General features: G+C 46.2%; 15 protein-coding genes, 7 long non-coding RNA genes, 1 other non-coding gene and 1 pseudogene across 39 annotated transcripts in view; 16 read left to right on the forward strand and 8 right to left on the reverse strand.

Moving 5' to 3' along the window:
* Positions 1 to 200, reverse strand: part of LOC135387432 (uncharacterized) — a 3,817-nt gene extending 3,617 nt beyond the window's left edge. Inside the window, exon 1 of the long non-coding RNA XR_010421109.1 lies at positions 139 to 200. This is a non-coding gene — a long non-coding RNA (uncharacterized LOC135387432). The remainder of the gene's footprint in view (positions 1 to 138) is intronic.
* Positions 201 to 8,921: 8,721 nt separating this feature from the next.
* Positions 8,922 to 9,226, forward strand: LOC135387433 (uncharacterized). Its single transcript, XR_010421110.1, has 3 exons — positions 8,922 to 8,959; positions 9,053 to 9,103; positions 9,192 to 9,226. It is a non-coding gene; the product is annotated as an uncharacterized LOC135387433 (long non-coding RNA).
* A 674-nt stretch (positions 9,227 to 9,900) lies between these two features.
* LOC135387434 (putative nuclease HARBI1) lies at positions 9,901 to 12,433 on the reverse strand. Its single transcript, XM_064616637.1, has 4 exons — positions 12,021 to 12,433; positions 11,377 to 11,649; positions 11,027 to 11,296; positions 9,901 to 10,072 (listed from the first exon to the last, which is right to left on the reverse strand). The coding sequence occupies exons 1-4, from the start codon at positions 12,421 to 12,423 to the stop codon at positions 9,939 to 9,941; spliced, it is 1,080 nt and encodes a 359-aa protein (XP_064472707.1). The 5' UTR covers positions 12,424 to 12,433; the 3' UTR covers positions 9,901 to 9,938.
* A 75,578-nt stretch (positions 12,434 to 88,011) lies between these two features.
* Positions 88,012 to 101,716, forward strand: LOC135388767 (THAP domain-containing protein 5-like). The gene is made up of 7 exons (XM_064618545.1): positions 88,012 to 88,697; positions 88,768 to 88,927; positions 89,032 to 89,232; positions 90,772 to 90,919; positions 96,081 to 96,219; positions 97,628 to 97,704; positions 98,531 to 101,716. The coding sequence occupies exons 1-4, from the start codon at positions 88,356 to 88,358 to the stop codon at positions 90,846 to 90,848; spliced, it is 780 nt and encodes a 259-aa protein (XP_064474615.1). The 5' UTR covers positions 88,012 to 88,355; the 3' UTR covers positions 90,849 to 90,919; positions 96,081 to 96,219; positions 97,628 to 97,704; positions 98,531 to 101,716.
* Positions 101,717 to 113,003: 11,287 nt separating this feature from the next.
* LOC135387435 (uncharacterized) lies at positions 113,004 to 117,031 on the reverse strand. 2 transcript variants are annotated; one of them, XR_010421112.1, is made up of 4 exons: positions 116,812 to 117,031; positions 116,639 to 116,690; positions 114,198 to 114,368; positions 113,004 to 113,347 (listed from the first exon to the last, which is right to left on the reverse strand). It is a non-coding gene; the product is annotated as an uncharacterized LOC135387435 (long non-coding RNA). The 2 variants fall into 2 exon arrangements; XR_010421111.1 differs by having other exon boundaries at positions 113,004 to 114,368.
* Positions 117,032 to 132,730: 15,699 nt separating this feature from the next.
* LOC135388768 (protein unc-13 homolog B-like) lies at positions 132,731 to 424,477 on the forward strand. 4 transcript variants are annotated; one of them, XM_064618549.1, is made up of 41 exons: positions 132,731 to 132,906; positions 137,235 to 137,264; positions 138,217 to 138,316; positions 140,490 to 140,607; positions 140,686 to 140,809; positions 144,063 to 144,130; positions 146,006 to 146,054; positions 149,075 to 149,330; positions 151,732 to 151,901; positions 154,176 to 155,010; positions 163,388 to 163,742; positions 359,335 to 359,399; positions 370,501 to 370,588; positions 373,116 to 373,190; positions 374,473 to 374,692; positions 376,906 to 377,026; positions 382,640 to 382,746; positions 388,006 to 388,147; positions 388,750 to 388,791; positions 388,944 to 389,071; positions 389,409 to 389,524; positions 389,609 to 389,671; positions 390,816 to 390,913; positions 390,999 to 391,149; positions 393,593 to 393,661; positions 393,733 to 393,822; positions 394,044 to 394,300; positions 396,215 to 396,300; positions 406,940 to 407,066; positions 407,140 to 407,236; positions 408,157 to 408,300; positions 408,459 to 408,536; positions 409,508 to 409,585; positions 409,662 to 409,750; positions 411,286 to 411,502; positions 412,058 to 412,126; positions 416,169 to 416,267; positions 416,669 to 416,882; positions 420,243 to 420,341; positions 420,509 to 420,668; positions 421,127 to 424,477. In XM_064618549.1, exons 1-41 carry the CDS (start codon positions 132,885 to 132,887, stop codon positions 421,416 to 421,418), a joined length of 5,808 nt encoding a protein of 1,935 aa, XP_064474619.1. In that variant the 5' UTR covers positions 132,731 to 132,884; the 3' UTR covers positions 421,419 to 424,477. The 4 variants fall into 4 exon arrangements, with proteins under 4 accessions (XP_064474619.1, XP_064474617.1, XP_064474616.1 ...); XM_064618547.1 differs by lacking the exons at positions 132,731 to 132,906; positions 137,235 to 137,264; positions 138,217 to 138,316; ... (7 more) ...; positions 163,388 to 163,742; positions 382,640 to 382,746 and adding exons at positions 222,548 to 225,187; positions 380,571 to 380,677; XM_064618546.1 differs by lacking the exons at positions 132,731 to 132,906; positions 137,235 to 137,264; positions 138,217 to 138,316; ... (6 more) ...; positions 154,176 to 155,010; positions 163,388 to 163,742 and adding an exon at positions 222,550 to 225,187.
* Positions 217,052 to 218,888, forward strand: LOC135387436 (uncharacterized). The gene is made up of 3 exons (XR_010421113.1): positions 217,052 to 217,105; positions 218,208 to 218,281; positions 218,362 to 218,888. It is a non-coding gene; the product is annotated as an uncharacterized LOC135387436 (long non-coding RNA).
* On the forward strand, positions 258,908 to 258,980 carry Trnaa-ggc (transfer RNA alanine (anticodon GGC)). Its single transcript has one exon. It is a non-coding gene; the product is annotated as a tRNA-Ala (tRNA).
* Positions 409,729 to 432,171, reverse strand: LOC135388769 (snurportin-1-like). Of its 2 annotated transcripts, none has more exons than XM_064618551.1 (7): positions 431,916 to 432,171; positions 430,802 to 430,928; positions 429,809 to 429,913; positions 429,051 to 429,147; positions 428,326 to 428,423; positions 427,909 to 428,073; positions 409,729 to 409,812 (listed from the first exon to the last, which is right to left on the reverse strand). In XM_064618551.1, the coding sequence occupies exons 1-7, from the start codon at positions 432,071 to 432,073 to the stop codon at positions 409,744 to 409,746; spliced, it is 819 nt and encodes a 272-aa protein (XP_064474621.1). In that variant the 5' UTR covers positions 432,074 to 432,171; the 3' UTR covers positions 409,729 to 409,743. The 2 variants fall into 2 exon arrangements, with proteins under 2 accessions (XP_064474621.1, XP_064474620.1); XM_064618550.1 differs by lacking the exon at positions 409,729 to 409,812 and adding an exon at positions 427,178 to 427,553.
* Positions 432,172 to 432,237: 66 nt separating this feature from the next.
* Positions 432,238 to 682,643, forward strand: LOC135388771 (uncharacterized). Of its 4 annotated transcripts, XM_064618552.1 has the most exons (14): positions 432,238 to 432,510; positions 456,139 to 456,242; positions 525,186 to 525,354; positions 607,456 to 607,470; positions 658,105 to 658,239; positions 663,795 to 664,087; positions 664,980 to 665,186; positions 665,685 to 666,035; positions 666,301 to 666,468; positions 673,406 to 673,613; positions 674,450 to 674,603; positions 675,588 to 675,707; positions 677,362 to 677,574; positions 678,681 to 682,643. In XM_064618552.1, exons 1-13 carry the CDS (start codon positions 432,420 to 432,422, stop codon positions 677,546 to 677,548), a joined length of 2,202 nt encoding a protein of 733 aa, XP_064474622.1. In that variant the 5' UTR covers positions 432,238 to 432,419; the 3' UTR covers positions 677,549 to 677,574; positions 678,681 to 682,643. The 4 variants fall into 4 exon arrangements, with proteins under 4 accessions (XP_064474622.1, XP_064474623.1, XP_064474625.1 ...); XM_064618553.1 differs by lacking the exon at positions 607,456 to 607,470; XM_064618555.1 differs by lacking the exons at positions 432,238 to 432,510; positions 456,139 to 456,242 and adding an exon at positions 524,346 to 524,826.
* On the reverse strand, positions 482,335 to 486,810 carry LOC135387437 (myb/SANT-like DNA-binding domain-containing protein 1). Of its 2 annotated transcripts, none has more exons than XM_064616638.1 (4): positions 486,342 to 486,810; positions 483,330 to 483,465; positions 482,798 to 482,875; positions 482,335 to 482,667 (listed from the first exon to the last, which is right to left on the reverse strand). In XM_064616638.1, exons 1-4 carry the CDS (start codon positions 486,542 to 486,544, stop codon positions 482,350 to 482,352), a joined length of 735 nt encoding a protein of 244 aa, XP_064472708.1. In that variant the 5' UTR covers positions 486,545 to 486,810; the 3' UTR covers positions 482,335 to 482,349. The 2 variants fall into 2 exon arrangements, with proteins under 2 accessions (XP_064472708.1, XP_064472709.1); XM_064616639.1 differs by having other exon boundaries at positions 482,335 to 482,664; positions 486,342 to 486,807.
* Positions 556,471 to 565,032, forward strand: LOC135388772 (uncharacterized). The gene is made up of 3 exons (XM_064618557.1): positions 556,471 to 556,632; positions 561,155 to 561,387; positions 564,386 to 565,032. Exons 1-3 carry the CDS (start codon positions 556,581 to 556,583, stop codon positions 564,764 to 564,766), a joined length of 666 nt encoding a protein of 221 aa, XP_064474627.1. The 5' UTR covers positions 556,471 to 556,580; the 3' UTR covers positions 564,767 to 565,032.
* On the forward strand, positions 569,530 to 574,839 carry LOC135387438 (uncharacterized). The gene is made up of 3 exons (XM_064616640.1): positions 569,530 to 569,669; positions 572,386 to 572,618; positions 574,336 to 574,839. Exons 1-3 carry the CDS (start codon positions 569,606 to 569,608, stop codon positions 574,678 to 574,680), a joined length of 642 nt encoding a protein of 213 aa, XP_064472710.1. The 5' UTR covers positions 569,530 to 569,605; the 3' UTR covers positions 574,681 to 574,839.
* Positions 658,898 to 661,443, reverse strand: LOC135387694 (uncharacterized). The gene is made up of 4 exons (XM_064616793.1): positions 661,075 to 661,443; positions 660,751 to 660,967; positions 659,171 to 659,435; positions 658,898 to 659,105 (listed from the first exon to the last, which is right to left on the reverse strand). The coding sequence occupies exons 1-4, from the start codon at positions 661,441 to 661,443 to the stop codon at positions 658,898 to 658,900; spliced, it is 1,059 nt and encodes a 352-aa protein (XP_064472863.1).
* Positions 682,644 to 686,620: 3,977 nt separating the features above from the next.
* On the forward strand, positions 686,621 to 687,534 carry LOC135389733 (uncharacterized; annotated as a pseudogene).
* An 8,970-nt stretch (positions 687,535 to 696,504) lies between these two features.
* Positions 696,505 to 699,313, forward strand: LOC135389734 (uncharacterized). The gene is made up of 2 exons (XM_064619765.1): positions 696,505 to 696,753; positions 696,827 to 699,313. The coding sequence occupies exons 1-2, from the start codon at positions 696,505 to 696,507 to the stop codon at positions 699,311 to 699,313; spliced, it is 2,736 nt and encodes a 911-aa protein (XP_064475835.1).
* Positions 699,314 to 699,392: 79 nt separating this feature from the next.
* Positions 699,393 to 701,864, forward strand: LOC135389735 (uncharacterized). Its single transcript, XM_064619766.1, has one exon. It carries the CDS (start codon positions 699,393 to 699,395, stop codon positions 701,862 to 701,864), a length of 2,472 nt encoding a protein of 823 aa, XP_064475836.1.
* A 5,556-nt stretch (positions 701,865 to 707,420) lies between these two features.
* Positions 707,421 to 883,118, forward strand: LOC135387441 (uncharacterized). The gene is made up of 3 exons (XR_010421114.1): positions 707,421 to 707,544; positions 707,740 to 707,855; positions 883,047 to 883,118. It is a non-coding gene; the product is annotated as an uncharacterized LOC135387441 (long non-coding RNA).
* Positions 883,119 to 917,432: 34,314 nt separating this feature from the next.
* On the forward strand, positions 917,433 to 1,042,905 carry LOC135388773 (alpha-2-macroglobulin-like). 8 transcript variants are annotated; one of them, XM_064618563.1, is made up of 34 exons: positions 917,433 to 917,539; positions 968,361 to 968,434; positions 995,597 to 995,670; positions 1,007,251 to 1,007,414; positions 1,008,479 to 1,008,661; positions 1,008,775 to 1,008,830; positions 1,009,447 to 1,009,516; positions 1,010,442 to 1,010,555; positions 1,010,653 to 1,010,737; positions 1,010,796 to 1,010,901; positions 1,012,299 to 1,012,529; positions 1,013,976 to 1,014,179; positions 1,015,650 to 1,015,865; positions 1,016,396 to 1,016,689; positions 1,017,355 to 1,017,504; positions 1,017,575 to 1,017,656; positions 1,017,718 to 1,017,812; positions 1,018,660 to 1,018,759; positions 1,018,896 to 1,018,928; positions 1,030,328 to 1,030,454; positions 1,030,635 to 1,030,863; positions 1,031,915 to 1,032,148; positions 1,032,795 to 1,032,846; positions 1,032,932 to 1,033,024; positions 1,033,798 to 1,033,974; positions 1,036,229 to 1,036,470; positions 1,036,957 to 1,037,185; positions 1,037,853 to 1,038,025; positions 1,038,569 to 1,038,781; positions 1,039,201 to 1,039,313; positions 1,039,376 to 1,039,463; positions 1,041,038 to 1,041,112; positions 1,041,185 to 1,041,287; positions 1,042,589 to 1,042,905. In XM_064618563.1, exons 3-34 carry the CDS (start codon positions 995,603 to 995,605, stop codon positions 1,042,636 to 1,042,638), a joined length of 4,449 nt encoding a protein of 1,482 aa, XP_064474633.1. In that variant the 5' UTR covers positions 917,433 to 917,539; positions 968,361 to 968,434; positions 995,597 to 995,602; the 3' UTR covers positions 1,042,639 to 1,042,905. The 8 variants fall into 8 exon arrangements, with proteins under 8 accessions (XP_064474633.1, XP_064474632.1, XP_064474634.1 ...); XM_064618562.1 differs by lacking the exon at positions 1,018,896 to 1,018,928 and adding an exon at positions 1,022,565 to 1,022,618; XM_064618564.1 differs by lacking the exon at positions 1,018,896 to 1,018,928 and adding an exon at positions 1,023,581 to 1,023,601.
* A 2,766-nt stretch (positions 1,042,906 to 1,045,671) lies between these two features.
* Positions 1,045,672 to 1,063,666, reverse strand: LOC135388775 (uncharacterized). Its single transcript, XM_064618566.1, has 6 exons — positions 1,063,432 to 1,063,666; positions 1,063,306 to 1,063,365; positions 1,058,258 to 1,058,342; positions 1,054,876 to 1,054,902; positions 1,053,586 to 1,053,788; positions 1,045,672 to 1,046,194 (listed from the first exon to the last, which is right to left on the reverse strand). Exons 3-6 carry the CDS (start codon positions 1,058,328 to 1,058,330, stop codon positions 1,045,796 to 1,045,798), a joined length of 702 nt encoding a protein of 233 aa, XP_064474636.1. The 5' UTR covers positions 1,058,331 to 1,058,342; positions 1,063,306 to 1,063,365; positions 1,063,432 to 1,063,666; the 3' UTR covers positions 1,045,672 to 1,045,795.
* A 16,807-nt stretch (positions 1,063,667 to 1,080,473) lies between these two features.
* LOC135388776 (uncharacterized) lies at positions 1,080,474 to 1,088,065 on the forward strand. Its single transcript, XM_064618567.1, has 4 exons — positions 1,080,474 to 1,080,696; positions 1,080,810 to 1,080,827; positions 1,083,440 to 1,083,648; positions 1,087,639 to 1,088,065. Exons 1-4 carry the CDS (start codon positions 1,080,630 to 1,080,632, stop codon positions 1,087,990 to 1,087,992), a joined length of 648 nt encoding a protein of 215 aa, XP_064474637.1. The 5' UTR covers positions 1,080,474 to 1,080,629; the 3' UTR covers positions 1,087,993 to 1,088,065.
* A 5,876-nt stretch (positions 1,088,066 to 1,093,941) lies between these two features.
* Positions 1,093,942 to 1,113,407, forward strand: LOC135387443 (uncharacterized). The gene is made up of 3 exons (XM_064616641.1): positions 1,093,942 to 1,094,063; positions 1,106,326 to 1,106,528; positions 1,112,881 to 1,113,407. Exons 1-3 carry the CDS (start codon positions 1,094,003 to 1,094,005, stop codon positions 1,113,226 to 1,113,228), a joined length of 612 nt encoding a protein of 203 aa, XP_064472711.1. The 5' UTR covers positions 1,093,942 to 1,094,002; the 3' UTR covers positions 1,113,229 to 1,113,407.
* On the forward strand, positions 1,101,525 to 1,103,418 carry LOC135387442 (uncharacterized). The gene is made up of 2 exons (XR_010421115.1): positions 1,101,525 to 1,102,017; positions 1,103,013 to 1,103,418. It is a non-coding gene; the product is annotated as an uncharacterized LOC135387442 (long non-coding RNA).
* Positions 1,113,408 to 1,142,503: 29,096 nt separating the features above from the next.
* On the reverse strand, positions 1,142,504 to 1,143,463 carry LOC135387444 (uncharacterized). Its single transcript, XR_010421116.1, has 2 exons — positions 1,143,152 to 1,143,463; positions 1,142,504 to 1,142,684 (listed from the first exon to the last, which is right to left on the reverse strand). It is a non-coding gene; the product is annotated as an uncharacterized LOC135387444 (long non-coding RNA).
* Between the last annotated feature and the right edge of the window lie 9,970 nt (positions 1,143,464 to 1,153,433).

Consider the following 1,153,433-nt stretch of genomic DNA (forward strand, 5'->3'; position numbering starts at 1 on the left):
CTCCGAAGGTGAAGTACAGAAAGTTCCAGAAGCATTGGACTATGAAGAAGTCGGATACTTCGGGAGCCTTCTCTCTTTCCAACACAATGATAGGTGCACCCAGAAGCCCTCTTCCAGCAATTTCTCCTAAGGGCTCACCTATGGGAGCAGCCTCAGGGACCACCGGTCGAATGGGTGCACCGGCCATGACAGCACCACAGGGTATACAATGACTTCTTCTTCCTTATAGCCTTAACCCACCGAAGGATAGTGCTGGTGCTGTCATTATCACAGCTCGTTGAGGAAATTCCTCAGGGTCGTCCTCAGTGAAGCCTTCCCAGTATACGCACGAGCAACGTTCCTGACTGTAGCGCGTGCCCTCAGCACTTAGAGAATCTGCGGGGGACAGCACTGAGGAATCTCTTCAACGTTCGTGCAAGCGGGCAAAGGGATGCCGCCTACGTGATATTGTGCGTCCCCAGTCGGCTTCATAGAAATATGTGACGGAAAGAATGAGAAAGTTATTGTAGGCAGTAAGGATGGAACAATATCCATATTTTTCCGACTTCATACTATCGATGCTTTTAAAATAGCGACGTTTTATCGATCGATATCTTATTGCGCTTTCGCATGCCTCCAAATGTCGTGTGCACGTATACATGGAGTACACAATCGCTAACAGCGCATTTGCTGATCGTCTTGCGGCGCTCACGGCATGTCTCTGTCTGGTTAATAAAAATGTGATCTTCGTTTGTCTCGACTTCCACAAACATGCCAGAGCGTCGGCTGGCCTCCGTTTGGAACCACTTTATACGTGACTATGACTTGTCTTAGACGTGACTTAGACGTGACATGTCCAAGAAGTTTTACCTGTACAAAACCACGGACATTTCGCCGCGCTGGAGATTTTGGTTATATGTCTTGGAGTTTGGGTTTTATCGCCTTATGAACTGCATACTTTCCAGTGCGTGAGTAAGCGCTAATAGAATGTCTGCTATTGGTATAGTAGGCAGGATACTATTTTGCTGCGTAATTATATCGCCCTATGGCGAATTTTCTGTGGAGGCAGGAATAATTTGAGAATAAGTAGTCCTTCTCTCCTGTTCTGCATTATGTTATATGCATATCCCACTGAGCGACTGATCGTTACTAAAATCTACGCATGGCGGTGGCCTTACTCCAATTGCACTTAACCTGCGGATTTCACCCACTACATTTTCCTTACTTATTCTTTTTTTTTTTTTTTGGCTGGCACTCTAAACACTGTTCTTGGCGGTTTCAACAGCACCCAAAATCCCGCGAACGATTTCAGTAGCTGCAGACCTTGGGATGGCATCGCTGACCGTGAAGGCATTGAGTAAATTTTTTCTTAAAGCTGCACAGAGGTCATTTTTAACACCCTGTTGTCTTTGTATAAAACTGCTAAACAGGCCAGTAAGATGCGCCTTAAGAATTAATTCACCCCATCGAGTCATAATCATCGCACAAATCGAATTTAAAGTACGCTGCAAAAAGTGACCGTATACGCAAAGGCGTGGAGAGCGGTACCAGCCTGTGACCTCGCACTGACGCTACGGTGCCACGCTCGCTAATTGGTTCAGAGACATCTTGTCTGCTACTCCGCTGTTATCTGGTACTCGGCTTTTGCGGGTTCTGAAAAAGCATTGCTCCTGGCTCGGTCATGATGCTCCTTCTATCCCCAGTTCTCCGGTGGAGCTGGCAAAACTGGTTTACGGCGGCGAAGGGACAGGGCGCTGGCCCCCACTGACCAGCGAACCAGAACGAGTTGCCTCCGTAACACCATCGGTGACGTGGCATCATACTTCCTCTCGTTACACCAGGAGCACGGAACCATGTTCATGTCTCGTCTCTAGGATATTTTAGAAAAGAAAACAAACAAAATAATTGTTTGGTTTTCCTTGTGTCTCACAGGGTTGCGGAGTTGCCACTCCGGAGTTGGAAGAAGATTTATCAGAGCCTGGAATGGAATGGCGGAAACTTTCCCATAAATGGAACACGGGAATGGAATTATATGCCTTTTTCAGCAGGAATGGGATTGGAATGGAATGGTCTGGGGGCTCCAGTGGTAGTTTTGATTTCAACCCGCTGGTTTCTGCCCACACGCCCATTTGCACACATGCACCACACCTGCACACTGTCAAGAGCGAAATAATAGTGTTGAATATTCGGCATGTATAAACAGAGCTTCCTTTCTCCTTCATTTCGCAATAATAATAATACGGTGAAGCTCTGAGCGGTCACCCAAAACTCCGAGCAGCTTGAGCAGACGTAAAACGAATATTTGCCACAGCTTCGCGTATGGCACAACTTCTGGCCTGGTGCGGTCCTTCGCAGTCCTCATTCCTTGCAGTCTTCATTTTCTTCAATAGGGCCTCAACCACGCTATTGAAGCAAATGAAGTGCCGCACCAGGACAACGTTGTGCCATACATACACAAGGCTTCCCACAACTTGAAGAGAGTTGCGAATAAATGTGGGGTTCCCACGGCCTTTTCAGCTTTTTCAAAACTCGCAAGCATATGTCATCGCATAAACAAGGAAGAAAGAGGACAACAGGGACGTGGAAAGAAGCACACCAGAAAGTATGTGAATTGTGTAGGGGGTTCGGTAACGTGCGGGCTTGCTGAGCTCAAGATCGCGTATTCTATGCCGGCCGAGGACGGTAGCAGTGTGTGGGAGGTAAACATTGCTTCTAGCACCATGGGTACGAAATTTCCGGCGCACTTCAAAAGAATTCCAGGTGGTCGAAATTATCCGCAGTCCTACACTGCGCTGCGGCACGGGCAGCATGTCGCTACACAAATAGGTTGATCCACCTTACGTGTAAACCCAAGCAGCACAATGTACTGAAAGTCGAGTGCAATAGGGGTGGACGGGTAGGTGGAAGGCCTTGAACAGACTCGTGAAACTAAAGAACATTGATAAGACAAATACCGTCCACCCCTATTACACTCGACTTTCAGTAAATTGTGCTGCCTAAGATCTACTCCATTTCTTTTTTCTTCTTTTTTTTTTTTTTGTAGTGGGTGCGGTTATGTCATTCCTATCACGTGTGGCCGTGTCTACATCTAGGTTGTGATGTCTAGGACAAGCGGGACGCTGCATTATGAAAGACCCAGAGAGCACGAACCATCTACGATAAACAACGTCTATGTACACTTGCCAGCACATTGTAAGGTGTGCACATGAAGACCACGGTTCAAGGACACCAGGATAGCTTGTAAGAGCATGGACGTAACAGCAAGAGAAATAGTAGTAGCCTACCATATCAAAAGACGAGATAAACGATGCATGAGTCAACAATCCTTTCTTCTACACGGCAACGAAGCGAATTTTCTTAACAGCATGTGTCACCATGATAACAACCTTTTTGTTGTCAACCGGATCCTGATCTTGATCTAGATCATGTTCTGGCTTAACTCCCTCTCTCCCACTTTTTTCTTTACAAAGGTCAAATAAAGACAGTTGACAGTTTGCGCTCGTCTCGTCCGCTTATCTCGTGTTCGTCTTTAGTGTTTTGCGCTCATTACATTACTTATGTGCATTATTATATTATTATGATATGCACCAACTAGCCCAACAAGGAACTCTAAACATGGGGGCGTAACGACAACGTTGTGTGAATTACGTGGCTTTCTCGGGTTCGTTTGCTCGGTGTTCTGTACGCAAAGAAACAAAGACGTCGACACGTGCACTGGCACGAGGAAGAAGAAGACAAGAAAGTGTGAGGAGGAGAAGAAGACGTGTTCGGCAGCAAGTGGTGAAAGATGGAAAATGTTCATAGTTGAACTGCGAACGTCGAATGTGAACAACAGGCAGTGCAACATGAAGACGCCTGAAGTGTATTCGGAACGGGCGGAGGACTGCAGGTTGGGTAAGTTTTCGTGCAGCAAGGGGACCCAGGTGAGTACGAACATCTTTCTCAGCTACATGACGCATTGGAATGTGTCAAGCGGTGCTATAGGACGCAGTAGGTTTGACTTGTTGAAGAAGCTGGAGACTCCGCGCGGTGATTCGCATCCTTGAAACGTGGCAAAATACACACGCAACATCGAATTAGTGCAGCATTACCAGCACGTGTGCATTAGCAGCACCGCTACATTGTGCGCGTGGACCAACCTGGGAAGCGATGTTTATGTATGAGTTTGGGGTGTGATACCAGATCACAGTTTTTTCCTCTTTCTCTTCACTCTTGAATAGCTCAGTCATAGGTTCATTGAGAAATATTATAGAGGCAGTTTAATGTACCGTGCCTGAATCGTTGGGATACGATAGTGATGCTAATTCGTTGCGTTGCGTCGCGACAGACAGCTGTGATCGTGAGCGACGCCACAGTAGTCAAATCAATTATGCCCACACGAGTCGACTTTAACGTGCACCGAGAAATCGCAATACACGACGCACCGTATTTAACGTCCTCAGCGGAAGACAGCGAGGAAGGATGTTGTGCTACCACGTGTCCTGTGGAAAGTTGCATTGTGCTGTCTGAGGTGCCTGAATGATAAAGCTCCGGCAACATAAAATAATCAAATGATCTCTACTTACCGTATTTTCCGGTGTATAACCGGCACTCGTGTATAGCGCGCAACCCTAAAAACGGACCGACTTTCAAAAACGTTCCACGCTTCGTGCAAAGCGTCCGCCGCGAATCCTGGCGGCAGCCATAGGAACTTGTTGTGTGAGTCCGCTCCGTTTTCGAGGGCTATTCGTACGCTTTCAATCGTCACCTTGCTTCGGTGACGCCGCGCCGGAATTGATAGCTGCTAAAGGTAATGCCGTACCGCACAAACTGTTGCGTCGTTGGGTTCACAAAAACGTATGATAATGCGGGGTATGAAAAAAAAAAGTGTCCCTGGTTGTTTAGGCAGAAAAATGGTCCCCCAGGCTCCTGTGCGCCCAAAAATACAGGGGTCTGGATGGGGTAACTGATGAAACACATCACAGCCGACCGAGTGTTACCATTCGCTCCCCCATTTGTTAAAAAATGAGGCATAGACCTTTTTCATCTGTTAACAGGTAATAAAATCTGCACGTCATCCAATGAGTAACATAAAAGAGACATCATTCGCTGCACTAGATCGCTAGCGATATCGTTCGCTGGATGCTAGTATTTTTCTACTGGTGGTCAGGCACGCGTGCTTAAATGTAAAAAAAAAAGGAGACACGAGCTTTACAGTTGTCCCCTGCATCTTTTCCGTTGTGATGTTGCTGTCGCCCTCACATTCGTTGTTTCATTGGCTTTACAGCTCCGCTTCTGCTAGAGATACGGTTCATCGACAGAGAAAGTATGACAGAACACCTGTAAAACCTGTGTGACCAACAATAGGAAAACACTAGCATCCAGGTTGAATTGGGAACTGCACCCCCCCCCCCCCCGTGCAGAGAGTGTGAGGTCGGAGCCAGGCTAGCGAGCTCAGTGTAAAGCGTTTATGTATGTTTTATTTTATTGGTACGAATACAGACGGTAGCGTGCCTCTTTGCTTACTCCTCTGTAATCCGTCCAGTACAACCGGTGCAGCGAATGTAATCGCTTTTATGTTTCTCATTGAATGGCGTGCAGCTTTTATTGTTCATTAACATCAATGTCAATTACAAAAAAACTACGTCTTCCAATTTTAACAAATCAGGAGGGTGAATGATAGCATTTGGGCGGCTAGGATCCGTTTCATCGACCTTCCAGAACAACTGCTATATTTTTGGGCGCACGGAACCCCGCTGGACCATTATTTCCGCCCACGCAACCGGGGACCATTTTTTTCGGGACCCGAGAACGCCCAACGGGGTACAAGGTTCTACAGTTTCCCGCCAAATCCACACGAAGTGGACATGAGAAGAAGATGAATGTCGGCCGTCAAACGTATGCATCACAAAATAAGCTACTCCGTGGATTCTATCTGTCTTCTTTTATGCCAATGAGCCTAATTGGTTGCCATAATCAGACCGTATATCGTTCGTGTTGTGTTGAGTGATGTCGTGATGTGTGTTCTCCATTCAGACAAAAACTTCCAACTAGCTCGGACCTTGTCGCTTTTTCCAACTCAGCTAATGAGAATTCTGCATCCGCTGTAGGTGCAACCTTTGCAAGCTTGCTGTAAAAAGTATAAAAGAAAGCATACGCAAGTGCGGTACTCACGAAGAAAAGCTAAAAGAATTGGAATAACGCTCACATGTCTGCTTCTCCGCATAGTCTTATGCCTTATAGTCTTATGACCACTGAGGACCAAAAGTAGTCGTTCGGAGTTTAAAGCGATTGAAGTCTACAAAGTTACACAACCGATCCACACAATTTCGATGTTCATGACGCCCGCTACATACACTTTTGACTGGTTTCGATATCGGACGACTCACACAAAAAGTTCGCTTTCCCACCGCTACGTGGCCGTGCAAAGCGCCACCTTTAGTCTGTGCACGAGGCGTTCGCGCACCGCATTGTTGCTACAAGGTTCTGTACTGTCACCAGTGTACACAATAAACCAAGGCGATGTATCAGATATGCATATGCTTTATTTGAAACACATTAAGTCAAAGCCGTTAAACTCCGAGTCTGTGTCATACAGTACACTTCAGTCTCCTCTCCGCTTTCGGGTTCACGTCCTTTCTCGATCACGCCATCCTTCCGAAATGAATTCAGGATTATGAAACCCAGTGCCCTTTCGCCGGTTTTGTCAACTGGCCCTAAGAGATTTGGGAGAAACTCACAGCACGCCCTGGAAGGCGCTAAAATTTGTACGTCACCGACCTGAGAAATAACTCTGCAGGAAAATATTTGCGTGTATAATGCGCACCGTTAGATAATGCGCGGAACCTCTTCGGAGCACTTTTTTACTGTATAACGCGGGCGTTATACGCCGGAAAATACGGTAATTCATAAGAACAACATTTATATCGCATAAACTGACAATGTCGGCCTCTCTGACCATGCCGCTAGCGTGTCTTCCGGGCAGGGATCGGAACCGTTATCAGTGAGTTCTAGTGTGAAGAGATCTGGTGTTGTTCATCTACATGAGTCCTGATCGTCGATGATGGCATGTCCCGGAGGGCCTGATGTGCTATTACCCGTGGCTTCACTCCAGGACGTTGCCGATAGAACCGAAACTCCTAGTGGCGCGTATCCGTAGCTGGGTGACTTCGTCGTGATCCACGGGCCGACACGAGGACCTTAATTGCGTACGCTACCGCCTTTGCGTACGTAAGGCATAGCATTGGTGGTTCGAAACACGTGCGATCCATAGAGAGAGCTCCGTGTTGGTGCGCAGCATCAATACGCTGTCCCTTACGTATACGCAAAGGCGACAGCGTATGGTACAATAAAACACATTTTGGGGGGTTCAGTTCGGATTTAGAGCATAAAAAATAAATGTTCGAACTGAAACTTGGTGCTGAAAATTGTATTATACTGATACTGAAATTGAAACGTGATTTAGGCCCGGTGAAATACACAAAATAGAAATTTCTTGGTTTCAAAATACTTTGCAAGGAGAAATTTGGCTGACGAGTGTAGTACAATGGCAGAGGCGATGAGTGCGTTGTACATCGCTTCGGACATGTAGATTGCACGCGACGACAAAAGTGGAAGGACATACTGTAATAGCTGCGGAAATGGTGCATTGTATTCTGCTTGGTAACTAGCTCAGAAGCGCATTTTGTTATTTCCGGAACCACTCGGCCAGGGTGTCGGAGCGAACCGAAAACCGGAACCGAAAACCGAAAAAAAACGCTATTTTGGTGCGAACCGGAACGGAATCGAAACCGTATACGTTTTTTTTTTTCGCTCAGGAGGGAAACCGGAAAATATATTTAACGGTTTTCGGTCCAAGAACTTCGCCGGTTTGGAGTACGGATAGGCGAATGAAACAGACGTCGTGTGCTCTGAAGTCATGTCATGGATACTTTACGAGGGTTATGTTTACGGTGGAATGTATGTCGGTATAGTATGACCCTTAGGCTCCCTTCGTAATGGTTTATAGTTCGCGCACCCACAAAGACTTCGAGGTACATGTGACTCTGTAGCAATGTGCCGTAGTGTTCGTTTTAATTTGATCCCCAAAAAATCTCCTCAACTAGGTCGGATTCACAAAGAAATTCGTATCTTACGACAAAGTGCCCTTAAGATGTCGCAGCCTGCGATGCGCTTACGATGTCGGCGTAAACTGGATTCACAGAGCAGTCGTAGTGGAGAGGGCACGCCGTAGCGCCACAAAAAGCGTATGGAGACGAGAGTATGCTATCACCATGGAGACGACAACGCGCGGTTGCAATCAGACCAATGAGAGCCGTGAGTTTCCATGTGGTTTTCTTGAACAGCAGACACACACTTTCTCGGTAGAAAATGCCCGCCACGGACGCCTTGGAAACTTCAGCGAAGCGAGTACGTCGGCCAAATTTTACCGAACGCGAAATTGAAGCGCTCGTGGAATGCTACCAAGCTAACAAGGCTGCCATAGATGCCACTGGCGATGGGCCGCAAGGCGCTCTTGCTAAAACCAAAGCCTGGGCCCGCATTACTGATACTCTGTTTGCGGTGTCCGGCATCAAACGCACGCCTGCGGAAGTTAAGAAGAAATGGACGGATTACAAGAGCTTAAACAAGAAGAAAGGTAAATAGCGCATGCAATTACTGGTCGGCTGTCACGCATGTGAAGCGGGAAGGTTGTTTTATCGATGAGACGCAAACCTTTCTCACACAGGGGCCAACGTCACGCGGTGCCTTGGCAGGACAGGTGGGGGTGCCGCAAAAGTGCCGCCACTTACGCCTCTTGAAGAAAGAGTAGTGGCCACACTCGAAAGGAGCACCGTCGTCGGGATTAACGGCAGTTACGACATCGGGGTAACAGGAGGTAAATGAATACACAAACTCTGCGCAACCCGCAGCCAACCTATTCTTATTTGTGAAGCAACAGACGTTTTAACCTAATTTATTGCAGGGGATGTCATACTCAGATACAATGTCCAGTGCTCAGGTCAGTGTGCGCCCACACAGCCTTGTCGTTCTCATGCAACTTTTGTCACATTATGATAGGATATAATACATAACATTATTCGTATATTGGCAGATCCCGGTCCTTCAAGTAGTGCTACACCCCTAGTACCTGATGCTTGTGAAGGTAAGGCAAACATAGCATGTCAGTAAACAGCAGTGTGAGAATGCAGATGTCAAGCACTCCTTAACGCATTGACATGGGCTGACATTAGGCGCAGAGCTGACATCCTCCACATGGATAAGTCAAACACCTAGCCCAGCTTCATCACAGGAGGCAGCAAATATGCAACAGGAGGCAGCAAATGTGCAACAGGAGGTTGCTGACAGCGCACCGGCTGTGCCAACACCACGCAGGGGTAAATATTCTTGTGCACGACTGGTGTATTGCTTGAAGCTTGCCTACTTTCTCAAATATTCTCAGGGCTACTGCACTGTAACAGTCGCATTAATGTGCTGCAGAATAGGAGTTGCAAAATGTGTTTCTCGTTTTCGCAGTGTTTTTATCTTGCTATGCACTAAAATTCTCACGTGATCCGTTTACCAGGTACAACACCAAGGAGTAGGGCGACCAGTGAAGCAAGTGAAATAGCAAACACACACAAAAAAATGGAACAGCACTTGGAAGCGCTCGTAGATATACAGAGGAGGCTACTGGCCATCAAAGAACACAAGTATAAAGTTAGGACACTTCCTGGAGGACGGCTTGAACTGCAATAAATTGACAACACAGCTTTAGGAATGTGCATTCTGCGTGTCGTTGCTTTGCTCCAAAAGACTGAGTGAGCAATCTCAGAACTGTAGCAATCTGTATTCCACTTTTCCATAGCACTTTCTGGTGACCTAGTCAAAATTCCAAAACATTTGAAGCATATTGTGTTCCCATATCAGCTCCCATCATTTAATTCAAACTCAAGAAGATGCTGCGGGTTGAAAATTTTATTATGCCTGAATATTCAGGTTCACTCCCTGCGAATTTCGGGCTGAGCTATAGGTCGGTGCTCTGTGAATATCTGTGTAACAACGTGATCTCTGACTGAAATTCCAGCTGGCATGTCTTGTGCTCCTGGGATTGGTCTTTCAGCTTCTTCTAACTCTAAAGGAGAGAGGGCAGAAGTTTTGTAGTTCATAGCAATTCTTGTTACATGGCATACACAGGGCAAATAGTATATGGATTGTAGTCCTATTGTGACATTTTATGCTGTTCAGCAGAGTACTACGCTAGTAACTCCTTACGTGGTAACATGTTACTTTTGACAACGAAAAAATGGCTAGGAAGAAAGCGAGCTGGTGAAGATGATGCATAATATAAAACCCCGAGAGTAGAGAACACGGGAGGACAGACACAACACGAAGTCTGAAAAAGACTGTTGTGTCTGTCCTTTCGTGTTCCCAATTCTCGGGTTTTTACATTGTGCAGCATGTTACTTTTGTTTCGCACCGAAGTAACGACTTAGTTACTGTTCAGAAATCAGAAACTAATCATGTTTTTCATTACAACAATTGGTAACTAATCTTAAGTTGGTCGTAATGTTTATCATGTCAATTTCATGATCCTGTAAGTGGCAGTAATGTGATCTGATGCAGATTTCATCCACAACAATTGACAATCTGAAGTAAACGTTATGTATGAAGGGTAACACATGACAATGAAGCGTCAATCACACAAATTGACTTCTCAGTGTGCAAGTAATCTAGTGACTCATGACTTATACACCACTGGAACGTGATCTGCACGTCGGTTGGCAACCGCAGCCCCCTTCCTAAACTATACACAAACCTGCTTAAACAGGTCCTTCCTCATTGTGTTTGTTACTGATTATGCCTTGCGCATGGAGGACGAAACGTCTGAGGAGACCTGTAATTCTGTTGCGTAAAGCCAGTGTGCTATATTTTGTTACCATGATGAATCCCGGCTTTTGGAAAATCCTTATGATCTGTTCTCCAAATCGGTAACAAATTCAGTTATCTTGCAAAGTAATGTGTAATTGTATTTCGTTCCTCCTGTCATGTTTCTTCTTTTTTTATGAACTTCTACAATGAAACATACCAACAGGGTCAGTCAGGAGGATGTTATGGCGTATGCAGTAGTTGTGGAGGACGCCACAAGCCACAATGATGGAGCAGCACGTTGTCATTGGGTATAGGAGGCATCCCCCAGACTTGTCCAAACACCGAAACCTGCTTTTGAGCAGTCCAAAGGCACGCTCAATCACTTGTCGGGTTTTCCTATGAGCCTTGTTGTACTTTTCTTCAGCTTCTCCTGATGGTGTCTGGAAGGGCGTCAAAAGCCAGGGCTGTGTGGGATAGCCGGAATCACCTAACACCAGAAAGTATACAGGATTATGTAACACTTCCTAAATGCTGCCTACTTTAAAAAAGTGCTTTCACTGCTCTCACCTAGAAGCCAGCCTTCAGGCATTCTGCCAGCCTGAAATTCATCGTGAAGGTTGCATAGTGACCAGATGAAACTATCGTGAGTGCATCCTGGCCATCTGGCTGTCAGCTGGGTTATTTCGCAGTCAGCGTTACAGACTGCCTGTACATTGATCGAGTACAGCCCCTTTCTGTTTCGGTATGCAGGTCGCATCTCACGCTTGGGGGGTTTCACAAGAACATGTGTGCAATCGATGCAGCCCAGTACCTTTGGGAAACCTGCAATGTCGAGGAATCCTGTAAAAAGAGATTATATATTTACTGTGCGTACAGTCCATTGCATACAAGCTAAAATCCCTGCAGTGACTCCGTCAGTGTGTGCCAGTAAGGCTGTAACACTGTGGGGTAACACGTTCACTGTTGAAAATACGTGACTACTGCCTGCGGGAAACATGTTAGTCATTCATTCTGAGAGCCACTTTAAGTAACAGCTGAAAGCAATAAATTGCAAATTGTGATGCCGCTCACTAAAACAGCAGTTTCGATAGCGAAGGTTGCAAACTAACTAAACTATGTAGTGCACTCTCATCGGACCCGCGAATACAAATTCCTGTATTAGATATTTCTTACATACAGAACACTAAAAGCACGAGAGGAAAATATATTACCTAAGACGGTTTTCTGGACGTCCGCAGGTGTACGTGGAAACTTTATTTGCGTCGTGGCCATTTCCACGATCGCTGTCGTCACGCTGTTTACAATCCGTGAGGTGCTGCTTTGGCTGATCGCAACCACATCTCCCACAACAGACTGAAAACTTCCACTTGCATAAAAACGTAGCGCGACGAGCACTTGCACGTCCACAGGGATGGCTCGACACCGCGCTGTTGGCCGTTGGAGGGCCGGGGCAAGCTTCTCGCACAAGCTCATTATTGAAGATCGTGGAAGACGATAATATCGAAGAAGATGGTTCTCCGGGATACTTTGGAGCGTCGTCCGTGGCCTGAGAACACGTTCACGGCGCAAAGTTCTCCGCGACTCAATCTCGACTGCTGCGACGTACGCCGCCATCTTTGCTCGTATGGCCACTTACGACCATAGGTGGGCATTTTGGTGAAACCTCACTCTCCCTCACCCTCACGGCCCTCACGGGCACATGCCCTCACTCGCCCTCACCCTCACCGCCCTCACGAGCACATGCGCTCACTCGCCCTCACCTTCACCGCCCTCATAAGCACATGCACTCAGTCGCCCTCACCCTCACCGCCCTCACGAGCACAGGCCCTCACTCGCCCTCACCCTCAACGCCCTCATGAGCACATGCGCTCACTCGCCCTCACCCTCACCGCCCTCACGAGCACAGGCCCTCACTCGCCCTCACCCTCACCGTCCTCATGGGCACATGCCCTCACTCGCCCTCACCCTCACGGCACTCACAAACGAAAGCCCTCACCCATGAGGTTCTTACCCTCATAAGGACTCCTGTAAGTGCACTCATGAGGGCTGAGGGGAGCCAGGTCGCTGTGATGGAAGTCACTGGTGAGGCCCGAGGTGTGTGAGGTCAGTATGAGGTCACTCAGAAATGAGGACAAATGACGCATACCAGACGTGCGCAAATTAAATTATGAAGGCATTGATGATATGGTTCCAGCGACACAACTACCGGCTGTGTGCACTTTAAAGGGCTGGTGTGCCCGTTTTTAGCAATTTCGTCTACGTCGCGCTGGGAACACAGCAAATCGTCCTGAGCTGACTGATTACTTGGCGATATGGTTCCATCGACCCATATACAGGAAGGGTGCACTTTAAAGGTCTGGTGTGCACGTTTTTACATTTAGTCTGTGCCGCCCTGGAAATACAGCAAAGCGTCCTGAGGTGACTGATTCATTGGGGATATGTTTCCAGTGACCCAACTACCGGCAGGGTGCACTTTAAAGGGCTGGTGTGCCGATTTTTAGCAATTTCGTCTACGTCTCGCTGGGAACACAGCAAAGCGTCCTGAGCTTACTGATTAATTGGCGATATGGTTCCAGTGACGCAACTACCCGCAGGGTGCACATTAAAGGGCAGGTGTGCCCTTTTTTAGAATTTTCGTCTATGTCGCGCTGGGAACACAGCAAAGCCTCCTGAGCTGACTGATTACTTCGTGATATGGTTCCAGCGACCCAACTACCGGCAGGGTGTACTTTAAAGGGCAGGTGTGACCTTTTTTAGAATTTTCGTCTATGTCGCGCTGGGAACACAGCAAAGCGCAGGACACTTAATTGGCTGTGTTCCCAGCGCGACATAGACGAAATTACTAAAAACGTGCACATCAGTCCTTTAAAGTGCACCCTGCCGGTAGTTGGGTCGCTGGAACCATATCACGAAGTAATCAGTCAGCCCAGGACACTTGGCTGTGTTCCCAGCGCAAAATAGACGACATTGCTAAAAACGTGCACACGAGCCCTTAAAGTGTACCCTGCCGGTAGTTGGGTCGCTGGAACCATATCATGAAGTAATCAGTCAGCTCAGGAGGCTGTGTTGTATTCCCAGCGCGACGTAGACGAAATTCCTAAAAATCGGCACACCAGCCATTTAAAGTGCACCATGCCTGTAGTTGGGTCGCTGGAATCATATCACCAAGTAATCAGTCAGCTCAGGACACGTGACTGTGTTCCCAGCGTGACGTAGACGAAACTGCTAAAAGCGGGCACACCAGCTCTTTAAAGTGCACCCTGCCGGTAGTTGGGTGGCTGGAACCATGTCACCAAGTAATCAGTTAGCCAAGACGCTTTGCTCTGTTCCCAGCGCGACAGAGACGAAATTGCTAAAAATGGGCACACCAGCCCTTTAAAGTGCACACTGCGTGTAGGTGGATCGATGGAACCATATCACCAAGTAATCAGTCAGCTCAGTACGCTTTGCTCTGTTCCCAGCGCGACATGACGAAATTGCTAAGAACGGGCACACCAGCCCTTTAAAGTGCACACTCCGTGTAGTTGTGTCGCTGGAATCATATCACCAAGTAATCCGTCAGCTCAGGACGCTTGGCTGTGTTCCCAGCGCGACGTAGACGACATTGCTAGATACGTGCACACCAGCCCTTTAAAGTGCACACAGCCGGCAGTTGGGTCGCTGGAACAATATCACCAAGTAATCAGTCAGCTCAGGACGCTTTGCTGTCTTCCCAGCGCGACGTAGACAAAATTGGTACAAACGGGCGCACCAGCCCTTTAAAGTGCACCCTACCGGTAGATGGATCACTAGAACCATATCACCAACTAATCCGTCAGCTCAGAACGCTTGGCTGTGTTCCCAGCGCGACGTAGACGAAATTGCTAAAAACAGGCACACCAGCCCTTTAAAGTGCACACTGCGTGTAGTTGGGTCGCTGGAACCTATCACCAACTAATCCGTCAGCTCAGGACGCTTGGCTGTGTTCCCAGCGCGACGTAGACGAAATTGCTAAAAACAGGCACACCAGCCCTTTAAAGTGCACACTGCGTGTAGTTGGGTCGCTGGAACCATATCACCAACTAATCCGTCAGCTCAGGACGCTTGGCTGTGTTCCCAGCGCGACGTAGACGAAATTGCTAAAAACGGGAACTTCAGCCCATTAAGGTGCATCCTGCCTGTAGCTGGAACCATATCACTAGTGCCTTCATAATTTGCCCACGTCTCGTAAGCGTCATTTGACCTCATTTCTGAATGCACTCATACTGACCTCACACCCCTCAGGCCTCACCAGTGACTTCACTCACACAGACCTGGCGCCCCTCAGACCTCATGAGTGCACTCACAGGAGGTCTCATGAGGGGCAAAACCTCATGAGTGCACTCACAGGAGACTTCGTGAGGGTAAGACCTCATGAGTGCACTCACAGAAGACCTCATGAGGGTTAAGAACCTCACGAGTGCACTCACGGATGGCCTGATCGCGGGCTTGCCCTCACTCACCCTCACCTCAAAGGCGTGAGGTGAGGGTGAGGGGCACTCATGAGGGCCCTCATGAGTGAGTTCGCCCAGCTATGCTTACGACTGCTCGGGGGCTCTCGTGGGATTGTCTCGCAGCTGACGAGAATCTTACGTCGCGCGCGCTTTGTGAATCTGCATTTTGTCCTAAGTTTATCGTACGAGGGCGCTTACGATAAGTTTTGTCGTACGAGCCTTTTGTGAATCCGACCCGGTCCAAGGGGGCTGCATAATGGCTTCTTTATCGGTAATGTCGCGCAACGCGTCCCTTGTTTGAGAGCAGCGAAGTTGAATACATTTACGCATACGCGAGGGCAAGCCCGTGCAAAGTGGCAACTCTTTTGTGGACAGGACAGGAAGAAAATAAAACGGAGCCGTCGAGCGCGTTTGTGAATGAAGGTGTTCCTCGATTTGCGTCGTACTCGTGCGGTGGTGATTGCTGGCTAGACAGTAGCAACAGACATTCGGATGGGACGCAATCGCTCCAACCCAGCAAGAAATTACTTTACGTATGACATCACGACAAACAAGTCCGTTTGTAGCATGCGCTTCAATAAAGGAGAAAGCCCATTTGAACAGACAGTAACCTACAGGAACCAGGAGCTACCAACAAGAACATATATATTCCGATGATGAAGTGGGGAGGTTTTCCACTCTAGGAGTGGAACGCTACCCCATAGCTAGGGGTCTAGCTCGGGGTCTAGCTAGGAGCTACCAATTTCACAGCTGTCTATTGATATTAAATACCGTGTATGCGGAATAAACGGGTTTACATTTTGTAACACCGATTTTTTTTTTTGTGTGTGGGGATGAATATTCCCAGCAAAAGCGGAACCGGTTAAAAACCGGTATGAACCGTTATTTTTTTGCTCAGGAGCAGAACCGGTACCGGATCGTTTATGATGTAACCGGAACGAAAACCGGAACGAAAAACGTTTCGGTTCGACACCCTGCTCGGCAACATTCGATGAACAACGAATACTACTTATTAGGGAAAATGCTTTCGCTCATGATGTCCCATAAAACCCAAACCGCGACGAACTCTGTATCTTACGTGCCGCCTCAAGCTGGTCCCTGGGCCCAGGGAACATGGTACGCTGTAAGGAAATCAGTGCCTCACATTGAACCCTCGTTCATGTGCGTTTCGGCTAGTGACTTCGTGATAGCGCGTTGTCTCGAAATAAGGTTTTTAAAACGTAGCGGAACCGTTGAAGCTCCGCTACATGGTTTGCTGTAGAAACACTGGAGGTTAGCTGAAGCAAACATGTGGTCTGTACCGTTAACTGTTTTAGCATAAGCTATTCCCTGGTTCTTGCTCGCATGAGTGACACGTAAAAAAACGAAAAAGAAAAGAGAAAAACGACATTTACGAAAAGCGTTTAGGGAAAGCATTGAGCACGTCAAGCCTCCAGGCTTTCATGAATGATTATATAATTATATTCTGTACCACGTGAGCGGGTGGCGTAGCTTGATCATTGTTATCCTTGCGTCAGATAAATCCAAATCACTCAGTGACTCGCGTAAGTGGGTTGGCCACCGGGACGGTCTTGTACGTTTCAAGAGCATGCCTGATGCCAGCCAGCCAATGTCTTTGCTCGGCTGCTTCGCTTACTTTATATTACCATTGCCTGTGGACTAGGTCGAACTAGCCTTATCCTATAAGTCCACGTTGCCTGTGAATTACGTGGAATTATAGCCTATAATCCAGGTCTATAATCCTCGAACAGATAGACGTGATTAATCAACCGCGGTTTCAGCTTTTCACACATGTCGGAAGTGATATGTAAAGCTGTTACAATGTAACTGTGGTAACGAGCCCCCTTTCCCCACTTTTTAACCCCCCCCCCCCTCCTTTGCTTGCAATTCTGGATAACTCACTGGTTAAGGGGCCCCTCATTTTTTGTATTTGCCATCGCTACGCACATTTCAGCGAACTTCGTATCAGTTTCGTATGCGTTCCTCGACGGTCCAAACATTTTTGAACTTGGGCTCGAGGTACCGAGCTCGTGCACCTGTGACGCGAAGACTGCCAAGATGACAGATCATATCATTACGACTCGTACACTCTTAAAAATGAACTTCACCGCATAGCACCCTTCTAGCCAACTGTAATCTCGAATGATATCGTTATCTGCTCTGATTGTTGAAAACGGGAGGCGTACGCCTTTTTTGTGACAATTATGAACAGCATAAGTGTCACAAAAAGGGCGTACGCCTCCCGTTTTCAACAAATCAGTGCAGATAACGGTATCATTACAGACTATGGTTGGCCAGGAGCGTGCTATGCGGTGAAGTTCATTTTTAAGAGTGTACGAGTCGTAATGATATGATCTGTGTATCGTCACGTCTGCGGAACACTGTCTGATCTAGGGGGTTAACTTTATCAAGGACAAGAACTGTGTAAGGTGGTTTTTTTAGTGCAACTTCTTTTTTTAATTCCGTGTTAGCGCCGCGAAGCAACTGTGGCTATGAGCGGTGTACAGACGAGGACAGATGGAGAGAGGACAGCAGGAATGAGTGGGGGACAGGGGGTTAGTATGCGTCCTGGGCTGACTTCAGGGGGAACTGTGCCGACAATCGTCTGGAAAGTCTCCGGAAAACCCAGGGCAAACCTCAGAGAGCACAGCCTGTGAACAGGAAGTGCAGCTTTGTACATGCATAGACATTTATAGCGAAAAAAGTTTTGCATTGGAACTATTTTGTAAAGCCTAAAAATCCCATCAACAGATTGACCGTAGGAGAGGTTACCTATAATGCGCATGAATCTTTTTTGTATGAAATAGAGGAATCCTAAGTTTGTTCCAGTTGTAGTACCCCATACCAAGTACGAATAACTAAAAAGTGACACGAATAATGTGTTGCAGAGCAATATTTTTACCTTAGTGGGGAGCATATAGCGTGGACTTCGTACACACTTCTTTGTGTTTTTCGGTCTCAAGGTACTGCTGTAGCTTTTAACTGATTGATTTTCCGCCCATTTATACATGTCTATCGTTCTAAGCCTTCAAGAATAACGTCGCCTTCTCTTATGAATTTATCGCCATCAGGATCAGATAGAAATATGCTATACGGTCATCTGCATGTATGATATACTGTACCTCTTCTGAAATTCTTACTATGTAATTAATGTAGATCATTAAATAATAGCGGTCCTAGAATGCTTCCTTGCGGAACACCTGAATAATATTAAAGGAGTCAGAGATTACATCATTGGATAAGTAAACCCGTTGTGTGACGGTGTCCCTCTGACACCATATTTAAAGGGGCCGTAAACAGGCCACCAAACATTTCTGAAATAATGATACCCCATGAAAGAACGCAGATCATAATACCCAAATATACATTTCGCTCGGCTCTTGCAAGCTTATTGACCCATATAACTGCTTTCAAAGATGAGTAACCAGCGAGCCTCTCTCCACCACGCATACGTCACATGGCTACGTAGCGTTCTGCCGTCCAATCGAGGGGCCGAGCTGCGCACATGACGTTTCAAATTACCAGCCAATAAACAATATTCGTTATCAGCTGTGAGTCGGAGCGCTCAGTTTGTTTGTGTGAAACGACGTTTTGCGCTCCGTGGTTCCGAAATTCAACGTCATGACATCTTCAACATCTCCGGCTGGCGCAAACGTCAACAGTTGGGCTGCTATCACATGACGCGATTCGAACCCGGGTTCCTCCCAGTCACGACGTGACATGGCCAGCACGCTATCCACTGTACCACGCGAGCTGGTGACGCGATGCCGCGTGGCTCAAACCAAAGTACGGCAACCCAGTTGTCGGAACCATTCGAAGATGACGAATATGTTCCATCGCGCACCTACCTCAGATTCCGGAACTGTAGTCCCGAATATTCATTCGCGCTCGTGGTGTGCTGCGTGCTACTGCCCAGAAAACGCAGTGCGCGTGTGATACCTAAATTAAACGCATTTCTTTTTCAGTTTGAGGCTGTAACTGTTTAGATTTTGAATAGAAGAGGATTCACGTTCATATAGTCCAATTTCGCATTTGAAATAAAATCATACGTAGAACACTCGATCGTAATTGGTGAGGAAAGCGCTACGTCAAAATGACGTAAAGTTAGAGCGCGGGGCGGAGCTAAAATGCGAAAGAGTGCAGTGAATATTTCATCCGTATGCGAGCGCCTTTTGTTTTTGAGCGTTAGTAATTGCAAGGAATTTTCACTGCATACGTTTCAATAATATAACACAAAGGAATGTGCACCTTCTGTACCTCTTTACGGCCCCTTTTAGTATTAGGATTTCTTCATGAATCGAGTCGAATGCCCTCGACAGGTCAAGGAAAATGCCAAGTGTCAAAAGTCGACGCTCAATATTTTAAATTATTTCCTTTGCATGCAAAAGCGCAAGTTCGGTGGATCCTACCACTCATGAAACCGCACTGTTGTGGCACGATCATGGTGTATTTGATAAAGTAGGACAGTAGTCGCGAGTGAATTATCTTCTCGAGGGCTTTCGAGAAGACAGTCAAGACAGAAACCGGTCTGTAGTTCGATATCGTATTTCTATCTCCACCTTTAAATAGAGAGTTTTAGTGCATCGTACGCTATCAGCTTTGCGTACGGAAGGGATAGCGTTGCTGGTTCTGCGCACGTCCACAACAGAAAGAAAGCTTCGCGCAGTGCGCTGAACCATCCACGCTATCCTTTCCGTACGCAAAGGCTATAGCGTACGATGTACTAAAACCCTCTATTATGACAGCTACTTTCTGGGAAAATACCGTTTGCAAGCGAACAGTTGTAAATGTGGGAGATATACGGAGATAAGCTATCTAACGTATTTGAGCGGCCTTACTTGCAGACCATAAATATCAGTACATGTCGTGTTTTTCAAATTTTGAAACATTGACTGGTCTTCAGTCTCATCTGTCGGAGATAAAAATACTGAGTCTGTTGTCATGTCAGAGAGATGAACACCTGTGGTTTGAGGTATCTGAGGAAACCGCGATGTGAAGTATGTATTCGATTCATTTCACCAAGTCATTTCCTGTCAACACAGTTCCATTTGCTATGATGCTTTCAAGATAATTTGTGCATGGCTTTTTGTTAGTGGCTTAGTTTTTTTTCATAATAAATCTACTCGTGAGCAATCTGAAAAGAGCGTCGTAATATTTTGCCTTTGTGCGCCTTATTCGCTTTGACACCATGTCTCAGTCATCATGAACACGTCTATTTTAAGAAGTAGCTGTTCTAAGAATTCCTCAAGATCACAGAACTTGTTTTATACAAACTACAGACATTAAAATGAACACATCTCAGCCGCCTGTCATGCTGTTGAACTTGAACTTTGTTTAGTTCTTCTGGCGATAAAAATTTATGGTCAGTCATGTTCAACTTTCCCTACTCAGTTAATTTTGCTAAGGTCACCTTCAGTCATAATTCGTATGGGACTTTGACCTTCACCTTTCCTCACGTAGATATTGCCTCGCGACGTCCAAACGAAAGAGTAGTATTTCTCCCTTGATTTTGTCCTGGCCATCTAAAAGCGCTTTTTGTTATATTCTGTCAAATTTTCTTGGATGTATATGTTTTCCAAGCCATTTATGGATCTAAGATTGCGCCTGCATTGAAACCATTCTTCTTGCTATTTTCTTTTTACGATAACCTAATGATAATGGGCGGGACTCTGTCTGGTTTAGCCGGTAAGCGGTGAATAGCTTCAACGTTGTCATGTGCTAGCTTGCAGACAACGGTAAGGCTAACGCTATTTCATTGACTTTCTGTAGCAAGCCTTCATTGACAGTTTAACTCCATGCAGTTCTATGTTACTTCTGCGGTTATATTGCTCCAGTTTATTCATTTCCGCTTTCATCTTGTCAAGTTCCTCTTTCCCGTTCTTTTGTGTTTCCAAGACGGTAAGTCGTTTCTTCACTTCGCCTATGTCTTTATCTTGTTTTGCGACACGTTCCAAGGGTTCGTCGTATTTAGAAGCGAGCACCTCGACGGATGCTTCGATATTGTCAACAGTGTCCTTCATTAAGAGGAGCTTATCTACATTACTTTTGATTTATGTCAGGCAAGATAGGCCCTGAGTATTCATTTTTTGGTCCTGTATGGACCGCAACTGGTTTTCTGTGCCTTGTTTGGCCATAGAACAGCAGTAGTAGGGTAAGGTGGAACAAGATGAGACAGAAATTTGCAATCGAACATGAAATTTTTATGTTTCGTGATTTTCAAAACATCTAGTAATAGGCACATTCTCAACTGTCTAGAGCTTCTGATCTGTAAATGCAGAACGGACGTAGCCGGTCTAAAATAAACACAGAACAAGAAATTAAAAAAATGCAGATTGTCTCAAGTTGCGTCCACTCTCGGGGCAAGACGAGACATCGCGTGGGGAAAGATGAGACACGCCATGGTAATGAACTGTACAAATTAGTTTTTGCAATCTAAGCAGACAAAGTAAAGCCCGTAGGCCCCTATACAACCCCCTTGAGCCCATCGCCCACATGATGTGCAATAAAACCACACTGAACCCGGCTATTTTGCTCCACCCTCCTTTCCAAGTAAGGCACCGCCAGTCGCTGGTCGCTCGCTTTTGCGTGGAAATATCCTAGGAAGCAGGACAATTTGCTCGAAAATCCTAGGCAATATGCGAAAAAGAAATATCTGAAGAAAAAGCATAAAGCCACCTAATAGTTGACTTATCTGTTTCTTTATTAAATTGCATTGAATTTAAATTACATTAAATTGTCACGTCTTGCCACATCATGGATGCATTAATTTTTCTGTTCAACACCGGATAACAAAGAGTGCCCATATTTTGCATATATCTAGATAAATGAATAAAGAAATAGAATGTGAACTTACATTGCCAGAATAAAGGGCGGGTCACATGCAGCAAATATGCGACGAACAGTCGGCGAACTTCGCCCGGCGTCGTTCACTCGGCGCCTAGCATCAAAAATATGCCACCGGCAGTCGATCTAGCCAGGCCAGAAAATTTCGCTCGGCGTCCGACGCTCCCGGAAGCGGTCAGCTGGCCTGGAAGCGCTGGGAAAACAGCCAATTAGGGCTCAATACTGGTCCCGACTTCCGTTTTCTGCTCGCCGTACGCAGTCATCGTCTTCACGCGTTGTACCAGGCCCAGCACCAGCAATGACATCAAAAGCGGCGCGCCTAGATTTTTTTTCTCTAGCCTGCCGTATGGGATGCACCCAGAACATCCTTTTCCTTTCCTCTTTTTTTGCAAGCCCTCTCAACTTCATGAACAATAGTTTCTTCTTCAAAAGAAGAAGGCGCCAGAGGACCCCCGCTATCAATCTGGACAGCGACTCTTTCTCCTGCAACTATCTCCACGCGCAGTGTAGCCAGACCACACTCTACCTCCGCGCGCGTTCCACGAAATAGGCACGTAAATGTTATGACCGTGCTAAAAAGACAAAAAATCGTTTTCAATGAAGGTTATAACACTTTCATAGCGTACCTTGCTAGCGTAGCGTAGCTTAGAAAGCAGGAATAATAGTCTCCAAAGATTGCTTGTTCGTGTCATCTTTGACCACAACCTGTTTCTCTTGTCTCGACACACTGACAGCCCCGCAACGAACGCACAGCGGCATCCGCTGCTTCTTCGCTCCATGTAACGCAGCCAGCGAACATTTTGGGTTGTGCACTTTGTCCTGCCGCGCGAAGTTCGTCGTAAAAGTTCTTCGCATGTAGTCCGCCCTTAAAGGGACTATGAAACGATTTTTTTCTTCGTTTCGTTCGAAAGAAGACATTCTTCTGAGTCTAGAACCGAAATTTTACTTTCGTCGCACGAGCGGTCTTCTCGGGAGCGAATTTAAACGGAGCGGCGAAGGGAGGACAGCTGGCGTCGCGCCGTGGGGAGCTGCCGAGCGGAGACACAACGGGTAACTTGACGCGACCACGGCCGGCTCAGCAACACGTCATCGTGACGTGTTGCCGAGCTGGCCGAGCCGAGGAATCCCGCCAGGAGCATGCGCCGTAGGATCCCGCGTATGCGTTCATCGGGAGTGGAAATCTCCATGACAGCAGCTTTCGCGCGATCGGCAGATTTCGGCAGTAGCGGCAGCCACAGCGCGAGCTCGCGGCATTACTTGCCATTGTGCAACACCGGTGACGTAACGGGGAACCGAAGTGCGGTCCGTACAGTTACACCATCGGCAGGGAAATATGCGCGAGAGAGGAGGAACGCGGAAGAGACATTTCCAACGCGCGCTCCTCGCAGAGTGGAGCGATTTCGTCCGGAAAAATTTGTGGCATATTAGTTTCTCTGCGGGAAGAACAGTTTCCATCGAAAAAAAGTATGGGGGTTCGGGAAATTTCATAGTCCCTTTAAAGGAGCTATAAACTGTACCAAGCAAGCCCGCCGACTGTGTCGGCTCCAAACGGCGATTTCAACGTGTTGTCTGTGACACCTTTTGTATAGGCGAATTTGATAGGTGCGTATCTTCAGCACATGGCACGCTCCTAGTCAACTATCTTCCCGAATGACAACGTTCTCGCCCATGATTTGTTGATAACGAGAGGCGAAGGCCATTATGTATCTCTTATGCGCGGCTACAAAATGGGCTACGTCTCCCACCAGCTCCGGTGGCGCAGCGGTAACGCGTGCGCTTGGAGACTGGGAGGTCCGCGGTTCGAATCCGCGGGTCTGGGGTTTTTCCTGGGTTTCCCGCGTATGCCGGCACAGTTCCCCTGAAGTCGACCCATGGACGCAGCTATCCTCCCCCCGAGCGGATTCCGCTCGGTCTTCCACTTCACCCTTTCCTCTCCTCCTCTCCACCACCTTTCCCTTCCCGAGAAACATGCCGCCTATTCAGGCAGGCAGACCTCTTGGGTTCCTCCCAACGACACTCCTCCTCCTCCTCCTCCTCCTCCTACGTCTCCCTGATTTCAACAAATCAGAGACAAAAACGTTGTCATTCGGCATGACTAGGAGCGTGCCATGTAGTGAAGTTCATCTTGAAGAAGGCAACCGCGTTGGCGTCTGATTGGGTGCTACAATTCTTCAGATGACGTAACGATGGATAGACGTATATAGACGGCGGTGGCGTGTACTCGCCCGAAGAGAGTGCGTTTTTGTATTAGCGCTGCACAAGTTATGAAGGAGAAGAATTGAACAATGGATAAATATGGATCCAAATAAAATGGATAAATGGTAAATCGAATTATGAAGCGTAGAAGAACAATATTATATCTATTAAACCCGTAACTAAATACATGCATATAGGGGTTCTTACCTCCTTTAATCCTGCGAAATGCTGCTGCACACATGACAAGAAAAAGGATTACAGAAAGCGCGCCTTTTTTGGCGGGTTTTCACATTCCAGGCAGAAGTAATCGACTTTTTTTCTCTGCAACGCATACACCAATCCGGACAATTCTCATGCGCAATAAAGCAGACATGTACAGCCACCTATGAATAAAGTTTCAAGCGCATAGAGCAACGTGTCCCTGAAACAGGCGGCGTCGAGCAAAAAATGTCGCGTCTTGCCCCGTGTCTCATCTTGCCCCACCTTAGTCTACACGTCGTACATGTACATGACTTTTTGTCAGGGGTTCTTTTGTTTACAGCTTGTTCTGTCAAACCGGAACATTTTTCAGTGTGGTATGGATACGTGCATTCAGTACGTACAATATACAGGCTCATGTCGTCACAGTCACGTTTACACGTTAAACAAATCATTTCAATAATGTACACTTGAAAACTTTTTGCAGTCGGCACCAATACAAGTGAATATTTTTATATTTTTTTAGTTTACAGTGCTTACCTACAACAAGAGAACATAAGGCGTTAGTACAAAGGACTAGCAGGCGCCGACTGCATGACGGTCCCCTTGCGTTGACGCTTTTAACGTGAATGGAACACGGTGGTGTCCAGGATTTGGCGGCGTCTGCTGCTGGCCTTCTGCTGCACCTCTAGCTCTAAAAGTCTAACTGCCAGGTTCTGTTCAATGGACTAGCGGCGCTGGTCATTTCTTCTAGAGTATTCTCGCGGTGTAAGCAGGCGGTGCGTGGTTCAGAAAAAAAAATGACTTGGCGTTTAATGGCGCAAAACGTAATTAGGAAACAAGTAGAACGAAAGGAACCTTGATTAGTGTGCTACTACTCGCGATCAGAAAGTCCGAGACCGCACGAGTTCTAGTGTGATCACGTCAGGTACCAGCCAAGCCAGTTCTATAGCCGTTGCTCTTGAAAGCTGACAACACCCTGTAGAGGAGGTGGTGTCCCTCTACACGGGTCCTGACCAGCGGTGATGGAATGTTCCAGCGGGCAGATGATCGTGGCATCAGCTAGGACGGTGGCGGTAGAACTGACGAGCCAGCGCAGTAGCGCGTGGTAGCAGGGGCACAGCGTCGTCATCATCGGTGGCCACCACAGTACTCCCGCCTCAGACGAGGAGCGGGTAGAGACGCGGCGAAAAGAGGCATGGGGCAGGAATGAGCGGTCACTTGGCGGTCGGTGGTGGGCCACGTGTACTGGAGCGTCGAGGACGGTGGCGAAGGCAGTTAGGGCGTGTGCGGTAGGGGCGACGTGAGCCGTAGTCACGAGCGTGTCCAGGCGTTGCCGAGCTGACGCGTCGTCAGGGCGCGTGACCAACGGCTTGGCACTGCCGTAAGGGAACGCGTGGCTTGACCAGGTGCCGTTGGTAGATCCCAGGAATAGCATCATGATGTACGTGGAGGCCTGGCGCGAAGTGTGAGGGATCACGGCGTACCTCGACCGGTACTGGGCGTCGAAGCCCAAAGGTGACGGGTCAGAGCGTGAAGAAGAAGAAAGTCCATCTTTTCAATGTAGAGCAATTGTCTCTTCTGTTTTCAAGTGCTCGTCTACACTTAATTAAAAGCATATCTATGCTGATTTTATTGATTAAAATTTTATTGTCTGGTTTAGAATGCTATAATATCCACCTGTCGTGAGAATTATCGTTTTGACTTTGTTTAAAGTATTCACTCGACTGATATTCTATGAGTTGTATAGTTACTACCTGAAATAATTATTGGCTTGCATTTGTTTCAATTGTTCACTCGATTGATATAAGTAAAAATAATCTCTGAGATTACTTGCTGTTCCCTTTTCAATCTGAGCCAGGCTACAACACATATATTTTCAATAAAAATTACTGATAGTGCCCGGACCACCTTGCCTGAGTTGAGATGGAATCACCCTGCTATGAAATTGTTTACAATGCAGCTTTCACATCGCACGGCGCCGCCCGGATGGCGTGGAAATTAACGCGGCTGCATTGGCCATTCTGGAAGGCTACTGTCTCTTGTTTATCACGTGGAACGCAAGAACAAAGCCCTTCCTGCGCTTCTGCCTTTCGCGAACGCCTACAAACGAAACTTCGAGTTTTCTGATGTTCTGGTACTGTCGTCTAAGGAGTGAGGCTGTGAAAAGTCCCGAAATCTAGGACAATCAAATTGTTGTGCCGTACCGCCATCGACTGCTGTCTGTACTGGGTTTGGTGGTGGTGAGGTGGGCCGAATTGATGCCTAATGGTGGTAGTCGTTGTCGAAATTTGGGATGACAAGAGGCCGAATTAAGCCGAACATGGTGTTCTTCGTCCGGGTCACCAAATGTAGAGGAGGTGGCGTGGTGTCCCTATACACGAGTACACGAGCCGCTCGAATGGCGTTGTCGGAGGCGTCCAAGAGGAGTGATGTGGGAGCGTTCGGGTGAGGGAAACTCAGCATGGTGGCCGAGGCCAAGACTTGCTTTGCGGCGTCGAAGGCTGTCTGGAGAGCAGGAGACGACGGCACAGATGTGGAGGGAGGGCCGCGAGAGCTCTTGAGGAGATCTTCAAAAGGCATGAGAAGAACCGCAGTAGCAGGGACGAAGCGTCGGTAAAAGTTGAAAAGCCCAAGGAACCGACGTAACGGCCGAATAGTAGTCGGTTGCGGAAAGTCTTAAATGGCCTGGATTTTCTCGGGCAACGGCGAGATGCCGGCCGATGAGATACAGTGACCCGTTGAAAGGTCTGCGCAGCGTTTCGTAAACCGAACGGCATCCGGAGGAACTCAAAAAGCCCAAACGGCGTCGTGATGGCAGTTTTAGACACGTCATCAGGAGCGACTGGTATTTGATGGTACGCCTTGACCAGGTCTAGCTTGGCGAAGGGGCGTGCGCCAGCCAAGTTGGTGGTAAAGTCTTGGATGTTCGGCAGGAGGTATCGGTCTGGTTTGGTCGCCACGTTGAGAGCTCTGTAATAGCCACAGCTAGGGGTTTTGGTTTCGGCACCTTTGCAGAGCGAAATTCAGTGATGGATATTTCACGGCACGCGCTCGTTTCTGTATTTTTAAAACATGGAATGGCTTTCAACGAGGATTGTCTCCCATTCTGATATCGGGCTTTTGTCTGAAATTTCTTAATTAAAGAGATAATGAGTTTCTGTGGGTATTTAGTCACCTTGTAGTTACATACTCTCTTCGAGTTGATGTCCGCATGACCGAATAACTCAACTGCAAAAAACGATATCATGCTGCTCTCATAGCTGTTTTAAATAAAATTTCTGTACAGGATAAGAGAAAAGCCCTGCAAATATGCACAACAAAGGAAATGAAAACCACGCAAATGCGACGGAAAAGACAAGTCAGACGCTTATATAAACAAAAGAACGCAAAGTATACTTTACGAAAATTAAACACATTACATACATTACTTTGCACGAGAAGGAAACTGGAAGAGCACACTGTGGAACCGAAAAGTCAGGCCCTACACGTACGCAAGATAAAGTGTGGGAATTCTCCGTCATCTAACCTCACGGGCGTCCTCAGGCAAAACTATACCAATCCCTAACCGTTGCCCAAGGAACCACGGCAACACAAATGTAATCGCAAAGCAACAGTTATTGGCCACTTGCACATCTTCAACTTCAACCAAGGAAAGTCCTATGCGTCTCCAAGTCCCAAATAAAGAAAAGCTTCGTGTCGTTCAGCAAGTCCAATTTTGTTTCAACCAAGCGCGGGTATCCTTATCGCCCCTGCCCGCCAAAAACAAACACTACACTTCTGTTAAGTGCACACGACAGTTAATGTCCCACAACACTGCTACGAAGCTTTAACCCATTACATACATTATGCTATCGTAGCGAGACAGCACAGCGTCATGATGGCAATGGTTTAATGACGATGATAAAACGCGTATCACGTGCGTCGGCGTCATGATAGCAGTGGTTTAATGGCGATGACAGAATGCGGGTGACAAGTGTCTCTGTTGTCGTCACACTATATGAACAGAACAGAGGAAAGTATAAGAAGAAAGAGAGCATATATGCTCCACAATATTTGATGCCTCATAAAGATATGAGCAAAAACGTACAATTGGGCAAGAAATGTGACTCACATATGACACATGTGAGGATTATCCACAGGAGCCTGGATATTTAACAACTTGGTCTTTTGTAATGCCGCAAGCTCCTCCGCCTTCTTCGAAGAACCTGTCGTCTGGTGCTAGGTGTACCGCCGTCATAGCGTTGTTTCAGGAGCGTCTGCTGTAAGGACGGCAATGGAAACGGTCACGAACAAAATCGTCAGCTATAGTCGCCTGTTCTGCGCACATGCTTCATGGAGCCACGAAAGAGGTGCCCTGAAAGATACCAGCAATCCTCTGGACTGAAGAAGGCGACATTTTTGTCCCTTGTAATGTCACGGTGTTGTCTGCTTCAGCCATCCTTTGCAGACGATTTGAAACAAAAAGCCTGGTGCTATACGAGCAGCTAGTGGCTCTACTGCCGTACAGTGCATACAGTTAACGTACGCCTGTACGGTGGGCACCAGCTGGGGGAGTACAGCTTGGGACAAAAGTTTACGGAACACGGCACCTGCGTATTTCTTCATCGGAGCGCTTCCCTGCTAGCTGTCACGAAGCGATCGAATAGGAAACGGGTGGCGGGCTATTCTATCCATCTCTCAGTATGTATGTCCACTCGTTTTTGCTGGTAGGTTGTCGCTCCATTGGAGAAATGCGACACCCCGGTGTTCCGTAAACTTTTGTCCCAAGCTGTACCACTGGAATGGGCGTTGCTGCGGTGCTGCCATATACTTCACGGTGCCGGAGTCTGGGCTCGTGCTAAGATCGCGAAGAGCGCCCGTTGGGTGATGACTCGGGTCTGGAAGAAACAGGACCCTTATGGCACATTATTAGCAGGGATCTAATTTCGCGTTTGAAGCATGTGAGCACTTGTTGCCTTTCCTTCTTGCGAGCCTGTTGTTGACTGCTATTAGACCCTCCACGGTCTACCCGACCCAACTGAGCCGCTCCACGACACTGCCTGTAAGGTGCCTGTGCTTGGCAACCCCAGTCAGCGGTCTTACTGTGATACATATTTTGTCTGGATGTCCAAAATATGAGGCACAATACAAGCACCATTTCGGGATGCTCTCAGATTACTGTATCCCATTTCATCCCATACTAATGCTTGGGGAGGATCCGCTGATTCCCACAGAATGCTTGTTAAGCTACCTAGAAGCAACTGGCCTTACTAAGTTAATATAGCTCAGCATCTCATCAGGGCGTCTGCTGGTTGTGGGTGTGACGGAACCAGGAGAATAAACAACCACCCGTCTGGACATACCTCGAAGTCCTGTGGACAGAGGAGTAATGGCGACTCCCTCGCCTGGGGATGCCCAGAATCCCAACATGGGTAGGGTGGTTCGGGTGAGCTCCTCGCCCCGGAAATGTCTCGAAGTCTTTTTAGACAGAGGAAAATAGGCGACTCCCTCGCCAGAGACTTTTTCCCAATGCTTCTGGACCCTCGCAGTGCGGTGGGCGCCATGGATGCGACAGTCACAGAAGGGAGGCCGGAGAGTATCAGTGGCAGTATATTGCCGTGGCTAAATCCCACATACTTCTCCGTGCCTTGCTTCAAACCTAACAACACACCTATTTTTTCTTAGCACTGTAGTCAAAACAAAAAGTCACAGCTCCTTTTAAATCAATGACACGTAATATCCTTCTTATTTCAAACCAGCATAGAACATGCAAAACACAGCACAGAGATAAATCATGTGTCTTGGCACTATTTGGCCTTAGTCGCTCTTGTGCCATATAGCACCAAAACACCAAACACCACCACCCAGTCAGCGGAGCAGCTGCCCCACCCGTTCATCCGTTTGCTCGCGCCTTGTCAACAGCCGTGCCCGCCTGGCAGTGCTTGATGTCGCTGCGAGGAATCGGCACATTGAACGACACAAAGTCTCACAGCATGATTTCGGTCAGAATGTGGACAGCGCTGGCGGTGCTAAATGTGAAACGTCGATGCCCGTAGGTACGTGTTTGTTGTTTCGTAATGGGTAACAAGAGAGGTTAGCCTGGACTACCCGGCTTGCTACTCTTGACGGAGTGCTATTTACGTGACGGAAGTTCTGCCGCGGGAGAGATCTAATCATCCTCGAACCCGCCGTCGTCACCTGCGTCTTTCTCTACCTCCCTTTCGAAAATATTTATTGATGATCTATGAAAACTCTGTTGACAACAGCAACAACAACTTCATTAGGGGATGATGGCTGGGGAGTTTCATCGCCAGGGGCGATACTCTACCCCATTGCTAGTGGTGATGCGGGGAATGAAATAATGAGCCCCTTTACAATATGGGTAGAAGTCCTGTATTGACTCACTACGAGTATTAAAATTATAGAAATAGTCTATAGAAATTCAACTGATCCTCTATTCAAAATTGGTGCCATGTATGCATTGAGAGGCGTCCAATGCACATTATGCAGTATACTCCCCACACAAATGTGGCAAAAAGCAAGCTTGGCAGCTGCTGTTCACTACCCCTTTGCATTGTTTAGTTTGTGTATGTGTGGTACAAAGCAAGACAGCTACAGATACATATCCATACTTAATAAACCAGCGTTAGTCGCAGTTTATTAGTGGTGTTCTGTTCCGGGGAGCAGGAGTAATTACTGGACTTCTTCTGCTGTAGGTTCAGTCGTTCGCATGGAAACCGAAGAAAGCCAAAATTCTGCCCCAGTTGCACTTCGCTTTGCAACTGCTGAACGAAGATGCTACTACCATCCTTTTCACGAAGTCTCGCTCCATAGGTTAACGAAATGTTGCCTCTTACCGCAAAAATGTGCAAACGATACTTTGTGCTTACGTGATGGCACACTCTTAGTAATGAGGGGAAGGGGGGGGGGGTGATGGCAGGATAGGCTCGCCGTTGTTGGCCACACAGAAGTGGGCGTCGTCACGACTATAGAAAAAAAAGAAAAGAAAACGCATGGCAAAACAAAACACAAAGGAAGGACGGACGGATGGAGTTTAGAGGAGGTTGAAGGATGGGGATGCGGTGAGGTGCACGAATTCATCGGGGAGAGTAGAGTGTTAGATGGGTCGATCAGCAAGGCCTGTCTTCAGCAGGAAGAGAATGAGATTTCTTGCTTTGGCGGAACGTTCGGCAGAAGAACCAGCGGGGTAGAGGATGTCTGCTAGCGAGCCCGAGGTGGAGCGAGGGAGATGTGTTTCGCGCGCAGAATGGTATGCTCGGCAGTCTCGCAGGTTCTCGCAGGCAGTCAGGCAGTCTCGCAATCTCGATTGTTTCAGGTTGTTGACAGTGGCCACAGCAGGCGTCACCCCTAGAGCCTATCTTGAACAGCTGAGAATTGGTGAACGCACACCCAGTGCGGAGCCTATGGAGCATGGTCTGGATGCTTCGAGGAATATTTTTCATGGGAAGACGAGGGCGATTATGATGCATGATGTCCCGTATTCCAGGGTGGCGCAGTTCACCAAGGAGCTGAACAGACATCTGCCTGTCGGCGTCGTCCGGAGTTGGCAAAACATTGCTGCAGCCCAGGTGTGCCGAGGACGCCAGCTGGTCCGCCCTTTCGTTGCCGCCGACACCGACGTGGGACGGTATCCATTGGAAGGCGATATCGCCTCCAGCTTGTTTATGTTGGGCGCACGATCTTCTGATGCTTCGCGCTAAGATGTTGTCACACATGGGGTTCATCACGTCCCATAGAGCGCTTCTCGAGTCTGTGAGTAGGACTGCTCTGGCAAACCCTCGTACCTGGACCGCAGCAGCTGCATGCAGGAGAGCCAGGAGCTCAGCAGTCGTGGAGGATATCGGGTAACGCGATGCCGTGTCGGAAGCCGTGCATAATGGCTCCGCCTCCCGTTTTCAACAAATCTCGGGCGAGAACGTTGTCATTCGGGATGATGGCTGGCTAGGAGCGTGCTGTGCGGTGAAGTTCATTTTTAAGAGTGCAAGCTAAGAATGCCAACCAAAATGTTTTGCCGAGGTCCCGATATGATAGGTCCCCGTCTTGCGCATGCGCCGTTAATATTTTATTAAATGGCGGATTGTGGCATTCGATTCGAGACACGGTAATACCCTACACTGTTGAAACAGAACTTCACCACATAGCGCGCTCCTCGCCAACCATCATTACGAATGATATCATTCTGTGTCCTGATTTGTTCAAACCGGGGGAGGCGCCTATCTGGGACAAGCCTAATGTGTCTCAGACAGGCCCCCTCCTCCCATTTTCAACAAATCAATACACAGAATGATATCATTCGGAATGATGGTTGGCTATAGGAGCGTGCTGTGGTGAAGTTCCGTTATAACAGTGTATTCACACAGTAAACTTAATGCATTAAACGGAATGGCATTTACTTCACCTCCTAACCAACCTTCATCTCGAAATGACGTCGTTCTCTTCCCGAAACTCTCTTGCTGAAAATAGGAGGCGCACAGCTTTCTTGTGACAGTTATGCAGTAACAGAAAAGGCGTACCCCACCAGTTTCCAACAAATTGGGGGGAAAAACCATGTCATACGAGACGCTGGTTGGTTACGAGGTGAAGTAAATGCCATTCTGTTTAATGCATTATTATTAAGGCTATTATTCCCCACGATATTCGAAATGGAATGTTCGCACAGCCCAAACATATTTCATAATACCAGATTTGAGCTTGAAGTCTTCAAGGTTCTATTGCTGTACGTTTCAGTCTACGCCAGAGCTGACAGAAGCATCACCTCCTATACATACACACTCTAAACACTGAACTTCACCGCATAGCACGCTCTGCGCCAACCATTGCCACTAATGATTACATTTTACATTGGCACAGAAGACAAAGTACCCAGTAACCAAGATGTGAACGCATCAAAAAGAATTAAGCATGGTTCACACTAGTGCGTTCTGCTGCGTGCGGATGCGTGCGGGCGCTGGTTACCGTAGCAACAGGTACGTGCGCGACATACCGCAGCCGAATGCAAGGAGGTCGCCCGAGCTCAACCTTTTCCGACACACGCAGCAGCCCGCAAGCGGAGAACGAATCGCGAGGCCGCCTTCCGAGCGTGCGCAGTAGGTTTCTCTCTGCGAGAATCCCGCTCGGCGCTCATTGGCTTTCGGTTTGGTGACGCAAGCATTCGGACGTAGGAATGCGAACAGCGGAACGAATTGCTTACAACGCACGCATACGCACGCAGCAGAACGCAGTAGTGTGAACCATGCTTTATACGCACTACTGCGTTTCAATGCGTCCGTCAGCGTTGCGTCCGCCTGTGAACCGACGCAAGCCCCTTCGAAGGCCACGAACGCATAGGTTCGCAGAGTTTCTGGACGGAGCAAAGCAAGAATGCCATCGTTACCCCGGTAACCGTACCGCCGCTCGCTCTTACCTTCTTGTACTTGACTGCATTAAGTCTGCTGTAAACGCGTGTTCCCACATTCAGCGCTTCACTCTACAGCGATGTATAAAATAGAGCTGGAAACCTAGCGCTGTTCTTCTGCTTGCCGTTCTCACATACAACCGAGCACATATCGTGCTATTCTGCTCGAGCCTCGCGAAATCTCGTTGCGACGTGATGCACCGATATACCGTGCTGTTCACTGTCCGCGTTGAGTCCCACAGCACCATGGCCGGTGTTGCGATTGCCATGCATTGGCAGATGAATGTTTTGGAAAACTCGTGGCCATTTTCAAGTCGTCGTCCCCTTCCCGCCTTGCTGCGTCGAGTGGTCGGAAGCAATGCAAGCCCTATAGCTTCCGTGACGTCACCGCTGGAAGAAGCTCTCGATTGGTTAGCGCAGACTTGGCGTTCAAACTAGCGCTGGAAAAGTTGACGGTGCTCTATTTCGACAGGTGCTGTTTTAAAGCGCTGTGTAGCTAACCCCTATATCTGGGAACTGTCATTATGCCGTTTCTCGTCAAGCAGCATCGCAAAAGTACGAACGCGAATTGGAAACTCATACTTCCGTCACACAGAGACGCTGACAGACGGACGTATTGAAACGCAATAGTGCGGACCAGGCTTAAGACGCAACAGAGTGGAATCATGTCCGAAAGTTTGGAGAGCTACAAGGACTCATCGCTGTACTCTGGAAACGGGCGGTCGACTGCTGGCCAAAGCGAAAAGGAGGTACCTGAGAGCGAAAGAGGAATAAGGATGGGAAACCCAGGCGAAAATACGCTCCACGTCAGCGTCTGTAGGTGATCTTGGTGCACGCACCAAGTTGTCTGCCAGCTGTTCTTTCCCATGTTCTTCTGTACAACTAGACCCACCTGCCACCAGTTCTCAATACCAGAAAAGCTTGCGTCGCATTCTGCCCAAGACTGACGCCGGTCATTCCTCGAATCTCCCCCTCTCCTTCGCATTGGGCAAGTGGTGTGCGTTCCTCCTTTCAAACCGATCCCAGCCCTCCGCAAGCACGGCCCTGTAAGATACGAACAACAACGCCGCAGACTTCGAAAACTCTTCCAGCACTGACTCCTCAATCGGATCACCCGTGGAAGAGAGGGCGGAAACAGCGATAGACTTTGCTACACTTTGTCGCGGAGTCCAATATTTTTGTTAGCCACTGCATCGAAGTTGTGAAGTTGCTGTGGGCTCACTGAAAAGTTACGGGCCAGGGGGAGAACAAACGTCTATGGTAGACGAAATCCAGCTTTTTCCCCCTCCTCCCCATTCCCTTCCACCTGTTCCCTTTATACACGAGCCGCTTCAACAGATACTCCCTTCCTCTTCCTTGGTATCGTTGCAGACGAATAACAGTACAAACAATACGCTGAGTAATATGACCCTGTTGTACACTGAATGTGGACTGTGCTATGAGGGCGCTGGCGTCACAACAGTTACGACCTACTTTTCCTCTGAGCTCACTTTTTCCTAATGAGCTTGGTTTGCCGATTCTATCGATGTGTTGTGTTGTTGGCCTCCGTGATGGTGACTCCTTCAATGGAGCGCTTCGCCGCACCGGTGGGATAGGAAAGCAAGTTGGAGCCCTAGCACGGGCTGCGTTGTCTGCAGAGGCTTCCCTGGGTTCTTTCCAGAGTAATAGCGTAACACTGCACGCTACTTCCACGTGTCCACGTCCTGTACGCCACTCATTGACCCAGTCTGTTGGCCACGAGGTGAACTAAGGTCGTGACAGCTGCTCTATTACTTTGGTTCTTACGGCTGCTCTGGTGTCATCCGTCTCCCTGTCATCCGGGGGAACATTCAGGGAAGCATTAGGGTACGTTGCTCGTTGTACCCCGACCGTAAAACCGGAGGGCGATGAAGACTTGCCGCGCGTTCATCTCTTGGGACGGAGTGTTCACCGCAGTTGGTCGCATAGTCGGCAAACCACTGGCTTCGTGAGCGACATTGTCGCATGAATTCCTCGTCGGTCGCCTGGAACGCGTCGCTATGGGGACGAAATGTTCTGCGTAGGTTTTTACGCACCGCATATCCTGCTTGTGCGATTTCCATGTCGTAATCGGAAACAAGGGAAAACTTTACACGGATAGACCCACAAAGAAAATTTCACTGCACAGCGTAAAAAAACGCATATGCGCAGCACAAAATAAAGTACCAGTATCCACAGGGGCGCTAGCTGTAGCACTATGGCGTTCGTGACCTTGAAGATCGCCCTACTGATGATGCCCTGCGTCACTGCCAGATATCGGTCGCTTGCTAACCGCACCTTGGAAACTGCTCGTGGCGTAAAACCGGAGGGCGATGAAGACTTGCCGCGCGTTCATCTCTTGAGACGGAGTGTTCACCGCAGTTGGTCGCATAGTCGGCAAACCACTGGCTTCGTGAGCGACATTGTCGCATGAATTCCTCGTCGGTTGCCTGGAACGCGTCGGTATGGGGACGAAATGTTCTGCGGACGTTTTTCGCACCGCATATGCTGCTAGTGCGATTTCCGTTTCGTAATCGAAAACAATGAAACACTTTGCACGAATAGACACCAAAAGAAAAGTCCACTGCACAGAGTAAAAAGAAATACGCAGTGCACAAAATAAAGCACCACAGACTCTGCACACACGCCCACTAAAAGAAAACCGCAAAATAAGAAAACCACGCGGCAAACGAGTTAGAAATGTAAGAATGCAGAAAAGGCAGTGGAAAGAACCGCAGCTTAGAACGCCGAGAATGACAGATCGTCCTCTTTCTTAGCGTGCACTTTCGATACCGATAGGACCGGACAGGAGCGCTGTCATGGTTCATACACTTACCATCTTTCATTACACGCGCGACTCTTAATTGGGCGGGATACGAAATTCACCCTTTTTGTACCTTTCACCGGCGTTGGTGTCATACCTGTCACTCACACCCATTCTTATGCTACGTTATTTTAAAATTCCTCACTATTCGTATTCTGTTACCAGCTTACGTACTTTTGTACGTTTAGAAGCTTATGCAAAGGGCATGGTACGACTCATAACATGTGGTGTTCGTTAATATGACAATTCGCTTTATGACCAAAATACGCGGGAACGGCCATTGTCGTATTAACGTGTTTCGACTGTACACCTACAAAGCAACTGCCAAAAGAGCTGGACAAGTCAGCAGTACGGTACTGGTGTCCTACAAGCTTGCGGATGTCCCACATACACTCGGGATGAAAAGCCTAGAGTCTCTCCAAAAGTTTCCAAATTCAGCCCACAACGAATAAGGGGCTGAAAACTGAACTACAGTTTCGTTGTCTATCGTTCCAATCTTACCTTCTTTGAAGCAGCTTATTTGGTACTCATATACTTGTCCGTGCACATGGAGTAGTTGTCGTCGTACGTTATGATAACATTGCCCAAGGAACTGACCACACGTTTTACCACACTGTGCTAGGAAAATAGCGGGAAGTTTTCCCGTGGGCTAACGTTGTGGTCATCCAAAGCATTGTTTGTGCATACGTTATGTTCGATACCTAGGAATTCCCACATAGAACAACTTGCGACAGAAGTACACCACCTTGATAGAAATGCAACAAATTATCACATTCAAGTTTTCACGTCAGCTAATCAGGTGGTTTACCTCTGCGGAGGCCAGCGAGTATATATGTTTTGGGAATATGTCCTAAAGGCTCGAGACAAGATTGGGCGCTCTATGGCCTTTGTTGCCTTTGTGCCATTAAACACATAATCAATCAATCAATCAATCAATCAATCAAGATTGGGGAGGGGGGGGCGGTCAAACATGGCATTCGTCCTAGACAGCGGCAGGAACCGAACCCGTATTTCTTGATTGCCGATCAAGTGCGCGAGTCAGTACGCTACATCAGCATGACCTGCTGACGACTTCCCAAGGGGCCTCGGGACGCTATATTTTCGTGACGTCCACAAGATCTTACGAAGGGCACACTTTATTAAGGGGACACTGGGCCATGCGGGCCCCTGAAGTGGTCCAGATTCCGGGGCGCCACCCCTATAGCTGACCTCTTCTTGCCGGTCCTGATCATATGCTCATTTTGCGTTATGCTAGGACTTTTCATGGTAGTAAGCGTATCATTGGTTTGCGTTCTGAGCACTGCAGTCGTGGCACAGCCATTTTGTTTGTGGGCATGTTTTATGTCATATGCAAATGCAATATGCCGTCTGCCTACAAACCTGGAGACGTCTGTGATTTCATAGGCGCTCACATGACGCCTCCGAGTCACAACGTAGTGCGCTCGCATGCAACCTATATGCCCGATGCAACCTATATGCCCGATGTTATATCGCAACAATGTTGGTACCTTTTTCTTGAAACGTGCTTTGTTAGCCTTTTTACTCCCCTATTAAGCGCCTAAAACACATCTTTTGGTTCCTGAAAATCCGTTCTCTGGTTATTCACTACAACAATACATTCATGTTGCCCTTCGGTTATAAGTTTGGAACCAAGATGAAAACACGTTGAGAACACACGTTACGACACTGCGATAGGTAGCAAGGTAACTTAGGTTTGTTTCTTGTTTTTGTAAGCTTTGTTTTATATATATATACCGGGTGTTTCAGTTAAATTCCCGGGCTAAATAATTCGCGAACGGGTGCACCAGTCCACGAACTTTCTTTTTTACAAGTATCTGTCCGATACCACCTACAAGCTGCACACCGTGTGAATGAGTGGGAGGCGCTCATTATTAAAATAAAAATGTAAATGAGTTTCGTCAAAAAGCGTATCTTCTAAAGCAGGGCGCTGTCGGCATTAAAATGTGTACTACCCCTTTTGGGACCTTCAGTGGACACCTTTTAGAGAAAAATCTGCCACCGAAGCGGGTCATTTGTTGCAGTAATTAATTGGTTTCGGTTTCCGTATTTTTGTCGCGGCTGGTCGCGGCGCAGCGCAAAAGGACGCTCTTTCACTCCCTTATCCATCGATAAATTACGTCCTTACATTAATGAACTACACCAATGAATTACACCAATGAAATATGCCCTTTTGCGCTTCGCCGCGACCAGCCGCGACAAAAGTACGTAAACCGAAACCAATTAATTACTGCAACAAATGACCCGCTTCGGTGGCAGATTTTTCTCTAAAAGGTGTCCACTGAAGGTCCCAAAAGGGGTAGTACACATTTTAATGCCGACAGCGCCCTGCTTTAGAAGATACGCTTTTTGACGAAACTCATTTGCATTTTTATTTTAATAATGAGCGCCTCCCACTCATCCACACGGTGTGCAGCTTGTAGGTGGTATCGGACAGATACTTGTAAAAAAGAAAGTTCGTGGATTGGTGCACCCGTTCGCGAATTATTTAGCCCGGGGATTTAACTGAAACACCCGGTATATATCTATATTTTTTTTTGGCAGTTAGTGCTCATTCTGTTTCACAATAATGTGACTGGCTTTTAAGTATTACACGATTGAGCAAAGTGAGATAATAAAGACACGCACCCTTTTGACTTATCTGGCATTTTGAAATGGTTACATGGGTATTACATTTCTGCAGATAACAGCCCCACTTAAAAAATGAAAGACTGCATTGCGCTTTTCATACTTTGCAATCAACCTATTGCAAATGCTCTTCAAAGTACCTTGCCGAGTACTTTGTACCTTCCTTAAAGCACATCTGCAGCGTGGTACTTTGTACTGTGCTTCAAGTACTATTTATGCAAGGGACTTGGTACTTTACTTTAGCTACAATTTTGAGGTATTTCGTCCATCACTGCTGCTCCTGCGTGCGCACAGTTCTGGAAGGGCTATCTGGCGGTAAGGTCGCTCGCCAGGTATATTGCTTTGGAGTTAGCGTGTGTTCGTGTGTGTGTGTGTGTGCGGGGGGGGGGTATCGCTTTGATGAAGGTGATATTGACGATGTCATGATTTAATTAAGTACTCTGTATATCGTCTCTGGATCATAGCTTTTTCCCTGCTGCGCCCTTGGAAGTTGCATTTGGTCAGTTTGTCGTCGAGAAGGCAATCACAAGTGCCAAACTGGCAATTCCATCCAGCAGCAGCCTTTGTAGCCCCGTGTAGCAGACGAACTAATGTGGGCTAGAAGGGCTGGTGTGCCTAGAGCGTAATGTAGTGCATAGGGAGCGCGTGGTCATGGCCGTGGACAAGATGGCGGTGAATTGCACGTTGGTTACCTGGGCACATGTCCAAGTACGTACGATCCCATTCGCTGTTAGTGTGTCAGTCTTAGGAAGGAATGCGCCAGAGCGTGTTCCGTATACTTTTGTCCAGCACTGTGCAGCCGATAAGGTGGTGGTCCTCTGTTATGCATGTGGGATAAATACAGCAAAACAGGTTGAAAACCACAAACTATCCCATACTTAGTGCTTTCATTAGGATATAGTCACAATTTGACTGCAGGGAAAGATGGGTATTTAGCCTAAGGTTCGCTCTCTAGTCGTGACGTACCCATTGAATGATTTTCTGTCCGTCGTATTAGCTGCCCAGTCTGCATCGCAAAAAGCTTGCACACGCTCCCCACTCTTCTGGTAGACCAGTCCGAGTGCATAATCCCTCGTTTGCTTCACAAAGGGAAGAATAATTTTATACCGCTGGAAGGGCTCGTATAGCATTGGGCACCACGGCCCATCTCTCTCATTCCTACTCCGATATCACGTGAATACGTAAACTACTACGTCTCTATCAGCAATCGCTGAGTCCTCTTCGACCTGCTACCACACCCAAATGGAATTTCTTAAATGGAATTTCTTGGACTTCATTGGATCTTTGGATGTATACTTGGATCTTTGGACTCTGAGGCTGGGTCGAGGTTGCATGGGGCCGTGAAGTTTTTCTTCCATAGTTTTATATAATTGATGGGCAGCCAGGAGACTGCGAAGATAAAGATTTTGTCTTGGAGTTTTTTTTGTTTTTTTTGTGATGTAATAAATCCGCTGTTTGCCGTGCCCGTTCCCCTGGCTGTGGTCCCGCTGGATTGTCGGTGGGGGTATGTCTGCTTTTCTCGCTATTTTCATTCTCCTCTCTATATTCTCATCTTACTATCTTCTTTTCTTTGCTGTTACTGTTACTATTGGTACTCTCCCCTGTCATACTTCGTCTGGTACGGTGGGGCACCTTCTTTCCTTTCTCTCTCACTGAGCGTTCATGCTACCACACCCGCAGTCGCAACAACCTCGAACGGAAATAGGCGCTGCTCCGGGCGAATGAGGTGGCGCCAGTCAGGAAGTCGAATAGTTTCAACGATGACGGCTTTTTTCTACACGAGAGGAGGGAGACGATCTTCGTTCGGTTGAGCGGCCGGAGACGCTTGGTGAGCCGATCGCAGCTGGACAATTTTGGAGAGCCCAGTGGCCACTTGGATGGTGGCACGGAAATGCTCCCAGAACCCTTGCCAATCTTCTAACTTCCCGGAAAAGGTTCGCGCTTGCAGTTTGGGCAGGGCGACCGTTCTTGTGGAAGGTCTATCAGTGGCCATGGGCGTGACTTTGGCAGCGGGGGAAGGGGCGACTCCGCGAATAACGCAGCGTGCTCTCGACACGGCGGAGCGGACGTCGTCTTGGTATAGAGAGGCCGTGGTGAACTCTTCCTCAAATCCCGCGTCATCGATGTCGTTTTGGATGACCACGTCAAGGTCCCTCAGCTCCTGGCCCTTCCATTCGAGTAAGTGAACGGTGTCTTCTATCTCGCCGAGTGCTGCGGCATCCGTTGGTTGTGAGGTGGCGAGCCTGGCGAAAATGGTTAAAAATTGGGCTGTTCAGTACAGCATACTTTAAAAGCGATAAAACCCCCGTGCCGGGGAACAAGTCAACAGACGACACAACACACAGGCACAGACTGACGAACAAGGATTTATTATCAGACTTGGTTTATATCCTCTAACCTAACCAACAACGCCCTCTTCAGCAAGTTCCCAGTACACCCCCAGCATGCCTAGTGACTTTATCTTTATCAAAAGTATAAGACTTATCTTGCGTCCCTCCTGTTTGAATCTTCCAAAAACTTCTCGACTGGAGCAGTTATCAGCACTGAAGGCACACTCACGCACCTGGACCCCGCATTTTTTATACTTAAAGCTTCACGATATAATAAAGCACCGCCCTTATTACTCTTATATAACATTTTTGTCTCATGGAATTTTGCAACACAACCCTGGCACCTTTTTAAATGCTCAACCAAGTTTCCATACCCCCTGCTAACCGAATAACGATGTTCCTTTAACCTAACATTAATGCACCGGGATGTTTGCCCAATATATTCACGCCCGCAACTAAACGGTATGCAATAAACAACCCCAACTATACAGTCCACAAACTGATTTTCATGACTTATAGAGCACCGAGGTAACTGCTCCTGATTTACCTTCCTAATCAGTGATCTTAAGCCGGGTTTTTTACGAAAGACTACTTCAACATTGTACTTGCTAGCTACTTTTTTTATCCTGTGAGAGGCTTTATGGGTATATGTAATTACCCCAAAGTTCCTTCTTTCAGGGCTTTCGGTTTTTTTGCCACTACTTATTTCTCTGATGATTTCTGTTTAGGATATCCCTAATGATGTTCTCAGGATATCCTGCTTCTTCTAACCTCTGAATTTGCTCTATACAACCAGCTTTCAGCAAGTGGATGCTGCTCAGAGCGTTATTAATGTATTTCAAAGACCGTAAAAAACGGTGTAGCTAGATGCGTCATTAATAACGCTCTGAGCAGGTGCTGCATCCACTTGCTGAAAGCTGGTTGTATAGAGCAAATTCAGAGGTTAGAAGAAGCAGGATATCCTGAGAACATCATTAGGGATATCCTAAACAGAATCATCAGAGAAATAAGTAGTGGCAAAAAAACCGAAAGCCCTGAAAGAAGGAACTTTGGGGTAATTACATATACCCATAAAGCCTCTCACAGGACAAAAAAAGTAGCTAGCAAGTACAATGTTGAAGTAGTCTTTCGTAAAAAACCCGGCTTAAGATCACTGATTAGGAAGGTAAATCAGGAGCAGTTACCTCGGTGCTCTATAAGTCATGAAAATCAGTTTGTGGACTGTATAGTTGGGGTTGTTTATTGCATACCGTTTAGTTGCGGGCGTGAATATATTGGGCAAACATCCCGGTGCATTAATGTTAGGTTAAAGGAACATCGTTATTCGGTTAGCAGGGGGTATGGAAACTTGGTTGAGCATTTAAAAAGGTGCCAGGGTTGTGTTGCAAAATTCCATGAGACAAAAATTTTATATAAGAGTAATAAGGGCGGTGCTTTATTATATCGTGAAGCTTTAAGTATAAAAAATGCGGGGTCCAGGTGCGTGAGTGTGCCTTCAGTGCTGATAACTGCCCCAGTCGAGAAGTTTTTGGAAGATTCAAACAGGAGGGACGCAAGATAAGTCTTATACTTTTGATAAAGATAAAGTCACTAGGCATGCTGGGGGTGTACTGGGAACTTGCTGAAGAGGGCGTTGTTGGTTAGGTTAGAGGATATAAACCAAGTCTGATAATAAATCCTTGTTCGTCAGTCTGTGCCTGTGTGTTGTGTCGTCTGTTGACTTGTTCCCCGGCACGGGGGTTTTATCGCTTTTAAAGTATTAAAGAGCCTGGCGATCAATCGGATGATGAATTCTCGAACGATTCCGAGAGCCTTCTGCAGTCGAGTCATCGGGCTGAGCGAAGGCTTGCTTTCGAAGTATGAAGGTTCTCAGGTAACGAGCGGGGAACTATTCCGGGGGATTCGGCACTAAAATATTATGAGATCGGAGGAAACAACCCGCGTCGATGTTGCTCAAACATTTACTGACCAACGAAACAGAATTGCAGTGCGTGCCAAGGGCTCGCGTTATCGTCCTCTTCCGTGTCATTCCTGAACACGGCGTTCTCAAGAGGTAGATGGGGGGCCGAGTAACACCGAGTCAGTCGTGTATGCCGGTGACGCGGTGTGGTCTTCGATGTCATTGGGTACTACATCACCGGTGGCCTGTGGAGCTTTCCACGTGGCGCTGTGGCGGATGACTGCGGGCCATACGATGCCACGGGCATGCCGAAGATTATTCATCGACAGTCGGGTTATGGGGCGCTGGGTTGTTCCTTCGAAAGGACTAGTGCGGGTGAAACCCCGGGTTTCGGCTCCGAAATGATACGAAATGAAGGAGACAACCACGTTGCACAATATCCGAAGCGTTTACTAACAACACAGAACTATGGGTCGCGCTAACGGCGCGTGCGAAGAGCGCGATCATCCCCTTTTCTAACACTACGTGAAGTTGCACCTGATTGACGTAGTACATACAAGGTTTTCTTTAAAGGGCCTATCCATCTAACCCGTTCTCCTCCCGTTCCCATTGTGTGCCGAGCTGTTCATGCTGCTTTCGATTTGGTAGAACTTTGAAGGAGACAGAACACCCTTTAACAAATTACGGTGCAACTGTATATTCCTGCGAGAGCGCGGGCAACATCGCATGATGGGATAGTGATACCATTGTCAGTTCCAACATGCTGTCCTAACCGAAGCGGTAATTTAACAAATATGTTCTTAGTAACCCGGATATCCATAGAGTTCCAGAGCAAATCCAGAGCAAAGTTCAACATTATAGTTGGGCTGCTGTTGAACATCCACGTTGTGGGAATTCCATCCCGCTCGGGGGTGCATACCCAAACCAACTTGCGAAGTCCCACTGGACAGTCTTCACAGAAACCTTAATGGCTGAACTGGAAGTGGCATCTTGAAGTATTCAAACTTATCATCGTCGTCTCACGACTGATGGCGCATTCCATTGGCAGAGCTTGTTCCAATGGAAGCTGGATCGTATGGAAACTGTAGGATTACTGTTGTAGCACCTACGGATAACATCAATCCACCAGGTCAATGAGACAACGAGGAGCCAACGGCTGCCCTCAAGTCGGTGGTTTTTACGATTTAGCGCAACGTACGACTTGGTTTTGTGTTGAATCCGTTTGTATGCTGGTTGTCCCAAAATCCAGAGCAAAGTTCAACATTATAGTTGGGCTGCTGTTGAACATCCACGTTGTGGGAATTCCATCCCGCTCGGGGGTACATACCCAAACCAACTTGCGAAGTCCCACTGGACAATCTTCACAGAAATCTTAATGGCTGAACTGGAAGTGGCATCTTGAAGTATTCAAACTTCTCATCGTCGTTTCACGACTGATGGCGCATTCCATTGGCAGAGCGTGTTCCAATGGAAGCTGGATAGTGTGGAAACTGTTCCATTCACAGAACCAGGGCATGCCTAGAATGTTTCATTGGCGGAGGAAGGGCGAAAAATTTGCTTCAAGTGTGAACATTTTCTGACGGCTGGCGTGTTCAACATCATGAACCTTCTAAGAAGTGCGACCATACCGGTGATGGTTCCCTTGGCATGCAACCGTATCCAGGATCCTTGAACGAATATGCCAAATCTTTCAAGAAACTGGCTATGCCGACGAACATTGTGAAACAGGCCAACGCTAATGATTGTGTCCCGGACGGCGGCACAGTGTCTGTGAATGCAGGCGGCTGGAAACAGGCCTGCGGTGTGTGCTGACAGGAAGTTGTACGCGCCTATCTGCCGTCTTTGAGTGGCTCACAGAAGGAACCGAAATGTGGGATCGTAGTAGGATCATTGGAGAAACTGGAGCGCGTCCTCCAGATGCGCCTTATTTATCCATTTCGATCATGTCGTTGTTGCTTCATTGACGTACAGGGATAGGATGTGTTCAATATGGGAGGTGTATTCCGAGCATTGCATGCGCTGAGATAACTTGCATCCGCCCGCCACTGGCCGACCGCAAAATTCGCGGATGCTGGTGGGGAAAGCGGCACAGCTTGCGAAATGTGATTTGTGGTTTAGAAACCATATTTTAGCTGAGTCAGCCAAATAAAATGCCACTTTAATAATTGGGAGTAGATTCACACTAGGGGAGTCACACAACACACACCAACTTTTTGAGCTCTGTGACGTTGTCCGACTTGCAATGACTGACTGGTGTTAAGACAGCTGTCGATGCCAAGTGTAGAGGACGATGGTGTTCCCCTACATGAGCCCCGACCGGCGATTATGGTATGCCACGGAGAGGCGATGACGGTGGCCTATCTCCATGGCCGCGCCGATGAAACTGAGAAGCGGGTGCTCCATGCGCGTGGCCATCGTTGTCGTCGTTGTCGTCGTCCAGCGTCCGCTACAGGGGTCCCCCAGCCGTCAGATGCGTTGTGGACGCATCGCAAGAGCTGGAGTCCAGGTGACGCGTCTGGGAAAAGCTGCAGTTGAGGGCGACCGTGGTAGACGTGGTGACGTGTGGTCGAACAGGGGCACGGCACACGTTGGCGGCATTTCACAGAGGATGAAGACGGGAACAGCGATCCGTCAGGTAGAGACGAGCGAGAGAAGTGAGGCGCTCGGTGGCGTGGTCCTGGGGTGCCGCGACCGGCACGGGAGCCGAAGCTCGAGAGTCCCAGGTGGAGTGAGTGAGGTGCCGAGACGGGCTGAAGCGTGCCGAGGTGTCGTTTGCCGCGACTGCCGCGACCGGCAGGTGAGCGCAAGGCTCGAGTGTCGCGGCCGGCAGTGAGGAGCGTGAGAAGAGGAGTGAAGAGTACCGAGATGCGGTAGGAGTGAAGGCGGGCCGTGTGTGCCGGAGGTAGTGCTGCTCGATGGTGTGGTCACAAATTTGGGATGGTGAAGGGCCGAACTGCTCCGGACGTGATGTTATTCGTCCGGGTCACCAAATGTAGAGGACGGTGGTCTTCCTCTACATGAGCCCCGACCGGCGATGATGGTATGCCACGGAGAGGCGATGACGGTGGCCTATCTCCATGGCCGCGCCGGTGGAACTGAGAAGCGGGTGCTCCATGCGCGTGACCATCGTTGTCGTCGTTGTCGTCCAGCGTCCGCTACACCAAGAAAATTGGCCTTGGAGCAAAGAAAAACTGCTTCGTTGACAGCGGTCGGTGATCGCAGGAAAAGTGGTTTGGCAATTGGACCATTCTTGGTCTGCCAGAGTGGCGTCTCCTGTGGCCTAGAAGACGGTGCGGTAAGAAACCGAACGCGGAGGTGCTTCCAGGGTTGAAGAGGAGTCGACAAACTATATTTCACTTCCAACCCCGCAGCGAAGACCAACCCTCCAGTACAGCGGCCCACTGACGTGATCCCAGCATGCAAGCTGGTTCGAATGAACCTAACGAAGACCCAACGTACACACTGGCGGCATTTACTCTCACCAAATCAGATAAGGACGATTCTTTGAGGGTGGCAGGATGCATCCCGGAGGAAGTCGCGGTGCCAGCTGGATAGACGATGTTCATAGTCGTCGACAGTAACTGGTCAACCCAACCAGAGAGCAGTTCTAGCTCGTGACAGTACTGCCCCGAAACACTAGCAAACGTTGAAGGGGCCGGTGTGCTCAAACGTCTCCCAGCAAAATGATTGTTTCTCCGAACCTCGGTACCTCATTGTTCCTCAAGCCCACTCCTTCATACAGAGGACATATTTTCTGTGCCATATCTTCATTGTTTCATCACAACCCGCCGATCTTATCTACTTCGGTTGTCTTTCGGGCACCTCGCTAAGTTTCAGTAAACTAACCCCTTGGACAGTCAAACACTCATACGCGCCGATGCCCGCGACCGCTACACGGGACAGGTCTTCACCTACGACAATGTCACACCACAGCGAAGCTCCAGTGTAACGTTCAACGATATGTAGGGGAACGGCAGAAGGATCCGCACATAACGCCGAGCTAGAACGTTCTTTAGGCCAGATGGTAAGGGCGGTGATTAGGCGGGGTGTGTGGGGGGGGGGGGAGTAATAAAACTTGGTACATATAGAGTCAACGTTTCGGCGGAAGCTATGCCTTCCTCAGGACTCCCCCCCCCCCCTGATAGGACTGAAGAAATTCCTCAGATCTCATTCAGTCTCAACCCAGGCATATATCAACTACGTATAATATAGATATATATTCATCAGTGGGTAGTTTTCTAGCGGGAACTGGTTGCAACGGGTAGTGTGGAAACCCTAGTTGGGACACCACTGAGTAGACCTGGCGATAGGTCTTCTCCCCACGTGGTGCGAGGATGTACCTCTGAATGGCATTCGTCGGATGATAGGATGCGTGCCCACGATTTGCTCCATGTGTCTCTCTGCTTCGTTGAACCGAGTTCGACTGCATTGAACCTGTGATTTTCCACGGAATGATGCCGAAGGGATATTTGTCCTTGATGTGTTACACACCTTATAATACAGGACGATGAGGCCTTCGCCTTCCTTCGTTCATAGGGGACCGCACCCCAGCACCGCAACCAAGACATTGCATACCGCGTTGGGGAATTGAGAAGGAAATGAAATTTTTGTGGAAGGTGAATATAACCAGAAGCCACCGTTATTAATGAGGTGCACTCGCGTGCAGCTCAAAAATGGGCGATGGTGATCGAGTTATTACATGCCCCAATACAGCCACTACGAATATAAAGGCCTGGTACAAATGTACGTTGCTGATAAATGTACAGATTTTGTAGGGAGTATATACTTGGGTCAGTGCGGCGGGTTTAACGCCACATCACCGTGTGGGTCCCTGCTTGGACCTTAATGTGGGACGTTTTACGTCCGCGCTGAAAGGCACCGTACGAATGATGGAGGAGAACTCAATGATCTATTTTTAACGCGCTCGCGTGCAGAATGAGGATGGGCGATAGCGACTGGGCCACTGCAGTTCAGTAACGTTATTCGGTTGTCGGGGTGATGTTATTCGGTTGTCAACACCGTTCCGGACGAACACCACACACATGCACAACGTTTGTCCTAAAGAGTACGGCACCACCTGTGCCATCCCTGTTGGGGGAAACGCTTTGAGAGCAAGCCACAGCTAAGAGGGCACTCCTTGCCATTTTGTGAGAAACTACTGAAAATATCACTGGGGTTCCGGCAACGGTCCCGAGGGCACATACAGACCGAATTACCAACACATATCGCACACCGAGTTGACATATCACACGCTGTACATTTTATTGCGTCCAGGACCAAGGGCAACAACCAGGAATTTTGCTAGAACCCTAAAAGCTTCTTTACGGTGTGAAAGGTAGCGAGACAGCTTTTAAAACCTGGGCACCGCAGAATGCAGACGGGTTATAAAACTTTGTGCATATGGAGTCAACGTTTCGGCGGAAGCTCCGGCTTCCTCAGGACTTTTCCTTCCCTAACAGGACTGAAGAAGTTCCTTAGATCTCATTCAGTCTCTACGCATACATATCGTATCAATTATGTATAATAGTGTTAGGCAGAAAGTAGAGACAGTCGCAGTCACAGGCGGAGCGATTTAATAAGGGGCGTTAGGATCACTGCCTAAACGAGAATTAATTGCGCGCCGTACGGCGCGATGGTGAGAGCGATGGGGATGAGCGTGATCGGTATCATCTTCACAGTTTCCCCCCAGCGAAGTAGGAGCCATCCTGGCGACAGAGACGGCGAGGCTGGGACGTAGCACTTGAGGCGGGAGACATGAACTGTTTCAAAGGAGCGGCGACGGCGGTCACGTGGTATCTCGAGGGGGTGGGCCACATAAGAAACATCAGATAGTCGTCGAGCGACCGTGTAGGGACCAAGGTAGCAGGAAATCAGCTTTTCTGCTAAGCCGGCAGTACGTACTGGCGTCCAAAGCCAAACCAGGTCACCAGGCTCGTATGTGACCGGACAGTGGGTCTGGTCGTGTCGGACCTTTGACGCAGCTTGTGTATCAAACGTCCTGTGGCGAGCAAATTTGACGGCACTCTTCCGTCCGTAATACAGCTTCGGCAAGGACGGGGTTATCTTCAGCGTCGGGAACGCACGAGAACATGATGTCGAGTGTTGAAGAGGGGTCCCGGCCGTAGGCAAGACGAAAGGGGCTGAAGAGGGTGGTGGATTGGACGACGGTGTTGTAGGCGTATGTCACGAATAGTAGGAGAGAATACCAATTGGTGTGGTCCGCAGTAACGTAACACGATAGCATGTCGGTCAATGTGTGATTGAAGCGTTCGATGAACCCGTTGGTCTGAGGATGGTAACTTGATGAGGGAGTGTGCGTGACCGAGCAACGGGCGAGTACATCCTGGACGAGCTTGGCGAGAAATGAACGGCCGCGGTCGCTGACCAGTGATCGAGAAGCCCCATGACGCAGTAGTATATTTCGGATAAAAAACTGCGCTATTTGATCCGACGAGCCGGTTGGTAGTACCGCCGTTTTTACGTGGCGGGTGAGGTGGTAGATGGCCACAAAAACCCATCGGTTGTTACGTTGAGTAAGTGGGAGGGGTCCGAAGAGGTCAATGCCGACGCGTTCAAACGGAGTCGTAGGTGGCGGCAAGGGGTGGAGATGTCCGAACTAGGGAGGGCTAGGCTTACGAAAGGCTTACGTCGCTAACATGGCTCGCAAGAGTTCACGTACTTGAGTACTGAGGTGTACAGACGTGGCCAGAAGTAGCGGCACCGAACTCGCTCGTAGGTTTTAAAAAAAACCAAGTGGCCGCCGCTGCTGGGTTCATCGTGTAGTGTGCGAAGAATATCGCGCTGGTATGCGAGAGGGACTGCGAGGAGAAGGTGGTATCCGGTCGGAGAGTAACTGAGCTTGTACAAAAGGCCGTTCGAAAGCGTGAACTGCTGGGCCTCGCGAGCCAAGTTCCGGTTGGTGGAAGGGACCTCACCGTTGAGGTGACCGATCAGGGAAGCGTAGACGGGATCTTGAAGCTGAGCAGTGCGAAGGGCAGCAACTTCAGAAAGAACCCCAATAGTATCAGAATAGTATCAGTCGCAACGGGGGCCTGGGGAGAGGTATGTGCGGATAGTGGACAGCGAGACAGGGCGTCGGCGTCAGAATGCTGGCGACCTGACTTGTACCTGACAACGAAATCATATTTTTGTAACCGTAGTGCCCAACGGCCAAGGCGTCCACAGGGGTCTTTCAGTGTAGAGAGCCAGCACAAGGCGTGATGATTCGTGACGATAGGGGAGGAATTTGGTAACGGCCCAGACAACTACCAAGCATTCCTTGTGGGTTGTTACGTAGTTCTGCTCGGCCGGCGTCAGGGAACGACTGGCGAAGGCAACAGCTGACTCCATGGGGGCGGTTTGGGCGGCGTTGAGCTAGGACCGCGCCGATACCATGACCGCTTGCATCAGTGTGGAGTCGACGGGGAGCTGGGGGTCGAAGTGACGGAGAACTGGAGCTGTGTTTAAGGCGGCTGCGTGCTAAAGCCGTGGTGCGTTGGGGGGTCCACACAAAAGTGGAAGTATACAGCGAAGAAGGGAGGTGAGCGGTGCGGCGATGTCACAGAACTTCCGTATAAAACGTCGGAAATACGAGCAGAGCCCAAGGAAGCTTCGCAGCTCTTTGATGTTGGTTGGTGTAGGAAATTCCGAAACCGCGCGAATCTTGCCAGGATCTGGGGAGATGCCATCCTGAGAAACGAGGTGCCCTAGAACTTTAATCTGGCGGTAGCCAAAGTGGCGCTTTTTCCAGTTCAGTCCAGCTGACGCGATGCAGTTAAATACCGCAGAAAGACGGGTGATGTGTGTTCATTCATACTGGATGAGAAGACGACGATGTCATCAAGATAGCACAAGCAGATGTTCCAGCGTAATCCGCGCAAGACCGAGTCCATCATACTTTCGAAAGTGGCCGGGGCATTGCACAACCTGAAAGGCATGACAAGGAACTCGTAAAGGCCATACAGCGTCGTAAACGCCTTTTTTTTTCAACGTCCTGTTCTGCCATGGGCATTTGCCAGTATCCGGACCTTAGGTCAAGGGATGAAAAGTAACAGGCACCTTGTAGGCAGTCGAGGGCGTCGTCAATACGAGGTATTGGGTACACGTCACGGCGGGTGATTTATTGAGTCGATGATAGTCCACACAGAACCGAATGCTGCCGTCCTTTTTTGTTACCAGAACAAGGGGGAGGCCCACGGTCTTGTGGACGGGCGAATGAGATTTTTGGACAGCATTTCCTGAACTTCTTTCTCGATGACACCTCGCTCCGTAGGTGAAACTCTGTACGGCCGTTGACGTAGAGGACTGGAATCCCCAGTGTCGATGCGGTGTTCAACTGCCTTGGCGACTCCTAGGGGCGACTTGTTCAAGTCAAAAAGTGAGGCGTTGTCACTAAGGAGATCGAGTAGCCGAGAGCGGTCAGCGTCGTCCAGTGAGGAAGAAATTGTTTGCCGAAGTGCAGATATATCGTTCTCTGAGAAAGGATAAGACACGGACGTCGTCTGATGAGTGGAACTGTCGTTGTTCCGCTTCCATAGGTCGCACAGTGAGGACAAATGACGTCCTTGACACGATCTGCATCTTAGTGATGCTGCAGTACGACATTTGCGCGCTAGGTGACCCTGCTTTCCACACTTGAAACAGCAGCGCTTGGATGATAGTCGTGTCCGTTTCTCTCTGGCTGACAGAGGGGCGTGGTGCTCCTGTACCATGTGTCCCAACTGGCAACACAGTGGACAGGCATACTGGTCCGTGTTCGATGTCCCGGTAGCGAGAGTCAGTGCTGACGGAAGTTTGGATGAAGTTTGCCCTGCGGTGCGATCGACTGCGGGATCTTTCGGTCTGCCTCTCACTCGTGCTGCCTGAGTCTCTCGGCTCTCGACTTGAATCCGGAGGAACTTCATGGCAGCCATCACCTGATCTGCACGTGACGCTGGTTCAACGCTGGTGAACGCACGTGACGCTGGTTCCGTGTCCGAAAACGTCTCTTTCATGCGCTGTCGGTACAAAACTGCAATGTCGGGAGGAAGACATCTCTTCAACCTTGTTGAAGTTGATTTGTACTTGACATACTGACTCTTTATGTACATTTGTACATAAAGAGCGATTGTATGCGCTGACGCGTTCATAAGAACTCAGCCAGTCCTCGATATCTTGGGTACCGGCATAAGAGAAAATCGGCGGGTCCCGCTGGCGTGGAGTTGGTACAGCAGGGTGTGTCACTGAATGAGACGCAGAGCCGTCGCCATGCGCCGTTGGTGAGTTGGAGCCAGTATTCGGCGTGGTCGAGCCGATGAGGGTAGTAGGAGGCGAAGGCATCGGTGGTAGCTCTTTACCAGATCGCAGCTTCGTCGTGGCGTCAGGTGCCGGAGAGAGGTAGGGTGGTCAGAGCGCACATCCACCAAGATGTTCGGCAGAAAGTAGAGACTCGCACTCACAGGCGGAGCGATTTAATGCGGGCCGTTAGGATGACTGCATAAACGAGAATGGATTGCGCGCGGTTTGGCGCGATGGTGAGAGCGATGGGGATGAACGTGATCGGGCTCTTCTTCACAGTATGGATATATATTCATCAATGGGTAGTTCTCTAGGTGGAACTGGTCGCAGCCGGTAGTATGGAAACCCTAGTTGGAACACCACTGAGTAGCCCAGGCGAAAGGGCTCCTCCCCACGTGGTACGAGGATGCACCTCGGGTCACCAAAAATGTCGGTATCGGCTAGCTACAAGAGGAAGACCCAAAGCGATCGACTTCCATCCACAACTGATTTAATATGCAAGAAGGAAGGTGTGCACGAAGCTTTGTGTGCGAGCACATGACCGTGCTCTCCTGGTGCATTGCCTTGGTCGTGCGGCGGCGCTACAATAGGATGCGTGCCCACGATTTGCTCCAGGCGTCTCTCTGCTTCGTTGAACCGAGGTGACTGCTTTGAACCCGTGATTTTCCACGGACTGATGCCGAAGGGATATTTGTCCTTGATTTATTACACACCCTATAATACAGGACGATGAGGCCTTCGCCTTCCTTCGTTCAGAGAGGACCGCTCCTCAGCGCCGCAACTAAGACATTGCATACCGCGTTGGGGGGTTGAGAACAAAATGAAATTTTTGTGGACTTTTTGCAGAAGCCACCGCTGAAGTGCACTAATGAAGTGCACTCACGTGCAGCACGAATATCGGCGATGGTGGTTGAGCTATTACATGCCCCAATACAGCCACTATGAATATAAAGCTTGGTACAAAGGTACGTTGCTGATAAAGGTCCAGTTCTTGTAAGGAGTATATGCTTGGGTCATGTTGGACGGAACTTGCAGTACATTGCTCATCACCCAATGTGGCGGGTTTAACACCACATCACGGTGTGGGTCCCTCCTTGGATCTTGATGTGGGACGTTTTATGTCCGCGCTGAAGGGCACAGTACGAATGGAGGAGGAGAATAGAACGATTTATTTTAACGCGTTCGCGTGCAGAATGAGGATGGGCGATAGCGATTGGGCCACTGCAGATCAGTGACGTTGGGGGATGTTACTCGGTTGTCAACACCGTTCCGGACGAACACCACACATATGCAACACATTTGTCCTAAAGAGTACGGCACCACCCTTGCCATCCCTGTTGGGGGAAAACGCTTTGAAAGCAAGCCACAGCGAAGGGGGCATTCCTTGCGATTTTGTGGTAAACCACCCAAAGTATCACTGGGGTTCCGGCAGCAGCCCCGAGGGCACATTACAGACCGAATTGCCAACACATATCGCACACCGAATTGACATATCACACGCTCAATATTTTATGGCGTCCAGTAGCAAGGACTACAACCACGTATTTTGCCACGACCCTAAAAGCTTCTGGACGGTGTGAAAGGTAAGCGAGACAGCTTTTAAAACCTGGGCACCGCAGAATGCAGACGTCATGTCGAGTCGCGCTACGTTCCAGACGACTATGCGTAACGGATGTATGTACCAGTTTTCATCTGAGCCTCTCGAGAGCTTAGCCACCTTAGCACATGATGGAAAGTAGCCCACAACAAAAGACGTGTAAATAAAACGCAAATCTTAGAAGCTTTCAACGGTTTTCATAATGGACACTCGGAAGCGCGGTAATCGGGAGACTAGGCATCAAAAGTATTATGTAAGTATGGGGGGGGGATAAGTTTATTATAAACAAGGAGAGAAAGGTTAGCCAGCGCTACGGCGGCTTGCTATTTCCAGGAAAGAAAGAAAAAACGAAAGTATAGGGCGTTGGGGGGGGGGGGTACACTTCCCTCAGACATTAACTTGGGGAGAGATTAGAGAAGAGATTAGCTTCACAGCAATGGGAAACCGTAGACGCACACATGTAGAAGCATCCCTGTCAAAGGATACGAAGGCCATTAGATAGTGCGAGCAGCGATACTACACAGCAGCAGCACATTACTAGCAAGAGCAGCTTCTACTACGGGGCTCGTTAAAGATTGTCACCCGTGCTTGTTAAAGATTATGTCACAGTTGCGAGTAACATCAATGATATGGCGACTTTACTGACGGCAACACCTCCCAGCTGAGACCGAAGCTCGCGTTTCTGGAGTTGAAAGTTGCAAGATTTATTGAATTGAATGAAGCTACCCAAGTTCTTGTGGATCAAGGCTTGTTTGGGAGCGAATCTAATCTTGCGATCGAAACCTGATACCACATCCCATATCGCTACTATGGATACTACATCATTATCATGGTATGAGCCCGAGCGGCGCTATGTCCTTCAGTGAGTCATGAAGACTGCGACATGGTGTATCGGCACTGTATGATTGAGCTTCTTATGTTTGGGTCAAAAACGTCTGGCAGAGGACCGCTCTTCCGAAATGGTTCTCGAGTTCATAGCTCGACTGTTTTCAAGAGCTTCGATAGTGGGAGCAAGCATGACCTTGGAGACAAGACAACTCCCTCCCTTCTTATGAGCGTTTTTGCAGTGACCTCCATTCTGAAGGAACAACGAAAGCCCAAGAAAAGAGCCCGGTACAGTGCAGAGATCGTAGGCTCCCATGTAGTTGTGATGCGAGCTGACTCTGAAGCCAGGAGTCCCGAAAAATCACGTTCGGCTGCGAAGCCTAGAGAGGCTCAAGAGGCAAAGAGCAACGCTGCAGTCGAGGATAAGGCGCCACGTTCAACGAAAAATGAAGATATGCCGTCGAAACTTGGAGCTCGCTATGACGAAGTTCAACAGGACTTCAACCTCGACAGGGCTGATGTCGTTGAAGAAAATGGAGAAAATGGGAAAGACACGTTCACTCAACTCGCTGGAAATCTGTCCGAAGACAAGTGATCGGTTCATCACGGTGAACCGATCCGAGTTGGTGGTATCACTCGCGCGAAAGCGAGATCCTGACAATGACGATTATTCCTGCTTCGCGATACATATAACATCACGAAGGCGGGAGGAGGGGGGTTAGGGTTATAAAACTTGGTGCATATAACGTTTCGGCGGAAGCACCGCCATCCTCAGGACTTTTTATCAGGACTGAATAAGTTGCTTAGATCTCATTCAGTCTCTGCGCAGGCATATATCAATTATGTATGTATAATATAGATATATATTAATCAATGGGTAGTTCTCTAGTTGGAACTGGTTGCAGCGGGTAGTATGGAAACCCTAGTTGGAACACCACTGAGTAGCCCAAGCGAAAGGGCTCCTCCCTACGTGGTACGAGGATGCACCTCTGAATGGCATTCGTCGGATGATAGGATGTGTGCCCACGATTTGCGCCGTGGGTCTCTCTGCTTCGTCGAACCGAGTTTGACTGTTTTGAACCCGTGAGTTTCCACGGAATGATGCCGAAGGGATATTTGTCCTTGATGTATTACACACCCTATAATACAGGACGATGAGGACTTCCGGGGCCTTCCTTCGTTCAGAGAGGACCGCACGTCAGCGCCGCAACGAAGACATTGCATACCACGTTGGGGAGTTGAGAACGATATGAAATTTTTGTGGAAGGTGAATCAGAAGTCACCGCTATTAATGAAGTGCAGTCGCGTGCAGCACGAAATGGGCGATGCATGGTGATTGAGCTATTACATGCCCCAATACAGCCACTATGAATATAAAGGCTTGGTACAAAGGTACGTTGCTGAGAAAGGTCCAGTTCTTCTAGGGGGTATATACTCGGCTCATGTTGGACGGAACTTGCAGTACATTGCTCATCACTCAATGTGGCGGGTTTAACACCACATCACGGTGTGGGGTCCCTCCTTGGATCTCGATGTGGGACGTTTTATGTCTGCGCTGAAGGGCACAGTACGAGTGAAGGAGAACAGAATGATTTATTTTTAACGCGCTTACTTGTAGAATAAGGTGGGCGATGGCGATGGGGGCACTGCAGTAACGTTATTCGGATGTCGGGGTGATGTTATTCGGTTGTCAACACCGTTCCGGACGAACACCACACATATGCATACCATTTGTCCCCAAGGGTACGGCACCACTTGTACCATCCCTGTTGGGGGAAGCGCTGTGAAAGCAAGCCACAGCCAAGAGGGCATTCCTTGCCATCTTGTGAGAAACTACCCAAAATATCACTGGGGTTCCGACAACAGCCTGAGGGCACATACAGACGGTATTACCAACACATATCACACCCCGAATTGACATATCACACGCTCTACGTTTTATTGCGTCCAGGAGCAAGGGCAACAACCAGAAATTCTGCTAACAGCTTCATCGCGGTAAACCTCTCCGAGTGGTCTACGCTGAACTCGACTACCCGTATTCACCAGTCGACTTAAACCATTGGTTTAGTGACGTCGGGTTTAAATCGATCACGTGATCTCTCCGGCTATGAAGCAAAGGGTTGACCACAACGCATGCGCATTATTCACATTGTCACGCGACGGTTGAGGGGAGGGAGAAAGTAGCAGACGACAGGAGCGCGAAGGAGGGAAGGCTCCTGCTTTTTTATTTTTTTATTATGAGGTTGTTACGGAAGAAAAGTTGAGATGGCGCTGCTGCAGGTGGTTGCGGATCAGGGTATCGGTAATCGGTGGTTAGATCTACCTCTGTATCTGTTAATGACAAGCTCCGCGAGGGCATTCCTTTGGTAGGCGTTGCCATTCTGCAAGTCGGCTTCACCTAACTCCCAGGTGCATTGCGGGCAAGCCAACTTTAGGAAACGCTCAGTGTTGCTAGACTGCTTGTTTCTCTTCCTCTAAATTTAGCGGAACATTTTGTAATCGTTCAAGTTTGCTGTGGGGAAGCCGACTTTACAGCAGTGTTGACTGCAAGTTTAGGACCACCTTTGCAATTTTGCGTGCGGCGTACAGTGTTGCACTTACGGCTTGTCATTCCCTTTCTGCTTTTTCGGGATGTGTGGAGTTGCTGGTGACGCTTTCAACACAGGCTGTTTTTCTTCTGTGCGGCACTTCTATGGGACGAGCAGAGGACCTGGCGACGTTTCGAGCACAGGCTGTTTCTCTTCGGTGCGGCTTTTCTACGGGACGAGCGGGGGGTTTGGCAAAGTTTCCGAACACTGACTGTTTTTCTTCTGTGCGGCTTTTCTATGGGACGGGCAGAGTAGCTGGCGACGTTTCATGCACAGCACAGGCTGTTCCTCTTCGGTGCGGCTCTCCTTGGAGATGGGCCGAGTGGCTGGCGACATTTCGAACATTGACTGATTTCCTTCTGTGCGGCAGTTCTATAGGACGAGCAGAGGAGCTGGCAACGTTTCTAGCACACGCTGTTTTTCTTGTCTGCGGCTTTGCTAAGGGAAGGGAGGAGTGGCTGGCGAAGATGTGGGTTCGAGTCCTACAGCCTGCTAACCTTTTCAGTGACTTCTTTCTTTCATCAATGATTTCATAGGCACTTGAGGCTTCCTATGTGTTTGTCCTTTCCATGTGTTCCAGCCTCAGAACATCAACTGCCATAATGTTCATGTTTCGAACATAGACTGTTTTTCTTCTGAACGGCGCTTCTCGTCTGGACGAGCGAAAGGGCTTGCGACGTTTCGACCACAGGCTGTTTTTCTTCTGAGAGCTTTTCCTAGGGACGAGGGAGGGGCGGGTACCGGTAACATTTGAAGGTAGACTGTTTTTCTTCTGAGCGGCGTTTATTCGGGACGAGCGGGCGGGCCGGTGACGTTTCGAGAGGAGGAGGTTTTTCTTCTGTGCAGCTTTTCTTGGGAATGAGGGAAGGATACTGGTATTTCGAACAGAGACTGCTTTTCTTCTGAGCGCAACTTCTGCGCGTGCACCAGTTTGCCCAATGTATGGGATATTGATATTGTGGACTCTTCCTGAGGGCACTGAACAACAACAACCTTATTGTGAGATGATGAATGGGGAGTTTCATCGCCAGGGGCGATACCCTACCCTCTGGTGGTGATGTGGGAAGCGAAATAATGAGCCCCTTCACAGTACGGATATAAGCCCTATACCCACGCTCACTGCGGGTAATGTTTTGCAATTAAGTCCACTAGACGAAGGAAGGGATCCTGGCATCGTCGTGGGCCATTCAGCGACTGCCACCACAGCCAGTCGAGATGTCCCTGAAGGAGTGTCCTCGACGTCCCTTTCCTCCTCCTCATTATTTGGTGTTTCACGCTGGCCCACAAGCTTTCGATTCTTTGCGTGTTTGTGCCAGTGACGGGGCACACGAAATTTACACTGTGGTTGACAGTCACGTGGCGAAGGTGCATGTGCGCGCCATTACTTTCGCGCAGGTACTGCACGCATCGGTACCCCCTCCACTCGTCAGACGCGACAGTCGAATGGGGCGCGACGTTCCTTCGGATAAGTGAACCGAGTGTTCGTGCGTCTCTGCGGTCGACGATTCTCATCCGGAGCTCCCGCGACGTTGAGGACACCATGCCAACGACCCAGGGGCCCCGGTCATCCTTGTCCCCGTAGTTGCGGGATCGCGGAAGGTTGTCTCCTCGGAGGGTACGACCTCTGTTAGATTTACGCCTCCCGCGAAGCAGTGTCTCATCCACCTGAATTTCATCACCAGCGCCGCCCATTCGTGCTTGCGTTGCCAGCTCCGCGCTCGCCAGTTGCCGCACATAGTTCATCCAATCCACGGCGGCCTCCCAGTGGATGACAATTGTGGGACGGGCATAGTCCATGATCTCCGTTGTTGTCATACCTTTGGCCATTCCGAATAGCAGCCAAAGGATGGCAGCCCTAGACAGTTTAACGTTGGGTCTGTCGGCGTCATCAACGCAGCAAAAAAATGATCTCTTTGTTGTGCTGCCATGCTGTGCTGACAGAGCCGCAGAAGTGTTCAGTTGTGAGAGCTGTGGATAAGATATTAAGTAAATTTAACGTGGAGTAATAAATAATATCTGGGCTTAACTTGACATGTTTGTTACAGACTGCGTCGATTCCATGACAGTTTAATCTTTAATAGAACAAACTGTTACTACGTGCCTGCTTTCGACATGTCCCACAACGGAACTGGGGCCGACCGTCTCGCATGGCCGTCACCACAGTACCTCGGCACTCGGGGCTTCGGGGGTTAAACCCGAGTTCGCAGCATATGCCCCAGACCGCTGAGCTTGCTGGACGACGTCCGTCCCTAAGTGCAGCGGCGGCTGTCTGGTCGGGAGGCTTCGGCGCCAGCCCATATTCCTGGCAAAATGCGTCCAGCTTCTCAGGGCTGGTGCATATTGCACACACATCAAAGATGCTCGGATCTACTCGGGTAGCCATATCTAAAGTAGGACAGTCATACCATGGTAGGAGTCAAATAATAATCTAGGTGAATCCAACTCCTAAGTCCAGTTTCGTGCTACCGATTTTCTTTCGTATATCAGCCCATTGAAGCAAATTGACTGTGAAGAAGGAATATCAAACACACAAACGAGGAAAACCGCGTTGTGAAGCTGGCCTAATGAAAACACACAGGAAAACGTACGAGGAATGGCACAATCATTGATGAGAAAGTATAAATGACTTCAATGGCTTGACACACCGGCAATGTTTTGTCAAGAAATTCGAGTGTGGAGCATGCTTTCCACCGAAATGTTTTAACATTCAAGCAGTTGACTCGAGGATAAAAGGATTGTTGCATCTTACCAAAAAGGCGCGCGAATCCGTGAAAGAAAGAATGGGTGAGAGGGAGGCTGCACGCGCACGTCAGGCGAGGGAGGACATTTCTTTGAGGAGGAGATGTGCGAACGCGTCGCGCAATTTCTTTTGCTCTAATTACGTTATTCAGATACTAGTATTGTGCATTTCTCGTTAGACTCTGCGCAGTGGCGTAGCCACGGGGGGGGGGGGGGGGAGGAACCAGTGTGACGATCACGAAAGTTCTTACACTTCATGACGTCTATCTAAGCAGCACCCTTGAATGGTTTTCAAAGTATGAGCTTTTCAAAATCCTTCCAATCTCCTGACCCCACTTCAATGGACACACAGTGTGATCTTATTGTGAACGTCGAAATCAGTTAATTTCGTTCTGTTTTCTTTTCAACCGCATTTTGCGGTGTGCACAAGTATTGTGTGTTGTCGCACCCAGGATCAGAGGGTAGGGGCGAGTTTTCGTATCGAGCCCCCCCACCCCCCTACCTTGGATGTCTGGCTACGCGGCTGGAGGGTCTTCTGACGATTTACAGTCACTTTATGCTGGAGGAAACCCCCCCCCCCCCAAGTCGAAATATTTAACATTAATTCCGCTGTTTCTTTGTTTTTTTTTTATTGGAAAAGAGCTGAACTTATGCAGATGACTGTTCCACGCTCCTCATGACGTCACTGTTCTGCGCATAGCATGACAAGTAGATCCAAGCATTTATGATGTCGGAAAATGTATCCCGGCTTAGCAAAGCCGTGTTATCGAAAACACGTCTTGTGTTGTGTGTTGTCGTCGGCACTCGGCAGAGCCGTATTGAGGCAAGTTTGCGCCCAGGACAGGCTAAATCACAAATGCCCTCTCCCACTGCCGTCAGAAGCCATGTAAACAAAGAAATGAAAAGCTAATTTGCACTGCCGAGATCGTAGATTCAACTTTTCTTCGTTCCTGCTTTATCCTGTCCAACCAACCTGCCGGGGCCTGCCGTTCGAGGGCGGCTGCCCCCCTCGCCCTGTCGGTGCAGTACTGGTCGTCGGTAAATGTCTTGCTGTAGGCTTAGCCAAAATGGACATTGGGCTGAAGGATATTATTGAGCACGTTACAACACTTCAGACATTTTGGTTGTTTGGGTGATTAATGGGAAACATTGTAGAACCAACATTACAGTCAAGTGCATGGCTTCCAAACATAATCTGATCAAAAACTACACTGCACAAAGCTTTCGTTTATATAATAACATCAAATGTAGAAGGTGGGAAATTTCCGCTGCACCAATTTTTTTGTGAGGTCTGCCCCTCCATCACCACCAAGTATTCCAGCGAATTCAGACAACCCAGGTAAAAGGGGTGCTGAGAGGAATCGAACCTGGGGCTTCTGGCATCATCGCCTCTTTCTCCTGAGTTGGTTGAATTCGTCAATTTCTGGGCGTTTGAGGCTGACATGTCGCTCATTGTTCAAGTATTCAGGTTATATTAAAACTTAATTATCCACAGCTTTCGCAGCCGAACAGTTCTGTGGCTTTGTCGCCACAGAATTACAAGAGGGCAATCAGGCGTTCTTTGGTGTACACAACGTCGCAATGGCAGGCGTAAAGTAGGACCAGCGTACGACGTTTTCTCGATGGAAAGACGCCGAGTTTCGCGGTCATATCTGCAAAATCTTGACCGGTGGTACTTGATACCGGTGGGTTCGTAGACCTATGAGACACCATCCACAGGGCTCTGGAAATTTTCGCAGGACCGAGGAAGGATGATACTAAAAAAACTGCTAAAATAAAGCTGATTCATACTAAAGAAAACAAAAAAAACTAAGTTTCGATCACTTTCTGGAATAAAACAATGCAGATCAAGAAATAAAATGTAAAATTGGTAGCGTCGTGAAGTGTATTGTACCGGTATTTGTTCCAGTTTTGCGGAGTTGAAGAACCTTGTGCTGTTTTCCGAGAGAAGAGAAACGTGGTTGAGTATAGCTACCACCCATTTTCTCTTCAGTCATTCTGACCCCCTCGGGTAAGAGGGTGGAGGGGGTTAGAGTCCAATTCTAGTGTTTGGTGGACGAGCGTGTGTCTAGCATGGGGTAATCAGAACAAGAAAAGGAACGTCCAGAGCTCTTCTTCAGGGAGACCTAGAGAGGCTACGACGATGCGAATACCTGGTACAGGCATCGTTCCTAAACATTACAATGAGTCCACAATTTGCAGATCCGTAGGCAAGCGATGCATATAGTACGCTTCTGTCCTCCACTCTTTCGCACTCTTCTCTCTGCACCTGTCCACAAGAGTAGGCCTCTCAAAGCGACAGTTGCTTCGCGGCGCTAACACGGAATTTTTTAACGAATAACATTTGGCATGCTGGTGGGCTACTAGAATGAGTGGGATCTCTGAATATAGGCTGTGTTCAAAACGTCACGGGCGTCGCCGCCTCCGCCAAGTCGTCAAATAAAGAAAAATAAAAAAGAGAGAGAAACAAAAAGTATTTTGGAGACGTCATCAGCATCGGCCATTCTGTTTGAAACGTTACCGGCATTGGTAGTAACCTCTTCAACAGTCATCGCAGTTTATGTGGTAATGAAGTTCAGTGAAGAGTACTGAGGTATGCGCCCATGTTTCTTACGGTGGTTCTCCTGGACTACTCAAATCCAGAGCAAAAGGAACTGCACACTCCTCGATCTCCTGTGCCACCAACACCTTTCCCCTCCCTCTTTATCCCTCTTCCCTCTCTTATAGGTGCTCCGAGCCGTAGCTCCAGAGAGGGTCTGTGGAGCAGGCTGACCGCACCTTAGCCCAACATTACCCCACCCCACCCTATCTACCACAGGCCACCTGCCCTCCGCTAGTCCGTAAGGAAACCTTATCTGAAAAGAACAAAGAAAAAGAGAAACAGTCTCTGTTCGATATGTCAGAAGTATCATCGGATCTTGTTGTCCTCAAGAAAATCCGTTCAGAGAACGAAACAAACAAGAGCCTTTGTTGGAGACATTCCAGCACAGGGTCCTCCGCTACAAAAAAGACAAAGAAAAAAAAAACACGAGAAAGGGGGAGATATTTATTAGAACAAAGAGAAAATAAGAAGGAAAGCCCAGCACAATAGCATTCGACTTGCTATTAAATGGAAAACAAAGGTGCAGTCAACACTGCTGTAAAGTCGGCTTCCCCACAGCAAACTTGAACGATTACAAAATGTTCCGCTAAATTTAGAGGAAGAGAAACAAGCAATCTAGCAACACTGAGCGTTTCCTAAAGTTGGCTTGCCCGCAATGCACCTGGGAGTTAGGTGAAGCCGACTTGCAGAATGGCAACGCCTACCAAAGGAATGCCTCCGCGAGATATGGTTGTTATGGTCGCTAAAAAGGTGTACATAGTCAGCGTTTGCAATGTTATTTGAAAAACAGAAGTAGAGGTATCCTCGCGGAGGTGATCGTTGTGCTATTGTCAGTGTTTGGTCGTCGATTGTGGTTGCGTGCAATAATTTCATCCGCATCGACCATCGCTTATTTATCGTCTGTTGTGCGATATGTGTGGTGAACTGCAACGATCAAGATTGCCTCTCGATTGCGGGGGCATTCCAGCAACGTCCTTTATACGCTTTCGAGCCTGGTGTCATGAGCGCAACGTGTGTGCAAGTGTTTGATCACTGCGGGCTATGTAAACAGAAAGAAAGTTGATGCAAGGATGGCCTTATGCTGCATGGGACTCCCACACGCACAACTTTTACGGTGTTATCGTTTTAAGAAATCGACGTGATACTTTCAACGTGTCACAAACCTGCAACGCGTTAGAGTATCTCTTTGCTGGCTGTGTTTCTTTGGAGCGCGACTGATACGGAAGACGTACTCAGGGTGCTGCCTTGTTTGCGTCGTCGTCCTGTGTGTGTGTGTGTGTCTGTGTATTTCGTTTGTTTGTTTAGCTCTGTTTTCGTTATGTTACCCAGGGCGTCCTTGCTTGTGAGCGTGGAAGTGTCGTGACCCCCTGTCAGTGTGGTGCGTTGCTGTGCTTAACTCTGACCTCTTTTATTTCTGCATTTCAGCATATCAGATTATTGCAGAAATCACTAAGCACTAAATTGATTGTTCTGTTCAGCCCACAAAGATTCATCGTTACGTTATGACTGTCTCATTTTCACGTTCATGTTCAAATTTCACGAAATAGGAACATACCTAATGTATATATTTGTCATTACAGTTACTGAGCATATTTGTCATTTGATATGATGCATTCGACATTGTTAAAATAAATGGCCACACTTTGGTGCCAGCACACTACGTCTGAACCATTCAGGATTTGTAGTTTAATGAGACAATGTACACAAAATACAGATGTTAAAATGAACCAAACATATCATAAAGAAGGAGGTGTTATACCAGTTTCACAAGTGGTGTTCAAAGGATAGGGCAAACAGGAATGGACCAAAGAAAGCACATACAACAGCTGCAACATCAGCTACAAATAAGCCTGTGCTGTTATTTTGTTCAATAATTGCATTGTGCTTATTTCTTCAACTTCATATATTATTGAGGTAACACTTTTATGCAACTGGTTTGGGACTTACACATTTTCCATGCTCATTCTTTACAAGCTTCTCTTTCAACTTCATACTGGCATTGTAAATTTCACTAACATTATCATTGCACCATTACATGCCAAACCATCACGACCACCAATGCTTAAAAACTCCCCACAGCTCATGCCACGCCATGCTAAAATACGGCTGCCAACAGCATATCATGTACTAAACAAGTGGAGCAAGGCAGAATAGGTCGTACGAATTATGGTGTGTAGACAGCCAAAAGACGCGGACAGAAGAACAATGACACGGACGACTGCATCATGCACTACGCTCTGTGAAATCACTCCTTATTTAAGCTTTTAATTTAGGATTCCTGTTCAGAAAGAATTTGTGTTAGTGATGCAGTTAGTTACCACTCCACCCTAACACAGATCACTCAACTTTGACTGTGAAATGACATAAGAGGCCTGTGTGATGCCATGAGAATGATAACTGCCACTGTATAATTGTGTAAACTTATTTTGTTAATTTTTATTTCACCGCTTGCTTGGCATTTTTTTAGTTTTCCAGTCATGGAGTAGTTCTCTGACTATTTTCCCAGTTTTCCATGCCTTACTGGATTGCAGACATCCTGAGATATACACGGTGGTTCGAGCAGCTGGGCATTCGAGGATTACATGTTTGTGACCTGGCTCGACTAATTCTCGTTCTTTACACCGATGATAAAGCTCTGAAAAATTATTGCGCAGGCTGAATTTCTGCACTGTGTGGTTATGCAGTTTGACTGTACAGCTTTGTATTGAGAGATTGTGCTATTTCTTGAGAAACAACACAGTGGAATATCAAAGCAAGGCACACCTAGAGGAGCTCATTCTAGCATGAAATCTCTGTAGTAGCACTGATCATTGTCTGCTTGCTTTCTGTATTGATCTATAGCAGACAGTGACATGAAGTTCACAATGGACAAATATGCACAATGCAAATAAGCTCACACAAAGAAAGAAATGCAACTTAAAATCATGTGCATCTTAGCTACAATGTGCTGTATTACTTTTATTAAAATTTACATGTTTGTATATCTTTCTTCCACAATTTCGCTTATTTTTTGAACCACTTTGGTAGTTGTCACTTTGTAGAGGCGGACATATTCATCCTGTTGTGTCAACACAAATCTATGCAACTGGACCGTTTAATGTAGTGAGCATGGTGTACTGCATCATGAAGGACAAAGTTTGGGAGCAGATGTATGGGACATAACACTGAATATGTAGTAAAATAATACAGATGCCTCTGCATGACTCACCACCTAACTTCAGTAATGAGTGATGAACATGCAGTCTTCAGGCAACTTCAGGAAATTATGATGTATGGTGAAATGGTTCAGAAGATTTACCAGCATCCAAAGCAAAAGTTTCACAAGTTCCGGCCAAATGCATTATGTTGGTGCACAAGATAAACATGTAATTATTTCGTTCCACTTTACTGAACTTTATGCACCCCTAAGAAAATGAAAATGTGGGAGGAAAGGGGGGGTTCTGAACACAAATAGAAGTAGTGTGAATTCCCCGTTAAAAAGAAATGAAAAATTCCACACACATAACCACAAGATTTAGGAACCTATGGTGAAGCAAGCTCTTACACAGACATGTTTTTCGTGTGTTACATGAAGGTCAGTTGTGTTGGGGATGGCATGGTATGTGATAAGCCTAAGCTAATGCCAGCCACATATTTGTATAGCAGTAAATTTTCTTCACATGTGGCTTCGAAGAACTGCTTACTTGAAAGAAAATAAATAACCAGGTGTGACACATATACAATCTAATGTCACAGGCATTCGGTGCCAGTCATTCGGTGAAAGTAGTTTACACGAGATGCCACATATTCTCCTGGTGACGATGAGGGGGAAGGAAGCTTTCCAGTGATAAATGTATGTCATGGTGTCGTGTATTGCAATAGCATTCAGGCAATGTTTCGAGTGACAGATCCATAGATGTTAAAACCATTTGTCATGACTCTGATGACACATTCTTAGCTACATCTGAACTTTGTTACCATAGTATTCCAATATTCTGTATACCCTCCACTTACTGCTTCAGGAGTGGAGCGCGAGTCAAGGCAGAGGAGAGCTGGTGTGAAATGGGAGTACCCATTGCGCGTAGTTATTGTACAGGACATGTCGTACGGGAAAAACTGTGGACCCTTAGCATGCACCTGAGCTTGTGTAAGGGGAACAAGTTGTAACATAGTTGAATGTACAGTAAGGCATTACACATATGCATATTAGAAGTGGATAGTGGTGTGGTTCACTATTTTTGAACTCAGTTATTCAGAACACGTTGAAGACAGGCACAACACCAAATTAGAGACATTGTGGCATTCGCGATAAATAGAAGCATGATAGCAATGTGCATGCGGGAGTATATTATAAATCATGTAGCATGATTCCATAGGAATGTGTTTTCCCATTCTTAAGATGTACCTCTACAGGATATGAGACTACACAACAAGAGTGCACTGATCACACTAGTGTAAAGCTGCAGTGTCGTCGAGCAATTTTTAACAGTCCTGCTCAAAGAAATGATGCAGAATAGCATGCATACATTTTAGCTTGAAAGAAAAGACTTGAGCTTCAGGAGACACAAAAGCGACTCTGTTTTTTTGTTTAGTACTATATTCACACTCAACACCTGAGTACATGGATAAACTCTGTAGCCATATGACAGCTATCAACAACATAAAAGGAGACGCATAATGTAAAAACCCCCGAGACTAGGGAACACGAAGGGACAGACACAACGGACTTCGTGTTGTGTCTGTCCCTTCGTGTTCCCTAGTCTCGGGGGTTTTACATTATGCATCATCTTCACCAGTTCGCGTGCTTCCTAGCCATTCTTTCATTATAAAAGGAGAGATAGTGTAACATGGGTGCATGTTTACCCTGCTTTACTACTGTCATCAATATCCACATTGAACACGTGCACACAGAAATTAACTATGCAGCCATATGGCAGCTGTCTATAACGTAAAAGAACGATAGCTACTGTTAACATGGGACCGTGCTCTTTCACGTTCTCGTGTGCTCAGTGTGTATACAAACAGCTGCACTGGCAGGACAAATCTGTACCCATGCTAGCAGAAGCTAACTTTCTTTTAAGTAGTTGACAACAGTCACGTGGCCATGTACAATATTTCCATGCACTCATGCTACAGTTATGATAAAACCACATTTCCATTTTGATGTTGCGTGTACCAGCTGGCTACTTTTATAATTGTCAATACCGTCTATTGATAAGTCTGTACCCTATGTTTTGTTAAATCTATCTGGAAGGTGTTATATGCAGTAATTGCAGTTGATCTAATTTTCAACTTCAAGTGCAATGCAATAATGAGCAAAAGAGCTTAAAGTTTCTGTACATATTGCCATTGATTCCTATGCAATTCAGCTCTTTTGCAGTAAACCTCAGACATATTAGTGGAGTCAGCATGTGGAATGTAGCAAGGAGCGTTTTCCTTGTTCACCGTTGCTTACTTATGCTTCCACGTGACCTCACCATCTAATTGAGCAGGGTATCGAGAGTGCATGCCTCTATGAAAAAAGTCAGCCTTGTGCAACTACGTAATAGCCTTTATTGTCTGAATATAAACAAAAATCTCACGAATACAAAGTTGTTGTGACGAATGAGTCCACAACAGAGATTTTTTATCTCCAGAATATCTGTGCTTATACAATGCACAAAAACTGTCATTAATTGGTTATGGTTATGTACCTGCAATAGTTAACCTAAAAAAGTAATGATGCATCCAAAAGGTCTCCAGCCTCCTTTAGCACACTGCTGTGTAGTGTCTTTTGCAGAAACAGCCCTACAAAAGCAGATCTATTGTTACCATACAATAAATCAAAATAGAAGTAAGCAGCTGTCTGTTTTAATGTTTTCCAATGTAGCAGTAGTAACACAATATGTGAAGAACTTTTTTTCATTGGTCTCCTCTGCTGTGGCATGCTGAAATAAGTAAAACACACATTTCAGTTTCATCTATGTGAATTACAAATCTATTACACGTGAATCCAGGGAAAATGGGGACCTCGTTCGATTTTGCTCCAGTATTTTCATAACCTGGGAAAGCAAAATCTGCTCAAATTCTGTGTTCAGTGTAGTGCAACAACATGCATGTTTCCATGCCTAGATAGTATCCACACAACAGCCGCAAGACGCTAATGCACTTTATGATCAGTCCTATTGCACGGTTAAAGGTTTCTGGAGATAAGACACGCTGCAAAGAGATGATAGATACTGTTACGGTTAATAAACATGCGAGTGGATAACGCCCCTCAATTTCTCCATCGGGGCTCGCAACAACCATTTAGCACGTTATTGCTCTTACTGTACAATGAGAGGGGTGCTTACAGTGTGTATCACAGGAGATGACACTCATAATAAGCGCCAGCACAGACAGCACTACGCTTTGTTTTTGAAGATGCACATTGAAGTTCGGCCATCCGCACATCCGCACGCTCTGTCGGTCCATTGGATTGGTATCTGGATTTTGTCCAGTGGCACATGTCGATGTCACTCTCTTTGACCACACTTCGACGGTGCTTTTACGTTTACCATGCAAGAGCTTGCAATAGCGCCTTCGAAAAACAACTGCTGCATTTCGTGATCCCGGTCAAGCGTTACGCCACTTTGCTTTACTAACCGCGCATTTAAACCGATTCTGCTTAATTTTTACCAGTTAGACTTCGAATTAGTGAAACATCACCTACCACAACCACTCTACGATAGTTTTTTCAGCACACGTTCACAGTTACAACGTACTTAGGCCGACGTTAAACTAGCCCCTCCCCTAGTTTAAAACACGTCCCATTCAAATACATGGGTCTTAAACCACCGGTTTAAGTAGCTTGGGTGGATGATCGAAACGGAATATTTGAAGGGAATATTCGTACCATTGCGATAAAATCCATCTCCTGGGCGCTTCTAGGAACTATATCAATCAAAACTTACCCAAGATTTGATGAAAAATTCTTCGTGAACCGGGGATTAGGCCTGCCGGCCACAACCGCTTCTGGGAGACTCTGGCGAAATGCGCATGCGCCGTGCAGGAAGCTCGCTATGTGCGGTGCCATTGGCTTCACAGCAGCAGGTTGTAGGGCATGGGGTGGTGATCCAGGATTGGCGAACGAAAGTGACACGTGATCGATTTAAACTCGACGTCACTAAACCAATGGTTTAAGTGAGTTGGTGACGTTGGTGAATACGGGTAGACAAGTCCTCGTGATGATAATGATGACGATGATGATGATCTCAGTGTCCGAAGATATTTTCGTCATTGGAAGAAGTTCCAGAAGTGTCCAGACGGACTTTCCCGAGAGTCCAGAGAGTGTTCGAGCAAACAAGGAATTCAAAGAGACTGGAGGCCGTGACGCCAGAGATCTCAAGGAATCGCGTTTAAGACGAGCACAAGGCTGTGATGAGCTCAGCGATGCGTTATTCGCACGCCTTATTTTCAGAAAAGCTGCCAAGAAGCGGTTCCGAGATGTACCTGGACAGCTTGATTGCACCCTGACATCGGGACGTCATCGGCATCATCGCTCGTGGTCGTGCCTCGTCCATTGTAGTTCTTTCCATTAAACATTGTTCATTGTCCAGTTCAGTCCAAACCTTCGCCGGTAATTCTTGCTCAAACTCCGGTTTCCCGGGTTTCCGCTCCAAAATGTGCAAGAATGTCGAAAGTGCCAGTAACGAAATATACGAGTACACGCGGATTCCTCGCAATGTCTCAGTATCGTTTAGTTTGTTAGCTGATACTTGTATTACTTCTCTTCAAGAAAACCGTGAATCGCGAATCTGGCTACCATACGCCCAAAACAAAAATCACATAATACTCACGACTGGAAGTGCCTCATCATTCACTCGACCATTACATATGTCGCGATGCGTCCTCTCACGTTTTCTTCACAAAAGAGGGTAGTATAACACATGAAGAGAGCTTTCAAATTAAACTCGTAAAGAAAGGGCATTCCCTTGCCGGTTGGCAAACAAAAAAGAAGCAATATTTGAGCTCATGGTTTGTCGCGATACGTTCATGCGTCATATAACTACAATAGTGCGCCAAAGTATACTGTAACATTAAATCTTGCCGTACGCAGGCAAGCACGAAAGAGAAACAGCACACAAATAATAAGAAAAAGCTGAAATACGTACACAGGAAAAGAAAAAGCACACAAATAATATTGAAAACTCAAGCAAAAAAAGAAAAAAAAACAGTACATGTACACAGAAACGGGGAGGGGCAAGGGGAGCTGCTGCTGCGTGGGTGGTGTTGGAGGTCGGCCCCTTGCCAGGAGCACGAGCTGTGCTCGCTATGTTGTTACTCGTGTCTGAAAGCAACGGGACCCCATATGCTCATTATTAGCAGACACCTCATAATGAGCAACGTGGGTCCCGTTCCTTTCCGACAACGAGTAACAATTTAGCCGTATTTTCTGCTGGCTGTTTATTACGCCAACGACACTGTCGAGGCTCTCTGAACAGCGCCCATCAGGTATCTGTGTTGTGAAGCTCCACCCTTTCGTTCGTCAGTTCTCACCGAGACATCATGCGTGGAACAGGGCCCCGCATTTTGGATGGTCTGCCGTGGAAGACAGCACCCGACACCGTTCGCAACATCCTCGTCCGTGCCGATTACTTCGTGGTTACTCTTCAACAGCTCAGTGCGCACCGTGGTACTCGGGCCGCTGCAGCAATGTCGCTACTGTTATTTGAAATCCGTAGAGCGTGTGAAAAGTACAACAAACCAAAAGAAGTACACTTACAACACCTCTCGACAGGAACCGATTTGACTAGGAATAGTACACGCGGCAGGGGCCAAGCAGCTGAAGGATCGGGACATGAATATCTGAAAATTCTCCCCTGGCGTCCTCAAAGCTGTTTGCGACGTCGTTACTGGTACGGAATTCATAATGGCTTCCACTGGGAATACTTTTGCTTCAGAACGTGCCGTTTGTTAAGCCAAGTGGTTCACCACCTTGCTGCTGTACTCTGTAGGTACTAGCCACGACAAAGGGCTTCGGCCAACATCGTTCATTCAGCACTGCCGGCGGATGGCACCACCCTATGGGTTCGCACACGGCTGTCCCGCAGGGTGCGCGGGGTATAGCGGTGTGTCCCTAAAGAGTTGACTGTGGCTTCTGTTCTATATTGGCCCCAGAAGACACGCCGACATCGTTAACTAACGTTCGAACAGCAAGCAATGTTCCAAGACAGTCTTACAGGCTGGGCACGTGTCCCGTGCTTCACAAACATCTTTATCTGTCGTCTTTATATGGCAGTACATAACAGCTTCCATGCACTCGATTGAAATATGGCAGTCGTCGATAAAGCCAGAGAGTGGCAGGAATCGTTTTGTTTTGTGTGCTTCAGCCTCAGTACAGTTCCACGCGCTCCTTACGAAATGTCTGTTGTCGGCATTGTTAAATATGAGACCACGGTTCATATCGCGTGCTGCTTACGAGCAGTTGTTTGTCATTCGTTTCCAGTGCAAGTCTGCTTCTCGGCATTTGTTGTTCCAGTTCGACAAAATCACAATTTCGGACCAATATTCAGAACTCAGTTAGCCGGTCGTCAAAGCACTGTCCTTCAGTGTCTTTGGGCGGACGTTTCGTGATATGTCAAGTTTATTGCTGACTGGAGTAGTAAGGGACCTATCCAGTTGCCAGTTCGCAGCTAGGGCGGCCCCACCGTCGCGAATTTGTTGGTTGTGAAAAAGGGAAAATGTAGGAGACAACCACACAGGTTGATGGCTAGCGAAAGAATGATTTATTGGCGTGAGCGCCAGATGGTGCGCACGCGATGGCCGATAAACTTTGTCATCGTGCACCACAACTATCATCTCTCCCCCCCCCCCCCCCCCGAGAAAGAGAAAGAAGGGAAGATGGGTGATCACCGAGGGTGCTTGAGGATGGGAGGCAGGTGGCGAATAGTGAGGGGCAGAAAGGGTCGACGAGGACCGAGGGGAGGAGTTTTCGAACGGTCAGTCCAGATGATGGTCTTGGAAGCCGCGGGTGCAGCTGAAGGCGGTGCGGCGACACCATGCAGGCTACAGGAAATGGGAGAGGTCGGCTCTACGAACGCCGGCTTAATGCGGTCGATCGAAACGACCTCCGGGCAGCCGTTCAAGTTGATAGTGAGTTTTGTCACCGCGTTTGAGGACCTGATACGGGCCAGAAAATGGAGGTTGGAGGGGCCGGCGGATCGAGTCGGTGCGGAGGAAGATGAGCGTGGCACTCGACAAGTCGGGGGAAACATAGGAAGGAGAAGTGGAAACGGCTCGTGTCGGGGTTGCTCGTAAATCGGCGAAACGCTTCTGAAGCTCCTGGGCGTATTGTGTAGGGGTCGTGCTGGAGGGTTCCGTTGGGGTGAAGAGGTCTGCGGGCAGGCGTAGGGGCGCTCCATAGACAATCTCGACAGACGAGCAGCCGAGGTCGGGTTTGAGGGCGGCCAGGATTCCCAGAAGGGCGAAAGGGAGGAACTCGCTCCAGCGATTGCGATCGCCGTGGGTCAGTAAGGCTTGCTTAGGTGCCTGTGAAACCCTTCGACCATATCGTTGCAGGCAGGATGGTACACAGAGGTTCGAAGTCGGGCGGTTCCTAGGAGCTTCGTGAAGCCCGGAAAAGGTGACTCTCGAACTCCGGGCCTCGGTTGGAGATGACTTCGTCAGGCACTCCGAAGCGCGCTACCCATGTGGCCATGAAAGTAGAAGCCACGGTTTGGGCGATGGAGTCCTTCATGCGCCTGGTCTGACGCGTCTACAAAGAAAGAGAGAGGAGCGTCGTGCCGTGGGTGAACGAGGAGCGTGGCATTGGCAATGGCGTGCTTGATGGCCAGAAAAGCCGCTTGGTGACTGTCGTTCCAGGGAATTGGTTGGGATGGAGAGCGTGGCGCTTTGAGGAGGTTTTCCAGGGGCCGGAGTAGAGACGCACAAGAGGGAACAAACCGGCGATAAAAGTTGACGAACACCAAAAAGCGACTGAGCTGGAGTGACGTAGGGGCGGGGAAGTCCGTGATGGCCTTGACTTTTTGTGGAAGTTGGGGTATGCCGTCCGCTGACACGTGGTGGCCTAAGAATTCCAAGGATGACTTGCCGAATTCACATTTTTGAACGTTGATCACGACGCCGTGACTTTCGAGGCGGCCAAACACCTCGCGAAGATGTTGGTAATGCTGCTGTTCCGTTTCGCTGGCGGTGAGAAGGTCGTCCATGTATGCGAAGACGAAAGGCAGGCCGCGCAGGATGCAGTCAGTGAAGCGTTGGAAGGTTTGTGCCGCGTTTCTCAAGCCAAACGGCATGCGCAGAAATTCGAATAAGCCGAAAGGTGTAATGATAGCGGTTTTGTGCTTATCCGCTTGGGCCACCGGAGTCTGGTGGTATGCCTTTGTCAGGTCCACCTTACTGAACCATTTCGTGCCAGCAAGGTTCATGGTGAAGTCATGAAGGTTCGGTGGGGGTATCGGTCAGGTTTGGTTGGAAGATTTAGGGCGCGATAATCTCCACATGGGCGCCAGTCCCCGGTCTTCTTGGGCACCATGTGGAGTGGTGAAGCCGGCCGACTGGAAGACGGCCGAGCGATCCCAATTTGCAACATGTGATCGACCTCGCTACGAGCTATTTTCCATTTTTCTGGGGCGAATCGACAAGGCTCGAAATGAGCCGGTGAGCCCGACGTCTGAATGTAATGAACGACGTCATGACGGTACGGGCTTGGTCTAGTCCGGAGGCAGCGGTAGAGGTGGGAACTCGCTGAGCACTGCCGCGAAGGGAGACTGAAGAGCTGAGAGAGACGACGCAGGGAAGGTGATGCGCGGAGATGTACCAACGCCCAGGACGTGCAGCTTTGTCGTAGAGTCGATTAAAGACTTGCGGACAACGTTGACCAACAGACCGAAGTGCTGTAGGTCTGCCCCAATGATGGCTTGGTCGATTGCTGCTACCTTGAATATCCAAGGGAAAGGTCGCCGTAATCCGAGATTCAAAGTAAGCGACCGCTCACCGTGGACTGGTATACCCGTGTTGTTAACGGCACTTAGGTGGTAAATGGGGCTCCGTAGCTTGTCTGACCGTGTAGCAGGTATGATGCCGATTTCGGCCCCAGTGTCCACAAGGAAACGGCGCTGGGACGTCCGGTCGAGCACAAAGAAAAGACGGCCTGGACGTCGCGGTGAGTGGGGGACGCTCGCCGCCTCTAGCGCTCCCCGGGGGCATTTCCCAGCCAGGAGCAAGGGGGCGTGCAGTTGCGGGCTTGGGCGCCGAAAGACCAGTGGTACCAGCAGGACGGGGATGGGTTCGGTTGACGCTGGAATGCCGGCGATGGAGATCTTCTGCGCCTGCTGTTGGCGCGAGCCGAGGGCGTTCGGCAATGAAATTGCGCGCGTGGCCCAGAGGAACGATCATGGGGGCTGACGGATGCCACGAGACTGCTCAGGCTCTGGATGTCGGCCCTTAGTAAGTCGAGGTCAGGTTGAGGTGGCTCAGGTTGCCCCGGGAACGTAGAGCACGCGTTCCTAGGCGGCGGAGAGAGCCCATGGCTTGCCGGTGTGGCAAGGGCGCAAAGGGAGGGTTGGGCGACCTCCATAATTTTGTTCGCGTGCAGGGCCAACTCACTGAGGGAGAGGTTCGAAGTGGTGGTCAAGATCATTTGTACCGCCGGAGGCAGACGCTGGAGGAAAAGTTCCTTCAGAAAAGATTCGTCAAAGGTGGCTGCCCGATCGCCGAGGAGGACCTGCAAGTGGCGGAATTGGGACGGTCGTCTGTCCCCGAGGTCCTCGCCTGACAACAGTTGTTGAAAACGCCGACGTTCGGAGGCCGTAGTGCGTTTGATGATGGCTGCTTTTAAGGTGTCGTAAGGTGTTGTGCCCATCGGTGCGCACAGAATGTCGGCAACGTCGGAGGCGACCTCAGGTGGTAGAGAGGAGACGACATGTTGGTGTCTAGTAGCCTGTGTTGCTATACCTGCGAGCTGGAACTGGCACTCGGCTTGGACAAACCAGGGGCGGATTACTGGCCACTTGTCGGTGCGTAGTGCAGCGTCGTCTCCATAGTAACGCGTGCTGCACGTGACCCGCTTCGTCGTCAGAAGGAAGAAGTGACCTTACTCGCAGCCTGCCACCGTCGCCGGGCGTGTGGCGTTCATTGCCATTGGGCGAGGAGGTCAGCCGACGCAAAACGCTGCGATGTTCGTCGTTGAAAATGGCGCTTGTGTACGCGTTTCTAGTGGAACAAGAAGCCGCTTCAGTGAAGTCAACGAGGAGATTTCGTGTTCACAAGGATGTCTTCACGTGGTTGTCAGATTAGCAGTTTGTTTCCTTCTTACTGTCCAAAGCCTCGTGTATACACATACAGGATGTATGTGGAAACATGGACATGACATCGAGTGTTTCCCATGTAGAGAATGTTATCACCCTCATAAGCTGAGTTACTGTGTTTGTAACCCACCATTGTGAAGTTGACATTTCAACATGACATGACATTTCTTTATTTATGAAATATTTGGACACTGCAATAAAAAAAATAAAAGAAAAACTAGCAATACTTGCCCTATTCATATGTATGCTTTTTCTGCAGAAGCTTGTGCGCAAAACATTGTGATATTGGAACCAGTTCCTACGGGAATGAGCCAGCACATATTTTATTGTCCGTATTGTTAGTAATTCTGATTGGCATACCTAGCATCGGCGGTCAATGCTTCCTGCGGCCCGCCGTTGTTTTTCCACCATTCTCCTTCGTCCTTCAAGGAGTTGGTGCGATATTGATGGTGACACCTGCCTCCTCCTCCGTCGACATCTGCCTCCACTCCGCACATTTTGAGCTTGGCTGCTTGCTGTGGCCGGCAACTCTCTGGAAGCCCCAGCAGGCTGTGTGTCGCCCTGAGCTCTTACCCGAATAACTGCTTAGTTTAGAACTAAAAAGGAGGAGGAGGTCACTCGAAAAGCTCAGCAAGCACACCGTGTCCACCAAATAACTTTATCCTCGTCAGTATAGCAATCTTCGACGCGGCGTATAGTTATGGTGAGCTAGAAGGACTGGTGTGTTGAACGCAGTGTTGTACCCGTTACCGAAATATGGTATCGCGATACCGATACTCGTTACTTGAGTAAAAAGTATCGAAATACCGATATCGATACTTCTTTTGTAAAGTAACGAAGTACCGCTACCGTTACTAAAAAAAGTAACGCGATACTTTAGGCGATACTTTTGTTTGAAATACAGGGATAGTGCAACATGGAAATATCGCTTACGTGAACAGTTCTGCAGTGAAAAGACAGCATATTTCATATGTAGCTCGGAAACGTTATGCTTGACTTTTAGCAATAGCTGGTTCTTGAAATCGTCTTCTGTTATCCTTGCAAGCTGTGGTGTCTCCGGCAGCTGACAGAAGCCAGTGTGACAATTACGTTATAGTGTCAGGCCCACACATACCATGAAGTTCAATGACCCAGGAATCCTATCTGAAGTTTACAATGCCACAGTATATGTGAGTGTGACTCAGTGCGACACGGCAGCTTAGCAGTGCAATTTAGAGCGCACTGTTAAAGAACTTGACCTCTGTTCGTTGACCTCAACTCTTTTGTTGAACACAGCGTGGTTATTTCCTTCAGTTTCAAAGAAAAACAGTGAACACGTGTTTGGTATAATTTCATAATTCCGGTTACGGAGCACGTAGGCGTGTCCACAAGCTTCTTGTCGAGGGCTAGGCGGACCATTGACAATGAATAAGAGTAAGAAATATGGTCGGTGAAGAAAGAGTGGGGCACTAAAAAGTATCGGTATCGGTAACGATGCGTTACCATAAATGCGTAACGGAAATACTTTTCCGATACTGATTTTAAAAAGTATCGCCGATACGCACTCAGATACCGAAAAAGTATCGATTACTGTAACGGCGTTACTTGTAACGGCGATACGTACAACACTGGTTGAACGGCGGTTGCAAACGGGTCGTGCCGACGGGCCCGCCGACAGGTGGCTACGAAGGGCTCGGCTCGCTCACGCTGCGCGCGCCCTCGTGGTCACGTGGCCCTATGTGCAAAGAGCAACGTGGCGAACCCCAGAGTACCTGCGATAAGCGAAATTGAAGCAATACGCCGCAAATTCTAGGGAAAGAAAGATGTGCGCGTGCTGGTGTGTCACGCTGATAAACTTGATAATCTGCTGAAAACGGGGCGTGCTTGAAGTCAGTGCAGGGTTCTGTCTAGGAATTGGCAGTGATGCTTTTGTTTTTAATGTATGCTAGAGGTAGCGCCTTAATGTTCAGGAAGAAAATGTCAGTCGATGATTCTCCCGTTTTGGCACATTACAAGAAGGTGGCGAAATTTTCGCTACAGTATTTTGAGTTACCTGGTTACGTTTGGATTTCGTTATACATCCCGTTTCACGCTGCTCGTAGTGTGTGAATGCAGCTTGTGTGCGACACGTTAAGGTATCCTTGGAATTCTTTGGTGTGAATAAGTTTCGCACATAGAGACACACTGAGATTTATTATAATAAATGTTCTGGAAATCAACTGATGTCGTTCCCGCGGAGATCAGCTATTTTCCATTTTCGGATATGTAGCGATACATGTTAATACATTCAGAGTGTTTGAAATTGTCGAGGAACTGATACCTAAACCAACTCGTGTCACCCAATTACAGAAAATGAAGAATCATCAGAAATTTACGTTTCTATGACCAGAAGGTGTCTGTTCAAAATCTATGAACAGAAGGTGTTTGACTGAGAAAAAAAAATACAGAAAATACTCATTCAATTATGCCTTTCTGAATAAGGAATGTGGCACAGAAAAGAGAGGTTGTAGGAACTGTAGGAACAGAGGAACTGTAGAAATGTAAATGGAACGCTGCTTGATCGTTGCATTGCCGTGGTTGTCCGGCTTCAAAGACAAATATGTGGATACAGTTTTACCGCGAAACCATTGGGGAAGGCGTAGCATTGAATCGATACAAGCTAGTAACAACAGCCGGTGATCTTGCCTTATTTAGTGATTCTAATCTTGCCAGATGCCATCAACATTGCCGAAATGATGCAGTACATCGCTCTCAAAAAAGTATAAGCAGCATCATTGAGACTCCTTGAAAAGGGATTGCGAGGATGAGTACGACAATCAGTAAATTCTACACGGGGCCAGTGCTATGGGTATGCGGGGCCTGGAGCAAAGGCACATCGCGGGGCCTGTTTCACACGATTAAGTGCATACTTGATATTTAAAAAAATAAGTAATCCCTGGTTGAAGGCTTTGTGCGCGGGGTCTATGCAAGCGCGGGCCTTAAGACGGTCGCCTTACTCCCCCGCCACTATCGCCGGCCCTGATTCTACACGAGGTAACCATTGTGAACATCGTAGGATGAGGTTGAATTCCAAGTGGCACACATATTCCAAAGATAACTGACGTGATTTTTAGTTACTTGTGGAGGTAATCGCACTCTAGTCGCAACCGCATGCACATCGTGCACACACATACATGGGATGATGATAGGACCCGCAATTAACCACCGCCGGTACATTGCTTTTCCAGAAGATCGTTCGCTCTACCGGTACCGTACACGAACTGGACAAAAGCGCTTGTTACAGAAAACTAGAGCTGCGTACAGTATATGGTTGTGCATCGAAAATGACATCCTACAGTAATTACTTATCACAGTTGCGCGATGGCATTCACACCAGCAACATGATGGGTGCCAACTGTCAAGGGCACTTGAGTAAACTAAGACGCCCATCGACCAAACTTTTTCTCAAGTGAGAGTATCCAAATGGCACTGAAAGCGTCACGCAACATTACATAAGGACTAGCATGAACAATGAGTTAGCTCGAACTGCAGACTGTGGTGACTAGATTAAGTATTGTTCATGTAAGACCACTTCTGTCATGGGAAGAGCCAGGATATTTTGAGCGACGATTGTGCAGTCTACTTGCTTGACACTTTAGCGCCAAAAATCTACAGCGAACTACGGAAAGGTCATAAAAAAGAAAGTACTCCAAGTATCACAAGAAATATCTGTAACATAAGTACTGTAAAGAGTCCCTAAATTTGGAGACAGATTCACGTGAGTTGCAGTACTCCAGACCTCGTTAGGACATTTCACATCTCTACCTGCAATTCAGCACTTCGGCAGCTTGTTCTTCCATACCTTAATTTCGGCACACTCAAATATTCCACATTTGTCTCTAGAAAAACGCTTTATCTGTCCGCGTTATCACGTATTGTGGCCTGTGACGAATGTCGCTGCTTTCTTTTCCTTTTTCTTTCTTATTGATAAAGAAATGCTTTCCGCGCGCGAATGAACTACCCACGATTGAAATGCCCCGTTGTTTCATGATGTATCACTATTTTTTTTTTTTTTTGTTAGAACCTTGAGAACTAATAATACTTTCTCACTGCCTGCACCTTCCCACGTTACAGCTTGAGAATAACCGCAGAAAAAAAGCACTCTGACGCAGGGCAGTACATAGATACTTTATTTTTTTCTCATTGGCATCTCCAACTTTAGCTACGTTCTTCCATTCTTGTTATTGGGCACTCGTGCCCAACAGATGACACATGAAGCAGCACACATTCAACAGCACACATACACTTTACACCAAATGATTGGTCTCCGAAACCGCACTTCCTTTATTTTGTGTACTCTCATTCGAAAAAGAATAGCTAGCGACAGGAAGTGATTTTATGCGGTTGTAATGTGGACAGCAGGTGCACTATCGCCGAAATTCTTGACATTCTATCCTGTGTGCTTGTCTAACAAAACGTTTATTTTGCACCAGTACACCACCTTAACGTTCCAGTACAGGGAGAATAGTATGGCAAATAGACGTCAGGAGGCTTATTACACAAACACAACAAGTACTGATGCTACATCTATTGTAGCCGCACTCAGTAATTTATTTACATGAAATGCATTGTGGAGTGTAGGACATATAGGAGTGGTAACATTATTTGATGAAGCACTGGTCGGCGAAGCATAGTACCTGTTCCAAAGCACTGCACGCCTCTGCGTTTCTGATCCGGACCATACCCGAAGCGACTAAGATTTACCCAACCACCGAGAACTGAGCTGGACCACTACACCTTGATCGCCCTCTCCGTTTCGAGCGATCGAGGGACCGCTGGGCAAAAGACTCATACCACTTCTCTGCTCCTCCGCGGCCGGACACGATGTGAAAGGGGACTGCTCACAAAAACAAACAAAAAGGCTGGGCAACGACTCAGGGCCCGGGACTGTTCGGAGTGGACACGAATCCGAAGCGCGCTTGACATAAATAGGGCTGGGAGGCCCTAACCCTGCACGTTGTGTTGCTCGAGCCACACCAGCTCATTTTAAGTGCTCTAAGGTTTCCAAAAACTGTGCTAAAAAGATGTGTGAAAATTTAATATCCACGATGCGTCTATGCCGACATGCGGTGCTTATACCGGTAGCACCCCGATTCGTCCAAATGTTTATTTCGTCCAAGTATTCACAACGTACAAGTACTCAGCACGTCCGAAAAAAATTGGACATAGTGGGCATTGGACGAACTGAACCAAAGGGGGGAAAACTTGACCAACCCGTCCAAATAACCGTACCGTCCAAACGCTTGTTTCGTCCGAAAAGAGGAGGATCTCCGAATGCGAGTGAACAATTGCTCCATTTACGATTGAATGTAGGATTTAAACATTCACACCGAAAGATGCCATGCCATACACCAAGTAAAACGAAAAACAAATGCTCAGCCTGCTCTGTTTATTTATTTTTCTTTCTTTCTTTCTTTTTCATTCCAACAATTGACTTATTAGTTGAAGGTAAGATTTAAACATTCCCACTGAAAGATGTTATACACCGAGTAAAACGAGAAACAAATGCTCAGCCTGCTCCGTTTAGTTTTTTTTTTTTCCTTTGAACAACTAACTTATTAGTTAGCATGGCCCAGCAAGTGAGACATGCGCTGCAGGTATGCCTTGATGACATGAGCAAACTGCTCTGTTACGTCTGTGAAGGGTGCTTCGTTTCCCAGCATCATTTCCCCTGAGCTGTATTTTCCGTACGCCCATGAGAAGGAAGAGCGAGCCTCTTGTGTCGTCTTGTCTTGTGTCGTCGTCTTGTGTCGAGCCTGCTTGGCGAAGCCCCGTTCAACAGCAGCCGAATGCGTACCTGCAAATGGCGGTAAGAAGCATGAATACAAAGAGAGCAAGCGAGGAAGTATATATGCTATATTCTATTAATTATCATGACGATGTTCCCTGATTATGCGAATTTGTTGCTTACCTGGTTGTGCTTACATTGTGTATGGTTGACTCAAATTCGACGAGGAACTTCGAAAACGTCATGTGGGGTTGGCTCTTGAATTTCATGCGCAGCGAATTATGCCACCCTTCGGCGTGATCGTTTGTGCGGAGATCGTCCTCATCCGCAAACTAATTCCAGAGATGAACGTTGGTAAGCCACTGCCGCTCGAAGTAGTCTACGTAAAGGCAAAGGGCCGCAAGTTCCCTTTCAGATCCCTAGATGTTTCCAAGAAAGATCACTGACATTGGGAAACGCGGTACGTAGCGAGAACACAGTTATAGAAAACAACACATCGTTAACTGGACGGTCACTGTAGGTCAGCGGTCCTGTGAACGGGTTTGTGTTTTCTGTGATTCCCCGTTTGATCGATAATCCATTTGCTTTCATGTGTAGAGCGAGAAATGAGGCGACCAGGCTCTACTGAGGTTGATGGGTTTAATGACGGTTAATGGCGATGAACCGAAAACGAAAGCTCGGGTCACGCGCAGTGCTGCGCGTAACCGATGGCGGTGCTGGTGATGATTATGACGCTGCTGCTACAGGGCTCCCCCCCCGTGGCGGATGACAAGGCTGGCGAGGAGGGCCGAGGTTGGCGGAAAGGTCGGGCGCCGAGGCCAAGGAGTGCAGGAGCAGGACCCGAGGCGGCGGGCGGCTCGTAGTGGGCGAGCTGCGGCGCCCAATGCACTCGACGTGGAGGGGGAGGAATGCTGGAGACAGGAGCTGAGCACGGACGTAGGGAGGGCGGGTCGGGCGATACCAGAGGTGCCGACTCCAGGAATGAAGGACGTCCACCGGTGGAGGGGAGGTGCGGGGGGCCAGGGCGGCAACTGCTCCTGGAGATGGAAGGCCAGCAAAATCCATAATACGGTCCGCCATCTTCGCCAAGTCATCCAGGCGGGAATTTTCGCCAGCGGCCAGGATCATGCGGACATTTATTTGTTAGGCGGTTATTTGCCGCGTTGTAGGAAGAGTTCGCGTAGTAGTGAGTCGTCCGTGGTAGGGTTGCCGGCGAGGTCGCGCATGCGGCGTAGGAGCTGTGTGGGCCGTCGATCGCCGAGCTCTTCCCTGTTCAGAAGCTGCTGCAATCGCCGCTCCTCCGAAGCAGATGTACGGCGAATTAACTCGTCCCGTAAGGTGTCGTAGGGCAACTCGGGGTGAGGGTGGATGATTAGGTCGCGGACTTCCGCCGCAGCTTCGGGAGGAAGGTTTGCGATGGCGTGGCCAAACCTTGAGGCTTGAGAAGTGACGCGGCGTCCGTCGAAGAGAACCTCCGCCTGCGCAAACCACAGCTGAGGGTCGGAGATGGAGAAAGGCGGCAGGCGGAGCGGTGCCACAGAAGCCTCAAGCGGTGGAAGTGGCGGTGGCCGGCTGGGAGGCGAAGGGCTGGTGGAGTGCTGGTCACCGTTCATGATGGTGGAACGCTAAGACATCACGTCCGGGTCACCAGTTGTAGAGCGAGAAATGAGGCGACCAGGCTCTACTGAGGTTGATGGGTTTAATGACGGTTAATGGCGATGAACCGAAAACGAAAGCTCGGGTCACGCGCAGTGCTGCGCGTAACCGATGGCGGTGCTGGTGATGATTATGACGCTGCTGCTACACATGAATACAGTCGCCTGCCATTGACCCAGTGTCAAAATGGCCTGTGCTTTCATGAATGCAGCCATGCAGTCGCCTGCCGAAAGGAGCAGAGCCTTTGGGAATTCCCCCATTTGGACGAAACGGGCTATTGGACGGTACGGGTATTGGACGCGCTGGGCAAGTTTCTCCTCGCCTGTTCATTTCGTCCAAGTGTTCAGTACGTCCGATTTTTTTCGGACGAATTAAATATTTGGACGTTGTGAGCACTTGGACGAAATAAACGTTTGGACGAAATGGGGCGTAACCGCTTATACCGTGGTGTCCCGGTAACGGTGATTAGTGGACCCCTTCCAGGAGACGGAATCCTGTCATGCTTGTGCCTGAATGATGGTCGTCGTATGAATAGAGATATTGAACGCAAGGAAAATAAGCAGCCAGGTTATAATTAAGCGATATAGTCACGGGACTGTGTGCTTTACATTTCCAAATGCGTCCTCCAAGTACCCATACCATACAATCAGAATCGCCCCCCCCCCTTTACAACCACCAAATTTTTTGTGACACTCGCACCCTTTGTTTCCTACCCACCTGTAGTAGGGGTATTATTACAAGTGTAGTTTAGACGTGTGGCAGCAACGCTGCCTGCACGACTGTACTCTAAGACACCAAACGAAACCCATCGAAACAAGAACTTTATTTTTAAGATGAGGAATGGAGAGTGTTACAAGGCATTGAAAGCTGCCATGATGCGTTTGTATATTAATAATGTTATGTTGCAAGCATCATGCAGAAAGCGTGAGACAGCATAAGCAAACGAAAACGAAGTTGAACAGCGCGAGAGCTCGCGGCTCGTGACGCCGCGATAGGCCATCCACCGACGCTGTTTGATTTCTTAGTCAGCACGGTGCAAGGTTCCGCGTTTCACGGGAAGGCACGTGACTTGAAGCAGAAGAGCATCTCGGAGCACCACAAAAATCGTTCCGCGAGGCGCGCAGCGAGCGTCAGCGCATCCACGTAAACAATCTTACGTCACCGGGTGCCATTTCCGCGACCACGCGCTCCCATGCATTGGATAGGCCGGTAAGCACACCAGTCCTTCTAGCTCACCATAGTATAGTGCACAGATCACCGTCCTCGTCTTCTACGAATGTAATGCTAAAATAAAATACGCACTGCATTCGCATTGCCTGATCCGTGCCTTACGTGCTCATCTAGCGAAGTATGTGCAAGAAGGTTTCTTTCCACGCGGTAACAAAATTTATATTTCTTAGAGGTAAATACAAAGTAAGTTAATGTCGTCAAATTTAGGCTTTTTGCTTGACAGACTTGCGTCTGCCATCGAGAGTAGCGTCATTGCTCCTCGCGCTGGCGAGGCTCGCCTACCCAGCGGACGACGGTGGCCTTACTGACCACTTCAGACCGTGCGTCGGCAGCACGCGCTTGCCCGACGGTGGGCGAAGGGGCTGGTGAATCCCCCATGAGTGAAGCGAAGGGGCGTTCAAATCACGTTCGGGTCACCAGTTTGGGTTGTCGCGACAAAGGGAAAACGTAGGAGACAACCACACAGGTTGATGGCTGACGAAAGAATGATTTATTGACGTGAGCGCCAGGTGGTGCGCACGCGATGGCCGATAAACTTTGTCGTCGCGCAAATTTTTCCGGCCGCACCAGCCGCGCGTTCTCTCACATGGGTGGCGCGTGGTCTGAGTGCTGCGTCTCACGAGGGTTGCCACCAGGCCGGTATTATACCGGCACGGCCGGTTATTTGGGCGCTCTGCCGGGTGCCGGTAGGAAGGTGATACCAGCAGCCTTCTGCCGCTATTTGTGGCTCAGGACCTTTCATAAGGGCTTTCACGGGATTTTCCCTTCAACATTCACTGCAGCTTGAATAAACCTGGAACACAGACCCAGCTCCGCAGTCACCAGTCGTTTTCTTAGTTATTCATTCTTCTTATTATTATCATTGTTATTTCTAGCATCATTAGAGAGTTTTAGTATACCGCCACCGGTGCCCGGTAGGCTACCGCGGCTACCGGTGGACTTGCTTACCGCAGTCCCCGGCTCCGGTATAACAGGCTCGTTTAGTATAGCGCGACTCTACCGCGACATTTCACCGGTAGCGACGCACGGAGACGGCGCTGCTGTCGATCTCGCCGGCGAAGCGAGCGGTACGCTGGCGGTAGGCTGCGCGGTATTCGCCCCTCCGACCGGCGGCCTGTAGGACCGGGAGGCCGGTATTCCGCTCGCGCTTGCGCAGAGAAGGCATGACGTCAATACCGGCCCCACAGCATAGCATACTCAGCATAGTTTTGGCGTTCTATGGCCTTTGTTGCCTTTGTGCCATTAAACACATAATCAATCAATCAATCAATCAATACCGGCCCCACCGGTAGCCTATGGCCGGTATACTAAAACTCTCTAATGATACAGCCTCACACAGGAACATACGTTTCCTCGTGTTATCTTGAGCGAGCACGCTCTCTCTCTCTCTCTATGTGTGTGTGCTCGTCCACCCCTCACCCACTTCCTCTTTTCCACGAGCCTTTCCTCCTTTCCCTCTATTCCACCTCCTCTCCCTCAGCCGGTATGTTTCACTACGAAAGGTGGCAACCCTATCGCCTACCCAGCGGACGACGGTGGCCCTACTGACCACTTCAGACCGCGCGTCGGCAGCACCCGCTTGCCCGACGATGGGCGTTGCCACGTTAGGCCGACGCACCGATGCAATGGCCAGTAATCCGACCCTGGTTCGGATTACTGGCCATTACATCGGTGCATCGAGTCAAAGTATGCCCAACATCCATGCTCAGACATCCCTTCCTGTCAAATACCGTGTTTTTAATTTAGGTTATCGTCTCTCTAATGTGATTACCTGCTGAGTGGATCTGTAAAACCAATATGTTTCCTCTGTTGCTCAAAGAGTGCTACGCTTACACGCTTTTACTTGTTAACTTGTCTAAGTGTGAGATATAGAGTAATTTTTGCTTGCTGCCAGCACTATGGAAAGGTTGCAATTTAATTGGCGTTCGGAACAAGATTTTATAAAGCTCCCACATTAATTCCCTTTGTGCCATTAAACCCATAATCTCTCCATGATAGGCAAGCCTGAGCGATGAGCAAGACACGTAAACAAACACAAACACGACATCCTGCAGTCGTATATAGGACATCTGTTGTTTGTTGTAAAATACCGACACGCGAATGTCGCTGTACGATATCCATAGATATCCTGTGGATGTCCTGCTTGGGATAGCCCACACAAAGTACGCCACTTGGTTCATTTCATCCGAGCTGTCGGGGCGCCTTTTGTTTGGTTACCACGTGGTGACCGACAACGCCGTGCGCCCGGCATATCACCTTACGGCCGTACAGGTCATGCAGAGTCCCAATAGACAAGCGACACCTGTGGCACGCAACGGCTCATGGGAAGGTACAGCGCGTTAAAGCCACTGTTTAAAGCATTACGACAACGACCAGAGGCGGAGGTAGAAGACGAACAACAACATTATCGGTGTGCGCAGCAGCAGCGTCAGCCGGGGTAAACCATAACTGAAGCAGACGACAGAGCAGTGTCCCTCAAAGTTCCCATGCTGCTTGGCGCCGCGCGGTTGGTGGCCCGCGCATTTTTTAAAAATCGTCTACTTCCCACAGCGGCAACACGTGTCGGTATTGCGCGGGCAGTTCGAAGTCCTCCATTATTAAGCAAAAAAAGAAAAAAAGAAAAGCGGTCAGCGGTGACCTCGATAGAAGCGCGGTCGCCCCTTTGAACCGTAATGTCATCACCAATGACGTTTTCTGCTCGTCCTCCTTGTTTGACACTGCGGAACGAGTCGAACCGGAACGCGCGCAGCGATGTTCGAATGTGAATTGAAAAATACCGCGTACAGAGAAAATTTGTGTTAATCATCAAGTTACCTGCTTTCATAAAGAGTTTGGAATTGACTTTTTTTTATGGCTTTCTGAGCTCCTTTAATGTTGATCCATCCTCGCTAGCTACGTTCTCTCATTAACGTGGAGTTTGAAATGAAGGGATAACCGAATCAATTTCAAGCTTGTGTAATCTCTAATTGTCATGATCGGAGCATAGTTCTGAAATATTTCAGTTGAAAACGAAACAGGAACTCACCGTTACGCGCTGGACCCGCTGCCTCTGAGAAGAGGCGCTGGACCAGCCTGCGTAGAAGTATTCTGTGAGCAACACTGGGCGGGTGCAGGCTGCACGTCATTGTGCATTCTTTCTTTGATTCTTTCACGTTTGGTATCCCGTGTCATAGCCTAGGCTCGTGTGCGTGTACGTTTAGCGTTAATTATCAAGGAATGACCACAAAGAGAGGCGGGTCAAGATGTTGCATCAAGGCGTGTGGCAACAAATCAGTTTACACGGTGGGTGTCACTTATTTCTCCTTCCCGAGAGATGAAAAACGGCGTCGCGAGTGGGAGGCAGCGCTGCAGAAAACAACGTGGAACAAATCGACATACAGCAGAATTTGTTCCGACCATTTCACACCTGAGATGCTCGACATCAGAACACGTCTGATGCATGAGCTAGGAGTGTCCGAAGGACGGAGAGTTTTAGCGCCTCACGCAGTTCCTACGCTGTTTCCCGATGCTCCGAAGCAGACACAACGTGGTGCGTTCGCCAAGAGACGACGCAAAGAGGTATGCATGCTCAGTCTTGATATTTGCTACCGTGTTGATCGACACGCCCGATAAATGTAAAAATATCTAGATTGTAGATCAGGCTATGAAGGAAGCGGCCGACGGCGGTTTCTTTGAGGCAAGGAGTCCCGTAGAACCGGCTCATGCTGAGTGTAAACCGCTCGAGAGTAACGCTATTGTACCGGAATCCGTCGGTCAACATTCCACGGGTGCGACTGGAATCCAGGCAGGTAAGTCAGCCTTCAAGCCAGTGCGTACTTATATATACCTTCCTGCGTGCCCACTGTTTGTCGTAACGTGATTTATTTTCCCAATATGTATTTCGTGTGTTCAGGCACGAGCAGTGAAAGCTCCCATCAGCCCGGCCATGTTGTCGAACCATTAGGGACGGTTCTGATGCCCACACTCGAACTGGCATCGTCAACACATTGTGAGGATTCCAACATCCCCCACCTTGCACGAAGCCCTGCACAAGCCACTGTTACATACACACGCACGAGGTCGACACAGACAAAATTCCGAAGGACAAACCGTGGTATGTTTAGCTTTCAAGTTCTACAAAAGCTGCATGTACATTTTATGACTGTGCTGGACCACAGTGAAGCAAGCAAACAAATATAACAGAGTCCCCATATGTTAGGTACAACAGATGATATTACTGCAATGACCATCACACGTTTGTCGTAACATTTTCATATGATGTCGTAACGTGACTACATGTTGATGTTGTCTGTCTGGATTTTTCGCAGAGCTTTTGATAAGATACCACACCAATAACTGATAGAAAAGTTGATTAGCACAGGATTAAACGCGATGTTAATACACTGGGTTGCATCATATTTATCACATAGAACGCAGCAGGTAGATCTACAGGGAAGCAAATCTGATTACGTCAATGTGTCCTCGGGGTTTCCTCAAGGGTCCGTTTTAGGCCCATTATTATTCTTAGTATATATAAATGACATTAGTTCTAGTATTGATAGCCCAGTAACTATAAGATTGTTTGCCGACGATTGCTTAATATACTGCCCAATAAAAAATACTGCTGATCAGATTTTGCTTGCTCACTGTTGCTTGCACCGAATGGTGCAGCCGATGGGGTATGTATATAAATTGTCAGAAAACAGTTTTTTGTCATATAACGAATAAGAAATGCTCAGCGGAGTATAATTATTCCATACAAGGCTGTACGTTAAGGGGGGTTTGCTCGTTTAAATACCTAGGTGTGACTATACCGGCTGATTTGAAATGAAATGGGATATTCATGTTAAACAAATTTGCTCCAAAGCACAAAGCAGACTATGGTTGCTAAAGCGCAAGCTGGGCCTTTGTACCAGTAATGTCAAACTAACTGCATATAAGACTATGGTTCGCCCGATACTTGAATATGCTGGTGTTGTGTGGCATCCGTACACCGCAGAATTAACAAATCTAATTGAGGGAGTTCATAGAATGGCTGCATGCTTTATCACTTCGAACTACACGAGATTAGATTCTGTGTCTGGCATGGTAAACGTATTGGGTTTAGAAATCTTAGATGAAAGACGAAGGATGGCCCGAGCTAAATTTTTCTTTTTGCTCTACCGCAACCAGCTGGGTTCTGGTAATACTAGGATCTACATACAACCCTTCTTATCTCGCCCTTTATGCTCAAATCACTGCAATGCTGTGAAACCCTTTGATGTAAGGACGGATATCTTTAAATACTCTTTTTTCCCGCACATGATATCAGTATGGAATGCGTTGCCTGAATATGCAGTACGTGTAGAAAATCTAAGCATGTTCTTTAACCAGATGGGATGTCCTCCGTAACACATCTATAGGTTCCTTTTGTTATATTTCTTTGCCGTATTGTACTAGTGCTCTGCTGCTGTTCTGATATCTCTTCTCTGACTTCATTTTGTTGTATTTTATTTACTGCTGTTTTATCTACTCATCTTCTTTTAATGGCAGTACTGTGATTGTTGTACACCTTGCATGGGACAGGATGCCCCCCCCCTCCTGTAACGGTCTGTAAAGACCAAGAGTATTTGAAAATAAATAAATAAATATGATGTAATGCATCAAATTGCAGGTACCCAGGCAGGTGCCACAATCATCCACGTTGGTACTGCCACCTACACCGAAGCAACATGCGGAGACTTCTGTTAAACTCCCTTACCTCAGTAACAGTGATGTTGACGTGCATGACCCAATCTCGCTTGTGAAGACAGCGTAATGGAGTAAGTATATGTTCATGTGTAACTTACATCTATCCTCATCTGAAACAAGGACACTTTATTATCCTAAATGAAGAGGCGACGATGGAGAGACAACAAGGATAGACATTGTGAATGTCGACTTTTATTAGCGAGAAATGGCAAAGGGAAGGAAAACCGCACTAGGGTGTCTGCCCCTCCTCCACCGTCGTCGTTGACATGGTTGGGACTTCCTAGTGCTGGCACCTCGAGGCACCCGCCGTTTTAGGTTATATTAGGTTCGGTTTTAGGTCTTTCGTTCGTTTGGCTGATGCGAACACAGTACAGAGTGCAACAAAAAATGAAAATGGTATGAAAACGCATATACATCCCAGGAATTTAATGCATGAGGCACAAAATAAGAGTGGTTTTCACTGTACCGATCCCACAAAACAAAAAGTATGTCTCTTCCATCGTGACCCCTGGAACCTCAAGGTTTCTCCAGGTTTTTCTGCAGAACAGTATCTCATGGCAGACCCGGCACACATCCTGAAATACATCAGGGGGCATCTTGTCCGTCAAGATGTGTTCTTCCTTCACGACCTTGACCTCCCCTCCAACAAGGTGCCCATAAAACGTGTTATGGCAGTGCTTGATTATGAGGAAGAAAATGAAAATGGACTAAGAGCAGCCCACCACATTTCAAAGCATCACATCAGTAATGCACTTTTTCGCATAATGAAGGTCTAAGCTGCAGTACAACTGTTTCGAGAGGCACCATAGCCAATCCGCCATTTTCACACGATCGCTGTGCGCATGCGCATCCCGCGTCGTGTGCTCTTCTGGTTGCAAACAATGGAACCATAGCTGAAACCATTGCTGAAAACAGCCGTAGCCATTACTACGTTAACGCTGCTATACACCATTTTCCCGTTCCTGGATTGCTTCCGTCAATGAGTGAGGCAATACTTCTCGGCACCAGAAATGTATGAAAGGACCCGGGAATGATAACGAATAGCTTTAGTGCTGGATGACTGCACTGCACTCCCAACAAGCGCCAAGAATCTTCCTCTTCTTCAAAATAGTTGTGCTCAGCTTATTGGTCTGGCATGGAATGACACGGACACGGTTTGCTCCAGGATCATGTTGCATACATCAAACTTTGTACACTCACTTTGTACTCACACTTTGTACAGGGAGAAGCAGCAGGAATGAGCCTCGAAGCCTAAGATGGATACTCAAAAAGTGAATGCACGAAGTATGCTGGAACGAAAGACACAGAAACCGCAGCGCTCCTCACGTGCATTTCTTTTCAGCCAGTAGCAGACGACATTCGAAAGGGCGCCACATCTCAGGAAAATGGTCCATTTGTTGTTATGTCAAGCACGGGGGTTTAGAAGGTTCTGCAACAACAACAGCCTTCTTTTTTTTGGTTTTTAGCTTGTATTCGCGTGGTACACTATTATGTCATCACGTTCTGCCTCTTCACAATCCGAGAAGCACGCTGAAGCTATTAGGGAGCTGCGCCAAGTAGTCGAAGTTATAGTAAAACTCAAAGTGGACCTCTTTTTATTATGGAAGCCATTCCAAGCAGGCGTCTCTATCTCAACTAATGTGATATTGAAACTGAAAGATTACCTCTTGAATAGTGGGGAATATAAATTCGTACTTGCAGAACGATTCCTGCGGGATTGTCTGGAAAATTTATTTTTTGTTGTTCGACTGAAAAAGTCTACGCAAAACGCTTTGTACTTGAACATGCGTCGAATATCATAAGTATCAGCCGGTTGCTATAGGCACCAAGGAACACCATCTACGAGCTTGATGACAGTGTCTACTTAATTGACCTTCTTCAGGACAACATTAAGGAAGTGCTTGACAACAGTGCAGATCATGAGCTACCTGAGCTCCCGGGTGTTGGATCTGGCATTGGCAGTGCCCAGTTTCGTTGCTTGGTTGTGAATAAAATGAATGTGAGGCGTGCCGTGGATCCCTTCTAGAGTCTGCTTCCACTGATGAACGTACTTCAACCATGTTAACAGAATCTGTCCCAGGGAATATGAACAGGCTTCAACAGCTCCCCATAGAGCCCATAGTTTGAAATAATTCACAAAACACTGGGCACATGACCAATGAGAGTGCAGTGTTGTAGAAATTATGCATAGCCTGTCGGCCAGTCCGGAGCCTTAACCTTTGGCTGACATTTCGGCAGGTTCTACCATCGACTTCTACTGGGTTTCAATATTCAAAATAACTGAAGCATCTTTTGGATAAAAGAAACATCTATTTGGCACAAAGCAATTAATTAACGACATGATACATGGTGCATTGCGAATACAAAGTCCACTGTGTTGTTGACACACTGTAAGTTCGAACTTGAAGCAAAACGAACACACCGTTCATTTCTTAATACCGAGGCAGTCTCATGAGTGCGTACCATTGTATGATGAGCATTTTCTTTCGCTGCTTGCAGAGCAGGAAGCGCTTGTGTGGCACGTAAGTGTAAGTAATAGAAGCATTCCAGTTCCGGAGTTTATAGACTGTTCATAGGATAATAGTCGTGTCGAGAAACAGCACAACACGCATAGAATCACAATGACGCATGAATAAACCCGCGAGCATATTTCTACAAACTGTTCTGTCAATTGACGCCACCAAAACACTGAACACAAGAGGACGCCGGCCGAGACGAGCTCTTTCGAAACTATGCTGGAACGGCCACCAGGACACTGCACGCACATGCGCGAGTACCAAATGTGATTTCAAAACATCGTCGACCAATCGGAGCGCGCACACAGTCACGACCAATGAGCTTGCAGCGTTGTAGGTGGGCGCAGTGGTACATATTCTACAGCCATGTCCTCGGGTACCTGAGGAGGACTGATATGAATGTGACCTACCCAAGTACGGTGGTGTTAGCCGTGGTGCAAGAATGGGAACGGATTTTCAGGGAATCATATGATTCGTATAGTATTACTAAACTTCGACATCTGCTTCAGTGCTTGCACCGACTTATTTGAAGCACGCTCACAAAGGCACTGCCGTGTTGGGGTTCCCACAAGGGTGTCATAGAACATTTCTGAGGAAGTTTGCTGGCGTTCATCTTCAAATGTACCTCAGGTACGGGAATCAAAACCGTGCACAAAGTTCGTACAGCAGCAGCACCTGTGGGGCTGTCAACCTACCATAAAACAATATACATACCCTATTCCCTTGCTGGTGTCCAGTAAAGCTGATAATCTCGAGCCAGAATTCAAATGTGCACATCATCTCTCCCATAATCATCTCACACCGCCACACACTCACCATAGTTTTGGCGCTCTATGGCCTTTGCTGCCTTTGTGCCATTAAACCCATAATCTCTCTTTCTCTCACTTTTGTAAGCTGCCCTATTGTATATTTGTTATCCATAAATTGTCCATTTGTTGTTGTCTATAAGCTGTACATTTGTCCTTGTTCTGAATGAAGAGGCATCAGAAACCGTATGTTTGGATGGATAACCGATGGATAAATGGATGGTACAATGGATAAATGGAAATGGATAATCGAACCGATGAATAAAAGCGAGACCATGCAGACCTCTTCATGCAGATACAACACACAGAAAAATAAAAATATAGAATAACAGAGTAGGCTGATTAGGCAGCTTAGATTATGTCGACGCTCAGACAGTGGCCTATTTCTTTTTGTGCTCTTGAAAACTAGTTTAGTGGTCCCCATGATGCCACTTGTCATCTAAACCACACAGAAGAGTTCATATAGTCAAATAGTTTCCACCTGTGCCATCAAGGTGCCCTGGTGCACACTACGTTGGGGAAGGTGACGCCTAGTGACGCCACTGTTTAGAATTATGGCGTGTTAGGCAGGGTTTCTCTGTTAGTCATCATGGTTACACACATGGTCAATGAAAATTGTATCAAGAATCTAGTGTGTTTGTTTGTATTTAGCAAAGTTTTGTGCTTTAAATTATGGTGTGTGACGTTCCTTCTGGGGGTAGCGTCCGTCTCATCAAAGGCAATTTGGTAGGAGTATCTAAATGTAAACATAGTCTTTTATAGGAAAATGTATGGGTTGTACTGGAAAGCAACCCTTGTATAGCAAAGTGATAATGAACCAGAACAATCGTATTCCTTACAAAACGGAAGATCAGCACCACGGAAAATCATAGATATGATAAGAGCGAGTTAGGAGAAAGGAACACTTTTCCTCAATACTAGGAGGCCACACTGCATAAAATTATTACTGATAAGTCAAAATTCAATTCCCGAATATCGATGTACCAATAAGATACTGATACTCGTGAAGGAAATATCTATGTTCAGCGATATTTAATTCAGGCAGTGTGGCCTTCTAGTACTGAGAAAAACTGTTCCTTGCCCTTTATCTAATATTAAATTATGCGTAGCTGATCAAGTTGGGACACTTTTTCTGCAGTCTGCCCTCAGTTTTGTGTGTGAGTGAAGTGTGAAAACATTTTCAAAGCGTCTTAACCCTGCCATGAAATGATAAGTGGTAAAAGAACGGCCAACGGTAAAACGGTTTAGCTCGAACATTGGTGGTAGCTGTGTCACTTGAAGGTTCTCATCAGAACAGCTCTGACAGTCTATTTGTAGAGCCTGAGCAGTTTTAGGGTGAAACCCGATTTTTACCTGCCAAAATTGCCCTCACCGAAACGTCTGTAGGAATGTATACTGTTTGACAGCACACGCAATTATGTCAGTCTTTGTACCAAACCAGTACAGTTCGTTTGAGTAATGGAGCCCGATTTTAGCATGAATTTGCACAAATTTAGAGCACAGTTTTGACCCCCCCTCCCTTTGGCTGGATGGTACCATATTTCTGTACTGTGTCCGGGCTTCTAGGAAACAATTCCGGGTCAAAAGTATAAGCTGATGGTTATTAGATGAAATGACGATTATTGGTATATATTACCACTTATTTTCACGTCTTTGGGCGAGTGAAGGCTTCCGTCATGTGTGAAGTGGCCCCAAATGAATGTGTTACATACACACCAAGACGATCAGAGTATTCGTGTGACAGGGACTGGTTGTATATAAAAAGTGTATCAGGACAAGTAGCACCCACCAATGCTTGCAAACTAGTGCCCAATAATGCAAAGCACTTTTGCACTAGGTCTCAAAAGGCCTAACCTAGACAATCGTCCTCATCAACCTAAAGCCTAACTCATCATCACTTTTCTCAATAGTGAGAAGAGATTGTAGACGAGATGGTGTTCCCCTGCACGAGACCTGATCAGCGATGACTGAATGTTGAGGTCGGCCAGACGTCCTGGGGAGCTCCTCAACCTGTGGCCATGTTAATGCCTGTAGCCGTGCCACTGATTTGTAAGCACTGCATGTTATTAAACTCAGTCAAACCACAGTCGAAACCACACACGGTCAGAAGAATCATCCAAATACTTCGAGAAAGTTATCTCTGCTGTAGCAGTGCGGTCTATGTTCATGTGAGATATTGGTTCACTAGAGGGAAGCAACATCTAATGTAACCACAAAGCTTGGAGCACATGGTTGAAATGGATATAAGGCAGACTCGTGTTATCTGGTTACGTTCGCTTCTTGCGAGGGGTGGTAGCACCGTCGGAAAATTGTTTGCTTTGTTTACTTCGTTTGCTTTCCTCCCGTGTTTCAAGGAAGTGATGTAATAGGTGCCAGCATGTAGAACAGCCCGAGCCCGCCTAAAGGGGAGCAAAAAAGACACCTTTCAGTAAGCAAGAATGTGGGGGAGGAGGGCACAAAAGTAGCAAAAAGTAGACGCCGGTACTGCCTAGTCTGTTATTGTACGGAATGCCCAGTTTTTGGCCGTGCGTGCAGAGAGAAATGATTTTCTTGCATCCCCCATAGACTTCCATGTATGGAAAGTTTGAGAAACTTTGCAAAAAATCAGTGAATCGCTTCAGGCCTTCGAAAAGATGTCATTCCCTAGATAAGCTCGAGAAGAACATTCTTGTACCCGTTTCGTGTAGAAACTTAGCTAGGTTTATGAGAACCCTGTATTCCCCATAGACTTTCTTAGCAAGTGAGTCTCCCTTAATATTTGAATAAAGTAATCAGTGTCCTTGATGCAGGATTGGTACCTGTGGGTGGTATGCCCTTGAGGAGATGATCTACAATGCTAGAAAATTTTTCAGTGGCTGTCCCATCAAAAGAAATAAGTGTCCAGGGATTCTTGGTCGAATCATTGGAAACATGTATAATATGCTTGGTTTCGAATTCCACGTGAGACCATATCCATGAGCGCCGCATCAACCTTCTTTGTGCTCTTAGACTTGCTCCATGGGGTCAGAGTCGAGAGTTTTGTAAAACATAGCACAAACCAATTGCAAGAGCCCCTAAAAGATTCCTCCTTCCTCACTGATTATAACAATTACACCACCTTTATCGACACTCGCTTTTACAATGCTTTTACTACGCTTTTACAATGCTTAATATGGGAAAGACTGCACTGCTCAGCTTATCAGATTTGGTTTTGTTGTGTGGTACGAGGAATCGTCGTATGTGGTAATGATATGCTTTTGGTATGCATTTATGCATATATTTTATGCATATATTTGGTATGCCTTTTTTGTGGTTAGGTTCGGGAGTGAAGTCGGATGGTAGCTTAAAAGTTGTGACCAGTTGTGAATAGAATGAAAGGCCATGCTTAGGGACTAACAGTTGGTAAGAGAGGGATGATGAATTTGCAGCGTTTTTTACTTGTAATATTCCTTTCTTGATGATAATGCATTCTTCCAAGGTTCTGAAAGCTTCTGTGAGCTTCGAGACGTCCTCAGCAACACGCCAATGGTGTTCTCATGGCGGAATGATTGCAAGGTAATTTTATCAAAAATTATTTTCTAAAGCACAATTTTGAGGTCAAAAGTACACCATTCGACAAAAATTTGGCAAGTACCAAGGTTTTGAACCATGTTAAATGTCACCTCATTGCTCCTTTATATGTTGTGTTCATCCTATTTGTTACATCCTTGCACCAGAAAACTCCAAATTTCATCCTGTTCATTGATTGAGCCTCTGCAGTTTAAGTGCCAACTTGGAGGTTGCTTGACTGTCACACCCTGCTGTTAGCATTACCATAGTTGTCAGTCATTTTTGTTAACATTGTGAAGAAAGGACAATGTGCACTTACTTACCTTTGTCAGTCACGGAGATCGAAAATGCTTTGAATTACTTTTCCTGCACCTTTTGTTTCATGACAATATTCGGACAGCTCTCCATTATAACTTTAATTCAAGCCACATAGTGCTGAAGAACGAAGATTGCAGTGAAAAGTGCACGTTGAAATCGAGCTAAAAAGCTGTGGAAGGTTCTTTCCAGTGACAGAAGCATCATCATTTGGTACGTTCGTTATCAGGGGGTAGTGATTAAAAGTAAACGATAGTATACAGTGCAATGCATCCAAATTAGTCTAAAGCTGTTGATGCATTCTTGTGGCATGAGGGGAAAAGATCAGGTGTTGTTTTCTTATCGTGTGGATAAGGTGTAACACTACATTGTTATCTGTATCTTTGCCCATTGGCCGCATACCCATGTACCCATTGACTGGCTCATAAGACAACAGCAGTTTTTCATACCTGCTTTTTATTTTTTTAAACCTTGATCTATATTCCAGTTTGCACAGTAAATGTTATGTTAATTCCAGGCAATGTGGACAGGCTGTTTGCAGCTTGTTCACCTGGAAAAATGGCCAACATACAGGCAAGCAGCAAAAGCCAATCTACGAACCATCAAGCCTACCTTTCCAAACAGTACGGTGAAAAGCCACACCTGGAAGCGGCAGCACATTGTTGACGCTGTAAGGTTGGCTCTCTTTCATGGTGAGGTGCTGCAGTAGTATTGTGCTACCTGAGGTGCTTTACCTAGTTGTGCCATTTATTTTCATTTCTTTCTTTTGAACCATCTTACCTTGCATAGTGGTGCCCACACTGAAAATTGCTGTCTTTATAGTCTGACTGCTCCTGGAAAGCAAAACCCTGCAGTAGCAAAATGTTAAAGCACTATCTCGTAAATACACAATATCTCTGTTGTGTTGCAAAACAATGCAAAACTCTGATTGCTTAAAATTAGAGCTGTGTGAATATTTGAAGCTTCAAATTTGAATTGAATAGCTAATGCTAAACCAACAGTATTTGCAGGTGATTTTGAGAATTCACAGTTTTCGAATATACTACAGAAACGATGTGTAGGACCTTCGTCGGCACGCTTTCACATCAGCATTCTGGGTAAGAGCAAGGGAGACGCAAAAATTTGCCTATAGTAAAATGTGCTATGCTGTAGAAGCAGTGCGTTGCATTCGATGCTGACCTGAAACATAATCTGCTCCATTGTCATCCTCGTCATTGCGTTCCGGATGGCGGTGTCTCGTCTCTTGTTCGTGAATTGCAAGCTGAAACCGAAAGCAGGAGCTTAGAATACTGAATGTATGACATTGAGTTGTCATTTCCTTCACTCGACCAGTCACACTAGTATTGGTAAGGGGTATACCGAATGGGCTACTTACAAAACCAAAGAAATCTGCTGGAAACCCTGTCGAAAATATGAGCCACGAATCTGCTGTAAATTTGCTGCGACCAAAAATAGCAGAATACAGCGGGAATGCTGTGCACAGCGGTTCCACTGTAAACAACAGTCCTGTAGCATTGTGCTGTAGTCCTGCTGTAAGCAGCTGTGCAGCAGTGTTGTGCTGGAATTTTGTTAACACCTCAAATGTTTTGGCGCATTATAGCATTCGTCGCTGCTACGCCATAAAAATCATCATCATCATCATTAAACACCACAAACACATCATTTTGCTGCACAGCTGCTGTAGACAGCAGCAGTTCGGTGTATATGTGCCATGGTAAACATTGTGTACAATTTGAGCCAAAAGCTGATGGAGCACCACGGTGTCACATTTCTCCATTGGAGCAAAACACCATCAGCAAAGAGGAGTGGACATACATACTTTCCTAAATTACCTTATGGAACCCTCTATGTAGATATTTCCAAAGTACCACGTACATCATCACGTATATATCATCACATACTTCCATCCACTGGAAATGGGTATATATGGGTGAGAGGAACTTTTCTGCTATAAGTGCTTCCATGGATCCTTCTCCTCTGATCAGGACAAAACCCCCGTTCGTAGACTAGGACAACAAATTCCCTGTACTCCCTGTGTGTGTGACTTCCTGTTGTGTCTGTATGTTTATTTAACTTTTTCAAGTTACATAATGAATACACACACATAAGTATTCGCCAACTGCACACGCATGGTGACAGCTTCGTTAAAAAACTACTCGCATATACACCTCGAGCAGTGCAAGCCTTGTTGCTCCCAAACTGTCCACTGCGTGTCGCCACGAACCAACCCAACACTCCTTCCCCCTACTGGTTATAAAGTTAATGCGAAGATTTCTTCACCTCCCTGTCAGAGATGGTTCGTACTGTATCTGGTTCTACAGTACAGTGGTTTACAGTACAGTTCCACCAGTAAGCCAAGGTGTCATCTGCTGTTGTTGTCATTTGTACATGGTGTACATTTGTCAGGCGGTGCATGGGCGCCACCTGAGTGCCAGTAGCTGCAACTTTTTTTTTTTTCGTTTCCTGAACTGATTTCTACTGTAACATTGTACAGTGTCTTCCAAGTTTGAATTTACTGGTTGATACACTTCTCTTTAAAGGGACAGTTGCTTCCGGAAACGCATCTATGAGACCGATACGACTGCATTTGGCTTCGGCCAACAGTTTTCCTGACTAATTTTTTTCACCCAAAAAGTGGTTAGATATTAGAGTGGTTACTAAGCGAAATTTAAAGCCCAGCGCCGCCTCCGCGACTGCAGAAGCCCCAGCGGCGTGACGGCACTTGATAAGTGGAGGAGTGAGAGGGTGGCACGCAGAGGAGGAAAAGCGCGCTCCTGTTGCTCTGGGCCAGGTGGCGCGAGTGAGCAGCAACGACAGCGCCCCAAATTATGCAACAAGCGGTTTAGCAGACGACGCGGCACTTTCAAACACACCGTCTCGAGTTGTTCGCACTTTTCAAGAAGCATCGCTTTTTCTGTGGATTTCCTACAGGTTTTGTAGCTTTCCTTGGCACCATACCGTTTGAAACACAATGCAAAACCCACTGATGAAACGACCTACTGTTGGGATCCGTGGCCGTTTGGGCCCGAAATGGTGCTGGCCGGCTACAGAATGATGTTTTCTCGTTTTTCCAAAGAGGGAATTCAACATCCGTCTTCTGCTCTCGTCATGTATTCCATCGAATAACAGTGAAACTACATCAGTATTTTGCGTGGTTAGTGATCCGTGAAGAATTAAATGGTGCTAGTTTTGAAATCGACTGGAAGGGATACGACCGCCCCTTTAAAGTGATATGAATTGGTTGTTATGGGAGAGTAAGCACACATACACATACAGTACTGTTCACGTATTGCCACTTTTTACAATTCTTCATGTGACTATTCGTGAAGTGTACAAGAGCCCATGTGTATGTAAGATGTCTATAGGCAATATGTACAGCTTGGGACAAAAGTTTACGGAACACGGCACTTGCGTATTTCTTCATAGGAGTGGTCTCGTGCTAGCTATCCGGATGAGTTCAAATAAGAAACGGGTGACCAGCTATTCTATCTATCTCTAAGCTAGCTGCTAGGCTAGGCTAGCAACTCAGCTGCTAGGGTGTCACCCCAGTGGAGAAATGCGACACCCCGGTGTTCCGTAAACTTTTGTCCCAAGCTGTACATACGAATGATTCGCACTATTGCATAGGGCCATTCGGTTGTCCTGGTGACTTCGTGTTTGTCAGCTGCTGTAGTGCAATAAAATATTATGGTGTGACTGCCAACAGTACCTTGTTTGTGTTTCTGTATGGCTCTTGGTGATGGCAAGTCTCACTAAAGCATGCACTATTTCTAGTTTTCCCGTACAAGTTTGATGCTTTGCAAGGTCGAGTATCGAAAGATGTGCTTTGTCTGTGATCGCTGTCGACGCTACCTTTCATGTGAATTGAGGCTTCTCTTCAAAGCAGACGCGTGCTCCTGAGGAACTTGCGGCGCACCTCAAGTAGTTTGCAGTACAGACACGTGGCGGGAAATAACTCTTCTGTATGTTCTTATCGCAGAGAACTGCTACCATGCCGGTCGAGTGTGTGGTTTGATTTTTGTCGCTGCCTTGCATCGTCGACGTCGATGACGACTGCTGATGTACTTCAATTGTTCACGTTCTTAGGCAACTGCTTGTGTTGAGTTCATCTGTTGTGTGTTTCAGTCTCAGAATAGTTATTTTCTATAATAATGCCGCATTTAAAAGTGATATTCCTAATTAGCCATCAGCTTCACGAGTTTTCGATGTCTGTCCAAGTCGTCTTTGCAAAAGAAAGACACGTTTTAGTGGCCGTTTTAGCTTAGTGCGGCGAACACGCCGACACAGCATTTCGCTTTATTATGTAGCCGAACGACGCTGTGTGCTCAACACATGGATCATGTGGAACTGGCACAAACTAATGTGAGAACTGCCATTCCGGATGGTTTTGTTTGAACTTGTTCCCTGGCAGTTGGGAAAATTACTTTCATTTTATTTGACTTTTATTTTATTACTCATTATACAGTTCTGTAAATTTATGCATTACGTTACTCATTACTTTTTCATGCTTGGTAATGCATTATGAATGTCATTACTTTCATCAAGTAATGACATCACTTAGTCATATAATTTCTGCAAAGTCACTACTTACGAATGATTTCATCGAGAGATGAGAGCAGCATGAGTAATCTGGATGAGCAGTCGTAACAGTAATTCAAAGAGACTCCACTTGGTCTCTGTCCTCCTCCTCCTTGCTGACCTGGTCAATGGAAAAGGTGGCTGGGAGAAGCCACCTTGGATATTTTCCTTGCCTGCACCTGGCACAGTTTGTAGCTGAGTTTTGTAACCTGAGTTTTGAACCCCAGTAATGAGTACTGTAATGTGATTACACATTACCCTGGCAAAAAGTAATAGCATCACATTACTCATCCACAAACAGTAATGGATTAGCATTACTCATTACCGAGATGGTATGCTTTACCGGTAATAGATTACTCACACCACCTCTGTTTCCCAGCATCCGGCTTGTTTGGCAGGCTTGCACAAGATACTCAAGGAAAGTATTGAAGTAGCAACAGTGGTGGTGCATTGTAGTAGTAATTGGTATTCAAGTATTGCAAGTTATTTGAATGGTAAGTATTATACTGGTAACTGAGTATTATTTGTAGCTACAAAAAAGTAATTGAGTGGAGTACTACCTTTAAATTAAAGTAGCATGCTAAATACTCGCCAGAACTAACTCGTTACCAAGATACCGTAAAGTTATTTGTATACAGACAAAGCAAAGATCACGGAAGGTTTTTGTTATTATTAGCGGCAGCTGTTTCGTACTACAGCGTTGCGTGTCACCACGGTCCTGGTGTCACGTTGAGCGTAAAATTTCGAGCGTCAAGAGGGGCGCATGCGCAGTAACAAGTCGAACCGAAGACCGCCCGCGTATCACGTGGTTTGAGCAGATGTAGTAGTGTTGCCAGGTGGCTCGCGGTTTCTTGCGTTCATGGAGTGCTTCATACGCGACCATGTGGTTCGCCTTGCGTATTCATGTTCCGTGTGTCTCGCGCTCTGTTTTCACGGAGCGTTCCGCGAAGCGAACTACACGCCATATGTGGATCGGCCTTAAAGGGGTCCTGAAAGCATTTCCAAACTGGTACATCACCTGGTACATATTGATCTACCCCCAACAACACAGTGTCATCCCAGGGATGTCCTAAGAGCATCATGCATGGACGGGGGTGAATCTGATCCTCAAATCATCCTCAACATGTGATTTGATTTTGGCAGTACATAGCGTCCCCACGGTATCCTCAGAGCGTCCACAGATATGCTACGTGAGGACAACTTTAGAACAGTGCTAGAGCACTTCTACGATGAACCATTCTTTTATATTAGCGAATCCAAATCCAAGGAAGGTTCTGCGAATCCACGAATCTTACGAATCTCGAATCTTTCGAATCCTTTCTTTAAAAAGAGTTCAAAAAGGAAGAAAAAAGACTTCTACTCGAGAGTGTTTTGAAGCAGAATATGATACATTTGTTTAATGAAAATAAGAAAAATTAATAGTTCAGTTTCGTTAGAAAGTTACTATTTAGAAGTTGAAGAAGAAGAAAGTTAGTTTAGTTACTAGTTAGAAAGTTAGTTTAACAATATACCCGTATATGTAGTTCTTAATTTATTTAACACATTGTTCGTCGACTACAAGAAATACATAAATTCTCGAGTCTGAATTATTTCCGTAAAGCTAAAGCAACAATCAAAAGCAAAACCGTATTACTTTTAAACTTGTAATGTAACAGTTCCAGCCTGATCTCTTTCAGTCCAGAGCAATGTAAACAAAGAAACAAGAAAACACCCTTCGGTCAATGAGGCTTTCGGCGGACTCCGGAGGCGCCAATTTGAAAAAAGAAACGGTGGTCGGTGGGTTCGGTGGAAACGGTGGAAACGGAGACGGTGGAAACATGGTCGGTGGGTTCGAAAGATTCGATTCGACGTTTTGTGCACTTGGATTCGGATTCCCGAATCTCGAATCCCTACCTAGGATTCGTGGATTCGGTTGACACATCCCTATAATTTATATCCAACTAGCCCAACTAGAGTTGGCACATTGAACCCATGTCGGTGTTTTTTTATTGCACAGAAAACAGTTTCATACTGATTCCATACATCTTGGTTAGCTGCCGCAATAAAGTCTGGCTGTTCGTTTCTTGTACATTCCATAACGGACAATAAGCGCAGCGGTTTAAAAACAAAGCAGAGAAATATAAAAGACACAGAAAAAAAATCCCAGAAACCCGGAAACAGATCTATTTATTGCTTATTATGCGACACTACGTAAATTCGACAGTCCTGGTCGCCTGCGACACAAAACCAAGGGTGAGCTGATGTTTCTTTCGATTACGCGAAAATAAATACTGAAAGCGAGGAATTGATTCAAGTATTAGCTCTGGATCATTCCAAAGTCTAGTTTCTTACGCCTTTTGGTTTGAGACATTCAGGTAGGACCTTTGGAAGTCAAAAGCAGTGCGACAGAATCGCGCGTTTCTGTCCTTTCCACGAGCATGATGGAAAAAGCGCTGCCAGACGAAACACAAAAAAAACTTTAGAGACACACCGATGCGCTTTCCACGAGAAATGTTCCATGTGTGCTGAACATGGCACATCAGAACGCTGTCTCTGTGATCCCGCGTTATGAAGCTATTCCAATCCAAAGGCCGCGCGCTGAGCGAACTCCCAAGGTATAACTGGTAGCGAAAACTAGCGAAAATAGCAAATCAGACCCATCGGCAAGGCCACCAGCAAGAGGCGCGAGCGATCCTGGGTGTTGACAGTAGAGGTACTGTTGTAAACAGAAAAACTTTGCATTGGGACTTTGCGTGTCGGCTGTTGTCTGCTCATGCAGTGCACAGACGGAGGACACGCTTTGGCTTAGTTTGAACCTATAGTAACGTTGGAAGAGATGACTACGGTTGTGAAGACTCCTCCTTCTAAAAGCGAACGCAATGGAAAAGATGGGAATATGTAACAGACGTCATAGAAGCGGTTTACTGTGAAGACGGCTGCGTAGCGTGAAGATGTCTACATTAAAGCACCGCATTTCCCTCGAATAACCGCCGATATCCGTGTGCAAGTTGTCTACTAATACAAAATCATGATAACGGTTATAAAAATATTAGTTTTCTTAAACCGGAGCACTGGGTAACATACAGGGTCCGTCTCTTGCTTCCGAGCCCACACTTCAAAGGTCGTCCCGCCCAGTCCCGCCGACGCTCAACAGGAAGTACGTCACGGAAAATCTCAAATAACCAGGCGCTTGTCGTCTGCTTCCATGTACCGAAATGAAACGGGAGCGCGAAAAGCGGCACGGAGTGTCACACTCTCGGGAGCGCGAGGTGCACTGGAGTGGAGTCTGAAACACTCGCGCTCAGGGGCGGCTACTGAACGCACCCACTGTTGCATCTTCATGCGTTACGGATGCGGCGCGGCTTCACTGCTTCTTTGGTGGGATGCAGGCAATACAAACGGCGTTCCGTAGAAACTGCGTCAAGGGTGTCGCCTTCCCGGAGGACAAGACGGAATAATTGAGCCTCTATATGCAATAAGAGGATAAGTCGAAAACTCCCAAACCGAGAAAACTGCAAGTGAATATTTGGTAAAGTAATAGCAGATGAGTTTCCTCGAATAACGCAAATTCAAAATGTGTAACATACATGCATGTGTCTACTCTACATGCATGTCCCGTTAGCATAGTTTCTGGATGTGCGACTTAGCATAAATTGAAAAAAACACAGGAGCATGACATATCCCCTTTTTCTATATAACACGCGCAGGGTTTTCGTGCAGGAAAAAACAGTTTTCACGAGTCGGACTTGACTCCAGGGCGGGCGAAGTTACCCTTGTGCAGTGGAGCAGCCTGTGATCGTGATTATCGTGCCGCTAAACGAGCACAACCTTGAAAATAATGTTCTGTATTGCCAGCAAAATATGAATTATTAGCATAGTGTACACGTTTTTCCGATTACAACGCTCAGTAGCACTGCTGACACGGTCACATAAGTTAGGAAGAACATGTTTTCGAGTGGAAGTCGAAGTTCATTTCCGCATCGTAGCAAAATTTAAGCTACACCATTTGTATGCGTGTGTAGAAAAGGGGCGTGATCTGGCTGCCCATCCCATTGACACGCATGCATTTCCCGTTTCTTACCCTCCTATAGCGAGTCAATAAATTGCAATACGTTCCTAAATTTTCTTTGAAAGGTACATACTGGTATGTAGATATCATTGCAACAAAAATACTATAAAGGGGATAATTCGACTTATCCCCTTATTGCATACAGAGCTTCAATTGTCTTCATAACACCCAAAGTCAGGAAAGATTTCCGACTTGATATTTGGGTTTAAGATTGGAACGCGATACCAGAACCCCTCGTCCGTCTACGACAAGCCACGCTGAACGTTGCGCTGTACCGTGTGGGACCTGTTTTTGGACCAATCTTTCCTCGGGCATTCATTTGTATTTGGTATTTGTATTTGTATTTGGTAACGGAAAACGCGGTATCCTATTCATAATTAACAACCTTAACAAAAATAAAGTTATTATTATTATTATTATTATTATTATTATATATTCTCATTACCTTTAAAACCTTTATCAAGGGTAAATATGGCCCTAAGAAATTCTACACACAACGTTTCAAACAGTATTGTTGGCTTCTGGTGGTAAAACCAGCCAAGGCAATATGTATTTCTACTACTACTCCTGACATTTTATTTTTATTTATTTTTTTCTCTGGAGCCTGTCTGTCTACACTTCCATCAAAAGTTCAAGAAGAAATTGAGCATTCCCGTGGCGTTAAAAGAATCCACGTTTGAAGTGCGAGGCTCATGTAACACTCGACCGTAAGCTCCGAAGGAGTACATATTAGAGCCTACCTATCTTCTAGCCTCCAGATTGGAGTTCCCGCCGATTTTAGCCCTATTACTCCGAAATTTACTCCGGACTGCACCTGGTCACTAAACTACTGTGCATTGTAATCACGAGAGGGGGACTAGCCGTGTTGCAATGCACCATCACTGTTGTGGCGCACCCTTAGTTGCCGATGCACCAGAAAAACTCCAATCATCGTCCTTATTTCTTGGAGCGCGGGAACGATTTACAGTGGGATTCAAATAGTGTTGTATCAGGCACGAGGAAGAGTTTGGTGTGGGGAGGGCACAGCTGTTTGGAGACAGAGAGAAAAACGTGTTGATTGTGGAACATCTGTTTCAAGAGAGATAAACGGATGGATTAATAGGGCAAGGATTATGTCATCGTAACGTGTTGTTTGAAGTGCAGAGCGTGTCCCGCGTCGTAGCGTTCGTCTTAGTGAGTTTACCCACCGATGGGAAGTAGTTATCCATCAGGGACAAATAAATGGGGAAAAAAAAAAGCGAGGCGCTCCAAGAAACACCCAATCAGCAGAGGCCATTTATAAAGGCTAGTTGCATACGGCACCTACACAGATTTTTTTTTAACATTTACATAATTTTTATGCAGAAAAAACTGCGAGAGCAGCATATATGTCGTTTGTGAATGGTCTCCATGTATGGTAGAGCCAATCTCTTCATTTCTTGTTTTTTTTTTTTTTTTTTTTCATCTTCAACAAACTTCGTTTGGTTAAAAGCAGCTTCGGGAGCCCAACACTATCTTTTGACAGTCGTCTGCACGAAGTCATTTCATCACGACTAAGGCTTGGACACACCCACCTCACACATAAGGGGAAAAAATTAGCCGGAGCTCTTTGGCTGCACGTACGTATATTTCTTATACGTGCAGCCAAAGAGCTCCGGCTAATTTTTTCCCACTTTTTTAACCGTGTGTGGAGAGAAGGAACTCTTCCGTTGTCCTGGAAGCTAGCCGAAGTGGTTCCGGTTCTCAAGCCAGGGAAAGACCCGTCTGCTGCTATTAGTTATCGCCCCATCGCATTAACCAGCTGCCTTGGGAAGACTTTCGAGCGCATGGTAAATGCAAGGCTCGTATATGTTTTGGAAGAGGCAGGCATCTTTGACAAACACCAAAGCGGTTTTCGTTCTGGCCGGAGCACCCAGGACAACCTACTCCACCTAGAATCACAAATCAGAGAGGCTTTTGTTCGAGGGCAGTTCTGCGTATCCGTGTTTTTTGATCTCGAAAAGGCGTACGATACCACATGGCGCTTCGGGATTCTGCAAGATCTACACGCATGTGGTATCACAGGATGCATGTACAGGTGCATCGATAACTTCCTCAGAGATAGAAAGTTTCGTGTCAGTCTGGGCTCAACTTTATCTAACGTCTTTGTACAAGAGAACGGGGTTCCACAGGGGTCTGTGCTGAGCGTTACGCTATTCGTTGTGAAAATGAACTCGATAGCCAGAGCCATCCCACCTGGCGTCCAGTACTCCCTGTACGTAGACGATGTCCAGGTTTCCTACTCGGCATCAAATCTTTCAACAGCTGAGAGGCAGGTGCAGCTCACGATCAACCGTCTATCTAAGTGGGCTGATGAAAACGGCTTCAGGTTTTCCGCGCAAAAGACAGCGTGTGTTGTCTTTACTAGGAAGCGAGGCACATTTGCTGAGCCCTCGCTGCTCCTCGGTGGCAACACACTACCAGTTTCTGATGAGCAAAAATTTCTGGGGGTGGTGTTTGACAAGAAGTTGTCTTTTGTGCCACACATAAACTATATAAAACAGAAGTGCCCGAAATCCTCCAACATACTCAAAGTTTTATCCCATCGATCGTGGGGAGCCGACAAAGTCACACTGTTGCGGGTCTATGACTCGGTTGTGCGATCAGTAATTGAGTACGGGAGTGTCGTGTATGGCTCGGCGCGGCCTTCGGCATTGAAGGTGTTGGACCCCATCCACCACGAAGGCATCCGACTCGCCACCGGTGCCTTCGGGACGTCCCCTGTGAAGAGTTTGTATGTTGAGGGCAATGAATGGTCGCTCGAGAGACGGAGACAATTTGAACATGTGAAGGCTGCGCTAAGGTACAGATGCCAGGGCGATGACCCAGTTGTACACTCTAGTGTGAACCCCGCTCTGGAGCGACTCTTCCTTGCAAAGCCCTCTGTTGTACCCTCGTTCCCGCTTCGTGTGGAGGCGGCGAGTTCCCGTGTGGGATTCAGCCCCTCTGGCGTTCCCTTGCAGCAGGCAGTCCTCGATGCTGCGCCTTGGCAGAGACATCTAATACAATCCAATTTAAAAATGACACAGTTTGACAAACAATCCACTGCACACACTGTCATTCTCCAGGAATTCCTGGAGATTCACCATAACTTCGGGAACCACCATGCAATCTACACTGATGGGACTAAAGTAAGCAATGGTGTGGCGGCCGTTGCCCTTGAAGGTGATTCTATTATGACGGCACGCCTGAACACGAACGCCACAGTTTTCACCGCAGAGCTTTACGCGATTCTCCTGGCTCTGCGGCACATTCAACAAAACGACCTTCAAAATTCAGTGATTTATTCAGATTCGCTAAGCTCTGTGCGTGCGCTGCTTTCATGCTATGACAGCAAGAATCACCTCGTCAAGCGAGTACGAGCGCTTGCGACCCAACTTTGTTCCCGAGGCTTTTCAATCTGTCTCTGCTGGGTCCCCAGCCACACTGGGATCCCGGGGAATGAACGAGCCGACCGTGAGGCTCGGCGAGCGTTGGCACAAGAGGAGTCAGCACTAGGACTACCCTACCAAGACATCCTGCCAGTGTTAAAGAGAGCTGTCAGCACACAGTGGCAGCAGGAGTGGGACATGGAAGAAAATAACAAGCTACACCTCACACAGCCACACGTTTCTCCCCCGCATCGGACTGAACACATCAACAGATCATCCGAAGTTCTTTACGCGAGATTGAGGATTGGACACACATGGCTCACGCATCACCACCTACTCAGAGGTCAGGATCCGCCAGCTTGTGCGCACTGCGGTGACAGCTTGACTGTCTTGCACGTACTGGCATCCTGCCCTCACTTCGAACACCAACGCCAACAGTATTTCACCGCATTCTACAGATACCATGTCCCACTCCACCCAGCCCTTCTACTGGGTGACACCCCTCTTGTGCCGTTTGATAACGTAATCAAATTTTTGACCACGTGTGGGTTTCTTAGTCAGATGTAGATGATAACCATTGCTCCGCTTTTATCCATTATCACCGAACTCCTCATGTAAATATCTCATTGTCACACTTGTAGATAGCTTTTAACTGCCATGCTCGCTTGCTATCGTCATCCCCCTCTCTCTTATCCTGGTCAATCAATCATCGCTCATACCTGTAGATAGGTTTTAACTACCACACTCTCTCTCACATCATCTTTCCCATAATCGTCTCCGACACACTCAGCATAGTTTTGGCGCTCTATGGCCTTTGTTGCCTTTGTGCCATTAAACACATAATCAATCAATCAATCAATCAATCAATCAATCAATTTTTTTCCCCTTATACACTTGACTGGCTTTGCACTGGGCTTTCAGTGGTGTGTTGGCATACCCTGACGCAGACTTGTACGTATTTGGAGTATTGTATTTAAAATACTGTATTTTAAATACAATTTGCGGTATTTTGGTACTCTACTCAATACTTTTTGCTTTGTGTATTTGTACTCTATTTAAAATACATTTTATGGTATTTTCTACTCAATACTCTAATTACATATTTTAGATCTCCCTCTCAAATTTTCTGTGTCTCGTATTTCCATTATCTTGTTTGTTCAGTGGAAATTTCCTGAGTCCCTCGGACTAGACCTGGACATTGGCCCTTCTTGGAAGATTCCCTTTAGAGATCCTGCCCCGTGTGTCCTAATCCTTGGCCAGTGACGGTTCTATTATGTGTGCCCTGACGCGGTGACGCCCAATTCTGACCTCCCCGAGCAGTGACCTGCTAGAAGTTTGCTTTGTTCTGGGTCAAATATACTCAGTGGAGTTATGCGGTATCTCTTTGTCATCTTTTTGGGACTTGTGTTTAGATTACTCCTATCACACAGCGGCGGCTTGTGTAGTGCGCGGGGTTTTGGTGATTCATGTCACCTAGCGGCGACTTGCCGCATTGACCAGTGACCGGTGACTTTTTGCGTTCAAGGATAAATAGTATCTTAATTGTATTTCAAATACTTTTTGAAGTATTTTGTACTCTACCTTAATTACTTTAATTTTCATGTATTTATACTCTATCTTAATTACATTCCATCGTTAGTATTTATTATCTTATCTTAAATACATTTTTGAGTATCTTGTACATGTCTGCCCTGACGGGAGGAATCACGTGCTACGTGACCTTCTGACGCCATCCGCTCAAACGTTGCCTGCCTGCGTACTGCTGACGATGACCCAATAAGGCCGAAACAGCTGTCCAGTACTGGCATGGCGACGTTTAACTTACAACCAGGGTTGTTAAGTAACTTAGTAAATGTATCTGAGTACGTGTACATTTTCAAACACGCACTTCTAACTGTAACTTAAAAAGAAATATACAAGTTACTGAAAAAAGTAATTAAGTTACAGTTAGAAGTGCGTGTTTGAAAATGTAGGGTTTTTGAGTAAAAACGACGAAACACCGTTGCCGAGCCGGAGGTGGCGCGAAGGGCGCGCCGACACGGGATCCTCCATGCGCGTGAAAAGCTGCAGCAACCTGTCGAGGCTCCCTAGCCGACACCAGGCACGAGCTCCACTCCTCCTCACCCTTGCTGCACGTGCTCACGCCCTCGCACTCGCACGTGACATTCCTTGTTCCCCGCCACTCTCTTGGCGGCTTTGGCGGTAGTGAAGAGAATGGCCGAGTTTGAAGGCGTCGCCGTCTGTGAGCCTCTAACTACGAGCAGCCCGAGCAAAGTTGCCTCCGTTCTGTCAGCGCTACCGTGGCCACAATAGCGAGAGCACTTTGAAGTCATCGGAACGAAGGAGAACGGGAATCTTGAGCTGAAATGTCTCCGCTGTGACCCGAAGACGAAGTTTCCAAGCGTCTCACATGTCCCTCACATGTCCCTGTCTCGGTTACACCCAGTTTAGGCGTTCCTTTCAATGTTTTGCCTGCAATTACGTGCGATTACCCAAGAAGGGATGTCTCTGTGGCTCTAGAGTGACACCTATTATGAGCCAAAGGCGTAAGATATGGTTTGCGTACAGAATTGTAAAAAGTAACTCCACCCATAATCGGATACTTTTCCAAGGTATTTGTGACTGTATCTGAGTATTTTTTCCTGTCAGTAACTCTAACTGTAACTTGATTACTTTCGAAGCTGAGTATCTGTAACTGTAACGCCCCTTTCAACCACCTCACACATGGTTTTCTTCTTCGCAGAGAGGAACCCCCACAGTGTCTACACTGTGGAGAGCAACTCTGTGTGCTACACATTCTTGTGACGTGCCCGCTGCATGAACCCCACCGTCAACGCCATTTTCATGAATTTTATCAGCCCAGTTTGCCGTTTCATCCAGCTCTACTACTGGGTGATGAGCCATGCACTGCTGCCATTTCTAAGAATCTATAACTTTCTGAGAGACGATGGCTATCTATCTGCGATGTAGTTGTAATATGCATATTTTATCATATTATGTCTTTGTTTTTATCTCATGTCGCAAGGGTCCTCCGTGGTAGCGTGATTTGGACCCAAAGGGATAACCAGCGAGCCGAAACAGGGTTAAAAGAAAACAGATAACTGTTTAATTGCGAGAATACATGGGTGAACGGCCAGAGTCCAGTCAGAGGGAAGGAAGACCCTGTTTTCTCCGATGTCTCCCCTTTTTGTTGACATCGGACCCGAGCCCAGCATTCTGACGACCTCCGTCTTGGACACGCGTTAGTCCCATTGGTCGTTTCAACACCACAGGAGGGCTCAGTTTCAGGAACTCGCCTTCGCAACTTGACACCGAGGTCCTGGCATGGTAGCGGGGACGAACAAAGGAGGCTGAAACAACTCCCACGCAGCTGCCCCCACGTAACACTCAGTTTACCAAGTATATTATTTTAGTATAATCGTCTGATTTTCAGCCACAATTTTATCATTGTTTTCACGCACTCTAGACTGCGTTCCTTTTGCGCCAATAAAATTCAATCGTCATCATCATCTTCATCGGTTTTGAAGTTGAGGTATACGGCTAAACGGACATCCTCTCCAAGGGAGTATGTATGTACAAGATGGCTCATTGCATAAAATTCAATAGTGAACTCTCTATCAACGGAATTTCGTGCAAAAGTGAGATAGCAGAATGGGAGACGATCCTAGTTGAAATCCATTCTATATTTTAAAAATCCTGAAAGGAGCATCGTGCCATGAAATATCCATCGCCTAATTTCGATATACAAATGAGCCGAAACCTAAACAACGCGCCTCGAGAGCGCATCGTCTTCGCGACGGAGGAGGTGGGATGATCTGGCCCGATAGCGGTTGACCTGGCCAGCGTATCAACACCTACTCCAATCTCATCTCCGTCGTTCCAAAACAGCGTGACCCTCTGACGTGAAATCAGCGCTGCGCTCAGGGTCGCCGCGGTTTCGGCTCATTTGCATATCAAAATTCGGGCATGGATATTTCAACGCACGTCTGCGTTTCAGGGTTTTTTTTTAAACGTGGAGTGGCTTTTATCGAGGATTATCTAGCTTTCGTACCCCATATAAAATATCTCAGACAGAGGTGCAATAAGGCCCTAAACATCATGAAGGTCCTATCTAGTGGGGTGTATAGGCGGTGCAACACAACAGAAAATATATAAATCCGTCATACGACCTGTTCGGGGCATTTGTCCGTGGGTCTGCTAGGGCCCCTGCTAGCCCATCCAGGACCGATCTGTTCGTCTGGCGACAGGTTCGTACCGCACCTCTCCCATAGATAGTCTTCGTGCAGAATCTGGCACCTGTAGCTTGAACAGGAGAAGACTGTTCCTATCGTTCACGTGTGCTGCGAATGTAAGAAGTTACCCAGAGAACCCTGCATTTGAATGTGTTATGGGAATACGCTACAAACGCTTCTTTACAAACAGACCCGCAGAGTCGTACCTCCCACTAAGTATGCGTTTTCAATTGGCATCACAACTATGGAACTTCCCTGAATACCGAAACGCAGTTTTTGAGTCGATACCTCACATTCTACCATTGGAGTGGAAGAAATTTTCATGTAATCTCGTGCTGACGACAAAAAGGAATTGACACCATAAGTCATTGTGCAGGAATATCTATCCATATAAAGAAGCCTCGGGGAAACCTATGAGCTCTACAGAGACGGCACAAATGTGCTCGCCCGTCGTCAAAGTGCATGTGCCTTCGTTAGTAGTAGCTTTGATCATGGGAGGGGATAAGCTAAACCGCATTTGTAGCATCTTTACGGCAGAACTATATGCGATCAAGATGTCTGTGGCCCACATCAAGAAAGAAGTCTACCGAAAGAGGTTATACAGCGATTCGTTGAGCGCTCTCTCAGCCATTGTATCTGACAGACGAACAGCCAATCACATTGTGAGGGTTATGGCCTTAGTAGCTAATGCGCCAGAAAAACCCAAATCAAATCAAATCAAAACATTGTGAGGGATGTCCAGTCAACAACCTCTTGGCGCGGGGTACGAAGTCATATCGAAATCCAGGGAAATGAGCTTGCAGGTCGCCGGGCCGCACAAGCAGTCGGTGGCGAAATTGGTCAGGAATGTGTTCTGCGGCATGACCTCAAAACAGCAGCAAAGAAAGCTATGTATGAAGATTGGCAAGCAAATGGAATGGTCAGGAATGGAATGGAATGTTATGGCCTGACATGACTAAGATGGCAGATCGTAAAAGGCAGGTAATTTCACTCATGCATACCTACTAAAGAAACAAGACCCAGCAATCAGCGAACACTGTCACGAAACTCTCAATGTAGTCTAAGTGCTACTTGTGTGCCCTAAATTCCAGAGGCTCCGATACAAGCATTTTTCAAAGCTGTACCGGACATGCCCATCCCACTTCACTTGACACTCTTGATCGGAGACAATCCGCTCATACCTGTGGACATGGTGGCTGATTTTCCCCGTGATATATAGTTCTCATTCGCCTCATTTAAATCCCCATTGCAACACTGCCGTCCAAACAAATGAAGTGAGTAAGCCCTCGCCTGGGGGACGCCCCGAAGTCCCGACGGATAGAGTCACTAAATCGGGAGTAGAGTAGCGACACTGAGACACGCCAGCGAGCGAGCCCGCCATCTTGCGTCTCAACGTGTACGTGACTCAACATGGACGGCGCGTTCTTGGAAGGAGAAACCACGTGACACAATCGGGGCCCAATCGCGGACACCGAACGGCGGCTCCGGCGCGGAAAAGGGAATGCGATACTCTGCACCCCTATTTAGTGACTCTATCGACGGACAGAGGAATACTGCGACTCCCTCACCTGGGGCTCCCCTTAGGGTAGAGAGCTAGGTGATCCCCTCGTGAAGTAAAGTAAATTGGTGACTCCCTCACCCTGTAGTACTCCGAAGTCTCACCCCTCTTTTTACCAAGTCACATCGACATTACCACTTTCATCAATCATCAGACCGAACCAAGTTCGCGCAAGATACCTTGTTTTACATATTGATGATTCACCTTGAAATTAGCTTGACCAGACGTTGTACACAGTGGCGTGTTTGCGCTCTGGTAATGATCCAGGCGGTACAACGATGTGGGCAACAACCCATCACAAATACTGCTCATTTACAACTACTTCGGCGCAGCTTGATCTCTGTTATACTTGCGCCAGATAAATCAAAATCACTCACTCCCGCAATCCCCTAATTAAAGAGTTAATTAATGAACTTTAGATGATTACAGAATGTCCACCTTGCCATGACTCAAATGCAAAAACGTCGTCTATGCTGTTCTCACATCCTGATGCCTTTAAAGAAATCTAAACAACAAAAAAAGAAAAGAACGCCCTGTATATGTAGTAAATATATATTTCACCTGTACGGTATACATTCAATACTTATACATTTCGGACCTGCTTTCATAGTCCACCGAGTTGAGGAAATTACCTTTATTGTAGTGCATTACCTTCGTTCATTACAGTTTTGTAAAGTAATGCCTACATTACTCATTAGTTTTTCAATGGTTAGTAGTGCGTTACTAACGCCATTAATTTCATCAAGTAATGATATCACTTCGACATTACATTTTCGCGGTGGTCCCTAATGCAGTCCTACGTGGTATTTGAAGCGCTTACTGTAGAGAAGCTGTTTAGATACTTCGGCGTTTTCGTCCCTCGTTGATTCCACCTGCAAACATTTTTCACGTATAGGAAAGTAATTCTAATGTATGCATAACGGTAAACCGCAGTGTATCTGCAATTTTCAGTGGTAACCATAAGCAAATCAAAAGTAATAAACGTCGACGTACTCGACAGGTAACATGTGTTACCGCTGTGGCGATGATATTTCCTGCTGCGGGTACAAGTGTCGTCTGCCTCAGTGACGTCACGCCATCGACAGTATGCGCGGCACAGCTGGCACAGCGTGCCGGCTGCTAGCGCAGCTATACTCTACTTCAGCAAGTCGTCTGTCTGTCAGGTGGACAAAATGTCCAATGGCCGACCACTGTGTCGCAACCCGTGACCATAGTTATCTGCGACGTAAGTCCCCGAGTTTGTCTTTCCTTCTCTTCTTTCTTTCTGCTTTTACTCAGTTGCAGCCGACGGAAACTGGCTTTTGCTGCGTCGTCAACTAAAGCATCGCTTTAGTTGACGCAGGCTAGATGGCGTTAGCTTGAAGGAGTTGAGACAAATCGAAACTGACCTCACGACATGTTTCGGTTTCGGTTTTTGTTTTCTTCGTATGTGCAGGTCTTCATTTTGACGTGTTGCTCTCTTCGAGTACTTGTGTGATAGAATGCCCTGCATCTGACGTGGTCCTACTGACGCCGTTGATAGCAATTTGAAGCAAATCTTAGTCAAATCCTAGAAATACAAATGCCCATGTGAAAGATCATACAGCATTTTATTAGCATTCTTCAAAATATCCAGCAGAGTCAACCTTTGATTTCCGAATTTCCTCGCATTTCGCATTCCTCACTCCAAACCCTCCCCGACTAGATGAATCCCTCAGTATAGGAATAATTTTTCCTGAAACGTTAACCGTTCATAAATCGAGAGTTGACTGGAATCCTAGTTGACAGACCTAGACTACTTCCGCAGAACTGTCTTTTTGTACTCAAGTAAGAAGTATATTGGATAAAATAAACGTTTATAGCGAATCTTTTTCGACTTCAGGATCGCAGTAGTAAAGTTACACACACGTTTACGAATGGCTCACATGTACCAAACACAACGGTTTTCTCTTGTGAAGTGAGCATCCACGGAACGTTCGACGTGTCTCTTCCAGATGGCATTTAAGGCGTGACAAGGAAAAGTGGCTTTCTTGACCCGCGGGAACCTCGAAGCGAGTGCGAAGCGATAGTTTTCCGCGTGCGGTGATTCGTTCCTTCGCACGGATTCTGTGTGACGTTTTGGCTGTTTTTATGAGAGGGACTTCAGCCATACCCTCAACATCCGTCGTCTGCTCTTGCCGCACGTTTGCTCAAATTGCGTGCAAAGTATGCCGTTTTTTTTTTTTGCGGTGAAATGTTCACCCTTGTGAATGTTATCGGCCGGGTGATGCACACACACACAACAAAGTTTCGGTTTGCAAACAGCTGCATGCGACAGTCCTTTTAATAATGCTAGAAGCATCCGTGGAATGCGAGTACTGTCTTATCTCGCTTAGGGGCACCTCGACATAGGAGTCACTACATAGCGTAGCCTAAAAGCGAGGGGGTACCGTATTTAGTGACCCTACACGACGTGAGCGCATTAGAGTGAGAGGCGATTTCGGCCATTTTTCAAGTTTACGTCGAAAATGTCCAGCGCCTAGGATTTTTATTTCCCTTTTTTTTTTTTCTGTCGATCCTGCTTCCCCTCAAAGCTCCCCAAAGCGCACAAGGAAGCTCATGTGACATGCAGCTAGTTGTTCCAACCCAGACACGGGGCGCAAGTGAAAGCTGTCTTGCGACAATGTCAAGTTGGAGTTGGTATCCATAACTAAAACCCGAGACTACGGGGAAAATAAATAAAAAAAAAAGGACGCACACAAATCACGCCGCCAGGTGGTTGTGATATACAGGGTGTCTTTTTTTTAGGCAATACAGATTTTTCATTAGAAAACTATAAGGGCTATAGACATGCTGTTTTCACTTCTATCATCTCTGGGCCGGCGAACGTTCTTGGCCATATGGTGCTCAACCGTCAAATTACATTAAATACATTAATTAACTTTTTAATTATAAATTCTACGAAGTTGTCCCAATGAGAACATCTGTTCATTTCGGTGACCTGATATCGTAGCTAAGCTCTGTGCGTGCGCTGCTTTCATGCTATGACAGCAAGAATCACCTCGTCAAGCGAGTACGAGCGCTTGCGACCCAACTTTGTTCCCGAGGCTTTTCAATCTGTCTCTGCTGGGTCCCCAGCCACACTGGGATCCCGGGGAATGAACGAGCCGACCGTGAGGCTCGGCGAGCGTTGTCACAAGAGGAGTCAGCTCTAGGACTACCCTACCAAGACATCCTGCCAGTGTTAAAGAGAGCTGTCTGCACACAGTGGCAGCAGGAGTGGGACATGGAAGAAAATAACAAGCTACACCTCACACAGCCACACGTTTCTCCCCCGCATCGGACTGAACACATCAACAGATCATCCGAAGTTCTTTACGCGAGATTGAGGATTGGACACACATGGCTCACGCATCACCACCTACTCAGAGGTCAGGATCCGCCAGCTTGTGCGCACTGCGGTGACAGCTTGACTGTCTTGCACGTACTGGCATCCTGCCCTCACTTCGAACACCAACGCCAACAGTATTTCACCGCATTCTACAGATACCATGTCCCACTCCACCCAGCCCTTCTACTGGGTGACACCCCTCTTGTGCCGTTTGATAACGTAATCAAATTTTTGACCACGTGTGGGTTTCTTAGTCAGATGTAGATGATAAGCATTGCTCCGCTTTTATCCATTATCACCGAACTCCTCATGTAAATATCATTGTCACACTTGTAGATAGCTTTTAACTGCCATGCTCGCTTGCTATCGTCATCCCCCTCTCTCTTATCCTGGTCAATCAATCATCGCTCATCGCTCATACCTGTAGATAGGTTTTAACTACCACACTCTCTCTCACATCATCTTTCCCATAATCATCTCCGACACACTCACCATAGTTTTGGCGCTCTATGGCCTTTGTTGCCTTTGTGCCATTAAACACATAATCAATCAATCAATCAATATCGTAGCCGTTTTCAGAACAAAAATCCGTTCGGTAGATCGTCCGCAAAAAAATTCGTGAAGGAACACCTTTTTTTTTCTTCTTTTACTTCATTGTGCATCTTCGGAGACGCGTCTTTCCTTCACCCCAATGTGGGATTGCGAAGGAGCCTCATGCGTCAAAGATGCCGCCACAGTGCCGCCTCATGCGTCGAAGACGAGCTTTAACTCGCGGAAACAAAACAAAAACACACAGGCGACGCTATCGGAACTGCCCTTATCTTAGGTTGTATTTTCTGTAAATCTTTTTCCAGAACGCAAGAGGTGACAGTGTGCTCTTTCCCCCTCCCACATTGGAAGTGAATGAAAGATGGGTCTCCTAAGATGCGCAATGAACAAAATAAAGAAAAAAATTGTGTTCCTTCACTAATCTTTTTGCGGACGATCTACCGAACGGATTTTTGTTGTGAAAACGGCTACGATATCAGGTCACCGAAAGGAACAGATGTTCTCATTGGGACAACTTCGTAGCATTTATAATTAAAAAGTTGATTAACGTATTTTATGTAATTAGTGATTTGACGGTCGAGCAACGTATGGCCAAGAACGTCCGCCGGCCCAGAGATGATAGAAGTGAAAGCAGCATGTCTATAGCCCATCTAGTTTTTTTTAATGAAAAATCTGTATCGCCTAAAAAAAGACACCCTGTCAGAAGGCGTTGTCGGCGAGTTCTGCCACATAACGGTAAGCGCTTCTGCAAGGCGGCGTCTAATTCTTTTTCTGAGTAGATCCGTCGTTTTTTTTTTTTTTTTTGTGCGAATTTCATAGATAAACACAAGTGTAAAAAATGAATAAACGACGAAAAACTCGGATTTCTCGAAAAATAATAAACTCGTCATTATGAAATTGAAACATCTTTCAAATTAAATCCCGGAACTCTACTTCTGATCTCTGTGCATGGAAGTTGGTTGGGGGAGCTGCGAGGCCCCCAAAGCCAGAGATTAAGAGGGGCGTCCGCCCCCTTCCCTCCACCTTCCGACGCCCCTGTATTGAACCATAATACCGACAAATATCATAGATTCGCTTCATAGGAAACATTTCATTTCATTCATTTTTTAAATGAAAATTGCCAATCTCTCTTTCCTCGAATATCATTGCATAGCCATGATATTTCTTGTAGAACAACAATTGAGCCAAAGCTGCTGAACCTGATCCAGAGATTGAGCAATGCGCTAGCAGGGAGAGAAACAGAAAGAGAGAGCAGTTGCTATTAGAGGCCCCCCTGCTATTAGAGTGCCCCCCCAAATGCAATTGAAATGGTATTGTTCCTTGCTGATTTGTTGATATGATCATCATCATTTCTATAATTCCAGATGACGTCTTCCCCACAGTGTTCATAGCAGCAGTCATGGTATTTAAATACCCATATTGAAAAGTCTTTATGCAGAGCAGTTAAATACCTATTTCAACAACGTATTTTGTATTTATATTTAAATACTCAAAAAAATGTCTTTATGCCCATCCCTGCAAGATACTTATACCCCTCTATCTGCTATAATCCTACACTCGAAAAGGAGCAAATTGTGGAGCAATTACAGCTTCTAGACCCCCAGACTCCAGTTACTCTGAAAGTTAGCCTTCCAAAGGGACCAAAAAATTTCCTTTTCCCTTAGAGCAGTGGTTCTCAACTTACGTTATTAGAGGGAACCTGTGATCGTGCCAGCGCGACATCAAGGAACCTGCTACACTGGGACAACCGTGTAGATGTGGATGAGGCAAACTTGATGTCAAACTTGATGTGTATGTACAAATAGCAAGTCATTTATTCTGATAACCGATTACAATCAAACCTCGATTTGTGAACAACGAATGCTTCACGGAAAAAAAAAAGTTCACAAAACGAGGGAATCGTTGAAACGGAAAAGTTCACAAAACGTTGGTTTCTCAGCAAACTGTTCATAAAGCGAGGGAATTCACAGATCGAGTGTTCATAAAACGAGGGTTGACTGTATTTAATTGCGTGATTACAATTGATTTAACTAATAACGTTTCCTCGCAGGACGTCGCTCGGCCTTGGTAAAGATTCGTTCAACTGTTTCACAGTACTTCCCCGGAGATAACGCATCGTGGGTGGCCACACGATGCTTGTGAACACCAAGTCCATGCGGAGTAGCTCCGGAGTTTCTCCAAAGTAGTTCAGACTTTCCAAGTGCTTGTAATGCTTTCGAAAGGGAAGAGAAAGTCAAGAGCGTGGTGCAGAGAAATTGGCGTGTTTAGTTGCGGGTTGAGCCATCTACCGAAGACGACTTGTGCTGGCTCTACTCTTTACAATGAGCATCAGCCGCGGTAACCTGGTCCTGCGATCTCGATGTGAATTCGAATGACAATCGCTTAATCGCTTGCACGCGTAACGAGCTAACGAATGGAGTGGCACACGTCGAGAAGGGCGCGTGATAAAACACGTGCACGGCGCTCTTCGCGCGATACGTGAAGGGTGTATCATACGCCACGCGTAATGTGTGACATGCATGTCTTTTTGAATTTCCCGTACGTGTTGTTGAATTTCCCGCCACTCGTTAGCTCGTTAGACGTGCAAGCGATTAAGCCCTTTTTATGCAATTATAAGACTGATTTTCGTCTTATCCCTATCTGCTGACTTTCCGGGCTCTTCTGGCTCTTTTGTCAGTTCCTTGTCATGTGGGGGAAGGGATTGTAAGGTCTTTGGTGGTGGTTAAGAGGCACGTTGGGTGCCTTGAGAATACCTGATTGGAGGTCAAAGATTGAGTGGCAAACACCAAATGCAACCATGCAGGGACTAATCGCTTAATTTCGTGACAATTTTTCGTAGTCCGGGGAGCTGCAACATGCACGTGGCATGTGCAAATGCACGTTCAAGCACCCCAATCATCATCAAGACCTAGCATATCCCAACATAACCTAACCAGCGTCACCATAAAAGTTCAAGCACCCCCAATCATCATCAAGACCTAGTCTAACCCAACCCAACATAACCTAACTCCTAGGACCTAGCTCTAGGACTACCCTACCAAGATATCCTGCCAGTGTTAAAGAGAGCTGTCTACACACAGTGGCAGCAGGAGTGGGACAAAGAAGATAATAACAAGCTACACCTCACACAGCCACACGTCCCCCCCCCCCCCCCCGCATCGGACTGAACACATCAACAGATCATCCGAAGTTGTTTACGCGAGATTGAGGATTGGGCACACATGGCTCACGCATCACCACCTACTCAGAGGTCAGGATCCGCCAGCTTGTGCGCACTGCGGTGACAGCTTGACTGTCTTGCACGTACCGGCATCCTGCCCTCACTTCGAACACCAACGCCAACAGTATTTCACCGCATTCTACAGATACCATATCCCACTCCACCCAGCCCTTCTACTGGGTGACACCCCTCTTGTGCCGTTTGATAACGTAATCAAATTTTTGACCACGTGTGGGTTTCTTAGTCAGATGTAGATGATAAGCATTGCTCCGCTTTATCCAATATCACCGAACTCCTCATGTAAATATCTCATTGTCACACTTGTAGATAGCTTTTAACTGCCATGCTCGCTTGTTCTCGTCATCCCTCTCTCTCGCTTATCCTGGTCAATCTCATCGCTCATCGCTCATACCTGTAGATAGGTTTTAACTACCACACACTCTCTCTCACATCATCTTTCCCATAATCATCTCCGACACACTCACCATGGTTTTGGCGCTATATGGCCTTTGTTGCCTTTGTGCCATTAAACACATAATCAATCAATCATGCAGATACAACACACAGAAAAATAAAAATATAGAATAACAGAGTAAGGCTGAGCTTAGATTATGTCTACGCTCAGACAGTGGCCTATTTCTTTTTGTGCTCTTGCAAACTAGTTTAGTGGTCCCCCATGATGCCACTTGTCATCCAAACTACACAGAGGAGTTCATATAGTCAAATACTTTCCACGTGTGCCATCAAGGTGCCCTGGTGCACTACGGTGCAAGGTGCACACTATGTCGGGGAAGGTGACGCCTAGTGACGCCACTGTTTAGAATTATGGTGTGCTAGACAGGGTTTCTCTGTTAGTCAGCATGGTTACACAAAAGAATCTAGTGTGTTTGTTTGTATTTAGCAAGGTTTTGTGCTTTAAATTATGGTGTGTGACGTTCCTTCTGGGGGTAGCGTCCGTCTCATCAAAGGCAATTTGATAGGAGTATCTAAATGTAAACATAGTCTTTTATAGGAAAATGTAAGGGTTGTACTGGAAAACAACCCTTGTATAGCAAAGTGATAATGAACCAGAACAATCGTATTCCTTACAAACCGGAAGATCAGCACCACGGAAAATCATAGATATGATAAGAGCGAGTTAGGAGAAAGGAACACTTTTCCTCAATACTAGGAGGCCGCGCTGCATAAACTTATTACTGATAAGTCGAAATTTCATTCCCGAATATCGATGTACCAATAAGATATTGATACTCGTGAAGGAAATGTCTATGTTCATCGATATTTAATTCAGGCAGTGTGGCCTTCTAGTACTGAGCAAAACTGTTCCTTGCCTTATATCTAATAGTAAATTATGCGTAGCTGATCAAGTTGGGACACTTTTTCTGCAGTCTTCCCTCAGTTTTGTGTGTGAGTGAAGCGTGAAAACATTTTCAAAGCCATGAAATTGAAAAAAAACATTTCTTAACCCTGCCATGAAATGATAAGTGGTAAAAAAACGGTCAACGGTCAACGCCAACAGTATTTCACTGCATTCTACAGATACCGTCCCACTCCACCCAGCCCTTCTACTGGGTGACACTCCTCTTGTGCCGTTTGATAATGTCATCAAATTTTTGACCATGTGTGGATTACATAGTCAGATGTAGATGTTAAGTATTGCTCCGCTTTTATCCAATATCACTGAACTCCTCATGTAAACATCTAATCCTGGATCACCTCATCGCTCACACTTGTAGATACTCACTTGTTATCGTCCGCCAAGCACGTTAGCCTGTTCACCCTCCTCTCTTTCTTATCCTGGTCCATCTCATCGCTCATACCTGTAGATAGCTTTTAACTACCACACACTCTCACATCCCACTCTCATCTCTCCCATAAACATCTCTCACACACTCACCGTAGTTTTGGCGCTCTATGGCCTTTGTTGCCTTTGTGCCATTAAAACCATAATCTCTCTCTCTCTCTCTCTCCCCCTAACCTAACCAGCGTCGTCATAAAAGTTCAAGCATCCCAATCATCATCAAGACCTAGCTTATCCCAACATAAACTAACCAGCGTCATCATAAAAGTTCAAGCACCCCAATCATCATCAAGACCTAGCCTATCCCAACATAACCTAACCAGCGTCATCATAAAAGTTCAAGCACCCCAATCATCATCAGACCTAGCCTATCCCAACATAACCTAACCAGCGTCATCATAAAAGTTCAAGCACCCCAATCATCATCAGACCTAGCCTATCCCAACATAACCTAACCAGCGTCATCATAAAAGTTCAAGCACCCCAATCATCATCACCAAAAATAAGGTGCTTTTCTTTTCGTCGAGCACGTGCAAGAACGGGATTTTTGCATGTCCCGGCGTTCACTCAGTGGAATGCTAACAGGCGAGGCAAACAGTTGAGCAGCGTGCCTACACTGAGTTTTGTCACGCGAAAAGCTTCAAACAGCTTTCGCAAAGGTCCGGCCCGAGTCAGTCCGAAGAGATGGCGGTGGTAACGTCGCTTTAAATGGACATTCGTGGAGCTGTCGGGTAGTTGTGTTCAACTGTAAGTTACTGTAGATGACATATGCAAAATTTCTTCCAGCAGAGTGCGGGCAGTGATTTTGAGAGAAACACGAAAAATTAGCTGCATGTTCACATCGAAGCTGTCTTTTGTGCCACACATAAACTATATAAAACAGAAGTGCCTGAAATCCTCCAACATACTCAAAGTTTTATCCCATCGATCGTGGGGAGCCGACAAAGTCACACTGTTGCGGGTCTATGACTCGGTTGTGCGATCAGTAATTGAGTACGGGAGTGTCGTGTATGGCTCGGCGCGGCCTTCGGCATTGAAGGTGTTGGACCCCATCCACCACGAAGGCATCCGACTCGCCACCGGTGCCTTCCGGACGTCCCCTGTGAAGAGTTTTTATGTTGAGGGCAATGAATGGTCGCTCGAGAGACGGAGACAATTTGAACATGTGAAGGCTGCGCTAAGGTACAGATGCCAGGGCGATGACCCAGTTGTACACTCTAGTGTGAACCCCGCTCTGGAGCGACTCTTCCTTGCAAAGCCCTCTGTTGTACCCTCGTTCCCGCTTCGTGTGGAGGCGGCGAGTTCCCGTGTGGGATTCAGCCCCTCTGGCGTTCCCTTGCAGCAGGCAGTCCTCGATGCTGCGCCTTGGCAGAGACATCTAATACAATCCAATTTAAAAATGACACAGTTTGACAAACAATCCACTGCACACACTGTCATTCTCCAGGAATTCCTGGAGATTCACCATAACTTCGGGAACCACCATGCAATCTACACTGATGGGACTAAAGTAAGCAATGGTGTGGCGGCCGTTGCCCTTGAAGGTGATTCTATTATGACGGCACGCCTGAACACGAACGCCACAGTTTTCACAGCAGAGCTTTACGCGATTCTCCTGGCTCTGCGGCACATTCAACAAAACGACCTTGAAAATTCAGTAATTTATTCCGATTCGCTAAGCTCTGTGCGTGCGCTGCTTTCATGCTATGACAGCAAGAATCACCTCGTCAAGCGAGTACGAGCGCTTGCGACCCAACTTTGTTCCCGAGGCTTTTCAATCTGTCTCTGCTGGGTCCCCAGCCACACTGGGATCCCGGGGAATGAACGAGCCGACCGTGAGGCTCGGCGAGCGTTGGCACAAGAGGAGTCAGCTCTAGGACTACCCTACCAAGACATCCTGCCAGTGTTAAAGAGAGCTGTCTGCACACAGTGGCAGCAGGAGTGGGACATGGAAGAAAATAACAAGCTACACCTCACACAGCCACACGTTCCCCCCCCCCCCCCCCGCATCGGACTGAACACATCAACAGATCATCCGAAGTTCTTTACGCGAGATTGAGGATTGGACACACATGGCTCACGCATAACCACCTACTCAGAGGTCAGGATCCGCCAGCTTGTGCGCACTGCGGTGACAGCTTGACTGTCTTGCACGTACTGGCATCCTGCCCTCACTTCGAGCATCAACGCCAACAGTATTTCACCGCATTCTACAGATACCATGTCCCACTCCACCCAGCCCTTCTACTGGGTGACACCCCTCTTGTGCCGTTTGATAACGTCATTAAATTTTTGACCACGTGTGGGTTTCTTAGTCAGATGTAGATAAGCATTGCTCCGCTTTTAACTGCCATGCTCGCTTGCTATCGTCATCCTCCTCTCTCTCTCTTATCCTGGTCAATCTCATCGCTCATCGCTCATACCTGTAGATAGGTTTTAACTACCACACACTCTCTCTCACATCTTTCCCATAATCATCTCCGACACACTCACCATAGTTTTGGCGCTCTATGGCCTTTGTTGCCTTTGTGCCATTAAACACATAATCAATCAATCAATCAATCAATGTTCACATCGGATGTCGTCTGTCCAGGTCACCTACTAAACCCCCTTTCCCCCTCTCCTTCCCGCTGTTCTCTCTCCATATATCCACGTCTGTACGCCGCTCATAGCCACAGTTGCGTCGCGGCGCTAACGCGGAACACACACAAAAAAATCGGATTTCGCTTTCAGTATGACGTGTAGAGGAACTCCCGACGACGAACGATGTTTGCGCACTGCGCGCTTTTGATTTAAGCTCGGTTTTCGTAGGTTTTCGGCCTCGGACGGATAACACCATTAGAGACTGTTTCCCCCATTAATATGTGGTTCACTACAGACGTACGCGTTATTTACGTCACCGAGATAACGGTGATTGGGGACTGTTTTGAGATACGGTATACTACTAACCTAACCTGATAGTTTTATCTCTAATCGGTGGCCTGATTGCGTTGCAGAACAGGAAGCGGAAGTTAGTGACAGTGACGTCACGCACGCGAAGGGGATGTCTGCCAAGTTCAGTTATAAATAAGGCCTCTTCGATTTGGCTAGCACCACTGACACTGTAGTTCAGGGGAGTGCCGATGTGGAGCAAAGAGAGTGCGCCACCGACTAAGACAGCGCAAGTGTATAGGTTCAACATAGTTCAACACTAGCGCTTCCAAAACGAACAACGAGTGCAGGTGCAGGCTAGCGGTCTGCTGCCAGCACCGCGGCCATTATCGTGTTCTTTACGCTTGTCTTTCCTTTCATGTACACTGTTTGTGTGAGTTGTGTTTCATTCGCTTTACTAGTCATTGGTATAGGTGCTTGTTATGGCTGTGTACCTGTAAGCAGAATTGGACCTGTTGGATTCCGGCAGTAACAACGAGTTGACGACGTATGCATTTCATTTACTTGCGCGGAAGGGAAGGAAGATCGCATCCGTGTTCCCGGCTATCACGGGAATATTGTGGGAAGATACTACGAATAGGAGTCTTGTTTTTCCTACTCGGTCCTTCATCTCTGTATATTTTTATGAAAAAAAAAAAGATTCTCCGGACGCTCCAAAGCTTACGCCTCTTTCCAAAAAGTTAGTTCGAATCATCCGTTCGGTAGGTCTCACATATGACCGCATTATCGCTATTCACGTGCTTATCGCGACAATGAAACTGGTATTGCATCACACATATTTCAAGGAACCGTCGGCATTACAGACGTGTCGTCTGCTCCGCGTGCATTCGTACTGCGCTTCCTATCCAGCAAGTGCAGCCCGGCCGTGAACTCGTGCAGAACTAGTGCTGCACCGTTGAAAAACGAATACGAGAATGTATAGGGCACGAGCGGCACTGGCAAAACGAATACAGAAGTGCTGCACCGCCTGAACTAGTTCAACGAGTGCAGCCAAATCGAAGATACCTGTACAGTCAAACTCCTTTATAGCGAACACCTTTTTAACGAAAATACCACTACAGCAGATTTTTTTGCGGTCCTGCTGGAGCCCTATAGGTCCAATAATGGACATCCTTTTTAACGAAAATACCTTTATTGCAATTTTTTTTTTGCTGTCCCCTGAGTTTCGTTGTAAAGGAGTTTGACTGTATAGGGTTCCGCGTTTTCGGTTTTTGTTTTTTGCCGGATTCGGCGTATGTTTTTCGGTGTTTATTGATTTCCACGAAATCGGCGTTTCTCGATGTTTCGGGTTTACCCGACAGTTATCGGCGAATAGAAATCACAATTCCGCACGACGCCCATTCAACATGGCGTCGTTCGCTGCGGTGGCGTTTTACGGCTGACAAAAAAGTAAACGGACATTTTTCACAACAACAACGACAACAACTTTATTTTTGGCTTTGGAGAGTGGGGAGGTTCATCGCCACAGGCGATACTCTACCCCATTGCTGGTGGGAATGTGGGGAATAAAATGACGAGCCCCTTCACAATAACGATCGAAGTCCGATGGTGTTCAGAAATGTCAGAAGAGCTTTGAGCGCAGAGCGTTGCTGGGCTGGATTAGGCCAGGGACCAAGCACTTTCGATAGGGAGAAAGGGCGAGAGTCCAGCTGACGAAGAGACTCGGAGAGTGTGGTTCGGGAAGGTTGGTAGTGGGAGCAATGAAGAAGAAAATGCTCCAGATCCTCAAGAACACCACAGTGGCAGCAGGTGGGAGAGTCAACTTGTCTCAAGCGGTAACACCACTGAGCTGTAAAGCCCATATCAAGGCGCATTCGGTGGATTAATGCAGCATCTTGACGAGAGGTGTTTCGTGGCATGCGGAAAGCGAGCAACAATTGTCCACAATCACCGCATTCCTGTATGGTTTTTTGATCTCCATCAACAACTTGCTGGACATGTGCTGCAATCTATCTCTGTCATCGTTCCTGGAATGTCCCTCTGTATCCGCTGTTTTTCGATTAAAACCGACAACGCAGAACCCTAGTTATAAATAATTGGCTTCGAATTTAGTTGAAATATTTTGCGCGGTGACCCTGAACATTAGGATAAAGACTAGTTACTGACCCCCATAAGACACGGCACGGTATTTGTAGCCAGGGAAATTAATTCTGCTTGTGTGTAGATTGAGTGCACCACTGATTGCTTGACGCATGATTAATCTGCTCGCACCTTTCCTGATCCCTTTCATCTCTCCCATAAGCATCTCACACACTCACCGTAGTTTTTGCGCCCTATGGCCTTTGTGCCATTAAAACCATAATCTCTCTCTCTCTCCCTTTCCTGATACTATACGTGGCTTTTCCTTGGCCAATGGGTGCCTCCTTGGAAGATTTTACCCGAATTCATACCTCGGCAAAACTCACTCATGAGCATGCTCACTCGTGCTCGTGAATGTGAGTGAGCTGAATCCGAACCGAAAATGGCTAAAACCGTTATTTCTCGCTGAACCGGAGCTGAACGGAAACGGTTACCGGTTCGCGAAACAGTTCAAGGGAAATGTTTGCTTCAGCGAGCCAGGCCCCGGTGTTTCCATTGCAACCAGCTGCATGGCCGAGCGGGTTGAGGCGTCCCGCTCGTTGGTGGTCCACCAAGGTCGCGCTGAAGACTGGCAGGTGGTGCGTTTGAACCCTGCCACCGGCTGTGCTGTCTGAGGTTTTCCCTGACGTGGGAAACCAGGGAAATCTCACCCTGGGGTTTCCGAAGACTTTCCAGGTGAATGTCGGCACAGCGTTCTCCCTGAAGTCCGCCCAATACGCATACTAACCCCACTGTCCCCCACTACTTCCCGCTGTCCTCTCTCCATCTATGGCCTTTGTTGCCTTTGTGCCATTAAACACATAATCAATCAATCAATCTCTCCATCTTTCCACATCTGTACGCCGCTCATAGCCACTGTTGCTTCGCGGCGCTAACACACACACACACACGTTTCCATTGCGAAAACTTTATTTCGAGACAAATCAAGCGCTTCCATCGAAGTCACGAGCCGAAACACACACGAACGAGGGTTAGAGGTGGCAGCCCATCGTGGTTCTGTTTTTTTTTTTTTTTTTTTTGACGTCTTTGCCCGAATCCAGTAGTTCTCAGTCGTGTATGTGACGAGGACCCCTTCTGGGTTGGAGTAGTTATGGGGAACGTACCTCTTCCACACGCAGTAGAGAGCAACAGGTACGGGCACAAACTAAACTGAGATAAGTATTTTTTTTTGTTGTTGTTGCACAAGTAGCAACGAAAGGAATGATTAGCCTATGACTGCATCTGTTACCAGCGCACTGAAGCGTGGACCAGTGTTACTCATGCAAAGTGTCATACCTGTATCTCGGACGCGCACGCAGGTGTAGTAAGCTCACCGACAAGTGAGGACATCGCGGACCCCCATTTGAGAACCACTGCCCTAATCGTTCATCAAGTGTTACCGCAGCACTTTGGGCAGTCGCAAAATTCGCTTCTGAGCTCGCTTGCGAGCAGAATATAGCGTACCATTTCTGCCAGGTCTATTACAGTCTGCCCTTTCACCTTTTGTCCTAGGCTATCTACAACGCACTGGTCGCTTTGCCGCTGCACTACACTTGTCAGCTAAATTTCTTCTTGCAGAGTATAATGAAATCACACTTCAGTACTTTTTGTTGGCATTGCAATATTAGTAGATTAAAACTTTCAGGCTTCAGTGAATCGGTTCGAACCTTTATTCTTTGTGCTTTAGACCCGAACCTGAACTGAACCGATGTGCATCAACCCGAACCGAATCCCCCCAAATAACGGTTCCGATCCCTGGCTGCACGTCCCGACCACCGCCCGAACTCTACAAAAGCGGATGCAGCGAAATTATTCTGTTCTCGCATATAAACCAGTGGCGAGTTTGCGGAACCCTAATGAAGTGTGCTCGCTCTACTACTGACACGTATCTCCGTCACTGGCAGACTTGAAGCAAAAGACAGGCACTCCGCGCGAGATCATCCTGAAGGGCTTGTGACACACTTGCACAGGACTTCGGTCCTCAATGTTCTTCGGTCCTCGTCATATAACCATGAGCAATGGCGTAGAGATCACCTGTCGTGGACGAAGCACCCCATTCACCAGCATTCGGTTAAGGTATATTCTTATTGTTTTGTGACCCTTAGACATATGCGGTTCATTACATCATACGAGCGTCTATTGCATGTCAGAATATGGAGTAAAAATATTTTTCTTACCTGGCGGCATACAAAACCTTTGAATACATTTCCACGTCCACATCTAAAGTCAGAGGAGCAGGAGCCTCGCTGCCTCGGCTATCCTTATTGGTTTTCATGAGCACGTGACCTCCCCCGCGGCCGCCACTTCTGTAATGACACAGAAGACCCGGCAGCGCATTTTCGTTGATGGCAATCCTTACCCAGTTCTTTAACTGTTTTTTGTGTTAGTTGACATAGATGGACAACAGAAAGGAGTAGTCCTAGATTAGTTTCTTGTTTTGATAGCGCGAACCTCTACCGGAAAACGTGCCGAAAACTTGCTCTAGATATTCCAGCTATGCCGGTAGAGCACGTAATTGCATATTCACCTGAACTGCAGGTAATAAAGTTCCCGTCGTTGTCGATTAAAGTGAGCTTACTGGGAGCTTGCAAACGCGTTGGCTATTTTTCGCACGTATCTCTGGAGTGACGCGCTTTCCCACAGCACTTGACGGACTGCCACCCCTGGCAGGGTGTTACTACTTTGAGGGGTTGCTTTAAGAGCTGGGCTGCGTAGCGGATTTGGGTCATTTTTCTTGATAGCTCTGGCTGATGTCGACAGCCCCTGGGCTTCCTTCGTTGAGTTTGAACCTCCAGCCCACTTTCTCCCACCGACATCAATACAACCCCCTCCCGCACATACATACACCGACCGCATCATAATCTCAGCACCCTGAGAAGAAAGCTTGCGTTCCGTCACACAAAAAAAGACGCAGCGAAATTAGATCAATCGCCACTGTTCTCCCCCCGCGAAATTGATGGGAGCAGCCTATTGTATGACGTCATCTGTGATGGCACGACGACGATGGGAGCGCGTGGTGGTGGAAGCAGTCGACCGCTTCGACAGCCGTTAGTGTATGATGTAGTTCGCCAAACGAGCTTTTACCTTTTTGCGAACACCCTGGAGCCCCTCGCCAGAAGCACACGACCAAAAATCTCCATGATCATCCCAAACCCAACATGTCCTTGCTCTGTGTCACAGGTAAGACGGCCGCGCGCGGTTTGCGTCGCAACAGAGCGGTTTGGATCCAATAGGCTTAGTATGCCTGCGCGCTTCTGCTCGTGAATATTGTGGTGTTTACAAACACGCTGTGTTGCCTGTGTGGGTTTCTACCAGTGCGTCGCTGCGTTTGTTCTGGTGCCACTCCAGCTTGTGCGCGTGTCAAAAGTCCGCACGTAACAGCGTACGGTGACGTAGAAGTGAAACCGAAACGGGAAGGGTTCCCGACCTGTGCCTCCTGCGAGAGCAGACGGGGATTTCGCTGCAACTTTCAAGCGCGGATTCTTTTTCACAGCTTGTACGGGAAGTGTTTCACGCCTTTATGTTGAATGTTACAATTAAGCCGTTCGATGGCTTGTTTTCGAAATGTGTCACTTGGCATATAAAAATTGTACGACTAAGGTAAGTCAGGCCAGCCACGTAGCGTATTTATTCACCTGCGTTCACTCGCATTTGTGTTTCTCATATATTGAAGCAGAGTGAGCGCACTGTCGTGCTGCACTGATTTGACGTGCATGTTTTAGATAGGTCACGAACCGCACTTCCTATAATATCATCCATTCACTGTCGGCAGCGGTATATAGCATCGTCGCATGGCTTAAAACTGTCAACGAAATTGCATTTGTTAACGTGCCGTACGTGGCCAGACGACAATATCTTCGTTTCGAGAGGATTGTGGTTATATTGCCTCTCGTAAAGCAAACCTGATCGCGCTTCGCAGATATGTTGGCGCTCGTGAAAATGATTGGCTTCCCCCTTTTTTTTCACGGGAAACGAGGCCCTTCTTTCCTTTATCTTCTTTTGTTGGTTCAACGGACTCAACTCGGCCTAAATGTGGGGTGAAAAACGTTCGCTATTGGGGAACGACCATAGAAGTGGTACACTAACATTGAATCACACCACGTGCGATTGTGCACTTTATGTTGTATCCGGAACCGTTTGGCGTTCACTTTCTGTCTCGTGATTTGCTTTTCTTTCTTTTTTCGCGTGAAGACGATGGTTCGATTGCGCGCTCCGGAACTATTTTGCAAACAGACTTGCAACGGGAGTGACCTGACTGCCACACACGCAAATGCTAAATGTACTATTTTTGCCCGTTCGATTAACATGCGGTCGCTCGATTCACCTTCTCGTGGTTTGCCAAATTTGGGCGTCTTCAGGCGGCAGGTTCCACAGATGCCCTGTTCCTGTGCTCAGTTGAACAATTTTGGGGTCACTTTGGGGTCTGAGAGTCTTTGTGAGTGAGTCACAGGAATTCACGCTTTCTGACAGAAGCAGTGATGAGGAGGAAATTTCAACTTTCAAGCACTTTTGGAGCTTGAATTTTCTGGCGAGTCACTCGTTGTCTACGATATACTTTTTCCATTCCATTCCCTTTAAAGGAATCAATCTGCATTTAGAAAACACATACACATTTTATTGACACACTGGCCACTGGTGACTGGCCTAAAATTAGGGTATGCAGCTTGATCAGGAACACTAATCTTGTGTTGTCAACAGAAAATTAATTCAAACACCAACGTGCCAAATCCATTACATCATTAAGATACAAATAAGTTGCGATTTCAATAGCTGACTACAATAAAGCACAGAAAACTTTGCAGCTAGTCTGCCTCATAGCTGACAGTGTTCATAAAAAGAAGGAATATGGATGAGAAACATGCAACCCACAATGTTCCTTCTCTAATTTACATTTTCATGCTTTGGTTGCACATTGACTTGCGTACAGTCTAGCAGTGGAATTTCGTATAAGCTCTTTATTTAGTTTTATTTATTTATTTCCACTCTTAGTTTTATGGTGGGAGGTGGGTGTCTAGGCTGCCTTGCAGTATCAGGAACACTGGAATTTCTGGTACACTTTGCTTTCAAACATAAATGTTTTGTGAACATTTGGGAGATTTGTTTTGCTGTTATGCTTTTGTAACGTGGAGATGAAATCTAGAGTACGTATTACTCTTAACTTCTCACCACACATGAGCATACCATTAGTGAAAGCCAGCTCAAAGATGGAGACATGTGCGCAGTAAAAATGTGGCTAGATCTTGCGAGAGTATGAAGGAAGTGGTTTATCTGCACTTCTGTTATCACATTCGAGTCTGAATCGAACATCCTGTCTTTAATGATGTGCTTACAGCAGTCGAACAGCCGTATGTCTGCTGCTGGGAGATATTTCGCACTTGCCAATTTTTCGCATGCTTCCTAAGCTCTAAAGCCAAAGAAAGAAAACCAGAGCATAAAGTGAGGGTGCAGTGGTACAGAGTGCACTGGAATACTGAGAGAGGCATGTCACACTGTCAAATAGCAGTAGCAAATGCTTCAAGTGTGAACAAATACATATTTTTATTTCTGCAAAGATAGGTGTCAGCTACCTAACTTTAGCTTGTCAAACTTTAGCTTGTCAGACAATTTGTACAAAGTGCAAAGTGTATGAAAACTGGTTGTAAGTAACTGCCAAGCTATAGTAACCACACAACAAAATGTTATGAAATATTGTTTTTCTTTCAATGAATTGAATGAAAAACGTGTTACTTTCACTTCGTTATGTACAACTTAAATACAATTATTTTTTAGCTAAATCGATACAGCACTGAAAGTTGATCAGTTAAAAAAGCCACGTGCAATAAATAAATAAGTACTCAGGGTGCCGTAAGGTGAGAAATTGGTTTATTCCTCTATTTATGTAATTCCTGCAGCAGCGTCTAGACCTGTTTGCCCAGCAGAAGCACAGTCTCCATTCGAAATGTCTGCCGCTCGCAACCTGAGGCCTTTGCTTCGATCTCGGTGTTGACGATACTTAATTCAGTTGACAGAATGGATAATAGGGACATAATAGAATGCTCATGGACAGACACAATGGAAACCGACTGTGAGGTAATCCCTGTAAAACTGTCCACTGAATGCACTCTGCACGTATAACTATAACTACCTTGTGAAAACGCAAAATAAAAAAAGCAGAAGCCAAGCAGAGTGAGAAGCTAGCCACACACACAAAAAAAAAAAAGAAGAAAAATAAATAAATAAAATAATAAATAATAAGAACTAAGTTATTCTAAAAAGTAAATAAAATGAAAATGAATGAATGAATTAAAGACGTAACGTGTTAAATGTGCAGGTCTTTGTAATGTACCAAGGTCTATTACATTTCAGTGACCTCTGTGAATGACCGAGTTCGGAATGGAGAACTGCATACTGAAAAACAATTGACTTGATGTCCAAAGCTTGTAGTGCTTACTCTTGTTGTTGGTTCTGGCATTGTGCACTATACACACATTGGGTTAATTTGGGAAGGTTGCTGTCATTCCAAATGATCCTGGATCATCTCATTGCTCGTACATGTAGATAGCTTTTAACTGCCACACTCACTTGTTTGTCCCTCACTTGTTGTCAACTGTGCACTCACTGCAGCGTGCCACGTACTAAACCCATAATCTCACTCACTCACTCATTCCAAATGTAATACAATTCGATGGCTGACAAAAACTGAAAACAAACTATAGTGTGCACTTCAGTACCTCCAAAATTACGAACACTATCGTTCTCAATACCCGACTTATAGCCACTCCCCAAAAAGTCACATTGACATTGCAATCCAGTCGTGCTGCATGAAAAGCTAATTAGCAGCTCTCGGTTAATTATCTGTAAACGGAACGAGTTTTATAGGTTCTCAAAGGCCAACAACTCCTATGCTCACAAGGATTCTACATGTTTTCGTCTCTCTTCTGCTGCTCCGTATATGCAACAGTTGTATGCAGTCCAAGAAGTACCATATTTTATCCTGTATGCATTGTGCAGGTGTTAACGAAAGGCTCTCCCGTAGCAGCTGTTTTCGGATGCGTGACCTGCGAACATGTAATTGAACAACATCAATGTTAGTTACGGCATATGCAGATATTGCATAAATGGACTACATAAAACGTGATATTGTGCATCTGATTATTAGAACCTGAACAATGTGCAGCGAAAATTGCTAAAGCACACGTGCTTGTGTGCCCCTTCAGGCCCCACACTATTCTCCGAGAGTCACACATTTTACAGTTTTAGTGTCTCTGTTCATCTCGACCACAAGGTGCTCAGCTAAAAATAGCAGATTGGAGTTGTGTTCCTAAGCAAGCAAGTTTTTCAGGAAGACCAAGCATGCTAAAAGTTTATGCGCTTGTTTTCATGTTTCATTGATGACTGACAATTTCACAGTGTGTTTCAGTTTGTATTGTTGGATATCAACACTTTATTTACCTTCATTTCTTTTTTGCTTCATATGTGACATTGATGCAACTGGAAATTGACTTTTTTTGCTTCCTTTTCATATGCAGTAAGAGGGGCCAGGTATGAAGGCACAGCAGGTAAGCTTACTTCATTCACAGAAAAACCTGAATCGTCATCATCTTCATCATCATCAACTTTATTCCAGGGATTGGAACCAGTAAAATTTTAGTCCGGTTCGGGTTCAGGCATAATTGGTTCAGTTCGGGTTTAGTTCTGCTCTTGCCTGAGTTGCTTATGCGCCATTAAAATTGAATCATCATCATTGTCATCTGCTGAACCGAAATTATCAGCTTGGACCGGTTCAGGTACATTGGCTCAGTTCGTGTTCTGGTTTGACTCAGGGAGCCCTTTTGGCAGAACCCGGTCAGAGCTTCTTATTGCTCTGGCAAAAAACTGGCGCTACAGTAACAACTGATACCGTATCAAATTTTGCGGGTTCAGTTCCGGTTCGGTTCAGGACAAGCAAAAAAATTATTTTCGGTTCAGGTTCAGTTCCGGTTCCGATCCCTGCTTTATTCAAGACATGCATCATGTAACATTTAATTTAACAAGTAATTTCTTGCATTCTATAAAGTTGGTTCTCCTTTCACCCATAATTGTCCTGCTAGTTGTCTTACTAGTTTTATTGTCTTACTAGTTCCCCCACTTTTCTTCATGCTGTGGTACACTGTTTAATTCAATTCAATTTTTATTTTCATTTGCATAGTGCCCCTGAACAACTGAAGCCTTAATAATGGTGCACCACACTATTAGAACAAAACCATGAAAAACATAAACAAGCATCACAGAAAGCATGACTATATGATAATGTTAACTATAGCATAATTTGCATTTGAATCGTAAAGCCTCAAGTCATCATCATCACCATTTCATCCATTCAGCTCCATATTCTCATCAAGAAGCTGTCTTGTCATAATAATGTCGAATAATATAGAGCTTGCACTTGAGAGAGCCTTAGACAGCTTTTTAGAGAGAATATCGCTCCATTGACTGTTTGCTCGAGCACCTTTTGGCTCTTTTTTTTTCCAGGGCAATACAATACTTATGTACACCTAAAGCTACAGAATGTGAAGTCAACAACAGTAGCTGTGAAGGGCAACAATCCAAGCTGGGAGCAGGACTTCATCTTGTAAGCCTTCAAGATATATACATGTCACGAAAGAACGGAGCGAGCAGTTAAACGGAGAATGAACATGTGTTTATTGCGTGCAGAGCACCTGTCACATACACACTTATATACAGGGTGTTTACTTTTATCCTTTACAGATTATTTATAGCAAAGCTATGAGAACAGCATAGATGTCATATTTGCAGTTGAGTTATACAGCCAAGTTGGCATCCTTGCAACTGGCAGTATGCAACTGTAAGATGACTAAGTAGTAATTATCTAAAATCATTAATTAACTTCTTTAATTAGGGGATGTCACGCAAAAGCGAGACAGCAGAATGCGAGACAATCCTTGTCGAAAGCCACTCCACGTTTAAAAAAATCCTGGAACACGTGCGTGCGTTAAAATATCCATCCCTGAATTTTGATCTGCAAATGAGCCTAAACCGCGGCCACCGGGAATGCAGGGAGTACAGCACTCATTTCATGTCATAGGGCCACGTGATTTGTAGCGATAGAGACGATAGGAGTAGGTGCCGACCTGCTGGCCAGATAAACCGCTTTCCGGCCCAGATAAGCCTCCGTCGGCAAAGGTGATGCGCTTCTGAGGAGCTCATTTTCGTCTTCGGCACATTTGCATATGGAAATTCAGCAATGTATATGACTATCCTCGCGTCTGCTGACCAAGAGCGAGGGAAACTCCGCCTCTTGGATGCCGGCCAGTAGGAGGACGCGGAGGGCAAGCCTCTGCTCTCGTCTAAGAGATGGCGCAGTGTTACTGTTGTTTCGCGTGTTTCGCGCATCCAGGAGGACGATCCTCCCTCGCTCTGGTCAGCAAACGCAAGCATAGTCGTGTATTTCATGGCACGCACTCTTTTCTGGAATTTTGGAGGATAGAACGGCTTTCAGCTAGGATTGTCTCCCGTTCTGCTATCTCAGTTTTGCTAGAAATACCCTAATTGAAGAGTTAATTAATGAAATTTATGTAATTAGTCATCCTGTAGTTACATGCTGTCCTCCATGGGATGTCCACCTGGCCATATCACTCAATTGCAAAAACATCTATGCTACTCTCATAGCTTTCTCATCAAGAATCTGTGAAGGATAAAAATAAACACCCTCTATACTCTTACACAGTATCACAAAAGATTCAAGCTACACATACAAGTGCAAGTGTCCAGGATGAATGATACAGGACGATATATACGAATGTAGGATATAGGAATAGATATAGGAATTAAGGGACGGAAAATGAAACATGTATCAGATGTTGAGTCATGTCATCTGCTGCAGAAAGGAAATGTTTGTAATGCGGAACCCTTCAAATGGAGGAACTCCAGTTCTTTCCGTTTGTTGGGCTGACCCTTCATGTAAGAGTTAATGCTCGGAACTCTGAGGGCCAAATTAGACTGTCGATCACTCTTGTTTCCCGTTCTAACTTTCTAAATGCAGTGTGATTTGGTATTGACACGTGTAACCAAATTTCATTTTAACTTTATGTATAGGTAAAGTTGCTTGACGACCAGGATAAAGGGTACAAGAAACACAACTGTTAAAAGGGAAGTGGCACAGGATGAGGAATGGTGAGGAATAGAAACTGTTCTTCTTCTGGACCCAGAAGAAGAACAGTATCTGTTCGAAATATTGGTGGCTCTTGTCCTGAGGCACTTTCCTTAACATTGCCTGTTTGCTGGATTTTCTACCCTTCTAAACACAACTATGTCCTTGTCGTCCTTGTCTGCATGCATATGTACCAACTACCTACCTACTACCTATTAATTACCTGGGCGCCTTCTAGACTGTAGTGTAAATTTTGGATTCATTTAGTTTGGACCTGGCTAAAATGTCACTAATAGGGGCTTTTCCATTGAGATTCATGTTCACTTGCTGTGCTATGGATGCCGAAATGTACACGAAGAAGCTTCGACCAGCGTGAATTACTGGACACACATATCTGGACACATATCTGGACACTGCAACACCTATTTCTTTCCAATAACCAAGTGCCATCCCCACCAGCCTGTCTTAACAGTGGAGTGGTTTATGGTAGCAACTCTTTGGCCTTTGCCGCCTTTGTGCCATTAAACCCATAAGCGCTAATTGCTAACATTTTAGTTGTACATACTACAGTAGTCTTCAAGGCACGTACAAATTAATTTCCTGCACAGTTATAACAAGATGATGCTCCTTACAGTGAAACCAACAGGATGGACATGGGATTGGTGATAGAAGTCTGGAACAAAGGGATGCTGTGGGATAAGCTCATGGGTTGCCAGTGGCTGCCTCTCGTTGGGATTCAGTATTCCACGGAGGTAGAAATTTTTTTAATGTTTACTGGACACTTTTCTTAATGGTGGCGGATAATCGCGAAACTGTAAAAATGTTTTCAGGTGGGGGAAGGGGAGTGGCTGTCACTGGACTCTGAGCTGATTATGGCAGACGGAGAAGTCAAGGGGACCAAGAACCCAACAGGGCATTCCATCCTGGTTGAGGCGCACTTTGAGCTGCCGTACGGTATGTTCTTCTCAATGTAAAACAAAACGGCGTCCTAGGTGAACCAAAGCATTGATAATACCTTGAAGTAAAGGGGAGATGGATTGTAGCCAGTGGCGTAACGTGGGGGTGGGGGCATAGGGGTGGTCGTCCCGGGTGCAAATTATCAACAGAGAGAAAAAAATTTGAAATAAAAACAATGAAACTTTTTATCACTTGAAAAAAAATCTCAATTATTCAACATTGGGCGCTGTTGGAACGATGTTCTGGGCGCCTCAAAGACGGAGGCGATCGAAGCAAGGTTCAATATACAACGCTGGTGTAAAATTGCATCCTGTGTGCATCGGCAGTAGACTGTCTGCGTTGAGACAGCAGCGCGTATTCTCAAAGTGAAGGAACCGAAACGCCCACCCGACATTCTCATCACAACCGAAGCGCTCAACAACACAGCCCATCACATCATTACCCATCATTTGACATCGCAGCCCATCATATCATAGCTCCGAATTCAACCTTAGAACTTGTTCTGAATCCAACTTCATTTTGAAGACGAATTTTGAAGCCAGGGACTGACTATGAGACCGAAGGCGTTGAATACCGAGCAGCACGCATCTGGCATCTGGGCAGATTTCATCTTTGATTAGGGTGGCAGCTGTTTACGGAAATTGAACATGCGTTGTGTTCTGTTGTGGTGGTGTTGTAATGGTAGGCGAGGCGCCCGCCCACTGCTCAGGGCGAGTGTTGGCGGGGCGGGGGTAAGGGTGGGTGGCTGTAGTTCTGTACTGAAAGCATGTATATAAACACGGGGTGTGTAGTACAGTAGGGAGGACTGGCTACAGTGATGCTGCTGCCCAGTCTTCGGATTGTTGCGCAACACGTCGATCGAGTGTGTTGCACCCGGTACTCGGCCTCTGGTGGCTGCGCTACTGCTTGTACGACTAGCACCTTTTCGTCTTCTGCTGCGTATGTGGAAGCATGGAGGTTGTGGCGGTGATGAAACTTCTCACTGGTAGTCGGCCACGCTCTCTGCTTGCACTGGCACTGGGTTGAGGCTAAGACCGGGATCCCGTGGTGGACGGAACGCATGTCGGCATGTGCGAGTAGAGGGTGAGGGGGAGAATCGTGAATTCGCCCGTTTTTCTGCGTCTGGTATTCACAGAGCCAATTTTTTCCTAGTCGGGTAGTTTCAGTACGCTGTGTTTTGAATCGCGGCTTTGAAGTTTGAGTACTGCAAACATGTAATAATTAGACTGCAAAGTTTCATGCAAATGCATAGTTTTTCTCTCTCAATATAGTGTCGTATCTGGATGACAAGAACACTTTTGCTCGTGATTTGAGACCGTTTAAGGGGGTTCTCAATGCATAGAAATGTATGTTTTGTACGTTATGGCATATTCCACATGAAATTGCGCACATAGCGCATATTTTGGGATATTTCCTTTTGCTTCAAATACCTTTTTTCTCTCTCTCTTTTTTGTATTGTTTTGCTATATTTCCAGGTGGCCAAGTGTGAGAGCTTTCCGTTCCATTTCCTCTTGAAGGTTTTACTGGCTTCGAGAATGCCTTAGGTCCTCTTTCGCGAGAATTTCGGTCACAGTATAATATGTTATCGATGTTTCGGTAGGATGTGGTGTTCAGTCCCACCCTCGCTGCTCTACTGCGTGAAGCATTAGAACCAAATATTCAAGATATATCTTGCTGCAGCTTGCTTGCTTGCTTGCACCTTTGCAGCATGGCGAGCGTGCTAGATGGCTTCTTTGTTTTATGTATACTGTTGGGAAGATGAGCGGCGTTCGCATTTCAACAACTGCCGGCCTCAGTAGCTCAGCCGTTGTGTTGGCTCGCTAAACTCAGAGCTAAAAACAGGTTCACTGAAACACAGAAACTGGGGCGCCATATTCACGTGTCGTCAAAGCATACTTCTATGCAACTCCCCTCCGGAATTGTCAAGGAGCGAGGCAGCTACACAGGACGAGACAAGACACCCCGACGTCGCACTTTCAACTCTTTTTGTCAAACTGTCAACATCAGAACCTACAAACAACCACAATATCAACTTGAAAAACTCATCACAGGGACTTCAAACCCAACATCACATCATCCTGAGTGATGTGATGGCGAATGATGTCGGTGATGGCCATCATGAGTGAATTCGCCGATCTATGATAGTACTTGATGCATTCTTGTTTGGCGGCGCGATTCTGATGCATTCCTCTTATGTGTCTCGTTTGGGGGCGTGACACTCATTTCTCCCTGGGCGCTGGAAACGCATGCTACACCGCTGATTGTAGCACACTAGTTTCAGTGGCTAATTGTGTTGTTTCCATTCTGAACTTTTCTTTGGTATGATAGGTATATTATTAGTCCAGATACCCTTGTACCCGATAGAACTTCAAATCTCTGTTATCTTGTCTTGCCTAAACAAGCACGGAAGAGCTCGAAAAAAAAAAAAGAACAAAGAAAAGTCAGGAGGAGCAGAATTTAGGATTACAAGCCCTGTCACACATATTCACACAAAAGGTACAGGTGCACAAGAGAAATTTGAACCTCGCAGTCCAGAAAAGCTTCTCCCCTCGCCCAATAGTGGGGCGCACGCCTACTTGTTTTCTTTCTTGTTTCGGTTGTATTTGGCACAGCCCGTCTCGTATTCTCAAGCAGGGCAGTCGACTGGTCACCTTGCTCGCCTGTAACAGACGATTCTCAGCAGCCAATGAGATATTCCGATGTCACCACAACACACCAGAGGGCGCTGGGAGTGATTGCCGAAGCGGCACGCATCCTTGTAGACTAATTCCCTCAGGAAATGCACGCTTCCCAAAGGAAGTATTTTGTGTGACAGTTCCTGACCGTCAGTTGTGCTCGATGGTCTCACAAACCACCCTAAGCCGGAGCCACCCTAAGAAACACAAGTGGGCACAATGTGACATCAAGAGAGCATGCATTGTGGAGTGTGCAGATACGACCTTTCATTAACTTCATGACAGCAAAATTCCAACAGTTGGTCCTTAGTGCAAAGCATAGTCTCTTACACCTAGAAAATAAATTTGTGACAGACTCCCACAATCCATTTAATGTTTATGAAAACTGCGAAATATGTATGCATTCCGCAAACATGCATATGAATGAATTTGATAATGATTAAATACCTGTAGGCTTTGTTTGGTTCTACTTAAAGTGCAAAACTGATATAAGTGCAATTTGTTATCACAAATTCAATACAACAAACTGATTTTTTGTTAAAATGTGGACACTTTTTTTTTCCCCTGTTGCACAGACTTGCAGGACGATGCTCCCGAGTTTGTGGAGAAGTTTGAAATGCTCAACAGTATCATGGACCAGGAGGTAATTATATATTTTAAATGTTGCTAAAGTGAGCACAAGGAATTCAGAATTATTATTTTTTTAATATCGGCTGGTACAGCTTGGGACAAAAGTTTACGGAACACGGCATTGGCGTATTTCTTCATGGGAGCGGCCCCCTGCTACATATCAAGAAGATATCAAATAAGAAACGGGTGTCCGGCTATTTTGTCCATCTCTCAATGAGTGCGTCCACCTCTGTTTTCTGCTAGGGTGTCGCTCAAATGGAGAAATGTGACAACCCCGTGTTCCGTAAACTTTTGTCCCAAGCTGTAGCTCTGTTGAACTTAGTATTGGTTGCAATGATTAATGAATTACAAAACTGTGTGCCATCTATCCCATTAACATGCTGTATGTCTAGAAGTAGTAGTCTGGACAAGCAACGAAAAAAACAAAAAAGCTGGACTTCATTCATATCTTCTTCCTTTTTTTTTTTTGTCACCTATGTCGAAATTCTCTGCTTAAAAGACTTTCACACTTGGAGGTGATTTGAGATTAAAGTTCTCGAGGAGCAAAATATTGGCATTTACCTTCCTAAGACACAATGTGCTGGGATTGGCAGGTTGCAGACTATGTGCATCAAGGTAATGGCAGTTTGTGAAGTGTTGAGAAAGATTCGATAACTGTCTTTCATCTGGGACTATGTGCAACAGATCATTGCAGGAGAGGATGTACTTTACATTCAGAAAAGGCTCCAAGCATCTAATGAATGGTGAGGGTCTAGGTTTAAATCCTGGTGCAGAACTCATTGACTTTTTCATGGATCACTTGAATATTTTATACGTTCATAATGCCTCATAAATGGACCAGATGCCTAGATAAAGACAATCAACAATCATCTCCTCCACTGTTTATACACCTTGTGATAGCCAAGATAACCAAGATAAGTCAAATCTGTGAGCCAATACAACTGCTTCTATGGTGAATACCATTATGTATAATGTCATGTCCACTTGCTTAATGCATATAGTCATCTCCTTGCAAAAGTGCTGTGTGAGGAACACGTGTTATGTGTAGATTCCGTACACACAATTTCTTCAAGCAGAGAAGCTTTATGGCAGCTGATAATATGTAATGAGCAAGATTCAAAGGAGTTTCCGAATTTACAGGCTGGCAACCCATCTGGAAATGACCACCACCTGGTCCTGCAGATGTGCTTTTGGGTATAGGAGGGCCATACTATGAAAGCTGAATAATTTAGTGCTGTATCACAACACAGGACAAACTTCAGCAAAAGAATACAAGAAAAAGAAGCTGATTCACAAAAAAAAACACGTTTAAATGTGGCATCTTATATTGTAAGATTTTTTTGCAATTCTTTATACATGTTATTAGTATGGCCTTGTTCTGCTCCATTCTACCAGTAGCCCTATCTTTTCGGTAGCCATTTCTAAAGATTGCTACTGGGTTCTTCCCACTACTGGAGCCTGAAGGGCGCGAGTTTCTCTCTGAGTGCACATGCTGTCTCTATATAAAGCAAGCGTGAACTAAGTCGTAATAACAAATCACATTCTGCACAGGATTACGACATTGAGTTTCAGACACTGCAACTCTTGGGATGAAGGCTTCTTTTCTTTACGCGGTGGACTGGGAACGCGAATGGAGAGATGAAAGCGACTAAAAATGTGACCTGATTTGTGTATACCACTAATACAAAGAAGCTACTCGTGACCTTTGTGAAGAAATATATGCTTAGTGAAACGGCGCTGTTCTCCGCCCGCGCTGTTTTGGTTTCACTATGTCTAGCAACGTTATGATTACGCCATGGTGTCGTTTCTTCGGTAGATGTCTATTGTGGACAGAGACAGATTCTATATGAATATTTCTAAACCAAATTTTACCATTCTCGACTTGCAGATAACAAGCTACAGAGAACAGCAGAAGAGACCTCTCCACACATTGAACTGTGAGTGGTGATATCTATATCCTCCTCCTCTTAGTTTTTCCTGTTATCTGCTGTATTGTGTAGACGGAAGCTAGTACATTTGGCTGTAATTTCTCATTTGGATTTCCAACTACATTCATGTTTACCATGGTTATAGACCCCAGATCAGGACCTACTCAATATCGTGCAGTTCTGCATTGTGTAACTGAATATGGCGAACCAAAATGGGGGTGTGTTTACGAGGCGTCCTGTAGATGTCAGACAGAACACATCAGGGTAGACGTGGGTGATGCTGAAGAAATCCCTTGTAGTGGTCAGCACCAATGCCGCAATCATCACTGCGCTTACGGATTTGGGCACCAATAAATGCGTGGTGCATGGGCCGCTCGGGCAGTGTCTGCCGTGGGTCATTGGAAAGGTTGGGTTGTTCCTCAAGCTGCATGACCTTCAAGTTGGTGACTCGGATGTGATCACAGGGAGGAAACTTATCTACCGACAGGAGATTCTTCTTACTTTTCTAGTCATACTGCATATAAGTAAACTTTTTCTACAGATGGATGAAACTTTTATGCTTGCATACAGGTTCAATTCATTTCCTGAGGTGCCAATGTTCTTGTTCGATTTGCCAAAAGATTTTGTTTCAGTGAAGAGTTACATCCAGATGTTTGCATAAAACAAGGATATGCACGAAAGCCTGGAAGAAACGTGCTCATTTTGTGTGTTTCGTTCAGAGCTCTTATCGAGATGACGCAAATATTTATACCTAGTGATAATGTCGAGGAGTGGAATACGCAGCGATGCGTTGAAGGCAGATCAATGCAGAAGTCTCGGGTGGAGAGCCATTGATATTTCGAACTGAGACTGTGCCTGTGCCAGTAATTTGTGAGGAAATACAATACCTCAAGGTATTGCTTGTAGCATTGTACCATTTGTTATGTCAGCAGAGATACAAATAAAATTGTTTATGTTCTTTGCTTTGTTAATGAATTTTCACAGTCTTAAGACCCACAGGGCACACAGTCTTAAGAGCCGCAGTCACAGTGAGCTGGAGGTCTCGTTTGAGTGTGTGCATGATAAGGAGTTGAAATGGAGACTTTGTTTAGCATTTAAATGATGGATATATGATGGATAGCATAAATGATGGATAGCATGAATGATGAATGATAGCTTCTCAAATGATGATGTCAAGTAAGACAACAATAGAAGCATTGCAACGTATCAAATGACAAAAACTTCCTAGTGAGCAGAATGGGTTTGTCGAACAACTACAGAGAGGTCGCATACACAGAGGGAGAATAGGTTAACTGGTATCTTACATTCATGTCACAATGATGTTAGATATGCTGTTAGTGCTATGCTATACCTTGTCAGGGTACCTTGATTACCTCGAGGTAGTCAAACCTCGTTGCAGCGAACTCGCTTACTACGAATTATCGGTTATTGCCAATTTCTATTTCAGTTTGGTTGGTCACGCTTTATTCCTATGGCAATTTTATTTTTATAGCAAACCAAGTTTCCCCTCCGTTGGTAGAATTATTGGTTAAACAAAGCGTCCCAGCTTGACCTCCAAATTCCGCTGCCCTTCCCATGTTTGTGACACATGTCAGACAATGTCCCTTCCCCGCAAGCTGTTGACGGGATTAGCTTTTGGAGCGAGAAGGCAATGAGGGTGACACCCATAAACCAGGGATGTCTTCTATTGGCTGCACGTTCCTACCCTTTCGGTCACTCCCTCACCCACAGTCCTTCACCCTTCACTTTACCTGTGCATGCTTCCCGTAACGTCCTGCCCGTGTGTTCATGAGCTTTTGGTTTGCCGTCCTATCTGTACAGCAACGTCCTGAAAGTGGAAGGCTTTATGCTTAGACACGAAAACGGGTGTTCTACGGGACATCGACAGTTGCATAACAAAAACAACATCGCCGCGAAGTATGGGATTGTACGACCAATGGGAGGTACTCAACCCAGATGTTTTGATACACAAGAACGTGAAGGACGTGAGGACATTACGTTCGATGATTTTGTATCGGTCGGCGGACGATGCCGTTGTTGTGGCACCCAGACTGGCTGATGTGGAAATCACTGCTGGTTTAGACGCACCATTGTCGGCGAGGGATTATATGATGACGCTGAGGAAGACGAAAAAGATGGAGACACCCATCGCAACTTCCGTTTCGTTAAAAGTGCTAAAAACAGGACAAACACATGCACACAGAGAGCTACTTTCAACACTTTAATGCATATAGACGTTGAAACTGCCATTTTTTTATGTTACCGGCAGGTACTACCTCTCCCTTCCTGTCAAGGCAATGCTTTCTGACCAAGTACCTGCTGCGTACATAAAAAAACGGCGATTTGCATGTGTATGCATTAAAGTGTTGAAAGTAGTGCTCTGTGTGTGTGTGTGTGTGTGTGCCGTTCTGTTTTTAGCGCTTTTAGTGAAATGTGAGTACCTTAACAACAAGCCCAAATGGACGTTTTAGTGGCCATCGCAACAAAACTCTGAAACAATTAACGTCGTTCATGTGCTTAAGGACCTGTTGACTCACATGGAGGTGTCTGAAGAAGAACTCTGAGGCCTTTTGTTGCGTCCATTAAGGTCGAAGGCATCGTTGTGCATAATACGGTCGCCATGAAGCAGCAAAAGAGCACAGATTTTTTTCTTTTTTTGGTTGAAATCAATGCATTCGGAATGACTTTACTCTCTCTCGGCTTTGTTGTATCAATTGCCGATTCGGCTGCCATCACATTCCGGAATTCGTAAGCAGGGTTTACGGTTTTTTGTATCATACTGTTACAACAAAAATCAGATATAACGAACAATTTTCGTAGTTCCCACGGCACTATATGACGAGGTTTGGCTGTAGATGCTCTTTAATGCAGCAAACACTAACAGAAACTACTGTAGTTTCTATAAGTCGTGCGATGTAGTCAGCATATACAAAGGTAGTGGCTACTGAGCTGACGTGACTTCTGTATGACTTACATTCTCGAGTGAGAACAAGGGCACTGCTTTAATGTGGTAGTTGCCGATGTTGCAGCGGGCATCTCGGAAGATAGTGACTACACAAGCGATGTTGGGTATCCTGCCTGCCAGCCATCCTTCCAGCATCCCAGTCCATCTGTGCACCACCCCAACAGCTCAGCTTCTCAGTGGAGTTCACACTTGCCTCGGTCGCGGCCACCTGAGGAAGAGGACCATTACGTTGATCCGGGGGAAGCAGTGGAACCTCTTTATTACAACAGTCGTCCACATCACAGCAGTGGACATTTGGAAAGGAGAGAGTACCTCTCTACGTGAGCTGCTTTCTTAGTAGTTTGACACATTGAATTATATTTAGAGCCTGAAGTTTTTGGGAAATATTTTTTTTCTAAATTCGGGAGGTAAAAATCGGGAGAATAAACATGTGTTCTAAATCTGTGTGAATTCGGGTCGAAAAACTTCCAGTATGTTAAATTTGGGGAGAAATCTGGCTCTATTACTCCAACGAACTGTACTTGTTTGGTACAAACAGTGATGTAATTTGTGTTACCTGCTATACAAGCAAGTGTGCATTGCTACAGACGTTTCAGTGAGGGTAATTTGCTGGGTAAAAATCAGGTTTCACCCCAAAGAGGCACCCTTCAATTCGGGGTGCAAATTCGGGGAAGAATCAGGTTAAACCCTAAAACTTCAGGCTCTAATTATATTTGACATGGTACTATACATATGTAGGACCCATTGTTTTTGCAAAAGGCAGACACTATGCAACTTACACATAATTTGATGGCTTGATTTATGTGTATTTACAGCATATAGATATATGTTGTAATATATTCAGCATCATCTCTCTCTCTCATGTGAGATGGACCCATTTCACATCAATGCCGATGTCAATTTGACTAACTACATGTGCCGTGTTTGTGACTATTAATTCGCACTCTCGACAGTCTTGTCTTTGAGACCATGTTTGGGTAGAACTGCGACGCTAGCATTCAGAATTCGCAATAATAGGTGAGGAAATCGCTTATGATGTGCGTGACTTGACCAAGGATGGCTCAGAAAACGTCAGTTAACTTGCCCAACACTGTGATGGTTCTTGCTGCCACGGACACACTCATCAGCTTGTGCTATGTCATCACTAAACACATAAATTCTACGCGACAGCCCATGCAGTGTATGTGTATCAAGAGAAACAAGGATACTATGTAGCGACGTGAGATATTCTGTACCGAATCTCAAGGTGAAAATCACTTACGGGGAAAAGCTGTGTACCAAATCTCAGCTTCGAACTAGAAATTTGTCCATAATTCTGCAGCCTCTAGAAGCCTGAAAAATCGGGCAGTGACTGTAGTCGCGTGGAACATGTTAAGGGGGCACACGAGCGCAAAAATTTATCCTTACGGAATCAAAGGTGCCGTTACCTTGACACTGACGCGAAAGGAATGGGATGCTTCATTCGTAATTTATAAGCGAAAGAAACCACAATTTCCGTTTTCCCTCTTCCTTCCTCCTTAAGAAGCCTGACAATGCGGAGCAGGCTCTCATTGATCTCCTCAAACAGTTTGCCCAATCATCGCGGAAGATCACTTGAGAAGACCACCAATCCAAGGCATCTGACATTGCAGCGCTTCTTGAGGAGGAGAGGGAAAGCATACAAATTGTTTGTTGCATTTTAGTGCCCCTTTACGATTACAGTTGAGCCCATTTATAAGGATATCAATGGGAACGCGAAATCCAATCGTTGTATCAGAGTATCGTCAAAAACGAGCTTTCCCGAAGTTGCTGCTCGGGACCGCGTCAACGAAGTAAATCGGCACAAGTAGAACGCCGCTGGACGTGCGCGTTTGTTGCTAGCGCAAAAGCATGTTATCTAGCTCTAAATTGACGAAGCTTTGTGTCAAAAGCTTTTCCAAGGACAACGTAACCGCCGATATCACGTGAGGCTCCGCACCTTTTGAGATCGACGGCTTCGTCCGCTGCTCGTCATCCTGTGCCGTAGTCATCATAATTCTCACTATCGTAACTGCATTGTCCATCAGAATGCGCCTCCCCTGCGGGTAATTTGACGACCCGTGTCTGGGGTGGCGGAACGCAACTGTTTGCCAACACACGTTTTAGAAGCCACGGTACTTCACAACGAGGTTTTGCGCCAGCACAAAATCCGTCGAGCACGTGCAACTGCGGGTCAAGCCATGAGTCAAAACGCGTCTCGGACCCGCAGACGCCATCGTAGCACGCAGCAAACTAGAAAAAAAAAAAAAAAGAAACACACATGAGGGTGAGAGAATGATGTGGAGAGGGAACAACCTCCTCTACTTCTCGCGAGTCCCTTCCGCCCTTTCGAAATCGCGCGCATCTCTAATCCCCGGCAGTCATGTACGGATAAACGTGCTGCGTTCTCACTTTAACCCTCACGGAGGCTAAGGCTCTTGAAAATGCCACCTTAATTTGTTTTCAGTGAAAAGGTGCAATGTTGCTTTTCGAACGTCACACGTTTTACCAGCCGCCGGGAGAACTCTGATCGCTATACGCGAGCAAACGCTTTCGCGGCTATCGTTATATTCGTGTCTTGTTTACATGTACCTCAATGGGTGATCTGACGGGAACCAGCAATTTGATTGTAATATCGCGCTTGCCGTTACGTGGAAGATCGTAATAAACGAGCTCGACTGTTTGGAACAAAGTCCTTAGTGGTGAAACTCTTTCATTTTTCAGAAAGGGCCACAGGTGTCAGGAAGCACAGCATGAAGAAGGAGCTCTGCATGACCTTGGTGATTCATCAAGAGGGTCACGGCGGCGACAAGCACGGCGTCCAAGCTTAGAGCGACAAGCCAGCTTTGAGAGACATGTGTGTGAAGACTCCTATGAAGCACAGCATTATTCAGGTATGGTACTTATATCTCCTGGCCACTGCAGTGCTCATGCACCACCTCATGATCTGTGTTTCTACTTTGTATGCTTGTTATCGTCATCCTCCTCTCTCTCTTATCCTGGACCATCTCATCGCTCATACCTGTAGATAGCTTTTAACTACCACACACTCTCTCTCACATCATCTCTCCCATAATCGTCTCCCACACACTCACCATAGTTTTGGAGCTCTATGGCCTTTGTTGCCTTTGTGCCATTAAACGCATAATCACTCTCTCTCTCACTTTGTATGCATCGTGCACATATGCTCAGCTCAGCGTACATCCACATGGTATCGTAATTGAGGCAGCATTTGCATTTCTTCATGCCAACAAATTGCCAGCAATAGCATGGTAGGAGTGTGGTTCCTAAAATGCTTATTTGCTTTACTTGACTGCAATTCTCCAGATTCTCCGGCAGTTCTCTCTCTCTAGATTGAACTTCACATGCTAAAACAATTGGGGGGGGGGGAACAGATTGTAGAATCTGCTGACACAATAATGTTATTTTATCTTTGAACTAGATTTCGTCATCCGCCACTGTTTAGCGCATCGTGGGCGCATAGTAGCTCATACACCGTAAAGCCTCAATGCAATTATTGCATATACAGGTCGTTTCACCTAACGCGATAAAAAATTCTAACTGGCGACGTACTCGCCGGCAATTACCTTCTAGAAACTTTTGCCACCATTGAGGAAGGCTTTGGACAATTTTTAATTGTGGGAAATTTATTTTTGTCAATTGAACTTTGAAGATTGCCAAGCGAACCTCACTTTTTTTTTTTTACAGAAATACTATGCACAAAAACTTTGCACAGGTGTTATGCACAAACAAACACTATGCACAATATCGCAACAGAAATATTCGGAAAAAATTATTAGAAATTATGCTTTAGCAGCGTCTGCTCGATTGTCGCAAAAAAGGGCGCATGGAAGGTGTGGGGAGAGGAGGAAGTGTTCCTGCCTCTTGTTTTACCTTTCTTTCCCCCACTTTTACCTTGATGCTGGGGACAACCGCCTTATCACAAAGAAGGCAAAACAAATGAAGGTGGGGACACTTCTTCCTCTAGACACACATTTCGAGCACGCTTCTTTGCGAAAATCAAGCAGGCGGGGCTAAAGCGTAATTTTTACTAATTTTTTTTTTCGACTCTTTCTGTTGCAACACTGTGCATAGTTTTGGTTGGGTCTATGGTTATTCGTGGAGGACATATTTCTGTAAAAAAAAGTGGGGTTCGCTTGGCAATTTTCAAAGTTCAATTGACAAAAATAAATTCCCCGCAATTAAAAATTCTCGAACGCCTTCCTTAATGGTAGTAAAAGTTTGCAGAAGGTAATAGACCTCTCCCTGTTTGTAAACAAATGACGTCATACTGTTCGACAGCGCCACCAATTTGGTAGACTTGAACCACACGCTCGAAGCTAGGGGTGAACAAGGTCGCGCCCGAAAGCCACGGTCCTGAGGGGATTACGATGGTTCCTGAAAAGGACGCGACCTTCGGTCCTACTTTTCTTTCAATGGGAGGCAGATAACAAATGACCCTTCGTGGAACCCAGCCCTCCCCTTCAGATTTGTTTCGGTTTCAGTCTGTCTACCAGCATCATGATGACGTTTCTCGGGTACAGGTCTATTGCCGAAAGTCCCACAATCCTCCGGCGAGTACGTCGCCAGTTAAAATTCTTGTATCACTTTAGGTGAAACGCCCTGTATTATTGTTGGCGGATAAACAACAGTGCAAAAATGCGAAATGAAATTCTTATTGTCAGCTGTGCATAATACGGATGGTGCGGGCTTATTGTAATTGAGGTACGTCTTATTGTGGTGGTATTTGACCATGGTCTCTTGCGAGGTCTAATACATATAAGAGTTTGTTACATGTGTTCATGCTATTCGCACATGACATTGAGGGCATGTAATACCCCCAAAACTAAATTGTATCCATGACGAAAACCCAAGACTGGGAAAAAGACGAAAACAGACGACATGAAACAGACAACACGAAAACAGACGACAACACAAAAACAGACGACACGAAAAACATGTGTCGTCTGTTTTTCGTCTTTTTCCCGGTCTCGGGTTTTCGTCATGGATCTTAGCCACCAGCTCGCTTGCTTTTTAACCACTTTATCTAAATTGTATCTCAATCTAAATAAATAAAATAAACAATAAATAATAATAATAATAATAATAATAATAATAATAATAATAATAATAATAATAATAAATATAAATTGTGTTGACAATTTCAGCGCACACGCCAAGAGGTTACCCCACCCGAGAAGAGAGCTGTGACAGTTACCAGAGTGCCTCACCTCCGCAGAGCAGTTGGACGTATCAAGATGCCTACCTGACTGGGGGTGCCAAAGGGGAAACACATTCCAGTCAGCAGTGGAACGCGGCAGACGAGCCGAGTCGGAAGATCAGTAGGAGCTACTCGGAAGAAGAAGGCGGGTATTACGATGGCCGTAGCTACGGAGAGTACAACAGTGCTAGTTATTTTAGTGCTGCAGACAGGACTGACTACTACGGAAACTCTACTGCAATGCCGTACGAGAGAACTCTGTATCAGGACGACGTGTTGTGTGAAGACAGCTTCCAGGAAGGCGTCCCCGGTAGGAAAGGCTTCTTACCCGCGTCTGCGCTGCCCGACGACTCCGCGACGTACATCGAGTACCCCGATGGGAAAATGGTCATCGAGTACCCTGATGGGAAGATGATGGTGGAATATCCGGATGGAAAAATTGAAGAATTCCACAAGGATGACGGTGTGCAGAACGGATTTCAGATGGCAGCCGTTTGCGAAGCACCCGTGCCCAGCATGACGACGGAAACAAATTCTTTGGCTCCCGAAGAAGTGTTTCCTCGAAAACTGAGCACGATTGAGACAGAACCCTCCTTGAAGACGTTGAGCAGAGCGGAAGAGGCGAACGTACGGCGGAGTAGTTATTACGAAAGTAGCCAAGCGGAGGAAGGAAACTCTGTTTCTCAAAAACCTCTTCAGGAGCTCAGTCCATGTAGAAAAACTGTGGAGGAGGATGAGTGGAGAAAAAGTGCCGAAACAATTGTACCTGAACCTAGTCACGGGTAAGTCCTCTACACCTACATAGACAGAGCCTTGCGTTCTACGGTTAGCCCTGGCAGAACCTGTTCTTACACCCCGATTTGCGTCATCGTTAGTAATGATCTGGTTTTTGGGATTTTACTCGAAAAAGGTCTCTACTGTAAAACCCAAAAAGCCTCAAAAACCCCCTAAACCCATAATCTCTCTCTCTCTCTCTACCCCCCCCTCAAAAACAGACTTGCCATAATGCAAATTCAGCCGCGAATACGGACACTGGAGAAAATTCAAATTCAAATATATTTTAATTCACACCATTCATTTACAATTTGTCTAAAAAGAAAGCTGTGCATTGAACACAGCCGCTCGGCAACTCCTGTTAATCTGACTCGCGAGGCGTGTTTTTTTCTTGGTTTTTCTGTTTTGTGCCCGAAAACCGGCTTTTTCACTCGGTTTACCCCATTGTGCTGCTCCTCAAATAAAGCCTTACTTTTATCGCCCCCCCCCCCTTCCAATTTTCAGAAAACATAAAACCCGACACAAGGGGGGGTATGTTTCATGGTAAAACTGGTAAAATTGTTCATGGATCATGAACAATGGGGTGTCATGGTACATAGAGCTGTGTTATGGCTCCATATCAGAAGGATCAGATTTTGATGTATTCATGTAAAATACAGCTCATAAAGTGTGTATGGTGTGTTTTAACTGCTTCGATTATATTTAGTTTGTAAGTGTCTAACACTAGTGCTGCATGTGACATGAGCAATCTGGAACGTGTGTGTCATATACACCGAAACATTCTTCTCGAGGGCCAAAAGCAGTGGGCGCATGTTTTACACGAGTGCGTGTTATCCACCGAAAATTACGGTACTGAAAAATTGACAACGTGCCCTGAGAAAGTACCCACTTTCACTCACGCGTAACGAATTCTGTAGCCAGTGTTATGTAGGCGTCAGGTGATATAGATGATGCTCCGCCAATTTCACCAATGCATCTTATCACCACAGATACGAAACTGTCCTTTGGGCTAGAACATATGCGACACACCAGGAGTTCCCAAACTGTCCCAAGAGGTTCCGCGGGACTGATGGGTCCTGTGATGTCTCTTGAGGGGTTTCCTCGGCCGGCCATCCATTGTTATGCAATGTACACGGTAATCATGCGATGCGTTTTCATACGAATGCTTCCCCGGGCATGGCTGCGATTCATGCTTTGTGAAAATAATGAGCAGCAAGACCTTTGTGTCGAACTTGTGACATTTTCAGAAAGACTGATGTTACCAAAGGTGTGGCTATAATGATGTTTGTTTATTTATCCTGCCCACCAACAGCCACTGGCCTAAGTGGAGGTGATACAACATCAATTTAAAATACAGTGTTAAAAAACACCAAAGGAAAGTACAAAAAGCAACAGAAAAATTACAGTTAGACAAGATATATACGAAATTTCAAACACTATAAAACAGTTAACTTAAGCACTGAGTCTCTGAGTCAGGTTGACAGTCACTAAGGCCCGGTTTCACAGACCCGATTGACTTTAAAGCAAGATCAAGCGTCCCTTGAGCTTGAAGTTAGCCATCAATACTTTTTCAATAACATTGGTTCATGACATAGGGTGAATTCCAGTAACATTAGCTATAACGTAGGAGGAGGGTGGAGTCGTAATTTCAAGTTAAGGGATGCCCTAAGTCAACTAAATCACCTGGTCGACTAAGTCAACTAAATCGTACATTTTTAGTCTCCACATGAAACATGATTACAGAATGGAATATATATGACTGGCCTTGTGGCCACTGCCAAATCAGAGAGTAAAATCATGAGAATTCACTTCTTATGTCGCAAGAGACCTATGATCACGAACGACATCACACGGCTGGATTGGTGAACTAATTTTACCCACTCAATGGTTCTTCTACACGAGTTGCATTGATTTGGATTTGATTCAGTCAACTTGCGTTCACACAAGTGCATTTAAGTACCAGAGCAATGCAATATCCCAGCACACAAAGAGAAACCAATCCAAAGGATATCATACTGACAGGGAGGACACCGATCAGATAGAGATAGAGAGAAAACTCGTCTTCGACACTGAATGTGTCACCACGATGCAAGATATCTTGATTTAGGCATGCAGGAATCCAAAATGTAGCATCAAAATGTATCCCCAGCGTAGCCAGAAAACAGCCATAAGTCACCATTGCCCGTATTTCTGCAGCACCACAGTCTCAACGTAGCCGATTTGGCGCAAAGTAGCGAATCCTGGCTCGTGCTCACTTTAATGCCCTTGTGCTGCTGTGGTGATTGTCCTACAAATTCTTATTTGTAAGTCACAATCATTGTTGGTTCTCAACCTCAATCACAAGGTTTGTCAACAGGAATTTCGATTTTGCTTTTGTTCTAGCACCAGCGAAGTATTTTTCCGTAAAAGCTGGTCCTAGTTGTGCTTTTTGGCAATCTGCAACGAGTAGCCATTTCCCAAAATTTTATATGTACATGTGCTATGACAATGCATGTGTCTGGAAAACCTTTGTGTACAGAAGTACGTGAAGCACTGTGTGCCGTTTTACTTCAAAAGAACACCTGCAGGTAATATTTGACAAATGAGGATGATGAACATGATCACCAGGGAAAGTATGTAAATTACTTTGGAGAGTTGAAGAAGTTGAAAAGTTTGCAATGGTACTCATTTGCTGCCTGCACATCTTGGAATATGCACCAACCAGACACTCTGTAGCTTCCTCATGTGGTGGTGCAATGCCTGCTACTTTCTTCAAATTGTTTGACAGATGGTGACACCTACCTTTTGTACCTGTGACAGTTTTTGCTATCACGTGAGTATCCACAACAGTACAACCATCACAATTCGACTACAGTCTCAGCTCAGTCGGTCAGTCACTGTTCTTGCATAAGATCATGGTAAGAGCAGAAATAAGGCGTTTAGTTGTATTTTGGCAGTTAGCCAAAGTCAAAAGTTGTCAAGTGCATTGTGGGGCATTTCCACAGCAGTTTATGACGTGGTTGCATCAAACAAGGTTAGCAACAGCGATATTGAACGAGATTGGCTGTGTGTATGACTATGGCAATCAGGGATCCGAGATTTCTGTTTGCCGCAGAAAAAATTTTCAGTTTTGTCACGGAAAGAACAGATAGTTAGCATACTGTCGTTTTCACGCAATATCCTCTTGGAACATGCTCTCTTCCAACGGATACCCAATGCCATGGAGGAGGAAGGGCCACACAAAACGAACTTGAGCGCATAAGCCACAACAAGCCGGACAAAAAGCTGCTGATATATTGAGTATTTTTTTTTGTTTTCCCAACTGGTATTGTTGTTCTGAGCGGTTGGTGTGGTTTGGTTAGAAAAAAAAGAAAAAAAGAAAAGAAACGCTAGCATAAGCCTCTCTCTTCTGCTTCTCTTCTTTTCTGTTTTGCTTCTTCTCTTTGGTTCCTTCTTTTGCTTACGTTGCTCTTCAGTCTCGGCAGCCCGTCGCCATCGATCGCAGTCCGTTTCCCTTTGATTCCCTCAGATTTCCCTCAGACTTGCCCGCGCATCTGGCACGCCAGAAACCTCCTCCTCCGCACGGCGCGCGCTACTGTCTGCACGTCTGTCCGCAGATCGACACCACCGTTATTCCTTTGACATGACCCTTCTAATGCTCACGCATTAAAAAGAAATGAGTTGGATGGTGAGCCAAGGCCTTTTGGATGTCAATTTCAGCTACTTATTATAGATAAGGAATAAAACACAGGCACACACACTCTTATTACAACCACGCACGTGAGCAAAAGGGCGGATTAGGCACAGCTAGAGGCATAGCCTCTTGATCATGCACTGACGTCATGTGTTCCCAATCGTAGTATGTTGCGCAACGGATGGCTGGCGCTGATCAGGGGCAGAGGTCTGTGGAAGTTTCGTTTTTGGTGGTCTGCACATTTCTTGACGGCAGTACAAGTCTGTCACAGCACTTATAGGGGGATATCCGTGTTTGGTGTTTTGGGAAGGAGAGGTCAGCTTGCTCTGAACTTTCCGCTCAGTGCACCAAGGGGGAAGGGCAAAGTGAAGGCCGAAAGAGGAAGGGGAAATATGATGGTGGTAACTGGAAGGTGAGGGATGTGCAGTCCTCGGGATTCGGATAACCCCGTAGAACTGTCCACCACGGAAAACATTTGAGCATGTCTCAGTAGCCGGCCCCTTCATTGGGATGCCCTTTAACCACAGTAATAGCTAACAGTAACTGCCTGGGGCGTCAGGGGAGAGGTTTTTGCAGCACACCCTAATGCCCCCCAAAATACCAGTCAGGAAGGCCAAAAACGACAAAAAAAGAGAGAGAGAGAGAGAGATGGGTGTCATCCCCCTCCTCCTACAAGATACCTCCCCCCTGCCCGAGATGAAAATCTTGGGACTATCCCTCGAAAGTCCCTCAACACAGGCCGAGGAGTGGTGGTTGTTGACGAAAATCTTAATAGAACGATCATGTGTTACAGACAGTGCAGAATGACATTAAATAATGCTGAACGGCTTCGACTTACAGCATTTGCTGAATCTCTCTGTACGTGATTGACAAAAATAGATCGTCTTTAGGTTTCAAATGTGTTTTGTGTTAGAGTGGTAGTGAAGGTGCAGTGCCTCACTGAAAAGAACGTTACCTGCAGTAAGTAAAATTGTGATAAGTGAACATAAAGATCTGTAAAAAGAAAACAGAATACTGGACGGTAGGGCCTCCACGCATGATAAGCGAGGACCGTTACGCGAGATTGAGGTTAGGGCACACATGGCTCACGCATCACCACCTACTCAGAGGTCAGGATCCACCAGCTTGCGCGCACTGCGGTGACAGCTTGACCGTCTTGCACGTGCTAGCATCCTGCCCTCACTTCGAACACCAACGCCAACAGTATTTCACCGCATTCTACAGATACCATGTCCCACTCCACCCAACCCTTCTACTGGGTGACACTCCTCTTGTGCCGTTTGATAATGTCATCCAATTTTTGACCATGTGTGGGTTACTTAGTAAGATGTAGGTGTTAAGCACTGCTCCGCTTTTATCCAATATCACCGAACTCCTTATGTAAATATCTCATCCTGGATCACCTCATCGCTCACACTTGTAGATAGCTTTTAACTGCCATACTCACTTGTTATCGTCATTCTCCTCTCTCTCTTATCCTGGTCCATCTCATCGCTCATACCTGGAGATAGCTTTTAAGAACCACACACACACTCTCTCTCACATCATCTCTCCCATAATCATCTCACACCACCACACACTCACCATAGTTTTGGCGCTCTATGGCCTTTGTTGCCTTTATGCCATTAAACCCAAAATCTCTCTCTCTCTCTCTCTCTCTCTCTCTCTCTCCCCCCGTTGGCGTAGCCAATGGTAGGTTCGGGTGTTCGATCTTCCCGAAACCGTACATTCGGTAGCGCATTTTGGATAGGGAAAACGAGCGTGAAATCGTCATTTCTCATGTAAAGCTTCCTCCCCCCCCCTCCTCCTCCTCCTCCACCTCGCGAAATATTTTGCTGGCTACGTCACTGGCGGAGAGCGAGGCCCCGGGTGTGTAACCGCTCCCCTTGCCCCACCTCCCGATCCGAAACCACACGGCTAACTCGTAGCACAGCTAACTACAAATCCTATCGTCCTTCGGTTATCGAATCCTTGCGCGAGGCTTTCGCCAAAGGTCTCGCGAGTACGCTGCAGTCACGCACGACCGTTGCAGGGTGTCTCAGTTAAATCCCCGGGATAAATAATTCGCGAACGGGTGCACCAATCCAAGAACTTTCTTTCTTACAAGTATCTGTCCTAAACCATCTACAAGCTCCGTACCGTGTGAATGAGTGGGAGGCGTTCAGTATTTAAATAAAAATTCAAATGAGTTTCGTGAAAAAACATGATTTCTCAAGCAGGGCGCCTTTGGCATTAAAAAGGGTACTACCCCTTTTGGGACCTTCAGTGGACACCTCTTAGAGAAAAATCTGCCACCGAAGCGGGTCATTTGTTGCTGTAATTAATTGGTTTCGGTTTACATACTTTTGTCGCGGCTGTCCGGGTGAAGTGAAGCGCAAAAGGACGTAATTGATTGGTGTAATTCATTGGTGTAAAAACTCAATATTTTGGTTGGTTAATAAGAGAATGGAAGAGCGGCGCTTTGCGCTTCACCGCGACCAGCCGCGACAAAAGCATGTAAACCGAAACCAATTAATTCTCAGAAGTTTCAGGGGGCGGGGTGGGTGGGGGGTTGTAAAGGGGGGCGAGCAAGTGAACGCAGCGGCATGCTTTCGGCAAGAATTGCACCTCCCGATACAGGGTGTTTTTTTTTTATTAATTAGTTACAGAATTTTTATTTAAAAAAATAGCAAAACAGAATAGGCGCCGTTTTATCGAGTGAGTATGCGGTACACACAGACTCGCGTGTCTCGCCCTGTCACTTATAGAAATTGTGTCGCTAAATTGAATTTAGAAATACTCCCGAAATTAAATTTCCGACGCGCTCAGGGGAAGCGTGCGCTTTCTGTGGTTGTCTTAGCGCCTATCTCCACCATAGTTCCGGTTTCCTCTCGACAATTTCCTTCTCGCCTTGCGATGCCTTTCACCGCGAACGGAACGGCTTCATTGTGGTACTACAGGCACAGCTGCTTTCGGCGATGTCGTCGTAGAACGCGGGCAAAGACGTCCACGACATGCGGCCGCGAATATGACGCACCTGTTTTGCCCTTCCAGTCTCGCTGAATATTCTCATGTAAAGGGCGCAGAAAGCTTCGCGACGAACTCCGCTTGGACGAGGTACGACGGTATATTCTACTATACTTTACTGCACTCTTAAAAGTGGGGCGAATGAAAACGGGGGCGTACGCAATTTTTGTGGTATTGTACAGTTCATAATTGCCACAAAAATGGCGTACGCCCCCTCCGTTTTCGTCAAATCAAGGGAGAGGACGTTGTCGTTCGGTATTAGCAAGGAACCGTGGTATTAGGGTTGGAGCATGCTATACGGTGAAGCTCTGTTTTTACAGTGTAGGGATGCTGCCATAAGGTTTACACCACTTGTCTAGTGGCCAAAACGATACAGCGGCAGCGCAACAAAGAGGACAAGAAGGATCAGACAAACACAGGCGCTGTACTATCCTTGTATGTATCCTTGTACTATCCTATGTATCCTTCTTATCGTCGTTGTTGCGCTGTATCGTTTTGAGTACGTACCAACTCGCCCAACTCTCCGCATTAATTGTCTAGTGGTGTTTCGTGTCAGAGGTGGGTTCAGTGGAAAGTTGCTGTCCTGCATCCTACAGCATCCAGTAACAAAGTGTGTTTCACCTATAGCTCTTCTTTGTTTTTCTTCGTCTTTTATTTAAAAGTTTTCTGTTCAGTTGTATAGTACATGCCTTCAATGCCAGTGATTGAGATACATTGAAGCCTGAGCTGTAGGGAAGTACATGATCTAGACGTGATGCTCTTTCTCCTCAGTACACATTCATTCTTTCCTTTATATACTGGAGCGTGCACATTTTCCAGTCGTATTTATGTGCTTTGGTGCGAGCGCTTCGACGCCTTTTAGTCTAGGTTAGGTATTCCACGGTGGAGTGGGACAGAGTGGGACGTAAAAAAACAGATACACACAGAATAGATGCTGTAAAATGTTATGTTTGTGCTCAAACATTGTATTTCTTTTAATTACGGGTGTTAATAATTACGTCACAGAACCGGAGAGGTGATTGTATTTAGCAGAATACATGTATTGTTTCTCCTGCCATTTTATGCGAAATATTTGTTGCCATTGCAATGTTTCCTGTTTGAATGAAAATTATAGGATTGACTTCTATAGAGACCTGTTCGACTTTTTTCATAATGGGGGTCTTCAACCCTGTATACAGTCTGCATATCTTGCATGTAGGCTGGTTACCTTTTTCCGTTTTATGGACAATGCATATTAAGTAATAATAATAATAATAGATAATAATGCATGCTTAATAGACCCACCTAAAGAGAGAGAGAGACAGAGAGAGAAAGAATAGCAAGCCTAAATCAAAGGGATTTTATCAAGCAGTGCAATATTAAGCTCTGACCTTAAAAATGTTATGTCTCTGTTGCTTATCTATTTTCACTGTGTTGCGGATAACCGAGAAGGGCTTTCTCTAAAGTACCTCCAGTTTCCTCCCGTAATCGTTCCCAGTGAGTCATCCAGCATCTTGTATAGTCTCAGCTATGATGTCATTCCTGAGCGAAATCAATACAATCAAATAATATACGAAATCGAAAAAAAAAAACAATATTGTTCCCGTACGGTTCTCCAGAAGTGTAACCAATGATTAGGAAGCATTATTGATAAATGATAAGTCATAAGTATATGCTGAGCAGTCTCTTAATTTTTGCGAACCTCTTTCTTCGGCTGATCATCGCAGGCTGGCCGAGACGCCTCGGACGGCAATGCCCTTGCAAGAGGATCCACTTGCTCACAGTAATGCAGCGAAAGCATCTCCACGAACCTCTGAGCACAGAAAGCAAGGTGTGTCCGTGAGCTTTTACGAGGAGGGCAATCGAGTGTATCCGGAGTCACCCCCTCGGGAGGATGCCCCCGGATTGGTTGCCCCCGTCGAAGTGCACGACAGCCCCCCCAAAGAGCCGCAACTGTTGAGTGGAGTGAGCATCTTGGACGACCGACCCCCCTTGGTGGCTGTAACTGCAGAGCCAGGCATGTCAAGGGGGAAACTTAGATGGCTATCCGCGTTCAACAAGATTGTGACTCAGCTGAACGAGGTAAGTGGCACCCATCTCTGTTACGAAACTGGGAATGTGCGGCGTGACAGTATACTTACTGTGGGAGGCCGTCGAAAAGTAACTCCTTCTAGTTGCTCGAAGGTTTTGGTCCCTGATGCTCTGTTGCGTCGATCCAACACGTTTTAAAGGAGCACAGAAAGCCTTTGAGTCACGACCATTTTTTAAAAACCAAGCCGTTAACCTGACTGCTAAAGCGCACCATACGAAGTGATTCCCTCGACAGATGCATACATATCGCGGAATTCGATTTTGAAAATCGCGACCGCGCGCAACGGTGGCAATGTCCGCAACTAGCCGCCAGAGTCGCTTTGACGTCATCGCGGCGCAACCCGCTAACTGGTTTGCTTGTTTGGAGAAGCGTCGTCTGCTACACAGAGAGAGAACTAGGAGTAGAAACGAAAAAGAAAAAAGAAGTGCTAAAAGCGCCAATTGGAACGCGGTCTCTCTTGTAACCACGATGACATCACAATCCTCCTCCTCCTCGTTTCGGCTTGCAGAGCGAGTCGAGTGGGAACGCGCGCGTCGATGTGCGGGGGCGTTTTATTCCAAGAAAAATACTGAGTACAGAGAATTTTTGTGTGTGTTAGTTGTCACGTCAAGTTACGTCCCTTCGTAATTCGCCAGAAACAAAATCTTTTGGATGGCTTTCTGAGCTGCTTGAAAGGCGCACTGAGGTGCCTCCATTTTTTTCTTTTGTGCGGAGTGTTCTCCAACGAATAAAATGAGTTCCTGGGAAAGAACGACGAGCGCAGGTGACATACAGAGCGAGCGCGAGGGCTCTGTTCCGCACACCACCTTTGAAAAATTCTTCTCTTCGTGAAAAGAGTGCATCGCAGAATGAGAGGACGTCGTGACGTATGCTACTCCCCTCACGTGACGAGTGACGTACAGCGGCACAGCTCAAGCATGCATAAGCGGCGCGTGAGCCGCGAAGAAAAAGAAACAAGGCACGGAGCCTCCAATACGTCACGCGAGAATCGTGTCGGCCGGCCGCGGCTGCTTTCTCCGACTGTTTTTTGTAAGTTAGATTGCGCAGCTATAACGCACCGCAGAGCGAAAATATTTTGCATGGTGACTCCTGGTGGACAGCTTGACAGACGAGGCAGGATTTGGAACGACGTTAAATGTCACCTCATTGCTCCTTTAAAGGGACTATCGCATCCGGGAACTTGTGTATGCGACCGATACGGTGATGTTTGCATCGTTTCACACAGTCAGCGCTTGGCCAAATTTCCCTTCCGAAAACAGCTTACACATCAAATGAACGAGTTTTAAAGATTCGCACTGCCTCTGCAGCTAAGGAAGCCAAGCGATAGTAACACCACGATGATGTCAGCCAGCCACACGAATGGGAGCGCAGCGCGGGCGATTGTGTCCGAGTTCAGTCTGCTCCGCGTTCGCACCGCAATATACTAAGTGAAAAGTACTCGGTAAATTCGTCGACTTTCGCTTATGAGTGTGAGCACTGACGCGATCATGTCGCGGGTGGAATACGGTGTTACGCTCAGGGATTTCCCTACACCCCCCATGGGGGGGGGGGGGGTGTACACCCTTCCTGCATTTTTGCAACACCCCCCCCCCTGAAATTTTTCAGGTGACCCCACCCAACTCGGCCACCAACACATTCTGGTAGTGAGTCCAGCGCTGCGAATTACATCCTGTACTGTCAAACTTATGTCATTCAGATGATCGTACCATGGATTCGTCCAAAATCATTTGAAAGTGACTGTTCAATGCATATATTGCGCGCACATACCAGCAAAAATGCGTGCGGGCACGCGAACTCAATGTGGATCATCAAGAACCATTTGCGCCCAACTCAATCAAGCAAGGTATTCTGATTTTTTCGTGTAAGGTTTTCACCTTTGGTTGCTCATTGAGCTTCGTGAGACAAGGTGCTAGTCTTTTTTCTTTGTCGGTCGTGCGATTATGCATCTTAATGTTGAAATACCATTCATAATGAATCTATAGTCTAATGTACTGGCTGTGTTCTAACGTAATAACATGTACTAATAAAACGGGAAAGCTGTGCAGATATGTCACAATTGTGCCACGATTCTTTCCGTGTCTAAGAAAAATTCCTTAAGTGGAACGTTCACCAAGCATACCCCCCCCCCCCCCAGCAGGGAATTTCTGGGGAAATCACTGGTTACGCTCCTGGCTGTACGGACAGCGCAGGCGCTAACCCAGAAGTGACATTCCATGATATTATCACTCCACGACCTGCAGACGCCCGCCATCCGGCCGGCCCCAAAGGGTGCTCCCTGATTGGACTTGTCCCTGTGACGTTTTCTACGATTTCCAGAGAGGGAATTCCGACATAGTCTCAACATCCGGCGTCTGGTCTTGCCGTGTATTACATCAAATTGCGTAGAAACTATACACCACTAATTCGCGTCGGGTTTTCGTCGTTATTGTCGGTGATGAGCAAGGAGTGAAACGGCGCTATAGTTTTGGAACCGACTTGGACGCATGCGATAGTCCCTTTAATCAATGGCGTCAATATCGAAGTTGATGCAGAAACGTGATGTTAGAACACCGATTCTGTGTGACTTGCGACGAGACTACGTTTATGTGCTTTGGAGGACAGAAATAGTTTCTGTTCCACATATGCCTAACCTGTGGCAATAACAGTTAGTCGAGTGCATTACTAGGTGGCTTTCCCCGCATTAAATTGCACAATGCCACTATGGCATGGTGACCTGCAAAACACCCTACTTGTCTACACAGAGCAATTATGTAGAGCAGTTTACCCATTTGAACACTCCGTACACCACTGCTGAGGTGTCACATGTACGTGCGTGTCCTCCAATGTACGTGACTTTGCGTGCTCCAGAGCACGTTACCGCAAGCGGTGACGTGGCCGTATGATGTTCTCTGCGGTGTCACGGAATTTACGTCGCTGCCGCAGTCATTGGATAGGACTTTCACGTGCTCCAAAGCACGCGACGGCAAGGATTCCTCTGTGATGCCACGACCTTCATGTCGCTTCCGGAATCATTGGGTATGACTTCCAGCGCGACTATCAATGGATCATGCGTGTGTCTTGGCACGCATGTGTGTATTGCGAGATTGAAGTTAATTCATTTTGGAAAAAGGTGCATACGAGGAGGCAAAGAAATGCCCTACGGTATTCGTCTTCGAATCTTGTTGGCAACAAGTTCGAATCTTGTAGACAAGTTTTTTTTTTTTTGTGTGTGTGTGTGTGTGTGTATGTGGTGACGCCCTCTTCTGACCACAGGGAGGCCGCAGCTCCGAAAAAATAAACAACAGCATCTTCGTTTTAATGATGATGAATGGAGAGTTTCATCGCCAGAGGCGATATTCCCATTGCTGGCGGTAATGCGGTAAAATATAGAAATGAGTCGCCTTACAGTGAGGACCGAAGTCCTGCGGTGTCCAAAAACTAGTTTAGGAGTGCTTTTAGGGCAGAGCGTTGGTGGGCTGGATCTGGCCAATTTTAGCCAAGCAATTTTGAGGGCGAGAGTCCAGCTGATTTGGAGACACTGAAAGTGTGGTTCCGATAGGTTGGTAGTGTAAGCAATGGCGAAGGGTATGCTCTAGATCTTCCAGGTTACCGAAGTGTCGGCATTTTGTATAGAGTCAACTTATCGCTAGCGGTAACGCCGCTAAGCTGTAAAAGCAACATTGAGTCGCACCTCGTGAATTAATGCAGCGTCTTGACGAGAGATGTTCCGTGGCACCAGGAAAGCGAGCGTCGGATCACCTCTGGCTAGCATTGGGGGGATATCAGTTGTCCATTGGCGGGAAGCCAGGGGTGCCACTATTCGTCCAAGAATGGGCCGTACGGTCTCCTCTCAGCAGTGCAACACTCGTCCGTCTCCTAGATAGAGAGCTTCTAGTGCGGTGCTGTCAACCTGTTCATTCCCCACGACATCACAAAGGACTGGAACGCGCTGGAGAACTAGCCTGTGTCCGGCTTCGCAAACATGCTGGTAGGCCATTAACACGTATTCACTAGGGGTGCAGACGAGCCTAGTATTGCCTGTGTTCTCAATAGCTTCCAGTGCAGATTTTGAGTCGGTGAACACTGTCCATTCTCGCGGACTAAAATCAACTACATGTTGAAGAAAGAATAGAATGGAATGGTTCCGCAGCTGTTAACGACGTTGAATGCGAAAGGCGTCGCGCTTGCACTATGCCTTATTTGGATGGTATTATACACACGCCGATGCAGACTTGCCATTTCTGGAAGCGCCATCCGCGTACACTGCTAAAGCTAAATGACGCAGTATTAACCACGCAATGTAGCCAAAGCGTGGTTGGAAGCGATGCCATTAGCCCGTATGATTTAGCACCGTGCATGTTTTTTACTACTTCTCTTCAGCATAATGACGCAATAGAAGGCCGTGTGTAAGGGAGGGTGGACTCTTTAGTTTGACCCCCCGTTCTCCGAGGAAATCTCTGGTTGAGTACATGAAGATCTATGAGAATACACTTTGCACGGGAGGGGTGAGGGAGTAGGAACATCTAAAGGTCGGATTCCGGAAATGCCGCTGCGCATGTACCACACACAGTTGCCACTTGTTGTGGCTCATGCTCACGACCTACTAGATTATAACGACCATGTCACAATCAGAAAACCCTATGAGGAGCCTGTCCGCACGATCCGCCAGGGGCGCTACTGATCGGCACAACACGATTGGACGCGAAATTGCAAAATTCCCATATCGGACCCCCCTCCTGGGAACAAGGCTAACCGGAAGTCGCGCGTCCCTAGTAATAAATTGCGCTGTAATGTGCAAATTCTGTAGTGAGGTTAGGTTAGGTTAGGTCAGTACATTTTACACGCGCGGGGGGGGGGGGGGGGTCCGGGGGGGGGTTCCCCCCCCCGCAGTTGTTCGAGACTGTGCTCACTTCCGTCTAAGCCTCGTTCCCAGGGTTAGATCGGAGGGGGTCCAATGTGGGATTTCTGGCTCACTCCGATTGGACGATGGAAATTTGAATTCTGAACGCGCAGAAGCGTGCGTAAGACTACCGTAGCAGACGACAGCGATAGCCCCTATGAAAACGCGTAGAATGATGATGATAATCAACCTCAGAATGAAACATCTGTGGAACGTCCACCGCTTGTACAGAAATACTAAGGTAAGCTGAAGTACAAAGTATTGTAGAAGTTGAGGAAGCAATAACTGGGACGATGAGAAGCGCCACCGCTACCTTCCAAAAATGCGGCGCACAGAAGGGGTGCGCCTGACATGGTCGTTATAATCTAGTAGGTCGTGCTCATGCTATGTTCCTTGAGGTTCGATGCGACCTTTAGTCGCTTTGGTCTCTTACCGATGTCCTTGCCACCGGAACCGAACGCTCAGCGGTGCCCGGCGTTAAGTTGCACGTGGGTCGTGGTTTTCCACACAGCGGGAAAGACGCAGGCGTCTGTGGTTGTTTTAGCCCTGCTAGTGTTTGTGCCCAGTCCTATCATGCCCCTGGCCAGCCTCCTAGGAATTTTTGTATGAACGTATTCATAATTTCCAACAGCCGCCATGCATAGACCGGAACCTGCGTTTTCTCGAGATATTACTTTCCTTTACTGAAACGTCCACGAAGACTGTACTGCCTTACGGGTCAATTTCGCAGTCTCAATAATTCGCGAATTCGGGCGGAGCCACGCTTCTGGAATATTTGGCCCCGGTTTCGCGGTCTATGTTTCGCGAAATTAATTTGTTGCAAAATTTCAATTCCCCTTCTTATCTGTCATCATTGTCAATATTTCACAAAAATCAAAAAATAAAAATAAAATGACAATTGCGAAATTTGCCAAAATTAAGTCCTCGCAATGAAATTCTACTCTTCTCTACAGTAATTTCAAATGACGCATTCGGTTACCTGAATGCAGAATAGCGCCGGACCCGCGTGGAACGCACGATGCACCAAAGCAATAACTTTTTTGGGTCATTTTGGAAAATAAATTTTTACTGAAAGTAAACCTTACAGTGTTATGACCCCACAGCAACGGGGCGATCATCATATTCCCGTTGAGATCAAAAGACGACAAAGACCTTTGCATATGAGCATGCGATCCAGATTGCTTTGAGCAGATTGAAGCAATTTTGCATGCATTTTGAATAAGCTGTCGTACGTTCAACCGGCAATGGATGTCATCCCCATGCAAATCTTATGCGCTGTGTCTTGTTGGGGAAGTGTTGCTGAAGTCGCTAACAATGTGGCTGTCATATGTGTTCTTCTGAACGCGGTAAAGTTTCTGAATTCCGAGCTGACTTTTCCCTGTGTCGTATAGATTGACATTCCAAGGTGGTACCCAGCTCATCTGAGTCGGATTCGGACATGTGTCTATAGTTCCGGAAAGCTTTGGTGGCAGGCGCAAGTCGTCCAGTACTGAGCAAATCCTCCACAACTTGCGGTTAATTGATTGCCCCCTGTGAAAGGGTTTCTGCGTGGGCATCTTGTATTACGGAAGCCGCAATTGCGATGTTATGGTCATCTAGCGTATTACGGAAGCCGTGCGAAGTGCGGTTTTTCTAAAGGCTTGCGCTGTGTCGACGTAAGTGCAAGTTTGCGCGCGCTGCATGTACAGGAGGATGTAAACAGAAAGCAAGGCTCCTTCTCCCATTTTCTTTCGCCTTACCCTCGAATTCATAGGTGTGACTTGACTTGTATCCGCATCTTGACTTGTGCAAGTCAGCGCCAAGCTCTGTCCTCGCTCAAGAGGGTTTGCGTCTTTCATGAACCCTCCCGTTGGGTTACTTCGTCAAGTCGCAGCCTGCGTTTAGCTTTAACTGCGTCTGGAAGCGAGATTTTCGCTCGAGTTTGCACTTAAAATTTACTTTGCACTATGAAAACGCGACATTTCTTAGCGTCAGGACTTATAATATGTGACACACCTGTCATTGGGCACCAACGGCTGTGCAAAGTCCCTGTAAACAAATTGATGACGCATCAGCTCATGTAAAGCCAAGCCAAGGCAATATTCTGAGTGTCATGTGGCTTCCCGAAGCTGCCGTACTGGACCGTTATCCAAGTCAGGTTCAAGGTAGCCCGAGCCCTGACTTGACGTTTTGACCACACGTGTCAAGCCGAGCCCGCTGCGTAAGAACGCTTCAAGCCGATCAGGGGGCTTCTGAATTGCATTAGCGCTCCTCCCAGGCGTCTGCAAGTCAAGTCGAGATCAAGTCGCATCTACGAATTGGGGGGTTAGAATACGTTTTGTAGGTGGAGTTCTGTCAGCTGGACAGCTGCCACTCGTCTCTTCTCTATTCAGAATTCAGATGTATTACCCTACATACTCACAGTTCCTCTGTTGTACACATGAACCGCGAGTGTACTCTCTCTCTCCCTTTCCCGTGAACACTTTCATTTTCATTTCATCTCATGTATTCGTTACATTGCATGTACAATGTAATCTGGAGCAAAAAGCTGCCGCATGCAGCTTGACGTGACACGTGATACGTTTTCCAAGGACGTAGTATGGGATAAAAGAGACCTCATGACGCTTGGCCTGGTGCGAACGTTTTTCGCTTGAGAAGATGTGAATCAGCGGAGCTGATAAGACGATAATTCCTAGCATTATGCCCCTAGACAACTATATAAAAATATTAGCGGAGCTTGATATCGATCCACGAACGTTAACGCGATCAGACCGGCACGCTTCCACTGCGCCAGGCTGCCGATTGACGGTGTCCAGGAAATGCACCACACACGCAGCAGCTCATTTTGTCCGTACAACCAGAATGCTACAGAAAACAGTATATAGGCGCATGGCCGGCAAAGACGTATTCTACGTCCGACGCAACGGCAGGCCAAATGTGGAGAACGAACGTTCTTCGTTGTCACACCGAATGAATACGTACACGTCGTTGTCGAGGACAACTTGGGTTGGGCTCGCGTCCTCGTCAATCGACCACTTCGAGTAGAACACGTTATACAGAGAGAGCCTTTCGCTGGATGCAGCCACACAGCGTCGCCAGGCTCCAATATTCTATAGTATATCCCCAGTCGTTTAGTTGGGGCAGGAAAGGTGAACTTCCTTCTGTCGAGCAGGACTTTAAGCCATATAGTAGAGATGGCACGAATCCAGGATTTTCCGAACCCGAATCCAAGGAAGATTCTGCGAATCCACGGACCTTACGAATCTCGAATCTTTAGAATCTTTTCTTAAAAAAGAGTTTGAAAAGCCTGGGGATGGGGGGGGACACTTCTACTGAAAAGTGTTTTGAAGTAGAATTTGATATATTTGTTTAATGAAAAACAAATTCAATAATAATAGTTTACTTTCAGAAGAAAACATACCCTTTTAGTACTTCTTAAATGTAATTTATTTAACGTATTGTTCATCGACTATAGGAAGTGCATGAACTCTCCAGTCTGAATTCTTTCCATAAAACTAAGAAACAATCAAAAGCAACGAACAAGAAAACACCCAATCAGCTAGGCTTTCGGCGGACTCCGGGGGCGCCAATTTTAAAAAGAAACAAACAAGCGTGGTTGGTGGATTCGAAAGATTCGATTCGCCGTTTTGGGCACTAGGATTCGGATTCCCGTATCACGAATCCCTGTCTATAGGGTTCGCAGATTCGGTTGGCCCATCCCTACCATATAGCGCTTAGTCTTGTGTTATAGTAACCAGGGTTTCCAAAATGTACCGGGGATACGCGCCAGAAAACTTCCATTTTCCGCTTCGTCAGATTCTTTCTTTCTTCTCTTTTATTTCAAAATAAAGTACAAAACACATAACTGCGACTGCAGGGCAAGCCCGCGTTCTTAAACTTTTGCGCAAAATACGACCCTGTCTGTTACAAAATTCGCACGAAGCGATAAGCTCCCCCTAGGAGCATTATTCCCTATCGATATTTCTCTGTTGATTATTTTAATTAGTCGTCGCACACAATGAAGCGCTGATACTCGGAACAATAATGAGAAAAACGGATCGAAATCCCGCTACTTTGACGTTAACTGTTGTAGTATTTTATGCTGTTCTCACTTCCGCGTTACTTCTCTGGTTCCCAGAGCTGGAGGTGGCGCTGGAGAAGCGTTACCCGTAAATGATGTATGAGCAGCGTTGTTGCAAATCTATCGTGCCTGCTTGTTCAAAGACAGGCATGAGGAGGCATCACAGCTCGATATCGTGACAATTCTTTGTGGTCGCTTCGATGCCAAAGGTTCTAAATTTATTATGTCTTTGGCCTCAGGCCAAATTCATTCATGGCTTTTCAAAGTGGAAATCACCAAGTGAACTTTTTTTTTTTTTTTTGAAGTGCGAATGCGAAAGGAAATCGCATAGTGCGAGTCTAAGAGAGCGCTATTTTTGCACAAGTTTGAGTTTGAATATGTATAAAAAAAGGGGAACATTGCACAAATTGATGGACTTTGAATAGGTCTTTTCAGTTTGTCATTACACATGTGGCGCTTCAAGAGCTCTGACGCTCCAAACACTATTCGTCAACGGCGGCGCGTTTTAACGCGGTAATTGATGTGCTTGGAGTTCGTTATTACAACAAAGTTATGGCAGCGCGCGCATTCCGTGTTCCAAGCAGTGATTTCGTCCAGACCCCGCTCCACCACCCAACACCCCCCTCCCAAATGTTCGGCGACGCCCCTAACTTTTTTGCCTGTGCACCCCCTACAGGGGGTGGGGGGCACGCTATTTCAGCTTTACACGCATGTCGGTAATGATACGTTAAGCTGTTATGATGTAACTGTAATGGTGACCTCTCCACGCACATACACACAATTTTGTTCAACACTCCCCCGTGCTTGGCTGCTGAATCTCGAACAGGACAGTGGGTTTGCGACGGCAGATTCGATCACATCTTCCGGGGCCACAAGAAGTCGCTCCTGCTAAAGATGATGGTGCTGTAGAAGCTGACCGTGAAGTCTCGGAAATGAGCCAAAGTGTAACTGTGAGGCAGGGTGACTAGTTTCCGACAACGGCAATACAGGCAAGCACGCCGCTCCCGCCCGTTTAGGCATAATGAATGCAAAGGGCCACTGAGAAGATGTGTCGCTATACGCCTGTGGAGAGCGAAGTATGGTCGAACCCTGAACGTCGACCATCGACTTTTGCGGTGCCAGCTGACTGCGAAATCTAGATGTCCTGTTGTGACAGGGTTGTGGACGACGACGAATTGTAGTAGAAATGGACTGGAATCCCAAGCAAAGCCCTCACCCCCCATAGTTTATCTTTCGAAGCCTGACACTCCGCAGCGAACGTGAGTTCACGGAAGAATGAGAGGTAAAACCAGTGATCTATCCAGACCCCCCCCCCCCTACATCCCCCTAACACCCTCACAAATGTCCAGTGACCCCCTAACTTTTTCACCTGTGTACCCCCTACAGGGGGCGCCCTTGCGATTTCAGCTTTAGACACATGTCGGTAATGATATGTTAAGCTGTAACGACGTAACTATAATAATGACCCCCCCCCCGCCAATTTTTTCCAACACCCCTCCGTGCTTGGGATTCTGGATAAACCACTGGGTAAAACGGTTAGGAAAAAGGAGAGTAGAAACAGAGGATTAAAGGTTCCTGTGGGTGGGTGGTAAGCCTAACAGATGGGTAGCCATGTAGCCGAGTGGATCAACCGGGCACGTTCGGTGGCTGCGGCGCGGCTTATGTGTGCAGTTGAGAGAAGTCGCCCCTCTAGTTCTCGTCCCTCAAAAAAGCTGTGAATGCCCCCTCCATTATTCTTTATTTTTGATGTCTTAGGGTTTAAGGAGTGATTGCGCAAGAAAGATGACTGGCGATCTTTGATCCGCACGCCGTCTAGAAACCCCTCCCCCTCCTTCAGACAGGCTGACGTCATTCCGTGACGCAGAGAGTCCGCCGCAAGTATAGCGCTGCGCCTTGTCCATAGCAAACGAATTTTCTGTGGGACGACGACGATTATGACGATAAAGAAGAAAAAAGAAGGACGTAAGTAGTGACAAAGTCGGGTTGGCTACCTCTGTACACTTACACAGAGTTGGTTAAATGAAAAAAATGAACGCACACAGGGGAGAAAACGGGAAATAGAAAACTTAAAACGGGGAACGTTGGAGGAGTGTTCTCACAGCAGCCGTTTGATGATGCGATGTCCGGGGGCCAAGAATATTCACGATGTCAAAGGGTCGGGCATCCAGACGAGCCGAACTTGCTTCTAGGACCCTGCGACTGTTAGCGTATTTGGAACAGCCACGGTAGAACAGCCAAGGAGTATGTATGCTGGAGATTGACACGGGCCGCTATTTTTCGGCCCGGCATGGCCATTCGGAAATGAGGCACGGCCATGTCCGAGCCCGTCAGAGAAATGACCAGGCCCGCCCGCCCGCCCGCTAGGACGTTTATTGGCACAACGACCTTTATTGGCTGTTTAAAGATCATTGTGCAAGAAAAGGATGTCCACTCTTCTCAATATTCACAGTGTTGAAAATGGTCCAAACGCAAGGGGTGGACATTCATTATTCCAAAATCGAGAGGCACACCAGCACCACAACAAATAAAAGAACGTTTAAAACAGTCAAACCGTTGTTACGCTCCAGACTGCTACGCCCTTCGCTTTAATAAATAACGAACGGCTGATTGTCATGCTTTTTCATTTCTAATGATGGGTCCCGAAACATCATGTGTTTTTTGACTGTTTGTAAACTGTTTTATTCGCTGTGCTGCCGGTGTGCCTCTTGTTTCCGGAAGTCACTATGCGTCCAGGCCCGGCCCTTCCCAGGCCCGAAGCCGAACATGGGTATGGGTGGCCGGCTACCCGGCCGGCGAGCCTCGGGGCTGGCCCTGCCCGTATCAATCTCTAGTATGTGCTTTGTGTTCTCTACGACTTCACACTCGCTGCACTTGGGTTGCTGGCCAGCTTGTAGACCAATCGACCGCTGTACAGTACGTTCCCTCGTAGCCTCTGTAGAAGAGATGCAGTTTGTCGAGGGAAGGACGGGTGCGTACTCGGAAGCGCAGCTCCGGGTCAACCCTGTACAGCAGCGAAGGCCTTGCAGGTCCTGACAGCCAAGAAGCATTGCACATTTGTCGGCTGAGTTTGCTAATCATTCTCTTTGCGTGAAATGAGTGGGGAATGAGACCTCGCCACTGCTCGCTAAATCACGCAGAAAACTGACCGTTCTTCGAGAGTTATTCGTGGTGTAAGATCCTTCCTCTCAACCTTTCATATATCTTTAACAACGGAAGAGTTGCTAAGGCTCCCTGATCTCCTGGTGTCCTGCTCTTGAAGAACCTTTTAAAAGTGAAAAATACGGACAAGCTGAAGAACCGAAAAGAAGTTCGTTCTCGACCAGTTAATTATTATTGTTATTTTAGGTGTAGAGTGATGTTACGTCACACGGAACTGACTCGTCACACCGAGAGATCGGGCCAGGCCTCCAAGGTCACACAGCACCACTTAAAGCACCACTAGTTTTTCGTTCTCGGGGTATTTTTGTAAATACACCGCACAGCGAAAATATATTGCAATTAGGCTCCGGATATGTGCTTGAAACGGGATTTCGAGGAATGCTAAAGGTCGTATTCTTAAACGATACTCGACTCCATTGAGTGGAGGAAGGAAGAGCTCCCTCACTTGAGAAGCCATTGATCTTCAAGGAAACACCGGCGTTACTGTGTAGTGCTCGAGGAAAGCGCGAGGGATTTCCTCCACTCGAGGGACGTTCCGACTCCAGGTTCAATCTTCAAGCACGAAACTGGTCTCAAGGAGCAGCTCGACTGGAGGGTCGCGTCAAGGATCGTTCCAGAATACGGCCTTGAGTGATTTCATTGCTCCTTTTAACGTAACTGCTAGAGGGCATAGAAAGAACGAAATAATTATTGGCATCAGGCATTCGTACAAACACCGACATAATTTGTGTCCCTTCATTGACAGGGGAAACGATCTTCCGCTCATCACATTAGCGCAGAAGAAAAGAGATGCTCGCCGTCACGTTTGCGGTTCGCCATTTCTTTTCTTTTCCACGCCTTTCGTCTCTAGTTTTATTCGTCGTGTAGATAATATTTATGAAAGGCCTTAATTTTCTTTTTCTTTTCCTTGAGCAGTGACAGATGAACGTGGAACTGTCTTGTCTTTGGCGAGGCGCGATGCCTGCTGTTGGCGCTGTCTGTGCGGAAATGTTCTCCTTTTGTTGTCTTTGGGATGGATTTTCGCTCAAAATTGGGAAGGCGCCTTTTGTGAGCGCTTCACCCTGGATGGAGCACACTTCTTTTCCTTCATTCATGGACGGGTCACAATGGGAGAAGTCGCTGCCACGACTGGCGCCTCCTGTTATTGATTCCCAGTTGGGATATTCTCAAATGAAAAGGAAGAGTCTGTGGTCACGTGGCCCTGCGGGCACATATTGTGCTCATGTTCCCATTATTAGAACTCCCTTTTCTCTCGTGCTTCACCCCGCTGTCACCTCGAACTGTTCTCATACAGTTCGGTCGAAAGAAGCAGCCGTTCATCCGACGTTGACACTCAATTACGGAACTGGCACCGTCTAATTACCTTCCTTGTACGCCCTGGGTGATGTATATATATATATATATATATATAGGTTAAAGAGGTCGATATATCAGAGGCTGCGAAGTTGAATAAAAGTAATTTAATAAGACGTGGACGGTAGGTTACAGGAAAGTTAACAAAAGCCAGTTTATTTAGTGGGTAATCTAACACAAAGATTATAATATACTATGAAACGTTTAAAAGAAAAGGATACCCACACAATATGCAACCCCTGTATCCCTTCTGTCCCGACGAAGACAGTGCCACTGTCGAAACGTCGACCGTTCTTTTAAACGTTTCATAGTATATTATAACCTTAGATTACCAACTAAATAAACTTGTTTTTGTTAACTTTCCCGTAAGCTGTCGTCCACGTCTTATTAAAGTACTTTATATATATATATATATATATATATATATATATATACTCACGGAACGATGCGAGAGCACCAGAGGACACGTGTTTCGCCGCGTTTGCGGCTCGTCAGCTCTGGGTAGCTGCGCATCGTTCGGAATTGGCAAACCAGGGGTCGCTCAGCGAGCGATATGCACCTGGGAGGGTGACTGAGCACTCCTCAATGCCACAGTCCAGGTCAGTGAATTATAATAAGGGAAAAAAAGCCATTAAAGAAACAAATAAATGACACTAGACGTGTTTGAAATTCAAATCTATATTCAATATATACAGGGTGAGGTAAAAGGATTATTAAACGGCCACGAAGTTTTACAGAAGTTCAAAAAAAGACGCGGAAACAGATTTTAGGGAAGTTACAAACACTAGTTTATTACATAGGGAGACGTTAAAAAGTAAAATGGGCAAGGGGTCGACGTTTCGACAGTGGCACTGTCTTCGTCAGGACAAAGACAGTGCCTGACGAAGACAGTGCCACTGTCGGAACGTCGACCCCTTGCCCATTTTACTTTTTAACGTCTCCCTATGTAATAAACTAGTGTTTGTAACTTCCCTAAAATCTGTTTCCACGTCTTTTTTTGAACTTCAATATATATATGAATGTATAACTGGGTCGATAGACGCGAAAACAAATAGACTACAAGTAATGAAGAGACTTGGGACTTTTAGCCCTTATACGGCCTAACAAGTCTCTTCATCACTTGTAGTCTATATATATATTCTGAAAGCAGCGACGACATATTTAGGCCGTTTACTGCCGTGATCACTGCGTATTTGCGCAGTATTGTGCGCTACGCTACGGATCGCAGAACTCTCCTATTCAAAGTTGATGTATGGAGCGCGCTGGTGGTGCCTGTTTGCAAGCATGTTTGCCTGTTTGTCGGCACATTAAATTTAAGGGGCTGCGTCGCCTTTCAGTCTCCAGGTTATTATGCCCATCCATTTTTAAAATCTTACAGCGCCGCGAGGAGTTGTTCAATTTGCGTGAAATATGTCTCGACTGGTAGGTATCGGTGATTGCTAGCGCTTAATGAGGCTAGATATTCAGCATGGGCATTAGAGACTCTCCCACGGCACCAGGAGCGATTAAGAATTGGCATTAGGTGTTTCGTTCCCTATAGCGTGATCACATACAGAAGAAAGATGCCTCAAACGAGAATTATCTGGTCCGGCGCAGTTTGATCTCAGATATCTTTCCGCCACAAAATCTCAAAGAAAATCAAACGAGAAATATATTTTCATTAACCACCAGAAAACTATATCAAACTATACTAACTATAAAAACAAAAACATTCAACAATATGTCGTCTACGTTGAGATATCTGCCTAAACCCATAATCTCTCTCTCTCTCTCTCTCTCTCTACACGATTATGGTTATGGTTGACTGATTATTAGCCGTCATGCGGCTTACTGACAGCATTCGCTAATATCTCAGATTCAAGCTAGGTGTGAGACATAGTGACGTAATATGTACGCAACATACGTATCTAACCCAACCCAGCCTAGCCTAACCTAACTTAGCCTAACATACGTGACACAGCAGGTACGTGCGTGGTGGGAGAAACAGATCAAGCATGCACGATCAGATACAAGCCTTGCTGCCGCGAAACGAAAGAAAGAAAGAAAAAAAAAGAGCAAAAATGTTAGTTTAGCGACTCTTAAGTTACCGTTATTAATTGATGTACTTACAACAAATTCATTATTTCGATAATGTAACGACTGGGATGTGGTGGGCTCGAATCCTACTACCGGCTGTGCTGTCTGAGGTTTTCCCCTGGGTTTTCCGGCAGACTTTCCAGGCGAATGGCGGCCAGGTTTCCTTGAAGTATGCCCAGGACGCGTACTAACCCCCCCCCCCCCTGCACTTCTTCCTACTGTCACTTCTCCATCTGTCCACGACTGTACGCCGCTCACAGCAGCGGTTGCCTCGCGGCGCTAACACGAGATCAAAAACAAAGATAATTATCGCTCGACTAATAATTCACTAGCTGATTAAAATTAATGAACTAACGAAAATAATTCGATTATAAGATAATAATACGATTATATTCGTTTCCTGAATTTAACCCGACAGAGAACAATCCAGATAAACGATATAGTAGGAGAGTCGTAAATTCTACGTCACAACTTGTGAGAGGGACAGAGAAAAAAAGCATGTGCGAACCTCCAATATCAAAGATGGCGGGCAGTAATGGAATAATCCGTGTCTACGCCGGTGATGAGAACAGCGACCTCTCAAGAGAGTGAACGGTCCGAAACAAAAATTTTGTTGAATTTAATCAGTGCTCTGGCAAACTCTGTACGCCTTGCGCTTGCTCGTCAACTGGCTCGACGCTGGTGGGTTGCTCGTTTCCCCCTCTCTCTTCAGTCTCCCGGGTGGGTGAAATAAACGACGATTGTGTAGAGAACGATTCGTGTGCAAAAAAGTCATCATCGTCCCTCCCATATCTATACTGCATAGTTGAAAGTTGCGAAACGCTCGTTTCCCATACGGCCAGACAACCATCGTAAATCCGCTCACGCCCCGCGGATAGACTTTCAATGTCGCAACGACGTTCTGAGCGCTTACGGACACCTCTTTCTCGCGCTTGTGTAAATACCTGGAGTCGCGTTTGAAACATTACGAGTGCACTACTGTAACGCAATTACAATGATATACGAAAACTCGCCCCACTTCCCCCGGTAATCCTTTGTGTGACAACATGTGAAAAAAAAAGAAAAAGAAAAACGAAACAAACGAAAATAGTCGATGTGGTATTTCACAATATGAATACATGTGAGTGCACAACAAACTGTGGTGTCTTTCGGTTTATTTACTTCTCATCGAAACTGTGGAATTCTCTACCCGAAAATATAAGAAAGCACAGCTACATTTCCTTCCTTCAAAGCAATGCTCGATCATTACATTCATAATACATAATGTTTTCATAAAAATTTCGATCTAGAAATGGGTTAGCTGTTTTCTAGTTCATTGTCACCCATGTTTTGGAAAATCTCTATCGTGTTCGTTGTTCTAATTGATAACTGAGTTGTCTCTTGCCAAGATTTGTTATCATCAGAAAGTCCCCACACTAGTGCAACTACGGGACCGCTATGTGTATATTGTCACCTCTTGTACCATATTGTTTTTGTCAAACTAATCTGAAATAAATCTGAATCTAGAGGATTACGTCACATTTCGCGCTGCGGGACTCCAAACGACAGTTTTTTTTGTAGATCTTTCAGCTATTGCCATTGTAGTAGGGAATGCACTTTGTAGGGGAATGGGGTAAATTCGACATGCGTTTTGCGTTTTAGGGCTAAAAACATTACATTGACTTGGCAAATTTCGGAGTTCGATACAACAAATTAAATTTCGTTCAGTTGGAATGTGATAAAATTACTTATTGTACGTGGCAAAAGTTCCCTACGGTTAAATGTCGTTGAATTCATGTTTTTCTGGTGTGTGTCGCGTATTGAAATGTTTGTGACGCAGTAACGGAAACACGCTGTCCGTTAAGTCAGCTTCACAAGAGCACTCTCGTGCCGTGCATCCAAAGCACGCTGTACAGGCGCTAAACTAAACATTCTGGCAACTGTGGCTACGAGCGGTGTACAAAGGGGCTAGCCTCCAGGATCATTATCACCAACAGATAGCGCAGTAGGAAGGACGGGGAGACAGGGGGTAGCATGCGTCCGGGGCTGACTTCAGAGGAAACTCTTCGAACATTTGTCCGAACTGCGAATTGCCGAGAACCCAGGGAAAACATCTCATAGCACGGTCTCCACGTTCCTAGCGTTACTTTGGCCCTCCCTTCCAGTAGCTACCACGATGGTTTCTGATTGGCTGATACAATAATGATCGAACGAAAAGGTAACAGAGGGAGGAATCGGTTGACAGTTGATTTTAACCAAAATAGCGGTGTGTGGTGTCGCCACTGGATATTCATGATGATGGTCGGATGACCATCGCTATCCATAAAGATTCCAGAACGGCCCGTGGTAGGAGCAGGACATAACATTTCGACAACGAGGATGGGACACAGGGGTTAGATTGTTGATGATAATATAGCTATTTGTGATAAAGTGATGACAAATCAGTGAACTAATACTTGATCTGTTTACTGACGGCAGGTGAGATAATTGATAACATAGTGGGGTAACAAAGTACATGCTACTAACATTAGAGTGAGTTATAATTTAATTGATAAGATATTACGCATGATAGCGGTTAACAAACCGGGCAGTTTTAGAATAGGGTAACCCATAGGGCCTCTGGACACGGCGGAGATAAGGATCCGTAACTGCACATGCGCAAAACGTTTTGCCAAAACAACGACACCTCATTTTTCTTTGAGCCCTCAAAGCGCTTGGGTACCCTAAAGCCCTAATAAGCACTAATAACGCGGTATATTATTCATGGCTAGCAGAACAGCGCTCTAGTCAATTAATATGATCGATTAATCGATTAATTAGATAATCAATGACGCACCAACTAATCACTCAGTCAATCGACACACGTTCTCCTATCAATAATCTGGTCACATTTCGCCATACGAGTACCAATCACAAGATACGCAACCAACACACAAATCAACCAGGCACGTCACCGATGAATCGCAGGTCATTTCTGACCAGTTATACACGCCGAGTCTCACAAATCAGTGGCTGTCTCATGGCTGCCCGTTGCCGGATCGATCGCTATACTAGTCAGGGAATATGTTATCAGTACCTTTCAATCATTATATTGGTCTTTTTTTTTTTTTTTTTTACAGAATCAAGTAATTAATCTTCATTGTCAGAGCTAGTTCACTTGTCAGGCACTCCATGATATGTACCGCATTGCATCTGCCCTAAAACCTCACATGCGGCTTCAGCAACCCTCATAAGTTATTGTCACGAGTTGGGCGGAAATAACTGCGAGACGCGTTGCCCCCAAACACTGGGAACAGGACAAACATACCTTGCTTCTCTGGGCCATATGTGTCCATCAAACTAGTCTACAAAAGATTGAATTATATAGCTTAAGGTTTACTGACACACACGACTATACCACGGTATACCATACGTAATCATTGAGCGCAGGTCGGTGCCCGATTTACGTAGGGGTAGCTGAGGAACTCGTCCCAATCAATGTTAAAGCGGACTACAAGCTCATAGCGTGAAAAATCACTTCCGCATAGCTGCCATCCATCCATGCGAGCCTTCTGGAACATTCCGCAATTCTCCCGATTCGTCTAGGCAGCGTGATCTATACAGATGCGTATGCCGCGTATTTTATTGTGCAGCAATAGACATCGCACCCCGGCCGAAGGTTTGCATCGGCCGACCTCAGTTTCTCACGCGCGTCTGACTCAGTCTGGGTCGTCTCACTATATCACCATAGACCACCGTATATTAGCAAATGACTATGGTGCAAGCGAGCTGGTGTACCGTAGAAAGAGGTAAGATTTCCTTTGAGTTTGACGAACACACTGTGTGTTCCTCAAACTCAATGAAATCTTACCTCTTTCTACCACCGTATATCTTTACGCGGCCTCTATGGTGATAAACAGCCTCTTTCTTTACTCACACTTTATATATACATTGGTTCCCGTGCCAGTGACGTATTCGGTGTAATTATGAATAGCTCCTTGCCGCGAGCTCCATTAGTTAGCATCCGTGTAATGCTGCAAAATCCTACAAATCTATATACCGCATCAATCTTGTGCGGCCAGTATACTGTTTCTTGCGCGCTGTATAGTTCGATTTCAACACACTAGTGGTTGGTTGTTTTGACCAGTGCGTAGAAAGTGCATTCGTAAAACGAGGAGCGTGACAGCTACCATCTGTGCGCAGCGCAGCTTGCGAAGCACGCTGGCATACGAGCATGAGTCCTGAAAGCGATGAGACGTACGACTCCTTCGATGAACGGTTGGATATCAGGTTCAAGGTAGGGGCTCTGTCGTGATATCGCTATATATGGGGTATTTCGGGAGAAGGACGGCAATCAAGGGGTACATATCGTACGCGTAAATGTTTGTTCGAAAGAATGCGCGGGAAAAAAGAGGCCATCGTCTTACTATTGACAGAAAGAAAAAAGAAAACTGCAAGTCTCGCAACAATGGGTGGCGGATGCTCCCATTTTGCTTTTCTCTCTCTCTCTCTCTCTCTCTCGAACTTGTTCAGTGTTCTTGTAGCTTGTCAGACATACTTACACTCGCCATTTTTGATAGCTACCCTTATGCCGTAGCGTGTGGCAAAACCACAATCTTCACGCCATTGGAAACATCATTTTAAGGTCTTGTGACCTTGTTTCTATGTCGTTTTAACGCTTGCCGACATATTCCTATCAGCACAGAACCGAGAGACGAAAGGATTTTGCCAGCGTAAATTACACGGTGCTTCTTACGCGAAACGACACGGCCGGTTTCTCCTAACTACGAGGGCATCGCGTCGACTGAGTGTGACTTAGCCCCGGTGTCGCTTTCACAGTTGTGGGAGTGGTCGGCAGGACGAGGCCTCAGTTGCAGGTATCCGTGTTTCACTGCGAGAATATCGGAAGAAACTATAATACCGAGGACGAAAGAAGTTGCAAGAGCACACACAGGAACGACCGGTCGCGTTGTTTACGATAGGTTTGTCCCGGGGGTCATGGACACCGGCATTTTTATGGTCACGTGTATGATGACCTTGTCCAATGAGCTGTCCAGAATGCATCATGCTCGTATGGCTCGCTATCGTATATAGGGATCGAAACATGGCGGGAAGAGTCCTGCGTGACCCGCGGGTGGATCAGACTCGGGGAAATTGCGTATTATTATTATTACTTAGTATTTATATTTATATATTTATTTTATTATTTATATTACTTATTATTTCGTAACATATTGCTATTGCTTTAATCAAGTAACGGCGTTACTTTTGCATTACACTTCCCCAGAAGTCTCTGACACAGACGCGATTACTCTTTTTCTTCGCTACACATTCCGTGTGTTAGTAATCATAATTTTTGCAATATCGCTGCTTATGAATGATTTCGTCGACAGGTGAGAGCAATATATGCATATTCTGACTTGTATACTCTGTCCTCCTTCATGGTCGGTGGCTGAGAAAAACCACCTTGGAGGTTTCCCTTACCTGTACCTGGCACAATTTGTAACTGCTTGCTTCATACAGTGCCTGAGTTTCAAACCCAAGTAATGAGTAATATCATTACATTGCCAAAACGTAATGCCATTACATCTCACTCAATAGTCATCCACAAAATATTAGCATTGTTCATACCGAGATGTAATGCTTTACTTTATAACTCGCATTGATGTAATTTGCATTACTTTCTGATGCATTACTACCCACCTCTGTCGTGAATGACCCGCACTTTTCCTGTGCTGGTCCCGATCTGCGATATTGTGCGGGCTCATTTTTGACACCAGCACGCGTGTAGCGTGTTGGTAAGACATGACAGAATGAGGAATAGAAAGACCTAATGAGACGCCCAAGTAGCATCCTTGTATCGTGGCGTACCTACTAATAACGCTGACAGCGGGTACGACAACCTTTCCAGGCAATCCCATCCCATCATGGACGTATCATCATAATCTCATCATGGTCGGCCTTTGGGAGTACTCACAGCTCACGCCTCGTTTCTTCTCGTCGGGTGCGGATGGGATTTTGAAAAAAGAAAAAGAAAAGATGCGCGGGTTGCGGTCGGATGCGGGTCATACGGGTTCCAACCCGCGCGGGACACTAGTGGTAGGGCACCCCTATGTAGTTTGTCCTATGCTGCTTTGTTGTTCTTGCCGCATTTTCGATCGAATTATTTATTATCGATGTAATGTAATACCTTTTTTTTAGCAACTCGTAACCTGCATGGAGGGGGGGTCGACCGAATACACTTTGCTTCGATCCGTATTCCTGTGTCTGCGATGTCTCGTTGGATGACACGAATTGTTTAGGCGTTTTTTAGAAAAAGTTGCTTATCTCTGTTTATCAATCCTGTCACCGCCTGTGCTGTCTGAGGTTTTCCCTGGGTTTTCCGAAGACTTTCCAGACGAATGTCGGCACAGTTCCCCCTGGAGTCGGCCCAGGACGCATACTAACCCCCCTGTCCCCCACTCCTTCCTGCTGTCCTCTCTCCATCTGTCCACGTCTGTACGCCGCTCATAGCCACAGTTGCTTCGCGGCGCTAACACCGAATTTAAAAAAAAATATCTCTGTTTATCGCTTGGTTGGGTATTCGTCGGTGTCCAGCAAAGAGCCGATGTTTGAGAGCAAAATATTCTAAAAGTACGACTGATGAATTGCATTCTCTTGAGTTCTGTGTTAGACGCGAAGTAGCTGTGTCTATGACCGGCGTACAGACGTAGACAGGACAGCAGGGGGAACCTAGCTGCAACATCCGGAAAACCCCAGAGAGCACACCCGGTGGTAGGATTCGAACCCACTACCTCTCAGTCTTCAACACTATATATAGCTTGGGGTAACCACGGATATTGCAACCACGGATTTTGTTATCCACTCAGCATTGGGGGTAAATTGCATCAGAATTCAAACAACTCACGGAAAACAGGAGCTGCCGGCAGGAATCGAACCCGGGTCCTTTGATTGGACCCTGGCTCGATTTGTGGCGTCGGCACCTCTTTTCCTGAGTTGTTTTGAATTTCTTAATTTCTCAGGACTTTGAGGCTTAGGTGTCTGTGTCGTCCCTAGTTGTAGTCGGCCTCGACCACACACTAAGAAGAAAAAAAAAAAAAGGAGTAAAATGGAGAGTAATTGCAGGTTCTAAGTCCCATAGATTGCAATTACTCCCCATTTTACTCCCCTAACCCCGATATTTACTCCCCAGGACTGAAAATTGTCACTGAACTTCGAAAATGGTCTTCCGAATGCAACAGTCTACGTAAATATGGTGCTTTGGTCAATTTGGTGGCATAAGGTTATATAACTCAGCCAACTTAGCAATTTTCCACCCACACAGAGTAAGAAACAGTTAGCGCCTCTTTCTTCTCAAATTGTGTCCTATAAATGTCGCAAAATTTAATATCCCTCGATATGTATCACGGTTGAAGGTTTGGTTCAAAGTATTTTCATGCATGCACACGAATTATGTACCTGAGACTCTTAGAACGGAGCGTGCAATGCAGTCTCCACTCTGTGACATTCATTTACTCCCGAAAGGGACCATTTTTTGTGGCAATGTATTTAGTCCCGAAAAGGAGTAAAATTACTCTTTTTTTTTTCTTCTTAGAGTGCAATTCTCGTTGTTTACGTTGCATAAAAACGTGGCAATATACTCTAATGTCGAACTAATGATGCGCTCCTCATGCGCGCGTTTTTCGGTTTGGGCTCATTTGCATATACCGAAATTGGAAAATCAAAAAAACCGATGGATATTTTGCGGCACGCGCTCTTTTCTTGATTTTGAAAAGATAGAATGGATTTAAACGAGGGTTCTCGATAGAAGAGAAGAGACAGGGCGCTGACAAGCTGGTTCATGATCAAGGAGGTGAACCCGAGACAGGGATGAAGAGACGACACAACAAATTCTCAAAAGGAGGATTCTCTCCCGTTCTGTCATCTAGCTTTTGCCCGCACTTCCCTAATTAGAGTTAATTAATGAATTTCATGTAATTACCTAGTTACCTTGTAGTTACATACTCTCTTGCAGAGGATGTCCGCCTGGCCGTATAACTCAATTGCGAAAACGACATCTATGCTGCTCTCATAGCTTTTTTTAAATAAAAATTCTGTAAAGGCTAAAAAAAAAAACGAAAACACTAGGTATGTATTGCTGCTGCATATTTGGTTTGGTAGTAAATGTGCGACAGTAATGGGAATAGCAATGTGATACACAGGATACCGAGCGAGTGTTTTCCGAGTTAATACTTTTGTCGAATAGCATCGGTCACGATATATTGCTTCAGGTGTTGGTGGTGGTGGTGCTTGTGAAAGATGTCAACATTGTCGGCCTCACAGAGGTGGACAACGTCACGACTAACGCGTCTGTACGTCTATAATGCGACATAGCACATCGTGGTCCAATAGAAAGCCAACGACAGCCACAGGAACACACGAATATTCGATTGGAAATACAAAAGTAACTTCTGTAATCCTTGTAAAGCGTGGGTGTAATGTGTAAGTAATCCGTAAAAGGCTAACGAGATCCGAAAACAATCGTAGGATACAGGTGCTAGCTCTTATTATTTTTTTAAAATGTTTGTGCTTGTCACGCTCTCTTTTTCAGCCGTCGAGTCTTACTTATCCTATTAAATATTCCAAACGGGGGAAAAAATAAAAAAATAAAGAAGTTGCGCAGACATGCAAAGCAGGCGCTCAATTGCGGCATACATAGCCGGTGTACGAAAATGGGAAGTAGAGAACCACAAAGCAGACTAAGACCTGTACCAAGAACTGAGGACCTCGAGTGCTTGCTTCGTAAAACCCACTTAGCCGATAACAAGAAGCAGGCATTCTAATACAGCCACCTGGGTCTTCGCACAGTCCTCGAATTTCCCGTTGCCTTTTCTCTTTTTTTTGTATTTAATTTTTCATACGGTAAGGCTGCGCGAATATGGTTAGCTTCACGAAAAGAATTCGAGGAGAAAAATAAAATGGCAATAAATAGCATAAATATATTTCATAACTGGGAAGAACCCCTGTGCGTTGCGAGTCGTGTAAGCGTAAACTCGCATTTTGTAGAATTTTCTGTTTGCATGCTTCTACATTTATAGCAACTTGGCAGCGACCATTTTATTGTGAGGACGCCTTGTTCGAAACAAAGTCGAAACGTTGCATTTTTTTCATTCGAATGCAGCGGTCGTGTCCAGCATATAGGAGAAAACAAGGGTTGGGAGCGAACGGTGCACATAACGGGCGAACTGTTTCTAAGTGCAGACGTCTTACATTTAGGCGCACGTTTGTGACTTTTGTAATATTTATAAGCATTTTATAACGGCATTTCCTGGGCGTGTGCTCTACAGGGTTTTATCCGTTACAGATATTTTTGAAAAGAGGTGGGAGAGTAGCACTGGTTCCATTTTTGCGAGTAGCTGATAGGCGGCCAGGCGGATCTCCCATGGGAGGGAGCATGTAATCTAGTGGACGGCTAATCAGCTAACATTAATTAATCAACTTATGAATTAGTTGTTTTCTGGGAAATGCGAGATAGCAGAATTGGAGCCAGTCAATATTCAGATGCATCGTCCTTATTATTTAGGCACCCTGAGTAGCGAACGTGCTTTGAGATATACTACTTATTATAATTCGGGGCTTTACGTCGCGAAACAACAACTTTATTATGAGATGATGACTGGGGACATTCATCGCCAGGGTCGATATTCTACCCCATTGCTGGTGGTGATGCGGGGAATGAAATAATGAGCCCCTTCACAATATGGATCGAAGCTCTATGGTGTCCAGAAAGGTGAAGAGAGCCTTGAGGGCATAGCGTTGGTGTGCTGGATGTGGGCAGGGACCAAGCAGTTTTGTGTGAGAGAGAGGGGGGGGGGAGAGTCTAGCTCATTAAGGGATCGGGAGAGTACGGTTCGCGAAAGTTGGTAGTGCGGGTAACGGAGAAGAATGTGCTCTAGATCTTCAACAGCACCGCAGTGGGGAGAGTCAACTTGCCTCAAGCGGTACCGCCACTGTGCTGTGAAAGCCACATCGAGGCGCATTCGATGAACTAATGCGGCATCTCGACGAGAGGTACGTCGAGGCATGCGGAAACCGAGCGCGGGATCAGCTCTGCTCAGCATGGGTGGGGGTGGGGTGGAGAATGGACCGACGATCTCCTCTCAGCAGTGTAATACGCGTCCGTCGCCGACACCATTTCAGCTGAAGAACAACCCAGGTCCGCCGTCAAATCGGACCTGGGTTGTTCTTCAGCTGAAATGGTGTACGGATCCCCTCTGCACCTTCCTGCCGAAGTGTTCGCCCATACATCAGCCCCACTTTCTGATCCGTCCACGTTCATCACAGACCTCTGTCACGCTTTCTCTACACTTCAATTAACGCCCACGCGTACTTGATCTGCAAAGCCTCCTTTCATACCTGCCGAGCTACATACCACATCACATGACTTCCTGCGTACCGACAAACTTCGTCGCTCCTTAGAGCCTCTTTATACCGGCCCTTATAAGGTCCTCCGGCGATCCCCTAAGACGTATATACTCGACATCCGTGGACGACCAGAATCCGTCTCCATCGACCGCCTTAAACCCGCGTTCCTCGATCAACATCCCGGAGGCGCCACTTCTCCCGGACGTCGACCCCACCTCCCTCTCCCGCCCTTCTGCCCGTCCGCCTCCCAAAACAGTTTCATGGTCCTCACCGCTCACCAACTATCCCCTACGTTCCTCCGGAACTCCGAAGAGGGGGGGGGGGGGGCACTTGTGGTGCAGGCAGAAGTCGATGACCGTCGTCTGTCACCTTTGCTCGCGAGACAACTGTGATCCCTCGAGATATAAATTATTTCGCTATGCAAATGATCCTAAACCGGGAGTACGCACTTTTCGAGTGCAGAAAGAGCGGCAGGCATCCACGTGAGAGGGCCACATGCTTTGGAGCGATGCAGCTGATTGGAGCAGGCTCTAATCTGTTGGCCAGGTAGACCGCTCTCCGACGCCAGCTCGCGTGGCTCAGTTGTTAGCCCGCTGGCCACGTCACGTCGAGACTAGGAGGTTCCCGGGTTCGTATCCCGGTGCCGGCTGTCCTGCCTGGGTTTTTCCTCAGACTCTGCACAGTGCCCTTAGAAGTCGCCCCAGGACGCACGCCCCCCCCCCCCCCCCCCCCGGAGCGTTAGTCTTGACGTTGCCCACCTCTCTGAGGCCGACAACAGCGAGCTCTTTCAGCGTATATAGCTCTTTCACCACCACCTAGATCCACTAAATAAGGGTACAGAGTATCGCATTCCTCTTCCGCGCCGGAGCCGCCGTTCAGTGTCCTCGATTGGGCCGATCGTGTCACGTGGTTTCTCCTTCCAAGAACGCGCCGTCCATGTTGAGGTCCCCTCCGTCCAAAACCGGTTTCTTCGGTTGTGAGTCGGCTCGACTGCGCGCTGTTCTCCGGTGGAGAAGGGTGAGATTGGCGTCCCATTGCTAGGCGACGCAGCCGCGCCTGACTCAAGATGGCGGTCTCGCTCGCCGGCGTGGGTCGCTACTTTGCTCCCGCCACCCAGATAAGGCATAAGGATAATATAAGATAGGTATATTTGAGCGGGTAAAAATAAGTACAGGGAAGCGATAATAAGCTAAATTACACATACTACTTTTAAGGGAACAATCTCAGGACGAGAGAAGCCCGGTATTTCCAACAGATACTGTTCTTCTGTTTGAAACATCGGTTCGCATACCGCTTCCCTGGACTTTCTACCTTTCTAAATTACCCGTATACCATAAATTATACCCGTATACCATTGGTTGCGCACCCATAAACACGTAGCGAGATCATGCTAGTGTAGGCTCACTAGTCCACTCAAGTTAGTCCATAGTATAAAGATGTTATTGCACGATACATACAAAAAAAGAAAACTCTAAGGACCGGTTCACATCAGCCCGGTAATGCCGGTGGTGTCGACCATTTAAGTAATGCTGCTTCGAACATTAAGTATTGCTTGTTGTTGCTCCAGAAATTAGCGCTAATGTGCCCTAACAATAAAACAAATTGGCCTTGTGGTGCTTGCTCAACGAAAATGTGGCGTCCATGTTGCAATACTGGAAGGCGCTAGCACAGGCATGTTTTCGTTAGATTGAACTCGTGGGGTCCATCCCTTGGGCCATTTCGGTGTCACTACCCCGAGATCGGCACACGCAGAAGAGCACTAGAGCTGCTCAGGATCCTTCCGAGAATGTTTCTGTGTATCCCTTCTTCCTAGGATTAGATGCCTCTCGCGAGAACCCGCTGGAAGGACGGCTAAAACAGAATCACATTTTTTGTCTTTACTTCTTTAGGAGGAATCGAGCGCTTCTTACGCATTCTGGAGTTGGAGAGGAAACAGGTGTTTGCTCAGCGTAAAGATTACGCGTCATGTACGCGATCCCTGTTTTGTGTACAAGTTCAATTACTCGGATTTATTGCGAATGTATGAGATGCAGGAATCCTGCCCGAGGTATTGTCGGCTCAAGTGTTCTTGCGCTCGTTTGGTTCAACGAAATAAACGGAAAGAAAGGTGCGAGCGCGAGCTAATTCCAAGTCTACAAACTCCATCCAAAAGCAGGTGCCAAATCAACTCTAAGCCTCATGGAACAGCGAGTGGGTGAAAACATCCACTCCTTGGTGGTAGCTCCAAGGCCGTGCCATAGACTGGGTGGTGGTGGGTTCGAATCCTACCGCCGCTGTGCTGTCTAAGACTAAGTTTTCCGGACACAGCTCGTCGGCCAGCAAGTCGGCCCAGGACGCACACTAAAGCACTGCACTGGCCGCATTTTTAGGCCCAAGCCCGAAGTTTCTCGGCCCAAGCCTGGGCCGAGCACGCGAAAGTTTTAGGCTACCCGGCTGGGCCCAGCCCGGCCCACTGTATAAGGCTGTAAAATTTGACCGTGGCTAACTCAGAGAGGGGTAACATAGGCTTGAGTGTCCGACCTAGGCCCGGCATTTTGCGGACGTGGGCCCGGCCCGGACTCATAATCGTCAAATCCAAGCCCAGCCCAGGCTCACAAATTGAAAACTGTACCCGGCCCACGGGCCGGGCCGGGCTCTGGTTTTCGGGTAAGCTCCAGCCCGTGCTCTCACGCGCACTAACCCCCCCCCCCACACACACACACACAAACACACACGCTCCATCCTGCTGTCCTCTCTCCATCTGTCCACGTCGCTGATAGCGACGGTTGCTTTGCGGCGCTAAAACGGAATAAATAAACCTCGTGAAAAAAAAAAAAAAGAGTCAGATTTAGTCGAGCGATTTTTTTTCAGCGTTTTTCTAGCAGCCGATGTCCAGCGAAACTGCAACTTTCGTTGTTCTCTGGATAAAGATGTGCTGGCCACCACAATGTCTTCACTCACCTTATATGGTACATCTTTTTCTGTGAAGAAATGTGTCCCCTATGGCGGTAGTCTATCATCGAGGCACTGTACCATTAGCGTGTTTTAGCGGTGACCGGAAGCGTTCTACCAGTAACGAGTCGACGGAGGAAGTCCGGAAAATCGAAACCCAGCAATATGTGATGTCAGCAGCCACTTCCAGGGAATAGCGCGATCCTCTTGCCGTGTCTTCGGTCGTGTTTTTCGCTCCGATATCTTCCGATCTTCCGTTTTAGTTGATCGCCATACAAAAATGATACGTCGAAAAAAAAAAAAAAAAGGGAAAAGGAAAGTTGTCAAATCAGAGGTTAGCAACGTGATGTCGGCCTGCTTCAAAAGGAATCGCGCTATGCGTGTGTCTTGATTTCGGAGCCGTTGAGTAACTAAGACCTCTGTCGTCCATTTTTGCGTCACCTCGGTGGGAGCTATAGTGTTACTTGTCACTAATAAAGGAAATATACGGCTCCGAGATTGTGTGTAAAGTAACAGTAAACAACATTTATGGTATTTAAGGAAGAAAATGAGCTACTACGACAGTAAGGAAGAAAATGAGAAAATGCTCATTTTCTTCCTTAAATACTTTACTGGCTTTGCACTGGGCTTTCGGTGGTGAGTCGCTCACCCTGATGGGAGGACATGAGGCCACGTGATTTCGAGCGATGGAGATGATTGGGGTAGGTGCCGATCTGCTGGCCAGATAAACCGTTTTCCGGCCAAGATAGGACCCCGTCGGCGTAGATGATGCGCTCTTGATGCGCGCATTTTCGGTACCGGCTCATTTGCATATCAAAATTCGGCGATGGATATTGCACGGCGTGCGCTCTTTTCTGGATTTTTGAAAAATATAGTGGTTTTCAACGAGGATTGTCTTCCGTTGTGCTACTTCGCTTTTGCCTAAAATTCGCTAATTAAAGGATTTTAGGTCATTACTTAGCCAATAGTTACATACTCGCTTCCCGTGGATGTCCGCCTGGCCGTATAACTGAATTGCAAAAACGATATCTGTGCTGCTCTCATAGCTTTTTTTTAATAAAAATTCTGTAAAGGATAAAAATAAACACCCTGTATATAGTTACAGCTATAAGTTGCTTTTGTAGAAAAGTAACTAGTTGCTGTAACTATTGTTGTTGCAAAAAAGAACTAGATAGAGTTACAAGTAACTTTGTTACTATACCCAAGACTGATCGAAAGGGAGGTCTATTGATTGTCCGTAGACTTGCTTTTTCTTCGCTTGCGACAGAGCTTTGGAAGGGTCGATGCAGCGGCGTTGTCAACAGAACCAATAAAGCACAGGAACTGACTAAGTCACGAACGCGAGACTGGTGCCGACAGATCGGCCTTGATTTTGTCCTCAAGAGAGCTATTAAAGAAAAGCAAAATCCGGACGCAACCAAACTCACGAGAAATCGGAACGAATGGTCAGATCCAAATCCTCTATGCGTCTTTCAGCAGCATGTGCAGCAATCTTTCACTTAACAGTGCACGAATCATCGGTGTAATGCGTGCGAACTCTCCTCACTTAGCGACACCTCGATATTGGAATCTCTGGTAGCCTGTTTAGGTAATGCGTGCCAACTCTATCCTTGCTTAGAGACACCTCGACATTGGAATCTCTGGTAGCCTGTTTAGGTAATGCGTGTTTTAGGCAATGCGTATTTTAGGTAATGCGTGTCAGCTCTATCCTTGCTTAGAGACACCTCGACATTAGAATCTCAGGTAGCCTGTTTAGGTAATGCGTGCCAACTCTATCCTTGCTTAGAGACACCTCGACATTGGAATCTATGGTAGCCTGTTTAGGTAATGCGTATTTTAGGTAATGCGTGCCAACTCTATCCTTGCTTAGAGACACCTCGACATTGGAATCTCTGGTAGCCTGTTTAGGTAATGCGTATTTTAGGTAATGCGTGCCAACTCTATCCTTGCTTAGAGACACCTCGACATTAGAATCTCTGGTAGCCTGTTTAGGTAATGCGTGCCAACTCTATCCTTGCTTAGAGACACCTCGACATTGGAATCTCTGGTTAGCCTGTTTAGGTAATGCGTATTTCAGGCAATGCGTGTTTAAGTAATGCGTGCGAACTATATCGTTGCTTAGAGACACCTCGACATTAGAATCTCTGGTAGCCTGTTTAGGTAATGCGTATTTTAGGCAATGCGCGTTTAGAAAATGCGTGCGAACTCTATCCTTGCTTAGAGACACCTCGACATTGGAATCTCTGGTAGCCTGTTTAGATAATGCGTATTTTAGGTAATGCGTGCCAACTCTATCCTTGCTTAGAGACATCTCGACATTGGAATCTCTGGTAGCCTGTTTAGGTAATGCGTGCCAACTCTATCCTTGCTTAGAGACACCTCGACATTGGAATCTCTGGTAGCCTGTTTAGGTAATGCGTGTTTTAGGTAATGCGTGTTTAGGTCATGCGTGCCCACTCTATCCTTGCTTAGAGACACCTCGACATTAGAATCTCTGGTAGCCTGTTTAGGTAATGCGTATTTTAGGCAATGCGTGTTTAGATAATGCGTGCGAACTCTATCCTTGCTTAGAGACACCTCGACATTAGAATCTCTGGTAGCCTGTTTAGGTAATGCGTATTTTAGGCAATGCGTGTTCAGATAATGCGTGCGAACTCTATCCTTGCTTAGAGACACCTCGACATTAGAATCTCTGGTAGCCTGTTTAGGTAATGCGTATTTTAGGCAATGCGTGTTTAGATAATGCGTGCGAACTCTATCCTTGCTTAGAGACACCTCGACATTGGAATCTCTGGTAGCCTGTTTAGGTAATGCGTATTTTAGGCAATGCGTGTTTAGATAATGCGTGCGAACTCTATCCTTGCTTAGAGACACCTCGACATTGGAATCTCTGGTAGCCTGTTTAGGTAATGCGTATTTTAGGCAATGCGTGTTTAGATAATGCGTGCGAACTCTATCCTTGCTTAGAGACACCTCGACATTGGAATCTCTGGTAGCCTGTTTAGGTAATGCGTATTTTAGGCAATGCGTGTTTAGATAATGCTTGCGAACTCTATGGTTGCTTAGAGACACCTCGACATTGGAATCCCTGGTAGCCTGTCTAGGTAATGCGTATTTTAGGTAATGCATGTCAACTCTATCCTTGCTTAGAGACTCATCGACATTGGAATCTCTGAATAATGGTACCCTGTTAGGGACTTTGACTCGATACGAGTGCATTTGAGGGTCATTTCCTATAGGTATAGGCTACTTGGAAAACGTCCAATGTTTTGCACTTTTCTCTCATGCTTCCCTTTCTGCTCAAAGTACACAAGGGAGAACAGACGACACACAAATTGTCTTCTCGAAAGGGCAGCATAGCTGTCGCAACGCAGACAGTTTGATGGGACCCAAGCGACAGCTGCATTGCAACTATATGAAGGAATATCCACATTTCGAGGTGGAACTCCAATTTCTCGGAAAACACGTTTCGAGTATGGAGAAAAAAGTAGACAAACAAACTCCGAAAATCTGGAACTCTAGATATAGCATCCGTGCGCCGTGTTTGTTGGTGAGCTATGTAACACGAAGCCGCGCCGCATAACTTTTTATTCGCACGTTTTAACATGGTAATTTCATTGCGTATGCGTGAGACTTCTTCTTTGACGTCTATTACATTTTAGGGGAGCAGTAGTGGGGGCCTACACAACAGTGAGCCAGAGCGTACTTGAGGCCATCTGGAAACGACGGTGGCAAAAAATGACCCGCGTGGCACTCGGCTGTGACGCTACAAGGCGAACTGAAGATGTCTGTCCGCCTACCACACTGACCACGCCAACAGTATTTCGCCGCATTCTACAGATACCATGTCCCACTCCACCCAGCCCTTCTACTGGGTGACACTCCTCTTGTGACGTTTAATAATGTCATCCAATTTTTGACCATGTGTGGGTTAGTTAGTCAGATGTAGATGTTAAGTATTGCTCCGCTTTTATCCAATATCACCGAACTCCTCATGTAAATGTCTCATCCTGGATCACCTGATCGCTCACACTTGTAGATAGCTTTAACTGCCATACTCACTTGTTATCGTCATCCTCCTCCTCTCTCTTATCCTGGTCCATCTCATCGCTCATACCTGTAGATAGCTTTTAACTACCACACACTCTCTCTCTCTCACATCATCATCATCTCTCACATACTCACCGTAGTTTTGGCGCTCTATGGCCTTTGTAGCCTTTATGCCATTAAACCCGTAATCTCTCTCTCTCTCTCTCACACACACTGACCACCTTATCGTTATCGTCGTTGGGTGGTAATAGACGATTTCAGAAAATCCCAGCGCTCCTTGCGCACGTATTGCTTCCTAGGCGTTTACTGGGGGGGGGGGGGAGAATCCTTCACGTTTCGATTTCGCTGACCTTGACACGTCGTGGACAATAGACCTCTGGGTGTTTGTAAACAAATGACGTCGTACTGTTCGACAGCGCCACCAATTTGGTAGAGTTCAACTGCGCTGGCAGAGGCGAACGAGGTCGCGCCCGAAACGACAAGGTCTTGAGGGGATTACGGTGGTCCCTGAAAGGGACGTTCCGTCCTACTTTTATTTCAATAGGAGGCAGCGAACAGGTGCCCATTTTTGGAACCCAGCCCTCCCCTTCCGATTTGTTTCGGTTTCAGCCTGTCTACCAACGTCATGATGACGTTGCTCGGGTAGAGGTCTATGGACCGGTAGGGGAGAAATCGAAACAGTTTGGAGGCCACCCGGTTATTTCGTATTAGTAAGCTCCAGACTTGTACGTAACGGGTAATTACGTTATTAGTAATCACATACATTTTTGAGTAATTTGTAACGTAATCCAATACTTTTCTGGCCAAGTAATTTTTTGTGTAATGCAATTACAATTTCCAGTAATCAATTACCAAGTAATCGGTAATTTGATTAGTAATTTGATTAGCCAAGTAATCAAATACCAAGTAATCGATTACTTGGTAATCAATTACCAAGTAATCGATTACTATGAGACCTAAGAACCCGCATTGTTCGAGAAGACAAAACTAACTGCCCTCTGCAAATTCCAAGACAGCCGTCTTATCTCTAGGATTTTCCGCAACACTTGTAGTGTATTTTCGAGTCCACTGTCCTCTCCCCATTCATATGGACTATCCTTCCGTAATCCAGCCTGCATATACTGTAGGTTGCACTGTACGTTGTACCATGAACCTGATGAGCCATCTGTGAGAGTCCCGGTTGGGACTCCTTTGTCTTTTCTCACTATGCGAAACGCGCAGAGAACACAGAACTCTCGGCCCCGATAACCTATTGTGACTCTTGTCATGAGCTCCTGCCAGCCTTGTGCGGAATCAGGGCTGGGCATGTGTTACAATACTTTGTATTATAATAATATTACTGCAATATATTTTGTATTTGTATTACGTATTATAATACAGGTTTCAGAAAAGTGTCTGTATTATGTATTAGAATAGGCAAAAATGAGTATTACAAGTATGATAATACTCCAGTAATACTTCTCGGATACTTCGTTCACTCCGTATGCGTTCTTTTCTCTCTGATTTTTTTTTTTTTCTAGGTGTTTTAGGCCATTCGCTCTTTGAACACTTACTCCTCTGGGGATTAGTCAGTGTACCATCTCCGGTCATAAAATTCCCGGGAAAGAAAGGAACAATAAGAAGTGTTTCTAGATCTGTGTCCAAGATTAATGTACGCACCGGGACTGGCTTCTACATCCGGTGCGCGGAAAATTTTCGCTCCTATTTGCTTCGACCGTTGAGACACCCCTGTTTGTACTTTTCCTCTCAGATATCGAAAGTAAAAGGGAAAGTGACGCGTTACTTTTCTAGACGTTACTCCATTACTTTTGCCGGCGAGTAGTTTCTAACGGTCAAAAATTACTTTTTCGTACAGTGTAACGGTAATCGTCTTTTTTTTTCTTTTTTTAGTAACGTGTACAAGTCTGGTAAGCTACCACAGTTCAAAGGCTGAGCCGGCTAGGCCGGCTTAGCCTTTAATAATATAGGGCGGCGCACTCTGGGATTTTCTGAAGTCGTCTATTGCCGCATTACTCCTACGCTTTCGGTACGCGGTGTTGCGGTAGACTGCTGCGATCCAGCGGCGATGGATGACGTTCGATGGCACGGGTCTGTCGCTGTAGACGATTCTCGTCGGGTCGTCGAAATTGGTCGCTGGAAGAAAGTTCGGATGGTCGTTGCGTTGTTCACTCCAAACGTGCTGCAGAGCCGTTTATACGGAGAGTTTGGCCATTAGGAGGAACATAACTTGAAGCGCGTCACACGACGTCACGGCTGAATGGCCCTCCTCGCCGTACTCTATTGTTCTCCCGTCGCCAGTCGGTCGCTGACGCCATATTGATGCAGAGCGTTGTCTTCCGGTGCAAGGAAGGGAAACGCGTGCGCATTTCATCCTGCGTGAGCCCTTCGTCCTCGAATTCTTATTGGTGGCGACGCAGCCTCACCGTATCACAGGCCACTGTGGGCTGTAAACCGGGGGAGAGCATAAAGCGGACATTGCACGAGTCGATCATCTGGCTAGTTGCATCAAGATGGGCGCCCTCAAGCTGGCCGATAAACGGATTCTGCTTGGATCCAGGCTTTTCTGGCGACGTAGCCATGAATCTGACTGCGCCCTCGAAGCAGGAAAGGATCGAAGAATGAACAAGCTCTCGTTATAAATGACTGTGATGCGCGGGACGTTGTCTCGTGTAGCGTCGTGAAATGAAAGGTGGTGTCGTTCGCTGGTCGTGGTTTCACGTTCATTGAAAAGAAGGTGGCATATTATGAAAGCAGGCAGATGGCTGCAGCGCGATGGGAGCAGTTTGAGGTAAAGCCCTGCGCGGACGAGCTTTTTGACACGGCATCCGCATCCAGAGATGGATCCGTTCCTGGGCTCGATATACCTAGCCAATTTTTCCAGCAAATAAGCTTTATTTCTCGTTAGCACAGAAAAAAGAGAAAAAAGGATACAATAACTGCTGTCACCGAACTTCGTCTACGCGGAGGACTTCCTCTCTCTTGTTCTGACAGTGAAAACACCGAAGTGGCATAGCTTTCGTAGCGAGGGCCGGTCCTGAGCGTCCATGATATACCACCAAAGGATACCAGCAAGCACAGATTTAGCTGCCACGAAAGAATACGCGGCACCAAGCACATATTTTGCAACGAACCGACTAGGTAGGGTTTATTGCGAGTGGAACGCAAGATCGGCGTCGAACGCGCACCCCGGCTCAGACGCAGAGGTCTCCTCTCCGAGCCGGGCGAGCGGTTTGCGTTCACCTTGTAGTCGGTGTTCGGTGCCTAGTGCGAAGAAAATTGGTGGCACAATCTCGTGGCTTATCCGCATCTGATCCGCTCCTGATTTGGCGCCATCCGCATCCGATCCGCAGATCACAGCAAGCGTCCATGTTTCATCCGAACCCGCAAGAGTCCTAGGATATCCGCGTATATCCGCTTTCAGAGTGAACGGTGCACGACTTTAGTGTGAGGCATGTCATGCGCGTCTTCCAGAACGCCTGCTGAGCTGATGCATGTTCAGAAAGACCTGCGACGTAACGAGACTGGCAGAGCAGCATGTCGGTCGATGAGGTGTCGCTGGTGTGCCATCGACAAGCAGGTGGAGTCCTGAAGAAGGATGTAGGACCACGGCGTTCCGCTACCGGTACGGGACGTTGAAGCCGGTGGTTGCCGGGGCGGTAATAGCGATTGTGACCTCCTGTTACGAGTCCTCGCGGTGGAAGAGACGTGCGTGGTTATCTTCATGACGGGCCCTAGCGCCACCGCGTGGATTCAGCAGTGCTATGTGGACGTTGACGTCTCATCACAGTGGTCGACTTGACACCATCGGTGATTGTAGCTGCAGAGCATGTGTGCGCACACAAAACGATGTAGCATTTACCGACCGGGTAAACTTGATAATTGTGAATTATAAATAATAAACTAAATTAAATACATAAATAATATAAGTAAAAATAGACAAAGAATACAATTAATCGCCGTGTTAATGGCGACAATGACATTTACTTTTTTACTGTGCGTGACTCGTTAGGTGTTTTGTGCTCGTCGTTAGTAATCATACCTCTACATGTAACGGTCTAAAGAGAACGCCTGTCGTGATTTATCATTGCGGTAGAGTCCAGATGTAATTGAATTTTACGTGCAGCCTCATTACAGCTTAGCAGTTGGTGCTGTACAGTTTACGCAATACATATTGTGCAGTCCCACTGCGTGTTGAATGTTACGAATGTATGGGGTTCGGACGAATGTGAACTGGGATGGAGTGCTGTAGGCAGATTTGTGAATTTAACGTTTTGTGTACACTGTGCTGCTCGGATATCTGAGGAACAGACGTCAGAAGAATGTTCTCATTAGTTCGTGCGTAAGTATAGGAAATGCGAAAGGATTGCGCTTTGACAGCAAGCGCTTCTTTATCGTAATTTTCGTCGAGAGCCTTCCTGAAAATATATCTCACATGCACACATTTTGCTGCAGAAGAAGATGCATCCAGACCCATAAATGATCGATTATCGATTTTGCGCTTTTTGTTTTTTCTTCTACGTATTCATTGTGTGTCACATGCATGCGTCGCACGTTTCAATGACATTCGGTTCATTCATTCGTCTTTAGCTGCCACGTGTGCGGCCTTGAGCTGTTACTTTGTCACAGGCAGCCACTTTTAGATGCTGCACCACGTTTTCAGTAATGCGTGAGGAGTATTAGCGTAAAGCATGGTTCAGACTAGTGCGTTCTGCTGCGTGCGGGCGCCTGCGTGTGTATGCGTGCGTTGTAAGCAACCCATTCCGCTGTTCACAGACCGGCGTCCGGTGGTGGTGGTGGTGGTGATGGTGAAAGGGCTTGCCGTTGTCGGCCTCACGTATGTGGGCAACGTCACGACTGACGCCCTGGGGAAATGTGCGTCCTGGGCCGACTTCTTGGGGAACTGTGCCGACATATGTCTGAAAGCGTCTGAGGAAAACCCAGGAAAAACCCCAGACAGCACAGCCGGCACCGGGATTCGAACCCGGGTACCTCCCGGGTTCGAATGCGTGCGTCACCAAACCGTAAGCCAATGAGCGCCGAGCGGCATTTTCAACGCCTTCCACTCCGGTGGCCGCCATGTTGAAAACAGTCTCGCAGAGACAAACCTACTGCGCATGCTCGGAAGGCGGCCTCGCGATTCGTTCTCCGCTTGCAGGCTGCTGCGTGCGTCGGAAAAAGTTTAGCCCGGGCGAACTCCTTGCGTTCTGCTGCGGGAGGGCGCGCACGTATCTGTTGCCACGGTAACCAGCGCCCGCACGCAGGAGAACGCACTAGTGTGAACCATGCTTAATAGGACTGCGTGATGCAGGAGGATATTTAATGGAAGTATGCATAACGGGCACATAATTGCGAAACCGCCGTGCCGCAAGAAATATGTACTATATCACATACCCAGACCCATAATATTCTTATATCATATGACGTACCGGTGGTGCTGGATGGTGAAAGGGCTTGCCGTTGTCCACCTCACAGAGGCGGGCAACGTCACGAATGACGCTCTGGGGGAATGTGCGTCCTCCGCCGACTTCATTAGGGAACTGTGCCGACATATGTCTGAAAGCGTCTGAGGAAAACCCAGGAAAAACCCCGGACAGCACAGGCGGCACCGGGACTCGAACCCGGGCACCTCCCAGTCTTGACGTGACATGGCCAGCACGCTAACCACAACCACAGGAGCTGGTTACGTGACGTACCAGTGACAGCTTCGTCCCCTTTTTGTAAGAGGAATGATCATACCCTTATAGCCACACGGCAAACTTAATGCATTAAACGGAATGGCAGTAGCTTCACCTCCTAACCAACGTCGAAGGACAACGTTCCTTCCACTGATTCGTTGAAACCAGGAGACGTATGCCTCTTCTGTTACAATTATGTCCTTCATAATTGTCACAAAAAGGGCGTAGGGCTCCTGCTTTCAACAAATCAGAGGAGGGAATGATGTCATTCGAGATGATGATCGATTAGGAGGTGAAGTAAATGCCATTCCGTTTAAAGGAGCACCGAGGTGTCCCCCAAATGTGACCTACAGAACGAGCGGCAGGGCTCTGTTCCGCACACTCTTGAAAAAAAAAAAAATCCTCCTCCTCATGAAAAGAGCGCATCGCAGAACGAGAGGACGTCGTGACGTATGCTACTCCACTCACGTGACGAGTGACGTACAGCGGCACAGCTCGAGCAAGTATAAGCGGCGCGTGAGCTGCGAAGGAAAAACAAAAAGAAACAAGGCACGGAGGCCCCAATACGTCACGCGAGAATCGTGTCGGCCGTCTGCGTCTGCTTTCTCCGACTGTTTTTTTTTTTTTTTTTTTGTAAATTCGATTGCGCAGCTATAACGCACCGCAGGCGCCCGCGGTGCGTTATTTGTGCCATGCAATACGCAGAGCGAAAAAATATTTTGCGTGATGACTCCTGGTGGACAGCTTGACAGACCAGGCGGGATTTCGAGCGACGTTAAATGTCACCTCATTGCTCCTTTAATGCATTAAGTTTGCCGTGTGGCTGTGGTATAAGTTGTATCACTTCTATGGCAGTGCTATTCACAGTATAGATTTCATTCCACCGCACATTGACGCTGGGTCACAGCATATAACCTGTATGAAGTGAATAGGTATACCCTTACTTCCATGGACGTGCTCAGGCCCTTTTTGTAATCCATTGCGAAGAAAGACAACAGCTTATCTGTCGAGTATAAGCCCCCTTCTGGTCAAGAAGTTTCGAATAGAGCAAGGCTGACAGACGTTGCATTTGAACTGCAGCTGCTACTACGAGCCAGTACAACATCTGCTTAAAAGAGATGTGGTCTCTTTGACTCCCGATTCTTAAGCATTTACCCATTGTAAGCATTGTACCCTGCATAAATTTTTGAAATGCGCAGTACTCTTCTCGAAGTACTTTCATTTTCAAGTATTTGCGCTGTATGTTAGTGACGTTCTGCCTTCAGTATTTACTGTCGGACTTGAAATGCGTTTTTACTGTTTCTTCTACGTGTCTGCCTGAATGAGAACTCGTGCCTCCTGGGAGTACGCGTCAGTGCTTCCATTGCAGTCCTTTAGCCGCAATAAGGCTGAGTTGAATGCTTTCATACTTAATGCAGAACGAATGACGCACTGCCGAAATGTCGCGTTTTCAGATCCCAACGTAGTACCATCCTCAGGTGACGTCCTCAGAAGATGAAAAATGTAGCCCTTCGTGGGCTGCTCGCGCCGTTATTGATTACTGCCAGAAGACTATTGCTTATTTTACGAAATACAGATGATACACCGCCGGCAGCCGCTTCAAATATTCATTTCTTGCACTCTCCAGATGGATGCCTGGACTTGAAATGGAAAGGTTGATCTCTTGGGGCGGTGAAACCTTGTTCTGGTAAACACTTTTCCGTTCCTGACGCTGTTGTCGAACAGCTTTCGTTAATTATGGAGTGTGTTCCGAATTGATGAAGTATGGCATTAGGGTGATTTGGTTTCAATAGACCTGTTCCAGTTTGTAAACAAATGACGTCATAGTGTTCGACAGCGCCACCAATTTGGTAGAGTTGAACAACGCTCGAAGCTGGGGGGCGAACAAGGTCGCGCCCGAAAGCCAGGGTCTTGAGGGGATTATGATGGCCCCTGAAAGGGACGCGGCCTTCGGTTTTTCAATAGGAGGCAACGAACAAGTGCCCCTTCGTAGAACCCAGCCCTCACCTTCCGATTTGTTTCAGTTTCGGTCTGTCTACCAACGTCATGATGACGTTTCTTGGGTAGAGGCCTATTGGGACACTCCTGTTCCATTGAGGCGTTGTAATTGACCTCTACCCGAGAAACGTCATCATGACGTTGGTAGACAGACTGAAACCGAAACAAATTGGAAGGTGAGGGATGGGTTCCCCGAATGGACACTTGTTCGATGCCTCCTATTGAAAGAAAAGTAGGACCGAAGGTCGTGTCCCTTTCAGGGGCCATCGTAATGCCCTCAAGACTGTGGCTTTCGGGCGCGACCTTGTTCGCCTCTAGCTTCGAGCGTAGTTCAGCTCTACCAAATTGGTGGCGCTGGCGAACACTATGACGTCATTTGTTTACAAACAAGGAGAGGTCTATTCGGTCTGCAGATAAATGTATGCTGTCGTGAGGGTGTGGAATAAATAGTGTCTGACATTAAAGGGGCAGCTTGGAGCATTCGACTTATTTTTTGAAACGATATGCAGTTGTATTCCACTGCATGATTCCACAGCAGCACTATGTTGACATCCTGATTCTGGTTTCATACTAAGGTAAGAGTGGCCTTCTTTGGGGGTGTGATATGATTGCCATGAAATACGCGCTTTCTATTTTCTCTCGCGTATTTCTTCGCATTGTTCTCTTTTTATGCAACGCATACTGCATGCGTCCTGTCAGAAATATGTGGTTTGTGACCGTGCTTGTTGGAAACCACTACCTAAGGGAGCTTACAGTCGTCGAGATTTCCAGACTGACTAGCCTTCGTCGCAGCTGCGCCATAAAAATACTCATCACCATCATCCTGACTGACCGCAGCGGCCGTCATGATGCGGCATGTGTCTGAATGCACTCCCGGACCTATATATCTCAGACCGCAGTCTAAAACACAGAGGCTAACAGTTGCGGTTAAGGCTGACGGCAGGTGTACGTAGACGCCAATTCTGTCTGCGCGAGCATTATACATTTTTGTGCGACATGCGTACATATACCGGGGTGTCGTTTTTATTTTTTATTTTATTTATTCGTTTCAAGTTTTATTTATACATATAAAAAGGTGTGAGAGCAGCATAGATACCGCGTTTTTGTGGGTTATATTGCCGTGGTGGACGTTCTTTCGAAGACAATGTGTTTGACGAATTATCTAAAGTTCAGTAATTAACTCTTTAATTAGGGGCTTTCGGACAAAAGTGAGATAACAGAATGAGCGACAATCATTGTTTGAAAGCCATTCTATTAAAAAATGACGCGAAACGAGCAACTACGTTGAAATGGGCATCGCCAAATTTTCGTTGTGTAAAGGGGCCTAAATGATGATGATGATGATGATGATCCTGGAGGCTATCCCCTTTGTATCGGGCGGGCGCGTATCAGCGCAGGCCGCAGGGTGGACAACGCTCATTCACGTCGGAGGCCCACGTGCTTCGGAGCGATAGAGTCAGGGAGTTGATTGGAGTAGGTGCTGATATTGCTGCCAGATCAAGCGCTTTGCGGGCCAGAGCCGTCAGCGGTGAAAGTCATGGAGTTGAAAGAAGAATAAGGCAGGCCAGCTGGTCTGACGTATATAGACTGAAGATTCATACCTTCAGTTTAAGGACGACAGAGCTACACTAACTCAGAATTAGGTGCCAACGCCTAGCAGATGCCAACGCCTAGCAGGACCACGCGAACAGAAGAAGAAACAGAAAGAAGGGGGAAAAAGAGGCAGCTCAAGTTCTGTTCTCTCAGGGACACTTTTTTTTGTTGTCCTTACAGTATGATTTGTCTTCTACGTTTATCTATATGGCAGTGTCGTTCGCGTCGTCTTTCCATTACTCAGCCTCGCCGGTTATTTCAGCATCGCACACCAAATCACACCTTATAGTACCATTTCGAAAAGTCTCCAACACGAGCAGCGAAATACCCCTCCATAAATTCTTGGTTTACGGCAGCAGCGTATTGTACGACACATACCATAATTATTACACAAGAATTGATGCTATCGCTGACTTGTGACGCACACGAGATGTCTTCGACCTGCACACCTTGTAGAATCCCCTGCCCTCCTTTCGGGTTCCCGTAAAAGAATGAGTGGAGTTGATGTCACTCCGTGACGCGGCACGCCCCATGGGGTCCTGATGAGGAGGCTCGCTCACAGGTGATACTACGTCACGCTGGGCTGGTTACGTCACGGCAGCGGACGGACCGTGCCTCCAATGTCGCGCAGTACGAAAGACGGCTATTTTTTCGGAACGTTAATGTAAACTGAATTGGGCAGTGACAGAACGCCTTGCGACATCAAATATCTGGCATGGTCGTTTCCGATAAATTGCTCGAGTGTTTTTGAACAAACACAAACAGGAGGAGTAGATATTAGGATTACACACCCTGGGATACATATACGTACAAAAAGAAGGAGTACATCGCAGAATCCTGGTGCGCAAGTGAACGTTCAATCTAGCGGGTCAGAAAAGGTGCTTCTCCCGCTGCGCCCTTGATTGTCAGCCTGTGACGTCACATCTTCTGGCCAATAGTGAAGCGTGCACCTTGTTTTTCCTTTGTTTTGTTTTTTATGTCTTTTTGTGGTTGTATTTGGCGCCGCCAGTCCCTCGTCTGCCGAGCCGCCGGCCGCCTTGCTCCCTCGCCGCAACAGACGATTTTCGTCAGCCAATAACAGTGTTCGATGATCTGACGTCGCAACGCGCCAGAAGGAGCTGGGAGAGATCGCCGCCGCCGCGTGCTCTCTTATAAACCAATTTGCTTAGGAAGTGCGCGATTACCGAAGGAAATATTTTACGTGAGAGTTTCCTAAGGTAGTATACAGGGTGCGCCACGTAAGACTGACCAGAATTTTTATTTCAAAAAGCTATGAGAGAAGCATAGATGTTGTTTTTGCAGTTGAGTTCTACGGCCAGGCGGACATCCTCTCGAAGAAACTGTGCAACTACGAGATGGCTAATTACCTAAAGTTCATTAATTATCTTATTTAATTGCGGTAAAAGCGAGATGGCACTATCCTAGTTGCAAGCCATTTCACGTTTAACAAATCCTGAAACCCGCACGTTCGTTAAAATATCCACCCCCGAATTTTGATATGCAAATGAGCGGAAACCGCGGCGACCGGGAACGCGGAGAGTACAGCGCTCATTTCACGTCAGAGGGTCACGTGATTTGCAGCGATAGAGATAATTGGTGTAGGTGCCGCGCTCAGCTTGCTATATCAACCGCAGATAAACCTCCGTCGGGGTGGGTGATGTGCTCCTCAAGCGCGCTTTTTCGGTATCGGCTCATTTGCATACCAAAACTCGGGGATGGATATTTTAGCGCACGTGCGTGACGCACCCTGTATATTCCTAACAACGCGAAATATATATATATATATATGTGTTGGAGGTGTCTCCCACGCTCGTTTAACATATGCCATAACACGTTACCGATGCTTCGTTCCAAAGAGAAGTTTCACCGGCAACGTGCACTTTAGCCCGCACGTAACTTTACTTCTGAGTGTCTCGTGGCGCAATGTGAGCTGGAATCGAATAACATACCCCCTCATAATGATGCCCCTGGGAGCCCTTCATTTCAGCGAGTTTCGTTTTAACGAAGCGTCGTCTTATAGAGATCCCGACCTAGCGAGTCTCGTCTTTTTCGAGCAAACGCGGACGAGCTCTACGCTTTTCGCGAATCTGGTTTTAAGAGAATTGCGTTTCCCATGCACTTACCTGTCCGGGTTTCGTTTCCGTCTACTTATTTCGTATTGCCCTCGGAGCTTAACATCATTAAAAAGGGCAGTACGTAGTGGCAAGTGCACAGAGCATCGAGGAGAACAGCAGACCAAACGAGACATAATACGGCGCACAGCAAAACCAAAACAAGCAAAGTATGGAATGTAAAGCATGCTGCAAGACACCATGACCAGCTGCCGTGGCATAGCGGTTAGGATGCCCGCTTTCCATGCCGTTTTTTTTAAAATACAAAACATATCCCCCAGCGTCGAGACTGGGAGGTGTCGCCGGTTCGAATCACATTTTACCGCACCGGCTGTCCTGTCTTGGGTTTTCCGGCAGATTTTCGAGACAAATGGGCGCACAGTTCCCCTTAAAGTCGGCCCATGACGCATACTAACCCCCCCTGTCTACCCCTCCGTCCTATTGTCCTCTCTCCATCTGTCCACGTCTGCATGTACGCTGCTCATAGACACAGTTGCTTCGCGACGCTGACAGGAAATTTACATAAAAAAACACACCATGCTATATGAAGGAGACCACAAAGTGTTTTTCCCAGCTGTGAGGTATCGATAATTGAGGTAATGGATGAAATATGGCAGGGAAGATGGTTCCAATGGAGGGAAAGTCTTAGGCACAAATGAATCAAACTATATTTTACTCCAGAAGAAAGGACGCTCAATCTGTTGTCCGTCGTCTCCTGAAGGAGCGTAAGGTTAACTCGATATTGTCTTTTTTTTTTTAGCGTGTGTGTTAGCGCCTTGACGGGGCTGAGCCTCTGAGCGGCGTACAGGTACGGACAGATGGAGAGAGGACAGCAGGAAGGACTGGGGGACAGATGGGGGTGGGGGGTTAGTATACGTCCTGGGCCGACTTCAGGGGGAACTGCGGGTGCCGGAGTTCGTTTGGCAAGTCTGTCGGAATACCCAGGGACAGCATCAGACATCACAGCCGGTGGTATAGGCTCGATGTTGTGCTTTGTAGGTTTTACGGAATAGACGTTGAGGTTGGCTTTCGTAGGGGGAGGGGGGGGGGCTGCAGTGTCTCATGGGGGCATAGTTTCCAAGAACAAGACGCGTTGTACGGTTTCGCGCACCTTCTTCTAATTGATCAATGAGCAGTTTTTGCCTCGGGCGCCCAACACAGAAGCGATATATTCTTGTTTAACCTTATGTCCTCCTTCGTTATATTAGCAGCTAAATTAGCGTTAAAATCTGAATATATTATTTTCTCTCTTTAAAATACTGCTAGTACATCAAAATAAAAAGGAAAGAAAGAAAGTTTCTCGCATCAAATGGGTAGGGGCGCCACCGTCTTATCCTTTTAAATAATTGAGAGTGGAGTCCAATTGAATAATGCCAGTTGAAGAAAAGGCGCCAGCAGTGGGGGATTCGATTGGGAGCGGAGTTCCCTATTTTGGTTCTTCGTTTGTCCAGTCTTTCTTGTGGCTTGCAACTGTGTTGCTTGAATCCCGCATTATCGATCGAATTTGTTACGGGCGTAGCTTTCCTCCTTTTTTTAGAGCTTCTTTTTCTAACTGGTCTTAAACCGGACTGTCGACCCCCTTTTACCGTTCTATGTGGTACTCATCAGTGGTGATGCGATATTAGAGGCTGTGATTCCCGCATTAGTTGCGGTCAGAGGAGGTGGCCGGTTGCCAAGACAGGGCCCGCATCGTTCGCGATTGCTTCTCGTATTTTTTCGGGAGTCTGAGGGACCAGCATGAGAGTCCTTGCGCCGCCAGCGGGTCGTCGTCCCGACATACGCCCCCCCCCCCTTTTTTTGTTTCTTGTCATAATGATGATGATGATAATGTAACACGGAGATGTTCTTTTGAAAAAGACATTCATGTGGGCAACGTCTCACAATAGTTAACCTGTGTGCACCCAGGACACGCTGCAATTCCCTGAGTCTGCGGATATATGCACAAGGACGGACACAAACGGACGAGAGATGCAGATGTCCTTGCGCATATTTCTCCAGACTTGAGGATACGTTACAAAAACTAGCTGTAATTTATGCGTTGAAATAACCTCGTATCAGCAACAACGTGTTGCGGACCATACTGTCGTAGGGTGCCCCAGTAATTGGGTGGTGGACGTAGCAGATGTTTTGAACATCATAATCGTGTCAAGGCGACTTTTTTGGCAGACTTACTCCTTCGTAGATTTTTTTTTCTTTCCTTTTTGTGCGGAGTTTCAGACAAGAAAACAGGGGGTGAAGTCTGCAAAGGTGGTGGATATGGTCATGATTCGGAAGAAAACTCCTACTCCGAATCAATTAATCAATCAACCTCTGCTCACGGTGGTTCTTTGATGCCGTAGAGTTATATTCGTGCGAGCGTACAATCTTAAAACAAATCGAATCACAAACTTGAGAAGAGCCCTTTCTGCAAATCAAATGCTCGTCACGGACCGTTCTTGGGCACCAGTAAAACATAATACAGTAATAATAATAATGGGGTGGAATGGAATAATGATGATAATAATAATAATAATAATAATAATACTAATACTAATTATTATTATTATTATTAACTGTGGGCAAGTATTGCTAAAGGGCCTTCGTCTGCTTTTGAGGCTAGGATTGTATTCCACTGTGAGTTACGTATTGATGCCACATGTAAAGTTTCGTTCAACAGAACCTTGGAAACAAACAAGAAAAAGCAATATTAGCAATTGTTCACGTCTGGTTTCGGTTTTACGGTGACGTAAGCATAAGCTGGAGCGTCTTCGCAGACGACACGAGTGTAGCGATATGAGTGCGGTTGAAGACTTCTTCAAGAAGTGATATAGCACAGTGAGCAAGTTGCACAAGACTGCACATGGGGCAGAAATTTCTGTGCGTCTTACGTTGAGCGTCCGCAGGGCGCTGGAATGTCGAGGATGACATGCCGCACACACATAGCAGACGACACCATCGACCCTGTCGTCTGCTATGTCATATCTTGTGGCCCCGTGGTTCGAAGAGCACGAAAAGACATGAAGTTGCATCCGAAAGTTATGACGATTTAAGCGTCTTCCGCTGGAGTATTCTGGGTAATGTCGCTCGTGTAAGCACACGGTATAACGACGAAAAAAAAAAAAAAAGGCTGCTGGAAAACTCTGGTGAGCGCTAGATGCAATAATATGAAACAAACGCTGTACCGTAGGTGATCCTCTCGTGACATGAACCCTCTAGATGTTTGAAAAACATGACAGATAATTGTTACGAAAGGTTTCCACACTCTAAAAACAGAACCTCACCGCATAGCACGCTGTCCTCCAACCACTGCAACGAATGATAGGGTTATCGCTTCTGATTCGAAGAGAGAGAGGGCGTACGCCTTCTTGTGGCAATTTTCATATATCAAAATTGTCACAAAAAGGCGTACGCCCCCTCTCTCTTCGAATCAGAAGCGATAACCCTATCATTCTTGGCAATGGTTGGCGCACAGTGTGCTATGCGGTGAATTTCTGTTTTTAGAGGAAAACCCAGGAAAAACCCCAGACAGCACAGCCGGCACCGGGACTCGAACCCGGGTACCTCCCAGTCTCGACGTGACATGGCCAGTTCCTTTAGAAGTCGGCCCTGGACGCAAATTCCCCCAGGGCGTCAGTCGTGACGTTGCCCACCTCTGTGAGGCCGATAACGGCGAGCCCTTTCACAACCACCACCACCACCACCATCTGTTTTTAGAGTGCAGGACAGAAAAAGAAGAAAACAAGAGTTGTAAACGCGTCATGTAGTCGAAAATAATACTCACTCTCGTTTACATTATCAGCCGCCTATAGAAACGGGTGTTAAATTCTTTGCAGGCAGCACGCCCACAACAAAGGAAACTAATTTTCGGTCCCCGCGGTAATGTGAAGCTGACCTTTACGCTAGTAAATACGCGCAAAGGTGGAAAGCATCGAGCTTGACGAAGACAGAGGAGGGTGTTCAACAATGCTGTCAAAGAGTTTCTTCTTTTTTTATTATTATTTTTTAAATGTCGGTTTTGTCGTACTTATCGTTTCCGTGATTATGGTTGAACAAAAATTATAGTTCGCGGTGCTTTATGTCGCGAAACAACTATGATCGTGATCGACGACGCGGGGTCGGCAAGGGAATTAATTTTCCTCACATAATGGTCTATTAACGTCCGTTTAAAGATACGTTGCGTTCGTACGTTCTGAAAGCCGACGCGTCTGAGCAGTTTGTGCCACGTCGTCACCAAAATTGCTGCCGTCCTTGGCGCGGATGGAACTCACAAACTCAAAATCGCTAGACGGCCATGTTATCAGCTCACCCAGCGTGACTTTTGTCTTTATTTTTATTTAACATACTGTCAGTCCTTCGTGGTGCCTAAACAGGAGGGAAAGTAACGATAGAAAAAGAAAAAGTGGAAGTATATATAATCATTTACACTACATCGCACTGTGACAAGACACTCAAAAATTCAGCAACGGTGTTACATTCAACTGCAACAGAGGATAATGTATTGGTTTCAGGAAAACAGTCAATTCGTGCTGATAAGGGCCTTACAATTTGGAAGTGACCGGGATGTAGTCCTACACACTTAAAAATGAACTTCGCCACACAGCACGCTCCTAGCCAACCATAATCCAGAGTGACATAGTCCTCTCTCTACTCCCTCTCCCCCCCCCCCCCCCCCCCCCCCCCCGTATGACGTGTCAGTGTAACCTCCTTTCGTCGCGCTTTGGCTCTCAAATTAGAGCCGACAGAAGGAGGCGGAGCCACGGACTCATTTCCACGGTTCTGCAGCAATTTATTTCAATTCAGTTTCAGCAGTTGTCGTTGCGTTACAGGTGTTATGCTGTCGAAAGTGACTACGAGGAACCCATTTCCGCAACGAAAACGTTACGTTGACATAGAAAATTTCGGAGTTCAATTCAAGAAATTAAATTTCCCTTAAGTGAAATTAAATAAAAATGATACCAATATGCGGCAAATGTTCCTGGCAGGAAAAACAAATCCCTTTGACCGCATGTCTCTCCGCTGACTACGTTATTTAGTACGAATTTCTATCATGATTGGTGGACCATCCTGTATATCGATGTTTTAAAGTTACGTTCTTATTTGTAACAGGCAAATAGACGGTTTTATCACGATTCATCTCCCTTTGGCACACTTTGCGCCAAGATAAAATTTCCGGTAGTGTATTACCTAGGACTTCTTGATCAGTACTATTTCTTACGCGCATCTAGATTAGGCAGTCATAGGGCATACACATAGTCATAGGGCACGTGATTTGCGATAGTAGCTGGCCATATTACGTACATGTTGGACATTTCTGTCACTGTATAGTGTTAAATATAAGTTCGCACAGAGGCCGCTGTAGTCGTTCGAAGACGCGACTTGTCATCTGCGCCTCTTTACGCACGCTCTTAAAAGTAAACTTCACCGCATAGCACGCTGCTATAGCCAACCATCATCTCGAATGATATCCGTGTCAGCCCTGATTTGTTGAAAACGGGAGGCGTACGCGTTTTTTGTGACACTGAACAGCATAGTTCATAATTGTCACAAAAAAGGCGTACGCCTCCCGTTTTCAACAAATCAGGACAGATAACGATATCATTTGAGATTATGGTTGGCTAGGAGCGTGCTATGCGGTGAAGTTCATTTTTAAGAGTGCACCGCTAAAAGAGAAGCGAACCATCATCCCGAATGACATATCCTTCTCTCCCCTGATTTGTTGAAAACGGGAGGCGTACGCCTTTTTGTCACGATTATGCAATTATGTTATTTTGTGCCACATAAAAGGACGATCACCCCGAGCTTTTCAGAAATCAGGAGCGATTCATTCTCTGCAAGGGTTCGCCTCATGCGTGTTATGTGGGGAAGTTCTGCTTTCAGAGCGCAGGAAGAATAGCAAACTGTATAACCAAAACAGTAAAGGCTAACAACTGTGCTTTTATTTCTCAAAAATTATTTCTGTCAAATGTTTTCGCTGAGACGAAGCCTTAGCGACGAGATTCACTAAAACCAGACTTGGTGGTATTTTGAGTACCGTACTAATATATCTTACATACTTTTGTTGGTATCTTAGTATCTTACTGAGTACGCTTCGTGAACGTTGAGCGTCTGCAAGTCGCGTAGTATGCGATATAAGCAGACGATCTTAGAAACAATCCCCCCCCCCCCGGCTCACGCTCGAAACCTAAGTCACTATGATATTTTTGCCTGCTGTGTTTCCTCAGCAGAGACAGCTGGAGCATGAGGCAACGCTAATTTATAAATCTCGTTTGTTTAGTACCTAATAAAGCGAATAATAAAATAATAATAAATAAATAAACAAAGCGAATCAGAAAATTAAGGGTATAGGGAATGGTACGCTAACACGATAAGGAAGGTGGGCTAACTAGTTCTGTGAATCATCTAATCAGTCAACAATACAACACTTTTCTAGAGAGAAAATTTGCCAAATAGACTGCCGAACGGTGTGAACTATCGTGGCACTTGCTTCGTACACATTTCGACACAGGCGACTGTCCCTTTAAATTGGAAGGCTTCAGTCTCGTGATTAGTTTAGCAAGAGCACAGGCACGACACAGCGCTATTACGCTTGCATTACCTTTCGACATCCTTTTGTCGTCCATCTGACGCGTTCATTTCAACCAAATCTCCCAGAAAGTCTTCTCCTAATGATGCAGCTGTCGCCAAACAATGGGCTTAACAGCGGAGCCTTTTGCGTATCGCATAAACAAACAATCGCCGTCTGTACGTCGCATTTAAACGGGTTGATGTATTGCAGGCAAGTCGCGCAGACCCTGCAATGATTCTGCCATTTTGCGCGCCGCCAGGCTTAAACAGAAACGACAGCATTACGCTGGCGAGTACGACTAAAAGCACTTTTCTGCGACACGTCATTTTTCTTGTGATACCGGCCGGGCGCGAGTGCAGCAGGGGGAACGGAGACGGAGAAAAAAAAATGCGGACATGCCAACATAAACAGGACAACTTGCTGTCGGTCATTGTTCTTTCGTTTTTGGTATACTTGTTTCTTTTTGTATAATTTCCAAATTTGAAATATCAATGCATCCGTGCATCCAGACGGTAAACGAAATAAATAAAATGAAATGAAATAAGGCAGTCATCGGAAACGTGTTGTGTTTGTCCCTTTGTACGTTCCAGGCTCGGAACAATTACTTTCCATCAAATCAAATAAAAGTGCCGGAACTAAATCAAATAGTGGCAGTTGATGAAAACGCACCAGCGAGCGCGATTCTTTAATTAAGCGTGCGCCTTTGCGTTATGGGGCATAAGCATTGTCATTGGAATCGAACGACTGAGGAAAAGGCTGCTGTTACCAGGATTCGAACCTAGACCCTTCTGATTTCCGGTCAAGGATGATGCCGTTACACCACGACAACAGGACCCTCTCCAGAGTTATTTTTGAGAGCCTCAAGTATATAAGGGGGACGGACAACCAACCACGCTCTTCCACACACCATCACGCTCACACACACACATAATCTTTCAAAAATAAACGCGTAAGTAACCACTGTTAAAAATATCTCTCCCAGAATATACGCTTAAAAACAAACGCACAAAGATAATTGCTGAAATATCCCCATTTAAATAAAAACGCTAAGAAATCCACGGTTAAGAATATATCGTTAAAAATAAATCGTTTCAGAATCCCCCAAATCCACCCTACAGTTGCTAGAGTCATGTGGTATGGCCCAAATCAAGGTGGACTAAACTAGCCTAAACTATCCCAAACTAAACCAAACCGAACTAACCTAACCTAACCTAAGCTAACCTGATCTAACCCGGCGCAAATTGCAATCAATCCGCCTCCGTGCTAGATGGTGAGGGGGTTTTGAAACAGTTTATTTGTAATGGTGGTTTATTAAACGGCGATCTCTAAGCGGGGATAGTAAGCGGTTTATTTTAGGAGATATATTTTCAACCGTGTATTTTTAAGCGGTTTATTCTTGAAGGTTTTATTCTTAAGCGGTTTTTTCTTAATGGTGGATTTCGGGAACCCCCCAAACCCATTATCTCTCTCTCTCTCTCACGCTCTTCCCATTCTCTCTCTTACATCTTTCACACTCACTCACTCATTCAGGCACGACTTCCTGTTTCCTTGCCTCAGCATCTACACTACGTTATGTGAGCTGGAACCAGGGTTGGGCAGTATTTAAATACATGCATTGTAATTAAAATACCATTTAAATTAAATATAAATACATGTATTTATAATTATATTTAAATACCAATTTTCGGGTATTTATTCTTGCAAGTGCTTTATAAATACGTACTTCTAAATACAGAATATATACTGACTCATATCTTAAAGGGTCTCTGACCAGAAGCTGGAGAGCCTTTACCGCAGTGGCTACCGATAGAATACACAAAAGCAACTTCACATACAAAAATGCATGCCTCAACACCTCGTAGTTTTCGTAAACTCGAATTTTGAACATCGCGGTTCACGCCGACGCTGGCACACCTAGCGTCAAACCAAGAAAACGTACGCATATATAGAAAACTCATCTGGTCATCCCACTGGGATGACGTCAATCGCCCATGCAATCAGCGCGCAGAATGCCGTCACGTGATCGAGCACTACAACAACAACTTTCAGCAAGAACCAACATTTTTACGCCGATATACTGTTGTCACAATGTCTGGAAATAAAAAGTATGTATATACTTCGAAATCTACGACCTGTTTTATAACTGCGATAATCCAATTAGCGACTTCCGTGGAAAGAGGAGCTACGAGGCTACGAGCTACGACGACTTTCGGGATCCAGCGCGCAATTTCACTGCGTTAGCGTAGTGTGTGTATTTCCAAGTTTTCTTTATTTATATCTTTTGGAACAACGACCAATTTATCGAGGTACAGCCCTTACTTCATTTGACGTGCCTCGGTTGTGTCGTCAAAGCGAGATTTCTCGGCGGGCATTCAGTTCCGTACGATACTGCGCGTTCAACCGCAGCGGCAGGATAATACCGCGGCGGATTTTGCCAATCATATTTGAAGATAGCAGACTATGAGACGGACCCCTCAGTTTGAGTGCAAAGAACCTCCGCAGCAGTCCGCAGTGCTTTCCTTGAATCTATCTTCCAAGACTGTTGCATCTGGACGTGACGAGGTTAGTGTCTTCTGTATAATTTATACAGTGATTACTCTCCTTGTGAGAATTACGTTGTGGCATGCAGATGTTAGGAGACCATTTACGCAACAAAGAAAAATACGGATTAAAGAAAATTTAAGTTTACGCACTAAATCAAAAGATTACTGTACAATTCTGAGTGTTGTTGAATGCAGCCATGCCAATGCAGTAAGCAACATTCACAGTACGTAAAATGAAGCTGTGTATTCAGCATCTAGATGTAACATAATAATTGTCACAGCAGTGTGCACCAATGTAGTTCATGACTTCCTTGGACAAGATGTGGAACCAAATGTTGGAAATACAAGGCAGGGATCAGGTACAAGTTTTCTTCTATTTGTTTTCCTTATAATATGCAGCATACTGCACATAGTAAAGAAGGGTTCTGGATTCTAAACCAACGCAGTTGAAATCCTTAATTCACCCCAAGCTGTACTATTGTTGTCTAATCTGGGGAAACACCATAGAGGGCAACTACGATAAAATTGCAGTGCACAAAAAAAGAAAGAAAGAATGCCTGGTATACGACAACCATGTCTACAGGCTGTCTACAGGTGCAATGTGCTGGACCCTCGTTGTAAAGAGGCCCAGCAGGGGTGCCACTACAATCCATCCATCCAGCCCCTCAGCTCCTTCAAGACATGTAAAATACAGTAGACAATGCGTTCACTTGGAAATCAGACATTTACACAAAATTGCCTTGCAAATTCAGGATCTTTTAGCGCCATCCCAAACACTTGCCATTACGGTATGAAATCTATCACTGTACCACCTTACAAGGTTCCACTGCTACTGCAACTACAGAAATCAGCAGAAACTGTTCCTCTTCCGAACAATTTTTTTCAGCTGATTGGAAATGGCCTTCCTGTGTCCAGTTTCAAAACAGAGTTACACAAACTTGTTGAAGTGTTATTAGAGACAGTCCACTCTGTTATGTATTTTTGTGTGTGTATGTGTGTGTGAAAATGTGGACAGCTCGGTGCAATTGTGTATATTATTTATGTGGTTGTGATTTGCTGTATGCTCGTAGTGGTAATATCTCAGTTATCGCATTTATATGGCTTTTTTTTAACAATGTTAGGGTGATGAATTCATGGAAGTGGAAGGAACAGGAGAGGAAGACATCTGGCAATGGTCATGACAGTTGTCCGTCAGGTACTGGACCAATTTTTTTTATAAATGTGGTATATAGCGTGAAGTTGTTACTAACCAAAAGTTTTTTGTTCCCTTTAAAGGAATCTACAGGTGGTGAGCATGCGTAAGGAATTGACATATCTCAGTACAACTTAGACCTGCCTGTTGCACATGAGATGTGTGACTCTACTTACACACATAAGCTTCTGCAGGTTCGATGCATGTATATTTTGAAACATGAAAGACAGAGTGCTAAAAATATATCTGAGGTGAAAAATTGAGCAGTTCACTGCAGTAATTCTATAGATTTATTTTCAGCATTTTGGGAAAAATATAGTGATGGCAAGATTACCTGTGTTGTACTGCCAGACCATCCGCCGTTGGAGTTCCATGTCCCAGTTATTATATATAATAGCTGTTTGAGGTTATTACATATTTATTATGCAAGTTTTGTACCTGTGAGTTCTTGTAAATGTGCTCTGCGGTGATCATACTGGACAGAGAGCTATGCCTGTATAATAACAGTGACTAATGTTCTCCTGCCCATAAACCTATTCCTAGGGTACATCTGCACCCTTGGAAGTCACTGGAGAGGCGTGTTAGCTTAGCTCAATTGGTAAGGGCCCTGGATCGGTAATGCAGAAGATGTGGATTCAAGTCCTACTACTGGCTAACCTTTCTAGTGACTGCCTTCTTTCATCATTCATTTCTTAGGCACTTGATGCTTTGTATGTATTTGCCTTTTCTATGTGTTCCAGTCTCAGAACATCAACTGCCATGTTCAAAAGAAGTGGAAAATGCCTCTGCAATCTGGAACCCATCCCAACATCTCTTAATCGACAAAGTAGAATTTGTACAGAACCGCACGGTTTGTTGCTCGTGATTATCATCCTTTTTCCAGCGTCTCAGCCATTAAAGCCAAACTCTTTCTTACTCCTTTGATTACCAGATGAAAGGTATCACGCCTGGCATTCTTTCATAAGTTATATTACAGTCACACTCCTCCCCACCCCACTTACTGTCAATCCCCTCACAAGTTACTTCCAAGACTTGATGACTCGCATAAAGTACTTGCTCCACCTACACAAACAAAAAAATTCCTCTACTCTCCGCACCAGCTGATGGTGTCAAACTGGAATGACGTTCCTGCCCACATAGCATCAGAACAAAATGTATCGTCATTTATTTCCAAGTGCTATGATCGTTTTCAGATCGAATGAATTTCTTTGTGGTGAGTGAACGAATTTTGTTTGCATAATTTTGGTATTTGTCTTTTTTGGATAAAAAACCTCCCGCATTTATGTAAATCCCTTCACAAGGGTGTTTAAGTAAACAAATGAAATGAAGAACTTCGTGATACTTTCATAGTTGGAGCATTTTTAATGCATATTTTAAAACAGTGGCTGCTAAAAATGTGTCAGACACCGTTACAAAGGCTGCCGTCTGTATCAGGTGAATCATGATTTTTCCCAGAAGCCCAATAATGTATAACGCTGCATCACATATGCTATTTTGGAGCAATCTCTGCAGACATATTATGAAGATATTATCTGAGTGCCACAATAAACTATATGAACCACATTTCATGTTACATCATCTTCGACTACAACATGCCTATTTGAATATTTGAGCAGCCCAAGATACAAAGCTTGGTTCCTCAAGGTCTACATCCTACTCGAACTGGGTGTGCACTTTGCACACAAAAGGAAAATTGAGAATGAAAAAATGGCTAGGAAGCAAGCGAACTGGGGTTTTACATCATGCATGGAAGATTGAGATTTTCGATAGTCAACTTGTGTAGTGAGCACTTCTGGAGGACTGAGAGCAGGAACCGAGGTCACACACAGGGTAACCTGCATAACAGTCTGATTTACTTCCACATAAAAATACTTGAGGTGCTTAAACAATACTATTTGGGTGCTATCAGACAGTAAGAGTTCAAACACTTACGACATATTGACTGAATGGGTGGACAAAAGGATGCGTCAGAACAGGATTGGATTTGTGTCTGTGGTGGAATTGAGAGCCCAATGTAATTCTTACTAGGCGGAGCAGGGTGATGAGATGGTGCTTTGTGTCAGGGGTCAGCACAGTGGTTTATCCAGAATCCCAAGCATGGAGGAGTGTTGAAAAAAGTTCGAGGGGAGGGGGGGGGGGGTCATTATTATAGTTGCATCATTACCGACATGTGTCTACAGCTGAAATTGCAAGGGCACCCCCTGTAGGGGGTACTTCCACCTAGTATCTTGGGTATTTAAAGCATGTAGTAGCCACTATGGGAAAGGCTTTGCGTATCCTGTTCACCGCGCAGACTGGTATAACGATTCTCTTGTTTTTTTCAAGTCTGTGCAACATCCATCTCACGAACTGTTGGTATGTAGTGTACTTATCTATTTCCTGTATGAGACACGCAAGCTTTGAACAAAGCTAAAGCTAGTAGGACGCCGAGTATTAATTCAGCTGCACTCTTTCTGAATATGTGACGAACAATAACGAAAAGTTCAGAAAAACTATTTTGTATTGAAACCAACCAGCATGATTGTGCACGAGATACGTACGCTTCTTACTTGTGAATATGAGCGCTAGGTTCGTGCTGCCCTCGAAGTTCTAAATATGCTACTTTAAGAGCAGCTCCTTGCAACATAAGCACTCGACTTCTTTCGGCATTATTATGCAATTAACCACTCCGGCCCCTTTACACGGCGCCGTCAAACATGAAATTTACACAAACTGTTCATGTGCTTCATCGTGATCGATGCTGAAAGCTCATCTAACAGTCTGTCGTTGGAACTTCCTCTTCATGCTGAAGTCGATTCGCGGCTCAACATTTCAAAAGCAAGGCCTCCAAACTCTGCTGCACGTAGCAGGTGCCTCTCAGCTGCTGAAAGGTAGCTGAAAAGCTGACTTGTCGACTCCGCTGTGCTTCCGCGTCCATATTGAAAAAGTACCCAGCAATACGGAAGTTGCGGAAACCTCCCGAACTTCCGGTGTGGACTTTCCACCAATAAACGTCGCGGGCGTTTGACGTCATACACATGGGAAAACCACTGCATAATAGCTAGAGTTTTGCGCTGATCGCACGAGTTGAGGGCAGAAATCGAAACCGCTTTTCGGCTCCTTGTTTGGAATAGTTGGCGGCTCCGCAGAGACGAAACGTTTCACTTGTAACTTGAGGGCACCAAGTAGGTTCGTTATTCATACAAACAACGACGTTGACCAGGTTCTGGTCAGAGACCCTTTAAAGTTGCCCTGCATTTGACCTTTCGAGAAGAAGGGCGAGTTTGGGGCGCAATTATGCCGGGTTTGCACTAGCATGCCCATGCGACAAACCATTTTTTCACTGTTGTTGCGGACAACGGTCGCGATACCCGATTAAATTGTTCTACGAAGCATCTTCGTCAAATTTAATACAAGCATTTGTTCATCGGCACCTGTGGGGAAGCTGTCCTCCTTTGCGAATCTGGCTGTACGGCCGAACAGAAGATGCCTAAAAGAAGCAGTCTTCGAGAAATTTCTAATATTAAAATCGCCATGATAATCTAACAAATAAATGCTATTGTTCCTCGCTAATTTGTTCTTATGATCATCGTTATTTTTGTAATTCCAGATGACGTCTTCCTCACAGTATTTATGGTATTAGTTACGGCATTTAAATATATTTACATTTTGCATTTAAATACTCATGTTGAAAACTATTTATGAAGAGTATTTAAATACCCCTTTCAACAAATTATTTTGTATTTATATTTAAATACTCAAAAATGTATTTATGCCCATCCCTGGCTGGAACTGTTGAACTCAAGAACGGTCTCCTATAAATGTCAGCTTCTTTTTTGCTTTCCACCGTACGGCACTCAGCCACCTGTCGCACTTTAATGCCTCATTAACCACCCCGAACACAACCACTACGTTTTTTTCCCCCGAGCCTTCGCTGGTGCCTCTACATAGATCATTAGAAAAACTGCAAGGCAGAACTTTGTCTGCTGACCTCGATCAAGTTCCTCCGCTACACGGATCACGCTGTTGTGAATTACAATCGTACGCTATTTTTAGAATTTGGTGATCAGCCTGGTCAATACGTAATACGCGTCGAAATCCAGCTCTCTATGCTACTGCGTCGAAGCAAGACGAAGGGATAGCTTTGGTACTGGATACCTTCGGCAGGTGTCGTGGCGAGCGATATCCCAATGAACGATCAATATACAGCCCTCTGTTCCCCCTGAAGTAGTGGGTCACTCCCGCGGAGCGCCCGCGCGTGCGCCCAAATCTTCAGCGTCGAGCTCGCGCAGTCGCCGTTACGCTAGCGCGCAAGCGCATTCAAAGACACATTTTAGTGTTTCTCGACTAGCCAGGCGAGACCTCCGAGCGGCGATGCGCTTGCTATCTTGGACGGACGACGTGCCCCCGTGAGGGCGTACGCGGCCGGGGGACTCAGGCCCCGGTCATGCCATGGACGGTCTTCGTAAGAACCCTTCGCAGCCGGCGGCGGACTATTACAATGTTCTTAGCGGGAGGATCGAAGAAGCCGTCGATGCCTTCATGGAAAGGCTTGGCGGCCGGCTCAGCGAGCTGGAAGTTGAGTTACGATACGCTTGGCGGGCGGTCGACCTCTTGTCCCAAGAGTACGTCAAGATGTGGGAGAAGTTGGAACGCCTGGAGATTCTGCTGTATGAACAGCAGGCGGTCATCGCGCAGCTCCTTGCGGTCATCCACGGTGAGGGCGATGCGGCAGCCGCGTATGGCCCACATGAAGCCGTCCTGAGACTAGAACGGCGGATTGAGGAGGAGTTGGAATGTGGTCCCTTGCGTCCTACACGTCTCGAAAGTGTGCCAGAGGTTGTGTCTAGTCAGGAAGAAGGTACTGAGTGTTCATCATCGTGTGACAATGAAGAAGAAAGCCGTTCCGAATCGGATGGCGCCGCTAACATCTTCACGGCGTCCGACTACAGGAGGTACAGGGGGAATAGTGGGTCTTGCGTTACGGAGAGTGACTTTCATGAGTTGGGCAGGCTTTCCGAAGACCTGCAGAGAACGTGCGGTGCAGAAGGAGAAGGACGGTACGTTCGCTTTGCATCTGGTAGGATGGTGGAACGTATTGAAGAATCTGTGGAAGAAGAAAAAAGTGAAAGTTCCAGTTGCCAGGGTGAAGTTCCAATGGCTACTCCACCACCTCCGGCAACGGAGGAATGTCGTGATGATCAGGGTTATAAGAGACTGTGCGTCGACTCCGCTCCTAGTGGAGCCCGACAGAAAAAGCCGTCTAGTAGTGCGGCGAGAAGAGCACGACAGCTGGCTAGGTTACGCGAAGCGAGCGAAGAGCTCGCTCTAGCCGTCCAGAAGAACTTGATATCCGCATCTGTCGCTAATGGGACAGCCACAGCGTCGGAGTCTTACGGCGACAGACGGGAGAATGAATCTCGAGAGATTGGCATGGCAGTAGGAGCTTTCATTTCAGATACTTCCAGCGAAGCGTCGTCCGCTATTGCTGCGGCGCAGTTGGCGGTCATCGAGGCTGAAGTTCATGAACGCTCGCCTGTGGAACCTGTGCTCACGGACTGGGGAGGGGACCAAATGGAAAGAATGGACGATGTGCCGCCGGAACCGCCGAAAGAGGAGAGGCGGTCGACGATGGCCGTGTCGTTTAGTCCGAGGAAAAGTGGGCGAGCCGCGAGGGAGAGACGGCACACGACGTCCGTCGTTCCTATGCCAGGTTCTTCATCCGAGGCGCTTCCGGATGTGTGTCCTAAGCGAACACTCAGTGACGCCACGATGGCTGGCGAGCCATCGTCCTCAAATAAGAAGGAGGCTGGCCTCTCGTCTGAAGTAGGTTCTATCTTTTCTTCTCTTGGATCAAAAATATCCAGCGGGTATAGCCGTGTTATGGGAGCCACTTTATTGAGGAGAGATTCCAAAGACAAAGCACAACAGAGAAAAGCGAGGAGACTATCTCTACGTTCACAGAGCGCACAAAGTGATGTAGACCTACACCACGACACTGAACAAAACAGACAGCCTTTAGTAGGGCAGATGTCTCTGCCAGAAATCAACCTCACACCACCCATTACGCCATCGCCGAAGCGATTTCATCGTACAACAGCAGATTATACCGGATTTCAGCAAAGCAGACCAGAACATCCTCCACCCGAACGACCCCCTTGCAGAACAACAACCGAAAGGCAGTCGTCATTCGAAGACGGCAGCCAGGTGACCACAGAATCCCGGGGATCCCGGGACGAGAGCGTCCAGGAAAGTGACATGACTGAGGAAAGCCTCACCAATACCCCACCCAAAGTTCAGGAAGAATGCTTGGCGTTCATGTTCCCCACCATCGGCGAACTGCGTCGATCCAGCAGCGGACAACCTCCTTTCCCTTCCGAAAGTTCAGACGGCGCACGCAGGGACACTAACAACGAAGCACAGGTCAGCGACACGGAGTCCGACGTCTTCGCCGACGCACAACAAGACGTGCGACGACACCACGAGAGTCGAAGACAGTCGTCGTCCTTGGGTGAAGAGTCGTTTGGGTCGGTGTCTAGTTTGAGCGTGGCAGATTCGGAAGGGTCTCCCCCCGTCGCGACGCCCCCGGTGCGTCAGAGGGGACCGTCGGAGAGTAGTGTCGACGATCGCCGGTCGGATACTGCGAGTGCTGTGGGTGATGATGGTGTCTGTGCAGACGGGAGTAGCGTTGGTGCGGGCGAGGTGGAAAGCGCGCAGGAGGGTGTGGCGAGTGTCGAAGTGTCAGAAGTCAAGGAAAGTAACGAAGGTGCTGCAGAAAGTCAACAGGAGCCGAGTCAAGAAGCCCAAGGGCCGCCACAGCCGGTGGCTCGCGTCAAAGGAGATCTCAAAGGTCTTCTGGGTCGAATGGCATCTCAACAAAGCCAGGATATGGGCGAAGGCGGCGTTAAGAGCAAATGGATCGCCTTAGTGGTATGTGGTCCTCTCTGGTTTCGCAACATTTCTGAGTGATTTTTGAGTACAATACTTCTTGAACCCGTGCGGCACATTGCTCGATATTATGTTGTCACAGGGGATGTCCGTTGACTTGTTTGCCTTGCTACAGCTGCGTTAACGGATATCTAGTATACCGGCCATGGTGAGGGATACTTTGGTGAACGTCCAGCTTGCAGTGACCGCGGACGCACGGATTCGGCGAGTTTTAGAAAAGAGTACCCGGGAGTCTTCGCTGCCCCAGAGAAATGAGGAGTCGTCTCTGCGCAAAACACAGTTTGACAACCGTGCGTGCGCAGTGACGGCCCCATATTTCTTAGGGGCACATGGGTGCCCCCACTCTGAAACTATTCAGTATCTCGCGCATCGCTCAATCAGCATTGCATATTTTTCGCGGGGAAAGAACCGTGTTCCGCCACGCATCATTGAATCTTCAGGGTGAACAACTTGCGTACATATGTAGAAAACGAGTAGCCAGACACGAATACCGCTTCACCGTGAACGACGCTGTGAAAGGGCGGAATGGGAACTGTAGAGGTGCACGCTAATAACAGTACATACCATCGAAGGAGTTGAAGTTCCGCTGTTTACAGTTTAACCCATTCTGCGCTCTTCGCACCAAGCACAAACCTACGAAAGGATCTCGGTTTCTATTCTGCACTCGTCGTACCTATAGCCTTGGCCGCCGCATATGTTGCCGGGGTTATTGAAGAAGTGCGTTCCGGTGTGCAGCAGTTGAAGCGGACAGTTTACCGCTCATCGATGCCGAACCCACGCGATCATCATTTCATTCATATTGGAGAGTAGAGTGCATCCAGAATGGACGTGATCGATCGATGGAGTGCGATGGGTTTTTACTGTAAGGCTTAAAAACAGCCGAAGTATAAAACGGCGTCCATGAAAGGGGTAGTCGAAATAAAATGTAAAACGAACATCTAAGAAGAGCAGTGTCTGTGCGAAGTATATACCAGCAGCTTCGGACCTGAAGCTTCTGCTTTTCAATCCTCTTTCACGGGAACGCTGGATTTTCCAGTTTTCGCGACGTTGACTTTATTGACAAGTTTTCCTGCAGGGACTGCTATTACTAGGAATGGCTAAGGTCGTGGTAATGCGTGCTTTCTCGTGTATGTTTTTTTTTTTTTTCACATTTTGTAAATGGAGTGCGATTACAGTAAACAAAATACGCTATGCGAGTAGGTCAACTGTCTGCGCATCTACACAGTTTCTGTCTATCCTCGCGTGCCTGTGGGGAGCAATCTCATTGGTCCGTCTCCCACGTAAGGAGATAACGGCCCGCGACATAGCAGCCAAGTCTCGGTTTTCCTTCAACCACGAAGTACGTTTGCAACTTTTAAAAATAAGCTTCACCACATAGCACGCTCTTAGTCCATAATCATCACGAGTGACATCGTTCCCTCCCATGATTTGCTGAAAACGGGTGGCGTACAACGTTTTTGCGGCATTATGCAGTTCATAATTTCTACAAAGATGGCGTACACCCCTCCTCGTTTTCATCAAATCAAGGGGGAGAATGTTGTCATTCAGGATAATGGTTGTGTAGGAGCTTGCGTTGAAGCTCTGTTTTTAGAGGGAAATACGAACTTTGCTTGACTTGGCTTGTCCCCACGGTCGTGACGCGGATTATAAGAACGACAACACAAAGGAACGGCATTCCAAAGCCTGCTGCACCGTATAATGGATATTCTTCCATTTCCATCCTTCCTCCTCACCTATCTTCTCGCGCTGCAATTATACTATTTACCCACTTACTCCATCTCCACTACACGTAAATCACGGGCGTGTACTCTCTCGTAACCACGTGATATTCATGTTATCCTAGGCCAGTACGAAGAACGAACGACCTTGCATAACTTGGCCCGCGGCGCTCGTTTTTAGTTTCAGAAAAGCGAATTAGAAGAGCGTTGTTTCGATCCACGTTCCCCCGGGGTTCGGTATGGTCCTCTCGACACGATTCCACTGCGCCTTCTCTGCTGATCGACGATGTCGTTGAAAACTGCTAAAGTATCGTACGCACAGAGCAGCTCATTCAAATCTTACCACTACATAATGAAGAAAGAATGCTCACCACCGACAAAAGAAAAAAAAAAAGTGACAAAAAAAAAGTGATCTTCGTGTGACTCAATTCTTGGATGACAAATATTGAGAACGAAAGTTACCCTTAAAATTCCTAACGACTTTAAAAAAAAAAAAAATGGTTGCATTACATATCTCTGTGTTGGCGCGTTGCTCTGATATGAGGAGGAGGAGGAGTGTCGTTGGGAGGAACCCGAGAGGTCTGCCTGGCTGATTAGGCGGCATGTTTCTCGGGAAGGGAAGGGTGGTGGAGAGGAAAGGGTGAAGTGGAAGACCGAGCGGAATCCGCTCGGGGGGAGGATAGCTGCGTCCATGGGCCGACTTCAGGGGAACTGTGCCGGCATACGCCTATTACACATCTGAGGGAAACCCAGGAAAAACCCCAGACGGCACAGCCGCCCCGCAGATTCGAACCGCGGACCTCCCAGTCTCCAAGCGCACGCGTTACCGCTGCGCCACCGGAGCTGGTATGCTTGTGCCCGCGCCCGCGTCTTGTGATACAGCGAAGGAGTTAGAGAAATCCGTGCGGACCGGGTGCTGAAACAGAAGCCCTCGGGTTACTGTGACAGTGCAATTTCTCCCAGACTCATCCCTTCTTGTTTTGATCAAGCTGCGCGACGTGTCGAGACAAGCGCTTCCTCGTGTAACGCAGTATGTAGTCATCCCCGCACAAATGTCTTCATTCCCAGCTACAAAGTCTCGTGAGACAGTTTTCCTCCCGCGCTCTTAATGGCGACGCCTCCCTAGCGTCCCTTTTTTGCAGCTTTTCCTTTCGTTTTTCTCTGTCATGTCCTGGCGTGAGCATTTTCGCCAACCATTTCGCGCGACATTATGCATTTGCATGTACGCTCGATTAACTTCCGGGGCATTTGCAAAGAACGCCGTTAACACTCGACGCGGAAAGAAAGAATGAAAAAAAAAAAGCGTGTCTCTCCAGAGGGAGACAGCTGCGAATGAAAGAAAGCAAAGAGCAGTAGTAATAATAATACCAAAAATGTGACGTCAATTACCACGTGTCTAAAAGCAACGTCATGGCTTGTACTGGACCGCGTCTTCGACATCTGTACGGGCAGATTTATCGTCGTCGGTACTTCCGTCTCGGCCACCCCCGGGTAACGACAATGTTCCATCGCCTGTAATCGCCATCCCCCCATAGTGTCTAGCCGGAAGGGGAAGTCAATCAATAATTTAGTTGGTGTCCCCACGGACCCGATGCGCATTACTTACCGCAAGCTGAGGGAAAAGGGTCGATAGAGCAAACATGTGACACAGATAATTCGAAATGGGTCAGTCTGGTCGGTTGCTTTCGCTATCAGAACTGGATTAATTGGCACGAAAGCCGCTCAGAATCCGCCTGCCCCATTCGCAAAGGGGCGGGTTCAACAGGCCAAATGCTTGTTTCCTTTCATGTTTCCGCTATTCGTTAAACTCGACGACGTGGTTTAAGGAGGGACCTTTCGACGGTTTTGATACCCTTATTGCAACGTCGCCGCAGGTTCAGCCACTTGCCCACTTCGTATAGGAAGCTATGCCCCGAAGGTCTGCAAAAAATAAATAAATAAAGAAGCAAAAAATACCGCATAGCAGCGACGCATTGGGATGGTGGAGTCGTCACACTAAGTGGTAAAGCGCCGAATTTCCTTGATGCTCTTGTTTCTTGGCGAACATCTTTTAGTAACACGTTCTTAGGGTGATGCTGCCCACCATGCATGACTGTTTAACACACACCCACACACACACACACACACAAAACATACTTCAGTATTACGGGAAAGAGGCTGTTTGCAAGTAATGAGCTGTGGGTGTTTCCCAATCGATGTCTTACTTGCTGCCAGTGCGGATGCTTCTGAACTCCGGTGTCGTCCACCTGCTGAACGACGCCTGAAGACATTTTCCCTGATGGTGTTCACTCTTGAGTGTGGTGACGTGTTTCTTATATAGGTTACGTTATCTGATAGTATGCCCGTAGGTTAATAGTGTACTGCCCTTGGTCATTACATCGAATAGCCTCAACACCACGGCACTTTTTTTTTTGCTTTGGACGTGCATGCTCAAATGTACGCAGTGTCCCAGGGAGACGAGTTCTGCGGTACAAGGCGAGGATCATGTTGTGGGTGTCAGTGGTAACTGTAGCGGAGCAAGAGGCCAGCGCCTCCAGATCCACTTTACTGTCGGTCAAGATCGTCCAAGTGTCGGGTTAGGATCAGAATATCTTTCTCTTAACATCTATCATTCGTGACATATTCCATGCTAATGCCGCCGAAGTATACATATGCTTCCCTCTGGTCCTTGAAACCCTTGAATACCCTGGAATTTCAAAATGCCATTTTCAAGGTCTCGATAACCCTGGATTTTTCCCACAGTCCTTGAAAACCCTTGATTTTGCATCTTTTTCTTATTCTCATGGAGCTGCTAGTTCAAATTCCGCTTTTTCCAGAGTCAGAACTATAAGGGCGGCTTGAATTCTGAATTTGACCTCTTGAAACCCTTGAATTTTTTTTTTCTAGAATTCAATGGGAATGTGTATACAGCTTTACACGTCGGAGGAAGTTACATTTAAGCAACTAGCGGAGGTGCAACCACTCGAACCACCCATTCAGAAGGAATATGCCAGCTGTCCTCGGACAACAATCGGGCTCAGTCTTTAAAATTATGCTGTGTGTGTCCTTTGAACACAGTTGACAACACCTTACATGTAAGTCTACCCTCAGTTTACAACACTACAGCGCACGGTGTTACGCTGTAGCAGCTGCTATCTCCGTCTTACGCACACGTGATCGTCACGCTCGGCTGCGCGGCCTGCTTTATATCGTAGTCTATTACGTTCCATGTGTCAATGGAGACAGCTGCCATACTATCGTTTAAAGTACCTCCTCAGGAGACGGATCGATGACACTTGTCAACGCTCACAAATATTTTCGGAAAGCTGTCGTGCCCTTATACTCGAGAAGTGTGTGCAACGCAAAACAGAGACCGTCTCCGTATCTTTCGCTGGCCCACGTGGATAACCGCGTTTTCAGCACCGAAAAAGTTATTGGGCTCTGGATTGTGGGTCACCAAACTGGCCAATATACGCAGTTGTGCAGTTTTTGAAATCGTGCGACCTTCTGTTGCCCTCTGAAGTCTTTGTGTTACTCGGCAAACTGTCCTGAGGACTGCACTCTCAGAAAAAAAGGGTGGAGCAATTACACCTTCTGGGAGGTAATAGTTGTCGCATATGTTGCGCCTAAACGGTTGCAAAGTTCTACCTGCTGCCTACGAATGATAGGGTTACGGCTTCTGACTCGGTGAGCGGAGGGAGGGAGGGGGGCTACGGCTTTTTGTAGCAATTTGGGTATATGATAATTACTTTTGTCCACCTTGTTACACCCTTTATCAGAAGATATGTTGACCTAGGTGGTAACTATAGCAGTTACCACCTTTTCACACCCTTTTTTCTTAGAGTGGGGGTATTTTGTCTACGGACTTTTGTACTATTGCCTCGGTAACTGGACTCATTCATTAGTTGGCTTCTGCTTGTTTTTGTAGTGTCATTTGGACATCTTTGGGGTTGCGTTTGTTTTGTGTTTCACCCATACCCCGATTGACTTTTCTGATATTCAGCAGGACGTCGTGAGGGATTACGCACAAATTTTGTGCACACCTACATCAGCAAGACAAAATGGCGTACTCTTTTATATAGGAATTTATTAATTTTGACACTGAGAGCAGCCCAGGTTAGTGTTACGCAAACTCCCACGGCACCCGTTTTCCGAGAAACAGCGCCTGCTGCGATTTCCGCGCACGCTGAGGAACCCTCTGGTGGACAATTAATGCACGGAACAACTATGTACCGTGCGTTCGGACATGTCGTATCGCAACGTAAGACCCCGAATTATTATGCGTGGACATACCATGCGCCTGAGGTATAGGGTTGCAAACTTCCCTCATGAAAAATACCGGCTGAATCAATGCTGCGAGTCTCTCCATTGGAGGGGGGTCCGCGATGTTCTGGTCTTAGAATTTACTGTGATGACTTTTAATTTCACTAAATTAAACAAATTATTTTTAAAATTGAGCAAATAATTAATTACATAATTTGATTCAATTAACCCTACACGAAACCCTAACGTCTGAACTGTCAGCCACGTCGACAAGAAAGACAAAGGAAAAAACGAAACCAGAAATAGTGGAGGTTTTAAATATAGAACACGCAGTCGATGACGTCACAGGGCGTGTCATCAGGGCTAACTGATTGCGTATAGGACGCAGAAGTTCGCCGGCTAATGATGGCAGGTGTGCCATCTGTTTGAGGGTTTACCGCGGGTTCCTTGGCGTTTTGTTCCAGTATACCAATAAGCTAAGAAAGAGAAGAAAAACAAGCAAACAAACAATTAGGTGGTAACAATTATAATTACGTGTAGGACGGCGATAACGAGGCATCCACAGGAAACCTCAGTCTCATATTTCGGCAACAGAGTTCGGATGTCTTCTGCCTTTTTCATGAAGGGTCCTTGCTGGTTTAGCGTTAACACGCAAGAACATTAAAGTTGTAACGAGAGGCGGAAGAAGAGACGGCGAAGGGGCCCCAAGCTCGTAATGTTGGGGGTGACATTGCGTCGCCGTTCAGGAATATGTCAGGGTTCACCACGGATTCCTCGGCAGTTGCCTTTTATTAGTTGCACGGCCGTTATCATAACTGACCAGCGCTGCAGCCTTAGCAGGCTAAAGTGGACAGTCGTTAAACCGTTACTATTCATGATTTTGACATTTATATTATCGGTATTTGTTGAAAATAATTTTTGGGGTATATCCGTAAATATAGCCGATTGCTTATTCTTTCGTGATATGCATATATACAGGGTGTTTCAGTTAAATCCCCGGGCTAAATAATTCGCGAACGGGTGTACCAATCGAATAACTTCTGTTTTTACGAGTATCTGTCCGACACCACCAACGAGCTGCGAGCCGTGTGAATGAATGGGAGGAGCTCATTATTTAAATAAAACTTCAAATGAGTTCCGCGAAAAACATAACTTCTAAAGCAGGGCGCCGTCGGCATTAAAATGTGTACTACCCCTTTTGGGACCTTCAGTGGACACCTTTTGGAGAAAAATCTGCCACAGAAGCGGGTCATTTGTTGCAGTAATTAATTGGTTTCGGTTTACATATTTTTGTTGCGGCTGGTCGCGGCGAATTGCAAAAGGACGCTCTTTCACTCCCTTATCCTCCAATGAATTACGTGTTCTTGAGCTTACTTCGCAACTTCCTTTAGGGCATTGTAACTTGTGGCGCCCCAGGCTTTGAGAGAGACGATACTCTCGCTTTGACAACAGCTCGGCAAATTCATTGATTCATGATGGCCATTATAGTCATCATTCACCATCATATTGTGCAGAATGGTGTGATGTTGAATGGTGACATATTATGTAACGTGATGCTGAAGTTAATATCCAGCGATGGGTTATGAACTTGGTGACGTTGAAGTCGAATGACGGGTTATGGACGTTGGTAGGCTGCGAGGAAGATCCGCCATCGCCGGGGGGGGGGGTTCTGGGGTTTCCCCCTCCGAAACGGTACCTTTGGTAGTGCACTTCTGAAAATGAACTTCACCACATAGCACGCTCCTAACCAACCCTCATCCCGAATGACATCGGTCATCGGTGATTTGCTGAAAACGGGCGTACGCCCCCCCCCCCCCCCGCCGTTTCATCAAATGAAGGGAGAGAACGTTGTCACTCGGGATGAGGGTTGGCTAGGAGCGTGCTATGCTGTGAAGCTCTGTTGGGACAGGGAAACGAGGGGAAATCCTCCTCTCCCATCTAAAGTCCCCATGTAACCCCTCCCGAAATACTTTTCTGGACGCGTGTCCTCCACTGGCGTCAATAAAACGTGGGCTCGCAATCAGTACGGAGCAAACCAATCACCCCGAATGACATCGCTTTCTCCCCCTGACTTGTTGTGATGAAAACGGGGGGCGTTGTGACACTTACAAGGGAGTATCCTGTGACTCCGATACCCGAGTCTCTTTTTGTGAGACTTACGCACCTACGTTAATAGACCTCTACCCGAAAACGTCATCATGACGTTGGCAGACAGACAAACAAAAACAAATCTGAAAGAGAGGGGCTGGGTTCCACGAAGGGACACTTGTTCGCTGCCTCCTATTGAAAGAAAAGTAGGATCGAAGGCAGGGACTTTCAGGGACGATCATAATCCTATCAACACCGTGGCTTTCGGGCGCGACCTTGTTCGCCCCCCCCCCCTAGCTTCGAGCTTAGTTCAACTCTACCAAATTGGTGGCGCTGTCGAACACTATGCCGTCATTTGTTTACAAACAGGGAGAGGTCTGTTGTCACAAAAGTGGGCGTACGCCACCCGCTTTCCACAAATCAAAAGTGTGCAACGTTTTTTTTTCTCTCCCTAAAGCGTGTGTCACGTGGTGTTTTAAGAGCGTGCGAAATTCGACTTGGAAGGCCGTCATCATCGGTATGCGACCCGCCAGGTGCGGGAGCATTGGGGGTACGCATATTAGCGTCGCAGATTCCCGGGGCGTACCACCCTAATGATGTCTCTTTTCTTTCGCTCACTCTTCCCTAATCATTTCCGCGCTCGCAATTTGGGCTTCCTTTCGAGCGCACCGCTCTGGCGGCCATTTTTTTCCGCTGGCAGAACGCGCAGCGGGATGACTTCTGAATGAGAAGTACGCCCCGGCCTTAACCGCGGAATGATTTTGCTCTACGGTGTTTGTGATTTTTTGCTCGTCGGAGAGGGCGAAAGTGTCTCAAAATTTTACCTGGCAAGGGATGATTTGTGAAACGGGAGGAAATATTGTGCGGTTAAGGTTGTTACGAAAAAGGAGACCTTGGTTCTTACATCTAACGTCCAGTTACTCCTGACTCAGTGGCATACAGCGTTATCAGTGCCGTTGGACGTACAAGACAGCCATATTGAAGCGCGCACGAAAGCGCACTGCAGATATAAAAATGCACGTTGTGCACTACTCTCTGTAAATCATTCTTCAGACGCAGCCCATCTCTACTGGTTTCATAAGGTAACAGAGAGTTGTACCGAAGGACGGACGGGCAAACAAGGAGCTACACTCTTAAAAAAATTAACTTCACCGCATAGCACGCTCCTATCCAACCATCATCTCGAATGATATCGTTATCTGCCCTGATTTGTTGAAAACGGGAGACGTACGCCTTTTTTAACGATATCATTCGAGATTATGGTTGGCTAGGCGCGTGCTATGCGGTGAAGTTCACTTTTAAGACTGTAGTGCTAGCATCTAAAAGGATTCTTAGAAACAAGCTACATCCGGATAAAATACGCAATGTCATGCCAACTAATCTTGCAAAAGCATGTGATGGCTTCAGAAAAACCCTTCCTTATCGGAAAGGGCTGCAGAGGGGGTGCTGACACGTGCATTACGGAATACCAATACACTATCAGAACAGAACTTCACCGCATAACACGTTGTCCGCCAACCATTGCCACGAATGATAGGGTTACTGCTTCTCATTGGAAGAGCGAGGGGGGCGTACGCCTTTTTGTAGCAATTTGGATATACGATAATTGCTAATAAATGCGTACGCCCCCCCCCTCTCTCTCTCTCTCTCTCTGTCTCTTAAAATTAGAAGCGATACCCCTATCATTCGTGGCAGTGGTTGGCGCACAATGTGCTATGCGGTGAAGTTCCGTTCTGAGAGTGCACACTCTTAAAAATGAACTTCACCGCATAGCACGCTCCTAGCCAACCATTATCTCGAATGATATCGTTATCTGCCCTGATTTGTTGAAAACGGGAGACGTACGCCTTTTTTAACGATATCATTCGAGATTATGGTTGGCTAGGCGCGTGCTATGCGGTGAAGTTCACTTTTAAGACTGTAGTGCTAGCATCTAAAAGGATTCTTAGAAACAAGCTACATCCGGATAAAATACGCAATGTCATGCCAACTAATCTTGCAAAAGCATGTGATGGCTTCAGAAAAACCCTTCCTTATCGGAAAGGGCTGCAGAGGGGGTGCTGACACGTGCATTACGGAATACCAATACACTATCAGAACAGAACTTCACCGCATAACACGTTGTCCGCCAACCATTGCCACGAATGATAGGGTTACTGCTTCTCATTGGAAGAGCGAGGGGGGCGTACGCCTTTTTGTAGCAATTTGGATATACGATAATTGCTAATAAATGCGTACGCCCCCCCCCCCTCTCTCTCTCTCTCTGTCTCTTAAAATTAGAAGCGATACCCCTATCATTCGTGGCAGTGGTTGGCGCACAATGTGCTATGCGGTGAAGTTCCGTTCTGAGAGTGCACACTCTTAAAAATGAACTTCACCGCATAGCACGCTCCTAGCCAACCATTATCTCGAATGATATCGTTATCTGCCCTGATTTGTTGAAAACGGGGGGCGTACGCCATTTCTGTGACACTTATGCTGTTCATAATTGTCACAGAAAAGGCGTACGCCCCCTGTTTTCAACAAATCAGGGTAGATAACGATATCATTCGAGATAATGGTTGGCTAGGAGCGTGCTATGCGGTGAAGTTCATTTTTAAGAGTGCAAGCCTACACTCTTAAAAATGAACTTCACCACATAGCACGCTCCTAGCCAACCACCATCCCGAATGACAACGTTCTCGCCCCTGATTTGTTGAAAACGGGAGGAGGAGCCTATTTTGTGCCGTGCATAATGGCACAAAATAGGCTCCTCCTCTCGTTTTCAACAAATCTAGGGCGAGAACGTTGTCATTCGGGGTGATGGTTGGCTAGGAGCGTGTTATGTGGTGAAGTTCATTTTTAAGAGTGTAAGGCTCAACACTGCACTGTTAAAACAGAACTTCACCGCATGGCACGCTCCTAGCCAACCATAATCACGAATGACAACGTTGTCTCCCTCGACTTGAAGAAAACGGGGGGGGGGGGGAACGTACGCCATTTTAGTGAGAATTCTGAACTGCATAATGCCACAAAAATAGCGTACGCCTCCCGTTTTCAACAAATCAGGGCAGACAACGATATCATTTGAGACGATGGATGGCTAGGAGCGTGCTTGTGTGGTGAAGTTCATTTCTAGGAGTGTAGCCGAACACCATTCCTAATCATATTGTTCTGGCTCATGGTTGGTTGAAAACAGGGGGAGTCGCCTGTCTTGGACATGCATAATATGCGCCCAATAGGTGCCGAATATCCCAGCCTCGAACACTATACATAAGTATAATCCGCGAGCCGTTTCCACTGACGGTCACCCCCTTTGCTGTTGAATCGATAGCCTATTCCTCTCCATTTCTCGTCCTGTCGTGCTGTTCGACGGCGTATATTTTGCGGGGTTGGGGGAGAGGAGGACACGATCTGCAATGCCCGTCATTGCAGGCGCGATCTGTCATCTCACATTGTTGACAGAGGCTGACATCGTCACATTGCCGAGCTTGGATTTGACAGCTTCATCTGTCTTATCGTCTTCGTAGAGAGCATCCACATCATGCGGTTCTGCGCACGTGGTGTCTACAAAAATTTTATTTTTGTTTGTAATGTTAGTTCAAAGAATGTAAAAATCGTTATAATGACTGCGAGCAAATATGTGCGCTTAATTCGGCTGGGAGATTGATAGGACTAGCGTCTTTGCTTCGGGAGAGGTTTACGACGATGTTCCCAAGAAAATGTAAAAGCAGAAGGGAAGAAAAGAGACATTTGTAGTGCCTTGCTGTTTTTCAGCAATAAGGAGAAACCAAAAACGAGTCCGTGTGGGGACGTTTTTTCTTCTTCTTTTTTTACTGATTGGGCGCAGGAAAACGTAAGGAGCTTACGTTGGGCTGAGGCAAACGACGCGTGGCCTAGGTATTTCTGTTTTCCTTTTTCCTTCCGTGAAGGAAATAAAGTTTCCTTCGTACTCTGAAGCTCAGGTTTCAAAAACCCTGAATATAGAGTTCGCGATCAGTGCGAACACCACGGGTGGCAAAAATACTTTAAACTACCATTTCTTTTTCTTTCTTCCTTTTTCTTCCTGTTGCGCCAAGCGACATTTGTATAAAAATACGGGGTTCGCCACGATAAAGTACCATATTTTCTCCGCTCTGAAAAAAAAAAAAAAATCGCGCGCGCTCTTGTTCTTGCAAGCAATCAAGGCCCCGGGTTGAGAGGAAACCCCACTGATTGTGCTTCATCGTATTTGTGATATGATTATGATATGATATTTATGATGATATATATATTTATATATAAATCCTGAATAGCTGTGTTTACGCGTAACTAAAGAGTAAATGACAAGCCCGCGAGATAAGAAAAAAAGAATGACGCATGAAGCATGCTTCTAGCTTCTAACTGTGCTTACGTGAAGACGACAGAAGGTGACACACGGTTTGTATGTAAACGGGTGCAAGATGGCAGGAGTCGAGTGAACGCCGTTGACTCGAGGCGGCAGTTGTCAACCGCCATCTGCCATGTGAGCCGGACGAGACGACTTTGCGAGTCGTATCCGCTACGTCACTTCCTCCACGCCTGTCATCTCATGAAATAATGAGATGATGTGGGCTGGTTGGTCCAACATATCTGGTAAAAAAACTTTGTTGTCGTTCAGTGCTGTGTTCGTGTTGTCCTTTCTGCGTTCCCCGGCACAAGGGGATTTTAAAGTTTTTTACCTGTCATTTCCCCCCTCAAGAAGCAATATGGCGGAGGCAAGGCCTTCTCGCTTAGTTTCAAACCAGCGCACATAAATTTGGAATAAATGACAGCATGCACAAATTTTATGCTACGTATCATCCTGAAAATGAACATCGCATAGCAGCTTGATTCCAAACGCCAGAAAAACGAAGGGATATTCCAAAACGTCGAACAACAAGTGAAAGAAGTATAGGGAACAGAACAGAAGAGCTCCGGTTGTATAAATTAGCGTATATTATGCGAGGACTAATCGGAGATCGAAAACATTTTTTGCACAAGCGGCATGTGACGTGAAAGCACACATTTCGCGGCTGGATAACGTTTTACCGTCTCATCGTCAAATGTTTGTCGGCGGGCTTAAGCAGGTGGCGCTTCTATAAGATAAGTAGCTTATTTGTCGCCTGAAGTGTACTGTGCTTCCAGTCGCGCCTCAGGTTCCTGCATCTAAGTCGGTGTCGTAAGCATATCCTCGTGACGTTGCGGTAGTTCATAGTTACGTCACGGGCGAACCAGGAGTGGATGTGGACGTGCCGTTCATTTAAACTATGCGCCTTTTTCGATTAAATCTTGCACGTGGCATATCCGCGACTCTTAAAACAGAACTTCACCTCGTAGCACGCTCCTAGCCAACCGTCATCCCGAATGACGTCGTACTCGCCCCCGATTTCTTGAAAACCCGGTTTTGTGACACTTATGCAGCAATGTTAGTTGTTCCAAAATGGCGTATGCCCCGTTGTTTGTACAGCCAGGAGCGATAACGGTGTCATTCTGTGCAACGATTGGCCTTCAACGTGCTATGTGATGAAACTCTTAAAACCAGCTCGCGTGGCTCAGTGGTTAGCGTGCTGGCCATGTCACGTTGAGACTGGGGGGGTACCCGGGTTCGAAACCCGGTGCCGGCTGTGCTGTCTGGGGCTTTTACCTGTGTCTTCCTCAGACACCTTCAGACATATGTCGGCCCAGGACGCACACTCCCCCAGGGCGTACGTCAGTCGTGACGTTGCCCACCTCTGTGAGGCCGACAACGGCGAGGCCTTTCACCATCACCAGTTCACCACTACCAACTTGGAATGCAGGTTCACATCGACGCAGATAATTGCATTTTACCCTTATCCGGAATAACTTGAGACGAAGTGTCAAAACCCCTTTAACGAATCAATGGAGGTAAGGCGTCGCCTCCTATAGGTCGATCTCGCAGCGAATAGGAAGTTGGCTTCGGAAAAACAGGCCGTTAATTGGGATGTCCCTTCAGCGTTATGGTTTGTACCGGCACAGAATGTGGGCCCAGGGAGCATTACTCGGTCCGCGCGCCACGCCGTTTTCTGCATAATGTCGTCTGCAAGCACTCCAACGTTTTGCAAGAGTGCCAACATATGCCCGAGGGAAGCTTTTAGTCGCCCGCTGTTTCTTTTGCCCCTTCCAACGGGAAGCCGGCGAAATGCTCCGGTTTGGTCCCGCATTCAGAGACCTCGATTAGCTGCTCCAACTGCTCCTCGCGTCACCGCCGTCTTGATTGTTTTGTCTACCTCCTTCGTACATTTCTCATTATAATTTTGCACAGCGATGCTCAGTCACTCTGAAGTTTACAAGGATTCAGTTCACTCCAGAGCTTTACATGTAGGCTATATAATGTTGCACCCGCATTGAGTAATTTGGTATGCCGGAGTAATTTGGAGTATGCCGGCACGGATAAACTTTTATATGTCGCTATGCTGCACAACTTTCACTACAAGAATTGTGAAGGTAGAAGTGCACCAGCACTTGGAAAGTACGTACGACCGGCCTTGTAAAAGTGCACGCCCGTATACATATACAGCACCAGATCGCGCTGCACATTCTGTTGTGCAGTTTAGTTTGGTACCATCTTACGGCGTCTTCGCCGTTTTCCCGAGCCTCAGCTTCAAGAGGACTTATGAAGCCGAGTACGTGGAGTGGAGCTGAAAATAGTACTCCTGACTCCAAATGCCGTCACTCCAAACCTCCTGGGAGAGGCTTTCTTGATTGTCCCTAGCTCGCCTCCTCTGAGAACCTTCGCGACGTAAGCTGCCTTGATTGGCGGCGCCATTTCCGATGTGTGATGGCGTGAGGCCCTCCAGCGAAGCTTCCAATCATCCGACTACACTGAAGAAGGGCCCGTTCCTACTACGTGAATGATATCCTATACACTCTTAAAAATGAGTTTCCCGAATGACAACGTCCTCGCCCCTGATTTGTTGAAAACGGGAGGCGGAGCCTATTTTGTAGTTCACAGACACAGTTCCCTGTGAAGTCGGCCCAGGATGCAAGATCGATCCTTCCTGCGATAGCCGTGACGTTGCTTGCCTGAGTCTTGCAAGCAGTTCCATCGTCACCAGCACCCCTAGTCCACACCCTGTGCTGGTCACTGAGTAATGGGAAGGAAATTTTTTTGCCACTCCATGGACACTTGGTTGTCTGTTGCTGATGACGTATAGTGATCCCTTTCTTCTCCTAGGCGACGTGAACAGTCAGCTTCGGTATCGAGCCCCATTTTTCGGGGTTTATTCGCTGAACTGTCGTAGACCCGATTATTATGGACACCTTAAGAAGGGACCGAAGTAGTCTTTGCCGCGCAGCTACCCGGCGCTACTGCTGCTGTGTGGTCGAAACAAGATTGTGTCCAAACGGTTCAAGTGGCAGATTGGTGGCGCTTTTTTTTTCCCGAACACTTCCGATATGGCGACATGTAGCTCGGGGTAGATCTGGAGTTCTGGGTCGACTTCACACGGAACTGTGCTGACATTTGCCTTGCAGGAAAACCCTGAGAAAGAACCCAGACACCACAGCCGTTGCGGGGATTCGAACCAGCGTCGCCTCCCAGTTCCGCCGTGCAAGGCGATTATCTTAGCTACGAGAGTTGGTTCGGGTGACGAAGCGGTGTCCGTGTTTAGCGTCCCTCCCTTGACGACGCCGTCCGAGCAATTTTTTTTCCATGTTTCTTTTTTTTTTTTCATACCAAATCATTGGCGTCATTGGGTTTTGGCGCTCTATGGCCTTTGTTGCCTTTGTGCCATTAAACACATAATCAGTCAATCAATCATTGGCCTCCTCGGCCAGTTCAGACGATCCCCAGGTTTAAAGGAGCATTAAAGTGGTATCTAACATGGCAAAAAAACTGTTGTCATCTTGTAAAGCAGTATGTGAAAAGCATTCCCCCAAAATATTTTTGTCCAAAGTTGTTTCACCGCGGCGCAATTCATTTGCAAAATCGCCCACCCGCTCTCTCAGATCACCCACGCTAAGTGTGACGTTTGTGGTAGAGAGCCCCCTCATTCGTTGGTAGGAAAAACCGTCTGCTACGAACATTGCGAGCGCTTCTATCCGTTATATGATTTATATCACGTTTTCTAAAAAAACAAAACAAAGCATATATGCAGCCTGACCCAATAAGGTTGCAATCACAAGAGTAATATATCCGTGGCTTCTGTGCAATTCACCGTAGCAGAAAGCAAGCGGTGACGGCGGCATTGTGGCGCCACCTGTTAGCCACTGAACCAACTGTACGGTGAAAACGGTCAGAGGCTGCACACTGTCGGGAAGCACTGGGGTTTCGCTGTACAAGACGTAGTTAATTTCGGACTGCACCACTCGTTCTTCCCGTGGTGTCTGCGGTCCCAAAAAATCGTGGTTGTGTCGTTGACAGCCCCCTCCGTTTCGGACATCACGCAGCCGGAGAACGCATGGCGTCTCCGAACCGGTAGCAGACGCTCCGGGCTGCGCGGTGTTGCTCACATCGATCATGTGATCCCAGGTCCAATGAGGAGCGTCCCTACCACTCGCGTCACATGGAAGGCGAAGGAGGGTGTTTTGCGCACGGGAGGTTCAGGGAGCTATTGCAGCCGTCCCAATTTCGCTACGGTTGCACTAACTGTGGGAAAACTGTTTTCGGCCGCCTAACATTCTATACCGACCAAAAACAGAAACAAAGTTGTGTGCCTCTAGACTGCTCCTTTAAAGCAATTTACGTGCCTTCGACACTGCATACACCGTACGTACCGTACAGGGTGGGTGCTGATAAAGTAGCCCCACATTTTTGCACGTACCACGTTTCCTGCTTACCGCATGAACTTTCGGTGGCGCGTAATGACGCATTGATCCGGTACAAACGCACAAAAAAAAGCCGGTACAACGCACGTACCTCCGGTACAAACGCACGAAAAATCGTAGTAACCCAACTCCACGTAACAAAAAAGTTATCCACGCAAACGTTGCCCACCGTGCGTCCCGATTTTCCTACGCAGAAGTCAATATGGCGGTCACGCCACAGTTGCGTCTAGCTACCGCTAGGCGTACCAGATCTCGTTTTGTTTCTGTGTAGTGGCACCCCCCAGCGGTAGGGCGCTGCAACTGTGCTACACTGCAATGTCCCATTGGAAATACACGGAGCGAAGTTCACGCTGCTAATGATTTTATTGCGCAGAGTTTGGTTACCACGATTTTTTTTTCTCCATTTGCACCGCATAAATGCACCGTCGTGCGCCGCCGGAAGTTCGTACGGTATGCAGAGAACGCGCTATGTGCGAAAATGTGGGGCTACTTTATCTGCACCCACCCTGTACTATCCTCTTGTGGGACGCTGGAAAAAAGCTTTGCATCCCCCCCTTCCGAAGTTTCTCGAGCAACTGTTCCAAGCGCAGCCAACGGAGCACGTACAGGGTAAGACGTCAAAGCTCGCATGAAGTATCGAAACGGACGGCCGAGATAAATGCCCTCCCTCGAGGGCAGACCATGGAAAACAAAAGACGGGCAGCGAAAATCTGCTCAATGTCCGGCTAGTCAATAGAGTGCGGCCCGTCTCCCCTCCCCCGTGGAGGCAGAAGTGGCGTCTTCCGTCGTCGTCGTCGTGCGGTTTTGGGACGCGATCAATACGAGAACGGCCCCAAACACGTCGAGACTGTCGGTTAAGTCTTTCCCTTTTTAGCCTCTGCATTGTGTACAGCCAAGGACGGCTGCAGGATCAATCGTTTTTGAACGCAAATTTTATCGTCAGCATACGTTTCTGCTCGGTGGCGCTAATCCAGCTTTCGCAATGATGACACGTCATTTCCCCTTTCGCCCGTGTAAGTAAAATTTCTCGATGCGGGAAGTTGGAGCTGTGATGTATCTCTCCCAGGGGGGCTCCCCTTCTATTGCTGAGCGCTGTCATACAAGGGCGGGAAAAGGGGGGGGGGGTAGGGACGAAGGAAACTGTGCGGCTCAAAGCTTCCGCATGTAGGAAGCACTGGGAATTTTAGATGCGAAGAAGGCATCGTCACGATTGTGTGCTTCCAGTGACAGACGAAGGGAAGCATCGTAACATCATGCTCGTTCGGTCGGAAGACTTTTGTGCGTCGGAGGTTTCTGGAATGTTGTGTAGCCCATTGTCGCTGTGTCGACGTTTTGACGCGACTTTCGTATCTTGAATATTTGGTGGGTTTAGGCCTATTCTTCGAAGGCCCACTCGTCGTATGCCTGTTTGTCTTATTTGTCCAGTCTGTTCCTCACAGCGTTCTTTGGAGGCCTGTTTTCAAACAGTGTGTACAGACTGTATTTATTACGTGCAACATTTGAGCAACGTTGTTCACTCAACGGTGTGTATGTGGATCTCTGGAACTTGCACATCAGTGTACGTATTACTTTTTCTTTATTATTATTATTATTATTATTATTATTATTATTATTATTATTATTATTATTATTATTATTATTATTATTATTATTATTATTATTATTATTATTATTATTATTATTATTATTATTATTATTATTATTATTATTATTATTATTATTATTATTATTATTATTATTATTATTATTATTATTATTATTATTATTATTATTATTATTATTATTATTATTATTATTATTATTATTATTATTATTATTATTATTATTATTATTATCGTATTACTTTGTGAAGGGTGGCAATCAGAAGGCCGAAAAGTCAGAAAACCGAATTATCGAAAGGCCGAAATATAAGGAACCCAAGATACGAAAACTTTTATTCCAACTGCGATAAAAAATTAGCTCTACAAATTAAGTAGGATAGACTTGTTGTGAATTAATACAGCAAATAAATTATTTCACCGAACTTCGCGTTAATAACGTACTTTCGATCACTTAGGGGAAAACAAAAGGGAAAAGTAGACATATGAACCACTGTGTTATTGTATGTGTTTATTTTACACAATGGCAATAAGTTAAAATGAAAAATTACGAGCTATGCAATGACATTTCCCATTCTCATCCCATTTTCAACAACGGCTTCAACCTCGGTCATTCCTAAAACCACTTCCCTATCATCAGCTCAGACTCAAAACCGCACCTAATTGTTCGGCTTTTCGATAAGTAGGGTGAGTAGCCGAGTGAATGACCTGGGACAACTGATGACTATTCTGGAAGAAATCATATACTGTGCTCCTGTGTCAGGGGACAAGCGTGGTCATTATACAGTTCTTGGAATAGAACGGTACAGAAAGTTGTAGACTTGCAGGCGAAGCAAAAAGAAAAAAAAAATCCTACAGATCTTGTCATAGATATCCTATGTAGGGGTAAATTCACGATGGCCATTAACTGGGTTTAAGTTATTTCTGTGTAGCAAGCGATTCAGACGGTTGCTTGTTCAAATCACGTTCCGGTCACCAAATGTAGAGAAACACCATCTCCTCTACAATTCATTCAGTGGGTGATACAAGTCATTCACTGGTATTCACCCACGAGGCACTTTCTTTTTGTAGTAAACATGTTGTAGTTTTTTTTTCTCTAGCCAGTCTATTTCTGAGCACCAAATGCTACGCATTCCAATTATTCGATTTCTGATACAAGAGCCAGGAAACTGTTTTATAATCTTATGACAAGAACAGCCCCATTCAGGGTCTTCTGTCTCTTTTGCCTTTCCATTTTCGGCCTTTTGACTTTCGGCCTTATGATTTTTCGGCCTTTTGTCTTTCGGCCTTATGATAGTTCGGCGTCATGATTTTTCGGCCTTTTGGCATTCGGCCTTCTGATAGTTCGGCGTTATGATTTTCGGCCTTCTGATAGGCTTCCCTTTGTGAATCGGTCCTGTCTTGTCGTGCTTGTGTCCCTTACTCTTTTTCCTCGTCCCCAACTCCTCTTCCGCTTATTTTCTTCCTTTTCCTCCAGTATTTTCTCGGTTTTTATTTATCGGTTATCCTATGGGCACATCAATTACTCGGCGACGTACAAAGGGTTAGGAAATACGACATTTCCCCCTGTGCTAATACATTCGTGTTTAGTTGTTTTCTTGCTGTCGTGTAATAAAGATTACCAGAGATGCCAAAACTGGGTTAGTGCTCGTGCAGCCACCTCATCTCCATTGTCCTTCGGCGAATAGGACAAGGCCTACTCGTTTTCGGAGGCAACAAAAAGAAAGAGAAAAGGCAGCAAAATGATCCGCTAAAAGGGTTCCCAACTCCAAATATTGAAATTAATTGCTTGGGAGCAGTAAAAACATTCTTTTGCTTAAATTGGATTGGAATATCTGGAGTTCGCAAATGTCGTAGTAGTCGATGTAGGGCTCTTTTCTTCTTCTTCTTCTTCTTTTTTTTTTTTTAAGGTAATGTTTTTTCGGGGAAAATGTTCCTCTACATCAGTCCTGATCGGCGATAATGGAATGTCGTGGAGGGGCGAATTTGCTGAGCAGCTTATCAGCCCCTGGCCTCACTCTATAGGACTTCTTCGTTGTCAGCTGGCCTCCGCAGTCTTTTGCATATTTTTATCCGCAATGATAGTTCGTGGCTTCACGCCGCGAGACAACCGTGACCATGAGCGGACGCCACTGTGGTCGACCTATGAATTAATTTTACGCACGTGAATGCTCCGAATTCTCGGCACACGGCACACCTTATTTAAAGGTATCGTACAGCAGCAGACGTTTATCTTTGAAAATTGTATCTCTGTGTGGAAGTTGGCACCAAATTCGCATTGCACGTCAAGTATGGCGGCAGAACTACATTGCATGCACATAACACTGGGTGCAAGAAAAGAGAGAGAGATGGTGGTGGTGGTGATGGTGAAAGGGCTTGCCGTTGTCAGCCTCACGTATGTGGGCAACGTCACGACTGACGCCCTGGGGGAATGTGCGTCCTGGGCCGACTTCTAAGGGAACTGTGCCGACATATGTCTGAGAGCGTCTGAGGAAAACCCAGGAAAAACCCCAGACAGCACAGCCGGCACCAGGATTCGAACCCGGGTACCTTTGAAGTTGGCTACGTTGTTGTTGGCTACGTTGGCTAAGTTGGCTACGTAGCCATCAGGTGCAGCGAATCTTTATCGCGTGCATGGATGTCACTGTTTGACGAATTGGGGATTATTTCCTACCAGACGTCGCCTCGTGCCTCGTAACGAAATTTGGCTTTTAAATTCAAGTAAAAAATATTTAGGGTGCTCTGTAAGGATGCTACCTTGGGATCAGTAGGCGGACGCGGACCTTTACGAAAACAAAGTGAAAGAGCACTGCGTGTTTGCAAAAAGTTTTTCGACAAGTCCTCACGTGAGAGGGAGCGTGGGGGGAAGCCGGAATACCTGTTTTACTTTAACGTCACGTCTTTGGGAACACGGGCAGCGGCGACATGCATGCGTTAACGCTTATCATTACTCTTCCGGTCGACGCGGAAAGCTTCCTCGTTTTACGCGGCTAAAAATGGGAGACATTTCACTATGGCGTCGTATTAGTTCTGCAGACCTTGCTAGTGTCACTGTCTTTCCGGTAATCTGCTGACACGAGAGTCATCTGAATATCTAGGCGACATATATGTAGGGTACGACATTAGCGTTGGCACATGCTTTCGACGCGACGCTGTAAAGTAACTTTTCTGAAGTTTGAACTCAGTCTGACGAACACATGCCTCAGTGGGCCAAGGAATATATGCGTCAGATGCCGCTGCTTCGTTTCCTTTTGAATGTGTGTGTACCAGCCGCATGGCCCTCGTTGGTGGTATAGCTAAGGTGGCACTGAATACTGGGAGGTAGTGGGTTCGAATCCTACCACTGGCTATGCTGTTTGAGGTTTTCCCTGGGTTTTCCGGAGATTTTCCAGACGAATGGCGGCAACAGTTTCCCCTGAAGTCGGCCCAGGACGCATTCTAACTCTCCTGCCCCCCACTCCTTCCTGCTGTCCTCTCTCCATCTGTCCACATCTGTACGACGCTCGTAGCCACAGTTGCTTCACGACGTTAACACGGTTGTCTCTGTGTATGTATGTGTGTACGATGTGTGCATGTATGTGTGTATGTTTTCGTTTTAATTCTGTGTTAGCGCCGCGAAGCAACTGTGGCTATAAGCGGTTGTGTATGTATGTATGTGTGTGTGTGTGTGAAAAATGTTGGCGTGTACGTGAAGTGGGTGATTGCGTGTTGTTCGTAAATGAAGCCCCTTCCGGAAGTTATCGGTAAGCTTTGCCAGTGTGCCGTAATTGGCTAGCGCACTTCACCATCGAAAGGTACGGGTTTGATCCCCGCCGCTGTCTGGCATTTACGACGACTGCCGCATCCTTGATCTTTCGCGGGGCTACAGTACAGCGTCGATCAAACTTCGTGCCGATAACGCTATAGGTGATCTGTCAGTAGCGCTATAGCGCAGAACGCACCCATTAATTCTTGTGCGAAGAGGTTCGTGTATACTTTTCAAAATACACATTCACACCTGCTGCTGCGTCTACGTCGTTGAATACGGCGTTCCTGGAAGCGTTCTTCAAATCGCTGGAGTCGTCGACAGAGCGGCGTCGAATCCTTTTAAGAGTCGTCTAGAAAGAAGCTTGCTCGAAGACGCATATTTCACTCAGTCCCCGAAGTCGATAAATATTTCCGTACCATGTTCCTGTCTGTCGCCGATGATCAGTGATGCTGACGTATGTGTATTCCGGAAGCATTAATCTAATTCGTGTTACGTTTGTTCTATATAGGCCGCTCGCGGGATCCTTTAAAAGGTTAATTATCCAAGTATATTCGCGTGAACGAGAATTAAATTCCAATCACATCCTTCTCAACGGTTCGAGAGATTTGTTAGAATTATTTAAGACCCTAATAAGTTGCCTCCGCAAAACCCTGCCTGCTCAAATTTGATTTTCTGTCCTCTTTTTATTTTATTTTCGTGGAGTTTCTTTTTTTTTTTTTTTTGTCGTAATTTCTCGTCTGATGTAATTTCATTACGAGCTTGTCTGAGAGTGTGCCGTAGTACCGCTCTGTTTATCCTTTAATTTAATGTATAATTATATCACTAATTTAATCACTAATTTATGCGCCGTTATCGAATTAGAAGTTATTGTGTTGGTTGCAGCAGTTGCTACAACATGTATGCGGCTGATCGACTTTTCGCATATGCGTAACGTGAAGCTTCCGTTAAACAAGCTATAGCTTCCTTTTTGAAGTGAAACGGTATATGCTCTTGCGGTTGAACGTTAAAATGGCTGCTGCGTTGTTTGTTTGTTGATCGATTTCTCTCGGTCTCTGGGGCAACGCCAGGGAGGCGATCACGTTTCACGTGTCTTCGATCCCGCTTCGTCGTGCGTCTCACGGCAGGCCGACACGCTGTCGGTCACGAGGGTCAACAGAATCCGAAGAGCCGTCACTTTAACGGTGTATTCACACGGGCGACACCTCCACGGAATATTCTAGTGAAAGTAAAAGCATGAAAAAACACTGTTTATCGTTAGGAAGTTCCGTAGTGTCTTGTGCTGAGCATTCGCACACTGCCGGATTATCGCGAATGGCGCACAGTGCGTATACCTAGCAGACTACGGTGTCGTCTGCTATGTCTGTTCCGTAGCAGACGACGGAGCAGACGGAGTATCGTCTGCTACGGAGTATCTTGCACACGAAAAGACGTGACGTTGAGCGCTCACGTGGCAGCAAAAAGATATGACGTTTTTCACATCTTTCGCTGCAGTATTCCGGGGAACGTTGTTCGTGTGAATACACGGTTAGCAAACTGTTTTTTTCTCGGGTGTTGGGTGCCGGTGTGTGCGTTTTTTTTTTGTTTTTTTTTGTGAGTACGCACGGTCGGAGGCACAAAAACGGATTGTTTCCCCAACAACGACAGAACTGACATCATGTTGTTCGAGCTGCGACCGAAGATGAGCCCGAACTTGTTGGAAACGGGGACAGTGCATTGCAGGCAGCTGTCGCTCACTGCAGGGCACCAAGATAACATGTTAGCGTAATGCGAGATAACTATATGATCATGAAGGACGCCGCAATGGTCAGTCAGTCTAATACCTTTGCCCACTTCAGGACTGTTTGACGTGCGCTAAAATATCGGCGCGCAGAATTTAACGACTTTAAAGTCGTTAGATTCGTCGTTAATTCGTGGATAAAGGCGTGTCTAAGCAACTTCTACCATACCACCAAGTTGCCAGCGTCCTCTGGCGAGGTCGACCGAATCCACCTTAGAATGAGCAGGTGGACACATAACCTAATGGCCCGCCGGGGCACTGACACCTGCTGAGTCATTGAATGCGCCCCTAGCGCACCATTTGCAACAGATGCGCACATGCACACGACAACACTTCTCGTGCGTTCTTTGGTTGTAGTCCACGCGACGCTAGATTGTTGTGTTCTATCTACCACTGGAGTATAATACGTCGAATAAATTTGCACCGCGCAAATTACATGAAAGGAACTCTCTTTTAATGAATTGTTGTGTTACCCATTTTTAATTTCTTCCATTTAACGACGCCTTATACTGTAACGACCCCATTGTCTTCTTCCATTTCTCGATGACGCAGGAAAGCGCATTCTAATATGGCGAGTACCGAAAGAATATTTCGATTGATCGCACTGAGTGCAGCATCCTCCCTGTACATTTTCTGCATCATCACCTTCTCATCATACTTTCTTCGATGAAGCGCAATGGAGCGTCGTCGTTGCGGCGAGGCGCTTCAAGTCATCCACACGGTCTGAGGCGACATCAGTGAAGTCATTTCTCGTTAATAACCGATTCTTATAGTTCTGTGCAGGCCGCTTGGCAGAGTAGATGTAGTTTCGGACGACATACCTGCTTCGCATGTAATTGGATGAAACTTCATTTGATGCGATTTAGGAGGCATACACAGCTCGTATTGCTTCCCAGGGAATTCTGGAATTGGTTGTACTTTGACGTTGGCAGGTTTGGCTTTCGGGAATTTAATTGTATTCGCAATTTTTTTTTCTGTTTTAGTTTTATAGGTGACTGCGAGTAACGTAGTTTTCCGGTAGGTGTGATGGTGTCGTGTCAAAGGGCTCACAGAGTGACGTGTGCAAAGCAGCTTCCCAGTGTTTCCAGTATATCTCTTCTTTCTTGGAACCAACCGGAGAATGGTAATTATGAATCTAACGCGCTGGTGGTTCTACTGTGTGTGAAAGTGTTCCCAATAGACCTCTCCTTGTTTGTAAACAAATGACGTCGAAGTGTTCGACAGCGCCACCAATTTGGTAGAGTTGGTACTATGCTGGAAGCTATAGAGGCGAACAAGCTCGCGCCCGAAAGCCACGGTCTTGAGGGGATTACGATGGTCCCTGAAAGGGACGCAACCTTAGACGCAACCTTCGGTCCTACTTTCCTTTCAATAGGAGGCAGCGAACAAGTGCCCATTCGTGGAACCCAGCCCTCCCCTTCCGATTCGTTTCAGTTTCAATCTGTCTACCAACGTCATCATGACGTTTCTCCGGTAGAGGTCTATAAGAAGGGGGGGGGGGGGGGAGTGGTAAGCAGTGAAGTGAATACCTTTCTAGAAAATATTGAATTATTACATATGCTGCGTAGAGAGGAGTCGACTTCTGCAGTTCCTTGCCATTATTACATCAACGAATCAACAGCACAACTTAATGTTATTCGCGAATTTTGACTTTCTTGGGTGTCCTCCGCCACCTACATATCCCCCGCGAAAGTCAACGGCCAACTGTACTTCGTTCTCGGCCTCGTACAATGAACCGTGTGGGCTCATCCAAAAGCAAAGTCTCGACTGCATAATGTTCCACTCCCGCTGTTCATGCTCAATAAGGTACGTAATGCCGTGGAACAAAGGCAGATATGTCTCTGTGTGTACGAGCGGGCTTCATCCTTGGAGCTGGTTTCTAATTTGGTTGGAAGTGCGCCAGATTTTCCTGTACGCCGAAGAGCAGCCGGCTCTTGAGATCGAATCCTGAGTATGAATGGAGCAAATTACTGTAAATAACGGCGGCGAAAATCAGTCTTGCCACTGAAAAATGGCACAAGCTTCCGGTGGTGGAAGGAAGCAATGTCGCGACGTTGTCACCCCGACTCATCCACCAGGAGCGATCGTTAAAGTACCACCACGGACGCGCCGCGAAGCCGCTCTGGCTACGAGAGCGTTCAGACGTGGACATAAGGAGCGAGGACAGCAGGAAGGTGTGGGTGTACAGGGGGCGTTAGTACATATGTGTCCTGTGCCGACTTGAGGGGCAATAGTAGAGGTGACGTCACTGGGAGCTCTGGCCTTTGCCCCTTAGCAATGACGCGCGTCTCCGCTCTCCGCCCTGCGGTGGAAGACTGCCGGCAGCTATGATGTTTGTCTTCGGGGCGCAACGTTACCGGACGCGGGAGAAACAATATTTTAGGTTAGGCTGGGTTAGGTTTATGATGCTTCCAAGTCGCACGGAGAAACAATATATATTTTGGAAGAATTGACATACAGTATGAGACACTAAGAATGCAATGATGCGGTATGCAGTCTGTAGTCGACATGGACTTTTTGTTGCACAAAATAATCTTCGCGAAAAACCGGGTATCACAGGAGTGTAGAATGAATGGGGCCATGTTTATGTAATCACAGTGGGATGCATTGCTGGAACACTTGATCTCCACAAAACCTCTTCCCTGTTACTCTGTACGATCCTCCTGCCTGCTCGAGTGACCCGAACATAAAAAAGTCACCAGGAGCCAAGTGAGGACTGTATGTATAATGGATGAGAATTTCCCAGCCCATCGAAGCTTCCTTTGTTGAGCCGCGTTGTCATGCGACAGGACGACTGCTTTCCCGGCTTATTGTTGCGGATTTTGGGTCGTTTCTTTTAGGACGGTTTCTCTCAGGGTCAGAAAGTGCGCACCGAGACAACACTGCATTGAATTCCTTCGTCCGTGGGGGAGAACCACTCTAGTCATAGACCTCGAACTGCTGCGTTCGAACCGCTACAGACGCTTTGTTCAAATCGCGCTACGGATTCTGACAAAATGTCAGCGCCTTTCGTGCCCAAAGTGCGCATACTTTTCTGAACGATTTGATCACTTCGAACGATCTGAACACTTTTCTGCGATTCATGATCGTCTTCGCATTACTGACAATGTCGCGTATACCCTTTCCTCCCCAGTTTTCCACAGTAACGTGCTGCGCATGACTATGCTGTTTTGACTGTACAGTGAACCCTCGTTAGAATGACCCCCGATAATCTGACACGCTCACTTTATGACCGTTTTTCTTGGGAACCGTTTCGATGAACTTCTTCTTTCGCTTATGATTTCCGTACACACGTCCTCGAGCCATTGCGAGACCAAGCGCGCACGCCAACTCGAAAGTACGTTGCAAAACGTGGAGTACACGTGCCCACGCCGCCCATACGAGCCAGCACTATGCTGCACATGCGCACCGCTTGGGCGGCTTATGGATACCGTCAAAATGTTCCGCGCGGTGTTTCCTGTGCGACAGCGACAGAGTGACATGGTTCACTGGGCTTTCAGTAGTGCATATGTGTACTCGTATTTCATTTTTTTTAATCAAAACGGAAAGTGTTAGACATATAAATTAGGTGTCTATCGATTCCCGAAATATTTTCACATTACGAGACGCTGAAATATTTTCACAGTTGCTATAGAAATTTAATGAAAACCTTTTCAAAGAGGGACGAGAAAAAATGTGTATTTTTTCACTTTCGTGACGTTGCCGTGAAATACATACAGCATATTTCAAAATTCTTCCTGCGTTATTTAATGCATCTTGGCTTCCTCCTTACAATGGAACAACCCGCGTTAAAATCTGCACGGTGGTTACTGAGAAAAAGTATAAAATATGTTCCTATAGGAAATATTTTGGGACGGAGAGCTGGTATGCCCTCTTAACAGGACAATTAACTTCTACGCCAAGATTTTTGTCACAAGTAGGGCCAAATACGGGTATTAACTTCTCGTTATTATGACCACGTCACGTGACCGTCAGAGCAACCCCTGGAAGAGGCTACCACGGGCAGAGGTTTGGTATGACTTCTGATGTTGTTGGCTTCGGGACTCGGAGCGCATGCTCAGTTGATGCAGCTATTGTCCGTTTGTAAAACTTTATTGCTGACAGTTGCTACAAGTAGACGGACTCTTTTCCGAACATCAATCATGATGATTACCTCGTGTTCTGTTCTGCGTAGCGGTCTTTACCGTCAGCGAAGTGTGTGTTTCTCGTTAGTATGACAATGACTGTGACTCGTTATGACAGCGGTAGTGGTCATATTAACCAGGGTTCACTATACTCCATTTACAGCGGAATCCTTCAGATGTCCATATGGTTGATTCGCTGTGCTCCTTTTCGGCCATCGGGACATTGTTTGCACCAATCGTAGACGACTACCTTCGATGTCGTTTAGTCGCCATATTATGCTCGTAATTTCTTATCTATCTTATCTGGAGAGTACCAGCTGCATGGCCAAGAGTACCAAGAGTACCCGCTGCATGGCCGTGTGGATAAAAGCATCCGCTCCTTAGTGGTACCTCCAAGGACATGTCGTAGACTGGGAGGTGATGGGTTCGAATCCCAGCACCGGCAGTGCTGTCTGAGGCTTTGTCACCAGTCGAATGTCACTATCTCCCCCCCCCCTCCGTCCTCCTCTGTCCTTCCTGTTGCCCTCTCTCCACCTGTACACGCCTGTATGCCGCTCATAGCCACAAGGGACCTTTTTCACAACTGCTTATGCGCATGCGCATGACCTTGAGGCGCCGGAGAGGGTTATCTCCGTCTTCATTAGATGGCCCAGTATGGGGACGACAGAAGTGCGGAACAGTGGGGAGACCCCACGAACGGCGCGAGCTCGTCGGTCCCACACCGAACCGGTTTTAGTCCTTTGTGCTACCCACGTGGATTTGTTTTGACGCGCGCTGAGCGTGGTTCGCTGGAGAGCCGCTAGGGTACGACGCGTATGTGAAAAAGGTCCATTGCTTTGCGGCGCTAACGCAGAATCATCACAAGCGCAGCGCTCCTCCAGCGACAGCTCCACGGGTTTCCAGTAACGCACTGCACGTGAATCACGTGTACGAGTCCACTAGTGGTGCGCGTGAGACGTATACACGGGAATGAGCCGTGCAAGTATCGACGCAGCCGCTGTAGAACATGCATATGTCGATCACCAGCCTTGTACCGTCCTTGGCATTTAGTCCTAACCATAAGAACACAACGCGGAACCAAGAGATTCATTAATAGAGCATAGACACTTGGCTTTCTTTACATCCTCTTCACGCATATCAAAATCGATACAGTGCCTCCGATGTGATCTATATCTGTAGGAACTACAATTAGTTGTCGTTTTTTATTTAAAGTTCGCGTATTACCACCGGGACAAAAGTTAAGCTTCTTTTTTATTCCCTGGAGCTAAAAACAAATTATACAAAACTCTTGGAAAGTCGTTAAGCACATCCATTAGCCACTATGTCACGTGAGACGAAAAAACGCTGATGTTCATCGCTACCCGCAGGGATCAGTGTTGTCTATGCCTCCAGTGTCGGTGTTAAATAGAAACAAAATGAAACTCCACTGCCTACCAACTCCCCCCTCACCCCCCCCCCCAAAAAAAAAAAGGAGAAGAGGGAGAAGAATATAGCACGGCCATTTGGACATTACCAAACTCATGCTTCTAATTGTCAGTTTCTTTGCATGTCGATAATTAAGTCCTGGAAATTAGATAGCGGTCCGCCAAAATGACGCGGGAGCAAGCGGCTCGAGCAGGTCGGGTCAGCAAACGGGCTGGCGTTTTGACATCTTTGATGTATATGAAGGTACCTGAAACTATGCCAGGTGTCGTAAAAAGTAGAATGCGGATGGTAGAGTCCCTAAATTCGTTCGCAACCTTTTTGCAAAGAGAACGTATAAGCTCGCTGCTTTGAAATTTTCGTCAGTCCGACGAGTCGCTCCACTAGCAACAGAAGCCCCGGACAGGCATAGAAAGTTGGTGATCACAACTTGTGCCAAGCATTCGCTGAACATCTGCTGAAACGCGCAAGATTTATCGACTTTTTGGCGGACCTTGGTATTGCATGCACTCTTAACTTCGCCCCATGGCACGCTTTTGCACCAGCCAGTGGTGTAACCGCAGCGCCACGTTAGGCGTTACGGGGGTTCAACCCCCCCTCCATTTGGGAAAGGGAAAACGAGAGTGTAATGCCCCTTCCCCATGTGTAGGGTTCCGTGTTTTCGGTTTTTATTTTTGGGCGGAATCGGTGTATATTTTTCTATGTTTATTGATTTTCACGAAATCGGTGTTTTTTCGGTTTTTATTCCTGGCGTGTACATGGTTTACCCGACGGTTATCGGCCAATAGAAATCACTATGTAATTTCCGCACGACGCTCATTCAACATGGCGTTGTTCCCTGTGGTGGCGTTTTACGGCTGACAAAAAAGTACTGAGTTTTCTGATCTGGCATCAACAACTTGTTGGGCATGTGCAGCAATTTATCTCTAGCATGTCCTGGGATGTCCCTCTGTATTCGGTGCTTTGCGATTAAAACCGAGTGAGGGAAAATTTACCCGGCGCACGTTTCTCGGTGTTTTTCGATTAAAACCGGAAATGCGGAACCCTACCCATGTGTAAAGTCCGGGTAGAACAGCTTCCGAAATATATTCTTCTGGCTCCGTCACTGGCGCAGCCCATGCGTATAGGGCGAAACAGTTATCACTTCTGATTTGAGGACGGATCGGTGCATACACCTTTTTGTAGCAAGCAACATGTATCCAAAATGCCACAAAAAGGCGTACGCCTTCCATTTTCAACAAACCAAGAAAGGGGGCCATGCAATTTTGAATGATATAGTTGGATCGGAGCGTGCTATCCGGTGAAGTTCTTGTTTTCAGAGTGCCGAGGACACTTTGTACTTTTTTTTATACGTGTCCTCTTAATCAACTGCTTCGCATTCTTTGCTCCGCTTTTCAAACTGCCAATGTTCGTCAACGATCTATCAATGATTTTCCCGAAGGACAAAGTTCTCTTCGCTGATTTCTTGAAACCATGGAGGCGGTCGCCTGTTTGTGACACATAGCTATACTTTAATCGCTGAAAAAAAAAAAAAAAAAGCGAGCACCCGGCACTTTCATAAATGAGAAGTGTTAGGTATCATTCTGTGCCATGTTTCACCTTCACCGTCCCCACAACGCCCCCCCCCCCCGTTCACATGATCCACAGTATGCCTTGAGTAATGGAATATTTTTCGCAATATCTTTTCCACTCGAGTCGGGCTCTTAGCTAATCCAGCAACAGATCGGGTCTCAGAGATGGCATTTACGCTGATTGGTCTTCGCTGCATTCTCGCTGATATCTCCTTGTGTGTACGTTCTTTCTTGCAATGATCGCTGCTGAAAACCCCCGGAATCGATATTACCCGTTCCACGTCCATCACACGCGGTTCTATCGATTTCTAGTTGTTGCTCGTCGTGCCTTGGAGATGGCGTGTCGTCGTCTTTCATTTTCTTGCTCTCTCTCTCTCTCTGTCTCTGCGCGTACGGTTCGTATATTTAAGGTTGTAATCCCTCGGGTCGTATATATGGGATCGTTGCGTGGCTTGTGTCCCAGGGCTTCGTTCTTGGATCATCGACGTTGACTTTACTGCTGTTTTTTATGGCCCGGTTTTTGTGTGAGGTCGCAGTCGTTCAACCGACGTGGGACGATAACTTTTTGGTAACCGGACCCAAAATCTCATCCGAAACGGTAGAGCCAGAAATTGATCCGTTCGCTCCTTGTTTCGGAGAGAGAGAGAGAGAGAGAAACTGGGAGAAGGTGGAAGAATATATTACTGGCGTGCCTGCTGTAACGATTTATGGAAGGCATTTGTATTACAGTAATACTACTGTAATACAAGAGAGGCGATACGAAACCGTACGCATAACATCACTGAGGCATCGGGTCACGTTTGCTAGGTCCCTGTCACAACATCTCGCTTTTCGTATTTTTTGTTTTTTTAAAACAACGAGAAATTAGCCGAGGCGGGCTACAAACATGGAAAGTACCAGCGATCCTGTGAACGTAGATTGAAGTGGGAGCCTGAGTTCGGACCTGAGGCTTTTACCTTAGTTGACTCATGTTGTAACTTATACGGCTTTGTCCTCTGACATTATTTGACCATGAGGATGACTTCATGTTGAAAAGCAACTGTTCCGAGGCTGAAACACACAAACAGATAAACGCAACACAAGCCTCAGGGTGCCCTGTCTGCCAAGGTCTGTTTGTGTGTTTCAGCCTCAGACACGACCAACTGTATTAGAGTTGGTCGTGGCCTCAGACCGGTTACTTTCCATCGTGTCCACTGGATGCCGCTGCCTCATACGTGTGTTGTACTTGTATGTAGGGTACGGTGGTCTATGTTGAAGACAGTTGAACTGTTTTGTTAATAGCAGTCAGAATAATCGCCTACATTGGACCATAATTCGTTACCTGAATCTCCAAGCCTTTGGGAAATGATCCAAAAATTACTGTGGTGCCAAACCAGATATTTATTTCGTGCGTGCCAAAAAAATGACAAGATACGTATTTTCATCAACTTACCCCACCCTATGGATAAGTTGAGGACATTAAAAAAAATACCAGGTTTAAACTTCGTCTTTTGTTTGGGCCAGCCGAAACGGTCAGCCATGAGTAATGCACATGGAAACACAGCGCAGTGACACAGCATCATAGCGGCAAGGTCATTTTTGATTAGTCGAGGAGCAGAAGTGAGCAAACTGGAAGTCAATGTTCGCGAAAGTTACAGATAGGACAAAAAAGGCCCCTCTTACCTCGATCACATCTGCAAAACAGCGTCTGACGTCTTTCTAAAAAGCCACATGCAGAACGTCAACACGTTACTTCAAAGCCCAGACAATGACTGTGCTCACCTTGGTGTGACATACGAGAAAGAAAAAAATATTGCTAAGAAAATGCCACCCGAAAAACCCAAACTGTCGTCAACTTGCCCCCGTCTTCAAGTAGCCCCACTTTATATAGCTATCCCATGACGTAAAGGGGCTATTCTACAATATACGTAGAAATTGCATATGGAAGATGTGAACCATCTCTTTTTGTTTTATCTCATCCGGCGTAGAATTGTCTACTAACTCCACGTCCAGAGCTTTTTATTTTCCTGTGTTCAGCCTTATACGACAAGCAGAAGCTTCCTTACAGAGCAAAGCAGCGTTTTGTAAACGCGCTTACGTAAACTCTAATTTAGCATAATTGTATACATAACTATCATAACAAAGCAGAAATTATAATTTACGCGTGTAAAGGGACCGACAAGCCTTCGCTTGCGATGATGAAAGGAGATACGATGCTGAAACTCGATCCCAGCGGTTATCACTGGACTTGAGTGACCCCGTTTCTCCTGAATGTAAATATTGGCATCCATAAAAAGAATTCCTGTCCGGTAACGCGACAGATAAATAGCTCGACGCATTCGGCATCAACTGCGAGAGCAAAGATATGCGTGCCGACATTGACTGAGAGCAAATTCGGTTGTGTCCGGTAGCGCCTTGTGTTGTTATACGAAGACGCTTTGTGTGCGCATGATTTTTGTGTTTTTGAGAGCGCACTCTTAGATTGACTGTTTGAGTGTTCTGCGCTCTGTTCGTGTTGATTACGGGATGATGATGACGCAAAAACATAACAAAATAATAAAGAAACGCAATATGATAAGGAAGACCGCAGGATAGAAACCCAAGCAGCACAATGCACTGAAAGTCGAGTGCAATAGGGGTGGACGGTATGTGTCTTATCAATGTTCCTTGTTAGCTTAGCTCAGTTGGTAGAGCCCTGGACCGGCAATCCAGAAGATGTGGGTTCGATCCCTACAGCTGGCTAACCTTTTCAGTGACTTTCATCTTTCAATGTTCCTTGGTTTCAAGAGTTTGTTCAAGGTCTTCCACCTACCCGTCCACCCCTATTGCACTCGACTTTCAGTACATTGTGCTGCTTGGGAAGTGTGGGGGACGTTAGGCAGGACTGTATGAAGTGCTTGGATTACTTTAGCGACTTTCGGACTGGATGCAAGGAATGGAGCACTATCGGTACTTGTATCGGTATCGGTACTTGCACTATCGGTGTTATCGATATTTTCCCCATTGATGTTATCGGTATGTTATGGTGTGTTATCGGTGTATTCTGTTGAATATCCATAAATATAGGCAGTGAAACGGTATTTTTCTCGCGGATATCGATACATACATCGGTAAAATTTCGGTAAACAGATGTTTTAATCGATGTTTATCGATATTCGTTTCAGATATCGATGGTATCGGTATGTTATGGTGTGTTATCGGTGTACTCTGTCGAATATCCATAAATATAGGCAGTGAGACGGTATTTTTCTCGCGGATATCGATACATACATCGATAAAATTTCGGTAAACAGATGTTTTAATCGATGTTTATCGATATTCGTTTCAGATATCGGTGTTTATCTCTATTTAGAATCCTAATATTTTTGCACCTCTGCTGGATACCCCAGTACACTCGGCCCATATACTTACGAAAAATAGCAGCAGGAAAAGAATTGGGAATAAAAATGGGACAGAAAATGAGAGTTGACGTAAGTTCTAGAGTAGACGTGACCTGATCTTCTGCGTGCTGCGCCTAATGCATTCGTCGTTCGAAAACTTCCTGCGTTGCCCTCTATTCCCGCTCTGTCTGCAGTATAGCCTCGGATAAATATTGCTTCAGCGATATATGGACCTCATAAATATTACTCTCGACGCGCGGGCTTTGATTACCGTGGACACTATAACGGTAGTGCAGAGTTTACAGTTTGCGTGCAGTATGAACGCCGGTTTTTCGATACCCACGACCTACTAGATTATAGCGACCATGTGATACGGACCCCTTCCCAGCGCCGCATTTGGAGGCTAGCGGTGGATGTCCCACGAGAGATGCTTCCTTCTAAAGTTGATTATCATCATCATTGTACGGGTTTTCATTGGAACTGCTGCTGTCGTATGCTACGGTAATCGTGCGTCCGCTTCTGCGCGTTCAAAATTCAAATTTCCATCGTCCAATCGTGATGCAGATCACGCGGGCCGATGAGTAGCGCCCCTAGCGGATCGTGCGGACGGGCTCCTCATTGGGTTTGCCGATTATGACATGGTCGCTATAATCTATAGGTCGTGTTTCTACCCAACCCCTGGTGCGCGTTATACATCGTATGTTTACCAAATTCCGCTCATTTTGGAGGGTGCACGTTTTCCATCGATGCCCGTTATACACTGGAAAATACAACACTGTCGAGCATATCTAAAACCGCATCACTCTCGCTGGAAGTGCGCATCGCTTCGCTAACACAGAATGATGAGTATTTCTGTCCTCATTCTCTTTTTGTAACAGATTATAATCCAGAAAGAGCATGAGGACAAACAAAGACCCTTACAAAGTGAGGACCCTTAAATGAGGAACCTCATCTACTACTGGCCGGTTCTCCTTCAGCAGCCGTAACAGTAACGTAATTTTGATAATTTGTGGCTTCTCGTCGCGAGACAACTAACGTAATTATTATTCGGACTAACTCACTACCAGGCGCGGATCTAGTGGGGAAGTCCGGAAGTCCTGAACGTTCCCAATTTCTGTGGTTCCAGAACGCTTCAGTTGGCTTTAGGTGGTATATTATACAGGGTGTTTCAGTTAAATCCCCGGGCTAAATAATTTGCGAACGGGTGCACCAACGGAGGAACGTTCCACTCCCTTATCCACCAATGCGTTACGTCCTTACACCAGTCAATTACGTCCTTTTGCGCTTCGCCGCGACCAGCCGCGACAAAAATGTGTAAACCGAAACCAATTAATTACTACAACAAATGACCCGCTCCGGTGGCAGATTTTTCTCTAAACGGTGTCCACTGAAGGTCCCAAAAAGGGTAGTACCCATTTTAATGCCGACGGCTGCCTGCTTCAGAAGATATTTTTTCACGAAACTTGTTTGAATTTTTATTTAAATAATGAGCGCCCCCCACTCATTCACACGGTGCGCAGCTTGTAGGTGGTATCGGACAGATACTTGTAAAAAAGAAAGTTATTCGATTGGTGCACCCGTTCACGAATTATTTAGCCCGGGGATTTAACTGAAACACCCCGTATAGACGTCGAAGAATAGAACTTGAGTCTCCTCTAAGCAGTGCGGTATACTCGTCCGTCTCCTAGATTAGAGAGCTGCTTCTGCGGTGCGCTCGCTTTCCGAATGCCACGAAACAGCTCACGTCAAGGCGCTGCGGTAATTCATCGGATGCGACACAATGTGGCTTTTACAGCGGTAACGCCACTAGTAGCGTTACCGCTTGAGACAAGTTGACTCTCTCCCAGACGCTGTCACTGCGGTGATCTCGAAGATCTAGGGCACGTCCTTCTTCATTGCCCGCACTACCAACTTTCCCGAACCACACCTTCCGGGTCTCTAGATCAGCTGGACCTTCGCCACCTCTCTTTGTCAAAATCCAGCCCACCAACGCTGTGCCTTCAAAGCTCTTCAGACCTTATTGGACACAGTATAGGACTTCGGTCCTCACTGTGTGGAGACTCATTAATCCATTTCCCACATCACAACCAGCAGTGGCGTAGGGTGTCTTCCCTGGCGATCAGGTGGGTCAAGCTGCCGTAAAATCAGCGTCAAACAGCGGAGGCTGCCATCTTGTGGAACGCAGTTGCCAGACCCGGAAACCCGAAGTTCGCCAGTTACGGCGGCAAAAAACGCTGCTGTTGTCTCTTTGTCATATTTGCTTAAACAAACGAATTTCTTGAAAAACGATGCAGTAAACATGTAAAAGTTTGTAATAACTAACCCATGTTGCCTTCGACATTCTTAGCGATTGTTGTAACGCTCGCATTGTAACGCATGCACAAGCTAGAATGATAGTTTCGGTTTCGTGGTCGCGGGTTTTCGCGTGCTACATATCTGTCATATGCAGGCACATCTGGAACTACATGTTGAGCCAAAGTGTGTCTGAAATTTTTGTGATATGTTTGTAAAGGAGGGGGAGGGTGGAACGTTCAACACACCGCATTACAATACTGCTAAGGTTGATAAATGCAAACGTCCAAAGATCACGAAATGTCACCACGCCTCGATGGCATAATCCTGATGTGAAGCCTCCATGGACCAGAGGACAAGGCATAGCAAAAAAAGAAAAACAAGACATCTACCAAAATGTTACATATCAATAGCCTGATGCTTCCTCTTTTCCTCTATCGTGATTACTTAAGCGGCTCAGTTCTAAGATACAGCAGTGACGAGCTCTCACCCTCTTCCTGCACCAAAAGGAGTAGCCTACACTAAGCGTATATTGGTATGATGGTTGACCACAGTAGCAACAGCATACTTCTGCTTATGGAAAGCAGTCTCAATATAGATTATCCCTTCTTATTGGAGAAAATCTTCTTCACTGTGATGAGCATACATACAGGCAAAGCGCATATGTTGCTTTGCAACCACTTGTCATCTGTGCATTTTAGATTGTCGTATAGAGACAACGCTTTGGAAGTGCACAAGTGAGATATTTTACTGAAGGCACAGTGCGCGTGATGTCAAAGTTCCTCGGAACGACGTGTCCGTCAGACACAGGTAACGATCATGGTACATGACAGAGCTCATGCCAGATATGTTGTACATGTCCATACATAAACAAATTTTACTTCAAGGCAATAAGTAGTTACGTCCAGCACAGTAATGCCACTATGTGTGCACACATTTTCTGTACGCAATGACGGTGTTCCACATTTCACTTCTATCAAGTAGGAATTGTTTGTGTGGAAAAAGCAACATATGGGTGGGTGAATATGAATTTCGCAGATATTAGTAACGTGTAATACAAACCATTTACTTATCTTTTACAGCTGCACAGATTTCTTAATTGTATGAATGCCTCAACTCATGTGAAAGCGAAGCAAACAAATTTTGTTAAGAAATCTGTAATCAGTGATCTACAACAAAGTAAACTTCATTTGTGCACATGCTTTGTGAACGTAATCACTGTTTCACATCTTACGTCTAATATAGTTAAAAACGATAAAACCCCCTGTGCTGGAAGAGACGAGAACGGAACACAGAAAAAATGAGGACACCACACTGAACTGCCAACCAAAGAACTTTTATTTTGTGAAACATGCCTTAAATACATGAGACCTCCTCTCCCCCTCTATTCCCTCTCATGTTAGACTTCCTGTTTACCTCACAAAGATAAATACAGGGGTTACTGACGCAGTTACTACCTGCTTTTTTATCTCATGCGCCTCTCAAAAGAGAAGGCTACTTCGTTTTTTACACCTGAACAAAATTTTTGTTTTTTGTAATTCTGCCTGACATCCTACACATAATGTAAAAACCCCGAGACTAGGGAACACGAAGGGACAGACAAAAACACGATGTCTTTTCACACAAGTCAGACACGTCAAACACGAAGTCAAGTCAAACGAACACAAGTCAAACACGAAGTCACGTTTGTGTCTGTCCCTTCGTGTTCTCTAGTCTCGGGGTTTTTACATTATGCATCATCTTCACCAGCTCGCTTGCTTCCTAGCCATTTTTTCATTGTCACATGCACATGTCAATAAGTGGTCCCCCAATGCACCGTACCTATTAAAGGTATTAGCTGAATGTTCTTTTAAACGAGTGTTCATGCGCCTTTCAATTAAAAACAATTGAAAAAACCCCAGTGCTTTATCAACCAGCCAAAACACTCGCTCTGTTTATGCACCTTGATGATTCCCCGATATATACCTTATCACACTTTCGTGGTATAGAGTAAACTATATGAATATGGCATTCTGCAACTTTCTTCCCGTGATCACCAACCAGGCCAAGTTTTAACCGTGTCGTGTAACCATATCTAGTCAATCATGCTTTCTGTTAATTCATGTGAATCACCAATCAATCTTTTTTCATGTTACGTCAATATGCTTGCATATGTGGAGAACTGAAAGGTATATGCTACGTGTGAATATGAATGTCATCAGATTGGACGGTGGTAAAGGTCTTTTACGATACAGCTAAACACAGATCGTCCTTAAGCCCCTTTCTTTGAGTGTGGAAGGGGATGACGTGAATGATACGGTTGCAAAAAGAGGTGCATGAAAGCTGTTCCACTTCCAAACCAGACTATTAAGAGAAAAGTTACATGGTGGTTAAAATTGATTCATGGAGTACCTGCGTGGGATTCGAAGTGGTTATGCAACTTGCCATATCAAATATAACCGATTACCAAATATATATTTGCGAGTAAATCCAGTCTACCATTATCATACACTGTGTGTTATCATTCCACAACCCAGTCGCAAAAATATTTGTTATTACGAATAGCGTTTGAAACAATTTCCATTGGCAAACCTTCGCAACATAGCTTTGAGGGTCGTTGCAGAAGAAAACTGTTTCACAAAGCACTTGTGACAGAAAACATTATTCACTTCCGAAAGCGAAAACGAAGCCGCCTACTTCAAGTATTGCCGTTCCTTGGCAATCACAAAACATAATCTGCGCACTAACGAAGAAGTGTTTTAGCCAACATACGCAGGACGACGGGCATGAATGTATAAATGTAGTCACTTCTTCGCACAATGTCGTCGTAGAGAGATGCGTCGTCGAGTTACGCTGGGCACCTTCTTCTATATCATCCAAAGCAGCCTCAGCTGGCTGGCGAGCATCACAATATTTAGCGAACATCACAGTCCACAGACACAACTGCACAGAACGCACAGGATCGTACGTCCGCAGTGATTGGAAATACCGTGAACACATCCACACACCCATTATGGTGGGCTAGAAAGACTGGTGTGCTTACCGCCATATTCAATACATGGAATGCGCGATGCCCCTGTTTTGAAGCCAAGCTCCTGAGCTCCGGCGCTATGCGCTCGCTGCGAACCAAGCGGATTCTCGTTGAACTAGTCCAACATGTGCTGTGTGTGACGGTGTATGTGTGCTTGACTATTTTTATAGCCAATATATTTGGACCAGCACTACGTTGGTTTGCCGCACTGACTGTTTACTAGCATCCGCAGTTCTTTGTAACTAAACCACGTGACATTTGCTACCGTCACGCCTGCCTAGCCGACGATCCCTGCAAGCGAAAGATATCGGAATGTTGCGAAGCACGTGACCGCATGTCTTATCTTCGTTGGATGATGACAGCCGGGTCGAAAAACAAAATAAAGGGCGGCTACTGCGTCCGAGAGCTCGCCTCCTTGATGGTTTCTTTCTCTTCACTCTTTCTTTTCAGCCTAGATTATCGAGTTGCTGTGTACAGGAAGCTGGGAACACTTTGTCACGGAACATAGGCCGATGGTAGATTGTTCAACTAAATTGTCATTTAGCTAAACTATGGCGCTTTCTATACAGTGTACCTCGCCGCACATCTTAGTTGTTACGTAATTCTTTTGCTCCCTATGTAACTATAAAGGAACATGGTATCGGCATTAAAAAACGAAATTGTAGCACCGCAGTAGTATTCTCTCTGCACGCACGGTTTTACTGTTGACCAGTAGAACGACCGAGTCATATATATATAGCGCGAAAGATATATTGCTTATTACCTTGCTCCTTCTTCCTTGCTCCTTATTTTGTATATATATATATATAGAGAGAGAGAGAGAGAAGAAAAGAATGCACACTTGTATTATTAACCGAAAATGCTTGAATGGAATTGATGTTATACAAAGGGTTCCTAGAACATCATGTTAAACTTATTTTATCCACTGATTGAGCGGCCTAAGAGCGCTGCTAGCGTGACATTATGCAATAACTACGAATACACTGATGATGATAAATGTTGAAATTCGCCACCTGGGTTTGTGGTCCACAACCGACAGTCATTATAGATTATAAACATTAAAGTTGAAAAGCGTAATATACATGTGCCCTATGACTTGCGAAGTGCCCGCTTGGTGTGCCCCCCCCCCGCCATATTACTTGTGTCGTACTACCCTCACTCGTTCTCAGACCTTTGTCCTACATTTTGCAATTGATCCGTTCACCGTATGTGCATCTGTTTGCATTTTCGTCGATTGTAGGCGTCCTGGGGTGGCCCCGACTCTGTCGCGACTCATATCCCCATCTTTTTCTGTTACCTCATCACCGCCATCATCAGGTTATATTAAAAAGGGTGTAACATAGTTACAAATGAAACCTATTGACATTGAACACGGTTAAGGATATAATGTTATGATTGTTCAGTATATGGTCCCATGTTGAAGTGTAAATTAGGAAACCCCAACCGGAGTTTGAGACTTCATAAATGAAAATGCACTACTTGATATTGCCTTTTGCTATGAGGTACACTAGAAGTCAGGAGTCTTCTGCTTCAATACGTGATCTGTTCCTGGTGCCTAACACCTTTCACTGGAAATGGGACGGCCAAGTACTTGGTTGACATTCAGATCACAAGATGGTTCTTGAGATGCACCATATAAAATTTAAGCATAACAGACCTAAAATCCAGATATTCCACGATATTCCTTGGGCAGATCCTTGTACAAATTTTAACTGGATCTGTAGCATCTCGAGAAATGTTAATATGGCCTGAAATTTTTTCAAGGCCACTGTACACATATCCACAAGAAAGTTCGTGTCCCGGGGGAGGGGGATAATATGTTTATTAAGAAAAAAAAAAGAAGTAAACGCTAGTCAGGCAAAGAGCCGACTTGCTATTCCAAAAAAAAAAAAAAAGGAAACACGAAAAAGAGAAGGAAGGAAAGATAAAGGAAAAAACGGGGAAAACGAAAAAGACAAGGTATACACTCAAAGACCATGGCTGACACGCGAAGCTTAGCATCTTAAACGTCGCATAAACAAAATTAGACGGCGATGGAAACTAACCCTGGTTTCAGGTTTGACGAAGGCTCTGAAGGAGGAAATGAGAAAATTAAGTGAGACTAAAAAGTAATATTATAGCTACGTCTTTGTTGCGTACTCCCAGCAAATTTGGCATATGACTACTCAAAGTATCGAGCAAAAGAGGAACAAAATGACGCACAGCAGAGAACAGATTATATAGAAGATGTGGGAAACTCCTAATAGATCTATCACCGTTGTCGCACAACTTAAACTCCCGAATTATTATTAGAATGACATTACTTTAAAGCAGCACTTGTATCTCTATTTCTTATTATGCCACTGTGGGAGGTAAATATGAAGAAGTCTTCTGCGGGTAGATTGGCAAAGGAAACAAGTGGATATGCTAGTCCAAAAAGTCTCGGGACTGATTATACTTCAGGACGCGATATTGTGGTCTTCTGGGCAAGACAATATTCCGAATGGTTTTCTTAGAAGGTACGCCGAGTAAGCTGTGCAATTCCTCAAAATTATTTTCCAGATATCGCTGGACGAATGGACTGTCCCGAACGAATGGAAATGCGCTTGTATAAAACCGATACGTAAGGCAGGAGTCCCGACTTTGGTTTCGAATTTTCTCTTCTTTCCAGCTTTTGTGAATTGCTAAAGCACATCTTTTCCAAACAATTAACATCATGATCAAGTAACAGCATTCCTTGCAGCATATCTTTCGTGAGGGCTACTCCGCTGTCATGGCCCTGTTTGATTTCATCCACGACTTTGCATTTGCTTTATATAATAACATACAAATTGAAATATTGGTTTTGCATCTCTCCAAGGCATTTGACCGTGTACGTACCCTATAGAAAGCTGACACATAATACCAATATCATGGATTGGCTTCGGGACTGATTCCCTGTCTGATTGAACCCCATACACCTGGGGTATACGACAGGAGTTAGTCTTGAGACTTTTGCTGTTTCTTGTCTATATGCACGATATGTTAAGTAACATTAATTGTAAAGCATGTTTATTCGCTGATGACTGCGTAACATATCGCGCGATATATTCCGAAAAACATAGGGATGTCTGAACGTGCGTCCTCAATATGCCGATCGTTCTCTCTCTCTTTTTCTTTCTTTTTTTTTCTGTGTGCTTTGCTTATGGCTCACCTTGCTCGCCTTATATTACGCACCTTTGCAAAGCAGTTTAGAACACATCAACGAGTGGTGTTACAAATTGCAAATCAATTTGAACACCGACAGAACTGTGTCTATGCTGTTATATGTAGAACAAAGGCTTTACCAACATCATAGTATATTTGCAAGGGAGTTTAGTACAAATATCTTGGGGTCGCTGTCCCGTCCGATTTTAGATGGAATTTTCACGTGCGCTTAATAGGCATCACAGTCAAGAGAAAGCCTCTTCTATCTCAGAAGAACACTTCATTATGCTACTGCTTAGGTCAGACTACCGGTATATAGAACACTCGTGCTACCGATCGTGGTCACGTTCGCGAAGGTAACTTGGGACCCCTTTGCTGCGTCTCTTTTGCGGGTTTCTTTCGAATTGTCGCCACTATACGAGTGTATTATGTGTATATATTATATAATTAACGTACGTTCCCTACTCCTTCCCAGGTTCCTTCTGGGACCAGTATTCTGAAATAAATGTATAAATCGTTATATTTTCGTGTCGTCCCCTTTGTCTTCCGGATTCCTTCCCTCTGCTGACTGCTCATATGCAGACTGTAATCAGCAATTCTATCGCTTCCGTTGGTTAGCTGCAGTTAACGTATATCTCACGCTTTTTCTTTCACAATCCCCCGTCACCGGACCTCGCAACCTGGAAGGTAAAGGTCGCTCAGATGAAGGGAACGATGAGCACATATCACGAATATCACTACCCAAAGGCAGAACCGGCTGCTCGAACACGTCTTTATCGTTATCAAAGTACACGTGTCCCAGACCCGAGGGCTGATAGGGACGTGCCGACGAATGTCAGCACTGATATCTGGGTGTGCCATTCGTTTGCTCCTGCAGGTGACACTCAAGGGGCATTTTGCATGCAGAGCAAAGAAAAGGCACGCTCATGGGTTAACGGCAGGTGTGTAATCACGTGACGAGTAGCACTGAAATGAGCCGCGAGAGGCGATTAGATCGCATAGCGCCGAGATACGCTTGGCGCCATCTCTCGGCAGGAACATCGGCGGGTACATATGAAAACCGCCGAATGGCTCACCAGTCCTTCTAGCCCACCATACACCCATTGAGAAGCGACGGCAGCCATAACTCACGCTGGATTGGATACGGATTGAAGTGGCTATTTTGAGAAATAGCATGCTCGGTGCACATTGTTTGCAGATAATTTCTACTTCAGCACAAATCTAGGTGGCAGATTTTGCAATGTTGGCAACAACTGTCCCACAAGATGGCGATGCCCGTTGTTTTACGCGGGGAATGGGCCGAAATACATGGCAAGATGGCGACTTTGACCCACCTGCTGGCGATGAAACTCCCCACTCACCATCGTCATCGTCATCATCAAATAAAGCTTTCTGGTGTGTTATTTGAACGCGCCAATAAGGTGAGCGCAAGTATCGGCAGAGTGAAACGCAAGGGAAGTCAGGTACAAAAGAAAAAAAATCTAAGAAGAATGCGTGCAACTGCAATATACGGTAATTACACGCGTATATAAGCCGCAGGACCCGTTTTTTGGGAACGTTTTCAAAATTTTCGGGCAGATTAGCCGCATTCGCAGATAAGCTGCGGGCAATACGACGCGACTGATTTGTGCGACAAAGGAGACCACAGAGAAGGCCATAAGCCCTGTGGTCCATACTCCGGGATCGGCATAGTGTACAATAAACGAGGTAATTTCTAGCGTTCTACCAACATCAGATTGTGCCCTTGTTGCGTGTTTTTCGTGAATTGACGGGTCAGTGGCTGTCAGTCTACTCGAACACGAACGCGCCCGTGTTACGCATTGTTCGTGCATTGGCAGAGCGGTGCTGTTCCAGAGACACTGTCGGCCCTTTCCTTAAAACCGGTGTATGAGCAAAATACCAGGGAAAAATTGTCATCAGATAAGCCGCATAGCGCCCTTGAGAAAAAAAAAAAAAAATCGCGTATAAGCCGCGGCTTATACGGTGAAATTACGGTAAATCGCGCTGACTATAGATACGATATGCGACTTCAGGGTAACACGGAAAGGCACCATGCCCGTCAAGAGTCACATTACTGGCAAATTAAATGCCTGTACGAGCTAACTGCAGTGTCACATTAGATCAGATTAGACGAAAATGATCGAAAGATGGAAAACGTAAATATAGTTGGTAGCGCTCTGCAAGATTTATGGCTCGTTTTAACCTGTCAGTCACGGCGTTAAAAATAAGAAGCGAAAGAACAAACTGACTTCCTCCGTGTGTTTCTTTTTCCAGCTCATGCAGGTCCGTCACTTTTAACGGGAAACAACAAGCCCACTCTTTCATAATATTAGACGAGAACAAAAACAAAAATAACGGCAGTGCACACAGTATACCACAGTTGCGTCGGTGATCGTCTTTCCATCCCATCCCATCACCATAACTTATTAAATTTCCCCCCTCTCCGCTCAGCGGGTGTCTCTGAGAGTGCACCCTCGACCCGGCGCTTGTTGTGAGAAATAAATGATCGTCGTAATTTTTGTGCGACAAAGAAAACGGCACCGAACGAAATCCGATCGTCGCCGAACGAACCCCACACTAATGAGCGGCCCACGCATTGTCCCTCCTTGTTTCGTGATTGGACGGAAACTCCTTCCGCTGTTTGTCGCGCCGATTAGTTTTGTCGTCACGAGGAATCGAAATGGCTGACGCGACGACCGTATATAGGCGCCGACAAGGCACTTGGATTGATGCGTCGTCGGGATGTGTTCCCTCCCGCTCTGTGGTCGCCACTCAACCGCTACGTAGGGGGCTCCGCCTGTTCCCTGCGGGATATAAATCTATTACTATGTTGGGGATGTTTGTTAATCCTGTATGCCTATCCGTGATGCAAAAAGCTTTCGGAGAAAAAATAAAAAAATAACTTCTGTGAGGAAATAGTCACAGAGGGGAACATGTGCTTTACTCTGTATTCACACGAGCGACATCCTCACGGAAGATTCTAGTGGAAGAAAAAGCAAAACCACAGCTCACAGAGACGAAGTTCCGTCCCGTGTTATGTGAGCATTCACACGGTGCGGAATATCGGGAGCGGTGTACTGCGCACTTAGCAGACGACACTTCGCAGACGACACCGTCATCGTCTTTCCTGTCGTCTGCTACGGAATATCTTGTGACTGTGATGCAGGATATTCCCCACGGTTATAGCAGTATACGTGAACACTTGACGTTGAGCGCTCGCGCTCAGAAAGCTATGACGTATTTCGCGTCTTCCGCATCTGCGGGGAATGTCGCTCGTGTGAATACACGGTTACTCTAAGGAGCTGGAAAGGTGAAGAAATGGTGAGAAGGTGAAGACAAGAGCAGGACGAAGCGGACGAGACGGGCTCAAAACCAGCAATACGAGTTTTAGTTAGACTCGTGCGACTATTCTAATTTTTCTATTTCCGAATTCGATCACGGAATTCTTATAGTCGTGTTCAACTTAAGAAGGAAAAGAAATCTAGTCCGTCAGCATTCAAAGTATTACTGCGCCGCAGATAGGATAGTTGGACACAGAGAGGTCACGCTCGCTCCTCCGCAAGATAATATAATTCATCATACTCACTCTGCTTCCGTATTGGCTGTTAAGACTGGCCACGTGACACTACGCTACGTGGTGGCGCTGCAGTATTACTCCTGGCGCGCTATTCCGTCTTCTTATCTCCAACGGCGTATGTAGTCGACGGACTAGATTTCGTTTCTTTTTTAAGTTGAACACGAGTATAGATCTTGGGCTCAATGTGGGGGGAGGCAGAATGCCCTGTATACTACCTATAAACGTTCCCATCATATTGAACGAAATCCTCTAGCCTCCACACACCGGTATAGGTTGCAAAAACAGCGAAATAAAATAAAAGATCGCCACCTCCCGGTGCTTTTGTTACGCCCCGTGAGGACGCGATGAGTGGAACGGTCACGTTTCCTAAACGTGGGATACGGACGGAAAGAAAATAAAATACCTCTCACCTTTAGGTACAGTCGAGTAAAACAAAGGCCCACATATCATGCGAAAGCATCAGCCTTCCCCGTGCGTATAGTAGAAAGTACACCGCGGAACTTTTTTCGAGAAAGTGCAGCGTATGGGGGCGTATAGGAATTTCGCGAAGCTTCTCGCTAAGGAATTTGGAGCGAGTTTGCTTTCTGTTCGCATAGCAGGGAAAGCTGTACTATTTATACGTGTTCTGCATATTTCCGTGAGTACGTTATCGCCAGTCGTGTTCGAACGGTGCACTTTCAGACAAATGTTTTAAGCGTTTCTCTTTCTCTGCTTTTCTTTCCTCCCTGATATGATATGGATTTGGTACAACTTTTGTTGGGCCTAGAAGCGGAAAATAGAAAACAGAACGTTACAGTTACCGTGTAACAGAGCCGTGTAACTGCCTCGAGCGACATTCCCCCCCGAATATTCGAGAGAGAGACCAGTTTGCGCGCCTGACGTCACACCCTAGCGGTGGCGCTGCAGTCCGCGGATCGTCTGCTTGGTGTGCTGGGGAAAACAGCAATCAATTAGAGTAACTGGAGTGATCGTTTTCATGCAAAGTGGGTATGCCGCAAAGCCGTGTATCCCTCGGGTACACAACCTGTTGGGGAAAAGGTGGCGAAATCACTTTTCATCAGTTTCCGCGCAACGCAGTACGAAGAAATCGTTTGATCGCTGCAGTTAAACGGAAAGATTCCCTGACACCGCCTTTGTGAGATTCCCTCACGATACCTGTGTGCAAATAAACGACGCTAACATGAAAATCAGTGCACGGTTGCAAAGTAGCGCTTTTCAGAAACTCCCCGATCAAACAGCTCGCCTAAGGTGAAGTAATTGTATGCTTCCAGTGACCTGTACGCTTGCACAATATCAGAAGTGAACTGGCTCGGCGAAAATATTCGATAAACTATGCAATGCGATTGTGATGGCCGGCATGTTGTGTGGCTGGGCTGCCCCGTCGTCATGTTGTATACCGTTCATAAACAACTTGGTCTTGTAGCGACACTTGTCTGATTCCTTCAGAGCTCTAAATTATTAGGGTATTGTCGAAGGAGACAGTCGAGAACGCTGCAGCAGTGCAACACGGCTGCTGATGTCGCACTTGCGGAAATCATCCTCACGCTGCGTTCGGTGTGTTTTGCCCATACCAATCCCGCACATGCGCAGATGGCGCCTCTTGGTTGTAAACAGTAAAGTGGTAAACAATAAAGTGCGTGCATGTAAGGTTTGTCTGCCTGTACGTGTGGCAACATGTTGCACGTTCCGCAGGGTAAGACTGCGTATAACCTGGGGTTCTTTTGACGTGCGCGTCGCACGGTGCCGGAAGCAATCTTTACCTACCCCACATTGCTACCGTCCTATAGGCCGGGATCGAACCCGCGATCTCGAGCTCAGAAAACCAGCACGTTACCGACTGAGCTACCGAGACCGGCTGTTCTATAGTGGAAGAGACAACAAAAACGGGTGTACCTCGAAATAAAGTGATCGAAATCCCCGCTGCAAAATAAACTACTGGACTTTAAAATGCACTGTCGCGCGCGGGAAACTGCCAACAGTGACCTTAGACTAACCTGGACATGTAAATGCAAACACCGAACTTGAACTATAACCTAATAATAAACTAACCACCGTGATGTTCCGTCGTGTCTGCCCTGCTAAGCCTAACGGCCGCTAGAATTTGGCTTTCGTTCGCTAAAACGACTTGGACAGACATCGAAAACCCGTGAATTTGGGTGGTTAAATAGTGATACCGTGTTTTTAAAAACGGCACATACCATCTTACGAAGGAATCGAGCATTCTCCTTGATTTTCCTTGTTTCGAGAGCGGGAATTACTAAATCTGGGATTTTGCAACCGGGAATATCGAGGTCCGACACCGTCGGCCTTGTCGTCTGATACGGAATATCCTGCGTGGCTGAGCCGTAAGATATTCTCCACGGTTAGAAGAGCATGGAAAGACATCATGACGTTATGGGCAGTCGCGCCCACGTGGCAACAGAAAGCTACGAGGCTTTGCGCATCTTCCGCTGGAATATTCTTGGGAATGTCGCTCGCGATAAGTACTGGCGTCAGATCGTGCGAAATCCGCGAGCGTGAACGACGCCATGCACGGTGGGCAGCTTCAACTCCCGCTGAAATTTCAGCACACGGCGCACCTCGCGGGAAGCGAAAGTGTGTAGTCGATGACGCTTATCCAGTGGCTATATGTGTACCATGCCGCCGAACATGTCCAGGTTCGAACCCGAAACATTGCACTCTTAAAACAAAGCTTCACCACATAGCACGCTGAAGGCCAGTCGTTGTACAGAGTAATACCTCTATCACTCTTGATTTGTGGGAAGCGCGGGGCGTACGCCTTTTTGTGACAATTAACATTTCTGCATAAGTGTCACAAAAAGGCGTACGCCTCCCGCTTTCAACAAATCAGGGGAGAGAACGATGTCACTCGGGATCACTGGTTGGATAGGAGCGTGCCAGGGGTTCATTTTTAAGAGTATGTGTGTGTGTTGGGGGGGGGGGCGTAGTGGCAGGATCGGCTCGCCGTTGGTGGCCACACAGAAGTGGGCGTCGTCACTATAGCCAGAAAAAAAAAAGAAAGAATGACGGACGGACAGATGGAGGGTAGGGGACGAAGGGTGGAGATGCGTAGAGGGTGCATGAGTTCGTTGGGGAGAGCAAAGTATTAGTGTGGGATGAGTAAGCGGACACGCCACCAACCAAAAGCGGGACACCTTGCTGTCGTTTCGTGATTCTTCGAACGGAGTTACGAAGCTCCGGGAAGAATTGTGGGGGAGAACTCAGAAGGGCTCGTGAATGGAAGCGGCGTGGAATATTTGCGGAATCTCCGCCAGTGAAGCCGCTTTCTTCATTGGCATCTCGCTCCGTAAGCCTCTTGGCATGGGCTCTTTAGCCTGTAGAACAACAAAAACAGCAGATGGCGGTGGTTATGACGATATAAGGTTATTAATCGTTCCGCTGGTTTTGCGTAGCCTTTGCGCGACTAGTGAAAGCTCCCTCCGTAAACTTTCATTTCTGGCTGCGGCAGGTTTTAGGAGGATTATACCATTCGTTCCTGCGCATTGAACCCTTATCGTGGCTGACCCGTTGCGCGCACGAGAGAGCTCTTTGCACACCCTCTAGTGTCCCACGCACTCCTTCAGCCGTTATGTAGGAGAATGAGTGAGGTTGAGGGACCGGGTGAGGGTACTGACTGGATGTCTCGCCAGGCTGCTGCTATGCCACAGTATGCTCTAATTGTGTGTACTTTTAATTTTTGTGGCTTTTTTGTACATTGAATTGCGCAGTGGCACGACACCTTGCATTCCTACAGGGCCTCCCCTTGCCCATTGTATGAGCTGTTTCTGAAATAAAACAACAACGGCGTCCAGCGAAAATATTTTGCATGGTCGCTCCTTATGTAGGCTGGCTGATGAATTAAACAGGGTTCTGAGCGGTCCTTAAGGTCGTTTCCTTGCCCCCTCTCAACATCCAGACATCCCCAACGTCATCGTCATTCTACGTAGAACCAACACGAACGCAAGCATTAAAAAAAAGTCCGCTTGCGACTGAGTTTTCTTCAAAGTTGTAACGGGGACCTCTATAAAGAAGGCGATAAACCGAGGATAGCCGCAATCTGTCGTGTATACGCGCGAATTCGAAGCGCCGATATCCGACGTTGAAAGTCTACACGTGCGACGGTCCTGAAAGTGGAAAAAGTGTTATATAGTGTAACATATACCGTATTTCCACGTCGGTGGTATATACCGCACATTCAACTACTATATGCAGTAAGATTGTCTTCGCTGGGATTGCGCCTAAGTTTATGTAATCACGAGCACTTTTTACGCCCTGCGCCGCGATAAAGAGGTTATGTCGTGTAATTTTCTTTCTCATATATACGTATAGGACGGTGTACCTCTAACGTGCTATATGTAATTACCTGACGCAACAGCCTGCAGCTGGCGGCTAAATTCGCTGGAGTTGCTACCGGGCGTGCTTGCCAACGATGTCATTCGGGCCGACCCAGGGTCCAAGAAAGCGGAAATGTCCCATTTGGCCGGTCCCGGGCCGTGTAAGGATCATTTCCGGGCACTTTCCTCGATCTCCCTCGTAAAGGACACGTCCCTACATTATCCCCCCGGTGCCGGCATGCTTTCCGGATTGGACATCGTGATGTAAACCCTACGGTGTCTGGTTCGGTATGCTGAAGGCTTCATTGGCTCCTTGTGGCTAGATGATAGATGACGCGGTGAACCTATGAGAAAAAGAAGACGGCGACGATGTGTTTCCTGTTAGCCGGACCGAAAGTGCAGCCCGAATGCGCCACATGCATAGGAGCTCATGCATGAAATCTATGCAGCGCATATCGCAGTATTATGCCGCAAAATTCCAAAGAGGCATGGCAGGCATCATAATATGCTGAAAACTCATGTGCACGGCAGGACCAAGCATAGCGACGCCTTTGCTTTCGGACCAAGGTGGGAGCTTCCGCAATTGATAAACTGTATCCCGAAAGAAAGAAATTGCGTATACCAAGAGGGTTTGGTCTCGCGACATATTTTATTTTTATGCCGAAGGAGGTGGTGAGCAAGGGCACGTAGGAAAAGCAAGCGCATGCAGCACAAACACGTCGACCATGACCACACTCATAATATATGGGCGACACGATTTAGCTGTTTACAGTGTGGACGACACGATCAGATGACAATATGTGCGGCGCAAATTTACGCTGTGGAAAGGGAAATACACATCATGTCTGCGCCATAAAGCACCATTGCGACTGTCCCTCATTTCTGCAATAAAGTATGACGACACACTAACAGAATACGTTCTTGTCAAGCTTTTTAATATGCGCCCTAGATAGTAGGCAATAATACGAAAAAGAAAAGAATAGTATGTCGAAATAAATAAAACTGATAACGACTTTGGGTATAGGCCAAATAAAATAGAGTTTGGTTCGTCGTTGACTGTAACACCCCCCTTCCCCCCCCCCCGTCTCCCCGCATGTCCTGTCCGGTCGCCGTGGGGTATGAGGAATATGGTCGCATCGTACCTTGGTGTGTACTTGACGTCGACGATATTAAAAAAAGATTGAAAAAGAGGGTGTAATTTAACTCCTTTTCTTGCCACATATATAACACCCTTTTGGAGAGTACGATCACGCTCAAAAGGGTGTCTCCTCACTCCCTCAAGGGAGTAGCATCTTCACCTTCTAACAATAACACCTTCTCCTTGCCGGGGAGTAATATTACTCTCCAGTAGGGAGAAAGGTGTTATGCTACTCCCTTGAGGGAGTGAGGAGACACCCTTTTGAGCGTAATCGTACTCTCCAAAAGGGTGTTATATATGTGGCAAGGAAAAGAGTTAAAGTACACCCTTTTTTTAAGAGTGTAACTAAGTTCCTTTTTTTGGAAAGTTTTAACTTAACTCGATACTTTTGCGCCGTGGTAACTTGCAGAGCAACTCGTTTCTTTTTCACGTAACTTTGCCAAAGTAACTAAAGCTAAGTTCCAAGTTACTTTTAATTCGCCCTTCACTCACGTCCACATATTTTCTTACTTTCTCTCCGATTCTTTCATGGCATTTTACGCCATAAAACGTGATATTCAATCAGTCACAGTATTCTATTCAGGAAGTAAGAACCGCAGTCATTGAAATGAAGCTGAACCATTGTGCGCACACAGGGAGTAAGACCCAGAGCGTTCGAATTGTTGGACATAAACGAAAACGATCTAAGCGTGTTGCACTCCTCCGCAGACAACTCATGGTCTAACTCAGAGGCTCAGATACTCAGATGCTCACGCGCGATGCAGTGTTATTTTGTGTCCGAAGTAACTTGGAAGTAACTCGTTCTTTTTTCAAGTAACTCCGTAACTACGAGTTAGATTTCAGGTTGAAGAACTTCGTTATTAACTTAGTTACATTTTTCAAATGATAACTTAACTGGTAACGAGTTCTTTTTGACGGGTAACTTCTCGATCTATGGGTGTAAGTCGCGATGGGGTTGGACTCGTGAGTGAAGCTCCATTCGTTGCAAACTATACTTTCCTTTATATAGTTAGCGATATTTCGCGTGACTTTCAGTTCGTCGAAAAACGGTAGTCGCGAAATTACTATTTGTAGTAGGCAACCTGAAGCCACGCACTTGACAGGTTTGTTATGGACTTTTGGCAGTCCAATTAATGTACATTAGAAAGAGCAATCCGACCGCACCACGGTCGGAGACAGTTCTGCGTGAAATGCACTCGTTCACTGACTTTTTAATTGGCCTGACGTAAAATGCCTACGGCGATGCATGGAAATCGTTGAAACGCTTTTTCTTTACATTACACAATTATCCCGCAATTATTTCGTCGACGGCGCTCGTATCTATACGCTTTTCGAGCGCAGCCACACATTAGCCTGTCTTCGCCAGTTAGCGAGCACGGAGAAGGCCTCGTTAACGATGGCTCCATTAACGAAGATGATTCACCTTTATTGGAGCGAGATATAAGGGGACGTAAAACGATTTTAATACAGTCGATGTTTGGCTCTTTCACTGTGAAGTTATTGGGAAAGAGCGAATTAATGGGATTCATATATGACGGAAATGAACTTTACATAAAAGCCATGTGCCGATTCTGTCGATATTGTTGAACGTGATCGTAATTAACCAAACAGAGGCTGGTTTACAAACGGATAACGTAAAGACACGGTCATGTGCCCGTGAACACTGCGTCGTACAGCCTAGCCTAGAGTCATCTCTCTCTTTTTTTTTTTTTCGTTTTTTTTTTGCTTCTTGTTTTGTTTTCTCGGAGTAGCGGAACTTGTCAGGTGACAAGTTCAACCTCTCCGTATTATTTTTAGTCTGTCCAACTCCAACTCCAACGTAAAGACAATGCCTCGGATCGTTGAAAGATTGAACTAAGGCAATCTTTCAACGTTCTTAGGCGTTTACCCGTTATTATTCATCCATCATCACCTCACCTCATTATTTCATCTCATATACTAACCAATATGCCATGGGGCAATGAGCCACAAATTAATTGTGACAAATTTCTTCACCCATCGTTTATTTGTTGTTAGGTGGAAGCTTTGTGTGTCCCTGCTTGTGTGCTCGGTTAATTACCACCAGATGTCGCCTGCCTCGTTCTACGGGTCCTGACCTGACCTGTCCTGTCCGTCCGAAAGAGGCCCATTGGCAAGTTGTCGGGAACTGGTAGCGCACTTGACCGCGGCAATCAAGAGTCGCTCTGCTGTCTGGCTTTCAGTCGTTCAATAGACCTCTACCCGAGAAACGTCATCATGACGTTGGTAGACAGACTGAAACCGAAACAAATCGGAAGGGGCTTGGCTGTGTTCCACGAATGAGCACTTGTTCACTGCCACTTGTTCAAGTTCTTTAACCTAGCCTTGGGAAGTGACTTTAGAAGTAACTAGTTACTGAAAAAGTAACTAGTGACTGTAGCTAATTACTCTTCCTAAGAAAGTAAGTTTCAGCTGTAACTATAGTTAACCTCTTTCAGTAACCAGCTGCAGTAACTATTTACTTTCAGAAGTTTTACGCAATAATTTCGGAAAGTATTTTCTTTCAGTACCGTTTGCCGCGCATGTTATTCGTGGCTCACACAACTACAACCGTAACTCTAAAAGAATGGGGATGTGGAAAAGGTGCAGCTGTCACAGCGATGGCGAAACAAGGGCATGGCTCGTCCATTGTATTCGGTGGTGGTACCCTCGGCTCAAGGCTACTCCTGGTGACACCTCACTACCCTATATAGGGTGTACTCGAAGTACCCTCGCACAGAGGTACAACGCTGTCACTCTACCTCAAATTAATTTTAATTTAATTTGGTTAATTTTGGTATTGTTACTGTATGAAACGTTACCATTACTCTGATGACAAGAAAACAGTTCTGTGTTCAGCGCTCATAATCGCAGTGTGGAAGAACCGTTGGTCCCGTCTAGTGTCCCGCTTGAACGGCTGTTCAGCATTGGTTGGGATGGTCTGGAATAAAGCTGTGTTTGGGAGCAGTGGTTTATCCAGAATCCCAAGCATAGAGGGGTGTTGGAAAAAATAGGGGGGGGGGGTCATTATTATAGTTACGTCATTACAGCTAACGTATCATTACCGACATGTGTCTAAAGCTGAAATCGCAAGGCCACCCCCTGTAGGGGTACACAGGTGAAAAAGTTAGGGGGTATCACTGAACACTTGAGGGGGTGTTATGGGGGTGTAAGGGGTCTGGATAAATCACTTGGGAGACAAACTTGGAGCTGCCGCTGTTGCTCCGCTATGACCTGCACAAGTATAGTCCACATTGCACCAGTAAAAAAGTAACTTGCGTCCTTGTTATTGCCATTCTGGAAAGTAACCGTAGACTAACTAAGTTATGTGTAGCTCAATAACTTGACTGCACTCTTAGAAATGGACTTCACCGCATAGCACGCTCCTAGCCAACCATCATCTCGAATGACATCGGTCTTTCCCCTGATTTGTTTAAAACGGGAGGCGTACGCCTTTTTTGTGACACTTACGCGGTTCATAATTGTCACAAAAATGGCGTACACCTCCCGTTTCCAGCAAATCACGGGAGAGAACGATGTCATTCGAGATGATGGTTGGCTAGGGGCGTGCTATGCGGTGAAGTTCTTTTGTAAGAGTGTAGTTACTATTTCTGTAGAGTAACTGTACTCGTAAGTTATTTCCATTGTTCGTGCAGTAACTGAAACTGTAACTCAGTTACTGTTCAAGTAACTTCCAAGACTGCTTTAAAATTTGTTCTATACATGTTCGAGTAAGAGGCGAGTAAACCACCCGCAAAAACACACGTGGTCGCATCGTTTCACCAGGGAAAGAAAGCCCACCAGGCCGAAACCACTTTTGCATTTATAAAGCCTCTTTCAGCAATTATCTCTCTCGACGTAAAATACCGAGGCACGAGGACATGCTCCCAGTATACTGCCTTTATAGGTTCCACACAGCTACAGCAATGATGCATAAATCTCGTTTTCTCGCCGTACAGTTTTATGTCCCGCGAAAAAGAAGAAAGCGGCAGCGAAGTCTGCGAGCCTGACTAAGAGGTTTTTTATAGAGCATGTATATGTAAATTTACGCGTATTTGGCATTTTATTGCGTGTGTTCCACCGAGAGTCGCGATGGTTAATCACAGCTTTTATCGCATCAATTTTAGAGGACACCGTTGAAACTGAAGGGGGCAAACCTCAATAGAGAAACGCGCTGGCGTGCATTAAAAATGCACACTCTTAGAAATGAACTTCATCCCATAGCACGCTCCTAGCCAAATGGTATCGTTATCTGTCCTGATTTGTTGAAAACGGAAGGCGTACGCCTTTTTTGTGACAGTTATGAACAGCATAAGTGCATGTCACAAAAAAGGCCTACGCCTCCCGTTTTCAACAAATCAGGACAGATAACGATATCATTCGAGATGCGATAGCTGGCTAGGAGAGTGCTATGCGGTGAAGTTCAGAGCGAAAGCTTAAGTTAAAGCTTTAAAGTTTAAGCTTGCTTGCGCTTGAATGCAAGGGATGTTCCGTTCGACTTGTCCACCTCGTAACCGGCAAGAAGCAGCTGGTTGCAAAGAGGTGCGCGGCGCAATCGGTGCGTGAAGTCCTCGCCGAAGATCACTCTGCGTTAAGCTGCACACTCTAAAAACAGAACTTCACCGCATAGCACGCTGTGCGCCAACCATTGCCATGAATGATAGAGTTATCGCTTGTAATTGGAACAGAGAGTGGGGCGTACGCCTTTTTGTGGCAATTTTCATATATCCAAATGGCCACAAAAAGGCGTACGCCTCTCTCTCTCTTCCAATCAGAAGCGATAGCCCAATCATTCGTGGCAATGGTTGGCGCACAGCGTGCTATGCGGTGAAGTTCTGTTTTTAGAGTGCAGCTCTCAACATTATATTCGCTACGATTACGTTCTTGTAAGCACTAAGCAGTCCCTACACTCTTAAATATGAACGTCACCACATAGCATAGTTCTTTCCTGTGATTTGCTGAAAATGGGGGGCGTACACCATTTTTGCGACATTATGCAGTTCATAGTTGCCACAAAAAAGGCGTACGCCCCCCTGTTTTCAGCAAATCAAGGGAGAGAACGTTCTCAATCGCGATGACGGTTGGCTAGGAGCGTGCTATGTGGTGAAGTTCGTTTTTAAGAGTGTAGGTACTGCTTAGTGCTTACAAGAACGTAATCGTAACGAATATAATATTGAGAGCTGTACCTTAACTCAGAGTGATCTTCGGCGAGGAGTTCATGTACTGATTGTGCCGCGCCCTCTTTGCACCAGCTGCTTCTTGCCGATTAGGAGGTCGAGAGAACGGAAAATCCCAGTCTTTGAGAATGCCCCCCCCCCCTCTCTCTCTCTCTTGTGGTCGAGAGTGCTCTGTTGTCGTTAGCTCTCAGGTAGAGCGCAGGTACCGCCGTTTTTAATTAGATACTCCCATTCCTCGGGGAGGATGCGGGTCACACTCATGTCGTGCAACAACAACAAGAAGCAACGTGCAACAAGCGGCAGCGTTCTCAGACAGGCATGTTTTAGATTCCCTAATGCTGTCTTCCTATGCTTAACACACCCCGTATTCATCTTTCTGACCGTTGTACGTCATAAACGTAACGGAGAATGTTGCGAGATTTCTCGTTGCACTCTCGCTGTATGGCTTGCGCTGTTTGCGCATTGCGTATAGCAGGGAAGTGATTTCACAGCACCCGCATATCTCTGTTGCGTGACGTTATCGGTTCGTTGATGGCGCAATGGCGTTATCTTCGCGCAATGGCATCCATCATCGGAAACAACAATCGAAACAACTCTTGTGATCGGCAGCTGCCAACGCACGTGGTCCCTTTATTTTGCCTACGACGGGTCGCGACATCTGGCGTTGTGACGTAGCAAAGTGCGAAGTTGGGGTAGTTGGTGTAACATTGCTTGCTTAGGCTGCCAAGGCGACGGACAAGGAAGGCGACACACAACAGAAACAGACGAAATTTAATGCGAGGAAACAAAAAACAACCTGACCTACAAGATATATGATGACGTCAACAGCAATGACGGCAGGTTTAGCACACTCAAACGGCGATATCAACGATCTGTGCAACTCTCAGTAAGATAATCAAATTCCGAAGAAGACAAGGCAATTGACGGGGAGGTGACGCAATTGGGTGCAAGCTGTTTCTGTTGTGTCGTGTCACCTTCTTTGTCCGTCGTCCCTTTGGCAGCCTAAACTATAGTAATGTTGTGACGTAGACTGTTTTCAAACAGCGGGTGGTCTTACTCTCTGGACTCTGCGTCTGCAAGCCGCGTTCTCCAGAGAGCAATGAGAACACTGTCGCCATAGGTCACTGCAGCTAACGGTCACACTATAAGTCACACTGCAGCTAACGTTGTATTGCGACGTATAAAGTCGCGAATTATTAATCGTATTGCAGCTGGAACAGCGTCGTCCTCCTAGAACGTTCTATCGTGAGCCGTTAAGGATAGATCGAGAAGCGAAAAGACTGCTTTCTAATACTGCATATTGTGGCCTTAGAATTGCGGGCCCGAAATGAGGAAACTAGAGTGGTACGTGCACTCACACAAGTAGCAAATGAGATACGGGGAAGGGTAGGAGATGAGGGAACCATAAGCAGTGTATACAGCAACAGTGCGAGCCGTGAGGATGCCACGATATCCCACCGTTGAAAATCCCAGATGTTCAAAAGTCCCATATCTATACACTAAAGCTTTAATATGAAAAATGGCACAATGATTGTGTTGAATAATAAAAATAAAACCTTGCAATAATGAAAAATAAAAAATAAAACCTTGCAGTATTGCGTGGTTCTGGCGTCGGTAGAAGTCATTGTCGTGAATGAAAGCCAGTTTTTGTGACCGTTAGGCTTAGCATGGCGACCACATATGAGACTAGCAGGAATGGTCAGAATTTCGTTAGGTTAGGTTAGCTTTCGGAGGTTAGGTTAGTTTCGGTTTGTTTTTTGACAGTTCACTACGCGGTTGGGGGCTCCCCACAGCCGGGCACGAGCGCAACGCTACGCTATATGGTGCCGTGTGGGATTTTGAACATAATGGGATTTTAAACGGTTATTCCTAACGGCGGCATTTCGGGACACCCCCGCCGCGGCCCCTCGCGAACCGTCGCCGAGACGTTGCAAACGCGGTTTGGAAAAAATAAAAGCGCGCTTCACAGCAGTATAGTGTATGTCTGCAGGAACGGAGGGACAAAATACTGGACTCTTCATAAGCCCCACAGATGAACGCAATAAGTATTGCAGTGGTTCACATTCACAGTGTAAATCTTTTCACACCTTTAAGAGTGTTAAAAAAATGTGCAGGGCACACACCTTATTGGGTGTTATATAACTCCTTCGGATCTCTTCGGATCTCGGAACTCTTAGAAAGAAGGGTGGAGTATAGTTACACCTTTTATAGGAGGTAATAGTCGTTGCATATGTTGTGCCTAAAAGGTTGCAAAGTTCTACCTGCTACCTCACTCTCTGCCACGAATGATAGGGTTACCGCTTCTGATTTGGTAGCGAGGGGGTCGTACGCCTTTTTGTAGCAATTTGGATAGTATATGATAATTGCTTTTACCACCCTTTTACACCCTTTATTAGACGCTATGTTGACCTATACGCTTTTGAAAATGAACTTCACCGCATAGCATCCTCCTAGCCAACAATCATCTCGAATGATATCGTTATCCACCCTGATTTGTTGAAAACGGGAGGCGTACGCCTTTTCTGTGACAATTATGAACAGCATAAGTGTCACAAAAAAGGCGTACGCCTCCCGTTTTCAACAACTCAGGGCAGATAACGATATCATTCGAGATGATGGTTGGCTAGGAGCGTGCTATGCGGCGAAGTTCATTTTTAAGGGTGTAGGTGGTAACTATAGAAGTTACCGCCTTTTCACAACCTTTCTTCTTAGAGTGTACACTGTTAAAACAGAACTTCACCACATAGCACGCTCATAGCCAACCATCATTCCGAATGATATCATTCTGTGCATTGATTTGTTGAAAATGGGAGGAGGCGCCTATTTGGGACAGATTATCTTGTCCCAGATAGGCGCCTCCCCCCTGTTTTGAACAAATTATGACACAGAATGATATCATTCGGAATGATAGTTGGCTAGGAGCGTGCTTTGCTGTGGTGAAGTTCTGTTTTAACAGTGTAGGATGTGACCGAGTTGAAGGGTGTCGTCGCGTCGTCTGCTACAGGTGTAACCTGAAATGCGGTTCTAAACATGATGCTGAGACAATGGACTGAACCAGACTCACAAGCAGGATGATTATGAGACCTGTCCCGTCTTACAAGCTGTGTTCTGTTGATTGTCTCAGCTCTTTCAGCCTCAAGGAATACTAGGTTCAATACAATGTTCGCAGGTTTGATAGCTTGCACTGTGTAATATACCCTTGTGCTCGCTGCTGCAAAAAGTGAATATTTTGTGGTAGGTAACCTTTAAAGTTTAAAAACGTGCAACACGAACATCACTGACTTGAAGTTGCTTGTCATTAGTTTGGCAATATGTCGGCTATATGTCAGTACATGTCAGTATAAAAAAAATATCGGTAGCGTTTCGTCGGATATTTTTAAATCTTCACAGGATGCCAGATTGAAGATATGCTGCAAACCCGCGTCATGCACTTTTGTAGTGGCTTTTCTTTAACAATGTGTGTTGTATTCGCAGTAAACGTAAATACAATTGTTCAGCAAAGCAAACATTAGAACATGCTTTTTTACCACACAAATACACATCGCATTACACCTATATCACACCCTTATGCAACAATATTAGGCCAAAGGGTGTTACACCTTTAAACTAGTTACACCTTTAAAAACTTCCAGAGAAAAATTTTAGGGTGCAAAATGGGTGTGAATCTCTTAAAACGCCCGTTCTACACCTGTAGCTGTGTGGAAAGATAAAGAGTGCAGGAGTCGAACAGTCGGCAAGTTTAGCGCTGTGTAGTATGCCATGCAGTGCGGAAAAGTCGTGTCAATGTAGCTTACACCGGTTCGCCCTGTCGAACATGCTGTGCGCTGCGAGTGTCGAGCGACAATAGAAAACCGAAACCATTTCGAAGCTCCCCCCCCACCATCCCGCTTCGTCCATCGTTGCCTGCATGGACCTACCAAACTTCCCAAAAGCCTATATGTCAAATCCATTCGTCGTCAAACGCTTCCAGAGGTTCGAGAGATTCCCCGGCAGGCATTTCTGTTGACTGTCTGGAATGGCAGTAAAAGGAGGGGTGTATGGATGGAGGTGACTAGAAAATGAAGCCGCGGCGTATGGCCCTCTACACCGCCGATATTTTTAGTGTGATAGTGTGATCTATACATCTGTGTTACACTCTGGGCCGTTCCAGGCCCATAACATAATTAATTACAGGTAACCTAGTTACTGAAGTTAATTCTCTGTAGATAAGTACTTTTTAACTTTGATATTACGTAATTGTAGACTAATTATTCTTGGAAGCAATTTGTAGTGCACGTTACGTTTGCAATATTTATACGTTCTCGAACGACGTATTCTTGTGTTTCTGCTAAGCGCGTAGTTTTCTAGTCAACATACACCACTAGTCATTTTGGCATGTCCTTGTGCCAAAAAACCTCAAACTACATACATACATACACTCTTAAAAATGAACTTCGCCGCATAGCACGCACCTAGCCAACCACCATCTCGAATGATATCGTTATCTGTCCTGATTTGTTGAAAACTGGAGGCGTACAGTTTTGTGTTACAACTTTTTGTGACACTTATGCTGTTCATAATTGTCACAAAAAAGGCGTACGCCCCCCGTTTTCAACAAATCAGGACCGATAACGACATCATTCGAGATGATGGTTGGCTAGGAACGTGCTATGCGGTGAAGTTCATTTTTAAGAGTGTACATACATACATATACATTTTAGCATGTCATGTTCTATAAATATTTCTATAGAGAGAGAGAGAATACCTGTTTATTTACAAGCATATTTCTGTATTTGTTCCGCGTCCCTAGGGGAAGTAGAATTAAGTTTTACAATGACGTTATATACTGAAATGAAAGTAACTTGCTGGAACTCAGTTACTTTTCATTATTACTGTAGCCAAGTTACATGATGATTATGATTTTGTAATTGTAGCTAATCTAATTTCTTTCACGAGCATCTAGTTTTAATTTCAGTTCAGCTACTTCTCAAGGGTAATCTCGACAAATCTGGTAGTTCAGAAACGACCTCTGTAACGTGCACACGCAGGCCCGTCTGAGTTTTCCAGCACTATACCAGAGGAATTCGCTGTTACTTCCGTAACACACCGTCGTGCTAACATGCGCTAAACGCTTTCTTCATACCAACAACACATTCCAAATGATAGTGCACCCTGAGAGGATTCTACAGATACACATTCTTGTTGAAATATGCCCGCGGTCGCTTGAGAGAAATGGGAACCCAAAAGTGCACATTTTTTCGCCGAACGCTGGAACTTTGTCATTTTTTATGTACTTTCATTATAAAGCGAGAGCGGCAAAATTTCACTTCTAAATGGTCCTGTTCTGAAATTCCTTCTCCGCGTAATGCGAAAGATCTGAACAAACCGAAAGCGTCCAGAAGGGGACGAACTTCGGGGGATAACCAGGACCACCTGTAGTCGTGTTCAACATAAGAAGGACAAGAAATCTAGTCCGTCAACTACATACGCCGTTGGAGATAAGGAGAAGCAATAGCGCGTTAGGAGAGAAATCCTGCAGCGCCACCATGCGCCATCAGTATAGGGGCACAGCGTATCGTCATGTGGCCACGGAAGCAGAGTGAGTATGATGGATTACATTATCTGGCGCAAGCAGGGAGCCAGGGCAGGGCCTCTGTCCAGCCATCCTATCCGCGGCGCACTAATATTTTGAGAGCTGAAGGACTAGATTTATTTTCCTTCTTAAGTTGAACACTACTATAGATTAGAAAAGGCCCCTTCGCATCCTCCTCGTCCGTCGTAGTTTGCTGAAGCCAATCACACTGCGTAGTGACTACGCAGTGTGATTGGCGTGAGTTCACCTAACTACGACGGACCAGGAGGATGAATGAAGGGTTTTTGTCTTTTCTAAAAGGAATGATTCTAAATGGAACTACCGTGGTCTCACTCTTGCTGCATGAATGGTGCTGTTGGTCACCAGAAGTGTATATAGCGGAGAAAATTATTACAACATGTGCTCGTTGGTGATGGCTGGCTGGTGGGTCATGCTAATTGCTGCTGAACGACTGCTGGAAAAACACTGTTTTTAGTCCATATTATTTTTATTTCGTCTAACTCCAACTCCAACTGTTTTTTTTTTTCAGCAGACGTTCCTGTCGGAACGCAACGAAGCCGTCCCAGGACGCTTATTAACTATCACTCCCGCGCCCTCCTGTTGTACTCTCTAAATCTGTGTGTATACGCCACTCATAGTTACAGGTGCTTCGCGGCGCTAACACGAAAAAAAAATATATATTGGTGCATTTATACTCATGTTTAGCGATTGAAAGCATTGCGATACCATGCGAAGCGGAGTTATAGTTACCAACTGATCAACACACACCGCTAGCGCACAGACAGTGGGACACTGAGAGAAGCTGAGGGGGCACAGAAAAAAAAAATCCTCGCGCTATGAAAGACACCGTTACCTTAACAGCAATAATAAAGGAACGGTCCGTTGCGTCGTTCGTGATTTATGAACGAATTCGCACTTTGCACCTTCCACCTTCTCTCCTTCTCAAGAAAGCCGACGATGCTGAGCGGTCTGTCATTGGTCTCCTCAGACGATTTGTCCAATCATCGTGCAGGATCGTTTGAGAAGACCAATGACGAGCCGCTCAGCATTGCCGTGCTTCTTGAGAAGAAGAGGGGAAAGGGAAAGCTTAGACTGCGGTTTGTTTCGCTTAGAAATCACGAACAACACAACGTATGGATCCCGTTCCTTTTGTTTTGTTGACAAGGTAACGACATCATTCATTCCGCGAAGAGAAATCTTTGCACTTGAATGCCCCTTTAACGTAAAACAAACGCCGGGTCAGAATCAATATCCCCGAAGAACACAACGAAACTGTGAAACTATGTACGGTATCAAGAGTACGAACATTACTGACGGCGCAGTCCCCCCTGAAGTCGGCCCAGGACGCATACTAACACCCCCCCTGTCCCCCACTTCTTCCTACTGTCCTCTCTCTCCATCTATCCACATCTGTACGCCGCTCACAGCCGCAGTTGCAAAAAACAAAAAACACAAACAAACATTACTGAGCGGTCATTTACAAGCGCCGACTAATAAACAGAATAGCGAGTTTTCGCAGTGGTTCCGATCCATCACTCTTTCAAAAATATCTTCACCGCATAGCACGCTCCTAGCAAACCATCATCCCGAATGACGTCTTTCCGCCCCCTAATTTGTTGAAAACAGGAGGCGTACGCCTTTTTGTGACAGTTATGATAGACTATATCAGTGTCACAAAAGAGGGCGTAGTACGCCTCCCGTTTTCAACAAATCAGGTTCGAGAACAATGTCATTGGGGATGTTGGTTGGCTAGGAAGTGCTATGCTGTGAAGACGCACCGCCGACAACGTCGTCGCCGTCTGTGCTCCGCAATATGGGACTCAAAAAGGCACACACGTATTTAAGATGACGGTGATGCGATGGGTCCATTCACCGCCGCTACGGCCTATAGCCCTATAGCGTACATGGCAATCGAGCGTGTCCCGCTCGTGTGCCGCGTTAAATCGACTTGTCGCATTTTCGTAACGTCTCCCTCAGCACGTACAGCTTAACCGCTTAACGAGAACGGGAACGGTACTCCCCAGAGAACTGAAGAGCTGGAGCGACAGAGGTGTATCCGCACATTGAGAGTGGGGGCATACGTGAAGATGGCGGACGCCACGCAGACGTGGTAGGTGATCTACGTGTTTTGTTCGAGCGAATATATTTCACGTGTTCGCTCTAAAAGCATGCATATGTGCGCGAAGCTGGTTGTGTCCGACGGGTGTTTCCGCAACCTGATCAGTGTAAAGGCGTCGCCATAGTTGTGGTCGCGTTGCCCGCGCAGATGTGAGCGCGACGTTGATGCTGGCTCGAACCCAGCTTCAACGCTTGGCGGCGCTGGCGTCAATGCGGACTACTTTGTTAATAGGAGGTGTTATGCACCCGCCTATAAGGCAATCACAGACGTCTTTAGATTTGTTGGCGGCGTTAACATGCGCCAGGGGCGGATCCAGACCCTCGGTTTAGGGGGGGGGGGGCGGCGGTTTCTTTGTCGGAGCGCGTAGTGGGGGAGAGGGAAATCCAATGTATAAACTGACGTTTTTGGGGGGCGATCGCCCCTCCCCCTCCTTGGATCCGCCACTGTACTGCGCTGTCAGGTAACACTGCAGGGAGCCAAGCGTCATTCAGAATGATATCGTTCTGTGTCCCCTGCCTTGCTACGCAGGGCCTCAGATTCACTACACTGAAGTCCGAATGAAGTTTGCGCCTGGGTCGCTTTGTCATTCATTGCCCGGGCCATCTTGTGCCTCATGTCTCGAAAATGTGTTTGGCATTGCTGAAACTGTTTGCCTCTCACCATATATGACAAATAGAAACAATCTTAACCTGACTTTCGCATGCTTGCTCATTGGAACTGTATCAGGGCTTCAAACGCTACACGTGAATACTGTACTCTGCAAAGTACCCCCGACAAACCTGCCGATGGTCTACAGGAGAGAGGTCCTTGCTCCCTTCCGTCGAGCCAATGCGCGCATACCAGTTGGAGGGAGTCATCATCCCTCTTACGTCATATATCAGGATAAGGGGTTAACGTTTTCAGAAGCCTTTCTTATGTGAGAACTTCATTGTAAGGAATGTCCCACAGTGACAGACGAATAGGACGCTGATTAACCGGATGACGCTAATTAACTTTGGAATTCGTTGAACTTCGAGAAGCTGACGTGAATAAGATATGGTGCCCAGTTCTCCCGCTAAATCATGCCCTGGTTGATGCGTAGGATTTGGAGTCTTAAGCCTACTGTCTCATATAATGACCGGTTTCTAAGCGGCCTTCTCCACCTGTTCTGTATGTGAGGTTGTGGAGGATGCGGAACACGTCCTAGTCGTCTGTGAACGTTATTGTGAAGCCCGTCGCCGTGTATACGATCGGAATTTGCAGCACTGGACGAGCGTCCTTTAGGTGTCATCAAAATTCTAGAGCCGTGGCACCTACATGGCAGGACACGCGCATTCCACGGTCTTATATTCACATACTTTCAGGACACGTGGCGGGTGACAATTGTTGTTGCTGTTTTTTTAAAGATTGGGGAGGCTTCGTCACTATAGTGACTCTATTCGTAGCCTCGTACTCTCGCACCACCCGTGCTATAGAAACAGCTTTTTACAGTTACAGTTATTTCTTACCTTATTTCATCTTCACGTTGCATTTGTTAACCTGCATTTCTCCTTTAATCCCAAGCGGTTGCCGAGCAGTCAGCTTCAACTGTTGTGGAATAACACGATCCGCATGTCTGCAGCTACCATCTCAGTATTTTTATATATGTCATAACTATCCATCCGTCGAGGTCTGGATCCCGGACTTTCTGTATAACCCGTTATGGCATTCCTAGGGTAATGCGTGCATTCCAGTTGTCGTAAGGGGCAGCAGATAATGCTCGGACACCTCCTTCTCGTAAGCCTAGGTACTTGTCGCTTTTTGCGCTATATATATGCTCTATAGAGACTTGGAAGTGTGTGAGGGGAAAGTGTTGGGCGAAAATTTAGTGGAGGCACTACGAGCACCTACAAGTTGCCGTGTTTTTTGGAGGCTCCAGCAGGAGGATGCGTCAGTGATTTCCCTACACTTCCCCTGGTTTTTTGCAACACCCTCCCCTGAAATCTAGTTAACATACCCATCAACACGCGTAGTGAACCCAGCTGATATGAACCCATAAACATTTATATCCATCAACATATACTCCCCACCCCCAATCCCTGCATGGAAGCTCGGTACCCCCAGAGGTCGATCTCTGGGGAAACTACTGGGATAGATTTAGCACATAGAGAGGTAACGTCGCAGGATAATATACATAAAATTTCTGTGCCCTGGGCATTGTAACGGTTATACCTCAGAAGCAAGGTTATGTTTTACTAAAGTTATCCTGCTTAATTGTACCATAGGGATAGGAGTCACAGTTTGGTCAGGCCTATACTAAATTGAGATTCCTGAGTGCGGTTCACTTTCTTAGGAACTACTGGCGTCTGCGCTGTCCTGAGCCATTTAGCGTGAAAACAGTACCACGCTTTTCATTCAACCTCTATACCAAAGCTAGATATGCTATAGTGAGTCACATCTGTAGCTGTGCACGGCTGCCGTTTGTTGTAAGGTGTCTCGCACACAATCTTCGGACCCAGAGCTTTCTACATCGCACTTTTCCGCTCTCAATTGGTTTGAGTAGGTGGACGCAAAGTCTATTTTTAGTGCCGCGTTTTACAAATTACGCTAATTCCGGTCTTCCGAAGGAGCGGCCCACAGAAACTATGCCATTAGATCTGACCAGCACGGCGCGACGGCTCTTAAGAATGCGTTCAGGATACGTCTTGTCCTCCACTAATGGCGAACTTGGCTCTTTCGGAGACCATAAATTCACGGGGAATAAGGAGGGGTCAAGCGACATCACGACAGCGGTATACAACTATAGTACAGCAAGAATAAAGCTGACTCTATATGTGAACGCCTATGGCGTTTGATCGTTCTAACTCGTGCCGTGTATTGTATTGATTTCTTTGTCCCAATTTGTATGGCATTACCTTTGTAGAAGCTGTAAAATAAAGCGTTTGAACTGAACTGAACGAAGTTCGGTGGAGTTGAGCTAGTAATAGACTATCCGGAATTGTCTGTTGGATTGGTAAAAATCCCTTATACCCTCCTATATGTACGCTACTTCTTACAATGGCAGTGGAAGATGTCACGTGCTTCTGTGAGCCAATAATAGTGATCGAAGCTGTCGCTCTTTCCACGTCAGTTTCTCCCAGAGCTGTGTCTCCAAAGTCTGTTCCTTGTCAACCGCGGTGTACGATTGTAAAAATGCACATAGCTAATGTCAGTGCATCTCAACTGTTTCTCTTCATCGGGGCACATATTTTTTTTAAAATTCTGTGTTAGCGCCGCGAAGCAACTGTGGCTGTTAGCGGCGTACAGATATGGGCAGATGGAGAGAGGACAAAAGGAAGGGCTGGGGGGACAGGGGGTTAGATGCGTCCTGGGCCGACTTCAGGGGGAACTGCGCCGACATTCGTCAGGAAAGTCTGTGGAAAACTCAGGGAAAACGTCAGGCAGCACAGCCGGTGGTAGGATTCGACCCCATCACCTCCCAGCCTCCAGCATTACCTTGTCGTTCCTTATCGAGCTTCTCTTATCATTTGCGCAGATACCTGTGCGATTATTAAGCTTACTTTACCTTATACGGCGAAAAGTACTATGGGCACTTCAAAGCGTCACGGCAATGTGTGTGACAATCCTGTAGTGCACGTCGACTAAGTACATGAAGGACGTGTGGTATACGGTTAGGCTTTTGTGGATAAGGTGTATGCTCCTGTGATATTCTTCCATCACCGGCAGAGCTGTCCTCTATAGCCAAATTTCACCTCGGGCAGGATATACCTGAGCGTTCCCATAGATGCACCGTCCGTAACTAAGGGGTACAAAATAGAAGATACGAAGGCAGAAAAAATAGGCTATGTCAAGTTGCCGGTGGTGCGTAAATCAAAGAGTGATATTAAACGGTAGGAACAACTGATTTATTTACACATGGTAAACAAGACTTTCGTGCACGAGACTGACTGCACTTCTTCTTCACCTGAAGAAGTGCAGTCTCGTGCACGAAAGTCTTGTTTGCCATGTGTAAATAAATAAGTTGTTCCTACCGTTTAATATCACTCTTTGGGTACAAAATACAAAAGGAACAGTTACAGCTTCTGGACCCTAAATTGCAATTACTGCCCCCCCCCCACACACACTTTAGTGCGTGTGTGTGTGTGTGGGGGGGGGGGGGGAGCATGCCATCACTGCAAATAGTCCCCTAAACTTAGACTTGCTTGCATTTGGTTCAGGATAGAGATGTAAGCTTTTGCGAAAATTTGAGCCAGCCTCGAAAAAAAGAAAAAGAAAAGAAAAGTCTCTGTTCGTGTACTTTTTTCTCGAAAATGTAGAAAAAAAACGAAAATAATGAATATACTCTTACTACTCCGTGTTAGTTGTTTAATGACGCGTATACATGACATTCTCGGGTAAACATAAACAAGCCCCCGCCACAACTTCCGGTGCCACGAAGACTTCCGGTGCTCCCGCGACTAAGGACGCTCGAAACCAGCCAGCATGCAGAACTATATCTTTCGCATTCCTGATGTGTTGAAAGTGGGAGGCGTACGCCTTTTCGTGTCAATTTGAATTGCCACAAAAAGGCGTACACGGCCCTCTCTCTCTCCTCAAATCAGGAGCGATAACTGTATCAATCAGCACAGTGGTTGGCGCAAAGCGTGTTTGCTGTGAAACCGGATGTCGTTTTGGCACCAAACCGGAAGCGGTGAAAACGGCATGTGTATACAGGGTGTTACCCAATAAAAGTCCACGCGTGCCAGCGTGCCGTGCTCCTACGATTACGATACGCACGCTAGCGGAACATTGTGTCATCTACATATAAAGCTCCGAAGGAGATTCAATTCCTGTAGATTTCAAAGGGATTGAGCATCGCAGAGCAAGGTTATGATGCAAACCGTACGAGTCCCACGTTCAAAACAATCAAGACGGCGGTGGTACGAAGTGCATTTGAGAAATTGCTCCCCAGACGGTGACGTGTCGCTTCTGCAGAGATGTCTCCGTGTCGTTATTTACCCCTTTTCCTGGGGTTCGCGATTCGCACAAACAGAAATGCATCCAACGTTCGATCGACATCGGGCAAACGAACGAACGAACGAACACTGAGATTAAAGCAAAAGCGATGAATGACGATGGCGATCTTTCGCCGGACTCTCAGAAAAAAGGGTGTGAAAAGGTGGTAACTTCTATAGGTAACTTCTAGGTCAACATAGCGTCTGATAAAGGGTGTAAAAGGGTGGTAAAAGCAATTATCACATATTCAAATTGCTACAAAAAAGCGTACGCCCCCCTCGCCCACCGAATCAGAAGCGGTAGCCCTATCATTCGTAAGGTAGCAGGTAGAACTTTGCAACCTTTTAGGCACAACATATACCGACAACTATTACCTCCTTAAAAGGTGTAACTGCTCCACGCTTTTTTCTAAGAGTGCGCTGCTCATCGAAGTACTTTGTAGACTGAATTTGAAACCAAAATTGAGGTGCCTCATAACGTGCTGGAGCACGAAAGACGCCATCTTGATTTTTTGAATTTTTTTGTTTAACCTTTCAGCGCGTGAAAAAAAAAACAAAAGCTTCTTTATTCAGGAAGATTTCCGTTTCCCCCCCCCCTCCCTTTTCTTCCCTATAACTCCCGAAAGGGACCAATGGTTGTAGAAATACATGCAGTCCCCAAAGTTAGAAGACTTAGTACGTTCTCAATTCTGCAATGAACTTCTGTCGGTTCTCGTTGTATATAGCCAACCTTTAGGAGCTTCTATGACCCCGGCGGCAGGACCTTAAAATTATGTAGACTGGTATTGGTAGCCCCATTTGGGGATCGATGCTCTGTCGGCGTGGACACCGCCACGAAAGTGTCCTGCTGCCGCCCATTCACTCTGTTCTGGAACGATAGCAATCGACGTTACCAGAGAGGGGCATGCACCCGGAGATATCTGCAGTGGGACATCTTTTCGATCGGCGGTTCAAAAATCCACTTTCTGTCAGGGAGCAGTTGTAGATAACTCCGTGGCCGTCGTCACGCTTGGAGATAGTGGCTTGCAGTTGGGACAAACACAGATTTCTTCTCTAGTTTGGCGCATGCGCCATAGCGCATGGTATCGATCGCGGAGAGGACCATTTTTCCACTTGATGCAGTATCGAAAGGCGGGTACGCCTTCCCTGTTTTAAATGGTGTTCTCTCTGGTTTCACAAATGCTCGCGTTCGACCTACCGTTTTCTCTTTCCTGTCAGAGTGAGACGTCCACTTCGATTTTTCCTACTGAGAACCTGTCCGACGGTCGTCAGATACACTCGGCGACTTCCAAAATATATATACAAAAGTATGGCTAAACCTTGGGCGTCGTACTCTAAGGACTTATGCTTTCTTGCATCGTGACATCACAACGCTCAAGGGGCAGAACTAGACTGAATACTATATACACTCTAAGTACGGGCTACAGCCTTAGTTGCTTGTGAGCCGTATAACCTCAATCATCATCATCGTCATCATCTAAATACAGGACTTCACCGCATAGCATGCCATGCGCGAACCATTGCAACGAATGATACACTCTAAAAACAGAGCTTCACCGCATAGCACACTCCTAGCCAACCATCATCCCAAATGACAGCGTTCTCTCCCGCGATTTGATGAAAATGGAGGGCGTACGCCATTTCTGTGGCAATGTAGGAACTGCACAATGCCACAAAAATGCCTCAGAAAAATGCTCTCAGAATGTTACCGTTACCTCTCCTGATTTTCGGAAGGCGCTCCTTTTGTGACAAATAACTTATCTCCATTAAGTGTCAGAAAGCGGCGTACACCTCTCGTTTTCAGCAAATCAGGGTACACTCTAAAAACTGAGGGGGGGGGGGGGTGTCGAGGTAGCTTGCCGTTGTTGGCCGCACTCAAGTGGCTACACTCTAAAAACTGAACTTCACCGCATAGCACGCTCTGCGCCAACCATTGCCACGAATGATTGGGTTATCGCTTCTGATTCGAGGAGAGAGAGAGGCGTACGCCTTTTTGTGTCAATTATCATATATCCAAATTGACACAAAAAGGCGTACGCCTCCCTCTCTCCTCGAATCAGAAGCGATAACCGTATCATTCGTGGCAATGGTTTGCGCAGAGCGTGCTGTGCGGTGAAGTTCAGTTTTTAGAGTGTAGGAAAGATGTCATTCTGATTGATGATTGGCCAGGAGCGTGGTGTGCGGTGAAGTTTTATTCTTTCTGTCTTTTTTTTTCTTTCTATTTTCTATAACCTCCACCACCTCTATTTTAGGCGGGTTCGATCCTGGTTGAGGACGGTAGCAATGTGGGGGAGGTACGCTATAGGGATCTATAGGGGGGTTAAGACAGGCATTCACCACTTAGCACGCTTTCTAGCCAATCACCATTCCATTCTGTGTCCTAATTTGTTCAAAACAGGGGGAGGTGCCTATCTGTGGCATGCATAATGTGTCCCAGATGGATGCCGCCTCCCATTTTCAACAAATTAGGACACAGAATGATATGTTCGGAATGATGGTTGGCTAGGACAGCACCACCTATATAACTCTTAAAAAAAAGGGTGTACTTTAACTCCTTTCCTTGCCACATATATAATTCCCTTTTGGAGAGTACAATTACGCTCAAAAGGGTGTCTGTCGGGATGATGGTTGGCTAGGAGCGTGCTATATGTGGTGAAGATAGGGACCTATCGGATTCATCTATACAAAAGGTGCCACAGCCAACAAGTTAAAATCGCCGTTTGGAGCCGACACAGTCGGCGGGCTAGCTTGGTAGAGTTCATAGCTCCTTTAAATCCATAGAAATCCCAACAGAACTTCACCACATAGCACGGTGAAGGCTAACCATTGCACAGGATGATACCGTCGTGCACCTCCTGAGTTGTGGAAAGGGCGATGCGTATGCAATCATCATAACTGCATAAGTGTCACAAAAAGCCGTACGCTTCCCGTTTTTAACAAATCAGGAAGCAGAGTGATGTCATACAGGATGGCGGTTGACCAAACGCGTGCTATGCGGTGACGTTCACCGAAAAAGGAAAATTTCAGAACAGAACTTCGCTGCATAGCACGCTGTGCGCCAACAATTGCAACTAATGATTGGATTATCACTTCTGATTCGAAGTGTGATGGGGGCGTACGCCTTTTTGTGTCAATTTAGATATATGATAGTTGCCACAAAAAGGCGTACTCCCCCGCTTCTTCGAATCATAAGCAATGACTCTATCATTCGTGGCAATGGTTGGCACACAGCGTGCTATGCGGTGAAATTCTGTTCTTAGAGCGTATCATTTCAGTTGGAGCTTTTCTTCTGAGGAGCGACACTCGGCTTTCGGCGTCTTGCGATGAAGTGCGAGAATATGCCGGCGCTTTCTAAGTTAGCCTCTCGTACCGAAGGAGATCCTGTTGGTGTGAACGACATGGGCTTTATACGAGAAAGACGTGCACATATTGATATAACGGATATAACGTTTGTTTTTGCACGGGAGTCGATCGGCTTTTAAGCAGGGTATTCGAAACGAGAACAGATCCTGGATGTACTGGTACAACGTATATTTGTTTTCTATGTTACGCCACGCATCTAACTTCTGTCAGACCAGGCTTATAGTTTTGCGTGTATCATCTACCATTTCCGTCTGCCGCCTCTTTGGCGCCACGGTATTCAAAGGATGATTTTGCGAGAGCATTTTGAAAATTACCTCCCGTTACCAGAAACGCAGACTCTTGAATGAAAAGAAGAAAAAAAAGGTCGCTGCAGAGTTTTTTTTTTTTCTTCTTCTTTTTGAGATAACGCACATCGTCATTTTAAAGCTTGCTCAGCCAGATTTTTTTCTTTTTTTCCTTCGACGTTTTCGAAGAAGAATTGTCTTTTTGGTTAGGCAGATGGAGCTTTAACCAATGACATTCGTCCATGTATTTCTATAGCAGAAAAATCGAATGCCAAAGACTCAAGAAAAAGAAGGAATCTATAGGATCCTTCTACCATGACCATGGACGGTATTGCTGTTTTTTTTTTTTTTTTTTTGCCTACGCCAGACTAAGACGAAAAGAAAAAGAAAATCGAGAGCTCGAAGAGTTCCCATCGTTGCCAAGCCGCTGCTATTTGGCGGGTGGTTAGTTTTTTTCTTTGTCGCCCTCTTTTTTTTTCTTTTTTCAGTTCCACGGTCGTAGGATAAATGTGTAGCAGTCTGTCAACATGTAACTGCTGGAGAAGTTTAAAAGACGACGCAGCTACACTGTAATGGAAGGAACTTCACCGCATAGCACTCCGTGTGCCAACCATAGCCCCGAATGATAGGGTTATCGCTCCCCACTCGGAGAGGGAAGGGTACGGTCTTTTTTTGTACCTATTATCGTATATTTAAATTGACACATGGGGGGGGGGGGGCATCAGGTCCCGTGGTACAGTGGCTAGGATGACCGCTTTCCACGCATGTACTGGGAGGTGAACCGGGTTCGAACCCCCCCCCCCCCACATACACACAGTTCCCCCTGAAGTCGGCCCAGGACGCATACTAACCCCCCTGTCCCCCACTTCTTCCTGCTGTCCTCTCTCCATCTGTCCACCTCTGTACGCTGCTCATAACCACAGTTGCTTCGCGGCGCTGATACAGAAGTCATAAAAAACAAAGAGGGAGGCATACTCCTTTTTGTGTGAATTATCATATATCCCAATTGACACGAAAAGATGTCCCTGTCTCTTCGAATCAGGTAACCTTATCATTCGCGGCAATGGGGCACAGTCGTCCTAAACGTCCTGGACCCCTTCGGTGTGTGTGTGTGGGGGGGGGGGGGTATATGTTTAATCACACAAGAGGAGATGTCAGCCAGGCACGTGCCGGCTTCGGGTATACCTTCAACATGGGAGGAAAGTAACTTAATTAATAACGAAGCAAATCAAGGGTGAACCACTGCCTTTTTGGGCTTACAAATGGCTCAGCAAGGAAGGCCAAAGTGGTTCGTGCACATGACGTCAGCACGCGCAGCCTTTGAGCCACGTGACTCGGGAAAACATGGGGATGCGTCACAGGCGTCATACTGCGGGCCGAATGAGGCAAGCCAGTGTTTTTACAATATCCCCTCGTAATGGACCTCTCCATGTTTGCAACCAAATGACGTCATAGTGTGCGACAGCGCCACCAATTTGGTAGAGTTGAACTGCGCTCAAAGCTAGGGGCGAACAAGGTCGCGCCCGAAAGCCACGGTCTTGAGGGGATTACGAGCCCTCCCCTTCCGATTTGTTTCGGTTTCAGTCTGTCTATACCAACGTCATGATGACGTTTCTCGGGTAGAGATCTATTGCACTCATATCCCAACAACTCAGGGCATGCCCTCCTATACTGTGACTCCGGTGCGGCAGTATGCTTTCCCGTGTCACGTGATGAAACGTGACGTCACTGCACAAGCCTCATTCTCTACGACAATAGCGTTCGGGCTATACGGTATACGAATGCTGCGTAGGTGTGCGTTGCTATTCGAGGAATGAAGAGTTTGTGATCTGACTGTAAATAAATAAATGAATAGCCGCCGGGCAACTGTTTCAAACGCCTCCACAAAGGCCAAAGTTGAGAATCCCCCGAGCGAGACAACTTGGAGGATACGGGAATGACTCTTTTATTATACTTATTTATTTACGAGGAACAACAACACAGACTTCCTGTGGCAGGTACTTTAGTCGGTGGTAACCGTAATTATGGCACCACACGCACGGCCAACAGGTACATTCGCGTAGGTTGCCTTTTGAGAATTGATGAGGCGACAGATAAATGCAGCTCTCGGAAACGAGCGTTCTTATTGGTCCGACGGACTCGTACGAGTGAAACTGTACGCGAACTGATGGCAGTTCATGGCAGATCATGCTGAGGTCTGCACTAACGAACAAGAACTTCACCGCAGAACGCGCTGAAGGCCAACCGTTGAATGATTCCCTGTCAGTCCTGCCAAGTGGAAAGCAAGGGACGTGTACTCTCAGAATAAAACAGAGCTTCACCGCATAGCACGTTTTTCGCCAACCATATTGCCACGAACGATAGGGTTACCGCTTCTGATTCGAAGAGCGAGAGGTGTGCACGCCTTTTTGTAGCAATTTGGATACTATATGAGTATTGCTACAAAAAAGCGTACGCCGCACTCTCTCTTCAAATGAGAAGCGATAACCCTATCATTCGTGGCAGTGGCTGGCGCTGAAGTGCCAACGTGCTATGCGGTGAAGTGTTCTGAGGGTGTACGCTTTCTTTTCGCGACGATTAGAGGGGCACTGAAGTGCAACTGCATAAATGTCATAACAGCACTCTTAAAAGAACTTCACACACTCTAAAAACAGAAGTTAACCGCATAGCATGCTGTGCGCCAACCATTGCCGCGAATGATAGGGTTATCTCTTTTGATTCGAGGAGAGGGGGAGGCGTACGCCTTTTTGTGGCAATTACCATATATCCAGATTGCCACAAAAAGGCGTACGCCCCCTCTGTCCTCGAATCAGAGGCGATAACCCTATCATTCGTGGCAATGGTTGGCGCACAGCATGCTATGCGGTGAAGCTCTGTTTTTAGAGTGCAGCATTGCACGCTCCTACAGCCGACCATCATCTCGAGTGATATCGTTATCTGCCCTGATTTGTTCAAAACTGGAGGCGTACGCCTTTTTTTGTGACACTTATGCTGTTCATAATTGTCACAAAAAGGGGCTTTTTGTTGCGCGGAGAGGAGCCGCCTCAATGTCTACACTGTGACACGCAGCTGTCCGTGGTGCACGCCCTTTTTTCGTGCCCACAGTACGAGCCCCACCGTCGTCGACACTTCCGTTACTTTTACCGTTATCACTTGCAGCTTCACCCTGCCCTTTTGCTGGGTGACGAGCCACTCTTAGCATTTTCTCGTGTCTTTAACTTCTTTAGGGATATTGGCCTCTTAGGTACTTTGTAATTTATTTTAGTGAATAACATATCATAAGTTATCTAGTGTTTTGGATTTAATCTAATCGTTATACCTTTAACGTATTGCAATCATAACCACTGTTTTGGCGCACTATGGCCCTAGTTGCTATTGCGCCAGTAATATTCCAATCATCATCGTCACAGAAAGGCGTACGCCTCCCCGTTTTCAACAAATCAGGGCAGATAACGATATCATTCGAGATGATGGTTGGCTAGGAGCTTGCTATGCGAAGTTGCTATGGTGAAGTTCATTTCTAAGAGTAAGTGCCGTACGCCTTCCATTTTCAACAAAGTCAGTGGAGAGAACTATGTCGTTCGCGATTATGGTTGGAGCGTGTTATTCGGCGAAGTACTGTTTCAAGAGTGTGAGAGGTGACGGGATCGAATCCTACCACCGGGTTTTCCGTCAGACATTCCAGACCGACGTCGGCACAGTTCCCCCTGAAGTCGGCCAAGGACGGATACCAAACCCGCCTGTCTTCTGCTCCTTCCTGCTGCGCTCTCTCCATTTGTACGCCGCTTACAGCTATAGTTGCTTCACTGTGTTAACGCAGAATTTTAAAAAAAATCCCGACATTGCGTTATCTGGTGCATAGTACACTCTTTAAAATGAACTTCACCGCATAGCACGCTCCTAGCCAACCTTCATCTCGAATGGCATCGTTCTCTCCCCTGATTTGCTGGAAACGGGAGGCGTACGCCATTTTTGTGGCAATTATGAACTGCATAAGTGTCACAAAAAAGGCGAACGCCTTCCGTTTTCAACAGATCAGGGCGCAGATAACGATATCATTCGAGATGATGGTTGGCTAGGAGCTTTCTATGCAATGAAGTTCGTTTTTAAGAGTGTATAGTGGAAACATTGTAAAAAAGAAAAAAGAAACAGACGAGTGGAGAAACGGCTGGTACCGACGAGTAGGAATTTCAGTATAGTATGTGCCAGGGTCAAATGTGTACAGTGTAAAATGAGCACTGCTCAATTGCCAATGGCCTTTATATTCGCAGAACCTTGTGCATTTTTTTATCCGATCCGATTTCTTAAATAGTGTACTCATTGGAACGACTTCAGTTTCACTTATTTACGTATTCTTCCAGCAGACGACCACTTCGAAATATTGGGGAACGTCGCGTGAACCTGTGACAAACAAGAAGAAAGTTTGTGTCTCCTCCTCGTGCGATCGTCCATATAATAGTGTATCAGAGCCGTCGAAACATAACATCGTGCCACCACCACCACCACCACCACCACAACCACCAGGTGCCGGAAAACACTATGCTTGCTTTGCAGTAACATAAGGCCCCGTGCTGTACCTGTACCTGTGGTGGCCACTGCAACTTCGGCGCACAGCGTCACCAGCGGCACTTTCGGTTTCGGCTGGGCGATTGATACTTCAAGCCATGTGTGCGTTCCGTTCTTGAAAACTGGAATGGCTTTCAACGAGGATTGTCGCTCCCATTCTCCTATTACGCTTTTTCTCGAAATACCCTAATTAAAGAGTTGATTAATGGATTTTACGTAAATACTCATCTTGTAGTTACATACTTTCTTCGAGAGGATGTCCGCCTGTCCATATAACTCAACTGCAGAAACGACATGAATGCAGCTCTCATAGCTTTTTCATTAAAATATGTAAAGGATATTTAAAAAAAAACGCTCTGTATCCACCATTTCACTGTTTACAAACAGAAGGCACAACCGGAAGTTGTCTAAGGTTCCCAGCGTCAGCTGCTGCATCTTGCGTCACGCCCTGCCACTCACTTGAGTTTAAACCCTTTCACTATTTGTAAACGGTGCTTTAACTGAAATGAATGACACTGCGTGGCGCCACATGTAGCCGCTGACGCTGGGAACCCAAGACAACTTCCGGTCGTGCCTTCTGTGTGGAAACAGTGGAAAAGTGAATATGCACGCTTCAATTACTCAAAGATGAATGAAACATCGCATGAGTGCACCACGGGCACTATGCCCAACATTTGCACACATATTTATTTGCTAATCATGGGTACCGATTAAACTGGCCTGTCAATGTATCTGCGAGGCGCAACATTACTTGTTACCCTATGCAGCGAAGTGCAAACCGGCTGACATGCAGGCTAGTGGGGTTCACTACGAACGGGCCAGTTTGTTGAATTGGGGACAAAACTTAAAAACCGTAACTGATAAAACGAAACTTATTCGATATAATATCTGCGGTGAAATATTCGAAACTGATGTAAAACACCGTGCTGAAGTTTTCTGGAATACTGGGGGACTAAACTTGGATATCATGACTTTTTTTTTTTTTTTTCTTGACGGAACTTCTTCTCTGATAATTGAAGCTCGCCTCGCTCTTTGCAAAGTTGCACTTACTGTGCTGCTTCTGTCGAAATCTTAAGTGAATTAATGGTGAAATGGTGGTGAAAAATGGGAGAGGGAGAGGGGGGGAGGTATTGAAACTAAAACCTGACCCGCCACACGACGCTCTCAGTTTCTGCCGCACTAGTGACGTCTGCAGAAGAGCGACAATGGCTAAATCTGCAGTGTACGTTATCTATCCTGTACGCGCGAAAGCATATCACTTGCGCCGTATCGATGACGCCACAGGTTATCCCCGGTCGGTAGCGTTTTCAAGCCGAGCGGCCTCCCTGCCGTTATGGCGGCAGGTTGACCGAAGCGGCCGCGCATCCTCGACAGACTTCACAGGGAACTGTGCCGACACTTACCAAGCTTCCAAGCTTTTTCCTTTTTTTGCTTCCGTGTTAGCACCGCGAAGCAACTGTGGCTACTGGCTATGAAGCATGCGTGCTTCCAAGCGGAAGCTAGTTTGTAACGTGTAGCTATTCTATTCTCAGAAGCGGCTGAAACAATTGAACATCCATTTGTCAGTGGTCATCTTGCTGTTTCAAGGATCCCAATATCAAACACACTTGGCATGAAACGCGCGTTGACTTGTTCCATTAAGCGGTGTTTCGCGAATGGCGTATTCCGGCTGGGAAATTATAAATAGGACCGTCTGTGCTCCACACCCACGACTTGATTGATATCACGGCTGGGTGAGTTACGATGTGCGATTTCCTCGCTCAGTTAATTTTTATCGCTAGTTTGATTTGATTGAACACTTTAATGGGGCGCCAAAACGTTGGCTTTGTTTGATTCCGCGAAGGCACGATCCATTCCAATTATCCGATAAGCGCCGACCTTGGGTGCAGACAGATACAGAGCTCCACCGCATAACACGTTCAAGACCAACCAGAATGATATCCTTCTGTCTTCTGATTTGCTGAGCTCGAAGTGGCATATCCCAACTTGATGACACTTCGGGCGCATTAAGTGACGGCTCCGTAGAACGAGCTCCGTCCCTCTCGCTCCGGATCTTCTGCTGAACTGGTTTTTAAGCCAAGAGAGCGTTTGCGTGTGCACGTTGCGTGCAAGCGGATCTATGCAACACCACCTAGATAGATAGAGAAAGCCTGGTTACTCGTCGACGTGACGTAACACTAAGAGTAAACCAATCAGGATCGTGTTTTTAACGGCAGTAGCCAATCATGAACGAGCTTTCAGCGGTCGTAGCTATGGAGACGAACCACCGTCGTCTGCGATTAGTGATTGAACGTCTCCGCGTACTGAATGGGAAATCCTCATTATTAAGCGCATAACGGTCCCATATCTTTCTCAAGACTGATTTTCTGGAAAGTTTGTTGTACTTTTTGTCTACAGATTCGAGTCTACAGGTTCCAAGTTAGCTACAATCATTTGCGAGTTCTTGGATTTACATAATCGCGAGACAGAGTAGCGGACGAATTGTGACTTTATATGTCCGACGTAGCCAAGGAGGGAGAGGAGGCAATAAACTGGCTTTCTGATTCTAGGTGGGGTTGATGTAGGCCTCTGGGTGTCACTGAATGTTCTCTTCTGGTAGAGCCGTCTTCCGATCCTGCTGTCTGCAGCCTTAAAAAGATTAATTAAAGTGCAGGTGGGTCCAACCGGAGAGGAGGGTGGAGAGCGTGAGAAGCACTCCGGCTTGCGGGTATAGGCGCGCGGGAGTACCACGCTCCGCGGAAAAGATATGGCGCTCCGTAGCTGCTACTTAACGCGCCCTTTGTGTACAGTATGTATAGTGTGGTGTGTGGCATACAGTGGCATACACGCTCCTCGCCTGCCGTCATCCCGAATGACATCGTTCTCTCCCCTGATTTGTTGAAAACGGGAGTCGTACGCCTCTTTATGACACCTATGTAGTTGCACTGTAAGAACAGAACTTCACAGCATAGCACGCTGTGCGCAAACAATTGCCCAAAATGATAGAGTTATCGCTTCTCATTCGAAAAGAGAGGGGCATACGCCTTTTTGTGCCATCCAAATTCACGCCATATCAAAATTCACGCCACAAGGCGTACGCCCCCTCTCTCCTCATATAAGAAGCGATAACCCTAGAATTCGTCGCACAGCGTGCTATGCGCGGTAGCTCTGTGTTAGATTGTACGTTACTTGTCACAAAAAGGCCTACGCCGAATGCCTGCAACAAATAAGGAGTGTCATAACGGTATCATTGTGTGCAGTAGCTTGGTCTTTAGCTTGCACTCTAAAAACAGAGCTCCACCGCATAGCACGCTCCTAGCCAACTATCATCCCGAATCACAACGTTTTCGCCCTCGATTTGATGAAAACTGGGGGCGTACGCCATTTTTGTGGCAACTATGAACTGCATAATGCCAGAAAAATGGCGTACGCCCCCTCTCCCGTTTTCATCATATCAGGAAAAAGAATGAAGTCACTGGGGATGATAGTTGGCTAGGAGCGTGCTACGTGGTGAAGTTCATTTCTAAGAGGGGTTCATCTCTGGGTTTTCCTCAGACGCTTTCAGACATATGTCGGCACAGTTCCCTTAGAAGTCGGCCCAGGACGCACATTCCCCCATGGCGTGAGTCGTGACGTTGCCCACATACGTGAGGCCGACAACGGCAAGCCCTCTCACCACCACCACCACCACCACCACCACCATCATCATTTCTAAGAGTGTGTCGCGCGGTAAAAATTCTGTTTCAAGAGCGTATACCTTCGCAAAGCTAGAGCACACTGAAAGAAAGAAAAAAAGTGAGGCAATGAAACCGTATACGGACGTCGACTTCTCACCTCCTGTCATACATATTGCATACACATCAACGCGTTGAAAACCGACAAAGTAGCATGCACTGCACGTTTCTTATTCCTTCTCGACGGTGGCGCACTCTTCCGTTTTTGTAGCCTCGTGTGACGGACGATCAACTTTCGCCGCCCTCTCCGCGATAAAGCTCGCGTGAGAATAGCTCGTTGCATTAAATTAGTGGCGCGGAGCATGCTTGGAGTTGTCACTGCTTGAGTACGTTTCCTGGTACTTGAATTCTGCTTGAAACGAATTGCCTTTTGAGCTTGAAGAAGTCGAAGTGAAGGGCAATGGTGGAGCAAACACAATACGCAAATTACGGAATGTGCATCGTGGATAGGCGCGAAACGACGGGGCAGAGAGAAGATCCACACTCCAAGAAAAAAAGGAGTAAAACGGGGAGTAATTGCAGCTTGTACTCCCCTAGTGTGCAATTACTCCCCATTTTAGTCCCCTAACCCAACATTTAGTCCCGACATTTACTCCCCAGGACTGCCAATTGTCACTAAACTTTGCAAATGGTCTCCTGAATGCAACAGTCTACGTAAATATGTGCCCTTGGTCAAGTTGAACGACATAAGGCTGTATAACTCAGACAACGTAGCAATTTTCCAGCCACACAGGGTAAGAAACAGTTAGCGCATCTTTCTTCGCAAATTGTGCCCTAGTATGGCGCAAGATTTTATATCACTCGATATATCGCGGTTGACAGTTTACTTCGAAGTATTTTCATGCATGCGCGCCAATTATGTACTTGGGACTCTTACAACAGCGCGTGGAATGCGGTCTTCACTCTGTGACATTCATTTACTCCCGAAAGGGACTATTTTTTGTGGCAATGCATTTAGTCCCCAAAAGGAGTAAAAGTACTCCTTTTTTCCTTAGAGTGCATGATGAATGTTACCCAACTCTCACTATTGTTGTACGGAATGTACACTCTTAAAACATAACTCCACCAGCACGTAACATTATTACATGATGAGTAACCGCACATATGTACCACACATGACTATAACCACAGGTCACCGCGTAACATATTACAGTGAGGATGTTGTGAAATTGTCTCCGCTGAGATGTAGGGGAGTCGGGAGCCCAATCAAGCCGCGTCCCTGCGAAGTTAATACCGGAGACATGGGGGTACATCAGAGAAATTGCTTCAGTAATCCCTCCTTTATTCGTTTCTCTCCTTTCCGGAGGTTTTTGAGTATATAGGGGTTTGCTGTCCATTAAACTTGTTGCTGTGCTGTAACGAGAATTTGTCTGTACCCCTTGTCTCGGGTCTTACTTCACACTTCCCAGGGGTTTTCCCAGCACCCCTCACATCCCGCCTCTCCGATACCCGCCGTCCTTCGGAAAAGACTCTAAAACCACCAACAACACTTTCTTATATGAATATGTACGGTAGAGGCAGCGTGAGATGGATGTCGCATTCCCTTAATCCCAACATTCCCTTCAAACGAAAATTCTGCGCATCGTGGAAAGCTGCGCTGAAGAATGAGTAAATCGGAAAAACATTTCGGCAATCGAAGTGGTCACTCATCTTTCATGTTGGTGTTGCAGCGCCTTTGCATTATCAAAGCATATGGGCGCGTTGTATTATATGCGCTACGAGCATTACGCCCATATACGTATATGCTTAATATATTTGTAAGTCTTCTGTAAGTATATACTTAATATATATACACAAAGGGAAAATAGCCGAAGTTCTGTGGCTGCACATGGAGCATATGTTTATAATTTGATCGGTTTCGGCTATTTTTCCTTTGTATATGTACTTGCTGGCAGAGACCACTGCACTGCGGCCTCCACAGGTGGTTCCGTCACCGTGGAACACTGATGTCTCCCTGAGACACACAGTCGTGCCGACCAAAGGTGGTGTCGCTTCCCTGCGCCGGGCTGAAGAGTCCCAGGTAGGACGAAACGGCCGTCCTCGGCAGGGAGCTAGTGCACGATCAAATTATAAACATACACGGTTACAAAATAATATACGGTTATAAAACATACGGTTTCATGGTAGCAGCCCCGTCGAGTAATCCGATGACAAAAGTAAAAGCGTCCTAAGACAACTCCCCTTCTTATGAAAATTTGTTGCAGATAAAAAGAGGTACCGTGCATATATATATATATAATATCGCGGTTAAAAAATCCTATCTACCAATACATATTAGTTCTTGGCGCTTTGCATACATATGACGGCTTAGACGAAGTGATACATCACTTCCCAGGCGACGCCGTATTTCTCATTCCTGCCGCCCGTAATGTGTATGTGTGCCGTTATAGGTCCCATCTTTATCTCAAAGTGATCCTGCAGTGACAAGCATCTGCAGTTTTCATTCTTTCTTTTCTCGGCGTTGTCACATATTGCCCAAGCATAATATTGAGAAAGCCGCATTGATCTTGGCGGGGGAAGATTTGTCGACAGAGCAGAAGTGCACCGCTTGCATAGCCTGCCTTTTAGGGTTGAATGCCTTTGCTGGATTCGAGGAAGAAATCGGGTGCTATTAATAGATAAGCGTGTTATCGAGTTTTGTTCCTACCCCCCCCCCCCCTCCCCGTTTTCTGTTCAGCAGGCGTCTCGCAGATAGGGGCGCACATATTGGCGAAGCGTGCTTTCCTCGCGAAATATAGTCGCAAACACCACATGTTGTTGCAGAAAGTGCTGTGACGACGAATAGTTTATTATTTACTAATAGTTTATTTATTAATAGTTTATTATTATAGTAATATGCGAATAATATTTACGCCAGACTTGCGTGCAAGTTACTACTAAGTAGTGTACGTGATTGGACTGAGTGTGAGTGAGTGTTGGATTTTTATGGCGCAAAGAAGACTAAGGCCATAAGATACGTGATTGGAAAGTTCCAAAATAAATCGATGTTTCACTCGAATCGGTCCGAAGGAGGGATGTAGTAGAAGAGTGGGGATTTAAATCAGAAAAATCGAACCCTAAAGACACAGAAGCCACAAATGGCTCCTGTGTTTCTAGACGTGATCTACATAAAACGGATGATTAAGAATAGATAAATGCGGGTCGTCGACTGGGGGCATCTGGAATGCTGACAAGTGATATGTTCCAGACATGCACTTGGTTGGATAGGGACGACCTGTCGTCGGTAGGATTTTCGCTCCTGGGCATTATTACGACTTGCTGCTTAGGAATAATTCTGGACGTGGTATTCTGTTCGTACGAAGGCTTCGTTTAACCTAAACGCACGAAAACAATGTTGATCTACACTGTCAAAGTAGGTAATAATGGTTGTGGTGGTGTAAGCACATTGCTATAATGTTGGCCTCACAGGTGTGAGCATCGTCAGGACTATACACGCTCTTTTTTTTTTCCTTTTTTTTTTTTTGCTATAACCGTGACGGTGTCCAGTTCTGTATGGCCAACATCGACGAGCCGATTAAGACATTAAGCATGAGAAATTGATGTTTTGAGGCTGGAACACATAGGACAAATACATACAAAGCCTCAAAGTGCCTAGGAAATTAATGATGAAAGATGGAAGTCACTGAAAAGGTTGTGGGTTCGAGTCCTACAGCTGGCTAATCTTTTCAGTGACTTCCATCTTTCATCATTAAGACATTAACGCCCCCCTCCCCCCTGTTTTACGGGGGGCAGGGTGGTTCCCTTCCAAGGAGACAAAACAAACTATAAACAGAGCGTATATAGGATGGGTGATAAATACGTACCCAGCCTAACCTCTTCATAATTTTCATCAACCGCTTGGTGGTAAACTTTTTGTGGAAAAATATGTACCGTAACCTAAACACAACGGACATATGTCTCCTGCAATCTAGAACGACGCATCATTTAAAAAAAAAGGAACGACGTGCTTGGAACTTGTATACGGAAGTTCCATTAGTATAGGCACCGCTTTTATCCGTACCGTGAAACTTCGATTACTGTAGACGGTTAATTGACACTTACGCAGTACATAATTGTCACAAAGAGGCGTAAATTTCTGTTTTCAACAAATCAGGGGAGAGTACGATGTCACACGTGATGATGGCTGGCTAGGAGCGCGCTATGCGATGAAGTTCATTTTTAAGGATGTAGTTTTGGTTTCGGCTTATACGTGACTCAGGCTATTTATAAAAGAGTGTGTATTTAGTCAGGGTTGCGGAATGGGATCACCCATTCCATTCCACTTCCATTCCGAAGAATGGAGATTTGTGATAATTACATTCCTTTCAAATTCCTCAGAATGAAAAGGTATTGCAAATTCCCACTCCTGGAATAGCTTGGCAACCCCATTCCATTCCTTTAATTCCATCAATAAAAGAAACGGGACCGGTAACCATGCTGGGTAGCTCAGCAGTGCTATAGAGGAGATTGACATTACCCATCACGGAAAAAAGGAAAAAGACAAGGTTATTTCGCCCTTGACCGTGGGGCACCCAGACCAGTCCATTCCAATTCCATTCCGCCTGTGAAAAAAAAAAAGCCTAATTCCATTCCATTCCTAGGACAGTTTCCGCCATTCCATTCCAATTCCATTCCGGAATCATTCCAACCCCGGAGTTGCAACTCCGCAACCCTGATTTAGATCATGATTGGCTCCAATTCGCATTCTAGCTAATTAGTCGTCTAGTATTTACATACGCTGTCGGACAGGATGTCCTCTTGGCATGTTACACGGTGTTTCACCTGAAGTGATACAAAATTCTAACTGGAGACGTACTCGTCGCAGGATTGTGAGACTTTCGACAATTACCGTCTGGAAACTTTTGCGACTATTGAGGAAGGCTTTGGACAATTTTTAATTGAGGGAATTTTTTCTGAAATAGAACTTCGAAAATTGCCAAGCGACAATACTTTTTTTTTACAGAAATATGAAGTCCTCCACGGACAACCGTAGACCCAACAAAAACTATGTACAGTATCGCAACAGAAATAGTCGAAACAAAAAATCAGTAAAAATTACGTTTTAGCCTCGCCTGCTTTATTTTCGCAAAGGAGCGCGCGCGAAATGTGCGTCTAGAGGAGCCTTCATTTGTTTCGTCTTTGTGATAAGACGGTTGTCACCAGCATCAATGTCAAAGCGGGGGAAAGAAAGGTAAAAAAGAGGCGGGAACACTTCCTCCTCTCTCCGCACCTTCCATGCGCTCTTCTTTGCGACAATCAAGCATGCGGGGCTAAAGCGGAGTTCTCACTAATTTTTTTTAATTTTTACTATTTCTGTTGCGACACTGTGCATAGTTTTTGTTGGGTCTGTGGTTATCCGTGGAGGACTTCATATCTCTGTAAAAAAAAGTGAGGTTCGCTTGGCAATTTTCAAAGTTCAGTTGAAAAAATAAATTTCCATCAATTAAAATTGTCCAAAGTTTCATAAATGGCGGTAAAAATTCCCCGAAGGCAATTGCCGAAAGTCCCACAATCCTCCGGCGAGTACATCACTTTAGGTGGAACACCCTGTATAACCCGCCTTCGAAAATGGTATCGTTGCTGCTCTCTCAGCTGTTCTTCTAAAAAAAAAAATCGGTATAAGAAAGAAAGAAAAAGGAAAACCGTATTGGAGGGGGGGGGTGGCAACATTCATCTTTATTACAACGAAAACACGGTGTACACCAGTTTGTTGCAGGAAAACGGGAAATGTTTTCCAGGCACGCCAGGAAGCCACGGAATCACCGTGGACAATGCCTTGCTCACAGACCAAAATGTACAGTGCACTTTTTATCTATTTTCGGCTGCGCCGAGTTCGACTACAGTGTGAGCCAGCTTTATTTGTTTCGGCGTTTATTAGCTCTGTGCTCGGCATCATACGAGCTCTGCTTTCCGCCCTTTTATTCTTTCCACGGCCAACAGGGATACGAATCGTGCTCGGGTATGTATTTATTTATGAGGGAAAAAAAGCGGAGAGGTTGTTCTCTATACAAGGCTTCCTTTCCTATCCGGAAGCACTGACGTATATACTGACGCGTATAAATAGCGGCAGGCACTGCAAAGCCAGCAAGGGGAGAAGATGATGTGGCTTATCTATTGCTCGTTGTTATCCGTACGTCCACGTAGTATAGTAGTTCCTGTTCCAGTTTTTCTCTTGCTCCAGCATCTTTTTTCCCCGTTTCATACGAGTCCTGCTTGTTTTTCATTACCACTGGGAATAAGCAGGTTGGTCCTGTTTACTGAGAAAAGCGAAGGCAGTGGTAGCTCTGTTCTCTTAAAACAGAACTTCACTGCATAGCACGGTCCTAGCCAACCATCATCCCCTGATTTGCTGGGAACGGGAGGCGTACGCCATTTTTGCGACAGTTATGAACTGCATAAGTGTCACAAAAAAGGCGTACGCCTCCCGTTTTCAACAAATCAGGGGGATGAACCATGTCATTCGAGATTATGGTTGGCTAGGAGCGTGCCATGCGGTGAAGTTCTGTCACGTCGAGACTGGGAGGTACCCGGGTTCGAATCCCGGTGCCGGCTGTGCTATCGTTTTTTTTTTCTGGGTTTTCCTCAGACGCTTTCAGACATATGTCGGCACAGTTTCCCTTAGAAGTCGGCCCATGACGCACATTCCCCCCCAGAGCGTTAGACGTGACGTTGCCCACCTATGTGAGGCCGACAACGGCGAGCCCTTTCACAAGCACCACCATCACCACCATCTATTTTAAGAGTGTGGCTGTCAATTGCCTTCTTGTGGCACTTAACGTGGCTACATAAGTGTCACGAAACGACGTACGCTCCCGTTTTCAACAAGTCGGGTGAGAGAACGATGTTTATTCGATATAATGGTTGACTAGGGCCGTGCTGTGCGGTGAAGTTGTGTTTTAAGATTGTACAAGAGCGAAGGCGCAATCAACCCAGCTGTGCGATCGCAGTAACATAAAAGCACATTGTTGTTCCGTCATTGTCGACTCAGTCAGTAAGAAGCAAACGGACTGTTTCAAGGACGCCATTCAACTTTTCTGCTGTCTTCTAGTGTCCGGGAAGTGGCAAGTTGTCTGCGGAAGATGGTTAAGCTCGGAGTAGAACTATACGTCACGTGCGACTAGGTCAGATATTGGAAAGAAGACATGGAGGTGTATTAGTGAAAAGGTGGCTAAGAAGCAAGCGAGCTGGTGAAGTTGATGCATAATGTAAAGCCCCCGAGACAAAGGAACACCAAGGGACAGACATAGCTCGAAGTCTCAAAAGAGAGACTTTGTGTTGTGTCTGTTCCCTGGTCTCCGGGTTTTACATTATGCATGGAGATGTAGCCTCTATGTTGAATAACTTGCACAGCGTACCTCAAAGTTTGCGTACCGGACAAGGACAGACGAAACGAGACTTTAAAGGGACTGTCGTATCCGGAAACTCATCTAGGAAACCGATACCATCGCTCTTAGAACATATGCGGGGGTTGGGGGGTCGAAGTAGCTTGCCGTTGTGGGCCGCACACAATTGGGTATCGTCACGACTATAGCAAAAGAAGAAGAAAAAACGAGAGAGAAAAAAATGGGGGGAGAAGAGCTAGAGTTAAGGAACTCCAAGTGAGACATATAGGCAGGATGAACGATACTGATGGGACGGAGGTGCACTATATGAGAGGTGCACTTGTGCTCTTTCCGCGAGGCCCGTTTCTTGAAGAAGACGCACGAGGTTGCGAGTTCTTGTTTTAGAACAGAATTTCACCGCATAGCAGGCTCCTAGCCAACCCTCGTCCCGAATGACGTCGTCGTGTCTCCTGATTTGTTGAAAACAGGAGGCGTACGCCTTTTGTGACACTTATGCAATACATAATTGCCACAAAAGGGCGTAGCCTCCCGTTTTCAACAAATCAGGAGACAGAACGATGTCATTCGGGACGAGGGTTGGCTAGGAGCGTGCTATACGGTGAAGTTCTGTTTTAGGAGTGAATATGTTCAGCAACGTCCGACAATGTAATTGGGTAATTTTTTCGACCGAAAGTGCTTAGATATTAAATACACGAATTTTAAAGATCAGCGCCGCTTGCGCTGCTGCACAGGCTCCGGTGGCTTGCCGTCACTCCGGGTGTACCTCGAAATGAAGTGATCGAAATCCTTGTTGCAAAATAAACTACTATAAATAAATGTTATCTGATTATAGAATGCGCAGTCGCGTGCGGGAAACTGACAACGGCGAACGTAGAATAACCTGGACATAAAAATGCAAACACCAAACTTGGACTAACCTAATTAATAAACTAACCAACATGCTGCTCCGTCGTGCCCGCCCTGCTATGCCTAACGGCTGCTAGAATCTGACTTTCGTTATTCGTTAAAACTACTTGGACAGACATCGAAAACCCGTGAATTTGAGTAGTTAAATATTATTTTACGAAGCAACCGAGCATTCTCCTTGTTTCGAGAACGTGAATTTCGAGATCAGGGATTTCGCAACCGGGAACATGGATAATATCACCCGTCACTCCCTAAGCTGAGGAGTGAGAGGGTTGCGCTCAGAGGAGATAGGAAAGGCACCATCAAGACGCCCCGTAACTCTGTGAGACGCCTGCTCGGCCGCGGCATTCTTTTTCTCAAGGTCGCACCCTTATTGGTTATTAAGGAGTGATGTTATTGTCGTTTTTCCAGAGAGTTTCCGGCATACTCTCAACATCCGTCTCACACTCAACACTATTTCGTGTGGGATTTTCGATACCAATGGTCAGTGGTCCACGAGGAATAAAATGACACTGTAGAACACTGTAGTTTCGGAATGCACTGGAATGGATGCGACCGTCCCTATAAGGGACACTAAAGGACAGATATTTCTCCTCGCGGAGTGAAAGCTGGCGTTACCTTGACGCCAATACAAAAGGAACGGAATTCATTTGTTGCGTCGTTCGTTAAAAAGCAGTTTACGCTTCCCTCTCCTTATCTCCAGAAGTTCGACAATGCGGAGCGAGTTCCCATTGGTCTTCTCAAACGATTTGTCCAATCATTGCGGGAGGTCGTTTGAGGATCCGAGGCCTCTCCGCATTGTCCCGCTTATTGAGAAGGAGGGGAAGAGGGAAAGCGTATATCGCGCGGTTTCTTTCCTTCGCAAATCACGAAAGACGCAATGAATCCCAGTTCCTTTTGTGTTGACGCCAAGGTAGCGACAGCTTTCCTTACCCTATGTGGTGCCCCCTTTCAAGACTATCGATGTCTCGCCTTGAATGTTCCTCTGCATGTTCTGTCTCCTTGTCCATTCCCCAACCCCGCGAACGTGCTGTCCACATCAAGTACGCACAGGATCGATTGCATGCTACTATATTATGTTCAACTGTGAGATCGGATGAAGAAGATGTCTCGAAATTTAAGTATTCACCGCGTAAGACGCGGCTTCAACCACTTTCAAGTCGTGGAAGGCACAGACACGATCGATGGCTTGTCTGTCTGTTATTTTTTAAAAGAAAAGGCTTACGGAAAAGCGAACACCGCGATGCTCAGCTTTCGTCATTTTTCAGAGTAGCAGCGACGCACTGGAGCGGGATCACTCGCTAAATTGAATGAAATATGACTGCGTAAACGTCTGGGCACGAAATACGGGTAATATTTCGCTTCGCAGCTAGGCTTAGGTGACGTTGATATGATTTTTTTTTTTTTTGCACATGAGTGCGATTGTGTCCGTTCTCTGTTTGTCTGTGCTCTTCCCTTTGAACCTACGCGGAAGTCAAAGTACCCTGTGACGTCATATATGGGGCTGCCGCCGCCTTGGGCTGGCTGACGTGATGATGCTGTGCTGACTCTTGTGGTCACGAGGTACCCAGCGCATTAGTGTTCGTTATTACTGACACTAACAGGCTCCAACAGCTCCCCATAGAGCCCATAGTTTGAGATAATTCACACAACACTGGGCACCCAACCAATGAAAATCCGACGTGGTGGATATTATGCGCAACCAGTCGACCAATCATGAGCCTCAATGTCTGGCTGGCCTTTCGGCCGGTCCTGGCTACCATCGACCTCTACTGGATTTCAGGCCTGCCGCCGTTATTCGGTATTCAAAATTACTAAAGCGATTTTTGGATAAAATAAAGATTTATTTGATACAAAGCACTAATTCAAAGATCTGATACATGGGCGCACTGTGCGTGCAAAGCCCGCTGCGTTGCTGATACACTGGGACAAAGTTCGAACATGAAGCAGAACACCGAGCAGAACAACTCCTAATACCGAGCCAGTCTCATGAGTGCGTACCATTTCATGATGAGCATCTTTCTTCGTCCCTGCGGTGCATCCATTATAGCGAAGCGAAAAGCGCTTGTGTGGCACGAAATCCTGTCTTTGTTGACAGTTCTCGAAATCCAGCGGCGCCCGAATTTGTTGTTCACGCTCCAACTCATGAAGCATTCATAGAACTGCAGTTGATAGATTGTTCGTGGGATAATGGTTCTGTCCAGAAACAGCACAACACGTGTAGACTCACAATGACGGACGTATAAACCCGCGAACATATTTCTGCAAACTGTTCTGTCGATTGACACCACCGTACACAGGAGGACGACATGCCGGCCGTGCTATTTCGAAGCTATGCTGAAACGGCCGGGCCGAGACGCTGCACGCACATGCGCGCGTACAAAATGTGATTTCAAAACATTCTCGACCAATCGGAGCGCGCGCACAGTCCCGGCCAATGGGCTTGCAACATGGTGTATGGGCGCAGTGGTACATACTCTACAGCCGCGTCCGCGGGTACCTGAGGAGGACTGACACTAATCTGATACGGTGTCAGTGTAGGGCTACAATGACAACGTTGGTGACACAAAACGTCTTTAGCGTCCGAGATATGTTGATTTTTTCTATAGTGTTTCCTAAAAAAAAAAAAAGCACTTTTAGCTACTCGGTACCGCAGCTAGGCAGCCCCGCAAGCGCATCACCCAATCACTTTGTTTCTATCTTTTAGGAAGTCATAGTCATATAGGAAGCCATAGTAATTTGCAATAATGTACACAGCGTTGTCGCTGCGGCGCTGCTGTGCACGGGTTTAATTTTGAGGTGGCACAGTGTTCGGTGCAACGATATAGCCTTTGATTATCGAAAGTGCACAATGTTACACAGACCTCCAAAAATTCGGAGCAGTTCAAATAAAATACGTCACTTCAAACCTTTGAGCACCCTTTATCAACAACACCATGATGTTTCTCGGATGCTGACTGTATAACGGGAGGACGAAATCCACCAACGACAAATTTATTACGGTGATTATGAAGTGGGTGGTTTCATTGCTAGAACTTCGCTACCCTAGCCCATTACAAGCGGAGTTGGATGGGAACGCAGTACACGCGAATGATGTACAGTCAACCCTCGATTTATGAACCTTCGATTTATGAATTCCCTCATTTTATGAACACGTGAACGAGGAACCAAACTTTTTACGTGCATTTTCCCCTCGTTTTATGAATCTCGATATTCGAATAATGAATGGAATTTCTGGGAACCAACTAAGAGTTGTCCAGCGTTTTTGCCCTCAATTTATGAACGGATTGTTCCGAGGTCAACAGAAACCTTCAAAGGGATTATTCTGTGGTCTTATGAATGACACTGGAACGGGCAAAACGTTTTATAGGTATCGCACCCTTGGTTCCTAACCCCTGGAAACTCGAACAATAAACGGGTTTTCCGGGGTCGCACAAGGGGCGACCAAGTATTCCTGACCTCACTCCCGCTGTCACCCGGAGATAAATAAACGGAGGTTAAAAATCCCGGAGGAACTCCGAGACCAGTCGAGTGTGAATGTGCTGACATCTCTACTTTCTAAGATTTACACAGCGCAAGGCATGGTCCAAAGAAAAATTAAACAATTTAGTATTGAATAATAAACAGTGTGTGAATGCGCTAACAGCACCAGACATGGTTGAAAGCAAAATTACACAATATATTGCATTATAAACACAATCCCAACATGGAAATAATGTTCCATTTGCTCGATAGTGATCACTTAACGGAATTTTCGATTTATGAATCCCCCGATTTATGACCAATATTTCGGGGAACCAAGGGTGTTCATAAATCGAGGGTTGACTGTACACACACACACGAGTCCGTGACAAGGCATTCACCGAGTGAGCAGTCGCCACCGAAGGAATAAAGCGAGCGACGTCGACTGTCGCGCGCAACTCGCTTAGCGTTTACGCTCGAACGCAAGAGTACGTACAGCTTCATCCAAACTTAATTTGAACACGGCGCCGGCCTGTGGAGCCAGAGCCGTTTATAGGGAGAGTTTAGCCATTAGGAGGAGCCTAACTTGAAGCGCGTCATGCGACGTCACGGCTAAGCCATCTCCCTCGCCGTGCTCTATTGTTGTCCCGTTGTCAGCCGGTCGCCGACGCCATATTGATGCTGATCGTTGTTTACGATGCAAGGCGGGAAGACGCGTGCGTACATTGTCCTTCGAAAGCCCTTCGTGCTTGAACTCTTTCAGTTTGGCAACAAAGCCTCCCTTATCACAGGCGACTGTGGGTCATAAGCCGGTTATTCGGTAGTAGCTCATAAGCACCAAATGCTCATAACCTCCAAACGCTCAAAACCTCCAAACGCTCATATGCACCGAAAAAAAGTTGGTGGTTTTGAGAGTTTGGTGGAAATGAGCAGGAGGGGAGAAGCTGCTCATAAGCACCAAACGTCCAAAAGATCCGAATGCTCATATGCACCGAAAGGCGGGAGACCACATAGGCCGGGTCTTCCTCTCCCGCATTTGGAACAAGGTCATAGGGTGAGAAAGGTGGAATGAATGGCGACTACCAAGGCCGCTTAATGTGTCAGTTTGAAGTTTATGTAACAGCTTTGTCCTGCTTGTATGTAGTCAGAACGAATTTTTATGGAAGTTTATTTTTATCTATCGTGAGTCAATTGGTGTTTGAACGCCGTAGTGTCCGCCCATTTGGTCGAACGCCGTTTGGTCTAATGACGTTTGATCGAAGGCGTTTGATCGAACGCCGCTTCGTCGAAAACCGTTTGATCGAAAGCCGGTTGATCGATGCCGTTTGTTCGAAAGACGTTTGTTCGAAGGGAGTTCAAAACTGCATGCACTGTGTCATCCGCACTTCTTTTTCTGTAACTTTTGACTCGAGCATACGGAGCTGGCAATCAGGGTACTCTGTTTTTTTTTTTCATTTTTATTATTATTATTTCTTTTCCTTTTCTTTTCTTTTTTTTTTTTTTTTTTTTGCAGGGAGACCACTGGTTACTTGCAGACGTTTGTAATTTACGAACTAGTCGGACACATGTTGAAGAAAGTTGCCCCAGGTTGGGAGCAGCCGATAGTCTGTGTTTCTTCTGAGCACCCTTCTCATTGCTGGTGACATATTTAAAGGGAACGGTCTGAAACGGGATAGCCATATGTGCGCGAAAGCCACTCCAGGTCTGTGGATGCTAATAAGGAAATTTCGCCATGGCAAAACGAAAGATATTAAATTAACAGCATATAAAACCTTAGTTCAACCTCGTTTAGTGTATGCATCTGCAATCTGGGTCACTACACATGCACGCTATCCGAAAAAATAGAGAACGTACAAAGACCTGCTGCCCTGCTTATCTTGTCTAGGTTTCGAAGGACTTCTTCGGTTACATGTCTGTTGCAAGAACTAAATTTAGATTCACCTGCACATAGGCGAAAAGTAAATAAACTAAAACTGTTCTTTCTCCTATACAATGGTCAGTTGATTGCAGACTTGTGCCCGTTACTCGAAAAAAGTAATTGATTACCGTTACCGTTACTTGTACGGAAAAAGTAATTGATTACCGTTACCAATTACAGGACTTCAAATGTAATTGGGTAACGAGTAGAAAAGTAACGCGTTACTCCGGTCGTTACTCTGCATTCACGCAAATTATACCCGTCTTTGTGTGCCTCAGCAAAAAAGAAAAAAAAAAAGAAGAGAGAGAGAAAAAGAAAAGTTCAAAAATGGAACAGCTGAAAAAACCCAAAAATATGTACGTCTACTGTAGTTATCGCCCGGGAAGACCCACAAATCACCGGCAAAAGGCTGCCGGTATCACCTTCCTACGGGCAACCGGCAGAGCGCCTAAATAACCGGCCGTGCCGGTATAATACCAGCCTGGTGGCAACCCTAGAAGACGTTGACCCGATTGTGGAAGATCATGCGTGGAACTTCCCCATGACTCACTAAACCTCCAAAGCTACCACCACGGTCCCTCAATACTCTCCGTGCTACCACCAAGGGAACCACAACAAGGAAGGGATCAGGGAGAGAGACTCTGAAATTCCAGAACAAAGGGTGATGGCACGAAGATCTTGACTTGGGGCAGAACATCTAAAAGATGAGTTAGTCTCTGCCGGGAAAGTAATCAATTACTCAGTAATCGATTACTCAGAATAGTAATTGATTACTCGAAAAATTACTTTGACTTGAAAATAACTGATTACTCGAAAAATTACTCAAAAAGTCATTTATTACAAGTAACGCAATTACTAGTAACGCGTTACGCACAAGTCTTATTGATTGTCAGAAACAATAATACAGTTAAAATTTATCCACATTCAACAGGAATAAATAATCGAAAAATGTCATTAATTTATTTTTATTTATTTGCCAAGAATGTTTAATACTTGAAATCAATTATTATTTGACAAAGTGGGTTAGCATGAGGAATGTGTTTACGAGCAAACGGGTTACACGCAGTTAAATGTTGGTTAGGATAACGGCATTTAGAACTCCGGCGTTCAACACTCCAAGTGAACCAATAAAAAATCGATCAAACGACCGCTGCCGTTTCGATCTTCGATTAAATGTCTTTCGACCAAATCATATGTCGGCACAGTTCCTATAGAAGTCGACCAGGATGCACATTCCCCAAGGCCGTCAGTCGTGACGTTGCCCACCTCTGTGAGGCCAACAACGGCGAGACCTTTCATCGTCACCACAGTGAATTAAATTCGCCTACCTGAGGTAGAGTGTGGTTGACAAAACGTGTAAGAGAAAATGTGGCCGATGAACGGATATCAACATGGAACGCCGTCGACTCCATAGCGCCTTAAGCTACATAAACGAGTAAACACAAGAGAAAACGAGTAGTAAAAATAAACTGAAGAAATAACATTAAACTGAATATATGTTCAACGATAACACCCAGTGAGCTTGAACTAGCGGTGCAGGAAGGAGGATTGACGCTGCACAGCGTCGCAGTCAGGCACTGGCGTCATCGAATGGTTCTGTAGCATTCGCTACAGTTCCACAGTATAAAGTCTGCGTCGTGAAGCGTACATTAGAAGTAGTTTTGGCATGTGCTACAACGTGTCTGTTTTTGCATGTTCTTGCCTGTTTAGGTATTTTTTTTGTCTAAATATCTGTCTATTTTCATGGTTTTGGCACGTAAATTTCCGAGTTCTACTTATAAGAGGACATAATGTTGTTCTTGAATTGCCAAAACGGTGAGCAAACAGAAATGAGTTGAAAACCAATCATCCAAAGAACCAAACCAGTCATCTTCCAGACCGAAGGTAGAATAACTATAGGAGCGAGAATGTGTAGAGCATGTTGGATGGAGTTTCGGAAAAAAATAGTCCCGGAAAAGTTCGTCCCGGAAAAATTGGTCCCTGGTTGCGTGGCGGAAGAAATGGTCCCGCGCGGTTCTGTGCGCCCAAAAATACAGGAGCGTCGTTGTGGACATCTGATAAACCGAATCATAGCCAATAAAGTGCTATCATTCGCACTCCTCATTTGTTCGAAATTGGAAGACATGCTTTTTTAAATTAGCATTAATCTTAATGAACAATAAATGCTGGACGCCATTTAATGAGGAACATAAAAGCGGTTCCATTTGCTGCACCGCTTGTATTGTACAAATTTCGTCTGTTCTTTCTGTTCCTCTCTTTATTTTGCGGAGTATAGACAACGCGACAAGATCATGAAGCAGTTCTGCAATGTCTGCTGCCTTCTCCTAAAAGTGAAAAATAATAATAATAATAAAAAGGAAGAGTCGTCTTTCTGCAGAACGAAAATTCAAATCTCAGTTCTTTCTTATTCTCACTGATCAGGCCATATCTTCTGTTTTGTCAACCAACTCGTGGAGTGGTAAAAGTTGTTTGGATTTCTGTAAAACGCTAACAACTTGGGGCAGCGTCAATGGGAACTTGAACTGGAGAATCGCAGCAAAAATTTTGAAGTAAAAATGGTAGACATCGATGCCAGCGAACTTATAATGGAATATCCTTTTGTGTCATTGAGAAAAAGAAAGGACGCCAAACAAAGAGACGCCAAACAATTTTTAACGTACACGATGCATTTGCGTCAGCACTCTATTTTCTGACCACACCAGCTACTGTCGCTGATGCTGAAAGAAGTCTCAGCACAATGAAAGTGACCGATCAAGAATATCCTGTGCTCAATTAACCATAAGAGATGTCAGGCTTTCTGAGTTCGTAGTCAACCGAAAACATGGTTATCATATCTCTGGACTATGATGCATTGATTAACCAACTTGCGAAGAACAAGGCTCGAAAGAAGGATGAAAGATGAAAGTCACTGAAAAGGTTAGCCAGCTGTAGGGATCGAACCCACATCTTCTGGATTACCTTCCTGGTTTCTCTCTTGTTCGAAAGGTTTTGCGCAAATGTTCACTGCAGGCCTATGTATGCATAATATAAACCCTATATAAATATCGTATTCCAGCTTCTGCACTGTAAGTGAACCCGGACATATGTTCGGAGGGGACCACGCTTTTTGTTGCTACAGCCCTGGGAGCCGAGTGCCTTTCGAGCTAGAATCAAGTCTTTTGTCCTAGGCTGCCTCCATGTCTATGAAAATAAAGCTCAAATTGAAATCCATAAACGAGAAGGCGCTATTCGTTCTGGCTACATACAAGCAGGACAAAGCTGTTACATAAACTTCAAACTGACACATTAAGCGGCCTTGGTAGTCGCCATTCATTCCACCTTTCTCACCCTATGACCTTGTTCCAAATGCGGGAGAGGAAGACCCGGCCTTTGTGGTCGCCCGCCTTTCGGTGCATATGAGCATTCGGATGTTCTGGACGTTTGGTGCTTATGAGCAGGTTCTCCCCTCCTGCTCATTTCCACCAAACGCTCAAAACCACCAACTTTTTTTCGGTGCATATGAGCGTTCGGAGGTTTTGAGCGTTTGGAGGTTATGAGCATTTGGTGCATATGAGGCACAACCGGTTATTCCTGTAGATTGCATTCATTGCGACAACAAAGCTCACGGACAGCATCAATATGGCGCGCACCAGATGGCTGATAAGCGGATTCTGCTTGGATTCAGGCTTTTTGGGCGGCGCAACGACGACTCTGAGGTCAAAATAGGCTCCACCCACGAGGCGGCAAAGGATCATAGAATGGCCAAACTCTCCCTATGAATGTCTCTGTGCGGAGCCGCAGGCCGGCGCCGTGTTCAACTTAAGTTTGGACGAAGCTGTACGACGTGCACCAGCGGTGCTCTACTCTTGACATTTGGCGACAGCGCTCGCCGGCACGCGCTATCCCACAATTCAGAGATTTTCCCAGAACTCCTCCCCCACAACACTCCTGACACCTCCAACCCCCCTAATTTGCTCGCCCCCCCCCAATAACTTCCTTAGCGAACGCCTTCGCTACCCGAGGGGGGCGGGGGCGGTATGATGTCCCTTTAACTCTCCTAAATGTGCTCGTTCTTCCTGTCTTTTCTTGTGGTTGGTCCAACGATTATGCACACACGTCGCCTTCTTTTGCGTTTTAAGGCTTAAAGCGTTTAAGGTCTTTTTCTTCACCTGTCTCTTAAGTTCATCTGACATATATACTTATCGAACTCCTTTCGAGTTTCACGGAGTGAACAAGTCAATGTGCCAGTAGCCTCATATATTCAAAATAACAAACTGCGCAATCAAGCCCGTTAATAAAAGAGTGACGTTTAAGGGGGCTGTGCTTTGCGGAATCAAATCGTACGGACACGGCAAAATAAAAACAAAATGAGGGAGAGAAAGGACGAACAAAAAGAGACTGGTGTGTTGCAGAAATAGAACTGTGCAAGTGTACGCCTGCAGGCTTGATCAAACTCTGGAAAGTGTTGAGAATGCACCATGAGGTCGCTGTCATTGGCAGGCACATTAGTCTCAGCACGTGTCGTAACCCCACCTGAGTTAAGTTGTTACCGACAGCTGTGGCGTCTTTTGTGTTTTTGTTTTTCGTAACAGTACCTGGTGCGTTGCACCGAGGGCTAGGATGACCATTTTTTTGAACCTGCCTTCATAGAGGGGTGGCTATTGCCGTCTTCGACTGTCTATATGCAGTACAGTGATGATTGAAGGACGCCAAGGTGGTACACCCCCCGACATTCCCCCTCCCCCCCCCCCCCGAAAAAAAAATGGAACGAGCATGGAAGTGACCCTAAAAATATTTTTAGTTTTTCGCTGCAACGTCTTCTACAACAAATAAAATGAGCTGCTGCGAAAGAACGATGAGCGCAGGTAACCCAGAGAGCACGCGCAAGGCTCTGTTCCGCACAGCTTTAAAGAAGGCTCTCCACATCCGAAGAGCGCCGATGCGAAGCCGAAGACGGCGTGACGTATCACGGGCTACGGCACGTGACCAGTGACGTCCAACGGCACAGCTGAGACATGTATAAGCGGCGCGCGAGCCGAGATGAAAAAACAAAGAAAAAACGGGCACCGAGCAGCTTCTACATCACGCGGGGCTCGTGTCTCTCTCCCGCGACTGCCGTTCTCGATTGTCTTTTGTAAATTTTATTGCGCAGTGACATTATACGCAGCAGATCGGAAATATTTTGCATGGTGACTCCTTGTGGACGGCTTCACAGATGAAGCAGGGTTTCGAGTCATGTTAATTGTCACTTCCATGCTCCTTTAAAGTCCTGGGAAAATCCCCCGTGCGGCTCGCTCTTAACGGGCATCGCTGTGGTGATGCACTTGTCCAAGGAAAAGCACGTAGTCCAGTCGCGCTGGTTCTCGACGTAGTATAAACAGCCTCTTTATTCATTACCAGTAGCTGCCGGCAAGTGCAGTTCAGATTCCTATAGAGGTAACTGTCTGCGCAGTGAAGTGGCCCTTCGCCCAGAAGGTCTCCCGATTGGAATAGGAATCGTTGAGATACGGAAAGTGGCGTAGTCAGCTCGAGTATGCCATGCACGTCCTTATGTGTTGGAATGGAGATGCGAAACGAATGGAGGGCCTCATGCAGCTCCTTATGTCGTGCAGACGGGATGGAGGCGAACTGCACAGAAATTGCTGAGAGGTTTCAACGCATGCTCAATGAAACGCAACGAAAGCATGGCCCAAGGAAGCGTCTCTCTTTGATATGTAGTCTGTGTGAGAAAGCCGCTTTTGAGGCGAGCGTCGGAATAGCAAATGGAAGACGGTGGCTTTAGCCAGAGAGGACTGGACAACGGGGAGATTGAAACCGTTGAATCGATATTCCAGGTTTTCAGTCAAAGGCCGTGAACATACGGTTCTGCGTCTCGAATAGGAATGCATTCATGGGTGCGTATCTGTCGTTGACAACGCAGAAAGGTCATGGCTTAGTGCACGCTCTTCCTCTTCTAGGGCTCTGGTTTAGAGAACTCTCTACCAAAGGCGCTACATCAACGTTCCGATCGGGAACACGTACTTCTCCTGCGTCTCTGAACACGAGCTTCGTCATGAATTAGCTGCGAAAACAGATACCATTGTAAAACGTGCATTGTTCCACTTAGTTGCTGTGGAACGTGTACATTGGGAAAAAGACGGCATCTCTTGTTCACAATATTCCCATGTCAAGGTTCATGGAGTCAAGAGTCGGGGTCATCGATTCGGGACTAAGAGGCAGTGACAACACACTGGACCGACACTTTAATGCAAGCCCATTGGGGATTCAAGCTTCCGGTACCATACTGGGACATTGGAGTGTGCCCAGCAGGCTGGGTGGTTGGACGGGTGTGTGGCAGTCCGTTGATGCGTTGGCTCCTGTAAGCATTTGTTAGTTCGTGCATTCTAAGCAGGGCCGGATCCAGAACCTCAGTTTATGGGGGAGCGGTTTCTTTGCCGGAGCGCGTAGTGGGGGAGGGGAGAGAGATAAATCCAATGCATAAACTGAAGTTTTTTGGGGGGCGATCGCCCCCCCCCCCCTGTACCCGACACTGGCTCAGCCGCAAAAGGTCGCCCTGACAGTTTACTTTGGGACCTCCTTCTTTAAAATTACATGACCAGTGAAACAGGTTGCAAACGAATGTCTAATCAAATTGTACTTAACCACCACGAATATCGACGGTCAACGAGGTAGTACAATGTCGGGGGAAATCGAGGGACGAGCCGAAAGGACCGTCAAGGTTTTTCAACAAAAGAAGTGATATGCTCCCCGTTGTCGTGTTTCCCCATTCGCGCTCAACCAGCTCTTGTCGCAACTTCGTCACACAGCTCGTTGAAAGCCAACCACAGAACGATCGTTATCGCTCCTGATTGATAGAGAGCCTGGTGCGTACACCTTTTGGTGACAACATAACTGCATAAGTGTGACACGAGTGTATACACGCTTTGCTGTTTCAACAAATCAGAAGAGTGAAGGATGTCATTTGGGTTGATGGTCGACTCGGAGTACTCCGAGCGTGTCATGCGGCGAAGCCCTGTTTTTAGTGTGCACCGCTGTGTGCAGTTGTTGGCCTCGAGCGGGTGATGTGGTGAAGCTCTGTCCCTAGGATCCAGGCCATCTTTTCTGTCCCTAAAACAAGTTCTGTCTTAAAGAGACTACGAAATTTTCAGAGTATACCATATTTCTCTCTTTGCTGGAAACGGTTCTTCCTGTCGAGAAACTCCTATACACCACAAACTTTTCCTAGTACTATTGAAGTTCGCCGTCCTTTAACCACTCGTTCTTGAATTCGGCACCGAATCTCATCTCCACGTTGCTGCTGTCTCTTGCCTTCCCACTCTCCCTTCTTGAACGCTATGGGGGGCCTCGTTACGTCGGGCTTGCACACGGCGCGAAGGGAACGTCGCGCCAATAGAGCACGAGGAGGAAACTTCTCCACGGTGCAGCTGACATCATCGGCATTTCTGCACTCATATGTGAACCATTCCGGCTCGGCGACGTTATTAATGATGTCACTGGACAAGCCCCCCCTCCCCCCCCCCGAGAAAAAAAAAACTTGCAAAAGGCAAAAAAATCCATAAAACGCACGAATACAGGTGTAACACACCCCTTGCGGAAGTCGAAGACCCCAAGGTAACAGGGTCCGCCCTAACAGTCCCATATCTGACTCTGTGTTCACCTAATGGTTTACCATATAAATAAAGAAAGATAAAAAATAAGGTGAAGATCTTGCGCAGATCCCTGCCCGGAAGCGCATGCTGTAGCGTCCCTCTCTTAGCTCTTCATCCATTGGGCGACGCGTACAGGTGCCGTTAGTGAGATACTAATATCGAGGCGCAATTCGAATCACCAACTGCTGAAGTGGTCGCTGCATTACTGCATGGAAGCTTCGGGCGACCTTCTGTTTGAAAGCCTATATAAGGTGCATTCCCTTTGATCACGCCGCGGGCAGAGCAGGGCTAGAAGAAGCGAAAAAACAAGTGCTGACATATCACACAAGTGAACCGGAAACTGTTGCTTACCATTAGGTTCTCGAATCAATACGGGCTGAAACTCTTCGTGCCGCATGCGAAGGAGATGCAATAGAAAGGCAAGTGCATGACTCCAAAGCGAAGTTATCGCGGAACATGCAATTCGTGTCTGGTCTCTCTGCGATAACATTGCCTAATAGGTGCTTTATTCGTGTATGTCACGGAATGTCCGTAAACATTAAACGTTAAACCTTTTTCCGAGTCGATTTTCGACGAATGCGTGTACGTATAGCCAACTCGATTTATGAACGGTTAATGTTCATGGCAAAAATTTTCATAAATCGAGGTTTGAATGGAGAATGAGGGTCTTGTCCCGGAGGGCACCGTTTATAAAGCCTTTAAAGCGAGGGAATTCGTAAGTCGATTGTTATTGTAAATGAATTTTACATCATTTAAGGATGCCCAAATGTGCTCTTCCGACGAAAAACCCATTTATTGAACAATTGCGGCGGGTACGTGATAAAATGCGGATAATTCGCCACACAGTGCGATGGTGAATTCCCCGGCGTCTTGAGGATTTTGTTCAGTCGCCCGTGTCAGTCGGTTTAATGCGGTTGGCACGCTGGCACTGAATTTGGCCCTGCATTCCTACGGAATTAAACCGTAAAGAAATTTTTGAGGTTGCTACGCTCTAAAACAGAACTTCACCGCATACCACGCTGTGAGCCAACCATTGCCAAGAATGATAGGGTTATCGCTTCTGATTCGAAGAGACACGGGGGCGTACGCCTTTTTGTGGCAATTTTCATATATATCCAAATTGCCACAAAAAGGCGTACGCCCACCTCTTTCTTCGAATCAGGTGCGATAACCCTATCATTCGTGGCAATGGTTGGCTCACAGCGTGCTATGCGGTGAAGTTCTGTTTTTAGAGTGTAGTTTAGAGTGTAGAGAGTGTAGTTTAGATAATTGTCACAAAAATGACGTACGCCTCCCGTTTCGAGCAAATCACGGGAGAGAACGATGTCGTTCGATATGATGGTTGGCTAGGAGCGTGCTATGCGGTGAAGTTCTGTTGTAAGAGTGTACCGCTGTACTACTGTACACTCTTAAAAATGAGTTTCACCACATAGTACGCTCCCAGCCAACCATCATCCCGAATGAGAACGTTCTCGCCCCTGATTTGTTGAAAACGGGAGGCGGAGCCTATTTTTGTACAAATACAAAATAGGGTACAAAATAGGCTCCGCCTCCTGTTTTCAACAAATCAGGGGCGAGAACGTTGTCATTCGGGATAATGGTTGGCTAGGAGCGTGCTACTGTAAACGTATTTTTATTTGCGATGTATTAATTTTCGCGAAACGCATTTGGGAGGTTATTCGCGAGTATTTAATTTCGCGATTCCTGGTCTGTTTCCTTTCGCGGGATAAATCGTCAAGCTGTTTTCGCGAGTACAATTTTTCGCGATTTTTTAGCGGTCGCGAAATTCGCGAAAATTAATACATCGCGAATAAAAATACTTTTATGTGGTGACACTCATTGTTAAGAGTGTACGACACTATCGATGCTTTCGTTCCCTCCTTCGTTTTCCCTCTGCACTCTTAGAAATGAACTTCACCGCAAAGCACGCTCCTAACCAACCATCATGTCGAATGATATCGTTATCTGCTCTGATTTGTTGAAAATAGGAGGCGTACGCCTTTTTTGTGACACTTAAGGGCAACCTCCATGGAGCGAATGTACAGCGAAAAAGCTGCGAACTTCGCTCAGCGTCGGACGCCCTCCGCGAGGCGTCAAAAATGTGAGCGTCCGCCGCCGATCTGCCCATGCCAGATATTTTCGCCCAGCGTCCGCGATTCCGGAAGCGTCAACTGCGGATGAACCAATCAAAGTGCTCTTCCGCTACGAATCTATGCCAGATCGCCTGCACGTGGTCATCTGGTCTCGTGAATCATCGTCATCGTCCTCTTCTTGCAACTGGATGCTGTCGTCTGCTCGCTGTTTCGCCACTGCATCGTTAGAACGTGAGGCATTCTCTGCCAAGAAACATGTTTTCCTTTCGCAGTAGTGAATATGCTTTTCGGTACGTTACTGGGCGCATCTTTTCAGACAGTTGTTGGATTTAGTTGAAAAATTTGTGACATTAAATGTACTTTTTCGAGCAATTGATTTCACTAAGCTTTCACCTGATACCCTGGCAACAGTGACATCACAGCATGACTTCCCGACGCCGTCCGCTGGTTTTTCGCTCCATGGAGCTGGTGCCGGCGAACAACTGGCGGCGGAACGCGCGTGGCAGTATGCCGCGCGAACTTCGTTGCAAAAATTCGCTCCATGGAGGTTGCCCTTTATGCAGTTCATAATCGTCACAAAAAAAGGCGTACGCCTCCAGTTTTCAACAAATCAGAGCAGATAAGGATATCATTCGAGAAGATGGTTGGCTAGGAGCGTGCTTTGCGGTGAAGTTCATTTTTAAGAGTGTGGCACAGTGACAATGAGAACAGAATCACGTGCGTGATTCTGTTCTCATTGTCACCCACACGCTTCCGCAAACAAGTTCAGCTGTAATGAATGAATGCATGAATGTATGAATGTATGGGCTGCAAGCAGCGAAAGATGTTCATCATAAAATCCTACACACTTCACGAGACTGCAGTGCCAGTCAATCCAGTGCAGAGGGTATCACGTGGCCTTGCGGTTGGTTTAAGCAGCATTAGAAGATCGAGGTTAGCGTCGGACGGAAATGTGCTCTGAGTTGTATTGTAAAACTTGTAGGAGCCAGGCATTTTCTTTTTCTATTTTTATCTGCGCCCCGATAGTTTTCCGATAGCAGACTACCGATATAGTGCTATCGATAGTTTCCTTACTGTCGATAGTTTTGCATCACTAGTCGCTAGTGATCATAGTTGTCTCGCAAGGTAGAGCCGCGTATCTTTCTTATCATCCAATAAACCTAATTATGATTGTGCACACTATCTCCTTGCGTTGCGCTGTAACGTTAGATACAGAACTATACGAGTTGGGTCTGTTCCGCTCGCCGCGGTGTCTTGGTTAACACCACATTGTTTCAATATCGCGATTACGCAGCCGAGAGTGCCCTCCCGCCTATAGAGGCCGAAACTTTCACGGTGACTTGGCGGCACATTTGAGCGGGTCGTGTCCCGAGTGTGTACGGCCGCGTTCTCCCACCGTTGAGAGGCAGCAATCGATGAGGTTGCCAGGACAGCTCACTTGGCTCAGGTCGATTGGGAGCCAACCAAAGCACACTACCTTGTATTTCTCCACGATATCTGTGGTCTCTGTACGACGGCTCGTGACGGCTTACGTGGTCGAGGTGGAACTTTTCCGCTGGGACTTTAATTATGTCCCGCTCTCCCATTCATGCACTATCACAAGCGTGACACCTCGTTACTTATTTACGCGATACACGCCTCATATTATTTTAGGCCGCGGGGCGTTAGCCCGACCGGGGCTGACGACAGATCGGCCCGTGCATTTTCAATAATTGCTTTTTCCTCTTATCTTTATGATGTGCTCGTATTAGTTAGTTGGCTGGTGGCGCGTTATCTCTCTGTGCCATCTCGATATCGGAGAAGTGATTGATTTTTTTTAGTTGACATCTTTATTTCTTTGCGGCAGTATAATATTCGGGGTCTATCGGCGGCTTCCGTTTATCCCGTATTTGTATTTGAAAGTTTTACAGTTTTCGGGAATGAGGGATACGAAGTTTGCCGGAAAGTGAGGGAACATACTTGCCCCGTTTTGCTAATTATATGAATCCTATACCACCATCCTGTATTCTCCCGAGCCGTGCTGTGGAGTAGAGTTACCGTACGCTTAGAGGTCTTTATTCGTTTGGATACGATATATTTGGAACACCCTCGTCGAAGTTACATCTTCTTTTGATAAAACTACTGCACTCTTAAAAATGAACTTCACCGCATAGCACGCTCCTAGCCAACCATCATCTCGAATGACATCGTTGTCTCACCTGATTTGTTTAAAACGGGAGGCGTGCGCCTTTTTCGTGACCCTTATGCGGTTCATAATTGTCACAAAAATGGCGTACGCCTCCCGTTTCCAGCAAACCCAGGTCTGTTTACATTAGCCGTCATCGATTGAGCTGCACTTTATGAGCTAGTGCAAACGGTGCAAGTTCCCTCTTTCGATTTAGCGGAGGTGCAGCCTTTGCGCTGCACTCTGCCCCTACTCGATTGGAAAGAGTGCCGCGGAGGTACAGCGCAAGTTCACCAAAATGCTGCACCGCTTCTGACGCCCGTGCAACGTTATGGGCACCGTGGAGCAGACGACGTGAATAGGGTAGTTGAGGTTGTTGACGATGTCGATCTTGTGCATACTGGCGATCAGTTTTGTTAACGTGGACTTGTTTTTGCTCGTCGAGTCAATGAGCTCAATCGCTCAAAATATCGCGATGCAGCGCAAACGTAGTGGACAAACGATCTGACGCTTATCTGTTCGATTGGGCTCAGGTGTACCTTTCACTTCACTTCAATTCAATTTCAATTTATTTCACCAAACATATTGGTGGGATGGGGGCCTGACCCTCCATACACTTAGCACGCGGATAATCTAAGGTCACTTAGTACAGTAATAGGCATCCGTAAGCAATAATGAATGCAGTACAATTAGAACAATAATGGAATGAATCACTAACGACAAGAAAGACAAGTTATAAAATTAGAGATGAATGTACATACACAGTCTATTACATGTTAATGTTTCTCTAAAAAGTGATAAAACAAATATCACACAGAGCTTTACTTGAGTAGTATGGAAGTGATTGAACTACAATGATATTTTTTATGTGTGAATTAAGACGTGTAGGCTCTCTGTGTGTGGGTAGCTGTGAACTATAGTTCGTTCGTGAGCGAGGAGTAGTGGTTCGTTGTGACGGAAAGGACGCTGGATACTTCTACTAATCTTTTTTATGTGTTCATTCACGCTGCAGACCCACTTGTGTGGGTCCTAGCAGGTGTGGACATTCTTATTAATCCATGAATCAAAATCATTGTAACCTTGAATGACGACAGCTTCCTCAGGCAACCTATTCCAATCTCCCGGTGTGCGTTGCAAAAAGGGAAATTTGGGAGCGTCGACTTTTTATTTATTTATTTATTCATTCATACTGCAGACCCAGTTGTGGGTTCTAGCAGGTGTGGACATTCTTATTAAGCCACGAACAAAAACCGTTATAATCTTGAATGAGGACAGCTTCCTCAGGCAGCCTGTTCCAATCCCCCGCTGTGCGTTGCAAAAATGAAAACTTGTGAGCGTCAATTTTTGATGGCTGCACTTCTAGAGACATCGCATGATTCAGTCTCCTGGATCCTGTAACTCGCAGAGTTAAAAAGTTTACAATGTCGCATTGAAGTTTGTGATGAAGAAGCAAATACAAAAATTTTAGCCTTGACCTTCCACGACGCACGACGAGGGTCTCAAGCTCACACTTATACAACAAATCATTAACAGAAATAGTCCTTCTGTAATCAGAAGAGATAAAGCGAACAGCCATTCGCTGTATCTTCTCTAACGCTGCAATATCATTTTTATTATACGGATCCCAAATCTGTGAGGCGTATTCCAATATCGGCCTAACATATGTTTCATACGCACCCAGCTTAACCTCATATGAGGCAGACCGGAGCTTCCGTCGCAAAAGCCATAGCTGCTTGGTAGCCCGATTGCAAATTTTCTCTATATGCGAACCCTATTTCAAATTTGTTTTTAAAGTTATACCCAAATAGTCTACTTGGTTAACTTTTCGAGTTTCACGATTATCTAGCATGTACTGATATTCAAGCGATGTTTTTTCTTTGTTATGCTCATGGAGTACGTCTTACAGACATTAAGCTCCATACTAAATTCATCACACCACTGCTTCACAGCACACAGGGACTCATTTAAAGCTATCTGATCTTGCACAGTATTAATTTCAGACCATAAGACGCAATCATTTGCAAATAGTCGAATCTTCACTGGAGGTAAAATTCTATCGGGAAAATCGTTAACATATAGCAAAAACAAAATTGGTCCTAAAACACTTCCTTGTGGGACGCCAGAAGTAACACTCAAGGAGGAAGAAAATACTCCGTCCAAACTCACAAACTGGGCTCAACTTGAAAGATATGCTCGTATCCAGTTCAATAAACCTTCGGGGAAACCGTACTTATGAAGTTTTCCAATAAGTTTGAGATGTGACACTTTATCAAAAGCCTTCGAGAGGTCGATAAATATAATGCGTCAGTCTGACCTAAATTATTTAAACATGCTGTAAAATCATAAGTCACCTCTAACAACAATGTTACAGTACTTTTGCCGCGATGAAAGCCATGCTGACAAGAATGTAACAACTGATAGGTCTCCAAATAATTAACGATCTGCTTTGCTATGATATGTTCTAAAACTTTAACACATGTGCATGTTATAGAGATGGGACGATAATTGTTAACATTAAGTAAGTCACCTTTTTTGGGTATTGGAATAACCTTGGCTGTAAGCCAGTCCAGAGGAAGACAAGAATCTCTAAGCGATGTACTAAAAATTAAATACAGATATTTTGCCCTCCATTCCGCATATCTGTGCAAGAACAGATTCGGTATCTTATCTGGTCCCGACGATTTCCGAACATCAAGTTCAAGTAATAGATTCAAAATGCCCTCAACTGAGATATCTATATCATCCATCTGATATTTAACAGTACACTCAATGCGATTCTCAACAGCAGGTGCATCTTTAGACAAGACTGACTGAAAATGCAACTTAAAATGGGTGACAATCGTTTCCTTGTCAGTAGTGTGCACACCATTCACAAAGAGTGCGTTTACATTTTCTTTGTTTTGCGAAAGGGAACGCCAGAATTTCCGTGGATCACTAGAGAGCATATTATGCAATGTAATCGCATGAAAACGTTCTTTTGACACTATTGCCATTTCCCTGATATTACATCTCAAATTCATTAACTCAAGGCGAGGAGTATTGTGTTTACGCTGCAAACGTTTTATACGAAGTTTTAACTGAATTATATCACGTGTGATCCATGGATTCCGTCGCCCCCTATTTATACATGTACTTGGGACGTAGTTCTCCATACAGTATTCTCACATCATCTCTCCCATAATCATCTCCGACACACTCACCATGGTTTTGGCGCTGTATGGCCTTTGTTGCCTTTGTGCCATTAAACACATAATCAATCAATCAATCAATCTATACAGTATTCTACGATTTTTCGAAATTCCTTCCACATAACAGTCACGTTTTCGAGACAAGCAAGTCCATGTATAGCTTGAGCTCAAGAAGGTCAGGGAATAGATTCATCTACTGCATATTTAAAATCCTTCACAACGCTATTTTTGTTCTCCGTACGGGGACATTTTTTTCCCAACTCACATTCCACAAAAACAATGCCATCAGCAAATCAAATCAGTCAAAGGAAATTCCATCAGCAATACAAACAGTATACTTAGGATGAAGTCTATACTAACAAACACTCGATCTAGCACAGAACAAGATGTATCACTGTACGGCGTTGGCTCAGTAACGATTTGAGTTAGGTTGTGATCAAAGACAAGATTTAAAAGAAGTTCAGCCTTAACATCCCTTCCAAGTGAAATGTTATTTTGCCACTCTATATTAGGCACATTAAAGTCACTCATAAGAACAAACTTTACATTATTTAACCTTAGACCAGCAAGGAAATCAGACAATAACTGTAAGTAGGATGGGGATTTTTCGGGTGCTCTGTATATACCGCTCTTATTACGATAACATGACCCATGAATTTGATTTTACAAAACAAGCTCTCGTGGTCAGGGATGTGATCCAAAGGTTCAATACACAGGCATTTTTTTAACTACTGTGGCAACGCCTCCACCCCCGGCACCTCTGTCTTTCCTAATTATAGTGTAATCTGGTGGAACGACTACGTCGTTATCGATGTTGGGTGTCAGCCATGTCTCACTAATAGCTGCTACATGTGCACTATATTCATACAGAACGCTTTCAAGCAGATGTAGACTACGCGCGTTAATATTCAGCAAACGAAACTGTGACAATGCCGTTCCGTATGAACAGGAGCCCTGCGAACGCATACCTTGTCATACTCTGTCATAATGATTACGTTGACAACAGATCCGTTCCTGTTTATCTGAGACCCCCCCAACAGTAGGGCACATTATCAATTAATATCTTGTCTTATCTCAACTTGACATTTTTCCCTTCCCTTCTTTCAGTCGTCGTACTTTCCCAAAGTAGTTTCCGTATGCTTCGCACTTTGCTCGAAAAGTCCTCGTTTACAAATACACCACTGTTCTTCAAGCGTTTCCCGTTCTGCAATATGATCATCTTCTGCTTGTAGTCTAGAAGCTTTAATATTACTGGTCTGGATTTGTTCAGTTTAGGAGGGCCAAGCCTATGACAACGTTCAACTCCCCTTACATCCAAACCCAACTCATTTAATTCAAAAACTCCCTTAACTACAGACTTTCTCAGGGATACCGAATACAACGAGGTTATTTCTTCGACTGCGGTTTTCAAGGTCGTCAACTTTACGACTTAATACATTAACCGCTATGCTTAACCTCTTAATATCTTCAGAGTCCTGGGAAGCATTCGGCGCGCATTTTTCAACTTTGGATAGTCTTTCCTCTAAGCTCTCAATTGATTTCTTCATCTCGGTCTGAGAAACAGTGATATTCTTAAGTTGATCAAAAATGGTGTTTTGTCCTTCTATCAATATTGCGAGCTGTTCAGCATTACTTGGGCCAGGGTTCTCCTCGACATCACCAGAAAGTAATAGGTCAAAAAAGGATCCAACATGTTGCACAAAGGTGAAACACCTTACAAATGACCTTGGGCAGGACAGCAGCAGTAAGCAAGGGTCGTTACTACGTATGCAATAAAAGTCACTAAGCTGCAGAAGAAGCAAAGGTAACTTAGCAGTACCAAACATAACGCTGCTGCTATGCCCACTGAAAAAAATCCTGTGGCATGTGTGCTTTTGTCGACTGGGAAGAAGTCACGTGGGTCACGAAACTTGTGATTGGTTGATCAAGACGACCTGTGGGTTTTGATAACTGTACTACTAGAGACATCGCATGATTCAGTCTCCTGGGTCCTGTAACTCGTCGAGTTAAAAAAAAAAAAAACAATATCACATTGAAGTTTGTGATGAAGAAGCAAATAAAAAAATTTTAGCCTCGTTCTTCCACGGCGCACAGCGAGGGTGTCAAACTCACACAACAAAATAGTCCTTCTGTAATCAGAAGAGATAAAGCGAACGAAAGCGAAATTATAATTTATAATTAATAGAAGAGTGCGCATATTGGGCTATTTAGTTGTTTATGATTATGATTAATAACAAAGTATATGTAAACAACTGTAATTAGCAGTATAGAATTTCCTGCTCGTTTTGGTCTCCGACCGATGCTCTGTCCTGACAGCTAGTGACACGCTATATAGCGCTGTGTGCTGAGAGAAACACTCAAGGGGGGATCAGCAGAGCGGGGAGTTGCGCAAACTCCTTTCAATAAGAGTACTTCAGAGGTAAAGGACTAAAAGAGTCCTACTTCAAAGGAGTTTTATCTTGTCCGTGTGTCAGGGGAAAGAGTGGCTCTCAGCTATACGGTGATACAAGTCAGCTTACAAGTCGCTTTTAAGGGACGTTTGTCGCGTATTTTAGATATACTATAGCCCATCGGATTTTCTCACATTCTAGTTTCTGAAGTACGAGCTTCAAAAGCTTCGTCCTCGGGAGCGAAATGATCCTTTTTTTTTTCTTCAAATAGCTCTACTCCAAACTCAAATACTTGAAAGTGTATACTCAAATGACGTATATAAGTGTTTACTTGTAGGTGGTGATAAAGTAAACGACATTATTGAAGTCCATTAAATGACGTCAAAGGAAGCATCAAGCAGACTCATGCCCTTATCGGTAGTTAGTTCGGTAACGACATTTTGGCCGTGTTCGTTCATTGGACTCTAGCAACTCGAGAGCCGAGAGAGTCGACTCTTGCTGGGCGAAAATTCCCTGGTGCCTTTCTCGTAAACGTCATCGCCCTGGCAGTGACTCCCGTTCTAAAATCCGAGGAATCAACACTAGAGATGCTCGAGAGGCGACTCTTGAGGCGGCTCTTCTCGATGCGTGTCGCAGGAGTCAATGACGTACGATGACTCTCATACGTCTCGACTCCGACTCGTGGCTCGTGCGAGTTGAATAAACAACGTTGGTATTTACCGTCTCCCTGCAATATCAATGCGTGCAGCGTTTGCCCCCTTCTTCTTATTATTTCTTTTTTTTTCTTCTTTTTGCTTGTTGGGTAACTCGCGCAACACAATTATTATTTCAATCCCAGTACACACGAAGTAACAACCGGAGCCATATGCATCGCGATCTCTGCTCTCCCACATGAGAACGACATCGAATCCCTGCGGAGCAGTTCTCTCGGTTCCAGATTTGGCAGTGTGGAATGAGGCCCATTATCCGGCGACTAGGTGGATTTTCTCTCGATTACTCGGAACAATGCAGTACATACCCGTTGGTTGAAGATCAGTGATGTAAGGCGCTCTTACAGGAGGGGGCTCTTCTGTATGCAAGCTGAAGACAAAAAAAAAAGTTTTTCTTTTTCGTTGTTCTGATATGGCTTAGCACTTTTTGTACACACGGTACACACACGCTTTGGTAATCTATTTCATGTAGTATACTCTATTTCCAAAACACCAGCTTTTCGGCAGCAAGAATGCAAAGGTGCATATAAAATCAAGAGTTTAAGGTCCAGTGAAACGCGTACTTGCGATGTAGATGTCACAAAAAAAAAAGAAAAAAAGAAAAACGAAATAGATGATCCTCACGAAACACTTTCAACAGACTACTTGACGAAGTTGTGCGCAAGGCACTGTGGGTATCTTGAGGGGCGAAGCAGCGTCGGCTCATCCAACTCGTCATCGCGTCATCTACTGAAACTTTCGGCTGAGCGACTTGGCGGGCTCTGTCCCCCAAATATCCCACAATACCTTGCCCAGGCCACGTGCCCTGCGTCGCCACCCTTTTTCTGGAAAAGATCAGGGAGATACACAATCTTGAAAACCGCACGGAGTCCGCTTGTTATCACGGGGTTATTGTTACCTATTATTTTTGTCTTCTTCTTCTTCTTCTTCAACACGAAAGCGAAAACCGAGCCTCGATCGTAAGGGCTATATAGCGAGCGGAACTTTCTTCAACCCGAACTGAATCGCTACTTGTCATTCGCTAAAACTAGAATCGATAAAAGTGGAAAGGGGGATTTTTCTCTCCGTGCACCTCAATTTCGCGCAGCCTGCGCACAATTAAAACGGTTTCATAGCCCGAGAAAGAGATAGCCAGGAGAAAGAATAAACGCACGGATAATGCTCCTCGCAGTTATGTCTTCCAGTTCATATAATGGCGCATGAAACATTTGTGCTCCCACTTTCAAAGTCTCTCTCTCTCTCTTTATTTTACATTTATAAGCGGAAAAGATGGTATGCCTGTCCCGTCGGTCTTTTTTATTATCTCCCTCCCTTCCGTCGCGCAGGAAAACGACATTGAAAAAAATAAATAAAGAAAGAAGCTAAAGCGGGAAATCAACCATAGGGTGAGTCTAACTGTTGGTCCAAGTACAGGACGACAAGAATCTGAAACCGCGCCGAGGCAAAAAGATTGAAGAACAGACAGACCAGCCGTTAGCGAAGTAATAGTCTTCTCCGTTGAGTCCCGGCTCGCATATCTCTTCGTGTAACGGTGTCTCGTTTAATATTCGGGGATTTACGTAGTGGCACAGAGCCGATAACGAGCCTAAAGCCACAGTGATCGATATGTGGATTAGTTTTGCTCACACGAGGGCTCTTTAACGCGCGCGATAATCTCAGTGCACATACACCATATGTAACGTCCGTCGCGCAAGACGGCGTGTCTGAGAAGCTTGTATTTCGCCACCAAGTGGCGCTGGCACGTCATTGGCCCGGTTCGAGTCTGCAGTCTTTAAATCGGTAGAAACAGACGGTACAAACTTATCCGCAGACGTCTTGTTTCTTCACTGTAGCTTTCATGCTCTCAGCTGCGCAATAGACCTCTACCCGAGAAACGTCATCATGACGTTGGTAGCCAGACTGAAACCGAAACAGATCGGAAGGGGAGGGTTGGGTTCCACGCATGCGCACTTGTTCGCTGCCTCCTATTGAAAGAAAAGTATAGGACCGAAGGTCGCGTCCCTTTCAGGGATCATCGTAATCGCCTCAAGACCGTGGCTTTCGGTTGCGACCTTTGTTCGCCCCTAGCTTCGCCCCTAACAGGGAGAGGTCTATTATTTCGCATGCCCCGCTGGGTTACGCCCCATTTCGTCCAAACGTTTATTTCGTCCAAGTGCTCACAACGTCCAAATATTTAATTCGTCCGAAAAAAATCGGACGTACTGAACACTTGGACGAAATGAACAGGCGAGGAGAAACTTGCCCAGCGCGTCCAATACCCGTACCGTCCAATAGCCCGTTTCGTCCAAATGGGGGAATTCCCAAAGGCTCTGCTCCTTTCGGCAGACGACTGCCTAAGGGTGGGTTCACACGAGGGACGCATCCCCGGGATAAGTCCGCGGATGGTGTAAACGTCACAGCCTACGTCATCAAAATGTGCGTCTTCTCCGGTGTTGGCGGGGGACTTGAGGATGGAGCAGCGTCTTTTGACTTTTTTTTCTTTTTTCGACTGGCTGTTTTAGAGCTCTGACCGCTGAAGCAGAGGGTATTCGAAGAACAGCGTAATAAAAGAGAGGAATCTTGTACTGGTCTTCACGAAGCAAGAAAAAATGGGGAAAACGAGGGTTTTGCTACGAGCAAGCGGATCTCCAAATACGATACTCACTATAGCACGGCGTGGAAATGTGACCTTACTGCACGATAGAACAGTAACAGATAAATTATGATTATGATAGGTTTTGCATATGCATTTGTCGCTCTGTACTGTAAATAGCTTTTACTACGTGTCCAGACTCGAGAACTCACAGTTGTCTGTTTGCTTCGCTGAAAACTCAGTGCAGTTTGAGTTCTTTCTTTTCAACGAAGTGGAGGTTAACTCGTAGACCACCATGATAACGCCATATGAATCCTAGCTTCTTTCTGACAACATTCTTACAAACATACATATATCAAGGCCAAAAGCTAATTTGAAATGCATCATATGAACAGTGATGAACTGCAGTGTACTGTCGTGGCCACTGTTAACAGTGGAACAGTGGAAACGGAGAACAGTGGAGAAAACAATGGACCGGTCGGTTGCAAGTACGGTATCGTTTATTAACAACACCTGTAAGAACAACGGCCCGAGCGCAATGAAAGAGCCCCAGCATATCATTCACCCAAGTCTCAGATAAGCAGTCTTCTTTCATTGCGCTCTAGCCGGGTTTTTTTTTTTTGTTTTTTTTCTTTTCACATGTTCACAATAAGTTATACTATGCCAACACCCGGCTATCCCCAACATAACAGTGGACCGGTCTACCGCTGCTTTTGCTGTTCCCCGATAGCCGAGCGCTTATCAGAGCGAGGCCACGGAAACGGGAGATTGGTTAACAGTGGCCACGACAATATATTGCATGTTCTACGATATGTAGGATGTGTACGATCTACGATGTGTATTTATGTACGATATGCACATATGTATGTATGTATGTACTTAATGCCAAAATACATTTTCTGCTTAAGATGAGCTATGTACAATGTAATATGTAGAATGCGTATACCATGGATAGGATCACCACAATCAAAAGTTTGTGGATACATACATACCAACAGTACATACTGACTAACATACAGCAACGATGACCGCATATCACAACTCGTAATGCATTCCGGTGATATTGGCTGATACTAAGTCTGTTGTTGACCATCGACAGTAGTGAACTTGTACACAGCGCAATCTAGCGTAGCTCAGTAATTAGTCATGCTAGCAATTAGAAGCTCAAGGACAGGCTTCCAGGACGAGTCTGTCGCAGAGCCTGTGCGAGAGAGGAGGAATTTATAAAGGGGAATGAGATATCGACTTGAAGAAATACTTCTGTGGCTAAGTGGTTAGGACAACCACGCTGCACACCGACTCGGGTGGGAGATGATGCAGGTAGGAATCTCGGCAGCACATATCGGTTCTGTGATGCGCAGGCGATTGTATTCGTCGAATCTACGACATCTTTGACTGCTGAAAGTTAATCAGAACTAAGGTCGTATGTGTCCTAGGGCACGAAGACTGGGGGTCACCCAGTCGTGTCACACATACTAGCGTTCAGTCGGACGTCACCAGTGAGCCCTCACAGGACCCGTATCCCTTCCTCTCATTCCGAGATGCACAGCTGTCCCGTTTCCCTCTTTCCCCTATTGCCTGTGGAGCGGCCTCATTCGTTCCACTCCCAAATGCGCGGGATGACCATTTCAACACGATGAGGCGCTCGTGGCTTCTTCTGTGGAAACCATGCTCGTCTACGAATTCCCCCTCATTGCGGCCTTTCGAGTGGACGGACGCTCCTCCATGTTGGTTTCTCCTAACTTTACCCTGTCCCCTGCGCAGATACAAGGTGTCGTATCGTATTGAGGAGCGTGCGAAACACGCAGTCGGCGACAGCCCGATGGTTTTCTGGAACACGTCCACTGAAAAAGCTCAGGAATGACTTCCGGGTGGATAAATGACTCGCAAATGGCCGTTAATACGATTGTCTGAGATAATAGCGGCAGTGTGTAACAGGCATCTCACCCTCCAAGCAACGAGCGATCAGCCGTAGTAGGACTGGACAACAAAAAGAGGTGGAGAACATACCTGAAATGTTATTCATACGTGATAGTGTGCCACAAAATGATACAGTACAGAGATGAAACACACATGAAAGTGTGTGTGTCATTTGACCGAATAGCGCGAAAGGTTTTGATGTGTGCAATTTGTTTCCCAGAAAAAAACTCGCATAAACATGGCTCCGCGCGTTCACCCTTAACTCGTCACTCCGGGTATAACGAGGAGGAGAAGGTATGACGCCACGTCACCGATGACGTTATAAGGAGAACCCGTTCTGGTTCGCCGGTCAGTGGGGGGTCAGCGTCTTGATCCTTTGCGGCAGTAAACCAGTTTTGCCAGTTCTCCCGGAGAATTGGGGATACAAGGAGCGGCTGAATCATGACCGAGACAGGAGCAGTGCTTTTTCAGAACCCCGAACAGTCCAGTAGCATACAACATTTATTTGGACCAATCAGCGTGCGTTATCCTTGTAGCGTCAGCGCCACGTTCCAGGCAGATCATAGTCTGGTAGTGCTCTCCACCGCCGTCGCGCACAGGTCGCTTTTTGCGGCATACTTTAAATTCAATTTCTGCGATAACTATGACTCTGTGGTGACTCTGCGGTAATTATGACTCTGTGGTGTGAATTACTTCGCATGGTGCATCTTACTGGACAACTTAACAGTTTTATAGGAAGAAAACAGGGTGTTAAAAATGACTTCTTCTGCGCTACTTTAATTACGATATCGAAACAAGGTAGAATTAAGACGATGCGAAGGTTTATTTTGATCGCCGTTTCTCTGTTTAACCACGGTCCTTTGATTGCTATCAAGGGACCGTGGTTTAACCAACGTCCTCTTCCGTGCGCCTCTACGAGTACCGCTTTGCGTGCAGATGAACAACTCAGTCTATACGCCCTTATCCGTAAATCCCCTCCACCAGCATTGTTCTATATCACTCAGAGATCCCTTCGCCGCAGAGTCAGAGCTAGTCTCGATAAAGCGGTGCGTCCCCATTCTTTGGTGCCAAGGACGGCGGTCGAGGGCAGCACACGACAAGAACCGATTGATAAACAAGCAGTGTCAGGACGCTGGGGACAAACGACACTTTCTGAGACGAAGATCCGGAAGCTCGAGCTGGAGGAGTGCGCAAACACTCCGAGATCTAATAAAGACACGAAAGCCAAACAAGAAATACCGCTCGGGATTTCCTTGTCTTACCGGCAATCTCTACTTGGTCGTTCGCTGACTGTCGGGAGTAGTGCTCTTGAAATCGACTCTGTCACTGATCATGAGGGCCATTCTCCTTGCCGCCACTTCTGCATTGACGTGCTGCGTTCAAGGGAAACTCCAGAGAAGATTGAGTGTACCTTGTGCGCTCTTTTTGGATTAATTGCGACGGTGTACCGGTCTCCAGTCTTCTTGGATGCGGAAAGATTAATTTGCACGTGCACAGGCGCGGCATGAAGCCGTGGAAAGTCACAACCTACTAGATTGTAGCGACCATGTCATAATCGGCAACCCCTATGAGGAGCCCGTCCGCACGATCCGCTAGGGGCGCTACTCATCGGCACGCGAGGTCTGCATCATGATTGGACCATGGAAATTTTTATTTTGAACGTACAGAAGCGGACACACGATTACCGTAGCAGACGCGCGCGCAGGTCCTATGAAAACGCGTAGAATGATGACGATAATCAACTTTGAAAGGAAGCATCTCTCATGGGACATCCACTGCTTGAACAAAAATACTAATGTGAGCTAAAGTACAAAGTATTGCAGAAATTGAGGAAGCAATAACCGAGCCGATAAGTAGCGCCACCGCTAGCCTCCAAATGCGGCGCTGGGAAGGGGTCCGTATGATATGGTAGCTATAATCTAGTAGGTCGTGTGGAAAGTAACATGGGGGGTCGATAGGTGGTCTACGGGGGATACACCTTCACAGCCTAATGAGACCGCACTCGGTGGATCATGTATAGTAAAAGACAAAAACGAACAGCCCTCGGTGGATGAGTTGGCAGCATGTACGCACACTGGACCCTATCGGTCGCGGAATCGAGCCCGGCCGTGGACGCCGGCAGGGTACAGCTCCGGTCGACCTTAATAATAACACTAAAAAAAATTCGGTCACATTTCCCAGCGCGATAACAGCCACCCTTGGGACACTGGGGGAATGTTAAGTGAACAACGTCCTTGCGTTAAACTAACATAATAATTTTGTCCAATTAAGATTTCCCCATGGTCCCAATGCTGCAATCGCGCTCGGGAGTGAGGCCACAATTTTTTCGGTGTTATTATTAAGGTTGACCGGAGCTGTACAAGCTGTTTAGACACGCCGGCCGGCGGACGTTAAATAAGGCTTACAAAATTAATCCACACAGAGCGGCCACTGTGGCGTCGCTCATGATCGTAGTTGTCTGGGCACGTGAAGCCACAAAATTATGAACCAGGGTGTCGAACCGAAACGTTTTTCGTTCCGGTTTTCGTTCCGGTTACATCATAAACGATCCGGTACCGGTTCTGCTCCGGAGGAAAAAAATAACGATTCATACCGGTTTTTAACCGGTTCCGCTTCTGCTGGGAATACTCATCCCCACAAAAAAAAAAAAAAAATCAACGTTACAAAATGTAAACCCGTTTATTCAGCATACATGGTATTTAATATTAATAGACAGCTGTGAAATTGGTAGCTCCTGGTTCCTGTAGGTTACTGTCTGTTCAAATGGGCTTTCTCATTTCTTGAAGCGCATGCTACAAACTGACTTGTTTGTCGTGATGTCATACATAAAGTACTTTCTTGCTGTGTTGGAGCGATTGCGTCCCATCCGAATGTCTGTTGCTACTGTCTAGCCAGCAAGCACCACCGCACGAGTACGACGCAAATCGAGGAACACCTTCACTCACAAACGCGCTCGACGGCTCCATTTTATTTTCTTGATGTCCTGTCCACAAAAGAGTTGCCACTTTGCACGGGCTTGCCCTCGCGTATACGTAAATGTATTCAACTTAGCTGCTGTCAAACAAGGGACGCGTTGCGCGACATTACCGATAAAGAAGCTGTTATGCAGCCCCCTTGTTGTTTAGTTGAGGAGAGTTTGGGGGGATCTAATTAAAACGAACACTACGGCACATTGCTAGAGAGTCACATGTACCTCGAAGTCTGTGTGCGTTCGCGAACGATAAACCATTAAAAAGGGAGCCTAAGGGTCATACTATATACCGACATACATTCCATCGTAACCGTAACCCTCGTATAGTATCCATGACATGACTTCAGAGCACACGACGTCTCATTCGCCTATCCGTAGTCCAAATCGGCGAAGTTTTTTCTTGGACCGAAAACCGTTAAATTATTTTTCGGTTTCCCTCCTGAGCGAAAAAAATGTATACGGTTTCGATTCCGTTCCGGTTCGCACCAAAATAGCGGTTTTTTTTTCGGTTTTCGGTTCCGGTTTTCGGTTCGCTCCGACACCCTGTTATGAACAACCTAATGAGGTAAACGGCGGTGTCGGTTGTTCGTAGTAGAGTCACTAAATAGGGGTACAGAATATCGCATTCGTTTTCCGCGCCGGAGCCGCCGTTCGGTGTCCACGATTGGGTCCGATCGTGTCACGTGGTTTCTCCTTCCAAGAACGCGTCGTCCATGTTGAGTCCCTTCATCCGAAACCGGTTTCCTGGGTTGCGGCTCGACTGTGCGCTGTTCTCCGGCGGAGAAGGGGGAGATTGGAGTCCCATTGCTAGGCGACGCAGCTGTGCCGGACCCAAGATGGTGGCCTCGCTCGCCGGCGTGGCTCAGTGTCGCTACTCTGCTTCCTATTTAGTGACTCTAGTTCGTATAGTGCTGTCTCGGCCGCATATTCCACTGATTTTGCGTCCTTCCTTCAAAGCCGAAGACATTTCTATCGCGAATAAAAGTTTTGTGTGCTGAGGCGATCATCACAGCGGCGGAAGCTAAGGGAGAGATAAGCCTGCAGGCAAGGCTGGTGAAAAGAAGCGAGAAGCACAGGCACACACATGTTTTTTTTTTTTGTGTGTGTGTGTTCGCGCGCGCGCGTGTTTCTATGTCCCTGCCACTCGGTTCTTTCCATCGTTCATCTGTCTCGACTAGTCTGCGTATACGGGGAAAGATTGTCGCTGCCGCGTCGTTGCACAAAATGCGTTACCCTTCGTGGATATCAATCAATTCCAAGATATTGGGGTTACATATTTGTGTCAGAACGTTTTTAAACAACCTTCAATACTTCTGCTACCTGCTGGACTCTTCCGTGTCAAGTTAATTTTGATATTTGAGGTGTCCGTGATATTTCTTATTCCGTGTTAGCACCGCGAAGCAACTGTGGCAGTGATGGACCTACAGACGTGGGCAGGTAGAGAGAGGACAGCAGGAAGGAGTGGAGGACAGGGGGGGTTAGTATGCGTCCTGGGCCGACTTCAGGGGGAACTGTGCCGACATCCGTCGGGAAAGACTGCCGGCAAACCCAGGGGAAACCCTCAGATAGTACAGCCGGTTTCCGAGATTCGAACCCGAGTCACTTCCCAGTCTCGGCGTGGAAAGCGATCACCCATCAACTATCCCACTAAAGCTAAGTGTGTCCGTGATATGATCCACGACCTACTACTACATACTAGAGACCTGGACATACCGCAGTAGCCTATGGGAGAGCCTGGTCATGGGTTAGTTACGCTAATGGGCACTAGAGGCGCCACTCGGCGGGAAGAGGAAATGGCGGGTACATAATTATCATTATTGCTACCGTCGTTCGTCACCTATAGAAACTGTAATATAGCTTCCGAAAGCCCATAACATCGATGCCTCAGGCCCATAGTAGCTTATGTAATGCATTGAGCAGTTTCCTTTAGCGGTCGGATGGGAAAGATTGCTCCAGCAGGCAGGACTTCCTCCTCATCTAGCAACACTGACACTTAATGCGTCATCAGCTGAGCGTGCACGCAACAACGCTCGAACCACTCTCGCTCCAACTTTATTCTGATGATGGTCACTTTCGCTTTGTCTCTCTCGCATTGTCCCTCTGGAATTTTGAGATACAAAAAGCCCATCGTCGAAAATGCACGGCAGGATGCGTGCGCAGGGGGCACTCATCCAACATAGTCCAGACATCTGTGCGAATCAGCTGGAATTGAAGCGTTACTCACAGCAGGGGCAGAAAAGCGGCTTTCACTTTCTGGTCACGCAAACCACGGCGGGGACGAACAATGACTGTCGGAAGCAGACAACGCGAAATATAGAGTGGCAGACAGACGGCACAGATGTTCCTGAAACTATTTCTACAAAACTGCTGGGGAATTGTCGTCATTCTTCAGAGAAAGTCTAACAGTAGTTCATAATCTATAACACAAATACATGGGGTAATACATTACTATCACCAGCTCCCGTGGCATAGTGCTTAGGATGATCGCTTTCCACGCCGAGACTGGGAGGTGACACGGGTTCGAATCCTGTCACCGGCTGTGCTGTCTCAAGTTTTCCCTGGGTTTTCTGAAGACCTTCCAGACGAATGTCGGCGCAGTTCCCCCCTGAAGTCGGCCCAGGACGCATACTAACCCCCCTGTCCTCCCACTCCTTCCTGCTGTCCCCTCTCCATCTGTCCACGTCTGTACGCCGCACATAGCCACAGTTGCTTCGCGGCGCTAATACGGAACTAGAAAATAAACAAAGAGTAATACAAAACTTTACTATCACGTGATACTTGTCCGCCAATCCGGATAGCCTACAATGCTTGTCGCGGACGGCTGTGCGGGCTATGATCAGTGTACTTTGGCAAAACATCAACCTTGGGAATCCGAAATGCGAAATCTGAATGCGAAAAATTCGCAGAAATGAGACTGTTTTCTTTTATTTATTAATTTATTTATTTTGCAGAAGTGAGTTTTTTTAAATCCGTGATATGGGAAGTGTCACGCGAAGTATTTCTTTTGGGAAGTTCGCATTTATACAGGGAAACTTCGCTTAGAAGAGTGTGCGCAGCGGCGGTGATCTCTTCCGCAGCCCCTCCTGGTGTGTTATGACGTCAGGCTCTCGTGGCCTTCGATTGGCTGTCGAGAATCGTCTGCTACGGCGACGGAGCAACGTGACCGGTCGACTTAGAGAAAGGAACTGGCGCATCCTACTTGTTGGATGGCGTGTACGATGGCGCCCTCACGGAAGTTATATCGCAATATTGCTGACGCCTTTTCATAAAAAATACGTGCCTTTTTAGCCTTCATTTTACTCCGTAAATCTCATTTTAATCCCTTTTTTATTGCCTAAAAATGCGCCCTCTGGTTAAGTTAAAAACTATTTTTCTATGGACGGGATACTGCCCAAATAGAGCCTCTGGTTTTGACACGACAAGAAGGTAACGGATAAATTTCCATTCGCTTTTTTAGTCTCGATTTTAATTTCAGTGCTTGTGCCCCGTTTATGCCTTATCTGTTTGCTTAGCATCGTATATGCACATAAGATTGGGACGTGGAGAAAGCAAGCGGCGGCTCATGGAGCTTGAGCCTCTGGGCATTCAAAAGTACCACCCGGCCCTCGATTTCATATCCCTAATTACTACGTAGGGACAGGTCAGATTCCTTCCTGTCCAGCTAAGGAAACATGCAAGGAGTAACCAAATATGGGTTATATGAAATGTGATGGCAATTGATGTTCTGAGGCTGGAACACATAGAAAGGACAAATACATACAAGGCCTCCAGTCCTTTCTATGTGTTCCAGCCTCAGAGCATCAATTGCCATCATGTTCAACAGATGCCGCTTGCGTCGATCCCGTCGTATGAATGTGTGTGTGAGTGAGGAAACATGTAAGAGTGAAAGTGGGATGAGTGAGAGAGGGGTTGGCCACTCAGACTAACGCACCCTTGGAAGTGGCTGTGGAGGTGTGATAGCTTAGCGCTTAGCTATTCAGCAGATGTGAGTTCGAGTCCTACAGCTGGCTAACCTTTTCAGTGACTTAATTCCATCTTCATCATTAACTTCTTAATCTATGAAATGTCGCTGCACTGGCGCCCAAATAATTAGTTTGGACCCACGCGATCAGGAAGTCCTCTAGAGACGACCACTGTGGTAGAGTGAACAAATAGTCTCATCGGACAACCTAAGACCTAATCTCCTTCTTAACGAGTCCTCTCCTTTACCTCCGACAGTGTGCTCTGATTAGAGTATATTTCATACCAGCTTCCGCGATGAGTGGCGGTGCTTCCAGAGTCCGCAAAGATTAGGTACGATAATGAACTAATAACCATGTTACTGTATAGGTCGGTTGCGCCGTGTGCAAACGCAAATGAAGCTCCCCGAATAGCATCGACCGTATAGTAGGTGTAGGTAGGCACAATGTAATTGAGACGCGAAGAGAAAGTGCAATACCGAATAAAGGTGCTGAACTACCGTAAGTTCGTGCCTATGGATCTCCGGAAACCAGCGGCCTGGCCGAGCAGGTCAAGGCGTCCCGCTCCTTGGTGGTGGTAGCCAAGGCTGTGCTGAAGACTGGGAGGTGGTGTGTTCGAATCCTACCACCGGCTGTGCTGTCTGAGGTTTTCCCTGGGTTTTCCGAAGACTTTCCAGACGAATATCAGCACAGTTCCCCCTGAAGCCGACCCAGGACGCATACTAACCCCCCACGCCTTCCTACTGTTCTCTCTCCATCTGTCTACGTCCCTACGCCGCTCATAGCCACAGTTAATTGCTTCGCAGTGCTAACACGGACATTAAAAAAAAATCTCCGACGAAGTTTTGCGATGCCACGCTGTGAATAATGCACCGGATCGACTTATCTGGCAGCACGTTCTCGCCGGCAAAAAGGAGCTCGGTAACACTGTGGCTGATATGTACGTGGCTTCCATCTTGATTGTTTTCTTATAGGGATTTGGAGGTTTTGGTTTGGTTTTAACTTTGGATCGCGATGTTGAATCGGTTTGAAATTTACCACGACGAAACGTACCAATTAGAGTTCCACTCGGACACAGGAATTTTCCGCCTGCATTGTGTAATTGGTGAGTACGGCCCGCCTGCATGGGTAGACTTTTATACGTAGCTACCCTGTACATGTGGAGACAACTGACCTATTTTTTGTTAGTTTCGTCTTTCCATGGACGAAGCGACGAGAATATACACGAACGGAAGAAACACACAGAGTCGCTTATATATTCGTCCGCTACGGCGAGCTGTTGTTCCGGTGGGCAGCTAAGGGATATTTTCCTCTTATATGCGATCTCCTCAGTCAGTATCTTGGGCTGAACTTCGGACCGAAGAACAGCACCTTCCTAATTATGTCTTATCCGCTTTGGGCATCCCGCACAGTAGAAGGGGAGGGCTACTTTTGACTATCTTTTACCTTTCTAAAGATTCTTTGATAAGATAATGAATCTACGCTACGACAGGTTGCATCTGCACAGGGGAGAGAGTTTGGAGAAATCACGTGCCGAAGTGTCTGCCCAATCACAAGGCAGCAATTGGGGATATTCACATGTTTCTCCGCATGGGTCCACAGAAGAAACGCCTCGTCACCTTGAGCTGTTGCTCCCTTATTTGGGACACTGACCAATGAGGTCGCTCAATTGACAATAGGCAATAGAGGAGAGTGGGAAACAGGTGTGTTGCGCAGACAGCTGAGCTACTGGCATATAGCTCAAGTCTTCACCTGGATTCTGCGAGTTGATTTCTTCAGGTGTCGGAATTCCCATTTTGTTCCAAACGCTTGCTCAACGCGTGTTGGCAATACAGGTGCACGATATTCTGTAGGAGATACCCCTGTCACACGGCAAATTGAATGTCATTCCCAGCGAATGATATTCGCACTGAATGACATTCGTTTCGTGTTACACGGTGAATTCAAATGGCAATACATGCGAATGATATTCGCCTATCGAATGAGTTCGGGGAACACATTCGCTTTTCACTTTCGCACCGACAGCGCACCCCATCGGAGTAAAGAGGTATCAAAAACAACAATGATAAACCGTTCGAAGGAATGAAAAACAAACAAAAAGTTGTACTCCAATATTTTATCACGAATTTGATAACTTTTGACACGAAGGAAGGAAGGTTAAACACCGTTTTTGGGAGAACTACCCTCGTTCCCAGTCGTCACGTTGCCAAGCGTGGTACAGATAGGCTTCTTAGTTGTCTTTGCATGTGGTACTTACCCAAGCAGCACAATGTACTGAAAGTCGAGTGCAATAGGGGTGGACGGGTAGGTGGAAGGCATTGAACAGACTCCTGAAACTAAGGAACATTGATAAGACACATACCGTCCACCCATATTGCACTCGACTTTCAGTACATTGTGCTGCTTGGGTAGCCAACTAAGTGCCTTTGAAAAGGGAACTGTTTTGTGAAATAATCTGATGTTTCGCTAGTTTCGAGTAAAATAAATAAAAATTTAAGTAATCCACTATAATGCTTCGTATGTTCGGCCCTGGTGTCTAAATTATCGACAGTGACATCGTTTCCGAATGACATTCTGTTTCTTCGTGTAGCTCGATGTAAGACAAACGAATGACATCCGGTGCGATTGTCAATCGCTGGGAATACCATTCGGTTTGCCGTGTGCCAGTCTTTGACACCCCACGTGTATTAGCGCCGGGAACGGAGTGCTAAGCACGCCGGGAATGTGCACGCCCTGTGTTCCGTCCGTCCGTGTTTTCTGGTCGCTTCGTTATGGAAACGTACTAACCGTCCCGACTACTATACTTCATCTTAGCTGCTTCCTTGCTTAGTAAAGAAAACGGCCCTTTGCGATGACTAAAGATATGCTAAAGCTCCCTACATCTCTGTCTTCTTCTTTTTCCATTCTGTGTCCTACGAACTTTCCTTTCTATCCGAGCAGTATGATACGGAGTGTCGTATAACCCGAGAATGCCTTATGTGAAAATGAGCTTGCACAGTTAAAAGTATAATTCGCTTGTACGCGTAGTTTGGGTGAACGTGTCCTTGGTTTCTAGCATATTCGGTGTGTACTAGCCGCGTTTATCTGGAGTTGCGCCTTAAATGTGCCGAAAACATTACTACCAGTTCGAAAGAAACTGCTATGTGCCTTATGAATGCGGATTATACGAATGAAGATGCGGTAAGATCCCACCCCTAGCGCGATTCTAATGCCGAGCGCTCTTCCTGTCGATAGGGCGAGCACGTTGTTCGGGTTTGTGCGTCTTGTATGAAGTAACCAGACGTCTCGATTTAGTCGAGACAGGTCCCGCTTTTACGGTGGTAGTCACGCTGTCCCACCAGCCAGCTTATGAGACGCAGTTTCGTCCTGCTTGTGACTGCAATAAACCCAAATGGTCAAAGCGTCCAGCTAGACAGCGGAAGCGCATGAGATTTTCACGTGGCTCTCGCTCTCGTCTCGTGTCTTTCCTCGAACTAGACGATGGAAGTATACTTAACGTGTTGGCAAACGAGTCATTCGTTTAGTTAAAACTTTCCCGAAAGTAAAGTTCCCTCACGCACGCTCAAGCTGCTTCCATGGCAGCATGGTTTCGGTTCAGTGATAATTGATCGCGGGGCTGAGAACAGTGACGAGACCGAGGTGAAAGTTCAGCGAATAGTTATGCAAGAGGGAGAATTGTGTCTTGATATCTGCAAATATGGAGACATATAGCGAATTCGGGTGGTCATTTCATGCAAGACTGGCGATAGGGGGGGGGGGGGGGGAGTAAGGCGACCGCCTTAGGCTCCGCGCACGAAGCCCTCAACCAGGGATTACTTTTTTTGAAGTATCAAGTATGCACTTAATCGTACGCGCGATACAGAAATGAGAAGAAGAATGTGGTATGTGCCATTCTGTCATGTAATGAAAAAATGTCGCACTTTTAAGAAAAATTCGCCAACCCTGCAAGCTATAGCGAGGATTTCGCACCCTTCTCTCCTGCTGCCATTTCCCGCACTGCTAAAATCTCCCACTGCGAAAATCTTATCATTCCTTATCCTTTCGTTACTGCTGGTGTGAAACAGGCCCCGCGGTGTGCCTTTGCCTCAGGCCCCGCACACCCCTAGCACCGGCCCTGATTTCATGGCAACACGGCCTAGCGCTTGGAAATTGCTAGGTCGGCGCTTTCGCTTGATAACGTGACCGTTGTCACCCGAACATGAGTGCCAGGAATCTAGCTGTTTTAGTCGCTGCTAGGGGCATCGCTGCTAGGGGCGATCGCTCGTCTTCGGGTTCCGTCGTCTGCTAACCCACGTGAACTTCGATATACGAGCCAATGAGGGCCCTCGCTACCCTCGCAATGCGAATGTGACGGCACTGGATAGTTGGGCAATCTGCTGCCCGGCTCGCTTCGAGACCGGGCGGAAAAAAAGTGCTAGCTGGCAAATCCTCGGCGTTCGGAAAGTGCCACGCGAACATGCGACATCCGGCAAAACTGGCGAGAACAGGCGGGACTTGGTAAAAAAAAAGTTGCCACGAAATGACCACCCGAATTCGCCAGTAGTAAACAATGTACAGTTGTCTAGGGTTATTTGGTATGCTGGCTAGCGAGTACCGCCGCAAAAAGAAGAAAAAATAGTGAGAGAGAGAGAGAGCTTTATTTGTACAAATATGTGAAATACATACATTGGTTTGTGTGGAAAAAGCTGCTAGAAACAGCTCAACAAGCCCCACATACCAGCAGCATAAGCGGTAGAGAAAAGGAAACATGGAAACACATACAAAATATTACAAGGATTATTGAATATTACTGAAAGTAAGGTGGACGTCCCCAGGAATATGTCCTAGGAATATGAACATACTGCTGACTACAATATATATCATATACAATATTTTACAATATTAGACAACAATATATAATAGCCGATAATTAAAAATTTACATAAATGTAATTTCATAATTCCCTTGTAAAACAGTTTAATTTGTCATGATATAGATGTCATTTCTTTTTAGGCTATATATAAGTTCTTCAGTAAGACCATACCTGTTTAATGTACTCGGGAGTGAATACTCGAGTGACTGGAACCCATAATTTGTTCGTGGCCGCGGAACATACTAATACTCGGGATGCCGAGTGGCCCGGGTTATATTATTTCTCCTTAATCTAGCACAGCCAGCGAGGGTACTTGTTTTTTTACGCGACTGAGATCTTGCAGAGACTAAAATCAGATAGTCATAAAGCGACGGAAGAGTCGGAACCTTGAATTTGTGAAAGAGATGAGAACAGTGATCTGTATACTGGAGACCACCGACAGCGCGCAAGGCGTTTTTCTGTAGTGTAATTAGCTTCCGAGAGAGAAAGGAAGAGTAAGTCACAATGTGTAGGCGCTACCTTTTAAAAAGCGAAGACAGTCAAGGCGTACGAAATGTGAAAGCATTCCAGCAGACGAAGGGCGGTCCTTGCGCTGTGACTAGAGGCGGATCTAGAGCCTCTGTTTGTAGGGGGGTGGGGGCGGTTTCTTTGTCGAAGCGCGTAGTGGGGGAGGGGAGAGAGGGAAATAGAATGTATAAATTGACGTTTTGGGGGCCATCGCCCCCCCCCCCCCTCCCCTCGGATCCGCCACTGGCTGTGACTGCACGTGATTTGCGTGCGGCCCAGCTGCAAACTTGACCATAGCATAGGTTAGGCCTTGGCAGAAACACAGGTTTCGCCTGCACTGTACTCCTTGGTGCGCATTTCTGAACATCTGGACGAGTATAATGGCAGCACACTTCATCGCACGCCACTTCCTGACCGTATCGGCCGCACGCCGGTCACGTTCCTCATTTTCGGTCACGCGGGTCTGCATCTCCCACAGAAAATGGCGGCACATCTGCAATCTCCATACTTGCGCGAAGGCTCCGCAGCACACCGCCTATGCACTGTAGCTCCGAGGCGTCCGTGTTGCCAAACAACGTGGAAGACATCACATGAGACGCGCTGTGCAATAGTGGGTAACAGCGTCCGCTCGTTGGTGGTAGCCAAGGTCGTGCGGAAGATTAGGAGGTGGTGGGTTCAAATCCTGCCACCGGCTGTGCTGTCTAAGGTTTTCCCAGGGTTTTCCGGCAGATTTTCCTGACGAATGTCGGCGCAGTTTCCCCTGATGTGGGCCCCAACTCCCTGTCCCCCAGTCCTCCCTGCTATCCTCTCTCCATTTATCCATGTCTGTACACCGCTCATATACCCATGCACGGTTGCTTCGTGATGCTAACACGGAATCAAAAATGCAACACATTAGGGAGTTTTAGCACATTGGAAGCGCTCCATGAAAACTGTATGATAAAGGAGACTGTCAAATCCAAGATCATGATATCCCAGCCACTTCAAGGGAATCAGGTGCTTCAGAGGTTATCATGCTTTTGGAATGGTTATCGTAAAGGCATTCCCCTCTTCTAAATCTCTTCTAATCCTCCCAATCCTTCTGAAACTTCCTACTGAACCGCGGCGCCGCGATGAAGAAACCTCTCCATTCACAGTGACTCCACGAGTGATCCAAAAGTGCGTTGAAGGGATAGGGATAGGAAAGCATATCAGTGCGGTTCCCACTTTTCCCACTCTCTTTTCCTTTTCTGCTCCTCTTTTCTCTTATTCTCTTTCTTTTTTTTTTCTCTCTTATGGGATCAGCACGTCGGCCTTGGCCTGTCTGACCTTACCCACTTTCTTTATCTTTAATAAACATATCCCCCCCCCCCATATCGGTTCGTTGATTTCTGTTGCACACGGTAATGTATTTCGAACTTCGAACTGTATCAGACCCGTGCATTAGTTTCCGGCAGATCGAGTGGTATGATTTATTGTAGGCATCTGAAAGCAACGAGACCCACGCACGTAGGCTTTCCCGCGGAGAAGGGCCGTGCGCGCGTCGTCAGTCTAACAACAGTCCGACGACAAGAGGGCGTTCCCGTTTTCCTGGCGTCGAGATGCGGCTTCCCATCGCCAGCCCTAAAACAACGTCAACGAAACGTCACGCGAGCCGATCGCAGCCGCCTGTAATATGCTCCTCCCCCGGCGCCCGCAGGAAAATACTGAAAACTCGGAAAATACATCGAGTTGAACGAAAGTGATTGGCGGGGAGTTGTTCATAGTCTATGACACATGTCCGACAGTTTTCTTTTCTTTTTTTGTCAGTTTCGTTAGGGAGCTAATTGTCCCCTTACAGAAATGCTAGCACATTTAATACCCAGACAGCACAGCCTGTGCGGGGATTCGAACCTGGGTCACCTCTTAGTCTCGGCATGCATGGATCGGGTTGTGACGTCTCGCTCCAAGGTGTGACGGATAAGCGTCAGAACGGGTTATATGCATAGACGTGAACGTGCATTCCAAGTTTTACAACATGGGGTTGAGGCGTAGATAATTGGCACCACAAACACCGAAAATAATCGGATTGTGAGATCACGGCAGCTTCACTCCACGCGAACGTGTGTTTCTTCAGTGCTTACAACTTTCCCGAACAGCACCTAAACTACGTTCCGACTGCCGGGCAGGCGCTCTCCGGGCGGGGAACGGCGAACGGAGAAAGGCGAGTGTGTCCACACCGAGGTGTGCCGTACTGTCGAGATATACCGATGAGAGCGAGACAACCGAGGCTTCCGCACGCGTTACGACGTGGTAGCACGCGGAAAATGACAGCACGATCGGGACCGGGCCCTCGTCGTCTTCTTTACTTTGATTGGCGGGTCACTGTTGGTCCGGCAGTCGTTAGCCGCTCAAGCAGTTCCATCTAAGAAGTCGGCCCAGGACGCACATTCCCGAGGGCGTTAGTCGTGACGTTGCCCACGCCTCTGAGGCCGACAACGGAGAGCCCTATTCACTATCACCACCACCACCAGGTTCCATCTCCACCGTTACGGGCGCCGTTGCGAACGCTCGCACGGTAGTGGGAACGTAGCTCTAAATCAGCAAGACTCTCGACCTCTCAGTATGACAAACATTGATCGGTTCATGGAGGTGGTCAAATATAGCTCATCAACGCACCGGCTTAAAAGCGCTGTTTACTTTTCTGATCACTGTAGAGGACTTCGCTCTTCATATTTTCACGAAATTACCTCTAGCTACGGCGGTAGATTATCTCCTGTCGCGATGAATCACCCCATTCGTAAACACCGAAATAAAGTGCCGTCAGCTTCTGAAACGACTGACTTTGATGGCATCGCTGTGAACCCGTACAATAACTTTTGTGCTTCTTTTTCTATAAGCCCCATTTTAAAATGTACACGTACAAAGAAAGAGTCAGACGGAGACAGCTTCCGTTCAGCGTTATGTCTGTTCCATCATAGTGAAAGTCGTCCCATTATCTTGTTGCTTTCGTCCTTGCACTGACGGCACTTCCAGGACTTCCGAAAGCCTCCTTTTAAGACGCGGTCCTCAATGCACCAGAAGCCTATACGCAAAACCTCCTCCTATACAACGCACATTTATCTGAAGTGCTGAACAATGTGTGTAGGGAGGAAATGTCGCAACTAACATTAGACCTCAGCCTCAGAAAGTAGTCAGAAAGTCTTTCTTTCTTTTGTGTGCGAATATTGAATACCGAAGCGAATAATTATGCATTCGATTCGAATTCCGAACCGAACATGGAATTCTATGTTCGATTTTCGAATGAAAGCGACGTATCTGCGCAAAACCGAACAACGATAACAGCAGCAACTACATGAGTGACGGTGGGATTAGGTGATTCATCACAACAATAGACCTCCCCCCGTTTACAAACAAATGACGTCAGATGGTACAACAGCGCCGCCAACTGGGTAGACTGGAACTACTGGAAGTGGCGGTTTCGAGGCGGATATCGGCGATTTTTTTTCTCCCCGAACACGCGGAACAGTTACCGGCGAACGGTTTTCGGCGCTTTCTTCGCATTTCGGTAAATACCGAAAGTGAGAAACCATAAGTACAATTCACACAATCTTACGTTTTTTCATTCGAATCTCCACCTGATGAGGTGCAGATTCCGGAACGAAAGCTTGTCATTAAAACTAGATTCTCCTAACTTTTTAAATTTTATTATTGAAATTGTAGAGACAAAAAGATGAGAACACTGAAACTACTGTTTATTAGCGTACAAGCCTTCATGTAGCGGACTGCGTATTCAGCTGTACCATCAGTGTTTTTATCTTTTTTTTCACTTGTGTTGACCGTACCTGACTCAAAGTTTTGACATTCCCCGGTTGCCACTTTAAATTGGAGGTGATAATATATCACTAAGTGTCTTGTCCTGTTTTTCCTTTCGCAGAGCGGGGGAGCTCTTAGATCAAGCGCTCGAGATGGATCCAAGAGTCTCTGGCCCCGGAGCGGAGGGTAAGTGTCACTCTTATCTTGTACTCCATCTTGTTGCCCGTACGTACTGATAAGCATCAATGGCTTTTCGTTCCGCCTTCTGCTAATGGAATGATCTAAGCGACTGCTATCACATCCAAGCTTGTGTTAGCAAGTCTTATGCGGGGTCCGGAGGCTCGTATTGCGACTTTCGGCCGTATTGCGACTTTCGGCCGTAATGAGACTTCAGTCGTAATGAGATACAATCAGCTCAATAAGTCGCGAAAAAGGAACGTTAGAAGCACAAAACTGTTAACATCGAGGGGGGGGGAGAAAAAGAGGGGGGAAAACAAACAAACTGGCACTCGAAAATTCAATCTCTCCCAGCCAACTTGCCCAACTGTCGGCGCGGAAACTGTTTAATTAACTTGCAAGTTAGATTAATCTCGTAATTCGATGAAGCATTTCGAAACTGCGGATACAAGAGGATACCTAAAAAATTGAAGTTCATATTTCGTGCCGCACCGGTGAATGCACGGTGCCGGAGCAGCGCGACTTCTGCATAGAAATGTTGAAAATCGTTCCAGCGCTACAAATTGGATATTCTAGGTTGTATTTGCGCAATTAATATATGGCAAACTTTTAATTGTGGTTATTTTAATTTGACGTATATAGAAGATTAAATCGTTTTCTGGAAGCTTCTGTACCAGACGCAAAAGTTATTGCATGACATCTGCATTGATTAAAATTTTAATTTCGCAAATAACGATAACTGGCACGTTAGTACCGTAAGTGTTTAGAGACCAACTGACCGATTTCTAGCACTGGTCATCAGGAAATATGTCCGATTGTGGAAACTTGTTTATCGCGTGTCTTGGCAGGGATAGGAACTACGCGCGCGTGGGGAGGACGGAGGCGACTGTGCCTGCCCCCACCCATATTATTGAGACACCCTTTCCCATGCGTGCCCTTTCCGATATTGCCATGTGGCGCCGTCTGCATTCTAAGAAATCGCAGCTAGGAGAAGAGCCGCTTATGCTGGATATGACTAACACATGTAAACAGGGATTCCCGCCCCCCTCAAGCTCTTGGTTTCTAGCAACCCCCCCCCCCTCTTAAGTTTCTAAGGTTGACCAGTACAAGTCAGCTACCAATGCGCATATCCGCAAACATGTTCATGTACAAATACCCCCTCCCCCCTTGGAAGGTCGGTGTTCCCCCAGAGCCAGAGGTTGATTTCTGGGCCAATACATCCTTGTAAAGCACAACATGGATTGATGTCACGAAACATATTGCTTTCAGTATTCAAACTTTGGCGGGTTAAATTTTCGAGGCAAATACATATGGCTACAGTATCATTCTTAGGGCCGACATGACCGTAACTACTTTTAACTACACTGGGTGTTTCTTTTTTATTCGCTACAGATTTTAAATTAAAAAATCCTGTGAGACCAGCACAGATGCTATGATTAAAGACAGATTATACAGTTACATGGACATTCTGTCCACCAGAGTATCTCACTACTGAATGATTAATTACAACTCAAATTCGTTATATTTACCTTTTTAACTTTTTACCTTATTTTACCTTTTTAGACGTTTTTGGCCAAATATGAGATAGCACAGTGGAGCCAGTCATTATTCCAAGGAACCTTTTCCCTTTTTTTTTTTTTTTGCTAGGATTTATTTTACAAATGAGCCGAAACCGAAACAAGTGCATCTCGAGCACTGGCAGAACAACGCCCATTTCACGGCGGAAGGCCACGTGCTTTGGATCGATGGAGCTGATTAGAATAAGCGCCGGTATGCTGACCTGATACTCGCCCAGATTGCGACCCAGATTACTTGCCAGAGACACCAAAAGGCAGCAGCTCCCGTGGCTTAGTGGTCCCATGTCACGTCGAGACAGGAAGGTACCCGGGTTCGAATCGCGGTGCCGGCTGTGCTGTCTGGGGTTTTTCTGGGTTTTCCTCAGACGCTTTCAGACATATGTCGGCACAGTTCCCTTAGAAGTCGGCCCAGGACGCGCATTTCCCCAGGGCGTCAGTTGTGACGTTGCCCACCTCTGTGAGACCGACAACGGCGAGCCCTTTCACCACCACCACCATCACCAGAGATGAAGGCCCATCCTACGCTCCTGCTGAGCTTGGTTTCGGTTCCGGTTCATAGGAAAATTTAGCGATGGGTGCATAAAAGTATGTGCCCGTTTTGCGATTGTCAACTCACCCTTTCACTGTTCACAAACAGAAGGCACAACCGGAAGCGTCAGCGGCTACATGTGGCGCCACGCCGTGCCACCGCATAGGCTTTGCGTCAAAAAATAGCTCAACCCCAGCGAACATTGCAGCAAAACATATGCCACACAATGTAAAAAGAAAAGTAAGCATCCTACGTCAATTCGAATGCAAAACCGATTTTAGCCATGCAAAAACAGCAAAGGTGACGAAGGAACGATCATTAAATGGGTACACCTTATCATTACAAGCTGTACTAGCTGGTCGCCTTGCATGTTTGTCGCTCTTAGTTTTTTTGGCGTTTCTCGAATGGCTGTATCCGCATCCCTAGATAGCTACCTATTTTAGGCGCTCGTGCTCTGCATTCAAATTCCTCCAATCCTAACTAACGAAACATCCTTTACACCAATCAAAATTGACTCGGATAAGAGTCAAAATGCAGGCTAACTAGTGATACATGATGAAAGGAAAACACAGACACACAGAATCTGACAATGAAAAGATGGCTAAGAAGCAAGCGAGCTGGTGAAGTTGAATTTTGTCCTCAACTGTGCGTTTTACTTTCTTTCTGTTGCATATATATTTGTGGTCTGTGACGTAAAATTTTCAGCTGTGCTTGAGGCTTCGTGTTGTGCCTGTCCCTTCGTGTCCCCTAGTCTCGGTGTTTTACATTATGCTACAGCGAATCTGTTCGTGACTGTGTATGTTTTTCTTGACTCGGGGTTCAGTCAAATTTCAAAATTGACTTGTTCATTGTCCGGGTTCGTTGCGTGGGAACTTCTCCCCCACTTTTCTTTTTTTTCTTCTTTTTCTTTTTTGTGGCGTGTGTGTGTGTGTGTGGGGGGGGGCGGATCGTTAGAAAGAGAAATATAATTAGAAAATTTCGACATCTGTTTCGCACATGTAAATGAGCTAGCACAAACGTAAACCAATATGCTTGGGCCTCACAATGTCCTGTTGTGCTTTCTGTTTGTACAGTGAAAAGGTGATACATTGGGCGACGTTAAATAATGACTAACTCCAATTCTGCTCAGTATCTCACGTTTTCCCGGAAACCAGTAATTAAACACTTAATGAATTGATTTTTTATTTATTTATTTATTTATTTATTTATTGTAATTATACTAAATCTACGTATGTGGCAGGATTCGAGAAAGGCCGAAAAACTGAGAGCGCCAAACATGCAGGGTGACCAGCTTATGCTTGACTAAAACCGTTTTTGCAATCGGGTTGACGTAGGATGCTTACTTTTCTTTTTACATTGTGCGGCATCTGTTTTTCGGTAACGTTCGCTGAGCTTGGGCTATTTTGACGCAAAGACTACGCGGTTTTGGCCCAGAATCGGTTAGTATTACCGGCAACAATGTTACAAGTATAGCATTGTGTTGCGTCGGGTTAATGAATATAATATGTACATATGAGTACATATGTGCTCGGGACAATGGGTACAATGCAACTCGTTATGTTTTCTCCATATTAGGCTCCTTCCATAGAAACACAGTCGTCTTCCCTTTCATTTTGTCCCTTTTAGAAGCTTGTTTACTGACGACAAACATTTCAAGAACGGGCTTATAACAGCCGCGGGCGTGACGAATTTCTTGGATAAACAGGAAATGTGATATTTATAAACGACAAAAGGTGATGAGAGCATCCAAAGCTCTGCCGCTCGTCGCCGAAAAGTAATGCGCCGTTTGTTATGAAGATTGCCTCTGGAGGCCTTTATTCGATGTCCTTATCATTGCGGATTCGCGGAGTTTTTTTACGTTTGCATTTGCTTCTGTGGCGTCTTTGCGCGGTTCAATGTATGCGTTGCTGTCTGGTGGCAGAACGCGCTTTAGTTCGCTATATCGAATAATTCGCAATGTCGAAATCGCGGCGCTAAAAGAGGACCAACCGTAGACCCTAAAAACGCAGTCTTATCCTTCTCTCTTGAGTGATGACGGAAAAAGATGAAACACCGGCTTGACACAACAGGCAATAAAATTTACTTGTAACGTTTCGACGCCTATGCGGGCGTCCTCATCAGACAAACGCAGTGAAAAAGTCTCTTGGGTGAAAAAGACGTTGCTGGGTGGCGGAAGAACGCGCCCAAGTTCGCTATATCGAATAATTCGCAATGTCGAAATCGCGGCGCTAAAAGAGGACCAACTGTAGGCTCTAAAAACGCAGTTTTATCCTTCTCTCTTGAGTAATGACGAAAAGAGATGAAACACCGGCTTGACACAACAGGCAACAAAATCTACTTGTAACATTTCGACGCCTATGCGGGCGTCCTCATCAGACAAACGCAGTGAAAAAGTCTCTTGAGTGAAAAAGACGTTGCTGGGTGGCGGAAGAACGCGCCCTAGTTCGCTATATCGAATAATTCGCAATGTCGAAATCGCGGCGCTAAAAGAGGACCAACTGTAGGCTCTAAAAACGCAGTTTTATCCTTCTCTCTTGAGTGATGACGAAAAGAGATGAAACACCGGCTTGACACAACAGGCAACAAAATCTACTTGTAACATTTCGACGCCTATGCGGGCGTCCTCATCAGACAAACGCAGTGAAAAAGTCTCTTGAGTGAAAAAGACGTTGCTGGGTGGCGGAAGAACGCGCCCAAGTTCGCTATATCGAATAATTCGCAATGTCGAAATCGCGGCGCTAAAAGAGGACCAACTGTAGGCTCTAAAAACGCAGTTTTATCCTTCTCTCTTGAGTAATGACGAAAAGAGATGAAACACCGGCTTGACACAACAGGCAACAAAATCTACTTGTAACATTTCGACGCCTATGCGGGCGTCCTCATCAGACAAACGCAGTGAAAAAGTCTCTTGAGTGAAAAAGACGTTGCTGGGTGGCGGAAGAACGCGCCCTAGTTCGCTATATCGAATAATTCGCAATGTCGAAATCGCGGCGCTAAAAGAGGACCAACTGTAGGCTCTAAAAACGCAGTTTTATCCTTCTCTCTTGAGTGATGACGAAAAAAGATGAAACACCGGCTTGACACAACAGGTAACAAAATTTACTTGTAACGTTTCGACGCCTATGCGGGCGTCCTCATCAGACAAACGCAGTGAAAAAGTCTCTTGAGTGAAAAAGACGTTGCTGGGTGGCGGAAGAACGCGCCCTAGTTCGCTATATCGAATAATTCGCAATGTCGAAATCGCGGCGCTAAAAGAGGACCAACTGTAGGCTCTAAAAACGCAGTTTTATCCTTCTCTCTTGAGTGATGACGAAAAAAGATGAAACACCGGCTTGACACAACAGGTAACAAAATTTACTTGTAACGTTTCGACGCCTATGCGGGCGTCCTCATCAGACAAACGCAGTGAAAAAGTCTCTTGAGTGAAAAAGACGTTGCTGGGTGGCGGAAGAACGCGCCCTAGTTCGCTATACGGTCATTCCATACCAAGCTTCCCAGACATGGCACTCGACCATTCCCGATTTTTCTTTCAGATAAATTGTGGTTGACTGTTCCCATGTAGCCGATGCTCTCTCGGCTTATTTTTGACGCGAAACTGACTTCACTTGGACAGTGTTAGTCTTCCCTTTTGTTATGGTATTATTTGGGAGTAGTCGAGAGAGTGTAAGTTGTCGTGCTTTCCCTCTGTTTATGGCACACCCTTTATTGCCTGACACCGTAGAGTCGGTGTTAGTAAGCGTTGTGTCCGTCCAGATTATGGTTATTCAATAGCCCGCCCTGCCCGTTGTCACCTAAGTACGTCCGTAGGCCCAACGGTCCCACTGCGTCGCCGCAGTAGGCGGTAGTAGTACTTTTTTTTTTCGATAAGGAACGCAAATAGGGGGGGGGGGGGGTTGGACCGCTCCCGTGTGTGTTTGGCGGCAGCGGCGGCGATGCGTCTTGGGCTGAAGCAGCCATGCGGGGTTATGCCGGATGAGTGCGGAGGTGTCAAATTCAAAAAAATTTTTTCGCTTCCAAAACAAAAAGTGTTTCGATGAAGCTTTGTAAAATAAGTGATCAAGGGGCCTACTGTCAAATGCAATTTGTTTCATATTTTAATCAGGACCACCTCAGTGTGCAATTGACGACTGAATATTTGGTAAAATGCAATATTTCCGAAATTCATTTTTTTTTTTTCTGCGTACTCTTCGAAGTCTGCGCGTTTCAAAATATTTTGACACGCCGCTAGACAACAGCGCTAAACAGTTTAAATGGCTCTAAAAAGATGCAGAGTTCCGTAAAGGATTGGTCTCGAAATTTTAGTTTTCTCGGGGCTATAAACTCTGGATATAAAGTGTCGATCAACTTTCAACGGGTCTTGACACGACAGTGGTTTGCTTTGCCTTCACTCAGAGGAGATTTGATTGGAATTTGCGTAAAAGCTTGTTTGTTAGAATTTTTTCACACTAGGTAGGTCACATGTCCCATCGCAATCCACGGCGACCACGGCGAAAAAAAAAAAATGCGGCAAAAATAAGCCGGGAGAGCGTTGGCTACATGGATACAATCAACCATAATTTATTTGAAAGAAGTCGGGGATTGTTGAGGGCAATGTCTGAGACGTTTGGCATGGAGTGACCCTATATCGAACACTTTGCAATATTGAAATCGCGGCGTTGAAACAGAGCGAACTCTACGCTACAATCGCAGTTTTGTCCTCCTCTCTTAAGGGAAGTTTGTGCAAGTGTAACTCCTATAACCGCCTTGTTCTTCGTCGGTGTCTTCAACGGAAATTTTGTTTGATGAAGGTGGTGTGGGATGTACCGTGATAACACTCTTTTCTGCGAACGGGTCGACTGTTGCGGGAAACTAGTATTTGCAATAAAAAGCTAACACATGTTTCTGCGTAACACGTGTTTACCTCCCACCAATGGCATTTGGTAATCAATATTTCAAACACCAGCAGTGAAGAAGAAGAAGAAAATGCGATATTTTAGGCATTCTCTTGAATGGATGGGAGAGAAATGAAATTTGAAAAACAACCAGGCGTAAACATTGGAAAGCAACGCCACAGCAGAGGTTTTCAGCCCAAAGAGCCAGAACCACTATACGTCGTCATGATGGGGCAACATGGCGTCGCCCTCCGGCTGCTGTGCGCCTAGACGCCGCCTAGACAAGTGTGCCGAGTGAACTTTGACCGGTAGCCATTTACCACCGGCGGCGGTGGCGTCAGCGGCGCGAACAGAAACAAGTCAAAAGCAGCATAAAACCGCAATCTACAGTCATCGCGATCAATAAATCGGCGAATACGTGCGTGAGCGATATGTATTTACTTCGTGCCATTAAATTTAAATAGTTTCCGTGTCATTACAAGCAGACAAAAGCAATACGCCTTCGCGAGAGAGCTGCAATGCGCTTTTTCCAATGAAGCGAGTCCGAAAACACGTGCCAAGAGGCCCTCGGCGCGCCGGTTTGGAAACTGCGTCGGCCCAAGCAGCACAATGTACTGAAAGTCGAGTGCAATAGGGGTGGACGGTATGTGTCTTATCGATGTTCCTTAGTTTCACGAGTCTGTTCAAGGCCTCCCACCTATCCGTCCACCCCTATTGCACCCGACTTTCAGTACATTTTGCTGCTTGGGGGCGTACCGAAAATTATCGGCGGCGCACATGTCCATGTGCGCCGCGCGCTACTGAAGTTGCTGCGCGCGGTTGCATGACACGTGTGTGTACTAGTACTAATGACATCATGTGCAAATAGTTCGCTGCATGAACACTCGTCATGGAGCATGGAGCGCTTACGCGCGACATCTGAAGCAGTGGAGGCAAAGGTTCTTTGCCGCAATGTCACAATTTTCGTAAAATATCGATGTTAATTTTGGTATATCTCCCATTTTATGTGGGGTGTTGAACAGGACCCTGAAACAGCAATTTTTACGACCTCTGTCCCCAGCCATCTGGAATATGCTTGTACATTGCTTTGCCTTTGCAACTAACAATGCTGCCTCCAGGGAAAAGTAGCGACAGCTTTTTCTCTTTTCCACCGCGACCTTGGAGCTTTAATGGCGGCCACAACATAGGTTTACGTTGTACAACTGCCATGAAACGTCCAAGGTCGAGGCAGCAAGATCAAGGCCCGCTTGCACGAAACATCTGCTAGGATCCTAACTTGAGACATTTTCTTTGGCGCAGCTCTGGCAGTGCATTTCGCTGATAAAAAAAGTTTACGTCAGTAGCACGTGACACAAGCACTAGCAAGGCTGCGCTAAAGGACATTCCTCAAAGTTAGGATCCTAGCAGAAGTTTCGTGCAAGCGGGCACAAGGGATGGCGGTACTTTTCCCAATTCAAGGACTTTAGTAATATATAGGGTGTTTCACGAAAAATAAGGCAAAGTAAAAAAAAAGTTTATCGCACACTAAAAAGATGGACTGAATATACAGGGTGCCCCAGCTATATGCAAACCGATTTTTTAAATATATATATACAGGGTGTCCAAGCTAACTGTGAACATATTTTTTAGAAATATATATCACACTTTTTCCAAGATGAAATCAATTGCAATATAGCATATGCTGAAGGGGACTCTCTAGGAGGGCATTAGCAAAGTCCGAAGGCAATGTCTTAATTAGCTTTCATTAATTTCATTAATTAACTTTTTAATCATAAAAGCTACAAAGTTGTCTCAATGAGAACATCTGTTCCTTTCGGTCACCTGATATCGTAGCCGTTTTCAGAACAAAAATCCGTTCGATAGATCGTCCGCAAAAAATTAGTGAAGGGACGCCATTTTTTTCTTTATTTTGTTCATTGCGCATCTTCGCAGACGCGTATTTCCTTCATCCCAACGTGAGAGGGGAAAGGAGTACAGTGCCGCCTCATGCGTCGAAGATGAGCTTTAACTTGCGGAAACAAAACAAACACAAATGTATCGGGTGACTTTATCGGAACTGGCCTTATCTAGGGTTGCATTTTCTGTTTCCTTTTAATCTTTTTGCAGGACGCGAGAGGCAATAGTGTGCTCTTTCTCCCTCTCACATTGGGGGTGAAGGAAAGACGCGTCTTCTAACAAGCGCAATGAACAAAATAAAGAAAAAAATTGCGTTCCTTCACGAATTTTTTGCGGGCGATCTATCGAACGGATTTTTGTTCTGAAAACGGCTACGATATCAGGTGACCGAAAGGAACAGATGTTCTCATTGGGACAACTTTGTAATTAAAAAGTTAATTAATGAAAGTTAATTAAGACATTGCCTTTGGACTTTGCTAATGCCCTCCTAGGGAGTGCCCTTCAGCATATGCTATATTACAATTGATTTCATCTTGGAAATATGTTCACAGTTAGCTGGGACGCCCTGTATATATATATATATATATCACTTTTTCCAAGATGAAATCAATTGCAATATAGCATATACTGAAGAGCATTCGTAATTAACTTTCAATAATTGACTTTTTAATTACGAAGTAGTCCCAATGAGAACATGTGGTCCCTTCGGTCACCTGATGCCGTAGCCGTTTTCAGAACAAAAATCTGTTCAGTAGATCATCTGCAAAAAATTTGTGAAGGAACACCATTTTTTTCTTTATTTTGTTAATTGTGCATATCCAGAGACGCATCCTCCCTTCACTCCCAATGTGAGAGGGTGAAGGAGCACAGTGCCACCTCCTGCTTGCTGGAAAAATATTAAAAGAAAGCAGAAAATGCAAGCCAAGATAAGGGCCGTTCTGATAGCATTACTCGATGCATTTGTTTGTGTTTTGTTTCCACAAGTTATTAAACACATGAGGTGGCACTGTGCTCCTTCACCCTCTCACATGGGGAGCGAAGGGAAGACTCATCTCTGGAGATGCGCAATGAACAGAATAAAGGAAAAAATGGTGTTCCCTCACAAATTTTTTGCGGACGATCTATTGAACGTATTTTTGTTCTGAAAATGGCTGTTGTATCAGTTGACTGAAGGAACAGATGTTCTCATTAGGACAACTTCATAGCTTTTATAATTATGAAGTTAATTAGGACATTGCCCTAGGAGTTTGATTGTGGCCTTCTAAGGAGTGCCCTTCAGCATATCCAATATTGCAATTGATTTCATCTCGAAAAAAGTGATACGTGTACGTATTTCAAAAAAATTCTGTTTGCATTTAGCTGGGACACTCTGTATAGTGTTACAAGTGGTGTGAGGGTACTCAATTTTTGTTTGTTTTGTAATTAACTAATTAATTAATTAATTAAGTGAAGTTAATTAGTCAGTTTTTTAATTATAAGCATTAGAGCCAGAGTGTCAATGAGAAAGTTATAGTGGGCAATAGAACGACATGAAACCCGTTGATTGCAACTTTGTACCTCTAATAGATCCTTTTTTTCGAGGCTCCACTAACTTTCGGATTTGCAAGAAAAAGATGCAGAACCTATCACAGACGCGCAAGGAGCACCGGATCACAGTGCTCTTGAGCGTCCTGTTATCGAACGAAGGCTAATCACTGTTCTCACTGACATTTTGGCTTGACAATTGACTCCTTGCACATCTGCAACAGGTTACGCGTCAGGTTTTTGGAAACCCGAAAGTTAGTCTTCGGAGCCAGGAAAAAGAGGATCCGCTAGAGGTACAAAGTTGCAATCAACAGGTTTCGTGTTGTTATATCGCCCGCTACAACTTTCTCGTTTACAACTACTCCTTATAAGTAAAAAACTGACTAATTAATTTCACTTAATCAATTAATTACAAAACAAAAAATAGTTTCAGTATCCTCACACCACTGGTAACACTACACACTACACCTTTTTAGTCTGCGACGAACCTTTTTTTTTTTTCACTTTCACTCATTATTCGTGCTGTATATCTTCTCAACCACATAAATAAAGCCTTTGGAAGAAGAAAAAGAAAAAGAGCACAAAGGACTATGCATACTATTTGTTGCTGATGTACTTTTTCCAAATGCACGCTGCAGAGCACTATACTGCAACAAAACTCCCTAGTGTTTCTCTTCAACAAGGTTTGCCTTTTGTTTCCCTTTTCTTTCTAGGCCTGAGCACAATCCTTTTTATAGCAACATTGATTCAATGCCAGATATTAGGCCCAGAAGAAAGTCCATTCCTCTTGTCAGCGAGCTGGTGAGTCAGGCTTCCTTCCTTCCCTGAGTATCCTTCGTTTCAGTGCATCCTTCATTAATCATACAGTACCATGCAAAACCTTAAAAGGTTCATAAAAGAATGGTGATTCAAGTAGTACATGTTACATGTGATTGACCGTTACATTGATTGTGATTGACTTTCAAGATGACAATGCGAGAGCTCGCATTGTCACTTTGAAAGTGCTGTATTTCTAAAGACTGCAACAGCAACAGCTAATGTTCTGCCCTTTCTTCTTCGTGCTTCATTGACGATCAAGGTCCTCAAGGTATATCTTTTGGAACATTTTGTCTGCCAGAGCTGTAGTTTTTCCCAGCTTGAATCTTTTGTTAACAATATTTCAATGGGCATGCATGTTTGTTGTGCCTGTCTTTTTTCTTTTTTCTTTTTTTCTACTCTGCTTTTTTTTGCGGCTGTTGGTCCAGCTGAAATGTGTTTTCCCCATCGGGTCCTTAATATCTATCCATTCAACCTGCATGTGCGTAGCTAATAGGTGCACCGTTCTCCACTGATCATAAACTTGCTCAGTTGAGTTCCTAGTATTGTGTGCTAGCCTTCTAGTAACTCAGACGGGAAACAAAACCCTAATTGTCATTTCATTTTGATAACGTCATTCCTGATTAGTTTTCTGCCTGTATTTGCGATAATAATTGCCCATAACCAATTTATCTATAAATATTTGCCATCTATCAACAACATCGCTAGAAGAAACAGTACGCAGCGGAAAGAGTAGTTGGAAAAATGAAAGCATCTGGAAAAGCCGCGCAGTCATTTTTGCTGAACATGCCAAAACTCCAGGAGAACCTCTAATGTGCTGTGCTGTTAGGGTACCAGACTAATTTCCTTAATTAACCTCTTCATGTAATCCCTGTGAGACGACATTTGGTTCGTCGAAAAACTTCCGAGTGCTTAATTGGTAGTCCGATTTGTCTGTATTCACTTGCATAGTAAACGAGCAAATAAGCTGTGATAATTTTGGGAAAAATGCTGTCCAATGCTGGTATGGTGACATTTGAGTGACGAGCTCATGCATCATGTGTGGCCAAAGAGATTAAGAACCTCAGCCTCTGTTTTCTTCAAAAATTCAATATGTGTTTTTTTGAAGGTCTTATGGTTTTTTATTCTGTTCGTAGGCACTAGCATTTATCCCAGATATAGCAAGTATTTATCACTATAGTCGTGTTAATCTAGTTAATCTGGTCCTTCATCTCTCAAACTATTACTGCGCCACAGATAGGATGGCTGGACCAACACCACCAGGATACAGAAAGTCTGCTCATTTCCTCCTCTCCCTCCTTCACTGCGAGGTCATTAAGAGTCGATCAGGATTCGTCTGCCACTGCGATTCCCCGTTCTGCGAATTCAAGAACTCTCAAATGACTGCAGCTCGCCTGGAACCTGCAGACCTAAATATTTAGACAAAAAGTGCAAGGCGCTTTGAGACGCAGTTTTGAGAAACATTGAGAACTTTTTGCGCTTTCTTTCCAAGTTTCCCCATTTAGTACGTGGGGACGTTCAATCACAACTCGCAGACGACGGTGGCTCGTCTTCATGGCTACGACCGCCGAAAGCACGTTTGTGATTGGCTGCCGCTGTTGAAAACAGTGTGCTGATTTGCTGACTCTTAATTGTTACGTCATGTCAACGAGCGCGCAGGCTTTCTGTATCTAGGTGTTGTTGGCTGAACGCAGAGAGGTCACGCCCTTTCCCCGTGCCAGATAATGCAATCCATCATACTCACTCTGCTTCCGCCTTGGCAGTTGAGACTGGCCGCGTGACGCTACGCTGCAGCAGAAAGTGCGCTGCCCTACTGATGGCTCTCCTTATCTTCAATGGCGTTTGTAGTTGACTGACTAGATTTCCTTCTTACGTTGAACACTACTATAGTATTGCCATTTTCACTGAGTACCAAAAAAGATCTCATGAGCTACAATGCTGTACTGTATCAAAAAGTACAGTCTGAAAGAAGGCAGGCACTGTTTAAAACTATAATTTGCTCTGTGCTTGCAAACATGCATACATACTTTCCATTTTGCACAAACAATTGTAAGTGTGACTGCACGTGAGGTATTACAAAGTTCGGACAAGACATAGCTCTGTCCGGTGAAGCTCACCCCCTCTAACCGTGGGCATTGTGTATTATGAACAAGAACTTAATTGGGAGTTCAATGTAGATCTTGCATTCTGAAACCTGGACATGCATGTTCAATTCAAATCAGTCGTGGTGTAGTTCTGCTATCCAAGTCCACCCAGAAACTGCATCATCCATCCCTAAAGCTGCATGCACTTTTCTCGGTTCGTCGCTTATTTTGCTTTGCAACCATCCCTGTAATCTGTGTGTCACCTAATGGATTCGAGTTATTGTCCCGAAGAGGACAAATAAGTCTGTCAAATCAAAATTTAACTATCGGTGTAGTGAGTAGTGATCGCATGCATTCAAAAGTTGTCGGTGATTGTTGTGATTTATATATGTGTGTAACCTTTCTAATATACACAAGTATAATTCCAGACGATGGCTGCCACCAAACGCAATGCCGGGTTGACTTCTGCGGTTCCTCGCCAGTCGTTGAACGACGAAGAGCTGGTAGGTACTTTGTTCTTCCTTCCGTGGTGCTCTACTGGGCCTGCAGTCAGGGTTACACAAAGGACATCTTTGGGGGGGGAGGAGGGGGTTAGAAATTACTTTGTTTATCCTTCATGTTATGCAGACATATTATGGTGAAATCACCTGTCACCAACGGTGTCAAAACAGATGTAAAAGAAGACATAAAAAGTTCAGATATTCAGAAGGCACAATTCATTTTCTGTTGAACAAGTGGACCAGACTTCACGTTGACAATTCTCAGACAGCTGAAGGCTGGGTGCTATACCTGAAATGCACTCGTCATTGCAAAGTGAACATAGCAACTGCGTGAACAAAAAGGTGATAGTATTCCTGGACAGAGAGCACATGTTCTGAAATGAAGAAAGTAGTGATGAACTGTTCATGAGTTCCATGACAGTTTGAAACACAAGCAATCTAAAATGCTGGAAGCTTGAAATGCTGCAAGTTTGAAAGCATGTTGAAAGAAAGTTGGAGTATTGATACTATTTTGTCTTTCAATACCCCAGTGTTTGGTATTGGCCATCCATGATTGATGTACAGTGAACTCTCGTTATTATGACCATGGCCGTTCCCGAAAATTTTGGTCATAATGCGGAATTGTCATATTAACGGGGGGGATTTGCAGAGGTTTCACTGCATTGTTCCCCCGGAGTATGGTCGTAAAGTGTGTATGTCAGATTATCGGGGGTCATATCAACGAGGGTTCACTGTTATCACTGATCTTGAGCAGTCCATGCTTTTTATATTCAGTGAAGGCACAGAGATACCACCAATTTAGCTTCAACCAGCTTTATGTAAGGCTGTTTGAAACTAAAATCTGCCAAAGCAACGTCATTCATGCTTGGCATCGGCGTGATTATTCGGTATGTTGCTAGTTATTGTAACATCACATGATACAAAGCTTATCTCAGCTTCAGTTTGGCCTGAATTTGCCTCACTGGTATTCCTCCGTCCGACACATGAAACATGGTACATGACATCCACTCATTACAGTTTACATTGCACTAATTTGCTGTTTTACTGCAAAACATGTAAAAAGCTTTCTGTATCAGGTTAGAAACTCTTACGTGATCTACTAACCTCAGTACATATAGTGACGTGAAGTTGCACGCCAACACTGATTTGAAGCTCTCGAGGTCCCATATAAGTCAGTACTGCTGTAAGGCTCATGTGATGCGCCGCAAATCACGTAAAAGTAAACTCGGTTTAGGTGCGCCTTAAGTCTAAAGTAGGGTTGTGACTTCTTTTTTTTTTTTTGCAGAAAATGCACGTTTACAAGAAGACACTGCAAGCTCTGATTTATCCGATCTCCAGCACGACGCCACACAACTTCTTATCGTGGACAGCCACCTCACCCACATTTTGCTACGAGTGCGAAGGCCTCCTGTGGGGTATCGCGAACCAAGGACTGCGCTGCAACGAGTGTGGTGTCAAGTGCCACGAAAAATGCAAGGACCTGCTTAACGCAGATTGCTTGCAGAGTAAGTACACGGAAGAAAAACTAATTAGGTATTGAGGCCCTCATACGTCTTTGTGCACAATGAGGCATTATTGGTGGAACACATTGAATACGTATTTAAAGAAATTGAAACATTTATTTTACTGAAGAACAAGCTGTCGGACGGAGTCCGTCCTTCATCAGGTGCGATACATTGAACACTTGGTAGAGATATTTATACTAATGTACATCAGAGAATATATAAATATCTCTACCAAGTGTTCAATGTATCGCGCCTGATGAAGGACGGACTCCATCCGAAAGCTTGTTCCTCAGTAAAATAAATGTTTCAATCTCTTTAAATACTTATTTTATTCACTTGCGAGTGCTACACTTCTCCCATTTTTGCCTGTTAGTTTCCTTTTGGAACATATTGAAATAAAATGCAAGCAAGCTGGTGTAAACTAGTTGTTAGTAACATTTCTCATAGTCTGGATAGATATGCGCAAAGTACAGACACAAACGGATGAGACTAGACTCAAAACCAGCAATGAGACTTCATATGTAGAGCCTTAAGTTTTTGGGAAATATTTTTTTCAAAATTCGGGGAATAAAAATTGGGTAAATAAACATGCGCTCTAGATTCATGCAAATTTGGATGGAAAAACTTCCTGCACGCAAAATTCGGGGAGAAATCGGGCTCAGTTACTCTGACTGAATTGGTTCGGTACAAATGGTAATGTAACTGAATTTGCTGACAAACAAGTTAGTGTGCATTCCTACAGACGTCTCAGTGAGGGCAATTTGCCAGGTAAAAATCGGGTTTCACCCTAAAGAGGCAACCTTCAATTCGGGATGCAAATTCGGGGAAGAATCGGGTTAAGCCCTAAGACTTCATGCTCTATTTAGTATATTCTACGACAATTTATCTCCGTGCAGGGGAGACTGTAAAGTTTGGAGAACCCACACATGACAAAGTGTCTGTCCATTTACAAGGCAGCAATAAGGAAATACTAGTACTCGTACACTGGCATGGGTCCATAGGAGAAACCATGTGCGCCACAACCTTGAAATGTTACCCCCTTGCTTGGAAGAAGGATCAGTGAGGTTGTTCCATGGACAATAGGGGAGAGAGGAAAACTGAGGAGCTGCACAGACAGCTGACCTACTTGCATAGCATATTCCAATACATGTGGGAGGGACAAAGGGCAAGGAGGAAAAGGATGACTGTAGCGTAGCCGCCTGACAAATCTGGAAATTTGAGTCATACTTAGTGGTAGAGGGGGTTCAAGACAAAATCTTTCAAGTTCACTTCTGTATAGTCACGTTCAACTTAAGAAGGAATAGAAATCTAGTCCGTCAACTACATACGCCGTTGGAGATAAGGAGAAGCAATAGCGCGCCACCTTGCGCCATCAGTGGGGGAGCGCACTTTCTTCCGCAGCGTAGTGTCGTGCGGCCAGTCTCAACAGCCAATGCAGAAACACAGTGAGCATGATGGATTACATTATCTGGCGCAAGAAGGGAAGGTGGCCTCCTGTGTCCAGCCATCCTATCTGTGGCGCAGTAATATTTTGAGAGCTGACAGACTAGATTTCGTTTCCTTCTTAAGTTGAACACAAGTATAGGAGAATCGCTTCCATTAGTGCCCACAGTATGGCAAGCAAGAGAATGCAGGGCAATAAAGTCCCATTGCTGGTTTTAACTGGAAGAGTGACGAAATCTGGGCTTGTTGGTATGAGACCATATTGCTGCTGAGCGCTATAAAGACGAGGACTTAAGAAGGAACTGCTGGTTTTAACATGCATTCCAAACTTGCATTCCTCGAGATTTATAGTCACAAACAGCACATGATGTAACATTAAATGTACTTTGCATACTTTGTTGTTGCTCTCAGATAATATTTTCATCAGATGTGTGCACATATTGCTACTCAATCGTGCACATGTTATAATGATAGTGCAATGAATAGATGGTGGAATGTGATACTATGTGATTAGAATTCGGGGAGAAATGGGGTTTAACCCGAATTGATGTGGGAGAGAACAATCGGGCGGAATCAGGTGTAAGCCGAAAAAGTCAGATCCTATGTATATAGAATATTCTATGAGAAACACACGATTCTGAGGGAGACAGGATGTTCCACGAGATGTGGCCAGTTCTATGAAAATTTTGCGGAATGGCAGAAAGCTAGGGGCTCTAGCCATGTGGCTTTGTTTAACTGTGCATGTGCTACGTTAATTTACTGTTTCCCAGGGGCGGCGGAGAAGAGTACGAAACAGGGTGCAGAAGGAAAGGCGAATAACATCATCATGGCTATGAAGGAACGCATGAAGATTCGAGAACGAGACAAGCCGGAAATTTTTGAACAGATCAGGTAAAAGTCACTGCTTATTTGATTTATTGCCATTCATACTACGACAATGGACTACGTAATAGTACCACCAATAATCTTTGACACATTTTGGTTTGCCGTTATCCCGTGCTGCATATTTCTTAATCCCGCCATCTGTGATTGGAATACCTGATATGTGCTCCTATATTCCATGCTCTTCATTTCAAGATTTGATGGGTAATACATAGGGTGTGTGCAGAAAAAGTAGCCCCACGTTTACGCACGTACCGCATTCCCTGCTTACTGTACTTCGTAGAGCAGGCTTCACCTCATGCAGGGAAGCATCAGGTGAAGCCCACTTTCGGGGTGGTGTCGTTCATATTCGGGGAATAATCGAATGTTTGGAAAACCGAATAGTGGATATTCGATTCGCCAATCTAATACTTCGAGTGATTTATATTCGATTCGAATTCGAGGATTCGAATATCCGCACACCTCTATAGGCAAACAGTGAACAACAGCAAGAAATACATAAAGTGCTGACAAACGAAGAAATTTACCGCATAATTTATGGCTCACTATGGGCACGCTGTTCAGTATAATAATTGAAGAAAATCCGCTTTACTATGGGAATTTCAGAAGGTTATTCCAGCACATGTCATAATGCTGCGTGTCATTTTGGCACAGCGGCATTCTGTATTACCGACACATGTTATTTCGCACCCGAGTAATATATCTAATCTAGGATTTCCAGAACAGTCATTTCACTGTTTGTTATGTTGCGACGTGTCATTTTGGGACGTTTATAGCGCCACTAGGTAATGTTGACACGTCATTTCATACTCGAGTATATTGCAGAGAGGATTTTGGGAAGTTATTTCAGGAGCATGTTATTTCGGTCCACAACCATCTGAAGAGAGGAGCTAATAAGGCTTCTCTGGATGTACCTCACTATAATTTCACAGAAATAAAATTAAACTTGAAGAGAAAGTGCCCATGGTCTCAGAGAAGTGAGACTGTGCCTGTCGTGAGTCGAACTCCTTTATAACGAACTTCAGGAGACCGCGGAAAATCTTCGTTGTAAAGGTAACTTCGTTAAAACGGGTGTTTCAAAAGAAAAATGCCTTAATATTCTAGCAATCTTGTTTATTGGTAGAATTTCGTTGCTCTGATCAAAACGCACCTCAGACATTCAACTTACAATAGACACGGAACCTTATCTCTGTTTTGACCTTTTTACCTCTCTCACAACAGCAAACCGCGAAGTTGTGTGACGGAAACGGCGACCAGAACACGTGGAGGGAACATATCCGGACAGCTTCTGGCAACATTACACGTCACCATTCCGCAAGCCGGCTTCACCTAACGCCTGTGTGCTTTAGGAGAAGCCCGCTTTACGATCGGGTGGAAAGCACGTGCTGGGCCTTTTGAATCATCTCGCGAATTTCGGCAGCATAGGCCAAAAACCAAGACACAAATGCGTTACGACCGGCCTCTTCAACAGACAGTGATGGAAAATTAACAGTCACTGCCTATTTTCTTGCCTTAGTTCTTGTTCTGGTTTAATTCTTTTGATTTTTTTCCGCGACTACCATTGCGTTTGCTGACCAAAAGCGAGGGGGGCTCCGCCTCCTGGATGCCGGCCAACAGTAGGACGCGGAGGGCAGGCACTTCCCAGGCCTCTGCTCTCGCCTAAGAGATGGCGCAGCATTACCGTTATTTCGCGTGTCGGACCTCGCACGCTCCGTCCAGCCTGCCCACAAGAAGCAGGACGCACAGTCGAGGTCCACGAATCCTGGCTGCGCCCCACCCACGTGACCAAGTCATCCGGTTGGACAAATGCCAGGAGGATGAACACCTGTTCTCTCTCCCCGCCTTTTATGACATCCGCGGAACCATCATATGTGGTGCCGAGCGCGCCACGTCGGAATGAGAAACGCTCTCAAAAAGTTCGCAGTTCGATATCTGCTTGCAAAACTTCGTTGTAAAGGTCTACGGACTTCAAAAACACTTCGTTATTTCGGTAAATTCGTTATAAAGGAATGGACCTTTTTCACATACCCGTCGTATCCTAGCGGCTCTCCAACGAACCATGCTCGGCGCGCGTCAGAACAAATTCACGTGGATAGCACAAAGGGCCAAAACCGGTCCTGAGTGGGGTTCGACAAGGTCGCACCATTCGTGCGGTCTCCCCACTGGTCCCCACTTCTGTTGTCCCCATTGTGCCATCTAGTGAAGACGGAGATAATCCTCTTCGGCGTCTCAAGGTCATACGCATGCGCATAGGCCATTGTGAAAAAGGTCCATTCCTTATAAATGTCTGAAGTATACATTGAATCCTATGGGCGCCTGACCAGACCGCGAAAAACGTTCTTTATAACGGTCTTTTCGTTATAAGGGGGTTCGTTATAGAGGGGTTCGTTGTAAAGGAGTTTGACTGGAGTACTTAAAAATGGAATTAATTTATTCGTTAATTCTGACTGTATAGGATCACTCTTGAGCACATTTGCTTGTGAGTACATGATTGAGCAACCTGCCTATTTCATTTCTTCCTCTGTCAGTCGAATGTAATGTAATGTAATATATTCTGATATGTGTCCACCTGCTTCAGAGCATTTCCTGATGTGGAGCTTAAACTAAAGTGTGTTTGTTTAAAGCATATGGGCTACACTAACCTGAGTATGGCATAGAAGCACAGCATGGTTAAATGGATCACCTCTTCTGGCATTCAATGCTAGGTTTCTCTCCTTCCAACGCTTTTTGAAACAAGCAAGAACAGTAACATGCCTCATTATCTGAGCCCAACCTTAATATTCTCTTAACAGTCTTGTTAATTAAATGCAATACCCCATAAATAGGGCCTGACTTTTTAGGGTTAAACCCGTATCCGCCCGATAATTAGCCCCCGAACGAAATCTGTAAAATTCGGGTTTAACCCGAATCTACCCGAAAACATCAGGGTCGCCTGGCACACTCGTAAGCGTGCATTAAAATAAAGTTTGATAACATTGCTAAACATTAGTTCCATGTTAAGACAAATTTTTATTAAACAAAAAAAAATCACCCGAATTCCTGACGACAGAATATGCCGTAACGGGATTTAACCCGAATACACCCGAATTTTCAAATGAAAAATATCACCCGATATTTACCCCCGAATTTGGCCAAAAATAAAACCCGAAAAAGTCAGGCCCTACCCATAAATAGCAAACATTTGCTATACGTATTGTTATAGATTTTTTTCACAAGCTTCAGAGTAAGAAACCTTTTTGGCCCAAGTGCATTTTTGGAAAAATAGCACCACTTTTATTAAACTTCAGCTGATTCGTCACAACTTCACTCTGATTCACATAAGATGTTTGCTGCTCCCAAGTCTGTGCAACTGAACGAAATATAAATTGAGTTGTCCTCTCGGTTAATTTTTAATTTACTCCCCCACACTGTAAAGAGCTCCAGAGCCCAAAAGAAAAGTAGACAAATAAAGAAACCGATGCAGAGGACTGCTAAATGAGGTGGATCTCTGTTGGATATTTGTAGCGGGGTTTGGTGTAACATTGCTTTTTCCGGTGTGCCTCCTCGGATTCAGGGAGGTGTTTAGCGTGGACATTAAGAGCCACGCGGGACACCTGAAGGCTGTAAAGCAAAGCGTCCTGGATGGAACCTCCAAGTGGTCAGCCAAAATCGCTATCACTGGTATGTAGGAGGACTCGGAAGTCCATTCCACGACACCGTTCACTGCCTGTCAGCAAGTAGACGAGCAAGTTGTTGAGAAGGGTGGGTCGAACCGAGTAGTGGTTGACCTGCACATCATCTTTTTAAGCTAGCGTTCTTAGGGACACCAGAAAGGTGTACTGTGCATCGACAAAATAAACAACTATTTAAGAATTTCCCAATGCTCACGTCTTTGTACTCCAAAAATTAGAGATTCTTCATTTTTTCTTACATCACTGGCACCATGCAACGCTGTTTGGAGCGAATGCATTTTCACATCCAATATTTCGGACTACTTATTCAAAGAACAGCTTTATTTGTTCTGCTCATTTGATCTTATGAATGTGTCTGATTTTGTACGGTCCACAGCCCTTAAACCTTATAAGCAGCAGAAGGCTCTTTTGCTATGTTGCATAAAAGACTTTAAAGTAAATGTATTTTAACCTGCTACTAAAAAGTCAGACTGCTCAGTAATTTGAAGAGATCTCCTAGAGGGAAAAAAAATAAAGTGAAATAAATTGAGCGGTGGCTGTAATAGTAGATGATGGCAAGATTTGGTGTGCAGCTCCTCCAGGAACTTCACAGATTCATCCAGTGGCTTATTGCCGCAATTTTGTAAAGTTAACACAGTACTGTACAGAGACATTTTTGTTATGGGAGTCTGTCACTTTAACCTTGAGTTGCAAGGATTATGTGTAACCTGTTCGTTCATCACCCTTTGAACTGATGAAGCCACTTACTTGCACCTGTGCTCTCTTGGAAGGTACTTTCGTCGCTGTACGGTGATGATCGTGCATTAACGAAAGAGCACTTGTCAACAAAACACTGACTCTTTTTCCTGGCCACTGAACTGAATAAAGTAGCTTTTTTAACGAAATTTATTCTCTTTCTTTTTTTTTCTTCCTTTGACTGCTCGATTATTCAGACTTCTTGCATGCTCCCCGTCGAGTCCGAAAAATTGGTTGCTGACTGCATTATGAAAACGGCGGGGCTTCTGGTAAATGGACATAAAGTGCAATTTAAAAGGAAGTAACATCCTTTTGCATTGATGAAGCCGTAGCACATGTTCACTTGTGGAAGTGTGTCTTGCTCAGAGGCAGTGGATCCGATGTCATGGAGACCCCTACAGCACGAAGACGCTTGGTTGACAAACAACACAGCGTGTGTCGGTGTTTCACGTGCCTCTCCTGCTCGTCCTGTGTGGCTCATGTGACCAGTCTCTGTTGTTGTGATGTACTTGTGGTGATTTCCTCGTTGCTCTCTCGCTTTTTTTTTTACTTTTGCCGTTGGTTCGTACACTATGGCACTTTCTTGAGAGCCGAACTGTTTCGAGGAAAGTCGGTGTCTCGGCCTTGGGCTTCCACAGATATTTTGCAAGGCCGCAATAAATGACCGATAAAATTTCCAAGTTTCTTACTGCATTTTGTACAGATACTCTGCCGCAAGTTACGGCCTACAGCAAGTTGTTCTGCGTGCAAGTTTGTTCAGATATTCCGCCGCATAACGAAATGTAATTTGAACAGATGTCTCAGCGTTGACGCGTCAGTTCTTTGACGTATCTTCGTAACGCCATTAGTTCTTCACTTATTTAACGTTATGTTTAGTTGGACGGTACGCTTGAACAGGAATTTTGTGCATTGTAGATCCAAAATTAAGTGCATGTGGACATTGTTGTGTGCAGTCCTAAAGAAAAGGGAATGTGCATTCATGCGCTGTAACATTTTATTGTTTGTGTCTTCTTTGTTGCTGCGTTATATATGCTGACCTCAAGGGGCAGTTGGTGCAGTGTAATATTTATCATCCACGCAATACCGAAAAATGGCCCGATTCAGTGATTGCCCAAGGTACACGGACAACCGTTTCCCGCAACTGTTTTCGGCTTCTCAATTGGCGACGCCAGCACATTGCGTCGCTGCTTATGTTGTGGTGGTGTGGTTGTTTCAGGCTGACTTTCTCGATTGACCCCGATACTCACATAGACGCTCTACAGGTGGCTGAGGAATCGATCTTGGAAGGGACCTCCAAGTGGTCTTGCAAAATTGCCATCACAGGTACCAGGGGTCTACACGCGCATCATCTCTTCCTCTTAGGAGAGACAGGAGACTCAAAGCTGCTATATTGGTTTTTGTGGCTGCGAAATTTTTATTGATTTCTTATTGTTATTTTATTTATTTTAAATTTAAAAAAAAACACAAATATTTTTTCTGTATGATTGGTGCAGGCCGACATTTATTTCTCACATGCTGCGACACAGTTTCACCTTTGCACGGTAAAGTAGTTCTAGTTTCCGGGGTCCACACGCAACGTGTCAGGTTTCGCCGCTGACCGGTGGGCTTAGACTAAAACTTCTTTAACATAGAAATGCATGTTTCGAACCGTGCTGCAGAGAAAGGACACAGTTTTTCGTACTTTGGTCTCAGAGGTGTCCGAGGGCTCACTTCAGAAATCTTCGAACTGAAGATAAAAAAAGAATGAAGTGGTGAAAAGTAAAATAGGAGTACTAGTCTAAATTTTGTGGTGAAGATTCTTTCAGCTTTCACCATTTTGTCCAACTTTATGACCTTCCAGGACACCTACTGTCCGTTACCCCCTCTCAAGAAGCCCCCCTCTCGAAATGGCACTGCTTGGTTTATATCCCGACAGCCTGGTTGCTATGCACCAGATGGGCAGTGACAGCGAATCATTTGTGAAGCATGGCATCGATCATCATATAAAAGTTCCTCAACCACAAGGCTGCCTTCTGTTACGGCAAGCCAACTGCATACTGACATACCAGGGATCCTATCATTCCACAGGAAGTGTATACCAATTAGTGCAAAGATATTGGAAATTTCACATTTTTCCACGACCGGTCCCATGGCAGATCCTCACACGAACGCTGACATTGGAATGTTACATAAACGTTCCTTACAATACAATCTGGCTCTTGTCTGGTCAGATTATTTACTTTCAAGCTTGATGTACCCCATTAGTACTGGTATCCTGACGTGACACATATCCTTATGAAGCAGAGAAATGTTGTGCTTATGTTCCCATATACCTATCAAAACATAACTTCTCTACATTGCAACATTGTTACGGTAGAGTTATACTAACCAGGCTACATTTTCCTCCTTGAGGCATTGGCATGGGGAGTAGACAGAATTCCTAACTCGCTGAACCTCCACGGTATGCCCGCTGACTTAAAGCATGGGTGTTGGGTATTTCATGGTATTCACATGTCGTGGGATTCCAAAAAGCATGCTTGTTGAACGAGGATCTCTTGAAAAAGTACAGGTTGTTTCGCTTCTGTAGAAGGGTCTTGTGCATATTCAACTAATCTGCAATTGTTCTCTTGTGAGACCACGATTGGCTGCTATGATCTGCAAGAAACTATAACGACGGAATGGTGCAGAGCATGTAGCACTGTTTTCATCTCCAAGGAGAAACAAACTTTACGTCATCCAGCACCCAAAAACTAAGTTTGTACATTTTTGTTCTTTCCATGTTCTTTCTTGACCGCACTTGAAAGCCGTATTTTCCACATTTGTCATGTGACCAATGAAATCTTAGGATCCCTGCATATGACAAAGTCATGCATCCCTCCATATCCTGTCAAACAGCACTATTTATAAGTGTAAACGATCTTGCTGCTGCTAATAGGCTTATACAGGGGCGTCGAAAGGTGGGGGCAGAGGGGGCGGTCGCCCTCGTTGCCCCCACCCTGGTGTGGGGGCCCTGCTCCCCCCCTTAACTTTCACTCTGAGGGTCCCGTCACCCCATTTTTCATAGGATTGCATGGACGAGTCGTTTCTATAATAAGCACATCAATAGCTCCTCTGGGTTAGGTTAGATTGGGTTAGGTCAGGGCTCGCTTCGCCCTGCTGTGAGGGACTTCTGATGCTCCTGGGCTTATAAGTCAGTTACGATGACATTCCCGGTCAAAGTATTAATTATCATATTTACTTGCATAGCTAACGCACATTTTAACCAAAAAAATGTAGCACCAGAGATGATTAGTTAATTATGCGACAAAAACTGGAGCTTGCTCTATGCTGTCACTGTGTGCTACGTGGTGACCGTGCTGCTGAAGTCTGTGGGGAGAAATATGCAAAACAAGAAGTGCCACATTTTTTATCCAAAGATGAGGGTCGTTCAATTACACGAATGCATTAGTTAGGCGAGTATATATACAGTATCATGTATCCTTCGTGAAGCAAGCACACAACGTCTGTTTTGTACTCCAGTTCTGTTGGAACATTATTTCAATTTTATTCTGAGTTTTGTTCATAAGGTGATCTCAGAATTTAATTCGAGACTGATATTATGTTGTTCACACATTTGCTGTTCCTTCAAATTTTTTGAAAAGACAAATTTTTGCAGTTAATTGGTAGTTTGATAGTTACTTTCATATAAGTTGTTGCGATACAGTGATGATGTAACATATAATCTGATGGACTGGTGCAGAAAGTGCCACGAAGAATAAGGACTAACCGTTAACGTACTACTATGTACAAACTGAAAAATCAGGTTGCTCAACTTATTATATGGAACCTCTAATCATAGCATGGTATGCAGCGCACAAGTCAGATCGCTTGCCTTCATACTTCAAGTTATTCTAAACTTGAGGATTCTGGAAGGCGTAATAATAGTTTGAGCAAGTGTTATAATGCATTTATTTTTCCTGCGCTTTCCAACAGCATATGCATGAGCATCAGTCGATTTTGCAAAATGTATTTTTTGTGTTCAAATAATTCCAGAATATAGCATAGTCTAAAAAGCAAACTATGAAGCAAACCCGTGCAGAAAGTGCACCAGGTTAGTCTCTGTTGTTTGCTAATGTGGAGTATCTGTGCAAAGGAGCTTTGCATTATTACCTGAAATTACTACAGCCTCTTCAATGCACTTTGAGTCTCCTGCAGTTAGAGGCCTATTTTCATTCATATAGGTGTCCATTTCGGTTTCTCTTTTGGGTTCCCGCCACTAGATTACTTCTGAAGCACAACACTCAAGTGGAACAGTGTTCCACTCAATGGTTCAATGTTCACTAGGTGCAATTTGTAGACAGTTCCCTGGAATGCAATTCTAGAGTTCTTCATTAGTGCTCTGTCTAAACAGTGACTGGCTCACTGTTTGATAATAACTATACTATTTGAAAAACAGTGGAGCAGTTCACTAACATGACAGCCCTCAAACATCTTTCTGGTAGAGCACATTTTCGAAATTATTAATCAGGTAGATTTATTGAAGAGCATCAAAATTCATATCTGAGCTTTTCAACTTCATGCAAATCAAGCTTTCTAACACAAATCTCTCAAGGGTCACATTTGCATGTGCAAGCTTGTATCTGCTATATTGCTTGGCATGATACTGCATGACTGCATTCTGCTGCATATATTGCATGGTCATCCCAATACTTTGTTTGACTCTTGAGCCTATAGCATTTCGTGAATGTACCATGGTGGCCTTTTGAACACATTTTGTGATCAACCAATGAAGCTGAGTAAACAGGTTTCTTTTCTCTGCTCTGCAAGTCAGAAATGTGGATGTTCACAAAGAATTGCGTGCTAAGTAAAAATTACTGATGGCATGCCTTTTTTTCCCAAAGATTGTTACTTGTTGAATATTCGACAACCTTTGACTTGTACAATTTGTAAAACAAAAAAGTAAGGAAGGAAGGATGCATATTATTTTTGTTTATATATAACTAATGCACAAATGTTTTCAAAGTTGATTGCTGTGTTTTTAATCTTTCTAACCAATTTATATTTGACTGTAGTACCAGGACCACCAATATTGCAGGCTAAGTGTATACAGATTCTTTGAAAAATATATATAACACTTTTTCCAAGATGAAATCAATTGCAATATAGCATATGCTGAAGGGCACTCCCTAGGAGGTCATTAGCAAAGTCCAAAGGCAATGTCTTAACTAACTTTCATTAATTAACTTGTTAATTATAAAAGCTACAAAGTTGTCCCAATGAGAAAATCTGTTCCTTTCAGTCACCTGATATCGTAGCCGTTTTCAGAACAAAAATCCGTTCCATAGATCGCCTGCAAAAAATTAGTGAAGGAACGCCACTTTTTTTCTGTATTTTGTTCATTGCGCATCTTTGCAGACGCGTATTTCCTTCATCCCCAACGTGAGAGGGGAAAGGAGTAGTGCCGCATCATGCGTCGAAGATGATCTTTAACTTGCGGAAACAAAACAAAACAGAAACAAATGTATCGGGTGACTCTATCGGAACTGGCCTTATCTTGGGTTGCGCATGTTCTGTTTCCTTTTAATCTTTTTCCAGGACGCGAGAGGCTCTTTCTCCCTCTTACATTGGGGATGAAGCAAAGACGCGTCTTCTAAGAAGCGCAATGAACAAAATAAAGAAAAAAAAATGGTGTTCCTCCACGAATTTTTTTGCGGGCGATCTGTCGAACGATGAATCGAATGAATGAATGATCGAATCTATGATATCAGGTGACCGAAAGGAACAGATGTTCTCATTGCAACAACTTTGTAGCTTTTATAATTAACAAGTTAATTAATGAAAGCTAATTAAGACGTTGCCTTTGGACTTTGCTAATGACCTCCTAGGGAGTGCCCTTCAGCATATGCTATATTGCAATTGATTTCATCTTGGAAAAAGTGTTATATATATTTTAAAAAAATCTTTATACACTTAGCTGGGACACCCTGTATATGCTGTCACACAATTATATTGCATTAAACTAAGTAAGAGTGTTGTTCCAAATTTTCTCGAACACGACAGCTCATATCTGAGATCCAGAAATATGAGTTTTCTGGCCACATACCCTTGCGGCTTCATAAGTTGTGTGCCCTGTACGGCCCTTGGTACAGCTTGGGACAAAAGTTTATGGAACACCGGGTTGTCACATTTCTCCATTGGAGCGACACCCTAAGAGAAAACAGGAGCAGACACACATACTGAGAGATGGATAGAATAGCCGGTCACCTTCAATCTATTCCTGATAGCTAGCAGGGGGCCACTCCGTCGAAGAAATACACCAGTGCCACGTTCCGTAAACCTTTTTCTGAAGCTGTACATACTACTACCTTCACAATTTTTCACAAAATAGTTTAATGTCAGCAATGAAACTTTCTCACGTTCTGATTTGTCTGTAGGCTTGAATCTGGTTCACTGGATACGCGTAAATTTACACGTGCACGACATTAAAGGAGTGTGAATAATATTACTCTTGCGTAGAAGGCAAAACCTGTGCTCATAAAGCAGACTGCCTGCTTTGTAGGTTGTAGGCTGGATTTTTCATTGATTTTTTTGCTTTGACTACAAAACACCTTCTTGGGGGAACAGTGATTTGTGCACAGGGTCTCATCGCCAAAGACAAGAGTGGAACCAGTGACCCCTACGTCACGGTTCAAGTTGGAAAAACAAAAAAGCGCACAAGGACCATGCCACGTGAACTGAATCCTGTTTGGAACGAAAAGTTTTACTTGTAAGCACAGTTCTTCTCTCACTTCAAATTCTTCAGGTACAAAAAAAAATAAATAAAAAAGAAATAAAAAAACAAGAAGATCAATAATGGCACTTAATTTTGAGTCACGATGTATAAGCTGGTGTGAGGTTTTGGATGTACACATAACTGCTCTTGCATGTAGCCAAGTCTACAAAGATCATACGGTGGTTTGATTTACTGCTGCATTCGTTAAATGGATACCATGGAGAAACAACAGTTCTAGAGTTAATTCAGGCTATAACTAGGGCCTGACGTTTTAGGGTTATACGTACCCGATTACGCCCTATATTTACTCCCCCAATTCAAATAAGCAAAAACAGGGTTTAACCCCATATTTCCCCGAAAACTGCTGGGCCAAGGGGATCTGAAGTCATTACAACTAACACAGGACTTTGGAAACTGCGTTGTAAATGCGTAAAAATGCTCATACAAACTGTCAAAACAGAGACTCTGCTGCCTTTTAGACGCATGGACTACATATTAGTACGGATTAGTATTATTAGTAGCACGGATTAGTATGTTGGACTAAATAGTAGTTATTACGTAGTATCCAAACAACTTATTGCTTCATTCTCTTCCAGTGAGTGCCATAACTCTTCAGATCGCATTAAAGTGCGCGTATGGTGAGTAGTGGTCATTACCGGTTCTGGTATTGCCAAGTAACATTTTTTTAAGACTCTTTTTTTTTCTTAGAAGCACAAGCAAAATCTATAGAACACATTCTTGACCTTGACTTTTTTTTTCTTTCTTGTAAATGTCGTATAATCTATTCTAGGGATGAGGACAATGACCTCAAGTCAAAGTTGAGGCAGAAATTGACGAGGGAATCGGACGATTTTCTGGGCCAAACAATCATCGAAGTCCGCACACTGAGTGGAGAAATGGATGTCTGGTACAACCTAGGTATGTAGTCGCTGTCGATATTTTATGATTTACTCACATACCCTGAGTTCTAGTATCTCATATGTCCTGCAAAATCCAGAGCTGGAACTCATTCCTGTGCCAAGAATTTCTGAAGTTGAAAGAACTGGAACTGCACGATATGTAAAGGGGCTGATTCGATTCTAATGTTATTTTCATAGCTTTTCACTCGCATTTTCAGACACATGGCAGTTGTACTGCATATATAGAATTGCGCATGGAATTTATAAAAAGGCGTAGTATCTCTGTGGTCTTATAAAAGCTGTCACAGCCTAAGCTTGTATAACATGTATCTAAAGAATTCCATTTGTTTCCCCAGAAAAACGGACAGACAAGTCTGCAGTGTCTGGTGCTATCCGACTCCACATCAGTGTAGAGATTAAGGGTGAAGAAAAAGTTGCACCATACCATGTTCAATACACATGCTTACACGAAGTGAGTTGCTAAGTGAAATGTGTGCTTCACATGTGTGATATGTGTGGTGAAATGGTGACTGAGCACTCTTGTTTTTGCTTTCAGAACTTATTTCATTACCTTTGTGAACAAAATAGTGGAGTGGTGAAGCTTCCTGAAGCAAAAGGGGTGAGTCTCTCAACCTTGCTTGTTTTCATGTATCAGTCTCATCAATCAAAAATGTTTCGTTGCTGGTGCAATGAAAATACATACATCAAATGTGGGACTGCGAGGACAAGCCTCATGTATCAAGCAAGATGTATATCACTTCTACGTGTTACACTCCACTAGAGATAGGTTGGATACAGTCGCCCTCCGATTTTCGAATTTCGCTTCAAAATAAACTTTACTAAGCCCTAGTCGTCTAGAAAAATTTGTCGGTGCTTTCGTAACGCGCTTCCAGCACTGCCTGCTAACATCAGCTTTTATTTCCCGAAGCGACATTTCGTCAATGTATGTCAGAGGCACCACCGTCATCAAGTCGGCTTCACCTAACGCATGCCTGCTTTAGGTGAAGCTCGCTTTACAGCGCTGTCGAGCGACTCCCGGGCGACCAGCACGTGCTGGGCCGTTGGCCAAAAGCGAAGACGCAAAAGCGTTACGACAGACCTCTTCTACTCAGAGGAATGGAAAATCAACAATCATCACTGCCTATTTTTTTTCTTCAATATTTCAGTTGGTTGATTTCTTTTGATACGAATTTCAGATGATACCAATATTTTCCGTCACCCCAAGAGAGAAAATCGCTGGTTGGGCAAACGGAGTCCGAAATATCGAGCAACGGAGCTGCACGGCGTCCGAAATTTTGGACGTTCTTGGACGAGTCCGAAAAATCGAGGTCCGAAAAATCGGTCGGCGACTGTATATATAGTTTTCCGAAGAATACATCAAGAAAGCTCATAGTGCGTGCACAGGCTAGCTAGTGGTACATGTCGAAGGAACAACCCTGGTATATGGGAACAAAAAGAACTACATAACAAACTTTCGGACATAATATGGTTTATTTTCAACCATGAACGTTTATGTTCAATTATGAACTGAAGCTCAGTGGAGCAATAGCTACAATCTACAAAGTGTGTGGAGTTCTCAGAAATGGGAGATGCAGAATTGACATTTTTTATTCTATTTGGTTACTCTTGCATTTGGATTTTGGCATGTCTTGCCAACAGCAAACACAAGTCAGGGGTCTGCAATAACTAAATATTTGTAACCAACTCCCGCCAACTTTAGTCACACCTTCAAACCACCCCGCCTTTCTTTTCCAACTCAACAGGACGAAGCGTGGAAAATTTATTTTGAAGAAACTGGAGAGGAGATAGTTGATGAGTTTGCCATGAGGTATGGCATTGAGTCCATATACCAGGCAATGACGTAAGTCTTTTTGTTTTTAGTGTTCACCGAGAGCCATTTTGTGTGAGGCCTCACTGTGACACAAATGGTTGGAATGTTTTTCCAGGCATTTCCACTGCCTGTCTACCAAATACATGTGCCAAGGTGTTCCCGCTGTGATGAGTACATTGCTCGCAAACATCAACGCCTACTATGCACACACAGCAGCATCGTCAGCGGTGTCTGCAAGCGACCGCTTTGCAGCTTCTAATTTTGGAGTGAGGAACGCTTTCTCTATTATGAGCCCAGTGTACTCGTATGTGTTAGAGCAGTGGTTCTCAGACGTTGTGAGCGCAGTGACCCCCGCACGTTTGTCGGCATATAGCGAGGAACTCCCTCCCAACCCACAGCCTGCATTCATAAAACGCCAAAACTTCACTGTAAGCAACACGTTGTGGGTTCTTCTCGTGAAGCATGAATTCATACTTATTCTATTATTCGCAGTATCAACGGTAAAACTAGGATCACGAAGGAGAGCTCAAAAACACGGATGAGAAGGAGACAAATATACTAGGCGTCACTAGGGTGCGCAACACCCGGTGCAGGAGCTCTTTGCATCCCCCCATTCCCCCCGCCCCAATTAACGAACCCCTCTCTGTGCCAGGTGATACAAGATAAATAGCCATACTCATACCTGCCAACTCACCCGGGTAATCCGGGAGACTCTCAAATTTTGTTCATTCTCCCGATTGTACCAACGCACCCTCCGTAAAATTCCCGGATCCGATCTCGGATTCCCGGATTCCGATCTCCCGGAAAATTGGGGCCTTAGGCTTTTCTTCTCTGAAACATCTTCCTGAAGAATGAGACAGCCCGTAACACGTGTTTCGCGGCAGATTGCGCATTTCATCGTCTCCGCGTTTCTCGAGAAGACGCGCTATTGTCCTATCATCACTCCAGTCTCCTACAGTAGTTTCATCTCCTCGTACGGCTCTCCCCAAACAGAAGAAATACCTGCATGTGTTCCTCATATGTGCCAAGTGCCCTTTCACGGGTGTTTTGGTTGAGCACAACCAGCCGCGGAGCGTAAGCGACCACGTGTGACCGCTGTGCCGGAAGATGTTCCCAAAATGTGACGACGCGAAGCGTTGCAGGTGTGGACGGACGAAGACCACCGCCATCATAGGTGAAATGGCTGCGGCCGTGCAAAATGCAATGTTGGAGAGGCTGGTCTTTGCAACGGACCAGTTCCATGTACGTGTCGCCCCTGGTGCCCAGTAAACCACTGATATCCCTAGGATATCCCCACAAGGTCGTGAACGTCCTGAATATCTGGACATCCATGGGATATCTGTGGGACGTCGGAATGCAAAACGTCGTATTTTAACCCCAAGTAAGCGAGGGGCGCCTTTCGGACTGGCACATCGAATGGGAAAGTAGCGAGAGAAGATTGCAAAAAGAATGCGGAAAGAGTGAAAGCGTATTGTACCGATTACGAGTGCAAAGCGTCGTCAAGTGTCGGCATCGAACGTCCGCGCAAACTTGATACCGATTACCTACACCAAAACATGGCAGCCGCGGCTGAGCATGCGCACATGCTTACTCGGAAAAGATCCATTGCGGTTTAGTGAGGCAACGGCAGTGCGTCACAGCTGCACTCGATAGTGGCTACTTGTGACGTAGAGGAATCACAATGCAGTGGCAACGCTATTTCGACTGCACAAAATTAATGCATCCCCACATCATGCTGCGGGCAGTCTCCCGAATTTTGAGTTTGTCAGGTTGGCAGGTATGCATACTACACCACACGTGGAAAAATAAATTTAAAAAATCGCATGCTCACAGAGGGCTCCATGCAGGGCGGGTGTCACCATGCCGCAGCAAATGGGAGGAAGTGGCAGTACTGGAGCGGCGCGTCACCCCCTTCTGTCACGTCACCCGGTGCAGACCACACCCTCCGCACCCCCCTAGTGGCGCCACTGCTAACAATTGACTGTTTATTACAAAAATATTCGGAGGAAGGGAGAACCGGCTAAAGATTCGTACCAACTTGTGATATAAATGGTAGAAGCTGTGCATAACTACTTCATGGAGTTTCCTAGCCCTGTGTGTGCAGTGTGCGTATGGAGAGGCGTTGTATTTCTGCCATTATGCGTATTCTGTAACGTTGGATGACCGGATGCGGAACCCAGTTTGAGAATACCTGTTTTAGAGAATGCTGAAAATTTGTGTGCTGGGTAGAGAAGTTGTGTGTAGGCTATCCAATGTGGCAGCACGGCCATATATAAAATGTGTATGGTGTTTTTTTTATTTATGTATATAGAAAGATTATCACATTTATATAAACATAAGAGTTTGCTATAAATAAAAGAAAGTGGTTTCTACAACCCATTTAGGTTGTTGTCCACTGCTGTTGTAAATGACGAATGCCTTCTGAATGCCTCCATAACCCCTTCCGTGGTCTTCCTGTGGCAGAATAGGGGCTAGCAAAGCTAACAAACTGTGGAGCAAGAACGATGTGCCTAAGAACGAAATAAAGCAAAACTAAAGCAGCTCCAGTAGAACTGAAGGCAGATGACAATACATTAGTGACTGTAGCTAAGGATCATGTCGAAATTGTTTGGAATCACAGTCTGCTGATTTAGCATTTGATACAGAAAATAGAATTCAACCTACGTATACCCAGGCACTGAATCAGATGTTTGCTGTTTTGTTTTTCAGAAAGAAAAATTTGTGAAGCTTCTAGATCAACTACACAATTCTTTAAGAATTGATTTATCAATGTACAGAGTAAGTTGACACCAATGGAATACACCATGCAACAGGCTACTAACACATGTTTCTCGATGTACTTCTTTCAGAACAATTTTCCTGCCTCCTCACCTGAAAAGCTGCAAGATCTAAAATCTACAGTGGACCTTCTAACTAGCATTACATTTTTTAGGATGAAGGTAAGGCATTTGTACGTCCAGCTTTACTTTTGGCTGAAGGCTTTGCTGTTCCAAGCTTTAGTGTCTTTTTTTTTATGCAAGAAATGAAACTGTTCAAATTGTTGAGACATGACATTGTAAAAGTTTTTTTTTTTTGTGTGTGTGTGTCTTGTTGCATTCGTTCGTTGTTATGTCACAGACGTAATGCTGGTGAAGGGAAAGCAATGTATCAATTTTGTCAGGTTCAAGAACTGTCAAGCCCACCACGAGCTAGCACAGTTGTCAAAGACTGTGCCAAGGCTTGCTTACGTTCCACGTACCAGTTCCTCTTTGAGAACTGCTTTGAACTTTTCAACCGGGAGTTCCAAGTGGACACGCAAGACAAGGAGGAGGACCACGGACCTAGCTTACACAACCTTGACTTCTGGCATAAACTCATAGCTCTTATGGTGTCTGTTATCGAAGAAGATCGCAACAGTTATGCACCAGTGCTCAACCAGTAAGAGCTTATTGTGACTTGTGGAAAGGAGTGCTTTTGCAGCTTATGCAGGAATTCAAGATTAAGTTTTACTTTTGCTTGCATGGAATACAGTCGCCGTCTGATTTTTCGGACTCGGCGGGGATCGCGCAAGAGTCCGAATAATCGAGCAGTCCGAAAAAACGAATTTTGCTTCAAAATAAACTTTACTAAGCCCTAGTAGGCGGGAAAAATTTGTCGATGCTTTCCTAGCGCGCTTTCAGCTCTGCCTGATAACATCAGCTTCTATTTCCCGAAGCGACATTTCGTCACTGTAAGTACACTGACAGAGGCACCGCCGTCATCAAGTCCGCAAGTCGGCTTCACCTAACACATGCGTGCTTTAGGTGAAGCTCGCTTTACAGCGCTGTCGCGCGACTCGCGGGCGGACAGCGCGTGCTGGGCCGTTGGCCAAAAACGAAGACGCAAAAGCGCTACGACAGAACTCTTCTACTCAGAGGAATGGAAAATCAACAATCATCACTGCCCATTTTTTTTTCTTCAATATTCTAGTTGGTTGGTTTCTTTTGATACGAATTTCAGATGATACCAATGTTTTCCATCACCCCATGAGAGAAATTCGCGGGTTGGGCAAACAGAGTCCGAAATATCGAGCGACGGAGCTGCACGACGTCCGAAATTTTGGACGTTCTTGTACATCAACTCTATGGGACCCGTTCCGGCCGTTCCGCGAACGAGTCCGAATAATCGAGCATGTCCGAAGAATCGGTCGGCGACTGTATACGATAATTATATAAACATATCTTTTTTTAAACACCATAATTTCACGCGTGTTAGCCGCGGCTTATGCACGATTTTTTTTACTCACGGTCGCTCTGCGGCTTACCTGATGACTATTTTTCCCTGGTATTTTCCGCATACGCCGGTTTAAGCAAAAGGGCCGACAGTGATCCATGAGAAACACACAACAAGGGCACAATCCGATCTTGGTAGAACACTAGAACTGACCTCCTTTGTTGTCCACCATGCCGACCCCGGAGTACGGACCACAGGGTTTATGGCCTTCTCTATGATCTCCTTTGTCGCATAAATCAGACGCGTCATATTGCCCGCAGCTTATCTTCGAGTGCGGCTTATCTGCACGAAACATTTCAGAAGATTCCTGCGGCACAGCGGCAAAACAGGTCCTGCGGCTTATCTGCGGTGCGGCTTATACGCGTGAAATTATGGTATATAATTATGCTGAGATGCAGTTATATTTGTAGTTGAGCATCATATCTTACACACTTGCTCATAATTAGACTCTGGTGTTTTCGAGTTTTATTTCGGAAGGTGTAAAATGGGTAAAATTGGGCGATATTCCGATGGAAAATGAAAGAAAAAAAAGAAAAAGCGTTCCTCACATTTCATATTAACACTAGATGGCAAGCAGGTGTACTGATTATGCACCGCTTAGTGTTCTCCCGTGCAAGTGAAATTGCAGTTTGCCATTTATTTTTTGTTTTTCTTCCGGGTCTTACCACAAATGAAGATGGTGCAAGTCCGGGGGTTAAAACAGGTTTTACTGGGTTTAGCCCTGGAAGACAAGGCTCTACTTATAATCTTCAAATTATTTAATATAATTAACGAAAATAATATTGTGGATCTGAGAATGTTGTTTACTCATTATAATACTCTTATGCCGCTACAACTGTAGCAGCATAATTGTCTAATTTTGTATCCTACACTTAAGTGTAGGATACAAAATTAGACGTTTCGGTGATGAGAGATCCTTGGCTGGAAATAGCTCAGCTTCAGAATGGCAGTTTTAGTGTAGTTGCTTGCACAATTTTATGGAGACAAAATGAAAAGTGGGTTGCATGGGACATGAGGCACTGCATGCTGTGTCACCTGAAGGCCAACTAGACTAATACAGCCATGGTTCTCTTTTCTCAGATTTCCTCAAGAGCTGAACGTTGGCCAACTGAGTGCAGCAACCATGTGGAGCTTATTTGCAGTTGACATGAAATATGCACTAGAAGGTACGTGATGTCTTTCCCTCAAAAACTTGCCTCACAGAGGCTTAATGTACTGAACATGAACCGTGTTCGCATATCTCTCTTACTCCTACCTATTTATATGTATATATATATATAGCTAAATATTAGATATATATTATATTATATACCATATTATTAGATATTTATACCATATACCTAAATTTTAGATAGGCAGTGATAGTTCCCTATGACAGTCAGCACATGCATAATATCACTGTGAATGTTGCCACAGCAAGTTCCGATTGAAAATTGCTGATCCAAAAGATACGGTGGCTTAGAAAGATACATAGAGCAGTCCTAGAACTCTGCTATGTGTTCACATCAGGAGGGAAAAAAATGCGGAACAAGAACTTCAACCTTTTTCTCTTCATGTCAACAGAATATGACCTTGGATTCCTTCTGTATGATTACTCATTCGAGCTTTCTCATCTGTCAGTCTCTAAGCCACTTCGGCTAGCCACATATGGCTACATATAGCTAGCTACATAATCTACAAATTGGTCATGCTAACCAAAGCATGTTTAAAGTATGCTGTACCGGAAATCATATGGAATACTGAGCATGCTCTGTGTTATGCAGACCATCGTAAGTTCGTGTGAGAAAAGAAACTGAACTGGCACATGTTGCAGAAATACTATAAATTTAGAATAGACACAATTATGTTAGAAAGTTGTGTAATTGCTATAATCTCCTTTGTACTTCCTGTGGCTATTTTGCAAACTTATCATCTGGAGATTTGGTAGAGTAGCATATAACAAAGAATGAGAGTATTAACTGACAGGCGTGTTTTGAACCCTTTGCCTTCTTCCCTAAAGGACACCTTTCCAAGGCTGGTATGTACTTGATATGCCGCAAGGTTTCTATTTTCACTAGTGGCCTGCGCATTGGACTGCGGCATCGACAGCTGAGCCTCTCTGTATTCAAGCTATGTTGGATAGAAATCTGTGTACAAATGCACTCTGCTCGGAGAAAGAATGGTTGCATATAGTAGTGGACAGTGCACCAACCCTATGGCACCATCACAAAGATTCCAGTTTCAAATTTGAGTCAAGCATTCAGTAACTTCAAAACAAAAAGAAAAAGAGAAAAGGTGAATAGCTGACTCGTGCCAAAAAGTTTTCGTATCGTATATATTTCAGTTCAAAGTGACAAGCTTCAAGTTGTGAATGAATCTCTCAGAAAGGAGATCAGGAACATTTATAACTAGGTCCGAGGTTTTCGGAAAATATTTTTTGCAAAATTCGGGGATCAAAAATCAGGCGGAAAACAGCAGCAGCCAGTTCGGGTAAATTTTGGTGTAAAATTTCTGGAGTGATATGATAAAGGTAAAAATCTGGTTTATTAGGATTGTTATACATATCACAAACCGAAAAAAGAAAACAGCTTCGAAACTAAGTAATAATACCGTATGCTACAAAATGAGGAGGCTGTTAAAAGGTAAGGAAGCATTGCACTCGTCTTTGCACAAATTTCGCTTTCGTTTCCATGGCGAAGTAGGAGAAAAGAACGTCGGAGTTCCGTTGTGTTCGGCGATTCATAAACAATTATGCTTACTTTTGCTCCCGATACGTTTCTTTACAGAACCCTATCGTTTGCTTTTTGAACACCACTAGAGGTGCTTGGCAGAGAGTTGCTTGGCACTGGCCGTTGTTTAAACCAGTACTCGGGAAACTAAAGTGACCGGCCTCCGGCAGTTTTCTTGCTGCGACCCATCATAACACCACAGGATGAGCTCACTAGTTATGAGCGTCGATGGACCCTCCCTCACTCTCACTCCTGCTGTCATCAGTCGTGGTTCTGGGCTACTTGACAAAAAGCCCCTGTCCAATTCGGGGAGAAATCGGGTTTTTTCCCTAATCACTAAATGTGAGATTCGTGGGTAAATTTGGGGTAAATTTGGGGGAAAATCGGGTGAAACCCGAAAACCTCAGACCCTCTTTATAACCTTACAGATGACTCAAGTACCGTTATCTGCACCATTGCACATGCCGTATTTACTACTCATACACTTTTAAGCCCAAGAGCGAAGTTCCGTCGAGGGAGTATGCTAATTGTACGTGCAGCTAATTAGGGAACAAAAACCGGCGCTCCCTTTACGCTGTGGTGACCGTTACCGTGCGGGAAATTATATATGGTCGAGCCCGTTTATTACGATCTTCGATAGAACGATAACTTCAATATTGCGATCGAATTGTTGGTTCCCGTCAACTCTCCCATTGAACTACATGTAAACAAAACATCGATATAACGATCACCGCGAAAGCGCTTGCTCGCATATAGCGACCGGAATTCTCCCGGCGGCCGGTAAAACGCGTGAAAATTAGAAAGCAAGATTGCACCATTTCACTGAAAACAAATTACATTGGCATTTTCAAGAGCCTTCGCCTCCGTGCTCGCTAAATTGAGAACGCAGTGCGTTTATCCGCGCATGACTGCCGGGGTTTAGATGCGTTGCGTTGCAAGGCACGCGACTTCGAAAGGGCGGAAGGAGCTCGCGAGAAGTAGAGGAGGTTGCCCCCTCTCCACATCGTTCTCTGGTCTTCAAGCTTTTCCTCTTCTTTTGCTGCGTGCTTGCTACGATGGCGTCCGCGGTTCCGAGACGCTTTTTGCCGAGGAAAGGCGCGTGGCTCGACCCCAAGTTACATGCGCTCTACAGGTTTCGTACTGGTGCAAAACCGCGTTGTGAAGTACCGCGGCTTCGAAAACGTGTATTGGCAGACAGTTGCGTGTCACCACACAAACACGCGTCGACGGATTACCCGTGGCGGAGGCGTATTCTGATGGACCTCGCAGTCCCGATCGTGAGAATGATGATGACTACGGCATTGGATGACGAGCAATGGATGGATATCGTGCGAGGCGCCGCACCTTTTGAGATCGACGGTTATGTTATCAAAAGCTTTCGACGCACAGCTGCGTCAATTTAAAGCTAGATAAAATGCTTCTGTGCTCCCAACAAACGCGCATGTTCAGCGGCGTTCTACTTGTGGCGATCTACTTCGTTTACGCGAACCTGAGCGTCAGTTTCTCGAAAGCTCGTCTCTAACGATACTCTGATATAACGATCAGATTTCGCATTCCCGTCAATATCGTTATAAACGGGCTCGACCGACATTCAGCGGCTCAAGTTGGGGACGCATGTGTTTTAATAGTTTGGGTAAATAATGATATGGTAAATGGTGCAATATGTACCATCACAGTGACATTGCAGGAATGTACACTTAGAGCACTAACTGCCTTACTGAAACCTGTGCTGCACAAGAGTGATTTAGATTTGAACTCGCAGGATAACTTGTGCAGTACGACTTCCAGTATGCGTTAACACACAGGCTGCAGGTGCTGCGGATGACAGCTCTTGCAAGAGGGTAGTCACACAAGGGGTCGCATGCCGAGAAGGAAAAGGGACTGTTACGAACAGGGTGTGTGTGTGTGTGCCTCACGCTGATTAATATGTCACCGCGATTCATGATCTGCACATCAACTTAATATCGACTATGATCATGATGTATGAATATGTTACGTTATCCAACATAGCTTGAACGCAGTGAAGCACAGTACCTGCGGCTCTCTAGATTAGGTGGCCACAAAGGCGCTTTTAGTTGGCTTCTTGTTCCCTGATTTCAAGTCTGGTGACGTTGCTGTTGTGTTGGTTCTGTCGTGCTGACATTCAGTACCTTCAAGGAAGAAGTGATGAGGGATGTCTTGGTAGCATCCCCTCTTTTTGGCAATAAATGCACTCCTCTTGTTACAACCTAAAAGATAGTAAAACTGTGAGCGAACCGAAGGCTACGTTGATTGCCATTTGCAAGTGTAAGTGACTTCCTCTTAAGAGGATTCTGTCATGGCATGCCTGTTGCTAAAGCCTTCTCAGCTCTCTAAGCAGTTTTATTAAGCAGTTTTATTCCTGCAAAATAGAAGCGAATTAAGACCAAATTCATAAACCTACGAAGCAAGAGAAGACCCTTCATTTGCTAGAAAGATAAGCACAAAAGGGCAGCATTTGCTAAACCATTATGTCATGCTCAAAAATAGTGGAAACAGGTGTACAGTTTTACAAGTGCCACAGGCAACAGAACTACAAAACCTGCCTGTGCTGTATACAGTACATTTTATCTCGCTGTGAACTTATTCTTGACAATCACACAGTGGTTGTAGGGCGATCTGCAAGTACCGACTTCCTTCTTTTTTTTTTCGTCCCTTTTTTTATGGCATTAATGAGTTTTGTGCATACATAAACACTTCTAAGGAAGGGTTAGGCTCATCTAGATGTAGTATGGACTTTAAATCATTTTGGGTTAGATTGTCTCTACATAAATGGAGACACGTGCAGTTGGTGTAAAAGTGCAATACACAGCACTCGTAAGGCTAGGCTTATTACAGCATATTTTAATTGCCGACTCTAGCTCCCTCAGTGTTATAACACTGACGGAGAGAAAGCAAGGAAGCGGAAGGAAGAAAAGAAGCAAGGAATTTGAAGCGCAAAGAAAAGGTAGACCAGAGGCAAACTCCACATAGTGATGACACAGACACACAGAGCTTCTACAGTGCTGGACAAAAGTTTACGGAACATGCTCTGGCACATTCCTTCCTCAGTGTGGCACGCTAGGTGTGTTCCGTAAACTTTTGTCCAGCACTGTACGTGCCTAACAAACAATGAAGTTACAGCAATCCAATAAAGAGCCAGTGGATGCCAGTGCCACGATCTAGACAGAAATCATGACACTGGCACACATTGGGTTTTCGTCAATTGCTCGAATAAATAACTTAAATAAATAAAATAAAGACCAGTGAGTCTAATGCTCTCCATTACTCACTACACAGCCCGAACAGCCCTTGAAAGCTTATATTACATGGGAGTCGTTTTTGAGAAGTTGCCCTTCTTCCTTGAATGGGAAAATGGTACAAGTATGTGGCAAGCATTGTGGAGCTGATGTAGAAAATAGAGCGACATCTCATGCAAGAGTATTTTGATTCTGACGTTGGTCTGCACTGTGAGATTCTGAGTGGGTGGACTTCACTATCACAGAATCTGAAAGTGCAGGCAGCACGGTACAGCAGTTTTGTTTTTTTGCGGCTGCGTCTGATTGTAAGAACCAGAGGAATGTACTTCTAAAAATATGATGCACTAATGCAAGTAGCTTTATAGGTAAACTTGTAGATATGCAACGGTGAACTGCCATTTGTAACAGCTGTGCCATAGCTGTGGGGTGCTGTACCATCTTGTCATTTTTCTGTTCTTGTCTTTTCTAGAGTACTATCATGTGTGCATTGACCTTATTCTCATCTATCGAGGTGCTTAAATGCTCAATGAGTAAATACAAATCAAAGTAAAAGAGAATAATATAAGTAAAAGGGGAAAATATCATATGATCATAAAGCTGCATGAACGTTTCTGGTTCCCATGCTTAATCGAATGATTCTTGTAGCATTCTTTACGAGATTAGTGAAATGCATAATCACTTACATTTTGTCATACTTCATCCTGGGTTGATTGCTACACAGATTAGTAGGAAGGATTGCTACACAGAAGGAAGACAAGCATATGCAGTGCAATCCAAATAGGGTGAACAATGGAATCTACATGTAACAGATTATTTTAAGCCCTGAGATGTTTTGATGCTTGCCTATAAATAAGTATTTTGGAATATCGATGAGCATTTTATATTCCTGGTATCGCGTGACTGCGAACGTGCGGCAAGGCTTATCGAGCTAGATGACGTGTCTCCGATGCAGGCCCTAGTTCAGATTTAGTTCTAACTCCATTCGGAGTTCGAGATAACTCGTTACTGTAACTAAGTTCCTTTTTTCGGTAACTTATAACTAAGCTCGATACTTTTGTGCCGTGGTAACTTTCAGAGGAACTCGTTTCTTTTTCAGGTAACTTTTCCAAAGTAACAATTCCAAGTTACTTTTAATTCGCTTTTCACTCACGTCCATATATTTTCTTACCTTCTCTCCGGTCTTTTCATGGCATTTTACGCCATAAAACATTATGAAGTTGAAGATGGACCAAAAGCCAGGCGACATGTTTCTTTAATAGTATGGAGTAACACTGGCTTGCATAACAAGTTGTAAAAAGAAGAAAAGCGTGAACGTTTCGACACCTATTCGGGCGTCATCATCAGCACAGGAAAATGAAACGGGGGCTTAAAACGGGAATCCTTTTAAACCCTTGTAACAGACTGGTAAGGGCCCCTTGTGACTGTTACAGGCATTTATCTCGCTATGAATGTGCCAAGATTCAAGGAATTTTCTCACCCCCCATCTGTGTTCAAAGGTCAATGTTGTCGCGTTGTCAAAATTGAAAGTATGTCCTGTTCTTAACACGTGATCGACAAGTTCGGTGCGTTGATTCTTTGCTGGTGGTTTTGTCAATTGTGCCTTGTGCTCCTTCATTCTGGTGACCTTCTTCCTCGCAGTTTCGCCTACATAGCACGTGTCGCATTGTTGACATTCCAGTTTGTATACAACCCCTGCTTTGTACATGTGGGGCACAGAGTCCTTGGGATGGCACAGAATGTTGCGTAATGTTTGACGGGGCTTGAAAGTGGTTACAATACCAAATGGCTTTAACAGCCTTCGTACTGACTCTGATAGGCCACGTACATAAGGAATGCATACAATATTGTCGGGGGCAGGTCGGTTATCTGAGACGGAACACATTTTGGAGACCGTATCTTTGATGAAACGCTCGGGGTAATGACACTTGGATAGAATGTTAGTGGCTAAAAACTGCTCAGATTTCTTAGCTTGATACGTGCTAGGTATCTCGTCAGAACGATTAAAAAGGAACCTGATGGCAGCACGCTTGTGTTCGGGCGCATGGTCAGAGTAAAAATCTAAAACCGATCCATTATCACAGGGTTTATGATAGACACTGGTGTTAATTGCACCTGAGTCACTACGTGATACTAAAACATCAAGAAAAGGAAGCTGTGAATTCTCCTCCTCCTCTAGGGTAAACTGGATGTTGGGGTGAACACTGTTGAGTAATGCATGAAATGGGATGACGTCATTGCGTTTCAGAACTACAAAAGTGTCATCCACATAGCGTTTGTAGAATTTAACATCAATGATATGGGAGCTGAGAACCTGTTCTTCAATGTATTCCATGACAAGGTTCGCGGCAGAGACCGAGACAGGACTTCCCATAGGGCAACCTTCAATCTGCTTATATATCACGTTGTCGAATTTAAAATATGTTTCGTGGAGACAAAATGTTAACAAGGATATAACTTCGGTCACGGAAAGTGTAGTGCGTTCAGAAAGGGTGTCGTCACTGTTCAGGCGATCTTTGGCCACGTCGATAACAAGAGCAATGGGGACATTCGTGAAGAGTGATACAACGTCAAACGACACCATGGTTTCATCACTGTTGATCACTACATCACGAACACTGGAGCAAAATTCACGTGAGTTCTTTGTAGAGTGTCCATTCTTGTACATGATGGGACTCAACAGTTCAACGAGGAACCTTGAAAGCTGATACGTTGGTGCACCCGTGAAGGACACTATCGGTCGGAGTGGTACGTCGGGCTTATGTAACCTAGGTAAGCCGTACGCTCTGGGGGTTGCTCCATCGGACGAAAACAGCCGTTTGTAGACCGTATCAGAAATGCTTCCGCACTCTCTTAATTGTCGAAGGCGCTGGACTAATGCTCGTTCCGATTTCTGCGTAGGATCAGTGGGTAGTTCGACAAAGCGAGATTTGTCCTGGAACAGTTCCTTCGTTTTACTGATGTATGCTTCCTTATCCATGACTACGGTACTTTTCCCTTTGTCCGATGGAAGTATCATGATGGTGCTATCCGTTCTCAGTTCTTGTAGGGCTTGCCTTTCGTTTCTTGTCAAGTTGTTCTGTGGTAGCTCCCATTTCTTCGAGATGACTCCCATGAGGCGGTTTCTAGCTAGGTTTACAGCACCAGTGTCCTTTATGAAACGGAACTTCTCCTCGACTTCTGCTACGATGTCTCTGTGTGGTATCTTACTGTTAGTAGGGGCAAAATTCAAACCTCTACCGAGAACAGCTTCTTGATCCTTTGATAAGGTTTTGGAAGAGAGGTTTACGACTTCGGTGTTTCTTGCACGTGGAGGTACGTCAGGTAGCAGAGCGTTCAACTTACGTTGATGTCTGGTGCCGTACTTGACTCGTTCTTGTTCTTCTACTTTCTGCCTTGTAGCGTAGACTTGGTGCATTACGTCCGACGGTATGACACGGGTTGTGGTTCGCTCGCAGGTCTGCAGCTGGTCCCGGCAGGTCCTGATGTCACGTTGTTTGTTTTGTCAGGACTCTGTGCCCCACATGTACAAAGCAGGGGTTGTATACAAACTGGAATGTCAACAATGCGACACGTGCTATGTAGGGGAAACTGCGAGGAAGAAGGTCACCAGAATGAAGGAGCACAAGGCACAATTGACAAAACCACCAGCAAAGAATCAACGCACCGAACTTGTCGATCACGTGTTAAGAACAGGACATACTTTCAATTTTGACAACGCGACAACATTGACCTTTGAACACAGATGGGGGGTGAGAAAATTCCTTGAATCTTGGCACATTCATAGCGAGATAAATGCCTGTAACAGTCACAAGGGGCCCTTACCAGTCTGTTACAAGGGTTTAAAAGGATTCCCGTTTTAAGCCCCCGTTTCATTTTCCTGTGCTGATGATGACGCCCGAATAGGTGTCGAAACGTTCACGCTTTTCTTCTTTTTACAACTTGTTATGCAAGCCAGTGTTACTCCATACTATTAAATAAAACATTATATTCAATCAGTGACAGTATTCCATTCAGGAAGTAAGAACCGCTGCCATTGAAATGAAGCTGAACCATTGTGCGCCCACAGTGAGTAACATTCGAATTGGTGGACATAAACGAAAACGGTCTAAATGTGTTGCACTTCTCCGCAGGCAACTCAAGGTCTAACTCAACCGCTCATGCGTGCTGCACCTGTGTAGTGCTATTTTGTGTGCGAAGTAACTTGGAAGTAACTCGTTCTTTTTTTCAAGTAACTTCGTTACTGCGAGTTTCATTTCAGGCCAAAGAACTTCGTTATTAAGTTAGTTACATTTTTCACATGGTAACTTAACACGTAATGAGTTCTTTTTGACGGGTAACTTCTCGATCTACGGTTTTATTCGAACAGATGTTCACCTCACCTTGAGTTTAAATTAACGAATTGCACTATACGTATTAGGGACCTGGTATATATATATATATAACATACTGTAGAAGTGTTTTTTTTCGCGCGGAATTATTTTTCGCGTTTTTCGCGCACACCTCCAAAATCGCGAATTTAAGTTCCCGCGAATAACACTGGCCATATGAGGGCGAAAATCGTTCAGCGTTCGACGCTATACCGCGACTACCTGACCCTTTCTACTCGATGTAGCATAGGCAGTTTAAGCAAGCGCAGAAGATTGTTTTATCCCATCAGGCAAGATGAAAAGAAATTAAAATTCATCATGCTTTTGTTACTCCTATAAACACTTTGCACTATACATGCAATATACCGTGAAGCCAGAACATGCCTTTCCCCGCATTCTCAAAACCAGCTTGAATGATAGGACCACATCTCAACCGAACTGGTCAGTGCGCCGAGTGATAATTAATAAGAACTGCTAAAATAAACTGGTAACTTGCACACGGCCAGTACTACGGCCTCCTACGAGGTCATTTGAAAGGACCTTTCCTCCTATCTCTGTGAGGAGAAGAAAGGAATAGATCTAGAATGCCGCAATCCACGTGAACAACGGATGTCTTAATACGTGCTGAAATAAGCCAGAGTATTGACGGCGGCACGATATGCAAGAGCAAAGCACTCCCGGAAACCTGTGTCGCGAATTTAAGTTCTCGCGAATCAATCCTCAAAGCAGCTCTGCTCGAAAACGCGAAAATATTTTCCACGCGGAAAAAACCACTTCTACAGTATATAATAATAATAGTAATAATAATAATATATACATATACAGGGTGTCCACGCTAAGTGTGAACAGATTTTTTAAAAATATATCAATCACTTTTTCCGAGATGAAATCAATTGCAATAATTAAGTCATTGCCTTAGGAGTCTGTTAATGCCCCCCTAGGGAGTGCCCTTCAGCATATGCTATATTGCAATTGATTTCATCTCGGAAAAAGTGATTAATATATTTTTAAAAAATCTGTTCACATTTAGCGTGGACACCCTGTATATTGGAAAGAATGAAGCTGGTTGGGGATCTGGTATACTATATATATATATATAAAGGAGACCTGAGCTAAAATGGTAGCATTCCAAGCCAAAACTGGGAGTTGACCCAGGTTCAAATGCCACGACTGGCTGTGCTGTCTGTATAATTCCACTGCGTTTTCTACAGATACTGCACATATTAGCACATTTCACTATGAAGTTCGCCTATGACACGCAATCCATCCTTCCCCCATATCAGCTGGCAGACCAGGCAATAAAATGCTATCAACCAACCAACCAACCAACTGAACGGTATAAAAACAAGATAAAAAGTAACTTTGTGCAAATAATGAGATGTCAGCAGGTACAGCAAACACAGCTATGGCATTCGCACTACAGTGAGCATTGCACATAGAAAATTAGATTTTCAACATTTTATTATATTTCAGAACACGAGCAACACAGGCTCTGCAAGAGTTCAGCTTATATGAACCTCCACTTCAAAGTCAAGTGGTTTTACAATAACTATGTCAAAGATATAGCTCCCTACAAAGACTCTGTGCCTGAATACCCTGCGTAAGTTACCCTGCACAAGCACCCTGCTCGTGTGTGGCGAATGAACCATGTATACACACTGCTGCTTTTTCAGCTGGTTTGAACCCTTTGTGATGCAATGGCTCAATGAGAACGACGATGTTTCTTTGGAATACCTCCACAGTGCCTTTCTTCGTGACAAAAAAGATGGCGTAAGTTTCCTGTTGAGTTTTCTGCATTGAGTGGTGTCAAGAAAACTCCCCAAAGGTTATTCGTAACAAAGCGTAATTGCTGGCATTGCATCTCGTGCAGTATCATCACGTACATCTTGCTGTTTTTGCTCCCGGAAGAATCAGGGAGTAATAACCTGAAGTAGCAGGAGTAACGGAAGAAGTAACAATTGCATTGCTAGTTGAAGTGCATTAAAAATGGTCTGTATAGAGGGAAAAAAAGGTGAAAGAAAATGAAGCATGCTACACCAAACACAGAATGACACCTAGTATGTTATGCGGCTTCTACTTATGTAACTTCGTTAATGAGGCAATGGCTACCCTGGTGAAAAATGTCTGCTATTCAAAGTGGTTTATGAAAGGATTTTCACTTGAAACATACAAAGTGGTTCAAAGTGGTTTCAAGTGGTTTCAAATCCTTTCATAAACCACTTTGAATAGCAGATATTTTTCACCAGGGTAGTCCCTATGTGAATAACAGAAACAGACAAGTAGGTTTGGAATGTTTCATGTGTCTGAGGGGTAGTGGCTGTTCTGATACAAAGTAACAGATTTTCTTTGCAACTTTGACAGAACATTACTGGCGGTGAGCAAAGTTGATAAAGCAGACATGAAAGTACCCCCCACTTCCGAATGTATTTGCATACCCACGTACCTTAGTTCAGTTCAGCTTTATTGTCATTATACATTGTATTTTACAATGACAATAAAACTGAAGTGAACCCCATTGTAAAGCTAGTAGGGACATCACGGTAAAACAAAACTGAAACCATGTCACTACAATAAAAATTCCATAATATTTACTATGCCACAGAAAAAATATCATTTCTAGCTCTCTTGGTCTTCTAAGGGCAAACAAAAGAGGTCAAAGGGTGACTAATATCTCACGTTTTTCCTTGCAGTTCCTGCAGAGTTCAGAGCATGCACTGTTTTCAAACTCAGTGGTGGATGTTTTTACGCAACTCACCCAGTGCTTTGACGTCATTAGCAAGTTAGAATGCCCTGACCCTGAAATAGTTAAGCGATATATGAAAAGGTTTGCCAAGGTGAGCTTCCTTGTCCTATAATATCTGTACCTTCTAGTAGAGGACCAACAAACTAGTGCCACTTTTTTGGGAGTTGCTTTTCTTTCGGGGTCAGAGGATTCCGTTTTGTAGAAGTGAATGTTTTTAGTGAGCAATATCTTTACCTTTTTATCCTCTAGACTATTAAGAAGGTATTAACTGCATATGCCAACATTGTCAAGAAGGAATTTCCAAACTATGTGATACAAGAAAAGACTGTGAGTTTTGTTGTCTCACTCAGTTTTTTTTTCTCTCTATTTGCATGCTGATAAAAAAGTTTGGTTTCATTGAAGCCCTACATGAAAGACTACAGAGATGTTGAAGGGATATTTTGCGCTCCCTAAGCTAATTGAAAGAAATGTATGTGGCAGCACCATTTCACTTTAAACAGATCTCCTGCAAGATGTCTTGCTCGAAATTGTCATATATTTCCAATGTTATATCTGTATTTCGCGGTCAGAGCTCATAGCTCGGGCATATATCCACTGGGAGGAGAAAACTAGAGATACTCTCATCCACTCGCATGATGTTGCATGACGTTCACTTTCACTGTGGAGTGGTCATGTTGGAGTGAAGATGGCAGTCAACAAGAGGCTGCAAAGCCTGGTCCTGCAACCTGGCCAGGCGAAGGGTGGCAAAGCCCTCGTAACGTCACGGTGTTGTCTCATGATATCGCACATACATCTCTCCGCGCGGAAATTTCAAATTACCTGGACCCCCAGTGCTATGCAGTGCAGATACTCAATTATACCATGCAATATTATGCAGAGTAATGTAGAACCATTGAAAAGCATAAAATGCACTACCCTTTCCAACAAAATCGTACGATCTGATCCGCCAAGCTATCACTTTAATAAACAACTAGCAGGATGTCATCTTAATTCTTGATGGGTGTTTGAACAGAATGAGGGGAGAGGCACTTTGTTGGGTATCTGTGATGAATCCTGTTCCTTCTGTGTTGGTATCAAGGTAACAGCGCCTTTTACTCCGAGAGAAGAAATTTTTGCACTTTAGTCTGCGTGTTCGAGGGGAATGTCCTCTTGAGATGAGCGTGGTTTCTTATGGACAATGTTATACACACTCGCTCCTGCCTGTTATAAGACTTGGTGCATATTATCTTACAAGTTGTGTGCGGATCATTTTCGCACAGTGTGCTTCATGTTTCATAACTTGTACTACTTTTTTTCAGGCATGCATTTTAATGAACAACATTCAGCAACTAAGGGTACAACTAGAAAAGCTTTTTGAGTCTATGGGGGGCGAAAAAGTAAGTGGTGATTCGTGTTCTGCTTTCCTTCCCATTCCGAGCAATTTTGCACTGACTTTTCTTTTCTTCTGTCTAGCTTGAGGCAGATGCTGGAGATATACTCAAGGAGTTACAACAGTCGCTAAACACCGTCTTGGACGATCTTAGCATAGTCTTTGCTAAGAGGTAAGCAGGGCATTTGCAGAGTTGGTCAGGGGGATGTCAGAGGCCTGCCAGGGTTGTATGAGCTGGAGACAGAAGTTGCATGAAAGAAAATAAAGTGATAGCAATTTATTTTATAAGTAAAGAGACAATGATTACTTCTTAGAACTATAAAACGAATTACAGAAACAGGTTAAAAAATTAAGTTGTTGTTCGTTGAATTACAGAAGCGACAAAAGGAGATGATCGTCATTTCGCAGGAAGCTCCTCCTTCTTCAGGATAAAAGAGCTTGACTTTTAAATTCAGAGTAAAGGGTATTTTGGATAAAGTCATAAATGGACTTCTATCCTGAATGAGGAAGAGCTTCCTACGTAACGTCAGTCATCTGTTTTCGTAACTTCTGTACATTGTTTTTTGATGATCCCTCATTTGAAATAAAATTGTGATCTCTGAAACACACGACTTGCTGTAAAACAAGCTTTGTGAAATGAAAAGCATTTGCATAGAGGCACATTTTGTGACCTCTTGTCAAACCATGTTTGTGGTTTGTCCATGGAAGTACATACTGTTGCACCACAGATACGGCAATAAAGTTTAAAGTTTAATAGTTTTATTAGCTTGTCCATAAACAGTGCGATGACCTTCTATTATGGTACAATGGTTAGTACAAAACAGTGGAAAATTAATTAGTTAAACATTTTACAATCAAAAATGTCAATGTCACAAATTTCATTATTATAAAGTGCTGCACACGGGCCTGGGGACTCAGTGAGCTAAATTTTGGAACCTTAAAAACACGACGCTGACGGAAATTTCTCATTGGTGCATGCAAATTAATTGATTGAATCAAGCACTGGCTATCGAAAATGCCATGAACGCATTTGCCCAAAAATATAAGGTCTCGACTTTTGCGTCTCGGAACCAACGTGTCTAAATTGCAATGGCTATGTATTCTGTTATATTCATAAAAATAGCGCCTCCCGAGATATCTATCAAAGTAAATTCTAATAAATTGGCGTTGTACATTTTCTATGGTTGATGCCAAAACATTTCCAATACAATTCCATACAAAGGAGCAGTACAATACCAGCAGGATTGGCTGTGCAACAGAACAAGTTCAGAGTTCATTGAATTTTGCTGGCAGGAAAATGATTCCAGTTACAAGCAACACTTTCTGGTGATTACTGGTGAAAAGGATTCCGGATGCTGGTGGCAACAGCTTTGAATTCATCATCTAAATTGTTGAAGCACAAACTTAGGCCACCCAAAATAATTGCCATACTTCACTTGTTACTGTGTAATATTTCTGTGAACTTTACACACACGTGTACAGTCACGAGTCCCACCCCAACCAACACAACATCTTGGCCCAATATTGGACCAGTATTGGCAATGTCAGCCCAATATTGGACCAAGATTGGACCAATATTGGATCAGTATTGGCAATGTCGGCTCAATATTGGACTATGATTGGACCGCCAATATTGGGCCAAGATGTCGTGCTGCTTGGGATATTCATAGCCGCTTCAAACATGTCCTTTGTTCTGCTTTGCCGCAGTCTGGAAGGTACAATAAAGCAGAGCATGGGAGAGCTAAGTGGACTGCTATCGGCTGTCAAAGGATCTGGCCAAGCATCTCTAAATCCAACAGCACAGAGGCATGAGGTTGCTGCAGAAGCTGATCATGTCCTGCATCCACTCATGGACATCCTGGATGGAAAGCTCTCCATGTTTGCTCAGGTCTGTGAGCGTACCGTTCTCAAGAGACTGCTCAAGGTGAGTAATTAAAGGATCCAAGTTGATGATTGTGCCTCTGCTCTTTAAGTGACAAGGGAGCATAAATCTCTGCAGGCTTAAGATTTTGTCCGTAGGGATGTCTTTTTGGAAATCTCCATTGTACAAACTACTTTATTAGCCACCTGATGACTTGAGAAGGATGTGCACAATTAATATAATGTACTGTCACATTCTGAGCACTAAGGCATGCCTAGCTGTACGCTTCTAGGTGACTTTGCTGCAGCAGTCACAAACATGGGAATGTATGTGGGTCCGACTTGATTGTCGATGCTTTAGACAACATATGGGCAAACATTTTTCTCTTCAGTATTAGATATGGTGAATTGTGTTATTTGCCAAAGAAGACCTCACAAGAAAGTGAGAAAGCATGCACAAGAAGATTACATAGAGCCTTTAAGCAATTGATGTTACATGTCGATCAATGAAACATGGGGTACGACATGTGGAGAACATGAGGCTAACTTGTTGGGGCCTTGAGGGTAGTCTTGTATGCTCTAATTTCACGTAGTAACATAACATAAACCATTCTTCTAGGAACTGTGGAAGATAGTCATGCACACCATGGAAAAGACTGTGGTCTTGCCACCTATGGGAGAAAAGAATGTAAGTACCCTTCAACTGGATACGTGAACTCTTTTCATAAATACACTCGTTCGAATCAAACTTGTTCTAACAGCGTGTATTCTATGCAATTCACACTGAAAATTTGACATCTTTGTTTATCCCGGTGGAAGCTGAACCTACGCACTGAAAAGTCGGTCAGTTACTGGACATGGAGCAAGGATTGTGATGTCAGCGTAACAGTTCCAACGTACTGACTATTAATTAATAGTTGACTCTTAATACAGTACACTTCACTTAATTCGACCCTGATGGAGCAACAAAGTTATGTCCAATTACTCACAGATCAAATGAAGGAAAACTACTTCGAAAATGCATTAATTGCCTGCTGCTGTTTGGACAAAGAAGCATGCACTGCAGAGCATGCTCTAGAGAGGGAGCTGACATGTTTGAAGTGTATCCACCGATGTACCATGAGACAAGAAAAACACAGACAGCATGGATAGGGGAATGTGCTGAGATTTCCTTGTTATCCTAGCCTGTGTGGCGGGTGGATGCATCTCCGTTGCGTTTATCCATCAAGCTCATGTCCAAGACAAAAGCTGTTCAATCATGTCCTGTGAAGGTGCACAGCAGTATGTAACACAGTAACAGTATGCATGTAAGGCCCTCAGTTTTCCGCGATTCCGCGAAATATCTCGAAATTTCGAGGAATTCGAAATTAATCGCGGAATCCTTCATTTGGCACAGCATCTCACGGAATGCCTTATTTTTAGGGGTGTGCGGATATTGGAGTTCTTGAATTCGGATCGAATATCAATTACTCGAGGTATTCGGTTCGCGAATCGAATACCCAATATTCGGGTTTCCAGATATTCGACTATTCGCCGAATACGAACGGCACCTCCCGAAAGTGGGCTTCACCTGACGCTTCCCTGCATGAGGTGAAACCTGCTCTACGAAATTGAAGCCTACTTTACGAAATTGTTCATGCTGCAGGACAAACACAGACAGATTGTAGTTTAGCAACAACGTTAGCCCAAGTTTATTGTGCATACTTCGCCTGAGGATGGGGCGGCGTTCCCTCCCGACCGCATCAGAGGCGAACACAAGATATCATGTATGTTATAGTAACCCACAACAGTGCTTTGAATCTGTAATTTTATAAAATATTTTTTGTTGCCACATTATGCAAGAAAATAAAGTGTTTCCCATTCCAAGCAGCCATTGACTGCTCGCTGCGGAAAATCGCCTTTATAAATGCCTTTATCACATTGCCCCAGACCAGTGGTAGGAGGAACGTGGAGATATGGTGGTCTCGGGACACTCGAGATACAGGCATTCTAACCAAGCACGCGCACATGCTGACGTGAAACTTTGTCGCGAATGATGCCTTCCCATGAGGTCATTTCACTTCATCATTAGAGACAGCATTTCCGGTAGTCGCAAAGTGGGACCTATAAACGCATGTGCCTGCTGGAAGCGAAATTGCCACGTCTGCTATGTCACGCGAAGTCAAACTAGGCTTGTTATTAGGGGTGTGCACATATTAGAGTTATCGAATTTCAATCGGATGTCAATCACTTCAAGTATTCGATTTGCGAATTGAGTATCTAATATTTGGTGTTTCAGAATATTCTACTATTCCACGAATATGAACGACACCACACCAAAAGTGGGCTTCACCTGATGCTTCCCTCCATGAGGTGAAGCTTGCTTTACGAAATTGCTAGTGCTGCAGGCGGACCGTTGTTGTTTAGCGTGAGATAATGTTAGCCCAACTTAATTGTGTATACTTCGCCTCAGGAAGGGGTAGCGTCCCTCCCACATGTACCTTAGCGGTGCCGGTGGGGAATTTTGATCTGATGTCTGGCCTGGGACGTTGCCTTGAAAAAGTGAAGATACTTAGATAATGCCTGCAGCCCAGGAACAAAAGGATGCCGTAAAAACATCCCTTACATTCAAAATTTCAGCATATCCCCAGCAGAATCAGCAGGTCCCCGGGTGAGACATATACGCTAAAGCGAAGAAGCTAGAGGATGTTCATGGCAAAGCTGAGGCAGGACACCAATTCATTTGTTTTACAAGTGACCTACGGATGTTCAGAAACTATTGCAGTCTTATCTGTGCAACATGCCAGTGCATGGCATCAAATTTTCAAATCAAGATAATTGCCCCAGTAAGTGTAGACTCAGCTGAGGAGCCGGAAACACTATCTTGTAAAATTGAGTAGGGGCTTCTCACAGAAGATTTAGATGTCTCCCTCGTGACAGTTAATGGCAGAAAAACTAAAGCCATAGGCTACAGATTTAAAACTTTTACTGCATAAGGCATGTATTCTAAAATTTGCATAAATATTAGATATTCAATTCAGTATTTGTCATTTCTTTTCCCCATTCGATCCGATCCGATTTGAAATATTTGGATTCACACACCCCTACTTGTTAGAACTGCTAAAAAACTACTCCGAAAATCTATATTTGGATGCTCAAAAATGCTCAAAAACACACATTTCAATGCTCTGAAGTGCTCCAAAATGTGTATTTCGATGCTCCAAAAATTGCTCCAAATACTTCTGTACTACTCTGGTACTTCGGTAGTAGCATCACCGTGGGCACAATAACATCATTTCCTTTTTTTTACTTTTATGAGGATGCTGAGGGAGGAGCATGAGGACCTAGCATGCCCAAATAAAATGTGGTGGGTCTACAACGCTTTCCAGGGATACCACTTTTTTTTTATATATATGAGCTGGCATTTGTGGCCATTTGGCACTTTGGTCTCTGTGCATTATGGCTAGTAACTCAAGTGCATCAAATTGAGGCAGTTGTGGTGAACAGGTAGCTAGCACAGCATTACATCCAGACAAACGATAGTCTGGAATAAACTGTGGAAGCATGAACACTGGAAACCATGACTGGAACCATTGTCACCATTGTACCATTCTCACTATCAGAACTGCGTTGGACATTCGAACGCATGTTGTCCATGGGTAATTCGTCGATACGTACTTGTTTAGGTGGCTACACGAACTGTCTGCCAACTCAGATTTTAGATGGCACTATACTTTGCAACAAGGTTTTATAATAAAGTCAAGCACATGCAACTTCAAGTCGAGCCATCCCAAGCCGACCATCGGCCAGTAGTCGGTGTTTGGTCGGCAAGCGACTTAGTCGGGCACTGCACCTTGGACCAATGTGGGTCTAATGTTGTGCACAGTGGTGGTTGGCGAACGACGTTGGGACGAACTTTGTACAATGTGTCACAGGCGTGCTATTGAGAGTATGGCATAATAAAGTTGGGCCAATGTCGGCCCTGCACTGCAAACAAACTCGAAAACAACACAGCCGCTACTTGAAACAAAAAAGAAAGAAACGATGCAATATCTTTGTAGCTCTCTGAATTCAACGTATCTGAGCAAATTTCTTCCGCTTGCATAATTATTTCTAGACGAGATGAAGGTTACCTTCCGATCGCCCTCGGTAGCTGTGACTTTGCCTAGACGGGGGTTTGGTCCCCTTTTGCAGGCCAATAATAAATAGATAAACAAACAAACAAAGCTCAGTCGGTAGCGTGCTGACTTGCTGAGCTCCAGATCACATGTTCAACCCCAGTTGGGGACAATAGCAGTATGTGGGCCCTCAAGCACCTTGTGTCTGTGGTTTTGGTTGCACGCTAAAGAACCCCAGGTGGTATAAATTACCTGTAGTCCTGCAATGCGGCGCGTGCTGCAGCTTGATACACAAGTATTGTCTAGCCAGCCTTACTTGTGAGTCTTCTTCCAGTGGTTTGCAATTGTGACTTAGTTTCGTGACAGCCAAGGGGGGGGAGGGGTCAGGACATCCGGATCCCCTCCCCTCTAGATCCGCCCCTGCTCCTTCATTTGTTCTCAATGAAAAAATGGAATCTTTCCATGTGTCTTACCAGCTGCAAGGATTGTATGATTGTAATAAACAGGCTCGACTGAACTTTGGGTTTTGCAAAGCACTTTGTGAGTGCATGCTTTTCTGTGAAGACAATCTCTTGCTTTGCTTTCTCTCTTGCTTCCTCTCTTCCACATCTGCTTCCTCACTGCTTCTTGCAGATGATTCTTCCCAATTTGCCCAATGCTAAAATTGAAGACATGTCACGACTCTTCAGAAATCATGTGGCTGCTAACAAGCTACCCACTCTGGGCGTAATGGTGAGACTCCTCTGCACCTTTTTCTTCTCTACTGTCTTCCATCACATTGATATAGCTATTGCAAATCTTTTCATGGACCAGACAAGAACTCATCCCGTGTATGCTTTCTCTAGCTACTAGCTCTTGCTACTCTGATAATGATAGTCCAGACCCAAATGCTGTCAAATGCTTTCTTATGATGCTTAAAGTCACCATGCAAAATATTTCAATTTTGTTCACAGCCAATTATTTACAATTGAATTTTATTCCTCAAAGTCAGAGCTTTGTCTGCCCTAGCTCAAGTTTGGCATACTCTATGGCAGCCTGGCAGGACCAGTGAAAACCTTTTTCTTACGCAAATTAGTTATCTTGAATTGAACGTACTGTCATTCATTGCTAACATGTTTTTTATCCTTCTTCAGGAGGTGGAAAAGAACCTAACTCCAAAGCAGTGCGCCGTGCTGGACGTAGCATTGGACACAATCAAGCAGTACTTCCATGCAGGAGGCAATGGACTCAAGAAGACCTTCTTAGACAAGAGCCCTGAGCTTCAGTCCTTGAGATATGCTCTGTCGCTTTATACTCAGACGACAGATACGCTCATCAAGACCTTCGTAACAAGCCAGACCAAGCAAGGTGATGGTTCAGCAGACAATAAAAATTACTTTATATTTGGTAGCAGATACGCCACAAATTGACAAAATACTGTATCAGTAGCAATTTTTGTGAGGAACTAATTTTCATGAGCGTTTCTTTTCTTCGCGAATTCAGTTCCGCGAAATATTCAATCCAACGACAGAAAAATGGGAGAACAAAATTTGTAAGGAATTAGACCCAGGACGGTGAGGCAACTTATGTACGCGGTTTCTTACGCCATTACACTGCATTGCCTCACAAAGTGTGGAGTTCTTCTCCACTGCAAGGGGAGACAGCAGTGCAGCCTTCACGAGTCCTGCGTGGATGTCGGCGTCCCGTGATTCCAGTTCCTTGTAAGCCTGAATCATCCAGCAAGCATGTATGGGTTGAAGATGGGTTGGGTACGGCCTTTGTAAGGGTTGCCGCATCACTATCGAGTACCAATTAATCGTAGCTGCTCGATGCGGTGACAAGAATGATGGGAGACATGGTGATTCTCCAATGACCCCAGCCGAGTAAGGACCCCGTAATCGCAGCCCTCTCAGTCAGAAGGGTTCAAAAGGAAGACAAATGCAACGGTTATTACTAGAGCCTGAAGTTTTTGGGAAATATTTTTTCTAAATTCGGGGGGGGGGGGGGGGGTAAAAAATTGGGTAAATAAACGTGTGCTCTATATTCATGCGAATTTGGGTGAAAAAACTTCCAGTACGCTAATTTCGGGGAGAAATCGGGCTCAGTTGATCAAACGAACTGTACTGGTTTGGTACAAATGGCGATGTAGCTGCATTTGCTGCCAAACAAGTGAATTCCTACAGACGTCTCAGTGAGACAACCTTCAATTCGGGGTGCAAATTCGGGGAAATAATCAGGTTAAACCCTAAAAGTTCAGGCTCTAGTTATTACCCAGTTGTGATACCTTTTGTTAACTTCCTCCTGGAAGTTCAAGGTGGAGGGCCCCTAAAACGCCTGATGCAGTATCGACGCACCGCGGTGCTGCGAATTTATTGGTTCCACGAATAATTGCCTGATACTGGCTCCTCACAAGTTCGCGAATTATTGAGCCCACGAATTTAACCACTCTTACAGTATGCAATACTGATTATTTATCCATCCAGATGTCCAACGGTAAATTTTGGTACTAAAACAGTTCGCATTGGCTGAAACTTGATGGCAGATCTGATAGTTTAGGGTTGTGCTTAATATGGTATTTGAGAGGCATACATACCAGCATGGTTTTTCTTGACAGACTGTAGTACAGTAGACTTTCGTTAATACGGCTTCCGCTAACTTGTTTTTTGGTTAATTTGATCGAGTTCAATGTTCTCGTCAAATATGCCCATATGTTTCCCATCCGCCCATATGTTTCTATTGATAAAAAAGTTTGTTATTTCAAATGTGAAAGCAGTCCGCATCATATAATTCGACCAATGCGCCTACCTGTGTCACCCGCGTTGCACCGCACATAGCGACAGAAATGTTATCCCTAAAGCTCCGATGGCAGGTCGCGACTGTACAGTACTGATAATATCAATTTTGGCGGCAGTAATGGAGTTTTTAGACTGCCAGTACTTTATGTATTGGTTTTTACTTTATGTAATACTTTAGGTATTGCTGCTACTTTACGGTATTATCGCTCAAAATATAAAACATATATGTAGCAAGAAAACAAGCTGTTGTCAGTTCCACAAAAGTCTGAGTATGGGCAACAAAAGATTAATTGGTCGACATTGTAGAGAAGATTTTGTTTATGTATTTTTACTTTGAATTGTGGCCACACTGTTAGCCTTGGATTTTGTGAGCCTGTTTTAGAACTATGGTATGCATCACAATAATCATCACTGTCTATAGTAAACATACTAGTATACCTCCAACACGTACATAAATACTGTCCCACAAGGCGTGGAAGAAATTTGTTTTTAGAAAATCGCAGACTTGATGAACCAAAAGGTAGCTAGTACATTTCTTAATGTCTGTGTGGGTCTTATATGAGGGAAAACATGAAATTCTAATGAATTGCCTGCTTAAATTTTTATGCTGCTTAACATTCTTGTTAATCAGAATGTTGGCATGGCAGAGTAGTGGGCCTCCAAGTTATTTGTGAATACAGTCATGCCCCGTTACTATGGACTCCATTAATATGTACAACTTGAATTATGGACGATTTTTGCCAATGACCAAACTTTTTCAATCCATTTTCGTCTTGTTAACATGGAAACTCGCTTTTCGGACAATGGACGGTCCAGCAAGGTACAAACCATATGTAGTCCATATATTTTCGGCCCGTTAATATATATGGTATCGGTACGGAGGGCAAGCTTCCCCTCACATTCTACCGGATAACTTTTTAAAATAGGATGTTCCGTTGTAGAAAGGTTTTTATGCCCTCCCTTCACAGCTGTCCACAAGAACTATATGAGGACAGGGGGTTATTTGTGGACATGAAGGGCCTAGAAAACCCTGTGTGACGTCATGACTGTTCGGAACACGTCCACGGGTGATTGGCCCCCGTGCAAGGAGTTGTGCTTTTAGTTAAACATAGTGCAGTTGCTTGGCAGCTTACGAGAACGGAGGCGGTACAGTTGTCCAAGCAAATTGCCAGGCTCTGGCGTCGACGACTTGAGCAAAGTCAAGCCAGTAGCCACATTTGCTATGGCTCAAGCAGGACTACAAACGGCTCTTTAATTCTTCGAAGACAGTGGTGATGAGCAGCAGCCTCTATGTGTTGCCGACGTTTTGCTTAAGCTTAAACTGCCGTGCAGCAAAGTATACCTGCAAGCAGGCACTAATTCGAAAATTTTTTCAATAAAGCATCATTGTTTATGTGTTATTTCCTTGGTATTCGATAATATAGACGATTTGCTTTATGGTCGGGAACGAAAGTGTCCATATTAAGGAGGCACAGCTGTATACCATTTCTGATTGAAGCCCACCAACCGCATTTCCTACTGTTCCCACGGGGCTTCAGCAATTGATAGCTAGGGTCTCTACCTCAACACAACTTTCCGGCTGCTCTTCTGGTTTACTCTTCATGACTTGTCTACGGAGAAGGGATGAACAGCCGGGGAAGCAAGGCTTTCTTGCGCCTTCATGCCATTTCTTATCACATTTCTTATCAAAATGCTACAGAGTGTAGCATGCAAGCCCATCTGCTTTAAAGCTTTAAAAAAAATAGCAGTTGGATCTTATTTGCTTCCCATCTTTTAGTAGTGTGTCGTGCCCACGAACGTTTTAAATCTCGTTCCAAATGTTTTTAGGCGCCCTGTCCATGTGCTATACACAGATACCATAATGTCTTGTTGTCATATTACATTGTTCCTTATCTGATCCATCCATTCATCCATTGTTGCATAAAAATTACAGATCAACCAGGTGCAGATGATGGGAGTGTTGGGGAAGTTTCAGTACAAGTGGACCTCTTCACACACCCCGGCACAGGGGAGCACAAGATAACAGTCAAAGGTGAGTGAACAGTTCTGCATGTATGTGTCTCTGGAAATCCCAACTAGAATAATTGACACAACAGATATTATGCTAAAACACTAACAACTCTTCTCTGTGTCAATTTTGGCAAAAAAATGTTTGTCTTCTGGACGCTGACTGTGTCTGTGATATTTTTTTTTTCCCAGTGGTAGCAGCCAATGACATCAAATGGCCCAACACAAGCATGTTCCGTCCCTTCGTCGAGGTGAATCTCATTGGTCCAAACCTGAGTGACAAGAGACGGAAGCATGCAACGAAATCGAAGAACAACAACTGGTCTCCGAAATATAATGAAACATTTCACTTGTGAGTTTTATCCCCACACTTTTTTAGGGCATGGCATTTTCAGGGTACTATGGCCCTTTCTAGTTAGCCTTGAAAATTGAGATGTTTATTTTATAGAATAGCAAATACGAATTGGTTTTGAAGTATTGGTGGTAATACTTTGACCACTGTAGACTATACTAATTTCTTTGACTGCTATAACTCATTCTACGCGTTTTCATAGGAGCTGTTGCTGTCGTCTGGCACGGTAGTCGTGCGTCCGCTTCTGCACGTTCAAAATTTAAATTTCCATCGTCCAATCACGATACGGATCTCGCGGTCCGATGAGTAGCGGATCGTGCAGACGGGCTCCTCATAGGGGTTGCCATGGATTATGACATTGGCCGTTATAATCTAGTAGGTCGTGGGCAAGACATACATACTTGGTTGCGTTATTTACTCTGGCAGAATTTCATATGTGCATCCCTTGCCCCCAACAGCATCATTGGCAATGAGGAAGAACCGTCATCATTTGAGCTGCACGTCTGCGTCAAGGACTATTGCTTTGCGCGAGACGACCGGCTCGTCGGCGTGGCGGTCATGCAGCTCAAGGACATTGCGGACCAGGGCAGTTGTGCATGCTGGTTGCCACTGGGTCGTCGCATCCACATGGACGAGACCGGATGGACCATTCTGCGAATCCTGTCCCAGCGCACCAACGATGAAGTGGCGCGAGAGTTCGTCAAACTCAAGTCCGAAGTGCGGAACGATGAGAACATCCCACGCAACTAAGGGCTTCCTGTTGTAACCGCTCCATGCTGGAGTCGGTCTACTTTCAGCCGGGGATCTGCAGTGAGGAATGCAATGTCGGAAGAGCTTTGCGTAACAGCCTGATATACTTACCTCCTCCTTTGTACCGTTTTGTTAAAGGGGCAGTAAAGCGCAAACATTTCTTAGTGGAATTAAAGATCCCGTTGCCGTGCAAGCGACCGGATTAATCGGTTGTGTCGTTTGTGATTCGTGAGCGAAACAAACCACGATTTCCTCAAGTCGGCCTTCCGCACGAAGGCCGACAATGTGCCGACAATGTGCCGACAATGTGGAACAGAGTCTCATTGGTGTCCTCGAACAATTTGTCCACGTTGTTGTGTTGCACTTAAGAAGAGGAAGATGTAAATTGTGGTTTCTTTCACTCATAAATCACAAATTACACAACACATGAATCCCGTTCCTTTTGTGTTGGTGTTGAGGTAAAAGTATCTCTCATTCTGCGAGGAGGCATTTTGGCACTTTAGTGCCCCTTTAGGAAACCTTTGTGTTGAAGTATGAGACATGTATTCTTCATTTGCACCTCCGTTACCTATACGTTCTCCTTCGCACAAATTATGGGGTGCAGAGTGAGGTACGGGGGGCTTACATAAAACGTATAAGTAGAACATTTCAGTGTTAATCCTGTATGCTAATATATTACGAAGGGACGAAAACGGAAGGAGCAAGCATACCTACATGCAAGACGTGGTAAAATATGCTAACAATTATGTGTGTCAATAACCACGCGTACCAATACCAATGGTACCGATGGAACCAATGGTACGCGTAACCATTTTGATTCCGTAAGCAGACCTCCAAGAAGAGCGTTTCTTCACGGCAGTTGCTACAGTATAGCATGTTCCTCTTCCTTCAACACTATCTACTTTCACAAAACAGGAAGAACTAAGGATAGCATGTATACAGCTGTCTTGCAACAGGACATTGTCTCTTCCAAGCAAGCAGCATTTTAACAGGACACAGAAAGAACATCGGAGCTGAAGGTTTTGCATGATGAGGTATGGGAAGCCATTGTTAGTGACAGTCTCAAGATACAGCCTGTTGCTGAAGCTGGATAATGCAGTTTGGTTCACAATATGGAGGTCACAACTAATTCTGTTGTCTACTCTTTAGAGCATAGGTTCTCAAACTTTTGGTTTTTGTAAGGGAACACTTTAACAACTTCCAAAGAGTCCCAGGGAACCCCTGATCCGGGCCGACGTTGACCTGGCTATGTGTTTGTAGCACATCAATCCACACGAGTTCTGGTGGAGTAATGGGGGAGGAGGTGAGGAGCTGCTCGCAGAACCCTGAGAAGCAGTCTCAACACAGTTCGAGAACCTACGCTCTAGAGGACACCATGATTTTGCGTATTATTTTTTAAACACAATTTTGCAAGAAGGCCAAGTAAGACCACAAGGCCAAAAAACGATACCAGTCCCTGCCTTGAGAAGTCTCTTCAAACAAAATCAGAGATCGGCCTCTACTTGATGAAAATTCACATGAAAACAGACAGAAAAAATACTCTTACGTGCAGCCGTGTGCGGATGCTTTGATTTGTATGTGGATTCACGAAGTGCACTAATCGATGGATTCACGTGGTTCTAGCTTCTTTTCCTTTAGGCACTTGTACTACACTAGGTAGTATACGTCATGGCTGACACATGAAGTGATGAGAAAAAGGCTGAGCACCGCAAAATGGTTACACATTTTACATTAGAACCAAAGTTGAAGATGTTGAATACTTCTAGAAAGTGGGGCTCCTCATTCCTCTTAACATGACCACTTTCAGTTCCAACTCGTTGAATATGAAGCATGTACAAAATTCCTTGTTACTGTCTTGAGCCCTACATGTTTTTTTTTACTCTACAGCTACTTTTATAACAGTGCTGTCAACCCTAGGTAATGGTTGTGAACTACGAGAGCATTTGGTTCTCCCGGAAAACACCTTTCAGAGGTACAGGGCGCCACATTCTCGTTAAACGTATTTTCGCAACAGCATATCGCAGAGTGCTGCCTTTTGACGAGAATACGGGGCTACGTTCTTAATGAATATGCTGTTCCGCAAGTGGCATTCCTGTTGAGCTTGGTACGCAGAGCTTGGCACACAAACAAATATGCTAAGTCGCATGAAAGTGGTTTTTCCAGGACTGACCATAAGCCAAAGCCTTTATGTCTGCGGTAGCAGATGCCATATTGGGGTTGACATTGTGGACGAAGGACTGTTAAGTGCTGTCGCTGCCTGATGTTGCATTCCTCACAAAACAACGACAAATTCATCCTTACATTCCTACTCTCCAATGACTTTCTCTCCAGTTTCGCTCAGGTGGTGTGTTGTAACATACATCGTTTGTTTCTCTTTTGTCCAGTGAACGCTTTTTATTTCCTCCACACTGTGAACGCTTGGTCGAAGGCAGTACGTGCCCTCTTTGAACCCAAAGGAGTGTCTCTCAGCAAATATTTCTAGTCATGATCAAAAAATGTATTTTTCAACATTTTTCGACATTCCTCCCACATTTGCGTTCTCAGAGCAATCGCTGCTCCCAGTGTGTTCAAAGGTAATGTGAATAACGGATAAAACACACACTCACATAAGACACATACGAAAGTAATATATATAAATATATATATGTATATATGTGTATTTATACGTTAACTAATAATTTTTTGCAGTCACACTGACACAGCAGTACATTTTTGCCTTATGGTGTGCGAAAGAATGTTGTAAGATATTCCTAGATGAAAGAAGGAAGTGTGATTGGAATGTTCTGCTGTTGACAGGTTGGGCTTTTCAGAAAAATACCCTCCTCATTCCTCATATCCAGTTCAGACTCCATTTTTTCTTGTTGTGCAAGTTTTGCAATCTCTGTGCATGACACACACACACACTAGACATATGCTTGATGTGCGTGTGCACACAATAATTTTTTCCTTTTGTAAACTATTCACTCGGTTGTGTGGCTATGTACATAAGGTGAAACAATGAAATCTTCCTTGTGTGAAACTTACACTAAATAAAATGAAATAATTGTACAAATCTTTTATGCTAACTTGAAATGGTTTAATATATCAGACATTGATCAAACATTGTTTCGCGTCTCCTGCCTCATGCAGGACGGGACCTTGAAAGATTCGTATAAGAAGGTAATAAAGTTGGTCTTCTGTAAATGCATATTACACAGTAGTTAGTTTAGTGGGTGCAGATCTTGGAGTGAACAATTCGAGGAAGACCGAGTAAGAAAATCCTGTGATCAATGCAGTCCTTGAGCTGCATTGTAAGCTACAACAGGAATGTGGGCTAAAGAAAAGTACTTTTTGTGGAATCTAGTATCTGGCAGTCACTAATATTCTCTGTAGCGCTACATATCAGACAGTCATTGGGAGCACTGGAAGTACTCAAGTACTACTGGTAGTACCAAGTACTGAAGTATCACTTTAAGTACATTTCTGAGAAATTGTACTTTAGTTCAAGTACATTTCAAAATGTGTATTTTGTACTGTACTTGAAGTACTTTTTCCCATCAAGTACCCAACTGGGACTGCAGTAAAAATTCTAGAAAATATGAAGAAATAATTTTTGTGTCTTGAAGGGGCATTTTTGAAGAAATTCCATTGTTGACGAGGCTGGAAATGTTGACAAGTCACTAACAACAGTACTTTCACGTTGTCCTGCAGTTAGAATTTGGGAACACTGCAGACAAATGTTATATGACACTGCTATAGGCAGCAAGGTGACTTGGGTTTATCCCTTGTTCTTCCAATAAATGAATGTAAATGTAAAAATGAATTTTTACATTATTTTCTTCGTTAGCAGGTAATAATCATACTGTTTTACAAGGTGTGATTGGCTGTTAAGTACTACATGATTAAGGGAAGTAAGAGACTGAAAGGCACACATTACGTATTTTGATTATGCATTTTTAAATGGCCACATGGATTACATTTCCGCACGTAACAAAGCCACATAAAAAGTGGTTTTACATTGCCCTTCTCATACATACAAATGCATACAAACAAAATTGTCAGTATACATGATTAGTACTTGCGTAAGTTTGAGTACTTTGTAAGTGTGCTTAAAATACTAATGAGGTCAAGTGCTTTGTACTTTACTTGAAGTACAATTTTGAGGTACTTTGCCGATCAGTTATGGCGGGGCTCTGCAGTTTGGGGATTTGTAATATTATGACCCCTAAGAGACTGTTTATATTGTAGTCAGTCATTAAAATCTCACTGAAATCTCTCCCTCTCTCAAAACCACTCTCTTTAGAAACCTCACTGACTTATGCTGCGTAAGTCAGGGACATTTCTAAGTGTTGACATGTGGAACAGTAAATGTCTTTAGAAAAGTACTGTACTTTTGTGGTTAGTAACCACCACTGGCATGATGCTGTTGTTTTTCTTTCTTGTTCATGTTGCACGTGGAGAGAGGACAGCAGGAAGCAGGGAGAGACATGGGTTTAAAGTGCCACTCCAAACTCAGAAAACAGTGTTTATTTTATTTAGTCCCTGAAGAGAAGGTGGAAATTTCAGGAAATTTCAATCCTGTTTACAAACGCTGTACATTTCTGTCAATTTTTTGAAGATCCGCTGAGCCTCCACAAGTTTTGATGACACGAGGAGTGGGTGACGTAATCATAAGCCCACAAATTGCAATGATGTCATGTTCGGGAGAGGGCACTCGTCTCCTAGCAATGATGCCAGCGTCCGGAGAGGGTCACGTGGTGGAGAAGTCACGTGAGGCTGATTGAAAGAGGGGGAAATGGGAGAGATGTCTTCTCCCTTCTTTGTGTTACCTTTAATACAGGGCGAAGGTCGGAGCAGTCGGATGATATGTCACGTGAAACTCCGCTAATGGAGCGCAAAAAGTGGGCCCCCGGAAGATGCAAAGGGCAACAGCGTTGCCAGATGAGAGCCGGGCGCTCCGTCTGAGCCTAACATGATGTCACAGTTCTCAAGAATAAAAATTGATTTTCTCTAGCTTTTGCATCATGTAGAGTCAAAATATTTTGCTGGAATGTAAAGTGAGAGAAGATTTCAGTTGCATATAACTTTCGTAGGATTCGGAAGACATGAGACTTAGTCCTTAGTGGCACTTGAATAAGCATCCTGGGCAAGCTTCAAGGGGAACTGTGCTGACATCTGTTTGGGGAACCCACAGAAAAACTTGGAGAGCATGCTCAGGCAGGGAGTGGTTAGCCAGTGGTTAGTCAAGGAGCTGTTAACAAAGGAATATGTTTGCAAAATGTGAAGCAGACCCGCAGTGGGACGTACATCCGGGTGCTCTCGTTGCCCAATGATTGCAACAAAATGGGTAATGCAGAATGGCTTTTCTCTACAAGATTAGAAAGGTAAGCCAACCACGCATCAGCTGCTCTCTTAAATAAAACATAGGGCGTTAAAAACAGTAATAGTAATACTTTGTATTATAATACTATTACGGTAATACTTGTATTTGTATTATGTACTATAATACCCATTTTTGAAATGTATTTCTATCTGTATTATAATTGAATCTCTGTATGCAATAAGGGGATAAGTCGAAAAATCCAAAACCGAGAAAATAGGCTTGATCTGATTGTCCGTCCCATTGACACACATGCATTTCCCGTTTTTCACCATGCTGTAACGGGCCAACAAATCACAATAAGGTCCTAAATTTTCATTGGCATTGTTGGTTTTAGCAATACAAACAGTTTCCGAACTGTCAACCTGGTTCCCCCAGCAGGACTCTTGTGAGTGGACGGTTGCGCAGAACACTACCTTTAATTGCGAGCATATATTTACAGGTATGTGGCCAACAAAGACAACACAAGTTGCTCAGTCGGGCAACGCAGCACTCTCTTCCTCCATTCTCACAACCTGCACCTTCTGTTTTCTACTACGAAAAGTTTGCGTTTCCATCTTGGTGGGCTTTTCGACACGTTTTGCCTTCTCAGCCTCTTTACTGGCAATCTTGTCTCGTAGAGAGGTGTAGGCAGAGGGCTTTTCGCTAGCGTAAGCTACGTCTACATGGACACCAAGGACTTCTGGCACCATGTAGGCTTTGAGCCATCCTACAAGTGGACTCACGGTCCCCGGCTCGTAATGCGATTGCTTGTGGTAGAACAACACACCATCAAGCTGAGAAAAGGAACAATTTTTAGACATTAACGATCATTCATGACTCTGCACAAAATTCCACTGTGCCATTCTAACATTAACGATCAATAACAACTCTGCACAAAATTCCATTGTGCCATTCTCACATTAATGACTGTGCACAAAATTCCACTATGCCATTCTCACATTAACAACTCTGCACAAAATTCCACTGTGCCATTCTCACATTAACGATCGATAACGACTCTGCACAAAATTCCATTGTGCCGTTCTTACATTAACGATCATTAACAACTCTGCACAAAATTCCACTGTGCCACTCTCAAAACTTCGTAGTCTGTTTAGAATTCCACAATGAAAGTGAAGAAAGTCGTACCTTGTCTGAAAATGGGAGAGGTGAATTTAGCATCTTCCAGACCGCTTCTTTCGTGCAAAGGTGGCTCGGCAAAGTCACAAACTTGTATCGATTGTGCTCTGTCTTTTCCGTTATGTTTGGGACTTCAGCAAGCTTCGTTTGAAGCCAGCAGAATCGAAATTCAGCCTGTAATGCAGCAAATGGTGAACATGATGGAAAGTAGCCACTCTGAGGTTGGGACATTAAAATTCACGAAAATTACGGGTTCGCGACCAGTAAAGGTTTTACAGTAACTCAAGCAAGCACAGCAACAGTGTCAAGCATTGCAACCGTGAGGACGGTTTCTGCATCCAACAAAACATTGATGGTTCTGTCATTGTTTCAAACCGAATGGGATTTAATGCAAGTAAAGTCTTTTCATCGTTTCAAGCGTCTCACCTCACTGTCGAACACTGGGTGTGAACTCCAGCACATAATATCCAGAATGTAGAACACTGAATTGGACTCGCTGTATATGCAGTCAAGAAGACAGTAATCTGCAAATGGCACACAAACTGGTCAGACAAAAAAGAAGCTAAATCATTTCAATCACGTGTGTACAAGTGCATGTGGTGTACAGGATCGCCAATAACAACCTGTCCAAGTTCAACTGGTAGAGTGTGGTCTCACAAGAATGGACAAGTTAACACAAAAAGGGAAGAGGTAAGACTTATGTCTTTTGTCATACTGGGAATGAAATACTTGTTAGACGAGTACGATAAGGGCAGAGGGGTATTCGTTATTTGCAATTTTAATACCCTGCAAATTGGAATTGAATTACATCTTGGCCTATGTATCTTTTCACCTACAACCAAAAAGTGAAAAGTTTACAGCTATCCAGCTGTAATTCTCGATCCAGTGCTTTGTCTGACAACTGCAAAGGGGTCGATGTGGAAGTCACAAACCACTTGGGGAGAGGGCAGTGATTTCTCAACATCTTGTTCTCATAGACTTTACGCAGAGAGTGGGGAGGTGCTGGGTACTGAAAATTCTATTAATTAGGTTAAATAATTATTATACTATATTAATTGTAATTATTATTTATATTAATTATATAGTATAAATTAATTAACCAAGTTATTGTCTCGAGATGTCGAAAGCGTCGCAAAAAATTCCTTTCTCACCTGATCGTTTTCCACTGTATGCATTACAGCCACCCGGGAGGAGAGATGGAAATGATAATATGTTGTAACCATTTTTTCCATAGGCCCTCGTCCTTCCCTATATGGAAAGCACACTTTCTTCATGCAATTTGCAAGCAAGGCATCGAAGTACTTTCACGTTTCCTATATGGTAAACTTCATTTTATGTGTGAAAGGAGTTACGATCGTTGGCCCTAGGTTACTTGATAGATTTAAGAGAAGGTGATCTGCACTGACGTGAACCTTCAATCCGAGCATTGTAGCAAGAGAGGCAATGGTCACGTAAAAATCCGGTCCACAAATAACAATACCTCACACTTATCCTTGTGAAGTTTGACGGGAAACTATTACCCTGATTTCTAGGAGCATTTGTTATACTATACCACAACTTCCTTCCTCTCTTCTCTGGCGCAGTGGGATACGTGCGCTATAAGAATGCCCCGCAAGACTGATTTCGTTCCACCTCTGGAAAATGGCTGATTCACAAGGTGCTCTCCAAATGGTATACAGTTGAAGGAGAAACACCTTAGACCTCGTTCCTCTACCCATATGAAATGCTGTCATTTCTTTTTTGCTATCCCATTTAAATTTTCTATAGTAGTTTGCTATACTTACATTAATAATGACACTGCTTGCTGCCACAATGAAACTTCTGCCTTTCTTTTATTTTGTTACTGTTATCTTTTCTTTTTTTTTTTGCAGAAAGATGATCTGAAGTTACTTAGCTTAACTTAACCTACTTTGTATGCAACAACCAGGCAGCGTTTCCCCACCGGGCATGGAACAACTATCCAGTTTTCTTCTAAATCTTCGGGCACGTCTACCAGCCACTCGGACAGCATCAGCTGCAGGAAAGGTTATCATGCGGTAGTATGTATGTTTACTCATGAAATATGCCAACATGCCAGCTTTGGACGGCCATTCCGCCCTTTGGGGGGCTCCTCCACATGTCTCACGGAAATGGCACGTCTCAGAGCAAGCAGAAAACACCATGGAACACTGATATCTCTCTGAGACTATTAGTTGCATGCTTAACAAAAACACATGTACTTCATGTGCAGCACTTCAGCTTACTTTTTCTGCATACCGGGTGTTTCATCTAAAGTGATAAAACATTCTAGCTGGCAAAGTACACGCTGGAGGATTGCGGGACTTTCGGTAATTACCTCCTGGAAATGTTTGCCGCCATTTAGGACGGCATTGAACAATATTTAATTCAGGGAATTTATTTTTTTTCAATTGAACTTTGAAAATTGCCAAGCAAACCTCACTTTTTTTTTTACAGAAATATGAAGTGCTCCTTCCTTCTCTAGACGCACATTTCGCACGTGCTTCTTTGCGAAAATCGAGCAGGCAGGGCTAAAGCGTAATTTTTATTAATTTATTTTCCAACATTTTCAGTTGCGATACTGTGCATAGTTTTTGTTGGGTCTACGGTCATCTGTGGAGGGCTTCATGTTTCTTTTAAAAAAAAGGTAAGGTTCGCTTGGCAATATTCAAAGTTCAATTGAAAAAAAAAAAATTTCCTCGCAATTAAAAATTGTCCAAGGCTTTTCCCAATGGTGGCAAAAGTGCCATAAGGTTACTGCCGAAGGTCCCACAATCCTCCGGCAAGTACTTCGCCAGTTACAATTTTTTATCACTTCAAGTGAAACACCCCGTGTTCATATGAAGATCAGTGAATACCTATATGTGTGAACATGCTATGTGGCAGGCCATTGATGTTTAGTTACCTGATTCTTGTACGACCTTTCTGGCTTCTTGACTATGACAGCCACATCCATGTCCTCTGTTTCTTCAACTCCATCCCAACTGCCCTCTGCGAGGCACCTCGAGTGCTGGACAAAGTCATACCTCTTCCTTAAAGAAAAAGAAGACGAAAAAAAAAACGGAATGAAGGGAAATAAAAATCCAAGGTAGCACTCCTTCACTGCTATCAGAGTACATCATTAATGTATCATAATTGTAGCGCACTGTGATGTGGTCGTCCTGCAGAACATGGCATCGTTTTCACAGGTGTGCCTGCTGAAACTGGCAAGGATAATGGATGGTAAGCTAACAGATGCTGGTGTCATGCTATAGAGAGGTGGGGGACAGATTATCTAGCACTGTCATGTTTGGTTACGTTGGTAACTGGAACATGGTGGCATAACTTTGTTTCTGCAACTGGATGAGGAGCTTATGTTACACCTCCCACAGTCTAGGGGAGGAGAAAGTATGCTCGGAAAACTAATTCCTGGTTCTAATTGGAAAACTAATTCCTAAGGTTCCTGGAATCCAGCTCTTGCACTGCCCATAATGTCTGCATGTGCAGGTTCTAGTTATGGGTTCTGTAGTTCTGTACTTTGTTGGTTCAAAATACGACAGACAGAAGGGGGGAATGGGTGTTCCTTCTGCTGGTTGCAAACAAAGCTGGAGAGAAAAGCGGTCGCGTACTGAAAACGGAAGAAACTGAGAACAGCAACTAATTGTCACAGAACCATTTAGGAACAAGAGAGCTAAATTAATCAATGGTGAGTGAATAATAGTCTTGTACAAAGTATAAACAGTTCAAATGCACCAAACGCAACAGATGTGACACATCTGGAAAGCTACAATTTGCTATGCAGGTGAAATGAATACTCCGCACACCTGTGAAGACAACTTCATCTGCTGTCAGGAGCATTGACATCAAAGTACATACTCAATGGTTCATACACCTTCACTCGAAAATACATTTATTTCGCGCATTTTCATTGCCGCACATGACACCGGCGTCGATTCCGAAAGCATTCAATTATTAATGTAACAGAGAGTGTAGCTCTCTGAAGGGATGTGCTTTAGTAACTACTGAGAACACTACTCAACTGTTTTTGTGCGTTAATAAAGGCTTTACGCCGCTCCGCTTGCGAAGACGCGCTGTATTTACGTTTGTAATAGGAAAACCTTGGATGGGGAACTGCGGAAGAGCTTTCTTCTCCCGTAACGCGCAAACTATCGCCAATCTGATCAAGCAAACCTTCCATTATGTGCACATCCCGAAATTCCCACTATTCCGACTCATGCACATGCCTCTGTTTACATTCACTCGAACGCGATACGACGCTGCTGCCCTCTACCGCTGCTAAAACAAACTACTCGGAAAGTGCGGAAAGTGCTCCACTCTTGCGGACGCCGAGTGAATCATCGCCGCTGGTTTGAGCTGTGTTGTTTCTCCATCCGTCAGTATTGTTTTCTTGTGTGTTTCCACGTCGGATACACTTTGGCTACTGTGTGAGCGCTCACCGTGATCAGAGAAGTTGCCTCTATGGCACCGCAGTGTCTGTGAAACAGTGAATAGCCTGTTATATTAGGCTTAACCAAATTTGTGCGATGGCAAAAATACTGAAACATTTGGGTTTCGGGAAGAAGCCACCGATGCCCCCACGGGTGGACTATAATTTAAGGTCCTACATGGGCTTGGGTAAGTTTCAACACATTTTTTTCGCATAATTTGTGCGGTGTCCGTAAGGCCGCGCACGGGGGATGATGCGGAGAGGGACCGACTCATCCGACGTCTTCGATCTTGCTGGGGTTAGTGACACCTACTCGCGGCATGGTCGCACATGCCGTGCCAAGCACCACTTATGATCACTCCGAATACAAGGTCGTTTCGCAAAAAAGCAACGCATGCTCAAGGTCTATGAGATGCTGCTCCTTTTCAGAGGATGCTGCAAGCAGTCGACGTTCCGAATGTTGCACACAAATCAGTTCCGTGTTTTCGTTTCTGTTTTTTTTTTCCCCTTTTTTTTTTTTTCGTTCCGCGCTCTTCTGAGGAGATTAAAATTATTTGAGCGTCATGCGGTGTTATGTAGCAAACACGGAACGCCTGGAACGTTAGTGTATTTCTTTTTTTCTTTTTTTGAATGTTTCTCGTGAAATTGTTTGGTGAAGTTAGTGGGTAATTGCCAAGAATTATGGCTGTGGTTGCTTCTTGTACTGACTAGAAATGTCGGTGACAGAATTTCGGGCACCAGACTTGAGCAACTCAGAATTGTTGCTAATACGAATCAAATACAACCTACACGACACTCGCGGTGTCGAGATCAGCGTCGCGTGCTTTCAGTGCATGGACAACTCAGTATACCAGTTCAAGATAATCACGTAACGTACATGTATAGTTCGCCCTGACCCCGCCAGAAGAAAATAATCGAGATTCAAGATGTTGCACAAAAAAATTAAGAAAAGGGGAGAGAGAGAGAGAGAAAAAAAAAGCCGACTGGAAAATAGTCATCGTCACATTTGCCTGGAGACTCTGCAGGAATAAATATCTAACTCCCGAATTCTTATTCGTTTCGAAATATCTGTGTATCGATATAATACGTGTGCATCGAAATATCGATAAAAACGCATTGAGGAACTTTTGAAATGAAAATCGCTGTTACATATAGTTATGCAACGCACATGTAACAACGCACAACGAAACGGGCGCTATAAAGACATGGAACAAGGTTAGACTTGGGCGGGTTGGCATGACATTTTAAAATGCAGTGGCTGTGTGTCGTCGCTTTGTGTTCGTCTTTTCTCTTTTTTTTACCTTCGCACTGGGGTTTTATCGATTTTAAAATAAAGATATACTATTAATAACTCAGAAACAAATCAACATCCCCTTCGAGGCAGTACCTTTGGGATGCAAAAGTGCTGGCAATTTTGAGCTACTTTGCGGATAAACGGATTCTGCAAGCGAGCTGGTATAAATGTGACGTAGTTTCGGAACAAACATCGTTGAGTTTGGGAACAAGAGGTGCAACTTGCAGGTAACATGCATCGTGTCTCCTCCTCATACTCGAGGATATATTCCCCCGAGTTCATTATACGGTCTCGCTTGGATCTTGCTTTTTTGTTGAATGAACAACGCAGGACAAGACTCAACTGCGTTGTACGCTTGTTCATTCGTCCCCTTGAAACTCAGGAGCATGCTGCCTGCGCTGTGAAGCAACTTCACGTGCACAAAAAAAAGGAAGAAACGGTGTCATTACGACGCCCAGTCACGTCACACAAGAAGTCAGACGAAGCAAAAAGTTCAACCGTGCTGTGTGTGTGTTTACCGAAGACTTCTCCACCCTCTCTGTGGAGGAAACGTCGCCTATTTCCTGCATTTCCGGCCCGATGATGAGTGGACCCATCTGGAGCACCCTGACGACCTTGCAGAGAGAACGACTTCTTTTGGAGATGTTATCGGCGAAACTCTATCCACATGCTATCCACGGCCCCGATGTTCCCTGCATAGAGAATGGCAGCGTCGCCGACGATACGTCATGCCCGCTCTGGAAGCGATTTATTTTCGTCTCCTTTTCGGCCGCTTCGGATGAACGTGATGAATGCGAGAGGAAGATGAACATTATATACGCGACACCGCGGAAGGGGAGCCGGTGCAACCGCTCCCCGAAATGTCCACACAACATTTGGACAGATCTGTCGTCGACGGCCGAAAGTGAACACTGATGTCAGCGGGAGGAACGAGGTCATTACCGTGCATTCACACGAGTGACATTCTCCAAAACACTCCAGCGGAAGATACGCAAACTCGTAGCTTTTTGCTGTCACGTGAGCACTGAACGTTATACCTTTTCGTCCTCTCCTAACAGTGAGGAATATTCTGCGGCACAGTCACAACATGGGTTCCGTAGCAGACGACACTACCGATGCTGTCGTCTGCTACGGAACCCATCGTGTCGTCTATTATGTGCGCCTCTACGGATACTACGGCGCCTTATGAGATGCGGCGGTTACTACCGGAATACTCCGTGAGCACGTCGCTGGTGTGAACACACGGTTAATAATACCCATTTCAGATTAGATCGGTGTTCCCTTGGTTCATTGCATCATGCCATTGTCATTGTACTACACTCCATCTTCGGGAAGGTATTCGGGAAAAAGAATTATTTTACGTGTCGTAATCTGCGAGATGCAAGCCCCTGAACAAATTTTTGCGCCTAGCCCTGACATCAGAAGAGGGAGAACGTCGGCCATTTCCATTGGCTCCCGAAACCGCTTGGTCTCGCACGCGACCCCTGATGGAGACGTCCCCGATGAGTTTCGGTATTTGCGCTGTTGATTTTCGACGCGTACATTATCCTCATTTGCCGTAAAACTTGAAATGCAGCTTTACGTGCGCATATAGTCACACGCTGTGGTTCTTTTGTCACTGGTCCCAATCATTTATGATGGTTAAATAAGTTATTTTTTTATTATTATTATTATTATTATTTCGTCAACGCAACTTCCTTTTACTGGGACGAAGAGTCGCAACTTGCGTCTGCAGATTCGAACTCGAGATCGAACAGCGTCGCCACCATGCGGCTGCTCCGTGAACTGCCTTTAGTGGGGATGCGCGGCTTGAGCCGGTGCTTTTGCTGTGGCACGAAAACGTGCTTGGAAGGCTCAATTTCTGGGCATGTGTGCTTTTAAAATCGCTTCAGAACGAGTGAAAATGACTTGGTGGAAAACTTTTTGGAACTTTTCTAGTTCTCTGCACCAGCGTGCTTAGCAGGGAAGAAAACTACAGAACATGCATATGTTCCAGTATGCGAATTCCACTCGGCCTTTGCTATATGCTGACGTTGCTGTCAGACCTATTGTTGCTTGCGGAGCATCTACCGGTGCTTCAGGTTCTGTGATTTGACCCTTAAGTTCTGAGTCAAGTGTGACAACTGATGGCAGCGTGTCCGGATTCCCATACTTGTCCTCCAGCACCTTGACCGCTGTGGCGTACGTGGCATCGGTGAGCTGAAGACCCTTTATGAACGTTGCGGCCTCCCCGACGAGCACGGTTACCAAGTACGACATCTTCTCTGCGATGGTCAAGCACCTATTGCTGTGGACTAGTGCCTCGAACCGGCTCCAAAATTCTTGCCATGATTCGTGGCGGCCATCAAACCTGAGTAGTGAAGCGTAACCCTGTAGCCCCGAAATCCGATTGGCCGCTGTCGACCCACAAGTCGCCGTTGTGGACCTCGCTCCCGCATGCTGGGCGAGTGTCTTCTTCAAAAGGCAATTGACTTGAAAGATGCGGTCTTGCCATTCCAACGCTGCATGTAACTCCGTTTCTGCTTCTTGAACTGTGAACAGAGGGCTTAGCCTGCTCTCAATGTCCGCAAGGCTCGTGGAGAACGTCCTAATCCTTTGTAACAGCACCTCACAGTGACTGACGTGGTCCGAACTGTTGTGTGATTCTGCAATGACTTGTTCGGCCTCGCTGAGTATCGCCGTCAACCTCCGACGGGTGCAGGTTCTCTTCAAGAGAAGCAACTCCTGTTCATTGATATCTCTGGCCTGAAGTGGTCCTCCTGATCCTTCTCCTGGGCGAAGAACCTCCCGCGAGCCCAGGCCGGGTTTCGGCACCATTTGTTGAGGAAGCGCCAGAGATGGGAACAGAACAGGGTTTAATGAACCGATGATTAGAACTACTGTACAATGAGACAAGGCGTGCGCGAGCACCCCCTTCTTCCTTTTCCTTAACATTATATTTGTCACTGCGGTTCTGTGTGTCAAACAAAATGTACCAAGAGCTAAGGTCAATGTTGTAACAGTTTTTTTTTTTAAATTATAAGTATAAAACTATGTCACAGTTATTTATAGAATGGTTTCTGTGCTAGCTGTTCTAAGTTACTTCACAATGCTCAGGATATGCTGCACGCGCTAGACACAAGTTGTATCGAATGTATTATATATATGGAATATATGAATGCATGAATATATATATATATTTATGACACGGGTGTTTTTAAATGTGTGAATTTCAAGCTTTCATCTCATTTCGTCTAACCGTATGACAAACTAGACTTTTATCTTTCACATACGTAATCATTGGAACGCACGCATTCAAGGTAAAATGCTATAACCACCCCTGAACGTAATATGTAAAACACGGGTGTTTTTTTGGGTATGAACCACGTGTTCAACAGCGTGTTTCAGAATATACACCTGCTGCTGGAACCAAAAACTGAGTTTATATGTAGTTATTACCTGACCGGTAGCACCCCAAGGTCAAGTCCACCACAAAGGTGTGGTCATCTCGTAACATATTTTGGCACCATTTAGTGAATGCCCGCCCAGGAGACGAATCAAACCTTGAACCTCTCCTGTACTCGCTCGACGCAAAATTGCAAAAATTGTAGCGAGGAGCTTCAATGCTGACTGGGCTATTCTGCCCTTATGTTACATTCTTGCACATTTGTACATTTAGATTCATTGTTATTGTCGATGAGTGCATTGTACATTTAGATCATGCAGTGGAGACAGGAATTTTGAGTGAGTCTTCTTTTTTTTTTTTTTTTTTGAAATCCTTGTTGTCTCGACGTAAGATAAAAAGGTACAGGGAAAGACAGCAATACACAAGCGACGAATAAATATTCGAGCGAGAGCAGCAAAAGACTAAAACAAAATCACGCTTGGAACAAAGGAGGCAGTGTTTCCCTTAAAGAGCACACAGGATATTTTCTTTTCACAACTTCGCAACTTCAGCGTTTCGCAGTGCAGCAATATTTGTTAACTTTCACACGTTATAAGCGTTCTAAGTATCGCATTTCAACACATCCGCAATATGTGAGGCACTGACAGCAGTATGTCATCCAGAAACACTGCGATATCTGCGTAGAAAAGCCAGTGCCTGCTGCGTCCGATCATGCCGCATCCCCACTAGGGCATCCGTCGCAGCGCCACCTACAGTTCGATCTCGAAGCGATATTCGCGAATAAGGTAACGTTTCCTCGAGAATGTGGAAAATAGAGTAGGTATGTGCGAATATTCGAATTTATCGAATACCAAACAGCAAACTTCTGTGTACTCGATTCGATTTCCCAATCGAATGCGCAATGTATTCGAATTTTGAATCGATGTTTGTTCCAAACCGAATATTTTCGAATAGTCCCAAAGCTGCCACACGTAAAGCCGAAAATGGCAAAAGAGTCGAGGGCATAAAAGAATGTGAACGCTATACTTCATGATATATTCTGACCCGTATGAATATGTGTGACTATGTATTTGAGCGCTTCGAATTGGTTTCGGTTTTAAAATAGTTATTCGCTCGTGTTTAAAAGGCACAAGAGGGTACACAATGTTACAGGACAGGACAGATAACTGGCAATGAAAGCAATGAAACTTCGATAATGAAAGTGGTCTATACCAGCTATACCAGCTCGCTTTGCATCCTGCTTTTCTGTTCAACATTTTCTCAGCTTTGTGTCCTGGCGGATGAAATTTTTATAATCTTCTCAATCTTTCTAATGTAAATTTAGACAGACGGGTAGCAGATTTCATTCCCCGTCTCTGCGCGCCCATAAGTGTACGAAACTTCGCAGACAGCCGGCTGCCTTCTTACCAAAGTCATTTGATGCGTTTTCAGGAATGTTCTACGTGTACCCTATATAATTTCTTCCCGTTGGCGTCGTTGGTTCAAGCGGAGCTTGCATGTCGCTCTTTCCGAATTTACGAAGCATGTTCTGTGCATTGGCAAGATTGACTCCCTATGGGTGATGTAAGTTGCAGATACTGCCTTCAGATCGGAACTATCGAACGTATACCGTAAGAGAATGTCATTGTCATGCATGCAACGAGGTACTCGAGAAGTACCTTGGGCACAGCAGAAATGGCACCTATAGGGTGATGTCACCCGCCCAGCGTCGTGCATCCCACCGCTTACAGTAATGCCGCTACGTCAGTAGTTTATCCAGAATCGCAAACATGGGGGGAGGGGGAGCAACACATTTTTTAGGGGGGGGGGGAAGGTCATCATTACAGCTACGTCGCAAAGGAAAAAAATTGGGGTGTCTTAAAAAAAAATGGGGGGAGGGGGAGTGTTGAGGAGTCTGGATAAATCACTGCGCTACCGTATTCGCTGCTTTTTAGTAGCGGAATAGCGATTGCGCTCCACTTTAAACTAAACACGCACGGACAGAACAGTTCGGAAGTATGTTTACTTCCAACCAACACGCTCTTACTCTCGTAAGTTAGATCTCACTTAGTATAGGTAATGAAAAATGATGCAATTTCCTTCTAGTATCTCAGAACCTACCCAATTTCCTTGCGTGCATCCGTGTTCTTTTCGATGTTTCATGAAACTCATAATCTTGATCATACTCATCTTGATCAAACTCATAATCATGAAACTCACTGAGCCTCGGTGGCTCAGTCGGTAGCGTGTTCGCCTTCTGGTCCCGAGATCGCGGGTTCGAACCCGGCCGAGGTAGCCAGCAACTTGGTGGCAGGGTACAAGTTGCTTAGACACGCCGTCTTCCGCGAGGGACGTTAAATACGGGGTGCCGTGTGATGACATCGACCGTCGCTCGTGATCTGAGTTGTCTCGCGACGTAAACACCCAATTATACAGGGTGTTTCAAAAAACGTGTCATTCGGACTTTATAAAAAAACGGGGCGACGGAAAAATACGGGGTAAACGGCATTTGTATGGTAAGTGAATTTGCCACCTTGTAAAATATTTTCATTTGATTTTAATTAAAAGAAATTGAATTTCTTTAATTGAACTCCAAAATTTCCCAAGTCAACCTAACGTTTTTTTTACAGAATTAGAGAGTCCGTAGCGAACTTAGTCAGATCCACCAAGAAATCCGCTCGATATTGCAAATGGAACTGCCCAAAAAAAGTCCCGAAATTGAGGCTTCAAAGTTTCGGGTATTCAACGGCGCACGAAATCAGACGCAAAGATTTGTGGAGAGGAGGACTTGCTCCTGCCCACATGAAAGATAGAAGGTCGAAAAAAAAGCAGGGCGGGAAAAAAGAGGCGGAATCATTTTTGTTTGCCGCTTATCAACGTATGGTGGAATGTCACCCGCCTTGTTATCGGCGCGTCTTGTGCTGGACGCCGGTCCGGCGATAAACTGTTCTAGCTCCATGGGGGCAGGAACATGTCCTGCCCTTGGCGCATCTTTGCGACTGATTTGGTGCACCGTTGAATACCCGAAACTCCGAAGCCTCAACTTCGGGACTTTTTTTGGGCAGTTCCATTTTCAATATCGAGCGGATTTCTTGGTGGATCTGACTAAGTTCGCTACGGACTCTCTAATTCTGTAAAAAAAACGTTAGGTTGACTTGGGAAATTTTGGAGTTCAATTAAAGAAATTCAATTTCTTTTAATTAAAATCAAATGAAAATATTTTTACAAGGTGGCAAATTCAGTTACCACACAAATGCCGTTTACCCCGTATTTTTCCGTCGCCCCGTTTTTTTATAAAGTCCGAATGACACGTTTTTTGAAACACCCTGTATATGAAACTATGCGATAGTGAATACCGTGATGACAGCGGGCAGTCGGGCAGTTTCTTAATTGCTGTCTGAGGTTTTCCCTGGGTTTTCCGGAGACCTCCCAGACGAATGTCGGTACAGTTCCCCCTGAAGTTAGCCCAGGACGCGTACTAACCCCCCTGTACCCCACTCCTTCCTGCTGTCCTCTCTCCACCTGTTCACATCTGTACGCCGCTCATAGCCACAATTGCTTCGTGGCGCTAACAAAAAAAAAAGTAACGTGTCAAAAAATGTGTCATGCGGAATAGGAACAACATAGATATTGGAAATACAACGAAATGTCTCCATGGTCATTTCACGGGAAAAACGTTTTTCCTTTAGTATAAAAAGGGTTAAAACTTGAGCGGGTTGGTAACTCATAAATCATTCATAATTAAAGTCGATAAGACCGCCAGTGCGGGGATAAAGACAAAGGACGTTTACACAAACAAGGAGACTGTGGCGTCGTTTTCTTTGTGTACGTCCTTTGTGTTTATCCCCCCCCCCCCATGTACTGAGGGTTTTATCGATTTTAATTCTCTTTTAGTACGGTGTGAAACAGAGTGCAGCATTTCTGTCGAGGCTAAATAATTTAAGCTGGCATTTGTCGTCGGATGTGATATTGTTTCGCATGACACGTGTATGCTGGAAGCGAGCTTTGCTTTCGTTGACGACTGCTTTTGTTCTATGACATGGGGCTCTATAGAAGTGTCGTGTTTGTCCGCGTCGGCGTGCTCGGCATTTGTTACATTTCACCTGAGAGAACTGGTACTCACAGTTGGTAAACCGCTCGTTAAAAAGAAAAAAAAAAGAATAGAAAAGGCATAGGCTTGATCTCTAAGTCAATATAAGTTTCGGTTCTGGCCATACCCCAGTGAATACCCCCTATTTTTTGGGAGCGTCAAAGCGAATGGGTACTCTATTCTAAACCTGCCTCACGTCATCCTACCTGGATGGACGTCGGCCAATTACACGAAAGCGGTGTCCCGGCGAAGCGGACGACACTCGCTTCATTGGATGGAAACCATCCGTGTAGGCTGACGGATCGCGAGGGCGAGGAGATATTGGAGATATATGCCTTCCCTTCTACACTCTTAAAACAATACTTCACCACATAGCACGCTGACGGCGAACCATTGTACATAGTGATACTGCTATCTATCAACCTTGGTTTGTGGGAAACGCAGGGGGTACGCCTTTTTGTGACAATTAACATTTATGCATAAGTGTCACAAAAAGGCGTACGCGCGCCTCCCGTTTTCAACAAATCAGGGGAGAAAACGATGTCACTCGGGCTGACGGTTGGCTAGGAGCGTGCTATGTGGTGAAGCTCGTTTTTAACACATCCTGCGAGGCTGCCGAGCGCACCATTCTGCGCGCGAAGCCCATCTGCCTCGCTCCACCTCGGGCACGCTAGCGGACATCCTCTACCCCGGTGGTTCTTCAGCCGAATGTTCCGCTAAAGCAAGAAACCTTATTCTCTTTCTGCAGGGGGCAGGTCTTGCTCAACGACCCATCTAATACTTTGCTCTCCCTGACGAACTCGTGCACCCTCTACGCATCTCCACCCTTCATCCTCTATCCTCCATCCGTCCGTGGATTTTTTTTTTTTGCTATAGTCGTGACGACGCCCACTTCTGTGTGGCCAACAATGGCGAGCCGATCCTGCCATTACCCCCCCCCCCCCCTCGTTTTTAAGAGTGTAGGTGGTGTTGGCACAGCACTGCCTCCATCCCATAGAGCTTCTTTCAGTGAAAGGTACAGAAGCGTAGCTGGCTTCCCTCGGGAAACGGGGCCGGCGCGAAGACCTCTGATAATATTGCATAGCGGGCTTCTTATCCATGAAGAGTTTTAGTGGAGAGTTGCCGCCATTGCGCATGCACCTGTGGTGCGTACGCTAAAGCTTCTGAGAGAACACTTCGCAGGATTCCGGCCAGTATAATCTATATACGGACTTCGTCGTTTCATTTCATTCGTTGAGATCAAACAACAAAGTATACCGAAAGCACAAAATGACGTCATACTGCAGAAATAAATTGTCTTTCGGCTGTGTTCAAGTCGAGAGCGTTCACGGAAATTGCTGGCGGGCGGGAGCCAGTCGTGTTTTTGTTCCGTCGGACGTTGAACGCGAAGCCTCTCATCGTACGATAGAGCTCAATAGTTGCCACTGCCAACCTTTTGCTGTCCTTTATCTTAATCTTCGTTCAGCTGTCGTCTGACCTCACTTCGGGTGCAGTCATGATTCGTAAGCTGTAAGTAGAGGGTTTTTAGGAATACGTTGAAGTTGTTTCACAATAACGTTTCCGAAGACATGAAAAGCCAGTCGCCTGATTCCTTTGGAGTGACTGACATTACGTTGCTGGTATCTGATTGTCTGATACGGAGCTATCTGATACGGATACGGAGGATATCTGAGCGATACGGAGTAGGAATCGGAGGGCGCTTGCGATTTCGTAAAACTCCCTATAGCCAGCGACAACATAAGTCATACACTTGACCCCGCCCCCACACAAGAATCGCTCCGCGCGCGCGAATGTAGTGCGGCGCAGCCAAGTGGGAACTGGGGGAAGAGAGAGAGCCGGCACTACACAGACATGTACAAGATACCCAAAATGTATTTAAGATAAGATCATAAATACTGACGTTAGAATGTAATTAAGATAGAGTATAAATACATGAAAATTAAAGTAATTAAGATAGAGTACGAAATACTTCAAAAAGTATTTGAAATACAATTAAGATACTATTTATCCTTGAACTCAAAAAGCCACCAGTCACTGGTCAGTGCGGCGAGTCGCCGCTGTGTGACATGAATAACCTGAAACCCGCGTACTATGCAAGCCGTCCCTGTATGATAGGAGTCATCTAAACACAAGTCCCAAAAAGATGACAAAGAGATATCATATAATTCCACTAAGTATATGTGACCCAGAACAAATCAAACTTCTAGCAGGTCCCTGCTCGGCGAGGTCAGAATTCGGCGTTACCACATTAGAGATACATAGCACATACACACATACATACCACACATAATAGAACCTTCATCCGCAAAGGATTAGTATATACGGGGCAAGATCTCTAAATGGAGACTTCCAAGAAGGGCCAATGTCCGGGTCAAGTCCGAGGGACTCAGGAAATTTCTACTGAACAAGCAAGATAATGGAAAGACGAGACACAGAAAGTTTGAGAGGGAGATCCAAAATATGTAATTAGAGTATTGAGTAGAAAATACCATAAAATGTATTTTAAATAGAGTACAAATACACAAAACAAAAAGTATTGAGTAGAGTACCAAAATACCGCAAATTGTATTTAAAATACAGTATTTTAAATACAATACTCCAAATACGTACAAGTCTGGCACTACATCACGAAGCGGGGGCGTCGTGCAAAGGCTGGTAGCCAATCGCAGGAGCCTTCCACGGATGAGTGGGCGGTCCCAATTGTAGGAGTTTTATACTTATAATAATAAAAGAAAGACCGTTACAACATTGACCGTAGCTCTTGGTACATTTTGTTTGACACACAGAACCGCAGTGACAAATATAATATAGCAAAGGCCGAGTGGAATCCGCATACTGGAACATATGCACGTTCTGTAGTTTTCTTCCCTGCTAAGCACGCTGGTGCAGAGAACTAGAAAAAGTTCAAGGAAGTTTTCCACCAAGTCATTTTCACTCATTTTGAAGCGATTTTAAAAGCACAAATGTCCAGAAATTGAGCCTTCCAAGCACGTTTTCGAGCGCGATGACCACAGCGAAAGCACCGGCTCAAGCCGCGCATCTAGGGTTGCCACCTTTCGTAGTGAAAAATACCGGCTGAGGGAGAGGAGGTGGAATAGAGGGAAAGGAGGAATGGCTCGCGGGAAAGGGAAGTGGGTGAGGGGTGGAAGAGAACACACAGAAAACGAGAGAGAGAGCTCAAGATAATACGAGGAAACATAGGTTCCTGTGTGTAATAATAATAATAATGAATAACCAAGGAAAGAACTGGTGACTGCGGAGTTGAATCTATGCTCCAGATTTATTCAAGCTGTAGTGGAATGTTGAAGAGAAAGCTCCGCAAAAGCCCATATGAAAGGTCTTGAGCGACAAATACCGGCAAAAGGCTGCCGGTATCACCTTCCTACCGGCAACCGGCAGAGCGAGGAAATAACCGGCCGTGCCGGTATAATACCGGCCTGGTGGCAACCCTACGCGCATCCCCACTAAAGGCAGTTCACGGAGCAGCCGCATGGTGGCGACGCTGTTCGATCTCGAGGCGAATAGTGAGGCCAACACCACCCACCATCTGATCTGACAGTATAGTGTCTCACGCGCAATCTAGACGTGCGCTGCTCCGCGCGCATGCTGCTAATAACTCGCGCCTAACGAGACCTTGACAAACCTCGAAAAATACATCGGGAAATTTCCTGTACGTAGGCTATATACTACTTGTTAGATTGCCCTGGTTGCCGACAGCCAGCTCATATCCGTAACTGCTCACATGCCGGAATATACGACTTCCCCTTGTTCCGAGGTGTGGCACTTTTGTCGAAGGAGCCCATTAACAAAGTGTTCAAGAACCATCAACGGTTTCATACTTACACCCGTCATGATTAACTTTGGTGTTGTTGGCGGAGGTCAAGAGTTCAGTCAGGCGCATGTTTCTCGTGCCGGAAAAGACAAAAAAAATGGGAACTATATTTGGGACAGCGACGTCGACATTATTATAAATACGGCGCACTTCATCTCCTTTCTTGGCTGTTTTTAAACGCAATTTATGTTGTGGCAGAGTAGCAGAAGCAAACACCAATGATAAGTCATAACGGGAAGTCGCTATTTGAACATAACATCAGTTTTGTCTTTCTTTATTCTCTATCTCTTGCTTTCTAGCCGCTCGTAGTTAAAAGGACGCCACTTGAAGGACCTCAAGTGTGGGCCTCTTGTGATTACCCTTCGTTCTTATCAAGGTTCACGCACTGCTTCTTATAGTGCCCATGCACCTCAACGTGCTGTGTAGCTGTTGCATTGTGCCTGTCAATTCACAGTTGCTCCTGTCATGGGTCATTTATAATGCATTGTACGCTTGCTAGCAAACAACGGTAGAATATGTAGCAAGCACACCTGACTGTTATGCATATATGTGTTTCCCTGTTTCTTTTTGTTGTTCAAGTTGCATTTTGCGAAGAGCGATCCCCCGGGAAAGCCCCCAAAAGGCGGTATTGTTTTTTTTTTTTTTCGATTCCTTTAGTGCAGGTTTCTTACAAAAGTTACTGATCAACACGCGCAGTAGTTTTGGCAATATAGCGGGACGTAATCAGTAAGGGATTCGGGTAACGTGTAGGTTCGCGCACTTATCAATATTGCGATGTGTAGCCAATTCATCGATCACTTTGAATGCTTTGATCACTTTATAGCTGTGGCCATTCTGCCCCCTACGGATAGCTTGTCAATTACGGACTGTATTAAACCAAAAGAGTGCCATTCAATATAAAGAGAGAGAGAGAAAGAAACAGAGCGACACGGCCTGAAGTTTCGGTGCGATATGTATTTCATTCGTTCTCCATGAGATACGTATACAGCTCATTTATATGCTTATATAACATTTAAAAAACTGTATGCTGTGCAGATGCCGTTCTTGCAGGTGGGTTGTACTGGAAGGCGGACACCCTGTGGGAGAGGGCATGTAGCTACTGGACGACTATAATTGCCTGCAATTCATTAAGTAGATGTTTTCGGGAGAATGCGAGACAACAGAATTGGAGGTGATCATTATATTTGAATCCACCCTGTTTTCTTAAAAATGATGAAACGCGCACGTACCTTGCGATACAATCGCCAATTTTTGATATGCAAATGAACCGAAACCAGAAATAAGCACTAGTCGAGCACGGAATCGACTTGACCTTCGGCTTATCTAGGCCGGAAGACGGTGGTGCTCGTGGTGGTACTTTTGAGTTCAATTTATTTTATTTATTGACACCCAAAAATCCCTGTAGAGGGCGGCGACTAACGCTTTGAGGGAATGCGCGTCCTGGGCCAACGTTCTAAGGGAACTGTGCCGACGTATGTGTGACAGCGTCTGGAGGAAAAACCAAGCAAAATAGCCAGACGGCACAGCATAGCCGGCATGGATTCGAACCCGTGTAGAAGGTGGTCTATCTGGCTATCATATCATCGCATACTCCAGTCAGCTTCCATGGCTGCAAAGCACGTACGTCGCCCACGTTCCGCGCTCGAGAAGATGGTGGTTTCGGTTTTGGCTCATTTGCGTAGCAAAATTTAGCGATTTAGACCCCAAGGTACGTGCCCGCTTCAGGATGGCGGAATAAAAGCGCTAAAAACACAAGGACGACGGACACAGTTAGCGCTGTCCGTCGTCCTATATAGTGTTTTTAGCGCTTTTATTCCGCCATGCCTTACCAACAGGCCCAGTCTGAAGTTTTAAGTGCGGTTCAGGATATTTAAAAGGAGGGTGGATTTAAATAGTGGGGCTGACTGGAACTGCATGTGCTACCTCGCCCGAAAACATCTAATTAAAAAAGAACGAATTTTAGTGAATTAGTCGTCCAGTAACTATGCATACGTTTTCTGATAGTGTATCCGCCTTGCCGCAGAGCCCACCTGCAAAAACCACATACAGGGTGTCCCAGAAAACGTGTCATTGAATTACAATAAGAAAACTGCACCACCTAGAGTCATGCGGTCAACGGCATTTGTTCTTACTGGGTTTTTGCCACCTCCTCATGTGAATGTCGTGTAACGTAAGTTTAATTATGTAAATTTTTGCGAACTTAAGCCGGAAATTTGCCTAGTAAAGGTCACTTTTTTACCCCACCAATGTGAAGAGCGTCTCTAATTTAGTCAAATTAATGATAATTGACAGGGATATTCAGGGGCTATCCCATCGGAAAAAATTGCCGAACATCATGCTCTACGGAGCTCACACAGAATAGCGCACGATGAATTTTTCAGCGCAATCTTTGTCAGTCCGACGAAAGGAGGTTGGAAACCCAGCCCTCCCGACACCGCAGAAAGAGATAAAACAGACACGGCTTATCACGTCCGACTTTCGCTGGGATAATGCTTTCCCTCCCCCAATTTTAGGAACTGATGCTTTTTCTACTATCACTCTGGGGGCTGGCTTCGGAACCTCCTTTCGTCGCACTGAGAGCGATTGCGCTCAAAAAGTCATCGAGCGCTATGGTCCGGTGCTCCGAAAAGCATGATATTCGGCTATTTTTTCCGAAGGGATAGCTCGTGAATATCACTGTCAATTATCATGAGTTTGAGTGAATTCGGCACGCTCTTCATATTGGTGGGGTAAAAAAGTGACCTTCCCTTGGCAAATTTCTGAGTTCAGTTCGCAAATATTTGCATAATTAAAATTGGGGTACATGACATTAACTCTACAAGGTGGCAAAAACCTAATAAGAACAAATGCCGTTGACCGCATGATTCTAGGTGGTGTAGTTTTTTTATTATAATTCAATGACACGTTTTCTGGGACACCCTGTATGTGTGTATGGCTTTCGTAGCTTTTTAAATAAAAATTGTGTAACAGATTGTGTATTGTGTAACAGATTTGAACAGCCCGTGCATTGCGTAATATGTATTTATTTCACGCGAAGCAAATACGAGTCGAATAGTTCCATAACTGAACCGAATACGCGGATATGATTACACACACACGTGATATGTGCAATGCGGATCTTCGTATGAAGCAGCAATCATTTTACAGCGACAGCTGTATGGGGAACTTTTGTCAAGGTCACGACAGGCGCGCTATCAGTTGGCGCAGCAGCAAATAGGAGAGCAGATAAAAAAAAAAGAAAAAAAGAAGGGCGGCAGTCGTGCGGGGTGCGAGCGCAATCAGAAATTGTATACAGGGTGTTTCACGAAAAATGAGCCAAAGTTAAAAAAAAAAAAAACATGGTTCATTGCACACCAAAAAGACGGACTACAAAGTGTTACGAGTGATGTGAGGATATTCAAACTGTTTTTGTTTTGTAATTATTTAATCAAGCAATTAAGTGAAATTAATTAGTCAGTTTTTTTAATTATAAGGATTGGAGTCGAAATGTCCGTGAGAAAGTTGTAGCGGTCGATACGACTACACGGAAACCGTTGATTGCATCTTTGTACCTCTAACGGATCCTTTTTTTTTTTTCTCGGCTCCTAACTTTCGGGTGTGCAAAAAACCGATGCGGGACATGTCGCAGACGCGCGAGGAGCGCCGATCACAGCGCCCTCTACCGTCCTGTTATCGAACGAAGAAACGGTTCTCATTGACGTTTTGGCTTGACTTGGCTTGACTGCTCGCGCGTCTGCGAGAGGTCCCGAATCGGTATTTTACAAGCCCGAAAGTTATTCTTTGGAGCCGGAAAAAAAGAGGTTCCGTTAGAGGTAAAAAGTTATAATCAACGGGTTTCGTGTTGTTGTATTGCCCGCTACAACTTCCTCGTTCACATTTTGGTTCTAATACTTATAATTAAAAAAGAAAAAGAAAAACTGACTAGGTCGCGCTGAAGACTGGGAGGTGATTGTTTCGAATCCTACCACCGGCTGTGCTGTCTGAGGCTTTTCTCTGGATTTTTCCAGACGTATGTTGGCACAGGTCCCACTGAAGTCGGCCCAGGACGCATACTAATCCCCCTGTCCCCCAATCCTTCCTGCTGTACTCTCTCCATCTGTCCACATCTGTACGGCGCTCGTAGCCACAGTTGCTTCCCGGCGCTAACATAGAACTTTTAAAAAACGGACTAATTAATTTCACTTAATTAATTAATTACAAAAAGTTTGGGTATCTTCACATCACTGACAGTGAGGGAACACAGAGCGGTTGGGGTGAAACGAAGCCGAGAAAATCCGAAAGTTAAGGAATGCGAAGCCGGCGCCAAGGGACGAAGGCTTGAGAGCGAACAAATACGCGAGCACTGAGCCGTGGCCACTTCTGTCTTTTCTGTGTTCTTTTCGGCTTTTTCAGTGGAACAGCAAGTCGACTTCACATTTTACTGACCTTTCCTCTTTGTCCTCGAATAAAGATATATCACGCGTCCCCACTATCAGGAACGAAGCTAGAACAAAACAAAAAAGCTGCAAACGCCTTCTTATAAGCCGAATGAAGTCGGCCCAGTACGCAAACTAACCCCCCTGTCCCCCACTCCTTCCTTCTGTCCTCTCTCCATCTGTCCACGTCTGTACGCCGCTCATAGCCACAGTTGCTTCGCGGCGCTAACACGGAATCAAAAAAAAAAAAAAAATAATAAGCCGAATTCGGCTACAAGCACGGGATCAGTATTGCTCCAAGTTTGAAGGACGTGATGCGCTCACCGTATTGGCGCCGAGAAGTTTGGGAGTCGCCCCCTGGTGTTCACTGAACGAACCTTGTCGTGGGGATGTCCCCGGGCAGTATTCTCACATTGCATTGCGTATAAAGGCATTGCACGTGTTAGGGGCTGTCCAGCATTGATATTTCCTGGTGATTCATGAAGAAAACGACATATGTGTTCCAAGTAAATCGCATTTTTATTCCAATATGACAGTTTTTACTGTAAGTAACAGAAACGAAACCGAAACCGGGATCCCCACCAAGAGACGGCGCAGTGGCGCCCCTAGTGAGGGTCTCGCCGCCAATACGTCGCAGACGAACTATTTCGAAGCGACACATCAGCAAATATTATGGGGTCGGCGATAATGCCAACCGAATGGGCTTTCGTTGCCTAGATGATATGGGCATGGGCCAGCAGGTCAGGATTAGAAGTGCCGCAAGGCCGCAGATAGGCAGTTCATCTAACATGATAAACAGCACTAAGACTATACTGAGAGACACGGATGGAAGGAGTGACAGGACCGAGATTGGAAAATTCCTTCCGTCCATGTCTTATTGCAGTGCTAGTTTGTCATGTTAGGCTTACACCGGCGCGCTCGGTTTGCTACAGTTAGGCAGTTCGTATTGGCGGCGTAGTCCAACAGTCTGTTGCTCGTAAACCCAGCGCTACAAGTTATACGTGTGACAGCAGTACAAAAAAATATAAAGCTGAACGGCTGTGAAGTAGGTACCCTATGGGAAAACAGAGCCGTATATAGAGAGAGTTTGGCCATCTTTTGATCTTTTGCCGCTTCATGGGCGGAACCTGTTTTGACGTCAGCGAAATCAGCTTATCAGCCAGCAGGTAGGGTGCAGCCATTTTGGTGCAGTTCATCGGCTGGTTGTCTCGCTCAATGTAATCTACTAGTATCGTTCTCTTGTGACCTATAGGCGCCTGTGAAATGGGGACTTTGTTACCAAACTGAAAGGTTTCAAGGACGAAGGGTTCTCCAAGGACGCTATACGCACATGTCTTCCCCCTTGCACTGTGAACATCGCTTTGCAACAACATGGCGTCGCCCTTGCCCTTTTTGCCATTGGTGATTGGACGACATTAGAGCGCGGCGAAGGAGGTCGTTCAGCCGTGACGTCGCATGACGTGGTCCCAGTTAGGCTCCCCCTAATGGCCAAACTCTCTCTATAAACGGCTCTCGGTATAAGTATCTCTCTATAAACGACTCTTTTGGAAAAGGGCTCGGGACGACGTCTGGGGGAAATAGGCTCCGGTTCGTCTAGCAACATTGATCTACGCTGATGGCTACGTTGTCGGCACGTACCCACTTTTTCTTTGTTTTAGACCCAGTGTTATGCGCATGCAACGTAGCTCGATGAGCATTGGCTCAATGCGGACCGAAAGTGTCCGTGTGGCAGGGGTATAAGAGACTCGGAGAGTGCGGTTCGGGAAGGTTGGTAGTGGGGGCAATGAAGAAAAATGGGCTCCAGATCCTCAAGAGCACCACAGTGTCAGCAGGTGGGAGAGTCAACCTGTCTCGAGCGGTAACGCCACTGAGCTGTAAAGGCCACATCGAGTCGCATTCGGTGGATTAATGCAACATCTTGACGAGAAGTGTTTCGTGGCATGCGGAAAGCGAGCGTTGGATCAACTCTGCTCAACATAGATGGGGGGAGAATGTCGGTTGTCCATTGGCGGGAAGCCAGGGGTGTCACGAGGCGTCACAGAATGGAACGGCGGTCTCCTCTCAGCAGAAGAATACTGGTCCGTTTCCGATACGAGAGTGCTGCTTCTGCGGCGCTGTCGGCCTGCTCGTTCTCCACGACACCACAATGGGCCATTAACACATCTGTGACTAGGGGTGCGGATGTGCCTCGTATGCCGGAATTTTCAATAGCTTAAAGTGCAGATTTGGAGTCTGTGACAACTGCCCATTCCCGTGGGGTAAAATCAGCGATGTGTTGTAGAAAGAAAAGGATGGCATAGAGTTCCGCAGCTGTTGAGGAGGTTGGATGTGAAAGGCGTCGTCCTCACACTACGCCTTCGGATGGTATGACGAATGCTGAGGCGGACTTGTTGTTTCGGGATGCGCCATCTGTATATGCTGCTGTAAACGTAGAAAACTTCTAGTCTACCAGAGCATGAAAAGGGGCTCGGAGGACTTGAGGGGGGACCTGATCTCTTCTTTCCAGAAGGTTTGGAAGGCTTACGAAAGTCAGCGGTACCGGCAGAGACCAGGGGGTTTCGGCGGCATAATTTCCTTAGCTATGAAGCCAGTGAGAGTCTGGCGTGTCCTCAGCGCTACTCGATAGATGTCGCTTTCAGGGTGGTATCGAATTTTCCTGAGGAGCGGGTGACTGGGAATGTGAGCACGCAAACGTAGGAAGTGGCGAGCCGTTTCACGTTCACGTAGAACCTCAACCGGGAGTTCACCAGCTTCAGCCAGTACTTCCGTGTTTCAGTCATTCTTGGAACTTCGAGGCAGCGACGAAGGCTTCGAGCAAACAGGGACCGAAGGGTATTTAATGATGTTGTTGATATCCTGTGCAGAATAGGAAGGCTGTAAAGCACAGTCGCCCTCGCCAACGCCGCGTGAACTGCGAGCAGGGAACGCCAATCACAGCCCCATCCTGAGCCAGAAAGGTGTTGAATTGCGGGGAGCCATCGTTGCACTTTAATTTCAAGGTGTTTAATGTGGCGAGCCCAGCGCAAGTCCTAGTCGATTACCACGCCAAGGAAGCGGTGGAAGCGTACCGGCTCAAGCTTCTTGGCACCAAACCAAAGAGGGAAATTGGTCATAGTTTTGTGCGTGAAAGGGAGCTCCACGCACTTTTCGGGTGAAAGGTCCATCCCAAGGTGCGTGAGGTACGTATGTACCTTATTTAAAGCGAGCTACAGGCGGCGCTGTATGGCTGGGCGTGATTTTCCTACTGTCCAAAGGGCGACGTCATCTGCATACACGGAAAACGACACTTTGCGAGGAATTACTGATTGCAGGCCGGCCATCACCACATTAGTGTCGGACTGAGAATACTTCCTTGGGGGACTCCTTGAGGAACAGGGTGCTGAGGGCTTTGGCCTTGGGACGTACGGACACCGACAGTTCGGTCCGTAAGGATTTGTTGAAGTACCTGCCGTCGGCGCTTGGGAAAATTACGATACGTAGCGAGATCAGCGATCAACCCAAGTCCTTCTGTGGTTGCGTTTTTCGTTTGCTTCAGCCAGGGGAAATTCTATGTCATGAACTTTTCGGAACAATGGTCACGGTAGTAAAATTCCCTAGATTTCGAAGGAATTATTTTTTCCCCGAGGCAGACATCAAATCCCATAGATCTAGGGAAATTTTCCTAGAGTTGGCAAGTGCAACGAGTAGGTGCTTGCACTCTTCTCCATTGACATCTCTATGGCACTGGCTGCAGGAGGGAGGCGTTGAAAGGACGACGGAGTCTCTCTGTCGGTGCATCGATGCGTAAGGCGGTAGCGTTGCTGTTGATTCGTTGAACGGCTAAGCTATTACGTGGATAATTTAAAATCATGGAAACGCCTCACTGAACACAGACGTCCACTCAACTCGCACCTTTTTAACACCCCCAGCGAACCACAAACCATCACGTATTGAACACGGTGTTTCAAATGGCACGCAACGAAGCAAGACGTCGCTCTCTCTGCTGGAGAGTCTGTCTCGCACGTTTATTACGCTGCATCCTTCCTTGGCTCTCTTTACCTTCTGTTCGATCTTCCGTTCTTCAGTGAGAGTTCATTTTCGTGGTCGCAGCATGACCAGAGGTGGGCATCCTTACGAGGGATGATGAGAGTGAGGACGTCCTCGCCCTCACGTCACAGACGTTGAAGTGAAGTGAGGAAAATTTCCACAAAAAGATTGAGGTGAGGAGAAATCTTTTGTGGCAAGGATAGATACGCCTATTATAAGCGGAACCTGCAAAAGGAGAAATGAGCTAGGCATGGGCTATTCAGAATTATGATTACAGGGTCCTCCCTTGCTTACCCTCGCGTTCCACCGCGAGGCCGTTTGCCCACCCCTGCCCATGACCGCAGCATACATAACCGGTGTTGTACTCTAACAGCCACTATTGAACCCACAGCCACGCTGTCTAATACTTCACGGCGAGTCTCGCCGGCACTGAGCCCACCAGTTAGTTCACAGGCTGCGCCACGTGCCGAACCACCGTGCCCTGCTGCGCCGCGCATATGCCGCTCCAGTGCGTTACCCGTGGCGCTATCTAGTGCCACGCAGCGCTACTAGGGAGTTTTCGCTGACATAGCACAGAAGCAACTGGGGGTACCACAATAGTGCTATCGCATTAAAAACTGGCACCCTGTCGCGAACGAAGCGAGCCCTTCTGTAATTGGAAATTGCAAAACAGACATTGGACGACCTTCTGTTTACGAACATGTGACGTCAGGAGAAGACCTGTTCGAGGTTATATTTTGTTGTGGTGGGCAGGAAGCGGGAAAAACGCGTCGTCTGATAGGCTGATAAAGCTGATAGTAGCCCCAGCATGCTTTGCGTGGCGGCGTCACGTAATCAATGATGTATAGGGGCTCAGGTCGTTTGAAATACATGTTTACAATGATCAACAGAGAAGGTGACATATGCTTTCTTTGCACGACGTTTCTAGAGAGTGCGATAAATAATAGAGAGCTTTAGTACATTGTACGCTGTCGCCATTGCGTACGTAAGGGATAGCGTCGATGGTTCTGCGCACGCCCATAACAGAAAGAGATAGTGCGCAGAACGCTTTTTGTGACGTACGTGCTTCTGCGCACGCGCTACACATAAAGAGAGGTCCCCGCATTGCGGAGAACCCCTACGCTCTCCCTTACATACGCAAAGGGGATAGCGTACGATGCACTAAAACCCTCTAAACTCTCAGGAAGCCTCGATAGTCTTCTCACGAAAAACAATGCCATTACTATATACTTTTGCCACGCACGTTGCCATGGCTGGCGGCATGTTTCTAAGAAGGATATTTCTATGAGGTAGGGGAAGAACACGCCTATACAGAATCTAATGGTGCGGTCGTGGTGATGTTCTTGCCCAGCTGGTTGCTTGCCTAACACGATGGCAAGCTGCGCAGATGGATCGTGCATCCTGGGCCAACTTCGTAGGGCATTCCGCCGGCGACATTTGGCTTAGACCGCAATACAGTGCCGCACGAATTCAATCAGGCGTAAGATACAAGTTCGATACGACTGACTCGCTTCCTACATGGACATCAAAAATTGTGCAGACGCATAAGGTGGTCACGGATACCTTGCAGTTCGAGCAGTTCTTCCTTAGCTCACCGACTAATTGCAGAATGTGCAAATTCTTGGTCGCGTGATCCAGGAGGCGCGTGCCTTGAAAGTCGAGGTTGATAAGACTTGCTTATTTCTGCTAGTCTTGCCCGGTTGTGTCTCTGCCCCTATACCAGCTCCTCATGCTCAAGGAAATAGTACCACCGATACACCAGCTCGCTTGCCTTTTAATGCTTTGCTCATCGAATCAAATGTGTTTTCAACGTTCTCTTGTGATTTAAACTTCACTCCCAGGACATGCATGTTTTCCAGAAAGTCTTTTGCGGAACTTTGGGATTTCTGGCACCAGCTCGATTTTTAGCGTTCTTACCGAGAAAGACATGCATTGTTCAATAATGTTCAATTGTTGCTTGTTAGCCCTGAGCGCAGCCTTTCACTAACTTACGTACACATTCGGCGAAACATTCAATTACACATACGTTATGTTTACGGTTCCGAGTTTTCGGAGTTTTCATTTTGGAAAATTCGGAGGGTGTTTATCGGAGTTTTCAACTTTTCGGAAATTCGGAGTTTCTCGGAGGATTAAAAAGTCTGAAAAATGAACGGCGCCGATTTCGGAGTATTGCGGAGCAGTCATCGCAGAGACAATGCAAGGAAAGATGTGCAAAAGTGACTGGGACCACACGATGTAACGCACGGATGTTTTAATACTCAGCGCTATTGAAGTACAAACAAGTGTATTTGCACAAATTGTAAATGGTGCCCAGACTCAAAATGAGTAGCAGCTGTGACGAACACAGAACCAAACTAGCCCAGTACCCAGGGTCAAGTACGGTCACTAGGGTCGAGGATACATAGAACAGATGGGACAAGTATGTGTAGTATCCTCCTTTTGTGCCATTCATGCGTCCAGCGACCCTGAAGGAGGCTACCACTTCTGGCCTTTTCCTTTTGTTTAGTTGTGAACCAGTTTGAAGTCGAAAACTAGCTGTGGAAGAAGGGGGACGAAGTAAACGGGAAAAACCTTAAGGCCGCCCCGTGGGCGTTGGAAAAATCGGAGTTTATCGGATAAATCCGATATTTTGCAAAAAAAAAAAAAACATCGGAGGGAGTTTATCGGAATCTACCAGATAAATCCGAAAAGTTGGAAGCCTACTTATATTCCTTTCTCACGTTTTATCCAATTGGTGCTTGTGGATGGCGGAAGATCTGTACCCTTTAAAAGTAAACGGAAGTTTTTCATTGCAGCGCGGCCGGTGCGATGCAACAGCGAGAGCAACCTCTTGGAAGCTGTGGCCGCCGAAGAAAGGGCAGCCAACAGCAAAGTGAACCGCTCGCAGGATGACACACAAGTAAGACCCATTTTTCCAGTTTGGTATACCTCATTGTGATTCTGCTGCCTATCGTGTACCAGGTGGTACAGTCTTGTATGGAAGCATGGCGCACGTGCGTCTGGAAATCGAATCTCTCCTGCAGTGGAAAGCCTTGCTTGCACGGGCGCAGTAACTGGATTGTACGCTGTAGTGATTACGCTGCGATCGTGGCCCCCTCTCGCACACGGACGCCGTGGGTCCCAATAACCAGGACCAACAACACGGACATCCGTCCCCGTTTCTCGAACCGGAACACGCACTTGAGTCATGGGCGCAGTGGAGTAGGTCCACTTTATTTCTTTTTCTCTCAGGCAAAAGCTGTCTGAACATGATATTTCCTTTGATGGGGCGCTGAAGTACCCCTCGCGGAATAAAAGATGCCGTTACCTTAACTTCAAAGTAACTTGTGATACACGCTCGACACAGAAAATGCGAAGGAGGCCTGAACGCAACAGAAACACCCCTGATGCTAAACTGCGGTTTTTTGACCGCTCTATTTGTAACGATGAGAGCAAGGCTTGACTGTTTGGAGCGCGCGGGACAAACATTCGCTTCGCCTAAATTTAGTGTCTTAGTCCGCGAGCCTGTACCACTACCCGCGAGGACCTCTCCGCAACATTAATGCCTTCGAGCGAAATCTCCTTCGAAAAGAAGCGGTCCCCTATTTTCAGTACGAGTTCCGCGATACTTTAGCGAAGCAGAACGACTTCTCGATCGTAAGAATAGCAGCGTAGACGTTTCAGTATATTTGTGTGAGGAGGACCAGTAAGCACAGGCGTGCTGGGTTGTCACGGAAACGTACACCAGAATGGGGTAACATTCTCCATCTGCATGACACCACGGTTGCTCTATTTCAGGTTCCTACAGGGTAATTGCAGAAATGCTCACACGTTTATGTATTGCTTGGTAAATTAAGATGCCGTACTGAGCTTGGAAACGATCGATGGGTTTCACGTTCATCACCGAGGGGTGATCTACAACGCGGCTATATTCTTAAAAGCACGTAACTGTTATGTACCTTAACACGGAGGACGAGGGCTGTGTCATCATACACAACCATGAACCAACCTGCTTTGCTTGACCTCACCTACATTGGCGAGAATAGCGTACGCACACTTTTAGCCTTTGACGCAATGGTCTCCGATACCGTAACCACCATCGTCGCCCATACCAGCCCCATACGAAACCCATACCAAAGATCATTTTATCGCACTTTTTTACTATGCACTAACTCGACTGAACCAGAGGGACTTGTGTGGCGGGACTCGCTCTTTTAAAGGGAGACTTCGCAAGGATTCGAAAAAATTAGGTGAGCATCATACCGAACCACCCCTTCGATACCGAATATAACATTCGCATTCATTTTGCACGAGTAACTAATTCGTAAATGATGACAATAGCAAACCGAAACTGGAATGCGAAGAGCAGAAAACAGAGCTCCATACTACAGCGATTCGTCCGGAGGAGGATTCCGTGACGTCACCCAGCATTGTCGTCTGCTTCCAGGCCTACATTCTTTCTTTCTTGCCGGATGATGACATCCGACAAATTACGGATATACCACAACCTTTGTGGTGATTTTGTTGCGGAGTCCCACTTTAAGCATCACGTACCGCTTCGTATTCGCGAAAAACATTTTCACTGTGTCGAGCGGGGCTTCAACCTGGGCACGTTGGTTTCAAATCAGATGTCCTTTCCCGCGTTTTGTTTCCCAGTATATAATAAATTTATCGTATGATACATGTTCACAGCCATATTTGTGCCTCGGTCCTCGTTTTACTTATTAGTACACGTTTACAACTTTTCGCCCATAAATGCGGGAGAGAACAAGAGTTACTGCTTGTTCTTGTACTTCTACTCTTATTGTACTTTTTATGTAAATAATGAACTTTCGTACCCTTATGCATCCTTGTCACTGATAATAAAAGGTTGATCTTCCTGAAAAGAAAATCTGCATAATCTGCATCTGTATAAACATTTACCCGAGAAACGCCATCATGACGTTCGTAGACAGACTGAAACCGAAACAAAATGAGAATGGGAGGGCTGGGTTCCACGAATGGACATTTGTTCGCTGCCTCCTATTGGAAGAAAAGAAGGTCCGAAGGTCGCGTCCGTTTCGGGGACCATCGTAATCCCCTCAAGACTGTGACTTTCGTGCGCGACCTTGTTCGCCTCTAACTTCCAGCGTAGTTCAACTTTACCAAACTGGTGGCGCTGCCGAACACGATGACGTCATTTGTTTACAAACAGGGAGAGGCCTATTTGTAATGTATGTTCTTGTATTTGAGCAAGTCAAAATTACCGGAAATTTTGCAGCTCCGCATGACAGCTCTATGCATTTGCCAGTTCTTGTCAACATCACGCACCCCATTTTCCCGAAAAACGTAAACGTCTTTTTTTTTTTCTCTTGTTTTCTAGACCTCAATTTCCTAAACTCTTTACCTCGGTTGTAGCCAACGTTGGTTGCAGGCCGTGGTGCGGTGTGTCAATGGCAGCGGCAAGAGTTGTGTTGCTTGCGGCGAGATGGCGCCACCGATCTGGTTGGTGCATGAGGGTGAACGTATTGACAAATCTTGGGGGAACCGATTCTCGGGTTCTTCAGCCGTCCGCGCGGCATGACCAACGCGGCTTTCCAAACATAGAGGGCCTTTCCCAAACACGTTTCCATTTAATGGCCTGTCCCATTAAAACCCGAATTAATTTTTTGTGATCTTTTGAAAAAATTACTTATTTTCGCCCTAAACAAACTCGAATGTTTCAGTTGTGTCAGTAATATATTTGTTTCAAACTTGGATTGCGAACAAGAGAGAACTTTCATCTTTCATTGGATTGCGAGTTACAGCCTGTAACTGTTGGGTAGCGCTGTGCTTTTATACTGCTGTAAAAGTTCACCGCTGATTATTATTGCACACGCAAAAGAAAACACTAACATTTTTTCCTGACAAAGGAACTCGAAGTTAGCCATTTTGAAGGTGTTTCAAAGCATGGAACACAGGTGGCGCCTCAAAAGAGATGTGGACAAATATGGACAACCGGGAAGGCCGACGTCCAGAACAGGAATAGTTTATTCGCAGCGCGCGGTTAACGTTGAAAGCCACACACACAGCCCGTCATCACGCTATGTGATGTTGGGCTATGTGTGCTATGCTTTGAACACCTTCAAAATGACCTTTTTGGACACCGTAGGGCTTCGATCCTCACTGTGAAGGGATTCATTATTCCATTTCCCTCATGACCACCAGCAATGGGGTAGAGTATCGTCCCTGGAAACGTAAAATCATCATCATCATCAAATAAAGTAGTGCACTTACGCATGGTGCTGTTGCAGTTGCCTTCTGCTGGGACGGTCGCTACAAAGTGGGCCACTGACAAACCGTACGTCTGCAAGGACGCGGCCACCTGTTTCAGACGTAGGCGGTTCAGTACAGTACAATATATACTCCGGAAGTATACAGTTGAGAAATGCTAGATCCGCTACTTCTGTTGAGCGGCCGCCCGTTTGTTGCGGGAACGTCACAAAGATAGATGAATATGTCCATCCCCTAGGTACTACTGTTCGCATCTATCGGGTTGGTCATTTTCACCAACTTGTTGCACTGGGCCACGATGTTGGGACGAGGTACTCTAATGTGCAGGATAATTCTTTTCGGTAGACTTTGGCTCCACACCTTGTACCGCTGGTGCAACTCACCCTGCACCGCAACCTGCTTTGTGTTGCCCTCTTCTACAGAACATTCAGCATATCAGCATATGTCGAAACCCAACTGCAAGTACAGGTTTTGCGCAGGATCTCAGCTGCCTACCGCTCAACTTGTCAATTACTCCATCAGAACCTTCATCCGCAGAGTGTGCACCGGAATAGACATTCATTTTTGCGGCTCACTATACATCACCTTGCTGTATATTGCGGAGGCGTCTTCTTCATCATCTTCTAGTATATCAGCTGTTTCTTGTAGTGTGGTTGTGGGCGAACTGCTTGCCATAGTCGAACATGCGCGGGCGAGCAAAGTCACGGTTATCGCAGGTGGATCGTGAGTCTTGGGCCGACTTCACAGGGAACTGTGCCGATATTTGACTCCATGCGAAAGCAATTGGAGCCACAGTGCAAAAGCTTAGCAAGGCCGTATGGTAGCGCAAAAAGTGAACGTCTGTCACGGCTCCAAAACATTTCAGCTCAGCCGGATGTTTTATCCACAGTACAAAGAGAATATCAGCTGTACATTTATACTCTTAAACTAGATATATAAGGTATATGAGAGCGAGGAAATGCACTTACGAACATGAGCGCGTGTATGGTATTCCAAGCGAATGGTATTCCAGACAGAGAGACTATTGCGACGTGGTCGCCCAACAGGATGAAGCAAACGCTGGCATTACAGCTACTATGGTTATAAGGATACCAGCTGCGCAAGTGAACTGGAAAAGATAACGTGGGAACATTTAACACGCCGGTATGTCTGATATACAGTTTTGACAAGGGTGAAGAAAAAAGTAACTTCAGACAAGTAACCGAACAGAACGTGGAACAGACAAACCGAAAAATGGAACACGAGCCTCACAACGTACTCGTCTGCGTAGCCTTTGTGTTGTGTTTGGTTGCTGTTAGCTTTCTACGCTAATTCAATGTACCAAGAGAGAAAATACATGCAGCGCAACCCATTTCTGCGCCCCCCTCAAGAGCACGAACAAACTATTTGGCCGTGTAGTAACACATTCACCGTCACGTGCAGCTCCTGCTCGGAGGTTGCGCCTTGGAAATGCATGAAACGCAACCCGTGAAACTGCCCGCCATTGGTCATGCATCCAATCTCGTGTCTATTCAACGTGCGTGTCGTAAAAAGCATCTCGCTATTTGTTATGCCTCCATTCGTTTGCTTTTCTGCGCGGCCTGCCGTTCCGTGCCGCTTCACAAATGAAATAGATAAATGCAGCAGGGTATCTATGGCGGTCCTCCTACCAACAGTCTGGAAACATTGGAATGACGGCGCATATTTTCTTCCTTTCTCAGGCGCGCGTTTGAAACGGGTTCTTGACTCTTACGTCAATGATGTCTGTGAATTTTTTGTACTATACTGTTCGAAAGATTCAGTTTCTCTCTTCAGGAATTCTTCTTAGGAATTGCTGTTTGTGAAGCTGCACATTGCAGCCCGAAATATCTAAACTGTTGATTGAACGGTGCGTTTCGTGGTCCGAGTACGTTACTGATCACGAATAACGAAAGGGATAACTGTCTCGTTGTCACTTCTACAGGGTGTTCAGAATTAAGCTTTCACTAGCACTAAACAGGCGAACAAAAGAAAACTGGTGCTACTTTTTTCTGTTCCTTGAGTAAGAAACAGGTGCTACATAATTAGCAGCACCTGTTTCTTACACAAGTAGCGTAAAGTTGTCATCCGGTTTCCTGTCATCGCTGTGTTTGCGTAGCGCTCGTGAAAGCTTAATTTTGAACACCCTGTAGAGTCACTAAATAGGGGTACAGAGTATGGCATTCCCTTTCCGCGCCAGAGCCGCCATTCGGTGTCCACGATTGGGCCGATCGTGTCACGTGGTTTCTCCTTCTAAGAACTCGCCGTCCATGTTGAGTCACCTCCATGCAAAACCGGTTTCCTGGGTTGCGAGCTGGCTCGACTGCGCGTTGTTCTCCGCCGGAGGAGGAAGAGATTGAAATCCCATTGCTTGGCGAGGCAGCAGCGTCTGACTCAAGATGGTAGGGTAGCTCGCCGGCGTGGCTCAGTGATGCTACTCTGCTCTCTATTTAGTGACTCTAGTCACTTCGAGTATGGCGGGCTAGAATGAATGGTGTGCTGAGCGAAGGATGAAGTCGGGTCGGGACGATGGGCCTGCCGACAGGTGGCTACCACGTGCTGCTTGCGCTATCGTTTACGGCGCCCTCACCCTCACGTGATAGGGTATGTGAACAGCATCTGAGCGCGCTCCGGAGTGCAGCGCATGAGAAAAATAGATGGAATCTACCGAAAATACAAAATAAATAAAAGCGAAGCGTGCGCGTGCTGTCTGATACGCACGTGCTGTCGGTCTCGGCAGCTGCAACAAATGCACTCTCAAAGACAAATCGTGTTTCCTTCAACATGTATATGGCAAACATAAGCAGAAACGGTAATGTGCGAACATCATTTGCACGACTGGTGAAGCACACAAATAGAAACTTTAGACTGCCGCACGGCTTTTTACACATAAAAAATTATGCGGCGTATCAATTAAGTGAGTTAGTATCGATGTGTACTGTGATGGGCGGTCTTGCATTGGCAGCTGAGGCAAAGGTGCGTATCCCAAATAAAAAGTAATCATGAGGCATATTATTGCCTGTTTCGAACACAGTTTTGGTAGAGCATATTGGTGTATGACGAAACCAATGCGAGCCGTCAAACTAATGGGCAATGAAATGCGTCCCATGCAGTACATCTCAAAGCGTACGAAAGGAGACGGTTCGTGTAGAGCTGTCACAAAAAGGCACGATTTGATTTCCCCATCAGAGGAGATTGAGGGTGACGAAGAATAACAAGCATTGTGTCCTGGCCTAATGCGCCCAGTGACAGTACAGATCGTGTGTGTGTTACTCATACAGGTTACTGCACTGTTTCAGATATTGTTTTAGTATATTCAGTAGCATATTCAAAGTTGCGGAAGAGAGCTTCTTCTCTCCGCGACGAACACTCTTAATAGCATGAGATAACTGATGTTCTGAGGCTGGAATCCAGAACCGGTAATCCAGAAGATGTGGGTTCGAATCCTACAGCTGGCTAACCTTTTCAGTGACTTTCATCTTTCAACTTTTACTAGCAATTGACTGCGAAAAGCTACACGAACTGCCTGTGGCCTTTAACCACAGTGCAATGAAATAAGCTGCGCCTCTACGGTTTCATGGTTAAGCAGCATGTTTAGGCTGTATATGCCCTGACAAGTGCGGTTTCGGAAACGATATTGTCACCAGCGTTTCACCAGCGTTAGGGAGTCATGGTTGAGTGGCAATTCAAAGTTGAGGACCCTTTGAAGTATTAAGCGACGCTTACAAAAGACAGTTTATGAGGACCGAAAAAAATGATCGCACATAGCACCTCTATGGGCCGTATTCCCAAACCACCCGCAACTTCGCCCTAAGGGCACCCGTTGCCCCGGGACCCTTGAGGGCGACCCGTGGAAACCCGTTTTTACGTGGTTAGCTTGGTGCAGTGCGTAACGAACTTTCTGTTCATCGTTAATATGACTGGCTTTTCATGTAAGCAGTTACAGGTGACTGGCATGGCCTGCTGTACATTATGTTGACTCAGGATATTTATTTTCCTGAGTATGCATTATCCAGTATTCCTCAAGGTTTAGCCTTCTTGTCGATTGTCTCTTCAGACGCTATGTCCGTCTCGAATTGTTATGACGATTCCGGCCTCCAAGGACACACCAGATAAATCCTGCCGTGGGAACGTCGATATCAATTCGCCAGACAGCGGGGGTAGCAGATCATATCCTCCAAACTCCCATTACCACCGACGTCTGTTCTGGTATGTTCTGTGGCTGGAAAATGTTTGCCTGCTACAACATGTACCCTGGAACAGTTTTTCAGCATCCTGCGGAGGGTAAGAACCTGGCTTCGTTCCACAATGACTGAGGACCAGCTAAACGCGCTGTGCATGATGAACGGTTCATCGCGAAAAAGTGGGTGGCGACAACACATTTGTGGAAAAAGGTGTCAACTCTTTTGCGCGGGAAAAGCAAAGGCGCCTACAGTGAGGGTAGAGAATTATCGTCTATACTGATACTGATGTCCAGATCTGCTGAAAATAAATCACCACTTGATATTGTTAACTTGTCACAAGTAGACACGGCTGTTTCACCGTGTGTTCTCGTTTTTGCGAAATCAACAGAAATGAGATAATCGCTGACGGAAAGGGCAGAAGTGGCGACGGCAAACGTAGTATGAAACAGAAAATCAGGAGTGAGCCTTTTCACGGACAAGGGATTGCGTTGCCGAGAAACGGCAAAACGTAAGAATTCCGAAGCATAGGGTTACTGAGCCAAAACAATATAGTTGCGGGCGCATTCGACACCCATAACTAGAGGAACATCCCGTACTTTGAGCACCAGCCCGAAGACCTCCACACCCGCCCTGCACTCGCGGCACCCATAACGACCCCCCCCCCCACCAGCACCACCACCACCTCGGTCGGATTGGTTTGCCCCCCCCCCACCCCCCCTGGAGAAAATCCTAGCGGCGCCCATGCAAGGGGGTGTTTATTAATCAATGTCTACGAGTGTATGCATTGGTAGCTAGCCGACCCATATTGGGCATTCCCAAAAATTTTACGTTTCAGCGTTGTTAGTGCGACAACGGAATATTTGCTTTAGTGCGTCTCATCTCACAGAATGCCTTTTTGTATTGCCAACCCACAGAATGCCTTACGCAGCAATCGTTCAACGCCCCGGACGAGTTATATTTGCACATGAAAACTAAATAAACAACCAGAGAGAAGACCTTGCGCGAGCGCTCGTGACTTTTGGCGCAGATGGGCTGTACAACTTTTCAGCCGGCGCGAATCTGTGCTGCAGGAACAGCACGTGGTCGGCTCGCAACAGAAGAGCGTTTGTGAGCCCCACAAAAATGTGACTTTCCGCGTGGCGCGCTGCGAGCGACAGCGCAAAAGCTCGTGCAATTCGCCGCCATCTTGTCCACGTCCGTGACCACGCGCTCCCCATGCATTAGATTAGGCGCTTGGCACACCAGTCCTTCTAGCCCGCCATACTTCGAGGTAGCGATGGGGCGCTGTGGCTGGCGTGGAGGAGCGCGCATATCAGCATAGCCTAAGAACGTATGCTGTTTCGTCGGAGTGCACGTTCGACACTGCCGTCATGTCGCCCTGTCGTTCCTGTAGGTACAAGTGCCACATGTGCGGGTATGTCCGCGGATACCCGCGATTGAATTGCATAGAAATTCACTCTCCCTGCGACATATTTTGCATAAAAAAGGTGTACCCAAGCTACGTTCGCGCATGGGCAGCTAAATGTTTTACTTGCTTGTAACGCGGATTTACTAAACGGAACTCACCTAAGGAATGAGCGGTGCTTAACCCACTGACACCCTGGAAGGACCTTTCATGTCCTCCTCTGGCTGGAGCTCATGTTTCATTATCATTATGCATGGACATTGCTACTTTAATAGCTGGAGGCGCTATTTTACAGCGTCAGTTGTTTAGTGCAGGCTTTCCAGTGATCGCGTCGGCGTCGGCGGCGACATGCGGGCGAGGGGGAGGTAAGGAGGAAAACAGCCGAGCGGACCTCTGCTGGTTGTTCGGCAACATCATAGCACTATGTCATCGGATAAACGGTATCAGTAGAGTAGGAAAGCACATCCTGCTTGTACAGCCAAGACGTTGGATTCCATGAAATTAGAAGTGCTAATTCATTTCTGTTTCCAAGAGTCCTGTAGCTGTAGTTTCCCGTTCGGATGCATACAATGCCTTCACACTCCTGGCTCGACCCTGATGTAAATAATTCTGATAGTCTTTATGGTGTGTCTACAAAGTTCTCGCGTATATTTCGGTAGGGTCAGAAACGATAAAGGAACAAGGTCTTCCATGTAGTCTTCAGCGAGCCACGTTGCTTCAGTGGTGCTTTGCCTTGGCACAGCGCTTTCAGGCTCCGTACACCTACTAGATGTCCAAGACACGAGTATGGCGACATGTAAGCATAATTCTGAACGATCGACGCTGGTGAACCCAGAACAGTGAAGTTACGTTTTGCAACAAAGGGAACATATTTCCCGGGGAACTCCTCTGCACATCAAAGTGTCGGACCTCGCATGGCACCCTATGCATTCTAGAGTGTCTCCTAGCGTTTACACCATTTACAACTAGCTTCACGAAGAGACCGGGGTTATGTGGCAGAGTCGTTCCTATCCGGGGCGGGCTGCAGGACGGCACGACCCGGGAGCTAGATTGGACATGAAAGCCAGAGCCGACAGAATTTTTAAGTCATCAAGCACCGTTGAGTTCCGAAGTGCAGATAAGCTAAGTCTATCATGCATGTCCCAGGTGGATGTTCGCCCCGGGATGCCTCTGGTAAGGGGGATTTGGTTGACTGCAGCATGGAGGAGGATAGTCAGTGACGAAATCAAAACGAAGGCGCAGTGAGCTGTTTGCGTCATTCAGAGGTAGATCAACCGAGACACAACTGTAGGCCTCGAAGAATGCGGACCCAAACAGATCTCATTTTCTTGTTTTATTATTATTATTATGTCGTCACTGACTATCCTTTCCCGTCCCATTTTGCAGCCAATCAAACATTTCTTGCCTCCTGTAGAAGAACTGTCCCGGGGCTTAGTGGTTGTTGCGTCTTAGATTCTAGCCGTTTATGGTCGAGAGATCCAACAGGTCACGTGACATGCGAGTCAAGAGTTCCAAAGCGTCACAAGGTCCAACCGCGTCAAGAGATCCAACTGGGTCGAAAGAACGCGTGAAAATAAATGAAGAAAAGCAAATAAATAAACGGAGTGCGCGGCCAAGCTCCGCGGTAGCTCCATCGAGTCAAGAGATCCACTGTTGGATCTTTTGACTCGATGGATCTCTTGACGCGGAATCGACACCAACGACGATGACCTCTTTCTGCCCTGCGCCGTTGCTGTTCTTCAGGCTCTGAATGTATAACAGGCCGTGCGCCGCGGTTATCCTTTATGACGTGTCTCGCTTGCTGTTCTTGGCTTTCAAAAGAATGGTGGTAATAGCTTGCAGCGCCACAGCGGGGACCATAGTGTGGCGGTATATGATATGGCCCTAGCGATTGTCGAAATACCGCACGTGAATTCCGTCTTCGTAGTCCTCATGATAGTGAGCTGGTCACCGAGGACGCGACATGCAAAAAGACCATCACTTGCGTTTCGGTACAGAAGGTGCGTTGGTTTCCTCGGGTGTAGACACATTGGACATGCATATTGGCCACGGGATTCATTGGATAAAAAATAAGGCCGTCATCATTCCGGTTGCCGTTCTTCCGTCTTTGTCGTCGTGACCTTCTTCTTCTTCAGCCACAAAGGAAATGGCCCTTAGCCACCTGCGGGTGGTAGGCACTCAGCAGCTTCTTCTTCCTCCTCAGACGACTGACTGACTATGGTGAGCTAGAAGGACTGGTGTGTTGAACGGCGGTTGCAAACGGGTCGTGCCGACGGGCCTGCCGACAGGTGGCTACGAAGGGCTCGGCTCGCTCTCGCTGCGCGCGCCCTCGTGGTCACGTGGCCCTATGTGCAAAGAGCAACGCGGAGAACCCCAGAGTACCTGCGACAGGCGAAATTGAAGCAGTACGCCGCAAATTCGAGGAACACAAAGATGTGCGCGTGCTGGTGCGTTACGCTCATAAACTCGATAAACTTGATAAACTGCTGACAACGGGGCGTGCTTGAAGTCGGTGCAGGGTTCTGTCTAGGAATTGGCAGTAATGTTTCCGTTTATAATGTATGCTAGAGGTAGCGCCTTAATGTTCAGGAAGGAAATGTCACTCGATGATTCTCCCGTTTTGGCACATTGCAGGAAGGTGGCGAAATTTTCGCTACAGTATTTTGAGTTACCTGGTTACGCTTGGATTTTGTTGTACACCCTTTTCCACGCTGCTTGTAGTGAGTGAATGCAGCTTGTGTGGGAAACGTTAAGGTATCCTTATAATTCTTTGGTGTGAATAAGTTTCGCACATAGAGACACACTGAGATATAATATAGTCTATGCCCTGGAAATCAACTGATGTCGTTCCCGCTGAGATAAGCAATTTTCCATTTTCGAAGACATAGCGATACATGTTAATACATTCAGAGTGTTTGAAATTGTCGAGGAACTAACACCTACACCAACTCGTGTCACCCAATTACAGAAAGTGAAGAATGCTAGCATAATCAGAAATTTACGTTTCTATGAACAGAAGGTGTCTGTTCAAAATCTATGAACAGAAGGTGTCTGAGTTGAGAGAAAAAATACAGAAAATACTCATTTAATAATGCCTTTGTGAATAAGGAATGTGGCACAGAGAAGAGAGGTGGTAGAAGCTGTAGAACTGTAGGAACAGAGGAACTGTAGAAATGTAAACGGAACGCTGCTTGATCGTTGCATTGCCGTGGTTGTCCGACTTCAAAGACAAATATGTGGATACAGATTTATCGCGAAACCATCGGGGGAAGGCGTACCACTGAATCGATACGAACTAGTAACAACAGCCGGCGATCTTGCCTTATTTAGTGACTCTAATCTTGTCAGATGCCATCAACATTCCCGAAATGATGCAGTACATCGCGCCAAAAATGTAAAAGGAGCATCAATGAGACTCCTTGAAAAGGAATTGCAAGGATGAGTACGACAATTAGTAAATTCTACACAGGGCCGGTTCTAGGGGTGTGCGGGGCCTGGGGCAAAGGCACATCGCGGGGCCTGTTTCACACGATTAAGTGCATACTTTATGTTTAAAAAATAAGTAACCCCTGGTTGAAGGCTTCGTGCGCGGGGTCTATGCAAGCGCTGGGCTTAAGGCGGTCGCCTTACTCCCCCCCCCCCCCCATCGCCGGCCCTGATTCTACACGAGGTAATCATTGTGAACATCGTAAGATGAGGGTGAATTCCAAGTGGCGCGCATATTCCAAAGATAACTGACGTGATTTTTAGTTACTTGTGGAGATAATTGCACGCTAGTTGCAACCGCATGCACATCGTGCGCACACATACATGGGATGATGATGGGACCCTCGATTAACCGCCGCCGTACATTGCTTTTCCAGAAGTTCGTTCGCTCTGCCGGTACCGTACACGAACTGGACTAAAGTGCTTGTTACAGAAAACTAGAGCTGCGTACAGTATATGGTTGTGCATCGAAAATGACATCCTACAGTAATTACTTATCACAGTTGCGCGATGGCATTCACACCAGCAACCTGATGGGTGCCAACTGCCAAGGACACTTGAACAAACCCAGACGTCCATCGGCCAAACTTTTTTCTCCACCGCCAAAAAGTGAGAGTACCCAAATGGCAGTGAAAGCGTCACGCAACATTACATAAGGACTAGCATGAACCATGAGTTAGTTCGAACTGCAGACTGTGGTGCCTAGATTAAGTATTCCTCATGTAAAACTACTTCTGTCATTGGAAAAGCCAGGATATTTTGAGCGACGATTGTGCAGTGTACTTGCTTGACACTTTACCGCCAAAAGTCTACAGCGAACAACGGAAAGGTCATAAAAAAGAAAGTACTCCAAGTATAACAAGAAATATCAGTAACATAAGTACAGTAAAGAGTTCCTAAATTTGGAGACAGATTCACGTGAGTTGCAGTACTCGGGAACTCGTTAGGACACTTTACATCTCTACCTGCAATTCAGCAGCTTGTTCTTCCATACCTTAATTCGGCACACTCAAATATTCCACATTTGTCTCTAGAAAAACGCTTCATATGTCCGCGTTATCACGTATTGTGGCCTGTGACAAATGTCGCTGCTTTCTTTTCCTTTTTCTTTCTTATTGATAAAGAAAAGCTTTCCGTTGTTTCATGATATATCCTTGATCGCTCTCTCCGTTTCGAGCGATCGTGGGCAAATGACTCATACCACTTCTCTGCACGTCCGCGGTCGGACACGATGTGAAACGGGACTGCTCACAAAAACAAACAAACAAAAAGGCTGGGCAACGACTCAGGGCACGGGACTGTTCGGAGTTGACAAGAATCCGAACCGCGCTTGACGTAAACACGGCTGGGAGGCCCTAACCCTGCACCTTGTGTTGTTCGAGCCACACCAGCTCATTTTAAGTGCTCTAAGTTAGGAACCACAGAAGGTTTCCAAAAACTGTGCTAAAAGATGTGTGAAAATTTAATATCCACAATGCGTCTATGTCGACTTGCGGTACTTATACCGTGGTGTCCCGGTCACGGTGATACCGTAGTGGACCCCTTCCAGGAGACGGAATCCTGTCATGCTTGTGCCTGAATGCTGTTCCTCGTATGAATAGAGATCTTGAACGCAAGGAAAATATGCAGCCAGGTTATAATTAAGCGATATAGTCACGGGACTGTGTGCTTTACATTTCCAAATGCGTCCTCCAAGTACCCATACCATACAATCAGGATCGCCCTCCCCCTTTACAACCGCCAAATATTTTGTGACACTCGCACCCTTTGTTTCCTGCCAACCCGTAGAAGGGGTATTATTACAAGTGTAGCTTAGACGTGTGGAAGCAGCGCTGCCTGCACCACTATATTCTGAGACCGCTAAGACACCCAACGAAACGCATCGAAACAACAACTTTATTTTTAAGATGAGGAATGGAGAGTGTTACAAGATATTGAAAGCTGCCATGATGCGTTTGTATATTCATCATGTTATGTTGCAAACATCATGCAGAAAGCGTCAGACAGCGTAAGCAAACGAAAACGAAGTTGAACAGCACGAGAGCTCGCGGCTCGTGACGCCGCGATAGGCCATCCACCGACGCTGTTTGGTTTCTTAGTCAGCACGGTGCAAGGTTCCGCGTTTCACGGGAAGGCACGTGACTCGAAGCAGAAGAGCATCTCGGAGCACCACAAAAATCGTTCCGCAAGGCGCGCAGCGAGCGTCAGCGCATCCATGTAAACAATCTTACGTCACCGGGTGCCATTTCCGCGACCAAGCGCTCCCATGCATTGGATAGGCCGGTAAGCACACCAGTTCTTCTAGCTCACCATAGACTGACTGCAAACGATCTACGACAGAGCTTGTATTTGACGAGGTGTTCGCCAGATGTCGCGATGCGTTGGCAAAACGGCAAAACAAAGTCGCGTGTGACAGCCGTCGATCACATGCGCTGATGATGGATGACATTGCGGGAAAAAGATACGAAGGAAAACTTCACGCGCGAGGCATGTACTACCCTCACCTCACTCACCTCACCTCACCTCACTCACCTCACCTCACCTCACTCACCTCACCTCACCTCACGTAACGCGAAAACGACGAATTTACACGACGGCAACACCAACGTGCGCTTGTTTTACCAACGATCCACCCTTTCCCAGTCACGTGATATATTGGTGTGACGCGGCGCGGCTGGTGGTCGTTCATCACAAGCTGCTGCACTAATGTGGACAGAAAATCTCGTGTGTGGAGAGAGTCTTGGCTGCCAAGATGCTATGCCGCATCCACATTGCGCGCAATCTGCGCTATAGCTGGAACGCTAGCAAGCTCTCAGCGTACTGACAAACGCATGGTATTTAAACACTGTATTTATATTTTGTATTTAAATACTCATATTGAAAAGTATTTATGCAGAGTATTTAAATACCTCTTTCAACAAAGTATATTGTATTTATATTTAAACACTCAAAAATGTATTTATGCCCAGTCCTGGTTTCAACGAATATGATAACTTCTAGCTCCAAAGAAGTTATGAAAGCGTTATTCGGGCGCTGCTCGTCTCGGTATTCCGGTAAGAGACGCAACGGGCATGGAGGACACCATGTTTGATGACATGTTGCCGTCACGTGTATGGGTCACGTGTGTGGACAACTAACCAGAATGCCGTGCGCCCCGCACACCCGCTTGCAGTGGAGGAGAGGCGCTTACGGCATCTCCTTAGTTTCTTTCCTCCAAGGTGATTTGCTACGGAAGCTTGTACGCTCTTGGAAGTGAACTTCACCACATATAGAACGCTCCTATAGCCGACCATCATCTCGAACGACAACGTCGTCCTTCTTAATTTGATGAAAACCGGGGAAAGAACGATTTCCACAAGGCCTGCCGTCGAGGCTATACACACTCGGTCAGGCGAAGAGAAGTGAAGGAAGTTTGGGGAACTCACTAAATGGGTAATGCACTTTCTGCTGAGTGTCACTAAAAGATGTCGTGTGACAGCACAGAAATGACACTCAGCGCAAGTGTCACTATCGTTAAAAGTGACACTAAATTAGTCCGTCTGGCAGGGGTATTATAAATTGTTGTAAATAATAAACGTGACGACTGCACCTGTGAATCGTGCATATTAAAAACTGTCCAGATGTTCCTGAAAAGGAATACGTGAATACGTCCTATCTGAGAAGGGGAGACTTCTAAGCCTATAGCGGTTTACGATCGAAAGCTTGCTGAGTGTGTCGTCGTCAAGCATTTCCTTCCAGTGAGGTGTATACCGTTCCCCCAAGCAGTACAATAATGACGATACTGGTCAAATATCGAACCAGCATTGCCGACATCGAGCCAGAATTGGGCCAAGATCATGTGCTGCTTGGGACAATTACCGGTCACTTGCCGACCGGAGGACGACGGCGATGACAAATTTCCATGAAGAACGAAACTGGCTCATTTCCAAGCCGACGAAACAATCTGTAGGGAACAGATTCCAGTTCGAGGACCTCTGAAGAGATGAAATACGTTCGAAACATTAGAGTGCCACACATGTCGTTCGAGGGGCACTAAAGTGCGAAAATGTTTCGTAGCAATTGAAAGATTACGTCACCGTGACAATAGGGACTGTGCGACAAACTGGTGGCGCCGCGATGCGGCCTCCGGAGAAAGTACCTTGCGTGATAGCCGCCGGGTAGCCAGCTTTGTTTACATGTGAAGTGCGGATATCTTTTTTTGCCACAGCATCGCTAACTGTGCCAGCACCTAAAAGAACTCTTCATTAGGGACCAGATGCTTAATTTCTCGTGATTTCTACGCTTCCAATACCACCGAGGCCACTAGACTCGCAGTGAATAGCATTTGTGACGCGCGTTCGGCCATTGCATGAGGTGTGCACAACATGAGCGAATATATTCTATTTCTTTTGTTCTAGTTTCAATGAAACTGAATAAGGATCTGCAAAATGATCAATGATTTACAGTTGCCACTTTCGTGACGGTGAAACGCCTCTGGATACTGTATCACCGTCAAATGCACCGACCAAACGGCAACCTATTTCGAGATAATGACTGAGGTGTTTCATCGCCAGTGCCCAGAGCCGATATTGCTCTCGGTATGACGAGTCTCACAGTGAGAACAGAAGTTCTACGTTGTCCAAAAGGTTTATTATTTACTCACCGACCATTTCACAGCTGTCGTCCCGCAAGCTTACGGCGGTAGCCGAGGTAAAAACTCATATACTTTCTTCTTTGAGGATCTCTTTAGAGTTATTGTGTATGAAGATACTGGAAAAACTGCAGTACAAGTTCAGGCAATAAGTTGTGAACCCACGTGTTTATTTGTATGGATAAAACGGACGCACGATGTAAATTTCAGTGACGAAGCTATGTGTGTGCAAAGACAACGAAAGGTATACAAGACTCAGTCAAAAACATATTACAAATGGCTGGAGTCAGAGGAATACACGTATATAACCTTCGCTAGCAAGCCATTTTGTGAGGAGTCAAATAACCATCCTCTCGACATATCACTTACAGGTGTTTTGACCGGGCAGACGCGAGTGGCTGTTCTCCTTCCGTACTGTTAGATGCATTATAAATACGGTGGTTGCTTCTGTGCAGTTTGTCTCCATTCTCTTCGTTCGCGCCCCAGAAAGGTTCCACATTATTTGCACTTCGAAAATTAGCCCTTCTAATTACGGAGGTCGCCACGCAAGCTACGGTTCCACTTGAGAATGCATAGAACGGGCGGCGTGGTATCACGTCGGATACGTCCAAGACCGCCACTGGCGGCACTGTCGCGACGAAGCAGCGCGCCCCCTGTAGGTGTCGCACGGTCCCTATAAGGCAAAAGGAACGAGATGCACCCGTTGCGCCGTTTGTAATTGAAGTGTGAATAAAGGTGCCAATTTGGAGGTTCCTCTTTCCTTCCTCCGAATTGGCGCAAAACGTCAAGGATACTTCACCCCATCAAATGAAATTTATTGCGGGTGGTGGCGGTGGTGAAAGAGCTCGCCTCACAGAGGTGGGCAACGTCACGACTAACGCTCTGGCGTCCTGGGCCTACTTCTAAGGAAAATGTACCGACATATGTCTGACAGCGTCTGAAAACCCAGGAAAAACCTCGGACCGGAATTCGAACCCGCGTACCTCCTATAGTCTCGACGTGAGATGGTGGTGGTGATGATGGTGATGGTGAAAGAGCTCGCAAGCGACCTAACCCACATTTCTTTGTCCAATCAACGCGGTACGAAGGGAGCTCCGACTGGGCTGTGACGCGTCAGATGGCGAAACGGTCCAACGCGGGGTTGCAGACGATATCTAAACCAAGGCTGCGTTCCAATACCCCGGTTCGTCGACTGCCTAGCGGTCTAACCTGAAGTGCCGCCATGTTAAGTCTCGTTCCAAATCTCGCCAGGTCCGCTATTCAGTCGGCTACCGCCTAGTGCGCATCGATGCCGTCTAGTTATACGCCTGACCATCTGACAGCCGGGATGGAGACGCGCGTTGACGGTACCAGCGTGCCCGCTGTCTCTGCTGGCTTTAAATGTAAAATTGCACATAGTGGGTATGTTTTTTAAAACTGCGTAGAGAGTTGCAACACATGTTTAGTTGTGAAGGTGACAGTTTATGCACGATGTCCTACAAACTTAGCACATTCAAGTCCTGCTGCGCCTGCGCCGTACGCATTTCTTGCGTGAGCAACGAGATGGCGCCACAGGCACCTCGGCTAGGCAAGCCTGTTCCAAAAGTGACAAGCGAGGGGGTCTACTCAGCTGCCTAGTCAGGCGGCTTCGTGATGGGCGCGAGGTATTGGAACGCAGCCCAAGTGAACAAGTTGAAGTGAATGCAGAGTAGTCCTCTGCAGCGCCGCGTTCGACCTTGTCGCCATCTGACGGAACGAGCTGAAACACATGTATAGCCGATTGGAAATGCTAGGCACCGGGTTTTTTTTTTTTTTTTAATTTTCGCGATTTATCCCCAGAGAAACGGACCAAGTGGCAATATCGACATAAATTTTTTGGGCGTAATACGTCCTCTAACATCTAGTTTAGCTTCCCGACACTGTTTCTGCTTGTTTTATCTTCGTTACAAACCCCGAAGTTTATCTTGGCCAACTCTGTACATCCACTCGAGATTATACATAAGATTCCCTCGGGCCTTCATTTCTATGAATACTCGAATGTTCCAGAGTACCTCAACGAATCTTTTAATCCCGCAGGTGCTATTTCATTGACGAGGAACGGCGCTTAACTCTGCCAAGATTAATCGGAACGTTCGGGATTCTCGTCGTGCTCGTGTCTTTTCCCCATTGTCGGGGTTTTAAGTATGGATAATCGGATGGTTCGCGAGGAAGAACAGATAGACGCGGAAGAAGAAGAAAAAAAGAAAACGGAAGGGGAAAAGGAAGATTCGCTTCCTTTTCTGAGAGGCCTCGCAAATGCAATATTCAAGGCGCGTGTGGCGGACCGCTGAATGAAAGTAAATCCCCGAAAGATGAGCCAATTGGGTGTCGTACCCTGAGGGAGCACGTGATTGCCTGGGGCCAATGAAGGGCGCGGGATAGGATTAAGGGAACGACACGGCAGCACGAAAAGTGAAGTTGCCTTTTAATAATGTACGAGCGTGCAGATGCGCCCGTGGCGCTGATTCCCTGTCATTTTCTGGGGCCAATGGACCGGACTGGCTGATAAGGCGGAGAAATCGTCATTCATTGTGTGGGGAACCGATAGGTTCGTGGGATCTAACTTCCTATCAGATGGAGTCCCAGTGTAATGGGCGTTGCGAAGTGTGATTGCAAGACTGCAGATGCTTAGGGGGGTCAAGTTCGAAGGCAGAGTGAGAAGCCTGTCGTATACAATACGTTACAGAAGTACGTGTGCGAAACATCGTGTCCAGCGATTGTGTACCGTTGTGTAACGCAGTATATTCGTGTGGTATTTAGCCGGCTGGCTATTGCCCTTATACGAAGTGAGAATGATACGCATCACTGTAAAAAAAAAAAAAAAAAAAAAAAAACGTGTACGCTTTCTTGTGCATGAGCGACCTGTTTCATGGCCCATTAAACTGCACAACCTCACCGCAGGATATAGCACTTTTGTGTCTCCCTCTGGGTTGCCTACAGTAAAGTGCAGGATTTGAAAAATAATCAATAGAACGTGTGCTTGGGAGCTAAAGCATACGTCAGAGGACGTATTCTGTACCAAAATGTTGTATAAAAAAATTCCATTAAGCGCAGTTTTCTTGCAGATCGGATCGCGGAAATTAAAACAAAAAGCGATGCCCTATTAACATTTCTAATGGACTCTACCGCAAGATAAGCTCTCTGGGTCTGCGTATTTGCGTAGTTTCCTATCAATAGCCGGCATTGCGAAATTTTGAAGCCACTCTGATATTCTGAAAGAGGATATAAAACTGTGTAAGACGTTCTTTAGTGTTCTTTCCGTTCAAAGTTCTTTACAATTTGGCGGTTTACTTCTAAGGAAAAAGTGGAAAATGCATTTCTAACCTCGTGAGCGTCGCCAGTGGTTTATCCAGACACCCTACACCTCCCAACACCCCTTGAAATTCTTTGCGACCCCCCCCCTGACTTTTCTTCCCGTGCACCCTCTACAAAGGGGGGGGGGGCAGTGCGCTTTCAGATTTGGATACACGTCAGCAATGATGCGTCGTGCTGTTATAACGTAACTGTAATAATGACCCCCAACCCCATGTTTTGTGGATAAACCACTGGGCGTCGCCATATATGACAAAGGTTTGCATAGACAGCCATTGGCTCTTCTCTATGCACAACTGCCACCCTTAGTTACAGCAACCATACTTCAGTCGGAAATGCGTGGTACTACGACACTCTGGGATTTGTTTCGGAGCGGTTCTTGCATTTTGGAGCATAGCAGGAATTCCCCGTGGCTACATAAGGCTAGCTTTGCGGGACAAAGCTTTAGCGTAAACGCAGCTTAGCTTAGCCACGGCCATGCGCAAGTGGCCGTGGTGCTACAAACAAACCGTGTTATTTAACACAGAATCTGTGGCAACGAAATATCGACGAAACTGCACTTTAAGCATTTCGTGCATGGTTGACGAAACTTTCGGTGTGTCCAGCTCTCGCAGTGTCTGAAGAAATGCGGTCCACAAAGCCGCCATGTTGACGCCAACGCTTGCACATGCATGAATGCTGTACCGATTTCACCTACTTTTTTAAGCCTCCTCTGCTATGTTTTTATAGAACTCCAGAATGTACTGTGCAGCTAATCGTAGTTACACTTTTGTGAGCGCGTCGCGAGCTGTGCGTGGGCGTCAAGATGGCGGAAATTCGTAGCAGACGACGCAGTTGTCTTCACCCTATGCAGAAGGAGCTAGTATTCAGGCACCCTCAGAGGGCACCCTATTTGGTAACCGCCCTCAAGCGGCCCCTTGTGGCAAATTCGCCTGCTTGTCCTGACCCAATCGCACAGGAAACGTCATCTTGTCACGTCAGGAAACGTCACGGTCTGCCGATATTTCCTTGTCAACGAAATACCATTCGAACACATATTGACCGTGATCAGCCCGCAAGGTAACCGGAAGTAATGTCAAAACAAATATTTTTCGCCAATAAATCCAGTCATAAACAAACGAACGAACGTCACTTCCGATAGGGTGACTTTCCGCAGAAGGGTGACATAACGTCCGGTGACACCCCGACGGACATGGATGTCCCTGGGATGTCCCTGGGCCGTGCGTGACGTTTGCAGTGCAAGCCATTCCGTTGTTTGCTATTGCTCCTGTTATGTTCCCAGTGCAGTTCAGTGCAGCCGTGAAGTCCAGTCTCCAGGCAGTCTTCCTGCCCCCGTGTCACTTGAGAGATATGAGACCCTCCCCCCCACATTTTTGTTCAGTCCCATATTGCCGCCTGTGCAACTATCCTAGACGCAATCAAGAACGGAAGCGAGTTTCGACAATTTCCACTGGGAGGCTCAGTGGATGTATCGCAATCTCTTTCCTCCTGGGACTCGTAACAGACCCAAGAAAAGTTCCCAAATAACGGCCCTAGGAGGAGAAATATGATGTTGGAAACTTGACAGGTTCGCACGTACCAGTGGTTTACAGCCTCCGAGTTTTAACTCTGCTCTGATGGCAGTTATTATTTCTTCTCGTGGAAAGGGAATATGTCAAGAAAGATGTATCGGTGAAAAGAAAGAAGAGAAACTGAAAGCGACTACAGTACACGTCGTGAAGTGCACAATTGAATCGGCTTTATTACCAGGAGTGGTGTGAAGGAAACAGGGGAAGCGGAAGCACATGTATACACTTTGATGGATTTGTCCTATAATATTGTTACATCTTTTAGCGCCTCGAACTTGTAAATAGACTCTTTGCATAACAGCCATCTGAAACGACGGTTGAGTTTGGTTTTGGGAGTTTGATTATAAGGGAAGATATTGAATTCTTCACCTGACGAATTTTGCTGCTCCCATTTCATTTCTTTTTTCTTTTTTCCTTTCATTTAGGGTATCTGAAACGGTGTTTTAAATGAAATACGTGCGCTGCTTGAAATTATGCTTCCTGTAGAGTATGTCCTTTGAAATGCTGCCTAATGTCGAATACACTACGCGAAAGGTAGATATTCGATAGAAAGGAAAGCTGGTTTGAAGAAACAGTGCCGGAACTAGGAGACGAAAAGCTCAGAGAAAATTTTCATACGGTATACTCGCAACCTTCCGCTACATCGTGGACGTCCGCAGAGGGGAAATGGAAAGAGAAGCGGCGAACATGCGGCAGACGATACCTATTGAGAAACGTGTATAGCAATGGGTATATATCGGTTACGCCCCAGCGCTGAAGAGCGAGCAATAGCAAACTTATTCGGTGTTCGGCCGATTCACACTTAATGAACCATACCGGGAATTCTGCGAAATGATTGCCCACCAGACTATAGGAGAGTCGTCCCCGCGCATAATATCTGTAGAAGAAGTGGAAAACCAGATCAATAAATTTCAAAGCGGTTGCCACATCCTGATTTCCCCGCTCAAACAACATGCAACAGGCTATACTGCAACTATAAGGACTGGTGAGTATCCCAGATCCTGACCACATTTATGTATGTTGTCCTGGTATGGAGCTGTTATGTTCTCTGAGACAGTGTAAATGCACACCAGCTGATTGGGGAACTTCATAATAGACTCCAACTGTTTTTGTTTTCTTCGTTTAGTTGTGAAGCCTGCGCTGTGCATGCTATTATATCAGACACCGAGATTAATGCACAATTAAAGCATTAAAAACACACAATAGCTAGAATATTGCCCGGGTTGAGAAGACGTATTACAGTACGTTTCTGTTGGAATTCCTTGGGATTGTCTAAAAAAAACGAGGGAGCTAATACTGCTCGACTTCAAGGGACAACTAGACTTGAACAATACTAACGGAGAACCAATACGAGTGCCTTCTTTGCTCTGATGTTTGCCGGAAAGTGAGGTGCGACATGCGTATCTTCTTCAGCTTCAGTTCAGTTTCAGTTCAAAATTTCAAATCAAATCAGTTCTAACAGTTCAATTTAAAATTCTTGAAATTTCCAACGTTCCGTTTAAAAATTCAGTGATCTTTCTAAAAATTCTGCGAAAATTGCTTCGTTGATCTGAACATCCCTTGTGTGGTTGTGTATGCAATACGCTTAATAATCGCAAATATATATACCTCCAGTTGAGCTCCAGATTTGCCTTATGTGTAAGGAACCGTTTCTATATAACACGACAGGGGTCTGGCTTTGTCGCGTTACACCCCATTCAACCCCGACTGCCCACTCGCATGTTACGGTGTATCACATATCACATCCACTGTTTACTAGCAATCTGAACACACGTCTGACGTAACTATTATTATAGTGCAACAGTAAATTATAAACAAAGTACATTTAATGTTACGACATATGTCGTGCTTGTGGCTATAACGCGCGATCAGGGTGGGCATAAACACATTTTTTAGTATTTAAATATAAATACAAAATACTTTGTTGAAAGGGGTATTTAAATACTCTTCATAGATACTTTTAAACGTGAGTATTTAAATACTAAATATAAGTACAGTATTTAAATACCGTAACTACTACCATAAATACTGTGAGGAAAATGTCAACTGGAATTACAGAAATAACGATGATCATAACAAATCAGCAACGAACAGTAGCATTTATTTGTTAGGTTATCATGGCGATTTCAATATTAGAAGTTTCTCGAAGACTGTACCTTTTAGGCATCTTCTGTTCGGCCGTACAACCAGATTCGTAGAGGAGAACAGCATCTCCACAGGTGCCGATGAACAAATGCTGGAATTAAATTTGGCGAAGGTGCCTCGTACAACAAGATAATTGGGTAGCCGCGACCGTTGTCCACAACAACAGTGAAAAACTTGCTATCTAAAACGGTTTGTCGCATGCGCATGCTAGCGCAAACACGACATGTAAAACAAGAGAGAATTCGGTAATCCAGAAGATGTGGGTTCGATCCCTGCAGCTGGCTAACCTTTTCAGTGACTTTCATCTTTCAACGACATGTAACTTCGCACCAAAATCGTCCGAAAAGTGCGAAGCGACTTTAAGATATGAGTCAGTATATACTGTATTTAGCAGTACTTATAAAATATTTACAAGAATAAGTACCCTAAAATTGGCATTTAAATATAATTACAAATACATTTTTCAGTCTGTATTTAAATACAAAATATAAATACATGCATTTATATTTTAAATAGTATTTTAATTACAATGTATTTAAACACTGCCCATCCCTGCGCGCGATGAATGCATGTTTGACAGATACGTCCACCTTTAACTGCCATATGTGATTGACAGAAAGAACAAAAATGACTCGATAGCACCCGAATGTTTCAAGAGCACCGAATTCCACCCTGAATTGCACGTTTAAAAATGACACTAAATTTTCCCTCCCCAAATCTGGGGAAAGTGAACCTGAAAAGTCAGGCTTAGCGATACCCAGAGGGGAGGGGATAATGATGAGAACAGTAAAGATTCAAACACTAGAGAAAAGAGAGTTCAGGCATTACGTCTCCCAAAAAATATCAGATTTACGCAGGCTGCAGAAGCGTTCTGCGGGCAAGCTATGAACAAATATGCCTTCAGTATGTACTTCGTGCCTATAGCCTCTTCATTTCACGGGAACACAGTAACTATAGAGAGCCAGACGCTCTGCTAGTCCACCAGGCCATCAAACATCTTGATGGACAAGAGAGAAACTGATGTTCTGAGGCTGGAACAACATAGAAGGGACAGATACAAACAAAGCCTCAAATTGCCTAAAAAATCAACGATGAAAGATGAAAGTCACTGAAAAGGTTAGCGAGCTGTAGGGATCGAACCTACATCTTCTGGATTACCGGTCCAGGGCTCTACCAATTAAGCTAACACAGCCTAGCCTTTCCTAGCTTAGCTCAATTGGTAGAGCCCTGGACCGGTAATCCAGAAGATGTAGGTTCGATCCCTACAGCTGGCTAACTTTTTCAGTGACTTTCATCTTTCATCTTGATGGAGTCCGTCCCAAATTACCTGCTCCTGAATCATCACCCTGCTGGCCTGGTGGAATTTTTGATACAGTATGTGGATGTACAGTTTTTCTTTCCAACAAATGTAATGTGGTGTTACTTGGTACTCGTCCACCACAAGTATCTCTTCCGAATTCCGATACATCAGGATGTCCTGGACGCTGCCATTACGCACACATATTTGGACGTTCACAGCTGGCGACCTTTATTGAGGGCCTAAGCTTTCAGCACCCTACAGCAGTCATCAGTGGCAAATTCGTGCCTCGACTAGTACTGTGTGATCAAGCCTTTTTCTTGACAAAGAATGCTCTGGAGCCATTCCCACAAACTTCTCACCTAACCCCAGGTCAAAGTATTTTCAACTTTCATCTCTCACAATCACGGACGATGGTTGAAGATGTATTTGGGGGACTGAAAGCAAGATTCCGCCATTTGCTGAAGCGCATGGAGTGCCACATATATAATGTCAATTTAATTATTCGTGCGTGTTGTAGTTGCACAATGTTTGTGAGAGTGGTGATGCTTCAGACAGAAGATGGCTACGCGAGGAGCAATATAGTCAGGATACAAGGCAAGAAATTCAGTTACTCGCATATAACACGTGAATATTGGGGAGGAAACGCTAGCCGTTCTTCTCTATGGATCGATGCCCGTGATTTGTGTGCATCTATTCACTATAATAAAATAGGACCAACAGTTTTTTCCGTTTATTTTTTAACAAGCTGCTCTAGGCAGGCAGCAATACGCTTTTGTGTTTCGTTTGCCTCTTCTTGAAGCTGCAACTGCCTCCTTCGCAGTTCATGTTCTCTGTTTGTTGCCTCCATCATTTCCTCGTGGAGAGCCCTGCTCTCCTTGAGGATCTCTCGCAGGATATCCACACTCTTCTCGGTTCTCCTCTTTCTCCGTGCAGGAAGTGGCGTGGGACTCGGAGCAGGTGAGCTCCTTAAACTTGATGGTCCTCGAGATGTTTCCGAGGTGTGATCGAAGATGGAGCTGCCAGTCAGATCATGCTGCTCTGTCTCCTGCTAAAACGTTACGCACCATTTTTAATTGGTTTACGTCACAATTTATTTCTTGCAAAGGTCATGTCATGTTTCCACCCTCTAATGCTGTGTGGATACATCATACTATAAGTATAGCACAAGTGTAACTTACCCCAGGAGCATCACAGCTGTCCTCAAAATGCTCGCCTTCATCAGTTACAACATTGCAGCCAATTATATTGGAAAACGTCTGTGCACAAAAATGTGAGCAATATTAAGCAGAATATTCACATCAGCGATGTGAATTTCACAAAGCAAATCGGACTTAAAAACTATAGCACAGATTCACACAGTTACCGAATAGCACAAATGTACTAGAAACATATACCACCTCCCGTGGCATAGTGGTTAAGATGATCGCATTTCCACGCCGAGACTGGGAGATGACACGGCTTCGAATCCTGGCTGTGCTGTGGGAGGTTTTCCCTGGGTTTTCCGAAGACTTTCCAGACTAATGTCGGCACAGTTCCCCCTGAAGTCGGCCCAGGACGCATACTAACTCCCCCCCCCGCGCCCTGTCCCCCACTCCTTCGTGCTGTCCTCTCTCCATCTGCCCACGTCTGTACGCCGCTCATAGCCACAGTTGCATCGCGGCGCTAACATGGAGTTAAAAAACAACATATGTGTCACCACTATATACGTACCTGCTCGGGGTTGGCGAGTGTGTCCTCCACGATAGTTATGTCGTTGACAGGGAAGGAACCGAGAAATTTGTGTATGTCCCAGTAGAACGGCCACGACACTGCGCCCGAGCCCGTGCCCATACTGCGTCGTACACGTCTGACAGAAAAAAAAAAAAAAATAGAAATAGAAAATATCCACAATCTTCAAGTAGTTTATTTTAAAGCAAAAAATGATTGTGGACCATGTCTAAACGAGGTACAACAGCTAATCTGACTGGAGAAAATATGTTTCCAACACGGAATATCGCTTAGTTAAACGAAATTCTTGGCTGCGAGACAGCAGTGATAAGTTTGAGACAGAAATGTCTGGTGAACATTCGCGCGCGGACGGCAAAACTGCGTGCGGCCGCACGTCACCCCGCTATATGGGTGCCTCATCACTCGGTTCGTTTTCCCTCTCTCCTGCTCGTTCCCCTCGCAGCTTTACACGGACCGGGCCGTGGGATGGGTAATGGTAATGTGTATTACACGTAAGGTTTGTAAGGCGAACATGTTGCACGTGCCACAGGGTAGGACAGCGGACAATCTTGACCAGCTGGGGTTCTTTTGACGTGCGCACGAAATCTCCGACATACGGTGCTGGAAGCAATGTTTCACCTCCCCCACGCTGCTACCGTCCTCGGCCGGGAGTGAACCTGCAACTGTATTCGGTGCGCGGAAGCGACGTTGAACGCTCAACCAAGTCAGTATCATATTGTTACGTTGTGCATCATATGTGTGCATAATATAAGGAGCAGTTCATTTAATAAGGAATAGCAAGCCATGCTTTCTGGCTGACCTTTCCTGTGAAAATAGATCCCCCCCCCGTATGTATGTACGTTTTTCCATGTATGTTGGATCCTTGTTACTGTAATGTGTGATTTTTTTAAATGCTGCCCCTGCCATGTACTCTTCTTCTTCTTCTTCTCTCTCTCTCTTTTTATTTATATTTTTTTGCGGTCTCTGGATGTAGTAGCCTACAAGCATGTACTACAGTAGTACATGCTTGTAGCTTTTTGGCCGGTGTCACCGCCATCTTGTGATGGAAGCGAGACAACACCAATAATGACAATATAATTAAAAAAAACAATACCGGCGCTCCCCGCCCGCCTGGCGTGCACACACATACACAGAGTTGCGAAAGGACGGTGCTGCGTGCATTCCATCAGAAAATATTATTATTTTCTCAGACTCCGTAAAAATTGTAATTTTCTCATATTGTGTCCTTTTCTTTTTCCTCCACTTGCGAACAACGACCCCCCACCCAAAAAAAAAGTGATATTTTATTGAATTTATTTAAGTATTGTAGCACCGTAAGGGCCCAGGGTTAATGCATGGCAGGGTGAAGTTTTGCAAAACGCAAAGGACAGTGCAATGCAAGGAACGCTAAGGAAATAGAGACACATACGAATGACAGGAACACAACAAGAAAATACAAGAAACGTGTATTTATTGAAAGCTAGACTACGCCGTAATAGCAATGAGCCGTGGCAGCATTTTTGCCGATCATAACAATGATACTGAGGTCGCCAGGTGTTCTGCAACATGACGATACGCAGGAAGAATGCATCGACATGTGAGCTGAATTATTTCAGCGTTTATTAATGAATTACCCGGCGTTTAAATAAAATGCGGAATTAAAGTTCCTACGGGCCATGACAGGTGGCGATAGCGGTGCCAAGTCCGCAAGTCTGATCCAAATCTCCGCCGATAAGGCGTTGGCCTGTCCACTCAGACACCTTCTTCAGCCTTAAACTTATTACTGCCAAGTTCCAAAAGCGAATTTCGTAAACCAAGCGATGTTCCTTATCAGAAGATTATTTTTTTCAAGTCGAATCAGCTGTAATACAGCTTGATCCAGAGTTGACTCGAACGCAGCTTCGCCGTGCGGAGCGGTAGTGGAGACAACACCACAGCGGCGCTTAGCTGAAATACAGGGAGAGAAGGTTTGGGATATTCCACTCGAGCTGCAGGGATCAACGCCGGTAGCGAGGAATAATGTTGCCTTCAGCTGTGGTTATCAAAGCATTCTTACGCGTTATCACGCGACATTAGGGCGTTATGTTTGAGGTATATGTCAGTCCGTAAATAGTTTACTGCACAACAACAACTACTACTACTACTACATGAATGACAATGGGATGAGGTGATTCACCGCAACAGTTGGGGTACCATACCTCAGTGCATGTGGGTTAATATATGAGTGGGATGACGATGAAAAAGATGAGGCATACACACTCGCGCACACACATGGCACACGCAAGCTACTAAGCATCGCTTGCGGTGCTGTTTCCGGGAAGATTTTTCCCAAAAAAGCATCTGAAAACCCTAAGGAACGCAATGTGAGATGTGGCGCGGCGCACGAAGCCACGGGCGGAGCTGGGGTGTTTAACCCCCCCCCCCCCCGAAATCGTAGCTTTGGTAGTGCAATTGGGAGGGGAAAATACTTCCAACCTCATGTATCAGACCAGTGCCCCCACCCCCGAAATATTTTTCTGGCAACCACGCTGCAGGAAGCCATGATCCAATTGTTTGAATACCCGGTCAGATTGGATATCATTTTGAACAATTATCACCTGCTCGATTGCTTCCTGATTTATTCTGAATGTTTCGTACACTTGCGTTTATCCTGAATCCCTTTATACAGCGCTCCTGATGATCCCCCCCCCCAATTTATGCGCACACAATATTATCCCTAGACCAGGGTCAACGGGGCAACGAACGACATCGCCTCTCGGCGATATCAGTTCGCATGCAGCTTGCGTAATCGTTAGAATCACAACAAGCGGCGCGCTGATAACCAACGCTGAAGGCGATATCGTTCCCCGCTAACGCGGACTCCCCCGGTAGCACGAGTGGGATAGCCCGAACCTTCTCTCCCTTTATTTCCGTAAGCGTCGCTAGGCTGCCTCCCCTCCCGCTCCCCACTGCACCTCTGGATCATGCTGTACCTCATCAAGACATGGTCCGAGGCAGACAGATTGCGTGACTTACCTATATTTTTGGGTTAAATTTTCTATCTTGCCGTGCACCTGCTTCTTGTTCTTTACAATCCCAACTCCACGCAGCTTGTCGGTGATCTGCTGGTAAACTTTCCCATTGCGCTTTTGTCGTCGCAGATTACTCAGGTTGGCCTCCCAGAGGTTTATTAAGGCTCTGGTCTCTGCCTCCGACCACGATGTTCGTCCTTCGGACATCACGTTCCACGGATGGATTATCGAGCAGCGCGTTTCGCTGTAACCTTGTCACCCCGTTTTCATGCTAGCGCAACGCCTGCTGTTCAGAGTATCCCGTTTCCTTTTGCGTTCGAGAGTAGGCAGTTTGGAGAGAATGGAGTTCCACGAACGCAGTTTCTTTCTTATCTCCGTATTCCCCCGAAGTATTTATGCCCCGCCGTCTGGCATGACCTTTGTCTCCGTTTTTGTTTACGGCCTTCGTAACTTGAAGGCCGTAAGTGAGCCCGTCTGCTGGGGTATTACCCTCCACACGCGTCGCTAGCATTGGCAAGCCAAACGCGCTCGAGTGCAAGGAGGATTGTATGAGGAGAAGTGCGGATGGGGGTAGTCTGGTCGCCTCGCAACAGATGGCGCTGACATAAAAACGCAAGTTAAAAGCGCGTTATGCGATGCTCCCCTCCTCCTCCTCTCCTGTAGCTCCGGTTTTACTTTCTCCGCTCTCGTACGTTCCGGGCCCGCAGGTTTCTTTAGCTTCGCCCGTACTTTGATGCACAAGCAAAGATGTGACGAACGCCTCAGAAATAGTTGCGCGCAATCATGGCACCAGTTACGGAAACGCGGTGCGCAAAAAAAATAAAAAAATAAAAAAGTAAATGCTGCTACAAAATACAGAAAGCACTTCCAACGAATAGGACAAATGCCGGAGCTGTATTTTCTACTGACGTTTATTACACTAGTTGGAAGGAATGGATGTACTCGTATACAGATGTAGATACGTAAGCAATAATGGTGAGCACATACTGCTGATATGTGAAGACCATACCAGAATTAAATGCAGGTGTACACCTATAAATGAGACGCATTTAATATACGCGGTCAATGCGTTGCGGGTTATTGCTGAAATTTAAAAGAAATTTACTACTAGGGAACTTGAATATATCTGTAACAAATAAAGTGTTTAGGACGAAACAAAAAGTGATTCGATGATTGGAGGGGGGGGGGTCACGAAATAGCTTGCCGTTGTTGACCGCACAGGAGTGGGCATCGTCACGACTATAGCAAGGAAATAGAGTGAGAGGGAAAGCAAGAAGAAGGGTTCAAGGTGAGGTATGGGCAGAATGAATGACACTGAAGTGCACTGTGGATGAGAGGTGCTCTAAAGGGGTCTTTGCACGAGGCCCGTTTCCTGGAGAAAACGCACGATGTTGCGAGTTTTGGTAGTTGGTTCTGCACAATGCCAGTCGTCATTATGCAAGACTTTTTAGTGTGCGAGGTGGCTTTCCCGCATGGTGTGGTATACAGGGTGTCCCACCGAAAAAGGGTCAGGGCCTAAAGACAAAAAACGGAGTGCCCTACACAAATGAAACCAACTGTACGTGCTTGGCATTTGTGTGCTCTATCCAAAACCGTTTTTTTCGTCGCCCCTTGTCAATTAATTAGCGGTAATTAATTTTCAAACTTTTTAATTATCCGTTTTAGCTCTCAAATGCACCGAATAAGGAAGTTGTTGTTGGAAGTCAATGAGGAAGTTGTAGTACATGTCGAAAAAGACGCAATTGAAGTGGTTCGAGGTTGCTATGGCTTGTGGTTTCGTTTTTTCGGTTTAAAAATTGGTTTCAGAAGCCGCGCGCACCACAGAGCGCTCCCCACAATTCGGCGCCCGCGTGCGACGATTGCAGTGCACTCTGATAGGTGTGCCGTGAAACAGGTGAAATATCTTCGTCTTGTGTGACGTGGCCCAAGGATGGTCTCCAAGCGCTAATCTCATGGTCAATGTACGTCGGGGGGCGCTGGAATCGTCGCGCAGGTGCCGGATTGTGGGCAGCGATCTGCGGTCCGCCCGGCATCTCAAACCAACTTTTAAACCCGGAAAAAAAACTAAACCACAAGCCGTAGCGACCTCGAACCATTTCAGTTGCGTCTTTTTCGACATGTACTACAACTTCCTCATTGACATCTGAGAGCTAAAACCGATAATTAAAAAGTTAGAAAATAATTAATTACCGCTAATTAATTGACAAGGGGCGATGAAAAAAATATTTTTGGATAGACCACACAACTGCCAACTGCCAACGAAACGACTCGGTGATCGCCGTTCCATCGAATCGGTTTTTATTTCGTCCGAAACATTTTATTTGATTTTATTTAATTATCTTAAACGATTCCGAATCGACGTTCGATGAAACGTCCATTTCAAGACGAAATGACATTAAATATTCATAAAAAATTGTGCGTCATACTGAAAACAACGTTGTGTTACGTTAACATATGCCAAATTGCCTTCCTAAGCCTACCTAGCTATGATTTCTTTTGTCAGTGTTTATTTTGAGGGCGTGGATTTTTCAGCGATTTATTTCGCAAAGTGGATTTTCACGGGTGTATTATTAACCGGGAATTTTTTTAATGTTTTATTTCGAAGAATTGATTTTCGCGTACACACTTTATTGCTGCTGCATTTGAGAATACAGGGTAAAGGACGGGAGTTTCCAGCAAGTTCCGGCAAGTTCCACCCACGACGAACTGGTCATACGGTGAAGTGCACCGCTCCTTTCGTCGTCCTTCCTGACACCCTTGGAAGGCAGGTTGGCATACGTTGTCCATTGAAGAAACCTTTGATCTGCATAGGGATAACTTGAAAACACCATTTACGCACCAAAACTACGACCGCAGCCGTCGTCCCCGGTAGCGGTCGCGCTCCGTGTGTAGCATCCCACTACATCACCATTACCTATTCGTTGTTGTTGTTGTTGTCGGTAGCAGAGCCAGAGAGCGATAGCCCTGTAATTTTATTGCTGTTACTGCACCACTTAGCTGCGCAATAGCGGCCAGGCATGGCTTGAGACACCGCTTCGAGTTTTAGAAAGACAAACGAAAAATAGGAAACACGCGGACGCTGAGACGCACGGAGAAACGCGAAACGCTGAGTAGCATCTGCTGGCAACCTACCGTTGCATTGTGTTCCCAAAAGGGGGTCGGACTCGCTCAAAAAAAGCGTGACCGCAAGGGAGCTGCCATCCGTTGGTCATGGAAGGCGTTGCCTTCCGTTGGCTGCTTCATTCCGCTAAACTCGACGTGCTCGTTTTCCTAAATTCATCACTTGCTATCTAAATTCGGCGTATTATGTGCGTATCTCATATGTATTTGTTAAACAATTAGGCAGTGAATATTTTCCCACTAAATCATTAGCTTGTGTGCTGTCGTTCATTCGTCACTTTACTATCACGAAACCCGACACGTGTCTTCCCATTTCGCATATTCCCATTTCGCCTAATGCTTTTTAGCGGATTATCTCGCAATTCCTTAGCAGGTTCACCGACTTCGAACCGCAGGGGGTCCCATTTGGCCTAATGTATGCTGCAGACAGCCCCACTTCGCCTACGGATCCTGTCACGTGAGGAAAGAAGGCGGGCCCCTGTCATGCTGCCAAAAGTCACTTTCGCATCTTCACAAAACTTTAAAACCTTGTTGGTTTTATTCAAGCATATATATTTTGTCAAGCAAAATATCGCGATCTGCACTCCGGTACCGAAATAGAGTATCGATTACTGTAACGGCGTTACGTACAACACTGCGGCGTACCCTTCTTTTCTTTCAACTGAGCAAAAATCTGTCCTCCTCCCTTTTTTTTTTTCCTTTTTCATCAAAGTCAAATCCTCTGAGCCGCACGAAAGACCTGTTAGTAGTAGCTGATCCATTTCCGTGTCTTGCATCCAGGACTAGTGGTATTGCGCACGGATCCAGGACATTTACTCACCGGACATTTGTTTACTGTGCGAACGCTCAAGGCGGACAAATGCTCAACAAGTTTTATATGTGCCTATTTCTATTTTTTTTTTCGTAAGTTACCCTAGGTGTCGTGTTTGGTGGGTGGTGTCACAGTATAATAGAGTGGTAGTTTCTCACAGGAGAACATACCTTGTTGTGGCTTGAGGAGGAGGAGGGTTGACTGGTAGGACCCGGGAAACGTCAAATTTCTGCGTCATGTTTTCATGTGCACCAGCATAAAAGCAATGTAGGACTCAAGTGGTAGTGCGCGATGTCGACAAAGGCGGAGCATGGAGTGCTTATCGGGGGTATATGCTTATTGAAAAGAGAACAGAAGGAAAGGTTAGTCAGTTGTAGGCCGACTTGCTATTCTTAAAAAAAAAAAAAAATAGCCCACAGACACCTTAGAGGCTGGTCGAGAGCTGGAGGCAAAATAAAATTGATGTGAAAAATACAACGCTTATTATAATTCACTGTTTCACACAATGGAAAAGATGATGGAGATGAAGATAAATTATGAAACTGTCAGGGTGGGCCGTCGTCGTAAAATAGGTGAGCAAATGTGCGGTCTCAGCTCTGGATCGGTGAGGAATTGTCCGCTCCCCATCGCACACACCTTCATTGGCAAATGTAAAGGGTCCTTGCTTCGGACGACATAAGGTTGTTGTCGGACGAGCGCATTCATTTCTTGCAGACGTCACCATCGAGGCGGGGCGTGTAAGTAACGCCCACTTGCCGACAGTCCCGTTTCGCCTAATGAGATTGCACGGCAGTCCCATTTCGCCTAACGCCTGTCACCCCTCCTGCCTCTCTAATCCGATAATCCGGATTAGGCGAAGTGCGAATAGGCGAAATGGGATGTAACCTGTCTTCGTAAATACATGCCTACATTCGTTACGATGGGTAACGATTTTTTATTTATTTCCCTCGCATAGCATCAAACGCCACTTGAACACGTCATAGGCGATAAACATCTTCATCCGTGTCGGTGGAAAGCAAAGGGTTGGCGGTGCCGCAGGTAATCTCATAGGTAAGATGATTCACGTTTGATATGACTACGTTTACCTTATCATTCCGATAGCACTACTCAATTTTGCACGTATCCCGAAGATTCGAACGTACTCAACGCAATTAGGGCCAGTTCTCACTTGGCGACGCCCGACACGGCGTCGTCAGCGGGCGGCGGAAATAGACGCGCTTTTCCGGAGTCGGGAGAGGAGAAACGTCGAGACAAAAAAACTGCCATGCCGAACTTCTTTCACGACGTCGGCGAGAGCTGCCGAGAACGACAGCTGGCGACCAATTAGGTGACACAGAAAGGCCACGCCCCCTGATATTTCGTCTGCCTTGGACGACGCAAAGCCACTGTGGTGGGAACACGAAAAAGCGTGCGCGCTGACGGGGCGGCGGAAACGCGCCTCTACTTCCGGCGCCCGCTCACGACGCCGCGTCGGACGTCGCCAAGTGAGAACTGGCCCTTACACGGCTTGCCTCGCTTCCTACGCTGGACGTCGTTCCTTCCATCGACTCGCTTCCACGTTTGTTATCCCACGTGACTGCACAGGGTTGGCAAGAAACGGAGCAGTTCCGCTGTAGTTAGGGGGCAGAAATTCGTTCACTAACACTGTCCATGACCAGCGAACTGTGCCCGGGCGGTCACCGGGAATCCCATTGACGTTGCGCCAAGTACGTTCTCTAGAGCATGGTTCCCATAATTATCACACTTCGCTGTTCTGTGTAGACTGCAGCGCAATCAACTACATGCATTGATTGCGGCGACAGGTGTAGAAGCCTTCCTCTGAGGTAAAGTCGACTAGGTGTCGCTTGCCTTCAGAAAACGACTCCGTCGCCCTCCGGAGATATTCTGCGCAAATCTAGACCGCGCGAATAATTTAACGTGTAGATATATACTCTGGAAATATTGTACACTTCCTCGGGTTGTGATGCTCTGCTGCTATATTTAGACCGGAAAAAGTCCGCCGCGCACGTCTCTTGTTCCGGCAACTCTTGTTCCGTAGTAAGGAGGAAACCCGGGGTAGTTGGTACAGGTAAGCAGTTCCGTCTAGTTCTATCATCCGTCTTTTGCTGCTTTCGCACCACGTTCAACTCTGGTCCCGTCATGACGTCCAGTAATGGCAACAATGAAGCCTTCTCCACCCTCACCGTTCCTCCCAGTGGTCATAATCATCAGCAGAACGCTCGAGACCGCGCATTTCACTTCGTGGAATTCCAAGGCTCCTTCACACCGTCCCCTCTCAAATGTGTCAGCCTGCACGACATTCCTGAGCACCTTCCCTGTAAAAAAAGGAAGAAAAAAGCATCGGGAGGGAAAGAGAAAACAGCTCATTTGAGCAGCTCTTTTTCACTCTAAAAAAAAAAGAAAAAAAAGACGAAGAATGTGAAAGGGAAACGGAAGGAGAGAAGAGAAACAATCTTTTTGACAAGTTCAGTGGGGTTCACTGCCACCGTCTCTTATACCCTCCCTCACCGTTGTTGGTAGCTCCTCCTCCTCCTTGCTCGGTGAATGTGCAAATGTGGTCTTTTGTGGAAAGAACGCGCTCGTTTCCTATCCCTCCTTTTTCTTTTTTTAACGTCCGAAGCAATTTTTATATTTACGTCTTCTCTTGCTTGTTACTATTAGACCGGATAACATTTTACTTTCCGCTTCCTCTTATCTTCTTATGTGCGTGTGCGGAGAGGGGGGGGGGGGTACCGCGTTACACTCATATACATACACTTTTTATTTTCTCCCTCCCGTACTTTTCTTTTAAAGAAAGTTGCATAATTTTGCTGCTCGGGTTAACGCGTCTCCAAGAAATTTTTGTCGACGCTGATGCACTCCACGGGGGAATCCGGAGACGGTGGCCCAATTGCAAATGTAATTACTGGATGACGTCCTTCTTGGAGGCTTTGCCTCGCGTGAAAAGTTCATTGAGTGCGCAAGGAACGATATAAAGCGAGAGGAATGATAAGGATAAAAGGCGCCCGAAAGAAAATGATTATTCGGGCAAAGCCTATGGGGAAGCGTGGAGTTGGGAAATATTAGTGCGACTACTCTACGAAGTTCCGCCTTCCTTGCTTTGTTGCTGCAAAAGGGGAGGAAATTGAAAAATCGAGTTGGAAACGCAATTTATTTCCCGGTCTCTCTCCCCTTATTGTGCTTGCATAGTGCTTCAACAGTGAGCGACGGTGTATGTGTCCGGTATAACTTTCTTGTCCCCATGACGGGAAGAAAATTAAAGTTTGTAGTCCACTTGTTGGTCTGGTAGACTGAGATAATTTCCCCTTAATGATGAGTGATTAGCGGAGTGCTAAGCTTGAAGTGTACCTCTCTGTCGCCATGAACAAACAAGACTTCTTAAGGGCATTGAATGATATGAAGGAAGAGCTAAAAAAGGACATGAAAGAGAGCCGAGAGGCGCTTGAAAGAGGCATACGCACAGAAATTCGCGAGCTGAGGTCACAACTAACTGATCTAAATCTGAAAATCGTAGCAATCGATGACGGCTTTCGGTCACTAGAAATTAGCTACGATAAACTGAAAGTGGAAAATGTTAAACTAAATCAGCAATGTGACGAGCTACGTGACACGGTCAAAGAACTTGACAAACGCACGGTGGAACTTGAACAATACTCGCGGAGATGTAATCTTGAAATTAAAGGAATTCCTTACGATAGAGAAGAGAACCTGTACGCTGTTATTGAAAAGATTGCTGAAAAACTCAGCATTGACATGCCTACAAGTACAATTAATGCGTGCCACCGAATACCTCTGGCCAGACGTGAAATTTCCAGTTTGGGACACATTATTGTTCAATTTAAAGACAAGAAGGTACGTGATGAGTTTCTGGATAAGTCAAGGAAAGCACGTCTGAAGTGTTCAGACATTGGTCTAAAACCTTCCGCTCCAATATATGTAAACGAACATTTGTGCCCCAAACTTAAGAAATTGTTGGGCGAAGTTATTGCGAAAAAGAAATCACACGGGTGGAAATACGCCTGGGTAACGAACGGCAAGATATATGTACGTAAACAGGAAAAGGCAGAAAAAATGCGGGTTGATTGTTGGGATGATCTTCGTACAATTTTTTGTTGAGTGTTTGTAGTTCTTTGTAGCTTTGTTTAAACCATGATAAATGGTTTGTCTCATGGAAATGAAAACAAATTGAGGTGCATTCAAGTAAATACACGATCTGCAACAGGCAAAATAGAATTCCTGGACCACTTCTTTTCTGTGTCTACTTGTGATTTTTATGACATTATAATGCTGACTGAGACATGGTATACGGAAGAATCAGAAATGTTTTCTTTGTGTAACTACGACAATTTTTATTTAAACCGGCGTTTTCAACGCGGTGGCGGCATAGCTATGCTAACATCAACGGATCTATGTTGTGAGATGGTTGACGATTTTACTGGTAATAATGAAAATTATGAAGCACTAACATGTAAAAGTTCATCACACTATTTTTGTGTCTGTTATCGACCGCCGCATGGCGTAATAGAAAATTTCCTCGGGTTTCTGGAATCCCTTTTGGACTTTGTATCCATAAACTCCTACAAACTTGTTCTCGGTGGCGACTTTAATATAGACTTGCTTGCACCATCTATAAATCAGAGAAATCTTATATTACTACTTGAGTCGTCTGGTTTCAACAATCACGTACAAGAACCAACCAGAGTTACCTATGAAACAGAAACATTATTGGACTTATTTGTCACAAATTATACTACGAGTCAAGTTCTATGTGATGTCATTGAAAGTGACATTAGTGATCATTTCCCTGTTAGTATTACCATACATATGACTGAACTCAAAAGGAAAACGAAAGTCGAAGCGCCTATTTATGTGCCAAGCTATACTCGAGAAAATATAAGGAGGTTTCGCACCGCTTTAGAAAACGCTTGCTGGGATGCTGTGCTATTAGAGAGTGATGTCGATGTGGCATATAACGCATTCATATCGATGTTTGTGCACCTTTATCGTGAGTCTTTCCCACGTAGGAAAATTAAGAAACCAAGAAAGTTTAGGAAACCTTGGATGCATAGAGAGCTAATACGCATGATCGATAACAAGCATAAAATGTACAAGGATTTTCTAAAGAGTAGAAACCTGTCTGACCTTGCAAAATATAAGCAGGCGCGTAATATTATAAATAAAAAAATAAAGGATGCAAAAATTGACTATTACACAAAAATGTTTGATGGAAAGGACATCCCAAAAGATTTGTGGAGAAAGATTGACAAAGTTCTGCATCCCAAAAACACTGAGAAAAAGCCTAATTTCCTTTTTGGCGGTATACCTTTGTATGAAGCTGCCGAAAAATTTAACGATCATTTTGTATCAGTAGGTACACCGATGTTTGTTGACTACACCTTATTTGAAGCTTTCCTAGAACCGTCCTCTGTATGTAGCTCTTTGTTTTTGAAACCAGTAACCGTAAATGAAATCCTCAGTACATTTCTGAAATTAAAGAATAGTAAGGCAACGGACAAGGACGGCTTACATATCAGACCGGTGAAATGTGTACTTGATACGGTTGCCCCATTACTAGAGCACATCTATAATCTTTGTTTAAGAAATGGTGTCTTCCCTGTTGATATGCAGATAGCAAAGGTTGCTGTATTGTTTAAGGGAGGTGATCAAAACGATTTAGGAAATTACAGACCTATTTCAGTGCTCCCGCTATTTTCAAAGTGCCTGGAAAAAGTTATCCTTTCAAGATTGTTTGAATTTTTTGCAAAGCATAATATTCTCAATGATTTCCAACATGGTTTTCGTCCCGGCTGTTCAACTGAAACTGCGTTATTAGAGCAAAAGGAATTGATTATTAAAGGAATAGAAAATAACCTACTAACATTAGGCATATTCATAGACTTTACGAAAGCTTTTGACTGCATAAACCATATGGTATTGATAAAAAAACTAGAACGCTACGGAATTAGAGGGATCCCATTGAAACTAATTAGGTCGTATTTAGCGAGTCGTAAACAGTACGTTTTTATGGACAGCAGTATTCAGTCCTCGCTTCGTAATGTATCCTATGGAGTACCTCAGGGCAGTATCCTTGGTCCACTGCTTTATATTGTGTATATGAATGATATAATTAATATAGATATAAACTGCAAATTAATATCTTATGCTGATGATACTGCTATGTTTTTAAGCGGAAGTAATGTCGAAACTATGTTAAGCGAGGCAAACATAATTCTTTCTAGATTATCTGCGTGGTCAAAGGCAAATTTTCTGCGCGTTAACCCGTCAAAAACAAAAGCTATTATTTTTAGGCCAAAAAATAAGTCAATCAGTGTGACTACTGCGTTGGTTTACGACGATGTAGAAATTGACATAGTGGAGTCAGTAAAGTCACTGGGTGTTATTTTTAGCCATAAATTAACGTGGGACTTACATGTGCAATACATTGAGAGGAAGCTGTCCAAAGTTGCTGGTCTGATAGGCAGGTATAGATACATATTTCCATTCCGTATAAAATTATTACTTTATAATTCACTTTTCTCGTCTTATATAAACTATTGTTTCTTGGTATGGGGAACGACGACACAAGAAAATATGAGTAGACTATTAATACTTCAAAAAAAGATGGTACGTCTGATTGCAAATGTCGGATACAGAGACTCCACTGTACATCTTTTCGAGGAATATAATATTGTAAGGGTCCACAACTTGTACGATTTTAAACTCGGTTGTTTATATAAAAATTTGCATAAAGTAAAATGTAATGCTCACCTGGAATTAAGGGAATTGTCATATTACACACGTCATTCTGATCCCTGGAAAGTCCCACGAGTAAGAACAAATTATGGAAAACAATCCATAAATTTCCTACTACCTAAATTATTAAATACGCTGAATTCTAAAGCAGTTTCTCTGTCTAATACGTCAGTCCGTAAATTTCGCGGTATCATTATGTGTGCCTCGTTGAATGAGTGTACGTGATGTTTGATGCCCATGTCGGAACATGTATGTTATTAATGTTTCTTGAGCTCATTTTAAATTTTTTGTCCTAATATTGCATGGGTGAATGCACTTATCACTGTAGTCTTGAACTCTGTAAATATGTTGTTGTCGCAGGTAGTGTAAAACGGGGGCCCGGGCTCGTCAAGTTGTATATTACAGCTTTTTCTCGGTCCTCCTTTCATCACATGATGGAAAATAAAGTGAATGATTGATTGATTGATTAATGCGGTGTAACAACAGCTACATGAAGGACGATGAATAACGCAGTGCGATGAAAGAGCAATGTTTGGTTCTCGGGTGTCATCTTTCTGTACTAGGTGCTTTTTCATCTGTTGGTATATGACAGCCCGTAGAAAGCGAGCCATGAATGCGTGATGCTTGTGTTGCATGTTGTGAGCAACAGTCCTTAGCTCTGTGGGAGATGTATTGCATGCATACCACATGTCACCGTCGTTCAAGTTGCTGCCCTATAGGTGACATTTTTGTATACTCTTCTACCGGAAGTTGTTTGTCTTTACTTTTTAAAAGCAGGACGTACGACTTATATAATTAATGTGCTGTGTAGAAGCGTAGGCATAAAGCGCACTCCTTGTGAGGTCGACCCTGGACGTGAGGCCACGTCTCCGGCTATGTGCATTCCACAGTATATACATACATATCCCACACGTACCACGACCTGCCTTCCATTCATCAGTCGAGAGCTCCAGCGGAAAAACTCCCGAGGAGGCACGCATTCGGGATTCCGAATCCGAAGTTTGGCGAACCGATCTTGTAGTGTAATGCTTCTTGTAATGTTGGGGACACGGTTAGCTAAACTCGCCTGTCAGTATATACTTCGCCGTCCCATATTACCTCGCTTGCGCTTGAAACTGTTGTACCAATATTGTGTCTGAAGGTGGACCATGTGCTGACCATGTGCTGCACGTGTTTATTACTCGAAAGAAACAGTTTTGCAACGCCCATGTCATCATCACTTCTTCATTTATTGTTGTTGTTGTTGTTGCAACGCCTGGAGATTTGAGATGAGATAAACCAGGGAGTTCTGATTTTAGATAACCGTGTCTCCTACAGTACATGCGTCCTCTATTTATATTTAAATATCCCGACATTTTGAAGTGACTACGATCGAGTTAGCCAATTAGTTGGAATTACCATCCGGGAATGGTAGCCAGTTTCCCTATAGACAGGTTTCCTGAAAGCCGTCTCAAGTGTTCCGACGGGGTGTAGCAACAAATGACCTCGTGCCCGCCGATGGTACAGCTTGGGACAAAAGTTTACGGAACATGGGGTGTCGCATTTTTCCAATGGAACGACAACCTAGCAGCAGACAGGAGTGGACACACATACTGTGAGATGGATGGAATAGCCGGCCACCCGTTTCTTATCCGACCCCTTCCTGATAGCCAGCAGGGGGCCGCTACGATGAAGAAATGCGCAGATGCCGTGTTCCGTAAACTTTTGTCCCAACATGTACTTCCAGCCTGCGCGTATGTCGATTTGCTTCCCAATACCCAAGTCAACTGTGAAACCAACGGCCATTGAACTATAGGGTGCCTGCATGTGTGCGGTCCTCCTCCCTCGTAGTTAATCGTTAACATTGTAGAGGCAGCCGCTGCTGCGCCGTCATGTTTCCTCAAGGCCGCGTACCCACATGCGGCAACAGCAAGCGGTATAACGCGTTCGCGGAAAATTCTTGCCGCGGCGCGGGAGAAGCCGCCTCCGCGTTCCACATTTCCGCGACCGCGTAATGCACGATTATTAGCTGCATGCCGCGCATCTTCGTCCATTCAGGTGGTCACCGGAAATTGCGTCACGCTGATGCTTCTTCCGGCCACCCACGCCGTCTGCAGCACGTCGACAGTGTATGTAGAGTTCAAACAAGCTTGGGAACGGTAGCCAGTTTCACTATAGGCAGGTTTCCTATGGGGACAGACAGACCTGGGGAAAAGAGGTGCTGACGCCAGAAATCGAACCTGCGGGTCTTCTGATTTCCGTTCAGATATGCTAACTGCTACACCGCACCAGCACGCTGTTTCCCTTGAGCTAGAGTGCCTCAATTACAGGGGGGACGGACAACTAACCGCGCTATTCCTATTCTCTCTTACATCTTTTTCTCACTGACTCTCTCATTCAGACACGAGGCAGGGCGATTTGTAAACGGCGTAAACAACGAGGATTGGCCGAGGCAGACCACAACGCGGAAACCGCAGACCGTAGCGGATGCTGGCCGTCAAGAAAGACTGTTTGCCGCCCAGCATCCGCTACCGCCTGTGGTTTCCGCGACTCCCTAGACATCGATGCACAAGTTCGATTTCTTATCTTCTGCCCGCCTTCCCACACGTATACCTCTGTCAGACGTGCTAAGTTAGTGTCACTTTCAGCGAGTGATACTTGTACTGAGTATCATTCTTGTGCTGTCACGCGACATCTTTTAGTGACACTCGGCAGAAAGTGCACTAACGATTTAGTGAGTTCCCCAAACTCATTTCACTTCCCTTCGGCTGACAAAGTGTGTAGCCTCGACAACAAGCTTTGTGGCACAGGTTCAGAAAAAGCGAGGGGTCCCGACACCACAATATTTTTAAACGAGTATTTTCAACTGCGTGTTTATTTTATTTAAGTGCATTGTGACATGGTGGCAAAAAAGCATGTCGTTACTCTTGTTATTACTTCATGTCATTACTTCGCGGTCTCGGCGATCTGGCGGTGGCCATTTTTGTTGTGGCACATGTTTGTGACCAATCTCTTTATGTTGGAAGAAGATTAACAGGAGGTGTTTCTAAATCAGAGAAAAACATTCTGAGGAAGGTTATTGTGGCGCCCGCCTAAAAATTTTGCCACCGTTTTTTCTTATCTATCGTAATTGCCACCATTGCGTAAGTGACACTTACTTAAGCCGTGTTGCAAGCACGTAGTGAAAGTGACGTTCGCTGGTTAGAACGGACTTCACGAAAATGACACCAAATCATCCCGTGTGACAGGGGTATTAGGCATCGTGCGACGACGTACTTTTTGAGGGGAACCGAGAACACCTTTCACTAATTCGTACCACGCCCAAATAAAGTCCTTTTACATTTGCTTCGCTTGGTTCTAATGTAACGGTTTACCTACGGATATAAGACATACTTCTAGTCTCTATCCTTTTCAAAGAAAACTAAAATTACACTTTGCAACTCAGTTGTCAAAGGCGTCAACATCACTGTGGTTTTACTCCTCACTTTCTATGTTCTATTAATCTATATTTATCATTTGTTTATTGTTTCAAACTTGAAGTATATGTATTCCTGGTAGGAACTGTTTTACAGGGTACGCACGAAGAGTCCCGCTCTGTTCTTTGCTTCGTAGCTATATGAAAATAAAAATAAAATCCTTGATATAATAATAATTTTTATTGGTGCCCAGGAACGGTCACAAGGCCCTTGGTATTGGGGCACACAACATAGCACAAAGCAACATAATGTGAAGGCAAGAGAGGAAGAAAAAGCACAACACAAACTTTGTTAAAACAAAGAGGTTCAAGAGATACAGTTATTGCTACGACAGGCACATGGTTACATCGTCTTTGAAGGACGCATAAGTAGGAGAGAAAAATGTCACAAGAGTGCGAAATAGAGTTTAGCAGGACAACATGTGATAGGGTCACGTGGACAGAAGTTCTGTTTGCATAAACTGAGGGCGTATTGCGGAAAGCAGCTCGCGGAGGACAAAAGATCAGACAACTTAATGGAAAAGAAGCGTTAAGATATGAATGTACACATTTGTATACGTGAATAAAGCATCAGCGATATTGCAATATTGCGTCGTGCATTCAATGGGAGTAAGTTACAATGCCTAGGCCGTGAAGCGGAATAGAGCCTTCCTATATATAGGATCCCATGCACCCATCCGCAACTACACTTTATCCGGACCGCGTTATCGGACCAAAAGGCGATAACCCGCGACGAGGTCGAGCATTCATAACCCACTATGCGTGATACATGTCTAAATGTCCCTGGAAGTACTGCCGACATAGTGTATGGAGTTTCTACAGCCGCGAACGACCATTTCCGGAGCGCTACAGAGATAGCGCCTGTTCTGGTGATAGTGCGAAACCTGCACTAACTTTCAGGCGAATAGACGTTTCGTAAACTGGGGAAGTGTCAATTTCCGCCACGCTCGCCGACGTTTCCTCAGGAGACAGGTATTTCTTTTTGCGCAAGAGACAGCTGTAGTGAGAGAAATATGAGATATACGAGGTAGGGCTATATAAGGCTGCGGAGCGTCGCACCTTATCCGGACGCCTGGGGGCACTAACGCATTGCAGTGCTTTTATTGTGGTTTTAGGAGTCGTTATAACCTCGGAAGCGTGTCGGCAACCTTGAACGGAACCTTAGTAAGATCTCGGTGTTCTTGAATAAAAACCTATATTCTCTCCATTCACCTGTCAAACACGATGTAACGAATAGGAGCCAGCCAAGTAACAAACAGACAATGTAAGAGTAAGAGTAAACAACCATCACATCCGGGCTGGCCAGTTACAGTACTTGTCACTTGCTCTCCTTTTCCCGGCTAATGCATCTATACATGAACGAAGGTGTTCGTGTGTGTGTGTGTGTGTTGGGGGGGGGGGGGTTATTGGCACCAAAAATAAAAGGAAAGGGAGATATAAAAGGAAACGGTCAGCCATGCAGCACGCTGGCTTGCTGTTCCCTAAAGAAACACAATAAATAAATAACAAATACAAATAAAAAGAAACCCGATTCACAGGGAGGCCCGTGGAGAAAGCGGAGCACCGCCTTCGTGACACTCCACTGGATAGCTCGCAGCACGGGGCCAAGGAGTGTTGCGAGGGAAACGTCGCGCTTCACAAAACAGGTACACAGAAAACCCACTCTCCAAAATGAACGTGAAGATGCGTTCCTTAGTTTGCTCATGAGGCACGCTGCGTCTCGAGAGAGGTCTTCGGCAACCACCCATCAACCAACCAGCTTCGCTGGTGGACGGTCCAGAGCTACTACGTGTCTCTAAACTACGTATGACCTTACGTATGAGTTACTCCGTGCTGCAAGCATGGACTTACACAAGAAGGCAGAAAGCTTGCTTCGTAAAGATTGATGTCGGGATTCCCAAGCAGTCGGGAACCTGAGGTGCGCTACAGTATAGCCTATATAGGGGAGGATGGATATACCGCCCCTGACCCTTTTCTGTATTCATCTAGTCCTGTGTTAGTTCCACTATAACATGCTACATGCGGTCGGGCTTCTCGAGTACGCGTAGTTGTTTGGCTCACGCTTTGACACCATATACGTCATAGCGATCAAATATTGGCATGTGCTACTAGACGTGCTCCTCATCGTGGGACCGTAACCTCTTGAAATCATTTTTACAGGCATTTCAGTATGTGATGTTTAGATATGTTACCCAACACATAACGAAAGAATAACCTCCTTCGAGTGCTTTAGAATTTTGCTTTGCACACATCGTCAAGGTGCGAATATATACCGCGCATGAGTCTGCAGAAGTTCTACACGATCTATTCATGCAGCCATGTATATACGACCACCTATGTGCTGCATAAAAAGGAAAAAAAGAAAAAGTGAAAATGACACGGAGTGAGGAGACTCGGCTAATTCCTCATAATTAATGCCGAGATTGGCCTATTTTTGTCGGCACTTAATACTCGATAATGACGCGCGATCGTGGGTTACACCCTGACGGCTCGCCGCATCGGCGCCCATCACTGAAGCCGCTTCGGATTACTTAATTGACCGACCGCCATTAAAGCGGTTAAAGATGGTTATTCACGTGATAGATAGGACGTTAAACATGGGAAAATTGCGGGAGAAGAACTCTATAGAGGGAGGGGGCAGGTGCTTTGTTTCCGTCTAGTTACTCGGACGTAACCATGCCTCTCCAGAAAAAGCGCATGGGCAAGTCACTCCAAGTACCCGGCGGTGAGGACTGGTTCACCGAATAAGATTTTGAATTTACGCAGATCCTACTCACCAAGCAACGTTCGCTTGGGCATACAGTGTTAGGCGCAGTTCGAGACCGGATGGCTGACATGGTGACTTGTCCTTGTGTCCTTGTGCAGCTCGGCACCTACCTCACCTGTCATCTCCCGTCCATGATACCGCAGTTCCTGTAGAATGGTATTCGGAACGTTAATTTAACGGAAGCAATCGTATCGGATACGATTTGCGACCTACGTTCCCACTTTTTTCTTTCTATTTCAGATCTAATCTAATGTAATGCGAATAGCACGGAACGTAAAATTTGGGTTGTTTTTGTCCACAGTCGTTCCTTTGCTAGTTGCCTCGTAGCATGACAGCCATTGGGGATGGCGTGTGCACGAGTTGAGTTGAGTTGATAAGAAAAAAAAAAAAAGAAAAAAAAAAGAAAGAAGAAATAGGCACTCATTACGAGAGCCGGCTACGCCAGATCACTTAGGCAAACACAAATCAGAACAGGTATCATTGTTTATTTTCTTTCATTCGTTGTTCCTTGTATAAAATTTGAAATTGCAGACTATTGGCGTCATATCGTCTCCCGCGTTGTTATTACCTGTACTGTACTGTGGCACAGATTTGCGGGAACCAAGAAGGATCGATTCTCACTCGTTGGATTTGTAAATGTATCCCATATTATATTGCATTGTCTAGAAAGGGCCTTACCTGCGCTGTGCAAGACACATCAAGCGTTGGGGGTTCGAAAAAAAAAATGTGTGCTTCGTAATATGGATCATTATAGGAAAAGCTTTGGTTTGTGCCATTTTTGGAGCGAAGCCAAGAGCACGCAGACCCATTTGTAACTTGTGTCCAATATCAGAAGCGGTCATAGCTACTTGTGTTAACAAAAGGGCATCCTCTTGACAAAGTAAGTGCACGGTAGTGACTGTTTAAAACAATATTTTTTTTGTCGTCGATCTCGCTTGCAAAATTCATTACCACATTGACACAGACACACCGCATGGCGCGATTATATACCCACCGCTCTATGTTCTCGTCCGGTCTCACCCTAATCAAATGTTTCTCATTGTATCATGTACATCAACGTTACTTTTCGATACGTCGCTGTTCCTTTTCTTTTTTTTTTTTCGCCGATGAACGTTGAGATATTGCGATATTGAAACCACTGTTCCCGTGGCGTAATCTCAGTCAATGGCACTGTAATATTAATAACTGCACTGTGCGGAACACTGACTGGCAGAGATATCGGTTTCGACGCTTACCCGCATTCCCGCAGGGGCCATTTCAACGAAGCTTACTAACGTTTCTGCTTTTTTCCGGAATATAACCATCGTTAGCTTCATATTTTATTTTTCGCACTCTTTCGCTGTCTGTGGTGTGGGCTGAAATAAGTATTGATAACGGACGCCTTTGTACGGGGTTTTACTCTTGTGCGTGGCTAGTATTATCAATTTAGTACGGCATGGGTTCAGCTAACACGTCGTTTCTTCGCCACGGTACAAGGGAAAAGTTATGGGCATAAGGCTTCTCGGATAGATCCGCACCGTTTGTATTGTGTAAATAATAAACGCGTTATATAAAGGCCGCAGATGCGGCCGCAGCATTCGGGGCAGAAATAAACTGACTATATACGTTCCGACGACACAACTGTTGCATTCAAAGTGTTCAGATGTTCACGACAAACGGGAACCGTGTGAGTATCTTGAGCATACATAACGTGATCCATTATCACTGGAACAATAGTGTTACAGCCCAAACGGGTTGTCGTAGCCGATATAACAGTGGTGCACACAGCGGGAACAGTGGTGCAAACACGTTAGGGATATTGTATTATCCACTGTTATACCGAAGAAATATAAAAATTATAAAAGATATAAAATATAAAGAACATAAATATATATATATACATATATATATATAGTTGTGGAAGGAAAAAGACGCGGACAACAGATTTTAGGGAAGTTAGAAACACTAGTTCACACATCATCATTCGACGTTTCGACAGTGGCACTGTCTTCGTCAGGACAAAAGACAGGAAACCTCTTTTGTCCTGACGAAGACAGTGCCACTGTCGACACGTCGACCCCGTTTCTCATTCAACTTTTAATTTCTGCCCATTAAATGAACTAATGTTTCTAACTTCCCTAAAATCTGTTGTCCGCGTCTTTTTCCTTCCACAACTGTAAAACTTCGTGGCCGTTTGACTTTTGTACTTCCCTCGACCTATATATATATATATATATACATACATATTGAGGGGGAAAAGTAGATGACACTAGACGTGTTTGAAATTCAAAATTACAGATTAAGATGGTTTCTATGGCTGCACGCAGAGAAACAGATACTCATGGAACGATGCGACAGCACCAGAGGACACGTGTTTCGCCGTGTTTGCGGCTCGTCAGCTCTGGGTAGCTGCGCATCGTTCGGAATTGGCTAACCAGGGGTCGCTCAGCGAGCGATATGCACATGGGGGGGTGACTGAGGACTCCTCAATGCCACAGTGCAATCTATGGTTTCTATGTGGCCACAGTGGCTTCTATGGCTGCACGCAGAGAAACAGATACTCGTGAAACGATGCGACGGCACGAGAGATGCTGTGGTGCTGTCGCATCGTTCCATGAGTATCTGTTTCTCTGCGTGCAGCCATAGAAGCCATCTTAATCTATAATTTTGAATTTCAAACACGTCTAGTGTCATTTACTTATTTCTTTAATGGCTCTTTTCCCCTTCATTATATACAGGGTGTCCACGCTAAGTGTGAACAGATTTTTAAAAAATATATATCACTTTTTCCAAGATGAAATCAATTGCAATATAGCATATGCTGAAGGGCACTCCCTATAGCAGGGCATTAGCAAAGTCCAAAGGCAATGTCTTAATTAACTTTCATTAATTAACTTTTTAATTATAAAATCTACAAAGTTGTCCCAATGAGAACATCTGTTCCTTTCGGTCACCTGATATCGTAGCCGTTTTCAGAACAAAAATCCGTTCGATAGATCGCCCGCAAAAAATTCGTGAAGGAACGCCATTTTTCTCTTTATTTTGTTCATTGCGCATCTTCGGAGACGCGTATTTCATTCATCCCCAACGGTAGAGGGGGAAGGAGCACAGTGCCGCCTCATGCATCGAAGATGAGCTTTAACTTGCGGAAACAAAACAAAAACAAATGTATCGGGTGACTCCGGTGACTCTATCGGAACTGGCCTTATCTTGGGTTGCATTTTCTGTTTCCTTTTAATCTTTTTCCAGGACGCGAGAGGCGATAGTGTGCTCTTTCTCCCTCGCACATTGGGGATGAAGGAAATACGCGTCTGCGAAGAAGCGCAATGAACAAAATAAAGAAAAAAATGGCGTTCCTTCACGAATTTTTTGCGGGCGATCTATCGAACGGATTTTTGTTCTGAAAACGGCTACGATATCAGGTGACCGAAAGGAACAGATGTTCTCATTGGGACAACTCTGTAGGTTTTATAATTAAAAGGTTCATTAATGAAAGTTGATGAAGACATTGCCTTTAAGCTTTGCTAATGCCCTGCTAGGGAGTGCCCTTCAGCATATGCTATATTGCAATTGATTTCATCTTGGAAAAAGTGTTATATATATTTCTAAAAAATCTGTTCACACTTAGCGTGGACACCCTGTATATATATACAGGGTGTCCACGCTAAGTGTGAACAGATTTTTTAAAAATATATCAATCACTTTTTCCGAGATGAAATCAATTGCAATATAGCATATGCTGAAGGGCACTCCCTAGGGGGGCATTAACAGACTCCTAAGGCAATGTCTTAATTAACTTTCAATAATTAACTTTTTAATTATAAAAGCTACGAAGTTGCTCCAATGAGAGCATCTGATCTCTTCGGTCACCAGATACCAAAACCGTTTTCAGAACAAAAATCCGTTCGATAGATCGTCCTCCAAAAATTCGTGAAGGAACGCCATTTTTTCTTTATTTGGTTTATTGCGCATCTTCAAAGAAGCGGCTTGCAATAGCATAGAAAAATATAAAATATATACTTAAAAAAGGGCGTATTGTAACTCCTTTTTGGGAAGTACACCCTTACCACATATATCACAGTGTGCAATTACTCTCGGGTAGGTAGTTGAGAGGTCTTCTCACTCCCTGAAGGGAGTGAGGATACTCCTTTTTGAGAGTAATTGTACACTGCAAAAGTGAGTGATATATGTGGCGAGAATTACTCCCACAAATTAGTTACAATACACCCTTTTTTAAGAGAGTACAAAATAGGACGCGGGAGCTCTCCATGTGCTCAAGCTTGTATACATGCTAAATGAAAGTTAAAAGCGTACTTGTTGGTACATACACTCTCGAAAAGAAAGGGTAGAGTCGTTACACCTTTTCGGGGGTAATTGTCCCGCTACATATATTGCGCCCAAACGGTTGTAAAGTTACACCCCTGGTTACGTGTGCAAAGTTACACCCCATGCAAGGGTGTAACATTACCACATGCAGCAGGTAAGTATGCCACCTATGAAGGGTGTAATAATAATAATTCGGGACTTTACGTCGTGAGACAACTGCGATCATGCTACAGTGGTCGGGTCTGTGGATTAATTTTGCCCTCGGCGATCTTGGCATCCGCAGGCGGACGAACTACCGGCTGAGCCACCGAGGGCGATTGAAGAGACGCGATATTTGTGTTAAATGCACATAGTCACAAGTTCTGCAAGATTTTATCACCCTACCGTGAAGATGGTAACGAGGTGGTAACATTTACACCCCCTGCTGTCTTGAGCAAGGAGGAAACGTACGCATAAGGTGGAGTAACTCGTGGAGTTACTACCTTTTAACGCCTTTTTTTCTGAGACTGTAGTTCAAGATAAAAAAAAAAAAGAAAACCAGTGCTGGGTAACAAACGTTAAAAACTGGACAGGACGCGGAAGAAACATATCAGTGCATGTGTGGTGTGTATTTTTCTTCCGCGTCCTGTCCAGTTTTTAACGTTTGTTACCCAGCACTGGGGGTTTTTCATCTTGAAATACATGCTATGAGATACGTGATTTACAATTTCTTGCACTTAGTTTTTTGCATTTCTTCACCTCTTCATGGACTTCCTGTCGTCCACTGGATTGCTCCAGACCCTTTAGTTCGTTCTCGTATTTTCATCCTTCCTTCGTCATCTTCATGTAATGTTCCACGTGCAATGGGGTAGGGTACCGCACCATCGCGGTGAAACACCCCATCTCATCGTCATCATTTATTGTTGTTGTTACAATTTCTTACTTAGAAACTGTACATAAAAACGCCTGTGCGGTATACGGTGAGGGCACGGATAAAAATTTTTCCACACGTGTTCTTTTCTATAGTACGATTTGAGTGTGCTTTGGGTAATTGATGTTCATTAACGCCGGAAGGCAACACACACACACCAATCCTACATCAGTTCCAAGCAATGAGTTCTGGACTTAAGAGCACTATAGGAAGCGAGAGCGCGTCTTACTTCAAGGAATTTGAAGTCTATACTTTATAAGGCTCAAAGGCACCCATGAGGACATTATTTGGGTCTACCGGCCCTGAGGCCCATACGGGGTGCTTGAATTCAATAACGGTTATTAATCGTGTAATCATTTCACCTGCACTTTTATGTGTAAGGTTTTGTGGCCCGTGTCGCAACGTTCGTGTTGGTTGGGTATGATGCATGGAAAAACAAAATTAGTGGAAAACATTAATGTAAATTAGTTATAATGGCTATAACTTCACAAAATATGTTACGCAGTTGATCAGTTGGTGGAATGCAATACAGTATAGGACGTAAAAAGAAAAAAGAAAAAAGAGTGCTTTTGAGGAGGTCTACATCAAAGACTTGCTAGTGCAGACTGTATCCTCGGTGGAATACTGAACAGGTGAACAAATATTTTGAGAGCCGTTGCTGGTACGTTCACTTATGGAGGGAGCTTCTGCTTGCGTTTATGTCTTCCATATGCGGGGAAGAGAGAGAGAGAGAGAAATGTTCGTACGGAAGCAGTTCGGCGGAAAAACTGTTCGCCGCTATGGGTTCGAATGGTCGTCTTCGTACAGATGGCTTATGATCGAAATGCACGCCATCCGAAAGCCCGAATAAATCTCTCCCTTCCTACGGGAAGCTGTGTGAAAAGAGAAGAAAAAAGCAGTATTACGTCTGCAGTGATTTTGATGACGGTTCGCTTTCCCCCTCCGTCCAAACCTTTCCGAAAAGCGCGGTACAAAGTGGGTACCGACTGCACAGAGTGAATATCTCTTCCTAACGTTTTGAAATTCAAATGCTCTTCGGGGACTGGTCGTCTGTATGCTCCTTCCGTGCCGTCTCTTCCATTTCTCTTTCTTGGTCGACGGTGGAGTTGTCTTCATTTCTGTATCATGTGGCCTTTCTATTCGCTAAGCCAATCCAATCTTCGAAGCAAACTCGAGTATCGGTCGCTACTGAGTGTGTATAGGATTGGGTAGCGGCAGATTGAGAGTGAACAAATTTGCATGTCAGAAAAAGAGAGAGAGAGAGAGTAGAAGATACAGCAATAAAGGAACAGCATAGCCGTTGCTGCTGTCGCCTGTTCTTTCTTCAGTGTTGTAGGGGTCTCTCCGTAGGATTGTTCTCAGGGTGTTCTCACCAACCGGGAAGACGTGGAAAACCGGGAATTCCGAGATAATTTTGATGCGACTGGAATAGTAAGGGGTTTGTCAGGGAATTTGCCAAAATGCAGCTGAAGTCAGGGAAAGTTACAGACAAGTACCACGACGATACGCAGCGAATCACGGGTGCCGATTGGTGGTTGAGCGGCCACGCCACGATTGATGTTGCTGGGCGTAGCAGTTCCCTTTCACTTTTTAGAAACAGAAGGCACAACCGGAAGTTGGCTAAGGTTCCCAGCGTCAGCGGCTACATGTGGCGCCACGCCGTGTGACTCACTTCAGTTAAACCATTTCATTGTATACAAATAGTGAAAGGGTTCAACTCAAATGAGTGACAAGGCGTGGCGCCACATGCAGCCACTGACGCTGGGAACCCTGGACGACTTCCGGTTGTGTGTTCTGTCTGTAAACAGTGCAAGAGTGAGTACGACAAGCTCAGAGGCAGAAAGATCGGACAGGCAGCCTCAGTGATACTCAATAAATGATCTGTTTCATGAGGGATCTGTATTAAAACGTAGCAGCAGGCACCAAGTTCCATTTTGTTTTAGTTAGGGAATTCGCTTGACATAGTGAGTGAAAACCTTTAAAAGTCACGGAATTGGAAGGCTGCGATTTTGTAGAAACCCTGGTTGTTATCTTGTGTTGCGTTGCGTCTTCATTGGTACTCCAGTGGAGAAAGGGTAAAAAGGCAAAATGCACAAGTTTCACTTTCTTGTCGATATAGCACGACATGAATGATCTGTATTGTTTCGCGACCGAAATCGACAGGGCTTGCCCTCTCAGCCCAATTTTCCTTGTATTTGAACTATACTGTTTATAAGCAATAAAAACAATAAAACAACAATAAAAAAACTTTTTTTTTGTCTTTCTCTAGGACCTCGACGAACTTCGCCTGCCATCCCTACCGACCTGTCGCCGGGTGCTTTACACTATGCTCGTAACTCGTTGCGCGCTGGGTGACGCTACCCGAAATGCAGAGATGTTTTTAGGGAGAGCATTCGTTGATCCTTTGCCGCTGCGTGGGTGAGGCCTGTTTTGACGTCAGAGTCATTAGCTGTCTTCGATTGGTCAGCACTTTTTGAACTGTGCAAACAATGCAGGTTCCCGTGCTCGATTAATTCATCGGAAGTGCGTCCTTTACAGCACTTTCGAAAAATGCTGCACCTCCTCCGGCGTCCGGGGAACTTTTCCTGCACTCTGGAGCAGACGACGTGAATACGGTAGCTTGGGTTGCTGGCTGTGTCTTATCAGCGATCTGGTGCATATTGGCGACCAGTTTTGTTAAGATAGGCCTATGTCTGTTCATCGAGTCAATTAGCAGGACAGCAATAGCTAAAAAAATAGAAAGAAAAGGGTGATGTGCAGACATCTGTGACAAACGATCTGTGGCCTACACTTTTCCGTTCGATTGCGCTCTAGTGTAGCTCGCACGAGAGCAGCACGTGTCGTGCACCTCGTTCGCACTCCTTTACACTGCCTCTTGCACTTTTTGTCGAATCAAAGACAGCTATTGTTGCGAGTCCTGAAAAGCCCGAATCCGAACGTAATCCGTTCGCTTCTCAGCGAATTCGTGGGCACCATATTGACCTGCGAACTGATCAGCATGGGCTTTCTGGTGGGAAATGTAATCGACCAAAACCGCTTGTCTACCGCCTGCAGCCACAGTGATATGGGGTGCGAGTGTGGCTGTTTCGGAACAAACTGCAAAAATTCAAGGGCGAAAGGCTTCAGCGACAGGAAGCTCACGTGTGTTTCTTCCTTGCCCTTTAAACAATCATCAAAAAGTAGCTCAAACCTACTTTGGTAGCTTTGAACCTATAGGGTTTGCACCCGCATCCATGACAGTGTATACAGCCCTAACGGCGCGTGCCTTTCGTAGCAGCCGTCTGTATACACGCGATCTTGTATTCATACACATTCATGTCTGTCCTACGCAACACTTGGTCAGTCTACATTTATTTTATTTATTTAAATACATACACACAGAGCCATTAGGCGTTAGGCCGTAGTGGGCAATAATACCCGCTGCTGTGTCGTCCTTTTCTTTGTTCCTGCGTTATTTTGACGTCTTGTTTCCATCGTCAAGGGCCCCGCACAGTCCATAAGGAGCGTCTCATTACCGTAGCAAAACGTGTAACGTAAAGGTAACCTAATCTAAATTGGAAAGTGGATTTCACAAACGAAATGACATATAAAATATGAGAGTAGCGAAAATACAACCTTTATCCTTGCCTGGTTTGAATAACTGTAGAGTTTGTGAGGCAGTATGTACGGCTCATCGAGGCTCTAAATAAAGGCCCACGGGGTCTCGTTAGCGACAACCACTCCCCGCCAGGGTTAACGCCTACTTCCCTTCCACAAGTTCCTTTTGAACATTCAGCGTTCCAGACAAACTCCGCGCACGTTCACGGAGTAGAGCGTCTCTTAATTCTTGCTCCTCTTCAAGACCTCGAATAGCAAACGGGCTTGCGAAGCACAGGAGCTTATCACGACAAAGCAGGAGTCTTCCAGCGTATAGCGTTATGGGAGGGATCCCAAGGTACCGCGCGAGTGAGCAGCTTTTCTTCCACGGTGCTTCCATCGTGTAAATGCAAAATAGTTGGTAGAGCTTGTGTGTGGAAGCTTATGAACGCTTCGGGGAGGACTAGCCTTTCCTTGCGATTACCGTTACGATTCATCACAAAACTACTAGGCGTCGTGTTTTTGAATAGTATTTGAAGTCGTATAACAGTGGTTCTCGGGCTGCCTAGTTTTCCATTTAACGTATTGTCATTCGATAATATTGGATACTGTATTATTGGCTTATACGGTATAATAATGCTAGAGATAGAAAATCTGTTCATTACCATTTTGGCTGGGCATTTTTCTCGATAACGGTCGTCAACAAATATACTCCGCACACTTCCTCCGCACATCTTGCGCCCACTTCATGACTATATGACGAAATGAATCAAGTAAATGCACCAACTCAGAGATTAGGAAGCTATTCGACAAAAGGGACTTGTTACAAGATACGTTCCTGCGCAAAAAATGTGGGGAAGCTATACTGACGAAGCTACAAGTAATGAAAAGTAATCTGAACTTGCCAAGTTACTTTATACTTAGTAATACGCACTCCTTTGTTCTTGTTACCTTTGTATAATTGGTTGATATCCCGATGTCGCAATGCATCAAAATTACAGAAATCTTCGTATCGGTTTAGTGGTAAGACATCTGTATTTTAAGTTCTATGAGTTGTCCTCCTCTATTTCGTATAGTACATTTTGTCTAACTATAGCAGTGTCCCCGGCGGCACTAGAAGCACACTACTGTCCGCTATGACGGCCACTACTGGAGTCTACGAGTGTTCAGCCAAAACTGAATTCGTATGCGAGCGGAGTCCGTCGAGGACTAGGCACCGTGGACCATACCGGAGCGCACGCTTTCAGTCGCCTCATTAGCAACGGAGATCGCTACTCGCGTTACTTATGCACCACCATTTTACAAGAATACCTTTGAAATTAAAGTTACAAAGTTACATAAAAAATGAACGAGTTCCTCAAGAAGTTACTGGGACCCAAATATAACGAGTTAAACTACAAGTCACGAAAAACAGTAACCTCGTTTCAGTAGCGAATCACCCCCGGGACTAACTTCTCCTTTGTTTTTCTTCATGCGAATCTCAATCATCATTTACAGCATAATAGGCGAGTGATTTTTTTTCTTTTTGCCACGTTTTATCGATTGGCGCGCTTAAAATAGGAATGCACTTGAGCAGCTTTTGGCACTCTCCTATCGTACTATGTCATGGACACAATGCACTGAGTCGGCCCAGGTGGCGCATCTTCATCTTTAGCTTCCATTCCAGAGCTTTCTCGTCTTAGGCTTAAAGGGGTTGCGGCATGTAATCCCAGGTTATCCCAGATAACCGTAAAAGACGGTTCTCTGCGGCGATGTGAACATGTATTGACAGTTTCACAGCGAAGTGGGTAATAGAAGGGGAGAAAATGGGCACCGCGAATACCGAAACGACAGGGGTGACACCAACCAGCCATTGTTGTAACTACCCTCAAGCGGATGCTTTTGGCGAGACTGCCATCTTGTCCTGGTCGCACGTCATAGAAGATGCCATTTTGAGGTCATGTGACTTTGTTTTCAGGTCATTTTGCCGCTAACCGACGTATTTCCGTCGTCATAACGCCAACAGCTGAACATATTTTGCCAGCGTAAACTATGCGGTGCTTCTTCCGCAACATGGTAGCTCATTTCTCGTTAGTTTAAGTGCATCGCATCGGCTCAATGGGTCTTAACGCGCGGTCGTCATCGCATCTTTGGAAGTCGTCAACAGTACGAGGCCTTATGTGCAAAACTGCGCGTTTTACTGCGAGATTATCGGATAAAAAGAATTACGGCGATCGAAACGCATCCAAAACGTCGCGCAGAAACGCCTTGTTTACAAACGGTTTTGCCGCCGATCACGGGCGCTGCCATCTCAAAGGTCACGTGTGCATTGACGTCTGCTGTGACGTGCAACCAGGACCTGTCCAGGACGCATTGCGTTCGCCAGCACGCTTTCGTCTATGGAACAATGCATTGGATGCCTCCCCTGTGACCGAAACTAGAGTCACTAAATAGGGAGCAGAGTAGCGACACTGAGCCACGCTGGCGAGCAAGTCCGCCATCTTGGGTCCGGCGCGGCTGCGTCGCCTAGCAACGGGACGCCAACCTCACCCTTCTCCGCCGGAGAACAGCGCGTAGTCGAGCCAGCTCGCCACCGAGGAAACCGGTTTTGGGTGGGGCGGCTCAACATGGACGGCGCGTTCTTGGAAGTTGAAAACCACGTGACACGATCGGCCCAATCGCGGACACTGAACGCCAGCTCAGACGCGAAAAAGGAATGCGATACTCTGTACCCCTATTTAGTGACTCTAACCTAAACAGACGCGGCTCCGACATCACGGCTCCCGCCGCCGCCTGTGAGGCAGCACACGAGAAGTCACGTGCTTACAGCAGCCAATGAGAATGGACGCAACCCTGAGCTCTCTGACGTCTGCGCTTTGGCCGGTAGTGTATTCGAGGGCTTGTATCTCGCTAAGTACGACATGCAGAATAATCGTTCTTTTATTCCCTCAGTATTCTGGCGTCCAGTACAGTGCGTCCATGATGTAACGAACCACATCTATGAGTGTGTCTCAACCCCTTTAAGCGTGATGAGTATTGATTTGTTGTCGCTGAAATGGTCGGCGAGGTGAGTGGTGTCCTGAACGAGGGGTCTGTTCTAGAACACCATGTCTATGCATTAGCCATGTCTATTTGTGGGTTGGTGGTCTAGTTGTGGGTGCGGGTACAGTGGGTGGTCCACAGCGTAAGGTCCAGTTGTTCGGACATATAGCTTAGGAAAGTGATATGTTCCGAGGCGTTCCTTCCTTATGGATAGCGCGCCTGAGTTTGGAGGAACGACTGTCGCGAGACTTTAGCTGGGTCACTGCCGCCAGGGGCGCCGTACACGGTGATTGAGCCAACCCCTGGCCGATGCGTTCCTGCCTATTGAGTAGGCTTCACTTCAGCTTGTAGACTCAACAGCTGGTTTCCAAGATGACGGGGCTTAGCACGCTGACTATTTATTTTGCGTTACATTATCCTCCTTTAAATGCACATGAGGATGCTCTTCTGTCTTGTCGGGTAGCCCGCGAATAGCATATTTGTCTACCTTTCACGAGTAATTTTTACTGTATATACATTTTTTTTTGGTGGGGGTATTGAAGACTAGCGATCCCTCCAGTTCACGTTAGAAATTTTCAATGCTATTTAGGCATTGTCTCTTCACATTAGTTCAAACTGGAGATGCAACTTTTCGCTGCGCTTTCCACCACCACGGCAGAGCTTTCCACGAGCCACATTAGACAAGAACGTTTTTCACTAATGAGTTGGGATGCGGTCATTATGACACGCACACCCACAAAAGAGCGTGTTTGGAAGGCACGCTGCGTTGGCGGCATGTTTTTCATACCGCACCGCAATTTGGTTATGGGTTTGGCTCAGGGCGTCGGTGACACGGTAGTAATGAAGAATAATGGTAGAGCCTCGCCATAATGTGGGGAAAAAATAATAATGGCACTAACGCGAATGGATTACGCGTGTTTCTCGGAGAAATAGTTGCCGAGGTGACCCGATACTTGGCCAACTTATGAACGGGGAACGACCGCCAAAGTACTCGCGGCCGATGGCAAAATGATTCATTTGCAGAAACAATGGCTGTGCCGGGGTGTTTGTCCTAACCTAAGGAGTGTTTGGCTCAATGCCAACTGCAGTGTTCTCATATTCTGAACCTATTGCTCGTTGAACTCAACCACAGTCTTCCCTATGGCTTCTCTGGATTCTTGACTTTTGGGTACGAGTGCTATATTTACCTTCGTTTGCAGTGCCCGCAGTCGTCTATAAAGCACGTAGTTTTCTGAACTGTTACTTTATGCAGTTGCTACTTGCGGAGGTGAGCATTATGACTGAATACCAATAAATGTACTGTCCCCTTCTTTGTCGTATACATTCCGATGGAAAACATTCGCCATTACATGCGCCTCAGAACGCACCACCGTCGTCATCCCCTTCTAGCAAAAATATATCGGCGAAGCCACAGTGCTGTCTTCAAGTGTCACGGTCTCACCACGTAAAACCCCAATTATTATTTTCAAGTGTCTCATGGAAGTGAGGCCCAAGCTTCCTCCGTTCATAATCCACCCAGCAGTTCCCACAACCCCTCCGTGGTCGCTTGCGCTCCTATCACTCTCCCTATCTGTCCCTGGCCTCAAGGTTCCAAAGCATCTAGTCACCTTTAGTTCTTCAACAGTTGGCAATACACATGATGCACCTGAAATATCCTGACCACACTGCCGTCTTCATTGATGGATCCACCACACAGAGTGTTCGTTGTGTGCTTTTGTCGTCCCATCTGTTGCAGTCTCATGTGGATATCGTCTTTCACATCGTACGTCATCAGCATCGGCGGAGGTGTATTTCACTTCACTCTTTCGGCAGCACATATCACAAGTTCCTCCGCGTGTCTGGGTGGTCTACACCGATTCACGGGCTGCTCTGCAATGTGTGGCAACAATGGGGCTTCGTGGGTCGCTAGCCTCAATCGTAGTAGACATTCTTCACCAAGTTCAGCGTCTACATGATGAAGGTCATCGTATATGTCTGCAAGTCCTCCCCAGGTACCCGACGACGTCGCTGCAGAGAAGGTACCACTGCGCCAATACACCATGTTGTAAGCCCATTGGCCGAGACTGTGCGCGCGCTCCGATTGGTCGACAGTGTTTTGAATTTTGAAATCGCATTCTGTACGCGCGGATGTGCGTGCAGCGTCTCGGCCGTTTCAGCATAGTTTCGAAATAGCACGGCAGGCACAGCGTCCTCCTGTGTTCCGTGCCGTCAATCGACAGAACAGTTTGCAGAAATATGTTGGCGGATTTATACGTGCGTCATTGGGAGTCTACGCATGTTGTGCTCTTTCTGGACACAATTATTATCCCACGAACAGACTATCAACTGCGGAACCGGAATGCTTCATAAGTTGGAGCGTGGAGAACGAGTTCGGGCGCCGTTGGATTTCGAGGACTGACAACAAAGACAGGATTACCTGCCACACAAGCGCTTTTCGCTTCGCTCTAATGTATGATGCACCGCAAGCAGCCAGAAAGGATGCTCATCATAAAATGGTACGGACTCATGAGACTGGCACGGCATTTAGGAGTTGAACAGTGTGTTCGTTCTGCTTCAAGTTCGAACTTTTTTTCCAGTGTGCCAGCAACGCAGTGGGCTTTGTACGCATAGTGCACTCATGTATCAGATCTTTGAATCGGTGCTTTGTGTCGTAAATAAATATAAATGTTTCTTTTAGCCAAAAATCGCTTTAGTTATTCTGAATATCGAATAACGGCGGCAGGCGTGAAATCCAGTAGAAGTCGATGATAGCCAGGGCCAGCCGAAAGGTCAGCCAAACATTGAGGCTCCTGATTGGCCGACTGGTTATGCATAATATCCACCACGTTGGAATTTGTGTTGTGTGAACCAGTGTTGTGTGAATTATCTCAAACTATGGGTTCTATGGGGAGCTGTTGGAGCACGTCCCTGCACTGGATTCCTGGTCACTGCGGATTAAGAAGCAGTGAGGAGGCTGACAGAGTAGCAACGGCTGCCCATGAGTCCCCGATAGCCGTGCCCATTGTATGTCGAGAGGTGACAGAAGGACCCTACTAACTGCGTGGTTTCAATCCTTGGCTCTGCAGCAATGGCGCCGGGACACCACAGCCCAATCTGTCATGTGTTATTCGGTAGACCCAAATTTGTCGTTTTCTTTCACTGCCCGTTCATTACGGCATTTTACCTCCCTCCCCTCCAGCGTAGACTCCTCCTTAATGTGGCTTTCACCCTGCAATTCAAATGCATGATCAGATGCTGTGACACCAGCCTCTGTTCCACATGCGGTGTCGTGGCGAACACCCAGCACATTCTTATGGAATGTGCACTCTTCTGCCCGCAAAGGCGGGTACTGTGTGATGAGCTTGCCCGTATCAGCAAGAGGCCGCTCAGTTTAGCTGCAGTCATTCGCCCCCTATGAAGATATTGTGCTGCATCGTCGGGTTCTTCACCTGTTCATGGACTTCCTATCGTCCACTGAATTGCATGCTCCAGACGCTTTAATGCTGTCTCGTATTTTCATGCTTCATCTTCATATAATGTGCCATGTGCTATGGGGCAGGGTACCGCACCGCCCCGGTGAAACACCCCATCTCATCGTCATCATCGATTGTTGTTGTTGTATGCATTCCGGCTAGCGTGTGGACTGCATGATACGTCTTGCAACTTATACGTAATACTTTTGTGTGGATAGAGAAATGTAGACAAAAGTAGCTATGCTTGACAAATTGTACCCACCGAAGTACCCAGCAGGAGAAGGCTACGAACGTAATGTTCTATTTTACAAACGCTACGTAACGCAGGAACAAGGACGCAAACAAATAGTACACTCAAAGAGCGCGCACCGCCATACAGAGTCTCACATACTGAATAATGCGAGAACTTGCCAAGTACTGACATGGACCAGGGAAAATGTTGCAGTAGATCCCAGAGGTATTGTTTCCGAAGCTTGCAGCATCGAGCTAACAGCTCAGCTTTTTGTGTTTTATGTATAGGGTTTCCAATGCAGTGGAAGGGTGGAGGTATAGCGCTCCAAGTCCGAAGACCGAACTTTACTCCGAAAATGGCGCGCAAAGAATCAATTCTCATTCTGTTTCAACGTTTTGTGACAGTCAAGGCTGAGAACACTCTCTCTACTTGGGCTCCTTGATTTTTTAGAAACACTTGGTTTTGATAACGAGGAAAGGGATTTCCTGAATATTTTTTGTTGAACATGTGCAGGAAGAGATAGCGGACAAAAATATTTAGCAGCGAAGAGGATACGAAAGTAGCCAACACCACAACACAACAGCTTATCAGCCATACCGTTCGCCCTTGTCGATGAATTTTTGTTTGTTTGTTTGTTTGTTTGCGGAAGAGCATCTCAGCTGACCGTGCATTTTGAGGTTTGTGGTTGTTTGCCATTATTCGGATCGACCGAAATTTTGTGCAAGTCAACGGGTCGCCACCTCAGCAGGTGGTTGAATATACGTCAGATAGATAGGTTAGGAAAGATGTGTATGTTAGCACACCCATTTGTGATGCTCTCGGCCAAACAAAAAGTTTTTATCGCTAAGGGCGAAGTTACCAGAAATGTTACTTTACATCGTGTCCTCAAACAAAATTTTATTTTCAAAAAGTTGCCTGGGTGTGGCCATCAAGGTTTATCGAACTAATAGGAAATGCCGGACGATACCAGGGTATCGAGGTAACTCGTTACTGTAACGAAGTTCCTTTTCTTGGTAACTTGTAACTTAACCTGATACTTTTGCGTCGTGGTAACTTTCCGAGGAACTCGTTTCTTTCCCAGGTAACTTTGCCAAAGTAACTTAAGCTAAGTTCCAAGTTACTTTTAATTGGCTTTTCACTCACGCAAACATATTTGCTTGCCTTCTCTCCGGTTCTTCCATGGCATTTTATGCCATAAAACCTGATATTCAATCAATGACAGTATTCTGTTCAGGAAGTAACAACCGCTGCCATTGAAATGAAGCTGAAGACCATTGTGCGCCCACAAGGAGTAAGATGCAAAGCGTTCGAATTGTTGGACATAAACGAAAACGATCTAAGCGTGTTGTACTACTCCACAGGCAACTCAAGGTCTAACTCAACTGCTCACGCGCGTTGCACCTGTGTACTGCCATTTTGTGTCCGAAGTAACTTGGAAGTAACTCGTTCTTTTTTTAAGTAACTCAGTAACTGCGAGTTACATTTCAGGCTGAAGAACTACGTTATTAACTTAGTTACATTTTTCACACGGTAACTTAACTCGTAACGAGTTCTTTTTGACGGGTAACTTCTCGATCTATGGACGATACACAGGGCGTTTCGTGGTGCTTGCTTCGAATGTTTAATGACAATGTACTGCCCGAACGCGTAGTTTCTTTCGTGCTGCATGCAAGGTTTCCTGTGCATGGCCATTGTCATTGTGATGTGACCGCAAATGTCTATTCGTTTTGGAGGCTGCTTCATGTATTCGCTCCAGTGAACCCTTTGACAATTGTCCCGAGGTCTTGCTTCATCTCTTTAGCTGAAACTACCAGTGCTCGAATACCTGGCAGTCGTTGAGATTTTCGATTTGGCGATCAGTCATACGGGTTTCCTTGAGCCGGAAGCGCCTGATCGCGGGTTTGTTTCGGTTTGTTGAAGTTGAAAGATGGATCTGTTGAAAAATGACGACCGCTATCGTTCCTTTGACTCAAGAAAAGTAAGAGAGAAAGAAGGAAATGTGCGCACGATCCTTTGGTATCTTCTGACACTGCTGGGGGGGGGGCTCCTCTGCATCCCCGAGTGTGTGCCTCTTTTTCATGTTCCGGTTTTCAAACGATAAAAAGTTGTTTTTGCCTCTTCTCCCACGGCATCGCCGATACATCAGCGTCGAACGGAATTGCTATAGAGTATTGCCATTTATTACGGCGTTTTCCTTCTCACATGTTATTCCTTTTCCCCTCTTCTATCTCAGACTGCGCCTGCTTCGCCTTTCGCATAGGAAGCAAGTAACCTGGTCACAACTGGAAACTCTTCTTCGATGTGCCAGTTCTTAAAAGCCACTGTCGGAAAGCACATTCCGGAACACGAGAAAACTGATGTTCTGAGGCTGGAACAACGTAGAAATGACAAATACACGGCACGGTAATCCAGAAGATGTGTGTTCGAGTCCTACAGCTGGCTAACCTTTTCAGTGACTTTCATCTTTCATCGTTACATTCCGGAAGTTCAGACTGCTCATGAGCATTCGCTGTAATTTTTTCGCACCCTTTTGAGTGTAAAAGAGGCGTCGTTTTAAAGAAACCATAATACCATAATAAATAAAAGCCAGTCCGATGTAATAGTTATGGATTTTTCCCAAGGCCTTCGATCGAGTCAATCATGGAAGGCTAATCTCGACTTTCGGAATTGAGTACGGAACCATATCGTGGATCGAGGCATACCTCACAGGGAGAACACAGTATTTTTATTTATTTTTTATTTTTTATTTATGTAATATTGCTGATCGCCCAGTGGCGGCCTAAGCAAAGAGACACTAGGCCGAACAATAAACACAGCAAGCATAACAAGCAGGGTTGTTAACATTCGGCGGTAACAATACGTATGACAACATGGCAATATCAACGAGTGTGAGAGACTATGTTAAGATGTTAGCAAACATACTTGTTACAGTTGAAACAAACGTGTCTGAATCATGTAAAGATACGAGGGTGGTTCCATAAGTTTCCGGCCCAACCAACTTTTAATAGTCATGGAGACAAAACAAGTGTATCACTTTTCCACATAGTCACCCTTAACTTTGATGCACTTTTGACACGTTTCAACCAGCATTCTTATACCCTTGAAAAAATAGTCCGAAGTTTTGTCCGCAAAATGCTGGAAACCTGCCTCTTGATCCTTACTATCGTTTTGAAATCTCCGTCCTCTGAGATCCCTCTTGAGGTTTGAGAACAGGAAGTAGTCACTCGGTGCCAAGTCTGGACCGTAGGTGTGAGTGGTGGACTTCTTCGAAGCAACACTCCTTCAGTGCAGCCTTGGCAACAGAAGCCGTGTGGACAGGGGCACTGTCCTGGAGCAACCGGACACCTCGACTCAACCTGCCGCGCCTCGTTTCCTTGATGGCGTCTCGCAGTCGGTGCAGGAGTGAAGCATAATAAGTCGCATTCACTGTGGCGTTCCTATCTTTGAAGTCGATGAGGAGGATCCCGTGACAATCCCAAAATATTGTTGCCATGATCCTATTTGTGGATTGTGTGACCTTGGCTTTTCTTGGGGGTGCTTCTCCTGGTTTGCGCCATTCCATCGACTCCTTTTTCCAAAGGGGATCATAGTAGAGTACCATAGTCTCATCCACTGCGACAATTGACTTCAATATTTTGTCTTCGTTCCCTTGACAGAGCTCCAAAACGACGACGACGCGCTGTTGCTTTTGAAGTGAGGAGAGAAGTCGTGGCACCCATCTCGCACCGACCTTTTTCATGTGAAGACCCTCGCCGATGATTGCGAAAACTATTGTTTTGGAAAGCCCCAGCCTTTCTGAGATTTCCTTCACCTTCAGACGCCTGTCGTTCAGCGCTTCCTCCTCGACAAGAGACAAATTTTCTTGTGTCACCACTTCCACTGCACGACCATCGCGTGGATCATCTTCAATGGACTCAATGGACTTCAATGGACTCAATGGACTCTCGTTCCAGTCGAAACTGCTTAGCCCAGTCTTTTACCGTTGTGTACGACGGAGAGGCTTCCCTCTACACGTTGTCCAGTCGTGCTTTAATATCTCTCGGCGAAAGTCCCTGTTTTGTCAAAAAATTTATCACAGCGCGGTACTCGAGTTTTTCCATTTTAACTGAAGAGTGCACCCTGGCTGTTTGAAATGCCGCCCTCCAACTGACAAAAGCATGGAGAGGGTTGAGGGTGGTAGTAGTAGTAGTAGCCATGTCCTATCCCTTTTGAGTCAGGGTGGGCTATGCTCGACTTCTGGTAGAAGGTTCGCCATAGCCTCTGGGACTAAATAAAATACACTAAAAATACACTCATAAAATACACACGAGATAACAGAAAGAAAAGTCTAGTTTAAAATGTTCGTTGCTTCTTCACGGTTTGCGTCTCCTCCATGTCACCAGGCGGCGCTTGGTGGCTTCCACCTCCGCTCTTTCAAAATCTTCATGCTCTGCGCTGTGGTTCACGTCAGTAGTCGCGGTTTGTGGGCCTGTTTCTCTTTCTGCCTTGTCTTTATTCCGCCCGGCTGTCGTTCTTTGCAACCTGGTGGTGCTCCGACCCTCCAACAGATGGCGCCACGCGTCCTTAATCGAGGAGGGAGGAGGAGGAGTGCCGTTGGGAGGAACCCGAGAGGTCTGCCTGCCTGATTAGGCGGCATGTTTCTCGGGAAGGGAAAGGTGGTGGAGAGGAGGAGAGGAAAGGGTGAAGTGGAAGACCGAGCGGAATCCGCTCGGGGGGAGGATAGCTGCGTCCATGGGCCGACTTCAGGGGAACTGTGCCGGCATACGCCTATTACACATCTGAGGGAAACCCAGGAAAAACCCCAGACGGCACAGCCGGCCCGCGGATTCGAACCGCGGACCTCCCAGTCTCCAAGCGCACGCGTTACCGCTGCGCCACCGGAGCTGGTCATTTTCAAATTCGCGCGCATTTTCCACCTCGGGCCGGAAACTTATGGAACCACCCTCGTATGATTGATTCAGGAAGCGAATTCCACTCAACTGAGGTTCTGTGAACAAAAGAAAGCGGACAAGCGCTAATGCGAGGCGTAGGCAGATAAATATGTCGGCTGTGTCGTGTCCTAGACTCGCACAAACCACAGTAGCGGAATAATTGTTTATAGCCTATCCTCACTTCCCTCTGCAAGAACTGAAAAAAAAAAAAAAGTTTGTGTATGTGTGTGTCAATGGAACAATGTCAAATTCTTCGAGTGTTTTGTCAGGGGTGCCGCAAGGGTCGGTACTCGCACAACTACTGTTCTTGTTATATGTGAACGATATTGCATCCAGTTCGAACCCTAACGTACACACAGAATTCTTTGCTGACGACCGTGTCACATGTTTCGAAGTACGTTCTCCAAGAGACTAGATTAACTTGGGGCTTGATAGGATAGCAGAGTGGTGCAAAAACTGGGACATGAGAGTCAACTTTGACAAAACTGTTACGTCGGTTACGAATAAGGAATCAGCCCGCGAGTACGAGTATAAGATATCTAGCAGTCCCCTCAAAGCCGTCGACAACGTAAAATACTTGGGCAAAACTAACTTCGTATAAAACCCCAATACGATCATCACTGGAGTGCGTATACGCTTCCGCATCATCATCCTTATCATCATTCAGTGTGTGTGTGTGTTTGTGTGTTCTGCAGTGTGGGATCCCCATAAGAAAGATCACATATATCGACTGGAAAAGGTTCACAACTGTGCACTAAGTAAGACTCATTTTCTCGCGCTGTGGTAGGCAAGTATGTAAAAGTGATATCAGGAACTTTGCCAACTTGTAAATCTTATCCGAAAGCAGCAAGATTTCTATTTTTTTTTATACTCTACCACAATTTGCTAAAATTTGAGAAAGCAAAATAATGCAAACCAAGTAATTCACGTTTTAGCAGGATAAGTCACAGCATTGCAGTATTGACATAAAATTTTGGGGCATAATACTTCCTTAAACATCTACTTTAGCTTCCCGACTCTGTTTCTATTTGTTTTGTCTCCGTTAGAAACACCGAAGTTTATCCTGGCGACCCCTGTATTTTGAATCCTGGTTTACTACAGCAGTTGCGCAGTAACGGCGTTTCACTGATCCTGTCATTTATGACTTCTGCTCCGAGGTAATTGGTCCATTAGTACATGTGCATCCCTACCTAATTGCCGAATATACACGGCGATTGTGTTCGCTGTCGTATTTAGTCCAGTGAGGCACTATTCGTTGTTCCCGGGTATCTTGGGGAAATGTTGATGGTGTTGTTGATGGTGTTGATGGCAACATACGCGAGACATTGCAAACAACGCTGAAGAAAGACGTGTCCCGCTCTATTCAGCACACTGTGTGAAGGAATTTGTTCGTTCGGCCCGGGGGAAAACCGGCCTCCAAACCTAATGCGAAAGTCAAAGACCTTCGGCGAAGGTCATATTATTAATAATAACATTGTCATATTTTTACAAAGGCATCTTTCTGTCCTCGTTTCAGCTGGTGTTGCTCCCTGACTACTGCGATCCAGCAGACCTGAAAGAACAGTTTCGTCGTGAGATGGGTACTCGACGAAAGTTAGCGGCTGCTTCGACGTCCAAGTCGACAACGTTGACGACTGACGACGACTTCTACTCCATGCCATACGAGACGCCCCCCACAACCAAAGGTCAGATGGCATGCTTTGCTCTCTTCCAGTTTCCTGAAAACAAAACAAAACAAAAAGAAAGAACAACAACAACAACAAAGAACACGTAAGGCTGCATATAGCTAAAAATACAATACACTGGTCGTAATGTCTAATACAGTGCGTGCAATGTATGGTCTTCAACAACGTAACGCAGCGTTGTCGAACGACGCAGTATTCCGATTCGATTTGCAGGAACACGGTAAGCTGCGTCCACAAATGTCCGGCGCCCGCATGTGGTGTGGACAAACGTGTCTGTATGGAGTTCATTTCGTGTGATGCCTGATCCAACTCCAGTATGACTCCACTATAAGTCGTAATATCCAACTCGTAAATAAGCCGGAATATTACAGCAGTCACAACTGACGCGTCTCGACACACAGAGCGAGGATCTCTGCTCCAAGCAAAAGCATGCTGGTGAATGTCGTAAAGATGGCTTCGCCTCGTGAATACTGTTGGTGCAGAGAAGCCAGCTTGCCGTCGTTGATTTCTACACTCACAGGCAAAAAATGGGAGAAGTCTAGCACACGCAAGTGAATAAGATATAATTATTTAAAGGGACTGAAACATTTATTTTATTTAAAAAATAAATGTTTCAATCTCTTTAAATACTGATCTTATTTCTACACTCACTATAGAGAGTGTCTATGATATGTCTACCGCGGGGAATACGTTGTATTGCGTTCTATTTGATATCTGTAGTTTTGTTGCAGTATGCCCCACGAACGCATATTTCTTCGTCTGCACCATTTTTTTTTTTTTTTTGTAGAGAGAGAGAGATGAAGTACAGACGTTAAGACCTCTCCCAGCTTATGTAATTCATTCCTAGCCGCTAATCTATTCACCATGTGGAACAGGGTTGCGGAATTGCCACTCCGGAGTTGGAATGATTCCGGAATCATTCCAGATTTAGCAGAGCTCGGAATGGAATTGGAATGGAATAGCGGAAACTGTCCTAGGAATGGAATGGTCTGGGTGCCCCGGTGGCAGTTTTGGTTTCAACGTGCTGGGGGTTTCTGCCCTCGCACCCTTTGCACCGCACCTGCACACGGTCAGGAGTGAAATAACCTTGTATTTGTGCTTTTTCCGTGCTTGGTAATGTCAATATCATCTAGCACTGCTGGACTTGCCAGTATGGTTACCGGTCCTTTTCCTTTACTGAGGGAATTAACGGAATGGAATTGGGTTGCCAAGCCATTCCAGGAGTGGGAACTGACCATAGCTTTTCATTCCGAGGAATTGAAAGGAATGGAATTATCGCAAATCTCCATTCCTCGGAATGGCATTGGAACGGAATGGGATGCCCCATTCCGCAACCCTGATGTGTACGCGAGTATGAACCCAACATTGGAAAGAAAGATGGAGGTATTAACGAAAAACCACGGCCAAAAAACTGCGACGGCAAAAAAGACTACACAGCTCCCAGCTGTGACGCGTCAAAAGCAGGCGACTTTGGCCATGGGCGTGATAGTGCAACCTTAGAATGAGCAAAGGACGTACGTGCCTTCAGTCCGCTTGCAGGGGGTGTGTCGGGTGACCGTCCGACGCTTTTTTTTTTTCGCGTGAACTGCGGCCGCGGTGAATCCAGTATGGCAGAACTAGGATATATTTAAGATAATAGGCCTTTTTGCGAGCCGTTCTCCACTGAGAACTCAGGTTTTTTGAGAGTCTCTTCATGGATAAAGTGTTCACCGGCTGATATTTACTCGATCTACATGATGCGATGTCACTCTCCCTGATCTTCCGTTCAAATCAGCTGTTGATGTGCAATAAGAGACGGTGTCTGTTTTCCCTAACATGGGCTACATAAAAAACAAAAACAAAAAACATAATAATAATAATTATTATTATTACATAACTAAACATAACTTCACCGCATAGCATGCCCCAGGCCAACCATCATCCCGAACGACATCGTTCTCTCTTATGATTTGTTGAACACTAGAGACGTACGCCTTCTTGTGAAACTTTTTAAGTTACGTTAATTGTCATTGTATGTGCAGTGGTTGGCCTGGAATGTGCCATGCGGTGAAGTTCTGTTTTAAAGAGACTATCGCATCCGTCCCAGTCGATTCTGAAGCTATACTGCTGCTTACTCCGCGTTCATCACTGATAATAACGCCGAAAATCCGACGCGAATTGGTGGCGTTGTTCCTGTGCAGTTTGTTGTAACTCGTGGCAAGAGCAGACGACGCATATTCAGAGTATTCAGGGATTCCCACTCTAGAAACGTCACCCAGAAAAGGCCAATCAGTGAGCGCCCTTTCGCGCGGACGGGACCATTCACGGAGCGGCTGGTGTGACCTTGGTATCCTTGGCGGGCGAGCCGGAATACTACGGGACGGCGTCTGCTCTTGCGGAATGTTCTTTCTGGTTAGCGACGGACGTGTTCGTGCAGCCAGGAGCGTAATACGGTGTTCCACGCAATACGGTCACGTCAGAACTCACACTGGTAAGCGAAAACGTCGGCGTAATTACCGATGACTTTTCACTTAGTATATTGCCAAGCGGGCGATCTCGGAGACAATCGCCTGCGCAGCGATCCCATTCGTGTGCCCTGCTTACGTCATCATGGCGTTAGCTGCACAGAGAGTGCGAATCTTTAAAACTCGTTTTCGTAATATGTAAGCTGTTTTCGGAAGAGAAACTTGGCGAAGTTGACTGGTGAAGTGGTGACGAACATTACGGTATCGGCCTCATGCATACGTTCCCGAATATGATGACCACTTTAAGAGGGCATACTGCAATATTGTACATGAGATGGGACGTATGTAGGGATATCGTCTGACTCCAGCATATAATGCATGTCTGTCACCGTATTTTCTTTTTTTGGTACACCACGAGCTGGTATATCTGGCCTTGTAAGTCACGATCACAGGGAAGCCAGAAGAAGACTATTAGCCACAAGGAAATGGTAGCCACTAGGACAGCTAAAGGTAAACAAGAAACAGCAAACAATAAACGTTTCACCAGATTTATAGCGCGCGCAAGAACGTCGACCAGATCATTAACATCCAGCAAGATTCGTCTTCTTGGATCTTCTTCGTCGCCGGGAAGGCACTACTCCCTGTAATTAATGGCGCCACGAATCACGTCGTTGATGTGGCCCGGTCAGCGTGCTGGGTCACACCGGCCGGGAACCAGAGCTCGGACGATCATCGGTCAAAGTGCGACAAACGTTGAAAAATGGTCTACTCAGGTGACTGCGCCTGCCTGACGGAGGAGATGTCTCCCCGAAGGGAATGGCATCATGCGCCGGCAACGACGACGATATTGCTGCGAAAGAAGGGTGCACGGAAATAGAAGTGAGGGCTGAAAGCAGAAAAAAAAAAAGAAAAAAAATCGCGCTGATTCGTTTTTAGGGAGAATACACAAAGGCGTAAAACTGCTCCAAGATTCATGGTCCTTCCAGTCACGTATTGGTGACAGGATGGAATTTGAGTACGGTCTGCTGCGCAGTTTGAACCTCTTTTGCGCACTTCTAAATAGCGCTGACTCACGGGTTGTAAAGATGCATTGGGTCGCGTTTCTTACGGCTCGCCATTGGGAGCTGGGACGGAGTTTTCTGCTTTTTGTTTTGTTTTTGCTACGAAAGAAAGGCGGCCGTGAGCGCAGCGGGTCGTTTTGCTGCGAGAGATGATAAGTTAGCGAGCGAAAGAAAATGCGTGGCTGTTTATCATGAAAAGAGACACCTGTTCACCGAGTATGGGGAGCATGTTGACGCACACTCTTATGACCGAAATCATCGCACAAGACACGGAAGGCCAATTATTGCACAGAATGATTGACGCTACGTGAAAAGTGAGGCGTTCGCGTTCTCTTCCAACTTTGCTGCCTGCTTCCAAAACTGTCAACTGTTACACTTTTTAAAAGGCGAGAAATCCAAGCTAAGCTGCGGATTCCAAAGTTTTATTTCATGGAGAAAAGCGAGTGTTAAGTCGTATTTTGTTGCGAACAGATTTCAATGTCTGTGGCGTTTAGAAATTCAGTCATTAATTATTAAAGTAAATATTTTTTTTTTCGTAGTCCGTATGGATGCATGTCAAAACAACCCCTCGTGGGATCGGACCAGTGAAACTGCATTGATATTTGACAACCCTTAGGTACTTTGTACACTGTCTATAAGGTAAGGTGATATTGTTATAAGGTATAAATTGTAAGGTTGTAAATAATAAATTGTGTTAGTAAAATAAAATAACTGGAATTGAAATGCTGTGCCTGATGAGACAGAGCCAAATGACTTCCTTTATGAAAGGCTTACCTGGAGAATCATCCATGTTGCTCATTAATATGACAATTCGCTTTATCACCAAAATCCGCGGGAACGGCCTTGGTCATATTAACCAGGGTAGACTGTATTCGTATTGAACCATTGTTGTCCTGAGCCGGTCCTCCGTACTCTGACGTTGTGCCGCAGAAAGCCACGCATATGAGTACATGTTTGCTGCCTCTCTCTGCCATCCCCAGGCCAATTGGAGAACTATACTTATATTTCTAGTGATGGCTGTCTGACAAAAGTTCCGTTTTTCGGCTAATGAACTATACTGCTTGCTCTTGGATGAACTGGCAACAATCGAACAATCCCTGAAGCGCCTGTAGCGCCTTTCGTACGTATAACCCATCTAATAGGCGAGCTTGAACGACGAGGCTGATTTTGCTCGTATTATTGGCTACTTATAACAATAGCGAGCCAATATTTCTGTTTGTGGTGTCCATTGAAACTTTTCTGTTGTATCGTTTACGTGTGGTTCAGTTTTTTCCCCATGTCATTGTCAATGAACACAAAGGGGTACATTGTAGGCGTGCTCAAAGTACAGAGTGTCATGGGCAAGTTGTACTTGTTGCGTACAAGTACCGTGTTGTACCTCAAATTATGTGTGCTACGCCGAGAACCTGTAGAGTCCGCGCTGTTGAAACTGGTTATTATTATACCCATTATTGATGTGCTTTAGTAGAAACAAGGTGCGCTATTGGATGCTTGAATGACGTAAGAAGCGGATGACTAATTTAAATAGGCGAGAGGGACAGTTTTTCCCGCATATGGTCAAGAACTTGTAAAATAATAGGTGCTCCATTCCGCGGCATTGGCAGCAACAGAAAGCGCGCCGAATATTTATTCATACTTGAAAGCCGCACTAGTCTCACTGTGCTCAAGTACTCACGACGAGGGTTGCCAGATCAAAATCTTAAAAAGTCGCCAGTGAGTCTTGAGTGTGCAGCCAATTCAGTGGCCAGTGGTGTGCAGGCATGCTGTTTTGTGCTGGAGCTCGACTAAGCTAAGTTACACTTGACGCGGAAAATTATATTTGGACTAGAACCGTATGATATACACAGTAACAAATGAGACTTGGAAAGGGACTTGTGGTCGAGTTCTGAAAGTACACGATATGTTCAGAAAGAACGATTAGATCATGGGCGTGGATATGTGGACGTGCTTTAGTTGCGTAGCACGTTGACTATGCTTTAGTTTCCACATGCAACATAACTTGAAAACGACCAATGACTACCCTAATTCCCTCGGCCAAATCAAACGAATAGCCTATCGAATAATTTGCATAACTATAATTAGTGACTTTCCTTCACGAGACGATTATGATCATGATCGACACCAACAGCGGTGAGTCGGTGGATCAATCTGATCCACCCGAACAACAACAACAATAAATGATGTAACAGTGATGCCGACATGGCATGGTTCCCCGCGCTAGCCACACGGCCCTACCCCACTTCAGAGAGGTTAACATGATCGGATGAATTAATTATGAACGCGAAGAGACGACAGGGACATCCACCCGAAGGTTCTGCAACGAGTGCTGAAATTCAAGCATACAGAGACAAAGCAGTTCTGTGGACATCATGCGGACTGAGAGAAGATGCATCGTCAAGGGAGAGAGAAGTGAATCGACTTCGGCATTACATGTGGCGCAGCGATGATGCACACTCATCCAGATTTAGACGCACAAGAATCTAAAATGTACAGCCGTGGAAGTTCCCGCAAAGTAGCCAGAAAACAACCCAACCGCCATTGCCTGAAGTTCTGCGCTGCGACAGTCGTAAAGTAGCGAAATGCCCTTGCCGCGAGCTGCAAGGCAAGGCCACTTTCTCGTCAGCTGGCCTGATTGATTAAACGCTACACAGAGTGCGATGGGTTAAATGCAACTTGGCAATCGGCTAGGTTTGGTAGTAACGAACTAGTTCAGTGTTCTATTCCCGTTGTGCGCAGTTCCTTAATTGGCGATAACCTCACGTGAAGCCCCTTGCGATCTTGTAACTGCAGAAGCAGGTGCGAACGGAAGCAATCTCCGTGTTCTCGCGTCGGTGGACTCCTCTAATTAGCCTTCAGTCCGAACTACGTGTCTGGTAATCGAAAGTTCTACCAGTGAGTAAGGTGGGAAAGATAAACAAGAAGAGATTAGTCTGGATACTCATACTACGTATATACCAGCAATCTAGATACCCGAGGATGTAGGGCAGTTCTACGTGCGCCGATAAAAAAAAAAAAGAAAAGAAAAGGAAAAGAAAAATGGTTTTCCTGGTTTTTGATGTCAAGGCTGATACTGTTTGCTTTCTTCATATCCAAAACCGATAGCTCTGGACAGCGCCCTTATCTGTATTGTTACTAGGAGTTCTACTTTATTGCATTGATCTTTGTTTTGTTATAGCACCGCAACAAGCGTGCTGAACAGCACGTTTCGTGATGTGCCCCAGCTCACTTACCCAGTTATGTAGATCATCACGAAGTGTATATGTTAGTTATGGCGTTTCCGAGTGATGACTCATTGGCAGGACTGAAATAGACCCGTCACTCGTCATGCGATGTTTTGACGTAGAACCACGTCTTTTTTGTGGCACAAATACAGATACATTCTGCTTATAAAAGTGCACATAGCAGGCTTTGCAGCCTTAAAAACGTTGCACTTGCTTAGAGCTGTCAACAGAACTAACGTGAGTAATGTGCGTAATGTCCGAAAACAGTGCTCATAGGAGTATAGGTAGAATGGAAAAGAGGTTGATACGAGGATGGTTCCATAAGTTTCCGGCCCGACCAACTTTTAATAGTCATAAAGACGAAACAAGTGTATCATTTTTCGACATAGTCACCCTTAACTTCGATGCACTTTTGACACCTTTCAACCAGCATTCTTATACCCTTGAAAAAATAGTCCGAAGTTTTGTCCGCAAAATGCTGGAAAACTGCCACTTGCACCTCACTATCGTTTTGAAATCTCCGTCTTCTGAGATCCCTCTTCAAGTTTGAGAACAGGAAATAGTCGCTCGGTGCCAAGTCCGGACTGTAGGGTGGGTGGTGGATTTCTTCGAAGCCGCACTCCTTCAGTGCAGCCTTGGCAACAGAAGCCGTGTGGACAGGGGCATTGTCCTGGAGCAACCGGACACCTCGACTCAACCTGCCGCGCCTCTTTTCCTTGATGGCGTCTCGCAGTCGGTGCAGGAGTGAAGCATACTAAGTCGCATTCACTGTGGTGTTCCTCTCTTTGAAGTCGATGAGGAGGATCGCGTGACAATCCCAAAATATTGTTGCCATGAACTTTTTCGAAAGGGGATCATAGTAGAGCACCATAGTCTCATCCCCTGTGACAATTAACTTCAATATTTCTTCTTCGTTCTCTTGACAGAGCTCCAAAAACTCTTTGGCACAGACGACGCGCTGTTGCTTTTGAAGTGACGAGAGAAGTCGTGGCACCCATCTCGCACTGACCTTTTTCATGTGAAGGCCCTCGCCGATGATGCGGAAAACGGTTGTTTTAGAAAGCTCCAGCCTTTCTGAGATTTCCTTCACCTTCAGACGCCTGTCGCTCAGCACTTCCTCCTCGACAAGAGACAAATTTTGTTGTGTCACCACTTCCACTGGACGACCATTGCGTGGATCAATGGACTCTCGCCCCAGTCGCAACTGCTTAGCCCAGTCTTTTACCGTTGTGTACGACGGAGAGGCTTCCCTGTACACGTTGTACAGTCGCGCTTTAATTTCTTTAGGCGAAAGTCCCTCTTTTGTCAAGAATTTTATCACAGCGCGGTACTCGATTTTTTCCATTTTAACTGAAGAGTGCACCATGGCTGTTTGAAATGACGCTCTCCAACCGACAAAAGCATGGAGAGGGTTGAGGGTGGTGCTCTGGCCCTCCAACAGATGGCGCCACGCGTCCTTAATCGCATTCTCAAATTCGCGCGCATTTTCTACCTCGGCCCGGAAACTTATGGAACCACCCTCGTATCACGTGGAAAAGAGCTAAATACGATCTCCATCTTTGTTGGCTTGCCTTGACTGGTGATGCTTTGAATTGATTCACTGGATCAAAGAGCAACACATGTCTATCGCATCTGAGAGGTACATAGAAGGAAAGCGAGGCTAGAAATGTCGTACGCAGTAAGCTGCTTGCTGCAAGTTTGAACAAAAATAAAGCGCCTGGCATCTACCTGCAAATATAGGACCTGCTCATATTGAGTTCTGGATGTCATCTGCACATAGTTAGTGTAATGTCTACACCCAAACAACGCTAACAAGGAGGCGCTTTCGTACGTTCTTAAGATGCGTTTCGTAGCACTTAGGCAGACAGTTCCGACGGAAAGCCAGGAGGTTAGATAGTACAATGACAGAAAACAAGCGAATAAGGCAGCGAAAACTCTAAAAATGGCGGGTAATACGACACAAAGGTTTTCAGTGCGATAATATTTAGCGAGCCGATTTCTTCTCATATATATTTGTAATTTCCAAACTCGCATTAATTTTCGTAATTACTTCATGGAGCACTAAAGTCCAAAAGAATTCTCCTCGCGGAATGTAAAATGCTCACACCAAGTACCGTTGTCCAACCGTTACGTCTTTCGTGATTTACACTCTAGAAATGATATTTGGCACAGAAAGGCGTGCGATTCCCTCCCTGTTTGGATCAGTAGCGATAGCCCTATCATTCGTGGCAATGGTTGGCATACATCGTGTTGTGCGGTAAAGCTCTGCCCTTAGATTGTGTGGGCGAGCGAAAGAACCTGCACTAATAAAAACAGAACTTCACCTCATAGCACGCTGAGCGCCAACCATTGTCACGAATGATAGGTTGTCGCTCCTGATTCGAAGATATGGTGTGCGAGATGGACGCAAAAAGGCGTAAGCCCCCCCCCCCCCCCTCTCCCTTCGAATCAGAAGCGATAACCCTGTCATTCCTGGGAATGGTTGGCGCACAGCGTGCTATGCGGCGGAGCTCTGTTTTTAGAGTGTGCAACTTACGCTTTCTCTCTCACTTTCCTTCTTGAGAAAGGAGCGCTCTCTCATTGGTCTGCGCAAACGATTCGCCCTATCATCGCTGGAGATCGTTTGAGGAGACCAATCCGAGATAGGCTTTCCCGCATTGTCGACTTCTTGAGAAGGAGATGGGAGAGGTAGCGTAACCGTGGATCCACACGAGCGACATTCCCCAGAATATTTCATCGGAATATACGAAAAACGTCATAGCTTTTCGCTGTCACGTGAGCACGAGCGTTCAACTTCGTGTCTTCACGTACACTGCTATAACCGTGGGGAACATCGGGCAATACAGCCACAATATATTTCGTAGCAGACGACAGGAAAATACTCTGACAGTGCCATCTGCTAAGTTCGTAGTACGCCACTCCCGATATTGCGGCACCGTGTGAATGCTCATGCGTTCCTCCCTTCCGAAAACATCGAACAAGCCTTCAAGCTTCCCCACGAAACGTCGTCCACCGAAGCGGGCGGAGCTTGTAGCCATTCACGAAGCACTGAAGAGACAAATTTTGTTGTGTCACCACTTCCACTGGACGACCATTGCGTGGATCAATGGACTCTCGCCCCAGTCGCGTCTTGCATCCTCTCGACCACCTGGAAGCTGGACAGTCCTCACAGACAGCAAGTCGGTGCTGGAGGCACTGTCTTCGCAATGATATGCAAGCCTGTTGCTCAGGCTTGCCTATCATGGAATTTATCCACCAGCTAGCCTGCATTTACGCCATTCTGTCACTGTCTTCGCCTCGCTCGCAAGTTGTTTCTGATATCCGCTCACTGATCCCGACTGTGCACAACCTCCTCATCACCTCCGGCCACTCCGTGTGGTTTCAGTGGGTGCCAAGCCACATTGTCTTGCCGGGAAACACACGTGCCGACGCACCAGCGAGGCACGCTCATGGCGCAGCTGAGTGCAACACTGTCATCTCGTTATCACCATCCGTCTGCCGCATACACGTCCGCCGGCGCTTTTCCTTCGACACCCGCCTTTTCATGGAAAACGCTGTCGCAGCCAACACCTTCCTCCACCGCATTGACCCGACGGCTGTCTCGAAAGGAAGAGTCAGCTCTCCATCGTCTTCGCGTGAATGTTGCCCGTACTCCATCGTTCCTGTTCAAGATCAAGCAGCGTCCCTCTTCGGCGTGTCCCTCCTGCTCCACCGACGCCGACACCCATCATTTACTCTTGACCTGTCCAAGATATGCCGCTCCTCGGACTGCACTCACGCACCGCCTATGTGCCCTGGGGCACACAGACCTCTGTTTGGCCACCCTACTGGGCCCTGTAGTGCAGAAGCAATGGGCTGTTACCAGAGCGCTACTATGCTTCCTTGACTCTGGGCTCCTAGACTGCCTTTGAGCGATCGTGCACTCATGCACCCCTGCTGCCAATGTGCCGCTTGCGTCCTTTCCCTTTTCTGTTTCTGCTTTATTTTTTTACAAGGAATAGCAAGTCGGCTTCTGCCTGGCTGACCTTTCCTTTTTGCCTGCATTTTTTTTTCTTTCGTGATAAACATATCTCCCCCATGCGTAACACGGGACGGAACTTCGGCTCCGTGAGCAGCGTTTGCGCTTTTTCTTCCACTGGAATATTCCGGTGAGGATGTCGCTCGTGCGAGTACACGGTAAATTGCAGGTTCCTTCTGTCATAATTCACGAAAAGGCCAACGAATGAATCCCGTTCCATTTGTGTTGGTATGAAGGTAACTGCATGTTTCATTCCGCGGGTAGGAATTTTTGCACTTTATTAGTGAGCCTGAGTTACCCTACTTCATTTTCACCTGAATGAAGAATTCGGGGAACAGTCTCCTCGAAGTCTAGTCCCAGGTCGGCAAAACCATCCTTGCTCACAACAGGCCGCCATGTGCATAGCGCGTATAACAAAAAAAAAAAAAAAAAAAAAAAAAGGAGAGAGAAACTAAAGCAAAAGTCGTGTTAATTGAGTCTGCAGTGATATCATTTATACGCTGACCTCCTTTGAATACCTCCGCAACGAATATGTGATCCGAATGAGGACAGCGATTTTTGCCGAGTATCAAGACGCGTCGTCGTATTGACACAGGCCCGCTGTGCTCAGACTCTCCTCCGTATTGACACAGTCAGCAGCACCGGTACTTACGGTGGTAATGAGATACGTCGATAAGTGTGAAACGGACTGTTGTATCAGCCGTTCTCAGACAGCAGACCGAAGCCCTATTAGGTATCTTTCGTGTCTTGAGTCATTCCCCGAGTACGATCAGTCTTTAGTGCTATACCTGTTTCAATTTACCGTTTTTTTTTTGCTTTTTTTTTGTTCTGTTGCGCTTTCGTCATTCCCCTACTAAAATTGGACCAAGTGTCATGCAGACCTTCACCATCAGGATGAAAGCCAGCTATTGCATGGAATGACGCCGTTATCACTTCTTCGACGTTAATTCTGGAAAATGTACTCCTTTTAATGATAATTAGCACAACTGCACAAATGTCACACACACATACATAAAGGAATGATGACGAGATGGGTACTGATGCCGGTCGGCAGGCTGGGTGCTGGTCCAGTGACAATTGTAGAGAATGAAAGATCATGTCACAAAAAGGTGCATGCCTCCCGTTTTCACACACCGTTCCCCTGCTACGGCTTCGGGAAATACGCTTTTGCACGATAAGCTATGCAGTGCCCGGAGAATTTCATGCACAGGGAAGTGACTTGGCGCGCCGTGTCCCAACGCCAGGGCATTCGCGAAACCCAGCGTGGTTGTTTTTGATGGGGGTCGAGGACCGAATTATCGTACTAAAATAAAAGTACGCCACAGCATTAACGAGGGGTGTGAGAGATTACAGTAAATATAAATGACGTTGTGTGCACAGAATAGCAACAATTTAACATCAGAAAGGGAGTGCACGCAGAACACACGAAAGACGTGGACACGACAGAAAGTGCGGTCGTGTCCACGACTTTCATGTGTTCTGTCTCCACTCCCTTTGCTGTGAAATGGTTCCTGGCCAACTTGCCCAGTTTTCCGTTGTTACTGAACAGGATACTACTGTGCCACTCAACAGATGATTGTGGAAGGTTCCCCGGAGAGAACAGTTAAGGCACGGTAGCAGGTGTACCATGCTGAGGACGTGGTATGTGCCTCCTGCGGAGGTTCTATGGAAAAGAGACTGGCCAGTAGCAAAAACGGTTTATTTACAGTCGTCTCGTCCGTTTGTGCTCGTCCACACTTCATAACTCACCACACACGCAACTCAAAATGTTGCCAGCAACCAGTTTATGTATGTTCCGTGGGGAAGCGTACTTACGAAAGAGAAAGCAAGCAGAGCCGGAGTTACCAGATGTGCGCAGGACATACAGAGAAGATAGCGACGTTGCGTCGTCAAGAAGGATATCTGAAGGAACGCCCGACATGTAATGGAGCCGAGTCGAACATCACATGGTTGCTCTGCCAATCCACTGCCCGCTCCACGCTCGCGTATTTCGTGTTTGTCCCGAGGTTGAGAAGGTGCTGCAATTATCTGCTAAGTGTTTCTGAGGACAGAAGAAATACGCAAAGAAGAAGACCCGTTTACCCATACACTTCCACGTTAACGTGGCGATGCGGTACGCCCCTTGCACTTCGAAATTCTTTTTTTTCCGCGAGAGTAACGTTTGCCATGACACGTAGTCGTAGGCCTGTCAAAGCAACAATGCCGAGAATCGGTTACACTGTAGATGCACGTTGTATGGAACCACCATTCAGAAGTGTAACGTTCACTGGCCTGATCTGTTGAAAATGGGAGGCTAATTCCTTCTTTGCATTCCAATAAAGTTGTCCATTTGTTGTTGCATTCATGCTAATCGTCACCGAAAAATGTACGCCCTCAAACCACGAGTGATAACGGTATCATTTTCTGTAGTGATTGGCATTAGGCATTTTGTTTTTATTTTATTTAGTATAGACGTTACGGTGAAGTGGGCCCTCTTCACCGACTTCAGGGCACATGCGCATGGAGCGGACGTCGCTGGTGTGCATAAGGAGAAAGAAAGCGCATGGTGTGTACGGCATACTTGGCCTTTCTGTACCGCATATCACAACAACAACAACAACAGTAAATGATGACGATGAGATAGGGTGTCTCACCGCTGTGGTGCGGTACCCTAAACCCCATCGCACGTGGAACATTATGTGAAGATGATGAAGGAAGGTTGAAAATACAAGGAAGAACCAAAGCATATCACATGCAATTACTACACCAGTTTGTCTTTAATAGCATATCTTTAATAACGACCGCGAGCACACGGTGACTCGATGATCGCGCGATTTTTCCCGACAAACAGGAGAGCAGCGCCGCCGCGTCCCTATGACGTCACGCACTGAAGTGAGTCCATATGAGCGAACATAACAGCCACAACTGGTTGGAGAACGAAAACGTATCCGTGATTTTCTACTCCTACACCTTAGAAGCGGAAGGTTGGGTAGATACTGAGGATGTTTCCGACGACTGCTTTCGCAGAAGGTTATTGTCAAATATACTGATCGTGCCACCTCCAAAGGGTAGTCAGTTGAATAGCCCCTGGATAAGCACTTAGAAGTATTCGTTGTCGGAAGTCTCGGACATGAAGCAAGACAGCAAGCTACAGAAAAGGCTTCACAATCCTCAGGAGCCTATGTCTTTGGCGATTTCTATATCCACGATCCAAGACGAGAATGCAGCGGATGTCACGTCGCGAATGTGTCACCTGCAGCTGGCGTAGGGACAGTGTTATTACTGCTCCGATATACTTTTGGACGTTGCACAAAACCAGTAAAATTGAAAAAAAAAACTATCGCTATAAGTGCGCAGCTCGTAAAAACGCACTGCCGTTCAGCACGCTACATTAAAAAGCGGCTCTCCATAGCGGCAGTTCAGGTTTTTCGAAGAGGGGCAATTTATTTCCCTCGTCTTCACCTGGCGGGAGCGTCCACACAATGTTCAATTACCCTAATATGCGTTGTGTTCGCCTTACTTTCTACGGTATCATTACGTAAGTAAGGTACGATGTTATTCCGAAAATGCACGCGGAAACATAATCTTACTTGTATTACCGTATTTTCCGGTGTATAACGCACGCGTTATACAGTAAACAAAAAGTTCTGAAGAGATCCCGCGCGTTATCGAACGATGAGCGTTATACACGGAAATATTTTCCTGCAGAGTTCCTCTTCAGGATTGTGACATACAAATTGTAGCCTCTTCCAGAGGGTGCTGTGGCTTTCTCCCGTATATCTTACGATCAGTTGACAAAACCAGCGAAAGGGTACTGGACTTCATAAAAGGTGTTCAAATGATGTTAAGGACGGTATTCAGCAGTCAATAATCTTGAATTCATTTTAGAGGAATGTCGTGTGAGAAGGGACGCGAAACGGAAAGCGGAAAGGGGACTGAAGTATACAATGGACAGCGACCTGTTGCATCGGAGTTTAACGGATTTGACTAAATGTGTTTCAAATATAGCATATGCTTATATGATACACCGCTTTGGTTTATTGTGTATGCTAGCGGCAGGACAGAAGCTTGTAGCACCATTGCGGTGCGCGTTATACATCGAACATTTTTCAAATTCGACCCCTTTTTAGGGGTGCGCGTTATGCACGAGTGCGTGTTATACACCTGAAAATACGGTAATCATTTTCCTCGGGTAAGGACCAGTTTGCGCGTCCTTTACTCGTGAATTAAGCTAATTTGTATGATAGCGTAAGCTCTGTTGTTGAAAAAAATGGTAAATGCAGTTAATGTTGAGAACATCTTGATCTTGTGTGACATCAGAGTCTTGCGCGTTGCTGCGACAGCGGTGGCAAGGGTGAACGAGTGGGTAACGGGAGACCTTCCATGAACAACTGTGGTGTTGCAGAGTTTATGCTTCTGCCCAGGAATCACTGTCACGGAGGGAAAGGGCAACGCTTCAGTTTTTATTTTCGCCCCAACGTGGCCTATGACGTCAACCTCCTCTTCCTCCTCCTTTTTTTCGTTACAAACAAACGAGTGTCAACGTCGTACACACGTGCCTCGTGTCTCGTCGTTTTGGATACGTTGAATAGCGATGAAGAAACGTCTTTGAATGGGATGGCGAACATACATCGTTAGATGAAAAGGTATATCAAGGGCATAAAAAAAAACATATCAAGCACAGGTGTAAAACAGCATATTTCTACCTCATGTAACCTATAGAATACTGAAGCCGTGCCACCCGCATGTAATGTAACGCCTTCCAGCTTCTTCATGCTTCTTTAGTTCTCTTTTACTTACTGATTGCTACATGTACTGTCACGATTTCATTCAGTTTCGTTAATTCACTCAGTGTCTATTTGCGTGTACTCACTCTGCTGTATTGTGTTGTGGTGTACGGTGTAACGGTATTGTATCGTGTTGTTGCACGTATTTGTGCGCGTTTTGGATGTGTTTGCGGTATTTGCCACTGTATGCTAATTGCTATTTCTCTGCTTCTCTTTATGTGCACCAACACCAAGGCCCTTGTGGCTGTTCTTGGGCACGAATGAATCAACAAATCAATAAACGAAATGAGATAATGTATGTAATAACATATTCGTGTATTCTGCACTTCAGAACTCTCGGTGATTCGCGCTTGTGAACTGCAGTGAATGACCCACCACATCCCATTTATGCGTGTGTCTGTAGCGATTCGCACTTAGGTTATTGTGTTACCACAAAATAATTGCACTAAAGAGACGGTCGCATTCGGGAACCTGTAGTAGACTGACGAAGATGAGACGCGCGGGCTGCGTGGGTCAGCTGTTCGACTGGCGATAGTTGGTTAGTCAACGTCCGGCGTCAGCCGAATAAAGGCGTTTGTTGTTTGACTCCGCTCGGTCTTCGTACAGTATTACAGAACCCATCCGTGAAACCGATACGACTACATGTTCGGCATCGACCGACGATCTACTTGGCGATATATATATATTATTTTTTTCGTCCGAAATGTGCTTCGATATTAAATAAACGCATTTCAAAGGTAGAGCTGCTTCCGTTGCCGCAGAAGCTCCGTCTGCGTGACGTCATTCCCTAAGCGGAAAGTGAGAGCGCGGTGCTGAGAGGGGGAAAGGCGCCGTCCAGACGCCCCGAAACGCGTGTGACGTTTCCCCAGCGTCAAAACGTCGCACGCACGTCATGGCCTTGCCCACGCGGCGAAGACACGACCGCGAGACGATCAAACGAAAAGCGTACAGAGCGAGTGACGCGCGCCAATGTTCCAGCATTCGTCGTCCACAAATTTCGAACGTACCGATGCTCTTCTTTCCTACACTCGAAAAACAGAACTTCAACGCATAGCACGCTCCTAGCCAATCATCATCCCAAACGACAACGTTCTCTCCCTTGATTTGATGAAAATGGGAGGCGGGCGTACACCATTTTTGTGGCAATTATGAACTGCATAAAGCCGCAAAAATGGCATACGCCCCCCTCCCCCGTTTTCAGGAAATCATGGGAGAGAGCGATATCACTCGGGATGATGGTTGGCTGCGAGCGTGCTATGTGGTGAAGTGGCGCTCAAAGAGGCGAGGGAGTCAAATGCACTTGCCCTCGAGGGCCGCCTGCTGGGATACCTCTGGGACTTTCTCTCTGCCCGTACGTTTGATGTGTGTGTCAATGGGCGCATGAGCCCCAAAAAAAAGTTCGAACGCGGGGTCCCACGGGGCAGTGTTCTTTCGCACACTCTATTCAACCTGATCATGGCTGGAGTCCACCGCAGGATTCGCCCATCTCCGTATACCCTTCAGCTTACCATCTACGCGGACGATATCTGCCTCCGCGTTGTGGGAGACAAGGAGAAGCTTCGTGACACCGCCGAAATTGCACTGAACAGCCTCAGTGCGGCACTTCTTGAAACGGGGCAAGTTGTATCTCCAGAAAAGTCTCAGTGCTTGGTTTGCATTCCCCGCCGAAAGTAAGAAAGGGAAAGGGTTTCCCTAATCTTTCCATCAACAGCACTGAGATCCCAAGATGTGAGGTTTGCCGTTATCTTGGCGTCACCATTGACAGCTCTTTACGCTGGTCTAGGCTAGTGACCCAAACGGTCTGTAAAGGCAAGAAGACTCTTAATTTACTCCGAAGGATCAGTGGCAAGTCATGGGGCTGCAGTTCAAGTTCGCTGCTCACGCTACACAAAGCCCTCATTCTCTCGCGTATCCTGTACGTGTCACCGTACGGAGATCTGGGACCTTCACAGTGGCAGGCTCTTGAGAGGCTCAATCGGGCAGGAATAAGAACGGCGCTGGGAATACCCAGTTTCTCTGGAATTACCCAGACTTACATGGAAGCCAAGGAAAAGCCCGTTAGTATTCATTCCGAGCTTAGGGGGCTCCGCAACTTAGACAACTTGGCCACGTCCGGAAGCAATCACTCTTCTTTTTCTGCCCTCGTAAAAAGGTCACACACGTCCCTCGGCCGCTTGGCCAGCGAATACGCTACTAGCGCCCTGACCCACAGTGAGCGATCGCCTCAACATCCTGCTGGGTTACCTTCGGTGCCATGGCGGGAGTTTGTACCGGGTGTAACGCTCTACGTTCCGGGCATTCATAAAAAGAGGGAATGTAGCCCCCTGGTCGCTAGAATTGCGGCTGAGAACCTTATAACTGACGTCTACCACTCACATACTCTAGTATTCACTGATGGCTCTATTGACGACCGTACCAAAAGTGCTACTTGTGCCTTCCACATCCCATCAGTGAACGTGGCCTGGCAAGGGAGATCATCGCGTTACCCGATATCCTCCACGACTGCTGAACTCCTGGCTCTCCTGCATGCAGCTGCTCCGGTCCAGGTGCGAGGGTTCGCCAGGGCAGTCCTACTCACAGACTCGAGAAACGCTCTATGGGACGTGATGGACCCCATGTGTGACAACATCTTAGCGCGAAGCGTCAGGAGATCGTGCGCTCAGCATAAACAAACCGGAGGCGATATCGCCTTCCAATGTATCCCGTCCCACGTCGGTGTCGGCGGCAACGAAATGGCGGACCAGCTGGCGTCCTCGACACACCTGGGCTGCAGCAATATTTTGCCAACTCCGGACGACACCGGCAGGCAGGTGGCCGTTCAGCAGCTTGTTGCACTGCGCCACCCTGGGATACGGGACATCATGCACCATCACCGCCCCTTTCTTCCCATGAAAAACCTTCCTCGAAGCATACAGACCATGCTCCGTAGGCTCCGCACTGGGTGTGCGTTCACCAACTCTCAGCTATTCAAGATCGGCTCTAGGGGTGACGCCTGCTGTGGCCACTGTCAACAACCCGAAACAATCGAACACATCCTGCGAGACTGCCGAGCATACCATTCTGCGCGCGAAGCCTATCTCCCTCGCTCCACCTCGGGCACGCTAGCGGACACCCTCTACCCCGCTGGTTCTTCTGCCGAAGGTTCTGCTAAAGCAAGAAACCTCATTCTCTTTCTGCAGAAGGCAGCCCTTGCTCAACGACCCATATAATACTTTGCTTTGCACTCCCCGACGAACTCGTGCACCCTCACCGCATCCCCATCCTTCATCCTCCTCTATCCTCCATCCGTCCGTCCTTTCTTTGTGTTTTGTGTTCTTTTTTTTTGCTATAGTCGTGACGACGCCCTCTTCTGTGTGGCCAGCAACGTCGAGCCTATCTTGCCATCCCCCCCCTCATTTTTAAGAGTGTACGCTTTCTGCGTTCATTCATTCGAGATATCGTTGAAATATAGGGGTAAATTTAGTGTGGTGGATAGTATCCCAAAAATTTACGCGCACTTACTCATACGCAAAACTGCTCATACGCAACCTTGTCTATAGCACGGCGGCCATCGTTCTTGCCACACCCCGGAAAACGCGCCTGGACGGCCTGTAATCGACAGATTCCGGCGTACACACCCCACCCACCCGCCGTCGTTGAAAAAATGAGGTCACACGCACGCAGAGCGCGCACATGTCCTGAAAACGTCCGGAAAATGCTCCATGCGGTTCGGCCTTAGCTCTTTGAAACGCCTGTGCGGCCGTGGCATTCCCTTTGTCAAGGTTTCCCTTTTCTCTTCAGGAGTGACGTTTTCTCGTTTTTCCAGAGAGGGAATAAATCTCTACCCGAGAAACGTCATCATGACGTTGGTAGACAGACTGAAACCGAAACAAATCGGAAGGGGAGGGCTGGGTTCAACGAATGGGCATTTGTTGGCTGCCTCCTATTGAAAGAAAAGTAGGACCTAAGGTATCGCAATCCCCTCAAGACCGCGGCTTTCGGTCGCGACCTTCTTCACCTCTAGCTTCGAGCGTAGTTCAACTCTACCAAATTGGTGGCGCTGTCGAACACTATGACGTCATTCGTTTACAAACAGGGAGTGGTCTATTCCGGCAGCAACTCTCAACATCCGTCGTGTGCTCTTGTCGTGTACTCCGTCAAATAACAGTGGAACTACGCCCACTACTTGGCGCGGGATTTTCGATACCGTGGTCAGTTGTACTTGTACACGAGGAATAAAATGGCACCATGGTTTCGAAATCGACTGGAACAGATGCTACCGTACCTTTAAAGAAGTCATGACGTGTACCTGTTGTTCCGATATTTGGATTTAATGCCCCCCTCTTATGCGTGGGGAAAAACTTGAACGTTCTTTTTTCTTTTCTTTGCGATACCGTTATCAGGCTCCGTACGATAACGTAGCTGTACATTGTACACGTTCGGCAGTGCAGAAGATAGATGACACACAGCGGAGAACGGAGCCATGAGACGAGCAGCCACCACTCACAATGTTTTAATGAAGATTAAACCAGTCGTAACCAGAAAGCATTCCCTCATCCTTCCCTTCGGTTGACGGCACAATCAGGTGACATACTATGCTCCCGGCGTTCTTGCTGCGATGACTCCTTTTACTGTACTGGACTCTTTAACAGATATCGACGTACCAAGCGGATGTTTAGACAGCTTCTGCGACTTGCTGATCTAACAGATAACGTAGCGGCGATCGTTAAATTTGTTCACCTTAATTACCAAGGTAATGACCGTTTTCGTAGCGTGCATACTGGAGCTCTTCCGTTGTTGGCAGGCAAGGAGTAATCGCTACCCATATCTAGTGTCATGAAAATACCTGTCTTGCCCTGGCATGTTATCCGTGCCGTCACAATTTCCGAGCAGACACGAAGCCAGCGCAGCAAGACGCATAGACACAATAACTTACGATGACACTCGGAAGAGAACGAACCGTGCAGAGGGACGGTGAAGAAGGTGTCACGAACAGGCCCTGGATGGAATCGCTTCCACCGATATTAGAATGCATGAGGCGGACTGCAACAAAGGGTCGCAACGACGATGCACTATTGTTGTTCTCTTTAGGAGGCCGAGAGCGAGCAAACAGAGAAAGACAAACAAACCAGTGAATGGCGAAGATGTGAATGGAACGCGGGCACCCGCAGTGTCATTGTGGCACGTGAGTACCATGTTATCCGCGCTATGGTGAACTATATCCGCATCCCCATGTGCGTTGAAAAAAGCTGAGAGTAAGGATTTCGCTAAAGTGTAACAGTATGGCTACGTGGGGATGAGGCGCTGGCAGTGCTATAGGGGCTAGCGGGTCCTACAAATCGGACCGAGATTGAATTTCGAGTTAAACGGTTAAACTGGGGTTAAACTGGGCCTCCGCAAGAAAATCATCACAAAAGTTGTGGTGTATCGGGATTTCAGGGACATGTGTATGAAATATCTCGGTCCAAAACTACGCAGATTTTACTCAAACGAATTTATTACGAAGCGAGCCCTTCGCCTCTGTGAAGCGAGAGGGCGCTGAAAGCAACACACAGCTGGCAAGGAAGGAAGAATGCAGGCTTGGAAGCAGAAGACAGGTCTGGGTGACGTCACGGAATCCTTCTCCGGACAAACCGCCGTAGTATGCTCTGTTTTCTTCCCTTCGCAGTTTGGTTTCGGATTGCTATTATCATCATTTATCAATTAATTACTCGCCTAAAAGTCAACACTCAATTCTTTTTTACAAACATTAATTGGTGACGTGATGAATGTTTCAGTGACAATAACTCCCTTAAATGAAGCACAGTTAAGCATTAAATTCAAGGTAAAGGACCGTTGATCTCGGCTCAGACGTTAATCGGCGTTGCTGAAATCGGGCCAAGGTAGCGTAGCTGGCACAGATTCGTAGCGGAAGAGAGCCTTGATTGGCCGGCCTCGTGTTCATCCGCAGTTGACGCTGTCAGACATATGTCGGCACAGTTCCCTTAGAAGTCGGCCCAGGGCGCACACGCCCTTTGAGCGTTAGTCGTGACGTTGCCCACCTCTGTGAGGTCGACAACGGCGAGCTCTTTCATTAGCCACCAGCCCTTTCACCATGCCACCACCATGCTTCCGGAATCGTGGACGATGGGCGACAATATCTTGCATGGACAGATCGCCGGCGGACGCTCACATTTTCGACTCTTCGCGCAGGGCGTTCAACGCGGAGCAAAGTTTCCTGAGTACATTTTCTCCATGGATGTTGGCCTTTTTGCAGTGTTGCTTGCGAGGCAAGTTGCGGACGTTGTCCCGTCTACTTCCTCGCGTGCTCGAGTCTTTTCGCTGGTATTCGCTCATATCAGGGTGTCGAACCGAAACGTTTTTCGTTCCGGTTCTATCATAAACGGTTCGGTACCGGTTCTGCTCCGGAGCAAAAAAATAACGGTTCATACCGGTTTTGGACCGGTTCCGCTTTTTGTGTGCATGTTCATTCCCAGAAAAAAATCAATGTTACAAAATGTAAACCCGTTTATTCCGCACACATGGCACAGACCGACTTGTTTGTCGTGATGTCATACGTAAAGTACTTTCTTGCTGGATTGGTGCGATCGCGTCCCATCCGAATTTCTGTTGCTGCTTGCTAGTCAGCAAGCACCACGACGGCTCCGTTTTCTTTTCTTCGTGTCCTGTCCACAAAAGAAGCGCCATTTCGTACGCGTTTGCCCTCGCGGATACGTAATGTATTCAACTTCGCTGTTTTCAAACAAGGGACGCGTTGCACGACATTACCGATAGAGAGCGCCGTTACGCAGCCCCCTTGGGTCGTGTTTAGTTCAGGAGGGTTTGGGCGGATGAAATTAAAACGAACACTACGGCACATTGGTAGGGAGTTAGAACCGGTCACATGTACCTGTAAGTCTATGTGCGCGAACGATAAAACGTTACTAACGGGTCATAGTATACCGACATACATTCCACCGTAACCGAAGCCCTCGTAAAGTATCCGTGACATGACTTCAGAACACACGACGTAAGTTTCATTCGCTCATTCGTAGTCCAAACCGGCGAAGCTTTTTCTTGGACCGAAAACCGTTAAATAAATTTTTCGGTTTCCCTCCTGAGCGAAAAATACGTATACGGTTTCGATTCCGTTCCGGTTCGCACCAAAATAGCGGTTTTTTCCGGTTTTCGGTTCTGGTTTTCGGTTCGCTCCGACACCCTGGCTCATATAGCTAGAGTTACGCGTATATTGACCCACGCTCTTGCTTCGATGACACAATACCTTACCTGAATCATACATGCATGAGCATCACCGTCGAAAGGGTAGAAGCCTCACTGGACTCGCTCGTCGAGTATTGCGACTTAGAAAGTCCCTCACGGAACAAGGTGACTATGGCCAGACCGCTCACTATTCCAATAGTCGCACACGCCGAAGGGAGAGAACATTTAACAGTTGTCCTACAAGGATGCGAACGACCGAATGGACGAATGCTTGCGGGTTTCACGATTCAACGGAAGGACAAATAAGGAAAGGAAGACGCATTATCGTAAACAGCTCCTTGTGGGCTAAGGTAAAGACTCCTCGGACAGGAATGTCACGTTTGTCGTTCGAGAGGCTAAAGCTCGTTACCCCTGACGTCGTCTTCTGATCCTTAGATCCAGACATGCAGCGTTTCTCTAAGCCTGCGGTATCTTGAGAAGGTGCAGGCAGTGGCGTGAGCGACTGCTAGTGCGGAACAGTTCTGCAGTCGACTTTTTTTCTATATATATTTCTTGTGACTGCGTCGCAGCCGTTCATTTTATACAGATGTTGATTTCGCCCCCGATAGTGTGTCACAAAACACGGCCAGCCGCTTTACGTAAAGGGCGATAATTTACTTGGTTTCTGCAAATGCCTGAGGTGCGAAGATTTTTTCCCAGACCCCGCGGCCAAAGCAAAGAAACAAATAAACTGGGTAACCGTGGATGGAGGGAACGACCGGAGAATCACACCCAGGGTGGTCGAAAGCGACCAGGAAGACATACACAGACGCGTCCGAGGTGTCGGGTTACTCGACTCGGGCTGTTTTTCCCAGACGTCCGAGACAAACTGTGGCAGCAATAAATTTGGGGATTCCGGGCATGTTGTGGCTAGCTAAACCTGTGTTTGCGGTATTGTATGTTTTGTATTTTTGTCTTGTCTCGTCTGGCACCGGGGTGAGAGGTAACACATGTATTCGGAACGCGTCGTAAGGGGCTAAGCAGAGGAGACAAGGGAGTCGCTCAGAAGACTTGGTGGGGACATGTAGCTTGTTCGATTCCGTCTTACGCGGGTGGCGCAAACCGGGACTTTGGTGACTTCGGAAAGCAGGGGCGGTCAGTGTCGGTAGTTAACGGTGGTCTCACGTATCCACGAGCGACAACGACGGGTGTCGCGGCGAAGAAGTCGTCGCACTACAACACAACAGTCAACGAGGACTTTGTGAGTGTTTGCGTGTACGTGTGTTGTCCACCAACAGAACATCGACCCAACAAGGACCCGACCCTTCCGAGCTCCAGGACCCTCGGCCGGCACCAGTTAAGACTTTGTTTCTTTGTTGCCTGTCTTACCTCTTTGTAACCGGTTGCTCAAAATGCAGAACGTATCATTTTGTAACATGCGTGGTATTCTATATGCATTGGTTAGTTCATTCGTTTAAAAGCCTCGTTGTTTCTCAAGTAAATATTTGTTTTGTTTAAGCTACATTGTCTTTGTGACTCCCCTCATTTCACATTCTCGTATTCACACGTGCCGCAAGGTACGCGCATTGGCGGTCCAACTTCTTTCTTCTGTGTTCTTGCTTACGAGGTAGGGTGTGCTTCGGGTGAATCGCACAGGTCTAAAGTACATGTCGCGGAATTAGTCCCGATATTCCCCTGTGAGAATCGCCTGGCTAACCAAACGGAGCACCCCCGCCGGACCTCGTGACAAAAACTGGCGTCCGCGACAGGACCCCGCCAAGCAGTGAAACGAGTCTCGTGAATGAGGTGTTTCTAGCCCAACATTGTATTGGCAATGCCCTGCTAAGCGCATTGCTCGACTGTGGGAGCTTTGGGCTAGCCTTACAGAATGGCAGAACCCGAGTTAGCTGTGTTAATGGCCCAAGGCAAGGAGCTAGGCTTCGAGGGTGCGGCTCTGCATGAATGGATTCAGGCCGAGCGCGCTAGACTTAGAGAACTCCGCAGAGAGGAGCGTGAGTTCAGAAAAGAAGAAGAAGAACGAAAAAGGGCGGAAGATGAGCGCACTAGGACAGCCGCTAGGGAGGAAGAAGAACGAAAAAGGGCGGAAGATGAGCGTATTAGGACAGCTGCGAGAGAGGCCGCCGAGCTCGAGAAAGAATTGCTAAAGCTGAGGTTAGAGCTGGAGACGAAGTCGAGAACAGCCGAGGATAGGCCGGAGGCCGGAGAACCGCCAACACGTTTCCAGGGTATAAGTCCCCACAAGCTAATGCCAGCTTTCAACGAAAGCAAAGATGACCTCGACGCATACATGATGCGATTTGAGCGCGTAGCAGAGGGCCAGAAGTGGCCAAAAGAGCAGTGGGCAACGGCCCTAAGTATGTGCTTGAGTGGGGAAGCGTTGAGCGTATTCGGGAGGCTACCTGCTACAGAGTGTACCGAGTATAGCAAGCTTAAAGAAGCTCTGCTCAAAAGATTTCGAATGACGGAGGATGGATTCCGGGAAAAATTCAAGACCGCGAAGTCACTCGAGGGGGAGACCCCGGCCCAATACATTGCGCGACTTGACAATTACTGGTGTCGGTGGTTAGAGCTGTCAAACACCAAGAAGGAATATGAAGGGGTCAAGGTTCTCATGCTTAGAGAGCAGTTTTTGTCGCAGTGTGAACCGGGACTTGCAGTATTCCTGAGAGAAAGAAAAGACAAGAGTCTGCAAGAGCTAGCAGAGCGCGCCGAACAATACATGAATGCCAGAGGCCATACGAACCTGTGTAAAAAGCCTACTGGGAGAGAAAAGGTCGAACTGAGCGCGAAACCGTTCGACAAACAAGACAAAGCGAATGGGAAGAAACCCAGTAAAGAATCGCGTGCGTGCTTCCTGTGTGGACGTACTGGGCACATTGCTGCGGAATGTCGTTCATTTTCCGGCGGCGGTCAATTTCAGAAGTGTACGAAATGTGGAAAAAGAGGGCACCTAAGCTGGAAGTGCCGCTCAACTCAGGAGGCTGGGACTAAAGAAGGGGCCGCTAAAGAAGCAGCATCGGTGTGCATTGAGAAAGGCTATGTGGAGCTCAAAGATGGGCAGAAGGTACCCGTAGTTAACGCCGTGAAAGCCACACAGGCCGCGTATGTTTCAGAGGGATTACCCCTGACGGAGGGCATTATAGCAGGGAAGAGAGGATGCGTGCTCAGGGACACGGGCTGTAACACGGTAGTTGTTAACAGAGCATTTGTACGTGATGAAGACCTGACAGGGAAGAGGAGGCTAGTGTACCTCTTGGACCGTACGGCTAAAGAATTGCCAGAGGCGGTTATTGGAGTGAGGACTCCATATTACACTGGCATGCTCAAAGCAATATGTATTGAAGACCCACTCTACGACCTCGTGCTGGGAAACATACCTAATGTGCGGAATGCAGGGGACCCAGACCCAGAGTGGGACACGTCGCTACATTCGACAGAGCGTAAGACTGTGGCAATGCATGAAGAGGCTGGGGAGCCGAAGGCAGATAAAGGGGGATCGGAATTATCCGCTACTGAGGAAGTGAATGCTGTAGTGACCCGGCTGCAGGCAGAACAGAAGAACAAATTCCACAGACTGCCAGTACCTGTTGAGATCGGTCAGGCAAAAAAGGAAGACCTAATATACGAGCAGAAGGAAGATCAGACTTTGAAGGCATGTTTTGACCGTGTGGGGAAAGAAAGAAACCGTCGAAAGGGCGGGTACACAGAGACATTTCTGATTCAGGATGGTCTACTACAGAGAAAATTCTCAAAGGAAACAGGTGTGCTCGAGTTGCAGTTGGTCGTACCCAAGAGATACAGAGTGGCTGTGCTCCAGCTGGCCCACGAGGGACTGTTGGCAGGACACTTGGGATGCCGAAAAACCGAGGAACGGATTCTGACAAGTTTCTACTGGCCGGGAGTTGTCGGTGATGTGAAAAAGTTCGTCAAGTCTTGCGACATCTGTCAGAGGACAACACCAAAGGGGAAGACGCGAAAAGTGCCACTCGAGAAGGTGCCAGTCATCGGTACTCCATTCCATCGCGTGGCAATTGACATCGTCGGTCCACTTTTTCCTCGCACGCAGGGAGGCAACCGCTATATTTTAACTATGGTGGATTATGCAACCAGGTACCCCGATGCTGTCGCGCTGCCAAGCATCGAGACAGAGAGGGTGGCAGAGGCCCTCGTCAGTATGTTTTCTCGTGTCGGGATTCCCCGTGAGATCCTGAGCGATCGAGGTAGCAACTTCACATCTGATGTCATGAAAGAGGTGAGCCGTCTCCTCTCGGTGAAACAGCTTCATACGACGCCTTACCACCCTATGGCTAACGGACTTGTCGAAAAGTTCAACGGCACTTTGAAATCAATGCTAAAGAAAATGTGCCAAGAAAGGCCCAAGGATTGGGACCGGTATCTCGAGGCATTGTTGTTTGCCTATCGGGAAGTGCCCCAAGAAAGCCTGGGATTCTCCCCGTTTGAGCTGTTGTATGGGCGACGTGTAAGAGGACCGCTCTCTGTGTTAAAAGAGCTTTGGACGCAAGAGTCTCTTCATGAGGAAGTGCGGACAACATATCAGTACGTGCTGGAACTACGGAACCGCCTAGAAGAGACATGTAAACTGGCTCACGAGGAACTACAGCGGGCAGGAGCAAGATACAAGAAGTTTTATGACAAGAGTAGCAAGAAGCGTGAGCTTCAACCAGGCGACAAGGTGCTGATCTTGCTTCCCACTGACCACAATAAATTGCTGATGCAATGGAAAGGCCCATTTGAAGTTCTGTCGAAAAAGTCGGAAGTCGACTACGAGATTGGCCTGGACAGCGGAGGTAAGCTGTTTCACATCAATCTCCTCAAGAAGTACGAGGAACGGGACACTAAGGAGGAAAACAGCATGGATGGGAACGTGTGTGTCGTAGTGACCGCAGAAGAAGGGGAGAATGAAACCCTACACTTGTTGCCAACTGACCGCACTGAGACGGCAAACGATGTCAAGATTGGTCCTACCCTGACTCCCAAACAGCGTGTAGGAATGCAGCAACTGCTCTCGGAGTTCCCTGAAATATTTTCCGACATACCGGGAAAGACAAATCTAACTGAGTGCGATTTGGGGTTGACAACTGATAATCCCGTAAACACCAAGCAATACCCCCTTCCATTTGCGGTGCGAAAAACGATCGAAGAGGAGGTGCAGAACATGCTGAGGCTCGGGATCATCGAGAAATCCAACTCGCCTTATAACTCACCCGTGTTGGTTGTCAGGAAGCAGGACGGGACCCATCGGCTTTGCGTCGATTTCCGTCGCCTAAACGATGTGCTCATATTTGACTGCGAGCCTGTTCCCAGAGCCGACGAGCTTCTAGCCACGGTAGGGAGCAGAACTTACTTTTCCAAACTGGACTTTACGAAAGGCTATTGGCAAATTCCGCTCTCTGAAGCAGCCAAGCCGAAGACCGCATTTTCTGCGTCTACCGGCCTGTACCAGTTTTGTTTCGTGCCGTTTGGCTTGAAAACGGCACCCGCAGCTTTCACTAAGTTGATGAGAAAGCTTCTAAGTGACATTGATGGAGTCGTACACTATTACGACGACGTCCTCGTGGCAACCGCTACGTGGCACGAACACCTTGCTGTGTTGCGACAGGTGTTCCAGCGCATACAGTCTGCAGGACTTACCGTGAAGCCAACAAAGTGCGAGCTAGGGTCTGAAGCGGTGGACTTCTTGGGTCACCGAATCGGGAATGGTGTGATAGCACCGCTGACGAAGACGCTCGAAAAAATACAGAATGCGAACCGTCCCCAGACTAAGCGTCAGGTTCGATCCTTTTTAGGACTCGCGGGATACTACAGAAATTTTATCCCCAGATACTCCGAGTTGGCCGCTCCATTGAGCGACCTGACCAAGAAGGGAAAACCGAACAAAGTGACATGGGAGACACAGCATGAAAGCGCATTCCAAGAACTCAAGAAGCACCTCTCACGGGCACCTGTTCTGAGGCTGCCCGACTTCGAAAAGGAATTCGTGCTATGCACAGATGCTTCGGATCGCAGCATTGGAGCTGTGCTTCAACAGGAACATGACGGCGTGCTGCACCCAGTGTCTTACGCAAGCCGAAAGCTCCTTCCGAGGGAAGCTGCATATGCGGCAATCGAGCGTGAGGGTCTGGCGCTGGTGTGGGGTGTACAATCTTTCACAACTTATCTCTATGGGAAGCCTTTCACGATCCAGACCGATCACGAACCCTTGTTGTATATTAACAAGCAGAGGCATCTCAATAACAGGGTTCTACGGTGGAGCCTGCAGCTCCAAGAGTATTCCTTCAGAGTACAATACATTAAGGGATCAGAAAACAGGGTGGCAGATTATTTAAGCCGCATATAGAGGCATTACTAACCCATAAACTGCTCTGTTGTTCTTTATTGATCTGTCGGATTGCAGCATTAACCTGTGTTTTGATAGCAGATACGTTAGCTATGTACTCGAGCTTTAATGCTCATCTGATATATTGTAGGCGTAACCACGTACAAGGCGTTTGATATGCTTTATGTATGTTCTATTGTATCATTTGTAACGTGTTGGTTCGAAATATTTGAGTACATGTTTTTCTAGTATGGCTGTCACGCACAGTATGTATCAGAGCTCCAAATGTAGAGCATAAGGTTACAATTTCGCAAGTTCCTTACCCAACGCTTATTCAGTGTACACATTTGAGTGGAATGTAATGATATGTAAGCGTCACAGCCATCTTTTGCTTTGTGTTTGTATAAATATTCAACAGGTGAATATTCTTAAGCGGGGGGTGGTTGTCACAAAACACGGCCAGCCGCTTTACGTAAAGGGCGATAATTTACTTGGTTTCTGCAAATGCCTGAGGTGCGAAGATTTTTTCCCAGACCCCGCGGCCAAAGCAAAGAAACAAATAAACTGGGTAACCGTGGATGGAGGGAACGACCGGAGAATCACACCCAGGGTGGTCGAAAACGACCAGGAAGACATACACAGACGCGTCCGAGGTGTCGGGTTACTCGACTCGGGCTGTTTTTCCCAGACGTCCGAGACAAACTGTGGCAGCAATAAATTTGGGGATTCCGGGCATGTTGTGGCTAGCTAAACCTATGTTTGCGGTATTGTATGTTTTGTATTTTTGTCTTGTCTCGTCTGGCACCGGGGTGAGAGGTAACACATGTATTCGGAACGCGTCGTAAGGGGCTAAGCAGAGGAGACAAGGGAGTCGCTCAGAAGACTTGGTGGGGACATGTAGCTTGTTCGATTCCGTCTTACGCGGGTGGCGCAAACCGGGACTTTGGTGACTTCGGAAAGCAGGGGCGGTCAGTGTCGGTAGTTAACGGTGGTCTCACGTATCCACGAGCGACAACGACGGGTGTCGCGGCGAAGAAGTCGTCGCACTACAACACAACAGTCAACGAGGACTTTGTGAGTGTTTGCGTGTACGTGTGTTGTCCACCAACAGAACATCGACCCAACAAGGACCCGACCCTTCCGAGCTCCAGGACCCTCGGCCGGCACCAGTTAAGACTTTGTTTCTTTGTTGCCTGTCTTACCTCTTTGTAACCGGTTGCTCAAAATGCAGAACGTATCATTTTGTAACATGCGTGGTATTCTATATGCATTGGTTAGTTCATTCGTTTAAAAGCCTCGTTGTTTCTCAAGTAAATATTTGTTTTGTTTAAGCTACATTGTCTTTGTGACTCCCCTCATTTCACATTCTCGTATTCACACGTGCCGCAAGGTACGCGCATTGGCGGTCCAACTTCTTTCTTCTGTGTTCTTGCTTACGAGGTAGGGTGTGCTTCGGGTGAATCGCACAGGTCTAAAGTACATGTCGCGGAATTAGTCCCGATATTCCCCTGTGAGAATCGCCTGGCTAACCAAACGGAGCACCCCCGCCGGACCTCGTGACATAGTGTCGCGGTTCTACTGGAGCGAAACTGCAAAACTACACACCACTGCATATCTGATCCAGAAGAAGTCAGTCCCATGGACATCCCACGGAGGTCCGCAATACGGACGCCCCATGAAAGACCGTCCGCGTGAGGTGGCCAAGTGGTCAACACTACAGCGGCAACTGCAATGCTACCTTGACAGGGCACAGAAAGAACCCGAGCTTTCATATACACGCAAATGGGCTGTCGACCTTTCGAAATCTTCCGCGATAAATTCAGCCGGCAAAAAACGTATTGTGCGGAGCATTTCTTGAAGGACTAATCAAAGGATGCCGCATAATTTTCACCCTGAGCTCTAGAGAAACATCCAATGTGACGCCGTACTACCTTGCGGATATCTTGCAAACCATCCAGCTGCGCCATAAAGTACTCCTTTGATGAACCGCACACTTGCGCTATTGTTCACTTTCTCTATACTCTACTTTTATCTATCCCATATACCCTTCTCTCGTTTTACGACGTTTTATGCGGAGGGACGGGAGCTTGCGTGGTTTGATACGATTATGAGTTGCGCCAAATGAATTTCGATTCACTCATTGCATCGCAAGCTCCGTAATTCTTTGTTTGCTAGGACTAGGACACTGCTATTGAACGAAATGTTGCGTCATTTCCTGTTTGTTCTATCGCTGTGCCTTCCCACAACGACAGGTGAGGCTGTATCAGAGAGTACTACTTGTTGGCAGAAATATTTCTCGCATGTCCGAAACATGTGTTTGTTACGTTGGAAGTATTTGCCAGGTCCCTATCACGCTGTCTTATCAGACTGTCTATCACGATTGCTTGATACTCCTGATACACGGGCACTCTAGAGGCCCTTCCAAAGGAGGACACCTACCGGAACTGGTGATTCACGCAGTCACGTGTGAAATCGCCAACATCGTCATCTAGACTTGTATACTGGAAAACCTTTCCTCCGCCCGCCACCAGGGAAGAAAGCCGCGCCAGTGTCGCCATGCGAAGCTCTAGCCGAACGTCCCTATGGGGCCCAAAGCTTGGACAAACCAGCTTCGAATTTCACGCAAGGGCAGAAAAAGAACGTTTCTTATCTAATTCCTCTGCAGAGTTGTGCCTAACTCGTTATAAGTAACTCGTTACTTGGTAACGGTTACTTTTTTTGGTAACGAAGTAACGATTCCGTTACTTTTAAAAAAATTGTAATAGTAACGGAATCAGTTACAAAAATTGGTAACTCGTTACTCACGTTACTCGTTCCTTTTCTTCAGCGCGGGGGAGCACATTTCGGCACTCCACGTTGCGCAATGCGTGGACCTACGTGACCCATGACCACGTGTGACTCAAAGTATTATTGCAGTCCCTCGCTGGATGTGTTGTTGAGGTGCTGAATCGTCTTAAACGAAAGCCCTTGTCTTTTCTCTTGTTTCCGTAATCTCCGACCATCACTCCTTCTTCCCAAGAACGGGCACCAATTGTGCTATGGCTACAAAAAACGCGTTTCGACTTCTAGCATTTTCTTGTCTTTGCCAACTTTCTGGGCGTCCTAAATTATGACGCAGCTCCTCATCTGTTTTTGGGAACCGTTGGTGATCAGTGGCACGAAAACCGGTGTCTGTTCTTGTGTTTTCATAACCTCCTATCACCCCCACTTCTGCAGCAGATGTCTTCACACGAAAGAGAACGAAGATCACTGATGTAAATTTAATCAAATCAGCTTCTTGTTAAGTGCAATTTCTCATTAATAATGAGTTGAGGCAAGTGACGGCATGTTTGTTGGCTCCTTTAACTATGCGGCGGCAACGTAAAAGTAACTCGTTACCTGTGAGTAACGAGAACTCGTTACTTTTGTATGTTGGTAACGAGTAACGTATTTAGTTACTTTTTTCTGAAGTAACGGGTAACGGTATTTAGTTCCTATTTTTTGGTAACGGGCACAAGTCTGTTCCTCTGGCGCCTGGTAAGGGGGAAGGAGAAACATCTCCATAGAATTCCCCGTAATGGAATACATTCCGATTTCTTTTTAACGATATTACAGTAGGCGATGAAGACAAAATTCAGTCGGTTCCCCCGCAAACCGTATTCTGCCACTTTCCAGACATTAGAAAGCACAAGAAAGAGAGAGCTTCAAAAACGAACAGGACATGTCCGTTCATCAGTTTCCCCCACAGTTTTTTGGTGCTTTATAGCTCATTTCCATAATACTGTGTTAGGCAAAGTGAATTCACTTCACACGCCGAGCAGTACTGATCCAACGCTGTGTGCGATCCTTTTCATATGGCTTGCTAGGGAAAATGTAGAACTTTATGTCTTTGTTCTTTGAATTTTTGTAACTGTTGCTACAGCCTACAACACAACTGTATACTGCTAAGTTTTCTTTCCCAGTCGCCCCTCAGGGTCTCTCATTTGCAGAAATACTGGAAATATACTACACAGACTACACACGCTAGCCCGGGGATGGGGAACCTTTACAATCCCAAGGGCACCATTATACCCCCTTTCCTGTCGACCTTTTCCCAGAGACAGCAGGAGATATTTGAACGCATTCTAAAAGTCTCAATTAGCTTGCCGAAATTCTTAATCTCTGCTGAATAACAAGCTGAATATTCCCTTGCAACAAAATATTGTTCGATAAGTGTAACAGCACGGAAAGCTTGCAGTTTTGATGGGCTGTTGCATTCACGAAGTTATGGTAAGAGAATACGACAAACATAATTTGTTAAATTTACTAAGAGCGGGAAAGACAACACGGCGAGCGCGCTTTTATGTGAGGAATTCGCCTGCTATGCCGCGCTCTCTGCCAGTCAGCAAAGCACCGGAATGTTTTGTCGCGCGCTTGGTCTCCGCTGGGCCGCAGGTTGCCGACGCCGCGCTAGCACAACAAAGCGACGGAACGAGCGGCTAGTTCGGCTGCCACTCGTTAGTGCGCGCCACCGTCTGCGGAAAAACTCCAGCGCAAGAGGCCTGTTACAGTGGTTGTCCGTAACAGCGAGACCTCATTATGCCAGTTTTAATACACCGCAAAGTGTTCACGATAACAGTTCCGAAAACATGATAAGCAAATCGCCCTGTTTCTGTGAAGCGGGTGACATGTCACATTGGTATAAGCTTGGATTTCATAACTATATACCTTTATCGTATCGTTTTCCTAGAGTTCTTCCGAAGTACTAAAACTCGCCATCGCGTTATCCCGAACGAACTGATCTATACTTTCTCAGTCAACAAGATTATTGATGTTGAACATGTAAACAACTCGGGGGATTCCATGTCAGGCCCTTCATCCACAGTGCTTACATTGTCACGTACTACGTTAAAAATAATAAATAAATCGCGAGCCGTATTCTGACACTGTAAAAGTTGAAAGCTCCTACCAAGGCTTAATTTAGTCTCTGAATAGGAAATTGTTTTGGACAAAACGCCGCTAAATGTCGAAAGACTGCTAAGATGTTCCGTCGATTCACGATAAGATGGAAGTGACCAATTGGAACGTTGCTTTCAGGGTATCAACGGTAACGGGGGAATACGGTTAATAGAATGAAAAGAAAGAGAAATGGAAATGTCAGCCAGGCTAATGCCGGCTTGCTATTCAAAAAAAAAAAAAAGGAAGAAGAAAGAGAGCCAGTCGTAGCCAATAGTAGCCAGGAACTGCGGATTTAGCTGCGTTTGACATTTTGAGGGGGACCACAGCGGTGTACACTCGTTGGTGGTACTGCCAGGGTCATGCTGAACCTTTTGTGGTGGTTGGTTCGAACCCTTCCACCGGCTGTGTTGTCTGAGGTTTTCCTTGGGCCTTCCCGGCAGTCTTTCCAGACGGACGTCGGCACAGTTTCCCCCGATGTTGCGTTTCAGGACGCAAACCAATCCCCGTGCTTCCCACTCCTTCCTGACTCCTCCTTCCTGTCCTCCTACCACCTGCCCATACGCCTGTACGCCTCTCGTAGCCATAGTTACTCTGCGGTGTCTTAAACGGAATGGGCAAATGGGGTGAAGGGAGGTAATGTCAAAATGGAACATAATTATGTTTGATTTTGACATTACCTCCCCAACAGTCCGTCACTTCTCCTTTCGTGGGAACGCTGGACGTCGCCTTTTTGTGACAGTCAACGTACGTAATTTCACGCGTATTAGCCGCGGCTTACGCGCGATTTTTTTTCCCTCACGGACGCTCCGCGGCTTTTGCACCGGTGCGGCTTACTTATCTCATGACTATTTTAACCTGCTATTTTCCCCACGCGCGGGTTTTAACGAAAGGGCCGACAGTGTCTATGGAACACCACCGCCCTGTCAATGCATATGAACAATAACAGGGGCACATCCACATTCGAGTAGGCTGACCTTCCTGGTGCCTTCCCCCAAGCAGCTTTAACGAAAGTGGTGACAGTGATCCGTGTCTTCTGGAAGGCCACTGACCCGTCGATTCATGAAAAACACGCAACAAGGGCACAAATCGATCTTGGTAGAACACTAGAACTGACTTCCTTTGTTGTACGCCATGCAGACACCTGAGTATGGAGCATAAGGTTTATGTCCTTCTCTATGGTCTCCTTCGTGGCAAAAATCAATCGCGTCGTATCGCCCGCTGCTTATTTGCCCAAAAATTTCCAAACCGTTCCTAAAAACGAGTCCTGTGGCTTATCTGAGGTGCGGCTTATACGCGTGAAATTACGTAAGTGAATGAGTGTCACAAACATGCGTACGCTAGAGTCACTAAGTATGCTACGCTTCAGAGTATCGACGCTGAGTTCCAAGAGCGAGCATGCGCCATCTTGTTTCGGCGTCGCGCTACCCACGCGCACGCGCACTTTAGCGCACGATGCCATCTATCGTGCGCGGGTGAAATGTTCTTTTCGTTTATGAGCAGCAGTTGACGGCCTTGAGCTCACCTTGCCATCCTCGGGACGCTCTGGTTGACAATACATGGATTATCGCACGACAATCTTACGCGCTTCTCTATCCCACAGGGAGCATTATGTTTGCTGTCTTTGATCCTCAATTCGGGATGGACCGGTGTGGTGCGGAAACAAGATGGCGCTCCAGCTCTCCCTTGGCCCTCAGTGTCGACACTCTGAAGCGAAGCTTATTTAGTGACTCTAGCGTACGCTTCCCCGTGTTCTACAGAACAGTGTAGTTGCATTGTGCGCAATGCTTTATTGACGCGTTTGGCACGTTGTTTCACTGAAGCTCACGACCTTCAAGGATTACTCCGATCTTTGCGTAGCCTTATTAGACGCACTGTCACTGTGCATCGAGACAGCGAGAAGGATCAGCGCCTCGCAGGGTTTGCAACAGCTTCAAGTCACATATTCCATGATGCCAGTTACATTGGGGGACAACTACCGAGTATACAGGGCGCCAACGCTGCTGGGCACTGTTATCGGCTGGGACAAGCTGGAGTGCTTGAACAACGGGACCGTCATCTTGGGAAGTACGCCGTCGACCCTTCGTGTCTCGGTAACTCCACACCCACCATATTATACGCATACACTTGTTTTAGCTGCGTCGGATTTAACGGGGTGTCTACCAACCTGGAAAACGGGAAAGTATCGGGGAATTTTGATGCGACTGGAAAATGTTCGAGGTTTGTCAGGGAATTTGCCAACAAGAAGTCAGGGAAAACTGCAGACATGGAGCAGCGAATCGGGAGTGCCGATCAGTGGTTGAGCGGCCACGTATAGCACGTAGCGGCCACGCCGCACCAACGTGGCCTTGTGTAGCAGTTCGCCAGTCAATCAATCAGACAATCAATCGACCAAGCCTTTATTGTTATCTGAGGTGCATGTACTCAAAGCCAGAAATGTAAGGCAGCCTCACTGATACTCACTAAATGATATGTTTCATGAGGATTCTGTATTAAAACACCAAGCAGACACCAAGTTCGTTTTTGTTTTAGTTAGGGAATTCACTTGAAATAGGCAATGAAAACCTGGAAAAGACAGGGAATTTGAAGGCTGCGATTTGGTAGACACTCTGTTAAAAAAAAAAAGAGAAGGAACGAAAAAAAAAACATAATGAGAGCAGCCTAGATAGCGTTTTTGACGGCTGGCTAGCCGGACATCGTTTCGAGAGGAATGTGTCACTATACTAGACGACTAATTACATAAAACTCATCAACTCTCTCTTTCATTACGGGCGATCGTGCAAAAGTGAGAGAATGGGAGACAATCCTCGTTAAAAGCAATTAATCTCTTTTTTTTTTCTTGAAATCCTGGAACCAGCACGTACGTTGAAATATAATCGCTGAATTTTGCCATGCAAATGAGCCGAAACTGCGCCCTAAAGGAAGCTAAAACCATAAGAACGTTCCAGGATGTACGGAAAATTATGGAGACGAGATGTCTGGATGCTATATATCTTCGCTCTGGAATGCGCCGAAATTAAAAGTATTTCCGCAATGGACGCGATTTTGCCGACGGCTTGGACTATATCGCATACCTTTCTACCTTGGTGCCTTTGTAATTCGAGCCAAATTGGCGCTCCAGTGGCGCCTTTTCTGCCAATTACGGGATTGTTGAAGAATCGTCGTCAAGAAGCCCCGGACACATAAGGGACGTGTTTCATAGGCCTACCGGAACTACTATACCAGTTGTCAGTGATACACAAAAGTCCGAGAATTAGATTCACTCACCTGTAAGCTTTTTTTGACGTGCTTCGAAAAACCAGCACATCTTACCGGCTATCCCATGTATAGACGACGTTTTCGTTTTCAATTGCTGCGGTGAATCACCTCATCCCGTCGTCATTCATGTAGTAGAATAGCTGTTGTTGTTCGAAGAAGTGGGCGATTCGATCAAGCAGGTTAGGCCCCTAGTTCGGGACAAAATGTGGAATGAATCTCCCTCCATTCAATATTGAAAACCTATCCTCCTATCACTATCATCATTATCATCATCATCGTTGAATACCGAGAGCACAAGAGCGTTTCGCGCCGAGTTATTCAACATTATTAGTTAATAGTTGTTCAGCATTACGTGGTGAGTTTCAGTTTTGAGTGTGTACAGAATATTTTATAGCTGAGCCAAACCATGCTGGACGAGGCACGGCGTGAACACTTGCGGAAATATTAGCGGGAGGCTACTATGACGTTTTGTGCGGAGTTGCGGGCCTCACATTAGTGAGGCCAAAATCTCCATTTTATTTTTTCCTTAAAACCAACCAACCAACCAACCAACCAACGTTTTGTGCATCTTCCGCTAGATATTCTGGGAAATGTCGCACGCGTGAATCCACGAACGCTTTCTGACGTTGATCCGCCAAGGGTGATTGGCAAGGAAATAATCTATAGACCAGAATTTTAGCTACGAACCAGGCGCGAACGAGACTCTCCCCGTGCTCTCGACACAGCGCGCCACCTGCGGGCACGTTCGGCGAGGAGGGTGCGTGAAGCTGTTGGACTGCAAGTTCCCTGTGGGCGCGGTGTCGGTTCGTGGTATTTTTGTACGCTCTGAAGTCGCTCTCAATCCACAACATATATTTATCTGGGTGGCACTGCTCTGTGGTTGATTCTACGAACAATTAACGCAAACAAAATGTGCAGTCGGACGAGATTTGTAACGTGAATGAAGACAACAGGGCTACTTGCATTGTATGCATGCCAGCTGCACAGAGTTCTCGTAGCGCTTGAAAGGCGTCGGGAATTTGTCAACATTGCGAACATTTCGATGCAAAATGTGGACACAACAGCCAATGCTTTCACCGATTAAGCTTACCGTAATAGTTGTCGTTCAAATTTCAAGCAAATTTTAACTCGGGATCCACAGCGAACTTCCCGGTGTTCACGAAAACTACGAAATTCTTAGTGTGCACAGCACGAACAAGTTTGAGTAAGCAACGTCGAAAATGAAATTATGAAAAGCTTGTTCAGGCATCTAGCAGAGTTAGCAAACATTTTAAATTCCATATTGCGGATTAGTGATAACAAGCTTTTTTCATTGGTTCCGCTGGGCGCTTTGGCCAGTGTAACCTTGCCCTGTTATGCGCAGTCGGTTGGCGGACTGTTTTCCGGCGGAGAGCGTCATAAAAAAAGTCCAAGTGGGGGCATTACGAGCTAACAGCCTGTTCTACCATGAACTATTAAAAACAGTCAGAGATAGTGATGCTGTTGATGGTACTGTTAGAGTGTGGGATCCTTGCTTAATACGTTTTTGCTCTATTCTATTCCTATGCCTTATGAAACGCAATTCATATGTAGAAAAATATACGCTTTAAAATATATATCTTCAAAGCCAACGGGACGCCCGAACAATGAGCCATATTCCGAACGCACAGCTTCGCCAAGGGACTGAACCGAAGCGCCCGCAGTCCCCGCAGGAAATACTCGTGCGGTGGCGCCACAGTCGCTACAAAATGGCGGTGCAGTGGAAACTGCGAAAATTATGGTCTTCGTCGTCACCACATGCCGTCACAGCGTTATGGTTTTCCTAACTAAATTTCATGCCATTCCCACCCGCAGATGAATTTTCGAACGTCCAAAGGAGAGTACAAAACTTATACGAGGCTGCCAAAGGACGAGGACAGCTTCATCGACGTCAAGCTCCAGTGCCTCGACATCGAGATCATTTTCCAGGTTACGGTGGACGTGAATCAAAAGTCGAACACCGTGAAGGCGCAAGATATTGAAACCCTCTTTGTGAGGCCGGGAACGGTCGTTGCTGTCGTAGACGAATCACGCGCCGTTGATGACCCTGTGAATCAGCTGTCGTGGCCGGCGAGCTCAGTGGCCAGCGCAGTGTGCGACTTTGTGCTGGAGCGTAACAAACTGTTGGTGACTTTAGAGGATTACGTACAAGAAGCGATAGAGAACGGCGATTACCGGAATATTTCTCATACTTGATTCCTACGTTAAGGGGGAACTGAAGTGGAAAACTTTCTCCTCACAGAATGAGAGATGGCGTTACCTTGGCATGAACACAAAAGGAACAGGATGCTTCGGTTGCGTCGTTGTGATTTTTGAAACCGAAGTTTTGCTTTGGTGTCAAAGTGACGTCATCTTTCATTTCGGTGGGGAGGGAGATAGCGCTTCAGTGCCCCTTTAATAGTTCATAGGAGGCGCTTGTCTCTAACGAGTGCAGCGGGGAAAATAAAGTTGAATGCGAGTGATTATTTGTCTTGTGTTTGTATCACTAGACGTTCTAGATTAACCACATACTCTGAATACCCACCACTGTACATGGTGACACCATTATCTGTGGAAAGCGCGGGAAATGCGCGTAAGGTAAGAAACGTAAAACAAGTAGCGGAAACACTTCCTCCCTTCCCCGCATCTCCCGGGCGCTCTTCTTTGCGACAATCCGGCAGGCGGGGCTGAAGCGGAAATTTTATTAATTTTTTTCGACTATTTCTGTTGCAATACTGTGCATAGTTTTTGTTGGGGCTGTGGGTATCCGTGGATCACTTCATATTTCTCTAAAAAAAAAAAAGTGAGGTTCGCTTGGCAATTTTCAAAGTTTAATTGAAAAAATAAATTTCCCGCAATCAAAAATTGTCCAAAGCCTTCCTTAACGGTGGCAAAAGTTTCCAGAAGGTAATTACTGAAAGTCCCACAATCCTCCGGTGAGTACGCCACAAGTTAGAATTCTTGTATCACGTTAGGTGAAACACCCTGTATACGTACGAGCGTGTCAATGACTGCGATCGCAATGGAAACCGTTGCGTATTTGTACGTATAATTTAAATATTCTACACAACTTCTATCTTAAACACCTTAGGGAGTAACTTGATATCTTGCAAAAAAAAAAAAAAAAAAAAGACAGTATAGTTACCACCGAACTTACCTTTTGAAAGTAGCGTGTACTCATCTCTCAGATACTTCTCCCGTTTACTTTTTTGTTTTCTTTTATTTTTGAGAGAGGAAAGTAGAGTGAAAGATTAACCGCTTGCGTTTTAGCTGCCCGCTACGCTTGGCAATGTACGCATTTCATCCCAGGTGTTCCGGGGTGCCCCTGCCCTTCTTCGGAACGGACACGGGGTGCTGGGTACCCCATCACTTCATTTTTTGTTTGACAGTGAATTTCACTAATTGTAACTTGATAGTAGCTTGAAAGCCGTCTACGCTCTTAAAAAAAGGGTGTACGTTAACTCTTTTTTCTTGCCACATATATCACTCCCTTTTGGAGAGTACAATTAGTCTCAAAAAGGAGTCTCTGGGGTTACGCTTTAACTCGCTACCGAAGAGTGGTACTACCATCCGGTAGGGAGTAAGGGACTACTGTTACTCCCTTGTGGGAGTGAGGAGACTCCTTTAGGAGAGTAATTGTACTCTCCAAAAGGGAGTGATATATGTGGCAAGAAAAAGGAGTTACACATTTTTTTTTAAAGAGTGTACTTTTGCATATACTTATAATTAAGTGTTTACTGCTCTTCGATTAGGAGTATTTAGTGAATGTAAACCCGGAAAATTACGAGGACCTTGAACAGAGACACGGGACGACGCGCTGCACAGTTTTATTGCACTGTTGCGCAGTTTTATTGCATTGAACTTCGTTCATTTACTTCAAGGTGCAATAAAACTCACAGTTGTAAGTAGTGCGTCGTCCCATGTCCCTGTTCGTCGTCCTTGTAATTTGATGAGGTTGAATATATTGTTGCTCTAACCAGTTAATCTGTGGCCGAGTACTGGGTAAGTTAACTTAAACACTTTCTTTTAGTATCTTGTACAAGCTTGAACAGCTGTAATCCGTTGTTCGTAAACCATGAGAGAGGTGCTCTATTGTCAAACCAGGAAAAGAAAGTGCCCATATTGGTTTTAGTAAAGAGTGACCGCCCCTGTTGATAAATCCTACTGGAAATCTCACACGAAACATCTCACAGGATCGTAAGAGAAATTCTATGGGATTATCGAACAGATTCTCCCACGTTTTCTCCTAGAATTTCTCACAGGCGCTCCTCTTCGAGGTATCACAAAGCTTCTCATAGACACTCTTATAGCTTGTTTCTAAGCAGGACTTCATATAAATGTTCTCATAAGATTTCTCATAGCTTGTTTCTCATAGAACGCAGTCCGAATGTTCTCATAAGATTTGCAGGAGACAGCAAAGAAAAGACGATTACCCCAAGCGACAATCTATGTCATCTGTTCACTCTTTGTTTAATTTTGAAAAATTCTATGTTTGCGTCGCGAAGCAACTGTGGCTGTGAGCGACGTGGACGGATGGAGAGAGAGGACAGCATGAAGTGGTGGGGAACTGAGGGGTAAGTATGCGTCCTGGGCCGACTTCAGGGTAAACTGTGCCGATACTCGTCTGGAAAGTCATCGGAAAACCCTGGGAAAACCTCAGACAGCGCTTCCGGTGACAGGATACGAACCCGTGTCACCTCCCGGTCTCTGCGTGGAAAGCAATCATCCTACCCACTATGCCACGGGAGGTGGTCTTTATTTAAATCGTTTGAAAAACTTCACATGTGCAGAACAAAAGAACTCAGCATTTTGGCCTTTGGGGCATCTGAGGGCTTCTCATTAACGTATGCACGTAAAAAAGAAAGAGAAAGCAAGAAGCAGGTCGCTTGTGACATTACTATGCTACATGCCCTCGAGTATGGAAAATATATTCAGGCAAAGCATGTATGTGTAGAAGCTGGATGAAGGAACACAGATTTTCGAATACAGGCACCATGCGAGGAAAAACGTAACCTAGATCGGCGCCTGTGATCCACAAGCTCGATTCAGCCGGAGTATTCATTTATACCTGCAGGTAATGGTGACTATACTGTGCGGGATTGGCTGTTTTAGCGATGATAAGGCATATCGCTCTGAAGAGAGAATTTTTGCGGTCCATGTGGCATTCCAAGGGAAAGAACGGAACTCTGATTTAATTTCTATGCTCCTTTACGGACCTATCGCAAGCTGCTTCTGCAGCTTCCGTATTCTGCACCCTCTGTACCAAACGTAAGACCGTAAACGCTTTCCGTCTAGAAATAAAGATGCTCCAGAGTAGTTGTGCATATTGTTTGAGTCGCCGTACAAACACACGCGAGAGATTGTCTAGAGTATCAAATAGTTTAACCTTCCCAGCAAGAACGTTGTAAAAAAAAAAAGAAAACAGAAACCCGATACGATACAAATATACAATCAAGCAAGTACTACATAAACACAGCATACATCGATAAAATAACCATGCGCAGCACATACATGGCGCGACAAGAAAATGTCATTATGTAATGTGTAAGTGTTTGTCGTACTTTCCTCAGCTCTCACCCCTACCAAAAAGTGAAGAGGTGAGTAGGATACTACAGCGAGTGAACAAATACGAAAATTTGATGGTTCACTAGGGTAGATATAATTTTCACTAGCGGGAAGATCAAGTAAAAAAGTAACCGTGGTGCAATTGAGTAAAGATAACATTATTCTAATCTAAATGCACCATTTTAGAAGTTTCAGCACAGTACTCCCGATATTAGAGTGCGCTAATTTTATATACGTTAATCATTTTAAAAGTTTGGATGTTAGACCGAGCACCTCACGCGAACAGTACATGAAACTGACCACAGTGCGCGCGATGCATGGACAGTTGCGGTAAAACCCACTAGCACATTACGGCCAGTCGAAGCAATGCGAGTAACTGGCCGTTCGGAAATATTCATCGCACTTCAAAACACGAGGGATGGGCAGGTTCCAGCGAGATTCAGGTCACGCTCGGTTTTTGCACAAAAACAGACAAAGCTGTGAAAATCTCCAAGGCGCTTGTGGTCCATTACACAAATGCAATACATCTGCTCCGTACATCTGCTACAGAACCCAGCCATGCTGCCGTCCTGAGTACACCAAAACGCCTGTTTTGTTCTTGGTGAGGCCTTTCTACGTCGTTTTCTCGGACTCAGTGATAAATCTTGCAGAAAGTACCGCTTACATGCTGTCTTCGATGTACTTTACGTGGACGTACATTGCGTGTTCACACCAGACTGCTGCACCGTCGACTACATGTGTTTGAATGGAGACGTCAAACGGTCAAACCACGGCCGCCACGGTCTACTACATCATGTTTCGTCAAGGCACGGCGCCAGTCCTTCGCATGACTCACAAGGGGATGCTGCGAGAAATTTTACGAGAAAGGTTTTCTGGGGGTTGCAGGCCTTGAGAGAAATTGTGAAGTTCTCTTAGGAAGTTGTGAAAGATCTTAGAGGGTTGATCAGATTCTTAAGGGAGGTTGTGAGAACGGCTTGTTTTCTCGCATATACTGTCCTCGAAACTTCTTATAAGATGCACTTTTCAACGTTCACTGAAAGGATTTTCTATACGAGAAAGGAAGCTCCTTGTAGGAATGCCTGCAGGAATACACGTCCGCCGTGAGAAATCCGGAAACAAAGCACTAATCCTGATAGAAAGTTTATAGAATTTTTCCATCGGCCGCGTGGCACTATGTGCCACGTACGGCTTTATTCCGTTGAAAAGTACTGTTTAGAATGAGGTAGGTTCAAGCAAAAGGCTGCTGCTGGCTGCCATGAACGCCGCCGGCTGCGCGAAGCACTACACAATCGAACGTACTTTATTTAGGGTCTTCTGTTTCTGTTTTTTGTTCCCCCTTTGTCTTCCTACCCGTTCCTTCTTCCACCCGCCCTTTCTTGAGGGCTTTGTTTCATTTCGGAGCCGTTTTCGCAGCTGTTACGATTGAATGATGATTATAGTTCGGAGCCTCGACGCACATGGGAAAGAAACCTTGCTGACCCCGGCCTGAGGATGGGAGGGAATTTGTGTTTCATTTTTCTCGCGTTTGCAGCTTTTTCTATAAAGATGGTTGCGTGTGAGTATATTCCTATTCATTACACCGTCAAGTCTTATTTTCCGGAGATCACGCCTATGATCTTAGAATGGCTGGAGACTGTAGAAATCGCATATCCTGTCGGCGTTAGTTCGCGGTAGAGCGTTATTGTAATTGCCTAACAAAATAAATCATTTGTTTACGCCTTAAAAAAAGCACATATAGAAACCAGAACACGCAGTTCATGTATTTAAAGCTAGAGTTTGGACCCACAGTCAAGAAAAACCAAACAAACAAACGCCGTCACATGATGCGCAGAGTGACCGTACAAAATGTTTCAGTTAATTTTCTAGACAGTTATGTGTAATACAACTTTGCAGCCAGGATTTCTTACTGCACCATCACTGTCAGTAGCTTTCGATTTATGTTGTGCCATGTAACCCAAGGCAGAGGAAACATGCTAGCTGCATTTTATCATATCATGACACATTCCCAGTCGCCTTCTTATCTCGATCGCACACCCTGTGACGTAGCTCGTACTTACGTCACTGTAAAGCTAGAACAGCCCAACAAGAATTGAAGTGGTAGCTATATGTTCGCACGAGCAGCATTCCCCAGAACAATCCGGGTATGACGTCATAGTTTCCTGCTGTCACGTGTGCGGTAGCACTCACTGCCAACATCACAGAAAGCCTGCTTACTCGTCGGGTCGGGTGGGGGATGGGGGTAATGACAGGATCGGCTCGCCGTTGTTGGCCACTCAGAAGTGGGCGTCGTCACGACTAATGAAAAAAAAAAAAAAGATGGACGGATAGAGGATGAAGGGTTGGGTGCTTACTCGGTGACGTGACGTAACAAATAAAACTCACCCAATCAGCGCCCTATCGGACGTGATGAACCCCATCTTAGCGCAAAGCATCAGAAGATTGCGCGCTCAGCATGAACAAACCGGAGGAGATATCGCCTTCCAATGGATTCCATCCCACGTCGGTATCGGCGGCAGCGAAAGGGCGGATCAGCTAGCTTCCTCGGCGCAATTGAGTTGCAGCCCCTGTTTACCAACTTCGGACAACACCTACGGGAAAATGGCCGTTCAGCAGCTTGTTGAACTGCGCGCTACCCTGGGATACGGGACACCAAGCACCATCATCGCCCCATTCTTCGCATGAAAAAACGTCTCTCGAAACATATAGACCATGCTCCATAGGCCAAACACTGCCACTATCAACAACACGAAACAATCGAACGCATCCTGCGAGAATGCCAAGCATACCATTCTGCGCGCGAAGCCCACATCCCTCACTCCAGCTCTTGCATGGTAGCGGACGTGCTGTACACCGGTGGTTCTTATGCCGAACACCCCACTCAAGCAAGAAATCTTGTTCTGCAGGAGGCGGGTCTTGCCCAGCGATCCTTCTAGCGCTTTGTACTCCCCGACGGACTCACGCACCCCCTGCACGTCTCCAACTTTTTTCCTCCATCCGTCTTCTTTTTTTTTTCTTTCTTTTTGACTACAGTCATGACGATGCCCATTTCTGTGTGGCCAGTGACGGCGAGCCGATACTGACATTCCCCTTTCAGCCAATCTGTGTGGATTCCTGCTCCTTTGTTCCCTAGCGATCTGTCTGGCGGTGTGGCGACATGTTGCTCGCGTCCTCTGTCCTCCGCCAATCAGGATCGTATCTGTTCTGGTCTCCCTCAGGTAGTCAGGATCGTACTTTCAATGGCCGTAGCCAATCACGAACGTGCTTTCAGTGGTCGTTGCCATGGAGACGAGCCACCGTCAGCCGCATGGGCAGCTACTGTCTTCTGCGAGTATAGTGAACGTACCCGCGAACTAAATGGGAAAACGAAAATAAATCATAAAATATTTTGCGCGAGCCTAATTTTCTGGAAAGCAAGTTGCGCTGTTTGCATGCAGGTTCAAACTTGCGAAGATTATTGCAATCTTGTGTAAGTTCCCGAATAGTCCTCTCCCTGTTTGTAAAGAAATGACATCATAGTGTTCGACGGCGCCGCCAAATTGGTAGAGTTGAACAATACGCGCCCAGCTAAAAGCGAACAAGGTAGCGCCCGAAAGCCACGGTCTTGCGGGGATCACAATGGTCCCTGAGAAGGACGCGACCTTCGGTCATATATTTTTTTTTTTCAATAGGAGGCAGCGAACAAGTGTCCATTCGTGGAACCCAGCCCGATTTATTTTTTCGATTTGCTTCGGTTTCAGTCTGTCTAACAACGTCATGATGACGTTTCTGGGGTAAAGGTTTATTCGCAGAACGGCGAATCGCGGTAGCAGACGAATTCTGACTTTATGTGAGCATGTAATGAAAGAGGGAGAGGAGGCATTGAGCGGGCCTTCTGTGTGTAGGTGGCGTTGTTACTGCCATGTCTTTATGTGATCTTCTAAGCATGGGGAATATCCTGCGGCTCAGTCACAAGATACTCCGCTGCAGGCGACAGGGGCGATGGTGTCCTCTGCTACATACGCAGTGTGTCGTGTGAATGCTGAACATACAAGACGCGGGGAGCTTACGCCTCGTCACCCCCCCCCCCCCTTCTTTCCGGTTTCCTTCTTTCTTTCTTCTTTTTTTTTGCACTAGAATGCTCGTGTGGAATCCATGTTCATCTTAGTAGACATAGTCTTGCCACATGAGCAAGGCGCGTGAACATGACCCACAGCTGTTCCGCAGATTTCGAGGATTGTGAATTTGTGAAATGATGGGTGAGGATGCCTAACGTGTTTCCCTCACGCTAACAGCAACATCGGCGCTGGGCAAGAGGGTGGAGGACACGGTGATGCACATCTTGAAGATGAACATGCCTACAAGCAGAGAAATTCCATGCACCGTTGGTGAAGTTTACATCGGCGAAGGTTATCCCGTATTCCAGGCGGCCACAACGAAGGGAACATTTGAGACGACGTCAAATACTAAGCCCTACTACGAGACAATTGTTGTAGATCTCCCACAACGCGAGCTGCACGAAGCGAGGGTAATAATTAACTCACATCCTTTCCTCCATATCCAGTTGGGTCTGCAGAGAAAGCGCCATAGCATGAATGCATCAAAATAACCTTACTGTGTTAGCAAGCACCGTTTGTAAAAAAAAGAAAAAAAAAGAAGTAAAGCAAAACAATTGAAGGGACGGTTTAATAATTGTAACGCGATTTTCATCGTCATCTGTGTGTGAATCAATATTTGGTGGTTGTTATAATGCAATGGCGATCACAGACGATCTCGGGATGCGATCACACACCAACCAATCGTAGAAGACATGGCCTTCCTTCATACGAGTCCTGCTCCTGACCGGCGGTGATGTCCCAGCGATGACCCGGCGGTGATGTCCGCGCGGTCCCATTGGGCTTTATGCATTGGGTTCCCATTGGGCATTGGGTTCGTGGCCTCACGCTAGAGCGATGCCGGTAGAACGGACTGCTCTGGCGCACTGTTATTGTCGTCGTCTGTGGCAGCAGCAGTACACAGGCGAAGGTGACGACATTATCTCTTCTCATGTGCGGGTCACGTGACCAATTGGAATGGCTAAACGCTCGCTTCAGTGACGTCAGAGCTCGGCATGGAAGCTTGTTCAGGTGATCGCATTCGCCAACCAAGATATGTAAAAGAACAATTCTTCTTTCGTGTGTACTTTAGAATGTAGTACGTTGCGTGCATGGTCGAATGAACCACAGATATTAAAGTGCCGCGCCCCCTTATGATCGCTAGAGAAAATACATACTTTGCAAAAAAAAATCGCCGTTTGTCACGTTGCTTCGTTGCTAAATGCGAACATATTAAAAAAACACATATATATCACTTTTTTCGAGATGAAGTCAGTTGCAATATAGCATATACTGAAGGGCACTCCTTAAGAGGGCACCAGCAAACTCCTAAGGCAATGTCCTAATTAACTTTCAATAATTAGCTATATTATAAAAGCTACGGAGTTGTCCCAATGAGAACATCTCGTCCCTTCTGTCACCTGATACCGTAGGCGTTTTCAGCACAAAAATCCGTTCGACGTCCGCAAAAAATTCGTGAAGGAACACAATTTTTTCTTTATTTTGTTCACTGTGCATCTCCGGAGACGCGTCTTCCCTTCACTCCCAATTTGAGAGGGTGAAGGAGCACAGTGCCGCCTCATGCGTCGAAGATCAGCGTCAACTTGCGGAAACAAAGCAAAATCAAATGTATCGGGTGACGCTATCGGAACTGCCCTTATCTTGAGTTGCATTTTCTGTTTTCTTTTAATCTTTATCCAGGACGCAAGGGATGATAGTGCGCTCTTTCATGTTCTCACATTGGGGGTGAAGGAAACACGCGTCTCCCAAGATGCGCAATGAACAAAATAAAGAAAAAAAGTGTTCATTCAAGTTTTATTTATTTTTATTTTTTGTAGACGGTCTTTCGAACGGATTTTTGTTCTGAAAACGGCTACGGTATCAGGTGACCGAAGGGACCAGATGTTCTCATTGGGATAACTTAGTCGCTTTTATAATGAAAAAGTTAATTTTTGAAAGTTAATTAGGACATTGCCTTTAGAGTTTGCTGGTGCCGCTTAAGGAGTGCCCTTCAGCATATGCTATATAGCAACTGACTTCATCCCGGAAAAAGTGATATATGTATTTAAAAAAGTCTGTTCGGATTTAGCAGGGACACCCTGTATATATATATATATATGCATATACAAACACTTATTTGCACTATCCCAGGTGTCAATAAGGAGATACGACAATATATACACGACCGTACTGCGTGTGTTCGATGACAACTGGAAGTTTGAGGACATTAAGTTCTGGACGAGTCCAGTGTCTTACATCATCGAGTTCAACATGACTATCGCCAAACATACCGGTGTGGTCCACGTTCAACACAGCAAGATATACGACATGTACATCCAGCACCACTACACGGACCATCCGCCATTTTCGTCCATCCACACCAACAAGATAATCAGTGGAATGCTGACTCACCTTCGCATCACCTTTCCACTTCGTGAAATTCTTCAGCCTGAGGCAACTAATATCTTGAATAATGCAAAAATATATCTAGACTAGAAAAAATAAAGAAAAAGAAGGAAGAAGGACTGCAGTGATGTCGGGCTGATAAGAGGTTTTTGCTTCGCCTGATAAGAGGTTTTTGCTTCGGCTGATAAGAGGTTTTTGCTGTTTCGTTTTCGCAATGCCGAAATTAATAAATGTTCATCTACTTCCGTATCTGCGCTTACTGCCTTGCTTTGCGTTGTACGTTTCTCGTTCGATACTGGAACCATCTTGGAGTTGGCACGGGAGTAATGGTGCACTCTTAAAACAGGTCCTTGCGCTGGTGCTTCTGAAGTACTTCGCCGTTGTCGTCTCACAGAGGCGGGCAACGTCACGACTAACGCTCTGGGGGAATGTGCGTCCTGGGCCGACTTCTAAAGGAACTGCGGGGCGTACGTCCTTTTGTGACAATTAATCTAACTGCATAAGTGCGGCAGAAAGGCGTACGCCTCCCGCTTTAGCCAATCGGGGGTGGATGGTGCCGGTCTTGCCGTCTGGGGGGTTTCCCTTAGACGCTGTCAGAGGTACGTCGGTACAGTTCCCTTAGAAGTCTGAGCTCTTTCGTTACCACCACCATCTGCTTTATTTTTCTTTTAATTCCATGTTAGCGCCGCGAAGCAACTGTGGCTATAAGCGGTGTATGGATGACAGATGGAGAGAGGACAGCAGGAAGGAGTGGGGGACAGGGGGGTTAGTATGCGTCCTGGGCCGACTTCAGGAGGAACTGTGCAGACATTCGTCTGGAAAGTCTTCGGAAAACCCAGGGAAAACCTCAGACAGCACAGCCGGTGACAAGATTCGAACCCGCGTCACCTCCCAGTCTCGTCGTGGAATGCGAGCATCTTAACCACTATTCCACGGGAGCTGGTCATCTGCTTTATGAGTGTGGGTGAACTGGAATGTCGGCTCATTACACTTTTCGTATCTTTTTGTGTAGTCGCGACTCCTATATGGGATACATGCTTCATCGCAAGAGTGTCACTCTTTATTGTTTTGTATAGACGAGGAGTATTCCAGGAAAGAGCACTGTGTTGCTGACGTCCTCTGGTTCGAGGTTTCTTAGAAGAGATACCATGATCTAAGTTCCGTGGCTAACCTCTTTTTGGTGGCCGCAGTTGGCTGAACGCAAATTGCAGAGGCTGAACGTACGATTAAGAAAAACACGACACGTAAGCTTGATCAGTGCCCTAAGCAATGATCTGAAAGGTAGAAATCCAGTTGACCAGAGGTGTTAATAGGGAGTTTCAGAATACCGCTAACGGGTAATGAGCTTTGCGTGCGCGAGAAATAGCGTTATCATCATTGTGCATGCCCAGAACGTAAACTCAGCTTTTGCGTTTTGCGCGAGCCCGCTATTTATCGGAAACTGCGGGACAACGCAAAGCTAGCTTTGCAGCTCTGCGTTGCTCTCGCGGCTGACGAGAACCTGCGTGAGCATTTTCAACATGGCAGGAGCACTCTGTCCTCTTCTAAATGTTCTCAAATAATGCATAAGAAAACAGCGAGTTGTCTCGCGATAGCATATATTTTTATTAGGAACAACAAGTACGCTTAGTAATTCTTGTGTTTTTTTTTTATTTTCCATTCTTTTGTGAAGTCTTCACTTCTAGCCATAACGTCGCTGCAAGCGAGTGACGCAAGCCAATAGCTTTTTGCCACGGAAACGCTATTCTATAAGCACAGACCCGTTGCGTCCGATATAGCGTTTACGTTTTGCGTTTACAACAACCGCTCTTCTGGAACTCCCTAATGTATCAATTGTTCGTTCAGCCAGTGCCGCCTACTTCGGTTTTTCATTCTGTGTGTAAATAAGGGCGTGCATGGAAGGAAAGCGTAACAGAGAATGTGCCAGTGTGAATGCCGTGTCCGTGTCTTCATGAACAAGGCCTCGGTGTGCTCACGGGAGCGCGACGTCGACGTAGGATAATTGGCAGCGCATATGACTGGCAATCGGAGAGGTGTGGGTTCGAATCCCGCCACCTACAGTCGCTAACGTTTCGCGAACTATGCTGTCTTTCATATACTGATATTGTTTGTCAACCCGACTGCACTTGAAGTAGGTGTTAATGAAACCGGCAAAAAATACTAAAACTTGGTAACGAAACACTAAAATATTATTTTATTAGTACTGTTCCCGTCAGTCGTTTCGGTAGCGATATTTGGTGACGTATATCTGAAACCTGTATCGTTCCTGCAAACTACCGGCCTGATCGACTCTCTCTAAAACCCTGTCAGCGTCGTCAGCATCATCCTCATCACCATACTCTCATTTTCCCCCAATACCAATGGGGTAGCATTCTGCTCAATGAGCGGAAGTCATCCCCATATCATCGTCATCATGTATTTCTCTCTCTCTCTCTCTGTATCGCTTCAAGATTTTTATAAAAATGAGTGGTGTGAAATAATGACTGGCTTTAATTCCACTGTCCCACATTTTCACCGAAATCCTCTAAAAGTTAATTGGCTGATTAATTGTACGTGAAACGTAACTAAGCGTCTAGTAGTAACGTGGTCTCTTCGACAGAATATCCCATCTGCAAAAATAACCCAATAACTCATCTGCAAAGATGCCATCTATACTATTCTCACTTTTTATTCTGCACCGAATCAAACAAAGAAAAAAGAAAGAACACACGAATAAAGTAACATTTAAAAAAACACACACACCTTGGATAGCGGTAGGTCATGCTGTCCACGATTCAAGACGAGCCTTTCAGTGTTGACAACGTTGCCTTACTATAACTTGTCATGTGCAGCTGGCGCAGGAACATAATGTACGTCGCAGCAGTTCTTCAGTCGTAACTCCTCGGGTCAGAGGAATTTCACCGTTTTCTCGGCCGCCCACAGTGGTATATATCAAACTACTGGTACCCACAGACTACAGACTGCCGACATTAATCTGGTGAACCCCATCAGAAACATTTCGAAAAGAGAAAGAAAGGAAAAAGAAAGGAAAAATTGCTGTGATACTACAACGATTTTCTTTGAGAAAGTGACACGACACTTCAGAATGCCTTTCCCCATTCTTCCAAGTTTCCGGCTGTCTGACACTTAGCAATTGGAACTCTACTGCATTGGACAAAATGGGGGCTCTAAACCGTCTCCCATCATCATTCCCTGAAGTGGAAACAGGCCGGAGGAATCCAATCGCGCAGTTACAGCCCTACGGGGCAGTTCAGCCAATCGCCTTGAGGAAGCGATTGGCCGGCCATCGTAAAAGGCCCCCCAACGCAATCCAGGAAAGAAATAGAAACAAAAGGATGTACACGAGAGGCCTTTTAAGAGAAGTATTTGAGCCCTATTTGTAAAGCACGCCTCATCTTTTATTTAAAAGCAACATCGCTTTGTGTGTTGGGAATCATAGCATACTTTAGCAGAAGGGCAGACAATCTCGAGGATGGATAGATGACAAGAAAGCGTTTCTTACGGGTATGAAACTGTTACACACGCCAGTATGCGGTATGTCTTTGGCCATTTGTGCTTCGCCCCTATTTACCGACTCCTATTTAGCATCGTTCGTCACCTCATCATCAATACACATTTCATCCTGCCCATTGTGCCTTGGGGTAGTGGGCCGCACCTCATGTGGCGAATTTCCCCATTCATTATAATTAATTTTTATGTTGTTGTTGTACTTCGGTGCTGCTTGTGCAGCAGCATCCTTGAGAATTTCGACTAAGGACTACATCACGTCGATTAGCTAAGGGGCATTGTATAGTCTACGTGGCGTTAGTAAGGCCTCTCTGGGCACACCCGCTTACCTCTATACTATATGTGAACTACGTGTGCAGCGCCATTCTCAGGGGAGTGCAGTAAAGGCACTTCGTAGTTACTGAAGTTTCTACCAATTGGTCGAAAAAAGGTCAACGTCACGGTCAACGTCACATTCCGTTCTACATATCGTCTTCTCTAATTTTGCGGCGGTTGGGTCCAGTCCCCCAATCGCGACCCTCCTTCGACGGCGGTAGCGACGGAGATTTAGCCGTCATTAGCCATATGGGTATCCACTGTTAGCCACAGAAAGCCTGTGTTCGAAATCGTATGCTACGGTTGGCTGACTCTCTTTTATATATATATATATATATATATATATATATATATATTTAGATATATATTTTTAGCTATAGTCGTGACGATGCCCACTCGTGTGCGGCCAACAACGGCAAGCTATACTTCGACCCCCCTCCCCTTCCCCCTCCCCGGAGTGAGAGAAGGCTTTAAGCGACATTCTCCACCTAGGTGGCGTTGGCGTAGCCGTAATGGGGGCCCGGTATCGCAATTTCCGATGACAACACTTTCGATGGTGAATGGGTTTGCGTTTCTCCAATTGATATTTTCTTCTTGTCGTCTGCTGTAGAAAGCGCCCGTTTTTTGGATTCACCGATTCGGATTATGTCGCGACTCCACAACTATTTCCGTACCGAGGGAGATGAATATTGCATCGGAAACCCACGCACCCGTACTTCCGTCGAGAAAATCGGCGTCACGCAAACCCATCAATGCGCTGCCCACGCAGTATATGGATGGAGGTTGGTGGGCGCATGCACCTACATAGACGGTGCGCGATGAAACGTCCCACACACTTTACCATGATGAACTTGTTGTTGTGACGGCGTTGATTTTGCTCGAGCTGTATAGTACGTTATCGTTTGACGATTACGTAATCTGCCAATTTAAATCAGTACAATTCTTTGTCGCTGCGGTTGTGTCTCGGAAGACTTAAATGTGTGTGCACCATACCTGTTCACTCACTGTATGCCGCTTTATTTGCGGATAGTAGTATGCATACCAGAGTTGCGGAATGGGGGTCTCCCATTCCGTTCCAATCCCATTTCGAGGAATGGAGATTTGCGATAATTCCAAAAGCGATAAAACCCCGGTGCAGGGGACACAAAGAGACAACACAGACGTACCACCAAATGTAGATTTAGATGTATTTTTATATGTACTTTTAGATGTAATTTAGATGTACCACCAAACAGCCCGGTTTTTATCGCTTTTTAACCTACGATAATTCCATTCTTTTCAATTCCTCGGAATGAAAAGGTATGGTTCGTTCAGACTCCTGGAATGGCTTGGCAACCCCATTCCATTCCGTTAATTCCCTCAATAAAAGACACGGACCAGTAACCATACTGGCAAGTCTAGCAGTGCTAGAGGATATTGACATTACCAAGCACAAAAAAAAAAAAAAACACAAAGACAAGGTTATTTCACTCTTGACCGTGTGCAGGTGCGGTGCAATAGGTGCGAGGGCAGAAAGCAGCACGTTGAAACCAAAACTGGCCACCTGGGCGCCCTGACGATTCCATTCCCATTCCTAGGACAGTTTCCGCCATTCCATTCCAATTCCATTCCGGGCTCTGCTAAATCTGAAATGATTCCGGAATCATTCCAACTCCGGAGTGGCAACTCCGCAACCCTGATGCATACATTCGAAAACAGTGCTGTTGATCGCATAACGCAGAGTATATTCTGGACGTGTAGAGTCACCGATGCCCAGTGTAGTTTTCTGTTTTCATTGTGGATTGTGTGCGTTGTGATTAAAGAGCAGCAAGACGCGCTGCCTTAGGTTTATTACGTGTCGTAGAAGAGAGACAATGCGAGTATCCAACAGGGTTTCTATACCAACCTCGAAAGTCGGGAATTATCTGGGAATGTTGATGCGTCTGGAAACGTCAGGGGATTGCCAGAGAGTGACGAAATTTGAGCTTGTTGGTATGAGGCCATATTGCTGCTGAGCGCTAAAAAAACGAAGTCATAAGAGAGGGGCATCTTATGTCTTCGTCTTTTTAGCGCTCAGCAGCAATATGATTGTCAGAGAATCTGCAAAAGGCAGCTGAAGCCAGGGAAAATCGCAGACAAGTGCCGCGGCGTTGCGCGGCGAAACGCGAATGCATGGCGACCAGCGGTTGAGCGGCCACGCTGGAGCAACGTCGCTGCGCGAGCGGCAGTTCGCCAATACGACAAGCTCGAATAAACACGTTTAATTGTTTTATTCATGCGCTTACTGCATGTATTCCACACTCACCTGTGAGTAGCCCTGTGTGTCTAACGCAATTTGAGGTACATCCCCAGTATTTCAGAGAAAAGAACAACGGTAAAAAACCCAAGATTCATTTCACAGGCGACAGTGTGCTCCGATGGCGAACGACAGACGGGGTGGAGGGGGGATAAGAATGGCCTTGAAGTTAAGCCTCATGACCGAGTACGAGCATATCGTCGTGTTTCTCATCTAGACATTTCGCAAAACATCCTTAGTTACATGCCCTCTTACACTTACCCTCACTTACTTTGCCGAGATTCCCTTTCCTAGCCTGCAATTTAGAAAATTTATTGAGGGTGTGGTAACGCATTTCACGGAATCTATCCTAGAGCAGCGGCAAGCAGGTTTGTTCCAAACGAAAACATCACTAACGAAACACAACATTGTTCGAGTCAATTTTTCCAGAACAACGTAATGTGTTCCCTTTAAACTGAGTGAAAATCACGGTACTTCACTGCTTCCATTGCACCGATACAAAAATATGAGCAATGGTTTTGGTGCTGACGGTGTTTTCTCTCTCTCTCTCTCTTTAATATAATATACTTTTTTTTTTTACATAGAAGTACCTGCTGTCGAGACCCTGCATGCGATCTCCAAGCCATAACAGGGGTCGCTGGCTCAGACTAATTGGCATGACTATGGTGCGCTGGCTGTGGCGGTAGAAATGGTCTAATGTTGCATGCTAGTAGAAGACGAGCGCATTCTAACCTGTACGTCAGGGTCCCTCCATCATGGGCGAATATAGGTGGTGCACTGGCGCCATGTCCCAGATGAGTTATTGGCCAGGAGCTGAGCTTGACGGCAAAAGACGCTTCATTCTTCTTCCAGAAATTATATCTTGAGCGACGAAACTCTGTATGTTGTCAGAATGACACGTGACAACACACTCCTGATAGACAGCACGTGAAAAAAGAAAGAAAGAAAGAAAGAAAATCAGCTGAATATGTTGAATAGTTTTGAAGATACGTGGCGTCAAACTTCAATGGAAGTGCAGTTTTCGAAATGTCCACATCTGAATGATAATTAACTAAAATATAACAACCAATTATTTTCAACCGAGCTCAGGTGGCAGAAAAATGGAGCAGCTTCAGTAGTACCCAGTAAATCTGTTTATTATGAATGCTCTCTATCAAAACGTAGCAGCAGGCGCCAAGTTCTCATTTGTTTTGGTCAGGGAGTTCGTTTGAAATGGTCAGCAGAAACATGAAAAAGTCAGGAAATTTGAAAGGTGCAATTTCGTAGACACCCTGCGTCCAAACAGTTTTTCTTCATTTGAAATGGAGAGACTGTTCTATATTTGAAAGAAGATGAAAACAAGTTATTGTAGTGTAACGCTTATTTTTCACTGATGCCCCCATAGGGTTGAAAGCAAGAGAAACAGTTACTTCAGTCCACAACATCACAGTGACTAACGTTCCACTGTGACTAACGACGATGGTGGTGGTGGTGCTTGTGAACTAACTCGCCGTTGTGCCTCACAGTAGTGTGCAACGTCACGACTAACGCTCCGGGGAGGAATATGCGTCCTGGGCTGACTTCCACGGGAATTGTGCCGACATATGTCAGAAACGAACGAAACATCAACATTCCATAGGAATGTAGCGCGTGTGCGAGAGAAAGAAGGCAACGGAAGAGCGACACAGGCACCACGTGACAGGTCACGTGTTTTGGAGGGATGGAGCTGGAGTACACACCCCAAGCAGCACAATGTGCCGAAAGTCGAGTGCAATAGGGGTGGACGGTAGGTGGAAGACCTTGAACAGACTCGTCAGAGTAAAAAACGTTGATAAGATACATACTGTCCACCCCTATTGCACTCGACTTTCAGTACATTGTGCTGCTTGGGACTAATCTGTTGTCTAGATAAACTGCACTCCGCCCCAGAAAAGGCGAAGGTCGTGTCGTTTCCGCGCTCGAGAAGTGCGCAGTTCCAGTTTGGGCTCATTTGCGTAACGATATTTGCCAATTTATATCTCAACGTACGTTAACTTCTCATGGTGTTTAATAAGAACGATGGGCTTGAATTGTGACTGGCTCCAATTCTGCTATCTCGCTTTTCCCAGAAAACATCTAGCTGATGGATTAATTAATTATTATAGCTAATTTGTCGTGACGCTCTTCCACTCCCTTATCCACCAATGAATTAAGCCCTTACACCAATGAATTACGTCCTCTTGTGCTTCACCGCGACCAGCCGCGACAAACTGTGTAAACCGAAACCAATTAATTACTGCAACAGACCCGCTTTGGTGGCAGATTTTTCTCTAAAAGGTATCCACTGTAGGTCCCAAAAGGGGTAGTACCCATTTTAATGCCGACAGCGCCCTGCTTTAGAAGTTATGTTTTTTTACGAAACTCATTCGAATTTTTTTATTTAAATAATGAGCGCCTCCCACTCATTCACACGGCGAGCAGCTAGTAGGTGGTACCGGACAGATACATGTAAAAAAGAACGTTCGTCGATTGGTGCGCCCGTTCGCGAGTTATTTAGCCTGGGGATTTAACTGAGACACCTTGTACAACAAAGAAAATGTTCGTGATCGCATATGGTTCAGGAAAAAGATGTCGTTTGTCTCCCTCCCTTGACATGCCCGCACAGCGAACATGAGAGCAGAGCGCACCCCGAATTTGTACGACTAGAAAATGTAGGGACTCTACGTATACTTTTTTCCGGCACCTCCTTATCCGTCCGTTGCCATCCATCAGGGGCGATATCATCTTTCACCCACGAGCTCCGGTCCCTCGGTGCACGCACCCACCGGATGCATTTATTTATCGCGACATCATCCAACGTGACCGCCATATTGAATCGCGTCGCTCAGTGGATTTTCACGGGTGATTGAGGAACTCATCCAAGAGGGATCCCCACGTGGGGACTCTAAAGCGGACGAACGTCGTGATCCATATCCAATGCGACGCTTAACGGTAGTTTCGTTTCCCTTCTAGGATTTGCCAGACACCGCCTGGAGGTGCACTCCCGCCTATACCGCTTTATTAATGTGAGGAAAGAAGGGAGGGAAGGTGTGCGCGCTGTCGACTGGACCTCGGCTGAGACCAATGTGCGGTAGCGCCACGTTTGATTGGGCGATGAGAAGGAAGATATAAGGCCCGGTTCCACGTGGTTCAGAATATAGAGTCTTGAGTATTCCAGAGTCTCCGGCTCGTTGCCTGGCTAACCTTTCCTTTATTTTTTCCTTAATAAACATATATCCCACGCCCCTCCCAGAGTATTCTGTAGTAGAGGGATATAGAGTGGACACCCGCTGGTTGCTGGTAGCTCCTAGGTAGTGCTGAAGGCTGGGAGGTGGTGGGTTCGAATCCTACCAGCGGCTGTGCTCTCAGGAGATCTTCCCTGGGTTTTCATGGCAGACTTCCCAAACGAATGTCTTCATAGTGCCCCATGAAGTCGGCACAGAACGCATACGAACCCCCCCTCACTGTTTCTTGTTGTCGTCTCTACATCTGTCCACGTCTGTGTGCCGCGCATAGTCACAATTGCTTCGCGGCACTCACGTGGCATAAAAACAAATATCGGGATGCGCGTCAAGACTAACCTAAAAAAATAACGCTAAAATACATATAAAAAAAAAGAACAAAACGGTGATAGTGTAAGGAAAGAAAGTGAATATTGTGGACCCTGTATAGGCACGTATTCTAAAAACAGAAATGCAATACGCATAACTCTCGCCCGGGCAACCACACTCTATGGCCGGTCTTGCAAAGACGTGCGTTTGGCGTTCGTGAACAACGCACGGGAACGCCTATCATGTGACAGAGATGAGTCCTTTTATGGTCCGATCGCCCCCACCCATCATCATGTCGTCTCTTCAGAAACGTGTCATGCGCCGAGTCATCGGGAAGGATATGCGGTCCGCAGATCTGTGAACATCCCCATAGAGGGTTAATGGGTCCGTACGCTAGCCGTTAACAGAACGAGTAAGTACACGGTACACCAATGGCCGCATTCTTGGCCCGACTCGAGCGCGGCCTTCCTTTGACCTATCCGCCCGGGCCCGGCCCGACAGCTCCATAACTGGCACGGACCCGGATCAAGCCCGAACAATTTCCAGGTTTACAGGCCCAGGTGCGGCCCGAGCACGAGAAATTTATAGGCCACACGGCCCGGCCTAGCACGGGCCAGTGCAGCAGGCCGTAGAAGTTGATCGTGGCTAACTAACTGTGGTGTAGCACAAGCTCGAGCCCGACTTAGGCCGGGCTAGAGTGAATCTAGGCCCAGCAATGTGCTGGCGCGAGCCGATAATGTCAAACCCGCACCCGGCTCACGCAAGCAAAAAGAAGAATTTGCCCGGCCCGGCCCCTGCAGTCGTCTACCGCACGGTCGAGAAAGACGCGTTCGTGTGGGTCTGGCCTAAAACCAAAATTCCACCGCATAGCACGTTTTTTTAGCAACCGTAATTCACAATGATTCACTTTCTAAATTGTTTAAAATGGGAGACCAACGTTTTCATTTCTTCATGCTTCCTTTTTGACACATTTATGTTTTTGTCCTATAGTCGCTGAACGTGTATGTTTCTCTCTCTCCTCCAATAACTGATAACAGGTGGTAATAACGGAGGGTGTGTGTGGTTGTTTGCCTTGAGCGTTTCATGTAGCAATGTTCGCGCTCCTGCCGTGTTGAATATGGGAGCGTGCACCCTTTTCAGGATGGTTAGGATTTATGGCAACATTACAAAAAAAGAGTTGGGGGGGGGGGGGGGGTCGTAGATTCATATATAGTCGTGTGACTGCTCTCATAAATGTAAGAACAAGCGGCAGTCGTAACCAATTACAGCCTATTCAAACTTATAAATCAATTGCGCGCGCAACGTATCCGCCACTGTCATGTAGAAGCGATAACTCTCCAATTCAGTGAATTCAACTGATTATACCGAGTTAGTGCATCGAAATTTCTTGTTCGCAGCGCTGATATCTCTCTATATATATTGCTCTTCACGACCCATACACGATTTCTGCTTTCTCAAAGAAAACGTATTTTGTGTTGAATGAACGTGAAACAAACAACAAGAAGAAGGAAACACAGCAAATGTCTCCTGTTGCGTTTCTTTCTGGCCCAATCGATCGTGTTCACAAGGATAGTCGCGTGGTGGGCGCATTTGTGTCCCTCGTCTTATTCGCGTCCTTTCTGAGCCCCCTTTGTTTGACTATGGGTATGTGGCCTGGTTCCAGACAGCAACGAACGACGAGGTTTATCACCAGCTTTCCGAATATCGTGCGCATAGCTACAATCCCTGTCTCGATCGCTTTTGTTCTCTCTCTCTGCGCGAGAATTTCTTTCTTGCCTCGCGGGTACGTTCCCGCTATATTTTCTGATAACAACACTGAGAAATGCTTTATGCATTTCCCTTTCTTTGCTCTTGCTCTTCTTTTTTCGTCGCTTTTATCTACGTGAAACGCTGGTATTAAATACGAGTAGGTGGTGTCCTAGACGGACTGCTTTTTCTCGGAAACAAAGGAGTCTGCAGGGGTCCAGTCGAAAGAAAGAACATCATGATTTTTTCCCGACACGCAGAACTTCGTGAAGCTTTTTTTTTTCTGACATTCGCAGAAGGTTAAGTTCTGTCTCATTTTCTTTTTTTCCGCTGACATTTTCCTTTTCTTATAACTTCCAAGTGAGAAGATAACGGGTAGAGCGATGTCAGAGGTTGCAAGCATGATATTTAGTTATTTGTTCATACCAGAGTTGGGCAAATTACTTTTACTTTGTAATGCATATCCATTATTTTGGAAGGTAAATACGGTACACTACTCATTACCGTTGAGTTCGTGTAATTTCCTAAGAAAATGCTAAGAAAAAAACAAAGACGCACTTTCAGATTTCTTTAACAAAACAATATAGTACAAGAGGGCTACATTTTACATATAGAAGTCCCGTAGCCATCCACTAGTGTGGAAACCCCCTGATGATAACAAATCTTTTGGCAAGAGACAACTCTGTTAGCGAATAGAGAAACAGTACGACAGAGATTTATAATCAATGTGGATAAGAATGCAGAAAGCAGCTAGTACATTCCTAGATCCATTTTTTTAAATTCCGTGTTAGCGCCGCGAAGCAACTGTGGCTGTGAGCGGCGTACAGACGTGGACAGATGGAGAGAGGGCAGCAGGAAGGAGTGGGGGTTATAATGCGACCTGGGCCGACTTAAGTGGGAACTGCGCCGACATTCGTCTGGAAAGTCTTCGGAAAACCCAGGGAAAACCTCAGACAGCACAGCCGGTGACAGGATTCGAACCCGTGTCACCTCACAGTCTCGGCGTGGAAAGCGATCATCCTAACCACTATGTCACGGGAGCTGGTAGATCGAAACTTCTCTGAAAACCATTATGTATTATGAATGAAATGATAGCACATTGTTTTGAAGGAAGAAATGTCTAGTTGTGCTTCTTATATTTTTGGGTAGAGAATTCTACAGTTTCGATGAGAAGTAAATAAACCGAAATACCCCATAGTTTGTTCTGCACCTTGATACTGAGAGAAGACCGAGTGAGATGATCGAGTGGATGCAAAGTTGGTTTTGTAGACGATGTTGATGTGTGGCATAGAAACCTGGTTATGTAGTAATTTATACGTAAGTAGTATAGCGCGATATGGTCACGTGTTTACTCACTCAGGTTTACTCAGGTAAAATGTTTAACAGTCGGTACAGGTGCCGGACGTTTTCCTTGCGTCTAATCTTCAGGATGGTTCTGATGTAATTTTTCAGGGCCACTTAGAGATTGTGTACTGATGATTGGTAGGTTATGCCGTAGACCACCGAACAATATGATATTCTTAAATGGATCAGTGAATGGTAAACAATAAGTATGATTACAAAGACACGGAGCCTAAATACGAGGGGCGTTCAAGTCAAACCGGAACTTTCCGTCTCCTGAGTGTACAAATGGCTCCCGCTACTTCTTTTTCATCATTTTCACACGCGACAGGCCTCCTCGTTCACCACATAGTGGTCCAAAGTTTGTGCAAAACAGAAGACACGTGCTAGACAAGATGGCCGACAACGAGGTGAGCGCGCACATCGAACAGCGAATGGTCATGAAGTTTCTCGTGAATGAAGGCGTAAAGTCATCTGAAATTCACAGAAGACTTCAGGCTCAGTATGGCCACGATACACTTAGCCGCAACAAAGCGTTTGAGTGGTGCAAACGGTTCCGAGACGGCCGTACATCAGTACAGGACGATCCCGGACGGGGCGGCTCAGAGCCCAGTGTCAGAGTTCCTGAGAACATCCAACTTGTGGAGCGCCTGATCCTCAAGGACCGACGGATAACATGTCTCGAACTGGCTTGAAAGGCATACCTTTCTGTGGGAACGTTGAACACTATCATTCATGAACACATCCAGTTTCGGAAAGCCCGGCCTCTTCACTAAAGGAGTCCTCCTCCGACAGGACAATGCACGCAGCATACCGCGCATCTCACGACACGCACCTTACAGGAACTTGGCTGGGAGTTGCTGCCACATCCCCCTTACAGTCCAGATCTCGCCCCCAGCGATTTCCATCTCTTCGGGCCACTGAAGGCGTTCCTTAGAGGCCGCCACTTCAGCTGCGACGACGACGTCAAGAATGCGGTCCGATCATGGCTGCTACGCGCCGGTAAGGATTTCTACGCTGCTGGCATCCAAGCCCTCGTGAAACGCTGGGACAAGTGCATTAGTGCAGCTGGAGATTACGTTGAAAAATAAAACTAATTTCCCGCCTGTAAGTTCATTTTACTTTCGCGAAACATGAGAAGTCCCGGTTTGACTTGAACGCCCCTCGTAGTAATGTGTTTGAAGAAGAGATACTTTTACATAATGAATCAATGTGTTTACACCAGGAGAGATTGTGATCAATGGTGACTCCGAGAAATCTTGTATGGTTTACTCTATCTAAGGTCCTATAAAAAAGAGTCTTAGATTTTTCTTTTCTGTTGTAAACAGACACCTGTTGTTCATATGAACATCCAAACCCGCAGAATAACACATGCACGAGTGAACACCAATGAGGCCATATTACAGTACAAAATGCACTACATACAAAAACGCTCATATCCACTGCAGAGGGTATAGTCTACATAGATCACATATAGTTTGCATTCCAAAATAACGATACCGGCCTTATCGTGGAAGAGTTATGATGGTCGACTGCTCTTGTCTGTTCTCCAGGGTGCAGAATGTAGAGGTCCAAACGTAACATATTCGATTTGATTTCCGAGTCGAATATGGAATTCCGTATTCAAATTTCGAATTGAAGCAGTGTCTCTTCCAAGCCGACGAGCTGCACGCGTAATCAAAAAACGCCACGAGAGATGATATGAAACAAAGTGAGCACTGCTTTATACCAGGATGCGTACGCATATGTCACTTCCATATGCTATGTACGCGTCCACGTATATGCTCTATGTCTATACGGTTCGGTTGCATAACCCTTCGCTTCGTACTCGCTTCAGTTATATAACTATATACTTCGGTTTTATAATGACTGTTCCCTAGTTTCTTCTTTCAAGGAAAAAAAAAGGAGCCATGCACGAATTCTTAAAGGGGCACTAAAGTGCAAAAACAAGTTCATTTCAAGTTACGTTACACGCTACGTTAATTTCGTACTTATCATAATTAAAAACTTTGATTCCGTTACGGAGCTACAGTCGAAATTATACCGGACTCTTCCTTTTTACACGGACTTTTATTTGAGAGCAAGTTGTTTTTGCATTTTAGTGCCCCTTTAACGTATATCCGCGGTTACTGCACGGTGCACTTGTCAGTGTGCGAACGCGCAGTGAACCGCGCTCTTTCGGCGGCAACCGCCAGAAACGGCGCGCTTTCGACGTGGTAATTTCGGGGCGCACTACAGAAGAAATCACGCTCTGATGGGGATCGGAAATTCTTCTGTACAGAGCCTCGTCGACTGACGCTGATTGCGCTCATTGAAAGCGCCTACAAGAAAATAGGCGGTTGCAGAAACGTCCTGCGAACAGTCATATATCACTACGTCCTTTTCTCTTCGTATGTTATGACGAAAAGATGATGATGATAATGACGACGATGATGACAGATAGGAGATGACGAAAATAATTTTCCGCTGTTTGTATTAGGAATTGCGGGACCACTTGCTCGCGCGGTGACAGCGTTTCGGTTTCCTCCTGTAAAGGGTGCTTTGACTGCACTAGTACAGTGTGCGCAGGAGAAGCAACCTTGCGGGGTGTCTGTCTTCGTCTCTTTTTATTGCGCGACGTAAGGTCGCTGCGCTGTTGTAATGGAGTGCGATTATGAAGAAGAGAGCCCTTCGAATTTGTGAAGATGCAGAGAGCAACGCATTTGTATTCGAAATAAGTAAGGCCGCACGAAAGCGGCCGGACGAGTGGGACGGCGGCGACTAGATGGAGAGGCCGAGGACTGCGTATGGTACATGACTTACTTCAGTCATCACAAAGCCGTTTTTTTTTGCGCCACATTTTAAACACTCCCGAAGCTCAAGTCACATGACACTAAACCACGCGTCACGCGTGTTCCAGTAAATTCAATAAAATGTAATAAAAGCGATTGGGAGGATATTTCGAGTTTTATTAACTGAATAAAAATAGACAGATTTAATGTGATACACCTGTAGCCTTTGTCTTTTGCAGCGGAATGGCGTACACTCTAAAAAAACAGAACTGCACCGCATAGCACGCTGTGCGCCAACCGTTGCCACGAATGATAAAGTTATCGCTTTATACAGACAATCAACAGTAATGAAATGATAATAAGCAATAGATTTCAAACGCACCATAATTACATAGGGACAAAACAAAAATATTGACACCGACAACATACACACTATAAAGTTAGCAAGGCGTCAGCTGGCTTAGCGTGGGACCTGCCATGAAGGAGGCATCGAAGTTGGCGTCTGAGGCCAAATAAGTCACAATTGAGTATGTATATATATATATATATATATATGTTTACAATTTGATCGTGCACTCCCAGCCCAGGACAGCTGTTTCGCTCTACAAGTAGAGCGAAACAGCTGTCCTTGGCTGGGAGTGCACGTTCAAATTGTAAACATATGCTCAACGTGCAGCTACAGAGCTTCGGCTACTTTTTATTTTACTTTATATATATATATATATATATATATATATATATGTGTGTGTAAACGGAATGGGAGTTATACACAATCTGAAGCGGTGATTTCGCGTAACTATATACCAGAGACATAAAATATTATGTGAGTGTTCTATGTATATGAAGTTTCGTTCATTGTTATAAAAAGGCGTACGCCCTGTGCTTTCCACAAATCGGGAGTGATAACATTATTATCCCGTGCAGCGGTTGGCCTTCAGCGCGTTATGTGGTGAAGTTCTGTTGTAAGTGTGCATGTTGCGCGCTACTGACGCCCTGCTGGCGGGCATGATTCTTTTCATTGATCGCTCTCCACCGTTATCTCTGCACCGCGACATTTCTGTTGCGTTCCGCTATACTTCCCCACCTTACGAGGTATCTCACCGTCAGCCTAACGTTCAGGCGCACGAGGGAGGTTTAGGAACATCAAGGAACGAAGCTCGCTCCCCTGCAAATTGATTTTATGTGCTGCAGCACGGAAAGGAGTTTTCTTTCATACAGGGTAATAAAATTGTTGCAAGATGCGTGTATAGCCCTGAAGCCCATTCGGCGAAAGTAAGCTCTTGGAAGCTCTTGGAGGATGTACTGTTACGGCCGTGGTTGTAGCGGAGCATGTTTGCGATGTTGCATTCACTCTCGGGTGGGTGGGTACCCGGCCTGGCTTCGATACTACGTGGACTGCAGGTATAGCACTGTCCTCAGAGGTAGAGGAGTAAGACCGTGTCTTATACTCCGAGACAACTCAAGAGCCGCAGTCACAGTGTGTCCGCACACAGTCACGCATGTGTAGTCCGCATTTTGAATGTGGGATATATGAGAACGTGCCGGACGTTAGGCGGACGGGGAAGAAAATGCACACGTTTTGTTAGCGCGAATACTTTACGTGTTTGCTTTAAAAGCATGCATGCTCTGAGTACGAGGCTCACATGTGCGTGTCACGCGTACGTCGTCCCGGACGGGTGTTTTCGCAACATGATCAGTATAAAAGCAACGGTTTGAAGCTCGCGGGCGAACTAGGTTGTGACTCGGAGGCATTATGCGCTGGCCTAAGCCAATCACAGAGGTCTTTAGATTTGTGAGCGGAGTTGACCCGTTCCGAAGTGTCACGGAACTTTCTCCCAATTGGTCCATGAAAAGAGCGATGTCACACCAAGGTGTGCATACCGTCTGTTCTGCTTTCGCGGCGGCTGGGTGTACTTGGGCGGTATTTTGATATTGCAGTTAACAGTGCTCAGCATCACTTTCGATGATGAGTATGGTTGAATCTCGTAAAGTCGTGCTCCCCTTTCTAGTCATCTGCTGTAGAGAGCGTCTGTACTCGGTATCTCCGATTCTCACATGCGTGTGCCGTACCGAGGGAGCAGACGATAACTGCTATACACCTGAGGCCGACACATTTCTGTCGAAAATGTTGGCTCTGCGCAAACCCAGTAAGCCCATGCGCAGCCCACGTGTATAACAGATGTCTGTAGGTAATAGATAATTGGAATAGACTTACACGTAACAGATGTCAGTGGTACACACGATGTGTTGCGCTCAGCCGATGAACGAACAAGTATGACACGAAGTTTGTCACGAAGTATCACACAATTCGTCACCACAGTGGAACGCGAGTGACAGCAAAAACGTACGAGAACGTACTTATTGCCAACAAGGGGCGTTGTGTTTGCGTTACGCGTCTTTTCTGTAACAAGTTTCGTACGTGAAGTATGTCGGACTCCGCAGGCACATTCGGTGAAACGCGTGCGTAGTAGTACGACTTCATTTGCACGTTATGCATGCAACGAATTTCGAGAAGGTGCATGTTTCCTATTGCGTACCTTGTGTCTTTTAAATACGGAATAAATAAACACCAGTAAAGTAAATAATTCGTTGTCATGCCATTACTGATATTAATTGCATTTCACGTAGCCCGTTGACACGCATTACGAATTGATTGAGCGGCATGGCATTGCCATATTGACACGAATTGACGATGATTCATAGTGCAGTATCTCAGATCAGCTAATTGTACTTACACCAAGGTATTTGCTTTTTCGATCGGAAGCTGAGCCCATTACGTAGTCATATAGTCGCGCGCACTTCCTCATTGATATACTCAGAGCCATCGCACCATACATCAAAGCTCCTAGGGCAGCTTTCATGGAAATGACATTCCGACGGAGGCCCCGTGGATGCTTCCCCGGGGGGCATGTCGTTTGACGCACTGGTACTCTTTCGGATTTTTTCTGAAGCTGGCCATGCCATTAGCGCCCGGCAAAAAAGTTTTTTTTTTGTCGCCTTGTCGCTAAGCGCTTATAAGAGTAACTGATGCATGGCATTGATGGTATCTATGCCTGCAGAAATGTGATACGGTGAGGCCTTCGTGCGCAAGCGTACCCCTGGTGCAATTTTTTTGGCTTTACCGTGAGGCTTACGTGTGTTCTTGTGAACGTTTTCTTCTTATTTTTTCTCTCAAAGACTGACTTTCAGAAGAAAAGAAAATATACCACAATTATGAAGAAGCGGACTTCGACAGGAGCACACTTTTGAATTGCCTCAGCTTTCTTTCTTTTTTTTTCTGTAATACCTGGGCTGCGACCTTTTGAGTTCAACGTATTATGCAGGTGTGTATTATCCAGCACTAATCGCAACATATCCGTTGCTACATCACATGTACATAATCCAACCTCCCCATTAAATGGGATTGATTCAAATAACAATCACGCGAGGAAATTTGATTCGAAGCCATTGCAGCGGGTATATCTCCGATGCACTAATGTAAAAGCATTGGCAATGTCTAAACTCATGAGGGAATGCATACCGTAATGGAACTCAATCGCAACTCTGCAACCGCATCGCTAATGCGAGGTCGTTTCCAACGTCCACATCAAATTGCAGCCCAACATATTCGTACGTGATCAGAGCACACTAAGATTACTTCATTTGTCAAAGTAACGTAGTATATCTACGAGTGCGTTGTGTAATGTAGGGAATTTGTAGAAGAGACTTAAAGGGGTTGGAAAACCACATGCAGCCCACTAAATGTATGGCGCTGGTGCACACGTTGTAGTTCATGGATCCGACATGCTAAGTCCCACATTCCTCACTTCAACGGTTTTTCTACTATTGGGTTTTTAAAACGGCAATTGTTTCAAGCCACCGTCGACGGTGGCGCCGAACAACGTCGAGAGACATTGGCAGACGAACAGGAAGTGACGTTTTAGACGTGCGCGGTAGCCCGAAGGTCACCATATCGAAGCCGGTTTGCTGGCAGTCTCCCTCCTTACAACCGCTTACGTCGTCATGGAAACGAAAAAGAATGCGCTTCCTTTCTCCAACATGAAACGTCATTCCAATAACGGTCGAGGAGGTTAAGAGCTTCGTAACGCGAGATCGCTGAGACATAGCGTTTTGGTGTGCATGTTCAGTACACATAGATCAATATTTACGAGGTGATTTGTTAAAAAGTTTGTAAATGGTCTCAGAACCCATCTAAGTATTAGAGAGTTCTAGCCGATGGAGAGTCGTTTCCGATAGCGGTTCCTAAATCACTATAAGCCATTCGCACTTTTGCTTTGAGGCGACTAGTGTCACTTTGCTGTGCTCTAAATCTTTCGCCGTATCTTTTGCGTACAGTGCTTCTGGTCTACCGGAAGACTCTGTTGGTAAGTATGATGAGTGTGGTTAAAACAGAGGGGAAGGGGTGCCAAAATAGTTTGCAGTTGTTGGCCGCGCACGAGTGGACATCGGCACGACTATAGCCCCCCCCCCTCCCACCCAAAACAAAAAATAAAGGGGAGAAGAAGAGAGTTAAAGGGTTCAAGTGAGGTGCCTAATAGGCAGGATGGACGATACTGGTGAGACGGAAGTGCACTAGAGAGGTCCCATAGAGAGGAGTTAAAACAAAACTCCACTTCATAGCACTCTCCTGTCCAACCACCGTTGCGAATTATATGGTTCTGTCATTGATTTTGTTGAAAACAGGACGGGGTGCCTATCTGGGACATACATAATTCATCCAAGATGGACGCCTCCTCCAATTTTCGGAGACGCGTCTTTCCTTCACCCCCAATGTGAAAGGGCGAAGGAGCACAGTGCCGCCTCATGCGTCGAAGATGAGCTTTAACTTGCGGAAGCAAAACAAAAACAAATGTATCGGGTGACCCTATCGGAACTGCCCTTATCTGCGGTTGCATTTTCTGTTTTCTTTTAATCCTTTTCCAGGACGCAAGAGGCGGCACTGTGCTCCTTCACCCTCTCACATTGGGGGTGAAGGAAAGGTGCGTCTCCGAAGATGCACAGTGAACAAAAAAAAGAAAAAAAAAAGATGTTCCTTCACGAATTTTTTGCGGACGATCTATCGAACGGATTTTTGTTCTCAAAACGGTTCCGGTATCAGGTGGCCGAAGAGATCAGATGTTCTCATTGGGACAACTTCGTAGCTTTTATAACTAAAAAGTTAATTATTGAAAGTTAATTAAGACATCGTCATATATTTTTAATAATACGTTAGCGTTTAGCTGGGACACCCTGTATTAGAAAAGAACAAGACGATTCAGCTCCCCGGCCTAGTATTCTTCTAAGCAGCATCACACAAAACACACGAAACTTGAGCTCCGCTATTTAAAGGCATGCACTCATAGAGCGAAGAATCGCGGTTCTTGTGCCCAAAATTAATCTTTCCGCGTAATTTACTTATAAAATTTATAACGTAATGGGGGGCGGCTTTATTCCACTACTGGGGGTGCATCGCGCAAGGGAGACTGATTGCGAGAGCAATTAGTCCAATTTGGTGCAGTGCGCGGTCTTTGATCTGAAGCTACGAGGACGAAGGGATTCTAGTGTAATTGATGGAAACTCGGTTCGTGAGTTCACTCGCTCGGATCTAATTAGGAACAATTGCGGCTACTTGGCTCCTCGAGCGGATAGGCTACCCCTATCTGTTCAGGAAGAGGCTCTCCTTTTGTCCGCAACAATGGGAGCTATTGGGATTCAATCTGACTCCGGGAAAGGTAAGAACGAACGGCGTGATGTCGTCGAAATTGTTGGTGATCGCCTCCTTCAGGGTAGAGGGTTGAATTCGGCCGAGGCATCACAGCAGCCACGTTGCTCGGTGCTGATCTGTAACAATAGCAGAGATACGGTGTCTCATGTGGCAACGAAGAAACGATGAATGTTGTGATTTTAAAGTTTAGAGGAAAACCGCACCTTAGATGGGAGGGGAGGCAGTTCGTCTCTCGCTTCTGGCATCAGTGGATGTGGAGAAAAATGTGGAGATGGTTTTTCCACTGAAAGAGACATGAAAGGGAAAACATGGAACGTGTTGACGAAATGAGACAAAAAGAAAGGTAGAGACATAAGAGCAGTCCACTGTCGCACGACTGTGCAAAACCATATAACCATATAGCGACGAAAACGCATAAGTTACACACTGCTTCAATGAGAGCCCTACGCATTAGTGTTCCAGATATTTGACAAGAACGTGGAACGATTGTTGCCCATACCGTGTGGGTGCCACTGGCATCACTGTCAAAATTATTACGTAGAATACACTTTCGAGTGGGTTTACAAATTCCGTGTCTCAGGGTATTTCACCGTCAATATGCTTCACTAGCTTGCCTACGCTTTGTCACTTCTTCATGTTAGAAATTAAACTTCGCAATGCATATGCAGACCAGATACCAACTACTCCAACTGCCCTATAGGTGTACCAGGTGTACCAAGCCACTTCTGCGCAATCAAAGCCCGTTAAGCTAAAGTCAAACGTTTCAGGCAACTTTCCGCATCAACGGCGAAGACTCTTCGTGCTCCACATCCAAGTGGAGCGGAATTTATTGCGAAGGAAGAACCCAAGAGCAGTCTCCTTCCATATGCCGCAGCACCCTGTCACCTTAGGACTACGAAGCTGCATCTCGATACGTGCAGATGGATGCAACTGTGAGAATTCTCCCTGCTGTCAATGGTGAACACGGCTTCATTCGTAGAAAGTATAAATACTCCAAGTGGCAAAGATATTGAACTATCCCTGATAGCTCTGCATCGCGAAAGCTCTAACGTCTCATCCGATTGTCAGCGATGATGGAATGCAGGACATTCTCACTGTTCGCGGTTTTACTTCTTTTTTTTTTTTTTTCCAGTCTATGCCGTGCTGTGCACTGCGATACTGTGCAGCAGTTTGTTGCCATGACGGAAGTACACGTGGGGATCACGATCAAACGGTGTTTCTCAATTTTTCGTTTTGTCCCGATTCGATGCGGGCTCTTTTCTTGTTTTCCTGGCTCTCGCGTTCCGAAAAAAAGAAAAAAAAAAACGAAAAAAAAAAAAACGTTCGATTTATATCTTAACGGATTGGTTCGATGGCGGACGTCGTCAGAATGTTTTGGAACACAGCTTCGGACTTACCAGACCTGGAGTTCAGCGTACCAACGCAACATTAACGTATATTATTTCTTAGAATGTTGCCACGCGCCTCCTGGTTCACCTCCTTCGTTTGACACACCTAATCGAATACGAAAACAAACGTCATATGCGATTGCATTATGGCCGCTCTAGTTCTTTCGATTCGGATCCCGTTGTATAGACAGTCCTTCCGAAATATATATTATCTTGTTTTCTACGAAAAGTGCCACCGGCAAGCAGTGTCATGTTATACATGCATGGCACCTTCATTTCCCGAATGGTGGCCTTATAACTGATCCAGATCGCTTTAAAACATCACTTCTCCAACAGTCCTCGAGTTGACCAACTCACAGCGCTGTTGTCTCCTCGTAATCGCTGTTTATTTCTTTCTTTTTCACTTGTGAATTGTGTGTATTGTATGTTCTGTGTTTATACCTATGCAAGAGTTACTATGTTAACCCCTCCGTTGTGTAATGCGCCCCTGGGGTCGTTAACGTAATATAAATAAATAAACACTGCGTGTCTGCACCGTACCTATGAGAGTTGAAAAGGCGGAAGCAACTGTAACTGACATTTTGGTCCTGGATAAATAAATAGATAAATAAATAAATAAATAAATATAAGAGTAGCTCATAGTTATTATAGTGAGGAATTAAAAACATAGTGCAACGTTAGCACGAAACGTTATTCCCGTATGACAGCTGCCGTTTTTGAAAAATAACTCCGAAATCAGCATGATGCTCCAGTTCTTCAGTTTTACAATATGTAGAAATGCGCGCCAAATATGTACAATATGCGCGCAGGCATGTGTTCACTAGCTGCCTACCTCAATTTTACGAAAGGACTATGCCGCAGTTTAGAGCACTTCGAGTTCAACAATCAGCGGTCAGAGGGGGGAGGGGGATATGTAAAACAAAAGGAGGGAAAGGGTAGCCTGTAAGAAAACAAAGGAAAACGAAAGAAAAACGAAGAACGGTCAGCATTTTGTTTCTTTCCTCCACCTTTCCAAATTGGACCGACACCACTTATGGCAACTTCAAATGTGGCGTTCATAAGTTCGGTTCTGACTTCCCAAACGAAATGAACCGATTCGGTAGGAATCTATTACGTATAGTGAAGTCTGAGGCGAGGATTGAATGGTGGTTATCATCCAATATAATTGGCTTCGTGCACAGAACCGGAGGTGAATGGAACATAAGGCGGAAAAAAAAAATTCTATATCGATATGAAAGCCATATTACCTTAATTGAACGCATTGGGGTTCTCTGTGTGCCGAATAATTACCAGCAGATTCGCAAAGTACGAAACTTAGGGAAGAAAAAAAAAAGAAAAAGAAAAGCCTCGAACATACGATTAATTAATCAAGGATGTTGGCCCCGCTCAATTAGCGCAGGCTTCCCTCGTCATTTAATGAATTAAAAAAAGCACTGATGGTTAAGACGCGCTGATTTTCTCATTCATTTATTGATTTCCTCCTCTCCCTGGTACAAATAATTGCGTCGACAGGCAGAACACTTCCTGTGCAGTGGACACTCGCTTCGTCGCGGGATTTTGTATTACCAGGGTCTCTTCAGAGAACGTGGTATTAATAATATGGGATTTTGACAGGCAAGGCCAGTCAGCCGTCTTTTGTCAACTCACAGGGCATTGTGAATTATTTTATGTAGTTTACTCCATTGTGCTGTGGCTCGGCATCCGAGTGAGTCCTGTATAGGAGTACATATTTTATGCATCGCCGTATAATACGAGTAGCTGAACAGTTCATTAGGATGAGTCTGGTGTGGTGGTTCACAGCGATTTCGGTAATCGCCTCACCTTTCTGTCTTTCTCTACGCATTCACGAAGACGAGCTGTTTCCCAAATTTTATGTGACTTTTCTTCAGGGCGATAGAAATGTGAGACTATCTACTGAACGTTTCTCCGGCTACCGCTACAATGTCCGGCCACTGCACAACTCCATCTTTGTCTAGACGCCGCAAGTCCACGCATTAGTTCTTCTCCAAGCTAATTTAGGACAAGATTTCCTGTGGCAACGAATATTCACGAAGCCTCTCAATGCAGTAAAAGGCATTAGGGAGGAAAAGTGGTGGTGCTGGCGAAAGGGCTCGCCGTTGTCCCCTCACAGAGCTGGGCAACGTCACGACTGACGACCTGGGGGAATGGGGCGTCCTGGGCCGACTTCTAAGGGAACTGTGCCGAAATATGTCTTAAAGCGTCCGAGGAAAAACCCAGGAATAACCCCAGTCAGCGCAGCCGGCAACGGGAGAGGAAAAGTATTTAAGCCTCGCTCTTTCGTCGACGAACCGCATGTCATTGTCTTTATCATGCGAAGGTGAGAAATCTGATGGTGTGTCATGAGAAATCTGATGATAGCACGTTGCTCTCCTTCCGTGCACATTTCTAAACCAACGGCCATCCGTGATGGTTTCGTCACTCTGCTTTGGGACCTTGTGGCCAGATCTATACCGGGTTCTCTAGTACCGCAGTGCTTTATGGGGCACATTACCACCCACGCTACCACGCCGTTCTGTTGAGCCTTCGATGTTTATTCACACATTAATTTGCGGTTTTCCCTTCAATCACCCTCGTATATCGCTCATTCCCTCCAGACAACAAAGCAACTCCAATATCCGACTGTCTTGCCGCGTGCAGACCGCTAATTTGGCCTTCTTCGTAGCGCTCTCCCAGTTCTTTCCTACTGTTTCTAGGCAATATAGCGTAGCCACGATCTTCGATGAGACAACTTTCTCACTTTGCCACCGCTCTATGTGGCAGATGCACTTCTTGCGGTGTCCCCCCCGGCGACCCCACCAGGCTTCTTATCGATTCCCACATCGTTGTTTCTTCTTCTGTCTCCTTTTTCATCTGTCTACTCTGGACGTATCTTATTCCTCTCCCTGCTCTCGGTAATATTCCGAGGGTCAGATCGTATTTCGCGTTTGCTCCCAGCAGCTGCGCCATGTCCCCCGACGCAATATCGAAAGTCTTCGCTAAGCCTTCACGCTTGCCACGCTGTCTGGGAAGAGTTTTGGTCTCTGCGGGCGGTCTTCGGGGCTTGGGGCCGAATTGCTGTTTATGAAACGTACGTCGCAGGTGTCAACGGTCAAGTTTCGTTGGGGGCAATGCAACGTTACGCGAACAACTGGGGTAGCCATTGCGAGCCAAAACCCCGAAATTCACATCGTCTGAATTTTTCTGCCGTTGTTGTCGACGGTGCAATTGTTCCATGATAGGCAAGCCTGAGCGATGGGCTTCGCTCAGGCTTGCCTATCATTGAATTTATCCACCAGCTAGCCTGCATTTACGCCATTCTGTCAGTGCAATTGTTCGTACGATGCGTAGCTTTATCTGTTGGATTTACACAACCTTCGAGGTCTGAGTGTCACATTTCGTTTTGGGTTTGGCAATGGTGTGTATATCCTAGAAGAGCAGCGAGGCTTATTTGCACTGGGGGAAGATTGTTTTCGGCGTCAAGTGTCGCGTTCACCCTTTAATTCGCGACTAGAGCGTGTTTGCTGTTCGTGCCACCGTGACCGTATATGTAACCAACACTGTTACACATGCGTATTCATCCACAGGTACACAGTCATGCAGCTTTCTACGTAGATTCATGCCGTTATGTAAGCACGCCTTGATGTGCACTGGGGCTATTCTTTGTACACACGGGGTTTATAGATCACTAGAAGGATCGTGGGGTATGTTCCATAGTATCAGTATAGGATGGCGCGAAAGGAGCTTGAGGCCCGTGATAAGTGATAAGTGAGTTTATTTTTTGTTCGGTACCTGCCAACAGCCAGAGGCCTTCTAGGCAGTGCACCAGTCAAAATTACAAAATACAGATACAAAGGCAAAGGCCAAAATTCGCGCAAGTTATACAATACTGTGGAATTAACAAATAATCGATACACATACAGACCTAAATTGTCTATAATTAGAGAAAATATCAAGATCCGCGCACACTATCTGATTATACAAAAGTTGCATTCGAGAAGTAGGTACTATTGAGTTACACACGGACGGGTAAAAAAGTAAAGGAGTCCTACTAGAACGAGCAGTGCATCGAAAACATATGTCAGAGAGAAGGCAACTTGAATCGACCTTATTGTTCAAAAGCTTATGGAGAAAGAAAACGTCACACAGTGACCTCCGTGAACTCAACGCAGGAAGTTGCAAGTGTCTCAGCAAGCGAGAGTATGTATAATACAGCCTCCTCCCTATGTATCTATCATAATAAATTCTTACAAACTTTTTCTGAATATTCTCAATTTCTTCTGATTTTGATAGGCTCATACAGTTCCAGACAGTACATGCGTATTCGGCCTTCGAGCGAACAAAAGAAACATAAAGAAGTAAATAACAAGACGGATTATTGAAATCACCGGTAACCCTGGTAATGATGCCAAGTATACGTAGACAGCTACTAACAACTGACGTGACGTGAGCATGAAAATTTAACGACGCATCAAATGTTACACCGAGATCTCTGACAGTATCAAAACGTTTCAAAGGTACCCCACACACGGAGTAAGTATGAGTGATAACATTTAATTTCCTGGTTATAGACATAAATTTTGACTTACTGGGATTAAGAACCAAGTCATTTTCAGCGCACCATGTACTAACATCATCAATATCCTTTTGTAAAAGCTGGCAGTCTCCTGCACATCGTATCTCACGAAAAATTTTAATATCGTCCGCATATTGTAATATGTGAGAGTTCCGTATCACTAAATGTAGGTCGTTAACAAATACTAGGAACAACAGAGGGCCAAGATTAGATCCCTGGGGGACTCCCGACAGAGAGGAGTAACTTCGTGACATAACATTTCGCACTCTAACACTACTCTCACGCCCGATTAAGTAACTCTGAAACCAGTCAACATATGCCCGGCTCAAGCCATACAATGACAACTTACATAGTAACAATCTGATGTTAACCGAATCAAAGGCTTTCGATAAGTCAAAATACACAGCATCACACTGGGATTTCGTCGTAACAATCTTAGCAACTATATCCGTAAATGTACACAAGTTAGATTCCACTGATCTGCGTTGGATAAAACCATGCTGCGCATCACAAAATTTGAGTTTGAAGTAGTGCTTTAATGTGTCAGCCATGACCATCTCAAATACTTTAGATAAAACGCACAACAGCGAAATAGGTCGGTAGTTTTTTACATCACACTTATCGCCAGCTTTAAAGATCGGAACAATGATTGCTCTTTTCCACAGTGAGGGAAATACTGCCTGGTTTAAGGAAGTATTAAAGACATGCACAAGAATTGGAGCTAAAATATCTGAACAGCCTTTGATAATGAAAGACGGTGATGGCAAAAGCACTTGAAACATACGAACACTAAAGCTTTCTACATTTATGTGGTACAAGCCTTCTCGTGGTGGACCACACTTCGTCAGGTACCACTGGCACTGACTTGTGCCAGGCTTCTACCAAATAAATGTAGAAAGCTTCAGTGTTCTTATATTTATAGTGTATGTGTAGGGGAAAGGGGGGCACATTGAAACACGGAGTACACCGAAACTGTCAACTTTTCTGGTCTCCTTCTGGCGCAAGCAGCTCCACCTTTCGACGGTTTAAAGCATCATTCCACACTTCTGCTTCATTCTGAACAGCGTCACGGTGCTGCGTAGAGCGGATCGCCCCCGAGACAACGAAATGTGGTTCCTGGTCTCAAAAGCAAATTTTCTCTGACTACACTTATTGTCTGTATGCTCGAGAATACTTGCACAAGAAGCATGAGAGTTGGGATGTACTTGTAGGTCCTTCTTTCGCAGTCTTAACTTCCCAAACTCTAGTTTACTTATGCCGTCTCCCTCGGCGGCACAATGGCGTTTTCCGGTGCTATGTCGCTATGGGTCAACAAGTGCTTAAAGTTCGAAACGTAAAGGTGGTATGTACATCGCAGAGAAAAGCATGACATAGAAAACATTGAGCAGAGCAATGCCTAGGATGTCCAGGAATACACGGCGCTCAAATACTGTTGTGGATGACTTCACGGAATATTGCTGTCTGGTGTGACATGAGAAGTACGAACCGAACCAGGAGTTTGTTCAATGCAAGTTTTGCAAAGATGCTGGATACGAGCTCTTCAAGCCGTCATCACCTTCTTAGCAGAAACAGGGTTCATGCGTGGACTCTGAACATTCATCATCATTCACCATCTTCTCCCCCTCCAGCAATGGGATAGGGTGCCGCCTCAGCGGCGCAACATCCCACTACGTCATTATTATACTTATTTGTTGTTGTTGTTGTTGCAGACGCTGGTCACATTGGGATTGTAGTAACAAAGACCTATTATACGTCTGCCATGATTGCACGGCAAATCCCTGATTCCTGCCCTACGCAATACCCAATTGTTTGAACATACCCGTAGCCTGTTGCTACGTGCCCCAAGGTTGTAGCATATATTGCAACACTCTGCCTCCTGTTGCATATTAAAACGGCTACACCCCCAAGTACGTTTCGAAACAGGACGGTTTTCTAAAAAAAATCAACTTGCCTCCCCCCCCCCTTCCTTAAGCAGTGCAACAGAGTGTCCCTGTTTGTGTGCGTTCACAACGTTCCCGCTTAATAAATTCCCGCTTAAGAGAACACTGATGCCCCGTGTGACTGTGCTGAGCGGTAGAAAACTATGAGCTCGCGTTCACAGTTTTAGCGAGTCGTTTGTGCCCGAACCAAACGACCAATTCTGCTGATTCGAAAAGCTTAGGGGAGACGAACTACACAGACGGAAGAATCGTTCATTCCCAAATGCATTCCAAATGGACTTGAACGGCACCTGGATCGTGGTGTATCATTCGCGTGTTTTCCCGTAGTAAATATCAAATATCGCAGTGTACTTTTCCGACTTTCCCTTTGCAGGATTCCATACACTCTAAACCCAAATACGCTTATTGTGCCCCTTACGAGAAAAAAACGGCTATTTTAGGCGTTGTTTCCGAAAATCATAGGCGAGACAAATTTTCCCAGCCTTTTATAGCGGTATAAACCCATTTGTAACCCTTATCAGGCGGCACCTCGCTCTTCAGCAGAAATGTGCCGCCTATTGTGCCCCTTACACGGTTGCTCTTCCCTCTCTGCCTCATACATTCTCCTCACCGAACCAACCGAACAGCCCGCGTCTTCAAATGTTCAAATGCGTTGTCACATCACTGCGCTGCGCAACGTAGTCCTCCACTATTTTATTGTGCTGGCGTGTTAGCTTTAATAATCCACGTTGCTTGATACGGTACGCAATGTACTTTTAGTTTAGCATGGTCCATAGACAGTTGACGGCCTAGTAGTTGACAAAGGTGAAGTGGCGTCAAGGTAGCATCCGGCGGACGACCACAGGCGTCCCTGCCTTGCTTTTCGAATGCATCGGCGCGAACGGTGCGTGCTCTGCCTGTGCAACCTCGGCCGGCAGGATTCTGAAGGTAAGAAATGTGATTACGTCTCATTTTGTAACGATTAATGCGTATGAGATGCTCCCACAGTATTTGGAAAGCCTGCCAGACCAAAAAGCATAGGCTGTGATGCGATACGATATTCACATCAGTGCGCGTTTGCAGACGAGCATTGCCGATTGGCAGCGAAGTGTAAAGTGCCAAATTGAAAGGGCAAGATTAGAGCTCCGTCTCTCTGCAGAGCTCTAAGTATTATTACTAATATTCCCCTGAGATTTCCAGTAGTTTTTGGGACCACGTCGTAGTGTGCTTGGCCCCTCGCACTGCTTGCGACATAATTGCCTGTAATTTGGGTTCCGAGGACAAAAAAGAGGACAAAAATTGTGGGAGGCACTTAGGTGTCCTTGCGACTCCCTCCCGATTTTCTTCCTCCTATGTTGCTAGTTAACCCATTTTCATACCGCCTAACAACGGATTGTAACACCCAGGTGTAGCATCGGCAGACGAGCCCAGCACTGAGTACACCCAGCAAGCCACCGGAAATTCTACTTCCCAGACAGAAGGGACTACATCAGCTACCCAGGCTACAAGCATGCCAACCACGACATTTTCAATTTTCAAGCGCGTCGTAGCCAGTCTTCGCTGTTTTCGTCTTCTTTTGTTTTGTGGTGTAACATCACCGGATGTGGCAAAGGGTTTGCCACCTATTCTTGTCTTCGTACTCCATGATACCTACCTGTCCTCGACATTGCTGTGATATGGAGATTTCTTGTGTTTCGTACACTGGCCCAGTTGAGAAGTATGAACTGCTAGTCATTATGGAGGCGCACACTTTCGTTTAACTACTAGCGCAACTTGTTGGTCGTATTTTTCGCCAATGTTATTGTTTTAACGGTGACAGGTATGAACTGCTGGTCATTGTGGAGCACCTCACTTTTGCTTTAACACATATTTTAACTTTTAACGAGGCTGCTTGGTCTTATTTTTCTCCAATGTTATTATTTTACTGTTGACAAGTATCAACTCCCGGTCATTATGGACCAGCTTACTTTAGTTTAACCGTTTGCACAGCTTCCGGGTGGTATTTTTCTCCAATGTTGTTTTACTGTGTGCAATATTTGATCTCAGCCTGTCTCACATTTATTGCGTACGGTGCACATTTCGAGAAGTAAAGTTGTCATTCATCTTCTTGTTACAGTGTTGTGCAACTTTGTCGTGCGGTTGATTTTGCATGGTAAAGCCACCGTCGACGATGTTATGTGGCACGCGCTACCAGGCCCACGAGGCGGCACACACTACCGTATATTCTGCGTGCTACGAAGTGCCGGAGCTGCAGCCAGTCCGCCTGTACCACTGGCATAATCGGTACAACGTGCCACATGCTGTTGCTGGCACAGTGTAGCGTCTAGACTAAGCGGCACCCTTCGACCGACTCTCTGCGCGGCACAAAACATCACGTATTCTAAGTGTCAAAATAATGCAAAAAAGTGCCCCTTATTACGCGTCACACGATTAAGAGTGTACCTGAGACGAACTACGTCGGTCATTGTGTTGTCAGTCACCGTGCTGTCAAGCAGACGCCGGCACAGTTGGGAGACTCCATCGCACGTTGATGAACCAGTATATGCAGGAGGCAGTTTCGCTTTGAAAAGGGTTAATCACCCATGTGCGAGCCTCTCTCGATATAGTTAGGCCTAACAGGGAACGGCACTTTGCATATATGTACAAACAAACTTTCTCCCTCGGAGCACATGGTCTGGCGCCACGACTGTACGCTGATGCGTGTGACATGCTCTACTGAATACGTCGTTACATCCAACAACTTACCGCAGATGATATATACCGTCGGTAGCAATGAACATCTGGCAGTGTCACTGCAACTCCGCCACTCCAAAGAGCCGCCATCTTGCTTCGCGACGAAAATACAACGAAACGACTGAGAGCGAGCGGGTCGTTCGTACGAAATTCCGCTTCCTACGACTCGCTCACGGATTCGCACAACGCTTGCGCGGCGCTCGAGTCGGTCGTTTCGGTCGAAGGAAATGGGTGCGGTAAAACTCCCTAATGTTTTTCCCTGGAACCAAACTGGATCCTGGATACATAATGCGGACCATTCCCAAAATGGAAACTGGTGCCTGCACTTCGTCACAGCTTGCCTTTCGTTACTCCCCCCCCTCTCTCTCCCTCTCTCTCTCTCTCTCTCTCTCTCACACACACACACACACACACTCTCTCTCTCTCTCTCTGCCGAAGTGAACTAAGAAATAAGCCCCAACAATGACAGCTCAAGTCAGTGTGAGTAGTACTTTGTCGGAGCAGTGCCTGCCTTCGCGGTACTCGGTGGGATAATGACAGATTTCTTTTAGGGAGGCGTGATATCAGCTTGCTGTACTGCAGCTGTTGTTCCAGGCTACATACTGTGATTGGCCGGTGTATTTAAGCTATGCGAAACCTGAGGGTTCTCCAACGTGCGCTCCTATATCACATAGCATGTGATCCCGTGCTCGCTGGGATCGTGCGGAATAGAAGTGCAGAGCCTATAGACGACCCTCTGTTTATAAAAATGTGACTTAACGAGAAGACCGGTTCGAGGTTGTATTTTGCTGTGGTGGGCAAGGAGCGGGATAAACGTATCGGCTGATGGGCCGAAAAGGCTGATAGGGTTGATAGGTGGCCACCAGCATGCCTTGCTCGGATTGCGAAACGTTGTCGATGACGTGGGGGGTTCAGGTCGTCTATACCCTTGAACGTCTTGCTAATCTGGTAGATTTTGCTGATCTTGTTGTGGAGATCTTTTATCTGCTGTCAGATCTTTCGTCCAGTTGAGAAATCTTACTACCTTTATTTCTTTTCTTTTCAGATAGCAAAGCTAAAGGTGAGCATCTTTTTCTTCGTTTATGCTGGTAGGCTAAGTTCGTTCGGTATAGAGATAACTTGATGCGTCCAGAAAAATAATCGGAACGCGTCTATTGGACAGCGGGCAGCACCGTGGGCAACGCTGTCCAATAGCCGCGTTCCGAATACTTATCTCGACGCATCAAGTTATGTCTACACTGAACCAACTTAGCCTCCCTGGGCCACATAAGTGGCAAGGGGTATCGTCTTCGAGAACACAGAGCACGACGATAATGTGGGCTGCTGTTCTACTCTTACGCTGTTTCTGGGCATTTTTTACTCACATAGTTGTAAGGCAAAGACTTGAGCAACGACAACTGACAAGTCAACTGACAAATGACAAGTCCATGCGGTGGGAGTGACTTTGATAACCACATGAAACAGTATATGGTAAAGTGATCAAATGTAGAGAATGAACTTCGAGAAACCGCATGGCATTTATCTCCCGCCAGCACCGCGAAACACCTGAGGCCACGGCAGGCGTGCGGGCAGAGGATACTGGAAGGAGCGACGAGGAGGTGACACGGACTCGAGTCCCAGGACCGACTGCGTGGTCACGATCTTTTCTCTGGGTTTTTCTTAAACGGTTCTAGACAAACGATGGCGCAGTCTCTCGTGATGTCGGCCCAGGGCGCGTGATTCTCCGCCATCACCTCGGCAAGCACATGTCAAGAGAAACAGAGCCTTCGAAAATCCCTTGCGAGTTCATTGAAGCACTTGTAGCTATACGATTAGAGTCTGGACAGAAGGAACTGATAGGATGGGAAGATTTATGAAATCTTTTCAGTCCAATCCACAGTGTCTGCCTTCGTTATCACTCGGATTTAGGGTAAGGTGGGAGAAGATGAGACACGGGGCAAGATCTGACTCTTTATTTATTTTTTTTTGCTCGACGGCGCCTGTCTCAGAGACGTGTTGCTCCATGCGCTTGAACCTTTACTCATAGGTGGCTGTGCATGTCCGCTTTATTGCACGTGAGAATTGTCTGGATTGTTGTTTGCGTCGAAGAGAAAAAAATCGGTTACTTCTGTCTGGAATGTGAAGACCCTTAAAAAAGGCGCAATTTTCTGTAGTCCTTTTTCTTGTCAGCTGTGCTTCAGCGCGTCGCAGGCTTATTCTGTCAATGTAAGTCCACATCCTATTTGGTTATTCATTCATCTATCGGCACTCTTGGTTATCCGGTGTCTAACTGAAAAATTAATGCATCCGATGATATGCATGGGGCAAGACGCGACAACTGAATGTAATTTAAATGTAACGCAAATTAAATTTAATGTAATTTAGAAACTGATAAGTCAACTATTAGGTGGCTTTATGCTTGTTCCTCAGAGCTTCTTTTTTTCTTTTTTTGCAAATGGCACAGGATTTTCCAGCAAATTCCCCTGTCTCCTAGGATATTTCCAGCAAAGCAGAAGCGCGCTCAAAAGCGAGCGACTAGCTACACATCGGGCTGCGTTTTTTTTTTTTTTTTTTTGCAAGGGACGGTGGAGGGAAATAGCAGCGGGTTCTGTGTGGTTTTGTAGCACATCATGTGGGCGGGGGACTCAAGGGGGCTGTGTAGGTGCTTGGACTAGAAAAGCTAATTTGTATAGTTCATTACCACGGCGTTTCTCATCCTGCCTTACGCGATGTCTCGTCTTGTCCTGAGGGTTGGGGCAAGATGAGACAATCCGCATTTTTGAATTTCTTGTTCTGTGTTTTAGAACGAGTTACGTCCGTTCTCATTTACAGATCAGAAGCTGTAGACATCTGTGAATATGCCTATGACTATACCTATGGCCAGTTTTTTTTTTAACACGAAAAATAAAAATTCCATATTCAATTGGGAATTTCTGTCTCATCTTGCCCCACCTTCCCGTATCACTGATAAATTGCAAGAAATCAATACTATAGCTGAGCGGTATTACGCAGGGTGTCGAACCGCAAACAATACGGGTTCGGTTCGGGTACGGGTTCGCGTTGCTTTGATTTCGTTCCGGTTCAGTTCCGGTTCGGCGATGCCAAAAATCGAACCGGTTCGCAAACCGGTTCTCAACCTCGAACCGGTTCACGAACCGGTTCAACGCTTCTATTTTATATGTTCCATAAAACTGCTTTTATCAGGAAATGCGTGGCTAATAGCGTACCGCTGTTGTCTGCATTGACGTTTTTACCGGTCAGGTACTCCCTTTAGCGAGAGAAAGGAGAAATGGATGAAGCGGTCGTAGACCTGCTACTTTCTGTTCCTAAAATCTCTTTTTTCACACGCACAGTGCCAGCAAGATACACTTAAAGGAAGCCTAATAAGATGGACAGCGTTACATAGACGACGGTACTTGCCGGAAGACTGCATTCGCAGCGTGAATCGATCTGAAACCGTACTGAAGCATGTCGAAAATAAGCCTGCCAGCCTTACTCTGTCCGAGCTCACAGCAGTGTACTAGTTAATCCACAACACAAAGGCAAAGGCAAGACAAAGGTAAAGGCAACGACAAAACTGCACTACCAATAAGCAGAACTGCATTTACTTTTGAAACCACGACCAATCAAACAGGCACTGTTCTGCGTACACTACTTCTCCACTTCTCATGTTTCTAACTTGTTTAATTTTTACTGCTCACGTGTAAAGGGAAATGTTGGGAGCTTACTTAATCACATATTCGTCCTATAGAGCTACATAACTGGCCTACTCCATTCCTGTTTCATTCGTCCGCTTGGCGCCTCGTCTCTGAAGAGTAGACGCCGCAGCGCGTGCGTGGGGCGCTAGACACGCCGCTCACAAGGACAACTGCGCTTCAGCGTGTTAAAAAGACGCTGAGAGTATACTTACTATATGTCCCCGTTTATCTGCTAGGTGAAAATTTCCGAAATTCATTATGTGGACGCGTGATGATGATACCAATGTGTCTTCGTTCTGGGATTGAGAGGAACTCTTATGCTGACTTCTTTTATGTTCGAACCGTTTTGTTGCGAACCGGTTACCGCTATTATTTTTTACGGTTCTGCTCCGGTTCGTGTTCAACAGTGTCATGAAAGTTTCGGTTCGGGTTCGGGTACGGTTCCGGCAAGATTAACGGTTCGGGTACGGTTTTCGGTTCGGGTTCGGGTTCGGTTCGACACCCTGGTATTACGTATATTCCAGCGACACAAGATATACAATCCGCGGACCCGTCTTGACAGCCAATGGTGGGGTATTCCGAAACATGGCCTGACAAAATAGGTCTGTTTGAACTGAGCCTTCAACATTTTCGGCTTAGAACTTTTTGTGGCTAAACCTCGGATCTAGTATAGGCCTTCGGCCTCGTCGGCGAACTTCGACCCGTTTCACCGCTTCGCAAATATTGGCATCGAGAAGCACGTCAATATTGCGCGTGTAATTTGTTTGACAAGTGACGCGATCGCAAATATTGACATAACCATAGGCGTCTGTCCCGAAAGACAGAGACAATATTCAGGAAACGGAAAGCACTATCGATCGACATGTGTTCAAAATCCTATGAGTCTCAGGAAAAATGTTTCATCAAGAGAGTCCGGCCTTCTTCGCCATTCTTCACCACTTTGTTGTACTTTCATTTCTCGAGCTCTAGGGATGTGCTGTATTTGATACTACTATAGCTCGTTGCGGTGAGTTAGATGAAGTTAAATGTCGAAGCAAGTTTCGTTGAAACTAGCTTGTGACTAATTTATTGATTGATTGAAAACCGAAAAAAAAAAACACTATGGAGATGTATGTCCCGACAAAGCGAGATGACTCTTCGCTCTCTATTACAACCTTTAAACTATTAGCTTGCAAGACGCATTAATTTTCCTTTTTCCTTTTCAAAATTCATTTTCATTTCAAAATTTCATAATTTTCATTTTCAACACCATGTTTTTGTTTTTTGTTTTGTCTGTAAAACTGTTAAGCAGGCCGGTAAAATGCACCATGAGAAATAATTGTTCCTACGGAGCCATAATTATCGCGGAAATGGAATTTAAAGTGCGTCGGAAAAAGCGCCCGTGCGCTACAGTGGTGGAGAGCAGTTCCATCCTCGGACCTTGTGCTGACGTCATACACACTGTCAGCGCTCGCTGACTGGTTCAGGGAAATGTCGTCTGCTGCACAGCTGTCGTCTGCTAGTCAATGTGACACGAAAGTATCATATACTTAATTCCTAGCTTTGAGAATTATGACGTCATGAGTTCGCCAATCTGCCCACGCGTCTGGAAACGTTCTCCTTGGAAGGTCAGTTTCGGTCTCATTATCACAGCTGCTGGAAGTATTGCAACAACGTGAGGCGGAGAGCAGAGACGTGCACCGTTGCTGTGAGACAGACATTAGAGCTCCTGGTGATGTCACCTATACTCTTGGCCAATCGACAGCTACGAAGTTTTGCGGGTTCTTTCGAAAATTTGTGGAACCGCCTATAGCGCTTGCTGACGACACTTGCGTATTTACATTTTGCGTACTGAGTCCTTGAGCGATGTTGATTTATAATACGATATAAAATATTTTTTGCACTTTAAAGAGCCTGTAAAATTTTGCGTATGGAATTTACCACTTAACTTACACTTCGAATACGGCTTTTATCTCAACCAGTTGCCGACTCCAGGCTGTCCCTTGAGGGCCCCGAAGAAGAAATCGCTATACTTTCTATGGTGTGGTGCATGGTTTCTGTAGCTGTGATGGCAACGAATACCGAAACTTGACATGAACGGAAACGACGAAACGTGGACTATATGCGTTACGAGATCAGTGTGAAATATGGAAGAAGAAAAAATTGGCATTGTTGTTTTTAGTGAACGTACGGAATATGGAACAACGCAGATGAAACGTTGTGCAGCAACGGGAAATTTTTACAAGACGCAGTTTAATAAAACCGAGGTATTGCTGTCGGTATGATTACTCAAATTATATTTTCATGTCGCCATAGTTCACGATGAAAAAACGGCTAGGAAGCAAGCGAGCTGGTGAAGATTTCGTGTTTGTGTCTGTCCTTTCGTGTTCCCTAGTCTCGGGGTTTTACATTATGCGCCATAGTTCACGTTGTATACTTCCACAAATCTAACAGCACAATCAACTGAAATGTCAAAACTGGTAGCCTTGTGGTGGATTATTTGGAACTCTCAAAGAAAAGCAAAGAATGAAAAACAGGATAGGAGAAAAAGAGAAAGGAGCGGAAATTTGAATGGATGCCGAGACGCGAGCACTTCCCGTAAGAATCTCCTCTATAGCGGCGCCAAAATTACCACCTCTTTAAAATATGCATCTTCTTTTTTGGATCTTTCAATGGAAGGTAAAATTGTCTTTGTCGCGATACCCTTCGTGACTTTTCATTCGCAGCTTTCTGCGCTGCATTGACACGCGAAATAAAACGAAACAGAAATCTGAAACAAATTTCTATGGGAACATTTCAGGCTCGTAGCGGAAAAAATCAGAAGCATTTGACAGTTGAAATGTCTCAGCGCGAAAATAACGCGTAAAAGAAACAAAAAGGACAGTCAGGAAAGGAGAGAAAAGTCGCTCAATGGCAGACGACAGAATAACAAATGATCCCCACATATTAAATTCACCTATACAAGTGACCGACACAGAGCAAGAAAAAAGGTATTTCTTTTTGCGCGTCCCTTTCTTCTGTCCCTACGGTAAATGCAACCAACCAGCGTCTTCGCCACATAACTGTTCTTCTTGAACAGCGTCGTCGCAGCTACATCCACCCAGTTTCTAAAGCATTTACGCGCAGACACACAACAAAGAATTCGCTAAAAGAAAAAAAGAATGACGCAGAAACAGACGGGAGGGCGGAACGCTTGCTTCCGGAACGAAACTCAGGAAATGCAATTGACGAACAAACGTCAAGAAACAAATGCCCTCAAGTAAATACCCGCAGCGACGCAAGCGATGACGACACGACCCGTCGACAACACAGCGAAGGCTGTGGGGGAAAAAGAAAGGGAGGTTGGGGAAGAAAATTCCTGCGCAGCATCCCTCGCGTCTCCCTCTCCCACACGCGCGCGCGCAGACGATCCGGCATCGCCGCCATCTGCATCATCGCCGGCTTCGTCATTTCTCCTCGAGCCTGCGTGACGTTGGCAGCTGGACAACCACGATGTGAGCCGCATCATCCGCAGGGTTTTATACCGCACTCTACGGGACATCGCAGGGAAGTTCATCGATTGTGTCAATGTGGACTCCCTGCTTGAGGTACTACAGTGAAGCTCCCCGACGGAACTGTCAGCTCCCTTTCTTTTTGTTTAGTTTTAGGGTTTGACTTTTTTCGTTTGTTCGCGCGATCGCCAACGTGTGACATCAGAGTCTGGATTTGATGACCGTTTCGAGCGTTTCCTACACGCCGGGACGTAGGACGGAGTCACCTTGAGACGCAGGTAAGCATTATGGAAGTGTAGTGTGGCTCACCGCCTGAGACATGTGTCCATTGACATTGATCGCTGGCGTACTGTATGTGCTCAAGATGCAAAGAGTTTCGGCATGTGACATGTTGGTGGGGTCGTCGGGATGAGCACTTTGGACGGGCAGGACATTTATTCCGTGCAGTCCCTGTAGATCATGAAAGGTGGGCTGCTTGTATCGTATGGCAGAGTAGATCCTGGTTTGTGTCAGTATATGATGCGTGTGTATTCATCATTATAATCAGGTCTGCGCGTTGTCGACGATGGTTTGTTCTATTTTTGGAAACTTGACGGATGAATTCTGTTTTTCGCAAGCTATTCTGCGGGAATCGTTTCGGTTATCGGAACTATGTAAATTTAGACAAGTACCAAAACTAAAATAACATGGTTTTGAAGTTTTGAAGTCAGATCTTAATGACATTGGGAAACAGCATATGAATTCGACCTTTGTTAGACGAGGCCATGTTGTTGGGGCTTTGACAACGTGACATGTACACCATTCTTTGAAAATGTATTTCCAATATTATACCAAATAACGAAGTCAAAATAAATTGACATATACGTGCAGCTCGAATATCTCCAGTTCACACCATTTACAGAAGAGGAGGAAATGCCCAGGAAACTATTTAGGATAAGTTCTATAGGATACTCGACCATTTAAGGGCCATTAGAACAAATATAAAACATCTCTCTCTCTTTTTTGCTTTGTTTGTTTGACTGTCATGCAGGAATCGGCGGTATCAGGGGATAGGTTCTTATATTTATATCAAATATTTATGCATTATTCTTTCGAAATCCGTCTTCGCTGGAAAAGAGAGCTACGTATGAATTACGCTTGCCACTTAGGTTTTATACAATTTAACGAAAGATCAACGAAAGTACAACAACAACACAATGTTTTCCGTTATCACTGCATGGGGACGCTATCGTATCCATTTCATGCCACATCCAGTGTGTATCATGCAAGCTGTACGTTCCTTCAGCTGCGCGTAAATACAAAGCAAGAACATATCGTCACATAATGAGTGGCAATTTTTTCTTACCGAATTTCGACGAAGTATTCGGCGAATTTCTTCGAAGAATTTCGGCCGCTTTCGTGTGGTGTTTCCAATTTTACCCAACATACGGTACGGGAACAAAATGTATGACTTTATAACCCTTTTAGTTGTCTTCTACCTCCTACGGTCACTCGTCCAACGTCGTTTTTGTAATTTAGTCTAGTCATTAGCAGTCAGCGTAATTTAGTCAGTAGTTTGTAGTTAATCTAGTCCGTTCGTTTGAGAAGCAGGCCTTGCGCATGGACTCTGACTCTGCGTTCATTGACCTTTACGCAGCCATTAAAAGACTTCCTATATCAACCCATTTACACTCATCAACTTTCAACCTTGATCCCTTATTCTTACTTCATCTCATCTCCGAGTGAGCCAACGGCGGCAAATCGCATCAACGCTATCCCCCACCCCCTTTAACTTACCCTCCCCAAGACAAATTTTATTGTACCTCCAATGGCTACAAGGTTACGAATCGTAGTTACGACGCTTGTTTCCAGTGGCCTGGACCGCCTTGATATGTCATACGCACTCTGTATTGCGTACCCTTAGCCGTTCAATTGGCGGGGATGTTTCTAACGGACATTCTCCTGTTTGTGTCCGGGAGAGGATTTCGGACCGGGAACTAAGGCTGGATTAGCATCTCGCTCAACCTGGGGTCCTCCTAAAAGCACTAGCATATATCTAAGAGGATTACGTGCCGGTTGATGCGGGATTACTACCGTTGCGTGATATGGATTACGCGCACAGATGCGATTGATTGGACGAGATACACGGTATTGCAGATTGCGTGCCGTCCAGTTTGTTTACCCTATACGCGTGCTCATTGAGCTTATGGGTGCGTCCGTGCCGACGTTTTCTTGGGACGGCTTAGCACAAGGTTTCATGCAACGCGATAACCTTGAGCTCTTCAATAGATCGGACGAACGCAACGAAAATGATACCCGATAAAGGAAGCCGTCAATTCCACGCTTATGAATGTGCCATCAGCAGCATCAAAAGAATAACGTGATTGACTTAATTGTCGCGTTGTGAGGAACTTGAACAACAACAACAACTTTATTTTATGATGATGATTGGGGAGTTTCATCGCCAGAGGCGATATTCTACTTCATTGCTGGTGGTGATGTGGGGAATGAGATAATGAGCCCCTTCATATAATAAGGATCGAAGCCCGATTGTGCCTAGAAAGGTCAAAAGAGCTTTGAGCGCAGAGCGTTGGTTTGTGTCGGGGCTTCCTTTAATGTCGAAATGGTTTTTCGTTGCGCCTTCAAACTGGCCGGAATGATCCCTGCGGTAAATAGACCAAGCACCAATCAAGAATGCCAAATTAATCACCGAAACAGGTTTGTTCCATGCAAAAGATGTGTCATATACTCCCTTCCCCTATCCTGTGGGGAACAATATATTGGCCAAACCTCACAATGTCTCAATGTTCGGCTCCTCCAACACAGGGCAACAATTCGAGCTCAGTCATATGGTATGCCTTTCAGGCTAGAAGACCACCTACTCTCGTGCCCTATATGCTCTCCTCTCTACCACAATCACAATGCCTCTGTTCTTCACAAACACCCATCTATAGCGAATTCAGCTGGTCGTTCGAGGGCCAGTGTAGTGCGCCGGTGTATAGGGCCCGTGCAGGAAAACTGTGCCAGTGCTGCTTACACCGATCCGCCCAACAGATCATGCTAGATAGTGCCAGCGTTGACCAAAAACTCATGCAACGTACTGCTGTACAAGATAGAGTCGCGGCCGCAGGACAACCACTTTAATAACCACGTTAAACATAAAATACATGACAATGGCAGAATCCACATTCACAACCCACATTCATACCATCCGAGTCCGAGTTCGCTGCTCCCTGCTCACCTTCATTGGCATCATCATTTCGGGAGCTTTCCACCAAAGTAACTGGTGCAAGTGATGTGGAGTTGCGGGCCTCACATTAGTGAAACCAAAATCTCCATTTTATTTTTACATAAAACCAAACCAATCACCAAATAGCGATGTACAACGTAGTAACAGCACGCAAGCTACCTGGTTGTAATTGCGACGACGGGAAACATCTCCTTGAGTCGTTTGGGGGGTTTCTGGGACAAGAACGAAGTGTCCATAAAAAACAGCGAAGAACAGGACGAGCGTCTCGTCCTGTCCCTTCCCTTCTTCCCTTCCGTCCTTGTCCCGGAACTCGTGAGACTCAAGAAGATGCTTATCGAATGCTTACTCGGGCGCGAAAATTGGATGGCAATAAGCGTAGCTTTTTGCAGGTTGCGTGACGTCGTCCTTATTAATGTGAAAAATAAACTCGTAAAAGACATATCGTACTATAGCTTTTAGTGACCGTTTTTTCTTCTTTTTTTTTCTTATTGCCCCTGTTTGATAGTGCTGCTGCTGTTTTATTTATTTATTTTTTTTACTACACCTCTGCCATCTAGCGTACATAGTTCGTGCCGGAGCACAAGCGAAAGAGTTCCCCAAATTCATTTAGTAAGCGAGTGTCATTTTCGTGTAATATGGTTCTTTGTTTTCCCGCGTTATAGCGAACCAATAGCCTTAAACGGACTGTGTGTGTGTTTGTGATGCGGGTACAGTAATGTTTGGCAAAATTTACTTTCTCAAAACAGCTTACGCATTAACTAAACGAGCCTTCAAGATTCGCACTGACTCTGCACCTAAGGATGCTCCAGCGAAGGAGCGCAGCGGAGGCGATTGTCTCTGAACTCGTCCGCTTCGCGTTCGCATCACAATATGCCAAGTGAAAAGTCCCCTGTAAATACGCAAATTTTTGCTTATGAGTGTCAGTTCTGACACGACTACATCATGTAGAACACGGTGTTACCTCCCTGGCTGTACGAACACGCCCTGCGTTAACTCAGAAACGACATTCCGTCATGCCACCTACAAGCCGATTGCAGACTTCTGCGACTTGCAGGCGCCCAGGGCCCGGCAAAGGGCGTTCCCTGATTGGACTTGTCCGTGTGACGTTTTCCCCGGTTTCCAGAGAGGGAATTCCGGCATACTCTCAACATCCGTCTTCTGCTCTTGCCATGCGTGACATCAAATTGCTCCACTAATTTGTGGCGGATTTTCGCCGTTATTGTCGGTGATGAACGAAGAGTAAAACGACGCTGTGGTTTCGGAATCGACCGGGATGGATGCTAAAGTTTCTTTAAGTGTCATTCCCTGGAAGTGACATTCAGTTCGCAGTGTGACAGAGCGATAACCTCCCTGTCTCTGCCTTTGGGAATACCTTACAGTACGTCTGTGTGAACAATGTGCCGAGTTGTGCTGTGTGTGATTAGCCTCCGAAGGAGAAACCACACGCGTGTATGCAGCAGTGCAAGAGGAAGGCTATGAAACTGTTATCGAGACAATCTAGGAAGCCTGTCACAGGCTAACTTCTGGTACGAATACAGTCGTCTTCCGCAAGAGGATGACCTTTGACCGCTCTAAAGTGCAAGCGCTGCCCTTGTTTTCTAGGCCAAAGAAGAACAGAAATAACTGAGGTATTTAAAACTCACGTCAAGGAAGAAACACCTGGCGTTGTTGCCATCACTTTTTCATCTGGCCGCTGCAGGGTCTGTACCACCACCTCCCTTTGGTGACGCTCGTAGTGTGTGCGAGAGATACTAGGGAGTTTTAGAAGTCTCGGGTTAGTAACTAAGTTACACGTGACTTGTAAATGCAGCTAGTTTCTTTTTCAGTAACCAGGTACACAAACTATCGTGTTCAAGTTAAGAAGGAAACGAAATCTATTCCGTCAGCTCTCGAAATATTACTGCGCCGCAGATAGGATGGAATGGGCACAGAAACGTCACTCTCACTCCTCCGCCTGATAATGTAATTCATCACACTCACTCTGCTTCCATATTGGCTTTTATGACTTGCCGCATGACACTACGAGAGCCTTCCCGCGTGGCGGCGCTGCAGTATCTCTCTTGGCGCGCTATTGGGTTTCCTTATCTCCAACGGCGTATGTAGATGACGGACTACATTTCTTTTCCTTCTTAAGTTGGACACGAGTATAGTTACTCTTGCACAAAGGCAACTTGTAACTGTAACTAGTCACCGCTTTGGATGAAAGTAACTGTAAAATCTATCTGTATCCAAGTTACTCGGGTATTGCAATATTTTCGGTGCGTCAGTTTCCTGTCTTCGTTTCGTCGTTCTTTCGAGCATTTAGCGATAAAGTATGAACCTGAACTGAACTGGGATGCTCCATGCGGAACGACCTGTATCTTTATTGTCACCAGTTATTTGCCCCCTTTTCCCAACCAGCAATAGACCTCTCCCTGTTTGTAAACAAATGACGTCATAGTGTTCGACAGCGCCACCAATTTGGAAGAATTGAACTACGCTCGAAGCTAGGGGCAAACAAAGTCGCGCCCGAAAGCCACGGTCTTGAGGGGATTACGATGGTCCCTGAAAGGGACGCGACCTTCGGTCCTACTTTTCCTTCAATAGGAGGCAGCGAACAAGTGCCCATTCGTGGAACCCAGCCCTCCCCTTCCGATTTGTTTCGGTTTCAGTCTGTCTACCAACGTCATGGTGACGTTTCTCGGGTAGAGATCTACTGCACGAATTTTGCCGTCTCATACCCAGCGACGTTTGCTTTAGACCAACTCCCGCAGTGGTTTAGGGCCCATGGAAAATTATCTGTCTATTACACGGTATAACTACGCTTGGACAGAACAAGTTCTAAAATAAAGTTTTTGAGAGTCACATTTCTGCGGCACTTTTTCTTTAAAAGGTAACCGCAAAGTAGCTATGTTACCGTAACATGATAACTGTAACTAATTACATTTAAAAGTTAATAACTAACTCGGTTACTATGAGTTTCGCAGTCTAATTGTAGCTTAGTTACTATTTTTTTGGGTAAATTCCCCATGAATGAGTTTTTGGTGGGTTGGATGGCGTTCACGATAACGGTTCCGAAAACATGATAACCCGGTCGCGATACGTTTTTCAACTCACTGACGTCTCATTACTGAGCTTAGATTAGACAACGTTCTTTATCGTGTCGTACCCGTAGAGTCGTTCCAATTTACTACAACTTGTTACTAGCTAGCTCTTCTTTTCTTATCAGTTTGTTCATGGTAGGCACCGCCGCACACTATTGAAGAAGCACAGAAATCACTTCAGTCACTACCCTATTTTTAAAATCATTCCATTAACCTGCCTATTAAAATGAATCATACGAAGTGACAGACAGATGCATAGGGTAAGGTGGGGCAAGATGAGACAGAAAGTTGCAATTGAATTCGTGTTTTTTTACAAAAACTAGCCGTGGGCACATTCTCCGGGATCTGGAGCTTTCTAACCGGTAAATGCAGAACGAACGTAGCCGCTCTAAAATAAACACAGAACAAGAAATTCAAAAGTACTGTTCGTCTCATCTTGCCCCAACCCTCGGGGCAAGATGAGACACGCCGTGGTAATGAACTATACAAAATTAGTTTTTGCAATTCAAGCAGACAAAGTAAAGCGAAGCCCGTGGGCCCCTACACAACCCCCTTGAGCCTACCGCCCGCACGATGTGCGATAAAACCACACAACCCGGTGCTATTTTCCTTCACCGTCCTTTGCAAACAAGGCACCGCCAGTCTGATCTGTCGCTACTGCGTGCGCTTCTGCTTTGCTTGAAATATCCTAGGAAACAAGAAAATTTGCTGGGAACTCCTAGGTAATATGCAAAAAATAAATCTCCGAGGAACAAGCATAAAGCCACCTAATAGTTGACTTATCAGTTTCTAAATTACATTAAATTTAAATTCATCGAATGCATTAATTTTTCTATTCAGCACCGGATAACAAAGAGTGCCCATATTTTGCACATGTCTAGATGAATGAATAAAGAGATAGAATGTGGACTTACATTGATAAGACAAGCCTGCGAGACGCTGCTGCACAGATAACAAGAAAAAGGACTACAGAAAAATCGCGCCTTTTTCGCGGGTATTTACATTCTTGGCAGAAGAAACCGATTTTTTTCTCTACAACGCATAAACCAATCCGGACAATTCTCACGTGTAATACAGCGGACATGCAGAGCCACCTATGAGTAAAGTTTCAAGGTTTCAAGCTCATGGAGCAACGCGTCTCTGTGACTGGCGGAGTCGAGCAAAAAATGTCGCGTCTTGCCCCGTGTCTCATCTTGCCCCACCTTAACCTAAATATCGCAGAAGTCGACTTTAAAAATCGCGACCGTGCTCAACGATAATGTATGGCAATGGCCGAAACTAGCCGCCCGGTTCGCTTTGACGTCATTACGGTACATCCCGCTGATTGGTTTAGAGGAATGTCGTGTGCTACACTGGGCGAAATCTTTCAGATGGCTTTCTGGGCTCCTTCATCCATATTCTCAAGGGGTCCGTTTTCCTACATTATAATTCTAAACGTGTTGGTGATACAAGGTGGCGTTGACAATAATCTAGAGCATTTCATTGACATTGATAACCTTTTTCTAGTGCCGTTATACGAAAGGCGGTTCGTACAAGATATGTAAGCCATACCCGCAACAATCCGCCTCTACCGCGCGCGTTCAAGCATCCCTAAGCCCCTCTACACAGGAGGCAACATTTTGAAGTGCGCCTTCCCTCATTTTTTATCGCTAAGTTGGTCATGATCTCCGCGTCGTTGTCTATTTATTCTTCTTTCAATACACGAACCTCTTCGTCTCTCCTCTTCCCAGAATATTTTCGATTTGTCTTCCCTCTGATTTCATATCGGACTTCTTTTTCTCTCTACGTCTGAATTCTGTAATCGGTATTTGCTTCCGGTGCTGCCTTTTTCTCGTTGATATCTCCTTCCCTCTATGTGCACGTTTGCTCTCATTTTTTTTTTACCGAAGATATGTGCGCTTCTCTTCAGAGTTGCAGCAGCAGGAAGCTGGGGCGTCCATTGAAGTGTAATTTGCAGGGGGTATACCGCGGGCGATATCTCCCTCTCGCCATTGATTTCACGATGAGAGGAGAAGGGGCGCGTAATTTGAGTTTGATGCAATCCCCCGCTGTTGATTGGCTGCATCCGAAAGAAGCGCGAAAGAAAGAGATACTGCGATTGGGTAGCCGTGCCTGGGGCCCCTCTTTACGGATCAGGGTCGGGAGAAACGGAGAAGAAAAAAAAAAGCGTCCGCGGTTTGAAAGAACAAAAGCTTCGAAAAGATACACTGAAGAGGAAGAGTGATTTGCTTTTTGTTGTGTCGGGTACGCGCGGACGGTTCATTAGCCTCATGGCTCTGTTAGAAGGGTTTGGTGCATTGGAGGTAATGCGTTGATAAGCGCGGCAGTATTCAGAGTCTTGTTTTTCTTTTTGAAGAAGTGTGCGTGGTACTGGCAGCTGTGCTCTGTTGCTCCCCACTGATAAATTCCGTGGTCCTGTCACGTGTGTGTTTAGAGCTAACGCTTCCGTATGTACACAAACTGGCCCTGTAATTGTATTTTTGTCATAATACGGAGGATTACGCGTGAAAATGTGACTGTAATGCCGACATAAGAAATCGTAAAAGTCCCCATTGGCACATTGAAAAGTGTATTGAGATTTAGACAAACTGTAAATAAATTATAAACTACTACTACACACGATTTTGACATAACAATGATCATTTGAAAGTAACGCGCCCGAGGTGTCTGTATTTTCTTTCCCGCCTCGTACCTGGGATGAAATATTTATCCCGGATAAATTTCCCGAGTCCATAGTCTCAGTGACTAACACCGTGAAGTTCAAAAGGGCTTTGGTTGAACATTATATTCCTGATGTGACCTGATGGTGGTTCTGGCTCCTAGGTTACATAGAAGGAGACATATCCATCTTTTTTTTCTTCCTACGTACCTCAATGAACACATCTTATTATGCTGTCCACGGTATCAGCAGCACCGACTGTATCTACGTGCTTCTTTAGCTCGGCTGGATGGCAGACCCTTTGATGGTGTTAAGGTTCTGGGCCCTTGGACACCCGACCACCAGTTCCACGCAATGCAGGCATTTGTGCGATTTTGTGCAGACTCCAAGTTGGGGGACACAGTGTGACTGACAGTGTGTGTGCGGATAGTGTGTGTGGACAGTGTGTGACTGAGTGTCTCTGTCACTACTCATTGTTCTTATTGTACTTAGCCATTTTTGTTTTCCTAAGTGATCTCGAGTAGTCGGCTCTCGTAATGATTGCTCATTTCTCCAAGAAGGAAGTTGAAAGTCACTGAAAAAGTTAGCCAGCTGTAGGACTCGAACCCTTCTATGTTGTTCCAGCCTCAGAACATCAGTTCTCTCATGCTCATTTCTCCATTTTTTCTTCTTCTTAAGTCAACTCAACTCTTCCTACACCTAACCCAAGCTGATGCTACATAACGTTCTCCTGCTTTTCTTGTGGCTGTGCCTTCTAGATTTCAATTGGGTTTCTTATCGTGGTCCTGTTGTAAGAGCTTTGAATTGTAATAATAATGATAATTGGAAGTAGATTTCTGTATATGGTGAGTCAGCGTATACTTGTGTGTGGGAATGAGCTTCACGAACTGCAGGGTGACACTGACAATAATTTCGGCCACCTTGGTGCTTGAAGCAAGCGTTGAATTTTATTTCTCGTTAAGTGTATACAGGGTGTCCCAGAAAACGCGTCATTGAATTATAATAAAAAAGATACACCACCTAGAGTCATGCAGTCAATGGCATTTGTTCTTACTGGGTTTTTGCCACCTCCTCATGTGAAGGTCGTGTAACGTAAGTTTAATTATGTAAATTTTTGCGAGCTTAAGTCGGAAATTTGCCTAGTAAAGGTCACTTTTTTTACCCCACATATGTGAAGAGCGTGTCTAACTTAGTCAAATTAATGATAATTGACAGGGATATTCGGGAGCTATCCCATCGCAAAAAATAGCCGAACATCATGCTCTACGGAGGTTGCACAGAATAGCGCACGACGAATTTTTCAGCGCAATCTTTGTCAGTCCGACGAAAGGAGGTTGGAAACCCAACCCTCCCCGACACCGCAGAAAGAGATAAAACAGGCACGGCTTATCACGTCCGACTTTCGCTGGGATAATGCTTTCCTTCTCCCAATTTTAGGAACCGTTACTTTTTCTACTATCTCTCTGGGGGCTGGCTTCGGAACCTCCTTTCGTCGCACTGAGAGGGATTGCGCTCAAAAAGTCATCGCGCGCTATGGTCCGGTGCTCCGAAACCATGATATTAGGCTTTTTTTTTTCCCGGTGGGATAGCTCGTGAATATCACTGCGGATTATCATGAATTTGAGTGAATTCGGCACGCTCTTCATATTGGTGGGGTAAAAAAGTGACCTTTACTTGGCAAATTTCCGAGTTCAGTTCGCAAATATTTACATAAATAAACTTGGAGTACATGTCATTCTCATTAGGAGGTGGCAAAAACCTAATAAGAACAAATGCTGTTGACCGCATGATTCTAGGTGGCGTAGTTTTCTTATTATAATTCAATGACACGTTTTCTGGGACACCCTGTACGTTTTTCCACCTTGTCATGTCGTACTTCTACGAACGTGTCCTTTACCTACTGTAAACAAATAATTTTTATAACCCTCGATTTAAAGTTAAATTGACTGGTAATATCCATAGCAATACTTGGTGCATTTTGTGTGCGAAAGCAAATAAAAAAGCTACTTGCTCTAAATCGGAGACAAAAGTCACGTCCTATACGACGTAACAGTAGTGATTTGTGAACGGTAACCAACGTAACCACAAAACGTCATACTGGCTAAGGGTGTTCTAGTGGATGGGAACGTGTTCACGACTGCGGTTCCGGAAAAACTTTAACAGAGCTTATTGCTAGGAATCGGCTGACATCACATCGCTGATCTTTGATCTGACAGCTTCCTTCATCGTAATGTTTTCCAACAGTGCTTCCTGTTTACGAGAACTCTCTAATGTCGGTGTCACTGCGCAACACCTTCCCGGAGGCGAAAGCTATGGAAGATTAGCGCATGCTGTGCACAGCAGGATTATTTTTACACGCAGTTTTTTTAGTAGGTTTTACTAAATAGGTTGAGGTTCATAAAACTTTGCCAGTCTGAACCACCTCTCTCAGTCAGCATACCCAAGAGCGCCACAGGCAGATAATACTGTGTTCATCCACAACACCTTAATGAGTCAGTCCTTCTCTGTAGCGGCGCTACACTCTAACATTGGCCTTTTCACTAAAGTTAAATAATGTTAATAGTTGCAAATTATTTGAAAACACGGCATTGTAGATAAAGGTCACTAGAATATGAGATTTTTGTTCAGTCCGCACACATCACTTATTAAAGTGTATAGGAGTGTGGAAGAAAACGTATTTGCTCTCGTTGAAATCACGACCACAGGGCCGCCTGTAAAGGGTGCTTCACTGCATTGATGGGGCGTCTTGCTACGAAGCCTAATTTGACTTGCTAAACGGACAGTTGCGCTCAGGACTTACCTTAACTTATGCGTGATCGATACGGTTTGAATGCCTCGGCTGCTTCTCATCCTGTTAAAACTTAACATTTAATTCGTCATAGTGTTTAAGTAATTTACACCGCAATAACTGTGTTATCGCTGTTGAGGGTTATTTTTACTGCAACAAAGTGATTAGCGCAATAGTTATGAGACGGGCTCTCTAGGCCCTCTAGGCGGGCTCAAGGGGGGGGGGGCGATTGGCCCCCTCCCTTCCCCCGCGTAGACGCCGGCCCTGCTCATGTGCATCCCAAGTCCGCTGGACGTCTTTCCGTCCATCCGATATCACGGGCTACCACAAGCAATGAGGAAAGTGAGGCAAATGCTACACCTCAGTCAAAGCTTCGAAGTCCTAGAAACGCTGCAGCGAATCTAAAGAAGAAACAAAGGCGTCTTCTGTCAAACCTCGAACTTCTACGTTTCGGATGCGTTAAGCGGTTCTACATGGTGCGTTAGCCCGCTAAGCATCCAGCAATGTTAGAAATGAATTACACATTGCCTTTTCTCTGGGATACGTTTCTTTATTGAATGTTCTCGGTGCCAAGTTAAATATTACCGACAAATTTGCAATGCGGAAGGAAAAAGCGTTCGCACGTTGCTTCCGACAGACCCGCGCCGCATTACAGAAGTACGAAAGCAAGAAGCCAAGGTCCAACGATTTAATGTTCATTCCTGCCCACTCTAGCAATAGAAACCCTGCAGAACGCCCCGAATATTAGAGTTTCAAACATGAAGCCACTGGCGTATGTTTCGAAGAAGTCCACCGCGAGCTTGCTACAGGAAGTCGGTTGCGATCCTATAGCGATGGACAAGACATAATAAAAGATTGAACTGTAAGATCGAAGAAAAAATTTGTGCCCTTCAATGCCTGACATAACTAAGCGCAGCTTGCACAACATACGTGCCTCTCGGATTTCCTCATGGGCTTCGTTTTATATAGACTTGAGTCTACGTACTTGGTTCATGGTACGACCCTCCTGAAGTTCCTCTGATGCTGCAGAAAAATACGCGACATAGCAGCCCCGAAACGTCACCGTTACTGCTACAAGTAGGTTCTTGTGTGCCTGATCCAAAACCAGTTCCAAAATCAGGCTTTTCGCGCTCAATTGCAGCTTCGTTGCATTTTACATCTCATACAGTCTCGTCGGGTATTGAGTTTGTGCCGGCCACAACTCAGGTGGCGAATTTCCCCATTCATCATCATCATTATATTTGTGGTCGCTGCAACTCCAAAAGTTCAGGCCCCACTTCTACCCATACGCCATTTCAACTTCTACATGTGGCGCAAGCACACACATCTCAGAGTCGCACCTCAAAGGGGCACCAAAGTGCATACATTTTTCCTCGCGGAATAAAATATGCCGTTCCCCTGAGAGCAATACAAAATGAATTGGGTCCGTCTGTTACGTCGTTTGTGATTCATGCGCGAACGAAACCGCAGTTTACGCTTTCTCTCTTCGCTTCTTCCTAAGAACAATTGCAGAGCAGCCTGTCATTGGTCCCCTCAAACGATTTGTTCAACCATAGCGGGAGATACTTTGAGGAAACCAATACCAGGTCGCTCGACATTGTCGCAATTCTTGAGAAGAGCGAAGATGTAAATCACGGCTTTCGTTCACGCATATTTCATTCCGAAAAATGTATGCGCTTTGGTGCCCCTTTAAATCCCAAGTGCATGAACAGCAAAAGCGTTTCAGTAGAGTATTTGTGAAACGATGTCGTCACTCCTAAACAATGAGGGACGTACTAGCACCGCATTGAAGGCGGTAAGTTAGTTCATGAAGCAACGTAACCGTTCCCAGGCAACATGATGGGGTAGTCAAGGTGACCGCGCGAGAGGAAAGGGAAAGGAGGATGTGACTGGTGTCGACTCTCGCAACCGTTAACATTCACGAAGGCATTTCCCTCGCAACGCGACGAAAAGTATCCGTTACTTGCCAGAAGCTTTTCTTTATCAGTTATTTATTTTCTTTAGGAAAACACCACACGCCACGATGGTTCGCTGCGAAGCAATTCGCTATTCCTCTCTTGTCCGAGCGAAGCCTGGATGCTTAGTCGATGCCTTTCGAACGTCGTTTTATATTACAACCCGATACCTTCTTTCTCCCTCCTTTTTTTTTCTTTCTTTCACCCTGACAGCTGCTAACGAGGCCGAAGGCGAAGCACGTGCGGGGGGTTTAATTTAAACGACGCCTTGAGTGACGTGCCCTCTGAGTAACTCTAATTGGACGTAATTTGGAAACTTTTCTACTTTTCCCAAATAATGTAGGGAGTCAAAGATGGCCTCGCGTATATTTTCTTTCGCATGCGCCTTTCGCTCTTTAGTCTTCGCGCGTGCTGGTTTCTTCCTCTATATTTTTTTCTACTAGACATTGTTTTTACGTTTACTTCGTTTTCGTTATAGCGTACGCTTTTGCGTTTTACTTGCTTCGGTCTGCTCGGGAAATTGTGAGGGTTCGCCTGGGGAACGTTTCTCCTTCGGGCGCCATATTTTGTGTCGAAACAAAAGTGAAAAAGAAAGTCAGGCATAGCTCCTGACAGGAGAGGAAGAAAGTAAGCGACGAGCTTCGTCAACGGCATTCGGACAAAAAAAAAAAAAGACATGGGCTTCAATCTCGAGCTCGCAGACAACAAGGGGTTATCGTTTGTTCGCTTTCGTTTTCATTCTTTCTTTCTCACTCTCCTTTTCTTTATTTTAGTTTGGTGGGCACGCTTCGAACCCCAAGCAGCACGACATCTTGGCCAGATATTGGTTCAATATGCGAAATAGAGGCCCGCTATTGGTCATATATGGGACCAATAATGGGCCGGTATCGCCAATATTGGGCCAATAGTGGGCTGGTATTCCCAATATTGGTGAAATGTTGGGCCAATATTGGGCCAGTATCGCCAATATTCGACCAATATTGGCACAATATGTCGTGCTGCTTGGGACGTTACGCTACGACACGTGAGCACCGTTATTGATAGCCCTGATTTTCAATCAACGTTGCGATTGGCCTTCGCGCGGCGAACCTCTGGGGCAGCGATGCATTTCTCGTGATGGTATGCGTGTTGCCTGTGAAGTCGGCCCAGGACACACTATCCCCCTGCGTTAGTTATGACGTTGCCCGCCTGAGCGCGACCGATTACGACAAGCAGATCCACTACTGCCACCACCACCACCACGGTATTAAAGGAGCACTGAGGTGACAGCCAATTTTTTTTCAGTTTTTCGGTGCAGAGTGTTCTCCTAAGAATAAAATTAGTTCCTGCAAAAGAATGAGGAGCGTAGGTGACCTACAGAGTGAGCACGAGGGCTCTGATCCGCGCACCTTGAAACAATCATTTTCCTCGTGAAAAGAGCGCATCGCAGAACGAGAGGGCGTCGTGACGTATTCTACTCCCCTCACGTGACCAGTGACGTACAGCGGCGCAGCTCAAGCACTTATAAATGTCGCGTGAGATTCCAAGAAAAAACAAAGAAACAAGGCACGGGGTCTCCAATACGTCACGCGAGAATCGTGTCGTCTGTGTGTGTCCCCGTCACTCGCCAACTTTGAAAGCAAGATGGCGGACAGTGTGCGGTGCTGTTGTGGCAGGAAGAAAGCTTCATCCGTCACTTTTACAAATCACCAACATTCACCCCAGCCGCACGAAACGTCAAGAATGTATTTGATATCACATACGGGCGTTTTAATGCCGAAACCATAGTTCATCTTGCGTAAAAGGTTTACGACAGATAGCGCTCTACACTCTAAGAAAAAAAGGAATACTTTTACTCCTTTTGGGGACTAAATGCATTGCCACAAAAAATAATCCCTTTCGGGAGTAAATGCACGGGAGTAAATGAATGTCACAGGGTGGAGACTGCATTTCACGCGCTGCTGTAAGAGTCCCAGGTACATAATTGGTGTGCATGCATGAAAATACTTTGAAGCAAATCGTCAACCGTGATATATCGAGTGATATAAAATCTTACGCCATACTAGGGCGAATTTGCGAAGAAAAATGCGCTAACTATTTCTTACTCTGTGTGGCTGGAAAATTGCTACATGGTCTGAGTTATACAGCCTTATGTCGTTCAAATTGACCAAGGGCACATATTTACCTACACTGTTGCATTCAGGAGACCATTCGCGAAGTTTAGTGACAGTTTGCAGTCCTGGGGAGTAAATGTCGGGACTAAATGTCGGGTTAGGAGACTAAAATGGGGAGTAATTGGGGGGGGGGGGCAGACTATGGGAGTAGACGTTGCAATTACTCACCGTTTTACTCATTTTTTTTTTCTTAGAGTGTTGGTCACGCTGGACGGCGTCACGTGTGCTTCATCGGAGAATTTTCGCGCTGCCAGCTAAACCACGGAAAAGGGGAAGTTGCCGAAAATAGTCCCCGAGTCATGATTAGTTGCCCTCTTTCTGGGCTGTTATGGTTGGGAACACGATTCGCTGGGCGCACTGAAGGTTCCTACTGCGTCTCTGTATGCCGAGGTAGCGAAGGAGAGAGAGGGGATGTGTCGAGCAGGGCTTCTTCGGGTTAAAGACGTTGGCTCCGTTGGAGTCTTTGTCTTCTTATAGAGAGCTATATGAAATGAAAGATCAATTTGAAGTGCGAATGTTGCTTTAGGGACCGCTTTCAAATATGAAATCCTACCAGGAAACCCTCCGCTCTTATCGCCTACATAAAACGACGCATTGAAGGAGCGCAGAAAGCCACTCCAAGACTTTCTGTTTCGGACGGCCATGAAAGGATGTCTTGACAACTAACACACACACACGCACAACAACAACAAAAGAATCTCTATGAGCAAAATTTTTCTTAGAAAAATTTTGCATAAAGCATAGACGCATGATTTAGACGATAGATGATTTAGACGACACAGACGATGCATTTTGCATCTTAGCATAGACGAGCTCAACCTGCTCAACTCGCTCTGTAGGGTGAAACGAGAAGAAGGAAGAAAAACGTCACCGGTGATACCGGCTGCAGTCGGGGCCGGCGCTTTCCGCCTTGTCCCCCCCCCCCCCCCCGGTTCTCTCCCAGTTCTCCCTGAGTAACAGGTGACGTTTCTCTAAACCTATCAACGGACTGTACCGTAATGGCGTGAAAGCAACACGGGCGGCTAGTGGCGGGCATTGCCACCGTTGCGCAGGGGCACGATTTTTAAGATCGAATTCTGCTATATTCATGCATCTATCGGATGGATCACTTTGCGTAGTCCATTTTAATAGGCAGGTTAACGACTTGGGTTAAAGAAAGGGTAGTGACGGAGGTGATTTCTGTGTTTTTTTGAAGCGCATGCCCTTTGAATAGTTTAAATAGTCTACAATAGTTTCTCACTAGTCCCCACGTAAACGTTACGAAATTGTTATGGCGGTTCTGTACTGAGTATTACCTATCGAATATCTGTGGTTTCCTTAATTTGTTTTGTATAACATGTGGCCTAGAGGTCTGTTGGGGGTCAGTTTGGTATTGCGTGCATGACTCCCAAAAACAAGCAAAGAAATAAACCCATTCGCGTTGATTATATATATATATATATATTTTTCTTTTTTTCTTTTTTGGCCGGTGACTTTTCCAAGAACGTTCCCAAGCAGCACAATGTACTGAAAGTCGAGTGCAATAGTGGTGGACGGGTAGGTGGAAGGCCTTGAACAAACTCTTAAAACTAAAGAACATTGATAAGACATATACCACCCACCCCTATTGCACTCGACTTCCAGTACATTGTGCTGCTTGGGTTGCGTCAACTGCGTTTACAGGAATGCGACAAAAGCGCACAGTAGTTATCGAAACAAATCCTTTCCGAAAGGGTTACATCAACCAATCCGCCGATCGCGATAGGTGCGAGGATGTGCGATAGCTCGGTACGATACACTTATGTCGTATTCATGTATAACTGCGGCTGCGACAAAAGCGTATCGTATCGGCTTTATTGCAACAAATCTTCTCCAACAGGGCCACGTTAACCAATTCATAAACTTGTAGAGATGCGTGCGAGGAGGTGTGATAAGTTGATATACGATGCGCTTCTATCGCGTTCATGTAGCAGCGGCTACTTCGCAAATGGTTTACACTCATCTGTGCGTCTGTACGTCTCCTTGGAGTGAGAGGGCATTTATGTCGCACCAATGTGGTTGCGGTCTAGGGGAAGCCGATTGTCTGTTCTCATGTGGTCACTTTCGTTATATGGTATTTCTAGAAAAGTATGTTCTCTAATGTTGAAACGCTGTTGAAACACCTCCGTGCAGGATAGGCTTCGTCAGCAAGCTTAAAATTTGATGGGTTGGGTTGGTTCCAGTTAACTCTAAAGTTAGGGGCCTCAACACTGTTAAGCTATCGCGAGATAACAATAAGGTTGCTAGCATGACGGGACGTATTGTTACATCGCAACCATTTATGTGAACTTTGCGATTTGTAGTGTATCATATTGCCGATCCCCCCCCCCCTTCCCGAATTACTTTGTGTTGTTCGAGATGCGAGACTCGACTGAAACAGCTCAAAAGCATGCTTGCTGAAAAGAGCATTTTGAAGTAGAGTTTGCGGAACAAGATTAACTACGTAGAGCACGGACTTTTCAAAGAAGCTTTCCCGCATGAGCAACGAAGAAGCAGGAAACTTAATTGGAAATCTTATTTTATTGTTTCGTTTCAGCGGGAACTCTTTTCGTCCCCGCTTTCTGCCGCGGCAGCCTCGTCGGACAAAAGGTCCGCAAACCTTTTGTCGCTGCGACGCAACAATTTCCTCTTTTCTGGAATCTGCATCTCAAAGGTTCTTTTTTTTTGGGGGGGGGGGGGGGTGAGGACTCTTTCCCTGTCGAAGAGCCATATGTGCCGTCTTGGAAGAAAATTTATGCTGGCGTTTTCTGCCGAGGGTACTGCTCATACGCTGTTCACATTCCGCAGCAACTTTATAATGGGACTTCTTTTTTGCTCTATGCCGTGAACGCACTTTTTCGCCTTGTTCATCTCAGTAACGACGCTTCTCTATCCACAGTTAACCCACATGCAGTCGAACAAGGCTATGTGCTCTCAAAGCCTGTCGAAGTCTTCAAACTGTATCGGGGTTGAGACACTTTGATATTTGTGGTTCATTGCATGATGTACTGCACACCAGAGCATTGAGGTGATGATCATGATGATTTTTTTTATAACGCGAAAGCAACTAAGGCTATAATACGCCCAACAGCAGTGAAGATAAGATTACATTGCTGAAGGTGAAACAGAGCGATAAATAAGATATGTGTGGGATTGAAATCAACATAGACCTTGAAATAACCACACAGCAATTGTCAACCTTGTAAGTTCCTGTACTTATACCTGTCTTTACAAGGTTTGTTTATTATCAGTGATATACCATTCGTTTATTATGAATTGTTAGCTTGAGCGTATTACAAATAAATAAATAAATCCATCCCTAACAAACTTCTGTACACTTGTAAATGATACAGGTTGGGACAAAAGTTTACGGAACACACGGTGGCGTACTTTTTCTTCGGTGCGACACCCTAGTGGCAGTCGGAAGCGGGTGAGTTCACTGTTTCGGAGGGGTGAAAGGGCGCTCTGTCAGCGGCACACAGCGGTAGCTTCCGCTTCTCAGGCACACTCAAGCGACACCGGAACTACCACTGCGTGTCGCTACCAGCACACCCTTCCACCCCTCCGAAACAGTGAACTTACCAGCTTCCGGCAGCCGCCGTTTCGCCGCTGTTGGCAGCCGCTGTTTTCGTTGTGCTGCGCCGAATCGCGTCAGACTATGAATCCAGTAGGATGAGGAAGCGTGGCATAGCGAACGCTGGCTGTCGGCGCGGAGCGCGGGCGACGATGGGCGAAGACTACGTCGGACTCTAAACCAGCCTTTACCCCTTAGCTGTAAAGCTTCACATGGATGCCCATAACAGTCTTTCACAGTGATCCCCTGCATAACCTGTTGGTGCCAAGGACCTGTTAGAACACCTTTAAGGGGTCCGATGCTAAATAACGTCTGAGGGCCGTTGTACATTTCGCTTTACACTGGTTTGATGATCTGAAAAGTAAAAATATGGAGAGCTGAAATAAGAACCGTGTGTGGACTTTCCGGCCACAATTTACAGTAATTACGACATTTATGTACCAGTAGTTGTTCTGCCGTTGGTTCGTAGTAGCAGCGAGAGATTATTTGTGTCTCAGATATGCTGTGGCTGAGGTAGGATATAGGGCCTCAGGAATGGGGCTCCGCTTGTGACAACGTCAAAAGCCCGTTGGCACAAGCGACACTACTATTCCATCATGAGCATTGCCCTTCAGCGCGTACCCACAGCGTTTCTAGTAGACGATTCACACAATGTGCTTCGACAATAGGGGGATGGCAAGCAATAGATGCCCCATTTCCTTTTTATCCCAAAAGTAGTCCCCCGGGTAAGTCCGCCGACATACACTGCATGCAGTCGCTTGCTCCCACCCGCCTCTTCCTCGAGGTCCGAAAGCCCCTACATCGTGAGACAATAGACCGCTTTTGCGAGAACTTTGCCCTTACATTGGGAAGCACTCAATGTTGGAGGCCCGACACTTTTAGCGTTCTTCGCCTACATTCCTGGGCGATAGCATCAAGCATCGAATCCCGGCGCCGTCTGTGCTCTCTTTGTGTCGGTCCTGGATTTTTCCTAGCACACTTCAAGACTAGTGACTGCAGGCGGCCCAAGCTGCACGATCATCCCCGAGCGCCAACACCGCTGTTACGAGGAAATAAACGGAAACCTCGAACATCGCCGAAGACTGCCGCGAATTGTACCTTTAATAAAGAATATGCGCTCGTTTGTCGAGGTGATATGACGCGCCTTTCCCAGAGTATGGTACACCCTTAACACTTAGCCCTGTTCTGCTGCTGCCCAACTTACAGTTACCGTAGAGCAGCAGAGTGCCATATGAGAAAGTATATCTATTCGGTAGCCTCAGCACTCTTAGGTCATAATTTTCGTCTCGATTGTGCCCATAGCTTTTGCAAAGATTGAATTTGAAAACTACGGGCAACACTGCGACACAAATCCGCCATTTTTGTAACTATACCCTCAAGCGGGTGCTTTTGGCACTAGCTGCCATTTTGTCCTGGTCACACGTCATAGGAAACGTCATTTTGAGGTCATGTGACTTTATTTGTGTATCGTTTTATCGCTCGCCGACATAGTCCGATCGGCATAAAGGCAAGAGATGAACGTATTTTGCCAGCGTAAACTATGCGGTGCTTCTTCCGCGACATGGTAGCCGATTTCTCCTCATTTTAAGTAAATCGCATCGCCTCAGTGTGTCATAATGCCGGGTCGCCATCGCATCTTTGGAAGTGGTCAACGGTATACGAGGCCTCATGTACAAAACTTGGCGTTTAATGCGAGGTTATCGGATGAAAATAATTAGCGAGGTCGAAAGACGCCCGAAACGGTGCACAGAAACTGTAAACGCTTTGTTTACAAACGATTTTGCCGCCGATCACGGGCGCGGCCATCTTTAAGGTCACGTGTGCGTTGACGTTTGCTGTGACGTGCGACCAGGACCTGTCCAGAAATGCATGGCGTTCGCCCAGCACGCTTTCGTCTATGGAGCACCACATTGGATGCCACCCCTGTGGCCAGTTCCAACTTCGCAGGACTCGTCATGCACGGCAGCAATACATTGCACGCGTCTGACACTGGGCTCAGACGTAGCCACCAAGAACAGCAAATCATTGTCTCTCGGGCACATAGATCATTGTTGCCTGACGAACTGTGAACTATTTGCTCCAGGTGTCACACCCGAGCAATGTACTGCAATTTTGCAAGCACATTACAATGTTTATAGAGTACCCTGTCACATGTGTAACTTGTTTTACAGGCAATAAATTGTGAAACTACGCCGCGGACGTAAAATGCCTCTCTGCTGCTCAAAATGCGAGAAAGCAATAGAGTCTTTATGAGACGCGGTCAAGCATTAAAGGATCAAACGCATGGACCATAATATACTCTATTGTGGAAGGTGCTTCTCTTTTAATGATGCAGAGGCTTAAGTGTACGCTTCGTGGTTTCATATCGTGATATTCCGACACAACCTTCCGTGCCATTGTTTTATGGACTGCGAAGCTTCAGGATATGGAGTTTAAATGAGCTCGCGGCTGTAAGACGGATGGTCCGATCTCCCGATGGGAGATCCGTTTCTCGCTCTGCATATCCGTGGAAGAAGAAAAGATGGCGCAGAATATCTCCGTTCGGAAACGCAATATCTGCTAGCACTTTCGTTCAAGTCACTATGTGGAATTCCTTCCTTGCCGTTTTACAAGCGAAGCAGGCACCAGTGCAGTGTCGTGTTGTTCTCCTTCGGAAATTCCGACTTTGGAAGAGAAAACTGGCACAACTCTTGGGTGGGCGTTCCATCCATATTCGTTTGTACCTTACGAGATATTGCGTGGAACATTTCGCCTGTCGCACTTTCTTCCATACCAGTTCCCGTGGTATCAGTAGTTATAGCGTGATTGCTTTCCATGCCGAGACTTGGAGGTGATGTGGGTTCGAATCCCCGCACCTGCTCTGCTGTCTGTGGTTTTCCATGGGTCTTCCGGCAGATTTTCCAGACGAATGTCGACACACTTTCCCATGAAGTCGACCTAGGACGCGTACTAATTACCCCCCTTCCCGTCCCCCACTCCATCCTGCTGTCCTCTCTTTGTCTGTCCACGTCTGTACGTCGCTCATAGCCACAGTTGCTTCGCAGCGCTAACACGGAATTAAAAAAAAAAAGACTTTCTTCCGCATATTCCGTTTCTGGACTCCTCGCTCCCATAGAACCGTGGTGTGCGTGCTAGTGTTGTACCCGTTAGCAAAATATGGTATCGCGACACCGATACTCGTTACTTGAGCAAAAAGTAGCAAAATACCAATATCGGTGCTTCCTTTTTAAGGTAACGAAGTACCGGTACAGTTACTAAAATAAGGTAACGCGGTACTTTACTCAATACTTTGCTGAAAATATGAAGAAGTTGCATGAAATCTGCAATATCGAAATTCCATTTTCGTAAATATTCCATGTGGAAAATAGCGAACTGGAAGATCTCAATTTTGCAACAAAAAAGCAGAACGTTTATCATTGAGTTTAGACATTTTTGCCATAGTTTGCAGCAATAACTGGCGCTCAAAGTTTTCGTCTGTCATCCTAGTGCAATTTCCTGCAGGCGTGTCTGCACAGACACTGAACCGACATTTCGCTGAAGCACTAGAGAGAACTGCTGTGCTCACTTTTCTTTTTTTCTTTCTTCTTTTAAGAGAAGGTGTACGTTCGGAAAGCTCTCCTTGTCACTGCCCTCGCAAGGCGGGCCAGTGACAATGGATAAAGGTAAGAAATATAACCGGTGAACCAAAGATGGGAGCACTGTAAAAGTATCGGTAACGGTACGTAGATCGCGTTACCATAAATTTCTAATGGAAATACTTTTCCAATACCGATTTAACTAAGTATCGCGATCCACACTTCGATACCGAAAAAGTAGCGGTTACGTTAACGGCGTTGCTTGTAACGGCGTTACGTACAACATTTCGTGCGTCACGGAATGCCGAGTATAGTGCAAAGAAACAGCCACACGGGGGCTAAATGTTACGAGAGCATTATTAGGATGTAAGCGCACCCTGGTTCTCGTTTTCGCTCTTTTGTCAAGTCTCGTACTGTACTTGTTCATGTGCTGTCAGTGACACCTACACAGGGCTTGGGGGAAAGGGCGGTATATGTTTATTCGAAAGCCTACATCAGGGATCAAGATGTTCGCCTTCGATTAGCGTTGACGTTACCGTGAATTGACGTTGTCTTGAATGATGTTATCGAACAGCGTTAGCGTTGACATGTCGAGTATTTTATCAGTACAGAACATATCTCCTGGCGTTTGATATACATTCAAATTGTGAGGGTCTTCGGCGGCGCTTTGTTCTTGTACGCTCGACAAGTCTATTGTTCCTTCCTCTTTGGTGCCTACATTGTTTAGTGACATAAAAACGCCAGTTTTTCGCCTTACAATGACAATTATCTTGGAGAACGAAACCGGTGATACTTTTCTCCCTTCATTTATCTTTTAAATCTCAAGCAGTTACTCGTATTAGCCCGATCCGCATCTGTGTAACTGCCATCTCCATTAGGGTGCCTGAATACTCGCTGGTATTCAGGCACCCTAATCTCCATATTTTTCTGTTTCCTTCACCCATCTCTACTCTAAACAGCCTTTATCTCTCTTTGTATGAAGCCAGTCGTACGTGCGTCGTTGGTGTCATATTATTTCCTGTTTTAAGTCCATCACCAGTTACGGTGACTTCAGTTCTGGATCGTCACTGATGGGTCTAACGCGTCCGTGACACTCAAAGGGAAGGCTCTGCGTCTGTCGGTGTACAACATGCTCTGAGCTGTCTCTTTAATAATCCTATCTATGGGGCACGGTATGTGTTAATGATTTCTTTCCGTCGTGCTGGGACATCCATCAGTGTACTTGGGGAAACGTTCAATGCCCTCATGCATTCCCTTTGTTCTCTCACCCCACAAGTCGGCACACATTTTTCTTACACTTGCGTACTTTGGCACTCTGTCAAAGGGAAGAAGAAAGGGAAGAGCATTCCGCCGCTGCTGCTGCACCCATCGTCACCGCCATAAGCGACAGTCTCTGCGCATGCGCGTTCCAAGCTTCTCTCCGACTGAGTCGAGGGAGCCGAAGTGAAGGAATGCCAGGCGTTTTATCGATTGGGGAATGAGTCATCCCTCGGGGTGACCTTTCCGCATCGCTTTCGCTGGACTCGCCTCCTCCGAAATCTCTCTACCGGCTGTGGCTAACCCTTTTAGGAGAGTCACCCGTCGTTCCACGAAATGAAACTGTACACGGGATTTCAGAAGGGCATCAGGATTACCGATGGTGGTATGGGGATGGAGAGACATGTTTGTGTATTGCGACCAGGGTTGTTTGGATTTAATCCACATGGACTTTATCCGGTGGATTTTTTATTTATTTTATCCACACAATTTTATCCGGATTCTTTTAGAGATTTTCTCCAGATGGAATGTGAAAGACAATCTGAATTTAACGTCACACGGAAAACTTCCGGTTTATTTTCTTGTAGTGTTGGCTGTTTCTAAAAGCCCAGGTACGCGAAACATTAGCATTTACCTTTTTTCACTTTAACTTTTTAACTTATAACTTTTTGACTTATAACTTTTCAAATTGAACTTTTTCCCGCTTTCTTCTACTTCTACCCATTCAGGGAGAGACTTTCTTCGGCTTCCTGGAGGCACCGTAACTGAAGTGCACCGAAACACGACAGCTAGTCCGGGCGTGTAGGGTCCACACCATTCAACCGCGCATGCATGGAACTCCACTTTTTGGAAAACAATAGACACTGATACAATGTTGCTGGGACAGGCAGTTCCGTAAACAGACACTATGAGAGGTCACCTAAATCGAGAACTGCAAAGCACATTTGTTTTTACTTTGCGTCACATTTCTAGCCTTGTATATATTCTCCAAAAATATCCGGGTTTTATCCAAAAAAAAACCCAAAAAGAGAGGATATTTTTAAAAATATCCGGATTTTTTTCAACCCTGATTGCTACGGCATTAGTAACAAAAATTCTCGTGTCTCATATCTTTTCCTCGGTCAATCAACCAATGAATCGGTGAAAAAAAAAAGTATAACACGTCAGTAGCTTTTGAGATTTTCATATGTGAAAAAAGTGAAAAAAAAAAAAAATCAATAGCAAATGTGTGCATTACAAAGAACATCACACGTGCGGCCGAAACTTCAACTCATCAACTTATCTGAGTCCTGTGACAGTCAATGGCAGTTGACTACCTACCTAAGGGACGTGAGTCTTCCATTTCAAGCTGTCTACGTTTGGTACCACGGGAACAGCTAAAACCACTCAGCGTTTTCCTACACTTAGTTACACATTTGATTATCGTGGCTTTGGTAATATTTTTTTGACTTTGTATTGGCCGCGGACAGTTTGAAAACTTTCTACTTATTGTGACTTTACACTTCGTATACCCAGAAAAAAAATAACATTAAGCTGCGCCGTACCCAAAACAGTAAGTACGAATTAGTAATGCCATGCCATGCCTATACTGCGAGTCCCCAGAAAGCTTCCTATGGGCTCCATCCCTCCATTTCGTCAGTATTGCACCGATTTTAAAAAGGCGGCTTACTAACACATAACTGGGTTGTCCCTCAAGTGGTACAAAGCATAGTGTGTTTGTGCAGTCTCCATAGCCATTGTCTTCTGCCCATGAGCTCAACGGAGTGCTTACCCCCGTCTCTCCGTAGATTTGCGTGCCAGTGTGCGTATCAATGTCCCATCTGGTCCGGTGCAACATGATGGCCTGTTGCGCTGGTGGACGGCTCTGAGCAACAGAGGGGGGGGGGGGGTATCCTTAGTATACAAGCTTCGCCAACTTAACACACGCGGCGTCCCTCGCACGTGCTCCACCGCGCTCCACTCCACCAAAACAACAACAACTTTCTTGTGAGATGATGAATGGGTGAATGGGAAGTGTCATCGCCGGGGACGATACTCTACCCACCTTACCTTACCTTAGAAGTCGGCCCAGGACGCACATTCCTCAGGACTTTAGTCGTGACGTTGCCGACCTCTGTGAGGTTGACAACGGCGAGCCCTATCACCCTCGTCCCCCCACCATCTGCCCCATTGCTGGTGGTGATGTTACTCAAGCAGGATAATCATAACGGCAAAGAAACACAGTTATGAGACCTGGAAATGTAAGCGGTCCTTTGAAATGTGGTCCTATGGGTGTCACGCTCACATTTCCCACTACACTTTGTATTTATGTGTGTGCGGCTTCCGTTTGGCAGCTGATACGCCAGACTTCTTGTCCACTTAATTCACCTTTGCGGATAAATTTGGAGCTATCCGAATTTCGATGTATCTCATTGATAATCCCCATTTGGATTCTCGATAACCCAGCATCCAGCTTTGCCCCGTCCTGCACCCCAACTGGAGGGCTGTCACTGCCGCTCTCCTCAGTTTTCTCTGAGTCTCAGATCTGTGACGTTGTTATAGTGCTTCTTTTCGTCTTTCTTTCTTTCCTTCTTTTTCTTTTCCTTTTTTTCCTTTCTCCCTTCTTTTGGAATAGCAAGTCCGCTCTTTACCTGGCTAACCTTTCCTTTCTTTTTTCTTAATAAACTTATCCTCCCACTCCCACCCCCCAGGGTCAACACGAACATTTCTGTCGTCCGTAGGCTGTCCGTCCTTTTTCTTCTTCTTCTTCTCATTGACGACGACATTGACATTGATGACGACATCTGCGGATTCTCGTTGTCTGTGCTACAACCGCGATTATCGCACAATCTGTGGTCGTTATCCCACCCTCCCATGCATAAACGTATAACCCGCATATGGTGACGCATCCAGCCATTCCCACCATCCCGTTGTGCGTAAGTGGCTCAATGCGAGATTCCTACTTCTCCGAGGAAACTTTGGGATCTCCCCACCCTCCCGGGTGTTTCCTTGCAGCCTCCAATCGAAGAGGATGAGTCATGCGCCTGCTATAGAAAAAGAGGGAAACGTTTATTCCCGGGATCTGACGTCTGTCGCTACCCGCCAGTATAGTGTCGTATCGCTGTTAGCACGCAACTCTGGTTACTAGGTAGAGTGATGTCACTCGGATAGTTTGTGGCGTCACTGTTCGTTCAGACACGAGGTGGAGTGCGTCTGCAGGCTGCTTTCTCCGTACAGTCCGTGGGATCGCGTCGCACGTGTTGTTCGTGTGGGATCTGCAGCTTTCTATAGGCAACTTCGTCGAGAAGACGCTTAGCCAGGAAGACTTCGCTGTGTGTTCAGAAGTGCACGATTTTCGTACTTCGAGTGGTATCGCGTGTTGGAACTTACCGGCATCAGTGCTCAACGTCACGTCGTAGTTGAGGAGGCGTGCGATCTCGCTTCCAGGGAACTACATAGCTGTCCAATAGGACGACCTGTTTCCATTTGACAACGCGTCACTGGAGATGTCCGGGTGAGTAGCTATGGACCGTCTAGCTTTTCCAGACTCCGTCGTTCCCAAGTCGCCCAAGACGTTTCGACGTCATGGACGTGCAACGGACGCAACCCCGACGTCTACATTCTGGCGTCGAAAGCCTGTGCAGTTGCGCAAGACGGAAGAAGTGAAAAGAATGACTTCGTCGCTGTCGGAGGATTATTGGTTTCTCGAACAGGACGTGAAGCCGGAAGCAAGGGACAGGAAGTCGAGCGCCATCCGGAAGGGAGAGGATGGTTCCGGTTCGTTCTTGTCGCGATGTTGCTGTCCGCGCGAAGGTGAGAGAAGCGTTGCGTTTTACTGCTCGGGTTTTACGGCCCACTGGACGGAACGGGTGTTTGATCTTCTTTTTCTGACGCCTTTATCGTTATGTCTACGAGATGCGAAGTAACTTATGCTGTGTGCAATGAAATATGTGGTTTGAAGATGAAGCGAGAGAGAGGGCAGGAAGTAATAAGCGCAGAGTTTTCCACTAAGAGCGGTAGAACCGATATTATCATATTAAAAACTGAATTTATTAGGGTGAGGTGGGGCAAGATGAGACAGATATTTGCAATTGAATATGAAATTTTGATTTTTCGTGTTTTTCGAAAAAAACTAGCGATCAGCACATTCTCAGGGGTCTAGAGCTTCTGACCTGTAAATGCAGAGCGGACGTAGCCAGTCTAGAATAGGCACAGGACAAGAAATTAAAAAATGCAGATTGTCTCATCTTGCGCCAACCGTCGGGGCAAGACGAGACGTCGCGTGGGGCAAGATGAGACACGCCGTGGTAATGACCTATACAAATTAGTTTTTGCAATCCAAGCAGACAAGGTAAAGCCCGTAGGCCCCTACGAAACCCCCTTGAGCCTACCGCCCACATGATAAATCAATCAATAAATCAATAAAACCACACAGAACCCGGCGCTATTTTGCTCCACAGCTCTTTGCAAAAAAGGCACCGCCAGTATGATGTGTCGCTGGTCGCTCGCCTTTGCTTGCGCTTCTGCTTAGCTGGAAATGTCCTAGGACACAGGAAAATTTGCTGGAAAATCCTAGGCAATATGCAAAAAAGAAATACCTGAGGAACAAGCATAAAGCCACCTAATAGTTGACTTATCAGTTTCAAAAGTACATTCAATTTCAATTGTATTAAATTTAAATTACATTAAATTGTCGCATGTCATCGGATGCATTATTTTTTTCTGCTCAACACCGGATATCCAAGAGTGCCCATATTTTGAATATATCTAGACGAATGAATAAAGAAATAGGATGTGGACTTACATTGGCAGAATAAGCCTGCCAAACGCTGCTGCACACATGACAAGAAAAAGGACTGCAGAAAATTGCGCCTTCTTTGCTGGTCTTTACATTCCGGGCAGAAGTAAGATTTTCTTTTCTCTTGAACACACACACCAATCTGGACAATAGACCTCTCCCTGTTTGTAAACAAATGACGTCATAGTGTTCGACAGCGCCACCAATGTGGTAGAGTTGAACTACGCTCAAAGCTAGGGGCGAACAAGATCGCGCCCGAGAGCCAGGGTCTTGAGGGGATTACGATGGTCCCTGAAAGGGACGCGACCTTCGGTCCAACTTTGCTTTCAATAGGAGGCAGCGAACAAGTGGCCATCCGTTTAACCCAGCCCTCCCCTTCCGATTTTTTTCGGTTTCAGTTTGTCTACCAACGTCATGATGACGTTTCTTGGGTAGAGGTCTATTCTCACGTGCAATAAAGCAGACATGTAGAGCCACCTATGAGTAACGTTTCAAGCGCATGAGCAACGGGTCTCTCAGACAGGCAGCGCCGAGCAAAAAATGTCGCGTCTTGCTCCATCTTACCCTAATCAAAGAAAGGCTAAGAACAGGCGACATGAGTCAGCGCAACTTCATTTATTATCTCGAGCAATTAATTTGAGGTCGCGCGAATGTCTGTTCACACATCTACGTACGTCATGGAAAGGGTGAGATAAGCGCCACCAGTAGACTTACCCGTGGCAGGCGGCGTACTTTATTAGTTTTCTCACGAAACACGAAGAAATTATGGGACGCTCCTTGACCGTCACTTAACTACAAAAATGGTAGTAGCCTAAAGTGTCATCGTAACACTAATACTTTTTTCTATTTTCTGGTTCTTGCTCCGTAAGACAACCTTTGTGTAACATCTGTGTTGTCCTTATTTGTTTACTGCCCAAGCTCAGGCTGTGTTGTCCATGGATCTCGTCCACCAGCTGGCCCGCGTCTACTTCTCTAACCTGTGTGAGGGCTGTTTGAAAAAAAAATAAAAAATTTATATATATAATGCACACCCATAGGTACCCACGACCCATTGCTAAACTGCAGAACAGGAGGACATCGTATACTGAAATTGCCGAATGCGTATTGAATGACTGAATGGGTATTGTAGGTTTGTGTTGAGTTCCAGATAGAGCCCTGCACCATCCCCGGATATCCACAAGATACTTGCGGATTCGGATGAAAATTTAGCACTTTCTGCGGTGTGCGGATCGGATGCGAAGGCGGCGTATCGGTAGCGGATCGGATGCGGATATACCGCGTGCTGTAATTTTTCTACCAGCAATTTATTTGTATTGCGCGCCGACAGCGAGCGCATGCTCGGGTTCACCTTTGACCATGCACGGCCAAGACGAGAGCGGAGGCATTCTGGCGTCTCGATTCTCGAACCACGCGAGCACCGGCGAGGTAGCGTTCCACGCGTTCCAGAAGTCTCTCCCTATCGCGTTTGTTGAAAGGTTTACTTGTCGTCGTGAATCCTTTCGTGACAGCATGTAGGCATCCGAAATTATACCAACATCCTTACAGCGGTCTTTACGCGTCATTCGAAACGTGCGGATTTTGTGGATCGGATGCGGATGGTGCGTTTTGCTCAGCGGATCGGATGCGGATGTAAAGTGTTATGTATGCTGCGGATGCGGTCGGATGCGGATGCCAAAAATCTCATCCACGCAGGGCTCTAGTTCCAGATACTTAGATCTGAAGTCACACAGAAACAGTTCGGATCACAAGGAGGCAGTGACATTTTTCACGTCACGTCAGCTTCGCGCGCAGAAGCTCAAGGCAGGACTTTTTATTGCTGAGCACAGTTCAGTACTCATGGACAATCGTCTGTGAGAAATTTTCAAGTTTTTGTTTTTCTGATAGCGCTGTGGCAAAGCGAGAACATCTGTTTTAATTTATATGCGTTAAAACCTTTCCGCATATAGCTGAGTTTTAGCGAAATGTACACTTACCGGATTCTAGCAGAACCGCTGAGCTGCTCTGGCGCATTGTTCCTCTAAAACTTTGGCAACACTGTTACTGGCAGACTTCCAACGAGCGAAGACGAAGAGCTGTTGCCAGGCGAGAGACGCTCGCTATCGATGACGTCATCTACTCTTGACGAATCCGAAACTATGCAGTTTTGCATTCTTTTTTCCAACAAATTAGTGGAAGCGCGTTCACTGACGACATTAATATTTCTCGTACAGACTCTTTGAGAGAGGTTTTATTTAATTACGAAATAAAATAAATAATATATTAGTCAGTAGTGGCACTTTCTAAACAAGGAATTAATTTCAAAGAAGCAGGATAGGAGAAATTAGTATGGCATCTGCTGCTCACAAAATATGCACTCATACTAAAATAGAACAATTGGGACTAGGCAGCAAGCTGTAATGCGGCTTCAGCAAAATGTACAGCGTCATGCACATGTTGTTTCGCAAGTCCTGTCGTTCGTACGTACGTACGTCCCGTAGTCCACACCCTCACCCATCTCACTGCAGATTTTCTAATGCTTTCCAAATAACTTTTGGGCAGCGTATCCAAAAGGGGTGGCCCACTTAGAGAAGCGTTTCGAGCATGATCCTATACGCGATTGTGGTGAGGATGAAACAGGTTGCCGTACTCGGCCAATGTTCGGGCGGGCAACGTCACGACCTTCGCAGAGGGACTGTGCGTCCTGGGCCGACTTCACAGGGGACTGTGTCTTGTGTGGGACATTTGTCTTAAAGCGTCTGAGGAAGATCCCAAACAACACAACACAGTGTGCATACGTGGGTTGAGCGTAGAAACGAACGAAGAGCGAAATGAAGGACCAATGAACGCGACGCACATTGGAATTGAAGCTTAACATGCACGCTCGAGCCAGTGTAACTTTTCCTGGACGACAACGAACAGCGTGAATTGTCCATCGGGCAATGCACGCCGGCACGCGAATACTGTTCAGGGTGCGCCTCTGTTTGCAGGCAGATATTCTCAGTATATAAGAGGGGTAAGCGGTGCGGAAACCACATTTTAACGGCGCTGTCCTACGATATGGGAGCGATCAATAAGACAAGCAAAGCAATAATGCTGGTCGAAACGAGCCGTATAACGCCCATAGCGTCCCGTTCTTTACACATGCCCACGTGTTAAGCGTTTCCTCTTTTCCCCACACAATGTTTACGACATCTTTCCGCCCCTGTAATTCCAGCCCGCACGCACTTCATTAACTTCCGTCGAGAATAACCCGCTCCTTTCTCCTTACGCACCATTCCGACTGGCTTTAAGGGAGGAAGACGTTCTTCCGCTTAACCCGAGGAGCTGTGCTCGCTGTGCATTAGGGAAGCGCTGCAGTGTCACCAGATGTTCATATGCCTGAACAAGCATGCTGTAATAATATGTGTGTTGGAATGACTATGCAAGGGTTTGGTTTGTATATAGGATTGAAACTTGGGGTAGTTGGTATACACTTCAATGTGCATCAGCGCCAAAAAGGCATCGCGGAGAAGGAAGCGCCACAGAGTACTGACTAACAACTGGTTTATTGTGAAAGGAAGCCAGCCAACATGAGTGTTGCACGAGAGAGTGACCCCTAATTATTAGAAAAAAATCTACGTGAGATAAAGATTGGAAACCATTTGCACAACGCTTGTAAAGGTTTTTGCTACCCAAACAGGTGTTTTCTATGAGTGTACGTCATTGATTAGTCTAATAGCTTAACTGAGCTAAAAAATGTGCCAACGAAAGGTAACGTTTATTTATTTATTTTTCGGGAATTAGTTAGACCCATGATTATAACTCACCACTTCAGTCACAAACGCAGGATCTTTTACAGTGTTTTCATAAAAATTTGACACCCCAAAACACGTAACAACCGCCACAAAAGCGTCGCGCGTCAAGACGCGCGCTCGTCCAAGTTGCCGTGCCTACAGTATGGGGAGGAGGAAAGGACAACACAGAACGTCCGATGTCGGTGATATAAGTAACCTGATGGCTGCGAACGGATAAGCTTGCGAAGGCAAAATACGTTATTGCGCCCGGTCCCCGCACTCCCTTTCTTTTCTGTTTTTCTCATGCTGTTTCCATGCGCAGTGGGAGAGTCTTCGGGCCGTGCCGATAGTGCCGCCACTGCGAAATCCCAAAGCGCGATTAAAGATATGACAAGTTTTCGGGTGTCAAAGAATTGGGGAATAGTTGAAGAAACTTTAAGTTACGATTGGAACAGCATGTTGTGGTCACGGACTTTCTAATTAACGAGAGAAAAAAAGTTTCCTTGGCAAAATTTTTTTGGCAAATTGAGTTTTAAGACAATGAGCCTAATTAATGAGATACACTCATTCAAACCACCTGTTTGGGTGGCAAAAACCTTCACAGGTGTCACGCAGGAGGTTTGCCATTTTTATCTCATGTATATATTTTTTAATAATTAGGGGTCACTCTCTCGGGCATCAACCTGTATACGTAGTGACACCATCCCGAAAGAACTTGTATTTTTATTCTTTTTCTTTATCTGCTATTGATAAGGGCATGTACACCCCCCTTTACTTCCCCAGTCCCTCTTAAACCCCCATCAACAGTACATACTTCCCAAGCAGCACAATGTACTGAAAGTCTAGTGCGATAGGGGTGGACGGTATGCGTCTTATCACTGTTCTTTAGTTTCACGAATGTGTTCAAGGCCTTCCACCTACCCGTCCACCCCTATTGCACTCGACTTTCAGTACATTGTGCTGCTTGGGTTTATTTCATCACGGGTGATTGCCACAGAGGAAGAACTGACACATTTTTTCGCTTCCTTCCTTATCAATATGATAAGCCTCCAAAATTTCGAAAGTAGATTAGGAGAGCACGCGGCTTCCCTGATAGGTACCCCAAACGGACATTAGGCGTTTCATGTAGATAGGTTTGGCTTCTGTACATTTGTTCAACACAGCAAGTGTATGGAGGAGAACCATTATGAATGATCTCTCCCCGACTGCAAACAGTTTATACCATCACGCGACATGCTCCTCTGGTCGTTCGCGTAAAGCGTGCGCTCGAGGGCACTGAATCCGTGCAGGTTAGGTCACACCTTGAATATCGGCGGTGTGGATCGGAACACGAGCTCTCAAGTTCCGCTTTCCGCTCCTTCTTGCCCTCTTTTCCATTGCTTGCACTTGCTCAACATGGCCGCCATGGAACCGGCGGGCGTACTGCAGATGTTGGATGCTTTGCATGAGTCAGGTTCGTCGAGTTCAGATAGCAGTAGCAGTATAGTTACACCTCGCTTTGCTGAGACGTTCGACAGATTTTTTTGTCCACGGGCAAAGCGTCCGAAGCTGGAGAATTATGCGTCGTGGACACTGTTTCGCGCTACTCGGAATATGATGGACTCGGACTGGGACTCGGATGTGGGTTGTCAATGTGAATCCTGGCATTGCCATGTATTTTATGTTTAAAGTGGTTATTAAAGTGGTAGTCCTGCGGCCGCCACTCCATCTTGTACATCCGTTGCATCAGTTGCATGAGTTTTTGGGCAACACTGGCACTATCTAGCATGATATGCTTGGTGGATCGGTATAAGCAGCACTGGCGCGGTTTTCCTGCACTGACCTGCACTCAAATGACCAGCTGAATTCGATATTAAATTTACGCAGGGCGCTTCGAAACAAGCAACAGCGTCCCTTCCCTTCTACAGCAAGCCGTCTAGCACGGCACAATGTGTGGATAATATTGCATTCCTCTCCTCGGGATAATGTGCGCCCGATCTTACTGAGTGCGATGCTTTGTTCGAGAAGAAGGTGGGCACTTCCCCCTTCGTAAGTTGACGTAGAACTGGCGCAGAATAAGCTCTCGCCCACGGTAATTAGGCCAATCGTTAGCTGCAGAGCAAATACGGGGAGTGCGACACATGTGTGCGTGCGTGAGGGCGCGTCACATCAGGGGCTGCGCTCGGCCGCTTATCGGGTTCTGAAAATTTGATGCTGTTGCTCTCGCTCGACGCGTTCGCGTGGGCCTTTGAGCGCGCAACCTAAATTATTTAGTCTTCCGCGTGGGTGGCTTCTGGGCACCGCTGGCGATTTGTCAAAATTATTGTTGATAGGACGGATCAACCTCTTTCTAGACTCCGAAGAAAAATGTAGGGAAGAAGAATTGGAAAGGAGGAGTATACGCGTGAGTAAGGTGTCTCTCGTTTTTTTGTTTTCCGTCAGTGTGACTTGGTCTCTTGCAAGTTTGCGTAGCTATGCCAGGTGCATTTTGAAGCACATGTCTTGTAGTTTAGCTGCTAAGTACTTTCCCCCCTTCATATTGCGCGTATGTGAATGAAATTAACGTTTAGTTTGGCCCTGTAGCTTCGCTTCTATTTTTCTTTTTTTGACTCTGTGCCGCTGTAACTGCTCAGAGGTGTTACTGCTTGCGACAAGTGGACTCTAAATGATACAGTCACTGTGCCGGCCTTGGAAATCGCCGGAAAGTGTCCTGTACTACCAAGCTTTCAGGAACACACTTAGTGTCTCTGAACCGGCTAACTGTCGCCCCCTCCCCCTTACTATGACACAAAATACTTGACCCGTGGTCAACTCAGACCCACCAAAGCTCTGCCCTGAGAGCACTACTCACCTTTCTGAACAATGCAGGGCTTCGGTCCTCACTCTGAGTGGCCCCATTATATTTTCCCCAATTAGGGCGAGCAGCCGGGTACAGTGGCAATCAATGTGGCAATCCTGTGGCAATCACCTCAATTATGGTCATCAAACGAACGTAGTTTTTGCGATTTGCGAGGTGCAGATAATCCGGGTTCGTTCAGGTTCAAATAATGTAGGAATACTCTCTTCCAAGGACAGGGTATATTACGGCGAGTGTTCCGCGTTTCTGCAAGCATTCTGAACGCCACGTTTTCGGGAATAAATACAACGAGATACACAAGTATAGTACGAGGATTTGTCTTTGCAATGTCTGTCGGAAGTAATTCTGCAAATTATAAATTATTTGGAGATGAGGTAGAGTTTAATGGTGAAACGACAAAAAAAAAAATTGTATCGGTGATTATTGAAATCTTTCTTGCGTACATGGATGAAGTATCGATATTTTGTACCCATATTTCAATCGGCGTTTTTCGATATTCGAAATTCCCATATGTTTGCTCGCCATATGATGATGACGTCAATAGAGAAAAGAAAACATAGCTCAGTGGATTGCAGGAGTATTGTACACATGTGGCACTGGATTCCAGAAGGAGTTTGATCTTCTGAGTGTATAGTGTACTGTGTTTCACACTCTCTCTCTCTCTTTCTTTTTTTCACTGGCGCCTTCATTCGTAGGAAACGTATGAGTGACTGCACAGCCTGTGTTCAAACAATGGTTTGAATGCATTAATCGTTGTCAGTCATGGAACGCATGAAAAAGGCTCGCGATTCATGCGTATAAACATGTTGTTAGCTAAGCCAACGAAGGCATATAATAGCTTTACGAAGGAAAGCATAGTCGTTCAAACCTGTGTCCGAGCGAAGTGGTGATTCTTTACGACCGCTGTCAGAAAAATGTCTCACTCCCTCCTCAATCCTCCACATTCGCCTTCAATTCTTTGGGCAACACGAGGTTTGGAGAACATGTTGGGATTGCGTATCGATCTATATTCGCCGATCTTGTTCGTCTGTAGGTGCGTTGGTAAGAGATTTAGAGGGCGAGCACGTCGTTCGATCGCCAGTGAAATTGACATGCTGGGCCAAACCTGCAGAAGGCAGCCAAAACAATCTGTGAGGCGTGGTATTCAGGACTCAATTCAGGATTTTCTTGGGGTTCGCAATGCAAGGAAGATGAAGAAGAAGAAAAAAACACACACATACACACAAACTGAAAAACTGACAACCGCGGAATGGGCCCCAATTTTAAAGCCCCAGTTTCATTGAAACATTGTGGACCTGTTATTTTCGGCAATGCTTCGACGACGGATCGTGTAAACAACACGCGGGATAGGTTGACATTACGGATGCCGTTTGTGGAAAGCTCTCTTTGGGGTGTCTCAATATCTTATTTTTTTGACACTGACAGTAGATGGAAAAACAACCCTGGACATATGCAGAGTTGCGGTGCCGGTTTTTTTTTCTCTTCTTCTCCCAACCTAAATCTGGAGTATGAGAGATTCCTTGCGTATTTTAACAAATTTTGATGGCGATTACAATGAGGAGAAGTTGATCCTCGGCTCTTTACCTATTACGCATTTAGAAACTGAACAACAATAACTTATTTGGTGATCTTCTAAGGGTCGAACTCACACCGCTGGTATACGAACAACTAGAGCCACTGGAGCACATTTAGCGACTCTACTAACAACATTGAGTGACGGAAGGAGTACGTCACTGTCGATTGTCGTAGAAGCAGGCTATCAGCGCTCCCTTAACTCTTTCACGGTTCCGATCGTGACGCATGTGACGCTGCTGACCGTGCAACCACAATAGGGTTTATTCCTATGACGTCATCCACAGGAGAGCGCCGCTGTCGCTGGCAGATATGCCTCCATAATGGAGGTCCTCAGGCTCTGACTGTGCAAGCCTTCACCCATATCGCATTCTGGTGTTCCAAATTTACTGTACTGTGTGAATATTTGTACCACAAATTTTCGTGTCTTCAGTGTTATGAACCTCGGAAGAGAACCGCGGAACCAAACTTCGAGGGACCTATACATTATGGCGGCGATTTCGCCTTTACGAAGCTGGTGCCCTCTGGAGGGGTGACGTCAGTGAATAAACTCTATACAGAATGCGGCACGCAGCACCTTATTATTAACTGCCAGCAATCCCATACGCAACATGAGACTCTTTGACACTATCTGGTTTGTCTGACACACACATGGGCGGTCGGCGCTTCTTCGTGCAAGCCGTGTGCCACCCAAAGGTAAGAAGCACGGGGAACACACTTCTAGTAGACGGAAAGCGAGAAGAAGAACACGAGAGGAAGGAGGAGCGTGGAAGAGAGGTTCGGAGGCGATTTCAACGTGCGTGGTATTAAAAAAAAACGACGTACTTTTATGGGGAAGAATTTCTCGCGTGCAGGTTTCTAGACAAGAAGAACCGTTTCCAACAAACATTTTGTGGTGTTCGAGAAATTTCGTAGTCCGTTTAATATTACGATAATGGGACTGCGAAGGACGGCTGAATGTACGGGGCGAAGGTTAACAGGATTCGGGGAACGAATCGCACGATCTCCTTTTTGATGCAGGGTCCCGCACTTGATCCCGCGTTGATTGGGCTGTGGACGAGATAGAAGGGACATCACAGGTTCACCATATAACTGGTAGCGGTAAAGTGTAGTTGTGCGCGTGAGTGGCCACAAAACGGTTGGTACGGGAAGCTGCCGTCCCCGCAGCGGTAACACGAACGGGACGGTAGCAATGTGGTGGAGGTATAGATCCTTATATTTCGCAAAATAAACAGGAGCCATTACGTTTTTCACTAAGCTTTCTTTCGGATTTTTCTAAGCTAAAGCCGCACTATACTCAAACACGATTGCCTCACCCACGACTTCCAGGACGAGCGGCGAGCATTATGTTAGCTGCCTGTGCTCCTCAACTGGGGATGGCTGCTGTGGAGAGGTAACAAAATGGCTTCCCTGCTCGCCTGTGGAACTCGGTGTCACTACTCGGAAACGAAGATTATTTAGCGACGGTAAACATTTCTTCCCGTACCGTTTGTTGGAGTGTGTGACAGTGTACTATCCTACGGATTTAAGCGTAGAATACATCGTTGTGCCCTCCTCGCCTATTTTCAGATTATGTGCGTATCCTATATACGTTCACCTCGATTTGTCAGTACGTCGAAGCTGCATTGATTTTTCTTTAGAGTTGCCCATCGGATGAGGTGAAACGCGCGATTCACAAAAGCAGATTACGTTTAGGAAATTTAATTAGTACCAACCTCTACTCACCTCCGTCACCGTTATTTTCCAGTGTGCTCGCTTCTTTAGCTGATGAGATTATTTAAGTTAACCAGTTTGCTTAGTCGCTGCGCACAGAGAACTTCTTTCTGGTTTGTTCCGCGTTACCGCGATAGGTCGATCCCCCTAATCATTCGGGTCCTTGCATAATTTGCTCTGAAGTAGGCGTATACCTAATTTGCTTGATATCACGTAGGGATGCCACCGCTTATTAGGTCGCTCAGACTGGCGCTAATTGCGACTCTAATCCCCGGGAAGATCATTGAATTGTGAAGGGGCCCTGCCTGCCTCCGCTGATGCGTTGGCGAAATGGGGCAGGTGTTTGTCACGAACTGTGGTCCCTCGGCGCATACCGTAGGCCTAATTGCGCGCGTGGACTTGATTGCTCCTGCGCGCATATTAACGGTGTATTTACTAACAAAACGGCACGAAACGGTCATAGGCTCATAGGTTCAAAGCATTGGCGGGATAATGTTTTCAGTCCTGAGCTGGCCAGCGAAATGTCACGAACCCGAAATCTCCGCTCCTGTAATCCTCTTCCTCGTCCTGTTATCTCACACTCTGACGGTATATGTTGCTTCCATTAACCGTCAGCGCGTATCGCTGGATTCTCCACTTTTCGACACTCTGATTGTACGGTAATTTGTTATTTTCTGAATAGAGGCTAGATAGCGTAAAATAAATGTGCGGAAAACACCTGTGCACGCAATATTGCAGCACCCAAGAGAAGGAAAGTTATAGAATGAAAAGTGCTCGCCCCTGTAGGCAAGGATCAACAATGAGAACGAAACTTTTGGAACGGTTTGATAAGTGACCAGGTCAGGAAATGATGAGTTATTTATTGATTATAATGATTGATGTCGATCATAATAATCAGCTTGACGAAGGAACAAAAATTCAAATGCGATTTAACGGTAAATGCGAGAGTAATGCGTTAGCATTAAGCGCCTTTTCCGGTCAAAACACGACTTCCAGTTGTCCACTTCCTGTCTATACGTGACTTCCGGCTCGACACTTTCAATTACTGTATATAAGTCCATTTAATTAACCTTTAATGAACCTCTGTTACTGTCAATTACTCTTTAATTAGCGAAGGCAACCACAGGGCATAGGCTACGTGAGATCATCTTGAAGTTCGTTTAATTCCCTTTAATTACGTTTACTTGCTTTAATTACTCTCAATTTCCGTTTAATTGACGTTAGTTACCTTTAATTACGTTTAATTTACCTGCCTCCGGTACCGATTACCTGCCTCCGGATTACCTCAAGTAACCTGCGGTTACCTTCGGTAATTTTTAAAGGACAACGGAAGCGAAATTTGTGCATTGCAAAAAAGGGTCTGAACAAGGTGTAAATATCACGTAGAATTATGGTGCCACTAGTATTTTGCGAGTACGCTGTACAGATGGGCATATTTTTGACGATTACGAGCGCGCTAGGCCGTCTCCCGACACGATCGCCCATGGAGCGCGCCTGATGCCGCAAAGCATTGCGGGGAAATCTGTGGAGCGCGTGCCGTCAAATATCTCTCGAACACGAGCTCCATGTGCGGCTGCCCGGTGAACGGGATAAACACGGCGAATTCCGAATAACGCCTGAAGATGTTCGATTCGGAGATCTCGTGGAAGTCTGAAGGCGATATATTCTATGACAGATGGGTTCGTACCTATGCTTCTTCGTCTCCGTTTTTTCCCCGTAGCGGGAATCAGACGTGCGCCGAAACGCAAAGTGGAGGTAAAGATTTGTGCCTTCCGTTTTCGTGAAAACACAGAAGGGGCAGCTCCTCTTCCTTCTTTCAGCCTGATGTACTTCGTTGACAGGCCAAGGCTAATGAGCACCTCTGGATTTTTTTTATATAGATAGATAAGTGCTTTATTTAGACATTCAATATATTACAAATTATAAGGCGGGACCGCTAGGCAAGCCTGTAATGCGGTCCCCGTAAAAATTACAGTGATGACTAATAATCTGATACGCCTAGAAAAAACACAACACATTTTCCACAACAATATATATATATAAGTATATGATCAGAAGTAACATTGCCGAGACAGTTTCAGCGTAGATACATAAACAGCAATAAACGTTACAGAGAAGGAATAAATAGAAGAAGACAACAAGAAAGTCAACCACAACACATTCGACAACAGCCGCTTAAACATCTCGAAACTAGATACTTCTCGTATCTGTGACGGAAGACTATTCCAATGCTTTCCCGCAAAGTAACAGAATAACTGTAGACCATAATTTGTGCAGGGCTGGGGAAGCGTTACACAAAATTCACTATTTCTGAAACAGTACTGACTTGCAGCATAATTAACTGAAATTAATGATTAATTGACCATGTTGTGCAAAAGTTTAAACAGAAGTAACAGACATTTGTATTTTATTAAGGAATAGATGTTTCTAATGCTCAGTAAGGAAAACAAAATGTAAAAGGCTCATATGCGGGGAGTCCCATCATGGTACGCAAGGCCTTCTTTTGCAAAAGAAATATTGGTTGAATACTTGTCTTGTAGGTAACCCCGTATGCTTCCAGACAATACGAAATGTGACTATGAATAAGCGCATGATGGACTAACACAGAAACACTCAATGGCACAAGGTGTCTTAAACGAGCAAGTGCAAATAAGCCCTGTGAAATCTTCTTTCTCACATGGAGAATATGTGGAAACCAAGTGAGGCAAGAATCTAAACGTACACCCAGGAATTTAACAGAGTCGACTTTCTGAAGTGTTGCATCTCAGCAAGTAATATTCTAACTGTGATTTGCGATTTTCCTCTGCCGTGGATGAAAAATCATGAAACATGACTTGGTTAGATTAATTTTTAGCTGACTTGCAGCGACATAGAGACAGTTTTTTAAGAGCCAGGTTGGTCTTAGTAATAACCTCAGGTGCAGTATTGCCTTCAACAAAAATGTTTGTGTCATCTGCGTACAATGCTGTAACTGTTGATAAGTACTTGGGCAGGTCATTCACATAGACCAAAAATAGAAAAGGTCCCAGTATAGACCACTGCGGGACACCGCAAGAAGTCACACGTATTTTGAACCATTCGTCAACAATATATCTGCGCACTCACCTGTCTGCAAGTAGGCATAGACGGATTCGCGGCGAGAATGAGATTCCTGTCTTTCGGAAACAATTGAAATATGACAGTCATCAAACAAGTTAGACATCGGTGGAATTTGAACTTCGCATCTCTCGATTGCCAGGCGAGCGCCAATGGCCAATACGGCCACTGAAACAACCACAGACTGGTAGAGCGTGTTTGTTCTGAAACATATCTTGGCCGAACGCAAGGTAAGACAGCAAGCAATGTAAGCCGCAAGACTCTCACCCCTAGAGAGAATGAGATCACCTTCCTTCGGATGGATTTTGGGGGCCAGCCTCGGTAGTGTTGTCTTTGTAATAAACGTCAGTCGATGTTTGACGCCATGTTTGTGCTCTCCATTCGTGTGTCGTTCGTGCAAGGAACACTATGTCCTCGCGTTGCTGAAAGGAAGTCGGCAACATGCTGTAGCACAGGCAGGAAAGACTTCACAAGCGTGTGCAATTTTTCTTGTCGCGAAAATCAACCTCCGATCGCACTCCAACCGCGAAATGAAAGTCAGGAACTCCAACAGGAGAGACAACGTGCGTCACTTCCGTGGTCTGCTACGGCGGCGCGGCGACGCTCACCAGGGGCTCAGAGTGCTCCGCGGCCGAATTTTATATCGAGATTATGGCGGCATTTCAACTAATATACGTAAATCTAAGTCGAATTCCAGATTGTTTTGGTACACATCGCAATATGAGGCAAACAGCTTTGCAGCTTATTTTCGCTTCCGTCGTCCTTTAATTTCATTTAATATTTCTGTTAATTACATATATCTTACATTCATTACCTTTAATCTCAACTTTCTTGCTTTCATTACCTCTAGTTACGATTAATTACTATTACCTCGTACGGTTAGTTACCTTCAAATAATTCAGTTTTATGACATTTACCTTCATTTACATTTACCCTCTTAGCTTCCCTTTACATGTCCACTTATACCTCTGTCTCGGTGAGGCTTCACCATCTCATACACGCACACATGCATACAGCTTTTTCCATTTTGTCACTTCTAATGCTAACGCATTAAAAGTAAACAATGGTACCTGAATAAACGCGTATCTGTAACACGAGCCTCAGCCAAATCAGCTAGCGACAGTGGCGCTCCCATGCCAGTGAGGTCACGTGAATGAACCCGTGAATGAACGTGAATGATTGATTTGCCACCGCGATCTAGGTCCTGATGTTCTTATACCGCGTGAATATTATGTGGCCGGGCGAACTGACAGCAGAAAGAACAAAAACTTAAAAAAGAAACTGAAATGACATTACAGACCGATTCGCGGCAGCGAACGCTTGGAAGGTTAAGCTGTAAATTTCGTATCATATTTTATCCTCGTGTTTTAATGGACTACAATTTTTTCTCAAAAGATTAACGAGGTTGAGGTGCATTTCGGGTTGAAAAAATAGTAACGTTGTCCTATAGAGATGTGCGACAGAGGCTTGAACGCGCAATCACACTCCTTACCATGGGCGCTGTTCTTTCTATGTACGTCACTGACCGTATCCCAGAAAAATTTCCCCCTTTTCAATGTGAATACTTAGTCGCGTAAATATCAAATGGCAGCGTATAAAAACCGAAACCAAACTACCGCGTACTTACATCATGGCACAGGTCTCTCCTTTTCGAAGCTGTAATACTGCTGCAGGCATCGCTTTTTGCTATTCACGTGTGAGAGCGAGGCATACAAGCATTGGCGTTCTTCTGTTTTTCAAGCGAGTTTTGAGCCTGCTCTACACAGCTTCGACGTTCCACCACGCTGTGTTTAGAATCTCTGTTTTTCTTTTTCTATAACTCTTTCCGTTCCGTTCGAGACTCATTACCGAGCCTGTGTGCTCGACATGGTCCATCTTACAGAATAGACGCGCCATTAGCGGCAATGCATGATGGAAACACTCCCTGCAGACGTGCCATTACGTTGTGCGCGTCTCGAACGGCCGGTCTCATCGAATAAGCGTCTGTTTAGGGTCTTCACGACGCCCCTTTCATGGGATTCCTGGCGTTGTCGGTGGCCGCTCATAACACAGTCCAGACCACATATTATTAAGGGCCGCTATGTTATACTTGACGTTCCAAGGCGTTGCCCGCCGCCTGCCTGGACTCCGCCTGTGCTCTATCACCAGCGCTACCATAATGCATGAAGAGAGGGATGTACTTCCGTGCCTTGGCGGCTTTTTCCGCGCCGTCCGCTCGTGTTAGAAGCGGCAGTTTGAAAAGAACACGGCTTCTGGAGAGAACTGAACAGATGCCCCGATGTTATCTGACTGCTTCTTGGATAGTATATCTTAGGACTTGGGATGTGTAGATGCAATGCAGCAGAGCTTGCGGTACGTGGATAATGTCGGGAAGGTTCGGGGCCACAATCACGGTTTGCAGGACACTGAATCCGTCGCAATACGCATGTTGGTGCTAATGGTTCGCCCCCCACAACATGTACCTATATATATGTGCATAATATAAGTGTTTCGATGTCGAGATTGTAATGCGGCTGTATCTTATATTTCAGGCACACCATCCTCTCCGAGTCACGCTAGTGTTTCGTCCAGCGACGGCCAACAGCGAAAGGGAACTCCCCAGCCGCCACCGCATTCATCCTCCCACGCCCAGGGGGCTGACAGGCAGACACGACACACGGATGAAGGTACATCACGTCCTCTTCTACTCCTGAAGAGCTTAGTTTCGAGCAGCGGGACGGTATACACCCGAAGTTATTCAAACGATCATCGCGTGCTGTCTCCTGTGACAGGTTCATCCGAAATGATGGATAACTGCGGGCAAGAAAAATGTTTGAGGCAATGGTATCGTGTGGTGAAGTGATATTGCAATAGACGCACCCAGAAAAGCCCGAGCCGCTAAGATTCGTTCTTGACAAAATTCTTACACGGGGGCTATTAGTTTGCATAGTATTTTGCTTGGTGCTTTTGGTGCTTTTTTCATTTTCACAAAACACGGTTCCCGCCGCGATCGCTCACTGCACTCACTGCACTGCACTCACTGATTTCACTGCAATCGCACCAGTATTTGCAGTGGCAAACTCGCCGCGGAACTTCGCACTTGATATGCGGCATCCTTGCGTTGACGATGCTATTCCCGCCACGCTGTTCGTGAAAACAGGAACGTTGAATGCGCATACAATTTTCGACGCGGACGCAATTGCCTCGCACCACCGTGGATCCACCATGGGTGATGGGAACGACAGACAGAACGTTGAGAGCAAAGGATGCTGTGGCGTGTCTGTCACGTTGTCTAGGTCCAGGTGACGTTGATGTGATGTCTCTTGAAGTGAATAGGTGGCGGTGTTACGGACAGACACGACGGGACAAATCGTCCCCCATAAGGATGGGCTTACTCTTTCGGAATTCCGTCAAACGCCGTAGCTTTCTAGGGCCACCTTCCGATCCCGATCCTTGTGTTTCCTTGTTCTCTTCCCCCTCACGTTTTCTCTCGCCACGACTGTTAGGGCCGGACTTCTGCTTGGAGGAGACCTGACTGAAGGCGAGCACTTGTCTGCGGGCACAACATTAACAGGACGTTGAAAAATGTTAGGCTAGTTTAGCTATATGGGACCAGACGGAGCGGCACTAGGCAGTAAAGTAGCTGTGGAAGTCGTGGATGTGCGTCTAGCTTCGAAGGTCTCGCGAACACAGCGAAGAGTCTCATCGTACACGAAGCACTTGTTACCGATGAGTAGGTTATCGAACCTAGGCCGGAAGGGAGAAGCCTGAGCGCGGCCGAAAGTCAGCATATGTTTTCGGGCATTCCGTATAGAGGAAGCAAAGTCTTCCGATACAGACAGATTCGTTCCCTTTAACTTGAATGATGATGAGAGTATACGCTCTTTTAGTTTGAACGAAGCAAACTTAGCTACACTCTAAATCGTTTCACACCTTTAAAGTGTGTAAAATAGGTGTATTAACAAACATCACACCCCTTTCACACCCTACAACTTTGTTTTGGAAGTTCCTGAGGGTGTAACAATGGTGTATTACGCCCCCAGGTGAAATATGGTGATAAGTGTGTCGCCTGGGTGTAGAAAGGGAGTATGTTTATTTTGGTTCACATGAACAAAAGTAAATATATACTACAACAGGGAACAGGAAGTTACATTACAAAAGTGCATGGCCTGGATTTACAACACGTCTACCATCTGGTAATGCATGCAGATTTAGAAGATCTGTTGAGATAGTGCTTATATTTCTAAAACACGTTGCTCCTCATTGCAAGACAGAACAAATACATGATAGTGCTCATCATACTCAGCTGTAGGTAATGTTTGTATGAGAAAAATGGTATCAGAGTTAATAACATGTATGCCTGCAATCTCAGCGAACACGGGTAAGTCCTCCGCGGAAGATTCTTTGGCAACAACACAGCCAACAGCAAATGTGTTATCCTTATCAACTGCACTTTTCACATAGACTATATATTCTGCGTGAATATCACGGTCATGAATGTAACTCTGAATTGCTTCTGGGGCATGATGAAGTATTATCTCCTTGGAACCATCAGTAGATGTGGCATTTCTGATGAAGGGCTGCAACCACACATGCATTTGATAAAATTGGTGTCATCTTGCTAATGAAAGGGTTATGTTCTTAAAATGTCGAGTTTTTCTAGCAACATCTTTAAAATGCTAGTGTTTTCCTTCGAAACGCGTACAACCATACAGATAGGAGAGGACCAAACATCCTGATGAGTCGCGGATAATGAACAACGTAATGCATTTTACAGGGGTTAGATATTTGTGAATACAACACTGCAAAGCCTTGAAGAAACGAATAAATGCAACGTTCTAAGTAATGAACATGCATATGGGGGAGGTGCCTGCTCATGAGAGGGTCTACAATTTCACGAAAAGCTATATATAGCTGCCATGCTTCATTACCATGCACAGCTGCCATGCCATGCCATACATGATTGTCTATATGTCAGCTGTGCATGTTTACACACATATTTAATCACCTTGATGTGCATACATATGGACCTCAATGTGATTATACGCAATATGCTGGTAATTGTGAATACACAGTTACCAGCATATTGCCACAAACCCAGCAGTTTTATTCGGCGTTACACCCTTTACACTCCAATTGCCATGAGGGTGTTAAAATACACCTTAAAAGGTGTGCGCCATGAACATTTTGATTTACACCCTTTAAGGTGTAAAACGATTTAGAGTGTATAATCGGACGGGTCCTACCATTGTGGGAACGTCCTAGCCGGTGGGCTCTTTCAACAGCATCTGGATTGATACTAATGCTTAGCTTATCAGAACATAGTTCTATTATTTTCTGTTCCGATTCAGCCCACGATTCATTGCCGGAATCAGGTATTCCGTAAAAAACAAGATATATCTCGGCGCATGCGACCTTCAGGATCATAAATCCTTGATTTTAGGAGGGTTGGTACTTGGGACCTCAGTCAACCTATTCTGAGCTTCGCGAAGGTCAGAGAGTGACCGTTGAACTGTACATACGTCAGTTTCTATAGAAGCAACTCTTGTCCCAAGCTGAGAGACCGACGATTTCAGCGCGTGTTGTTCATGTTGTAGTGACTTAACTTCCGTGAGTAAGGTGCTTTGACCGTCATCTAGTTTCTGTAGTAACTCCATCATGTTATTAAACTGCGTTTCCTGATCCTTAGTCATAGGGCCAGGGTTGGACTCAACATCGCCGGAACACAACAGTAGCAAACCAATCACATTTGTACACTCGTTCAATATATAAAAACATGTTTGTGGGGAGGGTAACAGGAGCAAACATACGTTATTGCTTCTCTTACAAAATAACGAATAGTGAGAACCAACCTGTGGAAACGCAGGTGGATAGATTAGTGTTGTCGTCATTGTTCCGTTACCAACCCCACTGGGGAGGGAATGGCGATGCTCTTCTTTTGAAGGAGAAATTCTTGTGACTGGTGACGTATCACGAGATAACAGTTCGTGATGGTTGGTGAAATTAAGTGCCCCTAATTAATTAATCATTCACCATGAAAAAATACAGGCGATTAGAACCAGGGAAGGGTAGCGGACGTATTTTCGTTACCGTTTCCATTTTTGGTATCGCTATACTTTCGTTTCTGTTATCCGTTTCCGATACCAGCCGTTTGTTTCTGTTACTGTTTCCGGTAATGGAAAGGCTGTTATAAAGCTGCAGGAGGACAGCCATCCGGTTCTGTCAGCACCCTGTTTTCCCCAAGTGCTGCTTCGGTGTCACGCGTACACACTACACAAGTAATTTTACGTCGTTGGGATGACCACATCTTGCAATATTTTTTATAGGATGTAGGAACATGTCTTCAGTTTTCACTCACTCTGAGTCCAGCAACTCAAGATAGGCGTACCCTTCATCCAATGTCGCGTTCATAAGCGGACGCTCTCAGTAGTAAGTAATACTGTGATGCCACGGTGAAATGAAAAAAGTAAAAATCAAATAACTAAAAATCGTATGCTGTCATCCTCGTGCTATGGTGGATGCATGTGTTGATGTCATGGAGTTATGGACTGGCACGAGGTAACCGTGGGATGCGCCTTCGAGATCCAATATTGCGCTTTGTTTCCATGCTAGGACACTCAGACACTGCTTTCTTACTGCTCTTGGTCTGAGACACTCAGTATAGGTTCATCGAAAGTCAAATTTGAGAGTGCCACAGAATTCCGCATCTTCAAAGAGGCAGAGATGCGGAATTCTGTGGCACTCTCAAATTTGACTTTCGATGAACCTATACTGAGTGTCTCAGACCAAGAGCAGTAAGAAACACGGGCGTTACCTTGTTGCAGAGTTAATACACCACGCAACTCGTCATTTGACTGTTGTTTTTGTGCATAATCGGATTATACTTAGACAGCTCACCATCCGTTTTGTTTCAGAGGCGGGGAGTACCCTCGAATTCGCGGAAGTTCGCTCGACAAGCAATATAGTATTCGTTTTCTCTTGGAAAGGGAATGCTAGTACCTTTTGAAGCTTTTTGGACTGTGAGCTTTTCCATTTCTCTGTTTGCTTTATTTAAACCACCGCGCTCTGTGTCCGTTATGGGAATTACCAGAAACGGGTACAGTGGGGCAACAGGGAATGAAATAGTTATGTGGTGGCTACTCTCTATAGTTACGGGTCCGTTAATGGTGCCGACACCAGCCCCCTAAACACACACACACACAACTCTCGCAAAATGTTTCAAAATATGATTTGAAGATGATAAAAGCAACTTCAAGCTCCCAATAAACATCCATGCGTCGTCTCGATCTCAAAGCTGTCAATATCCCACGGACGTCTACTGTACGTTTGTGGGATGTTCGTGGAATGTGCAACAGGGGAAGATTTTTTTGTCCCTTGGACGTAGAGATGATGTCTATGGGATTTGTGGCGTGTTCCCTGGGACGTTCCAACCTCCGAGTCAGGATATGACATGGATGTTCAGGGGACGTCTCTGGTTTACTGGGCTGTTCGCCTCTGACGCGAAATGGAAGCGTGACGTGTCCACGATTAATTTAATTACATACACAAACAACACGGAAGTGAAGAATTGCTTGGAGCATTAACTCACAATCAATATAATAGCTGTGTTTCTTACCGCTTTTACTGATTTTCGTTTGGGACGTTTTGGTAGGTCCACTAAACGTCGTTCGCGCGCAGTGGTACACCAACGCGTGTGTCTCTATATCTCGGGAGAGATGCTCCATGTGACACCCCATCCTGGACCTAATTTGGACAATCCTCGAAGCAGCCACGAGAGATGTCCAGTGGACATCTATTTCTGGATGTGGCCGTTGGGGCTCGTTTCGGGCGTCGACATGTGCTAGTGTTCCCTCAGGGACGTTGTCCTACTAGAAATAGTAGTACAACCACTTGCACTGGTTAGAATACTGTTCAGTTGCAAACAGATCATGTACGTTATTAGAGCCTACCGCTAGAAATCGTTGGGGCTATCCATGTGTCAAGATGTCACTTGCGAACAATGAGTGGCGACAGTGCAACAAGGCTTTACCATGCTCCGTACTCTTGCGTCAGAAAGGCAGAGTGAAAAATTGAGGCCTGAAATTTGAGGCTTGATAGTGACACCGAAGACGGCTGTCCAATGCAGAGAGCTAATCGCGACTGGTTTCACCACACGCCTCCCATATAGCAGGGTTGGGTGTTGGGAGCGGTTGTCTTTGACTTTTTGGTGCGACCTACATGCTTGGTGTGTGTTCGTTCTCAGCACCATCAGAGCCATGTCCGGAGGAGCCAGGAACGGACGAACAGTGCACGGGGGACGCACCTGCTCCTCGAGGTGCAAGACGTCCTCCCCTAGAGGGCCAAGCCGACGAGATGGCTCGACAAAGGCACATCTATGAAACAGCGTTCGATTCCCGCATCAAGCAAAGGGACGACGGCATTCTGGGCACCCCTCATGGGCTCCGCGCTGGACCCTTGCACCCAGCACCCTCTTCCAGTCAGCAACAGGGGCACCGAAAGACGCAAGATGTTGGCCCTAGGCCACCCCCTCATCAAGTAGGCGTCGGCCAGTTCTCATGTCCTAATGTTTGTCCTTAGAGCTAAACCGGCGGGTGAAACACCAAGGCTAGCTGATTTGGGTATTCCTTCAAGCATTCGTGTATAATATTGTGCAGGAAATACTTATGTCTGTGTGAACTCCACAAATCTGACAGCATGGAGGAAAGAAAGAGACGTCCATGTCTGAGACAGGCTGTCAGTCGCGACGTCGCGGAGGAAAGAGATAGTGGCGTCGCTGGCCCGTCGCGCAACGCGAAAATCGTGCTAGTTGTTGCTCCATGTGGTTTAGCCTTTAGGGAAGAAATGAAGAAATGCGAGGAGTTCTGTGTGCTGCACGTCAGCTACGACGAGGGCTCTTGTAGAAGAACGCATAATACTTAACGTACTGTGCGTCAGAAAAATAAATAAATAAATAAATGTCCTTGAGCAGTAATTACAGCCGCCGCAAGCTTCACAGGAGTATTTTTTCACTGTGTAGATACTGAAAAATCAGTGTTGCAATGGCTGCAAGTTACTTTCCGCTACTTGCGTTGACACACTCGCACACTGCATTATGGGCACGGTTATAGTCTGCTTTTTCCCCTGAACTGATTTTTCAGTTAGGTGTTCTTAGTCTTTGTTCTGAAGTATGAAACCATTACATGTACTGAAGTACATTCAACTGTAGCTGAGGTGGAGGACCCTTGGGACGGTTGCGCCCCAGCATATTCATCTGGATATGAAGGTTTCGGTGCTACTGTCACTTCCATTGTTGGCATTTGCATCAGTAGTGGCACTTCTGCAGTTTAAGGCCCGTTAGACTGGATGACGCCGTTTATGTCTTCTTTTAAGCGATGCTGTAGTTGTAGTACAAAATGTGCATGTTTGCATGGGGTGATTGCCTTTTCAGGGCAGTGGAGGGTCGTCTGTACCGACCCCAGCGCCCCGCGGAAGCAGCGGGAATAACGCTCCTGTGCCAGCGACACGGGCCAGTGGGGCCGCTGCCAGACAAGCAGAGAAGGCCATTTACCAAAACCAGCCCCTGCCACCACCCCAGTCCCCACTCACAGAAAACCCATCTTTCGCTGTCAAGAGGCCCATCCATGCTGGTGTCAAGGTACAGCAGAATTCGAATACCTCGTGGTACCCATTGCAACTCTACGGATGTTTCCGATGTAGGAAGGTTGAGTGCTACCCTCTGTCTCCATGGAACCCGCGAGATGACAGTAAATTTCAGAGGCAGTCACAGGATGCATTTTGTGAAGTGAGCCCACTTCTCATGTTTGCAAAAAAAATTCAATATACAAACCAGACATGAAGTCCTAGGTTTTATTGTACAGGGCAGCATTGTATGCAGTGAACGTGATGACTTTTGCGAAATTAAAGCCACAACTGTCATCTTATTGCTATGCGACCTTCAGAGCTCGTTGGCTTTAACATATATCAACCTGCATCAATGTATCCATGTGAGAAAGGACAAGCATCTCTGGCGCAGAGAGCAATGTAGCCGCTGATGTATGATGTAAGCAGCCGGAAAGTTTTTTAGGTGCCTACGTGGACTATCTACTCTAAGAGAGAGAGGGAGAGAAAAAAAACTGTGACTTGCACTCTTCAGGTACTTCCATCAGAGCCATTGCGTCGAAGCCGCCATGGTCATAGGAAGGACAGTGAAGGGTCGTCTGGGGAACGTCCACCCGTCCTGGTGAACGGGTTCAAGGCGACATCGTCTGACAACGTGTCTACATCGTCCTCGGACAACAGCCCGCGGAAACCCGAGGAGAAGCGAGGTCGTCATGCCCCGCCTCCCCACAGCGGGCCCTTGCAGAACGGAGCCCTTTTTAGAGCCTCACCATCGGCTGACAGCCTCTCGACGTCCTCTGCAGACAGCCCTCGGAAGCCAGAAGAGAAAAGAGGGCGGCTCGTAGCCGTCGCACCTCCAACTGTTCTCAATGGGGTTGGTTTTAAGGTACACTGTATCCTTTTCTCTATTATGGAGAGAATGTAAGGAAAAGAAAGCGTGAAATTGTCTCATAATTTTCGCTTATACTTCACTAAGAGTGATAAGTAAGAGGTCATACAAGACTGAACAAAAACCTAAAATAAATTTCGCCCTCGAGACTAGAACCACGAGGAAGATTTTAGGCCAAGAACCAGTGAATGTTGTTCACTCATTGTTGTACGTTCAACCATTGTTCACTCTGTCCTGCTCATAATAGATCTTTTTCTTTTAGCCACTTGTAGTTTCTGCGACGGACAGCGATGTTTCGGATAGCCCTCGAAGACTAGAGGAAAAGCATGTGCTACACATTCAAAGTCCACACTCAGACACGCGTCCAGAAGGGGACTACGATCACCCTTGGGATCTGCCTCGGCTCAAGAAAGGAGAAAGTCCACCTCAGGTAGAAACCCTGGCTGCTGTGAAAGTGGGCATTGCTTATGTACCTCTTAAACTCCAAAATTCAACATTCCCCGCGATAATCACTATAAGCCAGCATCCCAATGGCACCGTGCTTAGAGCACTGCACGGGCCGCGTTCTTGGGCCGTGGCCCGGCCTTTCTTTAATTTATTTACCCTTCCGGACCAAGCCTGACGGCTCCGTACCTGGCCCGGGCCGGGCACGAGCCTGAAAAGTTTCAAGGCTACCCGGCCCGGCCCAGCCTGGTCCAGTGTAGCCTGCTGTAAAAGTTCACCGTGGCTACCTAATAGTGCGGTAACACAGGCTCGATTCCGATCTAGGACCGGCAATGCACGGGCCCATAAAGTCACCCCCGAGCCTGGCACAGGCCACCCAAAAAGAACACATTACTCGGGGCGGTCGCGGGCTTTCGAGTAAGCCTGAACACGTGCAGTGCTCCAAGTCAGTGCTTCCATTTCGTTTTTCTTCCACCTGGCTGGCGATACGTTACTCCCCATGCTTGAACCACCCTCGGACCCCATCCTGAGGGTTTTGCTTCCACATCATGTGGTGTGCCCAGGGCCGGGTTGATAGGAAGTGCAGAAGACTGTGACACACCCTGCCCATACTTATAGATATGCTCTGAGGTTTTTGGGGTTTTAACCGATTCTTCCCCGAATTTACCCCCCGAACCGTATATTTAGTGATTCGGGTAAAATCCGATTTCTCCCCGAACCGGGGGACATTTTGTCTCGCGGCGGCGGCACCACAGTGCACGACAGCGGCAGTGGGAGATCACCGACGGAAGGAGGCGACAGCCGTGAGGGCGAAACGCATGGAACGTTTCCCAAACGTCAAAACGTCGCGTGCACGCCGTGACCTTGTACGCGCGGCCAAGAAACGCCCGCGGATGACCACCCGTATGCATGGTACGCGCACCCGCATGGGACGCGGATAGAGCGAGTGACGCGCGCCAATGTTGCCACAGTCGTTGACCACAAGTGTTCACGTTCGAATATCAGTAGCCGACAGATTCCGGCGTACAGTCTCCGCGCGTCATAAAAAACTCGGTTTTCCGAAGTCATACGCACGCCGAGCGCGCTCGCGTCGTAAAATCGTCGGAAAAACGTTGCGGCGCGCGTGGCTTCCGGCAGTTTCACGTCTGTTGCGCTCGTTCGGCATGGCTGTACTTCCCCGTGGCTGAAATAACTCCCAGCGCCAAGGAACTTAGTAGCAACTTAGATAGTTCTGAAAAGGACGGAGTCAGGAGCCAAAGGCAAGCAGAATTGCCGATGAATCTTCGATACTCCGATGCTCTTTTCTCCTACTTCGACGCCGAAACGAAAACGCAAGCGTTTCTCACGTGAAGACTTGTGACAGCGTCACTTTAAGTGAAGTAGTACTTTAATTCATGTGCAGGTCTGCATTACCATGCAGGTTTGAATTACTATTCCATTCAATGCGTGTTTGAAATGCCACAGACCTTTTAACACCGTCCTCATTTTGTCGCAGACAGTGTTATTACTTAGTTTGGAAGCTGTTTTATTTTTACATTTGTGATATGTATAAGAAGCCTGATAAACACGATTTGTACTTGGCACATAATTCTAGCAATTTAACACCCGAATTCACTCGAATTGGAAGCTGCTGTTTTCCAGCCGATTCTTTCCTTTTTTGACTATAATCGTGACAACCAGCTTGACCCACTCGTGTGTGACCAGCAACGACGAGCTATTTCGCCCTTCGCCTTTTCACTGGTTTTCTGGTTGAGCACAACCAGCTAGCGTAAGCGACCACATGTGACCGCTGTTCCAGAAGATGTTCCCAAAATATGACGAAGTGAAGCACTACAGGTGCCCACGGACGAAGACCACTGCCATCATTGGTAAAATGCCTGCAGCTGCGCAAAATGCAATGTTGAAGAGCCTGAGACGATGCGTCTTTGCAATTGTGGTTGACGAAAGCAACACTAGTGTGTCACAGCTCTACCGATAGTGGTGTAGCAGCAAACGTCAATGACGATGACGATCAGCTACGCTGTTAGGTCACACGACGCCACCATAATGAGTTTGAAAAGAACATCGCTCGTGGACGTCAACTCAGACTTGGAGGCGTTACTCGAATAAAGTGTTAGGTCTTCTCTGATGTGTCTACGCGTCATTGGTGACCCGAACCCTGGAGTTCAAGAGCTCGGCAACAGGCAGGCAAGCGACATGCCTCCTCATTCCCTGCCACCGCATCAACCGCACCACTCCATGGGCCATGTCGCTCTCCGCCTCCCTTCGTTTTGGCCACGCAACCCAAACATATGGTTTATTCAAGTTCTTTATTTGTTGTTGTTTATTCAAGGCTCAGTTCCAGCTGGCCGGCATGTCTTCTCAGCTGTCCATGTACCGCCACATCGTTGCAGCTGTCCTGCTGGACATCGCTATGGAGGCGTCTGATGTTCTTCCATCTCCTCCCGCAGAAGAGGCTTATGCTCGGCTCAAGTCTGCGATCATCGAGCGTACCTCCATGTCCGAGCGTAGTTTTCTCCAGCAATTGCTTACTGCTGAAGAACTCGGAGATGGCCGCCCGTCCCTACTGCGGTCAGTGGAATCCTTGCTTGAGAACCGCGCGTAAGCGTTGACCTCGGGGAGTTGTTCTTCCAACGGCTTCCACCCCAGGCACAGATGATTTTGGCCCGGGCCTCAAGCGTGCCTCTTCAAGATTTGGAACAGTAGGCTGACAAAATTATGATGGTTGTTGGCCCAGGCGTTGCTTCTTTTGCTGAAGCTCCTTCACGCTGTACGCCTCGCCTGCCTTCCTACACAGCGCCTCAAGATTCGCTAGCCGCGCGCTTGTATACCCTCTCCCAGGAGGTCTCCGACCTCCGCGAATGTGTAGCGGCACTTTCTCCCGCTCCAGGGAGATGCAGACAGCACACCTTCCCTCGCAGCCGCCGTTTCCAAAGTCGTTCCTACCGAGCACGTCGCCGTTACCCTTCTCCAGCAACCGGCGACACCTCTTCTGCACCCCTGTGCTGGTATCATGACCGCTTTGGCAACCATGCCGAGCGATGTACATGGCCTTGTGGATGGTAGGGAAACGTGCCGAGCGCGCGCTGACGGCGACCAGCAGCACCCCTGTTCCAACGTTCAGACCCAGTCACCTCTTCTACATCACCGACCATGTCAGCAAGACGTGCTTTATGGTCGACATGGACGCCGAGGTCAGCGTTCTACCTCCCACTGCCTGTGATCGCCGAAGGTCACCCATCTTTCATTTCAAGCCATTCCACGGCCATTCCAGTGTATGCCAGCGACTTCTTGACCTTAACTCTGGCTTACGGCGCAGTTTTCCCTCGCTCATTCTCGTAGGCAGTGTTATGCAAGCCATTTTGGGAGCAGATTTCCTGCAGCGTTTCGACCTTACTGTCGATCATTCACGCAAGAGGCTCCTCGATACCTCGACACGTGCCAGTTCTTGCTGCGGCATTCTTGACCATCTCTGTCGTCGCTGTAACGCTGCCCCCTTGCTTTCTCTCTATGCTGCCTCCTCCAGGAGTTTACCAGTCTTACTCAACCACCCGACTGGAACCGTCCTGTAGCCCATGATGTAATCCATCACAGTGAGACCACCCGTGTTCGCTCGGGCTCGTTGACTGGGCCCTGAGAAGCTGAAGATTGCTTGGGCGGAGTCATAGCACATGCTCGCAATTGGTGTGGCTAGACCCTCCTCCAGCAATTGGTCTTCCGCCCTACACAGGGTGCCCAAGAAAACCGGGGACTGGCGTCCCTGCGTAGACTATCACGCTTTGAACCTGGTCACAGTTCCGGATCACTATCCGCTACAGCGTCTGCAGGATTTCACCGTCAATCTCCATGGCACCACCACTTTCAGAAAATTTGACTTGATGAAGGCATACCACCAAATTCCTGTAGCCCCCGAGGACATCAAGAAAACTGCCATTACGACCCCCATTCGGCCTGTTTGAGTTTCCCGCACATGCCTTTGGTCACCGAAATGTGTCTCAAACCATTCAGCGTTTTATAGACTCTGTGACTCATGGTCTTCCCTTTGTCTTTGCATACACTGACGACCTGCTTGTGGGCAGTGCCACTCTGGAGGATCACGTCCAACATCTCTGGCTCTTGTTTTCCCGGTTGGCCGACCACGATGTAGTCGTTAATGTGCAGAAGTGCGAGTTCGGCGTTGATTCGACAGGGTTCCTCTGCACCAGAGTTACCAAAGAATTTGCATTGCTCCCCTTTCAAGTAAAGTTGAGGCCATCACCAACTTTCCCCAGCCTCAAACCATCCGGCAGCTCCGCCGCTTTCTTGGCCTGGTAAATTTCTAGCGGTGTTTCATACCTCACTACGCCGCCACTCTTCGTCCGCTCGAAGCTCTTCTTTGGAAGCTGTCACCCCGTGCAAAGTCCTTAGCTTGGACCCCTGAAGCTCATGCCGCCTTCCAGAAGATTAAGGCCAACATCTCTAGCGTCACGTTGCTTTGCAATCCGAAGTATGGTGCGCCTACCGTACTCATGGTTGGTGCCCCTGGTACCGCTGTTGGTGCCATGCTCTAGCAGCAGTTCAACAACTCCTTGCACCCTACCACCTTCTTTTCAAAGGGCCTCAAGCCTACAGATTAGCAGTACAGCTGTTTTGGCAGAGAGCTTCTTGCCACTTACCTTGCCGTTCGCCATTTCCGACATTTTCTTGAAGGTCGTAACTTCACCATACTCATGGACCTCAAGCCCCTGACCTACGCCTTTCGTTCTGCCAGCAGCTGGCACTCCCCCGTGAAATTCGACATCTTGCTTTCCTGGCCGAATTCTGCACGTAAATCCAGCACGTCAAGGGCTGCAGAACTCCCCCGCTGACAACTTGATCCACGTCTCAACCTTGGCATCGCTATTGCAAGCCATATTTCCTGAGGCGCTCGCTTCCGCCCAAGTCCTCGATGAAGACCACAAGCATTTCTGTGCACGCCAGCCTTGCTCACTGAAGCTGCAAGATGTCCCTCTTCCTGGCTCCGACCTGAAGCTTTGTTGCGACACCTCCACCGGCCGCCCTAGGCCTTTCGTTCCCCCGGTGTCCTGTCGGGCCATCTATTCTTCCCTTCACAGCCTACCGCATCCTGGTATCAAGGCCACCCAGAAGCTTATCTCCGAGCGCTACGTCTGGCCTTTTATGACTACAGACGTTCGCACCTTGGTTCACATTTGCCTTGCTAGCCAATGGTTGAAGAAGCATTTCCACTCCATTACCCCGCTCGGTTCGTTCAAGCCTCCTGATGCCAGATACGACGTAGTCCACCACCACCTTAAAGCAGCACTCACTGTGCATGAAGATCGAGCCCACTGGGTGGACAAACTCCCTCTCGTGCTCCTTGGTCTCAGAGCTGCCCTCAAGACCGATCTAGGGCTGCAGCTTCTCCGAAATGGTGTATGGGTGCGCTCCGCCTTTCTACCGAGTTCTTCACGCCTGGCACATTGACCCTCGCTTCTCCACTGTGTCTGGACCGCCTCCACCATACCTTTGCGAGTCTTCGCGTCATGCCTACCCATTCGAGTTCGACCCGCCAGCCTTATGTTCCCCAGGACCTCAGCACAGCATCCCACGTCTTCTGCACACCGACGCCATCAGGAAGTCCCTCTGTTCCCCCTACTTTGATCCGTATCCCGTCCTGCAGCAGACTGAGAAGACCTTCCATATTTCCATCAATGGATGGGAGGACAGTGTCAGCACGGACAGGCTTAAACTAGCATTCGTGGAAGACTGTTTCCTCTACCGACATCCCAGACAGTTGCCTACCCCACATGGACCCCTATTTGACCCAGTCTCCTGTCCTGCCCACCTGTCGTCTGCACAAGAGCATCACCTGGGCAGACAGCTCTCCGCATGTCTCTAGCAGGGGTCCATGTAGCAGCAGATGTCAACGACGATGATAATGAGCTCTGTTGTTACGTTACATGGCGCGAGCATAATGTTTTTAAAAAGAACATGAACAAGAAGACAAAAAGAGGGGGCGCTGAGCGCGCTTATTGGCGAAGGGAGATAAGGCACTGACGATTGTGGCTCAGTAAAACAAGTGTTCCTTGACTTGTGTCTCTGCCGCTCGGTGCAGTGGTAGGGAAAAAGACGGGTTGGGCTCTACTCCGGATGGGATTTACGGAGTGGAATCCCACTACGTCGACTCATACTTTGAGGCATTACTCGAATAAAGTGTTACGCCTACACTGGATCTGTCTTGGCTACTTATGACGAAGAGGAGTCGCAATACAGTGGCAATGCTATTTCGAGTGCAGAATGCTAACGCTCCCCCCCCCCCTTTACGGTGAGGGAGTCTCCCGAAGTTGGAGATCGTCAGGTTGGCAGGTATGTTGTTGTCTGCAAATACTACTGCCACATAACAGTACGCGTTCTTGCAAGGGGGCTTCTCATTCTTTCTGTGAGTACAGGCTTTCACAGCTGTCGCTTTTTCTCCGAATTTAAGATATTAATTCACCTGTAAAAAGTAAACGACGAGAAACTCCGAATTTTCAGACTCTCCCAATATGTAAAAAAATAAACTACAAAATAAACTAGCTATCGGTCGCTGGAAGCCCCAAAGGAGAAGTTTGTCGGATACATCCTAATTGCTCCAACTTTTACCATTGTATTTTTTGGGGATCTTTTTGGATCAATCCAAAAACTGGAACTCTAATGATGATCCGCGTATGGATATAGACCTTGAATTAAGCGACAACCAGAAAACACCTGTCGTCTCTAGGTTTCCAGAACAAAACGGTGTTCCACCTTTTCCCTCTCTTAGTTAACGCGCAACCTTTATGGTGCTATGTTTTTGGGTGAAAAAGTGTTGATCATGCGAGTAAATATTGTGCATTTCAATATGTGATGAAACGCACATGTAGGTATGTATGCAGTGCATGATTCTGTTACCTCAAAATTTTTAGGTTCCTGACCATCGCACAAAGGTGCAAACACCTCCAGCCGCATCCCATGCTCAGCAACTAGTGTCACCCGAACCTGTGGTTGGTTTGGCCCTCTCTACGCCGTCCTCGGTCGTCCAACTTCCAGCCAGTCCTTCAGTCGCAACAACATCCTCTTCTTCTTCAAACACTTCACTGGCAGCAGAGGCGTCACCTCAGTCCAGACCCTCGGGTTAGCAGCTATTGTTTCGTGTCCTGCTGAGCATTGCATCCCAGATGTTTGTCCAACTGAATGAACTGACATCTGAATGGGCACTAATTTCTCCATGCGGAATGAAAGATGCTGTTACCTTGACACCGATACCAAAGGAACGGCACTCATCCGTTGTGTCGATCATGGTTTATGAGTGAAAGGAACTGCAATGTATACTTTCCCTCTTCCTAAGAAGTAGACTATGTGGAGCATCCTCCCATTGGTCTCCTCAAACGATCCCCGCGATGATTGGGCAAATCGTTTGAGGAAACCAATGGGAGGCCCCTCCGCATGGTCGTGCATCTAGAGGAGGAGAGATGATGGAAGGTGCAAACTGTTGTCCCGTTTGCGCGCAAGTCTTGAACGACGCGACGGATGAGTCCAGTTCCTTTTGTGTTGGTGTCAAGGTAACGGCATTTTTCATTCCTCGAGGAGAAATTTTTACACTTTGGGGCCCATTTAAGTGCATGATGTCAATTTTAAAGCCTGCTGAGCTTTTTGTGGGATCAATGACTCAGCCGGGAATGCAGGCAAATCTTCTTCACATGTTTAAGTTAAACGATAGAGTGCGTTCCACATTGTGTAGTGGAATGTCATGCTATGCCTAATGTCTACTTCTTGTGCTACACAATTAATTTCAAGTATTTATTTTCTGTATTTTAGCAGACCTCTTCAAAAGCTTAGTTTTGATAAGCATAGAGAGAACCATTGTAATGCAGAATGGAGTTGAAAGCTTTTACAAGTCCGACAGCACAATATCTGTTCATGGCCGATATGAGATGTTACGGTAATGATATTTTGCTCCACGTTTGCAGGACCTGCAAGACCCTTGCTCAACTTGAATCTCAACCTAAATGCATCTAATTCTCCAAAACGCTCGCGGCACAACTTGACCCTTAACTTTGGTTGCGCCGCGCTCAGCGTCATTGGTGAAAAAGTGGACCCCAGTGTTCCTCTTGAAAAACAAGGGTAAGTGCGTTGTTAGCAGTGCAGAGCCATAATCACCGCTTATATATTTGCTTTCTAGCGCACTTAATTGGTGTTTCATCTCAGATACCGCCTGGGGTGCTCGTCGCCGGGCGCTTCCAGGCGGGTGCATAATCCTGCACGTCTGAGCAATTTTGTTCGATAAAATCATTCGTCTCCCTCTATTCAAATACACAACTTTGACGGGAATTAACAGGATTGCACTGTGGTTAATAATTTAGTTAGGAAACTCTATATTTTTGGTTACTCAGGCTGCAAATGAGCTTGACAACTCCCCTGCCTGAACCTTTTGCTTGCTTGTTTTTGTGTCCTTTGTTGCGTATTGTGTATATCAGCTTTGACAAATAAACAAACAATTTCTTGCAAACAAACAATTTCACATTGTAGGCTCAGTCACATAGTTTGCAGGTTGTCATCTGATCATATGACAGTAGCATAATCGCAGTACATATACTACTGTCATGTGAGAACATCACAGTGGTGGTGTTTATAGGATCATGCTGTCATGGGGAATATGGTATCCCCCACACGACACATTCCTGAATGCCATCATATGTGTATTTGTTTCAACTAGTGTACCTGACCAGTGGTCAAAAAAGAAAGCAAGATCAAGAGCACATGATCTTGTACTGAAAGGACACCACATGCATATGCACTGAAAGAAACCGAAAAAAGTATTCAGACCTTTGCAAACATAAAAATTGAAAAATCTGAATGCCATACATCAAGATTGCTTTGCCTTAGGATGTTGAAAAATACTAGGTCTCGTATCACTTTTGTTCTTTTTCTCCCGCCTTCTCTAATGCCCGTTTGTCGGCATTTGAGGTACCGGCGTAAACAAATACATATCAGGTAGTTCCCTTGTTTTGTGACTCTTTGATGCATCATTTGTTGTAGCTACCTTATCTTGGATTGCAACACTTATTAGAAAGTGAAACTCTGCTCAGTTCTAAGCTTCGTTTGCAGGTGGTACCACGGATCGATTAGTCGTCTAGACGCAGAGAACCTACTGAGGGTTCTGAAAGAAGGCAGTTACCTTGTCCGTAACAGCGAAAGTTCCAAGCATGATTACTCTCTCTCCCTGAAGTAAGTATCAGCACCGCATTGTCATATTAAGCTTTTCTTCTCACTTCGTGACTCTGGTGAAAGCAGATAAGTGGTACATATGTGTAAACATTGATTTCTCCTGGAAAACTAGCATCGTCTGACGTCGCCTAAAATGAATGAGTTAAGGACTGACAGAAAATACAAGACTGTAAGGCTCTTGAACACTGCGGCACGAATTTTTCACTCAATCGCCGCAAGGCACATATTCGCAGCAACTCAACTTGTACATTTTTCGAAAGCTCTGGATGCGAAAATTCGTGTCTTCACTGGCTTAATTCTTGATCAGACCGTAACACATTTGACAAACATGTCACAGCACATATGCTTGCATAGCTGGCATCACACATGCTTCTGCTACAAAGTAGTCGAACAACCAACTGTGAAAACAGATTTTGCAATAACAGAATATCTGTTGAAGTGTCAGTTATTGCTCCACGTTTTTTCACATCCTTGAAATTTTCAAAATTTAGGGTCTTGGGAACATTAAGAGTCTTTGCAGTACAGTAAACCCAGGTTAACTCGCAGTCGCATAAACTGAGAAAAAATTTGGATGAGCGAAACTCCAAAACTTTCAGTGTGTTGATCATCTGTCATAAATAATATACACTTCAGCCAACTTACCTTCACCGCAATTACACAAAATGACCACTCCAAATAGCGGAAAATGTCCTGCGGGATGCTTGGTGTTAAAAACCTCAGTTCCAGTATGATATAGAATGATCACAGTATTTGTTGTGAAGTTGCTTATGATTCTCAAGTGGAAAGGGGGATCGGGACTCATCAAGCTCGTAGCTTTTTTCCTGTTCCCACCAAGTGATTGGTGAAGTAAAGAGTACTACGTGTATTATTATTATTATTATTATTACACATACCAAGTACAAACGGTGCCAGCTCCTAGCAGGTGACATGTTATGTGAAGTCATCAGACAATACTGGTGGATGCAAACAATGCAAGTTCATGTCAATGGAAAGTTTTAGTGAGTTGTACGCTATCGCATTTGCTTACGTAAGGGAAACCGTGGTAGTTCTGCACAATGCGCGAAGCTCTCTTTATGTATGCGCGTGAGCAGGACCACCAACGCTATCTCTTATGTACGCATAGGCGATAGCGTACGATGCACTAAAACTCTAATGGTGCAACAAAGCCTTCACAGATCTCGTGAACAAAAGGAACCTAAGTACTCCTTGTGACATACTTGTCTGAAACCGGCAGCTGTCAGTTTATCCAGTCTGAAATCTCTAGATGTTGCAAGATTGTTTCTTCTTGCTAATAGACTCGTGCGCCATACTGCACACACTCAAACACAATAATGGTACAGCTCCTTTGGGCATTCAAGCCAATACTGTACCCTTGAACATTACTGGGTTACTGTACCATTGAACAAATATTCCAGACAAGTGTGCTGCATGTAGTACACAACTCCTCATAATGGTAACCAACATGTTAAGTCTGCTGAAGCTGGAGCTGTCTTTATGCCATTTGTGTCACTGCTAGTGCTCGCATTTTTTTTTCATCACGCGATCCTACTTGATTTAGCCAGTATCTTGAGGTGTAATGCAGTATTCCAATATAAAAATGGTGCATCAATGAGATGCTTGATCTCACTTTGCTTTGGCATGTTGTTTTGTGCAGGAGCGCACGTGGCTTTATGCACATGAAGATAGTGCATAACAACGACGGGAAATTTATTCTGGGCCAGTTCAGCAAGCCGTTTGAGAGCATCCCTGAGATGATCCACCATTACTCGGTCAATAAGTTGCCCATCAAGGGCGCTGAGCACATGTCCCTCCTCTACCCAGTTATAGACCAGCTACTCTGAGGTGGTTCTTTTGTTCTAACTCTCCGGTAAGGTTTCTCCGCTCTCAGCTAACCTGTACAAAACGTCAAGCACCCTTTACTTTTAATGCCACTGGTTCGGGAGGAAGCATGGCAGAGGGGAAAGGATCGTTAAAAGTCTAGCTTGACACTTTAGGATACAGTCGAGCCCGTTCATTACGAGATTAGTGGGAACCCGAAGTCTGATCGTGATATCAGAATATCGTTATGCATCTATGAACTTCTGCAAAGTCGCAGGCCGTGATCACGTCAATGAAGTAGAAGGGTACACTGCTGGACAAAAGTTTATGAAGTGGATGATAAATTGTGGAGATAATTCAACGATATCATGTCTTCTAGTTCCGGCAGGGAAGCACATGTAGACATGTATTTTTGTGTGTTCTATTCTACATGGAGGTATTACAGGTGATATCAGAGCGCTTGTTGGCCTTCCCAACCACGTTTATGGGTACTATGGCACAGGGAAACGGAAGATATAGACTTTGCACTTCTGCCAAGCTTAGACCATGTTGGCAGTTTTTGCTTTGAAAATTCAGTTGAATAATTTTTGTGTGTTGCCACTTTGGTACGACTGTTAAAAATTACCCTTGCTGCATTAGTTTCTTGCTGTATGCTGTTGAACGTTGTTATAGGGGTGCAAAAATATAATTAGCATCGAAAATATGCCTGTATTCTGAACTTCTAAATCAACATCCAATCTTCGGGATCATTTCAGGACGTTTAGTGGGTAGCTTTTCGATAGCACCACCTGTTCAGGAATTATTCAGCCGGGGGACTTCGTGAAACATCCGGTATAATAGAGGTTAATGGTTACAGTCCAACGGTAATGCAACACTTGACATATCTGCTCATTACAAAATCTCCCAAGTGTAGCAAAGGTGCACAGTGCTATGTCTAACAATGTGTTGAATTCCCTAAAATCTCACCTTATGAGTCACTGCTGCAATTCAGAAATCAAAATGGGATAAGGTGGTTCTCCTTTTTTGTATTTTTATCTCTTCTTTTAGTTTCTTTTTTTCTGTCATGACTGATGCTATGTTCTCATGCATTTTTTGGAATAACTTTGTTGCAATGAACACAGTTCTGACACACAGCTTTGTGCTTGTTATTTCCAGAAGTTAGTTATCATTTCAAAGACAGAAGAGAAAGAAGTCCAGCATTGTTTTCAAGCCACAGGTTGTGTGTGCAAGTTTTGGGCTACCTCTTCTTGCTGAGATGTTTCCTCTTGTGTTCGTTAAGAGAAGTAACAGCATTCTTGTGTACATATGAAATGCTTTGTTGCTATACAATGGAAATACTCTGGTCACTGAATCTCGGCAGAACTAGCCCTGGAATAAGTGAAAGTCATGACTCAAAGTGAAATTGTGATTTATTTCTTACATTTTACGACTTATATATAGTAAATATGGTGGGGAAACAAGTGTAGGAGTTTGCAAAAAATACTTGCCAGGATACGTGAATATGTGTGTATTTTTATGGCAGACTTCATGCAAGCTTCACAGCCTGATGTACTTAACTTTTTTTGAGGAGGAAAAGTGTATGGCAGTCTAGTCTTCTGATACACTGCTAATGCCACAACATCACAGTAGATTGAAGAAATTACTATAATGAGCAGTGCATGTATGCTTTTCCTAATTTCATGCATAGGTTAAAGCACAAGACTGTTGCAAACTCTCTACTATTTCATACACACGCCTTTTTGTGCCAACTTTTACATATTGAAACTAAGTGGCAAATAATTTCGTTTCCTCCACTGGCATAATAGGTTTGACAAACAGCGAGGACTATTATTAGCAGTGTTCAGGCAGTGGGCAGTATGAAATATTCTTGGTTTTAAGAGGGTCTGGAGGTGCGGCAGTCTAATTTTCATATTTATTAATCACATTCCCTTTTTAAGTGTCTTTCTTTCGTTTGTCACTGCATCATGCTGCTTCGACCGTTTCATTTGTTCTGAACATGGCCCTTCATAACACTACTTTGCAAATTGTTCAGCTTTCCCACCTGCAAGCTTAGCCTAGCATGATGGTTAATTCACATAGCTTTTGTTCTCAGAATCCAAATACTAAATATAAAAAAGCAGAAAGCACAGTGATGTTGTTTATGTTTTAGTTAATCACACTCACTGTTTTACAACGTAAGTTGCGTTTGTAGTTGTGGCGCTAACGTGTCTTGCTCGCGTTTCTTCAGTAGAAGCCTGACATATTCACAGAGTTTTGTTTTTCCAGTGAATTCCCTGCTACAGGATGACCGTGGGCTCCCCAAAATTTCATACCCATTTCGTGCAGCATGATACACGTGGGCACGAGATCCCCCCAACTATGCTCTTGAAAGCCTTGCCGAACAAGCTTTTGCTCCCCTGCTTACGTTGGCATGCAGCTGCTTCACAGTTGTCTCCTCTTGTGGCTCTCCTCAGTTGCGAGATAGAGCAAAAAGGTATGGAAGTTGAGGGATAAAAACCATGCATATCATCTCAGGTCAAAGAAGCATACCTGTGACATGTACTAGGAGCACATCTGATTTTTTTTTTCTCCTCAGGATGTTGTTGCCATCATCTAACTGTACCTCTTGAGTACAATAACTTCAGTCTGCTGCAAATTTCACAACACTCTATAGATAGAGCCTTGCATTTTAGGGTTAAACCTAATAAAACCAGTTTTGAGACCTTTAAATTAGATTTTTATCAATTTGGGTAAAATCCGTAAAGCCTCCCCAAAAACTGAGCTTGTCAAAATGCAAAGTCGTCAACCCGTACAGGCACTGCAGTAAATGCTTCACTTTCTGCACTGCCGCTTGGGTTGTTGTGTTCATCTGAAGTGCGTGAAGGACTTTTATTTTATTTTCTGTCCAAAACTAACACTTTTTCACCTGGTATTGCCTGATTTTAGCCTATTTTGGAGCTCCTGAAATCAAACTCGATTTATATATGCGATTTTAAAGGTAACATAAACCCTGAAGACACGAGGGCCTATCTGTAGAATGACGGAATGTGGAATGATGTAATTCCTTAGGAGATACACACCCGAGTTTTTTCCCGTGTGGAATAAAACCCATGGAAAACCATGTATGCAAAGTCACGTACACGAAAGAGAAAACGAAATGGCAGACAACGATCATATAATTCTGATGTACAGTGGATATTGAAGATTGGATTGTGTATTTCCTACAGTGCATCTGACACTGGCAGTGATGAACATCATTCTCGAGTGCCACAACATGCCTAGAATTTTCCTGCTTACATAGACGACTGTTCCACAACCACATAAATGCGTCAAAATGTGGTACAACACCGTGTCTCGTGTCAATTACTGTCACGGCTGCCAACACTTATTTTGATAGCTAAGGTTGTTATTTTGTAACACACAAACCACACAAGTTTTTAGAAGACCTGGTAACACTGAAATACCATGTGGACAGAAAAGTGTCACTTCAGGAAGTGCAGAATATTAACTTTTAGAAATGCTGTGCATCGTGCCACACTTAAGTGATGTACTCTGTTAGGAAAATGTTCAGTGTGCTGACACTGATTGTCTGTTCATAGCGTGTGTATGTAAGATTGTAAATATAGGTGCCAATAGTGTACACGAGAGTGACTGCAGTACTGGATGTCTAATATCTAGTGTAGGTTTTAAAATTGCAGAGAGTCAACATCAACTGCTTTCATTTACATGTCCCATTCACCACCACTGTGATTTCCAGAATCAACCTTTTTTATTTCACACTTTGTATACTTTTATCAGAGCCCAACATTTAAGTTCGAGCAACTTCAATCAAATTCTTCGGTATAGTCTTTTGTTGGTGCTGGTTAACTTTTGTTAAATGAGGGTAAATGCTTGCATACCCTCATACTCTCTCAGATACTGAAATATGAGAGCAAGGAAAGGACACGTTAAAGGCAATTCCTAAAACACAGCAGTAAAAGGTAATGAATCCAATCTAGAAGGGCTTTTGGAGTGATCCTTGCTATGTAAACTTTGATTATTTGGGTTTTGATAAGTTATCAGGGTAGTACATTGTAGCATGTGCTAGAGTTGTGCTACTTCATGTCCCAAAACCTTAGATTGGGTAGCAGGCATATGGAGTGGAAAAGAAAGACAAGAAATCAAACAGAAGCGGAAAGGATTGGAATGACACTTTGAGTGCTTATATTTAATTATATTTTCTGTGAGCTGTACATATACTTGTCAAAATGATACTTGCCTGCTTTGTTGTATAGTTGCATTAAAAAGACAAGATTACCTGTAGATATGTAATATTTATGAAATAAGCAGTGCACTCTACAAAGGAAGTCCAGTTCGATGGTGAAATTGAATATCTTAGGTGAGCATTTTTCTCTTTTATGTGATCAGTGCTTTCAGTCTGCCATTGATAGTCCTTTTTCGGAAAACGCAAACAGAAAGTAAAACTACTCCTTGAAGTTGTAGCTTTGCTAAGTGGATTTTGTTCCCTGAGATTGATGTGGGGAGCAGGCCAGGAAAGAAAAACGTTTGATTACTTTGTACATAGAAACGTGCTACAAATGTTTTGTTTGACTATAGATGGACGCCTGTACTTAAGTGGCTCCATTGTCACTGCACACATCAAGTTGCAATATGTGTAGTAAACCTTAAAGTTGTACATAATAGCATTCTTTATACTACCCTTCCAGTTTATTTGGAATGAGCACGCTTTTGAGAGCTTTTACCAGCTCCTGTTCTATTGAGCTTGGATGAAATCGTCAAATTTTTACAAAAATGTGTGTTGGGCACAGAAAAAAGGTGCTGCATCAATACATATACTCTACGCCTCCTCTATTTTTTCAAGACCTGGATGTTTGCTGCGAACTCTGACCCTTTATGGTGCGGGACTCACAGCACAAATGAAACAGCTATAGTAGACACTACCAACTGAGAGGAGTGCTCTCATTGGACATAGAGAGCTTTGACCCGGAAACATGTCATGGGAACACCCCTATGACGTTTGGACATTTTGGAACTGCCAGGACTTGAAAGAATAAAGGAGACACTGATATACGTTACTGTGACCATGTGGTAAAACGTGTACGAGGACATTTGGTAAATAAAGTCAGTTTGGTAACGTTAGTACGTTTGCTTCGTGATAATTCTAAGGAACACAGGTGGTGCCACATTGTTTTAGTACGCTTTGCATAGCAGAACCTCATCCATGTAAACCTGCGTGCGCCAGTCGCCCAATCTAGCTCCTTTGGAAATGTTCACCGACGAACGTCATTGCCGATGTCATCACACATGTGACGACAACAAGGCCGCAGCGTCCATTGGAAACCAAACCTTGTTGCTTTGATTGAAGTCTCGATTTCACATATATTGCTTTATCTTCAATGCGTCTACTCTATGTGATCACCGCAAACGTATGCGGTGCTGTAGGACTTTCCCAGATGAGTGATGACAGTGTGGTTCCGAGGCGCGCTTCGCCGATGCGGTGCACCAAGTGTTCGAGTAAACAAACCTCTACGTCAGGATAGGAAATGTAATTTAGACTGTAGTAACACGGAAGGAACAGTAAGGAAAACACGTTAGGAGGCCACGAGCCACTCAGAAGCAAACAGGAAAGGTAGACATGAGACGTAGGTACTCAATTGATGAGAAGTCTGAGCCACATTTCCGAGTCATTGATTGGAACACAAGAGAGTCTGAAAGTAGTGGTGGCTGCTGTATGAATATCCTCGGAGCCTGAGAAATTTGATGGTGATGCTTCATGTTGTCTATACCTTGCTGTAAATTGTGGAGCAGTGTAAGGTGACCGTGAAGTTTTGTGACCAGGCACAGTTACTATACATGACTTGAAAACCCGAGACGAGGTAGGGACGGAAACAGACACACACAAACACGGTCTCAAACTCAGCTCAAAGATCGTGTTTGTGTGTGTCTGTTTTCGTCCATACCTCGTCTCGGGTTTCCAAGTCATGGATCGTCACCACCAGCTCGCTTGCTACCTAACTTTCCTTTCGTTAACAGTTACTATAGTTTTACTCTCTTCGCAGGAGCACATTCTCCGTTTTGTTTGATTCCCTATACAATGCGTAGAACCAATTTCTGAAAAACGGCGTAGCCCTGCACACGTTGAGCATTCGTATGAACAACCGGGGTGCAATATTGCGTCTCTTCGAGACGATCCCGAGCGAAAGTAAGAGCGGGTATGGTGGTCGGTGATGATCGAACTGCTTGCCATAGCCGGCCACGCGTAGGCGCGCACCGTCAAGACTGTTGCAGGGGTGGATCGTGCGTCCTGGGCAGACACCGTGCCGACATTTGTCTAAAAGTGTCTGAGGAAAACCCAGACGGCACACCCGGCGCCCGGATTCGAACCCGCGTCACCTCCTACGCAGTCTGGGAGGTGACCGGTGGCTTTGCCCTATTAAAACAAATTAAAGAATGGGATCCACAAGGATCACCCCATATGTGATTTTAACGGTGGGTCTCATTCAGTCCAGCCTTATTAGATCTCATTCAGGTGGTCCTCTAGGTTCCCATTGGTTGAGGTCACATAGGATGATATTTCATTGTGGTCCAAATGTGGTCAATTTTTATGTGACCTATAATGTGGTCGGTTCAATGTGATCCTGCAGGAGCAGCTCTTTGATAGGTACAAGCGGCACGTGCCGGAGGTTAGGACTGCAACCACCTGTGATTTCGTAACGTGCGACCGAAACCATTGACACAGGGTGTTCAAAACGAAGGCCCACATTGCTAACGTCCTCAACCTGGATGGAACCCGCGATCTTGAGCTCAGAAACCCAGCACGCTACCGACTGAGCCACAAAGGGTGATCGGAAGTTAATCCTCATCTCGTCCAAAAAAAGTTTGTAAGCGGAGAAATTGATTCACATGTGTTGAGTTCAGATAACTACAAAGACATCGTCTTTTCTTTTTTTCGACTGCAGCTGCGTTGTTTTCAAATTTGTTTGCAGTGCAGGGCGGCATTGGCGCGCCTTTATTATGCCGAACTCTCAGTAGCACGCCCGCAACACGTGCGCACAACTTCTCGGCCCAACGCCGTTTGCCAACCAGCACTGTGAGCGACGTCAGACCGACATTGGTCCAAGGTACAGTGACCTAAAAAATCGTTTGCCGACCAAAAACCCATCACTGGTCGATGATCGACAGTCGGTAATTTCCACTTGGGAAGTTGGCCGCATACTGGAGCGTGGGTGTTGATTCTGCAAAGATGACCCAGGGCTGAGCCGGCTGGCTGATATTTTTTACATGGCAAAGTGAATAGCGTAGAGATAGGCACACACAGAAGATGTCCTACACAAAAGATGGTCACCACAGCAGCCTGGCCAGGCTTGGGAGAGACCAAGAATGAGTACTGGGAGCCACGGTCTTCACAAAACGCAGAACGCTAGGCCCCAGCTGAGAAATCAGCGGACGGATCTTACAGTGCTTGCATCTCGCAATCTTCGAGATAAGCGGGTGCCGCCGATGATGGGCTAGTAGGCGAAGAAACAGTCGGCACATCTCACCGTAGCGAAGAACATCCAGTGGTGCCTCCTTCACTTCAGCAATCCCTGTCTGTGCTGCAACTCTGATCTGTGCTGCTCGGTATAAGTTCACTTGGTATGAGTTGTCTTGGTATCAATTGTCCTCGTATCAGTTGTCTTGGTATGGGTTGTCCTGGTATGAGATGAGTGTTGGTACAAGTTGTCTTGGTATGAGCAGGGTGGCCGCCGAATCACCAAGGGTTGTCAAGTCCCGGACAGGTCGCTGCATTGGGTAGGAAACACCGGGAGTGTATCCAAGATACCATTATTTGCGTGTCTGTGACGACGCGGCCCAAGTCGATTAAGTTCATATTTGTGGCTTTTTGCAGTTGAGCCCTTACAAATGTGTTGTTTGCTACTTGCTTGCTGTGTTTGGCGACATCGGTATTATTCTGCACTTTGTTCGTAAGCTTGTGTGTTATCTCTAGTAAATTTGCTTTTGAATTACATAGCAAACGTTGCAGAGTATAATTATTCAGTTTTACATTTTTGAGTTTGCGCCATTTGTTTTGTTCCAATGGGTCGGTGACGCTGGAGCAGTAGGTTTAGGGCAGGAGATAGATGACCAGAATTCCCCCATCTGGAAACAGTAAATTTCGTAGATAAATTAAAAAATTGATATTCATGGAAATTTTTGGTCTGTAAATTAGTGAAATTCCATGTAGAACAGGCTGCATCTCCTGTTTCTGCCTTTTTAATGATTTTGTCTCACTAGAAACCGCGGCATCATTACTAAACTGAGTCCATTCGAGCTAGCGGGGAGTGTTGGAGTCTTCAGTGGCCTCACAATGCCCACGGACACCACCTCCACGAAAGACCTCTGAGGACTTCACTGTCGAGGCTCCTGTTGAAGCATCATTCGCTGACGTCATGGATGCTATCATCGATGTTGTTGGGCTAGATGGCCTAGATACCATCCAGTATCAAGGTGATACACCATTCCTCCGTACATCAGGGAAGATCCAGACCCTGGTTTTGGGGGCGGGGCGGTTACCTTGCTGAAGCGTGTAGTGGGTCAAATTGGCGGCGCGTTTAGCGTGAATGTATAAACTGACGTTTGGGAAGGGGGCGATCACCCAACCGCCCTTCCGTGGATCCGCCCCTGATGGTGGGCGAACTTGCCGTGACGCGGCTCTCGTAACATCGTCCACGTGAGTAGTATAGTTCCGTGACGAACAACCAAGAGTTTTTCTAATCCGATAGAAGCCAATTTGAATCCAACACAATCCAGTTCTATCCTCTTCCTCTCCACATTTGCTAGACCTCTAAGTCCTCTGATTGGTCGACCGTAGCTCCGCCCTCACGCTGATTGGTCCTTTCCAAGCCTACTGATCGCTGATTCACTGGCATAGCTCAACCTGTTTATACTGTAGCAGCCCCAGTGGTGCTATCATCATCCTGGTTCAACATCTCGCCCCCGCGTAGCCACGGAAAATAAATCAGTTGGGCTCTCGCCGTCAAACCAGCCGGTTCTCTTTGTCTCTCCTTGAGTTCCAACAACTGGTGACCCAGACGTTCCGTGACCGAACATTCTAGAACCTTGGCCCGTGCTCCGCCATGCCTCTCGTGGACCCACAAACCAGCTCTGCTCCATCACCGATGTCTTCACTGGCTGCCGTCGCCGTGAAGCTGCCCCCGTATTTCGACCGCAACCCAGCTGTGTGGTTTCTCCAAGCTGAGGCGCAATTTAACTTGGCTGGTATAACCAATTTGAATTGCGTGTGGTCTTGGTATAACCGCACAACAGACCAAGTTTTACCATGTCATTTCTGCCCTTACTCCCTCTGCTGCGAATGAAGTCTACGACATACTGGCAAGTCCTTCCCCTTCTACGCCGTATGACCAGCTAAAGAAGGCTCTTCTCCAGCGAACGACATTATCAAGCCGCTCACGCCTGCAACAGCTTCTCTCGACAGAGGAGCTCGGTGATCGCAGGCCCTCTCAATGACTGCGGCGCATGCGACAGCTGCTCGGCGATCAATCAGCTTCCGTGGACGATGCCCTTCTGCGTGAGCTCTTTCTTCAGCGACTCCCTGCAGAACGTACAAATGGTCCTGGCCACAGCGGCTGACATGACTCTTGACCAGCTGGCCACTCTTGCTGACGCGGTTATGGAGGTGGCCAATCCAGCTGTAGCTGCTGTGTTCCCTGCATTGCCCCCTTCGGAACCTGCCCGACCTCAACCGTGCCAGCCCCCGCAGTCCACCATTGACGACTTTTGTCGCGAGTTCCGCTCCCTGGCCCGTGTCATAGCCGCTTCCCAAGCGTCAAGACCAGACACCCATCTCCGACGGCAAAGTCGCGACCGAAGTGGCCTTAGGACAAGACTGTCCCCTTCCACCAACCGTTCCGCCAGCCGAGACCGCAGTCCTGCAATGTGCTGGTACCACCGCCGCTTCGGTGCTGACGCACACCACTGTTTCCTACCTTGCTCATGGAAACAACAGGGAAACCAGTCGGCGGACCATTGATGGCGACCAATGGCCCAGGCTCTTTCCCCAGTCGCCTCTTCTACGTCCGCGAGCAAGCTTCTGCCCGACGTTACCTCATTGACACTGGGGCGGAAGTCAGCGTAATCCCCGCAAGCCGTACAGACCGTCGACAACAATCCTTGTATTCCCTTACTGCAGTGAACGGTTCCCGAATCCCGGTCTATGCCCAGCGGTCGCTCACCCTAAACCTCGACCTCCGACGCACCTTTCGGTGGATTTTTCTCGTGGCTGACGTAACCCAACCCATTATCGGAGACGATTTCCTTACCCACCACCATCTCCTCGTCGATATGCGTCGTCGCAAACTCATAGACTCCTCCACCAGCCTCACTGTGTCGGGCATACGTTCGTCCTTGCAATCGCTTCGAATTGCTTTCTACCAAGACTCAAGCAACCCCTTCCTCGCCATCTTGAGGGACTTCCGGCAGCTAACTCGCCCTCCTGACTGGACCCGGCCCGTGAAGCACAGCGTGGTTCATCATATTGAGACCACAGGTCCCCCGGTCTTCACTCGTCCCCGCCGTCTTCCGCCGGAGAAGATGGATATTGCACGCGCGGAGTTCAACCACATGCTGGAAATGGGAATCATCCGCCCATCCTCCAGCAGCTGGGCGTCGGCGCTGCATATGGTGCCTAAGAAGACCGGCGACTGGCGCCCCTGCGGGGACTACAGAGCCTTAAATCGCGTTACCATCCCCGACCAGTACCCCATCCCCCATGTCCATAACTTCACAGCATCCTTACATGGCGCTACTATATTCTCGAAGCTGGACCTCATACGGCATACCATCAGATCCCCGTTGCCGATGCAGATATCCCAAAAACGGCCATAACGACCCCTTTCGGGCTCTTCGAATTTCCACGGATGGCATTTGGCCTTCGTAATGCAGCCCAATCATTCCAACGGTTCATCGATCGTGTCATCTGTGGCCTGCCGAATGTCCATGCCTACATCGACGACATTCTGGTGGCCAGTCCAACACCCGAACAGCACGACGCCGACCTGCGCTAGCTATTTTCCCGCCTCACCGATTTCGGCATAATAATCAACGTTATCAAGAGTGAGTTCGGCGTTCCCGAATTGGACTTCCTGGTCCATCACATTTCCTCGGCTGGCATTTCTCCTCTACCATCCAAAATCCGAGCGATCATAGATTTTCCGCAACCCGCCAACTTGCAGCAGCTGCGGACATTTTTGGGGATGACAAACTTTTACCGCCTCTTCATCCCGCACTGTGCGGAGATATTAAGACCACTCGAATCGTTCCTGTCCATCAAGTGCTCCGCCACCTCGTCTCTGTCCTGGACCGCTGACACTTCTGCCGCATTCGCCAACATCAAGGAAGCTCTTGCTAACGCCACCATGCTGGTGCACCCGGTACATGGCGCACCAACCGCCCTCATGGTGGACGCTTCCTCCACAGCTGTAGGCGCGGTGCTCCAGCAGAGGACATCAGGCGATTCTGGATCATGGCAGCCTCTGGGATTCTTCTCCCTCAAGTTGCGTCCACCGGAAACGCGCTATAGTACCTTCAGTCGGGAGCTACTCGCAATTTACCTTAGCGTCAAGCACTTCAGACATTTCCTCGAAGGCCGTGCTTTTTCAATTTTTACGGACCACAAACCGCTTGTCTACGCATTCCGTTCTTCCAGAGCCAGCTACTGCGGTCGTGAGCAACGACATCTTGCCTTTATCGCAGATGTCACCTCAGACATCCGCCACATCTCCAGCCCCCTCAACCCCGTCGCCGACGCCCTCAGCCGCGTTGACATAGATCTCTCCGTCCTTGCGTCCGCGCCGCCGGCACTTGACCAGCTAGCCGAACTTCAAGCCCAAGACGAAGAACTGAAGTCTCTGCGGTCGGCGTCGTCGACAAGCTTGATTCTTGAGGACGTAACCTTCCCCGAAGCTCGTGCCCCAATCTGCTGCGATGTTTCCAGTGGCACTCCTCGACCAATCCTACCCCCTGCAGTACGCCGCTCGGTGTTTGATCACCTCCATTCTGTGGCGCACCCTGGTATCCGGGCCACGCAACAGCTAATTTCTTCCCAATACGTCTGGCCTGGTATGCGCTGCGACGTCAAGCGCTGGGTTCGCTCTTGTCAGGCTTGCCAGAAGTCCAAAGTCACCCGGCACACGACTTCGAACCCTGGTCGATTCCTTGAACCGGACATCCGTTTCGCGCACATACATCTTGACCTCGTCGGCCCTCTGCCTCCATCAAACGGATTCCGCTATGTCCTCACACAAAGTGCACCCAAAAGTGCACCCAACAACATTCCAGAGATCCCTTCCTGTCAAATACTGTGTTTTTAATTCAGGTTATCATCTCCATAATGTGGTTACCTGCTGAGTGGATCTGTAAAACCAATGTTTGTTCTCTGCTGCTCGAAGAGTGCTACAGAGATACATTGCTGTTACTTATTTAATTGTTACAAGATTTTACTTGTTCACTCTATATCTCATGCTGAGACAAGATATTTTTGCTTGCTGCCAGCACTCTGGAAAAAGACAATTAAATTGGCATTTGGAACAAGATTTTATAAATTTATAAAATCTTGTTCCAAGTGCCAATTTAATTGTCTTTTTCTATAGCGCTGGCAGCAAACAAAAATATATTGTCTGAGCGTGAGATATAGAGCCCATAGATGTTCGCTGGTATGTCCTGGCGACTATATAGTCGCCGGGACATACATGCAACATCTATGGGCTCTCTGAGATAATTCCTGGGATATCCCAATACCCAGATGTAGATATCACACAGACATTGCCTAGATATCAATGGTTTACTGGGGTCTGAGAGATTGCTAAATTAACCAGTTTTCATGTGCAGTTTGTTATCTCTAATCCTCATAACAATTCAACATGTTCAGCTGAATTTCCCCCCCGTAATGTCAGTGGTGGGTCGCAGTGTATCATGGGGTCTGAAGACTCTAAGGTCTGCCTTTATCCAATTAAAAAATCGCAAAGTGGCCTCATTTGTTGACACCTGACTCGACTTTTGTTTCTTCTTTCCTTTCATCAAAGCCTAGTCCTTAGGAAGCATATTGCCAGTGAAAGTAGTTGGAAATAGTTAGAAGTAATTTTTTAATTAAATATCCTTGACATGCCAGCCTCTCGACCACAATGCTTCCTGTGAAGTTTGACGTTACATATCTTCATAACCATTCAAAGTATTGAGCTGCAAGTAGTTGTTTGAGTTATTGAGCAAGTTATTGAGCAAGCATATTGGCAGTGAAAGTAGTCAAAGATAGCTGTTAGTCATTTTTAAAATTAATTATTGTTCACATGCAGACGTTTCGACCACAGTCTTTGCTGTGAAGTTTGACGTCACATATCTTCATAACCATTGAACAAATCCAGCTATCCAGTTCTTTTTGCATGCTCTCAGTGGTGGGTCTGGTTGTCTCCTAGGTTCTGAATATTCTTAGGTCTGCCTCTGTCTAGTTAAAAAAGCACAAACTGGTCTGATTTGCAAAATTTGGCACCTCACCCAATTTTTTCTTTCAAACACACATTGAAGCCTAGTTCCTATTGTAAGCATATTGGCAGTGAAAGTAGTTGAAAATAGTGAGTAGTCATTTGTGGGCTGCCCTCTGACACGTCAGACATAAACACGGCAAGTGTGTGTGTTTTCTGTCACTGACATGTTGGTCATAACTTGCAAGGGGATACCACGGGCCAGGGTATACGCTTCCTCGGCAGGGTGGTCCGTACGTGCCGAATGCAACACATCGTAACTCACGTAATCCAATTGCTGCGATTTCGTTTACTGTGCATAGTATGAAATAAAAGAGCTTGTTCTCAGAGCTCGAAGTGTGAGGACGTGTTCCCTGGACCCTGTGTCCCTCCACTGGAGCGGGACCTTGGCATAAGTGCCCTATGACAACAGCGAAGCTTCGTATTTCTTTTTATACGCACGAGTTACGCGTACAACGGTCGCGATGGTTAAACTTTATTCAGAAGTGGGATTCTACAAGCTCATCACTTTCGTCACAAGTGGCACAACGAATTCAGATCACCGAAGGTGCCACCTAAGTTACGAAGTGACGGTGTAGGCACCACAAGCACCACCAATGATTTGAGTCCAAGGGCGAACGATGACAACGACTCAAACTTCAGATGCCATGGCCAGTCAATATGTCCCGCAACTTCTGGAATTTATGAAGGAGCAAGAGGCGGAATGTAACTGCATAATGAGGAAACTACTGGATAACAAAGCCAAGGGGGACGAGTCCCATTCTACGCACTTTACTACCAGACCTTTCGAAAAAGGTACAAGTCTTCAATGGGGAAGGAGGCGAGTGCCATGCAGAAAAGTGGCTAGATACCTTCAAAGAGCTCTCGCTTCACTGCAAGTGGAATGCCGCCGCAAAGATGACGCTGGTCCAAGCGAAGCTTGCGGGACCTGCCTCACAGTGGTACCGCACCAAGGTGAAGGACTCTCCAACGTGAGAACTTTTTGAGTTGAACTTTAGAAAAATGAGACGCTTTTAGTATTGCGAGGAAAATGCGTGCTGTATTGCGAGATACAGTTGGTGCCGACGACGGAATCCTCGCTGCTCGGTTCATAGCGGCTGACATGTTAGTCCTAAGCTTTAGTGCGGTAGTTTACGGTGCTCCTATATAGGACCCTTGGCCGGCACCCTAGTTGGCGCGGAGCTAGCGCCGCCACTTTAGTGTTCTAAAAGTTTCGTGCAAGCCACTTACAGCTCCAGCACTACACTAAGTGGGAAACTCGTTAAAGTAGCACAGAAGTAATTTTTAACACCCAGTTTTCTTCCTATAAAACTGTTAAGTAGGCCAGTAAGATGCACCATGCGAAGTAATTTACACCACAGAGTCATAATTATTGCAGAAATTGAATTTAAAATACGCCGCAAAAAGCGACTGTGCGCGACGGTGGTGAAGAGCAGTACCAGCCTGTGATCTGCCTGGAACCTCGCGCTGACGCTATAAGGAGAACTCTCGCTGATTGGCCTAGAGAAATGTTGTCTGCTACTCCGCTGTCGTCTGCTACTCGGCTGTTCGGGGTTCTGATAAAGCCTTTCTCCTTGCTCGGTAATGCTTCGGCCGCTCCTTCTATCCCCAATTCTCCAGAAGAACTGGCAAAACAGGTTTACGGCAGCAAAGGGACAAGGCGCTGACCCCCACTGACCTGCGAACCAGAACGAGTCTCCTTATACCGTCATCGGTGACGTGTCATCATACCTCCTCATCCTCGTTATAGCTGGAGTGGTGAGTTAAGGGTGAACGCGCGGAGCTATGTTTATGTGAGTTTTTTTCTGGGAAACAAATTGCACACATCAAAACCTTTCGCACTATGTGGTATAATGACACACACACTTTCATCAGATGTCTTAATCTGAAATTTTTTTGGATGGCCCCCTGTACTCCTTTAAGTGTTACACTAAATTCGTTTCGTGCAAGCGGGCCCAGTGAGCATCCACCTGCAGTGTAAAGTTTTTTTTTCTGGAACCCGAGACCAATCAGCATCCACCTGCAATTTAAAGTTTTTTTTCGTGAATCCTGGACCAGTCAGCATACACCTGCAATTTAAAGTTTTCTTTTTCTGGAACCTGAAACCAGTCAGCATCCACCTGCAATTTAAAGTTTTTTTCGTGAATCCTGGACCAGTCAGCATCCACCTGCAATTTAAAGGTTTTTTTTCTGGAACCCGAGACCAATCAGCATCCACCTGCAATTTAAATTTTTTTTCTTGAATCCTGGACCAGTCAGCATTCACCTGCAATTTAAAGTTTTTTTTTCTGGAACCCGAGACCAGTCCATCCGTAGTATCGTACAAGCACGCCCCAAGGTTGCACCCCGCGTGGCCAATGCTGTTATCCTCCAAGGTTCTGCCCTTGCCTGTATTGCTGGTGCTCCCTTTCCTAAAGACTGTCTACAGGCGGATCCCTTACCTTCTGAAGCTTCCCTGAAAAGCCTGAGACCAACACTGAACCCCAGCCTTCAGCCGAGCCCACCAGTGTTATCTCGGTTCTAATCCATAGTGAGCTTCCACCAGCTGCAATTGGAGTGCATCTGTCGTCAAGCCAGCAGTCAGTTCAGTCCATCTTGACAGGTCATCATGACGATGATATAGGCTACTACACAGGTATTGAACATTGCATTGACCTTTTGCGTAGCACCATGCCATATAGCCGCAGCCCGTACCGCTATGCTACGGATGACCAAAATTTTCTGGAGGAACAGACAAAGAAACTCCTGTCTCAAGACATTATATGACATGCTATGGGCCCCTGAGCGTTTCCTGTCGTCGTCGTCACCAACGGTAACAAAAAGCGCCTTTGTGTGAGCTCATGCGGATGACATCATCCAAGACATTTCCGGATGTGGGTTCTTCACCTCCCCTGACTTTAAAAGTGCCTACTGGCAGGTGAGCCTTCGCCCAGAGGACTATGAAAAGACCGCCTCCATTACCCACCACGGCACTTTTATGTGGACTCGCATGCCATTTGGATTGCAAAATATTTGGATATTGGAATATTGGATATTTGGATTGCAAAATGGCCTGTCGACATTTCAACGTATCACGCAGTTTGTCTTTCAGGACCTCCAGCGTCATACTGGCAAGCATGGCATTCGTGCTTATTTGGAAGATATTCAGATCTATGCTGACTCCTTTGGCACCTTCAAGAGCCTTCTCGATGAAGTCCTTCATCCCTTGATGGCCTGAAGGTCTCGTTAAACAAGTGCTACTTTGGCCTCCCCAGCATCAGATCCCTTGGATTTGTTCTCTCGAGTGAAGGGGAAAAGCCAGACCCTGACCGAGAGGAAGCTATACTCCGGATCCCCCGTCTACAGAAAGAAGTCCCTTCCTGGGTTCAGACAGCAAACTTCTACCACAAGTTAATTCCCAGCTTTTCCAGGGTTGCATCTCCACTCCAAACCTTGATCAAATCGCTTGACTTCGCCTGGACAGTACAGTGTGAAGAAGCCTTCCAGACTGACTGAAGCCCCACTCTTGTCTCATTTCGAACCCAAAGCCCTAACAACTGTCATTACAGATGCTTAAGGAGTAGCAATTGGTGCCATTCCTTTCCAAGCACAAAACGGGCTTGAAGTGGTCATCGAATACGCGAGCACAAGCCTCACTCCAGATGAGCGCAAGTTGCGTAGCAACGAATGGGAATGCATAGCTGTTCTCTCGACCATCACAGTTAAAGGAGCATGGAAAGGGTATTCAAGTTGTATAAAAACCGCTCGCATTTCGTGAAATGGTGCATGAAAAGCATACACGAAGATTATTTCATATCAAAAAGGTCCCACTACAACGACCTATTGTCCTAACGAAGCGAAGCAACTTCTAACTCTGAAGTAGCTCAGGCATCATGCAAGCAAATGTACGACAGAACCAAACCCATCGTCCCCATAACTACTCCATTGGAGACTTTGTATGGCTTCCCCGCCAAGAGCCTGTTTCAATTGAAAAGTTCGCTCCACGATACAAAGGAATTTACCAACCTGTGGAACAGCTTACAGACACTACATTCAAGGCCCTCTGTTTGTCTCCCAGCAGCACACGCAATCTGAATCAGCCAAGGACTATCCACGTGTCACAAATCAAGCCTTATGTGCCACCTGTATCACCAGTGCATCACATGGTGCCCCATCCAGCCCGTGGATAAGCAGAGCTCCAGCATTACTAGCGAACAAACGAGCGATGCACTACCTGGTTCCTGGTTCGTCCTCGGACCGCCCAGTCCGTCAGCGCAGGACGCCAAGTCACCTATACGACTATGAACTCTGCTAGACTATCAGTTATTATGTTTTCTGCCATTTTGTATATTTGGTACTGTTTTTTTTTCTTTTCTCAGTTTTCTGCTGTTTCTTGGTATATTTTTTCTTTCTTACCTTTCTTTTTCTGTACCTTTTTTTTAACTTTGTTTTTCTTTAACCTTGTACGAACCTTTGCACTGGTGCCACCATGAGGACTTGGTCTCTTCAGAGAAGGGTGGGAGGTGAGCGTAGTACCTTCTCCCCTGCTTACCATTGGCGGCACACCAGTGCCAAGCCTCGCGCACTCCCCCATTGCTAGCCAGAGTTGTTCTCCTGCTTTGCCTCACGTGCGGATGCACACTCCCGTTCGCCAATAAATCAGTTACCATTATGTAGCCAGTGACTCCAGCCTTATTAACCTTCATTCCCTCATCATTCTCATCATCACTCCATTTCCCGTCATCACCCCACCCCCGCACTATACAGCTCCACGCAGAAGATGTTGCACACGAGTATGCCCTCCGTAAGACATCACTTCTCTGTCTTTCTGGGACGTGGATGAAGACGGAGAGACGAATACAAGTCGACGGCTTCAAGTGCTGCTGCGGGGTGCGTCGCAGTGGCAAGGGCAACTGAGCGGCCGGAGTTGCTACTTACTTGCGTGCCAGAGTACCGGCTACAGTACTTCAAGTCACCCTTCCTGGGGACGACGTGGGGATTTGTGCCGTGCAGCTTCGCACAGGGCTCGTCTTGGTGTGTGCTAATTGTCACCTCGCGCCGCTCCGGAACGCATCCGCGACATTATTGTGTATGTACTCACGCCTTGCTGCAAGCACGAGCTTCTCGTCGTCGGAGACTACAACATGGACGCTTCACTGGCCAAGAACACCACATTCCTATGTGATATGGACCAATTGGACCTTAGACCAATGGAGAACAATTGGACCTTCCGCTGTGCATCAGAATCGATTGACTGGACCACCCAGCCTGATTCTGCATGAAGTCTCCCTGCACTTGTCTAACATGTCTAGCACTGCTGGGTATGCCGGAAGGGGGCGGCACTGGAGGAAGATGAGCGAGCGAGCGGGTTCGCACGAGCAAATAAAAAATAAACTGTTTTCCAGTAGAATACGGTCGGGTCAGCCTCCTCTATCCTTAACAATTGGTGCCGAAACCGGGGAGTAGGCTGACCTCTCATATATTTACCCATGGAGAAGCTTCGCCGTAACCGAGCTGCCCTTCGTGGCGCCGTGACGCGGTGCCTGTCATCCGCTACCGAACTCCTGCAACAGCCCTCAGCGGCCCCGTCTGACTTGCAGGTAACCCTGGATGAACTTCTCGACAAGGACAGGACTCTTACCGCTTTGAATGATAAAGTCGCAGAGCTCATTGACGACGACACCTACGAGCAAGAAATCAGCACTGCTCTCGATTACCACGAAAAAATTTGCCGTTGCGTAAGTCGGATTCGGTTCCTTCTGAGTTCTCGTGCCGCATCTAGCGCTGCATTTTCTAGTACCGCTACCCAAGACCAATCAGGAGAGCGCTCAGGCGAAGGGTCGGGTACCGTCAATGCCGTTCCGAACGCTACTGCGAGCAGCTCGCGCTCAGGAACGCAACGGGTCAATCTACCGACACAAGGGGCCGGTCTTCTCTGGTGAGCTCCGTGAATGGCAGGGGTTCTGGGAACACTTCGAAGCAACTATCCATCGACGTCCAGATCTCCCCGACATAGAGAAATTCCAACACCTGAAGACATACTTGAGTGCATCTGCAAGGCGTGCAGTCGAGTGGATTCGCCTTAACGAAACCAACTACCCTATGGCGATGAGCGTGCTCACCGAGCGGTTTGGCCGTACCGACGCTCTTGTCGATGAACATATTGATAGCCTTCTTGCCATCGCGCCTATCTCACGTTCGTCTCAGATAACTCGGCTCCGGGACCTCTACGAACAGATTCGGTTCCGCACCAGCTGCCTCGAGAGTCTTGGTGTTCCTGCAGCGGAGTACGCAGTAGTTCTCCATCGTGTCCTCATGCGTTCCCTACCGGAAGATATCGCTGTTCTTTACAGACAGCGTTTGAAGACGCAAGATAAACAAGATGCACCGTCCAGCTCCGCAGCAGGCTCTCGTGCCGAAGAAGTGAACACTGTCATGGAATTTCTGAGGGTCCAAGTGGAGAGCCGAGAGGAGACCAAGGCAGTACGCGTGAAAGAAAACTCGAATCTCGCATCAACCGAACGAGTGCAATCACGGAGCTCCTCCCGCCTTCCGTCTGCTTTGGCGTTAGCTACAGGGTCCGTCCCTCCCGACCAGCTCACGTGTCCTTTGTGTGACCAGTCTGGTCACACAACCCAGGAGTGCCACGCCTCCTTATCAGCCGATGAAAAGCGAAGGAGACTGTCAACAAGGCGTTGCTGCTTCAAGTGCGGCAAGCGTGGGCACATGGCTCGTCAGTGCCGCACTGCAGCGACACTGAAATGTCAGGCCTGTTCAAGCCGCCATCTGACGGTACTGTGCGACCTATGGAAGCGACCTGACGCAAGGTGTCCACAACCGTCATCCGCCCTCGGGGCCTCGAACTCCCAGTCCACATCTGGACCACAGAGCCCACAGCACGCTACAGCTACCGTGGCTGCGACTCATACGAGCAGCGGGGTCGGTCACCCGATATTACTACAGACAGCGACAGTATGGGCGTCTGGAGAGGGTGGCAACGTCATGGTGCGACTACTGCTCGATACCGGCAGCCAGAGAACGTTTATGCAGAGCGATCTTTCCCACAAGCTGCACCTTCCTTGTGAAGAACAGGAAGACCTCACCGTACTTACGTTCGGAAACACGAGTCGGCCGCGACGGTACCATTGCCGAAGAGTCAAGCTCACTCTTAGCAGCCGATTTACCTCTAATGCAGTCACCCTAGAAGCGCTGGAGGTTCCAGAAGTATGTACCGTAACAACTACCCTGGCCACGGATCTGCCGGAACTCAGTGGGAAGAATCTGCTCTTCGCCGACGAACCTAATTCTTGTACGAGTGAAAACTCTGTCATTAGCGTCCTTATCGGCTCAGACTTCTACTGGAGCGTGGTTACGGGACGTACCGAGCGCCTCGGCGACCGCGTGTGTGCTGTGGAGACAGTGTTCGGCTGGGTAGTCCAAGGAGTCAACTCAAGTTCCAGCCTTCCAGCACCTATGCGCGGCAACACTGTCGCACTCTTTTTAGGCTACTTCAACATCGCTTGCGGTAACGAAAAAGTGATAGACCCTTCGGAGATGTGGAGACTTGATGCAATTGGCATAACCGATTCAGCTCATTCCCAAGCTACCGAGGAGCGCACGGCATTTGACCAGTTTCAGAGCGCAGTATACAAGGAAGAGGGACGATACGTCGTTCGCTTGATGCTCAAGGCGCCCTACCTTTTGTCCACTACGAACCGAACCGTTGCTGAAGCAAGGCTACAGAGTCAACTTAAACGTTTTGAAGCTCATCCGGACGTGCTGCGAGAATATGACCGCACAATCAGCGAGTACTTCAACGAGGGTCATGCGGAGCGAGTGGAGCCGTCGGACCAAGGTGCCCGTCATGTGTATTATCTTCCTCACCACGCAGTCATACGGCGGGAAGTGGTGACAACCAAGGTTCGTGTCGTGTTCGATGCCTCTTCGCATGAACCGGGAAGTCATTCGCTTAACGATGTACTGGACAAGGGCACAACGCTCGGTGCAGAATTGCTGCAACTTCTTCTGCAGTTCAGGTACAATCACATCGTCATGACCGCCGACATTCGCAAGGCATTCCTGCAAATTCACGTCCGACGAGAAGACAGAGACCTTCTTCGTTTCTTGTGGATCGAACGACTTCCCAGTAGTGACGAGCCTTGCCCAAACATCGTCGAGTGGCGTATGACGAGGGTGCCATTTGGAGCTTCGTCGAGCCCATTTCTACTGTCTGCAATTTTGATGCATCATCTTGAATCTTGGAAGGCTGTTCATCCAGAAATCGCATTACGTAGATGATTTAGTTATCGGCGCGGCAACCGAACCTGAAGCACTCCACATTTGCCTAACAGCCCGTGCTATCGTGGCGGACGCCAGCATGGAGCTGAGAAAGTGGTGCTCCAGTTCCGAAACGTTGAACGAGCAATTTCGTGCAGACGGTGTCTCCCTCGACGCCATTGGTCAACCGTTGGTTAGATGCAAGGTGCTTGGTCTTCCGTGGAACCGATCTGCTGACACTATCGTAATGACCACTCAAAACGTGTCATCTTACGTTGCTACGCAGCCAGCTACTAAGCGAGTTGTACTTCAGACCTTTGCGAGGCTGTTTGACCCTCTTGGGCTTCTTGGACCGTTTCTCGTCCGCGCCAAACTTCTGTTCCAAGAGCTATGGCGGCGCAATTGCACATGGGAAGAAGCTCTACCTGAGGACGTGCATGAACAGTGGAAGACCTGGACGTCCGAGCTTAGCGAACTTTCATCGTTCCAAGTCCCACGTTGTGTCATATCTCCTGCAACGCAAGGCGCAAAAGGACAGGAGATTCACGTATTTTGCGACGCAAGCCCAATGGCGTACGGGGTTGCCGTTTACGTGAGGTGCGTCACGTCTGAGAACAGTTTTGCTTCACAGCTCCTCATGAGTAAAGGTCGCATAGCCCCATTACGGCCCGTTTCGATTCCAAGGCTGGAACTATTGGCCTGCTTGTTGCCAGCCAGGTTATGCCACTATGTCAGACAACTTCCCGAGCTCTCACAGGCCGTGGTTCACCTTTGGACTGACTCTGCGATCGCATTGCACTGGATATGTGGTGACGCGGTCCGCCAGGAAGTATTTGTACGAAACCGCTCGTCCGAGATTCGCCGCCTAACCAGAGGATTTCACTGGCACCACTGCCGGAGCCAGGATAATCCAGCAGACTTACTTACCCGTGGCGAGCCAGCGTCCTTTGTTTCCCGCAAGACAATTTGGTGGGCCGGACCTGCGTGGTTGACCAATCCTCAGGCGGATTGGCCTACAGATCTCTGCCCTAGTCAAAAGCACGATGACTTGCGCACTGGACTCACCTCTGCCTGTCAGAGTTTAAGCTTGCCGACTGCTCCTCATTTGCACGATCCACTCCTTAGGATTAATGATTACGGACGCCTTACTAAGGTTCTAAGAGTCACTGCTTGGATCAAAAGGTTTCTTCGTAATGCGTCACTCCACACCACGTCCTCCTCCGGACCGCTAACAGCCGCGGAGTTGTGTGAGGCAGAGTTGTACTGGATACGATTTGTTCAGCGCTCTGCGTTTCCTTCAGAAGTCGCTACGTTAGAGGTCGGACAATCTGTAGAGTCTGCTTCCACTATTCTGACTTTACAGCCCTTCCTTGACAAGAAAGGTTTGCTCCGTGTGGGTGGTCGCCTGCAGGCCCTTGATGCTTCGGAGGAGTTGAAGCATCCTATGATACTACCTTGCAACGACCGGTTCACTGAACTTCTGGTCGAAGCAGCACATGTCCGCCTTCTTCATGGAGGAGTCCAGCTAACTTTAATCGAACTCCGCTCCAGGTTTTCGATTCTGAAAGGACGTCGGACAGTGAGGCGGGTATTGAACGCTTGCTTGCCGTGTCGTGGTAGACGCTTGCGTCTGGAGACTGCTCCTCCTGCACCGTTACCGAGGGACCGCATAACCGAAACCATGCCGTTTGACGTAGTTGGGATTGACTTTTGCGGACCACTGTACTGCCGCGCGTCACAAAACACTGACAGGAAGGTGTACATAGTTGTGTTCTCATGTGCAGTGACAAGAGCGATCCACCTCGAGTTAACGATTGATATGACGGCACAAACATTCCTCCTTGCCTTTCGCCGCTTCGCTTCGCGACGGGGTGTGCCGTCCACCATCTATTCGGACAACGCCAAGACGTTCCGTTACTGCTCTAAAGTACTGCGCGCGCTCTTCGACGACTCTGTCCAAGACCATGCCAGTTCCCTCCGCATCCAGTGGAGGTTTATCGCTGAAGGTGCGCCCTGGTGGGGCGGTTTTTGGGAACGGCTCATTCGTACTATCAAGGACGCACTGAAACGTTGCCTAGGGCGCAGTAGCCTCTGCTATGAGGGGCTTCTCACCGTACTACTCGAAGTTGAGGCGGCCGTCAACTGCCGTCCCCTTACCCAGCTTGCCGACGACACAGAGGACTGCGAGGCTCTGACTCCTTCCCACTTCTTGATCGGAAGGTGCGCTGTAGCCTTACCGGCTAGCATGGGGTTAGAGGTGCCCAGTTCCACTCCTGTAGGTCTTCGTCGCAGAGTTCGACACAGACAGGCTCTTCTTGTGCAGTTATGGACTCGTTGGAAGAAGGACTATCTCCTGCTTCTGCGTTCTGCACACCACAGTCAACCGAGGGCACATCCGCGAATCCGCGTCGGCGACGTCGTGATAGTGGAGGACAATGCACTGCCACCTCTGGTTTGGAAACTCGGACGCATAGTTGGTTCCTTCCCAGGAAGAGATGGTGTCGAGCGCTGTTTCAAAGTACTTCTCCCGAATGGTCAACAATGGTCAACGTTTGTACCTGCGGGAAGCTGACTCGTCCAACGCGGCCGCGGGAGGATGTTGAGTATGCCGGAAGGGGGCGGCACTGGAGGAAGATGAGCGAGCGAGCGGGTTCGCACGAGCAAATAAAAAATAAACTGTTCTCCAGTAGAATACGGCCGGGGCAGCCTCCTCTATCCTTAACAAGCACTGCCTAACATGTGAGAGATTTTTTTAGATGGCATGGTTCATTGCGTTGGATTTCACCGTAGAACTGTTTTACATAAAGTTAGGCGACATGCCAGCGGATGGAGTTTGAGGGCTACAATTTTCGATCTCGAAATATTCGAATTTTCAATGGCTGTGTCAGTACCGGCATCTACTCTGCGCATCTCGGGGGACAAGTGGGAAATTTGCGCCTCTGGTATTCTTGCTCCCCGAAAGGTGTCTCTTTGTGCCCCTTTAAGCGAGCTCAGGATAGGCAGTTGCCCCCCCAGCCCCACCGACCGCGCTGTGGTTCTAGGTACGCAGATGCTGGAGTGAATGGCCGAATACAGGACCCGCAGACGAGACATGTATAGCGGAATGGGCAATTCCGCGAAACTTAGGCTACGATATAAAACAGATGGTTCACCACACGCATGTGCTCTGGTGGAGAGACTGTGAGTGTATATTGAAGCATGTTACTGTTTACGCGTGCGCATTCCGACGATCTAGTTTTCTGTACAGTTATCTTTCACCACGGTAACTTACTCGTTAGGCTACCATTTGTTGACACATGGTGCGATGTAGATTTCTAAGCCTGGAAGGTATCTGTATATTGTCCTCCGTAGATAGCACGCATGGTGTTGTGAAATCTTCATTTTGATGCTTCTTCGCTGCAAGTTGAGTGCGTGCGATGCGATCACCCACAGATTACACATTAAAAAAATTATATTGTGTGTATGTATGTATACACACAATAGTATATATGATAATGGCGTGTGGATGGGCTAAAATCGCGTGAGTTGTCCACGCGCCGCATGCGTGAGCACTGGAAATTTGTGTTTCAGATGTTGGCGAAAATTTGTGCGTTGCTCTCCATACGGACGGTGCTCGCGAATCCTTCATGTGGCAAGTTTGTGAGGTGCGAATCTATGTGGTGCGAACTCAATATAACATTGAGAGGTTTGTGTGCGTGGTAGCCTGCGTTTACAGGACATTGTGTGGCGCGCTTATGATCTCATAAAGGACATGCTCAAGTTTGGATTAGAAGAAAGCTTTCAAAGAAGCTATAGCCCATTCCACTATCACACGTCACTCCAACACAAGGTCTACGATCTGTGTGTACAGTATGCCACTGGTATGGCATGGTACCACAGGCGATAACTCTCAATATGCAAGCTGCATATCACCTGCAACGATTTCCCGAGAGCTTAGACCTGACCCCTTGGGCTGTAACGGAGCTGTAAACATTGCGCACAAAACCTTCTTCACAGGCAGCAAATGCAATAAAGTTCTTTCAGACTCTGCACCAGTTCAGGGATTGTTCTTGATTGCTGATGTCGCTGTAGATCTATGTTTTGTCTTGCAAGCCTCGAGGCTGTGCACCTTTCGCCGCAGCTCCTACAGCTTGCTTCTTGGGTGTTGAAGTGATCTCTCGTGTTGCGTCATATGCCGCTGAAGGAGGTATTGTTCACCCATGCCTAGGAATGATGACAAAAGTAAGGTTACGGATTGCAGTAATTGTGAGAACAAGTCAACTCAATGGGTGTGCATACCTGCAGCTTGCGTTGGTGGTCCCGATGGCACCTATACAACATCAACAGCACGTGCACAGACCCTGCTCCCATAGCCGTGATCGTGGAGGGAGGTGTCGTACGACATGACGCTCAGTAGTCCGCTGGGTTGTGAGACTTTTGTCCCATTCCTTGTTGTGCAATGGAGGGCAGTGCACTTTAACTTCAGGTTATGCCACTTTCTCATGTCAGTGCACCTCTACTATCAGGATGATGGCGATGATCCTGATAGGGTGAGCGTTGTGACCCACTGCTCCCTGTATCACCTTCTGACCTTGCCGTTTCGTCACGGACGGGCATACTGTGCACAGAGATGACGGCATGTTCTCCGTTGTCCCCCAATAATTGCTACTGCTTTATGCTATATGCTGTCAACATACATCTGTACAACAATACATGCATCTGTTTTACTCCTTCGGAAGTCATGCGGATATGGTGACAGGAACAGAGAGAATATTGCTCAGTTCTATGTTTTTGCTGGCCCTATACTTACCAGCACTATATGAGGATCACTTTCGGGATTGCATCCCACCTGAGCCTTCCTGTGTGTAAAAGGACATAGCTCACGCCGTTAGCGGGGCCAGCAATAGGGAATAGTGTGACTATGTTCCGCTTCTGTACCGCACGTTGCGCTTTCAAGTTCCAAAATGTGTAGCTCGAGTGTTCTTTGACAATATAGCCATAAATACACTCAAAACATGCGGAGCATGCCCGTGGAGAACAACAAACGGACAAACGTGAGGAATTGCACATGCGCACCATCCGGAGAGCAGCAGGATGCGGAAGCACGCTCTCTCTGCACGACTTTGACGTACGCGTAGAGCAGGCAAAGAGGTACCGTTTCCTATATTGAATAACCGAGTAAAACCGCGTACCCACATGCGGTAGCGTTGTGCGCAACCGCCTGCCGCAAGCGGTCGCGTATGCATGCCGCCCCAGCTCTACTGCCTCCGCCCATGACTCTCCACAGCGAGAGCTTGACAAGATGGCGAACGACAGCGAAGTCGAGTTACTGAATGTAGTAAATGTTCTTACATCTGAGCCTTTGCGAAATCAACATCGCAGATGCAATAAACGCAGACTTTGGGTTCACTCGCAATGGCGATAGCGCATTCTTTTGTCGTGAACAATGTTTAGCTTTCAACTTTCTGACACTATGACAGTCAATATCTTACACTTTGCTTACCTGCACTCCCAAATTTTATTCCAGTGTCGACCCAAAAAGTCATTTTAATGCAACGCTCTATAATGTAGGCAGCAGTGACATTTTATTTCCGTCATAAATTCGCCGGCTGTAAAACGTGAGCATCACTGCGACGTACCTTCCAGTCAACGACGCCGTCAATGCTCTCCGTGCGGGAGGCCGGAAGAAAACAAGAACGCACGCAACTTTCGTTTACTTCCTGATTGGCCGAGCATGTGCGGATGCCGCTAAAAATTGTGCACTGCGCGATCGCCAAAAAGCGGAAAGCGGAGGTGGCTTTTCCCGTACAGCGGCAAGAGTTTACCGCGGCGCGTTCGCGTTTCCGCGCAGATTCTCCGCATGTGGGTACGCGGCCTAAGTCATTCGTGCACGTAACTTATAGCGTCAAGTAAAAAAAGAAAAAAAAAAAGGAAAACCGTTGCTTACATTCGTATTTGTCCTCGCAACACCCAGGTTCGCCCGCGTATCAAAATACCAGGGTTGGCGAGTCAGATTTCGTATTTTTTTCCCGCCTTTGCTACATTTTTTACATTTACGTTGGAATATCCTCAAGTGAAAGCGTTTCACAACAGAGGAAGCGCATGATAACTAATTGCCCTGTCACACCGGCGCGACACGACATTCAATACCTCGCGACACGACACAAGTAGTCGGAAGCTGTCGCATTGAGTCGTTGTCTAAACGACTTACCGTCACACTGACGCGACATCAACGCGACACGACAGCAGGACAAGTGTCGTAAGCCTAGTTTTTGCAGTGTGACTGTAGACTTCATTTGATGGTGGGATGTAACGTTTCATACAGTGTCGTGCCTCGTTTAATAGTGAGTTATATATACCTATATATAGTATAACGTACGCTGTCGCTTTTGCGTACGTAAGGTATAACGTTTTTGCGTACGTAAGGTATAACGTGGTGGATTCGCGCAATGCGCAAACCCCTGCATGTGTCTTGCGCGTGCGCAGAACTACCAACGCTATGCCTTTGCCAGTGCAGTGCGCTGGTGTAGGGCCTGTGCAGGAAAACCGCGCCAGTGCTGCTTACACCGATCGCCCAGCCGATCATGCTAGACGGTGCTAGTGTCGGCCAAAAATACGAAACGGCGTTCAACCATCGCTGCGCCGCACTGACAACACCGGCAGCGGGAAGACTCATGCAACTGATGTATAAGATGGAGCCGTAGGACAACCTCTTTAAGACCCGCTTTAAACATGAAATACATGACAATGCCAGAATCCAAATTCGCAACCCACATTCATAACCACAGACCACATTATCCGCAACGTATAGTTGTGTCCGTGTATAGTGACGTCCACGTATATTTCACGTGTCCGCAGCGTATAGTTCTCCAGCTCCGAACACTTCGCCCGTGGACAATAAAATATGTCGAACGCCTCAGCATAAAGCGAAGTGTAACTACTGTGACGCGACTGCGTGAACGCGACGAACTTGACTCATCCAAAGCATCCAACATCTGCAGTAGGTCTGCCGGTTCTATGGCGGCCATGTTGGGCAAGTGTAAACAATGGAAAGGAGGGTGACAAGGAGCGGAAAGCGGAAGTTGAGAGCTCGCGTTCCGGTCCACTATCCGGTCCGCAGGTCCACACCACCGATTTTCTCGGTGTGGCCTGACCTTCGCGGATTTAGTGCTCGCGAGCGCACGCGAACGACCAGCGGAACATGCACGCTCGAGCCAGTGCAACTTCTTCTGCACGAAAACGACCAGCTGAATTAGTTATAAACTCACTAATCTCTCCTCAAACATGTGCGACCACCGCTCGCGATAAACAGGCCCATTCTACGCCATTCTATTACATTCTGTGGGAGAAGCACACTTTTTCTTTGCTCTTTGAATCTGTACCACAACTTCGTCCTTGACCACTGACCTGAGATAACACACAAATGATTGTCACGAATTAAAAGCGGTAAAAACGGCCGATATAACGAACAAGCACACGTAAGCATCGCACACGGGTGCGCTATCTGTGTGTGTGTGTTTGTTCGTCTTCTCGTCTGTTTGTCTTTCTACCTAATCTTCCTCCTCCACTCAGCGTGGCAAGCAGTCGCCAATTACTGGTAACGGGCACTGCTCTGTGTCCATAGCTCTGCATTTGGGGCCCTCGAAACTCACGATCACAATCATCTGATAAGGCGTGGGTTCAGACTCTGTTACGAACTCACGTGAAGGTTGACATGGCGTATCTGTGAGCTCGATCATGCCGCATATTAGTGCACTCACCGGAAAACATCGTCCTTGTAAACAGAGCAGAGTGCACTAATATGAGACGTGATCGAACCCACAGATACGCCACGTCGACCTTCATGTGAGTTCGTAGCAGGGCACGCCTTATCAGATGATGGTGGTCGTGAGTTTGGAAGGCCCAAATGCCGAGCTATGTCTGTGTCACACACTCGGTTCAGTGTTGCTCTAAAATATCTAAAAACTTCATTTACATCGGCACCTGCACAGGCGCCATCCTCAGTGCACAATGTGCCAAAAGGTGAATTTTAGCCCACTTACTTATCAAGGCGTTGTAGATATCCGGCAGGGGGCCACGGTTCTTACAACCCCTTGGTAGATAAGAAGCTTGAGTCACCCTTGGCCCATTGTGTACTGAGCACGGCGCCTGTACAGGTCCCCATGTAAACGCAGTTTTTGCAGATTTTGAAGTAACACTGAACCGAGTGTGTGACACAGGACAGTACCCGTTAGCATTAAATGACGAATCTCAAAAGCCATGCATGCCCTCATGTAAGTGTCTCGTTTGTTCTTGTATCTGGTGCTTGCTCCCTCAACAATGGATAATTTCGGCAAATACGTTCATCAGGAACCTACCGCTAGAGTTGTCATTCGTGCCTAATTCTTACGTACGTACATACAGTGTGTATGCGATACCATATGCCGTTGCCAAATACGACTCGCTCACACGATTAATTACTGTTCCAGGAACATCAAACGCCAGGCATTCGAGAAAGAGAGAGAGATGTGTGTGTAGTGTGTGACTTCGCAAGCAGCAAGTGATGCAGCGGTTACGATACGAGGGAAGTCTCGCAATTAAGCAAGTAATTGACTTACTTTATCAAAGATAACTACAATTCCAACAGCAATATCTTTCGTATGTAGGCGTAGCAGCTCGGTTGATAATACGTGACGTTCATGGTGCTCTTCGCAAGTTAGCCGCAGGCAGGCAACGCGCAGCATAATTGCACGAATCCTAGGCGAACAGGTGGTATCAACAACGTGTTCTGGCATTTGCAAAACATGCCTCAAATAATAATAATAATAAATACTGCAATCAAGGAGCCTACGTCGATCGAGCAGACGCTCCCTGCCACCATCGCTTGTCTACATTCCCGTATGCGCCGCACAGAGGGAGGGTTGTCTTGAAGAATACTGACACCACTTACGTCAGCGGTATAGACCGCTAAACCAATTCCGTCATAAATGTGGCGGCCCCCATGTGTGTTTTGGGATGGTTAATTTACGATTATTTAAAATATGGGGCCATTTTCTGGAAATGAAGGGTGGCTTCAGACACAGTTCGATATGGGCTTCCAGAACATCGCTATAATTTCAAAAATGTGGGTACCCCCGGAGCTGACTTTTAACCTTTATAAGCTCTATTTTCTTTACTCTCAGGTACAGTTAGATTTGGCGACGAAGCTAGATATATGGTGCCGTAGTCTACTGGTTTCATGATGCTAAACTGTTCTATTACATGCGCGACGACCTGTGAAATGGACCTTTTTCACCACTGCTTATGCGCATGCGCTGCAGCGCCGATGACCATAGTTTAATATAGAAAGACTCTAAAGAACGTACTGGGCGCGCCGTCAATGGGATTCTTCTATCCCCGAGCGTGACCGCCCGTGCGCTGCCATCCATTGGTCATGGACAGTGTTAGTGGATGAACTTCAGCCCCCTAACTACAGCCGGGCTGCTCCGTTTGTTGCCAACCCTGTGAAATCACGTGGGATTTCAAATGGGGGAACGAGCCGATGGAGGGAACGACGTCCATCGTAGGAAGCGAGGCAAGCCGTATAATTGCGTTGAGTACGTACGAATCTCCGGGATACGTGCAGAATTGAGTAGTGCTGTCTGAATCACAAGGTAAACGTCGTATTAAACGTGAATCGTATCTATGTGATTACCTGTGACACCGCCAACCCTTTACTTTCCACCGACACAGATGAAGATGTTTACCGCCTATATGGCATGTTGAAGTGGCGTTTGTATGCTTTGCGAGCGAAATCAATAAATCGTTACCCATCGTAACGAATGTAGGCATGTATTTCCGAAGGCAACAGTATTACAAAGATGAATACACACAGTAAACCGCCATTTTCATGCTGCTCTGCCAACCAACGGGAACCGGAAATGGCAAAAACGAAACCGCCCGCCATTCCTTGCTCTTGTCTGTCAAGTTTCGGGATAATAAAGTGAACGAACGAACGACAGCACACACGCAAGTGATGTAGTGGGATGTGCAGTGATTCACTGCTTATTTGTTTAACGAATACGTATGAGATACGCGCATGGTACGCCGAATTTAGATAGCATGTGACGAATTTGGGAATACGAGCACGTCAAGGTTAGCGGAATGAAGCAGCCAACGGAAGAGAACGCCTTCCATGACCAACGGATGGCAGCTCCCGAGTGGTCACGCTTTTTTGAGCGAGTCCGACCCCCCTGCCGATGACATTGGGTGCGCCGGACAAGGTTATCTCCGTGTTCAATAGATGGCGCTGGATTGGGAGGACAGATGTGGAGACCAATGGGGACACTGCGCGAGCGGCGAGAACACGTCGGTCCCACTCCAAGACCAGTTTTGGTCCTTTATGCTACCCACGTGGGTTTGTTTTGGCGCGCTCCGAGGGTGGTTCGTTGGAGAGCCGCTCGGATACGACGCGTATGTGAAAAAGGTGCATTGTCAGGCGTTGGAGAATTATTTACGCAAGTGATTCCTGAAAAACTTCGATGTCTACCATAATACCTACGCAGTATACATATAGTAGCCAATAGCCTGTTATAATCAAGGAACACGTAAATTACACCGACTGGATATCATTATATCTCGAGAACGTTGCACAATGCCGCGGAGTTTTGCAGAAATTTGATAGCACGAGGCTAAAAAGAAAGCCATAGCAGCGACGATTAAAAAAATAACTCCTGTGAATTTGCCCTTGTGCTCTGAAGTACCACTTGCCTTGTACTTCATAGTTTTTGCGCACAATTATGAAACGCTGCGAGGTTGCTAACGTTGCACTGCCAAGCCTGCTGCTTTCGGAATGGAGCCGCCCATGCAGGGCACCTGTCGCGGTCGGGCATTATGCGGCAAATTAGGGACCATGTTCACCGCCAAGTCTCGTGTTCCTCGTCCCCTTCTTCCTACTACGAGCTGCCACCAGCTGTGATGGGAAGACGGGAATCGACTCTGCAGGAGCTGTCACGTTATCATACGCGTGGCAGCATAGCACTCTCATTATCGCTATAGAAACCAAGCTACCGAAGGGGGGCATCTCAACAAGTGAACCGCCATGATAGATACGGTAAGCCTAGCATGTTATGAACGGTATCTCCTACTAAGCTCCGTGCGCCGTTCTCGCATGCCGCAGCATATAAGGTTTACATAGCAGAAGGCCATACGGAATAAGAAGCACTCGAAGCACACACGAAGGGATAACATACAAAACAAACTCTTCACACACGTCATGGTACACGGAGGCCAGCGGAAGGAAGCACGACTTGGATTGGATTGGATACCACGGTGCCGAAGCGGGGACCGGCGTTCAAAAGTGAAACTGCCGTACCGAGTCCACCGTATCGATCATGGCACCTCCCAGACCTCGATGTTGGGAGGAGGTATCGTCTCCGTACAAGTCCTTTGCTTTCCCCCATTACTCTTTCTCTCTCTCTCAGCTTTTTTCTTCTAGCCTCTCTCCTTATGAATGGACTTTTTTCACATACGCGTCGTATCCTATAACGGCTCTTCAACGAACCATGCTCAGCGCGCGTCAAAACAAATCCACGTGGGTAGCACAAAGGGTCAAAACCGGTCCGGAGTGGGGCCAACAAGCTCGCGCCATTCGCGCGGTCTCCCCACTGGTCCTCACTTCTGTCGTCCCCATAATGCGCCATCTAGTGAAGACGGAGATAATCGTCCCCGGCGCCTCAAGGTCATACGCATGCGCATAGACCATTATGAAGAAGGTCCATTCTATGCAAATGGCTGGGCAACCTATGAGACCATACTTTTCAAAACTATAAAAGTACTTTTTGTTACTTCCGTGTAGGTTGAGAAGGCAATACGTTGGGAGAATTCAGTGCGAGACCCGTGGATTTCAAAGGCGTAAATTCAGCGGCCTTAGGAAGACAAAGCGTTTATGGCGAATTCAATTATGAGAGTAAGCTTTGCTCCACGACAGGTCTGGTCAAGTGCAAACGCTACTTTCGTACAGAAGGCCTCCTCGCACTCATTCGCGCGTAGACATATAACGTCGGGATGTCAGCCAATCACCGCGAACGATTGTGCCCATGTGCCTTATGGCGGCTGGTCTCCACAGGTGCGGCCGCCGAAAGCACGGTCGTGATTGGCGAACTCCTAACTGTTACGTCACGTCGTTTGAGTCACCGGGCTTTGTTTCTAGGTGGTGTTGCAAGTGCCTTCTCAGGGTGGTGTCATACGGGTTACCTTCTGCAATGGAATATCATCTGCCCTTGGTGAGAGCAAGGCACGTCTCACAGAGTACACGGCGCTGCAATCCGGGTTTCTTTCTTGGATTGGATCGGCCTTGCTGTGTACAAGCGGCGTAGGCAGTGCAGGTTTCCTCGGAATCACGACCTACGATAGACTGCAGTGCCGGTTTATTAACGTGTTTGTAAGCCAAACGTCGCCATGGCTAGTTGCGCCAGGCCCCAAGTGGAACAGATAATTAGAAAAGGAATGGTTTTTTTTAGTCATTAGGCGTTTCTTCACAGGAAAGCAGTCAAGCAACACTGGGCTTCACCTCACCGGTATTTCTCGTGTACGGCATTCTGTAGGTTTTGCTTTTACCGCTGGCGAATATTTTAGAGCGAAATTGAGGAAGCAGATGGCTGGCCATCCATGTGTCACGAAGACGTTACAAAGTGCGTGCCTGAAAAACAGCAGGTGCCCCACACGAGACTATCGGTCACGTCACTCATGGTGCAGGAGGTAGGCGAGGGGACCTTCAGAAGGGGGGGGGGGGTTTCGGTTTCGTTTTGAGCTTCCCATCTCTTTTGGCAACTAACGAGTCCCCTACTGCAAAACCAACTTTATTTCTTATTTCGGAACAATGTATCGAACCTATTTACACAACCATCATAATAGTTTCGGATTGTCCCAGAGTCTGCCTTTAAAGGGGTAGGGGGCGCCAGCCTTCAGCTTCTATGAGATTCCCAACATAATGTTAATCCTCTAGCGCCGCTAGGAATCGTTTGCGTGAAATATGTCTTGGCTGATGATGAAGTTTGGTGATGTGTAGTGCTTAAAGAGAGTAGATTTTTCGGTTTGGGACTTAGATACTTCTCTATACGTCGCTGAGAGGATGACAAAAAGTCGCACTTTCTCCTTCATACACTTCGTTGATGAATCACAAAACAAAGCTACTTCAAACGAACATTCTGTGTTTGTTATAAAGTAGAAACATATACGTGTAAAATCAACAGTATTCCGTCTACGTTGGGCCATCTACTTCCTGGACGCTCTTTCATCTATGATTGGCCGACAAGGCTCTCTAACATTTCGTTTTCAAACTAGGTGCAAGCTGTAATGTGTTCACACAAGAGGTATACAAGACATAACATGGTTGTAACGTCGTACGTAGTGTCACACGTAGTCGAAGAAATAAGGACGGCGGGGACGCGATCTCCCGTAACAGCTCTTTGCAGACGCGTAAAATGAAGCAGAAGCCTAAAATAAAGCAGACGTAGCGAGGTTGTCGTGCGTGAAACACTATAGTACTGCTACGCGCCTCAGAATCTTATCATGTACAAGAATACTGCTACATGTTATCGCCTCTCGAAAGAAATATAGGGCAAGCTTTCAGCGAAAACTGGAGGGCTGACGTAGAGGAGGTCATAGATGAGATGCTGCGTTATTTCTGACAAGGCTGTCTTACCGAAACGATAGCGGGCGCGCATGTCGTGTGCACGCTATCGGTTATAACGATCGTATGACACGCATATCGACAAACAGCGACAAATGACGAAACGAACCCTTCTACGTGTCGCATAGCAGTCCCCAGTGTGTCGTGAGGATGTCTATCTTTTATTATTATTTTTACATTACATTGCCTACATTAGCCACACACTTGGTTTGTTTCGAGCATGGTAACAAGCCAAATTGACGTTATGATGAATTGGACCTGTACTGCATCATCCACACCACTATCGCGAATTACGATAACGAGGTTCTTGAGCTTCTTGTTAATGTTACAAAACGTTTTCGGGCACATTTCCCAGCACTGTATTTTATTCCTCATCTATGTTACCACCTGACTTATACGTATTATTTAGGTGACTTGTTTTTGTTTTCTCCTAGATGTACTTTTTGTTGTTGTTGTTGTTGTTGTTGAGAACTTTGAAGGTAAGACAGATGCAGCGAGCAACAGAAATACGAGAGAACGACAAAGTGAAGAGAGAAATATCTCCAGTGAATAAGTTGGCCTATTATGTCCCATTCTTTTCCGTGTTCCATCTATGTCAGTCCATTCCAAAATTACAGGACGGTTACTGCTCGTGTAACGCGAAATTCAGCGTCACTTGTGCGGTTGGTGAAATGAGGGGCAGATGAAGGTGTGTAGACAAATTTATTTAAGTGTGATAAGTATTGATTTGTAGTTGCTGAAATGGTTGGCGAAGTGAATGGTGTCCTGAACGAGGGGGCTGTTTTGGAACACTAAGTCTATGCACAAGCGATGAGCGCATATGAGATAAGAGTTTTGCGCGGACATGCGAATGCCGATGACGCCGACGCGATTTCGGGAAAGTCTCCACTATACAGCTGAACCAAGCAGCACAATGTACAGAAAGTCGAGTGCGATAGGGGTAGATAGTATGTGTCTTATCAACGTTCTTTAGCTTCACGAGCCTGTTCAAGGCCGTCCACCTACCCGTCCACCCCTATTGCACTCGACTTTCAGTACATTATGCTGCTTGGGGACGCTCTAAAACAAAACAATGCACGATGAGGTAATGGCAGATTTCCAGAGTCGCCAGGAGTCGACATCCAGACCAACTTTGGGGTGACGGGCCCCATCTGTACTTTCTTCCTCGGACTCCTCGATCTCTCTCCTATGTTGTCTCACTCCTCACTTTATAACTTTTTCTCGTCCACCGGACGAATCTCGCACAGGGGTCCAATGTCGCAGTGAGGGCCAATCACGAACGCCGACTCAGTATCGCGTCAGCAACCACAACCAGCAAAGCCCACCGACCAACCAACTAATCAGGAGAAACGGTTGTTTACACAAAACTTCAAAGCACACTTTTAATTACCAATGCTCCCATTTATGATGGGTCCGTGAAAAAATGTGACCGATAGCCCGTCAACCATACGGGCCGCGGTGACCGAGCGACTTGCCACCCAGACTTTTACAGCTTTACATCCCCACCAAGGAGGGGTTCCGCACAATGGGAGAGCTCCCAACTGCTCGAGGGTTCAACTGGTTCAACGTCGGCTCTAATTGCCCCTTGAAAAAGACCGCTTTCTATTTACCACAAACAGAAGGCAAAAAAAAAAAAAGTGTTTTGGATGATATGTCTTTGTGGGAAAAACGTTTTGAGACCCGGACCGTCACACTATGTAGGACCCGTCTAAACCCCAGTCGGAACCCCAGAGAAGACGAACACATCGTTCTAACAACAGATACACGTCTATTCTTACACTAACAAAGGACAATCACAGGAAACTTCCAGCTCGAGATTCGTGCCGACATTAGGATGCATGACCGAAACGAACCGGCTACAGCACCGCCGCCATGCGGTGAATAAAACATTCAGACGCGTGGATGGCGTTGAAGGAATTGCGGGAACAGGAGTGGCGTTGAATCGTCCCGCTCATTTCTGCAATATGCGAACAACGTGACAACTGAATAAAACATACTAGGTCATCTTTCAGCCGAGTGCCGTGTGGAGACCAGTGTTGTAACCTCAACCGAAACTAACTAGCTGAATGTAGTTGTCAGATGAAAGCAGTTAACGTAGAGTTAATGCAAATGGTTTGCGGCTATTTTTTCCGCTACTGTGACCTCATCGTCTTCGTCTGTTGTTGTCTTACCCTCCAGTGTCCACTTGAACGTCGACATTCAGCTTACCAGGGAGGGTTCAGACTCCACTGGGGTGTCGTTAAGGCACCGATAATTCCCGGTGTCCCGGCGAAGCCTCCAAGTTTGCGCACGTTTGCGCACGTTTGCTGGCAGACAGCATGCTGAGGGAATTGTAAGGACTTGGACGAAAATTGCTGTTCGTGATAACACGTCATTCATAAATACAAATACAAGTACAAATCAGTGATCCTCTGAAATCGGTTTCTGTCCCTTCCATGGACTCCCTCAGGCGCGCGCGAGACCAGAAAGTCTAGTAGAATCCGTGTTATTTTTTCTGCGCTCTCGCGAAGCTGTTGGCAATTCCGAAGAGACCCGTCTCATTTTACCACCCTGTGTAAATAAACAGTACAGAACATCCTATGATCTTCTTACGTAAAGCCTGTACTGGCGGGTCTTCCTCTACGTGGTATTAGGTTATAGCCTTATTTTCGCGTATTTTATTTCGACGCAGTGCGTTGGTTCCCTCTATATTTGTGCTTGCACGAAGTAACAAATAAGTGGGGGCTGCACGAGTGTTTTTCTCAAGGTTTTCACCCATCTTATGTCAGCATCTCCGCGAAGTCGATATGCATGCATGAAATGCACAGGACAGAGACTGAAATCGCATGAGTATCGCGCCTGGCGATGAGACTACTTAATCGTCATCCATAAAATAAAGTCGTCGTCGTTGTTAAAATTGCATGAACAGTATCATGCGACTACACAGGGTGTTTTTTTTAATTCGATACAGATTTTTTATTAAAAATGCTGCGAGAGCAGCACTGATACTATCCTAGCAGGCAGGTTTTGCGGCCAGGCGGACATCTTGTAGGACAGCGTATTCAAGTACTGGACAATTAATTAGCTAAAATTCCTTTATTAACTTGTTAATTAGATGTTTTCTGGGAAATGCAAGATAGTAGAATTCGAGCCGGTCTCTATGAAATACATCGTGCTTACTAATATTATTTATGAGATATAAATTGCCAAATTTCGCTGTGCAAATAAGCCTTATCTGGGTCGGGGAGCGGTCCATCTGGCTAACAGGTGGTGGTGGTGATGGTGATGGTGAAAGGGCTCGCCGGTGTCGGCCTCACATATATGGGTAACGTCACGACTGACGTCCTGGGGAATCTGCGTCCTGGGCCGACTTCTAAGGGAACTGTGCCGACATATGCCTGAAAGCGTCTAAGGAAAGCCCAGGAAAAACCCCAGCCAGCACAGCCAGCACAGAGATTCGAACCCGGGTACCTCGCAGTCTCGACGCGACATGGTCAGCACGCAGAAACTTCGATTAATTCGTGTGACGAATCCAATCTCTCCCTATTATTATTTTTTCGCCAACATAATCATCATCATCATCAACAACATCAACTTCATCGCTCCAAAGCACGTGCCTTTCACGTGGATTGCCTGTCGCTCTTTCTGCGCTCGAAACGTACGGAGTTGTTCTTTCGGCTCTTTTGCATCTCAGCATCTTCTAACGAAAATGTGTGTGTCATTTACTTAGCGAAATTTGGCCATTTATATCTCAAGATATACTCGCTTCTCAGAGCCTTTAATAAGGGCGATGGATATGCATAATGACTGACTGCAGTTCTTGGTATCTCACATTTCCCAGAAAACAGCTAATTAGTTAGTTAATTCGTGAATTTTAGCTAATTAGTCGTCCAGTAGTTGCATACACTGTCCTACAGTATGTCCGGTCGGCCGCATAATCTGCTGGCCAGGATGCCGTCAGCGCTGTTCTCAAAAGTTTTATTTAAAAAAATCTGTGTCGCATAAACAAATAAATAAAACATCCTGTATATTCTTAGCGGCTTTCTAAGCATTGGCGGCCCCAATTCCGATGAAACAGCAACGGCAGCCGAGAGCGGAACCCAACGGAAACCATGCAGAGGCTCTTGCAAAAATGGCAATTGGCATGAGGGCCTCTGTGCATATTTTCTCTACTGTGGCCATTGTGGTAAAATTGTCATGGAGATTTTTGATGCATGTTTCGTGAATCTATGACGGGGTGCTAAAGGTTCCTAATGAACATTTCTTTACATTTTATGAACACGAAATCCTGAATTGACTTCAGCTTTCCCTCACGAGCATTTCCACTCCACACAACACAGCTCCTCAAAAACGAGGTCAAGTATGCCACGAAATGCTTTCTGCCACATTTCGTTTGAAGAAATCTATATCAGAACTATTCTCCACATTTTTGAGTAGAAACTATACGATAACTCTGCACACAGCCGTAATTAACACGTGCAGATATGTACGTCTCGATATAGGTAAAAGTACGTTATAAACGTGCACATATATACAGTTACGTGTGTAGAGATGAATACACAGCATTGCAATGTTGAACGGTGCACAGCAACCCATCTTTTATTTGTCATCTTTACTACGAAAAATATCGTTGCTCACTACAAAGGCGAGTTGCACTAATAGAAGATTTCGCTCTTTCTCCCAATCAATGCAACGTTGTTACATGTGAGCCTCGTTATTAGATCAGAATGCAGAATGAAATGGTTTTCTTGTCCTGGGGGCGACGACCAAGGGCGTGTTTTTTTTACGCTCACCTAAAACAAAAAAATCTGCATAATAAATAATTCCAATGCTCCATAAATGAGCATGATCTTCAGCACCCCATCCCAGGATCTATGTAGAACAAGCCTTGTATGGGAACCACTAATGAAGGCAACGATTGTTGTACTTCCAGGAAATCTTCGCGCGTTTTTCTGTGCTCGTGTCTATACCCTACTCCCACTCGGTGCGCAGAGGCTTATATAATGCGCATTTAGCGTGCGGCGGAACAAAGATTCGCTCTCGTGGTTTGCAGATGAAGATGACTATATGTGGCCATCAACTTCCAGCAAGTTGACGCCTCTCTGAAGACGCTCCGCATAAAGTAGCACGATTAAAAGTATTACTCATCCGGAATCCTCGGGGACCAAACTTTGAGCAGCGCCGGCACAGTGCTACACACATACGTCGCGGCCCTTAAGTGCTGCCGACGGCGAACGTTAAGCCCCGGATACACGTTCGCGCGGCGCGTTAACCTGGTGTAGGCTGCGATTTCCCGAGGGTCAAATATTTGAGCGGGCCGTTAGAGGTTGTACACTCCAGCATGTGCCGTTCTGAGGAGCAATTCTGCTTGATACGTGACCTATGAGGAGATAGAGCACTGCGCGAGCGCATGAGGACGTGCTTCCATCCTGACCAAGAGTGTATACTCACCTGTTACTGTTTGTTTCATCCGCATATAGCACGCATCACCGTTGCGTCAGCTAGTTTGAACACGTTAGATCAATCTATTGCACACAAAAGTAAAATATGGAGACACGTGAATTTCGGCATGAGCCCTAAATAACTCGTCGTGGTGTAGCCAGTTCCGAGTAGTTTTGGAGTAACAGCACCATGTTTTTATTTTATTTTACCAATCAATCAATCAATCAATCAATCAATCAATCAATCAATCAATCAATCAATCAGCATGTACCAATGATGTATGCAGTATCAGAACGTTTTAGTAATCGGTGCACACTCCGCATGTGTCGAATATGGTATAACGTATAGCGCGTGCGCTGTGGGAGCACGCAAGGTGATTAGTAAGCTACAACTAAACTGAATTGAATTGAAACAGATGGAAGTACCACACTGGAAGGAGCATGCAACATCCACATTCCCGCACCTGGCGTACAGATGTGCACTACATTTTGGTTTTCTACTGTCCAGAGGAGAGAGCACCTGCAGTATAACTGTCGGAACGCAAGAGCCGAACATTCATGAGGCAAATGGAAAAACTGTTCTACCTTTAGAGTGGGACATCTATACCGACACAGTAAAAATGCTCAACTGTTGCAGTAAAATTGTACCTTCTAGCGGTTGTACTGTGTGCAAGTATATCTCTATACCCCCTGTATTGAAGTATGCAACTGATGTGCGTTGCCAAGCATGTGTTGTGTTTGTCCTCCTATGTTTAGATACTTTATCCTCTACAACGCTACAACGAAAACTCTCTATGGTGTTTGTCCTGTTATCACACTTCGTCTTGTGTTACCTCTGCCACCGTTTTGTTTATTTCCTTCCGAACGACTTTCCCAAAACGGCGGTGCCTTTCTGCTTATCATGAGTTGGACCTGTACTACATCATCCGCACCACTATCGCAAAGGACGAGAGCGAGGTTCTTGGAACTTCTTGTTAATGTTACAAGAAGTCTTCGGGCCCATTTCCCAGCAGTGTATTTTATTCATTATCTATGTTCTCACGTGACATATAAATATATTTTTAGGTGGCTTGTTTTAGCTTTCACCTAGATGAACACTTCCTCTTTTTTGGTTATTCTTTTTTGTTTGTTTTTGTTGAAAATTTTGAAAGTAAGACAGATTTTTTTTTTATTTATCCGAATACCTCAAATGCCCGCGAGGGGCGTCACATGAGGGGTGTGTGAATTAATAATACAACAAGCACTATCACATAATGAATATATTAATATAACTAGTACGCGAGGTTACATATGTACAGTAACACACAAACAAAATAATACAAGTAAATGAGACACACTTTATAATTCAAAAAAGGAACACAACTGTCTGCGAAATGCAGAAACATCAGAGATGGTGGCAATGGATTGGGGAAGGTCATTCCAAATGTCAATAGCATGTGGATAGAAGGAATTGAGAAACTGGGATGAACGACAATGGATATGCTCAACTTTGCATGTGTGATCAGTCCGGGCGGAGACGTAGTGTGCTGGTGCAATGAAAGAGGGTCGGATGGCTTGATTGATGTAAAACTTGTGAAAGAGACACAAACAAAAGTATCAGATGCAGCAAGCAACAGAAATACGAGAGAGCGAAAAAGTGGAAGAGACAAAGACCTCCCCCCCAATTTGTGAAACCCAAACTGACCTAGGTGAGAGAGGTGACTGAGGTGAGCCCCTTCTGGAAACTACTGCAAAAAACCAATCCCGCCGAAAACACGTTGTTGATAGTTGCGCTTGTGTTGTTCTGTCCTTCGTCTTCGTTCCCCTGGCGCTTTAAAGAAGGTCTAGTAAACACGTCTGGGACCGTTTGCATCTCATGGCTACAGCTTCGTACTCGCGCGCTTTCGGGTCTTCTCGACTTCGTCATGTTGTCTTCGTCATGTTGTCTTCGTGCAGCCAATGCCCGTTGGGCTGCTTGTCCCCCCGATGTGCTACGCCGTTCGCGGGCGGCAGCGATGCGCCGACCCCTGAACTCCCTACTTTGACGCGCTAACTTTTGCTGTAATCAGTTACGCAGTTAGCTGTACTAGCAACAAAACGTAAATGTGTAACTCAGCTGCCGTGTTCAGAAGTTTGCTGTAAGCCAGTTATTTTTTTAGTAACTTCACCCAAGAAGGGGGGAATATGTTTATTTAAAAAAAGAAGGGAAAGATTAGCCTGCGCTAAGGCGGCTTGCTATTCCTAGCAGAGAAAGAAAAAAAAAGGAAAGAGAAAAGAAAAAAGACAAACAAACAAAAGGAAAACAACCACATTTGGTCACACTTCACCCAGAAGGCCACAGATCCGCAGGAACTGAACAAGTGCCTTTGTCACCTGACTATGTTGTGTGGGGCCTAGCAGCGTAGCTAGGGAAAAGTCCGAAATCCGGAGGCGAGCGATGCGCGACCGTAGGAAAAGACGATGTTGGCGGGGTAGCGGGTGCAGTTGAGCAGCAGGTGTGGAATATCTCCTTCAGCGTGACGGGTGGGGCAGTTGGGTGACGAAAGGTGGCCATCTTAAAGAGGAGCAGCGGAGTCCGCGCCGCATTCAGCAAAATGTCAGTAATGATACAGGAAGCTGTTACATCTTCAATGTTGCCCCCAGTGTGGTTGTGATTCTAGATATACCACAGCACCGCGCTCGACTCGTTTGCCCCGTTTTGATGCATTCTACTTACTTCCATAGCTAAATTAGGACTCGTTTGGCTCATAACTTTCTTCTAGCACACTAAAGAGACGCATGATCATAAAACCGGCACTAAATGTGCGAGGCAGGCGCTCCATGTGGTCCGTATAGAAACAAGGAAACTGCATACGAAGGCTCAGGAAGGTGAAGTCGTTCCGATACTCCCCGATGACCCTTGCCTTGACACAAATGAGATATTGCAAAACGGGCATCGTGTCAACGGTGTAATGAATGGGTCTGCAGATCCCTTGAAAAAAGTATGAAGGATTATTTTTCGGTAAACACGTAAAGGTTAGTGTGTGACGTCATGGTGTGAGGTCAAAGTGCAAACGTACGTTGGATCCTTTCTGCAACCGTTGATTGGTATTTCCACGGCCACTTGCGCGCTACCAAGTGAAGGGATGAGCTCACCAAGCTTCATAAGAAGACTGGATAGCTATACGTTTCGTTTCGTTTTTTGATGGATCAAGCGGAATCGAAGCTCGTACTGCGTAGGATACGTGACCGCCTATCTAACTTTATTCAGTGTATTATGTACTGGAGCAACAACAACACACACGTGATGATGATGATGATGATGATGATGATGATGGTGATAAGATGGCACGAGAGAGTTTGACCGCTGGAGCTGCAGTATCCCACCGCACTGAACCGGATGTACAGGGTTGTTCGGTACACTCTTAAAAAAAGGGTGTACTTTAACTCCTTTCCTTGCTACATGTATAACACCCTTTTGGAGAGAACAATTACGCGCAAAAGGGTGTCTCCTCACTCCCTCAAGGGAGTAGCATAACACCTTCTCCCTGCCGGGGAGTAATATTACTCTCCAGTAGGGAGAAAGGTGTTATGCTACTCCCTTGAGGGAGTGAGGAGACACCCTTTTGAGCGTAATTGTACTCTCCAAAAGGGTGCTATATATGTGGCAAAAAAAAAGGAGTTGAGTACACCATTTTTTTAAGAGTGTATCGGGGTCAGTTACTCAGTTTCGATATGATACTTTGGCCCGATTTCACCAACGCCGATTAACATTAACAGTTGCCCAGGCAACTGCTGTTCATGGGGCACCATAAAAATACCAATAAATACAGAAATAAATAAACATTTTAACCGAGATCAACAATCCCTTAACTTGAATTTAACGCTTATCTCTGCTTCACTAAAGGAAGTTGTTGCCACTGAAAGATCCATCACGTCACCAACTAACATTTGTAAAAAAGAATTGAGTCTTAACTTCAAATTTTAGCAACCCTTGACCTCGATTCAGAGTTAACCAGCGTTGGTGAAACCGGGACTGTGTGGTGGTTGTGGTGACGATGATGGTATATATGTAGGCAACTTGCCTTTGTTGGATATGTTGCGAACACCGGCAACACATAACGCTCCGGCATGCTATGACACTGGGACATGTGGTATGACTACAGACCGCGGGGGGGGGGAGGCTTATAACCCCATGGGGCCTCATCAAAAGGGATCCCCACCTTCTTAGAATTTGTTTTTTATAATTACTTTTTTAAAATCCTCATTCAGCCCGGTTCGGCTATTCGAGGTGACAATGAACACACAGGTGAATATGAGGTAAAAATAAACTCACGGGATGACAATGAACTCAGTGGAGCATAGAAACTATCCTAGCCTACTAGGACCCCTTTTGGAGTAAGATGACTCCTTAAAGAACTTCAACCACGTGAACAGAGGAAGTGGTCACACGGACTAGCAGTCGTCGACCATTTGTGAAGATATTGTTGAGGCAATAACTAAGGTGGTGGGTTTATAGTGACATCATTTCACGGATAGAAATGTCCAAGTAGGAGGAAGGGGGGCATATTGGAACACGGGGTACACTGAAACAGTCATCTTTTCTGTTCCCCCTCTGGTGCAAGCAGCTCCTCCTTTCGACGGTTTAAAGCGTCCTTCCATACTTCTGCTTCATGCAGAACAGCGTCACAGTCCTGCGTAGAGCGGATATCGCCCCCGAGACAACAAGTGCTTCCTGGCCTCTGACTACGCTTATTGTCTGTGGGCTCGAGAATACTTGCACAAGAAGCACGAAACGTGGGACGTACTTGTAGGTCCTTCTTTCGCAGTCTCAACTTCCCAAACTCTAGTAACTTATGGCGTCCCTCTCGGCGGCAAAATGGCGCTTACCGGTGCCATGGTGCCATGCCGCTATGGGGCTAGTTCCAACAAGTGCTTAAACTTGGAAACGTAAAGGTGGTATGTATACACCGCAAAGAAAAGCAAGGCAAAGCAAACATTGAGCAGAGCAAAGCCTAGGACGTCCAGGAATAAATGGTGCCCAAATACTGTTATAGATGACTTCATGGAATATTAGTGTCTGGTGCGACACGATAATTACGAGCCGAACCAGGAGTGGGTGCAGTGCAAGGTTTGCGAAGGTTGATCACATTGGGATTGTACTAACATAGACCTATAATACGTTTGCCATGACTGTGGCGTCCCTGCCATTGCGGCAAATCTCTGATTCCCGCCTTATTCTTTGACCCAATATGACCCAATGTTTGACCCAATATTACACAGATGAAATGCCTGAAGTGCATTCCAAGGCTTTGGGGTGACTGACTGAAGTAATGTCCAGACTTGAAACTGGAATTTGTGCTGCGTGTTGGAACGATACTTTGGAAAGGGTTGACAAAGACCGGCAAAGAGAGATTCAAAGACTTGAACAGCACATCCTATTTGCTGAAGTCGCGGAAAGGTTATGATGCCCTAATCTGTGAAACATTTGACTATATAGTATCAGATGCTTAGGGAAGATATAAATGAAGAAACATAATGGACCTCTACCCGAGGGACGTCATCATGAAGTTGGTAGAGAGACTAAAACAGAAACAAATCGGAAGGGGAGGGCTGGGTTCCACGAATGGGCACTTGTTGACTGCCTGCTATTGAATGGAAAGTAGGATCGAAGGTCGCGTCCCTTTCAGGGACCATCGTGTTCGTGATCCCCTCAAGACCGTGGCTTTCGGGCGCGACCTTGTTCGCCCAAAGCTTCGAGCGTAGTTCAAGTCTACCAAATTGGTGTCGCTGTCGAACGCTATGACGTCATTTGTTTACAAAGAGCGAAAGGTCTATTAACTGCAATAAGGGAACTTACGCGCCGACAAAATGTACGTCTCGCATCCCTAGACTATGGGACAAATCCAGAAGCGGAGCTTTGTTCCCTGTGATTCCGCACAAAGGACTTTCTCCCGGCAGTTGATCAATTCCCAAGTTCTCTTGATCAGCGATTAACACCATATGAGGAGGCTTCTTTCAGGTTTGGAGAAATTGAAAGTCTCAACGCCGAAGACTGCAAAGTACTGCAAGGCAAGACCGACCAAAGGCTGCAAAGCTGGCAAGGTTTCTGGCAGGAGTGTGCAAAGAATTAGATTAGCGTTTTTCTGATGAACTGACACTTTTCAGCGAGTTTGCCATTCTTGCGAGCATCAGTCTCGTGCAGTGCGATATGCCTGAAGCACCCGAACCTACCGCCCGACCCGACCCGACCCGACCATTCTGCCTTTCCCCCCTTTCTTTCTCTCTTCTAATAAATGTATCTCCCAGCGGCCCCCGAACCTAATAAGTCACGTGCACACATTCCACGTGTACTGGTGCCCAAAAGCGTAACGTCAAAATGTAACGTCACAAAAGATGCACCTTCCACATGAACTGAGTCACATGGACAGTAACGGCAAAATGCGATTTGTCCTCCTTGCCCAAGTGGAACAATGTGATCATTTTCTGTTCTCTATATTTCTTTTCCTTTGATTTTTAAGACTTGTTTCAATGTCTCAACCAGATTTAAAAGCTGTATTTTGTAATATCTCGTACACTTAATGTCATGGCTGCGTGGTCTTAGCGCAAATAAATGAATTTTGTATGTATAACATGGAAACCTAAGTAGAAACAAGAGGCTTACATCTCAAAGTTTGTTGTTGCAGAGTGAATTAAAAAATTGGTGACTTTTCCTGATCCAGCAGTATTTGAAACGCACTATGTCTGGGCTTAGAATGGTTCCCAACGTATGTTGTTCAAGGCAAACCTTTGATCGTGCCAGTACGATGTCGATGTCGGGAGCAAATCATTTATTCTGTGTAACTGATTATTTAATTATAATACTTTTAATTGGCCATTGTTTCGTCGAAAGATGTCGCTTGCCGTGTTCATTCAACCGTTTCACTACCCGCAGATAACCCATTGTGGGCTGTCACCTGGGCTGACAACCTGTCACTGATGCTTGTAAATCGCGACTCCTCGCATTCAGGAGAATATCTCCGAGGTTTCCTCGAAGTAGCTCCGACTTGCCAAGTGCACAAAACACAAGAGAAAGAGCAAAAGCGCAGTGCAAAGAAATAGTCGGGTTGAGCTGCGTGTTGAGCCATCCGATGACGACGACAGCTGGTGGCTCTGCTCTTTACAGTGAGCGTGAGCCGCGTCAGCCTGCGACCTGCGACCTCGATGTCACTCTCAATGCCAACGATGAAATGCACAGAACGCGGTCCGATATCAAGGCTGTCTTAGAGTCACTAAATAAGCTTATTTAGTGACTCTAGGCTGTCCGAGAGCGGGCCTTGGTAGGCGGTCAAAGTTTCTCTCGCGGGTGCTAAACAGTATCCTGTTCGCGGAACTTCACGGCAAGGTTCACGGAACCCCGGTTGAGAAACACTTGCTTAGAATGACCATAAATATGCATGGGTGGATGAATATTTAAAAAAATATATGGAAGTGGTAGCAAAACAAACCCACGCGTAGCACTCCGAACTTTGTTTTTCCAAATGTTGCACACGACAGTGCCTACCCGTCGTACTCTATACAAAGTGTTTCACCAAAAGTGATAAAAGATTCTAACTGGCGGCGTATTCGCCGGAGGATTGTGGCGTTTTCGGCAATTACCTCCTGGAAACTTTTGCTGCCGTTGAGGAAGGCTAGGCCAATTTTTAATCGCGGGGAATTTATTTTTTCAATTGAACTTTGAAAATTGCCAAGCGAACCTTACTTTTTTTACAGAAATATGAAGTCCTTCACGGATAACTGCAGACCCAACAAAAACTAAGCACAGTATCGCAACAGAGATAGTCGAAAAAATTAGGAAAAATTACGCTTTAGCCCCGCCTGCATGGTTCTTGCAAAGAAGCGGGCGCGAAATGTGCGTCTAGAAAAGGAAGTCTCCCCGCCTCCATTTGTTTTGCCTTCTTTGTGATAAGACAGTTGTTTTGTTTGTGATAAAATGGTTGTCACCAGCCGGGGAAAGAAAGGTAACACAAGAGGCGGGAACACTTCCTCCTCTCCTCGCACATTCCGTGCGCTCTTCTTTGCGACAATCAAGCAGGCGGGGCTAAACCGGAATTTTTACTATTTTGTAAGACTATTTCTGTTGCAATACTGTGCATAGTTGGGTCCGCGTGGTTATCCGTGGAGGACTTAATATTTCTGTAAAAAAAAGTGAGGTTTGCTTGGCAATTTTCAAAGTTCAATTGAAAAAAAAATTCCTTGAATTAAAAATTGTTCAAAGCCTTCCTAAATGGCGGCAAAAGTCCCCAGAAGGTAATTGCCAAGAGTCCCGCAATCCTCCGGCGAGTACGTCGCCAGTTAGAATTTTTTATCACTTCTGTTTCCCTCTCTCTCTCTCTCTCCTCCTTCTTTTCATTTTAAAAAGTGTGCCAAACATGGTGGTGACACCGCACAGGATGCAATATGTGGAGGGAGGAGAAGTGACGAATGAGAGCCCATTTCGAGCGAGAAATTGCACGATGAGTAGGCGTGTCACTCCTCCAAGGTTCCCTTTTTTTATTCTTCTTTTTAGAGTTTAGGCGGGAAGCGGCTTCTGGAGAAATTGCTGTACTGCTGGGATAGTGGTGGCCGCCGAGACAAAAATGTCGATATGCCGGTAGGATGATTTAGTTCCTCTTGCGGACGGCATTAGTCGACGAGAGGCGCCCCTTTTGGTCGTCGTTGATTTGGCTCTTTCACACTATAGAACGAACATGTGAATACTTGCGTCGAAGCTCGTGATGAACTCTCTGCCGTCCGCACAAGAGAGAGATCACAATCACAGCCTAATCAGGATCGTATGTACAGATACTATCCCACCGCTAACAGGGAACGTCAGGGACGAGGTCTCAGCAAGCCGTATTCCAATCGCTTGCATGATGTCGCGAAGCCTACTATTAAGCGACATTCACTCAAAAAATTCCTAGCTATTCATTTTATGTTATGCAACTTCCCATGGATAGATTTGACCGCGATGCAACTATGGCTATGAGCGACGTACAGACATGGACAGATGGAGAGAGGACAGCAGGAAGAAGTGGGAGAGAGGGGGGAGGGCTAGTATGCGTCCTGTGCGGACCTCAATTGGAACTGTGCTGACATTCGTCTGGAAAGTCTTCGGAAAACCGAAAGAAATCCTCATGCAGCCAATAGGATTCGAACACACCACCTCCCAGTCTTACCCTAATGCGAAAACTGCTTGCCGTCGTAACAGAATCAATAGCCTACTAATTATTCGTACCTACAAGAGTACCGTAATATACGTATACTGCGAACGCCATCCAGGTCAACCAGTCTCTTCGTGAAAAATGATAGAACTGATACCGAATGGATACACGAAATTAGCTCACCGGGGCGTCCCAGTTCAACGACGTGAGCTCCACAACACATTCTAAATCTAGGCTCTCATATCACATTCAGCAGCGATCAAGATTTGTCGCTATACCACAGCTTTCTTTGTCTGTATGTCTGTGTGTTTGTTATCAGGACGACGTTTAACATACAACGACGTCGCCAATAGCAAAAGGCACTAGCCACATTAAAACGGCATCGCTTACTTCGTACTAGCTTTGACCCTGCACTCTGCCCTGTGGTGGGGGACGCAGGGAAAAGAAGAGCAAGAATGAGAATGCTGACGTTGTTATAACCGGGCTTGGACGTTCCCTTAGCAACAGGAACAAAGAAGGAACAGAAGAAACATCGGCTGTTGGACGTTCCATCAGCGTACCATAGGCCATCTGTCGCGGGCATTTCGGATTGGGGTGCCCACTGCACTGCGTTTCTTTTCTTTCGTCCATTTTCTGTTGGTTTTTCTGCTATTGTTTTGCATCTGTTTCCTCGTCTATCGATTGCTCACTTCCTGCGGAGAAACTGCTTGTGTCGGTCTGGGAACGTGTTCATATCAGTGACGTTACTTGTGATTGACGTTATTTGAACTATCAGCACGACCGAAAGACGTGTGTTACAGCATAGAAGCAGAGCGGTCAAGTTTGCGGTTCTTCTATTGCGTTCGACGCTGCTCTGCTCGGCACAGGGTAAATGATGGTCGTGACATTTAGTAGCGGTTCATAAAATCCATATTGATTTGATTATTCCCCTGGAAGGGGCGGATCAGTTCTAATCGTTTCAACCTACTGGTGTGCCGACAAACAAATGAGCAAATTGGAAGTATGTATATCTCCTAGACCCCTACACTGCAAATTAGTCTCCATTTAGGCCTATGATCCTAAATTACTCCTTTACTCCTCGGTGTTGCAAATGTTTACCTGAGCCCAATGGTCAACGTAAATATGTGTTCTTTGTGTATTTGATGGAACAAGGCAATGTAATTAAGCCATTTGCTGTTCAGAATGTGCTTAGTATACTAATGTGCACCTAGAAGTATCAATCACAATCTACATGCACAAACGTCATCAGGTACAATCTACATACATTCGTGTCGACTGCAATTTCCTGCCCAAAAGATGAAGAATAAAGAGAGAGTGGTGCGCTCTTGACAAATTGCTCCTCTGCCTGTCACAAGATTTTACAACTTCATATATCAGTTCATTGATTCAAAGTTATAGCGAACGACGTGGATAGGTCAGCAGGTAGAAGAAACGGAAGAAGACCTGTTTTACCTATTAAACCCGAGTTGACGTTACAAAATTCAACGCATACATTAGTTTCAAAGGAGTATGAGCACAAAACGTTAAATGTAGTCTCCACTCTGTGACATTCATCTGGTTGTGGCAATGCAGCTATCCCTCTCACCCCCCCCCCCAAAAAAAAAAGAAAAAAAGAAAAAAAAAACGAAAACGAAGAAAAACAACTTGCGTCAGGGTAGCAGGTTCTTACATCGCCGAGGACGCAGCGACTTCGTCCCATGATACACGTTGATAGACACGTCTTTCTCCGCGTGTGACGTTAAGTACGCTACGGTAGTTTACCTGTTTGTCTCTGTGGAGAGGACAGGGTAATGTTTGGAGAAACCACGTGACGAAGTGTCTTTCCACTCACAAGGCAGCGCTATGGGGGCATTGGTTGACCGGCATGGGTCCATAGAAGAAAACCACGCGCGTTTTAACCTCGAAATGTAACCCCCTTTATTTGGGAGAAGGACCAATGAGGTCACTCACTGGCAACGGGAGAGAGAGAGGGAGACGAAGGAGATGCGCAAAGACTCTCACCTACTTGCATAGCGCATACGGAGTTTGAGGTGTTGCGATTATCGTCGAATGTTCGAAAGCCCCCAGGTGTACAAAATGCATCCCCGAACCGGAAACTGCAACGTCAAAAAAATATTGTAAAAATGTTTTTGCAACGTAATGACACGTTAACGTCACGTCACGTCACGTCAAAATGTCAACACGGGTTTACTACGTCAAGAAAGAGAGCCTCAGAACTTGCACCAAACCGACCCCCAAATGTTTTCCTCACTCCACCACCTGTTCTTCCTATCGCCTCACCTATAGTCATAGTTCGCTACATACGGGGTTTAGAAACGACACGCAAGCCGTTAAATGTTTGTCTCCGTTTCATACGTTGTAGCCCATGGATTCGACACGCAAAGTCCCATATCCCTCGTCTGAATGGTTTTTTTAACTGTTGGGATCTGAAGCAACGATTTCTTTTCTTTCTTTTTTTGAAACACCGCCGACGGTGGCGCCGAACAGCGCTGGGAGAGGCCGGCAGACAAACGGGAAGTGACGTTTTATGTAGTGACTGCAGCGCGCGCTTGCGGGTAGTGCGCGAAAGTCACCACCCCGAAGGTGGTTCTCCAGTGGCTTGCTCCCTCTTACAACTTTTTCGTTCCATATCTTGCTACGGCGATCACCTGTCCATTTAGGAAGGCATAAATGCAATCAGCGACTGGAGTTACTTAAACGGCACGTCTCTAAATGTGAAAAAAAAAAAGTTTTATCTTATAAAAGGAAAAAATATCAACATTACTGTTTGATTATGACATAAAGGGCAAATAGAGAGAGTGGAAACCATTCGTGACCTTGGGGTCATTTTCGATCCGGCACTGAATTTCAACAACCATGTGTCATTCCTGTGCAATGAGAATGATGGGCTTCATTTGTCGCATATCCAAGAATTTTAGTGACTTTCGTACTGTTGTCTGTTTGTTCTATTGCCTAGTGCGAAGCAGGTTGGAGTTAGCATCCGTCGTTTGGAACTGTCTCTCTAACACACTCTCAGATGCCTCGAAAATGTGCAAAAGAAGTTTGTACGAATTATTTACGATCGGTACTCACAAAGAAAATGGTTTTTTGAATACAATCACCTCCTTGCGAAGCTTAAGATGACATTACTGAAACAACGTCGTTATATTCAGGATATGACTTTCTTGTTCCATGTCGTGCATGGTAAAATAGATGCTCCTTTATTCTTAGCCAGTGCCGATTTTCATGCGCCATCTAGACATTGTAGAGTTCACCGTACTTTTTATCCACGTTTTTGTCACCCGTCTTCTCCTTTGGCGCACATGCAGTGTTCTTTTAATGACATTGAAAATACTAGTGTGGACATTTTTGCTGATATTATTTCATTTTTATCCTCTTTATAACATTTTATTCGTTTTGTAAGTTAACCTTCTTTCCGTGCACCTCTATGTAGGCTCACGCTGTTGGCGGGCACGTGAAACAAATAAATAAATAAATAAACAACCGCTTACGTCGTCATGGAAACGGCAAAATATGCACTTCCTTTCTTCACTATGAATGAGACTCCAAAAACGGGAGAGGAGGTGAAAATAATAATAATAATAATGGTGATGATGATGAGTAGAAGGAGGTAGCAGCATGTGAAGAGTTGAGAGCGATGGTGGAGCTCGCCCAGCGCGCGACCTCCGGAGTGCAATAGCTCCGTAATGCGAGACCTCAGAAACATAGCGTTTTGATGTGTGTGTGTGTGTGTGTTTTCACATAAATCAATATTGACAATGTTATTTCTGGAAGAGTTTGGAAACGGTTTCACAACCCCTTTAATGTCGCGCGACATAAAGCCAAGAAGCATCATTATCATTAGATTGTTATTCAGGCTCAGTTTTCCATTCAAGAGTTTCGAGTTCTTCTGCACAGGTTGAACGCATGTTTCACAAAAACATGTTGCCGTGTTTACTTTATTTCTTCTCTCCATAACTTCGAGCGTCGTACAGAGACGCTTTAAATATTGCTGACCATATATATCGCTCATTACAGACCCATGGCTTTCAGTATATCAGAATGCGACATCCTTTTTCTGTTTGCTTTTTTTAAGGCCGTAATGATACGGTTGTTTCTCCAATGACATCAAGCACTTTATTTGGCCAATAAAAAGACCACTATAACGGAAAGAAATCTTAGAATATTTTGACCATACGCTCCTTACTGACACTGATAGACGCAATTATCTTTTACATTTTTTATTCGAATCGCAGATAACACCAGGAAAGCACGCCGAACGACCATCGAAGCCTCAACATACTTACAATTACATTTAGAATTACACATAAGCATATGATATAACATTACGCAGCACACGTGGTATCGGAGAGAATCTTTTGCGGGCACTGGTCACTTGAAGGCTTATATGGATCCTAGCACAGTAGATGGAAAATTTTCATCTATCAGTCACGTGATGTGGGAAAAACGGTTCAGCTGGTAGCTAATTCTACAGGCGTACAAACTAAACTATTCCTTAGTGCACTCGCCTTACTTTCACTTGTACAACTTGTGCAGCAACTTTTAGATGTGCTGCATACAGTATTTGCTTAAAATACGGGAGCTTTTGAAAGATCAACACAAAAGTTCCTATTGCATAAAACATTTCGTATGAATACCCGTCAACGTCAAACGTGCGGCTCAGGCCATTGGTCAGAAACCCGCTTCAGCATATGCGCTGGAAATGGTTTTGGGTCATTCCATGCCAAACGTCCCAGGCATTGCGCTCGACCATGTCGGATTTCTTTAATAAAAATTGTAGTTTATTATTACCTTGCAATAAATGCCCTGCCAGCTTATTTTTCACGAAAAAATTTTTTTCGCCCTGTAGCTGCCTCCCGAAATTTCCGACCGGGCGAGTTACTGCTTCTTTTTAAAAAATTAAGGAAAAATAACTTTTTTTGCCAATCTCAACCAAATTTCTTCTGCGTGATCACAATGAATGGGGCTTTCACACCACGAATCGTCTGAGCTCGCTCGACTGACTTATTCGCCGGTTTACGCCCACTGAAAACTGTCAAATTTAAGAAAATTCAAGATTTTTTATTTGATATTTACAAAGTGTTCACAGTCGTTTCTACTGCTCAGCCCTCTTCTCCCGGAAGTATTTAACGAGATAAAAAATGTTTGAAACTCGGCGGACGTAAAACGCGCGAGGAAAAAATTGTCAAAATCGCGAAAAACTGCTAAATAGCCTACTTTCATCCTCTTATTTCACACTGAGGTGCTCGTAATAAAAATACTACACAAAGTGCAATTGATAGGACACCCCTTCAACATATATTTTGCGAAGTTTTATCAAAACAATTTTCGTTTTAGGCGCGAAAAAAATTTTTAAAGTCTACCACCTCCGCGCCATATAGGGGTTGCTCCGCAAGCTTACTTCACCGCAGCACGCGCCGCCGCGTTCCTCGCGGAAGACACACGGATGCGGTTCGGCTCCCACCTGCAACGTTATTGGCGATGTACGGATACGAGGTTCAGGCCACCCATTTGGAAGATGACGTCCTTCCGGGGGCAGGGGCATTCTGCTTATTAGTTTCCATGACAAGGTTGTCTCGTTGACAGCGGAAGAACCGTAATCTTGTTAGGTGGGTACAGCCGCGGCACTATGCGGCACTGGTGCAATAAAGTTTTGGGGGACGCTTGGTGTTTTAGCCCTTTGGCTACTACGGAGCAAAACAATCGTGGAAGCCACGCTATGAATGTGCAGTGGCGTATCTAGAGCTACCTGCGCCCATGGCAACATGGTGAACATGATGTCCTTGGGGACGCGTTTTCGTGTGGTCCGTACTAGGTTTCACTCCCTAATGGCGGGTGCTTTAGATCATTTATGAATGTGCCAGGTTGAGTGCCCGACCTGGCACATTCACACCCGACCACATAATGGCGCCCCTGTTCACCTGGCGCCCATGGCACCTGTCCACACCTGCCACACCCTAGATACGCCACTGTGAATGTGTCCAAGGTATCTCTTGTCAGTTCGAGGGAAACGACTGTTCTGTACGGCACCACAACTCTCCGAGCTTTTTTCATTCATGGAAGAGATACACCTGACCGTGCAAGCAGGCGAAGCCACGACTTCTGCATGGTGCAAAGCAGGAAGCTGGAACTGTCGGAACGACTCGAAACTGCTGTCTCCGTAAAAGGAACACGCAAATTTCACCACTTCAAGCCGCTGTCGTTGTCAACCGTTTCTGCTGGCCTGACATCATATTCGGTGACTCAAGCATTCGACGTGTCAAAGTAGATGAACTTAACGAATTAAGAGCACGGATCGAAGGGGGAAGCGGTGACGCTTTGTGCAATGAAGTGAGATTCCTGAACAAGTGCGGGGATGGTAAAGTTTAACCTTTTTCTTCGCAGCGAAAACAAAAAGTGTTTTGATGAAACTTTGTCAAATAAATGGTGAAGGGCCGTCCTATCAATTGCAGTTTGTGTAATATTTTTATTACGAGCACCTCAGTGTGAAATAAGTGGAAACTTTATTACACCGGCGCTACAAATTGCCGCGGTTGTAGCCGCCGAACAAGATTACGGTTATTCCGCAGTCCACGAAACAACCTTGTCTTAGAAACCAATAATCAGAATGCCCCTGCCCCCGGAAGGACGTCATCTTCCAAATGGGTGACCTGAACCTCGTATCCGTGCATCGCCAATAATGCTGCAGGTGGGAGCCGAACGGCGTCCGTGTGTCTTCCGCGAGGAACGCGGCGGCGCGTGCTGCGGTGAAGTAAGCTTGCGGAGCAACCCCTATATGGCGCGGAGGTGGTAGACTTTAAAAAAATTTTTCGCGCCTAAAACGAAAATTGTTTTGATAAAACTTCGCAAAATAAATGTTGAAGGGGTGTCCTATCAATTGCACTTTGTGTAGTATTTTTATTACGAGCACCTCAGTGTGAAATAAGAGGATGAAAGTAGGCTATTTAGCAGTTTTTCGCGATTTTGACAATTTTTTCCTCGCGCGTTTTACGTCCGCCGAGTTTCAAACATTTTTTATCTCGTTAAGTACTTCCGGGAGAAGAGGGCTGAACAGTAGAAACGACTGTGAACATTTTGTAAATATCAAATAAAAAATCTTGAATTTTCTTAAATTTGACAGTTTTCAGTGGGCGTAAACCGGCGAATAAGTCAGTCGAGCGAGCTCAGACGATTCGTGGTGTGAAAGCCCCATTCATTGTGATCACGCAGAAGAAATTTGGTTGAGATTGGCAAAAAAAGTTATTTTTCCTTAATTTTTTAAAAAGAAGCAGTAACTCGCCCGGTCGGAAATTTCGGGAGGCAGCTACAGGGGCGAAAAAATTTTTTTCGTGAAAAATAAGCTGGCAGGGCATTTATTGCAAGGTAATAATAAACTACAATTTTTATTAAAGAAATCCGACATGGTCGAGCGCAATGCCTGGGACGTTTGGCATGGAATGACCCTTTTGTTTTAAGTTATCAAGGTTACAGGATCACGCCGTCTTAAACAGACGCTGAGGGAAACCACCAGGTATGACGGTAGAACATGCAGTGAACCGATGAAGAAATATTGAGGGATGCGCGTCTGGTGGAGAGTCGCCAATATTTCGAACACAGACTGCCTGGCGGCATCGATGTTGTGATTGGACGAACTCGATTAATGTAGTAAAAAAGAAGATACGAAGGCAGAAAAATAGGCGATGTCAAGTTGCCGGTGGTGAGTAAATCAAAGAGTGATATTAAACGGTAGGAGCAACTTATTGATTTACACATGGTAACGAGACTTTCGTGCACGAGACTGCAGTTCTTCAGTTTACAAAAATATAAACATGGTACAGGAACATATATACAGTTGACGGGGGAGGTTTGCATGAGAGCGTAACAGGGTGATGGAAAGGATGCAAATACAGGTAGAAATGAAAAAAACAAAAACAAAAAACACACACACACACACAAATACAAACGCAGGGGTATCAGAAGCGCAACATAACGCGAGCCAAGGGTCCAAGGGAACTCGCGTTATGTTGCGCTTCTGATACCCCTGCGTTTGTATTTGTGTCTTTTTTATTTTTACGTGTATGTGCGTCCTTTCCATCACCCTGTTACCCTCTCATGCCAAAACTCCCCCGTCAACTCTATATATGTTCCTGTACCATGTTTATATTTTTGTAACCTGAAGAAGTGCAGTCTCGTGCACGGAAGTCTCGTTACCATGTGTAAATAAATAAGTTGCTCCTACCGTTTAATATCACTCTTTGATTTAGTAAAAAAGAGACAGATATTTACTCGCGTTAAGGCGAAAGATGGATATACAGTTTTCCATTATTATTATTTACAGATTTTTTTAACAACAAAAGCTATAGCCAGACGGACATCCTCTCCAATAAAGCATGTAACTACAAGACCACTAATTACCTAAAACTCATTAATTAACTCCTTAATTAGGAGAATTTGAGTGGAAAGCGAAGTAGCAGAATGGGAGACAATTCGTATTAAAAGCCATTCTGCCTATCTGAACGCCTATCTATCTTTCGATATGTACATATTGTGGAAACCCGGGTTTCCACAACTGGCGCGGGGTCACAGTTCGTGCGTTCGACAGCGGGGAGGACGCAGCACGCGTTGTTCATTTTTCATGGAATTTCATTTTCATTTCATGGAATAAGACCTTGTTTGTTGCTTGAACCTTTTGCTTGCTGTGTCTTCCTTGGCGACGGAATGGACGGGCTGACGCCCCGAGGTTGTGGAAACACGGTTTCCACAATATATATGTAGGGTGCGTCACGAAAACCTGACCAGAATTTTTATGAAAACCCTATGAGAGCAGCACAGATGTTGTTTTTGCAGTTGAGTTCTACGGCCAGGCGGCCATCCCCTCGAAAAAAGCGTGCAACTACACGATGATTAATTAACTAAAATTCATTAATTACCCTTTTAACTAGGGGATTTCGGGCAAAAGCGAGATAGCAAATTCAGAGACTATCCTCGTTGAACACCTTTCCACGTTTAAAAAATTCTGAAACACGCACGTGCGCTAAAATATTTATCCCCGAATTTTGGTATGCAAATGAGCCGAAACCGAAACCGCGGCGACAAGGAACACGGGGAGTACAGCGCTCATTTCACGTCAGTGGGTCACGTGATTTGGAGCGGTGAAGATAATTGGAGTAGGTGCCGCTCAGCTGGCCAGATAAGCCTCCGTCGGCGTGGGTGATGCGCTTCTCAGACACGCTTTTTCGGTTTCGGCTCATTTGCATACCAAAATTCGGGGATGGATATTTTAACGCACGTGCGTGTTTCAGTATTTTTTAAATGTGGAATGGTGTTAAACGGGGATAGTCTATCAATCTGCTATCTCGCTTTTGCCCGAAATCCCCTAATTAAAAAGTTAATTAATAAATTTTAGTCAATTAGTCATCTTGTAGTTGCACACTTTCTTCTAGAGGATGGCCGCCTGGCCGAAGAACTCAACTGCAAAAACAACATATATGCTACTGTCATAGGGTTTTCATAAAAATTCTGGTCAGTTTTTCGTGACGCACCTTGTATATACATATATGTCTATAGATATAGGGGGGGGGTAATGGCAGGATAGGCTCGCCGTTGTTGGCCACAGAGAAGTGGGCGTCGTCACGACTATAGCAAACGAAAAAAAAAAAGAAAGAAAGAAAAAGAACGCAAAGCAAAACAAAACACAAAGGAAGGACGGGCGGATGGAGGATGGATTGGAGATATATAGAACTACACCGCCTAGCACGCTGCCAGCCAACCATAATCTGGAATGACATCGTTCTCACCCATGATTTGCTGGAAACGGGAGGCGTACGCCATTTTTCGTCATTCATTCGTCATCTTGTAGTTACATACCTTCTTCGAGAGGATGTCCGCTTGGGCGTATAACTCAAATTCAGAAACCACACCTGTGCTGCTCTCCTAGCTTTTTCAAGAAAAAAAATTGTGAGTGATGATAAAAGAAACACGCTGTGTTGTACATGGAATGAACTATTTAGTCAGGTACATACAGAAATGAACCCGATCCAAAGATGAACTGTGATTTCTAACAACACATTTTCTGTCATTATCTTCTACATTTCCTCGTAAATGTCTTTTTAGTGGCGAGTTATTGCCGTCATGGGTGTTCCTCCTCGCCGCAAGTTGTTTAGGGGACACTGCGTCCTACACGCCGACTTCACAGGGGACATTTCCCGTACAGCGTGAGAGGAAACTTCAGAGGAAAAAAATCATGCGGTACACCCGGTGCAGGGTAATTTCCACCCTGGTTTAGCTGTCAGTGTGGCGTAATCGGTAGTACACTCGTGAAGGGCTGTCAAAGTTCGAATGTCTTATCGGAAAAAGGGAGCACAGACACCCAACAAGAAAAGAAAGAAGAACAACCGTAAATACATAACAGCTAACAGCGTATACCTAAGGAGTGCAGACAGCAAGGCATTTCATTCCCATCATCCATCACCTCACATTTCTTTCAAAACCTAATCCGATAACCCGTAAAATTTCGAGCAACGCGCCAGCCGGCTGGTCTCCCGGACGACCGTTGAGTTGCCCAAACTCTATCTCCGGAGATCCTCCTCGTATCTGCGACAGTGATCCAGATAAATGCAGTGGCACAGACACACCAGCCCGCTGAGCCCCTGGGCCCTAATAAATCTCCGTAGGAAGGACAGCTTGAGCTGTTGGCTGAGCGTGAGCCGAATGGGAGTCGAGATTTTGTTGTCGGATCAGATCAAGGTGGAAGGCCCTCGTGTGCTTACAAGGAGAAGATTCTACTTCGCAATTGGATTCACGTGGAGAAGATTTAGAAATGGAGAAAAAAGGGTAGGGATGATTGACTCGCGTGGTATGCGTCGCCGGTACGCCACTGCGATATGTATGAGAACCGGTTGTGATCACTCTTAATATCTTGGACATATTTTTTTTACGTGATTTAAAGAACGCCATCGTTTTTGTGCGGTATGATTGGATCGGAATTTCAGAGAAGGCCTTCACCGAGCGCTCTGACTGCGACACATATTGCGATAGTTGTTCGATATTAGGGAATAAGCAAAATATAGCAGGCACAGTGGCGTAGCCACGGGGGGGCTAGGGGGGGCTCGAGCCCCCCCCCCCTTCCTGCCACGGACCGACCTACACAAATCGTGCAAATCCGAGAACATAATATATGGGGGGAGGGGGACCAGTGTGACGATCGCGAAAGTTCTTGCAGTTCATGGCGTCTATCTAAGAAGCACTCTTGAATGGTTTTCAAAGTATGAGCTTTCAAAATACTTCCAATCTCGTGACACCACCTCATTGGTCATGACAGCCTATACATGTAATCGTACTGTGAACGTCTAAATTAACTATTTTCGTTCCTTTTTTTAATCCTCAGTTTGCAGTGTGCACAAGTATGTGTGTGTTGTCGACACAGGATCAGCGGGGTGGTGGGGGGGGGCGAGTTTTCGTATCGAGCCCCCCCTACCTTGGAGTTCTGGCTACGCCACTGAGCAGGCAGCAATATTTTTAAATATTAAAACAATGCGTAGCGGTCTACGCGAATCAAACCAATCCAATGTTGCTACCAGTACTGCATCGTTATTTCATGTCATTACATCCAACGGGCTAGTATACATCCAAAAACGAGGTAGTACATACAGCACGCTTTTGCATTCAAAATGCCGTTCCGTCCAACGCGTACCTGCATCAATTTTTGACCAATATGTCAATAGGCCACTGCGTCCAACGAGCCATTACACCCATCGAGCTTCCACGTATGTCCTATACACGCCACTTGTCTTGAATGTCAAGGAGAATCGCTACACAAACACACGTCGAAATTATTTTCATGTGGTAGGCGCATCATCATCAGACACAGGCGACAGCAGAAGTGCGGACTTTCAACTGGCACTTTTATTCACCAGCTATATACAATAGACATCCTTCTTGATCTAAGAAAGGCATTTGACTCTACTCAACACGAAATCCTTATTGAAAAGCTACCGTACTATGGTATTCGTGGCATAGCCCTTGATCTCTTCCGTAGTTATTTGTCCTGCAGATTACAATATGTTAGGCTGCATGGATATAGGTCCCTATCTCGCGAAATAAAATATGGTGTCCCGCAAGGGGGGGGGGGGTTATTGGCAGAAAGAAAGAAAAAGAAAAAAGTTAGGGGAAAGGCCAGCCATGCAGCACGCCGGCTTGCTATTCCCTAAACAAAACAAGAAGAAAAAACATAAATAAGAAAGAAAAAAGAAATAACAAAAAGATAAATAAATAGATAAAAACAAGAAGAAAAAAGAATGACAGAAACTCGGCTTACAGGGAGCCCAGGAGGCCCGTATCACGTGTGTCCCGCAAGGTTAAATGATGGGTCCAGTCTTATTTTCACTGTACATAAATGATATAGTGTCGGTCTCAAGCACACCCGATATAATTATGTACGCCGACGACACCAGTCTATTCTTCACTTCCCATTCATTAAAACACGTATCCACAGAAATTAATAAATATTTCGATGGATTATCAGCCTGGTTAACTGGAAATAGATTAACTTTAAATATAAAGAAAACCAAAATTATAGTATTTAGAGCTAAAAATAAAGTGATCGACCCCGCGTTCTCAATCAAAATAAATTCTATCAGCTTAGCAAACGTGGGTAGAATAAAATTCCTCGGCGTTTGGTTCCAAGAAAACCTTTCTTGGAATTCGCACGTTGAGCGTGTCTCTACAGACATGTCCAGAACTGTAGGGGCCATATACCGTATGACAAATTTACTTCCTGTGCAGGCAAGAGAAGTGTGTACTTCTGCCTAATTTACCCAAGACTTTATTATTGTTGTCTAATCTGGGGAAACACAACTGCGACTTACAATAATAAACTGCACATACTTCAAAAAAGGCTGTTCGCTATATTTCAGACGTAGCTCCACGTGCGCACACATCGAATTTTTCTCGAGATAATCGTGTTTTAACAATAGATAAAATTTTCATTTATAAATTAGGCATGCATGTATATAACAATCTGAAGGCTGGGTTGGACGCCTTTTCTCCTAATATCCAATTACGTTATCCTATCAGAAATCATCCCCATTACACGCTTCCCTCGATAAGAACCAATTGTGGTGCGCAATCATCTAAATTTCTTATTCCAGCCTTCTTGAATAATTTTGATCACATTGTTAATAGTGCCACTTCTGTTAATAATTTTAACCAATCACTATGCAATCATCTGCTGTTTGCAAATTCTTAATGCCGTCAGGTTAATAAGAACTTTTCTGTTTCTCCGCGTATATTCCCATTCGTTGTTTTTCTGCTAGGGGCTTGTACAATATATCTGTGAATCACATGAATAGTTAGCACTGTACTGCCACAAGGGTCCGGGTGCTTTGTCAGGCTTGTGCCTTTATACCCGGCACCCGCGTTTGTGTATTGTAGAAATGGAAATAAATAATAATAATAATTGGAGTTTTAATAATAATTATTGCAATATATTGAATATATACATAATACAGGCCCGTCTAAACCGATCGCGGTCAAGTGGCAAAACACTATGCGACTAGCGAGACAAAACTGAAACAAATACACTGAAAACACTGAAAAAACACAGACTGAAATAATTCCAAACAGCAACGTAGTGAACGATCTAGATAGTAAAATTATCAGCTTGGTTCATAACAATCCTGTACATCAAAGAAGGTAGTGCTCGTTTAACATCACTGATAGTCTTAAAGTTTAAAGCATCCTGAGGTAACAAGTTAAATATGGTCGGCATATAATATCGACGATAATCCTTTCCATGATTTGTATAGATTGTAGGAACATAATATAAATCTGAATATCTAGTGGTGTAGCAACTTGAGCGATCATTCCTAAATTCCTGTGACCAATAATGCCTTAGTATAACAGTTGTGGTAAAAAGGTCCTTCAAATTTGGCATGCCATATAGCTTGAAGAGGTCAACTGTTTCTAAACATGACCCGAGTAACCGCCCGTAAGACAAACTTCTAAGCGATACACGGAGAATACGGTCAATTCTATCACTCCAAAATATAGAACAGTTAAAATACAAGGTGATACCGTAATGTAAATGAGAATAACCGAGATGTTGTAAGATTAACCGTCGTACAGGGTAAGGTATGAAAGTTCTAACATTATACAGAAGACAAGCGACGGAGCGTAATTTCCTTGCAATGCTCGAAAGGTGAGTATTCCACTTCATGTCCGAATCTAAATAAATGCCCAGATGCTTAATAGAAGAGACATATGGCAACGAAACGCAATCACAATCATAACATTCCGACCCATATGCAGATATACAGGCAAATTACAAGATATTTGCTTCAAAGGGCTATGGAAGCATATAAGCTTCGACTTCAAGGGATTGACATGCATGGAATTGCCATTAAACCAATCCATTAACAAACGAATGTTGGCTTGTAAACACTCTACAGCCTGTGTGTAAGAAATATGACTTGTTAGAAGCAAAGTCGTCAGCGTATTGAAAGATGTATGCGCCTTTTGTAACTCTTGGAAAGTGGTTGACGTATATATTAAAGAGGAGCGGAGCCAAGCAATACCCTTGCGGGACACCAGCACGTATGGAAACAGGCCTGCTCGTGGCATCTTTTATTTTAACCCTTTGCGTTCTATTATGTAGATATGAGTGAAACCAATTGTAAAAGGGTCCTCTAAACCCAATAGCTTCTAATTTTCTCAAGAGCTGAGCGTGACTGATGACATCGAACGCTTTAGATAAGTCTACTGATAGTGCTACCGTAACGATGTTATTGTCCAAAGCTTCGTAAACATGGTCACATAAGTCTTCCAATAACGATATCGTACCTTTAGCTTTTACAAAAACAATACTGATTCTCAGAAAGTAATCCAAATTTTTCAAGAAAGGAATTAGCAATTCTACGCACATGCTTTTCCATTATTTGAGATATTATCGGCAAAACCGAAATAGGACGGTAGTTCGTCAACAAGTCACGTTTCCCATTTTTGAACAACGGGCGCACAACAGAAGTTTTCAGCCCAGAGGGAATATAGCCAGAACGAAAGGTACCATTGATTACAAAAAGCAGTATTTCCTTCAAGACTGAGAAGTTACGTCTGATATCAGCAATCCTAATCCTATCAGGACCAGCAGCCTTATTGCACCGAAAACTAGATATAATTGACCATAAATGAGCTTCTGTCATCTCATGCAGAAATGCAGACGCAATAGAGGAAGATTGAACTGGATAATCACAAGGAGCGGATTCCTCTGAAGACGTACGACCAAAATGAGTGCTAAAATCCTCGGCTAGTCGCATTGGTGACAAATCAAATTTAGAGATAAAGACATCCTCCCATCACTATCACTACTAAAACCACGCAAATTGTTAATAAGCCCCCCAAGTCTTTTTTTGAGTTTCTGCTGTTTTTTTGAAAAGCATTATAATAATAACGCTTCTTTGCCAATTTAAGCATGTTGTTAACCCTGTTCCTTTGGGTTTTGTATTGCAATATCAATTCATCATCGGAAGGTCTATTACGCACTCTTGTCCACACGGCATTTTTTTTTCCAGCTATTTCCGCCAAGATGTTGTTTGTTAGCCAGTAGTGGTGAGAAAGTCTCCTTTTCCGATAAGTCACCAACCTTGCCTTCTCGTAAAAGTAATAAAAACAATCAACCAGCCTATCATGGACTTGAGCATGATTGCCAATGCTAAGCATGGCATTCCAATCGTTATTCCCTAACAGTCTGTCAAGAATCCTAGTGTCAACATTTTCAATAATAATAATAATAATAAACTGTTGAAGTATTATGGGTTGGTTTCGATGCCGTTCACAAGGTGTACGATTTTTTCGCTTTGTTTATTTATTTAAGCAAAAATGACGCATTTACTGAAAAAAAAGAGAGAAAGAAGTCAACAATATACTTTACATCGATACAACGTATCATTATACGCGCAGCTGTCGCGGTAATAAATCAACAAGCGAAGACCACCGGTTTTAGGAAGAAAACAAAATGTATAATCACGCTCTAGTTGCGTAAGCCAACCATCACTACGCCGCTTGCAAGAGTTTATAATAAGCTCGTATAACGCCACGATTATTTTTGTATGAGCTGTTTGCGTCGTTCCAAGGGCTCTTATGGACCTGCCTTTGAAACCGGTTCCCGGTAAATGAGCGCTTAATTGCGCGAGAAGACGATGTCACAGTTTAGTCCGGTATATCTAATTACGCGTACAAGACATTTGGCGCGCATTTTGCTCGGGGATGTCAATCAAGTCCCGCTGAGAAGGAAAGGGAACCGACAATGAACTCGCGGCAAGCCAAGGAGGTCGAATAAGTGTGACGGCCACAAAATTCGGGAAGCAGCTCTACAATATTCCGTGTCGTCATGGTGAAGTGCGCTGTTGTCCCTCCCTGGGACATTTTTCGTGAAGATGTAGAAAGGCTTCGCAGCATCTATGAACACCGTAAAATGAAGGGCGAACTATTAACGACTTTTAGCACATCATAAACTCTACGCTATCCCCTTTGCGTGCGTAACGGATGACGTGAAATTAAGAGGCAATACAGAGAGCTTCGCGCATTGCACAGAAGCACTACGGTATAGGGACCGTGCGACACCTAAAGGGGGCGCGCTGCACCGTCGCGACAGCGCCGCAAGTGGCCGTCTTGGACGTATCCGACGTGATACCACGCCGCCCGTTCTATGCATTCTCAAGTGGAACCGTAGCTTGCGTGGCGACCGCCGTAATTAGAAGGACTAATTTTCGAAGTGCAAATAACGTGGAACCTTTCTGGGGCGCGAACGAAGTGAATGGAGACAAACTGCACAGAAGCAACCACCGTATTTATAATGCATCTAACAGTACGGAAGGAGAGCAGCCACTCGCGTCTGTCCGGTCAAAACACCTGTAAGTGATACGTCGAGAGGACAGTTATTTGACTCCTCACAAAATCCTGGCTTGCTAGCGAAGGCTATATGCGTGTATTCCTCTGACTCCAGCCATTTGTAATATCATGTTTTTGACTGAGTCTTGTTCTTGTATTCCTTTCGTCGTCTTTGCACACACATAGCTTCGTCACTGAAATTTAGATCGTGCGTCCGGTTTATCCATACAAAAAAACACGTGGGTTCACAACTTATTGCCTGAACTTGTACTGCAGTTTTTCCAGCATCTTCAGATACAATAACTCTAAAGAGATCCTCAAAGAAGAAAGTATATGAGGTTTTACCTCGGCTACCGCCGTAAGCTTGCGGGACGACAGCTGTGAAATGGTCGGTGAGTAAATACTAAACCTTTTGGACAACGTAGAACTTCTGTTCTCACTGTGAGACTCGTCATACCAGGAGCAATATGGGCTCTGGGCACTGGCGATGAAACACCTCAATCATTATCTCGAAATAGGTTGCCGTTTGGTCGGTGCATTTGACGGTGATATCCAGCGGCGTTTCACCGTCACGAAAGTGGCAACTGTAAATCATTGATCATTTTGCAGGTCCTCATTCAGTTTCATTGAAACTAGAACAAAAGAAATAGAATATATTCGCTCATGTTGTGCACACCCCATGCAATGGCCGAACGCGCGTCACAAACGCTATTCGCTGCGAGTCTAGTGACCTCGCTGGTATTGGAAGCGTAGAAATCACGAGAAATTAAGCATCTGGTCCCTAATGAAGAGTTCTTTTAGGTGCAGGCACAGTTAGCGATGCTGTGGCAAAAAAGATGCCCGCACTTCACATGTAAACAAAGCTGGCTACCCGGCGGCTATCAGGCAAGGTACTTTCTCCGGAGGCCGCATCGCGGCGCCACCAGTTTGTCGCACAGTCTCTATACCTTATGTACGCAAACGTGATGGCGTACGATGCACTAACTAGAGAGTTTTGGTGCATCGTACGCTGTCGTCTTTGAGCACGTAAGGAACAGCACTGGTGGTTCTGCGCACGCGCAAACAATAAATAGAGCTTCGCGCATTGCACAGAAGCACTACGGTATACCTTATGTACGCAAACGTGATAGCGTACGATGCACTAACTAGAGAGTTTTAGTGCATCGTACGCTGTCGGCTTTGAGTACGTGAGGAATAGCATTGGTGGTCCTGCGCACGCGCAAACAATAAATAGAGCTTCGCGCATTGCGCAGAACCACTACGCTATACCTTACGCACGCAAAGGCGATACTCTCTACTATCTCCACTACGACTAAAACCCTCTAATATCTCCACTATGTCCTATATTTTATGCCAACCAGCGGCATTCCACGCCGAGACTGTATGAGAGGCGACCAGGGTTCTAATCCGGGCGCAGGCTGTGCTGTCCGGGTCTTTTCCCTACCTTTTCTCCAGACGCTTTAAGACAAATGTCGGCACAGTTTCCTGTGAAGTCGGCCCAGGACGCACGATCCCTCCGAGCAACATGCCGCCAGGCAGGCAGGCAGATCGCTCGGAAATACCGCGCCACCACCACCAGCACTGTAACTGCTCAACATGAACGTAGGATGTGTGAGGCTGTTTGCAGCACTGTTGTCACGCATGCGTTAGCGACAGAAGAAAGAGAAAAGAGTTCCTGTAGCTTAGTGGGTTAAATGATTGCCTTCCATGACGAAACTGGGAAGTGACCAGGTTTCGAATCCCGGCATTAGTAGTGCTATCCGCGTGTTTTCCTCGGATGCTTTAATGCAAATGCCTACGCGGTTCCCTGAGAAGTTGGCTCAGGTTGCACGATCCTCCCCAACAGTCTGTCTCCCGCCACATCGGCAGGCAGCTCGGTCGGCAATAACGTGCCACCAACCGACCGAAGTGGGCAGAATTGTGTCTGGAATCCGAAGGCAGAAGATCGAAAACGCATTGGTTCTTCAGGCCTTTCGTTCTTTGACTCATTCCAAGCGATGCCACATTTTCATTAGCGCACTAGTTCCCGTGACATTATGTTTCCAAATTCATTGAGTGGGATGTGTCCCTCATGCTGTATTTTATAAGAACTTACCACCCTCTATTTTTCGTCAACTGCCCTTTGGCATATTCCCCGCTCCATAAGCAGTTGGGTTCCTACGACTGTGACTGTGTCTACCGGAACGCACCGCTGGAATAAGGACTGGCAGATGTAAGCCATACTGAGGTACAAAACAGAGTTACAAATCACGACCTGCTATCAACGTCAGAGGACACGCGCAAAGCTCCCACCACTGCAGGGAAGCAGTTCTGGCGGACCTCGCATAGCTTTGGGACTAGGCCAAGGTGTGTGTAGACAGGTAGCGAAACTCCCATAGGCCCCTGCGTCTTCACAATGACGCCATGATAGAGACCGTCAGCGCCATCCATACGTTGCGCGGACTACTACGATTGTAAACAAATGAGGACAGAGATGACATCAGCAGTATGAACATTGTTCAGTTCATAATTCACCATGGTAGGTTTGCACGCGTGCGCTTTGTTTGCATTTTATTCAGAACAGCTGAAAGAGATATTCCAAATGCAACCAAACTTTCCCTTTTCCTGACCAAACCATACCAATCGCCCAGCAATACCAGACGAGAACAGAGAAAATAAATTACATCGGCGACTGATTTTATTTAGTTATTTATGTATTATTTATTTATTATTACCCTCAAGCAAGGCATTGAAGAGAGGAGCGGGTTACAACTCAGAACAAGTGAATACAAACAAAATCAAACCAAGTGAATAGAACACTATGGAACACTATTGAATGGATTACGCTGGAATACATCAGTGACACAAAAGGTAGTAAGTTAAGAGGTAGTCTTACTTAAAAAAATAGAAAATACAAAAGACACACTAACGTTATGCAGGTATAATAGATTAACAATATGTGTATAAAGCAACTTGTGTGATAGAGCCGTACTAGTGTTAGTGAACAATATCACGCAGAGCAACTTGAAATGATGGGAAAATATTATCTGCGGCAAGAAAAGAGGGAAGGTCGTTCCACTGCTTGGAGGTTCGTGGTAGAAAGGAATCGGCAAAGGTTTTAGCTTTGCATCGTGTAGCTGCGTTTACATGAATGAGACAAAAGCGCACCGTATCTCCTCATAGTAACAAATCCTCTCCGACAGGGACCACGTCAATCAGTCCACTGGTCGAAATAGGTGCGAGGGCTTGATGGATGTGGTCCAGCCGTAATGATGCGATGATGGTGGAACGATTAGTTGATCATGCAGTGGTTCGTGGTGAATAATCTTGTAGAAGAAACGTAACCGAGCAATTGTGCGGCGCGATTCAAGAGATAATAGAGAGTTTTAGCAAACCGTTGATAACATAGCTTGCGTCGAACCATATCAACCGGAACCAATCAGTGGATAAGATTCGGAGTCACATACGACTGCGATTGGTTACGATAGGCATGATAACCTTACCAACGGTTTACTAATACTGCCTATTCGGTCTAGGTTAGATTTGATGATTGATTCGCTTGATGTACGCTGATAGTCGGAGGATATGAAACGTGCTGACTTGTTCCGTACCATTTCAGGCTGGTTAGTAAGAACATCAGTTCCTGGATCGCAAGCATACTATAATTGTGGTGACACGAAACACACGTTTTTACACAGGACAAGTTTTACGTTCGACGGACCGGAGTGGAAATTTCAGGTATCCAACATCTGGTTTTGTTTTTGACGATGTAAACGATGTGGGTACTCTAGCTATGATTAGCAGCAATGTGAATGCCTAGATTGTTGTACGACTCAACAGATTCGAGAACGACGTCATCAAGGTTATAATGAGGTGAGCTGCATGCTGCGCGCGAGATACGCGTGCGTTTACACTTTGACGTGTTTAACTTCATTTGCCATGTTTCACACCAGAGAGAGATTGCATTTACGTCGGACTGAAGCGCACACGTGTTAATGACAGTGGATATTTCGCGGAAAGGGACGCAGTCGTCGACAAATAAATGGATCGAGGAAGTAACACAATGGTGTAGGTCATTAATGTACACCAAAAATAGCAGAGGGCCAAGGACGGTACCTTGTGGAACGCCCGGAAAGGACTGGGACTGGGACGAATTGCTGGGCGCTGTGCCAGGAAGCATTCTAACCATCTGAGTACGTTAGTGTCAAGTCCGATGTTACGCAGCTTCAGTAACAGGAGCAGATGAGGAACTTTATCGGAAGATTCAACGAAATCCGAAAAGATACCATCTGCTATTGAACGATTGTCGAGTGTGACGTGTAGTTTGCGGGTAAACAAAAGCACTTGTGTCTCAAATGAATACGATTTCCGAAAATCATGTTGGACATGATTAAAGAATGAGTTAGACTCGAGGAAAGTTACGATTTGTGAAAATAGTACATGCTCTAGTAACTTACGGGGATGCTGGTAATGGATATGGGCCTGTAGTCATGCTTGCTTCGAGTTTTATGAACGGGAACCACCTTCCCTAGCTTAACACATCCTCCATCATGTGCAAGACCTGAGTCTGGCCAAGAACTGAAGGGACAGGACAGACACACGACTCACGTGTCGTGTGTTTGTCTGTCCCCCTATAGTTGTTGCCCTGACTCAGGCTCTCCACATCATGGAGTTTGTCCACCAGCTGGCCTGCTGGCCATCCTGCTGATCAACTCCAAGCAGGAGCAGCGTCGGGATCACCACATAGAAAGGCTCACTTAAAGGGCTATGAACTCAACCAAGCTAGCCCGCCGACTGTGTCGGCTCCAAACGGCGATTTTAACTTGTTGGCTGTGGCACCTTTTGTATAGATGAATCTGATAGGTCCGTGTCTTCACTACATATAGCACGCTGCTAGCCAACCATCATCCCCAAAGACAGCGTTTTCACTCCTGATTTGTTGATAACGGGAGGTGGAGCTTATTATGTTGATCCATTATGTACTGTATTATGGCTATAAATAAGGCTCCGCCTCCCGTTTTTACCAAATCACGGACGAGAACGTTGTCATTCGGGATGATGGTTGGCTAGGAGCGTGCCATGTGGTGAACTTCATTTTTAAGAGTGTAAAGCAGAACATTATGTGTACCTCCGCGTTGGCGTCTGATTGGGTGCTAAAATTCTTCAGATGACGCAACAATGGATAGAGGTATCTGGATGGCAGTGCGTCTACTCGCCCGTATCCGGACAAAAGTGCGTTTTTGTATTAACGCTGCACACGTTACGAAGGAGAAGTATTGAACAATAAATTCTAAATTGAATTACGAAACGTAGAAGAACAATATTACACCTATTACACCCGGAACTAAATACATGCAGATAGGAGTTCTTACCTCTTTTAACGTCTATTTGTCACCTATAGAGCTAAATATACACGTAGTTACTAGCTGTTTGCATTTTCGCAATGAGTGATCGTAATGGGTCCACTGCGAAAGTATAACATTATTGATTTCTGGAGTTGTTGAAACGTGATAGATGTTCGCTGTTGGCGCTACGCATTCACTAATGTTGTCATAAAAAAAAGTAGGAAAAAAAAAACAATTATGCTGTTAAATATTTTCACACTTCGGCGTTCGTTAATGGCTCGAACTACTCGAACTATAGCTTGCAAAACATTATCTTGTTTCGGCGCTGTGGGTTGGTTGTCAGCGTCTTACTGCGCAGAGCCAATGTGGCAGCGTGTTGCGCGGGGGGTGGGGGGTCCTACGTGCTGGTCCTATTTCACGGTGGAATTGCGCCGACATTTGTCCTACACCAAGACCGCCCAGCCAAGCGCAGTCGGTATCGGTATTCGATCCTGTGTCACCTCCCAGACCTATCGTGGAAGACGATCACCTTAGCCACTAAAGCCAGAGAAGCTGTCTAGATGTTTCAAGGCTTTTTCGTACTCGTCAACGTCTTGTCAAATATCCACGGAATGACAAGATTGACTAAGCGCTGTGGGTACTCAGTCACGTGCGCACATACCTGTCACGTCTGTCACATTGACGCCGGGAAGAATCATCATCTAGTTGCGGTACAAGACGACCACGCACCCCTTTCAGATGGAGCGGCCACGACTCACATGCTGGGCAAGTACTGCAGTAAACTTGATTGGCCAATTTGAAGTGCTCCAGAGGTCCCGTTCACAAGCGCCACCACCACCGGCACCGCTCCATGAGGCACTTGCCGAATTATGATAGCAGATTGCCGCTGTCAACTGTGAAAGACGTGCGAGCGCCTGCTGGAAATCATGTATCAGAGATTGCAATAGGTACCACGGGACAAAGTGCGTGCCACCATATGAGAGGCTGGGACAACACGGTTCTCATTTGTATGAATGCCAAGGTCGTGCTGAAGACTGGGTGGTGGTGGGTTCGAACCCTACCACCGGCTGTGCTGTCTGCGGTTATCCCTGGGTTTTCCGAAGACGAAGACAGACGAGTGACGGCACAGTTCCCCCTGAAGTCGGCCCAGGACGCGTACTAACCCACCTGTCCTCCACTCCTTCCTATTGTTCTCTCTCTATCTGTGCACATCTGTACGCCGCTCACAGCCACAGTTGCTTCGCGGCGCTAACAGGGAAGCAAAATAAAAATTGTATCAATGCAGTTGCACCGACCGTTCTGCCCCAACGGCATGAAAAAAATAACCGAGTGTATTGCTCTGAAAGTGAATACACAGAGGTAGGTAGAAGTAAGTAGGTGGTATATTAGAATTGACAACATAGGTTTTACCTACACACTTTGCACTTATATGGAGGCTAAACACACTAGCATGCCCTCGTGAGACTATGTGTCTATCAGTGCGAAACGTCGTGTCCGAGGCAGGTGACCATAAGTGCGGGAGAGCTATGGGGAAGACAAACAAAGAAAAAGACTGCCAAGTGTCGGTGGTATCCCCTACGCGATGCACTTCGGCATGCCTGTCTTTGGGGATGAGCATTGACGCTAATACACTTCTATATCTTGATGGGAAACGCTACCGACGGTGTATTATACCAGGAGGAGCAGAGCTCCCAGCCTTTCCCGTGCTGTTATATGCTTTTGGCAATACTGTCCGATGTGAAAAGCCAGACTGCATCACACATGTAATATGCCCAACACAAGAACCTTCGTTTTATTCTTCGTTGCCCGAGTTCTAACTAACCTCTTCTTCGCTTCTATAGGCTATATATATATATATATTTCAGGCTGCGGCCTCGTAGTCCCACATTTCATCAGTGTACGAGCAATGTGTCAGTAAATAAATAATAATAATAATACTTGTTCCGACCCGTCAGCACCCTACAACACATACAAGAATTTCTCGAACTAAGGGTATCCTGCATCACCCATCACCACACATTTGTAGTGTTGGGATCCGCGATGTCCCGAATCCTGAAATCCCGTGATCCCGACTTTAGAAGGGTAGAAAATCCAGCGGACCGGTAAGGAAGTATGAAGGGAAGTGCCTCAGGACGAGATCCGCCGATATTTCGAACAGAGACTCTGTTCGAAGTATCGGTGGCCCTCGTCCTGAGGCACTTCCCTTCATACGTGACCCCGACTGCCTTTGACGTCCCGAAATCGGATTTCGGGACATGCTCCTCAGCCACATATCGCCTATCCTTATCTCCTAATTTTTTTAGGTAATCTGAGTGCAATTTTTAGTAATCTATTGCCCAGTAATCAATTACTTTTTCATTAAAGGCTCATTCGTATATGGACCCAACCCACAGGATCCATCCACGCCGTTCCTCTCTGGCCTTCTGTTCCACTAACTGGAGGTCATTGTAATAAAAATTTGAGTAAGATTTACACATAAGGTGAGTCAGTCTAGTGTGGCGACTTGTTGCACGTGCCACAGGGTGCGTTATAACTGTGTAATGGAATTTACAAGAACAGCCCGAGAAAGCAGCCGCGGCCGGCCGACACGATGCTCCCGTGACGTGGAGAGGGCTCCGTGCCTTGTTTCTTTCTTGTTTCTTCGCAGCTCACGCGCTTGAGCTGTGTCGCTGGACGTCACTGGTCACGTGAGGGGAGTAGCATACGTCACGACGTCCTCTCGTTCTGAGATGCGCTCTTTTCACGAGGGGAACGATTTTTCAAAGGTGTGCGGAACAGAGCACTCCCGCTCGCTCTGTAGGTCACCTGCGCTCCTCGTTCTTTCGCGGGGGCTCATGCTAGTAGCTGGAGAACACTCTGCACAAAAAAATGGGGGTTACGGGTTACCTCAGTGCTCTTCTAAGACATGTGCAGTCTAATGACATTTTTTGGAGCCCTAGGGAGGGGTAACGTTGGGTAGCCGAGTGGCTCGCGGCACGTTGTTCGTCCCTGCGACTTATTTATTGTCAATACTAACGGTCACAATGACGCGTAACCTTTTTGGCCGTTATTTGATTACATTAATCGAGTGATTTGTAACGGTAAAAAATATTGCTTCCACAAAAGTAATCGTAACGATAATCAATTACTTTCTTTCGAGTAACGTGTACAACTCTGCCTCGGCCTCATTAGAAAGGCTTCAGTGCGCGGCGGTTCGCCTTTCCTTTCCGTTCCCAAACATCCTTCTTTGTTTCCTCGACCTTTGCAACATGTTTCTCCCAACCCCCGGTACATATTCCGGTCTTTCTTGTTTTACAACCTTACGCTTTCGTCTTGCTCTGAAACGAGAAACGTGACGCGACTGCACCTTAACATGAAACTCGGTGACGAAATGTAACGAGTGCTGCTCGATTGGGTTGCGCGCAAGATCAATCGAATGATCGATAAATCGATTGATAAGTTACGCCTCGAGACTTTTGCTTTCTACCTCAACGAGCGCGTGAGGCGAATTCTTCCGCCTCTTATACGATGCAGGGAACGAACAAAGCGATGCGAAAAACAAAGCCAACCGGAAACTCTGGGCAAATTGAATTTTGTTGGAATAGTATAAACGTCTTGAGGTAGACAAGTGCCTTCTCCCGTGGGCCGACTTAGTGTGGAAAATGGACGGGGAAGAGGCTTCAAGTGGATTCGCTTGCACCCTGTTCGTGCCTTGTATGTTGCGCAGCGGGTGGCCTTACTGCACTTATGGCTCAAGACTCTGAGGCTCTATTTACATGCTACGTGGCAAACAATTCGGGTACTCGAGTGCTCTTGTCAGTGAAAGCGTTACACGGTACTTGGCCGAAGGGGAAGGTCCTTTTTTTACACTACTTGCACTAAGCTGACACACGGGAAGCCTAAAGGCCTCACCCTCCCGTACTGGCGTCGCTATAGGGGAGTGCGCGGGTGTGGTCCGCTTCGGGTGACACGCCGCACCACTACCTCTCTTCCTCTACGGCGGCATGAGGAGCCCTCTGCGAGCACGTGAAGTTTTCTCTTCTTGTGGGATGGTATTGCGGTTGATATGGTATTGTGGTATCGCGCACCATCCTACGTTGAAAGGAAAAGGGTCAAAGCGACCATCACTGAAGGTTGGGACGAGGTACTAGCGTGACACGACCAGGAATTGCGACACAGAAACAATTCGAAAATGGTTTAATATCAGCGGGTGGTGATAGATGAAGATGCCTGGAAAATATATTGGGGATGTCAGGACAGGTCTGCGGATATGTTCTAAAGATGTCTCTGGTGGTAGCCGCCCTCTGGTGGTAGTGGTGGTCCACGATCCCACGAGTGTGCCGCAGAATATCTCCACGAGGATCGGCCTCGTTCTCCGCCGCCTTGATGCCCATCTGGACGCCCTTAACTCTCGTACACGCACTGTCTTTTGGCACCAACGCATGACAGGCGTATAGCCGTATCCTCGAACAGTGAACCAGCCGACGATTGCTAGACCACAGCAAGAAAATAAGAATGAGCGATGCGAAGATTGTAATTATTTAACGGATGAAGTCAGAAGCCATTTTGTAGCTAATTTAGTAATTGCAGTTTACAAAGTCCTTACGAAGGTTCGTGAGTTCAGCTCTCTCGAGCGATATTTCACATGGCGCTACTGAGCGTAAGGGATATCGGTGGTGGTGGTGGCGATCGTCAAAGGGCTCGCCGTTGTCGGCCTCACAGAGGTGGTCAACGTCACTACTGACTGACGCCCTGGGGGAATGTGCGTCTCGGGCCGACTTCTAAGGGAACTGTGCCGACATTTCATTTCATTTCATTTAGTTACCTGAAGAGCCTCAGAAGTGGCAATGTCAGAGACATATGTCTGAAAGCGTCTAAGGAAAACCCAGGAAAAACCACAGAAAGGAAGATCGGTGGTGCCTATGCCACCGACTTGACCTCCATTCAGCAAGGTGTCCCTTATAGCAGTAAAGGACTCCCACCGCGTAGGAACTCCAGCTAGTTCACGTGTGTCAGGGTACGCAGCACGTGAATATTAAGCGAGCTATTATAGTAAGTAATTCCTGTAACCAGCTATATACCTGGTCATGTGGGCCTATCCGGTAACTCAGCGCGGTAACTCAACTAATCGCGCAGATGCGGATGCAAGACGTGCTGCACAAGTTGTGACTCATGCCACTGTACATCTGCCCCTTACTGTTTCTGCCTGCCGTATGTCTGTACGCCCCCGGTGTCCTTCTCGTACCCAAGCGTTCAGAGCTGAGGCTGCCTCATACGACAGTCACCTGCAATCGATTGAGCCCTCAGTGGACTTTTTTATAACGTGTCGCTGCACTCGACACGGCGGAATCGCTCCTTCACCGCCTCCGTCTAAATGTCGCCCGCACACCGCTGCGTCTGTTCAAAATGGGTCAACCCAGCCATCCCCTCTTGACTAGCTGTGGCGTGGTGGCTGATATTCACCACTACATCCCACACTGCCGGCAGCACCTTCTGCAGCGTGACGCCCTCTGTTGTCGTATACCAAAAACTTGGCTACAGCACTGTAACAATGATGTACATATAAAGCTGTTACAACGTAACAGCAATGATGACCCCCTTTCCCATCTTTTCCAACTCCCCTCGTTGCGTGCGATACAGGATAAACCACTGAGCTGAGCGAGCCCACCATGACCAGCTCCCGTGGCATAGTGGTTCACATGATCGCTTTCCACGCCGAGATTGGGAGGTGACACGAGTTCGAAACCTGTCATCCGGCTGTGTTGTCTCAGGTTTTCCCTGGGTTTCCTGAGGACTTTCCAGATGAATGTCGGCACACTTCCTCCTGAAGTCGGCCCAGGACGCACACTAACCCCCCCTCCCCTCCTGTCACCCACTCCTTCCTGCTGTTCTCTGTCCACGTCTGTACGCCGCCGCTCATAGCGACAGTTGCTTCGCGGCGCTAACACACACACGCAAAGAAAGAGCCCAACATGTCCGTCCCTCAAGCCCATTGGCTATATCCAAGGGTCCACACAACCCTGCGTCACAGCACTGCATCTGCATAGCAATAATAATATGTAGGCATATGTCGGCACAGTTCCGTTAGAAGTCGGCCCAGGACGCGCGTTCCCCCAGGGCGTCAGTCGTGACGTTGCCTACCTATGTGAGGCCGACAACGGCGACCCCTTTCACCAGCACCACCACCACCACCATCTGCATAGCAATCATTTGGTCACTGCACTTCAGGGTTGAAAAAAATCCGGATAGCTTTAAAAAGATCCTCTCCAATGGGCTTTTTTCGATAAAACCCGGATATTTTTTGAGAATGTTGACAAGCCTAGAAATGTGACACAGAGTATAAAGAAATATGTGTTTTGCTGTTCTTCTTGATTTCGGGTGACCTCTCATAGTTTCGGTTTATGAAACTGCCTGTCCCAGGAACATTGAATGAGTTTCCATTGTTTTCCGCAAGGTAGAGTCCCAGGCACGCGTGGGTGAATGGTGTAGATGCTACACGCCTGGATTAGCTGCCGTACTTCAGTTACAATGCCTCCAGGAAGCAGAAGAAAGCCTCTCCCTGAATGGGCAGAAGTAAAAGAAAACGGGAAAAAAGTTAAATCTGAAAACTTCAAAAAGTCAAATTAAAAAGTTACAAAGCTAAAAAAGTTAGAAGTTAATGTTGCGCATACCTGGGCTTTTGTAAACAGCCAACACTACAATAAAATAAAGCGGGAGTCTTCCGTGTGACGTTGAATTAAGATTGTCTTTCGCATCGGATCTGGAAAAATCTATAAAAAAATCCCGATTAAACTGTGTGGATAAAATTTAAAAAAAAATCCAGCGGATAAAATCTATGTGGATTAAATCCAAACAACCCTGCTGCACTTTACAATTACTGTGATACCGCAAATGTGTGTTTTTCTTTTCTTTCTTTCCTTTTCTTCTTTTTTTAATGTCTGCTCGTCAAGTCAGTGGAACGCCTCACTCTACGGCCCTGCTTACAACGAGCAAATATTTCGATATAGGGAAGCATTTCGTATATAGCCTTGCCGTATATCCGTTCTAGCCTTGTAATGAAACTGCGTCCCATGCACTCGATCCTTCAACTCTGTGGGGTAACGACAGCGGAGAAGTAAGGACAGAGATGGATTTCCAAGTGTCTCAAACAATGTTGTAATCCCTGCGTTCTTGGATATCGAGTCTACCGTGGAATATATTGGCAGGCGTCAAGCCGCTACATAATATGTCTTCGAGGGAGGTCATCGGGTTCAAATCCCGGCAACAGCTGTGTTGCCTGCGACATGCTCAGAGACCAGCATGCAGGCCGCTTTCATCTTCCAAAGAATTTCAGGAATTCACAAGTACAGCTTGGGACAAAAGTTTACGGAACACCGGGGTGTCGCATTTCTCCATTGGAGCGGCTATCTAGCAGCAAACCGAAGTCAACACACATACTGAGAAATGGATGGAATTACCGGCCACCTGTTTCTTATTCGATCTCTTCGTGATAGCTCACATGGGGCCGCTCCGCTGAAGAAATACACGGGTGCTGTGTTCCGTAAACTTTTGTCGCAAGCTGTACAACTGATGTGTTGCCCAACCTAATGCCGGATAGTCGAAAAAGAATAAATAAAGCGATGGAAATCTATTTGAGCCATCTCCTATCAAACTGTAACTTATTCCGTTCCTTATTCCTTGTTCTGGAGTCCGAAATTCTACAATACTGCAAACACTTCAAAATACTTTGCACGTCTATCCCCTATACCGCAACGTTTACTTAGAACTAATTAGTTTTATTAGTATTCACGGCAGTTTCATGGAGAGATCAACCGCGTGCCTTTGACAGGCGCATTCAAAATGCGTGTCGTCATGAATTTGTTATCCTCTTTCGCAGGCAGTTATGGCTCTGTAAGCGTGCGAAACCAAGGAAAACGTGTTTACAATCCTGCGCGCACGTTTGTAAACCGCCTAATTATTTTCCTGTGGGATGTTCCCTCTTGCTTCACCGACTAATGCAGATGCACTCTTAATTGCGAACTTCAGCCGATCCTATGCGGAACGAAATTAGGCCGGCCTATAGGGGTTCAAAAGAAAGGAGATGTCGTAATATTAAGACAAGAATAACGTGATTGTTATCCAGGTAACGAGCCGACTTCTGCGATATCTGATTGTATGGCGTGGTTTAATTTAGTCCTTAGCCTTTATTCTTTTTTTTATCCGTCAAATTTCTTTGAAAGAGTATTAGGCAAAAAGCGGAAGATGAAATTCCTCGCATGCCTTTCAAGAGGATCTCCGTGCCGATAAAAATGAGTAGGAGTGAGTTGAATAATGAAGGTCAAAAGGTCACGAGAACACTGCTTCATATCGATATTCGCATGGGTAAAGTAAATAAATAATGCTGAAGGAATGTGGTGTATTTTGTTTAACAGCAGTCTTAGTAGTGAACGTGGCTAATAAAAAAGGAGTAGTTTCAGACCGTTCTGGGCACTAGATGCATTGCATAGGAGTGGATGTAAATTTCAGTGACTATGCTGCACTGGGGAGTAGATTTCAGGGTCACAAGACTAGGAACGAGAAGGAGTAATTGCAATCTTGGGAACTATAGAAGCTGTGACTGGCTTCCCTACTGAGCCCTTTTTTAAAAGTGCAAGGTGCTGGTCGCTTAGTGATAGAATCTTCTTCGAATGTCTATAAAACGCACGTCGAGGTCTATAATGCCCAAATTTTTGAATGAGTCTTCCCTTCCGTTGCTTTCGTTCCTTTCCATAGGAAGCAAAAAAGCTACTTTCGTCAGAAGGTCGCCTTCTTTACCTAGGAGATTGCTTAGTGAACTCGGCTTATGCTTTCCTAACGAAAGCAATCTTGAGTGCTTCCAGCAGCTCGTCTGATAGCGAGAGTACTGAGCATAACTTTACTAACCGCGTCCTAAACTATCGTCCTTTATTTTCAACCTAAAAATATTTTAAAATTGTACTACATGGGGTTCCAGAACGGACGATTTCAAGAAATCCCAGTGCTGTATGGAGCACATGGGACCTTATTGGGAAAGAGAGAACTGCCCATTGTGTTTCATTTTCGATGACCTTGACACGTATTAACGTCGACGTAGTAATGATACCCACGCGGTGTATGCTACCAAATATGGCAACATGAACAACATATACGTCACAGCAGATAAGACGGCGGTCCTGCTTGAGTCAATAAGGAGCTACAAAGCCCTGCTAGAAAACAAGAAAACCGATAGCGTGTCGACGAAAGGCGAAAGTGGCAACGAAAGGTAGCCCATCAGCAACCTTTCCAAGGGCGGCTGTTTCGTGTCTGCGAAAGGAAGAACGTGTTGCGAAGTGTAGAGGGTCACCAGTTGTAAGATTGAATTTGGAGTCACAGAAGAAAGACAACTTCTTTTACGTTATGAGCCGTGTTTATTTTAGCGTCCGCTTCCTTCGGAACCCCAGTCCAGACTGCCCCCCTCGGGACGCGCAAACCGGGTGTCAGGTTACACCGCGTCCGAGAGGCAGACCACGCATGCCAGGCGACCCCGCGAGTTCGAAGAAATTTTCACCGTCGCGGGTTCACGTGATCGGTCTGGCACGGCTTGTGTCTGTGAAGAAGCGGGGGCCGCGAAGGAAGTCTGTTTTCGAGAAATAATACAGCCTGTCGGCTGCTACAAGGGTCCCCCTCCTAGTGAACAAGTGAACGATAAAGAAAAAGGTCGTTGTTCAAACTAGAAGGGGAAGACTTTCGGTCCCTTATAGCGTGAAACTGCGGGAAAAAAAACATAGAACATTACTATATAGTAAATTCGTACGAATGCTCGAGAAATAACATGATTAAATAATTTAACATGAAATATTGCACTGCATAGTTGAGAGTTGAACAGAGAGTTGAATAGTTGAGAGTCATGATGCAAAGTTGTCAGCATGATGTTGTCAGTTCTGGTGACCAGTGCACACGACGAAGAGTCTGACGGCGGGCAGCTGAGCGTGTCACAATTGTCGTGGGCGGAGGAGTCCCATGCGGCGTGATGTCGATGTGCGTTGGCTTTAGCCTATCGACGGAGACTGTGTCTTCGTGACCGTTGATGGAAATAACGAAATGCTTGTCTCGTCGCTGTATGACGCGATATGGTCCGTCGTACGGTTGTTGCAATGGCTTGCGGGTTGCATCGTGGCGAACGAAAACGTGTGTACACGTGTTCAAGTTTTCATAGATGAACACGGTGCGGCGGTCTGGTTGTCGTGGTTGTTTCGGTCGAAGGTCTTGTAGAGCGGACTGCAGTCGCGTGACGTAGCAGGTGGGGTCGGGAACTGCGTCTGAGGGTACGGGAACGAAAAATTCGCCAGGTAAGCGAAGTGACGTTCCATAGACGAGTTCGGCCACGCTGCAGCCAAGATCTTGCTTGAGAGCCGAACGGAGACCGAGCAGCACGAGCGGCAATCGTTCCAGCCAGTGGGATTGATCCTCAGTAGCTCGAAGGGACGCCTTGAGTTGCCGGTGAAATCGTTCCACCATCCCATTGGCAGAAGGGTGGTAGGCTGTCGTGTGGATATGCTTCGTTCCTAGCGTCCTGCAAAGTGCTTGGAACAGACGGGATTCAAATTGGCGTCCACGGTCCGTCGTGACTGTGGAGGGAACGCCAAAGCGTGATATCCACCCCGACATGAAGGCTTGTGCTACAGTGTCGGCACTGATGTCAGGTATGGGCACAGCTTCCAACCAGCGGGTGAAACGATCGACCATCGTGAGCAGGTAACTGCGTCCGCCAGATGACGGTAGAGGTCCAACGATATCGATATGGACTTGGTCAAATCGTTTGTCTGGCGGTATGAAACGTGACAAGGGTGTGACGGTGTGCCTTTGCACTTTGGACTTCTGACAAGAAATACACGCACGTGCCCAGTTGCGAACATCGGTGTTGATACCCGGCCAGATGTAGCGTGTTGTGACTAGACGCTGCGTTGCACGAATCCCGGGATGCGAAAGGGAATGCAGCGAGTCGAACACTTGGCGTCGGAATCCAGCAGGTACGAATGGACGTGGTGTTCCTGTCGACATGTCACAAATGAGGGTTTGTGCGGACACAGGTAGGGCGACTTCCTGGTAGTTGGTGGAAAGTGAATTTCGGAAGGCTTCCAACTCGGTGTCCTCACGTTGCGCTGTAGCCATGGCAGCGGAATCGACAGCGGGAGACGGGGAGGCAGCGATGGCGTTGACGTCGAGGCGCGATAACGCGTCGGCAACGACGTTGCTACTTCCGCCGATATGCTGGATGTCGGTGGTGAATTCACTCACGAAGGACATGTGACGAAGTTCTCGTGGTGAATGATTCGAACTGCCGGACTTGATGGCAAATGTGAGGGGCTTGTGGTCAGTAAAGATGGTAAACTGACGTCCCTCCAGGAAATGACGGTAATGCTTGACAGCCAGATACACTGCGAGCAATTCGCGGCCGAATGTGCTGTATCTGGTTTCAGCAGGTTTCATCTTCCTGGAGAAGAATCCGAGTGGTTGCAAATGTCCATAGTCATCTCGTTGGTGAAGTGCGGCTCCGACAGCTTTGTCCGAAGCGTCAACCATGAGACACGTTGGAGCACCAGGACGAGGGTGTGCCAAGCGTACGGCATCGGAAAGGGCTTGTTTTGCTAGGTCGAACGCATTTTTCGCTTGAGGGTTCCATTCCACGGCACTGGTTGGATTGCGTGAGCCCGTCAAGAGGTTGTGAAGAGGCTCGAGAATTTGGGCGCAATGAGGAATGAACCGTCGGTAGAAGTTCACAAGTCCCAAGAATTCTCGCAGCTTCCGACGGGTCGGTGGTAGGGGAAAGTCTTTGATGACGTCGACTTTCTCTGGCAGCGGTGTTATGCCGTGTCGATCAATGCGATGGCCAAGGAATTCCAATGCATCTGCGCCGAAGATGCATTTAGCGGCGTTGATCACTACGCCGTTGTCCTGCAGTCGTTGGAAAAGCAAGCGAAAATGACGTTCATGGTCTTCTTCTGACGTGCTGGCGACCAGGATGTCATCGACGTACGCGAAGCAGAAGTCGAGTCCGCGTAACACATCGTCGATGAATCTCTGGAAGGTCTGAACGGCGTTACGGAGGCCAAATGGCATACGGACATACTCAAAGAGACCGAAAGGTGTTATGATGGCCGTTTTGGGAATGTCCGCAGGCTCGACCGGGATTTGGAAGTAGGCCTTGATGAGGTCAATCTTGGAAAACATTGTGGCACCATGTAGATGAGACGTGAAGTCTTGGATATGTGGGACTGGATATCTGTCCGGAACGGTGACGTTGTTCAACGCACGGTAGTCTCCACACGGTCTCCAGTCGCCAGGATTCTTTTTGGGGACCATATGCAGGGGGGATGCCCATGGGCTGGAAGACGGGCGAACGATACCCATCTCCAACATATGGTCGAATTCACGCTTAGCAATCGCAAGACGTTCAGGAGGGAGCCGTCTTGGACGAGCGTGTACAGGCGGACCGCTCGTCACGATGTGGTGAGTGACGTTGTGACGCGCTGGCGTAGGAGATGGTGTAGCACGCACAACATCAGGGAAGTCTCGCAGAAGAGATGGGAATCGAGTAGATGTCGAAGGGAGGAGAAACGTAGGTCCGATGGAGGAGTAAGCAGATGGCACGCCGCGGATGCTCAAGGTGGTGGAATTGTCCACGAGCCTCTTCCGGCGTACGTCAACGAGGAGATAGAAGAACTTGAGAAAGTCGGCACCGAGTATGGCGTGGGGTAGATCAGCAATGACGAATATCCACTGAAATGTTCTGCGAAGTCCTAGGTTCAGAGTCAGTGAACGTTCTCCGTAAGTGGCGATGGCAGAGTGGTTCACTGCGCGCAACTTGTACTCTGGAGAGCGCAAACGACGGTCTTGTGGGGTCGGCGGGATGATGCATACGTCAGCACCAGTGTCCACAAGGAACCTCGTACCGTAGCACTTATCAGCAACGAAGAAGAGACGGCTTCCACATTCCCCGGCAGCACCAGCCGTCGTTAGTGGCTGGGAGTGGCATTTCCCGATCTTGCACAGGGTGGGCTGCAGCGCTGTGCGGCGTCACCAAAGGTGCGGTGGTACCAGCACATGGTACTGTTGGCGGCCGGTGAAGCTGAGCGAGTGCGACGGGACCGCGATGGTGTTCGACTGCGTTGGCGTGTCGTACGGCCGAATCCCTGCATATTGGCGACCATGTTTGTCAAGTGTGCTACAGTGCTCTGTAGTTGCTCGACGTTGGTCGTAAGTGCTGCGATGGATTCGGACACTGGCACAACCTGTTGAATAGGTGGCGTGTGTGACGCACCGGTGCTTGAGCTCGACGCTGCGGCTGCGTCGACCGACGCGATCGGAGATGTTGACTGAATCGAAAGTTCCAAGATACGGTCAGCGAGACGTGCCTGGTCATCGATGCTGATATCTCCTGCTGCTGTAAGCACCATGCGCACTTGCGATGGCAGGCGCTGCAAAAACAACTCCCGCAGAATCGTGTTGTCCAGTGTGTTGAAGCCAAGAATTTGCTGCATGCGTCGCAAAAGTTGCGACGGCTTCCTGTCACCTAGTTCCTCCGCGATGAGGAGCTGTTGAAGACGTCGCTGCTCCGACGCTGCTGTCCGTCGAATCAACTCCTCTTTCACTTTGTCGTATGGGTTGTGCGGAGGAGGTGACACGATAATGTCGCGCACTTCTACAGCAATCTCCGGTGGCAGAGCACTAATTACATGTCCGTATTTGGTGGTCTGCGCGCAAATTTCACGTGCGCGGAATTGTGCTTCGACTTGGCAGAACCAAAGTTCGGGGTCAGACGGCCAATACTGGGGAAGTTTCAAACTCACGGCTTGAATATGATGTTCGTGAGCTGGAGTCTGGGCAGGAGTCTGGGCTGCGGTACCATTGGCGGGTTCGGTGTCACCAGGCATGGCGATGTGTGGCGGATGAAGGAGCGAAGACGACGAAGTAGAAATCGGAAAGAGCCAAGCGAAGTGGAGCGTAATCCAGAATCACAGGGCGGACGATGATGAGCAGAGAAGCGTGTAGAGAAGGTGCACAAAAGTTCCAAGTCCGGAGTCACCAATTTGTTGCGAAGTGTAGAGGGTCACCAGTTGTAAGATTGAATTTGGAGTCACAGAAGAAAGACAACTTCTTTTACGTTATGAGCCGTGTTTATTTTAGCGTCCGCTTCCTTCGGAACCCCAGTCCAGACTGCCCCCCTCGGGACGCGCAAACCGGGTGTCAGGTTACACCGCGTCCGAGAGGCAGACCACGCATGCCAGGCGACCCCGCGAGTTCGAAGAAATTTTCACCGTCGCGGGTTCACGTGATCGGTCTGGCACGGCGTGTGTCTGTGAAGAAGCGGGGGCCGCGAAGGAAGTCGGTTTTCGAGAAATAATACAGCCTGTCGGCTGCTACAAACGAAAGGAAAGGATTGTCTGAAACTGGGCGGAAGGTTCTCTTTCGGAGCATAAGAGGGATCGGAAAGGAAAGTAGCATTTCAAAATTCGGACCTAAGTGTTCGCTAAAGTGTTCGTTGTGGTATCATTAATCGGGGGCCCTATTCCGAGCCACCGTCGAGCGCCACCGACAATGTCGACAGAGGAGTACCGGAAGGGAGAGGACCACCTGGAGAAATACCTGCCGGTTTTGGTCACATAGCCTTTAACGATAGCGCGCTTGTCTTATTGACCGTCGCTAGACTTGTCAGCAGAATTAAGACGTCTGGGAACGAGACGTCGCTCTCTCAGCCAATAGACAACTTCAGAAAATCCCAGAAAGCTTAGCGTCGCTTTGAACTATGGGGACTTGCTGATAACAAAGGAGGAGAAGGTCTTCAAACTGTTTCGGTTCCTCTTCTCTTGGCCGATTGTCCACGAGGAGTCAAGGTCAGCGAAAACGAACCCCCCCCCTCCCCCCGTGAAGGTCTGTTCTCCCTTTCTCATTCCAGTAATCACCCAAGATGCAGCGCGTACGCAATGTGCACCGGGATTTTATGAAATCGTCTATTGCGTAGCAGGAGTAGAACCACGGGAAATTCTGCCTGTTTTGAAAGTAGACTACGACGACGACGCGTTGACGATACAGAAAAAGTCTCACGTTCCTCACCCAACGCACCTCATCCTGTGGGGAAAAATACGTACAGGATGCTAGTCTGCAAAAGGCCAGTCACGTGCCCGGAAGACCCTTCCTTTCTGCTCCAGCTTCCTGATTGTGCTTGTGATATACGCGGACTATGACAGAAATCTCAAGTACCAAACCTATAGTGACCAAGGCACTCACCGAAGAAGCCATCGTCGAGAAGCATGGAAAAGCATTGCAGATATACACCGATGGGTCCACCAACCCTGTTTCCGGAAGCAGTACTGCAGCATTCTGATGTATTCAGCAAGGGCGCTCTCCTGGGGTGGCCGCATCGACAGTCCAGGTTCCTCAACACTGGCTGAACACTTCGGCATCCAGCGAGCCTTGGAGTCTTTGTCCAGCCTCACAGCACAGCGTGTGGTTGTGTTGACCGACTCGAAATGCGCACCGCAACGCATCAAAAATCCTCGGGCCGACGACCCCATTTCACGATCAATCCTGGAATCCTGGATGCAAGAAACAATTTTCAGAGTTCGTTCGTGAAATCCGCCTTCCTGCATTTCCAGAATTGCATCATTTCGCACAACCCTGCCCCGTCAAGGACCTCAGCCGCAACCAGGCTACCCTGCTTCACGGACAGAGATGCAAGGCTGTACTAACACCTGCCTTCCGTTACAGGATTCCGTTACAGCGATCTGTTGCACGCCGTTATGGACTGCCTTGAGCACCAGGTCACACGAGAAGTAATGATGGCGCAGTTCGAAGCTTTTCCAATCACGTGTGTCACATTGGGTGACATCCTGTACCCGCAAGGTACTACACAGAACCGTCCGAAAGCACGGGATGCGGTGCTGGCCTTCGTTTCGCCCGTAGGACTGTCTTAACTTCTCTTTTTCTTTTTTTCAGGAGTGGAACTTGCCGCTCTGGCTGAGCAGGCAGACCTCACTTCTTTGTGTTATAATTATTGAACGTTGAACGAATTGAATTATTGAACCGAAAGACGAAGCCTTTCGCACCAAACGTCATCAACAGCCGCAGGCCCTTGTCCCCCACTCCTTCCTGTAGTCCTCTTTCCATCTATCCACGTCTGCACGCCGCTCATAGCCTCAGTTTCTTCGCGGAGTTAACACGGGATTAAATAAAGGACGGCCGCAAAAATGTGTCATTGTCTTCTCTCTACAATACATAGGCCCGGTTTCATCAACGCTGGTTAACTTTAAACCGAGATCAAGGGTACTAAAACTTCAAGTTCACACTCAATTCTTTTTTTAGAAATGTTAGTTGGTGACGTGATGAATGTTTCAATGACAATAACTCCGTTTAGTGAAGCATAGTTAAGCGTTAAATTCAAGTTAAGGGACCATTGATCTCGGCTCAAATGTTAATCGGCGCTGGTGAAACCGGGCCATAGTCGATCAACCTGTCTCTTGTTCGTCTGTGTACCTCGTCGCTGACTTCGTCATAACCATGTGCACTCTCCACGTGCTCATACTTCAAGCTCTCACCCAACTAGTGGCCATTGGCCATTCTGTGACGCTTCAGTGAATCCAGGGACACGTAGGCCTTCTTGGTAACACCCGCGCTGACACAATGGCGAGACGCGCAGCATCTACCAGAGCTCTCGCTGCTACCCTTTACTCCTGACTGCTTCTGCCTGTTCCCTGCACATTCGCCGTTGGCGCTGTGTCCGTACCCAACAGTTCCGACCGGAGTCTACCTCATATGACCATTTCTTACGTCTCATTGACCCCCTGCAGGACTTTACTATTGCCCGTCATTGGAATAGAGCTGAAGAGCCACTCCTTCATCGTCTTCGAATGAGTGTTACACGCACGCTCTCATTCCTGTATAAAATGCTCCAGACGAACTCCCCAATTGCGCAACTTGTTGCGTGGAAGCCGACATTGAGCACTATCTATTATCCTGCAACCTGTATCTCTCTCAAGGACTCGTCCTCCAGCGCCACTTACGACAACTTGGTTACCCCAAGGTCTCTTTGGCCACTCCGCTCGGTCCAGCCCTGCACAACCAGGGTGCGATTACGACTACCCTCTTGCGCTTTCATCATGCCTCCGGCCTCTCGACCAGCCTCTAAGGCCCCCCTTTTTTGTGTGCGTGTAGGTTTTTTTTTAAGGAATAGAAAGTCGGCCTACGCCTGACTAACCTTTCTTCCCTTTCTTTTTTGAATAAACATACAAACATACCCCCCTTCAGGAACACACTTCCAATGTCTCTAGATCAGCTACACTCTCGCTCTCTTGCTATGAAAAACTTGCTTGGTTCATGATCGAATCCAGCCCACCGACGCTCCGCCCTAAAAGAACATTTTTGGACTAAACTTGGTCCTCAATTTGAGTGTCATCAAATAAATTACCGCGACCAATATAGAGTAGAGTATTTCCTCTGACGATGAAACACCCCTATATCATCGCCAAAATAAACGTGTTGCTGTTGTTATTGTTCGCTTGTTTGCTTTGCTAACAGACTCTGTCACTTTTTTAAAATTATTTAGCTTTATGTACAGAAAGACAAAATCTAAAAAAAAAAAAAAAACACCGTCAAGTCTACAGAGCGGGTAGTCAAAGTAGAGTTGAAAGGGTTCGGGGTATCTAGTTTTATTGGCAAGAATTCATTGCAGAGTCTACATAATACACGGCACGAAAAACGACTAAGTGCTTGTTGTGTGAAGTCATACGTGCGGTGCAGCGCTGGCAGTTATAACGTACTTTTGTCTTAATTCCATTTCCTATTCAATGAGTTTGCCCCAAGTTATTCTGCCATGGAATGACGACTCTCGCTCTTATTGACTGTGCAGAGCCACACTGCGAGTTTCCATATAACCTTCCATATGTCCTTCGAGGGACCTTTGGAGGTGTATTGAAATAAATAAATAAATAAATAAACTACTACTATACAACTTAAGAAGGTTTCATAAACTTGAGTTTGCGCAAGTATATTTTGATGAAAGATATCACGCCGCGTCGGCATTATGACGTTTAATGACATGTGATGACTCTTAATTAGAATAGGACGTGTACCGCGAGCATCGTAAACAGTGATATTCGAAAGTCGAATGCCATTGGACGATAATGTCACTTTTCGCGCCCGTGTGGCACCGTAATATGTAGACGGCAACCAACTTGCTGTCATTTTCGCTTGCCGTAAAGACAAAGAAAAAAATCAAAACAAAAAGAAAACACGAACTTTTGTACTATCTAGTCTTCATCTTCTAATGGTTCGCATACACGGGCACAATATAAAGCGGTACGCGATGTGCGACGCCAGGATGGATGAGAAGTATACGATGAAGTACACATACAAAGCGTTTCTAAATGAGAGGGAAGAAGAAAGGTGGATGAACGGTGCTGAAACAAACTAAACCATAACCATACATGGCAGATCATAAGCCCGAAAGCTTGGCTTTGCGCTTTTTTCTTTCTTTAAGTATTGCTTTTGCGGGTTATGGACGTGAGGGCGGGGAGTGAAAATCGAAAATCAATAACGCGGGATGTCGCACTGTTGTGGGGTTGCTCAAGATTTTTTCCCCATAATTAATGTGGAGAAGGCCCGCGTTTGTAATTAAGAAAGGCTGGAAAACTTTACATCGCGAAAGAAGGCTGCTGTTTTGCTGTACGCGTGATCCCCAAATGAAAGGAGAAAGGGACACATCTCTAAGGGTGATAATTGAAGATGGTATTGATAAAATGCGATATTTCACCATACAACGCTGGGTATGGATCACAGAAAAACACGTCTCGATGCCGTTATAAATAGCAGCTTTTGTACGGGCGCGGTCAAGGAGTCAATGCTGTTCGCGAGTCATGATATTAAAGGAGGAATGAAGTGACAGTTAACGTGGCTCGAGACCTTATCTCATTCGTAAGCTGTCCATCGGGTGTCACCATGCAAGATATTTTCGCTGTGCGCTGTATTGTCACTGAAGAATCAAATTTACAAAACATTCGAAGAAACCAGCCGCGGACGGCCTGCACAATCCTCGTGTGACGTCGACAAGCCCCCGTTCCTCTCTCCTTTGTTTCCTCCTTCTCAGCTCACGCGCTACTTATCCCGGCTTGTGCAGCGCAGTCTACGTCACACTTCGCACTCCAGGCTCCAGGGGAGTATAGGATACGTCACGAAGTACCCTCCTCCTTCCCACATTCCCCGATACGCCCTTTCCAAGAAAGAAGGTGTAGTACGGAACGGAGGCCTCGCTCGCTTGCTGCAAGCCACCTGTGACCGTCGTTCTTTCGCAGGAGCCCATTTTATTCGTTGCAGACCACGTTGCAGAAGAGAAAAAAAGAAGCGGGGGGAGGGGGGTCACCTCTATGCTGTTTTAAATGTCGCCCACACATAATATGTACTGGAAAGTCAGAAGTAAAATACGCCCGGCGGCAAAATGAGCCTACACATACGTTTCACTCAAGCAATGATGCATACAAAAACGGAAAAATATTCGTGACGGATTTCTTGGGTGATGTATTTTCCGGTGTACGTTACTGGCACCGATGCATAACGGGCACCCCCGGAAATTAGTGGAATCTGCAAAAAGCCTGATGTATTGTTTGGGACACGGTTGTCTAAAATCTCCAGCCCGTAGCGGAGCGCTCCCCTATCGGCGATGTCGCGCACGAAGGAACTATACTAACACCCTCCCCGAGGGGAGCCCGCGCTCAACTGCTCTCTCTACTCTGTAGCAGAACACGCTGAGTATGCGATGGTACTCTCTCCTGAGAAGTGGCGCTGCGTGGCCTTACCTCGGAGACTGTATTGGTATAGTTCCTTCGTGCGCGACGTCGCCGATAGGGGACTGCTCGGCCACGGGCTGGAGATTTTAGACAACCGTGTCCCAAACAGTGCTCTCTGCATACTCGATGGATTTCGCGCTGGAGGTCAACGTATCGGCTCTATTGTAAACTTCGATGCTACTTTTCAACAACAATAAAATCGTGTGTGCCGACTATGAGCACTTTTTATTCCACGTCTTATGAACAGAATATTCACGTACTCGGAGCCATCAAACCCCGGTATGACAGTGTCAGTGTCGTAATAGACATCGACCTCCTCATTGCTATCTGTCTCACATTCCTTCTGAATAACGCCTCCTCAACAACCTTCTCAAATGAGATTAGGATTACTAACGCCTCGACGGCGTCCCATAGTGCCTGCATGGTCCCACTTTGCAGCGTTGGCGTACAATACCTGTCTGCACTCTGCATGCAGTGATGCAGCTATTCTCGCCGTCTACCATCCAGTTTTCACGCTCTTCCGGAACATGACACAGACGGCAGTAGTATACGATCAGCTCAAGTATCCGGAAACTCACACAGAGGTCTGGACGCCATTAATTAATCAATTAGAGCTAATTGGGACCCCCACAGTAATTAGGATCATTCAGTGAGTTATTACGCTAATTGGGGAGCATCTAAGACGTGTCCAGACCACAGTGTGAGTTGCCGGCTACTTGAGCTGATAAAAAATAAAAAATAGGTAGAAAATAAAATAAAAAGATAGAAATAGAGTGGAGAGAAGGAGTTTAGTTGAAGACCAACGACGCCATCTTGAAGAAAGCGGTCCGGAACCGCCGCTGACCATCGCTGGCCGACGAAGCACAGAGGCAAGTTGGAAAGCATCTTCAGCTGCGACCACCAGTTCTGGACATCATGTGACATCCTGTGACGTTATCATGGCATGTCTGGGCAGGTTAGGACAGCTTTGGACATGCAAGGAGAAAAACACTCATAATACAGAGGCTGTGAAAGCAAGAGTAAATATGCTAACCATCAATAGCTAACAACAAAAAGAATTAGGCACACAACAAATGAGTCCACCAAAACAGCAGTCACGGGGAGTGAAGAACGATGCTACTGCTCCATCCGACAGCCAGGCAGAGAACTGACTCGTAATGGCTTTTTCTCCTGTATAAAGTCTCGCAGCTGCACCCCTAGCGGTTACCTTCTCAACTAATCTTCCGACAAAATTATTAAGAATCACGCCAGCGCTACTCTCATTCCCAAGGCAGAAGAAGATAGAAAAGGGCGGGGATTCCCGGACAACAGCAACCAGCGTCCGACGTGTACGGGCATGAAAATCGCAAACAAAGCGGGCACAAAGTTGGCGAAAACATTAGCTACACAACAAATCAGCCCACCACAACAGGAGTGCAGACCGATGCGACTGCTCCATCCGACAGCCAAGCACAAACTGAGCCGCGAGGGGACTGCGGAGCGACCGAGTACACGTCTGCACTCCACGAGATCCAGCAAGCAAGTGACTGGGGCGCTGCGCCACGGCTAACAGAAGATAACAACAAGATAATAGCGGCGCGTAAAATTGCAACACTGCTAAACAAGCCCCAACATGCCATGATGACGGCGCAAACCAGGAAAGAAGCATGCGCACGCAGACATCAGCTCAGGAATGCACAGGGAGAGGTGCTTTATTGGAATTTCTCCTCCACGCTCACATACCAGCATTTCTGCACAAATACTTATAACTGCATACAGCTTACTCCATCAACATATCAAGCAAGGTGAATACTGACACTCAACAACATATAACAAAAAACAAACAAATTAAATTCTCATGAACTCTCCTCTGCCGAGCGGCTTTCTTCTGTTCTACCTGGATGCTGACTTTTTTCCCTCACCTACATTCTGAGTAAAAGCAATGAAAGAAGAAAAGAACAACGAAAAATTGCACGCTTTTGTGCTGTAACTGCAAGATACTGTAGCGCACGCTAATAAACTGAAAAAAAGACACCCATTTGGGCCACCAGATAATTCTTGCATAATGCCACATACACAGTCGCATTGCCCTTGCGTAAAGAAAGCACAGGACAGGGATACATAAATTTCCTTAGGTGAGCAAGGAAAAGGCTTAAGTCACACCGCTCAGGAATAATCGGAGAATCACCGCTTATCGCTACAAAACTCAACGGTTACCACAACATGACAGCAACAAGATATTAGCGAATGGTAAAAATAGCAACAAGAAAGACACTACTGAACAAGTCCAGACATGCGACATCGCATGCAAAATACTGCTCATCAGGGAAAAGGTCTAAGCCTGCGACAGAAAATCATAGAGCATACACAACTTCAGTTTTCTATTTCGTGTAAATTAAACGCGGTCTGCTTGGAAAACGACGCACAAATTTTCTTAGTGAGCAGAGAAATATAGGAATTTCTACTGTGTGCTCAGATACCAGCATTTCTGCTCAAAAACCCATGACTGCAAAATTAAGCACTGCTTAAGATATCGAACGCCCAACAAAATCAAACAAACAACCCCACTTCCACTGATAGAACACTATTCAGCTTTTACCAGGAGGCTTTGTTCTGCGTAAAAGTAGAGAAAATAAGAGAAGAGCAGTTAAAAATTACACGTACTTTTGTTTGCATAGCTATAAGAGAAAAAAAAAATAACGAGACACACGCTAATAAACTGAGACAAACATACCCATTTCTGCTATCAGATAATCACTGCATAATGCTACATGCACAGTCGCGTTATCCCTGCGTGAAGAAAGCACAGAACCAGGGTACACATCCCGTAAGCGAGAAGGGAAAGTCACTTCTTCTCGGACAGCTTAATACGGTAATGTCAGAATTATTACCAAGAAAACTAGGCTTGAACACACTACGAGCGTGACAGGCACATACTAACGAACAAAACACTCCTATTGACTTCTACTGATAGAACTGGAGTGAACCACATGGTAAGAACAAAGCACACCGCTTCAGGAAGGCATATCAAACGCAGCGCAACAGGATCCGCGTGCAGAACTCCTAAAATATACCGCCCAAAACAAGGACTTCGCCAGGGTCGCGTGGTAATTCCACTAAAAACGTTCGTCCAATCCAGCAGATTACAATGCAAACGCGATAACAATTATTTTTTAGACCACTATTTCACGCAATAGTACATAAATGTATCACTCGTGTCACACGAAAAGGCAAACACATACTCACTTACTTGTCAAATGAGGTCCCTGGTTCAGAAAAGCGCGCGCGCGCGCGTTCACACACAGACACACACTCACATTTTTACGCGCACAAACACAGTCTATTTTCACAACCACATAGATCCATATTATTCCTCAAGTCAATAATTATCCTACCATCGTCAAAAGAAGGTATATAATAAACTAACGTAACAAACATGCTGCGCTCCGTCGTCTCCGCCCTGCTAAGCCTAACGGCTGCTAAAATTTGGCTTTCGTTCGCTAACACCAATTGGACAGACATCGTAAACTCGTGATTTTGAGTGGTTAAATAGTGATGTTATGTTCTTAAACACGGCGTATCATCTTACGAAGCAGTCGAGCATTCTCCTTGTTTTTCAAGCTTTAATGCTAACGTATTTCCGGCAGATCCACCGATAAATCAACCATATTTTTGTTTATTTTCTTATTGATTGCTGTAACTTCGACTATTGAACGGCTCTGGATGACGTAGTGTTCTTGTGAAAGTTATAAAAGTATGCTGACAAGCAAAAAAAAAAAAAAAATACAGGGCGGTTACGATTGTGCAACGCAAAATTTCAGCGGCAGCTTTTGCGCCTGTGGATGTTGACACTTATATTGCTTATATATGCACAATTACTTCAGAGTACTGCCTTGTGATCTGTGAAGTGCGCGGTGATGTGTAGAGCTGGGATTAGGGACAAAAATATTACTAAAATCTGGACAAATACGGGACAGGAAACGCTGAAAAATCGGGACACTTTTTGGGACAATGTACCCATCTCTGAGTATGTCAAAACTGCTTTTATTAGCTTTAGATTATGTTAACTTGTATCGCATAACCGAAACAGAGCGTTTTGTGATACGCCCTCAGCGATTTCCCGACACCTACCCGTTAACAGCTACCACTGTAAAACGTTTGTAAAAAAATCTAACATTTTCGTCATGAATATTCTTCGTTTTAAGCGTAATAAGCGCTGATGTGCGGGAATGCTCAATATCCTCGCGGATGCGGCAACACCCGCTTCAGCTAGCACGGCTGCTCATACCGCGGATACTGTTAATCTTATCCGTGCTCACCTCTAGCTATGTCATTCGATACCCAGGATCAAGGCGCGTGGATATGTCACACCACAGGGGTGTATGAAGGGTGTACCCTGTTGAAAAAACTCATAGAACTCTGTGTGTGTAAAGAAATGAGCAATATGAGAAAGGCAATGAGCAATATGAGAAAAGCAATGAGTAGTTTGAGCAACGCTACGGGCAGTATGAGCAACGTTATGAGCCGCACGGCAAGGCCAACGACGCGCTATGTGCGCAGGTATAAACAATATGAGAAAAGCAATGAGCAGTATGAGCGACGTTATGGGCAGTATGAGCTGCATTTTGAACTGTATGAGGAAGGTATGAGCGCGGACAGTTTAGTTAATCAGTTATTCACCTAGGAGTGCTGGCGCCACAGCGTCTGGTGATGGCCTTTCAAGAGACGCTCGTCACTGTCGTCGGCCGTAACGGCCGGAACTCCATTTCCTTTAGTCCGATTCTGTTCAAATTTTAGGTGCATGTTTCCTGTTCCGTGTCCTACAACATTCTATTTGGCTCCTGGATTCTCATCCAAGCTGTTGCGAGGGCCATCTCAGTGCTTGGGCGCTTACTTGCCTATTCTACCCTGCTTCTCGGAGCCGTCTGGACCTATTTCGCTCCGCTCTGCGTGGGACAACTATTTTCGTCGCCATCCCCATGTTTGTGCCATGCTAGTGTCTTTGTGCCGTTTCAGTGATCACTGAAGGTGGTGGTGGTGGTGGTGGTTGGTAGAATAACAAGGGGAGGTTGAATTCGCGCAAGCGAATTCTGCTACCCCCCAAAAAAGAAAGACGGTACACCCCAAAGCAGAAAAGAAAAAAGAAAGGAAACGGTACGATTGCACCACAGAATGTGCGAGCGCACCGCAAAAGCTCACCGGGGTGAGCGTCTCGACCGCGACAACGCAGGACCGAGCGCGCCGTTCACATCAAGGATCATAGTAATGTCCACGCTCCGTCTAGTATAGAGTTTCTAGTCCACATTTCACAATGAAATTGACAAGATCATTGAAGGCCGCGTCCCTGTGGTTAGCGTCCCATACGCCTAAGACTTTCTCTATGCTGAAGGTGCTGATCACTGAAGGTGTTTTGTGTGTGTACCTTGAAATCAACTTACGGAAGCCGTGGGAGGGGTGTGCGCATTACAGGTACGTCCAGTGCCGGATTTACAGTGGTGGGGGCCCTGGGGCACTGTGCTGTGGGGGCTCCCTCGTGTATTGTTCTATGTATTCTATGTATTAGTGTATTATATGTCTATAAATGACATCGTTTTGTATCTAAAGGACGGCGGCCGTGTGGCACACTAGTGCGGGATTTTTCAGCAGTCAGGTTTTGTCATATTTTGAACATTTCGTAGACAAGTGAAATAAATATTCTATTCATGTCTATCCAATGTATTATTCGGGGTCGATATGCGTGGACGGATGACAGATTTTTACCAAGTTTCCGTTTCAGGGATGCGTTTCACGCATGCAAAACAGATTTCCCTTGGACAAGATCTTTACTGGTGGGGGCCCCGGGGCAAGTGCCCCGTCTGCCCTCCCCTAAATCCGGCACTGGGTACGTTGCAGTCCCGTTTTCCTATTACCGTTCGTTATGTCTGGCGGGTTAGCTGTCTGCAACTACCATATTCGTGCTTTTTGTGACTCTTTGTGGAAAGCGTTCGCTAATATCCTATACATGTGTGTATAGAGTGTTTAAAAAAAGTCGCGTGCTAAATTCTTGTACCAAAATTTTGTGCCTACGTCCTGCAGGGCGCACCGAAATCGCACGTTAGCATGCTCCAAATAGTGTGTGTTTGGATGCCCCAAAGTCAAGCAAGCCGCAAACACTCTGTGTCACTAACCTGTTGCTGTAGTGGCCAGCGATCAAGTACATGCACTCAGTTTTTCGAGCGTTGCGCATACATACTAAGATGTTTCAGAACCGCGTTCATTGGACGTCACCAGCATTAGGGGACGGTGGCGTTCAATTTTAATCGGCAAAATGACCTCGTGCGTTATTCTCACTCACTAAATATAACTTAATACTTTGAAGTTGTGATATATCCGTTGGGATGAGAAACAGGCCCTAATCATGTCCATTTCAGCGTGAACCGATACGGTTGTATAAGTTGTGGGGACTGGAATACGAGGGTGGTTCCATAAGTTTCCTGCCCGAGGTAGAAAATGCGCGTGAATTTGAAAATGCGATTAAGGACGCGTGGCGCCATGTGTTGGTGGGCCGGAGCACTACCCTCAACCCTCTCCATGCTTTTGTCGGTTGGAGAGCGGCATTTCAAACAGCCAGGGTGCACTCTTCAGTTAAAATGGAAAAAATCGAGTACCGCGCTGTGATAAAATTCGTGACAAAAGAGGGACTTTCGCCTAAAGAAATTAAAGCGCGACTGGACACCGTGTACGGGGAAGCCTCTCCGTCGTACACAACGGTAAAAGACAGGGCTAAGCAGTTTCGACTGGGGCGAGAGCCCATTGAAGATGATCCACGCGATGGTCGTCCAGTGGAAGTGGTGACGCAAGAAAATGTGTCTCTTGTCGAGGAGGAAGTGCTGAGCGACTGGCGTCCGAAGGTGAAGGAAATCTCAGAAAGGCTGGGGCTTTCCAAAAGAACCGTTTTTCGCATCATCTGCGAGGGCCTTCACATGAAAAAGGTCAGTGCGAGATGGGTGGCACGACTTCTCTCGTCAGTTCGCAGTCTTCGTTCCTAGTTTTAGTATTCGTTCCTAATGTTGGAGGGGAAGGATCGATCTAGCTTATGAACCTCTACGCGGGGAACGTCATCATGACGTTGGTAGACAGACTGAAATCGAAACAAATCGGAATGGGAGGGCTGGGTTCCACGAAGGGGCACTTCTTCGCTGCCTCCTACTGAAAGAAAACTAGGACCGAAGGTGGCGTCCTTTTCAGGAACTACCGTAATCCCCTCAAGGCCGTGGCTTTTGGGCACGACCTTGTTCGCTAACTTCGAGAGTAGTTCAACTCTACCAAATTGGTGGCGCTGTCGAATACCAATACCAGTCGAACACCAATACCAATACCTCTCCCTGTCTGTTTATAAAAAGGGGAGAGATCTATTGAAAGGCGCATAGAGCGAGAAGAAACTTGCTGTCGTGATGGGGAGCTGAGGAACGGAAGATGTCTTGTACCAGGTTTATGGTTGATCTTAGCCTGGTTACCATATTCTTGCAGAAGCCCGAAAACTCCTGAGCCTGTACACTACCGTGTAACGATCGCATTTTCCCGTGAAAATATGACGTTCGTCGGCAACCTCTGTCTGAATAGAAACTCAGAAATGTCGACTCCACGTGAGAAATGTCACGCATCAGGGGGTCTTTTATCGTACACCTGAGGTCGAACAGGAAGCGAAAAACAAACAAACAAAACAAAACAAAAAGAAAACACCATTCGTACAACACACCCTCACCTATAACATCGAAACCTACGTGTAAACCAACCACAAAAATAATGACGATGATGATGATGATGAGAATAATAATAAAAATAATATAATGATGATATTATTGTTATTATTGACTTTCTACGGGGGCGGGGGCGTAGAAGAGAGTTGAAGGGAGAAGAGTATTTTATCTTGCGTGCCTTTAGAAACGCCGGGTGTGCTTGTACAGTCGGCAACCGAGCCACGCAGATAGATTTCGCAGGTTATACTAGTTAGGTTGCTTTCTGACAACTTTTTGCTCTGCCGTCCTGTCATGTAAATGATAAATAAACTGAACTGAATTGAATAAGAGTCGTAGAGCGGAACGATGTCATCCTGAAAAATACGGGCCGCGTGTGCGGACGTGATAAGCATCGATAAAAATATATATATATATATATATATATATATATTGTTCCCAAACAAAATGTCATTAACCAGATTGCAGCAGGTTACCAGATTGTCGAAAACGCAGACAAAGAAACAACGAGTGTAACCTAATGCACATCACAATTCGAGTTGTCTGGTGAACGGGTATCAGCGGAAAAAAGAAAAAGAAAAGCTGAGTTGGGCACACCTAACATCAACCTGATTTCGATCTCGATGATCGATGGTGTTGATTAAGCACATACCTAAATATACAATACAACATTCGAAAGTATAACATGTACCAGGGCGTAAGGCCAAGAAGAGCGCGGCAAACATATGGTACGCAGTCTCTAGCCTTCTACACTGGGGGTGCAAGTTATATCAGCGGGCTGCCTGCCGGTAATTAGCGGCCAATTATTCACGTGGATGAGCGCATCCCGGATCATGTTCACATTGAATTGCGCGAAATTGATTAGTGGAAACACAGAAAAACAGCGTACGGCATATCGGGTGTCGGAGTTCGAGCTTGGGCCATGCCAGGTAGGCGTGTAGTCATTCTGACAACTCTGCCTCGGAAACCTTTTTTCGTATCACCATGAATGTCCAGAACCTTTTCTACATGTAATTGTAACCTCTCCTTTGTAATGTATGTCATGTGACACTTTCTCAGTTTAAAAAAATGCAGGGCACTTAGCCTATACCTTACTGCGCCTACGGATGATGATGATGATGATGAGGATCAAGAAAAGAGAAAAGTGTGGACCTAAGTCGCGACAAAATCGGTCTCGCTACCCCAGTACTCCTGCACACGTTTGGTCAAAAAAATGAATGAATGAATGAATGAATTCACACAGACAAAATGGAAAAGGGGGAGAACAATTAAATAAGGAAAGGGAGTAGCAGGGTAAGGCACAGTTCAGCCGACGGAAAACATTTCTCGTATGCGGCGAGAAGTTACGAAAGTTATGGATATTGAATCCCAGACACAGGCTATTGGGAGAGATGGCATAATAAACGTCAGCGAGGCAAGTGTCGTAAACAGGCATGCAAATTCTTCGGTGAAATGATAATATTGACATAGTTGGGAACATTAATGCTGTTCCTTCACAGTTTAACGACCAGTTCTATGGTTGGCTGCTTTCTGTAAAAAAAGAACAACAACAACAATAAACATTCGCGTTGAACCATATACAAGGAGTAAGAATTCGTCCGTCTCGCTGTGTCGTTCATCGGCCTGCCTAACAATCTGAGGGCTCGGTGACCGCCAGCCTAGTGGTCGTAAGCACCCCTTTAGTTTTAAGCCATAACATCCAAAGCACAGCAAGCATTCGGAGGTCATATCTCACGAAAAGTGGCATGACTGCTCCAGCCTATACGTACACATCAAAAACTTGCCAACGTGCTGGGAAGTTACTGTTGTGAAACTGGAACAAAAAAAAAAGTGAAAAAAATAAATAAAAGAAACAGAAACAAAAACAGACAAACATAACACAAGCAGTTGTCAGCGTAACGTAGTGGTTAGCGCAATTGACCGGCAGTCGAGACGTGTGTGGGTCGATAAATTGATAGGTACATTAAAAATATATGAAGCAGTTGAAATTTTAATTCGGCATAAATAAAAAAAATAATAGAATTCGAGCCGCTGTCTGGGTTTTTTTTCGACGACTGCCATATTTCAAAGCCATATTCAAGCGGTTTAAATTTTTTGAACCCTGGTAGAAATTCCTTTCCTTCACCACGATTCCGACTCAAAGTTTTGAAGCTCCGTACAATTCGATGCAATGAAATTACGCTACGTATGCAAAATAATAGGAACTCCTTTGTGATTGCCTGGGAACTTGACAACCGACTATTTAGTGTTGAGAAGGTACTGGGGAGCTGGCCAAGGCAGCACCAGCAACCTGCGCTGTGTGCACTCACGACTACCTCAAGGACATACGTGCTGATATAATCTTTGAATTCATTCAGTGCTTCCACACGTCAAGCGTCCTGGAACAGCTGGTCGCACCAGTGTGACCTGCCTTTCCATTTTTTTCTTTCCATTTCTATTCTATTCCATTCTGCCTGGGAACCCTGCGATTGCCTGTGACTGCCTGAATGCCCCGCGAACACTCTGTAATTTTTTGGGGGTAGGCGGGTGGTGAGAATATATGTTAGGAGTAGCAGAACAAGTCGGGAGACGAGTTCAAGTTCTCCTCTCTTTTTTTTTTCCTTACAAACAAGCAAACAAACTCTGTAATTGTGCATTATCGGTTTATCTTTAATTTTTTTATACTTATTTTGAAATCGCAAGGCGACCTTTATCTGGCTGACCCTTCCTTTTTCATTTAATAAACCCCCCCACCCCCTTTGTCCCACGAAGTAGGGTAGCCGAATGTCGCACAATATCGAGCTCGAGCATCGTGCGAACATCCAACATGGGCCCTATTATCTGGGATTCCCGGTAATAGGTCACAAGTCACTTCCTCGTGCAACGAAATTACGTATATCCCAGGATGTGAAAGCACGTTCATCAGTCAACAAGCCACTTAGCAGCACTCACTGCGATGAAAGACAATCACCGTCCGCCCGTGGCAGACACAAACAAGTGTCACCGTTTCCGGACTTCCTGCTGTTCCGCTGAAAGTTTTGGGGCTTTCCTGCTCCGCTTGTGTAAGAGAAACACCGAACGCTTTTGCAGCCGCTATCTCGTGAAGGTCGGCGCATGACGTCACGGTGCTCCGTTGTTACGGTTCTTCTCTGGAAGGAATCAAAACAAGTTGCGGGTCTCTTTTACCCTGAATTGGTATTCAGGGAACGTTTTGTTCTGTTTGTGTTTCCATGTCCCGAGTCACTTTGTGATTCGTTTCGACGTCATCAGCAGGCGACAAAGACAGAGGTGGGCTTCTCGGAGCTGTTCTGTGTTTCGTCCTGTACTGTGAAATCTTATTCTATGGCAGAGCCACATACAGTCAGTCGAAGATATTGCGAGGGAGACACACAAGAAAAAATGAAATGAAATCAAGTCATTTATTGCCAGCTGTAAAAAAAAAAAAGAGAAGAAAAGGAGGGAAAGTTGGCCAAAAAGCGGCGACACAGCCGTTTTTGACCACAGGACAAACCTCAAGGGTTACACTCGAGTGCCGACACTGTTACAAAGCACAAAAGTAAAACACAAAGATTTCATGAACTTTGACTAATGAAAATCACGTGACGAAACGTTTATTTAGCAGTCCTAACTACATACAAACTAACCAACACTAGTTGCTATCACGTATAACCTATAGTCTGTTTCCAACACTACTAATGGAATGATAGCAGTTGAAGAAGAGGCAATTTTTCTTTCAATCATCGTCATCAAGAAGAGGCAAATTCCAGTATGCAACTGGTCGTTGTGAGGCTTGTGTTGTGTTTGTCCTTTTTGTAATTGCCTCATGCACTACAATGATACAACTGCACTACTGTTTGGCGCATCATAGTCCCAGTTGCTGTTGCGCAAAAAAATAAAACTGAAATAAAATAATAATGAAATAAGAAGAAGGGAAAAGAAAGAAACAAACATGTATAACCAGCTATAGTCTGCATCTTCACGTACAGTGAAATGAAAATTAAACACAAATAACGCCCGTAACGCAATTACTGAAATACCATTAACAGTTACATCACCAGTGTTAAAACCCTGTTAAAATAGGTGTTTAAAACCCTGGGAAGAATTTGAGATACCATCTGATCGCCAAAATTAGTTCTATAGAAATGGGGATCTTCCACCTCACAGTATGTCGAGTGTCTTTCTATCCGGTGTCTTTTCAACGGAAATAATTACAGCACAACCATGTTGTTCCGTTTCAAAGCTAGTAAATACGTCCTCAATAGTAAACCCACCAATTTTCGAAGGATTTTAAGAACATCCATCGAACAGGTGGGGAAGTGTTCTTCTTCTTCGTCCTTGCTTTTTTCGAATAAGTGTATCTAAGGCAGGGTTGTTTTGATTTAATCCACATGGATTTTATCCGGTGGATTTTTTAAAATTTTATCCACACCATTTTATCCGGATTTTTTTTTCTCCAGATGTGATGTGAAAGACAATATGCATTCAACGTCACACGGAAAACTCCTGCGTTTTCTTCTTGTAGTGTTGACTGTTTGCAAAAGCCCCGGTACGCGCAACATTAGCTTTTAACTTTTTTAACTTTGTGACTTTTTAACTCAACTTTTTTTACACGTAACATGAAAAACGGTCAGGAGCAACTAATATTTATTCGAACAAGAACTTTCGTGCAAGAGACTGCACTTCTTCAGGTGCCTGAAGAAGTGCAGTCTCTTGCACGAAAGTTCTTGTTCGAATAAATATTAGTTGCTCCTAACCGTTTTCCATGTTACGTGTGTGATTCCCTCCTCGCGGGCTCCTTGACAGTGTTTTATTTTTTTCCCCTTTTCGACGTATCAACTTTTTTTAAGTTATAACTTTTCAGATTTAACTTTTTCCCGCTTTCTTCTACTTCTGCCCATTCAGGGCGAGATTTTCTTCTGCTTCCTGGAGGCACTGTAACTGAGGTAACACTGTAACAAAACACGACAGCTAATCCAGGCGGATCCACACCATTCAACCGCGCGTGCATAGAATTCCACTTTTCGGAAAAGAATAGAAACTGATACAATGTTGCTGGGCCAGGCAGTTCTGTAAACAGAAACTATGAGAGGTCACCTGAAATCAAGAACAGCAAACCACAGTTGTTTTTACTCTGTGTCACATTTCTAGCCTTGTATATACTATTGTCCAAAAATATCCGGGTTTTATCCAAAGAAGCCCACTGGACAGGATCTTTTTAGAAATATCCGGATTTTTTCAACCCCTGATCAAAGGTCTCTATAGGGCCTATATAACGAAGTTTTATGCCTGTGTTAAAATTCGTTACTTTGAGGGTAGTAAGACTGTTGAAGAGAGCTCCAGTATGACTATCTTAATTCGATTAATATGATGTAGCCAGGTTTGCTTCCCCGCATCAGACACAAACAATTAAAAAAAAAAGACAAGAGTACAGTCGACCCCACTTTCATACGGTTTCCACTTATCAGGATCCTGAGCCATCCGAACATCTTCCCTGCAAAGGGCAAGTGCCGGTAAATACGGTGTGCCCTGTGTTGCGATTTACCCCCAGGTACGCAAAATTAGACGCTGTCGCCTTTGCGTACGTAAGGGATGGCGTTGGTGATTCTGCGCACGTGCAAACAGCAGAAGAACAGCGCAAAACACAAAGAGAGCTTGCTCTGCCACAGCCACCCTGCTATCCCCTACGTACGCAAAGGCGATATCGTACGATGCACTCAAACTCTATTGTTAGTGACTTTTGGAACCACAAACGCTACCCTGTACGTACGGAAAGGCGGTAGTGTACGATATAATAAATCTGACTATTTATTTGCGCGTAGCTTAGATAACAAGCAGGATAGAAAGGAAGGTCAAACTGATAGAAAGACAAGAAAATCGGAAGGAGTGTGTGACTGCAGGAGAGACTTGAGCGCCAAGAAAAACACAGCACTAGTTTTTGTTAAAGTAACACCTCGCAACAACCCAACCTGTTTTACCACCACCTGGGGGATGATATGTTGTTCACAAATAAGCACCATCGTAAGATATCTCTAAACAAATGCATCCTGGTCGGGGCGCTGTCACAATATACTTGACGGGCGAACGTACCGAAGGGGCAAACAAACAACAACAACTTTATTTTCGGCCTTGGAGAGTGGGGAGTTTCATCGCAACAGGCGATACTCTACCCCAGTGCTTGGTGGAATGGGGGGAATAAAATAACGTGCCCCTTTACAATAACGATCGAAGTCCGATGGTGTCCAGAAATGTCAGAAGACCTTTGAGCGCAGAGCGTTGCTGGGCTGGATTGGGCCAGGGACCAAGCAATTTCGGTAGGGAGAAAGGGCGAGAGTCCAGCTGACGAAGAGACTCGGAGAGTGTGGTTCGGGAAGGTTCGTAGTGAGGGCAATGAAGAAGAATGTGCTCCAGATCCTCAAGAGCACCACAGTGGCAGCAGGTGGGAGAATCAATTTGTCTCAAGCGGTAACGCCACTGAGCTGTAAAGGGGCCGAAGGGCCGAAGGGGCACATTACGCTGCTATCAACGTAAAAACGCGTTATTATCGTAAGCTAACGAGTCAGCGCTGTGGAATACAGTGAACCCTCGTTATTATGACCATGGTCGTTCCCGAAAATTTTGGTCATAATGCGGAATTGTCATATTAACGGGGGGGATTTGCAGAGGTTTCACTGCATTGTTCCCCAGGAGTATGGTCGTAAAGCGCGTATGTCAGATTATCGGGGGTCATATTAAGGAGGGTTCACTGTACACACCACCCCTAACATTGAAACACGATCCTCATCCATTATCAGCTGCGAATTCCCATTATAGGAAACATCACAAACTGGATGCGGGTAACCAAATATAGTTTTTGTTGTTCTTCATCCAAGGCTGATGTCAACATGCCCCGTGCACCACTTGTAGGAGCGGCACTGAACGCCGCGTAGCGGTCGCTTCTCGAAGCTGTTACGGGATCGCTCGCCGCCACCACAGCAGCAACGCGTCTAGTAGCTCCGATTTTCCGTTTATCCGAGTTGTAAATGAGTATTCCTACGTATAAGTGTCAGAAAATGAATTGCACTCTGCAATAGAGGGCAGCAACCGTAGGTTGTCCTTCATGTGTTAACCGGCCAGAAGTTCATTTCCGAATCAATTCCACGGCTAGAGATATTTTATTTCAAACACCACAATTCCTGCTTTGACAAATACAGCACTTCAGTGAGCGTACCGTCTCTCATTAAACACATAAAATTACACATACACATATACATTAAAACACACTCAAACATGGTATTAACCGTCCCATTTATAGTTGCCTAATATAGAAAAGGTGTTCAAACATATTATTGATTATTATTGTTTCGCGTGCAGTGGGGAAGTGTACTGCTCTCCAGTGGTGAATCACTCCATGTCATAGCCAGAATTGATTTGTTATTGTTATTGATTATATTTTGTTGCCTCCACCAGCGTAATCAGCTTCTTCGAATGATATAAACGAGTGACTTTCAACACGTCGAGGCTAACAGCAAAGATTATCCATGACTTGAAAACCCGAGACGAGGTAGGGACGAAAACAGACACACACAAACACGGTCTCAAATCACGGTCTCTCGTCACCACCAGCTCGCTTGCAACCTAACTTTCCTTTCGTTAGCAAAGATTATTCTGCATGTTCGACGTATGGGCCCCCATCAACAATATCTATTATCCTCTCCAAAAGGGATAGAAGTAGCTACCTTGCCTATATGGTAAGGCCCCTGTTCCATCTACAATGGTGTCAAGATATCCCATCAAGGACTCTCATGAGAGAAGTGGATCTCGATTTATCCTTCAACTTGCAAAATCGACTGCCTTGCAAGTTTTCGTCCATGCTACACGGGCTCCGCCTCGCTGTCGCCAACCCCGACTCTTTAAATACAGGCTTGGGCGTACTGACAACCATGTTGTGCCACAGGCATGGAGGCCCCAGGTGTACCGTGCTAGCAGACATCCAGCACGTGATCGTGGACTGTGTCCTCTTCAAGGGGGGGGGGGTTATATTTATTAGACGAAAAGGAAAGCAAAAAAAGGGAGGAAAGGTCAGCCAAACGGGACGTCGGCTTGCTATTCCATAAATAAATAAATAAAAATAAGAAATAAATAAAAAGAAAAGAAAATAATGAAAAGCAATAGGAAGAAATAAGAAATAAATAAATAAATAAAATTAAGAAATAAGAAATCAATAAAAAAAAGGAATTAGGAAATAAAGGATAAACTAACAAATGATGGAAGAAGGATGAGGTAGATTAAAGACAAAGATGACAAAAAAAAAGATGACTAACAAACGGTGAAAGAATGATGAGATGGATCACAGAAGGTGACTTTTAAAGGAAAGCATGTGGTTAATGCGTTGAGGGTGTTAGTGGGGCACAGAAGAATGAGATTGCACGACTGAGTTCACAGGCTGTTTATAAGACCTGAATCTCTGCATGAATGCAACGTAGAGCATTTACAAAACCGCTGGTCTTTGTGGCTATTGTTTTCACGTGCCGGGACCACGTCATGCCTCTGTCTAATGTCACGCCAAGGTACTTGCAATGAGGCACAAAGTCCAGCGGTGTCCCACTGACGAACAATGGATACCTTTGGAATGAGCGTCGGGTGAAAGCCATGGCAACGGTCTTAGCAGGAGAGACCGATAAGCCTCGGTCGGCAAGGTATTCTACAATAGAATCCAAGGCGCATTGTAACCGGCGTTGGACGGTGTCTCGACGGGTGGCAGAGGTCCATATGCAGATGTCGTCTGCGTACAAAGTGATGCGGGTATGATCACGAAGCTGGGCGGGAAGAGAAGCCATTATAACATTAAAGACGAGAGGGCTCAATACACTTCCCTGTGGGACACAACGATGGACGGGATGGAAAGCGGTGTCACCTTCCGTTGTGCCCACGATGATGCGTCGGTCAGATAGAAAGTCCTGGAAAGTCCTCTTCAGGGTTCAACGAGAAAGGTTGCGAAACCGACTGAAGCCAATCACTGCTGCTCTATTCACTTTGGCGACAGTCATTGGGCCGTAAACGACATCCAGCAACGCCGTCGTGCCCTGCAGATTTTCCTGGATTTTCTGCAAGACACCGGTCCCCTTTATACTCTTTAGTCCTGACGTGCGGCCTTGTTACCGTCTCTCCCCCCTCGTCCCCTCATTGTCATTTTACATTTCATGCAGTCCCGTCGGCATTGGGGTAGTGGGCCACAACCCAGGTGACGAATTTCCCCATTCATTATCATCAGTGTATTTGTTGTTGTTGTAATCACAGTCGCAGTGCACCCAGTTACGCTTCAGTTATATCGCATTCACTGAATGGTAGTAACATCATTTGCTCACCTAAGGACATTTGTCATTTTGTCTTCTTTGTTTCCTCGTGAACCCCCTAACGCAAGTTCGGCACAATGTTTCTCCAGAATGGTACCATGTAGCAGAATAGACATCTAACCCGAGAAACGACTTCATGACGTTGGTAGACGGACTGAAACGGAAACAAATTGGAAGGGGAGGGCTGGGTTCCACGAATGGGCATTCGCCGCCTCCTATTGAAAGAAAAGTAGGACCGAAGGTCGCGTCCCTTTCAGGGACCATCGTAATCCCCTCAAGACCGTGGCTTTTGGGCGCGACCTTGTTCGCCCCTATCTTCGAGCGTAGTTCAGCTCTACCAAATTGGTGGCGCTGTCGAACACTATGACGCCATTTGTTTACAAACAGGGAGAGGTCTATTGCGTGCACAGTCCAATTAGCGTCTTCATCATTCCGAACTAAACAGCTGTGACACAATGTGCTCCTTGGCTTTAATAGTTGAACAAGTTGGTTAGCACTAGACAGATGCACATTATCTGAGGGCTCGAATGTATTGTTGCAGGTACTACTTTAGATGTGGAGAAAACTCCCTCTAAGGTCAGATGGGGGGCTTGCGAACATCGGCATTTGAAATCTCAAGATCTGCCAGTGCACTTCTAATCTGCTGTCACAGGGCGGTCTCCAATGGTGCGCAATCTCAACAGAGTCTGATTCGTCTAGAGCCCGATATGTATATATAAAAAAGGCAACTATTCAAGCAGTCAAATATATGCAGATTCCGGAAGACGAGTACATTCATTAGCAATATGTTGAGCGTACTTGTCAATAAGAATTAGCACCTGACTTTTCCGGCCTTTGTTTCTGGTTACCTATACTTATACCATGCAGTAAATATACCCTTTAACCTGAAACCAAAGCTTTAGGCTTGCATATGATTGTTGGTGAAGCGCATGCATTAAGCCAGTAAAAGACAACATATTGTACAAAACAACTCACAGAGTGCTACGAGAGGGCTATTCTCGTGTGAACTGGGTCGGACACGATTCATTCACTCTCGTTCATTTCATTGTGACGCGCGCTCCCGCGAGCGGTTCTCTCGACCAGTTCAGCTCGTTCTGACGCGTTCTCTGGCGCGCTTCGTTCAACTCGTTCTCATTTCCGACCAGAGGTGGGCATCCTCTCGAGGGCATCCTCATGAGAGTTAGGGTTCCGTCACCCTCAACTCACGCATATTGAGGGGAGGGGAGGTGAGGTGAGGAAAAATTCCCAAGAGAAAGATTGAGGTGAGGTGAGGTGACGAAGAATTTCGTGTTCCTTACACGAAAGTTACAATTTGAGGTAAGGTGAGGAAAGCTTTTTAACAGTTATGTTGAGATGAGGTGAGGTGAGGAAAAATATTTGGAACGTTCGCGATCTGAATTTCTAATTGTTCCACGGTGATCTTGAGGAGCACTTGCGAATCAACGTTGCTGCGTCGTAAAGACGGTTATCTCTCGCCTCCGGCTTCTGACGGGAATACGCGTCTTTAAAGTCTCACGTCGTCTCTCACGTCGTCTTTGAAGTGAAATATCAGCGACTCGAGAACTGTCAATCGGAGGACACAAGGTAAATGGTTAAGCGGCGCAGCACCGGTTGATGCCCCGCCCCTTGCAAAGCTGGAAGGCGAAGACAAAACGCGCGTAAAGTTTGGAAGTCAAAACGATGACTCAGTCTGCGCCGGACAGTTATGCAGAGCAGAACGTATGTATCTCGTTTGCATTTACATACTTTAAAAACAGAACGGTTCCGCCTGTGAGCAATGCAAGCGTTGCCGATCGTCTGAGGACAAAGCGTAACGAGAAATATGCATGAAGAAGTAAGATTGGAGCCTCCGTCCAATTCGGGGTCGACGCGTACAGAGGGGGAAATGCGCTGTTGCCTGGAAGGCAGAGGTTCCGGCGACGAGCAGCGCTGTCCGCAGTTTTTAAGACCGTCGTTACAGCTCCCATGCGAGACGAATTCACGGAAAAGCCTCGCGAATGTAGCCAGATCCCGACTGCTACTTAGCCCGAAATTTGCTTTCCGTGGTTCTCAATCGTACAAATGATAATTTGGCTAGACACAAGTAATACGAGTAGACAAGACATTAGTACTGCTCGAAAAACACTGCCACCATTATTGTGTTCATTTCACATTCAATTACATCACGACAACCCGCGTTTACGCGTCTGCTGCATCGGGTGGGCATGACTGTGAAGTTCTTTCGTCAAAAAGCCAAGAACATAACAGAATTATTTGCACCTCGTACACTTCGTCGACTGCCGATCTGCGACGTAAAATTTCAAAACCAGGCACGGCTATACACTAAATCAAAAGACTCGGGAAAAAGGTGTAGCCTGCCTCGGCTAATTTCACGTTGTTTCCTACTGCACTGTCACTTACGTTTGTATTTAAGTCTAAAACGACCGCTGTTTCATTAGTTTTTCACTCCAACGAAAGTCACATCGAAGACAGTACTGTCCAGCGATGATCTCGTGAACTGCGCGCTTAGTTCAGCTTCGCATTGTGACCGATATATTTCGATGCGTATCCGCAAACAGGAAGTGACAGGATTGCTGCCAAGGCAGTGTCGCGCCATACTAAATTTATACTTATACTTGTGTGGTATTTTTGAGCACCTTTTTAAAAGTACAATTCCAATAACCACATATTCAGACAATTCCACTATCATGACTTACTATATAACTGTTTGCCAATATTATTGCCTAACTCTTTGTTCAACTTTCGCCTTTCCCGCCAACGACTTTCTCCTCCTTTCGTAACTGTAACGCGAAACCACCTTCCGGCGCGCACTCACTCCCCAAGTGTTTGTTTTGTATATATTTAGTTGAATAAAGTGTAGCCTCCGCAGTGGTACCGGACCATGCTCTGGACCTATATAAGCAGCGTCCTGGGCCACTGCCGGGGGTCGTTTGTTGGATCTCTGGAAACTGTCTCGGCCTCTTGTCACTCTGCCTCTCTAGCACCGCTTCCCGCCCTGTGTGAGGACTTGTATCTTCCCTCGGCTGTGGAAGTCGCGAAAGAGGTAAACTCCCCTTCCGGCTGTGGAGGCTAAGTTTTTCCCGCATGTGTTGTGTGGAGCTTCGGCTCCCCTTCCGGCTGTGGATGCTTAGGTTTTCCCGCCTGTGTCGTGTGGAGCCAGTAGGGTTCGGAGCAGACTAGTTCCCAATAGAGCATTCCTAACCGCGACAAAAGTGGTGGAGGTGCGGGGCAAATTATCCCTAATCTACCATGAGAGCGACTCCCCAAAACGCGATCAGTGTTCACGCTTGAACGGCGAGTCAGAAACGTAACCGTCGTCGCCGCCTTTTGCAAGCAACACGCCCAAAACCCGCACAACCGATTCGTCTCCCGTCCAAACCATCCGAAGAAGAACGCCGGAACAAAATAGATCATCATTTCAACCGCCTATTCGAACTCGCAGAAGAACTAATCAAAACTCATGCCCAGCAAGAAAAGTAAACAAGCGCCCAATATAATGGCAACCCCATCAGCACGACCGGCCGTGGGAGCACCCACCTTTAAAGGAGGTCCCGATGAGAGCGTATCCGAGTGGCTGACCTGGTACGAACACGTTGCGGGGATCAACGGGTGGGATCACGAAGCAAAAGTTAAGTGCCTATACCTCGCACTCGACGGCGACGCACGGAAGTGGTATACCACCAAGATGCTAACGGGAGCACAGCTCACCTGGGAACAGTGGAAACACGAACTCACGCAGAACTTCGGTGGGCGGCAAACGACGGAATTATTCCACTTACACCTGTGCGGCCGCACACACCGTCCACTGGAGACACCGGAGCAGTATTTCTACGACGTGCTTCAGCTCTGTGCTCGGGTGGACCCACAAATGACTGAGGCGTGCAAACTGCGGCACCTCATGAAAGGACTGCGCCCAGAAGATATGCAGAAAATGCTCCTCGTCAATCCATCGACGTGCGCCGATTTTCTGCACACTTTGCAACGCATCAGCCAAGCAAACATCATGTCTCTCTCAGCGACGCATTTTCCACAGGGGTTGCAGCAGCTCGGCCTCGCTCAAGCGACAGTCAACGCAGGGTCGTCGCCACCACCAGCCACCGTTCCCCATCCCACACTGCTCCACAGCGCCTTCGTGGAATCCGCACCAAGCGGCTCAAACCATCAACGCCCGCAACCACAAGATGACCTTGGGGCATCCCTGCGCTCCCTCGAAAAGCGACTGGCTGCCATGGAGGTCCATCTTCGTCGCACCCGAGCGCGGTGGCCTCCGGCAGGAAGAGGGCGAAGCGACGATGGCAGGCCCGTGTGTGACTATTGTCACAGACGGGGTCACATTTACCGACAATGCCATAAAAGAATGCGAGACGAACAACTGAGCTCGGCTCAGCGAGACCTACCCCCACGAAACTTGCCCGCGGCGGGAAACGGGAACGGCCAGATGTAAGGGGCACGTCTGGCCGCCCTACCGCAACGCTTTCGAAAAATGAACTCTTGAAGTTACCTGTGAATGTACAAGGACACGTTGCAAACTTTATAGTGGACACAGGGTCAGCAGTGAACATTATATCTTCCAATTTTTTATCATCGTTATCTTCTGTGACTGTACAGCCAGCACCGCATGTGTTCATCAAGACAGTCAGTGGCGATTTGGCACAACCAGCAGGACAATGTGTTTTGAATGTGGAATTTTCGAACAGTTTAATTCTTCCCATGTCTTTTATCGTTTTGAAGGACTTCCAATATGACATTCTGGGGGGAATACCGTTTTGTAGGGACGCTAACGTTGTTATTGACTTTTATAATCACGAGCTGCACATTAACCAAGAAACCTTTTCTATTAACCTTAGTGAGCGTAATGCAAATTGTGTAAATAAAGTGACGCCCGTATATAATGTTTCCCAAGTGCGTATCGAATCGGGAACGGAAGTGGTTCTGCAAGTAAAGGTTCAAAATGATGGGCTACAACTTGTCGAGTCGTACCCTAAACTGTCCAACGGTTTATCAGTAGCACGTACTATCACGAACGTGCAACAGCAGAAGGGATTCGTTCGCGTTGCAAATTCAACCTCCTCGCCCATCATCATTCACGCCCATAGCAAAATTGGATTGGCCACCTCCATATTGAATACCCAGCTATGCGTAGTGGCACCCCAAGAAGGAACGCCAAAAGACGACGGAGACATTCGGTTTGGACCCCACGTATCAGCCCAGGATCAAGCCGCGCTACACAGCCTGCTTTCCAAATTCTCCCACCTGTTCACAAGAAAGGACAACCCTATTCGTCGGACGCATTTGGCGGAGCACGCGATAGACACCGGTAATGCGGCGCCCATAAAGCAGCATCCCTATCGTTGCTCTCCCTACGAACGAGAAGTAATCAGGGCTCAGGTGGATGAAATGCTGGCGGACGGTGTCATTCGGGAATCGAACAGCCCGTGGGCTTCTCCGGTGGTCCTAGTGCGAAAACCAAACGGGACGTGGCGTTTCTGCGTCGACTTCCGGAAAGTCAATGCCGTTACGAAGAGGGACGTACACCCGTTGCCGCGTATAGATGACATCCTCGACGTTCTACAAGGCGCCAAGTACTTTACAACCCTAGACTTGACGTCCGGCTATTGGCAGGTCGGTATCCGAGAAGAAGACAAGGAAAAGACAGCTTTCGCTTGTAATGCAGGACTTTTCGAATTTAATGCGGTCCCATTCGGACTGTGCAACGCTCCGGCCACTTTTCAGAGGATGATTAACAAGGCACTTGGTGGTCTCCTTTGGAGAGTGTGCTTGGCGTACCTGGACGACATTGTCATCTTCTCCAAGACGATGGAAGCCAAATTTGAAGGATCGCGAACAGGTGTTCCGGGCCCTGGATAATGCTAACCTGCGCCTAAAATTAGACAAGTGCAAATTCGCGGAGAAGGAGATCAAATACCTCGGACACGTACTCGACGGGGAACATATTAGACCGGATCCGACCAAGATTGCAGCTATCCAGGAGATACCATCGCCAAAAAACAAGAAACAGGTCCAAAGCTTCCTAGGGATCGGCAACTACTATCGGCGCTTCATCAAAGACTTTGCACGTATAGCCCGACCCCTGACAAACCTCACGAGGAAGGGTGTGCCATTTGCGTGGACAGCCGAGTGCGAAACAGCTATGGCAACCCTTAAGCAACGCCTTGTCTCTCAACCTGTGCTCTGCCACTTCGACCCAACAAAGCCGACGGAAATTCACACGGACGCCTGCGACTATGGTATTGGCGCTGTCCTCGTGCAGAGGGACGGTACCGAAGAACGTGTGATAGCCTACGCCAGCCGTCACCTTAATCGAGCTGAGAGCAACTACAGCACTACGGAAAAGGAGTGCCTTGCTGTTGTGTATGCCTGCCGCCAATTTCGACCATACATATTCGGCAGTTCGTTTACAGTTGTGACCGACCAGTCCAGCCTCATCTGGCTGATGAATGTGAAAAATTCCAACGGACGACTCATCCGTTGGTCCCTGCTACTTCAAGAATTCAATATCACGCTACGCCATCGAGCAGGTCGAAAGAATAACAACGCCGATGCCTTATCCCGCCTTCCTTATGATCCAGCACCGGAAAGTGATGAATCTGTCCTACCGCTTCTGGTCACGGATCAAGGGAACATTGCGGAGCAGCAGAGAGGAGATCCATTCTTGGCCAGAATAATTCGACATTTGGAAAACCCGGATGACCCGGTTGATCGGAAGGTAAAAAGAACAGCCAGGGCATTCCGGATGGTCGACGGTGTACTCTACCGTAGAGCAAAGAATGAAGAAGAAACGAGGTTCGTACTCGTTGTTCCCGGGTGCCTACGTCCCGAAATACTTCGAGCTTGCCATGATGATATAACGGCAGCGCATTTGGGTATCAAGCGCACCTGGGAAAAGGTACGAAGCAGATTTTTCTGGCCGAAGATGTTTTCCGACGTTACAAAGTACGTCATGGGATGCAAGGACTGCCAGACACGGAAGGCTCCTCCTCTCAAGCCAGCGGGGTTCTTACAACCCATTCCTCTTGTTTCACGCCCCTTTCAGCAGGTTGGAATGGATTTCCTGGCCCCCTTACGAAGTCTAGGAACGGTAACCGTTACATCCTTGTGATGACGGATTACCACTCTAAGTTTGCGGAAGCCGTTGCTACGCCGGCAGCCACTGCATCTGAGGCGGCAAAAGGGTTCATCGAGAACATCGTGCTGAGACATGGCGCCCCGGATAAATTAATCACGGACCGCGGACAGCACTTCGTGGCTACGATGATGAAAGGAATACTCGCGCTGCTGAAGACAAATCACGCGACCACGACGGCCTACCATCCGCAAACAAATGGACTCTGTGAAAGATTCAACAAGACGCTTGTCGATATGATAAGCATGTATGTGTCGTCCAACCATCAGGACTGGGATGAGTTTCTTCCCTATGTGTTGTTCGCCTATAACTCGTCACAGCAGGAGACGACAGGGCACACGCCATTCTTCCTCCTGCACGGATACGAGCCTGCATTTCCTATTGACGTGGCCCTGCAGAACCGTTACAATGAGCCTTCCTCTCAAGATCCGGAAATCATACAACAGCGGCTCCAGCTTGCACGGGAAATCGTCGCTGAAAGAGAGAGAAACGCACAAGAGAAGAACAAGGAGCGCTACGACCAACGTAGACGGGGCCACAACTTCCAGCCTGGAGACTTCGTCTATGTTTGGTCACCGCCGAGGTCAAAGAAACGGACAACAAAGCTCCTTCATTGCTATCATGGTCCATTCCGCCTCGTCCGGCAAACAGCCGAGAACGACTGGGAAATTGAGAACAGAACCGGTAGGAGAACTGACATTGTTAATGTTTCTCGTCTGAAGCCGTATTACCCGACGTGGGAGTTACGGGAAGAATCAGAAGGCAATGAAGCCCCGGAGGAAAACGAAGGTTCCAACCACGGCAATGTAAGCGGCAGTGAGGATGAATCGGGGGATGACGAGTTCTTCAGCGCTAACGACGCGTCGGACGACGAAGCGGATTCCCGACATGCGACTAGCCTTCCGCAAGCGCGCCCAATTGGGAACTCAGATTGCCGACCTCGACGTCACGCGCGACGCACTGAGCGCCCAGACTTTTTATATTATTGAGTATTGGACATGAGTTATATTGTCGTGTTTGAAGTGCACCTGTAGTTTTATTGTTATTATTACCTGTGCAGAATGCTTACTGTGTAGAATATTGATTTGTACTCAAGCTGCCTAAGAGTGGGGACACTCTTTCTTTGTACGGGGAAGATGTCGCGCCATACTAAATTTATACTTATACTTGTGTGGTATTTTTGAGCACCTTTTTAAAAGTACAATTCCAATAACCACATATTCAGACAATTCCACTATCATGACTTACTATATAACTGTTTGCCAATATTATTGCCTAACTCTTTGTTCAACTTTCGCCTTTCCCGCCAACGACTTTCTCCTCCTTTCGTAACTGTAACGCGAAACCACCTTCCGGCGCGCACTCACTCCCCAAGTGTTTGTTTTGTATATATTTAGTTGAATAAAGTGTAGCCTCCGCAGTGGTACCGGACCATGCTCTGGACCTATATAAGCAGCGTCCTGGGCCACTGCCGGGGGTCGTTTGTTGGATCTCTGGAAACTGTCTCGGCCTCTTGTCACTCTGCCTCTCTAGCACCGCTTCCCGCCCTGTGTGAGGACTTGTATCTTCCCTCGGCTGTGGAAGTCGCGAAAGAGGTAAACTCCCCTTCCGGCTGTGGAGGCTAAGTTTTTCCCGCATGTGTTGTGTGGAGCTTCGGCTCCCCTTCCGGCTGTGGATGCTTAGGTTTTCCCGCCTGTGTCGTGTGGAGCCAGTAGGGTTCGGAGCAGACTAGTTCCCAATAGAGCATTCCTAACCGCGACAGCAGCATACTTGGTGGTGGTGGTGGTTGGTAAAATAACAAGGGGAAGTTGAATTCGCAGCATACTTCTTTTGTCACAAATCAACCGTTGTTTCGAATGACACCGTTTACTATCCAAAGCTTCGGCATTGGGCCTTGCAAGACTCTGAGACTGTGGTACGCACTGCGTCAACCTGTATATAAAACATGTAACTCCTGCTTAACAGCTTACGTACGTGCGCGCGTTGAGTCCCACTTGACTAGTTCAACATGCCTCGTGACGCCAATCAAGGCAGGCAGACCTCCCGAATCCCCCTCACCGTAACGTCATCGATGCTTCTCATTAGGTGGAGCAAGTCGATTTATTAAATCCGTTTGTAGCAGCAATTTTCAGTGCCGAAAATTTTTGAAGTGAGGCGAGGTGAGGAAAAAGTGTTGTAGAGAATGTTGAGGTGAGGTGAAGTGAGGAATGTTTTTAAAAAAAAGATTGAGGTGAGGAAAATTATTTAAAGAGGAGGTTGAGGTGAGATGAGGTTAAACGACATCTGGGAAAAAGTTTGATGTGAGGTGAGGGGAGGTGAGGAAATTCTTTCAAGAATATGGTGAGGTGGGCTGAGGAATTTCTCTCAAACATATGGTGATGTGAGGTGAGGCGAGGAAAAATTCCCACAAAAATTGACGTGAGGTGAGGTGAGGAAACTTTCCGGAAAAAAAAGAGGTGAGATGAGGTTAGGTAAAACATCCGGTACGAAAACTGAGGTGTGGGCAAAGATGGTGAGGCCATTTGCCCACCTCTGCTTCTGACGCGTTATCGGCCTCGCGTCATTCAACTCGGTTGAAAATAGAGCGCAAGCCAGGAAGCATTTTCAGTACATGCATATATTTTTTTACACTGTCCTGCCACTACGTGGACAGGTACGTGGTCAGTATTACTACTATTATTAGTACGTGGCCAGAATTCTAAATATTGATTTTCTACACTGGCTCACGCCAGTGTAGAAAATCAATATTTTGAATTCAGCTCACCATTCGTTCCTCTGAGGCACCCTCGGTCAGACACGGTTGCCGCTGTTCCTTCCTTCCGTTTGCGTGTATTCCTGGAGTCGTTTGACGTTAATTTACGTTCCCAAAGGTAAGCTGGATGAGGGCAACAGCCGTTCGGTGGCTTAGGAATCGTATGTTTCAAGTGGGATTATCCTACACGCGTTTCTCGGCATTTTGGTGGTGTTTTAGGTTGCCGGGAATGTTGACGTTTCACGTGCTTCTGTCCCTTGTGTTACCTGGCACGTTAAAGGAGCTCTGTCTATCGCGTTCTTCTCGTACAACGTCGTCTAGACAAGTACCGGGCGTTCGTTCGTTATAAACGGGTTGGAAGGATCTGTGCGACTGTTCTCAAATATTGCGCTGACCGTGTCAGTCCGAAGAATCGGCGGTTGTGTTGTTGGCGTTCTATTTTCCGAGTTTATTTCACCTTCCTCGGGAAATTCCAGTTTGATGTACGCAAGTTGTCGCCAATATTTCTGAATAAACATAGGGGGGGCGTTCCTGTCTGCGTAGTCAGCATATATCACACATGCATATGGCGTCGTCTCTCCCCCTTTGTAGCTGGTGGCGTCGTTCGTTCGTGGTCAATCTTTACTCGTGATGTGAAGGATTTCATTTCCAGACCTTGCACGACAGAGTAGATAGCAGAATGGAAATAGCGAAACAGGGGAGGTCAAGTCTGATATGAAATGTAGCACAATACAAAAAGAAACACTGAAGTGTTTGTTACCTTATTTTAATATATACAAGCTTTCGCGTGGGGGACCTGATGAAGCGTGGTCCCCTCACGCGACAGCTTGTATATATTAAAATAAGGAAGCTCCAGAGTTGCTTTTTTGTATTGTGCTACGCAACAGAGTAGACGAAGACAGAAGGGTGGACGTGAGGAGGAGGACTTTGGCTTATTTTGACCCGCGTGATCTTAAATTTTCTATCGTGTCTGTTAATGGGTATTGAATTTGCGGTATCCGGGTTAACTTTCTCTTGCTTATTAAGAGTGTACCGTGTTGTGCGACCGCAAGAGCTGAACTTGGTACGGCTGCTCAGCTCCAACCATTCCTCCAGCGACTCAAACACCACGTGTATCAGTCACGTGGTGGTATGACTTCACGAAGAGGTGAATGAATGAACGAATTTTTTCAACAGTTCACTGAAGTTAACTGAACTGAATGAACGGTTCATCAACATGAACTGTTTTTCCCATCACTCGGAAAAACAATTTTCCGAGCTTCCCTCAACAACCTTCATTGGGAAGCTCCCTCGAACTCTGTAAACCCCAGGATAAGTATACCAGGTATATGTAAAAAGGTAGCGAAAGTCCCATAAGGCACTGCGTCTTCAAATCAACGCAATCTTTTGACCGTCAGCGCCATCAATACGTTGTGCGTACAACTATAATTGTGACGTTATTCATAACATCCAGTGACGTTACAGTCGACGTCAGTTGTGACGTCGGTTCACGTGTTCACGTACTTCCGTTTGCTTCCCTTTCCCCCTCGCCCTGCACGCGCTTCGTTTTCCTTTGCTTCCATCACGACATCGAACGGTTGTTCGAACGCCGATGGATCGCCTGTTTGACCATGGAAGGCAGCAATGAAATACAAGACAGAGAAAACTTCATGTAAGAGTGCACTGGTAACAAGTTTAATGACAAATCACACATAGTAACATATGACAACTCGTGCGAACATTGAGAAGTTTGTGTGTGTGGTAGTCTGACGTTTACAGGATCTGCGATCAGCATAAACAAGGCTATGCACAGTACAATACATTTTGTGGCGCACTTGTGGTCTCATAAGGGACCTGCTCAAGTCTGGATTACAAGAAAGCTTTCAATGAAGCTAGTCCATTACATCATCACATGCCATTGCAGCACAAGGTCTACTACGATCTGTACGATCTACGATCTAGCGCGATCTGGGAGTGCACTGTATATGGCACTGGTATGACATGGTACCACAGGCGATAACTCTCAATATACAAGCTGTATATCACCTGTAACTTCCACATGCAAATCACTAAAGAACGTAAGACACAACAAGGCAGCACTGGCAAGGGCACGGAGGGTTACTTCATCTGGCACATTTGTCATAATGCTGTTCGGATTGCTTCACCTTTTAGTGTTGAGTAATTCAAAGTAGCAATTCTCAGACGCTGAGGGAGGGCAAAAAGCAGCAATTGTGCATCGCGCCTTGTACATGGTATGCGCACATGACAGTTAACCTGAGACTTTCAAAATAACACAATGCAAAGCACAAAGTGCACATTAATATGCACCAAGCCACACTATATTACTCAGTAAAGCACCCTGTACTACAAACAATGTTTCTAAGCGCCCCAGAAACATTTACGTAATATGCACCGAGTGAAATTAAAGAGGTTAAACAAATATGTACTAAGAGCAGCCCAACAATTACAACTTCAGCCTTGCAACATGCCCTTAGGTGCACTATACAGTCCTTTTTTTCGTCCTCGCCTACCAAAGCAAACGCTCTCGACGGAAAAGATTGAATAGACTGAATGAATGACTGAACAATGTTCAGTTATTGCGGGACCAACACCTCCAAAATATTCTTCTCTGTATTTCACCTCACGTCACCTCTATTTTGATGCAACCTTTCATTATGTTCATTTCGGCTTTTGAAGTACCTTTCACTTTGAGCATTTTCGTTACTAATGTCATAAGGGAAAAAAAAACAAAAAAAAAAACGGGAGAGTATGAAGCCCTGTCAAAGTGAATATTTAAAATAACACAGAACAGAGTGGACATGAATCTGAGCATATACTGTTCAGCCGCATTAACGAAGCTACTCAAGTATATATGCAGGTGCGCATATTCCAATTTTTCGAATAGGGCAGCGAAAACGAGCGCTGATCCACGTGAATGACCCTCGTATACATGCTGTACTCGTAGCCTATAGGGACGTCTGATTAAGATGGAAAGAAAGCATATAGAAGCGATAACGGTCTGGTGTATTCAACGAGGGCTATTTTGAGGATTATTTAGAAACACACTATGCCCGCTTGCGCAGGAACAGGGGATGCGCACAATGTCTATGTCTCTAACATGGACGATGTCGTTGGAACCGGGTGATTTCGAGACTAAAATGGAATTCTATTCATGAGCACTATGTATGCATATTGTTAAAAGTTCCAGGTAATCCAACCGATAGCTTCGGAGAAATTGGAGGAAATGGACCACGGAAGCGCACGCTTGCACAGTTGTAAGTGTTGAATTTGTGTGATTGTGGCTTGTTATTGCCGAGCGATCGGCCTGCATGTGCGATGCCATGTCCGTCGGGGGTTGTCGTTCGTTCTGGTACGACTTTACAATAAATTGCACAGACATTTGCTTTACAGCGTCTGAAGAAAGCAGAGGGAAAATGGACAGACAGGCACAGCTGGTGCCCGGATTTGAACCGTGGTAGTAGTAGCGGCGGTATATGTACAACACTGTTTTTTGCTGCCTTAAAACGATTCGTGTTGCTGTCGAGGTATTCTGTGGTGTCCTGTTTGTACTAGCTGCTGTAGCGGGACATTTGTTGGGAATCAGTTGTCACGCGACCTTATATCTGCAGTGTGCCTTTGGATAACAGTGTTAAACTCATTCTGGCAACTCTGAGCGCGTCGTAGGCAGCATATTGTACACATTTACCCATCGTGCAAGTGTACCACATTAAGTCCGCGCGTCCAGTTCACTCCAGCAGTCCAATGAGTCCCGTGTTTCAGATCATGGACTGAGATGGACAGCGTTGGGTGTGTGTGAAAGCTGTCCGTATGAGTCCTTGGCTTCTGTGCGTTCCACCTGAACACTTTCAACCAACATGCTCTACACCTTCAAAGCATGTTACACATCGAACGTCAGAACATCACTCCTCTCATGTTGCACAAGTCAGGGAGCAACTAATACATAACGATGGGAGGCTTTGGCGTGGGAGCTGCTGTTCCCTGTGAGGTGGGTCTGCCCGGCAAGTCAAGAGGAAAGCTTTATCACTCTAGCCGACCAATACATGGCAAACTGCAACTGCAACTGATTGAAACCGCGGCATGGCTCAAGCGGAGAACAGCGCAAGCGTCGGCATGCAAGCCGAACACCGCTCAACGTGTGCGCTTCTTCCGGTCTCTCTCCCCATGGTTGGCAGACGAGCTGCTGGACATTTCTGACGGGAGTTCGCCTCTCACAACCCTATACCTCATTACATGAATGGGACAATAGATATGGGAAAGAACAGCGCATGATTGAAGTAGTTCACCACGGAACGATTGAAGTGTCCCCGGGTGGCTACGCACGGACGCACGCGCGCACACAGACAGACACGCAGAAAGAAAGAAAAAGTAAACACACACACACACAAAAAGAAAGAAAGAAAGAAAGAAAAGAAAATGAGAATAGCGGGGATCACAGCGTGCTACTAAGGCGTATGGAGCAAGCGGGCAGTTGTCAAGAGCGTCGTAAATGATGGAAGACCTTGACGGTGTTGGAGCGCATAGTACTGTAGGAGCTATGCTACAAATGATCGCACAGGAAACCAGTCGCGGGCAGAAGAGAAGATTTACTGAACGAGGACCAAAAGGGGTGAGCGCGAGCGGGTGAGTCACAGGTGATACTCGTCGTTGTCGTCGGGCCGCTACATTACTTCCCCTCCGCTGTAGACGAGAGGTGTTGTCCAACGGACCATGCGTGGGGGTTTGAGCCGCGGCGGGTGAGTGGGGGCGATGAGGGAAACCGGCGGAAGGGTTATATGATACGGGTCGAGATAGGCGGGCTTGAGCCGCTCCACAGACACAGTGTCCTGACGGCCGTTCAAGTCCAGGGTGAAGTGGCGGTCCGTGCGGTTGAGGACCTTGTATGGGCCCTGGTAAGGTGGCTGGAGAGGAGTGCGGGTGGCGTCGGTCCGTACGAAGACGTGTGACGAGTCAGCGAGATCCCTAAAGATGAAAGGGCTTGTGGAGCAGCGTAGGCGTGCTGGTGTGGGCTGAATGTGCCGGAAGATCTCCCGGACGTTGTCGAGGGAGGATTGTACGGGAGGATGGTGGGTTGGGGAGAGGAAGAATTCGCCAGGGAGACGAAGGACAGTGCCGTAGACTAACTCTGCCGGTGAGCATTGTAAGTCGGTTTTCACAGCTGTGCGGAGCCCAAGCATGATGGCGTGCAGGTCGTGGGCCCATGCGGTGGTGTCGGAGCGGCAACAGAGAGCGGTCTTAATCTGCCAGTGGAGCCGTTCCACGAGACCGTTGCTCGAAGGGTGGTATGCCGTTGTACGAATTCATTTGCAGCCGAGGAAGCACAGAAGGTCTTTAAAGGTCTTCGACTCGAATTGCCGTCCTCTGTCGGTTGTGATGACAGCCGGGGCGCCGAAACGGGCGACCCAGGTTGAGAGGAAGGCGCGGGCGACAGTGTCTGCGGTGATATCGCGTATAGGTTGAGCCTCTGGCCAGCGGGTGTAGCGGTCGTTGCATGTGAACAAATACCGGAAACCTCGTGACGGGGGCAATGGTCCGACAATGTCCACATGCACGTGCTCGAAACGACTCGTTCGGGTCACCAATTTGTGATGCTACAAATGACCGCACAGGAAACCAGTCGCGGGCAGAAGAGAAGATTTACTGAACGAGAACCAAAAGGGGTGAGCGCGAGCGGGTGAGTCACAGGTGATGCTCGTCGTTGTCCTCGGGCCGCTACACTACAATCAATGTACTCCCTTCTGGTACCATACATAACGGCAAACATATGACACCGCTCGGAAAATCGATATTTGGGACATTTTCTTTTTTTCTCCCCATTACTTCATGGACGTGCACGTGATGCTACCGAAAGCCGCGCACAACATACACAACACATTCAAAAAGGTTTAAAGTTACACGTCCTCGAAAGCACAATAGGGAAAGCTTCCTTCTTTCATCTAATGGTCGATTGCTCGCATTTCTAAATTTATTTCCTTCCATTATGGCGGAATTCTCCGGAACGGGATACATGCACATTTCTTTTTTTCCTGCGCACGGAATATCCATAAATAAACGAGAAGGGCTTTTATTCTACTCATAAAGCGGGGCTGCACACAGGATATGCATTTTACGGGATTTGTTGGGCGCCGATAAGCGAGTAGTATGGGATGCTGCATACAGGAGGGCGTTCAGAGCTACCGCTTTAGATGGATGCTGCTGATTTTTCTTATGATGTTAACATTATGATTATTATTAAGTCATTATCATGCATTGAATAACATTTTATAATACGCGGCGTTTTTTTAAACAACTCTTTACCGAGTTAAGCTATGAGCTATGCCGCTGTCGCAGTTGAGTTTTATGGCTAGGCGGACATCCTCAAGTATGCGGGACGCTTATACATTGATTTTGTTGTAATATCAAGAAGTGAGGTAAATTAAGCCCGCCCATTTCATGTGCGCACTATGTTTTCAGTGCTGCACTGCTCCGCGAGGTGCCCACGATGTTCCCGCAACCTTTTTGCTCCCTGTTTCTTCACCACAGCGCCCGCAACGTCGCGCATGCGCAAAGCACCGGTAGAGGCATTTGAAAGTACGTCTGCTTCCGTGACACTAACGAAAAGAAGCAGAATGCAAAGAAGCACACACAATCCGCGAAATTTATCAATATTAAAGTTACAAAATGATCTTTTACACTCAGTTTTGCTTCTCTGTGCGGCAGGGGCGTAAAACGAATCTTAATTTTTCCGGAAAGGCAACATCACATCGGCACGTTGTATCCGTAAACAGTCCATTGGATAACAGTGTAAATCTCATATGGCAACTGTGAGTGCGTCGTAGGCAACAGTAGTGTACATTTTTCCATGGTGCATGTGTACCAGATTCAAGGGGACTTTCATAGTTGTGGTTCATTACATTATGAACGCATTGTACTGCACGCTAGAGTAGTGAGGAAAAAAGAATTATTCTTCTACAGATACTCACATAAACTTTTAATGAGAGTCAAGGGTGCTGAGGGATTCTCCTTATTTCTGGTTTAGTGCACTCTCCTTTCTGGCTTCCCCACGTCCCCTCCCCCTTTCGGGCTTCAACGTTCCTTTGTGCTCGGCCTTGAATGAGAGCATTGTTTACCCCACAGACGTTATTAAACGCCGTGTTTGTTGCTGTATGAACTACATATCAGTTGCAGGAGTCTCTTATGTCCATTTTCACATGTCTCGCTGTTGACACATCCCAGCAAAAAGATTCCAGTGCAAACAATGAGCCCATTTTACAGTTCAAATGGATATCTGCCATATCCCGAGCAAACATGGCACAGAGTTGACTGGTTAGGGAGATTTATCCTCTTGTAAAGTTATAATCAAGTGGCGTGATGGAATGCAAAATAGTTGTAAAAAGCAAAAGTTCTGCACTATACCGACGATTTCTTGGCAGTACAAGATTTACTGAATAAACTTCTTCTATCAAGTTCTTCACATTTTATCTGAGTGTCGTCGGCGAACTCACCGAACCAGGGGCAAACAAACTTCAGCACTGGCATTGTGTTTGACACGTTCGTATCTCCAGGAAACGTAGTTGCTTGCATTTCAAGCTTTTCGAACAACACAGAAAGTGTGTTTGTTACATATGTAGTGATGGTCACATATTCTGTCTGGCACTCGACCTTCACCATAGCAGCAGAAACAGGTCAGAGAGCATTGTAACAGAAAATCTCACGTGGGGTGACGGATCACTCTCAAAACATTGCACATTGGCCGTTCACAGTTGCTGTCGAAAAAATTCAATATTGCAGACGCCAGGCAGCATGCCTTTCAAGTCTTCGTGGGACGGCCACAGTATTCCTCTCTTCCTTCCTTCCTTGTTTCTGGTGGATTCTTCAAAGCCTCTTGTAAGGCCTTGTTCTGAATCCTATTCCGCTTGTGGGTGAAGGTGATTTGCGACGAACTGGTGTCCAAGACAGATAAGTCGGACAGCTTCGGAAAAAAAAAAAAGAGACACACACACAGTAACTAGAGGTAAAGTCCGAAAGTAAAGTGAACTCTATCGCTCTTGACTTCGATCGTTTTTCCAGAAACTTAATCGCGGTGTGAGTGTTGGTGACGCAGTCGGGTGCCTGGAAGTGCAGTTTGCGAACTGCGCTGCAAAACGAGGAAACCGATAACAGTCTTTAATTTACTCAACTGAACACTCTAAGAACAAAATGAGTAAAATAGGGAGTGATTGCAGCTTCCAGTCCCCTAGATTGCAATTACTCCCTATCTTAGTCCCCTAAGCCCGAAATTTACTCCCCAGGACTGCAAAGAATCACTGAATTTCGCAAATGGTCTCCTGAATGCAACAGTCTATGTATGTATGCGCTCTTCGTCAATTTCATGGAATAAGGTTATAACTTAGCTAACTTCGCAATTTTCCACTTACAGAGAGGAAGACATGGTTGTTGTTTTTTTTTCTCGCGAAATTGTGCCATGTTCATGTTGCAATTAAGCTTTTATACCACCCGATATATCACGGTTGACGGTTTAAGTCAAAGTGTTTCCTGTCATGCATAAGAATTATGTGCGTAGGACTGTTAAAACAGAGAGTGATATGCCGTCCCTTTTTGGTCCCGTGCATTTAGTCCCCAGAAGGACTAATTATTGTGGCAGCGCATTTACTCCGCAAAAGGACGAACATTACTTTGTGTCTCTTAGAGTGAAGCACCACAAGTTGTGTTTGCCCCTTGTTAAAACTACCAACCAACTATGACGAACATGCTGGGTGGTTAGCGCTGCGCACATGAAATGCTAGCTCGGTGTAATACCCTTGCGTGAATAACTTTCAACCAGGACTCTTTGCAAACTTCCTCCTCAACGGGAGACGCGCATCCTTGGCACCGTAACAAGACGCCACCTTATAAAGACGCCAAAAGCAATGGCCCGGTTTCAGCGACGCTTGTTAAGGTGGAACCGAGATAAAAGGTTGCTCAAACGTAAGTTTCTCAATTCTTTTTTACAGAGGTTCGTTGGTGACATGATGGTGATTTCAGTGAGAATAACCCCTTTAGTGAAGCAGAGTTCAGCAATAAATTCAAGTTAAGGGACCGTTGATCTAGGTTCAAATGTCAATCGGCGTTGGTGAAACCGGGCTACCCTAAACTCGAAGTTGTTCTCGAGTTCGTGGAGCGCGTGTGCACTTGTCTCCCCATCGTCGTTGTCGTCTAACGCGATCGTCTCGGGCAACTACAAGTCAACACGCATGGTGCATGGAATGCAAATTCAACGTTAAGTATGGTTGTGCAATGTGGAATGCAAAGTCCCGACATCAGATTTACGTAGGTTACACGTGAAATTTCAACGTGCTGACCGCACTGCGTATATATGGCGCACATTCCTTGCTGACGGAACAACAACAAAGAGGGGAACGTTACCCAGTAAACCACTTTTCCGTTTTATCTTGCCTTTTCCTTTTTTTCTGCAAATAAATCGCCGGGGATAATCTACTTTACTCGATAACGGTGGTTAGCGTGCTGGCCATGTCACGTCGAGACTGGGAGGCATCCGGGTTCGAATCTTGGTGGCGGCTGTGCTATCTGGAGTTTTTCCTTGGTTTTCCTCAGACGCTGCCAGAGATATGGCGACACAGTTCCCTTAGAAGTCGGCCCAGGACGCACATTTCCCCAGTGCGTTAGACGTTGCCCACCTCCGTGAGGTCGACAACAGCGATCTGTTTCAACAGTCTACCATCACCGCCACTTGATAACAAACGACATCGCATCATTCTACGATACGGGGATGCAGTATCCGATGTCCCGCTATAACAAGTACATCAAGAAGGGAAGAAACTGCGTCGACATTAAATAAACTACGGCTACGAGACTTTGGTGATGCAGTCTGATGTAGAGCCCTGTACGGGCCGACTTTTCCGTGTCCGACCCAGCCCGGGCGCATCGAAAAATGGCCCGGCCCGGCCTGGCCCGAGCCCGCACCTCCATGTTTTATGTGGCCCGATCCGGCCCGGCCCGGTGGCCCAGTGAGTAGAGCTCGGCCCGGTGACTTAGCGAATAGAGCCCGGCCGGCCTGTCCCGGTGACTCAGCTAGTATAGCCTTGCCTAGTATTTGCAGCCGTGACGTACGCGTTTCTAGCGCTTATCAAATTTATAAGTAAATTTATGAGAACAGAAGACAGGGCCACAAACATAGAAGTGCTGGCGGTTTAACACCGCAACGGCACGAGACCAAATTAAATTCAGAACCCACGCGGGCAAGCGCGTTATCGTTACACTACCAAGTTTTTGCGGAGGCAGAAGGTGCTCTCGACAAATTCCTTCTCCCAACCCCTACCCCTCTCACCTAGCTTCCCGAACGTGATTGTGAAATACGTGAGCAGTCAAAAGCAATGTGAAGTGGTTCCGAGAATCTTCCGGAGTGTTGAATCTTACGCATAATGCGGTGTCCTTTTTGCTAGTTTTTGCAAATATATGCACAGGAATGACGCAAGCACGTGATGATATGAACTAATAGTCCGCCATTGTGTGGAATTAGCTGCGTGACGCGGCCGCGCCTGATTCTCGGAAACATTTTTCTCGGAAACACCGCCTGGAGCACACAGCCACTAAGCCAGGGCCGTGTCGGGGACCCGTGCCCATGCAGCGCTCTCGTTTGACGATTCGCCTATATCCAGCGCGTGGGGAGCTCCGTCCTCCATCGGACTCCCCTGCACCACAGGGAAACCTAACTTGACCTAAACTGACTGTCGTAACCTAATCTAACTTGATGTAACCCGACATTGCGCCTATCCACGTGTGCCGCCTCCCTGCTCCTGCCGCTGGAAAAAATGTAGTAGTAGGTATTTGGGTTGTAGTACAGATATCGTCCCATATATAATAGGTATACATGGGACCCAGTGAAAGTAAAATATTTTGAAAACTAAATATTTTTTAAGTAGTGAATCGGGACTTAGTTTCTGAATACCACTCGCTGCCGCATCCAAAACGGGAGGCGACGAATCTTCTCAGCGTCCTTTCCTTTCCTTCCTGTTTCCTTTTTTTCTTTTTTTTACAACTGACTATACGATGACCTTAACTTCATTAGCGCATCGAAGCATCTAATGAATATTTGGCATCGAAGCTTTGCGTCTTCGTACACTGCTCCATTGATCGCAGCCGTGGCATGCATACAATGCATGCAGGTGCTGCAGTAAAACACCGCGCCTGAGTGATGTCTTTGATGCGATTAGCGCTGCGCGCCGCATGCCAATTACTATGGAAATGGAGCTTGGGAATGCGCTAATAAGGCGGGGCAGGACATGGATCGAAGCACCTCCTCTGAGGTCGATGGTGCGCGCTCTTCTGCCCTGCATGAGAATGCGCTTACTTCTTTTCGATCTCTTTTGTGGGCGCCCATGTCGCTGTAATGTTGCAGAGGGGTAATTACGAGGTCAAATCACACCCTTTTTATCACACCTTCCTTCGTAGGATTGAAAATTTCCAAATTCGCTTCATGCGTGCGCAGAAGCATAAAACACCGAAAGGCAGCGGAGTAAAATTCACGAGTGCACCCCAGCAACAACAACAACAAATAATTTAATGATAATGAATGGGGAAATTCGCCACGTAAGGTGCACCCCAGCAATCAAGCCCTCCCTTCCTGCTTTTGCGGTCAAAACCAGTATACTGCCTTCCAGCGTCTCCATGGACTTTCAATGACCGTTCCCGTTCCTGGACTCCGGATCAGGAAGGATAAGAGAGCAACGGCAGAACTGAAACAGCTGAGGATGGACATGATAAGGAACATAGTACCCTACGCACCCTCATGACACTGGCATGAATAAATGCACCAATTCTCAATGGTCGACCGCAGCCTTTATCATTATGTGTCTGACTGGCACAGGCTGTCGCACCACACATCGTCAATGTCAGCAGGATTGTATGCGATGCAGATGAGTGCGGGTACGGGTATACCCACAGATACCCAAGCAAGTTTGTTCTTCACAGCTACACATTTCCGTGTCATCGCGGGTTGCGGGTAAGACGTGGCTAGACTATAGCACTGCCTCCGCGGATTACGCGGGTATACACGCAATACCCGCAGGCGCAAAGCCAGCCCGTCGGCTTTTGATGCACGAACCGATTCATTGCGAACATTTGGCCCAAAATACTTTCCAAGACGTTCTTTACTTTTCCCCCATATCCATACCCTCCGTGGTGTGTGAGATGATGACAGCTTTGTCGTTTACTGGCACCGCATTCTATGCTTATTCTTTGACTATGTTTGTCGCACGGGGCTAATTTCGGCACCACGACCAGTACGCTTCGCGTTAATAACAGGACAACCACGTCTGCAGTCGCCACAGCGTCTGGTGCGTTGGAAAAGTGGCTCGCTAGCGGACAGTGTCCCCGGCATCAATAAAACATTTCGTGCTGTGACGATCATGTGGCACAACTGAGACCTGCGTACGCATTGGGCTGGGGGTATGTCTGCGGGTACCTGTCACGATGTGCGGGTTCGCATGCGGGTTGCACCAATGACGTTGCTGCGGATGCGGGACGTGCGACCGCGGGTGTGGTGCAGGTGCGGGTACGAATTTTTATACACGCACTCACCTCTATATATACAAGTTTCCGAGGATCACTGGCCCCAGCCGTCGCGAACGTCCTCAAAGAAATCACATAATTTGAAAAGAGCTAGAGCTCATCGTATATTCCTGGAGTGGATCCGAGGTCACTCTGATATTCATGGGGAATAAAGAAGCGGACAGAGCCGCCATGGTGGTTCCATATGTTCGATAGTGGTTCCAATCTACTCAAATTAATGATAGTTGACAGGAATATTCAGGAGCTATCCCAGCCGAACATCATGATCTACGGAGCTCCCAGAGGATAGCGCGCGACGAATGTTTCAGCGCAATCGTTGTCAGTCCGACGAAAGGCGTTTGGAAACACAGCCCACACCGGCATTGCAGAAAGAAATGACAAGGGCATGACTGATCGCGTCTGGCTTTCGCTGGGATCGCCTTTTCCTCTCCCACTTTCAGGAATTGTCACGTTTTTTACTGTAACTCTGGGCTGGGTTTGCGACCTCCTTTCATCGGACTGAGAGTGAGTGCGCTCAAAAAATCGTTGCGCGTTATGGTCCGGTGCTCCGAAAAGCATGATGTTCGGCTATTTTTTCCGATGGAATACCTCGTGAATATCACTGCCAATTATCGTGAATTTGAGTGAATTCGGCACGCTCTTCATATTGGTGGGGTAAAAAAAGTAACCTTTACTTGGCAAATTTCCGAGTTCATTTGATTGAACTTACGATACACGACATTCACATCAGGAGGTGGCAAAAACCTAGTAAGAACAAATGCCGTTGACCGCATGATTCTAGGTGGCGTAGTTTTTTTATTATAATTCAATGACACGTTTTCTGGGACACCCTGTAGACCTAAAAAGACGCATTTCTCTCGCATTTACCGTTAAATCGCCACTGAATTTTACTTGGACTTTCAAGGGAAACTGATCTCCTTTACGCGTTTTAGATGAACTAGACTTTTATGCCTTTGTGAAATAACATTATGGTCCTGATGGATTCACACGTCAATAATGGGGTTATTCTTAGGCCTGTGTGTGTTATGTGTGTTATGCACGGCGAACGTAACCTTGGGAATGAAGTGCATGGGCATGCGTTCTTTTATAACACCAGGGACTTCGACATTGTGTCAAATTATTCACCCATCACCTCATCATCTCATAGCTCATACTGAGCGGCGTACCTGTTGTGACGTTTAAGATACAGACAGCTAGGCACACGGAATCTTGTGGCAATTATTTGATGTGACCATGATGATGAATATCACTGCAAACCTGAATGGTACGGTATCGCAGCAGATGTGCGACCTTAGAAGATTTATCTATCCCATAGCCTGGGCGCTGAGAACTCTTACGCCACAATTTGCGTCCCAGTTGCTGTCATAGGGTTTTTTAAGAAAATTAAAATTGTAAAGTTTTAGCAACGTTCCGTCGAAGTGTTCACCAGCTGCACCTTGCTCGTCAAGTACGAAAGCAAAAACCAAAAACTACATTGCATGTACGGCTCGCGTCAAAGTTATCTTGAACAAACAACGCCTTCATAAAGGGGGTCACCCCTCACGCAGGCTGGAATGGCGTTCAAGTTAACTTTGAGCTGTACGTACCGGCGGCATGGCCGAGGGGTGAAAGCGTCACCTCATTGATGGAAGAGAAGGTCATGCTGAACACTGGGAGGTGGTGGGTTCGAATCCTACCACCGGCTGCACTATCTTGGATTTTCCCTGTGTTTTCTGGCGGACTTTCCAAACGAATGTCGGCACAGTTCTCCACGGAGTTGGACCAGGACGCACGCCAACCCCCTGTCCCCCACTCCTTGCTGTCCTCTTTCCATCTGCCCACGCCTGTACGCCGCTAATAGCCGCAGTTGCTTCGCGGTGCTAGCACGAAAAAAAAAACACACATTGCATGCGGACAACACTGTTGAACGAAACGAAACAACAACTGAAACGAAAGAAGTTGGCTACTTATCGGCTACGTATCCATCAGGAGCAGCACGTCAGTCGGGAACATAGTTCATTGTTGCTTGACGAATTGGGGATTATTTGCAATCAGACGTCGTACCGAGCCGTTCTGCCTCAATTTTGAGAGCAAATTAAAAATAAAATATGAAGCGTTCTCCTTCACATTTGCCACTTGTAGCATTGGCTTTACAAGCAACAAGCTGTTAAATACGCTGTCGACTGCCTGTCTACCCCTTTACGATGCCTTTACAGCCAACCCGGTGCGTACGTTTGGCCTGAATGACTACAGGGTAACCTTGCTGTGCTACCGATATGTATCTTCTTGTTCTACACGACACCACGTTTTGGTTGCTGCCTCGAACAATGAAGTTTGAAAACCGAACCAGAAAACTGCGATCAGCAGTAGCTTTGCAGTATTTTGTAACACAAAAATCTCAGTGCGTATAGTCCATGTTTTGTACTATTTTATACCGATTCATGCTTCGCAAATGAGGACTAAGGGGAAAAAAAGGACTGAAAAAGTTGAGCATAACACGTGAGAGGAATTGAAACGGAAATGTAGAAATCCTTCAAGTAAACAAAGGGAATAATTTAACGTTTAACAGACTGCTCGAATGGATCGCTTTCGGCAGAACACCAGAAGATTGATGCGAATGTTAAAAACGTAATTCTTGCGTGTGCGTGTCCAACAACCAAAACACTAAGAGAAGTGCGCAACACATTAATGAAGATGTCAACTGAAATGCTGCGTTCGCTCCGTGTATTTGGGTGCCTTATTGTGAACAGCGGAACCGGCATTCACAACAAATGGCTCCGTGAGTGCGCATTGCTACAGTATCTGGTTCGTTATAATGTATTATCACTCAAAACCACCCGTGCTCCAGACTTTTTCACTGTAATAACAGTGTTTATCAAGTTATGTGGAGTTTCTTTCCTTGAGAACTGAGGAGCTGCATCGAATGTGACTCGATGTGGCGTTTACAGCTTAGTGGCGTTAGCGCTTCAGACAAGTTGACTCTCCCAGATGCAGTCACTGCGGTGCTCTAGAAGATCTAGAGCACATTCTTCTTCATTGCCCACACTACCAACCTCCCCTGACCGCACCCTCCAGGTCTCTTAATCAACTGGACTCTGCCCCCCCCCTCTCTCTCTCTCTCTCAAAATTGCTTGCAACCCGGCCAAACCAGCACAGCAACGCTCTGCCCTCAAAGCTCTTTTGACCTTTCTTGACACCATAGGAAGTATTATTTCATTATTTCATTCCCCACATCCCCACAAGCAATAGAGTAGAGTATGCCCCTGGCGATGAAACTCCCCATTCATCATGCAAAATAAAGTTGTTGTTGTTGTTGTTGTTCCTTGAGAGATTACAGTAACGTTGGCATGGGACGCCGTCCATCCGCCGTTGTAGAAACGCTGCATGCGGTTAGCTTTTGGCGTTTTTGGACAGCGTCGCTTGCCGCTGAGAAAAACTCGGCGTTCTGCTGCTCGAAAAACGTCTCATGCGGTTGGGCCTTAATAGCGTTGCCCTCTACGGGCGCGCCGTTTGTCGTTTACGCTTCTCCTTTCTGTCTAGCTACGTTGCGTAACGAAATGAAACATGCAACATGTTTCACATACACAGCAACATGCTTCATGTTCATTTCGCTTAGTTAGACTCTACGGAAAAGTGTTCAATGCAGGTTGCTTAGCAAACAAGAGTGCCCGTCATCGATTTAGGATGAGCGCCAGCCTTTTCTCTTGATATCAACTAAACAGGTAAGTGACGTTATTGACATATATCTCAAGGCTGCACATCGACGCGGGTTATCTAGGGAACGTCGGATACACATAGCCTGAGGCCTCTCTGACAAGTTTGGGGATATATTGCAAAGGATAGCACTATGAGGAAAAATATATGTGATACACATGGACTACACGCAAGGGAGGCGACAGCAGGAATTACGATCGATGACGGGTGGTCGTAACGGCAGTAGCGGTCCTCGAGAGTGTGGGAACAGGGAACAGCGTGTTATGCAGGATATCATCCCGATATATTCTTAGGTCATTAGTTGTCATATTAGCGAAGAGACAGCATTCGCCTTTTCTGCATTGAGCTATTGTAAATGAGCAGTTTTTGATTTGCGTATTTGAAACTCACGAAAGACCGCAAGTCTAGCTCGTCAACACCCAGCTCCTCCTCACTCCGTCCAACTGAAACTAGGGCCTTTTTGGTAGCGCTCAAATTCCACGGTCGCCCTTCTCTGTCTACAGTCGTCGCCAAATTTATCCTTCTTTCGGGAGATACGAGTGCCACATCGCGTACATCCAACCAGTTCGGAATCTAACCATGAACTCATCACAGCTGTACGCAATGTAATTGCAGGCAGGAGGCTGGGTTCGGTCGTGCGCGTGACATGTGTGAGCTTTGTGGGCGGCCACCAATCTATACTTGGTAAGCACAATTTTCTCCCTTATGCGAGATTCAGGCCAATCGTGCAGGTTCCGAGGACACATCGGACAATCACGACTGCCCTACACAAAGAGTTGACTAGGCCAACGTATGTACGTGTGCGTACGTGCGGGTTGGGAGTAATCCGTAAGATTTGCCCCGTGCCGTAACAATTTACGTAACAGTTTAGGAAGTTGCTCAGTTGCATGCGCGCTCCGTTGAATATAGACTGTTGGCCACCGACTAGTTCTGGCTGCCCTACTGACTCCATGCCCCTTCTTCAAATCTTATTGCACGATAAAGGTGTCCCGTTCGCCATCCATAATACAATAGGCGAGAGCTTCAAGCGGTGAAAACGTAATTACGTAGAAGGATTTCGTCAAACACTGATCAACGCTGACAACATTTTTTTCCCTTCCCAGAAGCCTAGCTCGCGAAATGTGGCATTTTTTCTAAAATAAGCCTATACAGGTAAAATATAAGGGAACTCTCTAAAAGCGTCTTCATGGAAGCCGCTTCTTCAAGCCATTCTTGGAGATTATCGACGTTCGGATGCCTCTTATCCCTTTAAGGCCCATAACGAAACGAATAATAATAATAATGTATACTGCATAACAAATTATGCACGATTGGCTTTCTGTAGGTGTATACAATCCGGAAAAGACGTGACAACATTGCCATAACTGAATTTTTTACACGAAAATCGATATGACACATATGTCCCTACCGGCATAACTAGAGGTCGCTTAACCTCCGGAATGCTATTACGGGAAACAGTTTCCCTCGGTTGTGTAGCATAGATGCCTCTGGCAAATCGAGCACATGTTGTTCGTGCGATTTTCTTTTATTGTTTTTGTACAGTTTATGCTCCTTTGTCTTGAGCTCTCGCTATGTGTTACAGCAGCATCTGGAAACATCCCTTGCTTTACTGTTGTCCCGACCGCCCCTTCAGTGGCACCATGGACACTGCCGAGCCCAACCCTCTCGACACACATCCCTGACCTCTTGGGGCCGAAGAGCCCGATCCCCGTTAAGGTTCTCAAGCAATCTACTTTGGAAATGATGGATACAAAGTACAGAGACCGCACGGCTGTGTTCACAGATGGTTCGTCTACGTCGGATGGCTCCTCCGCTGCCTTTGTCATACCGGAGGAGTCATTATCATGTGGGTTTCGCCTGTCACATCGCACTTCGTCGGCCAGTGCGGAGCTGTACGCCATCTTGCTATCTCTAAAGTCTGTCTCCAACTACCCTCCTTGCTCCTGGGTGGTATACACTGACACAAAATCAGCCTTGTAATGTGTAGGAAGCATGGGCATCCGCGGCTCGTTGGCCCCGGTGGTAGTTGGTAATAGTATCCTCACGCCGCTCAAGGTTCTCGGCGAACAGGGACACCGGGTGACCCTACAGTGGGTCCCCGGCTACACTGGCATTCAGGGCAACGAAGAGGCAGATTTGGCGGCTGCTGCGGCCTACCGTATCTCCGGAGCGGTGTCCATTATCCTCTCCAACGGAGATAGGTGCTTCTACTTGTCTGCATTGGTGCCACCCTTGGCCCGCCAGCAGACATGTACAAGATACTCAAAACTGTATTTAAGATAAGATAATAAATACTAACGTTAGAATGTAATTCAGATAGAGTATAAATACGTGAAAATTAAAGTAATTAAGATAGAGTACAAAATACTTCAAAAAGTATTTGAAATACAATTAAGATACTATTTATCCTTGAACGCAAAAAGTCACTGGTCAATGCGGCAAGTCGCCGCTATGTGACATGAATCACCTAAACCCCGCGTACTACGCTAGCCGCCGCTGACGCGTGACGCGCGTGACGCTGTGTGATAGGAGTCATCTAAACACAAGTCCCAAAAAGATGACAGAGAGATGCAACATAAGTCCACTAAGTATACGTGACCCAGAACAAAGCAAACTTCTAGCAGGTCCCTGCTCGGCGAGGTAAGAATTCGGCGTCACCGCGTCAGGGCACACATAGTAGGACCCTCAGTGGCCAAGGATTAGTACACACGGGGCAAGATCTCTAAATGGAGACTGCTAAGAAGGGCCAGTGTCCGGGTCAAGTCCGAGGGACTCAGGATTTTTCCACTGAACAAACAAGATAATGGAAAGACGAGACACAGAAAGTTTGTGAGGGAGATCCAAAATATGTAATTAGAGTATTGAGTAGAAAATACCATAAAATGTATTTTAAATCGAGTACAAATACACAAAACAAAAAGTATTGAGTAGAGTACCAAAATGCCCCAAATTGTATTTAAAATACAGTATTTTAAATACAATACTCCAAATACGTACAAGTCTGCCCGCCAGCAATGGCTCCATGACATCACTCAATGGTCGCTCCTCCATGCAGTGGACCCGTCATTATCATTTAGGACGCCAGGTGGCTTCCCTCGCAGCTTTACGACACTCCTGCGGCGTCTACGACTCAACGTCGCCTTCACCCCTGTGTTCCGGGTTAAGCTGGGTTACAGTAACACGGCGCTGTGCCTAGCTTGCCACACCCCAGCTACGATCCTCCATATCATCGAGGACTGTGACCAGTACACTGTAAACTTTTTCACACCTTTAAAGGTGTGCGCTATGAACATTCAACCTGGTTGCGTAAGATTGCATCTCCAGGATGATATTTTACAAAATTTGGAAAGCATTACTAAAGATCAAGTGTCAGTGCAAATCTTGCTGTCATTATGTCTTGGATATCGTAGGTACGAGCTAATGCATATATCCATCGCTATCGATAATCGAGCACGCGCAAGTGTCTACAATACTGTTGAACAATGTTGAGATGTTGCAAGACTGAATTTTTGCAGGACAGACAACACTCGAGTAAAGAAAAATTGTGCGAAACCGTGCTCCATTATGATGTTACCAAAATTACACCTAAAAAGGCGTGCGCCATGCACGCTGTTACACCTTTAAAGGTGTGAAAAGATTTAGAGTGTACACGTGTGAACGCCGGGTGCTTCGACGCCAACTTGAACTCCTTGACCATAGACCATCCAGCTTGTCCAAAGTATTTGGCTCATGGAGCTCCGCTGCGCATCAGTGCCGGGCGCTTCGCTCCCTTTTTGCTTTCATGCAAGACACTAGACTCCTCAAAGAGCTGTAAACAAAACTCCGACAGTCTGTCGTCGCTTCACTTTCATCATAATTCATCCTCTCATATTAACCACTGTGAAGTGGGGTAGGGTCCTGTGGCTACCACGGGGAAACATCCCATGTCATCATCGCTTCTTCATTTATTGTTGTTGTTGTTGTCTTGATGTTGAGTTCACCATTTCGTGATATGGTGCACATGGAGTGGACGTTTGGCTGTCTGTATCAATGGGCACAAATATCTATGCCCCAGCAAGCCAGCTCCGTGCCAATCAAGCTTGTCCCTCGGCATAACATTTGCGATATACGGCATGCCTATGTAAGGTTTCGTTGAGCAGTAATCGCCAAGGGACGGCAGCACATGGTTCCTAATCACTAAATTCATCCCAAAAAATACCACCATTTCCTCCTAGCTTGTATGGTGTACTTTCCCAGTCTGCGTGCAGTATCTAACGCTCTCATGCACTACGATATCACTGATCAGTGATTCCAATGCAAGAACAGACGAGGAGACGTCGAGAGGGGATGACACAATTTGCTTTAATTTTCAGTATCAGCGGCTCCACATAGTGAGTAACTTCTTCAGTGAACCGTCTTTACTGCTCCCCCCCCCCCTTTGGTGGCCTATGAGGCCATGGCTGTGCTAGCTCCAGCTCTCATGTTATCTGAATCTTCTTCGAGAAACTGCTCGTCTTCGCCATCAAGAAGTGCTGTTTCATCTCCACTATCATCCGCAAACAGAATTTGCCCAATTTCTTCGTCACTGACAAGAAATCTCCTTTCTATGCTGCTGTCAAGAACGCAAACATCCGATTGCGCTAACTTTTATTGAAGTGCGAACGTACTGCGCGATTGAAATGAGCGAAATCTGCATTCATTTGCTTTAAGAGGTTCGCTGTGTCGATTTCTCCAAATAAGCCGAGAGGGACAACGGTGTCCCACGTGCGCAATTCTACCGAAATAGTTACACCTATGAACTAGGAGCAAATAATTTTCATGTAAACATTGCCGCTAACGCATTGTCAATACTTCCATGCAAAAGTTACACGAAATAACCCTGTTTTTTGAGAGAAAAAATAACTTATCGTATGAGGGGTGCTGCGAAACTTTGCGGCGAAACTTTGCAGTTCCTTGTTATTGCCCATCCTGGGGCAACGTTGCCGGATCACTGTGTGTAGTTAACCAAATGAAGACGTCGTCTAAGTCATCCTGCAGTGTCACTTTTAAACGACATGTTTTTAGTACCGAATAATTGCTTTAAACTTGGGGACATGTCCCATGTTCCTCAGAGGGATCCGAAGACAGGAGAACGTAAACATCATACGAATGAAAAACATCACATTAAAAAAACATAACACATAAAATATTACAAAAACATAAAAAAAACATCATAGGAATGTTATCTGCGCTTTTAATGCCACACCTTCCTGACCTCCACTCGCATTGCCCGCACTGTTTGTGTCCACGTGTTGGTGTGGGTACTAGGTTAGACTAGGTGCATCAAGAAAAAAAGAAAAAAGTGGATATGTTGGTTCCTACATAAGACCGAACAGTTGCATGCAACCTTCATGTCACACTCTACGTGTTAAGAGATGGGCGCCTGGTGCTGAAGTATCTTGCTTTAAGTAGGTTTTAGTTTCATTTCTGTCAGTAGCATATTTCTCGCCCTATAAAGCTCATGGGTGATACTACAGTATACGTATACAGTTTTTTTTTTAAATTGTGCTTTATTGCTTTCACTTAGCTAGTATTGGTGCACTGGTCCAGTCCAATCTTATCGCGACTCACGCGTTTCTGTTTCTTCTTCCTCCTATCACCACCAGCACCACCACCATCGTCATCATGATCATCATCGACGTCTTCATCGTCGTCGTCATCATCATCATCAACAACAACAACAAAACCACATCATCATCATCATCATCGCTCGACACATGCCCTAGAAGAGGTATGACGTCTCCTGCGTCATTTCTCAATTCCAGGTCATTCCGCCAATTGTCGAAGACCACTAAAACATCCCTTTCGGCTTGTTGGTAACAGACTTTCATAACGTAAAAGCGCTAAAAACAGGACGAACACAATGTTGTGTGTTCGTCCGTTTTTAGCGTTGTTACGTTATGAAAGAATGTTGAAGACCACCCGCTACTGACGTCAAGTCTAGTTTCTACGTCGCGCCGACAGCGTTCTGGACGTATTTTTTATTTTCTAGTGTGGAGCAGCCGGATGCGCATAAGTCTGGCCGAATGGTCGAGAGTGTCTCTGCCGCTCATGCACCCCCCCCCCCCCCCTCAGCGCTACCCTAAGACACATGCTCCTGCAGTGAAGCCCCAGTCTTCTCGACATATTGTCCGACAGAGTTCTCTGCCCCCGCAGCAACCTAGCCAGTCTGGAACAGGTGTCTCCAACGCCCCTGTCATCTATGGTGGTGCTCTAAGCAGCCCACGGTGTATCAGCTCACCATAGCCAGTGACCTCGAGTCGATTGAAGCGGTCCTGTAACCCAGCATCGAGTGCTGGCGCTGTAATGCCTGCGCTGCTTCCTCTTTTGGTCGCTGCTCTCAAAGCGATAGTTTCCGCGTTCCCTGACGCCGCATCGTTGTCTCAGGTTCAGCAGCTGTTCGATGTAGATGGCCTGCACCGTTCCATCATGGACAGTCTCTATAAGACGGACACAGTGATGCAGTGGAATGCAAGAGGTCTGCGCAACAAGCTCCCTGAACTCAAGTTGTTTTTGCTTAAATATCCCCCGATTCTGGCTTTCAGCGAAGCGTAGTCAAGGACGACTTCAGACTTAGTGGTTATAATATTTTTTTACGTCCGGGAACCCAAGTGTGCCATCGAGAACTGTACTATGTGTAAGGGCAGATTTGACGGCTGCCCGTTTGCAGGGCCCCCAGATTGCTTCGACCATCGACCATGTAAGGTGCAAGGTCCGTTTGGGTAATCTGTCGCTTTCAGTCGTCAGTTTGTATATCCCACCATCTTCATCCCTGATGCCGCAGGACGTTCAAAATACCTTTATAGGGCTAGAATCACATTTTTTGGTTGTTGGCGACATCAACGCCCACAATCTGGTGTGGGGAAGTAGAACGACAGACAGAAGAGGAAGAATCTGGAGTGATGTCATCGAAGATCTGAATCTGTCTCCTTAACGATGGTTCACCCACTTACTTGCGCAGGGACTTCACGACAGACGCCCTAGACGTTTCACTTTGTTCCAATGACATTTCTAGGTCTTTATCATGGGCTACCGACGTTGATGGGCGAGGCGGTGATCACCTGCCTATCTATATCTCGTATGATAGATATGTCTCACAACCTCGATGCAAAACGGTTAGATTGACTAACTGGAGCACATTTAGCTTGCCGGTCACCAGTCATGTGCACCAGGGCATGTCAGCAGATCAGTTAACAGAACTACTGGCATCTTCTCTTCGGTCATCATCTCGACATGTGAAGGTCACATCAGGTCACATGGGTACAAATCCTCGTGTTGAACAGCTTCGAGCATGCAGGAGAAGGGCTGAACGGAAGGCAAGACGGTCGGTATTGCTCGAAGACATTGCAGCAGCTCGGCGTATCGCCAGATCTGTACAGAGGGCACGCGTCGCTTTTGCTGAACCCTCTCGCCCTTTCACTCTGCCACGAGAGCGTAGCTCGCTGTCTGGACTTCACCTCAAAGAAATCCGCTGCGTGTGCTGGCCCTTTCGCTCAATAAGACTGAGCATGATGTTGCTTCCGATTTTTGCACAGTCATCACAGTCAGTTCTCGGGCTGCCAGTAGTGAGAAGTATCGAGCACATACATCTCATCTTCAGGAGGTAGTTGCGCGAGCGGACCTGGCCACCCACCGAGAAATGGACATGGATTTTTCTTTGTCTGAGCTCAAAGCTGCGCTATGTTCATCTCGAGCACAATTATCGCCAGGCCAAGATGACATTACTTATAGAGTCCTCCGAAACCTTAGTGTTGCTGCTAGGTCCTGCCTTCTTCACGTGTACAGTGCGTCGTGGAACAACAGGGTGGTGCCCAGGGGCTAGAAAGAAGCCCTGGTTCTTCCTCTGCTAAAGCCTGGGAAGCATCCCTCAGACCTTGCATCGTTTCGCCCAGTCAGCCTGACAAGTTGCCTCGGCAAAGTGCTGGAGCGCATGGTGCTTCATCTACTAGAATGATGGCTGGAACGGCATCGGGTATTTCCGAACGAGATGTCTGGCTTTCGTCGGCACTCGAGTTCAATGGACTCCGTCCTTGACCTTGTCACCACTGTCGAACAAGCGTACGACAGTACGACACCCTCAGCCATGCTGTGGTGTTGCATGAGCTATTACAAGCTAGTGTTCCCACTAAACTTTTCTGGTGGCTCGCTGACTTTCTACAGCAGAGATTTGTATCGGTACGCACACGTGATGGTGCCACACTGGAAGTCGTGCTTACGCACGGGGTACCACAAGGTAGTGTGTTAAGCCCTATATTATTTAACCTCGTCATGGTGGGTCTGAAGTCCTGCACAACATCCAAGGTCAATATCTCAATGTATGCTGATGATGTTTGTATCTGGACATTTGGAAAATCAAGACCTGCAATTCGGCGTCGTCTGCAAAGCTCACTGGACAGAATCATGCAGTTCTTCACCACAGTCCACGACTTGGATATATCGAGGGACAAATCTGCACCTCTCGCCTTCACAAGGAAGCACATGCACCGATATCAGCTGTTCCTTGCTGGCTCGCCGATCAAGCAGGTGAAACATCACAGATTTTTTGGTGTCGTCCTCGACGGCAACTTGTCCTGGAAAAAACACATCGATCACCTTGACAAGAGGGTTCACCGGTGGACCTCCGTCCTTCGTCATTTTGCTGGCGCCAAGTGAGGTATGGATGAGCAGTAACTCCTGGCTCTTCACAAGGCTCTTGTTCGTGGTTCACTTGTGTATTTCCTTCCTGTTCTTCACGGTAATTCTGAGACGCAAGTTCAGCAGCTTCGGTGCTTCCTTGCACGCAGCCTGAGGATCTGTCTTGGCGTCCTCAGAGCTCCAGAAACGCGGATGCTCATACCCGAATCTCATGACATACCAATTGAAGTCCTCAGGACGAGGGAGACCTCTACGTCACTATTTACGCCTTATAGCTCATCACCGCCGTCACCCATTGGTAGCAAAACTTTATTGGCGCAAGCAGAGCAACCTCTACAAAATCATTGCAGAAGCAAAGCCTAAATTTCCCTCGTTTGTAGTAAAGCCAACTGTGTCTTCCTCTGCCCTGTGGTCTCTGCCACCGCCCTCGATCTCCCACGGCATTGCGGCATTGCGGGACTCAACGTTAAAAAAAATCAAGTGCCACCGTCAGTCCTTCACCAGATGTCATTGGACATGATGTTAAGCGTCTATGCTGAGCACACTGCCGTCTACACCGACGGGTCCTCTACACCTGTAAGTTCATCGGCCGACTTCGTTATTCCATTGGTCCAGGTGTCTCACGGGTATCACCTGGCACATTGCACTTCCTCTACGTCCGCAGAGCTTTACGGCATCTTGTCGTTCCTGCGGTATGCTCTGCACGAAGCTCCGCGAATGTGGGTTGTATACACGGACTCCAGGGCAGCTATGCAGTGCATAGAGAGTATGGGTGCACGAGGTACATTGGCTCCAATTGTCACGAACACCCTCAGCGACGCTCAATGTCTCTGCGACGTAGGTCACTCTATCACTTTTCAGTGGATCCGAGGTCACTGTGGACTAAGCGGAAATGAAGAGGCTGACAGAGTGGCTGCTGTTTCCGGATAATGCCATGCAGTGATACCGAATATGTTGACCCGTGGTGACAGGAGGGCATTCTTGTCGGCGATGATCCTACCAATGGCGTCCCAACAATATCGTCGGGACATTGCAGACAGGTCCATGTTGCACGCCGTCGATCCAACTTTGTCGTTTTCCCTCGCAGGCCGTTTGTCCCGCTGTCTCACATCCCTTCTTCGCCTCAATGTGGCCTTCACCCTGCAGTTCAGGCACAGACTAGGTTATGCTTCAACCAGCTCGTCTTCCAACTGCGGCATAGTGGCAAGCATTCAACACGTCCTCATCGACTGCCCTCTCTACAGTTCGGAGAGAGCAATGCTCCAGTCCCAACTGACTCGTATCAACAACAAGCCGCTCAGCCTTGCAGCATTCTTGGGTCCTTGTTCTAACCCTGTGCAGCACCGTCAATGCCTGCACTCATTCTATGTGTTCCTGACGTCTTCTAACCTGCTTGAACTCCTCTGACCTCAGAGCTGTTGCCATGAATGCGGAGATGTGATCTTCACAGCATTTCGTCTCCGGTATGGTAGAGGTGCTGTGTGATGTACCGGCATAAATCCGGAGTGTTTCCACATGTCGTAGGACGCCTGCTGGCGTTTCGCGTGCCTCTGCTAGGACAGAGTAAGTATCTGGCGTTCTGGGAGCTCCCAAACAGACGCAGAGGCTTCGGGCCTGAATATTGAGGAGCTCACGCTGTCCGGATACGCTGAAGCCGCGTAGAATAGGCAACCGCAATGTGCCCAGAACCAACACTGTGTGCACGTGACGAAGGTCAGCGCATGAAGGGTCCCAGGACGATCCAGCAATGCAACGTAGAATATTTACAAAACTTCTGGTCTTGGTGGCTATTGTTTTTACGTGCCGGGACTTAATGATGCCATCCACTTCGACGCAATAAAGGGAATGGCGAATTATGTTTTCTGAACCGTTATCGCGAACATCTTCCGATATACCTAAACTCATTAATATCTCCGTTGTTTTAACCGATTTTTGGTTCGAACTGCAAGGTAAATGTATTAGAAATGCTTGCAGATGTTCTGAGGTTCGCTTTACGGTGCCTTCAAGGAAGTACCCGCGTGAAGGCGGTAGATTCAAGCGGATATCAAGTTTTGACATCACAAAGCAAGTTGAACTTAGCAGACACGCACAATGTAATCCCGCACGCGCGTGAGATGTCCCACTCTTTTTTCTTGTTTTCACACATTCATTTTTTTCACCGTTAACTCCACCCATCTCTGGTGGTCATTGTGTAGTCTGCTGTAAGCGGTCAGGTGTAGCTGGTTCCACATTCGTACCTCAGTCTCCTCATATTATTTTCTCCTTTTTTTCCCGGCCCAATCCAATACTATGGCACGTCATCATGACTGTGTATGTGTGTCCCTAAATAAACACGTAAAGCAACAAATAAACTAAACCCTATTTCATATTCTAGAAATTTATTTGATGAGGAATGCCAGGAAATAAAAGAAAATGAACATCTGCACTTATTGGCTTTTGCGCCCCTACGAGCTACCTAGGGTTCGGAATCCTGAGCCGTTGTTACATTTCCGGGATTTCGGGATTTCTAAAAAGGGGGTCGAGAATCCCCACGAGGCCGTGTACGGCTGTAACCACTTGCGCATCCACGATATTGCAAATTCCAATACAGTGCGCCTATTCCTATACCATATTGATATGTTTTGTTTTCTCTCTTTCAATTCTCTGACGGCCGGGGCATCCCGTGCCCAGTTCAACCGTTGGAACTTCGACGCCTCAGTTCAAACGCGGCGTCCTTTTCAGCTCACAACCGTGACTCACACTTGCCCAACCGCCGGGGCAAAAGTGAAAAAGCGAAAGAGACGTCCGACTCGCTCCTCGCTGCTACGTCGTGCAGTTAGAAAGCATGACCTAATCACTAATGAAATTCAAACACAATGTAGCACTTTGGTTAATGATATTTCGGAAATTTAGAACACTCACAGTCACTCAAGATCCAATTACAGAACAGAATCTGATGTCTAGCGTGACGTCCGACGCCGTCGCGCCTTTTCTTTTTTTTTTAGGGGGGGGGGGGGGTTACTGTGGCGACTTTGCAAATAGCGCCTTGCTGGAGAAGCGCGATGGAACGGTCATGTTATTGATATTGCAGGTTGTGATTCGAATGCAATGAATTGCGTTATATTGTTAGGAGTGTTCTACGCTTCCCTGAACATGCCAGAATGTTATGCTCGTTGTCGCAGACTGCTCACATTCTACTGTTATTGACATAGGGCTGCAAAGAATTGGCGAGGTCGGAAATGTGAACACAATCAACTGGAATGACATCTCATGCAAATGTATTGCTGTTAACTTGGGGGAGAAAACATGTTTGCATGCCCAGTAAATGTTAAAATTGAGTGTTTGTAGCCATCGTATATGGAACAGCTGATTGGAGTAACGAGAATGTATGCATTCATGTCAGAGTTTATTACCCATTGAGCGCTGCAATACAGCGGTGTCATCGCCTTTTTTAATATATCAGGAGGTAAGACGTTTCTCCAATTCTATTACTTTCAACATGCAACTTGCATATTTGTACAATGTTTCGAATAACATTCTGGGTTAGAAATGCTCAGTAAGACTTTTGTATACCATGTGTATACGTTTAATCTTTACAGTAACTATATCAATCTCGTATCCCACGTGTGTAAACACGTTTTTATATGCTTCATATACAATTATTCTTTACGGTGTCTATCTCACTTCTGTATTCGGCTTTCATAAAGACCTTTCTATACGGTTAGTATACATTTCTTTTATACCATCTCTATGTCAATTTTGTATTCACCCAGCATGAAGACTTTTGTGTGAAAATTGTATTCGCTTTTGGCTATAAACATAGAGTTGATATACAATTATATAGAAGTCTAATGGTACTATATACCTGGTTTATAGGCATTTTCATAAGTACGAGAAGAAATACACAAGGCGCATTTAGACTACTTCACAGTAAGACAGCTTCTGCACTTGGACAGTTGTGATGCACTAAAGGTGATGTTTAAATAATGGAGTGTTTTCGAGGACGGAATGCCTCATATGAACTTTGATTTCTTATGCCTGCTTAGCTGGGTCTATGACCCTGGCTTGTCTCTCTGTGTGGCTCACCTCCTCATGCAGCATACACTGGAAAGTAAGTATCACGTGACGCCCTAGTATGCTTCTCCCCCTAAACTCTATATTATTTTATTTTATTTTTTTATTTTTATTATTTTTCTTTTTTGCGCTGCAGGTCATCTGCATAATTCCTTCCCCGTGGCAGCGAAATACACGAATCCATTTGGACGGACAAAGGCCGGATTCCTCAACACTGAATAATCGCAATGGCCGAAGTAAAAGTGCGCACGCTGGCCGCTTCCGAAATTCCGCTGCCACATAATGAGTTTTGCGCGATTTATTTAATTAATGGCGAAACCCGCAGATGCGGTTGGTGCAAGCTCCTGCGGCTGCAAATCCCACAGTGGTGGTGGAACTTTGGAATTAACCCTTTGTGGGCGCGGCACTTCCGATTAATTGTATGCTTCGTTGCTTTTTCAAATTGGACCAGAGTCCGTCGGATGGGACATGCAGGACAGTGAATGTATTTTCAAAGGGGCTGTGTGCACAAGAAGATCGACTAGAACATTGTAAGAGCTAAGAAGACGACGGCTAGTTAGGTCATTCAAAATGAAGGAAAGAAGATCAGATTCAAAGAATGAAGAACATGGAGTCGAACGACATATGCAGTCAAAACTCGCTAATACGAGGGGTGTTCAAGTCAAACCGGAACTTTCAGTCTCCTGAGTGTACAAATGGCTCGCGCTGCTTCTTTTTGGTCATTTTCACACACGAAAGGCCTCCGCGTTCACCACGTAGTGGTCCAAAGTTTGTGCAAAACAGAAGACACGTGCTGGACAAGATGGCCGACAACGAGGTGAGCGCGCACATCGAACAGCGAATTGTCATGAAGTTTCTCGTGAATGAAGGCGTAAAGTCATCTGAAATTCACAGAAGACTTCAGGCTCAGTATGGCCACGATACACTTAGCCGCAGCAAAGCGTTTGAGTGGTGCTAACGGTTCCGAGACGGCCGTACATCAGTGCAGGACGATCCCGGCCGGGGCGGCTCAGAGCCCAGTGTCAGAGTTCCTGAGAACATCCAACTTGTGGAGCGCCTGATCCTCAAGGACCGACGGATAACATGTCTCGAACTGGCTCGAAAGACGGACCTTTCTGTGGGAACGTTGAACACTATCATTCATGAACACCTCCAGTTTCGGAAAGTTAGTGCCCGTTGGGTTCCGAGGGAGCTCTCCGTGTTTGACCGGCAGAGAAGACTGGAAATCTCCCAAGAGCTAAGCTACCGTTACGACACTGAAGGACACCCGTTCCTTGATCGGATCATCACGTGCCATGAAACGTGGGTGCACCATTTCACTCCTGAGTCTAAACGCCAATCAAAACAGTGGAGGCATCCGGGCTCGCCAGCTCCCAAGAAGTTACGAAGCACCCCGTCTGCGGGTAAGGACATGGCCACGGTTTTCTGGGACAAGCACAAGGCTGGCGTTGTTCATGTTGATTTTCTGCCCAGTGGTACCACCATCAATAGTGCATATTGCTGCCAGGTTCTCAGGGATGTGCATAAAGCGCTGAAGCAAAAGCGGCCGGGCCCCATCACCAAAGGAGTCCTCCTCCTACAGGACAATGGACGCCCGCATACCGCGCATCTCACAACACGCACCTTAGAGGAACTTGGCTGGGAGTTGCTGCCACATCCCCCTTACAGTCCAGACCTCGCCCCCAGCGATTTCCATCTCTTCGGGCCACTGAAGGCGTTCCTTGGGGGCCGCCACTTCAGCTGCGACGACGAGATCAAGAATGCGGTCCGATCATGGCTGCTACGCGTCGGTAAGGATTTCTACGCTACTGGCATCCAAGCCCTCGTGAAACGCTGGGACAAGTGCATTAGTGCCAGCTGGAGATTGCGTTGAAAAATAAAACTAATTTCTCGCCTGTAACTTCATTTTACTTTTGCGAAAAATGAAAAGTCCCGGTTTGACTTGAACACCCCTCGTGTGACCATGGCCGTTCCCGCGGATTTTGGTCATAAAGCGAATTGTCATATTGACAGGTACCACGTGTTACGAATCGTACCATACCGTTTACGTAAGCTTCGAAGATTAGTAAATTACGTAGGCTGGTAGCATAATACGAATAACGAGGCATTTTTAGAGAATGAATGACACGTCATTTTCTTTTAAAGTCTGACAAAGGCATTTGCTCAATCTGACGGATACCCGCTTCTTCATTCCGGCAGTCAGCTCTCTTCGTTTGCACTTCTTCTCAGACATGGTTGGTGAACGCCGTATGACTGCAGCAGGCATTCGTATGGCATGAATGCCATATGACCATATGACCAAGGACACTGCTCGTTTAGGCACGTCAGACAAGGGCATCACGAGCCACCCCGAAAGCGCGCCCGCGTTTTGCCCGTTATAGTTCAGGAGAACCATTGCTTCAGTGACCAAAGGCCTAGTAACAAGGGTAGAATACACGTGTTCGCCCCTAGTTGTGTCGAAAATATCTGTCATTGTCATAGAAACGAAGTGTCATATTAACGAACAAGAGTTACATTGCATGCGAAGTCCATTGGGAGGGAACGATTCCCGAGAAAAGGGGTCATAAAGCGGGGATGTCGTACTAACGAGTGTCATATTAACGGGGTTCGACTGTACCCGCAGTGACTGTTGTGGTACCTCGCTATATTGTCCAGTACAGTAATTTCACGCTTATTAGCCGCGGCTTGTGCGCGATTTTTTTTCTCACGGGCGTTCTGCGGCTTATTGAATGACTACTTTGCCCTGCTATTTTCCGCATACCCCGGTTTTAAAGGGACCGAAAAGTGAATATAAACCTACCGACATTTTATGTTCAGCGAAAAGCTTGAACCTTCAAAAGTTCAAATATCAAAGAACTTCGCTGAAATCTCCGTACTTTTTCTTTCATCGAATTTTCCATGATTGCATGTCCAGGGACCTAGTAGGAAACCGAACAATCTGTCAACAACTGCATCACACCGCGCGATCCGTCGAGGACGGACGTAATACGCGCGCTTCCGCTCGCTAATCCGGCGAAAATGAAAATGGCAGTGGGCATCTGTGACCAGTTTCTACGTCGAGAATGTCGAACCTCTTGAACATGAGTGCGCTAGAATTTCGCATTCGAGAACTATCGCTCACACAGAACTTCTGTTCGTGCGATAGCGTGCTGGAAAGTGTGTGCTTCGCAGCAGAACATTCCTCGTCCACAGATTTACCGGAGTCACCTTCGTACTCACCAGTAGCTCATCATGTCCTGAACACGGACTGGTTTGTGAAATTTACATGTATCAGGGAGAAGCACTTGTGTAATACGAAACAAGCGCTATTTTTTCGTCGTGCAGGCGTTCATGTGGGAAATGCAACCCGATGGATACTACGGACCGGTGTTTTTGCTGTCGATAGGTAGAGAATGCGTGTGAAAATCAGACAGACAATTGATAGTAACAAAAATCTCCAACCAAGTTACAGGACGGGGATACCCGACGTTTCGGAGCCAGTTCGGCTCCTTCCTCAGGGGTGACTGTAGTGGCCGTTGGCAGCAGCGTTCTTGCCGTGGTTCGAATTTCGTGATTCGCCGGATTGTTTTTCAGTCACTGTAACTTGGTTGGAGATGTTCGTTACTATCATAGTTCTCACCCAACGAGACACACTTGTGTCGAATATGTTCACTTTCAAGATAGACAATTGCATCGCAACCAACGAATATTTCGAAATACTGTGCCTTGACACCGAAGTCCTGCAGGTGTCTTTTACATACATCGGAGAAATCGAAGAGCATGGCAACCTACGCGGCAGCGCCGTGTGTTCGCCGTGTGGGTTCGCAATTTCATCAAATTGCACAGGACCATGACAGTTAATTCCCACGTGATTTTCGGTAACGTCGTCGGTGATCAACGTGGTATAAATTGCCACCAAGTTGTACTAGGGTAGAAAATCGAGTGAACCGGTAAGGGAATGTTAAAGTGACGTTCGCATCCGGAAACCCATCTATGAAACCGATACCACTATCTTCAGCATCGGCTGACAATCCACTTGGCTAATTTTTTCGTCTGAAAAGTGCTTAGTTAAAGATACGCGCCCGTTGCCCAGCTGCAGAGGCTCCGGCGGTGTGACGTCACTTCCTAAGCGGAGGAGTGAGAGGGCGGCGACCAGAGGAGGAAAGGCGCCGTCCGAGGTGTGCGCCGTGGGCATTTTTTTCGGCGGCGGCGTAGAGCACGTTGAAGGCCCGGTGGCGGCGGCGTCAGCGGCGTCACGCCGATGCTGTCATATCGGCGTGCGCCCCGTGGGCTGTCAATATGTTTTCTTCTCCAAAGGGGGCTCACGAACACCTCAGAGCGGGGGTATTTTCTCCGTCATAGACACCGCAACGGTGGCAGTATTTACTGTGCCTTGCACCAAACAAGTGCATCAGCACTGGATAGTATTATGAAAGAAAACCGGACACACAAGGAACATTAGGAGAAGTAAAGCACTTCAAGAACGTCGTCGCCCAAGAACTTCGACTGGGAGTGTCCGCGCGTTAAGTGCTGGAGAAAACAACAGAGCTAGATAATCAGAACGACGAGCCATCCCACAGTTATAGCGAGTGCTGAACGTTCACAGGACGTCGACGCGTGAAAGCTCTGTCCACTGATCCAGTGGCTCGAACGGAAGAATGCGAACGTTAGCAAACAATATGACATAAGGCGCACACACCACGTCATTGAACAGTATTTTTGCAGAGGCTGTAGTTATCATGGATAAATGCTGTAAAATCATTTGATTTCGCAGCCCTAAATTTTCGCGAGTCGAGTAGGGATATATTCGCAACAACTAAATTTCGCGCGCTCTTCGAGTTCCTCGAATTTTCTCGATTCGCAAAATTCGTGAAAATTAAGGTCTCGCGAAATTAAAAGGGCAATCCATTGAGACGACCAAGTGCTTCGGAGCGATCGAGCTGATTGGTGTAGGTGCTAATCTGTTGGCCAGATAGATCGCTTTCCAACCCAGATAAGGCGAAGCTCGCGTCATTTCTGCGCTCGGAAATGGCGTACTTCTTGTTTCGGCTCATTTGCATAGCGACATTCAGCGTCCGACATTTCAACACACGTGCGCGTGTAAGAATTTCTTAAACATGGAATGGCTTTCAACAATGAATATCTTCCGTTCTGCTATCCCGTTTTTACGCGAACTCTCTTAATTAAAGAATTAATGAATTTGAGGTAATTAATGAACTCAAAAGCGGCATCTATTTCGTTCCGCTATTTTTTAAACTAAAATTTTGTGACGAATAAAGAAAGCAAAACACCCTGTATATGGATAATGACCAGTGCTATGGTGTTGGTGGATGACCGGCAAACAACCTGCAAGAATTGAATGACAAGTTTTCCTGGAGTTGTCCCTCCATGGTCGACTATGAAACGAAACTCTAAAGCATAAACAGCATATCAGGAGATGAAATTGTTACTGCTAAAAACACCACAAATGAAGCCTGGAACCTAAGATGAAAGAAAAACAAACCAAATAATAGGTATGGGAGATATTCGTTTATAGAAAGTGGAGTGTAGAAGTGGCCGCGCCGATTTTTCAACATCGGCGGCGGCGAGGCCTCGACCTCCGGCAGCGGCGCTTCGGCGCGGCGGCGCACACCTCTAGTCCCGACGCCCCGGAACTCTATGCGATGCCCGCAGGACCGCGGCATTTCTTGTCTCACGGTCACGCCTTCATTTGTTCTGAGGGAGTGAGGTTTTTCTCGTTTCTCGAGAGAAGGAATTCCGGAATCAATGAAGAAGACCGAGAGACTCCGGAGAGACTCCGGATGAGTAACTCCGGAATACTCTCAACATCCGGCGTCTGCTCTTGTCATGTATAGGGTTTCTTCACACGACGTCATCCGCAGGGCAGCGCCACTGTCGCTAGTAGATTTGCCGTCCAGTGATTTTCCCAGAATTTTCTTCTAGGGGGGGTGTTGGAAATCTGTGTGTGTGTGGGGGGGGTGCGACATAATACGTGACGGTGTCACATGACGTCACAACCACGTGACCATATCCTATGACGTCACGTATGATATGACCCAGTGGCTTTTCCCAGGATTTCGGTTTTGGGGGAATCGGGATTTGAAGGAGTGGAATGGGGGGGAGCACAACTGCGCTTTAGAAGACTTGCAAATCAACAACTGTGTTTCTGGCTAAATAAAGCGACATTCAATTTTCAAACAGTAACGCTTTCTTGCGGTGAACATTGTTTTGCTGCTCTCAAAATAACCACCTAGGTAGTTCAGAGTTGCGAGCATCTTCATTTCTGGTAAAACTGTTGTGTGACATTAAAAACATAAAACGAGGACAGGTCACAAGAAACGCAAAAAAAAAAAAAAACAAGCACACACGACGCAGAGCAGTTCTCTACATGTGAAGCGGTAAGTTTCCCCTTCATAGCCTCCTTGGTTTCCGGGCCCATTTTTCAAAGCTTTATCTATTAACTCGTGGTACTTGTCAGCGCTGCCATCAGGCGTCACCTGCTGTCGCGGAATCTGTGGTCCTTCGATTGATATCTTCATCAGAGCGTCAACATGCGTGAGACGCGCGCATCTCGCGCGAGAGCTGCACAGGTCAGCCGTAGCGATGAAACCGATATTTTAGTGAAAGAGCACAACACTCGGTCTCGTTCCTGTATATCTCGTTCACAAGTACAGTTACCACACATTTAGCAACTTGATCCACCGAGTGCACCGTGCTCTGAGAGCACGACGATCCGGTGGCACCACGTTAAACAGCTGTTACTTTTTTTATGCTTTACTCACAGCGTTCAAAACCAGTAGGCATAAAGTAAATATCAAGGTTTGATTTGAATACTCGACAGGGCCAGGTGACACTCCCCTGGGGGGGTGTGTCGTGAGCAATCCCTGGGGGGGGGGGGGGTCGACAAATTTTAGCGGGGTGTTAGGGGTGTGTGGAGGGGTGCTGGGAAAATCACTGGCCGTCATAATGTAGGTGCTCAGGTTTTGACTGTCCAGACTTTCACCCACATCGCATTCACCGTACGTTTGACATTGCAAAGTTATTGTACTGTGCGAATATTATTTGTACCATATCCAAGCAATTTCAATGTCTTCAACGTTAAGAGTCCTACAAATAGCATATGACAGCGAACGAAATCCGGAACCAAACTTCGAGAGACGTACATCATAGCGGCGATTTCGCCTCTTGCTGAAGTATAGTGCCCTATAGAGGGGTGACTTCAGTGAATAAACTGTATTCCATCGAATAACAGTCAAACTACACCACTATTTTGCATGGGGTTTTCGATAACATGGTGAGTGGTCCACGAGGTCGACTGGACCCCGCTCATAGCCACAGTTGCTTCGCGGCGCTAACACTGAATAAAAAAATTAAAAAAAAACGACTGGAACGGATGCGACCGTACCTTTAAGGGAAGCGCCTCAGGACGAGAGCCGCCGACATTTCGAACAGAGACTGCTCTTCTTCTGGGCATCGTCTTCGTCCTCGTCCTGTCCTAGGGGTGACGTGTGGATTCGAGCGGTCTGCAAGCCTAGATTAGCGGCAAGTTGCTCGTGGAATGGATGAAAGGGGGTGGGGGCGGGGGGAAGGCTCACACGGATGCTTCTACAGTTTCCTGCACTACAACCGTCCGCGAGGGTCCACTGCCTTCAGGAAGGTCAGCAGGGCTTTCTGTACGGATTGGCGGCGTTGGAGGTTGCCGCGCGGATGGACGATCTCTTCAATGTGGAGTTCTCATGTTCCAGGGTGCTGCACTGCTTTCTGGAGTTCCCGTCTGGCGTCGGATGTAGCCGGCTGGACTGGTAGTGCGGCCGAGTTTGAAAGTGTGGGCGCACGTGTAGGCACTATGAGATCGGATGCGAAGCAGAAGGGAAACCTCAGCCTTGGAGAGGCCACTTGGAGAGGCTCAGGGTGGGGGTGCAGAACCGTCTCCCATTCGCGTATCAGGATGTAGCCTCCATACATGTCTTTTGATAGCTCTGGAGCAGGTGAAACTAATTTAATGCTCCCGGCCTTTCGGTTCTATTTTTGTCGCTGCTTTGGTCAGCTCATCAGCTCACGGAATTGTAGCTCAGCAGCTCGGTAGATACGAAAAATCCGTCCAGTCTTCTACGAAAGAGGTTACAAAGATACCACAGGGACGAACATTCCAAGAGAGCGATTATCTGGGTTGTGTTTGTGTTTGTTTTAATTGTTCACTCAGCCTCCGTAATTTACGCTATACGCACCATTACACCGTCGATGAGGGCGACGACGTGGAGGATGAGCTGGACGGCTCGTGACGAACTGAGAAGCGCGAGCTGGCAGCCATGATGTGAGAGAGCGACCTGGGGACTCGAGGGAATCAGTAAAGAATCTGTACCTCGTTATCTGACTGATACTTGACTCTTACAAGATATGAAATAATACTACTAAGATGTTATTGCAAAGCGCTTTGCTGGCAGCGGAGCGCATGCCTTATCCCGTGATCTCTGCGAATGAGGATCATAAAAGCTAAGAGCTTGCACAACAACACTAGACGCACAATGATTTGAAACAGTGCGTTGTGGTTCAGGGTTCAGATCCAATGTCGGGGTTGCATTATTTGGACGGAATTTGTGTACAGGACACACAATCCGATTGTTCATCTCTCGTGTGTTTTTCATTCTTAGACATCCTCTCGTCTTCCTTCTTCGGAAACCCGAGTACACACAAAAACAAAATCAGAGGACATCGATATCCCTCGGGGGATTGCTCGGCAGACGAGAGAGGAGTGTTTGTAGCAGACCAGATGACGAAGAAAAGAGTTGGGGGGGGGGGGGAGCACAAGAACAAATGCGCGGTGCCGTTCCGCAGGACGCTATGGGATCACTAAGTGCAGTATCTGTGGTTTCGCGAAGCCGATATTCGTTCTAGCGGAACAAAAGTTGAATCAGATTCTTTTCGATCGTCAAATTTTCTTTCTCCTTCTGTCCACGTGCCAGTATAAATGCACTCCGAGAAAAGGAAAGAACGAGTGAAAAAAAGTAAGAAAGAAGGAAGTGAAATATAGGATCAGTGTAACAATATAAGAAGCTTATGGAGAAAACAAATTCAGGCCAGCCGGATGTGATGGATGGCATAGTAGGGAGATGTATCGGCTATTGTGCTTCGATAGTCAGAAAAACGCAAGAAGAAAGAGATACGGCACACGCGAAGAAAAATGAAACGACGGTAGGGAGGGGTGGTGAAAAAAACGTAACAGCCAATGATGGAAATCCCATGTCATTCCCCACTCCTTGCAAAAGCATGGCTCGGGGAAATGTCTTCATTGCTGGAGAAAAAGTCGGTGCTGGGTGTCTTAGAAACCCTCTGCGCTTCTCATTCATTGATGCTTTGCTAGAAATATTGCATTACGTTGCGCTGTTTGGAAACTGCGATTCAGCATGGTATGTGATACCCTACACTGTAACGCTTTTGGGGGTACCATTACTGTTACAGGAGCGAGATTTCCGAACTTCTGCGGCATCAAGAGGATGATAGGAAACCCAAAGGTTGGATGATAAACGTAGTGCTATCTCATGTAGTGGTAGTTACCGGGAAATTTATTATGAACGTAATACACAAGCTGTACTCAGCACAAACTAATTCGATGGCAACACTAAAGGACTATATACGGCACGCAAAAGCACAGGCACTATACCCACTATGCAACTATATAACTACTACATAACTATGCACACTATATACATATAAAATTCACTAGTCATGTAGTCTGTAGGCTATACCATATGTCCAAGTCTGAAAGCATATAAAGATAAATAATTATACGATGTACACTATGCACAATGTAGGCGGGGCACCCACGATTGATACGTGGCCATCCTGTGCTCCCCATAGCCTACCGCACCGATCACGTCCGAGCACAAGTAGTTCCCGCTGCAGGAAACTCGTCGCATTCACGCGCAAGCGTCGCAGCAACAAGAACAATGGGGCGCGATTCCAACGTTGTGCCACGTACCACATTACAGCGCGCTGTCCACAATACGTCAGCGCCACAAGCAGTCACAAGAACACTAAGGCGGTGGGACGGACGGCGGCAGTCGAATGACGCAGGGAAAACGACATTTGTGTGACGGCGAACAAGACTCCAAAAGATCCTCGCCGTATGTCTTTCTTAGAGCACATGATTGTTCGTTTCAACGTGTCCACCATATTGACAAGTGTTTGTCGACACAAGGTTCCACAACAAAAGATGGTCGCGTGTGGGCATGAGATCCCTGGCAAACCACCAAATCACATCACGCAGAGGTCCAGGGAGCCACGAGCCGACCAGCACCGACCGCGACATGTTTCTTGGGCGTCGCGCTATTGGACCCATTGGTCTCCACTTCTTGGCAAACCACTGTTTCCGACAGCTCGCTAGGAGAAGAAGCCAGTAAATGACTTGGTAGAATAGAGGACAGTGTAGAGGAGGTGGTGTCCATCTACATGAGTCCCGACCGGCGATGATGGTATGCCACGGAGAGGCGATGGCCTGTCTCCATGACCGCGCCGGTGGAACTCATGTAGAGGGACAACACCTCCTCTACATTTGGTCACCCGAACGATGAACATCATGTTCGGCGAAATTCGGCCCTTCACCATCCCAAATTTCTGATGACACCATAGACCAGCACTACCACGGTACGCTCTCCCTGGAAGCCACCGCCATTACGCGACTCATCACGACCGCATCATAACGCCCTTCGCCTCTCGCACGACACGCCGATTGCTTCCGTCCACGCTACGGATCCGACCGACCACGCAACGACCCGACCGCTCACTGATCATCGCATCCGCCCACCGACCATCGCTTCAAGGCTTCCAGGGACCGACCTGCGCTATCCACGGCCTCCGGCACACTGACGACCCACTGCTTCATTTCATGCATCCTGCATCTCGACGCGAATCCGCTGCCGGCCGCGACACCTGAGCGACGTGCTTGCCTGCCGGTTTCGGCAGTCGCGGCAGCCAACGCCACTGCACGCATCAGCGGGCGTCTCGGCGGTCCTCACGGCTACGCAGCCTCAGTTCCTGGGTCCCTACGAGCTCTCGCTCCCGTGCCGGTTGCGGCACCCCAGGCCACGATTCCAACGCCCGACCACGACTCCGACGACGTCAACGCTCTTCTCTGGCAAACCTCATCTCGGCCGCTCCCGCACCACTCATCGACCTCTTCCTACAACGTGTGCTGTGCTGTGCCGTGAACATATCCAGCAGTGCGTGTTTTCCACGGTCGCTCTTACCGTCCTTCTCCGGGGTAGACGTGGATCTTCTTTCTCGCAGCTCCGCGTCTGAGGGGGGGGGGGAGGGGGGCACTGTAGCGGGCCGTGGACAACGACGATGATGGAATGTCCTAGCGGGCAGGTGGTCGTGGCCTCACGCTAGGACGGTGCCGGCAGAACTGCCGTGCCAGCGCCGTAGCGCGTGGCAGCAGAGGCACGTCTTCGTCATCACACACGGGCCGCCGTGGACATATCCGTGGACAACGACGATGATGGCCACGCGCCTGGAGCACCGGCTTCAACAGCTTGCGGTGATGGGAGTGCACGGCGGCATGAAACTGTGGAGGTGATGCAGCCGATGGGGCCACTGGGTCATAGGCATGCGCGACAAGATCCTGTGCGAGGCGGCCCAAATCAGTAGAGCAACAAAACTTGAGTTTGCGACGGGTCGCTATTTAGAACACGAAGCGCAGTTCTCATGGAGATTTCTCTCCAGCGGCATTAATTTTGTTTTATCCTGATTCAACACGCCGCCGGACAGTGCGCATCACACACGTGGAGAGCCTTGCCACTGACGCTATGTCACTGAGAAGCACGGTAACGTCATCCGCGTAGGCTGTTACTTTCCAAGCGCCGGACGCCGGAAGGCGTAAACCACGAATGCGAACGTTGATGTCAATGTTCCCCAATAGTGAGTCGATTGCCAAGACGAACAAGATTAAGGATAGTGGGCACCCCTGTTGGACACCCCTGGCTACCGGGAACTGACGAGAAAACCTTTGCAGCTGATAGAGGCAGCTGCGATGGTTGCTGGATAGGCATCCGATGATGCTGAGTATCCAATCTGGAAACCCATACGCCCGAAGTATAAAACTGAGGTAAGAATGAGCGACCCTGTCTAACGCTTTTGCTTGGTCCAGTGACAACAGGTATCCACCTGGATGAATAGATAATACAAACGAAGAATATCCCGTAGGCCGGATAAGGTGTCGTACATGCTCCGACCTGGTACATTGGACGACTACGAGGGATGAATGGTTGACGGGAGCACGATCTGGAATATTTGGCCCAAAGCGAATGTTAGTATTTTGTAGTCTGCGCTCAGAAGGGTGATTGGGCGCCAGTTTTCTGGTTCTGCAGGGTCTCCGTTCTTTTTGGGAAGCAGCACGATATGTTACAGGCCAAACGATTCGGGAAAGCATTGCCGCTCGCCTGCAAAACTTGAAAGAAGAAACGACGAACAACAGGTCAGAATGTCGCATAAAATTCGGGAGGAAGACCGTCTGGGCCAGGACTAGTGCGCGAAGCTGCCCTGTGCACAGCGCAGTCAAGCTCACGTATTGTTAACGGCCTCTCGAGGAACACTTGATCGACCTCAGACAGAACCGGCAGTCCAGAGAAAAAATCACTTCCATGGGCACTGTTGACTGGACTACAGGCCTAAAGCCAGCGAAAGAAGTTCTCAAATCCACTGACATCCTCGTTTGGACCTTCTGTAGTAGAGAAATTATAGCAACGAAAAGAGTGGGGTGTTTGTTGACAGTTCTCGTTATGATGCACAGAGTGCAGGAAACTTGCAACACCATGGCCTGCAACTGACTGATCTCGGAAGTGCTCCTTCCGTGCATCACCGGGCGGCGAGTGAAGGAGTCTGCGGTGCCGTTCTTGGAACGTTTCTAGGTACTCTTGCATAAGCGGCGTTAGCAGAGCGCCTCGTAGTGCAATTCGTATTTTCGCCGCGAGACGATTAAGCAGGGAGCTCCGTTCACGGGCACACTTGCGGCCCAAGCTCTGGGAAAGGGATCGAGCCCAAACGTTGAAGTTTTCCCACTGTTCCGGCGATGGGGGACGACCATTGAGGTATTCCGCTCTTTGAGTTCTGGCCTCTGCTACAATACCGTCATCAAATTGCAGTGAGGTATCTATAGCTTCCATCGTGTAGCCTGGCCAGTCAGAAACTGGCTGACCTCCAAGGTAAGAAAGACTGCGCAGTGATCGCTCACATGGACAGCAAGCTGGTCTGTGGCGACGACTCCGCACGCCGAGAGTTGTGAGTTCCCGGGAAGATAAAAACTGTCGAGCCGGCTAGATGAATCCGCACGCGACCCGGTAGCACAGTACAGATTTCCGTGTAATGCACGCCAAGCGTCGACGGGGTTAAGTTGGGCAACCAGGGGTCTCAGCTGACGGGCGTCCCATGTAGGCCTACCACGCCCGGGAGCACGCACGTCTCTATCAGAATTCAATACACAAAGTCACCACTGACTATTGCATTGGATTGCAGCATAAGGCTTCTCATCAGGTTAGTGAGAAACGCGCTGGTCTCGCTGGCTCTAGCTGCAGCGTAGACGTTAACAAGCCGAAGTTTCCTCTGCCCAACGAAGAAGTCGAAGTACACCACACGTCCGTCGGAGTCGTAACGCGCAAAAGTGTGTCGTAGCGAAGCACGGTTCAGTACAACAACTCCCACACCACCCTGGCGGGCGGAGCCGAAGCTAAAATATTCTCGAACATTGTGTGTCTCTGAAAATCTTGCGACGTCCGCGTAGCGAGTGAAACTAGCCTCTTGCAGCAAAAGTACATCGCAACTAAAACTCCGTGCGAGGCGGACCACTTCCAGTTGCTTAGCAGGTGAATGAAAACCTTGCACGTTGAGTGTCATTATGCGAAAAGCCATTAGCGAGAGAAGACGTGCCATAGTACGTGGGTTCACAGCCATTAGTGGTTCGTCGGGTGAGAGACGCCTTGCGTACCGGAAGCCGTTCTTCTGTGCGCTTTCCGTGGAGGGCTCCTTCTTCCATGTGCACGGTCGCTGTCACCAGACGATGCCTGATGGGCCTGCTTTCCAATATCCTCGAGATTGATGTCACCGGACTCTGAACCATGAAGAGAGTAAAGTGAGGTTGAGTATTCACCTGAGGAAAGAGACATCCTGCGATGCAACCTTGATTTACTTGATGATGGAGACTTGCACCGACTACTTAGGACCTCGTCATCCACCACATGTCGATGAGGGACGACTGGGTTACTTCCTGACGAGTTACAGTCACATAAGTCTTCGTTTCCATTCTCCCTCTTGCTGAGGCTGAGGAGCAACTACGCCCCATGCAGAATATTGAAGTGGCTGTGCAAGTGACGCGCATCCGCCGCCGGCCGCGACACCTGAGCAACGTGCTCGCCTGCCGGTTTCGGCAGTCGCGGCCTGGTGCCGCGTCTGCCGAAGATGCAAAGTGGCTGACGCCACCGCCGTAGGAGACGAAGTGTCCAGGTTGACATCACCGGGAGGGGCGGTCGCAGAACTGTCAGGCCTGGGCACATCACTACCAGTAGTCACATCATTCTTAGGCTGAATGTCGTTGGCATCGTCGACCCTGCTGGGGACGGGAAGCGCGCGAAATTCTGGGGTCGCTAACCCGGAGGGTGAAGCAGGCCGCAGTCGAGCTGCAGTAGTGACTGGCAGGGTCTTCGCACTAGAGCGTACGCCTTTGGCTGCAGAAGGGTACGAGCGTCGCCCAGCGCAGTTGACTGTTTCATGATGGGAGGCACACCGAAGACAAGACGCTTGGCATCCTTCAGTATGGTGACCGAACATGGCGCATCGCTCACAGCGAGGGACTTTGCAATCGCTCCGAATGTGACATTCAGAGCCGCATCTGTCGCAAACTTTTTAATTCCCTTGTAATCAATCAAAGCTCTGTCGATACCAACAGTGAGTAAATTCGGCACTGCTTTTTTCATTTCGAACTTGACGAGGCGAGTGCCATTACGAACTGTTGAACGATCCTTATAAACAGGAAAGGAGATGAAAGGGGAAAGAGTCCTACAGCTGGCTAACTTTTTCAGTGACTTCCTTCTTTCATAATTAATTTCTTGTGCACTTGAGGCTTTGTATGTTTGTCCCTTCTATGTGTTCCAGCCTCAATTACCACCATGTTCAGGAAAGAATAACCCTTTCACAGTTCCATACGGTGCATTGGCACGTACAAGCGCATCATCAGAGACGTACTCAGGGAGGCGCTTCACCGTGATGTATAATGTTCTCGTAGTGGAGACTGGATATAGGGAACCTCGACGTCATGAAGTGACACCCTGCCAGCCTCAAGAACTTAGTCTCGGGCACGTTGATTTCTCACCGTTACTTGGAAGGAGAAACCACCTTGGTGTTGGATGGAATGTGCATGGTCATAACCAACCAACTCACAGACGGCATCCAGGCCGCTGTCTACGGAAACCCCGTCAGGGACAGTAGAGTTGCAGGCGTGACCTTTAGGTGGCCTTACAGTGAGGAGCGATGTAGGCGGTGTGACCGACATGGTGCAGAGCCCTGGGACAGACCACACGATGGCAAGTTGAACCCCGGGGAATCTTAAGGCTTAAGAGAGCAGAGGACTACACGTCTGTTCAAGAGAGCTTCGTCGTCGTCGTCACCACCTATTATGGTATTAGCCATCTATAGTGGTGATCATGTGTCTCCGCTAATGTAACTTGTGGAGCGTTTATCTATTTCAGTAACGTAAAATTTCATAAGTTTCTATCATTACTTTTGTTTGGGTTTACGAGGTGCACACTCATAATAATTGGTAATAGATTTACACGTGAAATTATGCGTAAGGTGACTCAACCTATGTTTGCGTGGCGCCATGCTGCACGTGCTCCAGTGTAGGACTGCAGATTCTTTCCACCTGGAGTTCTTTAAAAGACAGTTCGCTCTTTACGGACCAGATCGTATATTTTTGTTGGGAAGGGTAGCGCATTTCGTACATTACAAAGGTTCTGCGTTACTTTCCATGAACTTGTACGGTGTAATCTAGTCTTGGCATCGCAGAGAACTGGTATCCACACGATTTGAAATTCCCGCGTACAGAGTCGTATGTGCAACATCATGAAACAACAAGGTTACGTTACGAGGGCGTTCCCACCCATCGCCTGACTATGTGAGGCCAGGAAGCGGCAATGGCATGCTGTTGGCTGTTCTTCGCTCGTCATGCCACTGGATGAGAGGTTCTCAAAATCTCCCTTCCTGTGAGCCGCGACCAACAAACATGTGACCAACAAATGTGACCAACAAATATATGACCACCTGAAAGCTATTATGGTGAACTGTTTATCGAACCACCAAAGGTGACCACCACAACAACTTTATTGTGAGATGATGAATGGGTCGCCTGGGGCGGTACTCTATACCCAATTGCTGGTGATGATGCGGGGAATGAAATAATGAGAACCTTCACAATAAGGGTCGAAGTCCTATGGTATCCAGAAAGGTGAAGAGAGCTTTGAGGGCAGAGCGTTGATGGGCTGGATGTGGCCAGGAAACAAGCAATTTTATGAGAGAGAGGGGGCGAGAGTCCAGCTCGTTGAGGGATCCGGAGAGTACGGTTCGAGAAGGTTGGTAGTGTGGGCAATGTGGACCACAAGATAGCACAGCCACCGCCCGCACCATTCAAGAACTTTGCGTGGAACGGATCATTGCTATGTGTCGTGTGTCTTGTTTCTGTGTCCCGTATTTCCTTTATTTTATTGCCCTTTTCCCCTCTCTGTGGCAACTTGCCGCCCGTCCCGGCAGCCAGACCGCCTTTCTCTCTCGTTTTCGTTTCTTTCGGTAAACGATAGCGGCGACCACGGGAAAGAGGTTGGCGTGTGGTCCAGAGCATGGAGGAAGGAAACACAGGAGCGGCTTCTCTCCCTCTTTTCAACGGGAAGCAGCGTGCCGGCCTGCGCATGGGACGCTGGGGTACCCCTATCTACCACGAGACCGCTTTCTTCCCTGTTTTCCTTTGGAAATTAGTGATAGCCATTTGCAATGGAGTTCAGTGGTATGCTGTATGCCATTTCCCAGCACTTTTCGCTACAGTAAAGGATGACCTGCTGTCATGAACTGCATCATGGTTCTTCGTACCTATGAAGGGTAGAGGTGAGGGAGTAAGACGATTGTGAAATCCGGACTAGAAACCCTATACTAGATGGTGCGTGGACATTACTATGATCCTTGATGTGAACGGCGCGCTCGGTCCTGCGTGGTCGCGGTCGAGACGCTCGCACCGGTGAACTTTTGCGGTGCGCTCGCACTTTCTGTGGTGGGATCATACCGTTTCCTTTTTTGGGGTACCAGAATTCCCTTGCGCGAATTCAACCTCCCCTTGTTATTTTTCCAACCACCAACCAACCAACCAACGATGGAAGGAGGAGCAAGCCATCGCCGGAACCTGATATTACCACTCACATGTCGTAGACTGATTAGCACAGCACACGTAAACCAGTTCGAACCGATTAATATCGGTTCAAATCGTTATTTTGGTTGCTCCGGACCCAAACCCGAACCGAACCGACAACCTCGAACCGAAACTTGAACCGAACCCTGGTTACGGGACGAGCTCTCAAGTGGGCAGCTCACTATTTATGTGACAGGTCGGTATACGTGAAGACCTCAGATGGCGAAACCTTCCACCATTCTGTACAGTAAAGTGTTGAGAGTTGGCGCTCGGTGTTGTGTATGTTTGTATTTCATCCTCTTAGCGCTTTTAAGTCGTGCACTTCCACCATCGTGCAACAGCAGGTGTACCACAGGTTGGTACTTCGTCCACTCCTGTATTGGACGCCTTATCAAGCCTCCCACGGGGCGTGTGCATAAGCGTGTACGCTGATGACACAAGTGTATATGGCCATCTGGGAAACAGTGGCCAGCCTTACAACGCCGTCTTCAGAGCGCTCTTGATGTTGTAGCTACTTTTCTGACACAGAGAGGCTTGGATATCTCGTATGACAATACAATATATTTACCTTTCACATGTCGGCATCTGAAGAACTTCCAGCTCCACATAAGCGAGCGCTTGGTGCTCCGCGTAACACATCACATGTTCCTTCGATATATCCTCTAACGCAGCCTGTCGTGGAGAGTAGAAGTGCGCTGCATAAAAGAAAGAGCGGAGTCCCGGCTCAACGTTTACGCTACCTCTGTGGCTCCCGCTGGGGGCTCACCACTAGACGACTTTTCGATTTGCATCGACCCCTCATACGTCAGATGACGGCATATCATATCCCCCTTTTGCACAACTTATGCGTCCGAACAGACGTTGGAAACCACCCTGGCAAAGACCACCAAGATGTACCTGGGACTCCGCAAGTCTATAGCTCCTGTCTTGGCGGAGGCCAAAGAGCCACCGATAACTGTCATGAGGATGAGCCAGTCTATATAGCACTATTGGCAACCCGCCCCGAGCGCCATCTCTTGCTGTGTGCCATACGCCGGCTACCTGCGTTAGGCTCCACCCAAACTGTACCGCCCCATCATAGCCTCGTCTCCAAGCACAAGCGCTTCACGCAACCCATGGAACCCCTATGAGCCCTGCAACCACCTGTTGTACATACCAATGTACGTGATATTCCTTCGAAGAAGTCAGTCCCAACAGTTGTGCTTCACCAGCTCAGTTTAGATCTGCTTCACAGCACGAAAGGGAGAATAACGATCAATGATGCAGCATGTACACACTTTAGGTCCGCCTGCGCATTGTAGTTCCTGAGCTGTCGTTAGAGAAAAGTGTACGCCTATCACACCTCACATCAGCAGCTGCGGCCGAGTTACACACCATACACATGGGTATTACCCTCATTGCGTCCTGCTCATCTGCCGCGCTCGGTCGATTTAATATAACGACCATAAAAGTGCGCTACAAGCATTGGATTCGTTTGCAGGAATAGGCTCCCTGGCTCCAGTGGTGCACGACGCCTTACGTGTGTATACTTCATCAGTCGCACTGGGACATGACACCCAGCTACAGTGGGTCATTGGCCACTTCAGTGTACCAGGGCACGAGGCAGCAGACTCAGCCGCGAAACAAGATCACACGAGGACAGGGGTCCGGACATGGTACGCATACTTTACTAAAGGTGACGCAAGAGGAACCATGGTGCCCTTGTGGAAGAGAATTTGAATTTACGATCTCGGCACTGCAAATAAGCGTTTTCTTTTCTTTGTTTACAGATCGGGTGACGGCAGCGAGGGACGGTGGGGGGGATAGAAGCGGAGAAAATGGGCACCGTGAATACCGAAACTCATGTGGCTCTGACATCACAGCGCACGCCGCTGCCAGTGAGGCAGCGCACGAGAAGTCACGTGCATACGGCAGCCAATAGGAATGGACGCAACTCTGAGCTCTCTGACGTCGGCGCTTAGCTCGGGAGTGTGTTCGAGGGCTTGTATCTCGCTAAGTAAGACACGTAGAAGAATAATTCTTTTTTCTTCGGTATTCCGGCGTGCAGTACAACGCGTCCGTGATGTAATTAACCACATCTGTGAAAGTGTCCCAACCCCTTCAAGGGGCTAACTATCCCTCTAACATGAGCAGGAAATCTCCAGCGCATGGTGCTGGAAGCAATATTTACCTCTTCCCACATTGCTATACCGTCCTCAGTCGGGGTCAAACCTGCGATCTTGAGCTCCGCAAGCCAGCAAGCCAATGATTTTCCCATCACCCCGCGCACTCTCCTACGGAACACCAACATCTCCCGAGATGAAAAACCCTAGAACAACGCTACGGACTGAGCTACACAGGACCGCTCGAGCTAGCGTTAGCACGGACAGTGGTGCTAATAAACCTCTTGTTTTTCCCCCTGAAAGCTCTTTGCCTGCTTGAAATTTCTTCACATTTCTACCGTTCTATTTCACTTTCGTGGTCCCTCGCACCGTCGAAGTTTTGAAATGCTTATTTGGTTGCCCTCCGAAATATTGTGTCAATATTGCATTTATTTAAAGATACCGCACGCTACATGCCACACGTGTTTATTACTCAAAACGAATTATTTTCTAGGACCTGGAGATTTAGGGTAGGATAAACAGCGGAACGCTAATTTCAGAGAACCGTTTCGCGAGCTGTACCTGTACATGCATGAAAAATTGCTTCACATGTCACTTCTCCCTGTTAGTTGTTGCGCAAGTAGATATATAGCTCATTTTTATGGAAGCCCGGAATATTAATGTTCTCGCGATTTATTGTCAGCTCCGGGCGCTCAATAAAGAGAAAATTTGTTACCAGTAGCTGAAACGAAACAGCGAAGCAGATCCATACAGAAAACCTGAAATAAATGTGAAATGTGCGTTCATTGTTTCCTCCCCCGCAGAGCTTTCGCTCGAAGTAATAAATATGGTCTTTCAGCAAAATAAGTCGCGAAAGTTTAGCAACGAGAGATGAAAGACCCGAGTGCATCAACTCCATCAAGCAACGGGGTGCAGCTGCTGCTGGAGATTACAAGATTTCTTCTATTTTTAGCGGTCTCGTTCCGCGCATTTCCGTTGATAAATGCCCCTGAAAACGCAAGGGAAAACGCAGCGCAGAGCAATTACGGTGAATGGCGTCTAGCGGAGCCAGAGGTCAATTAGCATGCTAATTAATCTCGGGAACAAATAGGAACATGCGTGGTGTTGAGGAAGCAATCAAGAAATTTGGAAGCGCCGCGCCGTAAGGCTTTATCCCAGCAGCCACTAAGCATGCACACTGTACTCTGTGTAATTCTTGGTCGTGGCTAATGCGACCGGCATGAATAGGCGTCCTGCTCGAGGAGTTTCGGGCATTATTACGCGGGTATCATGAATCATTTTTATGCCTGCAACGCCTGTGGGATACCAAGTTGATAACTTTCCCACTCGTGAGAACGGCAGGATAAAAGTGGACGTTCTTCGGTGCTGCAACCATACTCGGCGAAGGCACGCTGCTGTGCAGTTCTTCTACATACGCGTATGTGAAGCGGGCTCTGCAACTCGACCTTGGGTGCGACGAGCCCGCACAGTAATCGATTGGAAGTCTGTATGGCTGCACCAACAGTAATTTTCAAATCGAAGCGAATAGTTAGGTAACCGCAGCGAATACGAGGCGTAAGCACATGTGGAGACACACGGCATACCTGCGTGACATGTGCACACGTATCTTCATGCTACACGAGTTCTTTCATATGATCTCTTGTGTCATATGCAGGATATTATGATTGCAGCTCCGGAAGTATTCGTGTATATTCAGGTCGGAAGAGACATGAGAGAGTTCTAGTATATCGTACGCTATCGTCTCTGCGTACGTAAGGGTTTGCGTTGGTGTTTCTGCGCACGGCCGTAACAGAAAGGGAGCTCTGCGTAGTGCGCACAACAACCAACGCTGTCCCTTACGTACGCAAAGGCGATAGCGTACGATGTGCTGATACTCTCTATTGCTTTGATTCGAATTAAATTCGGATACGGAATTCCGTATTCGATTCGGAATTCGAATAGGAATAAAGTTGTTGTTGTTGAATAGGTCACCGGTAATTTCGTGCGGAAATGACGTCAGTGTCTTTGCTTCCGTGTCAAGCGCCTCACAGGATAGGCAAGGCGCTTTGTGGTCGCCGCGAGTGTAAAACTGGTTTCCCAGTCGCTTCTGAAGCACTTTGTGTGGCTGTTGCGTTGTTGTTAATGGCTGACTATTCCCTTCAGGAATTACATTGCCAGGTATTGGCACAGCGACGGTAATGCTGTGTACTTCTCCTATATATAAATGTACGGAAGAATATGAAATCCGCAACATAAAAAAACGAACTTTTGGCATTTTGATTTTAACATTTTTTTTTTTTAATTTGCAGCTGCAGCTGCAAATCGCTGTTTACACACGAGATGCACGCTTGAAGTGTGCTTGTTGCAGCCGTTAAGGCTGGTTTAGAGTCCAACGAAGCGGAACGTAACGACGCGCAGCGCACCGCCGCGCACCGCGGGCCGCCGCTGGTGAGTTCATAGTGCGACGACACTCGGCGAAGCGCGGCGCGGCGGCAATGCGCGATTACGTCAGCCGCCGTCGGGGGGGTAGAGCAATGCTCTGCATCTGGCCGTGGCCAGCGAGCTGAGCACGGCGTGGACTCGCATTTCCCAACATAACGTCGCCCATTGAGCTTTTGATCGAAACTGGAAAGGAACATCCGTGCCTATATACAGGGTGGGTGCTACAAAAGGTCAGTCACATTTTCGCGCGTGACGCTACATCTACTTGAGAGACAGGCTTCCGCTACCACACAGTAAATAATTTGTGCCAAAAAAAAATAGTGGTTGCCATGCACTGCGTAGAAAAATAAATACGAGCACACAAACTTTCGTCTTCATGCATTTCCTAAGCGCTATACCGATGGATTGAGACGAAAGTTTGCGTGGTGGTATTTATCTTGATACACAGTGCTTGGTAACCACAATTTTTTTTCGTATCTTTCTCTGGCATAAATTCTTTACTCTGAGGTAGCGGAAGTCTGTGCGTCAACGCGGTACCGGTCAAGGAAGTATCACGTCATGCACGAAAATGTGACTGACCTTTTAGAGCACCCACCCTGTAATAAACGATGGATGGACTGTAGACACAAGCAAAAGAAGGAGAAAAACTGGGAAGGCATGCGTCTTTCATCTTGAATTCAGTGTCCGTTTTGGGGGGTACCAACCGTGTTACAGCAGTACAAGCATAACGGTGCAAATGATGGGAACACGGATTGTCTTTAGTCGGATTCCAGCACGCGGGTGCCGATATCACTGCTTTCCCACTACAAAATGCGAAAGTCTCCGGTGGTGTTTTCGATGGGCAGCGCCGAATCGCGTCAGACTGACCTCAGTAGGATGGCGAAGCGTGGCGTAGCGAACGCGGGCTGTCGGCGGGGAACGCGGGCAGCGATGGGCGAAGACTACGTGAGACTCTAAACCAGCCTTTATACTCAATGTTACATTACGTGAGTTACAGAAAAACACAGTCTATTAGTCAGGCCCTAGCAGTCGCGCTTTACCGCTTTCGTTTCTAGAGCCAGGCACATCCAGCACCCATAGCGTGCGTCGTCTGCTAGCGTAGACACGTAAGTTGACCCTTTTCCCATGATTCTTAGAAAGTACCGGTGACCTATTGAAGCTACAATAGTGAGTTTTAGTAGATAGGAAGGAATTCACGATAACGATTCCGGAAACATGATAAGCCAATCGCCTTGTTCCTTTGAGGTGGATGACATCACATTGTTGATCTTTGATAGTTTCCTTCATTGTATCGTTTCCATTGAGTGATTACGAAAAACTAAAACTTCTTGTTTATTCGTTTCGTCCGTCGAAAATCCGAATATTTGCATAGCCGTAAAAGTCTGTTAATATACAACGATGTTTCTCTGTAACACTGCTCACATTTCTTTCTCTTTTTTTTTCATGTCAAAGTGCGTTGCAAGCAACGTTTTGAGCCTTGCAAGCAACACACATACGTAATGTATCTGGGGTCTCGTCCTGACAATGCAAGCGAAATTTGTCAATTGCAAGAAAGTATCTGAACAAGTTGTAAATTTTACGTAGAATTATGGTACCATTAGTATTTTGTGAGTACGGTGTACGGATAGGCATATTTTTGACGATTACTTGCCCGCTGGGCCGCCCACCCGACACGATCACCCATGGAGCGCGCCCCCTGCCGCAAAGCATTGCGGGGAAATCTGAGGAGCGCGTGACGTCAAATATCTCTCGAGCTCCGTGTGCGGCTGCCAGGTGAACGGGATAAACCACTGATCTCGATTGTAAAAGTCTGGATCGCGGATAGGGAGCGCGAGCGTGAAGAAACCGGCCGCCATCTTACGGTGCCCACAACAGCCGCCGCAGCGATCATGGCAACTTCTTGCAATTACCGTCGTACCAACCGTACTGGTAAGGTTACAGGGCCTAAACTTATACAGGTGAGTCACTCTTCATCAAGGAATAAATAGGCGTTCATTCTGTACATTTATTTGACCATTATGAAGTGTTTTTTTGCCCAAAACGAGCACTGGATGCAGGTTGCTTGATCGCTCTTCCGACGTTCAATCGAGCACACTTGCATTTTACCCGGCGGCAAATACAGTTTGAGTGCATAGTATGCTTGAAAGAACATGTTACACTACACAGGTAGTGTTGTCATCAATATATGTGCGAACACTCGAGCGCTTTTTTGCATGCATTGCTAGCATGGTACACGGTGTTCTCTGCGGAAGCAAGTGCCACATTCATTTCTTTGAATTACCTTCGCGCACAAGTTCGGTATTACGTCATAATAAGACCGCGATTGTCACATTTTTTCATGTATTGGTATTGTTTTGTGCCTTGGTTTGATTTGTGACAAAGAATCCTACGTAACGGTGGTGTGCCGCGACTTGAATAACGCCTTTGTGTCTGAGCTGTATCGTCAGCTTGTTACGATAGTAATAATTTGTAGCGTGTCGTGCTATTTGTAACAGTTTTAAGGCAAAAGTGGTCTCTCAATGCAGGTTTCGTCATGAGGGCTGCCCAGTGAATAATCTGTGCAGTGTAATACGGCTGGGTGTACAGGTAAGTATCACGTTCCTCATCCACTGGTTTCTACTTTACAGGAAGGAACAACCTCAGTGCACGCACTGTGGTTAGCCTCTCTTAGTTTTGCATATTTTCTTACATGTTCACATCAGAAACACACCTTACACTTTAGGCTCGTTAACCCAGCAATATAATAATTAGAGATTATAATTCTTTTTAGAAGAGTTCCCCATATTCTTTTTAGAATAGTTTTTAATCTTTTTAATTATTAGAAGATACAGGGATTGTAAACCATGTTTTAAACTCATGTTTTAACATTTGTCCAATGCATTTATTAAACAACATATTCATTTTTAACTGGTTGCACCCAAACCAATGTTCTGATGTATTATTTCCTTAGTTGTCGATGCACCATAAAAGTTGGAATAATCATCATCAATGCAGGTTACTTCACAGCTGCCTCGACATACTCAAGAAATGGGTGCAGAACCTGCGTAATGCCCGCAAACTTTGACTACCACAGCACCTCCAGAAAGTAAAGGGATATGTGTCACATGGGATTTTTAAAGGCATTCACAGTATATAATACCTTGTATGAACTGTTGTAGATCTAAGCAGCTTCTACAGTACACTCTCAGAAATTAAAACTTGTCAGGGAACTGTGATAATCGTTTCAGTTAATAGACATGCACATATACGCTATAAGAAGACAATTATTTATTGAGAATGCACTTCTCTGGCTACTCACGTTGTTTACATCTACTGTTGATCACATTCATTTATCACATATTATATTCTTATATATTATTATTATATTATCACATATTCGATCACATTAAATTTAAAATTTAGCATATATGAGAAAATATCAGTGGGGAAGTTGCTATTCATTGCTCATTCCAACCTAAAATTGAGTGCTACAAATTTAGAGAGCGTACCTGACCATTGTCATTCCTAAAATATATATTGCCATTGTAGCAAGGTCACAAAACAATAAATATAGTCTTTTGCGACCTCCCTGCACGTTCATTGTATCCTGAAACGCATAAGTGCAAGAAATAAATCTTGAACTTGAATAAACTTGATGTTGTATAAACGTGACATAAAATGTTGCATAATATAATGAATGATATAAAATATTGAATAAACTTGAACTCGTATATTCTCTTTACTCATCATCAGTGATCTTCATTACAAAAGCATATCGTGTTAGACTTTTTTGTTTGCGTTTCACAGACTGGGTACACGAGGGCCAAAATGACAAAGTCACAACTGTTTCAACCTCCAAATAGTCCTGTTGCAATTTGAAGACCATACGTGGAGCTGCATTGTTTGGAACATGCTCCACATAACAAGCATGACAAAGTCAGCACTGGATAGCAGGACCCCGTCCCCAAGCAGCTTTTCTCACGCTGCAGTTGTATTCAACAAAAGCATGTGAGTGCTGGAGAAGGACATTCAGTTTGGCACAACCGCGCCTGCAAATAATCAGAACAAATAATGGAAGAAGCAAACAAACATAGAAGGCCTGTACTTCAAAAAGATATAAGTCCTGTGTCTCAAGGAGGTGTTACCACTTTCTAAGTAGCTTAATTGATTAAGCTTACATCACTACCTGATTAACTGTCCTAACGAGCGTGATCTAATTGCGTGAAGTATTTAGGGCTGCTTCGGTGTGTCCATATTTGCGAGGCAAAGCACCGCTGTCGTTCACTAAAAGACTGTTTCTGCGGCGATGCTTGATATAAATCATACTAAACCCATACACGACTAAGACAACGGCTGTGATTCTACAGTACGATCTCTTTCTGCCATGCGAGTATATATAATCCCGGACCGTTCTTTATGGAACAATTTTTGTCCAGAACGCAGCACGGGATATTACATACATGGTTGTTGTTAACCTCACATCGTTTCTTATTGAAATATTGGCTGGGAAACGTACTGTAGTACAATCCCCAGTGCTGCACTGCCGTGACGGTCTAGTTTCGGAATGCAAAACATAACGTAATTAAGAATCTAACGACAGGACACCTGTGAAACACTGTTAGGATACATCAGTATACTGGCACCTTACAAAATTGTGTGATGACAAACAACGATCAACGCCTGCAGCGCAATAAATACTCACAATCTCCCTTACCTCCCATTGTTTTCTATGGGCACACACTGCGTTTTAGGGCCTCCCAACATGGCGGCCCGAATGCACGCCTCTCCCCCACGAGCCCCTCTCCCATGCGCGATCCAGCCTTTATACATAGAGATCAGTGGGATAAACACGGCGAATTCCGAACAACGCTTCAAGATGTTCGATTTGGCGATATCGTCGAAGTCTGAAGGCGATATATCCGATGAGAGATGGGTTCGTACCTATGTTTCTTTTTCTTTTCTTTTTTCCGTAGCGGGAATCAGATGTACGCCGAAAAGCCAAGTGGAGGTAAAGATTTGTGCCTTCCGTTTCTGTGGAAATACAAAAGGGGCCGCTCCTTCTTTCAGCCTGATGTACTTCGTTGACAAGCCAAGGCTAATGAGCACCTCCGGATTTGTTTTGAACCATTCGTCAACAATGCGTCTGCGCACTACTTGTCTTGTTTCACCTGTCTCCAAGTAGGCATAGACGGATTCGTGGCGAGAATAACTTTCCTGTCTTTCGGAAACAATCGAAATATGACAGTCAAAAAAATTTCAGACATCGGCGGAATTTGAACTACGCATCTCTCGATTGCCAGTCGAGCGCCAATGGCCAATACGGCCACGGAAACAACCACATATTAGTAGAGCGTGTTTGTTCTGAAACATATCCTGGCCGAACGCAAGCTAAGACAGCCCGCAATGTTAGCAGCAAGAGTTTCACCTCTAGAGAGAATGAAGTCACCTTCCTTCGGAAGGATTTGGGGGGGGGGGCAGCCTCGGTAGTGTTGTCTTCGTAATAAACGTCAGTCGATGTTTGACGCTGTGTTTGTGCTGTCTATCCGAGTGTCGTCCGTCCAAGCAACACTCTCTCCTCGCGTGGCCGAGAGGAAGTCGGCAACATGCTGTAGCACAGCCAGCAAACACTTCATGAGCATCTACAATTTTTTTTTGTCGCGAAAATCAACCTCCGATCGCAAAACAACCGCGAAATGAAAGTCAGGAACTCCAACAGGAGAGACAACGTGCGTCGCTTCCGTGGTCTGCTACGGCGGCGCGGCGACGCTCACCAGGGGTTCAGCGTGCTCCGCGGCCCAATTTTATGTCGTGATTATGACCGCATTTCAACTAATATATGTAAATCTAAGTCGAATTTCGTATTGTTTTGGTACACACTACAATATGAGGTAAACGGCTTTGCAGCTTATTTTCGCTTCTGTCGTCCTTTATCAAAACATCTTGGGGGTCACGAAAAGATGTAAAGCTGAGACCGAAGGTTCTGAGATATGCATGAACAGTATATAAAAGAAAAGAAAGGCAAATAAAAATATATTCCAGCTGTAAAACAAAGTTTTATTAAATCTGACCCCTGGGAAGTGTGTTACGACATCCTTGAACAATCGGCCGCCCATCCACGTTTGCTTTTCTTTATTTCTTCTTCACACACAACGCATGCTCGCAAAGTTAGATGACGCTATCAAACTCACGCGAACAATTTTCTCTTTCTGGAGATCCGAAGCAAAAAACAAATTGGACGATCCAATGGGCATTAGGTCGTCCTTTCGTTTAGGAATAACAGAAGCAAAAGAGGAAACGGACTGGAAACGAAGCTATAGCCCTGGCTGACTTGGGCACCACTAGAGAGCAGATAAAATCTCTCATTAGGAAGTCTACTCAATTTGGAGTAACGGGCCTGACAACGTGGTTCTCAGTCAGCAAAAGTGATATCTGGCCCTCTGAGCCCCACGGGAAAATCTTGAGATATAACATGCTAGATGCAATCGCTGGGTCTTGCCGGCATGGGGCTTGGAAGATTTTCGTGGAGAATGCTTTCTGACGGTAGGAGACCTGCATTCTTTCTCGCTCTTGGGGGAAACTTACGTCTGCTTTCTTCATTTGTCATCGTTTGTTTGGTTCTCTATGTTTCCTCCGAGACATCGATGGTCGACTAGCGTCTGCAACGCGCATTCTGTCAACGTTTCCCTTAACGAACTCGACCGTGCGTTTTTTTTTCTCTGATTTTTCATGAGTGTTCAATGTATAGATACATCATGGCTGGTTATCGTCCATAAAGATTGAACTACGCCTGCTGATATTTTCCATTTCCATTTTCCATGCGTACAATATACGCATGCAGAGCGGCTACTTTGCCGCTTTTTGGCATATCCCTACATTGTATTTACATTTAAATTGATAATAAAGGAAAAGGAAAAGGAAAGATACCTATCGGGGGTAGGGTACTGGCTGACGGCAATATGATTGTCGGTATACAAGGCTACATAAAGTTATAAAAGGGGAAAAAAAAGAACGATCATCCCCATCCGTTGGCAGATTTTTATTGTAATACAATAAGCTACAGTTAGGATACTTAAAAATGTTTCCTGCTGTTACCCCGCAACAGCAAACCATTACCTTCATAGAATATATTAAACCACAGAACGCTGAACCTTAGATTCTAAAAATAGAGAGTCACCAACGTGACGTCAACGTATAAACGTTGTCAAAAGAAAGAAGCGTTCAGAGTGGCATAACTCTCTGTGACCTCACAGTGTATGTGCATCTGAAATATTATGGCGGTGGTTGGGGCTGATAATATGAACCACCTTGTTGTTATTGGTCTCGCAGTTGTAGGCACAGTCACAACTATAGCTGGAAGATGAGGTGGTGATCGATTTTTTGTATTCCGTGTTAGCGCGGCGAAGCAACTGTGACTATGAGCGGCATAGAGATATGGACAGATGGAGAGAGGACAGCAGGAAGGAGTGGGGGACAGGGGGTTAGTGTGCGTCCTAGACCGACTTGAGGGGGAACTGCGCCGACATTCGTCTGGAAAGTCTTCGGAAAACCCAGGGAAAACCTCAGACAGCACAGCCGGTGGTAGGACTCGAACCTACCACCTCCCGGTCTCCAGCACGAGCTTGCCTACCACCAACGAGCCGGACGTCTTAACCCGCACCAAATGCAAATTACGTAAAAGGCATGCACCTCCCACATTTTCAACAATCGGAAAACAGAACGATACTTCTGTGAGTATTCGTTAGCATCAGCATGTAATGTGATGTGATAGAAAAAGAAAAAAAAAAAAAACAGGGACATAAGTCACGACAAAGTCAGACTGGATACCCCAGGCCACTTAGCTGCAGTTACTTGAAAAAAAAAAAGAAAAATAAGAAGAAGAAGAAAAGGGAGAAAATCTAGTAGGTAGAGGGCGGGAGACAAACATCCGGAACTCGTTGGAACACTTGTCACAAAAGGTAGACCAGAGAGTGTCACAAAGTGTGAATCTGATGCGTTTCTGCAAGGAAACGTAGGAGCGCTTTCAATGCAGTCGCTTGATGATTGAATGGCTGAGGATCTAGGAGGTTTAGAAGGTCAAATGGCAGGGCCTCCAGGGAAGCCAGACTTGCTTCAAGTGTCCTGCGACTGTCGGCATATTTGGAGCACCTGAGGAGGACGTGCTCTGTGTCATCGACAACATCGCACTCACTCTAGTTTGGAGATGGTGACCCGGGCAGTTTGTAGAGCAACCGACCGCTGTACGAGACATTCAGCCAGAGCCTAGGCTGGAGACACGCTGCTTGTCGAGGAAACGACGGATGTACCAGGAAGCGTAGCCCGGGGTCGACCCTGTACAGCAGGGAAGATCGAGCAGATCCTGTCAACCAAGAAGAGTTGCACATTTGTTGTCTCAGTTCACGTATCATACTCTTTGCGTCCCCTATGCTGAAATAAATGGCCTTTGTTTGTGACCGTGTTGAAGTGCTCGGAGTGCAGCAGCATCCGCAGCCTCGTTACCGGCTATGCCGCAGTGACCAGGAATCACCTGTAATATGATATCATGCCTCTGTGGGACTGCGGCATCATATAGGTGGCAAGCATCATATAGGTGGTATACAACTAGGGCCAGAGACCCTGTGATGAGCACAGAGGCCAATGACTCTAGGCCACATCTTGAGCCACTGTACACAGGCCACTGAGACAACGTGGGTTGAAAAATGATGAAGCTTAGTACTATATGTATCCCGTGGAGCTCAGCTGCTGAAGCCGAGGTGGCGTGTGACAGCCTTGCTGATATTTCGACACCCATCTCAGGAGCCATGAACGGACATGACGAGCCAGATCCAGTTGTAGATGCACCGGTGAAAAGTTGAATTCTACACGCCGACCTATAGACTAAGCTGTCGAAGGACTTGAGTCGATACATCTTTCCGGCGTGGTAGACCTGGGATATTGACGCTCACTTCAGGTGGTTGCAGGGCCACATTGGAACAGCTGGGTACACGTGCCGCTTGTGCTTAGGGATAATCAGCCGTTGTTCCTTCAGCATGTTATGCTCTGAAATTCTGTTGTTAGAGCACAGTGATAGTACTACTCGGTGTGTACAGATGTCCGTCGACTGGACCGTACCGTCCTGTTCATTGTGGGGCTTTTGTACTTTTACCCTGTATTATAACACCAACAATGGCATGCGCATACGGTTCTGTACACATGGACAGATTGGCCTACGAATCTACCGTATTATAATATTGCACATCTCATGATTATATTGGATCAGTATGGAAAAAAGTAACGCACATTATTTCTGCTCCATGAAGTGTGTGACCACGTAGACGAAGACATCATATAATCAATAGAACACAGGCACATACACCAGTGCTGTACAATGATCAAGTGTGCGATGTCGCTATTTCTGATCAGCGTTGGCCGCCAACAACGCCAACTTGGTTGGTAGCCAACTTGGAGCACCAGCCGTTGCTCCAGCACAGCCTGCACAAGTAGTTCACATAGTAGTTCACATTGCGCTAGTAAGGAATGTAAATGTGTTTGAGCTGGGAGCCCTTGTTTCTGCCATTAACTGTAGCAACTGCAGAATAGCTAGTTACTATTTGTGCAGAGCAATTGTACCTGTAACTCAGTTACTCTGTCCGAAGTAACTAGAACTCGAACTCAACCTTTCCCAAAACTGGTCAAAACTATCTCATGGTTCCAACGCACCGTGCATAACCACTATAAAAGTTGTGGTGAGTATTGTTCGCGGTCGATATCGGGGCATTATACAGAGATCGAGGGGTCGAGAAGTTCGCATTTATACGCAATTGGAGGGGAATGATGGGTTAAAAATTACCCGCCTACCTTGCCATTTTGGGTCATTCGATCTACTCCAACTGTATAGCCAGAGTTCTTTGATGTCGTGCATACTACGTGAATCCTTTTTTGCCCCCACGTCTCTATTTGGGGCAGAGGTAAACAGAAGCGTTCATATAGCGTCTTTCTTTGATCTCGGATATAATCTCCTGTTAGGCTCCCAGTGCCATCATGTCCGGCCGGTCCTGTGCCTTTGGGGAGCAGCGTCATTCGATGCAGCTTTGTCCTCGTGCTCTACTTGCCAAGCGAGCAACGAAAGAACACAAAGCAGAAAAACCCCTCATTGGCTCCGCCAAAGGATGGCGCCGAGGTAGATGATGCGATGACGAATGAAATGTCCCGGGCTCTGTATGTATAGAAGGGATCCGTTGCAAGTGTCTAGCGACCTGTTCTTCTCCGCAGGCACAGTGTGGGATTGGTTCGGCCGTGTAAGTGTGGTACCTACTACAGTTATCATTTCCTATTGCATATTCTAAGAACATAACTGCGTCGCATAACGCTGCCAGTGCCAGGCGCCATTGAGCATGATATCGTTCCCTTTCCTTACTCGCTGAAAGTGGGAAATGCACGTCTTACTGTAGCAATTTCCACACGGTGAAAAACAGAAAAGCTTGCACATGGTGTACCACAGTATGTTTCGATGCCTCAATGTCCCGAGGAGGATCGCAACAACTTTATTGGATTCTTATGGCTGTTCTTCCTTTTTCTTGGTGTCAGCGAGCCACAGAGAGAGCCGTGGGGCAAGTCAAAGGCAAAGGTGAAAAACAGGATGTTGTCTCGGATGCAGTAACCTAGATACTGTAGTTAACTATTGGAAAATTAAGTTTAACTAGTAGTTGTAGCTACATTCTCGCAAATAATTTCTAACTGCTTTTTAACTACCTTGCAGTAGTTGAACTAGTAGTTAACGGCTGCCCATCACTGTTAATTGCCACAAAAGGGCGTCCCCCCTCTCGCATCAATTCACAGGCGATAACTGTACTATTCGGCGCAGTGGTTGACGGAGTGAAATTCTGTTTTTGGAGACGCAGGCGAGAAATCGGGATATTTTTAGCGCTCGCGAATCGACCCCGTCACCACCATTCCCAAATGCAAGGCTTGTGCCTGCGCGTTAGCTGTTTAAACATCTTTGTGTGAAAACTTTTTTACAATGTACTGACCTACGCCACGGTTCCTATTCTTCTTCAACTGTTCCGACGGGCTGGGGAAGTTTTCAAAATCCAATTTGACCATCGCATGCGGGAACGCGTGTATGAGACCGACACGGTTATGTTCGTAATCGCTTCACAGTCAACTTGGCCAAGTTTCTCTTCCGCAAACACCTTACATATTAAGTAAACGGGTTTTAAAGATTCGCATTCCCTCTGCAGCCAATAATGACGTAGGCCAGGCACACGAACGAGAGCGCAGCGCAGGCGATTGTCTCCGAGGTCGTTTGCTTGGCGTTCCCATCGCAATGTACTAAGTGAAAGTCCTCGGTAAATACGCCGACTTTCGCTTACTAGTGCGTGTTCTCACGTGACCATGTTGCGTGGAAGACGTGGTTACGCTCCTGGACGAACGAACACGTCCGACCTTAACGAGAAACAACATTACACAAGCCGATCACAGGCTCTCCGCGACGAGCAGACGCAGTCCCCACGTATTCCCACCAGGATTGCGGAATGGGATCACCCATTCCGTTCCAATTCCGTTCCGAGGAATGAGGATTTGCGATAATTCCAATCCTTTCAATTCCTCGGATTGGAAAGGTATGGCCAATTCCCAGTCCTGGAATGGCTTTGCAACCCCATTCCATTCCTTGAATTCCATCAATAAAAGAGAAGGGACCGGTAACCATGCTGGGTAGCCCAGCAGTGCTATCGAGGAGATTCACATTACCCATCACGGAAAAAAGGAAAAAGACAAGGTTATTTCGCCCTTGACCGTGTGGCACCTAGACCAGTTCATTCCAATTCCATTCCGCCTGCGAAAAAATGCCTAATTTCATTCCATTGATAGGAAAGTTTCCGCCTTTCCATTCCAGTTCCATTCCGGGCTCTGATAAATCTGGAATGATTCCGGAATCATTCCACCCCCGGAGTGGCAACTCCGCAACCCTGCCTGTCGGTCGGTTGCCAAAGCTACCAAGGTCTCTCCAACCATCACCACGTAGATAGAGAAAGCCTGCTTGTTCGTCGACGTGGCGTAATAATTAAGAATCAGCCAATGGGGATCGTGTTTTCAACGTCCGTAGCCAATCATGGACGTGCTTTCAGCGGTCGTGGCCATGCAGACGAACCACTGTCGTCTGCGAGTTGTCTGCGAGTTGTGATTGAACGTCCCCGAGTACTAAATGGAAAAACTTGGAAATAGAGCGCAAAACGGTCCCAATCTTTCTCAACACTGATTTTCTGGAAAGCACTTCCTGCACTTTTTGTTTGAATATTATATGTCTACACGTTCCAGGTCAGCTGCAATCATTTGCGGGTTATTGGGTTCGCAGAACGAGGAATCGCAGTAGCAGACTAATTCTGTCTCGTATTTGAAAGAGGGAGAGGGAGGCAATGCGTAGGCTTTATCTAGGTGGAGTTGCTTCAGCAGCTCCCCGTTTGGCCTTGTCCGGCTGACGTTTCCAGAAAGGGAATTCCGGAATTCTCTCGCTCAATACGAGTCGTCTCCTCTTGCCATGTGTTGCATCAAATTACACAGGAACAAGGCCGAAAATTCGCTTCGGATTTTCGACGATGTTGTGCGTGAAGGACGCGGGGTAAAACGGCACTATATTTTCGGAATCTGAGGGGCCTGTATCGGCCTGTACTTCTGGCATTGCACGCAGGAGTCATAGGTATTTTCTATGTCTGCCTTCATTCCTGGCCAGAACAGTATCTCTCGAGCTCTCGCCTTCATCTTTTCTTTTCCAGCGTGCGCTGCATGAAGCAAACTGTACTCCGTAGCGAGCTCGGCACGATGATTCGGTTTGCCCTTAGCAAGATGCCATCTTCGACATGAATGTTTTCCTTAAAACATCAATATTTCTTTACCAGAGGGTGTTCTTCGGCTTTCGTTGGAAGCCAGCACTAAGATGCATACTGTAGCAGTTTCTGAAGCCCTTCATCAGCTTTCGTTGCCTCTTTGGTGCTTCGAAGCCTCTGAAATTGGTAGGAGTTGCAGACAATTTACGTACACGTTTTCCTCCAAGTCTAGCATCTTGTCGGTATGCGGAAATCTTGATAAAGCGTCTGATACGACTTGTTCTGTTCCTGGTCGATACTTGACTTCAATTGAATAGGGTTGTAGCGTTAATTTCATTCGTTGTAGTCTTAATGGACACTGATGCAGTGGCTTTTTGAAGATCTTCACAAGGGGTTTGTGGTCAGTTTGTACGATAACATAAGTACTGATGGAACTTCGTGCATCCGTGGACGATTGCCAGCATCTCTTTCTATCTGCGCATAGTTCCTCTCGCTGTCCGTCAAAGTTCTCGACGAAAAACTTATGGGCTTCTTGTCTTGCGTTATGACTGCGCCAACCCCTGCTTCACTTGCGTCTACTGATAATGTGACTAGTTTTTTTTCGGATTATAGTACGCTAGGACTGGTGTGCATGTCAGTGCCTTCTTTATGTCGTCAAAGACTTCTTGGTGCTTCTCGGTCCACAACCATGCGACGTCCTTCCTTAACAGTTCTCTTAGCGTTGCTGCTCTGTCCGAAAGTCGTGGCAGGAAACTTGCCGTGTAGTTTACCATGCCCAGAAACACTCTCAGTTCCCGAACATTTACGGGCTCCTTCATGGCTTCTATCGCTTTTGTCTTCTCTGGGTCTACCTTGATGCCCTCCACCCTGCGAATATGTCCGAGATACTTCACTTCGGTCATGCCGAACTGGCACTTCTTTCGATTGAGCTTGAGGTTGACGTCGCGACACCTCTGTAAAGCCTTGCGTAGATTTCCCTCGTGCTCTTGTTTGGTGGCACCCCAAACCAAAATGTCGTCGATGACAACCTGAACGCCGGACAAACCCTGAAGAACGTCATTATTTTCTGGAACAGTGGAACAGCACTTCAGGTGCTGAACTAATGCCAAACGGCATCCTCTTGAAACTGTACCATCCGAAGGGCGTGCTCATCGTGCAGAGTTTTGAACTAGCCTCGTCTAGCTGGATTTGCCAGTATCCAGAAGCTGCATCGGGAGTTGAAAACAGAGCTGGTCGACCAATCTTCGATACTACGTCGTCCAAAGCGTTCATGGGTGTAATGTTCCCTTAGTAATTCCTTGTTCAGGTCCACCGGGTCAATACAGATACGAAGTTTGTTCGGCTTAACGACAACTACCATAAAGCTGGACCATTCCGTGGGGCCTTCAACTTTGTTTATCACGCCGTCTCATTCCATCTTCTCCAGCTCTTCTTGTACTCTGTTTCAAGGCTATCGGTACTCTTCTAGCTGGACGAACAACTCCTCGTGACGCGGGCTTGAGCTCCATGCTATAGGTGATATCTTTCACTCTTCCTAGACCATGGGACTCGTCCTCGTACTGTTTGACAGGATCATACTGTACGCTCGAGCTTTTTGTTCGCTCTACCGCCTCTATGGGCTTGAGCAGTCCTAGTCTCGCGCACAACGCGCCGCTCAGGGTGGTCGGTACGTCTTCACGAACTACATAGAAGTCCTCCGTCACCGACGCTGAAGTACTAGTTACTTGTAAGCAGACTTTTCCAGCCGCTTGTTTGTTGTGTCCAAAAAGCGTGCTGAGGGTAGCGTTACATCTTGTGATCCCCTTTGGTGACAGCATCCTGACTAGTCTTAGCGTTATCACCGAGCAATTGGCTCTTGTATCCATCTTGCAGTTGACATTATCTTGTTCAATTCGGACGGACGCTGCCCAATGGTCTTCCTTCTGTATACCAGCTACTGTTAAATGATTAAGGAGGCAGTCCTCGTCACTCTCACTGTTGTCTTGAGCGTATTCAACTTCTTCTATGCTTTCCGGTAGTCTGCCTCTGTTGCCTCGCCTTGACAGTCAGAGGGTTTCGACACACTCTTGCGAAGTGATTTGGAAACCCATATTTGTTGCGTTGCTTGCCTTTTGCGGGGCAGCCATCGGTTTGGTGCTGTGAGTAACCACAATTCTGGCAGCGCATATTAGTCTTCTGTATCGCATTGACATCATGGACGTCAGACCTTTTTTCTTCACTGGCGATTTCTTTGAATTGCTCTTGGGAGCGTTCTTTGGTCCTACACATTTCCAGTACTTTCGCAAATGTAGGATTGTCGTTGACGAGTTTCTGCTGTAGCGGTTTGCCGGCAGTGCCCAAATTATCCTGCGTTTGAGCATTCGCTCAAGGGAGCCGTATTCACAATTGCTGACCAAGTCCTTCAGCTCTGTGAGCCAATCTGCGAAACGTTCACCGTGCCGCTGATCTCGCTTTGCAAAGACGAACTCGTGGTACGTGAGGTTCACGGCTGGCTTCATGTACGTATGTTTCAAACTTTTCTCGCAGAACTCTTAACTTCTTCTTGTCCTCCTCGTTAGCGAAGGTAAACGTGCTGTAAATCTTTCTGGCCTCCTCTCCAATACAGATCAGAAACGTGGCAGCTTGGACGCTGTCCGGTTGCTGGCCGAGATGCGTTGCCATTGCGAAGAGATCAAATTCGTTGATCCACTTCTTCCACGCCTGCCAGACGTCCGCCGCGGTCGTATCCAACGGTTTCGGTGGCGGCTGGAGAGGCTTGTGGTCCAGTTGAAGATGTGCTTGCGCCGTTCCCTTCAGCCATGCCTACATGGAATGTCTCGGAGAGGAAGCGCGCGCTTCTGACACCACGTACAGTCAGGAGCGTGAATAACCTTTATTGTCTTCGTCGTTGGTCATCATGACCCATATTACAATCAGCAATCATGGCCCATGTTACACCTTTAAGCACGTTTTACTGTATTCCTGTTTGCCGTTGTCTTTGTTGCAAAACTCGCGGCCTCGTTAATTGACGCGAAGCACAGAAGCAAGAAGCGTCTTTACCAGTTGGGTTCTAGGTTAGAACTGTCTTTATTTACAAAGAGAAAAGACTGTACAAAGAGGGAGAGAACTGAAACTCGATACACGTATACACAACACGCGGCGGTACAGTGAGAAGCGATCGGCCATAAATTGTCCACTGCTGTCACTGTCCGCTCCTCCGTTTGCGTTGAGTCCGTGTTCTGTTACAGTCTTCCAACGGGAAAATACCACGTGAAAACGGTCAACCGTTTTGCCGAAAGCAAAACTCTTCATTTATATAGAAAGTTTTGCGTGTTTTTCTTTTGCACTGCCCTTGCATATGTACTCGACTGGCTAATCATTAGTCCTAAGTCAGTCTACTCTTTCTCCTCCTAGGGTTTCTCTGCGTTTTTTGCGGGACTTCCATAAACGACAATATTATTTGGCGCAGCTGGTGTGTACCGAGTTTTCTTCCCTCTTTGTTTCTCGCTTTCGCCACGTTCGAAGATAAATGTCTTCTTTGTCTTTCCACGCAAACACAAAAAAAGGGTCGTTTGTCAGAGTATGTCCTAAACAAGAAAAACAGGGGAAAATGTAGCGCCGCAATTTGTGAGACGCTGGAGGGAAGCTGCTTCCGGTGACTGTCGTTGAAAAACACGAAAACAAAGTACATCCCAGAGGGCATGCTGGGCTGGAAAAGGCGTGAACGCCATCGCACTACAGCTGCCCAATTTAAACGCATGGTTCGCAGCCATAACTTCGTTCTTTAAATGTCTTCGTCGTCCCGGGAGACAAAATGAACACGGAACACGATTTCGATTGGAATCTCGGTTCGAATAATAGCAGCTGTGGCGGTGGTGGGCACCTGCGAGGTTCACCCTTGCTGTTAAAATAAGTGTCGTACGACGTAAGCCTCTTTAGCGTTATGTCGGCGCGCTTTTGTGCCTTTTGTTGTATTACATGTCAACCGCATTGCATGGAACATATGGCGTATATCGCGAGTAAATTATCATAATACCAAAAAGATTCTTAGCTGGGAACGCTCGCCACATCGTCGTTGTGACTTTTGGGATTACTTATCTACACTATAAGGATAAAATGGAGTAATTGTGGTCTTTGTGGTGAATACATGCGTCCTCATAACCGTTAGTCCCCTTTTGGGATTAAATGTTCCGAAGTTTGTGGACTAACTTATGGACTCTGCAGGTGCTAAGGAGAATTTTTTTTTTTAGTGTACGGTGTGTTACACTGACATCAGTGACACTATCATCACTACACTGTCAAAAAGCGTAAGGTTTTCCCACACGAAATTTTGTTCCGAAAATGAGGCTTGCTCAGCTTGCTGACTCGAGGACATCATGTAGTCCGTGTTTTGGCAAAAATACGAGTATAATCAGTGAACATACCTGGAATGTGATAAGGGAGGGAAACCGAATGCAAACTCCATCTTGTCTTGTCTAACCGATTCAGTTGGCTCGTCATCCTCTCCATTGTTGTTATGACACTGCCAGCCATGTGTCTCTCACAGTAGTGCCAAAATATTGTTCTCTTTTTTGTGACCCAGAAGCATAATAAAACCAAATGCTCGTTCTGAGGAGTGTGACGTCATAAGGTGCGCGACCTTCCATGCGTCTGGCGACTCTGTTTACAAAGATGTGACGTCACGAGAATACCGGTTCGACGTTATGATGACGTCAGCCCCTACGTCAACGATTACGTTTCGCCGCCGCGCAAAGCATGCTGGTAGGCATTATCAGCTTTATCAGCCTGTCAGCCGACCCATTTCTCTCGCTTCTTGCCAATCACTGAAAATATAACCTCGAACCGGTCTTCTCGTGGCGTCATATGTTTGTAAGCAGAGTTTTTTTTTTTTTTTTTTTGTAAGCAGGGGTGTTTGGGCTTGGTGGGTTCTGAGCATTCTCTCATGCTCACATGCATAACGGTTGAGGTGCATTGTCAAAGCTCACAGAAGATATAAACATGTGGACCAGCTGCTGCTCGCCACCTAGCGGACCCGAGAGGAAGCACTCAAGGAAGGATAGTAACAGCAGACGACAGGTATATTTCGCACTTACCCGAAACTGCCGCAACTTTTCTTCGTGTGCGATGGAGTGTCCCAGCTTACAGAACTCAAACAGCAACAGCACTGCTCAGTTCCGGAGTGCAAAACTACAGTGGAGAAGAATATTCAACGTCGAGAAGGGGAAGAAGAAAAAGATACTATCACAGGAGCGGCGTGAACGAAAGCAGCGAAGACAGCGGGAAACCACGCGCGAGTTCCGTTATTTGTACAATTTTTGAAATGTGTCTCGTGGAAGAAGGCATGAAGCAGGGCGATATATTCATCGACAATCTGATACTTTCCTCCGCCATCCTGACGACGACGCGAGCGCCTCTGTAGGTAGTTGGAGAGGCGAATACGTCACAGAAGTTAGAAAAAACGAAGAAAAGTAAATGATAAAGTACTATAACAGTCCGACTTCTTTTCCTTACAGGTGACGACAACTGTGTGCTCGATTCGCAGTTTTTCTGAGCGAAACTCATTTTCTCGGTAGGGATTTGGCGTCAACTTTTTTTCGTTTCTCTTATTCCTGATTCTACCCGCGTGTACTACATCCTTCTTCTTCCTCCTGAAACATGCTTCTTCTTCCTCGGACGACGTGAGCACAAGTCAGCGTCATTCCATCCAGTGTGGGGCTGCCTTTGAATTATTTACCCGATTTATCGCATCGCTTCCACGCTGCCTTTCTTGATGGTGCACCTTACGTCGGGGGAACAACGAGCAGAAGACACCTGTCAAACCTTCAGAGGACGTGACGCGAGTGGATAAAGGGTACCAATGTTCCCAGACGAAGTGGATTTTCTTCGGTGTCGAAATGGCAAAAAATGAATAAACAACGAAGAGACACAACGCTGGAATTGAGTGAAAACGCTCTTGCTTCCCGGAGAAGGGTTACAAGGGCATTGCGGACATTATGCTTTTCGTACTGTCCTGAATATAATGATGACAAAAAGAGAAATGGCAATGCTTTCGTAGAGGTCCCCTACCGGAAGTAGAACAACACGTTGGGTCGTTACCCTGCTCTTGCTTTAGGAGGTCGCAGCACAGCAGCCTGCGACATATAGGGTAAGGTGCGGCAAGATGAGACAGAAATTTGCAATTGAATACGAATTTTTTTAAATTTTTATATTTATTATTTAAATTTTATTTTATTATTATTTTTCCTGTTTAAAAACAAAAACTAGACACAGGCGCATTTTCAGGGGTCTAGAGCTTCTGGCCCGTAAATGCAGAACGGACGTGAGTCCGTGTAAGGTGAACATAGAACTAGAAATTGAAAAATGCAGATTGTCTCATCTTGCCCCAAATCTCGAGGCCAGACGAGACATCGCGTGGGGCAAGATGAGACAGGCCGTGGTAAACTATATAAACTAGTTTTTGCAATCGAAGCACGCAAAGTAAAGCCCGTGGGCCCCTACACAAACCCCCTTGAGCCAACCGCCACATGCTGTGTAATGAAACCACACAGAAGCCGGTGCTATTTTGCTCCACCGTCCTTTGCAAACAAGGCACAGCCAGCCTGATGAGTCTCTGTTCGCTCGCTTTTGCGTGCGCTTCTGCTTTGCTGGAAATATCCTAGGAAACAGGAAAATTCTAGGCAATATGCAAACGAGAAATATCTGGGGAACAAGCATAAAACCACCTAGTAGATGACTTATCCGTTTCTAAATTACAATAAATTTAAATTGCATTAAATTGTCGCGTCTTGCTCCGTGCATATCATCGGATGAATTAATCTTTCTGTTCAACACCGGAAAACCAAGAGTGCTCATATTTTGCATATACCTAAATGAGTGAATAGAGAAATAGAATGTGGACTTACAGCGACAGAATATGCCTGCGAAACGCTGCTACACAGATGACAAGAAAAAGGACCACAGAAAATTGCGCCTTTTTTGGCAGGTCTTTACATTCCAGGCAGAAATAACCGATTTTTTTTTGTCTCTCTCTTCAACGCATACATCAATCCGCACAATTCTCATGCGCAATAAAGCGAACATGCAGAGCAACCTATGAGTAAAGTTTCAAGTGCATGGAGCGACGCGTCTCTGAGACAGGCGACGTCGAGCAAAAAATGTCGCGTCTTGCCGCGTGTCTCATCTTGCCCCACCTTACCCTACTCCGATCCAAGATATCCCCAATGAAGATTTGCAGCGCTACACAACTAAATTCGTGTCCGCGTATATGGAGTTGTACGGTAGCATCACGTTTTTCCTTTGTGTGTTTTTTGTCTTTGTTCTTTATTTCAAACGGCATATGTATCCATGCCTCCCAGAAGTAGGAAGGTTCCGAGGACGCCTGCTATGGTGTCGCTATGCAACGGTGCGCCAGGTGTCAAAACTTGTTGTACGGGTACGTATTCTTCAATGAAAAACTGTAAGGTTCTCATGCGCAAAACAAAATACGTTTGAGAGTCTTCAGAGGACGTCCTGTGCATAGCTTATGTATAGCAGACTGGAGTGCCCTTGACGTTGGCAACATGTCCCTGAGGTTGGGGAACGACAAAAGAAAAAAGACAAAAACGAACAGCATCAGACAAGGCTCAAACAAGCAATGGAAGTTTTAACATAGCAGGTTCAAATATATAACAGGAAGACACCAGATATACGGCAAAGGGAACGCCGATATGCCGTGGCCGTCTCTGAAGAAACGTACATGACGCCTGATACCTGATTCATTCAACGGTTAGCGCCGAGTAAAAGTAAAACAAAGCAGAAAGTAGACCGTTGTGGCCCACAAGGCTGTAGTACGATTTTGTTATGTACATTTATTCCTTACGCAAGAACTTACGCAAGAAACTTACGGAAAGGCTGAAGTACGTAAGAAGATTGTAGTGCAAAGGAGGGGAAGCAACAGAAAGCAAGAATGTGGAATACTCTATGTGAAGTGATTAGGTTATAAAGGCAAGGGGCGATAACTCTGTGTCCACAACGTATGCTATGCGTCCACTGGTTGACCCCTTAGACTATGCCTTTCGTCCTGTGTAATTTCGTCTTTCGTCCGGTGCCCAATCCCAGCCCAGACAGATGGACGTGCTATCGTATTTCGATGTATTGTATCGATATCTTAAAGCTTTATAAATTTGGTTACATAACAATAACAACTTTATTTCGAGATGATGAATGGGTTGTTCGCATATATGTTTTTATATTCTACCAAAGTCCGCTTGTTATGAAAAAATTAATATTCAAATTGGTATTCAAAATTTTTCTTTTTTTTTTCTCGATACCTAGTTCGTAGACTTGCACTAGATTGGTTGTAGACATGTTTGTGCGTGTCCTTTCAAACAACTACTAAAATACATCGCGTGAAATGACATTCAAGCTGATGGTATAACAAATGCAAGAGTGCGACAGCTACACGAGAAATACCCAACTGGTGTTAAAAGCGTGCATCTCTGGGCCCTCGATCCATTCGCTCGGAAAATGAGCCGCATCAATAATTGCCTAGAAGCTTAGGAACAGCGCTGTAGGTTGATATTATGCCAGGATGCATCGATCAAATTCGGATCGCTATGACAGGCAATTCTGGGGCCTTGGCGAATAAACAGGCGCTCGCCTGCATCATGAAATATTATAGCCCCCTCGGGTTATTTTCATTGTACATGGGAGTTTATGTGGGGCGGGCTGTACGAAAAACTACGCAACAAGAGCGCAGTTTTTCTTCTTGCCAGCGGTGTGTTGTAGTACTGCGCAGCAAGTACATTCGCCATAATATATTGAAATGCTTCCAGGGGAATAATTGATCAAATGCTAATTCTCTTTCCGTCTGTGTCTCTCTTTATCTTTCCGTTACATGCTTACAGTGTTGTTGTTTTTTTACGTGACGAATTAACATATTATGTGTTAGAAAATGACGACGATACGATTGTAATCGAAAGTCCATCATGACATATGTTCATCCTAGGAAATGAAAACGAACAAGTGAACATAAAGACAAAAGATTAACCTTGCTGCAACTGAAAGTAAGAATTTATGTGCACGAATTATTGTATTTCCATTGCGCATAATGATAGCGTTCTCAATCCTGTTTTGTGGATAATGCGGTGAGTACGCTTTTTTGTGACAATTAACATGAGTGCATAAGAGTCAAAAAGGTGCAAATGTCTCCCGCTTTCAAGGAATCACAGAAGAAGACGATGTCAATAGAGCTGGAGGTTAGCTGGGAGCATGTTACTTAATGAAGTATTGTTTTAAGTTGCCCTGAACCGGAACCTACTTGCATAAACTAAAGTAGGTTCCGGTTCAGGGCAACTTAAAACAATACCGCCATCGCCAGGGACTGCCCGACATATGAAGGGTGCAACAGCACATCGCGTGGGAACGTTCGTGCTTCCACACCAGCTACAGAGAGGGAAAGGCTAAAGTCCGACTGACAAAGCGCCACAATCAACTTAAGCCACCGAGATCACGAAAGTCTCAGGAGAAGGCCAGCCAGTGTATGGCCCTCTCCTAACAGCTTCCATGAGCCACCGCAGCAGGTCATTTGGACGGAAACTGAATTTCCCCCTTTAACTCCCGTAGACCGTCAGAAGGAAACGGGCGCGTCTCCGGTGCAACTCCAAGGAAAGAAAAAGAAAAAAAGAGCGGTGCCGCGACGCTTCCACTCCACTTCCAGCCGGCCTACCGAACGGTGTTAGACCGTCCAGAAGGTGTAGATCTGTCCATGGTCATCATCCAGCTCCTCTAGGTGCAAAGAAGGTCATCGTTTCTGCTGTTCCCGAATGTACCGCTCTAACCGACATCCAATCTATCGTACAACTGGAAGCCGTGATTGCGCCCCTGCTTTTCCCTTGCAGCAGGTATTAACAACACGATCATCACCCTCCTATCGTGCATGGAACGGGCAGAAAATTATGACCGAACGTAGAAACAGAAGAGTCTCCCTCCCCTGCATTCTCCAATGGAGCGCCAGAAGCCTGTCCCATAAACAGGCTGACCTCAATCTCCCTTTACGAAAGATGGACTTTGGCGTGCTAGTGATACGAGAGAGCCTTATCGAACCATCGTTCAAGATACCAGCGTTTGTCTCCTTCCATGCTAAGGGCCATCAAGCGATCGGCCTCCCGCGAGCTTCCCTATTCGTCAAACTGTCCATTGCTCAGGCTGAAATCGACCTCTATCGACTTTGCTCGCTAACCGAGGAATATGCAGGGTGCCTACAGAAGGCCGGCTCCAAATCGGTGTCTGTGATATCTGTGTATCACTGGAGTCATGCTCCACCCAGTGTCGAATCCCTCAAAGCTCTGCGTCTTGCTTGTCCAGGACCACTAGTTGTATACAGAGACTTTAATGCGAGCCGCACTCTTTCGTGTAGTCCACGGAACTGTAGAAGAGGTAGGGGAGATCGGGGAGAGTTGTCGCACGGATCAGTTGTGACACTCGCTACTGAAAGAAAACGAAGTACACTCTTAAAAATGAACTTCACCGCATAGCACGCTCTTGGCCAACCATCATGTCGAATGATATCGTTATCTGCCCTGATTTGTTGAAAACGGGAGGCGTACGCCTTTTTTGTGACAATTATGAACAGCATAAGTGTCACAAAAAAGGCGTACGCCTGCCGTTTTCAACAAATCAGGACAGATAACAATATCATTCGAGATGATGGTTGGCTAAGAGCGTGCTATGCGGTGAAGTCGAGACTGGGAGGTACCCGGGTTCGAATCCCAGTGCCGGCTGTGCTGTCTGGGGTTTTTCCTGGGTTTTCCTCAGACGCTCTCAGACATATGTCGGCACAGTTCCCTTAGAAGTCGGCCCAGGATGCACATTCCCCCAGGGCGTCAGTCGTGACGTTGCCCACATACGTGAGGCCGACAACGGCAAGCCCTTACACCACCACCACCACCACCATCATTTTTAAGAGTGTAGAGCAGCTGAATCATTTTCCCGCTGTTTGTTAGCGGCACGAGCAGCCACTAACTGAAGAAACCTTCATTGCCATGGAAAGTATAGCAAGGTGCACACAGCACAGGTCTTGTTTCTGTCACGACTAAGTAAAGTTTTCTGTTCTTGCAATTTTCAAATTTTGCACGACACACACTAAAGCTCTAAAGAATGCACGAGCTCGTAATGTTTATTCAGCATTCGGGCATCTTTTCACGGATTTTCAGCGGAATACGCTCCACAGTTAAGTCCACTGCTGAAGTAAAGTCATTGCGGGTGTCATAGGGGTCAGTTGTTCCATACAAGGCGAGGTAAGCTGTCACGTGCTTGAACTGGCAGAGCAACTGACAGCGCAAACTATATCCGCGAGAAAGTGCTTCAGTAGCTTTTTTAGTACATCTTAGAGATCGTGTAATAATTTAGTCACACTTTTTATATTTACAATGCAGGTCTACTAGCCAGTCTATGGCTAGCTTGGATGAATCCTGTACAGCTAGGACAGGCGTGGAAATATAAAATGTAAGGCTTAAGATAATAGCTTCTCTGCTCGGTTAGTTTGTTTTCCATGTGCATGTACAGGAGATGGCGTCCCTCTACATGAGTCCTGACCAGCGATGATGGAATGTCCCAGCGGGCAGATGTGCGTGGCCGCCAGTGGCGGTCACAAGGGGGGGGGGCGTTAGGGGCGGTCGCCCCCCCCCCCACCCCACCCAAAGCATAGCCTGGTCCAGTTTTCGTCTCTTTCCCTGTGACACTCTCAAGGAGAGCCGAAGAGGGCGCACACCCAAGCTTGTTACTCATAAGACTTCCCGTCGTCTAGCATACCAATCCTTCCCCCTCCCCCCTCTCGCACCCAAATGGATAGCGACTAGGTAAAGGCTCGCAGACGTCGCCCCCCACCCCCCAAAGTACTTCGCTGGGACCGCCCCTGATGGCCTGAGGCTAGGACGGTGCCGGTAGAACTGACGAGCCAGCGCAGTAAAGGCTCATTCACACATGCGTTTCAAAAAGCGGCGCCGCCTCAGCGTTCGCGGCGCCGCCGAGAGGGGCCTGTCACACATAGCCGAGCCGCCATCCTGAAAACGCGCTTCGTTGTTGTTGCTACGTCAATATCGTACCGACACTTCCAACTCTCTTCCTCAAAATTTACATTGTGAAGCATGTTCTCCATTTTAAAATTATCGTGAAACATTTCTGCTGGAATCATCAATCGTTGGAACGACAAACGCGGCACAATAGCAGAGAAAGAAAGGCAGAAGAAGCGAGACACATGTTTACCTACCGACGGCCAACACACGATTACACACAATGGACCATTTCCGACAACGCGTATGCGCATGCCCAGCCCTTGAGTCAGCCATCTTTGAGTGGAAAACATCTCTATGTGGACCCACATGCGGGAGAGGGTCATGTTCAATGTGGGGAGATTATCGGTTTCAAGGTTACGCGGACGTTTGAGGTCTGGTAACGAGTACAATGCGCTCTCACCTCTTTCCGCATTCTTCTTCCAATCTTCTCTTCTTGCTACTTTCCCACGCAATGTGCCAGTCCGAAAAGCGCGTCACCATTATTGGGGGGAAAGACACGACGTTCGACATTCCGTCGCCAGGGGCGACGCGAATATGGAAATGGCCCATTACACACGTCGTATTTATTGTCGTCGATTCCGTGGTTTGCGCAAATTCCCAGCTCATCATTGACAGCTCAGAGACCAAACAACTATTGGTGACAAGGAATTTACTCACGCGGAAGCACCAAACACATACACACGCACAAATGACAAAAGATCCCAGCGCGGTATCAGGAGGCCCGCCATTGCCCGCCGGCGCCAAAAGGAAGCCACCTCCACCCCTCCGAGCGCTCCAATTGGCTGGATGAAAAGCGTTCGCGTTTCTGCCATCCGAAGCTGCAGCGCGGAGCGGTTCACGAAAAGCGACTGGAAACGCTCCGCGGCTCGCGTTTCGCGGCGCCGTGAACGCGAAACGCGTTCAAAAAACGCAAGTGTGAATCCAGCTTGACGCGTGGCAGCAGGGGCACATCGTCGTTATCGCCGGCGGCCACCACAGTACTCTCACCCCAGTCGAGGACGGTTAGAGAGACGCGGCAACAAGAGGCGTGGCGCAGGAATGAGCGGTGACTTGGCGGTTGCTGGCGGGCCACGAGCACCGGAAGGTTGAGGAGGGTGGCGAAAGCAGGCAGGGCGTGTGCGATGGGGGCGACGTGAGCTGTAGTCACGAGTGTGTTCATGAGTTGCCGAGCTGACGCGTCGTCAGGGCGAGTGACCAGCAGTTTGGCGATGCGGTAAGGGAGCCCGTTGCTGGACCAGGTGCCGCTGGTGGATCCGAGGAATACCATAACGATGTACGTGGAGGCCTGGCGAAGCGTGAGGGACCACGGCGTACCGCGACCGGTACGGGGCGTCGAAGCCGAAGTTGCTGGGTCAGAGCGAGGAGATGGTGGCCTCCTATTACGTGCCCCCGGTGGAACGACGTGCTCGGGGACTGAGGAGTTGTGCCGTAGCGCCATCGACTGCTGTTTGCACTGGGTTTGGTGGTGGTGGTGGTGAGGTGGGCGAACTGAAGCCTGGTGGTGGTAGGCGCTGTTAAAATTCTGGTGTCGCGCACAACCTCACAATGTCAGAACATGAAACTGAGTCCGCCATCCAAGGCGCAAGACAGCGCAAGGCGGATGGCCCAGACGGGGTCTCCGATCAGGCTCTCAAGAACCTAGGCGAGGATAAGCTTGACGCTCTCCTTCACCTACTTAACAAAGTCTGGACCTCTGGATGCATACCACCTGACTGGAATAACGCTGGAGTGGTACCCACTCTAAATCTTTTTACACCTTAAAGGTCTATACCCATATGTGCAGGGCACGCACCTTTTAAGGTGTAGTTTAACACTGTCAACATTGTTAGGGTCTAGTCATGTGGAAGGGTGTAATCCTGAACGACGAATAACAAAATATGCAGAAAATGTTGTCAGCTGTTGTGGACCGCACCTTACGTGGCGAATTTCTCTATTCATTATCATTAACTTATTTGTTGTTGTTGTTGTTGTTGATGCGAAAAAAGTACTTTTTTCGCATCGAGCTACCAACACTTTCTGGGTATATGCCCAGGACCGTCTAGGAATAAAGTGTATTTGTATGTCATTTTGATAGTCACCAAATGAACATATCTATAAAACGTTTCACTGCATCTAAAGTATTCAGTAAAAGTTGCTCTGCTCATGCTGCATGTCTATAGGTAATTGGTGAACTCTAATGCGATCTGCTTTATGTATAAGAATGTTATGTTAAGGAAGTATATACGGCTATACATAGGCAACTCAAGGACAATCCAATTTACTTCAATGAGCTATATGAAAAATGGTATGCATGGCTTGTTATGTGCTCTGGTTTTTTATTTTTTTTTTTACTGAAAACTGATGGAACAAGAGAGGTGTCACTTAAACAGGTACTAGAATGTCACATGAAAAAAGCTTCTGTCAGAAGTGTCGCGCTTGATAGCTTTACAGTTTCAGCAAGTTGTGTAATTGTAAAAGACATTCCTGAAAATGTCTTGCCGGTATTTTTAGAGACCTTAAGAATATATGTTGTAAATTCTCAGATTCTTTTCATTGCCCTGTGTTTAACCATCGTTTAATACGATTGCAACTTGCATGTCCATGTGGTAACCAGAGTCCACTGTTTTGGAAAATTGGGAGAGCGTTTCACCTGACGTGCTGAACCTGCACAAACTCCCGGATGGCAGGCGCGTTATCAATCCATGTCATCCGCGTCTGTAGTGTGCCTTACTTATGTCAATTCATGTGACGCGCGCTCTGATTGCCTATGCTATTTCTTAACTGATGCCAAGCTCTGCTTAGTGTGCCTGAATTAATCCACGCCTGGCTGTTAATCATGGCATGTGTTTATTATTTCGTCATGTCGAGCGTTCTTCTAGTGTTTCGTAAGTAATTTTATGTAATGTGGAAAACCTGCCCACTTCATCGTCAAAATATAATTGTTGTTGTGGTTATGTAATGCGCTCATTTATAATGTTCCCCTGTCATGTCTGCAGTATATTCGATCTCCTTTCAGTGAACAAAGTAAACGTATGTTCAAGATTCAAACACACCCTAGAATACACCCTGTATCACACCCTCACCGAGATTTTCCAGAAAATGGTGTAATACACCATTCTTACACGCTGAAGAGCTCTCAAACATATTTTTGGGGTGCACAAAGGGTGTATTACTCCTGTGTACAGCCATTTTACACCCATTTTACACCTTTAGGGGTGTGAAAAGATTTAGAGTGGAAGGGGAGACCACCAAGCGTACGCCGTCAACCAGGGTGTCGAACCGAACGGAAACGCACACACTCACACGCGCGCGCACACACACACACACACACACACACTTTTTTAGCACTTTTTTTAACGACACCTTTCGCCGTCACAGCTTTACGCCGTCTAAAAGCATAGTGGGAGGTCTAGCGCACGCCGTTACAGCAGCAGTATTCGAGACAATTTTCTCGAAATGTGATTTCGTGAACCGAAACTCTTACCCAAGAGCATGTGCGCTGTCGGGGGATGGCCACAGTAAATAGACGGTTGAATGGTGCCAGCAAGACAGCACTTACACCTTCCCGCTGGGTGAATATTCCGGACAGTCGCAGTTCCCTTCCCTGCACTCACCTCGATAGAAACCCATAAGGGCTCTGTTGGTGTGCTCCATATCCTTCGGATGTAGCCCGTCACCGCATTGAAGTAGATTGTGTACCTACGACACGCAGGAACCTATTTCATTGAGACATATGCTATCTTCTGTTGCAATGCAAGCGGTACGCCGGCCCCCGAGCCGTTCTCGCCACAAGTCTCACTTCCCTAGGCCACAGGGAACTTTCCCTGGCGACGCTGCTGGGACCTGTCTGGCACTCCGGACAGTCGGCAGTCACCCGAGCCCTCCTGCGTTACCTGAAGGACACTGGGCTGCTCAGCAGCCTTTGAGCCACCCCATCGTCCCCTGCCACATTTTCTTTTCCTTTCTTGCTTCTTTTTTTCTCTTTTGGGAATAGCAAGTCGGCCTTGGCCTGTCTGACCTTTCCCCCTTTCCTTTATCTTTAATAAACATACCCCCTTCCCTTCTTCTTCACAATCTTCACCAACCACAAAAACTGAAATTTTCCTCACCTTCCAGACACGTCGAGATTGTGAGCGCTTTGAACGACCAAAAGTCACGCTTTCAGAACCCTCTCTCCACCAAGCTTCGCCGATAGTGTCAAAGGCGTCGCGTGCCGATGTCTCTCATTGTCTTTGGTGACGTGACTCTGAACCTCTGCTCGGCGATGCAGATTTCGAGGCTGATATTAAAAATTACGGCGAAAAATAGATTCACGCGGCATCTACGAGTCTCCAGGTTAAGAGTGTACATACGTACGAAATCCAGTGTGATGTACCACCTTGATACCGGGCTTACATTCGCACGCCGTCAGTGTGCCTACGCCGTTCGGTTTTTAGAGTTGTAAGTCTAGTTTTCCGAATCGTAAGACGGACTACAACCAACAAACCCACAGAACCACCTTCTATCGTATCATCCCTGCAATTTTCAAGTTTCCGTATGGCGCTCCTCCAGAGCATTTCTTGCATCTGTTAAATTCTTGAATCGAATGAACGAACACACCTTAGTTCTTTTAGACCTTCGCTTATTTTCCAGTGGCAGCTGTTAACGGGAAGATTTCAGGACCGCCGTGTCTGAGGCACAAAACCCCCTCGCCTATCCGAGCCACAGAGGAGGAAAGCAGAGAGTGCGCGTAGTCAGAGAGAGCGACAGCTTCTCGTGTAGCACAAGTCACTGGGTATGTGCACGAGCGACTTTATCTGGCGAGATGTCGACAAAGGAGAGCTAGGAGGAAAGCACGCGCCAACGAGACATCGCGCAAGAAATGCCAAAAGCATCCGAACGACGTCTCGAGTGACGGTGGAGAGGTTGCTCAAATGCGCTGCGGAGGACGGCGCTGAACGCAGCGCAGCTAGCAGATGCGATTTTCCTCCGAAGAAATTCTGTGGAGAGCGCACAGAATCTCTCTGCGGAGGAGGAGTGCATGGGAAGTAGGGTTGCCACCTGTTCCGATTTCATCCGAACAGTTCAAGGCTTGCGTTCGGTGTCCGGGTGAAGGCATAATCCCGACATAAATGTTCGGGAATTGCCCAAGTCGTAGTAAAAGCCTTACGACTTCGAGTTTTTCGTTTGCGTTATCGCCACCACAGATTGAACGGCAGCCAAAATGAGCAATCAAAGCTACGTTGATCCACCTGAAGATACACTAGAGAACCTATTATTAAGACCCTCTGTGCCCAATGTTCAGCTTTCAACACTCAAGAATTTGATACGGTCCTTCACAATCCACTTCGTCCAAGGCAAAACATGGAGGGCAGCGTGGCAGTAACAGCTCCCCACAGAACGCGTTGCTTGATATAGTTCACGCAGCACTGGGCATAATGCAAATGAAATTGGCAAGACCAATAACAATTCAACGTCATGCATCATGCATTCTGTCTGTCCAGAGCATATACAATTTACTGAAATATAAGGTTGCCATCCTAATCTACAGATTATGCAACGGCATGATCTCAGATCATCTTATTTCAATCACACATCTTCAAAAACCTTATTCGCTGCGGTGCGAACCTGATATGCTACAGGTACCTCAACCTCGAACGAATTACGGGATTCATTCAATGAGTTATTTCGGATCCAATGTCTGGAATTCATTGCCGTCTCATATACGGTCCCTAACCTCTTTTCCCCATTTTAAGTATCAGTTACGCAGTTTGTTACACTCCCAGCATAATACCCCATCATCAATGTAGATGTAACCATGTGATGAATTACATGATAACATATGATGTTTTGGTTAAAATTGTTTTTCTCAATAACTGTATAAGGCTCCTGTGCCCGCAAGGCTGCTCAATAACCTACCAGTTTGTTTATTGTCGGGTTACTCTCCCTGTGTTCTGTAGTAACTTATGAGTGTATTAGTTGTTGGGTAACTCCCCGTGTGTACTTTAGTTACTTATTAGTGTTTTAGTTGTCGGGTAACTCCCCATGTAGTGTTTTTTTAAGTCTTATATTGATTTAACAATATCTTAATCACAACTAAACTGTATCTTTTAGCTGTTAGTTCTTGGACTGTGCTGGGACTGTACTACAGGGCTTGCCCTCACAGTCCCGCTTTCTGTACATTTTACAATACTGACTAAATAAAGATTACGATTACGATTACGATTCCAGCCGACCAATCAGGGGCCTTACTGCTTGTCTCGCCTTTCAGCGTGACAAGGCTGCCATCGGCTTCTACGGTCTTCCGATTGACGCGCAGTTATTTGTAGTTTGAAATAACCAAGGCAACGTTTGGCTAAAAAAGAAAACACTTTCATAAATCGTATGCATTCAAAGCTACGTACACAAAGGCCACTGTGTTGCGCTTGCACCCCCACCCCATCCCGCCCCCGTTGTTCGCTATTGGGCGACGGGAAAGGTGGCAACCCTAATGAGACGACGTGACGTTGATCACGTGCACCCAACAAACTATGACACCGCCCCTGTCTTACTCGCGTCTCTGCCGAGATCTCGCCCCAAAGAGTCGCTCATGCGGGCACCCGGTCAATTGAATTATGGCGGCTGAAGTCACCAGTTAGAGACGCTACCAATTCCACCGTGCGAGCTACCCTTACTTCAACGTACCAGACTACGCTAATAAACATGTGGACACGCGGTGGTGGTGGTGGTGGTGATGTTGAAAGGGCTTGCCGTTGTCGGCCTCACGTATGTGGGCAACGTCACGACTGACGCCCTGGGGAAATGTGCGTCCTGGGCCGACTTCTAGGGGAACTGTGCCGACATATGTCTGAAAGCGTCTGAGGAAAACCCAGGAAAAACCCCAGACAGCACAGCCGGCACCGGGATTCGAACCCGGGTACCATGTGGACACGCATTCACCCCTAACACATTCTCTCTTCCATTGTTGTTCGAGTTTTGAGAGTGAGTGTGTGTCCCCGTGTTTGCTAGCGTGCCTTGGTACGTTGAAGAGAGGGAAGTTAGACCGACCCAAACGGTGCGTATTCCAGGGCGCAACACTTAAAGTGTAAAATTCCACGCACATATTCCGTTTTCTGTGCCTGAAACAGAGCGTCAAGAGGGTGGTGGTGATGGTGAAAGGGCGCACCGTTGTCGGCCTCACAGAGGCGGGCAGCGTTACGACTAACGCCCTGGGGGAATGTGCGTCCTGGCCCGACTTCTAAGGAAACTGTGCCGACATATGTCTGAAAGCGTCGGAGGAAAACCCAAGAAAAACCCCCAGACAGCACAGCCGGCAGCGGATTCGAACCTGGGTACCTCCCAGTCTCGACGTGACATGGTCAGCACGGCAGCATGGCCAGCACATCAAGAGGGTTCTGGCAAGAGTGACTCATGCGCAGTAGCCAGTCAACAACAAGAACAACTTTATTGAGCCAGTCAAACCGAAAACCGGCTGAGGAGCAGTCCGCAGCTGAGGAAGCAGAAGTGTCGCCAGACAGAGGGTTCGCAGTTTTCGGCGTTCACGCAGTGCTATAGAGTCACTGTACCAGGGTAGAGTCACCCCCATCTGACGACGCGCAACTACATCTGCATGGATTTCGTGATGACCAGACTAAACATGGTCTCGCCACATCAACATCATCAGCAATCACTTCGCAGACGATAAAGTATGCTCACCGTAGATAAAGTCATCATACCTACTGTGTAAATAGAGCGGTGCCGGTATATCGCACACATCTCGTAAGCATTTGAGGCGCCTTGTCCTCCCTTCTTGCAATGAGGATCGTACGCACTGCCGTGCAAGAAATAAAGAAACCAGTTTGAAACGTGTCGAAAACTGTGTCCGGTGTCTTTAATAACCTTTCCGCAAACATATCACACACATTTTACAAACAAATTTGCAGACCGTCACGGAAGTGTTGCGACATTTAGCGGCAATGTCACGTTTCGTCAGCGTCAGTAATGCCCCTGTCACACGGCACTTTCAATGCGGATTGAATCCGATCCGCATTGAGTATCTCAAGAGAGCTCGGTGCGCAAGGCTGCTACACGGTCCAACTCGATCCGTTTTGAACGGTTGGCTTGTCGAGAGGCGGCTAACAGCCCCGAGGCATGCAGTACGGTGGGATTGACAAATATGTTCCTAACAAGTCGAGAATAACCGCGTCCGCTTCCGCATAGTGTTGTTTACCCTTTTCGGGTGACGTGGTGTGATAAAGGTCGAGATTAAACAAATTAGCAAACGCAGTCACCCGTCATACTTAGACTAAAACCATCACCGTGAAATTCCATGGACTTGTACAGAAACATTTGTCGATTAATGTATGTTTTTTTTTTTTTTACTACTACAAATTCGCTGAGTTCGAGGATGCCAATGGCGGTCTTCAAGCCGTCTCGAGAATTTCAATCCCGTTTAACAAACTGGATCGGGTTAAGCAGGATCCGAGTTCGATCCTGCTCGAACGTGTCCGTGTAGCAGCGCCGGATCCGCATTGAGTTCGACGAGCAGTGGCTCAATGCGGATAGAAAGTGACCATGTGACAGGGGTATAAATGTCACTAACAGCTGCATCTGAAAATCGCAGCACCTTCCGTGATCGTCTGCATTTTTTTTTTTAATCTGATGTCCGATTTGCTGCTGCGCCAACCAATGGCGGGTCGAATAAAATGCTAGAAACCACGCCGTGACCTTGACTAAAGTTCTCTCCTACAGCTGCCGCTGTAAGAGAAAAAGGACTTACGGTTCTGGTGACGACTGAAACCGGACTTCTGTTGTCTGCCTCACTCATTTAGGCGGCGTCAATCACCATCCAGGATATTGGACGAGCAAAACCGCGAGAGCATAATGAGATCCCCAAACCGCTGCTATATGTGGGTCTATGAAAGAATGTCGCAGACCCATTATTGAGCATGGTGATGTCCATATCTTCTACGAGCTTTTCGAAGAACTTTCCGCGCCCGTTGGTATGCTCGCTTTCCCAGAGTCCGCTATGCGCATTAAAATCTCCGCGGACAATGTACGGCTCTGGTAGCGTTGCAAACGGGTCCAGGAATTGCTGCTCAGTGATTGCAACACAGGGCGCAGCGTATAGCAGCTTACCAGGGTTATGTTGCGGGATCCCAGAAGAACAGAGCATACGACGTACTCATCCGTGGACGTTTCGATCAGGTCATGCGCAATGTCCCTCCGTATGCAAAGCATCACATAACCGTGACCCACGGAGCGTTGAGACTGATGAATAACATAGTTCGAGATACGCACACTGTCAGGCACTCTTGCTTCGTTCAACGCTACCACCGGAAAGGCATGACGTTGCACAAAATTTCTGAAGTCCCCAGTTTATAGCGAAGCCCATTCCAGTACCACTGAAGAACCGTTGTTTGATGATGCGTCCGATGATTTTCAGAAATTTCCCCCACCGTAGGTGAGTACTGTCTTATGCTTGACGGTTAACTGGACAATGCTCAAGTAATGAAGCAGGAATTGTAGCTCTCCCAAGTGAGAAGCCAACGCTTCTGTTATGTTATCTATACCAATCGCTCGCACCGATCAAGTTGATAGACAACCACTATGACTGAATAACAGAATAATCTAAAATCATCGCCAATGCCAATTCTCTATTCAGAACACGTACCTTTTCAAGAGATCGTGTAAGCGTTATCTAAAGCTATGGACAACGATGGTATCGAGAAGACTGTGACAAAGTAACACGCACAATATCTCCCATTAACTAGACAACGTCAGTTGTCGACAAATATGTGTGTTGTTGTCTCGTAACCTACCAATAGTTCTCACGATTGTAAAAGGCCGGCATTGGAGAGAGTTTCGAATGCGTTCCATACCCGGCTGTATCGCAGAGTCCTTCACTAAAGTACTGTACCGTATCTTTCAGCCACAATATTTGCGTTAAAGCACCCTACGGGAAGTATCCGTGTGCTCGCAGTCCACACATACAGGTTCAAAAATGCCAGACAGCGATATACCGAAGGCATCGCACAATATGGATCTTGGTGCTACTCTTGAGGAAGGGGTGAAGTGTTTGCAATGCGTGCATTAAGTAGGCGCCTTGTGAATGAACGGTTGGCTTGTCGAGAGGCGGCTAACAGCCCCGAGGCATGCAGTACGGTGGGATTGACAAATATGTTCCTAACAAGTCGAGAATAACCGCGTCCGCTTCCGCATAGTGTTGTTTACCCTTTTCGGGTGACGTGGTGTGATAAAGGTCGAGATTAAACAAATTAGCAAACGCAGTCACCCGTCATACTTAGACTAAAACCATCACCGTGAAATTCCATGGACTTGTACAGAAACATTTGTCGATTAATGTATGTTTTTTTTTTTTACTACTACAAATTCGCTGAGTTCGAGGATGCCAATGGCGGTCTTCAAGCCGTCTCGAGAATTTCAATCCCGTTTAACAAACTGGATCGGGTTAAGCAGGATCCGAGTTCGATCCTGCTCGAACGTGTCCGTGTAGCAGCGCCGGATCCGCGCCCAGGACTGTGAATGTTTCATATTCTACGCGCTTAACTCGATTAACTTAATTTTTTTGCTCTTCCGTCTCATCTGGGCGCACGGGATCTGACGATAACCATTTTTCGGCTCGAGACATTTCACTCGATGCATTTCCTTCTGGGCGCAAGCGACCTGCGACACACCAACACTCCGACATTCTGAAGCGTACTCTCGGAAAGAAAATACCGACTTACGATGTTACAGAGCTCTCCCATTCCGGGAAACTCGTTTTGTTGTTGCTTATTTAAACTGTCACCATGACTCCCGGTCACTAGGAAACTTCCATACCCATATCGGCTATTGTTCGCGGGTCATGCGGAGCTTTAAATCTCCGCCCCGACGGTCACCTTCAATCGGAATTACTCCTATAGAGTATATATTGAAAATCCTATCGTTAACATTAATCTTTGGTGTTCCGAAAAGGTCTTGTCACAGCTACCGTTATTAATTTCCTTATTCTGTCTTTCTTTTTTCAAGAACCTGGACCACATCTATGTAGATTAGGTGTGCAAGTACGTTGATTTCGTCTACGGCATACACCACTTCATGTACGTGAGTCTTCGCTTTACTTTTTCTTTTTTTACGTGTATACGTCCTATAATGGGGATGGCAGTTTGAAGTTTGAAGTTATAACTTATAAAACATAAGCCGCGCACAGTACAGTTGAGTTGCGTATACGCATACGAAGGCACGAGTTTACGCGTCTGCCAATAAGAACGGTTGTCGAAAATATTCAACGTGGCGACCGCAATATCGATGTCGATGCGTGCAATAGAACAGCGATAGTTAATCCTGTCAGGGCGTAGGCGTATCTCGATGGCGTAGGCCTTTCCATCTCTACCGAAAAATCCAGTGTCATGATCCTCAACAGAAAGCATCGCCGGACAGTGGGAATCAAGCTTCGAGGACACAGCTTCCTCTAGTCCAGACGCAACGCTTCCTGGGGATCACCGTGGACGAGAAGTTCACCCGGAGTCCCCAGATTGCAATCATCAAGTCATCCATCGGGTCTTTCTAGAACGCTCTGAAGCGCCTCCATTGACTAGGGGTGCTCATCCAGAGGACTAACCACGCTACACAACTCATTTGTGCTCTCCCGTTATCTGCTTAATGTACAGGGTGGGTGCAGATAAAGTAGCCCCACATTTTCGCGCATAGCGCGTTCCCTGCATACCGTATGAACTTCCGGCGGCGCAAGACGGTGCATTTATGCGGTGCAAATCGAGAAAAAAAAACGTGGTAACCAAACTTTGCGCAATAAAATCGTTAGCAACGCGAACTTCGCTCCGTGTATTTCCAATGGGACATGGCAGTGGAGCACAGTTGCAGCGCCCTACCGCTGGGGGTGCCACTCACGCATAAACAACACGAGATCTGGTACGCCTAGCGGTAGTTAGACGCAACTGTGCCGTGAGCGCCATATTGACTTTTGCATTGGAAAATCGGGATGCACGGAGAGCAACGTTTGCATGGATAACTTTTTTGTTACGTGGAGTTTGGTTACTACGATTTTCTTGTCCGTTTTCATCGGACAAGACCCACCCTGTAGTCTGCGTAGTATTGCTGCTTACTGAGTGGGCAGACACTTTGTCACGGGCTTTCTCCAACCTTTTCTTTCCCTCATGCGCAGAGACACACTTGCATAGAGTATATGTGGTTATAAACAAAGGCCACTTGTCGTGGTTGTCGGCGAACCTTTTGAGTAGTATTGGAGAAAAAAAGCTGCTCCTTTATTTGACCACTGAAGCAACTTCGGAAACTAGAAAGAGGGCAGTGCCGGCATTGTTCTTTAATCCACCAGTCTATAGTACATATTTGCCGAGGTGTCAGTGGCAGATTTTGTCCTGATCTAGGGCTTAATCTTTTAGGCTTAAACCCCCTGCTTTCCTTCGGGGCTGCAATTTAGGCAAGTTCACGCTTATTTAGCTGCGCCACACGCGCAGTTCTCGAGATGCACGAGACACTGGTCTAAGCCTTGTCCATTCCTACGAAGAAAGCAAGAAGGCAAGATCCGATAATACGATTTATGCGCGCAACCCCTCGATTTGACTCACTAAAGGATGAGCTCATAAATAAGGAAGGAAAAGAAAATGTCTTTGTTGTGTCAAAGAGATTTTGTTCTGCCCGGTCTTCCTTTACCCTGGCCTTCAAAGATAAGAAGGAAGACAATGGCATCATAAAAGCTTGAATGCAAATATTTAAAGTTTCGTTAATGAAAGAGCCATGCATAATGATCACCATGCTAGGCTTTTCATTATTAGTCTGAGATTATAATAGATCGTGGCAACTTAACGTGCTATATAGAAACTGTGCGACAAACTGGTGGCGCCGCGATGCGGCCTCCGGAGAACGTGTACCTTGCGTGACAGCCTTCGGGTAGCCAGCTCTCTTTACATGTGAAGTGCAAGCGTTTTTCGCCTTTTTTTTTTTTGTCACACTAGAACTGTTGCGCCGCTAACTGTACAAACACCTAAAGGAACTGTTCACAATAGGGACCAGATGTTTCATTTCTAGTGATATGTTTCCAATACCACCGAGGGCAGTAGACTCGCAGCGCGCAGCGTTCGTGACGTGCGTTCGGCCATTGCCTTAGGGGTGCACAACATGAACGAATGTATTCTATTTCTTTTGTTCTAGTTTCGATGAAACTGAATGAGGACCTGCAAAATGATCAATGATTTACAGTTGCCGGTGAAACGCCGCTGGATACTGTATCACCGTCAATGCTCCGAGCAAACCGCAACTTTATTTGGAGGGATAATGAATGGGGTGTTGCATCGCCAGAGTCCAGAGGCGATATCGCTCCCGGTAATTTGGTTGACGGGTCTCACAGTAAGAACGGAAATTCTATGTTGTCCAAAAAGTTTAGTATTTCCATCACGCACAACCGTCGCGCTGCAAGCCCATGGCGGTAGCCGAGATAAAAACTCATATATATAAATAATTTCTTCTTTGATGATCTCTTTAGCGTTATTGTTTCTGAATATACTGGAAAAACTGCATCACAAGTTTGGACATAGAATAGAATGGAAATAGAAAGAAAAACAAAACGGACAATATCTCGTGATCACACCTGTTTATTTGTATGGATAAAGCGGACGCACGACGTAGATTTCAGTAACGAAGCTACGTGCGCAGTGATGTACAGGTCTCGACAAAAGTTTACGGAACACGCGAGCGGTGTATTTTCTCCTCGGTACGACACCCTAGCGGCAAGCGGAAGCTTGCGAAATCAGGCCAGTTCACTGCCTCAGAGGGGTGGACGACTGCGCTCTTAGCGACACACAGCGGTAGTTTCGGTATGATTACTGTTGTATGTGCCCGCGAAGTGAGTTGGACGTAAGTGTTGTGCTCGTCAACTCGTGACTCACGTCAGTTGTTTATCAATTAATCAATTATCAATGTCAGCGTCAATTGTTTATCAGCTCGTCACGCGTCGTCCATAATAAAGCAACTGTTTACCAGATACCTTTCTCTTGTCCACATATCATGGCTTTCCAATAAAAGCAATACACCGTAAAGTTTTGCCACTATGATTCATCCTTGTTATCACGATGATAGCGGCGAGCTCCATGTCTCAACAATCGGTGAATCACGTGTTGTTGGCGAGCACAACAGTAAAATCCAACTCACTTTGCGGGCACATACAACAGTAGTCATACCGAAACTACAGCTGTGTGTCGCTAAGAGCACAGTCGTCCACCCCTCTGAGGCAGTGAACTGGCCTGATTTCGCCAGCTTCCGCTTGCCGCTAGGGTGTCGTACCGAGGAGAAAATGCACCGCTCGCGTGTTCCGTAAACTTTTGTCGGGACCTGTACCAAAAGGACGAAAGGAATATGAGTCTCAGTCAAAAACATGATGTCGCAAGTGGCTTGAGTCAGACAAATGTACCTAGTCTTTGCTAGCAAGCTAGGATTTAGTGAGACATCAAATAAGCATCCTCTCGATGTATCACTTACAGGTGCTTTGACACAGACAGACGCGAGTGGCTGTATCTCCTTCCGCACTGTTAGACATACATTATAAATATGGTGGTTGCTTCTGTGTAGCTTGTTTCCCTTCTCTGCGTTCGTGCGTTCACAAAAGCGTGCGCTCCTGAAAGGTTCCACATTATTCGCACTTCGCAAACCAGCCCTTCTAATGACGGCGGTCGCCACGCAAACGTACGGTTCCACTTGAGAATGCATAGAACGGGCGGTGTGGTATCACCTCGGATTCTCGCGAGCGCACCGCTGGCGTGACGAAGCAGCGCCCCCCCCCCCCTATTTATGTGTCGCATGGTCCTCATAAGCACCAAGGTACTGTACGTGTTTCTTGCAAAAGAAAGGAGCGACAATATCGCAGCTGTTTTCTGTTTGTTTGTTTTGTGTGCGCGTGTTATTTTAGTTTTTGTGCATGGAAACCATTTCGTGTAAACGCTTTTTGAAATGGACCTTTTTCACTTACGCGTCCCATCCTTGCGGCTCTCGAGCGAATCACGCTCGGCGCGCGTCAGAATTAACCAATCCTCATGGGTGGCACGAAGGGCCAAAATCAGTCCGGAGTGGGACCGACGAGCTCGCGCCGTTCGTGCGGTCTCCCCACCGGTCCACACTTCTGTCGTGTCCATATTGATCCATCTAGTGAAGACGGAGGTAACCCTCTCCGGCGCCTCAAGGTCGCACGCATACGCATAGGCTATGGTGAAAAAGGTGAATTGAAAGCGTTCCTTTTGAAAGCTAATTATTTTACGAAAAGTCTAGCGCTCGCAAGTGAATAAGATGAGTATTTAAAGAGATTGAAACAATTAAAATGTTTTATTTTTCTAAACAACAAGCTTACGGACGGAGTCCGTCCTTCATCAGGTGTGATCACCTGACGAAGGACGGACTCCGTTCGTAAGCTTGTTGTTTAGAAAAGTACATTATTGGAATGTTTCAATCTCTTTAAATACTTACTAATTATTTTGGTACACTGCAAGATAACATTGAAGCTCGTTGCAAAGCTGAAAGCTCAAAATGTCGGTCGCTGGCTTAGAAGAGCATTGGGATCCAGAATTCCTGTCTAAAACAAGGTAAAAAATAATACTGCAGTGGAAATAACGCTGGCAATATCAAAGGAAGAAACAAATGCTGCCGCTTCATTGCACTAAGAGCCTAATCGCAGCAAAAAATGTAATTCGTTGCTTGCGATCCTTGGTATGCGCTAATTGATTAGTTCATTCATTTACGTGAACGTATGCAAAAGCGCTCAAGCTCGTCATTGAAATGAGCCTACTCCCCCAGCTCTCTTCGCAGCAAGGGGCGAACAGCCAACCATATCTTGGGTGGCATCAGAATAAGCTAATGCCGCGGGATATCTGGCATGAGTGATTGAAGAAATTATTCAATCGACTAGGAAGATGAAGCTACCAATCCCATATAGGATGCGGATGCTGGGCAATACATCTCTCAGTGGATGCGAGGCCACTGCGGCATACCCTGGCATGACGCAGCCGGTGCTGTGGCGCGTATAGTATAGAAACGTTCTGTTCGCATACAGACTTCAATATGTCTGACTCGGAGCGTAACCGAACAGCAGACCTTTGGTGACCTCTAACGTCCTTGGTTCCACGATCATGATCATGATGCTGATGACGATGCTGTCATATTAAATCGGAGTAGGATGTAACTCCTCGGCGGGGGGGGGGGGGGCAAGTGCCTTCTCAGCAAATCTCCATTCTCTCCTGAATTACCCTTCTGCGTATACGCTCATACCCACCCTTGCCACACAAAGTTGTCACATGTTGGATATGTTAGCCACATTGTGCTAACGCTTCCAGCCAGGATACGCTCATTCACTCACTGTACGTTCTGAAGAAGCAAATAAAAGAAGAAAGACACTGAAGAATATGTCTCACTTTTGGCCTCGTTTCACATTTATTTTCGCGCTAAGCTTAAACTACGCATATGTATTACACCGCTATACATACGAGAGATACACATGCTGTGCCAAGGTTCCAATTACACTTCAGAGGCCCGGTTTCACCGATATCGACGAAAGTCAGCGCTTATCTGAGACCTCCTAACGGAGTTCTGTACCACGCCCACCGCTAGCTTGAGAATCAGAAACGGAGCGTTCACAATGCCAAGCTTGCCTAAGGGGTTTTCCTAGGTTAGGAAGCGTAAAGCGGCCGCGTTGTTTGCTACAGGCACTAGAGAGTTTTAGGAAACCGCTGGGGATAACGTGGCTTGCGTCTAAACCGTATCAACCGGAACCCATCAGTGGACAAGATTCTGAGTCACACACGACAAACATATCAAATTATATGCTGGCGGCAACAAAATGATGGTGTGTACTTTATGCTGCATGCTGACTCTTTGTAGACATAAAAAGTTACAGGACGGTTACCACTCGTGTAAAGCGAAATTCAGCGTCGATCGTGTGGTGAAATGAAGCTGGATGAAAGTGTGTAGACAAATTTATTTAAGGATCATGAGTATTGATTCATGGTCGCTGAAATGGTTGGCGAGGTGAATGGTGTCCTGAACGAAGGGGCTGTTCTGGAACACCAAGTCTATGCATGAGCCATGTCTATAGTTGTGGGTTGGCGGATGTCGGTGCACAGCGTAAGGTGCAGCGCAACGGCGGCGGCGGCGGTATCTTGTCTATGGCCATGGCTAGCACCAGCCTGGTTTGCTCGAGCCTCTGACTTCTGCCACACAAGACGTTTGCACTTCCTATCTCTCTCTCTCGCCGCTTGGCCGGCGCTTGGCCTGGGCGGCGGTCACTTGTTCAGATGTTTTAACGGCCTTGGGGCGACTCATCCTAGTGGTGGCAGGAGCCCTGCACACAGGGTTTTAAAGAGCGTGAATGGGTCCTCGCGTTTTCGGGCTCCTATCGGTGTACGCATTCGGCTATGTACTGAAAATTCGATGATACCACTGATAGCGGTTGTAAACCGATCCGGTTTTCCTCCTTACCCCCCCCCCCCACACACACACACACGTCGCCGCCGACGCGATTTCGGGAAAGTCTGCACTGTACAGCTGACGTTCTAAAAGCGACGTACTGTGGTTTTTAATCTCACTTTCCATCGATAGCAGTTGGCGGGATTCTCCTGCTTACTCCCAGCGCTGAGCGCACATGCGATAAGAGTTTTCTGCAGACATGCGAATGCCGGCGACGACGACGCGATGTCGGGAAACTCTACACTATACAGCTCACGCTGTTATAGTACCTACGTGCCTTTCCCCCGTTTTTTCCCCTTTCGTCTAATAAATATACCCCCCCCTTACGTAGTCGATAGATACATTGGGGAACGAGATGCCGGAACGACGAGGGTACAGGAGCGAAAAAATTGCGCAGGTCTTTTCGTTACTTCTATTAGGTAACGGTTGTGGTATCGCGTTACACAATGTCGGTAATGAACGCAACATTGCTTACAGTGTAAGTAGCGCAACATTTAAACGCAGAGTGACTTCTACTCATGGGAATAGAAGGCTCAACGTTACACTCCACAGGGGTAATTTCACCAGCAAAAGCTTTACAGCATGTAAAAAAAAAATAATAATAATAACGCATTCGGAACGAGATTACTCAAATTAAAATCATGGTCTTTCTTGTGTGACGCAGCAGTCATCCCCATCCAACTAGTAAGAACAACAAAACCATTCGGATGAAACAGAGAAACATTTTCAGAAAAAAACGACGAGGACACGTCCAAACTGCATGAAACGCACACAAACAGAAAATGCGCCGGAGGTGCATGAATAATTCCTGCTATCAAACTCAACTGTCCGCGGAAACTGACAGGAACCATTCCGAGAACTCCGGCTTCGTTTCCTTCGAATTTTATTCCGCATCATAAAACCCTTTACACGTGCCGACCTCTTCCAAGAAAAACAGGACGCATAACGAATTGTGTTTCACCGAGCAAAAAAGCAAAGGGAACGTCTGGCCATCGCCGCCGTGCGCTAAAAAGGGTTCCCCTTCTGTCAGATAAACGTGGGTGTCAGGTTGTCCAAGTGACAAGAGGGTGGAGCCCCATTAAGCACAAGGGATCGGAAAGAGCGGGCGCCTGTTCGGCCACCGATAAGACGCCGCTCACTGTCACCCGCGAGCGATAAAATGAAAACTGCGGCCGAGTGTGAAATTGTCAGGTCACTTTGAAAGGACGACCCACACAGCCACAACAATTTCGTGGACGCATTGTTAGGAAGCCAGCGCTATCTCACGGAAGCACCGTGTTCACGCGGGAAAGATATATAGGTGTAAACGAGGCTGGCGGGTCATCAAAGGAAATATAAGAAGAGGAATAGTGCGCGGCCACTATTCCTCACAAAAGGAATAGTGCGGTGGATTTTCGTTTCCTTTCACATACGAGACATCGGTCATTGTGGTCTAAAGGGCCTAAGAATTGATGGCAGACGTCCCCAAAAGAGATGGAGACATCTTTTTTCTTAGTTTCCCTGCATGACGGGTCTTGGTGAAGATAGGTACGACGTATAACACCAATAGGCCATTTGAAAAAGTTGCAGGGAGCAGCGCGCGCCCTTGCAGGGCGTGCCGGGAAATGCTGTGCAAAACGACAGCGATTTGCTATCGTCTCCGATCGTCGTCGTCGTCGTCGTACTGGCGCATGCGCCGTCGCTGTGGTTTTGCACAGCATTTCCCGGCATGCGCGCTGCTCCCTAGAACTTTTGCAAATGGCCTATATGCGAAAGCCTGGAAAGCGTCAAGAACCTTGGCAACGCTACTTTACTTTTGTACTAGCAGATACAGTGCACGAACTTCGTGAAAAGTACGCTATTCTTCAACTGTTTTTGTGGAAACATGCCGAAACCGATTTCAGTTCCGCAGTCGGAAGAGTTATGCGTGACGGCGGCTCCCACTGCTATAGTCTTCGCTACTTTTTCAGCAGCGGGCTCTGTGCTGTTAATATCGTAGCGGAAAAAAAAAAGACAATTTACGTTGGAAATTTGGTCAATGCCATCCTTTTCACCGCTAGCGCTACATTCCGAAAACATGAAAACGTATAAGGATGAGGATAAAAAAAGGGAGACATGGCGGCGAGAGAGGCCTGTTATGTGCTCTTTTTTTTTCCTACGTTCCACGTGTATAGTCGTCTTCTTCAATTTGTAGTTCACATAAGATACGTCACCTCAGATACAATGAGCAACGACTCAAGCGATAATAAGTATGCTAAGGCACCACCTACTAGATAGTAGAAGGCCTGCGCACAGCCCAACTCACGGAGGCCTGCGTGAGCTTTGCAAGCTGCTTCGAGCTTTTCTCTTGTTCGCTCTTTATCTCTGTATCTTGTTCGCTGTCATGACAGCATCCACAGCAGGCCTTTGTGTGTGATGCTGTGTTACGTGTTTCGTTCATTAGTAGAGTGCTGGAGAGGAACTCAGCGGAACTCAGGAACTCGTACAACTGCCAACTCGTAGTCCACTCGTTATACAACTCGTAGTCCTTGCATCTGATGGGAGGGGTCCGACCATGTTCCGAGAATTTTGGCCAAGTTGAACTGGCGTTGACCGACATGTTGCGGAGCAGTTTCCATGAGGGCGCGCTCGCAGTTGTACTGTCCGCAGACCAGGAAGATGTGATGGAGGTCACCGTGCACCCCACACATGGAACAGAGGCTAGATGTCAACGCCACTTTGGGTTAAGCCATTCATTACTGTTATATCTCATATGGCCCGAGTGTGCATAAGGCCCTAGTGACCAGAACGCCCAAAATGTCCACGAAACCCGAAAACGGACGACACGCCCGTACGTTAAATTTGGAGTTCTGGTAACAATTAAAACCTAAATACATGTACGTGCCCGACGATTCAGATTTTTTCGGAAGGTTTCGAATTCTACAAAATTCATTCGGATGGCTGTTTATTGGCATTTTGCGCCAAAGGCCGCAAACCATTGACCTTAGCCATAACTTTCTAGTTTAAATAAATTTTTGGACGGAGCTGTTTGATTTGCCAAGACAACATATTTTTTCTGTAAAAATAAAGAGCGTAAATTCGATTTATTTCGGAAGTTCAGTGAATGCATTCGCAAGGTGTGGCATTGAACGCATGGAATGAGGAGCTCGGCCGGTGACCAGTGACAGCCGCTGCTGTGGACTAGAACGCAATCAGGTGGACAGTTGCGCACGTGACTCGTTCCTGATCACTTCCGAAACTAACCCCATTTAACGCTATTTCGGGAATTTAGGTTCCGAAATTTCTTCCTCTCCCCTTGAGAGAGAGGAAGAACACTATAGGACTTGCCCCCACTGGGAAAAGGGCCTTGCGGCGCCCATGACGAGATGTTTGTTCTTCTATGCAAGTGGCTCTTAAAAGGTCCCGTGTTTTGATCAGCAGTCAAGCTTGTTCAAAAAAGAAAGGAACAAAAAAAAGTCATTGACTCTGAACGCTAGTCATACGCACTTTCTGAAGTTCCCTGTTTAGCGTTCTGCCTGCTTGCATTGCTAAAGGCGTCCGACGCATTTCCGAAGAAACGTCCTCGCCCGTCATCATCCCATGAACAGCTCCATGAAACCGAAACGTCCTTGAAATACGGAAGATGGCACGTTATCCAGATCGATCATTACAGTCTGTTCCTGTCGCCGAAACAGTCGCAACTTGGTCTTGTGTTGGCCGTGTTTTGGCAACAGACTTGGCATTCGCAGGCGTACTTCACCCAGCGTCTATACATCGGATTTGGCAATAAGGTTTTCCATAAGTCACAAACGTGGGTTAGGCAAACGTTTTATTACCTGGTGCCTAGTAAGTGGGATACGCGCTGCGGGTAGCAGTTGATGTTGTGGCTCCAGACTGCTCCATGATATTCCTGAATGGTGCTTCGAGAGTCATTTGCACAGAACTGTAGCTTTCGTACGTCCAAGGGAACGATGCCCGGGCGTCATCAATATCCATGTTGTTTCCCGCATAGTTCGCATGGCGTGGGTTGGGCGGCGCGCCGTTCAGTAGCTGTCGAAACCGCACCTTGGAATAGAAACGCGAAACACTGTAGTAAACGTAAGAAACCAACGTAAAAACGTTAGACATTGATAAAACTCTTTCACTCTCTTCCTTTTTATATTGATCTCAATTTATTTCATATTGGTGCCATGATACGTATTCGAAATATTGGTTCGATCAGAAAACCTATAGGAGAGTGTGCACTGTGCAATGATGTATTGTTTGTTACGAGCAAACGTACCGGGTTCGTAATGTGTACGTCGCACTGATACTCCAGAAGGAACTTCGATAGAGTCGTATGAGGGGAACTGTGAAACTTCATGTCGCTTCAATGCAGCACTGAGACGGGACGAAGGGCGGTTAAGACAAGGAGACAAACGTATCTGCAAACTCACAACTGACAGGAATTTATTTGCGCAGACAAATTTAAACAATCACGAAGGAAAATAGGTGGCGCACTAGCTACACAAAATTCTATGCCCCTAGTGTGGTCCACGTGGGCCCGCAAGGTCAACCCCACACTCCACGTTTAGAAACTCTTTTTCTAGGTCAGTCAACGCAAGGGACGGGGCACTGATACAATGTGTCCCTTTTCTGTGAATACAGAAGGCTTCAATTATCTCGCGTACAGTCTTATCAGAGTTCTTGCACAAAACAGATGTTTTATTGAAGCATGGTATGCACTCGCAGTCCCTACAGTGCAGGCCAAGGTGGCCTGATGGGGTGCGGCGTATAGTCGATGCATGTTCCATAAGTCGGACGTTCAAGCACCGCCCCGACTGACCAATATAACACGCACCACAATCTAGAGGAATAGAATATATGGTGCCTAGGTCGCAGGCAACAAAAGGCTTTTTGTGGCGAATGCCACACCCCCGAACATTACGCTCTTTATTAATGTGTGAGCAAAGACTTTGCAACTTGCGTGGAGCAGAGAATATAACCGGAATATCAAACCTGCCCGCAATTCTTTTTATATTGTGAGATACCCTATGTACATAGGGTATGACCACTGGCCTGGCAAGGGGCATGACAAATGTCCTTTTCGGAGTAGATCCCCTAAGCTGCTTAGTAAAACCTCAGCCACATCTACTAGCACATTCTCAGGAAATCCTGCACATCTCAGTCTGGTTATTTGGGTCTCGAAGCTACTGTTCAACATGTGCTGGCACGATTTTACCAGAGCTGCACGCATTACTGATTTTGCCAAACCCCTCTTTACAAACTTGGAGTGAGCCAAAGCATATGGCAGGAGGCCTTTTTTTGGACCTAGGGTTGTACTTATAGCAGATATGCTGTTGGGTCTTGTGGATACGAAGGTCCAAAAACTGTAACGTGTCGTTCTCGGGTTGTTCTAAGGTGAGTTCCAAACCCCCCATGCACTTCCTGAATATCTCAATGAAAGCGACCAGATCTTTTTCATAGAACAGTAGAAAGTCATCTACATATCTACACACATGGTGGCGAGGCATACCTTTTAGTGTCTCCTCCATTAACTTGTCACACTTGCCCAGGAAAATTTCACAGAGAAGTGGGGAAACACATGAACCTATGGGTGTCCCTGATTTTTGGATATAATACTTGCTTCCACTGTTGATCACCGTGGCCTTTAGGTAGCTGGCTAGAAGTTCCATGAACGATGCAACACTGATTCCAACACTATTTTGGAACGAAACTGGCGAGGTCCCTTCGATGAGATCCTGGACAGCCAGAAGAAGCCCAGATAAAGGTATAGAATAAAAAAGGTCAACCACGTCTAAAGAAACAAAACACAAGTCCGGAGTTTGCTGCTGTTGCAGAAACTGAATGACCTCCTCGGAGTTCTTGACGAGATAGGGATCAGGTATGTAGAGCCCTTGTAGGTGACGTTGCAGAAACCGCGAAACACTTCTTTGCCATGACTTACGCTCAGTGATAATTGTCCGAAAGGGCATGTCAGGCTTGTGCGTCTTCGCCGTAAAAAAGGCTGAAAGGTATGGATCCTTCTGATCTGTAACCGCCTTGGCCAGTTTGTCGAGATTGGTCATTTTGCACAATTTGATAATGGAAGTGCGAGCATTCACGGCCTCTTCAGCTCCAATGGAAATGAAGTTCTTTTCCAACGCATTTGACGCCTTTTGGTCATATTCTTGTCTGGGGAGGATCACAAAACCCCCTTCTTTATCGGAAGTCACCAGATTATAATGTGACTCTTTAAAATAGTCAACAATCTTTTTCATCCTTATAGGAGTGGTACAACGAAGCGAGAAATCTTTGACAGCTCCTAACATTTGGTCGATGCAGTTGGATTTTGCTTCATCTGGAACGCCGATCGCCACTCTTCTAATAAGGCCTAAAAGCTCAGGTCTCTTCAGCTTTGGTTGCACACAAAATTTCGGGCCGAGTTCCAAAGCATCGCTGATGTCTTTTGGGACCTGCGCATCTCCCACACAAACAACCCTTTGTGGAGCTGTATGTCGCTTGATGGTCTTATTTTCATACAACAGTTGTCGGAGTCTGCGGTTCCAAAACACCTCCTTGAGTTGTTCACTCAGGTTTCGATACCAACTATATCTACCTGCATAGCCTTCTGCCGATTCACCTTCAACATAACACAACGTTCTCAGTTGGTCCTGTTGTAGTCTATAGTGCTTCCAGCACTCACCTCTCAAGATTTTGGCTATCCTCCTTACATGTTGGGGCGTAGGTGTGATGAAGCCAAACGATGTCCGAAGTTCTTGCGGGACAATGTTGCGGTCCAGCGCAAAGGCAAGAGCTCGGGCTCTTGTGAAGAAGATGCATGACGCAATCCTTTGATGTATTGGAATGAGGTTGTTAGTGACAAAAGGAGTACCCCTAGTACAGGAAATATAGTTGATCAAAGGGAGGAAGAAGGGGAGTTGGTGATAGTTCATGTCGCTTCAATGCAGCACTGAGACGGGACGAAGGGCGGTTAAGACAAGGAGACAAACGTATCTGCAAACTCACAACTGACAGGAATTTATTTGCGCAGACAAATTCAAACAATCACGAAGGAAAATAGGTGGCGCACTAGCTACACAAAATTATATGCCCCTAGTGTGGTCCACGTGGGCCCGCAAGGTCAACCCCACACTCCACGTTTAGAAACTCTTTTTCTAGGTCAGTCAACGCAAGGGACGGGGCACTGACACAATGTGTCCCTTTTCTGTGAATACAGAAGGCTTCAATTATCTCGCGTACAGTCTTATCAGAGTTCTTGCACAAAACAGATGTTTTATCGAAGCATGGTATGCACTCGCAGTCCCTACAGTGCAGGCCAAGGTGGCCTGATGGGGTGCGGCGTACAGTCGATGCATGTTCCATAAGTCGGACGTTCAAGCACCGCCCCGACTGACCAATATAACACGCACCACAATCTAGAGGAATAGAATATATGGTGCCTAGGTCGCAGGCAACAAAAGGCTTTTTGTGGCGAATGCCACACCCCCGAACATTACGCTCTTTATTAATGTGTGAGCAAAGACTTTGCAACTTGCGTGGAGCAGAGAATATAACCGGAATATCAAACCTGCCCGCAATTCTTTTTATATTGTGAGATACCCTATGTACATAGGGTATGACCACTGGCCTGGCAACGGGCATGACAAATGTCCTTTTCGGAGTAGATCCCCTAAGCTGATTTAGTAAAACCTCAGCCACATCTACTAGCACATTCTCAGGAAATCCTGCACATCTCAGTCTGGTTATTTGGGTCTCGAAGCTACTGTTCAGCTCGAGCTCTTGCCTTTGCGCTGGACCGCAACATTGTCCCGCAAGAACTTCGGACATCGTTTGGCTTCATCACACCTACGCCCCAACATGTAAGGAGGATAGCCAAAATGTTGAGAGGTGAGTGCTGGAAGCACTATAGACTACAACAGGACCAACTGAGAACGTTGTGTTATGTTGAAGGTGAATCGGCAGAAGACTATGCAGGTAGATATAGTCGGTATCGAAACCTGAGTGAACAACTCAAGGAGGTGTTTTGGAACCGCAGACTCCGACAACTGTTGTATGAAAATAAGACCATCAAGCGACATACAGCTCCACAAAGGGTTGTTTGTGTGGGAGATGCGCAGGTCCCAAAAGACATCAGCGATGCTTTGGAACTCGGCCCGAAATTTTGTGTGCAACCAAAGCTGAAGAGACCTGAGCTTTTAGGTCTTATTAGAAGAGTGGCGATCGGCGTTCCAGATGAAGCAAAATCCAACTGCATCGACCAAATGTTAGGAGCTGTCAAAGATTTCTCCCTTCGTTGTACCACTCCTATAAGGATGAAAAAGATTGTTGACTATTTTAAAGAGTCACATTATAATCTGGTGACTTCCGATAAAGAAGGGGGTTTTGTGATCCTCCCCAGACAAGAATATGACCAAAAGGCGTCAAATGCGTTGGAAAAGAACTTCATTTCCATTGGAGCTGAAGAGGCCGTGAATGCTCGCACTTCCATTATCAAATTGTGCAAAATGACAAATCTCGACAAACTGGCCAAGGCGGTTACAGATCAGAAGGATCCATACCTTTCAGCCTTTTTTACGGCGAAGACGCACAAGCCTGACATGCCCTTTCGGACAATTATCACTGAGCGTAAGTCATGGCAAAGAAGTGTTTCGCGGTTTCTGCAACGTCACCTACAAGGGCTCTACATACCTGATCCCTATCTCGTCAAGAACTCCGAGGAGGTCATTCAGTTTCTGCAACAGCAGCAAACTCCGGACTTGTGTTTTGTTTCTTTAGACGTGGTTGACCTTTTTTATTCTATACCTTTATCTGGGCTTCTTCTGGCTGTCCAGGATCTCATCGAAGGGACCTCGCCAGTTTCGTTCCACAATAGTGTTGGAATCAGTGTTGCATCGTTCATGGAACTTCTAGCCAGCTACCTAAAGGCCACGGTGATCAACAGTGGAAGCAAGTATTATATCCAAAAATCAGGGACACCCATAGGTTCATGTGTTTCCCCACTTCTCTGTGAAATTTTCCTGGGCAAGTGTGACAAGTTAATGGAGGAGACACTAAAAGGTATGCCTCGCCACCATGTGTGTAGATATGTAGATGACTTTCTACTGTTCTATGAAAAAGATCTGGTCGCTTTCATTGAGATATTCAGGAAGTGCATGGGGGGTTTGGAACTCACCTTAGAACAACCCGAGAACGACACGTTACAGTTTTTGGACCTTCGTATCCACAAGACCCAACAGCATATCTGCTATAAGTACAACCCTAGGTCCAAAAAAGGCCTCCTGCCATATGCTTCGGCTCACTCCAAGTTAGTAAAGAGGGGTTTGGCAAAATCAGTAATGCGTGCAGCTCTGGTAAAATCGTGCCAGCACATGTTGAACAGTAGCTTCGAGACCCAAATAACCAGACTGAGATGTGCAGGATTTCCTGAGAATGTGCTAGTAGATGTGGCTGAGGTTTTACTAAAGCAGCTTAGGGGATCTACTCCGAAAAGGACATTTGTCATGCCCCTTGCCAGGCCAGTGGTCATACCCTATGTACATAGGGTATCTCACAATATAAAAAGAATTGCGGGCAGGTTTGATATTACGGTTATATTCTCTGCTCCACGCAAGTTGCAAAGTCTTTGCTCACACATTAATAAAGAGCGTAATGTTCGGGGGTGTGGCATTCGCCACAAAAAGCCTTTTGTTGCCTGCGACCTAGGCACCATATATTCTATTCCTCTAGATTGTGGTGCGTGTTATATTGGTCAGTCGGGGCGGTGCTTGAACGTCCGACTTATGGAACATGCATCGACTATACGCCGCACCCCATCAGGCCACCTTGGCCTGCTCTGTAGGGACTGCGAGTGCATACCATGCTTCGATAAAACATCTGTTTTGTGCAAGAACTCTGATAAGACTGTACGCGAGATAATTGAAGCCTTCTGTATTCACAGAAAAGGGACACATTGTATCAGTGCCCCTTCCCTTGCGTTGACTGACCTAGAAAAAGTGTTTCTAAACGTGGAGTGTGGGGTTGACCTTGCGGGCCCACGTGGACCACACTAGGGGCATAGAATTTTGTGTAGCTAGTGCGCCACCTATTTTCCTTCGTGATTGTTTAAATTTGTCTGCGCAAATAAATTCCTGTCAGTTGTGAGTTTGCAGATACGTTTGTCTCCTTGTCTTAACCGCCCTTCGTCCCGTCTCAGTGCTGCATTGAAGCGACATGAACTATCACCAACTCCCCCTCTTCCTCCCTTTGACGAACTGTGAAACTTGGCACGCAGAGGGTTGTGCCAACCCTCGACGTGATTATTTGTGCGGATATGGTCTGCATTGTCCCAGAAGTTCCAAAGGTCCACTTTCTGAAGCCATTGGCGTTCGAAGTACTCGATAAAATGATCCCGAGCGGTTAGAGCGCAAAAAACTGTCCCATGCGTACAGGCATGGTTTGCGACGTTCAAACCCTTCCTGAAATCGCACCTTTGGTAGAGCATTTGGGAGGGGGAAACGAGGAGTAAACCCTTCTCTCCTATGCAAATTTCCTCCAGAACCCCTCCAGAAATATATTTTGTGGCTATACGCTACTGCCGTGCCCGGCTTGGTTGCCTTCGCGGAAAAAGCGCTGCTTATTGTGCGTCATAGCAGTATTCAAGAGAAGGTTGGAAAACTTCTAACGTGGCGAACGAATAATTTATTCAATAAAAATATTAGGCGCAGAGCCTACCAATCTGTACCGAACGAAATATTGAACGCTGTTAGGATTCCTGTTTATTTGTATTTCACTTTTTGTCACATTTATATCTGATTTGCTTGAAAATTTGTTTCTTCATTTCAGTACTTTTGTTTACATTTTTAGTTCAGTTACCTTTTCTTATCTCCTCTGTCGCATTCCGCATTCAATTAATATTGCGCATATGAGCAAAGAAAATATCTAGGTCACTCCTAGTCTTCCCTCCTGGTTTTCCTGCCGTATGACTTTTTGGCCATATGACTATTTTGGCCTTCTTGCATTTTGGCCTTCTGGACACCTTACCCTGCCCTGCTCATTTGACCCAAATGCTCAAAAGGCCCAAATTTTTGGGGGGTCTTATGAACATTTGGGAGTTCTGATCACTTGGGCCTTATGCCATATGAGATGATACCTTTATTATGTGATGCGGACCCTCTGGGTTGTAGCGAGCAGCGAACGCTTTAGTGAATGGACTCAGCCCTCTTGGTTGCTCCCTTCGGGTACCTAAGAAGGTCTCCTAGGAATAAGCTCCCTGTTCACCTGCCAGACAGCCACTCTTCGAGATCCCAAGCAGGGGCGTCTGGCGGCCTCGAGACGTCTGGATTTACTGTTGGCGGGCCGTGACCTGTCAACGGATTGGCTGGACAATGTTAACGCAGGACACCAACGTCCCGTGAATTTGCTTTAAAAGAGCGCGGCCGTTGTGGCCAGTTGTCTATTCTCTTCGAAACCTAACATGTAAATAAACCTCTGTTGTTGTTGGAAAAGGACCCCTTCCTGACCACCTTCGCTACGCTACCATTTCGATCCCGGTTCGCGACACTACCCTGTATTAGTTACGTAATCTCTTCGAGAGGATGTCCGCATCACCGTGTAACTCATCTGCAAAAACGGCATCTACGACATGCAACGGCATGTAACGTATACAGAATACACCTTCTATTGCAAATGCATCTACTGCGACTGACCAAGATTGCATTGCTGTGGAATTCCCTGATCCACGAAGGAATCACATTTTCTGCTCCATCTTAGATATGCCACCGCACGCACGAATATCAAAGAAAATGTCCTCTCTTTTGGTACCGGAATAAAATTTGTCACATGAAGAATGTTACGAAGCCCCCGTTGAGACATGTTTAAACTTTCAAACTGTAGTCACCGGCATTTCTAGCACCCCAACACTCAGTCGCTGTCACTACGATGTCCGAGAGAGTATAGAGCCAAGCGGTGTCGTGCAGTGCATCGATGGCATTTTATTTTTTATTTTTCTCCAGCGACGCAGTCGAGCCTTCTGAAATTTTGATTAGACTTGAAGCACAGTGCGCAAATGATTGCCTTTCGCACACAAAAGAAAGTGCGCGAAAGTGCACGTATAGACATGCAGCTACTATAAATTTTTCACACATTCGTACATATTTTCTTCATATGTATTATATCAGTATTATATCGTGTACGTCATGTATTACTTATATACAGGGTGCTTTTTTTAGCCTTTACAGATTATTTAATAAAAAAAAAGCCGTGAGAGCATCATAGATGCCGTTGTCGTAGTTGAGTGTTACGGCCAGGCGGGCATCCTCACGAAGAAAGTCTAACGACCAATTACCTAAAATTACTTAATTAACTTTTTTAAGCAGGGGATTTCGGGCAAAAGCGAGATAGCAGATTGAGAGACTATCCTAGTTGCAAGTCATTTCGCGTTTAAGAAATCCTGAAACACGCACGTGCGTTAAAATATCCATTCCCGAATTTCGATATGTAAATGAGCCGAAACCGAAACCGCGGAAACCGGAAACGCAGTGGATACAGCGCTCATTTCATGTCAGAAGGCCACGTGATTTTGAGCGATGGAGATGATTGGTGTAGGTGCCGCTCAGCTGGCCGGATAAATCGCTTTCCGGCACAGATAAGCCTCCGTCGGTGAAGGCGACGCGCTCCTCGGGCGCGGTTTTTCGGTTTCGGCTCATTTGCATACCGACATTCAGATATGGATATTCCACGGCACGCGCTCTTTTCTTTATTTTCAAAAGACAGAGTGGATTACGACGAGGATTGTCTCCCGTTCTGTTAGCTCGCTTGTGACGAAAACTCCCTAACTAAAGAGTCACTTACTGTATTTCAGGTAATTAGTCATCTTCAAGTTACATACTGTCTTCCAGAGGGAGCCGGCCCAGGTGGCTCACTCGGTAGCGTGTACGCCTGCTGGTTCCAAGATCGCGGGTTCAAACCCGGCGGAGGACGGTGGCAACTTGGTACGGGTACATGGGTGTACAAATTGCTCAGACACGCCGTCTTCCGCGATGGACGTGAAACGTAGTGTGCAGTGTGTCGACATTTCGGAGCACGTTAAAGAACTCTCAGGTGGGCAAATTTAATGCATAGTCCCAACCACTATGGCGTCGCTCATGACCACCGTTGTCTGCCCCGAAAACTCGACTGCAAAAACGACATCTTTCTCTCATAGCCTTCTTTATTAAAAAAGGATGTAAAGGAAGAAAAAAAACTGTATTTCACTCATATTCTACTTTTTATATCCATCTATCTATGGAGAGCTGAAATACGAGTAGGTGCCCACGTGCAGCTTCGTAGGCGCTGTTTTATTATCGGATATAGAAGGAGGTTTCGGAAGATGTTCACGATAACGGTTAGGAAATCCTGATAAAAGTAAACCACACTACTTCACCGATGTCACGCTGCTAATGTTGATGTTTCGCAGCGTCCTTTATAGCATCGTTTTTCGTAGAGTGCGTCAGATCTAGTGAGGAGTTTTCGTAGGTCGGAATCACGCAGCGAAAATGATACAATAGTAAGTTTTGGTAAATAGTACGCTGTCGCCTTCGTGTACTAAGAGATAGCGTGGTTCTGCGCAATGCGCAAAGCTCTATTGATGTCTTGCGTGTGCGCAGAACCACCAAATCTGTCCCTTACGTACGCAGAGGTGATACGGTACGATATATAAAACACACACACACACACACAAAAAAAAAAAAAAACAGGACGGTTACGACTCGTGTAACGGAAAATTCAGCGTCAGCTGTGCGTGCGGTGAAATGAGGCCAGATGAAAGTGTGTAGACAAATTTATTTAAGCGTGATGAGTATTGATTTGTGGTCGCTGAAATGGTTGGCGAGGTGTTTGGTGTCCTGGCTGTTCTGGAACACCAAGAGCCATGTCTAGTTGTGGGTATGCGAATGTCAGTGCACAGCGTAAGGTCCAGTTGTTCGGACTTAGGAAAGTGGAGTTCTTGGCTAGTGAAACATCCACGTTGAAGTCTCCGACGACGAGAAGCTTGTGCGTGCGGTAAGGCGCGAGCAGACTTGTACGTAACGCGTTACAAGTAATTGAGTTACTTGTAATCAATTACTTTTTGAGTAGTTTTTCGAGTGATCAGTTACATTTTTCAACAAGTAATTTTTCGAGTAATCCGATTACAATTTTGAGTAATCAATTACTTTTGAAGTAGAGCCTGACTCATAATACCAATGTCCTGTGACAAATTTCCTACGTCTTTGTTTGGGCTATTGTAGTGTAGTAAGCGGAATCCATCCTAATAGAATGAAAGAAGGAAGTACCTGGAAAGGTTAGCTTAGCTCAATTGGTAGACCCCTGGACCGGCATTCCAGAAGATTTCGGTTCAAGTCCTACAGCTGGCTAACCTTTTCGGTGACTTCCTTCTTTCATTGTTCTTAGGCACTTGAGGCTTGTGTGTTGTGTTGTCCTTCCTTCTGTGTTCCAGCCTCAGAACATCACTTTCCATCATCCTAATAGGGTTCTGGAATTCTACGGCCCCTCATCCTAATCTCCCTACTCCTCCTTCCCCAGTGTGCTGTGCTACAGTAGGTCATGCTCCTGAATTCTAGTGATGAGTCATGTGCAACTTGCCCGTGACATACTAATTGTCACTGCCTTAGGTTTTCTATTGTTGAGCCCTCAAAGGGTCAACGTCTTGACAGGAAACAAACATGGTAGTCGTGTAGTCGGCTGCTTATGTAGTTGGGCTGGTCACTGTTAGCTGTGATCCTCCTGCCTACGTGCGACGCTGTCACCTCACGGAGGAAGGGCAAGCGAATCACGAACGATCAAAAAAAGAGCGGGCACGGAAGACTACTTCAGCTTCACAGTACCTATATGGTCGGCGTCATTGAGATGGAACGGTGTTGTGTAGCGGTACCTAGAGTCACTAAATAGGGGGACAGAGTATCGCATTCCTTTTCCACGCCGGAGCCACCGTTCGGAGTCCGCAATTGGGGCGATCGTGTCACGTGGTTTCTCTTTCCAAGAACGCGCCGTCCATGTTGAGTCCCCTCCATCCACAACCGGTTTCCTCGGTTGCGAGCTGGCTCGACTGCGCGCTGTTTTCCAGTGGAGAAGGGGGAGATTGCGTCCCGTCGATTGCGTCGCAGGGAAACATCCCACATCATCATCATCCATTCATCTATGTTGTTGTTGTTGCGTCCCGTTGCTAGGCGACGTAGCCGCGCCGGACACAAGATGACAGTCTCACTCGCCGGCGTGGCTCAGTGTCTCTACTCTGCTCCCTATTGAGTGACATCTAGCGGTACCCTGAGGCGGTATACCTTTCTTGTCCTAGCAACGCTTCATTGTCAGTTCTCACCAAGTACTCGATTACATGGTAAGTGGTTTTTGAGGTACAACACAGCACTTCTATCAAGTGCTGCTGTAAAGTGGTTCTTCAGCATCGCCGCCGATATCTTAATAAGAAAACATGGCAAAATGAAGGACGAAAAATTTGAGCTGTAACTGTGTTAGTGGGTAAATAGAAACGTTATATGGCTCATTTGTTGAGACATGCAAAGTACTATCGCTTTCTTATCGAGCACGAGTCTTTCGCGCTATTTCAGCTGTTGCAATCTATTGGGAGTTGGGTCCTTACTGTTTTTTTTTCGAAGCTACACAGAGACGCTAATTTTTGCATGAACTAAAACTAATGACCCGAGTAACGCGTTACTTTTATACTCGTTACTCAATTACATTTTGCGTCGAGTAAATTGTAACGGTAATCAATTACATTTGCCAGACGAGTAACGGTAATGGTAATCAATTACTTGTTTGGAGTAACGGACACAAGTCTGGGCGCGAGTACATACACGCATAAAGTCGCAGATGCTGACGCTGTAAAACGGACGTACCCTGTTTTTTTTTTATCTCACTTTCCTCACTTTCCATCGATAGCGCTTGTAAACTGGCGGGATTCTCCTCCTTACTCCCAGCTCTAAGCGCACATGCGATGCAGTTTTGTGCGGACATGCGAATGCCGCCGACACGATCTAGGGAAAGTCTGCACTATACAGCTGACGCTGTAAAATCACTAATAAAGGAAACTTCAAATCCAAGAGCAGTGATGCGATGTCAGCCTGTCGCGTTTCCAGAAGCGGTCTGCTAAAAGACGCCAGAAGCGGAAGCGTGACGAAAACAACACGTGCCGCGGTTACACGAATGCGACAACGCGACACGAGCGCAATGTGTACATCGTGGCGCTTCTTGGCATACATCCCGACTAGTGGATTGGTTGATGTGAGGCTATCGGAGAGAATATGTTGAGATAAGTCGATACGATACGCTTTTGTTGCATTCGTGTACAGAAAGCTACAGCATGGCTGGTCGAAAAATAAAAAATAAAAATGTGGGAGAAACAAACATATGAACTATAACAACAATTCGCTGCGAGATCGACCTATAGGGGGCGGCACTGTCACCATGCTTGTATGGATAAGGGCCGATGTTCGGAATTGATGGTTCTTTTCCGTAATTCTTGTGTATATTCGCCGGAAGATCACATGTGCCGCTGTGGTACGATACTGTTCGGTTCCCAATGCTCCACCTACTGCCCTGAACGCGGAATAAGCGTGTAAAAGCAGACGACGCGTCCACACTGCGGTAGTTCTCCGTTCTCCGCAGCACGCCGACACCGTCCGATCTCGGAGCGAATACTCCCGTTACCCTTCCCGAGCTACGTTTACATGAATGCGACAAATGCGTACCGTATCGACTTGTCGCAACAAACCCTCTCCGTTTTTTTTTTCAAAAAACTTAACTCCATATACCTACTTGCGGCCTTGCCTGCTTCGACTTAATATTGCCTTATCAGTCGACGCCATCTTTAATGAGCTTTCATAATTAATTTCGTTAATTATGAAAACTGCAAAGTACCCAGGCGTGTTGCGAAGCCCAAGCGTGTTGCGAAACGCTAGAAGCGTCCGCTTTATGTCCCCCTCTCCGCTCTGTTCAATCTCCATGGAACCTGGATGCAGGGAAAGGTAACGGAATCTTTTTCGTTTCCGTTACCACCTCCGTTACTGGCCCTTATATGTTTCTTTCTGTTTCAGTTTCGGTTACCACCATTGTTGCTTTCGTTTCCGTTACGTTTCCGTTGCGGTTTCCGGTAACGCCCCACCTCCAGCTTATTGTTGTCCTTCTTTCTTTTCTTTCCTTTAAAATAAATTAAAATAAATAAAGAGCCTTGAGACCGTGACAAAACTTAATCCCTCTAAGTTCTGAAGTATATTTTGAGGACTCTGGGGATACATGCATACAAGAGACAACGTTTATTCAAAATACACATACAGGTACGTGATTTCTGTGAACAGCTAATATGAACATGGTTTCCAGGAATGTTACTCAAGCTTGCAATTTCCAGGTCACCATAAGCGTATAAGAACTATGCTTCTTCCGTTTACTGTATGTTAGTTACCTATATGCTCTAGCTTGATAGTTCATTTTAGTTTTAGTTTGCTTCATTGAGGTTTAATTCCATAAATTTATTCACATGATATGGTAAAGAATTGCAATAATTCGGGTCCTGCGGTACCCGAATTATTACCGTAAATTATTGTCGTTTCCGTTTCTGTTTCAGGTATTCTAACTGTGAGACATCCGTTTCTGTTTCTGTTACCGTTACCTGCTAGATTTCCGGTATAATGCCGTTTCCGTTTGTGTCACCGTTTCTATTACCTTTCCCTGCCTGGATGCACTGACTTCACGATACGTGATGTAACCCTCGTCTGTAACGCAATGAAATTGAAAGGAAACCTTGTGTTCGTTGTCCCCAGAAGCTCCTATCTACGATATAAGGATAGACAACGAAGATACATAGGAAGAAGGGCAGATACGAAAATTCGGCCACATGGCAAGATGGAACTCCATTTGCGCAGGACGTACGCAGAGATTGCGTTTTATTTTTTCCTTTTCATACCGCATCACGGAAGCTCGATGCAGTCTCCATTTTTTGCGGATTAGAGACATCTACAGGCTCTACTCTACAACTTTCTAATAATATATTAGCCACTAAGCCATTTTTTTATTAACTAACGAAATTAGTTTTGAAGGATCGTTAAAACTTGCGCTACCTGTTGAAACAATAGCACATCTGAGTAGGCCATATCGCAGATAGGTAATGTAGAAGTGCAGTTTCTAAATTTTTAAAAGTTTTTCTTTGGTTTTCACGCTTCCTTTTTGCTGCCATTTATCCGTTCTTGATGTCACTATGGGACGACTGACACTTTTTACGTTTAGTGAATGTATTGATATTCTGGTCTAGTTCCTTTTGGCTGCACATATTGTACGGATGCGTAATAATTTGTAATTAATGTGGAGGCCCTAATCCTAATTCTTTACTGGGCCTGCAAGCCTACGAAACAACTGCGCTGGCTTGCCCACACGCAGAACGAAAATTTTGTTACATAATAAAACGGAAGTCATGATCGATGTGCGTTTATACATGTATCAAGAGAAAATGAGTGCTGAACAAAACGTCCCTTGCATCACCTGGATGTCACTGGAGAGCCTAGTTTTCCTCCGCGTACCTGTCAGTGAAACATATATCCACCTGTACATGTGCTGCAGTTATGAATCTGTTCCAAGTAAAATCGGTTCGTCGTATTTCAACCAGACTAGACATAGTCTGCTTTAAAAAAACTATGGTAATTTTTTTCCCATTGTAAGTACTAATAGTACCGTGGACGGAAATACATAATGCGTTTGATGCGAATGTATTGTACAAAGCATACAAGTCTCGCAACAGCGCAGTCGATGTGCGTGACCTGCCAGCCTTCCGTTACCCACAATAGGGGATTGCCTCATGCGTGCGCAAGGGAATCTATTATCGTAACTTAAGTGACACTAGGTCCCCACACTAATCATTTACACTAAGTCCCATCAATCACCGGGAGCCTGCAAGACACGCACTCGTGTAGTCCTTCAAGTTAGGCAATCTTATCCCTATTCTGTGAACACACCGTAACTACACGATATGCGGTCTCGGTAGGTATTCTTTGCGTGAGAGTCCTCCACTTACCATGTTATCGCTGGCATTCAGTAGTTTAAGTAGCGTGATTTGTCCGCGTATGTTTGTCTCTCTTTGCTTCGCTATTTTACTGGCGATAACTGTATATACGGAGTTCAGTATCGTATAATGTGCGTACGCCGTGTGTCCCAGATATCGCGGTGCGGTGAGCCATGGAAGAAAGTCACAAGGGTGGCGGTGCGAGGTACTTTGTGCATAGTTCATGCACGCACACACAAAATAAAAAATAAAGCAGCAAAAGGACGAGGACGGAAGACAAGTAGACACCACAACATTGTTGTGGTGTCTACTTGTCTTCCGTCCAGTGTTGCGGATTTGGCCGCTCAAATCGGATTTAAATCAAATCCGCATTTTTTCTGAAGGTAGTAAATCAAATCCAAATCAAGTCCGGATTTAATTTTGACACGTTAAATCAAATCCTTTTAAATCCAGATTTGTTTTTCCGGACCTAAATCAAATCCGCTTTTAAATCCGGATTTATCGAATCTTTTGACAAATCCGGGAGCCAAAATTCGTGCAGTAGCATTACTAGACCCATAACCGTGTCTACAAATTACAAATGCTGCACGTATTCACTAAACAACGCTTAAATAACAGCGTGACGTGGCACAAAGAGCAATAAATTTCGTCTGATTGACGAGGATATAAAGGACCAACCTATCAATCCGCTGGCCGAAATTTTATTCATATTCTAGGACATAACTTTTTGAGTTTAGAAAGACATTTTCGGTTACGCCTGCTCGGCGTGTACCAGACTATCAGTCACCACGTATCAGCCTGTGTCAGGGGCGGATCCAGACGCTCGGTTTGGGGGGCAGTTTCTTTGTCTGAGCGCATAGTGGGGGAGGGGGAGAGGGAAATTCAATGTGTAAACTCGCGTTTTGGGGGGCGATTGGGGGGAGCAATTTGGCGAGTTGCTTCTACTTACAGCCGTTTGCTCGCTCTGCCACAGGAGCTATATAAATGATATATATACCACTCGATAGAGAATGAGTTACCGGTTCTAATGAATCTACCTTCAAGGGAATGCGTGTACCCGCTCATGAACAATAAAAGTTCCGAATCGTACATTTTTTGCCGGAGGTGCTGTGTTCGTGAATTTTTTCGTAGCGCCCCTTTAAAGTAGGAGTCACGGGACTTTTTCCGCGTGCTGTCTTGAACCCATAGTTTTTATCAGCCAAATTTGAAGGATGTGGTAAAACAAGAAGCGCGTTGCTATGAGGTCAAAGTTGGGAAAAAATTGGAACCAACATACGGCGCCGCAACCTTCCGCCTCTCCATATCGGAAACGGTTCATCGGATGGAGCTCGAAATTGTTGCATTTGACATCAATCGAGATGCTATCTAACATATATATTTTTTCATGGAAATTAAAAATTGTCAATTTCCCACGCTTGTCGATTTAAAATGGAACTACCCAAGAGTGGACAGAAGGCGACCTGACCGTGTCACCTCTAGCGTTCGCACCCCCTGTGCGGGCAACGGGCATGCCGATCGTGCTCCTTCTTAAAGGTTGAAGACGCGCAGCCATTTCGGATCGCTGGGATCGTTGAATGTATTTCACGCGCGACCAGCAGCCGTACGATTAGCTGGAAGCTAACACCGGCCGCGTTTTGGAGGGCATGAATACTTCCCCCAGAGCTAGGCAGTACCGAGCATTGCCCGAGCCCAGAGCTGCGTCGGCCTGCAGTGTGATAGCATTAGATTCTTCCTCACGAAAAAAACTCGCGCTCCATCGTTTAATTCCCCGTTGGTTCAGACGGCTCTCCTCGCCGGCGTGTAGGCGACAGCTCCACGGCGCCGAATTGCGCAATGCCAGTGGAAGAGATGTAATGAATGAATGATGGGAGTTGAGTTGAAGGCATCCAAATGCAACATACGTGTTGCATTGCCAACACGTAATTCGTGAAGTGCCCTTAAATTTTTGTTTTACACCAAAATAGAAAAGGTGATACTAAAAGTGCATTGAATCGTAGATGACTGGCTCGCTCTGGGAGAGGTGGTGCACAACCCCCATCTCCATCATCACGTATCGTGTTGGTGTTGACTCGGGCTTCACGGGGCATGAACAGTGTGGAGTTGGTAGGTATGGTACACCTTCCCAAAAGCGGATTTTGGGTCAGGAACCTCCTCGTCATTTAGCACCGGGCGAACACGCCTGAGTGGAGGAATTCCTATCGCGGGCCTAGGCTCAGCTACGCCCAAAAACACACGCCTGCGTCGATTTCTACCATCAGTACTCGAAAGACCACAGGTCGGTGGTTACTATACCCTGGGGGTCACAATTAAATGGATACTTAATAAATCGTGCGACATGTTACGAACACTTATACTAAACATGTAGCAGGGGCGGGGGGGGGGGGGGGGCAACCGCCTCCCATACGGTCGTGTTCCCTATGTAAAAACCCTATCTCCTGGACGATGCTACGCCGCAAAGCACGAAATTTCCTTAAGACCGCCCCCCCCCCCCCCACCATCACAGACCCTTAAAGCCGCCCCTGAGCCCATGGGTCTATTTTAATGCTGACGTTTCGGGGCTTTGTAAAAATTTTCCTCGCGCAGTACAGACTGTTGTAATCAAGGGCGAAAAAAAGGTATGCGAGGAAGAGTGGCACATCTTGCCATGATTGTCCGTGGGAGTAGGAAAGGCTTTAATTCCCGAAATCACGAAATGATAGGGTGTGATATATTTATTATTCGTTTTTACTTTGTTTTGACGTGAATGCGTGTACCTATATGCGTTCAATATGATGGCGAAGACCAAGAATTTCGCGACATGATTTGGCAAGCTTGAAACGGGTCGTGCTTGAAGACTCAGCTAGAGGTCCATGGGAAAGGTGCCGTCCAATCGACAGAATAACGTTAACTGCGTTCAAAGAACTGCACCTGGTGTTCCCTCGGTGCGGTGAGGGGAAGTGATTGGAACAAAACTGCTACTCCTGCCGCTCTGGAGAGAGGACGCCGCTAGTGCGTGTGCAGATTTCAGACAAGGTCACATCAATTTGTGTAGAATGCGAAACGGCGCTTCGCTCAATTTCAAATCGATGCATCTTGTGAGGGAGCTTGGCGAAATCCACGCGCAAATCCGCTGAAAAAGGGGCGATTGAATCCAAATCCAAATCATTCGTGGAAAATGCGATTCAATCCAAATCCAAATCCTGCCCATATTTTTTTGCCCAAATCAAATCGCAAATCAAATCCGCCAGCCATCCGGTGGATTTAAATCCGGATTTAAATCAAATCCGTGGATTCAAATCCGCAACACTGCTTCCGTCCTCGTCCTTTGGCTGCTTGCTTTTTGTGGATCACGGAAGAAGCGTGCTGCGAATGTGGCGTGATGCGACGTTGGGTATCACGTGAGGTGTGGTGATGCAGGTGGCGGGAGTGGAAAGCAGAAAAACGCCAGGATTTACGCAGGGATGACTCCGTCGAGGAAGGTTCTTAGTGAAGTTTATTGCCATGTGTACTCGCAATACGAACCGGTTCAGAATAGATTGTAAATATTCCTAAACACCTGAACAAGGTTCAAGATGCAATGCATTTGTGAGAGATAATTTCGAAATATTAACCTACTAGTATTATGTGTTATTAATGACTCTCAAACACAGAGAGAGAACCGTCTCAAAGTCGGCCCACAATGCGTAGCGACACAGATGTCGCTGTATTTCAGCTGCGAGTACCAAAGGTTGCACAGGTACTTGGATTTTGTTTTTGGTTGTTGTTGTGGTTGTTGTTTTTTTTTTGGGGGGGGGGGGCGTTCAATCTCCCCTTTTGTTTGCATTCTACTCGGGGTTTATCTCTCTGTGTTTTAGCGAGTTTTTGTGTTGTTGTGCATGCTTATTTTCCCCCTGGTTTGCGAGCAGTGGCGGGCAAACTATCTCAAAATTGTGCTTAAAGGAGCACAGAGGTCACCCCCAAATTTTATTTCTAGTGTGCCTGTAATCTTTGCAAAACCCCAGCTGGATTGACTTCTCAACCACAAGGAACTTCATTATGCATCGTTGTTCCACCGACACACTGCTCGCCGCCGTGATAGCTGCCGCTGTCGCACGTGCTGCTGATTCAAGAAGGATCGCACTTTTTTGAAAGTTTTATCCGATTACATTCACTCACTGACCTTTCTCGAGCAGAAACTTCGGTCAACCTTGACGCCGATTGGAGGTGAATGTCACATAGTGCCAGTCCACCCTTCCCCATCCCCCATGACGGAATTATCCACCGGTTGAGAACCCCTGATCCAAAAGAAGCTTCGGTTATCCCCTGGTAGAGGTAACGACTTCCATAATCAACGTTATCCGAATGCCAGATGTTTTCAGTTACTTTCGGCTTTTGTAGGTATGAGCACGGCTCGCTCTTCTTCTTGTCTTTTTTTTTTTTTCATGTATTGAACCCAAAATTTTCCGACACCACCTATAGGCACTCACCTTTCACAAGAAACGGGGCAGAAACCTTCCACTGTTCCTAATCCGCAGGGAAGAATTAAATCTCGCATACACAAACCATGCGGTCTCCTGGTGACATGAACTTCAAAGTGGTCTTTGTCAGATTCATCCTTCCAGAATGAATTGAATGAAGGATTCATGCTCCCAGGGGATTTCCATTTCCCGTATGAATAAACTATTAAACCATCCCGTAAGACTACGCAAATAAGTTCCTCACCGTGCGTCGCCGCTAAAATGTAGATGATACCCATTGAAACAAACGAAAAATCTTCAGTATGCGTATGTGGAACAATAAAAAAGTGACCGTCGATATTTGTATAGGCATGTACAACTGTCTTTGCATTTCAATGAGAGCTATGCAGAAACAAATTGAGGAGAGCTTCAAGACGCGAGCTCCTCATATCAGATGCACTTAGAGTCGCAAAGAGTCACACAAAAGAGTTGCAAATTGAGTCATTCATTCATTTCCAATAACGGAATATATTTATAGAAATAATTGCGCTGCTATATATGCCACGAAACGTGACAAATAAAGTGACAATATACCAGTTGGATACGATTGGTGTGCATGCATTTCTCCGCCTTCTTTGGGGAATGAGCAAATGTCCGGGATCCCGTTCTCGTGCCTGCATCTGAATGATGGAGACTTGCTTCTCAGACAAAAGAGACACAAGCCAACAAGAACTAACCGCTCTTTTTTTAGAAATAATCACTGATATGAAATTTTAGAGTTGCATTGTCAATTGGGTACTTGAGTACTTGAAAGAAGAGTACCGAAGACTGGGAGGTGGAGGTACCCACTTTCGGATACCGGTGCTGGTTGTACTGTCTGGGGTTTTTCCGGGGTTTTGCTCAGAGTCTTTCAGACATACGCCGGCACAGTTTTCTTGGAAGTTGGCCCAGGACGCACATTCCCCAGGGCGTTTGTCGTGAGGTCGCCCCACCTCTGTGAGGTCGACAACGGCGACCCCCTTCACCGCCACCACCACCACCACCGAAGAAAAGTGCTCCAAGTATAGTACAAAGTACACAAATTGAAATGTACTTCAAGTAAAGTACAAGCAGAATTATCTGTAACACTTTTCGCAGTAGGCCTTCGTCAACCCTATCATCCGTTAGACACGACTATGACTACTCCCCAAATGCATCCTGAAATGAACTTCAAATTTCAGCTTCCCCAAACGCATTATCCTTGACCGCTTCCAGTGTGACGTCATGCTTGTGAGGCTCGCGTGCAAACGAGCGGTTATTCTTCTAGTATCAGGAACAAAAGACTCTATAAACATCCGCGTATTTATAGACCTTTTACCTGCCTGTTCATGGTACAACTTCTACACGTGTCTCTCCATCGCTGTCTGTTTACGCCCTTTCCCGTATGCCACATTTCCTCAAGGTTGTCTGGTAGGGCACCTATTCTCTTCCTAAAATGTATACGCTCAACTACACGGTCGTTAGGAAGTTATGAGTATGAGTCGTCGAATTTTGAAAGACTAATAAAAGAGGTCGTCACGCAGAGGATCAGTGTTGACCACTACGTGATGCCGCAGGCAGAACACAGTGAGGAGGTAAAGCAGGTGTGTCTATTCTGGGCATCTATACTTGAGATGGTAAAACGTCGTGGACGATGTTTGTTTCATCTTCATTTCCCTGTGTCTGTGATTTTTTTTTGTGTGTGTGTGCGTGTGCGCACGTGTGTGAACTTTTGTTTTTGGTCCGGGAGGTAACTTTTTTCTCTCTCTTTCTTTTTTTTTTTTTTGAAGAGTAGCAAGCCAAATAGTGGCTGACCTCTCTCAACACCTAAAACGAGAAAGAAAGAAGTTTGTTTTTCTGTCGCTTACTTGTGGCTCTGTAACAGCAAATGTTTCGTTTCTGGGCCCAAATCGTCGCGGATAGTCATGAATCATGTGTTCTCATTCTTTCACTTTTGACTTTCACGGATTTCCGCAGTCTGCAGTGGCCGTTAGCGCACCGTAGAAGAAGCATTCGTCCACTTCTTGAGTATGGCCCCTTTGCGATCTCCCACAAATGCCTTTACTTCCCCCCCCCCCTTTAACAATACTTCGCTTTCGGTTCTTCAATAATATTATCGTCGACGCTCCGCAATGAGGAAATTGTAAACGGGACATCATCCACGGAGGCAATTCCGGTGAAGGTCAAGCATCTCCGCGTGTGACCTAAAATGAGTTGCTCACGCCGATTACACGTTATGCAAACGACTCTAACACGTTTCTCATAATTTCAGTTGAAATGGAGAGATTACTTCCTCCGTGCTTTTTTCTTCTTTTTTTACTTTTCTAATCTATCGACAGATTAGAAAGGTACTCAAGATCCGGGAACAAAGTCTGTGACGACAAGCCCTCACCTGGATGTAGCCATGTCAAGGATGTCATAGCAAACCAGTAGTTATTTATTGAGTTATGAGAAGGAAGTTGATTACGACTGTCGTTACAAGACACTCTGAAATTAGAGATCCCTCCATTCCTTCCATCGTAAATGTTACGTGTCAATCCGACGTACGTGACCGATTTTGCACCAATAAAGTATGTTTTTCATCGTTCCTATAGGGTGCTGCAAGAGGAGTAGCCGGCACGAAAGCCTACCCCAGGAGACGGCGGTCCGGCAGGAAGGACACCGATAACTAACAAAGCGGAGGCAATAGAGCCAGAGTCGAGAGAAACTTTACTGTAGAATTTGGAGTATTTCTATTTCACTTTTCAGCGTTTCATTATTTCTATAATGGGTGTAACAAGAAACTCCTCTTGTTGCTTCTGTAATGAAGAAGAAACCTTACACCACATATTTTACGAATGCCGGGTTTCAAGGTGTTTCTGGTCGCGAACTGCGCGTTGTTTCTCGTTGCGGTGCCCGTTAGAGTGGGGTGCCCTCCGTGTTGCACCGCGATCGGTAACGCATCGGCTATGCCGCTTGGTTACTTTTTTACGGTTTCATGTTCTCTGGAGGGCCCGTAACAGGGCGGTGGTGAAACGTGCGAGGTTCCTTCCGGTCCTGGCAGCAGTAGCATCCCTTCGTGGTGAGGTGCGAAACTTTCTGACCCGTGAGTTGCACCACTTGGACCTCTCTGCTTTCTTATTGACGTGGCTAGACACGAACGTTTTCACCGTGAAAAATTCCTTAATATTTTTCACACACTGTTTAGTCGTCTTACCACTCTCCTTCATACAGTGTTAAAACATCAAATGGAAGCTGGTCTTATCTTTCCTTCTTAGTCATCTCTCTTCATTAATTTAGCACTGTATAGGATTTCTTCCTCATAGTTTCAGTGGTTCATTGCATGTAATGTAATGTAATGTATATAATGTATGTAGTGTAATGTAATGTTCTTCACTGGTTCATTGTATGCACTGTTCTTCGCTGTCTCTTTTTATCTACCACTGTTTATTCATTGTATGTTATTAACTGGTTACTCTGTATATACTGCTGTTATTCATTCTATGTTATCAACTGGTTTCTCTGTCATCCGTTGCATGTTATTAACCGGCTTCACTGTATATACCACTGTTATTTACTGCATGCAGTGTACCTATCATCAGGTTAATGTAATAAATTTTCTTTATATATAATATTTTTTCAAGGCGAAAAGGGTACAGTAACCACGAAATAAATGAAGGACGTGGCACAAATTAAACATTTAATCAATCAGCTTGTAGCCGACGGCTGCGTCGTCGTTCTCCATTTATTTCAGGCTTCACTTTCTTGAATTTCTTTTTCTTTTTTTTTGTAGAGGTTTCAAGTGCACAGTCTCTTCAACAGCGTACATTTACTGTCAAATCTACGTAGCTAAACGTTGCTAGATATTTGTAAAATATTTTCCATCCATCGTGCAATCCATAGACACAGCTTCTAGAAGAACGGGGAAGGGGGGGGGGGGCTCTCCAGCCTATGCGCACTAACAAAATGTGTACCCGGACGTCTGAGTGGTGACAGCAACTTCCTGTCCAGCAAACAACGTCAACGTATCCGCGCAAAAACAACTTACTCGACGGAACATCGACAGACGATAAAGCGCTTCCCGGACAAAACAAGAATATGTCGCGCGAACTTCCACCCTCAAATGTCAGCGCGTACGCCATAACGCTGATTACTATCGCGTTTCCACAAACAGCTCCTACGTGTCGGACACAAGCGCAGCAACCGTATAACGTTCATGTTACGGCGATTCCGAAATCCGCTACACGTCTGTCCTTCTCGGAAGGCGGTCAAACCGTTTTACGTAAGTACTCCTCCTTTCCAACTCCCCCGTAAACACCCAAACAAACGGAACCCTTCTTTCTCACGGAGAAAGCGGTGTGTCGCCGGCATTGCGCTCGTGTTGCGCGACGGCGCTATCGCCGCCAGACGCCCGACGAATATGAGCCGAGCAAGCCACGGGCGGTATCTTGACGTCACCCGGTCGATCCGTGTTGCCCGATTGGTTTGATACGAGTCACGTGAGACGCGACGCTGGCGCTCACATCCGGCTAGTGAGGGAGATTATTAGAGGCAGCGGTAGTGGCCGGCTATGCCAGTTAGCTTCGAGTTGGTCGTTGGCTTTGTGGTGTCCCGCGCTCGTTACACAGTTCACTACACCACGGATAATTGTGAGTCATTGACACCATCTTTCTCGCTTTTTTCCTGCCATTATTTCTGTTTCGACCTACCGTATAAAATATTGTTACCGTTCCTTTTCCTTGATAAGCCCGAACTTAGTTTTGAGGACAGTGTTCAAAGTGGTGGTAAGGGGTTTAGTGACAAGTGTTCAAAAGAAAGGAGCATGAATCTCATTCCGTGTCAATGGAATAACAGGATTGGCGGTCAGTGTTGGAAAATAATTTGCATCGGCTCCGACGACTAAAGTTACAGCCCTAGAAGCACGAGCGAGAAGTTTTAATGAGAGCAGGTGGTGTTTTCCTAAAGGTTACTGCATATTTTTTACTGCTCTGTACGACTGAAAACGCAAGCTCTCGCATAATTTTTCCCTATTATTCAACGTCGTCTCTTTTTTTTTTTTTTCTCGCATTTTGCCCGTGAAGTACCGCGTTCTTACCATGTGTCAAGAGAGATAATTCTATTTTGAACATGTTTTCCCGTCTGCCTAGTTCCGTGACCTTCGGCCGTACACGTGCTTCGGTTGAGCTCTGCTCTGATGCATATAAAGGAATTTAGCTCGCGATAACGGTTTTGCTTCGCTTTTTTCCTTTTTCTCTTTTTACTATTCATGAAATTTCAATATTTTTACCACGCTGTGTAGATTTTTTTTTCTATCAAGATAGCTTCGTGCCAACTGCACGATATCCAGGTTCAATGCTGGTTTATGATGTTTACCCCTTCGTCCTCACTTGTTCCGCCGGCTGCTTTGACGAGAAAATATGGGGGAAGGTCCAAGAATGCCGCTGCGCGTATATCACGTTCAACCAGACGCGTCACGTTCGCGGCACCACGTGGTACAAGCACGTGGGCATTCTTTGCAATACTTGATGATTCTCATTCAAAAGAACCTTGCGGTAATTCCAAACCCAGCATTAATCCTATCCAGGCGTACATACAGGCATTTTTGTGAGCGGTACCGACATCGTACTCTAAGCAAGGACATAATTAGCCCCGTGCATTTTTTTTTTTTTTTTTTTTGCGTACGAATATTGCGATTATAGGAACGGGAGTATCTTTTATGCATGTCGTACTGTTTTTTATGCGTTTTTTTTTCTCTTTGGCCATTTTATATGTTTTTGTAACCACCTACCTGCCATAACTGGGAGTCTATTTATACGTAAGGGGAGTCAGCCCATGTGCTATTTTCTGTTTTATTAATAGCTTGACGCTGAATGTTTTGATGAAATGGATTTTGTGCAAGTGCAGTTAGTGTGGGCAGAAACAAATTAATTTGACGCGGCTAATCTCCTCCAGTGTGCAGTTAGGGCGCTTCAGTGATTCTGGGCTGCTATTATTTCTGTAAAGAGAGAGAAAGGGCAAGGACGAAGCATTAATCCCGGCATAAGATGAGTCTGGTGGCCATCATGAACGGCACAGGGAACAGAACACCATTCGATGCACCCAAGTTTTCGTGCTTTCGGGGCACTCGGTAAATTTAACTCATCATGTTCAATACAAAGTAATCACGCGCGTTTGGTTAACGACAGTTTGTCCTGATTTCTTCGTACGTGTTCCTGGACGTCCTATTGCTTTCCATAGGTATTTCTTCGGTAATGTAAACAGCCTGCGTCTCCACCAGTGCTATTTCACGAGTGTAGTCCAGGGTGTTTTAACAACGTAGAAAATTCTGAAGTGAACAGTTTTGCCACACGTCATCAGTTTAGTATAGTAGGGGTTGCGAGTACTGATTCCTGCACTTACCCAACTGAATTATGCAATTAAGCACACATGTCGTTACTCGCTCGTTTCAAACAATCACTTTCGCAGCAAACAATGCCTCATATTAAAACAAACAGCGCAATGTCCTGTGCTCGTAATTTTGCTGAGAGTTCAACGTAATATTGCTAGAATTTTCACACGCGACGACAACAAACCGTTTCTACCAAATAACGCAATGATCATTTTAAAATCCGCCTCCGGGCGTGGAGGATCTCCTTTATGAGCACCGTTCAAGACCATAACCTCTGATCCGTTAGTACACAATCAATTAGAGAGGCAGATGCGGCTTCTTGACCTTCTGAACTGTAATAACGTAACTGAGGTCTCAGCGCATGAGAAATCAGCTAACTTTGATTCTCCTTTCCTGCGATCTTTCAAGCTTCAACCTTCTGTCGGTCTTCTTTACATCTCGCAGTCTCGTCCTCACCTTGAGGTCACCATAAACCTGTTGCCTTCACCTACATTAATTTCGCGGTTGTTTATACTTTAGCCACGACCGTCTCTGCTCGTTAAAAATACAATGAATAACACAGAACAGAAAAGAAGCTCAGGCCACGTGCAGGGCCAAACAGAAGTGGCAGCTTTCTTGGGTGACGTCGTTGAGCCTGCCGCATTTGCGTGTGGCTCTCTTCGGGAACTTCCTTCGTTCTTTTCGTTATATTTTCCTTTAGAGGCTTGGCGACACGCAACGTGATCCATTTGTGTGAGCCCGATAAAGTGGCTGTTGTGCTCTTGCGCGCATCGCTCGTTTCGCTCGTGCGTCGCCTGCATACACATAAAAGCGACTGGATAAGTGGCTGCTTTTTTTTCTTTGTTTTACTTTCGCGTGCAGGCGCTGTTGCGTTAGATGCTTCTGTGTAATGGTGGCGGCTTCTGTGTAAGCGGTGCTTCAATTGAGACGGATTGTACAGAAACGTGAGGTGCATCGTGTGTATTTAAGGAGTGATATTTTTATTAAAGTAACCGCGTGTTCACACCAACGGCATCCTCATGGAAGATACTAGTGGAAGAAAAAGCGAAGACGCTGCTCACAGAGCCGAAGTTCCATCCCGTGTTATGTTGAGCATTCGCACCGTGCCGGAATATCGGGAGTGACGTGCTGCGCACTTAGCAGACGACACCGTCAGCGTCTTTCCCTGTCCTGTATGCGGAATATCTTGTGGCTGTGTGGTAGGATATTCCCCACAGTTGGCAGGGTACGTCAAGACACGACATTGAGTGCTCGTGCTCACGTGGCAGCAGAAAGCTATGACGTTTTGCGCATCTTCCGCTGTAATATTCTGGAGAAAGTTGTTCGTGCGAATACACGGTGTGCGGCAGTTGTGTTCGCCGTTCTGTGAAAGGTTTTGCATTCTCAGTGTTTGTCTTTTTTTTTAATTGTTGGTGGTGTCGTTCCAAATTTATTGCGCTATGGCAACTATTACTATATTCTTGTGTTCCTGCTGCTGTCCTTTAAGGAACACTAAAATGGAAAAATGTCTTCACGCGGAACGAAAGATGGCGTTACCTTGACATCAACACAAAAGTAATGAGAATCCTTCGTTGAGTCGTTCCTGATTTATGAGCCAACTAATCCGCAGTTTATCCTTTCCCTCTCCTGCTTAAGAAGGCCGACAGTGCAGACTGCGCTCCCATTGCTCTCCGCAAACGATTTCTCTAATCATCGTTGGAGACCTTTTAAGGAGACCGAATCCAAGGCCGATGTCTGTCCGGGCTTCTTGAGGAGAAGGGGGAAAGCATTTGTTATTGTCAAGCTAGCGGCATCTTTAATTCCACACATTAGTGTCATCCATACGCGGTTTCTTTTTTTTTCAAGTATTCCGCGCGGCGTGCCAGGGCATAATACCTCCGATCACCTTTCTTTACGTACGCTGTAAGATTCTTCTTCTAGAGAAGAAATTAACGTAGCAGCGCCACATGGGGTCATTTTGTAGTGCATTAGCTACATAAGTGGACCTCGGGCGCGGTGGAGCTGTAGCGGTTTCTGATCCCAAGGTTGTGGCTCGAACCCAGCCGAGAACACCGCCAACTTGGGGTGGCTTGGTACGCTTCCTCCTCCTCCTCGAGGCATGTTAATTTCAGGATGCTTAGACATTAGTGTGCGTTCACTTAATTAATCATTAATGCACGTATCGACCACTGTGGCGTCGCCCATGATCATACTTGTAGACGTCTCGTGACGTGACGCCGTCAATTCTCGTTAACAAACTTGGGCGCATCCCTGTGCCAGTTAATGCGTTGCATATAGTCTTTCATTCTCACACGGTTAAACAAAGTTCGCGCATGCTTACCTCGACACCGTTGTCGCACTACATGGTTGCTTGGGAAAACGAAAAGCATGTTTCAAACGAGGGTTGTGACTAAATGGCTGTCACCCTCACAGTCACTGCCTAGAAACATTTTTCGTGTTAACGTTCCGGGCAGGAATATACGCTATGAAAATAGGTCAGCCTTTCGCGCAGTCCCTCAGCTTTTCCCTTTCCCCTCGTGCATGTAGAACGGTCTCATTGGATCGCTCTCAAATAGGGTACCACAACAACAGCATGTGAGGTCCACGTTGCTTCAGTTGAGACTGGGAGGTACCCGGGTTCGAATCCCGGTGCCAAATGTGATGCATCTGGTTTTTCCTGGATTTTCCTCAGATGCGTTCAGGCATATGTCGGCACAATTCCCTTAGAAGCCGGCCCAGGACGCACATTTCCCCAGGGCGTTAGTCGTGACTTTGGCCACCTGTGGGGCCTGGGGACAGCAGCCCTTCACCATCATCACCACGACCTCCACGTTGCTTCATCTTTTTCACCATGGGGTTGTGGCCCGTCTGCGAATGACCCCTTATTACTGATTTCTGAGTGGACAGACGTTTGTCACGTGCTTTCTCCAACCTTCTCTTTCTCTCGTGTGCAGAGATGTACTGTCGTAGCGTATTGATCAGGTAGACACAGGACATCTCTTATAACCCGCACTTTTGTAGCAGCTGCAAGGCCAGTGCATAAACAAATCAAGGGAAACTATATACCGGGTTCTCTCTCTCTCTCTCTACTCTTTTTCTTGAAGTGACACTGGTTCGTAAATCAATATGCGTCCTGGTTCCAACGTGGTTTCTCTTCTTAATGTGGCATTATCTTAATTTCATTTCGATGTGCATATACGCTCTGCAGTGCCGGGAACGTAGTTTCTGTACTCCGTGTGTAAAAGGGTTCATTCTGATGGGAAATATGACGAATTATTACAAGCACGCATATCTACACGCTAACCGGCACAGCTGAGCAGTTGGACTACTCCTTGAGATTTAGTGAAGTGATTGTGAACTTGTTCCCAAGCAGCACAATGTACTGAAAGTCGAGTGCATTAGGGGTGGACGGTACGTGTCTTATCAATGTTCTGTAGTTTCATGATTCTGTTCAAGGCCTTTCATCTACCCGTCCACCCCTATTGCACTCGACTTTCAGTGCATTTTGCTGCTTGGGTTCCCAATGTGATGAACCGATGAACTCGTTCTTATCGGTGTAAATCTCCATTGTAATGTTGCAAGAATTCAGTTGGTGAACAGTATCAGTGTTTACACTAGCAACCTCTTTAATTTTTTTATTTTTTTGCTACATCCTCCATGTTTAGGCACTGTGACTATATCTCTCATCGCTTTCTCAGACACAAAACGTCACGAAATATAGTACGTACACACACCTCGGGGACACTGGCGGAATCGCCATAGACTCGACGAGTGCAAATGTCTCTAGTGTGCAGCGTGAAGCGAATACGAAACGGGGTGGGACAAAGAAGGGAAGAAGATAAAGCGGTATCTCCCTTCCTTCGTCTTTCCATTTCTTTTCTTTTTTTGATTTCCTGCTCTTGAGTCGCAAATCGAACAAATTCTCCCATCGCCATCTCCGCTCCGATACACAGAGAACAAACAAAAAAAGAAAAAGCGAAAAGACGAAGAGGTTATTCTCCTAGAGACCGGCTTTCAGCCGTTCGTTGCCAAGACGCTTAGGAATTGTGTGCATTAAGAAAAACAAGTTCTACATGCGTGTCAGCTATCGCATAGTGTCTGAGGGCAGGAACCGAGCCCAGATAAGACATAAATATTAAGAGAAAAACGGATTACGTTTTCCCAAATCAGATTTGTATTTGACGGCAGGGACGACAGAAAATGGTTGGTGCTTTCAACGCTATATAGACCTTTCTGCATGGAAGCACGCACTTTGCCTACGACGTCTGTAGTTCCAGTGCGATTCCTTTGTCAGTGGAACGTTCGAAAATGCCTCGCATAACGTACATATAATATATACGTATATAACGTATCTGGCTAGACTAGTGAAACGGTTCAGAGTGTTCGTCCTTTTGACAGGCATTTTTATTTTTTCTCGGCGTTGTCTGCGTGTACTCTTATGAGACATATTCAAAAAAAAAAAAAAAAAAGAAACGTGAGCAAATTGAACGCGTCGCACCCTGATCAACACGTCTCCCGTTCTTCTTAATGTGTCTAGCTATATTTATAGCTACCCCAGCAGCACAATGTACTGAAAGTCGAGTGCAATAGGGGTGGACGGTATGTGTCTTATCGATGTTCCTTAGTTTCACGAGTCTGTTCAAGGCCTTCCACCTACCCGTCCACCCCTATTGCACCCGACTTTCAGTACATTTTGCTGCTTGGGTATATGTGGAAGAATCTTTTCTGTTGCATTCTGGTTGCTGAAAACGGAATGTTTTTCTGTGATTCACCGGGAGATAAAGGCCCCTTCTGATAAGCAGTCTGCACTTGTGACAAATGGTACGTGTCATGAATAAATTTTTATATTGTCGTAATTGTAAGGGTTTTCACGTAAAACTAGAAATGAAGCTACAAAAAAGCATCTCGGTTTTCACCGAAACGCATGTGTATTGACTCAACGATCTCATTGGCCAGTCGCGTCCCTAAGCTTAACAACGTAACCTAATCAGAAGCAGGTATCCTGAACTTGCTTTTGCGCCTTGACTCAAGGAAGTCACTCGGTTCCGATGGCATTCCGAATGATTTCCTCGAGAGGTACTCTAAATGGGTCTCTAAATATTGATCTGTTATATTTCCGAAATCATTGAGCTCGGGCACTTTACCCGTTGATTGGAAAGTAAGTAAAATAACTCCAGTTCACAACTCCGGTTATGTCAACGTGTTAAGTAACTACGGACCTATCACTCTTATCTAGTACGAGCTGCAAAATATTAGAGCGCGTGCTGTTTGACCACATCATGTTATACCTTCAAGAAAACAAACTCCTTTCCCCACAACAGCACGGCTTCCGCAGAAGGCTATCAACGTCCACCCAACTAGTAGGGATAACACATGACCTTGCAAAAGTTGATGATCGTAACAGTCAAACCGATATGGTAGTTTTGGAAAGCATTTGACAGGGTGTCCCATAATAAACTTCTACTAAAACTTGCATACTTTTGAAAATCACATAAATCTGAGCTGACTTGAAATTTATTTGTTACATAGGCAACAGTATATGTCTATTTGGAAAAGAATATCTCTGGCGGAATGTCGTCATTCTCTTCCTCGAGGACACCCTAGCGTTGGTCGGAAGGGGGCATTTGCTCCCGTTAACGTCCCTGGAAGCTTCGTGGATTGCCTTAATCAGAGTAATTTGAGGACAACAAAGCTGCTCTGTGTGGGCTATTGTGGGGATTTTGAACTTTTCGCTATCCCGTAACGCTTGCTAAACGCTCGTGCTCGCCGGTTGATGGCCAATGCGACCAGCTCCGGTGGCGCAGCGGTAACGCGTGCGCTTGGAGACTGGGAGGTCCGCGGTTCGAATCCGCGGGCCGGCTGTGCCGTCTGGGGTTTTTCCTGGGTTTCCCTCAGATGTGTAATAGGCATATGCCGGCACAGTTCCCCTGAAGTCGGCCCATGGACGCAGCTATCCTCCCCCCGAGCGGATTCCGCTCGGTCTTCCACTTCACCCTTTCCTCTCCACCACCTTTCCCTTCCCGAGAAACATGCCGCCTAATCAGGCAGGCAGACCTCTCGGGTTCCTCCCAACGACACTCCTCCCCTCCTCCTCCTCCTCCATGGCCAATGCGCGTGACGGAATGAACGCGCAAATTTTGAAAAATAGCTATAGCGAAAGCTATGTGCAGATCAAGATTGAGCCCCATAAACTTTTGTCTCTCGCTATATACATGTACACAGAGGGAAGAGAACACTGACACTATACGTGAGGTTAGTAACTCTTTCAGCTCATGCTAATATCGCTGATAACAAAGTATAGCTGCTCGATGGATGCTCCGGTGGAATGAAGAAAATTTGTGGTTTCGGGGTTTTATTTTTCGTAGCAATACCGTTCACATGTTCAAATTCTGCTTCTCCGTACTTCTCACGGTATCCACGGTGAGCTGATGTTGATGTCGGCAAAAAACAATAGGAAGAGATTGAATTCGTCACACGACAAATTCGGCTACTCTCATAAACACGAAGGTGAGCTAGATCGTGTCTTTGCACAGGCGATATGCAATGCGGCGTCTGTTGTTCAAAACAGACGTTTCGCAGCAAAATGTGAAAAAAAAAAAGTTTTGGAAATGCTGTATTTTGTCAAAATATGGGAACTCGGGTGATAAAAAGTTTATTATACGCTCTGCGCATGCTCTTATAGTACTTTTATTACGATTATACGCCTATGAAATTGTAGCACTTATGTTGAATTCCAATGGCAGATTCGGAGCGCCTCCGGAGCAAGTTTTGTTGCTCCGCCGAGATCAAGTCTGTTCGATTGGCAGATTGGGAACAGTTCTGGAGTCTTCCAATGGGAGCTTCGGAGCGGCATTCTAGCCAAGGTCGCTCCAGGGAGCAACCCAGACTGCTCCGCCAAAATAGGCAGATTCAACCGGAACTCTATGTGTCGTGTCACTTGTGCTTCCTATTTCCTGTCTTTGTTTAGCCAACATGGCCGCCTCGAACGCGTCTTCGCCGTGACTAGTCTTTCGCGTCGTACATTGGCGATTTTGTTTCATGAAGGAAGGAATTAGTCAGACATTACAATGGCAATGTTAGGAGATTAGAATGACCTTGATGTTGCAAAACATGGCGTTATAATGGAACATGAGTACCTTCTTCCTCCGTCTGTGGCGGTCATCGACTAAGGGAAATTGGCCAGGGCGAAACTCCAAGTTGGGTTCAAGTGTTCCTGTCGCAGATTCGTATCACTTGCTCTAGGCCAGATCAAGCCGTTCCATTGCCGAGTCTGCCACTTGCTCTGACTCTGCCATTGGAATTCAACATTAGTAATAATACCAGCGGAAGATTTGTCTGCTATCATCGACATCGGAGGAAACTGACACAACACCGCCGTAAAGGAAACCTTTCCTCTGAATGCTAGAGAAATCGGGTGGCAACAAACGATGTTTGCTTCCCTTACTCCCGTGACTCACACGCAAAGATAGACGTCCAGTAAGAGCCAATAGAGGGCGCACCTGGTTATGTTCCCACGGCACGCAGAGACTGCGCGACAGCTCTGCAGGGATGCCCTTTCATTTTACGGGTTCGACTAAGCACACTGTGCCCTAAGAACGTCGCCGAACCATTAGTTCGGCCTTGTGCTGAACTCTGTGGAACTGACGAAACCGCATACACTTCACTTTATCATTTAAAGGGACAGTGACAGCTCGCTCTCGCTCCTCTTGGTGATGTAATAAAGAACCAAATGGGAAGGTTGCGCAACGGTTTCTATCAGGTGACAATCGCGATGCGTAGAGACATTATCAATTTAAATGTGTCGGTCGTCGAAAAAGCCAGAGTGCGGTAGAAACATTGCTCTTTTTGCTCAACTATCTACAGTACAATGCGTGTATGATGTGCTATAAATGAGCTGCATCTATCAAAGCGCGCCAACCCCTTTTAAAGCAACGGCAGACAGTCACCCACTTCCACACTTTGCGAAGTTAGGTAGACCATATACGTCTCCCTTTCTGAATGCCGTGCATCGTGCCCGGCCCCACCTCATCAGCCGCGCAGTCTCTACCTTACTCTCATTTACTTTTTCTGTTCTGTGCTTAGCCCAGCACTATTCGTCATAAACATCGCTGCAATGACCCTCCTATTTATCTCCCAACTGCCGTGTCAAAGGAAAAGCGCGCTCCCTTTCTTGGAGTTCGCCACTCTGCCATGGAGGCTACGATGATTCAATGTTCCAACAATATGTTATCGCAGCTGCTGGATATGGCACGCTGATTGCTGCTCGCCATAAAGCATTCACTAAGCACTCGCTAGCCGGTCTCGTCTAATGACGGGCAAGGGGTATTTCGTTGCCGTTTGCTGCTGCTACTGCTCTTGCACAAGTGCCTCGAAGGGACCGGATAATTTGCTAAAGTGAGCTTTCCGACGTGCTTCGAATGTTTGGATCACAAACATCATGCTGCCCCGGCGGAATGGTGGGAATTTGGTTGTAGGTAGTTAAACGGGGTGCTCTCTTGATTATGAACTGCGCAGCCTAACAGGTGTCTGTCAAAATGACTTTTCACGCGATACCAGCACATTACTGGATCGCGACTTAGGACAACGCGATATATGTTCTAATTTGATTTTGCTTAAGCGGTACAAATGAGGTGCGTGGCATCGATATACAGGATGAGACGTAAGACTGACCATAATTTTTATAAAAATGCTATGAGAGCGGCATAGATGTTGTTTTTGCAGTTGAGTTATACGGTCAGGCGGACATCCTCTCGAAGAAAGTGTGCAACTACAAGTTGATTAATTACCTAAAATTCATTATCTTTTAATTAGGGGATTTCGTGCAAAAGCGAGGTGGCAGATTGAGAGACTATCCTAGTTGCAAGCCATTTCACGTTTAACAAATCCCGAAACCCGCGCGTGCGTTAACATGACCATCCCCGAATTTTGGTATGCAATGGTAGCAAATGAGCAATGAGCGACGTGACATATCACTCGCCACCTGACCGATAATGAGAGCGGTGACCTCCATGTGTGATATCCGTTGACAGTAGCAAACTACATTGTCGCTACCCTTCCCTTATTTTTCAGCTACTCTGTTTATCAGGTGGAGGGTGGTGTACCCCTAGCGGCGCTGTTTTGTGGCCGACTTAGTGCGTCGCTGAAATGTGCGCAACTAAACCTCAATTTTCGGACGACTTTTCTGAACATAACCGCCGTACTACGTAACGTAGTTTGCGATGGGTTTGGCTAATTCAACCGCGGTCTCTGATTTAGCAAGAAAAAACGTTACATTTACTGGGCAAGTTTCCGGGTTCAATTCAAAAATAACGTATTTCAATTAAAAGTCGTCGAAAGTAATTTTAGTATGTGGCAAATTGAATGGGCGGGAGGTAGCCGCTTACCCCATATTTTTCTGTTGAGCAGTTTTTTTATGAAGGTCAAATGACGCGTTACGTGACGCACCCTGTATGTATATGAGCCCGCAAAGTTAGTGGTATCAGACTGCGTGGCTGTTGAATCAGATTTAGTTTCATGACTTCAAATCTCGTAGCACTGATTGAGATTAGACTACAACGGATCGTGACTGTAGTTGGATCCGACAATTATTTATCGACAAAACCGAATATTGACATAAGCAATTGGCGAAGTGTTTTATGGGTGCAGCTAACAAACGCACATCTATTGTCGTTGTAAGCGAAGTACCAGTATGAATTAAATTTGCTTTTGAGAAGCTTTGTAAAAATATTTTCACTCCACACACCCAACAACTAAGCACAGTACCTGGACTCTGCAGTACGAGATGAAGTAATAAGGCTACGCTGAATTATCTCGACGGGCCACAAAAAAGTAAGTTTACGGCTTTTTCCCTCGGCTAATGAGTCGTTGAGCGACATCCATGATGGATTGTCTGATTTTTTTTTACTGGTGGATTTTTGTCTGGATTCTTTTGACTGCTTATGGGTTTCGACATCCTTCCGCAATTTGTGTGTTACCAAAATAGCAGCAGAGATAGCTAGTGCTCAAATTCGGTGGTGGTGATGAAGCCACACTCGTGCGAACTACGTTACTACTAATACAGGGGGCTTCGTACGTCCAGGGCAGACTTCACAGAGAACTGTGCCGACATTTGTCTTAAAGCGTCTGAGCAAAAACCTCAAGTATATCTTACACATAGCTAAAATATTCACCCATAGCAACACCAGCTTGTGTTTTCGTCCATTTTTCTTCGTCTGGCTGGTCTTGCAAGACTTACTGCAGCCTTCACGGTCTTTGCATATCAGTGAGCAGCGTTTCCAAGTCGAAAATCTTATCTTACCATGACTTGACTTGAGGGTTACAGATAAGTCCTGAGTGTTTGGTTGTAAAGGCCTGAAAATATGTATAGTATTTTGATCCTGCGACCTAACAGACTGTCTCGGTCAGCGGCAACCATAAATCGATTTGAAGCTCACGTCATTAAATGTTGGTAATGAAATCAATGTACATGCATAGAACAGGAATCGTATGACATTTTTCTCCCCTAAATCTAATCTACAAATCAAAGGAAAAATATCCTTCGAATATTGGATCGAACGTCTAAGAAAAACCATCGCTGCGACATCGTCCAATTTATTTGTGTTTATTTCTGCGTTGCTGACAAATGAAACGAAACATTCACGATGGGCTGGCTCACATTGCAGTTGGGTGAATGCAGCGGGATATTTGGGAGGTGCGGGGGGGGGGGAATTGAATACACTCGAGCGACACTCTGCTGCACGGCAGTACTTGTCGCCCTCAGTTACGCGGAGTATCTACCACATGATCCCCTCAAGTTGTTCCTAAGATGACTATGTGAAGTATTAACTACAAAAAAAGCTGAGCAAGGTGAGTATACACATGGAAGTCAGAAGTAGGGAAGGGTGGTTCGTTTCTACACACAGGAATTTGCTACCCCTCTTACACAAGTGTAAAACTACTAGTGCGGGACTTCAAAAACCAAATAAACTACACGTGACATTTATCTCCAAATTCTATTATCGGTGCACGTATGGTTAGGGTGCCTGAATGCTAGCTCCCTCTGTGTACGGTGGAGTGACCTTTTCAAGAAGCGAATGCTGCGAAGCCGCCATGTTGACTCCCACGCTTACCATGCATGAATGCAGTGCACCGATTTCACCCACTTTTTAAACCTCCTTTGCTATGTATTTACACAACTCCAAAATGTAGTGTGTCGCTAAGCGTATAGCCTCACTTTTGTGAGCGAATCGCGAGCTGCGCGTGGGCGGGCGTCAAGATGGCGGAAATTCGTAGCAGACGACGCGGTTGTCTTCACCCTATGCAGAGGGAGCTAGTACTGAGGCACCCTACGCCCTACGTACGGTGTTACATCCGCGCCACCTATCGAGCCGTGCGGATAAACCACACAAGAGGATCCAGTACTAGAAACTGAGCATTATTTACAGCGAACCACAAACTTTGAATACATTGAGCGCAGGCCCTCCGCACTGCTTCGGCGCACTTGTAAAATATATCGCCCGCCGTGCAGCCGTTCATGAGATAGACACTGATCCTCCAACGACTGTAGCCAGTGGGAAAATTTATGAGCATACGGGTTGCAGCCGGCGGGAGCAAGGGGGGGGGGGAGGACAGTGGCCTGTACAGGCTTTTATTTATTGGTGCACCCAAAGGGGGACCGGTTCCGCCTTAATCGCAGCAAAGTGGCCCAGGAAAAGGGCTAACCCGCCGAGACGTGTCTCTGCGCTCTGGATTTCTTTTTCTGCTGTCGTCGTCGGGGTTTCGTTGTGTCTCGCGTATTGACGCCGGATGTAGTGGGTTCGACGAGCCAAGCGATCACTGCTACGACCCGGATATTCGTCCCGCCCTTAGATTTATTCGTTGCCCAGATCTCTCGTGTATCGGAAGCTGCCCGGGGCATTAAATAGGAAGGATCCAGTCACGTAACACTTTATTGACGGTGCGGGTTATGTCCGAACGAAGCAGGTACACATTGTAAGTTTGCAATGTTTCGCGTTAGTCTGTAGCTAGCGTCATTAGCATCATCGTCAGTATCTACCAGTGTCGTTGCCTGGTGGACACAACCTCCGCTCGTTGTCGTAGCTACGTCAGAGTATTATTTTTTTTCGTACTTGTTCCGGACAACTGAAAAAAAAAAAGGCAATGAAGCCTAAAATGTATTACTTTCGCGTGGTGGACCACGCTTCATCAGGTAAAAACAGCAAGTGTGAGGCTCGCTCAAAGTAATACTTTACTTTTATTACGTTGAGCGGGGCTCACTCTTGCTGTTTTTACGGGAAAGCTTGTAATAAATTTTAGGAAGCTTCATTGTCGTTTTTCAATTTTCTGCTCTACTATTGGACCTGACTTTTCCCACTCAACAGGAGTATACCTCATTTGCTATAAGTGTTCTGGCTGAATTTCCAGGCGGATATCTGCAGAGTTCTTCCTAAAGTTGGTCGAAGACGCGGTTTATACTTCTGTCTACCATTCTACTCCGCGCGCAGCAGTTGCTTCGCGGCGCAATGAATGAATGAATCAAGGATATCCTTTAGACTCATGGAAAATCGCGGTTTTTGGAAACTCAATGATCCACAGAGAAACATGAGTATCGGAACTTACGTCCCCATCATCTTCTTGTTCCTATCAGCATCGTGAATAGCGGAAAGGCTTCTGTACTTCGCTCATTACTACGCGTTATCTTTGTATCATCTGAACTTCAGTATAATCTGATCTGTGTATAATCTGAATTTTAATTAGGCATTTGTCTTTTACCTTTATCGACCGTAACTGAGATAACTGAATGTACTTGTGAAGGCAGCTGTCCGTATCTCCTTCCCTCTCGTACATTACCATATTGCGCTTTCTCCCACTTCCAACCTCCACACTGGGACAAATACGTTACAGTTATGGAAATACCGCGATGCAGTCAGCAAAGACGCTGACAGCTCACAAATTCTTCATCGTTCGTAGAAGACTGAGTATCTGGCGTGTTCAATATAATCTGAAGGCTTTCTTTACGGAAAGCCTGCTTTGCAAGCGTAAGATGCAGTCACTGAAATATTAACCAGCGCCACGAAGGCAGTTCCTTTCTCGAAGGAGCTTCATCACTCCGTGCTATCTTTTCTCGCACTCATGGGGGGGGGGGGGGGGGGGGGACCTGTTGTAGCAGCGGCGCCACGAGGAATTTACATAAAACTTCGGTTGCATCTGAAGTAAACTTTGACACGGGGTTTCTTTCCCTCGCGGTGCGTTCAAAAGGAAAAACTTTATTTCTCACGTGCGTTGTGCACATTATGATAAGGACGCTCTCCAGTTTGTGGTTCCTTTTCTTTTTTTTCTTTTTCGTTGCTCGTCTTTGCAAGTAGTTTGCAAGCACTTTTTTGTTTCTGTTTCTGTCGAGGGAGAAAAGCTGACTCGGATTTCTGCCTTTGTGAAATGTTTGCGGTGTATGCACTTCGGGAAATTGAAGCACTGTCCTTCTTTCCATGCTTGTTCTTCCTTTGTGTTTGCTCTCCCTCTTTTCTTCTTCAATTAGGGAGGACGAATAAGGTTCGTTATTTTGAAAGGCTCAATCCTATAGCGAAGGTGGAAATGAGTTCATTAGAACACGCGCGTGAGGCGGAAAGAGCAGAAGATAGGGAAGCAAAAAAGAGACAACATAGGCATTGGAGCGCCTACACTCATTAGCACGAACTCATTCGGGACGTTGCGGGGATTTTATCTTCTCTCAGATTACGGTCGAGGAGACGTTTTGTGGCAAGCGAGTCTGATCCCTGAGTCGCTTCGGACGGGCCTCAGGTTCTGCTATCGAAGGGGGAAAAGTTTAGTGTAGGCAAATACTGTAAAAAGCCTTGCAGTCTTATATAACTCGTGACTTTGATGGAGTCCCATTTGGGGAGCATATCCACGGGGTGCTTCCCTACCATGACCCTTCCCTAGTACATGCGCTGTAATTTGGGATTTTAATGAGTTGGCTTGACATACCCGCGAAGGTATTAGAGCAACAGCGTAGAGTTCGTCCAGTAGACCTGTGGCTGCTAGAAACGCCATAAGCGATCGAAAAGCCCGGCATTGATATGCGGGGTTGCACAAAGAGCAAGGAATCTTGGTTATGTCAAACTCCTTTACAACGAAACTCAGGGAACCGCGAAAAAAATTCGTTATACTGTTTTTTTTTAATTAAAAAAGCGTTCGCTACAAAGAAGTTTGACATACTGAATACATTAATGTCCATAGTGTCTTGTTGATGCAAAAATATGCAGGTGTGTTAAGAGTTAGAATGCTGCGTTTTATCGCATACACTTCCACATTTGGGAAGGTGTCGTGCGGTGCATGCATTCTCCCTTCGTTGCTCAGTGTACTCGGTGCTCTCCATTTCCTTTCTTGTACTCCTTTACTTGTTCTTGTTGTTATTCTCATTTTCTTCTGATATAATCTAGTGCAGTATAGCTGCTGTATCTAGTCGGACCCTGTCGACACTTGTGTCCCCATTCCCCCCCCCCCTTTGTTCCCGTCTTGGTCATCGTCAGTCTTATTTGTTGCAAATTCAGATGTCTATTTCAGTGTCACCGATACCAAAATTCGCAAATCTTTATACCATCACTTTCACAGTATGTATAAGTATAAATACAGTATGTAAATTTAGAGAGAGAGACTGACCTGGAGTATAACTGTCAAGGATATAGAAGCGATACGTTGAAACAAATAAGTCCCTCTAATCGCACGAACAAATACAGCGCCACTATATAGTCCATGCTCATCTTGATATCTCCTTTGGAAGATTTTCCCGTGGCTGCGGCATAACAGTATGATGAACCGCGCAGGCAGTCACTTTGAAAGGGCATTGAGAGCTAGCTCTCGGAGATCCAATATTGTCGCATTAATAATGCAGGACGCAGATGAAAGTCGTTTGAGCAAACTGTCTTGTGCACGCGCGCTGAGGGAAACTTAACAAAATGGACGAGAGAAGTTTCAGTCTTTCTTTTCTTTTTCTTTTTATATTGATTATATGTCATCCATCCTGCCACGACGACTCACGTGACACTGGGTGTTCATCGAAATAAAGTGACCGGAATCCCCGCTGCAAAATAAACTACTGGAAATAAATGTTATTTCGCTATAAAATCTACAGCCGCGCGCGAGAAACTGCCAACAGCGAACTTCGACTAACCTGGACATAAAAATGCAAACACCGCACTTGGACTAACCTAATAATGAACTAACGATACGTGGTGTTCCGTCGTGCCTGCCCTGCTAAGCCTAACGGCCGCTAAAATTTGGTTTTCGTTCGCTAACACGACTTGGACAGATATCGAAACCCCGCGAATTTTGGTTGGTTAAGTATTGATACCGGGTTTTTAAACAGTGCATACCATCATACGAAGCGATCGAGCATTCTCCTTGATTTTCCTTATTTAGAGAACGGGAAATTCCAGATCGGGGATTTCGCAACTGGGAATATCGAGGCGCTCCCGTGACGCTCTCTCTCGCGCCTTTTTGTTTTCATCTTAAGGTGTTACTAAAACATATTAGTGTACTTTTTTCGTTGTCTGTACACAATGTGGAATAGCGCGCTCGGCTCCTTGTGCGTAGAGAAAGAAAATTGTACAAGACGTATGCAAGACAAGTGAAGACCTCCACTCTTTCTTTAATAAACGAGGAAGTCGAAGGACAGATGTATATGAATTATGGGTGAGCTTCAGAAGCCTTCTCTTATCTGGCAAGGCGTCCTAGCGGGTCCATTCGTACGGAGAGAAGGCAAAGAAGGGTGAGGAGGAAATCAGAGATGGAAGAAGACATATGACTCTCAGTAGGAAAAAGACGATTTCACGATGTCCTTGGCTGACAAAAAGAAAACTTGAGAGGGTTGTGGACAACATTTCGCATCCCTGATGTTGTTGGAAACGCAATGATGGACGCAGATCACATCCTAGATACGCACATCCACTGTTACTACCGTGAGAAAATAACTCTGTATATACTGCAATATGGAGCAAGAACAAGGACGCTGCACTTGCGCGGGAGGCAGTAAATTTCCACTGAAAACTTCTCTCGCGCAGATAAATTTCAAGGCGTTGTGACACTTTGATAGATGTATGGATGGATGGGTGGATATGTGAAGAAAAATATGGAGGTGGGGTGGTTGCACAACCGTGCATCCGACTACTCCAGCGGACGCTCGGAATTGTGGGAGAAATGAAGAAAAATTCATCTCATCCTCCTCATCTTCTTTTTCAATGTTGGTGGTTAAAATGAATACGCTGTTTATTGAACAGCGAGCCTTCCTGAAACCTGATATAGATTCGGGAAGGAGGTTATTGGCACTCTTTCCGTACCTTGCTTCAAATAAAAAAAAAAACAACGCACCTATGTCTTCTTTCTTAGCAACTGTAGTACATGTAAAGTTCCTCACAAAAACAGTCACCGCTCTTTTTAAATGAATGACACATAAGACCCTACTTGTCTCAAACCCGCACAGAGCATGCAAACACAGCACGGAAAATAAATGCCTTGCCACTATGTGACCCTAGTCGCTCTTGTGCCACAAAGCACCAAAACACCAGGTACCACTTGGCGCGGTTAAAGTGTCACTCCGGGTTCAGAAAACAGCGTTTATTTTATTTAATCCATGAAAACTGGGTGCCTCAAGGATTCTATACGCGAAATCTCAATCCGGTTTATGAAAGCTGGGCATTTCAGTCAATTTTTGAAGATCTGCTGAGCCTCCGCAAGTTTCGATGACGTGACGAGCGAGTGACGTAATCATAAGCCCACAAATTGCAATGATGTCATGTTCTGGAGAGGGCACTCGTATCCTAGCAAAGACGCCGTCGTCCGGAGAGGGTCACGTGGTGAAGTCTTGTGAGGCTGATCGAAAGAGGAAAATGGGAGAGATGTCTTTCCCTCCTGTGTTTTCTCCAAGGTCAGAGCGATTGGATGATATGTCACGTGGGGCTCCGCTAACAGTGCAAAAAGTGAGCCCCCCGCAAGACGCGAAGGGCAACAACGTTGCCAGATGAGAGCCGGGCGCTCCGTCGGAGCATAACATGACGTCACAGTTCTCAAAAATAAATTAATTTTCTCTAGCTTTCGCGTCACGTAGAGCCAAAATATTTTGCAGGAATGTAAAGTGAGACAAGATTTCAGTACCATAACTTTGGTAGGATTCTGAAGACACGATATTTAGTCCGTAGTGGCACTGTAAGGATGATGCGCTCCATTACCTTGCAGAGGCAGCTGGTTAAGCTGGTGCAAGGACGTGCACTATTTCCAGGCTTCGAAACGGGAACTATTCGTGTACGTTCTCTAGGAGTCCCGGACAACCCCCATCTAGTTAACTTTTATTAGCCTGGTTGAGCACCTTCTTCGGAACTAAAGGTCCAAGAGTGGCGATCGATGTTATAGGTGATCCCATCAGGACCAGGGCAAAAGCGGTGCATGGAAGCACGTATTGCTGATTCCAATTCACGCAGACTTTAAGTCTCTCTCCAGAGGCCCATCGTTGTTTGCAGCTAGATCCGTACTGGCAGCAGTCGCTATACGTCTTCACAATAACACTTGGGCATGTAGCAGGCGGTCTGTGGACCAGCTGATAGTGATCTGATAGTTGTAGTACGTTACATTTTGCGCGGATTCTACAGTGCTTGACATAAGTTTACCGAACACGCTCCGGCGCATTCCTTTCTTAGGGTGACACGCTAGCAGCAAATGGTACCGTACGGACTTGGAAACGGGTGACTGGGTTACCTAGGCACGTGTCTAAGTCAGTACTAAGTCCGTACGTTTCGTAAACTTTTGCACAGCTCTCTACCACACGCCACAGTATTCATGAAAAACAGTTTTCTACGTACCGTAGTGGGCAAGATGCAAACACGTGAACGGCGACAGCCTCTGCTATTCTCATTGGTTCTTGAATGCGCGTGACCTCCCCCGCGAGGTCGCGTACTCGTGATTCCGGCCTGGGTAGCTCAGTCCGCAACGTGCTGGGTACACAACTGACACACCTTACATGTAAATCCACTCAAATCTTTTTTTTTTACTGTCGCCATGTTAGACGTGGATGAGTTTCGGTATTCGCAGTGTCGAATTTATGCGCGTCTGTCACCCCGTTTGCTGTAAGACTTGGAAATCTGGCTTACATGCATGTAAGTCTTTTATTTTAATAAGTTATCAATAATAAGAATGAGAAGGCAATGCAAAACATGCACAACTGTTAGCTTGGAGAAATAAAGGATACCAGACTCTGTCACCAATTTCTTGGTGTCATCGATTCACCAGTAATTTTTCCTTTCACCTTCGCCGGGAGTGCCTCAACGCATGAAATCCCGCGAGTTGGCTTCACTGAGAGAGGCTAGTCTCCCAAGCGGGGACACACGCTTGATTCCTAGATACGGTTTTGCGGCGATGCTAACGCTACGAGGATGCAACTTTGAAGTAATCACTTTCTGGGATGTCTTTCGCAGTTTCTGAAGCTCTCCAGGCAGTGATTGTACGAGAACTCTGAGCTTCACGATAATTATCACGAGCGGCGCCACATCGGGCAATCTGTGCAGTGGTTTTCCCAAACTTGTGATTGCTCAGTATGCAGCGAAATCCCAGCATGCCAGTTCGAACAGCTTCAGAATCAGCTACCGGACGCCCCTCAAACGCAGATCTGTCTTGGCCGCACGACTTTCCTATACAGTGAACACTCGTTATTATGACCATGGTCATTCCCGAAAATTTTGGTCATAATGCGGAATTGTCATATTAACGGGGGGATTTGCAGAGGTTTCACTGAATTGTTCTCCAGGAGTACGGTCGTAAAGCGCGTATGTCAGGTTATCGGGGGTCATATTAACGAGGGTTCACTGTATAAGGTAAGTTTCCACGCTACGACTACGCTTAAATGCATTTAAAGCGGCAACTATAAGATATATTCAATAGGGCGCGGAAGACGGTGGTGCCATGTATGGTCCTCGTCACTTCTAATCAACCTCCCGTTTCCATGGCCTGGCTCCGATAAGCAGTCGACTGGCGGTCAACGAGGGACATCAGTACTGGACCCCTCGAGGGGTGGCTGGGCGCCGGTAAGGTATTGCTTATCGCATGCACTTGTACGAACATACACACGATAAAACAACAAAGCAAGAAAGATACATAGAAGACACTTCATATATTCCGTTTGGCTTGATAACGTTTCCTTCTTGCTCAGGTTGCCGTCATACGAACGCTCCTAAATTAGGCTTGTTATTATTATTTATTATTATTATTATTATTATTATTATTATTATTATTATTATTATTATTATTTTGTATTCGTTTGTTAGCGCCGCGAAGCAACCGTGGCAATGCGCGGTGTATAGATGTGGACAGATGGAGAGAGGACAGCGGGAATGATTGGCGGACAGGTGGGTTCGTATGCGTCCAGGGCATACTTCAGGGGGAGCTGTGCCGACATTCGTCTGGAAAGTCTTCGGAAAACCCAGGGAAAACCCGAGACAGCACAGCCGGTGGTAGGGTTCGAACACACCAGCTCCCAGTCTTTAGCACGAGCTTGGCTACCACCATCGAGCGGGACGCCTTAACACGCCCAGTAGGCCGCTGGTAGGCCGGTTAATTGAGCAACAAACGACTATTTACAAGGCTTTCGTAGCGTTGTATAATATAATCTCAGAATGTTGCCAGTGTAGTGTTGAAAGTGCCGGAATGTTGAAAAACACGCATCGTCATCCAACCATGTTCTCCTGTCTTCACAAGATTGTGCCGTGATCAGGATCCGAATCTGGATTCTGGCGCTGTAAGTGGCGCAAAGCGACCCCTGAGATATGCCACGGATAAATATAGTGTAGTCCTTCACGTCACCCCTTTTTGTGGACGCCACCTCCTGTTTATTAAACTTATATATACCCCCCTTTTTTGTTTTTGTTTTTGTTTTCTTTTTTTCGCGTCCAAGTGCGACAAGCGATAACATGCCGACGCCTCACCATCTCCAATCGGGCCATACACTTTTACTTGCGTATCACGTTCTGGTCGTCCAAGGTCGTGCTGAAGGATGGGACGTGGTGGGTTGGAATCCCACCACAGACTGTGCAGTCCGAGGTTTTCCCTGTGTTTTCCAAGACTTTCCCGACGAATGTCGGCACATCTATCCCAGAAGCCGACCCAGGATGCATACTAACCCCCTGTCCCCCACGCCTTCCAGCTGTCCTTTCTCCATCTGTCAACACCAGTTACGCCTGTCATAGCCGCAGTTGCTTCGCGGCGCTGACGCGGAATCAAACGAATATTTCTGGTTGCTTTAGTTAATTCTAGCTCGGTATTTGTAAGCAACTCTGTAGTGTTGCTCGGTATAGAGCTGTAACTTTGTGTAGCTGGTGACCTGAGCTCTCTCCTTCTTGCAATGCTGCCTGAAGGTTGCACAACGAGCGGCCCCAGCACCACCTTTTTTTATCCTGTAAAGAAAGCTAGTGTTACCCTGAAACGAATAATGCGCAAGGACGGGGACATATTCTCTGTCCTGGTCTCTTTATATTTATTCTCTATTCTGTGCGTTCGTTTGATCGCCGCCCAGAAAGTTCGCCGAAAACTTGCAGAGTCGCCTTGGCCGAGCCCCCGAGGAGCGCACATTCATTCACGCTTGGCCACTCAAGGGTCTCTTGGCGTCCCATGTGGACTTTTATACTCCTGTCAGCAATGCTGAAACTTATGACGAATACAGGCGACCTTGTCCAGGCGCTTGCAAAGCTGATGGTGATATGTGGTGACATGTTCGTATGAAAGCGGCTTTCGAAATCCGGCACTTCCTTTTCCTCCCTCCTTATTGCTCTCTACATGGACGCTCTATCCTTGGTTCCACTTTAAATGCATCTACATTTCAACTGCAGCTTTTTTTGTGTGTGCCTTTAGTAGTTGGCCGGCTTTTGCATTCATACGTACATAAGATTTTCTTTCTGTGGTGGAAGACTGTGGAGGGAATGTCCCAACCGTTTCCATAACAGGAACACGTGCAGACGCAAGAAAGGAAGAAACGGTATTTAAGACTCAAGAGGACAACGTGTCCAAATTCTCATGCCTTCTATTTCTTCCTCTTCATCTCTATACTGACGATGTCGTTGCAAGCGAACGGGGAGTTCACCGCGCGCCATAACAGCGCTTCGGGTTATCTATAGCCTTGCGTAGCCATGCGTTACTTTCTTCCGGTAAATTGTAATAAAAGTCGTGCATGTTGAATTCATTCATGGCTAAGACTATATGGATGACACACGCAGACATGCTACGCAAGTACCCCCGTTTTGCATGGGATTTATCTTGTACCCTTTCCTCATCGCCTGCTCCTTTCTTATTCTATCAGTGCATCCGACTCGGCTACAAGAGTCACACGGTTCCCAAACTGTTTCGCGCATGACCGGTGGGAAGGGGAAGTGATTCAAACCTTAATCATCTGATTTGGGTTCTGGGAAAACTGTTCTCGAACCGTTTGAGTGAAAGCGATTCACTAAAACTCTCTAACGTGCGAGTTTATTTTGAAACTATGATTGATTATTTGAAACGTTCATTGAATGGCACGCTCTATACTGAATGATTCTCTGCAGCCCAACGTTTTTTTTTCTTTAAGAACCTACAGTAAATACGTAGTTATATGCGAATAACACAAACAGAAAGTTGCCATGCGTAGGATGTCTTTTTTTTATTATTCAGGCTGGGAGAAGTATATTATCTAATATCTCATACACAGCTTCGACAACCAACACGCCGTGCCATGCATCGTTTCCGATAGCTGTGCATGTTCCAGAAATTGCGTATAGGCACTGTAGCGTGGAACTGCTATTCGACGCAATGCTTTCGGCACAACGAACGTCTCGTAGGACAACTGAATAGCGAGTGTTAGCGAATCGTAAGCGCAATCTGATTGCGATTCCCCATCGCCGTCAGCCAATCAAAGTGCACCACGCAGAGTGGGAAGCTGACGCATTTTACGGGCCAACGACGTCACGGAGAGACGTCCGTTGCACTAAAACGCTTTCGAAAGGCGCTCCGTATCCCGTTACGATTCTCTAAAACTCTCTTTTGATGAGAAGCGACGATAACTGTCTCCCATTCCGAGTAAAAGTTATCACGAGAACACACGGTCGCAAATAACGCGATTACCACTGTGTCACGCACCCTTGAATTCTTTCATCGTAGCAGATTTAACTCCGCGCGACTTTCACAGGGAACCGTATAGTGGGGGCAGCATGACTTTTACACGGCCATGGGCACAAAAAATGGTCGTGCTCGCAATAGCATTCGTACAAATCGGGTCTAAGTAAGTAAGGTTAACAAAACATTCATCGGAGTAAGGTAACATCGGAGTAAGGTTAACAAAACAAAACGTTGGTAAAGTTGAGAGTTGAGCTGACGTCATATGCACTGAGGTATGGTAGCGCAATTGTTGCGGTAAATCACCTCATGCCATCGTCATTCATGTTGTTGCTGAGTTGACGTGATGACGGTGGCGAGCAGTGTTGCTAACGCGGCACCGGTTCGTACTTACCAGTGTGACAAGCAGCGCTCTGACTCTTTGGTGATTCAGCACTAATCTGCGCAACATGGTCATATAACTTTTTAAATGGAGTGATTCGTTATGGATGATTTATTGCGAGCGGTATACTTAGTTACGTTTTGCAGCGCAGAGCGATACCAAAATAACCTTGGAATATTCCTTACTGGCTTTTTCGTCTTCCTTGCACCGCTAAGAAAAATTGAAATTGAATTTCGCTTTTGCCGTTTGTTAGCATATTGAGATTATGTAGGCTTTAAATTTGAGACCAAATAGAACGAGACTATGTTCATTGTCTTCTGCTCTTCATTTTTACCTCTTCTGCAGCTTTTGGCCGTGCCTTCGACAAGAGCTGCATTGGTCTATAAATGCAACCAAAGCCTATACCAGATGCAGTTGACTCCTTTTTGCATCTTTGGACATTTAAGTTTTTAGTTACATTTTAATGTGTCTACATACAAGGTTACGTTTCTATTTTTTTTTCCATATTTTTTGCCAGTTTACTCGTCTCCGTCGAGGCTTACGTGCTTCATGGCGCATGTCGCTAGTTCTCCACAATCATTATCATCTCCGAATATGTTTGTTTTTTATATTCATCATCAGCTGACAACCCGGACCTCGCAACAGCTAATTAAAAAAAAAGCCAGCCTTGCAAATGATGCGCCCCGTACAATCTGACACTGACATCAGCATTGTCTCACTGCTGCACTGCTGAGCATGCTTTCAGGACAGTCGTGATAGAGTAGGAGGGATTCGTCATCGAAAGAAATCACCATTATTTTACGTCGGGACACGAAATTGGACGCCCTCAAAGTAAAATGGAAGAGCACGAAGGCGGTGGCCAGGAAAGAGTCTCCTGCGGTGATCGAAGTTTTGGCAGATCGAAGCCGAGCGAAGGCGGGAACCAAAATGTCTCTTCTACCGTGAAACAATATTAAAGTGTTCCTTGGCGCTGAATAACTTTTATGGGCCTCTAAATCAAAGCGTACAAATAATACACTGAAGAGCCCGCGGTATGGGAAAGCAAAGTATAGAAAAGCAAAACACTATAAAAGTAAAGACAAATACGGTGAAAGTTGGTGAGAGTGCTCTTTTCGGAGGTGATCCAAATTGGCTGCCAACGGCTCGCCGCTGTGAAAGATTTACGTCGGGGAATGAGGTTCATTGATTTTTGTAGCCTCTTCAGTCTTTTTGCCTCTGGGTAGTTTGTCAGTGTTCTTTACACTTGAATATTCAACAGATCAGTGTCACTGTTTCTCTAACAACGCTTGAACCGACGTAGTGGAGGAGTTTGAATTCTTTAGAAAACGGGGAAATAAATCGGAATGTATTCGTACATCGAGTGTGGGCCGTGTTAATCCAAGCCGTGTTGCGGACGCAAGCGTTGCAAGTATGTATAGTGATGGAACTAAATGTTCCATACACTTTCTTTCCCCCGATGTTGTTGCGCCAAAAAAAAAACGTCGAACTTTCATATGCCGTCGATGAATGTTTGGAATATAGGGCAGCGCCGCAGCGATTGAAGCAATAAAAAAAAAAGTATTGATTGCGCCGAAGTCAAGATGTGATCGGCTGCTCACACGATCGAACTGCGAATTATGATCGAACTACCAGCTTGTTGGCTTGATTTCCACCATGGGTGTTGTCTGAGGTTATCCCTGGATTTTTCAGCAGATATGAAAGAGACGTGTTTAGTTGTGAGGCGTGATTAGAAGTTTCCACGGAAGTCTGCCAAAAACGTATAACACCCTTGCCGCACGCTTGTCTCGCACTCTTTCCTGCCGTTTCTCTCTCTCTCTGTCTCTCTCTCTCCATTTGTCCGCGTATGTAAATCGCTCACAGCCACAGTTGTTTCGCGGTTCAATCACGGGGGGGGGGATATGTTTATTAAGAAAAAGAAAGGAAAGGTCAGCCAGACGAGGGTCGGCTTGCTATTCCAAACAAAAAAAGGCAAGGGAAGGGGAAGGAAAGAAAAGGGGACGAAAAGAAAAATAAGAGAAGAAAAGGGGAAGAAAGAAGGAGAAAATGGGAAGAAAGGAAAAATAAGATCACGGAACCCTAAAGGAAGTATGACATTAAGCGCGCGCCTCTTTGCGTTGCTTTTCGTTGCGGCGAACAGGCTATTCTCTGCTTTTACGTCCAGAACGGCTGCAATAGCTCACGCCTTTCTGCAGCGTGGCAAAAACAAAGACACACTGAGTGTGGGCTCTCCACCACCACAATCAAACATCCCATGGACACGGATTACAAAAACGCCCGAATCGGCTTCAGCCTCTTGTTCCACAACGCAGACACACATTTTGTTCCGATTGCAAGGCGCCCGCACATATATGTTCGACTGGCATAGTCTGCTTTCCTCCCCCGCTGTCGTGTGTCGGCTGCACATCCTGCGCTTGGCACTCAGCGCTCTGTGATTGATGAAAGGCAATCGGATGGCTGCTCCCTTTTCTTCTTTGGATTGGAGATACGTGTGTATCTCAGGAAGCGCAGACAATGCGCTAGAGGGGATTCAACCTGAGACGGGTCGACGGCGAGCTGGGCTGCAGCTGGGAGAACAGGGTTGCTATTGTTGCGGTAAAGATGCTGCGGACACCAGACGTTTGTCGTTTTTGCCCTGGAGGACAGGAAAAAAAAGTAGGGTATAGAGGCTTACCGAAGGGTAGCGATGCTATGTAGAGGAAACCAGAGAGCCGGTAGTGAAGAAAGGGACAAGGGACCCTCGATCTCTTACCGAACGTCCGGTACTTTAGTTGTTACAATGCGGTTCGATGACTACTTTTGTTTGAAAACAATCCTGCTGTTTTGCACGGATTGCAGTATCAACGCAAAATGTCACAAGTAAGAGAGCATACATCATCGCATGACACATTTGCATTACTGGACGTTAGCAAAAGAGCGACTACAGCCGCCTCAGTTGGGACTTTTGAGGCTAGCGTTCAGAACCCGATATGCCGAAATTCCAGGGATCTCAGCATATTTCCACGTCCTGAAATCGCGATGTTTCGCGTGGCCAAATTTCGGGGTTTTGGGCGTGGTATATTTCAGCTTTCCTGGCAACTAATGGTTGATAATACGTGTGGATGGAAGAGAACGACCATCTTTATCCAGCGTTATTTTCAGGCGGTCCCTTCCCCGAAAAATACCCGTTGCAATTCCAAATCGAACCAACTACGTGGTCCAGACACATGACAAATACGTTGGCCGCTACAGTGCTCCCACACAGCCCATAGCGAGGACCACGACCTCCTCTACACTAGGGGCCTGGACATATGGCAATCGCCTATGGGAGAGCCGGGTCATGGGTTAGTTACGCTAGTGGCCGCTACAGGCGCCACATAGCATTATTGGGACGAGGAAATGACATGTACACTATTATCATTGCCACCGTCGTTCGTCTACTGTACAGGCTGTTGCTAAGAACGCGCTACCCTCTTCCGTACCTGTGTCTTGGCACTATTTGTCCTTTGTCGCTCTTGTGCCATAAAGCACCAAAACAACACCAACAACACCTCTTCCGTACCTCTTCGTCGTTGTCAACACAGCCCACAATGCATTGCCGCGGCTTTAGAGAATCACGTGATAACGAATAGCGCTACCTAGCGTCAAATACCATAGCGAAGTGGCGATTGCCAGAACTACCACCCCAGCGCTGGGAGCTTTGCGCATGTCCAGGTCTCTAGTATAGTAGTCTGCTGTGGCGGGGACAGCTCTCAAGGTAGCTGAAGCTATAGTGGCTGCAGTGTTACAGTCGCATATTCGACCTCGCAGGGACGATTTGACAAAACTTGTGAATCCTGAGGCTTCAGGACAGGGTCATATTTAGAAGTCCCGAAATTCCGAATTTGTAAAAACGGCTCGTGACTTAGGATCCTATTTGTGGCATTTGCCACGTTGGCTCTTCCCGGCTAGAGTGGGAGCTGACCCGGGTTCGAATGCTGGAAGCGGCTGTGGTGTCCCAGTGTTCTCCTCGTGTTTTGGGAAATGTCCACATTTTTTCCTATGATGGCTGTTGAGAAGGCGCGATCCCCACGCACACTGAGCAGCGTCACGCCACATCGTCATGCAGACTGCATTCATTATACCACAGTGTTTCGTTTAGACGATACTTACTGCACAATGTTTTATCCACCAAGAACGCAGCAAACGAATGACATCAACTGATGAATCATGATAATGGTGTTTCACGTAGCAAATGAGTCTACACCGCTGATTAGAAAAAAATAAAATCCGAACAGTGATTGCAAAACGCACGGAGAAGGGTCGGCACTTTACCTACGCTACGTACCAGGAAAATGATATTGCGACCACTCCAGACAGATCTATATTTTCATTACTCGGTAGTACGAAGGCTCCCACTGCCGACAGGGGGCTTTTAAAGTAATATGCGTCCTGCCGGGACGCGTTCGTTCGTGGCGATGTCATCTACTCGGCACGAGGTATCTGTCGTTCCAGGCGGCTCTCGGCAAACACTGGTGCGGTTTCCCGAAAAAGCCAGATTGCTAGATATTATGCTTGAAATAGTTATAGTTGCATGCGGTGGCTTGGGCAAGAGTTTTCTCGCGGTAGTCATCACCGGTTCAACTTCCACCTTTTCCTGCTTCTACTTTCCTCCTATGCAGCTCATAGCCACAGTTGCTTCGCGGCGCTAACACGGAGTTAGATAAATATTCCTCCTTTTCATTTTCTTTTCTTATTTTTATTTTCTTACGCCGAATTAAACAGGTCGTTGCAGTGCAAAAAAACCTTACACCGGACCGAGTGTTCGTGTTACACTGGTTGCTTTAATGCAAATGTTTCATTGGCTGTTCCGTACGTTTCTGCACTGAACGCCTATGCACTGCGCTGCACGAAGGCGACCACTTAAATTCGCTGTTAGTTATAGTTGGCCTAGCGCAGAAGTTCTGGGGTGATTACTCCGACCTTGTCGCGACTCACGTCCCAATTTATTTTCTTCTTCCTGTCATTATCATTAAATGTTGCGGTGAAACGTAACCTATTTTGGAAGTTGCTGCGGAACAGGTTATACACGCACGCTGGGCTGCACCGTTACACGTGACTGCGCCTGAATTTCACCCGTTATCTTTCGACTTACAGTGAGCGGGAAAACAAATTTTTTTTCCCCCTGGAAACGAAATTACGTCGACATTTTTCACACAGCACATGTCGCATAGAGCGTTGCAGGGAAAATAAGAAACGCAAAAGCAGGGTAGGAGAAGATGCGGGAAGGTGAGCACCGTTTTCATGGTTACAAAATTGGATTTCTGGTCTCGTAGATCAAAAGCAGAAAGGACTGTTCGGAAGCGCGCTGGTTTTCGGACTAACGGTGTCCCTTCTACAGGGTGTCCCAGAAGACGTGTCATCGAATTTTAATTTAAAAAAAAAACTACGCCACATCATGCGGTCAACGGCAGTTGTTTGCGGCAACTAGGTTTTTGCCACCTCCTGATGTGCATGTCATGTAACCCAAGTTCAATTACGTAAATTTTTGCGAAGGGAATTGGGAAATTTGCCAAGTAAATGTCACCTCTTTTACTCCACCAACATGAAGAGGTTGCAGGATTTACTCAAATACATAATTAAGTCATATTCAGGATATATCCTATCGGGAAAAATGGCCGAGCATCATGCTTCTCGGAGCACCTGAATGTAACGCGCGGCGACTTTTTGAGCGCAATCGCTGTCCGTCCGACGAAAGGAGGTTGGAAACCCAGCCCACAGAGTGACAGTAGAAAAAGTGACAGTTCCTGAAATTGTGAGAGGTAAGGTATGGTCCCAGCAGAAGCCGGACGCGATAAGCCATGTCTGTGTTCTCTCTGCCATGCCGGTGTGGGCTGGGTTTCCTACCTCCTCTCGTCGGACTGACTACGATTGCGCTGAAAACTTCGTCGTGCGCTATCCTCTGGGCGCTCCGTAGAGCATGATTTTCGGCTATTTTTTCCGATACGATAGCTCCTCAATATCCCTATCAATTATCATTAATTTGAGTAAATTTGGCACGCTCTTCGCATTGTTGGGTAAAAAACTTACCTTAACTTGGAAAATTTCATAGTTCAGTTCCCAAAAATTTACATAATTAAACTTACGTTACATGACATGCACGTCAGGTGGTGGCAAAAAGCTAGTAAGAACAAATGCCGTTCTCCGCATGATTCTATGTGGCGTAGTTTTTTTTTTTTTAATTAAAATTCAATGACACGTTTTCGGGGACACCCTGTATAGTTGGTTGTTCTCGCCTAACGCACTTTGAGTTGTAGTGCGGAGAGCCATGTGGAAACACGTGTGATTCGTCTTATTCATCGCGACAAAACGTGTTGTGTGTGTAAGACCATCCTGGCAGGTAACTCAGTTGGGAAATAAAAGATGACGGATTAGACTGCTGACATGACGGAAGACAAACGTCCGACGAACACAACAAGTACAATCTCCTTCTCCGGTGCGTCAGTTAGTGCATGTAACCAACTTGCTTGCATTGGTGCTCTTTCAACATCTGTCTATGTTCCCGGGCTAAGGCCCGTACGACACACCAAAAACATAACACTGCTTCCTCTGGGGAAATTCGAACCTCGCTTCTTATGCTCTGACTTGTTTTACACAATGCTTCATTTTGCTTCGGGTCGCTTCAGTGCCAAGTTGTAAGTCAAGAAATAGAGATAGGGTCCGTTCCGTCGGCCATATTTCTAGAGAGACTCTTGAGTACAGCATCTCGTCAGCACACCATTCATGTTCTGCTATTTATGTTCCAAACGCTGGTTGTTATTCTTCTTCGTGTATTGTTGGAGCTGTGGTGATACGTGAGGTCACTCGTGTTTTTCCTCGTGGAACATGTATGGTATTTTAACCATTAACCCTGCTCCTCCCTCAAGCGATGCTGTCATTGAGCAACCAGCCTTAAGTCCACTGGTGGACCCAGTTCCGCACTTGTCATTTTATCCTATCCCCAATCCAGCCCCGCCATCGTACAAGGTATTCTTAGTTCATTGCGTTGCAGCGAGGTCCGCTACAGGGACACATCGTGACAGTGAGTGTGGAGCACGAGATCATTTGCCGGTGACGCTCCTATGGACCAGTACTGCGCTCTAGGTCTCATGTTTTGGAGTCCAGGTTTAGAAGCGGTCTGCGATGCCGCTTTCTTTAAGAAAAACGAAGAGGACTTTCTCCGCTTTCTTTTGCAATTTTGAGCAGAGCCATTTACCTAGCAGCTTACAAAACTGAAGGGGGCGCGAGTCGAGCTTATTTGGGCAAAGTGTCACGTGTCATTCACTCAAGAGTGACACACGCTAAAAACTTTTCTGTGGGTATCACCACCTACAACAAATGGAGCTGCAGGCGACATATGAAGTCACCACATAGCTCCAGCAAACACCCAGTTAAAAATTCCTTATTCCTTCTTATTTCTTTCTTTCATTCTTTTCTTTCCATTTATTTCTTTCCGGAATAGCAAGCCGACGTCCCGTTTGGCTGCCTCCCCCCCCCCCCCCAGTTAAAAGATGAGTACTACGCTCCTTTGCCTCCTATCACATCATGTCCCGAATATTTCACACAATAGCATCCTGTCAAGTACCCGTTTTATGGCCACAGCATGAAAAACAGAAACTGTCTTGGCACTATTTGGCCTTCTAATTGCTCTTGAGCCATAAAGCACCAAAACACCCCTTTTATGGAGGAATAGACAAGAATCCCAGGTTACAAAGATTTTGAGCATCTGAAGAGCGGTTCCTCGGGGTACACAACCATTTTTGAAACCGTACACGGCTGAAAAACCGCGAGGATCTCTTCGCGCTAAACTCGCTGGCTGGTTGAATTGGCGCAAGAAATGGTGTTTCCGAGAAGAGTGCACTCGACGAGATAAAGGGAGGAACGGTCTTAGAGCCATGGGAAGCGTCTGCTCAAGATAGGGACGCAAGGAAACGCACTCTCGGAGTGGAAACGGATACCATCGGCGGATGAAGCATTGCTTTGTTTGCCGACCTAGCCTGAGTTGCGAAAGTTCCGCAAACGTAAAGTGCGTTGTGTAAGCTTTACTTTGATTTCCATGTTACAAAAAGAAAGAGAAATGGGGCGAAATGAACTCGTCGTTGTGTACGTGCGGGTGATCGATACTTCGGTAATTCAGTTCGACAAGTAGGAGTTCGAAGATGTCTAGCATGTACACAGTTTCTGTACAATTTCTGACTAGCCTAACGTAGACTCAAGCTTGCTCTTCTTTTTCTGCGCACAATAGATAATGCTCGACATATTTAGCTGATAAACTGGGATGGAATGGCTAAAAAGCAAGCGAGCCGGTGTTTATAACTCATAATATTAAAAAGCCCGAAACAAACAGACAGTGTTTGACCTTGTCCGTGTATGTCTGTTTCGTCTGTATGTTTCTAATACAGTTCGGACCTTTTTTAAGAATGCACAGGAAAAAGTATACGTTCGTCTCGTACGCTGGTCACAACACACGAAACATGCGTTGTCACACGTTGATTCTGCACACGTCAATGTTACCAAGGTTCCCAAAGGCTTTACTGATACCTTACAGAAATTTCACGAGCGCACCCCACGTTTTTTTGGTGAAAACGATGCTTCCCGTCAAGAAACTTGTACACCAGAAAATTTCTGCTGTTGAAGCGGTCCGTTTTTTGTTTTTGTTTTTACCGCACGCGGATGAAATCGGCTCCGGACCATTCCTCCACGTTCCTCCTTCCTCTCGCGTTCCTCCTCTCGGTTCTTGGCTCTTATTGGCGTGGTACAGGGGGACTCCTTACGTTGAGTTTGCACACGGCTCGCAGTATGGAGCGCCGCACCAATAGAGAGTGAGGACGAAGCTTCTCCGCTCTCGTCGTTGCTGGGTATGCTGGCACGGGAGCACGATGCGGGACCGCATGGGTGACGTAGCCGCACGCACTGTCAAGTTTCTCCGCACGACGCTCCAGTCGCTGCACCCACCGTAGCATGGCGCCAGGCGTATTGTCTTCGCTGAATACTTCATTTAAATTACCTCAACCGGCGGCATGGCCGAGCGGGTTAAGGCGTGCCGCTCTTTTGTGGTAGCAAAGTTCGTGCTGAAAGACACCGACTGTGAGGTTTTCCCTGGGTGTTCCGAAGGCTTCAAGACGAATGTGTGCACAGTTCACCTTGAAGACTGCCCCAGGGCGCATACTAACTCCCATGTCCTCCACTCCTTCCTGGTGTCCTCTCTCCATCTGTCCACGTCTGTACGCCGCTCATAGCCACAGTTGCTTCGCGGCGCTAACACGGAACAAAAAAAAATCTCATGAGAACACCAAAACACCACAAAATCAATGGACGTGTCGCGTTGGGTGCTTGCGTGTTCCTTTCTCGTCCGACTATGGCAATGGAGGGTACAGTTCTGCTGGAAGCGAATTAAGGTCACTGTTAGACACGACCCAAAGAAGTTATCATTTACTTTGGTTTCTTATTTCATTCCCTGCGATGCGTGGCGTAACAGCAGTTCCTCCTCCACACATTTCCTTCCTGCCGGGGAAAGAAGCGTTCTTTTTTTTCTTCTCTGGCTCTTTCTGTTCCATGCATGGCGAGCTCTTAAGTTTACTTGTCGATGCTCTGTGAGGAGGAGCAGCAGCCACTCCAATGTTTTCAAATCGATAGACGACGAAAGTTGTTTTTGTTTTGTGCTAGGCACCTTTGCTAGATGGCGATAGATCCAAGAAGGGCTTTAAAACAGTCCTCTTTTAAGAAAAACGCAATAATACTTCGTAGAGTGGCGCTGGAGGAAGGGGATGCTGCGAGAACATTATTTTTCCTAACGGTGTTTTCGATGGTGTAAGGATTGTTTCGATCGCCACTTTTGTGTCGATGTGCGCATAAAGTGTCTTTTGGGTAACTGTCTTTTTGTGTCGGTCGTGGAAAAGATTTTAAAATGGTGTAATATTCGAGGTGTACATTGATGGGAAAGGGCTTATATTTGGATCCTGCACACGGACGCGTGCGCGGTTTGCTTCAGATACTTTTTAACGCGTCACGCATTTTGATGATCCGAAAAGGCTCGGAGCTGTTCATAACGATTCATCATCCACTTTTGGTGTTCGCGTTGATGGTAGCATCGCGTTCAGTCTGAGAGCCGGGACGAAGGCGAGGACGACACGGAACAGCAGGACGGAGCCGTACTCTGTTCCGTGTTGTTCCCGTCTTCGTCCATACTGCTCAGTCTCAAGGAGACGCCGGTTAGGATGTTGTCGCCAACATTCATAGTAATTTCGATGGAAATTATTTTGTGACTGGTTGATATATCTAGCATGGGTACGGGAACTATAGAGGCCTAGAGTATGTATGACCATGGAACGCAAACTACAGGCATAACAGATCCGCTTAGTATATTAAGGGTTCGGAACTTTAACAGTATCCCAGACATGAAGTAGATGCCCGTATTCTTTTCTGCTATTAGACTACAAGGACATGAAGTTCTAAAGAAATGTCGCTTGGAATCACCTACAAGCCCTGATGGACGTAGATTACGTTCTTCACGAGAAAACTCCTGTACATATCGTTGTTCCCGAGTTCCTTGTTAATGGAGATCAAAATCAGTTCTATGTTCATCGGCACGAGCGGAGACATCACAGACGTTGGGAGACGTCGCACGCGGGGGAATTGTACTGTACGCTGTCATTGCCGACGGGAACGAGCAGATTTCGTTGCGCACATTCCTATCGTTGGTGTAGGCACTTCATATCCCATTTCCTCCTTCTGTGACACTTTGGCATTGTGCGCAGAGACGCTGGAAACCGCTATTACGAGCACAAGAAAGTACTCGACGGTGAAGGCTATTCGCTCTTGTGCATTCCCCTTTCGCATCGCGAGAGGGATGCTGATATGAGGGATGTACAGATTCCGTCAGACTTAACAGAAACACTAGACTGCGTGGCCCGCGCAGCCGCAGCGCCGTGTAACGCTGGGCAGTGGATTTGAGAGTGGGTCACGGGGTGCATGCGATGTTTAACGATAGCGACTCTGCATTCTTTCTGCCGTTGGTACTCATCTGCTATCGTTCTCTACCGCGTTTCATGGTCGACACCGTCGGTGCTTCATGAAGCCTGGGACCTAATATCAAGCCTAGCGGGGATCGACGCTCCGCGGCGTCGGCGTCTTCTGAGGCCACGAGCCCGCTCGTTCCGGTTACATACGCACGCACATTCGATGATGATGACGTGGGGGATTCACCGCCGCTGAGGCGGTAAACTGCCTATTGGGAACGAATGAGGGAATGATGATGGGGAGAGCACTTTCAGAGAGCCGTCACCAGACCGGTGGAGCACAAGTACTCCACAAGACAGTACGTTGCACGAAGATAATTTGATCAAGGAAAAATCTAACTATTGAACGAGTTTAAGTTTAACCGGAGAATTCGTAACAATTATGATCGGACTATAACGGTCATTCTGTAATGCAGTAGTACCTAAGACCAAATTAACATGAGGATTGAACTTGTTCGAGCACTGCTGACTTAATTCAATCGACGCAATCGGATTTGGAGGCACACCTGCAGAAACCAGCTGGCACTTAGAATTGATGACTTGCCCAACTCGTACGTTCAGGAAACAGGCACTATACTTTGAAACTAAGGAGAAAGCTTCCCTGTCCAAAGTGGATTAAACGGTCTTACTTGGTAAGTCCTTAACGTGATTTACGCTAAACGAAGTAAGCGCTTACCTTCTAGGGAAGCTTAAGCGTTATCTACTTTACATTTGCCTATTATGAAATAACCCTATTAACAGCGGTGTCCTGAGAGGGCATCGTCAGGAAAACGCACGTGCGTTATATCGACGCACTTCCAGGTTATGACCAGGAGCATAGTGATGAAAAAAAAAATGTTGATGGCGTACATTTCCCTCGTCTATCCTCAGTCTTTTTTTTTTAATCCTTCTCCCTTTGCTTTGTTTACAATACGTGAGCTTTAAGTTATCACATGGAAATCAGTGAAATAAGGCAAGGATGTGAGGTGTTTGATTTTTTAAATACATGTTTAGACGTACCACCCGTACATAAAGTACATTACTTCTCTACAACTAGCTGTAGAACTGCTCTGTGGCTGCAACACAGAACAGCCAAAAACAACACAAGCCTCAATGTGTCTGGGAAGATGAAATATCGAAATATGACAATCGTCGGCCAAACAGCGACAGGAAACAAAACGTGCACATTCTGTTCCCGTCGCTGTCTGGCCTTTCGACATATTTCGATCTTTCATGAAATTTATAATGTTGTTCCTTCACATTCTTCTCTTGTTGTTTCACCTTTCGACGGTCAAATCTTGCGCAAGGTCTCCTTTTCCGCTTTTATTTGAGTGGTAAATGCCGTTACCTCGTAAGGCAACTATAGGCCAACCTTAATTGAGCTACAGGTATACCTATAGGGGCCCCGACAAGGCAACAACAACAATAAATGATGACGATGAGATGGGGTATTTCACCGCGGTGGTGTGGTACCCTACCCCATTGCACGTGGAACATTATGTGAAGATTATGAAGGAAGGATGAAAATACAAGAAAGAACTAAAGCGGCCCACTGCGGCTGCACTCATTGGCCCCATGAAGATCTTGTGCTCCATCGTCGGGTTCTTCATCTGTTCATGGACTTCCTGTCATCCACTGGATTGCTCCTGACTAGGCGTTGCCCAGATACTTTCCCAGAAACCCGAACTAAACCCAGGAATTTGGTCGTACATGGAGCGGGCCCTCGCAGAAGCACATTCCGGGTGTCGTCACGGGGTATTTATAGCCCAAAACATAACTCCTTCTAGCGTCCACTGTGATGGAAAATGTCATTTTCAATTTGCGCGTCGGGAGGTCAACAAAGCATTGCGGGAAGTACAGAAAAGCAAGTCTAAACTGCATCTGCGGACGCAGTGTATTTCCCAATACAGGCAAAATGTGTACAAAGAAGTACGCGTACATTTCCAATGCCTATAACTACACTGTTACACAACTAAACTTCGTCACGGAACACAAGCCCGTAGCCGACCGCTATTCACGCTGAAATCGTTACGTCTTCTGAACACGATGGGAATTGATGTACGCGTTTTTGAACAATTTATGCAAAGTGTTTAGGAAAAAATCTTCTCAGGAACAGGAACGCAAGCGGTACTGCCCCGACGACCTTTTTATCGGCCGTGGAACCAGAGACGCGGACCGCGTTATCAAGGGGCCCTTCTCCAATATATGAGGGACCGGCTCCCCTTTGCCCCTCCCCGCCGCTTACGCAGATTTGAAAGGAGACCAGAGCTTAACTGTTACCGCGGGCATCGCCGTTTACCTCTCGTTTTCAGTAGCTGGGTAGAGTGAACGATGTCACTCTGAACGATGGTTAGCCAGGTGCCTATTATGTGAAGTGTAGTTTCAACAGTGTACACAGATGAGCACACAAAGCACCCATTCAGGTGACGACTCCTCACAATACGTCATCGGGGGGGGGGGATCTATTTTTCACAGGAAAGGTCAGCCAGAAAGGACTGCTTGCTATTCCTTATTAAATGATCCATCGTGATTCAATGTCATCGAGGGACAAGCAGGCAAAACAGGTGGCTATTTGGGTACCTTCCTGAGTTTGTAATCCATGTCCGGGAACCGGTCTGCAATGAATACTATCCGCTCTCTACAAGTCGGGCTGTCGCAGTGGCATTCGTTGCAATATCTTATGCAATACATTAGTGGGTTTCACGAGCGGGTTAAGGCATTCGCTCGTTGATGGTCGCCAAGGTCGTGCTGCAGACTGAGAGGCGGTGGGTTCGAATGCTGTCTGAGGTCTCCCTTGGGTTTTCCGAAGACTTTCCAGACGAATGTCGACACAGTTCCCCCTGAAGTCTCCCGAGGACGCAAATTAGACCCCCTATCTCCCACTCCTTCCTGCTGTCCTCCATCTGTCTACGTCTGTACGCTGCTCATAGCCACAGTTGGTTCGCGGCGCTAACATGAAATAAAAAAAAAACATTTGAGTTTTAGTGCATCGTACGTTATCGCCTTTGCGTATGTTTTGCGTGTGCGCAGAGCCACCAACTCTATCCCGTACGTACACAAAGGCCATAGCGTGTGCGATGTAATGGAACTCACTTTTTTTTCGTGCGACTTTGGGATCCTTTGTAAGCCTTCAGAGTCAAAGATGGTTTTTCTTACTCAGGGTCGCGCCCTACCAGCGTCGTAATTTGATTAATGTATCGTTCTGCTCTTTCAGACTTTCGCGTATGAACGCGCTTTCTCGGTGTTACTTATTCCACGCAGGGATGGCGCTGCAGTTTTCCGTTTGAGTAACCAATTACATACGCAGAAGGTCACTGTTTCGCTTTTCCTTTGCTTCCTCCCCGTATCACGTCCTCGCTTTCCCCACGCGCGAAGAATAGTGCATATCTCTCTCTCTCTCTCTCTCTCTCTCTCTCTCTCTCATATCGTTGTTTGAAGAGGCACAGGAATGGGCTGCCATTTTCCGCGCCATAACATTCATGACCGTCATTCGCGACGCATCTGTACAGCTCATGTGAAATGGAACCAGCGCATAATGCACGGGATTATGAGGTCGTTGAATGGCACAAGCGTGCGGTGGTAGGTTTCCATTCGCTCTCACGTCGAATTACATTGTAATATGTCGTTTCTAATGGGGGGGGGGATTATATGGTTGGGGGCTGGAACCCCGAACGAATATAATTGCGTCCTTGGAATTACATCGTCGGTGATGTCTGACATAAAGAAAGATTAAGGGTCCGACCGCAATATTAAAGGGTTTGCGCCACTACACGTCTCAAGTTATTCCAGATAAATGTAAAATGCAATTAGTTGCGTCGATGTGAACGTTTGATTGCATCATCGGAACTTGATATACAGTTTCTAAGAAAACCTGAATGACGCGGTCTCCTGAGTCAGATAGGTCACGGGCAAGAGCCGCTTGTATCAATCAGTTTGTTCGGCGTGATAATAAAATCAGTCGTTAGAGGCTGTCGTAACTTCACCGCGTAAGTAAACGTGGTCAACACTGTCGAGGCCGCTACAGCACACAATGATAAAGTTATTGCCTCTGCTATTCAAGGAGAAGGCAGGTTACCTGCCTTATTGTGACCTTTAACATAAATGCAAAGTGTCCCAAAAAGACGTACACCTCCCACTTTGAAGAAGTCAGTTGAGTTCTAGCTTATTGTGTAGTGAAGCTCTGTCATCCGAGCGTAATCTGTCAAAAAAGATTAAATATGTGCTCGTGGTGTGTGGGTTGGATTGGATACGAAGGAAAAAATAATAGTAAGTACCGGTCACCTATTACGAATCACGGGGAAAAGGTCGACATCCGTGTCGCTATAGTAGACGACGCTCGCTATGGATGCTGGAGACTGTTTTTCTCTGTGTACATAAACTAATTTACCGACGGTAAACACGCACATAATGTAACATTGAGTATAACGGCTGCAACAAGCAAACTTCAACCGTGCGTAAGCAGCGATTTTCAGCTGCAGCTGAAAATGCATGAAAATTCACATGTAGGATAAGTACGCAGCATTACCGTCGCTGTGCTAATATCTGGCATTGTAGTCCTGAAGGGAATAGTCAGCCCTTCGCAACAGGGCAACAGCCACCCATACTGCTTCAGAAGGGACTGGGAAACCAATTTTAAACACGCAGCGATCAGAAAGCACATTGCCTATCGGAACCTGTGAGGCGCTGGACACGGAAGCGAGGTCATTGACGTCATTTCCGCAGGAAATTACCGGTGACCTATTATGGAGGTTGTGATTCCTCAAATAGAACCGGCTACTTCAGTGCACTTGTACCGCCAGAATACGTGCTGTGTGTGTGTCTCCTCTCAAACGTCGTGTTTGTGTAACGCGGTCTCGACATACATTCAAGCTAAATGTAGTCGACAGTCTACTTGAGTTGGAGGGGTTGTGATATTATTCTCCCGCTTTTCCAGGAATTGTGTTGGATTCCCTGAGTGATGTAACTGCGATAGAGGCGCCTTTGCTCTTTCCCTCAGTCGCCACAAACATAGCACGTATGATGGTCAGAGGTGGGCACCCTCGCGAGGGCTTGTGAAGGTGAGGGCTCCCTCACCCTCACCTCACGGAATTTGAGGTGAGGTGAGGAGCATCTTTTGGAGCAATGGGTGAGGTGAGGTGAGGAAAAATCTTCCTAGAAGACGCTGAGGTGAGGTGAGGGTAATTTTCCTTGGGAAAGACTGAGGTGAGGAAAATTTTCTGAAAAAATTTTTGAGGTGAGGTGAGGAAATTTTTTCTCCAGAAAGGCTGAGGTGAGGTGGGATGAGATACATTTTCTGAAAAATTTGAGGTGAGGTGAGGGAAATTTTGTTAAAATTTTCTGAGGTGAGGATTCCTTTTTCATGTGAGGTGAGGACTTTTTTTCGTGTGTCCAGAGAAGAAAAGGGAAAATTTGTCCGAAAATTTTTAGGTGATATGAGAAGAGTTGGCAAAAAGTAGTTGTTAGGGCTGTCTTCTTAACTTTATTTGTTTTTTCAGTGACTGTTGTAAACCGAACGACGCGAGTCGTTGCACTTCACTATCAATAATCGCTACTTATTGGCTGGTCCTGAGTCCTGACGATGGGTCTAGACTCTGGCTGACATCCCACAAAAAATAGGGGGCAATGTGGGCACGACATTAGGTGCACTGATGACGTGACACTCATACGATTATGATTCACAAAGCTGCGCTTCGATTCGACCAGCACTGTAGCGCTCAACCTATCGGATGCCATGCGAAGGCGGTGAACGAGACAATTAGCAATGCACCTGCCATCCCACTAGCTGATGGCGAGCGGCCATGATATAATGCGTAGGACATGATCCGTAAATAATTTTAGCTATAATCGCCATTCATCAGGTACTCACCGCAGTCGTGGCGCTTTCTGGCCTCTGTTGCGCTTGCGCCACTAACACCTACAGTCACAATCTACCGCTGAAGCAGAGAGTCGGGACCTGGTGCTTTAGTCTTGATACTTGCTTTACGCTGCGTACTTTCGTCATTTAAAAAAAGTGAGAAGCGTCGACCTTGAGCAGGGAGGGGCACCCTCCTAACTGCAAGTGAGGTGAGGGCGCCTTGAACCCCCTCACTTCACGGAATTTGAGGTGAGGTGAGGGAAATTTTTTTATGCAAGGCTGAGGTGAGGTGAGGGAAATTCTCAAAAGGTTTTGAGGTGAGGTGAGGAAAGATTTTTTCAGGAAAGGCTGAGGTGAGGTGAGGAATTTTTTCTGATAATGTTTTGAGGTGAGGCGAGGAAAATTCTCAGAATTTTTTTTGAGGTGAGGTGAGGGAACTTCTCCGAAAAGTAGGTGAGGTGAGGACAAAGCTCCGTCCAGGAAAATCGAGGTGAGGGCAAAGACCGTGAGGAGTTTTGCCCACCTCTGATGATGGTAGAAACCTGCGCGCACGCCTCTTCGTGCTAAGGCGTTTAGTTCCCACGGCAACTGTCTGCTCCTCCTCAGGAGAATTCACTGTTTGGCGTCGCGCTCTGTCTATCGAGCTTTGTTGCACTGAGTATATCTCAACTACAATATTACAAACACTACATTAAAGGCGTGCGGTTAGAGCAGGTTTCTCAGCTGCTTCTCCCGTATCCATATTTCTTTGAACGTAACTAGCTATATGTAGTATTCCACGTTTTCAGTTTTTATTTTTGGGCGGATTCGGCGTATGTTTTTCTGTGTTTATCGATTTTTCACAAAATCGGCGTTTTTCGATGTTTTTCCTGCCGTGTACATGATTTACCCGACGGTTATAGGCGACTAGAAATCACAAAGCAATTACCGCACGGCACTCATTCAACGTGCCGTTCTTCACTGCGGTGGCGTTTTGCGGCTAACGAAGAAGTAAACGGACATTTTTCACAGCCATCTTATTTCTGTACGGTTTTCTGATCTGCATCAACAACTTGCTGAGCAAGTGCACCAGTTTATCTCTGTCATTGTTCCTGGAATGTCCCTCTTAATTCGGCGTTTTTCGATTAAAACCGAAAAAGCGGAACTCTAGCAGTATGCCAAGAGCTATGCTGGCTCGAATAAAAACAAAGCAAAATGATCGATAAAAATGGTTCAGCGTCAATATCTTTACGAGCGAACGGTGGTTATGGGATACAGAAAGAGCTTTTCGTTTTTTTGTCCTTTTTTACAACGTCGAAAATGAAAAAATCGATGAAAAATCGTCGCATCCGTTCGAGATAGTTTACTAGAAGACAACAGTGAAAAAAAAACAAAAACAGAAGTGAATAAATATTTGTACTGTCGCGTCCTATTTCTTCCGAAAAGGGAGCCCCTGAAATATTATGGAGGCCGACGATGTGTTCTACTGCAAATCCCCTTTCCGCGTGTGAATATCTAGCCAATAAGGGTGCTGGCTGTCGCAGTGATATTCTGAAAAAATACCACGGAGTGTTTCATGCGCTGGAGTAAATCTATCTTCTCGGAGTAAAAATGATCTTCTATCGCAGAAAATAGACCAGCTCCCGTGGCATAGTTGTTAGAGTGATCGCTTTCCACGCAGAGACTGGGGTGTGACACGGGTTGGAATCCTGTCACTGGCTGTGCTGTCTGAGGTTTTCCCTGGGTTTTCCGAATACTTTCTAGACGAATGTCGGCACAGTTCCCCCTGAAGTCGGACGCAGGAAGCCCAGGACGCATACTAACCCCCCTGTCCCCCACTCCTTACTGCTATCCTCTCTCCATCTGTCCATGTCTGTACGCCGCTCATAGCCACAGTTGCTTCGCGGCGCCAACACGGAACGCAAAAAAAGAGAGAAAGCGCTGGAAACAAAAGTGAATGACTGTTGATAAACTTGAAGTATATACTACTCAAAATATTAGTTTTAACGTAATAAAAGTGTGTACAATAAAATATGTTTACAATTTATATAAATTAGGTAGACAACGTATACTTATATAGAAGTGCGTAATAAATAACGTTTCGTATGTTCGCTTTTTTCTATTTTCATTAGGTACATCATCGAAAGTTCGCGAAAGGGTCCTTCCGACATCCGCATGCTATGAAGTATCCTGCGTTTTCGAACGTCCGTTATACTTGCCAGCTCTCATACATGCTTGTTTCATTCCAATGTTCGTTCCCACGCTCGTTCATCATCATAATCATCTTCACGTCCCATTATACGGCTCGCTAGTCGCGTAAAAATAATGAACAAAAAAGTGTCACTCTAAGTATTATCGTCGAGCAATACGCAAAGATTGTAAATCTTATTACTGCCCCGACAATGGTGTCGGCTGAGATTGATCTTAAGTATGACACCACAAGTACTGTGTGCTGAGTTCTCGGGCACATGGGAGTCCGAGGCCAGAACGGGAAGACTTAGTGGTATCGGCAGTATCAGAAGGAGAGAGAGAGAGGAGGCTGCCCTTTCTCCTCAGCGTAAACACTTATTTCATTACCCCTATTTAAATTTTTCCTTCAAGCATGGAAGCACAACGCGCAGCCTTGCTTGTCGGGCTTCATAAGCAGCAGACTTAAAATAAATTTGCAGTGCAATAAAACGTGTTTCTAGTGAGCTTGAACAGAACGTTAGTGAACATTTTTAATTCCGTATTAGCGCTAAGCAAGAGTGTTATGGAACTATTCAAGAGAATCTACCTCATGAAATGTACAGAATGCTTTGCTCTTCACATTCATTACAACATCAACACCATGTCCGCAATGTGCTCAAAAAGAGAATTCGAAAACTGCTATAGGCATGCAATTCGCCTGAGTTGTCCACCACAACACCCGTAGCTCTCAAGACTGTGTGAAGTACGGTAGCATGTCCTCGCAAACGGCGCGGAGAGCGTTTTTTGGCGGACAAAACCACTTTACAAAAATCTGTCTCGTCCAGATGGAAGGCATCCTGACGCCTTGGAGTCCATGGGGGTACGGTTCACCCCTTGTGTGATCGCCAAAGCGACGAATCCTTCCGCCATCTTTCTTTGGCAGCTTCCACGTCAGCGACTCGTTAGGAATAACAACACGAGGAACCTTATCGACGCTTTGGTGTGGTCACAATCTCTGCTCCTCGTTTAGCTTCCCCGTTGAGGCTATCTCGCTCGTTACGAGCCCTTACGTGTTATGATGTCACCTCCCGGGACGAACTACAGCTGTCAACGAGGCTGCAATGTTTTCGACCAATGGGGGTTGTTTAATTTTGTTTTAATAGCTCGCATGGCTTGTCTATATGGCTTGTCGTTGTTACTTCATCTTCTTTCTCGTCTTGATCTGCATCTTCTCGGAAATATTTCACAGCCCTCATGTAACCACTGGTGTAAATACGATGAAAGGGAAAGGATGCCATTTTGTACACAGTCGTGGAACAATACATGTTCGTTTCTGCAGAAATTCCGTTTCTGCAAATCTCCAAACGATGTTTAATATTCTAACGAGCACGTAGACCCACTCGCAAGGCAAACGATCTCTTTCGATCGTTACTGGACCGAAACATTACGCGTCACACACGTGCTCGAGTTCGCGAGCGCCTCGCGCTTCGTTAGACCCCATGATCCATGTAGGTGACGAAGCCTGTGAGCACGTGAACACACTCGTTAGGAAGACATCGTTGGTCGTTACGCGAGCGAGAGGTTACGCCTTCGTCCCGTTAACGAAAACAACGGGTCACGTGTCCGTGTTACCTAGAGCCCCGCCCCTCGTTAGCTCGCGAGCGGTGGAAGCGATTAAGCCCCCCTGGTTATACGCGTTCGTAGTCGCAGCATGTATTGTTTCGAATATAGCATCTTGCATCAACGTTCCGCTCTGTGAAAGTATTCGTTTCGCTTCGTCCGAACGTGCATTCGGCACGAAAGCTACGAGCTGTTCAAAATTTTGGAGCCCACGACAAGCTTCTGGCAGTATTTCACAACGCCTATCCCCACATAGTGCACGACGCAGGCGCACTGGGCGAAGCTCTCCTTGTTTCGCGCGTGCGCATAACCACCAACGCTATCCCTTACGTAAGCAAAGGCTATAACATACGATGCGCTAATATTTGCAACGTTATTTCTTCAAAGGTTTGGAAATAGTTTCGCAACCCCCTTAATGTTATTTACCGGATTCATGCAACGGAATGACGCGGAGCAACACATCCGGTACTCGGCACGTTCCCAGCTTCCAACGTCGTTTTAGTGTTCACGTTCAATCATTCACGTTCAATGAATATAAAAGCTTGCGGCTTTGGCTATGCAGAGCAGCTCATTTGCTGCCTTTTGTGCGGCAATTCTTTTCTAAGCCTTTATTCGGTACATTATGCCGTTACTTTTCGGAAACTTATACGCGCTATAAAACAGCACCGCGTCCGCCGTGTAACCCGGTGGTACCTGTACATGTTTCGGACACTTCATTAGCATCTTATTGGGTAACACGCAGCATATAGCCTGTCGCACGTGCCTGGGCTTTCCGCCATCAGACCGCGCGCGCTATATATAAAAAAAAAAAAAGTCTTCGTACGAGCGTTGCACGCCGAAAGACGAGCGAAGAAATGCAAAATATATGCGTGGAACATGAAAGGACTTCCTTCAGGTCGATGTGGGAGGGGGGCAATTTATTAAGACTCCGAGAACTCGCGGGGTGTGAACCCGGTAAAGTGGACGTGGATTGGGTAATGAAGCGATTTAAATATGGGAGCTGTCAAAGACATCTGCCTCTTAGGGGTTTCTGAATACGAATGTGACACATTTGAGGGAGCGCCGTTTTCAGTCGCTCCGCATGAAGTGGGGTGAACTCTCTATATAGTTGCTGACTCGGTTCTTCCCTGACGCGCCGCTTTCAACGTGGTTAAAACTGAAAACGTGGAAGTCGTAAATTTGAGTCCCTTATTGCGCCGACTGCATGGAGAGACGGGTTGAGAACGGGTATCGGTTGGAAACAGGGCATTAATTCTGCTGCACGTGTGCTTTGAAGGAGCAGTATGGAAGGAAAAAAGAAAACTTCACCGCGTAACATTCATGAGAAACTAGTTTTAAAAAAAAAGAGATCCAGCGTCCAATCACAGCGTTCTGATTGGTCAAGACTTGAAGGAGTTCATTATCTGTTGACCAACGACATGAAGCGCACTGTCTTTTATCACGTTGTAGTACGCGAGAAAAGTGCCTATATAGCGAGAACAACTCCGCTCCCCCCTTGTCTGTTTCTGGTTTGCAGAACATCGTTTGAAATTACCACCACCATCACCGGTCTTCGTGGGGACAGCCATTTCAATAAAAAAAAGGCCTTTCCAGATGTGGAAGATGTAGATGTAGTCTTGTGTTCTCCGCATGACGGAACAGATCATACGAGGAAAACATTTGTCAGATCTGTCATGTTCTTCTCCTTCCTTCACCAATCTGTTTTTGTTATTTAAAAAAATTGTTTGACATGTACATCCAAGGAACACGTGAAAAATCAGCGTTCCTGCTTCTTCAATGTCCTATTAATATACGGAACGAAAAAGAACACATACACGCAGCTTGACGTAAACACACAAAGCGATCTTCATGCATAGGGCGATGGGTTTACAATACACCCTTCGGATACGAGATGTCTCAAAGTTGCTGCAGCTGGGGTTTGGCTATATACATGCAAATAAGAACACCACGGGGCGCCGTGTCTCCACCGCAGTCATTCTTGAGGCCGTGTAATACCAGTTGTATAATACTGCACGGAGAAGGGATACGCAAAAGCAACCAGAGAGAGACGAAAGGGCGGGGAACAAGAAGCGGCGATGTGGCTCAGGAAAACAGAGATTACCTCGGGGCGTGCAGACGGCGGAAATGAAGCCTATGTTGGTCTTGTGCGGATGTACGTATGTGCTCGTCAAGTTTGCATCGCCGAAGTTACACGTCGAGGCATGTTTACGGTTATATTTTCTTTCTCTGGAAGAGGCATTCGATAAGATGCTTTCTTTCTGGCGAAACTTGGGAACGAAAATATTGACCCGTACACTTGAGAGGCCGCTGAGCATATCGTGGCGAAATAAAGTAGCTTTAGTTGAATGCAAAAGCGGCTCTTTAGCGCGTTGTGGGGCCGTTCTTGCAGGGATAAGTATAGTAATAACGTGAACTGGACAGAGTTACTCCCAAGACAAGCCATTGTTCAAAGCCAGGACGAATCTTTAATCGTCTGTCCACGTCTGTACGTCGCTCATAGCCACAGTTGCATCGCGGTTCTGAAACGGAATGAAAAAAAATTGAAGGAGTACAGGAGATCTGAAAAAAAAAAAAGTCAGGACGAGTAGAAATCATAGGACTAAGCCCTGAGATGATCCTGGCGCGCATGAGAGCTTGCAATCTCGTTGGTCAGGAAAGCTGCTTCCCTCGGTGTAGGGTTCGCAACATTGACACTCAGCACCCGAAAGCACGATGTGCGTGTGAGTTCCAAGAAAACCTCGTTACCCCCCGGCACTTAATCAGGGAAATGACGCCTGGACGTTGCACTGCTCGAAGTTACGGGGTGCACGGTTTGACAGCTGCGACCGTTGGCCGTAAATCTGGACCAGAGGGCGTGGGTTAAGAAGGGACGCTCCTGTCAAAGATTTTAAAACAATCCAATTGGGAGTCCCAACACTTCGAACCCGGGCTGTCCGATTGGTGGTCCTGGGTTGAGGTTGTGGTCCAGATTGTCACCCTTTTAAGGAGGTGTCGGAGCCCGAAGAAGGGGAGGGAGAGACTTGTCAAGGGTCTGGGACCTGTGTGAATTTTGCCTCCAACCCGGAGAGTTTGGTAGCAGTATGTGTAAATTGGTGTTATACATAAGTGTAAATAAACCTCGTCGTTGTTGAGCCCCCTTGTCCGTCGGACGTCTTTATGGAAATCAGTTCCCGATCATCGGACGTCACAGCGAACCGACCTTCCAGCCAGAGAAGCAAGTGGTGGAAGAAATTTTACTCTCGGTTGCAGGTTTGTGACGTCATGTCTTCCGACCAATAGTGAGACGCGGTGCCTTCTTTTTTTGTTTGCTTTTGTATTCGGTGTTGCCGGTTCCGCGTCTGAAACTGAGCAGTCGGCTAGTCACCTTTCTCCCTCGCAGTAACAGACAATGTTCTCGGCAACCAATCAAAGTGCGCGATGACCTTACGTCACAACACGTTGGGAGGAGCTGGGAGAGATCGCCGCCGCCGCTGTTGCGAACACTAAAGCAATGCTTTCGGGAAATGCGCGCTACCCAAAGAAAATATTTTGAGATTTGAAAGGAAATATTGTATTTCCTGAAGGTACTATGTTCGTGTCACTCGGGAAGAAAAATATCTTCTAACAGCCTTCCATGCTTCTCTAGGGGTGTATTTTCACATAACTAAGGCGAAGTACACGTGGAGATAAGAGACTGGTAAACCAAAACCGGATGTGGGGAGGCGGACTTTCGTGTCCTCTTTAGTTTCTTGTAATCTATTTTATGATAGAAGCAAATGTAATACAACATATACACTCGTCGCTTTCGCGGATACGTGGGCGATAGCTATCGGAGACGAAACATTTATGTAGGATGATTTCGCGCCGAATCAGGCAGGGTGGTCTGGTAGCACAGATTTTTTCTTTCTGTGAAGCATATATCAATGCCTTGTCCCAAGGACAGTGAAAGTAGTTGGTGATTTATTTTCTAATTAATCATCATTTGGATTCGGACGTTACGACAACACAGCTCCCTATGAAGTTTGACGCCACGTATCTTCATAACTATTCAAATCGAATATTCATATGAAATTTATATATATATATATATATATATATATATATATATATAAAGAGGGGGGAAAAGCCATTAAAAAAAAAGTAAATGATGCTAGACGTGTTTGAAACTCAAACTTACAGATTAAAATGGCTTCTATGGCTGCACGAGAAGAAACAGATACTCATTGAACGATGCGACAGCACCAGAGGACACGTGTTTCGCCGTGTTTGCGGCTCGTCGGCCCTGGGTAGCTGCGCATCGTTCGGGATTGGCAAACCAGGGGTCACTCAGCGAGCGATATACACCTGGGAGGGTGACTGGGCACTCCTCAATGCCACAGTGCAAGCCAGTGAAATATAAAGAGGGGGGAAAAGCCATTAAAAAAAAAGTAAATGATGCTAGACGTGTTTGAAACTCAAACTTACAGATTAAAATGGCTTCTATGGCTGCACGAGAAGAAACAGATACTCATTGAACGATGCGACAGCACCAGAGGACACGTGTTTCGCCGTGTTTGCGGCTCGTCGGCCCTGGGTAGCTGCGCATCGTTCGGGATTGGCAAACCAGGGGTCACTCAGCGAGCGATATACACCTGGGAGGGTGACTGGGCACTCCTCAATGCCACAGTGCAAGCCAGTGAAATATAAAGAGGGGGGAAAAGCCATTAAAAAAAAAGTAAATGATGCTAGACGTGTTTGAAACTCAAACTTACAGATTAAAATGGCTTCTATGGCTGCACGAGAAGAAACAGATACTCATTGAACGATGCGACAGCACCAGAGGACACGTGTTTCGCCGTGTTTGCGGCTCGTCGGCCCTGGGTAGCTGCGCATCGTTCGGGATTGGCAAACCAGGGGTCACTCAGCGAGCGATATACACCTGGGAGGGTGACTGGGCACTCCTCAATGCCACAGTGCAAGCCAGTGAAATATATATATATATATATAAATATATATATATATTCGCATTTCTAAGGTTTCTCTCTGTGTAGATACATATTGAATTCTATTCTGGGTGCCTGGAGCTAAAGTTTCCTCCTCCTAATTTCTCATAACGCAGCAATATTTGAACCACGACCTTCTTTACAGCCGTCACTTTTCTGTGTGGGCGTCCTGGCCTTTAATCTAGCAGGGATGGGGCGCCCAGGTTGAAAGCGAGATCTACTTTGTGTCGAAGGAACTTGATGGCTGGTCGGAAAGCACTTCGCGTCGCCTAATTATAAGCGGGTGCCGGAAGAAAGGCAGAGAGGACCGGAGACCCATTAGGGGCTAATAGGGCAACTAATACACTAACGGAAGGTTGCCATTAAGACTTATTAAGCCATCGGAGGGATGCCAAACACGCATCAGCTGCGTTCGTTTTTCATCGGAATCTTTGTTGAAAGCAACATCACGTGCCTCTTTATGTAACGTGACATATCTTCTCGCTGCCCGTCGTTTCCTTTTCTTTTTTTTTTCTACACATATATGTTGTCACGCAGGAGATACGTGCTAGTTGCTGGGTGCTAATGTACATGCTAGAGTGTAATAGTATTTCATATATCTTGTTATGCCTGAAACAGTGAATAAAGCTTGCACTGCACGAGTGGTACTTCACCGCACAACACGCTCTGCCATATTATTTAAAAAATTGCGAAGATTTGTGTTGTATAAAGAATGCCGTTTCATCTATTTCTGTATCAAGTGCCAGTACTGAAACGCATCTATCATGCAATTTTTACAATTCTTCTTCGTCCCTTTCTACAATCTGAATGTAATTTCGCATACAGATAATGCCTGCTTTCAAAAATGTACGCCTCAAAAAGCGTGCGCCTTCGAGCGTGCTGATTTCATTTCCCCCCTTTCTTTCCTTTAGCTTCTGTTTCTTTTTTTGTTTTCAATGAATAGCAAGTCTGCCTTGCGTTCGACTGACTTTTTATTTTTCTTTGGTTGAACATAGATCACGACTCCACCATTATTTCCAGCTAACCGGTTGCATTTTTCTCATTTGCAGGAAAATTTCATGAGAAGCCTGAGCTCCTGACGCGCCACCGCACTGAAATAGAGAGGGGGCTAACGAAGAAGGAGGTAGGTTCAATACAACAAACCGATGTTTTCGTTCTACACCATACTTTATATATATATATATATATATATAAAATAAAAAAATAGCCGAACCTCTGTAGCTGCACGTTGAGCATATGTTTACAATTTGATCGTGCACTCCCAGCCAAGGACAGCTGTTTCGCTCTACTTGGAGCTGTCCTTGGCTGGGAGTGCACGATCAAATTGTAAACATTATATATATATATATATATATATATATAAATAGGGGGAAAAGCCATTAAAGAAATAAGTAAATGACGCTAGACGTGTTTTAAATTCAAACTTTCAGATTAAGCTGGCTTCTATGGCTGCACGCAGAGAAACGGATACACATGGAACGATGCGACCTCACCAGAGGACACGTGTTTCGCCGTGTTTGCGACTCGTCAGCTCTGGGTTGCTCCGCATCGTTCGCAATTGGCAAACCAGGGGACGCTCAGCGAGCGATATACAATTCCGAATCCAATGCGAATGGATGCGCAGCTACCCAGAGCTGACGAGCCGCAAACACGGCGAAACACGTGTCCTCTGGTGCTGTCGCATCGTTCCATGAGTATCTGTTTCTCTGCGTGCAGCCATAGAAGCGTCTAGTGTCATATACTTGTTTCTTTAATGGCATTTTCCCCTCATTATATATATATATATATATATATGTATCGAATACCGCACACAGAATATATATATATATATATTCATTCTTCAGGATAAAGGTAAATGACTTTGTTCACCTTTTTTTACCTTCATCCTTTACCTTCCTTTTACCTTTAAATTTACCTTTATCCTGAGGAAGGAGGAGCTTCCTCCGAAACGTCGATCTGCATATTTGTAACTTTTTAAATTTAAGAGCTAATTATTTACGTTAACGAATGATTAAACTACTAACTGTTTTACTTCCTTTCATGTATCTTACGTCCCCGGCTCACTTATTCATTATATCATATTAACTCGCGGCTTTCAGACACTTTATATTTCATCGTTTTACGTGCGTATTGGGTCCCTTATAATTACACTATATGCTTCCACTTAGTAGTAGACCCCCATTTTGTTTATGCAAGAGGCCCCACAGAGTTATACAGTTTAATTAAGCTCAGCTCGTCGTTTTCTTAAACTTTTTCCAGGCCACCAATTTCGCTTTCCCGGCCGCTCAAATCCGTACCACTTACTTTCTTAAAACCAATTAAGAGGCTTCTTCTTGAACCGACGTAGCGACAGATTACGTACGTGGGTCTGCATTTTTCGCAGAAGTTGAGTTGCATATCGCGCGTTCAACTTTCTGCTCTTTTTTCTCAATCGACCCCGTTTTCTTTCCTCCTTTTTTTGCGTTGCCCTAGCCGAATCGCCGCGCAAGACAGATTAACCTGGACAAAAAAAAAGAAAAAGAAGGTTTCGATAAATCACGCCAATCCCATTGATGGTGCTCTACCGCGAAAGAGTGGGGGAAAGAAAGAAGAAAGAAGCAGCATAGGGAAAGTGCTTGACTAAGCATTAATATTAAGAATTCGGGAGGCGATCAGGACCGAGAAAATTAAGCTCCAAATGGACTAGACGTTTCTTTTCCTCTCTCTTCCATTCTTTTTTCGTATTCACTATTCCGTTCTGCTGATTGCCCAGAATTTCTAAAATAGCGCGTATCCTTTAAATCAGCTGCCTTTCATTCGGAAGCTTAGTACTGTTGTGTCTGTTTGCTTGAATAGGAACTGGAAATAATGGTTGCTTGATGAGACGATAGTTGATGAATATGTATGAGGACAGTCGGACAATTAACTGCTACCGGCGCGCGGGAACTATAATTTAATTCCGAATTAGGAGAGAATTTCTGGTACTGCTCTCGCTTGTTCATTATAACTCGTGGAGAGTGTGGTTGAGCAGAGCGGGATAATGATTTTTTTTTTCTCGCACACATTTGAAGTTTCTCTTTTGTTGCTCTTGAAAAAATCCGTCCGTTTAAATGCGAACATTCAGCGAGTCTCTCATTTTACGAGGGGTATATTTTCTACTCATTTCGAATGTTATGCCCCATTTATTATGTCCTCTTACATGTTGATAGGGTTTGGGGGAAAAAGGACAAAAAATGAAAACATCGGTTAAGATATCTTTCCTACGAATTACGACTCCTGTTTCCAGAGGTCACTTTCGCGTTGGCGTCTCGATAAATTCGATTAAGCACGTTGACAAACCAATTTGACTCGGCGTTCAGAATGACTTGGCACTTTGTCACCCGTGAAACTTAATAACAAGTTAATAATTCGGGACGAGCCGTCACCGAAATTTTGCAGCAAAAGAAGCGGTAATCTCGTAGGAAATAAACCTCGCGAGTACTGCGTGTAATGCTCATGTGGAACGACTTCACGATACCGCAACTCCACCCTTGAATCAACAGCAGTGATCAATGATCTCGTTCATGTGATGTCACTGCGGCTGCTGTTCTCTCAATCGCTTCCCCATCTCGAGCTCGTGGGTACATCCCACATACCTCCCCGTGTCTTGCTTCAGGTTAACCTACACTGAGGAAAATTTATCTGTTTTAACAGGGAAGTACTCAAAAAAAAAAAAAAAAAAGTCCAGCAGTCCTGTGAATATCTACATGTGTCAGTTTCAAGAAATTTACAGGGACTGTCGATGTAACCGGTATTGTCTGCTGTATAGCAACATATTTTTCTGTTGTTGCAGTAGAACAGGTTGATGTAAATTTTACAGGGCCCCAGTTATATATTATACATGCTAGTTCTGTATATCAAAAATACAGCACTCTGTCCACTACCTTGTAAGCATTTCTTTCCACAGCTCAATAAATCTGCAGGAAACTGACATAGAAATTGAATGGTAGTAGTAACTGATACTACGAACACCAGTGCCGGCGCTTACTTTTCGCCTTCGGGGTGCCAAGCTGAAAAGACAGCACTAGTTTTCTATTCTAAGCAATGTATGTGAAGAAGCGCAGACTACCGCCCTATTACCAGTGCTATTAGCTGCAACAGACTTCCGGCACTACGAGAACATACAATGCAGTATACATACCAACGGTTCAACAGTACCGCAGGACAGGCGAAGAGAAAGGCGAAACGAAATGGCGGTTGCGACTTCGTCCGTCGGCGCTTTGTTCATGTTTCGGTTTTTTCTGCAGGGGTGCCTGATTGCTGCATAAAATACTGCGACTCTCCGCGGCCGAGACCGCACTAATGATCATTTTTGTTTCGGTTTACCGAGCAGCCCTGTTAAAGCAGGTCTGCAAAAGGTTCTGCAAAATTTTATATCAACGGTTCATGTAATCTGTCTGTTTCTCAACGAAGTTTTTTAGTGTGTACTTACTTATCTCTTCACACTTGCCAAATGTAGTATATGTAAAGTTTCTCTCGAAAGCGTCACCGTTCTCTTCAAATCACTGAAACACGAGACCATATTAGTCTCAAGTCAGCACAGAACATACAAACACAGCACACAAACAGATCAAATAGTCTTCGAACTATTTGGCCTTAGCTTCCCTTGTGCCATAAAGCACCGAAACGAGAATTATTTATTGAATTGAAACTAGATGATACTTTATTTGCTGAGAATAGTTACTCTGGTTTGTACTGCAGCGCGCAGGTGACCTAGTAGATGACGTAGTCAACCACCAATGTCCTGGACCTTCGAAGTGTCTCATAGTTTCACAGTGTGGTATTCTAATGCGCACATTGCTGGAGACACCGGTAAAGCTTTTCTTATCGTATCAATGGTCCACTGGAAGCTGAATGTGAAGGCAAGAAAACTCTACGTCTTACCGCCGAGAACAAGCAATGGTCCTGGCCAATCTGTGAAGAAAAAAATGGTATTAGTACATCTACTTCACACCTAGCACACCTAGGACCTAGCACTTGGACCAGCTTCCCGTGTGACGCGGTAGAGAAAGCAACCTGTAAGAAGCGGTTTACGCCATGCGGCAGGTGTAGTCGCGTGCAACGTAAGCCGCGATGATTAATGTTGCTCACATGAGAGGTATTTCATGCCTATGAAGGTTAATATGCGCTTATGGAGATCAAAGCGATTTGTGCGTCCACAGTGAACATATTCATTTTACAACGGTGTCCGCGGCTCTGTTTACATAACTTTAGGAAGGCTCGGCGCTGCACCGATGACCGCATGAAAGCGTGAGATCAGGTGACCGTAAAGCAGAAACTATAAGTATGGAGATAAGGGGATGCCGATAACGTTGTAACGAAGCTGTTGTGGGGTTCCACATTTTTTCAGGTTCATTTTAAGGTTACTTTTGTGCAGTATCAACTACTCACTAGGAAGCACACAATAAGTCAGTTGAACCATGGACAGCTTTTGAAAGCTGAAGACTCTTCGCTCACCTCCGTTCATCCGCATAATTTTATATGCGACGTTTAAAACTAAGGATTATCACGTTAGCACCAACCTTAATATTGATTTAAAAAGAATTGATATTAAATGTCCAACGTTACTGATCGGGTTTCTTGGTACCCGCTGTCTTCAGTTTGCGGGAAAACGCAGCGTCAAGTGTTCATTTTTTCGTTCTGTCGCTAAAGCGGTTCTGTGTTTTGGTCAAACGTGGCCTTCCCCAAGCCCCATGAAGAACCGATGAAGAGAATGAGGAAGAAGCCGTGCCATCAGAAAGAGCGGTTACTGTCCAGAAAGTGTAAGGAATAATACGGAGCCATAGTTACTGCCCATATCATGGACGGTCAGTTTAAAATGTGCCAACTAGGTGGGCTCGAGAGACGATTTTACGAACCAGTTTGAAGACTACCATCAACCTGTAAGTGTGCACTCAGGAAGAACACATGTGATACGTCGCTTTCACTGCGGTGGTTCGACGATAATGGTTTATGTGCCATCCTAGAGGCAGTCCGTCTCTTCTTTTCCGTGTCCCGAAGGTGCCGCTATAAAATTTCACACAAATTTGACGAGCCCCCTTCTTCCCTTCCTTCTGTAGCTGTGCATTGTGTCAATGTACTTCAGAGTAGATACGTGTGTTCACTATTTTTCTTCTTTTTTTTAATACCGTCTGGGCTGCCGCATCTCTATCATTTGCTTTTTGACCATAATTACGAGCTTCCGTGTGCTCGTAAGAATTACGTTGGTTTATGTGTAACGATGTTGTTTCAGTCATCGATTTATTTGTACACTTGAAGAATAGTACTTATTAGCATCACATTCCGAATAACATTGTTCTACCTCCTGATGTCTGTTGTTAAAAGCATGGAAGGCACTTCGAACATGTGATTTTTTTTTTTTTTTTTTTTTTTGCGTACTGCGTTATATGAGGGTACTACCTTCAGGAACCGTCTCGCAAAATATCTCATTTGGGAAGCGCGAATTTGTTGAGAAAATTTCTCTGCCATAAAGCACAGAGCGGCGTGGTGGTGGCGGTGGTGTAACGTAAAGAGAAAAGAAAGCGAAATCTGCCTGCTGTGAAATGGCGGCACGTTTCACTTTCTTGGGGAGAGGGGAAGAGGGAAGACGAGTTCGATGGTTGGGAAGAAGTGGGACTACAGCACTTGTAGGAGTTCGGTTTCCTCCAGTTATGCGAGGAGGGCGTCCCGAACCTTGCGGCATGCGGTGAGAGTTCCTGTTGGGTGGATAACGTCTTCGCTGCGGCTGATGATGATACCCATCTTTTTTAAGCACTGTTTCAGAGTTTCCTTCTGTTTTAAGTACCTGTTGCAATGGAGAAGGATTGGGGATATGTCGGAAACGGTTCGCCAGGTTTGCAGAAAGCAGAGTCTTTTCTTCCGAGCTTGTGAAGGAGAGCAGGGATGAAAGTGCTGCCTGTACGGAGACTACGTAGTGATGTTGCTTTTGGTCTAGGAAGGCCCTTGGTGGGACAGTGAGCAATGACTTGTGTTGTAGGACATGTCGCATGAAGGTGCACCTGTTTAATGTAGCTTTGTATTACCTGACGAGTGGCTTTTGCGTTGGCGGGAGGTTGTATCTGAGGTTAGGAGTGGGCTGTTGTGGCAAGATTATCCGCCGTCTCGTTACCCGCATTGCCGACGGGGGATGGTACCCACAGTACATACCGGCGGCTACCTTGCCCAGCGGATCCTCGCATATGGCGCAGCATCTTTCATTGGACACCGAGAATCCTCTGCTAGCTAGGGCGACCAGTCGAGACGCGGCACGGGTTGCGCGAAATGCATGCAACTTCAAAAAGAAAGAAGGAGAAAATAATCCCTTCGCCTCTGTATCGGCGAGGCACATAACGTTGCAGACTGGCAGCCGAGAGGAGCAGGTTTGCTGCCCCGCGATATTTAAAGCTGCATTGGAAAAAGAAATATGGAGAAGAATATTTAGAGCTCTCCTGAGCTCCAGGATAACGCGCTGCAGTCGTAGTTTTTATGCGAATGTGCGTTCCAGGGCTTGTAATCCTAATTTCTATTTCTCCCGATATACACCTTTCTGGCACACTTTTAATTTATGTTAATCGATTTCAGAGTGTTATCTGGTGAAGTTCGTTCTAAGCGCGTATAGAAATACATCGTATACTCATTCCACTTTCAAATTACTCGAGAGCACCGGGAGTTTCATTACAAACATTATGAAATCCGTACCCCATTCACCGCAACCGCTATTACTCAGAGTGGAATTCGCCGCGTAATATCCGGACAGATGAGTTCCAGTTCCGTCTTTCTCGACTGAACCACGAACATTCCCAACGAGAAATGCATTTTTATGGAATTCATTTGGGTTTCGCTATGATATTGAATAAGATGAAGGTTCCTTTCAACGTGGCTTGCCTCACGTCAAATTAGACCATGCATGGCAGCACTCCAGTGTTTCTTTTAAGAACGGATCGTTTCCAAGAACAGAGAAAGAATGTAATTTCTAAGAAGCTTCGTGGTCACCTAGATCAACGGATGTAAAAAAACAACAGGTTTTTGTGTAAGGTCAGGTGGACGAGGGAATCCTATGCCACCAGCTATGCTGCCTCAGGTTTTCCCTGGGTTTTCTGGTTGACTTTCCAGACGAATGGCGGTACAGCTTCCCCTAAAGTCCGCCCTCGTTGAAATCATAACCGAACAACTAAAGAAAAAAAAGGTCTTACATGAATCATCCTGTAGAGGTGTAGAGCCGGGATCGCTGCATGCTATTCGTCACTTTCAAAGAGATCCTCTTCTGCCTAAATTTCTATCCGTACGACAGTCCCCTTAACTCGTCCCATGCCGTCCCATTTCTTCTTTTACGCTGAGCTTCACGTTGCACTGCCTCCTGTTTATTCTTTTTGAGTGAGCTTCAATAGTCTTATTTTTCTTTCTTTTTTTACCATTGCGCATCGTTTTCGCCTTGGGTCATGCCTGTTTCCGGCGGCTGACTTCTCGTCCAGCGAAGCGTCACATCTCCAAATCGGAAGACGGCGGGTTGAAGATGGTTGCATCGCCACCTTTTTCTTCCACGACCTTTTCTGCCTCCTTAAAGTGAAGCGAGCGTCGTTTATTATGCGTGACATCTCGGCTGCTTCCTGCGCATAACAATGCGCCCTCCTCGGTTCCTTTGTTTCTCGGAGGTTTTCACACTTTTCGGGGTCTCTGGGGGCGCAGTTTGTGTTTGCTTGACGAGTGGAAAGGCTTTCCGCATTCTAATCTGCGTCAGGTTTCTTTTACCGCAGTGCTTCTGGAGTTAGCTTTTAGCCTAAGATGTGTAAGCGGGTAAATGTGCAACTTAACAAGCAAAGAGTGCGGTATAGAATAAGAGCAATACGCTATGTTTCATGCATTCGGCTTTTTAAGGACCTGCAGACGATTCTTTGAGTAACCTGAAGGCTCAAGTTCGCATGATGGTGATTGTCCACATGTAACGCGATAATTTCCTCGACAATTCCATGAAATTTTGGCATAGGAACGGTCACTGTACGCCGAAAAGCAGTGAAAAAATGTATGTTTGAGTATAGAGGTACTTGAGCGAATATAATTGAATGACTCTCTGGAATAACGCGGTAAACTAATTTACATCACTTTCAACAGAAGATTTTAGAAGTCCATAAGTACGGACCAATTTACACAGGTATATGATAACTGTTGACTGCCGCATTGGAAAATTGCTGCAATTGAAAACTCCAGTTGAGAAACATCAGCTTCCTGTATTTCCAGTTTTATTTTCTTATTCTTGTGTTTCCTATCTCAAAGTAGACATTTTCGCTTTCAGCATTATTGCAGAGAGCCATTCAATTTCTCCCTATGGTATTCTAAAGGACAAAAATGATTTTTTTTTTCCCGAGAGCACTCTCAATTCCAATTTTAAAACCCTCTATGTGAATCGTATATGTGGGACCACACTGACCCTCTAGAACGCTTCAAGAACTGGACTAACAGAATCAGCTCGTTGGAACTTATAGGTCGTACTTAAGACTGGGAGGTGGTGGGTTCGAATCCTTGTAACAGCTATGCTGTCTTAACTTTCCCTGGGTTTTCCAGCAGACTTTCTCGACGAATGCCTGCACAGTTCCCCCTGAAGTCGGCCCAGCACGTACACTGTCTCCCTCCTGTCCCCCACGCCTTCCTGTCGTCGTCCCCTCATCTGTCCATGTTTGTACTCCGTTCGTAGCGGCAGTTCCTTTGCGGCGGTAACATGCACAAAAAAAAATCACTGAACAACACTACAAAACACGCTCAAGACTGTTCCCTGCGTATAGAATGATACTGTTATCCCTCTGGATTTCAAAAGAAAGTGGGACGTACACCTTTCTGTGACCATTGACGGAAACGTAGCGTGTCTCAAGAGGGCGTGCGCCTCCAATTTTCAACAAATCAAGAGAGTTGGTTGGCTATGCGGTGATGTTCTGCTTTCAGACTGAACGCTCCTCGTGAAGGCTGTACAGCCCAGAGTTCTCTTTCAAGTCATACAATTACATCCGTATCATGGTGATATATGGGAGCATAGTGCATTGAGTTCGTCCATTACCTTATAAAAATCCGATTATTGAACGCAGAGAGATTAGAAAGATGGCTGAAAAACCACTAAAACAGGCATCTGGAGGGCGCGACCCCCGTCTGCGCCTAACCTCCGGTTGGGACCGCCACTGCTAACAAATACGCGTTGCCCAAACTGCACAATGTAATAAGAGATGAGGTGCGCAGGGGTCAGTGGGCGGATCCAAAGGGGCGGGGAGGGGGGGGCTGTTCGATCGCCCACAAAACGCTAGTTTGTTGATCAGAGGTGGGGAAATTACTTATAGTTTGTAATGCATTACCATTACTCATTACTTGTATAAAAAAACTAATGCATTATGTTATTCATTACTTTTTGCGATGATAGTAATGCATTAGTAATGGTATTACTCTGGCATTACATTTACGTTTTAGGGCATAAGCCTCAAAGATGCTATGCATAAGTTTTCTTCCTTGCTTTTTTGTTATAGGCAATATCGATGCCACTAAATCCCCGCAGAAGCGAGGCTGATAGGCAGAAACTATAGATAAGACTTATTGCAGCATAGGAGTTGATGCTATACCCAGCCCTACAATCCTGTCCTAGCAGAAAAAGGACTTTTGACAGCACAAGAGAAACTAACATGGTACCATGCGAAAACAGCGAATTCCTTGTGCAATTGCTACTTGTTACCCTCATAGAGGCTATGTTTCTATTTCGTCGATTATCCTATCCAAATGCGTACAGGAGAAAGTCGGTGATGGCATCATGTGGACACTTGTGACACACACCGCCGACTGTTGAACTCTTGGAGAATTCCCCAGGCTGGGCCCCTCTCTTCTCTTTGTTGCCCTGGGGTCATTGTTAAAGGCGGGTTGAAAAAACCTGGATGGTGCCCAATCTTCGCGTGGCGCAATGAACATTCGATAAAAGTAATGGGTAATGCCACCCTACATTACTCAGTCGAAATGTAATTCATTACCATTACTCATTACTTGCTGGCAAAATGTAATTCATTACCATTACTCATTACTCAAAAGTAATGCATTACTCCCCACCTCCGTTGCCAATAAATTATACCCGCCTCCCGCTTCCGTGCCTCGACAAAGAACCCCCCCCCCAAAACCCCTCCCCCCCCAAATATCTGTGCTATGCTTAATTTCGCACAGATGCAGACGAAAAAAAAAAAACGACGGGATGGGAAGATGCACTCGCGTTTTTACTTTCACATCGTGCTGATTACGCTATCATGCATATCGACATGAACAAGTTCAAGCTGGAAAGTACGGTATCAAGTTACGGTATCTGGCACGGCATGGAGGCTTCTAGGCTTCTTTTACCTTCCTAGAATCCCACAACTATGTTATTTTCATTATTTTTCATTAGGGAGAAAAAACAGAGCTAGCTCGGGCACCCCTCCTCCTTTCTTTGCTTGCTCCGTAAGACAATCTAATACCATAATACTGCCTCTTTGAATCTTCTGCGTCTGACATAAGACAGTTTTGTACGCCACACGGTATTGTGAATGCCATTCCCAATGACAGTCACCCATTTCGAATGGGTGACGAGACGTTTTCTTCCAGACGGCTGTCTTTGAACGGAACGAGTTACGGTGGTGCCGCTGGCGAGGCGCACTGAGCATGCCCGCACTAACCCATCTCTCCCTTGTATCAACTTGGCTACGCGGGGGAGCTTCCAAAAAGGAAGGCGGATATTCTCTTCCTGAAGCACCACCACGGCCCCCTATCGTTGAAACGACTTTGGGCAGCCGACGCAGTCACGTGGAGGGACCTCAGCTGCAGCAGATGTTCGTACCTCCAGCGCTTCCGGAAGAGTTCCTTCGCCTTCAGCATTCCTGTAAAGTTGCGCCGGAGGCCCTCCGGGTCAGGTTGTGAGATGACTGAGGGTTTGCTCGTTCGCCTATCAGGAAGTGGCTTGGAGTGAGTGGTTAAAGTTCGTCGATTGCAGCCGAGACGTGGGTTAACGGGAGAGAATTGACGCGAGCTTCCACCTCGCATAGGGCTGTAGTTGGTTGTTCGAGGGTAATGTGGCGGGAAAGGGGGCCTCTGGAACCCTAGCGAGTTCAGCGCGTTGCTAGCGGCAGCTGAGGCACGAGCGCAGGACACGAGGAACTTTCTTCTGGCGTGCCCGGAAGGCTCAAAATTGGTTCCTGGTTTGGGTGATAGTAGCTCGAATCCCAGGTTCCGGCACGAGATTGTGTGAAGGAAGAACGGGGCTCCCGCTCCGCCTCCCAGAGAAAAGGTTTTAATAGAAATGAATAACGAACCCGGGACCGCGATCACGAGGCCCCGCCCACGTCGACCTCCTTTAATCCGTAACAGATGGAGCTACACCTCAAAGAAAGATGTCACTCGTTAATGATGACGATGCGTGAAATAATTTGACTGTGTTATGTGTGAATATTGGTGGGCATTTATCAATTTCTTGTCTACTTTAAAAGCTGTACTTCTGAACGTCGTTGAGAGAACAAAACTATTTACTTCCCTTTGACGATCTTGGAAGGCATAAGCCTAGACAAGTACGAAATCGAATCCCAATCGACAGGCAACATGGTGGCTATAGTGCGGGTGTACGATGTTTAGTAATAACACGGATCAGCTTGGCACTGAAAGAGTTGGCTGGGAACAAGAGTAGTTCTTTGAAAATTGCGTAAAGGCTGCCTTCTTTATTTTCAGAAATAAACACCAGAAACCTTATCGAACAATACCTCTCCATTCGCGTTTCTTTTGTGTTGCTAATTAACGTTGTTTTTGCTGCCTCCCTGCCGTCGTATAGTACTCAGTTGGTGAGAGGGAAAAAAAGCGAATGGGCTCCCCAAAACTCTTTCGCTGAGCAACGCCAGTTCCATGAAGTGCCATGTTGTGCCATCGTGTGGCAGTGAACGAATGTCATTCGCTGGAAATGGTATTTTATTTGCCGTGTCACAGGGGTATTACAATAGGGTACTGGTTATGTAGTGAAGTTCCGTTATAACCGTGTGTAAGCGCCGCCTCTTGGGGTTCTTTAAGAAACAGAAATAGAGAGCCGTTTATACACGACAGGCGTGCAAGGAATAGCGCATTGCAGACTTACCCGGTGCGGCAAATCTTTCTTGGCGTTATCGCGCTTGAAGTGCCGCGAGTATCACAACATCTGGACTGTGTTACAGTGAATATCTTGACTGCCAGTGGTAACAGAGAATGGGGTGCGTACACTGCCGTGCGTGTCATTTCTGGGAAAAGAGCGACGGGACGCTGGTGGGAGATACGCTGAACTGTTTACGGAACAGCTCTTAGGGCAATGCCCAACCAGAGATATCATCATACAATTGTGTTTGCCCGTTGCAAATCTCATTACAAGTTTGGCTTTATGCCTACAGGTGAGAGAAGGACGCGCTTTGCCCAAGCCGGCTAATCTAGGTTGGCTGATGTCTTACGCATTGGGATTATACTCTGTATCGTGGCTATGTGCGGTACGTTCTCCACACATTAGTAATAGTGGTTTGCTCACGTCCTGCTCTACGCTAGAGACCTGGACATCCGCAAAGCTCCCAGCACCGGGGTAGTAGTTCCGGCAATCGCAGCTTCGCTATGGGATTTGGCGCTAGCTAGCATTATTTGATACCACGTGATTTGCCGCTACTGCGGCAATGTATGGTGGGCTGTGTTGACAACGACGACGAGGTACGGAAGAGGGTAGCGCGTGCTTAGCAACAGCCTAAGTAGCCGGTCAGTAGCAGACGATCGACGGTGGCAATGATGATAATAGTGTACATATCATTTCCTCTCCCCAATAAAGCCATGTGGCGCTTGCAGCGGCCACTAGTGTAACTAACCTACGACACGGCACTCCCATAGGCGATTGCCATTTGTCCATATCTGTAGTATAGAGTAGGTCGTGAGTTTGTTCTATGGAAACACTATGGGTAGCAATTTTTGTAGGTCATCTGAGTCTGCCGGCGACCTCTGTGTTTGGAGTACTGCAGCCAAGACTATACTTCGTGACAAGTAAAGCCCAATAGGTCAATGCCGCCCAAACATCGAAAGACGTCGGTGATTGGCGCTTAGACGGACGCGTAACGCCTCCGAGTCACAACATAGTGCACCTGCATGCCTGAGGCTATTGCGTGTATACACGACGTTCGCGTGCTTTAAATGCAAACACAAAAAATGTTTGCGTTACCTAAATATGCAAGTCTGCTTCCCCGTCCGCCTGCCTCTCGTATGCATACTGCATGCAGACTTGCGTTACCCGCTGGCGCAGAAATACCTATGTGACTCTTAGTATGTCTCGGAGTATGGACTGAGTGACGACATTCTGATCAGTGACGAGGACCGCGAAAACGTTACATTAGTTCCGAGCTAATAACTTCCTCCACGAATCCCGGGAGAGTTTCACAGAGACGGCAGACGGGCTCTTTTGGAGGCAGTGTAGGAAGAAGAGGCAAGCACCCACCCAAATCAAATATTAATCATCCACTATCCTTAATGTATAGTACTTTACTGTACTATTAGTACTACTAGTACCTTGACCGGAAGAAAACAAGAGCGTGACGCAGTCGCCGTTGACCTCCTGATTGGACAAAGATGCGCAGCATGCCGCTAAGAATCGTGCGTTGTGCGGTCGTGGAAAAACGGAAAGCGGAGGCGGCTTCACCCGCATCGCAGCAAGAATTTTCCGCTCCTCGCGTGCTTTTGCTGCGTGTGGCTACGCGGCTTTAGGGCCCGTACCCACATCTAGTACACATGCGCGGAAACCGCCTGCGGGCTGCCGCTGAGCAGCAAGAGCGTTACAGCAAGTTTCCGTTACAGCGGTTGAGACACCTTCATAGATGTGGTTCATTACATCATGGACGCATTATATTGCACGCCGGAATACACAGGAAAAAATAATTATTACTCTACGTGTCGTACTTAGCGAGATACAAGCCCTCGAACGGACTCCCGAGCAAAGCGCAGACGTCATAGACCTGAGTTGTGTCCATTCCCATTGGCAGAAGTAACCGCGTCTCTTCTCGTGCGCTGCCTCACTGGCGGCGGTGAGGTCTGTGTTGTCAGAAGCGCATGCGTTTCGGTATCCGCATGGTGCCCATTTTCTGTTTGCTGTCTTCGCTGTGGAACTTTCAATGCGAGTGAACATCGATGCAAAGCCCCGTTTTTTTTTTACGTTTATCTGGGATAACCTGGAATGACATGTCGCAACCCCTTTACAGCACGTGAGGCACATAGGAAAAGCATCCAGACAACCGCGAAACCTATATCAAACGCGGTGTGCACCCTTATCCGTCTCAATTGGCTGACATACACAGCATAGCAGATGTAGATGGGTAGAAATCCAGCGAACCGGTAGAGATGTAGGAAGGGAGTTGCCTCAGGACAGAAGCCGCCGATATTTCGAACAGAGACTGTTCTTCTTCTGGGCACCGTCCTCATCATTGGCATGGTATTTAAAGGGTTAGGTGTGACGTGTTTAGAGGTTCATGCGAATTGTGGGTCAACAGCACGGATGGAAGAAAGCTTCCGTATGGAACCTTTCTTCCCTTCGTGCTGTTGATTGGACGTTAGTACACGGGTTTTATGACACATACAAGCCCGTTAGTTATATCTGCACCTCTAGGTACATCGGCATAGGAAATTGTAGTATCGTTCGAGCTTTTTGCCGCGTAGTGATTCATCGAATGGTTTGTTTACGAATCGATTTGAACTCCAATCGCTTCTATCATTTATGTACAGAAAACAATGTTCAAAAATAATTTCTGTGCCTTTCGCCAAACAGTTTTTCCTTTCTTCAGGTATGCCATTGTTGTGATCACTATAAAACCCGTGGTCACTTCTGCACGACAGTTTTTCCACTAAATGAAGGAAGGGAAAGGTACCCACAATGAAGATTGAAATCGATTTCTGCACGTTCAGTCTATATAGCGAAGAACGGAGCACAGTGTTCCTTTGTCGAAACCGGTGTGTTCCCGCACAAAAGAGGAATGTATAGGAGCTGACCGAGGGGGGGGGGGGGGGTCCACCATTATGTAAAGCAGCATTTCTCACATTCCACTGTATACTGGAGATGGAACATTAAGCCGAGTCGTTAGAAGCCAAGAGGGAGAAGCACTTTTGGCGAAATGAAAAGGTCGCGGCATAGTTGCCGAGGGAAGAGAGTCCGCATGATATATATGCTGCCTTCCGTTTGTATAGAAATCTCTTGTGCCATTCCGTTCATGAATTCCTAATTTATTCGTGTGAAAGTCGGCACCATTTCCATATAGATTGTCTCCCGTTTGAAACGTCCTTTGTCAGGGATCAAGTATGAAGCAAATTGAAACTCTCTTGCTGTGTTTCTTTCTATTTCCTCCTTGCCGTTTTTTTTCTCCAAGTTGTAATGGATTACGCCGTAAATGGTGCATAGTTGTTGGCGGGAGAAGTGTCCATCTCGGCGGAAGAAAGATATTTAGTTCCTTTATTTTCTTGATAACATTCGCTATTCTTTTCTTCTTTGGCTCCGGGTCATCATTGTAAAAGAAGTACGTGCTCGGCGCTCCGGACTCGGAAAACGGGGTCTTGTTTAGTCCATGAAAAGAAGGTACCTCCAGGATTCTATACGCGAAATTTCAATCATGTTTGCCAGCGTTGTGCATGTGTACCAATTTTTGAAGATCTGCTGACCTCCAGGAGTTTCGATGACGCGAGCAGCAGGTGACGTCATGTCTTCCTACAAATTGCAGTGATGTCATGTTCTGGACAGAACGTTGAAACGACTTGAAACGACGCCGGCGTCCGAGGAGGGTCACGTGGTGAAGTCACGTGACTCTGCTCGAAAGAGGGGGAAATGGGGGAGATGTCTTCCCCCTCCTTGTGTTTTCTGGAAGGTCGGAGCCGTTGGAGGATACGTCACGTGGAGCTCCGCTAATGGAGTGCAAAAAAGTGAGCCTCCCGGAAGACTCGAAGGGCACTAACGTTACCAGATGGGAGCCGGGCGCTTCGTCGGAGCCTACAATGACGTCACAGTTCTCAAAAATAAAAATTAATTTTCTCTAACTTCGGCGTCACGTAGAGTCAAAATGTTGCAGGAATGTAAAGCGAGACAAGAAAATTTCAGTAACATAACTTTGGTAGGATTCTGAAGGCACGAGATTTAGTCCGTAGTGGCACTTTAAACTATAGACTTCTCAACATCGTCATCCACGGTTGTATCGATCCAAGGCGTCAATATTGTTACGTTGCGTACGTGATTTCCGTAATTAACGTGCCACAAAGTAATTCACGAAGTAGGCAAAGGGTGCTTTAAGGTTGGCACCCCAGGGCGGGAGTGTTTCATACTCTGCTCGCTTATAGGCAGGTCACATCCGTTCGTGTCGATTTCGCAACTATGTAGTGTCATTTAATCCTCGCGGACCATTGACCATGGTATCGAAAATTCCACACGAAATACTGGTGTAGTTTGACTGTTATTCGACGGAAGACATGACAAGAGCAGACGCCGGATGTTGGGAGTGTGCCGGAATTCCCTCTCAGGAAAAATGAGAGAACGTCATTCTGTAACCGGCCAATGATGGCACGCCTTTGAGAAAAGGAATGCCGCGGGCGTCTCAGAGTTACCGGGCGATTGGACGGCGCCTTTCCTCCTCTGCGCGCCGCCCCCTGCCGCTGTGGACCTTTTGTGACAAAGGCACATCCCTATTTTACTTCATTGCTTGAGGCACAAGTATATGGTTGTCTCTGATGCGAACTTTTGTTCAAGATGTGCCTAGGCCAGGGTTCTTATAGCACTGAAGGGTATGACTCTTTCTGGATTCTTCGGATTGCCGTGTGCACCTCAGGTTGTTGTCTTCCCTGAGAGTGTGCGCGCTATGCTGGGAGAATTTCGGGATTTTTTTAATTACTCGTTGAATTTGTCCCTTAGGCTCTATGTGCTGCGTTTGTCCTTAGATGTAGGTCGTCTCGGCTAGTTTGCCTAATGTGCCACCACTCGTGAAACGGGCGCATGTTTCTTATTGAAGTGGAGAAAACGCACGCGCAAAAAAAGAATAGCGAGCGAGGCACAAGGAGTTATTAGGAGCTTTCGAATGTATTTTTATCTTGATCAGTCTGAATCGTACAACTTTTAAAATTAGGCTATGCGGACGAGTAATTGATAATTCGTGACTTTACGTTGCGAGAGAAGTGTGATAGTGAGCGACGCCACCGTGGTCTGTCTGTGAAATAATTTTCTACACCGGAGGGTTCCCTTAACGTGCGCCGAGAGGTCAGCACACGTTACACCGTATTGCGCCTCCCTCGCAGAAGACGGCGTACCCAAGCAACTTGTGCCAGCTGACACGAAGTTTCTGGCGTCCTCGTCCGCGATCGAACACGCAACCTTGGAATCAGTAGGCGGACATACGCTACGAACTGATCCATAGAGACCAGTATGCGGGAGACTAATTTCTACAGAATCTCGTGTATAGCAGGATATGAGACGAGCTGATTGTTACGAGGCATATTGGCAGCATGCTTTTTAAAGGATATCAGCTCTTTCACATGAAATGACATTCTGCATAACCAGCACCCGTTTTCCTACATAGTGGCACACAATATATTTCCCGTCGACGCTCAAGCTTTCTACATATGCCTTGTCACGTTGTCACCACTCCATCGTTCTTAGCCGTCTTTCACGAAATAGCCCTTGCCACGAAGAGTGGGCAAATACCGAAGGCAGCATGATTTTTTGAAAGAACTCTCTTCCTTCGGGGGGAAGGATTTCTAGAGCCGATGCATATTTGACTACGTCCGCAGGCGTGACGACGGACTTCACGGTCAGGCACATTCAAAGGGTCCCTCGCTGAATAATTGACGACTTTTCTTGCAAGTGAAGCGTCGCTTCGGCGAGAGTGAACTCACTCCGTGGAATGTTCGCCGCACTGCAGAATGGCAACCTAATGATCGACCATCTCACATGTATGGAGCTCATTAGGAGCGCGCACTGCACAATGTGGCTGCAGTTGCCCCATCTCGTTATTTGGTCGGAAAGAGGGGGTTCGTCATTACTACCAATATCTCTTACACTCATCTAGGGGTGTACTCGCGATGCCCTTCGTGTGTGGCCTTTGTTCGCCTTAATTGTCACTGGGAGGGTGTGGACCCTAGAAGAGAAGGGATAGGTGATTTTGTCAAAACGTGTATCATCAGCCACGTGTTGTAAGGATATGATGCTCTACATTCGGCCTCTGGTGTTCCAGTCTCAAGCCTGGAAGCTTGAGATGTTCGGACCCTGTACGAAGTCTTGACCGCGAGAGTTCTGCGCGAAGATATTGCGGGTGTATAAATGTCTTGTCGCACGGCATACAGGTATGTGGTGCAAGTTTCACAACATGGAGAAGGATGTCTGAAACACTCTTATAAATGTTAAGGGAAATGCCTCTCGACGAGAGCCGCCAATATGTCGAACAGAGTATGTTCTTTTGTTGATATCCTACAGAACGCATCATTACAAATGGCAACCTAAACCTAATGGAGCGGGTTCGGGTGTGTAGGGGCTTGAGTTTCCGTAAATCCCCCCTCCGCAGTTGGACAGAGACCAGTAAGTCTTGCCACGCCCCAGAAGAACTGTCTGCACTACTAAATGGTGGTTAGATACTTTACGTTTTTGGAACTTGATCTTTTCGAAGCAATGGTTTTGCGTGTCGACGTAAAGATAATCTTTGTATGCGCACAAGGGGACTTTCCAATTCAATCGTATGCCTATCATGAAGTTTATCGACCAGCTAGCCTGGATCTACTACATTCTGCCATTCCGGCAAATTCTGCAGAAACAGAACGTACCACCATTTTTTGAGGGTGCATCCCGCTGAAAACACACTATGAGATGGGCAAACGCCTTTTTTTTTCACCACAGTTATTACTCCTTTCAGTTCCGCCTCCAAAACAATGAAAAAACAAAACTCCTTTTGCATGCTGAAAGGTGTAAAAAATAGCATGTACGACAATAGATTCTTCCACGCGCGTCTAGATCAGAGCCGTATGTCGTTGCAACTATAATGTATGAGTCTCGGAAGCGCATCACTTATTTCATGTGGCGCCAGCAGGAGTTTAAAATGTTTTCCAGCCCTCCGACAAGGATAAATCGCCGTTGTTGCGGATATTTTTTTCGAGGACTTTCACGTTTCGGTTGACGTGAAATAGAAGCACGGCAACGACATATCTGTCCACGACACATGTGGTATGTGAGGACCAGACGCAGTTCCATAAAACATGCGCTTCTACATAAAAAACATATCGCATGAGTACACCATAGTGGTGCGCGATGATCTTATATCAGAAATGGAGAGCGTGCAGCGATACAAACCTCCCATGCAGCATACACTATGTGCTACGTGCATTTACGGCACGACAAAGCTGCCATAACGAGTGACGTCACAGTGGAGGGCCTGTAGATTAATTATTGGTCACCCGAGGGCAGTTTAGCGTGTACTGAAATGTTGGTATGTACCACCCTTCGATTAACGTCCCTCGCGGAGGTCCACGTGCCTGAGCACCTTGTACCATGCCACCGGCCTGCCACTGTCCTCGGTCGGGTTGAAACCTGCAACGTTGGAACAGCAAACGGACAGGTTACTTAACTGATAAACCGAGGCTGACATCAAGTGGTGTGCTACGGATTAGAAGACATAATAGCGATTAAAACACATCTACATTCGGATGAGTGAGTTTCCTGGAATGGCATCCACTGAACAGAACAAACAGAAAAAACTAATGAACTAAACTAAAAAAACTAAAGTGGATGTCAAAGATTCCATTATGCAGAATGTGATTTTTTTTATTCGACACCGATTTTAATTAAAAACCATTACAACTGCATGAATTTCGGTTATATGGCCATGCGAACATCGTGTAGGACAGTATGCAACTACCGAACGACTAATTAGTTAAAATTCATTAATTTATTAATTTGATGTTTCTGGGAAATGTGTGAGATAGCAGAATTGGAGCCAGTCATTATTCAAATCCATCGTCCTCATTAAACACCCTGAGAAACGAACGTACCTCGAAATATAAATTTCCGAATTTTTCTATGCGAATGCTACTCGAGTGCAGAAAGACAGGGATTTCACATTAGAGGGCCACGTACATTGGAGCGATCGAGCTGGCTGCAGTAAGTGCTAATCTGTTCACGTTTCATCGCTAGAGAAGTGCGTAGTTGTGGTTTCGGCTCATTTGCATAGCAAAATTTACTTTAATTTTAATATATAATTTATATATTTAATATGGATAATGAATTTCAATGACTGACTCGAATTCTAGCTTAATCGTCCAGTAATTGCATACGCTGTTCAACAAGGTGTCCGTCTCGCCGTATAATCCACCTCCGAAAACGATTGATTGGTTTTGATTTGTAAAAGAGAAAATGGAGATGCTAGTCTCGAGCCACTCGGGACTGGCTACTCCAGAACGCGTTATTCAGAAAAAAAAAAGGAAACTACACAAATCTATACACCCTGAAACGGAATGGATGAAAACAGGAAAACGAAATTTATCCAGCCCTAATAGTGTTTTAAATAAAAAAATAATAAATAGCACTCCCTGTAGAGTAGAACACACGTGTATACATAACTGCTGTATAACTGTTGAATACAAAGAGGTATATGTAACCGGTGCAGATAACTTTCTTTCTATCTTGTTTTACTTTTTCTATCGCTCTGGCCCGGATTCGTAACCGCTATTCACTGATTTGGTGGCTGGAATGAATTCGAGAGAAGCGCCGCGAAATAAAGTAACCTTCAACAGGTGATCGTGCGCGATATGGTCTGCGTAGTTTCCGCACAGGCATTCAGCACATTCTCTATGTTCTTCCGGGTTTGTGAGTCAGTCTCATTTCCGTCGGGCGTGAAATATTTTCCGGTGGCTGAAACGGGCTTCCAACGCCGACCTGTGAGCCTCGCTCTGTGTACCTGAAAGGTAACCATGTTTATATTTGGTGATTTCAAACTCATTTTTTCACCTGCTGCGTTCTCGCAGTCTCCGGCCCTCTTTGTAATGACTGGTCAATGGAGGATCGAATTAGAACTGGCGTGACTGATGAACGTCATTCTTCTTTTCTGAGTCGATCGTGCGTGAACATGGCAGGGAGGGCTGATTCATAACAAAGGAAGTAGCGAAAGCGATAGGAGTGCGTGCATGTATTTACGTCTTGCAGGGAATGCGACACACCAAACTTCGTCACGAAGTGTGTGCGTTGCAGTCGTTGGAAAAACGGAACGCAAAACACCGGAATAATACAGCTTTCGCCCCTCACCAACGGAGTGAGCGGGGCGTGTGCCTTTTTGCGACATTGAACGTAAAAATGTGCGCCTCTCAATATTTTAGAATGTTTGTTAATGAGGATATCATTCGGAATAATAGTTGGCTAAATACGTAGTGAAGTTATGTTTTTAGATTGTAGTGTCTCTTAATTGAACTAGCGCACTCTACATACATTTTTGTAACGCACACGTACAGGTTTTACTTGATCTTGCGTCTCCATGCACATTGCGAGACTAAGGTTCACGAGCAATGTTGTGATGCAAAACTAACTATAGCTAGCGGGCTCCTCTAAGAATACCAAATTTATTTATTTGCAGTCATTGCACGCTTATTTTGTCTTTTTCTTTAGTCGCATACTTTGTAGACATAATTAAAGCGATTGAGACCCTGCACTTCATTCCCGCGCAGGCTCTACACAGCTAAAACGAAGCTTCATCGCGTGACACGCCATTATTCCGAATGACGTCGTTGGTTCTACTGAGTTGTTGAAAATGGGGCGCGTCCGCCTGTTTTCCACACTTCACATCTTGCACAATGTGTCCCAAAGGGGGGGGGGGGGCGTACACCACATGTGTCAAACTAGTCACTACGCTTCAGAGTATCGACACTGAGTTCCAAGAGCGAGCATGCGCTATCTTGTTTCCGCGCCACGCTACCCAGGCGCACGCGCATTGCGCACTTTAGCGCACGATGCCATCTATGGTGCGGGGGTGAAATGTTCCTTTCGTTTGCAAGCAGCAGTTGCCGGCCTTGAGCTCACCTTGATATCCTCGGGACGCTCTGGTTGACAATACATGGATTATCGCACAACAATCATACATATCCTCCAAATGCCCATTTCCACCGACGTCCCAAATCAACCAAAAGCTCGTTTCATCGGAAAAAAATTTTGGAGGTTCTGGGCTTTCGGTTGATCTGGGCCCGCGGGTGGCAGTGACCCATATCCCCCTAATGCTCTTTTCATTCGAGCGCCCAGAACCACGGGATACTTGAAAGGACACGCTTCACCCGTTTGTCAGGGAAAGGAGGAAGGGTGAGCGGTTCTTGGGTGTGGGGGAATCCAATGTACTCCCTGCAACTGACTCAGACGTAAAGTTTGCCAAGGAAGGTGTTATTGATGTCGATCGCGTTCAAGAAGTGATCCGATCCGAATAGAGATATTTTCTATATGAGCGACTGGAGTCCAGACACTGTGTAGGTCATGATAGTGGAAAACGAATACATAGTAACAAAGCCCCACGGCATATGTCCCGAAAAAGGTTACAAGAAGGATCTCATCCATTACTTTTCTTTAATGCTTTCTGTTAATACAGTTCAGACTTTCAGAAAACACTCTATTAACCGTCTGAAACAACCCCTAGAAAATGCTTGCAAGCAGTATGAATGCATGAAACTCGCATATCGTCTGAACTGTCGATCTCCTCAGAAGGCGCTTGAGGTTTGTGTGTTTTCCGCCGTCCCGCTACATGTTCCAGCCACAGGACATACCATGCCCACCATGTTCTTTTTCGGTGCCTCATGACGCAGACCTCCATGAGCTTCCGAAAATAGCGCTTCTCCCGTGAGCAACGTGCATACGAATAAAATTCATTTTCGAAATATCTCTCTGTTCAGATCACTTCTTGAACGCGATCTCATTTGTACACATGGAGTGTCTTGTCACTTCTACCCACCCAAGCTCAGGCTTCTTTAATATCAATTCCGTGCGTTGCTCTCATTTTTATATCAGTCATATCTGTTACATTTCGCGGAGGTGCAGCTGTTAGATCTCTAAGGAGAATTATTAAGCACGGGAACAAAAGAAGCTGTAGAAGTCAGCGGACCGCATACATCACGTTACAGAACATTTCGAGCACCGGATGAGCAGCACATAGGGACCCACGTGACGGCTAGGGTCACGTGGCCCTCTCTGGTGAGTTGCAGGAAGTACAGCTCGATCTTAACTAAAATCAGGTAGTTGCCACTACATTTCTGCAAGTAGTTGATAAACTACTAGCTAAACTACTATTTGGAGTAGTTAACTACAGTAGTTAGGTTACTGCAAGCTCCAACTACTTACGATTTTGCCGCAAGCTTTACGACACGATTGTGCTTCAGAGTTTTACTTTCAGCTACTTGTTTGATGAGAACGGAGGTGCAGAGCAATTGTGCCGTGGATGTGTACTAAATCTTCACTTTTAATGTTTGTCTAGTGAAGCCTTATTTGCTGTGAAATAATTCTGCAACTCAGTTTATCGTGTAGGCACAGAAAGAATCCCGCCACAGGCTTTGTAGTTGACGATCGTAGCGGCCAGCGTAATACTTTGGTTACCGTCCTGGTGTACACATAACCATATAGGATGGCTATGTCATCGACCATCGTGGCTAAGCGAAAATATTTTACGGTCCAAGTGGCGCAATCGGCACCCACCACAATGTTTGTGCGTGGCGCATTGCTGTGTGACGAAGGAGCATGAGTGTAAATGTCGTACATGGTCTGCCATATGCTGTACATACCTTTATAGCGGAAGCTTTCACTCCAGAAAATATTTCCGCAGCAAGCTCTTTTGTCAGCGCATAATATACAAGAGACAGGCAGTGGATTTTACGACAGTATGTGAATTAAGCGACGTAGGCACAAGAGTATATTTTAAGTGTCATTATCCCTGCTTGTGATTCATATTTAGGTGTCCAAGAACACTACAAGGGATTGGTGTTGATGGACAACGTTAAGTAGGTGTAGATGTAGTTAAACTACATTGCAGTAGTTAAAGAAGTAGTTTTAACTACTCCCCTGAAAAGTAGTTGAACTACTAGTTAGACTACTCTATCGCGAAGTAGTTAGTGGCCGTCACTGGATATACCTGTAATATTTCCAGAGCAAACTTTGTGCTTCAAAGGAAACTAAAAACAGTAAGGCTTCACTTCTAATGACCGCATATTAAAATATGCATATACTTACTCAAGTTATTGAAACCATTATTAAAAAAATCATTGTCGCGGTAAAGCAGGTCAGGTGACATTTATGCAAATACAGTGTCAAGACAGTCTGTATACTTAGTATGGTCAACTTCTACAGGTGTGATATACCATTGATGTCTGCAAGGGCGCTGCAGAAATTCTGCATACTTGGTACAGAGAAAGGGTGAAACAACTCAACTACAGGAATGACGATGGGATATGAGGTGATTCACCGCAACAATTGCGGTACCATACCTCAGTGCTGTTGCGACTCCGGGTGTGGTAGCAGGCCGAAGGAGACTCAGCGAGGGAAGATAGAGACGTAGCAGTTTATTCACATGATGTCAGAGTAGGAATGAGAGAGATGGGCTGTAGTGCCCAATGCTATATAAAGTCTTTGGCGCGCAAGGTCGACGTAGTTCTCACGCACCGCACAGTTCGGTTCCTTTCATCTTCAACTGGCGGCAAACAATTGATCTTTGACGGCGAAGGTACTGGTGGATCTCAAGTGGATCTCTGGTTTCGCGGCAGCGTGTTTTCGCGTATGCAGCTGATCTGGTGTCGTCCGGTATGGTGCCAGTCGCCAAGTCATAACAGTGCATGCGGGTTAGGTGACAGAGGTGACAGGGTACGCAGAAAGTACGGTACTCTGAAACTCTGCAGAAAGGACACAGTCATTTTTGTGACCAGCGGCATGGCCGAGTGGGCTAAGGCATCCACTCGTTGGCGGTAACCAAGGTCGTGTTGTTGACTGGGAGGTGGTGGGTTCGAATCCTACCGCCGGCTGTGCTGTCTGAGGTTTTCCCTGGGTTTTCCGAAGACTTTCCAGACGAATGTCGGCACAGTTCCCCCTGAAGTCGGCCCAGGACGCATACTAATCCCCCTGTCCCCCCTGCTGTCCTCTCTCCATCTGTCCACATCTGTACGCCGCTCATAGCCACAGTTGCTTCGCGGCGCTAACACCAGCGGCGGGGAACTGTGCCGACATTCGTCTGGAAAATCTGCCGGAGACCCCAGGGAAAACCTCAGCCCGGGCTGGGATTTTTAACGCGCGTCACCTCCCAGTCTCGGCGTGGAAAGCGATCATCCTGACCACTATGCCACGGGAGCTGTTGGAAATCTGAAGTGTGTGCCTTTTTGTATCAATTAGAAATGGGACGAATCCGGAATTTTCCGAATCCGAATTCGAATCGGCATCCAAGGGTGGTTCTGCGAAGCCACGAATCTTTCGAATCCTTTCTTTAAAAAAAAAAAAGTGTTGAAAAAGCCAGGGGAAAAACATTTCTACTTAAATGTAATTTATTTAACATGCTGTGCATCGACTACAGGAAATACAAATTCTGGAACTGTTTCCATAATACTAAGAAACAACCAAAAGCAGAACCGTCCTACTTTTAAACTTCTAATCTAAGAGTTCGTGCCTGAACTCTTTCAGTCCAGCGCAATGTAACAAACAAGAAAACATCCACCGGCCAATGAGGCTTTCGGTGAACTCCGCAGGCGCCAATTTTAAAAGGAAACAGACAAACGTGGTTGGTGGATTCGAAAGACTCGATTCGCCTGGAGCACTGGCATTCGGATTTCCGAACCTCGAATCCCTGCATACGATTCGAGGATTCGCGGATTCGTTTGGCACATCCCTAGTACCAATTAACATGTATGCAAATTTATGCGGAAAAGCGCATACAGTGCTTATTTTCAACGAATCGGGAATTAGAACAATATCATTCGAAATGCTGATTGGCGTGTTATCTGGTAAAGTCTTAACGGTGTGTATAGTCACGCAATAATGAGAGCGCTGCGATGATACGTGGATGCCACTAATCTCTACCGAAGTTTAATTCGCTTTGGAAGTCCTACTGTTCAAAATCATTAACTCGGTATTAGTGCACGTGACGGCTTTATGAATATAATCCGCGTGTGCATTGAAGCTGTTGTACGTTGTATAACATGTCGCGCACGTGTTCGTTGGAGAGTGTCAATCGATACGGCAAGTAATAGTTGTACGTCTTCCCTTCGTTCCGGTCTCTCCGAGAGTAATTTGTAGCGAGGGAGCCTAAGTAACTAGACGCCGAGTAATTAATGAGCGCAACAGGCTATCTGTCATATTGAAATCCCTGTTCGGTTACTTACATTCCCAGTAGGATTGGCATACTTGCGGCGCTTGCCGAATAACATACTTAGGTAACGAACTTGATGGTTAAGCTCCTGGTAGCACGAATCCAATATTTCTGTGAACGAAAGGAAACAACGCGTGTTGAATGAATGTTACGTAACTCGCTGTCAACGCATTTATCTGTTTAGACTACGTCGTATACCAATGAGATCGGTAAGTCGTACCACGTTACAAAGTGTTGTTCACAAAAATAATTGTTCACATAACATGCGTTTGTTTCATCATACGTGTTTCCAAACGAATATCGATTTTTGTCGGATTTTCCCAGAGTGGGATGGGATGTACAAATACCGCAAAGCTTTCATAAAACATACGTGGGAACATATATGTACGCTTTTTTTGTCGATCAGATACGCACTTTGATTATTTGAATACGCAATTTGATTATTCTCTTCAACATTCGGTATTTATATTTTATCGTACCTGCATATTTTATATCGAGCCTTCTTCCTCTATCACCGAGCGAAAGCAATAATTAGTTGTCAGAAGTCATCGGTATGATAATGAAGTAGGATAACTATGATGAACGAGGAAATGCTCCAATACCGACGGGGCCGTGTGAGGATATAGAAAGTGCTCTAACTGCGGGGTTTTGCGATTCGTTGTCAAGAGACCAAAATGTTGTCGATCATCTACACCATTTCACGTCTGATGCAGGAACTCCGTGTGACATATGCACAGACAAACGTTGTGGCGCTTGCTGCATGCGCTTTATTCCCTTCAAACCACGCAGGGAACGCCCTATCTCTACATCGTGATTTATTTTTTGCCTGTGTCTGTCTGTCTGGGGATCCATTCGGATTTCATGCGCTGGTGCGCCCTCTATGAACATAACGCATCATCCTGGAGAGTGGGTGTAATAAATTTATCATTTCTTTTTCTTTTCAGGCAATCATGGCTTGGAATCCGGCCTTTATTTCGTTTTCTGTCCTCATTTCTTGTCTCCTAGCATCGGCACAGAGGTGAGACCCTTTGTCTTTGAAATGCATGCGAGCGCGCTGGCAGAATGCAATTTGGGACGGCTGTGACGCACGATAAATGTTCCTCATTTCCACACGGCACGGCTCGGAATGCGAGTCGGCCTCTTATAGTGTGCTTGTCCTTGAAGTGAGATATGACAGATATGGTGGTGGGCGAAGTAAGGATGCGGTCCTGCGCGTTGGTGCCGAGTATGCAAAAGTGCGGAAGCAGTTCGCATTGAAATATGGTCACGCCATTTTATACGCTCGTAAGCACGATTTCGGTTTAGATTAGTTGTTCGAACGTTCTGAGGTAGAGACTAGACTGTTGTTTCTCAAAGCCCCCTTAGCTTTCTCTATGCTGAAGCTTTTGCTTAACCTAGTAAGCGGACTCCGAGGAACCTGTTGAAAGAGTAAAATGTGGCATAACAACGTGGAGCTTACATTATTTCAGCCAGTCCTTAAAAAAATATTTTTTAAGCGTTTTTACCTGTAACTACTTTCTAAGAGCAGAACTTCTCTACATAACGCGCTCTGAACAACCCGTCATTCAGAACGATATCCTCATCTTTCCTGATTTCTCGAAAATCAGCAGCGTACGCGTTTTTGTATCAGTTAACATTCTCTAAAATTGCTACACAAAAGGCGTCAATAAAAAGAATGTCCGTTCAATTAAACATAAAACATTTTCTTCGGACACCTCGTACAGATATTCCTTCGAGACTCTTACGCGTGTTGAAACCGCAATCGATGACTGAAAGCGTTAACGCCGAAGGTGAATCCGATCACACACTGAGCAAGCCACACGACCACATCGCCATACCAACACTTCCGACGCATCATCATCACCAGAACGCAGAACCCAACCCATTTTTCCTACACCACTTCCTGGTTCGCGCGCTCACGGAGGTGGAAATAATGGTGCACGTCATGTTAAGCCCACCTTCCCTGTCTCAGCGGACCGTTAACAGTTTGCTTTCCTCACCTCGTCGCTCAACTTGGCGAACTTCCTAAAACGAGTGTTCGTGCTCCACTGTGTTCGTCGCCCAGCTTTGTCGCCGCCCAAAGAATTATGTTAATTAGGTTTCCCCCGGGGAAGACACCTTCTCATAGCATTCTGTACCGCTTGGCTGCCGCTGCCTTCCGCGGCTTTGCCGCGATGAGCTCCTGTCACGGCAGAGTAAAGTGATTGTATACGGCGCCGCCGTACGTCTAGTCTGGCGGTGCAATGCTTTCTTTTCCCTGTCAAGGGGAAAAAGAAATGGAGAATTGAAGCGAAGTACGAAAGAAGTGAGTTACAGAAGGAATGCTTAATGAAACAGGCGACTTTGGCAACATTAATTCAATTCAGTTTTATTTGATGTACTGTTATTTGTCTCACGACGCAAATCGCGGATTAGCAATTCATGTACCGTCCTATACTGTACTCTGCTGCACTGCTCCAGTCTCTTTCGTCGTTGGCCATAATTGGTGCGTTTGTGCGCTTGCACAGTCAGCTCTAATTTAGGGTGGCAACGTGACCTGGCCAGCTTCTTTCTGTGTGGCAACTTGTAATGCTCGAATGCAACTGATGTGTAGGGAGAGTGGCTGCAGGAGACAACGTAGTTTTTGGAGAAACTCCGCAAAGAATCCACTTACTTACTTTCGATTTCCCGATTTCACAGACTTGATGGGCAACTTCTGCACATGCTGGTCCTGCATATTCCGCACACGCGCTACACCCCAGAAGGTTAACTGTACTCAGCCGCAAGGAGACCAAAAACCTAGTACGGAAAAGGAAATACAACAGCAAGACTAACGTAGTCCAGGCGTAGCCCGTCCGAATCAGCTGCAATTGAAGTTTTGCTCACGGCACTGGCAGAAAAGCGGTTTTCACTATCTGGTCACGCGAACCTCGCCGGATACCAACAATTTGGAAATGTGAAGCAGACGAAGCGAAGCCAGCAGCGGTAGCAGATAATTCGTACGGGTTGCGATAATTTCAACTAAACTACGCAAGAATTGTCGTCATATGTAACATTAATTAGTGAAGGGCTCCAAATGCGAAAGCTGATAGTACTTTACTATCATGTGGTACTTGGGCTCCAATCCAGGTTGGCCTATAGTACTGTTACATACTATAGTACTGTTACTGTTACTGTGGAACATGGTACTACTCGCCGCCGTCGCTTGCTGCCCCTGTGGTAGATTTACGCTCACAAACTATCTATCTTGGAAGTTCATTCATATGAAAAGTACTACGCGTAAATGAGGGCTTAGGCTTTGTGTGTATTATCATGACAATAGCCAATAGACCATTTTAGAAAAGCAAGCGCCACCTGTGGTACGCAAGAGCTCATGGGAACTCAGAGGCGGAGGTAGAAGAACAACAACATTCCCGGTGTGCGCAGCATCAGCGTCAGCCGATATAAACCATATCCGAAGCAGACGACGGAGCAGTGTCCATCCAAGTTCCCATGCTGCTTTGCGACACGCGCTTGGTGGCGCGCGCATCTTTTTAAAATCGTCTATTTTACAGGGTAGTATATAAAAACAAAAGGGATTGAGTTGCAATTTCCGTTCCCTTCAAAACACTATGCATGGTATGAATTACTACGGCAGTGCATTAGCGGTTGTCTTTTGATTCGGTGACATGAGAAGGTTCCCAGCTGCCGTTCTCGCTGATCCGTGACGTGTGCTAAGCAAAGCTCGAACGTTTATTCGACGTTGGCCAATTTATGTACCTGCATGGGTGTTTTCTGAGATTTTCTATCTATACGGAGCTTCTTGGATGAAAAGGGGCATAGTGATGAAGAAAATAGAGCAAATCATAGTGGAATGGGTATAATTACTTACTAGCACACTCGGATAATCTTGTACAAATTACCAGGAAATACATTGAAGAATGTGTAAGGAACTGCGATCAACGTCCATGGTTTACTAGTTGGTTCGGGTAACCTAGGCAACTTTTTTTATTGATTAGGGGAGTGTCCCGGCGTTTAGGACAAAGTTTTATGCCGACGCAGCTGTGCATAATATATCTTAAAATGGTTAATTGAAATTTCTAAGAGTGAAATTTATGCACAATCAACTATCTCTATTGCAGTTACCTCTAGGTACGTAAGTGAGGTACTCACTATTTCATAGAAGACGTGCTAATGCGATCCAACATAATCGCCACATATCTAGAAAAATCAAATCTATTAAACCCGAAGGGGAGCATCATAATTCTGATAAATACTTAAATAAAGGACGCTGATCCCTAAAAAATCGGTGAGGAATAGAGCAAAGAGCAGATGACGGTAATACCGAGCCCTTTACAAGCATCTACGACTAAAATGGAGGAGGGGGATATGTTTAATGATAGCAAACAAACAAACAAAGAAGAGGAACGAGGGAAAGGTCAGCCAGACAGGGTGTCGGCTTGGTATTCCCCAAAAATGCGTGGGTAAAGGTATGCGTGGGTAAAGGTAGTATGAGCTTTATGGGCTTTATAGGTATAGGTGGTGTCCGCGAGGAATCCGGAATTCTGAAGTAATGTGATATCCACTTGAAGAAGTTACAAGAAAACAAAACACCAAAAAGAGCTTCGCAATATTCGTTCGTGTTTTTTCATAACCCATCAAAAACATCGAATTCGAAACCAACGGCCAACTTCCGGTTGAAGCGGCCCTTCCCTGCTTCGCCTCTTCCGGTGACGTAGTTGGTATTGCCGGCGAGATTCTCAATCGCTCAAGCGTCGCAAGGCTGGTTGCAATCCGATACCACTGAAAGCATGAACGCAGATGTTTCTCGCGACTGTTCGGCAGCAGATTGCTAGTAAGAAGACCGCATTTTGTGACGGACAGTCTGCCTTTATAATAGACTCCATGCAGTGACGTCGGTGCGCACACTGTTGCCTGAATTCAGCCTGGAGCGCGCAGCCGGCTGCAAAATCCTTTCTAATGTATCCGACTGTTTGAAAACGAAATATTCCGGTTACATGTATTTCAGGCACCCACTATTCCGATTGCACCTTCAGTTCAACTGCACTTTTTGTGCTTTTTGTGCCTGTGTTCAGGTCTTCACAGACTGCCGCAGTTCATTGCGTTCATCACCAGGCAGCGAACGCAACTATGCACTGTTCTCTTTTGTTTTTTGGAATGCTGTGCTAATACATGCAGCGGGAAAGAAAATCTCGCTCACTTTGCTCCGGGAGACTGATGATTAGTCGATGAGAGAAATGAGTATCAATGCCGTTCGCTCCATTCGCTCGATTCTGCTGCGGCTTGCGTGGGTGCGTTTTGCGGAGAAGCGGGACGTGGTTGGATTGCGCTCGATTAATTCGTGTCATTAGCGCAGGAGTTGCAATTGTTTGACGCGCGGTCTCTCGTGGTCAGTGGAGATTCCCCCTTTTCGATTCCCTGATCAATTCGATAATGAGAATCGCAGTCGGGGTGCTTAATACGAACACCGTTTGCGCAAGCTGTGCCACTGTTGTGTCCGTCTCGCAAATAGTGCGCCGATGTTTTAGTTATTTTGCTTTTTGTGCTCCTGCTATCTTGCACTCATGCCATTTTGTACCGTGCATAATGGGCCCTAACCGCCGTCCATGGCTACATACATTGCGCTTGCGATAGCGGATCTCTAGACGGCGTACAGAAAGGAGGTTACTGTAGTTACTGGCTACGGAATTGTGTAGCGTGGATTGGCACTACGGAAGCGCATGAAGATTTTATGTGACTAAATGCGTATAGGTATTGTAATAAAAGGGATACAAGGTTCGCCTGGACGGCGGTGCGATGAAAACGATCCTAATCCAAGCTAATTTCGCGATCCCAGTAATTAGCGAGTTCGGATGGAGGCACGTTTAGGGAATGATTCGAGACGCCTTAATTTCGCGCTGGGTGTTATCTACATTCATACCAAGGAGCTCATCATAGTTAGAATACGAGAGGATACGACGACTCCGTCGAGTAGATCTAGACAGGTTGACACGGGCTTTCCGGCCCTGGTACTACTTGCTACTACCGGCTAGTTTCCTGCCCTGCCCGCGCCCTCATAAAGGGACCAAACACTGGTCCAAGCCCGTCACAGGAAAGGCCTGCCCGTTATGAAGTTCGGAATTGCCGAAGTCCTTTACAGCGTAAGCCGCGAAGAGCAAAAAAGTCGCACCTGTCAGGTATGGCAAAACTCCCGAGTGTTCATTCAGTTACACATTCCTGGCACAGACGTCACACACTATACTAATTATTCGCAGCTAAGGATCGTTGTGGAGGAAAATGCCTTCGACGGATACTGGATAAACCATTGTTCCTTGTTCTTCATTTACCTAACGAGCTGCGCCGTTTTTGTTCTTCGCGAGGCATTCTGTTAAGTCTCATCAGCCACATGGCTTATGAGGGCTCCGTTCTTCTAGAAAGCAGTATTTCTTAAACGGGCGAAGTTTATAGTTTACATATATTCATCATCTCTTCATGCATGTAGCAAAGGGAGCCCTAATGATTTCAGCGCGCGTTGTCACGTGACATCGTTTCTGTTCCACTGCTCTCCATGAAAAAGAAAATGAGTACTTTGTTCGAAACACCTCGGTCGATTTTTTCTAAAGCTTTCCGATTGCTTTTAGTCTACAGCCTTCAAATGAACACCTCAGCTCTTGAACCAGTATTTTAGAAGTTAGATAAGGTCTTTTCTAATCAACTCATTCCGCACAATAGAAAATGATACGGGAAAGTGTCGAATTGGATACACGACTACTAACAGTGAATTCGTCTTATTTGAGTGGAGCGCTCGGTCTATTTTTAAGTCTTAGTTAGTCTTAGTTTGGGGCAACCTGTACATCGCGTTTTAAGGGGATGCCTTCATACGTGCATAATACCTTCACAAATACATTTGTGCTAAGAAATAACCAATGTCGGAAACCAAGTCATGCCATCTAATTCCGAAATGGCGAAAAACACACAGTAGTCTTTCATAAGAAGCAAAAGAAATCTAGTCAGTCATCTACATACGCCGTTGGAGATAAGGTGACACAATAACGAGCCAGGAGGAATACAGCGGCGCCACCGTACGGGGTAGGGCTCGCGTGATGTCATCCGGCCGGTCTCATTAGCAATTACTAAAGCAGAGTGAGTGGGATGGATTACATTATCTGGCAGAGGAGGGAGAGTGACGTCTTTGTACCCAGCCAATCCTATCTGCGGCGCAGTAATATTTTGAGCTGACGGACTATGTTTATTTTCCTTAAGTTGAACAAGACTATACCATTACTATATAGGTATACCATCTATACCACTGTGCCATTCTGCCTATACCATCACCCATTCCTATATATGACGTGGATGCACGCCTCCTGGCTAGCAAGGCCATAGTACGACACCTTCGTTGATGCACACAACAAAACCACCAGCGCATTTAGGATGGTCGCTTTCCACGCAGGGTCTGGTAGGTGACACGGCTTTGAATCCTGTAACCGGCTGTGCTGTCTGAGGCTTTCCCTGGCTTTTCCGGCAAACTTTCCATATGAATGCCAGCATAGTTGCCCCTGAAGTCGGCCCAGGACGCATACTAACCCACCTGTCCCCCATTCCTTCCTGCTGTCCTCTCTCCATCTGTCCACGCCTGTACGCCGCTCATAGCCACAGTTCACACGCTACGCTAACACAGAATAAAACAAAGAACTCGCAAAAAAAAACTGGAACCTCTCCCAACATCCCACCAGTTCTCTTTTTCCGATGTCAACATCGTCTATGTGCTATTAGTCATTCTTTCCCCATTGCAACGGCAGCGCTGTTGATACGTGGGACACAGTGCATCTAAATCAGTTACGGGCTCATAAACAAGTGAATTCCCCGACAAACTGCCGCTCAATTTTCTCTCGCTGTCTGGCCCACCTGTCTTCGGAGCTGCATTACGGAATGTACTCTGTTATAGCGGTCGGCTATTTATATGTCACTGTCGTTTCCTGCTAAGTGACAGTCTTGCAACGCGAGATTCCAGCGAAACAGCCTTTGCCGTTGACGGAGGATGGAAGGATGAAACAAAAGCCCGGAGTGACGTCCCATCTGGACCCAGGCTCGTTGGCTCCGATAATTGAATTTACTGCTGACTCTAGAGTGCTGGATCTGAAACTGTACGGCGAATCGGGACTCGCGCGAAGCACAATGGGAAACCAATGAGTTTGCTAAAAGAACGTGTCTACTTCTGTTGTTTTAGCAATGGCGCGTATAGAAGACAATGGATCCCCATTTACTCGTAGGACAGCGGCGAAGGAGCTTCAACAAAGGTGGCCGCCAACGGGCTTACTATTGTTCGATGATGTAGACGTAACGATGCTGGTGCCTTATATTTGTACTGCCCGGTTTGCAACTGATTCCGACGAGAAAGCCAGCTGCGTCTGCGCTGGCAACGGAGAATATCGAGCATCCATATTCTTACAGTGTCTAGGAAAAAGGCACAAATAATGCCGGCTAGCTGATGGATAGTCAATATACCATTCTTACAACTATCATGCTGATACCAAATAACACATGCAAATGGACACTGACACCTGTTGTTTTTGCTCGTTATGTTTGAAGTAAACCTGCACGCTCTGCACCTTGTTGCACTGATAGTGTAGAAGTCCTTAATTTCGCGGTCTTAATAGTTGTCAAATACGCTAGGTTCAGTGAATATTTCGCGATGTATGTTGTGTGCGGCCGGTAGTACCGTGGAGCTCCTCTGCGCCTCTCCCTGAATGAAACAAGGGAAGGGGTGCAGGATAGCTCATGGTATCCATGAAGAAGACAGACGCGGACACAGAACACGACACACGCAAGTTCTCGGAGAACTTGCGTGTGTCATCCTCTGTGTCCGTTTCTCTGCTTTCTTCATGGCTCTCTCTCTGCACGCCGGAATTTATTTCTTTTATTTTATTTATTTATTTTCATCAGGTGATGAGTGGAGCTGGGCTCATAAGAGCTTGAAGGGGTGCCGCGGCTCCACATTGCAGCGACAGCAGCAACTGTACAAAAATAAGTAGTGTGCGTTAAATATAAATTGTAATCAGCACATTCAGTAACATAATGGCATGTTCTTGTAATCACTGTAGGCTAACATCAAAATAGTACAGCATGTTTAGCCAAGCACGTCAATTTCGAACATACATGTTTTTAGTTCACGAAAGGAAATGTTTGAAATATCTATCTTGCGGTGGTGCAAGCGATTCAGAAGACGAGGGACCATCACGCATGTAATCTTTGGTTGCCGTACTTTGAGCGGGAAAAAGGAACTATATAGTCGTCGTATCTCTAAGTGTATACCCTTTTTTGTTTGGACGCGCATCGGCTAATGTAAATAAATCATTGGGAGTCTTTAACTACTGCTTATATGCTATTGCCAGACTAAATGTGTATTGCCTCGTTATAGGCAGCACGTTATGTTTGGTGTGTAATGTGCGAATTGTGAGACTTTGCCAGGGTGGCTTCTACGACGCCAACAGAGAAACAAACCCTTCCTCTAACGTCGAGGAGCTACACCCAGGGATCGAACGCTAGATGTTCGAACGAACATCGTATCTGGACTAATGTGGAACCTTGTGGAACCGATGTCCGGTTTGTTAAATGTGTACGAAGTGTTTTGATGCACGCCTCAGGGTTACAAAAAGTGTCAGTCACGAAACTCTGGAAAGTAACTTACACAGTCCCGAACAGAGGCGCAAGGATTGTAGAGTCCACGTGCGTCCTATCTTAATTTAGTTGAGAGCTGTTGAAAGGAGCACGAACGGTAACACCAAACGTACCAAGCTTTCAACGCACGAAACTAGTTTGATCAACAATGGCTGCAGATAATGACTTCCCAAAATGGTTCATTAAGCAGTCCAACACTCTTCTTTCAGGATAACATCGAGCTTTGTAATACGACACGGGAGAAAATGGAATGCTTTGGAAAGCTTCCATGAATCACCCTCTGTCGCATAATATTGATGATTTCTTGTTCAGATTTTTCGCTTGATACGCACACTCTCTAAAAACAGAAGTTCACACATACATGCATAGCACGCTGAAGGCCAAACACTGCGCAAAGTGATAGGTACTATTATCACACCTGGTTTGTGGGAAAACGCTGGGCGTACGCCTTGACACTTATCGCCCCACACGCACACCACACACAATATTATAGTGGTACTACGAACTTGGAGCAGAGGAAGTGGGTAAATGATAAGGTAGTAGATGAAGAGGAGGAGATTAAAAAAGGTTCTAACGGAGAACGTACGGAACGTGCCTGACCTCCATATATTTAGAACACTACAAATTAATATACAGGGTGTTTCAAAAAACGTGTCATTCGGACTTTATAAAGAAACGGGGCGACGGAAAAATACGGGGTAAACGGCATTTGTGTGGCAACTGAATTTTCCATCTTTCAAAAATATTTTCATTTGATTTTAATTAAAAGAAATTGAATTTCTTTAATTGGACTCCAAAATTTCCCAAATCAACCTAACGTTTTTTTTTGTTTTTTTTTTACCGAATTAGAGAGCCCGTAGCGAACTTAGTCAGATCCACCAAGATATTCGTTCGATATTGCAAATAGTACTGCCCAAAAAAGTCCTGAAATTGAAGCTTCAGAGTTTCGGGTATTCAACGGCGCACATAGTTATCGCTTCTGATTTAAGGAAAGAGCTGGGCGTACGCCCCCCGTTTTCATTAAATCAGGAAAGAAAACGATATCGTTCTTAAGGATCGCTGGTTCTGAGCGTGTTGCACGGTGAAGTTCTGTTTTTAAAGTGTAGCTTGGCATCATAGAGTGTACTTGCTGACAAGGGTAGGCGTCTCTTAGAATACTTTGCATAAAAAATGTTATTGCTGTGTGCATTGTATGCTTGGCTGATCGTAGAGAGATGAAAGAAATGGATATATCGAGTATCACTTCTGACAATGTCTGATAAAATGGCAGAAAAGGGGGTGGTTAATGTCTTAATCGGAACGCCATTGTTGGCCACACAGAAGTGGGCATCGTCACGACTATAGAAAATAAGAATAAAAATAAAAAACAGATGGCGAGATGAAGGGTGGAGATGCGTAAAAGGCAGCCAACCATAATCTGCGACATCGTTTCCCTTGATTTGCTGAAAACTGGAGGCGTACGGGTTTTTGTGAAGGTTATGATAGATAAATTGATTTCACACTCAAGGTGTTGGAAATTAGGGAAAAAATATAGAGTGTCAGTTGTTATTTAGCCCAGTGTTAATACACTTATGCAGTGTTAATTGTCGCACAAAAAGGCCTATGCCTCACGTTTTCACAATTCAGGGTGATCATGGTATGATTCTGTGCCCTGCAGCGTGTTATCCGGTGAGTTATCGGTGAAGTGTAGTTCAGTGTTATCCGGCTTTGGGTGCGTGTTATATTGCACCACGTAAATAGTAATACGCCTCAGCAACTGACTATCCACCGCGCATGTGTTAGCTGCGGTATGCCTGAAAGATGCACTAAAGCGTAAAAATTTATCCACGCGAAGTGAAAAATGCTGTTATCTTGATACCAATACCAAAACACCAAACACCACCGTTGCGTCATGCGCGATTTATGTTCGAAAGAAACCGCAATCCAAGCTTTCCCACTCCGCCTCCTTCTCAAGACGGCCGACAGGGCGGAGAGGCCTCGGATTGGTCACCTCAAGCGATCACCCTTTGATGATTGCACAAATCGTTGGCAGAGGCCAATGAAAGTGCACTCCGTATCGTCGGCCTTCCTGAGAGGGGAAATTTCAAGTTCTTTCGGTCATAAATCACAAGCGAACGCCCAATGGGTGATTCCATTTCCTTTTGTACTCCTGTGAAGGTAACTGTACCCTTCATTTCACGAGAAGAAATGTTTGCACTTTAGTAGCCATTTAAGGCGTAGGAATATTTGTACTTTAAAGCCCGATTCAGGACCCTTTGAGCTGCTCCATTTTGTGATCTCCTCTAAGGATAATTATCTGAGGCCCCGTGCTTTAAAACCGCTCGGGCAAGAAGGCGGTTAGGTTTAGGCCTTCCTTAATTTCCGAGACTGCCAATTGCAAATGTCATGTAACCATAACGTATACAATGAGAATCGCGAAATAAATGCTTGAGCGCAAACACGTTCTTGCTCACCATCGAGAAATAGAAATAATTCATTTAGATTTAAGGTATTCCCTCTGTTTACAGTATACTGTAAAACAGTACTACTAAGCCGGATTATAATACATCACTTTGGGATGCATCATCTGTATCAGTATTATAATAAGCTTTTTGATAACGTATAGTATACAAAACACAAAAACATACATTACAGCCCAGCCCTGTTCTCCGGGGAATTTTAAGACTCGCGAATATTGTAGGTTTACAAAAATCGCAATACACGTTGCAAAAAAAAATTAGGAACTATACCATATGCCATGCACTATACCATCACTATACCATGCGCGTATGTACCGCTCCAGGGTACATAAGGACGAAGAGACTGGGAAGAATGTTCGAAAAAAAAACCCTTGGTATCATGCAAAACTTTCTATTCTGGATACACTGACAAGAGCGCAAAAACGGGTGCACACGTGGTGTGATTGCAAAGGAACATATGAGCTGAGTGATCGTCATGTGTCTCCGTTGCTCTTTTGCAGTGGTTACATCTTCACTGCCCCAAAGGTCATTCGGAGCCATCGGCCAGCCCTGTTTAGGCTCACTTTGACTGACGTCGATGTTGACGGGAAGGTCTCCGTGAGGCTTCTCACTTACAACAACGAGAGCGTAGTGCTTGCACAGCAGGAGTACGATGTCAAACAAGGTAATGAGAACTACTGCATCGACGAGACATCTCGGTCTCCTTTCGTATTACTGTTTCACTACCATTGCTACTACGTGCGAATCAGTGAGGTTGTGAATATGAAGTAGTTTCCATATGCACCAGAAATATGATGGCCTCACTTGAGGTAACGCGCCATCGTTTCGAGTGAGCTGTATGATTTAATAACGTGGTTAAAGATGATTAAATTTCATTATAGATTCAACGATTCCGCAAGGGAAGTGACGAAGGAGACGGGATTAATATAACATGACGTTACACATTACGAGGAGAAAGAGCAATTTATTTCGCGATGCTCAGAAATTAATATTGAATTACATGGCTTGTGTGCTGTATATGAGATTGCATGAAAGAAACAGAATACAAAATAATTACGTTGATTCCTCCTACCAATGTACTACGTTACATGAGTGCGAGAAGATGTAAAGCGTGTTGGCTGAGTAACATGGTAACAAACGCGAAGGAACACGGACGGACGGACCGACAGACGACGCGTTTTACTAGCAACGAATACAAAAGACACTGGCGTCCAGTATAGTCTGCCAAATCCTTCGCCACAAAGCCACTTCCGATGGAAACACGTTGACGGATTTCTTTGACGGATAATCCGGGCGCTCAATGAAGGTCACCTCGATAATCTCGTTTACGCAACGGGTGGAGTGCTAGTCCATGTTCCTTCGCGTTTGTTACCATGTTACATTAGATGAGGATGTAGTGCTTGCAGTGCAGGCATTCTGAGACTCAAAATACCAAGTACGGCATTGCCTCCAAACTCAAATCACACGTCTGTGAAAGAAGAAACGCGTTAAATTACTACGTGAATCAGTTAAATCATAGAGTAGAATTAGGAGGTGAACGGAAAGTCAATTTGAAACGTACTTCACCTACTGGTAGAAACACCTAGAAGAACACATCAGATCATGTGATTACGTCGTCATGAAAGTTTAAATGGCCTTTCGAAATGCGAAAGCTGGACTGAGGGATGCTTTCACTTCAACTCATGTTTTTTTTTTCTTTTTTTGTTGCTTTTTATTTACTATTTCCAGGCCAGCTCGAAAACACGTTCAGCTTCGACGTTCCCGAGTATTCGGGCAACAGCGCAAAAATTGAAGTGAACGGAACATTCGGAGACTACGTGTTCAGCGGCAAGAAAGAGATCGATTTCCAGAAATCGAAGGACCATGTTCTGATTCAGACGGACAAGGCGCTCTACAAGCCAGGACAAAAGGGTCAGTGAAAGCCAAGACACGTTTCAAGTGTCAGATAGAGAGACAAGACAAGTGTCAGATAGAGAAACATAGAGATTTTCTTCATATCTTGTTCTCTTTTTCTTGATTTTCAGTTCAACTACGAGTCCTCCCAATTACTAATGACCTTACTCCAGTGACGAGTGCAGTGGTAAGTGTACACGGACCTCAATGTGTTTTGACTGCAACTGTATTCACAAACGCGAAGTAGCCCACGACAAATCAATGGTATAAATTGGAATGCCTGTTTCTCAATCAGTCAATCTATGCGTAAACACTTATGGTAGGAGTAAGAAAAGAGCGTTGCGCGAGAGATGGGAATACACTGTGCGCTTCCAAGGTATAAATGACTTCAATTCGACAGGAAGTATCGACGAATTTTATTTTGATACAAATTATATTAGATTTTTTACTTGTATTTATTATTTATTTATATTTAATAATTACTTATGTATTAAAGACAGGTCTATATTGAGTTTGCGATTTGGCTGTTACCGGTAACTCCCAAAAGCTCCTTCACCGACAGCGCGGCTGAGAAGGATCTTTTCTTAGCCACGTGTGCATTATATGAGATACATACGTTACTTACTACCTTTCAGTCACTGTCTCAAGGCACCTACTTTAGGAAGTGAAAATAAGTGCATAAAAATATCTCTGAAATCCCGCGGCAAAAAATGCAGAATCTTATTCCAGATTCCAATTCCAGAAGCCTCACACCGTTTGCTACTTCCCTTCTAAAGTGATTCATCCTTATGCTTCTCTTGCAGGCGGAGATTTACATCACCAGCCCTTCAGAAGCTAGGATAGCCCAGTGGAAAAATGTCACCTTCGAGAGAGGTAAATCATTCTACACTCGAAATCATGTACAGCGCAGTACTCGACTGTACAGCACAGACCAAAAGAATGCGAATGGTTCCGTAGGAACTGTTCCTAGAACTTGATCACGATTCAAGGTGATTCGGTAAGAGGTTGTGAGGCAACCTGCTTGAGAATCAATTGAGCCGGGCAAACAGGTGAAATTGTAATTTATTTTATGATCGGTAGCTGATGTCATCTGACTTTCGAGCTTTGATGCCACTGTCCCAATTTTAGAGTTACGGGCGTTCGTTGATCGCTGCGCCTATCGTGCAACTTGAATCGAGCGTAAGAACGCCTGAACAACGCATATATGAACAGCACATTAGTTAGTGGCGGTATATTGTTTGTTTTCGGAAACACGCCTGGAAGTACGGGACATAACGGAGCAGAAAGATATTCTCCTCTTTACGGATGGAACGCAAAAAATCTCTTGACGTGAGGTCTATACGTTTGAAAGCGCCTGCAAGCAGATTCAAAAACGGGCGCACGTGATAACGAAAGTATGAGAGGTGGATAATTAGATCAACATTATTTGAATAAACGTTAACAAGCAACTGAACAAAGTGCCAACATTCGAGGAAATCATGGAACAGTTCCCAACATGAGTCATCTACCGGGTTCAGTTGGAATGAACCGGTGAAAGAAAAATATGGAGACTGCATGTGTTTCTGGAAATGTGAAGCCCGCCACTCCAGAGCACTAAAAGCTCAACGCTCTGCGACCGCTTGGGGTTGGCGTTTATCAGGCATTTCATTTGATGGGTTTAGTTTTCGGGTTTCGGGGAAGCATTCTGGTTCTTTCGGGTCAGCCTGTATAGTTCTTTGTCTAGCAGTGCCATATCCTCTTGGAATGTTTGAAAAGAGATGCAACTATGGGCTTCAAATCACTGCGGCCTCTTTAACAGGAATTGCCCAGTTCGATTTCAAGCTCACTGAGGAACCCGAATTTGGACTGTGGCAGATTGTCGCGGAGTTTCCAACTCAAACCGTCCGTCAACATTTTGAGGTCAATGAATACGGTATGTACTATAGAGGTCATTTCTATCATTACATACCCACTGGAATCAAAGTGCGCTTATTATCCTAAACACTGATCTATTCGTACAACGCTTACAGTCTTGCCCAAGTTTGAAGTGACTGTGACTCCACCTTCATACCTTCTTGCAAACGCCAAGGAAGTCGTTTGGAAAATTTGTGCAACGTAAGATGTTCGTTTTCTGTGCAGGCGATTGCGTATTAAATAATTTCTCTCCCATTAGGTACACGTTTGGGCAACCCGTCGAAGGGACACTGCTCGCGAACGTCACATACGAGAAGTACCATTGGGAGACCGAGTCATTCCCCTATATTGAGCACCAAGGGCCCGTAAGTATGGCCACTCTGTTTTTATGCGTGTCCGCCCAAAGTCATTGCCGTTGCGACTACGTCACTAGAAAAAAAAGTTGAGAACTCCGACTTAACATAACAAAATAAGTTTACTCAGACGTTTCGTCCGTCACGCGACGGACATCATCAGTGCCTAGTTAGTGCCTAGTTATGTCGTCTCCCGGCTTTTGGAGTATTTTTGCGACTACGTCACTGCACGATTCATTCACCAAAGACAATATCGCTGCGGAATGTGCACGGAATTAAATAGCTTTCTTTTTTTGTTTGCACGCTCGTGGTAACCCGTGTCTGCGAGCTTGAACTACTCTTGTGCTGAGTAGGATTTACCGTTTCTTTTCGTTTGCGTTGTGGGCGAACCCGCTTAGCACAGAAGGTCCGGCATATCACTCGCATCGCATCACATTGCGTTTCAGCAGCCCAGCTGCGTTAGAAACGCTCACTAAGAACGGCGGCGACGCAAACGCGTCGCGTTATCCTGGCGCCACCGGCGCAGTAAGAGGCAGTGGAGAGGGCAACTGTAGCGGCCACACGTACTTTTCGAAAAGAGGTGCTGAAAGAGGGATCCACACATTAGCAAGGACGTAGTAGTTTTTGATCAAACGCATTTTCTCGTTATTTAGAGAAGGGCGTTATCACGTGATACTGCCGCGGACGGGCAGACACAAGCTTTGTATGATTTTACTTTGATAATTAGAATGCATTCTGCACGAAACAAAACCAACAACGTGCACAGCCGTCAATACGCTCTGCAAGTCACCGAGCGTTCTGCGCATATCTCCTCTCCCGGTTACTCCACTCGGGAAGCCCCATTGGCTACGGCGGCGCCCTCCCTCTTCCCTCTCACTGCCTCCTCTCATGCGCAGAGACGCACTTGCACAGCGTATTCCATAGTGCATGAAGACGAACCCCGTTCATGGCGTAGGAAACTGAGCCTGCTTAAATGAATGCTTCATGCTGAGTACACAGGAACGAAGCCCTGCTTAATGATTAACGGAGTGACGTGAGTCCTACTCTTCCTCTTACAGGCTCTCTGAATCAACGGAAGAGATTAATGTGGAGTGCATCCGGATCAAAGACTTCGCGCGCGTGCTACGCGTCAGCGCTGATAACTATTGATGTGCAAGGAACTTGTTGTTTCTCGTGCAATAAACAGCGAAAAAGAAAAAAAGGGGTCTTCAAAAGGCGATCTGCAAAAAAAGGCACCCTAATATAATTTTCGTTTTTCAATCCTGAGAGCAACCCGGGATTTACAACAGGCAGGGCTTTAGTTGCGCACTTGTGCTCGGTGCGCCCGCATTTTCTGTCTTATAATATGTACTTCTTAGCAGAGCGGATGTCGTCTTTTCTCATATCGTCTACACAACGTTTCCTTTCAGATCAACGGCTGCTTTGACTTTGTTGTCAACACCACCGCACTCCGATTCAACGAGAACTACCAGGTGTACAAGAGGCTTCAGTTGTTCGCACAAGTGAATGAGACCGGGACCGGTATCACCTTGAACAAGACCAGCTACATCACTCGCACAAGCAATCCCCTTGAACTCAAATTTGTGGCAGAGGAGCACGGCAATAACTACTTCAAGCCCCTGATGCCATACTACGGCACCGTAAGCATTATTGCCGAGCTTTTCTCCGGCTCACTACTTCTCACCTTATGAAAACGGCCGACGCCGCCCACGGACATTATATAGCGGGAGGGGATATCGACTATCGAGCTGTTATATGAAATGGGCAATCTCCATCGGACAATTGGACATCTCGTCCGTGGAAAGGGTATAGAAGGCTTACTCTACAACAAGGGACAGGGGGAAGCTCTTAGAGTACATTAACTCGGCTTTCACACATTGAGAAGGGCGAATGATAGAACCTAATGTGGCACAGCATTGGGGCCCGTATTATGGCTTCTACCAGCTCTATGCTTGATTTGATGGAGTCATCCTAAAATGTCTATTATTCTACGATATCGCTTGCCTTCCTTCACATCTACAATTCGCGTAAGGGAGTTTTCACACTTTACCCCAACCAGCTAGGGGAATTGCCAAATGAATAAAAGCATCCGCTCGTTGGTGATATACCCTCAAGGCTGTGCTGAAGGTTGGGAGCTAGTAAGTTAGAATCCTGCCACCGGCTCTGCGGTCTGAGGGTTTCTCTGAGTTTTCTGGCGGACTTTTCACGCGGATGTCGACAGAGTTCCCCCTGAAGTCTGCCGCGGACGCATACTGACTACCCTGTCCCCCAGTGCTACCTGCTGTCATATCTGTCGTACGGCGCTCATAGCCACAGTTGCTTCGCGGCGCTAACGCGGACTGTTAGTTGCATCGGTGCGAAGCCGCATGCCAATGGGGGTGGGGGAATACACTCGAATATGCTCCGTTCCATTTCATTTTCATTAATAAACAGAACTAATAACAATACTGTAACTCATCACGGTAGACATCTGCGGGAGTCAGGCGTCAGCGGGGAGAGGTCACGTGCTTACTGGAACCAATCATAATGGCCGAGGCTCTCACTTATTTGACGTCAGAGCTGGACGGCGAGGTGCGTTCAGGGACCTGTATCAGGAGGACGGCACGTAGAAATTGGTTTTCTTCGATATTGTGGTGTGTAGTATAATGTGGTTATCCGCAAAGGAATCACAACTACCGAGTATCATGATCCCTTTAAGGTTCGTTAATGTGTCAGGTTCGTCACCACATTTCCGCTTAACTACCTCTATCAGTGTGTTAGAGCACCGCTTGTCGGTATGCAACACCGCATTCGTATCATCGCACGAACAAAGGAATGTGTTGCTGTCGTGTGTTTTGCAGTAAGAATCGTGGAAGAGAACTTGAAATTAGTAAATGAATTTTTAGTCTCACTTTGGAGTCGGCCAGCATGGCTATCTAACAAGAAATTAGTACACCGAAGCTGGTTCTGTCTCACTACTGTATTAACATCCGCCGAGCATGTTACGAAGACAGTTGCATGGCAAGTGTCAAACGGGGACGTATCTTATGCTTTCTTGCGAATACTTTATTGAACTCGTTCCGATGAGATCCCGTTTTCCCCTTCAGCTGCTGGTGAAGAAACCCGACGGTCTTCCTCTTCCTGGAGAATTGATTCAACTCTGCCTGCTGACCCAATCGGAAATTATCAAGACCCTCTGGTGGAGAACCGACCGCAGGCTCAGCTGCAAAAACTACACTTCCGATCATTTCGGGCTCGTTAAGTTTACGTTGCCACCTCTTCAAACGACTGTGGTCACTGTGTCTGTTGAGGTAAGCCTACTCCATATATTGTATGCTGTTAGCGATAGGGCTTAGATATCGGAACAAAGTGTAGGCGGGTTCTGTCTCCTAACATGTAAATATTAACAACACTTGTCGCGGGACATAAGCGCATACAGTAGTATAGGGCGGTGCACAGATAAAGCATTGTGTGTATGAAGCATGTTACACTCACACATGTTGCTCATGCAAAGCAAGATAAGAATAATGAGCGCAGCAAATAAAGCGATAAAACCGATTATGTTGATGATTGTGGTGGAGCAGAATATGTAAAGAAGCGGATATCCATAGTCTCCCTACCACCGCCTTAAAAATAACCTTCTTAAGACAACTTCACTGCACGTCACCATTTCCAGCAAACAGTTTTCCCGAATGAGGTTATTTTGGGAAATGGAATCGCTATGGGAGGCTTTACGTTTCTGTTAATGGTTGCAAAAAGAGGCGTACTCGCACTGCCCCCACGATATCCTTAAAGGGACTATGAAATTTCCCGAACCCCCTTACTTTTTTCGATGGAAACTGTTCTTCCCGCAGAGAAACTAATATGCCACAAATTTTTCCGGACGAAATCGCTCCACTCTGCGAGGAGCGCGCGCTGGAAATGTCTCTTCCGCGTTCCTCCTCTCCCGCGCATATTTCCCTGCCGATGGTGTAACTGTACGGACCGCACTTCGGTTCCCCGTTACGTCACCGGTGTTGCACAATGGCAAGTAATGCCGCGAGCTCGCGCTGTGGCTGCCGCCACTGCCGATCACGCGAAAGCTGCTGTCATGGAGATTTCCACTCCCGATGAACGCATACGCGGGATCCTACGGCGCATGCTCCTGGCGGGATTCCTCGGCTCGGCGACACGTCACGATGACGTGTTGCTGAGCCGGCCGTGGTCGCGTCAAGTTGCCCGTTGTGGCTCCGCTCGGCAGCTCGCCACGGCGCGGCGCTAGCTGTCCTCCCTTCGCCGCTCCGTTTAAATTCGCTCCCGAGAAATCCGCTCGCGCGACGAAAGTAAAATTTCGGTTCTAGACTCAGAAAAATGTCTTCTTTCGAACGAAACGAAGAAAAAAATCGTTTCATAGCCCCTTTAAATGAAGAGAGAACAGCATCGTTCTGACCGATAGTTGGTCTTCAACATGCTACAGATGTTGAAGCTCCGTTATTAGAGTGCAGTAACGAGGATTCGTCAGTAATAACGTAGTGTTAATGGAAATTTGGCAAAGAACCCCAGAGATAAAAGTATTTTGCATCTTACTGGTTGTGCAATGCGGAACGTAAAAAAGATCATTCAAGGAAAATAAAAGAAGGTCGAGGTCTGGCCTCGCACAGATGCAAAGTAATCAAACTGAATTGTGCCTGCATTCGAACAGTACAGATTGCACTCGCTACTCGCACGTTTTACACGAAAGGGATAAGTGCTACATAAACAGGTGGCATTCTCGGCTTATCTCACTTTTCTTGTGTTTCTAGGCAACAGCCGTAAACTACGAAGCGGAGAAATACGACACATATGGCACGCGAATCAACCAGCCCAAGAACACGCTGTATCTTCAAGCGTGGTACTCGGCCAGCAACAACTTTATCCAAATCCAGCCATCGAAGGATCCTCTTCCTTGCACTAGTGACTACAAAGTTCAGCTCCGTTATACCGCAGAACCAGACAAGGAGTATCTCTTCCACTACCAGGTGCAATATCCAAATTGTATTTTGTTCTTGTGATGAGTTTGCAGATATCCAACCCACCCATACAGAAAAGAAAACCTAATTTGTCTGCATAACGTAAAATATTTGAAATTATTTTATTCCTGTGAGCAGTTCGCAGTTCCACTGTAAAATAACCGAAATGTAGATAGCTATACAGTAATTCTTGCATATGATAGTTCATGATTGGACGTTCATAGCTTTGATTGAGGAACGCGAACTGTGCTACGGACTTGTATGCAAGTTATTATATTATTAAGTTAAGTATTGTACGTTAGACTATCTGGCTGTCCAAATATAATGAACGCAGGTGAGATGATAACGTATTTATATCTGGATGCTAGTTACCTCAGACTTAGTGTTCGACAGTCTTCCAGAAGAGCACGATATTATTTAGCACTTGCTATACTGTTAGTGTGTTAAAAACGTTCTCGTTCACAAATATGGACACGAGGAACGCATACCTGCATGTAAGGGCATCGGTAGATTCTCATACTATATCATTCGATATTTAGGTTGTGTCCCGTGGCCAGATCTTGAAGGACGGAACGGTTGCAGCGAAGTTCACTCAATCCGAGAGCACTCCAGCACTTGTCGATGACACCTACCTTCAGGAGGAAGTACGCAACGAGTCCCTTCCAAGCAACGTTGCCGAAAATGTGTCCAACGTGGGATCTCTGGAGCTGGATCTGACTCCTGACTTCAGCTACGTCCCCTTGGCCAAGCTTCTCGTGTTTTACATTCGCGAAGATGGAGAAGTGATTGCGGACTCCCAGGAGTTTGAAGTGGAGAAATGCCTTAAAAACAACGTGAGAGCAACCTCTAGTGAACTATGGTCGAGCTACCGTCTGTCAGAGAACAGCGCCCTTATCGAGGACGTGAAAGAGTTGTCCTCGAGAACCGAACGGATGACATTGACCCAGATACGGTGATTTTCGAATCGCGCAGAGTAGCTTTCTTCAGGGTTACCCTGATCCTAGTGTTTGACCACACCACTTTCTGAAAGTTACAAAAATATGGTGCATACCATGGTTTTTGTAGTCTGGAAGAATCGTCTGAATCTATGAATCAAAATGTCACAGTAATGCACGCTACAAAGTTCCTAAACCGCAACTGTGGTACTTCACTCTGAGACATAAGTTGATCTTTTGTGCTGCGTGTAGTGTCTAAAGCTAACAAAGATCCAATTGCAATGATACCAGGGAGGCTAAGTTCGCTCAGTGTACAAATAACTCGTTGCGTCGAAAAAAATAATCGGAACGCGTCTATTGGACACCGGGGAGCACCGTGCACAACGCTGTCCACCAGGCGCGTTCTGATTGCCAGTGGTATCAAGGTGGCAGGAAAGCTCTCAAGGACGAGCCTTTGCGCACTTAACTAATGAATTCTAAACACACCTGTTTTACTGCTCTTATCTAACATCATTACATTAATGTATACGATGTGCACTTCACCATTGTCCTTTCATTTGCAGGTGACTCTGAGGTTTGGATCTGAGTCCGTCCAGCCGGCCACAACGGCTGCCATACACTTATCCGGATCTCCTCTCTCATTCTGTGGAGTCGGTGTGGTGGACAAGAGTGTGCACCTTCTCAAGCAGGACAATCAGCTTACCAAGGCTAAGGTACGAGGTTACGCTTTCCCCTCACTGTTGCTCGCGAGGAAAGAATCGTTCACCACATTCCTCTCTGCAGGTGTACGACCTCCTGAAGAGGCTCGACATCAGCCGTTACACTTGGCCCAGGCAGTCATCTTACGACTACTGCAGGAAGAAGAGTGAGTGTTGAGACTCTTTGTGTTATATGCGATTAACTTTTGTTTCCTATGGGTTTCTCAGGTAGCGGAGCGAATCCGCGATACGCTCGCCGTGTCATCTGGCCTGGACCCCGCACGTCCAATGTGGAGTACGTCGACTCTATCACTGCTTTTGATGTAAGTCATTTCTGAATAGCAGGCATTCATGGAATGCATAAAATGCACTATTACTTCCAATGGTAACAAGTCAAAAGCAGACTTGAAAGACACGTCAAGGTTTAGTTCGTTAAGTAGTACACCAGGCTTGTTTGTGGCTGGTAAACTGCTGGCAGCGCTACCAGATTTGTCTTGTATGGTGTATTGTATTTCATCATATAGAGACTAGGCTAGAATTATGATATATATGTGACGGATAACATAGATCACAACTAACTGTCTTGCTACTTTTGTGCCAGTGATTGACGTTACTGAGAATTAGTTTTGATTCGAGCGCCGTGAGGATGGTAACAGTCAGACGATACCGCACGTGACTGAAATGCTCTAATAATAGAAGTGGCATTGTAGTGCATGTTATTGCAACGCATCCAAGGCAGAACGTTTCGGTTTGGATTATCTTAGGGGTGGAAGTGATAACTCTTCCACACGATACAAAAAGCATTGGGTAAGTAAATGACGCCGTAGCACAATTGCGCTGCTTATGCAGTTTCTGATCAACCTCCTATTGGACTTCTCAAACGGACTAGAGTGCCATAAACACAGACTAAAAACAGCAGAAGAGTGACAAGATGGCGTATATACAGGCAAGCTGGTGGAAGATTATGTAAAAGCCTGAGTCTGGGCACACTGTGTTCGTGTCGTCCCTCTGTGTGCCCAGACTCAGGCTTTTACATAATGGGGCATAAGAGTCTATCTTCAAGTACTTCTCCCTCTCATGGAAAGTAGCAATGGGCCTTTCGGAAGCTCATAATGCATTTAGTAAACTGAAGCTGTGGCTAATTACTGCCATGATAATTTGATTTGCTAGGAAATTGGTGTGATCGTCCTCTCTGATTTGACGCTGGAGACGAGGCCGTGCAGAGAAGCCATCTACGACAGACCTCCGTATGCTCTTGCGGCACCAGCAAGTAGGACAAAAAGTTTTTGCCTGCTTTGCATGCTTTTTGCTTTCTTGCCTGCATGCCTGGCTCCGCTTTGCACTTTCCTTTGTTCGTTCAACTATTTCACTCATGTTTCCTCATTTCTTCCATTCTTTCCCATTAGTTGCCGAGTATCATCGCTCCGGCGTTGTCCCTGGTTAGTAGCATACACGCAATTTTTCGATTGAGAAAACGAAAGAATGATTTGCGAACACGAAAGAAAAGAATGACATCTTATGCTTTCTTTTTGTTGATTTCTGTTCACATTCAGTTTGGTTTTAGCTGCATGACAGTGAAAGAAAAAAAAATCCCATTGTAGATCCAACTGAATGACACAAATTCTCTTGCCCAAGAAATATGCTACAAAGACACACAGGTATTGCATCTGAGTGAGTAGGTTGACTAGGTCAAAGATCTGCTCTTCATTGAAATCGTCCGGATGGTGTTCGTTGCACAAGGAACGAACCAGCAGGGAGACACTGAAACATCGATATCAGCTTCCTATAGACAATGCAATTTGGGCCTTCGAAGAACAGAGGAGTAAATTAACGAAATTTCACCCGGTAACATGCTCGTAGTGAACCATAATTTCGAATGATATGATTTTTTATAACGATTGTTGATGGACGAGATGGATGATTTGTTGAAAATGAAGGGCCTACGCCTTTTTTTTTTGTATTTTCCATTCGCATTATTTGTCCCAAACGGGCGTAAGTTTCGTGTTTGCAACAACTCAGTAGATCGGACGACATCAACCGGAAGGATGATTCACTCTGTGACATTATCTGACGACGTTAATGTTTTAACAGTGCACATCGTTCCAACATGCCTATTTGTAATGTACTGCTTGGGACACACTTGTCTGAAATCTCCTGTCCATGGTCTACCTGCCCCCTATCGGCGGTGTCGCGCGCAAAGGACCCGTACCGTTATCGCCTCCGAGGGAAGGCAATGTTTTACAGAACGCCACCAACCAGGATAGATCATCTGTGATACTTGAGCGTCGTCTGCTAGCACGGGCGAGAAATAATGCTAGCAGACGACGTAACTAAGCGCTCGAGTGTCACCACAGATGATCTCTCCCGGATTGTGGCGTTGTGTAAAACACGGCCTCCCCTTGGAGGCAAAAATGGTATGGGACCTTCGCTCACGACACCGCCGATAGGGGACAGGTGGACCACAGGCTGGAGATTCCAGACAAGTATGTCGCAAGCAGTGCGTAAGAACCACAGGACGTAAAGTGCACAAACTCTTATGCACCAAAAGCAAAATCTTAATTCCCATGGTGCTTCCGTTACTTTACGAATGCCATGCTTCCGTAGTCCCATCAAAGGCACTTTCTGCTTTCAGACTAAGTACAGCTCCGGTCAACACTAATAATAACACTGGAAAAAATTTGGTCTAATTTCCCAGCGCGATAACAGCCACCCTTGGGGTACTGGGGGAATGTTAAATGAACAAAATGCTTGCGTCAAAGTAACACAATAATTTTGTTCAATTAACATTTCCTCACGGCCCCAAAGGTTGACTGTGAAGTAAGACCCTAGACAAGCCGGGTTGCTGTAATCGCGCATTGGTGTACCCGAGGGTTGCTGTAATCGCGTTCGGGAACGAGACCACATTTTTTCCAGTGTTATTATTAAGGTTGACCGGAGCTGTACCACATGCGAAAAGTATCGCAAGTCTGCTGGCGAACCGTTCCTTGTAGTGTACCACTCAAAATATCTCTTGGGCTAGAAAAATTGTGTCTTTAAGAACGTTATCCCCTCAGTCTTACTTGGAATCGGCAGCGGTTGGTCTGGCTCTGTGGTGTCCTGTCGGGTGTGTCATGACTCTCAAAGTGTCTCTGATTCTTTAGCACTCTCCACCTTCCTATTTCAAAGCACGCAATCCTTGTGAATGTTATATTCCTACAAGATGTCACATCTGGTTCGGGTGTTCGGCTTGTACCATGTACTCGGAGAACAGTACGAGTCCCGTATCAGTGCTGCATAACTTTGATTCGGCATTAATCATAAGTCATTCTGTAAACTTGCGCTGGGGCAAGACGTCTTGTATTCTTCATCGGCTGTTAAGGCCGTGAAAGCCATAAATGAGATCTGCAAAAAAAAAAGAATGAAAAAAGGCCAGCGGCGTGTTCGTCTGTATGACAACATTGAGGTGCGGCCTTAAGGAACTCACAGAAAAGACAAGCTGAAAAGTATACGACTTAATAGATCTTAGGAGCTAATTTTCAAAGAGTTCTCGTTATTGAGTTATTGCCAAGAAACCAGACACCGTGAATGTGTTAAGTTCTGAATTAATTCCTCTCGGGTACTGCCCACAAAAATCATTGCCAATGCAAGCTCTCAATATAACGATCAGGCGAATTATTCTTCGTGCATTCATTAAACAATGAAGACATGCACACACACGCATCGAAAGAGCCGCAGGATATTCAGCAGTAAATACAACATACATACTAATACTTCATACAACATCGGGACACTGTAGATCCAAGGGCTGATATGTATAGCATGCCATACTTCCACCAAGGACTGAGTTGTCTCGCGACGTAAACCCCCAATTATTACTTCCACCAAGGAAGCACTCTTGTTCCTTTCCATGGAACATACTCCTGGATAACTGAATCGTCAGCGCCACATAACACGACGCCTGTAGGCCGTATGCTATAGGCTGTAGCTTGCTATCTCGCTCGGTGACATATTGCCACGCGCCTTTGACCTGAAACTGACACCGCGCTTCCAGTGCCTCTGATTGTTATCGCCGGCAGAAAGAACAATAATAGGAGGAAACCGAAACGCGATAAAACTTTTTTTGTTGTTGTTGTTGCTGCATGAAAAATTACAAGGTTGTTTTCCCACCCGGCTGATGCCCGCAACGGTATCACAAGGAGTAGCTAGTCACATACAAGAGGTGGTTGTGGCGTTGCTATTGCAGCACGACCCGTGCTATAAGGCAGCCCCTGTTCAGAATTAGATCGCCTTGTCTCCAGGTTTTCCTGAGGATGACGCGCGTATCCAATCTTTGTAATGCTTACGTACCTATAGCGTGTTACAAAAAAAGTACAATGATTGATTGAACAATCACAACAGTTGAACAATCAGAAGACAGGACGACAGCTTTCTGAAAGCTGCTTTGTCCTAAACCAACCAACCACGCGGAATGATATAGTTCTGTCTCATGATTTGCTCACAATGTGCGTATGCCTTTCTGTATATATATTAAGATATATCCAGACTGATATAAAAAGGCCTACACTTTTTGTTTCTATTAAATCGAGAAATGGAACCATATCATTCCGAGGGATAGTTTCGAGTATCACACAGTGAAGTTCTGGTCTTAGAGTGTACTCCATTTAATATATATATATATATATATATATATTCGTTGAGGAGCATTCCACAAATCAACCGAGTCTCTTCGTGTCACGCGACATCTTTTTTCTTCTGTAAAAGCTCGCTTGCTACGATTGACATATACATCAATAACAATTAGGCCATTCTGAAATAACCAAATAATTTTAACATGTCCTGCTTCAGTGTCCCTCCTTGTCCGTAGCATTTAGGCATCGCCCGTGAAAGTCGCTTTGCTTCGCTGCTTCCGACTAAGCATAGGACACATTATACATCGTTATGGCGATCATCCTGACCCTCGCTAACCGTTTACTGGTCCCTAATGCTCAGGTTGCTGCGGTTCCTATCTGCACTAACAATGCCATAATTTGGCTGCAGAAGAGTTGGCCCCTTTGCTCACCTCGTAAGCGTGTGGGTTTCTTTGCATTCTTGTTAAGGTATTCACGGACAGACAAGGGGAGGAGCGGTTGCTTTGGCTCTTCAAGACAACGGTACGTTATGTATATACGCACGAGAAGGTGCCGAGCGTATATAGATTGCTGCAGAACAGATACAAACGTTTACGGAACATCATAGCGACGCATTTCTTGATCGGCGCGACGCACTAGCAGCAACTGGACTGGTCACAGTTACGGATAGGTTCGTTGAATACCCAGCCACCCGTCTGTAAGTCTATTTGCACCTGTTTTCTGCAAAGGTGTCGCTCCGATGAAGATATACGTCACTCCGGTGTTCCGTAAACCTTTGTAGGCAGTTATACATTGAAACATGATCAGGCAACACGACGGAGACATGGACAGAGGACATACAGAGAGCAGCGCTGTCCGTGTATGACCTCTGTCTTATGTCCTCTGTCCCATATCCTCTCTCCCTGTCTCCGTCGCGTAGCCTGATCATGTTATGTATACACGCAGTCTCCTTGTTATTGTGGCAATTCGGCAAAGAAAAACTGTACAAATGAAGAGGGCCGGACATTAATTTGAACTGATGAATAGATTAAACAAGTGTCGTTAAAAATGCAGAAGTGCAGAAACATATATAGTAGGCACAGATATTTTTCTTCCTCCTGTCGGTTATTGCCATGAACTCAGCGAAAAGCGAAAGGAGGATTTGGCTTTTAACCAGAACGAAAAGAAAAAAAGACAGTCAGGCCTAAACATTCCGTACATAGACTCCCGGACCTCCTGCATGGTGTTTGGTTCCTCTCTCGGCCAAAGCAACTTTCGTCCTTCACTTCAATAGACGCACTGTTTGAATCGTGTGGTGCACCAGTTTGCTGTCCGGATGACTTGTTGGTGAGGGGCATTTTGCTCTTGAGTCTTTCTATGGGCTATCGTGGATGGATATGTCAGCACGAAAGTTAGGTGTGTCTTGATGCGTACGCAAGTTAACTGAACCGTATTTCTTTCCCACTGGTGATCGCTTTCCTACAAGTCTCCCGTGACTGTTCCAGCGACTTTCCTGGCGCGAAGAGGTAATACGCCGTGCCTCTCATTCGGTAGTGCAACATTTAAGAAGAGTGTATGGTAACAAGAACAAATATAATGATGACGATGAATGGGGAAATTCACCACGTCAGTTGGTAATCAAGAGTGGGTGATGCCAGTCTCAATTTGTTTGTTTCACAATATGGCTCAGTCGGGAAACGTAATGTTTCTGAGGACGTACTTAAGTTAGCCTTAAGTTTGCGGATGACTTCTTCACAGTGCAAAAGGGGGATACAGCACACCACTATTTCCAGACACTCTTCGTCAATCCTTGACTTTTCATTAGCAAAGTAACATTTGTGAATCTCTTAAAGCCCTGGAACCAAAGAAGGGACCGTTCTCTCTTCTTCCTTTTTTTTTTTTGTCTACGTTTTAGAAAACATTAGATATTTTACTAGGAAGCATATCAAATGGAGCTGAAGATAACTCTTGCATCACATCGTTCTACGTTGAATGGTACTTGGACGCTTGGAATTATGTGTTTGCCTTGTATTCCGCTGTCTTGAATAGCTACAGGTATTAGAGCTGTGCGAATAGCAAAATATCTATTGCGAATCGAATCTGAATAATTTCTTCAGAACGCGAATGCAGTTCGAATAATCAGAAAAGGCCCAATTCGAATAATTTTGAATTCGTCATGGTGAAACATTTTGTGGTGTTGTGCTTATTCGATTATGTTCAGCTCCAAACTTGTGAGCCTTTTCATGCAGCATAACATATCGTGAGAGAAGGGTCCCTCTGTGTTGTGTATGGTAAACTGCATTAGTGGGATGAACCGCAATGAGAGTTAGTCAACATGATCCATGCAGCCTGCTCCTCATTTCTATGTTTGCATCGTGGATATCCTGTACTTTGTTTTAGAAACTGCACATATTTCCACCTGTTACTGACCATAACTCTGAAAGCTAGGAGTACATTTACTGGAAAATGCAGTGTCCAGAGTACAGTGTTGACCATGAGGTCACAGAAGTTGACTTTAGTGACATAATACTGTAAGCACTGTAAATCAGGCTTCACCTAACACTGGAATGTAATCATGTGAAGTCGACTTGCAGAGCGAAGCCAACAACAATGGCGTTAACGTGTAGTTGGCTTCACCTAATCCTTGCATACAATGAGGCGAAGCCCACTTCCAGAATGGCGATAGCGAAACCTCGCTTCAGTACTATTCCAAAAATATTGGAAAACTTCGAATACTGAAAATAGGTTGCGAATAGCATTCGAATAGCATCAGATATTTGATTCGTATTGGAAATTTCGATTATTCGCACAGCTCTAACAAATATGCCTTATAGAGGTATATGCCTTATAGGAGATATAGAGGGTGTGTCTCGTAAGACTGACCAGAATTTGCTTGAATTCGCGATTTATTTTTCTTTCGGAAGAGTCATTGAATATGTATGTATTACCGATGGGGCCTACTCAAAGGTGGTGGTGCATCAGTAATTAGTGCAGCCGTTAATTAACTTTCATAATCTCTCATAATTAGTGAACATAAGTTCACTGCGTAATTGCAGAGTTGTAGAGCACTACCCCGAGGAGTCTAGTCCGCTAGAATCGAAACGGCAGCACTTTGCTGTGCTCTAGCAAAAAAATATGCGAAAATGCACAATTTTCCAGCATTCCGCGAGATTTACGACCGCTTTCTCTCCCCCTTTCGGTGTCCCCCTTTCTCAACTGACATCAAGGTGTTCCTCAAAGCATGGAGCACTCCGCTTTGTCCCCAGGAGTGAGTGAGAAGAAATAGTGATACCGTTTCTCAGCCGACGTTATCGCTTAAATGCCACGTTTCATTTTGTTCCCTCCACTATCTGTTTTGACCTGCTCAACGTCACCCAAACACAGTTCGCGTTAACATCGGATAATGTCACACTGTAAAGCTGCCAATCCATAACAAAATTAAAATCACGGATTCCGCTGCTCGATAAGTCACATGCGTTAATTCACTCTATGAATTGTTGCCTGTAGATACTTTCAAACTGTCCACATGGTGATCATCGACTTGCACCTTATAAAGATAAGATTGTAAGGACAAGATTTCTTAATCGATCAAACGCAAAACAGTTCTCGTAGAGGTTGATGTCGCGACTATTAATGCGCTTAACTGAGAAATAAAAATTGCAGGAAATAATGCTCAATGTCTCACAGCTACTTTCGAACAACATTCCTACTTCAGCTTCTTTTACCTGTGCTATGTGACAGGATATGGCACGATGCCAGTTCACATCGGGGAAGACACACTCTCTCACTTGCACAAAATAGGACTCCATATTTGATATGTTTAACCGTCAACCAACAACGCTATGTTATTGCTGCAAATACGTGTTCGCTTGTACCCTGTTTGGTGCTTATATGTCGCTTATTTATTAGCCTTTTAATTAGACGTTTCAGTAATTGAACTGCTTCTATGATTGCTACGCAAACGCTAAACGCTGCTTCAAACGCTAGCTTCGCTAATGGCGGCCGAGCAACATGCGGGGCAGCCGGAGTCGCATCTAATTTGTCGTAACTCGCGAACTACCGTCATCTTCTTCCCTATAAGGTGGTTATGCAGGGGGTGGTGGCTGGCGTGGACCTGCTCTGGAAGACGAAGCTAGTGTGTACCCAATGGCTTGTAAGTCCTGCGTTATTGCGAAACTTTGGTTTCAATATCTATCGCGAAGGCAAAACGAACAAAAAATGGCAGAACCAGGTTCACCACCGCATATTCTGGTGCTCGTTGAGATAGTAAAAATTGATACTTTTCGATGCCCTTTGGGTAGCGGATTGCTGACTCTGGGAACTCCTGTTTGGTGTTTGGTTCATGTATTATAAATGTGTGCTTTCTGCTCACTAATGGTTGCAGTAGTTAATGCACCTGGGTATTCGTTGAAGTAGGTGGCGACGTTCCCGTGCTTTCGGATAAGCGTAAAAAATATCGCCTTAAATTTTCTTTCCATACATATGCAGGGTATTTCACCTAAAGCGATAAAAAAATCGTAGAAAATACACTTGTCTAAACATTATGGGGTACATACTGTCTTTCGGATGACATTTTGACATTACTTCCGAGTTTGTATCAAATTTAATTGGCGAGAAATTGAATTTTTCCAATGCAGCTCCGATATTTGCCAAGTCAACCCACATAAAAAAAAAAGAAAAGAATAGATACAGAAAACGCACGTTGGATGTACCCCGTTGCATTGCTGCTTTGGTAATAGCGAAAAAAGAAAACAAAAACAGTGAAACTGTCGTTTCGAGGCGCGCAAATTATCGGCCGAGCTCGGTTCCCGGTCAACTTAATGGAAGATGCGAAAAAACTCATTTTCTCCTTCCCGTTTCCCCATCGCTCTTAGTTCAGGTAACTTTGCGTCGCGACCATGCTGCTGCTATCTGCAACGACTTTGGGAGCGTTAACTAGCGGCTCCGGAGTGCGTGGAGAGCTCTCCTTTTTACTAAACAGGACATCTCATTATGCGGAGCGTGGCGCTCCATTTGTCCTATCTGCAAGTTGTAGTGCTTCTAACGCTCCACACCCTCCTTTCTGGTTGGACCCATCTGCGCCTTAGCTAAGCATTTTTTGTGGGCGCAGACAGCTGCATCGGAAGACGGCTTTACCGAAAAAAAAAAAAAAAACGTTCAGCGACACCTGGAGGCACAGAGGCGCGTTGCACATGAAACGCTCTTTCCTTAAAACCCCGTTTAGTAGGGGCTCCGGGGCGAGAGGGGAAGAGGGGATGGAGCGCGCTTCGCAGAACCACTACTTAACGCAACAACTTTATTAGGAGATGATGAATGGGCAGAATGGGGTAGAGTATTGCGCTACTTAACGCGCTCTTGGAAAAGGAATAGTGAAAGAGGCAGGTACAGCTCGCATGAGATATCTTGAACACCATTCCGCCCGGCGTTCGTTGGTGGTGGTTAGAAGAAATAACGGTGGAGGGTGTTTTGGGTCATCTCAGTTAAAGAGGTGGCCATCGTTATGAAGGGTATGTTTCCTGATTTCCTGAAAGGCGCTGCCAGGGTGGCTCTATTCCCGCATCGCAGGCTGGAGCGGTGTTCAAGTTAACTTTGACGCATAGTGCACAGGACCTCATCACGTCCCTTGTTTTGGTGATGAGCGCAACCGGCAAGCTTCGGAAGGACAGTTTTTTTTTTTTCGGCTATTACAATTGTAGCAGTGAATGTATTTTGGTATAGAATGGGGTAAATCCTGCATTCTTTCAGTTTATGTAAAAAAAATAAAATAAAGCAAAAAGAAACAGGAGGGTGATCAGGTAAATTTCGGAGTTCCATTAGAAAAAAAAAATCAATTTCTCGCTAGTTAAACTGTATAAAGGTGTACCCCCAGCGATAGATATCGTTTTCCTTATGATGTTCAGACAAGTGGACTACTAAATGTTTTTTTTTTCCTTCTTTTTAAATCACTTTGGTGAACACCCTGTATTTGGACGGCGTTGTCATACCCGAAGACCGCGATGTGACGTCACTTTCGCTGAGCGCCATCTACCCACATGTTGCTTGACTTCTCAAATATTATTTACCGAGTTAAATTCGATTATTATTTTATGCTTCGCAGGTGGTCTTTTCTGGATTATGTCAGTAGTGCACTCCACTATTTTTCTTTCTTTTTCAAGACAGGGGAGTAACTCAGTCTGCAACAATGTCGACGTCGTCGGCTAAGGTTAACGCCAGCGCGCCAGCTAGTTTCACAGTGCGCCCAACGTTCTTTTTTCCGGTATAATATATTCGCGAATGTGTTCCCCGAAGAAGCGCCGTTCACGCACTTGTTCATTAAACCGGACGGTTGGCTTCCCCACGCGGTAGTAGTGTACTACAGGCAAAGCACGATTTACAGGAGCCTCAAAGGAAAACTAATTTTAGTTCAAGGACTGAAGCGTATATACAGAATAGTGAACAATAAACTTCGAATATGGTATAATGCAGGAGATGAACGCAAAACGTCCCCTCTACGAACGGCTATGCATTCTGTTTGATCTAGGTTAATGATGTGGAATGCTGCACAAAGACTCAGCGGCTCAGGACGGATTGCGCTTTCGGGGGGAGGGGGGGGAGGATTTAATTGGCTGCAGCCTCGGATTTTGTGTGTGGGGGGGGGGGGGGGGTAACTAGCGATGAAATCGACATTGGACAATGAGCTGTTTGTGTCAGACAGATAGGAGGAGAAATACTGAGATAACTGCGCCCATCGTAGAAAGCTGACGCGCACTTTTTCGTTCTGCATTGGTTCGTCACTAATTATGTTTGCTGCCAATGAAATATTTCTTAGTTTCTCAAGACTACATCCCGTATCGCACTCTCAATACAGAACTTTACTGTGTAATAATCTCTTGGCCAATCGACGCTCATAATGATAACCTTCTCTCGCCTGATTCTTGAGAACGAGAGACACACTGTTTTTTGTTTTTTTTCTAACACGTTGGATGTACCGAAATTGCTACAAAGATTAGAAAAATCTTACAAAGATTAGAAAAATCTTACAAAGATTAGAAAAATCTTACAAAGATTAGAAAAATCTTACCAGGGGCAGTACCGCAACCAATACTGACCCGCGACCGTTCGGCCATGTTCCAAGACACTGTCTGCCAAAGCAGATTGCGTGAGCAATGGTTCGCCTTTTGCCCCCCCCCTCCCCCCTCCTCCTCCCCTCCTCCGCGTACGCTACAAAGATTGCGTACACCCGTCGTGCTAAACAACTGAGCGATATTATTCTCGACGCTGGTGCGGCCGTGCAGCCGTGAACTTGTTATGCGGTAATGTTCTGTTTCGAGAGTGTGTGACTTTAAGGTTAATAGTCTCTTCTACAACTTGCATGTCCCGATCTACTTTTACACAACAATATAAAATATTGAGTCCCAACTCACAATGTTTTCCTTTCGAAAAGTACGTAATCTTCTGATTGACCATAAGAAAATGAAGCGAAACCTCAATTCGGGACCCTCCTATCCTTCGAACAGGGAGTGCTCTTCGGCTGGGCCCTGCAGAAGAACAGTCTGTGTTCAAGAACGTTAAAAATTAGTCTGGTTGGTGTAACACTGCTTTTACTTAGCTTAGGGGGTTAGCAGTTTCAACTTAAAGCTGCTAACCCCCCCTCCCCTCTTCTGTGCAGGGACAAAACAAGCAGAAACGACACAACACGCTGGCACACAACTGTCCTAGTTACCAGTTGAGTGCCTGTGTGTTGTATCGTCTTTTTCGGCCCCGTCGGCCCACTCGTCGTTTTAGCGATTTTAAGTCAGTCTTTCTACATTAGGCGGATCCTGCTTTGATAGTCTTTTTTTTTCTTTCTGTGTTCATTCATGGTAACTCCATCACTTATACGGAGTCGTAAAATCGGTAGGGAAGTGCGAGAAAGCAAGCACTGGAGAGTGTGAGGTACTGTCAAGGCACAGTAATGAAAGTAAGGTCGAAATTGCCCAGGTGAGAGGCTACGTCTTCAGAGATTAGTGTTTCCGAAATTGGTCCTATGCAACACCGAACGAAACATTCGGAATTCTGTAACACCCACGTAGCCAGGTTCGCTTCGAAATTTTCCGCATGGAAATGTGAACGGACGACGGGCGTCGCGTGAAGCCGAATACCGGAACCAGACGTAGACACTGCGAGTAATATATAACGAGAGTTCACGACCAAACACCCTCCAGGACGTCCCGTTGGCATTGCCGGTCCCCCTGCCCCTCCTGCATTCACCAAAGTGAGCGCTGTTGCTCCAGTTGCAGAGTCGTTTGACTCCGTTGGCGCTCCTGGACTGCCCAGTCCGCCTCCAGTGCCTGCAAAGTCAGCCGTCGAGGTTAGGACGTACTTCCCAGAGACGTGGCTGTGGGATCTCAAAGAACTGGAGTAAGTATCTGTTCGTGTACTTATTTTCGCGTAAGGGAAGTCGCACTCCCTTCGCTCATTTGTATATGTCTTTCTTTTCTGTTGTGTTAAGGCAGTTATGTATTTTTGCTGCGTTTTGAGAGTTGTGACAGACATGTCATGAAAATGTAAAGTAAAAATTGCACAAATTACGCTGCGCAGTGAGCACGGCAGCTTCGACTTCAAGGAGAAGATACCACATACAGTCACCGAGTGGGTTGGCAGCGCCGTTTGCATCAACAACCAAGACGGCATCGGCGTGTCGGACCCAGCGCGGATCAAGGCCTTCCAACCATTCTTTGCTTCGTTCTCTCTGCCCTATTCTGTCATCCGCGGAGAGGTCATACCCGTCACTTTGTCAGTCTTCAACTACCTCGACAAATGTCTGCCAGTGAGTGTTGTTTTTGCTTTCGGAGAAGTTGTGGAGATTCTGCGCAAATAAGTAGGTCTGACTTGTCTTTGTGCAATACCTGCTTGCTTCTCTGAAAGTTCATTTGGTCAGTGACTTACAGGCTCGTACTATCAAAAGGCACAGAGCGAACATTTCAGCCTTGCAATTTGAGCACCACTCAGAGTTATATACGATTAATTTACATTGAACCGAAGACAGTTTAGGCAGGCAAATGTGGGAAATTTTCAGTCAGGAACATCTGCACATCAAAGGCAGTGTCACTGTAATGAGGACAGTGTTACACTAGTTGAAAACGAACAAACAAACGAGTGAACAAAATACACACACACAAAAAAAAAAGGAACACCCAAAAACTCGCAGTATTTCCGTTGACTTTCTGTTCCTTCAAATCCGCTTTGATGTAAACACGCATTCTTCACAAGCTCACTTCCATACCCTAACAAAAGGCACCGACAGTAAAGGTTGTTCACCTTAGCCCTAGGAGCCACCTGTTGGAGCGTTCCGTCAACGGAAAAGTGGGCTCGCGGTGCCCTACAGTTATTTAATCAATACTTCTCCGACACTTGAGATACACGGCCTGTGATCAGGACGGCACCCACAAGGAGAAAAGCATGTGTCCTAAATAACAGTCAGGTGACAAAGGCACTTGTTCAGTTCCTCCGTATCTGTGTCATTCTGGGTGAACTGTGATCAATTCCGTGTTTGTTTGTCTTTTTGTTTTTTTCTGTTTCCCTATCTTTCCTGGGAATAGCAAGTCGCCGTCGCGGAGGCTAACCTTTAATAAACATATCCCTTCCCCTAAATATATATATATATATATATATATATATATATCGGTTGCTGCTGACTTGAGGCTTTTTCCTCAATGTGCCTTCTACCTGGATTGTCCACTTTTCGGGGTTCACATATTTTCCCTCAAAAGCTCTTATTCAACTTTGCTGTAACAATCCCTCTCAGAACCTCCCGCATCGTCACGGTGTTGTTCGCCCATAATGCGCATCTGACGTTCCGTGTTACGAAATAATTTCAGGTCGAGCTCACTCTCGCCGAGAGCGAAGATTTCGAGTTCCTGGACGAACGCTCCGCAACTTTGTGTGTCTGCGGCAGCAAGACCGTTCATAAGTTCTTGGTGAAACCCAAGACGATCGGCGAAGTCAACGTCACCGTCTCTGCTGTGGGCTCCGAAAATGTCGAGGTCTGCGGAGAAAATCCCGTGGAGAAGGTAGTCGCCAGGGATGCAGTCACCCGACAACTCTTGGTGGAGGTAGGCAGCTTTATTGGTTTGTTCGCGCGTGCTCCGTTGACGTGGCGACTGCGAGAATAATACAACAGTGCATTGCATTCATTGGTGTATGGTGGGGAGTGACTTTTTCGATTCCGCACGGTTATCCCACCCCGAATTGACCTCCGACCAATTCGAGTTAAACCCGATTTCTCCCCCAAAATTCCATTCACTATGAAATCCTCAAGTGACGTTTCCACTGAGGACGAATAACGTCGCCGCGTGTAACACATGTAAGAATGGGTCACTTACATTCCCAGAAATACACAGTCCGCTTCTGTATTTTGCAACTTATCCCTTTTCCTCAGCGACGACTCTCATTCGTGGGCCCGGTATCCCGAAAACCTTCCTTTTTCCTTCCCTTCTTTCTTTTCGTTTTTGTTTTTCCTCCTTTTTACGGAGACTCACCTTTTCCTCTTCGTCCTTTCCTTTCTATTTATTCTGCGTTTTCTTTTTATTTTTTTAATGGAATAGCATGCCGACCTTGGTCTGGCAGACCTTTCCTTTCAATAAATATATATTCCCCCCCCCCCGAAAACCTTCGTAGCCAACGTGTTCACTAATGGTTCACAACCGGACATGACGACATCTGCCTTCAAGTGTTTCTTTGCTTTTGTTTCTTTTTTAGGCTGAAGGATTCAAAAAGGAAGAAACAAAGAGCGTGTTCGTCTGCTCTCATGGTGAGATGTTTCTTTTCACTGATATTATCCCCAGTTGTTACGAAAATTAAATTCCAGCACTTACAGTAAGTATTGTTCATGCCAGGTCAAGGAGAAGAAAATGAGAAACCTGAGTTTGAGCTTAGTCTTCCTGAAGACGTCGTAGAAGGATCAGCGCGTGCTTATATCGCCGTTACTGGTATGTAATCCACTTGCTTTCCGCTGATTATCTTACGTTCGTGAAGCAATACTATCTAACGTCGTAGTGGATGAGGCAACTAAGCGAACCTACAAGGACAAACACAACACAAGCCTCACAACACCCTGTTTCATAGTTCAATTGAGAGCATACCTGACCGGCCATCACAGGGTATATGTTCCAATCCTACTGCTGGTCCACTTGCTTCAACTGCCATCGAAAAAATACCAGCTTAGGTAAAAGATTATTACGAAAACATCTCTTCACCAGATACGTTGAGATGATCGCGAAAAGAATAAATGCATGCTGATTAAGAGCGGTCACGGGGCACAGTATGTTAAATATGAACCACCAATTGGAAGGCTTCTTGTTTTAAGAAATCTGATTTATTTTTCTCTTGCCTTATGAATTAAATTTTCATTTACATGTGAGTGAGCGAACCATGGATTTCAACCACATACCTTCACCATATGTACCGCATGCCAAAAACCGGGTACGCTCTCAAACGTACCTTGGCCGTTGAATAGAGGTTGTCGAACAAAAGTTGCGGTTGCTCTGATGATGTAAAGGTCAATAGGCGCGGTCCTCATGTGGGGATAAATACACACTATCATTTCTTGTGGAATATTGAATGCAGAATATCGGCTGGCACTTTTATCTGCCTCTGTCATCTTGTATTCCGTTACATCTGTCGCTGCCAACATAACCCTTCTTCTTGCGTTTGTTGTAGAAAGCACGTAACGATGTAAAACTGGTCTTTTCATATTTTCTAGGCGATATCATGGGACCAGCTATCAAGAACCTTGATTCGCTAGTACAAGTACCAACAGGATGCGGGGAACAGAACATGGTCAAGTTTACTCCAAACGTTTATGTTCTTGATTACCTCAAGGCTACAGGAAAGCAGGATGCTGACATCGAGAAAAAAGCTGTTGAGAACCTCAAGACCGGTGGGTATATTAAATTATGTAGAATTAAAAGTGTTGCGCAAGCGCTAAATGAAAAGGTTCACTCCAGAAACGTGGACTCAAAATGTGCCCCTTTAATGGTTGCGTTCACAATAGAAGGTTGTGGGCCTTGATGTCCCTTACATTCTTCAAGTTCAGGATTATTTAGCGATGGCCTTAATCCTCGAGACGCCTAACAATGACGTCATGGCCTTCCGAACATCACATAGTCCGTAACACTCGTGTGCAGTGTGCAATACACACCGTCTCGCATGCATTTGTACTTAATGTCACCGAAGTAATTCACACATACGTTTCAAAAAACGGCGCCGCCTCAGCGTTGGGGGCGCAGCCGAGAGGGGCCTATCACAAATAGCTGAGTCACCAGCCTGCAAATGCCCTTGGTGGTGGTTGCTGCTGCTGCGTCAAGATCTACCGGCACTTCCAGCGCTCTTTCTCCAAATTTACATTGTGAAGCGTGTTATCTATTTTACCATTATTGTGAAGGATTTCATCTGGAATCTTCAATCGTTCGAACAAAAGACGTAACACAATATATAACACAGGTGCAGGGAAGGAACAGCTTTAAAGGAGCATTAATGTGGTATGTAACATGGCCAAAAACTGCTGTAATCTTGTAAAGCAGTATGTGAAAAGCATTCCCACAAAATATTTCTGTCCAAAGTTCTTTCACCACGGGGCAATTAATTTGAAAAATCGCTGCCGCGGTGATAGGCCGGAGCGCTCCAACTGCAGACCACACCCACTCTACTGTGACGTTGGTGGTTGAGGGCCCCTCATTCGTTCGTAGGAAAAACAGTCTGCTACGAACATTGCAAGCTGTTTGTTGACTTCTATTCTTTGTATGATTTATATCGCGTTTTCTAAAAAACAAAGCATATATGCAGCCTGAGAAAATAAGATTACGATCACAAGAGTAATATATCCGTGGCTTCTATGCACTCTCAGAATACACAGTAGCAGAAAGCAACCGATGGCGGCGGTATTGTGGCGCCACCTGTTAGCCACTGAGCCAGCTGCGCGGTGAAAGCGGTCGGACATGCTGCACACTGTCGAGAAGCACGGGATTTTCGCTGCACAAGCGCAGTTATTTTCGGGCTGCACCACTCGTTCTTCTCGTGGTGTCTGCGGTCTCAAAAAATCGTGGTTATGTTGTGGACAGCCTTCAGACCCTCCATTTCGGACATCACGTAGCCGGAGAATGCATGGCGTCTCCCAAGCGGTAGCAGACGCTCCGGCCTGCGCGATGTTGCTCACCTCGATCATGTGATCCCAGGTCCAATGAGGAGCGTCCTCACCACTTACGTCACATAGTGACGCGCGTGGTGGCGCTCATCACGTGCGTATCGTGAAGGCGAAGGAGGGTGTTTCGCGCACGGGAGGTTCGGGGAGCTATTGCAGGCGTCCCAATTTCGTACGGTTGCACTAATTGTGGGAAAACTGTTTTCGGCCGCCTAACATTCCATAGTGACTAAAACAAACAAAGTTGTGGGCCTCTAGACTGCTCCTTTAAGAAGCCAGACACATGTTTACCTACCGATGACCAACACATGGTCACACACAAGTTGTATTTGTTTTCGTCGATTCTGTGTTGCGCAAATTCCCAGCTCGCCGTGGACAGCTCAGACCACAAACAACTACTGGCGACAATGAATTTACTTACACGATAACACGAAACACGCACATGCAAAGGACGCGAGATCCCGTCGCGGTATCGGGAGGCCCGCCGGCGCCAAAAGGAAGCCACTTCCACCACTCCGAGCGCTCCGATTGGCTGGACGAAAAAGCGCTTGTGGAACAGCGCCGCGAAGATGCAGCACGTAGCGGTTCTGGAAAGCAGTCTTGAAACTCCTCGTCCGAGAACCGCCGCCTTGCGTCTCAGAAACTCAGACAGCCTCAGGCTCAAGAAACGCATGTGTGGATGAGCCTTAAGAGGGATCTGCTAACATGTATCGTGGGTAAGAACAGTGCTTTTCGAACCCCTAAAATTATGCAATGACGGTAGGGGAAACACCATATTCAGTACTGTATCCTTGCTCATATTCGTGATTAGAAACACGACGAGAAATGCCCCGAGAAACGGTGCTTTTAGTTTCAAGCACAATGTTTGAAAACGCTGATGGAATAACCGGGAGCATGCTCACCTCCGCGGTGTCTCGAGCTTTGCTCCGTAATGTGTTTCCCTTTGTGTGCTGACGTCATTTAATCTAGTGGCACGCGGCTGTGTCTTGCGTAGGCTATCAACGCCAACAGAAGTACAGGCACCCTGATGGATCCTACAGCGCTTTCGGAACAAACGACCGCCAGGGCAGCCTCTTCCTTACAGCATTCGTCGTCAGGTCCTTTAAGCAGGCGGAACGCTACATCCCCGTTTATGAGAAGATGTTGTTGGAGAGCATCAGCTGGATTCTTAATAAGCAGCTGCCAGCCAACGGTTGCTTCGATAATGTCGGCCGTGTGCTCAGCTCTGGTCTCAAGGTAAGCTATCGGAACGCATTGCAATCTTTATATTATCCTCAACGGTAGAAGTGCAGTGACTGAATCTAATTTACTCAGCTGTATCGAGTCACTACGATTGTGTCCGGCGAGATTTTTGTATTTGCGAGAGACTTTGGAGTAATGGTGTTCAAACCGTGAGAAACACACAAACATGTGATATTAATACTGAAACTGTAATGATCCGGTAGCGTGAGAAATTGGCGGTTCTCACAGTTCGCCACGCTCCAAGCATTGCAGGCATATTTATTTTGGGAACTTGGGCTACCTTTTTAGCATACCGGGTGCTATAGTAACAGTTAATAGTAACGAGTAGCAGTTACTAGCGGTGTAGTAAAGGTTTCCCAGTTATAAACCTTATAGCTGTGTCTCGTGCTCTTGCTATGCCCGCATAACGGTGCACTAATTTCACGCAGCGTTTCCACTGTTTACCCAGTCCCAATCCTTGACCACTTGTGTCTCATTCAGGGCCGAGTGAACGAGAGCAACCCAGGGCCCCTGACCGCATATGTGCTGGCTGCGCTTCTTGAGGGCGGCTTGGCGCAAAATAATGTCACCGAAGCTGCTCTCCAATGCATTGAAGCTCAAAGGAATCCCAGCCCACACAATTTGGCACTGGCTGCTTACGTGACTGCTCTGGCTGGCCAGGACGTTTCCGCAAAGTTGGAGCTGCTGGAATCCATAGCTGATCACGAGGGTAAGCACCGAACATTGCTTTATCATTGCCACAACATCATGTATGCCACAGCACGTGACGCGCTGTCCTTGCCATGGGAGTACAGAGCGCGGTGCAACTCCAGAACAATTCTGGGTAGCACACCTCTCTCTAGGTATGCTGAATAATATTTACGAGGTTCTCTGTATACGAGTGCAAGTCGATTAAGGAAGATTTAAAATTGGAAACCTGAATGCCTGTCTCGAGCATTACTCGGCTCGAAACTTCTCAATGTCTTGCTAAACAGTTGTTCTGCCATCTAAAAAAAAAAAAATGTACGTCATCAAAATGGCGTATATACCTTGTGGAAATCAACACTCATGTCTTTAGCGTTTACGCCACTGTCACGCGTACTGGATATAACAAAAAGAAAAAAAAAACGCTCTCGTGGAAAATTCTAAAACTCCTCGCAGTAGCGGAAGACTGTTCACGGGATGATGCTGCGTACAAACGAGAAAAAAAAAAAAACCTCGAGACACATAACTGCTGGGCTGGGTTGTAGACATTCCGTTGCGCCAAAACTGAAGGGAAGCATCGAAAACCCAGCGTGAATGAGTGTTTTCAATGTCTTATGGATATGCCAAGCATTTCGCATTGATATGTTACTCATGTTACTCATGTTACATACATATGTTGATATGATGCTCAGGAGGACTTACCCACTGGAAGAACGGAGGAGCATCTGCCGATGTGGAGACTGCTGCCTACGCTGTCCTCACGTACGTTAAGTTGGGAGGACAAGAGAACCTAAACAAGGCTCAGCCGATCGTACGCTGGATGGCAACACAGAGAAATAGCCGTGGTGGATTTTCATCCACACAGGTTAGTACATCCCCGAAAAGGTCGCATGTGTTGGTGCAACCCAGGTGCATTCTAACGACAGCTATGGCTTCGGGGTCCGCGTGGTCTGGTGTGGCATAACCAAGCTCGCTCATGTCAAGTACACGCGGTGCCCACGTCACCATGCGAAAGTTACCGCTGACTTGCCCCTCCACTTCTGCTTTCAATTCACACTTTCATTCATTCCTTCGATTCGCTCGCTCTCCGAAGTATGGTGATGTCATTGGCCAGGTGTTCGGTGACGTCACAATGCACGGAATGCGCGTCTACGGAGCACTTTCTTTCAGTCTGGGACAAGCATCTTCCTACATGTGGGTTCATACGTTTCGGTAGCCTGCTGGCAAGAATAATCCGATCCAGCTCGAGCTAATGCAGTCGAAGCACAGAAATAAAAATAGAAATAAAAAAACACAACATTTACTGCAGATTCTTTTGGGCTTTTGTAGACTGCATTGGTCTATACATCGCCACTGAACACGCCTGCTCGTTGTTACTTATGTAATGTCTTCTCTTATGTATTCGCAGGACACTGTTCTGGGGCTTCAAGCCCTCTCTGCGTTTTCGTCTCACCTGAGCAAGGACCCCGTCGACGTGGCCGTTAGGGTGTCCGGAAATGAAGTTAACGAGGCTTATGATCTCAAAGAAGAGAGCAAGCTTGTGCTGCAGCAGAGGAAAGTGGTGGATTTGCCGAACACGCTTACTGGTGAAACTACCGGAACGGGATGTGCATTAATCTCGGTGAGATCCCATTTTTATTTCTAGTGCACCAGGAAATACAAAAAAGATTATTGTAGCTCTTACCTTGAAATCTGTCGTGAATGATCGGCGTAACAGGCAACTGGAAGATCTCTTAAGCGTTTCTGACGTCGTTTAGAAAAATCTTTTCTCCGGGTTTCGAACAGAGAAAGTTTCGCAGGTTCGAGAGAGATGTGGCGCGCAGACGAAGAGTGATGTTTTGTTCACATGTCTGAAGGTTCTGATCCAAAAATATTAGATGCCATCTAATAGTTCTAATATAACATCGTGCGCTTTACGGCGAACGAACCGTCCTCTGTTTGAAGTGCGTTACAACCATCGCTCCGGCATACAAACATCAATCATAAAGCCAAGTCTGCTGCTAGATATTCGAAAAATAAAAATTCTTTTTTACCTCGCAGACAACACTCAAGTACAACGTGCATACCCCACCCAAGAGTCAGGGATTTGAATTGACAGTCACTCCTTTAGTCGATCCTACTTGCAAATCAGCTCTCGTCAAAGTTTGCACAAAGTAAGTGACGCTGTAATGAATCATCTGTCAGAAGCTCATACTTCTACTGCATTACATTTCAGGTTTGATGGCGAACAACCATCCAACATGGCTGTTGTCGAACTGAAGCTGGTCTCCGGTTACACAACTAGCGATGATGATGTCCGAGAGGTAGGTTCACAATTTTGACGGATGGGTTGTTCGGTCGTTTCAGGCAGTTCCAATTGTCGCCTGGAAAAAGCTATGCCGAGACAGTGCACTCGCGTTCCATTCAAGAGAAATACAAATTGCAGACATTTCCCATCACAAAACTGTTGGATATGAGCACAGGTCGCGACAAAAATTTACGGAACGCGCGAGCGGTGTGCGTTTTCAGTGGGACCCCCTGCGGCGAGAGGAGGCTGTCACTACTTCAGATGGGTCGACAAGTGCGACGCTGGTAGCGGACGCAGCGCGGTAGTTTTCATTCAAGCGATATCATGCAATACTGAAACTACCGCGGTGTGTCGCTGTCAGAGCACTCGTGCACTCCTCTGAGCGAGGCGGCTTCCGCTCGCCGCTAGGGTGTCGTGCTGAAGAAAAAGTACAGCACCAGTACAAGTAAAGTAAAGTATGGTCGGGAGTGATCAGTGGTACAAGGCTTGAAAGCTAACAAAACTAAATAGGTTACAAAATGAAGCACCAAACGGGCAGTCACGTCGTTTCACAAGGGTTTCACCGCCGATCATATACGCAACCGTATTTGTGGACAATTATGTTGATGTTCGCAATGACGCGTGGCCTAATGATGTCCAGAATGCATTGTAAACAATGAGCGTTAGCCGAGAAAGGCCAAAAAATATGGGGACTCTGCTTGAATGCACTGTGTTCGTCTATGGACTTACATGTGATAGGGGGTAATATGTAAGGCGTCTGTCGATTCTGCTAGTGAGGATATGCTACTTTTCAGTTGCAAGCCAATTACTTTCGTGTTTACTTTAATAGTAATAAAATGCAAACAAGTCTTTTGCCACTTCAGGCTCGATCGACCATTGATTCGACAACAAAGTGGCAAGCAGAGGACTGCGATGACGCCATAGCTTAATAGTTATTGCAGACAAACCTCAGGGCGCGCACACCATAAGTACGTCGGATCATTGCAGTGATCCCACTTACTTATGGTGAAACGAATGGAGGAGCCGAAATTAAGCAGGGAATTATCCGCAGGCTGACACACCTTGCGCGTAAATCTACTCCAGTTAGCATATTATGAAGCAGGAAACTGTTAAGGAAAATACAGATGCCTAGTAGTCTGACTACCAGTTAGTTATGACCTGCATTCTTGCGCTGCGTTTCATCTTATTTCTTCAAGCATATGCACATTTGTTCAAGCTTCTCGATGTTAGCGTCACGCGGTTCCGATTTTCAACGACAGAGCTCATTTCCACTACACAACGTTTTGAACTTCGCAGGGGCGTTTAGGTTGCTTCGTGTGAAACACCGGTAGAAACTGCACCCAAAGGGGTGCTGTTTCCCGAAGTATTCCCCAATCAATTCATTCTCGTTTGTAATGTAATTTTACTGCTGTATGCGCATGTAAGACGTGCTCAATACGACACGCCTGTGCACGTGAACATCGCAATGCTTCGCAGACGTTTTCGCCTCGCACAGCTGACAGTGCTTGTTTCCTGGTGTCCAAGAAGTCCTTTTCCTGTTGCACACAGTAACAGCTCATCATGATTATTCGTCTTTCTATTCTTCAACAGATTTATCAGAAGGCGGATGTCGCCCTGAAGAGGCATGAGATCGACAAGAACCAAGTGAACTTCTATTTCGAAGAGGTACGTGTCGAATCTTGGCCTACGTTTCGCGTTTTTGCACACATGGTTTTGAACTTCCTTTACGTACTACAGGTTACGTCTGAAGAGAAGTGCTTCGAAGTTCGTGTTCACAGAGAAATTGAAGTGGCTGACGCCAAGCCTGCCACCGTCAAAGTCTACGACTATTACCGACTCGGTGAGTGCCCCCTGCACTCCGTAAAGATACATGCTGACCTCAGAACAATACGTACTACCGCTTTTCATATGATATAGCGCGATTATTTCAAAGTTATCTTCTTGACCTGTACGGACTGTGGGCAGTATCTCAACAGCCTTTGGTGTTTCACACTCAATTGAATCCCAAGGTGAGGGAGGGAGAATGGGGCAGTCCCTTCCAGGTGCAACATTTCAGGCCTTACAGTGGTCTCTCAGTGTTCATTAATCACAAGTATTGTTGTTGTTCTTGGTATCCACAAAGGTATGGATATTATGGTATGACTGCCGTTATTGCCGAGGCTGATATACTTTCGCGCCTTCGTTCCAAGAGCTAGTTGCGACCGCACTAATAATACACCTCCCCTGAGTTTACGGAATGTTCCATGGTGTAGGCTACATAGCGAACCTTACATAAAAGTTACGTGATGGCTTATGCACGACAACCGGCATCTGTGGACCTGTTTGAAGTGTGTCCGCCCACTGATCCCAAGGTTGCGGGTTCGACCCTGATCGAGGACGTCAGTACCTTAGTGGCAGGGTACAAGTTGCTTACGCACAGTCTTTCACAAGGGACGTTAAATTGCTAAGCTTAACATGCTTAACTTTCGGCGCAAGTTAAAGGACCCTCAGGTGGGAAAAATTAATCCACAGACCGACCACTGTGGCGTTGCCCAGCATCATAGTCACTTCTTATATAAGGTCATACATGCTGTCATTGACTTCTCCGAATTACTATCGAGCATCAACTTCCGAGTGCCCTCACGAACTCCGAGGTCTCACCTTGTTTTTTTATCCTCACTGTTTGGCAAAGTGTCATCCAATCAACCGTTTACAACTAATCTTGAACTCCGCGTCACAACATCGTGACATTGAAATTTTCGCTCCTTCTCATCAATTTCTTACAAGTATTAGTGCCATTGTTCCTGTTCAACTTCGATGTTTCACTGTTAACTTTGTTGCCATTTTGTGTATTTGAATGTCATTGTTTTTCATAACCTAGTTAAACATGTCTAACATTTCGTGGACAACAAATACCCTAGTGGTTGTTTTTGGGCACCTAAACAAAAATAAAGTTATTATTATAGTCGTCTCGCCAGGTAACGCACGAATTATTAGAACATTATATACGACAGTAATTTCGAGTTTTATTGCTTTCTCGTTTCCTTCGCTTATTCATCCTTAACTGATGATTTGCGCAAGATATGTTTCCCATTGACGAGATCAACGCACGAAATCGATTGTCCGTTTCGCAGTATCACACCCTGTGTTCTGTTATTGCAGAAAATGCAAAGTCCGTCAGTTACAGCCTGACCTGCGAAGCGACGCCTTAAAGGAGAATTCATCTGCATCAAGAGGCGCCCTCGAAATTGTTCAACTCACAAATGATGCCAAACACAGCGGAAGTTGTTTCCAACCACCACTCATGCATGACCCATGTTCACATGGACTGTCCTTTCGTCTTATCAGTGGCCGAGCAGCGGAGATAAAGCAAACAATATTTTTCTCTGGTCGCCGTCCCATTTCCCTGCGTGGTCTGTAGATAAAGACAAGTTGGGACAACATGTGGTCAAATAAACATGCTTTTTACTACTTTTAAACTGAGCGCCATTGTTAGTTTCTTCGATGAGAAGTCTTTCAAGATGCGTATATATTCACAAGCTCTGGTGCCTGCACCTACACATATGGTTGGTCTCATCCGGTCCTCAGTGGCATGTGTATTGTTATGTGTATTCAGAATACATGGTACGAAGAAATGATCGATAGAAACAGCGATTGTAGAAGCTAGCCGAAATGGTATCCGTGTATTCAGAATCCATGGTGCAAAGAAATGATCGACAAAAAAAAAGTGCTCAGGGTATAAACAAGCATCAGCTATAAAATTAGAAATTCCTGCCAAGATGATTCGAAATGATACTTCGGTATTGAGAATCCATGGTGTGAAGAATGATCGACAGAAAAAAAGCGATTGTAAAAAAAGTGCTCATGGTATGAAGAAGCACTGGGTGTAAAAATCGAAAATTCCTACCACGAGGAGTTGAAATGGCGTTTCTGTATACAGAATCCATGGTGTGAGGAATGATCGATAGAAAACGGGAATTGTAAAAAAAAAAAAGATGCTCATGGTGTAAACAAGCAACACGCATAAAATTAGGAAATTCCTGCCAAGATCAGTCAAAATGATATTTCTGTATCCACAATCCATCGTGCAAAGAAATGATCGATAGAGCGGTTGTAACACAAAAGTGCTCAGTGTGTATCATGTTTAGTGGCAAGGCGGATGTACTTTCAATGTACATAACTCTGACTGACTGCCTCTCAAACATGAGCAGCGGACACACACACACCATAGCAAGAAGGAAATTATTTCTAGAATGCGTTTGTTGCTAATAATACCACATACTTCGCGACACTTTCGGCAGTAGTAATATCATTCAGAAGTGCATTCCATGCAGCTGCTGTCCTAGGAAGAAAGACACTTTCGAACATCAGTGTTTGAATATGGAACTCATACGTGATAATCGTGGCGAATTAGAGACCGAACTGAACACATTTGCACCATCAAGCATACAGTAACCCTTTACACTATCCTGTTTTAGTGCATCATAGTACCAAGACTGCTTGGTCCCTAGCCTACTCCAGCCCACCAAAGGGGACCTTTCTGGACACAATCGAACTTGGATCATTATTGTGAAGGGGCTCATTCTTTCATTGCCCACATCACCATCAGCAATGGGTAGAATATCGTCTCTGGCGATGAAACTCTCGGTTCATCATTTTAAAATAAAGTTGTTGTTATTAGTACATCAGAAGATGTTCACGATAACGGTTCTGAAAATATAAGCCAATCGGCCTGTTTCTTTGGATCGGGTGACATCGCGCTGTAAACACGCTAGGCTTGGATTGGATTCCTTTATCGTTCCGTTTTCGTAGAGTTCTTCAGGTATACTGCAACTCGATATTAGCGAGTTTTAGATTAGCGTAATCCAGGTGAGGTGAGACTGCATCCAGTGACGGGCAGATCCACTCCCTCTATGTGCTGACTGCTCGGAGTTGCCGGCTGTCCAGAACAAGTAGAAAGAAAAGCTGCAGCGTATGTCGGAGCTCCACTACCACGTTCCGGCAATGGGCGTCTGATGACTGCGCGTCGCTTCAAACATTTGGTGTGCCAAGTGAAGTATTTCGCACAATCTTCTTCATGCCGTGCAAGCCCTCAAGAGGCATCATTTCATAAGCTCGTCGATCGACACATCACTTATCATTTTAGTGTTGACACAATCCTCGTGTCGCCTTGGTCTCATCGATTTTTTCAGCTCGCAATACAGCTGATTTATCAAATTCTGCATATTTCACAATTTGTTTTTATTGTTAGTTTTCTTCTGAATACTGAAGTTTTCGTTTTTTTCACGCGTCGACCAAGTGACTAGCTTCACGCGTACCAAATGCTGTGCGACTGTGCAGTGCAGGCAATGACTTAAAAATAAAGATAGTAAGCATACAGCGAAAACGTGGGTATCGAGGTCTACAGAACGATACAAAAGACAGGTCAGCATGAGAGTTTCTTTATACACAATGAAAGAGCAATCCTTTACGATCACACTAGCGTTTACAGACATAAGATAACTTTATCCGTTTTCCCAGGAGAAGCCTTCAAATACACCGCACTTTTTGACGTACCCGGTGTTTTGCGCCATCTAGCATAAGTATTCGTCCGAAGTCGGCGAACATAGTGTGTAAGTGTTCGTTTCTCTATGGTGCCAACCAGTACAAGAAACTGAAGAAGATTCGTGGTAGTCAAGTCACGCGTTCGGATCCCATGTAGAATGACCCATGTGGATGTGCCTGTGCACTTTTTTTTTAAACCTGACTACGGCTATAGTGGCATACCGCAAAGACCAACGATCAATACATCGCATGAATGAATGTATGTTCCAACTGCCAATAACGAATGTGCATTTTCATTTGTAGAACATTGTTAAACAACTTGGGTGTTTATACAGTTCGAAGGTATACGCAAAAGCTTCCGGAAACACATTCCTGGCATCATAATATTTCCGTTTCTGCATATTTAGACGTTTCGCGCCTCATATTAGCATATTTCGGAATATTTTTGTGCATAAATTCCCGGACCCTAGTGATAACTTAATCATTATCTGTGGTGGTTTGCACTGAGTGCGTCATGTGGTGAAGTGTTCGTTTTATGTTATATTTTATAATTGGGGTTGATACTGCTATGAACTGTGAAGAAAACGTGCAAGAGCGACCCCGGACATTGTTTTCGCCTTCCTCTCGTTTATCTTGTCTGAATCTTGCCTCTAGATGGTGTATCTCATACTATAAGCAGAAATGACACTACAAAGAACACATACCAACGGAATTTTCACATTTATTTCATGAGTTTTCAACGATACTCTTACGTTTACCTGGCTTATATTGCAGAACAAACTGCACGACATAGGCACTCGTACGCAAACCGTTTTCGACGTATCCTCACTGTTGCTGCTTATGATAACCATGAAAATAACTCAGCCGATCGAGCAATTCTTGAATCCAGTTTTCGAACAGCTGATGCATATCAAGTCTCTCGAAAAGATCCCGAAGATGGTACCGAGCATACCTGGTAAGATCCTTTCTTGCAAATCGATACACCATGTCTTCGAGATACGGTACCTTGTCTGCATCCGTCGTCCTAACGTCAAGACTTACTTGAAGGTCATTAAACCGTCCGTCACCAATGGAAGACACTTTCATTTTCGTCCCGTTGTACTTGCAGCGAACGAGGTACGAGATATGGCTTGCTGTCACATTAACGTCCACCCCATACGTCTTGTCTTCAGTGACGTATGTAGCAGGTGTGTAATAGTTGAGATATGGGACCATTAGTCTGATCTGAAATGTAAACAATGTTTGTTCCAGTACGAGCTTATGCTTTAAGCTTGGTCCAAACTACAGCGTTTCATAGCGCGCAGACGCCTGCGTATCATATGCGTGCGACACATGCGATCCGCTAGACTGTTCACATACATACGGGCAGCACAAGTTGCAGCCAATACGCGTCTTGCGTGACATCTGTCTTATGCCCAAGAGTGAGTCTGGCGTGACAGATAACTGCTGCCAGGGCCGCTGAATTCGTACACTGTAGAGTTAACTTGGTCCGTCGAGATAAGTTATTGGAACGCGCGCCTATTGGACAGCCCTGCGCACGGTGCTGCCCGCGCGTCCTATAGACGAGTTCCGATTGTTTTCTCGACGCATCAAGTTATCTCTCTACACTGAACGAACTTAGCCTTCCAGTTCGAAGGAAATGTAATGAACCTCGCATTTTTTTTCCTGCACGCTCCATGCGCTGCATGTTTGCGGCGACCATGTTGGAATTCGTCTCACATAGAAGAGAAGCGCCACAACACGGATGCGCGGAATGGGTTCATGGGTTCTCGTTCACAGGCCGGTACCTGATTCGAAAAAAAAGTTAAGCTTGGGCGAACTCCTAGCGTTCTGATGCGGAAGACCTAGCACGCGTGTGTTGCCACGGTAACCAAAGTTGAAACTCAGTAGTGTGAACACAGTACCTAGACTCTCACTACACTTTACACTCTTGCTAACCTCTCAAAACAGAAAGAGACGATGAAGGCATTTGAGGTTTCACCCCTTTTAACGCCGTTGACTTCCTCGCCCGTTCCCCCCTTTCTCCCTTTCTAATCTATTTGACCCCGCCGTCACCCGTTCCGGAGGAGGAATGTGCGCAGAACGGGAATTTTTACTCGCCACGGGCACCTTCTTCGAGACGTGAGAGAATCACGTCATCTACGACGCGATTACATTACCCCATCGCTGCCGCTGCAGCGGAAAGTTTGCAATGAACCATCGCCGTTGGCATGACGTCGACAAAGGGCAGCGCCTTCGACAGGTTGCAGAAATGCAGGGATTACCAGCATAAGCAGTAGCGGTTCAGCTCGAATTTTGCGAAGTTTTCAATTTGTACGTCGATGTGTATGCAATGCGTATGCCTCTTGTACGTCGATGTGTAGCCTCACTCTTAAAACAACGCTTCACCACATAGCACGCTGAAGGCCAGCCACTGTACAGGGTGATACCTCTACCATTCTCGATTTGTGGAAAGCGCGGTGCGTACGCCTTTTTGTGACCATTAACATTTCCGCAGAAGCGTCACAAAAAGACGTACGCCTCCCGATTTCTACGAATCAGGGGAGACAACGATGTCATTCGGGATGGTGGTTGGCTGGGATCCTGTTATGCGGTGAAGTTTTGTTTTAACAAAGCCCGTCAGTGTGCATTTGGAGCTCAAACGGCTTTGGTTTTTGGATAGCGCGGCAACATCTAACAGCAAGCATTCCCTCTTCTCCAACCTCGCACAAAGGAGCCACACATCCCTAGGGCACCTGGCTAGTATGTTCGCCACTAGCTCTCTGGCCAACAGGGGGGCCCTACCTCGACCCCCAGATAGTCTACCTACACCGCCATGGCGTGAGTTCGTGCCAGTTACAACGCTTCACATCCCAGGTTTACTAAAGAAGAGTGAGTCCAGCCCCCTAATGGCCAGAATGGAGGCAGAAAACCTGATATCTGACGTCTACCACTCTTGTGTTCACAGATGACTCCATTGACGACCGTGCCAGAAGCGCTACCAGTGCGTACTACATCCCATCAAAGTGGCCCGAAAGGGAACTCTGCTCGTTACCCGATATCTTCTACGACTGCCGAACTCCTGGCTCTTCCACATGCAGCTGCTGCGATCCAAGAGGCAGGAATAGTTATGGCTGTTTTACTTGCGAGAAGTGTCCTGTGTAACGTGATGAAGCCCATGCGCGGTAGCATCCTTGACCGCTGTAGAAAAAGGTCTTGTGCCCAGCATAAGCTAGTCGGAGGAGGTCTTACTTTCCAATGGATCCCGTCTCATGTCGGCATCAGAGGCAACGAACGAGCGGATCAGCTAGCATCCTCAGCACATCTCAGCTGCAGCCCTTCCTTACCAGGTCCGGCCGATACCGACAGCCATATGGCCGTTAAGCAGCTAGTTGAAACGTCCGAACTGAGAGCGCGAGATACACGGACCTTCGGTTCAGATGTCTCATTACCAACTAGCCCAATCCTCAACGCTTCTCAAGCTAGTTGAAGTGCGTCATCCTGGTGTGCAGGATATCATGCAAAATCGACGACCCTCTCTTCCCATGAAAGGCCTTCCCCGAGATACACAGACAATGCTCTATAGGCTATGCAGGGGATCTGCGTTCGAGAACTCACAACTGTTCAAGTTCGGCTCCAGGGTAGATTACAGTTGCGGTCACAGTCATCATCCGGAAACCATCGAACGTATCGTGACAGAATGCCGCGCATACTACACTATGCGGGAAACCCTCCTTGCACACTCCGGGCATAGTGACAGACATCTTATTCCCCGAAGGTTCCTATGCAGAAGAACTACCAAAACTCGCAACCTCGTGCGTTTTCTCTAGGAAACGGGACTTGTGGAGAGACCCCTCTAGTACACCTCTCGTCCACAGTGCACTTCAGTCTCATCAGTGGCATTCATCCTGCCTATACCTCACCTTGACCCTTCACATTTCTTCTTCCTTATTCTTCTTTTTTTTTTTTTGCTATAGTTGTGACGATGCCCACTCGTGCACGGCCAACAACGGCAAGCTATTTCAGCATCATCCTCCCCCCCCCCCACCTTTTTCTTTAAACGAAAGACTGTGTGTCGGTGATTTGCGGCGCGTGTCAAAAGCACCAAAGCGGTCGAACTTATCCGCAGGCCTAGCCTACTGCGCGTGCAACATGTCGCCGCAGAAGTTGGCTGACACACCTTGCTTGTAAGTCTACTCCAATTGCCTTTCTTTCTGTTTCAGCAGTGTGCATACTGGGTAGTTTGCTTGCACGCGCAGCTGGTACACAAGGAACAATCAACGACACGTTCGCTGCGTTTCTGTTGGTTTTATCTGAGTTGTCACACTGACGAACACAAAACGTCAAGAAAGTCCACATATATCAAACAACATAAAAAGTGCAGAAAGTACACGACACTCACTTGTGAAACGCTCTATCTCGTCCACGGTATCAGCAGTAAAAAGATGGTAAATAGTAGGGTTTTTTTTGTATGTGTGCGAGTGCTGCAGCTGACTGCTCGGCGATGCTCCAGAGACCCCCAAAACTCAACACATAATCCATATTAAATGAGTTATCCAATACACTGTCCAATTATCCACCAGTTATCCAATCCTGACACTGACACTAAGTGGTAATACTGACACTGAAGTGGTAAACAATGACACATACGTCATTTCCTTGTGCTGAATCGAAAAACGAGTCCTATAGAATGCGAAGGCTCACCGTAAGACACCTTATGATGCGTTACTCTTGTATCAACGGTACGAGTAGTGAACACTGTCAGAACACCATATTATGAGTCATACGGTTAATGCTCGGAAAGCAATAGCAATATGCACGCTCGCCACTGCTTCCATGCACTACGTGATAGCCCTCCTTCCCTGTCCCCTACTCCTTCCTACTGTCTTCTCTGCATCTGTCCACATCTGTACGCCGCTGATAGCCACAGTTGTTTCGCGGTGCTAACACGGAATAAAAAAGCGAACAAAAAAACTACGTGATAGTCCGTGCAGAGGAAAGTGTTTTGTGGTGGAGACCGGACGCAGAATGCGGGTGATGTGGGCAAGCATTGCGCTTGTCCGATCCTGCAGGTGGCAATACAACGAAAACGAAAATGACAATACAAATTATAATGTATCAACTGACGTTCTGATCACGTCCTCTGTATGGTTTGGATCCCGGAACCCGAAACCTGGGATCCCGGCGTATTTTTCGGTATTTCAGGATGCCATATCGGGGTCTCAGGATTAATACATCGCGGCTTTCCTGACAACGAATACTTGGTAATACATGCGAAGAGTAAAGAACGATATCCGAGTGACATTTGTTTTCAGGCGCTCCCGTCCACGAAAAATGACCGAAATTAGAAATAACCGAAATGACCGTTGCAATTAGAAACCGTCGAAGACCCATGGGAAAGAAGTTAGCTGCTGAGTCAACCCACCGCACAGTCCATAGTCATGCACCAAGCAGCATTAAAACTCCCACGCAATTAGAATTCTTCCCCTCTGTGAGACTACACAACATAGTCGAGAACTGCGCCTCTCTCTCTTTCTTTTGATCGTCTTCAATAGGTTGACTTGAAAGCAAAAAAAAAAAAAAAAAAAAAAAGAATAGTCGAGACAGCCTTTTTCGAAAACTAGACCTGGCTGCTGCAGACCAGAACACAATACTTACTATGATGGGACAAAAAGTGAGCGTAGCAAAACCCACCAACAGATTGGACACGCGCACTGTATTGCTATCTAAAATATTGTGAATGCGCAAGGTTATACAATCGACACACGCATAAACATTCCGTTCTCCGTCTCGGGATCACAGGATCGATATTTGGAAACCCCGAAATTCTGGGATCGTAAAAACGGTTCGGGATCCGGAACCCTAGTTTTGAGAGAGCCAACGTTTCAGTCTGTCGTTCTGTCAGCGCAGCCAGAGAAGGTCCAGTTTGCAGAGCGAACTCACGTAGCGAGGGAGAGACATGGTTTCTTCGAGCTTTTAGCTGAAAGTCTCTCGTGCGGCATTCGCCATGTGCGCCTGAGAGCTACGGGCGCCTGTGTTTTATATGCAGTCGCAAATAACGAAATGTTTATAGCATCATGTAGCTGGTGTCAGTGAGGATTAAGAAAACATGCACGACGTCGTATACCCAACAGGCATGTCACAGCTGTTGCTCATTCAAGAACGTTGGAGCCGTGTTCGCTATGGATCTATGTTATAGTCAACGCTAAGAGAGGAAAATTGTGTCAGCTATCTATATCCAGGTCACGCGTGTGCCCTTTGAATGTTATCTGTTTCAAGGTGCAATGAATAGTTCGATCTCCAAGCACCAGTTTTGTAGGGTGCTTTCCTCGGGCAGTGCACTCCTCTGATTTAGTAAATTCCTACTTAATTTTTCGCCAACTTGAGCGGAATAATATATTGCCACCACTATAAAGCCCGTAACGCATGGGATGTTTTCTCAGCGTAAAAAACTTCGCGTGCACGCCGCCGTGGCCTTGCACGTGCGACGAGCAAACATCCGAAACGCGTGGGACGCGTGCACAGCGAATGACGCGCACCCCAATGTCGCTACACTCCTCGACCACAAGTGTTTGCTTGAACGTGCCGATGCCGTTGTTGTACGCCGTTTCTGCGTGCATTCGTTGCAGAATATCGTTTTGTCGAAGCAAATTTAGTATAATGCAGATTGTCCCAGGAACTTGTGCGAGCTACTCACACGAAACATTGTCTGCCGCACAGCGGCCATCGCTGTGTCCGCTTCTCGGAAAATGCGCCCTTTAAAGACAGGCTCCGGCGGAGACCCTCAGCGCGCGTTGGAAAACTGGTTTTGCCGAGGTCACACGCACGTTGAGTGAGCGCCCGTAATCGTCCGAAAAACGCTCCATAGGTTCCGGCCTTGGAGGGACGGTCTCGTGCAGCCGGGGCGATTCCGAAACTTAGCCAAAACTATCTTCACGAGTACTGTACCCATACAACCGTCAAAGTTTCATTCAGAATTTCGAATTTGTTCAAACGTGTCGTAATAGCAGACGACGGAACCTGCACTGCACTCTCATGCAACGTCACGCATGACGTCGGCCTGCAGGTAAGTCGCCAACGTCGCCCATTGGCTGAGCGAAGAGCAAAGCAGCAGTTTGAAGCTGTCGCCGTTGCCATAGCAGTTGCAACGTGCAGAAGGGTCTTGGGTCGAGTCATCCCCATAAGCTCCCCTCTGCTCTCGAAATAGGGACGCTCAGACGTATATCTCCGTGAGCGGAGAATGCAGTTCGTGCATTGACTGGGGTTTACGAGAATGTGGGGCATAATCGAATGTTTTCTTTCAGAGAGTATTTAATGCGGTTTTTACACAAACACGCACTCCTTCCCCACGTACGTCTTTCACCGACACTTCATTTCGAAGCGTGATCAGTGTCCAACATGGAGTGTAACGGAAGCGCGCGTAATATATTTTTGGTCGGAGCTATAATGCGACTGCCAGCACCGACTTCAGATTTGTGATTGTGGGTGGGGTTAGCCTGCGGCCTCTAACTTGTCTCTGGGGAATGACATAGTTGTTCTAAACCAGCCAGTGGGTCACTTCTTAGAATGTGCGTCTTTTGCCTGAGAACCGAAAGAAACTGTATGCGAGTTCCCGTGGAGCCACTTCTGAAAGTCGTCTGCTCACGCCGGTGCATTAGCGCGCGCAAAAGCAGACGATTTCTGTATCCAATCACGGACTTTCCCCCAGGGCGACGTAGTCGTTCTTATTGTTGCCAACACAAATCGCTTATGCCCTCTGCAGTCCTTATCAATTTACCGTGACGTGCTTTGTCGGGTAAATTAGCAGTACTCAATTTTCAACAAAAGGCAATCGAATGGTACATTTTATGACAGGGGCAGGGGGTACGGGACCGTCCCTTTAAATAATTGGAATCCACGTGGTGACCGATTGCATCGCGGTGGACGATTCCACGACGCACACGCGCTGGGCTTGCGTGTGATAAACCAGTTTTCCAACGCGCTTTACGCCGGAGTCTGTCGACTACATATATTGGCGCGCGTCCGGGCGCGTTTTCCGAGGTGTAGGCAGAGTGATGGCCACCATACCGTAGACAAAGTTGCGTATGAGTAACTCGCACATATTTCGAGACAATTTTCTCCACACTAAATTTACTTGTACATTTCAATTATATCTGAAACGAATGAGCAAAGAAACCGTAAAAAAAAGAAAAAAAGAAAACATTGGGGCGCGTCACCCGCTCATCTCGCGGGCGTTTATTCGCAGCACGTACAAGGCCACGGCGTGCGCGCGACATATTGACGTTGGGAAAACGTCCCATACGTTTCGGCCTTTAAAGTTGACACGTGGCCACCCCACAAAGAACGTCACAGAAACGCCACGCGAGCTGATTTTCCTGCTGAGTTCTTCCCGCTGTTTGCAAGTCCGCTGACGGCTCACGCGACAAAACGCGTGTCACTCTGGACATACCTCGATTCCGAGCGAAAGAGCTCGCGGGACAGTTGTTTGTAGTGAATTGCTCCTGCCAGACATGTTTATTTCAATTACATTTGGGAGCGTACTTGCGCTTTAAACCATAACCAATTTAAAGCAAGGTTAGACTTAGGAAAATAAAGTGACCAGAGTCTTTGCGAGCGTCGTCTATATCTATACTCACCGTTGTCTCCATATGATCGTCGAATACATCAATGACCTGGTGACCCGTCTGAGTGTTCTCAAATCCCACCACTTGACCCAGGAGCAGCCGCAATCCGTGACCACGTCCAGCAACTATCATCGTTTCCAAATGAAGCATTTCGAATGCCTCCTTCAGCACTTCCAGAACGTCAGTTCCGAGTCTGTCGACGATGGGACCTGATACTGTAACGTTGAAAAGTAAGGGAGTGTTTCCGAGCACTCACGCACATTTGAAAAAAGCCATTTGTGTTTTACAAATGTAGGATACATGTATAATATATCCTTTTTCGCTCTGATTGAGAGGTTGGAAATACAGACGCACTGCACCATTGCACCCCTCCACGCACGTCAAATTTGGTGAAAAGCTCAATTAGACCTGTCATGTTTGAAGCCCAACACACAATACCTTGTCAGCGGCCTGCGCCAAACTATACCTACCACGATACTGATTAGTTGACAGCACACACTCTCCTTGAGGACTACGCACGCCACCTCTTCCGTGATAAACTTATGACACTTCCCTGTTATTTTATGACTGTGCAATTATTTAAACAGCACCTGCGTGGCGTATGTGCGCCACGAACAATGCTACTGGCCATGTTTCTTTAAATGTTCCTTAAAAACGCAGTGAGTCGCACGAAATAAATATGGAGGCAAAAAGTTACTTCCACCATGTTCATTGCCAGGTTGAACACGATTCTGGTCTCATCATTATTGCAATGATGTATAAGAAAAAGCCCTTCATGAACTGGTTTGAGCACGGCACAGTACTTTTGTTTGATACAGAATTTTTACCTGGAGCGTAGGCGAAATTTTCGTTCAACATGCAAGAGCGGATAAAACATGGAAGAGATCGGCATCGATTGGCATTCGCTGCGCGGCGTTAATAAAACTTGGTACTTGGTTACGACACGGGCTCTGATCGAAAATAATAATGAAAACAATGATCGAAAACTGAGAGTCAACATGAGTTTCCCTCAAAGGCGTCCACCAACGCCGAGGAAGCATGCCGTACTTGCCGCATATCAGTCCAGCGCATCATCCCGAACTTCGGGGCTTAACGCGCGCGCGATTTTGAGGTGACTGACTTTATCGCCTTTTATTCATTCTTCGGCATGCCAATCTCAAAAACAAAGACAACTAAAGTGTCCAGAGCTACAACCAGTCTCACGTAAAAACGTACACCGTTAAGTCACTTACCACCATACGCACCTTTAATGTTCAAGCTGAAACGTGTACGAATATCAATGTTGGCAACGCGGGTACTTACGGTGAAGGTAGGCCTGTCGTGGAGGACCTAGAAGAGAGAGGAAATCAAATAAAATAAGACGCAAATAAAATGAAAGAAAGGCAAAGGCACTGCGGTCAAGTGCAACACAATTTCTCGTCGTCCGTGTGGGTGTCCCCAAGTGTTTTCAGCCATTACGGCATGCAGTAATGCAAACAAGAGTTCCTTTAAATTCGTCAGTGCGCATTGCATAAAAGACTGTTGGGTCGTGGGGTATGCGCGGTGAGGGACCCAAGGCACATTGTCTACCTTATTCCAATACTGCGACAGGCTTAATTTCGGTTGCGATCAACAAATCACGTGACGATAAAGGCCGTGAGAAAAGTCAGAAAGAGCCATGCCAGGGTGATGTTATAGGTGAGGTGCACTGCTATCCGAAGTTAAACCGGATACGGATTTCACTGCGAACCACAGCGACAGAATTACTGTCTAGGATCGCGTGCCTTTTTGAATGGGAACTTGGAAGAATAAGGCTTGTAGCTTCCTTTTTAAGTGGTTTAACCTACAGGTTTGATATGGTAACAACTACCACAGCCTTCTTTAGACCTAAAAACGGTTTCAACGACATGGTTTCTGAATTCTTAGTCACCATGTATAATACTGAGAAAGCCAGGGGGAAATGGAACAGTACAAATGTGTAATGACGTAGATCTGGTTTGAGGGTCCATATTGCCTTTGTTATCAGTGCACACTAGAGCTGGGTCATACAGGGTCAATGGACAGCGTGTGCAAAAAGCATTACAGTGTTATGAGTAATGCACTAATACCGGTAATACACATTTTTGAGTATCATAATACTAATACAAATAGTTTTTGAAGGTTTAATACGTAACACTAATACAAAAAGTACTAGAGTAATGTATTATAATACATGCCTACCCATGCTACAGTTGTGCAGCATCACGTGTGGAAAAGATGTAATTACATTACCTTGCCGTAATTTAGCGTGCATGGTAATTTCAGCAAGGTAACTGCGCCGCGTCTCACATAGGCACTCAAAAATTATAAGCCGGCGTTTATATTTTTGTATATAGTAGCTTATAATAATTAATAATTTTAATAATTAATGCTTTTAATAATTAGTTCAATGAAATGTGGGATGCCACTTGTCACTTTTTATGTGGTGCTTGCTAGAATTTGAAAATATTGTCCGGTGTCCGGCAGCGCGAGGTATTCTTCAAGATGAGCGATGGTGCGTTTGACCATCCCACGGGTCCCCGCTCGAGTCCGCCTGAGGCGATCTAGTTGACTCTCGCGGGGCATTGTCGAGTGCAGTCGTCCCGGGTTTCGGCACCAGAGTGTTTGGAATTAGCGAAGTGGAGAAACGAGGACAACGACCGCTCACCCGCTTGCCCAACGAAAACCAATAAGTGATTAATTGATTGATTGATCACGTGCCCATTCTACTACGCTCTTCTTCCTTCTTTACAGGAAGAAGTCAGTCTCACTACCTCCCAATGAGGTTGAAGAAGTTTACAAGGACACGTGCATTCCCAGCAACTAGAAATGTAAACGCTCGAAGGGGAAAAAAAAAAGAAAGGAAAAGCCTATATATTCAGGAAAGAGTTTTTCTATAGATTGTTGAATAAGTTGAAAAAAGCTGCACAATTTCCACAAAGACATTCTTTTACAGTACCATTTCGATGGCCAGCGTGGTCATTTTCGGTTTCGATTTCTGAAAGCAACAGTGTGCCTAAGGGCTGAGGCATTCTCATTTTCGGACGGCACTTACGAGTTTTTGTGCTTTTTTTTTTTTTTTCTGTGAGTACAGCGAACTTTTGCAAAGCGGTTCGTCCGCGCGACACATGGTCACTTGGAAACATTTTGAAACATAGTATAGACTCGAGGCAAAGGGCGAGCATTCTGCATGTACAGCTCCGGTCAACCTTAATAATAACATTGGAAAAAATGTGGTCTCGTTCCCGAACGCGATTACAGCAACCCTTGCGGCCATGAGGAGATCTTAATTGAACAAAATTATTCTGTTAGTTTAACGCAAGGATTTTTTTCGCGTAACATTCCCCCGGTGCCCCAAAGGTGGCTGTTATCGCGCTAGGAAACGAGACCGAATTTTTCCATTGTGCTTAATATTGTGGTTGACCGGAGCTGTACTGTAAAGTGTCGCACGGGTTTAGTCAATGTTGGATCCTTATGGTGAACGTGAAAATTCTACAGGAACTTGTCTTGTTGTCTTTTTTTAAATATATAACCTGCAACGCTACGCTATAAGAGTATCGATAATGTAGGGGAATATGCGAGAATGAAAGCTGGCTGGTACACACATGAAAAAGGCAATGTTTCACTAAAGTACTAGTAAGGCACTAAAATAGGACAATATTTCCTTGAGTATCCAGAGACACAGATGGATAGCACACACTCGGAGCCAGCAATGAACCCTTGCTTCGTTGCTGGTGTTCAGTCTATCACTTCAAACTTCAGGAAATGTCGCCTTTGTCATAAGAATAAAAATGTTTGATGCCACCTTTCACTCCTTTTTTTTTAAACCTAATTTTTCTGAAACCAAAAAAGTGAAGAACTTTTTGTTTTTGTTTTTTCAAGCCATTCAAAATTTCCGGAAATTTTACATTTCTTAGCAACTTGCCATCAAGCATCAAGTACGACAGCTTTGCTACATTATCACACATAATTAGTGCACCCTTGGTCCACTCCAGGTTTCTCAAGGTCGCAACTTGTGTGAGAATCCCGGGTAATTTTTTGTTCAGTCCTGGGATTTGGGCATCTTCCACGACAAATCCTGCGGCGGGATTCCTGGATGGAGCCGCGACAGCGCCCGAACACATACTACGGCTTATCTACGCTCTCTGCTGTATGTCTCTACATTTCAATCAATACGTCATAACTTAATGCTGCCCATTCCTTTTTAATATGTGACGTTTTTCTTCAATCAAAACAAACGAGGCCTGTTCATGTCCTCTTCAAATAAAAGAAGAGTCTATTCGCAGTCATGCACAGTTGCTCGGCCAGTGATATGCCTTCCGCAGCTGAACTCTCACATGAGGCGAAGGTGAGAAAGGAGGAACACCACTTTCGCCGTCGACGGCTTCTCCTTCCATCTACGTTAATCTTACAAGGATCGAACAACTTTCCGCAATGTTCCAACAGAGCTGACAACTGGCTGTCACGCGAAATACGGCTAGCCTGACGTGTTCATTCTTCTATCTCCCTTACGACGTCGGAAGCACCATGTATTTAGAACTTGAACATAAACATCAACATTTGAATACTTTCGAGTACGTATACCCATTCCAGTGCATTTGCAATGGAAACCGCACCACATCGTAAACAAGTTTCTACGTTCTGACAGCGCGGTTCAAGTGCGATGTACTTCAGCATTGTTACTTGCCTGTTTCAGTGCTTCCTTGGTATCCAGCGGCATACGCCAAGCAACTTAGCACCATCCACGCACGGTTATGCATTTTATCCAGAGGCTGCGTCGAGGAAACAAATAAAAACATATCCACACGTACAATCTGCACGGAATGTGTTGTGACATTTGACATGAATCTCGTTCCGGGATGGTCATAAAATGTCGCAATAAGTGACAGCACAATAAACCCACAAAGAAAAGTCACACGACCGCGGGTGACAAAACTTGCCGTTCCGTCTGAGTGAGCGGCTGGTACGTATATGATCAAGACAACATGTCAATTGGTTGTTTATGTACCATACGTTGCTATTTTTGAGTCATCTGTATCCCTGTGAGACATCTGTTAGAGGTGACTTATTGAGGCCGTCATATATCTCGATATGCAAAGCCGAAAGGAATCATTTGCAATGTGAATTTGGTCCAGCGTTCATTGCTCCTTGGAGGTATAATGGTGGTTATGGTGGTGGCTGTGTGGTTAACAGTACCCGGGGGGAACAGTGCCGATATAACTGCGTGCTGCTTGGTGGTGGTGGTGGTGGTGCTGGTGCTGGTGAAAGGGCTCGCCGTTGTCGGCCTCACAGAGGTGGCCAACGTCACGACGGACGCCCTGGGGGAATGTGCGTCCTGGGCCGACTTCTAAGGGAACTGTGCCGACATATGTCTGAAAGCCAGCCGACATATGTCATGTGCTGCTTGGAAGGATTGTCGTATTCAGTGCTGTTCAAGTAATGGTGCTGCATTACGTATTCAGTTCGGTTTCTTCACCTTCCCCGTCTCTCTCTGTTTCTGTGATGCACAGCTGGTGCACAAGGGTCGTTCAAGAAAGGTCGTTGAAGAAGAGCTTGTTAGAAAAATATCGGTGAGTACCGTAAACGTAATCGAATAAAACTTTCGGAGGACGAAGTGCCTTCCTTCTCGGGCCAGCGGCACAGGCAGCAGCGGCAGTTATGGTGGTGGTGACCAATATGTCTGTACTTGTGAAACAACGATGTATAGTCAAGTTTCTTGTGAATTAGAGCATCAGACAAGCTAAGATTTTGCAAAGGTTACAGACACAGTATGGGGAACAAATGATGTCAAGGGGAAGATCGTACGAATGGTGTGCACAGTTTGGCGATGGACGAGATATGGTGACGAATGAACCACATGGACACGTTCGTCCGACAGCAGTCACACCAGTACACATTGTAGGCGCTGGGCAAACTATCCTCGAGAACCGGCGAGCACTTACTGTTCCGCAAAGTCTGTGCAAGATGGGTTCCCCGACACCTCAACTGTGCGCACGAGGGAGTGCGCACGGCAGTCTCTATGCAGCTGCGGTACCGGTTCCAATCCGAGCGGCACGAAGTTTTACAATCAAGCATCACATGTGACGAAACCTGGGTGTATCATACCACCCCATAGACAAAAATAAGCAGACATTGGCAGCATGACAAATATTGGCGAAAGGCTCCTCCCAAAACAACCAACTTTCCATCAAAAGGACTATTGTTCTACACGAGATCTCGAAGAAGCGTGCCCACGGCTTTGAAGGCAGCCTTTGAGTCCATGGAGATGTCATCCCAGTAACGTAGGGAGCCGAGCTGGGGTAGTTAGTAATTTGACATATGCACCAGAAACACCAACAAGCTTGACAGAGGCACACGGCAGGGAACAAACAAAACGCAGGCCGGACGGCTGCTGACTCACAACTGAAGCTTTTAATAACAAAAGACATACTTAAATACACTGACAGTTGACACTGTTTAGGTATACTCGTATGTCATGCAGGATGAGCTTATTGTAAGAACTGTAACTCTAAGCTAATGCTTCCATTAGCCGAGGCTTGTGGTGTGCGAACAAAGTCTTGTGGTGCGTCTGCCGCTCCTGTTCATTCTATATTTTGCGGTTAAGAAGGAGAATGTATGTGGAATATCTCTCAATGGAGCATACCTCTTGCAGCTATCGTGTATATTCTGCCACTGACGTTTCTGCACCCTAGTTTCCTTGGATTCTATTCTGTGTTTGCTTTAAACATGTATTGATGAGGAATTTTACTGTAATCCAGTGGCCAATTAAGCGTCCACAGGAAATTCGACACTTGACGGTCCAGCGACTTCGACGATTACAGAGCACAGGTCATTGAGATTCAAGTAGGCAGTGAATGTAGAATCTCTGAACGGAGGAGCGGCTGTGCTGCCTGGGGTTTTTCCTGGATTTTCCTCAGACGCTTTCAGACGTATGCCGGCACAGTTCCATTAGAAGTCGGCCCAGGACGCACGTTCCCCAGGGTGTCAGTCGTGATGTTGCCCACCTCTGTGAAGCCGACAACGGCAAGCCCTCGTGCCATCACCACCACCACCATCTGAACGCAGCGTGAGTGAGAGCGGCTTCTTCTTCAGCTAAACGTAAGTTAAACATACTAGCAGCGCACTAAAGACGGGGACACAAAAGAAAAGACACCTCGTTGTTTCTTGCGTATTCGTACTTCTCTTGTGTGTCCTTGTTTGACAGTTGACAGCTTCTTCTTCACCTTCTAGGGAGGGCACCGCGAGGCGATAGATTGTGTGGGACTCATATTTTCCTCCAGACATCATCATATGCAGTTAGTAGGTGTACTACAGGGGGAAGTTCTGAGTCCTGTGCCTTTCAATCTGGTGCTGGCACCACTGCCGAGTTTGCTACCCCGTCGTGTCAATGTAAGCATATACGCCGATGATATTTGTTTATGGTCGTCAAGAACCCACTGGCCACCAGGACAACGTCTTGAATCCAAGAATCTCTGGAAATCGTGACAAACTACCTGTCACAGCGTTGCGTGGGTGTTTCTCAAGAGAAGACCGTTTACCTGCCATTTACCCGCAAGAGCCTCAGGGAATTAGAGCTGACGGTCGGAGGGTACACAGTGCGCAGATTATCCTCGCACCGGATTCTGGCTGTCAGAATTGACCGAGCTCTTCCCTGCTCGGCAGAAGTATCTTGCCTTCAAGAAAAAGCAGCATCACGTATTAGTGCTCTTAATTTCCTGGCGGGATACCGATGGGGATCATCGTGTGCATCCATGCTTGGTCTTCACTCCTCCATTGTCCACCAGATGATAGCTTATCATCTGCCTGTTCTCCTTGGCTTGTCGATGTCACCGTAGAAAGTCCTGCAAAATATCTTGGCAAAAAGTGTGAAGAGCTGTCTGGGATTACCACGAGCGCAAATGAATGATGCAGCCATCGCCGAGGCTGGGGGACCTCCACTACAGCATTACAGGAGATAGCCTTTTTGGCACCATGTCCGACTATCAGTGCGCCTCTTCAGAAATCCGTTAGAGCTCGCAATACATGGGCGAAATCTTCCAGCATTCACAAGGCTGTGATACATTATAAGCGTTGCATACACATAAGCCGAAACCACATCAGTGCGGTCCACTATGGGCACTGTAGAAGCTCCCGCTGTTACGCTACGGTCTCTGAGCTTCCGTGCAAGGGAACAGTTCCTTGCGTCGCTCGCTAGTGCAGCTCGGGTCTCATGCATCAGTGCAGCAAAAGAACCGCAGTATTTACAGACGCCTCCAGCACGGCGACAGGGTCCACTTGTGCGTCCATAATTCTTCAGCTTTCTGTCCAAGGCGCCTTTCGGCTATCACATATCGCATGTCACCTACTACGGCGGAGCTCCATGAAATGACACGGGTGCTGAGCTTCATCAAATTGCTCCAGAGTGCGAGATCATGGATAATCTGCCTAATAGTGATTTACAGGTATGTCCTATACAAAGTATGTTCCTGTCCGACACTCTTTCCGCAACTGTGCATGACGTCATTGTAACTTGAATCTTTTGTATCTCGTTCAGGCATGACATTAGATTTCAGTGGGTGCCCGAGCACTAAGGTGTCGCGCGCAATCTTGTCGCTGACGGCGCGGCTGTCCAGGCACATCAGCTGGCACCCACGCGAAGGGTATAATTTTTTCGCTCTGATGCAATGTGTTTGCTACACTCCCTCCGTCAGCAATTTGGCGTGGATCTGTGGTAATCAGGCACAGCACCTTTACCCCGCACCTTTACACAGCACCTTTACCCCACCCTCAACCTTTTTCTAAATTTTTTTGCAATGTTTCAGCGACATGTGAGCTGTGATTCTCATACGCGGAGTGCAGTTGCCGGTCTCCTCATTTCTGGAGCCAAAAGCTCCATTTTATTTTTATCCCTTTTATCTTCATCTTCTTCGTAACTCCCGGTGAAAATGTATTTGATATGTTTCAGGACAGAGAGGTTGCGAGTACGACATCCATTGGCGTGAAATGTTTCTTTTTCTCTCTCGCTCACTCTATCTCTAGTTCTGAAACGGGACCTCAAATTCGATTTCAGCGTTCCCAAATCTCCTCCAAAACTTTATTTCCCTCGTCTCTCCATTGCCTACACATGAAAAAAAAAAAGACAAAGAGGAGGAAGTAGCGTTTTATTATGCGTGTACGAGCCTATGCCAAAGGGCAGTTCTGTGCTGCAGGTAGACTAAACGTGCTGTGAGTAAAATTGTTGGGCGTAGTTCCGTATTGGGACCACTCGTTTTTAAAAATTTGTGAAAGCGTCAGGAAAGTAAATATTGCGAAAAAATATTGTCCCCCCCCAGGCACGCACTACTCGGTGCGGGCGTCGAGACTGTGCCTCGGGTTAGATCAGAAGGTCCTCAGTAAAGATGGCGGATCACCTTCAAGAAACGGACGATAAAATTTAATTTTTATACGTTTCGAGCAATATACTAGGGTCATTCCTGTTTAATTGCGTTACTAGTTAGCTCTTCTTTCACGTAAAAGTGTTTGATTTTTGTTTTTATTCTTTTTTCTTTCAAAAAAGCCAGTGGTCCCGATACGGAACTACATCCAAATTGTTTATCCAAATTTGCGGCTGAAGCATTTCAAACTTGTGACCCGGAAACAGCGACCCATCGAACAACAACAATGGACTACAGTTAACATACGACGTCAAAATCGACGTTACATTCTACGGCAGGGTTACTAGGAGCTTTGTGTCAGACAAGGTTGAAAGTCACCTACCTCCTGAATGTGTATGGCTCAGTCCTCTTGGATGTAGAATGGGGCTCCAAAGTTGAAAAACTAGAAAAGTCATACAGAGGTTTTGAGCGAAATAGCGACAACGAAGGGGGGCGATGGAGCACATACATTATTTTCCTACGCTTTTTGCCAATGCATTACCAGTGCCATTAATGATCACGTTAAATACAGTAGCGCAGATCCACATCTTATCGCAGGGATGAAGGGAGCTACGAGGAACCTATACATAAGCAAGTCAATCTGAGAACTTCTCAGCCGACTGTGGTTGACTCTGTAGCACAAATATACAAAGACAACATTTCTAACGCAAACGAAGAACGGAGCTGTTCATAGTTCAGCTGCGCCGCTGTGAGAAGGAGAGAGAGAAGTCATGTGAGTGCATGTCATGAGTGTCGGGGTTGTTCTCCCTCTCGTCACTGTCCTGTCAACGTTGTCGGAGTGAAGGTATTTAAAAGAAATAATCTGCGCAATTCGCGTTGCACGTTATCAATATGCACCTGGCGCGTACTCAATTCCTTAGCTGGCGGCTAAAATGCTCGCGTAATTTCTGCATTATTTTTGAGCGGAGTTTGTCCTTCAATAAACGTAGCCACGATACGTTTTTCGAACCGGAATAAGACACGAAAAGAGACAGAGACGAGCGCTCATTTCGCGTCTTTGTCCGTGTTATTTATTTATTTATCTTTTTCGCTACGCATACCTCGTCGACACCGTTCTTTGAAGTCCTACAGTGGGCTTTCAAATAACGTCTTACAACTATGACTTCTGAAACATGCGACGGTGGCTAACGACAATAAAAAAAAAAAAAAAAAAAAAAACTGATGAATTCACAGTTTTAAACAAACAATGCATTACTGACGTGTGCTTCAAGGGCGGGTAGAATGCTGTTTCTCGCAATCAACTAAAACCTCGTAAAACCAAGCAAAAAGTTATGCAGCATATCGACACAGTGTTCCCTCGATTTTGTCCCTCGAGGAGTGAATCGTAATAGTTATCGTAATAGTATAATAGACCGTATAATATCGTGATAGAATCGTAATAGCCTTAAGTACCGAAATGGGTAGTGCGCCGAAAAACCTCAGTAACAGCGAACACAGTCCCGGAAAGCGCAAGAGCTCCGCTCGTATTATTCCCCATTATTTGATTATCCGCGCGCGTGTTATTTGATGTACACAAGAGTGAGTTTTAGCATAACGTACGCTGTCGCCTTCGCGTACGTAAGAGATAGGTGGCGGTTCCGCGCAATGCGCAAAGCTCGGCTTATGTCTTGCGCGTGCGCAGAACCACCGACGCTATCCCTTATGTACGCAAAGGCAATAGCGTACGATATACAAAAACTTACTAACAAAAACAAGGCTTCTGGAACAACACAAGAACAACAACAATAAGTAGAGAAGTGGAAGATTGCACAGATAAAGGCAGAATTTCAGGGTGACAGTCGTTATAATATTTGCACCCATGATGCACTTGTTTGTCCAAAAGGCTCGCTACTTGGTGCACCATGATTCCATAGCACCGAAAGTGACTCGCTACAAAGGCTGAAAAAAAAAAAAAAGAACCTTAAAGCTGATTACAAATCACATCCGCAGTCTCAGCTCGTCCATGACAGATGACACGTATTTGTGGATTTCATTGCCGACACGTCTATTTCCTTACTTTCAGAAGCGTCACTTTTTACGACCGAAATGTTGTTGGAAAGGCGTTTTCCTTGCGGATGTGCATTCGCTTACGGTAAGAAACACAATTTGCGTCCAATTTCTACGTGAAAGAACGGCTTCACGTAGCACGGTGTTCTGGAGGATGAGGTGGGTGCATGTCAACCCGACTCTCATCCGCTGTCATATGCGCCGTGTGCCAAATAACCTGTAAATAAAGGGCGCGTGTCTGAGTGTCGAATGGGCGGCATACAGACGAGTTCCAAGTATGAATATCTACGCATTATTTGTGTGTTTTCTTATTTCCACGGGTCGCCTCCCATACAATTACAGCGCTTTATCCTGCAAGTGAGGATGGAAAGATTTACGCGCGTAGCGTGACTTGGAGCTACAGCGACGCTCAACCGAGTAAACGACACAATATTTCTGGCGTGCCTAGCCTAGCGCCTAGTGCAGCTTATTTCGTTATACTGTATATTTCATTTATCGTATATTATACACGTTAGCCGGCTTTTTTTTTCTTTTCTTTTTCTTTATGGAAGGCAATCAGGCCGCATGTTCCGAAACTACAGAAGCGCAAACTACGCATGACGTGCGAAAAAAATAAAAAGAAAAGGCTAACTGTCGTGAGCCTTCAGCTATAGGCAGCTGCGTATGTAGCTCCCATAGAAAGAAAGGGAGAAATCGAGCTAGAAAATGTCTGCCTCTTTGGGTGAACAGAAGATTATAGGAGACATGGGTCACTCCTTCACTTTTCGCCCAGTTGTTCGCCTTGTTTCCGACAATTTCCTTCGCTGTCATGTGCGTTTCTGTTGGGAGAACGGCAAATTTCACATTCAGCTCTGTGCACCTCACGTGGAAAATGACTCCATATTATTCTGGAGTCGAGCAATGTGTGCAGAACTGCGTTGGTAACGCGATTCGGTCTCCATTACACGACAAATTGCTAAGGGAAGAGGATTTCATTGGACATTTTGTCATCTTCTGAAATACATACAATAAAAGAAGTAAGTACGAAGTAAGTACTCTGGCGGGGTGGGGGGGAGGGGGTTATTAAGAAAAAAAAGAAGGGAAACGTAAGCCAGATGGATGTCGGCTTGTTATTCAAAAAAAAAAGTGAAAGAGGGAAGACAAAAAAGGCAAAGGAAAGAAGAACGCAAAAGAAAACAAAGAGAAGGAGAGATAAGGAAAATAAAAATGAAGGACACAAAACTAAGCTGTAGAATCACACACTCTGGCGGGATCCAATCCTATGAAACTGGTATTGAAATAAGAGGAAGGAAGAACAAAAAAAAAACAAAAAAAAAACAAGAAACAGAGAGAACGTAAACAGTGAACATGTGCACAACTGAAGGCATTACGCCTTTGAAACCTGAGTGCAAAAGGAACAAAATGCATTGAATCCTCGGTGTTTGACCCGAAATGCGCGCAATATATGAATATGGTCAATGAGGAGCAGCAGGAGTTGAACCCGCTCCCAACGGACGTGCTTTCCGAAGACACTACCGTTACACCTCACTGGCAGCTGCAGGTACCTTTTCGACTGCTTCGTTTCATTGATCTGATTGCTTTGGGCGAAATTCAGGCTATGTGTTGTGTCATCCTCTGTGTTTCTTCGCCTCACCTTCTACTGTGATAATGAGTATGGTGGGCGGACACATATTTTACAAATTGCAAGATGCATTTTTGGGGTTGGTGCCTCTTCGCGCTTTTGACCCGGGCGCGCCAAGCCCCAAAGGTTGGTGTCAGTCTCTTAGCTGGACTTCACGGGGGAGGCGGCGCCCCCCCCCCTAGTTCATGTTGCAGGGGGGCAAGGACCCCCCCCCCCCCCCCACAGTCGGCGCCTATGTTACACCCCATCCAGGCAAATATCGTGTTTTTAACTCAAGCTACCGTCTATAATGTGATTACTTGGGAGATAAAGCAGTCAACCTGCAATTTTTCTGCGTGTGCTTACAACGCGCCACTAACGGTCACGTGTCCTAAATGTCTCCGAAAAATAACGCGCGCTTGGGCCTTTCTTTTTACGTCTATGAGATGTCCCAGGGATATAGAAAGTAAGACATTTTTCGAAGTCCCATTGTGGACGTACAGGTAACGTCGCATAGACGTTACGGACATAGGCGACGTGTGCGACCTTTGTGGCACGTACCTGCGATATTTCTGGTTTACTGAGCTCAGAGCTGTAGTATACCATGGGGATTTAGGGTCAGCTGGTACGACACTGGTAGGTATATATTTTCGCGCAAGGTCTGTTATTGCGTGAGTGAAAATATCCCAATTAGCTTGGACAGTACGCTTCTCGAAGCACGCACACACCGCAGTATCGAGTGACAGTACCACAATTTCTGTCCTCCTCCCTCTAGTTCTGGCCGCACGCAAAGCGATTGTGTCCTCTTTCCCTGCTGCTGCGTCCTTACCCGAAGTTCAGCACCTTCTTGCTGCGGAAGGAGTGCTAACATCCCTGCATGGACAGTCTTTATAGGAGAGCCACAGTGCTGCAGTGGAACGCGAGGGGCATTCGCAATAAGCTCCCCGACCTCAAGTTGTTTCTTCTAAAATATCCCATTCCCATACTTGCCATAAGCGAAGCGTACATTAAGGACGACTTTAGACTCAGCGGGTACAACGTATTTACATCTGGCAGCCAAGGCGTATCAAGGACTGTGCTTTGTGTTCGGAAGGACCTAACGGCTGCCGAATTACAGGAGCCGCATATTTCTTCCGCTGACCAAGTGAGATGCAAGGTTCGACTGGGCAACATTGTACTTACTGTTGTAAGTTTGTATCTCCCGCCCTCTATTACCTTGTCGCAGCAGAGCATACGGGACATATTTCTTGGGCTACCACCGCCGTTCCTGGTAGTGGGGGCATCAATGCCCACCATCCACGGTGGGGAAGTGCACGTACAGACAGGAGGGGAATAAGATGGGTTGACGTCATCGACGAAATGGACCTGTGTCTGCTCAATGATGGTTCACCAACGTTCCTGCGTAGAGATTTCTCAACTGACGTCCTGGACGTGTCCATCTGCTCAAAAGATGTTTCCAGGAGTCTCTCGTGGTCGACTGATGTCGATGGGAAAGGAAGTGACCATTTGCCCATCTACATTTCATACGACAGGTATACTGGCCAACCCAGGACCAAATTTGTTAGGTTAATTAACTGGAAGGACTTTCGAACGTCTTGTTCAGAATTGGCGCAGCGGAACATGTCAGCAGAGCAGCTAACCGAAACGCTGACTACTTCTCTTTGATGCTGTTCGCGAACCGTAAAGGTCGCGACAGGACATATGGGAACAAATCCTCGCGTGGAACAACTACGAGCGCAGAGGCGGAGAGCTGAACGAAAGGCTAGACGATCGGGGCTGTTTCAAGACATCATTGAAGCATACTGCCAGGGTAGTACAGAAGGAACTAAAGAATGTTGACAGAGAGCGCTGGCGTCAATTCTGCGCAACGCTGTCGCCTTTTACTCGCGCTGCCAGAGTGTGGAGCGTGGCCCGGAGTCTGAGAGAGACCCTCCCGCCCAAAAATCCTTTGGGAGTGCTAGCGCTGTCTCTCATGCGGTCCGAGAACTCTGTTGCGCTGGACTTCTGCAAGATTATATCCGCAAATTCGCAAGCTTCAAACACTGACGTATTCCGCGCTTCCACTTCCGAGATACAGGAGGCGATCTCACGAAGAGAACCAGTGGTGAACGAACAGATGGATATGGACTTCACATTGGGTGAATTCAGAGCCGCGGTGTGCCTGTCACGAGTACAATCGACGCCAGGTGGAGACGGAATCTCCTATCGAGCCATCCGAAACCTTAGCGACGGCTGTGTTTCCTGTGTGATCCATGTCTTCAATACATCATGGAGAAGCGGTGAAGTGCCGCAGTCTTGGAAAGATGCCGTAGTAGTCCCGCTGTTAAAGCCTGGAAAGCGCCCATCTGACCTGTCATCCTTTCGTCCAGTTAGCCTGACGAGTTGTCTTGGTAAAGTCTTGGAGCGAATGGTCTTGCATAGACTGGAGTGGTGGCTTGAGGGTCATCGTACCTTCCCCGAAGAGATGGCAGGCTTCCGTCGGAATCGTAGTTCCATAGACTCTGTTCTCGATCTCGTCACCACCGTCGAGCAAGCGAGGAGCCAGAAGAAAATAGTCATGGCAGTGTTCCTGGACGTCAAGAGAGCCTACGACACCGTCAGTCATGCCAACGTTCTGCATCTTTTGTTGCAAGCAGGCGTTCCCGACAGAATGTTCTTGTGGCTGGCTGATTTTTTGCGCCATAGAACACTCTCTGTTCGCACAAAAGAAGGAGTCACTTCGAAAGTTGTCTTGACTCAGGGCGTACCACAAGGCAGCGTTTTAAGTCCTATCCTTTTCAACCTTGTAATGGCAGGCCTAAAGTCCTGTATCGCCTCTAAAGTCAATATATCTATCTATGCTGATGACGTCTGCATTTGGACTGTTGGGAAATCGAGGCCTGCAACCCTACGCCGTCTTCAGCATTCCCTGGATAACATCTTGCGGTACCTAACGGAGGCAGGCATGGATATATCAACTGAGAAAACAGCAGTCATGGCTTTTACTCGGAAGCATATGCATCGGTATCAGCTCTTACTTGGCGATACGCCTCTTAGGCTGGTAGCACACCATAGATTCCTGGGTGTCATCCTAGATTCCAACTTGTCCTGGAAGAAACACATCGATCACCTGGACACAAAGGCACACCGGTGGATTTCCGTCATTCGCCACTTTGCTGGGCCGAAGTGGGGAATGAATGAGAAGTCTCTTCTGGCCATCCACAAAGCCCTAGTCCGAGGGACTCTGCTATATAGCCTACCAGTCTTGCACGGAATTTCACAGACGCAAGAACAACGACTGCGGTGTATTCTAGCACGGAGCTTAAGGGTATGTCTTGGCGTCCCGAGAGCCGCGGAAACGCGGATGGTGATAGCAGAAGCCCGCGAAATACCCATTGAAGTCTTACGGCAGAGGGAGACCATTCGCCATTACTTGCGCCTCAGAGCACACCACCGCCGCCATCCACTAATAGCAAAACTTTGTCGCCGGAAGCAATGTAACGCATACAACTGTTTCATGGAAGTGAAACCTAAGGTTCCCCCGTTTTCTGCAAGATCAGTGGTGCCCACGACGCCTCTGTGGTCGCTTCCAGTACCATCGATCGCATTGTCAATTCCTGGTCTTAATGTCAAACGAAACCATCAGTTCTGAAACAGCTTGCAGCGGATATGATGCACAATCGCTATTCTGACCACACTGCAGTTTTCACTGACGGATCCTCCAGTCATGAATGTTCATCGTCTGCATTTGTTATTCCAACTGACGGTGTGTCACATGGATACCGTCTCTCACACCGCACATCATCAACGTCGGCTGAGTTATATGCTATCCTGTTGTTTCTACGTAAGACGCCCTGTGACGATCCGCGGGCCTGGGTCATCTACTCAGATTCAAAGGCTGCTCTTCAATGTATAGCCAACATGGGAATACGTGGATCGCTCGCCCCAGTTGTCACTGATATCCTCCATCAGGTTCAGCTTCTAAGCGATCACGGTCATCATATATCCCTGCAGTGGGTCCCGGGTCACTGTGGTTTGAGCGGAAACGAAGAAGCCGACAGAGCGGCAACGGCTGCCCAACAGTCTCGGGCTGTTGTACCAACGGTGTTATCAAGAGGAGACAGGAGATCACTTCTGAATGAGCTCATTCAGCCACTAGCTCGCCAGCAGTGGAGTCGGGACATCACTGACAGGTCTCTCATGTATTCTGTGGATCCCACTATGTCCTTCTCAGTTCCTGACCGTTTACCACGCTATTTTACGTCCCTCCTGCACAGCCTTCGTCTCAACGTTGCCTTCACTCCCCAGTTCAAGTGCCGAATCGGATACTGTGACAGCTGCCTATGCTCCAAATGTGGCGTTGAAGCGAACATTGAGCACGTCCTAATAGAATGTAAGCTCTACGAAACGGAGAGGCAGCAACTCTGTGCTCAGCTGAGTGGTGCTAGCCGACAGACGTTCAACCTGGCTGCAATTCTTGGCCCATGTCAGAGCCATGTCCAACACCGTCGAGGACTTCTGATGTTCTTGGAGTTCCTCTTGGCTACCGGCTTGCTCCAGACGCTGTAGGGTCCACCCCTGCATCTCAAGGACCATTGGCGCTTCTTTCATGTGCTTCTTCGTTTTGTACGACGTATAGCGTTGCGCAACCAGACGACGGGAGTTCGAGTTGGACTTGCACATAACTTCATTTTCATATTTCACATCTCATGCTTCTCGTGTAATGGGGTAGGGTACTGCTCTGAAGCGGTGAATCACCCCAGGCCATAGTCATGATTTAGTTGTTGTTGTTGTTACGCTTCTCGAAATTCTCAATGAATACATCCAGTAATCAGCACAATTCACGATTTATAGCATCAAAATTAGCTTTCTTGTAGTTAAATATAACTTTACGTTTATTGGATGCACGGGTGACATTAACGTTAATGTAGAAGTGCAGTGCAGAGTGGTCACTCAAACCAGGTATAGAAATGATATTGGGTTGGGTTCTTCTGGATTAGTTGTAAGAATAAGGTCGAGAATGTTGGCAGATCCCGTAGCAACTCGTGTGGGGTTAGTTACTACTTGAGTGAGATTAAATAATGCACAAAGGTAAAAAAAAGCTTGACATTGTGAGGAGAAAGGCATACAATGTGGTTGTTAAGTAGTCCAAACAATGGACGGGTAATTAAAATCGCCAAGTAATATTATTGGTGATGTTGGGAATCGTGCTTTGATGCTAGTGAGGCTGTCATATAAGTTCTCAATAAATAATATGTCAGAATCCGGGGGCAATAACAAGCTCCGAAAATGTACTTTCTGTTATTCATTATGACACTGCACCACATACATTCAAACGTACTCTGAACACTGATACCAGTGAACCCTCGTTAATATGACCCCCGATAATCAGACATACACGCTTTACGACCATACTCAGGGGGAACAATGCAGTGAAACCTCTGCAAATCCCCCCCGTTAATATGACAATTCCGCATTATGACCAAAATTTTCGGGAACGGCCATGGTCATAATAACGAGGGTTCACTGTATAAGCTGACGTGAGCGCTTTTGAAATGGCTAGCAACGTACCACCTCCCCGCCTACCGCCACGATCACAGCGATAAACAATGAGCCGCATATTGGCTCCTGATGCACAGTTCGACAAATGAAACGGGGGTTTCGAACTTCAAAATCGGCAAAAAAAAACCGTGTCGGGGGTTTCGAGCCATGTTAAATATCACCTCATGGCTTCATTAAAGTTGTCGACCCCCCGTGACGAAATTCTAGGTGTCACATCGTCTCCGACTGAACACAGATAAGTGAAGGCAGTTGCTATAGGTAATCTACTCGGCGAGTCCTGGAATTTTTTTTTTTATCGGGATCCGAAAACTGAAGGCAAATTGCATGGACCGAAATCTGTCCACATCTTTCTTGTCCGGATAGCGGCGTCCCGGATAAACAGAGGTTGACTGTATTCAAACCACTCCGCTCAAGAGTTATTGTAATTTTCGATACAAATAGGTAGAAATTTATTTATTTTATTTATTTCCACAATACTGCGGGTCCTATGAGGCCCTAGCTCAACTTACGAACGTGAAATATAATAACAACAAGGCTAGAAGTGTTAAGCAGTAACCGCTGGGATAGCAATACGAGAGAGAAGCATTCGAGACGCGTGTGGACGTTGTCGGAGAAGCTTTTTAATGACGTTGAGAAAAGAAGGAACAAATGGCACGCGGAAGTGCCGAGGGAACAAAAAAAAACAAAAAAAACAAATGTCCCAAATAGCTACGGGACATTGCACATATGTAGAAACAAGTGGTCCAGACATGACAAGAATCACTGACGGGATTTGAATGCATAGACTGGTATGGTTCTGTCGTGTCTGTCTGGTTTGTATGTTACATATGTGTGGGTCCAGATTAACGTCTAATATGTAAATATAGCGCAGGCGCATGAACTTAAGCGGAAAGAATGAAGTCACTGAAAAGGTTAACATGAGAGAACTTCAGTTCCCTCATGTTCACCGATTCTAATTTCGCTTACTGAAGCAACATTTCCGAGGGTAAAAACTTTATGCTTTCCTTGTCTGTTAAAAATAGCCCTTGATGTTCGCCCTTGATGATGAGCCCTTGAAATTCGAAGTCTTTCAAGCTTTTCCCTGTCTTTCTGAGATGTATGAACCAGAAGGTTACGCAAGCGTATTCCAATGCGGAGCGGTTTACAAACTACCCTCTGTTTACAAACATGTGACGTCAGGAGAAGATCGTTTCGAGGTTATCTTTTGTGCAAAGCAAGAAGAACGCGTCGCTGATAGGCCGATAGAAGCTCACCAGGGTGCTTTGCGTGGCAGCGTTACGTAATCGATGACTGCTCAGGTCGTGTGTGAACATATAAGGGGTTATCTTCAGATCAGTGTGATAACGTTTCGCCTTAAGTGCAACTCTTTTAGTGCTGGGGAGCATGTGTTACCGATGTGTTTGGATCATGTTAAAGCCTAAGTTATTGCCTACACAGGAAATTTATATTTATCCACTTTGACTACACGAGTGTTACAAACGTTGTAAAGGTAGTGGAGAGGGTTCTATCTTACCGTGGCACATAATATAAGGAGGTGCTTTCAAGGTTAAGTACCATGTTCTACTCGCAACACCGAAGTTCTGGACGATTTATGCAGCGCTTTAAAGGGACTGTAATGTGAATTTCGACCCAGGGTAACCTTGTGATTTTATGAAAGCCTAGGAAGAGTACATTTCAGTTACGAAATATTTCTTTTGGAATCCCTTTTTTCTTTCAGTAATCGAATTTCAAAGATTGAACTCGAGCGCAAGGCTGAGTATTCCCTAAGCAACAACACTGGGTTGGCTCGTGTCGGCTATGGCTAGTCTCGCCTTTCTCATGCGTGTCCCGGCCTGTGGCGAAACCGTAATGACCGAAATCTTTTGGGATACACGCCGTGTGATGTCAAATTTACCAAACCTGAATGCCCTCGAGCTTCGGATAGTCCAGCAGTCACACCAGCAAAACTTTTGTTTTTACGAGGGCACGCCTGAGAGACACAGCACCACACGATGCCGTCCGTAGAAACGTCGACGGAGGATGAATTGCCGGCATCGCCGTCAGCTGGCCGCGTGAGAACCCGTCTTCACGTGTAATAAAAATGTTTAGGGCCTCACAGCGGAAATGTGGCATTGCTCCTTCAGTTCAGGTGTCCTTGCGGAAAATGCGTGCCGATGCCGACGGCAGAGGAATGCCTTTGTTGCCGCGAAATGAGACGTAACTGAATCAGCGCAGCGGTTGCATCACAAGAAATCAGTACTTTGAAATACTGTGGGTGGACACTGAGGAGCTCCAGGTGTCCTACTGCTACGTGAGAGAAAGCGACTACTTATCAGGAACACTACTACTTCCCAAGCAGCACAATGGACTGAAAGTCGAGTGCAATAGGGGTGGACGGGTAGGTGGAAGGCCTTGAACACACTCGTAAAACTAAAGAACATTGATAAGACACATACCGTCCACCCCTATTGCACTCGACTTTCAGTACATTGTGCTGCTTGGGTTATCAGGAACAGCGAGTGAACAAGTGAGTTCATTCACGTGTGCCTTCAGTTTGCTATCAGTAAAGTTACATATCATAATTTTACGCTGCCCATGGTACATGCAGGAAGCTTCGGTACGTCGCCTGCAAACAGTTAGCCAGGTGGTTCTGGGGAAAGCACTGCGGAAAAGTCCTCAAAGCATGTGCTGTACATGCCATAAAAGCAAGCATACACATGTTTTTGCCTTTTTGATGTGTGTCGGAGTAGGTTCTGTCTGACAACATGAATGTTTATTCCCTTTCACTGAGGTGAAGCTTTCAGTTTCCTTTCAGGTGCTTGTGGACAGCATCGAATGTCTGCCATCTTGACAGAGGTACACTGCATGCTTTGGCCGTGAACACTGCAAGACCACACCAGTATTTCCCTTTCATGCACAATAGAGGTCTGCCATATACCCTTCTGAAGTAACCAGACAGCCACTACACAGTAGAATATATTCCACAAACATCAAAGCTTGTAAATATTGCTTTATTGATCACTGTGTTTATGAATGAACATATGAGTCATTGCATATGAGTGATATGTGTGATATAGTGGTAGGCGAAAACAAGGAAGGAAAGAGAACATCAGCGTACTGTGTCCATATCAATTTGCAAGTGCTTCACCTCCCACCAACCAGTAACGCAATGTATGCATGCTTTTATTTTTTCGTTTCAGTGCACAGGTGTTTGCAACAAACACGTTCCAGTCCATAAGCTCTAAGAGAGCATAGGCTATCATCTTGCCTGTCAGACATCACATTAGTTCATGCCTTCTTCATGAGTTCATGAGGCTATAAGTAAAGCCTCAGGTGAGGACATGCCAATGTCTCCAGGAGAGGCTTCTCTCCAGAGGCATCCCTATCATTGACTCCACAAGCGTGTGAAGAAAAATGTTAGACCTTTTCTGTGCACAACCATCTTTGTAACCATTTCTCAATTTCTCATTATAAATTTCCCATGTTTTCCCTCATACCCAGTCCAATTGCAGTCACTGGTGCGGCTTAGGTAGTGGCTTAGAGCTTTTTCAGCCGCTACTACTTCACTGGAGCTCATATCTTTGCAAGTTGTCGGTGTTTCACTCAGGAAATGATCTACATCCTCTGCCAAGAAAAGATAATATGATCATGGCTAAATGTCTTTCCTATACTCTTTATATCAAAACATGGTCCCTCATAATTCTCATGGATGTTGATAGCGTGCCGGGTCAAACCTAGACCCCTTATCTCGAAGTTAGTATACACTGTTTCCTGAATGACAGCTCGTTTGTATACAGGGTGTCCCACCGAAAAAGGGCCAGGGGCTAAATAAAAAACGGAGTGCTCTACACAAATGGAACCAACTGCATGTGCTTGGCAGTTGTGTGGTCTATCCAAAAATATTTTTTCATCGCCCCTTGTCAATTAATTAGCGGTAATTAATTTTCTAACTTTTTAATTATCGGTTTTAGCTCTCAGATGTCAATGAGGAAGTTGTAGTACATGTCGAAAAAGACGCAACTGAAGTGATTCGAGGTTGCTATGGCTTGTGGTTTCGTTTTTTCCCGGGTTTAAAAATTGGTTTCAGAAACCGCGCGCACCACAGAGCACTGCCCATAATTCGGCGCCCGCGCGCGACGATTGCAGTGCACTCTGATAGGTGTGCCGTGAAACAGGTGAAATATCTTCCTCTTGTGTGACATGGCCCAAGGATGGTCTCCAAGCGCTAATCTCAAGGTCAATGTACGCCGGAGGGTGCTGGAATCGTCGCGCGCGGGCAGCGATCTGCGGTCCGCTCGGCATCTGAAACCAACTTTTAAGCCCGGGAAAAAACGAAACCACAAGCCATAGCGACCTCGAACCACTTCAGTTGTGTCTTTTTCGACATGCACTACAACTTCCTCATTGACATCTGAGAGCTAAAGCCGATAATTAAAAAGTTAGAAAATTAATTACTGCTAATTAATTGACAAGTGGCATGAAAAAATTTTTTTTTGGATAGACCACACAACTGCCAATCACGTACAGTTGGTTCCATTCCTGTAGAGCACTCCGCTTTTTCTTTAGCCCCTGGCCCTTTTTCGGTGGGACACCCTGTATGTAAGCTCATACTTCTCCACATGCTAAGCAGAAGTACTGTATTTCCCTCAGAATTGGAACTACACCATTGAAGGTGGTTACAAATATGCAGCACTCACGGGTTTAGATCAGCACATGCACAGGACTTGGCCGCAACTTCAAGCATTTTCTTAACCCTCTGCTACAAGATCCTCTTGTGGGCTACATGGTCAATTCCAAGCATGGCAATTGCATATTGCAATTTGTTAAGTAACTACAAGCTAGCTCTCTTTACCTTTTACGACATGTACCTTTTACATCATTGTTGCAGGTAGAATTATTGTAACAGAAAATTCAACTATGCAAAGCTTGTGTGCCTTGTTTTGTATCATTTTTTTTTTCGCCCTCGATCTTCTCTAACAAGAATTTGGATTTCTCCTCACCACCACCTTTGTCCCCCTTCTCTGATGTACATCAGTATAAATATCTGTACCAAGTGTTAAATGTATCACACGTGATGAAGGACGGAGAGAGAGAGAGAGAGAGAGAGATACATGATGACGATGATATGATGAAGGACGGACTCCGTCTGAAAGCTTGTGTTTTAGTAAAATAAATTATTTGAATGTTTTAATCTCTTAATACCGATCTTGATTGATTGATTGATTTTTAAAAGCTTTTTTTGATCTTATTCACTGGCGAGTGCTAGACTATTCCCGTTTTTCCCTGTTCGTTTCCACTGTACGCTCTGCAACTCGGCCATGAGTTCTGATAATCCTACCTGTGTCGCGAAAGGGAGTCTGGAACTTTTCTGGTAGATGTTGTAGGTGAGATCACTGGAATAGTAATAAACTCGAGTAACCAGAGAACCTGGTCAACAGCAATCATTACAAGGTGTCATTGGAATCCGTGCAAACATAACAGGCTATGAATACACAACCTTGACTGCACTGGCCCCACTGAAAAGGATTGAGCCAGACACAAAGATGTTCCCTGCAGCCATCTTGTTCACCTCTGGCTGGCATTTCCAAGCTAAATTGTGTTCACTTGGTATCTCACTCAGCTCTTGCGGTGAGAAGTGTGTCGCAAGCATCTGTGCGTTTCTTCGTGCGTTCGTTCGTTTCTTCTTTGTCCTTTCGTTATCTGTGCGCACTTTGTGCGATGCACCGTAAGTCCTGTATTTCTCGAACAGGTCTAATAGCGGAGCTCTGAATTTGACGTACTTCTTCTGGTCTGATGAAGCGGAGGGCAGAACAACAGTATTTGATATCTACGTACTTATATCGGCAGGCTATGTACCATTCAAAACTGTTGTCTTCGGATTCCCGGAATGACTCATCAGCTGGTTCCACCAGTGGTGACGATATTGTCATATCATGCAGAAGTTAAAATTTTAAACGAAACTAGCGCTTGTCCCACCTGTGAGCACGAGGCTGTATGGACAATAGGTGTTGAAATCATCGCCAGAGAATGGTTGAGAGATGTTGACGGTAAGTCATCCGTTTGCATGATTTTACTTCCGATTTCCACTTTCTTGTCAGTCACCATGAAAGCCTGTGTCGCTGATATAAATGAAGAATAGGGTCAGTATCTAGCACACAATTTATCTCGTACTTATATTCTCCTGCGAGAGCTCAGGGCTCCCCTGTTCAATAAGGGGGTAAGGGGGATGTTTCCTTTGGCGTATTACGTAGTGTAGGCATAAAAAGTCAATCTGAATTTGAAATGAACTATACATATATATGAATTATTCCCGTGTATCGGAGAGTACATACCTCGTGTACACTGGTGTTCGCATCGTCAGACGTCGCAAAGAGGAACACTGGTGTCGGGACTGCGGTCTGTTTGAGACATTTGCGACCGTCCGCTGCTACCGCTTCAGACGACTCGTCAGATAAGTGGGTTGAGCAAATACGGCATGGATCACGAATGTCTTGACCAAGCGCTTGCAACCACCTTCGTTTCCGCGCATTATACGTTGGAATCTTGTGGTACGCAACGTCCCTTGTGGAAAGAGCACTCTTGGTGTATCCCCGCACATTACAGCAGATGGCTGGCATCGCTGTCAGGTGAAGTTCTGTGCAATTTCGGCAGGAAATGAACTTTTTGCATACACAAACCACGCCATACGCAATTCACGCCGTGCGATATGGTTGGGAGGAGAGCGAACAGAGGGCGCTGACAGTACTTTGGGATATTGTTTCTTCGATATTTTGAAGAGCTGTCCCAGTAATTCTTGTGATTCTTAAGGTAGTGTTTATTAGTAATTAGTAGCCAGTCATAAGTTCATCGTGTAATGCTCAGGTATCACGTGACATGAGTACTTCAATCACAGGGGTGACACAAACCCACCATTGTTGTAACTACCCCCAAGCGGGTGCTTTTGGCAAAACTGCCATCTTGTCTTGGTCGCACGTCATAGAAAACGTAATTTTCAGGTCATGTGACTTTGTTTACATGTCGTTTTGCCGCTTATCGACATATTTCCGTCGTCATAATGCCAAGAGATGAACGTATTTTGCCAGCGTAAACTATGCGGTGCTTCTTCCGCAACATGGTGTCCCATTTCTTCTTAGTTTAAGTACATCGCGTCGGCTCAGTGAGTCTTACCGCGCGGTCGTCATCACATCTTTGGAAGTCGTCAACAGTATGAGGCCTTATGTGCAAAACTGCGCGTTTTACTACGATATTATAGGATAAAAATAATGACCGTGATCAAAAGACATCCAAAACGTTTCACAGAAACAACAACCGCATTGTTTACAAACAGTTTGGACGCCGATCACGGGCGCCGCCATCTTTAAGGTCACATGTGCCTTGACGTTTGCTGTGACGTGCGACCAGGACCTGTCCATGATGCATTGCGTTCGCCCAGCATGCTTTCGTCTGCGGAGCAATACATTGGATGCCACCCCTGTGACTTCAACAATAACTTTTTTAGCTGTTGCGGGGCGCTACCTACCGCCCCCTTTAATTTTTCTAATTTATGCTGTGTAATAATTAACGCGCTTTTAGAGTGCTTAGGCTCCGTGTGCAGCATCACACAGCCAAACACTACCTTTACAGTTCCTTTAAGCGGTCTTGGTCTTGAAGTGCGGAAAACGTGATTGAAGTGCGGATTAATAGAGTACAGTCGTCTGCGAACAGGAATGTGTGTAGACATGTGGCCCAAACCCAGCCAAATTGTTGATATGTTTTCAAACATAACAAGGGTCCTACAAGACACCCCTGAGGGACTCCGGATGTTCAATTAGCAATCTACTCCAAACGGGTTCAGCAGTACTTTAATACGTCGTGGCACCTGTTCACCTATCTGGATCGGCTTCCCTCTGCTTCTCTTTGCGAACGTCTGGGAGCGCTGTCGTCAGCAAAATATCAATCTTAGAAATGCGTTAGCATGAAAAGTATAAAGAATTGAGAGCTAATAACGCTCGGTGTGTCATCACAGGGGCGAATTCTACGTGATGGCGTGCAAGAATGTGGTGGTTGTATTTCACTTTAGCGTCCTTTTAAGTGTAGCCAACAAACGAAACCGCAAACGGTTCAACAGCTCAAGCGCACCCTTGTTCACATACCTGCCGCATTTGCTTGTCGAGCTATTCATTCCGCTTTAAAGATGATCGTGCCGTATGTTAGTTCAGTCAATACTCAATTTGCTGCCAAACAAACTTTTGCTGCCAACTGATTTTTGTCATACTTCCTGCAACGCGTGAGATATGAGTTTGTATGTGGTAAGCAATTTGTCTCGTGTAGGCCCCATAAATCATAATTGTTTTGAACGACATCTGTTGCGTCGTTTCGTGAGATGAAATTCGCTGAAAGTTTTCAAATCCTGGCGTGACGACCATTAGCGAAGTGCGCTCGTGTGACAACGCGTAACGGAGGCTATATACGCGACGGACTCGAAGGGCCTTCATATGTGCTGACTCGACATTCTCGTGTTACATTTCGTCCTGAGTGAGCGCATGAGGTAGCACGATAAGATGCCCAAGTATTGGTTTATTGCTTTCCACGCCATCTTTCTCATCGTGCTGGCCAACAGTAGGCACCGTGAGTTGTCGATTGCTGATTCATCTTATCACTCTATTAATTGAAAAGAGTGCATGCTGGTCAAACAATTTCGCCACTGCCTAACAGTTTGCTTCTCCTCCTCATATCGACAGATGGCGGACGCCGGGGAGGTGAGTTCCCGTTTTCATTGAACAGTCACAAACGCTGTCCTTAGAATCTGTAGTGTACGCAAATTAGAGGGACAACACACAATCCCTTACAATCCCTTCATGTATTAAAAAAAAAGAAGCTTCTAGTTAATGCAGGAGTTATCTGTTATTTGCGTTACTTTTCAACTCGCGTTGAAACCCGCAGCGACAAGGAATCTATTCTCTAAAATTTCAGGAGATGATACCGAGGGGGGACAATACTAGCCCATCAACACGGGTGACGGGTTCGTGCAAGAGAAACACGTTCCTGGAAACCTTAGTCTAAAAATAATAGTGTCGTGCGCAGACCTCCTGATAAAAAGCGGAGGTTCTGCATGTCTTTAAGTGCAATGAGTGATTACTTTTACTCTGAACGCTTCCCGAGCAGCAAATTGTTTTATCAGGAGTAATCCGACAGTCTCTGAACGGGAGGAGTTGCGTTTCTTTGTCAAAGTCATGCTGTGCAAAATTTCTAGCAAAAAATAAAAACAAAAAACAAAAAATGGAGCACGAAGTTTGAGCTAGAAAGGCATCATCGGTACTCCTTCAGGAAGAGGAATACCGGGTAGAGCGAAGTGCAATCGCCCGGATATTCTCCGGTGAATGTGTGGAGCGTTATGGGCGCCTGGAATATGATAAAATAGGAGTGGGGGGGGGGGGGGGCAGAACTCGACGTTCAGCGTAAACGTAACAAAAGTTTCAATGAGAAAACAAGCCATCTAGGCGAATACGTACTGTGTTAATGGGTTATTCTTTGTTAACGCTTCTTAGTTACCGTCTTGTTGGTAATACACAGTCAATTGTCAGACCCCGAAGTGTTGCACAAACGCGTTAGGAGATAGCAGAATCCGTGCCTGTTAGACGAGTAGGGGACGGACACATGCATACGTTACGAGTTGATAGCGCTATCATAAAGAGAATTCATTATGGTAAAGGACCGCTTCAGTTAAAAGTACTCGTTGAGCCGGTTTCGTACTCGCTCGATGAGTGGCTGAGGGAAATGGGGACTAGGGAGGGGATATTCGTAATAAAAAGTACGAATAGCCCTGGCGCTTTGCAAATAAATAGCCCTGGTGCTTTGCTAATAAAGCTTCTGATGTTGGTAGTGAGTGCTGTGTCATTGTCCCTTCTGTTCTCTCCAGCTTCCTCGAATAAACAGTTTCCGTGCTCTTATTTCAGACAACTTCCAAGCTCCCGTTTGCGCGAGTCCTGTGGGCGTTAGAAGTTTAGAAGTGTCAAAATTTTGCTGACGCAGGTCGCATAGCTTTCACCAAATAAAAGTGCAGTCATCACAACGTTAAGGTACCAATTCGTCAAACGCATTTAATGAAAATAGCAAAGGAGTATCTGTGTATCTAGCCAGAGAGCTGGAGAGAGTGCCTACGCAACCAACCAAGCCCAACACCAGCTTACAGGGGATTCGGGTCACGAGGCCACAACGTATGAAACTCTGAAACCCAAAACCCTTGCTGAGGGGAGATGCTCCGTCGAGTCAGTCACAGTCTACAGCAGCACGTGACCGCCGTTTCCGTTTTCCGCAATTCCACATCGATATATTCCCGTTTTATATATCCTCAAACTGTACGCGGGCAGGTAAGAAGCCAGCTTCGACACAACATATGCTGGAGTATGTCACTACCTTGGGTAAAAGAAAGATGGGTCTGAAACATGAGTCAGAGTTGTTCCGCAGGTGGGGAAAAGCCGGGACCGTAGACGGATCTTTTTTTAATTATTTATTATTTTTAATTTATTATTTTATTTATTTAATAATTATTTTATTATTTTATTTTTAATTTTTTAACCCTATGTTCTAGGCAGCTAGGCAGGAAGTGCATTCCCTTCTATATATCCCACACTGCTATCGCTTACTTAAATCAGGAATAAACATAGAAACGAGCATATACCGCGTCTTTGCGATAACCAGCTGCCAAAAGCGTACTGTGCTAGGTTGTGCTGGTCCTTGGCTCATGGTTGAGAACTATATTGCTCGGGGGATAGCATACACCCTTCATATGGGACTGTGCGTTAAATCGACCGACGAAATCCCACTTGACACACCCAGTCAACACAACAGGCGCATGCCGGGAGGCGAGCCTCGGCGTATAAGTCGATTACTTGAACACACAGACACGGGAGTTCAGTACGTGTTACGTAGAGCAATGCCCATCCTGACGCGAAATCCTTCTTTCTTTTTTTCCTTATTGCTGTAAATATTCAGAATGGTCAACGTGTCACGCTGCCACGCTTAAGGTGTAACTTCGCTCCGCAGGTGAATGCTACTTGCAGTCGGTGAGTGAGCAACGCCTGGAAATACTACGCTTAGGTTTTTGCATATGCAGCTGCAAGCAAGGGTCATCAAGATCGTCTTCGGCGTCTCGAGATGCTGTAGCACAGCGCGTCACTGTGCATGACACACACGGCTATGTAGACGTACTTATGCGGCTTTGAAATCTATATTCTGTCCCACAAACCAACAAGAAGAAAATCCCCCAAAAGGTTAAAACGATCCAGGTGCGGATCGTCCAGCAGAAAATGTAAACTGCGGCCTGCACTGTGTCTGAGATGTTTGGAAATACTCTGTTTTTCTTGTGCAGCCCACTACGAGGAAGCCTTCGACTGTGCTCAGATCGTGGCGGACTACCTGTCCAGCTCGGACAAGCTAAAGAGTTACGAAGTCCAAGAATATTCGGAGAGCTTGGATGGTAACACACTCGACCTCAAGAAAGGTTTCCTCACCGGCTTTACCGACATCGAAGCGGTGCAAGCAGATCTCTACGATACTGGGAACGCCTACGAGCTGTCGGTGAGCACACCTTTTGGAAGCAGACTCGTTACACTAAACATAAATTTACATAACATAAACATTACTAATACATTAACATAACTCTAACATAAATTTACAGCAGAATCGTTAAAGGGACTGTAGCATCCGCCCCGGTCCTATTGTGCTGTTTCCCTACTCGTTCATCACCGATGATAACGTCGAAAATCCTGCACGAGTTATTGGAGTAGTTTCTGCACAATTTGATGCAATGCATGGCAAGAGCAGAAGACGGATGTAGAGAGTATGCCGGAATTCCCTCTCTGCAAATCGGAGAAAACGTCACTTGGACATGTCCTATGAGGGAGCGACCGGCGGACGGGTGGGAAGGCATCTGCAGGTCGCGGAGTGTGTGATTGACTTCTGGAATGTCACTTATGTGGGTTATAGCGTCGAACGTGTTCGTATACAGCCAGGAACCTAACACTGTGTTTCTCACTCACTGAAGTCACATTGGTAACTCACACTGGTAAGTACAGTACACTGGTAAATCACGCATCTCAATGTCTGCGTATTTACCGGGTCTTTTCACTTAGAAATATAATAACGAAAGAATGAAGCAAGGAGTCAGAATAACTATTTCGTACGCAAGCTTTCGGGCAGAGCCTGCCCTTCTTCAGATCGGTGTTCTGAAGACCGGGTCTGAAGAAGAGCAGGCTCTGCCCAAAAGCTTACGTATTAAGTATAGTTACTCTGACTTAGTGCTTCATTCTTTCGTTATTATTTTTCTTGACGACGTTTCAACAAGCTGGACTCAGTATTATTTTACCCTCTTGGTCTTTTCACTTAGTATACTGCGGTGCGAACGCGGGGCAGATGTGTTCGGAGACAAATCGCCCGCGCCCTGCTCCCTTTCGTGTGCAGGGCTTACGTCATGATGGTGTTACTATCGCACGGCTTTCCTAGTTGCAGAGGGGGTGCGAATCTTGAAAACTCTTTTATTTGTTATTTAAGCTGCTTTGAAAGAGGAACTTGGCCAAGACCGTCAAGCGATGCCGAACTTCACCGGATCGGTGTGATACATACGTTTCCTGATGCGGTGGTTCTTTGCTAGCAGAAAGTATCTCTCGAGTACAAGCTATACAGGCAAAATGTAATTAAATTACAGGACCGTTAGAAAGTATTTTGGTACAGTAATTTATTACTCTTACGGTAATTGATTAGAGTTACTTAATTACTTGTAATTAATTATTTCACAACTTTGGTCTGCCATGAGTTGAATTCCGGTTTTCGTGTACGTCCATCACTTCCCCCCCACCCCCAAAGAGGTATTATAGTCCAAAAACATCCTAATCGGGGAATCGAAAATCCCGTTACTTTGACACTAACACAAAAGGAACGGGATTCATCCGTTGCGTCGTTCGCGATTTATTCGCCATAGAAACCGCATTCCCTCTCCGTCTTAAGAAGTCCGACAATGCGGAGAGGCCCCAGACGATCTCCTGCGATGATTGGGCAAACCGTTTGCGGAGACCAATGAGAGCGCGCTCCGCATTGTGGGCCTTCTTGAGAAGGAGAGGGAAAGCGGAACTTGCAGGCTCTTTCGCTCACAAACCACGAACGATGCATTTTGTGCTGTTGCCAATGTAAATGCATCTTTCATTCCACAAGGAGAAATATTTGCGCTTTAGTGTCCCTTTAAAGCAGCACTGAAATCGCAGGTGAAATGCAGCGGCAGCATGGGGGAGCCTCCGTTCCGCACGCAATGTAAAAATCATCCGCTCTTGGAAAGAGCGTATCGGAGAACGGGGGAACGTCGTGACGTAGCCTGTTCTCCTGACACGTTATTAATGACGTGGACCGGCGCGGCTCAAGCGAACACCACCTAGGCACAGAAGGCCTGCTTACCCGTCGACGTCACGTAACATCTAAGAGCCAGTCATAGGAATCATAAGGAAAGAGCCTAGTAGAAAAGCTGGGAGAGAGAGAAATGGGAGAGAGCAAAGGGGCTCTACGGAGGCGAGGCTCTCTCCCAGAGTCCAACTCCGGGAGGTGCCATGATCGAGATTCTGGATTCAGCCGGATTCGTCCACAGCCTTTCCACGCGTGAAGACCAGGCGCATGACATCCAATGCAATGCAAGTCGTGCGTGCTTCCGCTTGGCTCCATTGCGCCATGCCGTGTGCGAAGTGTGTTTGTTTTGTCTGCTCTCATGTGTGCGCTTGGATTGTGTCTTATACAGTAGGGAACGATTATCGGTTTAAACCTTGTACTGCGACGTGAAAAGAACGCGCACGGAACTCGAGACACCGTTCGTAGCACACTAGGCCTACCGTATAGATCATGGCGGCTCCCATGTTCAGATGCCCCCGTTCGCTGGTTTCTAGTTATTATGAGAGTTCTATGGGGTCAGCCGATTAGGATCGTGTTTTCAATGAGCGTAGTCAACCACGATTCACGAACCTGCCTTTGAGCGGGCGTAACCATGAAGACGATGGGCAGCAACTGTCGTCTGCGAGTAGTAAACGTCCCCCTTACTAAATGCGAAAAGAAAATAAAGCGCACCGTGACCCAACATTGTTCTCAAGACCGATTTTCTGGAAAGCGTGCTGCAAATTTGCGAAGCTAGCCGCCATCATTTGCGAGTTTCGCAGAACGGCGAATCGCGGTAGCAGACTTTATATGTCGACGTAGCGAAAGACGGAGAGGAGGCAAAAAGCTGGCCTCCTGTATCTAGGTGTCGTTGCTCAAGCGGGGTATAAGTAGCGCGTGAGCAGTGAAGGGAGAAGCAAAGAGAGGCACGGCGACTGGTTACGTCCAGTTTAAGTTCTACTACAGAACGCCCTGCAAAAGTCGCGTCAGTTACTATCATATACTACCCACAGCGCGCTCAAGGTCGCAAGGGAACTGTAAAGAGACCATGATGAATATGACGAACATGTTGAGGAAGCAGGTGGTTGTCACGATCCGGCATTTCGAACGAAGACTGCCCATTACCCTGTACAGGGTTATAGTCTGTGCTCGAAATGCTTCTTTTGACTTCTTTTGTCAACAGAAAGCGGGCAGTATGTATTGAGCGATTGAGGGATCAATTGCATAATAAGGCTAATGCATGATTGTGTAGGATTAATTACGATCTCTTTCAAGAAAACTACCATTTCGGATGGCTCCCATCCGAGGCACATGAGCTCCTAGGGCAGTGCATGACTTCACACGTTGAGAGGTTATTGGTAATCGTCGTTGTCGTTGAAATTAGGGTGTATTGCAAACACGCGTATACTAACGCAACTATGCCAGTCGGTCTTGCTTCGACTCCTACATAAAGAGAGCCGAACTATGTTATTGTTTAATTTCGTTGTTCCTTAGCTGTAATCGCTGTTCTTTCTCTCTTTCTATTTGAAAGAAAGCTACGTAAGGTGTTGAATTCGATAGAAAAAACATTGCATGTGCAGGAAAAAAATCCATCACTATGTAACCGTTTACGGACGTGTGTATTAGAAAATAATACAAACAATCAGATAAAGGGAAGAAAAAGAAATATGCGTCACTACGAAATCTCGAAGAATCGGTGGTCACGATGTCCTACACCGAACTGGACCACCATAGAGATTGGAATCGGAAATGTGGGACTTTCTTTTTCTACGTGACTTTCTGTTCAAAATTAATCACGTCACATTGCATCATAAATCAGTTCTGTATATTTCAATGTCTGGACGTGCTATATTGCCATGAATTGCCATGACACCTTACCATTGCAACGCTATACAAGAAGGGATGCAGGCAAGCATCGCCCAAGGATTATTGGCAAAGCTTGATGTCGATTTAATGGCTCATCAGATAAATTTCTCCACGTGTTGCCACTGCATTTGGTCCGCTCTTGCGACTGATGCGGCGTTAACTCTGATAAAATCTTCGAACTGAAGCGTGCTGCCGTCTATCGCAGTTTGCCGAGAAAGCTCAGTCATCATTTATGAACCATACGTAACTATAAACTATGTACTTGTTACTTACTGAAAGTCTATCCGATTTCAGATGGTCCTGGAGGTGCCTGAACTGGAGCTGAGCAGCTACAACTTTTTCGAGTGCTACGACGGCAGCTACGACTGGCTTCATGTCAACGTCGCTGCTAAGAATGCACGCTTCCGTCTGGGATTACGCTACAACGAATTCGGCCTGCTGGAAGTGTTCGACAGCGTTTGCGAAGGGTTTGACAAAGTTAAGGTGTACATTGATGAAGAGGAGGTGCATCCTTACGAGGACGTTGTTTCAGAACTGAGCAGGAATATTTTTGAATCTGTACTCAGCGAAACCGTACCCGAGGCTTTCGCATTGGTAGGGACGGAGGGTGAACTGGGTGATATGCTAATTGACGACTATTACAAGTAACGAGGGGAGGCAAACATATCACATTTCAGTTCACCAATGTTATTACTAATAAACACGGTATTATTGCTCGTTACATGCAATGGTTATTCCTGTGTAACACTGTTCTCCTTCTTTGTGCACATACCTTTCACCGCTGCGAGATTGATCACTAACTACCACGTTACGGTCTTTGACGCAAGAGTTCAACGGCAGGCAGGGCGCGCGTATATCAGAGCTGGTCCAGCTTGAAACAAGCAGGGTTATAACTTTTAAGTTATCTGACTTTAAATAGATTACTTACGAGAAGAGGGGGTTTGGCTAGTTGTAACTTAAAATCACTCGGGGCGAGCCTATGTTAGCCGATACTGGTCCTGTTTGATGGCAACACACACGTGTAAATCTAACAATTATATATATTGCGAGACAACCGCGACCAAATGAAGACACGAAGGCAGACGCGGACAGGCGCTCACTTACAACTGGTGATTTAATGAACCGCACAACTGAATGAACATATTCCGTTCAAGCCCTGGACGGCACCCACAGGCTTTAGCAATCTAGAGAAGTTGAGAGCCCAACATGAATGTTCAGGACCAAGCATGCTCACTAAGTCTATCCTTCACTGAACGTCCAGTCTGTCCAATGTAAACACGTCCGCAGGTCAGAGGGACGCAGTAGATTTCCCATGTGGTGTAACTATATATTATCGCCATTTTGAATTAAAAATCTGATGTCAAATATATTACGTCTCCCCTACTCGATTGTGCATTGCTTTGTCAGCAGGACGCATTTGAAATGTTGCCTACCGCACAGTTATGACAACCACGTGTAAGCTAATTTTTGCATGTACGACTAAAGAAGACTCACTTTGACCGTCGTGTTCTTTATTCACAGCGCCCTAAAAACTTTATTGATTGCTATTATAGGTAGCGTTGCGGTGAGTCTGCGAATTTTGGCCAGTTATGTATTTTTCTAAGGCAGTTCTCTGTTACTATGTCAAACGCTGGAGTTGGAGTACTCAGAAATACCTGCACAAAAGGAGGAATTGTGCCACCCCGGAAGGTGACGTAATTCAACAGAAAGAAACGTGTGTAATATGTCTCACCCAATAACGAGTACTGACTAACTGCAGATCTCAGTTTCCCTCGTATGTGACAAGTGTTCCCACTGGTTTACGATGTTTGTCCCCGCAAACTACTGGGGTGTCTCCTTTTTCTTTTTTCCTTTCCAACTAAGTGTGGCTAGGTGGTCTGGGGTAGCTTGACTTCATCGTGACTTACGTCCCCATTTTTCATCCTCTATCATATCACATCACACATCACGTTTCGTTGAGAAGTAGTCTGCCCTGGGGAGCAAAACTGTACTATACGCCATACATACAGGCAGCCTAAAGACCTTTCCAGAGAAGGACATTCTTCCGGACGGCGTTTGCTTCCGATGACACACGAAAAACGAGATCCTCCATTTCGCAAACGGGCCTTTGCGGAAGGGTAGAACTCTTGCCCACTTCAGCGTGAGTGAGGGGATGTATAGTATGCAGTGGCACTTATTTTTATGTGTTTATCTACGCTGGTATCTGTGTAAATATGCGTGGATTGATTATATTTGTTGTGGAGGCGCCACGGATTTCAGTATATATCCAGGAAGGTTCCTCGCGAGGCCAGCGGGGGTCTGGGAACTACATCTGTGAAGGTTCAGAGACTTGAGCAAGCGAAAATTTGGCTTCCTTCTTCTTCTTTTCTCCTGCAGCACATCCGCTGAATGTTGACCAACCTTCCTTGACACATTAGGGCAAGATGTAACGAAAGTTCCCAAAGAAGCATGAATGGAGGCACACCAAAGGGTGACCACTTTAGGAGGATGACCGCGTGCGGGGTCCCGGCGATTTTTGTTTTTTTTTGCGAAAAAAGGAGGAGAAATTGAACTCGTGTCCCGACTTGTTCTACTACTCCTAACAAATTCTCACCCCCAACCCCAAGTCCCAAAAACTACTTCTCACTGTCCTCCACCGTTGCACAAACCGAACAGTTCGATGAGTCGGCTCTTCCAACTTTATGAAGAAAATGACGGCCATAAAGCACATTCAACCGACACCGGTGTAAAAACGTCTGAACAGAGCGCGGTTATGTACACGGAACTTGGAGAGTACACGGAACACAGAACTTGAGCTGCGGATCTATGCGATGTAGCAGCGACGAATCACTCTGCAATTGTACCCATCGCCGTCTGCACATTTCCTGCGACAATGACCTCAATGAAGATGTAACATATGACTTTGAGTATGTCACCGGATGTACTGTTGAAGATAGGTGTGCTATGTGCGGTAGTTCGTCTGCAGCTTGATTCCCTCCTATACCCACATGTCCAGGAATCCTGGTGGTTGTCTTGCCAGTGCAATGCTTCATTTGATAGAAGTAGAGTCACAAAATAAGCTTCGCTTCAGAGTAGCGACACTCAGCTCCACAGGCGAGCAGGTAAGACATTTCGTTTCCGCTCCGCACGAGCGCCATCCTCAGTTGGGGATCAGAGACCGGTGAACATAGCAATGCTCGCCCTGGAAGCCTCAGCCTGGAAACCTGGTTAGGGAAGCCTTTCGTCTGTGATTGTCGTGCGCCATTATCAACGTATTGTCCAAGACACCGTCCAGAGGATGTCAATATGAGCTCAGGGCTGTCAATGTGTCTACCGTGGTGAGCTGCTCGCAGGAGGAACAACATTTTGGACCGTGCTCGATAGATGGCATCATGAGCGCTGTTAGATGACGTTAGCGTGGCGCGGAAACAACGCTGTCTCTCCTGCTCACCCTTGGAACTCAGTGTCGCTACTCCAAAGCGAAGCTTTTAAGTACATTCCCAGAACAAGAACAGTTTTTGTTTGAATGAGGGGAGCAGAAAGGTACAAAACCCAGCGAACCGAAGGGGGGAAAGTGTGGAGCAGGTTTATTCGTGAGGAAGAGTCTGCCCCTGAGTAACCTGCCACCGGCTACCACCAGAAAGGTTCTTTTCAAAACCATTCATTTTACAAAAAATAAAAAAAACAGATAAAAAAAACAGATATAAGGTTGTTAAAAGCTATAGCATGACTAATATGACTCAGGAGGCGATTTTTTCCTTCTTTTCAGAAACATAGTTGATGGTAATAGGATAGTTGAAGATGAAAGTAGCTTTCATTCAGAGAAAGGACAACAGGGATCCTGAACACGACCGCAAACAACTAGACAAGAACGAGAGCAGACAACACAGTGCTGTGTTGTCTAACAACAACACCAACAAATAAATCGTGGCTATGACATAGGGTGATTCACCGCTGGAGAGCAGTACACTACCCCATTACACACGAAACATTAGATATGAGATATGAGAATGAAGTTATGTACAAGCACAATAAATGAGCGCTCTTCCACTGGCTGCGCTACGCCACAAAAAGGAAGATGAAGAAAAAAGAACACGCACACTTGAAAGAAGCGTCAATGGTCATTGAGATGCAGAGTATGACTCTACAGCGCCTGGAGCAAACCGGTAGGCAAGAGAAACTCCAAGAACATCAGAAGACATCGACGATATTGAGCGTGGATCTGACATGGGCCAAGAATATCAGTCAAGTTGAATGCCTGTCGGCTAGCAGTACTCAACTGAGCACAGAGTTGCCGCCTCTCCGTATCGTAGAGCTCACATTCTGTGAGGACGTGCTCAATGTTCGCTACGATGCCACATTTGGAGCATAGGCTGCTTCTACAGTATCGGATCCGGGTTCTTGAATTGGGGAGTGAAGGCTACATTGAGACGAAGCCTGTGCAGGAGGGACGTATATTGGTCTGGAACAGGGAAAGACAAATTTGGACCCATCGAATACATGAGAGATCTGTCAGTGATGCCAGAGTCCGATTCGACTGCAGGCGAGCTAGTGGCTGGACGAGCTTAGTCAGAAGTGATCCCCTGCCTCCTCTCGACAACACTATTGGTACAACCGTCCGAGACTGTCACTGCCGGGCAGCCTTTGCCGCTCTCTCGGCCCCTTCGCTTCCGCTCAAACCACAGTGACCCGGGACCCACTGCAGGAATATATGATGACCGTGATCGCTCAGACGCTGAACTTGATGGAGGATATCAGTGACGATTGGGGCTAGCGATCCATGAACCCCCACGTTGGCTGTACATTGAAGAGCAGCCTTTGAATCCGAGTAAACGACCCAGCACCGCGGAGCGTCACACGATGCCTGACGCAGAAACAACAGGATAGCATATATGCTGTGTTGTCTAGCTTCGTGCTTACCTAGTTGTTTGCGCTCGTGTTCAGTATGTTACAGCAAGAAGCTCAATCATCTACATTCCTTAATGACAATAGGGACCTTCAGTTTATCATTTCGCCACATCCGATAACTTTCCGACTCAGCACCGTGGCCACTACTCATGCACCAGTGGAATCGGTGCAAGAGCTATTGACCGACAAGTATAGGAATATGGCGGGCTTGTTTCGTGGCCGAAAGACTGGAAAAAGTTTGCGATCGAGACATCCAGTGTGCCAGCATCGCGGTGCCTGCAAAATAGGTTGCTCGGAAACGTTTCGGGTTGTAAGGTGTCAGGCACAAAATGGGAAGACGGCTTGGCCCCGCTGGTCGCCTGCGGCCGTTTATGACAAATTGGCGGCCAAGATGACGTCCCCATTTGGCCAGGACAGATGTTGATGAATAAAGGTACGGAACAGCAGGCGTGTTACCAAAGGCAAGATAGACGTTTATTAAGACTTTAAGTTGGTATAGGGCCGAATGAAAGAGTTCATAGATGTTGATGCGTCGACGCTGGCCCATGAACTCCCCTGGGCTCTCTCGCGCCCGTCGCTTTTGTGGATGGACGATGCCACGATGAAGGTGATGATTGGACAGAGGCAGTGAGGATGATGCTGCTACTGCTCACAAGTGTAACATCGCCTAGTATGATCGCCATTGTTTAGCATACAAACTCACTCGGAACGCCTCCTACCCTCCAGCACTGGTACCCGTATATATGAACACAAAGGTGTTACAATCAGGGCCGGTGCTAGGGGTGTGCGGGGCCTGAGGCAAAGGCACATCGCGGGGCCTGTTTCACACGATTAAGTGCATACTTGATAATTAAAAAAACTAATCCCTGGTTGAGGGCTTGGAGCGCGAGGCCTATGCAAGTGTGCGGCCTAAGGCGGCCGCCTTACTCGCCCCCTCCCTATCGCCGGCCCTGGTTACAATGTAACCAAAGCCCGTTGGAAATGAATTGTTTGCTTCGTGCATAAATACGTTACTCATTTAACTTTCGTGCAGAATCAAAATTACTTGAGAAGGAGTCGTTTCGGATGTATTCTGTGCTGTAACATTAAAGGATGTGTTGCAGGAGTTGACGTTTCTGTCGCTAGGTGACATTACGCGTAATGTTCCTATCGGTCGGGGACCCATCATACAACACTTCGTAACTGCAAACTAAATTTGCTGTGCGGGAGGTCACCAATAAGATTCGGGTCCATAAATTCGTTTTCTTTTCTCGAGGATCAGATTAGTGCAACCAAGTATCGTTAGGCGCACTACAGCTTCCTAATAACACGCATGGTGCCCTATGTTCATGTGAGTAACTCAACAACGAACGTGCAATTCGTTTTGACGTATCAAGAAATATAGCACCTGCGCGATATAGCACCTGCGCGAGGCATAAAAGAAAAGTGATAATACGCTGTCTAGTTATCCTCATCGTAAGTTCTATTGTGCCGCTAATTCATAACTCGATCGGGTTGCTTTGTACGTCACTGTAGTTGTCAACGGGCGTGAAATATCCTTCCCTGTTTTCTCTAACACTTCGCACTCTCTAAGTAGCAATTTCTATGAGGCATCGTGTCATGAAGCTGCCAAACCGTAACAGACGGCTTCTTGTTAGAAAGACATCTGTTTGTCACTAAATATTCGTCTATTGAGAGTAGCGCTCAGTTTGCCTGTTAATTACAGGTGGAAAGTAGGAAATAAAAGCTCCCTGGATAGCAAAACTTATGAGGCTTGTAGTAGACGTGCACCATGAGTAGATACTGGTTGGTCCTCCCTTTAACTTTCATAACGGTCGTAACCGGAGGAACAGGTAAGTACTTGTATAGCTCCTAACACATTTGTTGCTGGTATCGAGTCATATGACAGCAGCTAATGGTGACGTAATTTAGAAGAACCGACAATTACCGAAGTTAGTTGACCAGAGATGCATGGGACTCTCACGCAGTCATAGCACGTCGCTGAATACGGTGCGGGAAAGTCAACACCTGGTACGCCTGATTTCTTTGTTACCAACAATATGTAGATCCTGTGACGAATTGTGTTTATGTTTGTAATGGGGAGCTAGCAGGAGTGACGTGACTACCAACAAAAGACTGAGTTTAATAGAATGACAAAGCATGTGTGCATGCACCAAGAGGAGAACGTCTTTCCCAGCGCTGAGTGGGCGCGAAGCGCACCACAGGCGCCTCCCTGCCCAGTGAAAGCGATGTATGGCTTGATATGGCGGCCAACTTGTGTAGCTGTGAATGAAAATCAGCAAATAATGCGATCCCGGGACGGGAGCAAAGGTCCGATCAAGTCAATATGCACGTGCTCGAAGCAGTGCGTGGCCGTTGTAAATTCGTGAGAGGGAGCGAGGGAGGCGTTGACTGTGGAACTCTGACAGGCCAGACAGGAGCGGGTTCAACATCAGATGTCCGAATTCATGCGCGGCCAAACATACCGGGCGTAGACAAGGCGCTGTGTGGCGCGTATTTCAGGGTAAGACAAGGTCTGGAACGCGTGCAAGCAGAAAGACTGATGCACAAACGACCACGCAGATCCCGTGGAGACGTCACATGTGAGGGTGACATTGGAGCCAGGAAGTTGCGCTTCTTGGATGGCGAGCGAAGTTCACGTTGTCAAAAACTCGCGGAGTTCGGGTTCGTCCGCGTGAACGGCTGCCAGGGCGGCGAAGTCGATGGCAGCATTAAGCAACTGGACAGCGGACATGAGTGTACAACACAAGGCATCGGCCACTGATGTGATGGAGGTCAGCTCCGTGAACTCCGACAAGTAGGCAGGGTGACGGATCTCACGGGACGAGAGTGAAAACCGGTTGGAGTGGATGGCGTAGGCCTGTGGTCTGTGAGAACGTGGAAACTGCAGCCCTCGAGGAGCGTACCGGAAGTAGCGTATGACCAGGTAGATGGCTAGAAGAGAAGTTATTTCTCGAATGTGTTGTACTTTCACTCAGTCGGTCGAAGCGGCCTGGAAAAGAAGGGGAGTGGCGTCCAGACGCCTTCTATCTCTTGCTAAAGAACGGACTGCTGCGTTAGAGGCGTCAACAACAAGTTTGGTGCGCACATAGCTGTTTGCAGAGAACGGTGTCCGCAAGAGAAGACTTGAGACGCTCGAAAGCATCAAGGGTCCACTCGAGCTGCGAATTCCTAGTAACTTTCCTAGTCCTTTCTTTTTTTCTTAATAAACATATCCCCCCCTCACCCCTAGTAACCGTGGGGGAGAGGAGCTTGGTAGGAGGCTGCATGACCGAAGCGCAGGTCAGGATGAATCGACGACAAACGTTGACCATGCCAAGCAATTCACGGAGTTTCTCTGCGAACGGGGGAAGCCGGAAGTACCAGACGCCATGGACCTTGTCAGGTAGATGGCTAGTATTGTCCCGCCGGCTAACGACATGGACGAGCAAGTCGGGCTCGTCCACCCCAAAAACACATTTACTGGGATCTATGATGAGGCTGTACTCCTCAAGGCGTTGAAAAAGCTCACGGAAATGGTCACATGGTCACAGTGGGCCTCCGGCGAAGGGTTAGCGACATGGGTGTCGTCCTGGGTGCCGTCCATGGGTGTCGTCCATGGGTTCCGGGTGGGCCTGAGCCGACCCGGAACTGTCGCAGGGGGGGGGGGAACTAGTCAACATGAATGTTTCGATGTATATGCTAAGAATCGTGTGTTTCATGCGAGTGATCATGAGAGTTCTGTGAAAGCTTGTCTCACAACGTCACAACACCAAATTCCCGGCACCCTGCCCGACTTCTGTGTATGAAAAGGGGGGGGGGCGTTGTCGCCCGGCCCCCTCCGGCAGATTGCGAACTCTCCGCCTTTGCCTTGGACTATGTTCGCCGAAGCGGCGTTGAGCTGAGATTTTTAAATCATACCCATTGTTACCAACAAACGTAAACTCTAGAATTCTAAAACCTTGGACGCTTTTCCGTTGAGGGGAAAATGCGTCTTTTCCCTCGCACCTTGCCATACTCTACAGATACGGAAAACGGCATGCTGGCAGAATATCGAAAAAGATCGACTCTTTCGTATGCTGACTTACTCGGATGAGAATGGCTGCACGTTAGGGAGCTGTAGCATACACACTGAGTTGTGTCAAAAGAACCCGTGTCGCCACCTGGCTCGAAACTGAAGAAGTAGGCGTCGAGCGCGCTTGCATCGACCACAATGATGTGGAGCCCGCTACAAATGCACGGAGAAAAGAAGAGGAAGAGTCGAAATGACGTATGAGTTTGTAGGATATCTGTGACAGCGAGGATGTCCTGAGAAGACCAATGAGACTCATTTATACACGCCCTTGGAAGACATCTGTGGCATCTTTCGAGCAACGATTTCGTAACTATCCGTCAAGGCGCTGCGTAGTCAACTATAAAACCAAACCTTGCATCGCTGCAGCACCAGTTGACTGAAGACGTACTCCGCCAAGTTTCCAATGCGTTACTGAAACTTCGTTCCGCACTGCTTGTACTTCGAATATGTCTCCGCCCTGTTCATAAAAACCGAGCTGACAAAATGAGGGATATCAAGGCAGAAAGTAGACGGTTGAGAGCATATAAATTTTAATGAGACGAGACTTTCGTGCAGAAGGCTGCTCTTCTTCAGGTCTAACATCAAGCATAAAAGCATAAAGCTACAAACAGCAAGATGAAAGCAAAAACTGTATAGGCTAGCTACAACTAGACGCAGGAGATTGGTGCGACCCAACGCTGCGAATTAACGCTACGTTAATTTCACACTTGTCATAATTCAAAGCTTTGATTCGGTTACGAAGCTACAATCAGAATTATACCGGACTCTTCCGTCTTCGCTTCGGCACTGAGCAGTGAACGCCGCTTTAGCTAGTGCATCGAATGCTTTTAGTCCATGCTGCGCGTGCACGCGCGTGCCACGCCATGGAGCAGTTCCGGCGATAAACATGGCGCAAGTTACGAAGCGAACTGGTGTCACTGTCCGAAGGACGTGAAGATAATTGTTGTCAGTGCAACATTTGAGATAGCTGGTGTGGGCTACAATTCAGTACATCGGCATTGGAAAAGGCAGCAATGCGCATCATGCCGCGCATGTACGGAACACTACGACCGGCACCGTTGCAAATCCACACGCACACGATAGGCATGCTCGCGCTTCTCCTGCTGTCTCTTTGGATGCCGCAAATATTTCCTTCCTGAGTATAGCGATTTGCTTCTATGCAGTAGCGCTGTGTGAACTATTTGTGCTTGCACTATGCTAAGTGAAACACGAACTTTCATTTGAGAAGAAGTTGTTTTTGCATTTTAGTGACCCTTTAATTACTTTGAAACGCGGCACTCACGTACTGAAGCATACACAGCCTGTCTGTGCTCAAATGCCCGGTTTTCGTGGGTTTAGGAGTTGCGTAACTTCAAATATACCTCGTCTTTCGGCAGACATGTTGCGCCGTGTGCCGCACGGTCGTCTGCCTTTGACATCCATACAGTTACACAGGCGACAGTGCAGCCGTACCTACGTTAGATATAGAGATCGAGCAAAGTGCTCCTTGAAACAAAAGGGAAAGCGCGGCGGCTGCGCATTCCAAAACTTATGCACAGGTGCTGCCCTCCTACTCCGGATGCAGGCGAAAGTACAGCTACTGAACTGTCTTTGATTCGTCAAAAAGTGCAAGGAGCGCGAATTTAGTGCACCACATGCGCTGCCCTCGTGCAAAGTAAACAAAATGATCTAACAGAAAACTGTAGGTCTTATGTCGGTTGCCACGGATGTCTGCACTGTGCCAGAGGCCTTGACTGATTGTTCGCCTCATTAATCGACTCAATGAGCATCCAGACTCGACAAAACCGATTGCCAGTACGTTCGATAGCAGATCGATAATAAAACATCGCAAACAAGCACCGTGTTCCACAGCTAGCATCCCATTTACGCCGTCTGCTACACGGTGGACGTCACCTTGCCCAGACTTCGTTGGTTTTGCGCAGTGTTTTCGCGAGCCAGTGCTGCGCTCTTGTGGCGCTTATTCCAATCGAATGGTCGAGTGTAGCGCAATGGTCGAGTGCACAATTGGCTCTATAGTTCGCAAACTGCAGCCCACTCGAAGACAGCTATTGTCTTTGATTGGGCTGACTGAAATACAGAAGTTTGAGATATGAGGTCAAGGTTTGTAAGTTGGTTCTTGCTGTTGCGAGCTCGTGGTGCACCTTACGACGTTATCAAAAGACAAGTCCTTGTCATACCGACACACGAATAAAATAGCCGTTTCACGAAACGACAATCCAAGTTCCGTACTGAATATATAGCCAGGACGAATGACGAGTCGAAAGCTCGAAAATTACCTTTGCTACAAACGTCTAAGAATTTGCAGATGAAGAAAACGTAAATGAAACATGGAAGCTAGAAGAAAACGGTGTGATCTAGGAATCATTTCGCTGTATACAGCACACAGGGACCAGTTCTTCAGAGAACAAATCGAGAATGACAGAGTGCTCTGAACGGGGATCTAGGACTGTCCCACCACAACTCAGATATGGCCATTTAACGTTTCTAAAAGCAGAAAGACGATCACGTGTCACGAATGTGACACGCGACAGGACGAAATGCGGGCAGGACTTGCGGAGGGAGGAGAGTAACCAGATTTTACGATGCCGCTTTTTACAATCTTCGAGTGATGACTGGAAAAGGCACCGAGAAACTTCCTGGAGTGTTGTTGGCAGAACCAGCATTGGCCGGAAGGGGAGATGTGGAGTTGAATATCGAGGAACAGTTGCACGCTAGACGTGGGTTCTTCGAGGGTGAACTGTAGTCCATGACTGCGCTCTGTGAAAATGGGGACAGACGATCGTAGATAATCAGGTAATGATCCATGTACCTGAAGACATTGATCAGATTCTTGCTGTGCCAGGTATCAATTTCTTTGCTGATAGCCCTGTCGACTGCAAATAGGTATATTTTGCTCAGGACTGGGGCCACACGCGAGCCAAACATCAGCAAGGGAAGCTCACAGCAGCGGTCGTCCTCGACGTAAAAAAAAGCATATGACAGCGTGGTGCACAGCACTGTCATTGCGACGCTCCAAGAGGCTGGTATTGGGGGCCGCCCACTCGCATGGATTCGGGACTTCCTCGTTGATCGCACCTTGTTTGTGTGCACCTCTGAAGGGGACACCGCACACTACAGAGTTCTGCGAGGTGTCCCGCAAGGAAGTGTGCTGAGCCCACTGCTGTTCAACGTCATCATTGCCGTTTTACCTGCCCAATTAAGTGAACATGTCAACATCACAATATACGCCGACGACCTCTGCATCTGGGCCTCCTCCACCCGTCGGGATGTAGTCCAGCGTCGCTTGCAAGGTGCTCTGGACACTATCGTATCTTACCTCTCCGACCGTGGTCTTTCTATCTCACCCAGCAAGACTGTTGCCATGGCATTCACCCGCGGATCCTTCCGCAAGTTCCCCCTCCGCGTTGACGGCCAACAGCTCGCCTTCGTACGTCATCACAAATACCTGGGCATAACTAGAGTCACTAAATAAGCTACGCTTCAGAGTATCGACACTGAGCCGCCATGTTGTTTCGGATGACCTCCAGCCCCACCACTATTTTGGGAGTAGAAATAGAAGAAGGTGAAGTTCAGTAGTGGAAGAAGACAAAACTTCGAAGAGCGCTAAATGGATGGCGCTGGAGGTCATCCGAAACAACATGGCGGCTCAGTGTCGATACTCTGAAGCGTAGCTTATTTAGTGACTCTAGGCATAACCATTGACAGGGAGCTGACTTGGTCCAAGCACGTCAAGGCCCTGTCTACCGCGGTGCCATCGTGAACGTCCTCCGCCGCATCTCTGGTTCGTCCTGGGGCCCATCATACCCTGACCTTCGCCAGGTGCATACCTCACTCGTCCTAGGGCTCCTGCGTTACAGCTTACCGGTATTGCACGGTCTAAGTTGAACAACAGAGCGCGAACTTTTGAACATCCAGGCGCGAAGCCTTCGAGTGTGCCTTGGTGTCCCCAAAACGACCGACACCTTCCTGGTCTTGGCTGAGGCGAAGGAGACGCCAGCCCACGTCCTCCGAGACATGGAGACCCTGCGCTCTTGTGCGCGGTACCGCACACGACATGCTGCCCACTACCTACGGGACATTCACCTATTGTATGAAAACTCAGCTTTCGGGGCTGCTGTTTGCAGACTGGCACAGTCTCTTCCGCCCCATCCGTCGCGCCTGCTATACGCCCCACCTTTGTGGACCCTCGTGCTGCCTCCGACGGACCTGCATATTCCCGACATGTCCCGCAAAAACGACACTCCTGTCCTCGCTGCGCGTCAGTTTGCTCTTGACCATTTGAACTCGGTCCACGGTCAGCGTAAAGCAATTTTCACGGGTGGCTCGCTTGTGTACGGCGCGTCGTCTGCATCTTTCTACGTGCCTCACAGCGACACTGCGCAGGCTTTCAAGCTGCCGCATGAAACTTCATCCATCCGTCCGTGTTTTCTCCAGGTTCCTTAACTATGCATTCCTTTAACCAACACGCTCTTTTTGTACTCTTGTCATGAGAAAGCATCTGAAAACATTTTTCCGTTGGTTCGGGGGTCGGGAATATTGCATTAGGGAACACCAAAGGTGCAGCGAAACGAGCCGGAAACTGACTGCATGAAAACTAACAGAAGAATACACCACAGTCAATGGGAAAGTGTGCACAACACCTGCGAATATGTCTCCGCACACGCATATAATGAATGCTTTGTCGTCTGAAATTGGTATTGGAGGCCGATCAAGGCGTCCTACGCAAAAATAAATAAATAAATAACATAAGAATGTTCTAGAACTTGTCTCAGTTGTTGACTCAAGGATAGAAATAGGAAAGATATGGATAACAAGCGAGCTAAATGGTTAGGGTACGTTTAGGAAGATTAGTGCACAATCTTCTGTGGCTTATCTCATAAACTCAACAATACGAAAAAAAACAAATGAAAACAAAAATACCGAAATTCACAGCCGTAACACGATGCTCCTCTGCGTCACTCTTTATGGGCTTACATAAATCTAAACAGTGATATGATCGAGCAAAAATACTTCGCCATTCATTATCGCACGAAGTTATATTTACGCAAACTTTCCGTTACCGATATTGAGCGAGTGTAACATTTCACATTTTTTTCGCGGTAAGTATCAAACACACAAAAACAACTCACCAATTCTCAGAGATATGACAATTAACATTCTGATTAGTTTAAAAAAAGGAGCACAACGAAAGAACCGCAAAATATGAAGTGTAGTCCTGAGCAGGCATAATATTTCAAGATGTTCCTTCCTTGCATGCGCTACAAGGCGGTCCTGCAATGTATCGTAAATATGGGACTTCTGCGTGGACTCCTGGCTCCGGTGGTTACAGACACCCTCCAGGAAACGAGCAGTCTATACGGACGGGTGGTGGTCACGAAGTATACCTACAGTGGGATCCTGGACACAGTGGCATCTACGGGAATGAAGGAGCGGAAGAAGGAAGGATGAAGGAAGTGCTGCGACTGGCACGTACGGTCCCGATCGACAATATTGCCACGTATCGTCTTTTGGGGCGACCACACGCAGCAGCAACAACAGGCAACGCGGCGTCGAACGACGGGCTGGGGCCCGCGACAAGTCGCGCTACATGGCATGCGATCCTTCTGAAACCATCTGCTCCTTCGCTCACATGAATCTCAAGGACAGGCCGACGACCTCGGAGAGGCTTCTGTATTTCCTTCTCTCCACCGACGCGCGCTTTCTACAATGTTCGCCGCTGTGCATACAAGCTTGTGAGTAGTGGAGTGCAGCTGTAGCTTCCACAGTTTCGCCACGAAAACCACCGCCCCCCTTGACCACATGATCATCCGTAACGAATCACGACAAAATAGCCGGAAAACGGCGCCAAAAAGCGCGCGCTGGCTGATCGAACTGCGCATGTGCGCTGCGTGCCCTCTCCACACCCTCTCACTCATCTTCTCTCCCCCCCCCCCTGTTCCGAGCGCTTCGCCAGGCGATCTGCTAATATTATCGGGAAGCAGAAAATGAAAATCTAGAAGACGAAGGAATTCACATGTACAAATTTATTGACACGGTAAACATATACACAAGAAGCAACATTTGTATGCAAGTAAATCTACACGATTATTACAGAATACTGCAGAATAAATAGTGCCGGGCAAGAGAAAGCGTGACTATCATATTATACAACCCTTAAGGGAACCTATTCGGTTTAGAGAAAGTAGATATTATTATACATATATATAAAGCACGTGATGAGTCGCAGAAGCCATCCGCTTCATCCCAGCACAACTGTCGAATTTTCTGGTGACGGGGGCCACATGCTCGTGGATCGCAGGGCCACGAACAGCTGTCGGTGTCTGAATGAAAAAAAAACAAAAAAAACAAAAAAAACAAGGGAACCTGTTAATAATATGGTAAACCCGAGCACAGGCAACGTAAATTGGCTGAATACGCTCTGTAAGACGTGCCAGCGTTACGCGCCTAATGTCGACTAATGCCAAAATTGGAGGAGCACTGCGTACGCGATGCACGCTGTTTTCCTTTTCGTGCACACCAGTGTATTAAACATCAGACACATTCAAATAGTGGAACAAAACGCAACAAGTAACGCCACGCACAATCATCAACCAGATCATGACTGATAACCGGCAGAAAGTGATGTAATACGGGGCAAGGCGTACCTCCATGCACACAGTTAGGCGACAGTATTAGACGTCTGATCACTGACATGCATCATACGTTTGTCTGCTTACCTTTCATTCAGGCGTTCGTCCATGGCTCGAAGATCTTCGAAATCCACGAAACGAACTCACCACCTGCTCACATACGTAGACGCGAGCTACACAACGGTCAGACCGGTCGGCGCCTCCTGAGAAACGAACGCGGGCGAATCCACCGGTTAAATGAGCCTCAGCCAATCATGGTCGAGAAAGGTCACGTGGGGGACCGGAGCCAATGGAAAGTAAATAGCCGGAATTTGGCGGGAAATGCCAGCAGCGACACTATTTTCGCGGCGGCGAAACCGGCTTACTGTGCCTCCTCTGGTGGAGTCACTAAATAAGCTGAGCTCCCAGTCGGAGCATTATTATTCCTTTACCTTAGTTCTGTCCAAGAGCTACCGCTCTTGTGTTAGCCAGCTAAGCAGCTGAATAAAGTGTTCGCCGATTGTTCGCCGTCTCGCTCGTCTGTTTTCATCCGTGACAATATCAATCATCCTCTCTAAAGGGGATAGAAAAGCTACCTTGCCGACATGGTGAAGCCCGTCTGCAATGGTGTCAAAGTGTTCCATCAAGGACCCTCATGAGAGAAGTGCATCTCGATTTATCCTTCAACCTGCCCATTCGACTGCCTCGCAACTTTTCATCCCTTATACACAGGCTTCGTCTCGGTGTGGCCTTCACCCCGATTTCTAAACACAGGCTTCTTCGCTCCCACACAATGCTATTCTTCAGGTGTGCCGTGCAGGCAGATATCAAGCACGCGATCCTGGACTGTGTCCTGTTCAGGAATCAGCGAAAGGCGCTACGGAACCCCATGAAGCACATCACTGCCGCTCCATTCACATCGATAACAGTCCTCGGACCCTGGACCAACATCCTGCAACTCCGTCCTACAAATTTTCCTGGATGTGTCTGCAGGACACCAGACTCCTTTATGTCCTTCGGTGCACCTCTCCATCTTCTTTGCCTCCTTCCTTCATTTGCGGGTACCTTTCCGTATCACCGAAGATGCTTATGCGACCCTGCTACCATCTATCATCCGTCGTCACCTATCTGATTGCCATTATATATCTCACATAGTCCCGTCGGTATTGGGATAGTGGGCCATAACTCAGGTGGCGAATTTCCCCATTCATCATAATCGTTATATTTGTTGTTGTTGTTCTTGTTTGGACCTCAGCATGAGCATTGAATACTGGAAACTGATTTTGATAGTCCAATAACATATACAATCGCGTGTCGTTAATATGGAAGCTCGATTTTCGGGAGGGGGGGGGATATGAAAGCTTATTAAATGAAAAAGGAAAGGTCAGCCACACAAAGGTCGGCTTGCTATGAAAAGTAAATACATACATTCAATTTTCGGACAATGAATAGTGCAATAAGGTACGGAACCCATAAACCCCTATGTATTTCTGTCACATATATAAATGGCATCGGTACGCAGAAACTTCGCCTAATCGCAGTATACCACCCAGCTACGGCGATGAGTGGATGGGACATTTCTGACGAATAGTAAGACGCATGGGCGCTCCCAGGATTTTTTTTCAGGGGGTGCAGGCGTGCACCCAGGGGTGGGGCACCCCCCCCCCCCCCCTTGCCACCCCCACCACACGGTGCGCCCATGGCTAAGACGACATGCAGTTCTGGAGACGTTGCTGATGTGCGGTGCGATAATCGGTTCCCATGAGTCACCGAGTCATCCGGAATCGTAAGAGCAGCGGTCGACCGATGAGAACTGGCCGATGCATCCGTGAACACTGTCGTGTGCTCATGATATCTGTCGTGCATCATGTCCGTTGTTAGTTGCTCCAATGCTAGGGTTGCTGTCTGATCCTTACGGCCTTTCAGCTCAGGAATGAAAAGGGAAACTGCAAGGGTCGGCAATGCCCACGAAGGTGTGACAGGCACGATGGGGCTTAGAGCAAAGGCAGGAAGTGAGTGGTTCAGTCTAAAGATTCACTTAGAAATGCTGCTCCGCGTAAGTCGAGGAATCTTCGAGATCAAGTGGTGACGATGATGGTGAGCAACCAGGCGCACCGCGTAATGACGTACTGTTTACCTGAGAGACGTAAGACTTCCACTGGCGTCTCGAGGGCCTCAGCCAATACCATTCGGGTTTCTGCCCCGTGCGGGACTCCAAGGCAGATACGCTGGCTTCTGGCCAACAATCCACGAAGTCGCCGATGAGGCTCAGAAGAACAGAAGAAAACGTATTGTTTCTGTCCCCTCGTGTTCCCTAGTCTCGGGGTTTTTACATTATGCATTACGAAAAACGTGTTCATTGTCGAGAGTGTTACCTGTCCGGTTCAGTTCTTTACCCACCAACAATAATCAGATGACGATAATGAGTTGGAGTTCTATGGCTATTGAGCTGTGGCCATCATGAGGTACACAACGCGTCGACATATACCGAGCGAAAGAGACATCCTACGTGTAACGAATTTGCTCATTTTACCTTTTGACTGAGACACACCGCCAACCTCTCATTGGGGGTCACGGGGGAGGTGTAGCACATAAAACATAGTACACGGCGAATATATTCCAAAAGCCGGGAATCATAATGCAAACCGACTTAACATAACAAAGGAAACAATTTAATCAGACGTTTCGACTCCCATACGGAGACATGATCAGTGCACCCTCGGGGGGTTGAGTGACCGAAAACCAGTTAAGTCTTTGTATACGTCGGGAAGTGGGCGCGTCTGATTAAATTGTTTCCTTTGTTATGTTAAGTCGGTGCTATTTTTTCCTTCTTGCATAGTACACGGCAGTGAAACTTCAACAAAAAGACCAGTATTTTACAGGTATGACCAAGGCGCAGCGCAATTTTTGCCTTCTTATTCTTTTTGTTTTGGCAAAAACAAGTAGTAGGGGTATGGTAGATTACAGAAAAGAAACCGATGTAAAGTACCGAATCGAAGGAAAGCTAAATTGGCATTTTGTGACATCGCCCTCACACGGCGGCGTCCCATAGGCGAAGGGTGACATTCAAAGAATATAGACTTCTATACACTGATCATTGAGACGGGGATTGATCGAAGCCATGACAGCTAAATAAGTAAGTTTCAATGAGCCAGTAACCAGTAACAGTATTTCCTTTGTTCGGTTCAATCCCGGTTCAGTTCCATGATGATGGCAACTGTATCAGTGCGGATTAGTCCCAGTTCACCTGTAATCAACCGTTGCATCTTGTCTTTTGGTTGAGTCTCCTCTGAGGTCATGGCACTTGAACAGTTTCAGGTTTTTAGGTCCAAACACACACAATTTAGGTCACAAAGGCTTAAAAGTTCCAGACACTGAGTGTATACTGTTACTGAAACCTGACGAGTTTATTTTGTGTTTTTGATACCTCAGATGAGGACATCTGGGACTGTGGCAAGATAGTGATAGACTTCCTGAGTGACTCTGAGCAGCTACAGAACTACAGAGTGGTGGACTACACGGCGTCTACGGACGGCAACTCACTCACGTTGAAAGAAGGTGTTCTATTCGGATTTTATGACCTTAACCTCGCGAGGGCTGAGAAGAAGAAGGACCGAAAAGCAACTGAGCTCACGGTGAGGTTCTGTTGGGAACTCTAATAGAATGACAACACAGACAAGCACATGTCCGTAGGATGATGATCTGATGAACCGTTCGCCGCAGCTATGGCGGCTCACTATCCCATTATGCCTTGAGGGAAGGGGATGGGAGGGGATGTCTGCGAAAAAGTGTCATGGCGGAGCTCGTTCAGCGGACAGGTGCAGGACAGGAGCTTCGCACCAAGAGACGACATGCAAACCCCAGCGCCCTCTTGTAGCCCGCACGGAAACATCCGGAATTCTGCCATGTTTGAGGCTCCCTACCCGACCCGAGTCATACACACGACTCACGGACAGGCGTCGCGAGACGAGTTTGCGCCCGGGGAACGGTAAACGCGAAGCGCTCATCTCCCTCTCACTGCCGTCAGAAACTCTGTAAGTAGAGTAAAAGGAAACGCTCATTCGCACCGCCGAGATCGTAAATTCAAATTCTCTTCGTTCCCGCCTTATAGTGTACAAAAACCTGCCGTTCGGCGCCTTCTCTGGCGAAGGCGCCCCCCCCCCATTACTACGGCTCTGGTTATATCGCGTGTCTTGCCACACACATGTACTCTTTCACTCGCTGTTATTCACGTGGTGAGACGAGGGGTTCAAAAACGAGAATGCAAGCAAGAGTAGAGTGCTTCTGTGTTTTTTATTGCATTGAAAGCATTGCAGCGCGGTTATTTCGGTTTTGGGAGGGAGAATTAGCTAACGTAGTGCAACGCTGCTCTTTTATCCCATCCCGTGATATATTTAGACAGTTTAGTACAGTCCATTTAAGAACTATTTAGTGCAGTGTACACAGCAGAAACATTAGGTAGCAAATAAAAGCTTAGTACGATTGCGGCAAGTATCGATTTTTTGTTATCCTAAAACTATCTACAGTTTCTCGACACTATCGATGTCCTATCGATAGTTTTGCTTCACTACTACGCGTTCCTTTCGTAGTTTCCTCTCTGGCCTCCTCTTCTTGAATGTGAAGACGGATGGCACCGCAACTTCATAGAGAATCCATCTTTCATTTGGCACGTTTGGGACAAAAACAGTCACTTTGAAGTGTCGTGAACACATCTTTCGTGTGTCAGCATTGAACTTACCTTTTCTCTTGATGAATAGCAATCATTTCTGTCTCAGGAAACCAGTGGAAGATGACTGTACGGAGAGTCTGAAGTGTCCTCACACTAGACCATTCAGACAGTCAGAGTGCACAGTCTGAAGGGCATATCTGATGCGGACTATCTGTCTTGTAAACCGTCACATGAAATACAGTGCAACCTAACGTGACAGTTATGTGGGAGATGCTCAAATAACGAAAAATCATATTCACCGAGCAGATAAAAATCACATTTCATACCAGTGCGTAAAGGTGAGTACCATGGCAACAACTGCAATCATACTGAGCTTTATTTTGTACCAAATGTTTCTGCTGTACAAAGTGCACTAACTCAAATGGGCTGTACTAAACTGTATAAATTGCTCCTGGCATAGAATAACACACACACACATACGATTGATGATGTGGGATGGAATAACAAAGCAGCGTTGCACTAGGACGTAAGTTTCTTGCCCAAAATAGAAATCACCGCTCTCAGTGCTTTCAATGCAATAAGGAACAGAGGCATTTGAAGGTCTCTTACCTGGTTTGCATTCCCTTTTGAAACCCTTGTCTCATTACGCAAATAAGATAGTGGAACAGCATATGTGTGAAGAATGACACGCGATAGAACTGCTATACGAGAGTCGTGTGCATTGCTCGGGCCGGGTAGGGTGCCTCAGAGATGGCGGAATGCCGATAGGTAGTAGTAGTAGTAGTAGTAGCAGGAGTAGGAGCCATGTCCTATCCCTGTTGAGTCAGGGTGGGCTATGCCCGACTTCTGAGAAGGATCACCATGGCGCCAGCTCCGGTGGCGCAGCGGTAACGCGTGCGCTTGGAGACTGGGAGGTCCGCGGTTCGAATCCGCGGGCCGGCTGTGCCGTCTGGGGTTTTTCCTGGGTTTCCCTCAGATGTGTAATAGGCGTACGCCGGCACAGTTCCCCTGAAGTCGGCCCATGGACGCAGCTATCCTCCCCCCGAGCGGATTCCGCTCGGTCTTCCACTCCACCCTCTCCTCCTCTCCACCACCTTTTCCCTTCCCGAGAAACATGCCGCCTAATCAGGCAGGCAGACCTCTCGGGTTCCTCCCAACGACACTCCTCCTCCTCCTCCATCACCATGGCCTCTGGGACTAACAAAATACACTAAGAAATACGCACTCATCAAATACATAAGAAATAACAGAAGAAAAAAAAATAAGTTAAAATGTCCGTTGCTCCTTCACGGTTTGCGCTTCCTCCTCCATGCCACCAGGGGGCGCTTAGTGGCTTCCACTTCCGCTTTTTCAAATTCTGCAGGTCCTGCGCTGTGACTGACTTCCGTCGTCGCAGTTTGTGGGCCTGTTTGTCTTTCTGCCCTGTCTTTTTGTTGCCTGTCTGTCTTACTTTGCACGGTAAAACCGAGAGCCTGGGATAAGTCGCAACTTCTTGCGGCACCAGACAATCCTGGACAGGATACGGGAGTGCTACGAGATGGCGCAAGGTTTTGCATACCATCTATGGCGAAGCCCTGCGTCCTGTTGAGTTCGACCACAGTCCAATGGCGAGTTTGAGTGGTCATTTCGTGGCAGTTTTTTTTTTTTTTTTGCCAGATTTCTAGCAGTTATGTTCGCTTGGTCAAAGCTCAGCAATCCCGCATGTTTGGGTGGCGCTTTACCAGATAGCACTTCTTTCGCCCGTCCTCGAGACAACCCGACCGCGAGTTGTCCAATTATATCCGATGTCGTCACATCTGCATTGCGAGGGCGACGAGGGCCCGCACCTTGAAATTCACTTGGGTGAGCAGATGACGAAACCCGGAGACGAGCGACCGCGATGCCCCTAGCGTGATCCAAGTGACAAAAAATCGCTAGATTCCTGGCACTCATGTTCAGGTGGCAACTGTCACGTGACCTAGCGCGGGCAGAAGGCTGGCACGTTCCAAGCGCTCGGCCGTTTTCCCACATTTTGACCCAGCGAATTCGCCACAAGAATCTTCGCGATGTCGGAATGACAATGATCGACACCTTGCGTATTCTTTTCCATGTAAACGCCCTTTCTTTCATATCGCCAGCAGACAAGGAAGATGTAAGCAGGTCGTCGCTCACTCTAGAGGTGGAACAGAGTCCGGATAGGTTGACGCTTATAGCTGTAAAAGAGCGCGGCAGTCGGCGACGAAAAGTACGCTACAGTGTGAGATCGACAGCACAAAGCAGAGAGTGGGTGGCAGTGTCGTGATGCCATGGAGGCAGCATCATGGGGGCGGTGAGGGTCCACACTCCACACGAGATGTCGGAGGTCCCCCCGAGAATGAAGATAATAGCTGATAAAGTAAATATCCGAAACCTAGAGCAAAGCGTATCAATCACACACCGGGGACCGTTGTTCAGGACTTTAACTGATTAACATATCAGAAACGAGAAACAAACTCTGTCATGACAGTGGAAGAACCGGTCTGTCTACGATGTCCCAGAAGCTGCGCCAGACGCGAACATTCTAGACAATGATTGTTGTTCAAAGGTTTCACAAAGCACAACATTGCACGACGTCCGCCGTCGATTGAGGTATTTTCTACTTTGTCCATATCAATAAGGAAGGACATATCTTCAGCAGCTCAAATGCTGAAAAAGGCTGGAAAAACTGTCTATTTACTTTATTTATGACGTTACCTCAAGGGCCCAAGCGGGCATTACATGAGCGTACATTAGTTGGCAAAACAGCAAAAGAGAGAGAGAGATAGCATTAAAACTTTGGGAACTCCCCTTCACAACCCTTCACACGACCCTACCCAACGCTAACGCAAGACAGCATTCGCAGCCAAACGAGCTTTTCGGGCTTACTCCGATTCAGCTCAGCGCCGCCGCTCCTTCGTGCAGCTTTCATAACCGATGGCGCGCCCTCACAGGCACGTCTGAATCTGTCGACCATCACGCAGTACTGCGAAGTGCCGACACCATGGCCGTGTCGCACTCTCCACGTGCCCTTTCTCTCCCTTTCCACTCAACGCGCATGCGCACAGCGCCGTGCGGACAGACAGACCACGCCGTGATTCTTGCGTAGCGATGACTATAATGCTTACGCATTAACAACACGAAAAAAACTAACGATATGGGAAGTACGAAGGGAGTTATCTCAGGACGAGAGCGGCTGATATTTCGAACAGAGACTGTTCTTCTTCTGGGCACCATCCTCATCATTGGCATGGTATTCAAAGGGTTAGGTATGGCGTGTTCAAGGTTCATGCGAATTGTGGGTCAACAGCCCCAAGGGAAGAAAGGGTTCGTACAGGCTTTTACGGCCGGAGTGAATGGCCGCTTTGCTAGAGTGTGGAGGGGATTATGCGAATGAAGTGATCTTGGCTCCAGACCGGTTACAGAAATGGGAGGTTCACGAACAACGGGACGAAACGGGACAACAGGCTGGAATTGGCCAGCATTCCGAAAGATAACGACGTTAGTGGTTACGTGGGGAAAGTTCCAGAGCAAGCAATGTTTTTTTTTATAAGATATATATTCGTAATACAAAGTTGTGGCATGCAATAAAGAAAGCAGAAAGTAGTGGCCATGCGGAACATAACAGATGATAAAGGGGATAGAAGAGAAAAGGTGTGGGCATATTTTATTTGTGAAGTGTTTCTAGGGTGCCTTGTGATTTGTTGATGCCGATCGGGTGAAGGGCGTTGAACTTGTATATGAGGTAAGACTCCCTATCCCGTCTGTCACGTATGCATCTGAACCCGGTTTCTAGAATATATAGTCTAATGTTGTCCAAATTGTAACCAGGAACGTTAAAGTGTTCGGCAACTGCTTTGGGAGTTTGTTATAGGTGTCGGTTCTGTGCCCGGTAAGGCGGTTGTCGAAATATCGGCGGCTCTCATCTTGAGACAACTCCCTTCGTACTTCCCTACCGGTTCGTTGGATTTATACCCGTCTAACCATATGGGAGGCATTCAACATGCCCGAAGCCTTGCTCTGATGTTCGTATGGCTGTGTTGCACGCGTGTGGCATCGTCATTCCATGTCCTAAATATGCATCGAGTCGAAGTCTTATCCCAGTCGTCCAACTAGGTGGCAACGTCCGAGACAAATAACAGTACCAAGCCTGGAACACTACTGCTATAGAGAATTTCCAGTGAGGTAGCTGACCTAGCTGAGCTCCAGCAGCTAGCTTCCAGATAGCTGGTCGCACTGTGCCTCCGGCGCAATGGCAGCATATCGGGACACGCCTCAATGGACAAATGGACACGGCCCTCCGCACGACGATGATTTTCCAGGGCGTTTCTGTAAATTGAATTGCGCAACGATATGATCCCATGTAGCGATAAAAAATTGCATGGTCTCTTCCTCTACACTCCTCATTACCTGAGTAGAAGTAACGAGTAGTTCTGTAAATCATTTCATTGCTCCTTTCAGATAAAAATCTTGGAACGTTAGTGTCTCCACATGGTGTCTTCGAAGGGGTGCCAGCTGGAAATGACTGCTTTCAGTAGTTTTCTGTTCTCTCGCAATAATTCACCAACGCGGCAATGTCGCTGGATGACTTGGATGATTTCGAAGCGTCGCTGGATGACTTTGAGTCACAAAAGTGCTCGCTATGAAGCCTTTTATGTGTCCCCATTGCTTGACTACGGTGCCATGTCGATGTGGTGAATTCAGCCAAGTCTGTGCAACACACATTGTTCTATAACTGACACTGTCGTATACGCAGCCGCCATAATTGCGCAAGTCAAGCGCACAAAGTAGGTCGTTTGTACCCCACCAGCGGCAATGTCCAACGAATACACATAGAAAGCAGGGCGACAGATGACGTCTCTCTGCAGTCGAAGTATCACACACAAAAGAAAAAAGAGTTAAGAAAAGAAAAATAAAGGAAATGGTATTTGTAACGAAACTGTTTCCCATAGGACATTATGGAATGCGCACAAAAGACAAGGACGAAGGATGGGGACAACGCCGGCGCAACTCACAATTCAGTTTAATGTGACCAAGAACAAACAGGCACGCACGCCAAGAATGCCGCGGCGCCACCTACAGAAAGCAACGGCTTCAATCAGGGTCATCCCATACAGAGATAAGGGGTTTCCATGCGCTGCTATCAAAGAAGAAGACCTCCCTCTCCGATAAGGCAATGGACGGCTGATGTTATTGGTCACATTAAACTGAGTTGTAAGTTGCGCCGGTGTTGCTCCCATCCTTGGTCCTGGTCTTTTGTGCGCATTCCATAATGTCTTTTGTATACCAACTAGCTCAACTTCTTTTGTTATTGTTTCCCATAGGTTACGCTCGAAGTGCCGGAGCTGGAACTGAGTTCTCTCAACTATTTCGAAGACGAAGATGGCAGCACTACTCTATTGACGCTCAGTGTGACGGGCCGTGATGTACGTTTCAAGTTAGGCCTCCGCTATAACGACGAGGGCATCCGGGTTACAACGAGCCGCTTTCTTGACATGGACACTGCTTCTGTAGTCATAGAGGATGTTGACGCTGACTTATATAAGTTTTCTGTGACACCGCTAGCCCGAGACATGTTCCAGTCCGTCATCACTGAAACGGTTCCTCTAGCTCTCAATGTCACGGCTCGGGACCCGGACTTGCATGACGCTTTGGATCGAGAAGATTGTTGAGAGAACAATGACAAGGGTTTTCCTGTCTAGAGAACGTTAACGAAATTTAAAACACATCGGCCTCGTCAACCAGGTAGAAGAGGTGGTGCCTTCTGATTTTGATGCTAAATTCGTCAATAACATGTCCGTTCCAACAGCGTTACTTGTACGACTGTAATAAAGGTTTATGACCACCGTAACTCGTCTTATAATGACTCTGTGTAATATCGAAGAATAGTATCTCTGGATCGCTCGAAAAAGTAATACCTCATGATAAGGCTGAGGGACTATGACGTAACAGAGGAGACTGCGTTGTGCGAAGGTCGAGTGCATATCGACAACTTGAGGAAGATAAACATGGCATCCGGATTAAAGTTACGGTGTTTTCGCAATTGCACCATGATTGCACATGCATCGCTTCGTGTATCTCAAAGTGGACGTCATAGCAAGCAAGGCAGTGATAACGAGCACGCTGCTTTTAAATGACTTTTAAGAGAAATCCTGTTACGCTATGCTCAGTTCAACAGCCTTGCTTTCGGAACGTCGTAAGACCGCGGCTTTACAGGGCAGTCGAAGTTTCACGAACATTGGGCATGCGTGAGATCAGCAACGTCAGACGGACCGGTAAATGAGCTTGTGCCGTTCATGACGACCAGTCACATTTGCAGTTAGTGCTCGACGGTAGCCAGGGTGTCGGAGCAAACCGGAACCGAAAACCGAAAAAAACCGCTATTTTGGTGCGAACCGGAACGGAATCGAAACCGTATACGTTTTTTTCGCTCAGGAGGGAAACCGAAAAATATATTTAACGGTTTTCGGTCGAAGAAAAAACTTCGCCGGTTTGGACTCCGGATAGGCGAATGAAACAGACGTCATGTGCTCTGAAGTCATGTCATGGATGCTATACGACCCAGGCAGAAATCAAGACTGGTTCCCGAATGGTCCCCAAGTGGTTCCATTTGCAGTTGAATGGTCCCAGATGGGTCCCCAAGTGGCGTTAGTGGTCCCATTCTGGCTTTAACCGGGTTCCATTCTGGGCCCAGATGGGTCCCAAAGTGGTGCAGTATTCCCACTCTGGCTTTAAGCGGGTTCCATTCTGGGCCCAGATGGGTGCCAAAGTGGTGTGTGGTTCCCACTCTGGCTTTAAGTGGGTTCCATTCTGGGCCCAGAAGGGTGCCAAAGTGGTGTGTGGTTCCCACTCTGGCTTTAAGCGGGTTCCATTTTGGGCTCAGATGGTTCCAGCACTTCCAGCTGGAGCCTCACAGGTACCATTTTGTTCCCAGAATGGTCACTTGAGACTCCAAGTTGGGCAGATTCCCAGCTTTCCCCCTTTGAGATTTCATCTTGTCCGCACTCGCCATATATCCTTCTGGTTTTGTTTGGTCTATTACTCGGATCTATTTTAGCACAAGCATGATCTCTTTTTATTGCTGTTTATCCAGGTGCGTGCGTCTGCGATCAAATATATGCTGTATCCCTGTAACTCTAATTCGAGCACATATTCTCATCTGAAGGTGCATATCATAACACAATAAGTACCAGAGAAAGGTAAAAAATACATCTCAACAACAACAAAAATTAAGCTAAATAACTAGAAGAAAGACAACGAAAAAAAAAAGAAAAGGTAACTGCAGAGGCTGATGCAATGTGGAGACGCTACGGCGGCTACAAATTCAAACTTCAAAGAGCGAGAGGAAGAGGAGAGGGCGAGAGAGGCGAGAGTGGCAGGTGGCATGGCGCATGGCATGGCGGCATGGCAGTTGGAGAGCTTGAACGCTTGAACGCGTCGCAGCAAGTTGGTTTGGTCTTCAGTTGCCGTCGCAAGGATGGTGTATCTCCTGTGCAGTATTTACGTGTGTTTTAGTTGGCTTTGTAAGCCAATGCGATGACAATGGTTCCTGTGCAACACATTGTCGATTTCCCGGAAGAGTTTTGACGCCAAGAAGACCTAAACGGCGTAGGGGCAAAACGCACTGTGAAACGCCAAACGGACTGCACGTCGCGAATGTTTGCAGGTATGAGTGATGACCGTGATGTTTTGATTGCTATTAAATACATGTTTCATTTTAGAAACTTAGGTGGAACTTGGAAGAGAAACAGGATAAGAAGATTCCGAACGTACGGTGAAGAGGAAGGGGGTGTCGCGACCTGCATGGAAAACAGGAGTGTCATGTGTCATCTTCTCTAAGAAAATACAAGATGTGAGGTGGCCAACGAACGAAAGCTCCCTGTGGTCCGTGAGTGCATCGCACAGTCAGGCATATGCTTTGTCAAGACACAGTGAGTGATCAGACTTATACTACGTGGTATGTACATGTAGAGATGTATTGATTATTTCTTTCTGCTTAGTGTATGCTTTTAGCAGAATAAACGGTATTTAATTGAGCAATATGTGCATTTCTACGCATTATTTTCGGTCATGCATTCAGTGGCCCCAGCTGCTAAGTGGCCGGATCCCGGACCACTTAGCAGAGGGGACCACTGGATCAATTCCACTGGTTCCAGTTCAAGTGGGACCATCGTGAAGCTGGTTCCACTGGTTCAGTCAGTAAGTGGGACCTGTCCAATAAACCACTTTGAAGTGGTCCCACTCCAGAGTGGTCCCATTCTAAAGTGGTTTAACGAACTGGTCCCCCATGGGACCACTTGGCAAGTGGGACCAGAGTGGGACCATTACTAGGGTGGGACCAGAGTGGGACCATTACCAGAGTGGGACCAGTTCGTTAAACCATTTTGAAATGGTCCCATTCCAGATTTCTGCCTGGGGAGGGTTACGGTTACGGTAGAATGTATGTCGGTATGGACCCTTAGTCTCCCTTTGTAATGGTTTATCGTTCGCGCACGCACACAGACTTAGAGGTACATGTGACTCTCTAGCAATGTGCCGTAGTGCTAGTTTTAATTTGATCCCCCCAAACTGTCCTCAACTAAACAGCGACCCACAGGGGGCTGCATAACGGCTTCTTTATCGGTAATGTCGCGCAACGCGCCCCTTGTGTGGACTGGAACTCTTTTGTGGACAGGACACGGAGAAAATAAAACGGAGCCGTCGAGCGCGTTGGTGAGTGAAGGTGTTCCTCGATTTGCGTCGTACTCGTGCGGTGGTGCTTGCTGGCTAGACAGTAGCAACAGACATTCGGATGGGACGCGATCGCTCCAACCCAGCAAGAAAGTACTTTATGTATGACATCACGACAAACAAGTCCGTTTGTAGCATGCACTTCAAGAAAGGAGAAAGCCAGTGATGGCCACTAACTACTTCTCCAATAGTTTAACTATAACTACTAACTACTTTGTGATTGAGTAGTTTAACTAATAGTTCAACTACTTTTCAGGGAAGTAGTTAAAACTACTTTTTTAACTACTGCAATGTAGTTTAACTACATCTATAACTACTTAACGTTGTCCACCAACACCAATCACTTGTAGTGTTCTTGGACACCTAAATATGAATCACAAGCACTAATAAACTTTGGCTCAAGTCATTGCTACGATCGTCAAATACAAAGCTTGCGGCGGGATTCTCTCTGTGCCTACGCGATAAACTAAGTTGCAGAATTATTCCACAGCAAATGAGGCTTCACTCGACAAGCATTAAAAGTGAAGATTTAGTGCACATGCACGACACAATTGCTCTGCACCGCCGTTCTCATCAAACAAGTAGCTCAAGGTAAAAGTCGGAAGCACAATCGTGCCGTAAAGCTTGCGGCAAAATCAGAAGTAGTTGGCGCCTTCAGTAACCTAACTACTGTAGTTAACTACTTAAAATAGTAGTTTAACTAGTAGTTTCCACTACATTTCTGCAAGTAGTTGATAACTACTTTTTAACTACAATCAGGTAGTTTAACTAGTAGTTTAACTACATGTAGTTAACTACTGGCCATCACTGGAGAAAGCCCATTTGAACAGACAGTAACCTACAGGAACTAGGAGCTACCAATTTCACAGCTGTCTATTAATATTAAATACCATGTATGCGGAATAAACGGGTTCACATTTTGTAACATTGATTGTTCTTTTGTGGGGATGAATATTCCTAGCAGAAGCGGAACCGGTTCAAAAACCGGTATGAACCGTTATTTTTTGCTCCGGAGCAGAACCGGTACCGGATCGTTTATGATGTAACCGGAACGAAAACCGGAACGAAAAACGTTTCGGTTCGACACCCTGGGTAGCATATCATTGAGTTACACTATCTGGCTTGCATGCTGTCACTACGTTCTACGTAGATTTTATGTCATCATATTTAATTGTGCACTTGTTGTTCAGGGCACCCGTGTGGCTCGTACTGACGAAGCAGGTCGATTGCTTGTGCTGCAATGGGCTGGGGACCACTTGAAGAACTTCAATGTGACTGCATAAAGGATCACACGAATTTCATGAAGGGAAGTGCCCCAGGACAAGAACCTCCGACATTTGGAACAGAGACTGTTCTTCTTCTGGACCTCCTTGTCCTCCTTGCCCTGGGCCTCCTTCCCCAGAAGAGCAACAGTCTCTGTTCGAAATATCGGCGGCTCCCGTCCTGAGACACTTCCCCTCATACTTCCTTACCGAATCCCTGGATTTTCCACCCGTCTACATACAAATTTCTGGCATTTGTGCCCCAACACAAATGTGCTGAAAGTTGCATATTTTGAACTTCGAGGACAGCGTGATCCCATGATTGCTCAACAACAACAACAACAACAACAACAAATAAGTAATGATGAAGTAGTGGGATGTTTCGTTCCCGAGGCGACACTCTATCCCATTGGTTGAGGGGGCGAAGATGGTGAATGATGACGAACGTTCAGAGTTCACGTAGGAGCCCTGTTGCTGCGAAGAAGGCGATGAAGGCTTCTCGTAGCTGACGCGCTGGGTTGACTGGAGGCCCAAGCAGTTGAGGAAGGGCAAGTGAGGGTGTTCCAGTGGCTACACGTTGGCGCTGGAGGACGCGTCGCTCAGTGGTATACTGCTGACAATCGGCGACAATGTGCTGTACGGTACCTGGAGTATTACAGCAAGGGTAGAGCATTGTATTACTGTAACCGAGCTTGTGGGTTGAATGCGACGTTTGAACGAAGTCGACGGACGATAGACGTAAGGGTGCGACGAAATGTAAACTGCATTATGAAGGACAGCGTGGGATCTACGGAGTGGAGGAGGGATCCTTCAGGAATGTCTTGACGCCGTTGATCGGCGGCCTTTGCTGATGGAAGCGCCGACAGGTAAAACAACAACAACTTTATTACGGGATGATGACAGGGGAGTTTCATCGCAGGGGGCGATACTCTACCCCATTCCTGGTGGTGATGAGAGGAATTAAATAATGGACCTGTAGCGTCCCGTCGGTCACCATCGTCACCACCATCTTCTTCTTGACCTGGCGCGAGCTGCACAGCCTTCGGCCCGATCAGATATCATTAAACCAGCTCTCGTTAGTTCTGGCACCATGAAGGTCGTCTTGTCTCCTTCAAACCCCTTCACAATAAGGATCGAAGTCCTGTGGTGTCGAGAAAGGTTAAGAGAGCCTTGAGGGCAGAGCGCTGGTGTGCTGGATGTGGCCAGGGACCAAGTAATTTTGTGAGGGAGAGGGGGCGAGAGTCTAGCTCGTTCAGGTAGTAGTAGGCTCGTTGAAGTGGTACGTAGTAGTAGTCTAGCTTGTTGAGGTGAGGTTGAGGTAGTTGCCGACAGGTAAGATCGTCTATCCCCTTTTGGCAATATGATGGAGATCGTATGTCACGCCGGTTGGCTTCTGCAGCTATTATATCTGCGTCTTCATTACCACGTATACGGCCTGGAATCAACTGTAAAACCAGTCGGTGTACTTGTCCGCGTAGTCGCTTGAAAAGTTGCAGTATGTCAGTATAGCGATTTAGCCAATGAGCCTCGAATGCCCCTGCTTGCAATACACTGTAGGGCTGCTTTGGAATCAGTACAGATCACCCAGGAGCGGGGCTGAAAGTGACACTTCAATAGCTTTTTCAGGAAAAAGGGTATAGCGAGAGCTCCGCACAGGTGGATGACGTGCGGTGCGAAAGCTTATACCACATGACAGGAAATCCCCTGGTACGACGAAAGTGGAGGATGAACCTTCCTGAGTGGAAGATCCATCAGTGAAGACAGCAGAGTCAGTTGTGTATACCGCGTCCATCATTTCTAGTGTCGCTTGCCTCAAAACAAAAACTGGGACTTCCTTTTTCTTGTTCTTGGTCCCGGCGACAGAGGTCGAGATTGCTGCTGCTGGGAGTGTCGACGGAGGTAAGGAGGAAACTACATGCTGCACTGTGAATCGAGAGAGGTGTTGATGCGATTCACGGACACATACGGAGACTTTGCTGTTTCTTCGCTTATAGATCTTTCTGAGCAGAGAATGACGGTGATGCTGGGTCAACAAGCGCACGATGCCGGATAGTTTCTCTCTGACGCAGGATCTCAACCGGGATCTCTTTCGCTTCCGCCACCACCATGCGTGTGTCAGTGCAGCGTGGTACTCCTAAGCAAGCCTGCAGAGTACGTGCCAATGTACCACAAAGTTTGGAGATCGAGGTCCGGGACATGCCATGAAGGACAGGTATGCCATAAAGCATTGATCCCCTAACGAGCGCTTTGTACATCATAAGAAGGTCCGTTCCTTACTGCCCCATCGTGTACCAGCCATAGCTCGGCGTAACGGGCCTTCGAAACTCACGATCACAATCATCTTATAAGGCGTGAGTTCGAGCACTGCTACGCACTCACCGACACGGCGTATCGGTGAGCTCGATCATGTCGGATGTTAGCGCACTCACCAGATAACATCACACTCCCGCTCTGTTTACAAGTGTGACGTTATCCGGTGAGTGCACTAACGTCAAGTGGAACGTTTGGTGTATACAACGTTCATCCGTCCAAAACTAGAATTTGCCTCATGTATCTGGCATCCGCACCAATAAAGTCTCGATCCGTCGAATCCGTCCAAAATCGTGCCGTTCGATTCATCGCCAATGACTACTCCTCTTCCATTAGTGTCACCAGTTTGAAATGCACTTTTGATCTCGACCCTTTAGACCACCGCCGAACTGTTCAAACTCGAGATTTATTTCACAACATTTTCCATTCTTCTGTGCGTCTAACCTCCTGCATTCGCCAAGCTCATTACATAAACAGGCGTGTCAACCATTCTCACAAGTGCGAACCATTTTTCTGTCACACCAGCGGATTTCTTCACTCCTTCTACCCGCGCGCCATCAAGCTTTGGAATTCACTGCCCGAAGAAATCGCATCCATCCATGATCAACCATCCTTCAAATCGGCAGCAGCGCATCACCTTACATCGCAGCGCACATAATCATCTTATTTTGTATTTCAATTTGGACACGTGTCAAGACTGTCTGGCCTCAGTAGTCAGAAAAACTAGCCCACCTAGCAGTGCCTATCTAGCAAAACAATTGCTAGATACGCTAGCTAGCGTATTTAGCATCAACAAACAAGACCGCCCCCGTCCCCGCCCCATCCCGCTCTTGCGAATGTTAATTAGGGCTAAACCACGTGAGCGCCAGCCCACAGATACCGACCTCACTATATCATCTGAGGAATTAACCACGTGGGCACCAGCCCACTTTCACGACTCAATCTGATAAGCCATCCCTGCAACATGCCTTTCTTAATATTATAATTAGGTGCACGCCCTACTGTGTTGGAGTAAACCACGTCAGAGTGATACCGACCTCACTGTGTCATCTGAGGAATTAACCACGTGGGCACCAGCCCCCATATCGTAAGCCAGCCTCCAGCAAGTCCCTCGCACGCGCAACACGCGCTTCTTATTATAATTAGGTTGCATGCCTACTTATTATAATTAGGTTGCATGCCTACTGTAGATTAGACGGAACTACATAAAAAGCACAGTTGCAAGATCGTATTTTAATTATGACTGAACTACCCCCCAGTCCCACTACAGCAGCACCCCATCATCTCACGAAGGTTGAACCAGCCCACGAAGCTGTCGTTATACCCTTCTTAATAAGTTTACCTCCACCCTCTCGCAGATTTTAAACCTGACCAGTTGTGGCTGACCACGTGGGGGCACCAACCCATTTGCTTGCCTGTAGGATGCACTCACTGAATGTCATCTTATTTGTGTAGTTCCATCAGAATTATATACCTCTTGTTTTAAACAAACTACGTTACCAATGAATAATTAGCTTAGTTATGAAATCAGAAATGTGCCATAACCGTTCATCCATCTAAGGATCTTAGTAAAAAAGAAATAATAATAAGATTACGAAGATTAATTCTTTATGGATAGTTGCACAATTCTTACTCGATCCTGCAAAAGCGTATACGAAGAGGGGAGTCAAGTCCTGTAGATCTCATAAACAAAATACAGAGGAAGCGTGGACCTCCACGCGAAAGCTCGTACAAATTAAACTTAAACAAAAATCTTCAGTGTCGGCTTCTGTATTTTGTTTATTGGATACCTGCAAGGATAAAACGATAGCTCGATTCATACATGGCACAACATTGTTCAAATATTTTTTTTTCTTATTATGTTTTAAAGTCGACAAGTAGGACACCTCGCTATCGTCTGCCTAATGGAAATGGTTGACTAGCCAATCGACTCCTTCCAAAGTGCGAAGAGACAGTATATAACTTCAGAGCGCTAAGAGCGTAACCGAAAAAAAAAAAAAAAAAAAAAAGAGGCCTACAGCTCTGATTTTCGATAACCGATCGAAAAAAAGAAAAAAAAATGCACCGGCCGCCGCCACAACATCGTTGCGAATTGCAAGGATATGGCATAGCTAGTATTGAGAAGTGATTATGGACAGGGTGCTAAGGGCGTGTAACCGACAAAAGGCTTACCGCTTCGAAATTCGACATCCGACACATCATGGGGGAACATCATGATATTCATTGTAGAGATTTCATTAAACATGCTTGGACTTGCAGTCGACCAGGCTACCTCTCCCCAGTAATCCGTTTTTGTGTACGACACGGATTAACTCTCGAGAAATGGTAAGATCACTTGTTCTGTATTCCATTAAGATGTTGTTGTGTTAGCGACGCTTTGCATATTAGAGGACGGGATGGCTGAAGGTCACGCTGTTTCCACTCAGACTGTGATATCTCTTCTGCTGATTTGCATGAGCACGCGAGCAAGTCGAATAAACGCTCGAAGATACAAGATGTTATTATTGCAATAGCAAGCATTTGCATATAAGACAACTCGTTGGATAAAGGTCGTACCTTTTTACTCTAGCCGGCGTCGTCTTTGCAACTTGAAGACAGGAAAAATAATTACTATGCGATACATGTTGCGCCGCAGGAAAAAGAAGAAGAAAAAAAGACGCAGTATACTAATGACAGCTACCTCCATGCTGACTGCTTTGATTTCTGAACAGAGCGAGCCAGCCCGGGTAAAGCCGTAATTACCTCTCAAGGATAAACGATAATATCACTTTCCTCATCACGTCTTTGGAGCGAGACGGTCGACGCTGCACTCTCATAGGCAAACGAAGCGACTTCTATATACGACGGTTCGTCCGCAACGCTTTCCGGACTGAGCTGGAATGTCAAGTGAATGCCACTTGAAAACAATCAGGTGGATTCACTTGACATTCCAGCTCAGGTTTTTCCGTACGGGTTTGATTGGAAAAGCAGACTAAGGTGAGTACATGCTTTTTTCTTTTCTCTTGTTATAAGTTCTTCCCCTGTGAGCGTGCAAGGTCACAGCCATTTATGGAATGCATGTACGTGAAAGAAAAAAAGAAAAGAGGTTCATTCCTTCCCACTGCCGACATGCAAATCTTTGTGATTTTTAAAGTACACCTTCTTAGATCGTCGCAGTAGATGAAATGAAAAATAAACGATTGCAAACAGTACAACATTATTTTTTATTTATTTATTTTTATTTTATTTATTTTTATTATTTATTTATTTTTTTATCAACATTATTTAGGACATTGCATTGCGTTGTATGTTTTGGAGGACATTGCTAATTTACAAGTCGGCTTCACCTAACTTCTACGTGCGTTGCGGGAAGTCAACGTTAGGAAATGCTCAGTCTTGCTGGATTGCTTGTTTCTTTGCATTTCAATTCAGTGGAACGGTGTTTTTTTAAATTGTTTGACTTTGGTTCTTCATAAAACATATTTTCCAGTTCATCGTCTTTGTTGTAACTACTACGACGAGGTTGAAGGGCCATCTCACATTTTGGGCTTGTAAGATCGACTTCTTCTAAGCATTTTTTAGCTTCTCTCTTTCATTTCATGTTCGGGTAACAACAGAACACTTCACCTGCACGTCAATGGCAAACAGGTCAGAAAGAAAGGAATGTGTCTACCTTCATTTGTGAGATGTAGCTAGTCTTCACCCAACTCCTACGTGCATTGGGGGAAAGCCTACTTTAGGAAATGTTCAGTCTTGCTGGACTGCATGTTTCTTTGCATTTAAACTTAGGGAAATGGTGTTTTTTTTTTAATCGTTTGATTTTGGTTTGACATAAAACATATTTTCCAGTTCATCTTCCTTCTTTTGCTGTAACTACTCCGAGGAGGTTGAAGGGAAGAGTTTGAGATCTTCCTTGACAACAAGGCAAAAATGTGTACTACACAATGGAGAAGAGGTGGAAAACTTTTTTTTTTCAAGTTAATTCACTCGGGATTCCAGATGAAGATTTTTTTCTCCGTGAGAGTGTTTGACTGGAAAGAGAGACTGTGGTAAGTACATGGATTTGCCCTCCTCTTTTGCAATACACATATATATATATAATGCTTTTCTATGAACATGCAAGTCATTTATGGAAATGCAGATATGAGGAAAGACAAAGTTTCATGCCTCCCGCTTTCAGTGGCGACATGCAGGTCTTTGTGATTTAAGGAATGCTTTCCTAGTCCATCACAGGAAGTGAAAACGTTTGCAAACAGTTACATTTTTTTTAATTTAGATACAAGGACAGAGAGATCACAGCCCTTTTAGATAGTGAGATTCCATAGCCAGAGTGATGTCGACCAATTGTTCTGCCAAGAGAGTAAATGTTGCCTGGGCAGCGGCGAAGTTTTAACTCACGTTCTAAGCACAAACAGCATACATCTGAGCATTCGTTATCGTAATAGGTCCTTGTAAGATTGGCTGTCTCTAAGCATTTTTGCAGCTGGCGTGTTTCATTTCGTGTTAGGGTAACACCAGAACGCTTCGGTTTACCGTTTTCACTCCAAATGCGTACCACAAGCAAGTCAGAAGGGCACGAATGTACATAAACATATTTTTCCAGTTCAGCTTCTTTGCTGCAATTGCCCTGATGAAGCTGAAGGGAAGACGATGGAAGCTTCGTTAGCTCGATGATCACCACAACAAGCAAAAACGTGTGCCACACAACGGAGAAGAGAACACACAAACATCTATCTATGTCTGTTCACTCACAATGAAATGAGAGGGCTTAGTACAAATGTACATTTTTATTTCCCTGATACACGAGTGATGATTATTTTTTTATGCTCCATTGTGCACCAGTCGATGTTTGAAGAGGTCAAGTGTTAGCTTGCTGATGTAGCCTGTTAAGTAGTGCCAACCTTCAGACTCGGCTTGTTCCATGAAACGTAGACTCTCGGCAGCAAGATGCACAGCGTCAACCTCGTCAGCATATGTCAAAATTTCGTCCACGTGACGTGACCATTCAGCAAGTAAGGCGAAAGGTGATTCCGAGGCAAACGTACAGGCGGTGTGAACTCTGGCATACATTGTTTTTGCAGTCTTCCAAGTAACCCTGTCAGGAGGTTGATCTGGCAACGCTTGAAACAACACCATATCCGTCACAATTTTAAAAGCTTCCACGAGCGAAGTTTTGCCTACTTGTGTTAACCCACATTCCAATATCTCCTTGTAGGAGACGTGTTTGAGACGACACACAGGCTGCATCCGAAATTCGTGTGTGTAACCTCTTCTCCATCTGCCACACACATCTCTACCTAGCACAGGCTGCTCTTCATCTGCGTCTGATGATGACGACCACGCGCCACCAAGCCGAGGATCAACCTCAGGCCATGTTGTGTCATCGGCGGCTGACTTGTCTTGACTGGTCATTACAAACCAAGGTAATTTTCTGCGATCCACTTCTTGTCCAGACTGCCAGTGAACTGAACCAAGTACTGAAGCTTCCCATTTCTAACTCGCCGTTTTATGATCTTCTCTACTTTTGGAACCTCTCTCACTCGTACAATTTCACTCTCATAAAACCCACCAATGATGTCTTCATTTTTAAGATCACGTAATAGGTACGTGTTAGGATACCCTAACTTGATCGCTCTCACCACGAAGAGTTCTGACGTAAATGACCCTAAATAACGTTTTATTAGCTGATGTCTGTATTTTGCAATTCTCACTATGTCTCCAACACTGTAGCGCGGCTTTTTTGGTGGTCCAACCGGGCTGGGGTACAGTCTCTCTCGGAAAATGTGCTCGTTTTCTTTCTTTACGTCCACTGGTCTGGCAGAAAGCGATCTGTGTACGCGATTGTTGCAAGCTTTCACTACTTGAGGTAAAATGTTCACATATCGCTTGTGACCCTGGAATGTGAAGATACGGTACAGTGTGGTCACAATTGTTCGCTGAGATCGCTCACAGATTGAGGCCTTCATCGGTGAATTTGTGTGGATGAGCCGGGTCCCCCTTGCTTTCAGAAACTGTTGTACCACCTTGTTTGTAAATTCTGTTCCACGATCTGTGTGCAAAAGCTTGGGTGTCCCAATTCTTTTAAAGGCAAGTTTAAAAGCTCGAATAACCTCGGGAGATCGTTTATTACGAATAGGTACAATGGCAAGAAGCCAAAAGAAAGCATCTATACAAAAGAGAAAATAGCGAAAACCATCGTTCTGGTTCTTTAGACTTTGCAAATCCTTTAGGTCAGCCTGGAATAGTTCGCGAAGTCCAAGTGCAATGGTTTTTCGAAACTTCGTGGGTTGCTTGGATTCCTTATGCAAACTGTACACATCACTTGTATCCAGAAATTTAGTGACTTTGTCCTTCTTTTCGCCAATGGCTCGAGCAAGTCTCTGCACTCCACCAAAGCTGCCGACATGTTGTGGGTCATAGTAGGCTGCCATTAGTACTTCTTCCTACTGCAAACTCTAAGAGCATCGAGTGATAGATAAGCGTTGATTGTAGCTGAAACACCTCCTCTCATCCAGGGAGGTTGCCTGTTGTGAAGTTCGTACTTCAAAAGCTCAACAACAGATGAGTGTGGCACCACCTTTCCGTGACAGATAACTCTTCCGTACTCGTCGTAAGCCAGAACCGTTGTCATCAGCTGAAGCATAGCTAATACCTTTTTATGATGCCTTGGAGGGAAGTGTGACAGTATTTTTTCTTCTTCGAAGTAGCCTCTCTCCTCGGAGTTCAGTACAGTGTCCATGTGAGCTGTCGTGCGCGCTTTGCGGCTCGTGTGAGCGGTGGTGACGCACGTCGAGGTGTGGAAGCTTCACTTACGGAATGAGGTGAAGGAGTGGCCAGAGTTTTCTCTGCTGTATGTTTTTGAAGACGAGATGGGTGCACAATAAGTGCTGGTAAGTTTAGCTTGACCAATAGCGGCAAAATCCGATCAAACTAGGGTGGTCTTTGAACATTTCTTGCTTTCGTCACGAGATAGTATACGAGGTCAATTATATTAGTATTGTCTAGTCGCTCACTGTTGACAATTATCTGAAATGTTTTTCTATCCCATGAGATCGTTGGTTCCAGAAGACTGATTTTATAGCCACTGCTCATGAAATGAACGACAGTATTACTTTTTTCCTCGGTCTGTGTTTCCTCTTCTCTCGCTGTTGTTGAACCCAATGCAGGTATGCTCTCACTCGCAGTGGGATGTAGCAAGGAGTGAAGATATTGGATTATCTCTTTTGCTTTGATATCGTCTGGTTCATCTTTCTTCAATATCTGTGGGATGGGGGTTTCCCAGTAAGGCACAAGCTCATATTTCTGCATCGACTACACTCCGATTGCTTTTGCTATCGCCCTTCCACCTAAAGTCGAGAGGAGACCCAGCAAAGGTGGCAAAAGGAACTGTAGAAAACCACCAGATTGTTGCAATACCTTTCGAACTTTCTTCACTCCTGTAGTGTCTCGTTTTGCCAAAAAGCGGATAGGTGTTGCATAAGGTTGCAACTGATTTCTCACTCTTGGAGCTACCTTAATGTTTCCTTTACAAAGATTCATACAAATCTCTCGAATAGCAGTTAGTTGCTCTCTCGTAGCATGTTCCAAGAGAAAATAACGTTGCTCCGGCAACTTTGCATCAGCAAGCAACTGAAGAAAATGAATATTCTTCTTGACACGTGTCATGTTTTATATACTATTTGTCGCTGGTCGTCTGGAAATATATTAGTCCACACCCTAAATTGGTCTGAACAGTTTTGGGATAGGTCAATTACAAGGTATGAATATGGTTTCTTGCAAGCATCTTTATATATACTTGGCAGTAGTTAACTTTTCTTTCGACCAAACAGTTGTCGTGAAAGTATTTGCATTTGTTCCGCAGTGCGGGCGGAACGACATAAAATTAAGGCACTGCTGTTAAACTGAATGCATCTATACAGAGGATCATTAATAAATAAATATTGTGTTATGAAAATAGCTGAACAGTTGAGGTGGTGACAGCCAGCTACATAAAAATTGCAGATTTCTTTGAGCCTTTGTTTGTCGGCTAAGCAATCATCAAATATAATTAAAGAATTTCTTACAGTATCAAGATTAGTAGGAATATCCTGACTGAAGGTTACCTCTGGAAAATTATCGAAGATTGGTTGTTTGTACAAGTATATGTACAATATATGATCAAATGGTTTGTCGAAGACAGCAGCTCTATGTTTAATTAGACGTGTAACAAGTGTCGTCTTTCCACTCTGGCTTTGACCTGATATGGTCATTGAGACCGGAGTGGTAAACCTATAAGGTCCAACCTCAGCCATCTTTTGCAAACGAATGAAGCATGTTATGAAATCACAACATAACATAAAGGAAGGTTACAGCAAAGACGAGCCTGTACATCACTCTCAGATTGGCTAAACTGAAATACAGACATTCAAGGTTGTAGACATTCAAGGTTGCGCACAGCCGTGTTAGTTATCAGACCAGGAGCATTCTATAATGGAAGGTTACAACAAAAAGCAAAGACAAGTCTGTGCTCTAAGCTTGCCCAAAGTCGAAGAACACACGTTCAAGGTTGTAGACATTCAAGGTTGTGCACACAGGTATGTTAGTTACCAGACCAATGAAGTTAGATAGGACACGCTGAAACATGTCTTCACGTATAACGTTGCAAGGATGTAGACGTTCAAGGCTGTGCACACATGTTAGAGAGCTGCATGCAATCGCTATATAAGAGCGGACATAGAGAGTGCTTCTTCATTCAGAACGTCAGACTGAGGAGGTGTGTTACATATTCCTGTGGAAGATGTAAGAGTTTACAAATCTATTCTTTCAGTTCCTTCTATACAGCAAGAGGAGAAAGCAAATTGTCATCATAACAGCGAAGTCTCCATAACACAAGTAAGCTATGTCATCCGTCATGGAAAAGTTGGATAAACTGAAAAAATGTGGTGACGGTGAAATTCAGAAAATGAGCAACATACCCAAAAACGAAAAGTTCGAAGTGCTGGACATTCAGAAAATTGACACTATGTATGGCGAGGCAGTATACGTGGAGCTCCGCATGGAAAACGACAAGCCAGTGAAAGTGTATCTACCTGGACGCTTCAAAAAACTGTCAGAGGAAGAGCTAGAGGAAATGCGACTGCTTCCAAATCTCAAAATGGAGAAGAACGAACAGTTTACCAAAGATGGTACAAAAGTCATTTCGCCAGATATTATCTTCACCAATTCGAAGAGAAAGTGATGAGATATGCTGACGTGTCACTTATGCTCCCAGCACGAATGGCAGTATTATGCAACAGCATTAGGTCTTCAGATTCACTTGGCAAATGTTCACAATCTTCAAGCCCCCTGCATTCCTTTTTGTGAGACTTTGTGCACACTGCGAAACTATACTAATCGGTTCGAGCTACATTTACACGACAGGGACGTTAGCGGATATTATGTTACAACCTTTTTTCACGAGTACAGACAGTACATTGCTGATGTCTTACGACACTTTGGTTTCCCACTGCGCTATTTTGTATTGCTTAAAGTGGAACTTGGTCGTCACAAGCCAGACGATGAGTTACAGCTCGAAATTAGTTTCGTGCCTTCCAAAGTAGTGACAGTATGGTCAGAGGCAGATGTAGAACCTTCTATCACTCAAGTGACTGCTGAAATAGCACAAAATTTGGAAAACCTCGAAGTAGAAGGTTCAGGTTTTTTTCTCTTTCGCATTCATGCCTGTATCATGAACATTGGACGTTTGATGCCTCAACTGATTGGATGTGCCCAGTTTGAGTTACCGCAAGAATTGAAGCATAAGTTTCGTTCTCTGTTGTATGTGGACTTTGGTTTGCATGAAGATGAGCAGAACATGTGTTTTGCCTTCTCTGTAATAGCTGCACTGCATCCTGCTACTGGTTATCGCAGGCGTAGGGCATCTTCATACAGACCATATATTTCTGAGTATGTTTTTCCGAAAACATTCCCGGTAGCTTTCCCAAAAGAGGTTGAAGCATTCGAAAAAAATAATGGTATCAGTATCAATGTGTGCGCCTACGAAAGGGAAGACAAATCTCTGTACCCCATCAAGGTTGTCGATGACGAGCGTGAGAAACATGTGGATCTGTTGCTCATCGACTCTCATTTTTTGCTTATCACAAATTTTAATGGATTATTTCAACCTAGCGGACGGTTTCATTGCAAGAGGTGTATGATGGGCTTCTCATCAGACAGAATCCTTAGTGATCACTTAAAGATGTGTTTGCATCAGAAGGTTGCTAAGACAATTTACCCTAAGAAGGGAGAGACGGTAGCATTTGCTGGGGAACATCTCATGTCGGAAGTCCCTTTCTACTGTGTATATGATTTTGAAAGTGTTTTGTCACCTTGTTTGGAGGAAACAAACGTGTATGAGGATCACTGTCCTTCCTCATTTTGCCTTTTGGTTATACGTGCATCCGACTCAGACGTGTTGCAAAAGCATCTTTTCCGTGGTCCTAATTGTGTCACAGTATTTATGGAGCTGCTGCGGAAATTGCATGACGAAATTTTAGGATGGATACATGCTTTTGCACCTCTAGAAATGACCGAAGAGAATGAGCGTCAACATACAGCAGCCACTCATTGTAATATCTGCAAAGAATCCTTTGCTAAAAGACAAAAAGTTCGAGACCATGACCATGTAAGCGGAGAATTTCGACAAATACTATGTCAGACGTGTAACCTGAAACTGAGAGTGCCGCCCAAGATTCCAATCATTGCACATAATGCTAACTATGACATGAGTTTTCTCCTGTCTCATTTACATCTGCTTAAGAAGTCAGACATCAATGTGATTGCCACCAGCTGTCAAAAATTTAAAGCAATTGACATCGGCTCTTATCGATTCTTGGACAGTTTGAGTTTTCTGAACGCAAGCCTTGAAACATTGGTGAAAAATCTACGTGATAAAGGTGAATCCAACTTTCAATGCCTTCGCCAGTTTTTTCCAAATGAGGAACACTTTCAGCTGGTTGTTCGTAAGGGGGTCTTCTGTTATAACTTTGTCACCAGTTTTGAAGCCTATGATAAGCCTTCGCTACCACCTGGAGATAAGTTCTTTAACATTTTGAATGGAACCGAAGTAAGTGAGCAAGACTACAACCATGCGCAGAATGTGTATGAAAAGTTTCGGCTCAAGAGTCTTGGAGAGTATTCGGACTTATACCTTCTGACAGACACACTGCTTTTAGCAGATGTATTTCAGAACTTTCGAAAGTGGACACTCGATGTGCACAAGATTGAACCGTTTCATTTTGTACCCCTTCCAGGATTAAGCATGTCTTGTGCACTAAAAATGAATCAGGTAGAACTAGAACTAATTAACGACCCCAACGCGTACCTGCTCATCGAGAATGGCTTACGAGGAGGTGTCACACAGTGCTCCCTGAGAAAAGCAACTGCGAATGTGCCAGGAACAGAACAGTTTGATCCCGAAAAAGAAAAAAAAATAATTAACTACATTGATGTAAATGGCCTGTATGGAGCAGTCATGAGAGAACCATTGCCTTACGGAGGATTTGAGTGGCTCACTGAGGAGGAAATTGTTAACTTGGATATAGCTCAGATACGAGATGATGCCTCTGTGGGTTACTTTCTTGAGGTAGACCTAGTGTATGACCGAGCAACTCATAAATGCCACAGAGATCTTCCCATTGCCCCTGAAAAAATGTCCGTTCGTTATGAGCTATTGTCAGACTATCAGAAGGCGCTCATGAAGAAGTTCAATCTTCCGCAGAAAGCTACCGAAGCAAAACTATTGCTAACATTATTTGATAAAGAGAGGTCACTAGTAGCACATATTGTGGCCTCGATGTTGCAGCAATGTTGCGAATGTTGTCCAATGTGGGGCAACGTTTATCAACATTTCACAACGTTCCTGCAACATTATCAAAAGTGGACCAACATTACTTGACATTCAGCAATGTTCAAGCAACATGGCAGGGCAACGTTTAAGCAACGTTGCGGCCGGACGTTCCTGCAGCATTGTCAGAAATGGACCAACGTTAGTTGACGCTCACCAATGTTCATGCAACATTGCAGAGCAACGTTGGAGCAACATTGTGAATCTTACGTTTCGTGAACGTTGTGTATTGACTTTCCAGCAACATAACACTGCGTAATACTCTTACCCACGGAGGAAACCTACCGGTTTTACAGCTCCAAACAGTAGGTAATCACATTAGATACGAAAGTCTGAATTAAAAACACACTGTATGACAGGGAGGGATATCAAAAATGTTGTTGAGTACACTTGACTCTTGCAGATGCAAGGACTAACTTCAAAGACGCATCCTGGTCACCGTTGCAAATGTTGCACGCCCTGCTACACTTAACGGGCATACCCCAACACTTTGCATTTTAGTATATGCTCCATCATATTCGTAAATAGAGGCTACTGGTTGGTAACAGTACCTCTATATCCAAACGGGATACCCAAGCGGTCCCCCTATAGCCCTACCCCAGTAAGTGATGCAGGGATTTGCGGAACTCAAGTCGGCTGCCAGTGGCGTACAAGTGCTCGCAGTCAGCATGCATCTGTGTTCCGACGCATAAAAAAAGAAAAAAAAAAGAAAGAAAGAAATTGCGCACAAATACCTCCGCCAACCTCTTGCCAATGTTACATAAATGTCGTCATAACGTTGCCCTTTTGTGGCATGTTGTAGTTGTCATGTTGCAGCAATGTTGTAAGAACATTTTCTAGCAACGTTACTGGAACGTGGCCTGAAGAGGACATTAGCGACGTTTAGGTAACGTTTGTAGGAAACATTGGGGCAATGTTTCGGCAACATAGTGTGCTACAGTTGCAAATTGCGATAGTGGAGAAAGTACGCGTACTTTCTCCACTATCGCAATTTGCAACTGTATCTGCAATTGGGGTTGCGTCTCACTAAAGTTCACAGGGTTCTCAAGTTCAATCAAAAGCCCTTTCTGCGATCCTATGTCGACTTCAATCACGAACTTCGGAAGCGAGCTACAAATGCATTTGAGAAACAGCAATCAAAGCTAATGATTAATAGTGTATATGGCAGGACATGTATGCAAGTCAGGAACTTCGTAAATTGTCGCCTCACAGTAACAGATGAGCAAGTGTTGAAGCTTCTACGTAAACCAAACTTGAAACAGTTCCGCCCTCTGAGCTCTCATGTCATCTTGTTCCAATTTAGTCAGTCTGTTCTTCGCATGAAGCAACCGCTGTACCTGGGCTTCACAATATTGGAATTGTCTAAGCTGAAGATGTTTGATTTTTATCATAACCATCTTCTCCGTGTAGCCCCTGATACACGACTGCTATACATGGACACTGATTCTTACATTGTGATGCTGAGTGACGATAAAGTACTCCACGAGCTAGCTGACGAGCATCTAGACAACTCTGGATATGACCCTGATCACCCACTCTATTCGACAAAAAACAGGATGGTACTAGGAAAGTTTAAAAATGAGCTTCCTCGTGATCACATTCTTGGCTTCTGTTGTCTGAAGCCAAAGCTGTACGCCCTCGATCTGTGCAGCAAAAAGCAGTACAATCGTGCTAAGGGTGTTAAACAATGTGAAGCACAAAAACTCCACTTCTCTATGTACACGAATGCTCTCGAGCAGGGCACAATGCATAAAGTTAAACAGAACCTCATTGTGCACAAGGACAATGTCAACAAAAGTGTGTCAGTGACAAAAATAGCCCTCAATCCACTGGATACGAAACGCTTCATTTGTGATGATGGAATTGACACGCTACCTTTTGGCTATGGTTGAATTTTTTTAATGTGTACGGATTGGTCTCTCTAATGAAGCGATGGTGTTGGGGTGTGCACCGTCACGAGGTTTCATTACAGAGTTGGCATACGGGAGTAGGAGGGAACTCATCTGTTGTCACCCCCGCAACAGATGTTGCCCTTCTATTCCTGGTCCCACAGAAAAAAATTGTAATAAAGATGTTACATCCATATAGCTATGGTTTGTCATATATTAGAACGATGTCATGTTAGAACCATGAACTAAAGCTATTGCATTATTCCACATCTATGGTTGTCAGTGTGGGATTACTTACAACTGTGAGTTAGGAGCTAGAGGATATTTGTTAGCCACGAGTGATGACTAAGCTAAGACCTGGTCTGATGAATTTCATGTCTTCCTGAAGTAATGTGTAGCTCTTGATGTGAGTGAAACAGACAGTTTGCTTTCCCATATTGCTGCATGCATTTGCGATGGAAATAACAACTGACTTTGTCTGCAAGTCACTGTTTGTAAATAGACCGTCACAGACGAATTTGATTATATGTGCGTGAAATAACCTGTTTTCTAAGAATTTGATTATAAGAGTATGTGATAACCAGTTTCTAATAGCATGTATGTAATCTATAACAATGTCTTTGTTTGCAAGTCAGTGTTCGCAAATAGCCTCTCTCAGATGAGAGTCACTGTTTGTAAATGATCCGTGTCAGAAAAATTTTGATTATACAGTCAAACTCCTTTACAACGAAACTCAGGGGACAGCAAAAAAAATTCGCAGTAAAGGTATTTTCATTAAAAAGGATGTCCATTATTGGACCTATAGGGCTCCAGCAGGACCGCAAAAAAATTTGCTGTAGTGGTATTTTCGTTAAAAAGGTGTTCGCTATAAAGGAGTTTGACTGTATGTGTATGAAATAACCAGTTTCTAATAGCATGTATGTAATCATCAACAATGTCTTTGTTTGCAAGTCACTGTTTGTAAATTTTTATTACCAATGATTCATTATATAGTGTGCAAATTAAGTTGACAAATAAAGCTCTTTTCAGGCAAACTGAAATTTTATTGAATGCTCATAGTACACTACAGCATGACATATCCTCTGTTTTTCTTGGGAAATTTTTTCGAACAAGTGTTTCTATCAATCTGTCATTGTGTCTGAAGTTGGTTGGTGAAAACTTCTGAGTGCACTCTTGAAGAGAGAAACCACAGGCTAGAAGACTACCTACATACAAGCAGTACAGTCCACATGTAGCAGATCCATATCCCTGAAGTCGTTTTGCATTGTAGTGAAAGGAAGATGTTGGGTGAATAAACTGGTAGATTTCTTTGCAAACTGGTCGTATGCCGTAGCTGTCAAAATAAGAAATGCTGTTGTTCTTAGAGATGTAACATAAGGTCCAGTGTTCTCCAGGAGAGGATCTAGGAGCTGTGTTTACAACATACAGCCCTGGTTCAGCTTTTTGACTTGCAATTTCATTGCATGCAAATGTTCCATGAAACAGTGGCCTTGTGCAGTGATTTCAAGCAAAGGCTGCATAAAATTCCCATTCCTCCATTTTTTCTATACGAATTTGACTCGTCTGTCTTTGTTGATTTCTAGCACACGAGGTGTTTCTGAAACAAAGAGAACTGTAACAGCCTCTGTAAGATTTCCACCAAATGTTAGGGTGAGACGAACATTGGCTTGTACCACAGGACTCAGCGACTGCACTTCCACATCTGGAGTGAGATGGTAGTAGAGCATAAACGTTTCTTTCTCATATGCAGCCGGAGCTAGAGGTATGTCTTTCCGCTTCAGCTTGTGAAGCAAATTCATATATCCTTTAGAGTAGATCGATCGTTGAAAGTCAAAGTCATCTGTGTACTGTTGTCCACCAACATCAAGCACAGCTCTCTTAAGCTTGAAATTTTCAAGTTTAAATGGATTCCTTTGTCTGTTACCCTGATAGGCTTCACTTCTAACCATCAATACTGTCAGCTTTGAGGGAACTCGTTCACTGTAAAGGTCATCGAAAATCACTTGAGATTGATTTGGAGCAATTGTCCTGTACTTAATCTCTAATCCTCGAAGGAGGTATGATGCTGGAGTTGTCTGAAGTCTTCGTTTGATGCCGACGAGTACACTTGGAGAAACCTGCACACGTCGCAGGTACAACACAATTCGTGAAAACTCTATAGTGTGTTTTTCTCGCTGGCAGGTGCAAGAAGTCGAAAATCATCTGTGTTCTGACGAAGGACAACTCTTATGTCGACTCCATAGAGAAGAGACTTTTCCTGTTGACATATATCACTGAAGATAGGGGAATAAAGTAGAGTGTCGAACCTTTGGTCCGTTTGTAGCATGCAAAAATTCCTTTTGCCTCAACAGGAGCGGCAAAATTTTCAGATTCTCCCACTGGATCTGGTTCGTAGAGCATTGCAGAGAGGGTGTGAGTTTGAGTAACATTATTAGCATTTGTTATTATGTCCAAGTATGAACGATATGCATAATTTTCGAAGTTAGAAACCAGTGTCGAATTAAGGTAGACGTGGACATGATGAAAGAGCGAGGATGCAAATGCTTGCACAGGTATCACACTATCTGGTGTCACTGTACTGCCAACTGTACTTGATGCTGTATCTCCATTTTTCCGTACAATTATGCATTGAATGTGTAGAAAGCTAGACTTCAAGTCAAAGAATCCACCTCCGAGACCTGGAACATTATATTCGATTACATCACTTGCTGTAGGGGCAGAAACTGGAAAAAACTCCACATATTCTGACTTCTCCAAGGAAAAGTTTGTTGGAGGAAGAGAAAACAGTTCCAATTGGTTCGTGGTGCAGAGGCAGGAATTCTTATGTACTATTGCGATGCTAGACATTTTCTGTAGTAAAAAAATCGACCTTTCTTCGCTTCTTCAGAGATTTTACTGACCGACCCACCCTCTTACGTTTGCTTTTATTGTTGACAGATTGTTTTCTTTTCCTTCCTTTTCCTCTGAGCCTCTGAAGCAACTCGTCACGTGTTGAATGGATTGTACGACCAACTCCTTTCCTTAGAGCTTCTCTAAACGTTGATCCCTGCTTAACTTCTTCTGCTATGTGTCGTCCAGTGTCGAGGAGCTTTCGACTCACGTAGGGAGCTACCTTATTCGTTAGTATAGGTATAAACTGCTGCACTAAATCAGAGAAACAACCAGATCCGACTTGATAAAGAGGAGCAGAATAATGTGGCAGTGGTTGATCACGTTTGCCCGTACCATAATGTGCTATGCAACAGGGTGCCTGTGTTATATACATTTTCGAAAATGCAGTGTCACTCCAACACGTCCTGAGCCGGCAATGAATGGAATGAAATCACCTATCTCGTTTGCCAGTTCGATTTGAATGGTGGTCAGTTCTTTTGCTATCACATATTTATAGTAAAGATTAGTGAAAGAATATGAAATCACTTCATCACGACTCTGCACTCTGAAAGGGAGTAAACGGAGAAGAGGTGCCGTGATATCACCGACAGCTTCATTCTCGATGATATCACTGTAAATAAAGATATAATTTTGTGCTGGAAAAAGACAGACATCGCGCTGGGCTACAGCAAAACTTGAGAAGGTTGTCCTTTTTCCGAATCCAAGCATCAGAGCCAAATATGGATGAAATGTGACATAACCCTCGCTACGACCTTCCAGCTGACAAACTCCATTGTATGGATTATAAAACAAAACACGTGCACTTTCTGGTAGCCCTAGCTTTGTTCGGTATGCATGATTTATTGCATCAACTAGGTCCTTTCCCGACTCGTAATACCCTTCTGGAATTTCATATTTTGTTGTACGTGAGCGGTACATGATTAAAGTAATTTTTTCTTCTGTATCCTCTTGATACTTCAATACTTTTACTGGTTGACCTTCATCCACTTCCGAACATCCAATAATCTTTTCAGGAAAACCAAGCTTGGCAGAGAGAGCTAGGCTCAACTCAAGTCCGGTATTGAGTGGCAGTTGTAGCTCATAATGTCCAGTGACACGTAGAATCCTTGCTTGGCTTTTTAAATGTTTCGTTAGGAATTGTCGAATTGGTAAGATGTTTTCTCCTGCGCGAAACTTAATTTGCTCTGTTGTGAGTGTAGGAGCAAAGAGACTAGTTTCAGATATAGCGTTAACAGTGTCCGTGACGTTCTTAATTGCAAACGGGACATTCACCTCTGTCAGGGCAACTTCCCACTTCCCATCTAAGTGCATGGGATGAGCAAGTTTAACTCTGAACTTACTCATCGTGTTATTAGGAAATACATCGGTGGAAGCGTTTGAGAGTAAATTGATGTAGAACTGGTCTGCCATTTTTTATTGTTCTGACTAATCTCCGTTTGCATGCGCCGTTTTTATAAGACTGAGGCGCGTGCCCAGACTTAGTTAATTACATAGTAGGTGTGCATGCAACCTAATTACAATAAGAAGCGCGTGTTGCGCGTGCGAGGGACTTGCTGGAGGCTGGCTTACGATATGGGGGCTGGTGCCCACGTGGTTAATTCCTCAGATGACACAGTGAGGTCGGTATCACTCTGACGTGGTTTACTCCAACACAGTAGGGCGTGCACCTAATTATAATATTAAGAAAGGCATGTTGCAGGGATGGCTTACCAGATGGAGTCGTGAAAGTAGGCTAGTGCCCACGTGGTTAATTCCTCAGATGATATAGTGAGGTCGGTATCTGTGGGCTGGCGCTCACGTGGTTTAGCCCTAATTAACATTCGCAAGAGCGGGATGGGGCGGGGACGGGGCGGTCTTGTTTGATGATGCTAAATACGCTAGCTAGCGTATCTAGCAATTGTTTTGCTAGATAGGCACTGCTAGGTGGGCTAGTTTTTCTGACTACTGGCCTCCTAGCCACATTGATTTTTCAGTCATTGTTGCTATAATTTCTCTTTTGTATTTTCTTTACCCATGTAGTGCCTTCTGGCCTTTGGGTTTCTTACAATAAATAAATATTCTAGCTACCCAAGCTTCGTTACCCTACCCTTGGCTACCCTAGTTTTGTGAACATCCTTGCAGAGGCCACACACACCACACCACACATGACCCACCACATCATCACCCCATTTATGTGTGTGTGTGTCTTGCAGGAGGCACTGGTACACTTAATCTCATCAGTTTTGGAGGAGGGTATGTGCTTGGGGGAAAAACAACCAAATGACCATCCGAACCTGTGAATAGAAGAATAAAATTCAGCAAGTCAGTGAAACCGCCATAGGTTTCAAACTGCCAAGATATTGAGGTATATGTACCATACCATCATCTCATACCGTAATTTTCCCTTTCCTCTTATATTCATCCAAAATTAGAGCCTCAATACGGAAGGTCTTTCTCCATGAGTAAGTTATCCAGGTACGTTAAGACAATTTATGGTCATGTAAGAATATTCGGTCTTAAAAAATGTGTGTTGAAACAAAATACGTTGTCATCCCCATTTTAGAACCCTGTATTCGTTTTGAACATGTGTTTTGAAGTTTTCAATAGGTATCATCCTGTGAAGACCAGGAAACCATTTTAGCGCTGAAATCATTCAACATGCGAATACAATAGTTGTATGATCATGTCAGCAGCAGTTACATTTACGTTGCAGATTGTAATAAAGCAAGAACAGGCATGTTCTACCTTTGTTCATGTATATGATAACCAACAACACTTACGGAAACCCGTGTTTCCACAACCTCGGGCCTCTCCTCGTCAGTCCCACGGCAAAGAAAGACATTGCACAACAAAGTCAAACTAGTAACAAAACAAGGTCTATCGCGTACCTTGGTGGGCAGCAGAGACAATGGTGAGTTTTAGTATAACGTACGCTGTCAGATTTGGGTACCTAAGGGATAGCCGGGTGGTTCTGCACAAGGCGTAGTCTTGAGCGTGCCCAGAACCACAAACGGTATCCCTTACGTACGCAAAGGCGATAGCGTACGATGCACTAAAACTTTCTAATGTGTTCCGGCCAACTCAACTAAAACAAGGAAAAAGAGACCCCCTACGCCTACGTACCAGTCTTAAAAAACTCTTTGCCAAAAACGTCCTCCAGTGAGAGCGTGCGATAACTGAGCGCATCGTCCTCTGTTGGTGCTGCTTCCCACAAACTGGAAACTGAAAATCAAAACGTGCCCCACACACTACATCCGCAAGCACCTGTGATAACAGCATCCAGTATTTTGTATCAGAAGGTGTTCCAAAAGATTGGGAGAGGGGTTCATTAGTACAGTACGTTGCAATAGCTTCATGTATCTTTATTGACATGTGTCTAAAGTTGAAATAGCAGATCCCCCAGAATGGGAGGTGTATTGGAAAGAAAGGCTGAGGGTGTCGACTATCATTTCGGGGGTGTATGGATTGTCTGGATAATTTTATTTATTTGATTTGATATGAATTATTGATTCATTCGTGCTCAAGAACAGCCACAAGGGCCTTGGTGTTGGTGCACATAAAGGGAGGCAAAGTAGCAATTACCATTGAGTGGCAAATACCGTAAATGTACAAGCAAAACGCGCACAAATACGCACCACACAACACCATACCATACCATTTCACCGTACACCACAATACTATAGAACATCATGAGTACGCGCAAATTAATTCCGTATTAAATTCAATATTCAAATTCAGTAAATTAATGGAATTGAATTAAATCGTGAGATAAATTGTTTGTAATAAATAAAATATATGCGGTAAATAATAGCTCGTGTAAAGTAAAATCAACCAAACATGAAAAATAAACTACACTTGAGTTAACTGGCACACAACTTATACCACTCACTTGTCAGATATTTCGCTCTCTGTTTTCTCCAAATGGTACGAAAAGCGCTCTCGCTGAAGCACACCAATGTGCACTTCGTTTCTCAAACTCTGCGGTCTAGCTTATTATGTGTGTCATGAACAGTGCACGTGACATTTGTGCAACATCTGGAACAAATGTTTAACATGGAAGTCTCAATTATTTGTCTCTCTGTCTGCAACCTCTGTTGCAAAGCGACTTCTTTCCAGTCCTGTCATCAAGTAGTGAGCAAACAAGACCAAAAAGTAGCTTTCTGCAAGAAAATTGTGCAAGGCAGCTGAAGCCACTTCAGCTATATGCGGTCCTCTCTCCTTCCGTTGTTTCTGCTCCTATCCCTCCACGTCCTATGTATACATCACTGCTCTTGCGAATTGTGGAACAGTTGCGTTTATTTATTCTTTACTATTGTTCAACCCTAAGTACCATAGTGATCATTACGTGGCTCTGTGCCATACGAAACAGTTGACAGTGAATAAACAAGACAACGTATATGAGAGAGACAACCACATGTGCTAGAGATACGTTTATAACGTGCGCACGTGCATTCTGAAGGCTACGTTTTGTGTGCTCTTTACTCTGGAGGAGGCAAAACGACCCCTCACAAACGCTACACATCCCTTCACACGACCCCACACAACGCTAACGAACGAGCCTTTCGGGCTTCCTCCGATTCAGCTTGGCGGCGCCGTCTCGCAGCGTCAGCCTTCTTTCGCCGCTGCTTCGCATAACTTATGGCGTGCCCACGCAGACATGCCTGAACCTGTCGACCACCGTAGCTGCACCGCCGACGCAACGCGTCCCGCGTCGCGCTCTCCTTCAGTCCTTCCTGCTCCACTCACCGCGCATGCGCTCAGTGCCGTGGCTACAGACAGCTCACACCGCGATTCTTCAGTAGCGAGGACTCTCATGCTAACGCGTGAAAAAAGAGGGAAGGGGGATATGTTCATGCCCCACTAAACCCGTACAGCAACGCTCATTTGCTTTGTAGTCATAGGATGAGATCTGCTGCAGTGGCCCCAGCTGTCGTGTGGTGCTTAAACTGAGCACTCCTTGATTAAACTGAACACATTGCCTCTCGTAGTGATATAAGCTGCAACTGTGTAATTAATTTTTTCTCGTCCTGCTGTGCTACTATAAAGGAAATGTGTCATTGAATTTCATGGTGACTTGAAGATATTTCAACTTAAAACGTAGCAGTTTCCCTTGATTACCATGGGTGCGAATCACTTCATATTGGCTGGGTTGCATTTGGAGCGTCTTCGGCACAGTGAGTGGTTTAGTTAAGTGTGAAAGAAATGGTCATTAAGATGTGCACACACACACACAAATGGGATGATGATTCGGTGTGTCATTCGCCGCCCCTATGGCGGTACAAAGCGCCATTGCTCTTGCGGAAGGGATGAGAAAGGGATGATGATGAAAAAGTATCCTATTAGAGTTCGTCCATTAGTCCAGCGCTGGACAGGAACTCAACAACAACTCGTAGGCCTTGCATCTCATATGAGGGGTCCAATCATGGCCCGAGAATTTTAGTTAAGCTGAACTGGCATCGATCGGCGCATTTCAGAGCAGTTTCCATGAGCGCTCGCTCGAGAACGTACACTGTCCGCAGACCAGGAGGATGTGGTGGAGGTCACCACGCGCACCACAGGTGGAACAAAAGCGGGATGCGCCGACACCGAGGAGATGTTTGAAAGCCGGTGTAAAAGCCACATTAAGTCTCACGCGGTGGAAGACTGTGGTAAAGGAACGTGGCATTCGGCATGGGAGAGTAAGGGAGAATGGGGGGTCCACGGAGTAAAGCAGAGAGTGGGTGGTGATGACACATTGCCATTGAGAGTGCATGTGCATCTTGGGGCCGGTGAGGCTTGAGACGAGGTAACGGCGATCCCACCGAGACAAGATGATAGTAGTAAGTACTGACCACGATTATCCGGAAACGCACATCTGGCCTGGACGCCATTAATTAGCAATTAGAGCTAATTGGGACCCCCCACATTAATCAGCACCCTCCAGGGAGCCATCACACTAATTGGGGAATGTCTATCTTGCGTCCAGACCAAGATGTGCGTTTCCGGATAATCGTGGTCATAAAAAATAAAAAAATAGGCAGAAAATAAAATAAAAAGATAGAAATAGAGTGGAGAGAAACAATTTATTCGAAAATCAACGATGCCGCGGCGAAGAAGCCGCTCCGCAACACCCGAGTGACCAGCGTCCGCCATGTTGGTAGTTTGCACCCAGCAGTTGCAGAGATCGACGACAGGTGGCCACTTAGTTGCAAGGCATCACACCAGATGGCGCCACCATCATAGCTCTAGACGAGAAAGACAGAACAAGATACTAGCGGCGGGTAAAAATGACAGCACTGCTAAGCAAGTCTAGGCATGCGAGAGAAAAGGTCTAACCGCTACTGCTAAAACAGAAAACAGTACACATCGGGGAAAAAGGCTTACGGGGACGATCGCTTAGGCCCAACACTACGCAGCTAACACAAGGCGGGAACCACACATCGCTAAACATGCGAGAAAAGGCTTAACACGAGCGCGGTCACCGCTAAACACGGCAAACATACGAGGAAAGAGGCTTACGGGGGCGATCGCTTAGCCCTAACCACAACACTATGCAGCTAACACAAGGCGGGAACCACACATCGCTAAACATGCGTCAACAGGCTTGGACACCGCAAAACAAGTCTAAACATGCGAGAAAAGGCTTAACACGAGCGCGGTCACCGCTAAACACGGCAAACATACGAGAAAAGGAGCGCGTCAAATCACTCACCTTTTCCCCCGCGGCAACTTCCAGGCAGAAACTGAGCGAGCGCGGAGAACATACGTCTGCTCCCTACGAGATCCAGCCAGCAACTGAGCGAGCGCGCGGAGCGCACGTCCGTCTTCCGCGACGGTCCGAGAGAAACTGAGAGAGGCGACGCGCGCGCGCCCTCTGCTCCACCCGTCCGCGCATGCGCGCGCGCGCGCTCCTAGCGCCCCCTGCGCCGGCCGCGGGTGTTTTCGGTTTCGGCTCTCTGCTGCTGCGCGCGCGCTCCTAGCGGCGACGGGTGGCTTTTCAGTTTCGCTTTCATTCTCCGTTCTTTGCGCGCGCGCGTTTATCTCTATAAAGGCAGCGCGCACCGCGCTCGCGTCATCATTCTGACCGATACGTGGAAAACGCCATGTGTGGTTTATTCTCCTGCGTTTCTCGTCGTCGCAAGGAAAAGACAAAAAACGAAGAACTTCGCGAATTTATACGCGGCATCGTGGAGGAAGCCTTTCAAGTCCACCGTCTGGAATGGTTGCAAGCACGTCAAGAAATGTGTCAGGACAAGATGAAGACGCTCGACCGCATCTTAGCGGCGGACAGACTGACGAAAAAGAAGTCCAACTTTAGCCTGGACAATCTGTATTGGGAACGCAGTTCCGATGTAGAGGACGACGACGACGAGGATGTGTAAATAAAAAGCGATGCATTTCTCTTCGAGTCTCAGTCTCTTCTTTCTCTTCGTGCAACGTGTACGCACGCAACATGTCTTCCCCCGAACCTTTTCGTTTCCGTCATCCCTTTCGCTGTATCTTAAGCGGCCCCTCCATGTGCGGCAAATCTACGTTCGTTGCTAACGTGTTGAGGAACCTGAACGACGTGGTGGACAAGCCTCCGTCACAAATATTCTACGTGCAGAAATATGCTTCGCCGAGCATGCAGGACGAATTCGGGGACTCCGTAAAATTTACCAAGGAGCTACCGCGAGAGTGGGACACGTCGCGCGCTACGCTGATCGTCGTCGACGATCACATGACCGACGCCGGTTCCTTGAAGGAGGTGACCGATCTTTTCATTCGGGGTTCTCACCACGCCAACGCGTCGATCTTCTTACTCGTTCAAAACATCTTTTTCGACAGTAGCCATTTTAGAACAATATCCTACAACGCCAGTTACGTCGTCCTGTGGCGCACCGTGCGCAGCGTGCACCAGATGGAACATTTCGGCCAACAGCTATTTGGCAGAAAAAGATTGGAGTATTTTCTGGACGCATATAAACAAGCAATGTCGTCGCCCCACGCATATTTACTCGTGGATCTTCACAACTATACGCACGAGGATCACAGGTTGCGTAGCAATATCTTTCCGGGAGAACGTCAATATATCTACGCTCCGAAATGAATCTCCGCCCTCACCTCACTTTACTCAAAGTACTCTCCACTCTACCCCCTCCACGCCGCCGCGACGTCTTGAGACGTTCGTCCTCGTCCGACATGAAACACCTCTCCGAAATTTGCCTCAATGTATTGAACGGAAAGGTGGCTCTAGCTCCAGATACGTTCGCGCGTTTGAAGAAGCACAAACGCTTTTTACGACGGCTCGCCTACAAAAAGATTCACAAGAATCCGCAACGTTTGAAGCGCTATCTGTCTCAGCAGCGAGGACAGGGCGTTCTTTCGTCGGTGGTTCCTCTCCTGCTTTCCGCCGTGTTGAACCTTTTCGCCAATGGCCAAGAGAATTGAAGTGACCACCTCCATCGGAAACATTCTTTCCTCGAAGGAGAGTGACGACGTCAAAGTGAAACTCATACTGCAAGCACTGTATCGTATACTCAAGCAGTACGGATTTGACCCCTACGACAATAAAAACAAGGCGTCCGACGCTACAAATGACTTTGACTATTCGCTCCTCTCTCCAGAGGTGGACGAAGAGGAAGCGGAAAGGGTCGTCTCGGAATTAAAGAAGGTTCTTTCCTGGGATCGCGAGGGTTGTGTCTCCGTGTCGGGCAAGCCCATCAGACACTCCTCCGTTTACGAACTCGTCAATTATTTGTTGCAACGTAAGACGGGAAAGAAACCTTCCTGGTTCCCCAAAGTCTCGAAACTATTGCGTCTGATTTCTCTACCCAAATCTCGCGAGCCTCAACAGCAGCAGCAGCAGCAGCAGGCCTCCATTGCGTGGACGACTTATGGAGGGATATGAGAAACCAGAGGGTGGTTTGGGGGGTGTGGAACGCTATAGAAAAGCGCATCACTTGAGCAAAAAGAAGGCTCTCGCCATTCTCAGAAAGCTGGATGCCTACACGCTTCACCATCCGGTCAGAAGAAAGTTTAATAGGAGACGCATCATCGCGCTCAAGATCAACGACGTGTGGCAAATGGACCTCGCCGATTTTTCAAAATACAAGAGATTCAACGGTGGCTACCGCTACATTCTCGTGGCAATCGATTCCCTCTCCCGCTTTCTGCGCACCCTCCCGCTAAAGACGAAGCGCCCCGCCGAAATGAAAAGGGCCATGATAAGACTTTTTCGGGGAGGTAACGTACCTACACGCATCTTTTGCGACAGAGGCGGGGAATTCTACAACAAGACCGTCAAGGAGTATCTCTCACGAAAGAAGGTACAGATGTATTCTACCTTCTCTCCAGTAATCAAAGCGTCGCAGGCAGAGCGCGTCATACGGACTTTACGCGACAGAATATTCCGTTATTTTAGAGTAACGGGAAAATACCACTTCGTTTCCGCGCTTCCCAAGATCGTGCGCGACTACAACACCACCAAACACAGGACTTTGGGCATCAGCCCGTCCGAAGTCACGCCCGAAAACGAATTGGAGCTGTTCAATAAGATAAATGGGAAGCCCGTCGTACCCTCCGTGAAAAAGAAGCTCAAACTGGGGGATAAAGTGAGGGTCCTACTTCACAGAAAAGGTTTTCATAAGAGCTCGGAAGGGAGTTGGTCGCCTCAGATTTTCACCGTCTCCCGCCTGAGAGACACCTCTCCTCCCGTCGTACACCTGGAAGATTACCGGGGTAAGGAAGTGGACGGATCTTTCTACCCGGAGGAGGTACTCGTCGTAACCCGAGACGCCAATCAGCCTTGGCCAGTAACGAAAGTGCTGAGGAAGAAGCAGGTGAACGGTCAGAGCTTCTCCTTGGTTCGCTGGTTCGGTTACGACAAAGAACACGACAGTTGGGTTCCGAGCAGCGACGTGGTCAAGATTGGGAAATGATGTCGGACATCTACGTCCACCTGCTCTCGAACGCCAGCATGGATAAGTTTCCCTCGAATAAACTCAACGCCTTCACGGTAGCTTTCGATAGTCCGCTTCAGCTCTCGAATCGGTATAAAGTCGGTCTGATGGATCTCAGCATAAGTAACGATTTTTTAAATATCGGCTACGAAAGGCAAGATGCGAAAATCGAGGTTTCTTTCGAGGACACGGTGGAAGCCGGCAGAACTTTTCGTGTCACCTCGGATCTCGAGAGGGATTTGGGAAAAGCCCTTTCGGAATTCGACGTTTCTTTCGCGTACAATAAATCGCGATACGACTTCGTCTTACCCGTGGACGTGAAAGCCGTGGAATTGGACCCTCGGCTCGCGCAAGCGCTCGACGCCTCGCTAGCGTCCCGCGAAGCAGGTCGTGCGGTGAAACCCCCCAAATTGAGCGAACGCGAAGCCACCTCCATCTTATTGGAGCACGCCGCAGCCGCCGTCGCTTTCGGCGACGTCACTCTGAATTCGGAAACCACGTCCCTACGGAACACACTCAACAAGTATTTCCAGACGCACAAGCTGGACGCCTCGCTAGAATTCGCGGATAACGTGTACTCTCTGAAAACGCCGAAAGGGTTGCACGTACCGGAACCCTTTGTCAAGCTGCTACATCTCACACCCGTCGAGGGACACGAAGAAACGCTACGCGTCTCTCTCCCCATAGCGCGTCAATTTTCTTTCACGATCAAGACGAAAATTCCTCGATCTTTGCAAGTACATGTGCCTCCCGGCTATTATGCGACGCCGCAAGCACTTCTAAATGCGATTAATCAGCGCGTAGGCGAACGCGCGCGCTTCAGCTTCGACGGAACCGAACAGAAATGTAAAATTCGGCTTTCCGAGGGCACCTCCACCCTAAGACTTTCCGAGTACCTGGCCGTGCTTTTGGGCTTCGAATCGCGTACCGTGTTCACGGGGGATGAGGATGCTACGAGCTCCGTCGAGGTACTCCTGGAACCCCCGTTTCACAACATAATCGTGTACACGGATATCGTGGAACCCACGTACGTGGGGAGCGGGAAAAAACCGATATTAAAAATACTACCCTTTTATTACGAGAAAGACAAGCACGTCGTCACCTACACGTTAGATAACATCCAGTATTTTAACCTGTCTCAATTCGAAATTCCTTCAGTGACGATCGTTCTCGCGGACGAAACGGGAAGACGTTTGCCGTTGCGGTCCAAAGGCAGAACCAATCTAACGTTGCATTTCAAATATGTACCGTAATTCCCCCAAAATAATTCCCGTGTACACGGGACCCCTTTTCCAACGAGGGGGCGGTGTGTTGAGCAACATATCCAAGTTTATCGTTCCCATCTGGCAGCAAATAAAACCGATCGCCAAGAGAACGTTGAAGCGCTTGGCGCGGAATTTGGCCGATGGCGAAGGAATATCGCGCGCAGTAAAAAAGACGGCCATAGCAACGGGGAGAGACGTGCTGGATTCCATGGAGGGCTCTGGAAACAACAATGGGAAGAAACGCCGCAAACGACAACAAAAGGCGCCGACACACGACGCACCTGCAGATATCTTTGGTACGCCGTGAAGGTCACACATCCGCTGCGCGCGCTCCGTCATGACGTCAACGAAAGGAAAAATACAGACGCCGATCTGTCTAACGAGTGATGTGATGATATTCGAACCCCCTTCCATTCAATACGGCGTGGAAGATACTTCGTACCAACTTTTTTATCCGGTCAACGGAGTAAATAATTCCGTGATCGAGTTTTGTATTCAAAATTTGCAAAGGGCACACTTGGATCTCTACGGCAGTTTCGTGTCTTTGACCGTGCGCATTGTTCGCGACGACGGGGAAGAAATGGACGAGAAAGATGTCGTTTTCCCAATAAACCACCTGTTGAGCGGCATGTTTAAGACGGTCACCGTTTATGCGAACAACAAGCTCGTCAGTTCCAACGAGTTGTACGCCTACAGGAGTATTTTGGACGTCGTGCTTCATTCCACGCCCGCGGCTCAAGAAACAGTGCACGCGGCTGGACTTTATGTCGAGGACGACGAACATTTAAAGGACGATTACGACGTCTCGTCTCGCGGTCCGAAACAACGTTACGAAGCGACGAAGGGTGGAAAATACTTTAACCTGGTCGGTCAGATCAATACCGACCTGTTTCAACAGCCGCGCCTGATGGTACCTGCCGTCGAAATTCGCGTCGTTTTCCTGTTAAACAACGACGAATTTAAACTCGTATCGGTCCCCAAAGACAAGAAAACGTACAATTACGAGGTGGACATTAAAGAAATGACGTTACACTTGAAAAAGGTGACGCTGGCACCTTCCCTATTTTTGGAATACGAGCGGCGGCTTCAGACCACGCCGGCCATCTACGTGTTACGCGGATTGGAAACCAAGGTGCGGAGCTTGAGTGCCGGGAGCTTGGACGCTCACTTTGAAAACGTTTACCCCGAAAGGGTGCCTTCCAAATTATGCGTCGCCCTGCTCGCCACGTCCGACTTTCTCGGCGACATCCAATCGAACCCCTACAAATTCCGTCATTACGACCTGTCTCATTCGATGCTCTCCGTGGACGGCCAGCAAGTGCGAGCCGAGTACGACTTTCAGAACGACCTCGTCAAAATTCCCTACTTTAACTTCTTGCAAGAACTGGGAGAGAAACATTTCAAGTATAGCTACGAGCGATTTAAAACGAACGGGTTCCTTCTCTACTTTAACTTGGACGTGGACAAGTGTTCTTCTCCTTCGCATTTGAACGAGTGGCGAAAAGGAAACGTTCGCCTGCAATTACGCTTCGCTAAAGCCCTTCCACACGCGGTCACCGTCCTCTTGATTTCCGAGTGTCCCAAGCTCATGTACGTCGACAAGGACCGTACGGTCACCTTCCCATAAGAAAAGATGTACGAGAGCGACATCTTGGAACTCGTGTCCCTGAACCCCCTCGCTTCCTCCATGCTGAGAGGCATTTGCGCTTCAAACGAAGCCTTCGTTTTACGCAAGCCCGGTTATTTAATCATCAATACGGAAGAGCGAAGAAGACGCGGGCAGCACTGGGTGCTCTACCTGAAAAACTACGACGGGTCTGCCGTGTTTTTCGACAGCTACGGACTTCCCCCCATCGAAGCAAACCTTCGAAAGACTTTACCTGTAGTGGACGAGTATAACGACAAGTGTATTCAATCGCCTTTTTCGCCTTACTGCGGGCTTTTTTGTATCTACGTAGCCACGCGCATGTCGAAACGCTACAGCTTGAAAAGTTGTGTATCCATGTTTTCCTGTAACCTCGAAGAGAATGACGAAACAATAAAACGTCTCCTCGTGAGCGAACTCGTTTCGTAAAAAATAGACTATTTATTTATTCACGACATACACAAGACCCTTGCGAGACGATCTTCCAACGTGCTGACCCGACGCTCACCGCCGTCGTCGCCGGTCTGCACCGTGACGTCGAGGGATGTGTGGAGAAGCCAGTAGCGACGGACGATAGGTCGGTTGAAACCCGCGTTGATGAGACACGGGTCGACTGTCTCTCCTCGTCTATACTTTTCCAGCAGCTCGAGCTTGTAATCTACGAAACGCTTCATTTTCTTTGCAATCTTCCCACTGACGGTGAACAGACGTAAGGGTATCGTCTTGAGAATCGAGCGAAAGTCTCCCTCGCAGCTATCGCCGTGAATATAATCGCGTAATCGCAGCAAGTCCCGATACATTCGTGTTTGCACAAAGGTGGCAAACCTCTGCTCGGGCGTCATCATCATGACTGAGACGGAATGAGAGTAGACAACCTTTTTTTATTTCTCGTTACACAAGAATTAGGCTCCAGCTTTGGTTTCGTAGCCGGGAAGGCAGCCCAAATACGGACGAAGGCTCGAGTCTAACCAATGGCTGGGGTTTCTCGACCAGAGTCCACCGCAGCGACAGGTAGTCAGTTGATCGCCGATTCGCAAAAAGAAGGTCTTTGGAGGAGGCTTGAAGGTTAGGACCAGGGGTAGATCTCCCGTCAGTAGCCATTCGTAATCTGCAACGAAAGGAGTGTGAGAAACGCGTGTTTTTATATCTCAAACACACACGCACGTACAATCTTCTTCAGTCACAGAGTGACACTGATGGTCCATCTTCTCCATCTTCCTTCAATAGTCGAAGTCCTTCGCAACGTACGTCGAACGGTACCGTCCGACAGCCGAGAAACGGGCGAATCAATCGGTCCGTCCAATGCTTTTGCTCTGAAAAAATGTGAACGATTATAGAACGTATTAAAAAAATAACGAGGAAGCGTACCTTTGGACCACAATCCACCGCAATTGGTGCAGAAGAAGCGGGCCCTGCCAATCTCCCGAAATATGTGAGGCGGGAAAAAACCGACTTCACGCGCAGCAAAAGTGTTGTACACTGGAAACGAAACTCTTCAAACATTTCGACGATGATGATGACGTCATGGGTATTACTTACGAGGATCTACCAAGCTGATCATGATGGAATGACGATCGACCATTCGCTTCGACATTTATAGTAAAGCTTTGCCTCTCACTCTCTATGACGTCATTGAACGTGTTTGAACATGTTAAGACGTGTTTGAACATGGGCGGCGAAGTCGCCCCTGGACACACTCGTTCCTCTCTCACCCTCTCTATGACGTCATTGAACGTGTCTGAACATGTTTGGACGTGTTTAGACACAGGCGACGAAGTCGTCCCTGGACACACTACTTCCTCTCTCTCTCTATGACGTCATTGAACGTGTTTGAACATGTTTGAACGTGTTTGAACATGTTTGAACGTGTTTGAACATGTTGTGACGTGTGTAGACACGAACCCCGCAATACGAAAAACGTCACGCAGTACGAATTAGATTGGTGGTTAGTGTGTCGCGCCCAGTGTAGAAGGATCCTGGGTTCGAATCCCACTCTGGGTCTTCTTGTCGTCATGTACAAGTCGTCCCAGAGTGTTAGCTAGAAATTAGTGTAATGTTTTATTCAACGTCGATGGTATTATTGTCATATGCGACATCGCAAAAAGGCGCGAAAGACGGAAGGCGGGGTGGTCAAAGTACAGACGACACCGTCGCAATGCGAGGAGGAGGAGAGCGGTGTAGCGACTATAAAAGGTGCGCTGGTTCTACGACGATTGACAGGAAGCCCACGAGGGGCATCCATCCACGACACGAGGCGTTTCGTGGACCAAAATGTAAGTTGACCGTCTCTGCTGTGAGAGTGTATTCTATGTATGACATTGTTTTTCAGGAACCAATAGCCGCTGTCACCGCATGACACTGACCACAGGGACTCATCCCATCTCTCTCATCATCCTCATCATTCTCAAGCGTTCCTCAACTGAAGGGAAAAGTGAGCATTGTTTCGTGAGAGGAAATCTCGTACTGATTTTGTTTGACCGCAGTGCCGCGCTGTCTCGTATGTCAGTACGACCCCATCGATGCCATGCTCGTGGCCGTAGAAAGAGAGCACGAAGCTAGAATAGAGAATCTCGGTAATAGCCCAGTCGTCCTTTCAGATGACGACGACAGAGTCAGTAGTTCGCCTTTCGTAATACCTGAAACGGACGACGACGACGACGAATTGCTCATGTGGGAAGGGGATCAGTCGTATGCAGATTTCATTCCTCTGTCTGGTAGGGTTCGAGATGAATCACCAGATGCAAGCCCAGAATTTCGAAACGAAGCTGAGCCTGTCCAGGGTCGTAGAATCGTTGAATTGAGAGAACACGTCGTAGAGAATCATCCCTCCGTCACGGAGAGACGATTCCTTCCTTTTTTTGTCACAGACGAGGCATTTGACGGAACGGCTACTAGGTACACGCTTCTCTGTTCCCCGCACGACGACAACGTCGACGATTTGCGACTCTATCTACCGAGCATAGCTCCAGTAATCACGCGCGTCCTCGAAGCTTATCCCATGCCTTTCAAATTTTGTCTGTGCTCGAAGGCGCTCATGGTTAAGGACGGAGCCGACGGGTTGACTTCGCATCTCCTTCACGTGAACCTTCACATGAGAGTCGTTCATAACCGCCAAGAAATCGAAGGCGCGATAAATGCTGCCATCGCAGAGTCCTCGCAACGCGTTGAAAACTATGCGAGAGAAGGGTCTGGTTTCACCTCGAACGACGTCCAATGTGTCGACTTAAAACTAACGCGCTTAAAACCGAAGCGGATAGGATGCACGATCGAGCTTCCCGAGCTGCTAAAGAGAAAAACAAAGACTCTCACAAACGTCAAACTTCCACCGAATCACGAAAACGAGTGTTTCAAGTATAGCGTGCTGGCACTCTTACATCCTTTGAGGAGCAAACCAAACCTGCATGTAAGATACCACAAGTACATGAATCCTTCCCATCCGGAGACGCGCGTAACGTACTGGCCGCCCTGCTTCCCAGTCACTTACGAAGACATTACCCTGTGGGAGAGAAAAAACAAAATCTCCGTCTACATCTACGTGTTCGACGAGCAGACGAGTTCGATATCTACCGGACGGGTTCCCTGCACGCTCTATAAGGATAAAGTCCACCTGCTCGAGGTTAGGGAGCATTTCTATGGGATCCGAAAATTTAGCACTTTCATGGGACGAAGTGACTACTTTTATTGCGAGAAATGCACGTCCGGTTACGGAACGAGAGAGGCATTGCAGCAACACGAACGTCTGTGTCGAGACGTAAACGAAGTGATTCTCGAAATGCCAAAAGCGGGGGAGTGTGTCTCCTTCAACAAGATACAGTACATGCATCCCTACCCCTATTTCGCGGTGTTGGACACGGAGAGCATACTGGAAAAAGGACGCGCTCGTGAAGGACGCCTCGAGTGTGCACAGGATGAGCTCGTACAGCATTGTGCTAGTGAGAAGTTGTGATGGGAAAATAATGGACGTAGATGGCTATTTGGGACCCAACGCGGCAGAGAAATGCTTGCTCTCGCTCAAGCGATTTAGTGATCAAATCGATAGGTTGAACAGTTGTCCCGCGCCGTTGGTCATGAGTATGGAAGACCACTTTCGGCACGCGAGCGCTACGCACTGCGAATTTTGTGGAATCGAATTTAACCGACATA

This window comes from Ornithodoros turicata, chromosome 3, assembly GCF_037126465.1.
Source record: "Ornithodoros turicata isolate Travis chromosome 3, ASM3712646v1, whole genome shotgun sequence".
Lineage (NCBI taxonomy): Eukaryota > Metazoa > Arthropoda > Arachnida > Ixodida > Argasidae > Ornithodoros > Ornithodoros turicata.

Excerpts from the sequence above, each read along its gene's own strand:
- LOC135387434 (XM_064616637.1), bottom strand. The coding sequence starts at position 12,423 with ATGGCGGCGTACGTCGCAGCAGTCGAGATTGAGTCGCGGAGAACTTTG. Across the intron at positions 11,650-12,020 it reads CGTCCAGAAAACCGTCTTAG|GATTCCTCGACATTGCAGGT; the intron begins GTAATATATTTT and ends CTCTTTTTACAG. Across the intron at positions 10,073-11,026 it reads CCTCCTGACTGACCCTGTTG|AGTTAGAAGAAGCTGAAAGA; the intron begins GTATGTTTCATT and ends TCTCTCCTTTAG.
- LOC135387438 (XM_064616640.1), top strand. The coding sequence starts at position 569,606 with ATGGGAGGGAATTTGTGTTTCATTTTTCTCGCGTTTGCAGCTTTTTCT. Across the intron at positions 569,670-572,385 it reads TTCTATAAAGATGGTTGCGT|CAACATCGGCGCTGGGCAAG; the intron begins GTGAGTATATTC and ends TCACGCTAACAG. Across the intron at positions 572,619-574,335 it reads GCGAGCTGCACGAAGCGAGG|GTGTCAATAAGGAGATACGA; the intron begins GTAATAATTAAC and ends GCACTATCCCAG.
- LOC135388771 (XM_064618552.1), top strand. The coding sequence starts at position 432,420 with ATGGCAAAAATACTGAAACATTTGGGTTTCGGGAAGAAGCCACCGATG. Across the intron at positions 665,187-665,684 it reads CCATCCATGCTGGTGTCAAG|GTACTTCCATCAGAGCCATT; the intron begins GTACAGCAGAAT and ends TGCACTCTTCAG. Across the intron at positions 673,614-674,449 it reads ACCTCAGTCCAGACCCTCGG|GACCTGCAAGACCCTTGCTC; the intron begins GTTAGCAGCTAT and ends CCACGTTTGCAG.
- LOC135388769 (XM_064618550.1), bottom strand. The coding sequence starts at position 432,073 with ATGGAAGGTTTGCTTGATCAGATTGGCGATAGTTTGCGCGTTACGGGA. Across the intron at positions 430,929-431,915 it reads TTTATTAACGCACAAAAACA|GAAGAGGTATGACTTTGTCC; the intron begins GTTGAGTAGTGT and ends TTTTTCTTTAAG. Across the intron at positions 429,148-429,808 it reads GCCTGGTTGTTGCATACAAA|GGAAGGACGAGGGCCTATGG; the intron begins GTAGGTTAAGTT and ends CTTTCCATATAG.
- LOC135389734 (XM_064619765.1), top strand. The coding sequence starts at position 696,505 with ATGGAGAAGCTTCGCCGTAACCGAGCTGCCCTTCGTGGCGCCGTGACG. Across the intron at positions 696,754-696,826 it reads ACGAAAAAATTTGCCGTTGC|ACCAATCAGGAGAGCGCTCA; the intron begins GTAAGTCGGATT and ends CCGCTACCCAAG.
- LOC135388773 (XM_064618558.1), top strand. The coding sequence starts at position 995,603 with ATGGCTTGGAATCCGGCCTTTATTTCGTTTTCTGTCCTCATTTCTTGT. Across the intron at positions 1,016,690-1,017,354 it reads AGAAATGCCTTAAAAACAAC|GTGACTCTGAGGTTTGGATC; the intron begins GTGAGAGCAACC and ends TTTCATTTGCAG. Across the intron at positions 1,041,288-1,042,588 it reads CTACGACTATTACCGACTCG|AAAATGCAAAGTCCGTCAGT; the intron begins GTGAGTGCCCCC and ends CTGTTATTGCAG.
- LOC135388772 (XM_064618557.1), top strand. The coding sequence starts at position 556,581 with ATGTTGCGTCATTTCCTGTTTGTTCTATCGCTGTGCCTTCCCACAACG. Across the intron at positions 556,633-561,154 it reads GTGCCTTCCCACAACGACAG|CCTTATTAGACGCACTGTCA; the intron begins GTGAGGCTGTAT and ends ATCTTTGCGTAG. Across the intron at positions 561,388-564,385 it reads CGTCGACCCTTCGTGTCTCG|ATGAATTTTCGAACGTCCAA; the intron begins GTAACTCCACAC and ends TCCCACCCGCAG.
- LOC135388767 (XM_064618545.1), top strand. The coding sequence starts at position 88,356 with ATGACCACAAAGAGAGGCGGGTCAAGATGTTGCATCAAGGCGTGTGGC. Across the intron at positions 88,698-88,767 it reads CCAAGAGACGACGCAAAGAG|ATTGTAGATCAGGCTATGAA; the intron begins GTATGCATGCTC and ends AAAAATATCTAG. Across the intron at positions 88,928-89,031 it reads TGCGACTGGAATCCAGGCAG|GCACGAGCAGTGAAAGCTCC; the intron begins GTAAGTCAGCCT and ends TCGTGTGTTCAG.
- LOC135389735 (XM_064619766.1), top strand. The coding sequence starts at position 699,393 with ATGGAGCTGAGAAAGTGGTGCTCCAGTTCCGAAACGTTGAACGAGCAA.
- LOC135388776 (XM_064618567.1), top strand. The coding sequence starts at position 1,080,630 with ATGCCCAAGTATTGGTTTATTGCTTTCCACGCCATCTTTCTCATCGTG. Across the intron at positions 1,083,649-1,087,638 it reads GGAACGCCTACGAGCTGTCG|ATGGTCCTGGAGGTGCCTGA; the intron begins GTGAGCACACCT and ends ATCCGATTTCAG.
- LOC135387694 (XM_064616793.1), bottom strand. The coding sequence starts at position 661,443 with ATGACGACAACACTAATCTATCCACCTGCGTTTCCACAGGTTGGTTCT. Across the intron at positions 659,436-660,750 it reads ATCGTTTTACACCTTAAAGG|AGCGTATACTCTCATCATCA; the intron begins GTGTAAATCAAA and ends TCAAACTAAAAG. Across the intron at positions 659,106-659,170 it reads TTACTGCCTAGTGCCGCTCC|ACAAGTGCTCGCCTTCAGTC; the intron begins GTCTGGTCCCAT and ends TTGTGCCCGCAG.
- LOC135388768 (XM_064618547.1), top strand. The coding sequence starts at position 222,710 with ATGGACGGTCTTCGTAAGAACCCTTCGCAGCCGGCGGCGGACTATTAC. Across the intron at positions 389,525-389,608 it reads AATACACATGCTTACACGAA|AACTTATTTCATTACCTTTG; the intron begins GTGAGTTGCTAA and ends TTTTGCTTTCAG. Across the intron at positions 391,150-393,592 it reads TTGCAGCTTCTAATTTTGGA|AAAGAAAAATTTGTGAAGCT; the intron begins GTGAGGAACGCT and ends TTTGTTTTTCAG.
- LOC135387443 (XM_064616641.1), top strand. The coding sequence starts at position 1,094,003 with ATGAGTAGATACTGGTTGGTCCTCCCTTTAACTTTCATAACGGTCGTA. Across the intron at positions 1,094,064-1,106,325 it reads GGTCGTAACCGGAGGAACAG|ATGAGGACATCTGGGACTGT; the intron begins GTAAGTACTTGT and ends TTGATACCTCAG. Across the intron at positions 1,106,529-1,112,880 it reads GAAAAGCAACTGAGCTCACG|GTTACGCTCGAAGTGCCGGA; the intron begins GTGAGGTTCTGT and ends TGTTTCCCATAG.
- LOC135388775 (XM_064618566.1), bottom strand. The coding sequence starts at position 1,058,330 with ATGCATAACCGTGCGTGGATGGTGCTAAGTTGCTTGGCGTATGCCGCT. Across the intron at positions 1,054,903-1,058,257 it reads CCAAGGAAGCACTGAAACAG|GTCCTCCACGACAGGCCTAC; the intron begins GCAAGTAACAAT and ends TCTCTCTTCTAG. Across the intron at positions 1,046,195-1,053,585 it reads ACGATCATATGGAGACAACG|ATCAGACTAATGGTCCCATA; the intron begins GTGAGTATAGAT and ends TTTACATTTCAG.
- LOC135387437 (XM_064616638.1), bottom strand. The coding sequence starts at position 486,544 with ATGTCCGAAGGACGAACATCGTGGTCGGAGGCAGAGACCAGAGCCTTA. Across the intron at positions 483,466-486,341 it reads AATTTAACCCAAAAATATAG|ACGTGTACGACGCAGTATGG; the intron begins GTAAGTCACGCA and ends TTTTTCTGTCAG. Across the intron at positions 482,876-483,329 it reads CACTCGCCAACCCCGAGCAG|ACGTTTTCCAATATAATTGG; the intron begins GTACGTATATAG and ends TTTTGTGCACAG.